The sequence below is a fragment of the Kwoniella pini genome, chromosome 3 (assembly GCF_000512605.2).
Source record: "Kwoniella pini CBS 10737 chromosome 3, complete sequence".
Classification (NCBI taxonomy): domain Eukaryota; kingdom Fungi; phylum Basidiomycota; class Tremellomycetes; order Tremellales; family Cryptococcaceae; genus Kwoniella; species Kwoniella pini.
The window spans coordinates 1,221,408-2,150,283 of NC_091718.1; the positions used below are offsets into that span (position 1 = coordinate 1,221,408).

Consider the following 928,876-nt stretch of genomic DNA (forward strand, 5'->3'; position numbering starts at 1 on the left):
ACGATTGACAATATTTACTTACTATTATATTGACTACGCATGATCTCAACGTGGCACTATACTATTGTAATACACGCTAACGGCGTTATAAGCACCTCCCTTGGTATTATATTCTCCGGTCATCTAGTCTCTTATAATCTCTTGTCTCCTACTATCATACCAGTCATAGTAAGCAGTGAGATGCAAAAGAGGTGAAAAGCGAAATCAGTAGGAATTTCAACATTATATATTCAAGGCTCTCAAGATGGTTTCCGCGAACGCTGTAGCTGGACCATCTCGTACAAGAGGACAAGATACATGGTTCCCTACGAAATATCTCGAACCCAATCACCCGGATAATGAGGAAGTCCATGAACAAGCCGCTTATCAAGCTGCGGTTACACGACAAGGAGGTGATGATAGGAAAAGAAAGATCAAGCCTAGAAGAGCGGTAGATTATCAAGGTGGTGTAATTAAGTGGAGAATGGTTTGTTACTTCTCATCTCTCACCTTCGACCCCAAGTAGCTAATGAGTCTTTTTGGATCGATAAACTAGTTGACTAAGATGAAGGGTATAAAAGAGTATAGACCACCTATACATCCAAATCCATCGGATATAGTCAATGTGAGTCAACATCAAACTAATTTAGCTATAACAGGCGAATATTTATCTATTTCGCATCAAATAGTTATTACCTGCTGCCGCATTACGGTTGAATCCGTCGACATCAATATGCGATCAATGGGTACATACGTCTATCAACAAAGAAAGGTCGCCAACAAGGGTAGTACAGGTAAATTGATCTCACTGTATCCTTTATCACTACATGCTAACTTGGATATCTGCCGTACGTAGTGGACGCCAGATGCCCGTCGATTATTGACAGGAAATGATAAAGGTCAATTCACATTATGGAATGGATATTCATTCAATTACGAATCAATCACACAAGTACACGATGATAGTATACGTTCATTTACATATTCACATAATGGTCAAGCTTTAGTTTCTACCGATAAATTAGGAATGATTAAATATTTTACACCTCATTTAACGAATATTCATGGATTTCAAGGTCATAGAGAAGCATGTCACGGAGTCAGTTGGAGTCCTAATGATGAAAGATTCGTTAGTGGAGGAGATGATGGATTAGTAAAAATTTGGAGTTATCGTGAAGCTAGGGAAGAAAAAGTTTTAAGTGGTATGTAAAATCCACTCAACTCAGTTTCACAAATACAATGTAAGACAATATTGAAATAACCTAATCAAATTGGCTTTTCTAGGTCATGGATGGGATGTAAGATGTGTAGATTGGCATCCAACTAAAGGTTTGATTGTATCTGGCAGTAAAGATATGTTGGTGAAATTCTGGGATCCAAGAACAGGTAAAGATTTGAGTACTTTGTAAGTTAACAATCTTTAACCACTGTCCCACTCAAATGAATCTACACCACATTGACTGATGATAACATAGACATTCTCATAAATCTACAATAAATACATGCGTCTGGAGTCCTGAAGGTCATCTCGTTGCTACAGCAGGCGGAGATGCCGTGATTAGGCTGTTCGATATAAGGACGTTCAGAGAATTAGATGCTATGAAAGGTCATACCAAGGAGATTAATTGTGAGTATTATTGGATAGCATCGTACTCGAGCTTCACACGATTGACAACCGTATATAGGTCTCCAATGGCACCCAATTCACCATTCTTTGTTCACATCCGGCGATTCAGCAGGAACAATCAACCATTATTCTCTTACATCACCTACACCTTCTGAACCTATCACTTCGTTAGCATCAGCACATGAAGATGCGGTGTTCTCTCTATCTTATCATCCATTAGGTCATCTATTATGTTCAGGTTCGAAAGATTTCACAGCACGTTTCTGGCAACGAGCAAGACCTGCCGGTGGACATGAAAATGATAGATGGCATTTAGGTGAAGAAAAAGCAATGTTATCTAAGATGGAACTTGAAAGTGGATCCGGTTGGGCAGGTATGAAGAAGGATAATCAACCTGATGAGAAAGATAACAATGCGACTTCAGCTGGATTACCTGGATTGTCAAATTTAGTCGCTGCTGTGAATAATGCTTCTTCCGCTTTGAATGGCTTAAATAATGAACAAACATCCAATGGATTGCCTGGCTTGGGAGCATACACTTCAAATACTCAACCGACTACAACCAACCCTCTGCCTATTCCATTTTCCGGAAATGGAAACGGAAACGGTCCACAACGTACTCATTCTCCTGCTCATAGTCAAGGTATGGATGGACATGGTGGAGGTAGAATCAGAGCACCATTACCTCCTCAAGGAGAAATGTTGAGACAAATCAATGTACCTGATGGTGGTCGATTTGATAACAATCAAGGCAGGCGTGGAGGACAGGGAGGAAGGTATGGAAATGAAAGAGGACAAAGAGGAGGTGGAGGTGGAGGACAAAGTGGACCAGGTGGTTTTGGTGGTGCAGGAAATAATGGAGGAGGGAGTTATGGAGGACCACCTATGTCTTCAGGATATGGAGGACCTGTACAATCAACTAATCAAGGTGGATTCAACGGACCACCACCTCCTCAACCACAAAATGGGTATGGACCTCCAGCAGGTTATGGACAACCGCCCATTGGACAAGGATTTGTACCTCCTCCTCAAGGATATGGTGGACCTCATCCTCCTACGCGAAATGGTTATGGAACACCACCTCTACCTCAACAGCATAATTCAGGTCGTGCACCATTACCTCAAGGATACCCTGCTCAGGGTTTTGGAGGAGGTAATGGATGGAGATAATTCTTGTAAAATGTCAAGTAATGTGGGGCAAAGGGGAACGTTTTCCGTAGTGCTATAACAAACATCAAAATGCATTGTTTAACCGAAAGAAAAGGAGAAAAATCTAATTCATACAACATATATCTGGTGAAATCTAAGTCTTATAAGGATCCGATTTTTATCTATCATTCAATGGAATTTTAATGAGATATTTAATTCGAAATTATCGTCCAACCTCATGTTCTGCTAATAACATATTTGGTATACCATTTGAAATTGGATAAACATGTCCACATCCTTTACAAATCATATTTCCTTCTTCAACGTGAATCTTTTTGAAAAAAATTCAAAAAATTACAACTTATCAGCATATTATTTCTTTTCAATAATAAAATGTTAATTAAATTATGAAATCGATTTTAATTTGTTTTTCTCGATCTCGTTAACTCACTTCCATAAGTACATGATGTAAAGCTTTTAATTGTTCTTCAGTCCATGAAGAAATTTCAGGCATTTCTTCAGGTAAACTTTCATCTCCAAGCTGAATTGAATTTAAAAGCCAAAAAAAAACAGAAAATACGTTAATAAAAGCGCTACTTTAGAAGAAAGACAAAAAACAAAAAACATACAGATCTAGCTGTATGTACTAATGCTGACCAATCTAATTTAGGTAAAAACCTTTTCAAAAAATCTAAATTTTCTTCTGTAGGTCTAATTACAAGTTCAACTTCTGAAAATGATAATGGAAAATTATCTTTTGTACAATTTTCTATTAATAGTCAAAAGAAGGAATCAATAATTGAAAACAACTTAATATCTTATTATGAATGATAGGATAATTCATCCAAATGAAGAATAGTCTTTTTACTTACTAACGTGACATGCTAACATGTTATGTGTTATTAATCTAACCATCTTGTGAGTTGTCCAAAGGGTTATTTGTAATCCTTTAGTTCTGATCCTTTCAATGTTGATGTCTTGATTAAATACTTTGTGATTAATCCAAAAATGTGTATGTCATTTGTAATGATAATTCAATGTATATCGGATACAATTCAACAATTCAACAGAAATATCATCAATATGCATCAACATTTCTGAAATTCTCGAGTGAAGTTCCAAGATTTACGTAATTACCTTTTGAGAGTTCCCATGTGGTTAAATCTACCTTTATGCCACATTACTTAAACTAACCCCCATAAGGAAGAAAATACCGTATATCTCCGATTTTTCGAAAATTGTGCTTTTTCACCTAAACCTCTTTGTAGTGCTCGCTCGACGCCGTCTCTCAATCGTTTGGCAAAGGTTGGGAAAATTAATTCAACAATCATTAAAGTTATTATATTTTCTTCTCCTTAAGCAGTCACCGCTATCTACAAATCCTTTAAAAAATTCTCAAAAGTAGACAAGTCGCTGTTTAATTCCATTCTTCAACAATGTCTGAATTCAAAGATGATCTCGAAAAGACCGGTGGTGCTTCCGCTGCTCAAATCCACAAGATTAGAATTACCTTGACTTCTAGAAATGTTAAACCTTTAGAGAAATGTGAGTATTTGAAAGTTCAGTTCAAACAATGGTTCGAATGTGTGTGATTCGAATAGGCCTGGATGGAATTAGAAAAATGTTGGTTTTGGTGTCAATTTAGATGATGGGGATAAATAGATATAGCATACTTTAGTGGATCTAAAGGATTTTAAAGCGAAAAGAGGGAAACAATATCAATACTGACTTATATTCTTTTTTTTTTACTTAGTCTCTACCGATCTGATTAACAGAGCCAAGGACAGAGATCTTAAAGTCAAAGGTCCCGTTAGACTTCCTACTAAAGTCTTGAAACACACCACCAGAAAATCGTAAGTAGAATTTATCCATCCAAGAAAAGAAACGTTATCCGTTCTGGAAGTAATCATACTGATAATTATCTACTTCAATCAGTCCATGTGGTGAAGGTTCAAAGACTTGGGACAGATACGAAATGAGAATTCACAAAAGATTGATTGACCTTAACTCCTCAGCTGATGTTGTTAAACAAATCGTAAGTTACTTTTCGCCATTAAATCACAATCTTTATCGATAAAGCGGGATACTGATAACTCTATGATTATCTTGTAGACTTCCCTCACTCTTGAACCAGGAGTTGAAGTTGAAGTTACCATTGCTGGTTAAGCGTCATCGATCTTCCTTTATGGATGATTTCTGGAGATTAGTGGTTGTGTAATTATGGATCGGAAATCTATTTCTTTCTATAACTATGTATACTGCTTTTCTCTTTCATAAATTGCTTAAAGCAGAGGACGCATCTTAAGTTCCATATTCCTGTTCGAATTGCGTTCTGCGCTTGCACATTAAGGAATTACCTATTTTGATTCAGAAAACAAGAATTGACAATAGTGATATTCTGTTTCATTGTGCATACTATCACGTCAATCGGGATTGCATGTGATAAATTTATATCATAATATCTAAAACTGAACTCGCTATCACAACAATCACCCTTTGATAAGATTCAATAATCTATCAACTCTTTCAGCTTCTCTAAATCCACTAATAACAGCTCCTGCAACACTACCTCTATGTTCCATTTCAGTATGTTCACCTGCAAAACCTAATTTACCTTTCCAAATAGGTTTACTTAATTCTTTAAAATCCATTGGACTTCTTTCATCATTTTCACTTATAATTGAAGGTGTAGTAGTTGCACCAAAAGAAAATTCATCTTTTAACCAATTTGTTAATTCTCCATTTATAGGTTCTGAAATTTCAATTTCATTTGAATTTGAGAGATTAAATCTTTTAATTAAAAATTTATGAAAAGCTTTTATAACTTTTTCTTTTGAAAAATTTAATAATAATTTAGCAGGAGTTTCAGATAAATAAGTTAATAAAATTGGAGATGAATTAGGTAAAGAAGGACAATTTAAATTTGAAGTAACTAAAGTTGATCCATTAAAAATTTCTTCTAAATTTGAATTTTCTGTTAAAATAGTATTAGAATTAATTGGTAAAAAAGTATAAGATCCAATAAATGATGAATTTGGCCACCATGCTTTTTCATATTTTAATAATAATTTTTCAAGTATACCTACATTAGTTTGATTTATAATTTCAATTAATTTATTTGAAAGATTAGGTTTAAAAAAATCTTTTGATAAATTTTTTAATACACCTAAAGGTATAGTAGATATAATAGTTTTAGCTTTAAATTCTTCTTGATTAGTTTTAATTTTAATAACATTTTCATTTTCTAATTGTTTTATTTCTATAACTTTTTGTGAAAGTTTAATTTCAGCTTTAGAAGATTCAATTAATTTTTTAACTAATTCTTGATATCCACCTTCAGGAGCTGCATCTGATCCTGCAAAACAAGTTGTACTTTCCCATCCTGCCCATTTTAAAGAAGCTTTTTCTAATCTTAAACCTAATGGAATTTCTAATGTTCTAGCTAAACCTTCTGCTAAGGTTTTATCGTATCCTGCTTTAGAGTTCGAAGTGGCTTCTGAAGGATTAGCAGGTGATGTCGAAGTAGTGTCAGTAGTAGAGGGATCAGAAGATGAAGTTGAGGATGATTTGAACAATGGAGATGATTCGCCAAATAGAGCTGAAGCTAATGATGCGGATGAAGGAGGAGAAGGATGAGGTAATTTGAATGCTTCTTGTGCTGAAGACAAAGAAGATCGTAGAGAAGCAGCTTGTTCGGATGACAATGGACCTTTACGTCAATGTAAAGATAAAATTAGTATACTGTCCTATGCGGAGCAAAATGGAATACATACCATTAGGACCGTAAATAATACCTTCAAAAGGTTTAGGTAAATGAGCATTCACACCCAATTCTTTAGCTATATTTCTAGCAGGATTTCCCTCGTTGTAGCCATGTATCCAACTACAGCCCAAATCAATCTTATCATTTCCATCCACATATGTTCTAGCTCTTCCACCAATTCTATCTCTTGCTTCTATAATTAAAACTGAATGACCCTTCTCAGTAAGTTGTTTAGCAGCTACTGAACCAGACCATCCAGCTCCAATAATGATTGTATCGTATGTTTTACTTGACATTGTATTATGTATAGATCTTGTAAATATCAATGGAAATTTAATCATACTCTTTCTAAGAGGAAATGAACATTATAAACTGTCATCCATAGACAGTATTATCTATATGACACCGACATTGCGCCGAATACTACTCTAGCATCCATTGTGGAGGGTCCGCATTAAACCGGTCCGAACTAACGTCGGGATGATACCGACCGACCACATGAACTGCTTTGAATGCCACACTCGGCAATTTGTTGTTTATATATCCGTAATCATCCTCAGTTAACATTTGTTTTTATGATATGCTAACTACCATTTTACCCTGAAAATATCATCACTTCACCTTACACACGACTTATCAGTCATCATTATCATACATACATACATACCTCTCCAAATCCATCACTCTTCACCACCCCCTCCTCGCACGACACTGGCTGCCGCTGAGTATGTCTACGACCACAGCCTCCCATCGTCGGTGAAAGATCACTCGAAGAAAAGCGATTAACAACCAAGTTAGAAATTTACAACGTTAAATCAGAACGACGCCGCTCAAAGTCATCAAGCGGAATTTGCCCTTAATCTTACCGGAAAGTCGCGACAACCGTTTTCGTTGAATTCCTACGAGTAGTCCTTGGTTAACAAACAAAGCGGTAATCACAAGTTCAAGCTACGACTTTGAAGCACAACGGCGTGCTCGAAATTAGTTCCTTGTGCACTAACTACTATCTCGGACGTACAAGGGGTGCATCTCTTAGTCCAACAGAGACCACGCGATTTTAGTCATTCCGCTTTCCACAAAAAGCCAAGAACCTCCACTTCCCGGTTTAGCCTTTCATCAACTTTGTCAACAATACTCATTACACTATAGGCTTCAATCAATCACCAACGATAATAAGAACAACTCACGAGTTTGTAATCTCAGGGAGGAGGTAAACGTCGATATATACACTCCTCCCCCTTGCCATCCCTCTTCCTCTTCTTCCCCACTAAACCCCACTCTCATCTCTCACGTGATCGATATAGTCTTAAGCTATCAACATGACGGTCACGCAGAGGAGGGTGAGGAATGATGCCAAATCAGATGATAGGCCTGGTAAGTTGTCCAGCTGTGCTGCTCAATTGATCAATAAGAGAGGGAAGCTGATTTGTCATTCAAGTAACCGAGCCAGGGATCAAGTATACATGTGATTTCTGTAAGTTAATCATTCGTATTCATCGTATTTTGAGCTCTAACTTCGAGTACTCCACCCACATACTCGTGATGAAAGGTACTAATTCCCGTGCTTGCTTCAGGTCATGTTGATATAACGCATACTGTCCGTATAAAATGTGCTATGAAGGAGTGTGAGGAGGTTGACCTCTGTCCACAATGTTTTTGTGAAGGGAAAGAAGGTCTTCGGCACAAGGCATGGCACGATTATAAGGTAGTGGTGAGTCTGTCCCTCTCTGACCCATCTCTCTACACCGTTGCTAGTCATGCTCCGTAAGCCAATTTCCATTCTTTCTATAGGAGCAACATTCTCAGCCCATATTCTCACCGGACTGGGGCGCAGACGAAGAGCTGTTATTAGTTTCTGGATTGATTTCAAACGGTCTGGGGAACTGGTTAGAAGTAGCTCAGCACGTGGGTACCAGAACGAAGGAGGAGTGCGAAAAGCATTATTTAGAAACGTATCTTGGTGTAGGCTTAGACGGGAAAGATGTGAAGCATGAGGAAGGTGTCAAGCCTGAAATTGGCGATGATGGGAACACGGGAGTCGAAGATGACAGGAAAAGGCGAAGACCGTTCATGCCTGTGAGTTGAAATGCTTAATCACACAATTACTACCAGTATTGATGAGGTTGTCGCAGCCTATGGATAAATCGTTTGAAGTAGATCCTGATGAATTCCAAGCAAGAAAGAAAGCTAGAATCGAAGAAATGCGTAAACCTCATGGTGAGCTCTGACACGGGTTTTCTTCTTAATGATTAGCCAATGAGAGCTCATATGGTCACTCATTTCATAGCCTTACCACCGCCCAACGCAGCGCCTTTAGTTTCCGCACCTACAAACCACGAAGTAGCTGGATTCATGCCTGGTAGATTAGAATTTGAACATGAAGTCGATAATGAAGCTGAGATGGCGGTAAAAGACATGGAATTCGGACTGGTATGGAAATATGGAGGAGACGTACAACCTGAAGCGAAAGTGACTAAACCTCCGGACGAGGAAGAAGATGAAGAAGAGGAAGACGAGGAAGAAGATGAGAAAAAGAAGAAACAACAATCGAATGGTGATGATGCCCAAAAGCATAGTGACCGGGTCAAAAGTGATGTCGAACACGAGGATGAGTCTGAGCAACCAGTCGCTGGACCTTCTTCATCGAGTCCTACTAAAGAGAAAGAAACGCCCAAGAAGGATAAAGGTAAAGGCAAAGCCATCGGTCCACCTTTACCTGATATAGAGGATGAAGATGAGTTAGAAGTCAAATTGGCGATGCTGGATATTTACTTCTCGAAATTGGACAAGAGGATGGACGCGAAGGAGATACTATTCGATAGAGGATTGACGGAGCATAAGAAAGTGAGTAGCAGGCACAATTTCTCTGGTGAAGTGTAGGCGCAAGCAGTTCTGGAATTGCAGCAGTGATTAGGGCTTGAACGAGAGTATTCTTGGTGGAAAGATCGCTAATACTATCCTGATTGTAGATACAAGCTGCCGAACGTAAAAGACCGAAGGATGAAAGGGAATTCATTCAGCGTTATAAGGTATTTGCGAAATTCCAGACGGCGCAGGATTTCGAGGTCCTAATTGAAGGTCTCATATGTGAGCAATGGTTGTTGCAGCTCATATGAGAGCATCTGACAGCGGAGCTAATTTGACATTGTATAGACGAACAAAATCTGCGCAAACGAATAGCAGAATTACAAGAATACCGCCGTATGGGTATTACTACTAATGCGGAGGCTGAGGCATATGATGCTGCCAAAGCAGCTAGGGTAAGCTTTCAGTCATCTTCTGTTGGCGCTACAGAAAACTGACGAATTAGGGGTTCAGGCTGGTTATCGACCTCTCGTTCAACGCGATCGACCTGATATACCTGTTTCTGGAGCACGAGTTAATGCGGGACAACATCGATTTCTGCACGGTGGCATGGGCACACCACCTCCTGGTGATCCAAAAAGTCGTGAACCCACTCCTCGGGTTATACCGATGAACGTCGGAAGAAAACCTCGTGAGCAGTCTTTTCTTCTCACTTCTGTCCCTCAAATCTATCCTTCATTGTGTATACGACTAGATCCGCCAGCTGACTTGTTTTGTCAATACAGCTGCACCTCTCAATCTGGCGAATGCGGCTTCGCTCGATCTTCTAAGCGTGGAAGAACAATCCCTATGTTCGTCATTGAGAGTCTTACCCAAACCCTATTTAACAATCAAAGAACTTTACATCCGAGAAAATGAACGTCGTCATGGTTTATTGAAGAGAAGAGATGCCAGAAGGATGCTGAAAATTGACGTGAATAAATCAGGCAAGATATTCGATTATTTAGTACATAGTGGAATATTGCGCTTAAAATATGATCCGAATCAACCACAACACCCTCACCCTCATAAACAGCTGGATATCATCAACCTGAACGAAGACGATAATCATCATTTTACTCAAAATATACATATAAATGGGAATGGCATTGGTTTAGGTGGTGTCATTGTCGATGAAATTCGATTGAATGGGTTATAAAGTACGCTCAATGTAGATGATGATTTGGAAAGATTGTAAGAAATCTTGATTGGGGTGATCATAGCATTTATCAAGTAGTATTTTCCCCATCACAAATACAGTTGTATGCATGTATATAATCTTGAATAATTTCTATATAAGCTTACCAACCCATAATTCAGTCTCACCTTCATCTTGAGTTCCTTGAATCTTATCTATCATTATCATTTGAATTCCATTCGAAGATAACATATTCCATAATTCCCTTTCAGCAGGATCACGTTGTTTATAAGCTAAAATCAAAAGTGGTTTGATTAAAGAATTTGAAGTAAATAATGAAATTAATGTACGTAATAAAGAAGGAAAAGTAGATGTATTATAAGTTACATCTGCAGCTCTATAAATTGTAATTATTTATAATTTAGTTTTTTTGAATCATTTTACATTCAAAAAAGATAGAAAGGATTTTCTTTTCTTCTTAAAAAAGGTAACTTACACAATTAATTCAGGCCATGAATTGAATAACCAATTTGGTAATTCTTTATCCCAATCTAAAATTTTAGCTTGAATAATTGTATTTGATTTAATATCATTTTCATCTAATTGAGAATTTAAGAAAGGTTTTAAATTATTATATTCTAAATTTTCATTCATTAAAGGTATAGCAGTATCTAAATGTTTCAACTAAGTTTTTAGTACGATCTTTTATATTTTTTTTAAGAAGAATCATTATTATAATTTCGAACTTACCTAAATCTGTAGCTATTATCAAACGTTTGTGATTTGATAAATATTTTTTAAATGCTAAAGTAAGTGCTATTGAAACTAATCCCGTTCCACTTCCTAATTTAGAAAATAGAACATTTATCCCAAAATCAGCTTAACCTTTATTTAATGGAAAAGCAGAAAAAAAAATAAAAAAAGATCATGAATTGATATATACCTATTTCTAATATATTTAAATCTTCTTTTCTACTTATTAAATTCAAAATATCAATTGCTAATTGACGTGTATGTAAATTACGATTCGGTTCAAGATATTTCCAAAACCAAGATGAAAGTGCTAAACCTGAATCCCAAATTTTCTATTAAAATTTAAAATTCATTGATTAGCTTTTTTAATGATTCATACAAATTAGAATAAAAGGAAAAAAAAAATGAAAATCACTTTATCTAAATCAAAACTTGTTTGTTCAATTATTTTTAATTTATTTTTTATTCCTTCTTCTTCTTCTTCATTATCATTATCTTCGCTTTTTGATAATTTAAATTCACGTGTTATCCTACCTTGTTTTTGTATATCATATTTTTCTTTACCTTTTCTTTTATCTTTGATTTTATTAGATTGATTTTTGCTATTTATACCTTTTACAACTCCTGAAGTCGATGGATTAAAATCAGATCTTATAATATTTATACCTTCGCTCCATACTCCTAATATATCTACTTCATCTTCACAAAGTTGTAATAAACTTGAAGAAGGCTCATTTAACTTCTTTGTACCTGTATTGGTTATTGAAGGTGAAAATAAACCTAATCTCCATGATTCTCCTATTTGTACATTATCTGGAAGCGGTATATGAATTGGTTTATATGTACTTTGAGGAGGTATGAAAGTTGTTAATTCTTGTGATTTATTTGGAGGTGATACGGAAGGCGAAATGCGTTGCCAAGTATAATGAATCAAAGTTGGTTCGTATCGTAATCTATCGAGATGAGTGATCAGCTATTCATCTGAACTTTGAGTGTCAGCTTCGAGATATGAAGCTCGTATATTATACATACTCTGTCCGCAAATCGTTCGCTATTTGAGGTGTTATAATTATTTCTTTCGTACTTGATGAGGTAGAGACAGGAGGCGGACGAAGGAACGATATATACCAATACATCGTTGCAAATTGTCACCTAGCTATGCTTGTTTTCTCAAAGATGGTAGGTATGATAGTACCAATTCACCTGATCGGGCTATAATACTTGATTGATGTAGTTAAATTTGTATAGATGAATAGTAAGTGAGGTACTCGACATGAATATGATAAAATAACGATATTCAGTCTCGAATCTGAAATTTCAGATAATCTCGGTATTCTTTAAAAGTGATAACCGAGCCTTTTCATCAATGTTCAATATTAGACTTTTCTTTTCTTTTAACCCACAATTTGCATTCGATGCCTTTAGTGGATTATGATTCATCTGGATCAGAAGATGAAGTTCAAGATCATCATGACATTCCAGCTGAAAACTTGACCAGGAGAGCGTTAGAAGGTGAATTGAAAAATCGTTCTAACAAAAAGTAAGTCCATTTCGCAAATCCACCTTACCGTTCAACCGATCTAACGCATGTATTTTCGATTGCAGGCAAAAGACCTTACCTTCTCTTCCTGAGACATTCGCCACGGGTGAGCTCGTCTCAATGATGAGAGATATTCCCCAACTGATCATGTAAAGTAGGGTCAAAGGATGATCCCTCTTTACATCAAGGTAGGAAACGTACGAGACCGTATGTAGATGGCGAGTATAATGCTCATGTCTACCTTTCGCGTAAGTCTGGTGTTTTCCTGTTGTTATCGTAAACATGGGCGGATCATACAATTGATGTATGAGGCAGTGAGTATACCCTCAAGTCTTCGTAAGGTATTAGAAGAGATTTTGACAAGTCTACAAGATCAAATACCTAATCATGAAATATATTCCCTCGTATCGTCTTTACATATCTCTTTAACGAACTCATTACCTCTTAGACGACATCAGATCATACCTTTTCGAAACGAATTAACAAATCGTTTAAAAAGTATTGGAAAATTCAAATTAAGTTTCACTAGTGAAATCAAAGTATATTATAATCGATTAACATCAGGAGAAGAATATAGTGGAGGAAGAGCTTTTTTAGCTCTTCGCGTAGGAGCAGGAGCATTCGAGGTGAGTAATTCTATATCTCATAATGGATGTTATATGTCAAATTCGAGTATTGATTATCATCTATCTAGCTTGATAATATATTAAATAAGATCATTCACCCTTTATTGAATATAAATCATTTACCAACATATCATGAAAATCCTGAATTTCATACTTCCTTCGGATGGACTTTACTACGATCAACTCGTGATACCTTGTCGTCTGGACAAACGGTACCAACACTAGTTGAGGATGGAGAAGGTGAATCAGATATGACAGCATCGAACTTTGACATAAGATCAATCAAACTTGATGATAAGTCAAAAGGAAATAAACCTTTTACCGATGATATGGTAAAGCGAATTAATGTACAATTTAGAGAGAGGATTTTGGATAAACAGCCTAAAGGCGGTTGGGTAATCGATTGTGTGTACTTTAAGGTTGCCAAAGAAGTTCATATCTTACGATTGAGCGAGTAGAGAAATGCAGAATAAGCAATGTTGTACAGTATACATGAATCACGTAATGATACGGAATATAGGACTATATATACTTATTTACATTTGAGGAAATAAAATCCAATCCTTGACGAGATTTGTCGATTTTATCATCTATCTTTGTAATATTCTGCTCCATGTCCTCCACTTGCAGGTACAGGAACTGGCACGAATCTTCTTAACAATTCATTTTCCCATTCTTTCATTTCACCATTATGCCTTCTTTGCCTTATTGCTTCTTGAGACCAGTTTGTGTGTATTTCTTCAGCACTTGCACCAGACATAATAGCTTCTTCTTTTTCTGTTCTTTCATTTTCCAAAATTGTTTCTCTTTCTTTCAATGCTCTTGTCCATACTGACCAAGGTATAGATCCTCCTGTGGGTCCAGTACTTACTCCTTCCGTGGCTTCTTCAGCTTCTTCAACGATTTTAGATTCGTTTTTTGCGTTCATCTCTACTTCTCCTGAATCGCCAATTGATGCTGACATTGAGGTTGACGCTAAAGCTTCTTCATCCCCGTATAACGAAAATTCACCTTGTCGTGTCCTTGTGAGTTTCACAACGTGTGCTCCACAGCCCAATGCGATTCCTATATCATGTACGATTGATCTAACGTATGTTCCACTTGAGACTGTCATTTTAACAGTGAAAGTAGGTGGTCGAAGTCCATTTATAGGTGATATTTCAGGATAATCAGGTTTTCCCAAATCAGGTACGAAATTTTCTTCTTTCTTCGTTGTCTCTTGATTCCCTTCTTCCGGTTTTAATGGTTCAGAAGAAGTAGTATTCAAAGTATTTTGAGCTTCTTCAGAGATTAACGACTCTGATTTAGGTTTAGTAGGTTCAGTTCCTGCCTTTGAGACTATATCAGTCAATTTTCTAAACACTATTTTCTCTTCTTCCGATAATCTTTTTTCAGGCCATCTATAATCATGTCCTCCATCACCTGGAGTGACAGAAGCAGGTTTATAATCTACTAATTCAATTGATACTGTACATTTTCTTGTAGGTATTGGTCGAGGTAATGGTTTTGATTCTCTTGCATATTCATATAATGGTTTTCCATCCATTTTTAATGCTGAAAATCTGTTCATTTACAACCGAAATCCACGATAAGCGAAAATGAAAGAAAGTAAAACAGTAAATAATTGATCTTACATTGGTGGTACTTGATAAATCTCTCCTCGAAATCTATCTAATACTTTTTCGACATCTTCCTTTGTAACGTGTTCCCAAGATGAAGTTGATAATACTGGATCATCTGAATCCATAGAAGTCGTCATACAACCTAATAATCCTATACTTTCATATTCTTTTGAACATTCTAAAAACCTATTCAAATGCTTCGTACCTCTATTAACACCAATGACTGCAAGTTCCCTTCAATGAGCGTAATCCCCTTCTGATTGTTAATTACGGTCAAACTCACCTAAAACACCATCTGCTAGAGGATCTAAAGTTCCTCCCTGACCAATCTTTAATCCTAAATGTGAAGTGTTCTTCTTCTTATTTCGTTGACCCTTGGCGTGTCGTCTTCTTTCGGGATCATCGAAAAGCTTTGAATCAAGTAACAAAGAAGTAATGGAATCTATCACTTTCATACTATATTATCAGTTCGTTAGCTCGATCAAACCCATCCTCCAAGTATGAGTGATGCAGAACTTACGAACTTGGTCCTGAAGGTTTCGCTATGGGGAATAACCCATTGAGGGGTAACGGAGGTACAGAAGGTGATTTTGGCATTTTGGCGAGAGTCAAACCTGTTGATCGAAGTAAGCCGCCTAGAGGTCGGCGTAAAAGTAATGTCGTCTTGAAGAAAACGCTGAAGTTTTCAGCGCTGTTGATAGGGGTCTGTGAGAAGGAGACTATCAAAAGTTATTATTCTGAATAACTTGATTTCGACATTTCAGATTCCAACTTTTTGTATATTGCCGGAATCATTTACGTAATAAGGACGAGATTAGACCTCTTATGGCTTGGTGACGATTTATGGTAGGTGGTCTGAATTACTATATATCTCTTGCCTTACTTTTTCTTCACACGTAAGAAACTATCTGAACGAGTATCAGCCTTACTTCAGGTCATTGGACACATCATGGCAGTCCCGTCTTCGTCAAAAGCTCACGTGAAGCACTTCAAGCCGTATTTCACACCTGTTGAAGTGGAAAAGCTATCTGCAAAACAAAGAGGAAAATTGAGTGTATCCCGAGAAGAGAAAGTAAGACAACAGGCTTGTGGGTTCATTGATGCTGTAGGAGTAAGATGTGGATTGTAAGTAAACAGTCTCGGCCAATCTTTTCACTCATGTATACTCATGTTGCGATGCATCTTCAGCCCAAGAAAGACAATCGCTACTGCTCAAACGCTTTATATGCGATTTCACCTATTCTTCCCGTATAAGGATTTCAATTATGTTGTAAGCTTCCGAATAAACGTCCCGACTCAAAGTAGGTAGCTTACGCGGATGGCTAACAGGAAGTCGCTCTTTCGACCTTGTACGTATCGTCGAAATTACATGACACGATCAAGAAACCAAGAGAAATCATTCTTGCTTCTTTCCCCATTCGTTATCCCAATCTGGTAAGAAAAGGGACTATCGACGTCGCTACTGCCGAAGCGAATGGACTTGAACATGAAAGAAAGCGTGTATTAGCTTGTGAGAGGTTAGTACTAGAGACTATGGGCTTCAAATTTGGGGTAGAAACGGGTTTGAGGGGTGTGATAAAAATAGGAAAGAAGTTGGGCTGTAAGCTTTTTATCATACCTTTTCTGATCGATGTGTAGGCTTATCATCTGGTCGTGTAGTAGAAAAGAAGATGTGTCAGCATGCATGGAGGGTCGCTGTAGACTGGTGAGTCATCTCTGTGACGGAATGTGTCGTCGGCTGATAAAATCCCCTTAGTCACCGTACACAAGCACCCCTTTCGTTTCCTCCTCACATCATTGCGCTCGGATCGATATATACAGCTTCACTTCTGGTCTCAGAGAACTCTAGAATACATGCAAGCGGTGCTGTCCCACCCCCTGATACTACCTACCCGGCTCGGATCATAGACTTGCTGGGTAAAAGCGGAACATGGGAGAAAGAGTTTTCAGCGTCAGCAGGTCACATAGACGGTAGGCCACTTGATCTTTCACTCATAAAGCAGCTTGAGTGAAGCTGATGTAGGAATAATAGATGTCGCCCATTACCTCATTGACCTCTATGTCACCATTCTATCAGCTACACCCGATACTCTGTCTATCGGACATACACCATCACCAGTATCGCCCAAAGAATCCAATCCGACTGCCTCCCAATCCTCTAATACCACATCATCTACCCCCACAGCATTTCCTTTACCCCTATACTGGACATCTCAAACATTGACACAACTTAAGATCCAGCTTAGGGATAGAAGACCCGGTGCGCCGGCTGCTAATGTCGGCTGGGCTGCTGCAGGAACTGAATCGCTAAGCGCAATCGAAGGCGAGGAGGCGGTCGAGGGCATGGGTCAAAACGAAGGGACAATCAGATTTTTGTGGGATGTAGAAGTTGCGCCATGATCATTCTATATTCTGCACTGTATTTGACCCAGCAAACCTGTCATTGTCATGCATTCAACGTTTATATCCGTGATTTGTTATTCTTTGGAGATTTGATGAAATCGTCATCTTTATCGGGCAGATAGGTTCCGAGAATGCCGCGTTTGAGCGGTACGACTAACGTCACAGCAAATGTTAAACACTCATCAACAAACCCTATCATATCTCACTTGCACTACTTGTTTCAATTAGTACATAATTCGCATATCTGATAGTATTTCAGATTCCTCGAGCAGCTGTCGATACTCTCGTCAAGCGCGACCAATACTCATCTGGCTAACCACCGTCTTGGTGCGAAGAGCCTTCTGCCATCTGGGACAACCGAGGCTAGGTCAACGAACATGTCCAATCTAGATGACTGTGAGTAATCTTTCGCATATACAGATATACCGCGGGATTAATGAAGTGTTTAGTTGTGGAACATGCTTCTGGTCCAAGTGTGCCTCCTCGTTATTATTCCTCGGGGGCTTATAGAGGCTCCGGACCAGTCCCAACGGTAGGAGGAGGTGGTATTGAAAATGTAGGATATGAGGGGTTTGAGGTTGATGAAGATGACGAAGAAGCTGAAGATGTAGGCATGGTGAGAGCCGTGAGTAATTTTCATTGTGTAGTCTACACTGCGTGCTGAGCGACTATAAAATCCTTGTTATACAGTTGGAAACTGGATTTATACCATCATCATCGACACCTTCAGCATTACCTCCCCTGTTTTCTCTTTCGCTTGTCCAGTACTCTCCGCCATCTTCACTTATACACCTACGAGCATCCAATAATCTCCTCTTCCTCGCTGCAGCTCCACTCTCAATCATCATTATCGACCTTGAGAATCCAGAAGAATTAGTAACTATAGATTTACCTAAACCCGCTCCTGAGAAGGGTAGTCCCGTTCTCACATCTACTCCGACAATTACCAAATTATACTCAGATCCAACTGCAAGGCATCTATTAATCACGACGAGTACCGGAGACACATTCTATCTACCTATCAGTCCAGGTAATGCGGCTGTACAATCCAGACGACCTAGACCCTTGCGTCTTCGACAAAGTATAACAGCTGTAGGGTGGTCGCCCATATCTGGACACACATCCGAGGCGAATGGCACGGACGGCGGTCAGAATTCGGGTGGAAAGATTGATAACATCACTCCACCCTCTACAGATGTATTACTAGGTACAACAACTGGTCAAATTTTATCTTTACCTTTACCACCTCAAGATGATATATTCAAATCTGTATCCATAGGAATGAGTAAACCCGTAGAAAAAGATTTACAGACTGTTTACTCTTTACCTGATCAACAACCTATAACAGGCATTGGATTTGGATTTTGGTCCTCATCCACGTCGTCAGGTGGTGGATCCAACAAGAAGAAAGGAGGGGAAAAGAAAGCTTGGATAGTCATCACAACGAAAGAAAGGATGTATGAAGTACAAGCCAATGTCAGTTCAATGACTGCAGGCGGAAAGACCGGTGGCTGGGCTGAAGAGGTTTTCAAACCTCTCAGAGATGGCACACCCAGTAAGCTATCAGAGGAGAATTCTCTTTACTATCCTGAAAAGGCCTACTGACCTTGCAAGCAGAATTCCAGGAGCTACCCGGGGACCCACCGAATTCGACGTTGAATTTCTATATTCCTTCAATCGATGGTCAATCAGCCTCCTCGTTACCTGCTACTTCTGCTTTAGTATGGCTAACAGGTAATTCATTTAATATGTCACGAGTTCCCAATCATGAGCTGATGAATGATTCAGCGCCTGGGTTGTACACATCCCCAATCGCAACATCACTTTCAAATGATCTTCTAACAAAACCATCTTTGATACCTTATCCGTCATTCGATACCCCCTCAACGCCGGCTTTCAACCGAAACGTTCCTGCCAGTACATCTTCAAGATCTCCTATACCTATCGCTGTCTCCATAACTCAATGGCATTGGTTGCTTTTATACTCCAACCGGATAGTAGGTATCTCAAGGGAAACCGAAAAGGTCGTGTGGGATGAACAGCTTCCTCTGGTGAGTATTTGTCCTTATGCTTGTAGAAAATTACGCTGATCATGTCAAGTAGGCCACCGATGAAGAAGCTCTAGGTTTATCGGCTGATCCTGTCTCGCGAACATTCTGGATTTATACCGACAAATCCATACTGGAAGTACTAGTGAGGAATGAGGATCGGGACGTATGGAGAGCAAAGTTGGAGAAAGGAGAATACAACGATGCGTTGACATTCGCCAGGGTAGGTTTTTCGTATTTGTCTTTGCCCTCACCCTACATGACCCTAACTCTCTGAAACACTGGGAACAGACCCTGCCCCAGAAAGATATCGTACTTTCAAGACAAGGAGATGCACTTTTCGACCAAGGGCGCTTCATTCAAGCTGCACAATGCTATGCGAAATCTAGTCGAAGTTTCGAATTTGTCACTTTAAGGTTTATCGATGCAGACGAAAGGGATGCATTGAGGATGTATTTGGCTGATCGACTTGATCTATTGAATAAGAAGGTCAGTCGTCTGACTCTTATCTGCGTCACGTTAATCTACGAGCTGATGTCGATGCAGGAGCGCACGCAACGGATGATGCTTGCCACATGGCTCGTCGAGATCTATCTCAGCAAATGCAATACTCTCGAAGATATAGTCGCAGCTGAATCTGCCATTTCGGATGTGGAAAGTTTGACAATGGAAAGAAAGTTGATGGAAGAGGATCTGAAAAATTTCATAACTACCTATCAGGTATGTGACCGGTCGTTTGGGGCATGGGCTGTATGAATCGGCTAATACTGTTGAGCAGAACGATTTAGAACCTAAAGTAGTGTATGAGCTTATCCTTTCCCATGGCCGAACGGACCTGTACCTGTTCTACGCAAACCTCAACAAGGATCACAGTAAGGTCGTGGAGCACTGGGTGACTGAGGAAAAATGGCTGAAGGCCATTGATGTGCTGAATCGGCAGGTAAGCTTCGTATCTTACTTTCATGATAGGCAGCCCGGCTGATACAATACCTTAGGACTCCGTTGACCTGTACTACCGATTCGCCTCAATTTTAATGAGAAATGCGCCAAAGGAGACAGTCGATTCGTGGCTCCGACAAACCTCATTATCCCCTCGCCGGCTCATTCCAGCTTTACTCCAACAACAACAACGAAAAGAATCAATCGGCTCCAATCATGCTATACGGTATTTATCTCATGTTATACATAATCAAGGCTCAACCGATACGACCATATATAATCTCCTTCTCACTTTTTACGCATCAGACCCGGATTCCGACGATATGCCATTAATACGGTTCTTATCATCTTGTCCTGACGATCCAGAAACGGAAAAACCGTACTATGATCTAGATTATGCGCTTCGGACGTGTAAACAGCATGACAGAATACAACCTTGCGTGCTCATCTACTCCAAGCTAGGCTTGTACGAAAGTAGTGTTGATTTAGCGCTGGAAAAAGGAGATTTGGAGTTGGCAAAAATCAATGCTGATCGACCTGATGATGATGAGGTTTTGAGAAAGAAGTTGTGGTTGAAAATTGCTAAATATGTGGTGCAAGAGCAAAAGGATATCAAGAGGTGAGTCGAATATTCGTAACGCAGATTATAGGTTGGAAGCGGAATCTGATATGCCTGGAACCAGTGCCATGAAGTTTTTAGAATCGACAGATTTGATAAAAATAGAAGATATTCTACCGTTCTTCCCTGATTTTGTCGTCATAGATGATTTCAAAGTGGAAATTTGCAATGCGCTAGAAGAATATTCATCTAAGATTGACGAGCTCAAAGCTGAGATGGACGAAGCTACTGCCTCAGCCGAATCTATTCGACGAGATATCGAAGGCTTAGCCAATCGCTTCGTGACTGTCGAAGCAGGAGATAAATGTTGGAAATGTGGTGTCAGCTTGACCACACGGCAGTTCTACGTGTTTCCCTGTCAACATGTCTTCCATGCTGATTGTCTGATTACAATGGTCAGTCAATATGATCAATTCATGATTCTTGATCAGCAATCAACTGACAGCTCTGACTATCTAGGCAATGGAGTACCTTCCCGCACACTCACTACGACGTATATTGAAATTGCAAGACGAGCTAGTGACGCGATCGGCAGATCCATCGTCTCGAGCATTGTTATCATCGAATTTCAGTCCTTCTCAATCTGGCGCAGGTACACCTCGGCATACAAAAGAAGGATCAAATAGGCAACCAACATCCGGATCAACAGCTACAGACCTATTGTTGGGATTAGGAGGACGAAATAAAATTTTAGCTGCTGGAGATAAATTAAGAGAAATGATCATTCCTGATGCTTTGGCTCAAGCTGTCTCTGTCGTAGGAGCTGGAGTAGGTGTAAGCTCAGGAGGATCGGGAAAGAACAGAAAGAAATACGATAGGAAAATAGATGAAGGAAGAGCTGAAGAAATAAGGAAGGAATTAGATGAATTGGTAGCCTCGGTTTGTCCTCTTTGTGAAGGTAGTATAGTGGGTTTGGATAAACCTTTTGTCGAAGAAGGTGAAGATACGAGAGACTGGGAAGTGTAGATAGGAAGCATACTTCGTACTTGCATCGACATGTATTGGATAAACAAAATCGGGCGATGGAAGAGCATGCGCTAAAAATTTGGTGTCGGAGGATACATGTCATGGAGAGCATGTCTTTCTTCCCCAGATTTGAAGCTTTACCATACAGTTCAGTTTACGGAATGATTTATCAGCCAATTATGAGATGCAATACTATTGTAAATACTGAGAAACAATTACTTAATCGATCAATCTCCATTAGACATTTGGTGAGGTACAATTGATATAATCTAAACCTTGCCAAAAGCGGTATGTCTCATTGTAGTACCATTCCGGACGAATCAGAATGAATCAAAGGACGATCAGACATAAGAGGCACTAATCCATATACATGTCTTAACAAAACCTATTGAAGATCAGAAACATGCGCATTCAGAACTTGTCACGATGATGATCCACTTATACATTTGAATGATGCGAGATCAGATCTGGATTGTTTCGTAGATCCTCAAACACATCAATGTATGACTGAGAAAAGACCCCTCTGGCAAAATAGTAAATCAAGATAATTGATTCAGAAGAGATAGGATGAGGTAGACATTATCTACAGCTACGCAATCAATGGATCCCCAGATGGAATCATTGTGAAGAAAAGAGCATATAAGGCGATGCGCTCGAACAACATCTCGACTTTTTCTTCTCATCCTTCAACAAACGAACATCACCTTCTCCTCCTAAGCCAACTTACTTTCCAACGCCGGCCGTTGAACTGAATCTACACTCTTTGGCAAATATACCTCATCAATAATTTCGATATATAGCTAGTTTATTTCATCGATCTCCATACCTAAATCTCGATCACACAAACCAAAGGTCTAGCTAGTCTACCTCTGTTCTTTCATCTCTTTATCTAGATACCGATTGTCTTGTCCGACTTCTAGTAATTTCCTATCACATACACTCGGAACTCAAGGTTAGCTCGCAAATTCATTCCCTTTTCTACCTTTTGAAACAATTATCATCAACATTACAATGTACGCTACCAGAACTCTCGCTCTTTTCGCTATTCTTCCTTACCTCGCTTCTGCTGCTCCAATCTTTGGTTTTCCCAATGTAGGTGATATCCTTGGTTTAGGTAAAGGCAATTCCATCGACGCATCGACTGTAGCTATTGTCGTTCCGAAAATCACTAGCATTGTTGGATCCGCCATTCCAGCTGCTACTTCAGCTATCGGAGTAATCGTATCATCCGAAACTAAATTCATCGGTTCCGCCGTTGCTCAAGCTACTCAAGCTGCATCTGCAATCACGAACAATGCCAATATAGGAGGTTCAGTTGATGTGAACGCCGGAGCTTCTGGTTCAATTTCTGGTGTTGCGCTTCCAGCTGTAAATCCCGCCAGCTTAATCAACTCTGTTACTTCCGCTGCAGGATCGATAGTCAACTCCTCGGGTGGTCTTACCGGTGTCGCCAGTGGTACTCTTGGTCAAGTTGGGTCCACCGCCAATGGTGTTATAAGTCAAGTTCAGGATACCGCTAAAGGAGCTGCTGGATCTACTGTTAGCACAGCTTCCACCGTCGTTGGAGGGACTGTTGGTAAAGTTGAAGACACCGCCAAAGCAGTTGCTGGTTCTGCTATCGGTACAACCTCCAACATTATCGGTGGTACTGTATCTCAAGGTCAAAATGCTGTTAGTGGTGTGCTGACAGGAGCGACAAGCCAAGTTCAGAATACTGCCGGGAATGTAGTCAATCAAGTGTTTGGCTCAGCTCAAAATGTAGTAGGAGGAATAGTCAGTGGAACCACTGGTCAAGCTTCCAACACGATCAACGGTGTTATCAGTGGAATCACTGGAAATTTAGGCAGTGGCTTACTCAGTGGAGCTATCGGTCAAGGTTCGAATGTAGTAGGAGGCATAGTCAGTGGTGTTACTGGACAAGGATCGAATGTTGTAGGTGGAGTCGTTGGTCAAGCTTCAGGTGTCTTGGGCAGCATCGCTCCTGCATCGACTACAGGAGTTGTAGGTGGACTAAATAGCAGTCCCGTTCAAATTATCCAATCTTTAAGCAACGTAATTACAAACCTTCAACCTGTTTCACTCACTGACACTATCTCTCATTTGCAAGACATTAGCGCTGTTATCAGTGCAATGGCTTCCACTGAAGCTTCTTTGATGACAGAGTGAGTTCTAATCCTTTACCACTGCTCAAAGCGAAAAAAGCTTTTCGTGACCACTGATGAGTGTGTTAATTATAGCACTGCATCAGCACAATTCTCACCTTTCATCAATTACGCTTCTCAATTCGTTCGAAATCTTAATACGTTTTACAAGTCTCTCCCAACGGCTATCACTTCTTCTACTCAGTTCTTGACCGTCGCAGCTCAAATTGACCAAGCTACGGCAGCAATGTTAAATGGTATCAAAATTACTACTGCCGGTTCTACTCAATTGGCAACAGCTTTATATGGTGATGGTCAGTTTACCGTTAGTAATATGGTAGCCTTCCTACCCAAGAGTGAGTTCTCCGATTCTTATTTGCAGATCTTATATATTGATCGTGTTTTATGTATGTCAGCTCTGGCTATTCTTCCTCCGGCTCCAATCAGTATCTAGGAAGACTGATGTTGGACTAGTCCGAGAACCAGAGTATGCTGAAATGGAGTTGAAGACAGACCGAGACAAGTGTAGTAGAGTCAATTTTTGACTTCTTTGGGATATTAAACTTTACTGTATCACTTGGATCCTTTTATTGGAAAGATCAAAGATGCTTTATCTGATAATTCTCTTGTTATTCTCAATAGTATCTTTGTCATTTCTTTATTCCGCGCATGTAATAAATTGTCTGTGCACAGGCACTGAATCTCAGACTCACATAAAAACCAGATCGACAGACAGAAGTCTAAATGCCATGAATGTGCATGGACCGTCCGGCATACAATGCATCATGCGAGAAAGCTAATACTTGATTCTACTTCTCAAAGATTCCTTCCAGCATCTTCGGCAGCTTGTACAGCACTCTCAAACCAATTCCTAAGTACAGCTTGATCTTCCTGTCCTACACTTATCCTGACCAATCCTCGTTCAACTCCATGGCTTGCTGCCCAATCTAACTCAAGATAATGGGCTAAGATGGTATATGGAGAGGCTAAGGTGAAACTAGTACCAAGGGAAGGTCCTTTTGCACAACCGATAGTATTATAAAATGCCTTTGAAGCAGCTTCAGTTGTAAAAGTGATTGAAAATAATCCACCAAATCCTCCTTTTCCTGTAGGTGGTAATCTTTGAGCTTGTTTATAAGTTTCCGGTGTTTCAAATCTTGGATAATACACTTGTTTTATCACTTTGCCCTCTAAGGGTGTCGATCTGTCTGCCAATGATCTCTTAAATAGATAATCTGTAACATCGTAGGCGTTATCGTTGACTCGTTTTATTCGTCCTCTATAATCACGTGAATTGCGTTCCATGTACACTGCGTCTTCTGGATAATAGTTATCTTCGTAAATCTCAGTTTGAGCTGCTTTGAGATCTTCGAAAATTGGACTATTAGGATTAAGGATAAGACTAAATATCCAAGTCAGCGCTGCGATGCGTGACGATCACTTATATCGAGCTCACCTTCCACCCATTACGTTGGCATCACCACTGAAAATCTTGGTCAGACTGCTAACCACAATATCGGCAAATTCAACGACTTCCACATTGATGAAATTCCCTATCGTTTCATCTACGACTATTACGAATCCGTATTCATCTGCTAGTTGTCTGATTTTGACTAAATCTGGACTTCGCAATAAGGGATTCGAAGGGAATTCGCAAAACAATGATAAGATAGGAGCTTCTTTATCTGGGTTTTGTAGCAATTTTTCCAAGGCTGGTATATCTGCTGTACCTCCCGCACCTAAGAAATGACAACCAGGACCCCATTTTTCGAGAATTTTAAGTGTATCCGTGTAAGGGAATCTAATAAGATCCCACAATCATCAATGTTAATCCTGTTGCCATAGAGAAGCGATTTGAACTTACCCGTAGCAGACACTTTTACCCTCCTTTTCACCTTTCCTACGTCGAGCCGTCCTGGCAATGTCAAAAGCATGCCATATCGCGCTCATACCGCAAGGATAAAGATAAACGTCGTCCTCCTTGACAGCTCTTTTTCCCGATCCTGATCCCGCACCTCTAGCAACATCGTCTACTGTTCCATACCCTTCATCACTGGGCAAAAGTCCACCTGCAATTCGTCTCTTTAGCGCTTGTTTGGCTAAAGGAGCATTAAATAATGGCATATTTCTACCGTATCTTTCTTCTAGATATGTTGTCAAATCCGGAGTAAGGGCTTCTTCTTTGACAGGTTCAACTGGTATATCGTCTTTATCTAAAGTTGGTGTAGAAGGTGTGGAAGGAGTGATAGGTGTAGGAGGTACAGAATTGGTTCTTCTTGAATAATGTCTGTTTCTTGTAGAAGGTGCTTTTGAAGGAGGTCTTTCTAATGTAGGTGGAGTAGGTGGACGATTAGTTGAACCAGCAGGAGTTTCACCTAAAAAAGCCAAAGCTCTTTCTGCTAATCTTGAACAAATTCCATCTCCTGAATGTTGCCAAAACGCTTTACCAAATGACCAATTTGATTTATGAAATAATAATATTTGTAATTCAATACAATCTACTCCTCCTAAAGCTTTTGTATTTGATGTATCAATTATTGATACTGCTGAGGGACAAATAACAAATTCAACTATACGAGCTGGAATTGATGGATTTTGAGACGCTAAGAAATCACGTCCTTCTCCTGCTACTTTTGGTGAAGGTAATAAAATACATAATTCGTCTGGTCTTCCGAATTTTGCTAAACATAAAGCGGCAAGCTATACTCGTGATTCATTTATCAGCTTTCTGATTACGTCTCAAATTGCAGAGCTGTAGAAGGTAAAGATCGCACCTTTTGTATACTTCTATGAATGAAAAATCTGGGATACCCAGTCTCCATTCGATCTACAACACGTTGTTCACCTTCTTCATAACCAATATTATCTTCCCAAGTCGGCAAAGAGACCGATATGGCGTGAGCAGTGAGAGCTGGTACAGAAGCTCCAAGTGGAATAGGTGAAGGCATACTTATGGGTGGAGCAGCAAAGACTGTCGATGGCATTTCTACTATGAGTCTTGGACAAGTAAGATATAGTGATAGTTAAACGGAAATAATTGCGAAAAGAATAGAAATAGCTGAATTTTCAGACTCGAGCTAAGAACGCTGAATCTAAAAATAAGGCAGACAAATAGCCGATTTGTTATTGTTTCTCGATTTTCGAGTCAACTCGGACTATTAGAATTATTCCGATCAATTCATAATCTTCAATACAAAATGAATTTCGAAGCCTTTCGGGAATTTTGTAATGACGTGCTTGGGATAGATCATACAAATCGTGCATAATGTATGAGACGATGGTGGTACAACAAGCACAAATGTATTGTAAGATTCTTCTAGACTATGTATTTCTACTCTACTCTTTTACATCCTGGTCGTCTATCGCCTCGTTCCATTCTTGTGCGATCCTATTTATAGTTAAATTCATTCCATTACTGACTATAGTACGGTTCATCATCTTCATCATCTAATTCACTTGCGCCTGCCCATTGTTTACCTTGATCTTGTTGTTCCTGTACATCTATTATCAGCGAAATTTCCACAAAGTAAGACATGGACTGAACAATACACTAACCTGAATATGAAATTCGTTACCTCTTTTAATCACTCTTCTACCTTGATAATCTATTTCAAGGTAATTTCTCCTACTTATTCTTGGCTTCTCATTTATCCCTTGTATTAAATCTGGTAGAATATTCTCAACTCCCTTCAACCTTTCCATTTCATTTTGTTTCGATCCGGGAACTCTATCAAGAATGTCTGATTGCCATCCGGATTTACCGCCGCTGAGATTGCTTAAGATTTCACCAGATCGTTCTGAAGATCTATGTGGTCTTAAAACTCCTGAAAGGTATTCTTCTGGCCTGTTAGGCGGAGGTGTGAAGACCGAATCGATCTGATTCAAAGGGCTCGAATTAGGCATTGAAGGCCTGACATCTAATGGAGATATTGTATTTTGAGACGATATCATCTATGAGGTATCCCGATCGTATCAGCGGATATCCCAGGGCAGACGCAGACGCAGACTTGAACAGAGGACTTACATCGTTGAAACCCGTGGGAGCACTCATGGTGACACTTGCGGAAAGTAAGAAGGCTACGAAATAAGTGAGTCTCATCATGAATGTTTTGCTTGTATGCAGGGACGAGTCAGAAATGAGGCAAAAAATCGAGATGCAGGCTCATGTCTTATATACCGATTCCTCTACGTCTCATGCTCTCTTTGATTCTTCGCTATTTGACATCTAATGATATCATGCATGTGACAACAAGATTCAGCCATTGAAAGTCAATGCGCTAATGAAATAAATTTCGACTGGCTAAACAAGAAAGCAAACAAAGAAGGCTTTGATGGTTAGTATTGCAATCACAACTGCCGCAGCAACTTTATTTCCCAGTCAGCCCAAATTTGCATCAAAAGGATTACATGGATGTGAGCAGCATGCATGCATGTTGCGTTTGGCTGATCAACAGGTAGCTAAAATAACCAGCTGGTAAGAACGCTTTCCAATGTCTCGGTTAATATACACAAGGTCAGGGGAATCTTCAACGTCCATGCAGGATCGAAGGCAGTGACGTTCACAGCTCCTCGTCCGAATCATCGGCTGAATCACAGAACGAAATTAGCTTTCCAAGATCTGATTCGATAGGGCGAAAATGAGGCGAAGGAGGATGAGCGATGAAAGGGCAGAGGTACGACGAAACGCAACGAAAACTCACCACCCATATTAGCTAAGAAGCTAGCAAAGTCCTTCTCCTTCTTAACATCTTCATCCATATCATCATCCAGATCCATATCACGTTGTGCTTTACGTTGTTCGACTTCTTTCGACTTCTTTTCTTTCCTCTTTTCCTTCTTACTCTTTTTACTCAACACACTGCGTTGTGGTACATCTTCGGATTCATTATCTATCTCCACTAATGCCGCTGAAGGTTCTTCAACGTCCATACCCATAAAGCCTAACATCAATTCTCCTTCAGTACGCTCTACCGCGGCTTTTCGTTTCTTTGCTTTCTTCAGAGCTGCTTTAGCCTTTGACCTATCTAACACCCCAGCTGGTAGTACTGCCAATTCCTCTGCTGAAAACAGCTTGTTGGTTTGCGCGATTGGTTGACGGGAGATCAACGGCTGGTGAACTTGTCCGGCCGCCGGAGTGTGAGATAATGTGGATGAAGACGCGATAGGAGGGCGGAAGGTGGATGACTCAGCATCAGAATTGTCGTCGTCCGAATCGTCCAAGGAAGGCTGTGGTCCTTTGCCAGCCGATACAGCAGGTTGCACAGGTAAGATTTCGGGAGCAGGTATGACCACATCAATACTACCAAGGGTTCAGTCAAAATCACGCGTAAGGCTTTTATCGTAGACACTCACTCTTCTGTCATGGCTTGTACGTCCGCAGCCTCTTCGCCCTCCCATGCAGCCTCGTCACCAAAGTTATCGAACAAACCATCGAGTGTGAACGCTTCACTTAGCGTGTTAAGGATTTTGGCGTCTCCAACCTTTTCACCATTCATCTCAACATCATCCTCGCCTACATTGTTGGGAATGACCGCATTGACTGGCTTTTGTGAAGGAGCAGAAGAGAAATGTACAGCCGGTGGATTGGTGAAATACAGGATTTTCCCAGAATTCCAGTCTCTCAAAATTTGTACTGCAGATCCTTCTATATCTGGAATTCCACCTTTACCTAATCGTCCTCGTACCAAGGCAATTTTAATCAAGAAGTCCCTCACACTGTCATACGGCGGTATGTTGTACAATTTTTGTAATTGAGCAGGGTCCACTTTCGTCAGGATCACCTCAACTACACTGCCTATCAGCTTTAGGATCTCTCAATCAGGGTTGTGATATGGCAGCTCACCTGGAGATATCGGGTCTTCAACTAGTTCAGCTTTTATGCAATTTCTTAACATAATTTCAGCCTGCTTCCTCTTGCCTTCTTCTCCATCCATCGCTCTTCCTATATCTTCCAATACTACACCGGGACAATCCAAAATTTTGACTCCCTTGTCCAATACAACTTCCTGAACGACTCTTGTCTTTCCAGGCATGGATGCCACAGCACAGGCTCGTGATCGTTTTAGCGAATTAATCAAAGATGACTTGCCTACATTAGGATATCCGACAACTCCAACCGTAAGCGATGAGTGGGGCGTAGACAAAGCGTATTGCTTAAGCAGATGTAATAATGCTGGTGCACCAAGGGAGGATGAAGTTGTTGGTAACGCTGGAAGCTCTACTTTCTGTCCCGGTACCGCTGTAGGTTGGGCTAATGGTACTGCTACCTGAGACAGATGTTGACGTTGATTTTGAGTTGATGATTTGAACGGCATAGTAGCGAACGAATGTCGAAGGTGTTTTAGCCATGCTTCGAGATTAGCCCTAGGAACAAGATCTGGGAAATTCCGTATTAGCCCACCTACATCTTGGTATTCTTCGTGACCTTGTGAAGGAGTCGGAAGGTACTTACCGATCTTATTGACAACAGCTAAAAGTTTCTTGCCTTGAACATCCCTTTTTCTGACCTCTTCTTCTACCCATCTACTCCTTGTCCCGTCTGGGTCCCTTGCATCAAGCACTTGAATAATAACATCACTTCTTTCTATCACCTTTCTCAACTCTCTCATGAACGCTTTGGAGGAAGAATCTTTGGTAGTGAGAGAGGCATCTATGGGCTCATAAAACGAGATTCCACCCAATCCTGCTCCAGTCGATTCGGGTCCATATTGATCTGCAGCTGATAGAGTAGCTAAAGATTGTGGAGTAGGATGGGCCGCTGTACTGGTGCCAATCTACATCAGGACACCTATATGATGAGCAAGATCTGCGAGACCAATTTGGTAAGGGGCACTGACCTTGGCCTTTTGCTTGTCCGCCAAAGAGTGAAGTTTGGGTATATCCAATCCTCGTTTTTCTGTGTACGCAATATAAGTCAGCCGTAATTTTAATGATGATGACTGCCAAGCTGTGACTTACTTTGAGCAGTTGGCAAGGAATATACTTTGCCCTTAGGGCCCTTCTGCTTGTCTACAAAGCGACAACAACTTCCCGTGAGTCTACTACATGAAGGAACGAAATATGACAGAATGGTACATACTAGCTTTTGGCATTTCGATCTTTGACCTTGACACAAAGAAGCTCCACTAGATGGTATCACTGTTCTCGCGATTCATGTATACACTCACGACATCGCTAATCATGATCACAAAGTCCATTATTGACAGTGAAGTGATTGTTTTCAAAATTCCAAGAGTGGAGGTGGTGGGGATCGCCGCCGTGTAGCAATGCTATTATGCAAGCTTAATAAAGATAGGATTCTCTCAAAAGCATTTTGAAACTGTTAAAGCTCGATTACATGATTAAGATCTTACGCTATCAAGAGCTACAGCTGTCTTTTTCATACATATCGCTAGCATCATCACAAACACTATGCTCACGAAAGTACTTCGATCAACCCATGCGGCTGTCAAAGCTGGTCCATCTGCTCGACCTGTTCTCGCTCAACGATCTTTCCACGCCTCTAGAATAGCGCAGGATCATTTCCTGGATGCTAATGATGAGGTAAGTCGGTTAAGGCTATCCGTTTAATAAGAAGCTCATTAGTATCATGTATTTTGATGTGATAGGCATTCAGTAAACGAGCATTAGATGAAGCAAATGCTAAGCCTATTTTGGTAGATTTCTACGCTGAGTGAGCTCTTCATTAGCTCGCTCAATCAAACTCAAGGTCAAATAGCGAAACTGACCATCAATGTTAACACAGATGGTGTCAACCATGTCGAGTACTTACACCTTTACTTAAAAGTCATACAGGACCTGATTCCGCTTATGATTTGATGACTGTGAATGTTGATGATTATCCAGATTTAGCGGCAAAGTTCAAGGTAAGGCCAAGACAACTTTTCGATACGTGTTGAATACCAAGCTCATGAACGAGCTCCTCAATCAGGTCTCAGCCTTACCTACCGTTGTAGCATTTAAGAATGGTGCCGTGAAAAACAAATTTGGTGAGCTAATTATCGTATGCGCCGCTAGCAAATGTATAGCTAACCTTCCTGTGTAGTCGGGTTTAGGGGAGACGCAGATATCAAGAAATTCCTTGGTCTGCTATAGCCACCATGAGACTATGCATTCACGTGAATATTCACATTCATCATCGTGAACTTCTCGTTGCTATGCTGCAAGATCGAATGAGTTCAGCTGGGAGGACAAGCTTTCAATAGCAACGTTCGGGATTCTTCGGCCATTTTCACCAAAATGATCGTCTAGAATTTCGTGCAAGGCTAAGTTTCAACAATCTTACTCATGACATACACTGTTATTAATTATATGCATATACTCTCGCAGCGTTGAGGGGTAATGAGATACAAAAAATCGTACAGGTTATCTATAATCTACCATTCAACCCTCTCACCTTTCCAATCCCAACATTTACCTTCCCATTTCTTTGACTCATCCCTCTTGATTTGGCCCATAACGCCAACCATCTTTTCGATAGCCTGATCAATTTCAAACTTCCCCTTTGATGGATCAGCTACAGCGTCATTTCCTATAACGGGTTTTGTGAATGATGTAATAACTGTGCCAGGATGATATCCCACTGCCACCGCAGAAGAATTTTTATTTATTAATTCGTGATCCAGTGTACGTATTATTTGGTTTGTAGCTGCTTTTGAGCTATACGGTATGACGGGTCGCACTTGTTATTTTCCATACGTGCATCACGACTGTAATAAGTGATAAGGATGCAATGACAGACTTACGCCCTATAAGAATACCATCCTCCCCTGTTATTATCCGATATACTACCGACTCTAGCACTCATTGACCAACATAAACTACTATCTGAACTAATCAACCCTTGTGCAGGATCTTCACCTTGATAATCTTTCCAATCTGTTGATAGACATTCAAATTTTCTTTTGTTAGGTATGAGCGGTACGAAGTGTTTATACGTTAACAAATGACCTAGGGTATTTATTTGAAATTGATCAATTGATTTAGATAGGTCGATAGCTGAAAGTGATTTCTCAGGATGTAGCTGACAAGGCATTCAATTAGTCTTGTCTGTCTCTACAGCATACCTTTTCCCGGTGAAGATAGAGTAATACTCACTACTCCCGCCATACAAGCTATTAATCTAATTCTATCGGCCCCTTCGCGTTGCTCAACCAGCTTAGCAGCCTTGCTCAGACCTTTTTCATTCCTGATATCCACATCATCTACTACGGTCAATCTCTCTTTCCCTGCGTCATCGCTTATTCCTTCCAGTATCCTGTCAGTGATATCAGAGACTTTGGAATCTGGTCGATGTGTCAAAGCGTAGACTGTCAGACCCGTGTTCTGCAGTATATGTCGAGCAAGTGCCAAACCCAATGACCCCGATGCACCTTGTATGACAGCTACCGACATTGCTATGTTTCCTCTAACTCGAGGAGAGTGGATGTGCGGCTGAGCTATTCAGTGCTTCCGATTGAATGGTCTATGCGATTGTTTGTATAACGATCTGCACAATTGGATATCCTACCTTAAGGTGTTTCAAAACTCTAAAGATCGGAAACTTGATTATCTTTTATTGTGGGGTCTCCGCTGTAGATGATGTCATTCCTCGCGTAACAAGATTGTTGTTTGCTTTATCTTATACTTTCTCCGTAATAGTGTATTGCTTATTTTGAAAAGATTTATCATTATTGTAGCGAAACAGCTACAGAAAGAGTTGAAGATGTCAAAGTGAGTAAGATGAACGTTTTCAGCGTATATGGGCACATCTCGCTGATTAGCTAGACGAGGAAGACCTGCAATCAAGCTCAAAGCTCTTCTTATCGACTTGAACGGTACACTACATTTAGGTTCAGAACCTACTAAGAATGCTGTCAATGCTATAGAAAAGTTACGGAAGGCTAAAATACCTTTCATCTTCTGGTAAATATTGGTGTCTCCTGTTCGTTGTTGCACTTAGTACACTGATCAATGACGAAATCGAAGCTCAAACTCAACAAAGGAATCGTCAAAACATTTATTATCGGGTCTAAACGATATGGGATTCAAGGCTAAACAAGAAGAATTAATGACTAGTCTATCAGCATGTAGACAGTTCGTACAAGAAAGAGGATATCAGTGGGTCTTTTTCTCGTTAGGCCCCAAGAACATTGTATTCGTTCCGAAGGCTAATCACCCTTCGTACTATCTTATGTTTATCAAGACGCCCTTACCTCTTAATGTCCGATTCTGCCAAACAGGAATTTACATCTTCTTCATCGAGCGCCGAGAAGTCATACGACTCAGTAATCCTCGGTTTACATCCTCCTTCACTTTCTTACGATAATTTGAATATAGCATTTCGTATACTGAAACAAGAACCCATCTCTGTGAATTTGGTTGAAAACTCATTTTCAAAGTCAAGTAAGCCTATATTGATAGCACCTCATAAATCCTCATATCAACAATCTCCCAGTACAGATCATTTGCCTGAAGGATTATCATTGGGTATAGGACCATTTGTTACCCTGTTGGAAGAAGCAGGGGGTATACAAGCTGAAATAGTGGGAAAACCTACTGAAAGATTTTTTGAACTTGCTATAGAACGATTGAAGCGCAACGCCGGAATGGAACAAGGTTTCAATAGTAATGACATAGGTATAATAGGTGATGATATTTCGAATGATCTAGGAGATGGTGCGAAAGAACTAGGATTAACAAGGATATTAGGTGAGCTGTCATTTTTTTCTCTCACTCGTTCACGCGAGTTTAGTACTTCCTCTAAACCGTTGTTGTGAAGCTTATGCGCGTATTGGCATATAGTCAAGACGGGCAAATATCGTCCTGAGAGCGAGAAGACAAACCATCCCCCAGATCTTCTCTATGAAACCTTTGCCGAATTTGTAGAAGATTTCTTACATAAATTATAGAACCTACAATAACGTTCATATTTTATAATTGCATAGCTATTGCTTATCTATCGTGCGGACTCAACTGCGTCCGGGATCAATTAACGACATGGTAAATCTGAATCATTACGTGAATAGTTGTGCGAGCTTGCGATTCTAGACTGTGCCTGTGATGCTGTGTTAAGCTTTCGTGCCCGAACTTCAGATGACTTATACCTCCGAGGAAAGCTGACGGTAAAGTGTCATAAATGTACCAGATCATCATCCTGCGAGAGGTCATATATTCTCGTGATCGAGAGAAGTAGACGTTATTGATACTAAATTGGAATGCTGCTGCTGAACATTCCAGAGTATGAATGGTCAAAAAAACGCCCATATTACATTTCCAACCCCTTTCAAGCCACATTAATGGATTTCCAACGTATCATTCGGATCCGAGTGGTGTCGGAACGCGCACCGGCCAAACTGTGCCCAATTATCGTTGGCTACACCCATTCTCGCTCTTGAGACAATGAACTCCGGCCGAATCTATCGTATTGAGAAATACCATACCTAATCGGTACCCTTAGATCTTCGTACACCAGACTCCCCAGACTCCCGAAACATATGGTACAGCGCGTAAATACTCACTTGACACGTAGATCTGTGATCTGATCTGATTTGTGACTGGCTGGTTGACGTGTGAAGATTCAGTCGGGGCTTAATCTAAAAACCAAATCCACGGTCAAACCCGAATCAAATAATCAAATAACTTGGCCGGGACGCCTCTTTAACGGGCAAATTGAGGATTTAGATAGGGCATCGGTCCCGAAAGACAGCAATATTTAAACGCTGGCAGTGTTACGCGTTAAGGGTAATTAAATGGGTTAGGTAATCATATTCAATTAAAACCCAAACAACGCTAAAGTAGGAAATAAAGTTGACTCGATTATCAATCATCTCTTTTTGACGTTTTCTCACGCCATACATACCGTTCAGTACACAGTTTATATATATATATACCTATCTAGACCCTCTCTCCTTCTTCTTTCCTCTTTCTTCTTTCTTTCATACAAACAAGCTTTCATTTAAACATACATTATCTTGCCTATATATTTATAGTCAAGATGTGCTAAATTACTCAGTCTCGTACTAAGAAGCTTATAAAGAACGCATAAACAAATCAATCGTTCTTTGAAACAGTCCTCCTTTTAAAGTTATCTTAACCTTTTCTAAAGAAGCAATCACCACGTCGTCCTTACAGACCAACCACTCCAACAATAACTCCATTCAACATGTTGCATACAATTCAGTTTACCGTACTTGCTCGAGGCTCACCTCCCCGATTACCATTGACACCAACGGATATTCCACCACCGACCAAGTCGATATCGACTTGGTCACTACCAACTCTAGAAGATTAGACGTTGAATATAAGACAGCCCAAATTCCGGCTTCAAATCTATCTGAACAAAGTATACTTACAACTATACCTGATTATCAAAAGGCTAAATTGCCAGCTATACCAAAAGCTTCATCAATTGATACGTCGAAGCAAATAATAATATCACCACCACTTACTGCATCGGTTTCTCCATTCAAGATAATCGACGAAATGAGGTTTACTTCACCACACGCTAAGCCCACCCTTACTCCGGTAGGGTACAGGCTCCTTCAATTATCCGAGAAGAAGCTATCCAATATGGATGGTTCTCTTTATGATGAAGGACCTGCTCTCCTAAAGGGCATTCTTGTCAAAGAAGCTATCAGAAGCGCATGGCAATCCGTCCAAGAAGGTTCAGTCGTTGAAATGAATGACTGGACTTCTATGAGTGCTATGGGTCTTGAAGTAGTTTCCGAAGAAGACGAAGAGGATCAAGTCGAAGCTGAAATCTCTGGTAATCCCTCTGCTTCCACTGCAAGGGAAGAAAGATGGTTTGAAGACTTAGTGTCTTCTTTCGGTGAAGACGATCTCGAAAATTCCATTCCTCAGCCTGAGCAGCATGAATGGGTCGAATCAAATGTATCAGAGCCTGTATTCGATGACTACGACTACGATTACGATCCGACCCAAATGGAGGCTTTCACTTTCCCTTCGCCTACTTCACCACTCTCACCTGTAGCTATTGTCCCCCAAGTCAGAGTTACAGATGTCGAGATTGTCGAAGTTAATGATGGAGAATGTGAAGCTGAAGCAGGATTCGATCGATCCAAGTCAACCATCGAAAGACTCGACTCGACTTCTCTCGTTCATGTCGAAAACAGACAGCATGATCATCTCACGCCTGTTCTGAAACCTCTCTCTTCTGGTGGTCTGGTCCCTCCTTCACCAATCGAAGCGATCACATCAGTGTCAGTCTCTCCGGAATGGGACGAATCAATATACCCGTATCCTCAACCATACTATACGGAGATGGACGACTATATTGATGACTTCTATCTCCCGCCGCCATTGATTAGATCACTATCTAGCGGATCTACACATTCAATGGAAGGAGAAGAATGTGGTACACCTCCTCTGAGATATTCTGAACTCAATGACCAACCTTCATGGATCGATCAACTCAAGAATATCGATGATCTAATCGAAAATTCGGAATCTAGTGATGATGAAGATGATATCGGTGCGAGGAGGTTTACGGAGAGTGATGAAGAGGGAGATGGGAGTAAACTTGTAGGAGGAGTTATCGGTATGGCTTTGGGTTTTGTTGATGAAGGTTTCGTTCTTATGTAGTTTCTTTTCGCTTTCGTAGTTCATTAAATTAAAAGTTTGAGAAAAAAAACCAAAAAAAAAAAAACAAATTTAGGTGTCTTCTGTGATTAGCTTTTTTCTTCAGTAATTTCCTCTTGTCTCATGCATCTTCGTGCTTGAGAATTCAATACGTTTAGCTAGCAGCATCTAATATGACAGAACTGCATACCATATTTCTTGCCAGCAGTCGCAAATAAATCGTTATATGAGCTCGGGATGATATTAATCCAGGAGTAGTAGGGGGTGTCAATTACTAAAATATGAGTATTTAGTATTTTTATAAAAAAAAATAATTACCGCCTTTGGTAATATGGAGTATTTAGCGTAAACAGGGCGATTTGTATTTTTATATTCCATTTACGAAAAATACTCCATGTATGCGCGTTATTCAGCTTATTTTCAATATTTACACCTTACAACAAATTGATTTTTCTCAACATTACATGCATCAACTGGCAAATATTTTCAGATATTTGTGATCTCCTCAGTCCCGAGATTCGATACATACCTATTTGATCACCTTTCGTTGAACATAAAAATATTCTCTATACAGGGGTGTCAATTATAGTATTTACGCTAAATACTATTGGTATTTATAATTGACACCCACTACTGTGTGACGCTGGCGAAAGTCGTAATGCCTCCACCTGTAATGTCCAAAACTCCAAAGTGATTTTCAACATATATTAAGGCTATCTTAGAATTACTATTTCAATACGCTGTCACTACCACATCTTCAGTACAAACAAGCAAATATGCAAGGTGAGTGAGTGTTACATGTGATAGGTTAGAGTGAAAAGTATGAAAGCTTATTGGCACTATACATTTTAAGCCAAATCTTTAGCATATATAGATACGGTTTATTCAGCAGATTCAATTGAATGGTGTCCTTTTGTAGGATTTCAGAATATTTTCATTTGTGGCACATATCAAATAATAAAACCCGATCCTAAAGAAGAAGTAAAGACTTCAATAAAAGATGAAAATGATAGTGATAGTGATGAAGAATTTGAACTCGAACCTAGTAAACCGACTGAAAGAATTGGAAGATTATTGATTTTTCAAGTTGAAAGTGATGATTCGTTGTGAGTTATAAGCTCAAATGTGATTCATATCAAGACGTTGTGAATATATTGAATCAAAGTTGATCTGTATATTTGAACAGGACTGAAATTCAACGAATAGAAACTCCTGCTATATTAGATACGAAGTGGTGAGCCAACTTTCAGATTCATCACAATTCAATGACTCTCTACTCCAGTTCAGTGAAGTTCAACGGGATGTCGAGTATATCACTGATGAGAACAAATATGCTCTTTGCTATGGTAGGTCACCAGATCTCAATGATGGTAGACCGGTACTAGGAGTTGCAGATGCAAAGGGGCATATAACCTTGTATTCTTTGAATAATGAAACGGTAAGTAGTTGACGCACTACTAAAGCGAAATTCAGTGGTATTGAGGCTGATAGAAAACCTGTAGAGACGCCTAGAAGAAATGCAGCAAATTGATGTTGATGAGGAATCTTCGCTTTGTTTATCTTTAGATTGGTCGAATCGCTTAAATAAGTAAGTCAGAAATCCTTTACCGCTCGACTTTTCGACTGAAAAAACTATCCCCACTTTATACATTACACACATATCATGATGTTGATATGTTATTTATCACTCTTTTACAGTTCAACCTCGACAATTATTACTTCTCTTTCGACCGGAAACTTGGCTCACATAGTATCAACCCCTACAGGCTGGCAAGTGGATCAAAGTTGGAAAGCTCATGATTTTGAGCCTTGGATAACAAGTTTTGATAATTGGGATTCGAATACGGTTTGGTCAGGTAAGTGTTTTTTGTAATTTTTCCAATATTTTTGGGTTTTATTTCCTGCTAAAAAGTGATTTCTTACTTTGTTCAAGGTGGTGATGATTGTAAATTGAAAAGATGGGATATTCGAGAAACCTTCAGACCAACATTTATCAACAAAAAGTAAGCTTTTTAAAAGATTTATCTTGTCCACCTTATTAGATTTTTCTTTTATTATTAATTGATCATTACTATTTATTGATTTACAGTTTCGATGCTGGTGTGACTACTATATCATCTTCTCCTCATACTGAACATCTTTTAGCTGTTGGAAGGTAAGTCATGATACCTTTTCTCTCTCTCTCTCACACACACACAAATTTTCATTAAGTTCAGCATAAATTCAATTCAATATTAATGGACTATCATAGTTATGATGAAAATTTACGTATATTCGATACTCGTTCTCCAAAAGAACCTTTAACTACAATACATTTAGGAGGTGGTATATGGAGAACTAGATTTCATCCTTCATTCAGTAGGAAGAATGAAATTTTAAATGGATGTATGCACGATAATTTTAAAATTGTTAAATTATCAGAATCAATAATTAATTTAATATCAAATTCAACTTCAAACGAAGAAGGAGAAGGAGAAATTATCAAGGTATTTGAAGAACATGATAGTTTAGCATATGGATGCGATTGGTCAAGATTACCTGAAAATAAACATGGAAGTCTAATAGCTAGTTGTTCATTTTATGATCATGCTATGCATTTATGGAGAGGGTAAATCTCTCTCAATACCAATCTGTCGATATTTGGAATGTATTATACATACAACATGGAGCAGAGTGAAAATGTGTAATTGTTGAAAATAAAGTCTCGTTCAATTTCATAGACAATCTGAGACAAATGTAAAAATTATCAATCCTCTTCATCATTCGCATCATCTTCTAAATCCCCAATATCTTCATCTTCCGAATTCCTCTTAATCTCCTCGATATTCTTTGAAGTTACATCAACTTGTTCATTCTTGATAGGAGCTTCCCTAATTTGTTTTCTATACATTTCAGCAAATTGTTCACTAGTAGTAGCTTGTTCCCAAGATTTATCATCACGTATTTTCATAAATCTAGGAAATCTAATTGAAAGACCTCTTTCTGATCCTAATAATGTAGATGCAGCTGGATAAACAGGTGACAAAGTTATACTGAAACCGAAAAGAATTTAAAAAGTCAATTTCAATCGCTCAAAACGCAAAAACAATTCTTTAAAACTCACTCTGCACCACGTATTTCCCATACTTCACTTGGTTCAAACCAAAAATCAGGTCTCAACCCATTTGTATCATAAAATCCTAATTGTGTATTTGGATTACATTTTTCAGGTAATCCTTCAGGTGGAAATCGTTTAATCAGATCTTTGTAAAATTGATCAGAAAACCCTATTGAACATAAATCCTTGTCAGTGAATTTAAGGCATATGAATCATCCTAACGAGAACTCACCTGAAATACATTTGCAAACAGCTTCAAGAGCTCCTGATTCAGGATTATGACAAGCAAGTAAAATTGGAGACCACCATCCTGCTTTTCTGCCTTGTCCCCACCATGCCCCGATAGGTACCAGATCAAGCGAATCCCCTAATCCTTCGAGGTAATCTACACCAAGTGTTTATCAGCGGCGAATCTTTCAGATAGTGACCTGAGATTTCCAGACTCACCCTTCTTGACTTTCAACCAGCCCTGACTTCGTTGATCAGGCTCATAAGTTGCAGGCAAAGGTTTCTTTTTTCCACCTTTACCTTTTTTCTTGGAAGGTGTATCTCCAACATTGGACGCGGAATCGTCTTCATCATCTTCTCCTGTCAAACCTTCTCCTGACTCAAGCAGTTTTACCATAAGACCTTCGCATTTCTGTTCAACTACCGATTCAAAGAAAGATTGCATCTCTGCAGGTACATCTTGTAACGAAGTAGAATCTAAAGAAGCTACATGGGCGAATCTTGCTAATGTTGGGTCAGACGGGTTTGAGAATGGTTCGAAAAGAGTTCGGAGGAGATGACGTCGATGTGAAAAGGGGGAATTCAATAAAGGCTATGATTAAAAACCTGTGAGCAGTGACATCCGACAGCTCACAAGCGGCATTGTCAGAAGTAGAATGGAAAGAGAACACCTACCTGATCGTTGAGCAGCATAAGATCAAATGCAAATACACCAACAACAACTTTTATATCCTCGACCCTTACATCCTTTTTGGCTCTATTCGAGAGGTCCTGGAATGTCCGATATGCTCCAGAATCTTTATCGACGGCAACAATTTCGGCGTCCATGATGAAAGACTTGATATTCTGGGATTCAAGAAGGGCGAAAACATTTTCTGAAGGTGTTGAAGCTTCTGATGGAAAAGGTGAACGGGAAGAAGGTAAAGGACGGGAAAGCATGGTAAGGACAAGTTGACAGACATCAGGGTATTTTTCAGTCATATCTTCGAGGTGTCTAGAATCGGAGAACCATGTCAACTTATAAGTCGTCACTCCCACGCCCACTTAGTGGACAGTACCATGTAGGTCATACGAAAGAACTGTAATGCTCACCTGCTGAACAACCTGACCCATACCTTCCCCTCATCTCCTTGTACCCATCTTCCACCACCATCATCCTCTCCCTGAGGTCCATCGATCCTAGCATGTATCTGCACCCTTTGTCCATCCAATTTAGCTTCAGCAGTAAATGGCAAAGTCCCCAGACGAGTGAACACCTCGTTCAAGGATCGAGTGATGGATCCTAACATGGGTGATAGGGGTATACCTAATTGTGAATGTCATTTAGCATCATAGGAGCCATCATTTGCGACAACTTGAGAAGAATACATACCGACGTTGACACCGACTCGTTCTTCCAATCCAGTCAAACCACCTTGGTCAAGGCCAACGACCAAATCCCCATAATTTGGATGACGCACATATACCTTTCTGACGATTTTGGCAGCTTCAAGACATCGTTCTTCTACTTCCTCGCGAGCTGGATCGGGTTCTACCTTAGGTCTGGGCTGACGTTTCTGACCCTTCTCCAGCTTTTGAGGTGGAGGTGGTAGGGGCTTGACAGAACTGATAAGTGCTTCTGGCATATGTAGGAGAGCTGTAGCTCTTGCCAATGCCGTGAGCAGAGTCTATGATCGCTGTTAGCCAAAATCAGAAAACAGCACAATGGTCGAAACTCACAAGCCTGACAGCCCCAATCTATCATGTCAACATCATGAATATCAGTTTCAGGTTTGTTGATGTTGAATTAGACATAAGCAACAGCTACTCACACGTAAATTTCCTACCAAACTCCTGACTAAGAACCTGACTTCCTCCCCTCTAGCTTGAACCATCAATTTCCTCACTATATCGCCCTTGATTCGACCACTTTGGCTTCCCTTGACTTTCGACAGTCCTAACATCCTTTGATAGACATCCCCGACCAATAGTGGAGAAGGCTTGACTAATGTCCGTAGATTATTTTTCGCTTCGAAAGCTACATCTCCTGGATCACCCCATTTATCCCATAGCTTCTTCAAATCCCTAGGCTGCAAGCCAGAAACGGAAGTCACTGCCTTTGTCAATACTTGAGAACCTATTCCTAGTTCACAAGGTAGATAATTGGGCAGAAGGTGGTTCGATAGGAGGTATAAAGTTGGTGTCAAGTCGACAGGAGAGGCGTGTAAAAGCAGATGCAAAAAGCTTGATGAAGTCAAGGTCAGCCATACATCTGCTCATAGTTGAATATCCGAAATATAGGGCACCCACTTTGTCAACACCCGAACAATAAGTAATCTCGACCTGGTACTTGATACTTGTACGTATACACCAACTAAAATACTGTAAGGTAATCTGCCTTTAGGCCATTTAGAAGTATCTATCTCAGAAGGGCGGAACAAGAAAGCGTCTGTGTCAAAGTTGATAGGCTCTACCGCATCTGCTGAAGCGGTAGTGATGTTTTGAGGCTTACTTGGAGATATCAACATTGGTTTTATATCTGCCTTATCGTCTAATGGTGGAGGTGTTCGAGGGATGGGTTTTGAGAATATCGTCGCAATTGGTTTGGACTCTTGTTCCGATGTTTGCTCTGCCTTGATAGGAGGTAATTGTCGTTTACTTGAACAAGATCCATTCACACCTTCCGCCTCTGAGTACGGTGGTTCAACAGATAAGACAACATCGGAATTCTCCTCATCATCCGGCGTAGCTCTACCTTTACCCTTATCTACCTTTTCCCATTCAGCAGCTAATTTTCTAGCGAGACTTTCGTCCACATTTTCCTGACTTTTGACTTCCTGAGGAAAATCTTCATCTGAATCTTCGACACTGATGATGGTATCGTTCCTCTTGACGCCATTAGTCCGAGGTTTAGGCTTGGAAGGAGATGCGAAGAAATTAGCAATTGAAGTTTGTTGTTGTCCTTGGACCCCTTTCTTAGCTTTCTTCTTAGGTGGAGGAGTTGATGGTTTAGCTTGTCGTTTGGGTGCCATAGCGAGGGATTGATGACTCAGACCTCTATGGAATATGACAAAGGGTGGAATTGTTACCACACGTAGCGATACCCTCATTAAAATTCTTGTTTTTCACTCCATAAGGTTGATTATGACAAAACAATGCCGCATTTACCTGATTCAAATGATAAAATGATCAACATTACAAGATCGCGTATCAAATGACATCACACATAAACACGATCAACCGGGGTAATATAAATCCCATCATGAGGTCTCAGAGCACGATGTACTTCAACGTGGCTGCCACGTGATGACTATACCACTGACTTGAACGGAAGTCGCATCAAGCTAATTCAGTGGATCAAAGCTCAAAAGCGTGATGAGTCGGTGATTGCCGTCGCTACCGAGCCGTTGAACGCTTTGATCATCTCCCAATTCCAAGTTTTTGTAAAAGGGTGAGCGATGAGCGCCTCAGGCGGTAAAGATCGACAACCACACTTTAAATTCATTTTACTTCCGCCTTTGGGTAATAAAGTTAAAAGTGAGTAAATTCTCCGGATTCCCAAATAATTGATCGGCATAGATAGAATAGACACGTCCGAACGGCCCATCAAAGATGCAGTTGAGTATCGTAGTCACCTTGTTATACATTGTAGAATCACTGGTTCAGTGTCGAGCTTTGAAGCTAAATATAAGTTCAAACGATATTTTCACATGAATCAACCGGAAAAATCCAATCTAATATGCTCGTCTGCAGCCATCTGCATTCCGCTTCCATCGGAATTGCCGCGAAAACTGCTGTTTTGTTTGGTGAGCAGTCCGTTTCTCGTCCGTAAGAACTAATCATGATGCGGATACTACGAATGAGGCTTGCTGTATTTCTCAGTTAGTGGGATATCCGGACGTTCTTGACGAGGAGTACAGCATATCTCTTGTGCAATTGAGAGTCTAAAATTTAGAACACCGAGGGGATGGTCGTTGGTGACATCCCTTTCAATTTGCCTCCGAAACATCGGTAGAACATAGATGAACTTGTTCAAACTCGCTTGATGGTAGATCCCACATCATCGACCTAAAGATTATCCAAGACCGCCACTCACATGTTTGCAGACACGTAAGCAAGTGATTGCGCAATCATGGTCACCTGCATAAAAGTATCTGAATTGTAGTCTGACCAAATTCGTAGTAAGGCATTTACATCCGAGGTGAAATTGTGTTTCCGGAACTATCTTTTCTCGGTTACTTCCTAATCTGTAATTTTACCTCTTTCGACAAGTAAAAGTAAAATTGAACACTTCGTTGTATCGAGTAAATGATTATCTCCTTCCAGTATCCTTACATGAAACAATTTGTTGTCTAGAGATTACTTGCTGAACATCTTGATATTACCTATTTATTTAACACTTTTTGCTAAATCGAGAGACGGAGAATAGGGATCTGAGATTGTTCGGTCATCGGGTTAGCGCGACAACGCTAGTAAATAATAGATACACTCTTAGTACCTTAACAAGATTGATTTTTGTCTTGATTACCCCAACTTCAGCAAAAGAACAACAAATATATCGCACAAAAAAGCATCCGAGCAACAAGACACAAGCTTCCATAAGAATAGAACAAACATCTAATAGCTGTAGCAGAGCAGGTTGGTGCATCATCCCCTTTTGTAATCTATCGATCGCATCAAAGATTCCTTTACCCAATTTAACAAGATGATCAAAACATCATCATCGTCATCAAACAGAGCCCTCACACGTTCTCCCATTCCCACTCATACTCACGACTCAGCATCGACATCAAAAACATCATCAATATCATCACCGAGCTTCAACGGAGAAGGAAGCTCAGATTCATTTTCACCAAATAGTAACGGGAATGGCAATTTCATTAGAAAACATAAAACGTCTTTAGATTTCATTTGTTCACCGTCTGATCTAACTCAATCAACCTCACCAAAACCAAGAGAAAGTAGTTCTACACCAAAAACATCACCTTCATACATGTCACCCAAACCTTCTTCACCACCGCTTTCCACGCCAACAATAACAGAATCGTTAATCACATCAACTGGACAAAAGGGAAAAGGTTCCACAATGAATGGTAAAAGTGGTTTAGAATGTTTACCTAGAGAACTTTTAGCTTTAGTAGCTTATCATCTTCTGACTGAACGTGGAGAAGAAAAAGATGATGAAGAGATATATGGAATTCATCCATCTAATTTATTACCATTACTTTTCACTTCTAAATCAATATATGAAGCTATTTGTTTCGATAATAACCCTCAATTATATAATACCTTATTCAGAGTGACTTTCGATATAAAAGCTTTAGATAGAAGATATCAATGGATGAAAAATCATTTACATAAAAATTCATCAGGTAAAGGCAAAGGTAAAAAGGTATTTGATCTTTTTGCCGACCCTAGAAGTTGGGCAATAGATTATAAGATAAGATGGGAACAATCTTTTAGAATGCGTCAGGTCGCTAAACAATGCAGGATTGAGATACCTGATATATGTGATAAAGAAGCTTATGTAGCGGATTTATGGAATGTTTGGTTCTTGTTGACAGAAAACGGTGAGTCCTTAATGTGTCTGTCTTTCCCCTTCTCGAAATATGTGATCTCGGAACGAATGCCTTCGCTGCAGCCTGTTGTATCGTTCGAATTGGAAACTAACAAGTAGTTTTGGTTTGATTAGACAACAAGAATATCAAATTCTTGCACTCGCAATGCGATCTCCGAGGTTTCATTCTTGCATTTTATAAGGAGAACTTACTGAAAGAGTCCCTAGTACCAGGATATCCCAGAGATACGGGTGACAAGGCTTTGGCTGTATGGTGTTGTCTCCTTGCTGGAATCGGTGAGTCTCTTTTAATTTTAGCCAAAGCGAAAAGTAATTTCGGACTCTGACTTAGATTTCGTGTAGATGATCTTGGGGAAGATACCCCTGCCGATGTGGATGAAAAGATTTTCATGCTTCGACCATATGTTTTCGCTTGTGCTAAAGTGAGCTGTTCGTGCTTATACATAATAAGGGTCAAGCTCATCATATCACAGTATGACACACATTACGCTCCGTGGCATTATCGAAAACTCCCTTTCTGTCCCCCGGATTGCGTTGAACATGAAACAGACGCTTCGATCAGATTGAAAGCGATGACTTACAAACGATTTGGATACACTTGGAAAAGAGCACCACCTCATTTTGTTTTAGGAATTTACTTAGTATTCTTTAGATTATTAGAAAGACAACCTGATAGAGTAGGGTTGAAAGCTGGAAGTTCATCATTTCATTTTTCTCCTTTCGAAGCTGGTTTACCGAGTTTATTCAGTGGATCAAAATTGGTACCTTCGATAGAACACGATAGGGAATGGCAAAGGAATATCATGAGTCAAGACCCGCACACTTCTCCAGGTTTACCACCTACATCATTTTCAGGTATGCTTAAAGGATTTTGGAGAGGAAAATTTTTATTTTACGATTTCGATCTATATCGTCAAATCTTAGCTGGAAATATGCGTGGAGTGTATACTGGAACCTTTGCTGAACAAGCTGCTGAATTTGAACTTCATGAAACGATAGTCAAATTACCGAAAGAAAAGATTGGAGGTGAAGGACCATTGTTAGCAGCTGGATTCAAGGATGAATTTGATGAGGATGGATCACAACAAATTGCGATCAAAGAGGGATATGGGTTTGAAATTTGTGATGAGAATGAAGAGGTCCAAGAAGGCTGGACGAAGGAGATCCTCATTAGCGGAAGGGTAAGTCTATCACTTCAAAGGAAATTCTACCTTGTGCGGCATCATGTATTCGTATTGACATTATTGTATTAGGCACGAACAAGTTGGGGATGGGCCAAAATTAGAGGTAGAATCAGATCATGGGATGGTCTGGTAATTCTCGAAATGACTTATTCGGTGAGTTGTCAATACTTATCTGAATTGGAAACGTTGATTTCGAATGAATGTGCTGACCTGATGTTTCACTTCTGTAGCGCCACGTTATGGGTCGATGGATATGGAGAGGATATTTACATACAGGTGGATATATGGTTGGACGGTGGAGAGATACCTTCACAGCGGAAAACCTTCGAGGTACGTGCTGATTTTACCGATGACGATCACATCCATAGAAATTAATCTCTTGTGCTGATTGAACATGATGGTTGCAGGATACGAAGGAGCCTTTGGTATGATTCGAGCAGGAGATCCCCTTTACCCCGATCATTTCCCAAAACGAATGGAAGATTCCTTGGGCGTGAATGTGAATGTTCCTAGAGGTCAAGGAGGCCATTCACAACACGGTCAAGGGGGTCACTCGCAACAAGGCCAAAGTTCCCAAAATCAACATTCAAGTTCTTCCACCACGGCTCAAGCTTCATCGTCCTCTTCCGCCGTGGCCAATTCGCATTCAATTTCGGGTACGGGCGCACAGGGAAGCCCGAAGGAGTCACGATCGCCAGAACAATGAGGGTGTCCATCAAAGGGCTGTATCATAAGACGTAGTTGAACCATCATCATTATTGGAGTGAACTGTACCACAGTTGTGAAGTGGTCTATCCGAGAAGCCTTTTATTTACTATATGGCTAGGAGACCAAGCATTTGTCGATGACTAATGAATGACATGCATATATGACCATGTCCATCACCTTTTCTCCCTTCGTTGCAATAGATGCATGCAATGATATGCTAAACAAGTAAAGTCATGTCTAACCTCCTGGCTGTGAAATATAAGCAATGCATGAGAAGACTTGAATAATCAAGTGGAGGTTTTTATACTTGCTAGTATTATAGCTCGATCGAATGTTAATCTGTTAAATCGAAATGACGTAGGATCGAGAGATGTATGAATGGAATTTTGAAAATGCAGTAGTACATTCAGTCAAATCGGTGAATCGTTTATATATATAAAGAATTCGTTAAAATGTAACTGAAAAATCAGTCCCCATATTTGAACTTTGAATTATCAATAACATATAGTAAAAAGAAATTTTGGAAAAATAAACAATGGTTTGGCAAGTCGATTTAAAAGGAAAGACTATAGTTGTCACTGGAGGTAACCGAGTGAGTCTAACATTAGTTTTCGAAACAAATTCATTTGTTAATTAAATTGTAGGGAATCGGTTTAGCTATAAGTGAACAAGTTGCTCAAGGTAAGTTTCGAATTTTACAATATATATCTTAAAGACACTAATTTACTCGTAATGAATGTGTAGCCGGTGCTCATGTTGCAATCATCTATCGATCAAGTAAAGATGCACCTGAAGTAGCTAAGAAATTAGCTGAGAAGTATGATGTACATGTTGAAGTAAGTTTTTGAAATGTACTTTTAACTCGTCGAACATATGCTCATAAAACATGACTTAGGCATATCAAGTAGACGTAGCTGATCAACAAGCTATCACCGATTTATTCAAAAAAATTTACATCGATGTAGGACCTATAGGTGGTGTAGTTTGTAATGCAGGTGAGCACTTTTGATTTCATATTATATGTGCGATGAAAAAATCAATTGATCAAGTTTTGATACATAAAAGGTATTAACGCTAAGAAAGATGCACTTGAACTTACAAAAGAAGATTTTGATCAAAATTTCGGACCTAATGTTTGGGGAGTATTTACTTGCGCACAAGCTGCTGCTAGATTATGGAAAGAACATGATTATAAAAATGGAAGAATCGTTTTTGTATCTTGTGAGTTTTATTCAAGCTCAAGAATAGCAAGATCGCATCTGCAAGATTTAAAAGTCTGACACTTTATGTCTTGTATAGCTGTATCTGGTACAATAGCCAACAAGGGCACACAACAAGCTTTCTACAATCCTACGAAAGTAAGTACTCGATCTTATCATATTTTATTATACTTGCTTGGGCTGAGATCATTAAAGGCAGCTATAATTTCGCTTGCTAAGACTTTAGCAATGGAATGGGCATCTCAAGGAACTTTGGTAAGTTATTCGACATATGTATCTTAGTACGTCGTATAAAAATCATCAAGCTGATAAACATTTGAACAAAGGTCAATTGCCTATCACCTGGATATGTATTAACAGATATGAATGCCTCTTTGAGAGATAATCCAGAAGAACAAAAGCAAATAGCATCTGAAACTATGGTTAACCGAGTTAGTACACCTGAAGAACAAGCTGGTACGGCTGTATTCTTATTATCAGATTATGCTTCTTGTAAGTCCAAATTTCAACTCGATCTTGTTGAAATGCTACCCGAAAGGTGCCGGTGCTGATGACTGTGGATGATTTTCAGATATTACCGGTACTCAAATAATTGTTGATGGAGGATTACACGCTTGGTAGGGTTATGTTGGAATGAGGACTTGTAGCAATAGCATAGTAAAGTATGACAAACAATATGAAATATGAATCCATCGCATCACCATACTTCTTCATGATCACCTTTACTTGAGTAACATGATGTGCGCAATTGAGAGAGGCAAATTTGATTAAACCGAACTAAAGCTTCTCCAAAAATTTATTCCATTTTTTGCGACTATTTATCAAATAGTGTTATTACGTTTGATCCGATAGAGATGCGCAAGCACGTTTAGCCCGGTTATACGTGATCGGATATGACCGATACGGTTCTAGGAAATATAAATTGGTCAGGAGTGGTTTCTATGCTACTCGTAGAAATCAAAACATATTTGGATTGCGTCAGGCATCTCTACTGATTACACTCCTTGCATACGATTGTCTTGATTCCATCATAGATAATAGAAGTCCTGATCAATCGAGATCGTTAATCTTGAGGCACAAGAGCAAATTCCTCATCTTCTCGAATTTTGTTCATAGTGAAGAAGCATCCCCGGATAAGGATGAAGTGAAAGTAAGGTTAAGATCCGCAAAACCATGGTATTTTAGACATAGTGGAAATTAATGTCTCGACAAGATGGCAGAAATGGAAGCAGATGAAATTGCTATAGAACGCTCATTGTCACAAACGCATAGTAACGAGATTCATCAATCTGATAGACATACTGCGAAATTGGATGCAAATCAAGATGGTAAACAACGACAATTGCCCGACGATTTAAACGAAAATAACAGGCAAAACCTGTCTACAAATATCGAAAATTCATCAAACACATTAGATCCGCCTTTTCAAGATTTACAAACTACACAGACCAATTTGACAACGTCGTCGAATAAACCATATTCAGTTTTTACTTCTGGACAAAAATGGTTTATTGTCATTTTCAGTGCTTTAGGAGCTATATTTTCGTATGTTTCCCGGTATTATTTTGGATCAGTAAGGAAAATTGATAAGTTACTGATATGAATGACAATTTAGACCAATTTCAACGAATATATACGTTCCTGCTATACCTACTCTTGCTCGAGCATTTAACACTACTACTGAGAAAATCAATTTGACTGTGACGATATACTTGTGAGACTATTCTAAACTTGCCACCTAGACCAAAAGTAACATTGGCTTACTCTCTTTCAATTCGTATGAAAGGGTCTTCCAAGCACTTACTCCTTCATTATGGGGCTCAGCAGGTGATTGTTATGGAAGAAGGTGAGTCGAAATTCTCTTCTATCGACTCTTTTATTGAACTTCACTGACATCTTGTTTGATTTTTGCAGACCCGTATTCATCCTTTTACTCACTATATACCTTTTATCATGTATTGGAACGGCATTATGTCCTACTTCAGCATATTGGTTGTTGATGTTAATGAGAGTTTTACAAGCTAGTGGGGGTTCAGCATTGATAGCGGTTGGAACAGGAGTAGTTGCAGATATAGCTATGCCACATGAAAGAGGAAGGTATTTAGGATTATTCAATTTAGGAACTACCGTTGGACCTGCTCGTGAGTTTAGATTACTCCATATTGGAAGGCTGTCACATAAATGAATAATTAGCTAACGTAGACGTCAAATTCAGTCGGACCTCTTCTAGGAGGTATATTCGCTTTCACCCTGGGCTGGAGATCCATCTTTTGGTTCTTATGTATATTCTGCGCATGTGTTTTGGTTCCTATGATCTTGTGAGTACCGCGGACAAGTGAATTTGTGTTTACGTGATTCAATGCTGATTGACTGTTCTTGCTTAGCTTTTTCCCCGAAACACTTCGAGCATTAGTAGGAGACGGTTCTGTACCTCCACCTCTCCTGAATTGTACGCCGGCAGCTTTGATGAGAAGGAAACGGGAGTTGAAGGAATTGAGCGAAAAAGGCGAAGATCCACAGCAGTTGACCTCGAAGCGGGCAAAGGTTTGTACCATTCAACCCGGCACAAAAACCAAGCTGACCTGATATTGATGTTGACTGTACAGTTTAAACCACTCGCATCTTTTCTACTTTTCCTTGAACCTGAGATTGCTTTGATGTTCACCTGGGCTTCGTTGTATTATGCTTTCTGGTATGCCATACTGTCAGTTGTTTCGTTAATCAATCATATTCTTGTTTACTAATCGAATCGCAATAGGACAATATTTACAACGCTTCTTGAGGATGAATATCATGTCAACGAAGTGATAATTGGTCTGTGTTATCTGTAAGTGGATTGCATCGCGTGTATCATGGAAATATCTACATAGGTAACCCTACGATCGATAGGCCTGGAGGAGTTGGTGCCGGAATATCTGGATTCACCACTGGTAGAATAATGGACGTGTTTTATAAGAAGGAGAAAAGACGTGTAGGTGGTGATCATCGACAATGTCCAGATGAATTCAGGTTGGAAAGGACCAGATTTAAGATCTTACCTTATCAAGTAGGGTAAGTCTTTCAGGCAATTTATGTTTTTTCCTTCTTTATCAGGGTGGATGGATTGTTTACAAGCGAGTATAGGATACTGCTTGCTGCAACTATCGGATTGGCTTGGTGTACTACTGTTCACGTGCATATTGCCGTTCCGATCGTCTTGAATTTCTTCGTCGGTATCGGAACCGGTTTCTTGACTACTAGTACGCACGCTTTTGCTTTTGCTTCTCGAATGGCAGAAGAACAGCTTACACGTGTACAAATCAGCTACCATCTATAGTATAGATTTGTTCACGGGTCAAGGAGGAGCCGTGACAGCCACGGTGAGTCTACAAGTTATGTCCTGATTAGCAAAAAAATTCACGCTGATGAAGCTTATCGATCGTCCAGTTCAACCTAATCCGTTGCGCGATGGGAGCAGTGACTACTTCCACTGTACAATTGATAGTCAATCGTATGGGTGCAGGATGGTGTTTTGTCCTTCTTGGTGGAATTTGTTTGCTTGCGACGCCTATTCCATTCATCTTGATAAAGTATGGTCCAAAATGGAATAAAAGGCGTAGGGATAAAACGGAGGAGAAAAAGGCGCAGAACAGTGCAATGAATGCTGATACATCCTCAAAAGCGGATCGGAAATAGTCAATTCGATTTTGATGGATAAAAGACTAGACAGAGGTGTATATTGTATGTTCGATTACTATTTTACTTTACAATTACTGTATGTTATCAAAGTGCCACATTGCTTTGGAGCACGGACCCCATATTAATATGATTAAGTTACATGATCATTCAACCTTGACACTTTACTTGATGAGCAAGTTGACATCACGACAATTGTTAGAATAAATACTAATGCAACAATCATCTCGCCTTTCTATTTCTCTTCTTCTCTTCCTCTTCATTCATTTTCTCAGCTTCTTCCTTTCTTCCTCTTGGTATATATATTATCCCTCACCTCCAATGCCCTTTCTGTCAATGACCCCATGGGACATCTTGACTCTTGTTTAAATCCGGACAATTTCGTATCAAAATCTCTGTAGATAATTCTAATTTCAATATAGGAACTGACGCTCACCCCATCATTAACCACAATAAGCATCTTCCAGCCCTATCATCTTTGTTACTACTTCGTGAAGCGAAATCAGAAAACCAAAATATGTCAAAAGAAAATACTCCTCGAAGCACGCTCACCCATATTGGCGGATGGAAGCTAGGGAAAACCCTAGGGCGAGGGGCATATGGTAAATTGCATTCTTTTATCCAATTAACAGTTATAATGCTAAATTTGGGTTCATACTCATCAGCTCATGTCCGTCTGGCCACTCATGCAAACGGCCACAAGGCAGCTTGCAAAATCCTTCCCGCATTACATCACACGCTCGGGAGAAAAGTAAGCCGGGATGAGACCATCGATGCCATTGAAGCACACAAAGAATTGGTACTCCTCAAAGGCCTTTCCGGTGCTGGTGTACCTGGTATCGTCGGTTTGGAAGGAGTTATAGTAGAGGGCGGATGGACGTAAGCCAAAGCAATCGAAACATCTCGTCAGCTCAATCTTCGTACACAAGGTTGCTGACCTATTGAAACTTTTGTCAGTTATGTCTTTCTCACTCTGTATCCAGCTTCCGCCTCTGCATACGTGACTCCCTGGAATTATGATCACTTCGTTTGCTTCTTCAGGAGGCTTCTATATATTGTCGATATACTTCACAACCTCAATATCAGTCACGAAGATCTCAAGCGCTCGAATGTCCTAATTGATGAGTATGGTACACCCGCTGTTGTCGACTTTGGCTTCTCCCATTTCAGACCTAATGGGGGTTATGTCAGAAGTGCTGGAGGCACATTGGACTACTCCAGTCCACAAAAGGCTGCCGTCAGTCTAAGTCACAGGTGCTTTGCGATCAGTTCTTGCTAACATTTGTGATCGGCAGGACGATCTGTACGAACCCACTGCAAACGATGTGTGGGCACTTGGTATTCTGGCAACTAAGCTTCTAGGCATTTCGCATCCATACACCCATCGGGACGAAGACGAGGATAGCTCGACCATCAAAGACCGTATCATCGAAGGGGGAGCCCGTTTCAGATTCAGCTCTAAGTACACAGGTCCCGATGGAATTGCAGAGCTTATATTGGGCATGCTCGACCGTGATCCCATTTATCGTTGGACCGTAGGTTTTAAGTGTGCGGGAGTTTCCCTCCGCTGAATTAGAATTCTCCAGATACCGCAGATCCTTCTCCATCCGTCTCTTCAAACTGATTTCCCGGATCCATTACCCTTCAAATTACCATCTTTCGAGCTATCCTACATGCATAGGATAGATGAGTCGGTCATAGAGGATATATGTTTTCTCGCCTACCTGGACCATCAATTTTATCTTTGCGAAACTCCCTTGAAAATTATCCGAAGGTTACAAGGTCGGGAACCTTGCTGGGAGAAGAGGTGGGCGAGCATGTTGGGAGCTTGGAGTAAGCGATCCGAGATGGATTGGGAGGATATCCCGGTCGCCATAACTCCACTGAGGGCTAGAAGTGGTAAGCAACTGTATTTCAGGTCAGACATGCTCAGCTGATCAATAAATATCATGATGCAGCTCCAACAATGCGATCTGCAGTCAAGATTGAGAAGTACGCGGGTCGAGCTTTGAAAGAGATCCATCTAACCCCTAATGTGCGTTGCTCGATCATACTGCTGCTCTTACCTGATGGTTCCATCGTAGATCAATAAGCCCTTTGTCAAAGTGGCAAAAACACCCAAAGTCAACGAGAAGAAGCAGAGGGAAAATATGCCTCCTACTCGTCCTCGGAAGTCTCGCATGTACGGCATGAAAACCAAAGAGGAGTCGATGAGAAGCGTACTCGGTGATGTGAAGGCTCAAGAGCCTAAAAAGGTGGATGTCAAAAAGGCAAAGCCCGATATCAAGCTTCGTAAGGGAACGCAATCGGAAGAGCTTGGGGCCAGTCCAAAGAAAGATGAGAAAACGGCGACAAAGCGAGATCCACATCAAAACAAAGCGAAGGCTCAGGCCAAGAAAGTGAGTTGATTGATCGACGTGAAACCATACCGAGCGCCGGCTAATGTGCCTTCACGGACTGAAGTTTGTCATACATGACGACGAGGCTGAGACATCCGTTGAGCCCTCTGCCGCATCTAAGACACTCATCAATCGAAGGTCGCTTGCTTCTTCAAAATTTCAGTCGTTATATACTCTCACAGTGCCGGGCTCATGTGAAGAAGACGCCATTGTCGTTGATGGCTCACCACTGCTGGTAAAAAACGACAGGACCAGAGTGTCAATCGCAAAAATGGGAAAACCGAGACGGGCTATCAAGCCACGTGCTGCACCAACGAAGTGAGTGACGTCTGATGGCATGCATGCGGATACGCACCAACAACTCTTCAGTAGCATTCGTTCCGTAGTCAAGGGTAAGGAGAGTGGTACTGCTACTACGACTTCTAGCACCGGATCTCATCTAAAAAGTATGTACACTGCTACTGATCATATGTATTGGTCATTAATGCGTTTGTCTGTCCCCTTAGACCTCAACCTAGCTCCGAGTGGACCTAAAGGAGCAAGGAGACGATCGCCTAGACTGGCTAGCGGAGAAGAGATATCTTCACTTGCTTAGCGAATGGGACCGGACAAGACGTGAATGTAAGGCAGAGTTATCAGTGGAAAAGCATGGAGTAAACCCCGTTGTAATAATAAGTTACGGATCAAGGCGATCGTCTGAGCCGTTGTAAACCATAGAAACAGGAGTGTGACACCCATTTTGTACCTGTATCGTTTAAAATCATGAATTCATTAAGATCGTGAAGAATCTAAGTACATTACAGAGTTTACAAATGATAGAATCAAATAAAGGGTATATACAGTATTATGCGTGGTATTGTGCTAATCTTCCGAAACGGAAAGTAAAGGAACATTATGATGTTTAAGATCGGATGATCTTCTCTTATCACTAAAGTTTAAAAAAGGATTGGAGTTTTGATAACTATTATTATCTTTACTTCCCTGAACCTGATGATCATTATCATCATCATATTCTTGTATACTAATATTGAAAGAATTGTTTAAATCCATTGATCCCATACTATATCCTTCAGGTACTAAAGAATAACCACTTTCCCTTTTATCCACTATACTTGTATCTTCTTCTTTTTCTTTTACTTTTTCTTTACCGAAATTCTTTTCATTAGATTCAATCGTTATTGACAAATCTTCATTTTTCAATTCAAGAGGTCTATTAGTAGTAGGTGAGAATAAATCATGAAATTCTTCTTCAACGAATAAACGAGTTTGATCAGATATAACGTGCTATCAAGTCATATTCAATCAGCAAATAATCAACAAATTGAATAGCCATACGATGATAATGATTGAGTGCTCGTGGGATAAATCTAATTTTGCGAAAATCAAGTTGAACTTACAAGAGCATCTAAAACATTCCAATTTTTTAACATATCTTCTTCATCTTCTTGTTCTTGTTCATTCAATTCTTTTTCAAACTCATCAAGTTCAAATCCATTAATTAATTTAACTACTTTAATGGATTTTCTGATCATTTGACATAATTTTTCATTCTTTACTTGAATTTCCTTCAATGGGAAATTATGTATTGTAGATGTAGAATGATGAGGAGGATATTTGAATTTATTAGTAGGTGAAATTGGTGATGTTGAAGGTGAAAAAATAGGAAAATGATTATTTGTAAAACCAAGTATTTGATTTGATGTAGATAACGAATGAACAATTGCACTACTTGTTTGTTGGTTTTTTTCTGGAATTCCATTTTGATTTTGTAAATTTCGTAAATCGTTACTATTTGAAGAAGGGAATCTATAATTAATTGATTTATCATTTTGATTTTGAAAAACTTCAAAACTTGGTTTAATTGATGTTCTTCTAGCTGATAATGCTGAAAAAGATGGTCTAACAAATCCATTACTTCCTGATCTACCAACATCTGTTGTTCCCCCAATACCAATACCGAACCCTGATAAAGAAGATTGTGATGGCATTCTACCATGTTGATTTGTTCTTCCAGTGTTAGCCTGTGGAGTTAGAAATTGTTGACTTTGACTGGGCATTCTGGAATGTTGTCCGCTTTTATCATGTTCTGGCGTAAGTGTAATTTTAGAATTGTAGTTTGTACTCGAAGTTCTTGAATGAGAGCCAGATCCTGTACCTGAACCGCCTAATGTTGAAGAATTCATGGGTTGTGAAGAAGGATGACCGAATCCTAACATATCGTAATTCGTACTTGGGAATCGAGAATGAGTCTGAAATGCAGCTGTCATATTCCCCGAAGGATGCCTCATTGATGATACCCTTCTAGCTCGACCACTAAAACTTTGAGAGGTAATCGGTGGATTTGAAACTCTAGGTCGGCTTAGACCAGGAGACGGTGGGTTAGATCGATCTCTTTCATCTTCTGCATGTATACTCAATAAGACTGTTTGTATTTTCCATCGAAGGTCGACCATAATTGGAGTCTGATGTAGACATAGCAGTTCAAACAAGCTCCACATTATCCAATCTACCATACGTGGATACGTGTCTTTTATTGACATAGAAGCTTCAGCGAAAGACGCATCTCCACCTTCGGTGACGCGGAGCAACCATGATGAGATATAGGTCCAAAGCCCTGTGATCGAAGATATACTGCTCGGTGCCCTGATGAATATGACTTTGACAGTTTGTACAGTCAAAAGTATAGTAGCAGCTATCACTTGATTGGTCGAGACGGATTTTATCGTCTTGGTTTTCTGTTGATCTCGATTCTTTAAGACATAATGTAATAACCTTATCCATAGACTACCATATACAGCTTCCCGATCGACTTCGTTTGGAGCGTCCAATGATAAGCATAAAGGAAGTACAAGTGAAGCGAGTAAACTTGCTGAAGGGGGATGACGCTCTAGTGCGCTCAAAGCATCTCCTCTCAGGAAGACAGCAGCAGCTAAGAGATGAACAGCACTAGATCGAAGTGGAACGATGAAAGCCATACTTTCTTCTGCTGCTGATGCTAACATCCTGACGGAGGGTTCAACGTAATTTTCGACTATTAGAACGGTGATATCTGGATCGAGGTCGTAGGAGGATCGTTTAATTAGTGCAGTAATCGAGTCTAATACACCCGAGAAATCGACAACAGCAATAAACATTCTAAACAACGGTGCTATGTCGCGTAAGAATGCTGTGGGTTTGCTTGAAGACAAGTGCGTTTTCGCAAGGGAAGAAACTATACTTGAAGCTGCAGGACCGACAAATTCAGGTTGACGTCTCAATAAATCCAATACCATGTCTAATGTTCGCTTTGTAGCTGATGCTCCAAGCTGACCGCCGGATCTAGCGAAAGATTCAACGAGGAATACGTATTCTCTTCGCGCACCTAGCCAGTCGGAATTGCTTTCAGTGGAACCAGGATGAAACGCTGAAATAGCAGCATCATCACCTGTTTTACCCTTTTGGATGACTGATCCTAAAACTTCCACCCCTTCTCGAAGAAGATCTTGACTGATCGCATGATCCTTCATGTAAGGAATTAGAGCCGCCAGCAGTTTAAGAAATTGGGCAGATCGAGATGTGGCTGGATTAGCAGCTATGACAGTGATGAAAAGCTTGATGATGTTTTCTTTTGGAAAGATCGTTTCTTCCAGTCCAATTGCTGAGACTTGTTTCATAGATTGTTTTTCTGAAAAAGCTTGTCCTAAATCACTAAGAGCAATTTCCGGTCCAGATAACATCTGAAGCAGAGCTTCTAATTCTTCCTGATTGTTTAGATCTCTTATACCGGAAGAAACACCTGACGACTTGCTATTTCCGCTTGATAGACTCGATAGAAGAGAATATACAGTTGACGCGTCACTCCCTCCTTCTGAAATAACAACACAAGTTTGATAGACAAATGAGTCTTGATGTATCCTGTAAAAGCTTCTCGAAGCGTATTCTATACAATCTCGAGTGGCTGAATTACCTCCATTGTATGTATCGTATATCGATCTCATAATAGTTGAGAATCCCGTTGTAGCAAAAAGTCGTCTGAACCGAGCCGAACAGAGCATGAAAACTCTCATACCATGTGCAGTGACCAGTAGATCTTTCTGACCGTGTAAGTTGAGGATGTTGCTGGCAATCGACAGGAAGTGTCGTAATTCCGCTCGATCATTATAATTCCTATTGACCGCTCCGAAGACTGTCGAGATCAAGATGAGCCATGCTCGAGCAAAAGGTAAATGCGGAATCGAATCCCTAATCTGCAAGTTCGATAGCATCTTCTTGTAAAGGTAAACTTCTCTTGGATTCGCTCGAAGAGCTTGTGTGAGGAAAAGTAGTTGAGCAGTTTGTACATCCAGTTGACAGTCTCTCCAAGGTGTATGAACTTTGAATCCACCTTCGTCTTCATGGATCGATGCCGGGAGCAGTACATGTTCAGCTTTGTTCTTCCTTATATCCCTGAGAGATATTTCACTAGTTCCCGATACGAGTTTTGAGATAGTGACAAGAGCAATTGCGTGATGCTGAAAATGTTGATCGTTCCTCAGAACAGTCTTGATGTACCCTACTAGCGCGTTCAAGGCTGCGTAAGCGAAGCCAGGTGTGAGAGTTGAGATGATGCTATTCAATCGAGCTAGTGAAGCTGGGAAATTAACCGTAAAATCTTCTGCAATAGGTCGGAGTAAGCCAGTCGGATCATCTCGCTGGAAGAGTCTGACAATGTCCAAAGAGGTTGAGCTGATCGGTCCATCAATCTCTCCAGCCAGTATTCGAGCTTGCTCATTGATCATAGCTAGCAAAGTAGGCGAAAAAACTGCTTTTCGTCTTTTAGAGGAAAAAGAATTTCCTGAGCCACTTGATCCTTTTCGGGTGAGCGATCGCAAGGGACTGGGTGATCGTTCACCGCTGATTCCTTCTTGTTGATATTGTAGGGCGGGTAATCTGGAGACAGGTACTTGCTCCCAATCGGATTTGGCCTGAAGCGATTCATCTTCACTCCAACCCAGTTCCATCAACCGTTGTCTCAATTCCAGTGGCAATGTCCTGCCAAACTTTTTGAGAGCAGCATCTTGTACATCATGCGAAGGTACCCATTCAGGCGATCCTATTTCCGTGGCTACGAACTCTAGTGTTTTCGAAGTGTACTGGAAAATGGGTCCTCGACGATCCGTCAAAATTCGTTGAGCCAAGACTTGATATCGCCAACCGAACAGCATAGCAATTTTGCGCAGTGCATGATTTCGTACGAATGTATATGTACTGTATGTCAGCTTGAGTTCAGACCTTGTTTAACTCACTTTGTCAGGTCAGATATGATTATTGCGCTCAGCTGGGAAGGGATCTTTTCAGCGCATTTCTCGATCAGAAATGTTAGGCCTTTTCGTGACGGTCTTGAAGAATCGTAGTAATACCATAATTTAGGTAAGATATTCTCCCAGTCTTCCATCGAGAATGCCGCATGAACAGTGACAAGAAGGAAGGGCAAAACTTTGGCTAGGGAACTATCGAAGATCGCTCGTTGTTTCTCGCTTAGTAGGTTTGCAGTATTTCGTTTTTTCGAATCGCCTGTCCATTTGGATGGCGGGGAACCGATGTTAGGAGTCACCTTTTCTGACGTTTCATCAGTATTGGCCTCTAAGCCTTGATGCAAAACCTTCAGTATATCCAGCTGCTCGTCGTCCGCCTTGACTTCCGTATTTCGGTACGGATCGGATGCCGCGAGCTCGCTGAACCAGACCAGAACCGATCGCAACCATGTAGAGCTGTCACCGCACATGTCAGCGGCATATATGTGTCAGGAAAGCTGCCACCTACCGTTTAATAGACGTGGTCATAACTCGCATTCTAAATAGCAGTTGACACATCAAACCCTTATACCCATCAGGGAGACGACCATCACGTTCCTCGGCCTCCAAGAACACCCCTAATCTCGCTTCTATGCTTTCTAAGTACGTTCGAAGTCTGGTTCCAGATCCTGCAGATTCATCGATTTTGTCCAAAGCCTCGATCAAGCTGATCAACACGGCATAGCGACCTAGCTTCACATTGACAGTGCCCTTCTCACCTTCTTTGCCCTTCCCTTTGGGTTCTTTGGGAGCAGCATCGCCCATAAGTACGATGACTACCATTTGAGGATCCGCTTGAGTCCAAAATTTGGCTGGACCGATCAGATCCGAAAGGGCTTTGACTACCTTGAGATGTGGAATGATGGAGGAGGCGCTTGTGGACGCTGAGCAGCTGAAAAGAGGCTTGTAGAAGAGCTGAGGGTGACTCTTGGTCAGCCAAGTCAAGAACGGTCGAGCACCTTCCGTGGAGCCGGAAATTGATGTAATATGCTACAGCCACACACAGGTCAGCTTCATCTCAGTGCTTGTGGGCAAAAGATCAGCTCAAGCGAAATGGGATAAACACACAGTGAAGAGGGCATTGACGCAATCTTTTCCCATAATCACAAAAGTCTGACTTTGAAGAAACGACTTTGTCATACTGCATATCGCGCCGAGAGGGCCATTGCCGATCTGAACAAACGTCAGCAAGTCAGTCTCAGATCTAGCCATAGGAAATCGAATTCCAGCTCACCACCTGCTTAGCAGCCGTTTCGAAATAACCTTTCCATTCTAATCGTCCACTGAATTCGGCGAAACAATCCCTATGCTCTGTAATTCTAGCTTTGACCTCCTTTTTGGGTTCCATAGATATTCTGAAAGGATCCATCTCCTCCTCCTCAGGAGCTTGTAGCAGTCTATGTCCCTGCAATTCCAACTCAAACAAGAATGTAGCTACCGAGATCGCCAATGAGCCGTCTTCGTCTGGTACATGCTCAATCTCAGGAATGAGCAGATCCCTTGCGGAGCGCCAAATTCGCATAGCCAGGGGTATGTCGGCTGAAGAGGAGATCAAGGAAGTGTATGAAGTGAAGAACAGGCATAAGGATCGAGATCGGAGGTTGAGAATTAGCGGCGGAGTAGCGTGAAGAATTGGAGGCGGATAAAATCGCTAAGCGTTGTATATTCCTTCAGCTGAGGTGCAGTAGGCATGTGGCATATGATCAACTCACTTGTAGCACTTGACCTTTCTCGATAAGCAGCCAAGGGGCAAGAGCAGGCTGAGTGCCGATCACCATCCCTAATGCCATCCATACTAATTCTTTATCCACTCCACCAAATGATCCACCCAATTCCAGCGATCCTAGCAATTCCACCAAAGAAGTCTCTTCCAAATCAATGATGTCACCCTCGCTGAGATCTGCTAAGAATCCATTTACCATTTGCAGGTGATCTTCATTTCCGTACCCTGACATCTCAATCGCATAGAGAAGTTGTATCAAAGCGCAAGACAAACTGAGAAAGGCAAGCGCGGATCTAGGACGATCAATTCCTCTTGGTAAACTTGAATCAGGATGTAAAAATCTATTGAGCAAGGCTAATCCACGATTTCGAAGTTGTCTGTCATTCGTGTTGAGAGCTCTTAAAAGCCATAACCACCTTTCTAATTCTTCATCAGCATTATCACTAGCCCAATTTTTCACTATAACACCGAAAACTTCTAAGGCTTGTTGTCGTTCCCCATCAGTAGAAGTCGAATCTTGCAAAAAAGCAGATCCAAGTTCAGCTAATATAGCACTATGATGTGGACAAGTGCGAGACCAAGGTTTTTTCGCTCTAGCCGATGGTAAGTGTTTATGTAATTCCATTAACAAAGGTGCGAATGCTGAAAATTCAGGATCAAATGTAAACTTTGAAGTATTTGATTGACTTCCAAAAGCATGATGACTTGAAGTATGCATTGAGTTTCCACTTGATATCGTCTCTTGATGATTTGTCGATTTTCCAGGGATCTTGTCCTTGCCATATCCAGTTCTGAATAACCTTCTTTTAGTCTCTTCCAAGCAACAAGCATCCAAACAAGCTTTTACGTCTCGAGCAAATTTCCTTCTCTCTCTTGTTATGCTTTCCTTCTCCTCTTGTGATAGTTCATTCAGATTTGACAATATACCCATCATTGAATTTCTTCTATCATTATATCCTATCACGTTATCTGCGGCTTGTCTGAATCCGAATCTGCCCGCTGCTTTAGAAACTAAACCTGTCATTTTCTTAGCTGGATGAGGTCGTCCATGATGATGAGCAGCTCTTTCTTCGGCAGGTGTAGGTGCCATGACATGTGATCTAACCTGTTGCCAATGTTTCATACCTGGACTAACCAACTTTGTTGGGCTACTTGTGGTAGAATTCATCAGATTACTTGTATTAAGTCTCGAAGGTTTGGGTTTTGATTTCGATTTCGGTGGAGAAGTTATACCAGTGGGCGTGACGGGTCGAGTGACGAAGAAAGATGATGAGGTAGGAGTAGAAGGTCGACCGGAATCTGGAAGGGTCTGCGAGCGATTCTTGGAAGTCTCCCTGCTCATGGGAAGGGCTGTGATGGTTTTCGCATGAGGCCGTATTTTCTCTTCCTTCTCATCTAGACGAGGGATCTGCTCCTCCGGAGGGGCTACAGATATGTTTCGTAGATCTTTACTCGAGCCAACTGCTGGACTAAGAACCGGAGAGCTCTCAGGACTGATAGTGAAGTCATGTTCAGCATCAATGATTGAATCTAAGGGTGAATCTACCGGTGTCGATATCAATTTACCGAAAGACCCCAAAGATGTCTGCTTTCGTAAAGACGTATTGGTGCTTGATGTGATCTTTGAAGAAGTTGGCGAGCCACGAAGCGGAAGAGGAGGCGGTCGAGGACCAGATGGGACTCGCTTGGCCGGTCGCACTGAGGGCGGTGATGAGTGATCTGCCATTTTGATTATCTAGCCTGCTGGATGTGATTGGTATCATGGATATGCGTCATCTTCGCGAGTCCATCAGCTATGTTGCCAATTGCCAACACGGCTGATAAGAATCAATTATGTGTATTAGGCAAATAGCATATACCCCATATCCAATCGGTCTCTTTGTTCACAAAAATATCATAATTAATCTTTGGCTATAGATACGCGTCAATATTCAAAGTAACGGAATCAAATTCTTACAACTTCACCTGCGTATACGTCACTAAATAGCTGCGATAAGATTACGGATTCCCGACTGAATAGGTCATCTTCCTTCACCTTAAATCTATCTAAACCTTGATAAAAATAGTCATCATTGCGTGAGCACCTTTGTTGAAGGCGAACACTAAGAAATGAGCTTGGCAAATTATCCTTCGGATCATCCAGATCGTACGCTCAAAGTATTATCTTTCAATGTATGGTCAGTATACCTTCTCCTAGTCACTTAAGCTTCTAGCTGATACTCAAGCATGCTGTTAGGGGCTTGGCGATCATATCGAAGGACCGAGCATCACGAATAAAAGCTATAGCAGACTATGTGGCTTCATCCAAATACGATATAGTTTGTCTGCAAGAACTTTGGATCTACAAGGATTTCGAAATAGTCAGAGAAGGATGTAGGAGGAACTTACCATTCTCAAGATTCTTTCATACGTGAGTTGAACGTTAACCTTCATGCCCCTTTTGTATCAGTTGAGAGTCCGTAAACTGATTAACCCTGGCAACGCAGAGGAGCATTAGGATCAGGTCTGGCTATCTTTACCAGATTCCCCTTGATCTCCGCTCAAGCATTACCATACTCTCTATCCGGTTCACCAGCTCAAGCTTTCGCAGGCGATTTCTTTGTCAAAAAAGCTGCCGCAAATATAGTAATCATACATCCGCTATTGGGTGAAATAGAAATTTGGAATACCCATGTTAGTGGACTCCTGTTATGATTGGAAACGGTCTTTGTTGCTAACTTGATGTACGATAGATGCATGCTGCTGGTGAACATCCTCCAGATACTCGACAAGCACATAGGATAGCTCAGTCTTGGCAACTTGCTAATGCGATCAAGAATGGCGCTGCCAAGGGAAGGTACATACTGGCTGTAGGTCAATTCACCCGACAAACGGTGTTGTGCGATTATCTAATTATGTATTTGTATTTCGCAGATGGGCGACTTCAATTCTCAACCTTGGTCGATACCCATAGGTATGTTAAAGCATCACGCCAACCTCACCGACTCTTTCGCATCAGTGACACATACAGCCAACATGGACTTACCACCTCAACCTACACCTGAAGAAGCTCTTCGATCATACGGTATGACTTGCGATTCCCCATTGAATACGTATTCAGCTGGCAAGCCAATACCTCATAACGTACTAGAGAAGGGGGGTAAGAGATTAGACTATATATTCTACAGACAACCATCTATCGCTCGACGTAGACCTTTGGTCTGGGGCTATAGAGACGAAGAAGAACCCTCAAATCAAAATGGAAATGGACATGGGGAAAGTGTAGAATCAGGAGATTTTACAGGCAAAGGTCATATGGAAATTGGTAAACCGTTACAATCTTCAATTGCTAAAGCACCAAAGCTTAGATGTGTCAAATCCGAGGTGGTTTTGACAGAAATCGTACCTGGTCAAACATTTTCTTATTCTGATCATTTCGCTTTATCCTCGACTTTCATAATAGACGTTCCGCCGCAAGAAGGATCAGCATCATCTTCTTCGACAAAGCAACATACGGCAACGCCTTCAGATAATTCATTTACACCATTGGTACCTTTGATATCAGAACCCGAACAGATAAATCCAACAACGACCACATTCTCTCCCCCTTCACCTGATTCTCCGAACGTTCATATGAGCTCCCCAAGAACTTCAACTTCCAGTACGAATCAAGCGAAATCTTCTACCGTCAGATCAGCATTACACCTTTTAAGATTATATACTAGATTATCCAAGCAAACAGCTACATTCCATCTTAAAATCTGTCTAGGATCTTTGATTGCACTCATAGCATTAACAGTGGGATCAGCATGGCAACCAAAATCATGGCTACAACCCATCTTTACCCTTGTTGGGGGATTATTGGGCGCCGCAACGGCTACATTCCTATACACCGGTTTTGTATGGGGCAGATGGGAAGAGGGATTGTTGACCGAAGTGACTGAGGAGATGGAATTGGAGCTGAGAGTTGCGGAGATGGAAGAGAGAATTAATGCATAGATAGGGCCATGCATTCCTGAGTACCTAGAGAAGCTTTGTCAATTGTTATCCAGCGGATTCTTGTAAACTGTTTATTACGTAATTCGCCACCCAATGACGCGAATGAGTTTTGATAGGAAAAGATGTCAACAAAACAAAACATAACAAAAAAGAAGAACAATTCACCTACTCTTCATTCTTATCTATTCGCTAGATTTATACAGCATATCATATTCATACATACATATATATCCTTACATCTCGGACTACTTGTGCATACTCGGAATATCTTGATCTGATTGGTGCTTTTCGCAACGATGTTAAGAACACCTCCGAAATTACCTCCTACAATTGGATTTCAAATTAATGCTGAAACGCCTGGACCTACGAAAGCAAGGATAAATCACTTACAATCTCAAGTTAGCGAATTAGTTAGGAAAAACCAAACTCTAGAGGTATGTCCAGTATTTCAGCTATCAGCCATGTAGGTCGGTCCCACAAGCTAATGATAATTGTAAATTAGCGAAAAATCCAAGCTGAAAAGTCATTACATTCAACAACGGTGGTTGAGAAGACTGAAGAGTTGAATGCACTTCAGAAGGAATTGAAAATATCCAAGAGAGAATTGGAAAGATGTAAAGCTGAAGGTGATGGCATGAAAGATGAAGTAAGCTGCTCATCTTGCTCTGTTCTGAATGATACAGGATCAAGTAGCTTATACCGATTATCTGTACAGCTCAACTTACATTCAATAATTCAACAACAAAAAGCTCTTTTGGCAGTTGCACAGGAACAAATGCAAATAGTTGAGCTTGAACAGAGATTGATCATTGCTGAGAAAGCTAGAAGTGAGTGGAAAGCGCTTTACTAACAAGATATTTACTGTCTTAGAAGGCAAACGACTGATGTATGGTTTACTAGTTATGCGAGATCATAAAATTTCTCTATTCCAAGCTAAGGAGGAGGAGTTGCTCGCTGAATTGAGAGATAAAGACGCACAATTGGGCAAACTTGAAGTGAGTTATATCCCAAGCTCCATCACACGGTCCGACTGACACACACTCGGGTCCAGAACAAGCTTTCAAAGTCCAGTCACTCCCTCACAAAATTGCAATCTACGACCAGCTTAACCTCATCAACCGTATCAAAAGAACTCGTATCTACCCAAAAAGAGCTATCTTCCGCTCAATCAACGATCGATAATCTCGAAAGCAAGATTGAAAACTTGGAAACAAAAATCAGACTGTTGAAAGAGAAAGAGAAAGAGCAGAAGAATGAGCTGGACAATTGGTTAAAGGATGAAAAATCTAAAACTTCGAGTGTTGATAAGAACAAAAAAGAATTTATGAGTCAGATAAGGACTCTAAAGAACGATTTGCAACAGAAGAGTGAACAGCTCGAAGAGCTCACAGAAGAGCTGGAAGAACAAAAACGATCAACCAAAGATCGGGAGCGAACGTTGAAATCAAAGATTCGAGAAGCGAATGAAGAGAGAGATAGGCTGTTAGGAGTCGAGGAGGAGTTAGCAAGCTTGAAGAGTAAGACCAAGATTGGAGGTAGTCCGAAGAAAGTAGCTGAAAGGATCAGGAAGGTATGTTTTAAGTAGATCTCGCTCATGGTGGAGCAAAGCTGACTCATTGATGCAGGCGAGTCCCGTACAAGAGTCTTCGGATGATGAAGCGCCTGCACCCAAGAGAAAAACGAAAAAAGCTGAATCCGTGAGTTGTGGAAGTATGTTTTTCCTGTTTCGCTAGCGACTGATTATCTATCACTTAGCCCGTTCGTCAAGCTAAACCCAAGAGTAAAAATGTGTCGGCCATGCCCTCGCCCGAAGCCTCTGGGTCAGACTCTGAGACTGTTGTCTCGAAGACGAAACCTGCCACCAAACGCGCGAAATCCCCAGTGAAGACTAAGAAAACACCTCTTGAATCGTCCGATGTCGATAATCAACCTATATCAAAGACTAAAGCGGCTGCATCTGTGATGAAGAAAACACCAGATGTTCCGGGACCCGCTAATGAAGAGGCAGAGGAAGTTCCCGCGGCGGCAGCGGGCGTACCGAAGAAGAAAAAGAGATTGTTGGGCGGTGTCAAATCCACCTTTGAATGGGATCCAATTATGGGAGTGAGTTTATTATATCCGTTGCGGCCATCCATATCGGAATGAAGTGATTCCCAAGCTGACATGTTTCATTTGCTTTTCCAGAGTGGCGATGGTGTCATACCACTTGGTCTTAGTCCGATGAAACCTGGTGGAAAAGCTGTAGGGACTATACCTCGAGCTGGATTTTCAGCTGCAAGTCGATTGAATCGATTAGGGTAGATGGAAATCGAACTCTATATTTGTGGGAGTGAGATATTAAGCATGACCATTTGCCTTTCGCCACGAATTATCATTTATTGTGATCTTGTTTGTCCGACAACACGCTTGTATAGTTATTATATCTTGATGCTTATGACATTATAACGCTCACTTAGACGTTTGTATTGCATTCCTATGACGCTGTTGCAGGGCTGGCCAAGTCCGGTGGATTGACCAGTTCAAGTCAGGTTAGACAAGTCAGCAATATCATATCATTTCTGAGCAAGATACATGGCCATGATGCATTGAATCTTCGTCACGTATGTATGATTTCTGCTGAGTATATCAAATGAAGTTACATATCTGCCACCGAGGAGTGAGAGTGGAAGGATAAGTGAGATTCGTAAATAAGGGATATCTAATAGGATACCGGTCTACGGCGCATTGTTGAGGGTAATTGGACCTTAGGCCTAATCGCATCATCATATGTGGTTAGTTGTCATCCATTCATTCATTTAAGATACTGATAACGTTCTAAATACTCGGTAACCATACACCACATACCTTGAAATCTAGTCAAGATGTCGCGATCAGGTGCATTGGATGATAATGAGATTCAAACGGAGATGAATAAAATGGTAAGTTACTCAACCATATACAGTCTTGGCGGGAGACAAAGATATCCTTTATCCTTTCATGTAATTCAAGGATTCCCCCACGTCTGGCAATGTAGATTCTTATCACAAGACGAGATTGAAAATGCTGGAAGCTTATAAACGTTCATGAGAGATGAGTACTGATATTTGATTGATGATAGGTCGCGTTCATCTCCCAAGAAGCAAGGGAAAAAGCTAGAGAAATTCAAGTTAAAGCTGATGAAGAATTCGCCATTGAAAAAGTGAGTATGATTCAACTTGTTAAGTATAAGACATCATGTATCTACATAGCACTATCTACAATGGATCGATGCGACTATGTTGCCGATTGTGTAATGATAAACACAAGCTGACACCTTTTTGTTCATTTCCTGTTTAGGCAAAGATAGTCAGACAAGAATCTTTAGCTATCGATTCTCAATTTGAGAAGAAGAAAAAGCAAGCTGAAGTAGGATGGAAGATGTGAGTTACTCAAATGGTTATCAACTTGATCATCATGATATTGGTATACCTGATATAGCTGATAAGCCTCCGATATTTATAGTTCCCAATCAACAGCGATCAACACTTCGCGTATCAAAGTATTGAGATCCCGAAATGATCATTTAGAATCTATCTTCGAGGAAGCTAATAAGCAAGTTAAAGATTTGAGTGAAGGCGATAAGTATAAACAAGCTATTGAGAATCTTATTCTTGAGGTGAGCCGATTTTCACTTAAAAGATTGAGTTTAGGATGTCCTTCTGCCTTCAATCCATCCTTCCGTCTCCTATAAGTCTTACGTATCACTCATATGATCAATCGGAACAGAGGTATTGACTTCTATGTAATTCCGATAGGTTCTACTTAAATTACTCTCACCAAACGTAACATTGAATCATAGACCAAAAGATACAGATTTAATCAAAAAAGCATCAGATAAAGCTTTAAAAAAGTATAAAGATATATCAGGCAGAGAATCTAAAATTGAATTTGAGAGTTCACTATCAGATAAAAGTTCTGGTGGTGTAATTGGAAGTTCATTAAAAGGTAAAATTAAAGTTGATAATACCCTTGAAGAGAGATTAAAGATTCTTGAAGAGAAGGTTAGTTCTCAACCATTGTCTAATATCATCTCCGAATTCCGGAAAATACATCAATTATTAACTCGTTTGCAATTTTTTCTCATTTCAGATGTTACCTGAATTAAGACATGATCTTTTCGGTATCAATGAAAATAGAAAATTCTACACTGTAAGTTTGTTCGTTGCCAAAATGGATCATTCGATAATAAGCTGAATCTAAATTTTATTCTTTTCTTAGTAAATCTTTCCTTGTTTTTTTAGTTACTTCTTCTTCATAAATCGTCTATCAGATAGATCAGATTCTCAGAATGACAAAAGTCCATTAACGCATGTATTCGAAAATCGTTGTCATTGCTTATTTGCTGTCATGTTGGGCTTGGTCGAATACAATACATCATGTAATTTTTTGCAGATAATATCGAAATTTCAGATATGCTCGTAGCCTTGCTAATTGCTCAACAAACTCATTGTGATATTGGAAAATCGCTGCTACAAAGAGGAATATACAATTTCATCAACTCATGAAGTAGCGTGAATCCTATGTCCTCCACCTGGATGACCATCTGTTTCTCTATCAGGTAATTTTAATGCTGGTAAACCTCTTTGTAGTCTCCACTTGTTCGATATATTAATTACGGAATCATCAATTAAAATACTATAATAATAGTTAGCACAAATTTTTGACCTAGTTGAAATATTCACCTATAATCATCAATAAAGGTTTCTGAAATTTCGTAACTGTTATGATCTAATACATCATCTCCGTGTAATTCGAACTATATCGATAAATTCAAGTTAATTTTGTCAAACTTGTAAATATAAGGAAGTAATTTAATAGGTTTTTGACTCAAGGTAAAACTTACTTCAGTCAACATTGCGTGAAAAACCTCTACGAGATCATATCGACCTATTTCATGAAGACAATCAGCATGTTGAAACAGCTACGAAACATCGATCGAATATAGGAGCTTTATAACTTACCTCTCAACAAAATCATACGATCTCTAACTGATGGGAAAATGATTCCGTCTATAGCGTGCTCATGCGGGATTGTTCGTTGAACAACTGTCGGTCGAAGTGATGGTGGAAGGTGATATTCATGATTCTTTCGGAAGCTATAAATGATGATCGAGTTAGTCCATGCAAACTCCTTATTTCAGCAATGCGATCGAAAACAAGACTCACTTGTTCAAATGATATGTTATTAGCTATATTCGAATTAAATTGATAACCCATTAGTGATTTTATTTTGTAATATTTGATTCTCTACTTACCTGCATAGTCTCCATTTTCCTATCAGCCGGATCACCTTCCTCTATGATTCTCATAAGTTGATCTTGCTGTCTTCTTCTTTCGGCAAGTTCAGCGGCAGTTACTCCTGGACCTTCGAGAGGATTATCAGTATTCGTTACCGCAGCAACTGCTTCTCGAAGGGTTGGTTGTCTGATAACGTTCGATTGAACGTGATCTGCGGATAAGAGTGAAGGATGTCCTCTTGCATAATTTCCTTGCGATTTCAATCCCGTCGTTAGAGGTCGAGGTCCAGCTAGAGAGCTCATTGGTGTCTCGGCATTATGACTTGATGATCCGCCAGTCGCTGAAGCGCTTGCATTTGCACGAGTAGCGTAAGAATCAGGTGAAGTTATAGATATACTTGATCTGAAACCGCCGTCACTATTGGTATTAATATTTGAGAAAGGTAAAGTCGATACGCCATTGGTACTGCCCTTTTCAGAAGCATTTGAAGTATCATAAAAACCCATATTTTGACCGGGTAAGATCCCAAAAGAGGAAGTTCCAGGTAAAGTTGTGATAGGGATTGGAATGGATTGATCTTCACCGGTCGGTGAATCTCGACCTCCCATTGAGGAAGGCATAAGGCGTTGAGCATACCCTTGAACCCCTGGACGATCATCATAAGATCGGCCACTTCCACTAGGAAAAGATCGTATATCAAATTGGTCTCCACTTTCAGCTAGTGGTGGTCGAGGAGAAGGTCGTAATTGCTGATTTGACGACGCATGAGGGACGGGTAATGAAGAGGTCCCAGATAAGAGGTTATCCAAATCGGGAAATAGATAATTGTAATCTTCACCTTCACCAGGTTGAAAAGAGTAAAAAGACGGTTGTAATGTCCAAGCATTGGCATCATTTAATGGCGTTGATCTTCCACTTCCACTTTTTGAATTATTCATTCCAACGCTACCGATTGCTTTTCCTCTGTCTTTATCTTTTTCTGGTTCTCCTGAATCTTCACCCAAATTATTATCTCTTTTTCTCTTCATTGTACTTGCCCTCCTTCGACTTTCTCCAAATTTCATTCCTGGATTAGCTTCAAGTTGTTCCTTGGATGCTTTCAGATTTACAAAAGCTTCGTAAGCTGTATCCGTATCTGATCGATTTAGTATAGCGTCTAATCCATCCGCGGATAAGCCAAGACGAGGTAAACATGATCCGAGACCTGGGCATCGTGCGCGTGTCAGCGACAAAATTCCATAAAGGGTGACAATGTGTTGGTCTAAATTCACCTTCTCCAACAAACGCAGCCATACTCTTCACCATACCTCTCAGATCTTTGTTCTCCTTCAACAAATTTCGCACAAGCAGAGTCATGAGCTCTATACGTTCCTCTTTGTCGCCCGATAAGACTTCAACTCTCGCTTCTAAATCTCGTATCTAAATTGTCTACAGGTTAGGAAGAACGTTAAATAATTTTGTTTGATACGTCAGGCTCACATATTGCTGTACAGAAAACAATGTTAGGGCCGATGATCATTATGCGGGTCAATTGTACAATCCGCAACATACCTGTTTACGCAATCTAAATTCCCTTTGAGCTATTCTATTTTGAGCCTTTCTCACTTGACTAGAACTGATTGCGAATTCCGTCAACCGTTGGTCTTTCTTCTTGGTATGTTTATAGGATGCCAAAGGGGGTTTGGTGTTTTTAGATAGAACCCCAAAAGTATTTACTCACGAAGAACCTTTACCTCCTTCGCCTGTTATATCATGATCATCATGACCTTCTTCCTCCCCTCCGCTGTCGTCGACCTATGTGCGGAACTTGGAATCAATCTTATATCCTTTCGATCATAGGGCTTATCGAAAAATTGGTGAGCTCACGTCAAATTCCTCCCTTTCTTTGTTGGGTGACATCTTCTCTTCAATAGTCAACTGATGAGCACTATTTTTACTCCGATCCTCCAAATTATCTCTTGAATTATCCTCTTACTTGTTGAAGAACAATGTTGAACGGAGTTCGTAATGTGCGCACTACAAAGACGAGAAGAGGAGATCAAATTGGTTTCGTTATCACGATGATATGACGCTTCTGTTTTCGTCGACTGTTTTCGCGCTTATTGAGTAGAGGTTAAAGAATGCTACTTGTTTGTCTGGAGTTGAAGATGGTTATTATTAATTTGTAGTCGAGAAAGTCCTTTGTACTGATGATATTCACCTAAGAGTATTATTATAGTTGTGATATGGCAATATATCATAAGATTAATCAAATGAAGATGACGATGATAAGATAAGAGTGTCATGAAATTCTTGTTTCAAGACAAACCGCACAAACAAAATACCTCAAGTAGATTACGTGATTTAGATGAGTTAAATTAAATTTCAAGGTATATCCGATTATTAGCCTTTCTAAATTGATGTAGTACTGAAAGGACAGAGCCATGCATGAGGATGCATGTCATGCCTGTTCTGAAATTGAAATTGCATGCATACTCATACTCATGCATACTTGAGGCAGAAATGTACTAGCCAATCTCATAATCCTACAAGAAAGGTTCTTTTTCCAAGTGGGAAATTTGTCCATGAGTGATGACTCAGCATTATAAGGCACCAAACATAAGGCAACATTCCTCTAGATCGTCTCCTCGTGTCATTTGATCAACATGTATGACTTCTCTCTGTATCCGCTCAAACTACTTTGTCAAAGCCCCTAGAGTACGTACCGCCTCGGCAGAAAAAATGTTAAGCAGGGACAAAAACTTTGTATTGCATGGTCTTTCTCAAGTACAGATTGTTATTTACAACAACGTGGAAAGTACAGTAAATCTCGCTTTATTTTCGACCTTCATCGTCTAATCGTCTTTTGAACCTTTCCATCTCTACAGAAGTAGGTAAAGCGACAGTACGCGGACAAGGTACAGCACCTTCATTTATACTTTGCCTAGATGTCCAACCAAGTAATCTAGACATCAACCATTCTGCAACACCTTCTCCTGGTAGAGGTCTTATAGTTTCGACTTCGTGAGAAGTAATTAAGCCTGAGTAGGGTGAGAAAGTGTACAATGATGATGTGTACCACTTTGCTTCCTGCGATACAGTAACCACGTCAGCAAAAGACCTATAAGTATGAACAGCTAGAATATCAATCACTTTATGAGGAGGTAGTCTCGGTAAACCATACACAGCCACTTGAACTCGGATTTGTTTTCTACGATGTGTTGGTATAGGCTTTTTAGATAAAATCAGAGCTGACTTAGGATCCGATTGAGCTAGAGTGCTGGGAGACGGTGAGAAAGACATTCTTTCGAGGTCAGTTCGCAGATCGGTGTGTAATGCTTGGATTTATCATTCAGTATCAGCCTAGCGTTTGATTCCGGACCGATTTGATGTCGAGCGGATGAGTGATCCGAGAACTAGTCAACTCACCTTGCATTCCGCTTCTAGCCAGGGAATATGCCATCGAATACCCGGACAAGGAAGATATCTACGGCTTTGATCAGCTCATGACGTCGAGTATAATCCAAGAGATCGGCTGATCTCATCATGGAGAGATCATCCGTAGCCTGACTCACTTTGAGAGGCAGGGGCGCTGGTAATTTCAAGACCATATTCTTGCTAAATACATCATGCGGGAACATCTCCGTAGAATTCATTTCTGGATCGAAAATCAATGGTAAAGTCTCTCGAAGATGTAACATTGCTCGAGCTGCGATGTTTGGTAGATCAGCATTTGATCGTCAATCATCCTGTAATGATTATTAAATGCGGGATGTCGTGTGTAATGAATGGCATCAGATTGTTGCATCCGGAAAGATCGGATTCATATGGCACACGGAGCCACAAGAGGGGACTTACCGACTCTTATATCCCATTCTCTGTCATCTACTTCTTCTTCTGCATTATTAGGGGGTTCTTTCCCTTTACCCTTCCCATTTCCGCCATATAAAGGAAGGTGGACTTTGCTTCCTCCAAGTCCAAAATGGGGTAAGAAAAACGGTACTGAAGAGGGTGATCTAGATGGAAGCAATGATAGGCTCCTCTTAAAAGACCTTGGAGTAACGGAGAGGTGTTTGAGTGAAGCTGCGCGTGGTGTCAAATTTCGGGAAGAGGAAGCTTTGCACGCTCTTGGGATTGAGGGGAGAAGCGACATGGCGAAGTGAACAGTGGAGCGTGATAGATGTAGCTTAACGCCGCTGATCAGGTTTTGTTTCGATGTAGATCAGTCGAAACGGCCTATCGCGATAGATTTTGAATGTCCAAGTCAAGGTTCAATGCCATGTAAACATTCGTGTAAGTTTGTAAATCAACATCGGGAGAAGTTGAAATTGAAAATTCATAAAGACAGATGCTGATTTGCCGTAATACAACGTCTTTAATTCGGCAATGACCAAAACAAATGGTTCATTACATACAATCGTGGGAAAGTTATCCTTAGCGTACATTTGGGCTATTTCGGTCTTCACCGATCAATTAATATAATCGGGTAAAATCGAATTGATGGTACCTTTGAATGGTCACTAACCGCGGCCGTATCTACGATAATAATGCTAAAATGTATATAAATAACATCTGATTTGATATGATATTGTGCTGGCCAATTAATAGATATTGACTCGATCATTCGAGCATCTCCTCATGATGATACCTATGGTCTTCACGAGCTGTACATATTGATCTCATAAGAAGAGCCTGTACACCCTCCTCTTCTGAACAACAACCGGCCGGATCGGACGAGCGACTTCGCGCAAGAATAAGCATGAATCATGTCCGTGATCTCGAGGCGGGACGTGTCTCTACAGCTACTGCTTCGATGTATCAAAGAGAAGGAGATGCGATGCGTGAAGACGAGATGGAACCAGAAGGACCATTGGACGATATAACAATTCAACCCCCTTCGTCATCTGGAACCGAAAATAATCAGCTCCAAAAGACAGCCTTGAAGAGGTCGAATCAAGTCGACGATGGGAACGAACTTGGACCAAGCCCTACCTCATTATCAACTGTGGAGGCACGAAGAGTAACAGCTTCATATCCTACATCTCCTGCTAACCCTCGAAATTGGCCAGAAAGTCGGAAGATGGGAATTACAGTAACTCTACTTTTGACTGGATTCATATCTACTGCCGGAAGTTCAATTGGAATTCCTGGTATGCATGCTGTAAGAGATGAATTTGGAGTTGGATTTAGAGTAGGGGTTCTAATTCCTGGTGCTTATGTATTGGGATTAGGGTAAGTCGATTGTAGGCCAAACCTGATCAGGTGTCATGCTTATATCGAACTAATAATATATTTGATAAACCCTTTCATTAAGGACTGGACCTTTTGTTTTCGCTCCTATTTCTGAATTGTATGGACGACAAATAGCTTATATATCCTCACAAATCACTTATTGCATCTTTTTCTTGGGTACGGGATTTTCGAATAAGTGAGTTATCATATTCATGGGATGATATAACAATGCTAATGATCAAGCAGTATGGCAACGCTTATCGTTCTCAGGTTGTGAGCACTATGCATTCTCCCGACCTTACTAAAGTGATTAAGACGAAGCATGCTGATGTCAGCTACAATGCAGTTTCTGCGGAGTATTCGCTTCAGTTCCCCCTTCTTTAGGTGTAGCTACCTGTGCCGATGTAAGTTTGCCTCGTGATTTATCAAATCCATTGTTATTTCAACAGCTGAAAGTGAGTGTGTATATGTGCAGATGTTCGAACCGTCTCAACGGGGTAAACCAATTTCGATATATGCATTAGGACCTCTGGTAAGTCTCTCTTATCTGGGACTCGACATACGATCCCACTTTAACTGATACGATCAATAGTCTGGACCTATTTTAGGTAACATGTTAGGATATTGGTTATTATATTTCGGTTGGAGATGGGCATATTATTTTATGACAATTGTAGCTACACTCAACACGATCTTATTACTAGTAGTAATGAGAGAAACTTATGCTCCGTAAGTTACCTCTCTTTTTTCCTTGTCTTGTCCTCTTTTACACCGGCTAAATATCTTACATCCAAATAAATAAGGGTGATTCAAAAGATTATGGTATACAATTCAATACATACAAATTCTAAATCAAAATCTCCTTCTTTAATAAAGATGTCCGATAAATTAAATCCTATAAATTGGGTACCTGATTTATCATGGATGCCAGCTATGGTAACTAAATCAGAAATGTTAGTTGTATATGGAAGGGCATTTTCAAGACCTCCTCGATTATTATTCACAAATCCAGTTGCATTTATGTTTTCAATGTATTACGCTTATTTATACGGTATGTACACAATCTTTTTCCAATACCAAAAAGTTCCAATTTGTCCTTAAAAGCAAAACTTACAATTCTATGGTATTTTTTTCTCAATAGGTCTGATTTACTTGTTTTTAACAACTATACCATTATTATTTGGTAAACCCCCTTTTTCACAAACTGATTTATTCTCTTATGAATGGCCTCAAGGTACATTACCTTTATCTTATCTTGGTTTAGGTGAGCTTGATGTCTTTTGTCTCTTTTCTTCAGGAACATCAAATGTATACGATTGCTAATTTTGAGTGTCATGGTATCAGGACTCGGTTTCTGTTCTGCTGCTGTCGTTGCTGCAAATTTACAAGATAGGATATACAAATACTTGTCTAAAAGGAATGGAGATAAAGGTCAACCAGAATATCGAGTGAGTGGGGAAAAAAAACGAATATCTGAGGCAAAAAGAACTTTGTAATCCTGATAAATGCAATGATTAGCTCGTTTTGACCGCTTGTGGAATGATAACCATGCCAATAGGCTTATTCATCTATGTGAGCTATTTTGATCTGCCCTACCACGAGTCAAGTTTCGCTGACAGTCGGTAAATCACAATAGGGTTGGACTGCAAATTCACATACACATTGGATAGCTCCTATAATAGGCCAATACCTGATCGGAATAGGTCTTGTATTACCTTTTAATACTATACAAAATTTGTTGGTTCAATTTCGTTATTTTTCTCTCTATACCATCAAAGGAATACGACATCAGACCATGTGAAAATAAGAGCTGATCGTTATATTCTTGATCAGTTTGGTGGATGCTTTTCATCCTTATTCTGCAGCAGCAATAGCAGGAGCAACTGCTGTGAGTATCCTCAAATATATTTCGAATTGATTAATTCAACTAGGCTAATATCATATGATCTTTCTTCGATCATTGATAATAGGCCCGTTCAATAGTAGCTTGTATATTACCCTTATTCGCTTCTGAAATGTTCCAAAAATTAGATTGGGGCTGGGGTAATACGCTTTTAGCTTGTGTTGCTATTTTAGGTATACCTGCACCTTTTATCGTAAGTACAATGCTTATCAATAATTTTAGCTCTCAAAAACCACTAACCAATATCTCTCGTTATTAGATGTTTTTACATGGAAAGCAATTAAGAGAAAGATATGCTTTCCAAGGTTGATAATCACAGAAGCAAAATGAGGAGGGATCGATTTTTGCGGAATGTCAAACTTATATTACAGAAAGGATAAACGTCTTATAATACAGTTCAATTCCGACGAATAGACGAGCGACGAAAATAACGGAAATAGGTTTGTATGCATTGTTCATACATGTCTAAAAACCGCATGAAGCTTCTTGAAAATTTCCTCGATCAAACGTAATGGTAAATACAAAAGTATACCCCATAAGATATTGCTTGCACTACAAATCTTGATCCAAGCTTGCTATAACAATTATGGCTGATCAATTGGATTCCAAGTACATGCACCTTTTGCACCTTCATCTAAACCATCGAGAGCTTTCATATCTTCCGATGTTAATTCAAAATCATATACATCGGCATTTGACTTGATCCGAGATGGAGTAACTGATTTCGGTAATGGGATATATCTGATATTTCATAATGTAAGCACTTCTAAAATCAAAATTTAAACCGACGAATCATTACATACCCTTTCTGTAAACTCCATCTGATTAATATTTGAGCTATTTCCTTGTTATGTTTCTTGGCCAAATTCTTCAATACAGGATTCTCATATCGGTTTTTGTCGGCTCGGATTAATGGCGAATATGCTTCAATTGCAATCCCATTTTCTTCGCAATATTTCACAATGTCCTTTTGTTGACAAAATGGATGTAATTCAATTTGGTTGATGGATGGTTTAGGTGAAGGTAAAGCTTGAAGATGTTTTACACCGCTACAAATACAGACGCAATTTTTTGGCATTTTAGTAAATATACTAGGAGATAAATAATGACTAGACTTACAAATTACTAACTCCAATATCCCTTATCCAACCTTCTTTTTGAGCTTTAACTAAGGCATCCCAATTATTTGCTCTTCCTTGTTCACCTCCAAATGGAGCGTGAATAAGCATTAAATCAATATAAGGTTTTTCATCTCCCGTTCGATCAATCTTTTTCAATGATTTTCTAACTATGTCTAAAACTGATTCGGTGCTGTGGACAGTATGAGAAGGCATATATTTGGTAGTTAAGAATATTTCTGATCTTGGTAATCCAGATTGGATAACAGCTCTTCCAACGACTGTGTCGTGAAGAAAAAATTGTCAGTTGTTTTATAGTCTAGAGCATCTAAACGCAATTTACTCACTATCCTCATTATGATATCCCTGGGCACTATCAACTATGGTATTTACATATTTCAGCTCAGCATGTCAAGCAAATATTGCCTCAGGAAATCTATGACTTACCATGTCTATATCCAGCTGTTATAGCGTCTTTGACACCATCTTCGCACTCTTTTGACCTAGCTTGGTAAACTCCATAACCCAATTGAGGAATAGAGTGTCCACTAGCTAATTTAATTGTAGATTCAATTGAAAGTGACATTTTCATGTGAGCGGCTGCAGATTAGACAGAAGCAATTGTTCGAACGCTATAGACGCTTATAAGTCCTTCTAGCTTGTATATATAGCTACTCAGAAGGAGTTCGGTGATGCAATAAATGCCTCAACATCGGTCATATCTCGAACGTTATTGACGATGATCAAGTGGTAATCAAAAGTGGAGGCACAACAAACATTACTACTTAGGATGGGATAATCATCGAAAACTCGTCAAAGAGATATATGACCACGTGATATGGTGCAATTTGATTCCGTCGGTTCTTGCTTCATTGCCACCGTCCAACCTCGAACGTCGTGAGTGAACCTCTCAATGATTTGCTCAAAGCGTAAATACAAAATCACTGTTCTTCTGTTCTTCATCGTACCAAACGAGATAGACTAGCCGCCATGTCGGGTAGAAGACCAGCTGATAACGCCGCATCAGGTCAACCTGACCCAAAAAAGGCCAAGGTTGACATTCCTGCAGTTTCAAAACCTGGAGCTCCTTTAGACATGGCAACTATTAGAGCTCAAATTGCAGCTCGAAAAGCTCAATTAGAAGCAGCTGCAGGTCGATCCACTCCAATTTCAGCTTCCGGATCTGCGATTCCTGCTTCAACTTCCGCTCCTGGTCCAGCAGCCTTACCTCCTCGACCATCTATGGATTCCTCAATTGCAGATAAATTAGCAGCTGCAAAAGCACGTATTGAAGCTTTGAATGCTAGAGCGGCGAATCCTTATCTATCAGGATCAGGTTCTATGCCTTCAACTTCTACTCAAAATTCAAGTAATGGTCAACCTGGAGTTAGTAGTATAGCTTTACACCCTTTATTAATGGGTCAAAATTCTGGTCAACAACAACAACAACAAGAAATTGAGAAAAATGAAAAGAAAGCTATGAGAGATAGATATAAAACTATGGCACCCAAATTCACTTCTGTAAAAGCAAATGCAGCTACACTCGAAACTTCAGGTTCAGCTAGAGCAAGTCCAGCTGCACCCATTTTAAATCCTTATGCGAGTACACCTACAGCTAGTGGATCAGGAACGCCTATACCTGATGAAGAAAAAGCACCAATAAGACGAAGTAAGAAATTACAATTTAGCAGAGCTGGAAAATACGTTGCTCAAGGTGAACAACTTAGAAATGAACAGAAAATGGAAGCTCTGAGAAAGCGAATTGTAGAAGCTAGTAGGAAAGCCGGATTAGATAGTGAATTTGATACTCTTGAAAGGAGTTTAAAGGTGAGTCATCTATTTCAATTGTTCGATATTGAACAGTTCTTCTTGGTGTTCCTTTTAACAGAAGCTGATGAATTTGACTTGCAGCGACAACCTCCTCCAGAAGTGGAATGGTGGGATAAAGCGATTTTACCGGAAGGAAAGGGGTACGAAGATTTAGAAGAGGCGGTAGAATTTATGACTACGCATCAAGATTCACTTATCACACACCTCATACAACATCCTATACCAATACCTGCACCGGGTGACAAGAAGCAACCAGAAAGAGGATTAATGTTAACGAAAAAAGAACAAAAGAAGATGAGAAGACAAAGGCGACAAGCTGAATTAGAGGATAAGAGAGATAGGATCAAAATGGGTCTTTTACCCCCTGACGCACCAAAAGTACGATTAGCGAACCTAATGAAAGTCCTTACGTCCGATGCCGTACAAGATCCAACAAAAGTTGAAGCTAAAGTCAGAAAAGAAGTTGCTCAACGTGCGCATAATCATGAAAAGGATAATGCTGAGAGGAAATTGACCTCGGAACAAAGAAAAGAGAAGGAATATCATCAACTTGTGGCAAGAGAGAGGAAAGGTATACATGGTGCTGTATTCAAGTGAGTTCCCATGTCTCTGTCTGAATCTCATCAATTCGTTGATGCTTTAGCTTACAAGCTGACTTTGTAACCAATTATTCCAGAATCAAATATCTCACGAATGGACGACATCGATTCAAAATACGTGAGACAGCTAAATCTGACTTACTTTCAGGAGTATGCATCTTCCATCCTAAATTCGCTTTGGTGTTGGTAGAAGGAGTAGATAAGTCAATTAAACATTATAAGAAATTACTATTGAATAGGATAGATTGGACGGAAGAAGCTAGACCATTGAACGATAATGAAGCTGAGGAAAAAGATGAGGAAGATAATGAAAGTCGACCCAATGGGAATGGGAATACAGAAGGGGAAGGACCTGAAAGTTTAGAAGATAATAAGTGCGAGTTGATATGGGAAGGAGAAGTACCCGAACGGACATTTAGATTATTTAGAGCAAGACATGCTGAAACGGATAGTAAAGCGAAAGAATGGTTAACTCCTAAATGGGAAGGAATGTGGGATTTGGCCAAAAGATGGGTATGGCAAGGGGAGGAGTGAACAATGACCTAGCGGGGAAGGTATTGTTGTATACGAGGCGAAGTTCGTATCGCCGTCAATAGTTGAAGAAGAGTCTTTTGTCAAATGCATATGTTCAGTATAATATAATATAAATAAACAGAGCAAGTGCCACGTGAGATTTATCGATCTTCGTTTACGAGTAACGCTATTCGTTGAATGAGTACCATTTTGATTCCGTCCAAGTGAATTCAATGATTACCATTGAGCTTGAATTTAACCTCTGTATGCCATTTCGTTGATGTCTGAACTTTGATTAGTTAGATCATAGTATTTGACACGTACAATAGGACAGAAGTAGATCACACCTTTCTCATCACAGTAAAACATCTGAAACACTTACTTGAATAACGCAAACGAAAATATATCAAAATGACTACAATACCTTCTCGATTAGCTAAATTGACAACAAGTGTAAATTCATGGGAAGAAGCTAGAAGAGCTTCCCTTGCAGCTTATAGAGCATGGTATCGATCTGTAAGTTGGGGGTTTTTTTGATTTCAACATAAGTTGAGGAGGATCAGAGAATGTGTCGTCTATCAAAGAAAGAAGGATTACAGATTATTTCAGTGGAGTTAAGAAGAGAGGATGGATAATCGATTAAAAAAATGGATCTTTTGGAAAAGCTCAACAAATTGTTATAGATTATATTCATGAAAATGTTTTCCACCTAAGTTACTTTTGCTGATAAAAATTCAATCATAATTTAGGCTCCAGATATTGTTCAATTATATGCACTTAACGTTTCACCTTCTTTAGTTAGATTAAAATTTAGACAAGATTTTGAAAGGAATAGAGATACTATAACTGATTTATCAGTTATGAATATTATGTTATTAAAAAATCAACAAGAATTTCAAGAAACTATGAATGCTTGGAAACAAGAAGTGAGTTTTGATTAATTTTAATAATTTCAAGTATTTCCTATTAGGTATTTTGATTAGATCAGAATTGAGGGCGAAGAGAAGAATGGTTATGGTTAGATGTAGTGGTTGATTGAATACGAGTTCTTGAAAAATAGAATAGCTGAAATGGAATACAAAGTCAAATTTGAATTGAAATTATCATTTGCTGATTCTCATTCTTATTTGATAGCCACACGTCATGCAATGGTTTAAACGATTCGATGATCCAACACCACCTAAAACTTTCCTTGAAAAATTCTATGCTTCAAGAGACGATCCTTCCCAAGTATCTTCTTTCTAGACTTTGTATTCAACAGGGAGGGTCATATGATGTAGGGAGATATCTATGCATGATATAAAACAAGATTGAGATATTTATCGGGTAATTCATACTCGCTATACAACATAAACATTCATACAAAACTATCTATTTTTATGCCCGAAAAGAAAGTGTATGAGATTTACAATTCATCAGGTATATCTAACATTGCTAATTGATCATCATCCAATTGATCATAATCATCCATAACAAAATCAACATCCATATCTTCTTCATTACCATTTCCACCATTTCTCATATTTAAATTCCCATTTGCATTACCTAATGAATTTTTCAATTCAGATTCAGCTTGTTCTGCTTCTAATTTATCTTGGAGTTGTCTTTTCTCTATATCTTCTAATGTCCAAAGACTAATTCCAGTTTGAGTATGATCAAAAGGTTGAGAAATTTGTCTAATAAATTTCTTGGCAAGAGCAATTGCAACATCCGTAGATAAATTAGAATGAGCTTCAGTAATATAAGCATTTATCCATTTAGGTAATTTCGCTCTTTTATCTTGTCTTGCAAATCGCTACATTGGCATACAACCCATCAGCTCAACTCATCCGCTCAAGCAAAAATACTCAAACCCACTTTATCTGCAAATACCATCAATCCCCAATCTGTTTTACCTCTCAATACACGTCCAACACATTGAGCAGCATGTCGCATAGCGTCGAAAGTAAGATAATCATTCTCCCTTATTCTGTGATTATCTCGTAAAAATTCTAATCTAGCCTTCAAAATACGCGACTCGGTATATTGATATGGAATACTAAGTGAGTGATGATCAGCTTTGAAAGAGAGCAGTTTCTGTCTTAGCTGACTTACCCGAACATTATCACAGCTCGTCCATAATTACTGTGGCCATGCAATCAGCCTGGCCCTGTACTCACCCATGGGCATTTCAAAGATCACTCACTGATCGAAATCGATACCCTCTGACACTTTTCCTCGTGCGACGGAAAGCATAACTGCACCTCTTCCATTATTGCACGCTTCTCTGTAATTCCTGAGCGCGATGGACGTTTCCATAGCATCTGGTGTCTCGACGAAAAGCAACTTGTGTTTCCATACCTCACTTAAGATACCCTACGTCAGAAACGGTCAGCTTATCGAAAGTTCGGGTTGAAGAATGGTAACCCACCATATCGTACCAAGCCGATACAATACTTTCCATGTACAGATAACTTGGGAAGAAAGCGACAACTCCATCGGGAACAGTCTTGGCCATATCAATGAGAATACTTCCGAAGTTCCTCACTACAGCGGGATCGTTTCTAACTTCAAATCGGGATGATATCGGTACTTGGTCGGATCCTCGCGTTATGACCATGGGTAAGAACGCATTTCGGGTCAAAGTCATAGGATATGATTGTTCGGTTACCGGACGGAATTGTAAGATCTTTGGGTACATATCGAGAGGTGAGATTGTTCCAGATGTAATCACCACAGATGAAAATCGTTCGAAGACTGGTGCGATTGCTAGAGAGGGATCAAGGCAGCTACATAATCCACATTAGCTGGATTCGGCGATGTTTGATTTTCCATCAAACCCACGTGAAGTGAAATATCGGGTTCGGTACCGTCGCATGCTCGGTTTCATACGGTTCCAGTATGAGCAAGAAACCTTTCTCATATGTCGCTACTAGTGTTCCGAATGATGCGACTTTCTGTAGCGAGTAATGCTCATCGATATTCGTCAACTCGAGAGTTCGTACTAATGATGTCAGACGCTCTGCAGCGAATCTGTTACTGGATGTCAGCTGTTACGCAAGACGACTGAAGTCTGAACAGCTCACTTCAGCGGTCGTTTCTCAATGTACGTTATCTCCTTCAGATGCGCCAAGAAACTCTGAGGGGTTTCAGCGACCACATGCAGAACTCTCATTCTCGTCTGCACAGGTACTTCTCAGCTTGACGTCTTTGATTCCTAAGAGAGAAGATGGCATAAGCTCACCTTGAGATACTCTATAAACCTCTTGAGGAATGCAATGAAGTGTTCGGCTTTCCGTATATTTCCCGGGACGGCTTCGTCCAGCATGTCCTTCGATAGCACCGGACTAACCATCATATCTTCGTCTTCTCTGGCGTCATTTGCTTCTTGTAAACCTTCAACTAATTTCTTATATTCATCTTCCAGCTTCTGCGAATCCGTTTCTTTGATCCTGGGTCAGTACCATATCAGCCAGATTGCCCAGTATGATCGCAAAGACGACTCACTCTGCTATTTTGTCGCTGATCTTATTCACACTTCTCGCAGCTGAATCTAACATCGGTCTCGTCAAATCAATCGACAAGGATTCAATGCAAACGTTATCTGTTATGCCGCAGAAAAGATCATCAGCTGGATGTATCTCATATCGGGATATTAGGTGTATATATCGCAACTGCTCACCTATGTTGTGCGCCTCATCAAAGACTACTATGCTCTCTTTACTCATTTCCGCTGATACCTGTTCTGCTACTTTAGGATCTAGCAAATAGTGGAAGGAATAAATGACTACGTCTAGGAAAGGCAACTGAACGGATATTGTCAGTTTATAATCTTTCAAAAGATGATTAGCTGGACCGATACTGACCATCCTACGTATTGTAAAGTACGGACAAACTCCCTTGTCTTTCCCGTATTTCTTGACATCGTCAATGGTATATATACCCGGCGGTATAAGATTTCCGGTCTCGTAATTATTCAATTCCTAGCGCATTCCGAAGACAATCAGCTTCTCGGCAGACTGATATCAATCAGAGGTCATAAAACAAAGCTCACCTCATGATAACTACAGAGCGGTATACTTCCAGGATTCGTTCTACCTTTTTCACAGGCAAAAGCAGATGTCAAGTCCCTACAACGGGAATCTACTATTTTACCTTTCTTCTCTTTGCTGACCTAGGAGGTGAACGAGACGTAATGAGTATGATTCTACTAGAAGGACAAGACATAACCAAAGTACCTCAGGATGAAGACATAGATTCCTTCTTGAAGTTAGACCTAGTCCTCTGAATTCACCGTCATTCGCTCCCATTTCAGCTCGATATTCCATCAACCGCTTTAATTCTGCTAAAGCCTTTTCAATCTCTGGCACAGTACGCGAACAATATATCAACTTCCTTTTGGTCGGATAGAACTGCATCAGAAGAATGGGAATCAGCATAAGTTCATCGCAGTTGAGCTCGGGGACATTGAGCGATAGGATTGTAACATACCTGCATGTACGATACGATCAGAGATAATAATGATACTGTCTTTCCTGTACCCGAGGGCATTTCTAGAACACAGTGACCCTATATTTGTGGATATTTAGTTGACTGATTAGGTAAGTTAGCCAAACCAATTTTACTTACACCAGCATCGAGTGTAGTTTTCAGATCAGCCATATAAGAGTATTGTTCTAAATATCGGTACAATCAGCTTAAATTTTCGCTCAAGAGTTCGTGCAACTGCCAGACCTACCTGGATAAAGTCTAGAAAAGCAAAGTCAGCTCCTCCGATATCAATGCTAAACATAAGCCGTACTCACCGATCATACGGGAACAGAACGGGCAAATCGCCCAACATGAACTTCATCTTGACTGATCGATTTTCAGGATGCCTTTGTGCCCTCTATAATCCTGAGCCAGTTCGAAGCCGCAGTTGCCCTTATTCTACTAGTGGTCGACTTGGTCCTCAACAGTAAATGCGGAGTAGCAGTCAAGTGTCTGTTAGATAGCAAGTTGACGTCCAATAATGAAAATACGGTTGAGTGTACCTCTTTCGTCATCACATTATTTGGTGGATGATTGGATCGATATGGGAGTCGGTGATCGCCGCCTATTTGATTCCCGCATCGGCATCCATGATTATTTAGGCTATCTACTACCATAGAGACCAAAGATGACTACATGCATGCGGGCACACAAGGCAATGTGGTCCATGACTACGATCAGTATGCTGTCAGGCTGATGCTTTACATGAAGCATACCGGGTCATGCTGACGGCAAATCATGACAGAAATCCAGACGAGCTTCAGTAACAACAATGGATGAAGACTGTTGCATCATGCATGATTTCGAGGTACAGGCAATCGCGCGGTTCACGTTACTCGTATTGTTAATTTCATCGTTCTCTGTTGTCGCAATACAATTAGCAGCACAATTTAAGACATATAATATAATCGCACTTCTGTATTGATACGAATCATTTTGCGTGTACAAATCGAACTACTGCCGACAAGGTTTTTTATAAAAACCCAAGAAGTATCTGTATCCTGGTACTCAGACATATAGTGCTCCTTGTAAGACCGTTTTGATGATTTATTCGATATGATCCCATCCCCCCGGCGGTCGGTTTCTCAGCCTGCTGTCCACTCGAACAATAACACTTGGCCCGATGTGGACGACGATGATGGCTGGCAAGGTAAGTGACATCGCACAAGGAGAGTACGGGTCACTGAAATAGCTGCTTTCACATCTATATAGATATGCCTGTCGTTCGAAGCTCGAATCCATTCGACTTAGACGAAGATGATATCAAGAAATACCATTATCAACCTTCTTCACTCAGATTGGATCCTTCTTCTTCCGCTTCTGTATCAACGACGCCAAATCCCTCTAGTGGTCCTACAGGTAATGCTACGGGGTCACATATGGAATTAGAAGGAGATACATTTGGGGACTCATGGAGAGAAAAGATTGTTGAAGATGAGTCAGATTATACAAGATTGAGATTGAATGAAGATGAAGAATCAGAAGAAGTAGCTATGAGAACTAAATACTTGTTTGACGAAGATAAAGCTATGACTCCCTTAAGTCAAATGCAAGCTACTAAGAATCTCTTAACGGAAGGTCAAAGGATAGCGTATGTTGGATTATGTCAATTGATAGCAAAACGTATGTTAAGAGAGATGAATCGCGGATGGGAAGGTCATAAGGCTTCAACAACGAAAAGCAGGATAGGCTTAAAAGGGAAGGGAAAAGATGATGTACCTGTAGTGGAAAGTGGGAATATCTGGATGTTGAAGATAATGGCTAGGTTATATCAACATATGGATGTTTCAAGAGATGGTAAGTCAATCATTTATTTATCTCTGCACTTGGAAGCACTCCTTCGCCGTGACAAGAAGGGATTCTCAGTCGAGTATAATGACACGAACGCCTACACAGAAGAACGTAAGCTGACATCAACGCTTCGCAGAACAACGAATGATAGAATCCTTAGCAGAACATGGAGTTGATCCGTCGGATTTAGTTCCAGCCCTAATGACAACCCATACAGTCAACAATCCAGACTATGATCCGAAAGCAAAGGAAAAGGCAGATTTGGAAGCAATAGCAGAAGCCGAGGAGGCTGATTTGGAAAGAGGCGTAGAGACGGAGAAAGAGAGATTAGCAAATCGAACTCAAGAAGAAATAGATGAAGAAGAAAATCCACCGCCGCCATATCAACCTAGAGACCAATCCCCGTTGCCTGAAAACACAACCAATCCGTTCGGTGACGATGATGATGTTGTTGACGAATCACTTAAAGCAGAATCCCATTCACCTCCTTCTCCTGTTTCTCACTTCCCACCAAAGGAACTAGTCTCGAAACCCTCTCTTTCGAAATTACCCTCATTCGACTTTGACGAAGATGACGGAGATATCGGTTCCATGCTCTCTCCTTCCGCTCAACCGCACTCCTCCGATCCTCGTCTAGAGGCCTCTACTTTGTCGCCTGAAGAAGACGAAGAGAAGATCCTCGAGATGTCTAAGAACGACAGCGAAAGAACGCCGAAAGTGAAGTTTGCCGAGATACCAGAAGTGTTGGAGACGCAGGGTGACAATGTGCAGAGATCAGAGGATGAAACGGCTGAGAAGGAAGTACCAGCGCCATTACCTTCTTTGCCTGGAGTATCGACATCACTCTCAAACACAGATGAAAAAGTCACCTTAGACATACGTTGGACAGTAGTGCGTGGTTTCTCTTTCGCCATTATTTTGTTCTTAAGCTGATTGTCCGTTTGAATAAGCTTTGCGATCTATTCTTGGTGCTTATAGCCGATTCAGTGTACGATGCACGATCGCGGGCATTCTTAGAGCTCGTTTCCTCTGCCCTAGGCTTCGAATGGCTAGACTTGGTACGATTTGAGAATCGAGTGACGGATGCTTTGGAAATCCAGGAGGGCACAGAGAAGACTGCTCAGGATGGTATAATAGAGGGTAGGAAGAAAGCTGCCAAGACCAAGAGATACGCTCTGATGGGTCTAGCTGCGGTCGGTTAGTTGGATTCCCCTATTACATCTTCATAAAGCTGATGAGGTGTTCCACTTCCTAGGAGGTGGTTTGGTTATTGGCTTATCGGCCGGACTGGCAGCACCATTGATAGGTGCTGGAATAGGCGCAGCTTTGGGTACTGTGGGAATCACCGGTACTGGTACTTTCTTAGCTGGTGCCGGAGGTATAGGATTAATTACCACTGGAGGTGTATTGACTGGAGCCAATATTGCTGGGCAAGGTATGGCTAGAAGGACACGAGAAGTCAGAGTATTCCAATTGAAGCCTCTACATAATAATAAGAGGGTCAGCTGTTACATCACGATGGGAGGGTGAGTTGACTTCTGTGATTGTGCTCAAGATACCAAGTGTTCTGGCCTTTTAGTCGCTAACAGTCCCATCCCCAGTTTCATGGCGAGCAAGTTCGACGATGTCAGATTACCATTTTCAGTCCTTGACCCTATAATAGGAGATGTATACTCCATCTTGTGGGAGCCTGAAATGATGGAGGAAATGGGAAGTGCGATGAAGATCCTCACCGGAGAGATCCTAACTCAGATGGGTCAACAAGTTTTGGCTGCTACTGTTATGACTGCGTTGATGAGTGCTTTGCAATGGCCTATCAGTGAGTATTTCGCTTCACTTACGACGCTTAGCTGATGACGGTTGCAAGTCTTGACGAAACTCGGTTATCTGATTGATAATCCCTGGTCAAACGCTCTGGATCGAGCTCGAGCAGCTGGGTTAGTCTTGGCAGATACAATACTGAATCGACATGCTGGTGTTCGACCAATTTCTCTTATCGGATATTCTTTGGGTGCAAGAGCGATATTCTACGCTCTAATAGAATTAGCCAGAGTAAAAGCCTATGGACTGGTTCAAGACGTATTCATATTCGGTACGACAGTCACAGCGTCAAAGAGCACATGGCTTGACGTCAGGTCTGTCGTAGCAGGTAGATTCGTCAACGGGTACGCAACAAATGATTGGATGTTAGGTTACTTATTCAGAGCTACCTCCGGTGGACTAAATACAGTTGCTGGTCTTCGACCTGTTGAAACCGTTGCTGGTTTGGAGAATGTGGATGTCACGGATATCATTACTGGTCATATGAGTTATAGGAGTTTGATGCCTCAATTGTTGGCTAAAGTAGGGTTTCCCGTCACAGCGGAATATTTCGACGAGCCAGATGTGCGTATCAATTCCAATCCTTACCAAATGACGTTTGGGCTAACTAGACGAAACAAATAGGATCCAAATGTCGATATGAGCGTTCAAGAAAGACGTATCGTGGATGAAGCGGAGGAAGTCGCCAAACAGAATCGACGTAAAATATTAGGTATCTTCCCTGTAAATAATAATAATAAACCAGGTGGGAATTTAGGATCTGGTACAAGTACACCTAATCCTGATAAAGAGAAGAATGGGGAATCATCAACCTTGCCGACACCTGGACCTGGCGGTGGATACGAATATGAGGAGGATGATGATTTGCCACCGAGAGAAGAAACGGATTTGGGTGAATTACCAGGATCAGCGTCATCTTCAAAAGATTTGGAATTGGAGCAAGAAGAAAATAGGAGAATTATGTTACAAAGGCAAGAAGAGGAGAAGAAAAAAGATGAAGAAGCTATGAAATCAATTTCAAAAACTGCTGGATTCGATTTCAAAGCTATTTCTCAAGCATTAGGTAAAGATATTTATTTGGATCAACTTAAACAACCTGAACCTTTTAAACATCACAGTGGACCTTTAAGTGAAGTTAGAATTCCATTAGAAAGAAGTGGAAGTGCACCTCCTCCTGTTGTAAATGATTCACCTACCGAGGAAAATACTTGGTCTTCAGCTAAATTACCTTCTACATCGTCATTTTCGAGGGTTGATGGGAATGATGTTGAAGATGAAGGTGATATTACCACAAGCATGACTAGAGGATTATCTTTAAGTGATCTACCAAGTTGGGAAAAACCTCAAATACCAATAAATCCGGAACAAGAACAAGACGAAGAAGAGAAAGAAGAAGCAGAAACTAAATCGTCTAGTGTATTTAAATCACCTGTATTTTCATGGAATGCTTGGAATTCCACGTCAGGTAATATACCAACTGCTAATGAAATTTTGAAAGATACTCCAAAACCAGTTAGATTTGCACCTCCTGCAAGACCACATCCTAAAGAATTCATAAATATGAATCCGTTCATGTCTACGAATGAAGGGTGGGGTAACAATCCTACCCAATCGAGCATGGGTATGATAAAGAATGATAGTGATTTCGAAAGGGATAAGAAGAGGAAGGAGGATGAAGATGAAGCTGAGACGAATCCTTGGTGATTTCGAACTACACTCATTTGTATTATACATTATTACTCTGCTTTTGACCAGTCTCCATTTACATTATCTGCATGATTAGACTTTGATGCATATTTGTCAGGCTGTTCTGAATTGTAATTGACTATAGACAATATCATTAGGCATTGCATGTGCAATGTTTCAATGACCAGAATTTCTTAAATGTGCAAAAAGTATAATACATACTTTGTATGATCACGATACAATTACAATATACATTAATTATTCTTCGTGAAAAAAAAAACTATTTTGAAGCTAAACCTGCACAAGGTACAGCAAAACAAATTACAATCCAAATAGAAGATATAATTCCACCAACAATTAAAATATCTCTTTTAATATCTTTATAAACTCTTTTAATTCTTGGATCTTCAACTAATTTTTCAGGTCCAAATACTTTTGCTTTCTTTTCTTTATTTTTACCTTTTTCTCTTTTTGTTAAATTAGATTTTGCAAGTGTACGTGATTCTTTTATTGATCTTCCACCACTACCTGTACCATTTAAATTATCAGAAATTTGTTGATTATTTAGATTATCATCTTCAATTTCATAATTTAAATTTGATTTTGTTAATTTTGATAAAATATTGGTTATTTCTTTTGTTGCTCTTTGATTTTTTAAAGAATGTAATCTTGATTTTGTTCTTGTTAAAGGTATTCCTCCTTGAGAATTGCTATTAAATGAAATTTGTTGTTGTTCTTGTCGTTGTTGTTGTTCTTGTCGTTGTTCTTGTAAAGGAATCGAAAAATTAATTGAACCTCTTAATGAAGATGCTGAAGAATGTAAATCATCATTTACAAAAGGTGAAATTTCTCTTCTTTCTCTTCTAGAATTAAAAGATATTCTACCTGGAGGCATTAAATCATCAGATATAGGGAAAGCTTCAGATACATTTGGTACTTTTACAGTTGATTTTCGAATCTCTTGTTGACGTCTTTCAGCTTCTGTAATCATTTCTTCAGGTCTTTCATCAAGTACAGGTAAAGCAACGGTAATTGAGTCTGATTTAGATAATGAAGGTGAACCATCGTGTTTAAATGATAATTCATCTCCTTCTTCTTCAGATGAAGGTATACTTGCTATTCCTCCTAAATCTGCTAATGGTCTAACTTCATTAGGTAAATTGACGTGAATTTCTCGTCGATTAATAGTAGGTGTTGGTGTTGTTTCAGCTTTTATTTCCATAGAATCAAGACCTATTCCCTCGACTAGCTCCTCCTCATCATCTAAATCATCCATCTCCCATGGTCGAACTTGTCTATGTGATCTACCCCAAACTTGCGTACAGAAACCTCGATAAGCAGAGTAAGCTTGCATAGCTCCGAAAGAAGCGAAGATAATTGAAAATAGTCTCCAAGCTCGATGACCAAAAGGATGAGCAGGTAAAAGTAGTGTAAGTAAGAGGTAAATCAGAGCACCTAGCGCGAAATCTGCCGCTCCGATCATATACCTGCAAGATAATTATCAGCTTTAGTGCTTTCGCGGTCTAGAACGAGCTTACCAAAATAGCTGTTTTGGTCGATTTATGTTGCTCCTAGCATGTTGCAAAAAGTGCGGAAGACTTTGAGTTTCAACGGTATGATATATCTCTTCATACAACGGTAGGAACTATCCGGATTGTTAATCAAGCGTTACCATATATAGCAGAGTATGACTCACAACTTCCGGAGCTGTACTCCTGACCAAGCATATTCTTGTATACTCCCTTAACTCGTCACTTATACCTAACTCTCTGCTTCCACCTTTCCGCAGAAACGTTGCAAACGCCCTCTGCGCTTCTTCTCTCATAGGTTGTTGTGATGGCTCAGCTAGGACTGTTCCTGTGGGTGGTAAAGGTGGATGGGAGGTATGATGCAGGATTGAGCGTAGAGGATTATGATCATGAGAATGTGAAGCAGATGAAGGGCGTCTCGAGCCAAGTATCGATTGTGTAATGGATAATAATCGACTTTGACGTCTTTGACAAAGTGCTCTATTCTCAGTACAATTACATGAAATGGTTGAAGCTGAACAACTTGGATGATGTATTATCTCCGCATGTATTGCTCCTGGTTTTGATGATCCACTTTTACTTCTAAATGGCTCATTAAATACAACCGGTATATCCTGCTCAGCCTTTGTTTTCGCGTTTGAACCGCTTGACGAAGACGGCCGATCTAAGTATCCATAAGGATCAAATCGATCTCCTAACCTAGTACTAGGTATGGGTATAGTTTCCTTTACTTTCTGATCCAACTTGTCAAATCTGGACTTGTAACTTCTATACCATAGTATGAACAACAAATTCTCAGTTGTAAATTCTTTGTTGGCGACAAACGAAGCGAAATCAACGAAAGATATTGGTGGGCATGTATCACCATTGAGTATATTGGATAATTTGAGTTCTTCCAAAGCAGGTTGAGTGGAAGATGTTGCAAATCGCGATAAGGGGTGAGAGGAGACTGACAAGGAGGTATGGATTGAGGATGGTCTCATAGATGACCTTGATTCGCTCATTGCGGTGGATTATGAAATAGTGACCATGGGCAATCTGCTCTTAAGCCTTGTAGTGGACGATCAGTGTAATGTGGTATGATCTTGAGTATTGGTGTCGCGGCTAAGAAAAGATCCACGAAACTGCTCGAGAAACCAACTGAAAAAGCTGTTTTCGGAGAGGGAACCACGATATGCCCGATGCACTGATATTTCTTTGTTAACCAGTGCTTCCGTGTTGCTAAAGGACTACTAGCTAATGTTTTTGGAGTGCAACCGCTTATTGCTATTTGTGTTCGACTGCCCAAGTACTAGCGACGATGTCGTCGACGAGTGTAGAATTGAATTGATTGGATGATGACAAGAATGGAGTGTATACTGGGACTTGCTAATTTTGAATGTTCGGCTTGAGGCTTGTGATGTTGAGGGAAACTGTCTCACCTGAGATTGTTTACAGATTCGTAATGAGCACTAAGATCTTCCGTTTTCTCACGGTCCGTGATTCTTGTGACGGTTATGTTCTGAAGAACAAGAATGTATATATAGTGAAGAGGGTATTTGTTAGCTCTGGCTGATATATGTTGACAGTAGCGATGTCGTGCAGATGATCAAGTCGTATCAATGTTGGATGAAAGTCGATCTTTCTTAGAGATTTAGATATCTATCCGGGTTTGTCACCACTTGCCTGGTCTATCTAGGCGCTTGTCTGTCAGTCGTAATGAATCTTTGCTCTTTCGATACTAATCAACCGTCGAGCGTTACTGATGCTATCGTTGTCAAAGGTATGCTAATGAGATTGTTGAGCATGTGTCGGAGTTTGATGCTATATGTCAAGCCAAAATTCCATAAATGGTTGTATCACTTTCTGAGCCGAACCGAAAATGCTAATCCACACTAAAAAGCTCAATCCATAGAACCAGAGGCGGAAATCTTATGTTATCCTCATATTAATTATGTTAATTTAGACTTTAAAAAAGATTTTCCCTGTCTCTTTTTCCTTAAGATCTGTTTATGATTGTGGTAAGTTGTAAAGTGTGATTCCCAGAGGCCGATACATACATTTAATTGGATTTTCAGGTACAACTGTGATATATATATTTGTTATGTTTTCGCAGATCTTCCGCTTTGAATCGGACAAACTCAATGATCGACGCCAATTTCAACCTTTTTAACCTATTTTAGTAATTTTTTCATTGTTGACCTTGATTTTTGGATTCAATGTGGCGGTAATGTCCTTTCGGAGAGACATCGCCGTTTCGATTTCCTTGAATGCAAATATCGTTCAAAATGAATAACCGATGGTACAAGTCAAGTTATTCTGATCGACAAATGCGCTCCGCAGCTTTCGAAGACACCGAAAGATAAATTAGAAAGAGCTTAAAGCGGCAGAAAACAGTACATCAAATCGCTTTCGTACTCGAGATAGCCGATAAAACGTTTGAAGCGCCCCACATCCCCACTTTATGTCTTGATTGGAAACGGCGGCTTGTTCCCTGAGTGGCGTACTGGAATTCACCTTAATAGATCTCGTCGAGCGTTCAGTATACAACCTCATTCGGGGAACAGCTTGACATCGTCGCTGTCAGTGATCCCCCGAGTGTTGTACTTTTGTTTTTAGCAAACAATGATTGCAACTCTGTGCATATCCATCATCACTTGGAAGCCTCACTCGTCATTCAACCCAACGTAGCTCGAATCCCTCCTCCTGTAGCCAAGTTCCCCTATGACGGGAATTTGGCTTTTCACTATATCATCGGGACCATCGTCCGTGATCTCCTTGAATTGAGTCAGGCTGGTCGGGCTGATCCTTGACATGCGTAATCTTCGGGAACCAAGTCTGGTCTTGTTAAATAAGCCGCCGGAAGTCGGAATCGAATCTGTGGGCGGCGAGACAGAATTAGAGATTGATATATCAACATTTTTCAGGGTAGATTCACGACGATCTTCGGGAATGGCCTGTACAGCGACTTCATTTGTATTCCCAATTAAGTTTTTTGTCGGATGGTCAAGAACACGATGAGAACCTTCGATACTGTATTTTCGTCGAGGTCCATACCAGCTTGCCACTATCTCACTATTCCACCAATCTTCTTCCAACATATTTATCTGTTTCGCCAAGTCAGTCCAACTCGCGTCAGGGTTTTCCGTTTGTGCCTTTACATTGGGGCTGATATTATCTTTTGGATTCTCTGTCCCGTCGTCAATGAGTAAAACCAATTTCAAGAGGTTTTCTGTGCGAATTCTGAAATTCTCCAAAGTAATGAAATTGATGGCCGGAGGTAAATTCATGGTTGTGTATGAGTGCTTAATTCTGATTATATTCTGAAATAATTCCTCAAGCCTTCTGACCTGATCAGCATCCACTACCTTGCCACACTGTTCTCGAGTGTTATGAGTACTAATGAAATTTTGTGGACACGAAGAGCTTGTACCATGGTTGAGCATGTTGCGACGATTCAAGGTATTTGATATTGGATCCGAAAAGAACAGGAATGGCAGGTAATAAAGGATCAAGTGGAGTCCTATTATCCGAGTGATCAAGCGAAATTGCGTTTGACAAAAACTTGTGTATATGGGATTTATCTCGTTTTGCTGTAAAGCCGAGTATCAATATCAAATAAGCTTCTTAACATTGACACGTGTGTATGGTGATTATATCTCTTTATAACATTGTTGTCAATCGTCCAAGATAACCGTACTATTTATACCTTATCAAGGGGCTTGGACATAGTGCTAAATCAGATTGCAAAAAAGCAATAGTATTTTCAAGTGATTTGCTCATCGACGTTCCATTATAGAATTGAACTGTACAAACATAAGAGATCAAAGGATGTCTTGAAGAAAACCAAATTTGCCGCCAATTATACGTGATTTTTATCATTAGCCAAATTATGCCTTCGCGAGTCAGGGATATTGGAAAATGATGATAATGGAGCTAGAGATGACGTTGCCGTCAGTGCAATCACGGAACGATACACTGCGCATTTGTCCGCAGAGGAGGACCGAAACGGAAAAGGATCTTTGACTATCTTCTCAACCGCTGAACTGCAAAATCTTTGGAAGACCTCGCTTTGGGGCCGGAGCATTTGGTATCTTTCGACATTTGGTTTATTGTAAAGGTCATCCTTTGTAAGTGGAATATGGCATATTGGAAATGCCGAGAGATGTTCGTATCGCAAGTCACGTTATGATCAGTACATAGATGCAGTTGATATATTTGCATACTAATATGAGTTGCTTAGTTGTCTCCGACAAGAGGTAATTTGGCCAAAAGCATTTTGACGGCGATTTCGAACAGATAATCGAGGCATTCGGATTGAGTTTTAGCTTGTTCCCATGTGTTGCCTACGGATGATCTGGTAAGCTTCGTCGTTTGAAAGCAAAATGCACTGGCTCACCCCAGACATAGACACCATGTCTTCTCACCAAGATAGCAGGCGCATCGGGATACTTCTCCATCGCCTGATTTAGGTCAGACATTAGCTCATCAAACTCCTTCAACAGTCGATAGTGACAAATATTTGAGATCTGATAGATATGAGACCGATGAGATTAAAGATACTCACAGCAGCCATACTCTCGGTCAGATCCTCTTCTACAGCAGTATTATCTATAATTGGGATTTCAAGTGTATTGAAGAAACTAAGAGTTTTTCCCACACCTCCTATTCTCACTCCCTTGATCATCTCCTGGTGTGAGATCTTGAAGCTTTGTGCATCTCGAGGGTGTAAGAGGGTCAGCATGACTACGGCACGAACGTCAGCGAGTCAGAGAGATTGTTTCGTTCTTCTTTGATTGCTCACCGGCATGCTGAGAATGCGTATGTATACAGGCACCTGCCGATCTCATCGTGAAAGCGTTCCAGAAGAGTGGAGTACACTGTGATTCAGATAGACCCTGCGTCTTGCTTTTCAGCGCAATTCCATTGCTAAGTGACGGACAGTTACTCACTTTCTTGCTCGGTATCCTCAGGAAATCTCTCTTTGACCCTGGTTTAGGTACGGAAGATTGAGCGAAAGGAAGAACAAAGATATGTTCTGGCTTGATTCGTTCCTTTTGCACACCTGATGGAGCGAGGTAAACATGTTCGCTAAGCAACGGCTGCAGGTCAGTAAGCTAAATCGGCGCAGACTGCATGCATCACATACCCTTGTCGAATTGAGATACCTGGTATAGATTATGGGTCAACATGAGCACTTGTGACGTGAGAGAGCGAAATTTACCTCCTCCAGTACCAGTGACCCATCCAAGTTCTATTCGAAGTCGTGAGCTCGGCTGCCCTCCCATGCTAGCACACTAGGACGACATACTATAGAATTCTCGACATAATTCGGAAATCAAATTAGCGGGCTGATCAAAGTATGATCAGTTTTGTCTTGGTTACTCAAGCAGACCACCCCTGAACTCACATGTTCTGGGTCTTCACTGACAACTAAGGCTTCTGCCTCTTCGTATGTTAGCTGCTTGGACATTCTGGGACGGTTGAGATTGAAGACGATATGAAAATCAAAGAAAAAGTTGAAATGTCTTGCTTTTTTCATGGTGGAGGTTGACTGTTGACTGATTTCGAAACATGTTGCCATACTGTTAAATCGTCAAACCCTTAAAATGACAAATACCTCGGATCCACTTTCCATCTTTCGCATATCTTATCTATAAATTCAATTAATCATCAATGTATCACCTCTTGAGAGGACTTCATGAATATTTGACTAGAAAAGATGAGTACTCAGTCGTGATAATAGGTCTTGACAATGTAAGTCTTTGTCTTCGTTAGTGAACGCGCCGGAGCTGATTCTTGGTTTCTAGGCGGGCAAAACAGTAAGTGTTGACTGTACCAGCATCGAGTGTGACTTAGACGAGAATGAATGTAGACTATGCTTGAGAAAATCAAGACCATGTATAATCCTACGCCAGGTATGCTGCCCGAGAAGATAGGTCCAACTGTGGGTCAGAATAGTAAGTCGCAGCCCGTCGTCAGGTTGAGTAGTATCAGCTGATTGTCATCATATTGTTCTGCAGTCGGGAAGATCACATTACCTTCCACGGAATTACGCTTCTATGATCTGGGAGGGCAGAGGGATATAAGGTCGATATGGCCAAAATACTATGATGAATGTCATGCTGTAGTCTTTGTTGTGGACGCTTGCGACCAAGCTAGATTGACGGAGAATTGGGAGGTTTTTGGTGAGCAGGTGTTTGAGCTTCCATAGTGCCGGGCTGACTGCATCGCTCTGCAGATGAAGTACTAAATTCACCCAGATTGCTCAACCTGCCTCTACTCCTTCTTGCCAACAAGCAAGACGCACCTACTTCCCTTTCAGTAGCTGAAATTAGAGAATCATTCGATGCGTGGCAACGTGCTCGTACAAATCGGGACAGCGATGAACCCAATCCTACACCATCACAGAACAAGGGCAAAGGAAAGGCCAAAGCAATCGAACAGGAGGTGGAAGATGTTCCGAATGAACAGAAGGCAGATAGTGCATGGGACGATGGTGGTGCGAAAGACGAGAGAATGGCCAGTCTGGATGTCATGGGTGTATCAGCCCTCGAGGGGTGAGCTAGCCCTTTCCCTTCTTCTCCTGGTCATGAGAATCGTAAACGTTGACATTCGTGATTCCTCAGAACCGGTGTGAGAGATGCTGTCAATTGGTTGTATATCCGCGTTCAAAACGCTCGTAAGATGTAAGTGACGTTTTACCCGATTAGTTCCCTAGCTAATTATGGATGACAGAGAGGCTCGTGATTGAACGATGGATCAAGATCACCCTCATATATACCCAGCATGCAATTAATACCCCGTTGAGACCTTGCATTCGTTCCGAAACCAACTCTTTCGGCTCGCGAGTGAATACCGTGCTGAGCCGGCTTGCACATCGCGAGATACATTATGGTGCCAATTCAAGTCAAAACATACAGGTAACGACCTAGAAATATGTTATCATTACTAGGGGTCGATACAAGGCAGAGACACGTCCTTAGCGACTAATACGAAGATCCGACCTTACAAAGAGGATCTATCCGAATCCCGTCGTACGGACCCATATGATCCATCAAGCTTGTCTTGCCGAGCTCTACATGACCAGAACATCCATCCGTTTCGTCCGATTTGCAGAAATACACAAAACGAGGATCTGGTCCAACCCAAATCTCATCGTCGGAATGATGGGTCAAGCCAAGATGTTTCTCGGGCAAATGAGTTATCGTGTCAAGATATGAAGTTATCCTATTTATCTGCAAATTCGTTCTCTTTTCCTTGGTATCGAGTAAAGCTCTGACGACTTTTCCGAAATGTTCATTCCCTACTCTAGGTAGTCCCAAGAGGTTTGCAGTGATCTGTAGATGATCCTTTTCGCGTATCGACGTCGAGTCTAGCTCCAACTTCAAACCCAAAGCTATCAACAGGCCTACTGCACTTCCTAATCCATGTCCAATGATTTCGACCTTTTTTATCGGATTTTCTTGTACGGCCGAATGTGATTCGACAAGGGAAGCAACGTATTCTCTCAGGATGTTTCGATGGGAATTCAAAGTTGGAGGAGGGTTCTCAATCAATTCCAGCATCGTTGATAACGCAGAATTCCCGTGGCTTGAAATTGCATTCAAGTAAGAGTGATATATTGATGGAAATTCGCTGAAGGGATCTGGAGGCAAATGTTCAAATGGAAATAGTGTGCTTGCAAGTGGAATAAGCGTTTCATTATTTTTCGTTTGCGATTCAAGCAAGTCAAGTAAATCATCAGAAGACGACAACGACGATAGTGTTAATGTAAGAGTCTGTGTGGAAGGTGTATGTGAGATATACCCTTTGGTGAGAAATCAGCTCAGCATTAGGATCTTGTCTTACGGTAGAGTGTAAGAACCTACATCTCATTTGCCCGCCGATAAGTCTATCGTCGATGTATTGAACATCATCGCTTGACACGACGACGTTGCTCTCTTGTGCGTTCGAAGGAGTATATGAAAAGGTGTGTACATGTCGATGGTGCGATTCCCTCGCTTGAATTACAAAGTTGCTAGGGTGATGAGGTTGAAGTTTGTCCTCTTTCGGACAGTATCCAAAGCTACTTGATCAAGTCAGGACTTTGATAGGGTACTTTGATGAGAAGTAGAGGGATTATCCTCACTTGATCGCTGTAGCCAGTCTACCAATCTCCGCGATGTCACTCTGAGAAAGCAAAGTCTTTCCGGATGGCAGTTCACCCACTGCACTTTTTTCAGAAGATAGTATGGATATCGTACTGAGTGATGGAATAGCCGTTATCAGAAGCGGAGGAAGAAGGAGAGCAGCTATCGTACAAAGCATTGTTGTCATCTGTAATTTATGTTCGTCGAAGCCGGCGTAAATCTTTTCGTGATGCTTGGGAGTAATTGCGAAGAAAAAGCTCAAAGATGGACATGTGGTGACGCTGACTGATAACCTTGAAGGACTGGATCGGTTCATGACATCTTTATGCTCAGCGAACGGAAGGCAATATTGGATTTGGACTGAAACAACAATCTCATGGCATGGCATCAGCTCATCGCGCTAAGCTGATACTGTAGATCTTCGTATTCAGGGCATCGATGTGAATCACTTGAATATTTGTCGCACTTTTCCATCAACATAGTCTGTCTCAAGTTTTAAGAAAGAACGTCGAATGAATAATCATCAGTGATCGTGATGAATGATACGAATGTAAAAACGAGATGTTCCAGCTACAGTGCGGCAAGATAGAAGGCGCCAGGTACAACAATGGCTTGTATTGAAAATGAATGAAACAGTCGTTGGGATCATTCAATTCAGATATTCTTAGCGCGGTGACTTTGCATGACCGTAGCATCCCATCCGAATGATGAGCATCGCAATCCTGCACAGTGCACAACCACCTCGAGTGTTCCCACTTACATCTTCATCGTTGATGTCGAGCAGCTATGCCACAAATTACATATTGGTTCATACGCGAAAAGTCTCGCATCTTTTAAAATTTTTCTTTGCGGGAGAATACATCATTTGATCATAGTGAAGTCTATGATATTGATGTCAAGATGGTATCCTTCGACGTCCGGACTCTGCCTCATGTAGGCCCACCCGACGAGAGCAGCGGTCGTATTCTTTTCGCTTTGTGCTGTTCACTACTGTCCGCTTTTGTAGCAGAGCTGACATGTATGCAATGTAGATATGCATCGGCAGGTGAATCGAACAACGTAGCCTTAGGTAGTTGAAGCACGATCAAATCTGAACCCCTTTGCAAATGTTAACTGACCTCGATAGGTTGGAATGCCGCCCTATATGAATATGCCGACATCAGGACATTATGAGGCGTACCATTTTCTAATTACTCACCGATCGATGCTCATTACCTAATTTTACTAAGTTCAAGTGAGTACGCACCATGGTTCGCAACCAGAAGATTCTGTCACTCTAAAGACTATGCATGTTTCTGGGTTCTTTCCGTTCTCGTAATCTGCGGACGCATTCCCATGTTTGACGTCCCTGTTAAGCGTCGTAGTGTTGTCAAAATATATGTTTACAAAATTCGTATTGAAAAATGACCCCATTCTGCTGTAGATATCTGAAAGGTGAATATGCAGTCGAACAAAGTCAAAAGAGTTCCGTGCCGCAAACTCGGCTTTGCGTCATCATTGATTAATTAGTCACAAGGGTTTGCGAAGATAGACTGGAGCCGATTGCATAAAAATGGCAAGAGTCTCGACTTCTTATCATTCAGTCTGAAGGAACCGCTAGTATTAATCTTCCATCCAGCTTGACCAGCCGCAGGCGGACGACTCAGCAACGTGGAAGATCAGATCAACCAAGACGGCCGTGGAGTATGCCTTTTTAGACTACAACCTTCAATCAGGGCAATGACATCTCCGTTGACTAAGCATTGCGCACATCGCTCACAAGTGTCCGGCAAGGTTCGAGGTGGGACATCAAATCTGATGCTTGTTTTTTTGTTTTGGAATAGGAAGTAACCCAAAGGTATTTAAAGAGGGAAGAATCATCCAGGGTTTAAGCGATTTATTCCGAGCAAATGGCTTGGTTAGCAGTCAGTCTCACTTTTATTCCTTTCCCTGAAAAGATAGCTTCAAACCTTGTTCAGAGATAAACCTCCGTCTGTTAAATTCTTCATCCCAGGATTTTCTACTATAACGTTGACCAAAAGATCGTCTTATGTTCAACAAAATTGTGAGGTCGGCATTGTTGGCTGGCGAGGAGGTAGCTTTGCGACATTTCAGGTCATCTGTAATAGCGACAAACGTTTTTCGCGCGTTTGGCCACATGTAGTGCTTTGCAAATGAAGAGATCATCAAAAGTACCTTCTCGTCATATCCCGTTCTACTACTTCCCTATTAAAGAGTTGCGCTACCGGAATGGCGTAATATTTCTAACTTGTTCCTTGCTCTTTTACCCCTTAATCATCACTGCATCTCTTACTCTTCTTACGCACCCCTTCTTTGGCTCTATTTTACGCTGATTGCGCATTTTTTAGTAAATCTGGATTTGGCGTTGTTTAGCTATCTTGCAACAGCAAAGGGTGAGTTAGTAGTTGTAATCGAGTGATAATCGAAACAAGCGGGCATGTGTAATCAATCATAAGCTACGGGACGATCCCCCTTTTTTGGTTGTGAACTTTGAAAGGATAAATCACCCTAGTCTCAAAAAGAACTACAAAACCTAAATATAATATCTATAGTTAAAATATAATTACCGTAAATACACATAAGTCAACGAAAACATCCGATACCCGTACCGAAGACAAGATTACTGTGGTATTCGTAACCTTTAACATTAACCTTGACAGTCTCAAAACTTCTACAAATCTCAATCATACAACTCGTCATTTTGTGATGACTTATTTCTCTTCATCGATCTTGACCTCAACATTCAACAACTAGCGGTCAATTGATTCCTGTTATCATTATCAGAGGATCGGATCACTTTGTCGCGATCACCCCTGACCACACATCATACTCAGACCAGAGCTAAAAGGCATTCAGCGAATACCGGCTAGAGTAAAGATAGTTGGATAGAGGACGCTCTAGGCGATCAAACAACACAGGCTATAACATCCGGACAAGGTGGATTTCCTCGAGGTGAGTTGTGTGTCGGACATTTTGTTATTATAGTCTCCGCTTTTATCCTGGATGCTCTCCTCTGCTCCTTTCACCTCTTTGTTCGATGATAAGGACGGGATCACGACTTCGCTATAATATCTGATGGCTTTATACATCCGTGATCTGTGCGCTCTTAGCGTTCTCTCTAGCTCTCTTTACCCCAATGTTCGGTCTGCTTGTCATGTTCTAGGCCGGTAACGGATCTTCGCATCCCTTTGATGCCATTTTGACTTTGTCCATCAATCATTGCTTCGAATTCCCTGGATGGGTCGAAGATTACTTCATTCCCTTTCAGAAAACGTCAATGATTACCATACTCTCGGTCTCAGTTGCTCACCCCATTTGATACTAAACTACATCCCACAATCCCCTTGATGGGCACGCTCCTTCCATTCGGCTTTATAGATCCTCCTTTAGATTCTCATCGAACCAGATCTGTGTAATAATTGAAACAATTTGTCAATGGGAATGGCAGAGTAGGGAAGGCGGAATGGAATGGCTAAATGATTGTCATCATTGTCCCACCGACCCATCATCTTCATTGAGGTGACCCTTTTCCCTCCGAGTCTACCAGGGGCGATATCCATCTTACACCGTTCTCGCTGATTCTCGTTGATCGAATCCCTTTCAACTGTTTATCGGATCTTTACCCCTGTTATCAGACACGCAAGATAACTATTGTCCTTTGGCTAATTCGAAACTACCCCATTTACCAGATTTCGCCTATACACGAATCTCGCCTTTTCTCGACACCGTATATCCACGCTGTGTATAGTCAACCTAATTCACTCGCGATTCCCCTATCGCTTGACCGTCCTACAGCACGTCTCAGAAGAGAGGTTCCCTGGGAAATCACTTCCTTCGCCTGTTAGTATTCGACTTCATATCTGACGGAACAAGTGCCGACCTGTATTTGCAATTGGTGCAGCTTTTTATACGGGATTGACACCGTGGTCCAAATCGGCTATTGGAATTAGACCTAGCCTTAATCGTGATACATAGCGGTAAGTCTCTTTCTCTTGGTAATTCCAGCAGTGCGCCCTCAGTGATCGTGCATGGAAGAGTCTTGGGCGTCAATCGGGTGTGGTCGGCGGTCGAAGAAGGAGGGTCAACATTCATTCATGTGTGTCTCGGGTTTCCGGCTCAATGACAAGTTTAAATTGGAGGCAAGGTAGAAATGCGGTTGTTCACGTTCCCCACTTGATGTCAAAGGATGTTGATTTCGGAAGCTGGAACCTTCGCATCAAACCAGAACACAAACAAGGTTTTATTTGGATTTTGATCAATCATTTGATGGACACCTTTCCGCCTGCATCTTCGATCAAGTCTAGCCCAGAAGGGCGATTCTTCACTTATCATATCGAAGAGATTAGTGATGGTGCTTAGCGTGGTCTCTTGTGAAGCTTCCTAGATGCCCGAGCGTTGTCATCTTAATCGGATTGTGCCATGCCTCAAAACCTTTCATTTCAAAGAGCTGACGTATGTCTTTCCGCTTTCTTCCTATTTATCTTCACAGCGCTACAACAACAAACCGAACGCCACACCCTTACAGAGTCACCACGAATCCTAGACAAGCAATCTCTGGCATTCGACCATCACAGATGACTGTTTGGTACAGTATACGCCCATTCTCTTGACATCGCTGCGAGGAGGAGTCCAAGTCACAGGACTAATATCGAAGTACCGCCACCTATAGAGTGACATCTCGCCTTTCCTTGCCGAGCCGCCTCCTCATCCTCCTCAACCTCCTCAAACTCCTCAACCTCAACCCCTATCTCCTTTCCCCCTTTCCCTTTCTTTACCGTCCACACTCTTCGTGCCAACCATGTCGCGACCGCAATCCATTTCACCATCATATCGAGCGACACCGATTTCGCAAAGCGCTGCACCCCCAAGTCACGCGAAGAAGCGACGCAGAAGTGAGAAGGATCGGACTCCGCCCAGAGCAATTTATCCCGGAGAAGGCAGAGCTTCGGGCAGTCGATCTCCACCGACGATACATCAGGATCATGAGGAATCCTATGATGATGACGAGTGGGAAGACGAATCATATAGCCATAAGAAGTCCCAAGCTTCGAATGTTCCCCGCAGGTTCACGGGAGAAGGACAAGAAGGATGGTGAGTTTCATCCTCTTTCACGCAGCGGCTGCGCTAAGTAGCGGGAATCTAGGACATACCATCTGGAGGTCATACAGCAGCCTCAACGAGCGAGAGCATGTGGTTTCGGAAACAAGGTAGGTCCACCGTTTAGCATGGGGTATTGCTTCTGACTCATTTCGATAGGACCGACGGCCATTATCACCACCTCCAATAATCCGTCTATGGATCAGAACAGCATCCGGCGCCGTAGTTGATCCCAGGTATGTCAGCTCCCGACCTAACACTCCAAACTTGAGCTGACGTGATCATCAAAAGCACTATTGATCCTCGATTCCTCATCCTCATGGTTGATCTCTGGTCAGCGGATCGGCAACAAGAGCGTAACGTCGTCATGCACCCTGTGTCAGCCGGCGTATCAAGACTCGAATCCCCCTCGCTCAATCCAGCCGACTTGGCCCCTGTGGCTGGACCACCATCTAGACCAAGTACGGGAACGTCAAGACCAATGAGCGGGTCTAGTGCAGGAATCTCCTCTTGGTCAAGCGGTTCATGGAGACAGCCAAGTAAGTATTCATACCGTTATCATCGAAGATTCGCACTGATTGTCACAAATAGCATATCAATCACCAGCTCCTCCACCTCACGTCGCTCCATACCCTCATGAATCCCCTAAACCCCCATATCCACGCGATAGTCTTTTAGCTTCTCCTGCCAACGTTCGATCCCCTTATCCCAACTGGTCTAGCTCACGTTCGCCTCCACTGCCACCGCCTTTCCATCGTACCAAGAGTTATGGTGACAAGAAAATCGAGCATGCACCTGATCCACCGAGACCGAAGACAGCTCCATCACCACAGCATCCGTTGCAACAACAAATGCTTGCAACTTCTCCCGCTCATTCCGTTGGTACCCCAAAATCCCAGATTAGTCTTCCACCCTTATCATCTATCGCCGAAGAAAGACCTTCAACTGCAGCTGGTTTAACCTTACCCGCACTTCACGCGAAAGATCAAACGCCTTATCGTCCGAGCAGTAGTTCATCTTCCCTCTGGGGTCGTCCGAGAACAGCTTTGACGGACGCTAGTACCGCTGCAACCGATTATACAGTTGGAACTAGACCTATCTCTAGCTCTTCCTCGAACTGGTATCCGCCATCAGAATATGACCGGAACAAGGAACGACCAACTTCATCGTGGTCAGAGATGAGACCTTGGTCCTCAGGAATCATCAACTCCGTATCCCGACCTTCTTCGTCCGCCGGACCTGTCTCAAGTATTGGAACAGGGATGGCTCCACCATCTCCTCACTCCGCGCAATTCGCCTACTCAGGGAGATTTGTCGATCAACAGTGGCCACTAACTCCAGGGAATATCGGGTATAACCAAAATCGCCCTGATCAACCATACGGTCCCCCTTCCAGTCCGTGGGAACTTGAAAGATCGAAATACCTCCCTACCTCATCATCGCAACCTGCTGCTCAGTATAGCCGAGTCCTAGTAGGAAAGGTGACCGCGACATGCCACAAATTACAGGATGAAGAGGATAAACCAGGATTGTATTTCTTTGTGGCTGATTTGGGGACAAGGACAGAAGGAACTTTCACGCTGAGAATGATGATGACTGATATCACGTCGTGAGTTACCCGTCACTTATGTATACACGGAGAACCTTGCTGATTTACTTGCTACCGTTTGTATAGACTGATGGACCCGGAAGTTCTGCTAGGAGCAAAAGCACCAGTCTTGGCTGAGACCTTTTCAGAACCGTTCACAGTCTTGTAAGTCGCGATCGCTCCCTCATTTGTTTATAAATGGAAGCTCATGATACAACTTGCAGCTCTGCGAAACGATTTCCTGGTGTCATACCAACTACAAACCTCACCAAAGTGTTCGCTTCTCAGGGAGTGAAACTCTCTGTAAGGGAGACGAAGAAGGGTGCGGGCGCAGGCGAAGAAGCGGAAGATGAAGATGACGATTGATACGCCTAGTCTCAGTTAAACAACATTGTACTTGAAATCAACATCATGAGTATCGTGCATCAATATCATGTGACATAATCTTATGCATTTACAGTAACATTGCATGGTGGGAACTTCAAAGTCATACACACTTATGAATACGCAACGTGGATATAGAGGACAATGTTCAAATTTGTTCCGGATTCTCATCGATCGTAGCTTGAGGATTGGATCATCGTTTAGGGTCGTATGAATTCGATCTTCTTCGTTGATGTGCTCGTGAATCACTGGGTACATCGAGAACGCCAAGGTTGCCTGCTCTGACTGAATCGTGTCTACCTGATTGTGGGTCCGTCGCTTCGCGTGTTTCTGTAGTATCACCAACTTCAACATCTAAAGAGTCCAAAGATCCGCTTCGAGCATTCAACGATCCGATCTCCTCGTTCATAGGAGACGTGTGGCCAAACGAGAGAGGCTGTTGATTCTCAGAAAACGAGATTTGTTTGGGACCATATGGAGTACCGAAGTTAAACTCGTGGTGTACTCTACCTCGTTTGGGGATACTATTTTTTTGAGTTATTGTTGGTATTTCTCTGGCTGAACCGTTCTCAAGTGAAATATAATAACAGTCGGAATTATTAGAATTATAGTCTTCATTAGGACGAACGTTTCGAGATGATGAAAGTTCAGAATGATTTTGATTTGAACTTTCAAATTCAAGTTTAAATATATTTGATTTTGCATTACCAAATTCAGGTTTAAATATCTTAGGTGATCTACAATCTTTGGGTTGAATCCAATAAAAACCTTTTCCACGATTCATTGTGAAATGTACCGTACTGATTGAAGTCCTTTTACAATGATTCTCAAGTTCAGTATGAATGTTGACATTGGAAACGGGTGGATGATACGGTCGAGGGGAACGTCTTCTTCCTCTAGATTCATCAGACCTGTCATCATCACTTCTTCCTAAATCTGAGATTCGGGGGCCATGTCGTGGCGAAGGTGGACCGTTCTCAAATTCAAAATAACCTGTATTTTCCTGCGCGTATCGTCTGCCACCATCATAGGGAGGCAAGCGAGTATAAGAAGGAGATCTGCTTTGTGCAGCAAATCCAGGATTTGGCGAAGCATACCTTGGACTATAATTCGATGGTGCATGTGGTCCCGCAGAAGAAGGAGGCATTTGGTTTTGTGAACCAAAACCAAGATCGTCAATCGATTGGTTCTTCATCGAGGAAGGGGTAGACCAAGGATGTGGTCGAAAATATCCTGAACCCCCCGGTGAGAGGAACGGCTGATAAGCTTGGAATGATTGATTGACAGTATCAGGTTGTTCTTCAGGATCATCGAGATAGTCTTGATCCAACACAATTTGTGGAGCTGAAGGTGGCGACTGAATTGTGTCATAGTTACCAGTATAATCAGCTCGACTTCTAGATCTGTCGGATCCGTGTCCATCGTCTCCAGAGACAGCTCTTGTTTGATGGTCTGGTCGACTGTCAGATTTTCTTGAGCTTGGTTCACGTGATGGAGCTCTGGAGCTGGGTTGAGATGGTCGGATTTCCCTTGTATTGTAATTTATTCGTGGCGAAAGGAGGTTTGGATCCATTTGATCAGTTGTGTGCTGTGAGAATTTCTCGTAAAGTGGTTGAAATGATAAGTTAGAGAATTCAACAAAACTTGTGTGAAAATGCCGTTTATATACCTTGATTTTACATTACACAATCAGTCCTACTTTGCATTCGAAGACACTCGTTGAAAGGTGATCAGAAGTTTGTATCAGTAGTTCTGCTCCACCTGAATCAAAGGAAAGAGCATCCTTGACGTATCATTTTGCACTGCCCCACTTCGCGAGTGCTGAGTGTTCATATAATGAGAAGGCGAGTTGATGAACAAAGGTCGATGAAAGTCTGGACTTTGATCTTCACACATTTTAGCACTGACTCCGATATTGAGTCATAGGAAGAACCTCCATGACGTAGAATTCTCAAATACTCCGAGTGCGTTGAGTCTTCGTATAGTAAGAAGGCGAATTGTCAGACAAAGGCTAACGAGAGTCTCAACCGAGCTCCTCGATGTGACCACAAAGGGTATCATGAGCGAGTATGACGAGATTGAAAGTTCCCCACTCTGACGTTTGGAAGCATGACAGATAGCTCGCTCGCTTATCATTCTTACCCTTCCACCGTATTTAGTGTCCACACTTACATTCCTTCAATAGTCATACACTGCATTTATCACACTAAACCACCCTTAAAGGATCTCTATCTGCCTTTGAAACTAATACTTCCCACTTTCCATTAGGAGTATCATCATGCAAATCAACTTCACTGTTCAATTCTTTCTCTAACCACCCTTGTAAAACTTGTGAGAGGTAAGGACGTTCAGTATTGGTATGATTGGTTAAAATGACTGAAGTTCCTGCATGTACAGCTGCTAAGACTTCATGCTATTAAATGAACGTTTAAAAATTAGCTGCCTAAGTGGGGGTTATTTATTCAATGTCAAGGTATATATACTCACATGAGACATTTCTCCTGTTAGGTAAAGATCCGCTTCTACACCTTTAAAAAGACTTGCACCTGATCCTGCACATACAGCGATACTTGATATAGGCTTTTCAATTTCAGGAGTAGCCAATTGTACTGAATGTAGTAGATCAATTGACAATTCATACTTTTGATGAGAATAACGGAATTCCATGGAACTTACCGTGTTCCAATTCCAAATGGTCCTTAATCATCCTTACTGCTTGATGAACATTCAATGGAGAGATCAGATTGACTATTCTACCCATACCAGCACCTTCAAAACCTTCTATTTGAGTTGAATTAGTTATTGTTGAATTAGAAGACGACATCGGTAAAAAGGGTTTAATAAGCCTGTCAAATAGCCTGATGATCAGCTTATTCCTGATTATCTATATACTTTCAGACCTACCAATTATTGATACCATTAGGAGTAGCATCTAAACTTGTATGAGGGGAAAAAACACTGATGCCTTTAGCTGATAATTTTAATAAGCTATTTTGTAATGGGTCTTGCAGTGTGAGAGATTTAAGACCTCTAAAAATTGGTGGATGATATGAGACTATCAATGAGCATGATGGTAGAGCAAGTGCTTCTGCTGCTACAGATGGAGTGAGACTAGGGAATTATTGTCAGTATACGTTATGACAGCATCGTATGCTGAATTTCGAAGACAAGGAATACATACTCTATTGTAAGTAGAACTTGTCGGTGATTTGGATTAGGATAGGGAGCCTCTGCGATACGTTTCCCCGTCAGTCGTTATTTCCAAGCTTCACGCCACGAATCGAATCAGCCTACCAATCATAGGTCCGACCTGTGAAGAGAAGCAAATCAGCATTCAAGCACGATTATGAACGGCCAAAGACCCATAGCAACATACATTATCCCAACTTGTCTCGGCAAGTCGCAAAGGAGCAATCTTCTCCCATACTCGCTTGATCAAAGCTAAAGGTGTGATATGAACGGTCGGACTTCCCATTGTGAAAATTCTCTGACTATACGAGTGGATCGGTCTTTTGTAGAATGTCCAATTGCTGGATAGGTCAAAATTTATAAACCTTCAGTATGATCATCGGCGTGCAACTTTGGATTGACTAAGTGGAGGTCTTTCAAGGAGATTTCAGATACCGTGTGGCATCAATTGCAGTGTGACGTTTCATCTTGGCCTAATACCTCTTGTGTCGGTCAGAGCGTACGACTAATCGCTCTGGGGGCAGAGTTGCAAGCTTGAAAGATCAATGCGTGGGACTTCTCCGGGTTTGAGTTGTCTGACGATACCTTTTACTTAAATGCATAACTACAACAATGCGCGAGCTTAGATCAATAATTTGCTAATATCTATGTGATAAGTGTCTTGCCAGAATAAAGGGGGTTCATCAATAAAATGACGCGAAAGTGCCACTACCACCCTTTCTAGTGGTAAATCAGGGTATCGTAATGAAAATAGTGTAATATTATTATATTACCCTATAAAATCATCTTCTCCTCATACGCGTTAATTAGTTGATTATCATGTCACAGCACAGCACTACTTTTATTGTTTTATATGCTGGTATGCTGGTGACCGAGAAGATATCGTACAAGCATACGTTGAAATAATCGGATACCGCTCGCTCCATTCATCAAGTCTAATCCCATTACATTACATTATACTTTACATTTGGATGATCATCTGCACTGCATGGTCAATTTATCCTTTTTCATATAAATATCATATCATTGCGATTGAAGTAACAAGGAAAAATCAAACTTATAAGACAAGAAAGCTAAACCGAGACATACAGCCCATATACATTCCTGTATTCAACCAAGCCTCTCACTTCCTCGCGTCTCATTTGGTTGTCTTTTTTATCAACTTCACCTCACACTTCCAAATCATATTTACATAGCTTTGACATCACTCAATTCGGGTCAACGGTGATTACTCTTTGCTTTGTATACGACTTCATCCACCTTTTTAACCTGTCGATCAAATTCAAAACGGCTGGACCGATAATATACCTATACCCATAGTCATTTCTCGTCAGTATACAGATAATATTATAAAAGCAAAATGGCTCGAGATCGTTTGGGTAATGTCGTAAGTCACTTTTTCATGTCATGAGCGCAAGATCGATGTCGAGCGTAGCGGGGAGGACAGTAGCTTCGCGGAGGGTAGACAACAAGTTCAGTGCCAAGGGTGGGACAAAGCGCTGATATCTATTTCATGAAATTTGCAGAACCGACAATACGGGTTAGTCCATTTCTCCTTCACCGTCCATGTCATCTCATAAAACTGTAGCCTCGCCGCTATGGTTGAATATCAATGACTCATATAGAATAAACTAACAGACTTATCAGTGATCAATCTAACCCTCAACCAACTTATCCACCTACGAATGGCGTAATCGCTCCTTCAAGAGCACCCAACCCATATGCTCAACAAGGTAATAACTCTTTACCAGGTGCTCAACCAGGTCAATACGCTCAATATGGTCAACAAGCTGGCGCACAAGCTGGTAACCCATACAACAACGCTTATGGTCAACAAGCTGGTGCTCAAGCAGGTAACCCATACAATAACGCTTATGGTCAACAAGAGCAATATGCTGGTGGTGGTGTAGGCGGTGCAGGTGTTGGCGGTGCCGATTTCTGGGCCGAGTTATCAACCACAAACAGTTTATTAGGTCAATTGCAAGATCAAATCGGACAAGTCAGACAAGCTCATCAGGCTAGTTTGGTGAGTAATCTTACCCTAGCACCCGCACTGGTTCCCTCCGTAAAACCCCTCCCTTCTTGATCCGCAATCTTCCTTCATCTGCTTCTTCACTAGTCCCTCAGGGCGAAGCTAATGTACATACCGCTTTGTCGCGTGTTTCAGACGTCGACCGATCCTAACGCTAGATCTTACGCATCTGAGCTGAACGAAGCCGCAAGAGACAAGAGAGAAGAAGCAAAAATCCAGATCAAGAAATTGTATAAGTTAGCTAAAGGTGATAAAGCTCAAAAAACGCAAGCTGAACGTGTGAAAGCTCAATTCCAATCTCTATTACAAGAACATCAAGTGATTGAAAAGGAGTTCAGAAAGAAAGTCAAGGATAGAGCGGAAAGACAATATAGAATCGTTAAACCTGATGCCACTGAAGAGGAAGTTAGACAAGTTACAGAAAGTGATAACCCTCAAATTTTCAGTCAAGCTGTAAGCGTCAACTTAGCTCTAAAAGGTGTCATTCACGGAATTTTACTGACAATTCTATTTTATTAGCTGCTCAGCTCGAATCGTTACGGAGATGCAAGAAATGCCTATAGAGAAGTCCAAGAACGACATGCTGAAATTCAAAAGATCGAAAAGACTCTTGTCGAACTCGCTCAAATGTTCAATGAAATGTCTATGTTGGTTGAACAGCAAGATGAGACTATTGTCAATGTTGAAACTCAAGCTCAAGGCGTTGATACGGATATCAAAGCTGGGTAAGCCTTCTTCATCCAACGAGTATGGACACACATGTTGATCTCTATTCTGTAGTTACGATCAAACTTCTAAAGCGGTTGATCACGCCAGAAAGGCTAGAAGAAAGAAGTGGATCTGTTTCTGGATCTGTGGTGAGTATATAGTTCCTTTACGATCAAATTCAAGTGCTTAGTAACTAATAACATTTTGGTCATCCCTTTACAGTCCTTATCATTGCTATTTTAGCTTTGGTATTAGGTATTTACTTTGGTACAAAGAAATAGGGCACTCAGAGTCCATAACAATTCACGACTGTTTCTCATTCTCAATTTTTCGCTCTTATATCCTTTTATTTCTCATGCCTCGGTGTGAATAATGGTCTCAAAGGTCAAGGTTCCTTAGAGGAAGGACGACCGTAGCGTTCGTCAGATTATATTTTGTGTCGGTTGGTTTATCATACTTTTAATGAATTGTTATCCGCTCAGACAGAGATGCATTACTATATGATCTAATCAATCTAATCGGGTACTTTTTACTGCATTTAAATGTCCTGATTGTGGCCCCGCATCATGCAACGTTTTTCCAATTGTGAGTAATTTGTAAAATGACAAAATGACGCGCAACCGTGCATTCAATTCGTAGTTAGTGTCTTATAGTCGTTATCATCAAGTTCAAGGTATATTTCGATGTTGACAAGCTTAGAAGGTGTTAATCAGATGAGGAGGTAAAGTGACTGACATATAGTCAATTCAACCCAACAAACATCAACAAACCAGGTAGACAACAGAATTCAAGTCTCGGTTGATAACACTTCGTGTGATCCCCTTTCAATCAACATTGTTGAAAATTAGCTTAAACACAGGTGGTCTTTGCTGTTTATTTAGTTCATTGGGTCTGAAATTGAAACTCGATCATAAACGCTTGATACGCTCGGGCAACCTACAAGCTTCAATCACCTCATTCAGCTTGTGGCGAATTTATAAATTTTGAAAGATTGGGCTCAAATCAAATTGAACGAAATGTAAGATGTATTTCCATTTTGCTCCCTTTCTTGTTCTTCTTCTCATCACTTAGCTTCAATTCAATGATCTTTCAAGCTGACTCAACGTTTACAGTAACCCAGTAGCTCTTTGTTCACTCATAGTCTCCTGATCAATCCAACCCGATGACAACAACCGCTCCTTTCCTCGTTCCTCTTCATTACTTGACCCCTCTAATCTTACTCATACCGCTCATCTCCGTCTTATTGCCAAAGCCTCAAGCGATCGAACCATTACCAGGTATACGACCTATAACAGTTCAAAAAATAACACCTCGAAAATCTCTCATCTCCACTTCTTTAGTCTTATTGTCATTTACTGCTTTTGCAGATATAATTATCTTCACTGCCGATTTACTCACTGCTAAGTCAAGAAACGAAAATGTTATACCAGATCACCTCAAAGGTTCTCAATTGGTCTCTCAAGTGATATATACATTAGGTGGCCTTGTAATTTACGGTTCTGCTTTATCAGGTGTATGGTGGAGGAATAAGTGGGAAGGAAAAGCTTTGACATTCCTTGCCCTTCTGGGATTCGGATTGGAAACACCCAACTTGGTAGGATTGGTGATCAGAGAAGTCCATGCTAGTGAGTCAGCTCATTCACATCGAAATAGGTGACGAGCTGACGAGATTTGAACCAAACTAAGGGGGCTACGATAAAATCTTTACCATCCTGTCTCTCATTCCTTCGTCTGTTCGATTACTCATCTTCCCAGTCCTATTCGTCGCTGTGATTTCTCCTCGAATAACATATGAAGCAGCGGATGAACGTTCAGGACTACTATCGGATTCACCAATAGACGGACGTATGGATGGACCTCCAACTTCTTCAGAGTACGGTACTTTCGATTCGGAATCTCAAAATCAGACTGCAGCTACCACAAACGCTCCTGGAACACCTGTACCAGGTCAAAATGGTGTCGTCACTACAACCGAAAACAATGCTTCAAAAGCAGCAACAGAAGCTAAAAAAATCAAAATAACCAAAAAATTAGGCGAAAAGAAAGAAGAGAAGAAAGAATTGACATTTAAAGAAGCTTGGCCTAAATTTAAAAGCCTTATACCTAGATTATGGCCTTCGACTGATATGAAACTTCAATTCTTCGTTATCATGACCGGAGTAATGATTGCCATTGATCGAGTTCTTACACCTTTATCTCCTATTGCAATGGGTTTTCTAGTTCGAGCTTTGACTGAGAGAAATCAACACGATACTTGGAAATGGCTAGGAACATACTTGATACTTCGACTTTTAAATTCTTATGGTATAATCAGTACAATACAACAAGCTTTCTGGATACCAGTAGTTCAATATACGGATAAAGAAATGCAATTGCTCTGTTTCAATCATTTACTGGATCTCTCTTTAGCTTATCACACTAAACGAAATACGGGCGAAGTTATGAGAATTTTGGATAAAGGTTCAGCAATCAATGAATTATTTAGAACTGTCCTATTTAGCGTTATTCCAACATTTGCAGATATAGTTATTGGATTTTCTGTTTTCATTTGGTTATTTGGTCCGATCTTAACCGGATCGGTACTTTTAATAATGATCCCTTATATCATATTCACCTATTATTCCACCAAATTCCGAAAGACAATTAGGAAAAGGTATATTGAAATGGATGTGAAGCAGCGAGGAATTGTTTCGGACGTTCTAACCAATTGGGAGAATGTCAAATATTTCACAGCAGAAAATAGGGAAGTGGAACGTTTTATGGAAGCAGTCAATAAAGTACAAGAAGTCAATTACAAGTGGACAATGGGATATCAAGCTATTTATGCTGTTCAATCCACTATGCTTACTCTTGGTTTCGCCGTTGGATCAATCATAATAGCTTACAATGTTATGAGAGGAATAGGTGATTCAGCTTTATTCGTAATTTTCGTTCAATATTATAGTTCTTTCACTTCACCTCTAAATCAATTATCGAATTTATATAGATCAATCTCAACGGATATAACGGATTCTGAAAAGATGTTGAATCTCCTTGGTGAAAAAACAGAAATTAGAGATGAACCTGATGCTACAGATTTGGTCATTACAGACGGAACAATCGAATTTGAAAATGTATCATTTTCGTATGATGGGAAAGCAGAAGCATTAAAAAATGTTAGTTTCAAATTAGGTAAAGGTGAATCAATGGCTTTAGTAGGAGAAACTGGATCTGGAAAATCAACAATTTTGAGATTACTTTATAGATTTTATAATGTTACAGGAGGAAGAATTTTGATTGATGGTCAAGATATATCAAAAGTTAAACAACAATCTCTGAGATATGCCATTGGTATTGTACCTCAGGATTCAGTACTTTGGAATGATACTATCGGAGCGAATATTGCATATGGTAAACCTGATGCTACGGATGAAGAGATTATCCAAGCTGCGATAAGTGGGAAATTGCATGATAAGATCATGAATTTCGATGAAGGTTATGATACGATAGTTGGAGAACGTGGAGTGAGATTGTCAGGTGGTGAAAAACAGAGAGTTAGCTTAAGTAGAATGTTCCTTAAAAGTCCTGCTATCTTGGTGAGCTCTATTTCGCATCGGTTGCAATGATATTCGATGGGATGAGCTGATTAGCATGATGTAGGTCCTTGATGAAGCTACTTCTGCACTTGATACTGAAACCGAAAGGGAAATTCAGAAATCTCTTGCTGCTTTGGTATGTTCCAACTGCTCGCATATTACTAACTTGATGCTGATGAAAAATATCTTATATAGGCAAAAGGCAGAAGTTCACTCTCGATCGCTCATAGGTTGTCAACTATCATCAACTCTGATAAGATCGTCGTGATGAAGAATGGTGAAATCGTGGAAATCGGTGGTTACAAAGATTTGGTAGGCAGAAACGGTGCTTTTGCTAAAATGTAAGTCCTTGCTCTCGGTCTCGAGTTTTTTGTGTGATTACTGAACCGCCTTTCGTGTATACAGGTGGAAGAGACAAATCTATACCGAAGCTGAATTACTGGAAGATGAAGATGTCGAAAAAGTCGCTACTACTCTACCTAATGCTGAAAAGTTCCGACGAGCGCACGAGGGGCAAACGAAAGATAGTGATGATGATGACTATGATGTAAACGCTGAGAAGCCCGCACTTAGCGAGGGATCCACCTCGACCATCACAAATGGCAATGGTAAGGAGAAAGAAAAAGAAAAGGAATTCCCAGCTTTGATAGACCTGACTCATGATGGTGATGCCAAGGAGGACGACCATTCAACACAAGGGTTCACCGTTGACGCACCACCACCCATCATTGAAGACCCGTCAAATGCGTCTTTCGCAGATGCTGTCAAGTTGTCCTCCAATGCTGATACTGATACTGCTGCTGCTGCTGCTGCTGCACCTGCTCCTCAAAGCCTCGATCAAGAGCCAATTAAACAACAACACGACGTCACCGGACAAAGTACACCAGAAGTCAACGAACTCAATAGCGCTGCCACTGGTCCATCGTCCGTAGTTGAAGTCCAAGATCCTATGGCTACTGCTGTGATCACCGAAATGAGAACTACCAATGATCCTATCGCAAATTCAACAGCAGAAGCCAATCCTGAAATATTACCTCAACCTGAGACAGTGGAAGATATTCCATCCGTACCATTCCCTTCATCGCCATCTGTTCGTAAAGAATCAATCGTGACTAATAGTACAGCTTCGCCAAGACAATCTATCGATCAATCACCTACGAAATCTTTATCTTTAGCATCACCTCAATCACCTAATGTACCTTTCCCTTCGAGTGCATCTAAACCTGTAAACACGAAAAGATGGTCAACAATGTCAGCCTCACCATCTGTAGCATCTGCATTATCTTCTCAAGGTGAAGGGTCAATTCCAACAGGAAGTTCACCTTCTAAATCGGAAACTCCAAGCGCAGATAAAGGAGATAAAAGGAGAAAAAGATTAAGTTCTATAAAAGGTTTTGTTAGACGTATAAGTGATCAAGGTGGATTAACAAGAAGTAATTCATCAGGATTAAAATCTCCTTTATCAGAAGATTTACCTTCTATACCTTCTCAAGAACATACAAATGAACAAACTCCTTTAATTGGTTCTGGTTCTTCTCAAATTCAAGGTGCACAAAGAGAAAGAAGAGTTAGTACACATGGAAATGGTGATGATGTGAAAAAGCTAAATAAGAAGAAGAAGAAACATGGTAAGCATTAGGCCGGTGGTAATATTGAATAGGGACAGGTAGATCCTGATTGTGTATGATCATCGAACCAAATCACGTGAATCAGTAGATTAGAGAGGTTTGTCATTCATATCTTGGTTTGTATATATATATTCTTGAATCAGAACTGGATCTTGTCATATTGCTTTTACTCATTTGCCATCATTCGCATGCTTACTCTATATCAGTATTATTGTTTATTGATAATATTTGTGTATCTATTCTATGTAATGCATTTAATTTTTTTCTATATGCTATATGAGTTTTATCTATTGCTTGGCGTTGTTTCCATTCTCGCAAAAGCTTTTGTGGGATTTGTGTTGTGGTTTTGTTATTCTGGGAATTAATGTTTTTATCCTTCACTTCTTCCTCATATTTTAAATACTATCACATCCAAATGTTTTTTTAACTTTCCATGCAGTGACTCTAACACCAATTGTAAGTGCTAAAAGACAACTAAAATCAATAATTAAAAGAGTAATTCCAGAAAGCATAAATCTAGGTGCAAAAACTTTCCAAACCATTAAATGTCTTCTTAAATAAGAAGAAAATAAACAATTTGAAAAAGTAATAAAATTATGATAAATTAAAAAACCTAAAAAAAATTGTAAATTATGATTTATTAAAGGAATTTTTAAAAAAGGTTTAGGTGAAATATTCCAAAAAGATAATAAAGGAATTGAAAAACTTGAAATTATAAAAAAACCAAAAGTATTTAAAATTAAAAAAAAAGGTGAAAATGGATATTGAACAAAATTAAATCCAATAAAAGCAGATTTCCATTGAATTGTTTGAAAAACAGCTTGATGTCCTGTTGAAAAAAAACCTAAAAATCCAATTAAAATTAATGGAATTAAATTTGTAAAAATTGGTTTAACAATAATTGAATTTGAATTTAATTCATTTTCATCAAAAGATCCAGGTGAATTAGAAAGTGAAAATTGATTTTTTAAAATTATTTCGTCACGTCTTGTATCAATTAATTCTAAATAAATCAAAATTGAAATTAATAATAAAGATAAAGTTAATTGACCCATAGGTTGATTTGTTAAATGAATTAAACAAAAAGGAATTAATAAAAATAATAAATAAGTTGATCCAAAAGAATTTGCAAATCCTAAAATTTTAACTTCTTCTTTATTATTTTCTTGATTTATAATTTTTTCACCAATTTTTATACATAAAGGTGAAATAAACCAAATGTAAGGTAATGCACCTAAAATCGTACCAATTGAAAATCTTGCAATCCATAATTTCAAAAAATTTGCAGTTGTTAAAGCTGATTCTGATAATCCTATACTTTCACTATTTGTTTCAAGATATTCTAATCCCCAATAAATTGCATTTGATAATAATACACCTCTGAATAGATAACCTAAGAAAAAAGGTGCTGGTCCAGCAAGTGATTTTGATCTTGTCAGAGTTATACCTATTGCTCTAGGTAAGATGTTAAGAGCAAGGGGAATTGTTGCTAATACTACCCATCTAGGAGCTACGGGAGTACTTCCTGAGAAAAAGGTAACTCGACAATAAGGTTGTTGTTCTTCCCTGCATACTGTTACTGTAGCAACCAAACGTATGACAACGATCAAAGCAAGCGACAACCCAATGATTCGTAGTCGCATTTCGGCCGTTGGAGCAGAAAGAGCTTTGATGAGATAGATAATTGGAATAGTAGTCAAAAGGAAGAGGACGACTCGGTCTTCCCACATGATGAATGAATTTGAGGCGAATGAGAGCGAATGAGCAACTAAAAGCAAAGGTCCAATGGACCTATTGATATTGAATGATTGAGGGATTGAGACTTTGAGGAACAGAGGGAAGATAATGATGATCTCGGAGATTATCGCAGCCGTGGTGATGAAAACCTTGATAGCTGTTAATGGATTGGCAGTGTATATACCTGCCAGTGTACCGACAATCGATCCGGCGATGCCTGAAGCGGTAAATGATGTTTCGAGAGCAAGTCGAGCGTATACATCCCAATTGATACCATTGTTCCTGACTCCGACGTAGAGCGCGACGAGTGTGAAGGCGCTCAAACCCAGAATCAATGATCCAACAAGGATCAGAGGAAGAGAAAATTGAGCCCATAAAGCCCTTAAGTGTCGGAGAGCCAGCAAAGCATAATGTCGATGAGTATTGATAGATTTTTCTGGCGAATTTGTCGAGTCGACAGTAGCTCTAGCTTTGTCCCATGCGGTCTTTAGAGATTGTTTCAAAGATTCGTCACCGTAAGCTTCAAGATATCGGTCGATTTGTTCCGCGTTATTCCTCGTTGCAGCTTCTAAAACCTTGAGATCTCTGGAGAAACATTCTGGAATGACAGAACCTAGGTTGTTATAGGGGATGGGAACACCTAGAAGGAGAGATAATGTAGGAACAATGTCGATTTGGTTTATATGTCTCAAGGGCGTTTCGGACCCTGGGAAAGTATATTCCGGCCACGTCTCCGTAATAGTCTTGTCAAGCTTTCTGGCAGCTTTTAAGGGTGTCGATTTTGAGTAAAGCCACATAGCAGAAGAAGTCTCCAATTCAGCATCACCACCATGATTTCCTTTATCATCCATTCCATGATCACCTAATACGACTAACAAAGTTTGGTCATCCAACATCTCTACCACTCTTCTAAGGACTCGATCCATTTGCGCCAACTTGGATCGCATAGTATCTCGATTTGGTCCTACTCTATGTCCGACATGATCTACACCCAAGAAATGTCCTATCAATACATCCCATTTAGACTGATTCGCCGGTACGAGGTAAGGGAAGATATGTTCGACAACTCCGTCATCAACACTGTGTAGATCTTCCACGTTGAATGAATCGTAAGGGTGAGAAAGGTCAAAAGAGTCTGGAAAAAGGTTGACCCAGGTATCATCGCCCATAAATCCAAGGGTTTTATTATGAGCTAACAATTGCGAAATCAGAGAATCTTCCTCAATAGCTGTAGAAGCGAAGTTTGAAGAGATATCGATAAAAGTGGGTAAAGAACCTGTTGTTATGCCTTTGATCCTTTGCATAGTTGAAGTAGGTGGATCAGAGAACGAGTTGAAGATCAGAGAATGATCGGGTTGAGATAGGGAAAGCTCGGAAGGGAGGGTGAGAACACCATGATGATAGGGTGATTTCTGTTGTGGGTAATGAGGAGAAATGAAATCGGTTCGTAAGGCGTCGATGATGATTATCACAGCCTTTGAATGTGTTGCAGGTACAGGAGCCAAATTTTCAGGAGTATAAGGTGGTGAAACGTGAGGAATGGTTAGTCGAGTAAGAAGAAACCCTTTAGTGAATATGTATAGACCAATGACATGTAAGGCAGTGATGTAGAGTAGAATGAGTGTCGCAAGGTTTGTTCGTGATAAGTTACGCAGCCATGACGTCGAACGAGATACTTTTGTAGTTGGACCTTCTATCACTGAAGGCCTATTCGCCTGTGGTTGAGGTGAGCCAGTCATCTATTTGGTGTTGCGACTGATTAGTTGTAATCCAGGTAATGATCATAAGCATCCGAAATGCTTACCTGTTCACGGCGACCTTCCTGAACGGACGAATTTTGGCTCAGTCTCTCTCAAAATTTTCAAATAGGTATCAGATGTCCAAATTAGAGTCGTATCTGTCCTTTGATACAGCTCGAAAACGGAAATGAATCAATCCTAGCGAAATGAACAATAATCAGAGAAACATAGAACTTTTTTGAAAGCGTCAGTAATTAACTACGTGGATTGAAATTGAGATTGAAATTGAAATTGGTGACCGACGGTGCCTGATAGTTTGACGTGATTATTCTTAGGAGTACTACAGTGAGTAATAAATATCATTCACTCGGTCCGGCGCTTGGCAAGCTACTGTATTAAGAATCTTCTCCTTCTATCTGTTTCTGCCTCATCTATCTTCTTTAATCTTTATCAGATCGTATCGGATAAAAGAAAGTCAATATGGCAGGAAGAGCAGGACAAGCTCAAGCTCCTGCAGCTCCGGCGCAACAGCCAGGAGCAAATGATAAGATTTGGGGAGTACTTCGTTCCGTAGCCATGTTTGTCGCTGTTCAAGCTGGTAAGCTATCTCCCTACATTCACCCCGGATCTGAGTGCAGCTAATCGTTGCACTATCATTCTCAGCTATGAAGTATGGAATGAATTACGTGAGCTCTCTGTGACCGTGGGGGAAGAAGAAGCTGACGAAAAGATGTCTGGAAGATGGGAATGAATAGCAAAAGTCCAACACCCCCCGTTCCTGTACCATCCGGTACAGACGGAGCAGCAGCATCGTCACCTGCACCAGTCGACACCTCCCAATCAGCCGTGGTCAATGCTGTTCCCGCTTGGGACCTTGGTACTCCTCTTTCCATGCTATTGTATACTTCTACTTCTCCCGGAGGACTTGATGTCAATCTTGATAAACCTCTCGTTCAATGGGACGGTTTGACTTACGGAGGATGGAAGGATGAACGAGAAGCGGACCTGGTCTTGGATGTGCCGGAAAGTGTATGGGCTCATAATGGATCTTGGTATATGGATATCATTCTTGTAAAGGGCGGTGGTTTGCCCAAACAAGCGGGCCTCGGTAACATATCGGCTTTCAGGAAGCGTGCGTTACTACCCTTATTACTTTGTAATATCTCCTTTTACTGACTTGTTTTACCGTACTTCAGAATTAACTCGGTACTTGCCCAAACGAAGAATCAGGAAAGAGAAGAAATTGATTGGTAACAAAGATCAAGTGGAAGATGAAGTAGAAGAGCCTGAACCCACTGGCCCACCACCTATCGTTGCTCACTGGTCTAACAACCTGACTCTTACAATCGTTTCTTCAGGAGGAGAAGTCGCCGCGAACCAACTATCACCAGTTGCAGCTCCTTTCTACACTTTCCAACCTAATCCAAATGGTCCAGGTAAAGTCTATTCTCCACCAATTTATCCAAACGATTTCTGGATTATGAAAGAATCACTTTATCAAATTAACGAAACTACCAAATCACTCCCACTTCATGTGACTTATAGTGCTATTTCTTCTATGAAATTCAACATCTTTAGTTCGATGACCGCTTCTTTCGAACAGGCTGCCTCTCAACAAGGTGCAGGAACTGGAATGGAATTTGATGAGATCAAACGAACCTTGATCGAAACTAGTCCTTGGTTGTTGATTACCACTGCTATTGTCACTCTCCTTCACACCGTGTTCGAATTCCTTGCCTTCTCAAGCGATGTCTCTCACTGGAGAAAGAAGGATAAGGATCTTGTGGGAGTTTCATTGAACACCATCTTGACCAACTGTTTTGTCCAATTGGTCATTTTGCTCTATCTCCAAGATAGCTCTGAGGAGACTTCTTTCATGATTCTGTTCGGACAAGGAATGTGAGTGCTTCGTTTGTCCGCATTTCTATCTATGTGAGCTTCAGACCAGCTGATTTGCTGTTATAGCGGTCTGCTCATTGAAGCCTGGAAGATCACGAAGGGTAAGCGACGTTTCCAAGAAACTGTAGTCGTGTAATAGCTGACGCAACGAAATTAGTGACCAACGTTCGAATTAGACCTGCTCCTAATTCCATCTTTGGCTACTCACTGCAGTTCGAAGGTAAGTCAATGCATTTACGCCTACTGGAGTGACGACGCTGACCCGATTCGGTAGACAAAAGACAATTGTCTGAGGACGAAAAGAAGACCCAAGAATATGATGCTCTCGCTTTTAGACTGGTCTCTTACGCTGCTATTCCTCTTTTAGCAGGTTACACCGGCTACTCACGTGAGTCGGATAGAATCAACCAAAGCTATGTGGGCGAGCTGACGATAAACGCTCATTCACAGTGCTTTACCAGTATGTTTGACGTACACATTTCAAGTCATGATAAGTACTCAGCTGATGCGTCTCCTAGAACCCACCGAGGCTGGTACTCCTTCATTGTCTCGACCTTGGCTCAAGCCATCTACATGTTTGGTTTCGTGCAACTCGTTCCTCAATTGATCATCAACTATAAGTTGAAGAGTGTAGCTCACATGCCGTAAGTAAAATTGCTCTTGGTAGCAGAGGAACTGCGCTGATGGTTGGGCTCGCAGAATGAAAGCTATGATGTACAAGACTCGTGAGTTTTGCTTGAACCGCTGATAGTGGACAACAGTATGCTGATTTGGTCCCACAGTGTCCACCGTCGTAGACGATTTCTTCGCTTTCTGTATCAGAATGCCTTGGTTACATAGATTGGCCTGTTTCCGGTATGTCTATTGCCCGACCACTTACGTGAAATAAGATATACCACTAATATATTTGAACAACTTTCAGAGACGACGTTGTCTTTTTGATCTTGATATACCAAAGATGGATCTACCGGGTCGACTATTCTCGAATCAACGAATATGGTCAAGTCAATGAAGGTATGGTGGAGGATGTAGGCAAACCTGGTGAGGAAAAGGAGACCAAGAAGACCAAGTAGTAACAAACAGGACAGGATAGGGAGGGAGACCGAAAAGCGGAGGCAGAATGTGATAAAGGGTAGAAGATAAGGCTGAGCGGATGATGTAAGTCTTATCGAAGAATCAAAAAACAAAGGATGTCTTTAGAGGTGAATATGCTCATCAACGCGGGATTACTGAGTGAGGTTCAGGTGATCTGGCAAATTGGTAATGGCGATGCATTCTTGATAGACGCTCTGGTTACGCGGCATTTCTGCGATTCTATTATGAATGCATGCTCTGATATTATCACCTTATCTGAATACGCATCCTACCTATTGCTCCTTATTTACCATCTCTACTTTTCTTAAAATCTTCTATCCATTTCTTCTCAACTGGACCTTTAGGTAAAACAATGAAACTCAAAAGACCATCTCGAAGTACAATTCCATCTTTCTTTATATCATTTGTAGCTTCTCTTTTAGCTTTATAAATAATTTCACGTAATGTTAATTCTTTTCCAACTTTTAATAATCTTTTTTCAAAAGTTTCAACATAAATAACTAAATTATCAATAAAATATTCTTTTTTTAAATCCCATTCTGTAAAAGGTATTTTAGATGTTGATTGAGATGATTTTGGAAACATAATATTTAATTGATCCAAAAAAGAAGTATTTTCTTGAAAATTTGAGATAAAATCAGATTGACTATATTGAGGATATAATAAAAAAACAGGAAATACTAAAGATGTCATATTTTCTAATTTTGATTTATATTCTTCTTCATCTTCTTCTTCTTCTTTTTTAATTGGAATTTCATCTAAATCAAAATGAATTGGAGTTGGATTATCAGGTGGATTATTAGTTTTAAGATTAATTAATCCTCTTGAATTTATAGATTTTATTAAAGAATTATTTAAAATTTTCTTTTCTTTTAATTTTTTAAATCTTTCTTGTTCTTTATAAATTCCTTTTGATACTTTATCTTTTAAATTTTCCCATAATTTTTCATCATCTTCATTTGGAGGAATTTGTAAAAGAATAATTTGAGATCTTTGAATTACATCTAAAGCTTCTTTCCACCTTTCTAAAGCTATTAAACTAATTGTTGTTCTATACATACTTTTAATTAAAGCTTTATCACTTATTAAACCTTTTGATGTATATAAAGCTATTATAATTGATGTATCTTTTAAAACAGATCTATAATTCTTTAATAATAAATTACTTTGTGCTCTATTGTTTAATAATGAAATTTTAAGTGTTATATCTTTTGGATTTGAATCAATTCCTGATGTATAAGCTTTTATAGCTTCTGAATATGATTTTTGAACATGTAATTCATTTCCGTGATTTTTAAAATTGGTAGCAATCTCTGAACATGGATCGTAATTAGCATTTTAAGCATAATGAACGATGGGAAAATATGATATATTTTCAAAAGTATCCTCTACTTTTCACTCATTTTAATTTACAATCTTTTCACAATTCCCCTTGAATCCACAAATTCCTCTCATAATGATTTTGGTCAAAAATTTAAAAGGTAAATCCCACTCACCATCACCTTCACCTTCAAAAACCAATGTTCTAAGGGCTTCAAGCACATCATTTGATTCACCATCTTTAGGAGTTTCTTTCATGAAAATTGGAGTACTTTCCAAAATAGCTTCAAAATCTTTATATCCATATTCTTTCTTTTTTTCAGGTCCTGATGATCCTGAAGGTACAGATCCTGAAGCTGATACTGAAGAATAATGTGCTAGAAGTGTATCTAATGGATCTTGAGGTTGTTGACTCGAATCAGACATATTGTATATTTATCCAAATTGAAATTTAGTCTAACAATCTGTCGTATCTTTGTTTGACCGCTTAATTTGTGATTGCTGCAGGTTCACGATGATTGAAGATATCCTTACCAAATCGGTTGCTGCTCCTATATTGTCTTTATTGTACTATGAATCATCGAAGAAAACATGCAAACATAAAAGGGACATTTGCAGTAGTTAAAAGATAATTTTTACCGGTCAACCTCCACTCCAATTTATTTGTTGACCATTGTGCAAGATTCAAACGATATGGTGTTTCTCAATTTGCTCAAACAGCTCAACAACGTGCAATGTGCATTCAAAGCTCGAACCAAAATGTACAACTCAAGTAAGTACAATACTTGATGGAGTCTGACTGAATTACTAATGCGATACATATATAGTAGATACACATTATAAAGTTTACTTATTCAATTTCACTTTTCTTCTTCACAATATAATTTTCATCTTTTCCACGATTCGTTCGTACTCATCTATAAGATACATATACGATGGCAACAATGATGGTGGTACATTAAATATTCATCGAAACTAACGGACACCGCTTGAATTTATTATTGATAAAACTTGTTGAGGAATGTAGTTGCAACAAACCATGGTGTTTTGGTATCGAACGATCTGGACGAAATTTCTCTTAGTACTGCTTTTCGTATTTGGCTAATTTCCGTCTGACTGAATGTAAGATGATTATCAGTAAACTTTCGTATGAGGCGAATCAAGATAACGGGATTCAACGTACGCTCAGCAACCTCTTTTCTAAGACGATTGGCCTCGTCGTTGGCGATCTTAATCTGAAGATCTTTGGCTCCTAAGTCATGTTCGAGAGACGTCAAGTGTTCTAAATGAATCTTTAAATTAGCATCGAATTAAATAGATTGCGTGAGAGTGGACTAACCCTTTCTCTTTGCTCTAAACGTTCTTGCAGAGATTCTGTTCCTAACCCTCTTTCTCTCTCGAGCGGATAAAGCTCGGTAGTCTTCCACCTTCATTCCCCAAATCATACCATCTCTTTCTACACCTTCGGGTACCTCAGGCTCATGTTCATGGTCATGGTCATGATCATGCTCGTCATGTGTATGAGAAGCCTCCGAATCCGATAAAATCGAATGACTTCTCTTCTTGCCACCTCGTCTAGGTCGACCTTTGATCTTGACCGATTGTAAAGCGGGTGAACCATGTGGGCTGATCACCAAAGATGAGATAGGTGAAGGTGACCTTGTCAATGAGGTATCTACAATATGTACCGAGTCTGTCGATGTTCGCTGCGATGTTGATGATAATGATGGGATTACGGTATCAATTGTTGATTCAGGTGAATAATCTTGAACTGCATTTTGAGCTTGATTTTGAGTGAGCAGCGAAGTATTAATACCTCCAGATTGAGAGAAATAGAACTGGGGATAAAAGCTTGATGGACCAGCTTGAGCTTGTTGTCTCTGTTGTTGTTGTTGTTGTTGTAGTTGTCTTTGTCGTTGTTGTTGATCATTGTATGAAGATTCATCTACTTCGGTCTTTATTTGAATGACCGAAGCGGAGTTGTCCGCCCAATCGGTTCCGGAGATATTGGCTGAGTTTAACGATGCCGGGAGACCGAAGTAATCCATTGCCGAAGTATTCACATTGTTCATGCTGACTCCAACATTGTTCACACCAGTCAAAGAAGTTTGATGCGCTTGCTGAGAAGTAGCATTGAGCCAGTCTAATGTAGGAGTCGGTGCTGCTGCACCAGCGACTAAGAAATTTTGATACAAGTATGATCCCCACGAAGGACTCCATGTCGCCGCCTGCAATTTTACAAATAATCAGCATCAATTTCCTAAACAAGAGGCGTCGGGTCATGTCCCGATAAACAATTGATTAAATCTCATCTGAGCAGGTGTGAAAGACGTGAACTCACCATAGCGGCGGATTTCTCATCGGTAATCGGTATAGTATTCATTATCGCTGTGTTCATTTGAGCGGAAGATGTAACAAGATAGATTGTAGAATACAATGTTTAGGATGAAGCTTTCTAAATTGCTTTTATGTACTTGGAGCCGATCTGACTTTTTTTTCGTCTTGATGAGTAAGAGTTACCATATGCTGTTGGAATTAAGAGTACCTTAACTTAGATCTGTAAACTGAGATAACCGGCGGAGAAGCTACGGTGTAGGATCGGAGATGGGTTTTTACGACCGTGGCCGAATTCGTGCTTTGTAAGCGGCTGAACTAAAAATGTGGAAGCTTTTCTTGATTTCGTAATTCGTTTTTACGCGATTCAGAATTGATAATCTTTCTTTCTATTGATTATTTGCCTTTGAGGTATTTATCAAGATGCTTAAAATTTCTCGATACAGATGAATGAAATAGTGTTTGTTCCGCGGGCGCAACCGAAAAAGAAAGAAAACGAGTTTTTTGGCGTTACGATTTTGCAATCTACTCAAATATATATGTATATATATCTTTGAATCTTCTCGGCGTAAGCGATGTTGTGGAAGAGAGATGAGATTGTATTCCTTGGACCCCAAAGACTTTTAAAAGGGGGTTGAGGTATTTATTTCAACGATTGTTTGGTGAAGAGACGGATAATGAGTAGGAGCGAAATATGTAAAAGGGCGCCGGAAGTCTTGGGCCGAAGGTTTTGGAAATCACTGATTATCGTTTGAGAGAAATACGCTACAGGAACAAGCTGTGTTGACTAAATCTATACAAGATCTGCTTTTATTCAATTCGTGAAGGAGGCTAAACAGTCAAGAAAGAGGAAACAAAATGTCTTGGCTTATATTATATACTTATCTTGTATATAAAAATTCTCTTTCACTTCATTTTCGTTTCATCACCATCGGTGATCTGTCATCGTTCATCACTTTACGATAATCATCGATTCTCATAATGTTTTCATCGCTTAGCTAGATGTGGAAGATTTACGATCATATTACGGTCATTGTGCCCGTATGTTGAATGTATGACATCTTGAGTAAAAGCATTCCTGTCAGCTCTAGACTTCGGTATCAAAATCATCCTGGATGATACCAGTGGATACCAGGTGCAATTAAGCAAACATTTTCAAGCCTCTTTACCAAATCGAGAGCATGTCATACACCGGAAAGGCTAGGTTTTAAGCTTGTTACATTCACCTCCTCGTCATAATCACCAAACTAGAATACCTGGGGAAGATTTTGCATTTGTTTACCAAGCTACCGGAAGTGAGTGAATTTTGGCGAGTTTAGCAGATTCCTAGCTCGTGCACGGCCGCCGTTCTTGATGAAATATATCAATAAGAAATGGCCGCAAATTTCCCTAATAAACAGATGGTGATGCCATAAACTCGTTCACATGCTTGTCAAGGTATGTCTCAGAAAAGTCTGGGTAATTCGGTCATACTTACGGCTGGGCAAAATCAAGCCTGACTTTTGCTTGTACCACTACGGCAGCCGCGGCACCAAAAATCATTCATATTGGAAAGTTTTTCGGCTGTAAAACCCTTTTTAAGCATGTCCTGGTGTTTTGATACTTATAAAATTGCGTAATAAAGTGTAACTGATCCGCAAAGACAAAACCGCTCTTCCCTCCTCTGATGGCTTGGTCTGAAATTTGATACCGTTTTGGGTACTCACTTTTAAGAATTTATTATGTAGGTTCAGATTATGCCAAAACACGGGTCCCGCATGACCCAAATATTTGGTCCCATTTGGGTTTACGATACATCAATCGACATGAAAAGCCACTGATATAATCATTTCCCCCCTGGTATGCCGGAAACACTTCACAAGCAATGCATGGTGAAAACGGTGTTTGATCCACAGCTCCACTGATGATTCAGCTTACTGCATGCCGCCGGTATCGGTAAGACAGAGTCTAGATTTCGCGCACAACGCCAGGCATCGACAGCAACGGTTGAAGCTTTTCCTGCTTTGCATGTTGATGGCAAACCTTTCAGGATAGCGAGACAAGCTTGAAAGGTAGTAACTCGTTACTGATCGCTGTGTTCAGGATACTTGGACCGGAACAGAAGCGAAGAGGAGGCTTAACGATGGACACGCTTGAAGGGGATAAATTTGTGGCTCTTGATGACGTCTTAATAAAGGTATCAGAAGGGGACAATGATTTATCCGAAAGCTGGAATCGGGAGATATATACGATTTTGGATAACATTACATCGGGTATAGAACGGTCCAAGAAGTAATAGCTTGAACTGTTAAATCTTGCGTCATATCCATCAGGAGTTCCATCCGCGAATCCTAACAACACGCTGTCTATGCCCGCTCAATTGCCATCTCTTAAGCGCCGTCTATGCCCGCCAAGTATAGCTCCTTCCGATGGCATCAAGAGCCCAAAAAGGCGTTAACTTGTGGCTGTATCAATTATACCTTAGCTGGATATCAATGGGAAAGTGACGTTCAAAGCTTTGCAGGTTTCTATGTCTTCGATTGTATGCTGCTGGCTCTGGGATCGGTCGACCTGTCTTATCTCCTTTTCTCAATTGTTTTTAACGTTTTGCTCAGTGAAGTCATCTTTGTAATCTACTTTGGAATCACTTATGGCATCACTTAGCATTCGAACGATGTCATGACGAGTAATTTGACGAATCTTACATGGATGATTACACCGGACGAATTGAGCATTATCGAAGTCCATTAGTTTATTCCGAGGAATCGATGGGCTGATCATGTAACGAGATTAACATTCTCGCCCCACACATGGTTTTTACATGACAAGTAAGAAATTAAACATTTATGGCTCTATTACCCATTTTACTGCGTTACCTTGTGCTATTCTTTCTAAATTCTCTTTTGTACCTTCCCACATAGCTTTAAGTGAATCTTCATAACTATATCCCGTATGAGGAGTTAAAACAACTTGACTTTTACCATTTTTACCCCAATCTGTTGTTCTCCATTTCGAATCAGCAGGTAAAGGTTCAATATCAAAAACATCTAATGCTGCTCCTCTAATTTTCCCTTTTTCAAGTATACTTAATAGATCATTTTCATTTATCAAAGGTCCTCTAGAAGTATTAACGATAAAACTATTAGATTTCATTAAATCTAAATCGTTTTTCTTGACTATATCTTTAGTACTTTCACTCAAAACTATATGAAGACTGATCACATCGCTAATTTTGAATAAATCTTCTTTGGATACTACTTTAAAAGTACCTTTAGGAAGATTGGCTTCGATTGCTGATTGATCTGCTCTTTCTTGATTTAAATTAGGAGACCAAGCTATGATTTTCATTCCAAATGCTAAAGAAGCTATACGTGCTGTTCCAATCCCTAATTTACCCAAACCGAGTATACCAAGTGTTAAACCTCCCAAGAAGGTGTTTAATGGAAGATAATGTATCCATTCAGGCGTAGGATTTGATGATATTATAGTATGATCTCGAGGAATATTCGATACTAGGGATAAAATCAAAGCTATAGTATGTTGAGTAGTCGCAGTGAAATTGGGTGGAAGTCCTGGACTGAAAATATTATAGTGAAATTACTTAGTATCCATTAGATATGACATACAGCTTTTCACAATCTAACTCACGGAGTTTTCGGTCCTGGTGTACCAGCCACTTGTATTCCTCTTTTCTTTGCTGCCGCTATATCTATTCCTCTGTTCCTTAATCCAGTCGTTAAAATCAACTTCAAATTAGGTAAACTATCGATGATTTTTGCAGGTAATGGCGTTCGCTCTCGCATCGTGACCAATATCTCATAAGGTTTGAGTCTATCAATCAGCGGCTGCGGATCGGGAACAGGTAGAATCGTGTCATTGTAGACTGTGATATCCAGATTTGAGGGAAGATTAGACGTGTATTCAGGAGAAAGATTGTTGTAATCGTCTAAAACCGCAATCTTGATTGATGCGTACATGATCGGCTCTGCAGTGTTTGAAGGTTGCGATCCGTATAGTATACAACCAGGCAGGCGGGTATCTGTATCGTTTCGATTTCCCACAACTCTCAATTCATTTTCAATACGGACAATATATGAATTCACCTTGTAATGACATAACGCTCGACATGTTGCAATCAAACGTCATTGAACTCCGGACGGTCTCCTCCGACGGTAAAAACCGGTACCGGAACACCTCAATCAAGCTCGAGTGAATAAAGACAGCTTGCATGCATGCAGATGGCAAAATTGTCGATTAGGCATCAAATATCTCTTTGTCTAAGCCATCTTCGACAGCTTCCCAGTCCACGCCCATGCCTCCAAATACACCTTCGAAAGTATCTATACTGGCGCTGGAGAAGAAAGGCTGTAACTGATATATACTATTGAGCGATTTGATATCTGATAATCTCGGCTGCCGAGGTGCGTTATCCGGTTGTTCGGAAAGTACCAAAGGTTGTCCGTTCTACATATACATCTATCAGAAAAATTGATATCTTTATGGACTTATGCACTTGGAGTGGAACATACCTGGTTATTACCGATGGTACCGGAAGTTATGTTTGAGCCCTCAGACAAGATATTTGATAGACAATCCATGATCGCTTCTGGAGAGTGATCGTCATTAGGATCGACCGCGTCAGTCGTATCGGTGACGAACATCCATTGATGCCTGTAGATTGGTAAGATGAGGTGTTAGTCATAGGCCGGGTTCAATCTACTGAAGAAACATCGTACACTTGGAAGTCCTCGGATTGAATCACCAGCAATATATCCAGGAACTTGCAAGCAGCTAGTACGAGCTGTAAATCTTCGGAGCCATCATCAGGTGGATCATCCATGGTGCGCTCGAATATACGCAACTGAGGGAATCTGTTAGCTGGGCATACAAACTAGTCATGACCGTACCACGCACCAGCTCTGAAAGGATGACAGGCCAAAAATTGGTTAGATGTTGAGGAGAAATTCGGCACATCAAGACTCTCAAGCACAGGTACACCTGCAAACAGCGGAATCTATAATCAGTCATGTGAATCTATCAGGAATAAATTTGAGTTACTAACCTCGCTATGGACTCGAGGAGAGACCTGAGTACTCCGTATCATCTCAACGAGTTTTTCTTGAATTGCAGGTAATTGTACCAAATGATGATTTGTCTCGGCTGCAAGCAAAACGAAAGACAGTCGTCGTAGGTTGAGTGATTTGACAGCCATCTCTTGTTCACGATTCGAAAATATGTTTGCGGAAGAGGCTGAAGTGATTTTACCTGATGAATCCCATCAGGACCGTCAATCACTTGAAGTCTCGTGATGAAAAATTTTGACTTGCCAAGCAAATCCCCTAAGCGTTCTTTATCAGAGTCCATCAATCCGCATACCAAAGCTTTCCAGAGGTCGATTTCGTCCTCAGACTTTAATTTGAAGAAACGGGGATCGTTGAATAACTCGCTGATCTGGACTCGCCATACTTTGACCGCCGAAGGGATCTTGATGATTTCCAATAGCAAGCGAAGGACGCTCGCTTCAGTACTAGGCAGTAACGGTCAGCTTGCTGAGCGTACACATAGAAGGAATGTGTCAGGAGTCACAGTCACCTTTGTTTCCTCAGCGCAGGCGTTATCATAGTGACCATAATGCCACTGCAAGCGGCATTGACCCGATCAGTATCGACGAGAAGAGATCTAATATTAGGCAAAACGCGCGAGGAGAGAAAGTTGTATATCTACCATCATGTTTCCTTCAATCAATTGACGTTACATAAGACGAGGAGTGAAGAAAGAGCTCACCTCCTCTGATGATGCCTGTACGTCCACCTTGTCTAGGTCGCCAGAATCAGGTGTAGCGGCCGAAAAACGAGACCACAAACCGGTTTCGGCAATTTTTAATGAATTATTGGTGACTAAGTCTAAGAGTTTCGAATACGTATCTTGCAGATCTCGTCTTAATCGCCTATCTTCCAACGCACTTGTTTTGGAAACTGTAACGACTAAAGCAGTCATGCATCTGCAACGGGAAGACCGGAATTAGTCCGCTGAACGATGAACACTTGTGCCAGTGAAGAAAACTCACTTGAAAGTCAAATACAGTTGAAGTCTCGCTGCACTGGTCCCGATCGAGCCGATGACTTCTTTTGCAAAGCTGAACAAAGTAGTCCAAACTTGCACTGCTATCGGAGCTTCTAAGCGAGTTATATATGCTTCTAAAAAAGCGAGGTATGCTGGATCGGACCTATCCGAGTCAACGCAAAACATTAGCGGTGTAAGCGGGCTGAAAGCAGGATTTGCGCTTACCTGACCTCGGAAGATGTCCGACCAGATTTCCCAGAAGCAGCTTCACATACAATTTCGACCATTTTTTGAGCGCTCGGCGCGAGTGTGTCGGCGCAATCGAATACGGAAGAGTCCTGCGACAGTGTTTGTGATATGCAGTTAGCAGGAAGAATGAATCTTGAAGTTGCATTAAGTATTTAGAAATCTAGCTCACGGTGATTTCATTGGAATTTGTGGCCCATACATGTATACAACTGGTGATCATGCCAAGAGGCTGTATTTTGAAAATTTTCTCCAAAACTCTTTGCACCCTGGACCTGATCTTCTCGTAAGTCTGTGCTTTTGATGTTGCCATGGTGGAAGCACCATCTGGTCTGGTTATCGACCATGTGACAAGTAGAGCATGCACCGCGTCGTCAAGATATCTGGGGTACTCGGACTTTGACTTGAAATGACTTCTCGTCAGCTAGACACGAGCTTGACAGTAGGAATGAGCTCACAATTTCATATGCAGGTGCTTCAACGGTAAAGACACCTGACATCAAGCCTAATAATCCTTTCTCCCCTTCGTTTTGTTTGCCCAAATCTTCTTGCTTGACATTCGGTCCACCTGCTAACAAAAGGAGGACCCGCTCCAATGCGTTGAGGATCATCACTACCTCAGCATCTGTTACCACTAATCTTTCATCTCTGACCGAAGCAGCGGATCTAATGTAGACGCTATCAACATGTATGGCCAAGTATCGCAATCGTTGAGCGAAGCATTCGGACAACGCTTGCAAAGAACCACTTGTAGTTGATAAGTGAGGCAGAGTCACCAGAACGAAGTCAATCCAGTGCTGCAAAACCGATAGATTCCCAGAAGCGGATACAGCTTTAACTATCGTTCTTACGAGATGAATGTCGGATTCAGATTCCGGAACAGGTTGCAGCAACTTTTCATTCAGCGATGGTGTTCGACGATGATTGACGATATTGCGGCCTGTAGAGGCGGTCATAGTAGAATGAAGAAGGTGAAGTAATTTGCTTTGTAGCGTTAGGTAGCGACACCGTATCGCTAGAGAGAGCTTTGTGATCACGCTTGATTTGATGATGAAGAGTTGAGATTGTGATACCTCGCCTCGTGAAACAATGGATTGCAGAAGCTCGGTAGCGGCGCTCTGGACACGCATGATTAATGGTGTCACCTTCTGCATTGTTGAGGGTCCATCGGTATTCATGAACCTAAGAGGAAGTTAGTAGCTGGACAGTGGCGTATCGAGCGGACTCACTTGATCAGCAAAGAGACCAGGATTTCCAGATAAGAATTGTCATCGGGAAAGGCGTTTTCCAATCTCTCGATCATCGTTCGGTGGACAGATTGCCGATATTCGGTCGATTGACAAGCTTTGCTCAGACCTGAACCGCCAAATTTGAATAGTGTCGAGATGCTTTCTATCTGATAGCGGATGATATTGAGGTCTACAGGCTGTTCATATGCGGCATCCTTATACTTGATGGAGGGATCGAGTAGCCGACTTATTGAAGGATCAAGTATCCGAAAATACGATCGCAAGTTAAGCCGCATCCAAGTTTCAGCTTGTCGTTGTACATCGGGGTCAAGCGACCGTAAAGCGTCGAGGACCAAGTGAATCGGTAAATTAAATATCTCGCCGGGTAACATGGTATCATCTACTCGCGGATTAGCATACAGATCAGGAGGCAAATATGCTTCAATAAGTCAGCTCACCGGTTAATCTCCACAAAATGCCAAAAGCATCAAAAGCAGCGCTGTCGAGAGGTTTGTGACCTAGTCTGCGCGCAATCACTTTCTCCAGGGTGTGGACTTCGGCCAGTTGATTATAATCCCAGAGAAGCTCGACCGCACGAATATGGTATGGCGATGCATCAGGACGAAGATAGCGGAAAAGGGCATCGAGAACAGCTGACATCGTGTTGTCCGTGGTAATGTTCACAGCGGGATTGAAAGCCGAGCACCGAGAGGCTCTGAGTGCCGCGCTCACTAATGACTCAACCACGGTAAAGGAGGATACCTGGTTGGTCAGCTCGAGGAAACAGGTGCGTGGACTTACCTTTGACAGCGCATGTACGACGCTTGTAAGCCATCTGTCTCCACTGATAACGGCCAAGGAGGGCACTTCCCGATCAACAAGAACGGTGACTATCTTGATCGTACTAAGCAAATCTTCTGGGTTTTCGTCATGATTCAACAGTGCCTTTTCACAAATTTCGAAAGCAATATTTATGATTCGCGGTATCACCTCAACTCGTATCCTTTGCTGAGCATCTAATAGATTTGCACCATCCGCGTACAGGGTATCCGCAATCGATAGCATTTCCGCAGACGGCTCCACGAGTGTTGCCGATGACTTGGCGAACGTATGCGCTGAGATGACGTGTAGGAGAGATATAGATGAATGGAGTGCCTCTGAGAGTTCATCCGCAGTGAGGGTCTTCGACTATCAAACTAATCAGTTGACTTGTCATGACGAGAACTGTTACGGCGCACCTTTATGTTAGAAAGTAGAGAGTCCAAAAGGATCGGGACGTGAATTGAATTGACCTCTTCATCATGTTGTGGAACGTTGTGAAGGAGCCATTGCAAAAGATCGATCGCCTGCTCATTAGCCAAGAGCCAGCTTACAACACACTTACATTCATTTCCCCTGTACCGAGCTCAGCTTGTACAGAGGAATAAAGTAGCTCCCAAATGACCATTGGCTCGATACCCTCGTACACCGCCAAAGCCGTGCCGACGAGCTACACGTGTATCAGCTTGCTTGGCAACCGCATATGTGCAATCGACCTACCTCCCCTGTGGCTGCTGCCGGTCCTCGCGAAGTGGCATCCTTGATGGCTCGTAAGGCGGGCAAAGCCAAACGCTCGGACAATACTGAGCCGATTTCCCATTTATCCAGAAGCGAAAGGAATATTTTAAATGGTTTTTGGGTATCCAATCCGCCGCCTGTCTTTTCTGATGACATCATATCACTCTAATTGTCATAGTGAGCATCTACAGTGGAAAGGCGAGCATCAAAGCACTCACTTGCAGAACAGTAGCAAGAAAATCCAAACCATTCTGCCTGAAATATGTCCTTTGATCCGAAGACGCTTCTCCAGTGCCGAGTAACCATGTATAGACTCTTCTGCTTAGTGAAAGCTCTCGCTGCAAAACTACACTGCTAGCGGCTCGTATCAGGATATCCTGGTCTTTCCGATCCGCTTCCCTGCTTCATAGTCAGCTTCACTAGTAGAAACTGATGAAGAGTCCAGACAAACCTGAAAAGGGGCTGGTCCATTCTCAGTATCCTTAAAAGTAAGTCTAAGCCATTTCTTCTGACAAGCACATTATCGTCCGTCAACACAGCCGAAACTCCTCGAAAGACTAAGCCAATGTTTTGAGGGCTTTCCTCCGGAGGTTTGAGCAGTCTTCGAGATAGGTAATTGAGAGCTGATAGGCGGGATTGAGGAGAGGATATCAGGATTAAGAACATATTTTTGAGGAAAAACGATGAGGTGATAGCATCCGATATCTTGTCAAGAAGGTTCAATATCTATATCAAAATCCACGAACATCGCTTAGCGAAGTTTCAGAAGGGATCATCCAGAACGCTCACCTTATCAAAGAAGTCACCGGTTTCCTCGTCCATACCAGGTAATAAAGCCAAAACCAAAGCTTTTGCAGCTGGTCGAAGGTTAGACCCTAGTGGTAAGTAATGTGACTCGTATATGTTGATCAGGATGGGCCGCACTGAGGTCGTTGCATACTGGAAAAATGGAAAGAGGCCAGAAGACCATATTAAGAGATCGCGCTTGAGCCCTTCAACCTATGAAATTTGTCAGATCAACATCACGCCATCTTGCATAGCAATCGGAGAACTCACACCTATGATGCTGAAGATGTAGGAATACACGTCGAGAGCTCGCTGATGTACACCTGCCGGTAGAGCGGGATTTAAGCATTGTGCCAAACGCTTTGACACGATGAGCTTTCGAGGGATTTCTGGGTATGGAGGTGAAGGAGTTTGTAAAGTCTGACATGAGTGATTACAGCGAGTTGATAAGTAAGATGCGCTGTAGAGATATGAATCCTCGAACGACTAACTTACCTTGAGTAACCTTGAGAGGAAGGATATAAAGTCCGCCCATTCATTTACGCTTTCGAAAGCTTGTAAGCTCTTATCTACTGATTGGGCAAATTTCTTGTACTTTGCATCGCTAGCCAAGAGCGAGGTAGCAGCAGCTAAGGAAATATACACGTGAGCTAATAAGTCAGAATACTCAATGACCAGTGAGCACAGAGTACCAGCTCACCTTTCCCTGCTCTTCGCCTTATGTCAGGTGTATTTCTCCCACTCGATCCTCCAGTCTCTTCCTGATTGACGCTAACTTGAGAAGCATTGGAAGCACTTCTAGACCTTCCAGGAGCTATGAGCTTGGCCAACCTACCCGGAGAGCCTCGCCGACGAGGTTGTACAGAATCAAGATTGGGTGATTCAGGCCGAGGAGAAGAAGGAAGAGACGATGGCCCAGCGCCGGAAGTCGAGAAAGTTGGGATACTTGGCATCTTCAAATTTGTGTGGAAGATCTGAAACGTTGCTCAGCCTCCAAGCTACCACGCCATATATCATGTACTGCCTCACGGTGATTGGAGACATATGTAGGGAGCGACAAGCATCCAGAATGCTGGTGACACGTCTTTTGTCAACAATATCGAATCACCTCCACTCTGCAAAATACGGCATCCAGTAGACAGACCACTTGACTAAAATAAGTTGCTTGTCTTCTTAATTGCATGCCGATGGCAACTACTTTGCCAGCTAATTTGTGAACATCGCCTCGAGATGGGCCTGATTGACTATATACCTCAAGTCTCGCTCAAATTCTGGGATCGAATACGACTACCCAACAAATTCACTCGGGATGTTGTGTGGGGTGTGATAATAGGTGTGACACTTTCTTTGTCTTCAGCATCTTCCGCTATACTGTTTCAAAATTGGAGAAGACGTAAAGCTATAGCTAGGATACCGCCTAGACCGATAGAGATACGTAGTGATGAGATTGTAGATGGAGTTATAGGTCTCATTGGTAGGTCAACCAAAGAAACTTGTTGAACGCTACAATATAATTAACCTGATTATTTACTGATATAGGAAATACACCATTGCTTAGGATCAATTCGCTGAGTGATGCATTAGGTGTAGAGATACTGGTAAGAGAATTTAAAATGTGAATGCAGAAAGATCAACTGAATAAAGTTGACTATAACAGGGGAAAGCAGAGGTCAGTAAATTGATTTGTCGAGATCTGGACGAACACTGAACTTGTTGGTAGTACTTGAACCCCGGAGGATCAGTCAAAGATAGAGTAGCACTGAAGAGTGAGTCAACGACGCCATACTTAGATACCAAGAATCAGGCTAACATCATCAAGACTTGCTCAGTAATCGAAGATGCCGAAGCACAAGGGCTGTTGCATCCACATACCGGTTCCGTCCTATTCGAAGGGACTGTAGGCAGTACAGGCATATCGCTAGCGACAGTCGGTAAAGCGAAGTCAGTATCACAATCTCCATTATCATGTCCACCAGTCTGATGCAAAATACTGTAGGGGCTATGAATGCTGTATCATAATGCCAGACGATGTGGCCATAGAGAAAGTGCAAGTATTAGAGAAGCTCGGAGCCAAAGTTGAGCGTGTAAGACCGGCTAGCATTGTGGACGAGAAGCAGGTGAGTAACTAGAGCTTGAACCGTAGTGTAGTCAAAGACTGATGGTTTTGTAGTTTGTCGTACGTTGCCTTTTCATCGCACTTGGCATGAGCGTTGGATCTTTACTAAACTAAGTCGTAATATACCAGAATTTAGCCCGTAAAAGAGCATTAGAGTTTGGTAATACAGCACTTGTAGATCCTCAAAAGTCAGATCCAGAATTAGTAGTTTCTACAAAAGCTGAACCTTCAGAAGTCGGACATGAAACAAATTCAATACTATCTAATAATATCATCAAATTACCTGAAATACTTAGACCAGCATTAGAAAATAAACCAAGAGGTTTTTTCGCCGATCAATTTGAAAATGAATCTAACTTTTATGCTCATTATAAAGGAACTGGACCTGAAATTTTTCGTCAAACTAGTGGAAATCTTGATGCTTTCGTTAGTGGTGCTGGTACAGGTGGTACAATTGCCGGAACTGGAATGTTTCTTAAAAAGGCTTTACCTGATTTGAGAATTGTATTGTCTGATCCAGAAGGTGAGTACAAGTAATATGATGAGTATTTTCCTTAACAGGAATTTCTTATATAGGATCCGGATTGTATAATAAAGTCAAGTTCAACGTAATGTTTGATTTAAAAGAGAGTGAAGGAACTAAAAGAAGACATCAGGTTGATACTGTTGTAGAAGGAATAGGTGAGCAGTTTCTTTTGCTAAATATGACAAAATCACTGATTTGTCCAAAAGGTATCAACAGGGTAAGCATTTCATGAATATTGCAAATATTGAAAGGTTCAAACTAAATCGTAATTTAGATAACTCAAAATTTTGCATTGGGTGTTGACGTAATTGACGATGCTTATCGGTAAGGCTTGTGATTCCAATTTACAAAATTATTCCATTTCACTGAGTTCTCGCTTTATTCTATAGTATATCTGACGAAGAAGCAGTCGCAATGTCACGTTATTTAGTAATTCACGATGGATTATATCTTGGCTCTTCAAGTGCATGTAATTTAGTAGCTTGTGTTAGATTAGCCAAAACATTGAGTAAAGGAAGTCGAATAGCTACGATATTGTAAGTCTATCATCTCCTACTCGCTGAATTCAAGCCAACGATTTATTCATAATTCATAATTCTTTTCAGGTGCGATTCGGGATCAAGACATCAAAGTAAATTTTGGTCAGACAATTATTTAACGCAAAACAATATATCTATAGATCCAAGTATAATTGATCGGCTGTTAGAATCATAATCTATCGGTATGCATCGTATACCAAGATTTTCAATCTCTCATCGCGAAGGGCTTCAGCCAGCCTGGATAAACATGATATGATGTACATCTCATATAATGTATTTTGCTATAGACTTCTGTACTTCTTCTTCACTTTTCTTCTCACTCAAACAAATGAATAATCTAGCGGGGTCCGAGTTGCATCTTCGCCGACTGGAGAATTCTGAGCCTTCCTATCGCTCTCACACCAACCTTAATTGCCGGGTGAACACTTCATATTGTATAAATCTAAGGTTTATATATATCCATATGACAATCTAATAAAGGTTTATAAGACATTTATGTTCCGGTGCAAAGATATGATCTCAGACCTATTGCTGATTCGTAAATGCAGATGGCGGCTGATTCTGGCCTATCGCTTGTGGTGTTTGAGTGATTACCGCACTGGGTTGAGAATACACCATCGTCCCCGTTGAAAAGGGTATTCCCTGATTGTTGATGAGCGCTACAGGTTGACCTGATCCATTGGCAGGCTGATCAGGGAAGTCATATGGTATATAACCGGCTTGAGCGTACATTGCTGTAGTCTCGTTAATGGGCAATAGGTGCGGTACCACTTGAATTGTGAAGGTAGTCTCTAACTGATTCTGGTTTCCCGATCCATCGATGAAATCTGCAATGACAGTAACGGGAAGCGGACCTGTGGGCTGATCTGGTACTCCAACTAATTTTGTGGAATCTTCCCAGTGCAGCCAAGGTGGTAATCCACCTGGAGGCGAACAAAAGGTAGGTTTAATAGTATCAGACGCCGCTTGTGGGTCCCAGATTCGTGGCTCCCATTCGTATTTGGTGTTCACAAGGCTAAGGAAGGCATTCAAAGTTAGCAAGTACGCCATGCCGTAAGCCGATACTGAATGCGGTGACTCACGCAAAAGAGTTGGGTTGACCAATGATCCTCCTCTTAAAAGGCCTGAAGACCCAGCCTCCTCCTGGCAGTTTCTTAGCATCGACGTTCCAGATATGGTTCCCCTTGGATTTGGCTTTTTTCCCATCAGGATTGAATCTCGAGATTAAGTCCTGCTTCCACAGGTACGTCTTGATCTTCTTCACCGACATAGTTTCTTCGCTTATTCCTCTAGCTTGTAACTATCACAAGAATGAAGTGTCAGCTATGCGTATTTCATGATCAACATGAACTGCCTCACCTCTTCGGTAAAAGCGTTTGTGAAAGCTTGAATACGGAACTTGAACGGTCGATAATCTGTTGATTCGTCTAGGCGTTGCATCTTTTTAGCCATGAGGACTTGATGCAACTTCTCGCCTTTACTGTCAACTACGTCCACTATTATGCGGCAAGTTGGATCAGTCTGATTGTCCTTAAGCTCGAATGAGTGATCACTTACAGTCTGAACAAACACGGTTCAAGAACGCCTCAAACATCTGATCCATCTGTCTCCTCATATCTTCTGAAATAATCGCGCCGTTCAGCAAATCTGCATTAGGTCCATCTCCTCCCGCAGATGATCTTCTACGCTTGTTCTTCCGCGGCTCTTCATCTTCTGATTCATCTTCGTCCATGTCTTCTGGAGATCCTGCCCGTGATTGCCTAGCAGAAGCAGGTACGCTGGCGGTCATAACGGGATGAGACCATTGTTTGTTGTGGACCGAAGTGCTTCTATTTCGGGATATTGGTAATCCATCCGCACGTTCACCTTGCGATGCGCGTCGTTCCAAGACCGCACTTGGCTGTTGTTGCTGAGATTGCATGACAACGTTGACAGATAATTGACCCGGCATCTGGGATTGTTGCTGAAATTGCTGGATCATAGAGGCAGACATATCCATTGCAGGCATCATCTCGTTGTTCCATGCGTGCGCCGGGATGTTATACCTAGGAGGACTGGGAGCTCGAGACGGAGGTATTGTAGCGAGGGGTGAGGATACGATGGGCGCATGCTGGGCGCTGATGGAGGCAATGAAAGAAGGTGATGGAACGACAGGTGTACTTGGAGTCATTGTTCCTTGAAGTTGACTAGGGAGTTGGTGACCATTAGGGAAAGAGTGAGAATGCACCAAGGGTGGAGCTTGAGCTTTGTTACCGCTCATATTCAGGAAATCTGAAGAAGTCGCCGATGCCATGAGGTTAGGGTTTCCGCCTATTGGTGTAGCTGAAACCGATCTGTTTCCATTGGCGGCATTTCCGTCAACAGGTAATGATGGGAGAAGACCCTGCTGTTGTTGTTGCTGTACAGCGTTCATCGGCGTCAATTGCTGCATTTGCGATGATCCGTTATTGATGATGATCGGGTTTTGCATTACTTGACTAGCGCTGACGGTTGTGGGGACTGTTGGCGAAGTCGTGAAGTTGACGGGAGATACACTTTGCGAGTTAGATGACATATCTCGAGGAGTCGGTGCTGGTCCTACGCCCAATTCACTAGCAATCTCAAGTTGATGATTGATGTTACCCAGACTAGCTGATACATCGGCTTGTTCCCCACGGAGGAGAGCGTTCTTGGCGGTCTGAGCGGATTCTACGATCTTGTCAAACAGTGAAAGCTTATCTACCATTTCCATCGAAATGTCGGGGGTCATAGATCCATTACTTTGTTGCAGAGTCTGTTGATGCATTTGGCCCATGGACGATTTTCTGCTGAGTGTGGGCGGTACTACCGTAGGCTGAGGTGTTGAAACGTCTTCCATCAACACCTCTTGCATACCAAGACCCTGGGGTTGAGGATAGTTCTGCAGTGGGAAATAGGGTGTGTTGTCGGTTTGGAATTGTGCAGGTGAAGCGGATATCACTGGTGAGGGGGCTAACGGCGAATGCATAGGTGATTGTATATTGGTGAATGTGAGATGCGGTGGGATGGCTTGAGGAGGTATGTTTTGGGTGAATGTGAACAAAGGCGAACCGTTTTGGTCGTATGGGTAAAATGTTCCACCACTAAACGTAGCTCCTCTTTGTCTACCCGCTTGATTACCAAATGGTAAAGTATAAACCCCTCTGATGGGACTAGACGGCTGAGATGCCGGTAATCGATGTGTAGGCTGTTGACCTTGGGGTACAGCGGGTATCTGGCCTGCTAATGACCCTTCTCCGGTCGACGAGTAGGATCCATCCGGGAAATGGAAGTAATCTTGTTCGAAGTTGACGTTGTGAGATGACGTGTAGGAGTCAGTGAAAGGTGCACCACTAGAAGCGAGGGATCCAGGCGACTGGAAGGACTGATTTTGGAATGGAGCAGGGAGAGAGCTGATGTTGAGAGAAAGATTCTGACGACGGAATGATCCGGATCTTGAAGACGAGGATTCACCTTCACCACTTTCAGAGGGGGGAAAGCCGTCCCCCCCAGTCTGAGAATCGCTGGTGGAAGTTATGGTGGAAGGGGAGGGAGGTGAGCTGAAAGCGTTGAATGCCCAAGTATCTATTCCTCGTGTCTTCTGATCACCTCCTCCAGACCCTGGCGGGTCAGTGTACTGTTGATCCTGGTGATATTGAGGTTGAAAGCCGGGTTGGGCTGGCGTGAAAGGCGTGGTGTAGGTATTATGTGTACCGGAGAGAAGGGGTGGTGGAAGCGGTGGTGTAGATGGCAGCGTGGAAAGAATATGCGTTGAGACTGCAGTAAGGAGCGGAGCAGAGTTTTTGATTTTTCGTTTGTCAAGGGGATTTGGGTATTGCGAAGGTACGTAGAACAGTGAGGTGATTGGAGGAAGATAAGCAGGAGACATTGTGGAAAAGAACGAGTGCAAAAAAGGAATTAGCCAACAGAACCATCACTGAAAAACAAAAAGTAGACAAAAAGGCATACGAAAGATGTCAGGAAGAGATGCAGTTACAAAAGTGTGGGTAGTGCGAGGGTTCTGGATAGGTCATGTTGACAAAGGTCGATCAAACGATAACGAGATGAAGGTTGGATCAGGAACGCGAATATGAGGAAGTGTCAACAATTAAGAGGAGAAAGAATCGGCAAAACCGTTGAAAAAAATTAACGCTCAAAGGGGGGAAAAGAAAATAGTAGTTGTCTCAATCGGGAATTCCCCAATTGATGGGAAGAATTACAAGTCCAAACAAGAGATGACCAAACAGGTAAGTGCGAGAATGCTCCTGATGGCATTGCGGCATGATTCGCACCGCGAAAGGGGTGATATATCTCGGAGTGTAAAGAAGATATAAAGGGATCAAGATAATCATCGAACGTGCGTCAAACATACTGAAAGTCAAAGGAATCTTGACAGCGAAGATGGTGGAAATAATTAGCTCACCTTTTTCAAGACCTCAACTTGGACTCGATTCAAACGAGACTGATTCCAAGGTGAATAGAAAAGGAAGAACAACAAAAGAAATTAGATCTTTCGTCTTGCTTTTTATCTATTTCTCTCCCTTTCTTGCTTCCTTTTGTATGCGTAAGGCGATAGCGTCTGTGCGATTGAATTTTTAATTCTACTATAAGCACCGAAACTTTCTTCTCTTCCTTGCTTCAGGATCGTTTGCCAATTAAGACACGAGGTGATAATATTGATGGTAATTTCCGATATATAAGGGAGCCTTGCGATTGAGGGTTGTGTGTGTAATATTTACACTTTTTCTTCACGATTTCGATGATCGTTTTGAGCGGGTGTTTACGGAGAGTAAAGCGAAAGGAGGTATTGTTCGCTTTTCTCTGAAAGATATTGAGGCACGCAGGGATGCTTCGATCAATCTGGCGAGAGCAGGGGGATCAATGCAAATGCGATGCAGAAGATGAAACAGACCGACGTGGTGAGAGTGATCAATACCGAGGTTTGTTTTGATGGCTAGTTTTTCAGCCTTTTCTTATTGATATTATCCGAAATATGAGTCTTTCAGAAAGTGAGATTCATCAGGTGTCCGAGCGTTTCGGAGACAATCAGAGAGATGAGGGTGATCCAAAGGATGTTTGATGATGCTAGTGCCTTGAAATGATTATTGGATGTCTAAAGGTAGCGCTAGTTTCGTGTTGGCTGATAGCTTATATCTTGTATGATAAGTCTGGTCGCTTTTTCTTTTGTTCAAGGAGTGTGTTCCTGTATAAGTGTTGCAATATGTTAAAGGCTAAGGTTGACACTATATTGATTGACAAAAGGATATCGAAAGAAACGTTGAGGTTTTTTTTTTTGGGTAATGTATGGATTGAAAAGCGTGTAAGTGCAAATATTTTCAGATTTTCTTTCGTAATTGTACCGTTTGGTAGGAACACGAATGATGATGGAATTAAATTAGGTTGTCGGGTGTAAAGAGGTTTATCGATATGTAGTGTGTAAAGATTAGATTCGAAGACAGTTTTTTTTCATAGGCGCTTTCGAATGATCTTTTCGAATTCCAGACCAAAAGAAAAGCGGTTGAAGCCGAGTTGATCCTCTTTTTGTATTTCTATCACAACTACCGTATATGAAAAGTTTGGCTTATGACTCTTTTGTGAGATTGATGATGATGATGAACATCAAAGCGATGGTGACTACAACTCAAGGTTAAAAGGATAGGTATATACTAGCATCGATTGAAATGGATTCAATGGTCAACAAGCACGTACATCAAGATTGTGATAATATAGATTAGTACACCTCTATGTAAATCAATCAGTTTTAGCGGTGCATCAATACGTTTCCCACTGCTCTGGAGCCTTTTTGCACATCTTAATCAGGATACATTCATATATTCCCCTGAGGTACAAGGTAAAACCCAGAAGTATCAAATCGAGAACATTTTCCATCTCCTTAAGTAAACAGGGTTCAAAAAATCATTTCCCTACATAGTTACCAAGAAAAAATGAGCAAAATGGTCTGTAGACCTCGCTTGCTAAAATTCGAAAATATTGAATAATACAAATCCTGAGTCCTGGTGTTTCGGGATCCTGAACAAAACAGGTAATCATATCTCTCCCATCTTGATGTATGGGGTAAGTGGAATGCATGGAGCAGTACGATCACTTTCTACAACGGGATAGATTACTCCGTTTTTCTGGGAAGTATGTACGACGATTTTTGCCTCCATCGATGTATCGTTCCTACTTCATTCGGGAGATTGGAAAAAAATGTCAAAATGGTGAAAACCGCATGAAACGCATGGAGGAAATTCGAAAGCGATGAATCGCTGATTGAAAACCACGTTGCCAAGGTGGATTTATTTTTTTTCTCCCGATGATTTGCATTAGGCCGAATATCTGGAAGGAGTAATTACCAGAACAAATTCTCGATTCAAATCGTATATAGGAACAGCTAGGGGAAATGATTTTGTAACGGTAATAAAATAGATCTCGACCTTTTGGCCCTGAGTAACTTCCCTTTATTTGTCGTAACGCGGAAGTCTGATTAGGCGAAATCACCGAGGATCAGCGATTGTCTTATTAGGCATTATCGTTACAGCATCTCCCCATAGATAATCAGATATGATTAATTTACCATGGTTAGCTACAACTTCTCAATCGTCCTATATGATAGTGAAGGAAGTTCCAAAAACACCTCCACTTTGCGTATCGATCGATCCGAGACATTTGATATGGATTCAAGTGGAGTAGATACCACGAGCCTTGATAAGTGGGAAGAATTCCTGCCGATAAGCGTGGCTGGATCCAAGAGGTACAACGCAACACAGTCTGAAAGATCCATGGCGTGCTTTCACAGGCCTCGACCCTTTCTGCTCGAAGAAAGCCAGTTGTTGATAGCCCAACTGCTAACCATACACGCTCGAATCTGTCTGTAAGCGGTAAGCAATGACAAATGTTCCTAATATCAGCGTAAAGCTACTGCAGAAAACATTGATTATCACGTTATCAATCTCCTGATTCTCATGTTTGAATCAATGTTCATCCCTTGATAAATAACGACATCTGACCCTTATCAAGGTCCAACTCGAGTGAATTTTGCCTTTCTCGTCACAATCACACCATGCAATCGATTTCATGTACCCCACTGTTCCCCAACATTTTCAGCCGGTTATTGGCCAGTCGAAGCGGGATCTACTCCTTCATATGCCGTGCATTCTAAGTAGAAAGCCTTGCACAGAGAAAGAAACCGCTCATCGCTTACTCTCTACGGACTATGGAAGTATAGCCGTTGATAATCCCTTTCGCTAGGATTCGATCACCGATTTGACACTTAAGATCAACAAGTTAGGTCAGCTTTTTCCTATAGAATTACGAGTGTACTTCGAGATTTTCGCTTGGAGTTACAAGCGGGAGATGAATTGGCAGACATGAATAGAAGGAATCTACTCGCAGGATCTAAGCACTACTCGCGAGCTGGCAAAGTCATTTATATTTGAGAATTGCAGAAGCTATTCAAAGGGGTATTCGAACCGGCTCATGTGATACTGACAGGACTAAGAGACTCTTGCAAAAACAAACTACAGCACCCGGGATTCCCAAGTGGTCCCCCACCTTGGTACTAACCGAGCGATATCCAACTTAACTGCGGGGAGCAAACGGGACCCGGTGCTTTCTGGATTCTATGGCCGTAGATGAGACGTTGAGAGAGAACGATTTGCCATATTTCATGGATCAAGTTGAAAATTAAGTCAAAGGATGGTTAACCTTTGAGTTGTTCCTGAATATCCGTGCTGAAACCCTACTCGTTCGTGCGAGGCTGCCTCGGAGAGAAAATATCTTGAGTAATTGGCATAAGTAAACCTTGACTTGTAAGGAATCAACTTGTCGTGCTGTGATTGCGCATTCATTACATTGTATCTCAGCGTTATAATCGAATCATAGAAGGGGAGGAAATCAGATTGCGCTTGTGTGGACATTGATTGACCAGTGAGAATCCAATTTATCTGAGTTACCCATTTAGCGTACTCTGACCGGTCAGATATTTTGAATTTGCTTGCATCTGCACTTTCATATTTGGTTCTACTCATACATTTTATCTCTAGACTAGTTATAAGATTTACATCCATACGACAATTTTTCAGCTCTATATCACTTGTGTGACGTTGAATAGACTTTTCATCAATTATCCCAAAAAAAAAAATTTAGCAGTAGAGCATTAGCAACCTTAATTAGGTAGAAGATACAATGGATCGTCAATTAAAATCACCTATTTTAATCGAACAAATTGGTTCTTCAACAAAATTATCAAATGAAATAACATATCAACATTTATTTAATTTTTTAAATAATTCAAATTTTAATTCTTCAACTTCAACTTCAGTTTCAAAAATTCAATTAGAAAGATTAAATGATGCATTAGGTGTATCAATTGGAAAAATAAATATGGAAGAAGAAGAAAGAAGAGAAAATGAAAGAAAAGAATTAAGATTAATTAAAAAATTAGAAAGAAGAAAATTAAGATTAGAAAAAGAAGAAGCTTTAAAAATTAAAGAACAAGAAAAATTAAATAATTTAATTGAAAATCTTGAAGAACCACAACAAGAAGAAAATGATGAATTAGAAAGTGGTGCAGTAAAATTTGAAAATGAATTACAAATGGATGATAAAGGTGATGTTGAATATGGTGATAACTTAGAAGAAGATGAAGATGAACCTGATAATGAACATGAAGATAAAGATCAGGACGGTGATGCCAAGATGGAATCCGATTAGGTTGGTACATTGAAATCATTGTATGAATGTGAATATGAAACACTAATTATACAACTGATAGATAAACATAACCTACAACAAGAAACAATCATTTGAATATACCAAGCATACCCTATACCCTTTGTACATAATCTTGATGCGAGGATCTTCTCAGCATTTGATTTCTCACCGCAACTACAGCTTATTCCTGCCGATCCTTCAGACACGGCCCCCTACCTTCCTTCTTCATATCGAGAATCTTGAAAAACCCACATCCCTTCATATCGCCTGTCTTAGCCGGACTTTGGCATTGCCAAAAGTATAGCATATCGTCAATTACAAAATCATCCCCCTTTTCTTTACAAAGACCTGCACCAGCGCTGTCTGCAGAGGTAGAAGAGGATTTCTGTGGAGACGGTGGAAGAAGTCTTGTACGAGCTTTGGCTTTTTGATCGGCTCTCAGTAATCTATAGATATTGTCAGATGCCATATCTCGACTACTCAAATTCAAACTGAACAACTTACGTTGGTATACCACATTTACACAGCGGCGTTCCCTCCCTGGGACCATACGGACCAATAGTAGGTTCGGGATGAAAATCTGCATTCATGGAGCTTAGCTGTGTTTAGTTGCGCGCCACACAGGCTGTGTTGCTTACCATCTCGGTAAAATCTGATAAAGAGAACGTCTACATCAATATACACTACAGTAAAGGCTGACTTAGATAACAGACCCACCGAAATGTTATGTTGATCCGTGAAGTATAAGTCTTCTGATCGCAAAGCGGGATCGGGGTTTCAGCCTTATCAAAACTTGGTCGGTATAAGTCCAAGGCTTTCTGAGGGGGCACACTACTCGCTCCGTGAACACATGCTCTTCTCTTCTATCGTGGGCAACTCAAACTCACGTATGCTTGAATCTCTCTTGACAACCTCCGTTCATTAGGCACAATGAGTTGTGACCCAAATTCAGTTCATAAGTCCTAATTGGTTTGGTACTAGAGGCGAAATTCGAATCTACCGTGTTCGTCTCTCGAAGTCTGAATGCTCTTGGAGTACCTAGTGAAAGTGAGGCGATTGTGGTATAAGGTCCAAGATCTATTCAATCAAAGTTCACACATCAGTAATAATTACATGTGTGTTGCTCGAGGTACTTGACAAACTCACAAGTCAATTGATCCGCGTGCCATCCCACACTGTATTTCGAAAAAACGGATCTGAGTTCCAAAACGACGCAAATAATGATAGAAAGCCGCTTACGAGCTTTTCGCACCATCATATCGATTTGTTCCACAACAATTCGCTTTCCAATCACCTGCCCATTCCAATTCAAATCTTTTCCTTTTATTCAAAGATTCATTTACTGATTTTTCTATTAAATCTGCAGCTTTTCTTAAAAGTGGTGGATAATCTGCAATATTATTCATACTTGTACCAGAATACCAATATTTTACACCTTCTTTCCAAGCGTTTGACTTTGGATTTGGATATTTATACATTTGTACAGTATGTGGAGATTTTACTGCTTTTCCAGCTAAATAAAATTCATTATGATACCAATTTTCTGATTCTTCCATTAATTCTAAATATAAAGCTGAAGCTAGAGAAGGTGGTAAAGGAGATTCCAAAAGTGTTATGGGTAAACCGTGTGCATCGATTGATTTTTGTGTAGCAAGTGTTATTGGTGGTTGTGGACCGGTTTTCACTTTAGGTAATGTGGTGTTTGATGGTCCACGTAATATTGATAGTAGATCTACATTGGTAACTGGCAAACTGATCTTGGAAGGATTATCGATTTTCTCGCCAACCTGTGATTCAACGACTTCGTATTCCCTTTTCAATGATTTGAACGGTTCTTCATCGGTTTCATTGAAATCTATTACCTCTGATTTGCTAGTCCCTGAAATCTCAGTTTTAGGTTTCTTCAACCAGCTAGATAAAGAAGCTCCGGCTTTTCTCTTTCCTGCATTTCGCACTTTGGGTATTAATAATGCTTCTGCAGCTTTGGCGACATCTCCATCAAATTCATTGAGAGTTTCCAGTAATTGTTCAAAAGGTATGCTGATCGGTTCCAGTAAGGATGAGAGTAAGGCTAATTTCGTATCTGTATCTTCTTCATCATCTTTTGACCCTGCACCATCCATATCGAATGGTTGCCTTGCAGTTAGTATAATGATAATGCTAAAAGTGATAGTTATGTGTAAATAGAAGAAGAAATAACCGGTTACTTCAATATTTGTAATTAATGTTTTGCTGGTTGACTGGACTTTTGGTAAGCGGTATGACGCGAATAAGACGTGTTGTTGAATTTGATCTCTCTCATAATTTACTGTTCATCCATATATCATACGAAGCCTATATAGATCAAAGGTCCTCAATGTGGAGACCTTGATTACAGAAAATCATCAACCAGGATATCAGTAGGACAGTCCTCATAAGGAAAAATCAGTTGACCGAAATCTTCCAATTCAATACAAGTCCCTACCTGCCTTTCATAAATAATTCTTCCATCATGACAATATATTCATTATACATATTTGATCGGTAAGTTTAAGCAAGCGATACTTCTTTTCACCTTGTACCGCACAAAAGCACAAAGAAGCTAATTCAAGATGAGATAGTCATTGTGATTGTGTATATTATCAAGATTGGCATAGAACAAAACCTACAAGAGCACCTTCTTCACAAAATTATAAACCTGGTGTTCATAGAATTCCAATGATAACGAATAATATAAATTCTGAAGAAACATTCAATAAAGAATCAATATTTTCAAAATCTTTAGGAAGTCAAAATGAAAATAAAGATCATAATTCTTTAATTTCAAATAATTCAATATCAAATGATAAAGATAAAAAATTAAATTCATTACCTAAGGGATTACCTTTTGATGAAGAATCAAAATTAGTTTATGGAGTTATATTAAGTTTAAAAAATATGGTTAAAAAATTATCAGGAAAGTGAGTAAATTTTCAATCTTTTAATTTAAGTTAACAATAAGCTAATTAATTTATTGATTTCTTAAAAATAAAAATAAAAAGGGATGAAGCATTTACATCTTATTCTACATCTTCATATAAACTTCATCTTTTTGATACACCTACAAATTATAGATTTGTACTTCTTTCAGATCCTTCTTCTGATTCTTTAAGATTTATACTTAGACAATTATATGTTGGTCCTTTTTTAGAATATGTAATTAGAAATCCACTTGTAAAGATTGATAATAGGATAGAAGGAATTGATAATGATCTAGTGAGTGTATTCTTCCAAAGCCTTCAGTTCTAATCAACAACATATCGTTTAGCTTACCTGGATATCTTATCAAACTATAGTTTAGGCTGGCGGTGGATAAACATATGAAAGGTCTTTCTATGTTCAATTAAGCCCGATAAACTTGCTTCAATCCGGTATCAGATAGATAATACCAATTCAATGAATTTTACGAAATAATGATGCATGAATACAGCAAATGCAAGAAATGTAGCGAAAAGCACTATGTATGTTATTAATGCGTGAATCTGAAGACTACAACAAAGCTCAAACCAAACATCTAATATCCTTTCTCTTTCCATCCATCCTCTAATCCTCCTTACTTTCCTGTCCGGACGTTTCGATAACCTTTCCTCGAGCTTTCTTGACACTTCCCGTTATGACCACATCGTCATCTTCCTCTTTGATACCTTCCATTGCATCTTTTTTCACAACGCTATCATCAGCCACAAATTTATTCCTCAAAGTGGTCAACAATGATTTTCTAGTTTCTTTAGCCGTCTTATCATCTTGTCCTGAGTTATCGGCTCCATCGAGTGTGATCTCTTCTCCTCCAACTGCATCATCAAGTTGTAACTTAGTGAGACCTATTGCTAGCATGTCTTCCTAAAATCGGTAATGTCGCATAATCAGCAAAGAATTTTTAGTCCCATATGCAAGTCGTTTGCACCTACATCTATCGATCCTTTCGTAATCAATTTGATCACTTCAACTTCCTTCTCCTGACCAATTCTATAAGCTCTGTCCGCAGCTTGCCGGTCATTGTGAGGGTTGAAATCTTGATCGTAGATCACCACCACCGACGCAGCGGTCAAATTGATTCTGTGATAGTAGATCAGCCAGTGAGAATACGAAGGGGAAGATACATCGCAGTGGCGAGCCTCAGATCGGATGACTTAGTGAGTGATTATAGAGGCAAAATCCGACCTACCCTACACCACCAGCTTTGGTAGACAACAGAAAGACTGTAATTTCGGGATCCTCGTTAAATTCATCAACAAGTCCTTGTCTTTCATCCGTTTTGGTCTGTCCATCAAGTCTCGTATATTTGATGGCCAAATGATCTAATGCTTTTTCCAATATATCAAGGATCATGACGAACTAAATAAATTTGGTGAGTCTGGTCCGGTAAAGCGTGAATCTACTCCATGAGTACTTACTTGAGAGAACAACAATATCCTTTTTCCTTCTGCTTTACTTTTCTCGATGATCTTCCGTAAAGCTGCGATTTTACCACCTTCGAGGAATAATTCGGGATCTAGAGCGTATTTACGTAGTTCCTAAATTTGGACGAAAGCTCATTAGCCCGAGTGCCGAATGACCTTGATGCAAGGAGAACTTACATCCTCAATAGAGGTTGAACAGAAATTGGAGATCTCGTAATCGCTCATGATCTACAATCCCGATTTAGCAAGCGTTCCGCACAATAAAGTAGGATGAGCTCACCTCGAGATCCTCGATCACGTAATCTAATCTTGAATCACAGTATGTCGGAGTATTCAAGCATTCTTTAGCTAGTTTTTTGATCTTAGCATCGGTATATAATCTTCGGAATAGAAGAGGATGCGAAGCGGCTTTTCTCAAGTCCATCAGAATATTAGAAGAACTTGCTCCAATAGTACTTTGACCCTTTTTCGGTTTTGCTTTAGTAGGTTTCTTCTGTTCCGATTCTTCAACATTGGCAGCTTCATTTTCCAAAGCATCATCACTGAGCTCTTGCAAGACTTTCTTAGATCGGTTCATGGTCTCATTATATAGCTTCGCTTGGACTTTGGTCATCTCGCAATGTTCAACACTTTCTGTCTTGGGAGGTAAATTCAAGACCAATGCTTTTCGTCGACGGAGTACGAAAGGAGTCAACATTGTTCTTGCTCTTGAGGTTCTTTGTTGAGACAGCAAATTGGCCGATCCTTGAGATTTAAAGATTGCTCGTAGATACGGTTCGGCATCTGCGAATGTATCTTTGTGTATGAACATCAGGAGGGACTGTTCGATCGAGACAAATTAGTTAGAAGCCTTTCACATGTAGACGAGGGTACTGACCACAAGCTCTTGTAGGTTATTCTGCAAGGGTGTACCTGTCAACAGTAATCTCCACTTGGGTTTGATCGATAGCAGATCGCTATAAGCCTTGGTTGTACAGCTCTTAAGCTTATGACCCTCATCGTAAACGCAGGTTTCGAATTCGATCTTTTTACGGAAGAAGCTTAGATCATCCGCTGCAGCTACCTGAGTATATGACGCTAAGACAACTTCCAGTTTGCCTGATCTGAATCTTCGTTTGAGTTCATCTCTTAGACCAGCACGCTCAGCTTGTGATCCAAAGTATGTTTGTACGTCTACCGATGGAGCGAATCTAGCGAATTCTCTGGTCCAATTTTCTAACGTCGATGCACTACCACGGCATATTTAGTACGATGCTCGTGGGTGTGATCAAATTGCACTTACGGTACGAAGATCATATGTGGACCTTTGATACCTCTTTCTTTTAAATGAGCTATGAACGAAATCACCTGAATCGTCTTTCCCAGACCTAATGATGACTGTCAGTCTTACGGCGCTATCATTTTGCAACAAATTGGTAGCTCACCCATTTCATCTGCAAGGATACACCCGATCTTTTTGGAGTACAGCAGATTCAACCAATTCACACCCAACAATTGATAATCCTTCAATATCGTGCCCTCGCTCAAGGTTGCAGGTTGGGTTTGTATATAGCTCGATAGGATCTTTCGTTTCTTCATGTCCGTTTCTTTCCTTAGCAATTCAGATACTTTTGCTACGTCCACTTTAACATCATTGAGGCCGTCCGAACGAGGTGTTCCAATAACGCTTTCTTGAGCCATAGATGCGCCTCTCCAGACAGATTGGGTATTGCCTACATCGGTTGCTATAGCTTCGCATCGATTTAGACAAGCGTCAATCTGTACGTAACCCTCCATGATTTCTGTGTATTGCTCGAATAGCTTGAATGAGACACCTCTGGCCTTAGTGAGCTTGTGTCTAGCTTCATCGACATCTTCGTACGGCCGTAGCTTGATGATGGTAGCTGCTTGTTCTGCGCTACAGGCTGCGGAACGAAGTGAACATTAGTATCGTTGAAATGCGGAATATGACTAGCGTTACGTTGCATGGGAATCAGTGGGATGAGAGGTTGACTTACCAATCGTACCGGTCAACATATCCGCATCAACCTCATTGAAAGCCTTTAAAGCTTCACCTTCAGCATCAACTTCCGGATCACCTTTTCTCTTTTTCCTTTTCCTACCTTCATCTCCTGACCAACTACCCTCACTATCACCATCTGACATTTCACCTCCAGAAGAAGTTTCATCTGGATCTCTTCTTTTCCCATTTGAGCTTCTATTTGCATAAATACTTGATTTTTCGTTCTTCTTGGGTTTAGGCGGTTGTGAAATTTTCATTCTTGGTATAGAAGGCAAAGTAGATGAGGAAGAAGGTCTTTGAAGTAATGGCGGTTTACTTTGACTCTGTAAAGGTTTCACTTTATTAGGTTGAAACGCTTCGAATTTTGGTGGATTTCCTGTAATCGTCGATGATGATGTTGTTGTTGTTGTTGTTGACATCGTTATATTCCTATCATTTATAGCTTGAATTTGATTTATGACTCTATCAGTATCATTAGGATATTTCTTCAATAAAGATAATATTGAATTATATGGTGTATTTCTAAATTGAGTAGATATCCTATTGGCCATTTGTTTTCTTCTATTTTCCTCTTCTGATTCCCTCTGAGCTGCTAAAACCAAACTAGGTTGACGAGATCCTGAGGATGAAATTGGTGATGAAAGGATAGTACCACCATTTATTGATTTAACTTGTGTTGGAGAATCAGGTTCATCAGGATCAGCGTATTTTCTAGGTTTCAATCTACTTAAAGGTTGAGGTGAAGATGGTGAAAGTAATGCCGAATTATTGGTATTACTTATGCTATTTCGAGTTGTTGAAGCATCGAAAGAGAAAGCTGATCCTCCTGATGTATCTGAAGTAGGATTATGCCTATTATGAATAGCCTTCAACACGTCTTGTGGACTTCCAGTTAAAGCAGGTTTGAATTGGGAATCATCCTGCTTTGATCGACCGATACCTGAAGAAGGTATAGCTCCTCCAGCTGAACTTGAGCCGTAATTGAGATTCCGAGAGATAGGGTTGATAGGACTTGCATTGTTGTTGAAGTATTTTGAATGTGATGGAGTGGGAGCAGGAGAAGATGAAGGCGGGACAAGAATATTGGATTCGGGTGAAGATTGAATCGTTATTGTTTCCACAGGCGAAGGTCTTTTGAGTTTTTTCTCTCGCAGTGCAGCTATCGCCTCCTATTTCCATCAAGGATGAATCAGCTACCGGTCAACTCAGTGTCTGGGATGTCCGCACAAGTGTTCTTCCGGGTCTCAGATGGAGTCCAGTACTCACACGACGCTTTCGTTCCGCTTCAGCGGAAGACATTACGGAATTTGGGTAGTGGATTTAACGGTTAACAAATTTGCAATAAGTCAGACAGATCAGGGGCGATGATGTAAGTAACTACCAGAGTGGGATGGTACGATATGTTACAGGGGGATAGAATTGCAGATGTCGGAAGTGCAGTCTTGTTCTTATGTGATCAAGATGAGTGAGGATTATTTCTCTGACATTTGAGATAGAGAATTATAATATTTTTATGAACCTTGACGCGTACTCGATCAATCATCGGATATTTACTGTTTACCCTTCATCTCATCAAATTTTGATCCCGTCATTCATATCACATTTATCCTTACATGCAAAAGAAATCATATATATTCTACCCTTCATTCATCTGTGATACTTGATAAATGTATAAGATCATGTAAGTGAACACCTATTAAAATACTATCTATGTGGAAACGATTTACACAGCTGCAACGATAGCTTCAGCAGAATTTAGAGCTCCAACCATCTTTACACATTCTCTTCTTCTAGCAACTATATCAGGCGATTCTTTGAGCAATTCTTCAAGGACTTCTGGTTTGTACAAGTGTTCCAATAATTCTCTCTGTAAATTTTCTTTAGCAAAATTTACAAGGTTATAAGTGATTGCTTTGGGAACCATATCAATCATCTCTCGCTTTACTACCGAGTAGTACGATTGAATGAGGAGTTCTAAGCAAACACGTCAGTTACGGGTCCTGAGGGACAATATGAACAGACCCACTTATAACATCAGTCTCCATAGCTTCTCTCTCACTGAGCGATGCAACAGGTTTGATAACTGATGGAGGAGCTTCCATAGCTGCTGTTCTCTTTTTAGGTTGTTTGTCTTTTGAGAAGAAACTGTTAAAGAAAGATGGTTCATCCTTTCTGAAATCTGCATCCAGATCTTTACCATTATTTAATGCATTTACCGGGATTTTCTTAGGGTCAACAGGTTTTTCGGGAGGTTTGTTCGCATTCATTCGGTCATTCACTAATGCCATAGCTTTATGTCCTCCTATGAAATCGGGATGGGTCGTATTGACGTAACAAGCTTGCATCGATACCATATCCGTGACCAATTTATTTGTTGGTTGCATACATGATTTGAAAAAGTTGATAACGACGAGGTTGAAACGATCTTTCAATTCTGGGTATCGTTTGAATGTTTGCTATTTTTCAGTTGATTCAGCTAATTGCTTTACGGCACACGGCAACGATGTCAAGCGACTCACAGTTTTAGATAAAAGATGACCTAATATTCGGATCAATTCATCATATACCAAAGCACAACATCTAAGGGAAGGTTCCTCTAATCGTCTAATCTGTTGCTTCACTATAACCTCAAAAGCAGTTGTACCGACAAACAATGATGGTGTAGAACCGGACGAATTGTAGAGAATAGTTCGTATATCTCCATCCTTGACTTGATCGAATGGATCAATCGACTTAACTCCATTATTATATAATTCGTGGAACACGAAACTGATACGGGCACCACCCGATAATTCGTTGAGTGATAGGTCATTGGTATTACCATCGATAGCTGATCGGAATTCGGAACAGAATTCAGTGATAGTGGAAAGTACTAAACTACCTGGATTAGTTTCTCCCATTGGTCCACCAAGGGAGGTGAGTTCAGCTTGATATTTAGCTAATTGTTGACTAATTCGGGCTTTGATGTCAGGAAGGGTGTTTCGGATATGGTGCATAAGGATCTAAGCGATATCGATGTTAGCTTTCAAGCAGATAAAGTAGGATGTAGACATACGATATTGAGTTTTCTAGCGAGCCAAGGGGTACCGCAATATTGCGCTTTTCCAGCATAACTAGGATGATTTTCGAAAAATTTCCTCTCATTATCTAAAGCACTAGAAATTGTTTTACTTTGATCTATATCCCTTTGTCCTCGATTGACTACAGGTACATAACCCAATCGCAAAGGAATAACTCTTCCAGCAAGAATATCAACTACATCCGTACCTTGATCCATCAAATCGACTTTTGTCAATACACCAATAGTTCTGGTACCCTCTGGATCGACTTCACGTGCCATTTTCAAACCATCTGAGTTTGCCAAATCCGTGTTTGCCGCTGTTACTGCTAAGATGATTGCGTTGGGTTTAGAAATGAATCTCATCAACATGTCTCGTATTTGTTTTTCAATATCTCTTGGTTGATCTCCGACAGGAACCTTTGTGAGACCGGGCAAATCAACAAGGGTGAGAGTGAGTACATTAGGAGAAAAGATCCGCAAGTTGATAGGATTTGGTGAAATACCTGATCACAGGACTGTCAGTAATCTCAACTTCGCATTGTAGGAGGACTTCGACATTTAACGGATGACTAGTCCCTGAAGGAGGCATCACTTACCAGCATTCTTTCCAGTCATCTTCTCGGTATCTCTGACAATCTCATCTCGGATCTTATGGAAATCATGGAACTTTTGTCCAGGCAAGTGAAGGAACTCTCCCCATTCATCCGGATTATTTTCGTTCAATTGTACTTTGGCCATAGCATCTTCAGCCTTTTCTCCATCTGATTTATCTCCATTCGGTTGAGCAGGTTTAGAGGTTGCTGGTCTGTTGATCAATTGAAGTACCTATATCATTCCGTTTGAGTATTGAATTGTATTACAACAAAGAAGTGGAAATCGTACCAATGGTCGTCTCGTCACAATACCAGTTCCACGGGGTAAGAAATCTCTTCCAACGATGTTCTATTTGGACGTATCAGATTAGCGAGATCCAAGTATAGCCTTCAGACAAGCAAACTTACCTCAAGCACAGACGATTTACCACTACTTTGAGATCCGATTACAGTGATTTGCGGTAAATCCTATATACGCGACAACGTGAGCTAGCGAAAATGGGATCACGATGGGAGCGCATCAACTCACGATGTTATTTGACACACCGATTGATGCGAAAACATCTTGCAGCTAATCGCAGCGTTAGTGCGGATACTATTATGTATGATAATGACAGATTGGACATACCTTGTTCACGAGCGAGATAAGCTGTTGATCCATCTTGCGTTACGTATCTCTAGATTTCTTTTCTTTTTATATATTCTGAACTCTCTCCTGCGTTATTCTCTGTTTTATGTTTGGTATGTATATAGTCACAATATCATATATTATCGTATAAAAGCAAAATATATGGGTGAAAAGGAATGAAATAACCATTAATGAATACACGTCCAAGCTATGACACGCATTCGTTGGGTGGCGGCACGGTATGTGATCAGTGTATACGTAATATCCTTCCCTCTTAACCTCCTTAGGTGATTCGAGGCGGTGTTATTAATACTCCTCAGTCTGGGATAGAACTCATATCACTATGCACCATTATTCCACATTCAGATGATCTATCAATAAATGATTATCGAACAGTTGGTGGAAGCAAGTCCGTAGCATGTATGGTGTCGAGCAATACAAAAAAACACCTGAATGATATCAATTTCTACCCGTAGGGGATATATATCAAACAAAATTTCCGAAAATAACAACGGTTTCGTAAGGCAGTTGCCTGTTTCGTTGGTGCAGTGGTAGCATGCCCTCTTAGGGTTTTCAATAATACGAAAACTTTGGGGGTGGTCCTCGGTTCAATCCCGGGACGAGACCCGTCAATATTTTTTTCAGTTTCCTATCTCTTTTCATAGTATCTGTCAAAACCAATAATACATGCATGTTGTAGCGATTACGCTTATGCATATGTAATGAAAAATATAGTCAATTCGCGTATGTCAAACAAAATTGTATTGCTTTATCTTCATTGAAACTGCATATCATTATTCAATATAATGCAAAATGACATTTTGTTTTAGCTTCTCCTGCAACTGTCACTGATACACAACTTTGCATCCCAAACTATTATTATACTTCATCGGGTCCCAACATGACTACAAGGTAAAACCAATGGTCAGCAGAGCTTTGGTACGGTTGTCCGATCATGGCGAGTGGAACGAGCGGTTCAAGGAGGGACTGGAGGTCCAAGAGGAAGATGGCAAGGAAGAGTAGGAGGGGCACTACCAGAGAGGATTTGAATGATAACTTACGTTCAGGTCTGACCTTGGCGTCGAATTGCTCAGAAGTGAGTTTACCAGATTCGAGAGTTGACTCTTTAAGACTATTTGCAAAGTAAATGACCATTTTCTATAAGATGACAATATTCAACTTACGTGATACCCTTCTTGTGTGCATTCTTGGCGATAGCGGCGACGTCTATGAAAGGAGAATTGATTAGCAATGACCCTAAGTCGAACTTCCTGTAAATTGATGACTCACCATCGTAACCAAGAACAGAGTTCAAACAAGTAGCACTGCATGTTTACGAATGTCAGCTAGATCTCCTTTCATGCTATCACAAATGAAGGTAGCCTCACAGCATCAAAGACTCATTCATGATCTTCTTAATCTTCTCTTCGTTGGCCTTGATACCGACAACACAGTTTTTGGTGAATGATCTTGATCCATCAGCTAAAAGCCGGATGGATTGTAACAAGTTCTTAATGAGAACAGGTTTGAAAACGTTAAGTTCGAATTGACCGTATGAACCAGCTACGGAGATTGTAGTGTTGTTACCGATAACTTGGGCAGCGACCATGGTAAGGGCTTCACATTGTGTTGGGTTGACTCTGTTTGGGATTCAAAAGATCAGCTTGCCCCGGATTGCATTGCCTATCTACCATGTCTGATAACTCACTTTCCAGGCATGATTGATGATCCAGGTTCATTCTCTGGTAATTCCAATTCACCAAGACCACATCGAGGACCAGAACCGAGGTATCTAATATCGTTTGCGATTTTCATAAGCGAGACAGCTACGGTGTTGAGGGCACCGGAAGCTTCTACGATAGCATCGTGAGCAGCGAGAGCCTCGAACTATTTACCAATGATTAGGGTCAGCGCTATTCGTCGAGTTTTGTGCCATTTGCCCCACTGACCTTGTTAGGTGCAGTGACGAATTTGTGACCGGTAATCTTGGAAATCTCAGCAGCAACTTTCTCATCGAAACCTTTCTTGGTGTTAAGACCCTGTTTAGCCATCACCGTTAGCAATTCTGTCGGTTAAGCATAATATATAATCCGGATAGCGTACAGTTCCGACAGCGGTACCACCTTGAGCCAGTTGACTCAGATTTTTAAGAGTACCTTCAACTCTCTCAATACCTTTGGCTACTTGAGCAACATATCCACTGAACTCCTGACCGAGAGTCAAAGGAGTAGCATCTTGCAAGTGGGTTCTACCAATCTTGATGATATGGTCAAATGACTTCTTCTTTTCTTCAAGAGCATCATGAAGTTCTTTGAGAGCTGGGACAAGGTTCTCGTTAATCTCTACAACAGCAGCGACGTGCATAGCAGTGGGGAAGCTGAAGATCGCATTAATGAGCTATTAGCACGAACCTATTTCTAAAAAGACGGGACGCATACTCACGTATCATTTGAAGATTGAGACATGTTGACATGATCATTAGGGTGGACAGGTTTCTTGCTACCCAATTCACCACCCATCAACTCAATAGCTCTATTAGAAATAACTTCGTTGACGTTCATGTTAGTTTGTGTACCAGATCCAGTCTGGAAGACCACCAGAGGGAATTCGTCGATGAGTTTACCAGAAATAACCTCATCTGCTGCTTTGGAGATGTTTTCAGCAATCTCAGCTGGAAGACCGTATGTTTGGTTGACGTGAGCAGCTGCCTTTTTGAGAACACCGAAGGCTTTGATGAGAGGAGGGGGCATTCGTTCGGTTGGTCCACCTATGAATGATATCGAATCAGCATCTTGAAAACTCGCAGACCTATCTTTTCGGGATCCTGTGTCTCTTGACTGAATCTCCTTGAGAAGCTCCAAAATCCTCCTTCACTTCTGGCCTTGTGCCCAGAAACCTAAAAGGGATACCGTTTGCTGTAAAGTACATATGCCTACTCACCGATATCGAAGTTGATCAAACTTCGTTGAGTTTGAGCTCCCCAATATCTATCAGCTGGTACCTGTAAAGGACCGAAAGTATCCTTCTCTTGTCTGAACTTTTGTTCTGCCATTATGGATGATGAAGTGACGAATGTTCTCGAGGATAGTACAGTAGCAATTTGTCTTCTGGTGAGCTACACAAGTATTTGACATGGAACATTAGCTAACGTTTATCCTCGTGGACAGTGATATCGGCGAAGCGACCTTCGCCTGTGCTTGGGAAACAGAGATGTGGAGGTCATACCATACTTCAGATGGGATCAGGTGATCCTATAAAAGCAATACCACAGTCAACAAATGAATGACTTACGCTGTTAGCCGATCTGACAGCAATGCGATTCAACATGGGTAGAGCAGACAATGCAGAAGAAACTAGATATGGTAGACTTGTTGGATATACAAATTAGAGGAGAGTATTGATTTTTGACTTTTGACTTTGGACATTTGTCTCAACATTTTGGATTTAGATTTGGATCTCTGTCCAATGTATGCTGGCGGCTTTGATCGGTTGTTCGGCCGCAATTCAAACTCCTCGGGTTGAATCGGAATAGAATATATCTTCCCAATTGTCAGATTACCACGAGGCAGAGTAATTTATATATTATAATATATTGAGTCACGTGACTTTTGTGATTTCCTCGACGCGATTGACTGTGCCTGAATAGTATTTAATGTTAATGTTCTCGTTGAGCCCAACTATTCATTCATGACAATGCCTTTCAATAGTCAATCATCTCAATCATCGTCACAATCATCAATCTCATCGAATACCTCCATTGTCCCTCATCATTGTGCTTGTCTGCTTGCTCATTCCTCTCTAGGTGTGGTCCAGGTCCCATGTCATTCAAGTAAGTGTACAATTCAATACGTAAACTCAGCTAATCAAATTGTCATTTAGACCCGCGATACGGCGTACATACGGCAAAGCTCCTCCTAGAACAACATCTTCCTCTTCCCTTTTCGATAGTCCTTCTCCTCCACCCTTCCAATCAAGTGATGTTCGATCATCTTCACCACCAAGTTCATCAAGGATAGAAACGCCTGGACCATCTTCACCTCAGACACCTCGTAAAAGAGTATTGAGTCGAAGTAGTTCACCTTTATTCTGGTCCGCAGATGAAGAAGAAGAGGAAGATGAAACGAAAATTGCCTCATCAACAAAATCACCCATCCATACTTCTAATGAAGGAAATGGGAGAACAATCAAGAAAATGCCATCTTCTCAACCTAAAAAGGCAATTCAATCATCTTTAAAAGGATTTTTTACTTTTCAACCTCAACGCAAAGTTAAGACACCTCTTGAACCTAGTAAAACCATTCCAGTAACTTCCAATTCAAGTAAAATACAAAATCCAGTCTCTGTACTAGGTGTAAAGGAACCATGGAATTCAAAAGCGAAAACAACGAATAAACCTTTAACTCAATTACATTTGACTCATTTACCTCTTTTACATACTTGTTCGGAATGTGGTATGTCATTTATGCGTGGAGGTGAAGATGAGTCTATTCATATTGATCATCATACAAGAGTACTCAGAGGTATAACATGGGATGGTTTAGGTAAATCTAAAGTAGATGAGAAAGGTTGGAAAATAGTTAAAGATGATATAAATTTTGGTTTAAATGGAAAAGGCAAAGGCAAGATTATCATGGTTGATGGAAGTATAGGTGGAAATAAGGTATGTCTATTTTTGTTCATCTTCAGTCATGACAAAAAATCCAAGACGATTCGCGTATAAAACCACACCAAACTAATTTTCCTTATTTGTTTACTAGCTCGACGAGATACTTTCGACGGTTGATCGAGTCTTATCTTCACCTCCCCTTCCACCTACAATTATAGAAAGATGTAAAATATTTTTATTCGTAACTTCTTCACCCCCTCTTCCGTCAAAATTATCAAATAAGAGGCAGAAATTGGATACTTCGATATCAAAGAAAGTAGTTCAGAAAGAAAGAGTGATAGGTGTAGTTGTAGCTCAAGGTATAAAATGGGCTATGAGAGTTTTGAAAGTTAATGATCAATCAGACCTAAATACCAAATTGTCAACTGAAGATAAAGAGGATAAGGAGAAGACGATCTTAATTGAGAGTGGTGGATTAGGAAGTGTAACATGCGAGTAAGTTTAAACTTTTATATTATTGACAAAACAAATGAAATGATTAATTACTTTTTGAAAATTAGTCCCGAATCTCTTTCAACTCCATTAGGTATTCATAGATTATATATTTCACCTTTGTATAGATCAAATAAACTTTCTTTTGAATTATTAGAAAGTGCATCTAAAAATACAATTTATGGATGTAAATTTGATCCTTTAAAAGGTGAAATTGCTTTTTCTCAACCTACACAAAGTGGAAGAACAATAATGGAAAAATGGGGTAAAGGTAATATAAGAGTTTTTGTAGATGATGAAAGTCAATTATAATTTTTTTTAAATATGTTGTAATAATATGTTAAATAATCATGCTCATTTATACAATATTTTGTAAAATTATAATGCATATTTTCTTTAATATATCTTTTCAATTTAAATTATTTTTCTCACACACCTATAACTCTTGCTGTAGAAGCAATTCTAAATCCTGTAGGAACTACTTTATGATCGTATTTCTTTTGAATATCTCTTCCTTGCATTATCATTATATCCTATTAACAAATGAATAAAAAGAGCATTATATGTTAATAATGATTTTCAAAACTGCATGTTTTTCAAATTTGAAAAATTAAAGAGTGAAACAAAAACAAAAAACTTACACCATGAGATAAAGTAAAACTTAAAGAAATAGGTGGTGTATTTTTATTTTCATTAATTGAACCAGTATAAAAAGATTTATTAAGTTGTATACGTTGAATTTTAGGTCTGAATGACATTATAGCTTGATTACCTAATGATAAAGAAGAAACTATTGGTCCAAGTCCTAATTATTTCAAAATTATTTTAATATTTAATTTATATATTCTCTTGTATTGACAGGCTAACCTTTTTCACCATCATCATGCCAACTCATCTTTTGTCCTTCCCTATACATTACATTCAAAATTTCATTAAATTTAATTTCTTCTCCAAAGATAAGTTTAACATGATGAGTTATCCTATTTCAATGATTAATTCAGTATGTGGGAAAGAAAAAAAAACTATTTAACAAATATACATACATAGCTAAAGATATCAATACGCATTTTGGAGCTTTTTCAAATGGAAAAGATAAAGTATCTACTTGATATTTGTATGCTGCTCCAAAATTAACAGCGAAATGTTGTGCTAAAAACTGACCTTTGACTGCGATACAATTTGATGATCTCGATCAATTAATCTTGATGCATCAATTCTATGATACTCTGGAAGGCTCACCTGTAGTCTATAGCAAATTCATCAAGTCAACAAGTAAATTTGCTAAATTGGTTGTATGAACGAGCGGTGACTTACCGCTTTCAATGGTCTACGTTGAAACCATCCTCCTTCAATTGCAGCTTTCTGATAGTCTTCTAAAAGTCCATCACATGTTGGTGAATGTGGTTGTAAAAGATGATAGACTTTACCACTGAGTAAACCAATGAGACCATTGAGACATGTAAGCTATATTCGCGCGTGCGTTCATAACTATTGCACTCACGCAGAAGGCAAGTCATAAACCATACAAACACAACCTATCTCAGCTATCCACTTAATTGTAGAAGTAATACCTGAAGAAGGGTGAATCTTGCTGTTTCCCAAGAAAGTGTCAATACATGGTAGAACCTTCTTGGGAACTAGAGAATGATAATCAATGGGTGCCAGTAAATTACCGCAATTCTTACATTCCTATAAATCATGATTACTCAGCCAAACGGAAGGACGTATCATGCCCTGGTGAAGAGATAATTCATATACTCACCCATACTTCCCAACGATATCTACAATTTGCCCTTCCGCATTGCCGACACACCCAGCCTATGATACAGATAGCCGTGTCAATGCATCACACTACTCACTGTCACGAGGCGATGCATCTGCGTTTCTATTCACTAACCCCAACTTACCCTTCCACAAAGTCCTGCCTCCTACTTCACCTTCTGCTATATCAGCTTCAGGTACTCTTTGGGCCGGCTCCAGTGGAATCACACCATATGGTAAGATAACCTGCGGTGGAGTAGATACGGGCTTGAGAAAATCATCTTCATAAGTCAGGTGGAATCCAGGTGGGATGGGTAATATTCCTACGCGAGTGACTATCATGAAAAAGGCTTTGCAATCCGGTCTGAGGCATATTAAGCCTTCTTTATAAATCAGAAACATCCGTCTGTGGCAGGCTGAGCAAGAAAAGGAACTATGAAAATTGGGCCGCTGGAGCGAATTATCTGAGAAGCTGAGCATAGGATCTTGCGTCGATAATTCAATCTCCCCTGGCCAAATATTGCCTCTTTGATGAGCTGAATCGTTGGAGCTCGTCATTGAGTTGTCCCACTTCTGGATGTCTGCCGTGTTTTTGCAAGGCTCGTGTTTGAATGAGCTTGAGCTATCAGGTGGTGAAGGTGGCGCTGTGACGGTGGGATTCAGGAGGTCTTTCACAGTCGATCTTGGCGAATGAGAAAGGTGAGGTACCCGATCTTGGTTATCTTTGGCGATCTGGTGTTCTTTAACCGCGTAAGAGTAGGTCGACAAGGGACTCAAAGGTGACCTCTCTTCGTCCCGGGGTGTCGGCTCCATAGGAATAGGCGTGATAGGATCGTTGATCCACCATGGTATACCTTGACTTTCGACCCAATCAAAGCGAATCTTATACCGATGAAAGTAGTCTCGGCAATCAGGCGGTTTGATTCCAGAGGCACATGGTTCAGCTTCAACCCAAGTGAAGGATATCCAATACCTTTCAATTTGTGGAAAGTTAGTGCCGAGCCGATTTCCGCAAGATTATCTCGAGACAGTGAATTACTGACCAGCCAAGTACAACATAAGCGCAATCCAAGTTCCATGGTAGCTCGTCATATCCTTTCCCGGCAATCAAGATAATCGGTATCTTCTTCTCATGCGCCAGTAACAAAGTGTCAACCCGCGAGTCATTTCGAGATTGATCAGCTTGCAAAGTCGCCGGGATATTGGTTTGACTTTCGGAATTAGGGTTCTTTATACATTGTCCGCCTCTGTTGAATCCTCATCAACTTTTCGCTTTCCAAGAGGCTATGCTGGTCGGGGTATCATTACCAAAGCTTACCCGTGGGATATGATGACTCTTCCTTGATACGCCCATATATCTCGCCTAAGTCAGACCAATCGTCAGTGGCCTTCGTCGCAAGGGAAGAGACCTCAACTAACGGAGCAGGAAAGGCTTCCAGCAAGTACCCAAAGGCTATCTTCTTGTGCATGTATATCCCAGACTGGAAGCTTCGATAATACGGCAAGGCTTCACATAGTTCTTGTCGTGTCTACAGAGTCGTGATTCAGCGATATTAGCCAATGTCTCAGGATCCGTTCCGGGCTGATGTGCTTACTTCTGCCCAGATAGGTGGTCTTTTCTGCGGAGTAGGGAGTTTCTTCTGTGGCCTAACTCGAGGTTCAAAAGGTATCTCTCCCAGTATCCTCAGGACCTTACAAAATCGGCTTGATCTTATACCTTGATGTGCAGATCGGTTCGAGAGACCTTGAGCACGAGATTGCCTCGTTATGTCGTCCCTCTTCACTACGAGTCTTTCCTTCTGGATCGCATCCACGATGGCTAAATGAGGTGAAACCTTTTCATGTTGGTTTGCTATTCTCTTGGCTTCACTGGCACTTTGCCTTAACTCTACATCCTCTTTCGAGTCCCTATCGTTCAGCACATCGATCTTTCTCCTTGTTTTCAGCTTGGAGACTCCGCTCGACTGTCGACCACCTGTATCGTGATTGACCGCCGCAGAGCTTCGTTTGTAACCCTCTTCAATGGTAGACTGAGTGGGTAATTTGAGATTTTCAGGAAGATGATCGAAGCGAAGCATTGATAGAATGTTCGGAGGTGCTGGCTTGCAATACCAGCCTGAGTATGTCCGCTTGTTCCCATTTTTTTTCGCAGCGCCAGCATTCTTACTCCTGGCTTGCAATGATTTGGACATATCTGATGCTCGTGGGACAGGCTGGGGCAATGATGAAAGTGGACGTAGTGGGCGTTGTAAGGAGATTGAGGAAAGTTGTTCTTTAACGTTAGTTTGATTCTCATCAAGTTCTGGTTGTCTCGAAACCGATTTTGTAATCAATTTCCTTTTCTTATCGGTTGTTGAGTGAACAGAATCTGCTTCATCAAACGGTCTTTTCGGCTTTAAACTATCGTCTTATCAGTACACAGGGGTTTCGATGTACATTATACTGTACAAAGCTAGTGAGAATTGATAACTTACGTTCTAGATGATCTTCTGGGCTGTTGTACAGGCTCTTTAGGAATATGCAGAGTTTGTCCTGAGGTATCAAGTGAGAAGGGATTTTTTGTATAATGAATTTCACTGATATATCAAGCAGCATTGATTAATTTTCTTACTATCATTCATACGCGAAGGTGATAAAACATTTAATAAAGCAGCAAAGCTATACTCACGAGAAATTTTTCAGCTTCGGCCCATTATAGCAGATCACATCTCCGACTATATCATCATTTATACTATCTTTATCAGACATCCTGCTTAGTAATTTGAGTTCTTGTATCAGAATACCTCGGCTCTGGAGTTTAGAGCTTCACATGACATATCGGTGTATAGAGCCACTAGAATATGGACTATAAATGAGTGGATGACAGTAGATTAAAATACAGTTTTAGTAGCGATATGTCAAGTTGTCTGTGTGAGATATATAGCTCGGACATGCGACAACTCGGATAATCATCGTTTCACGTGCCTGAGGGAGCAGGAAAATGATGACACATGGTTATCTGCTTTTTCTTGCGACATTCGAATAGAATAGTACATTTAGCTGAGAATAGTGGAAAAAAAGAATTCTAGTCATTAGAAATACATGTATGTTACGTATGCCATGTTTGATCAGATTTAACGGTATTCATCATATATCCAAATGCTAGGTATCAAAATATTCTCTCAACAAAACTCAGAAGCCTTGTTCAGCTAGGTAGTCAGCCTGTCGCAATGAAGAATTACATTAGCATAACTTTAGAGGTGATGATCCACTGGATTGGGAAGATGCTTACCACTTCAAGATAGAATGTAGCTGGTTTGAACGCAATCGGTTTCCCCGTCCATCCAGCTAAGGTATATCGAACAGTATTGACCCATCCAACGCTATACCATAGAATAGAAAAGTCAATTAAGCTCTAGACCTTTTCTCATGATAGTCTTCGATCAGACCGAGTAGGGTCCTATACTTAAGTCAACTCACAGATCAAGATGATTAACTCCTACTAATGTACCTCGATATTCACCCCACATAGCACTATGTACACTGACTAATCCATCATTCGGACCTTCTTTTGAGAGAATTACACTATGTGGCCAACGAAAAGTATCGAAAAAACCAGGTTCACAACTTGCACCCCAAGAATAATAATTTACATCTTCTTTATCCAATACTTGAGCATTAAATTCTTTCATAGAATGTGTACCTAATGCTGAGAATGCTGTACCATCTCCTGTATGTGGTAATCCGAGATTTTCAATGAGAGATAACATTGTAGGGAATCTATCACGACCAATAACATTATCTATCACATAATCTGCAAATGGTGAACCTCGATGTGGTGTTGATATTGTAGTTAACGAAATAGGTCGGAACGCTTTGGGTCGCAGTTCCGAAATGAGATAACGGCAGTCCAGACCTCCCTGTAGATACGAGATCATCAGTTCAGCGAAATGGTGAGGACCAAACTTGATGCATGGAAGCAACTCACCATACTATGTGCTATAAGATTCACTTCCCGACCGGGAAACTTCTCAGATATAACTTCTTCTAGGGTTTTAGCACGGTCTTTGATTGACGAAGTAGCTGGAACACGGGCTATAAGCACTTCTGTTCCGTTCGATTCCAGCACTTCTCGGATTCCTCTCCAGTGTGATATCTGTAGCCTATAGTAAGGGTAAGTGTCTCTCATATTCAATCACAATCCGAACATACGTTGGAAGATTTGCGGGTCCTGATAGTTTTATTAGCCATTGGCATAATTTCGCTTACTAACGCAAGAAGCAACTTACCAAGATAGTCAAACCCGAGCAGACCATGACAGAAGACCACAGGGTTTTGAGGTGACTTATCTGCATGGAATTTAAGTTCAGCTTAGGCACTGTTGCGTTGCCTGCTTCAGATTGATAGACAGGCCAAACCAGTACTCACATTTCTTCCTCAATTTTTCCTGTTCCTCTTCAACCGTCTCTGCCCTATCTTCCTCACTCATCATCTCATCCATTTTCCCTTTATTACCACTCCACCATCCTGAAGCCCAGCTCGACCAGTCTTCTTGAATTCCACTAGTTGATATTCCTCTCTTGGTAAAATCCAATGATGGGGTGGAGGGCAGGGTAACTCTAGGTAAAGAAAGGTTGATGTTCGATAATGAGGGTAGTAAGCTGGACTCCGTGGATTTCTTATTGGGCGAAGCATCTAATAAGCCAGTAATAGTTCGCTGAAGGTGTAAAGAGGGTGCTTCTGAGGAAGTTGAATCCCTTCGCCGGCGGTTTAAGGGCAGTCCAGTGGTTGGATCTAAATCTGGAAAAGGTTCATCTGTTATCGCGACTGTTGCATTTGATCTTTGCCATGCTTTTGAAGGTCCTGCTTCATTAGAAGACTTTTCGCCAAAAGATAAGCTTCGGTGATTCTCACGTTGGGATTCTCCATATGTCATACTTGAAGTAGGTAATGTAGAGCGAGTAAGATGGGAGAGTAGTCTCGAAGGTGCGGGTCTGATAGGCGCATGATGATGTGCTAGAGGAGGTTCAGTAATTAATGATGATAACTTTCCGTCAAATGTCGAATCAACACTAGAAGGTAAAGATTCTGGTGAATGTGGTGGGGAAATAGATGTATTTAATGCTTCATCTAACATTGCTGAAAGCGGTTCATCAGGTGTTCCCGTGGCTTGATGAGTTGTAATTTTGCGATGGTCTATCGCGCGATGTTTCCCGTTTGAGCGTCTTCTAGAATCTGCATCTTCAACTTTGTCCTCCTCTGGTCCTATCGAATGATTTCCATGGCGCATATGCGATACCGAACGTGTATGCTCATGTGCTGGAAGTTGAACGCTTTTCGCTCCATGTTGTTGCGACATCGTCCAAAACAATTGTTGAGGGACTCGTCTTATGTAGAACCTTGACCCCATTCACAGTATTTTCTATGAATTCGAGTGAAAAGATAGTCCAGCATATGGTGGCAAAGAAAACAAATTATCGAAGAAGGGATTCAACATTTAAATTTAGTTAACTGGTTATTCTTGATTTATTTGTTTCGTTAAAAACGTCATCATCGAGCCAAAACAAAACCACGCGACCGGTTTTATTGTTGATTAAATAATTACAGCTATATTTTGGTGATTTCTTCACCTCTCCTTGCTCTTTAATCCATATCCCAACTCACTGTCAAAGAGAGAAAGGATGTCATCTCCCAGAAAACGAACCAAAATACATACACTTCAAGGAAGACGACTTTCTGAACCTCAATTACCCTTACATATAGCTTTAGCTTGGATAATCGATCGCGTCTTTCCTCTAAATGATGATTGTCAACCTGTGCCGATATATTCACATGGATTTGTAGCAGATATACTTAGGATAATAGCTCGAGAAGTGCTCGAGGTGAATCATAGCAAGGTCTGTATCATTTACGTAGCTGATGCAAGTGGAATTTACGGTTTAGATTGGTAGCACAGCCGCTACATTCTCATCACTTCGGGAAGAGCTGGACCCTTTAATACGGAAAGAGACTTCCGATATCCTAAAAAGAAATAATAAAAAGAGGAACAGAGGGCAGAAGGTTGAAGAAGATTACGAGGAAGCTGAAAAGTACACTAGTTGGATGACTGCATTCGTGAGCTCATTCCCCTCTAATCTCTAACCTCTAAGTGGAAAGATAAATTCATCCACTCTCGGTATTTTAGGGCGATAGATTTAGAGATATCTCAGAGGGGTGCACGTTTCTCGACAGTGAGTTGTCAACATATAAGATTATTTGGATTAAGTGGCTCACGTTCCATGAAGGATTGGAAAAAGAGTTGAGGGATAGATTGAATTATGCAGATGACGAGGAGGTGAGGTAAAACACCATCTTGCTCAACCATGTCCAGCTTACTAAACTTTTTGATGATAGCCAACCGAATTGCCAGAACCCATAGTGAGCTTGCCTGATACATCATCGCAGATATGACTTCTAATGGCGAATGTAGGAACGTCATTCGCCCATAGGGGTGTTCTCGCGAAATCTACTTAATACACTTCGAAAATTGTCATTCGATGAGACTACCCATTTGTCAAGAGAGATAGCTCGATGGTGCGACCTAGATACGAACGGGCCTTCGATACATGCTGGAATCTGGTCATTGGATCGTGAGTTTCCTGTGACAGTGCTTTATGCCACATCAAATTCGTGAAAAGCTGATTTGGTGGGTTGAAAGGGAGATCGGGTATGGAAGATACACTTGACAAACGAATAAAAGCTATGCAGGAGTGAATCTCCTCATTTTCTTTGGGATCATGTTGCACAATCTAACAAAAAGACTTTCTAGTTATCAGACTGCAAATTCTTCGGGCGACTATTCGAGCGCGCTTTTATCCCTGAGACGATTTTACGATTATCAATTCCCTTCAGCTGGTAGAGGTCAACATCAACATGCTTTGCTGAACATTGCCAATTTCCACTATTCTACCGGAGGTATAGAGTCAGCTCAAGCTGTGAGTTCACATCACTTAGGGCGGATGGAGTCACAGATTGAATTAATGTCTTGTAGGCGGTAGAGGAAGCTATCCGAGTAGCTAGAACAGCGGGCGACAAAGCTTGCCTCCAATATTGCATGAGGTGAGCAGCTATCGTACTAGCTTTGGCAATCAGTACCAGTACTCACAGACGAGTTGCAGTCTTGCTCAGAGAATAAGGATTGAGGTGTCCTCTTTGGCTTTTGCACCTTCCGAAACTATATCCATACAACAAAAACCAATATCATCTGGCCTTTTGCCCATAGGTCAAACACCAATGGACGTTTTATGGTCTGTCAAACCTGCTTTAGACCTTGTGAGCGCAATTTAGGATATAATACACTTGTACCCTTCAATTCGAGGCTGACATTCGTCACTCTAATCCAGGGAGAACCTGTTCATATTGCCTTTCAGCGAATACATCTTGCTCTTGGTAAGGAGATCGATACGGAAAGTCAATCTGCGGATGGGGAGAAAAGAATTAGTAAAGGATGGAAGACTGGTCAAAAGTTGGACATGGCGGCCTGGAATGCTACTCAAGCTAGTCTCTGGGGCATGCTAGGTGAGCGTTTCACATGACAGATCAACAGGGACCACGTACCATTGGTCATCGCTTCGTTTCAGATGGCTTGAACGAGATTCTCACAAATGGCCAAAATAGGCTCCGATGCATTGGCAGAATATCACGAGGATTTAGCATTATCAGACCTATCTCCGTGGTACGATGGTAGGTTGACCGTCCTACTTACCAGAGCCTCACGAGTGAGTAATCTCAAGTCTCGCTCAATTCGTAATTAAATCTTGGCTAATCCGGATTGGGATTGCTCAGGCAATGGATCAAGCAGAATACGATTCCGCTTTGGCGATGTTACTCGATATTAGCAACTTGAAGGGAATGTCAATGGCATCATATCATAGATGGTCAAGGGTAGTTTGGCTTGTCCTAGAGCGAAGAGCCAAAATGCAGTGAGGATCTTACCATTCAAGCGAAATTGCATTGTTTTTATATGAAGTTGATCAATGTCTTCGATTTTAGTGATGACGAAAGCTCCCTCAATTATATTTCAGCTTGTCAAGCACCATTAGAATATTCAGAAAAGAAAGGTCCAGGTGGACCATCAATAGAAATTGGACATCCTAAAGCTAAATTAGATACTCAACCTTCAAATAAAGGTATAAAATTAATACATGAATATATAAAAGATTTATTTAAAAAAGTTGAAAAACTTTTAAAATCTTTCTCACCTTCACATTTAATTTTACCTTTAATTTTAGAAGCAATTCAACTTTCAAATGAATTAGGAATTTGGAATTTATATAGATTTGGTATTATTTTACTTTGTGAAGTTTTATTACAAATTGAATGTTTAGAAATGGATAAAAAAGTCATAAATGAGTTAGAAAAAATTTGGGATCAAGTGAGTTAATTATTTTCTACTAGTATAAATCTAAGAGGGATCTAGGAAAAAAAGTTTATTCTTTTTTTAAAAATTTTATTTTTTATAGATTTTAAGTGGAAATGATTTAGAATGTATAAATCGTAGTTTAATTTGTTTAAGTAAAGCTAAAATTAATTTATATTTAAATGATGAAAATAATGAAAATTCTGATTTATTAAGTAAGTATTTTTTTATTCTATTATTTTAATTTCTTTGTTTGAAAAACTCATACTGATAAATCATTATAGATCAAATTATCTCACATCTCAAATTATCAATTCAAATTTCAAAAAAACTTGAATCAAATTCTTCATTGATTGAAAGTATTTCTTTATTAATTATGATATATGAAATTGAAAATGAAAATATATCAATTGAAATTGATTTAAAAGAAAAACAAGAATTATTAGAATTTTATATAATGATTAGAAAAGGAAATAATTCAAATTCAAATTTAAATGAATTAAAAAAACAAATTTTAAATGTTAATGAAATTATAAAGATTATAGGTATAAAAATTTCAGAAGGTTGGAAATGAAATTAGAATATGATAATTTCAAAATAAATGATTTTATACCTTGCATAATACATATATATATATATATATCATTGAAATATAATGATAATGATAATGAATACAACATTTATACACTAATTTTATAATGATGATGAAAGAGATGAAAATGTTCAATTATACAAATATCATAAAATGATAAAGCATGATAAAATCTGATCCTTACAAATCCACTACATCCACTTAATCGTGCATAACAGCAAATAATCTAAATTCATTTCCTCCAGATGGATCAAGAGTTTCTTTTAATAATTCACAACGTAAAGTATGTTTACCAGGTTGTAATCCAGAAGCGACTTCTTTTACCCTATGTAATAAAAATTTGAAACCCAATCAGCTTTATTCTTCAATATCGGCAAGTTAAAATAAATTTCAAATCCAAAAGATTACTTACATTCCCATATTTCTCTTATCCAATTTCCACCATCCATCAACTTGAGTACCTTTTATTCTATCATCATCAACCCAACACCATACACTACCTAATCCTAAATGTGCACTTCTTTGATATCCTATAAAAATTGATCCTCCTGATCCTCTATTTTGTCTTTTATTTATCTTGGAAATAAATCTTCTACTTTCAAGATCTGATTTCAAAATATCCTGCTCTATTGGCAAAATTGAGGACAATTTCGGTGTGAAAGAAAATCGAGAATGTTTACGAGATCGTTTAGAGCGTTTAGAGGGAATTTCACGATTATCTCCATGATTGAAAGGTCCTCCTGGTCGAGCACCAAGTGGAAGAGGTTCAAATTCATTTCGGTCACTTTCATTATCTGTTTCTACTTGTGACTCCCTCTCTTCACCTTCCACTTCTTCCTCGTTCGAATAATCAGATTCAGTTATGAGTAACCCTTCTATACCTTGTTCCATTGGATCAGATTCAGCTAATAATAACGATTCTTTCGATTCTTCAACTTCCTTGGACGGTGGGGAAATTATAAAATCGAATATCGCTATTGAACCTGGTTGTTTCGATATCAAATATCGTTTTTCGTCCCATGACCATTGTGACCTACAAAATAATTGGAATTTTTTCAGCCAAGATCTCATGGCTACTTGTGACATCGAATATGAGCTCACCACCCTTCCGATCCTTCGGCAAGCTGCAATCCTATTCCATGACCGGCTGAATGATCGTCCTGAGCACTAGATATTCTACCGTGAGATCTGCCAGAATTCTCAGATCGACAAACTGGAATATGTCTAGAATCACGTTGAAAAGGATCGAATTGACCAGTAAGGGAGGTCTACAATATCAAATTTAGTAAAATTGTTGATAAAGATACTGTTATGAGGACTCACAGAAGGGACGTCGAGTATGCGCAGAGGTGGTTTCTTGATGTAACTAGAGGCAAATCGACTTAGAGCTTTTCTGAAATACGATGGTGGAGCAGATCTTTCGATTTGATCTTGAAGATAACGGATGACTAGACCGGCAGCTAATGCATGTCCTCTTGCGGAAATCTTTGCCAGTATGCCTATCAGTTTGAAAGTCCCCTTTGCATCTTGGTGACTCTAGGATAGACTTACGTGCATCACATCAACAGCGATTCCTCCATATTCTTTTGCTTTGGGATCTTTAAGCGTGACGTCCTCACCGGTTCTAAACCACCTTGGCATTTGTTTACTTGGATCAGCCAATAATCTAGGTAAGATGACATCTCGAATTGCAATTGATGGAACGTCGTAGAAATTCAAAACACCTTGATGAAATGCCGAAGAGGACAACAATGAGGGGAACAGGGTTGTGAATGTCCTAAAGCAAATGAAGGGAATTAGCTTCTCATATCGAGATGAGCATGAGTCAAATAAATTGGGAATGGTATTTACTCCACATTGATAACAGCAGGCTTATTTGGTAATTCTAATAAACCCCTAAGTAAATGCTCATAAAGACTAATTACCTCCATGTCCAGTAAATCATTTATCCCTTGTTCCACCAAAATTAAATCGGAATCTTCAGGTATGTGTTCCTCTATAATAGAAAGAAACAGGATGGTCAGCGATTCTCTCGGGGAGCGTTAGGATCTGCTGTGCTGGATTTGAATATGAATACAGGACGAATAAGGCGGAATGATATACTGACTAAAACACCATCCGAAATATCCAGCCCCAACTCCACCTTGGGCACCATTAATAAACCTATTTTGGGGATTAGGGAAAGTAGTATTTAACCAATCGAAAATCAGTACATGTAAATTTTCTTTCGAATATAACGTTGTTGCTCCAAATTGTGCTTTATTATTGGGATTTGTCGAAGAGATATCTTCAGTTATATCTAAATTTGTTATAGCTTGTTCTTCATTTTGGTCTTGCCGTATATCATTGGATTGGGAATGATTTGATGTTGGTGGTGGTTTCAAGCCTCTTCCTTTAGACACTAATCAATTACAAAGATCAGCATGATATAAAACAATTATAATTTGTAATACAACGTATAATTCATTTAACTTACCACTACCTCCTATAACTGATACTGTAAAAGGTTGACCTGATCTAGCTTTATCTATAAAAGCTTGTATTCTTGATCCAGTACCTAATTCAGAAATTTAGAATTTTATAAATTCATTCTATTCATTCTTGAAGGGCTATATATACTCACCTTCATATTGTAAAGCTCTATTAAATTCCCATTCCCTAAAAAATGCGAAAAACGGAATAATTAGTTAAAATAAATGTTCATTCAAAATTCCTTCTTAATTCTTTAAAAATCCCTCTTGCCCTTTTGATTTTCTTAGATATTTATATGATGATGAAATAAACTCACCTCATCTTATCAGCTTCTCCCCAAGTTTCATCAATTTTATTATTACCTTGTCCATTAGTAACAGTTTTTACACTATTAATTACACCTTTTAATCTTTGTCTATTATCAGATCCATGATTTGTAAAAGGTGTAAAAAGAAGTAATAATGAAATTAATAATAATAAAAATAAAACCCATGGTCGATTAGCTCGATGTATTGTCATCATATTCGACCAATTTAATGTCAAAAGGTTGTTTTGGTTATTGAATTTTATCGATTCATCTAGTCGAATTAGGTAAACAAATATGCGTTGGTCGGAGCGATATTATATGAGTGAATTATCAAGATCAACAAAAATCGAATATAAAAAAGGATTAATTCCTTTCTTTTACTTACTTCTGATCTAAGGTAAAGATCAGATTTCCTATGAATAGTTGATTTCAATGCTTAATGATGATTATAACGAAAGGTAATTATTGTCAAAATAGTTAAATACAATGTCCGGTAAGAGGAACAAAGGAACTAAATTAAGGTTTTGGTTGCCGTCTCATTTGTTTACACAATATCTTTGGTTACAATTACTATTTATAGCAAATCATTCGGGTTCATCTCTTATCAATAATGCAATCTTTTATCCGCAGTGTTTAGCATCAAAGTAGATGTATAATCCTGAAGGCAGGGAAAGAGCAATGCATGACCGAAAAACATTGTAGAATACATATTGTGATTGCTTGATACTCTTATCTATTTAGCTCCTTATCATGTTCTGAATCAAAGAGTGAAAAAATGTGGGATTTTACGTCGATTTCAAGCTGACTTCACTCAACACCCTGAATGCCTCTTTATAAGCATCCAACAAAGCTTTGATCCTTGTACGTTCCGATACCAATGCTTCGTCTTCAAACAGTAATTCAGCAAATAAATCAGGCTTATATAATTGAGTTACCAATCTTTGTTGAATTGCATCTCTCGAGAAGTTTACCTGTACAACGGACGATGTTATTTGAAAGTCTTCACTCGATATCTACGTAATCCAAACTTACCAGTAGATGCATAATCGATTTCGGTACCAAGTCTTGTATTGTTTGTCTTGTGATACCAAAGTAACTGGCAATCAATGATCTAATAAGGGTAGTTTCCATTTCTTCTCTTGCCGTGAGTTGTAAGGGATGATCAGGTGAATTCTGCGGTCAGAAGAAGTGCCAGTCAATCAGCACCTGCTCATCTGAGTTACTCAAGAATATACGTATGACTTACAGCTTCAAGATGTTTACCTAAAGATTTCATATCATACGTGGATGAGGTATCCATACCGAAACCAGATCTAAGGTTTCCAGGTCGTCGTCCTGTACTTAGATCAGGTAAAAGATCTTTAGATTGTTGTTGTTTGGAGCTACTTCCATTACTTGATCTGGATTGATGATGTTGATGAAGGTTTCTGTCATTAATGGATGAACCAGGTGCCGAAGACGGTCGAGGTTCGTCCAATCCATTGGGTCCACCAAGGAAGTAATTCAAGAAACTCTGTTTGGCTCCAGCTCCGGATGCGCCATGAGGCGAGATACCTCCCCCTACGATTGCTGATTGTGACATGTTTGAGTTCGGATTCAAGTGAAGGTTAGAGTTTTGTGGGATAGTCTTGGATCCGGATGCTGTGCGTTCATGCTTTCTTGATTTCGATAATTCACTGGCGACATTACCTTTAGCAACGCTTGGCCGCCTGATGTCGGGTACTGAGGTCGATGCCGATCTGGGATGAAGGTTGTTGAGTGGTTGTCCGTTTGGTGGTGCTGAACCTGCGCCGTCTGAAGAAGCTGATTCGTCCTCGTCATCGGGCGAACTAGCTTGGGATGGGATCTACGTGTTGCTTGTCAGCTTGTACTTTGAGAGCTTCAATTATGTCAAAGCTCACTCTGGCCATTTGAGAGGAAGCTTGATGACTATCTCTAGCAATCGCTGCAGAACCAGCAATGAAGTCAGGGTGATTCGTGTTGATGTAGGCAGCTTGGATCTGAATTAGGCTGGATACGTATTCCGATGTAGGACCCAGCCTTTCCCTCAACAGCTCTGAGACGACTTCGATCAATTGTGTGAGCAATCTAGGGAACCGTTGTAATTCCTATTGACCGAATCAGGGCGTCTGGCCATCAGCTTACTGATACCTACCGATGAGATAAGAAGCTAACTCACAGGAGAAGTACAGTTGTGACAGATCTTCATCAATTCCTCATAAACCAGCTCAACACATCTCAGACTAGGAGGTTCTAATAGCTTGATTTGAGGTTTAACCAGAAGATCAAACGCTACTTCAGGCACGAATAAGCTTGGTCTAGGTCCAGTAGAATTTCTGATGGCAGTTCTTATATCCGACAATGATAGGTTTTGAGCTGGGTCGATGGTGGTGAGAGCATGGCCGAAGACTTCGTTGAAGATGTAGTAGATTCTTGCTCCTCCGGATAACTCCTTGGTAGAAATCTCCAATGAAGTTCCCTCTATTGAAGATACGAAATCTCTCGAGAATTCAGTCATCAATTTCAAGATCAAAGAGCCCTTTACATTAGCAACCAGTGTTAGCGATGACAGACTGAAAGCATCTTCAGCTTAGGTGATTCCGACTCACCCGATGTTGTTCACCTAGGAAAGTGGCATCCCCAAAAGCGTTCAGTTCCTGCTGAGTCTGACCCATCAAGGTGTTCAGGCGAGCTTTCATATCCGGCAATTTCTCTCGAATGTGAGTCATCAAAACCGCATTGAGAGTTTTAGCCAAATACTTCGTTCCACACCTATGGGCAATATTGCGATAGACCGGATGGGTTTTGAAGAAGTCTTCTTCCTTTTGTCGCGCATCCTCCATAGGCAGATCCTGCATTATATCTTGTTGACTTCTGTTCACTACACCTACGAAACCAAGTTTGAGGGGATACGTTCTGCCAGTTAGGATGTCCAAAGCGTTGGTTCCGGCATCCATCAAATCCAATTTAGTCAGTACACCTAAAGTCCTTAATCCACGAGGATCAACTGATCGAGCTAGTTTTAGAGCGTCTGAGTTGGCTAAATCTACATTTGCTGGCGAGACCGCTAGTATCACACTGTTGCAGGCATGTCAGCTGATCAGTTCATGTTCATTCGACCTCAATAAAGAAAGCTCACGCGTTCGGCTTGGATATGTAGTCTAACACAAGATTCTTGATTTGCCTCTCTATATCAGTAGGTTGATCACCGACAGGCACTTTGGTCAAGCCAGGCAAGTCGACAAGTGTGAGATTCAGTACACCAGGTCCATAGATTTTGAGGTTGATGGGTAATTTCGATACACCCTAAATATGACGATTAGCTTACACTCCACGGAAAATACATGGGGTTGAAGCAGACCACATACCTTATTTTGACCAGCAACTCGATAAGTCTCATTTTCAATCTCTTTTCTAATTTCTTCGAAATCCGTAAATCTTCTATTTATATGTAAGAATTCTGCATAAGTAACATTCCCATACTCGTCCATTTGTCTTCCACCAGGTCGCATTATACCTGCACCAGCAGTAGGGGTATGATTGAGATCAGGTAAATATCCTTGAGTATCATGATTCTCATCACCTAAATTTCCACCTATTCTAGGAGATCTTCTTACTGAACTGTTATGTGCTCCTGCAGATAGTCCTGTTGATGAAGAAGAAGACTCAGGAGTATGAATGAGTTGAAGGATTAATGGTCGTCTAGTTACTATTCCTTGTCCTCTTGGCAAGAAATCTCTTCCTACTATAGTTTCTAAAACTGATGATTTACCAGAAGATTGAGAACCGACTACTACGATTTGAGGTAAATCAACTGCATCTCCACCTATGGCATTAAAGGTATCTTGCAATTTATTGACCAACGCAATAAGGTCACCGTCCATTGACATCTTGACGGGTTGTCTAAGAGGTTAAATTGGCGGGAAAGAGTGAAGAAAGAGTGAGAATATGAGAGAGTATAGGCGTTACCAGCAAGAGGAGTAGAGCGATAGAATATCGGGATTGTAGTAAAAGCTCGTATAGACTATTAAGTATGATAGGTAATCAGAGATGATATATCTACAAAGTGAGCTGTAAAAGCATAAAATGGTCTTAGTATGTGATGAATTAACGAGATGTAGACAAGTGTGAGGTGAGTCTCGCCCCTGCCGAAAGGCCTTGAAAGTGCGTCACCGTGGCGTTGAAGATAGGCCCGCTAACAAGCTAACTTTGGTGAATACGTGAGCCTACTTTCAAACCGCGCTATTAATTAGATGCCCTTCGAGGACGCGTTTTGATGCGATTGAACTAAATTAATGTTCTGTTTTTGTCCATTTACTTGCTTTCAATTTCTGTCAACAATCATCAAAACGTCAAAAAGCATTTACAACATGTCTGAAGATCTAGCTGAGTGGTTGAGTGATTCTAACGAGGTATTAAATCTGCAATTTGGTAAGTTATCGTTATCGTCCTTGCTGCTGTCAGCGGATAAGCGAGGTTTGATTCAACGCTTTCATGTTTTTTGGTAACAATGTATCTTAAAGTGAAAGTGAACGGATGTAGCTGATCCATTCCCATTACTGGTAGTCAGGGATCCTGAGGATGAAGATGTACTTCAATACCAAGAACAACAAGCTATTGAACCATTTAACCCTTCGTTCACGTATCCTATATTCGGTGAACATGAGAAGATATTTGGGTATAAAGGATTAGATATACAGGTAAATAAGGCTTTTCATTCATCCCGGAGATTGCTTTTCAGCAGATGCAGTCATGATAGACGACAGGATATAAGCTGATAAAGCTCTCAATATAGTTAAAATTCGCTTCAGGTTCTTTACGTCAATATTTATCGATAAATTACGATTCCAAAATAACATCAACAGCTACACCAGCAGATGAGATAGAAGGAACTTTATATAAATTTATTCCTCCAGATTATACCAAGTCGGATTTGGACTTTAAACGATTAGTAGAGAAAGATGCAGAGAATTTTAAACCTCTTGGGGATAAGATAGGTTCATATGTTAGACCACCTGCAACGACGAAAGGGAAATCCAAGGGCAAAGCTAAGGCTAAAGGATCCCAGGTTGAAGGAGAATTCAAAGAGGATGATGAAGGTGCGGTTGTATTTGAGATGTATAAAGTGAGCCTATCTGAATCCTTGGCATACCGAACTCAGAAGGACCAAGCTGATCAGAATATACCAGTCAAATTGGAATACACCTGGATTTAGGGAATATCACAGGAGGATGCAGTTGTTCATCTTACTGTTCATAGAAGGAGGAAGTTATGTTCATGTGAGTATGCCCGAAGTCAATTGATCTGCCGGAAACGGCTCCACAATCGGGCGATTTAGCTGATTGACCTCGACTAATTAGGAAGATGAAGACTCTTGGGAATTCATAACGCTGTACGAAAGACGAAAACGTCCTAACAGCGAAATACATACGTATCACTTTGTAGGATATACATCAGTTTATCCATTCTGGTGTTATCCAGATCAAGTACGATTGAGATTAAGTCAATTTGTGATTTTACCGCCATATCAAAATCAAGGTCATGGATGTAAGTGACCATCAAAAGTAAATATGATTAAAGCTAATAGACATCTTGGATATTAAACCATAAAGCTAAATTATATTCAACACTTTTTTCAACAATGTTATCTCGTTCTGAAGTTGCAGAATTAACAGTAGAAGATCCAGCAGAAGCATTTGAAGATTTAAGAGATAGAAATGATTTAAGATTTTTAATTAAACAAGATATAATTTCTGATCCATTATTTAATATTGTTGGATTAGGAAATGATAAAGATAAAATAAATCAAAGAATAGAATGGGAAAAGAATATTAGAAAAAAATATAAAATTGCAAAAAGGCAATTTGATAGATTATTAGAAATGCTTTTATTAAAAGAATTAAATCAATTAAATGAAAATCAAGTTAAACAATATAGATTACATGTTAAAGCTCGATTATTTAGGTTTAATTATGTAAGTAATGATATCCCTTTTAAATCTACCTACCTATCATTTTCAAACTAATCAAATAAATTTGTAGGAAATGTTATCACAGATGACACCTCAAGAACGTAAAGATGCTTTAGCAAAAACTTATGAAAGTGTAATTGAAGATTATGAAAGGATATTAGAGATGACATTTCATTAGATCTGATGAGCATGTGTCATGAAATGAAGAAGAAGAAGAAGAGACAGCAGCATAAAGTTAAGAATATATAGCATAGTGGAAATGCGAGTTACCAAATCGCAAATCGTGTCACCTGGAGAAACTCAATGCCAGTAATGCATTGAGTAGGGCTAAGTCAATCTGAATCTCAGTGACTTACATATATCCTTAAGACTGAATGACATGATTGGACAAGTATAATCGAATGATGAATTTATGCATTTTCATGATGAATGATTTGAAGTATTAAAATTAATTGAGATAAATACAATGAAGATATATTAATTTTGTTTGTGATGATTGAAATGAGTATTAATTATTACCTTTAATTTATTTATATATACTTTTATTTTTCAAGGTATCTGCATTTGAAAGTAAATTGTAATCTTTTTTAAAAATAAAACAAAATCAACTTTCAACTTTCCAAAGTTGTCTAGTTTTTTTAGGTTTTCTACTAATATGAATTTCCATACCTTCACCACCTTTAAAAGCTAAAACAACACTTTCTTCTAATAATACTAAATTATTATTTTTAATTATTAAATTTGAATTTGAATTTGAATTATTATTATTATTATTATTTAATTTTTTACGTTGATTAATAATTTTTTTTGTAAATGAAAATCTTTCTTGCATTGAATTTATTTTTAATTTATTTGATTCTAAAATAAATTTAAATAATTCATAAGGTAATTTTGAAAATAAATTTAAAATTTCATTTGATTTTGTTAAATCATAAATTGAATATTTTTCAAAAAGTTGATTTAATAAATAATCAATTCTACAATTACCAAAAAAAAAAAATCATTAAAAATTAATTCAGTTTATTTTTTTACTGATTAGAATTCTTTAAAAAAAAAAGGCTTACACATCTTTTTTTAATTTAGCTGTCCATTCACCATATCTATTTTCATTTTCTTCCCAATTTTCTTTATTTAAAATTTGATTATGATTTGTATTATTTAAATCTCCATTTCCATTTCTAAATCCATTAGAAAGTATATCAACAGGTTGTGATAACCATTCAATCATTTCTATTATATTTGAAGGATCAATTGAAGATTTAATAATTTCATATGAATGATTAACGAGTTCAGGCATTCCACCAAAGAGATATGAAGTAGCCAAAATAGATTTAGCATTATTTTGTTTTATTAAATCATGTGAAGGATCTATAATCAAAATAATCATTAATCAATCATTGAAATTCAAATCAAACATATTATTTGATTGAGTGAGGAAATCTCACTATAAAGATGTTGTAATGTAATATGAACTGATTCTTGATTTATATTTTCATCAGCAAAATTTAAATGTATATTTGATCCAGGAGCAACATTTCTCATAATATTTGATAAATAAGGACTTTTAGCAAGAAGAACTAGTTATTACATTAGGAAAATGTATTAGCTTAATTCTAATATCTTTGTAGAGAGAGTTCAATTCTCACTTCGATGAGCTTTTAATCCACTTTGAAAAAAAGTTAAATTAACATCCGCCCAATCTTGATGTAAGTATCCAACATTATATATCCAATTGGTTGAATTTATGGCATGTTCATATAATCCCGAATCGACTGTATGACTATAAGAGATTTACATATTTTAGCTTATTTTTCAAAGCAGGCTTCATCAGTCTGTACAATTTGAGCAAGGAAAGAAAATCAAAGGGGGAAAAGGAAAAATGGCTTACCTTACTGCAACACTTTTGGAACTTTCCCCTCCATTTTGGATTTCTTCATTACCATTGAGAGTGGAAGACATGATTTCAGTTGTGTAAGTTATAACGTGTCAAATCAGAGTATCGCTTGCAAAGATCTTGATCAGAAGCGGAAGAGACAAAGGTCGATATAAGGAATGTTAGGATACTTGATTGTTCCTTTCGACCTGTCCGATTGACTTTTGTAGCAGTTCTATTCGGGGTTAGCTTGACCAACTTGATATACACCTTAGGATACTCGGAAATATATGCAGGAAGAATAGAGAAAGAAGAGGAAGAAAGGTCAATATTTCCCCAAGAATCGTTCGAAAGCATTACCGGAAAAAATCAACCTCCACATTCTCCTTCTTCCTTCCTTCCTTCCTTCCTTCCTTAAGAGCCAAAATATCATTAACCGTCTGTCTATCTAAAAGTGTACACCATAGGAATCTCAGATATACCTTCTATCAATCTATACAAAGACGGAGACTGAAGCTGTCAATTACATACAAAGTGGCAGAAGCGCAACATTTAAATAAGATGCATCGTCATCCTCGAAGACATTATAAGTCGCAAAATGCTATTCAACCTCCAATTCAAGTACTTTCACCTGCAGGAGATGATGAACCTCTTACGATAACTATGCTTGGAGCAGGACAAGAAGTTGGAAGATCATGTTGTGTAATTGAACATAGAGGTAAAAAAATAGTTTGTGATGCAGGTTTACATCCTGCTCATCCTGGTTTAGGAAGTTTACCTTTTATAGATGAGGTAGATTGGTCAACTGTTGATGCTATTTTAGTAACTCAGTAGGTTTCAGTTGTACAAATGGTGAAATATCATAGAACTATATCTGATTGTCTTATCTCATGTTTCTTTTGATTCTTTGAGCTGAATGAATTTTTGACTGAATAGCTTCCATGTTGATCATGCGGCCGCTTTGCCTTATATAATGGAGAAGGTGAGCTGAACAGTCTAATCTTGAAAGAGAGTCGCTGACATTTTATATTTTAGACGAATTTCAAAGATGGGAATGGAAAAGTATACATGACACATGCTACGAAAGCGATTTACGGGTTAACAATGATGGATACAGTGCGGATAAAGTGAGTATCCCAGCTTCAACCTGTTCAAGTTGTTATGCTTTTCCCTCATGTGCCAGGCAAGAGAGATTGACCTTGCCTTGCATCGTTAGTGATCAAAATCCTGATGTTTCTGGGAAATTATATGATGAAGCCGACGTTCAATCATCATGGCAATCAACAATAGCAGTAGATTATCATCAAGATATAGTAATTTCTGGTGGATTAAGATTTACACCTTATCATGCAGGTCACGTATTAGGAGCTTCAATGTTTATGATTGAAATTGCTGGACTTAAAATACTTTATACGGGAGATTATTCAAGAGAAGAAGATCGTCATTTAGTTGTAGCTGAAATTCCACCTATTAAACCTGATGTAATGATTTGTGAAAGTACTTTTGGTGTACATACTCTTCCAGATAGGAAAGAAAAGGAAGAACAATTTACGAGTGAGTAAAAATTAGAGGGGCACCAGTATTGAATTTTTGTTTGACATTTTTATATTTTTTCTTATTAGCTCTTGTTGCAAATATAGTTAGAAGAGGAGGAAGATGTTTAATGCCAATACCTTCTTTTGGAAATGGACAAGAATTAGCTTTATTATTAGATGAATTTTGGTCAGAACATCCAGAACTTCAAAATATACCTGTTTATTTCGCTTCTGGTTTATTTCAAAGAGGAATGAGAGTTTATAAAACTTATGTTCATACAATGAATCAAAATATTAGATCAAGATTTGCAAGAAGAGATAATCCATTTGATTTTAAATTTGTAAAATGGTTAAAAGATCCAAAAAAATTAAATGAACATAAAGGTCCTTGTGTAGTAATGGCTTCTGCACAATTCATGTCATTTGGTTTATCAAGAGAATTATTAGAAGATTGGGCTGCTGATAGTAAAAATGGAGTTATAGTTACTGGTTATTCTATTGAAGGTACAATGGCTAGAGTGAGTGAAATCTTCTTTACAGGCAAAATAGAACTTAGGCTTAAGCAAAATTATGCGTTCTATTTAGACCTTACTTTCTGAACCTGATCATATTGAATCATTAAAAGGAGGAAATATACCTCGTCGATTAACTGTAAAGGAAATTTCTTTTGGTGCTCATGTAGATTACGCACAAAATTCGAAATTCATTCAAGAGATAGGAGCTCAACATATAGTTTTAGTACATGGAGAAGCTTCACAAATGGGTAGATTAAGAGCAGCTCTGAGAGATACATATGCTACAAGAGGTCAAGAAATCAATATTCATACACCTAGGAATTGTGAACCGTTAGTTTTGACTTTCAGGCAAGAAAGGGTTGTCAAGGTGTGTAAATTCCATCTTCCTTATGCTTTTCGAATTGAGATGTTGACCACGAATCTTTAGGCTATCGGATCCCTAGCTGCTGATCGACCTGTACATGGTACACCGTTAAAGGGATTATTAGTATCGAAAGATTTTTCATATACATTACTTGATCCAAAAGATTTGAAAGATTTTACTGGATTATCAACGAGTACATTGTTACAAAAGCAATCTATACCGATAGGAGTAGATTGGAGTGTTATACGTTGGCATCTGGAAGGGATGTATGGAGAAGTAGAAGAAGGTTTTGATGAAGAAGGAAAAGCAAGTTTTACTGTGAGTTCACTTTCTCAAATGTTAAAGAATTTCAAGGGTTTAGACTGAGAATGTAATTCACCTATAAAGATTATGAATGCTGTCAAAGTTGTACAAATCTCAGAAATGGTGGTTGAAATTCAATGGTCTTCTAATTCAAGTAATGATATGATAGCGGATAGTGCTTTAGCTGTTTTATTAGGTATTGACGGTAGTCCTGCTACAGTAAAACGTAAGTTCTTCTTTGATGTATTCATACATCTTGAGATGAGAATTGAAATTGAGATTGTTATACAGTCACATCGCATCCGCATCAGCATTCACATCATGATCACTCCAATTCTCATAAAGATGATACCACTAATCGTAATTCGGATGAAAATGAATTAATAAAGGGAAATGAAGAATTTGATAAGATAAAAATGTTTTTAGAAGCTCATTTTGGTAATGTCTCAGGACCTAATTTATCTTTAGCAGAAGGAGAAGAAGATGAATTATTACTCATGACAATTAATATTGATGAGGTAATAGCCAAACTTGACTTAATATCAATGGTTAGTCTTCCTTATTTGCGTTCAATATTGCATATTGAACTCATAAATAAAGCTGAATTATAATCTTTTTTTTTCATTTTTTACTTTGTTTTAGAGAGTTGAATCTGATTCATCTGATTTGAAAAAAAGAGTTGAAACTGTATTGGAAATGGCTTTAACTACTTTACAACCTCTTTCTAGACGTTTTATTGGATCAGGCGTTAATCTTAATTTAAATGAAATAACTATCACCGCATAATTTGCTTTTTTAAATGGGAATTTTGAAATAAATTTTTCATCTTTGTTCAAATGATAAATCATGTTGTATTTCTAGATGTTTTGCATGAATACGATAGCATAATGATTATATTACAAATTCTTCCTTTACATTTGTCTATGATCTATGATGGAACATTCAATTCATTTTAGAGTAAGACGTTTGTTCGTGATATTTCATTTATGCAAAATCTAATGATGATTACCAATTCATCGATTCTTCCTTCGATGGGTTTCGCGATATCGACATGCAGTTTTCGTGAAAATTGATTCTCAAATCTCCAGATTTGCCCAATCAGTCCCATACGAGTTTACCATTTTCATTCAAAGTAGCTTTTGATGAATTATTCAATGTACCATTCTTACTTAAAACTTTCCCTCGATTTGAATTAGATTGTTTTGCAGCGTAAAGTTCGTTAATTCGTTCTCTACGAAAAGATAAATAGACAAATCAGTAAATGTTGAACAATAGAATTATATCACGAAATCCAATTTTTTACCTTTCAAGATCTTTTCTATGTAATGCTAATCTTCTTTGTCTTTCAATTTCTTCAGCTTCTCTAGCTAATTTTTTTTCTTCTGCTTTTTTAGCGTTCTTCTTTTGTTGTCGAGATGCTGCTCCTGGTGGTAATGGAAGAGAAGTTGAAGTTGATTGAGAAGAAAAAGGATCTGATGAAATGTTAAGATGTGACGATGTTTCTACGCAAAAGAAAGGATGTATCAGCCAACTAGCAATTTGAGAATGCGAATGGACGGCAGCAAGTGAAGCATAAATGAGGATAACATGATCAAGTCAACTCACTCTTCTTCTTGCTAGTTACTACATCCCACCCATCATTCTGTATTGGTTTTACCTTTTCAAAATCAGTCAAGTTAGAGTAATCATTCTCGAAAGTGTTGATCCTTTCATCGGCATTGCCTGATCCTGATTCTGGTGTTTCATCTTCTGATTCTGATTCATCAATTTGTTCTGAAGCAGGTTCAGAAATGACGTTGAATGAATTGGATTTATTGGTACTTGATGCATTGTTGGAAGAAGTCACTCTCATTACTCTTGCAATTTGACCAGGTCTGTCTTCTGGAGCTAACATACTTTGAAACTCAAATACAATTAGCTGAAATTCCTGTTTAAATTGACTAACCTGATTTAGGGTGTAGATAATAACTTACTCGTCAACTTTCGTTTTAGGTTGTTTGGGTAAAAGCTTTTCGGCTAATAATCTCTTTTTTTGTTTCGGTTGTTGTTGTTGTTGTGTTTTCCCTTCATCTTTGCTTTCTCCTAAAGCTATTTTATCTGCTTCTTCATTATTAGCTTCTTTAATTCCTTTATCGGTAATATAATTGTCGTTTGAATCTTGCTTTCCAGGCTTTTCGCCTAAGACGATTTCATCTGATTCCTTAGATCCATTAGTAGGTCCTATTTGGGATTTAGATTGTTTCTTTTTATTTCTCTTTTTTGATGAAGTACTTTGATTCGCTTCGTGAGCTCGAGCTGTAGCTGATGGATTAGAAGGGATATATTGATAGCCGAATGCCAGAACGATTAAAAGAGCCGCTCCGATTAGCGTTTCGTTGGATATGTATGGCATAGCGTACAAGATATTTTCGAAGGATTGCGATTGAATGAGATGTTAGTTGTCAACATAGTTTTGATAATGTATAGTGAACGAAGAGTGTATGGTGACGGTCATTATTGATGGATGTATGGATGTATCAAATTACGTAACATCGCCGGTCAGGAACGTGCCTTAGGTTAATGAATCATTTGTAAGCTGATACGTGGCATCTTTGTTTTGTTACGTGTTCTTCTCTTTTCTTTACTTTTCTTTTTTTGAATAAACGCCTTTTCTTAATCTTTCAACCCATCTCAACTTGTCAATTCCTTTACTGGACATCCTGACAAATAAAGGCAAACTTTGCTCAACCTTTGCTTCTGAAAAGTCAGACGCAAAGTACATCAGCAATTGCTTGTGAAGGCATAGAATCCGCTCAAAAAACTCGGCTGTTCATAGTGGGGAATAGCAGAATCGCAAGAAATACATTTATTTGCTAGCTGGACTTAGCAGATCACATCGGAAAACCATCTCGCTCCTTTCTAGTGGCCTCTTGTTCGCTCATTCTACCAACAACATGCTGGCCAACGCTTGGACATTCACTCCCAACGATGCATTAGCATATTTCGGGACGCATCCCGAAAATGGACTAACAGAGGAACAAGTCAAAAGAAATAGAGAAGCGTATGGGGAGAATTGTAAGTTGCTCGCTTCCTAACTGATCGATACTATGGAAGCTTGATGCTCATGACTCTCAATGCAACAGCTTTACCAGAAGCAGCACCTACATCCTTACTCAAGCTTATCCTTGCTCAATTCAAAGATCAATTAGTCCTCATCCTTCTTGGATCAGCGGTGGTCTCCTTCGTATTAGCACTTTTCGAAGACGTGTCTGAACCTGGAGGATCATGGTTAACCGCCTTTGTGGAGCCCTCCGTGATTCTCCTAATCTTGATAGCCAACGCTACGGTCGGTGTTGTTCAGGAAACCAATGCGGAAAAGGCTATCGATGTGAGTGTTTGAGCTGTTTTGACGGTATCACTCTGTACAAAGCTGAAGAAGATTTCGTAGGCCTTGAAGGAATATTCACCCGACGAAGCCTCTGTTATACGGTCCGGTCGTTTGATCAAAATTCCTGCTTCCGAGCTCGTACCTGGAGACATCGTTTCTGTTCACGTTGGAGACCGAATCCCAGCAGATTGCCGAATCCTGTCATTCTCGTCGTCTTCATTTAGAGTAGATCAAGCTATGTTGACTGGAGAATCCATGTCCGTTGGAAAGACCGAAAACGTTGTAAAGGACACGACTGCTGTTAAACAAGATATGGTCAACATGTTGTTCTCCGGAACGACCGTAGTCAACGGAGCTGCTAAAGCTGTAGTCGCTTTGACCGGATCCAGAACAGCTATTGGTGCCATCCACTCAAGTATTTCAAAGGATGATGAGGAAGAGGAGAAGACTCCATTAAAGAGGAAATTAGATGATTTCGGAGATCAATTAGCAAAGGTCATCTCGGTCATTTGTGTACTCGTTTGGCTAGTTAATATCCGACATTTCAACGATCCAAGTCATCACGGCTGGCTTGGCGGTGCTATCTACTACCTTAAAATCGCTGTCGCTCTTGCCGTTGCAGCTATCCCAGAAGGTTTGGCTGCTGTCATAACTGCTTGTTTAGCTCTGGGAACTAAAAAAATGGCCAAACGAGGCGCAATTGTTAGAAACTTGCCAAGTGTGGAGACCTTAGGTTGTACAAACGTCATTTGCTCTGATAAAACTGGTATGTCAGCTTTCAGGCAAGGGCTAAAGCTACTTCGGCTGACGGTCCTCTCAGGTACACTGACCACAAATCAAATGAGTGTCGCTCGATTCTTGACTTGCGGTAGCACCGGTTTCGCCGAATACCAAGTTGGTGGTACTACTTTCGCTCCCACTGGATCTATCACCACAATTGATGGCCAACATGCCGAGAAGACTGCTGTCAGAACCGCTCCTGTCAATAAGCTTGTGGAAATCAGTGCTATCTGTAATGACGCCAAGATCGCTTACAATGCCGTGAGTAAATTGGATGTGGGGTGAATATCGAACTTACAATTAATTAGGAAACCGACACTTACACCAATGTCGGCGAACCAACCGAAGCTGCACTTAAAGTACTGGTCGAAAAACTCGCTTCGGATTCTGATGCATTCAACACTGGTCTCGCTAACCTCGGTCCTCAAGCTCGAGCTACTGCCGTTAACGACCACTACGAAACCCGTGTCAAACGAGTTTTGACCTTCGAGTTCACCCGTGATCGGAAATCCATGTCGGTTCTCGCTCAAACGCCCACTGGCACTTCTCTGCTCGTCAAGGGTGCACCTGAATCTGTCATTGAAAGATGTAGCAGAGTTATTCTCCCTTCTGGCGTCTCCGACCTTACACCTGCGCTCCGAGAACAACTTGCACAAAAACAATTAGAATACGGTCATAAAGGTCTCCGAACTCTCGCTCTTGCCTACCTCGAAGAGTCGGACAATGATGTCTCGCACTACAAAACCAATTCTGCTGAAGATTACATCAAATTCGAAAGGGATATGACCTTTGTCGGATTGGTTGGTATGCTTGATCCCCCTCGACCTGAAGTCAAAGATGCCATCGCAAAATGTAAGACTGCTGGAATTAGAACAATCGTCATCACCGGTGACAACAAAAATACAGCCGAAACAATCTGTCGGGAAATTGGTGTGTTTGGTATTGATGAAGATTTAACTGGAAAATCCTATACTGGAAGAGAATTAGATGCTCTGTCACAAGAAGAAAAAATCGCTGCTGTCCAACGTGCCTCATTGTTTTCTCGAACTGAGCCAACCCATAAATCGCAATTGGTCGACTTGTTGCAAGGTTTAGGATTGGTAGTAGCTATGACTGGTGACGGTGTCAACGATGCTCCCGCTCTTAAGAAGGCTGATATCGGTATTGCTATGGGATCTGGTACAGATGTAGCTAAGTTGGCCGCGGATATGGTTCTCGCTACGGACAATTTCGCTACCATCGAAAAAGCAGTCGAAGAAGGTCGAGCAATTTACAATAACACTAAACAGTTTATTCGATATTTGATCTCTTCAAATATCGGAGAAGTAGTTTCAATTTTCCTGACTGTCCTTCTTGGTATGCCTGAAGCTCTCATTCCCGTACAATTACTCTGGGTAAACTTAATCACCGATGGATTACCTGCTACCGCTCTCGGATTTAATCCTCCAGATCATCAAATCATGAAAACACCTCCTAGATCCTCAAAAGAACCTTTGGTTGGTGGTTGGTTGTTCTTCAGGTATATGGTCATTGGGATTTATGTTGGTGCGGCCACTGTTTTCGGATATGCTTGGTGGTTTATGTTCTACACTGGTGGTCCTCAAATTAGCTTCCACGAGTTGGTGAGTGAATCGAGTCTCCTCGTTCAGAGAAAATATGGAAACTGATACAGTGATATCGGTTATAGACTCATTTCCATCAATGTTCAAGCTCATTCCCAAATTTAGATTGCTCAATGTTTACAGGTTTACCATCCATGCGCGCAACAACAGTATCACTTTCAATCCTGGTGGTCATCGAAATGTTCAACGCCTGTAACTCGTTGAGTGAAAATGAAAGTTTATTAGTATTACCACTTTGGACAAACCCTTATCTCGTTGCATCAATCGCACTTTCAATGGCTTTACATTTCATGATTCTTTACGTACCTTTCTTCCGAACTATGTTCAGAATTACTGCTTTGAATCAAGAAGAATGGATTGCTGTTGTTCTGATTTCAGCTCCGGTAATTGTTATTGATGAAATTTTGAAATGGGTTAGTATGAGATTAGATGTTAGTGGAAGTAAGAAAGTCAAAAAAGATTGATTGGCTAAGGTAGATAAGATTGGAAAGTGGTTTTGAACTTTAGAATGTGTGTGGGGAAGACATAACTTAGATGATAGAAAGTGGAATAGATTTACATACAATTGCAAAATATTTTAGACATATAGTTTTATCGTAAACATGCATGGATTTCATTGTTATCAGTGTATCAAGGTTTGATTTCTATAATTTTACATCTACTGAGTTTATTGACATATTGATTTGGGATTATTTGAGAATAACTTAGAATACCATTCCAAATTGATTTGTTTGATTAATCATAAAATTACACATTTCTTAGTTTTTATTCTTTTTCTTCTACTAATATTATAATTATTATTTAGATAATCTTTATTTTTTTCTTGACGTTTTGATAATTCATTTTTTCTTAATTGACGTACAATATCTTCAAATACTGAATTTATATTAATTGATGTACGCTATTTAATCAAAAAAGTAAATCAATTTATAATTTCAATTCTATCATATCTTCATATTATTGAACCAATGAAATTGGATGATTGAAAATTCAAAACAAAATTTAGAAAAAATCAATAAAAACTTACAGCAGAAGTTTCATAATAAGAACAATTCCAATTTAATGATAATTTTTCACCTTCTGTGGTATCTACTTCTCTTTCATCTATTAAATCTGATTTATCTAATTACGATGAATAATTAATCATTATATATTATTTCTTTTTAAGATGAATTCGTTAAACTTACTCCCTACAATTACTATTGGAATTATTCTTCCACCTTCAGATAATTTTATACGTTGTATAGCATCATAAGTACGCAATACTTCTTCAAAAGAATCTCTTTGACATAATCTGAATTTGAAGATTTAATATATAAGTAAATCAATATCATAAATCGAAGGAATAATCTTGAAATAATTATAAAGAAGAAACAAAAAAAATTAACTTGCGAGAATACTAATATGAAACCTTCTGATTCACGTATAAACATATCATTCAAAGTAAGATATTGATCAATACCAGCTATGAAAATATTTTTAAATTCAGCATGAATATTCAAAAAACATACTTAAAAAGAATGAAAATTTGATTATTCCAATTACATCTCACCTGTATCAAGTATTTCTAAAAGACAAGGTTGATTATCTACATTAAATTGTTTACGATCTACAATCAATCAAATAACAAAATTCCAATTAATATTCTATCTAATATACTTCATATAAGTGAAATCCACTTACATGAATCCTCAACTATTATCATATTATTTCAAAATTAGCTTGATAGCTATAATTAATTCAAAATTTCATACTCACTAGTTGGATCATACCACTCAAGATATGAACCATTTATGAACCTAACAGTTATAGCTGATTTACCTACTCCACCTGAACCCATTACAGCGCACTAATCGTCATATTTCAATATATCAATAATAACAAAAAGGAATAATCGAGTAATTTTATATTGTGACTTACTTGAAATACTCTCATTTCTGTGATTATATCAATACTATTTGTCAATAGAAATTAAGTGATTTAAAATTCAATAATGAGATATTTAGTGAGCCAAATTGACGGTTGTAAATTATGATCCTTCCTTTGGGTTTTGTTTCGTTTATAACCTTAGCTATTTATCATCTGTCTTTCATTGACTTTATTGTAAGTTGAATTAATATTGATCAAGGCAAAATTCAATTTGTTTTTCTTATTTTTACATGTCAATAAGTACTCAAGGAGTGATCATCAACAAATCACCAAGCTTTTAAGTTCCCAAATTTCTTAATCAATGATCATAATTACATTCTTAGTCATATCTTTTCAGAGGCTCGAGCTCAGCATAAGACTAATGAAACGCAGGTCAGTGTGTTATGACTATATAAAATAGTTCGTTTCATCGGGATCATCTTAGATCACCTTTAAATTATCGATCTGATTTGATCATGTATTTGTATATGAAGATTACTTCTGATCTTGCATTCTATTCCGATGAGTTGATATCTTTGGTGTTTCTTTGACAAAATCGTAAACAAATTGATGGCGTAGGAATCAAGCATCATGGAGATAAAAGACGTATAAAACGATCGAACCGTGCATACTTGAATGACGAGTGAGACTGAATTGAATTTCCGGTCCGAATGGATCCCGATACTTGAGTATCGAGTGAAAAAAGTGAATTATGATTATACATAAGAAATGCAATGTATGTATACTATATAATGCTACATATTTAACTAGAATATAAATGCTAATAATGTAAAAGTCACACCATTAAAGCTTTTTTTGATGGAACAGTAGATATATATAATATCTATGCTAACAACCTTTTGATCAAATTAGAAATACAACATAAGATAATCCTACTATTACTCTAATTTAAAAATTGTTTCTTCTAAAAATACAAATTCAATTCTATCTAATTCTCTTCCTCGGCTGCTTTTTCAAGTTCTTCTCTTTTTGCAGTTAAAACTCTAATTTTAGTTAATAAATTTTTCAAAACATATGGTTTTATGACAACTGAAACAAAGTCAAAATCACTCATCAGCTTACAACCTTTAATAAAGTCATAGAGTATTAACTCACCATCATCCATTCCAGCTGCTAAAGCTTGATCAATTTGTCCTTGTCTTGCGTTACCAGTTAAAGCAATAACCATATTCCTACTTAAACTTCCTGATTTTTCAGCTTCACGTAATTCTTTAATAGCTGTTAAACCATCCATAACTGGCATTTCTAAATCCATAAGAACAACATCGTATGGTTTTTTCACTCTTTTAATTGAATTTTCACCTGGTACAATTCCACCTGCACGTTTAGCCTGTCTATGAGCTTCACGAATCAGATTGAGTGCTTCTAAACCATTGTTCGCAACTACCGGAAAAAGTGAATTAGTATTGCACCTTTGGTATCCGGGAGATAAGATTTAACTTACCGTCACAAGTCAAACCAGCTTTGACAATTTGCCTTTTAAGTACAGTTTGATTGATTATATTATCCTCAACAATCAAGATATGTTCCATTAATCCTTCGGGTGGAGGTGTAGGACTACTTGCTGAAGAAGTTCCATTTGATACGATCGATGGCGATGGACTTGGTGGTATCCCGAACGAAGCAGCTGCAGGTGATCGCAAGGCTCCGAGAGAAGCAGCTTCGACGTATGCTGCTAATGCGGAGGGAGGGGCAACACAGCGAGTTTTGATGAAGAATCGGAAAACTGCGAAAGTTTTGTCAGTATAATAATATGGTTTCGATGTCGAATATTGACTTACCACTTCCTTCGCCAAGTTGACTCAATACCTCGATCCGACCACCAAGCAGCTCTGTAATCTTTCGACAAATGAACAAACCCAAACCACTTCCACCATATTTCGTATGTATCATCTTATTGCCTTGTGCGAATCGCTTGAATAGCACAGCGAGCTCTTTCGGACTCATACCTGGTCCGGTGTCAGTGACACTAACAAACAACCAAAGAGGTGTATCTTCTTCTGCTGGTAATTTCGTTGGAATTCCAAGTGAATGGGGAAGTGCACATGTATCATCGGCTGGAGGGTTGAATGAGATATCATATTTGACCGTGATCTTTCGAACATCTGGGAGGTGACAGAAATGAGGTTGTAAGCATCTGTCACACAAGCGAATATGTCTCGCACTTACCTCTTGCAGAAGTGAATCGTATAGCGTTCGAGATTAGATTCGTAACAACCTGACCCAATCTCACTGGGTCAGTCTTGATAGACAAGACTTTACCCAATTCCAATGTTTCTCCGAATTTCAAAGACAAGTCAATCTTCTTAGTCTTCGCTTCGGATGCAAAGACACTCGAGACTTTCCTTGCTTCTTTTCGAAGATCAACTTCGATGTCGAACAATGTCAACATATCAAGTTGGATTCGGGCGAGAGATAAAACATCTCCTGCTATTCGCTCTTGGACAAGACCACATTGGTAGATACCTAAGGATCAAAGTCAGCGCGATGTTAGGGCAATCACGCCAGAAATACACCCACTCTCAAGCGCTTCAACATCTTCTTCTAAATCCTCAAGCAGTTCCTTGGTAGGACAAAAGCCAATGGCACCTGAACTTTTCAGTTGATCTTTAAGTGATATCAAATTCTCTTTAACAAGACTTGAACATTGTAAAATAGCCGAAACTGGAGTCCTAATCTCATGCGAGGTCAAATCGATCAAAAGCTCTTGTTGATGTTTTGATTCTTCAGCTTCTTGTCTTCTTTGTTCAGCTTCGATTAATCTTTGTTCCTCATGGGTTATGTCTGTCGTACAACCAAGTATACCAGACATAGAAGGGTTGACTCGATCAAGTTTGATGAAAATACCAGACATTGTTTTGCCTGTGTTGTACTTCCAATTGATTCTAAATTCTTTCTCATTACCCTTGATATACTCCGACCACTCGGTTTGTAATTTACCTTTTGTCTCGTCATCGACACAATCGGCCCACTTATTCGGGTCCTCGTCGAGGATATCAGATTGTTCTCTCCAAGCTCTATTCGCGTAGATCAGTCGCCCCGTAGTTCCATCAGCCCTTACTATTCCTGAAGGACAGTATTCTGATAACACAGCGATTTCAGTCTCCCTTTCATGGAACATTTTCTCCAAGTGAGCTCGCTTCTTACCGACTTGAAGGTGAAGATGGACTCGAGCAACTAATTCTTTAGGTTTGAATGGTTTCGCCAAATAATCTTCGGCGCCCATCATCAGAGCTTCTACTCTAGATTCGTCTCCTGCTATAGCCGAAAGTAGTACCATAGGTACAATCTTGGTGTTTGGGTGATTTCGGATTTCTTGCAAAAGATCTAAACCATTCATCTTCGGCATTAACATATCCGATAAGATGAGACTTGGTGGATTTGATATTGCCATTTCCAAAGCTTGTTGTCCGTTAGTAGCTTCTATGACCGTGCAGAAGGAATCAAAAATCTGTTTGATATAACGACGCATATCTGCATTATCTTCGACTAGTAAGATTGTATCGGTTTTTTCGAAAAGGAATCCATCAGAGAATTTGGATCCTGATCCGATGGCTGAATCGGTAGCTGCACCTTCACTGGAAGTTTCAGCGTCGCCTTCTTTTGTCCATCTCATCGCTTCGTTGGCAACGGCTTTACCGTAATTACCAAAAGTATCCGGACTAGCTGAAGAGGTGGGCGGAGCGGGCCTGAAGGACAGGGGAATTCTAGCTGTGAAAGTCGATCCGTGAGATTGATTTGGCGAAGTCGCTACTTTCGAGGTGACCGTCAGATCACCAGCGTGAAGCCGAAGCAGCTCTTTCGCCAGAGCCAAACCTAATCCTGAACCTTGAGTTCCTGCGTGAACAGCAGTAGTCGCTCGGTGATACCATTCTGTCACAAGCGGTATCTCATCCTCTGGGATTCCGACTCCTGTATCAACGACAGAGATCTCCGCATGATCGGTATAACGCAATTGTACGGTTATACTTCCCTGCTCGGTGTATTTGAGCGCGTTTCCAATAATATTAGATAAAACGGTTTCGAAGAGGGTTGGGTCGATATAAACCAATTGATCGCTGGGTTCGACGTCGATCGTATATTGAATGCCCAGCCTTTCGACAGCGGGTCTGAATAATGCTGCGAGTTCAAGAATGAACTCCCCAAGATCGGTTGGCAGGAAACGACCTGCCATTCGTCCCGCTTCCAATCGAGAAAAGTCCATAAGAGCGTTGACGAGTCTCATGAGTCGATCGATATTCCTCTGAGCGGTCGTAAGGGCTGCTCGTTGCGTCGCCGTGGGGTTATCGTCGAGTAAATCTGAGAGTGGTCCTGCTATTAGAGTGAGGGGACTTCGAAGGTCATGTGCTGCTCCCCTGAACCAGGCAGCTTTTGCCCTTTCCATCCTGGCGTTGTCCTCTTCCATCCTCTGCTCTGCTTCCGCCGCTTTTACGGTCGAGAGCGATGAGACTAGCTGAGATCTAATAGCATGTATCCATTCATCGTACTCCGTATCGAATGGTCGTCTGACATTCAGACCCATGACCATAACCGCATCGGGCACTTCTATCGATCCGTCACTACAGATCGGGATGACTATAGCCGCGAAAGGTAATTCATCCCATTGTCGAATCTCAAAGCCTTCAATTAGCTCACTGCAATCGTCGACGATTACACATTGCCGTGTGGTAAGCGCTTTGAGTATGGGCCATTGGTGTCCATCCGATGTGACATGGCATATTCGTCCACTCCCTGAGGATAGCGCTGAGATGGCGGAGAGCGTTGGCGATGACATCCTATCCACATTGGGACCAAAGTTTGCTTTCGTTCTGGTAGGTGGTAAAGTAAATGATAACCGTTCATGAACGGATGGATGTCCTTCGGGTACACCAACCTTGGTTTGTAAAGTTGCTTCGATCTGAACGTGATTCGCGTTGGATTCGATTTGCTGAATTTTATAACACATGAAGAAAGGAGCGTCTTTAGGATTTTCTTCTAAAACTTCCGATAAAGCAGGGAAATATTCATCCATCGACCTAACAATCAACATTCTTTCCGATAGATCCCTTGAAGAAGTCAACCTTCTATCTTGTAAGACTTTTTCGGTGGTTTCAGTTGATTGATTGAAGATACCAAGAATCGATCCATCTTTACCTGCTATTGGCACATATCTCCATGAATGGTAGTGTTCCATCAAAACATTATTCCCATATCTTCTCCAGAAAATGGGGTCATTGTCTTTGAACACCGGTGTACCGGACATGCACAAGCGGACATGCGGTTCAATTGTATCCCAAACAGCAGCCCAAACTTCTTCGGCCGGAGCACCCATTGATTTTGGATGATCAAGCAGTTGACTGTATCCTTTGTTATAGATCAAACGTAAATCCGGACCTAACCAAACGCAATCGGATGACTTTGATTCGAATGTGATGGATAATATCGGATCTATAACATCTTTCCATATCGATCTATCGCCTAGAGGAGTTTTGGACCAATCTATACTTTCTACCATTTGCCAGAATTGTTCGGTCTGATTATCATTGGTGGTTCTAGGTTGAGCTGAGATTGACATCCTATGACCATTGGGTGAAGGTCCTCTTCTTCGAGTCGAGGATTTGAGCCTGATCTTATCGTTCTCTCTCACACTTTCCCCCCAGAACGAAGTGCTGAAGTAGGAGTTTGCGTTCGATGTCGATCCTGGTGTTGTCAGAGGGGAGCCAATTTGAGAAGCGGATGATCCAACATCTACCGAAGTTCGATAATCAGTGGAAGAGGAGTCACGATGTTGTTGGCGAGATGATTTCGTATCAATGCTCGATGCGAAGGACGATGATCTCGCTTCGGTATATGCTGAATCTCGGTGATATTGTTGTTGACGTTCAGGAGTAGGTACAGACCTTCTAAAATCGTCAATAGATCCTGTTGATCTCGGATCGGTTGACGAAAAAATAGAATTTTGTGAGCTCGTGGTTGACGGACGTTCAGTAGGGGAAGTGACGCTAGACCATAATCCGTTTGATGTCGAAGATGAAATGAGATTGTCTATCCGCTGCGCAGTTATGATGCAAAATGTATGCGTTGATGAAGGGGGAGAGAGAGGTAGTATTGTTTTCGCGAGTAAAAGGGAAACGGGTTCAGGCCATTTCATGTCCATCCTAAATCCTCCATTCAAACTATCCGTAGTTTGGTTTGAATGCCATGAGCGATATCTCATATCTTCGAAATCACTTTCTCCCTCAATCCAAGCTTGAAGCTTATTTTGAACTGTCATATCTACGCAATCTCCTATCGTTCTTCCTTGAGTCAAATGATACCATTTTTCATTAGCCCATGTTACCGGGTTTGAGGGGAAAGGATGTCGAGATGGACCACTCAATGGCGAGACATCGTCATCATATTGTGGTGGGTGACTATAATTTCTAATGGTAACATCGGTATCTCTAGATATGAATTTCGGCCTGGACTTTGCGGTTATCGGTACGACCAGGATGAATGCAGGGGATGGGTATGCCTGGAAGAATAGTTAATGTCAGTCAAGCGTCTATAGACTGAGGACAGGTAAATCTGAGGTGATTGGTAATCAAAGTGGAGATAGTAGGTAAACTTGCTGTCGAGCCTATAACGAGCCTACAACGGTAAATGAACTCACCTCAAGAAAGGGTAGAGGTAAAGTCGACAGATCAACATCCTCCGCAGGATTCATTAAAGCCATTATAAATGCTCGCGAGAATTATCGCTGTCCAATCCAGGACAAATTGAGCTCTCAAATTGATCTAAATTCTCTAATATTCTATTGTAATAAACGGTGTTATGTATGATGATCGGATGAAGAATAGCAGCGCGATTATATTGACACCTTGAGTGATAGTGATTCGGATGGTGTAATACAGAATTAAGGTTGATGATGCATTAAGGAAATTGACGGTGATAACGATGGATGACTGAAACGTATGGATACTGATAATCAACAATTCAGAGTCATGTGAAGGAGAGCATTTATCAAGCTCAAGAGACTATCCGGTGTATGTATGTATGGATGGATGGATTTTTGATTATTATTTACGATGATTATGTTGATGATAATGCTTGAGTAAGACAACCGAAAACGAAAAAAATGGCAATTAATAGATGGTTTTAGGATTTTTGGTACAAGCGATTGTTAGGCACCGTTGAATGCCATATAACCATAACCACCATAAAAATATACATTCATTCATTCGTACATTCCTTTTCATATAGTTACATCGTATTCGCAAGCATTCTCCGTATTGTATGTACTCAGATCGGCTAATGAAGGGGTCTCATATTCTATAACACCTCGCTATAGTCACTTCTGTGTTATTCACAGCAAAAGAGAGTATGAAAACATTCCTTATATGTGATATAATTTTTCTACCTTATTCGGAGAATTGGCGTTGACTATTTACCACTCACACGCCTGTAAGGGGAGAAAACAGCGTTCCTTGTCAAGTTACGGAAGAAAAAACAGTAAAGAACGACGTCATGGTCGGTGACTACCCTCCCTTTTGCAGCCCTTACGTAATATTGATGTTTGAAATCATAACTATAGTTATGCTAGGAGTCAATTCAACTGATACATGAATAATGGTGACAAAAATGAGTAGATATCTAAGATCACGTCCGAGATTTTGAAGGAAAAAAAGGGCTACAAGGTTGACTTAATGACAAAATATGAAAATAACAAGTAAGGATTATAAAGACATATATTACACGGAAAAGTATATCGGAATTACACACAAATTGAGGGAAGTGAAGGTTCCCTCTAAACTTGCTTCCTAAAACTAGGCAAATCTGTCATTCGAAGTATTAGGTGTTATAGGAGGAGCCAGTGCTAAGTTGCTATGGGTGAAACTATCTTTCCTCTTAATTGGTATTGTTTGTTCTTCAGAAGAATCAGAATCAGCAAATAAGATCCTAGCAGCCATACCTAAACTAGGTTTATTCTCATCATTATCTTCATTTGTATTTACTCTTTTCATTGGTGAAGGAGAATGAGCCAAGAACATCATCAATTCAGCTGCATTTTTATCTTCTTCTCGTTGATCTAATGTTCTGGTTGAACTTCCACTATCTGGTATTTTATGTCTAGTATGAGAATTAGGTGTTCTTAAATCAGCCGATAAACCTCCTGCCCTAGGTGTAGTATTTATTGGAGGTAATTTCATAGGTGCCAAAGAGGGTGAAGTTGATCCATTACGTTGAAATGCTTCTGGAATAGGTAATGATTGTGAACCAACTGTAGATAATAATGGTGCACTAAGTCCAATTTGACGACGGGCGGATCCATCGTCATCTGATAATCCACCTGAAGACAACATGTGAGTAAGCGCTTTTGCAGCATCAACATCTTGACTTGTTGTAGGGGTTTGTCGACGTTGTAATGAATGGGATTGTGATCTTTTCTTTTTAGGTATTATGTCTCGATCTTCAAAACCGTGTCTTAATGGAGATGATGGTCCCGCACTTCCATGCATATTTATAGCTCGTTCTAAATTCGTGGAAATCGAACTCGATGCTCTCCTATGTACGCTGCCAGGAGTTCTCCTCAAGCGCTGCGGACTAAGTGGTAAACCCAATCCATTCAACCTCGAATGTAAATCGTGATCATCTGTTCGAGAACGTTTCTTCGGACTCGAAGGTGAAGCTGGATATCGTCCATGAGAAGGGGGAGGTAAAGGTTGCCAAAGAACATCGATCAATTGCCATGGCCTAGAGGGTGAAGGTGGTTCGTAAGGGATAGCAGGGGATCTTGTAGGAGAGGTCGCTATTGGGGATGCAGGCATGAGAGACGATTTTCGCGTGCGTAACGGCGTGGGAGGAAGTTTCTGCGCGAATCGTCAATTGAATCTCTAGTATGGCAGATAGACACTCACATTCTCAATCTCCTTGATAGACATATCTTTCCATCCATTTGAAGCTTTTATGGAAGCTAATTCCAAGCGTTGTTGAAGAGCAAGCATTTTCTACAGATACAGTCAGATGGATATTTCCCGGAAATATGTATAATTTCGGACTCACTTTTTCCATTTCCATCTTTTTCAAGAACTTATCCACATCTATTCCTGGAATATGTTCTTCGGGATTACTACCAATTGTACTTTGACTACTCTCCCCTATTCCTATACCTGATATCGATCCCGATCCTGATGCAGATGCAGATATAGATCTAGGTGAACTTGCCGAACCACTAGCACTGATTGAAGGAGACGAAGGTGTGATTTGTCTCGAGGTCATCGTTATATCTTGATCATGTGAGGAGGTCTCCACGGAATTCGCCTGATCGAGCGGTAAGCTTTCTACGTTCTGTTGAGGTGTCTTGGGTGTTGATAAAACCTCTTCGCTGACTGTCGTAGGAGGCGATAGCGTTGACATCGTATTTAATGATTCCTCGTGCCCACTCGTTGGTGATTAAGCATGAATACTATAGACAGCGATGATGGCGATGACCTGGATCCTGGTGAACGACGATACGATCGATTCTATCAACAAAGACACTTGGTTGTATATAGCCGTGTATGCCAAGTTCACGCTTCAAAGGCGTTTACCACTCCCTGTTAAAATACTTAGATGGTATTCTAATCACTGATTCGAAGTCGTATGTGTGTGTTGTGTGAGAATTGCCGTTCCTTTCCAATCTAAATTTACAGTGACGCGTCTCTTTCCCTTCTTCGCAATTCCTACCCTTCAATCTCGAATTGGCGATATAAAGTCGTCGACTATTGTAGGATTATATTATTAAAATGAATATGATGTCGATACTTGAGATTATACAGAATCAAAATGTATGATCACGAAAACACATGTCCAAAAAAAAACTAAATTCTAAGTCGTAAATCGCGCTTTTCTCCTGGTACATACGTATTTACGTCGCGTCTTTACTTAGTACTACTACTATATGTCATGTTTTAAAAATATTACTTAACCTATGATGGTAATTTTTTCCTTTTTTCCCGAAAATCATACCACCAGGTAAAAAAACATTCCTATTTCAGGTAAATTACCTTACACGGAAGAAGGAGAAGATCTCATACCCTGAATGACAAAGGGCAAGAAGGGGGTTCGGAATTGGAAATGGGATGAAATATGTCTCGGGTTAAAGTACAAAACAAGAGAGAAGTAAGCATGCAATCTTGACTGCACCAGCTAGCGGACATGGATTCCGTGGCACTCAAGTCATATGCAGGATCAATCTGATAAGATGGCCATGAGACTCGACTTAATCAGTGACAGTGACAGTGACCGACAACATACTCAGCGCCAAGGAATGCTCCTTTTCCTTGTCGCGAAGACACATTCAAGATAAAGTATGGCAAGCGACCCAAGAATAGCTCTTTCGCAAGCCCGAATTCACCTCTGGGCGACAGAGTCCGTAGTCAAGGAGATTGACGCTGACAGTCAATGCTTCTTAACCACCGCACAAGTATGGGAGATCAAAAGCTATGGTGGACTTCCATCGCATGCACTTCTCACTGATTTTTATCATTCCTCTGCTTTTATCATTCCTCTGCTTTTATCATTCCTCTGCTTTTATCATTCCTCTGTTGGAACTATTTTGTATATTATCTTTCCTGTCATCGTTTCTCTTTTCGTCATTCCTTCATTGTTACACTTGCACTCGCTGGTCGAATTTCCTGGATTCTGGAATTAGCTGTATCAATATTGATTTGGCGGTTTCCTCCCAATAAGAGTTGCACTCATCCTCTTAGTCTTGTTAGTCCTGATATTCGCCATTCCTTCGCTTGCTTTCGACGGACCTTCCGATTCCCCTGACTCAGGAGATCTAGAAAGCTTCAACCCCTTGGTACTGCTGAACATCTCGACGATGAAAGCAGATGAGAAAGATAATGTAAGATCTATGGTTTTAAGTACTATGCAAGCCCGAGGAGATACCACTTTCACCGAAGATTCTCTCAAGCGGGGAAACGTGAAGGAAAATCAATCGGGAGCTCGAGCCGAAAGAATGGTGATCGAATTCAATAAGAGGCAGAATCAAGGAAGTTCAAAACCCATTCCAATCGAGACTCAAAGGGTTGAGGTTGATGATGGAGGAAGTTTACCTACTCATCCATTAAGAGATCCTACTGGAGGTAAAGGACAATTGAAATTATCAATGATGTGGGAGACGATCAACGAACTTGAGACGTAAGTGCTGTGCCTGTGAACAGAATCTATTGTAAATACACATGACCACTGACAAGTCAACGAAATTAGATCTGTTGGTAAAATGACGGAAAAATGCCTAATACCTGCTGAAGACACTTCGCAGAAATTCTGTGAAATTCTTCTTGATGGTGAAATTCTAGGTGGCGCAAATGATAGCATCGCTTCATCGTTTTTTGGTACACCTACGATAGAGGTGAGCAGAGTTAACCTACCTTTGCAAGGGGTAGGGTTAAGACGCTGATTGTAAGCAATGTCAGTCAATTCCAACGACTTTTGCTACTGAAGCTGGGATCATATCTTCTACTCCTCAGGCATCAGCAACGCCTTCGAATCGTACAATTGTACCCGACACGGTTTCAACTTCAAGCATTCAGACTACCGCACTGTCCTCAGGTTCGGTGACGGATTTTACTCCAAGCACCCTTGATGATTCTACCGAAAGTGCAACAGCCACTGCCACCTCCGCTTCCCAGTCCAATTCGGGGTCCCTCACCGATACCTCAACGATTGCGATTACCACCACTTCCGCTCAAAATAGTGTAATCATAAATTTCACAGTCCAACCCCTCACTTCAAATTCAGCCACAACTACGGCAGATGCTGCCGCTGCTTCACAAGATGCCACTGTGAGTTCTCATCTCAACAGGATCATTATTAATCATTAAGCAATGATGTGACTAATGTATACGTCGTTTAGACAGTAAGTATCCCAGGTCAAAAATTACAAGTTCTCCCAATTGGGTTAGGTGTCTTTGGTGGTTAGTTTGAATTTTATTGATTTTTAACAAAGTTAATTTTCATGATACTCTTTATATAGGTTTAGCAGGTATAGCCATCTTAGTAATTTTATACGTCACTTATCAAAGGAGGAAATTTAAATTACAATTTAGATCGAGGAAATTGGCTGAAAAAGCGAGTCCTATGGGTATAAGTGAAAATTACGGATTAGCTTGATTCATGATAACATTGTATGGTATGAATAATTAATACCAACAGATGCTCATCCTATGCACAGAATGACATACATCTAGCTCTATCTCAGTCAGAAGTATGCATGAACATGAATTTGTTTGCACAAAATGAAAAAAATTAACGGGTCTCGTCCCGGGATTGAACCGAGGACCACCCCCAAAGTTTTCGTATTATAGAAAACCCTAAGAGGGCATGCTACCACTGCACCAACGAAACAGGCAACTGCCTTACGAGCCGTCATCCGTGAGAAATGAAATTCTGGCAAACCTATATACCTTGGTAAACGCCCAAATGAGTTCTGGCTATTTTCCACATCAGTTCAAGGCTGTGTTTACTTCCGCTGAAATGCTATCAATGTATTTAATGGATATACCGGACTTAAATATCGTTAGAAGGCGATGCGATGCATAGAGAATGGACAAGATTTTATGCGATTATTTCGGATTTCGTATGCGTATGCGTACGGGTGAGACCAGGATTACGATATTTCTTTCGACTAAATCCCTAAAAATGAAATGTTCAGACGTCATTGTCTCTGTTCCTCCACTTTTCATGTTCACTTGAAATTTATTATTTGACCGAAAATAGTAAAATCCGTTTGAACCGATTATCATATGATGAATCAAAAGCACAGCTTTCACTATGTAAATTATAACTATATTATGAAGATATTCATTCTGATTATTCTCTTTGGATCAGATATTCGGGAGCTTATTGAGGAAAATTGTTATCTACAATTATTCAATTCCACAGAAAACGCTTCTCAAGGAAGCACCGCTTTACGACGAAGTTAAGTTGGACTACACACGCCTTATCCGCATGTTTTATAGATGGAAAGGTTTTTAAAGAGCGATGCAGAATATACCAATCTCGATCAAAGTTCAGGAACCATTCGACCTTTTTTTTCTTGAATCCTCATGATTGAATGTTTCACCACACTTCTCAACGTTGAGCCTTAACAACATTGCTATGTACTACAAAATGTGAAAAGCGTCATACATTGTTGTGAAGGTAAAATACCACCGGAATGACGATCTATCTTTGATTATAAAAGGTGCACGGTGTAAATCATAAAGGATCTTTTAACGGTCAATCGTTTGCGAAGCTAATTGATTGATTGATTGTTCACTTGGCATCAACTATATATAGTTATACATCAAACTTTTTCATCTTCAGAATTCCTATTGATAATTTCTTCATTGTCTTAATTGACCCTCCTCATTCCCCTTTATCTCAATGTCGATCCGTACAACAGCTCTTATATTGAGCTTGAGCTCTCTACTCCCTGCCGCTCTAGCTATATCAGGATTGCTCACGGATCCCTCTCAAGTATCCAATCAGACTTTTGACTATGTCATCGTTGGAGGTGGATTAGGTGGTCTAGTCGTCGCGAATAGGTTGTCAGAAAATCCCGATATCACTGTATTGTATGTGTTAATTCTCCATCCTATTATGCAAAAGATCGGAAGTATACTGACAGCATAATCAGGGTCATCGAAGCCGGTTCAGATAACCGAGATGATCCAAGAGTATATGATCCATATCAATACTCAGTTGCTTTCAACACAGAATTAGATTGGAATTGGCCATCAAGTCAAGGAAGATACATCAAAGGGTATCTATAGATTTTTATTTTTTTCGATCTCACCAAAGTAGCAAAAACGCTGATTCTGACCTTCCGCATTTAGAGGTAAAACTTTAGGAGGTTCAACTTCAATAAATGGTTTGGCTCAAACTCGAGGACAAAAAGCACAATATGATTCTCTTTCTACTTTTTTAGGAGGTGATGATGGAAATGGATATTGGAATTGGGATGGAATGTATTTCGGTATGCTAAAATCTGAAGGTTTTTCCGCCCCAAATGATCAACAAAAAGATGCAGGAGCAAGTTCGAATCCGGCTTATCATAATACTTCCGGTCCGCTTCAAGTGACTTACCCGTGAGTCTGATACCTCTTCATTCGTATGACATCGATGCTGAATGAACTTACTGTTATCTTAAAGGGATGAGCTCTTCCACGGTGCTCAACAGAAATACTTTAAAGAAGTTGTATCGACCAATTTCTCCGTTGCTTCTAGTCCTGATGCCGATGATGGTAATGCCAATGTGGTTGCCTTCCATCCTAACGTGAGTCATCCTAAGTATTGTGCGGTCCGTTGATAGAATATGACTAAACCATTATTTTATCTTAGACAATCAGCTGGCAAGATTCAGATCATAGATCCTCTTCAGCAACTGCTTATTACTCTCCCGTATCGGAACGATCCAACCTTGCTATTCTTTTGCAGCACCAAGCAACTAAGATCCAATTCGACGGAAACAAAGCTACAGGAGTTGAATACGGTACTTCAGATGGTCAACGATACACCGTCAACGCAGGAAAAGAGGTCATCATTTCAGCCGGTGCTATCCAGACTCCGGCTTTACTTCAATTATCGGGTGTTGGTGATCCAGCTTTACTCAATGGTCTCGGTATAAATGTCGTTGCCAATGTGTCTGGTGTCGGTAAGAATCTTCAAGAACAAACTATGAACTCTGTAGGATGGACACCTGTTGACGGGTTCGATTTCGATGGAAGAGGTCCAAGCGATTGTATTGCTTATCCTGATTTATTGGGTATTTCTTCATCAAGCAATAATGATATCGCTTCTACTATTTCTGACAATATCGCTCAATATGCTCAAGATGCTTATGATGCTGGAGCCGTTGCTTCTGTTGAAGCTGCTAATACGATTTTTGGTATTCAACAAGACTTGATGGTAAACAAAAATTCAGGATTAGTAGAAGCTTTCTTTGATAGTGGATTTCCAAATGGTGGATTAGGTATTGATTTATGGCAACTTTTACCTTTTTCAAGAGGAACAGTAAAAATAACTTCAACCGATCCATTCAATTATCCATCAATTGATCCTAGATATTTTTCTGCAGATGTTGATTTGAAAATTCAAATTGCAGGTCTTAGAATGGCTAGAAAAATATTTCAAACTTCTCCTTTAAGATCAATTGTAACTGAAGAAAATGCACCAGGATATAATGAAGTACCTGAAAATAATGATGGTGGATCAGATGAAGATTGGTCTAATTGGATTTTAAATGGATTTTCTTCTGTTCATCATCCAATAGCTACTTGTTCTATGATGTCAGAAGAATTAGGTGGTGTAGTAGGAAGTGATCTCAAAGTTTATAATACTGAAAATCTTAGAATAGTTGATGCTTCTGTTTTACCTATTCAATTCTCTGCTCATTTAAGTGCAACTTTATATGGTTTAGCTGAAAATGCTGCTGATATGTGAGTTCGTAATTATTTGAGGGAATCGAAAAGATATGCTGATTCGTCATACGATATAGTATTAAAGCTTCTCAATAAGCCAACCCTACTCGAAAATACGGACAATAATCGACTTCTTCTGCTATTACGACTTCTCTACACATGGGGATTATTTCGCATATATTCAAACACTGTATCTATACTTCTCGTACATGACCACCGGACATTGTCATATATAATTGGTGACTCGCATTCTCTCTTATAATATACCTGTAGATACATGGACTATATAGTGACAGATAACCTTGCATATGATATCGCTTGCCCCTATTATTGAACATTCGCGTTAAACATTTTTGAAGTTTGTCGTGCCTTACCCTTACCAACTAGCTGTTCTCTGATAACGAAGTTGATAAGTGATCCAGTGCAGACATGAAGTGACAACGAAGGAGATATGTTAATTGGGAGATTCGTTATATGATACATTGTCCTCGTATATATAGGTATATCTAGAATTCATCCGACCGTAATCCTTTTCGCATCCTAAAATAATATCAATCAGCTATGCTACGATTACTTGACCTCTGGATTCTATCAGGGGGAAAAGACGGAACATTGATACTCACTTGTATTCTGAACAGAACAAAACAGATAAGATCATGACAATTGATCAGCTCAAGTACAATTGAATAGTTATATATGATAAAGCCCAACTAACCAGTAAACTTACTATAAGGTACACCAGCTTTTAACCTTTCTTCTGAATTTCTAGGTCTACCATGACCTGAATAACTTTCACCATTTACAGCTTCTTTTGCAGATTTCCATTCTTCTTTCATAATATTTCCTGCATTTTTCAATATTCTTTGAGGTTGAGCTAATGGATCTATACGTTGTAAAATAGGTTTAGGTGGTGAATCAATTTCATCTCCTGCTTTTAAAGTTGATTCTGGTTCTGAATTTTCAGAAACATCTGAAGGTCCGTCTCCTGGTAAATGTGAATGAATATCAAGTGGATCTTGAGCCACATGATCTTTGGATAAATCTGCATCTTCTGATAAACCTTCAAATTTACGTTCTCTTGCATCTTCTTCATCTTCTATTTCGGCATGATCTGCACATAAAAGCGATTCAGCTTAACATCAAGACGGGCGAAGGTGAGGAGTGGTCACGTACGTCTGAAATGAGCGATATCTAAGACCAAAGACATTTAGCTATTGAGTTGACACTGAGTAGCCCGACTCACCTTCCGGGTGGGTATAGGATTCGTCAGTTTGCGTTTCAGGTGAGGAATGATATAACTATTGATATCAGTGATAATGAGCTTCTGATCATCGTCCTGCAGAACTCAAGAATTCACCTCTTCGTGATGTAAGAAGCTATATTAGAAACCATTTATCAGCTCTGAAAACCGATAAGGCGTGTGAATATAGCTGAACATACTACTCTGATTCCTCGTCATAATGGTCTGAATTTGATAGCAGGTAAGTCTTTCGGTCGTAGAAACTTGTGGATATTGTCAAACTTACGTCCAAGATCCTTGTACCCCTCAAAAGAAGGTAATCCCTCCGTTCCACCAGCTATAAACTCATCTAACGATATTTTCCCATCTTTATTCGTATCTAGCTTTTCCAGTACTTTATCCACTACTACTTGAGTTCTAGCATCTACCAACTCAGGTTGTTTTATCTTATCTTTGACTGAATGATGATGTAGTCCATAAACAGCTTGAATTTCAGCTTGATCCCAAAATCCATTCATATCTAGGTCATGTAGCTTGAAAAAAGATTCCAAGTCAAACGAATCTATATGATGTTCTGTGTGCATCTGTCAAGTAACGGTATTAGCCCAACACATCTCGAATAGTATTAAGAAAAAAGAAAGATAAAACGCACATGCCTTTCGGCGTATGACAATCCAGCATCATTTAAATCGTTTAGATCGAAAGAGTGATCTCCGTGAGCTGATACCAGTAACGAGCTCACGAGTATCGGTAGTATGCGTATCATAGTGGTAGGTATAGTTGGGTCGAGAGAAGGAGAAAGAGAGGTTTGGGATAGACCAATTTAAGTTGACCAAGTACGGGATTGAGATTGATTGATACCTTTCAAAAGGGTCACTTCGCGCTTACTGTCAATTTAGGTATACAGGTAGGAGCGCGTCATAAACAAGGAGTCACGTGCCAAGGGCCTATTCCCACGTGGTTATGACTACCTTCATTCAACGTCGTCCGATAATTCAAATGGGTTCACAACAACAAATATCATGCTAGGACAATGAAAAAGTGTATCATAAACAGCTGTCAACACTCTACTGGTTCGACTCATCGACAAGATCAATTAAACAGGCTGAGACCGATTTACGAACGATAGTAACATCACTCTGCTGGCTAGAATTAGACCACAAGTCAAGAGTCTCATGATATCCGGCCACGGTCATGCGTCTGGAGAATCTAGATGACGGTAGCAAGTGAGGATACGTCACACAGGGATTGATTCGCATCTTAATTTCGACAGCTAATGCTTTTCCGCTGACATAGGCTCGAGGCAGCATGGCATGAAGCACTAGCAACCTCGCTCACATACTTTCGAGCACTCCTTTCCTCATCATCTTCCTCAGCTTGGAAACCTGTATCTGTCTTGCCTCTCACAGCCTCCACAACCGCTAAAGATACAGGCAAAAGTACTGCAAAGGGGTCATCCCTGGGAAAGATAGACGCAAGTCAGGTCGTAGTGCATAGGCGAAACGGAAAATCTGGCGAGGTATATCGAGCCGTCGTTGAAGTCGACTGTGGAAGCGATGTTAGTATAGATACTTTCAGAGGATGTTTGGTCACACCTGAGACTCGTCCTGTGTGTGAGTGTAGCATATTCTTCTCGATCTGGGCTGAGGCAAGCTGACAGATGAGACGGGAAACAGGGGATCGTATGGTTGAAGAAGCTGTCACACTGGACTTGCTAGACGCGCATACGAGGGTGAATCGAACGAATTATAGATTAGGCTGGCCATCTAGGTGAGCTGGGATATCTCTAGCTCCTGGACCACCTCTGACAACTCGGGCTCTAGTCCTCGAGACGCAGTCACTATATCAAAAACTTTAGTCGATCAACATACCCTCATAGACATTACCACTTCACTCCCTCGATCCAAGCACGAACCGGCCTACCTCCGCCCTGCTCCTCCCCATGTCCGAGCCCATGTAGCTTTACTAGCTTGGTGTATCCAATTGCCTTCCAACAATTTCTCCGATACCTTACCAGAAGGTAAAGCACGTATAACCTGCTTCTGGTCATGGAACCCCAAAGGAGCTTGGGCTGTGGGAGGAGGTGTACCTCAACATCTGCCTTCTTTAGTCGTTGGCCTGGTGGACTATGTCAGAGACGGAAGTGAAAAAGTGCCTGTGCTTCTAGGGTATGGACCAGACGTAGCTATTGGATCGGTACAATACGATACCTCCAGAGTGACTCTATCGGTCGGTTATGCAATAGTGGCTGCCGGAGGGGTGAACAGGGAAACAGAAGATTTACGTCGTCAAGTTGAATTTGGGATATCTTCAACACAAAGTTGGGATGTTCAGATAAGCGTTCGCACACAACATGGGAAAGATTCACCTTCTGCATCTTGGTCATCTTTCGTTGGTCAGGCTCCCAATCACTTAGATGGCGCAACTGCTCCAAAGAGACTGATACTGAGATTCGCTCATGCTCAGCTCGACCCTGGAGAAGAGCTAGTCCGAGTCAATGTATCGATAGAACGTACTACATCTTCTTCGGCAGGAGTCAGGATAAATGGCATACCAGTCGGCGTTGAGCCTATGCAAGCTCCCATACCTCGCCGGCCATTACTGGAGGATACAGCTAGTATGACTGGAATCTCGCTCAGAACTATCGCTACTGCCGAAAGTCAACATTCGCACGAAGGATCGGTAGATTTACGGCGCGCCATCTCTCAGCGGAGTGATGCAGCTCATAAGAGCATTGCCAGCTTAATACGGAGGAATTATATCTGTGAGTACAAATAGAAATGGTCTTAGCTGATCCTCCCAGATTTCACATCTCTACTGCAGGAACCAGAACAAAAATGGAGACCTGTACTAGATTCGCGAGGTGTAGCTATACACCAACTGAATTCCATCGATAAAACTCTAATTGTGTTTCGTGCTGAGGCCGTCTTCGTGGGCGTGGGAATTTGGGATCTTTTCGCTGTCATCGCCAGTCCTGGTGCGAGATTGGTGTGGGACAAGTCTCACGAAGATGCTGATTTACTCGAAGATGTCAACGAACTGACAGATCTATGGCATATCAAGTCGAAAGCTGCTTGGCCAATCAGCGCAAGAGATTCGGTCATGCTGCGGACAACATATAAATCGCCTTCTTCAGTACACCTCTTCGGCTTCTCGACGGATGATACAGATCTTTTCCCTCGTATACCGGCCGTGACAGATCCAAACGTCATACGAACTCAGATAGATCTACAAGGATGGTCAGTCGAATCTCTTTCTCCAAACACCACGCAGGTTACACTATTAGAGCAAAGCGATCCGCGAGGATGGTCGAACAAATCTTCAATCCCCCAAGTCATGATGTCTACTTTAGCTGGTATAGGCGAATTTGCCATCAAACATGGTGCTCCGCCTGTGGCCACCCGTTTGGGAGGCGCCAGGGTTCTCTCATCAAGGTATGATGTGGAACAGGAGACTTTCAAGTTCGAATACGAAGCTGCAGAAGCTAGACGTTCAAACTCTTCCAGTACACACACCTCATTCCCTCTTCCTGTCGCAGTCAAAAACCCTGATCCCGAAAATGGAGGAAGCGAAGCGAGCAGTCTAAGGTCAATGAACGTTTCCCGACCATTATCAAACATTGAGTGTGAGATACGATGTGACGCAGATCAATGGTCAAATAGTTTCGCAATTCTGATCGATCCTCCTCAACAGTCCATCTCGGCTCTTCGACGGCATCGCTTGTCTCCCAGTGGAGGCGGTTTATGGTTGACAATAGAACATGACCCAACGGTACTAGAGAATGATAAAGTTGCGATCACGGTAAGAAGGGGGACAGCGCAACCTGGGAAGACCTCTGTGACGGTCAACGGAAGTAAGGTGAAGATCGATCTAGAAGATTTACCTGATGGCGAAGTACAACTTCTGAAGAAACAGAAACGAGGAAGACCTACTAGAGTACCACTTGATCAACCACCAGCCTTGGGTACCTTACGCAAGAAGAGAAGTAACCTAGATCTCGGTACCATATCTGCCGCAAATTCACCTGATCCGAATCAATCGCCAATAGCAAGTTCAGCTTCAACGTTCACTAAATACGCTATGCCACTATCAAAATGGTATAATGTTGCTGCCGAAACTACACGGGCAGCCATTATACCGATGGCTACAGCCAAGCCAGCGACAGTTAGCGGTAGTAAGCCTGTCGATGCGGCCGTCAAGGCCCTAAGCCAGCTAGCGAAGATTCACGCAGACCGGGATGGAGAATCGACGGATCCCAACAGCTGGCAGCCAGTCTCCGATCGTGAAGGTCTGAGAATCGAGAAAAAGAGTGTCGGTCACGTTTCGGAATCGTTTCCGGTGTTCAGAGCAGGAAGGATAATAGAAGGATTCACGGCTGAAGACGTTTCTGCTGCGGTGTCTTCTTTACGGAAAGACGAAAGGTTCGATAGGCCCACAACGCTTCAGTCGTTCGGTCACGGGATCACAACATCCCACATGATCGCTCACACCACTTTTCCCTTCAGAGGCAGAAGTATGCTAGTCGCCACAATCGTGGCTCGTATGCCTGACCCCCCACCACCTTCACCCTCACAACATGGACCACATACTCCCTTGTCCACTATCTTCCACGCCTCCTCGTCGAGCTTTGATACCGAAGCTATAGGGCTGGACTGGATCAAGTATAATCCTACAGCTTTACCTCAGGGTCATATCATATTGGAAGGATGGATAATAGAGACCATCGATCCTTATTCCCACGAACAGTACGCTATACCATCGACAAGGTGTATGTACGTCGCATCGGTGGATTATAGTGGCTCTATGCCTCTATCAGTCAATAATATGCTTAACTCCTCCTTGCCCCGAGCCTTACTCTCCATAGAAAGTGTTCTGAAAGGTTCGGGATCACCCTCAAGAGCCAGATCACCACCTATGCTTGTCCTGGCGCCTGAGGAACGATCGTCTCCGCCTTGGGCTTTAGAAGGTATTGAGGAGAGTTGTGTTGGTGTATATCAAAAAATTGAGGACGATCATTATTCACTGACTGTCACTGTCCAACCTCCAACACCTTCTTCAAGAGATCGCGAAAGAGAAGGAACTTTGTCTCCTCCATTGAGACATAATGAGTCCAAAACTTCGATCAACACTGGCCGGTCGACAGTAATTGATCTCGCGGAGGAAATTCGAAAGGGAAGAAAAGATTTATTGGTTCTTGAAGTCGAATTGGGCATTTCATCTATGAAAGCTGGTTGTCAAATTGACTTGAAAGCCGTTTCCTTGCCAATCGCCACGCATGACCCGCAAAGTGAAAGTACCAATTTACCCCTCAACCTACCTAACGAATACCTCGATCTCCCATTCAGGTGCTCGATAATCTCCTTAGCACCGAACGTCCTTCAATCAGCCTCTCTGGATCCCACATCCCAATCGAAACATTTACTCAGAGTGACATTGCCCACGACGGGATACGATGCTCCTATCTCTGACCCCCTGGGCGGGACTGCAGCACCCACTCCGAGGCCAAGATGGCTCTTAGACTTGATTAATGATGGCGCTGTCATTCAACTGACCCTTAAACCGCATTCAGCACCCAAAGAGGGAGAAGACAAAAAGAAGGGTTACTGGTATGGCCTCAACGAGGTTTTGGTCGAAGATGAGAAACGCTCGAAGACTTTCGGACTTCGTGATTTCAACAAATCGAACTTACCACAATTGGTCAATAGGGCTACTCAGGGCAGTACGTCTCTTGGAGGCCCTTTAGCGGTAGCCAGGGAATATTTCAAGGACGAGGTAAAAAAGGGAGAGAGGTTACCAGAAGCTGGGGAAAGTGATATTCTGAGAAGTACGATTACTCTTTCGGAAGAAGGACAAGGTGTCATACTGAATACCAAGGTGAGTCTTTTCAAAAATCTGGAATGTGTAATAGGAATTGCATTTCGGCTAAAACCCATTTTCAAAAGGATTCTCAAATCATCGAACCTTCCTCCACAACTACGAACGTACCAGAATCCCATTCCAGATATTCATACAATTTTTGGAGATATTCACGTCTTCCTAGATTCTCAAATTCAGCACCTGCAACAGCTGAACATTCACCAGTCAAAACTACCACCCTTAGACTACCCAATCCCCTTGGCTATAATTCTGAGCATATCGATCAAGATTCAACGAAAGATTCTTCATCCATGACTAAAGAGAAGAATGCCAATATCAAAATCTCCTCACCCACTTTACGAAACGACAATAGGGAAATCATGAAACCTGTTATTTCTTTCCCGGGATTGATAATTGCTTGTATGATTTGTCTCTTATTAGGTTCATTACTTAGATCAATACTCGTTGAAGCAGATTTCGTAATCTATCAATCAATTAATGAAAGAAGTCAAGGAGAACACTGGAGAGAATTGAAAAGACTTGCTGAATGGGGAATTGGTTGGAATAGAGATCTGATCGTTGCAATTGCTAGAAGAGGATAATACGTTATCTTCCATATGTCATGTCATACTGATTTCGATGTTTTTGGTCTATATGTTTGTATCATGTACAATGGTCCTATTTGTATGTACACTACTACAATCAAAACATAATATGCATCGTGGGATGAAACTCTTTCAATTGATATGAGATCATATTTAATGGGACTAACATATATGAGTAAACAAATTTACAAGATCACAGAATTAAATTATCAAATTGTACATATTGGAAAAACCGCCAAATAAATAAATATCTGATTCAATTAGTATAAAAAACAAATCCCTATGAAAGTATAGATTCTACATAGCTTCAACTTCATTTTCTGCTATCGTTATATCAATCTCACTATTTTCTTCTGAAGGAACAATTTCTTGTCTTAAATTACTTTTTCTAGGAGCTGATTTCTTTGTTTTACTTCCACCAGTCGAATTAGATTTAAGTTTGATTTTAGGAGTCGTCGTTGTTGTTGTCGTTGTTGTTGTTGGTGTTGAGATTGAAACAGGTGTAGTTGCTCTACTAGGTAAAAGATCTTCATCGAAATCTGCAATTTCACTCATTTCTTCATCTCCTCTAACTTGTTTTTCTTCATTATTTATTGGACCTAAAATTGGAGTTGGTAATGTAGAAGTTGAAGCATCAAATGAATTATTTGTACTTAATAATGGTCTTTCTTCTATAATATTTGAATTTGGTGTTACTGTACCTGTACTTATACCTTGACCTGCAGCTTTATTGGTAGCGTTTGTTTTACTTTTAGCTAAACGTGCTATTTCATTGGCTTCTTTATCTGATTGAACTAGACGAGATAATTCCGATTCTGGGCCTATATTCAAGAAGAGACAAATTGTTAGTGTGATCCTTGACATTTAAATGGAACACTTGGGGAGAGGGTATGTTGTGGGCAGGAAAGAGGATGAATGGCAGATTATTCGAAGTTACTGCAAATCGAACTTACCCGACACCCAAGATTTGAGTTTCAATTGACCTCCTCCGATACCGGTTATTATTTTATCTGTATGCGTCCAATTTCGTACTGGCTCTTTTCGAGGAAATGGTCCTACATCACCTCCATTTATCGGTGCGAAGTATTGTGTTACCTGAAATCGAATGGTTATCAGCCGTCATCGCTCAGCGAAAGATGGTGTGTTGACAGGGTATGTAGCGAGGAAAGCGCGAAGACAAGGACCGATGTTGAGCTGGGCGTTCTCACTCACTTTAGGGAAAGGCCCTAATGGTACCTTGGGGACTTGAATGGGATTGGGATATACAGGGAAGCCTAACACTTTAGCGTCTGCGAGCACGAATGGTGGAGATGGTTCACGAGGAGCACGGGATATGGCAGGTGCAATTGGTCTTTCAATGATCATCCGAGGTGATATTTCTGCCAATTTGTCAACGACTCTGGTTAGTACATCTGACGGTTTCGGTCATAAGCTTGACCAACTCACCAAGTGGGTCTGGACTGCCTTCCCTGCTCTGAGGTGTGACGGCATGTACCAAGGGTGATCCTGATGGCGTAAAAAGCCCATCTTCAGCTTTGACGGCTGTGGTCATGCCTCTACATTATTACGAAAGGAGACGGTAAATGGTCACACGATGACATGACGGGAAGAAGCAGGAAGAGGATGAGAAGAAAGAAGCGGAAGAACATTATTAGCAATCACCTTGAGAACGTTTTGGCATTTGTAAATATCAAAGTCAGACTCACTTCTTGATACCTTTCCTCCAAGCTTTTCCTGGACCCGGAGGAGCGTCTGCTGCTTTCTTCTTATGACTCTTTTTTACAGGTTTCTTCTCAAATGACTCCGGAGCATCATCAAGGAGACCACCAATAGCTTCATCTGCAGGGGACCAGCCGGTGATTTTCGCATTATCGTTATTTATTGAATCTTGTCTTTCCTTTTCTTTCTCCTTCTCACCTCTTTCAGGTGGACCACGATGACTCGCACCAGCTGCAGAAGGTGCAAGCCAATCGTAACTTTTTCTAGGTGCTAATGCTGAAGAGGTTGCCGTAGAGCTCACTTTTTCCGCTTGTGATTTGGCTTTACTCTTACTAGCTGAGGAAGTGGTCGAACTCGGCTTCTTCTTCTTTGATGAAGGTGGTGCAGGAACAGGTAAAGGATCATCATCCTCCGAAGATGAATATGCAGCCTTTTCAGCCATTGCGGACTTTAACCCAAATTTGAGCGTTATAGGTGGTGGTGGGGATAATGATGACCTGTCGGAATGTCTAGTTGAATTGGATTTCTTGTTTGAATTTGATTTCAGAGGTGGAGTTTGAGAATTGATGAGGTTACTTATGCCTGGTCGTAGCTAAAAATAGGAAGGAAGGAGGAAGGAAGAAGTATACGTCAGATCAATGCATAATTCATTTAGATTTGACGTTGAGTGATAAAATGTGTATCAGTTGATTGATTGATTGCATTGACTCACTGTAATTTTCAATGGTTTACCAGTACCATTCTTTTTAGCTTTCTTAGGTGGTGGTACAGGTTTTGTTCTCTCTTCTACATCTTCATCATTTGCTAACAAATCATCGAAATCTTCACTTCCACCTCGACTATCCCCACCGTCTGCATTGGAAGATTCTGCTACTCCTTCACTCAGTTGTCGTTTACGTGGGTTTGACGGTCCGGCTTGACTATCTACGCCTGAGTCGACCTCATTTTCAGGTTCGGAATCTGTGAAGTCGTGTCGATTTGACACCATAGCTCTTGTATGATGGCTAGCGAACAGCGGTCTCGAGGAGAAGATGAGTAGAGGTAGATATCAAATTTGAGTAATCTGTGGGGATGACAAGAGACTGGAATGGGAGAGGATCTGTTGACAAGGGCGCGAGCTGATTGAGAAATTTAAAAGCTGATTAGGTTATTGAAGCTGTTCAAGAGATTTGATTTGAAAGACTACTCGGATACTAGCCTTCAGTCGGAATTTGCTAAACTCTTCCCTCCAGTGAAACGCGTTCATTAATTCATTTACGTCAGGCTCCATTCTCATTCCCGAATCACAACTACTACTCATCCGTTATCATTGTTGACATTGCATGCTGGCTAATCGCAAAGGTAACAAAATATCGATACATAGGGTAGTATATAAGTAATTTGGGTTCCATGGATTCATTGGACGGTTACCATCCTCCAGGTCCACCACCTCCTCCATGATGTCCCCCTCCTCCCCCAAATCCACCACCTCCTCCAAATCCACCTGGACCTCCAAATCCACCACCTCCCCCAAATCCACCTGGACCTCCAAATCCTCCCCCTCCTCCATGATGCCCATGATGTCCTCCACCGCCAAATCCTCCTCCTCCACCGCCAAATTCACCCCCAGGCCCTCCGAAACCGCCTCCACCGAACATACCTCCTCCTCCACCGCCTCCAAATAGTCCACCACCGCCGCCTCCCATGAAAGGAGGTGGACCCATGTTATGACCGAAGCTTGATCCGCCATACGAACTATGGTGCTAAAGGGAGTTTTATTCTTAGTGTCAGTGCCGGGGAATTTGAGGCGGCAAAGCGGTACAAACGCAGAATGATGAGCTCGGACAGACTGCAAACTTACTTTGTTTCCGAGTACGTTGCTCAGTAATTTACCCGCCAACAGGGCTCCACCTCCAGCTGCCATACCAGTACCGAACCCGAATTTGTTACCACTAGAAGATTGTTGTTGAGGAGCATATCCATTGTTATATCCTTGTTGTTGCTACGAAATGATAGCAATATATCAGCGTTAAACTCGACTTTTCAGGATCTTATAAATTTCAAAATAGAAGAATAGTAATTCGAATCGCTCACATTATATCCATATTGTTGCTGTTGATTTGAGTTACCCATTAAACCAGAAACCATACTTCCTAAACCTCTTTCTCCGGTTTGTCCATCAACTTGATCTGAATTTTGGTTCGTATAACTTCCATTTCCATTGTCGTATCCTGGTACAGGATCAGCTACACTACCTGAATTGAGGAAAGTAGCAGCTTCGCCTTGTCCCTGATTTTGATTAGAAGGTTGACTCTGTGCTGAACGTAAAGCATCGGCTTGTTCAGGATGAATTTCCCCTTCACTCAAAGCTGGATGAGTCCATGAGGTAGTCACAGGATCTGTTGATGGATTGATATAGAAATATGTTTGATAATTAGGATCAAATTGTCGAATCCTATGTTCAACATTATACCCACTATCAGTAAACCCTTTATACCATACCGGACAAAAGATGTTATACTCACCATGGTGGGGGTAAATCAGAATTATCTTGTGGAGCGGGAGATGTCATCTTGTTTTTGTATACTTATATCAGGACGACTTCAGTAAAATCCAATAGTTGACTACCTTCAAGAGTTTGAGACATGAGATGTAGATGCATGGAGTTATACCTTCGTATAAGACCGAATTTCTTATATGCGGAAATGAATACTTACTATACGTCACTCCACCTACTTACCGCGTATTACGGAGTGGGTAATCGCTGACAAGCTTTGCTGCGCAAAATTCATCATTCTTCCCTTGATCAGTCATATTTAGCGAAGCGCAGACTATTGGCAGTCATTCGAGGGATTACTCCGCCCTGTGACATGGACTACTATACACGAGCTAAGCTTGATACTCGTAGTCGCATCATGAACTTCTTGGCAATTAACAATTATGATTTAACTGTTCATTTTAGGATTATACCGGAACTCTTCAATTTTCCTCGCCTGCGCCGATCAACTGCTATTTGGTTAACCGCGACTTTTGATTTTTGATTTCTACTGAAATTCATATCTCATGGCTTTGATGATGAGATTTACAATTTGATCATTTAGTATGAGTGACCAATCTTCGCGAAATCAACTGAATTCGTATCATGAATAGAGTCACTCTCGGATCATTGATGCCAGGACGATGTAAGAGGCAGTGCGCAAAGGGGACTGTGTGAAGGGTTGATTGATATTCTACGCACGCAACAATCCATCAAAACAAAAAGATACACAACACTGCCTTTGAGCTAACATTAACATCAACTCCCATATCACTTGACATCTTAACCTTCACCTTCACTTGAATCATCTTATCTTTTCTTGCCGCTATAATATATTCATTTGTGATACTTACTGACAATTGTAGACTTTCTTCTTACGAGATACACTACGTGCAATTTACGCATCTGACTTGAAAGAATTCATGGTAACATGTCACCTCTACCTCTTCCAATCGATGATCCAACATTACATTATATACCGCGAAGAGCGGTCGTAGATGCTCTCACACCCAATCCAACTCAACGGTAAGCTGGAAATTAGGTTTGCTCAGGTCTTTCAACCATCTTACTGCTGTTTCCTCTGTAGGGTGACTCTGATAGTAGCAGCGTGCTATGTGGTAGCTATTGGTATATGTGAGTAATTCCTCCCTGCGAGATTCCTACTTATACTAATATTCCTAATTTCGCTCTCGCAGTGGTATGTAAAAGATCAAGAATCTTGATGGCGTCGCAATGCTTAGACTGATATCACAAGTCTTGTTGAACTGAAAGTGGTAAGCTCAGCTATCATTTGGTATTGTCAGTCACCTCAGCTGATAAGTTTCGTAGGCACGGTCAGTGAGATCGGATGGCTCTGTCGGTATAGGAGGAATACCGAGCATGCTGACAGACAGCTTATGTTGACAGTGCCTATACTGGAGAAGATCATCTACCCATTCAAGCTGCTAGTGAGTCAATCGTGATGCCGCGTGATCCTCTCCCGTCTGCAATTGTACGTCACTGACCAAACTTTCTGATTTAGACTGTGGGAATGCACGAAATGTGAGCATACCTTCGTCTACTGAAAGATGGGTACACAGCGACTGACATCGCCAAAGGTCGCATGCTCTAGCAGGAGTAAGTAGTCTTCTACTGCTACGAGTGACAAGGGTATATGAGCTTATTCATCCCACAGGTGCTTACTTGCGCCTCAGTCGAGAAGATCACTGTAAGTGAATCGAAATTTTAGGGATACATAAATTCCAGCTTACACGAATTCAGCTCGATCCTCAAGAAGGAGGTTCCACAAGAATGAGAGGCGGTATTCCCGCTGTTAGTCAGCTGTTTCTCCGAGGGAATAACTACGAAAGCTGATTTCGCACATTTAGATCACATTGCCAGCTGGATACCTCGGTTCATCGTTCATTGGAGCGTGTCTGATCGCCGTCGTAAGTAGCTACATCAGCTGGCGTCTCTGCACCATCCACGACTTCAGCTGACTGTAAGATGCCTTTACTAGGGTTTCGATACTAACGCATCGAAAGTCGCCTGCCTGATCCTAGCTTTCTTCTGGATATTGACGTTATGGTGGGCGAGGTCAAGTTGGATAGCATGGGCTACTATCGCTGTTATGGCTGCTTTGATCATTGTAAGCCTTGCGTCTCGTCAATAGCTATGCTCCAGTCCATCCAAGGATCATTTGCCTTGGCATACGAGCTGATAATAGTCCAGATCACTTGGCTCGTCGCTCATTCAGTGGCTCTGCGATTCCTGATCCTCTTTATTGGAGTCATGTCCTGCCTTTATGCTATAGTGAGTGGCTCGCTTTGGCCATATGTCATAGCACGAGGATAGCTGGGCTAAGGGCCCTCTTCTACTTGCAGTGGGATATAGTGGATGTGAGTTGTCATTCGATTCATGCTCTGCAGCAGTCTCAGCTGGCTAAGTTCGAATTTCAGGATACTCTTGCAAGAAAGGTCAATACATCGGACGCATCGGAATATGCAAACATCATAGGCTGTTGTGGATCGCGATTCTGGGGTGAGCTGATTTGTCTTTGTAACCAATCATGAAATGCCAGCTCATACATGATTGCAGGAGCATTCTGGCTTGTCATCTCATGTGTCTGTGAGTATCATCGAACATGGACCTCGGCGCCCACTCGTGTTTATTGACACCCAAAGATAGTCTTTGCAGCTGGTCTTTTGGTCGGGATAGCAGTCTTCAAGGATGACTGGGATACTCAAGCTGCCAGAGCTGATGATTTCTTGGGAGGTAAGCGGAATTGTATGGCTGTCAAAACCAGCTTATGACGTGTCCTCACAGGTACGCCGTAGAAGGGCGAGCGGTGTGTTTCCGGATGATTCGTGCATGTCCAGAAGAGTCGTTTGAATCGCTTGTCTGGGTCCTATTTTATAATTCCTGGACATTCCGAGTGATGAGATCTCCACTGTTTGATATGTTCTAGGCCGTAACGCTCCGTCTCATCTGTCCCTCGAAAATGATTGCATGGTGGAGGTCGTGTGCATTAGATTGTATGTATTTTAGACGCGCTATTAAGGATTTGAGGATGTTTCGGAATAGCTGTTTGAATTACTCCTGAATATTAACTTTTTTCCCTTTCGTATAAAATATGAGTAATAGTCCTCCCATCACTAGCTGATCACTGCATATTGTAAATCCTGGCTTGTCAGTATCGCCATGCTCCCAATGGATCATCCGAATTTGAGCAAAGGTGGGAATATTGATATTTAGCTAGAGCTTGGATTCCCATCGACCCTTTTTCATCAACCCAATGAATTAATTGATATAGCTTGCTATCCTTGACGACCAATCCTGCACATCATCTTCGTTACATTCTAAGTCTAATTATTACCGACGAATAGAATGGTATAAGACGGTTTAGATATGGAAGCCATACGATCTATCCAAGCGGAACCTCAAGTCGAAGCACTGGATGTTATCGATGAACTACCTCCTCCACCTGCTCCATTCCCTCTAGATCAACTTGCGATTTCCTCAGAGTTGAATGGAAACGGAATGATATCGAGATCAGAACAGCCAAGGGTGAGTAGCATCTCGACCTCAATCTCATGTCAGCCATTTCGTCTTGAATCTCTTCTATGCAGCAGCTGTTACCTTTGATTTCTTGAGGACTGACCATTCTCTGCTATAGCAACACGTCCGAAATTATCTCGCTTCCGTCCAACAATCATGTATATCCGCTCTTTCATCCCTCCTACCTCCCGAATCAGCGTCATCTCACATGACCTCTTCCTCCGAGTCCCTTTCATCGTATAATGCACAACTTGCTTCAGCTTTGACGGATTTATTAGAGGTGACATATGAATTAGATGAATTATTACCCCCTTCAACTAATATCACGCCCTCAACTATACATACGGAAACTTTTCCAGATGCTGATAGTCCAGCAGATAGAATACAAAGCTCTTTCAATGCTTTGACTAACCTCTTAGAAGGATTACAAGATGCACGTTTAACCGACGATTTAACGGGCTATCAAGATACAGACAAGAATGAGCGGGAAGAAAGCAATCAAGGAGGTCTTCATCCTGCTATCAATGTGGTTAGGGAAGAACTGGCTTGGCAAAGATTGGAAAGCCTTAGTACTGCGATTGTTAGGCTATCGCAAGATAGATCGTCGTCTTCCCATGAAACCCTTGAATCGAATGTTTATTCAAAAGAAGGGAATGAATTATCTCAATCAACAGCTAACAATGGTCTACCACCGGCATATCAACAGTTTATCGATAATCACCCGCCATCGGTCAAGGAGAATGATAAATCATCAGTGTTGCCTTCATACCAAGATATACGTGATGAGGAAGAAGCTAGCCCTTCATTGCCTATTGAGGACAAATCGCAAAACGCCGATTCGCCTATATCCCCTGTGACTTCCCCAGGTCAGCAATCGTCTACACGCGAGAAGATGTTGCTGGAATTAGATTCTCTCACGTCAGCTATCGAAAGGTTATCTTCAGTCGTACCTAGATTACACGATCAACGAGTCGAAATGCGCCATACAGCCTCATCATCGTCATCGAAATCAAGAATACCTATTACAGATGGACATAATCTTAGTAAGGAGGACAAGATCAAACTTGAAAAGCAAAAGATGAAGGAATTGGAGGAGATCTGGGATAAGATCGAGAGAGCTCATGGGAAGAGACGGATTATGGTGGAAGATGGTCAAAGGGCTGATGGTGAGATCTGGGAGAGAAGAACTGTCAGTTCATTAGCTGCGTACCGGGTTTCAAGAGCAATAGAGCTAATAGAGCAAATTAATATTGCAGAAAGAGCGATTTATCAATCGCATTGTTGATCAAGCTGAAGCTCGAAGGCTAGATGACCAGGATTCTATCATGGGTGCAGTCGATGCTGATCTGGCCAGAGCGAGAGATCTTAGAAACGTAAGTCTAGATGTCTTGCCTGTAATCATCTATATGCTGATTGTCAAACTATAGCGAGATCATTTTTTGCGGGATCTCATAGATTCATCAGAGGAAAGACGATTAGATAACCAAGATGCCAATATACCTAAAACGGCCGATCGAAAAGCTTCACTCATCGAGAATTTGATGGAATACTCTACTTCCGGTAGGTTACATGATCAAGATTCTTTACCACCTACACCTCGTCACGGTAACAACGGAGAAAAGATAGAAGATCCTCTCGAGCTTGTCACTGTTCAAGATTTCTTGGCTGGTGGTGGTCCAGATCGCAGCCGATCTTTGGGTAGAGACACTTTTCGTGAGAATACAAATGGTAATGCAGAGGGAAGTTCTAGTATGGCAAGATCAAGGAGTAACTCTGTACCCCTCGATGAAGGTATAATGAGCAAGAAAAGTATTTCTGGAAGATCCACTCCCACTACATTCAAGAAGATCGCTGGAATGATGAGAAGAGGTAGTGGTCAGCTCAACCTGCCTTTGAAGCCTAACAACGGGTTTGGTACGTTATTGTGGATTATCCACATTGCTTCAGGCGGTCGAAGCTGACAAAGATGCTTTCGTAGATGCCAATAATATAGCTTACGTTACTGAACATCAAGAGAACCTTCGGTCTGTCCAGATTACTCTACATGGCATAGGAGTTTCTTCCAACTTGGAATTACAGGTGGAAAGCAGTATGACTAACGACGAGGAAGCGGTCATCACATCAAAGATGAATCCATCAATCTCGATCCGAATTGCTCTACCGACTGCAATTCAACACGGACAAATAATACCGTTTTCAGCTCAATCGCTACATCTAGAAGCTAAACTCGTAGCCCAACCTATTCCACCATCAGTTGCATCTCTTTTACCCTCATATCCACTCTCAGCGCCAGATTTACGCAAGATTGAACCCACCACTCTGTGCTGTACATCCTGTGAACGAGAATTAGCTACTTTACCTACGGACAGCTACAAGGATCTACCAAGTGAACATTGGGCGGAGATGATGGAAGTTTGGATGTGTCATAATGATCCTTCATTCACCGCTCGACTTGCTGAAAAGACTAAAGAAGGTTTCTGGCCTCAAAATGGTGGGGTCTTGGTAGGCGGAAGTTATCTATTGATAGGAAAAGAAAGAATAAAGTGGGGTAATATAACAGCAGAACAAGGAGATCAGGTGAGTTGAGCGAGAAATCCCTTCAAATGCTATTTGTTTGCACTTGTCCTCTCTGGCGTGTCACCATGGGCTATAAGAAGGTCTTCATCCTTCTCAATGGGTGATCTCATCTTTCCTCCTGGACGCTTGATATGCGCTAGACGAAGCTCTTAGTCAGTTTCGTCTTTCACAGATCTTGAAAAAGGGAATTTAGGAAATTTGGGATAAGATTTTGGTTTTTACCGATCTTTTGACTGATACAAAGGTCCTATATCAATTTATAAACAGTCTAGGGATGATCAAACTTTGATTCATGGAGTTCCAATGGATGAAAGCTACTCCCGAGTCTACATCTCTTCTCGTTCTTTACACATAAATCAAAAGCAATTGTTCTCGCATATATGAGAAGGATGATTTGGCTAACCTGGAATCTGCATACAGGTCGAACCATGGAATGTCATTTCGTGTCATTGTGGAGAGGTCCTCGGTAAACAAAGGTCAAAAGACGATAAACCTGGTGCGGAGACTGTGAGATTCAGTAAATGGGCTGTGGCACTTTTGAAGGAGGACGATGATGAAGAAATTGCAGAGTGAGTGTCTCTGGCATACTTAATCTGGTCAGTATGGCGAATTAAATAGTCATAACATTATAGATTGATCCGATTTCCTCTTTCGGTGTTTGTCGTTTCAGATATGCTGGAACTGTCCCAAGCTCATGCTAGTCATCGGTTCATCGTTTCTGAGGAAGAATCTGGGAACAAGAGGATCTACGTGAGTCTCTTTCCCCGAAACTCATTCGCCAATCAGTTGTTTCTCTCCTAATAACGTTCGCTCAGGTCTGGCTTTTCAATCCATCCGTCAAAATGTCATATGCTAAACCTACTGAACCCTCTCCCATGCCCTCACCTCTACGCAAATCAATTACATTGGATGGAGAAGAGAAAAGCAGGATCTCAAGAAGATCTTCTATCGCTTCGTCTATAGGAGGTAAATCAGTCCAACAAAAGGTTACACTCAGTGCGAGTCCAGGTCAAATTGTACTGAGAGCTGCCAAAATCATGTACAAGATAGTTGAAATGAATGGTGAGAAAGAGTAAGTGCTTTGTATTGAGCTTCGAATGAATCTTAAAGAAGCTTATGTGTTGTGGAAAAATTGGTAGCTTGGACGATTTACCTGGATTCGGACTCGGTGGACAAGTTGAAAGTCTTTCATACCCTACAACTATCTGTGATAAATTAATCAACACATTGAAAGAGAGTTCACGTGTCTATCCTGTTGGTCGAAGATCGTTGGACGCTTTTGATATCGGATTCTTAGGGCGAGTTTGATACTTTTTGGCTGGGACATGGTGTGGTGCATTTCAATTTGTACTTCATTGCCATACCTCTCTAAGAGTTGTATATATTATACCCTGCACTGTATAGCCTCGAATCAATGTTTATAATCTCTTTGATGATATCGGTCACAATAAGATCGCACTGTCACTAATGCATATAAGGGAATTCCAATTGCGTAGGAACCCAATCATCCATTATCTTTTACCCGAGTCACAATCACGGCGTCATGTGAAAGATTGATACGGACGGGCATGTACAGTAGAAGAGTGCTTGAGACTCCAAGGTTCATCGGTTTGCATGCTCCTAGTCGAAATTCTACCCTCGGGGATGATGAGGTGTCTTGTACGGGTCTGGACCGTGCCACAAGGTACAATCAAACATCATATGAAGGATCAAAAGATCTTCCAAGTATGACACAATGTCTACCCTTTGTGTCCAAGCAGTCGGCCTTCCTACAGATACATCACAGTGTGTAGCAATTGTAGGACCTGTCTGAAGGGGCGTAAGGCAAGACTCTGCTCCATCATCCCCACTTTTATCGACATCCTCTCTAGCCCTCCCTATAGAATGGTCGGGACATTTTGGTGGCAAACTGACCGATATGTCAACCTACCACTCTCACACGTTGCAGTTCAACGATCCTTTGCACATGGCGTCCGTGTATATCGGTGTTCGAGCAGTATAGCAGAAATTGCACTCTGATCCTCCTTTAACGATCCTCGAAGGCAGTATTCACCACCTAAGGAGCAGTGAGTCACAGACCACATTCGACATTTCGTTTGGAACAACTACGGAAAATATGAAATTCACATAAAAAGGATGATTCACTCAAACTGTTTCTTTTTTCAAATGTCTTCTTTTCAAGTATATTTGTGAATGTTGCAATTTGCAATACTGTGACGTGACATCAGTTTGATCCTTTCAATTTGTTTCCTCCTCAGTCTTCAAATTCGCTTATTTCCAATGTCGTCCTTTTAGTTGTCACTTTTCACGACCTCTTACATATCGAATACTAAAGAAAGGACCCCTTGTGACGTCAAGGAGAACCTTTCTTTCGGTGGAAATCGTCTATCCTTTCTTGCGTCCTTGGTCCCTCCTGCGTCCAATAAGTCTGGGTTGAGCAAGAATGCCTATAAGAGGCATGCTCAATTCTTTGCATTTCCATCGATTCATCATCTTCCCTCACTTGAACAATCAACAATTCGTCCTCCCAATTAAGCATTACATAATGTCTGAAAGTCGCAACACCTCACCAAGCCGTCTTGACAAGTCAGCCAGTGATCTTGAGGAGTTCCAGCTTGTTGAAAAACCTGACGATCACACTAAGACCGTTGACACTGGAAACGGCTGGCAGTTAGTGTACCGCGACACGGTACCAACTACAGTGAGTCAACTTCCAATGATAGGGACTACGAGCTGACTGATACGAGCGACAGAGCCTTACCGCTTCCGGGCCTGGGACGCAGACAGTACAGCCCACTTCCTATACCGGAGCAAGTACTGTAAGTCATTGAGATGAAAGTTGCTTGTACAAATCTGACTCATTTATCAGACCCCACCTCTCGCTATGCGTGGTCAGTACATGTCAAAGTCCGAACTTTTACACCCTGATAGTCTTCAGGGCAGAACTTTTGGCGACGGTTATGTCCTTCTTGTATATCACACCGAGCCAGAAAAGGAGCAGGCTATCTTAGAGAAAGGTCTGAGTAGTCTATCTCACCTCGCACGGTGTGATGATGCGACCGAAGAAACCAAATTTTGGGCAGCTGCCAGATGGTCAGAGACGCGATGGGCATCTGGACGTGACCCCGGGGTAATCTACCTCAAACCTGTGTATGAACAAAAAATGCTCGACGCGGTAATAAACAGTCAGGATTCTTGTATCTTTGTCGCGGCCCATCCGAACAGTGTGAACGTGTTCGATGCGTTTCACCGAGAGTCTGCAAGACCAGCGTCTACTCAAGACAGAATCAGAGAACACAATTTATATAAAAATTTCTCCAGAAACCTCTCCGATTATTCAAAGGATGTTGCCGATGGTGCAATTATTGATCAATATGCTCGAGCCAGAACTCTCGCCGAATGGAATCGAATGCACAATTTGACAAAATTTAAGGCAGAAGCCGTTGTCTCTGACGATATCATCGAACCAGATTACTTCGTTCCTCCCTCGTTACTCGACGAACTGGTTTCCAAATCAAAGGAATGACCAGCAACGTCAGAAAGGTTCGTGGATGGAATTCGTGAATACTAAAATGGCTTTCCGAAAACAAACTTCTATCGCCGAAACAATTATCGAACATTTTCCATCTAGCCTACACCCTGATTCCTGTTGTCTTCATCCCAAGAACCTATCGGTCGACTCCTTTCTTGATTACACCATACTTACTGTTGATTATATCGCCAAAAGACTTTTGTTCTCTTCCATTCTCTCCTACACCACACTCGCTGTTGATTGCTGATCACCTTCCTATTGTTCATTCCATATTTGCTGTTGATTATTTCACGAAACAACTACTAATCTCCTTCAAATCCCTCCTACATCGATTTTTTTGTGTAGAGTAAACTCTTTTCAATGTCCTTCAATTTGTTATATACTATGCATAACCTCATACACGTATACTCGTTCAATCAGGATGTGCTTAGGCCGCCTAAAGATTGAACTCTCCGTATTCCCGCCGAAGCCTCCCTCTTGCCCTCTGCAAATCCAGTCTCGCGAGAGGCTGTAAGCGATTTTTGGAAGAAATTCAGAGCCGTGGGCAAATCACCCTCCATCTGAGAGCAGTACGTGTGAATGTCAACCACAATCGCATTGAGCGGAATTTCAAACCACTCACCTCAGCTAACATTCCCAGATTGTACAGCCCTACACCTCTAGCCCTTTGACAAATAGCTATAGCAGATGCAAGAGGCGAATCCTTGTAGTTTTCGGATTCACTCTCACGTAATGCCTCTTCTGATAATTGTAAAGAACGTAATGACCATGATTTCGAGACTTTGATTGATTTAGCGGATCCGGGTGGTGGCGTTGATTGTTTGAGGGCGTACGAGGAAATTGTGGTCATGAGCTACGGTAGGCAAGATCTCAGCTCAAGCCTTACTTAGTCCGATCATACTCTGCAAAAGCAAGTTCGAAGCTTACCATAGCAGCTATAGTTATAAGCAGAATCACAAGCGTCAGCCGAGGCCTCAAGTATCACGGAGGATGGTACAACGTACCTTGACATCTGTCCCCTACTGGCGGAGTTGTCGCGCTTCCAGGCGGCAAGAGCAATGAAACAGCTTGAAGTAATAACTGAGCAGACAAATCATGTTGACCTTTCTTAGCATAAACTTCCGAAAGTGATTCCATTGTTATACCTAAACCCCGCTTATCGACTGAACCACCTTGATTTCGCTCCATATCTTCTGATACCTCGCCAGAGGGTAAATCAACATCTCTTCCTAGTATGACCTGTTCTTGACTACTTCCTCTTTTACTCGAATTGCTAAATTCGGTTGACGGTTTATTGAGACCTAGTCTTAGCATAGCAGTCAAGGCGTTCGATAGATAATATTCAGAAGCTTCATTCCAATTTCCAACTTCTCCCCCAGCAGGCAATGTGAGTTTCGACGATAATGCAGGAATTTTATAGGCTGGCGCTTTCCTTGAATTAGAGATATCTAAAGAAAGTTGACCCAATTTCTGATATAAACCGATTACTCTTAAATGATCTTTTTCATTCAATTTATAGCTTGATCCTATCCATATATTCGGATCTACACTTTCGATAGTATTACCTGGACCTTCGAGTGGATTAGTACCGAACATTTCTAAAGCATTTCTAAGTTCTTCAAATGCGGTAACTCTTTGACCCATCAATTCTAGTACATTGGCTAATTCAACGTATATACCTGTTATCTTCTGTAATGGTTCAGGTTCAAGCGATTCTGGACCGAGAGTCAAAGCTACCTCTAGGGCTCTATTTTCCATCGTGAGCATATACACTTTATGGCTAGTGCTAAGAAGAAAGAAACTTACTCTCTGAAATATTGTTCAGACTTCCTATAATCCTGCCTCAGTTTCGCTTTCAACGCTGCTCGTAAGGGAATTCGGACAGCTTTAGGCCATGTTTTCAATGTTGAGTAGAATTCAAGTCTGAGTATTCAATCGATCAGCCAGCATGCCAACAAGGCATACTTTGATTAACTCACAGCCCGTAGATAGTCACCAAAGCTCCCAGACCGGCTAAACCACTGAATATCCAAGAGATCTTCAAACCTTTCTTCCCATTCTCGCCTGTTCCAGAGGTTCCTTCGCCAGTCTCTGGTCCTTCAGGCTTGCCTCCAGGATTAGGCTGTTCTGATCCGGCTTGCCTGGACGACTCCGTATTCGTTGTATTCCACCGTCTGGTGTAAGCGATCGAAGGTGGGGTTGATCGGACCGGACAGCTAAAGACCGCGCTTTGTCTACTAGGGGCAGTCATGCACCTAGCAGCACTGACCGTCCTTAATACTGAGGTAGAGGCTAGCTTCGACATCCTTTCTTCAGACAGACATGTAACGTCAACGATTATCTCTGAATTCCAGTAAAAGTACGTAGAAAGTACGAAACCCAGAATGTCAGACAGAATGACGACTTTTGAATTCGAGTGAATCTCCTCCACTTTTCGAAATTCGACAAAAGTTGAGTCAAAAGAACAATAATCTTGACAATTTGTATACTGCTCATTATCGTTTTCAATCAACTAACAGAACACCTGCATTTATCAATACGTCCTGCTAACCTAATTGAAACAAGCAGCTATGGCAGGAGTAGCAAGTCCTTTATCACTTTCACCGGCACCATCCGCAAGGGGAACTTCAAGACCACCTGCTCAAACTCACGCTTCAAGTTCAGGAAAGGGGTTTGATGTGATTAATGCTTATAAGAAAGCTATAGAGGATGACAAAGTACGTTGAGGATATCTACAGAAATCAATGATATCTGGTAAGGGGAGTGTCAACTGATGACTGTCATTGTCAAAGGTCCCTCATCCGATAGCTGCTATTTTAGCTTTAGTTGAATTGATAGAGGCATCTACAGGTAAGTCAGCACTGCGCTTCTCTGGTCCACTCGACTATGCATTAGACCAAGTTGGAGTTGACTACAGCTGATTCTCTGCGTTTCTGTTACGCAGCTTCCACCGTCACTGGACTCGCACAAGAACTCACAATAGGAAGAAAAACTCTGATTAATACTCAACCGAGTTTAGGTGTAAGAGCGGGGTGTCAATTATGGGAGAGGTTTTTCGCACTGTCTATGGGCGGGGAAGTAAGTTCTTGCGACTTAGATCGAATTAAAAAGTCCACAATTCATTGTTGACCTTTCGTTCGCAATTGCAGGATTTCCCTTCATACAAACGAACTCTGATTTCGCAAGGTCGTTCATTCTGTGCTATCACAGCACCTCAATGTAGAGAGAAAATTGCGGATTTAGCTGTCAGCTTTTTGAGAGATGATTGTGTTGTAAGTTGCTCATCCAATGAAACAGCGAAAGCTGCCCATATGTCGGAAGAATAACTGTCAACATACTACCGAATCTAGATCCTCACACATAGTTATTCTCGAACAGTCATTCAAACTATCCTTAGAGCTCATAAACAACATAAGCGTATAAGGGTTTATGTTACGGGTGAGTCCTAGTGATTTTGGAAATATAGATGTTGATAAAGGAAGCTGATATTTGCCTGCTTTAATCACAAATAGAGGCTAGACCAGGCTGTTTAGGGTAAGCTATGAAACGCAGTGAGACATATTTCGGCTGGTTTGCTGATCCTGTATTCTTTCGGGATACAGTATGCGAACACACCAAATCTTGACTGCCAATGGTATACCATGTACAGTTGTACTTGACAGTGCAGTAGCATATGTTATGGAAAGGGTAGATATGGTTTTAGTAGGTTCAGAAGCAGTAGTTGAGAGTGGAGTGAGTAATAACTTCTCAATCATCTCTGCGATAAAGGTCTGTTTAAGTTTACTAATCATTACTTTTCGTGAATTATATAGGGTTTGGTATCTTCAGTTGGAACATATCAAGTAGCATTAGTAGCTAAATCAATGCAAAAACCATTTTACGCATTAGCAGAATCTTATAAATTTTTAAGGCATTATCCATTATCTCAAACAGATTTACCAATTCCAACAACAACAACTACTTCATCTTCAACAAATAATAATAATAATAATGATAATGAAAATGTAAATTTCAATTTTAGACATTTATATGGAGATATACCATTAGAATTTCCAACTTTAATACCAATATCGAATAATTCAAATTTAAATTCTTTTATTAATCAATTATCAAGACCTAATTCTTTAACTCCTCAAACACGTTCACCAATTGTTCCTGGAACTCCAAATAACAACAATGAAAAAGAAAAATTAGAAATGACAAAAGAAATGATTATTATAAATCCAATTGTTGATTTTACAACACCTGATTTAATTGATTTTATAATTACTGATTTAGGTTCTCCTTTAAGTCCTACTTCTGTAAGTCAATATTTAGTTGCTCAATTTTCATCTTAAAATATGAGTATTGTCGATATTTCAATAGTAATATGTATTATAAAATTCAAAAATAATCATGCAGATTGTGCCTGATCTTGCAACTTGACAGACCTTGATGATTGTCACTCTAGTTCAGACAAATCATATCCAATCTAGAAATAGCATTCGTTGAATATGCATAGTTATTGCTTTATACAAGAATTACAGCTTCTTGCTTATAAAGGTTAGCAGTTTTACGTTCTAATGACTGTACCGTTCTTCTCATCTTCCAAGTATGCTCTAAAATCGAAAGGAAATCAGCATTCAAGCTACTATCGGCAGATCACAATGAAATCCTGACTTACCCAATAGCATTCATTGTATCTCCAAATTTGACTAAATAAGCTCGAAGTACGCTTTTTTCAACATGAGGTAAAATATCTCGCATCGTATTTAAATCATCTTCTCTTATAGGGGTATGCATTCCTGATGCTGGTCCAGTGATTGGGGGTATACTAAGTGAACTTCTAGGAGGTGGAATTGAAGAAGAAGAAGAAGACATGAATCCATCTAAACTACCTCTTGAGGAATTTCTTAGTGGTAATTGATTAATTCTATTTAATCCCATATCTAAACTTGATCTTCCACTTGAATTAGCATTAACAAAAGTACTTGTTCTATCGAAATCAAGAGAAGATCGATTTGTCGAAAAGGGAGGTGTAGATGTGCCTCCACCTCCATTTATAGATCTTGGACCTCTTGGGCCTATTACCCCAGAAGCAGGTGATTTTTGTGGAGATGTTGAACGTGGTGAAGAAATTGGTAATCCTATTATATCTTTTTTATTCATTGAAGAAGAAGAAGAAGAAGAAGATCCACCACCATTAACTCCTACTCCAGATGAAGTAAATCCAGTAGGAGGTCCAAGTGATAGAGAATCCTTTTTACCTTTTTTCATTGCACTGAAAAAACCTTTTTTAGTCGACATGGAGGAAGCGAAACTTGAAACACTTTGCATTGATTGTGAAGGTTTCAATCCACCTGAAAAGGTTTGTTGTTGTAATTCTGGATAAGGTAAATTTGATGGTAAAGAAGTAGGTTGATCTTCTGGATCCAACACTCTTTGCGAGATTTCTCTTGCAGTATAAGAATCTGCTCTCATCGGAAATTCGCTTCCTGCAGAAACGTTTCTTTGATGTGGTATGGGTGTAGGATCATATGGTGATAATTGATACGGTAATGGAATCGCCGATGGTACTGAATTTGATTTTACACCAAGAGATGACAAGGCTGTTTGTTTAGGTGGTCCAGTCCTATTTATTTGATTTGCTACGTCGATCCGCAATTACAATCAGCTTTACAGATTTAGACTGGTAAGATTCTGTAGGCACTCACCACTTGCTATACACCATTCCTTCAGACCAGATTCACTTCGACTCAACTCATTGATAGCCTTCGCATATCCCTTAGCTCGATCGCCCGAATGTTTCAAGTTTTTGATATTACCGTAAAGCATTGCCGAAGGCCATGGTCTGACCGTTATCGACAACGTTGGGGATTGTATTTGCTCTTTTGAAGCGAAAGAGAAGATTGAAGATGCTTTCTGCCGCAATTCAGGTCGAGTCTTCTTGTTTTGCGGCAACTGATGCTGAGAGGAGTGATTGCTTTGGGTTGTTTGAGTATTCTGAATCATTATGAGGTTATTGGATGAAGGAGTCGAAGATAGATTGGAACCAGGTAAAGATGTTCCACGTTGAGGCAAGGAAGTAGGTGTCATTGGACTTTGATTTTTCTCATCAATCAAAACTTCAGCAGCAGGTTCGAGTTTCAGATGTGAAGGCTTATCCTTTTTGGACGGTTCACTTATTGTCGGAGGTGGTGTATCTCTAGAATCAATCAAGCCTATAGCATCGATAGCTCCGCCCAGCATATCGGTGAGATCGTTGATAGTAGCCGAGGAAGAGAATATAGGCGAATATTGTCTGTCAGGCGATCGATCTGGTCGTTTGGGTTGTGGTTTATCTAAATTGCCTGTTGGTTGTGTTGGCCGATCAGGTGAAGGCATAGGTGAGTTTGGAGTATGAGTTATGACCGGGAGTGTCTGAGTGAAGGATTGAGGAGAGGACGTTTGGCGAGAAGAGGTATTAGAAGACTGAGTGACGACATTTGTTGCGTTCGGTCTATAGATGAAGCATTAGCGGAATAACTCAAAAGTGAACCGAGATGCCCTTGATCAACTTACAAGGTTCTCAATACACTTCTGGGAGGAGGTTCTGGACTTCTATTCGGACTAGGTGTTGAGCCACTCCTTTCGGACTGCACTTCTCGAGTAGGCGTAACGGCTCCACTACGATTAACGTATTTATCCGGCGAAAGCAAATTCTCTCTGCTAGGCGACAAGGTAGTCTCTACACCTGATACAGAAGTTGAAGCGGGTAATGTGTTCCTTCGATCTGCTCTGGTGAAGTTGTCTTCGCCATCGTTCAATTCTTCTCGATCTTCTGTTCCAACGCGAAGCTCGTTAAATTCTGTCTTCATGGCCGGAGCACTATTTAGGGTAGATGTATCACGAGCTCGATCATATTGCGAGGAAGATGAGGATGGTGATTTAGATGGGGACCCGGAACCAGAGGTAGATTCAATTTGAGGTATATCAAATCCTAGACCTGTAGCTTGACGATTAAATGATGCTGAAGTGGGTGTATGATGTCTACTTGCGCTTCTAGATTTAGGTGATCGTTTTGGAGTCGATATCTGCGGTGTACCAGCAGGAGAAGAATGTTGAGATCGTGATCTGTAATCATGATTATGATTGATTGATAATCTTGAAGGTAAAATATCATTCCTTCCATGAAATTCTGAATATACGATTGGTGTCTTATATATACTTGAATCTTCTTCATTCTGATTTACTTTGTAAGTCGCATTTGATTGTACACTAGCTCTAGCGTCTCTATCAAATCCAAATTTATCTTCTCCTCCTTGATCTAAATGGGAAGGAGATGAAATATCCATCAAACCTCTTTTTTCTCGTTCTAAAGTATTTTCAAAATCAAATTTACCAGGCAAATTCAATCCAATGGGTGAATAATTACTATCACTAGATTCGTCTTCTGAGTCAATACCTTCTTTATTTCTTCTCCAAGGGGATGGTGCAGATAAATGAGAAGAAGCACTTTGAGGTGCTGAAGTATTTTCATCCATATTTGAATATTTAGAATTTTCAGACCATCCTCCAGGTGAAAAATCATCTTTCTTGGTAGGTTTTTCATTTGTATTAATAGGATAAGTAATATTTAATGCTTTTGTCATTGAATATAATGGATTTGAACGTTCATTAGTTGAAGGTGATGGAAATTCAGGTTGACGAGGAGTTTTCTCTTCTATTGGTGATTCAATAAGTACTTGTTGTTTATTATTTGATATTAAATGTTGACCTTCATTTGAAGATGGTGAAAAACTCATACCCATTCCATTTGTAAATAATTCTTCATTTCTTAATTCTCCAACATTTTTTGAATCTCTTTCAAAACTACCTACTGGAGAAATTCCAAATTGATCATGATTATGATTATTATTATGATTATGATTATGATTATGATTATGATTATGATTATGATTAGATGGAGAATGATTAAAATTCATTATATTTGAATTTGGTGATGAAGAAATTCCAAGTGAAGATGAAGAAGAAGATGCTCCTGCTCCAGCTAATGAAGACCAATAATAATCTAATCCACCTGAAGAAGCATCTGTTGATCGTCTTTTACCTAATCCTGGATGTGTACGTGGATTTGGTGAAGTTGATGTAATTTGTTGTGATGAAGATGAACTTGAAGATATTGCTGAAAGGCGATGAATTCAGATAAGCAAAGCTACATGAATATTGATGAAAAGATGTTTTTTTGAATATACAGATTGTTGATCGTTCAAAGGAATGTATCAATCACTTACCACTTGAAGATCTTATCATATAATCACCTTGAGATTGTTTAGGTGATTCCAATGAAGGTGAAATCAAAGCATTATTTCTTAGATTAGGATTACTTATAGTTGAAGAAAGGTAATTTCCTGCTGGTGATCTTGTTAAACCTCCTTTTCGAGAAGCCGAGGGTGAAGGTACTGCCATTCTGGTTGTATAACATTGATTCGTCCGTAGTGGAGCAAGTGTTCCTGTAGTGCGTGATAATTTAGGGTTGTTTCGGATTGACCCAAAAAGAAAGATGAGTTGATCTGTGCGTTAAGGTAATTTATCGTTATCGTTGTTGTCGTTGAATGAGAAATGAAATGTCAATATATCTTGGCATATCCGAGCTTATTGTCGAAATGACCCAATCTTGTATGTATTCTATTGTAATAGAGCTGTAGCTCTTCAAGCTATGATGTTTATGATAGTAGCCTGCATAAATATTATAAGAAGTAGTAATGTCATACATGGCATAGGTTGTTAATTATGTTTCCCAATTCAATCAAGACTATGTCATCTCCTTCGCGTCCCATGTTTACTATAGTACTAATAGTACTAAGGGTTCAGATGTTAAACATTTATTACGCGTGGCGGCAATCTGCTGACGATATTCTTGCTTGGCTATGCTTAAATATACGTACAGAATACGTAGGAGTATGTATATACACACACATTGCAGATACATTACACGTTGTGCGAACTTCATATTCTCATGCGCAGAAAGGACCAGGTCATATACTGAACTGCGCACATGGTAGAGTCGCGAAGGTCTGAACGACTTTACTCGATTTTCCCAATATTCACCCTCACCCAAAACGTGAAAATCTTATATTCCTCTTTCGTTTTCCCTTCATTCGCTTTACCTTCTTTCTCGGTGGATGTACCTAAATCTTCGGCTTTATAAGTATATCTAATCTCCAAATCAAATTCCAATTTCCCTTTAACATCATCTAATATTTCAACTTCCAAATTGACTTTACTTATATTACCTCTTTTTTCAACTCCTCCTTCTCTATCTCTATTTTTCCTATCATTTTTTCCGGATGCTAAAATACTTAATCTAGATTTTTTACTGAATGTTCCTTGTCCAGAACCAGTTGCAGTTCCAATTCCAGTATTACTTGTAATAGCAGTACCTTCTTCACTAAATCCAGTTTCACTACCTCCTATCATACCACCGAAATCTTCATCTTCATCTTCTTCATCATATGCCCAAGCGTCTTTCATAGCGTTAATTGTAAAATGAGGAGTGGGAATAGTCAGATTGAATTTAGGTGTAGGGGCTTTTTTAGGTTGATGTGGTGTTGTCAAACGAATTTGAATTGGGTCATATAATGGATTCGTCAATGCTATTTGGTATGAATATGTTTCTCCTGCTTTAAGAGGTGCACCAAGAAGTTCGTCCTCTTCTCTAAACACCATTCCTCCTTTAGTACGTCTCCTTTCTCTCCTGCGCCTTTCGATATCCTCAGAGGAAAGTTGTTCAAGCGAATCAGTGATTGTGATTTCGCTATTTGGTATTCTGCGTCGACGACGACCTATTTCGACAAACGGAAGATAATTTGCAGCTACCATTTTTATCTTCATTCGAACACTTTTTGTATCTGGTTGAATGAGCAAATGACGGCAATTTGGATGAGGACATCGCTTGGTTAATTTGGTTTGTAAAGGTATACGTTGAGGTAAGATATCGCTAAGAACAAGAACAAGGCAAAATTTTCGTGATATCAGCTAAATGCGTGCGAGCGCTCATCCTGTCAGGCTGCTAGATATTTGCTGATATGAGTCACTCACTTCGCCATTTTGGAGTGATCATAACTTCTCGCCCATCTCCCGTCCAAGCTGGCCAGACCACTTGTACCACTTTCCTCCAGCTGTCTGAGAGTATCAATATTTTGCAGTCCACGCTCTAGTCCAACCTTTCTCCAGCTATCCTTGGGTTCGTATTCACTTAATTCATCCCAACCTAATTTCTCCTTTTCTCCATCTTTAGCTATCGTACGTTTATTTCGAGCGGAATAAGCTACCATACTCCCCACATCACGATGTAGCGCCTTTTGAGCCATTTGAGTTAGATTGGAGATATGCCTTGAAGGGTTTCTTGTGGATCTTGTTGAAGAAGGCGCGGAAGGAGCTGAAGTTGACAAAGAGATATACGATTCCAGATGATCTTTAAGAGAGTCAAATTCAGATTGCACAAGTTCTGCTTGGGTGTTCATCTTTTGTAGTTGTACTGATGTCGTATATGAGCAGAAGATACAAGTATATAGGTATTGTAGACTCACAAGCTATACCTGTTGGTTTTTCGAATTGCCATCCTACTTGTTTACTACTCCACTTACAACCAGAACAAATGAGTGTGTATGGTGGTCCAGCTTGAGTACTTCCACCCTCAGAGGGGGTATCGGAAGCGGTTATCGATAAACTTGATTCGCAAGTGGGACAAGAGAAACATGATCTTGCACATCTGTTGTTCAATGTCAGCTATCATCTGATGGGATGGTCCACACCCGACGCAAGAGGACTAGAGATTGAAGATGGATTTAAAGAGATAGTAAAAATAGGTATGATCAGAACGAGAAGAAGATGGAACGAGTGTTAAGGGAGGAACCATAACACAGCGCCAAGCAGAAATCGACAAAGAGGAAAAACCCACCTATTCTTATCTGCTCGTACGTTCGCGGAAGGTACATCGAATAGACAATTGGGACAAAAATAGCTTGCTATTTCCATTACTACGCACAGATCGCATCTTACAGCATCGCATTCTTCACAAAAGTACAATTTTTCGAGAGGATGACAAGAGCTTGAAGAAGATGGATAAGAAGGTGGAAGTGGTGCGTGTGGATCATCGAGGTGAGAACAAGAATATTTGATTGACATCTTGCTTCTCTTCCTCTCGATATGCTTTTGCTCGGTTCAGAAGAAGGAGGAATATAGACATACTTCTTCTTTAAGAATAATAGTAAGACTCCTATATTGAAGATGGAGTACTTGCTGTTTACCCCGCGTTATACCACGTTTTCGCACGCGGGGTAATAGTTGAACGCGTCAAAAGTAAGTTATAAGAAAGTAAACTTGTTAGGTGTGTAAAGAGTTGAACCATAGAAGTATCTTCTATTCATAAAGATTTTTTAGCTGATTCAATCATTGCTAACTTGTATTGTTATCAAGTAATATCAATCATAGCTCATCTTGACTGTAGGATTGATCATAAGGCCCAAACCACATTATTCATCGGGTACGGTTTGATAGGTAATTTCGAATACAACAGATATCACGCGAAAGCGAACAGCGAACTTTCTTTATCGATACTACCCTGACATTGGGATTTCATTAATTAACCTTCCTTCCTTCTCTACGCCAAGCTCATATAACGGTTATCGGTCATTAACCTTGTGATAAACCTTGCATTTGATTTGTCCACTCTCATTTACGCATCTACAATGTCTTTAGATAATTATACAAAGCTCGAGAAGGTTGGAGAAGGTATGTCTTTTAGTCACCCTATACTCGACTCATCTTGATCAGGGGGTTGTGATAGCTGAAGTCGTAAACTAGGTACATACGGTGTCGTATACAAAGCTAGAGATTTATCGACAGGAAATTTTGTAGCATTGAAGAAAATTAGATTAGAAGCTGAAGATGAAGGTGTACCATCAACTTCCATTAGAGAGATCAGTCTATTGAAGGAGTTAAGTAAAGACGATAACATCGTAAAGTGAGCTATTTTAACATTCATCAATACTCTCAGCTTTGCAAGAGAACTATCATAGACCTCTCTGAATGGTATTGACTTTTTAATCTATTACAGACTCCTTGATATCGTTCATTCAGATGCCAAACTTTACCTCGTAATGGAATTCCTTGATATGGATTTAAAGAAATATATGGATAACATAGGTGATAAAGATGGACTTGGCCCTAATATGGTGAAAGTGAGTGCAAGGTTCGCTGCAAATGACAAATTCCAATATTGCCGTCTGTATCAAGTGGAGCAAAAGGAATGATGTTAAACATCTCTTCTTCGCAGAAATTCACTTACCAGCTGGTCAAAGGATTATACTATTGTCATGCTCATCGTATTCTTCATCGAGATTTGAAACCTCAAAATTTGTTAATTAACAAAGAAGGTAATCTCAAGATTGCTGATTTCGGTCTAGCAAGAGCTTTCGGTATTCCATTGAGAACTTACACTCACGAAGTGAGTATAGCATTTGGAAATCTTACAATCCAATTACTTATTCATAATTATAGGTCGTTACGCTTTGGTATAGAGCTCCAGAAGTATTATTGGGTTCAAGACATTATTCAACAGCTATTGATATGTGGTCTGTTGGTTGTATTTACGCTGAAATGGCAATGAGACAACCTCTTTTCCCTGGTGATTCAGAGATTGATGAAATATTCAGAATCTTCCGGTAAGCCATAACACCTTCCATCATCTGTCTATGGTACAAGACCGAGAAGAAGGAGCAGTGCTGATTTGTGGTCATTTCACGGTAACATAGAGTTCTAGGTACACCTGATGAAGACGTTTGGCCCGGAGTAAGAGCTTTACCAGATTATAAACCTACTTTCCCACAATGGAATGCTGTTGAATTGAAATCTGCCGTAAAAGGATTAGATGAAAATGGATCAGATTTATTAGCTCAAACATTAATTTTTGATCCTGCGCATAGAATCTCTGGTAAGTATTTTCTCTATTTTAACTTGACATAGCTAAATTCTAATGTTTTGTTTAATGTAGCTAAACGAGCATTACAACATCCTTATTTCACTTCTACCTATCCTGCTTGATTCTAATTTCTTTTTCCCTTATTTTTTCCCATATACAAGTCAAACACAATTAGTATACCTATCATTTTATTCATCAAATTCCTTTTTCTATGTTTTGGCTCTGCTCTTTTGGCCAATTGATGAAGATTTCCAGCATGTATCTCTTACACTTTTAGGGTGAAATAAGAATATATAAAGAGGTCGTACAATGTATCAGTTAGTCAATGAGTCAAACAAGAAGTAACCAAAAAGTGTAAAATATTATAAAGCGCTAAACATTCATTATTTCGCAAAAAATCAATTTTACAATTTTATTTTTCTTAAAATATCATCTGACTAATTATAAAACAATGAAAAAATTCATTTGATATTGGATTTCTTTTATCCAAAATTTGCCCATTCTAAACTATAAAATTCAATTTCTTCTTCTTCTTCTTGATTATTTTCATTAGATTGATTATCATTATAACAACAAATTAAACTTGATTTTTTAGTTCCAGTACCTAATCTACCCCAAGCAACTAATTCAATTGGTTTTAAATTTTGATCATTAATTAAAATTTGACTTGTAAAATGTGCATGATATCTTAAATAATCTCCTGGATAAATTAAATATTCACCACCAAATCTAGGTCCTAATCCAATTCTATAATTTTTTTTTAATAATTCTGTAAAAATTTTTAATAATGCTTTATCTTTTTTTGTTTTTGGAAATTGAAATTTTGAATTAGGTAATTTATTTATTATTTCAAGAAAATTATTATTTGAATTTATAATTAAAGGATGTGAAGGAATAGGTAAAAAATATCCAGGTGAAGGTGTAGGTGTAATATTTTCATTTAAATTTTTATCTTTTAATATTGTTTTAGATTCTAATGATATTGTTGAATCTTCAATAATTGTATTTTGATCTTTTTCGAATAATGAATCTCCTCCTTCTCCTTCTACTTGATTTTCTCTAGCTTTTGCTTCTTTTTCTGCTTTAGCCTTTGCTCTAGCTTCTCTCTTTAATCTAGCTTTTTCTCCTCCTTTTTCAAAAAGTTGAGCTGAAATTTCTTTTTTACTTTCTTCTGCTTGTCTAGCTTCATTTTCTAATTTTTTCATACGTTCAATTCGTTTAGCTGTATGTGAAGAGATCTCATCGGCGGTAGGTAAAGAAGGAAAAGTAGGTAGATATACCAAATGAGCAATCCCTAAAATTTATGGAGCAACAGAATTAGATTCTTTTCAGATTGTAGGTGATTTATAATGATTGACTCACCTTCTTGTACCAAATAAGCAGTCTCCTCTTTCATAAGAGTCAAAGGTAAACCTAAAAATCCATTTTGTTGAGAAACTCCAGGTAAAGTACCTGCTCGAAGACCCGAAACATTATGTATACAATGTAAAGTTGCAGCGACTATGGTACAACATGTGATCAGTATTATGAGAGTTGGTGCTTATGATCTACCGTCGCTAAGTATTTCCAAGGGATTGAAGCCACTTCGAATGGCATAACAAATAATGATGAGAATACATTGACTAACCTTGAGCATCCCATACCGTAGCTACACCATTAACCAAATAAAGAGGTATTGATCCTTCTTTCGGTGATGGAGAATTAGATCTTGAAGATTCTCCATTTTTAGGTATTTCTACCATATTGCTTATATGTCTTTGACGTGTTGTCAGTTATATTGTGAGATTGTTATTAAGAGTTTGAAAGTGAAAAGCAAGATATCTTCAACTTTTGAACTTGGTTCGATCATAACCACGTGTAAAAGATAGGTTGATCAAGTGACGTGGTATTGTAATTATGTCATATAAATGCACCCGAGTGATAAGCTTCTGATCATGTTGATTGTTACCTCCATCCACCATCCTTCGTGGATGTTGCAACTTGAAGTCTTACAAAATAAATATTACATCTCAGAACTACTATATACAACACGCAAAAATACGCGAGGGAACGAGAAGGATATAGTATACAATGGTGAGCTCTTGTATATTCCACTTTTTACGGAAAATCAATCTGACATTCAATAAATAGTTGATCTTCTCGTGAGTTTCTTCACCAAATCTTCAATGCTACATTTCGAGAATCAAACGAATCACGGTTCTGCTTCAACGCTCCACTTGAGCGAGGTGAATAATCTCTCGGCAGCATGGAGTGCTAATGATCTCTTATGGCCGCAGTTTCTTCAAGACTCTTACAGATCAAGTGATAACGGTTGAATTGAAAAATGACCTGTCAATAACGGGTACTTTAAAATCAGTTGATCAGTGAGTATTCTTATATTTTCCTTAGACTCGATATGCGAATTTGAATAGAAGTAGAATAGATAAAAGGGATGGCAAGCTACGAAGAAGCTTAGGATATCCCGAGAGCTTTTCATACTGCTTCATATGATAAACGAGCGGTTAAAGCAAAATAGTTTAGAGAATATAGAATAGATAGTTCTGGCAGAACCAAAGGGAGGCAGCACGAAAATTCTGAATAGGATACGATGTGACATAACGCTAATGCAGCTTCTCTTCGATAGATTCTTAAATATTCGATTAGATGGAATATCCGTTGAAGATCCAGAACGACATCCCCATATGGTAAGTTGACAAAAGGCTTTTCCTACTTTGTAATCAGGTGATCACTTTGAGTGGAAAAAGGAGTCTTGGAAAGGGAAGGAAACAGACAGAAGGAATCGAGGCGTCTATTGCTGGGTAGATATCTGGGACAATCAATAAGGATAAGGAATAATCGGAGGAATGCCTAATTGAAGCATGATTGCTTTTGGACAATAGTTTTGATGATTAATGGAATCAGAAATTTGTGGAACAATGTTTAGCAAACTGAACGTCTTATGCTGATCATGTCCCAATCAACAGCTCGCAGTGAAAAACTGTTTTATTCGAGGATCAGTAGTTCGATATGTCCGAATGGCAGCTAAATCGGTAGATACTACGTTATTGGAGGATGCGACTAGACGAGGTGAGTTGATGCATGACTGTACTTTGTCGTGATGGAACTAAGCTCATCTGGGTTCCTATTTTATACAGAGGCTAAAGAAGCGAAGAAATAATTGTTCTAAGTTGAATGAAACAGAAAATAATGAGGGTAGAAAGAAGGAGATTTTACACTGTAATTGTACCACATACCAATGCATTTGTATACCCCAATTCATATCGCGTACCCATACGGAATAGTAGTCCATATACTTTGTGAATCAACTCATGCCTCCCCTAGGGAGTCTGTAATTATGCTAGACTTAATAACAACAAGTCTCTCAAAGTACGGCCGTGATGTTGAGTATCAGGCACGAGCCAAATAAGCACAAGTGAAAGTTGAATACGCGATGAAGATCAAAAAGTCAGTTTGGTAAGATTAATCAACATTTCTTTGGATACTATACGATAATTAATTAATACAACACAAGAGGCTTCTATCCAAAAATGTTTCCATCGTTAGCAAGATGCTCTACAAATCGAGCAATTCAAAAATCATTTTTCTTTCCTTCATATCGACAAATTGGATCTTCCTCTTCTTCTTCTTCTTCATCTTCAATACTACGTAATCACATTTCACCTTTAAGAAAATTATCAACTTCACGCTCTATCCTAAATTCATCTACTTCTGCTACATCAGCAACCAAAATAACTCAAAAGGATGCATCTAAACCTCATCCTTCAGTAACATCAGAATTGATTCATCCAACTTCAGTATCAATAGATAATGAATCACCTAAAAGCATTTTAGATAAATTACCTCAATGGGCTTCTCCTGTTAAACCGTATCTTGCTTTAACGAGAATTGATAAACCTACTGGAAGTTTGTTATTATTTTGGCCATGCAGTGAGTATGATGTATTGAAATTATATCAATAAGCAAAGGTATATATACCCCACACGTCCAGAATATATATATCAATTGAGACTAAAAACATAACATCTCATCAATCAATTCTCAAAAATCTGACAGAAACAAATGCTGACAAATTGTTAATTAGCATGGTCAATAACAATGGCTTCTACTGCTTTACAACTTCCATTATCAGTACCTTTATTCTATATTAGTTTATTTGGATTAGGTGCTCTCATAATGCGAGGAGCAGGATGTACAATCAATGATATGTGGGATGCAAAAATGGATGTCAAAGTTGGTAAGTCAAGTTGGAAATTTTAAATTCCCAATCTTAAAACAAACCACCTGTATTCTTCAAGTTATGTACGAATTGGATGAAGAAAGACATCGAAGCTAACTTTTCGATAATCCCATTATTAGATCGTACAAAATCTAGACCTTTAGCAGCTGGAGATATAACTCAATTTCAAGCATTAAGCTTTTTAGGATTACAATTATCTGCTGGATTAGCCGTTCTCACTCAATTAAATTGGTATTCGTGAGTCTACACCAACATATTTTACTTTTTCTCTTTTTGCCCTTCTTTATACTAAATTATTTTGAGTTGACATTTCTCTTCACCTAATTTGCAGAATTGTATTAGGTGCTTCTTCTTTATCATTAGTAGTATTATATCCTTTTATGAAACGAATAACATATTATCCTCAAGTAGTTTTTGGTAAGTTTTCATCATTAATTTTAATCGCATTACATCATCTTGTACTATGCTAAGCTCAGATTGTTTTTCACTAGGTATGACTTTCAACTGGGGTGTATTCTTAGGTTGGTCAGCTGTTGCAGGAGTTACAGATTGGACAGTGACAACTCCATTATATATTGGAGGTATAGCATGGGGAATAGCATATGATTTAATATACGCTCATCAAGTAGGTTTTGAATTTGTTTCCTATTTTATAAATCGATTTTGAAATGAAATGAAATTCAAACTTAAAAAAAAAGCTAATATAATTCGGTTTGGTCAGGATAAATTAGATGATGTAAAAGCAGGTGTGAAATCAATGGCATTAAGATTTCCAAATAATTCAAGAACTGTTATATCAATTTTAAATTCAACTTTTATTTCAATGTTAACTTTAACAGGTTATTTATCAGGAATGGGTCCTTTATATTATTTAATAAGTTGTGGTGGAACTTCTTTACATTTATTATGGCAAACTTTAACTGTTAATTTTGATTCAAGAAAAGATTGTTGGAATAAATTTTGTTCAAATGGTTATATTACTGGACCTTTAGTTTGGTTTGGTATTTTTGCTAATTATGTTCAAACTGTTTTACTTGTATAGCAGTTATAATATAATTTTATGAATAATCAATAAATTTGGATACTACTGTTCTTGTTCACCCATGCTTCGCATTACAATTCGATAAGGAAATCATGGGTTCCACCCTTCCCTACCCTTCCCTTCATTCCAATACAGCCTTGATAATCTCTTCTACTTCTCGCTTATACCATTCCCCGACAGCCACTGCAGTCGTAGCTCCAGGTCCTCTTCCCGCATATTTGATCTTACCTTGATAGCCTATAGTTTCAAGGATACCTTCAAGACGAGATCTAACGTAAGACCAAGCACCTTGATTCGAAGGTTCTTCTTGTGCCCATATGAATTCATTGGTCTTATTCCTATACTTTTCAACCGCAACCTCTAATTCGGAGTAAGGGAAAGGTGAAAGTTCTTCTAAACGGACGATATTCACGGAAGAAAGTTTATTTGACTTATTGAGAGCTTCAAGGAGGGTATAATAATGTTTACCGGAACACAAAATCACCTTTTCAGCTGAATTAGAAATTGGACTTTCGATAATAGGTTGAAAGGTATATGAAGGAGTCATTTCTTCAAGTGAAGAAGCAGCAAGTGGTGATCTGAGTAATCCTTTAGGTGAAGCTATTATAAGTGGTTTTCTATAATTTCTTTTCATTTGCCTTCGGAGTAAGTGGAATAATTGAGCAGGAGTAGAAGGATTAACAAAAGTAAGATTAACATCCCCTTGAGTATTCGATGTTTTCGAATCGTTCGAGAGCTGTCATGAACAGGATATATTAGCTAATTGGGATATTCTCATGATACAGCTTCTTTACCTGTAAAAACCTCTCGACTTTACAAGAAGAATGTTCAGGTCCTGCACCATCATAGCCATGAGGAAGCATCATTACGATACCACTTTGCTTGAGCCATTTCGCTAAATCATCACTCGCGTATCAGCTGCAAACACCTGAAGATAGTGTAAAGTGTAATGACTCACCTTGAGCCCCAACGATGAAAGTGTCAATCATACTTTGAGCGCCATTCATGAAATCGCCAAATTGCGCTTCCCAAATTGGCAATAAATTAGGATTTGACCAAGATAATCCCACTTCGAATCCTAAAACCGCCATTTCACTCAACGAGCCTGGCGATATATGTCATCAGCAGCTTTACACTCTACGGCAAACGACAAGATGAGTTACTATTCGCGAGCTCAAGCTTTCCTGAATCTACACCTAAATTTTCGTTCAGGGGTATCAAGCAGTTTTCCGTCTGCTGGTCTACGAACATGGCATGCCTGTATGGAAGCTGCGTGAGCCTAGGCAGGTACAGATATTCGTGCAGCTCACGTACCTTTGTGAGAAAGTCCCTCTTCCAACATCTTGACCTGATATTCTCACATCGTATCCTTCCTTCATAAGCGACCCAAAAGCCATTGCTTCGGCTGTGGCGAAATCCACCTTGCCTTCCAACGATTTCAATCGAGATGATACATGTCGCTTCAAGCGTGAATGTATACTCTATATCTTGAGTTAGCTGAACCCAGGTCTCGATCGACACAACCATAGTTAATTTACGAAATTTTCCGGCAAAGTCACACTGGCTTTGGCTATCTCCACCAGCTCACTCTTTTGTACACCAGTCTCAGGATGATGTTCCGCTTGAGGACCTGCAGGCCAGACGTAATTCGACCATTTACCCTGAAGCATGTCAGACTTCGCCATATACTTATCTATTTGATTGAATTGTTCTTCCAAGTGAGCGGTGTAGGTCTTCCGAGCTTGAGAAGAAGTCTCTTCAGTCAAGACACCTTGGTCCTATTGGTACATGACCAAAATCCCATCAGTCTAAGGCGTATATTATCGGGCGTGTTTGCGCAACTCACCTTAAGCCGAGCCTCATACAGCTCAGGAACACTCTTTCTACCTCTAATCTTCTCGTACATCTTTGCTGAGTAGAAGCCTCAGCATCTTATACAAACGAGAAGAAGAACAATGCGGAGACTCACGCTGTGTATAAGCAGGCTCATCAAGCTCATTATGTCCCCATCTTCTATAACAAATCAGATCAATAACTACATCTTTTCTGAACATCTGTCTATATCTGAAAGCTATATCCACACCTCTGGCCACAGCTTCGGGGTAATCACCATTCACATGTAAGATGGGACAACCAATCATTTTAGCTATATCGGATGAATAAACTGAAGATCTGGCTAGAGAGGCAGGTGTGGTGTATCCGATACTGCTTAATGCGTCAGCTATATCAGTCGCCCTGTCCTCAACATATCACCAGCTTACTTGTTACTGTGGTACAGCCAAAGAATCATAAGCTCGCATATGTTTGGTATCCGGCATAGACTTACTTAACGATGATATGCACTGTACCACCACTTCCAAAGTGCGGTAAGCCGCTCAAACCCAGACTTTCAGCTACAACACCTTGACCCGCAAAAGCCGCATCACCATGTAACTGCACACATAAAGCTTTATCACCTAGTTGACAATCCTCTGGAGAGCTCTTGAGAAGTTCCATCTGTTTCGCACGAGTAACACCTAGCGCAACGGGATTAACAGCTTCTAAATGACTTGGATTCTGTAATATCTTGACTTTCACATTTTTTTCGCCCTCTGGTGTTTTGTACGGTATACTTCGAGTTGCGGACAGATGACTTATTACGTCCCCTGTCGCACCTGGAGCGGATGATGGATCCAATTCTGGTCTACCTTTGATTTTGGAAAATAAAGCTACAGGTGAATAATCTAATAGATCGGGATCGCAAAGTAAAGATAATCTGCCTCTGTGAGGTAATGATAAGACGACCGATGATATACCGGATTTCGCGCTAACCTCGAATAAGCTTGATAGTGCCGGTAACATGCTCTCAGCACCTTCGCACCCTACACAAATCCTTACATGAGCGATCTACTCAGTGACCTTTGTCGAAGCGTCAGAATGCGCAAGAGGGAGGAAAAGCTGCTCACCATAACGCTTCAGATTAGGGAATTTTTTGCCTAAGAATTTATCCAGTTCTTCGCTCCTCATCAACAATTCCCATATATGTTTCTTCCTGTCAGATTCGAATGGATGAGGAAAAGATGAAGCCTCGGTTTCGACATGGTGCGAAAACCACCTTTCGAACCTGCGTCAGCGATACTTAAATTTAACAGAACAGGATACTGTTTAGTAACTCACAGTCGTTCGTTTTTCTCAGGACAGTGCATGTATTCGAAACCAATCTTGTCCACATATACATCCATAAGATGTTGTTTAATCTTCTCCAATGACATGGTCACATCGGAACCTTCGCCTGTTTCGCTTCGTTCTGGTGCAGAGGTGGTAGGTGGAATAGTGGGTTTGATCGATGGTGGAGTGTGGAGAATGCCTTGTAAGGGATATGCGTGGGCCTCTTTCAGGCCGTATCGAGCTGGATCGAGAGCTCCCACAGGGCTAAGTGTTACTATGAGCTCAATACGCGAAATTAGTCTTGTCGTATTCCTTACTCTCTTTCCATCAAGTCCAACGGGTCAATCTGAGCTGCTCTGTGACCATGCCGTCGAACTGATTCTACGTATCGCAACAAAGGTGCATTTGCGTTTCTAGATTTTGTGAACATGTTGCCATTCAGCTTATTTTTTTAGAGCACATATCTGCTTGAAAAGGGCTCATCATGATGCTATCTCACCTATTGTCCAGTTCTGCTTGCGTGTCTTCATGCCAGCTAGATATCAGCCAGACGCATTCTTAAAAGCCGCACACCATGACTCACAATCTGGCAGCTGATACTTGGCTGGGACTCTATAACCAAAAGTAGCATCATCATTGTAAGCTCTAAATCGATTGTTGAGTGCAGTCGAAACGCCCGGTCGTTTTGGGATTTGTCGAAACCACATCTTATGTGCTAGTGTATCGATTGTCCTACGTCAATTTCACGAGCAAAGGCAGTACTTATACCTCATAGATGTGAACCACATTTCACCCTTGCATCTTATATTCTTGACAAAACAAAGGGGCATGGCTTAGGCTACATTTCACAAGCGCGTATAAATCAGATGAATTGCTATTCGAGGTCAGCTGTACCATGCTATAATATGTAAGTCAACTTCAAGTAGCTGGACATGCCGGTTGTCATATGACCGGCGGAGACCCCGTGCTCAGATGCACGTGGGATCACTCTTTGAGAGATCGGATTATCGGAATGATGCTTGTCCGGTCGGATCAGCATCCTCCCTTTACTTTCTGAGGACGCGTTCGTTTATAAATTTCAATCGTCTTTGGTCGTATAAGCTTTTGAAGAAGGCACAATATCGACCACACGATTGCGCATACCGATGCTCAGACTATCACTGCTCTCAGCTTTACGATCCCGACATACTATTTTGAGAACAATGAGTACCCAAGCGACGGAGCTTCCATTCCCTGTTTTACCTAAAACAGACGAAGGAAAGAGAATATGTCAAGTCATAAGGGTCAAGCCTGAACGTTTGGATGAGTATAAAAAGGTGAGCCGTGAACAATGGACATAGCCGTCAAAGTGGATGTACTTCCGCTAATGCTCATATCTATCAGGTTCACGCGGCTGTCTGGCCTGAAGTTTTAGGTGCTTTAAGAAAAGCTCATGTTGTCGGTACGTTTATCCTCTGGGAAAACCAGTATCCAAGCTAGACTCGACGATGATACTTATGATTCGGTGATACACAGACTATTCTATTCACTTCTTCGAACCTCATAATCTCCTTATAGCTCATATGCGATATATCGGTAAAGATTTTGACCAAGATATGGCTGGTATAGCAGATAGCGAGGCTACGAAAAGATGGTGGAAGGTAAGTCATAACACACATTATTTCTCTTTCTTCGTTCGCATCACATCGAGGAGGCAGCCAGCCAGCTCATTCATCTGCGATATAGCTTACAGACGGAATGCAAGAAAGTTTTGTGCCGGGCGCAACTGGGTCTGAAAGTGGTCCAGGATGGTGGGCCTCCGCCGAAGAAGTTTTCAGGATGGAAGGATGATAACGTGCATGTGTCGAATGAATGGATGCTGGTTGCATAGTCTGTGCAGTGTTAGGCTAACTTGTATGTACTTTGAAAAGTTCACTCATCTGAATATCAATCCATACAACTTCCACCAGAGCCTGTAGACACCAGGCGATCCTCACGATGCTCTTTTCTCCTCAGCATATACAGACAGGGTCATCCGTATTATCTGAAACGCTTTACTGCTCATTCTCAGCAGACCGCCGGACCTACTGCTGCAACGCGGCGCCCGTTGAAGTAGAACTTCGTGACATTTAGTCCGAACGAGTCACTATGGGACTTAATTGCAAGCCAAATCTCTTATCTAAGTATCCATCTTCTTGCTCTCCTTGCCGTCCCATTATATTATGTGCAGAGACAAGAGGGGTGATTACGAAGGGCGCTCAGACAACTATCGGCTTTGAGACGTTTCGGGAAGTTCTACAATTCAGCTCTTATGCTGAGGTACCAGGAACGCCTCGAACTAGCCTCTCAATCCATAGAAGGGTCCATAGAAGGAATGTCATCATAGCCTTGAAGTTTCCGCTTCATCTCTTGCAATAGGATTACGCCCAGAAAGACATGCTCCAAAAGCTGTCAGGATCTAAAAATATCTTTCTATGTGGCTGGGAGCGGAACTTCATTCGATCGTTCTGTTATCTGTCGATCATTTGATTTGGTAAGACTTAATACTTGAAGTTTCATGACAGATCGGCCTGTGCCAAGCTTTATCTCGAAGAAGCAGAACAGAACAAACATGGTTGCAATTGTTTTGTACGTAAATAACATGTCTCCAAGGTCAGCGATGACCGAAAGTACGAAAATGCAAGAATTTTTTCCAGATATAACGTAAATTAAATGTCATTTTTCTCCAACCGGAATAGGCAAAATTTGTGTCTGGATGTGCCTTTGTGTTCAGCATATTCTCGTACCTGGCCTATAAGGTGACACTTGTCTATTGTAAAAGCCTGCTCGAATGATTGAAAGAGTCGCCTGAACAACCTGAGGACTTGATGTTCGATGCAGAGCCCATCTTCTGTTTGTAGGATTGCCATCCTGTAAGAAAATGCGAATACTGCATCTCCTGCGATATAGTTGATCACCGACACAAGACTTATTACATAGGGACACGGCTCATCATGAGGTACAGCCGGGCCGATTGGAACCGGAAACGGAATTCCTCTTTGAAGTTGTTTTCATATGCTTCTTGGCGATCTTGAGACATCTCTTCAGAGATCGTATATTGGAAGCTCCGAATAAGTGAGCCTCTTGGCTTAATGAGGCGTCACCGAGAATGCATTTACGAAGTGGATCTGATGATGAATTTTCGAACATTCGATTTTGTTCTCGCCTAAAAATACGCGTAGCGAGATCTTCACCTTCGTTAAACCCTGAAAGAAAGATCGTCAGTTGGGAAAGCTCTGAGAAAAGAATAAAGTCGATCTGAATATACGAAATAGTTTATTTTCCTTTACCGTGCCGTTTCCTACCGTGTTTACCTTTTTTATGAGCTAACCTCAACCGGATAAATACCATTTAAACACGTAAATAGTGCTACTGTGCAATTTTACATATATCACTCCTATTCAAAGTCAATTTACCCTCTTTTGGGATAAGCCTAAGCACTTTCCTTTCGTTTATTTACTACTGATTAGGTCTATTGCACATTACCAGCCCTTTACTAGGGTTCCTAGAGTTAAGTAACCTGGTAGTAACAGTAAATAATGCACGTTATTTTCAACAGATTTTATACTTTCCCTTAATCCTTGTTAGCCTGATGACTACCATACCAAATTCAAGTTGTCACTGATCGACAGGATCATCAACCTTCGTTCTTTGCTTGTTTGACTAGAATTTTACGATTGGTATCCAGTTTGAACAATTTTACGATTGGTATCCAGTTTGAACATAATTGCAACGCTCGACTTGCAAGGGCTCTATTCAAACGGCGGACAGAATACATCCGAGACATTACTTTCTATTGATTACAAACACAAAATACCATATAACACCATACAATAAGTTCATTCTATCAACATTTCAACTTCAAGCCTCACAATAACAGTTGATAATTCGATCTCCGCTATTTCTATTCCTTCCACGTCGCCAATCGCAGAGAACCACGTATGTTAATAGAACATTGAGATTAGAGAGCTCTCGCAAGATCGACAACAGACGACCATAGACAACGAGGCTGGTCATAAAGATTCGGAAGTGTATCAATCGATCCAAAGTCATCAGTCGAATTGAATCAATTTCAACATCTAATTAGCATACCACAAGCATCGACGAATTTCATCGAGTGGATGCCAAAGCCGTTCGCATAACGGTCCAATCGGATCATGCTTGTTAGATCCACTGATATTGCTGGGTTTACATCAACTTAAAAATCGAATTGTATACCACGAAAAAAACCGGGCTTTGCATCCCTGAGATACGAACGACCTAGTTTTTCACTACTTCACCTTTGACATATACCGATTACCTCTAAATTCTCAACCATAAAGACCATAGAACTAGTCGTTGCAGACACCTGACACTCCTTTGGGTCTTCTGGAGTGAAATCGAAAATACAGATATATATATCTTAATTCGGAACGTTCAAGAGATTTTGTAATCTAGTTAGCAGGTCAATCGAGAGCGACTGTCATAAAGATCACAACATTCCTTAAAAAATAGATTTATAGCAATGACATTCACCGTAACGCAGATAAATGCTACCGGAGCTTCTGTAATATCGGGATTGACTCTGATAGCGGCGGCATATCTTCTTTGGTCGTTAATAAAGCAAGGTAGAGGGAAATTGAGAGTCAGGTTGTTATTGGGGATGGTTATTAGTGATTTGATGTTAGGGTGAGTTGCTCTTCCATCAATCCTCCAGACTCTTGAATTTTCAATTGGCAATCAGACCATTCAGCTGACAAAGAATAATTATCAGATGCATCGCTCTACCGCCTGAAATATTGTATCTAACAAGAGGTCCTTTGAAAACGGGATCTGCAGGTTGCGTGAGTAGTGTATTTATCTAGATCAGGGTGTCCACATGTGTTCCTCGCTCTGACAATCCAGATTCGTTCACATAGAACGGCCTCGCATTTCTTCTCACGGCTACTTTGTTCAGTCAACATCTTTGGACATTAGCCATTGCCTTTGCTACGTTCCTCTTATTGGTAAATAACCCCATCGTGGTGGTTTGGTGTGATGAGAGTTAACATCGTTGTCACACCGCAGACTCATCCTCTATCGAACCTCACCAGTATGTTTGAGAGATACTCGTGGGCAGTTGCACCCATAATTTGGGTTATTTCTATATTACACTCTGCCGGTGAGTCGATCGTGCTATATCTCATTGGTACAGTTTCTCAACTTATATTCTTCCTCCACCATGCAGTCTGGTATGGAGCAGTCGGTTATGTCAACAATGGTAGTTTATGTTACTACGGTTCGAAGGGTAATGGATTAGATAGAGATCTTGTTCAATTCATACCTCGAGCAATAGTTTTCATTGTTATTATCGTCCTTTATTCTCGATTATTCAGATTCTTAAGACGACCAGATACGATTCAACTTTCTACTCAATTCATGGCTGGTACTCAACCTGACGTCTCAGGTCCACATGGGGTAGAAGCGAATAACCATAATGGTGGAAATAAATTATTCAGACCTTTCAAGATGACCAGAGGATCTTCTGGAAATAAAGATCCAGTTAATCCAGAAGCACCTTGGGAAGCATTAGAATTCGTTACTGTAGGAGGAGGTTTTAATGGTAGAATTACAACCAATACACCTTTACATACTAACACAATTGATTTTACACCAACTGTACCAAGTGGTATTTTATTAGGATCAAGGCCTGTTTCACCGGATTTTGTATCACCAGGAAATGAATTAAAAGATCCTTTTTCTTCAACGGTAACTACAAGTCGTTATCCATCAACATCATCAGAAATATCAGGAACCAGTACTAAACAAACTTCTGGTACAGACACATATACAGTTGTTACTCCAGAATTAAATTATCAAATTGAACCACCAACATCAGTTGAATCAACAAATAGATTAATTACTCCAACTACAATACCAATAATACAACGTCATCATGTTTTATCACCAGTATTATCACAAGGATCAAAAGTTGATTATCCATCTGATTTAGGTGGAAATGGCGTTGATGAAGAAAGTTTAAATGATAGATTAGGTGTATTTGAAAATCAAAATTTGGATCAATCAGAAAGAAGACGATCTTCTCTAATTGGATTTTCAGAAGAAGAAGCAGGAGGAGGAATAGATAATGATAGAAGACCAAGTGGACAAACTTTAAAAGAATTTTTCCAAGAGTATCAAGTTGGAGGTACAGAAGATATACCTGAAAATAGAGGTAGAGGTTCTGCAGGATCAAAAGGTGGTCAACAACTTTCAGCTTCTGCTTATTTCAATAGACAAGCAAGTTTATTAATGTTGTATTTCCCCCTTGCTGTGAGTTCTGAACCTGTTGATACCGATCTAACGAGGTCTTGTTGAAGCTGATTATAATCGGTCTTTTAGTATATGTTGGTGTTTTCAGTTTCATTAGTTAGATTAATATATGATATGGTACATGGACAACCAACACCAGTTTTGAGTATAATGTCAAATTGGTTGGTTTTGTCAGTGGGTTTAATAGATGGAGCTGTCTATGTGAGTCACAACCTAACCTCTCTTGGGTTGATGGAACTCATAGCTGATAAATTGAATCGAACTACTGTCACAGGGTATAGCGGAATTGATGGTAAAAGCCAAAGTACGGCGTAAGATGCCAGAACATATGCATTCTCAAGGTTGATTGCAGTAAAACACGGACAGAGAGATATCGGTAATATATCAGACATAGCACTTAGAATAGATGGCTTATGCAACAATAATGTAATTGTATCATATTCAATCATCGCTTGCAGCGCAATTGATCGGTGAATTAATCGCGACACGAAGTCAAGGATTGTATTGTAATGTGTCAACGATTGCTGGTCATGATCACTCTCCTTTGGAATATATCCGGTAGTGAGACCCAGCAATTTTTGACATTTCTTGAGCTGATCTTCAGTGGCGAGAGAGTCCCGACCCCGCTCTGGCTGGCTTAAAGTTGCACAATTGGATCAATTGAGTATAGAAGTGAGGATAACTTGGATAATTTCGAGCGTGCCTCTCCCCGGGAAAATGACCGGAAGCCGGTTAAGTTGACGCGATAAGATAGCGAGCGATGTTACTTAGAAAGGAATCCTCAAATCATGCATTCGATCATATCTTTTTCCTCCCACTGTTGTTATTGCATCTTGAAGAGATCATACAATTTCGTCAAAACTACACTAAACATATCTCGGCCTATAGCTCGACCTTGTACGTCAAGGTAAACTTCTTTTCTGAAAACACAAAATCGTATAATGTTATCTGGAGTAGCTCTGATCACAGGTGCAGGAGGTTGTGGTAAGTAATTTTAGGATTTACCTCTCCATCATTTATTTGAACACAACCAAAATATTTCAAAAGGTATTAACAATACTGATTTCGAAAGGCCTCTCTTCTTAGGTATTGGTTCTGCAATTTCTCGTACATTCGCAAAATCAGGAATTTCTAAACTTATTTTAACAGATATAAATGAAAAAACATTAAAACAAACAATAAATTTAATTAAAACAAATGATAATGATAATAATAATAATAATGATAATAAAATTGAAATATTAGCTTTAAATGGTGATATAAGTGATACGAAATTTATAGATTATTTATTTAATGAAATTAAATTAAAATTTGGTAGATTAGATTATGCAATTAATAATGCAGGAATTTCAGGTAATAATCAATCAACTGATAAAAGTAATTTAAATGATTTTGATAAAATTACAAATATAAATTTTAGATCACTTTGGTATTGTTCAAAAAAAGAATTAGAAATTATGAAAAATCAAGAATTTAAAAATCCCACAAATGAAAGAAAACAAAGAGGTAGTATTATTAATATTGCAAGTCAATTAGGTATTGTTGGAAGACCAGATGCTCGTGAGTTTGAGTTTGAGATTAAATCATATCAAATTCAATCATGAATTGACTATAATTATTTTCATCAAAAGCTATATATTGTGCTTCAAAATCTGCTGTAATTGGTTTAACACGTTGTGATGCAATTGATGCATCACCATATCAAATTAGAGTTAATGCAATTTGTCCAGGTAAAGTCCAATTATCATTCTATTATATTTTAAAAATAACATACAATCTAATAATGACTTATAACTTTAGGAATAATACATACTCCCATGACAGATAATTCATTAAGACCAACTTTAGCTGCAGGTACAAAAGATATGCAAAAACCAATGGATTTAACAGAATCAGTTAATATAGCACCTATGAAACGTATGGGTACACCAGAAGAAATTGCAGATGTTGTAGCTTTTTTAAGTTCTGAAAAAGCTAGTTTTGTACAAGGTGCAAGTTGGGTAGTAGATGGTGGATATACTATTAATTGAGAGTGATCTTGTTAATGTATGTATTCTTGAATTATTGTTCTATTGTATGTCGTTCTACGATAACGCGACTAAGAAAGGCAATGAGCTTTCTGATTTGATTCGGCTTGATTTGTAGAATCATTCAAATTAGTGATATGGTCGTAAAACGAAGATATATTAATATATAGGTATTTTCTATATACATGCAAGATGCTCTATTCCGTTTTTTTGCAATATATTATAAGATTATGGATAAGTATACACACTTTAGAAACTTAATGAGCCTATTTCTAACATTCCACCCCTTAATGAAAGTCTAACACCCAAAATCATTTACTTCTTTCCAATCAATATCCCATCTAACAAATTATCCGTAATCCATTTCCCTGCAAAGGGAGGAGTTAAATAACTTCCTCCAACTCCACTGTCTAACCACGCAACAGTTCCCAATCTTCCTATACTAAGCATAACAATCCAAGTCCAAGGTCTACCCCATGATCCTCTTACTTTCCGCCCTGTCATACGTTTAAATATTACTTCCATTATACACCCTATACCACTAAGTGGGAACATTAGGAAAATGGGTAATAAAGGTGGATGAGGATTCATTGTAAATTGTCCAATAGAGTGCATTGCTCCTGATAATATGAATGACATGAATAAGATATTACCTGAATTAGGTTTTAAATGGAAAAGTCGTAGTACAAGGGTAGAATAAAGTATGAAATGATGCTATATTAAATATTTCAAAAGAAAATCAGCTTCTTTTTGGTTAATTTTGAACGTTCTGGTAAGTTGTAGGTTGAAGAATCAAGTGAAAAGATAATATAGGACTAAAATACTTACTCTAAAAAATTGATGCCATCTTCTTCCCCAAAAATCTAATAAACTATCAGATTTTAAAGGATTATCAAAAATATCAATTTCCCAAGAATCAGTTTCCCAAATTCCACTTCCAACTAATAAACAACCTAATAAATGATATCCACATGAAATTCCAAGCCAAACTCCAATAGCTACACTAATTTCAGTAATTAATTCAATAATCCACCAAGGAACTAAAATTTCTCCTATTATAGATTTTAAAATTGGAAAGATTATAAATTGATTTTCATGTGAAAATTTATAAAAAGCATTTGATATTGGATAATTTGATCCTATTGTATTTGATCCATAAAACCTTATAAGATGTAAACAAGTATCAAAAATTATATAATTTTTAATAGCAATAAATAAATGTCTTTTAACTGATTGAAATTTTGTTCTTTTTATTTTAGGCCAAGGTAACCAATTTTCTTTTTTTCTTTCAATTTTTTCAGGTATACTTTTATTATTATTTAATTTTATTCCACCATCTATAAAATTCGTATCATCTTTCAAAGGAGATGATTTATGACCATTGATTTGTAATTTATTATTCCCAGAATTAACTTTAGCTTTATTATCTAAATTTATAGAACCTAATCCTATCCATCTTGCATTAACAGCTATATCTAAAGCACTTATTAAAGGATGTCTTCCTTTTGATTCAAAATATCTATCAATTATAGGACCTTGGATAAAACTAAATTCAAGATAACGAGCTATTAAATGCATTATACCAATTCCTATACCATTATTAATAGCGTTAAGCCATGGTTCTTGTGTATCAAGTTAGCTTCAATCTTTATTCAGATGTTAAATATTTCTAATTAAATATGTTTTTAACTCACGAGTAAATCTATAATGACATCCTGCATTACTCATCAAAATAATACCTATTAAACCAATTGAAATTCTTATATTTCTTGTTTTTTCATATCTTAATAAAAAAGCTTGAATATATAAAGGAATTAAAGGAATTATAAATAATTTATACCAATTATTCAATGTTATTTGTTCTGCATTATTAATTACATATTCATGTAAGTTTTGAAATGGTCCAAAAGGTGTTGAAGCTTTGAAAAAAGGTATAGATTTCATGTATATATCTAAGTTTGAGGAGGTGGCAAAATTCTTCTGTAAAAAAGTTAATTTTAACAGTATCTAAAACGTAGATTTCAATCAAATCGAATTTCAAAAAGGAATTGTGAGAATAAAATGATCTGTTGTAGTGAGTGTATATCGTTCGTATGAACGCAAAGATATAAGTTAATGTAGATTTTACGTATAAATGAAATAACAGAAATGTTTTTATCGAACGAAGGATGAAATGACATTACCGATCGAACGAAAAGACGCGTTTCAGGTCAAATCAATTTCAACTTCCGATCAAACGAAACAAAGACCGAAAGTAATGTCTCATCACATTGTTCAATCCGATAATTTTGCCTTTGGATGTTCGCCGCAAAACCAACAAAGTCGTCAAACGATGATTAATCTTGCATAATCATATAACAAAGAAGCAAGATTACAATAAGAGAATGTGTATATTATGTTATGTTCAACCAAAAAAAAAGACAATAAGATGTAGGGTATATAACTATTAAATTCTAGGCAAGTGAAGTTGACAACGAGATGAAATTCCATGATGTCATCAATTTTTACTGATACTTTTGAAAGCAATTTTCGAATTGGAAATCATGAGAATGAATAAGGAAACAAAAAGATGGTATCTTTATGTTCGAATGATTAAAATAACAATATTCTAGGCGGAAACAATGAATTCCTTCATTGATGAGCAATTCCCATCGAAATATGATAATTCGATTTTTGTTTCAACGTTTTGATTAGAGAGGACGGCCAGAAGGGAATTTATACAATGATCGATTATACCATCCTTCTAACGGAAACATCCACATGTCAACAATCTAATAAATCCATTTCCACCTTTATCTTGTCTGCCACCTCCTGTGTTGTAGTCACCTTCTCCAGCTTGTTGCGAATTGGCAGCTGTATTACCTGGTCTGCCATTGACATTCATAGGAGATATAGCTTGTAAACCAGCTTGAGACTGTATAGCAACGTTGGAGGGGTCATAAGAATCATTGTTGGTGCCGGGGTGCAGGGCATTTGCGGATGCGAATGGATGAGCGGAGCCTGAGTTAGGGTTGTTGGTTCCTTGTTGAGATTGTCTTCGGGATTGAGGTAAGGGGGAAGAAGCGGATACACCTATTATGGCTTGATTTGAAGCGTTCGGCAATGCACTGCCAGCTCCACCAGATTTTCTTTGTTTCCTTAAATATCATTAGTCGTAACACCAGATTGGATCACTCAGGTTTACTCACAAGGGCGATGGTTGTTGTCCTCCCGCTGCTGATCCATTTCGTAATTTGTCTACTCTGTCTCTGTACTCTCTATCCCGCGTTCGAGTATTATGACGTGATACTTCAGCTTGAGCTGCGCTTTGTCGCTATTTCCGTCTCAGAAATCAGTCATTTGCATATCACACATAACCAGGATTGCACTCACCCCATTCATCTCCCACCCTTTTCCGCCGTTCAGCATCATCCAATCGTACGTGCCATCATCTTGATCTCCAATGTTTTGCAATGCCAAATCAAACAAACCTCTCAAGAAATCGTAATCTGGAGTTTCGTCGAAGGTTAGTTTACGGACGTAATTGAGGTAAATTGAGAATTCGTCTAATCACAAATCGTCAGTAGGCATAGCAAAGATCGCTTGTGCAAACTGCAGTACTCACTAGGATAGCCTTCAACCAGCTCAGCGATTGGTGTAGTCTGCTTCTTCTCCCCAATCTTTTCGTATTTTTGCTTGTTTGTAGCGGCCTTAAGACCTTGCCATGGAAGACCTCCTCTCAAGAAGTAAAAGAACACATGTCCCAGCGCTTCTAGATCATCTCGACGGGATTGTTCTGCGAGGACTCGAGTGTCAGCTATGTGCTCAGAATTCGCTATCATGACTAACTCACCTCGGCCCAAATGAGTATTGATACTCATGTATCTAGCAGTTCCACTCAAGCTCTTCCTCTCTCGATAAGGGATATGTTGTTTGCTAGAATGCTGAATCAATACACAATATCGGGATCCCAAATACTTGTCACTCACGTCTTTGGGTCCCTGTATTGCTTGGCCATACCGAAATCTACTACATGTATAGTATTGGCACCTTTTGTTGCGGGGCGTCCAATGAGGAAATTATCAGGTTTGATATCCCTGTAAATCAGATTTTTCTCATGTATGGTTTGTACTCTTGATAACTATAGGATTGCGTTAAGATTAGCTTAATCAAACGCACAGGTCATTGCGGGAAGGGAAATACCATTTGCTTAGCGGTCATACAACAAGTTTTGACCGAGAACTTCCTTCCGCACATATCAAACAAATCCTCCAACGACGGACCTAATAGGTCAATTACTAAAATGTTGTGTAAACCTTCTTGTCCGAAATAGTATACTTGAGGAATACCGACTATTCCAAAACATCAGTTTTATGTAACGGTCCATGCGTATGACAAAAGAGTAAACATACGGCAACCTGATAATATTTTATAACTTCTATATTCATCTCGCAATTGAGGTGCATCAGATTTACGTGGTTCCTATAGTCCCAGCACGATATATCAGCTCGATCGCATGTATAATATAATGTAATGAAAGGAAGTACTAACGAATTTTATAGCGACAGTTTGAGAGTTTAACAAATTTGTACCTGTAGAGCCACATATGATTTAACCAAAGACTTGGACGCAGCGTCCAACGGACAATATACGACGGACATACCTTCAAAGATCACACCGAAAGAACCTTCACCAATTTTCTTACCCACCCTATAATGTACACCTACGATATTACTTGAACTTGAAGAATGACTACCTGATGAAGAAAGATGAGCACCAGGGTTTGAAGAGCCTATAACGTGAGTGGTAGCCATTTTGATGAACCGTACTGATCGATTACGAATGAGAAGGGGGTTTTGTGAGGTGTTGAGGTCGCGAACAGTGAGAGAATTAGAGGTTAAAATGTAGATTGGAGGGACTGAGAGGGGAGAGGAGAGGGAGGAGGGGGCTTGAGCTTGAATGAGTTGACCACAAGTGTTTTTGATTGTTCTGAAGAAAACGTAATCCTGTCCGGAATAAATTCTATTTCCCGTAACTGAGATGAGGAGAAGAGAGGTGATAAAGAGTGTGAATGTCAAGGTTGATTACAAACTAGAGGATGAGATTGGAAAGGATTGAAGATGTATTAACGTTAATCTTTTGGATATATATATTGAGTTGTTTTTCCTATATAAAGTGTCAGGGTGGAACAATGCGCTGTATCCGGATCCACGCCCCTGAAAAAACCAAGACACACACACAAGATAAATAATTCAAACGCCTAATCCGGCAATATACGGCAATATCACCATACAACTCATTCACGCGTCTCAATTAAACATTGTTCAACTCAACTTCTTTCATCATTTTCGAATTGCAACTCGTTCTTCATCATTGAATCTCATACCAGCCAACACAGTATACCCTAAAAGATCTTGATCGAACGACCCGCATCATCAAACTCGAAGGTTATCAGACTCTTCGTGGACCAGGAATCCTTCACACAAATAGTCACTGGTCTTATACACTGAAGCCTCCTTCTTTCCTTCATTCATCCTCAAGTTCTTACTTCTGAACAGCTAGCTACCTTGAGGTAGATACAGTATAGAAAGCCCAAAAAAATGGCTTCTATCGAAAACTATGTTGATCGTGAGTCTGCTTGCTTACGTCGTATGCACATCACGCTCATTTGAGTATCCTTCGTTAGATCTTGTTCAAGTTATCCTGTACGACGGACGTATAATAGTTGTGAGTCGAATCGGAATTCAGCATTCTATAATCATAAATTAGAATCAAGTATCACCATAGAGCATATACTAAGAGTTGTGATGTCCTTCAGGGCAAGTTGAAAGGTTACGATCCTAGATCAAATCTGATCTTAGCAGATTGCGTGGAGAGAGAATATTCAATAGATCAAGGTGTAGAGATGATTCCGTTAGGTCTATACATGATCAAGGGTGACAACGTGTAAGCTAAACAGGTACCTTACTCTGCTTACACTGCTGAGCTGACAAGTATCGCCTGATTTCGCATTCCCAGTGCATTGGTAGCTGAATTAGACGAAGAGAAGGATAGTACGATAGATTATACAGAAATTAAAGCTGAACCTTTGGGCGAAATACATCATTAGTGAATGGCGGACTTGGAAATGCGACTACTTCGAAAGCAGGGTCGGAGAAACAAACAAGTCTGGATGGGATGGGGGGTATAATAGAAAACAGTTAAGATTGGTGATTTAGCAAGCAATTCATCGACCTCGAATGACCGCTACTTGTAAAAGACGTTTCGATTTGGACAGAAGAAGTAAAAAAGGAAGCATAGACTAGAACAAACTTTAGCAGGAAGGCATCTTTCTGCACCACAAAAGGTACACACTTGGCAAGACGAAGTGCTCAATTGTCAAGTCAGACTCAGAAGAATCAAAAATACCCATTAGAAATCTGGTGAAGACCGGTATAATGATATCAAGCATTTTTTATTTCTATTTCTCTCAGTCAGGATTCATATGATTATTTGCATGTAATAAAATATATATGTCAGGTTGAGCAAGTTATCTTTCACAAAGTTGAACCCATTGATCTCTCTTCATTCGTCTCCATAATGGGAGTACAGAAGCGGTGGTCGCCGTCAATGATTTGTTATTGTTATTAATGAAAGTGGAGGGTGGCTGGATGAATTCATACCAAAGACACATGCACAAAAGAAACATTACTCGAATAGCATTCACCCTACATATCTTGACCATCCGATAGACCTTCATCCCAAACCTAATGATGGACATTGCAAACATTTCTCAAAGCAGCTAGACTCTGTCGCTCTTTGATGTTCTAGCTTCTATGTAGCTGTTCAATTATCAATTCGCGTCAATTATCTGCATAGCACTTAACTTCCTCTTCGCAATCGATTGTTGAACCTAGATACTCTTTCATAATGTCGGTATTCAGCTCACCGCTTTCCGATTACTCCTTTCTATCTTCCATGGACTCTACGTCAATTCAATCAGCTAGTGGATCTTCTCGTAGAGCTTCATCCGCTTCACAAATACCTTATCCTACTTCTAAGTCCGACTTCTCTTCTTCATATGAATTTGAACATGTATTCCTTTCTCAACCATCTGAGAGGAACCGCACTTCCTCTTCGATAGTCTGTATGGAAAATTCTTCATCAAGATCTGAATTTAGTGAATCAAATAGTCAAAATGGAAGTGGAAAATCATCTTCAGCTAAAAGGAGGGAAAGGAAGAAAAAGCTTATAGCAGGAGAAAAGGAAAGAGCAGCAATGGGTATAATAACAAATCGTACTTGGGGATCTAACTTTACAACATTATCAGTTGAGATACATACTCCCAAAGCTAAACAGCCTTACGTGTCATATGCTGTCGAAGAAACTCCAGTAGCTGGACCATCGACTCCAAGACCGTCTACAGTAATGGCTAATAATAGTACAAATGAAGCAGATATGCTTCAGGATATGGGAGGCATTAAGAGGAAAACAAGAAGAGGAGGAAAGAGAGCTAGAAGAAGAGCAGAAAATAAAGGATTAGCTATGGAAACTTCAGAAGTAGATGAAGAACTTTTTGCAGATATAGATGGACGTACAACTTCACCTACTTCTTCAGCTAGAACAAGTCGATCTGGAACTCCAATTAAAGTAATATTAGAAACGATGTCTGAATATTCAGTAGATAGAGCATCTCATTTACTTGATGATGAAGAAGATGAAGTAGATGGAGAACTTTCAGCTTTAGAAAGTGTTTTAGGTACACCACCTTCTAAACGATTTGAAGGGAATATTATGAATGCACAAGATGCTGCATCATCAATTGATAGGTGAGTTTATGATATTTCAAGTATCCCTTAATTTGGAAAACCAAAAAAAAGCTAATATAGTAAAAAATAGTTTCCTTTCTGATCCTAGAAATTTCATGACTATAAAAGCAAATAAATTAAGATTATGGCAATCATTATGTATTGAAGTATGTCCAAATTGAATTTTCACTAATTGAATTTACTAAATTTGTTTTATTGATTTTATTGTTATTATAGCTTGGTTTAGTTGTTTTAGTAGATGATGAAGAACAACCTAATTCATTAAATACAATTTATGTTCCAACTCCACCTAAATTAAGAGAAAATGAAAATTTATCGAAATCGGAATCAGAATCAGAATTTGAATTAAATAAAAAAAAACAATTTATACCTAAAAAACATAAATTACCTGAAACACTTACACAAGCAAGAAAATTATTAAAAGATTTTGCACATGTTAATTTAGTTGATTATTTACAAGCTAGAAATTTAAATCCACCAAATTATATTAAAGGTGCATATCAAGGTTTATTATATCCTACAAAAAGTTCTATGAAAAAATATACAAGAAATCAAAATAAATTTGTTGAAAAATTAATTATTAGATCAGAATGGTTAGAACCTCTTATGAAAGATTTTGGTGTTAAAAAATATAAATCAAATGAATGATTTTGGCATTTGAATTAAGTTTGAGTTTTTCTGAGAGAGAAAAACTGGAAATCGGTGTTTTTTTGTTTTTGGTTAAAGATGAAAATGGAATTTAATCTATATATAAAAGATGAACAGAGAATATATAATTGGGGTTTATCTAATTAAAAACATCTTTTTCGTATATTTTACTTTTGGATATTTATCTTGAAATTTCATTACTTCATCGTTATTTATGGAAATTATGATTCTGCTACGTCTTTGAATTCTGTATTTGTACCTATATTTATCATTAAATTTCAAATATTTATATAATTATCGCATAAATGCATATCCCTATCGATATCTTTCTATACTTTTTAAAAATTGAAAATCAATTTGAGATGCGATGTTAATTCATGCTATGCAATAAAATATTTAATGTTAAATTATTATAAATTAGATATGCAATAAAATATTTAATGTTAAATTATTATAAATATTCTACTTTTTATAATTCCCTTTGAACTTGAATTTTATTATACATAATAATTTCATCACCTTGTTTTAAATCATTAAAATCTTTTAAAGAAATTCCACATTCCATACCTTTTCTAACTTCTAAAACATCTTTTTTTAAATGTTTTAAATTTTCAATTTTACCTTTATAAATTAAATTTTCATCTTCTCTTTTATTACCTCTAAAAACTTTAATAATTAAATTTTCATTATCAGATTTATTAATTATTCCATTATTTATTCTACATCCTGCAATTGTAATAAATTCTTTTTTTTTAATATTAATTTGAAATAATTGTTGTATAATTGCTTCACCTTTTACAGAATATTCAATTTTTGGTGGTAATAAATTTATAACTTTTGTTTTAACTTTTTCTATTAATCTATAAATTACTGATTCTATTTCAATTGGAATTTGTTTTGATTTAGTTAAAGTTTGTATTGATCTTGATGCTTTAACGTTAAATCCAATTATAGTAGCTTATAAAAAACAAAAGTCAAAATCAGTAAAATTTTCTGCTTATAACTCTTCTTAAATCATTTATCCCCATCGATTAACTCACCATCAGAAGCTTCAGCCAATGTAACATCTGATTCAGAAATTTCTCCTACACCAGTATGTACAATTTTAACACCAGCTTCTTTATTACCAATATTTTCTAAAGATCCAACGACAGCTTCAACAGTACCACTAACATCAGCTTTGATAACTAGTCTAAGTATTTTCTTTTCTTCTTCCTTTTTAATTCCTTCTTCAGAATTATTGATTTTATTTCCTGATTCAATAGCTTCATTTAAAGCAGCTTCAGCTTCTAATCTTTCTCTTTCTTCTTTTCTCTTTGCATTAATTTGTTCAACATCGATCATCATCCTTTTACGTTCTTCATCTCTTTTTCTATTATTTATTGCTTTTTTAGCTTCATCTTCTCCTTTTACAGCTTCTAATAATTCATCACCTGCTAAAGGTAATTCTTTCCAACCTGTAATTGAAATTGGTTGTCCAGGTAATGCTTCTTTAATCGGTTTACCTTTATCATCTTGCATTTGTCTTACTCTACACCATGTTTGTCCAGCTACAATAGAAGATCCAGTTTTAAGCGTACCACGAGTAATCAATACTGTAGCGACGTTTCTATCACGATCTGACCATCAGCTATAATTGTAAAAAGATGTAATGTATTTAACTCACCCTCTACCTTTATCAACTCTCGATTCAAGTACATATCCTTCAGCTTTTCCTTCTTTCCTTGCTCTTAGGTCTCTGATTTCCGCTAAAGTAGATAACGTTTCTACGAGATCATCTAAGCCTAATTTGGCTAAACCACTAACTTTGACGCTGGGAATATCCCCTCCATCTTCTTCAAGATGTATACCTTCTGCACCTAAAGCAGATTTAACTTTGTTGAAATCTACTCCTGGTTTATCACATTTATTGATAGCGACAACCAATCCCACTTTATCACCTTCACTTTTTACCAACTCTAAGACTTCTTTAGTTTGAGGCATGACACCATCATCTGCGGCGACCACCAAAACTACTATATCTGTTACTGATGCTCCTCTTGCTCTCATTGCTGTGAAAGCTGCATGTCCTGGTGTGTCTAGGAAAGTGATTGTCGATGGTGAAGAAGAATTTGTAACTGATCCTGCTGGAAGAAGAGAAGAGAGCGGTACAGAGAAAGCTCCGATATGTTGAGTTATTCCTCCTGCTTCTCCTGCTGCTACAGTTGTATGACGAAGGGAATCCAGAAGTGTGGTTTTGCCATGATCTACATGACCCATTATGGTGACACTATGAATTTTCACTGGTAAGTCTGGATTATTGTCGAAGTGATGATACTAGACTTACACGGGAGGTCGAAGAGGATGTTCTTTCCCATCTGCAGTGTCCGGACTATATAATCACTAAAGTTAGCAATTCCCTTTTGGTTAACAAACGAGGAAATAGGTATTTTAGACTCACTCTGGATAAATATCGAAACTAGCTTCATCATCTACGATCGGGTCAAAACCATACTCTATTGCAATATCACAAGCTTGTTCAGCATTCAGTAGATAATCTGATCTTCTTTGATCTTCAGACATATCTAATCTTGACATTCTAGTTTGAAGATGAAAAAGTTTAACTCCGAATATTTTAGCTAAATTAGCTACACTAATTGTTCGAGGTATATATACTTGTTTTTCCTGTTGAACTACTTTTGGTTTTATAAATTTAGGTTTTCGTTGTATTTGATCTTGTGTCGATGAAGGTTGAAGAGGATGAGGATTTCGTTTATGGTTATGATGTGGTCTTGAAGGTAATGCTAATTCTTCTGCTTCACTTAATCTAGATAATAAAGATCCACCTTCTCTTCTGTTATGACTACTTCTTCTATCTCTTTGTCCATGCTGCCTTTTACCGTATTCAGAGGTATCTCCTTCTTCTACGATAGTCGATCCTCCTTCTATCGAAACTTCCCCTTTTTCTCCTATTGGTGATATATCGATTGGATTTTCCTTAAACGGTTGACCATCTGATGTACTACCTAATAAATCACCAAAAGCTGCTGAGCCTCTATTCTTTTGTTGAGGTAATCGTTGTATCCTATTCGTTTTTCTACTTTTCTCAATTAAATCTCTTAAACCACTATTGGAATCATTTTCCTCTGATCCTTCCGCTTTGACCTTTGCAGATTTTAAACCGAATCCAGAACCTAAAGTTATCCCACTATCCCTAGCCGATTCCCTAGATACTCCCCATTTGTTCGATGATTCTCCTGCTCGATCATTTCGTCCCCCAAATGGTTTTCGAAAATTACTTGGTCCTCCACCTGAATTAGAATCCCTTCCTTCATTCGGGCGATTTCCTTTCCTTTTAGGACGACCATCTTCCCTTGGACCTCTTTTGAAGGCTCCATCATTGCTTCTACTTGATGGAGAAGGTTTGACTGACCAATCTCTTGAGGGAAGCTTGAAACCTTCGTTTTTCTCCGCGAAGTTGTAAGCGGTTGAGGCGAATTGCCTTTTGCTGCTACTACTTGACGAAGGTAGGTGATATAGAATTCCTCTACAGCATCGACAATGAGTGATGGTCGTTGCCATTCTTCTTATGGATTGCGATCGTAGCCGGATACCCTCTACTGCCCAAAGAAACCTGCTAATATCTCTTTCGTAATAATTTGATATTTATAAGTATTTTATCAGATTATTTTGACTTTTTCGCGCTCGGAACGAATAACGTCAAAGATCAAAAATATATTTGTTTAAGCGGACCATATAATAGTTCCTAACTTCGGCGATCGCCACCTACGTTTGACGTCATATTAGTGAGCTTACGGTGCGGTAGTGCCACAAACCGTATTGGGTAATCCAGGGTAAAATGGTCAATTCCCCATTGCGGGGTCAATGATAATATGATAAATTACCCGGTTGAGTGATAAAAGTGATAGATATCGGATCATACTCATACAATCACTCATTCAATCTGCAACAATACCAGCCTTATTAATAGTTAGATTTACCTTTTATCAATTTCATCTTTAATTCTTTCGATATCATCTTCATTACCTCTTCTTTACCTTTATACCTTAATCATCGCTGCCATATACAATGAAGACAGCAGCTATCTTATGTGCCGCTTTAGCAGCCGCTTCATCAGTTGAAGCAGGTGTACATCGGTAAGTCTTTCCCCTTACTCTCTTCTCTCCCCCGGCCGCGTCATCGTTGCCACCCCGCATTGACAATTTACTTATGATTGATTTCAATGGTGTAGAATGAAACTTGAGAAAGTCCCTCTTACATCCACATCATTACTTCCAGATGCATCTAGCGTTCGACCGTCCCCAGAGCAAGAAGTTGAATGGCTCAGACACAAACATCTTGGTTTATCCCATGAGGAATTCTACAATGGTCAAAAACCTCTCATGGGTTTCGGTGGTTCAGGAAGAAAGACCAAAGGTGAACACCACCATCATTACAACCACCATGAGATGAGCGATGAGGACAAAGACAAGTTTTGGGCTCAGATGGTTAGACATGAAGGTAACGAGAAAAGAACTCTCAAAGGCGGCCATGGAGTTCCTTTATCCGGTAAGTCAAAACAATCCAATTCTTCGGTTTTTTCGTTGCATTAACACGATGCACCGAAGGCTAATCATCGTATATAGACTACATGAACGCTCAATACTTTGCCCCTATAACCATTGGTACTCCTCCCCAAAGTTTCAAGGTTGTCCTCGATACTGGTTCATCCAATCTTTGGGTACCTGGAGTGAGCTGTTCAAGTATCGCATGTTTCGTAAGTCTTACTTCATCTTTCCTTTGTTATCGATTTTACATCTGACTCGCCCACTTGCCCTTCTCAGCTACATGCCAAATATGACAGCTCCGCTTCTTCTACATACAAGAAGAACGGCACGGACTTTGCTATCCATTACGGATCCGGTTCTTTAGAGGGTTTCGTCTCTCAAGATACCGTCACAATCGGCGATCTCGCCATCAAGCACCAAGACTTCGCTGAAGCTACCAAAGAACCCGGACTCGCCTTTGCTTTCGGTAAATTTGATGGTATCCTCGGTCTAGGTTACGATACAATATCAGTCAACCACATTGTTCCCCCATTCTACAACATGCTCGCTCAAGGTCTCCTCGATGAACCTGTCTTCTCATTCCGATTGGGTTCGTCAGATGAAGATGGAGGTGAAGCTATTTTCGGTGGTATCGATGATTCAGCTTTCACCGGTAAACTCAACTATGTTCCCGTTAGAAGAAAGGGTTACTGGGAAACTGAACTTGAGGCTATCAAATTTGGCAAAGAACAGCTTGATTTGTCAAACACCGGTGCTGCTATCGATACTGGTACATCTTTGATTGTTATGCCTACTGATATCGCTGAATTGCTCAACAAGGAGTGAGTCTCATCCCGTATTCAATCTCTATAGTAGGGAGTGCCTGCTGATAGTCATTGCTTCTGCAGAATTGGTGCCCAAAAGTCATGGAATGGACAATATACTGTAGACTGTAACACTATCGACAAGCTTCCTCAACTCTCCCTTGTCTTTGCCGGTAAATCATATACTCTCGATGGATCCGATTACGTCCTCAATGCTGGCGGTACATGTATTTCATCATTCACTGGTATGGATATCCCCGCTCCTATAGGTCCTCTTTGGATTGTTGGTGATGTGAGTGCACGATTGTGTGTCAGGGTCTAAACCTGTGCTGATCGATTCTTTAACAGGTATTCCTTCGAAAATACTACACCGTATATGATCTTGGTCGAAACGCTGTCGGCTTTGCCCCTGCCAAATAGAGGCAATCGACCTAGGGAGAATTCAAGTCGGTGAGAACAAGTGCCAAAATGTGTCATCTCAAAATAGAAGACGTATATAACGGAAGTTGCCAATAGGGAGGGAAGAAACGCCCGCAAGAAGAAGAATTATTGCTTTTCATATCATATACCCCACATCCTGTTGGTTGTGGTTTAGCATCGTTTGAAGTTTGTTTTCAATGTGATTGCATGTATAGTCTGAATTGAGTGTCAATTGCATGTTCCGCATCGACGAGACAGGGAGGTGCGGAATAAAAAGTATTGACGGTGTTGCGGCGTGGTCTCAAGCCATCAGGGGTATTTAGGGCGATGTTTCGATCTGAGACCGATTCGCATGATCCCGCTTTCCTTTCGGTAGTTAACCGATTGCGCCTTTGCGTTGCGTGTGAGAATTCCGCGACTCCGAGAGTTATCAATTCACGAACGATGAGGGCTCATGAGATCTCTTTGATGACTCTAATATCAGATGTGGCAATAATCTATCGTAGCGGCCACCTATGAGGTTACTGAATGAAGACGATCTGAGCTAATAATCATGATCGGCTGAACGGAGTTAAAGGTTTATCTATGCTGCGCCGCTACGGCGGAGATCGTTGCGATGCACAAATGCGCAATTTGATCATGTGCTATGTTCTGTGTCCTATGCTCAACTCGGTCAGGATTATGATCAAGATTATTCCGTCGGTCAAGAATACATATGCATGTCATGCGCAGGTAAGTTAAATAATAAGGACCAAATTGACTGCGCAATCTTTGTCTAAGAGGGGGGCGTGTCAACGGCGATAAGGGGAACCGAGCAATGAAATCAGAATCAATCATAAATCATCTCTTTGTAGCTTTGATGAGATCAATCTTCCGAATCATCATCATTGACATCAGATCAAGCTATTTACATTCGATTGCAAGTCTTCTTCATCTTTTGATTACATTCAATTTGAGAAGAAAAAATCAAGATACTACGAAAAGTGGAGGTAGTCCACCTAATTTATCAAGTTTAGATTTGAATTTGATTTAGAAGATCTCAATCAATTCTACGCCGACGCCGCCTTCTTTGGAACCAAAAAAGTGATACATACTTGCCTCTCCGAAATTAATGATATTAATTGGTCAATACATTTGCATTCAAGCTGTGCTTTGAAGAACGGACAAATAAACAAACCAATTTCAAGGGAGATCTTATATTTCGCCTTCTCCGATTGATCATCATTAGTGAGAAGCGTTTTAAAACGGCTTAGCATTCGGATAAAATCTATTGCCTGACGAAATTAGGGACGAAATTAGAATTTAGAGATCAACACACGTACGACTAATAACGAATCATCTCGAAGCATCTTGCTTAACGCTAGCAGAGCGAAGCCATTTTGGATTTTATGGATTTCTCCTACAGTCTCTTGGAAACAAAGATCATTTGAAAGAGAAATATAGTAGTGTAATCGGAATCAGATCATCCCTTAGATGATAGTATACAATGACCTCTTCAAGTACCTCACCCATACCGTCAGCCTCAGGATTAGGGGAAAAACACCCTCAACCTAGAATTATTCTACGAACATCGGTATCCGCTTCATCCTCTATTCCTTCTCTTCGACCTTCACCATCTCCAACACCCAAACTATCAAGATCAGGCTCATTCGGTGAGCCTATTGAAAGTTTGGAAGAAGAGAATGAATTACAAGATGATGATCAATCCCCATTGCCCTACTCTTCAGCTGAGAAAAATAAATACTCACAACAACCTCGCGAGAAAGAGAAGATCGAACCTTCTGCTAATGCTAGTACTTCATCATTGACTACTTCAGCAATCAAATCTCTGCCCTTTCCCGTTCTGGCTTCGAGTTCGAGGTCACTGAATTCTCCCAGTCCAAGGGGAAGTGGCGGGACTAGTATAAGTGGAGGAAAGAGTAGAAAAAGTAGTTGTGAAATGTGTCATCAAAGGAAAATCAAGGTGAGTTCCCATTTCTTCATTTCAAGTCCCTCTTTCAGCCAAACGAGAAAGCAAAGCTGTTTCCGATAGGGTAGATAGAATGGCCCGAGCTGATTCCTTCTAAATTGTTCGCCTTGTCAGTGCGATCAACAACGTCCTGCTTGTTCTTCATGTGTTAGAAAAGGTCAATCTTGTAAATATGCTGAAGAAGCAGATCATTTTCGTCGTTCTTCGTTTTCAGCTTCTATTCAAAGTAATACTCAATCTCAAAGACCGAAGAGTGTGACGATTGTCAATGCTAAAGATCCATCAATCAAATATACGATGTCTATACCAAGTTCAAATACTTCAACGCCTCTGAAGAATGGGAACGGTCAAGCAGGCCAGAACGGTCATTCGAATCATCCTGAATGGAAAGTGGCTGAAACAACCAACACAACCAATGAAAGCGGGAGTGGAGTCGTGCAAAAGGGTAGATCTAGTGTTCGGAGAGAACGGATCGTTGCTGGATTTGATAGTGATTCTGAAGATGATCAAGATCGAGAAGGATCACAAGGATCTGGGAAAGGGAATGGGCATGAACATAGTTTAGATGGGGAACTGGCAGCTTTGGTAGAAGGCGAGGGAGACAGCAAGGCAGAGGAAATCGATGAATTGGAAGACGATGATGAAGATCAGGAAGGTAGTCTTGACAGTGAGGATAAAGACAAGAAGAGGGGTGTGATTGTAGATGATGACTTATCGGGAGAAGTCAGTGTACCTTTTCAATTGAACAAAACGGTAATGACTAAATGCTAAATCTACCCTACTCGTGCAGCTTCTTGACCTGGCGACCACACCTCCGAAAAAGAAGCAAAAGCCCGTAACCTCTGCCTCAGCTTCGGCATTCAGTACTGCCTCCCAACAAGCGCCGCCGAGAACAGCATCAAAAGGGGTACATAATCACTTTGTGTATGGCAGAGCGTCTCTTCCTGCTGGAGAGATACCTCCTACCCCTGCTACCAGCAGATTACCATTTGTTGCCATCAATCGCCCTGACACATCTAGATTCGATCCATACTCTACACCACTGCAGAATTTAGCGAATTCTTTGCCGTCTCCAGAGATGCAGCAAATCTTATTTAACACTTTCTTTAATGACCCTTTCCTTACCGAGGGGATATCTTTACTCCACCCGCAATATATGGATGACTTCAAGGGCTTAATGGATAGAAGAACTACGCGGTTCCAAATTGGTGATGCAACTACATTGGCAAATGCTTTCATTTTCCTTGCTACTGCCTTGAGGATACTACCAGATGAGACTAGCAAGCTCTTATTAGCAAGTCAAGTTTATGCAACCCCGACTGGACATAGCGGCGCATGTAAAACCACGCAATTTCCAAGATCATTATCCAGACTGATATCTTGTCAATCTGCTTCATCAAGCGATCCATCACCATTAGATCAGCGATATCTTGATTTAGCTTTGTTAGCCGCTCAAATAGCTGAACAAGCCGATCCTCCCAGTATAATGCTTGTCATGCTCAAGCTGGTTCTCTACCGATTCTCAATGCTGGGTCATAGACGGGATAAAATAGTCCTTGCGGGTACGTGGCTCGCACAAGCTGTCAAGATCGCTCAAGCTCTTGGTATGGGCAAGGAATGGGAAGGTTTGACACAAGGTGAGAGAGAATTGAGAAGGAGAGTTATGTGGTCTTTATATGTCACTGATAGGCACCATTCCTTGTGAGTTGATTGAGATTCTTACGATCGACTTCATCAAATCGCAAAGTGGCTGATGTAACTCGGGGTAAATAGTGAAACTTCTTTCCCTTATACAATTATGGATGCTCATCAGGGTATTCATTTACCTTCTCCCATGGCAGAAAGCGATTTATACAAAATTCGACCTGATTTACGTGAATTACCAGCTCACGCAACGGAAATAGCGCCAACAGCATGTACAGCTTTATTCATTCATACTCACCTCGCTAGAAGAATTACTCCTATATTAGATTCTTTCGCTACTATCTCAGCAGCGAATACTCCTCATGATTTGGTACTTAGATTTGATGCTTCTTTAGATGCATTTCAAGAAGCTCTTCCACCTTATTTCAGATTATTCCCATTGACGGAAACTCGATTTGATTCTTCACATTCTTATCTAGCTGCTCATCGAATCAAATTACATTCTACTCTCTTATCTTATCGAATAGGTGTTCATCGATCTCACCTATTAAGTTATCTCGTCCCTCACTCAAATAGTGGGAATGGTAATATAAGGAACGTATTAGCACAAGTTTGTTTATCAAGTTTAAGAATTCAAAGAACTTCAAAAATGCTTGATTCAAAATTATCTTTCAGATTATTTAATCCTATGATTATTTTTGAAAATGCTACTACTTTAGCTTTAATAATGCATGTTGAAAAACATATTAAAAATCAACAAGATGGAAATTCTTATTTGTCAAGTAATGAATGGATTTCAATGAGAAATGGTTTATCAGAAGCAAATGAATTATTGGAAAATGTTATTCCTGGTGAAGGTTTAACTTATTCTAGAAAAGCAGTAAGTATAATTAGGGAATTAATAAATAAATTAGAAAAACCTTTAAATCTGTTAGTCTGTTTTTACTTTTGAATTTCAATTTAGGATATAGATAAGCTCATGATTAAACTTGACTTTTAATTTCGATAGGTTATCAAATGTATTAATAGAAGAAGAAGGATTATCACCTTTAAAAACTACAATTCCTTTAGATTCTTCTAATAAATATCATTCTTCAAATAATTATAAAAGTTCAAATCATTCTAGAACACAAAGTTATGATAATCTTCAAAATAAATCACCATATAATAATAATAATAACAATGATGAATTTAAATTAAATTCAATTTCACCTAAATCAAATGAAAAACATTCTTTAATTCAAAATAATTCAATTTCACCTCAAAAATCAATTTCTACAAATCAGACTTTACTTATTCAACAAAATCAATTTAACTCAAATATATTAATTTGGTTAGATGAAATAAAAAATATTGGAATTAATTTAGATGTTTTAATTAGAGAACCTGAATGGATAGGAGGATGGGAAAGAATCATTATTGCTATGTGAGATTTCCATCCAAAAGGTAAAAACTTCTGAAACAAGGAATTTGATGAGGTTGAAAAGTTTTTTTCCCCCCTAAATTGCTTAGAAAGTATTATAACGAATAATGAAAATATGCGAGACATTTAATAGATTTTCGTATTTTGTTGATATTTGATTGTGATATAGATGAATAGAATTATTCAAAATATCTCAGAATGACTATTGCACGTATTACAAACTCTTTTTCAGCATTTGGGAATAATATACATCGGTGCAACTGAAAATGTATTAGACAGACAAATCAGGTTTGCGTAGGAAAATTCACCAAAAACAAGAAAAGAATAAATTTTATACCATTGGGATCCAAATTTATAAATTCAAGTATGACCAAAAAGAAAGTAATTTTCACATTATCAAACAACATGATGATCCAATACCAACTTGATTTCGTTTCTCATTATTCGTTTTATTTGTTATTTGGGAATCTTCCAATACATTTTCACCCATTCCGAAAGATTGACTAATTAACATTTCACGCTAAAGAATTGTTTGTTTAATCAATAAAGAGGTACTTTTCCCTTGAAAATCAATCAAATAATGATTATTTCCCTGTCTATATGTACTCACCCTTTGATCTTTTCTTACTAATTTAACTAATTCTCTAAAAGCAACTTCTACATTGACTCCATCTGCAGCTGAACATTCAATAAAAGGAGCAGATAAATTTCTTGCCATTTCTCTTCCTTCTAATTGACCTACTGTACGTAATTTCGATAAATCACACTAAAAGAAATAACAATTAGGAGTAAATTTTAAGAAATTACCATAAACGAGATGTTTTGTGAAAAAAACTTACTTTATTAGAAACTATTACACAAGGTACATAATCTTTATCTTTTGTTCTTAATATTTCTCTATGAAAATTTGGTAAAGATTCAAAAGTTGGTCTATCAGTTATTGAATAAACTAATAAAAAACCTGCACCAAATGTATACCATTGATCTGCCATCGCAGCAAATTCTTCTACGAACCAAAATTAAAAAACTTTATCAGCACTCTTTTTTAGAAATTCAATATAATCGCTATTTGTAAATATCTTGAATGAATATAATCAAGTGAAGATTATAACTCACCTTGACCTGCTGTATCCAGTACTTCTAATGTAACAGCTTCATCATCAACTACGAATTGCCTTTTATAAGAATCTTCTATTGTTGGATTATATCCTTGATCATAAAATTGTGAAGTTACAAAACGTATTGTCAATGCTGATTTACCAACACCTAATGGAAAACAGTAAAACGTCAAATCAAATTTAGGATAATACTTAATACTTTATAGAATGTATAATGATTAAGGATCGGAAAGATGTCGGAAATTGTTATTGTTGACTCACCACCACCACCTACAACTACTAATTTCTGTTCTCTATGACCTGTTTTTCCTTGACTTGGATGAGGCATTTCTAAGCCTGACTTCGAATCTTTCTTCTTATATAAACACTACAGTGTATTTCTGATTTCGAACGGAATCTTTTCAGCTAAAGTCTAATTGCACTTTCTGGATTGCTGTTGAATGTACCTCTTGAAGAGTTTAACATCCGCTAGGGTCAGAAGTTGGAAGCAGAAGTTTGAATTGGCTACAATATTTTTTGACTATTATAGCAAGTTCTTCTAATGTTTGGATCTTCCAAAAATCAGATAGACAAACGGTGACCGAGCCTTAGCGATTTTTAATCCTTCCCCGGTACGTGTAGCGAGCAATTGATCCTTCCTTGATTATAACGATTCTATATTATGTTGTATTCGTGTAATTAAAGATTGCTGAATCCTGATATTCAATAGTAGTGGTGGTAACTGGAGGGGAACTTCAAATCAAACTAACATTAGGTGTTTGAAATGGGTATCAAGCCTGATATCAACAATTCAACAGTCATTGAATAACTGTTAACTCAATCTTATGTCGTATTCCTTTCACCCGGCGCACAAGCAAAGCAAAATATCGATAGACGTGGGAATACCTATACTGTGTCAATTATCTAAGGGTTTAAGGTACGACCTATATTCCCAAATGATACAAGTCGCTTGTAATTCTTTGATCGGAATGTAAAGGCGAAAGTATGAACCAAGAGTGAAAGGCTGAAAATGTAGACAAAGGAGCAAGTAAATCCCGAATAAGTATCATAAATAATCGTTCCTTTGGGTTCGGTTGTATCATGAAACGTTTCCTCGGAGTATGTTGGAGCTATTGATTCTATAGTCTCATAGTCGATTGTGGTGGTGCTCATAAGAAGTGACATGGTGTGTGTATTCAACAATAATGCAAAGATCTTTGTGTGTAAAGTTGAGTATACAAAAAAGAAGTGCAAATGCAGTCAAGTCGATCACTGAAAGACATTCGCGCTTTGATCACTTTGATCCGCCCGGATACATTTTCCTCTTTCGGTAATTTACTTGATGACTATGAGCCGGTATTCAGTTGAGCCGGAAGGTCCACTTTGTCAACGTGACCTAAGAACAACTTCTTCAAAAGATGATGTCTCCAGATAAAAGAGCATTGTTTATCTCTTGTCTAGTTCATTAATATACCAATATAGCGACAAGATTGACTACAGCGACAAGATATAACATACAATTAGATAGTTATCATGTTGACTAGAATAACTTCCATGCGGCCGCTATCCCGGTACTCCATCTCACCTCTACTGCTACGGAGAACGCTCATTCCTCAGCCACCACCTTCGGTAGTCACACCTCGACCTTTACCTACTCTTCATAGATCAAGCTCAGAAGATGCTCAAGCAAACAGATCATCAATGAAGAATTCGATAGATAAGTTAGGTAGCTTGAGACAGAAAGCTAGAGAAGGAGGCGGGGCGGAGACGCTTAAGAAATGGAAAGCTCGAGGTGAGGGAAAGTTGAGTGTAAGGGAGAGGTAAGTGAATTAGTCCATACTTACTCTCGAACGTCGAGGTATCCTTGTACAACTCCAGCTGAGTGGTTTCTGTTGCAGGATCACCTCTCTGCTCGATCAGTCTAGTCCTTTTATTGAGCTTTCCCCTTTAGCGGGACATGAAGTTTACCCTGATCCTTTACCGGGAGCAGGACTAGTCACGGGAATAGGTAAGCCTTTCCACGTACAGATATGAGAGCCAAACAGCATAGCTGATGATCGTTGTCTTTTGCCATATTATAGGTGTAATTGCTGGAAGAAAGTGTATGATAGTCGCCAATGATCCTACGGTGAAAGGAGGAGCATATTACCCTTTAACAGTGAGATTGTCACTCGTCTTCTACCTTTACAACAACTAAAATCAGGACTGACTTCACGTCGTATTTCTTTTCAGGTCAAGAAACATCTTAGGGCTCAACAAATAGCTCTCGAGAATAGATTACCATGTATCTATCTTGTCGAGTCTGGAGGAGCAGCATTACCTTTTCAAGCTGAAGTCTTTCCCGATCATGTGAGCTGACTTTCGTCGAAACGCGATGTATGTATGAAAGAAGCATACTTGGATTGACAACTGAGCTGTAGGACCACTTTGGGCGTATATTCTACAATATGGCGAGAATGTCTGGACTTGGTATACCACAAATCAGCGTTGTACACGGTATCAGTGTTGCTGGCGGAGCGTGAGTGTGTCCGGATTACCCCCATGGGCACCCCTGAAACAGCTATGTTATAGGTATATGCCAGCTATGTCCGATGTTGTGATCATTGTCAAGGTAAGTTCGGCCTGCAATCTGACACAAAATGTCGGCTGATGATCGACTTGCGATTCTACGAAGAAACAAGGAAGGATTTTCTTGGCTGGACCACCACTAGTCAAGGCAGCCACTGGAGAAGTGGTTGACGAGGAGACTCTAGGTAAGCCTTGAGCTACGACATATACCCTTTGAAGCAGCTAAGCGTGGCTATAGGTGGAGGAGACATGCACACATCGGTCTCGGGAGTAGCGGACTACTTGGCCAACTCAGATTCGCACGCTTTGGCTCTAGCTAGAGAAGCAGTCCGTGATCTGGGCCCTGTACCAATCTTACCCAGCGTTTCAAGTCCTCCTTCAGATACGAGAGTCATAAAAGCCCCTTTGTACCCTACTAAAGAACTCGACGAGATAGTCCCTTCGGATCCTAAGCAAGCCTATGATCCTAGAGAGATAATAGCGAGATTGGTCGATGGCAGTGAATTCAGAGAGTTCAAGAAGGAATACGGTCGAACCATCATAACTGGTTTTGCAGAGATCCATGGTCATACGTCAGTTTTGAGGTTCGCCAAAGTTAAGCAGACTAAAAGCTGATTGACGAATCTTGGTTGAGATAGCGTCGGGATAATAGCCAACGCTGGTGTCTTGCTTTCTCCGTCAGCTTTAAAATCAACCCATTTCATCAATCTTTGTTCCCAGAGAGGTATACCCCTTGTATTCTTAGTGAATGTAAGTGGGTACATGGTAGGTGAAAAAGCGGAAAAGGGGGGTATTGCAAAAGACGGTGCAAAAATGGTACGAGCCGTTGCAAGGGCTAAAGTTGAGAAATATACCGTCGTAGTAGGTGGAAGTTATGGGTGAGCAACGTACACTTCGCCTATGGGAAGGAGGGCGTTTAGCTCATATGCTTGACATTTCGCAGTGCTGGTAATTATGGAATGTGTGGAAGAGCCTATTCACCAAGATTTTTATGGATGTGGCCAAATTCGAAGATATGCGTTATGGGGCCAGATCAATTATCAACTGTAATGCATACTGTTCAAGGTAAAAGACAGAACGCAAATGGAAATGAAGATTTGGCTGAGAGAAAAAGACAAGAATTAAAAGAGAAGATTGAAAAACAAAGTGATGTTCTATATTCTACAGCTAGGATTTGGGTGAGTGTTCTATCTGATCGAAATTTCAATTTATAATTTGCCATATGCTAATGCACGAGTGATTGGATTTGAATTGCTAGGATGATGGAATTATCCAACCTAGTGATACGAGAGATTTACTTGGTTTAGGCCTTGAGTTGGCTCACGAAGAAAGAGCTTCGAGGATGAAAGGAGGAAGCGCAGGAGGTTTGAGAGGGGAGATTGGTTCGGATGGTGATGCTGGAGATTGGGGTGTTTTTAGAATGTAGAGCAGAAACCATGACACCTGAATTGTATCTGTGAAATGAAATTTCTGTACTATAGAGCATATACTATGTATACTGACATCGCTTGTAAAACGTCCGGCCGTATTATGACATTTAATGGTGCCTGAGGAGGTTAACCTCCACTTTGATGGTGCCGACGCCGAAACAATTCGTGTTTGGTTTCTGTCATTCGCCACCCACTCATTCGGCACACTGCTTAGTGAGGGCCTATGCGCAAAATATCATATCATTCATAAAACATATAATTCCATTCTCCTTTTGTTCTTTTGCTCTGACTTTGACCATCCAATCAATTCCAAACTATGCGTTCCCACATCAACAAGTGATCGGTCATTAAGACCCACGTATCGACTAGACATATAAAGCAAAACTCACAGAGAGGGGTGAACAGTATTCATCATGCCACCCCTCTTCACTTCCACATCGTGGACTACATTAATTCGTAAAGCGGCGGTAGCGATAATGTATGCTCCAAAACCAGCAATCGCTATCAAAGCTACCCCTAAGCGAACCATCAATAATATACAGAAAGCCAGACAAGTGTTTCATCAAGTCATTCATTCTTCTTTTCCCTCTTTATCCACTCCAGCTCATCAATTAAATTACGCTACTATCCCAATCCGAACTTCAGCTCGAGGATTTGCATCATCTAGCAAAGCTTCTCATACTTCTCAAAGATTAAGTCCTGTTCGACAAAGTTTACAATCAACCGGATCAAGACCAAAATGGGTGAACGGACCATCTATTCCAGCTAATGTGGGTTTAGGAAAAGCAAGAAATTTTTCTTCTGCTCCTCATGTTCAAGCTATGCAAAGTCACGTACCAATGGTATTTAGAGCTTTTGCAACTTTGTTAGATGATGAAGATAAGAAATTCAGCTTGAAAGGATTACCAAAAGCAAGTAGATATACCCCTTATTCCAAATCAAGACTCGCTCGACGACAACGAACAAAAAGGGTAAATTCAAACCATTCAATCGATTCTTCTTTTATCGAAGATCTAAAACACTTCTTCCCTATTCCCACTCGAGCTTCCTCCCAAGCAGTAATTGTTACTCTTCCAGTAGAGCCAGAAACTCTTGTTACTGAAGGTAAAACTACTATACTCGCTTTGCCTCTTTCCCCATCGTTAGAAGCGTTACTCTCACCAATGGCTCAAATATCATATAACGATACATCTATCGGTATTTCAATTTTAGCTAAGCTCACTGAAGGCTTATTCCCTATACATAATGCTTTTTCACTTCATTCATCAACAAGGATTATACCTCTCTTGACGAAATTGGATGGATTAGGTGTTTTAGATCAACATCCAGGATTAGCAAATACACAAGCTGAGGTAGTCCATGATACAGATGGTCAACCTGATATACTTCGATTAATCTTTATTGATAGATCCGTATCTGACGTGAAGACTCTTCTAGGAGAAAGTTTAAGACCTAGCGAGGAAGGTGAATGGTGGGCTTTGTACGAAGAACAACCTGACCGAAAAATGGAATTAAATCAAAACGAAAGAAAAGAAATAATGGAACAATGGGATAATTCTTCGCTGAAAACAGTTGAACCCTCTACTTCCGAGTCATTATTATTTCCCACCTTAGATATGTCTGTAAATCATCATCATCAAGAAATGGAATTTAACCACGGGACCAACGAGGTGATTTTTGATATTTCAGAATCTATTTTATCTAGTCCAAGCAATTCATGGCCTTCAAGCGGATCTTCAACTCCATCGCCTATCGAAACTCCTTTATCAGATGAAGAAGGGTCATCGATGTCATTATCATCTTCAACCGAATCATTGACTGCCTCTTTGTTATCGAGATTATCTGATACATCAAATGACGAAAGTGTATGGTCTGTATATCCATCAGATTCAGATTCAGATATTGAATCTTCATTTTCAGAAGCAGAAGCGGAAGATTGGAATACTGTAGAACAGTTAGTCACTAGTTCTCCATCTGAAGAGGATGGAAATGAAGGTCAAGTCATGGTAACATGGTCTGGATCAGGTGAAGGTTTTGGATTTTTAGCTCAACCTTGGTAATTCGTTGTATATGTTGACGTTAACACACGATGCATTTTTGTAAATTTTTTGAATATGCTATACTTTTTTACTCGATATTTTTATCGACCTCTTCTTTTCTTACCTCCTGCATTGGCACCAGATCGATTGGGCGTATTTGATCCAGACGAAGCTTGAATTGTATTTGTGACAGGAGCATTTTCTGAAGAACCAGCTAACATATTAGATAATCTGTCATTCATATTATTAGCTTAACATTGCTTTGAATTATCTGGACAGAAACTAATAAATTAGAAAACAATTTGATACTTACGATCCAGCTAAATCCATACTTTGAAAATTATTCATTCTAGCTCTTGTATCTGCCATTTCTTTAGCCATTTCAGGGTCATCTGCTAATGCAGCCTAACAAAAGCGAGACAAATAATAAAGTAATCAGTAAAAATTACAAATTAAATGTAATCCAAAATAATTCTTCTTTCCAAAATTCCTTTAAATCTCTGATTCTTTCATAAAATTGAAAATCTTATTTCTAATTCTGATTAATATAAAAATTGACTTACAGTTAATTTAGGTAAAGCGAAAAGCATAATTGCACTAAATAACATCATTAAAACCATAGGTGATTTTAACATTCCTAAAATATTCATTCCTCCTTTGTTTATAAAATAATCTTCTTTAGATAAAGGTGTAATTATTAAAGGATGATTTAAAGAAATTGAATTAATAGGTAAAGGTAATTTTGAAGGATAAAAAGGTTGAATATGAATTATAAATGTTGGTTCAATTGATGAAATTGAAATTTCAGAATCACTTTTTGAATTTGAATTTGAATTTGAATTTATTGGGGAATTTGATTCTATAGGTATTATTGATTCTATAGTAATGAAATACTAAAATTTTAAAAAGGAAACATGAGCTCCATTTTTGATTTAAAAATAATGTAGGTGAAATAAAAAAAACTTACAGAGTTGAAGATGTATCCTGGTATAATTGGTTCTAATATATATTCACCTTCATCTACGTTAGATCTGAATATTCAATTAATAAATTAGATGATGTACAAGTATTATTACTCAGTTGAACTTACATTTCAAAACTACCATCTCCTTTTATCCATACTTTTCTTTCACCATGATTAATTGATACTTTACTTCCTACAGGTAAAGTCTCACCTGTTATGATACATTATCAGCCCATCACATTAATCTATTAAGTATCAGACTTACGAGTTATCAAATTACCAAATTGGATTTGACCTGAAAGTGTTACAGCCAATATGGAAGGTATGACGAGCGTTCTAAATAGCACTGATGAGTTTGTCTGAATATCTCACGAGGTGATTCATGATTCAACTCACAACAACGCCAGTAAATGAGAAAATACTCTCATAGTATCTTGTCTAATTCTCCAGCGATACTTTGCTTTGCTGATGCTGAGATTGAGTGTAACAAAGTAATCGCTTCAAGAGATAATATCTAAGTATGATGATGAACAAAGTGAATTGTAATTACGGTTGACGCGGATAAATTACGACCAACCGAGGATATTTTCGAATTCAGTGAGTTGTGGTGTTCATTATATTTCTTTATATCAAAAGTAATCTTTATGCGATTGTAAGAGTAATACATTAGATCATAGATCATAGATATATAGAGTAGATATGAACATAAAGCACTTTTTCTCAGTTTTCGACGTTACAAAACAAGGTAAGTTATTAAATTCGTTAAATCGACTTCAAGTTATTTACGAAGGATTGATAATTTTTCGAATATGGCAATTAGTTTTTTATACTACTCCATTATCTATAGGAATAGTGAATTTGAAACCTTTATTACCAGGTCGTAAGTGCCTTTTTCAAAAACTCTTCTCAAACAAGTCTTTATATAATAATAAATGTCTTTAGATGTATTAATTTTACCAAAAAGAATTGTTCCTCGATTATCAGATTTAAATTCAATTGAAATATCAGATTTATTTTTAACTGTACAAAAAGTTGGTAAAGGTTTGGAAAAGTATTACAAAGCTCAATCATTAACTATTTCTTTACAAGTGTGTAAGATTTTATTGAAATTTAAATCCAAAAGTTATGAAATTTGCTAAACGAAATTTGTTTTTTTTTTTTAATATATAGGATGGTAAATCAGCAGGACAATCAGTTCCTCATGTTCATGTACATATCTTACCTAGACATTCAATAGATTTTAATGGAGAAAATGATAAGATATATCCCTTATTAGAAGATAATGAATCTAGTTTGAAAGATAATTTCGACGAATCTCAAAAAATGAAAGAAGTAAATGGCAATGCGACTACTGAGTCAGAAAAGACAGCAACGATTGGTCGAGATTGGGAAATATCCGATGAAGATAGAAAACCTCGTTCAATGGAAGAGATGATGATTGAAGCTAAGGCTTTTGAAGATTTCTTTAACACTCAAAAAGACTTGTAAAGGTTGTGCAGTGGGGAGTCCTTAACTCCCTATCGTTACCCAGTTTTTTAACTTGCATGGACGGTCGAGATTCAGTATATTGCGATCTTCAACCCTATGACTTCGAAATAAAAGCAAACATCTTTTCAAATATGGTTCGGCTTGAAGCCAATTTCACAAGACGTCGTCAATCTTGACTTGAACTCGAATGTGTTACCTTTGAAATCGCGATGGCGATCAAACGCATATTTAATTAGAACTTGGAATAGATCAGCAAGGTCACGACCCCGTGTACCTTGTTCAAAGAATCATACCTCTTAGTGCATAGTGCATGGGGCAAAGGCAAAGAGTCTTGTAAATTGATCTCACATCTTGACAGTGGTGTCGTATCATGCGCCAATGTGTAAGATGAAATGCTGCAGTATGCATTTTAACATGATTCATGACCAGGACGCACGGATCGATCATATCATCCATAAAGAAACTAGTCGGTAATATGAAACTTGAGTCAAAGCCAAGACAGGACGTCTTGTGTTTGTTACGGAATAAATCATCATTGCATTTTCCCTATGAAAGCAAACGTCATGTACACGAGGGCAAAAGCACAATTATGCTTGTAGTTTCTCCTTTGCGAGGTGATATCTTGGCGTACATTTTCACTTTGCTTCATGTCAACTAAGTCAACCCCGAAATGAAAAGCCACAAAATGTATGGAAACCCTTTTTGGAGTAAATATGAAACCCAACCAACAAGCAATATCAATATTAAACATGACAATAAACAATAAATTATAAAAGGCACCGCGTTGTTTGGATACCAATGAAATTACTAATTCAGGAAATTGTTTGAAGAGAACCGTGCTTGATTTTAAGGGAATAAATGGTCAAGGGGGGGACGTGCTGTTTGATTATACTACTGTCTTTTTCTCTCTTGTTTTTTTGGTATGTAGGTAGGTATACTCAACATAACTCCTCATTATTTTACCCCCCAGCCCCAGTCTACCCATCCATTATTCAACTAACTTGTCATTTCTTTTTGATTTTGCTTTTCCTTTTTACTTTATTATCATCATTTTATATATATTATACTAACTTTCCTTTTATTATTAACATCGACAATTTTCAACTTTAGGTCAATAACACATCTGACCCCTATACACTCATTCAACTAACACGCTCACTACAAGCCAAAAGCAACAAGAAAAATCAACAACCAATAATAGAATCGATTAAATATTAGATATTTAGGTATAAGAAACAATGTTCGTCAAATTAGCTCTTACTGTTCTTCCTCTTCTTTCCTGTGAGTAGCCACACCATTCTATACAACCTTCTTCTTATTACTTAGGTTAAAGAATGTCACGGCTAACGAAGTACGCATCATATCCTTCGCCATAACATCAATTCGTTGACTCGACTATCATATTTTACCCGCACCTAAAATCCTTTACAACTTCATACCTCCTCAAACAGCTGTGTTCGCTATTGACGGTTGTACACGTAACGCTACTGTTGTTTCAGGTGACACTTGTGACTCCATCTGTAGGTTCATCCTCTTCTCTCTTAGCCATCAAAGCGAAGGGTCTTGGCCTTTTGTATCGGAACCGAGGGATCATCCGCTGATCATATGGAACAATTGCTAGCTCGAAAATACGGTGTATCAACATATCAACTAGCCCTTGTAAACGACGCTACTATCGATGAGAATTGTGATAACCTCCAACCGGGACAAGTTGTCTGTCTCGGTATCGAAGAACATGATTGTACAAAAGTATACACTGTTGTAGCTGACGAGTGAGTACGATGTCCTCAGATTAATGGGATCCTTCTTCAATGTAGATCCGAGTAATGAGCTGATTGTTCAACGTTCTCCCATAGCACCTGTGACTACATTCAACAAACATACGGCATCTCCAACGAAACTCTTTGGTCCAACAATCCTCAAATTGACGCAGCGTGCGATAACATTTACATTGGTGAGGTTCTTTGCGTAGACACTGACTCTTACACTTATCCTCAATACAACGAGACTCTGTATAACGTAAGTTCGCTTCATCGCTAACTCATTTACTATGACGACTGTAATTGTTATCTGACCCTCCCTCTCGTAGGCTCTCGCTTACACCTACCTTCCTTACTGCGACGAGTAATTCCGACTACTCTCAGCCCAACGTCGTGAATATCATCTATACCACTTTATTCTGATATTCGCGACTCAGTAACCTTTTCTGTATGATCGACTATCCTCAATTATTTGAAATATTCCCGCACCTTTTTGTTAGCTCTGTATCCGCCTTATTCCTTGACTGGACCACTTTGATTTCCCCTTTGATACCCCCTGATGTTATGGACACTCTGGAAGTGTGGGTGATTATGAGAAGAATGAATGAATTTTATGAATTTCAATTCCAACACAGTGTTCATTGTGCAAGCATGTCCTTCGATTGTCAATTCATGGCAGACTGCAGCAGCTTATCGGCTGTTCTATTGCATGAATAACGTTTTGATCCGTGTATCTTTATGAGTAAGGTTACCTTTGCCTCATACACGGTGCAATACGCTGGTAAAAAATCAGTTAATTCCACCGATTATTCTCTTCGATCGGACCTTGTCGTACATGCATCTTGTTCGAATAATCATATAATGATAATCATTGAAATTGTAGGCTACCTGTTCGGTCTTATGTAATTTGTATAAGCAGTCTGAACGATAAGATGTTCTGCGTTGACTAGTCCTCTTATTGCCGTTATAGCTCTCTCCGACAATATCATCAGCTCTCTCCGACAATCCTTCGGCTTTGAGACAATTCTCCACTGCTCATTTGCATCATTGCAGGTAGTGTGATGATGAATTTATTCACACCTTATCTTGTATCTGATCGTACTCGTATGGTGCATATTTGCCGAGGTACCATCTGACCCTTATTCAGGTTGTCTACCTTTTGGGAGGTAACGGTATTACTATTATAACCCAGGGAATCTTTGGGTATATACGCATATAGCCGGTATAGTTTTTTAATTGTCTCACATCTTTGATTAACCGCCACTTCACATAACCTTACAGTAGTACTATTAAGGTCGATCACCTAATCCAAACCTCATATTTGGGACATTGGGGCATTCTCGTTATCTATCGGAATCGCATTACCTATCTTACTCCTACCTACCCATCTTTTGATACCTCCTTATTGTAAATTACTTTCGAAGACTTCAATCTCGTGCCGTACATCAACGACCGACTTAGTTGGACTTCAAGCAGATATTCCCAAACTAAGGAATCGAAAGCTTGGCGCGTGCAAGGCCAGATTACATTCAAGCGAAGGAAGGACGGATAGTATAATAGAAAAGAAGTACGCACTATATATTGGTATTCTCTTCAACGGGATTGATCACGGATTCCTCCTAATCTCGCTTTTTGTCAACAAATCGCTTTTCATCTTAAGTTAATCCGGATTCATCCTCGGAATTCGATATACAGTATTAGATTGGATTACAGTCAATCTTAATCTCGCTGTAGATAAGGATCCGACATCGTTTTCAACCGATAAGACTACCCTTATTGATTCCATCGTCGGCGTAGAAGGATCAACTTTACAGCTTCTCGGATATTATTGAAGGCTGAGCGCATGAGCGCCTAGTGAATCTCTAATTAGGCAACTTCTAACTTCGTCAAACCTCGATGGATGACCGATAGACTGTGAAGAATCTATATACTCTCCACTTTCACTTGGAAATATTGTCATTCACTTGGCATTTCGTTTTAACAAGTATTGCTGCCCGCAACACAATTATCTCAACAAGAAGACACACGTTATCACTTGTTGCCAATTGGGCACGATCTCATTCATCGTATATCATCAAAATCATGTTATACTCTAGAGAACCTTCTGTTGGAACATTCGATTATGATTAAAGATAACTGCTTAGTGAGAAAAAGAAAACATAATATATCGAAATAACACTAGAAAAGATGTCGAAATTACAAAGACTTCTTCAGACGAAATCTAATTCGTCGTCGCAAATTGGACCCGGTCCTACACCTCATTCTTCGCGACTTTCCAACTCTCAGTCAATCACTTCTTCACTTGACGAGTATGAGAATTCGAGAAATTCCGGTTCATCAGATTGGGAATCGCAAATATCCTCAACACCTTTCTTTCCAGATGCCAGAACTCCCAATAATACAGCTTTTCAACCTGGGGAAAACAGTCTGTTATACCAGCCATATTCACCCTCAAGTGGAGAGGGTGATATAGAGGAGACATATTCATGGCAAGAAAGAATCCCCTCAGATGGCAGTAGACCAGCACCTATTCCTTTACAGTATAACGAAGTCCCCTCTTTATCATCAATACCTTCTTCAGTATCACCGAATTCATCATTCAATTCTACTCAATTTCTCTTACCTAAACCTCGGAATTCAAATACTTCGGATCCTATACCACACTCAAACAGACCAATACCAGGTCCACTCTCATCTCTTTCCCTCTCAACATCTCATTCTACAGACCCATTCCTAATTACTCCTTCAACAGAAATAAACTCAGTTACTGCTCTCACACCGCCGAATATCAATTTACCACTCGATCTCTCATCGGCCGAATCAAATTTATCTTCTTCAGGTGGCTTCTCTTCTACGGGTACGAGCGGGTTCATAAAAGGCCAAGATGATGATAGGGATGCCGCTAGATTAAGACAACTTGGTTATGATGCTGTACTCGGAAGGGATTATACATTCTGGAGCAGTTTGAGTATCAGTTGGCTTAATATTGGCGCATTACAAGTGAGTTTCATACATGTCCACAGTCCATGTTAGCCATCTGTTTCTTGTTCCTTGTGCACTATCCGTCCGCTGCCCATTTCCTTACGGGAACGGTGAATGCCTTGTTGTCTTGTCCCCTTCCTCTTTCTCTTTTCAATTCTCCTACCCCGCTATCTCTTTATCTATCTATATTTACCACTCACAATCTGTATGGCACGGTTCACCAAAGAGGCGTCCAGCTTACCGCATTTACCGTAGGGTACAATATACGCCGTATCGGGCTGTTATGCATACGGAGGTCCGGCAATGATCGTGAGTTTCGCATCCTCCTCGCATGACCTGGGATGGAGCTTACTGCTTTACATGGTGGAATAGCTCGTCGCATGGCCAATTTCAGGCATCTTCTGCTTTTGCCTCACTCTCACTCTATCCGAGTTGGCATCTGCCTATCCTGTAGCTGGAGCGATGTCATCATGGGCTTGGAAACTTGCTAGAGGCAGCGTAGGCGGCGAGAGAGGTTGGGCTTGGTTGATGGGTGGATTCGTCATGGGCGGTCATGTTGGTAACGTGAGTCCTTACGTGCCTACTGAATGGATGAAACCAGTGCGACAGGATGTCATGAGCCGCAGCTGAGCTTTACCTATTGCAGATGCTGTTGGTCATTTGGGAAATAGTGAATGTAATAGCTGGTACAATGGCTATATCGTTTGATTACAAGAAAACACCTTGGCATATGTTCTTATTCTTCATCGTAAGTCACCCTTGAAATTCCAACTAGCCACCAGGATTGACGTTTCGGGAAAATAGGCTGTTCTTTTGATAGTTGGATCAATCGGATCGACGGCATGGGGAAGATCTCACAGGTTCTGGTTATGCTCTGGCTTGTTCGGCTTCACAATGTGGGCAGTCCTTTGCATCACTTTACTAGCTACGAACGCCACCAGACATAGATCAGAAGATACACTGAGCAAATTTTATAACACTACTGGATGGAGTTCGAAACCATATGTCTACCTTTTGGGATGGCAATTCACTACTATCGCCAGTGGGGCTGATGCGTCTGCACAGTGAGTTCGATTTGATCTTCTCGTTCAGATCGTGTTGCGGGCGTGCACTGACCAGGCTGTCTTCGCCTACTTAGCATGGCTGAAGAAACTCAAAACCCATCGCGAAACGTGCCCAATGCTATGACTGCTTCGGTCATTCTGGTGAGCCATATGGGATTTTTTAATGATTATAATATGCTGACACTTCTAATTCTCGTCTTCAGACTTATCTCTTGGGATACATTGTTAGTCATAGTCAAGATTTATGACTTGATGTTACTTGGAAATGCGCTGATGGTTTTTTCCCAGTCCATCATTCTGCTTCTCCTCTCAATTGCACCAGAAGATGCAGCAACGGTCCGATTGCACAGCTTTCCTTTCGTAAGTTCCTCGCTCTTCGATGACGCAGAACCGCCGGAACCTTGCATAATTCAACTGACGAGGTGACATAGGGTTTCATCCTCACTACGGCAATATCAAAATCCGGCGCGATAACAATCTGTTGTTTGATGATAGTCGTTCTTCATCTACAAGTGATAGCCCAATTACAAGCCTCGTCAAGATTCGTCTTTGCTCTTGCTCGAGATAACGCAATGCCATTTTCCGATTGGATACGACGTACTAATGAATCGAAGAATCCAGTATTCGCAAATTGGCTAGTGATTGCCTTGTGTCTTCCATTTGCATGTATGACACTTGGATCTCAAGCGACATTGTATTCTGTCTTAGCTGTGACTGCATGTACGATGTCATATACCGGATATATCGTTCCCGTTGGTCTGTATCTGTTCAGCAAGAAGAATCTTCTAACGGAAGGAAGAACCACTTGGTCACTAGGAATAGCTAGGTGAGTGCTATTTTGTGGTCAAAAGCGTCCAAAATGCAGAGTTTTTGCTTATATATGAGTAATGTAATAGTAAACCCGTTGCGGTCATTGGATTCGTATTTGGCTTGACAATCATCATTGCTCAAACTTTTCCTGGCTCAAGACCTGTTACAGCTGGTAAGTGTGATGGTGTCTTTGAATTTGCTACCTCGTGCTCTAACGATGATCTCCATTTGCAGCCACTATGAGTTGGTCACCTGTGATTATTGCAGGAACAATACTGATCTGCTTCATTACTTGGCGAAGTTATGGTCAGTCATAGGAATCAAGTATTGCGTTGATTCAGGCTGATTCAATTAAACTTTCACTTATAGGGGCAAAGCATTACTCTGGTCCAATCAAAGCAGTTACAAAATGGGAAACAGGTATGGAGATTGATTTAACCACAACCTTGGGTGGTTCGAGATCCAGACAATCTCATTTACCAAGAAGTGATTTACCAAATCGTGGAAGTACTGCACCACAAAATCAAAATTCGAATAGTGAAACGGATTCTTCATTAAAATTAGCATTAGATCCACATATGCCAAGTGTAGTACATACTATCTCAATTGAAACTGGTCATACTGATCTTCATCAAGATTTTGATGATACCAATCATCAAGGAGAATGGTCTACCATAAGACGTGAAGATGGTACTACGGAATGGACTACTGATTCTTCAGATTTTACTTCTTCTGGTGGAACAATACGGAGTGGTGAAATAACACCAACGATTTCTAGAATATGATAAGATATTGTAAGGAGACACTTCAATTAAACGAAATAGGATAGGAATAATTGTACAGATATTCTTATTTTCAATTTTTTAAAATATATTTTTCGGTTCTCATTCCGTGAATTTGAGGATTTGCTCTAGTCCAAGGGCGTTGTAGTTTTAGTTTGAAATTTGTTCGATTCATGTGAGAAGTAATTAGAATTTTGTAATTACAAGGCAAGAAATTAAAGGAAGTAAGAGAAAATATTGTACAATGTATATGATATGCATTCTTGTCAACCTAAAATTTAAAATACTAATTATGTATTCTATTTTATCATTTTCTAATTCTTGAATCTACTGAGTGTTAAAGTACGATTCATATCAATTGCAGAACATTGTTTACTCATACTTAAAGATTCCTCATAATCTTTTGAAAAGTCATAATTGAAATTGAAATTGAAATCATTTTCATTATCATTATCATTATAATTATCATTAATCATTGATTTACGTTTACCATTATTAATAAATTCTAATATATTTGTACGATCATTAATTATTTTTTGTGAATTTGAATTTGATTTTTCGAAATTAAATAATTTGATTGTTTTTAAACCTAAATTTGAATGATGATGTTTAAAATTAAATTGAATTTCATTTTTATTATTTGATAATTCAAAATTTTGTTTTATATTTTGATTTTGATTTTTAAAATAAATTATATAAATTAAAGTAAAAATTATAATTAATAAAGTAATAACTAAAAAATTGAAATTAAAAATATTATTAATTATTGTCATCATTACTTTAATTGTTTAAAAGTTGAAAATTTCAACTTTTTTTTTGTGTTTTTGGATAAATATAAGATTGATTAATTAATTATTGAGTGAAAATGATTGTTGACAAAGATTAATCTTATCGCAAAGATAATGAAGAAGAAAAAAAAGAAATTTAAAGCTTTCACTAAATTGTTTATTTATAATTTTTTTCAATTTCACAATATAGATCAAAGATTTATTAATTTCCTTAAACTATCGAAATAATCAAAACTTCTTTAAAGAAAATAAGATGAATGGACTGAATCTTGATATGTCTTATTTAAATTGACCTTGATTGAAACCTTGTGATACTATCAAAATATTATTAATTATTACGCAAAATGGTCAGTCGAAATTGATATTTTGCTTAATTCAAAGCAATTTGTAGGGTAAACACAATTACTACCAGACTGCATATACAAGTGAATCGATAAATAAAATTCGTATTTTGACGCAAGTTTATCATGAATCGAATGCTCAAACCAGAATATAACTCGAACGTACTATACGAGTCTGAATGAGAATGATTCAGTGCATGAGGAGATACTGAAACATCCTGAAGAACAAGCTTACAACATATACATATCCGGATGACTTTTAGATCTCATCTTTTACCCCATATTTTATATTCATTACAAGCAACATCGAACCAACCATCGCGCTTACCCTTTCCGTATCAAATCCGCAGTAAATCAAAATCTACCGATCTATATTGAATCTAATAAACTAATCCTCTAGTACTCAAATCTAGCCTTTCCACTTCCTTAACTTCAGATCCACTTTGAATTTCAAGTACTAAACCATCCCAAGCAGGTCTAACAATTGAATCCCCATTAAACTCTTTCCAAATTTCACCTAATCCCTTTTTATTTTGATTTTCTAGACTACTGCTTCCCTTGATTTTCGGTGTTAAAACTTTTTCCCAAACTTTTTTAACTAAAAAGTCACTTTGTACTCTATCAGGATGGTTCCTTTTCCCATTATTTGATTCTTTTACCAATGATAAACAAATTTCTTCCCACATAAAATGTGTTGTAGGATGAGTTGAACCTACTAAATAAGTATATTTTGATTTTAATCTTAGAGCGACGTCAAGAGCTTGTTGAAGTGAGAAATGTGATGCGTGTGGTCGAAGCGGCCATAAAGCGTCAATTATTAATATTGGTAATTTGTTTTCTTCCTCTTGAGCTGCATTCATATCTTCAGATGAGGGTGAAGGTGTATCATCCGGAGTAGGTAGAATAGATCTTTCCAGTGATTTCGAATGGACCTCTTTCGGCTTACGATCTAACATCCTAGACCAGGTAGATTCAGGTATCGAGCTAACATCAGAAATATATATTATAGAACTGTCAAACATGAATCCAAGGCAAATCAAAGGTTCGGGCTCGAGTCGTTTTTGCGATGTCGATTGGGTTGCGGAGGTTGGGGCAGGCGTTAAAGAATGGAAATATATTCCATGGTGGACTAAACAATACATTTTGGGGTTTAGTTGTGTAAAGCGATTCGATGCGATAGGTAAAAGCATGCTCACCTGCTAAAACTTTCACATTTATACCAATAATTTCCAGCTCATCGTCATCTTCTATGATTTTCCATATTAGCTGGGGACTACAGTAATCACGAATCAGCCAAGCCTCAGCATATGGGAAGAATATATATGGCAAAGAGGCTAATGTCTACACTTACACATCGCCTCCTCCGGAAGCTTTGGTCTTATCCACCATATAAGGAAAGGCCTCGCAGACTTTCTCGTATGTTGCTTGATTAAGATAAACAGGTATAGCTCTACCTTGACGTATACACCATTCTCGTAAGTCGTCGAGTCCAAAATATGCATCGGCGTCTATGATACATCCACCATTTTGACATAAATCAGCTCTCAAGGTGACAATTTACAAGCCGTTGATATTTGTTTGATTTTGAAAAGAGTCTTACTCACGCCCATGGGTTAATAAAACAGCATCTATAGTTTTGACTCCCCATTCTGGAAAAAATCTAGCAGCTTGTTCTCTAAAAGTTTTACCAACATCGACTAATAAATTTTTATATTCACCGTTTGATGAACGTTTTCTAACTATACAACCTGTATTTCCACGTTTATTTTTCCAACCTTCTGGAACATCTGAATCAACTGCACTTCTACAACATGGACAAGGTATGTTAGTTGGAAATTTCCCATTAGGATTCCAAGTACCTTTAATATGTGCTAATTCAGAATTTGAATTCTCTGTAGCGTTAAGTAAAGGTACCATATCACTAAATGCTTCTGGATAAGGATTGGATCGAGTCAAACATGGTGTCAATGGAAGACCGGTTGAAGTTCCTGTACCCATGAACAGGAGTTGTATCGGTTGAGCTGCCATTGTGGGAGGACAGCCAAGGGGGTATTCGTCAAGGTAAGACGTTTGTTTATAGTCCCTAATTAGTGAGGTGCGATATACTAGAACAACAATGGATGTGAGAATGGATCATTAACATCTTCGATCTGTATAATGCACGTTGAATAACCCACAATGTATGCGGAGTCTCCAGACTGAGTTCGGTAAGATATATATCCACGTCATGAGATCATCGGGATGATTTTTGATAAGATCTCAGGGTATATTGGTTATATTTGCCACTGATTGGGATTCTACTAGCAATGTTGTCTCATGTTAAAAATCAAAGATGATCGGCAATTTCAATTTAACTGGACCGTAACCCATTCGATCAGTTTTAATACGAGAATCATCTCGTTTCATACCTCTATCTACCAGTTAATTACAACTATACCTTGGTCATTGGTTTTCAGATCGCATCATATCCCAATCCTCTCTTGAATCTTCAGAAGCGTGACAATGCTTTTATACAGTTTGAACCGGAGATTGGAATAACAACAAAGGATAAACCAATCGAGCGATAACAAGACCGAACGACCGAAAAGCGGAGTCAGCATATACTTTGTGACGCATCTGATTGACACCTTTTCGAGAGATCAGCAATCGTAGCATAAGAGGTATCAGCAGCAACCATATCATACCAATAGGGGACAAAAACGATATCGATTCTACAAATATTCCAATCGCGCATATTTCAGACCCCTCGTATCACTCGCAACAACTAATGCACGATGTCTTCGACTACCGAAAATACACCTACTTTGTCAACTACACCTACTTCGTCGACTACACCCTCACAGACTGCCAGTAACAGCGGTGGAGGATTTGGAGGGAATAACCCTGGTTCATTTTACAAGAATCTCTTTTACATCTTAATCGGTTTATTATGTGCTTTCGGTTTAGTCAGTTTTCTCAGTTTGATGAGAGCTAGAAGGAGGAGACATGCTATTGTCAGAGAGGTGAGTTTTTTACTTTGCTTACATGAGACTGTCATATCCTCCAAAAAGTAGGAGATCTCGGGCATTTTGCGTTTGCATGGTATGATGGATTCTCCTGTAACAGTCATAGTGTGCTGAAAAGGTTTGATTCAAATGTCGAGAGATTCGTTATGCTGACAACCAATTCATTATTGTTAATCAGGCTGAACGTTTAGGCGTTATCGTACCTGGAGTACCAGGTTATATACCTTTACGAGATCGACGGAATTTAAATTGGTTAAAGGCTGATGGAAGTAATCATCCTGATTGGTGGGAAGTTGAAAAGGTTTCAGGAGAAGAAGAGGCGATAATTAGAGAAAGAGCTGAGACTTCATTCATGCTGCACAAAAATGACGACTTCGTAAGTTATTTCTTGTGAATTCTTCAACAATTTTCAAGACACTGATTGAGTTTTGATCGTTAATCTAGCATCCACTGGCTATGATACCTCCTAAATCGAAAGTACCATCAATTGAGCCAATTCCAATCTCAAATATTCCATTCTTCCCAAATCATTTAGCATATAGACCTGAATCTTTAATGCCAACTCCTGATAAATTTTCAAATTCTTCAAGTGATCCTTCAATACTTAACGAATTGATAAATGATCATATTGACATTATAACAATAATACAAATGCCAATTCCACCAAATCAAAAACCAAAACCTAGACCAATAGGTATTGATGATGAAGATGATACAGAAGGTGTAGTAAGAGAATGGGGTGGTATAGAATTAGGTATTACTCATTTAGGAATCAACAATGGAAATGAAGATTGGGAATAGTATTACTTATACCAATTGGTGGTTTTAAGGTCTTCGATTTCATTCTTACTTGTTGTAGAATATAAATTTTTTTCCTTTCATGCTCAAATAGGAAAATTTTGATTTATTTGATTTATAATTGTCCCCGCTGATCACTGAAATTTCATCTTATTCCCAATGTATTGTCATATCTCGCATACTTGTCTCACAAACTTATCACTTTTGAGGCCAAATGATGATACGGCCCGACGTTTCATCAGTGGAGCGGATATCGCCGTACCCAATTTCGGATTTCCAGTCATAAGGGGAAAATAAAAGGGTTAATTGACTAAACGAAATTAAATGACGTTTTGTTGTATGTTGATAGCGAAACAAACAAAAAATGGTAAAGCCATCGTCTATACGAGCATTGAGAGCATTGAGCTCGAGCTCATATAGACCCACAAGAAGAACGGTTCTTCCAACTGCCTCGAACTTTATTGCAAATCCAGGGCAGAGTTCCGCTTCGCCCTTCAAATGTCGGATTCAGCCTACTCTATCATGCTGCGCGAGGCAGTTACATTCTGCAACAACGCTGCCAAAATATACAATACCGATAGATATGGCTTTTGATGTAGTGCAACCGAATGAGATCAAAGCTGAGGGCCAAGCTCTGGTGATCTGTCACGGTCTATTGTGGGTCAAATACACAATCTATCGATTTCTGTTAAGCTGATCTCAATGGAATATCGTAGTGGGTCAAAGCAGAATTGGAGGTCATTAGCTAAACAATTTGCTTCTAAGCTTGGGATGCCTGTTTATACACTAGTAGGGTGAATTTGACTCTAGATTCTATTTTTCACTCATTGTGCGTTATAGGATTTACGGAATCATGGAACTTCACCTCACGCTGAACCGCATACATATTCAGCTATGGCAGAAGATCTCTCTCATTTTTTCAAGAAACACAATTTAACATCTGGAGTGAATCTCATGGGTCATAGTATGTGAGTGCTAAGGTCTTTGTCTTGTCATGTTTACGGTAACTGATAGCTCGGAATAGGGGAGGTAAAGCAGTTATGGCTTTCGCTTTAAACGAGAAACTCAATTCTCCTTTACGATCTTTAATAAGTGTAGATATGTCACCAGCAATAGGCAAGATATCCCATGAGTAGGTCCTTTGAATCTATTCACAATCTTGGATTTATTTGACATTGCTTTATGACAGATTTCAATTGTATACAGACAGTATGATTGAAGTTGAAAAAGCTCAAGTGAAAACAAAGCATGAAGCAGATGAAATATTAGCTAAAGTCGAATCTGTAAGTTGCCCAACTGATACATTTGACATGTCTTGCCTCAATTCTCCCGCTAATCTTTGATTCAATTACAGTCATTACCAACTCGACAATTCCTTTTAACAAATACTCGTCAAACACATGGAAATCAACCTCATTTAGTCTTTCGAATACCTTTAACACTCTTATCATCATCAATAAAACATATTGGCGATTTTCCTTATACACCTCCTCCTCCTATATCAAAAAATTCACCAATTTGGGAAGGTCCAACTTTATTCTTAAAAGGTGCTCAATCGAAATATATAAATAGAAAAAATTTACCTATTGCAGAAGCTTTTTTTCCTAAAATGAAATTGGAAACACTAGAAACAGGACATTGGGTACATGCTGAAAAACCAAATGAGACAGTTGAGCTAGTAAAGAAATTTGTTGAAAGTATATAGATTAATATAGATATTGTTTCACTAGTCTCAATAACGGAAGTTTTTTATTGCCTGAAATGCGAGTAATAATCTTCGCACACGCGGGGTACGGTATAATTGTTATAACATTTTTATTGATTCGGAAACGCTCAACTGACCACATGCATTGCATCACAATGCTCTGAAAGATGCCTCATCCAACCAACTCAATGCATGAGCTATCAGCGAGATGATGTTGAATTATAATCCAAAAGCAGGATGGGGTAGTCACCTTCTTAGGTGGGTACCGCGTTTACAGATTCATGAATCCTTTGTTGCTGCACTCACCTTTAACTTCGGTTCGCGTTGATCATTTCGTATTTCTCTTCAAGATTTATCTCTTGCTTTCTTGCTGAGAGGCCAAGTGCTGTCTCAGAGTCACCACATTTCAGGCATCCTTCCCATCTTCTCGAACCTTAATTTGCCTTTTAACCCACTCAATAAGCGTTATTTGTCGGATCAAGCAAGTAGCGAGATAGGGTTCGTACTGGTCATAATCAAATATGATGAACAACCATTTAACCACTTATAATTAGGGCTACGTTCATACTTATCCAACCAACAAATAGCTATCATTGTTATCGGACCATAGGCGATCATCTATCGATATTCGAGAAGACGCTGCTCAAGATGCCCTCATCATCTTACCACAAGTATCGACAATCAGATCCAGAAGATGGTGAATTATTAGAAGATGTAAGGCAATTTTCTCATAAATCGTCATTACCATCTCGACCACCACCTCCTAAGATTATACGTCCGCCTAAACCAGCAACTACATCAACAAACCAATCATGGACCAACCCTCTCGATAATGCTGGTCCATCTAAACCTCGTATATCTACCTCCCCTATAAGATCTCTGAACAAATTACCTCCCGCTCCATTGACGGCATCCACTTCTTCCTCTTCATACAAATCTACGTCACCTACTAGATCTATTGACTCTAAATCATTCCATGGATTACCTTCAAAACCTTCAGTAGTAGGTATATCAACGAATCAGAAAGGGAAAGAACCGGATCATCATCGTCGGGAAATCAATGACTTGCATGAAAGGAAATACAGTGATAAGCCCCCAACTCACGAAGGACGATCCGGCGAATACGATAATGCACCTTTAAGACATCATAGTTTGGGACATGTTACGAACAAATCACCAAGTCGACACAGAGACGTAGAAAATAGTTGGCGAGCTGAATCAGGAAGAGATAATAGATATAGACCTGACAGTAGGGAAGATAGGTATAGACCCGACGAAAGGGATGATAGGCATAGAATAGATGATCGAGATAGGTACGAGAGGGATAGACTCAGAGGGGGAAGGCATAGTCACTATGCGAATGAGATAAGTGAAGATGGATATAGCTCTGCTCGGGGTACTCATTCTTCGAGGAGAGAGGAGTTCGTGAAAGAGAGGGGGCACAGCAAAGAATACGATCAGTACCAAGGATACGTATCACCCCCAAGGAAACGACCAGCTTCACCAAAACCGCATTGGAAGCATGAGCGTGAACACATAGACTATAAGCACCGGACGGATCACAAGGATCGTAATGGACGAGATGTACGGATTGGCGAAGACGGAGGAAACCCGAAAGGATCTACCATGTCCCCTGCCAAAAAGGATAAAGAGCTCATGGGCACAACAGAGAGTCAAGATAGGAAGAAGTCTCAAACAGCACCGCCTGCGACACCTCCGCTTCCTGTTTCACCCGCTCTAGATCTTGAGGAGGGAGAAAGCCAGCCTCATAACCCACATAGTCGGGGAGCCTCGTCATATAATGGTCCTATGCCTCCCCGTGATCCACCGCCTCCCCCACCACCACCCGAAGTTGAAATGGCTCCGCCGGGCACGCCACCTCCTCCACCACCAGACACTCCACCACCACCGCCTGTTCCATCTACGGAACAAACTCCGGCACAAGTCGATGTCGAGGAAAAAGCAATCACGATGAATCCATATGCACCTAAACCTATACCTCATGCGCCCAATCGTAACCTCTTGGATCCACCAACAAGGGCAAACACTCCTACAACGAAGAAAGACACGGGAAACCCATACGAACCTAGTACATATCGATTCAGGACATTAACTGCCGAAGAGGAGTTGCGCAAATTGGGCAAGACATTCGAAGGCACGACAACTCTGGCGGCCTATGATCTAGGCGCGAAGCTAGGTGAAGGAACTTTCGGGTGAGCTGTGGTCTAAATTAATTGGTGGAGCCACATTGATGTTGACTTTGTGGGATCTAGTGTGGTGACAAAGGGTATTGAGATCGCCACTAAACGAGCCATAGCGTTGAAAAAGCTCATCACTCACAACCCTCGAGATGGTGTAAGTCAAACATGTTGACAAGACAGTCGCAAGCTGATCGTACTGGCAGGTCTCCGTGACAACCGTGAGAGAAATCAAGATTCTAAAAAGTCTTAATCACGAGAACGTTGTACCTATCCTCAATATGGTAGTGGAACGAAGTAAGTCAAAAATAGCAGAGCTATTGTGCATCCGCTTATCGATCTTTGCGCTCCCCTCGTCAGAAGTACCAGGAGATCGAAGCAGTCGAGGAGAAGTCTTCATGGTATTTCCCTATATGGACCACGATCTTTGCGGGTTGCTGGGGAACAAGGATTTTAAAATGACTCACTCTATGGCGAAGTTGCTTATGCAGCAAATACTTCAAGGTATGGCTTACATACATGCAGTGAGCTCCTTTGTCCAATTCTACTTCTTAAAGCCGAAGGCAAAATCTAATATCCATCCACAATGTCAGAACAACTTCATTCATCGTGACATCAAAACAGCCAACATTCTGGTGGACAAACACGGTCAAATCAAAATAGCAGATTTCGGACTCGCCAGAACATGGACACATGACGCTTTGATGCCTCCTCATCTGGCTAACGAATACACCAATATGGTAGTTACGCGGTGGTATCGAGCGCCAGAGTTACTTTTAGGTGATACCCACTATGGTCCAAGTGTGGATATGTGGTCACTCGGTTGTGTACTAGGTGAAATGTACTTTCGACATCCAATCTTAGCTGGTGATTCGGATCGAGATCAATTATACCAGATCTTTTCTCGAGTTGGTCAACTATCTCAAGAATCTTTCCCCAATTGGGATAGGTTACCTGGATTTCCTGAAGCGATAGGACATCCATGGGATAAGACTCCAGTCGATATCACTTTGCTGGACTCGGCGCCGAAATGGGGGTCAGTCCTTTCTTTCAAGTGTGACCTATAGGCCAAAGCTGATGACCTTTTACGAATACAGTATGGACCGAGGTGGAGCGGATCTAATGATAAAACTGCTTATGCTTGATCCCAAAAAGCGAATCACTGCTCATGCTGCTCTGGATCATGAATGGTTCTGGGTCTCACCTTTACCTGCTGATCCCATTAAGTAAGTCTTCACTTCACACGTCAAGGTCTCAAGTAAAGCTGACATGCAGTCTTGTCAGGACGACTATCAACGTGGATTCATCCCACGAAATGACTACACGGCAAAAACAAGAACCAGTGGTAGCGCCTGCGCAAGTGAGACCCGCGCCATCCCGTCAATCGCATCAACACGCATTCAACAATGTTCAATCTCGTCCACCGCCTCCGTCCTATGCCCAATCTCGACCTCAACAATCGTTCCAAAATCAACAACAACATGGATACAATAACTTCCCTCAAAGCGGTTATCAACCTGGTTTCCAGAGTCAACCGAGCATGCAAAATGGAATGCCGTTTGGAGGTGGAGGTCCACCAATGGGTATGGGTATGAATGTGAATATGAGCATGGGCACTGGAATGCCTATACAGCCTGGATTCAACGGTGGACCAGCTTCCTTCGGTGGACCAGCTTCCTTCGGTGGACCAGCTTCCTTCGGTGGACCAGCTTCCTTCGGTAGACCACCTTCTAATTTCAAGCAACAACCACAACAAAACCGTTCAAATGGATTACCTAGTGCTCCTTTCAAATTGTCTGGACAAGGAGGATTGCCAGCAGCGCCTTTCAAACTATCTGCTAGACCAACCGGAGGTATGGGAAGACCACAAAATCAGGGGTATAATGGTAATTCCGTAAAAAGGGGACCTCCAACCAATGGAACTGGGAATGGTTGGAGAGATGAGAAAAGACATAAAGCGGATGAAGGTTTACCATATTGAAGTCACTAGAAGGTCTGTACAAGGACGAAATCACAATCGTCCATCTCATCATCATCAATTTCATCTTGAAGTATCTTGTGATAGGGCATTTCGTAATATCATTAGCGGTGCTTTTAAGCTTGTATATCCATATCATCATAATATACGCATCTTTTATTGGGATGTATCGCATTCATCATTTTCAATCTCCACTCGTTGAGTAACGATAACACTACCTCAGACATTTACATTGTGCGAATGACCTTACATTGTGAATGCATCATCATTGTCACTAGCCATGCGGATCATTTAACCGGTTGGAAGCTGTGCATGACGTTGTTAAAGTGTCGGAGAGAATGTGAGTGCTGTACCAAGATGAATCTTACGACATTGGTATTACATGTACTCGGGACCGCAATTATCATGAGTAAGAACAAAGTCCGCTCAGTCCTGAAACGATAGTATGCATAAAGCTGTAAAGCAATTTGAGGAAGGATAAAGAGTTTGATTTCGGCTTTACTCTTAATGAATGATCGAAATGATATACTTTTTGTGATAACGTAAAAAGACCCATACGATCAGGGATTAAAAGGAATAAACACGTGGATTTTAACTTTTTGTTTCGGGTTTTTCCCACTATTTCACCCACTTCCCCTCCTTGGCGCATTTAAGAGAAAAGTGAATATAAACAAACTAATTATGATAGCATCTTTCTTCTTTTTGATCGAATTGTTAATCATCAAATTGAACTTGTTCATATAAATCAACACTGTATATTTAAATTATTTTATTTAGAAAGGAATACGTGAATATGGCAGATAGTGAGTATGAGTAACTCTTCCTTTTTATTCATGTTTCATGATGTCACAAACGAAATTGAAAGAGGGGAAAACAAAGGTTTTTGTTGATTTTAGATCAGGGTGATTCTTTTTCTGGGGTCAAAAAATGTTTTATACGAATCACCTCTTGATATATTTTTTTCTGGAAAGGACTGCGTTTATCCTTATAATTGATTCACCCTGGAGAAAGGGAGATTTGTTTCGCATGAAGAGGGAAGAGGTGTTTTCCAAATAGGTCAAGCGAGATTTGAGATTGAGGTTACGTTCTCTTCGGTATCTTAACAAAATACTTGTTTTTCTATTTTGATTTTATCGTTTTGCTTGTCTGTTTGTTTATTTGAATGACTATTTTGATTTTAATCGTTTGATCGTCATTCCTTTTTGTGTATATTCAATCCAATCAATCATAATTAAAAATTATCATAGCGATATTATTACAATATTCCTCCGAATCACAATAAAAGGAATTTTTTTGGCTAATTAATTTTCTAACATAATGTCATCTTCTATTGCTCGACCTACTACTTCTCAACCTGTAGTATCAATTCAACCTTCAGCTTCTTCAGGTGCTAGTGAATCTCAAGCAATTTCATTATCACAACAACTTTCTTCAGCATTATCTTCAGCTATTGCATCTGCTTCAGCTTCAGCTTCTAGAATACAATCTTCAGCTGTTCAATCATCTATAATTAGTTCAGCAATTGTTTCACCTTCTGAATCAGCTTCTGCATCAGCAAGTGAAAGTGAAAGTGAATCAGCTTCAGCTTCTGCAAGTCAATCTGCAAGTGTCAGTCCAAGTGCAAGTGTAACTACTAGCGCTTCAGCAAGTCCTTCAAATGTACAAAGTTCTATAGCTAGTCAAACTCCTTCACCTAGTACCTCTGCGGGTGGTTCATCATCTACTTCCGAACCTGGACAATCTACTAGTGTCGTGTGAGTGAATATACCTACGCCTTTTCAGCTATCCAATTTTGCAACGCGGTAGCTAACTCTGGGAACCTTGAACAGGTATGTGACGGTCACGGACCAAAATGGGTCTACACATGTGGCTTCGACAGGTCTTAGCACAGGAGCTGCCAGTGGATCGAGTAAAAGTGGAGGTTCAAGTGAGTGTAGTGTCTACAGCAATATAAATTCTAATGACTGACGCATCTCTGTTTGATAGATACCGGTGCAATAGTTGGTGGAGTTATCGGTGGTATTGCAGGTCTAGCAATCTTGGCTACCTTATTATGGTTCTTCTGTTTCAAGAAAAGAAGAAACAACGATAAAGCGTTCGATGAGAAAACAGTAAGTATGAACTATCTGTCAGGCTTGCCCATACAATATGCTGATGTTTTTCGTGTTATGAAGTTTGATCCAGCCCGTCACTCAGTCAATGATCCAATCGATCTTATCTCACCTTCCGTACCCAATGTTGGCGGGACCGGAGCAGCCGTTGGTGCAAGCGCAACTTCACCTCGAGTCGACCCTTACACATATGCTTCAAGTGGAGGAGATGAATCTTACGATCCTTATGCCCATGCTCCACCAATGCAAATGCCCGATGCTAGAGATTATATGCAAAATTCAATAGGACATGGAGGTTATAACCCATACGGATCAGGTATGGAAGGTGGATATGGTGTAGCTGCCGCCGCCGGTGCAGGCGCAGGTGCGGCAGCGGGTGCATATGGATCAACTTCCCCTCAACAACAATATTCACCTTCATACGAAAATCATTATGGTCAACCTCAACAAACACAAAATATGTCAACAGCTGCAATGTCAAAACAACGTGAAGCTGCACATGAAAGATATCAAAATCGATTATCTGGTGGATATGGTGGACCTCAAGCTCAAGCTTCAGGATCTGGAGGACAATCTGGTGTACCATTATCACCTGATCCAAGCGATGGAGGTAGAAGAGAAAGTGCAAATGGAAGTGTATACCAACATACTGATATGGGTAGTTTACCCAATGAAGGTGATGAACAAGAAGAAATTGCTGAAATACCACCAAAGTGAGTTTCACCTATATTTCCTAAAAAAATAGATTAATGCTGATATACTATTTCTTCCAGTTACCATTCGATTCGTCAGTAAATAATACATTAGTTTCAATTTTGGCTTAGTGCGGATATATGTACGGATACGGACTGAAAGGAATTGAGAAGATCGCATGGAGTGAAATTGATATGTCTAGTCGTACTTATAATTACCATTAGGATTTCTCAGAAAACTTATCCTTGACTTGTTATTGAGGCTACTTTCGACGAAAGGATACTCCTTCCCAAGCTGTCGGCATCTCTATATTGCATTGAAAAGGTCGGACGATTCCTCTCCTTTATATTTATAGTTTTACTGTCTATTGTATCAATAATAAAATAATACATGAATTATATCGATATCGTATTAGTTAGTTGTGCATTACGGTGTCATTGTTCCAGTCAAAAGCGCACAATTTGAAATCTTGCGGAAAACGTCACTTCTGACCTCCACCTTAATGGTCCGGGTTTCATCTGACACCAGAAACGAGATTATTGCTGTTTATTATCTACTCATCAAATATCAGTCAACATCAAATGGTATTCTATCGATACGTATGAACGGATGTGATCAATGAACATGTCATATCCATCCATAATTACTCAAGAAGGTAAGCTCGAGCAACGTTCATACACCACAATTCATGATCAAAGAAGTTATGATAATGATTCATTTTAACTTTTTTTTTTGGGTTAGGATCTTCCCAGCGAAATAAACAATCTATAATAAATGAATTAAGTAAATTGTTAGATGAAAATGATGAAGGAGATATATTAGAATTAGGTTCAGGAAATTATGAACATTTAGAATTTTTTGCAAAACAATGGAAAAAAATAATTTGGTGGGGTACAGTAAGAGATGAAAATGAACAAAGGTGAATATGAATATTTTGATTTTTGCACAATTTTTGCTTTGACCTTGTATATTTTAAATCTGATAATGAAATATGTTTTTTTTCTTTTTTTTCATTACGATTTAGTTTAATTTCTTCTAGATTAGAAGAAGAAAATATTAGATTATTAAATTTACGTGAACCTAGATTATTAGATATTTCAAAAGAAATTGATTGGAATTCTTTATTTATTTCTTTAAAATTTGGAATTACTAAACCTTTTTTAGGATGTTTAATGAGTAAGTTTTGATTTTATTTTTATTTTTTTCAAAAATAATTTCTCAATTCTATTTTCAAGATATATCGTTAAAACTCTTATTTTTTTTTATAATTTTCATTTTTAGTCAATTTAATTCATTGTTGTCCAATTGAATTACCTGAAAAAGTTTTTCAAAATTTATCACCTATAAATGAAAAAATAAAATATAAACCACTTAAATCTAATAAAAGTTGGATTATAGCTTATGGACCTTGGTTAAATGATGATGGAACTTATAACTCGTCTGAAGATGAAAAAGTGAGTTCTTTTTATTCTTTACAAAGTATGATTAAGATTCAACGCGACGTTAATACATATATATTTATATGTTGATTTTGCCAATTGATATAGTTTGACAAAGAATATATTAAATCAAAATCACCTTTACTTGGTCTTAGAACTATAAAATCGATAACTACCATAGCTGAAAGATGGGGATTTATAGAAGAAAGTAGAAAAGAAATGCCAAAAGGAAATATGTTTGTTGTTTGGCGTGTCAGACCATAGTAGCAAGTGCAAGAATACTACATTGCATTATACTACAAATCAATTTACGACAATATGATAATCACCTTCTGTATGTAATCAGATCTTATTTGTTAAAAAGATCATCTTTTAAATGGACATGTATTTGTGTGTAATGTGTGTAATGTGTGCCACATGTTTCATTAGTTAAACTCAGGGAATGATATTCATATTCAGGGTTAGTGTTGTATCCGGGTTTATCATCATCACCTTCAACTAATTAAACTACTAATAATTATGCACGTTTATGTAAATCACCACAAATTACCATTCTCAAATCACAATCAGATTGTCATACATCTGTATCAAACATAGTTCATCGACTCAAAACAACTCGCGGTCTCTTTGATCCACCTAGTCACCTTACAGTCGCCATCATCAAGAGGTCTGGTGTATAGATCAGCTTAATCGATTGTACCGAATTCGACCGTGCAACTGCCTATCCTTTAGATATTTAGTAACTTTCTTTCCCTTCCTTTTATCAGTTAAGCATATGGTGATTTCCGTCAACATTACCATCTTGAAATTTGGATCAAAACTTTATCGTTTCTAGGAAGAGACAAGTTCGTCGCATTACTTCGCCCAATAACACAGTAAAAGAGCTGTAACCTACACATCGCATCTCAGTATCAACAAAGTAAAATTAACGCTTTCTCTTGTTGCTCGTTTGGATCAGGAAGTCTAGCAAGATACCTACAATACCTTGTCAATCAGTCAGACGCTTCATGAAGAACAGGATTCTAATTCAACTTTAGAGCGCTAAATTGTCAACTTTAGCTTCGCATCAAGATGAACGGATCAAGCCTTGTAACGGAGAACGAAGCTGGACCTAGTCGTTCACATTCGCATCATCAAATTAGACGATCTAGTCACTCAAATACTCATACACGCTCACAATCGCAGTCTTCTTCAACATCTCAGCGTCGGCAGTCTTACTCATCCTATTCTTCTCGTGTTCAACCTGAATCTACGATAGAGGATGAAGAAGGAAATTCTAACTCAAATTCGCGGAAAGGCAAATCGCACCACTTAGATATAGCTACATACCCTACACAACAATTACTCAGACTATTGGCTGGCTTATTACAGCATATAGCTACTTCGAACGATGCGTTGAGGGTGGATCTAGATCCGGATTTAGATGAATCAAATACGGCAATTGGAGATGGTCAGACTGAAACGCTTAAAGAGGAGAGTAGTCCGTTAAATCGCAACGCAAGCTCAAGGTCCAGATCTCATTCTCGCACTTCTTCTTCTTTATCTCAAAATCATATTTCATCTTCTTCTTCACCTACAACAGCGTTATTTGATCAATCAGAACAATCTTCATCATCTTCTTCCTCAAATGTAGCTGAAAATCTCACGTCGCATGAAGCAGGATCATCAATATCGAATGATGAATTCCCATTGTTCACAGCTTCCAAATCATCCCTTTCTCATCCTTCATCATTATTAGCATTCCACGCTCGACATATACCTTCAATTTCTATAGAAGCATATCTATTACGTATATTGAAGTATTGTCCAACCACGAACGAAGTGTTTTTAGGATTATTAGTATATTTTGACCGGATGACTAGGTTGGGTACTCCTCAAGGTGTAGGTGGAACTCAAGCGATTTTTGGTGGTGGAGGTAAAGATGGAAAAGGGAAAAGTTTTGCTATTGATAGTTATAATGTTCATCGATTAGTTATAGCTGGAGTTACTGTTGCTTCGAAATTCTTTTCAGGTGAGCTTGATTCAATTATTATCATTGTTAGAAATTGGGAACGTAATTATTGATCTTTATCCCCCTTGTTCAGATGTATTTTACACAAATTCCCGATATGCCAAAGTAGGAGGTTTACCACCTACAGAATTAAATTCCCTTGAACTTCAATTTCTACTTTTAAATGATTTCAGATTGAGAATATCATTAGAGGAAATGCAAAAATATGGGGATCGACTATTAGCATATGCTGAAGAACAAGAAGAAAAATCAAAATTGGAGACTGAAAGAGAAAGGGAAAGGATGGAAAAAAGTCAAATTGAAGATGGGGATGGGATGAACGCGAATGGATCATCAGAACAAAGTCAATCAGTAGCTTCAGCTTCGACTGACACTACAAGACCGTCCGATGAACCGCACCCTACCACCCCACAGACCAATATCAAGACCTCATCCATGAAGCCATCGACGTCTAATCCACCACCGAGTCAAGAGAATGGGAGCGATGTCAAAATTGGAACAGCTGGAAGTAATGGTGTCACTCCTTCTCAGAGTGCGATCAATAGTACGACTTCCGGACCAAGTGGGATCCGAGATTGGGTTAGAAATGAAGAGGTTTTGACTAGTAGGATGGCTAGTCCTATACGTGACTAGTGATTCCGGATATCGCCAAATTTTTACTACATCCGAAATAAAAGGACATCTTCAATCAAGTGATGATACAGTCAAGCGAATGTAACTTTACAGGTTAAAAAAGGACGCCTATCCCTTATTGCTGGATTGACGTCAATTTATCGGACCGGGGTAGTTGTCAATTCCTGAACTCTGAAATGTATCCTAGTATGCTTGTTGCATATGGACATTTGAACTTTGTATTATTCCACAGCATTCATGTATAATTGCATGGTATAGATAAATGTATGCAACCCTTGATGAATGATATTGTTATTATTTCTGCTATAAGTGGATCATGTCCTTTTTGACTTTCGATACTTTACTAAGCATAAGTAAGGTCTTTCAATGTATATCAAAAGATGAGAAAGATTTGTCATATTTCAAGGGATTGCCCAATATGTCAAAATTCAGGGACGAGTTTGATAAAGATAATAATGATAATAATAATAACCGAGTTAAGAGAACAATAAAGCTTGATGATTTTTTTTAATTTTGTTTTGCTTTTTGTTCTTTTCTATTAACAATAAACCCTTCAATCCTTTTGATTACTTGTCTGTTCTTGACATAATTTATACTACAATTGCAAATCATCCTTGTTGAAGTATGAAATATGCGGAAAATTTAAGAACAAAAAGATCTACAATCGTTTCTTATTTTTTGCTTACCCTAATTCTAAGTCTTGATCATCAAGATAATGTGGTTGTGCGATGAAATTTCTTTGTATGTCTGACTCAGAAATATGATTTGATATACGTGAAGAAGTAGACAATGTGCTCTGTCTTGTGAATTAACTGAAATACTTCTACAGTCTATATTTCATTTTTGCGTATTGATTTTTTTTTCAGGTTATATATAGCATTGATTAGATGATGAGAAGATATACAGAAGACTGATATAAGATCGTCGCTCTCATATTTAGTATATCTAGTATATCATTATTTTTCATCATACTTGTAACTTGATATTCCTGCTCATTGACGTACAGCTCACCATCAAAAATCATTTGTCAGCACACAAATACAGATACACACACAATTCTAAAAACATCAAAACACGACCTTATCGTTCATTCCCCCCCCCCTCCCCCGTCCCCCCTTCTCTTATCCCCTACAAGTACAAGCACAAACTCATCTCCACTCAACAATTACATAACTTCTTCGACTTCGTGGATAGGTCGTTTTCCTCAAGACAACTATCCAGAATCATTCCTTGTGTTACTTCTTATTATCGAAACAATTAATTAGTCAACTTGATTGGACAGCCAAGTCCACCCAAATTATATCAGGCAAACGTATATATAGTAGAGAATCATACTGTAGGCTTTTCTCATCTCGTCTCATTCCTCAATCATATTTAGTTTTTTCAACTTATCGTTTGTTTCCTATTAAGTATCAAATCTAACAATGATCAACACCGATATGTCGTCTCCTATTACTACCCCTTCCACACCGTCTCCAAAATCACCCAATTTCAAACTCACTTTACCTACCCCACCTTCATTCTCTGCCCATAGAGGATCACGTTCAATTGATTCCTCCACGAATACATCTTCAGCCAATCTTATGGATCTGGCTTCACAAGATAACGGTTGTGTCCAAGATAATATCGCTATAAATCATGGTAAGAGATTAAGTATATCATCCATCAATGATCCGATAGTCTATAACGATGGGAAGAGCAATAGAAGAGTATCCTTTTCAACAGAACATCATACTATATCAAGACCAACTCTTACTCAAAATCAAAATCAATCAAATACTTCTTCTTCTGGTGGGGATCTCAAATCACCTATATATAAGATACCTCAACGACAAAATAGTTCCAACAATGATGAAGAAGAATTACTTGATCTACCTGATATATCAACTACTCCAGCTGGAAATGGAACAAAACGTCCACCAACTTCTTTTCAAAATTCATCACCTTCTACAACTTCTCCATCTAGATTTTCAATCATGGCAGCTGCTAAAGGTATATCAATTGATCAATCTTTATCTTCTTCCAGAACTGGTTCCTTTTCAAGATCAATTTGGTCAGCAGGTATGATACCTTCAAGTACTTCCGGATGGATTTCACCTAAACCTAAAACTCCTATTTCCATTTCTTCAACCTTAAAAAGTCCCATCTCGAATAAGCTAATTAGTCCACCTGTTAGTGCTGGTGTAGAAGGAACAGCTAGTGAAATTGCTAAAGCAAGAGGATTAAGTATTGCTATTATCAAAGAGAATGGTAAAGGTGTCGTAGTACCTGTGACTCCAGGACTATCGACTTCCGGAATGACAGGGTTGAAAAGCCCAGTGTCAATGAAAAGCCCTGAAATCAAGATTATCAAGAATAACAATCTTTATCTTGATGATGGACTTGCCAGTGCGAAAAGTACCGTTGTACCTGACACTGCTTGTAATTTGGGTAAAAAAGAAAGTGAGCTGATTTCATTGCCCTGCAAATCTAAGATGGAATTTGAGAGCTGATAATGTATTCGAACCCAGTCATTCTGTGCAAATTTTACCATACACCTGGTCTGACTTGCACTTCAAGACCATGTCGATTTGTCCACAATTTATCAAGCATTCAACAACCAATTTCCGGTCTTAGTTCAGCGATGCCAAATACATCTAATTTGTCCGAATTTCGAATGCTTAGTCCCACTGCTCCTGATCCAACATCAGGTACTTTTGCCAATGCTCAAATAACACCTTCAACTGCGGAGAGCGAACCACCTTCAAAATCTATTACTGTCAAGAAAGATGGTCAAATCGATTTGGGCGACGTTATGCCTGGAGAGAAAGTACTGGTGGCTGATGAAGATGGTGAAGAAGTTATGGGTCAAGTATTCTTTATGAGTGGAGGTGGAAAAGGCGCTATGGGTAAGAGTAGAGAGAAGTGGAAGAGTAGGTCATTTTGGTTTTACGGTGCCTCGTCATTGCAGCAATGAATGAAGCTAATACAAATGATATACTGCTTAGCTGTGTCATGTAAGGACTTTGCTGAAGGTCATTGTCCGTACGGAGACTACTGTTCTTTCATTCAGTAAGTTCAGCTAACATTGTGGGTATGGGTTCAGTACAAGGCGTAGCTGACAGCTGTGTATAGTGAGGCAAAATTGCCTGATGAATCGTTGGGAAGAAAGGATAACGCCGAGATCGACAATAAAAAAGAAGAGACCAAGACTAGAGAACCACGCCTCACACATCGTAAATCAGCTTCTCTTAGTAGCTCACTTGCAGCCTGGACTAGAGCTTTGCCGAAAGCTATACTGGTTTCATCTGTCAAAATTGATCCACAAGTGCTCCATAAAAACGAAACTGGCTTATCAGCATTTGCACCACCTTTCCTAAAAGATCCAATAGCGGTTGGTGAGACGGGTGATTTGATTTCTGCTCAGAACGAATCGACAGCTATCCGGAACCAATCAAGACACATTACCACTACACCACCTGCACGAGCTTCAGAACCCTTGGCTATACCGATGCAGCCTACCATCACTGCTCCGCCCAGAAATACTGCTTGGTCAAAAGGCCCTCCGCCTAATCTTCGTGAAATGACAAATGTAAAACCCGAACATACCCTCGAATCACCTTCGACAGGCCTTGGTACTGGAATTGGTCAACATCTCCTACCGCCTGTATCTGCGTATTCATTATTCGGTACCGAATCGGACCCAGCTTCGCCATTCGATCCTGTTAGCCACCGTAGGAAACTGCAAGAGTTGGAAGAGTCTTTGAGGGCTTTGCCCCGATCAAATCTGTCGAATCAATTTCGATTCGCTCAATATGATTCTGAAATTCCCACACAAACTTTCCTATCTTCCCCGATAAATGACGACAAGTCCTCCGGGACCGCTAATCACAAGAGTGGTGCTATTCTGAATTCGACAACTTATCCGTGGGGTATGCCAATGGCTCCTCTTCCTGGTCATAACGACCCTTCTGTTCCAGTCATACCTGGTGGATTAGGTGTCATTTGGACTCCTGCTGGCTGGGCCGTACAAGATGCCGCCATGAAGAACGCTCTCAGAACGGCAGAAGTCAAAGCTAGGTATGGGGGCGAAGTGAAGAGGCGAACAGCCAAGAATTATTTCAGGAGTGAGTACGATGAATTCAGTGATTGTTGGCGAAAGCTGAGGGTGATGTATCGCTGATTAATACAACTCACAGCCAAGCCATGTAGATTTTTCGCTGAAGGATTTTGTCCTCACGGCGATGAATGTACATAGTGAGTTATTCTCAAGTCCAATTGGAGATCTCAAGCTGATTAATCACTCACAGTATGCACATCCTCTCACCTTCTTCTCCTGAACAAACTTCGTCATCAAGCAGTGATTCTGAATCTCTTTCTATTGGTCAAGCTTTTTCACCACCTCACCCAAAACATCAAACATTACCTTGTAAATTTTATAACTCATCACTCGGATGTAATAATGGAAACAATTGTTCATTCTTACATACAAGAGTTGTACCTGAGAGTGTAATGATGGTAGAAAGACCAAGACCTTGGAGAACAAAACCTTGTAGACATTTTCAACTTGGTAGATGTACTTTAGGAGATGCTTGTCATTTCGCTCACGTTTTAGATCCTGTTTGGATGAATTCTGGAAATAATCCAATTGTTGATGGGTATGGACAAAAGACTTTAACTGAAGAAATGCTTGAAAAGACTATGGAAGAAATGAGACAAAATGTTAATATCTCGAACGATAATGGAGAAGAAGAAGAAGAAGATGATGATGATGTTGAAATTGTAAGTCAAAACCAAAATCGGTTTACGGACAAAACATATGACTAATTCAAGTTGGTTTAGGTAACTTCTGTTGCAAGAGACTTGACATTTTCGTCTACAAGTTATAGTCCACCTTCATCCGTTCGAGCGTAGATTCTGCGAAATTATACTATTGTGCTCAATTGATTTCCTATACTTGACGTTTTAGGATTGTGTCCGATACTTTATATTTAGAGTTACTTTACCAGTTTGCCTACTTTCTTGCTTTGGAAATATCATCATCACGAATAGCTCTTGTTCAGAGTAAACATATGCATTACATATCAATAATGACATATTAACTGGTATACATGTAGTGTTGAACAATGACGTTGAGAGGTCCAACCCCTCACTAGCTTTGACTCCTCATTAGTCTTTCATCTCACTTAGTCTGCACGATCCTTTTGCTCGTGTTGCTTCGATTTTGATTATTAGTCCTCATTTGCGCCTTCGTCTCATTGCGCCTTCGTCTCATTGCGCCTTTGTCAGATCCTCACCTACCCTCCAGGCTCCACCCCTAGCCTGGGAAAAAAACTACAGCACCCGGGATTCCCAAGTGGTCCCCCACCTTGGTACTAACCGAGCGATATCCAACTTAACTGCGGGGAGTTAGATGCATGTCTAGGTGAGCAGACGGGACCCGGTGCTTTCTGGATTCTATGGCCGTAGATGAAAGAGTTCAGCATATAAGTGGGTTCATATATCTTTAAATGATCTCTGTTGCAACGTAGAATTTATTTGATGGTACCTGTGCGTCAAGTGTGTGTGTGTGTTTTGTGTTTCAGAAAAAGCTCCGAGTGCTCGTGGGACTCGTGCATCGCTGCCATGAGTCGGAAGTGCTTCGGCCGCCTTGTGCCTATTCGGCGAGTCTAGTGTTTGTCATACCAAAAAGTAATCACAAATCGAGTCCGTTACGATATGAATCGATATGCATCCGAGAGATATTTCATTCTTGCCACTCTCTACAACCCAAGCACCTTCAAGACTGATTTGCTATTTTTCTCGATCTCGGCAAAATTGCTGGAATCGATAAAAACCCTGAATTGAATATAACGGTGACTGAAATCTATGACGTACCTCCTCCTGCCTGTGTACCTTTTGGCCTTCTCAAACTACACTATAATCGTATAAAGAGAAAAAGGCCGGAAAGTCTTCCTCCGCTAAAATAGGATAATTTTGTAATGACGTTATAGTCGATGCATGTGAGAAAGCAAGACTTCCATTGGCTTAAACCCACTTAAAACAGCTGACCTCCACTTTTCGCATTGGGAAATCTCGCCTGCGGGCTGAACGCCATTTTATCTCTTCTCATCGAGAGCATATATATATATATATATATTGAGTTGCTTATAAACAAACGTTCATTCCTTTATACGATCTTGCCACTTCGTATTCACTGTATCTCTTATTTTCTTACCTAGATTCTATTGTAGCATAAGAAACCAGATTCAAGATGGCTCAAGTCGTAGATAAGAGTGAGTAATTATCTACCCAATAGCGATGGCACTTGACGCTTGCGGATCGAGGTCAATATCAGAAGTTGACATTGTCATTTTGAATTTTTCAGTCGTTAATTCCACTGTCGGAGATGCGAAGAAGAGACAAATGGATGGATTCACCATCGATCAAAATGAAAAAACACCCCTTACTACTTACTTCGGTACCAAGGTTTCTGAGACGGACATTGCTTTGAGAGCTGGTGCAAGAGGACCCACAGTATTGGAGGGTAGGTCCATTTCCATATCTAACGATCACATCTGAGATGGCTGAATCTGATGATTCATTCGATCACGTAGACTTCCACAACAGAGAGAAGATCTCGCATTTCGATCATGAGCGAATTCCCGAGCGAGTCGTACACGCTAGAGGTGCAGGTGCTTTTGGAGAATTCAAATTACATACCCCTTTGACCGGTTTGACAACTGCTCATGTGAGTCTCGGTACTACTCTTCTAAGTCTTGGGATTCTCTTTCGTCTGCTATCTCATTCATAACCTCATCATCCCGTCTGCCAACCTGTCACCGCGCCTTCGTCTCGGTCATCGTCGCCACACTCTCGCTTCGCCCATCGTGTTTTCGCTTGTGTGCTCTTGTCATCTTAGCTGACCTGCAACACTCCGCAGATCCTCACAGATACAAGCAAGATCACCCCTGCATACGTTCGATTCTCCACCGTAGGAGGATCACGAGGATCCGCGGACTCCGTAAGTGGCACTCTCTCTTGTTAGTGGCAAAACCTAATTCCCTCCGATTTCGATAGGTCCGAGATCCAAGAGGTTTCGCTGCTCGATTCTACACCGATGAAGGCAACTGGGATCTCGTAGGGAACAACATGCCAGTGTTCTTTATCCAGGATGGTAATTGTCCTCCTGTATGAAAAAGACAGGCATATTTAGCTAATATGGATTTTATCGGTTTTAGCTATCAAGTTCCCAGACTTGATTCACGCTGTTAAACCAGAACCTCACAATGAGATTCCCCAGGCTCAAACCGCTCACGACAACGCGTGGGACTTCATGGGGCTTCACCCTCAATCTACCCACATGCAACAGTGGGCCATGTCCGACCGAGGTATCCCAAGATCGTTCAGACACATGCAAGGTTTCGGTGTACACACCTTCAGATTGTTAGATGCTGATGGCAAGAGTACCTTTGTCAAGTACCACTGGACACCTCATCTTGGTACCCACTCCTTGGTATGGGATGAAGCGCTCAAGCTTGCTGGTCAAGATCCTGACTTCCACAGAAGAGATTTATGGGATGCCATCGAAGCTGGAGCTTACCCTAAATGGGAGCTTGGTGTACAATTAGTTAAGGAGGAAGATGAACATAAATTTGACTTCGACTTATTAGATTCTACTAAGCTCATCCCGGAAGACCTTGTGCCAGTCAAAAACATCGGTACCTTGACATTGAACCGAAACCCTGTCGACTACTTCGCTGAAGTTGAACAAGTCGCCTTCTGTACTCAACACATCGTGCCAGGTATGGACTTCACTAACGATCCTTTGCTTGCTGGTCGAAACTTCTCATACCAAGATACTCAAATCTCCAGATTAGGTGTAAACTTCGGCGACATACCTGTTAACCGACCTGTTTGTCCATTTATGACCAATCAAAGAGACGGTCAAGGTACAATGTTCAGCAAGTCCAACCGACAAGCTTACCACCCTAATAGGTTTGACATCCTGCCAACCACAGAACCAGCAAAGGGTGGATTCAGATCTTACCCAGAAGTCGTATCGGGCATCAAGGAGCGAATGCATGGACCCAAATTCAATGAATTTGTCAGTCAAGCTCAATTATTCTACAACTCTATGTCAGAGCCCGAGAAGCAACACATCATCTCCGCATACCAATTCGAGTTGTCTAAATGTTACGAAACGATCGTTCAACAAAATGCTATCAACCGAATCAATCTGATCGATCACGATTTGGCTTTAGCAGTTGCTTCATCGCTCAGTGACATCAAAGTCCCAGACGCAGTACCTAACCATGGACAAAAGTCTGAATTCTTGTCTCAAGTCACCGGAAAGAACCAAACTTTCACTGCTGAAGGACGAAAAGTTGGTATCTACTTGTTACCTGGATACTCTTACGCTCAAGTTGAACCCCTCAAACTTGCCTTCACTGCAGCAAGTATGATGGTCAAGTTTGTCGGTCCTGCAACTGGTAAAGTAGAAGCTGGAAATGGTCAAACTCAAATCGCCGAATTCACTTTCGAGAACTCTCGATCTACCCACTTCGATGCCTTGATCTTCATTGGTGGAGATTCAGATGATTACACCAAGAAACTCAAGAACGGTCGACTCATTCACGCTGCTAGAGAAGCCTACATGCACTTGAAAGCTATCGCCGCTACTGGAAATGCTGTAGGATGGTTGACCGACCTCGCACTCGCAGGTGATTTACCTGCTGATGCCAAGACCAAGACTGAGATCACTCAAGCCAATGGTGTACTCCTTGCTCCTTCTGTTGGAGCCGGCGCTGAATTCTCAGAGAAATTCATCGACGCAGTTGCTAAGCACAGAGTATGGGATAGAGAAGTCGACCACATTGCTGCTTAGTTGGAAGTGGTCATTGTCGGATATTTGGGTTTAGTCGTTATATGTATATTTCTATAAAAGAATAAAAAAGATGATTCATTGCATGTATCCTCTCATTTTCGTTGCTGCTTCCTGCTGCCTTAGTTTGACTAATTATGCACTGAAAGAAAATGATGAGTAGGTTCTCAAGGCAGTGTTCCCAGTATCGTGTTAGTAGACATTTGAAGATATGAAGATCTGACAGGGTTTTGCAAGTCCTTCAAAGTTTTGGTGTTGTTACTTCCACGTGCAAAAAGAATATAGCTATTTGCTGTATGATGAAAGGTATATCAATACACCATGTCGAACTCCAGCTACTTTATGGTCACACGTCTCACAACATGATTGAATTGCTGCATATACTTCATACATAGATTTGTTCAATTCTCCTTATAAGCTGAGTCTCAGAATTCCTAATATTCGCTTGCCCTAGTCATACGACTCGTACCGACAAATCTTCAGTCTCTATCCGAATTTAGTGATTATTTATGGCTTAGCAGCATCCCAAACGTCATTCATTCTATATCTGAAGAATTTTTTACGTCCAGCTTCTGAGATTTGATCAATTTCATCTTGAGTTAAATTGATATTCTTTGTAATTGCTTCCAATTGAATTTTCTGCCTTTCTTCGTTAGTTGAAGTACTAATCAGGTTTCGGTATCAGTGACATTACGATCAACGATAAAAGTATAGGAAGATGGGGAAACATACGTTACTACAACTCCATCTGTAGTTTGTCGTGCCCAGTTAAGTAAGACTTGAGACTCTTCAATACCTTTTGATTTAGCAATGTTTGTCACTACCTCATCAACAGGTCCATTTTTGGCACCGGTCAAAGATGTTAATGGACCATAAGCTTCAACGTGTATATTGTGTTTCTTTTGAATAGCTAAAAGTCGTTGTACGTTAGGTGCATGAAAATTGTATGGATGGTATTCGATCTGAAATTTCAAAAAATTCATATTGTCAACGTTTCATTTAGGGTCAATATATTCTTCGTCTGTTGAGCCTAGAGAAAGGTAAGATTGGAATTTGAATTTACCTGATTGACACTTGGAGGTATTTTCCATGTCTTCTCAATTTCTAATATATCTTCTTCACGGAAATTACTGACTCCTATAGATCTCGCTAAACCTTCTTCTTTCAGTTCCTCCATCACCTTCCAAGCTTCAGACAAAGAAAGTGGCTTAGTGAGCTATTCATAGTTGAGATGAGCTTTCTAAACTCTCTACCTCTGAACAGTGAGACTTACAAGAGGTGAGTGCAATAAATCTAGGAAGACATGCTTTGAGTCAGTAATTTAGCTGAGATTATGCATTTTGGGATAAATACTTACAGAGATCCACATAATCAGTCTTCATCTGTATATAATGGGTCATTGTTAGCTTACACATAATTCGCCCGATTACCGCCAGCAAGAGTCCACTCTCATAAATCCACTCACATCCTTGAGAAGACCCTCTAAGATCTTTCTCGGGTGACTTTCGGTACCGGTCTTACCGACTGTAGTGGTCAATCAATTATAAAGTCAGTTTACCATTTACTCTACTTTGATAAGTTTTTTATGATCCGAATGACAGTTTTCCTGCCGAATGGCACTTAGGAAGTCAAGGATATGGATAAGGAGAATATTTACCTTTCTGCACAACATAGACGTCTTCTCGCTTTCCACCAAATTTTTCAAAACCATCACCAAAACTCTTACTATTACCATACATTTGAGCACAATCAATGTAATTATATCCGGTTTTCAAAGCTGATACGACATGTTGAGCACATTCAATACCGTAATTTGCGGTACCTATTATGGAGATATAGGGCCGGTCAGCGCTATCATGCAGCCGAATTTCAAACAGAGATCGACAAGAGGAGTATAACGTTCGAAATCATTACCTACCTAGACCATAACCGATCCTTGGGATTTTAGTACCGTCGTTCAACGTTAAAGTGGGAATTCGAGCTGGCATACTGCTGAGGGTTCTCTATTCGGTAAGAACGATATTATCGATTCTGGAAAGCGTCAGCTAGTGTGATAGGATGAGGATGATGATATGAGAGAAAAAGAAGAAGGATACACGAAGAACCATGACGAGGATTCACAAATTGATGGTGTGTGTATCAGCAAATCGTAGATCGCGGTAGGTGAATGTTCGGACTATTCCGAAGTGCAATCAGTTCCGAGAACCCGAATTAGCAATGGAGCGTGATTTATTCTCGGCTAATCTTGAAAAATCAATCGTTTCTCCGACTATAATGAAATCTCTGATTCGAACAAGTATCCATAAGGGATCCAATGTCTAGACATGTCTCATTCGCCTGCAGCGCTCGAAATAGAGCAGGAGGAAACGAACCAAGCATGTATAAGCACAGAGCATTCACCACAAATTGATTCTGCAAATGACAATCGTCATGAGGATCCACAGGACATACCAGCCAAGGTGGTCATTGAACCGCCTTATTCATCCTTCAGTCTGTACCAGAAATACTTTATCATCACTCTAGCCTCTATATCAGCTACTTTCAGTGGATTTGCTTCCAATATATATTTCCCTGCTATACCAATTATAGCTAAATCTTTGGGAACAACAGAATCGAACATCAATCTGACTGTCACGAGCTATATGATTTTTCAAGCTATATCACCAACTTTTTGGGGGTGAGTGCTCATGACTCCCATATCTCTTTTAATTTACGCTGATAATCGATTGAAGGGCAATATCAGATGTTTATGGACGAAGATTGACACTACTATGCACTTTTCTCGTTTTCCTCTCTGCCTGTATAGGTCTAGCTTTATCCAACCACTTTTATCAATTAATCATACTCCGATGTCTGCAAAGTACGGGAAGTGCAAGCACAATAGCAATTGGAGCTGGTATAATAGGTGATATCACAACAAGAGAGGAAAGAGGAGGGTATATGGGGGTATTTCAGACTGGATTATTGGCTCCCCTTGGTAAGTCTCGGATCTCGACTTTCTATTGCCTGTAACTTTGCTGTTTCAGTCCAGCAAGTCACTACTGGCTTCTTCCGTTTCGAATACTACTCGACTTCCTAGCCCTGGTGTATGGGGTGTTCCGCTTTTAGTCCTCGCCCATTCATATTTCATCGCTTCTTGACTCCCTCCTGATAGTGACGCAAGCTGATCCTGCCGTCCTTCAGCCATTGGACCAATACTAGGTGGAGTGTTCGCGGACACCTTAGGTTGGCGATCAATATTTTGGTTTCTTACGATATATTCAGGTGTTTACCTTATTGTCCTAACATTGTTCTTACCTGAAACATTACGCTCGGTAGTGGGGAACGGTACACTAGTACCGTACAAACAAGCCAAAGCACCCTTCGAAAAATTCGTAGCAAATAGAGAGGCTGAACAATCAGAATCGAATTTAGGAAATAGTAAGAAACTGAAAATCGATTTCATCGCACCAATACGTATCCTATTCGAAAAAGAAGTATTCTTTGTATTAGCGTTCCTTTCAATTCATTACGCTACTTGGCAAATGACTTTAACGATACAACCAAGTTTATTCTCAAAAATATATAAACTTGGAGAAATCAATTTAGGTTTAACTTTTCTTGCTAATGGTTTAGGATGTATGATTGGAACTTTAACTACAGGAAAATATATTTTAGATAAAGATTATAAAAAATATAAAAAACAATATGAGGAATCAATAAAATCAAAAGGAGAAATGGATTTTCCAATTGAAAAAATTAGAATGAAAACTTTATGGATTTGGTCATCAATTGAATTTATTAGTGTTTTAATTTTTGGATGGACAATAGATAAAAATCAACATATTTCAATTCCTATAATATTTAGTTTTTTTTTAGCTTGGTCAGCAATGTCAATTCAAAGTATAATTAATACTTTTTTAGTTGATATTTTTCCTAAACAATCTGCTTCTGCTACTGCTGCTTTAAATTTAGCTAGATGTTTAGTAGGTGCTCTTGCTACGGGGACTATCAATCCTTTAATAAATAGTATAGGAATAGGATGGAGTTTTACACTTTGGACAGGATTTATGATTATCTCTCTCGGTTTTGTAGGTGTACAATTTAGATATGGGGCAGAATGGAGAAAGAAGCGAGAACAGAAGGAGAGAAGCAAGCTGAATGGTTCTTCCTGAATGAATTATCAATTTGTCATAGCATTCGCATTCGCATTGGCATTCGCGTATGCTGAATTGTCTTTCCTCTAATGATGATCAAAGATCAGCGAGCCAACGATGACTGAAATTGTATCTTTTACCTGTAAATATACCTTCGTGAACAAAGGCTAGCATAGCATGAAGTGCCACATTTCACTGATTTCGTCATCGGCTAAAAGAGCAATCGAGCAAAAAGCTATTTAAAGAAACCATAAGAATTACTAAAAGGGGTAGGATACCAATTCCAATTGTTATGGTAAGATGCAGATAACGGCATATTAAGGGTAATACTCTATTTTCAGCATGTGTAAGTTCAAGGATTTGGAAATGGCAAGGGGCGATTTGTAACTTAAGGAACCCAATGCGTCAAAAACGGAAGCTTCCTCTTATTTTTCTTACCAAAAACGCAATGGAAAGGGAGAGACATGGGGAACCCCCGTAATTTCACGTTATAACGTTATATCAACTACCATTTGCAATCAAAAACAACTAATTCCGTTTCTGCCTTTCCGCTGGTTTTTAATGGGATGGGAATCCAAAGCATCACGACCGTATAAACGTGCCCCCCTTCCATATTACATATTTGGTAAAGATTTGATATGTAAAACAAAACCCTTTACTTTGAACTTGAACTCGACGTCACTTATTTAGGCTCCGTCTTTTTGCATAACGGCAAAATGATCAACTGGGTTAAGGTGATAGGGTTTTTATTTGGTTTTTTTTTTCTATATTTACACTCACCATAGTCTTACCTTACGATCTAGAAGCGAAAATACAAATTCTAACGTATATGCAGATCGCCCTGTTTTTAGAGTTAATCCTTTGTACAGCAAGGCATATGGCATTTAGTATGAAAATTCCTTCTACAGAACATATATGTATTGGTACTTCATCCATACAGGTAGACGCGATGCATGCATACATATCTGAGATATCATGGTGAACGCAATACTCGATAATAAACATATACCGAATCAACAAACGGATATTTGAAGTGGTGAAGTGCCCATTAAAAATACAACATAAACGGTTCAGGATAATAATAACTATTTTCTCCCTTTGATTGCCATGTTTAAACTTGTTCATAATTCATATTCATCATTTGTGAACAAATACCATCATTACTTTTACACACTTCACATTCAAGGTACACTACTATATCGTTAAGAAACTAAAGGTTAGACAGGACTACGGAAAATATAGGGAGAGTAGGCCAGAAGACCAAAATAGATCATTTTAATACTCGGTTTAATTGTCTTAAATTGGATATTCTATAAATATACACTTTTCACTCACCACAGAATTAAACCCCATCAATTAAGATTCATAATAAGACATCATTACCAAACACAGCAGATTTATTTTTCAATCTTATAAGGAAAATCGTATCTTTTTCAATACAATTCTAAAAATAATATTAAGGAAGACTTTCATAACTTGACATCCGTTTTTCTCATTTCTTCATCGCTTTTACCCGTCATTCATTCGATATCATCGTGTCCAACAATCGACCCTTCGTCGCCTGTCAGCAAGTTGAATTATGCTTAGAAATTGAATCAATCTACATGCGCTGAACAACGAGGACATGCATATAAGCACGGAAAGGGATTGGGGGAGAGAGGGTATAGGGACCGATCGTCCCACTTCAAGCGATACTATGGGAATCAGGCTGGATGACATTGAATCCGGACCTTCTTCTCACCCTTCATTCCCCCCTCTCTCTTCATACGGTTCTTTAATAGATGACGAGCTTCAGGAGATAACGTGTCAATGCGAAATATGCAAACAACAATCAACATTTCAACCCCGCCGACGTCGAAATGCAACACGTCAATATAGGATGAACACAGCAAATCTCCTTTCTTTACCAGCATTTTTAATACCTTTTTTACCATCCACATCAGCCGCACCTCCTCCTACGCGAAGCCGCCGCTTTCCAAGATCGCCTCTGCCGAAACCCACACCCATTGAGTCGTATTCACCTATAGTTCCTCGAGATAATGTGGAAGCGGATCCAACATCGACATTTACGATCAAGGATCATCGGAATGTAAAATATCTCACATCGGTGGTCACTCCCTCTGTTCTTCCGACTAACAATGTATATGTAGATGAGACTGTGTTACCTTATCTATTGAGCAGACATGAAGATGGATCTTGGACTAGAGCTGAAGGTGGCTGGAGTCTTTATGGACGGCAGGTGGCTACCCCTACAACTAGTCCTATCTTAGCGGATGATGGAGGATCAGCAGATGCGGCCGAGTCTTCAGTCAATGCTGGCTCTTATGCTGTGGAATCAGTTTTACCCAACGGATGGGGAGTATCATCAAATCGAACTAGTATTTACAAGGTACCGTTGATATCTATCGCGAGTGTAATACTATCAACTGGAATAGTAGCTTTGATTATATTGTAAGTTCTTCTCATTCGTGAATGCTTATTCGGGCAAGTCTAACAAACATGGCATATACTCCTTAGCATCGTACTCAGCCGTCGTAAAGAACATCGTAAGCGAAAAAGAGCAAAAGAACGAATAAGACGTAAAGCGTTAGCTGCAGCTGGAATCAAGGAAGAAGACCTCAATTCATCAGCCAAAGAAGCCATGTTCAAGGAGAAATTGAATGAGTTAGAGGCTCAACATTCAGCAAAGAAGAAGAAGAAGAGCGGTCAAATCGGAGTTGCAAAGTCGAAAGTTCGTGTGTGGAACCAGCGAATAGGTATGAGGCGGCGCAAGAAGGCTGCTCGTGATGAGAATATTGACGATGGGGAACATGAAGGCGAGGTACGAATTAGTGCGGAGACTGAAAGGGAGGAAAGAAATGAGAATGAGGAAGATAAACCCGTTGAAGATGTTGATAATCAATCACCTTCGCCTATACCAAGTCTAGACGAGCATGATGATCAAGCGGCTACGAGTAGATCCTCATCAGATATTACCAGAAGATCCTCACCAGGAGATGACGGTCAATCGGCTACGTCAACCTCGCAAATCGATAATGACCTTCATGCTCAGATTGGCGGTTCCGCCAATGAGGCACAGCAGAGCATCGTACCACATTTCCCACCTGCTTATCGACCTGCCTCAGTCCGATCTTTACCTCGTCATACCCCTTCATCTTCCTCATCAGCTGGACCATCCCATCCTCAAACTACCTCATCTACCGATATCTATCCTACTATTGTCTCAGGAACAGAAAAGACACAAGCCCCAGGATATTACCCTGCTCCAGCCACTGAAGATGGTGAGATTGCATTAGCTATAGCCTCCAGGTCAGAAGGGAAATCAAGGATGATTGAACCTCCGACCACTGAGGAAGAAGATGAAGATAGTGAAGAAAGTGCTAGAATCAGACACATAGCTACGGATGATAAGCGAGTATTAGAAAGAATGAGATTAGGTGCTTCTGCCCCTCCTGTCAATCGCGAATCATCTGGAGATGGAGAGGCCGTTGATGGTGCTGCGGACGGCCCTTCTGCGCCTGCTGTTAAGGTAGACCAAGATGGATTCGAAGAAGTGGATGAAACTCAATTGCAAGTTTCGTCCGAACCCCCTTATGAGATCACATCCTTCACTGGAACAGGTGATTTACCTGAACCACCTAGACTAAATTCTAGATTATCGTCGAGATTGAATGGTATATCCTCATCGCTTCCCCTGGATACTAGTCATTTACTCCCTTCCGCTCCGCCAACTACACAAGCCCTCGATTTGTCTTTAGATATACCATCTGCGCCCCCGATGTTAGATGAAGGGGAAGAAGCAGATATTCCATCGGCTCCGATGTTCGAGCTAGGCGAAGATTCTTTAAATGAGGATTCAGGCGAGACGACTTCCAGCACTGACCAATCTACTTTACCGAGCTCCAATGAATTTACAGATGAGGTTAGACCACACGAGGGAGAGTTACTTGGACTGGATCATACTGCTACCCTAGATCAAGAGCAAGAGCAAGAGCAAGAGGTAGAAAATAGTTCAGCAGAACGAAGAGATTCAGAATTGGACAATTCAACCTTTTCAAATGCTCTACCTGTTCGCTCAGGTTCAGGATCGAATCCATTGTTCTTACCAAGGTATGAGCCGTAGTTTGGGATTTAGCATCATTGGCAGATTGTCACACCGATTCACACCGATACAATCTAGCTTTAATATTGATTTTTGATTTGGCTTTTTATGTCTGATGTATCGGTTAAATGGATCAGGGATAAATCACTGCATAAATAGCTTACAAGTTGTAGTATTACGATATTTGTACTTGTACTTGTACTTTGCACTTTGTACTGTGTACTTTGTTGATGAAATACTTTCAAGTATATGACATATATGAAATGTATCAATGTTAGCATACAGGATCTTTGAGCTGTATGTTTATGTGCCTGAAATAGTAAAGAAGCAAAAGACATACGCGTAAATTAGATGATACACTCAACTTTACATTATTACCCATCCATCAATATCAATCAATTTCATTCCCATCAATTTCGCATTCACTTTGTAATAATGATCGGCTATTATTGATGATCAAACACGCTGAAATCTGACGCTTAAACCGCTTGGACACACTCCTATAAATGATTGAGACTTGATCAAAATGGAGTCTTTCTTAGGTTCATCTTCTCAAAACTCTCGAACGGGTTCAGGTGGAAGTACTACCTCTTTCTTTGGTATGGACCCTTCAAAAAGTAGAGTAGCAAGTAGTGTACCCAAAGCACATTCAAAAAGAGTCACTACTGTTAGCACAAGCTCAAAACCGATAATGAAGAAAGAGTTTCCTAAAGTATCTTCGAGTGGGAATGGAATTGGAACAAAGGGAGAAAGTAACATTAATAATAAAACCAGTAGTAGTGGTGGAAAATCTCTAGGAAAAACAAACTCATCTTCAGATGATGCAACTGCTCTTTTTCGAGATTTAGATTCTCGTAGAAAAGATTTTGATAGAAGAACTGATAATATAGAATTTCGTATAGAACAGAAGAAAAACATTAAATCTCAAGATAAAGATGATATTGGAAATTTACGTGAGGTAACGAAGAAGATCTTTGCAAGGAAAAATGAATATGACCGCGATAGAGATGATAACGATACACCTAGAGTTTCAAAAAGCAAAAATAAATCCAGTCAAATATCCTCCTCCCAAATTTCATCTTCATCTCGCTCTAAATATCAACCTAAAGGAACGCGAATTGTACCACTTTCAGAATCTTTACAAAGTAATTCTGATTCAGAAGATGAGATGACATTAGGTTCAACTCCACCTGAAAACATGACTGAAGGATATAAAGAAGATAGATCAAGGAGTAATTCACCTACTAAACCTCCTAAATCTAGTCATGCAAGTTCTGGAAAGATGTTTAAAAAGAAAAAGGAGATTCCCTTATCAAAGTTAGACGATGTGAATCGAAATTTACCTACACTTAAATCCAAATGTAGATTAGAAGGACATGAATCGAGAGGTAAAAAGAGGTCAAGTGAACTTGAAGATGAAGTTGAGAAGAGTAAATCAAAGATTAAGGGGAAAGGATCAACGAGAAGAAGAATTGAAAGCTTTGAATCGTCAAACGAAGATGAAAATGGTCGAACTCCAAACGCTAATAGAATCAATAAATATAATAAAAGAGCTTCATTTTCAACTTCGCCAGTCAAAGATTCATCATTCCTGAAAATTGTGGAAGATCAAGAGCACGTGAAAATGTTAAATCAGCAAAGTTCACAAATACAGATTGAAAGTAATAGAAATGCTAATGCGTTTTGGGAAGATTTGGTGAAAATATCTAGTGAAGCTCATTTAGAAGAGGATGAGACCGAGGACCAGTGAGTGTTTTGTAGTATGGTCGAATATCATTGATTTGCGTTGCCAGTATCGACGTTTCGAAAATTATGGATGAAGCGCTTGAGGATGATCAAGCTTTAAGCGAAGAAGATAAAGCCTACCTTGGTGAGAAAACGAACCTAAGACTGTGTATAACAAGATACTGATACAGTTCCATTTTGAATATCTTGCAGCCCGATTCAAAAGCGAGACCGACTTGTGTCCTGTAAGTTTTGTTTCAGTGCCAATTCGTCACCCCTTCTGTTGTTCTGACAATTGGATAATCAGTATTGCTCGGCACAAATGCCTGTCAAACCGTCAGCGAATTTGCTGCGACACAAAGTCAAACTTGAAGCAGTCTCCGTTCCAGAACCAACCACCTCGAACCCCAGTGCAAGAAAATTGGGCTGGCAACAGCATATCGACTTCTGTCAATTGCATCACGCAGAAACGGCTATCATACCTCTGGGTATCCGATCGGGGTATCCTGAAATCATTGAATTTGGCGTTCTAGAGCAAAAATTAGAAACCGGTTGGATCAGAGATGAGTTAGATGAGATTGTTCGACATCCTGAGAAATCAGCAGTATTTAGGGATGTGCAAACACAGATTGAGCAGATTGGGAAGATCACTTGGGGTGGGATCAAATGGCAATCCAAGCCTGAGAATCTCGAAGCTGTCAAACCAGGATAGTGAGTGTCAATATACTGAGAAAATACTCAGTCCGTCGAGCTGATCACGAAATCTGATGATAGCTTTGGCGAGTTGGGAAGAACAATACTAATCAATCACTTCATGTCATTACGCAAATGGGGGTATTATCCTTCATTGAAATCATCAGATCCTCATCACCCGCCGTCGTTGACCCCGTTGAGCTGGACCGAGTTTCTGAGTCATGTACTCATTCCCGAGGCTTCCATCCTGTTGATTATGTCAAATAAGGGTGCTACCACATTCACAGAAAAAGCGTATGGAGAGGCGAAAAAAATAAGGAAAGAAAGTGTGACTTATGGAAATTGGAAATTCAGGGAAGACGATGAAGATTCACAAGAGATTTTGGCCACTTTGCATGAAAATAAGGAAGCAAAGAAGGAAAGATTGAAACGATATAGAAGAGAGAAGACAGCCCTGAAAATCACTTCGAGCATCGAGATTAGTAGTCAGACTGACACAGACGAAATCAAGGAAGAGAGCTTGGGAGGATCCAGCGTGATTGAGGTGCAAACTCCGAAACCAAGACTGAACAGCAAGGTGAATGAGGAAGGAGATTCTGCGTTAGAAGTGAAATCGTTTATGGGTCCTACAGACGATCGATTCTTTGACTCCATCAAGAAGGATATTAATAATTTGGCGAATCTCAACAATACGAAGGATTACGAGGATACCGACGTAGAATCAGATAAAGAAAATCAAATTCATCAGCCTGGTCCCTCACAGGCTAGTACACAGTACTCTTATGATGGATTGAATGATGACCTACTGCTGGAAGCAGCAGACGGTTACTAAATCAGTGTCAGCGAGTTTTGTGTGGTTGAATTATTCATCGGTGTCATTTATGGTTGTATATCAATTTATTTTTTGTATTTCTCTGTATTGTGTGACCAGAAAAGCATCATGTAGTCGGACTATCATCAATTAGTATATGTATAATTCTACCTGTGCATCAATGTGAATAGATTATTTCCTATGTCCAGTCTTCATTTTTGGATACTTAAGTTGGAAGAAATCAATCGCGCCAATAGTCTTAAAACTCAGTTTTCTCAGAAATCTACTATGTATCGATAAAGAAAATTCCCTTAAAACTTGATGTTAACCCACGTGTTAAGAGAATTTTACCTTTTTGGAATTTTCATAAAATTTTGATTTATTTTTTTTCCTTAGTTATCGGTTTGATGCCGATTCCCTAATTCCAGTTCCGGCTCAAAGGGAAGAAAGTTGTACACAAAAATTAAACATTTAAACATTTATCATTACTCTATTATTATCATTAATACTTATCATTAATCAATTGATTGTGTATCATACATATATACATACCATCATCAACAACTTCTATACCCTCTATTTGATCTTATCCTCAACTATTTTCACAATCAATTTTCCAAGGAAGGTTATAAGTGAAATCCGAATAAACAATCAAAATACTATCATTGTCCACCTATCTTCAAACGTTTTAAACTTGATATCAATTCTTTATATCTTCAACAAATTTGATCTTATTCTATATCTCAATTAGTAAGCTGGAATAATTGAAGATATAAGAGAAGTTTCAGACATAGTGTATTTTCAAGAGTATACTCATGTCTGAACAATATGTTTTAAATAATAATAATGATAATTATCAAAATCAAATGAATTATGGAGGAAATTTAACAATGTTAAATGGTGGAGGAGATTCAAATATTTTAGGAGGGCAAGGGCAAGATTCTTTAATCTTAGCTGGACCATCTTCAAATAATGGTTATGGACAAAATCAAGGACAAGGAAATAATCAATGGTTTCCACCTATACCTTCTCTTGCATCTCTTCCAGTAGATAAATCAAAAACAGATCCTAAACCTGCTTATTATAAATTACAATTTGGAGATGAAGTTACTGGATTTTCATATTATGTTAGAACATTGGCTGTTATGATTGGTAGAAATGTTGTGAGTTAACATTTCGTCGAATCATGTGTGGAAAGTAGGATAGTCCAGACTAGAAAACATTCCCACTCAGAATGAAGAAGAGTAGTAGGATGAGGACATGAGATGGAATAAAAAGATTGGGTGTCTTAACAAGTCCAGTCAATACGGGAAAGATAAGACATAGAAGAACGCGGACCGAAGCGATGGACATAAGGATAGACACGGATCATCAATGGCACCGGATGCTGTTATCCACGTAGGGGAAGAAGTGGAAAAGGGAGAAAGTCGTTATCATCGATGAATGTTAGCTGATATATTTTTAACTTCATAGGAGCGGCATAGCGCAGCATTACCACCACCTTCGATAACAGCGCCCTCTGTTCCTGTCAATCCACCATTAGATCCGAATCAACCTTCGCCTCCGATGCAGATAGAGGATATCGTATTACCCCAAATTATCGATTTTCCAACTCCACCATTACATCATCATACTTCATTTTCCGTTCCACCTCAATCTCCTCCACATCCATCCTCAGCTCCGCTAACAACAAATTTGCTCAACGATGAATTTGCTGCTCCTCTTCGAGCTCAGAGCGAAGGTATAATCGATCACTCTCTGCCGCCGGATTTTTCCTTCTTGCACGATGAAGATTACCCAGATATAGATATGGGTGAATTTGGAGTTCTAGAAGAACTAGCCGAGGCTGTCAAAGTCGAGCAAATCAAAGCTGCCAGTCTCGAAAGAAGTGCGGAACCTGAATCTAGACAATCACTATCGCAATCAGTACCACCAACGGATAACCAAGGACGATTGTTAGTTAAACTCGAGGAGGGATCAGTGTCTGATTCATTAGAATCTGTACCTGTCGGGGTCACGGAACTTGCTGTACCTCACATCAGCGATACCAGTGACAGACCTGTTCACAGTCAGGAAGATATGCAAGTCATGGATGTCGATCATAATCAAGTCATGAACGACTTTTCCGCCATGGATCTTGATCTAAGTCAAGTCAAATTGGAGAATTTGGATGATTTCGGTTCTCCACCACCACCACCACCTCCCCCAGCAAAGTCATCGGCACCGGTAGAACATGTTGATGTAGATTTAGGACCACTCAAATCAGTTTCGAGAAATCACGCCAAGATAGAATACAAACCGGATTTGGGTCATTTTTGCTTAGATATCTACGGCAGAAATGGAGCTTGGGTAGATGATAGGTATTTTGTCAAAGGATCTATCGTACCTCTTGCTCAAGGGTCAGTATTGTCAATTTTTGTCGTACGCAATTGGCATTGTACTGTGAAGAATGTCACTGACACTGCCAATAAAACACAGCTCACAAATTCAGATCGCTACCCGGATTTTCTCATTCGTTCTCCCTCCCTCTCCCATCTCATCTCCTACATACACTCATTACGCTCTTGATGGTGCACCTGACCTCACAGAGGACTTACCATACCCATACAACCTGCCCGCAAGCGAAGTCGGTTATCAGGAGTTTTACGGGGAACCTGGACCTGGACCATCCTCAGCTGCTTCAATGGCTGCAAGGGCGCCACCAGCTTTCAACGCCTTTGCAGCTGCAGACGGGTATGGCTTGGGGATCGAGGGTGTGGGCGAAGGAAGTTGGAATGGATGGGGTTCAGATGATGATGATGACGATGACAGTGAGGAAGAATTGGATGAGAGCGGTGAAGAATGGGAACCTAGTCCAACCACAACAGAGAAACCGAAAAAGGTCAAATCGAAAACAAAAGCTCCGAAAAGTGGTTTAGTGCCAGGCGAAGATGAGTCCGAATTATCTTCCGTGGCTAGTGAGCCGGATGACAAGAAAAAGAAACCCAAAAAACACTCTGTTTCGTCCACTACAAATGCCACAGCTATCATGAAGCCTAAACCGATTGCTCCTGCTCCTCCTCAGGCAATTCTGCCGAATCTTGCAAGTGCCGTTCAAGCGAACTTACCTCTGCCCACCACCATCGCTCCCTCTGATATGATACTACCGCCGGTCGACACTACAGTGTTGGACAGTAGGAAATCTTCCGTTGCTGAGAATTCCAAAGCAATCACAGATGTAGACGGGAAATCCACCTCGCCAAAGAAGGTCAAGAAGAAGAAAGACAAAGACAAGGAATTGACCAAAGATGCTGAAAAAGATAAAGACAAAGACGCGAAGAATACGGAGACAGCTGAGCAGGAGAAAGGTCAGGATAAGGATACAGGGGAGGCGAAGGACAACGAGGGTAAAGATAAGTCCATTGAGAACGGGGTCAAGGTGGACGAACCAAAGAAAAAGAAGAAGAAGAAGAAGCCTAAGCCAGATGAGCAGACACCCAAAACCGAAGATGGCAATGCAATCGCCGCCACCGTGGATGAAAAAGAGAAGGACAAAGATTGCACTTCAGTCCCACCGAAGAAACCAAAGAAGGCGAAAACTGGTGAAGGCGAGAAGTGTAGTAATGCTGCTGAGGATGTCAAGCCTGATGTGCCAGAGAAGAAGAAGAAGAAGAAGAAACCCAAAGTTGATGGGGAAGTCAAACTTGCAGATGGTAAAGCTGATACCCCAAAATCGGCCGATACGATCATTGCTCCTGCTCCGCCTCCGACTTTGGCAGCTGCTTTGCCTCCCGCTCCTCTTGTTCCTGCCTCGACCATTCCGGCTACTCAACCCATGCCTACACTCGCCGCCGCTTTGGGTTCAGCTCCTAGTACGACTTCTTCTGGTGTGCCACCACCTACAGGTCCTCCGCCACCTGCTATACGCCCTCCTGCTGTGCCTGGTCCTACGCTGCCTGGCCAACCTACCCAACCCATTCAATCTGGTCAACCGCTACAGCAAGGTCAAGTACAGCCAGGTCAGCCGATCCCGCCTCGTCCACCCATGCAAAGTGTCCGTCCACCGGGACAGCCGCAATTACCGAATGGGCACTACGTTCGTCCTCCGCAACCTGGACAGTCTGGACAGCCTCAATCTCATCCTATTTATCCACCTGGACATGCATCACACCCTCAACAGTACCCTGTGGGACCTAACGGCCAACCTCACCCTTCTCAAATGGTCCGACCTTTCCCGCCAGGGCATCCTATGCACCCTCAGAATCGATCGGCTTCGACTCCACCTGCAGCTCCACCATCACCTGTACCTCTACCTCCGTTCTACTGCACAGAGTTGAACGAAACTCCCGGTCATCCAGGTCATATTATAGTCAATGTACCTATTCCACCCTCAGGCGCTGGACCACGACCGCCACCTGGACCTTTACTCGGTTTAGACGGGAATCCATTTATCGGACCACCCCCTCTCAAGCCCACTCAAACTTTCGCCACTATAATTCATCGATCCTTACAATTCTTACCTCGTGGTAGGGGTACGTTAGGGGAAGTTTGCAATTGGGTAGCAGGGGAATGGGAATGGTTCAGATTGAATGTAGATTCAGGCTGGCAAAATTCGATCCGACATAACTTGTCATTGAATAAAGCATTCTTGAAAGTACCCAGGATACCTGAAGACGATCCCGAATCGAAAGGTTCAGTATGGATTATCGATCCAGAGGAAGGACCATTGTTCGAGGAAAAGCAAAAGAGGGACGCTCAGAAATCAGCAAGTAAAGATAAAAATGCTGAATCTCGCCGGGAGAAAGAACGTATACGAGCAGAAGAGCGTGCGAAAAAACAACGTGAAGCTGCTATTGAAGCCGCACGAAATCCACCTCAAATGATACAACGTAGTGCTATCCCTGTAGCACCTCGACCAATACCTCGACCTATTCCTATTGCTCAACCTGCTGCTCCGCCGGCACCTCCCGCACCAGTGTCAGCCAACGCCAAAGGAATCTTACAGCCCAAAGCTAAAATTGTTGTGGTTATGCAACCCATTACACCGGCCATGCGAGCGAAATCCGTCATATCGACAACAGACGCCAATGGCAATCCTCTTCCATTCGTGTGCGACGGCACGACCCTGGTACTTGATCAATCGACTTTCGGGCACCTCACATCGGACATCATGGACAAGTTGACGTTACTGGGAGCTGCTGGTGCAGTAGATGTGCTTTCAGCTTGGGTTATCAATAAGAATAAGCAGCAAGCTACAAAAGCTGCTCAGGCTAAAACTGGTACAGGAGCCCCCGGGGGTGTCAAGAATGGCACGACTGTCAATAATACTACCACGGTCAGACCTGGTGTCATTTCTTCGACTACTGCTACAACAACTTCGGCCGTACGACCGCCAGTACCTCCAACCGCTTCGACAGCTAATAAGCCTGTTGTCGCTACTTCAGCTGCGACTGCTAAACCACCTGTAGGTGCTAAACCAGCAGTGAATAGCGCAACTGGTAAACCTATACCTGGACCTGCTCCACCTGGAACCAGCTTGACCAAAGTAATCGGTATGATTGCCGCTGTCGCTAATGCTAAAGGGGATGTAAATACCGTTGGACCTAATGCTAGTGCCCTGTTGAGGTATATCAGAGTCGTAGGTGTAGATATAGATCTCAGAGTAGCCGAAAGGATTTGGGCGACTGGTGTTGTTCCTCCTTTACCTCCAAAGAAGGTTCCGCCTAAGCCCAACACAGCGGGAGCCGGTACTGCAAACGGTGCGGTCAAGCCTGGAACAAGCCCGTCAACCACCGTACCAGCACCAAGACCAGTCGTTGGCACTACGAGCGCATCTGGAGCCAACGCTGCCTCCTTGCCCAAATCGGCAGTACCAAACACTTCAATGCCTACACCAACTTCTGCGGCCACACCGAAACCCGTTACAACTGCAACCGCGGCATCTACGATCCCTAAGCTTTCCTCAGCACCATCAGCGACACCGGCACCGGCACCCACAAGCGTAGATTCTGGTACAACGCCGGCTGCTGCGGGCCTGAAGAGGAAATTGGAGGATGGTTCACCAAACCATTCAACTGTCGGATCAAGCACAAACCCTATCATCATCGGTGGTACTGCCGCAGGATCATCAGCTAGTGGAGGAAGTATGGAACAACAAGAGAATAAGAAACCTAGATTAGAAACTTCAGGTGCATAGGTTCACAAGAGGCGGCGGCACAAAGCATGCGGAAGGGGGATGTATTTGATTCATGTCTTTTCTCTCTAGCATAGTGTTGTTATCATCTTCGGATTTACGGTTCGTGTTATTGGTTGTATAACCCAGCATTTATTATATCATCTTGTTCTTTCATTGATACTCAATAGCATTTCAGAGACAAATGCATTAAGTTTTATCAGATTCATGACTACACCTCAGTTTTAACGCTGGAATCAAAAAGTAAAAGCATTGCTTTCACAATTGCATCATATGACCTGAAAGCAGCCAGTGTATACGCAAATTCAATTTCTGATAGGTTTATTGATACATCCAGGAATGTCATAATTGTTCACTTGAATAACAACCCTCAAATCTAAAATGATTTAAATGACAATACATTACTCATTTCAACTATTCTTTTCATCTGTACTGAATAATACATCTCCCCTTTCTAAAGATTTCGGATTAGCTGGAACTTGAGTATGAACATCATTTTCATTTTTGGATTTTTTGGAATCTTCAGTTTTAGCATAAACGTATAAAACTGATCCTGTAATTATCAAGAAAATTGATATTATACGACCTCTGAAAAGATTGACATGAATTATTGATTAATTCTACTCAGATATAACGATACTTTTAGTGAGAAGTTTTGAAACTCACCTTGACATGATATCACCAAATATGTAAACTGCTAATATCGTTTGTAATACACCTCTAGTAGCTGAAGAAATCACTAAACAATTCAAATAAAGTACTTATTAGATTTTATCTTTTAAGAAAATGATGAATCAATTTTGTGGTTAATAATAACTTACTATGTGTTACTGGTGATGTAACTTTAATAGATATGAAACTTGCTAAAGAAATTAAAAAACCGAAAAATCCCTTAATGAAAAAATGAATTAAAATAATTTCACAATTATAGAATAACCAAAAATTAAAATAATTATAAAATTAACTCACGGTAATTGCTGAACCCCAAAAGAATTGAGTTGCACCTCCATTAGATAATAATTTAATAGCATTTGGTAATTCACCGGAAAATATGAATATTGGTATTAAAACTAATGTTGATAAAATATTATTATAATATGATAATGAAATTGGTGAATTTGATACTGACGCCTTAAAGAATCAAATATAGTCATTGATATCAGAAAAAAATTCAATAAGACGTCATGTATGGAATTAATGGAATTCCAAAAAGGGAGAATAATGATAAACTCACCAATCCACGCTTTATTAAAACTGCATGACAAGCTGAAGAAACACTTGACATTGCACCAAACATGATTCCCAAAGATGAAGTATGATTACCTGCAACAGCAGCTGAAGCGGCTGATGAAGCGTGATTTGGATCAAATAAAATTCCAGAAAAGAAACCAAATGTTACAATTAAAGCTGCTGTTAAAGCTAAGGGAGAGGGATATTGCTATATATGAAAAGAATAGGTTTTTCTTTTAATCAGAATAAAAAGACTGTATTAAGATAATTACTCACTCGAAGTACTATTACAGTTACTATAATTGTGAATGGAAGAACTAAACCTCTTGCAACTTGATGAAAAGATGCATCGACATATTGTAAACATGCGTTATTGAATCTGTTTTTCAAAAGTATCAAGTTTAGCTAAGCTATATGAAGATAAGAAAAATGTGTGTAGAGACTTACATTAAACCTAAAACATTCACTAATACCAAAGGTATCAAATCCTTCGCTATTGGCTTTTCAAACCTATTTGAGATAGTCGGATTGTTAGTATTGAGGGAATCACATCCTGCAGATCCGACGGTATACAGATGACTTACTTGGGAGTCTTGTACGGCCCAAACATGTTTTCCAAGCTCAATAAAACGACAGCAACAGCAGATTGACAAAGCAAAAGAAACACAGGCATAGGTGTTGAGCTCAGTACGGCTGAAAATCAATACATAAGGTCAATATATCTTGGAGAAGAACGAACCAAAGCCCATTGATGAGATATCAGCTTACATTTATTTAAAAGTGTCATACTTATAGCTACGACCATGTAAAAAGCGACTGTGCCCAACTACCCAGCCCATGAGCCCAATAAGTATCGTGTCATCGCGGATGATTGAGAGACAGAATACTCACAACGGCTAAGCGGGAATGCTGTTCTGCTTTCGGCGACATGATAGCGTGAGATCCTGGTTCACTTCCTACTCGATAATCACCACCTCAACGTATATTCGAGGCCAAAAAGAAGTAATCGAGTAGAGAGGGAGAATGGATATCGGTTTGAGTCTATCTTATACATGGATATTTCACACAAGATAGTCTGACCTAACCGTAGTGTGCAGTGCGAATCCATTCGGTGCTGTTTCCGAAATAAGACACGGGAATGATTCAAATCGTCATGTTCACATCAACATCACAGCTTTACGCGATTTTTGGCTTTTTAAGGCACAGAGAATTCCGAAAACGATCAAACCGCACAAGACGTTTATTTTATAAAACCTATGAATGAAAACTTTCATACAAATTCAATTTTAAGCCTGAAAAACAATTCCACAGATATATATACACGATATCTCTCTCCAATATAAGTTTATTATGATAGTACAGTTTGGGTTTAAGCTCGGTACTTTTGGACGATCAGCGATCCGTGCGCAGGCACTCGGGAAATGAACCTCCCGCATATTAAACACACAATGAAAGGTACCATCAAAGCCCCTAACCTGCTTTGACTTCATCTTCAATGAAACTTAGATATATAATGACATTTAGGTGATGATTTCTTTCATCTACGGCCATAGAATCCAGAAAGCACCGGGTCCCGTCTGCTCCCCGCAGTTAAGTTGGATATCGCTCGGTTAGTACCAAGGTGGGGGACCACTTGGGAATCCCGGGTGCTGTAGTTTTTTGCACAAGGGGCTGACTGATCGACCTTTCGAAACGGTACAGAAGGGGACTAACCAAGTGTGCAAATGGGTTTCCTGGCGCTGTAATGACATGCTGAGGGGGATTCGTCAAAGTGGTCGATGATTGAATCCTATCTCGTTTGCAGTGACTCCTACACCATGAGCTAATACAATGGTCAAGCCGGCCTCGAGTATATTGAACATCACTACTGGCTATACGTCTGTGACCAGACCTCAGCTTAACCCCTTGACTTAATAACAGATAAATCCCCAGTCGTCCTGATAGTAACGGTTAACGACAGCATGGCAGATCTGTCGCGTCATCCCGGAGTCGACTCCTTCTGCATGAGCAAGCTTCAAAACCTCAACAGCGGTCTCAACGGTGCAATGATGAAAATATGCAATAGTGCTCTGCCCTTGCATGCATGCTAAAAGCCTAATGATAGCTGTTGACTAACAAACGAGCAGATCTGATCCCGTTATCTAATGTTTACGTTCTCATAAGCGGCATTCACCGCTACTCCTCCACCTCTCAGCGTATAAAAAGTTAAAATCAATATATGGCAAGTTAGTAATTCAAGGTTATCGATGTTCTCATCAATCTATTCATCATCAACACTGAAATCAACGACAATTTTTAAAGACTCAAGACGGAAAGTCGAAGAACAACATTTAAAAAAATGACAACTCATCATATTAGACAATTTCCAATAATACTTATAACAGGTACACCAGGTACAGGTAAAACTTTACATTCAACATTATTATCACAAGAATTAATTGAAAGTAATACACCTTTAAAACATTTAAATATAGGTGATATAGTTAAAGAACAAAGTTTTCATGAAGGTTGGGATGAAGAATGGAAATCTTGGATAATTGATGAAGAAAGATTATTAGATTATTTAGAAAATATTGTTAATCCTGAACAAGGTCCAAGTCAGACTGGTATGTCCAAATTTCATTATTAACTATATTTGTATGATTTACACTTGGTCTCAATTGTGAAGTTCTTGAAGAATTCAGTACGATAATTCAGAATTGATTTTTTTTTCTTTACATATTTAAATAGGTTTTATACTAGATCATCATGATCCTTCTTTATTCCCTGAAAGATGGGTAGATTTAGCAGTTGTTTTAACATGTGATAATTCAGTATTACATGAACGTTTAACATCAAGGTATGTATAGAGTCAATATTTATTAATTGGTATATATCTATGTCTATTTGTTCATTTGAAAGCTGAGATTATCACACATTATTCAAATAGAAATTACCCTACAAATAAAATAACGGAAAATGTTACTGCTGAAATAATGCAAACTTGTTTATCTGAAACAAGAGAATCATATGATGAAGAAATAATAGTTGAATTACAATCACAAGGAAATGAAGATGGTGAAGCAGAAGAAAATGTAAGTAGGATAGTCGAATGGGTTGAACAATGGAGAAAAGATAGAATTGAAGGTAAACATGGAGAATAAGATTATTCGATATCATTTCAAATGAAGTCGCAAACAAATGGTATTGCGATTTCATACAAGTATTGAGGAGACGAGATAGTGAGAAGATGCTGACAGCCTCGCTCTCATTGGTTCAATTGTAATTACCGACTTGTCATACATTGAAATGTCCCATATGTAAAATATCATGCATTTGAAAAATCGTAATCATCCAACATGTCAACAAGGCGACGCATCTCTCCTGACACCAGCTCGTCTACATTCATTATATATCCATTCTAACACATATACTCATCCTCATTTATCCATCATGTGCTACGCCAATCTCGAGGACTCGTATACGGGAGAAAGATTTATCCGTAGTTGCTGGTAAGATGCATTGATTAGTTACTCAACTATAAATATAAGTTGGACACATCCAAACTCACAGTCTGAAGACATCGTTGAAGACAAAATAACTTCCACCTTCTGGCATCAACTATGAAATGGCGTAAAGTCAGTAATCTACCTTCTTCACAAGATTCGATCATGTAGAGTCCTCAAAATCCATTCTCCATCATCCGATGGATTAACTTTCCGCAAGAGGTTGTTCTCCGTTATTTGGATCCCACACATCTCCTCCCGAAGTTCACAATTGATGGTGTATTGCATAATTTCTTCTTGCGTTTTCCCCATTTTCATTTCCATTCTTCCATGTTGCATTTCTAGAAACATCAAATCTTCCAAATGTCTATAATTCCCGGACCATGATGACACATTCATAGGAAAACAAGTAATGAGAACTCACGTGGAAGACTTGAGTGAATTGTAATGGGTTGGTACCATCATCAACTAATAATTGACCAGTGACCAAAACGATAAGTGAAGCGGTAGAAGGGGAAGAAGGTTGAGCATCAATTGTAACGATTTTATGTGATACTTTTTCGAATGGGAGGTTCTTAAGACAAAGAGTGGAATAAAATAAGCATGTAATTCTGGAGAAGCAAACTCCAACTGATAGATATTCATAGACTCACTACGAGTTTCTCGGTAATAGCTGTTGATCCTTGGATTTGAGTGTTTTCCCAAGTGAGCATAGAGGTGTCTCGCTACAGGGTGATAGCAATATTTTAGCTCATATCAGAGACTCAATTCATGCTCTGACGAAAGGACGTACGTAAAGCGAACCAAGACCATTTCGATTGGTATCGAATTGTTGGTAATAAAATTCTAAATAATATTCATCGATCAGCACTCCACTAGCCATGAGTAATTCTCAACATACGAGTGAATTGTTGAGCAATGGCAGTTGGATCAGACATCTTGTTTTGTATTGTTGTAATGGCGAGTTGAACAATAGTAGAAATGCGAATAGCTATCAATATATGTTGATAATTTCAGCTTTGTGCTCAAATCATCAACAATAATTAGGTTAATGCTTTCCTCATCTTTTGCCATGCTCCTTCAACGCGTTATCCTCGAATAGCAGCAATTGAATGCCACTCTGTCGGTGATTACGGGAATAAAGATTTATATGCGTATGCTTGGAGCCCCAGTTATGGGAAAAATGGTCGATCACCGGGAGATGTGAAACGCGTCCAAAATAAGGGTGAATGGTGAGTGAGTGTCTTGATTTCTTAAATGCACAGCAACAGCTATTAATACACATATTTGTTTACCTTATTGACAAGCTTCAGTCCAATTTTCAATTTCATCTTTACAAACAAATAAAACATCCTTTCATCCTATCATCCCTTCCATACTCTTCATCGCGTTCCATCATCTCGACACCATTTTTATCAGTGATTAATCAACAAAACCAACTCTATTTCTCTCCTTAATCTTCTTCAATAGCAACACAAGCAAGATGGTATCTACTTTCGCTTTAATCTCTGTTCTTTCCGCTCTCACAGCAACTGTATCAGCAGTACCATGTGTCCAATTTGACTCATCTTGGAACCTGTATGCTTTCGGTGGTAGTGAAGATGTAAAGCTTGGTGCTAATACTACATGGGCTCAGCCGCAAGCATCAGCGCTCAGTACATCGGGTAGACCGTGAGTATTTCTCAATATCCTCGGATTTCGCGCAAAACATGTTTGCTTATCATGACTTCATAGACCTTGGACAGGTACCAACTCTCAATGTATCCTTTCTCAAACAAACAATGCTCTATACGTTGTTGGTGGCGACAGTAGTGATTTGAGCGTGAGTTCAATCTCGTATCAAGGATCCTATTGGCCTGTAATAGACCTGTCTGATCGCGATATTTTTAGAAAATCTACGTGTACAACTTCGCTTCCGATTCTTGGTCCACCCAAACTACTTCCGGTGCACCATCTGACTTGGGTAACTCCCGATCATCCTCAGTTCTCGATCACGATACCAACGTAATTTACACCCTCACCACCTCTTCTGGATTATATCAACTTGATATGTCGAGTGTGACCAATTCTGCTCAGTCAAGCGCTTTAGCATGGGAAGCAGTTGAGAATCCTTCTTTTTCTGTTGATGGATATAGCGTAACCGCAACTCAAGCTGCCAACCATATCTTCTATTTCGGTGTACCTAATACTGCAGCTGGATCAGCCAATTTATTCGTAGTCCATTACGCATATTTCCAACCTACCGCTCAAGCTTTTAACGGTTCATCTCAATTCCCCGATACAGCAGGTCAAGCGATCTCCATCCCAACAGAATCGGATAGTGTTCCTTATTCTATGGTTTTCGTACCTAACGATTTCTCAAACACTTATATCGCTACCCATTGGACCGATCTTGGTGATTATTCCGTTACAAGTGACGCACCATTTGCGGTTGATTTGATCAACTCTACTCAGACTATCGCTGCACCCACTTCTCAAGATAAAACCGCCTCATATGCTGCATCACCATATGATTTAGTCCAAATTGACACTTCCGGAGCCATCTACTACTACGCCAACCCTGTCAATGGAGACTACACTGTATCTTCAGGTGGATCTTGGGAAAAACTCAGTTATTCACTTACTGGAGGTTCTACCGGATCTTCCAACTCGACAACCTCAGCCGCTGCATCCGGATCTGCATCAGCCAGTGCATCAGCTGCATCAGGAAGTGCAAGTGCAAGTGCAAGTCGAACGGCCAGTGGATCAAAAAGTGCTTCTGCAAGTGGATCGGCCGCTTCTGCTTCTTCATCAAGCAAGTCAGGTGCTGGCAAGAGCGTAGCTAGAGGTGATTTGATGGGTTTGACAATTGGAATTGTAGCTCTTGGAGCTAGTATGTTCCTATAGGAGGTGTACTTGTCGCTTGAGGGCGGAAAGGCACATGAGATCGTACGAACGGCATGGGAGAGGCTCACGGACATTGATTGGAGGCTTTAAAATATACATATGTCCATATTATCCAATTATTCACTTGCATTCATTCGATAAATTCTGTTCTCCGAGTTTGATATGATCTTGTTCCTCTCGTAAAGCTGGTATACGTTCTGAAAATGATCAAGCACTCCTTTCAAATGTCCAAAGTGAAGTTGCGACTTGTCAAGCACTCTATAAAGGCGGTGTAGCAACACCGAATTCCTTGGACCAAGCCAGACGATAGTAAACGTAATTGCAAGGCAAAGAACCACAATTCACTTAATGAAGGTTCAAATGACATTGATTTGTAATTTCACATTGAATTCCATCCACAACTGATATATATTATCAGACTTACATTATAGGTGGACCTTGGACAGCTTTCTCCCCTTTTTTATCACATAAGAAACACATAAGTGAACAGGCGAAAATTCATATCAAGAATATCGACAAGCGGTTCATAATGATGGAGACCGTCAGATTCCATAAAATTGACAGTCTGACTTTCTCAATCATCTCAAATCATGACTTTGGCTCGGAAATTACTGTTTAGACCACTGATCAAGAGATAACCAAACATGAATGAACTACCATACTTTTATGGTCCGTTCGATACCGTCAAAGACCAATATCTCTGGACTGTTGACTCTGGCCTTTCCGCTTTGAAGAATCGCACCTTAGTAGATCCGACTCAAGAATTGGAAGTATATCTGGCACTGTTGGAGCTGAGTGAGCTTGTAAGAAACGATAAAGAGATAAAATGACATTTTTTCGAAAGAGGAATCGTGTTGATCGAAGCTGACGAGGAATTGATAAACCAGACCGAGCGAGTTGTGTGAGAAATTGAAGAAGGTATACATACCTCTAGTATATCTTCACCAACACCGGAGGGAGGATGCTGTTAGACGAGCGTTCTTGGGTATGTCAAACACAGGATGAAGGTATATTCACCTCTAGTAAAGAGGATTGGCGGAGTTCAAAAAAGATGGCAAGGTGATGAAGGACTCCAGTATCTTAAGAAGAACTCAGGCATGATTCTCGACATAGTTTAAGTGATAGAGGTAATTGTACTTTGGTTATACAGCTTCTGGCTATCGGCATGCATAGAGAGGATGATCCTTATCACCGGAACCAAATGATCCGACTTGAGCGCGTTAAAGATAAGGAATGGGAAAAATAATAATAATGTTAGACGAGTAACTTAGTAGTAGTGCGTAAACGCTGTGTGCCTTATTAATTGTAGCTTCTGATTAGTCGTAACAAAGGTAAAACGAAGAGTCAGCTGCACTTATTTCATGCTTCCTGATAATTTGGTTGTCTCTCAACGATATACTCTCGCTTTCCTGTCCCCCTTATTCTGCAAGCAAAGTCGTCACCAGCGGTGTCTACCTGATATCTCTGGCAACGGCACCACTACAATCATAATATCTTGCAGAGAAAAAACAATAAAGTATTCGAAACCGGCTTATAAGATCTTCGCTTCAAGGAGGAAAGAACAGCATATACAATGCATCTCTTACCTAGAGAGCAGGTGAGTCAGCATAATCTCTCAATACTCTCTCAATAGTCTAAGTACTGATGGCTTGAGTTATATATAGGATAAACTGATTTTATCAAATTTAGGATTTTTAGCTCAAAGAAGACTCGCAAGAGGTCTTGCATTAAATCGAGCAGAAACAATAGCATTGATATCATCACAATTACATGAATTTATACGAGATGGAAATCATTCTGTCGCAGAGCTTATGGATCTGGGTAAAAAGGTGTTAGGTAGAAGACATGTTATGGTTGGTGTAGGAGAAAGTATACATGATATTCAAGTTGAAGGTACTTTTCATGATGGTAGTTTTCTAGTCACTGTACATGATCCAATTTGTTCAGATGATGGGAATTGTAAGTTATCTTCTTTTTCATCTCAACTTTGACTGAATTGATTGTTGGGTTGTTTGTTTGTTTGTCATAGTGTTTAATGCATTATATGGGTCATTTCTTCCTACCCCATCAGACGACCTTTTCCCCCTTCCTGAACAATCAAAATATCTAGCAGGTTCAGTCATATGTTTGAAATCTAAATTAACTTTAAATGTGGATAAGAAGAAAATAATGTTAGAAGTTAAAAATATTGGTGATAGACCTATTCAAGTTGGATCTCATTATATTTTCCTTGAAACAAATCCAGCTTTAGTATTTGATAGAGTATTATCATTTGGATATAGATTAAATATACCTGCTGGAACAGCCGTAAGATTCGAACCTGGGGAAAAGAAGACAGTGAATATGGTAGAATTTGGTGGACATAAAAGATTGTTAGGTGGAAGTGCTATAAGTTCTGGTGTTTTAGATATCACTAATGATGAAGAACGAAAAGCTAGATTGGAGGAATTGGTAAAAGAGGGTAATTTCGGAAACAAGCGACAACAGGAAGTCAAAGAGGGAAAGATCATTGAAATGGATAGAGAAGTGGTGAGTGTAAACAATGGGATTCACATGTTTGCCTTTGACCTCACATTGCTCGGTACGTTCGTTCGTCAGAGCTGACCTCGTATGAAAAATGATGCAGTATGCTTCCATGTTTGGTCCGACTACAGGTGACAAAGTACAGTTGGCGGATACAGATCTTTGGGTGGAAGTCGAGAAAGATTATACTATATATGGCGAGGAATGTAAATTTGGCGGAGGTTAGTTCGGTCGATTCTTCATATTTTTCAACTGCTACATTACCAAAAATGGAATACAGCTCAAGATGAACGGATTGCTATAGGTAAAGTCCTTCGTGACGGGCAAGGTCAAGCTTCCAACAGATCAGACGAAGAAGTCCTAGATTTGTTGATTACGAATGCTCTGATTATCGATTGGACGGGTATCTACAAAGTCAGTCGGGATCCCTCAGGTGACATCTCGGTCAGGTACCTAGATATGCATTAAGCTGATCATGACTTACAAACAGGCGGATATAGGTGTGAAGAATGGTAACATCGTTGGAATTGGAAAAGCTGGAAACCCCGATACTATGGACAATGTTACCCCTGGAATGATCTTCGGTTCAAGTACAGAAGCGATTGCCGGCGAAAAATTGATCGTCACTGCTGGAGCGTTGGATGCTCATGTGCATTACATTTGCACTCAGCTCTGGTCAGAGGTGAGTATCTTCTCGTATTCGCTTAATGGCTATGGCGGAAAGCTAAATCGTGTTTGCGAAAGGCTCTAGCATCGGGTATAACAACATTGATTGGGGGCGGAACTGGTCCTGCAGATGGAACTAAAGCGACAACTTGCACATCCAGTAAATTTTACATGGAAACTATGATGCACGCTACCGATACTATCCCGCTCAATTTCGGCTTCACCGGTAAAGGAAACGATGCTGGAACCAAAGGTTTGAAAGACATAGTTGAAGCTGGTGCTTGTGGGCTGAAGTTACATGAAGATTGGGGATCAACACCAGAATGTATCGATCGGGCTTTGATTGTGGGAGACGATTACGATGTACAAGTGAGTGAAAACCTGCCTGCTACGTTCAATCAAAGACAAACCTTTACAAAGAGGGAAACATACACTGATGGGCGTGATTCAGGTCAACATTCATACAGATACGCTGAATGAGAGTGGCTACGTGGAGAGCACTTTGGCAGCTATCAAAGGAAGGACTATACACACGTAAGCTTCGCTTTGCTTGAGTTAGTATACCACCAGTATCGTTAGCTTATATACATATGGGTCTTATCAAGGTATCACACAGAAGGAGCTGGAGGTGGACACGCCCCAGACATCATCGTCGTAGTGGAACAAGAGAACGTTTTGCCAAGTTCTACGAATCCTACTAGACCATATGCGATGAATACTTTGGACGAACATCTTGATGTGAGTAACCTGATCTCGCTTACTTGGACCAGTATGCTGATGTCAATTTGCACTAGATGTTAATGGTGTGTCACCATCTCGACAAGTCAATACCTGAAGACATCGCTTTCGCCGATTCTAGAATCAGAGCTGAGACAGTAGCAGCAGAAGATGTCTTACAGGATAACGGAGCTATATCTATGATCTCCAGTGATTCACAAGCTATGGGTCGAATCGGAGAAGTCATAGCTAGGACATGGAGAACAGCAGCCAAAATGAAAGAGGTCCGTGGAGCATTAGAAGGAGATGCAGAATTAAGAGATAATGAAAGGGTTAAGAGATATATTGCGAAGTATACCATCAACCCGTAAGTTCTTGATCTGTTGGGTATGAATCAGATTGTATAACGAAGTGGCTACCAAACCTCGCCAAAATATCCTTTTCGATCACACATTAATCTCGCCCCCGACTCTTCTGGCAACTCCCCTCTTCCGACAAAGTTAAACAATTTTCGCCTTTTTACTTCTCACCCTGCCATCAAGCTGACAATCTTAACACGTTTGCAGCGCTATCACACACGGAATGTCCCATCTTATAGGATCAGTAGAAGTGGGCAAACTGGCCGATTTAGTGATATGGAAACCTGAAACCTTTGGTGCGAAACCTGAAACGGTCATAAAAGGAGGAGTAATCGCTTGGGCACAGATGGGAGATGCTAATGCTTCTATACCGACTGTTCAACCTGTCTACGGAAGACCAATGTGGGGTTGTCAACCTGATGTGGCACCTAGATGTTCTATTGTATGGGTCAGTCAAGCTAGTGTAGATAATGGTAAGTCCCACAATACCTATACTTAAGGTGTCCATTCTAATGAGAATTACAGGTACGGTCGAAAAGTATGGTATCAAGAAAAGAGCGGAACCTGTGAAGAATTGTAGAAAGATTGGAAAGAAAGATATGAAATTGAATAATTATAAACCCAAAATGAGCGGTAAGTAGAACTTTGGATTGAACAACCCATGGCGTATTGGCTGATATTGATTTTGCGTACTCGTACTAGTTGATCCGGAAACATACGAAGTCATGGCAGATGGCGTATTGTGCGATGCACCTCCAGCAACGCATTTAGCATTGACAAGGAAACACTTCGTGTACTAAGCGTTAGGTATCATCCATATGACTCGACTTTAAGAGGAGCGCAGACGGGCTTGAATGAGAATCAGTTGTATATAATATCGCGATGCATAGCTGTACAAAAGTATTGAACACGTCCCTGGGCAATCATTGTTGTGCCTAGGAGCAAGATTTTACGCTGAACGCAAGAATGTATTTTCAGTGTGTTCGCTTGCACTTCGCTTTTTCTAGAAGGTATCTCATCATCTGGGAGGATAAGTGGTGAAAGATTTGCCGCATAAGTGCAATACCTGATTTCAACTATTTTATTTCTTCATATGTGTATGTATCTCATATATATGTCCAAAATAATTGTGATTGTAAGTCACAGACGAGTCGCTGTTTACAGGTGAAGGTGGATCGGAGGTAATCGGAAGCGTTCGGAAGGAAATATATGAGATGGTAATGTGGAGTCCCGGTGGGATGATTAACCGGAGTGAAACGGGGCATCCGAACGATTTGATCGTCATCATATTCAACCCCACAACATCCTATAAATACAAGCTTCATTAGCTTTAAATTCTTTTCATCATTATTCTTAGACATATATAAGACTAGTCAAAATGCCTCAACCACCTTTAGACTTGAACAAATACCTCTCTAAATCTTTACCTCATTTGAGGGAACAATATCCACCCGGAACAGGTGGTACAGGTGCAAGAGCTGAATTCGAAGGGGATTTGAAGGGTGTTCAAGTGATTGAGAATTTCGATGATGAGGTAACTAAGTGTGAGTCGTCCTATTTTGATGTTCAAGACCGCCTTCTCAGACTCGCATACACGTCATCCTATCGTCATCCCTTCCTACCTTGTATATTGGATGTGTAATCCCAACCTGGACCTATACTAATATTAAATTGCGGCTTAATCAGATTTTAAAACCCTTCCATCCGAGCCGATCACACCTCATCCGCACTACAAATACCCCAAATTTGTTGCTGCTTTGAACACAATTCCTAATCCACTTAAGACACCAAGTGATCTACAAAAAGGTGAGTCCGCGATTGGAATTTCTCTCAATTCTCGATCAGAAGTTGACATGATTGACCTTTGGCCTACTTTAGCGCTCTCGTCTATCCCACTTTTAGCGACTTCATCAGTTTTGACTGCACTCGACTCTGATCCTGAAGACTTCAAATTCGTTACTGATGCTCAAGCACTTGATAGAGCAGGTTACGAGTCTGATGGAGGAGTTGACGGATCTGGTGAATCAAAACCCCTAAAACCTGATTATAAAACCAAACCTTGGACTTTCAAATACAGCAAATCGCCCCTGGGTAGGTTCAATTTCCACATTCGCTTCATGTTTTGCTTCTGGCCGAGAGAATCTGATGAAATGTTGGCCTTGTCACAGGATCCGGTGAATTCCTTTTGACAAAGGGAGGATCCGATGATGTTAAATTAGTGGTTAGAACTATCAATTCTTCTGCATTCACTTCAGCAGATTGGAAAGAATACATTGTTACTGTGAGTTCGGATCCTAAGGATTCAACTCATAATATCATTGAATGAAGCTTACCGGCTTGTTTTAGGGACCCTACAAATATAATATCAGATCAAAGGCATCTTGGTATTGGTCAAGATCCTATAAAGCTGCTAAGCGACTTAATTGTCAATATTACATTCTAACAGATTGGCAAAGATGGACTTTCGGTTATTTCAATGAAGATCGAACTCATGGTTGGACTTCACCTATCTTGGAGTATAATGCAGAAAATCCAGGTGTTTTACAAGCTTTGTTATTCTGGACTAGGTATGTCAATTCCCGCTGTTGATATTAGGGTTCCCCGTTGCCAAGGGTAAGATTATTCATAGATAGCTGATATCGTAGTTGTTTTTAAAGATCCGCCATTGGTGCCGAAAACGGCTTCAAACCTATTCAAAAGGACGTATCGTCTTTACCTGAACTTTTCCCTGCCAATCCAGCAAGAAGAATTAGTGCAACAGGTAACACTCATAATCCAAGGGATCAAACAAAACCTAGATTAGCCAACGAGAGTGATGTAAGTACTATTTTGACCTGTTCATTCTATGTTATTCGACTTCTAGCTAAATACTATGATGTGATTTATAATTTAGATTGAAGAAAGTGATGCTGAAGATGCGTCATAAGTAGGACATGAGCTTTGTAGGCTTACACAGACTGAAAGGGCAGTGTAAGGCAGGATGAAAGAAGGATGATACGCATGTATATCTGATATGTGTGATATGATGTTTCTCGATGTAGCATCCTTTTACGACCGATGAAGGGCAACCTCGGCCGTTACACTGAGGTTCTGTATATGATGGTGCACTGGGGTTCTGTACTTGGGATGCAGTGAGATGGAATCAAAGAATGATACTTTCTGGGGTGAGAACGTGATGTACAACAAGGGTATTCACGTCCCTAATCCTCACGCTACGCATGATGGTATAATATGATATGGCATAATAAGTACTTTACAACAGAATTATTCGTATGATGTGTGATATATTATGATATGGTATATTGTCTCTATATAAAGGTCCTCAGGTTACCAGTTTATGAATTGTTAAGAGAATATAATAGTATCCTAGTTCAATTTCTGTTCCACATCTCATTCAAAATCACATTCTAAAATCATATTCTAATATAGCACGTTCCCCCTTCTTGGAATACTATACAGCAAGTTTAAGCAATATTTTGACATCTATCAGAAGCCCAACTACTCTCTAAATCTTCTTATACTTCTGATTATGTCAACCATCAAGACGTTAGTACCCTATCCTACAGCTCTACGAGATTGTAAACTCTTCTTAACCTTTTCCAAAGCTATCATTACCCATTCATGTTCTTGTTCTTCATTTTTTATTAATCCAGCTACTAACCCTCCAACAAGTGTATCACCTGCTCCAGTCGTACTAACAATTTCATTTTGTTCAATTTGAGGTGAATTATAATGTGTTAAAATTAATGATTTTCCTTTATGTATACCTTCAAGTTTATATGAAATACTATTTTCTTTAAAAGAATTAATATTATTAGAAATTTCAAAATGAATTAAACCTTGTGAAGATATTTTTAACCAAAAAGATTGAATAAAAGGTAAAAGTTTTATCATTTTAGGTATTATTCCTTGTTCTTTAATCCAATTCCTTTCATTTTTTTGAGTAAAATTATCTATCATGTTTCTCCAAGTTGAATCAAGATTCAAGGAATTTATAAATTCCCATTGAATCATTTCAAAATCTTCCGATGAGTTATCAATTACAATTTTTTGATATAAATCATCAAGTTCTAATATATTAGGTGAAAGATGGGTAAGAGGTCTAGGATCTTTAGGTGAAGAAGGAAGAAGTGATTTCAAGGTAGAAGAAAGTCTTGGAACCTTTGGAAGGGATGTAGGATCGCACATTGCTATAAAACGATGTAGGATGAGCTATTTGCGTTTAAAACATCATTGTAGGCTTAAGGAACTTGCTACACCTACTAGGTATATTCAATGCCTGACACACTGTAAGGATGGTTCTGATAACCTCTTCAGTAATATTACAATCCAGCACCACCAGCCTGGGTAGTCGACTTTGAATAATTTCTTCTACCTACATCGAAAACTCACGTCAGCGAATCCCACGATATGGAAAATTCAGAGGCCTACCTTGGATGACTTTATAGTCTCCACGATCCCCATATCAGCAACTCCAGCTACGAGATCACCATTTTCCTCCAGCGTCAAACTGCATACAGCTGTTGATCTGCCATCTTTGCCTATCAATCCATCAGTTCGTAGTCCAGCAGCAGCCAGCTCGAGCATCAACAATTTTCCAAAAGCATCAGGTTCCTCCCCACCGCCTTGGACTTCCGATGGTAGCAATTTACCTTTTTGGGAGGAATGATAATTCGGGTTCGATGTCGAGTTGATTCCGAAAGAGGATACTAGTTGGACAGAGAATGGGGGCAGAAGGTTTTGAGCAGCTTCAGCTATATTTCTGCCTACTCCCCCGGGAGAGACGAATACGGTGCCAGGTGTAGTCGTTCGAGGTACAAGAGGAAGTGGTGATGTCGAAGTGAGATCAATTGCCGCTGAACCGAATACCAATACTTCAGGAGGAAGTAAGATATTGGATTTTGTAGGAGTCAAGTTGGACCTGGTCGGTATTGATGCGATGGGCAAGCTGTCTTTAGTGCATTCGCGAGCAATGTGAGAGGTGGGCGGAGAGTACAGGTAATTCAATGCATTTCCCTTTTCACCAGATTCACCTTCTAATCGATATAATTCGGATAACTTTACAGCTACTTCCGCACCTATACGAGCATTGTTTTCGATCAAGTTGACGTCTAAATACGCAGCCAGACATCATCAGCACCTGCACTGCGGATGTATGATCTAATCGCATTCGTTGCATCACTCACTCAGACCAAGTGCTTTTCCTCCTGTCAATTCACCAACCCGCTTCAGGAGCCAAGGTGTGACCTCTTTTCCCCTTTTATCGATGCCTTGCTGAACACTCTCACGTACTGCCTGTTCAACCGATTTTTGTACTTCCGCACCCGATTGAGCGTGCTCAGACGGTATGGGAACACCGATGAGAGTAGCGAGCTTCGTAGGCAAGGTGAGTTGAGTATCTGGTTCAAGTTAAAAATTGTCAAAGTGAGCAAAGGTCAGATCCCCGATGGGGTGGTAGATAGCGAAGAAATCGAAATGTGATCTGGAGGAAACAGCTTTGCGCTGCCGACTGCAACGAAGGGCTTACTCACATATCAGTCTCGCAGCTGCGTCGGCATCCCCGACCCTCCATGGACTCTAAATAAGCAAACCCATACTCTCGTCAGCTCAACGTCAATTTTCATATAAATTTAGAGCTTACTTGACATCCTGAAGACGGGGTATAGAAAGCCGGGAAATCTTGCTGTTCACCATAGGAAGCGACGCATACTCCCTGTGTCTCCAGTACTTCCAACGTTCGCGGAATATCCAGTATTGATTTCGCTCCTGCGCAAAAGACTGCCATAGGTGTTCGACCGAGTTCCAGAAGGTCTGCAGATATGTCCATACCTAAGAGACATGCCTCTCGTCAGCTCAAACTGTCGTATCTCATATGTCCTTTCATGTACATACATGAGGGCTGGTTGGGAAAGAAAGATGGATGTATGGGGTCACGAATCTGAATAAATCAGGACTTACTATTTTCCGCACCTCTATGAACTCCTCCTATTCCACCAGTGACGAAGACTTTGATTCCAAGACTTTCGGCAATGTACATTGTACCAGCTACTGTAGTTCCTCCAGATCTTTTTAAACTAATTGCAGGTCCAAGATCCCTTTTAGAAACTTTGACGGCGCTCTTGGATATCTTCGAGTCCGTATCGGAAAGTTGAAGTAATTCACTTTCCGTCAGACCCACATGAATTTTACCGTTGATCAAAGCTACAGTAGCTGGTATAGCGCCTTTCGAGCGAATGATACTCTCAAGTGAGGTTGCAGTCGATAAGTTTGCTGGATACGGCATTCCGTGGGTTATGATAGCACTCTCCAAAGCTACAATAGGTTTAAGAGTTTCCAAAGCATGTTGTACTTCTTCAGACAAGATAAGTCGATTACCCTGAGAGAGAGACATAGTGATTCGAATCAACGAAGTATCAGGTAGTTGATATCTTCAAAAGAACGATGGACTTACCCAAACTTGTTTGCCTCTCGTGAGATTATATATATTTCTCTGATTACGCCCTCGTCCTCTTCCTAGACATCCAGAATGACCAATTCGACTCCAACTTGTCCGCGAGATTGGCGCTAATGTCGAGATCAGAGACATACTGATGAGCGACTGATCCAAACCTTGATGAAAGGTATGTCTGAGTGTCGCTGATCTTATTATTTGTGTTGACTTTGACTCAATTACAAATTCATATTTGATGATCAACATTATCAACTTTCATCAAGAAGCAAGGAGGTCTAAGCGTATAACTTTATCTCTCTGACCCCGCGTCGAAACCCACGTGTTCTCGTACCCCGCATTTTCACGGCTGTATTTGCCGGATCACTTATTGATGATTATATCGATATTGATTTTGTCATATCGGACCACAGCTCTATTAATTCTTCTGCTTGTCGAAGGAGTACACTGTGTAAGAGGCATGAGTCTCATAGATGTCGTTCAAGACTTATGAGCAAGGCCTCAAGCAAGCTACCGTGAGCTGACTATCACCTGCTCAACTAGGTGAAGCTGATGAACTATATCTAAAAGGATCAAGCGAACAAAGCAATACAAATTGAATCCTCATTATCCTCCTTATCACCTCTTGTCTCACCTGTACCCACACTTCAAAAAGCCTTCCCTGCCTATATCTCAGCTGCTGAGATATATTCACATCTCATAGCGTCCAACCTGGTTCCAGATCATGATATAACAAATATAAAAAGAAAATGGCGTTTAGTACTGGAGAGGGCAGAAAAGATCAAATCCCGCATAGAAAGTTTAGGTGGTCAAGTCGGAAAAGTTGAAATTGGAGATGAAGGGGAAGAAGCTGCTATTCTTCGAAGAGGATCAAAAGTTAATGGTATCGATGTACCTTTATGGAACGGTGAACCTGGCAGTAGGGAGTTTGAGGATGAAAGGTATACTGAGATTAGACAACCTGAATTAGCAGATGAGCAAATTCGCCATAATCCAATATGGCGAGAAGTCCCAGCTGAGAATTGGGATAATCAAGGAGACAATTGGATACTTAAGCAAGGTCCTGTATCGGATTGTTCGGTTGTAGCTGCTATTGGAGTCAATTTGGAGCATGATAGACAATTTGGATCAAGCGTAAGTCAGAGCTTAGTTGTGACCACAAAAAAGTCAGAATAGATGCTGAATTACGACTTTCGTAGTCAAAGATAGATAACCTGTATCCCCAAGATGAATTTGGGAAAGCTAAAAGATCAAACAATGGTAAACATGTGTTGAAGCTTTTGCTCAATGGTGCTTGGCGGAAAGTGAGTCAACTGAATTCTAGCGGAAAATATGATACGGCTAACGTAGTTTTAGGTGGTATTTGATGCATTATTACCGCATACCGCGGATATGCAGCCGTTATACACTACTTGTCATCCTCTCGGCACCCTCGACTCTCCTTCAGGACTGGGTGTACCTTGGGTTCCCCTGGCCTTGAAAGGGTATTTCAAGGTATTCGGTGGATACTCTCTGAAAGGCAGTAATCCTGCTCCGGATATATACGCGTACACAGGCTGGATACCGGAAAGAAAGAGCTTCAAAGATGGATTTCAGAGGGAGAAAGAATGGAAAAGGATATATGAAAGTTGGAGAAAAGGGGAAGTCATGCTCAGTCTTGGTACAGGGGAACATGTGTCGGATGGATTAGTTAAATTACATGCTTATGGCATTGTTGGTAAGCTGGACATTCGAATAAACGCCCTTAATATAGCTGACCACTTGTCAATGTAGCCTTACGGGAAGAAGGGAATGAGAGATTCGTAGATGTATTCGATCCTGGATCAACTCTATTTACCATGTCATGGGATAGCATATGTTCAAATATTCAAGCGTTACACATGAATTGGAAGCCAAATCTAATGCCGAATGCCGCTACAAGGCATTGGTACGTCCGTCGTGTTCAGAATACGTTGTGCAAAATCGCTGACACGACATTCTGGCAGGACATGGGCAAAACCTAATACGAATTACAACACTGGATCAGTGGTAACGGCGAATCCACAATATCGGTTGAGCATCGCAAGCACATCAGGAGACCAGGAGATATGGATTCTGCTTTCCCAACATATCACAAGTAAGGATAGACCGCTGGACGATATTGCGTTGCATGTCTTTGAGGAGCATGGGCATAATGCAACCAAGAAGCTGATAAGACCTGAAAGGGCCGACCAAACTGTGTGTCAGATTTATGTCTTCCTCCGTCGTCATTGAAAGGAATTGAGCTGACCTCAAGTATTATCTACAGAGTCCGTACGCTAATGACATGCACGTTCTTGTGCGATATTCCCTTCGTCGGTCAACCGCATCATTGCTGGTCATTTCGGCACGAGATAGAGGAAACTATCAAACAGGATTCACGCTCAACGCGTATGCTTCCACCGGAACATCGATAAGTCTCGAACGAATAAGTCAAAGATTGCCTTTCTCACAAGTGGTCTCTGGATCTCTAAATAGTAGAACTGCAGGTGGACATCCAGGACATTCAAGCCACATACTCAATCCACAATACAGAGTGACATTCCAGCAACCATCGAAAGGAGCGAAGATCGTAGGACGAATTACTCTACAAGGGGAAAAGGAAAGGGCTTGGAATGTCAAATTGCTTTGGGGCAAAGGAGAGCTTGTATCGGAGTAAGTTAAGACCTTTTCCAAGCTGTTACTAACGATTGGTGGAATGGTAGTATCGGAGAGGATATGGTCATTGCCGATACTGGCTCGTATTCACATGGAATTGCTTATAGCGAGGTACCCCAACTTGAAGGTCAGTACTCGGAATACGTGATGTCCAGAAGTCGTTTTAATCCGTTCTATTCTGATCAGCTGGGACATATACGTTGATCGTGTCTTCATTCGAGCCGAATGATACTGGCTCATATACACTATCCTTCGAATCTACGGGACCCATTGGTATTACACCTATACCAGCGGAAGGAGCGGGGATGTATAGTAGAATTGTCAATGGGGCATGGTAAGTAGCCTCTACTCTACTACTATAATGTCCAAAACTGAGTAAGAAATAAATTACAGGAATGAGAATACAGCAGGAGGTAGGCCCAGCTCCGGACGATATACAAACAATCCCAAGATAGAAGTCATTTTGCCTACCGCTGGTACGATATTGTAAGTGTATTGTCCCTTTGATTCTGCGATTTATCCTGCTTCCCAGCTTAGAGGTGAGCTCATGTGGATGTTCAGATCTCGACTCTTCTTGCCGACGACATCCGCAGTACCATTAAATCTCACAATCTTCCAGCGTGGTACAGGCGGCGAATTGGGCGAACAAGTATCAACCACTGGACCATATAACGATACAATAAGCGGAGTGTCCACGGGTAAGATCAAATTAAACAAAGGGATATATATATTAGTCCCTTCATCTTTCGAAGGTGTCAGAACTAAATGGATAGTCAAAATTTGGTCTGATATCCCTATAACAGTAGATCATGTGTCGTGAATGTATAACAAATTTTGTGCAAATGATTTTTCTGTATGGCTAATGAATTGGCGCTTTTCTTCTAATGTTCGACCAGTATTCATCGGCTCCTGACAATTGCATTTGATCAATTTAAGCGTACGCGTACTGAAAGTTTTCGCTTGGTATTGCCGTTATGCCGCGGGGTGAGCTCCGAACCGAGCCCCGCCAAGCTATATACTGAATGGCTTTTCAAAGTCCCCGTCAAAAGAATAACTCTCTGGTGGGCGTTTAAAGAGTATTTCAAGCTTACGTAAGAGAAAGCAAAACAAAGGTTTAACGTTGTGCTAAGTAAGAGAACTCGGCAATTCCTACTAATTCAGGGGATGATTAAAAGGAAATCGGCAATGCCGCCCATCAAAATCAATTAAACCACGCGCCAAAGTGTACGGGTTTGACCGCTATCTTCTTTGTTACGGTGTAGGAGTCTAAGTTAAGCGGTTAAAATCTATCGCCTTTAGAAAATAGATATAGAACATTCAAATTACTATCAATTCATCTTTTTCTCTTTTCCCTCTTCTCTTCATCATTACCATCGTTTTACAGAAAGAAAAAAAAGAAGAGGAGATTGTCGAAAAATCAATCAAAATGTCCTCTCAATTAGCTTCTTTCAAAGTTCCAGTCATTGACAATGAGCCTATGGTAAGATCATCTATTCGCCTGATTTGAACAGTATGTGAGAATTTTAGCTGATATGACGAGGGATTTTTATTAGCGAAATTACGCTGCTGGTTCTGAAGAGCGAAAAGATCTTCAAGCTGCTGTAGATAAGATGCTAAAGTCTGCTCCTTTCGAAGTACCTTGTATCGTTAATGGAAAAGAGGTGAGCATGATTTCCTATGCAGAATTTCTGGAGAATAAAAAGCTCATTTTGATTTGCTAAAAGATCAAAACTGGTGATATCCAATCTCAACCTATGCCTCACGATCATGCCAACCCATTGTGTACATACCACGCCGCTACCCCTGAAGTTGTTAATCAAGCTATCGAAGGTGCTCTCGCCGCTAGACAAGCATGGGAAGAACTTCCATGGGCAGATAAAGCTGCTATCTTCTTAAAGGCTGCCGATTTAATTGCCGGAAAATACAGATATGAATTAATGGCTGCTACTATGCTTGGTCAAGGAAAGAACGCTTGGCAAGCTGAGATTGATGCTGCTGCTGAGGTGAGTATTTTATACTTATTTTGAAAAGAGAAGACCCTGGGCGCAAATTTGACAACCGCGAAACCTTAGCAGCTAACCCAAGCTTTGCACCGTAGCTCTGTGATTTCTTGAGATTCTCCGTCAAATACGTCGAAGAACTTTACACTCAACAACCCCCAAGAAACTCCAACGGAGTCTGGAAGTGAGTCTTACTTACAAAATCCTTTCTTCATAGTCAGTTTGACTGATATGTCCCCTTTCTTCCTATAGCCGAGTCGAGTTCAGACCTCTCGAAGGTTTCGTCCTCGCCGTTACCCCATTCAATTTCACCGCTATCGGTGGTAACCTTGTCGGAGCTCCCGCCATCGTAGGCAATGTTATCGTTTGGAAGCCTTCGCCAATGGCTACTTACTCCAACTACATCGTACACAAAATCTTCGTTGAAGCCGGTCTTCCTCCCGCCGTCATTCAATTCGTTCCAGGAAACCCACCTGAGGTTGTTAAGCAATGTATTGATCACAAAGCATTCGCTGGTCTTCACTTCACTGGATCCACTCAAATCTTCCGAAAATTATGGAAAGATATCTCCAACAACCTTGATATTTACCGAGGATACCCAAGAATCGTGGGTGAAACCGGTGGAAAGAACTTCCACTTGTATCATCAATCTGCCGAAATCAAATCTGGTGTTCACCAAGCTATCAGAGCTGCTTTCGAATATTCTGGTCAAAAATGTTCTGCTCTTTCAAGATGTTACGTTCCATCTTCTCTCTGGAACAACGGTTTCAAAGATCTTTTAGTTTCTGAAACTAACAAAATCACTATTGGTCCATGTACCGAATGGAACCATTTCACTGGACCTGTTATTGGTAAACCAGCTTTCCAAAAGATTACAGGTATAATTGCTCAAGCTAAGAAAGATGGCGGTGAAATCATCGCTGGGGGTTCTTCAGATGATTCAAAAGGTTACTTTGTTCAACCTACTGTTATCGTTACTAAAGATCCTAAATCAATTTCTATGACTCAAGAAATCTTTGGTCCTGTTCTTACCGTTTACGTATACGAAGATTCCGAATATGATAACATGCCTGAACTAATTGAAGATACAACAGAATACGCTTTAACAGGTGCTATTTTCGCTCAAGAAAGAGGTGCTCTTCAATCTGCTGCTCATAAATTGAGAAACGCAGCAGGTAACTTTTACATTAACGATAAATGTACTGGTGCTGTTGTAGGTCAACAACCTTTCGGTGGTGCAAGAGCTTCAGGAACAAATGATAAATCGGGTTCTATTGCGATTTTCTCAAGATTTGTTTCTATGAGATCTATAAAAGAAAACTTTATCGCACCTCAAGATCACCTTTACCCTTCTAACTTCCTTTGAACGATTTAGCTGTGTGGAATTAGTGAATTAGTGGAAGCGAGAATTTGGAGACTGTTATAGATTAATGGATTTGTTTACGGTAATATTGCCGTTGTACTTGTACTTCATTTGGGCTCGATAGTCACACATACTTTAAAAAATAGAAATCACATGCATCTGTATCGCATCGCACATCACGATTATATGACCATATGAAGTTGATGAAAACATAACATCTTGTTCTCAATATTCCTGTATGACTGCCCTTTATTCAGATAAACTCCATGAATATGCATGTCATGCGTAGAGACTACCATCTAAACCATTGATATGATACTTTAATCAAATACAATTTTATTCGCTTTCGGTGCATCAGACGGTACAGCACCCATCTTTTGTTTTCGTAATCTTGCAGCTTCCCAAGAAGGATGTAAGTTCTTCTTATCATCTTTAGGTTGTGGATTAGACTGAATCGAAGGTACATTTCTTGATGAATTTGAAGATATGTTGAATGAAGGTGTAGAATTTAAATTTCCACTTTTTGTACCCCATCCATTATCTCTATCTTTTCCTCTCATATGATCAGGTTTACCTCTTCTATCTGCTTCTCTTTTAGCTTTTATAGCTTGATAAGATTCTTCATCTTCTTTAGCTTTTACAACATGTTTAGCACCTTTACCATATTTCTTTTCCCAAATACTAAAAAAAAATAAAAAAAAATATCAAAATTTAGCATTTATTAATAAATTTTTTTCAATGAAAAGTTTTTAATTTTTATGAATTACTTACGCTTGTCTAGCTCTTTGACCTCTTCTATTTTTCCTTTCTATAGTTTTTTTACCAATAACTCCATTTGGATCAAAATCTTCATCAGGATCACTATCACCTTCATCACCTAATGTAAAACCTGTAGCTAAAGAAGGTAAAAACATTGAAGAAGTTACAGCTTTCCCATCTTTAGGCATTTTTTCAAGTTTCGTAGATTTTACCTTGGGTGTAGGAACGGGAGTTGATTTAACTTTTTTACTAGGAGGTATAGGTATACTATCTTCATCTTCATCATTTTCACTATCATTTCCCGATCCACTAATAGAACCTGATTCCCAACCTGCTTCGTCAACTGCAAGTTCATCTTCATCTGAAATTTCTGCAAATTCATCATCGGACGCAATGACCATTTCTTTTCCGCCTTCAATCGCTATATCAGAGTCATCTTCGTTAATTTCTGCATCAGAGTCATCAACTTGGTTCTTGATTTGAGACTTTTTCGAACCTTTAACAATGGGGTTATTCGAAGATTTAGATTCTTTTTTAGACTGTTGAATCAATTTTGCTCCTTCTTCACCTATGATCCAGCTGACAACTCCCTTGACAGTTTCTGCAACTCCTTTTTCACTGTACAATCTATTCTCAACTTTCGCTATTAAAGTTGGAGTTGCTGAAGTAGATGTACTAGGTACAGATGGTATATTTGAAATCAAAATTTCAGTTATAGAATTTGGTAAAGTCGTTGATTTGAAAAGAGGGTGTTTTCGAAGTTTGAGAAGAAGATGTGATTGAGCGAGAGGATGAAGTTGAATATCCTAAAAAAGAAAATTGCAAGTTTAGCAATATACTTTCGATTTTTGTCTATCTTTTGTTATAATAAATTTACATGTAATATACTCAATTGAGCTTCAAGATCTGAGACTTCAGCTTTAATATCAGGTTTGATCCTATCAAAATCGCGACATTTAAATCAGTATTTTGATCATCAACTATAAATCAACAATGGATCTCACCTTAGAAATTTAATTTTCTTGATTAATCTTCGGGTTTCAAATGATTTAGCTTGCTTAAACGTCGGATGTAACGATTTGAGTGCTTGGGGCTATAAGAATTCATAAGCTCGATACATTTTCTCGCCAGGAAGAGCGAAAATTTGACTAACAATTCGTTTGGTAGCTTTCTCAATATCAACGCCATCTTTCTTGATTTCCGGCTCGTCTGATACTGTCAAAGGGATCTCAGATGTTGATTCAGTAGTCAATGGATCTTCAGCTACTTTTTCAACTTTCTCAGCATCTGATTGTGCCTATAAATGTATAACATTAATTCCGAATTTGATTCTGATATACACCTAAACTCACTTGTATAGCTAATCGTTTTCGCTCCTCTCTCTCTTTTCCAGTTCTTTTTCGTTTTTTCACAGGTTGAGCTGGATCATTACTCAAAAGAGGAGCTGACATGATCTACTATGATGTGCTATCTGTTATAAATTAGGGCAAAAGTTGATTTACCTTCAAGATTAAACAGCTGTTTTGGATTATATACCTTGCTGCATATGAAATTCAACTTTCTCGTAAATATCACGTGACATGTCAACACTAGTCTTGGTTCCGAGATCGTCCTCAACTTCAGAAAAGTCGAAGTCATCCCTTTCCAAGGTGATTAACTTGCATAAGTATATCGTGGTGCTAATATCAACAACGGAGAACACAATCATTATGATCAGATGTACGACACGTCCGGGCACTTTGTCATCCGTAAATCGACTCTCAAGAATCGCTTTTGCTTCTACATCGGCAGAAGCGTCTTCCTCAACTAGTTCCCCCTCGACTCCCCGTAGGAGAAGATCAAATGCGAATGTCCCGACTTCGGGCGTAGATCTAGTCGCTCCGTAAGTCTCAATATACACACCTGGGAACATGACTGATCATACATGGTAAAACTCATATTAACTCATCGATCGTTACAGTCCGGATCCTGCCTCCAACATTCGACCGATAATATACGCTTCAAAACCATCAATAAATCCATCAACGAATTCACCTTACTCTGCATCTGAATTTCCAACTGGATCTAGCGATGCCAAATTGGAAAACATGGAGCTTGAATGGCGTTTGAGAAGAGAAAGAGTGGATTTAATGAATCATCGATTTTGGGTAAGTCACGATATTACCGGTCATTCAAATACTCCGTAAATCATCTTGACTTCGTTAAAGGTTATCAATTTGTACCAAGAATGATTAATTCTCTTACACTGATGATAATTGTATAGGCGACTACAAATCTTACTTTTGAAGCTCAAAAAGCACATCGTTTATCACTTTTGCCGCCAGCTTCAGATCCGCCAACAGAAGAAGATGAAAGACGAAGAGAAGAAGCATTAACTCAATTTTATGCAGATTGGCAAATTGCAAATCAAGAAAAACAAATACGTTGGGTAAAAGAATGGTGGAGGGAAGTATGGGATGGGATAAAAATACAAGGAAAGATATATTTTTTGAGAGCTTTAAGGAGAAGCCGTTGATTTTGTATGTATGTGTTTTGTTGCATTTATGTCTTTGGTCATTGAGATTATTGGAAGATTTGCTATCCGTGCATCAAAAATCAAAGAGTACTGATGTCACACAGAGTTCGTTGACACATTCATTTATTCAATTGATTCGATATTTATAACCAAAGGATCACACCACGTTTTTATGTTTTAGTCTGAGCACTGATCTCGAATTACCATCAACAATAAATAATCAATCACTATTCACGTTGATGTTTCTTCTTTCTCTTCTTCTCTTGTATTGCTTATATTCACCCAAACACCTCGTCCAAATTAGTGCCGGTCTAATCATCTTTAGTTACGATCCGAAGATGGTACCGCAAACTCCTAAAGAGAAAACGATTTCGAGGGAATCGCTTAAATACGACTACGCTAAATGTGATCTCGATTATTGCGATAACTACGCTCTTCTCAGTCACAGGGTATGCTTCGTATGCGGTGGCAATTATTGCTACGACCATGTAGAAGACATTGATCACCATATATGCTATACCAATCCGCCCAAAGAACGAATATATAAAGGTTGTGCTTTGGATCCTTATGTGTCAGAAGTGAGTTTTACAATTTTTCTATTGTCAATTTCTACATTTTCCGGGACAAATGGAGTGATACTAATCTATTGCGATTTGCAACTTAGGTTATCGCCATTCGTGATAATCTGGACTACGACGCAGTCAAGGAGGAAGTTGAATCCATTCGATGTGGACACAAATGTACTGATATCGAGAAGCCAAAGAATTATTTGGAACTTAGGCGAGTGACTGGCTCATTCAATACACATATCGTCATTCACTTCGACGATGATGTCAAATGGGTCATGCGGATTAGAAGGAAAGAATCAAGATGTATGCCGGAGGAAGCTATCAAGGAATGTCATTATAGCGAATTAGCGACTCTAAAAACCTTAGAGGATCAAGGAGTCAAAATAGCGAGATCTTTTCAGCGACCGGCAGATAGTAAGAGTGAGTCAACCTCTATTCATACAATAAGGCATGTGTTGCTGCTGTTTGCTAATCCGCAGTATACAGTATCGGAAGATCTGTTCTACTTCTATCAGGAATTCGTTGAAGGGGTGCCAGCATCAAAGGTTTTCCCTTGGTCATTTGGGAATAAGGATCTGACTCCCGCTGGTATTCGGTTCATTCATGATTATGCCGCGTGGACTATAGATCTAGAGAAGATAATATCGCCTCAAAATGTTGGCTGTTTGCGCTTCGATGAAGAAGGATCAACAAGCGTTGGTCCGCATATAGAAAAAGGGAGAAATTTATCCCTCAACTTCCCGTACACGAAAGGACCATTTGTCACCGCCAAACAGCGATGGCTATACTCCATCGAATGCAGGATGAAGTGGATCATAGACAAAAGGGCATGCAGTCCGCGTGGGGAGCTTCACAACTATCTGATCTTATTAGAGATGAAAGACTTGGTGACAGATTGTGAAGAAATGGAGCAAGGGCCTTGGTATCTCAAGCACTACGACCTGCATCAAGGCAATTTCAGGGTCGACGAAGAGACAGGTGAACTGAGAGGTGTGATTGACTGGGAGTGGTACGTCTCTAGGTGGTCTGGATATTGACATGATGCTAAAGGCTGAGGTGATTGAGCAGGGCGTCCTTCACATGTAAAGCAGAAGCTTTTGCCCCACCAGCTTGGTTCGGTGCCTTTCAATTCTGTTCCACGGAACTTGGTAAAGCAGGGCACCAGCTCATCAAGGCTTATGACGATTTAGGAAGACCGGATTTTGCTCAGGTTGTCAGAAACAGTGCCAAGTATCAATGGCTGGAAGATACAGTGATGGGAGCCAACACTCAGCTTCCCTTTCTAAATGCTACCCTCAGATCTTTCCTTTACCTTCCAGACGAGACCCAGGGGGAACCTAAAACGCTAGAACATTGGACAAATTGCCGGTTAGATCGATACTCCGCTGACATTGGACTTCAAACTTTATTGTGGAGACGACCAACTCAGCCCCTCCCTCAACTTGAAAGACCTCCACCTATCAGCAAACACCAAAAAGGTCGGGTTCCAGGAGAAGATGACTAGATCCTGCAATATCAATAACAGACTTCTTCTTGTTCAGTGCCCGATACCTAGATACATTGAAAGCTGGAGGAAAATCCTTTGTAGAACATCAGTCGTAGGTGTATGTACATGTCATTGTGCATAAAGAGGAGCAAGAGTGTAATGCACCGAATCCGGACATTACATTTCTTATTGTATTCACCACATACAATACCGTTACATTACATTCTTATTGCATTCTGCACATACAATACCATTAACGGTATTCACTACATACAATACCGATTGAATGGTAATACCGGAGGTCATTCTGAAAGGTATATAAGCACGACATTTTATACTATTTTGTATTCCCCTCATCGATGAAATATTATAAGTTACTTCCTCTAATTGACTATTACATTGGTCCATCTACAATTAGCTTTATTTCCTAATGATTACAATCCATCTTTGTCCATCATACAGCAGGTTCCGTCATCCCTGCAGTACGGTCGTAACAATGTGTGAAAATTGCGTTAATCTTAAAAAACCCATTTTCGTAAGATCTCCTGAAGCGGAAGGGAGGACATGATTCTTTTCATCCCATGGGTCAATCTGAAGATCCTCCAAATAGCCCCAGCTTCTGGTGGCTACTCCGGAAAATGTCATGTTATAATCTACCCCAGTCTTCAATTTTGTGGAAACGCTAGATAGTCGAAACGGACGTTCACGTCTCTATTCGTCTCGTTCTTCCTAATCACTTCATAACGGTGAGGAATATACAATCTACATACAGAGAAAACTCTTTTTCAATACAATCACAGCCATAGTATCATTGTTCTCGACCAGAAATCGGAAGGAAGCGATGGGGAAATACACAAATTAGGTATGTACTCATGAGAACTACCGTGCATTCTAAAAGGCTGCTGGTTGGATGCCACATTGTAGCACGTATTTCGATCATAGCCAGTCAAAGGACCTCTACTTTTCTTAGGTTGTGCACTGATCCACACTTGCCATCAGAAGTAAACATCAACAAACATCAAAACACCTACATGAAGTCAAAATTTATCTTTTCTCTTTCTCTGTTGGGTTCATTCGTTATTGCTATAAAAGGTTTCTTCCCTCCGCATCAGCTTTGATTGACTATATTTAGGATGCAATCACCAACCCCAATGGTAGAAATGGAGTCAGAACAACCATTCAAATACGACTACGCTAAATGCGATCTCGACTATTGCGACAACTACGCTCTTCATATGCAAAATGCATGTTATGTCTGCGGAGGTACATACTGTTTTGAACATGTCGAAGATACTCATCACCATATCTGCTTTACAGACCCGCCGGAGCAGAAGATATACAAGAGTGGTGATATGTTCTCATGGAGATTTGATGTAAGTTGAACACTTAGGCCATCAACGTTAATCTTCCTATAATGACATTAAAGCATATTCTGTAGGTTCCTGAGATTCTGAAATTAATCGATTATGACGCTGTTGTCGAAGAAGTCGAAGGGTTACGACCTGGTCACAAGTGCATCGAGATAATTAAACCAAGGATGCATCGTTCATTCATTAGAATGGTGGGATCTTTCAACTTCCATATAGCCATTTATTTCGATGATGGGGTCAAATGGGTCATGAGAATCAGGAGAACATCAGCTAGACATCAACCTGAGCTGGCAATTTCGCATTGTCATTCTAGTGAATTAGCAACACTCAAGGCTTTAGAGGATGCCGGTGTGAAGATTCCGAAATCATATGAAAGACCAAATAATAGTAAAGGTAATTTTTTTTCCATCTTTCGGTGAAACGATACTTGTTGACATAATGCCGCCACTATCCAGTATCTAAATACTTGCTATATCTCTACCAGGATCTCATCGAAGGCTCACGAACGTGGGACATCTTCCCTATTTCTTACAACGATGACTCTCTCACACCTGCTGGTACTCGGTTCATACAAGATTATGCAGCTTGGATGATCAGTCTCGAAAAGATTGTATCTCACGGATCGGTCGGTAGTTTCTGTTTTTCTGGCAACGATAAACAGATAGTTGTGGGACCACACATAGATCATATCATGAATTTGAATCTCGACTTTCCTTACTATGCTGGCCCTTTTGACACTGCAAAAGAGAGATGGATATATATCATCGAAAGTCGAATGAAATTGATTTTGGATAAAAGAGAAGTTAGCCCAAGCCAAGAATTACTTCAATACCTTATCATGTTAGAAATGAGAGAATTGGTATATGGATGTGCTGAATTTGACCATGGTCCTTGGTATTTGAAACATTACGACTTGCATCAAGGCAATTTTATAGTAGACGGGGATAGTGGTGAAATGAAAGCCATCATAGATTGGGAATGGTAGGTCTTTGAAACTCAAAGATCCACGTGTATGTAAAGAAACTGATAGAAAACAATCAGGGCATCTTTCACTTGCAAAGAAGAAGCATTCGCAGCTCCGCCTTGGTTCAGTAAAGAGGAAACTGATGATCATATTGGTAATAAAGCAGAAGAGCTAATTAAGGCATATGAAAATCTAGGAAGACAAGATTTGGCTGAGTTTGTTAGAAACGGTGATAAGTTTAAAAGGCTTGATAATGTGCTGCTTCATTCAGTCAAGGATCTGAATTATCTCAATGATACTCGAAGAGCCTTCTTTCAGCTCCCCGGGGATCAACCTGAAGATACACCTACCACAATAGAGCAATGGATGGAGATGAGGATAACGAGATATATAGATATCGATCAAGGTCTTCGAGTTATTTTTGAACGAAGACCTTCGACCAAGGTTCCCCAATTACGAAGACGAAGTTCATTCATTAGAGAGAAGCTAGCCAAAGAGCAAGAGCAAGAACGAAAGAAGATCAACGAACAAGTCGATCCCGCGGATTATCATCTGCCTGACAGCGATGACGAGACATGAAAGGCGCAACGGAAAGTATCAATAATTGGAATAATTATAGTATCGAAAGCCGCTGTCAATATGATCATGTATATTCTATCTGAGTAGGTACTTGTCATTCTATCCATTCGGGTGTGTATGTGTATGCCTGGTATATTCCTTCACCAAGATATAGCAAATCTATCGTTCGCTGGGTAATGGTAAATTCCGTTCACGCAAAGCCCTATCCTTTTCCTCTTTTGCCAATTGCTTCGTCTGTGCCCGTTCAGTCTTCCTATCTTCTGCCGCTTTGAGAGTCTATCGTAGGGCACACAAGATTAACAATCGTGCCTCATCAATCAAACGATGTGAAACTTATAACTCACTTTCGCACCATGCCTAGCAGCACATAACCAACTTGACACTTCTCCGGCAGTTAGACCGCCTACATTGATCCTCTTACCATACAAGTCAATTTGTCGTTCTTTGCCCCCATCGTCTACAAGTGAAGCAGGGTTTTCGGCACCTTTCATTTTCAATAGTAATTTGATAGCTTTTTCAGATGCCGGTTTCCTTCTCCACGGTGCGTATTTCGATAATCTATCGATATTCGATATCAGTGTTATAAATGTCAGTACAGCATAGTGTCAACTTACTGAAGGAATAATTCTCTACCTAATGCCCTTTCTAGATACTTATCTCCAGTTTGCAAAGCTCTTTCTAGCTCATCTGCTTGTCCCACAATCCTGACTCGACCAAAGGGCGATTTCGATCCCCTCACACCAGCTAGCTCTTGAGGTATAGCATTTCTGTAAGATATGGAATATTTTGCTAGAGCGTTAGGCGAGGGGTCAATAGAGACATAACCATTTCCTAATCGAAAATATAATTAGCCAGATCGACGGGTTCCTGAGCAAATCAACGGACTTACCCATGGCTTCTAAAATATATTTGCCTTTCCCACATGCCACCCAGGCGTTATTGCTTGTCCGGTCCACCAGCGGTCTATTGCTCCCTGCTAATCGAAATGGGTCATCCTGATCAATGAAAGTCACTTGATAGTCGCCTTGAGTATTTTGTAAAGCTGAGAGCAGATATAAATCTCAGTTGTGATCCATTACGGATATATAGCGTGAAGCTTACAGGTATCGTCTTTGCCTTCCATTGTACTCTCGGCCCTTTCGTTATCCCGTTCTTCCTTTTCCTCGTGTGACAGGCCCCAAAGGGTGGGTGAAACTAACATTCCTCCAGCTTTGTTGACGCTGTCCACAATATCGATGATATGGCAATCCCTTTTACCAGTTTGAGGGGATAAGCGTAACCCACGTCCTACCTATAAGCAACTGTATTTCAGTAGGAGTCGCCTAAGCCAAATACAGAAAGAGCTGACATACCATTTGTGCGAGTAGATTTCGACTTTTGGTTGGCCTAGCCAATATGATACAATCGATCTAGAGCACGCTTCTGTCAGAATAAACCCAACTTGGAGTAAATTGCAGACTTACTTCAGGGATATCGGTCCCTTCGGTTAACACTTCACAATTTATCAATACTGGGAATTGTCCCGCTCCAAATGCTTTTATAGTGTCTTTCCTTATATCAGCTTTCGAGAGAGAAGAGATGGATCTAGCGTCTATTCCAGCTTGTCTGAAAGTATTTGTCAATTCAGCTACATGGTTTAGATCTACACAGAAGACCAAAGTCGATCGTCGATCCGCTGAATCATAAGTAAAGTCAGCAGCGAGACGCGAATTTACAGTGAAATCAGCCAACTTACCAGCTTTATGTAAATAAGTGCCTATAACCAGTTCCCTTATCTCCTTCGTATTGACCCTACTAGCTAGACTACTTGTCTTGTAATCACCTTGATTGTTTTCTTCCACGCTATCCAGTCCTAGCTTCGCATATACCGTAGTGGATTTGGCGGGCGATAACCACCCGTCTTCTAGCATTGTCGAGATATCTCGATGAAATACGATTTTCTCGAATACACTACTTAGAGCTAGTTGATCCGGTCGAGAGAATGTGGCTGAGAAGCCTATGATAGGGACTTCTGCTGATGCATCATTGGATATGGGTAATATTGTCGAGGGGAGTTGAACTTGACTATTGAAATAGTGTAATAAACGGAGATACCTGTATGATCCCAATATGTTCTATAAGCTTGTTCACGGCCTAGTCAGCGGTAGTAAGCTCACGAATGAGCAGCTGCATGATGAGCTTCGTCTACTATGACCAGCTTGAAATCTTTAGGATCAAATTTGGCTAATCTTTCAGGATTATTGAGCGTCTGATACGTTGCTATTGTACTTCGTTGAGGTGTCAGCCAATCATTCAAATCACACTCTGTACACTACTTACACATCTGCTTTACCACTAGCTGTTCTTTTCGATTGTTCAACCTCTATCGACCAATCATCTCCTAAAATCCTTCTTGCAGCTAATTCAGACTGGTTCGCCAACTCAACGCTTCCAACGACAATCAAAGTCTTGCCTCTTGATCCTTTTGCTGACTCATGATCTCTCTCTTCATCGAAAGACAGCCCAGCTGTTTTAGAAGCAGAATTTCCAGACTCTGCGATAAGAGGTATGAGATGCATGAACATCGTTGTCTTCCCGCTTCCAGTAGGAGAACTAACACCAATTCTCTTTAAGCCGGATGATAAAGCTTCAAGACATGCTTGTATAGCATGGGCTTGATATGGGCGAAGGATTATCCCGTTGGTAAGTGAAGCTACTGGAGGCTCTTCTACATTCACACTGTTATCATCTTCAGGTGTCGGGAATTGGTGCAGCGATCTTGGCTGAAGAGAACTCCTAGAAGGAGGTGTTACTACACGATGGTAGCGACGAAATTTCAGACATGCCACAAAAACGGAGTGATTGAGAGATGACAAGATTCGAGCTGTACCATGCCTCCGCAATACGACAGCAAGTGTCATATTCTCATTTTCAGATTCTTAGTGATGATTGAATAATCACCAAGAATGAGAAGAGCAGCGATAGAGTACTCATCTCGGAAATCGCTTGGACCCGTATAGTGGAGGTTCAATCATAATATAATAATTTGATCCCGCCATATCGGAGAACAGCATAGGAATTACTTTGCTGACATGCGAGATAGGTTTTATGCTGTTCTCCTTGCGTACGACATTGACGAAAAGAACAGCATAAATTAGCGGCTGGCCCTACGGTTAAGGTATGCGAGCTTCTGACTATACATGTCTGACTAAAATCATGTAAGGAAATAAAATGGGAAATGCATAGAGTTCCCGAGATTTCGGACCTTCGTTCATTCTATACCATTCTCGGTTTTTTCCCTACGGTCATTTCAAATGGAATTTAAGAACAGCATACAATTTTAAACGAAAGGTGATAACCGGCTACACCACGGCTTTGTACGGGGTTCTGTGAACACAATAATAATTATATAACTGATGCATACATCTGTTTGACTTTTGACGCGATTCCTTATGCGATCAATCCAAATCCACCTGATAATCGTCGTATCTCTTTCAAAACCTATACAATACAGGATCATCAACATCAATTCATACACCAAATCGAATATATGAGAATTAAAATAGACAACATTGGACATAACAAATAGATAGAGTAAAAGCATCCGTGAAATAGATTATAAAGAGATTTATTAGAGATGGGCAGATAAATGAGAATAAAGAAAGTTTTCAAGCAATAGTACAACCACTAGGACATACGTCAAACCAACTACCTTGTTGAACATAACCTATATCTCTTCTAAGAGCTCCACCATTTCGTTTGATTTGAATTTCATATTTCGCTTCTCCTTTTGTAGGTACATCATAGTACCAAATCAATTTTTGACCTGTTATCTCGTAGGTTCCGTGAGAAAGTTTCACATCTATATCTAATTCCAACGTAGTTTCATCAGAAGAAGTGGTATTGACTGATTTTACTGTTTGATCGGTATTATTTCCTTTTTTGGAATTGTCATCTCCATTGATAAGATCCACATTTGAGTTGTTTCTGGACGAAAAGCGTGATCTATCATAATCCCGTCCAGTTTCGGTTGATTTACCTAATCCGAGACCAGAAGCATAATGAACATAAGGAACGTATATCTCCGTAGCTACCTCCTTTGAAGCTAAATCACCGGAATTGACGAGAATGGTGTACTTGAATTCGGTCGATGGAATGTCGAAATCTATTCGATCCGGAACCCCAACTGTCTTGATTGGGAAAGGTCTGCAGAAAGCTGCTACTGCCCTTGAGCCATCTAAGATCAAAGAAGACGGTACATCTCCAGCTAAGATGGATTCAGGTGTGAATGGTAATTTTGGCGTAACAGATCGAGACGCTGCTAATGTCGCTGAAGAGTTTGTAGCAGAAGCTGTGCGAGGGGCGGTGAGAGATGGATTTGGGGATGATTTGCCTACATCGTTGTAGGTATCTCGAAGTATGTCATCCTTACTCCATAGCGATAGATCTTCGCCATTCCTAACATGAAATGACCGAATTCAGTAAAATTTTCAGCATGATAACGAATTTAGATGAAACTCACCAGTTGTCGCTAAATTCGTGACAATGATCCGGTACGTAATTCCATATAGCGTAATTCAAGGCATTTGGTCCATCACAAGCGTTCATCGAGCAGTCTAACGCTCGCTGTTGACTGGAATAATCGCCTTCTCCTCGTCCTCCATCAACATAACCATAGGCTTTCTTATTGTCCTACAGCAATACTGAAGTCAGCCAGCGGTTGTAGATGATAAAAATGGAGAAAGCTTACCATATCGTACGGTATGCCTATTTCACCGATTAAAGTAGGAAAATTGCCTAATATATCTACTGTATCTTGCTTGAGGACGCTTAATTCACTCTGCATCATATTCCGAATATTTCCTTCACCAACTCGAACAGCTTGTACGATCGACCAATATTTTCCTCTGATCACTCCTATAGCATCCGCATTGAACCAATTCCAATGTTTCGTCATCAACGTTAATCCATCATAGAAATGCGGCGAAGAACAAGCTCTTCCTTTTAAGAATGATTTAGGTAATTTTGGGGGTTGCTTCATTACGGGTGCTTGTATGAAATGGATTGATTCGGGGTGATGTATTCGAATCTTGGAAGAGTATGCCAGCCAATGTACGGACCAGAAATCGGCGACATAGTCAACTGCATGCGTTGGATCGCTTGGTGAAGTGATGAAATAGTCTGGTTTGAGTAGATCACCGGTTGATGGATCCCACACCCCGTGTTGTGCCCATACTTAGGAGTTGAGTAGACATCGTTAGCCAAGATCTAGCATTTCATGAATTTCAATCAATAGTCACTCACTACATTTGCCCAACTCCCAGCTTTCACCCCTTGTCCAGCCCCATTTACCACCACCACGAACCTGCTCATCATCCTTGTCCAACCACAATTTCCGTCCCTTGGGATCTATAAGTTGATGTCCACCTCTATACGGTCCCATAGCTCCGAAATTCCAAACTTGTACTTCCAAAGCTTGGCCCATACCCAATTTCATACCTTCTAAAGGAGTAGGCGTGGGACCTTTTTTCAATTGTTGCTCATCTGGTATTTTGTTCAAATCGTGATGTCCGATGAGACCCTCTCCAGGTTCGTTGACACTATCCCATCCAATAATACATTCATCTAACAAATCCGAGGCTTCATCCGCAATCTTTTTAGCTAGAACTCCTACGGCATCGATAAAGTGATCTTGAAGATAGTCTTGAATGTTCTTTCCATCTATTATGCATTTAGGAGCAAAAGTTTTTCCAGCGAAGAAAAGTGTCCATATAGTCTGACCTGCTAATCTGGTATAATTCGTTCCCCATATCATTGCAGGGAATTCTTCTGGTTTTGGATTATCAGCATTTGGCCATTCACAATGGATGTAAGCTGCTGCTGTTGGTGTTAAGCCGTATGGATCGATACCACATGCATATAACGTCCATAATGGAGCACCTGATCCACCGGTGAATCGAGACCACTATTGGCAATTGCATTGTCAGTGTCTCGATTGCGATACGAATAGACTACATGCTGATAGCCGTGAAGGCTGATGACTCTGAATCAACACCCCAATCATAACTCACCACATCCTGATGAGGATCCATAAATACTCTGAATCCCCACTCTTTACACTTTCTCAATACTCTAATTATATAATCCATATATTCATAATCGTATTTACCCGGACCGGCATGTTCTAAACTTTCCCAAGTGAATACATATCTTAATAAATTATATCCCCATGCTCTTAGTCTAGCTAAATGTATCTCTGCAGAACCATCTTCTAGATTTAATGGTCGATTTAAAAAATCTCCTTTACCCGCTTCTGCTGATTCCCAGAAATTGTCTCTTACGTGCGAAGGTTGACCATTTGGATTTTTAGCTGATCCAGATAAATTTACTCCTCGTAGGATCAATGATCTTCCTTTAGTATCTCTAAAATTCAATGTATCTGAATGAATGTAGTATTCTGGAACTGGATTTCCTGTTACGTTTGAATGGGTTGGTGGAGCTACCATTGTAAGGAGCAATTCGCCTGTTTTTTATTCCTGTGTCGAAGAACTTGACCTGACTTGGACAAGTATGAGGATGATAGATGGATTAAATCCTCCCAATGCTTAAGTACATACAAAACAATAACGTCCACGAATGCAATAACATCATTCAGTCATCGTCGTTACCTGTTTATATAGTAGAAGTCGCAGGCATCGATTAACGAAAAGTGGTTCCACTTGGTGTGATCATTACGGGCTGTATGCGGTAATCATTACATAATAACCAGCCAAGATCGCCCTTAAGCCTGTCTTTTCAGGGACGTGCGCTATGAAATCAGACTGGGCCGAGCGAGTAAGTGAGATACCAGGTAAACCACGTGGATATGACACAATGATCAATTGTGGAGGTTGTCCAGCATTTGGTCGTTGTCTGCGCAGGAGACGATACAATAAGTAAAATCGTTTATTATTACATCAATAATCATTAGTTGAATGAACATTCGACATATACAGAAACACTCTACTAAAAGTGAAGACTGAATCTTCTATACTTTCATTCAAATCTGTCGACGCCATCATCGACATCTTATTGTAGTACCTTTTCGCCACCTGTCAATCAGTATGCCTTCTTGTCGCGTGACAAACAACACAGCTCATCCACTCAATATCTGTCTAAAGCAAGTAACTGCTCTTCATTTCGAGAACAGTGTACAGCCAGGACAAACGATAAAGCTCAAGGTATACATCCCTCTAAACAGCTCTATACCGTAATCGGATTATGCTAATATTCATGCGTTATCCTGAATAGCCAGGAAAAGTGTGGTTCACGCTCGAGGTGAGTTGTGAATTATCAAATTCTCTGATTATGACGAGAAACATCACGCGTGTACCAACTCTGATGTTCATAAATATGTCATAGGCTCTAGTCGATGATGGTACCAAAAAATCCCAATACTCGATTCTCAAATCAGCAGCAACTATCGCGCTATTATCGATAGCAGTCGGAGCTGTAGCTGCAACAGCAGGAGCAGCTCTAATACCGGAAGCGATCGCCTTGGAAGGTGTAAGTCGGTCACCTCACATCTTCTGCAGAATCAATCTGATGATATATCATTTGACAGATCGCGGCCGCTTCAATAGCAGGAGGGTATCTAGCGAAGGGTTTAGCGGTGACTAAGGGTGCTTTAGTCACTAATTCCGGGACAATTGCCAAAGTGTGTAAGTGCATGCACCGATCAAAACAGTTCTCACATGGTCTTTACCTTCCTCAAAAGATGGAGGTTTATATGCTGATTCGCCGCCGCGATCTTTAGCATCGTTCGCTCTGCCTCGAGCTATAGATAAACTGTCTGCAGAAATGGGTGGATTATCAGCGTTACAGAGGGAAGGTGAGCATCGCTCAATGGATCGCTGACTCAAACTAGCAGGCATACCTTAGCATGACTGATAGGAACTCTCCCTTTGCAGTTGCGAGTATAATAGCGTCGCCAAGTCTATCGTCAGACGTTAGACATCGCGCCTCAGACCTTCTGAAATCGATACATAAAGCATATAAAGATGATAAAGCGAAATCCTCTTCGGCTCATGCACCCGCAACTTTAACGCCGGAAGAGCAGAAGGTGAACGACAGAATTGAGAGTGAAGAGATTGACGACTTGATCGAAAATAAACCTGTCAATTCAGGAGAAACACTCAGAGTGCATGGAATATATATGAATAAGAGGAGAGAATATGAAATTAGGACATCGGGAGATGGAAAATTGACTTTGTGGGACCTGAGGGAGAAGTCGGTTGTGACATGATACCGTGAAAATCTAAAGATTTGTGAATTCCAATTCTTGTAAGACAATACATGTGCAAGTATATTTCGGCAGCGTTGTCATTGCATTTAACTCGTCAATTCAGGACACCGGTCATACAAGGTATGGCTGAATATTCACATTACAAACTTAATCCTCCCCCTCTTGTCAGGTAGTATCATCATCTAATGGCGAGACATACTTCCCGCTCGACCTACAAGATCTGTACCCCTCCTTAACTCCAGCTGTCTTCGTTTGGTAGTCGTGCCTTTCTTTCCCCCACGCGACTGAGAAACGAAACCCATCTATAACACTCTCTTTGTCGCCGATCTTACCCTTATTGTACCAGTGAGAATAAGTCTCACCCTCTCGCGTATACTTTAACTTCCACCCAATGCTGAGTCGATGTTGCTCCGTCTGCACTAACTTTAATAACTTCTCGATACAAAGATAGAATGATTCATCTGGGTGTGGATATGTTTCACCTTTGACCAGGTAGATATATGAAGAGCCCTGAATCTGTACAATGTACGACTTGCTTACGAGTACGAGTATCAAACATGAATACGAAAGTAATAGATATGAGGAATTTGAAGTCGCGTGCACGCTACCTTTCCTGAGAGAATGAAGGGTCGGAATCGGGATTGGGTAAAGAGAATTCGTGCACTTTCACCTTCATGACGTGACCGTCGAATGAGGTGCATCAAGAATGGTCTGTGGGATAATCACCTTCATCCGGATTGTTGATGGTAGATCCGATTCGTATTGATACGCTAGCATTGATCTCAGTGCTTGGAGATCATCATGATTGAAATCCATACTACTAGCAGGCTGCGATGACTCAATGGTAACTGAACATGGATTTCGCCCAGAACGATTGGTAGAGAGTTATAAAAAGTTGAAGTAAGAGGTTGAGTCTGCCAAATCGCTTGTTTCACAAATCACAGTATATGCTGCGCTAACACAAAGCATAAAAAATGAAATCGTCTCTTTTTGTAGCACTTTTTGAGGAATCAAAAGAGAGTGATAAGCTCACATGACATCCATGACAACTTACTGCGTCATGAAGAAAACCATAACGTTCGATCCCTACATCTCGTGAACCTCCACATTCCGTGACCACTTCGGATTTTGTAGTTTTCACTATACATATATCACATAAATATACAATTCCACCATGCATATCATTCATCTGCATCACCCAAAGCCATGGCAACAAAAGGGTTAGGCCATGGGTCTCTTATAGGCCCATTAGATGCATTGTTTCCCTTTTCTTTGGCCGACTTTTTTTGCTTTTTAGCTGCCCTTTCCTCCTCCATTCTTCCAACCCTTTCTAAAGCATCTGGTGTGGATATACAGTGTGGTCCAAGGTTGGTAATGTTTACCCCAGCTCTAGGATTAGTGCCCTTTGCTTTGAGATCATCGTTCTCCTGTTTAAGGAGAGCATTCTCTGACTGAATAGTCATATAAGCTGAGGTCAAATCAGAAATTTTTCTCTTGATTGGGGTTGCCATAAAAGCCCCATAAATAATCTCCCCCATTGGTCTTCCTCTTTCTTCTCATTGGACTTGAATATAAGATGAGGAGGAAGAGCTAAACCATTTGCTGAAATACATTCAGTTGCAGTTACCCATTCCTGTCTTGAAGGTGATGTTTTCTGAATTTTCCCACCCTTCTTTTTTCCCTCCTTCCTATCCAAAGTAAACATTACCCTCTCTGCCTGTGTATTACCTATTCCATGTCCTGTTTCATCCATATTATGAATTATGAATATTGGATGGAAGGTACTGATTTTTTTCCATTAAAATTCCTAATTCAGCATAAAATGGAGCAAGCTTCTCTGGAGCAGTTCCTTTCACTCTACATGTGTTCAAAGCTCGAGACCAGGCTGTCTGGACTTCTGGGTGTCTTTTCCTAAATCTATTTATCCATTTTGAGCTTACTGGAGGTGGTGGTGGATTGAAAATTGGGTCATAATCCAAGCGATTTTGCTGAATTACACATGCTAATTCCCTTATAGTTCTAACAGGAGGTGGGTTGCCAGAGAGCGACATTCTTTTGATATAATCAACAAGTGAGGTCTCCTCTTCGTTTGTGAGAAGTTGTAAGTGTCTAGCTGCAGTATCATGGTTGTTATGAGTACCAGAAATTCTATTATGAAGTGTCATATAGGGAATTGAGAAGGATTTGGCAATATTGTCTATGCATAAGCGTTCTTCTTCTGGAAGGAGTACTTGTGCATTGTATAGAGCGACAGCAATTTGAATCTGGTCTTCTTTTTGCTGCATGATGAATATTGAGTATGTTATGCATTGATTATAAGATTAAGATGATGGTAAAACAGGTTGAAAACAGGTCAATTACAAAATGCGAAGTGGTCACGGAATGTGGAGGTTCACGAGATGTAGGGATCGAACGTATGATCAGTACGACGATGTAGAGAGATGATGTATTAGTCGTTCCGCAATGGACCGGCAATCCGCCTGTCCACTGATCACACATTTGGATCTGTATTGCAGGAGTGCGCTGCGTCGGATTCGGTGCTATTTCAGATTGACTAGCTATAGTCCAGTAAGTCATTGTGGCACAATTTCACCGCCTTCCTGAACCTCGGTCCTTTGACAAGGCATATCCTTGCGCGAGACATGTCGATGGCATGGAACTCACTGTGTATAAGCCATCTAAGAGAGCTCCACACAATCAAGCGATTTGCCACTGAATATACATTAGAGATGACAGTTATGGGAGTATGGGCTGACGAGATTCATGGCATTTATACCCATACCAATGATTAGAATTATCCTTGAGAATGGTTGTTGGTCATAACGTTCGCCTGGATTAGTCATGTAAAGAGAGAATGCATAATGTATCTGATGAATGAGTATAAGATATGACGTCAAAGGACAGCTAGAAATTTTTCACAGATCTGATACTAAACTTTGAGAGATACGAAAGTTGTGAACTTATCCAACTGAGTGCTCAAATTCGAATGGTGCTGGTTCGTAGGTGGATTGCACTGTCGCGACGGCATCAGATACAGTCTGGTTTCCCGATTCTGGTACATCTTTACCAAAGCAATTCCACTTGACCGTGACCTCATAATCTCCGATCGTCTTCTTACCATTATTGTGAACCCGACCTTGGGTTGCCGTTCCAGAACCATCACACGATGTTCCAGTGAAGTCGACGAAGAACTTATCTGCTGGTAGGCGGTGATAGTGAGGCACGAACTTCCAACTACCTTTTCCTTTCGTAACCCTAGGGATTGATCGTTGGGTTTGACCTATGGCTGTCTTATACGTTTCATCATCTGTGTGCTCTTTCGTGCGGATGGTAACAGTCGCAGTGTCCTCAAATCGATGGAGCCCTTCTGGCAATGGCCAACAACCACATCGATGAGGGGCAGACATCTTGCTGTTGTACTTGATTTATAATGTAGCTTATCGAAAGGATTTTGGTTGAGATGGGTGTTGTTGTGGGTGTGTTCGATGGTCAAAATTTGGAAGATATCCGTCCGCGATATCCAGCCTCTTATATCATACTGGACCAGACTTTGGGGGTGTTCACTCGCCTTTGATTCATCTCAATTGCGACGATGTGACGTCTTATCATCCATTGACTTCTGTGGGAACAAAGGGGAAAATGTGAAATCCGACATCATCGGAGGCCGTGAAAGTAAGAGAAAACAATGGAGGCTAATATCTCCGTGAGGTCATTGGAGCTCATAGACTTCGAGTCTTCCATTGACCTCTGCGAGAACGCAGGAAAATATGTGAAATCCGACGTCATCCGGGGTCATGTAGCTACGAGAAGACAACGGAGGTTCCTATCTCTGTGAGGTCATTGAAGCCCGTAGATTCCGAGAACATCGGACGTATGACGATCCTGAAAGGAGAGAACGCAACTTCAACGTGAAAGGATGATCATCTACTGGAGCAGGAAACCCACAGACTAAGGATGTTTGTCACATTTGCCAACCTAGTGGAATTCTGACCTCCTGAATAATTTCCAGTATGTGTGACTACCCTATCCTGATAGATGATCAAGCGATACCCAGCCGTACGCTGCCATCCGGCCAGCACAGCTCGGGCGATAGTATGACATGAACAATAAAGATTCCGTATATAGGATACCTCGAAGGCTAAACAGACAGGATAAATCTCCTTAGGTTTTTGGGCGGGGCGGCTTTAGCCGATCGGGACCGAGTACTCGCTTATTTGGTTTGTACGGAAAGATCGAAGTCGTGATTAAATAGATTACGGATAACGTCCCGAAAATAACAAATAATCATACCAGTAAGATGCTCTATCCGTAGATTCATCGGCCATTTGGAGAGAATGATCATTTCGAATGGAAATTAGCAAGAAGACTTCGTTGAGATCGATATCTCTCATTCTAGCTTTCTTAGTATTCCTACTATCTGTATATATATCGTCCATCACCACGTCTCATCTATCTCGACCGATTTTCAAGCAGATTATCCCCAAGTTTTTGACTAATATGACTATTCCACTTACTGAGCAGTCAAATGGTCAATCTACAACAAAAATAGGTATTATAGGAGCAGGAGCATCTGGACTAGCACAATTACAACAATTACTCGAAATCTGGGAAGGCAAGAGTGAGGTCAGCGAAAGAAGTAAATTAGAGATAGTCGTTTTCGAAAGTAAAGATGATGTGGGTGGTGTATGGTACGTCATTTTGTGTTATATGTCACTTCGAAGCCTGACTTTATTTGGAAAATCGCAACATGATACTGATGATGCATTCCTGGATGATTCCAGGCTGACTGACGATCAATCAAAACCGAATATCCGTACCCATATGCCCTCTAAGTCCAACGGCAGTCTGAACGGGAATAGTGAAAGAGATGAAGTAGAGGAAACATACTCATATCCGCCTGCAAGAGAAAACCCATCTCCTATGTATCAAGGACTAAGAACGAATTTACCTCATGTCAGTCCATTTTGAACGCTTGTACCAGAATCTGGAGGGACGCTGCTGATTTACCTTTTTCCTTCAAATAGGATCTGATGGCTTTCAGAGGATACCCATTCCCTGAAAATACACCTTTATTTCCCAAACAAGGTGAGTCAACATTCACTTCTTTGACTATCATTGCATTTACTGATTGGGGAACGACTCTCAGAGCTCGTGGAGAGATATCTCCAATCCTTCGCCGATCACTATTCCCTTCGACAATATATTAGGTTTTCCACTCGAGTTGAAAGAGTTTACCTATCAGACACTGCAAATGCGCCATCTAGACGGCGATGGACTATTGAAAGTCATGGATTAGATGATGATGATCGGAGGCAGGAAGAATTTGATTATGTGGTTGTTTCGAATGGACATTATTCAGACGGTTGGATACCGAAATTGGGAGGATTGAGGTGAGTTTAGCCCAAACAAGAAAACCTTACACCAACTTACTGGAAAACTTGACATCTACAGCTTCTTTCCTGGCGAACTCATACATTCCAGATTCTTTCATCGAGCATCGGACTACCACGGTAAGACTGTCTTAGTGGTGGGATCATTTGCATCTGGAGGAGACATATCAAGGATACTAGGTAGTGAGAACCTGGCTACACAAGAGGCAGACTCAGCCCCCGGAAATGGGCCGTCACAACGTATCATAGTCTACGTTTCGACTTCAGGATATACTCAATACTCGGCATTGGAAGGTCCATGGGCAAAATACATCACGCATGTTCCACTCATATCGCACTTATCTCCGCCTAGTGCAGATCGGCCTAAGGGAGTCATACATTTCGAAGAAGATGAAAAGACGCATGAAAATCTTGAATTAAACGATGTGGATGTTATCATCTTCGCAACAGGGTATAATTTCATGTTCCCATTTTTCAGACCAGAAGATCGGCCTTGGAATACTACTCAGCTCAGTGAAGGTGAAATCAAGATTGGTGAGAGGGACAACGGAGATAAGTGGGAAGAAGGAGGTATAAAAGGACAAGGAGTTGAAGGTTTAGACGAATTATTGTTATTCTTGAAAGGAGATAGGACAATAAGTTTCCCTACTTTGTGTGAGTCGAAACGAGTTGACATCAAGCTATAATTCCAACTGATTTAGATGATTCGTTTCAGCATATCAAAATGTTCCATTCCCTCTTGCACAAGTTCAAGCTAGATTCACAGCATATTTATGGGCAGGTCTTTTACCGAATTTACCTGATCTTATAAAATTACCACCTAATCCATCTAATCCTTACTCTCAAATCGAAACAAATGAAGAAAGTACGAATGGATATAGTGAGATAACGAAAGATAAAGGTCAAATTGATCCTCCTCAACCAGCCACAAAACCTAGAAAAGTGTTGCAGAGGATCAAACAATTAGTATTTGGTGCACCTTACGAATGGACGTATTCCGAATTCTTGATGGATTTCATGACTCGTTCGGATGAAGAACGCGGTGTGAAGACTGAGGACTACTGGGAGAAGGTTGAGCAGTTCAGAAGAGATCAAAGGGCAGATACAGATCTGAGAAAACGGACTTTAGGATATTGAAGCTCTCGGTAATTGTTCATTTGAGTTGTATATAGGATAGAGGATCTAGAAGATATGTGATTATTGGTAATAGGGTTATTTTTGCGTATGATGGTATTATAATGTGCATTATGATAGATGTTATGTTGTCTTACAAATTTCGTTCAAGTCCCTCGCTTGCTCATTCAAGCAGACTATGCTAGACCGCTCAAATCAGGACCAAATCGCTCCCTTTATTTGGAAAGCTATCGCTAATCCTCCCTATCCAAGAACGCAGCACCTCTATCATTCTCAATTTTCCTCGTGAAATTAGTATACCATTGCTGAAAGACTGATAAGGGTATTGGTGTTTCTGGGCTAATGGATATATGCAAAAATAAGCTAAGCTGTAATTCTAAATAACCGATTTGATAAGCTCACGTTAATTTCACTTCACCTCCAAAAGAATGTAAATAATTGAAAAGCTACATAAGACGTAAATATCAGTATATCAACTCTCACTCTTAATGATTTCCTCAAACTTACATTTTTTACAACCTTTTCAGCGACTTTTCCAACTTCAACCTTTTTGACTAATTCTCCACCTTTCCCAGTATTATCATTTGATCCAGATAATTGTGCAGCTATATTTTCTAATTGTGATAATGGAGCAATTTCTATACCCAATTGAGCAGGTGGTGAAGGTTGATTTATATTTACATTAGTTGGAAGATGTGGTCGTAATCGATATATAGATGATGGTTTATTATTTGTCAAACTATTTTTATACATTGTTTTTCAGTCAACAATTGAAAAATCTGTTTTTAGAGAAACGTAATTAACTTACACTCCTAATAGTATATATTCAGAACCTGGCCATGCGAAATGTACTGAAGCTCCATAACCTTCTGGGAACGGTACTTTAACATTCGAAACCAGTCAGCTTGAGGATTCAACGAAGCAAATACTGTTATTTTATAGGTATAGATTATGTGTAGCGAATAAAATAGACTTACTCGTACCAAGTAAGAAAACGGTCAAATGATTGATTTCGAACGGTTGTTCTAAGGGGAATACAAAATGGGTTTCATCTCTAAAATCACATGCTTCATGAATCAGCATCTGACCTTCTCGTAGCGCTATTAGACACCCTTACATTTGCTGCAAATTCGTTTGGCTAGAATAAATTTACTTGTCAGCGCAGATCTAAAACCTATATCTGAGGAAAATTCACACCAGTCGTCCAGCTACTATCGCTCCAAACATACTATTGCCCTGAGAGTGTTTGTACAGATCTTGGAAAGTGAGTTTTCACAGGTTACGATTATTCGAAAGTCTGAAGGAAATCACAAGTGCATATAACAATAACAAGTCAATGATGGAATGCTAATGTCTGAAGAATGTTAAAGAAAGTTGTGGATCCGTCTAAACAATAACCGAAACGCTCGTGAATCGACCGGGGTAGTTTTAACGCGACTGCTTTCTCGTTTCATGGGTCATGAGTAATTCAGCATTCTAAACAAAATGTCATATGTGCTAGGACAGGTTGAGTGATATTATGATATGGTGGAGATGCAGTGGGGCTGTTCGTTATCCATAGTCAGTCCTGTTTCATCCTTGTTAGACTGTGAAATGTTGATCCTAAGGCGGATAATTTGCCCTTTCTCTCTCAACGACAATAGCAAGGATTTCCCCTTTGTATTACAAGCAAAATCTTCTGATAGCCTGAGGAAGAAGGGTAGCAACAATTGCATTGATATTCGTATGATAATACTTAGCTATCAATAGCGTAGTCTGTATAAGGTGTATCTGGACGCAACGAGATGGAATTATTATGCATACAGTATACTTTGATCATCATCGAAATCTACATCAGATACGGGAAAGCCCAAAAATGGAAAGGATATCCCTTTATGACAGTATCATTTTCATCTGTCATTGTTTCTTTTTCATAGTGGAATTTTCCAGACCTGCAAATCAATCCTGAGGAGATATCGGTAGGTTGACATGAAAATACAACAATTTGGGTTCCTAATTCTTCCATTGAGATTCGATCTATATTTAAAAATCCAACCAAGCATGAATCAATCAGATTAGGAGTAAGAACTTTCTTTGATTTTGAAAATATCATTCCACTTGTTTCCCAGATCCCAGTTAACTTCGGATTATGAATTTTACTGTTCTTCCAAAAAATTGGGAAACAAGGCTTATAACCATTATGTTGAAGGATCTAATTTCCCTTCAAAGGGCTTTTTAAGTATATCTTCTTTTTCTTTTGCACCACATGTCATCTGTACACGTATTGTAAGTTGATTCGAACTCGATGAGTAATTAGGACCGGATCAGGTCATGGTTTGGACAAAGTTTCTTTCGTCCCTGCGAAGAATTTTTCAGGTTAGCAAATCCCCTTCGTCTTCACAGGTATATGAATGAGCGGATCAAGAAGGTTTACGAGACTTGCCTGGTTAAGTTTATGTGTGCGGTATAGATAAGGAGTAGCGATGATGTATAATCGCTTGGAACATGATTGGAAGTGACTAAAATGATTTTGAATTGTCTTGTTCTAGCTTTTCTAGGATTATACCGAGCGCCTCTTCAGCCATATGCCTGGAGGGGACTTCTTGATCAGCTAATCTTGTAGTCATTATTGAACGGTCCATTGAGGTGAATAACATACGCGTCTCAAGATGGGTTTTAAGCGAAATGAAAAGCCGAAGGTTGGAAATCAATTTATAACGTTTACAGAAAATCCTAAAGCCTTACGCTTTCATCAGCATACTGAAAATTGTATACCCCAGCGTAAGAGTACTTCAATTAAGTTTGTGTTTCCGGCGAAACAAGCTGGGTATACTTTCTCAACCCAAGAGCGGGTCGCACATTCCGGGTTATTCCTCGCCGGGAGTTCACTTCTGGCTTTCAAGCGATTCATCGATTTGGCAAAAAGGTGCGCAAGCAAAGCCTATTTTCCATTTTCGAAATTGGGGTTCATTATCTTTGAGCCCCCAAATCAAGTTAAATATAAGGCTTATAGTCCTTCAATAAATCTTCATTGCATCATCAAAATCGTTTTTGTAAATCCCCTAAATCATACAAGATCATCCTTGTGTAAAGGGCTAGCAATTTTCCGGTTTTTTTGCAATTTGATAGCCAGAAATAATATCCTGAAAAGCAGTTGTAATGAGCTCTTCAGAAGGTCTCATAACATCGCCTTGAGCGGTTATCGAGCTAGGGATTTCTTCTGCATATGCACCGTGAGTATATGAGTAAGTCGTTAGTCTAACGGTTCCAATTCACCTTAGGGGCAAAAAGCGAGATTCCTAGAGCACAAAATATTGCGCTTCTACGCGATATAAGTAAAAACTCCAAATTGCTTGGATTCCAAGAAAGAGATCCGACGCAGGAATGAAAGAAAAAAAGAGGGCTTCTATCCGTGATACGGTGGCAAGCAAGGCGATGATTTCAAAAAGGATACATGCGCATGGTAAGTCACAAGATAATGTGGGTATACAGCACGAACAAACGGCGTTGTAAGTCGAGATTGAGTATTTTCTGGAACAATCAATGTAGTTAGCATTGAGGTCTGATAGTAGAAATGTACGTGTGATGAGTCCATTGAATAGTTATACTCACAGATGTCATCAATATCAGCTTCCTCGAATTCGATACCCTCTTCCTCCTCGTCACTACCAGCTTCGGCGTTCTCAACCAATGTAAAGTCTTTCAATTCACCATAAGTCTTCAAATTACGTGCTTCGTCTGCTGTGTACTTGTGAATGACATCTGCTCGATCATCCTGGAAATCTCGAAGGGAAAGTAAGATGATATCTCCTACAACGATCCACACCTAAGAATCACATCTGTCAGCATTGGCTACAGGAGGTGTAGCATGGATGGAAAAAGATTATAGAGCTGCCACTTGACACTAAAATGAGCTCTTGAAGGCAATGACTCACCTTCTTCCTCATTTGACCTCTGATTTGAGCTAATCGAGTCTCACCATCAAGGCACTTGGCTTCTAATCGACCGTTACCTAACATCTTGACCACTTGGGCGTATTCTGCGAAAAGTGGAAGTAGGTTGGCATATTTCGCCCTGATACGTCCCATTCTAAAAGGATGACAATGCACTCACCTTGACCATCCTCCTTGAAGATCAATTCTCGCTTATTCTCTCCGTCCTCCTTCTTTCCCCTTCTGTTGTTTTTACCGCCCTGTTAACATATAATTTGCGTTTTACGGCGTGTAGATAGAAGGGTAGATGGCAAGATGAAAGAGGGCATCAGAACATCAGCTAAACAATTCCTTTAACGACGTTACATGGCAGTGTAACATACCTTTCCCTTATTCTATACGTCATTATCGAGAATGTTAGCTAGGTTTGACTTCGAGAAGAGCAATGCACGTACTTTAGGCATATTGTATTATTATTTGATAAGTATTCTAGTAGTATAAGTTGATGCTATTGCGTTAGCGCTGTTGCTAATTCTATACAAGCAGCTTTTCAGGAGTGATGTATTTGTATATCACCTTTTGAATATTTTGATAAGTCTAAAAATGAAAAGAAGGACAAAGAAAGTTGTGACTTTTAGGTTGCATCACACCGGATCCGCATGGCGTGAAAACCGTTAAGGATAATTCCATATTCGCCTAATTTTGCCACCCGTTGGTTCTCCCTCGTTGGGTGCCTATCAAGATGAAGGAGCGCCACCGAGCAAAGCGTTGAATGACACATGAACCCCGAATTAAGAGGTTTGATTTTTAGACTTTACTTGCATTGTCACTTATGATACCTTACCAGTAATATATTGCTTAGTCAACCATACACTTCCTTCTCCTTCATTCAGGCCTTCCCTTCCCTTCATTTTCTTCACCCCAAGCAAGTCTCTTGTGATTTATCGATTGAAGATAAATAAGAGGTACGAGCGATAAGCAGATACAAAGATTTACTCGCGCATAAAGTAATGCGACCTCCACTTCGATCAACAAGAAATCGATCAACTAATTCACCAGACTCACCAGAATCAGATTTAAGACCAAGACCGACTCTTGCAGACGTACAAATAGCTCCTCGACGTAGACTGAGAGACGGAAGTACAAGTTCAAGATCATCAAGAGGTAGAAGAGGTACAAGTGTATCTTCAACTGCATCATCACTTAGAAGTACATCAAGTATTAGCCGAAATAGGAATGTTAATACTTCTACTACGACAATGGATTTTGCCAATAACGATAATAACAACATGTCAAGGTCAAATATACTTCGAAGAGAGAGTTTAGGCTCTACAAGTATATTCAGTGAATCCGATGGAGGAAGTTATATACCTTCACATTCAGCTTCTATTGCAAATTCGAGGGAAAGTAGTTTGACGCCTCCACCATCAGAACCTATTCAACATCCCATATTAACAACAATCCGTAATCATTCTCCCTCCCTTTCTGCGATAAGTCCTCCACATACATCGATACCGACTAGAGCTCAACAATCGATATTAGATGTCATGGATGCTTACGAAGCTTCACAAAACCCGCAAAGGGTCGTACCACACAATCGACACCTTACCGACCATTCACAACACCTGATAAACCGAAATCTTAGGATTGGTTCACCATCCTCATCAGGTTCTTCCAATCCTGAGGAAGACAAACCATTAAGTGAGAAGAGATACACCGCTGCGGAAAAAGGAAAAGGCAGAGCTTTAGTAACACCCATTGAAGTCGAATCCTCGGAAGAATCTGAAGGAAATACAATCGAATCCGCCAACCATGAAAGGGAGGACTCCATACAAGTGATCAACTTGTCACGAGAGAAGCGAAGGCGGAATAGTGATGACGAGGAAATCATAAAGCATATTGTCAAAGAGAACGCAAGCGACGAGGTGGAAGATGATATCGACGAGGATCATACCCTGGCCGGAGGCTATAGTGAGTGTTCCTATATACTCTCATATTCATGCAATCTGAAACCTTGCCGACTGACATCTCTACAGCCTGTCCGGTATGTTTCTGTCCACCAAACCAAGCCGTGATGACACCTTGGTAAGTCGTAATTTCCTTTCCAGCTTCCCATGCGAGCATAACGACCCCTATTTCCGTTATCTTTTCCTCGTCAATGAGAGGAAGCTGATTCGTACGATTACCTCAGTGGTCATATACTCTGTGCACAGTGTCTTCATTCCTCCCTACTAGCAGCAATAGGCCGAAATCCAAATCCTTATCCAGATCAACAACCTCACAGAGGTGGACGGCATGGCTCACGAGGATCCGCTACTGCAAATAGAGGAAGATCAACCCGAGCAAGGGGCAACAACGCAGCGATCAATGAAGGTGTTGCTCAAAATACAGAATTCCGAAGATCAGCCCATTTGGTTTCTTTACATGGAACAGGTCCACCAAAGTGGACGAAAGATCTCTTGCAACAATTTTATCAAAATCATTTGAATCGGCAATGCGAAAGACAACTTTCAGAACAGAATGTAGAGTCATCGGAATGGGAGGCGTTTAAAGAGTTGCAAGTGCCGAAATTGGATGATATAAAAGTGGAAGAGAAGCTTAAAGGATTATGGAGGGTTGAAGATACTTGGGTGGTAGAGGGTGAATGTCCTGTAGGTTTTTATCTCATATTTGCCTTTTTCGCACTTGCTTTCTTCGGTATATCGCTCATATCCACGGCTCGAGCTCATTTTTCCTGGGATACTACTAGGTTTGCCGAAATAATTTGCCTGGCGGCTATGGACCCCCTGGGACAGGTATCGGAGGGATCATTCCCCTTCAAGCTAGATTATCAAAGAATATCAACAGTCATAAGAGGAAGAAAATCATATAGCTGCGTGTTTTCGATGATCATTATTTCACATAAAGTAGTCAGGTAATACCTGGCATTGTACTATACGCAACTAACTGTTCACGACATGATGGCCAGAGCATCTATAGCATATACAAATCATATGTCTCTGAGCAATTGTCGATATATGCTCATATATGTCATCTCACATGCATTGTATCGATCAGTGATGTCCGTCTTCAACTGCGACCGACCATCTTGCACACCGATGAAAGGACAGCAAGAAAGAATATGATTATGGGATAGTGTGAAACGCTGAATGTATTGGTTCACTTTGATCAAAGCGCATATGAGCTATGGATTCGCAGTGAAAGGAAAAGAGTACTAATTGATCATCATCCCTCAGGCGAAAAAACAGATTCATATCATTCCACTCTTGCGCCTGTTGTAGATGCCGATTAACAGCGTTAACTAATTGCAATTTGCATGCTCGCGCTTTCTCTTTTACTTCTTTACATGCAACATCGTTTACAACAGCCCCCAAGGTTCCACAATCCTCTCAGTCCTATGACCATCATTCAGTCGATATTTGGCTACTACCCTTTTCAGTGCGGCTAATATTACTATTAGATCAGTCATCCAAGTGGTGCATGGCTAAGTGAAGAGAGCAATCTAACTCCACATGCTTGGCAAGGTGGTTCGAATTCGACTTTTTCATCAACTACCCATTCAACACTTTTGATGAATTCAATGGTACTTTCGATTTTTCCTTTGTCCTTATAGCCCGTTATCATCTTGCGCATCAAGCTACCACACTTCTGCTGTGTACATTGGTCGATTTTTGGTTCACGATCTCGAGTCCGAAAGATTATTCGCACTTTGCCCATGTTGTCATTGTGTTTTTTGAAATACCTTAAGTTATTCACCGTGGGCGAGTGAATGCTTTGAATTACGAAGTGACTGCCTAATCACCATGGGGATGATACAGCTAAGCAAATAGACTGAGATGGAGACATGACAGGAAACTTATTTCCTGATGCAAGTGCCTGCTGATGGATCGAGAAGTGTGTTGGGATATGTTTGAAAGCTTTGATCACAATTTTCGTGGTGTCACATTGATACGTTGAGATTGACGAGGAGGAAGAACACGATGTGTCAGACGATATGAGACATATGCATTCCAGTTTAGTAGTCGTAGATAAGAGTCGAAGAGCACATTCAAAAGTTGAAGAGAAATTTTCTATCCTCACTATTGTTATTGACCGAAGGTGATCCATACTCGGGAGCATAATACGATTGTTTTTCGATCTCGAGAATCGTTTGAATAGGACTTCGAGCGCTTCTTTAGGAGTAATATCACGATCTTTTGGTCTTTTTGGTGATATGATCAAAATGACATATTTCGTAAAAGTTAAGATCTTGCTCGCCGGAAGGAGCGTATCATCGAATGAGCCTTTCTTTGAGGGATTCAAACATAACCAAATAGTGGCTTTTGGTAGCCTATGACTCAGGATATTGAGTAAGTCTGCCAAGTTGTTAGAAGTAATGATTAGGTTCTGAAAGAGATGAGGAGTAGCTTTCCAGTAAAAGTCCTTCGAGGTTTGCTGAAATGCAGCTAAAGTACCAAGCTAGCGAGATACTTGAAGATGTTCAACAATCATCTCAAGGATCTCATAAGGAAGATCGAAAATAGTGTTTCTGATCAGGACAGGTGATTGATCGATTGATCGCTTTCGCCAAGGGAAGAGAGATTTGAAGAAGTGGAAAGCATTTTGAAGTGTAGAACTACTGTATAGACAGGACGGGGTGTTAAATGTCAGCATTTACATAGGATTGATGACAGAAGTCCCTAATTATAAGGTTCTGCGCCGTGACTTACACCATCGGAGCTGCTCTCAATCAATTGTGTACTCGAGTATTGATCGAGAGTGAAACTCCCTCTTAATCCTTAGAGTGAAGTGAGGATAGCGAAATGAGAAATGCAGATTGGAATAAGGGACTTACCTTTAGGAAAGGGGAAGGAAGTTGAATTACACGCTAAAAGCGAACAATGCGGGATGCCAGGGTTTCGACTAGGATGAGGTCAAAGCCGAAGTTGATAAACAACCCTTCCATTTTCATTCCTTCTTCTTTTTATTCATATTTCCATTAGCATTTGATTCATTCATCCTGACACTGTCTTGCTCTTCTTCCGTTAACGAAAAATAGTACCGAACCCCAGAATAAGCCAAACTCGAACCCACTTTTCGTGAGTTCATGGTTTTTAATGTATGCTCTGGGAACAAGCGAAAATGTGACCACGCGCTCATATTAGCTTGTTGGATTAGAGACACTTACCTCAACTACTCAAAACCCTCTTACACCCTTCGTGAAGAAAGTGAATTCTGTACAACATGCTGCTCACCGAATTGCCTATTGAACTACTCGGTATGGTTTTTTCCGATCTTCAACAATCTCATCACCTAGGTTCATTAGCTTCATTACAACGAACTTGCAAGATCTTCCATACCCTTACTACTCCCTATATTTATCGAAATGTGATAATATCCGAAGTCAGGCTGATGGATCTACTCAAGACTATCGGTGACACCCTCATCACCCACAGAGACATAGATATGTCCTCACCTATTTCCAAAATCTCACCTCCTTCCGGATATCGACTGACCATAGCCACATTCGAAGCGACAAGGAAGGTCACTTTGATCGAATCCACCGTTGATGACGGCGCCCCTCCACTTTACAAGGACACGCCCATTCTCATTAGAAGGGTGGCTTCGATCATGAAACGACGTATGTTCATCAATCTCAAATATCTGGAAATACACATCCGCAGGAACCCCAGCTCGCTTTTCACATGCACTATCTCACAACTTGCCAAACTCAATAAACCCAAAGCGATCTGCATACACTTCTTACAGGATGCTTCCGATGGCATTGATCAAGACTCGTTGCGGTCTTTTCCTCTATTGCCGCTATTGGGTCAATACTCCAAGACCAAGGATATCAAGGTCATCGCTCATCACGCATATACATCCATAGTCCTGGTGCAATGTTTTCTGTGTTACGAGATGCGCGTCTCTGTCTACGATTCGGATCTATCATTCACCACTTGGGCTTCGAATCTCGGTATTCTCAGCTCATGTCTCCTGCTCACGCCAATTACGACCAAGCTTCGAATCATTCTACATGAAGGTGACGGGTGTGATGGGTATGACATCGAGGAAATCATACAGGACACGCTAGAAAGATGTGAAACAGCCGTAAAGCTCATGCACTCGGAATTGTCACAGAAGATGAAGCAGAAAACTAGTCTGCCAAATGCCTTGAAGTGGATCCGACAAATTGAATGGGTTTATGGGGACAAAGTTAAGGAAGAACCTCCTTGTGAAATATGTGGATGTGAGTAGCCTATATTGTTTGTAAATCAGACATACGACACAGAGGTCAGCTGACGGGATCTCAATGGTACTCGACATAGGCTGCGTCTGAACGATGAATCCTCACATGCACAGCTATCAGATTCTAAATCAAAATGATGGCGTTGGGAAAGGAATTCGGTGATATGACACCAAGGATCGACGTCGAATATGTACTGTATGTGACAAGCGAAAAGAGGGGCTCATCTAGTCTCATTCAGAGCGGATCTTTATGTATATCTTTCCTAAATCTCTCGTAGGGCTTTCGTTTATTGTAATGACCGGGTTTCGCTGAGCGCCAACCTAAATTATAAATCGCTTGTATGACTGTGTCCAGGTACAGCAATACATTGGTTATGTGCCAACTCAACACCATAAAATGTCGTAAACCCGGACACATGTTCGTACGACATGATTTCTCGTTTATCAAGGTTTCTCAACCTTAAATATGATTGAGTCGATCGCGGGGGCAAGCTGTAATAAGTGTCTTTAGCGTACGATGCAATATACCAAGAACAACCTCATCACATCATCCGCAGTCCTGAACTTTTATGTTACAGATTGGCCATTACATAGCAACACTCGACCTTTGATTACATATAGCGTTAATTTGACAAGTTCAACTTACATTAAGACTCCCTAAATGATGGCGCGACTCACCACCACCTTCCAGGAATTGCCACTGGAAATCGTTCTTCAAGTACTGGACACAATGCAACAATCTTCCCAGCTTAGATCGATAGCTGTATTTGGTCGTACATGTAAAGCCTATTATGAAATCATACATCCCTACTTGTATAAAAGGATGGAAATATCTCATATCAATCTTATCAAACTTTTACTGCAGATACCTAAAAATGTCTCCACACCAATTATGGGATATCATCGAGTACTAGAACATCTACAAATTACCCAAGTCATATTATTGAAGGAAACCGAAGATGGAGTAGATGAATTAACATATCACAGAGTGGCTCGTGAATTAATGAGAGAAGTTGGTCCTACTTTACAAAGAGACTTCTCTTTTGATGAAAATCGTAAACTTGGAATTATAATTAACAAGTGGCCTGATGAATTTTTAACATGGTTTTTAAAATGGTTTATAAATATATATAAACCTTCAAATATTTGTATTAGACTTTTAGATAAAAAATCAAATTCATACGTAAAAGAATGGAATCATAATTCATATATGCCATTTTTCTGTGGAAAACCAATTAAAATTGTTATCTGTCATAATGTTTCAAATTCATTTAAATTTCAATATAATTTTAGAAGAATGAAAACCAAAATTGAATATAATAATGATAATGAAATATTAGAAAAAGATGGAACAATTAATAAAAAAATTAAAGAAGAAATTAAATTATCTTGTATAAAATATGCTGAAATTAAAGGAAAATTATTAAAATTAAAATTAAATGATTTTTTAAAATGGAAAAAATCTCAAATTATTATACCTTTAAGAATCATTATTTCTGGAATTAAAATTGAAAATCCTATTAAATTTCAAGAAGATATTGAAAGATTTATATCAAATTGTCAAAATAGGACATTGAATAAAGCTGTAGCTAGAAATATGTTTATTCAATATGATGTCAAATTTGCTAGAGAATGGTTAGGTCAAATTCAATGGGTTCATGGAGAAGAATTGGAAAAAGAACCACCATGTGAAATTTGTGGTAGTGGGTTCTAAATCTCATAATGCATATCTCCCTGTAGATGCGTTTTGTAGGATGAATCGCTATATGCATCTCTAGGAAACATTGTATCTTGCAATGAGTTCTAGCCTGCATAACGTACACTACAGTATTTGGTTATGATTTTAAGAAATGAAGCTATCGAAACTAAGAATGAGGCAGTACCTTGATTTGCGCTGAAGTTTTCACTTCCATCTGTGAAAGATGGTTACAGATGGATTTACTGCGTATGCCACAAATCATGTCTTTTTCTAGACGGTAAAGTCATCTTGAAGTCATCCGGACCTGAGATTGTTGATTGATGGTCCGAGCGCATGAAGAAACTTGAAAATACGCTATGTCCTTTCGTGTGTGAAATCGCCGAACAGGGTATAAGATTACACACACCAATGATTGAAAGAGCCGAAATCTTTTCCTTTTTCTTCTTTCTGCATTCACCCACAATCTACTTCTTTCCTCTATTCAAATATATATCGTCAGTCTGTCAGAGTGTCCGAAATTATTTGAACAATTTATTTAACTCGGAAGCAGATAGGTGGCGGAAAGCTGCCTATATACACAGCAATTACATCAACACACCTACTATCAACATGCCCTCCAAAACTACCTTTCAAGATCTTCCTATTGAAATTACCCATCTTGTTCTCGATCATCTTCAACAATCTTGGCTGCTCGGTACTCTAGCTTCATTCCGACAGACGAGCAAATGGACTTACGATATCTCCACACCATATTTATTCAAGCACATGATCATCTGTCATGACGACTTAATCAACCTTTTGGCAAAAGTGACAACGGTTGAATCCTCATCTTCGGATGTCTCAGCGGCTCCTCAATTGAGATTTAAAGATATTGGTGAAAATCTTCTTCATACTCAGCATCTCACTTTGTTCGAAGCGTCTCAAGCCCATGAGCAAGTAGAAGCGCCCAGCTGGATCTTTGATAATCTATATCACCGTAACCAGCTGTTTCCTCCTGGAAATCAGAAAAACATCTTGGCTAATGTCCAATTTCTCCGAATCCAAGTCATACTAGGTGACAGTAACCTGTTTCTTCCCCTGCTAGATTGGATCTCACAGTTCTGCTCGCCAAAGAAACTATGCATCCGCTGGGGCGAAGACCGTGAATGCCGTGAAGACCTTGGAGCTGCTTATAGCAATCCCAAGCGAATTATTCGATTATTCTCGAACCCGGAGTCGAAGCTTGAAGTCTGCATCCATCAAGCTGAAGCAACCGACGAATTCGTGCTTTATGAACAATTTACAGATCTGAGGATCTCTTACCAAGGCTTTTCTGGTGATCCAGTGCAATTGATGAGCTCACACATCATCGATAAGCTATGGTATGGCGCCTACGTTTTTTCGGGCTCATGCCAAATCTTATCGAGTCTATCGAAAGACAATGAAAATGACATCCGTCTTCCGCCTCGGATGTTGTCAGGGTAATTCTTCGTGACTATAATCCACCTGAAGCAGTGAAGAAAGCAATCGAACAAGCAATCTCAGAAGTTAAACATTCTTTTTCATCCACACCTGGGGATAACAGCGACGAGTTCAGACGATCGATATGCATCAAATGGCTAGATGATATACAGTGGGTATATGGGGAAGATTTGGAAAAAGAGCCACCTTGCGAGGTATGTGGTAGTGAGTACTAGGAGCCCGGACCATTTGGAAAGTTTGGTCAAGCGTGCTGAATTCCGAATGCTGCTCCTGAGTGCCCGTCTAGCTTTGGCCAGTACTATCCAACAGGTAAATTGGGATCAACGAGCCAGCCACTCTATATTAAGCAGTAGACTAGAATTGGAGATGTGTACGACTATTGGCAACTACGAAATAAGAGATTGATTCACGAGATCACTTCGCTTAGTATTTAGACATGTGAATATACCGAGTATGTGTTCGTATGTATATGTATTTTTGTAGCGATTGAGGCTAGCATCACCCATCCACCGCTTTCAACACATTTTAGACAATTGTCAGCTTTCGATGGTTGTCCACATAGTAATCATTCATCACATTCAGGCACCAAACAATCGAGATAAGAACCCTTAATATAGATTAGATTTGTTCGCCTTCGATTACAAAAGGTCTTGCTTGTTTCATTCGTCGTTCATTGTTCATACTACTCGAAACATCAGCGTTGGTTGAGAGTTATAGGAATTATACTACCAACTTCAAGGAGACCCGCTTGTCAATTTGCGGTCGGATGATCAGAATTTCGTGCCTCTCCCATGCGAAGGTCCGTGCAAAGCGGCCCTTAAGTTCAAACAAACAGACAGAATTTCGATCAAGTTGTTTGATATTCTACATGAGTTTAATCACGAAAGTTGGATGAATATGATCTGCTTTCATCCTGAAGAGGATTAGACTCGATTTACAATGATCTCCATCTTTCCTCATATGATTTTACTATCATTATTCCTCCAAGGTATAGATTAAAAAGCTATAGCTTTCATCATATCGAACATGTCCTACAGTGAAATAAAATGCCAAATTCATCGGTTATTCAACAAAAGATTATATTGCGATGATAAGCTTTTCATACTCACAGCTCTATCACAGCGACTCGGAGGTTTGGGTATTGAAAGAAGAGGGGGTACAGCGCCCAATGGGCAGGTTTTAGCAGATTGGCAAACGTATCTTTCTGTGAGTAAACCCTCATTCATCGATCTCTGTATTAAGATTCTCGAGAATATGCTAATAGTCGGTATCAGTATGTTACGACCATCAATGATACTCCCTATACCGTGACTACTATCGCTAACTTACCTCTGACTTGTCTGTCTTAATGTCCTTCCCTCAAACTGGATATAGCTAATCGTAATCATATTGACAGATTATGGACCCTCGATTCCCCTGGGTGATGGTTGGACTTACGGCGGACTGACTTCACCTACGGATATCGATCAAATGATACCACCGATGACGAATTCAGTCCAATCTCCCACGACTCAAATTGAAATCACCTCACCAACGTTTTTAACGGCATTTAGCTCTACAACTCCTTCTGCGACCCCACCCGTCAGTTCACCAATGACCAGCTCTTCAATCAATATCCAATCAACTACTTCTATCACCACTTCTTCGTCCACTCGACTATCCACTCGCTCATCGGCCGTCCCTCCTACTAGCAGTTCTAATCATGGAAATTCTGACTCAGTATCCACCTTCTTTCCTCATTCAGTCAATGATAACCCCACCACTGCACCCAGTCCCATACCCACAAATACCAATACCGATAATTTTAACTTACTAGCTCCCTTGTTAGGTGCTCTAATCCCACTTGTCCTCACTATCTTGATTCTCCTCGTGATATTCTGCGTATATCACAAGAATCGACATTCAAGGGATTCCAGATTCTTCGGTTTATTCTCGACACAAAAAAGGTCTTCGGTCCAACCGGATCCCACAAGTAACACTAGGACAGGCAAATCAAAGGAAACTGTGAATGTGGCCGGAACTGATGAAGACGGAGTAAAGTCGCCTAACGAGAAATCAGCTTTACTACCTGGCTGGACAGCTCAACACCATCGACTGAATTCTGATTCGAGTTCTCAAGAAATCATCACTGAGACAAATGATGGCTCAACGGAGCTAGCAAAAAGAAATGAAACGTTGCTTCAAAGATTAGATCTTGGCTTAGGCTGGTTGATACCAGGTAATCAGTCTTCCCTTTCAAAAAAGGATAAAGAGAGTAGGGTAGTCAGCGGGAATACTTTAGAGAAAGGTCATGGCAGCAATAGAAGCTTTTTCTCGCCTTCCGCAATGGCAAATGCAGCTACTGCTGGTCTAGTTGGATTGAGCAGTAAGAAGGATAAACGAAACACCGCCCAAAGTTCCTCTGCGGGGACTTATGAAAGGGTATTGGACGATGATCAGCTATTCTTCTCCGTACCTCGACCAAACAGAAGTTCAGAAGAATCGAGAACCTCTCAGCTCGATGCAAGAAGCGCAACTGGAGGCTTGACTATACCCCATTCGCCAAAGGGTAAAGCGTTGGATTCTCCTGCTGAGATTGTAAATATGGCTTCTGGGTCTTTTAGTATTGGTATACCTTACACACCTAATACAGAGGTAAACGATATTTCAATAGATCTTAGTGAAATTGGCGCAGATAGGAGACGAGCAAGGTGGTCTGAAGACAGTGAACGTATCAGGTTTCCCGCACCACCTGGAGCTGGTCTTGGTATATACGATGGTGGGACTTTCGGAAGACAGCCTAGAATCCGTGAGGATGAGAGAAGGGAGAGCTATATGAGTGGAGAGACCGAGTGAGTCTGTTTCCACTTTTTTCTCTTTCAAAAGAATTTGCGGTGCAACTGAGCTTAGATAAAAAAAATTATCAGGACTGATACTTCTTGCCATCTATAGGTACTACTCGGCGCCATCACAGTCATCATCTTCCCACATTCCATCAACGGGTATACCCATACCAAGAGATGCAGAAGAATATCGACATGTTTCCGTATCAGCGTTCGGATCCCATCCTTCTACGCCTACACGTCCTGCGAGATTCTCTCGACCAGGTTCTATGTCCTCAACCCAACAACCTTCTCAACGAGATCTCAGTCCAGTCAAATTGATATCTCCCCTTGTATCGCCTAGAAAAGCACAAAGTGCACACCCCAATCGTCCGATCTCTGGTGTAGGAAGTACATTTCATTCTATTCGGAATCTTTTCACCTTCACACCTGCATCTTCACCTGACATTCGGAATGACACCAGCGTTAGTAGGGATAATAGAAAAAGTTATGTTGGACAGCCCATCATTGATGAACGATTCGAGGGGACTAATAGGAAGGTTAGCGAGTTTGGAGAACCATTGAAACAGGGTGCTTTGGTAGTGAGTAAACACCACTTACATGGAATGCATTGGAGAGATAGCTGATAGTACAAATGGATACAACGATTATCAGGCTTCGACTGTAGTATCTCCTCGACCATCTCATTCCTCCGAAAGAGCTTCCTTACACTTATCGATCCCAACTACTCAATACCACTCCCACTCATCTCATACTACATCAGGATCATCGAACGACGCAACTGAAGCTTCTCATGAACCTGCTTTGAGAGGTAAAAGAAGCAAAGGAACATTGATAAAAGCTAGCAAGATTACCGTCATACAAGATCAATCTGGGCCCTCTAACTTAGGTCGACGATCGATACAAGTGGATGATGAAGATAGAGAGTGGGAGTGGGAAGACAATATCGATGAATTCTTGGCTGAAGGAGAAGAATTACCTCCTTTGACACCTGATGGAAATGGGATGAGGGATAAAGGATTAAGAGATAGCTTGATAGGTAGATGGTCTGGGTCTTCTCCATAGCCAACTGGACAAGGATATTTGCTTGCATATATGATCGGAAAGGCATAAAATACTAGCTTCGTTGAATGAGCTGTATATAAAGCTAAGTGGTACTACTAGTACACATACATCTTTGTCCACTATAATTACCATAATATGATAACTGTGGTTGGAGCCAATATCAAGAACGTTTACTTGGTCTTTCCCTCACGGAAAGATAGGCAGTAGTGTTTTCGCAATACCTATCGGCAAGGATGTATATCTTACCATCAAAATGTGCATGCTCCGTCCGTGATGTATATGATTGATTAGCATGAATTGCCGTTTTTGGATAATTTCATAAGGCTGTTCAGAGCTGTTTTCCAATGTATAGCTTTGGGCGCCAGTCGTGTTCAGCGCATTGACCATGTCTATGTTATCGAGTATTCCATTGAAGGTTGCTGAACGATGTCTTGTTCGTACAAACACTTGTATTTATCAATAGCAATCTTGTTCCTACTTCTATTCCTCCTGTGCCCTTCATCCTCCTAACAGAAATCCTTTCAAGCAAGCTTCCGATATATCATTATTAGAATCTTGCCACTAGTATCGTTCTCATAGCAAGACTAGTCTCATCATGACCAATACCAAAACTAAAACTACTTCAAAACCCACCGCTTCTTCTGGTAAAAAAGTTAGTAAAGATACTAAGAAAGATAATAAGGATAAGAAAACGTAAGTCAATTTCCTTGCATATGTGAAGGTAGAGTCTCAGTGGTAGTGCGAATTAGCTAATATTCATTATGTTCAATCAGTACTACCAACAACGGTCAGCTCATTTTTACCGGAGCTTATGACTTGCGAGCTGACGAGAAAACAATGAACTCTTGATCTTATAGGTAAAAATACCGCTGGAAAAGGTCAGAAAGCCACGGATGGTAAGAAGAAATGAAGCGAATTTCAGGGGATTTGAGTAGAATTGGGAAGGAAATGAGTGATTCAGCTATTTTCTCGTCTGATATTTGACGAGACTTCCTCTTGCATTGGACTTGAAATAGGTAGAAGGCACGTAGATATCTATGAACTTTGAGTTGTACAGGGGATTACCCAAATTCAATTAGGGCCAGCTTATTTAAAGCATACAATGTCAGTCCAAATGTGAATTGGCTTGAAATCCCGGATCTGCCTTGTTGAGCTTTCATGAATAATCAAGGACATCTATCTACCTTGCTACTATATATTCAGACAAGCTCTTCACTAGCTACTTGGTGTTGTCTGTACATGCAGTGAGCATCGTGCTGTCTGCAAACCTTATAAGCTTGATTATAACTACCATGAATTAGTTCAGCTATGGTATGGTGAAAAGGTTTAACCGATGGTATCGCCGAAGTGGCGGAGATAACGCCGTTACGTTTTTGAGTATGAGTCGGATCGGAAAGGATATTGGATTTAAGTGGAGGTATCCGAAAATTATGTTACCTTTAAAAAAGTTAATCTTTGCCGCAACGTATACAAATCGTCCATATCTGACTCATTAAAAACAAGGCCGAACCTTAGCTAGCATATCATCAACCGTTCAACAAAAGAGAGTAGATCAATATTGACTGAATTTGGTAGATCATTCGATACTATGTTATTGACACAGTCGAGCTTATAGGTAATTACCGTCATCAATTTAAAGTACTCTGTCTTTAACCAGTAGATTCAGACTCACTCGAACTGGCAACTTCGTCTTGGCCATCGACTGTAGAAATCATCTCAATCACCAAAAATCTGTACATCAAGCACTATACGACATCTCAATAAGTCAAGCTCCTTTCTCATACAGTCTAGTCTCAAGCTCTCACCATGTTGACTAAAGCCACGTATGTGATTTATACCAAAATGAATCGTGTGTGAAAAGCTAAACTATGGACTGTTTGATAATCGCAGTGCCCACTTACGTCCGTTCATCCACCCATTGGCATCATCCAATGCGGGTCCAGGTCATTTCACATCCAATCCTTCCCTCCTACATCATCTTCCACATAGTGGTTCAGGTACATTAGTTGCTCAAGGGCCAAACCCTGCTCAAAATGCCGGGGCGAGTGGAAGTGCTGGGAGACATGGGTATGGTGGAAATGCTGGAGCCGGAGGTGGCTACACTGTAAGTGGAATGAAACTCTTAGATATGCCAATTTTATGATAGTAACTTTCTAACCAACGCTATTCAATGAGTAGGGTCATGCTAGAGCATTCCTCTCCCTTCCTCAAACAGCATCAGTAGATCCATCCTCGACGCTTTCAAATTCAGATGACAACCAATCTCAAGATCCCGCTTCCAGCCGATCATCTTTACTTCTGAAGCATCGACTGTCAAAGCGAACTCGCATCATAGGGCCAACTGACGGACCTGGACGGGAGGTTAGACGAGAAATTGAAGCTAGAGCAAGTGGAAGTAAAGTGACGGTTTTAGAGATTGAAAATGGAGAAGAGAATGAAAGATCAGGATTACCATCTTCGACATCAGGTCGAAGTCGAAGGCGTAGCTCGATTGCTTTCCCAACACCTTCGTCCGAAGCTTCTTCATCACGTACGCCTCCTCGCTCGGCAACACCTACTCGACCTCAGCGAGCAGGACTCACACGATCACCATCAGCAGTAGATATATGGCAAGTTGGTATACCTCAACCTCGGGCTAGGCTAGGCCTGAGATCATTATCAACCCGTTCCGATATACCGCGATCATTAGAAGCGGAAGATGTGGAGCCACTGGTGTCAACAAGGCCCACTTCCGCAACGCGAATCCTTGGTCAGCCGAATAGGGTATTAATGGATTTAGCAGGAAAGGATCTACCCGGGAAAAGATTAGGAATGGTCAGAAGGAATTCAACCGCAGCTGTGGAAAGGGGATCACTGGATCAACCTCCTGTAGAATTGCTACTACGAGATTCTCAAAAGACAAAGACTATCGGTCCAGATGCTCAACCCCAGGAAATTGCTATACATAATGCTATCGTTGAAGCTCGAAATACTGAAAACGTCGACCTGCTTGAGAGACTGATCAAACACTATCGATCGCCCCGTTCACTGTCCCCCTTCTCAGACGAGCAACAATTTGGAGATCCAGCTTTGCTACAACAATACCCTCTTTCTGACGGTTATTCCCTCAGAACCTATAATGCTTGCTTAAGCGCATTAATGGGGACAAGGAAACCCGGTCAATCCATTTCCGAAATCTTGGAGATATACAACGAAATTTTGGAACGTGATCTAGTACCTAACAACGTGACGTATGGCTTTGTCATACGGGCACTATCCCTACGTGCAGTAGAAGTCTCGAATGCAGTTCAGGCATGGGAAGAGCAGAAAGGTTGGGGTGAATGGAGAGCCTTGTTAGTTGGACAGGAGACTTGGGATTTCAAGGAAGCAGCACTGAAAGACCGACTTTATCAATCTTACGTTGCTGAGGGAAATTTGTCCTCAGCGCACAAACTCTTCAGAGCAGCAACCAGAGTGAACTCATCTGTTGGGTTTCCTTTGCAAGTCTACGGTACTTTGTTAGATGGTATGTCTCGAGAAGCTCAACCGGATATCAAAGGAATGAACCAAATCATTGATATGGCTAAACGATGGGACTTGCCCGGAAACATCAGTCTATACAAGCATATCTTCCGAGCGTTAGGTGCTGTCAAGGATCAACAGGGTTTAATGGAGGCTTGGGAAGATTTCCTCAAAGAATCGCAGAGGAAAGGCAAATCGCCAGAAGCGTGGGCAGGCCTGAATTCTCGCCTGATGGAAAAGTCCGCTCGAGTTGATGGAATCCGTCACGAGATCTATCAACAAGCCATAGAAGCTTTCATAGTTGCTGGTCAACCGCAGAAGGCGCTCGAAATTTTTGACAATATGATGAAGACCACTTTGAACGCTTCAGACGGATCAGACTTCGATAAACCTCCTGCCGCGACTCACCGAACATTAGGCAAACTGGTTGTAGATCTTGCCAAGGCTGGCGAGATCGACTTGGCGCTCGAATGGTACGACAAAGCCCACTCGTCTGCTTACCTGGAGAAGATGCCCCAGCACCGATTTACATTAGAACACCTTGCTGCGCTCATAGATGCCCTTGTCAAAGCTGATCGTATCGAGGCTGCAAAGCAGGTCAAACAGAGCTTGGCAGCCCATCTTGGTGAATTCAGAACTGCTGCTAGTAAGAGCACAGTTGGTAGACGATCATGGAGGATATACACCGCCTTAGTGGCCAAAGCGACCGAAGCTGAAGGAGCAGAGCGAGAGAAGCTACTAGATGACATCAAGGAATTTAGTGGGAGTAGGCAAATTCCCTTGGACATTCTGCTGCTCAACAAACATTTGGCTTTGTTGGCGAAATCTCAAAGATGGGATGACCTCATACCAGCATTGGACGCCTGTGTGATTCGAGATTCTGTTAGCAGAGACGTTCAAGGTAAACTCAACGCAATCATTAGAGCTTTATCGGAGACCGACGTTCCTTTTGAAATACTGCTTACCCTCACTCAAAAAGTCCTCTCCTTCGGTGTGACGTTGAATTCACAAACCGCTACTTCCGTCGTATCTAAATACTTGCAAGCACCTGAAACTGAAAAGACAGGTTTAGCGGTCCCTCAACTGTTTGTAGTTGTCGAATCTTTCGCTGCTTTGCCTCAAGACAAATTGAACGAAGGCGAATACGACGGTGCTCTGTTGTCATTGGTCGCAACCATTGGATCAAGCAGCAAAGCTACTGAATCTATCACTTCACTCAAAAACCACGTCGCGGTGGAAAGCGTTATCAGTTCTCTTGTTCATCGATTTGGTATTGAAAGATCCACACATCTTTTAGCTCCTATATTCGGTCAAGAACAAGCCGAACGACTCACTCAACCTTCTTCCACATCATCCGCCGAATCAGTCTCATCACCTTCATCTCTCGGTTCTCCCACCAATAGCACATTCACAGGACCCTCTTCTGGATCAAATTTATCTGAAGCTCCCTCGGCCGGACAACCAGAATACAAACTATGGATAGACAAATCGTTAAGTCAACAAATAGAGAAGTTTACACACAGAAATGCTTCAATCACCGTCTCAGATGCTTATGCTATGGTTAAAGAAGGACTCAAGCGAAATGCTGTGCCATTCCCTTCGACGCTCTGTTCATTGATAGATCATCTCAGTAGACAAGGGGATGAATCCAAAGTTAGAGAATTATATGGATTATGTCAAGTCATACTTAACAGTGTAATTCGACCAGAATCTCAATCTTCAGCATGGCATCAAGTTGAAGATGCAATGCTTATAGCATGTTGTCATCTTGGACATTTAGAACAAGCTGGTATGCATCGTGCAAGAATCGTAGAAGCTGGTCTTGCCCCCTCAGCAGATGCCTACGCAACAATGATTGCTTCAAGTAAAGATACAACAGATGATGCTTTAGTCGCCAGAGAATTGTTTGATGAATCTCAAATGATGGGTGTCAAACCTCATTTATACCTATACAATACCATCATATCGAAATTGTCAAAAGCGAGAAAAGCCGAAACTGCTTTGGAATTGTTTGGACATATGAAATCTCAAGGTATAAGACCTAGTAGTGTGACATATGGGGCTGTAATCGTGAGTTTCTCTCGATCAAGGTTCCGCCGGTTGTCTGAGTAGAGGCTGATGTATGTTTCTTGGTAGAACGCTTGCTGCCGAGTAGGAGATGCTCAATCTGCTGAGACCTTGTTCGAGGAGATGGCTAGTCAACCCAACTTCAAAGCCAGAGTACCGCCATTCAAGTAAGTAATCCGGTTCTTTAATCAACGGACTTATAGCTGACATCGGCCTCAGTACCATGATGCAATTCTACTTGCAAACTCAACCCAACCGAGCTCGGGTTCTTCACTACTATACACTATTACAACAAGCCCGAGTGCCACCTTCTGCTCACACTTACAAACTCCTTCTCGACACGTACGCTACTCTCGCACCAATTGACCTTGAAGCTATGGAGAATGTATTCGCTCAAATCCAACAAGATAGAAATGTCAAATTACAAGGAACACATTGGGCAAGTTTGATCACTGCATACGGTATTCACGGTAACAATTTGGAAAAATCTCGAGAAGTCTTCGAAAGTATACCACAAAAAGATGCTGTTATTTGGGAAGCAATGTTAAATGTATTATCACAAAAAGGTAATTTAGAAGATTTAGAATCTACAAAAGCAAAAATGATAAATTCAAATGTTCAAGTTACAGCATATGTTTATAATGCTTTAATTAATGGATATTCAAGAAATGGAAAAATTGAAAAAGCAAGAGAAGTTTTTAATTCAATGGGAGATTCAATTTCTGGTGTTGCAGCACCAAATAATCATCCAAATTTATTAACAAGTAGTGGACATTTAAAACCTAATACAATAACTGATAATCCAACAAATATAGTTTTTAGAGAACCTTCAACATATGAAATTATGATTAGATCTGAAATTAATCATGGATCAAAAGAAAATGCGAAATTAGTTTTGAATAAGATGGAAGAAAGAGGTTATCCTTTAGCTGTTTTCCTTAGGGGAAAATCAGCTTATGATGAAGGTGTTTTAGTATAAAAATTTACAAAAGATAGAAAGAAAGGAAAGAAAGAAGAATAATCACCACTCAATGATTTTGTCTGTAGATTGATCATTATGTATGTATTGGAATAGGTAGTCAGAATGCATACCTTGCTTCAAATTTGTTTCAATAGTGAACTTGCGACGAAAGTGGCTACTGTACGATAAGGATAAAGACGTACTCGGAATGGATGTTTCCGTTTGTAATATATATATAGCCAACGCTAATCATAATTGCATCTCGTGTGTACTATGAGTTAAATACAGCTTGATCATTAACACACACTCAATATTCCGTAAAACCGTATCCCATGTCCAATCGCCTTACAGATTAACGAATCTGAGAATGACTTTCTCGACGTGATCTCAAACTCATCTCCTGGTTGACATCTCACTGATGGTAAATACTGTACCATCAGCGAAAGTCATTTTACCGTGCTTCAAATCGGAAATTCTGTAAATGTTGACAACTCCATCATCATCATCAGGCTGATAACCATTGTCATCAAAGTCTCCGCTCGCCATCCAGTCTTTGTAAACTTTACGAGATTTAAGTAGATTATGTTTGAGTCTTTCATTGTTTGCATCAGTATTTGTTTCATCTACTTCAGGTCGCTCTGAATTTCTGCTCGTTAATTGTCTGAGAAGTTGATTTAAGTAACCCGCAGCATTGGGATCATTCGAAGTATAAAGTGTAGAAATTGCTTGTGATGCGTCTAGATAGACCTGTCTACTTGATGACATGATATGAATAAAAACCTTATTATCTTGATATGAATTGAGCTGTGAATGACTAATAGTCACTGATTTAAGCGGATGAAATTAGAAGAGAGCAATGTAAGAAGGGATTCGCCACTCCCTTACATATGCACATAAATATATATACATGACAAAATCGAGTCTCTCTTCACACGATGTGGCTTCTCTTTGTCGATACAATCCTTTCAAGTTGTTATGATGCTACTGATAATGGAGTGATTCAGAATGCGTTCATCGTCATATACTGTTATCGCCATTCAGCCTTTTGGAAAACCAAATTTTGAATGACGATCAGTAAGCGAGGATTCAACCTTTCTCAAAGGAGAACAGGAGAAATCTTGAACAACGACATAGAGCAAAGATGTATAGTGTATCTGATACAACAATTACAGCCACATATGTATATGCAGATCCTGAAAATCACACAGATTTACATCTCGACCCAATTCCATCGATCGGATTGTCGTTCCTGTATCTGCAAAAATTCACGAGGTGCATGAAAATATCGTTTTGTTCACTTCTCATCTTTACACACTAAATTGAAAACTAGTTTGATAAGGAATGATGAATAATTTTATGGTACAATGATAAAGTCAAAAGTATGTAGAACATAGTCAAAGATCACCATAACTATGAGTATCCGAAGTCCTTGCAACAACCATCGTTGTGAGATACAAACCTATCTCAGCCGATGAGATTACTGCTGAGGGTTTTCAGACTCCTTCTCGTCAGGGTCCTCCAACGTGATGCAAAGGGTCCGACCATTTTGCAATTCGAGCCAGCCGTATTTTGAGAAGCCACTTTTGAATGCCTTTTTGACGTATTTTTCGTCGATCAGCGTTTCATCTCCTGGCTCAAAGCTGGCATCTCCCATCCAAAAATCAATAACCCGCCCGGCTGCGTTTATCATTGATCGTTTTCGAGACATGTCATCCTTGGATTGAAATCCTGTCTGAAACCCTGTTTGAGATCCTGCTGAAGGATGATTGTTTGAGGTGACTGAGCTTTTCTCTTTGAGGTAATCAACCATTGACAGCGCAGTCCTCGCTTCAGCAGTATCCGGCAAGAGAGAAGATAGTCTACCGATCTCTTGGGACAAAGCTGCAAAGGACTCATCAAGCGATGCCATTGTGTAATGATAAGGTTTATACGAGTATCGTGATGTAGTCAGTGATATATTGGTTAGTAAAAGAGTCCGACTTGGGAAAAATTCTTTGCTTGAAAAGACAATGATATATGAGATCTCATTCCAACATGCTTAGTATATATAGCAGCTGTATGACATGGGTGGCAATAGGCGATGAGTCAAGGATGATCCACCAGTAAAGAATCTGAAAGGATCAGTCTAGCTCATAAGAAACTCTACAAAAGACGTCATTTGACTCCTTCCTTTGAGCTCCTGCTCCATACCTCGTCATTTCGAGTTATCTTGTAAGTCTCGACCTGAGGTTGTCTTCCAACAACAATTTGCCTTCTTTTGCATATATGAGATCCCTTGTACTTTATTGCAAATTGCGTGATCGTTGTGGAATGGCGAATATGAAGGCTTCATATCGTATCGAGCGAGATTCAATAGAAGCATTTCTCCTTTTTCAAGATTTTTCCTTTGATCAGAAATGGACAAAGGCGATACACTCTTTATGTTGATTCTCAAGTATGCATCCAAGCTCGCGACCCAGTTGTGCTTGAAAAACTGTACAGCTTATATAGCCTCAAGCAATCTCAACGTCGATCGTCCATATCATAAATCTGATACGAGTATCGGTTGTAAATGGGTGCCAAGTCAAAGCTGACTCAAAGACGAAGGGATTGAAAAACTTGAGCGTCGCGAGCCACTTTGAGTGTCTGGAATATGTTAAGATCAAAGGAATTTTTTGGTTTCCAATAAGAAACTTGCTTTTGAATTGGAAATGTCACAACTCAATATTGCAAATTGCGCAGCTGCTATGTACTGTATAATGGCGAGTGTGAGGCCCTTGTACAGTATCGTACCAAGCGAAAGGCAGATGACTTTTCTTCTCTCTGAGCCCTACCATTCATCAACTCTCCTTTCAATCTAGCTTGTCTTTGCATTCACACTGGAGCTAATCCGAAATGTTTCCATATCGGTTTTCGACCGTTAGGCTCTACGAGATGAATGAAATCCACACCGCCGTTCAAGTCGGAGCTTTATCAAACGAGACTTTATAGCGCCACGTTAACAAGAAAAGCTCGGGAGTTAGAGAGGCGACTATATGAAGATGGAAGTGTAAAAAAGATCATTCTCGTTGGTACAGTAGTTTGTCCCATGATTGAACGCAGAACTTCAGCCCCATAAGATGATTGAAAACATATCATGACTGAGAGAAGTTTCATATCAAAAGCCACTATATACAATCCCCTCGCTTATAGTTACTTTGACGCTGACATCTTAGTACCGTAGGTCTCTTTCGCAGATACGTCAATCTCAGTACACCTGTATCCACGATTTGGTGCACACTACAAATATGCGGATCATTGGCTCATTAAGTCATGCTCTGGGCTTGAGGCATCAGTAAGTGTTAGGGTGTTGTCAGCATCATTCTGGGTGACTTGATTCTAGCGAGCACTTACGATGTTATTTCAAGACTCATTGGGATGATCAGTATTGGAAGATTCCTTGGTATCTGTGACCTGATGAGACCTGTTTCCAGATGAATTTTCAGGTGAATCCTTCTCTTCAGCAAGGGATGTTCCAGATTGTGTTGCGTTTGTTGTATCGCCCGTCGCTGATTCATCCTCGGAAGGCTTGTGATTTTTTTCCTTATCGTAATTCTCGTGACTTTTCTTTAGTTCCTCGATAAATTCAATGACGCCATCAATTTGATCTGATACAGGCAGATGTTTGTTCGAGTCGAAATAGCCATTGATTGCGTCTACCATACGTGGAGGTCTCTCTGAATCACTCATCGTTCAAGTTGGTTGTAGGTTGATGCGATAGTTGAGAGACAGAAAGAAAGATTTGAGAGATTCGATGTAACGAGTTGAACAATTGCCACTCGATCTGGATCATTTCTCCTATATATATATATAGACTTCGAGCCTGCAGTGTGCAGCAAAGATTAGTTCTTCTTGGTGAAATCTTCTTTCATCGTGACAATCTTAACGAAGAGTACATTGGAAGGCTCTCGTTCGGTTTGCTCCGATGACACGGAGAGATTTCCTTTCTCCCAAGCGACCTCACAGGTTTGAGCCTATGAGAGACTCGACGTCATACTTTCGAAATCACTGTCAAGATACTGTAATCTTAGCCTATCAGGGTCATATTGAGCTTTTGTACTTCATCTATACATTGACAAGTATGCATTCTATATGATATTCTTTCTTGATTACAATTTTATCACAAAGTGAAAGACATTCCAAGCAAACCAAGGAATATTGTTATCATAAATAACCCCCATCCGCCCGTCCCTCGTGACATCGGAGTACCGCTTCTTACGTCGGCGCTGGAAGTCGAATTGGAGCTAGAGCTTGAAGAGGTATTTGAGTATACTTTAAGACTGTTGATCTCGAACTAATGCCATCATGCAAAGTCAGCAATCCCGTCAAATTGTACGACTATTTTTAGATCATGAAAAATCCGCAAGGCAACTCACATATGCTGTATCGTAGTTTGAGGCGTCTAACACATAAGTAGAATAACAAGTATTCGTTCCAGTTAAAGCTGAACACCCAGTTGATGCGAGTATACTTGATTGTCCAGCCCAATCACCACACTAACGATTAGAAAATCAATTGATCAGCTTTCGAGTGATGTAATTTCAACCAAAAAAAAGAAGAGGGATTATGTAACTCACAAGTGTAATATCAAATACTAAACTTTGAGCTCCAAAAAATTTACTAATTTCACAACCTTCATTACTATAAAAAGCACTTGGTGTACCTAAACTACTTGTATCAATTGAACTATTTGCTCCACTAATAGAAGATGGAATTTCAGATCTTGTAAAAAACCAAATTGAAATTCCTTCATTTGATAAAGAAGTAACAAATACACCTCCTCCATTTGAAGCGAAATCTGATCCATATGATTTATAATTTGTATCTGTTATTGCACATCCTGAATTATCATTATCTTCATAATAACATGATGTATCATTTACTGTTCCAGAATAAGTTGAAGCAGATGTTGTTATTGCGCATCTGAAAGAAACCAAGTCCAATAAGCTAGAATTACTTCTTTCTTGGTAAAAAAATGAGATTTCATTTCGAACTCACCCATCCTCCGTATGTAAAGCCATTTGATTTGACCATCCCAAATTTACACCTTCAATAGTATCTATTTCACCTTGTTGAGGCCATGTCGCTCCTTTTCCATATGACCAAAATGCGGGCCAAACTGAGCATCCATATGGCAAATGAACCTAAATCATATGATAATTCACGCATAAGCTAAACGAGAGTTTTGAGGGAAAATCAATTCGACTTACAGCATCTAATACCCATACTGATCCAACATCATAGGAATCTTGAGAGGTAATTTTAATTGTGTTTCTCTTATAATTATACGCTACAGTTGATGTATTATCCACTTTTATTATTGCAGTATTGGATGATGTAACATATGTCAATTCTGGAGTTCCATCTGCTACTGATTTATTTGCGAACTAAATGAAAAGCAAGGAGATTAGTTGAACAAGATATTTGGGTTTCAGGGATGATATGAACCTACGATGGCATCTCCGTTTGTAGTGTTATCATAAGATCCGAAATAATCCTACAAACCAATTTTCATTAAATATCACAGTACTCATTTCAGTGAACGAAATCGCTTACTCACCCATCTATCGAAAAAAGAACTTCCCTCATATGATCTTACTAATGGAGTTGATCCACCTTGAACGGGAGTGATACCTATACTAGCTATCACCAAACCTAATACAGCAGCTGTTATCGAGCTCATCTTGCTTGATATCTTATTTGAAAATGCAGAATTGCTTAAGGGATATATAAAAAGTAGTTAATCTGGTCTGTATAAATGGTTGATCCTGTTGAGCAATTAGCAAATAAGAGTTAATTCTGAGATGAATGATCAGTATTTAAGAAATCCTCTTCAAGTCGATAAATCGCAGAAAAAGAAGAATATTCGTCATGAACAATGTAAATAACACAGCTTATTTTGATTTAGTCTGCGACTTGAACCAAATAGACCATTCCAAATACCGTATTCGTTCATACAAAGTGTAATTAATGATTACGCAAAGTAAATCCACCAAAATATAAGAAAATAGTCACGCAGCGGTATATAAAAAAGGTGGACTGCGCTAAAAAACATTAGATATCTTCTCGGTAAAATAATCAATATTTTGTCACCCTTTCGTACGAAAGAAAGGAGTTGAACTGCGGTGACGTTTCAGGGAAAAATTATCGGAAAAATGATTTGGAGGAAACATGACATTTCTTTCTGAGATGATATCTCTCACTTCATCTTGCACTGCAGCGAAAGAATAATGCGCTTGACTTCGCTCAAATGCAGTGGTCTCGCAGTGCGTTACTAGTATGCCAAGTTGAAAGCATGTCTTTTCAGAGCGCAGGTATCGCAGAGTAGGATCGAAGGAAATAGGTCAATTATATGGAGATGCTCTCCTATAATTTGTCGGCGATCGCCGCTGTTGATGATCCTCTGGAAAAAGTTGAATTTGTTGATCCGGCAAAGTGATGATGAAATTACAACTTTGAAATAGCTATACGTATTGGTATTACGCATTGCACTCTCATACAGCATCCATCAGTCTGAAGACACTACGAGAGAACACCATGTTCAAGTTTGATTTCCAGATTGTAAGTGATTCAGACTGCTGGTCGTTTAGAAAATGCAGAAACTTTTTCTCTCAAGTCTTCGCGGTTGTCTCACTCATACCGTAAATGAAACGCTAACTTGCGAAACTTTTCAGGAAGAAGATGAAGATGATCACCTCAATATAGCTTCAGGATCGACTGCCACTGCTCAAGCGGGACCATCGACGACACCTTCTACATTGAAGGAAGAAGGAAATACAGATTGTCATCATATATCATTAGAAGAGCTGGTGAGTAATTTCACAAGCATTCGTCTAGTCAGAACGATAGGAATGATATGAAACGGGGGCGTTGTTATGCCAACTTGGAAGTGTTCAAGGAACTGATCCATCCAACAGGTCAATTCTCTTCCTGAAGAAATTTCTTACTCGCCTATAAATTTCCCTTTTTCTTCCAAATCGTTATTACGTCGAGATTTATTCGATGCTCGATTTCAGCTATACAATCGGCCGGATCCCTCTTCGTCAACCGATTCTCAAAACCAAAAAGCTAATAATCAAGAAGAAGGAGAAGAGTATGTAGATGCTCAAACTGATTTGATACCGGGTTTATATGAAGGTGGATTGAAATCATGGGAAGGTGGAGTGGATTTAGTTGAAGTCATCAATTCGATAGGTGATGATCAGAAAGTGGCCGAATGGGCGAGCGGGTCAAGGATACTGGAGGTCAGTTCATGAATTCATGTTCGTTAAACAAGAGGCTCTTTTACAAGGACTAATTTTCTCGCGATGATCGTAGGTAGGATGCGGTACTGCTCTTCCAACTTTATATATCCTTCGTTCAATTTTCGCTTCATCACTTAATTCGAATAAAACAATATTACATATGCAAGATTACAATTCATTAGTCCTTTCTTTAGTCACTTTACCAAATTTAATATTAACAGCTTTACCATTTTTACCTACTGAAGCTTTACATGTACCAACGGAAGAAGAAGATTTAGAAGATGTTTTACCTGATCTAGAAAATGCAGGACAATTCATAATTACTCCTATACTTATAAATGCTTTCAAACAATTACTAAAAGAGAAGAATATAGAATTGAAGTTTACTTTTGGAGATTGGAGAGGACTTGCAAATGATTTGAAAATACAAAATGAAGGATATGATTTAGTTTTAACTGCTGAAACGATTTATGCGGAAGATAATAATTCTTCTTTACTTGGTGTATTGAAGGAAGCTATTAATAAGCGAAGTAGTCAAGATGAAAAGCAAATACATAAAGAGACAATAAATCTAGAAGATAGTTTAGGTGATTTAAAAGTTGATGATGAATGGAAAAATCCTCTAAGTGAAAGAGGTAATGGTTTTGTTTTGGTAGCTGCAAAGGTGAGTCTTGCAATTGCTTCTCTTAGCCATTCTGATGAGATGTTCCCTCCTGAAATCTTTTGCGTTACAATTGCTGAGTGAGAAATGACAATTAGGTTCTCTACTTTGGTGTAGGTGGAGGATTAACCGCCTTCTTGAATCGAGTGGAAGAGAATAAAGGTTGGTGGAAAGATGTAAAAGAATGGACAAAAGGTGTAGGTAGAAAAGTAGTTCAAGTTGGATGGTGATCCATGATTTCACAAGCAGGTAAATGTGTCGAATGCAGATTGGAAGATCCCAATCGCGTTTGCAAGTATAGCCCCATTATGCATGTCTACCTTCATTTGATCGCATCTTGTATGACCGAATAAGAAGTTTCCATGATATTTAATTTACGCATGTGCTCTTCACTATCTGACTTGTAAATGAGTAATTCGGCATTGAGATTCCCGTTAAAAAAGCCATGCCGTATAAATTAAGCTTCATTGATAAGCCACTGACGTGAGTATTACTGTAGTATCCAACGTTGCGTAGCAAATCTAGAACTCGCTGGAATAGGACCTGTGGAATACGATATGAAGACTATTGTTCGGACTGCCTTGTCTCCACGTGAGTCTCGAACGCGTTGAAAGGATCTTCAAGTCCGTTGTCGATCAGTCAAAAGTCATTTTCGAAGATGAAGAATGGGAATTGCAATCTACCGGAAGTAAAATAACGTCACTTTCAAGAAAACCTGCTAGCTTGACCGCCGGTACGGGTACGGGTGATTTAGATTAGTACATGTGATATGAGAAAGCATCATACTTCACAGTCATAGCCTACAACAGAAGCAGTATTTTACACTACTCTTGCAAATAGTACGCAAAAGGCTGGTTGAAAGAAGGAGTTAAAGCTACTAGAATATGGTAAGTGGATAATTGAAGGCAAAGGGCAGCGGAAGGAACGAGGAACAAGTGACCATATCGAAATATCAACTTTGTAATTTTCACGCGTCTTTCTTTTCTTTTTTGCGCAAAAGCTGATATTGATGATGAACGAATACTTTTGTAACCCTGAGAATAGAGAATTGAGGATCTAAGAAGTGATCGGTATAAATAGTATATACTTGTCCGTGCTGAATCAAAATACGATTGAGCTTGAGCGTTTCAATACGAAAAGAACGGCAAGACAAGAAGACAGGTATTGGATTTTAAGGGGAATTTATGTAAAAAAAAAGGGATTAAAGATAGTTTAAAATTCCAGGTACCAGAGTTTTTAGTATAGCGTAAAGAATAAGGTGTTCTAGGCAACCGGAAAGAAGGGGTTTAGAAAAACGATGATGATAAGTTACTAAAGTTTGATTACCCTTGAGAGAGACTTTTCTCATACCAAAACTTATAGGATAAGAAGGTCAAAGTGAAAAGATTTCGGATTCGACCTAGTTGGAAGAATCCGAAGTCTATAGCAGCACTCTTGCATCAATATGGTTTGACTATTATCACAATTTATTCGAACATTGTTTGATGATCTAATATACACACATACACATAAAACACCTAGCCGATTGATTGATTGTACCTATCACTTCCCTCAAAGTTGTATATCTATCTCGGTCAAGGTATCAAATACTGTAGACCGGATGATTCATATCTAGGAGATTCATACCAGATCCGCAACAATATTTCGGAATCCTTTACAGCAACAGATCAAAGTGATCAAATTAATCTTGTTACACATCACATCGTCTTCGAAAGAGTCAGAAAACATCAGATTGTTTATTGGTAGGTTCCATAATATACACGACTGATAAAGGTGAGTTCATAACTTATTCATCCCGACAAATTCAATCGTTCCCGAGACTTTGTACAAAAGCCTTCAATTCATCGATTGTATCATATTTACCGCTGAAATCAAAATCTCCACACATCATTGTATTCCTTTCTCTACCTGACTTTCGTCCTTCACTGTCTTTGATTCCTTGGTCGAGATCATATCCTATTTGTTGAGTCCTTTCGTAGGCTTACATCTCTTAACCTAGCCCTGGAGCACCGAGAATTACCGACGACCTGCAGCAACGATAATATCTCGCCGACCATCTCCTTCGCCTATCTTCATGCCAATTCAATAGCTCCTGATAGATATCGGTGCATCTGGCTTCTTCTCCGCATCAATATTCCCTACTTCTCATTGACATCATGCCTCGTGCGAAACCACAACCTTCAGGTCTAGGTATAGAAGATGAGTTATCGTTCGGATCAGATGAAGACTTACTAGCGGAAGTCGGGGAAATAAACTTAGCTCAGCAAGGATTATCATCACCTCATCAATCCAACGTTAACCAAAGCGATACGAATGGTAAAGCGGAAAGAACCAAATCAAGTGGAAAATTTAAATTAGGTGTTGGGAAAGATAAAGATAAAAGAAAACGTACAGCTACTGATGAAACTATTAAATTGAGTCATCAATCAACTTCATCGAAGAGAGATAATGGTAAAAGTTTAGCAAAATCATCATTGGTTATCGATCCATTATTAGTGGAGTCTGTTTTAGACGTTTCTGCTTCTGCCAATACAGTAAATTCACCTAGAGCATCCGGCTTAAAAAATGGAAGTAGAAATTCCCTTTCAATGTCATCTTCAACAAAATCACCCAGTCTAAGCATAACATCTTCTTCCAAACACGATTTGGTTTCTTTGTCTGCCGTTGGAGGAGGTAAGAAGAAAGGGTTCATGTCTTCCCTCAGAAGCTTAGGCGGGAATAAAGATAAGAAAGAGGATATGCAATATAGGTATGGAAATGGAATTGGACATAATAAACCTCATAGACCTGATTTAGCAAGTATCAGGAGTAGGGATAGCTTTGGAACGAGGAGTGATATTTGTAAGTGATTCCCTCCTTGTGTTGAGCTTTCTATATACAAAGGGTGAAACGCTATAAAACAGTTCGAAAGCTAACCTGTATCTGCTTTGTACCGCCAGCTCGCCAACAATCCTTTGATTTGGGATCCAATAACACCTACTCATCATCTGATCATTCGATGCAAAAACACACACTAGCCCCAATTTCAATGTCACCTTTCCAAGGACATCCACCTGACTGGACTCCTGACTCAGCTACTAGATCCTCCATATCTGCTTCATCTTCTTCGAAGCGACCAAGTATATCTTCTTTCGCTAGACGAGCAAGCGTTATCACTTCTACATCATTCGCTACTTCGGAAAATTATAATCCAGGAGAAGAATCACCTATACTCTCCAAAGCAGTATTACATAAATTCCCAATTGTCGATGAACCTCAAATTCCGGACTCAGATGTAAATGAAGATAGAGTTTCTCCAATTAGACAGGAAACAGAAAGTAGGAAGAACATTACATCTTTAGCTATTCCACCTAGTCCTCAAATATCTTCACATATCTTCTCTGTTCTATTACCTTCTTTCCCGGCCACTATATCAGCTTTATCGTCAATCCAAATTTTACAAGCTACAGTCATACGGAAAATTCTGCCAATAAGTGGGATGCCAGATAAAGAGAAATCAACCTCACTTAAAAGTCTAACTAGTGTTTTATCTTCGAGCAATGGTGGATCGGGCAATCAATCTACAAGAAAACCAATATGGATAACTCAACAATTAGTTTTGACATCTTTCAAGATAGGAGGATCTACGCCGACTTCTACCCCGGAGCCAGACGAATATCTTTCGAAACCTTCAACATCCAGAACAATCGCTCATCTACATCTGTTCTCCATTCCAGGCGGTGTTAATTCTAATGCTCGGTCCCCCAGTAAGAATGGGCCGATAGGTCTGGGCATAGGTTCAAGTCAATCGGGATTTAGTAGAAGGCCTAGTTTACCTTCTAATGCTATGAGTGAGGAGAATGAATTGGAACGAAGAATTATCTCGCATGATTGTACAGCAGGAGTATGTAACGAAGATGAGAATGGTCGCAAATTTGTTATGCGCATTGGATTTGGAGAATCTCAGCAAGACGAGAACGAAAATGAGTGGATAGTTGAAATGAGGAATGCGTGAGTCGTACCCTATCAAAGCTGTACATGGTAGCTGATATGGAGAATCGCACTTGTAGTGACCAAACGCAAGAATGGATAAGGCAGATTAAGAGTATAGCTGTTGTCGTTCGGTAAGTGGATATAACAGGCTTAGGCTTTCGGAAATTTGGCTCACAATTGTGATGACAGCGCCGAGCGTGAAGGACATGGTCATGCTATACGTAATGCCTATTCAGATGCGATCCGTGGAGACGATTTATCCCTTGAGCTGGACTTACAGAGGAACTCCTCTCCAAGTATTAAATCGCCTACTTCGCGTTCAAATTCAGTGGTACCGTCTCAACGGAATTCAGCAATCTCAGAAATGCCAATACCAGAGGCTTGTTCAATGGAAAGAAGTTCATCCGCTGCAAGAGCTGAATCACCGGATATGTTACCTCCTACACCCATCGTAGAAGAGATAAGCGGCCAGTTGTGTAGTATGAATTTGGGTCCTGAAGTTTTACCTACTGCAAGAATTAGATCGAAAAGTTTCAACAAAGGACAATTTGATATTCAAGCGAACGCAGTGAGTCCGTCATCAAGCAATGCGAGTGGCGGTCTAGGTGGGATATCACGAATTGGAGGATCTTTACATCGCCATGCAAAGAAGGATAGTTGGTCCTCTTCAACATCCGGTGGAAGCAGTATTTTACCTAGAAGATATGGTGGACTACAACCGCCCCCACCACCTATGGCCCCTCCACCTAATGTTCCATTACCTGCTTTACCGAACGGTTCGTCCGCCTCGCCTTCTGCGAGTCGGACAGCGATGCATAACCAAATGTCAAATCAAAGTCCTAGTCCTGAAGGTCAAGCCCTTTCACAAGACAACGCAAATAGAACGAAACATCAAAATTCGTCTCCTCTATCCTCTTCTAGTGGTAAAGAAAGATCATTTAACACTTTCAAACCTATCCCACTAGTTCCAGAAATGGAAAGTAATCCGAAAATGAATAATAATAATCTAAACAATTCACCTATAATCGTTGATTCACCTTCGAAAGCTATAATCAGATCACCTACACCACCTAGAAAATCAACTAAACCAGTTGAAAATACTGAAGTTGAAGGATTTTATACACCAGAAACAATAGAAACTCCTACTTTATCTTTATCAAATAATAAATTTACATCAACAGGAATTGAAGGAGGTGAAAGTAATAATACATTAGATTCAATTTTATCAACACCAAATACAATGAATAATGAATTCAATAAACAAATTGATAATGAAAATGAGGATAATAAACATTATGCAAGTAGTATAAATAGTTTTACACCAAGTTTTGAAAGTAAAAGTACTACTAATAGTTCAGCAAGAAGAAGAAGAGAAAAGAAAATTGCTATTGATATTAGTGAGTTTTTTGTTGATTAAGATGAGATTGTATATGTTATATGGAGGTTAATGCTAATGAATTTTGTGAATATTATCTTAGTGTCTGAATTTAACGAAAATCCTGATGCTGCTTTCTTAGTTGATGGTGAAGAGGAGATTAAAGAAGATAGACCTAGAGTAATTAGATTTGCATAATTACTTGAAGTATAGGTATTCTATTTGAAAAGTAGAAGAATGAGCAAATAAGCGTAGATCGCTTAAATATGTAAATCAAAATGAAGATTGTATATATGAATTGAAGGTTTATACATCCTATCAAATGAGTTTCGATGTGAGATGACGATTCAATGCATTTGATTGCGATAATTTTGAATATTTTTGAATTATTTGTAAATATTGTACATGCATTTGAGATGTTATTTTACATATATTAATGACTCTGATAATTGGTATGTTTTTGCAGGGTATATAAGAAGAAACTTTTCAACTTGATTTGTTTTTTTCCCTACTGAGTTTGAGCTTTTACCAGTCTGGGCTTTTACTAGGTGCTTGATGTTTAAATTGTAAAATGATTATATATGGTATACAAATTCTTTCAGATGATACACTATAATAATTTTTCCTATCGTATTATTTTCATTTACCTACCTACCACTCATATTTTTCTATTTAAAATATCAAAAATACTTTTAGAAGCAAATTTAACATTTTCTTTTCTTTTAAATTCTAAAGAAGCTCTTTGTTCTGACCAATTAGATAAATCTGAAATTGTATAATGATTATTTGGCATTATAGTTTGTGAAGGATCATTTAATTGTTTTTGTGAATGATCATTATTGTTTAAATCCATAATTTCATCTTTATCATTACTTGTAGTTGAAGTTAAAATTGGAATTAAAGGTAATGAAGAAATTAAATTATTTTGTGATATTGTAATTATCGTTTGTAATAATTGATTATCTATATATAAGAAGGTTAGAATTTAATTAATTAATTAATTTGTTTGTTTGTTTAAAGGGGTTAGAGGTTTTTTTCATTTGGAAATTATTACTTACATTCACTATATAATGCTATTATAGTTAAAATAATAATATGTAAATGTAAATTAAACAGAATAAAAAGATTGATCAATAAATTATTTATTTAAAATATTTTAAATTGATTTTTTTTTGGAATAATGAATTAAAAACTTACAAATTAAATTTTCTTCATCATTTTTTAAATTTCCTTTTTTAAATATTCTTAATTCAATCAAATTAATTTCATTTAAAATAATTTCTAATTTATTTAAAATATTTTCTAAATTATTTAAACCAATTAATAAATTTTCTTTATTATTATTATTATTATTATTATTATTAATTAAATTTAAATTTAAATTATTTTTATTATTATTTTTATTATTATTATTTTGTTGTTCAATTTGATTTTGATTTTGATTTTGATTTTGATTTTGATTTTGATTTTGATTTTGATTTTGATTTTGATTTAAAATTGAATTTATTCCAATTGAATTTAATAAATTTAATGTATTTGGTGTAATTTCATTTCCTCCATTATTATTATTATTATTTGTATTTAAATTAGGAGTAAATACTGTATTTGAATTTGAATTTGAATTATTATTATTTATTGTTGATGAGATTAATTGAGATAAAGGTGAAGGTGCAAATATTGGTTGATTTCCTAATGGTGTTGTTATTGAAATTCCAAATGAATTAGGTGATGATGTTCCTCCACCTATAATTCCATTTTGATTATTTGAAATTTGAGATTGAGTAATTTGTGATAAATTGAATGGAGATGATGATATATTTGGAATAGTGAATGGAGATGACATTGTTTCGAATTTCGTTCAAATGGATTGATAGATAATCTGTTTGATTGTTATATTGTGAATCTGATGCTAAATAGGCTTAACGAGTAAAAATGACTTTATTGGGTAATCTATTGTAAAGACCATTAGATGTTTAGGGCGATATGGTAATTATCTAATTGATATCTAGTGAATCGAATAGAATGATATGTGTGACTTTCATTTTGTTGTTGTTCGAATACAACATACAACACACAAAGTGGAGGTTTATCGACAAGCATCTCGATTTATGGAAAGAAGGCAGATCTAGGTTTATTCGATTCTCAGCAACTTTAAAACAAGTTACATCGCCATACTATGCATAGATATTTCACAAATCAGATGCATTTAGGTATCATAAATGATTGCATTAACAAAGGCACAATGCTTGTGAAATATGCATTACAAAGGTATAAGAAGGACGTATAACACACATGGAAAACTACAATTAGTCTTTTCAACATACACTTGTTCATAGTATATACAAATAATAAATGATGGCAGAGTCAGATCACGAGAAACTGATAACATTTTGAGAGAGGATGAAGCACATTTTCCAAATAACGAGACTCGTTCGACTAAGTCTGGACAATTTTGTAGTGGGCGCTTAACTTCAGACTATCGTGTCGATAAGTGGATGGATTATCTGAGATCTTGAGATCGCCCAAATTTACACCAATGTCCTAACCGCTTTCGGGTATTTCCTATTGAGTCAAGGTTGTATCATCGAAGTCCAGATCAAATTGAAACTCGGGTACACTGTCAAGCTGATCCCACGAATCAAATAACTCTTTATCCTCATCCGCTATCTTAATTATAGGTTTTGATCGCGCAACGACTTGAGAAGAGCTTCTTCCAGGTATAGTGGGCCTATTTATGATATTCTGGCGGACTGGCAGAGTCCTGGAAACGGGTGTGATAGTTTTGGGTCTTGTGGAAGGTACGATAGTGGATCGAGAGAGTGTCGAAGGTGTTCTAACATTGGTCATACGGGAAGTTTGAATGTCAGGTCGGACAACAACAGAGGCCTGTTGTCTAGATTGGATACTCGCTCCTTTGGTAGTGGTTACTCTTGAGTTGTTCACAGCAGGTCTTGGCTTTTGGATAGGGACAAGTGGCTTAGATTTAGGTCTTAACCAATCTTCTTCCAGATCCGCATCGTCTGCACAAGTGATTTGAATGTTAGCTGAATCTCCATGTGCTCAAAATGTGGAATACTAGCTAACCTTTGAGGATCATGCCTTGTATATCTACCGCCTCGACTTCGAAAGCAGGTACTTCGCGTATAATCACGTCGTCAGATTTCGACCACATTGGAGGTAATCCCGATAATGTCGAAAAGATCGCAACAAGATCTGGATGATCGTATGCGGGTGTAAATGGGATTTCTGTTTTGAAACCAAGTCAACCTTTCCGATCGAAAATCACTCTGAGAATCGTTTTCTGGAGTATTACATACCTTGTACAGGAGGAGGCATATATTCAGGTTCATAATCTTCTTCAATTTCATTTTCTTCTTGGACATTTTGTAAAATTTCATTTGTAGTTTCTTCAATATTACCTAAACTCAATTCTTCTTCCCATTGTTTTGGAGCAGGAGTTTGAAAATTTTGTTCAATTGAAGATTTAATAGGTGTAAGACTTATATTTGATAAAGAAGCTCTTGATCTACGTCTAGCTCTAGTTGCAGAAGGTAAAGGTGTTGGAGCAGGTTCATTCATTACTGGAGCAGGAGTACGTAAAGCTTGAAAATTTTGTTTTTTACTTGATCTAGCAGGAGTTTTATGTGTTGTTTGATTTAATTGAATATGTGGCATTGAAGATAATGATTTAGAAGGTGGAATTGAAATGGACTTAGAAGGTCCATTTGCGAATAAACGTTTTGGTTCTTCAAAAAGAGCATTTGAAAATTAGCTTATTGAATGATATTTTAATGCTTAAATTCAAAATTTACCAATATCTTCTCCTTCTTTTCCTTTACCTTTTCCTCCTCCATTTTGTTGTTGCATCAAAATATTCCTATCTCTTCCTTCCGTTTTTATACCCAATCCCATTCTCATACCAGTACTAGGACCTCCCATTGCCATCTTACCTGACCTCGAAGGCGTTCTAGAAGGTAAAGCATTAGCATTTTCTTTATTTGTATTCTTTTTTGTCGTTGTAGGTTGTTGATACACTGAATAAGTACGTGGAATATGAGTTGAACGAGGAGCGAACATTGTGATTTATGTAATTTGATCGCGTTGTTTAGATACTCCCGGCAGTCTCCTTTTTTGTGCTGTTCTCAAGAAGTTTCGTAGATGATAATGAGTCGTTTTAAGAGTAAGTTACATTGACAATTTTGAGTTAGATCTAATTAGCTTTTTAACCATATACAAGGATCATCGCACGACTGATTGAAACAAACTCTAAACAAAAGTCAAACATTACGCATTACTCATTACGCATTAAATAGAAATAGCACACGCGTAAGATGCCACAATGACTTGTTCAAGATTTATTACCGATAAATGCCGGTATTAGTTGAGACTGCCACTTTTGAAATCAAGTGGTAGGCCCCGCCCAAACGATCATTCTCACTAACTCACTACTCACTCATTCACTCAGACTCACTCACCATTGACCATTGTTCAGCGTTAAAGAGCAATAAACCTTATATATCATTCAAACTTCATCTAAATTAATCTAAACTTATACTCATCGAAAAAAAGCAGTCAAAATGGATAAAGATAAGTTGGCTAAACTTCAAGCTCAAGTCCGAATCGGTATGTCCCATTTTCAACATGATAAATCGTTTGATTGGAACTAATTATTCTTTATTCTTCCTTCACTTTCAATCAATATATTTCTATGCGTTACCACAACATACATTTTAATAATACCTATCAAACTCATGAATTACCTCACTACAATATCTTTCATTACCGCATAATTAAACAACCCTCTCCTTTACATTAATTCGTCTTTCAATCTATTCCCAATCCTTTCAAACTCCGAACATAGGTGGAAAGGGTACACCCCGAAGAAAGCAAGTAAAGAAATCAGTTACTGCCTCTCAAGGAGATGATAGAAAACTTCAAGCTGCTCTTAAGAAATTAGGTGTTCAACCTATTACCGGTGTAGAGGAAGTTAACATGTTCAAGGAAGATGGTAACGTTTTGCATTTCGGTGCTCCTCGAGGTGAGTAAGGAGTTTTTTTTTAACTATTCGTGTGTCGTCCAAATGCAAGATATAGGGGAGAAATAATGTGAGGAGAAATTAGCATGTCAATAGAAAGGAAAGCAGGAGGATCATTGCATTTATTCTTTGACAACTTAGTTTCCTTTTGAGAAGTAACGCGAACTAATAATCAAACATGTTCATTTGCTTTAGTCCACGCTGCTCTCCCTTCCAACACTTTAGCAGTATATGGTCCAGGACAAACTAAAGAACTTACAGAATTAGTACCTGGAATTTTAAATCAATTAGGTCCAGACTCTTTAGCTAATTTAAGAAGACTTGCCGAATCTTATCAATCTATGACTGCTAGACAAGCTGCTGCTGCAGCAGCAGCAGGTGGTGCAGGTGCAGAAGAATCAAAAGAAGGTGGTGATGATGAAATTCCAGACCTTGTTGAAAACTTTGATGAAGCTGGAGAAGGTGAAAAGAAAGATGCTGATCTTGAAGAATTGGAGTAAATCAAGAGTGGGAAAACGAGGCGAGGATGTATGCTAAGGTGATTTAAAAAAAAAGTCAAAAGTAGATCTTTATATTTATACATCTTTTGAATGGATAGATAAATTTGATTGAAGGGAGAGAGGGTGTAAAAATCAACTTGTTAGATTTTATAAAACAAGTCGAATATGAATTATGATAGAAATCATTCGTCCTTTATTTGATGATGCTCGTCTTCAGAGGAACGCTTTCAGGGGTATTTCAATGAAAAACTAAATTCAAGTTGCAAGTAATATTTACATAATTTATGTTGAGCTACAAATTACAATTTCCTTCTCATGCAAGAGTCGAGGATGGTAATTTACTTTGATTTATTAATCCCTTGCTCAGTCTATACGAATCAATCTTACAATTTCTTCCCTACAAAATTAACTCTTTCTTCTTCTTTCTTAGCTTTTAATTCCCTATACATTTTAACTACTCTTTCTCTTTCTTCATCTAATATTCTCTTTTGTCCTGCATTAAGTGGTATCTTATCACTATTTTTACCTACAGCTTCATATCTTTCTTTAGAAGAAGTATTACTTTTAATTTTAGTAGAAGATTTACGTAAATGTGGTAATTGAGGTGGTTCTTGTACAATATCATTTAATCTTCTTGGTTTTTCTAATTCTTTAAATTCTTTAATTGGTTTTCTATTTTTAAATTTATCTTCTTCTTCTTCTTCTTCATTAGTATTATCATTATTCAATCTTTTCCTTTTATTTGATTTTTCTTTTTCTTTTTCTTTTTCTTTCTTTTCTAATAAAAATTTTTCTAAAGATTCTTTAGGTAATTTACCTTCTTTAATTAATTTTTCTAATTTAATTTGTTTTTTACGAAATTTTTTTTCTTTTATTAAATTTGATTCTTCTAATGCTTTTAAAGAAGCTGCTTCTTTTATTGCTTTATTTACACTTGGACGTAAAATTTCTTCAATACGTCTATTAAAATCACCTAAAGTTTCATTTGGTAATATTTTTGGTAATTTTTCTTTTTCTTTTCCTTTATTAGTATTTAATTGATTTTTTAACTTTAAATTTGATTCATTATTTTTTAAATTTGATTTTTTATTTGTATCACCTATATCTTCTGAATTTGTTCTACCACTTTCTCTAAATGTTGATTGAAATTTCCATCCTGATATTATACGTGAAGCTCCTTTAGGTGTATCATCATATGCTGAATTTGTTGCTTTTACAGAAGGAGGTAAATTTGATCCTCTATAATCGAGTGATACATTAGCGATTATTCATCATTAATAAATTTATCGTATATTTTTGCATGGTTAACATAAAATCCTAGCTTGAACTCACTTTTTAGCCGTTTCAGCTTCTCTGACTGATCTTTTCGAACCTACCATTCATTTGTAAATTAGCATTATGATAAATATCGTATGAGTTTCGAAGATTTAAAGCTTACGTTTATGAGGCATAATGATCAAAGCACTATCTTTCTGGAATCAATCCTTAAAAGTTTAAAGTTTAGGTGCACTTGAAAGGCTTTTGTAACTATTGTTATGAGTTTCACAAAGACACAGAAGGTATTGAATCCTTCATACTTCTGCTAAAGTTATAATCTCTTCTGCAACATTTGTTGTTGAAATTCTTGTATCAACATCATTCAGGCACGTATCGGAAATCTCATATTCAAGAACACGTGGTGGAGGATTAGTCTAAATCAGGCTGACTCTATATCAGCTGTATATGTACCAGGTTTAAAGAAAAGGTTATCAGGCTGATTTAAGCTACTCGTACAAGACTTCCAATCCAAATCTAGATAATTCACTCTTTCAACTTGTCATTTTAGAACCACATAAGTCACTGCATTGCATATATTTATCAGAGTCAATACAAATAATCAGAAAAAACAATTCCTATTACATCTTGATCATCGAATTGATATATTACTCAGACAATATGTCCAACTTCGCTAAACAAATACCAAAAGCAGTCAAGGAAATTAGATTACATTTTTGTCAAACTTCAGGTCATTCAGCAGGTATCAGGTTAGTTTGATTTAATATCCCATAACCTCATAAGCGTCCATCAAGAAGTAATAGCACAATTACAATGCACAAATTTTAAGTCTGGAAACGAAAAAAAAAAAAGTATATATACTAATATACCGAAACACTTTATATAGAAAATTCGTTCAATCATCTTATCCATCTATCAAAAAATCAAACCCAGATTTAAAATTCTTAATTCGTGAAGCTAGTGATATATCACCAAGGGCATTTGTAAGATTTGGTGAGTAATTTTACTTATTTGAAAATTCATCTTCACTATCCTATTTCATACGTTCAATTATGGCTATAATTTAACTTTCAAACGAGTGTATAAATTGTCAAATACTCGTAAACTCCTTTCTTGAATTTTGAGGCTTTCATTGGATTATATATAGATAACGACGCTTATGATGTTGATTACTTTTATTCCGCATAGAACGAGGAGCCGAATCTCAAATTCAATTAGCAGATTTATCGGAATCTCAAGTATCTAGTGAATTGAGTAAATTAGTGAATTCACAAACTGTTAGTAAAGCTCAATAAAGATAAAGTGAAATGAGAGGATCTATGTATGAGTAGAATAGGAGTGGAACGATTAAAAGCATATGCAACAACTCTGACATCATCACATTATCATCTGCACTACAACATTTTTGTTGTAAAGTAAAAGTCTATGTGGTTACCAATCATTCGGTTCGACGATTAGATAATGATGCTCAAGTGAATTCTGATAAAAATGGGTAACCCTTATAACACTTTCACTCAATAACACTTTCATACTGAGATTTATAACACTCTTTATTCTTTCTGTTCTACTAGGACTGACCTCTCCAGATAGTTTACCTTGGGTTGAGCTGATGCATGGATAAAAGGAGGACAACCGTTAACTGTGTATCACTGAGCGACTGCGCCGCTTGGTCTCCTATACGAAACAATCATTAAATGAGTTAGTGGATCTTAGAATCTAGCTAGAACGTCTGATTTTCCTTTATATCTTCAATTATCTACAATTTATCGACCTTACTGATGACCCATCCTTTTCTATTCTTCCCTTTGAAATTTTCCTTGATTGTTCACTTTCTACTTCGAATGTTCTTAGCTTCCACTTCCATTTACCTTTAAGTTCAGCTTTCTCTTGAAGAATTGCTTTTCTGCTATTTTCGCTGCATTCGGCAGGTCCAATCCTTCTCTAATTATTCAGCAAGTCCAGCAAATCCACCATCAATCGCTTCGAAATCACATTCATTCCAAGCGAAACTTCAACTTAACCGAATATCAAACACAAAATGCAAATGCAGGCTATCTTTTACATATCTCTTTTCTTCCTATCTTCAATTAACGCACAAATACTAATTAGGTATATCTACCCATGCATCTCAATCTTTAAATGTCAATCCAATAATCCTACAAATTCAACTTCAAATACAAAAATAAATGAAGCAGAAATTCCAAAAATGACAGGATTTATAATTCCGAATCCTATTAAAGCTGGAGAAGTCTATACAAAAAAAATAATAACAAGATAGAAGTGGAGAATGGGAATGTGAAAGAATAGTATTATATCATTAATTAAAAAACAAAATTCATTTTATCCTACTATTTCTTCTTGGGGATTTTGATTCAATGAATTGTAGATATGATTATTCAAAAAGTTTAAATGGAAAATATAACCTCTAACTATGGTATAATACAAAATTAAGTTGTTCTGAAATTATTATTGTATAAGGTATTTTTTATAATTAGTTCATTATGATTATAAGGATTTTATAAAGATCAAAGTTTGTTTTTTTTTCAAATGAAAAAAATTGATTTGACGCTTATTTCATAAGATTTATAGAAACTATTTCGATAATTGAACAGTATCATATTTCAACTAAAACTGAAATCATAATAAAACATAGTGAGTGTTAAATTGAATTCGGGTACAAATTTTAAATTTAAGAATGATATTGAGAAAATAATGAATAATGATAATAACTCAAAAAGCAACTAAAGGAGTCCGAATATATGAGCATGGCGATGAAGATGAAATATAGACTGACGTGTGGACGTAGGTATAGGACAAACTATATTTGAAAATGTAAGAACGATGGAAATAAAAACAGTCAATCATACAATGTGAACTCATGAACAACTTCGATTTCAAGGTAAGGTCATCTAATTATGGTTTGATCGGTATGATATATTAGAACAGAAACTTTACCTAAGATCGTCAACGCGACGGTCACTCAGCATGCGTAAGTAATTTGACATATCCTATCACATATATTCCAAATCATACATGCATGCAAAGTTATCCCCCTTGAATAGTCAGAGTAGTATCGGTCTTCGGGCAATGCGAGGCACGGATTTAGCGTCCGATCGATACGGTTAATCTTTAAATCAGTTACATCATCATCTCGTCATTCAAGTTCACACACAAAGTCCATTCTGAAATGCGTGTTCATTTCATGATGGATGTTATAGTAAAATAGACTTGTATTATCTGTTCATCAATTATCTTTGGGAATCTCTATGAATACTATAAAAGATCACTAAGCCCAACATGGTCTTTTTAGGTCTTCATCCAGCTGTCACTTCTCGTTTAGCAGGTGTACTTGGCTTTACGTGAGTACAGATGGATTAACAGTAGTGTTGACACATTGAGAAGGCTAGACAAGACAGAAATCTATGATCGCCGTCACTTTGTGTTCTGAAAAGATTAGAGCTGATTGTTGCTCTGATCATGTACAGATTCGCATATCAAACTGCTTTCGCCTTATATTCAGTCCCTAATAAGACTGAAAAATTTTACGATTTAGCAGGTTCAACAGGTTTTATCACTTCTACTTTACTATCTTTAGTAAGTAAACCTTAGATTTGACATCTTCAAATCCAAATTAGAATTAATAATGGCTTGTAATGTTTCCAGTATTATCCGACTGTTAAATCATGGGTAACAAAATCACCTACTATTCCATTTACTCTTTCAGGTCATCATCCTAGACAATTATTGGTTAGCGCTATGATGTTGATTTGGGCAGGTAGATTGGGTTATTATCTCTTCGGAGTGAGTCTGAAATATCTACCTCCCCATGATAATTCTCACAAATCCGATACAGAAGAGCTGATGCGGTGGTAACCAATAGCGTATTGCTAAACATGGTTCTGATTCTCGATTCGACGATCTTAAAACCAAACCAGCGATTTTCTCCGGAATGTGGTGAGTTTCTCATCTTGTATTCCCCAGAGCTTTTCCCCGTGCAGACAATGCTAAATCAGCATATCAAGGTTCGGTCAAGCACTTTGGATTACACTCGTTGGTCTTCCTGCTTATTTAGTAAACTCTGTCCCTGCCGCTGCACACCCTGCTTTGGGAATTAAGGATTTCATTGGATTAGGTATTTGGCTAGCTGGTTTAGGATTCGAAGTCCTTGCTGATTCTGGTGAGTTCATGTATAATTTACAATCTCAGTTAGGTGGAAAGTTTTCATTGGCTAACGTTATTGGCTATGATCATTTTCAGAAAAATCACAATGGAGGAAAGAAAAGGATGAAAAGAAACATGAAGAGAAATTCATTTCTTCTGGTTTATGGAGTTTATCCAGACATCCTAAGTGAGATACAATAGAAATTTATCAATCTACTTGATATTAATGACTGATGATTGCTGTTTAGCTATCTGGGCGAAGTAATCCTACAAAATGGACCTCCTCTCTTAGCTTTTACAACTCCATTACCACCCACGGTGAAATATCTCTGCTTTGTTTCACCCATCTTCTCTTATTTCTTACTTCGTTATGCTTCTGGTGTACCACCTTTAGAAGAATCAGCTGAAAAGAGATTTGGTGATGATGCTGCATGGAAGAAATACAGAGATGAGACTAGTATGTTTGTCCCTTTACCTTTTGGCTTGGGTAAGGGAAAGATTTAGTGATATCGTCACTGTTTATACTTGAATCATGCGTTGGTGAATTAAAATTCGGTTTGCCATATCATTTTTTGTTACTCACCTTCCACGAACTCTTGAATGCATTGTATATAAGTAATTAGACTTTAATATGTGGTGCCGCAAGGAGATAAGATTTGAAGCACAATCATCATCGACAACTGCATGATGCATGACGTTAGCCTGGGTGATTGCATAAGATTAAGTTATGAAGGCGATATGGTGCACTGGTGAAACAGTTCAGATGTATAAGATATTTAGCAAAATTCATCTCGTAAAATACGCTATTGTAACTATGTTATACTATAAACCTATCTCATATCATAATGACCATATAAAAAGATTACTCAGAATTGACTTCGAAACGATCATAAATACATACTTGTTCCGACTTCCACATGAAGGTCAAGAAGAGACTTGACTTCCTTTTTTGCCACATTCAGAGTCATCAAATACTTTCTAAGTGAACAACATCACCTTGACCTCCATTAATGAATTTCTTCTCATCAATATCTTCAACTCGTCCACCAGATGGAGAATGAGAAGACTCATGTCCGGCGAATTGATCAACAACGGTAGCAGCGAATTTTCTAGCAGAAACTTTATTTTCGAATAAAACGTCCAATTCACCATATGTTCTACCTTTCGCTTCAGGTAATCTAAAGTATGTCCAGATGAAACAAATGATACAGAATCCTGCCCAGAACCATCCAGTCTTGGCTCCCCAATTAAGCTTTTGTGCGTTCAAGAAGTATGGCATGATAATACCATTAACGATACCGATGATGTTGTAAGCGACTCGAGCGATTCTATTCAAGGGAGATGGGTTTTGTCAATTCGTATCTTTTGGTAATACATGATATGAATACTCACACGACTGTTTTAGCTCTCAATCTAGTGGAGGAGATTTCTCCTACGATTGTGTAACATACTGGTCCGACAGTAGCATCATATAAAGCAGTGTAGGCAAGTAACATCGCTCCAATAGCCCATCTAAAACAGTGACACGCGGGTCAATTACTTGCACCTCGATATAATGTCAGATTGAAGCTATGACTCACTGAGCACCAGAGTTTGAAGTAGAGATGAAACCCATACCACCGATGACTAACAAGAAACAGATCATACCGAAAAGACCAACAAGATAGAGTCTTCTTCTTCCGAATCTAGTCATGAAAAGCCATGAAGAAAGAGTACCACAAATACCAAGAGCGTATTGAGCAATTGAAAGATTAAATGCGTTTGTAGTTGCTAAACCAGCTTGTTCAAGGAAAAAAGTTGAATAACCCATAAATGCTGATCCACATAAATTTTGAATCATCCAAGCACCAGAAGCTACTTCTGTTCTTCTCAAATCAACACCTCTGAAACAATCCCAATAACTTGTACCTGCTGATAATTCTTTTTCAATAGCATTTGTATGTACCATCAATGAGATTGAATTTTCAACTTCCTCTTCCGTGGAATTGTTGAATAAACTCTTAATAGTCTTTCGAGCAGCATCATGTTGACCTGTTCGAACTTGCCACCATGGTGATTCTGGTGCGAAAATCGTACCAATCAAAATTGGTGCTGGCCATAGCCCTGATATTGATTGAAGTGTCAGCTTTAACAATTTTCACTTGAAGATCTGTAGTAAGATACTGGAAAAGAAAGACTCACATTGAAGAGCGAAAGGAAGTCTGTAAGCCCATTGAGAGTCCCAAGTCAAAACACCTCGAAGAACACCGGAAGCAATAACTTGTCCGATAACCCAACATAAGTTAACATAGGCAGTTAAGTAAGGTCGAAGAGCAACAGGTGATATCTCAGCAGCATAAGCAGTGGTAAGTGTTTGGAAGACACCCCAAGGAATACTAAATGAAAGAGAAGACCTTGAGTTAGTCGCTCTTTGGTGCATTCTGTTGATTTGTCACTCACCCCTGTAAGATTTCACCAACGAGTAAAGTCTCGATATTCTTAGCGAAGAATGGAATGAAAATAGCACAGATCATCATCGAGAGTGCAGCGATCATAGTCTTCTTATAACCAAATCTTTCAGAAGACCAACCGTTAAGGCAAAGACCGATAATTTCACCAACTTGAGCACCATTGGACAAACCAGCTTGCCACGCTGCAGTAATGGTATATTTGCCATCTGGAAGTTGTACACCATATTTTTGGGAAAATTGAGGTAGTGCGTAAAAGTTGTTTATAAGAACAACATCGAAACCTTCCATAACACTAAAGGCGTAGGAAGATAATTAGTATGTCATTTTCATCGCATTGGTACGGTCACAACTTACATAGCTGTCGAAAGTAGAATCGACCATCCGGCTGCTTTTGGATATCGTCGAAGAGCTTCTCTTAGAGACATGCTCTTTTCAGCATCGACCGCTGCACGGGCAGAATCAACTACATCGTCGTAGTTGGCGATTTCTTGTTTGATATTATCCAATACAGTTTGTTCGGTAGTAACCAGGTCATTGCCAGCCGGTAAGTCGGCAGCGATGTCGGCAAAAGTACCTCTTCGAGACATGTTGTTTCACTTATACGCTCAAAGGTTTGAGATTGATATGCTTCAAGCTTTAGGAAGTTGAAGATCTGTTGTTGGGAAGATTTCTTTCACTTCTGTCGATTTCTCAAGACAGCTTATATATCTCTGGCTATATCGATCTTCTGATCAAAGTTGTTCACGAAGCCTAAATATGGGGTTGCATCTTGCAAACTTTGATACATCACGTCGTTAATCGCTAGACAAAATTGGATTTCGGACGATCACCGTTGCGGGATCCCCTTGGGGCAGCTCCTATGGAAATCTTTTTCTCCGGACGTTTAGAATAAAACATGGCGTTCCTGTCTGCGGCAGATGGGGTATAATAAACCTAAAAAATCACGTAAATTTATGGGAATGCAATTAGTTTTTGTACAACTAAAGATTCAATTATTGGCAATTTTTGTTGTTCAGATGTGCATTTGGATAACCTCGTGCATTAGGCAGTTGAATTAATGGTAACAAATTGTCGTCATCAGAGAAGCTTTCAGTCAAAGCAATGGCCTTTTAGCGTGGAGTTCCAAATGTGCGTCACCTGACCTGCCAGGAACCTACGCTGACAAGATCTTAATCTCAAGCCGCGCTCAGCTGATAACTTCCAATGCCTTAAGATCGTTCCATTTATTGGCAATCGAAAAGACCCATATCGATGCCTTAGGAACGTAAATGCCTCATTTGTTGTCTGAATATTGCAAATTCTGTTCTGCATCCTTGCTTCAGCCTAATTCTTGATCATGAAGTGCCGCTCAAGAACGATTGGCAATTTTGAGGGGTAATGTGAGGCAGGAACAGAAAGGGTCAAAAACCCAAATGTGTCCTAGATTTTAGTTCATGTCAATCAGCTGTTTTACCGGTCCGACCTCCACCACAAATTCTGAAATGAGCATGCAATATGATCGAATGCTATTCAGTGTATAGAAGAGTAATATCTGGTCGAGCCAAAGTGGTTGACTCGCACTGCATTTGCTACTGAAGTTCTTTCTGACTGTAAAACTATCTACTCCTCTACATCTTGTGTTAAGGAAATCCGCTTGCGCACAATGGTATACCTTGTTCCCGGTGAGTTGGCCATCCTTACCCAATTACTGTATTCCAGCTGATCGATGTCTAAAGATCCTAACTGGTGGAGACAAGCTGTCATCTACCAAATTTACCCCAGGTCTTTTGCCGATGCAAATGGTGATGGTATTGGTGATCTCAAAGGTATTACATCTCGTGTGCCATACTTGAAACAGCTCGGTATCGATGCGGTTTGGCTTAGCCCTTTCTACCCTTCTGCGTTGAAGGATGGTGGATGTGAGTTGTGTCTCGTCCTATTGCTGATTCGAGTGGATGGCTGATTACATTCTTGCCTCGCAGATGATGTGGCAGATTACAGAGACGTTGATCCAAAGATTGGTACTCTGGAGGATTTCGACGAGATGAGCGCGGCTCTCAAGAATGCTGGAATCAGAGTAATGGTAGATATAGTGCCTAACCATTCTAGTGATGATCATGAATGGTTCCAAGCTGCTCTAAAAGCTGGAAAAGGATCTGCTGAGCGAGAAAGATACATTTTTAGAGATGGTGAGTGCATAATGACGGTAACTTTCGTGCTGTAGAATTCGACTGACCGCACGCGTCGCTTACAGGTAAAGGTGCGAACAAGGATGAGCCCCCAACCGATTGGAATTGTATCTTTGGTGGATCGGCGTGGTCGCCTTCTGGTTCAAATGACGGTCAATGGTACTTTCATTGGTTCGATAATTCTCAACCCGATTTCAATTGGGAACATCCTGACGTCAAGGCAGATTTCTTGAAGACATTGAAATTTTGGGGAGATAGAGGAGTTTCAGGATTTCGAATCGATGTAGCTCATGGTCTTGCCAAAGACATGTCTGAACCATTACCTGATTGGGAGACTTTGGACAAAATGACCACTCAAAAATTGACGAATGGAAATGCCGATTTGGACCATCCTTTATTGGATAGACAAGAAGTTCACGAGATCTACAGTAGCTGGCGAAAATTGTTTAATCAATATGATCCACCACTCATGTACGTATACTTCCGTTTCATCCATTCATCTTATAGCTTTTATCGGCTCTGTTACCTCGAGAAGGACTACGAATCTAATCTGTTCCATAGGGCTGTCGCCGAAGCATGGGTAGCACCAGACAGAAAACCACTCTACGCTTCTGCCGATGGTTTGGGTCAGACATTCTCTTTCGATATCTTATTATGTAATTTCGAATCGGAAGAATATAGAAAATGTATCAACGATTCTTTAGCTGCGGCCGAGGAAACCAAATCAAGCAATACTTGGGTATTATCAAATCATGATGTGAGTGTCGAGTCATTCACCTCCCGATTGTCAATATATTTTTCCTGATGATTGAGTGTTATTAGGTTATGAGGCATGCAACTCGATTTGGTCTTCCCAACGTTCCAAATGAAAATCTTCCAGTATCTCAAGTGGCTTTGAACAAATTCTTAATCGATAGATTTCAGACGCAGAAAGTCGATGTTGAGAGCGGTATCAAGAGGGCTAAAGCGGCAACTTTATTGATCTTGGCCTTACCAGGTTCAACTTATATATACCAGTGAGTGAATTGTTCCTCGCAAAAAGCCGCAAAACCTTTCGCTGATTTTGATTCACAACATAGGGGTGAAGAACTGGGCTTACAAGAAGTTGTTGAAATTGAACCTGAGGAAAGACAAGATCCAATTTTCCGTCGAACGAAAGGAAAAGAAATAGGAAGAGATGGATGCAGAGTACCACTTCCATGGTCTTCAAATGATAAGAATTTCGGATACGGTCCTGGTAAACCAGCTCATTTACCTCAACCTGATTGGATGTCAAATTACGCTGTAGATAAAGAGGATGAAGATCCTAAAAGTACACTTAACGTATATCGACGTGCATTAGAATTAAGAAAAAGACTTCAAACTTCTGAAACTTTTGAATGGGTCAAGAATCCTGAAAAAGATATACTACATTTCAAAAGACCTGGTGGATGGGAAGTGGTAATTAATTTCAGTAAGAATGAAGCTGCATTACCAGCTGGTAAAGTTCTTGTCAGTTCTTCTGAACAATCAGTCAAAGAAGGTGTCATTGCAGGTGAAACTACAGTCTGGCTTGAGTCTGCTTAGAGAATAATTGAAAATTGAAACTAGTCCTGTAATTGTATACAATATGATATTTAGATGCATTTTGATTTTTGTCATTTCTACCGTCTGTAGTCTTCAGTCCCTTCATCAAGGGTAAATTGTATTTCATATTTGTCTGGGTTTTTAATGATTACGAGATTACATCATATGTTAGCGGGGCCGTTCTCGTCATGTGCGGCTGACGCTTTTTTCCCCTTTACCGGATCTTAGGGATGAGATCACGTTGATTCTGCAACGATTTTCGCATTGTTGATTCGAAATACTTAATGAGTCTGCTTGATCTGATGTGACAAAGAAGAGCCAGTACCCAGAGATCGAAGTACATTACGCTGGCATCAAAAGTGGACACAAGGAAAAGAAATGAGTGATCGAAATTTCATTGCAAGCGGTAGCACTTCCACTCTTCCTCCGAAGCGCAAGTCCAGATCTACTCGAGGTCTGCAAAAGTGAGTGAGACGTAGATTACGTGCATGCTTGCATGTCCTAATGCGCGTATTGATACTGATTCTCCTGGGCGTCATGTAGTAAAGTCAATGCTTTGGAGGAACAGATGGAACAGGTGAAAACGAATCTTGAGAATGTAGTCTCCCTTTTATTGCGCTTAGCGCCTACTACTGGGTCGACTGGATCGTCGATGTCAGCTGCGCATGATAATCGCAGTGAGTGTATCTTTAGTCAGCTCTTTTCACATAGAACATCGCTCATCTGATCCGTATCATGTCAGATCAAGATAGACCTAAGCCAGTATCGGAACCGTCCACTTCTACGCCTTCGCTCGAGCAATGGGTTCAACAAATTGCAAATCAACAAAATCATATTTTTCAGACTCAGAACACGTCACACGTCGAAACTCTCACCGCTTCTCACGATGATAGACGAGATGAGAATCTTGATACTATAGAAGAGCATTCTGAAAGCTCATCATCTACAGATGGTGATAAAGAACATCCGGAACGGGATATGGAGGGCATGTCAATGATGCGTGAAATGCTTAAGAGAGAAGAAAGGAAGAGGTTACGAGCAGATGGGCATTTGCCCGCGGAAAGTGTATCTCCAAAGGATACAACCGTATTTAACAATCTTCAGCAAAAAGGATCTAAGCCATTTGGAGTATCTCCTGTTGGAGAAGGCGCGTTGCAGACCAAGAAGAGAAAGCGATCCAACGATGTTCCCGCCAGCGATGTGTTTCCAACATCGATATCATTGGACCCCATTGCAAGAGGTATCTGTACTGAGTCACACGGACGACAATTGTTTGATCTGTAAGCCCATCATACGAATTGACAATTTGCGGATATACTCATATTTCATCCATATGATGTAAATAGATTTTTTAGAGGCGCACATGCCTTCATACCTGTTTATGATCCTACTACAGATACTTGGGAAAGGTATCTTGTTTCTTGCTGCCGTGCTTATTTTCTGTCAAATTTAAAGCTGACTTCATAATCTGTGTGATACAGTCTGAGACAGCGATCCTCTTTTTCCATATCAGTTATCCTGTTCGTTGGGCAGAAAATCATGGATGCAGGAAATGTTCCTAGTGATCTTCAAAGAAAGCTGAAAGAGCATGCGGAGTCGATAGGTGGGTCATTTTCGTTCAAGAAGAGAGCAAGCTCACATCACTATGTCCTGACATGTATTCTACAAAGGCAAAAGTACCTTATTTTCACCTATTGCTAATGCAGAAGCTCTGCAGGCCATGAGTAAGTGAATTCAATGTAATCTCCTTAGCCAGAAATGCAAAACCTGATCCCTAAGATATTTCAGTTGTACTGGCCTCCTGGGGTGATACCGGATGGCGACCTGGCAGTCATGCAATAAGCATGGCGTGAGTTCAGGCTTGAAAGGTTTACCATCGACCCTCTTATTATGCTTATATTTGATTTAGAATCGATATGGAGCTTTACAAATGTTTACCAAGATTAGCCGAACAACGATATGCTAGCAAGATATCTTCCTCATACCCTTCATCGGAAGACCCGGAAAAAAGACTAGTCATAGGAGCTAGATTATGGCTCACAATCTGTAAAATGGCAATTGAGTAAGTGCATCGATTCGCGAGCGCCTTGCGCTACAATTTTCGGCTGATCGAATTTCACAATCTCACAGAATGGCGTATAATCATGGAAGACCCTTGATTATCGAGGAGAATCTCATTTTGCCTCATGCCCATGCTCTGTTAAGTCACCCAAGTAGATTACCTACCGATGGACGGATTATCGCTTCGTGCGAAATACTCTTGCATAGACGTAGGTCAAGCTATCACTCTCAAAAGCGATAGAGTGGACCTGATAAATGACCAACTTTGAAAGTGCCGCAACATCGTATAAGCTTATCAGATGAAAAAGGCGATGTCGATCAAGCTCTACAACGCTTCAATGACGGGGCGAAGAATTGGGAAGCCAAATGGAAGGAATATTACAGTGAGGAAACTCCAACTGTACTTTGAGGCAAGACAGCTGATTGTTTATGCCGTAGTTTGTCAAGGAGTATCTTTGGATGATGTTTTGGTTACTGATTGTAAGTATGTGATCACATTGTGCTTATGATATAAAGACTAATACCACTCTCACGCAGTGACCACACAAAGATGTTTCAGCTCGTAAGTAGTTAATAACGAAAACCACTTCTTCCAATGGATTATTCGACGCCAATAATAACATTGTGCAGAGTTCTTGCAAATTCGTATTTGCTCCGGGATATTCGCAGTCCTCTTGACGTTGGCAATTTATTGCCTCACCGTAGGAGTTGGTTGTTATCCAGCTTGGACGACGCTAGGTTCATTGCAGGCAAGATTATCAGTACGGAGGTGAGCTCCAAGACCTCAAACACTGAAGACAGAATCTAACGGATATGTCTGTCAATAGAAAAACAAATTGTTGTATGCGAACCATTATTCGCATGTCGCATTGGCAAGCGTTTCAAGAATATACATCAGATTGGCAACTTTATTTCCTGAAGCAGTTGACTTGAGGAAAGTCGCTAAAGATCTCACGCAGCTCACTGACGTTCTGGCTCATTGTAAGTATTCCTGATCAAAGCTCCAGATTTTTCTTCTCTTGCTCACACGAGTATCCTTGATTTCTTGTTTAGTCCCCGGCTTTTCATTTGCCCGACAATTGCGATACGTGATCAGCAAAGCTAGAAAAAAGCGAATTCTCCCTCCGGAAACAAGACCAGGTTCACCTAGAGCTGAGAACCATCCTCATCTCCGCTCTTCAATAGATAACGAAAGTCTATATAATCACAATCTACAGCATCAAGTCGCTCTACCAGTTGATGCTCATACTTTGTTTGATCATCCTAGTGACAGTATTACCAATGAAAGCCCGTTGGATTTCGATCCTTTCATGGCTGAAGAAATGTTTAATCAAAGTATCGCAAATTTAGGGCCTACAGATCAAATATTCAATTTCGGTTTTAATTTCGATGGTGAAAGCATGGTACATAATATTCAAAATCAAACTGCGGGTCAAGATCAGCTTTATTGGTTGAGTAATAATTCTGATTCAACCACGAATATACCGAATATTAACGTGAATGCTTTGTCATGGCTTGATTTCCCTGCTTTAGGTAAGTGACATCTCATCGAGCAAGTTTCAGTTTCGTTCGGCTGACGAGGAAGTACAATCAACCTTTCAGATCTAGATCAATTTGGAGGCTGGACGGGTAATTGAGCGAAAACAGGTGAAATGCTGGGGATAGTAATGTAACATATCTTCTTTAACCAGTCAATGATGCATGACATTATGGTGCCAACCTGTTGATCTCCCAATCACCACTTGATCCTTCTTCTCTAGTATACCTGAATCGATCATGTAATCGAGAAGGTTGACCTGACCAGAATTCTATCTCGCTGAAAAGAATGGGTTATAGGATGCAGTCAATATCTGTCTGTTCTGATAAGGAAAAAGAACATAGATTAACAGACTTACAAAGGAACAATTCTCCAACCTCCCCAGAAATCTGGACAATCAATCTTTTCATTTTCACCAAATTCTTTTGCTTTTTCATCTACTATACTTTGTACTTGACCTTCTTTAACTATTGTAGATTGTGGACTAGACCAAGCACCAATTTGACTTCCTCTAGGTCTACTTTGAAAATATTCTTCACTTTCTTTTCTTGTAATTTTTTCTACATTTCCAATTACTCTAACAGATTTTGAAATTTCTCTCCAATAAAAAGCTAAACTTGCATAAGGATTTTCAATTAATTCTTTTGATTTTCTTGAATTATAATTTGTAAAAAAAATAAAACCTTTTTCATCAACTGTTTTTAATAAAACAATTCTACTTGAAGGTATACCTTTTTTTGTTGTTGTTGAAATTGTCATTGCTTCTGGTTCGATAACTATTGGACTTTCATTATCTTTAGGATTTAATGCTGATGATAACCATTTATTAAATTGAATTAAAGGATTAGGATTAAGATCTTCTCTTAATAAACGTGGAGTTTTATATTGATTATGAGATGTCAAATGAAGTTTCTCTGGTGCATCTCCAGACTCGGTAGAGTTTTTAGATCCATTGGAAGGCTGAGGAGCAGGTGTACCGTATAAATGTTGCACTGATGACATAGTGCGGAAGGGCGAATGTGTGAATGGTGGCTTTTTCGATAAAGGCGATGTGAAAGGTAATATTGTCCTGAACATGCGAAGCATACGTTCAATGAGACAAACAGATATGAATGTTCTTCTTGATCGAGTCGATGTAGTATAAGTAACAAATCGTGAAGTTCAAATGAAGTCGGGCAAATTCGTGATTTAAACGGTGAAGAGTGAGGTGATCGGCGATGGTCCGAAGCATAGACGTCAGAATTAACTAAATCTCAATTTGCTTCCGGCAATTCAAGGACCCAGACTAGGCGGATCAGTAACTCTTTTAATGTAACTGTCAAACGCAAAGATGCGGACAAGTGTCGAGGCAGTAGCAGAGAGGTAGGCAGTTCCATGAGTTCCCCCAATTGACATATCAAGGGAACTTGTCGAGCAGTCTACATCTATAGATATGAAGCTATCAAGGGTGATCTCGCTGTCCCTCGCCAGATTCTTACATCATACTCAAATGGTCGTTTGCATATTGTTGTTGCTTGTCTTTGGTTTGAGACCGAACGTTTCAGCATTTCCCATGCTTGACCATCTCCTGTCCCTCGGAAGCTATTGTTTCCACGCTGAACAGGTACTCTTGAATGGTGCACAGTCAAATGCTATGTTGTCGAGCATCGTGCAAGCAATATCGCACTTTGCCGCAATCACCAAAGGGATCTGTTATTATCTATAATGCGCGTGTTCCACATCCTGAGATCGGGATATCATTAACGTAAACAAATTTGGTTCATTGATTCACGGTAATTTCATTTGTTCAGTGAATTGGAAAATCATAGCTGTCTATTCCACTGACAATATTGAAACATATCATAAATTTGTAACTGTACCCGTTTATCATAAGAAGGATCAGAGCGTCCTTTCATTCTCAAAAGTCAGCTTTGTAGTCAAAGTTTGCATTTCAAAGACGAATTGTACATTTATCTTAAACCTTTTTGGCCCCACTCTCTCCGCATCGTGCAATACAGTCCATAATGAATATATCGAACATTCGTGATCATGTTTTATCGCAACCTCCATCTTTCAAGAAGAAGAAGGACTATCAGCTAGAAGAATTATTAGGTAGAGGTGGATTTGGTAAAGTTGTCAGAGCTACTTGGACACCCTCAGAAGGGGGAAAGAAAGACGTTGCGCTAAAGTAAGTTTCGTTTATACCAAATGAATTGTCAAACAGCTGATATACGATATCTTCTGCTGTAGAATAATATCGAAAAAACTTGTCAAAGGCAATGAACAAGCTGTCATGGATGAGATAAATGTATTGAAAGGTCTGGATCATCCTAACATTGTACATGTTTGGGATCACTTTGAATCTAGGGATAAGTAAGTTGGATGATGTTGAGTGCAGATTCACTGTTCTTGTTGAGGTATCCTTATACTGACAAGTATTTCTACTCATCGAAGGTTTTATCTCACCTTCGAGCTGGCTGTAGGAGGAGAATTATTCGATCGAATATCTGAGCGAGGGAAATTTACGGAAAAGGATGCTTTAGATTGTATAAGGTGGGTTTTACGAAATGTCAATTCTCTATCGTTGTTGATGATGACTCCGTCATATGATGTGGGCTTGACTGAATCTTTGTGCTATGATGCGTAGACAAGTTTGTTCAGCAACATCATATCTACATTCCCATCAAATTGTACATCGAGATTTAAAACCTGAAAATATACTGTATAAATCGAAAGATCCAAATTCTAGAATAGTCATAGCGGATTTTGGAATTGCTAAACATTTAGAGAATCCTGATGAAGTTTTACAAGATGCTGCTGGTAGTTTTGGATATGCTGCACCAGAAGTATTGACTGGTTCAGGACATGGTGTAAAATGTGATTGTTGGAGTATAGGGTCAGTCTAATTGATTCTCTCTTCTTCATCTCAAATTGGTTACAGAATGCTAATGTAGAACATTTCATCTTCGTACAGTGTCATAGCGTTTACAATTCTATGTGGATATTCACCTTTTAGAGAAACTGATAGAAATGCTCTTCTACGAGAAATGACAAAAGGAAGAGTGGTATTCCATGAAAGATATTGGAAGAAGGTCTCGAACACTGGTCAGTCCTCCCGCACAAAAAACAGCAAAACCTTTCTCACATCCACTACTAATCGATTTTTATGACCATAGCTAAGGACTTCATCAAAGCTTTACTGGTGGTAGATCCAAAGAAAAGAATGTCTTCGGCTGATGCATTGAAACATCCTGTGAGTGCTTTGCACCAAACAGTGAAGCCCAGCACGAGAAAGAGGATGATGTTGATGATGATTGTTGTTTTGATCCTTTTACCAGTGGATGATTCAAGGACAAGCTACCGAGAATGACCTTTCTGACGCTGTCATTCCTGCTCTGAATGCCAAGATGAAGTGGAAAAAGGCCATTCGAGTTAGCATTATTCAATGGTGGTCTTTATATTGAGTCAATTTGCTGATTAGCTTATAATAGGCCGTACAAGCTACAAATCGATTACGAGCGGCATCAGAATCTTCAAGATCAGCATCAATCTCAACATCGACTTCTACTGAATCTACAATCGCAACATTAGCTACGCCTACCCTGACACCTGCAACACCTATTCAAAAAGTCGTAACTCCTCTAAGTATGACAGAAGAAGAACCAATGTCAGATTCACATAGTTTCTTCACTGCTGAAGAAACCGATCATGAAAATGATCATGAAATACATACTCCCGAAGGAAATTTCGGTAATGAAAGATCTGGAAATGTTAAAATTGTTAATGAACAAGAAAATGAAAGTCCTCGTTTAGGTAAAAATGGAGATAATCAAGGGATACAACAAAAAGATTTCGGTGATTCAACATCAGTTGTAAATTCAAATGAAATGAAAGTGAATAATACCAATAATGAAAGACCTGAAAATAGAAGAAAAAGTTCAGTTGAAAATGTTGTTGAAGGTGTTAAGGGATTCATGGGTAGATTGAAATTATGACGAAAGATAAATTCAAGCTATTTTTTGGATCATTTCCTTCATATTTTAAACATGCCAGTTGGGTAAGCGAAGTTTGGTGTATTTGTATTGATCGGAAAACTGTTGTATTGCATAAAGTATGCCAAAAATGTATTTTACATAAAAGTATTCTCCTGAAAATGTTAAGCGATGAATTGATCGATGAAAATCATCAATTTGATAAACTCTTAGATACACGAATAATGTACAGTACGGAAAATAAAGATTCATTCTTGCTGTTATCGATAAAAACATACATGCATAATCTCAAAAGGGTAGAACAATCTATACTCAAAATCCAGAATATCATCAATCACTATCTTCATCTTCAACACCTTGTCTTTCTTTGAAAGATTTTTCAATTTCTTCCCTTCTTTTATCTCTTATTTTCTTTTGAAGTCTAATCCAATTTCCAATAGGTGTACTTTCAATTTTATTACCTTCTAAAAACCTTTCAATTTCACTTCTATCTCTAGGAGCAAAAGAAACATTACGTCTTTGTTTTTCAATAAAAATTTTTGTAGATTCAAATTTATCAATTAAAACTTTTAAAGATGAAACTACTTTTGGTGAACCTGCTGAATTTTTTTTAATATGTCTTTTAATTGTAATTATAATAGGTAAAATTAATTCAGGGAAAGCTATATTAAGTGATAAAGTTGAATAAAATTCTCCTAAAATATAAATTAATTCTTCACCTAAACCTTCTTGATATATACGTGTTTTAGGATATGCAGCTGGTGATCTAATTATATATTCAAAATCTAATGGTTTTAATGTTGATTTTTTAGGATTAGATCTTTTAAATTCTGTTGAATCTAAAATTTCAAGTAAAAAAGGTGAAAGAGGTATATATGTTCCTGTTTTTTGAATTATACGTAAAAGTGATTGAATAATATGGAAACGTAATGGGAAGTATCTTGAAGAAGGTAAGAGTCTGTGATCATCGTTATTATCAGTATATGAATGGTATAGAGATCGATTAGGAATTGTAAAGTAAACTCACCTGATAACACCCAAACTGATTTGAGTTAAAGGGAAAATGAGAGGTTTCAACGGACTCTCCAAACCACCATTATCAATTTGACTTTGTATAGAAGCTGAACCTCCTAAAACTTGGGACCAGAAATCGATACAATGTACGAATTGCCAATTGTATACAGTCTTGAAAGCTTGTTGGTTATCACCTCCAGCACCGCTTGTACTTGATCGCACAACATTTCTCAGGTGAACAGCAAGCATACGGATAAAACCGAAAGCGTGTTGGTATGACAATTGAGGGGATAATTGATAAAGCTCAGAAGCTGTATTCTTCATCAAGTTGATGGATGGCAGAGTGTGAGGTGTCGTATTTCGTAGTGGTGGAAGGAGTGATCGGTAGATGTTCTAAACAAGTGACTTTAAACGATGTGTCGCAAATATTACGAAGGCAGAATTTGACTTACTCTCAAACACAAATCCTTGACGGCATCATCACCTATGGTAAACAACCTCCTTATAGCAAGGAAACTTGCAATTCTGACTTGATCGCTTGCTGAGCTCCAAAGTTCTAACAATACTTTCAGGTATGCTCTGAGATGCTTTCGAGCACCCATGATCCATGGAAGCAGTTTCGTCGACTCGTTGACTGCTACAAGCAGTAAAGAACCGGCATCTTCATCGCCCGAGCCTGATGATAAGGATGATGGAGTGGAAGGAAGGGATTTTATGAGGTGCAGAAGAGTGGAGAAGTGTGACAAGATTAGACGGTTGAGGGATTGATTGGGTGTCTTTGGTGTTTGGAGTTTACTGAGTGTTCCGAAGTCAGTTGCGGAAACATTAATTGATCTATATCACACTGAACTGAACTCACATTCTACCATTGGCTAAAGTCTTGTAAGGGAAATGATGGGCTACGACTACAGGTGTGTACTTGAGAGCAGTGACCACAAGTTTGTTGAAAACTGTTAAGTAACCCATTAGCTTAGTCGCAGCTGACTTGGTGGAGGTTTCTCAGCCTAGCTCACCTTGAGCACTATCAATAGAATACTTAGTGTCCAGTCCACTTCCTTGATCACCATCTTCTTCGTTCATATGGGCAGCAGCTCTGAAAGCGACCAAAGTCTTCCTCAATGATCGAATTGAGTGTTGCTAGAAAGACATTTTATGAGCGTGCTATACGAGCAAGAAAACCCATTCTCGAAGATTACGGACCTTGAGCATACCCTCTTGCCAACCTCTCAACATTTTCCCGTTAACGCTGATCTTCTTCCTTTCTCCGTCGTCTTCATCGTCGTCTTCTGCTTCATCATCTTCATCATCACTAGCCATGTCCTCTTCTTCATCTACTTGTTTTCCTTTGCCTTTTTTGTTTCCAGATTTACCAAACTCCAATAAGTCTTCGTCATTCTCTTTAAGATACTTGAAGAATTCAGGATCGTTCTTACTTAATTCTTTCATTGCTTTCTTCATGGCTACTTCGTCGAGTAAATCATCTTCCTCATCTCCTCCATCCTCATCATCGTCATCTTCCTCGTCTTCTTCGTCTAATTCCTCTAAATCTGATTCTTCAGGTAAATCACCGTCAAGACCGCCTTTACCAAAAAGATCTTCAACAGATTTAGCCACTCCACCTGCTTTTCCACCTAATTCAGATTCTCCAGCACGTCTAGCATCTCTCTCATCATCTTCATCTTCATCATCCTCTCCCCCTTCCGCGTCGGACTCATTCGCGGCCCCTCTTTGGTGTTTACGTTGAGCTTTTCTATCATCTTGTTTTCGCTTAGATTGTTGTTTTGATCTTCGATTGGCGATTTGATCTTTCAATTTACCAGAAGAAGCAAACTTCTTGAAAGCTTTCGACGTCTTAGCCATCTTGGTAATACTCCCTTACTTCGTATAAGCAGCAAGCAGCAGGTAGTAAATTGATGGAATACCCAATATGTAGAAGAGTAACGCAGAACTGTTTTTGAAATCTGAAATCTTGAAATCTTGCTGAAATCTGCGAGTAAAAGGTGGAGGTCACCGCGATCTCATGCTCTCCCGTTGTAAACGCCACATCATGCAGAATTAGACATACATCTTATCAATTGGCCTGGTCCATACGAAAAGGACAGGTGGAGGATGACCACCTGCAAATGAGTGCAACACATGACCGACTCCAAGCTAGCACTATATATACAACGTATCCCGGCGGTTATTCAAGGTGCCAAAGTCCAATTACCAAATCCCGTTCTACGCTAAACATTTATGTTCATGTCAAAGGCGTTTTTAGTGTCCTCGTGACTGCAGCGTTAGGTATATTGCGAATTGGACTAAAAAAGGAGAGATCGTCATTCTCTCTGACTACCTTGTGCATTGGTTGGTCTCGGCTCTTTATGTTTGTGCCGCACCCATGCGTGATCATTCGCGGGGTCATGCACTCGACTTTCGTGGGGAATTATCTAATCTTCTATATACCCCTTAGCTTTTTGTTTACTGAATCTCATGGCCTTTCGTTTCCTAATTGTCTATTGTCCTTCTACCCACTCTACTATTTGAAGAAGAAACCCGAGACACAGTATGAAAGTTCTTGGGATGCTGATTGCTCCCATTATAGCTTTAGCTATACCCGTAACGGAGTACACCTTATATGCGAGAGATACGGGACAAACTACTCCTGGTAACACTCCTGTTCTGAGTCAACAGTCAGCTTACTCAGGAGATGTAACCAAATGTCATGGTGAGATTCACATCTGATACTGCCTTCGATAAGAAAAAATCTGATGTATGAGATATATAGGATACTATGTAGCTGATTCTTCCGCATCGTCTTCAGGTGGATTATTGATTTACCTCACATTGAAAAACAATTGTTCAGCATACGGAGAAGATATTTCATACCTCACCGTATCGGTAGAATATGAAACCAACGAAAGATTACATGTTCATTTATACGATAATGATATTCATCAATATCAAGTTCCTGAATATGTTTTACCTCGACCTGGAGGTGGACAATCATCAAAAGATTCAAGTAATTTACAATTTGATTACGTTAATGATCCATTCGAATTTTGGATAACTCGAAAAACCGATTCTGCCATTTTATTCGATACTCGTTCTAGCAAAATCCCAACTTATAACGAAACAATCCAAATCGAAGGTACTTATAGTAATTATACGGTCTTGCCTTCTCATCCTTTGGTTTTCGAGGATCAATATCTACAAATATCGAGCGCTTTACCCAAAAATGCGAACATATATGGGTTAGGTGAAGTGATCGTAAGTCTTCGATTTTTTAGCTGTAATGTGCGCAGCCTTGTGGTATTCAGCTGACGGAGGAGTTGATTATAGGCTCAAACGGGATATAGAAGGAATTCAACAGGTACTGTGCAGACTTTCTGGGCGAGGGATGTGGGAGATCCAGTGGACGAGAATATGTGTAAGCTTCCTACATGGTTCGGGTTTTAACCCAGCTCAGGTAGCTTATAATCGTGGTCATAGATGGTGTACATCCTATGTATATGGAGGTTCGATGGAACGAAAAGCAAAACAAATTGATGTCACACGGTATATTCCTTCTTAAGTAAGTCCACAGTGTCCTTGGGTCATGCAATATAATTTAAGTGACATCACAACCTCTAGTTCAAATGGAATGGACGTTATCCTTCGAGATGGTGTGATTCAATATAGGGCGATTGGAGGAACTTTTGATTTCTGTAAGCTTTATTCACAATTATATTCACAATTCTGTTCTCATCCCGATTAAATGGTAGTCTTTTTCGGCCTTGACGACATTCACACTAACGCCTTCTTCTTAGATGTATTCTCTGGACCTGCACCAAATGATGTAGCTGCTCAATACGCACAAGCGGTAGGTTATCCTCAAGTCATGCCGGAATGGTCATTCGGATTCCACCTATGTCGATGGGGATACACTTCGATCAATGATACTAGGACAACAGTTCAAAGAATGAGAGCTGCTGGAATACCTCTAGAAGTGTGGGTGAGCTTCCATTCCACCCGCGATCTTGCTGACGGGGTCCACGTATAAAGACAATGGAATGATATCGACTGTAAGTTAGCTATGGAGTTTTTTTATCACGTCGACATCCAAGCTGATTGCGAAGTTTGTAGGGATGCGAGCATATCGAGAATTCCAATATGATCAGAATTATGCTCCAGCTGAATATAAGGCGTTCGTGGATGAGTTGCATTCGATGAATCAACACTATGTGAGTTGCTGAAACTTGGTAGAGCCATCCTTAGACCTGACCAATATCGCAGATTCCGATCATTGATGCTGCTATTGGTGAGCCAAACGAAAGAACGAACCGACCTGTACAGAAGCTGATGACCCGTTACTTATTAGGGTATCTGATGAATGATACTGATATTGTAAGTAGGGCCAAATAGCTGGAAATAGAATTAACGAGACAACAAAGCTGATGATGGATACAGTTCGATGTGTACTCGCGAGGACATGAGTTAGATGTTTGGATGAAAAACCCAGATGGTACAGAATATGTGGGAGCTGTATGGCCAGGTAAGCTATTTATTCAACTTTCCTTTAAGAAGGTCAGAGAGCATTGTAACTGATTTCTTAATTCACAGGTTTCACCGTCTTCCCTGGTATGTCAATCATCCTCAATTGCCCAACGTGGATAAACAATTGACTTGCACCGTGCAGACTGGTTTAATCCGAAAATGCAGCAGGTTTGGACTGAAGCTTTCCAAAATCTGAGTAAAGTAGTTGATTTCGATGGTGAGCCTAAATTTCTTCATCGAAGTGGAACGAGATCGATGTTCGCTGAATACGTATTGATAACAGGCATTTGGCTCGATGTAAGCTACCCAGGCGATTGGCAATTGGGGAAGCTCATCCATACCTCTAGATGAACGAACCGTCCTCGTTCGTTGATGGTTCAGCTACTAATTCGACAATTCCGATTAAACAAACAACCGTTGTACCCCGTAAGCATGGCTTGGAAGTCTCCTGCCGGTTTCGCTGATTCCCGTGTGCAGCCAATTATACTCCTCAAGCACCACCGGTAGACTTCCCAGAAGGTTATTGGCCCAATATTTCCGGATACAGTGGAAATATAGTGAGCTGGCCTAGACGAGAAACACTTTTGGATAGAGCTGACGAAGCGACATAGACTGTGAACGGAACCTTAACATACGGACAAAACGGTACTGCGCCTAAGAATACAGCACTCAGACGATCTCACACTGCAGAATTGCAGCAAGCCAAGAGATGGTCAACTCCTGATTCGGATACTTCTGATGCTCCAGACCTGCCAATCTACATACCAAATATCCGATACGTCGATGAGCCACCGTATCCTATCCGAAATCAAGCTGGTAGACTAAGTGCTAAGACTGTAAGCCCGAATGCTACGCATTATGGTGGATTGCAAGAATATAACGTGCATAAGTGAGTCTATCTCTCATCATCCATCCCATGAGCGTCTGGCGTTTCAGCTGATAAAGTTGATGGTACCTCTGTAGTCTTTGGGGAACAATGGAAGAGTTGCACATGCACAATACGCTATTAAACCTTAAGCCTGGTCAGAGACCTTTCATGGTTGCTCGATCGACTTTTGCCGGTATTGTAAGCTGTCAAACCTGTCAACTTTTTGGGAAATTAGCTTATATGCGATCGTATGCCAGGGAAGAAAAACTGCTCATTGGCTCGGTGATAATTATTCTACCTTGTCAGTCGTGTCAATTGAGGTTGACTCATTTCGGCTCCCTGACGAAAGCTATGTGTAGTGCTTATATGAAACGATCAATTCAAGGTGTACTACAATTCAACTTGTTTGGAATAGTGAGCTGTCTCAAGGAGGGTTCAACTTAAAAAGACTAACAGCTGACTCCACCTTGCCTATAGCCTATGGTGGGACCTGATACGTGAGTAAATAGGCGGACTGACTGCATTCGTACTGATGATGCTAATACGATTGACTATTATAGTTGCGGTTTTGTGAGCTTCAGATCCTCTTCCTTTTTAATCAATCTTTAATTTCAACAATGAACTAAGCTAATTTGCCAATAGAACGGTAACTCTGACGAAGAGGTTTGCAACCGATGGATGCAGTTGTCGGCATTCTTCCCATTCTACAGGGTGAGCTACCACTCACGCGAGACATTTTGAGAGTGTTTTATTCAACGAGATTGTGGTATAGAACCACAATACGAAGTACGTTTCAGTTAGATCTTACGGGCTATCTGGTAATTATGATTGAATAATCAAGCTGATCCATGAACAGATTGGCGCTCTCCCAGGAGCCATATGTCTGGGAATCTGTGCGGGATGCCAGTATAAAAGCCATCAATGCAAGATATAGTTTGCTGCCCTATTGGCAGACTTTATTCGCCAAAGCTTCAGAAGCTGGACTGTGAGTCATCAGCTCTGCCTTGTTGGATCTCATTGATGAATCTTGTTTTGTAGTCCCGTCATTAGACCTTTATTCCATGAATTCCAGAATGAAAATTACCTCGATATCGATGCTCAATTCCTAATTGGGCCAACGATTTTAGTCACCCCCGTTCTTCAACCTAACGAAAGTACCGTCAACGGTATCTTCCCTTCAGAGAACGGCGTCTTCTGGGTAGATTGGTGGACTCATGCCAAACTTGACAATTCAGATGGCAAGGAGAACGTCACTTTAGATCTACCACTGGGCAACATTGGTGTTCATGTACGAAGCGGAAGTGTATTGCTCATATACGATCAACCTGAATATACAGTGAAAGAAACACGGGATGGTGGGTATGGTATTATAGTGGTTTTAGATGGAAAGGGATACGCAGAGGGTGATGCCAAAATTGATGACGGATCGAGTTATCCAGGTAAGTTTGTGATCCATATTTACAGATATCGTAAAGACCCTTAAACTGATGCATGATATAGTGACTGAATTGACTTGTTTGACGTTTGTCGCTACTGAGAATTGCCTGACTACTACAACAAGCGGAAATTATCATATCGATAATAATCTTAAGAGCGTAACTATCATCGGAGTATGGAATAAACCTTCTAGAATCTCTTTGAATGGACAAGAAATAGGCGATGATCAGATTGATTATGATAAAAGTGTAGGACAAGTAAAAGTAACGGGATTGAGAGGGGACTTAAATAATAAGTGGGAATTGAAGTGGTAATAAGTATAAGATTGAAATATCAGGACATTTTTTCGAGATCAATCATCTTGCTTGATCACTACCTGTAATATACCTTGTTCAGATCAGATTCTTCCTTACCGTTCCTCATATTATTCTGTATCTATAGTAAATCACATGCATCAGGTCGTCCGAGATTTCAATGTTGCCACCCGAAGTGAAGAGTGACGCGGCGATAGCCGATAAATTCTGGGACACGTCACAAAAGTCATTGTCGATGATGCTATCTTGTCAATAAAGTTAAAAGCAGCTCAACTCAAATATAGACTTGCTCCTTTCATGTTCATCACTCAGCCTTGACCTAACAGATGAGTATTCATGTGGTGATCTGACCTTACATCAAATTAGCTGCTGCAATGAGTATATAGATCGGAATACGAGCATACTCACAGGAAAAGCTTTGCTCCGTAGTAGTTTGGCAATTTATCAATCCAAATCGTCATTGACAAGAAGCCAAGTCAATTAGTTCACTCATTTTTTTCGCGTACAGAAGAGCAGGAAATCAAGATGGTAGATAGATTAGCGGCTTATGGGTTGACCTCTACTCTTTTAGCTGGGGGAGTGATTTATTCAGCTTTAAATACTAGACCCAATTTTTATGCTGCAGCAGTAGCTTTAGGAAGAAGCAGCGGAGCGTTAATGGTAAGTTAATTCAAAATTATCTGAATTGAACAGGGCGCAAAGTCAAATAGGAGGCGGATAAGAAGACTTGTAACCGAACTTTTCAGGATGGAGAGCCGAGTGGGATTTGACCTAGCTGATCATTCTTTCGTTGTTGAATAGGTGCTAGCCAATTTCGCTCTCGCCAATACTATATATATAGGAATTTGTTTCAAGAAAATCTTCTTCGGTCAATTGAGAGCTATTGAATATGAGGTGAGTTCTGGATCCTCTTCTGCTCGTTGCTAGATCTTCGTCTGTTATCGTTGATATCGGTCGGCTGATGCTGTTTTGTTAATAGCATTTGTTCGAAAGATTATGGATATTCCTTACAGAATCACTTCTGGCGTTGACCATTTTCCGGTAAGTCAGACTGGGCAAACGCTTCATTGAATCGAGCTTGTTAATTGATTGAATATCTGGCACATAGTGATGATTTTTCAGCCCCTTTCGCTTTCATGTATGGAGTATTGTTATTCTTAAAGTGCTTTCACTGGATAACGGCAGACAGGGTGGATTATGTGAGTGTTCCTTATGATCCAGAATGGGCAACGGAATGCTGAAAACCTAATAACAATGCGTTAGATGGATCAAATTCCGCCGCCAGGTCCACCCAAATTATATCATGTCCGAATAATATCTATAATAATATTACTGGCAGTACTAGATGGCGTCTTAGTCTCATACTCCTTAGAGAAGATATTGACGGAAGGTGTTTCTGCGATGGTCCTCTTCGCATCGGAGTTCACAATACTGAATGCCTCAATACTGGGCACAGCTGCTAGATATTCTGTAGGTTTGGTGGATTTGAGGCGTGCAAGGGGAAGAGCGGATGCACCGCCATGGGAACAGAAATCTATGTGGTTGTTTTATGTTGATTTGGTTGTTGGTGAGTCATATTCGTACGATTGTTGGCATTGCTGGTATCCAACGGGCACTTATACTGTTTGCGTTAATTAGATTTCATGAAACTTCTGACATACCTATCGTTCTTCCTTGTAATCCTTTTACATTACGGCTTGCCTTTACACATCCTGCGCGACGTATATATGACGCTCAGATCGTTCATTGCGAGATGTGGCGACCTAGTCCGTTATAGAAGAGCGACAAGAGACATGGACGCGTTGTACCCGGACGCGACGGAAGAGGAGATGGAACGGGGAGGTGATAGAACGTGTATCATATGTAGAGAAGAGATGATCCCGCGATCCGTCGCTGCTGCTCAAGGTGGAACCGGTGATATTGGTGGACCGAATGAAACGCCTAAAAAATTGGCTTGCGGACATATCTTCCACTTCCATTGTTTGAGAAGCTGGCTGGAAAGGCAGCAAAGCTGTCCGACCTGGTGAGCTTGGAGACCTTCCCATGGCTTGGTGACCTTCCCATGGCTTGGTGACCTTCCCATGGCTTGGTGAAGGGAGCTAAATGTATGACTCTTCGCAGCCGACGGGATGTCTTACGGACACCGGGACCTGCACCTGGCCGAGCAGCTGCTCAACGTAATGCAGCGGCTGCAAACCCTCCGCCTGCACAACCAGGAGCTGTACCTCAGCCGCCGAATCATCAAGGCGCGAATCCTATCCAACAAGCATATAACGAGTATTTCCAATTACCAAGGATGGGCTGGGATAATCCCGTACCGACAACTTCTACTGCTCCTCCAGCTGCCGCAGAGGCCGGACCGTCAAGGGCAGAAGGTATCGAAGAGCGATTGCAAAGAGGGATTTGGGGCGGACCCATCGTACCTGGAAATTTCTTCCCTGCTCCCTTAGGAGCTGCACCTCGCACACAGCATCGTCAATCTGCAAATAACCTCACAAACATGCCACCTATCAGAACAGATCAAATCCGTTCAACACCTTCAATAGCAACCCAAAGTGGGGGGCAACCGGAACCGCCTTCATCACTATCTAGAAGAGGCTCTCGCCTTTCAGTACCTGTAACACCTCAGATGTCGGGGAGTGTCACTCCCTTCTCATCCAATCCTCCGGTCATATTTTCTCCGACCGGTACAGCTCGTACAATCGAACCGGAGGAAATGGAGGATGACCAGGTAGAAGTAGTCGTAGGGAACGAGAAGGAAGTTAGAAGCAAAGTTGCTGAGGCTGCACTGAAAAGATTCGGTATACCATCCTCGGAGTTACCCATGGGAAGTTCGAAGGGTAAAGGCAAAGAGAAAGAAGTGGTACTTCAGCCTGTGACTAGTGGTACAAGTGCGGTAAATTTAGACGACTGGGAAACTTTACCAGCAGTTTTACCGACGTTGACTCATGCTTCGGACTTGCTCATTCCTCAACGTGCATTCGGTGGACAGGGAGGAGCAGGTGGATTAGAGGATAGGTTGAAGGTATTGAGGGAGGTAGATGAGACTATCTGGGGCCTGATAAGTGAATTGACGAGATTGCAAAGTTCTTGGCAAACTCCAGCAGCAGTACCAAATCCTATAGCTGAAGTCCCAGAGAGGGAAGAAGGGGAGGACCAAGATGACTGACCACAATTGCATAGATGAGAGATCGTTATCTAAATATGGCGTTGTTAATTTACATATGCATTTTATCCAATTTGTCAATTTATCCGATGTTTCCGGCGATGGGCAGTGCCTGGGCGTAGAACGATAGTCTCCCGATCATATCATGACACGGAGACGGGCATTTTCTTCTCCTTGGGCGATTTTAGAATATCCTTACGAGGGCTGTCATAGCCAACATGATATCGAAGAACGGTAGATGGTCATTCAACGCAATCGCGATTCGCGATTGAATACATCTCCCTATGATCTAGAACCCGCACACTGATTGTTGTTATATATATATTCAAGAAGAATTGACCCCTCAAGAAGTGGAGGCTTTGTTTATGTTTTACCGATCAGAAACCGATCAATATCTGATTGTGAACCATCGTGAGTGAGTTAGAAAGTCACATACGATGATGCAAGAAGGGCAGAGAGACTAATGCAGGCATGTATAGTCAAAACACGCGGATTGATTAGATTAGTGAAGCATGTCACTGCAGTCACAAGGAGAACGTGACGATGATGAGGAGGCCGGACCGTCAAGAACAAATATACCGATTTTGGGACAGCCTATCAACTTAAATATCACGAAGACCGATATTGAGCCGCGGACTTCGATAGGACGGAATGCACAAACTGAAGTGAGGCATGTAAATGATGATCAAAATGTAGAATCAAGTATTGGCAAACGCGATGTAAAGGGTAACGAATTACTGGGTGAACGGTCTCAGGTGGATTTGGTGGATCAGAAAGATCGGATGAATAGTGAAAATACCCACCTTACAGATGAACAGGATTCGACACACACTGGACAGAAGAACAATGGTATTGAGGGAGATGAGGAAGTGGAAATGAAGGAAGTCCAAACACAACGTCAACCTCGTTCTCATATTCCGCCTAATATTCCTACACGCATTTCCTCTAACGCCCAGACGTTACCCATCTCGGTCAAACCTGACCCGGCTGAGAAGCCAGTGAATCCACAATTCGAGAGGATGAGATCTGAAGACCCTATGGAAAGGATTCGATCCAACGATGTTAATGCACTGTTGAATTTACCTCCTCCATTACCTTTTCATCTATCTGTTGAAGGGCTTACAATAGGTGTTCCTGATAAGAAGGTTCCTGCGTGAGTACACATGTATTTAATAGGTATCTCATCTGAAGAGGAATAGCTGATTCGCCTGAATATAGATGGATACCTAAGCTACCTAAATACTTCAAACGGGATAATAAAGAAATCGTCCCACCGATCGGAGAAGAAAAGCCTAAGAAGAAATGGATCCTGAAGGAAGTAGGGTGTGAATGTAGAAGTGGAGAAATGTTAGCTATGTGAGCTAATGTTTCATATATGAACGTTGTTCAAGGTCAAGGAAATGCTGATTGATCGTTGGTATACAGTCTTGGTGGTTCCGGATCTGGCAAAACAACACTTCTTAATGCTATTGCAAATCGATTATCTGGTCTTCCAACTGAAACAGGTCAAGTAGCTTATTATTCTGCAAATTCACATACTTCAACAAATCAAACCGCTGTAAAAGGTCAGAAATTGGGTAGAAGCGAGATGAAGAGGAGAATAGGATTTGTCCGACAACAAGATTACTTGGTAGAATGTTTAACTGGTAAGCTTCATTAATCTAGAATCATCATTTTTCATCGGAAGATGACAGATGCTGATGCTGTGAATGCCCAGTCCGAGAAACCTTGACATATGTGCGTTCTCCTTGTGACGACGATATTTTTGAGCAAACTGATAGGCGAATCGAAACAGGCCGCCAAACTCAGATTACCAACTTCGTTGTCTGATGAAGCAATTACACATATCGTCAACCAGACTATAGATGAGCTTGGGCTGAGGGATGCTGCTGATACTGTTGTCGGTGGACCATTGAGGAAAGGTATTTCGGGTGGGGAAAAGAGGTATGCTCGATTGACACCTCTCTGAAGTCAAGTGATCGACGGCTTATCGACATTGTGTCTCCGGTCAGGCGATTGTCGATAGGATGTGTGTTGGTGACTTTGCCTAGTGTATTGATCTTAGATGTGAGTGAAATCATGCCGGAATCCTTGATACTGCGTACTGACTGATGAGATATAATGATCTAGGAACCAACATCAGGCCTCGGTCAGTCAGCCTAAATGGCTTATGTCTAAAAGTGTCACTGACCATAAATGTTTTCCAGATGCATTCACATCTTATCTTCTTCTACTTACCCTCTCCCATCTTGCCCGCCGAGGTCGAACGGTCATTCTATCCATTCACGCTCCGAGGTCAGACGCATTCGACATTTTCGATCGGATAGCATTGTTATCGAAAGGTCAAATAGTCTATTCAGGTCTCAGAAATGAGTGTTTGGGATGGTTCAGTGGATTGGGCGAGAATGTCGAGAAAGGTGTCAACCCTCTCGGTAAGCCTTCCCCAATTGAAAGTAACACTGTCAATGTTCTGACAAACATGGCATATCGACTCTATCAGACTTTTTGATCGATATTTCAACTATCGATAATCGTACAACCGAAGCGGAAGAGACTTCTCGTGAGAGAGTATCGGCATTGGTTGGTGCATGGAAGAATCGATCGCCTACAGTGAATAATCGATTGTCTAAAACCTCAATTGACTCCACTGCCTCATCCGTTCATGTTCGGCCAGATGGAATTGCAGCATCCAAAGAAGGCAATGATGATATTGAAAAACTGGTTGCAAAAGATGAGAAAAGACCAGGATTAGTCAAGCAAACAATCGTACTTACTGCAAGAGCTCATAGGAATGTTTATCGAAACGTTCCTCAGCTGGTTGGCTTCGCGGTACAAGCTGTTGTACTGGGTGTAATAATTGGAGTGACCTATTATAGATTGCCTGAAGTAAGTCATGATCCCTTTTCCACTGTCCAGTGGTGAATAGAGACGCTGAAGAACACAGAATTGAAGACGCCGACTGGAATACAAAGTTTGAAAAACTTGAGTTTCCAGTTAATACCTGGTGTATTCTATCTACAACAAGTATTCTGTGAGTATTGATGCACTGCGTTCCGCTCTGTCAGCTCAGGATGTTGACGATATGTATTAGGGATATACAAGTTTTGCACTGACTTAATTATCTTTGATCGTGAACGAGAAGTGAGCTATTGACAGTTCTGACGTTCACTATACGAACGACTAGCTAAGCATTTATATCTTACTCAAGGACCGACTTTATGTAAGCTTTTTGGCATTTGGTGTATCTCCATGATAAAAGCTAATTAAGGCTAATTCTAGGATGTAACGCCATATGTAATCTCGGATTTTATATCATATCTACTTCCCAGTGTCCTGTCGCCCACGATATATGTCGTATTAGTGTACTTCATTTCTAGATTACGAACGGAGGATTTGGCAGCTAGGCTGTTCACCTCAATCGCTTCGGTAAGTCAGCAAGACAGATTCAGTCGGAGTGTTACGCTGACAAAACATAACCTTAGACTATTTTGGTGCAATTTGCTACTCAAGGATTATCTCTGGTATCTGTGAGTCCCATTGCTTCGTCAATATTGAATATATTCAAAACCTAATGCGAGTATTTGTATCTGACTTTGCGTTGCTTTGGATCAGTCATCTTTGCTGAGGTCATTTGCAGCTGCCTCGCTTGTTGGTAATGCTCTAAATTTGTTCATGATGTGAGTGGCGTACTCTCTGCAACGGCCAGGAAACACTCAGCTGACGTGGGGTTCATAGCATGAGTTCCGGTTTTATTGTGTAAGCCTTTTATTCCGGCTCACATCAGCCTGCAGAATATGCAGATCACTAATCTAGGGTATAGAGTGCATGTTCCAGCCTATGTAGCATGGATAAGATGGCTCAGTCCTTACTTTTACTCTTTCCGTACGTCTCTCTCTTCCCATGACTGGGTGTATTCGCGACTGATCTTGAATTGAATAGGTATAATCGCTACTACTCAATTCAAGGATCGAGTGTTTGATTGTCCTCCAGATTCGGCTGCCAATTTGAACCAAGTACGTGGAGGTCTGAGATTGCTTTGAATCTTGATGGAGATGTTAACTTGAAGCCACTTGTAAATCTAGTGTGTCGGGAATAACGTTTTAAATGGACTTAATTTCGATGCTTCCGTGAATATTGGAGCATGGTTTGGAGGCTTGATCGGAGTGACTATTTTGGAGTACACCTTGGCTTGCTTCATACTTTGGATATATCCTGCTGGAGGAGTCAAGGTTAGTGCATGTTGTGCTAGCACATTGAGAGGGAAAAATTGCAGCTGATCATGAGATCATATAGCACGCGTCCGAAATTGAGAGTCATAATCGAGGCAAAGGTACTGATGTCATGGAGAGTAATATGACAAGGGATAAGATCGAAGTTGCAGTAAATCCCCATTTTGCGTTTAACTTGACTGTGCTAATTGTTCACTAAATCAGGTCAAAAATCTGACTCTAAGGTGGGAAAGAAAAGGCAGAGGGGCTGTGAAAGATAAACAAAAGACTATCCTAAACGAGATATCGATTCATTTTCCTGGTGAGTAAAGGTCTGTTGCATAGAGGCTCTGTCTTTTCCAATGAGCTGATTTTCCATCAACAGCTGGAGAGATCTCGGCCATTCTAGGCCCGTCAGGAGCAGGCAAAGTGAGCACTTACCGACTGTATATTGGTAGAGGAACATATAGCTAAATAAAGGAGATAGTCTACACTTCTACAACTCATCGCTGGTCGTCCTCTTAATCCTGGTCCATTTTCGCGATTCACGCATTCCGGATCATTGCTTTTCGCTGGTGAAGCCGCTTCGAGTGCATCGAGATCAAATGTAGCTTTTGTAGAGCAAGACGATGATTGGCATCTACCTTCATTAACAGTTCGAGAGACTCTAACCTATGCCGCTATCTTACGACTACCAGATAAAATGCCAAGGCGTCAAAAAGTAGCGCGAGCAGAAACTGTACTTCGTATGTTGGGATTGAAAGATTGTGCGGATTTGCCCGTTGGTGGACAATTACTTAAGGGAATCAGTGGAGGGGAGAAAAGACGATTGAGTTTGGCTGTTCAAAGTGAGTAATAATATAATCCCTCGGACGCTTCGTCTTGCTGATGCCCCTGGTTTGATAGTGATCAATGATCCAGCTGTGCTGGTCGTTGATGAGCCGTTAGTCGCTGTCTCTTATCTCGAAATATCGTCGTGAAGCTGATCCAAGCTTGACAATCCCAGTACCTCTGGATTAGATGCTAGTATAGCTTTGAGCGTGATGCAGGTTCTACGGGATATTGCCGCGACCGGAAGGACAGTAATTGGTATGTTCTACATATTTGAAAGGTCTTGCTATCAGCCAAAGACTGACGAAGTGTGATCCGGACAGCTACCATACATCAGCCTCGAAGTGACATTTGGAAATTGGCGGATAACGTTACGCTTCTTGCTAAAGGTGGCGTTGTAGCGGTTAGTCCGATTTATCGGACTACGATATTGATAATCAGACTTATTGACCGTGTTTCGCAGTTTAACGGACGTCGATCGGAAGCTGTGGACTACTTCACCAAAATTGATCTTCCGATGCCATCTGAATTTTTCAATCCTGCAGATCACCTTCTTGATCTCGTCTCGGTTGATCCTCGTCCGCAAGAGTACGAGTCTTCTCTCTCCCGAGTGAAAGACCTGACATTACGGTGGTCAACTCATGTGAACAACGAGGACGGTGGCGAGAACGAAAAGGCGAAATCAACTCAAGTTTTGACAAGGGGAGAAGGGACAACTTCTATGAGAGTCGCTTTGCCTGTTGTGCTTGAACGACATTGGAAAAATTTGTGGAGGAGGAAAGATATATTTTTTAATAGATTGGTACAAACCCCTTTACTTGGTGGGATGTTCATCCTTTTCTTCCAGAGATTGAACCATGGACCGTCTGGTTAGTCGATCCACATTTCTCGTATTCAAACCCAAACGAGGTGTGCTAATTTGATGTGATGTGATGATAGGTGCCCAAGATCGAATTGGTATCACCATCGAATCAACCTCTGCAATTGCTTTTGTAGGCTTATTGAATGCTATGGCGATTTTCCCAGCGGACAGGAATTTATATTTGCACGAAGCAAAATCAAGCGCAAGATATTCACCCGCTACGTTCGTCATAACTTACACGTTGGTGGAACTGGGATTCGAAATAGCAGGAGCAATTGGATATGCTGCTATCGTAAGCAAGATTTTTGCTCCTCCAACTACTGCTACATTTTATATCATGAAACATGCTGAGCATCCTTGTGTGTACTTCAGATGAACATCGGAGTTGGTATGCAAACATCAGTCCGAATTTACTTTGAATTCGCCGTAACCATTTGGGCAATGGTCAATATGGGTGAAAGTTTTGCTATGATCTTTGGAAGCTGGATACAAACAGAGGGTCTGACCGTCACGTAAGTTGAGGCCCACAAGGTAAGAGCACTTGCTTATGATAGTGTATTACTTTCAGTGTCGTCTCCACCTTCTTGTCTATGATTGGTCAAGTTAGTGGTGTTATCTCCTTAAGTGTGCCTACTTGGCTTGCGGCTGTAAGTCCTTTCTCACCAAAATTCACAATTCTGATCCGCTGATTGTACTCGTTCGTTATCGGCTTACAGCTAGCTTGGGGGACTTGTGTAAAAGGTTAGTCGCATCACTTATGCAATGCGCTTTAATCGACGAGCTGACTTGTCTTCCGCGATAGCCGCCACTCGTATACAAATCATTAACGAGTCTGTTGGACTTGTCTTCAATTGCACACCAGACGAGATATCTTCAGGTACATGCGTCGCGCAAAGTGGAGAACAACTGTAGGTTGTGTGCTGGTATCTTAGAGTGTCGCTAAAGCTAATATTACGATTGATCAGACTGGCTCTATTCGGATGGAAAGACCTGAACACTGGCCGGTTCATGGGGATATTAATAGCTGTCGCTGTGGGTTGGAGGATAATAGCTTGGCTCAGTCTTGCAGGGAGAGTAGGTGGACTCAAGTGATCCACATGCGCCTCTCACAAATCTCTGGCATGAAACCTCAACATCTGTACTGTTGTAATCACACCATATGCATTGCATTCAACATGATCGGCTTTACTGATAAGATTAGCATAATAATATGGCGGAGATTGCCGACGATGTTGTTATCGATGACGATGATCCCATCCTTACGAATGCTCCTCGAAGTGCTTTGGCATCAATCCGAAACACCTTTCTTGAATTAGACATGTTCACACACTAGAGTCAATTCTCATTGTGAGATTTGAAGGGAATACGCACCTTTGTCCTCTGATTATATTATTTCCACTATCGCAGTGATCCCATTGAACTTTCTCTACTATATAAACCTATCAGGTTGTTTTCCTTTTCCCTCATTTATGCTTCTCATGTGTTTCATTTAGAAAAATGACCGACGCGACTAAAGATCCAGCTGCTCCTCAACTTGCAGGTGAGTATAAGAGTTTCAATATGCAAAATCGTGCTGATGGAATTAACTTTCTTGATATTTAGCTTACGCACTTTGGCTCGTACCTACAATTCAAGAACAGAAAGATCAATTTCAAAATTTGATAAAAGAACTTGCATCTTTTGAAGAACCTTCACCAATATTTCAACCACATATAACACTTTTACATCCTATTCCATTATCAACTAAATTAAATGAAATTCATTTAAAATTAAAAGAATCTATAAAATCTATATCTTCTAAATATTCTTTAAATGAATTTGAAGTAAAATTAAATAAAGCTCAAAAAGGTGAAAAATATTATCAATCAGTTTTATCACCTGTTATACCTTCAAATACTTTATTAGAATTAAGAAAAGAAATTGAAAATCAATTTAATTTAAAAAATTTACCTAATTATTTTCCACATTTAAGTTTATTTTATGGTGGAATTAAATCAAATAGACGTGATGAATTAGCTGAAATTGCTAATAATAGAATTAAAGAATTTGGAAATTTACAAGTTGGAGAAATTGTTATTGTTAGTTGTATTGGAACTGCTGAAAATTGGGAAATCGTAGGCAAGGAGAAATTGTTTTAAACTTGAATTTAATATTTCTGCTCATTGCTTAGCAGTATTTAATTTACATGTGATATACGTCATACGTAAGAATGTTGATACTACAAACTTCATGAACTATGACCTCTCTTTATATACTGTATGATGACTTAGACCGAAGGAAATGATGCTACAATTTGTGTAGATGTGATTCATATCAACAAATCTTTCGCATGCTACAATTAAGCCAATTCACTCCCTTCTTTATTCTTCTGCGAGAGCGGCTGTGCCAAGATGATCCATCTTCCTGGCGATCAAGTTCAGTTAGAATCTGTGAATGTATATCACCAGTCGACTCATCTGCCAGCATCAAAGTAAATGGTTCGATCGGGTTCCATGTAACTTTCGGATCTCGGGCGAAGTCGTCGAAGCGATCGACATCTTCTATCGTATAAGGTTTCAAAGATCCAGCAGAGCAATTGGGAATGGAACATGAACAAGCGATCTTGGAATCTGAGTCTGTAGTTGCGGTAGATAATTGAGGAACTGCGCTTAAATCTGTCCAATGGACTGTCTTACTTTGTTTTTCGTCATCGGCGGTCTCATTGTCCCTTCGAAGGTAGGATGTTGTGGGTATGGTACACAAATCCGCTTCAAGGGATTTACACTGCGATGATGGTTGAGTAGAGATTAACATGATGCATCTACCTAGGAGAGGATGGCAAGTATTGAGGTATTCAGTTTGAAAAGATGAAGGGACTTGTTTGAGCAATGATATCAATTTCAGAGAGAAAGAGATTAATATGGGAAAAGGAGACTACAGCGGATATTCCAGTCGACTTGGATCGTCAGGACAAAGGTTTGTTTTCTGCATATAGTACATATCTCATCCTTTGACAGAAAGCTCTGACGCAATCGCCCAAATCATCATCTTTGAAACATAATGATATATCTATGCGCCCCTTTCTTTCGACCGTTATGAGTCAGCGATGACCTGCAGTTTGCCAAATTAATCCTTTGATATCTCCTCCGGGATCCTGAGATAAAAGCTTCCGGATGGCCCAGCTAGCCTTGGCACCGGCCTCGAGAACATCCAGACGTCACTGGAGACACAAAAGCAGACTTACGAAGCTCGATTGCTACCTGTCAAATAGAAAGGATTGAAATCTACCGCGGTGGCTACTGAAATGGTCTTTATCTAATCTGATTGTGCGAAATTAGATGCTTCTCTGCCTCTCTGAGTGATAGAGGAGTGCAAGTACCAAGTATGATAAGTATTTCTTTACAATATCTCTACTAATAGGGGCAAATCCACGACTATAGCTATGTCTCATATATACAATTATTCGATACGAAAGGTAGGGAAGCCAAATTCCATCGAACTATGATGGCGTTATCTAAAGTAGCTTCCCTGCCTTCAACCTTGACGCTGGGATTGATGCTGGGATTTACAGGCAGTACACCACCCACGGACAGCGGAGCAGCCTGAAGAACAAGCTGAAGCGGCGCCCGTCACAGTGGAAGTCACTGGGCAGCATATGCCATCCTTGATATCAGTGATAGCAGCTCTGAGGCGGGTCAATCTGCTCTGTTCTGCTTCTACCCCATCCGCAGCCGATGCAGATCGTGCTTCTGTACCTTCTGGTTCTTGACATGTTACATAACCAGGTGCGTCTAGTCGTCGATCATACTGGGTACGACCAGGTGCAGGCGACCTGGGTGGATTTGAGACCTCGTTTAGATCGACACTACGTTCAGACTCTGGTTTGCCTGTTGGTGTGTTAGAGCTATTATTTACATCTCTGGGAGCTTCGGCGATGAAGATGTTCCAGCTTGGGTAATGTTACCTTGCTTTTCATTTCTGTCGGGCGAAGGTTCCCTCTCGCCATTTGAGACAAGATCGGATCTTTGAGATGATCGGTTGTTTACGGGGTCTGTGAGACCGGGTAACATGTTGATTGAGCTGAATATTGTGTATGTTTTAAGAAGTTGTGTAATCGCTTGAGCGTGCGAGCACTAGAATTATGTGGAAGATTATCGGTGATGACTGGGGAGATAAGTAGAATAGTATGATAATGAACGCAATCGAGGCCGTCTTTTATATGCTATTGCGAAGAGTGACATGACCAGGACGAGAATACCCGATGTCATCATTGCACAGTGGATTCCTCCTTCGGTGGAGTAGGAAGCAAGGTGTTCATGCCTCAAGAGGACATCAACACAAGAGAGATCTATAGCGACCTTTCATGCTTGACAACCTTTGTCTATACCCACAACGTCATAACAATCAAAGGTGAAGCAGAAGAGAGCGAAGACAAGAAAGAAAAGAGTGGACCACCTCCACTTGGATTCATCGGTAATACGGCGTTATGAACGAGGAACGACATTTTGAATGAAAAGTGGCGAAAGTTGACCAAAAAAGTAATAAACCCTGAATCTTGAATTATACCATTTTTCAAATTATATCACCATAGCTATCATTTGTTGCTCACTCACTCACTCACTCTCAGGAATACCACACGATCCGATTGTCTTGTCTCTGACCATTCGACCTCCAAAAAAAACCTTTAACATAAAAACGGATTTATATATCTCTTTTCACCTTTAAAAACTTTCAAAAATATATCATAGATATACATCATGGCTGAGCCTCTCGTTTTCAAGGGTACCCTCGCTGGTCACTCCGGTTGGATCACAGCTATCGCTACTTCAAGCGAAAACCCAGATGTGATTTTGACTGCTTCAAGGGGTGGGTTTCATAGTTTCTATCATTTAAGAGGTAGAAAAGAAAATAGATTTATATCATAGAGGAGCTGCTATTATTAGGAAATTCAAACAAAGAGAATAAAAATGCTGATATTTTGTGAATTTTAGATAAAACAATTATCGTTTGGCAATTAACAAGAGATGATGGATCTTTCGGTTTCCCAAAGAAAATCCTTCACGGTCACAACCATTTCGTATCTGATGTTGTCATTTCATCTGATGGTCAATTCGCTCTTTCTTCATCATGGGATCACACTCTCAGATTATGGGACTTGAACACTGGTTTGACTACCAAGAAATTCGTTGGACACACCGGTGATGTTCTTTCGTGAGTTATTCAATCCTCTCGTACTTTCACAACAGGATAGACACGGAATACAAGAATACGTAAAGCTAGTGGGACAGAGAAATAGAACTTAGGCGGTATTTTTAGATATGATTATTTGGCCAAAAGCGAGCTATAGCATTGGTGGCTGAGGGCGATTCGTATATGTTGCTTGGATTTTATACTAACATGCAATAACCCCTCTCAGCGTCTCCTTCTCCGCCGACAACCGACAAATCGTATCCGCCTCCCGAGACAGAACCATCAAACTTTGGAACACCCTCGGTGAATGTAAATTCAACATCACCGAAGATGGACACTCCGAATGGGTTTCATGTGTTCGATTCTCCCCTAACCCAGTCATCCCAGTCATCGTTTCCGCCGGTTGGGACAAGACCGTCAAGGTGAGCTATCCTCTTTTTCTCCTTACCAAATTTAGACATTTTAAACGATATGATGCGATCTATATATTTGCTACTTCAGAGGGGTGAAACAGACCCGATGAGACAATTTTATCCACCAAGATCTCTGATCACTTTACCTATTTCTTGCCTTTTTTTATACTCAACTTGGTCACTGAGTATAGAGCTAATGCAATCTTTTTGCGATTGTATTAGGTTTGGGAACTTTCCAAATGTAAGCTCAAGACCAACCACTACGGTCACACTGGTTACATCAACACCCTTGCCGTTTCTCCCGATGGTTCGCTCGCTGCTTCAGGTGGTAAAGATGGTATCACCATGCTTTGGGACTTAAACGACAGTAAACACCTTTACTCTCTTGACGCCGGAGATGTCGTCAACGCCCTTGTATTCTCACCTAACCGATACTGGCTCTGTGCTGCTACTGCTTCTTCCATCAAGATCTTCGACCTTGAATCCAAGTGAGTATTGTTTTACTACTACTATTCCTCAAGACGTCTTGTCTTCTACGACCATTGTACTGATTACGCAATTTTCTTTAGATCCATTGTCGATGACCTCCGACCAGACTTCGATGGTCTCTCCGAAAAAGCACGAAAACCTGAATGTACATCTCTTGCTTGGTCCGCTGATGGTCAAACTCTTTTCGCTGGTTTCTCTGATAACCTCGTTAGAGTCTGGGTTGTTGTCGTTTAAATAGATTATATCTGATTAAATTATGAATAATCTGTTATTGGGAATTGGATTGCATTTGTGACGCGCAATATATTATTGTTGCGGACTTCTTCTTGCATGCAATAAATTACTAGGACTTTTACTGGACATGTGCATCGCAAGCAATGGAATGGTGATTCCTTGTTAGCACCGATTCGTGTAGAATTCCATATGTTTTCATATGCTTTCAGTTGCTCGAACAATGATCAATTCATAATGTCGGACCTGATTTGGCATTAACGTTTGGGATATACAGTATGATGGGTATATATTATACAAAATGTATTAACTATTATTATGCCTTTCACTCATAGGCTTCCTTACCGTTCGTCAGATATTGGTAATTTGTGGTTATTTGATGTCCCAGGATGAAAAGATAGGTTATAAATCGTATTCATCTGAATCTGAATCATCTCGTTTACGTTGAATCTATAAATACGATCATTTAATACATTTCCTTTGAAATTCGATAAATTGTGGTGGAATTTGTATAACTTACCGTTATACCATTACCTAGTGATTTTGTTCTTCCTCCAGCAGATAGAGCGGGTGTAGTATTTTTACTTGGTGGTGGATTAGATACCTGTAATCATGAGCACAATTCTTCTTTAATCAGTTGCAATTCATGACCTTCACTAATGGACAGTAAGCTGACCTGTTCAAGTAGACCTTTTAAAGCTTCATCAGTGACTTGACCTCTAATTTGACCTTGTTGTCCCATCCTAACGAGTAAATCTTCAACTTGAGCTGATAATTGTGGTCGTGTAAGTGATATTCGAGATACTATAAGATAGACATCACCATTAGTGGATGCAATCCATATAGTCGTTCTGTCAACAGATGTTTTGAGTGAATACAAAAACAAAAAAACTCACATCGTTCCCTTGCTGAGGGTTCTAGCATAGCAGCTATCATAGTTCTTTTCATTTCTTCTTGTTGTCTCGCTCTAGCTTCAGCAGCTTCCCTGTCTTCAGGTGAAGGTCCACCATTACCACCTCCACTTGGTCCTCCTGCAGAAGGTTTGAATCCTTGAGGTAATTGAAAATTGGACATGTTACCTTAACTCATCTACCAATATACTTTATAGCCTGTTCTATAACTCTTGAAAGTAATCTTTGATTTCTGATGTTCTCAGTCTCAAGCTAGCTAGCTTTAATAAACCATTCGAAGGACTCGAAACCACGCGTTATTAGCATGCATATCATATCATAAAAACAAGGTTAGATACAAAATCCCCACGTCATGCTTTCGATATCAAAAGGTGTTCGGTTATATGCGATCGATTCTCAACCGCTTAGTCCACAACCCAAACGCTCAACTCGCTCAACTTCTTCACCTTTCTAATCAAATCCAGACTAAATTCCATCTGAAGCAAAGTCATAAAAAGCTATCTAGCAAGCTTTTTCAGTCCCTTTCGCTCCACAAAACCTCAAGTATCCTGACCAATCGGAACTCCATACGAATAATCAACGTCTTTCTCCAATCTCAATATGTCTACTCAACCATCCACATCAACTCCTACCGCTATTCCCGGAGCTTCCTTACCCTCATCCTCAAAGCCAAAGCGAAACAAGAAAAAATCAGCTAATAAACCTAGTGTCAAGACGCCCTCAGTCGTGGAAGAATCACCTGTACCTATCGCCGTCGCAACTCCAGAAGAGGCTGCACCTTCTACAAATGAAAATAAGGAAAAAGGACCTGTTGAGGAAGTCATAGCTAAGAGGCAAAGACAATTGATTAAGAAGCTTGTGAGTGTTCTCTATATTCTAAAATCGAGTAGAGATCGATCTTTTGGGGTCCAATCTTCACCGAACTTGGTGGTGGAACCATGAGCTGACGTTATTCATCTCTTTTAAAGCAACGTTTCAGAGGTTACGCTGCTCAACCTCACGAGAGTCTGAATGCCGATCAAAGAGCTGCTGTCGCTTCATTACCCGCGATGGAAGGTGTATATAAAGAGTTAGATGACCTGATTAAGCAGATTGAGGTGAGTCATTTGTATCTGGCTTATAGAATCATCATCTGCAATCCGACCACACGGGGTCGAGCACATTGCCCTCACTTCGACCTTGTCTCCGATTGAAGGGTCATTGGCATTTGTAGCTAATCGAAATCTCTTTCTCTTTCGTATTATCAGCCTGTCGAGCTCGAGCAAGCCGGAAGAATCAGAGAAGTGAAAGAGCAAGCCGAGCAAGAGGTTCAAATCTCGATAGCAAAGAGGATATCAGAATTTCAGGTGAGTTATAATAGTATATTTCGGAATACCCATAGAGCTGAGCCTCTATCAAGTCATCCTTATCTACGCCACTTTCCTTATTCCTTCGCCTCCATCAACTCCTCCATCCAGCCCGATCGACAGATCATGAACATCTCACTTTCGCCCGCCTTGAACTACCGTCAAAATTACAGGATGAAGTTCAAGCCACAGATGTGCTTCGAGTGGGGAGGATGTACGAGGATCTCATTTCTGGTGGTGAGAGGGGTAGTGAGGTCATCGCTGGACTGATAAGAGGTCCAACAGGTGAAGATGAAGAGAGTAAGTCGCGAGCCTGATAATCGTATACCCAACGGTGTCGGTACTGACTTCTGGGATTATCCAGATGACCATGTCCATCATCTTCTGACTCTCCTCACTGGTTCTGACTCCGAACAAATTGACAAAGTCACGCCCGAAGAAATCGAAACTGAAGATGCACCAACGGTTGAGGTGCAAGAACCAGCGTCCAAGGCTTCCTCCGAAAACTCGTTACCTAATGGCGATGTCAAGCAAGAAGTTGAAAGCGTTCAGGCTAACGGTCAAGGAGCATTGAATTTCTTGCAAGAAGACGAGTTGGTGGAGGAGGATATTGACATACCGAGCTTGGCGGCTGATCAGGTACGTTGGGCCTCTGCTACTTTCCCGTTCTTCCTTCTTTGTTTGTCTACCATCGGTCAAATTGCTGAATGCTCTTAGTATAGACTTCCGGCTCTCATCCACCTCAAGAACCAATAACGACAGTTCCTCCACCTCCGATCGACGCCACACCTGCTCCCTCCGATGTTGATACCTCTAATCCTGCCCCAACGTCATTCGCTCCATCAACTTTCGATTGGGCTGCAGATGAAGATTTAGACGAAGCTGAGGAAGCAGCTCACATCAGACAAGCTTTCGCTTTACCTCCTAGCGGAGCTCAAACACCTGCTATCGCCCCAAGTCAACCAGAAGCCCAGGGCAAAGTCGAGGAACAAAATGTGCTTACGGAAGAGCAAGAACCTGCCATAGCACTCATACAAGATAACGAATTAGCCAACGCTCATGTTTCGGAATCTGTCGTGAATACTGCCACTGGAGTGAACAGTACTGGTGTACCTGTTCCTCCTGCTGTGGAAAGCACTGCAGCCCCAACACAACGCCAGGGTAAGGCTCAGAGAGGTCAGGGTAGAGGCAAGGGAGGCAAAAATGGTTCAGGTGCAGGTCGAAATCCACAAAATCAAAAAGCACCAGTGAAACCTTCAGTGGACGAAGATGGATTTCAAGTCGTGGGAAGACAAGCCCCTCAACAGACCAACAACAGAGGTCGAGGAAATGGTATTCAACGAGGTAGAGGGGATGGTAGGGGAAGAGGTGGGCAAGGCCAAGGTAATAGAGGACAGGGTGGTACTGGTCAGTAAGACTTTTCTGGGTATCTATCTCAGAGCTAATTTGCTTTTATATGTGATAGGTGGTAGAGGAGGGGCGAGGGTATCATCCACCTCGAGACTGACAGGTGAGGGGCAACCAGGCGGTAATAAGCAACCCAAACAACAGCAACAACGGCAACCTTCGCATAATCAGACTCAAAACAAGAACCCTGCACCCTCACCTACTGCAGTATGATTTGAAAGCGAATATCTCTCAAACGACGCTTCAATAGGCGGTGTATGTGTTACGATATGAAGAGGTAGGATCATAGTATTTCCGCATCATCAGCATATGCATTAACATTCAAATATGAGATGAGATGTGGTTAAGTGAACAATGTGAAAAATCTCGTTATGCTTATCACAGAGTATACAGTGTGATTTCGTACGTAGCGTTGTATGAACTTTTGAGATGTGAATAAAGTAGTCGGGCTAGAATCAACAGTATGATTATAGAGGGATTTCACAAATTCGGATCCAATTGACCTATAATCAGGAAAGATAAGAACAATCTAATCAAACAAACGTTTTGAACTTGAAGACACGGTAGAGATTCTTCTTGCTAGTTCATCTCTTGGATTACCTTTTGAATTACTTTGTTGATCTTTTGAAATTCCAGTTTCGATTCTGGAGGAATTATAAATTTCTGATATCTCAAGGCCTGATTGTATAGGAGTTTCAGTCTGTCCTGATGGATTTTGGTTTGAGGATCTTTGAAATCCTGGAAATTCTTTTTGTCTTTCTTGGCGCTCTGTTTTGACCTCTTCTTGTAATCGTTGTAATCGTGTTGATCTTTCGGGCTCATCCAATTGATTCAGTGCTTGAAGAGCTTCAAAATCCACTTTATAAGGTACTATTTCAGGATGATTTGTACTTCCTTGTCTTAATATTTCGTAAGGATATTTATCTGGTGTTAAAGATTTTCCAGTTGTTTCATCAATAATAGGAGAAGGTGTTCCACTTCTTATTCTTCTAGGATAAGTAGTAAAATACTCTTTCGTTTCTTGTATTTTTCTTCTTAATTGATTTGGTAATCTTTTCCATTCTCTTATCATAAACTTCTTGAAAGCTTCTTTTTTCTGTTTAACATTTTCATGCTCTTTTGAATTTTCAGTTTCATCACTTTGTTTAGGATCAGAGTTGGTATCAATATCAATCATTTCAATTTCCATATCCGAATCATCATTCAATTCTGCCGTTTTTTCAAGTCTATAATGAAAACAATTTATCAATAAATCAATCAATTAACCATAAAATTGAACAACACTTTCTTAATTTTTTATATGGTCGATCAGATGAAAAACCCAACTTACCTCCCCACGAGATTAGAAGCGGAACTATGCATAAGTCTGCCTCCACCAGATGAATGTGGTCTCGAAATGAAAGATGTCTGTCGTGATATTGGCGATTTCGGATCAATAGGTGAGTTACTTTAAGAGTAATCAGTCTCTATGAACATACAAAAGATGACCGAGAGACCGGTTTGTGAGATGACTCACCTACAACTCGCTTCCGAGTAAGTGATTCTACTTGGCATCGTTTTGAGTGTTCTGATGCCTAAGCCAATTCCATCGTTCGGGTCTTCAATCGTATCTCCCTCCGAAGACCTTGAGTTTCGTCTCGCTGTTGATGAAGCGAAGTACTTACCGTCGTATTTCGAACTTGAGGCGAAACTATTAGATCGAGACACTCTTTCAGGTCAACCAGGAGTACCGAAATTGGGTTGAGTTGGTGAATTCCCAGAAGATGGTGAACGATGATATTGTCCAGTAGCTTCATATTGGTATGTAGTTGGATTATATCTGAGAACTGTATCTTCACTACAAAATCAGAATTAGGTAAGCACACACATTGGACTAATATGAGGAGTAAAAAATTATCGGTGTTGAAATGAGTACGTCATATACGACTAGATTGCGATTATTCTTGTGTTGTGCGAAGAAATGGTACTCACTATCGAAACGTATCAGGAGGCTGATTGAACCAATCATGGTATCTCTTATCTTCCAAGATTGTCAATATGTCAGGGACTTTGTCTTCATACTGAAGATCGGATTCTTCAAGAATTAATTCCCGTCTTTCAGCTTGAACCGAGGCTGTTGGAGTCGGAGGCGCTGGTTTAGGACGATCAACAGTGCCATGCATAATGTAGGCATACGGGTCTGTGTCTATTGGTGGGAGATGAGGGCTTTTGCTCATTATGGAAAATAAGATGGTGCACTTTCAAATAAAGAGTAAGTTTTAATCATTCTGAGTGTATTCGATTCTGTAAGTACAACGCTTTATATACGGATTTATCGACTGATCACTCTTGAAAAAGTTGTTCATGTCATGTTAGCGGAGTTTACTCATAGAACGACCTCTTTTTAGCCTTTGTTCCAACCAGCTGAAGATAACTGTTTTTGTGAATATCGAGTCATCGTAATCTTGGCACAATGCAAGGGTCATGTCCCATAAAAGGCTCGTTGACTCGATCGTAATTATAAGAACCAAAGAAGTTTAGCATTGAGCTCCAGACTTATTCGCTTCCCATTGCGCAGATTATCTTGAACGGACTGTGCAGTTGAAGCGGTGTTCAACGGTTTTCTTCATTTTCCAATATCATAATTAGAATATGCGAGCTCCGTTGAAAGGATCGTGAGTATGCGCTCCGTTCATCATGTTTTACTTGAGTGCTCAAAGTCAATATGTCGTCAAGAATATTTGTGCATGACAAGCGGAGTTGAACTGGAAAAATATGTCGAATTTTCACTCTGGAAGTTTAAAAAGCAGATATGGTCAGCGGTGCTCAATCATGGATTGACTCGATAATATCAAGCGTCATAACATCTTCAAATTTGGGCGTCCGACTCACCAAGCACAGCTTTTTCTCATTATCAATCCTCGTCTTCCTCACTATCATCTTTTTTACTCTTCTTTTTTCCTTTTGGCGCCGTTTTACTCTTAGGAGGACCTTTCTCTTTAGGTGGATTTATACTATCTCTCTCCTTTCTCCATCTCTGTTCTATCTCATCCTTTTTGTTAGACCATTCTTCATCTTCTATACCTTGAATTTCATAAAGTAATTTTATCTCTCTCATCCAAATTGCGAAATCCCCAGTTTCTAATGCTTTTTCAGGTGCCGGAGTTTCAAGAACAAGTGGTATTCCAGACATCAAAGGATCTCTCATTATACATCTGAATCCTGTCAATCCGATTTTACCACTACAATCGTATTTCACATTATCAGCTAAGTCTAAAATGGCCATATTCGTAATGTAGAAGAAAAGATAACTTACAGACCAATATTTTCGTGTAAATCTTTATTTCCAGCTAAGTCAGCTTTAGAATCATTTAAATGCATTCCTCCTAAATATCCATTTCCAACTTCCTCATCAAACTTTTTCATCGTTTCTGCATAAGTTTCTTCAGTTCTCAAATCATATCCTGATGCGAAAAGATGACAAGTATCCAAGCATACTCTGACTCTAGATTTGTCTTCCACTAAAGCAATGATAGAGGCTAATTCAGAAAATGCTGTTCCAACGATGTTTGATCCTGCGTTCGCCTGATAAACCATAAGCCTTTGCGGTAGGTAAAAAATCGACTATAACTTACCATATTCTCAATGACGGTCACCACCTCTGGAACTTCCTTATGTACCCTATTTATGGCTTTAGCAATGGAAGCGAAACTTTCCTCCTTGGTACACGCTCCAACGGTTGATCCTGGACTGTGAGTTGCCGATATCAGCAAACTTTGTGAGCGAAACTGCAAGTTGTACTTACTGCCAATTGTATAATTTGATGCCTAATTGATGGCAACGGTAAACGTCATCCTTGAAGCATTCATATGATGTATTCCATTTAGTCCTATTGTTGTGAATCAGCTGCAACTTCATGTTACTGCATTTAAGATGAAGCTTACTCGTCTGGGTTCCTGTAAGGAGTGTAGAGGCATTAGCTGCTTCTCTGAGATGAGAATCCAAAAGAAGCTCACCCCAGGTTGATCAAATAACTTCCATGAACCAATATGCTCTCAGGTGGATATCCCAGGCCTAGTGCTGGATCAGCTAACAACCTGTACGATTCAAAGGTCCGGACTCACCGCCTTGTTCTTTGGGTTTCATCAAATCCCTAAATCGTTCAATAGCCTCAGGTTCATATGGGTTACTTGCCCATTTCCTTTGACTTTTCGTGAATAATGCTAATCCATTCGCACCAGCTTTACCAGCTCTCAGTAAAGCACCAGCAGGTCCACCAGCAATTGAGGTATGAGCACCCAATAACATCGGTCTTTTTTCAGTTGTATGAGGGGGAAGAGCACCATTGGGTGACGCTGAGGTGGAAGGTAATTCAAAGATTGGATATCCATTCCGTGGTGGGTGATTCTCGGGTGATAATTCGGGTGGTGGCCATACTTTTGCTTTAGCTGTTTTAGTCTTCTTTTTAGGTGGTTCATCTTCTATTACTGTAGGATCATCATCCCCTGCTTTAGCATCATCGGCTAAAGCTGTCTTAGGTTTGACTTTTTTGTCGGTCCCATTTGTTTTCGTTTTTGCTTTAGTGCTTGCTTTTGGCTTCGGCGGCGGAGCATCAGATAACGAAGATGAAGTGGATCTTTCTCGTTTTGGAGCGGTTGTCGAAGCTGTGGAGCGACGTGGACGAGGAGGCATGGCGAGTGAACGAAATGTAGTCGTAGATAGAGAGGGGAAGCAATGGTCGATTTGATGATTCTTGTGAGGTTGAGAGATCTTGAAAGCATGTATCAATATTTAAGCTTGGCGACTCCCAATGTTATTATGAGTTCGAGGTGAAATTTCGATCTCATTTGACCGAAATGAACGCGTCAAAATATCAAACATTATTATCGAAAAGGATGAAGTCATCAATCATCGTTCCTGGGAACGATTGGTGGCATACCAGATAGATTGATAGTGGCATTGGAGTGACAAGTAGCATAGACTTTACAGAATGTGCACATAAATGATGCGTACGACTAAGACTACGAGAAATCCTTACATCAAACTACAAGTTTTACGATAAATCCTCAGAGACATAATCAACACCCCAAGCAGGCTATTGATTGCTCAACAGCTGACGATTTAGAGCATCGCATTATGCAACTCCAACCTATTCATCCTCTTCAAATTCGGTTTCTTCGCCATCATCGTATACCTGTGCTGTGATCTTGTCCGGATCGATATGTGTAGCTCTTGTCCAAAGAGATCTTTGTCGTCTGTTTGAGGGATTGGAGACTTGTCTGCTTGCTTGAGCGAACCTTCCTTGGGTGCTGATCAGCATCATCTCGTTGGAAATATCATCTACGCTGCTGGATTTGTTGGGCGGCTGATCTTGATGAAGATAATTTGCCTGATCCTTTGATTGGGGTCCGACAAAGGACGAACCGGTCAAATCGGTTTTCATTGGTAATTGCTTGATTTTACTGCCAGTTGCGTCCGATACGTGAGCCTCGTAATCGAAGTCGTATTCCGAATGACAAGGACTGGAATCATCATCATCCGATTGGACTTTGTCCTCGGGACATCGAGATCCATCACTCTCATAACCTTCAGGTCGTTGTTTATGACCAGCCTCGATGGTCACATCATCTGGGCGTACCAGCTCAGCTTCTCTTTGTCCGAGAGGAAATGTTGCTTTGAACTTCAAGTCATCCATGTTTCGTTGAGAAGCGGGTTGTATATAACCTTGATTGGATTTGGAATTTGTAGGACTCTTTGGATTGGGGCGCTGAGATGACGAAGACATGATTTGATTAGTGGGACAGAAAAATAACTGGTGAGTGACTGACCCTATTTAACATCGATCATACTTATAGGCATTCATCACTATAGAATTATATCTAGCGCAAAAAGCGGGAATATAGTGAAACAGTATCGCTCCGTTGATGGATGACAGATAGTACGTTCCATCAAAGGAGCATGGATGACCGAATATATGCATGTCATCATTCCTCGTCATATGATTATATATTTCCAATAGATAACGGTGAACTACCGGAAATTCCACATGAATCCTTTGACATCATTAGCAATCATGAAATTGACGGGAAAGTATAGAATCGAATAATCGGGAAAAACGAGAAGGACAATATTCAATACGTCAGAACGCATTATGATGGAGTATTATCAGATATTTTTATTGGTAGACCCATCTTTTCTACCTTCTCCCATTGATCCGGGGTTACTATAAACGAATTCCATAGTAGCCTTTGATAATTTCGAAATTTCCCCTGCGGGCATATCTCCGAAAGATGGTAAATCAGGCTTAACTCTTGCGGATTTCCTATAACTTTCTAGAAAAGGTCGGGTGCTTGAATCCGTTTCCGCATTCGACGGCTTTCCGGTTAAACAAGAAGAGAGTGTGGATTTGTTAGAAGGATCGCTCATTTCGAATCGTATGTTAATCCCTTTTAGTCTTTATTCGTGATAGGATTTGAACTGATAGTGGAACTGAAATTCGGTGATTTGGATCGATGTGCAATGATGTGGAAGACTGATCTTAAGATGAATGTGTGAAATGTAAATTATGGGAATGGAGAAGAAGAAAGATACTCAAGTCGTTGGCTAAATATACTGTATCCGAGTCGAATTGTATGATTCAGTCAAAATTGAAGTCAGCTTCTGAGTATGATAACTCCTTTATACTTGATCTTAGAAGAATGGAGCCGAGCTCTGAAGAAAGGAATTTTGAGTCAGTATAAAGGATCGCAGGAAAAGTGGTGCCATGTATTCGAATGGTTGGTCTCTCGCTTGACGTCATGCAAGCACGGCTTGATAAGAGATAAGGTATGCGAGATAGGATACATGGCATGCTAAAAGATACAACAACATGGAAAATATAAACAACTAAATCAAAGAGACCTAAATGCAACAAGAAGTGATATTTATAACTTTAGTATTCAGAACACTCATTGGATGAATCATAAAAAGTGACTCCTTCGCATGAAACTGACGATCACACCTATTCAAATGTCTGTCTTGTTCATTCCACTTGTCGGATTCTGCTGCAGTATATTCTGGAATGTCTGATTTTCATTATGGTCTACCTGCTCATCTACGTGCAGGATTCTCCTCCATCTCTCTCAAAACGTCCAATTCATCCTGATCTTCCAAAGCATCGTTCTCGACCGATTCCCCTCTAAGAAACTGGGAAAAATCTACATCCACTTCATCTTGGACTCTTGCATTGGCCCTTTGTATCATTTGATTAGGGGGTAGCGGGGCAAGTATAGGAGGTAAGGGTGGATTCAGTATTGGATTGAGATTAGGCATGAGTTGCGCTTGATATTGATGAGGTAAAGGTGCTATTGGTCTATGAGGTAAAGGTGCTATCGGTCGATCATTTAGGGGTATCGCAACAGGCCTGATTTGATCCAACATGTTCAGTTGTGCTTCCAGGTGTCGGAAATATTCGCGGTCGGGCCCTTGAGGGGCACGTACAACTACTGTACGTAGTTTTCTCTGTAAAGTATTTCTGTCCCATCTGACTTGTTGACCTTCCCGCTCTAATATGACATTTCGCTCGTTCCCTGCATCTCGTATCATTCTCAACCCCGCCCATCCCTTTCGATAATTCAACATGCGCAACGCTACTATACGTCCACGAAACATGCATAAATCAGCTATATTCAATACAAATCAAGTCTAACGAAAAGTTAATTACGAAGGATTTCCGCGGCTGGAAGATCAAATGGGGCAAATGGTTGACCATCAGGACCCCGCGCCCCCTCCACCAATCTGTTTATAAGCGGCAGCATCAGATTAAGTCTATCTGGAACAACAGGATCGACCAAGGGTACGTTGACATCATCAGGGTTGACATTGACACCTATTTCTTGAGCCCTTGCTATTACTCGCGCCGCTGCGGCGTCCCGAGCTGCTCTAACCTATAAGAACGAGTTCATTCAGCAAAATTGTCTTTTATAATTCACCCACTGGGGCTTGAGGGTACTTACAGCTTCTATTTCCTGCTCTTTCTCTTGCCGATCCCATAATTTGCATTTACCCGGATGTTTCGGTTGACTTGATTCCGCCGGATCTGTATAATGCCGAGTCAAATTAATCCTTCTCATCATTACGACATGCCATTTCGGCTTCCAAACTCACTCTGGTCAAAATGTTCGTAGCTATCACACTGATGCGTTAGTCTATCGAGCGAGAAACGATGAAAATTTCGATACGCACCCCTGGACAACTTCTTGACAAACATAACAAGAAATTGTATTACATTTCGTACAATAAATCTTGTTACATCTGTATAAACGGTTTCGTTTTTAATCAGCTATTTGGTTTCAAAAGCCCACGCTGCGCGGCTTACCCAGATTCCTTGATGTACGGCTTCTCGCATTTCGGACAACGTCTGATCAGGGCTTCTGACATGGCATCTTCGACAGTATGACGATGGTTCAGCTTCAGGTCTGCCTCAACCTCTGACAGTTTCGTTCAGGAATCAGCCAATTCTTCAAATCGTCTGTTATTCCACCAGACTTACCTGCACAGCTTCTTGGGATATGTTCTTGTCTCCTGCAACCTCTACAAGTGACCTGACCACAGTCTTCATTCATACATCTGAAAAGCTTTTCGTGCGGATTATCAATAACCGCTGCGTAGGGACAACTGGGACAGCTCTCCAACCCCTCAATCTCAGCTTGCTCTAGATCTTTAGCTTGCTTGAGACGATGATAGAGTTGTAGAGATTTTGAAGGAAGCAAGCGGGAAAGTTCCGACTCTGAGAACGGCGAGGTACAACCGGATTGGTCCATGCACAAAATCGACTGCGGAATTGACATCGGATCAGCTTCACGTTGTTGACAATAGGTAGGTGTCGGGTCTGTGCCAGGAGCAAGGAGCGAAGGATCCGATAAGGCAATATGATAGCCACTCACAACAGATTGTTCGCCCAATTTGGTTTCCGCATGAGTCTTGGCGCATTGGCGGCAGAAAAGATGTCCCTCGTTGCACTGTATCATTTCCTCCTGTGGTGATCAGGTACGTCAGAGAGCACTTACCACCTGATATGCTATTTAGAGAACTCCAAGGGCACAGAGAGCTCACCAGCAGAGTTTCGTCAAAGCAACAACCACATTCAATTCCAGCACCTCCAGCTAAAGCTTGTTCGGTAGCCAATCTTCTAGCTTCTTCTGCATCTGCTTTCTCCGCTTCTATAGCTAAAGATCCCCTCAGGCGTCAGTATCGGGATCGGGGTTGAGAAGAGATCACTCACCCAAGTGATTGAGCAGCCACTTCAACTCATTATCAAACTCTAATGCGCCTTGATCCAGAGGTAAATCAGACGGAGCGCTGCCAATACCTGTGTCTTGAGATTCTATTTGAGAATTGTCTGCACTCTTGAGCTTATATTTCCCTTTTGCTCCGTTTCTCGCTCTTTTTAGCTCCATATATGGTTTAAAGGATAGCTTAGTATGTTCAAGCAGTCGCATGTAAGCTGGTACGTATAAACTTTGTGCTGCGTAGAAATTATTCCTGATACTAAGAAGTCGAAAGTTGTCAACCCTTATAATTTTCATCTGAGAGTGGTGTTTCAGCTTTACTTACTGAGGTGCGGGTATCAAAGGAAAATCTCCCTCTAATCGAGCTATACTCTTGACGTTATAAGTCGGACCCATTCTGAATTGACTTCTGTAAGCTGAGCTGATATACTGCTCCTTCTCACCAGGTATAGGAGAAATTCGTTCTTTCGCCTTTTCTTTCTTTTTCGCTGCGAATTTTGGGTATCCGCCGACCATTTCTAAAGCGATTTCTACGACTCTATTAGCAGGATTCGCATTCTGTCGCAATATCATTTCTTCTGTAATACTCCTTAAGGCCCACTCGGAATCTATGTCCGGTAGTATCTCCAATACATGAGTCAGATGATCTTCCGCAAGGTATGATCTAGGTGTTGAAGGACCTGGTATAGGAGGAGAAGAAGATGGTAATGCAGAGTGAGTGAATGCTGGTGTGGGTTCCATCGATGGTACGGTGGTGGATTTTGTCCTTTTCCTATTTGCTCGTCTACCTTTCTGGAAATTAGTGAAATCATATGTCGGCTCGTCATCGCTGAGGTCTCCAGTCGTTCTCTTTCGCTTTGAAGGTCCGGCTTTGATAAGCGGAGCATTTTCATCTTCGGATGAGCTATCGACAGCGATGGGATTATCTTTGTTCGAATACCTTTTCAAATAGTCTGGAGCTTCTTCCAAGGCCAGTACGGAATCATTGTCATCATTTGGTGCGTCATCGGATGTGAGATATGGTCCAGGGGGAAGATCGAGAAAGAAGTCCTCTGGATCCAAGAGTGAAGGTTGGGCCTGTGAATGGGAGAGATTGCGGTGATCATCAGCCTTTCATGCTCGGTTCAAGACTTTGAGGAATAGAGCGAAGCAGATAATGAAAGCCATTGATTCGACTCACTCCTGGGTAGACAAGCATTATTCCACACTCCCCCTGGTGGTAACACCAGGGAGGTTCTTACGACGGGTTCTAAACTGGGGTGAATCAGATGAGATGAGGTGTCTCAAGGATGATAGCCCTTTTGAACCTCTATATTGCAGAGATATATGTGTCACATTTGCTCAAGAGTAAAGATGAAAATAGATACAGTGATTGTAATAAAATTGATTGAGAATGATGCAGAATAGGTATGTGCACACTAAGGTTGAATGGACACAATTTAGGTTGAATAACCGGTCAAATCGGAACCAAATAATATAGATAGATAATCACGAGGAAGCCACGAGGGACAAATTGACTTTGAAAGATGAATACGTAATGTAAAAGCAACTCAAGGAACTAGTGGTGACGCCGCGCGTACGTTGGAATAGCAATCGTTCAACGCAAAGTAGTCAGGCAACTCTGTCATTTCATGGTTAATACTCGGACATACCTTATTTCTTCAGATCTTAGAATTTTGTCAACCAATAGACTCACCGATAGCTAGACAACTTTGAAGACTATCAACATATCGTTGTGTTATCGTAACTTTTGTTTTTTAACCAGAGGGGTATTTAGCAGCACACGATGTTTTTAACAAGGTATGTCCGCAACAGTGTATCTCCTCGTCAATATGGCTCGAGCGGTTTCTTGCTATTGCTCCATGTATGTCGAGCTGACATGTTTGGCTCGATTGCAGATCCGAATATGACAGAGGTGTGAATACATTTTCGCCAGAGGTATGTCAACTTGATGAGTGCTTTCTCGATAATTAGCTGACATATCTTATAGGGTCGTCTGTTCCAAGGTATGCGATAATGTACTCTGTGTGCTGGGGAAGGCTATGCTGATATCACCTGTGTAGTGGAGTACGCAATGGAAGCTATCAAGGTGAGCTACAGATCAGCAGTCGTTCTTCTTATCGCGACGCACAAGCTCATATATTTGAATTCACAGCTCGGTTCAACGACGGTAGGAATAACCACACCCGAAGGAGTAGTTTTAGCAGTAGAGAAAAGAGTTCCTTCACCATTATTAGAATCATCATCGATTGAAAAGATTATGGAAATCGATTCTCATATTGGTACGGCAATGTCAGGTTTAACAGCAGATGCAAGAACCATGGTTGAACATGCTAGAGTCACTTCTCAAATGCACGCTTTCACTTATGATGAGAAGATAGGTGTAGAGAGTTGTACACAAGCTGTGTGTGATTTAGCACTTAGGTTCGGTGAGAGTGTCGAGGATGATGATGCGTTGATGGTGAGCCCGCCCTTTCTTAAACAAGGTAGCTTCGAAAGCCAATGTCAGTATATAGTCTCGACCGTTCGGTGTAGCTCTTTTAATTGCAGGTATAGATGAGAAAGGCCCCCAATTGTGAGTCGGCCAAACATATAGAATCATCTTAGCCCTCGCTCATGGCTGCCTTATAGATATCACACCGATCCATCAGGAACTTTTGTTCGATATGATGCCAAAGCTATTGGATCAGGTTCAGATGCTGCTCAACAATCTTTACAAGATGCCTTCCATAAGGTCAGCTACTCCATAGCTTGCATTAGCACCTCAGCTGACTGACTCTTCTTCACATAGCAAATGACTTTACTAGAAGCCCACTCATTAGCATTGAAGGTGTTGAAACAAGTCATGGAGGAGAAATTAGATGAAAACAATGTTCAACTCGCTCAGGTAAGCCTTTCCTCTCTTATGTTTTGGGAGACGCTAAAACGCTCGGTTTGCCCAGGTCACAAAAGCACAAGGTTTCGAGATTTTGGGGGAGAATGACTTGAAAGCTGTCATCGATACTCTTGGTACCGCATAGAATTGAAACAGCTCATATATGGAAAATCATTCACATGTAGATGTAGATATAAAAAATGCATGTTCATAACGATACTATCCAGGTATCAATTGGTTGCAGGGTATATAATGATGTTGTGATTACGTTTCATGTCTACTCATAATTAGACAAGCGGAAGTGCATTCGTTTACAACAATTGTTTGTAGTTATTGCTCTACCTTAAAAAATTTGATATTACTCCATTCCCATCTTGAAGCTCTTTCCCAAATTCCTCCCATTCCTTTTTTCCTACCTTCTTCCGTTAAAAATTCATATGAACCTGGATCTTTTAATTCAATCATTATACCAATTTTAAATTCTTTTCCTTCTTTTTCTGATTTAATTAGAATATTATTCCATTCTAACCATAAACCAATCCAACTTCCTGAACCTTTTCTATTTGGTTCACCTAAATGACTTATAAATTCTCTACCATTAGAATTATTTTTAATTTTAAAATTAATTGATCTATTAATAAAAATTGAATTTTCACCTTTTTTTTTAGGTGGTAATTCTATTTTATCATTTAAAAAATTTATAATTATTTCAGGTGAATTTGAATAATTTGGAATAAGTTCTTGCTTTATTCTTTTAGTGGTAGTAGGAGAAGAAGAATTGATTAAAGATGAATTAAATATATCTATTGAATCTAATCCTTTTAATGGATTATATGATAATGATATACCAATTGAATAGTGATTGTGATATATGACATCGGAATATGATTTGATTTCTGGTTCAGGAAGTGAAGATGGTGATGCGAGTGATTCAAGATATGCTCGGACTGAAGCAGAGGATGGTGATTCAGTGAATAGAGGCACTAGATCAGAAGGATCCAGTGTTGGCATTGTAGCCTGCGAGACGTTCTTGCTAAGATCAAGAGGTGGGCTCAAGCAATAGATAGTGATATAATAATGAAACTCGGCAGATAGAGTCAAACCCGACCAAGATGACGAGAAGAATTCAGGGTACACGTGGTGGAGGTTGTCCACCTAATCGATCAACTTGAAAATACTTGAAAATGGTCCGTGCTTTGATGGGAGTGCACGTTGACTGATATTGTATATGAATGAGTAGAGTTGAGTCAACTACCCTATCCATTCAAGAACACATCCTCATCGTTTTCCCTCTTCAGATGTTCCTCCTTAACCGGTCATTTCTTTCTTTTTCTTCTTTTTTTCCTTACTCACTTCATTCAACACTCAACAATCAAAGATTGACTTGCCCTTGATCCAACTGCAAAAAGGCGATAGTTCCTCTGCAAGGTGAACATTGGTCTCTCCTTATCTCACAGACAAACTCACAAAAATCCACGGACCTGATCGTGTTCTGTGAGCTGACGATACATTCGACTTAGCACGAGTCATAATGGTTTTCACATCCATTGGTCCAGCAAGCATCGATTCTTTTGACTCGAACTCTGAATGTTCAGGGGTCTCTGGACCAATCTTCAATGACTCAAGGAACCCATCACCCTTTGAATTGGGGCAATCTTCCGACCCTAAGGCGATAGCCTTATCTGAAGCTTCTTCAACCTTAGCTAAAGTCACTCTGTCTACTAGTTCATTCACGAACGAAGGCCCTCAAGCTCCTGTAGTAGAAGTCATAAGATCATTTGAGGATATCAAAAGTTTCGCAGACAGCATGCGTTCACCTTCTAGCAGCTCTGCCCCTATCTTGATTGTGGACAACAAGCTTGACCAAGAATACAATGATGTAGAAGGAGACCTTTACCTGATATCGAATGATGGGATTGTGTTCAAACTCACCTCGAACCTGCTGAGGTGCTCCAGGTGAGTAATCAGCGTTCATCTTATGATATTCTCGCTCTTTACAAGCATGTTCTAAGCTGACGAGATCCTCTGTTATACGAAGTGCACCTTTTGCAGCCATGTTTCCGCTCGCCTCGCCGCCCATCAAAGTCACGATCAAGTTCGACCAAAAGGCATGCGTGATCCGATTCTTCCTGAACTTCCTGCACGGCAATATCCCACGACCCGAGTTCCAACTTCTCGGCACTTTCAGGCGAGCGGTCGGAGTCGCTAAAACTTTCGATTGTAAGCTCGTTTTGACCGCCATGAGATATTTTGCCAGACAATATATGTACCAAGAAGAATACCTCCCAAGATATGTCTTCATCATCGCCTGTAATCTGGGAGATATCAATCTGTGCGCGGATACTATTAGGGACGGGGACGATGGGATCTACTGCAGTACTGGAGAATACCCCGACCCCGCCGATTGGTATGACGTAGGGAAAGTATATGATAATCACCTCGACGATGAAGACCCCTCGTTGGAAGGAGACGATCTCATGGATCCCACTACATGGTCAGCTGCCGACATTAATCAAATTCCTCTCAAATACTTCGCGGTCTATCTAAGAGCTTTTCGAATTATCCGTTCGAACGGTGAGCACTGGTTTGATATCGCTACAAAATTCGAGAAGCTTATGGAACGTACTCCCGTTTCTCAACAAGGATATGAGCAAAAGAAAGAAGAAAAGATCCAGAAGGTGAAGAAGGAACACGTTGACACCAAGGATCTTCCACCCACCAAAAAAGTAAATACACCACGAAATCCCCTTGGTACTCCCGACAACGTCGGGGTCAAAGCTGACAAGAAGGTCAAAGAGACCAAAAGAGCCAAGGCACCAAAAGGCTCACAAGAATCGTTGGTAAAATAAGCAGAATGTGCGAAAACCACGGTTTTGAGTAAAGTATTTTCTTCTGGACGAGTGAAGGACGTCAAATATAGCTTGTGTATTTTGCCGTATCCATACGTATGAAACATGTATCATGACCAAGTTAATTATTGTGGCCAGGCATCGAAAGCGTGATCGAAGTTGATCAACACTGTTCGCAAGTAAGATGAATTGAGTATTTACCATTTCTTCGCCATGCAATGATGCATTGTACGAGGTATGACATCTATCGTCATAGATGTAATTGTGGGTTTGAGCTGACGAGAGACATCCACCACTAATACCAAGCTACCACAAAGATTAGAATACGGTGCGCGTGCTGATGTATTAATTAAGAAAAACGGTGTCAACCTGACCCCATTCGGTCAAACACGTAGATAATTCAATTTGTATTCGTTTTCGTTTTCGTCTTCTTCACATATATCACCTTTTCAATTGATCTTTCAATAACCGACCCCTTGCTGAAAACATCAATCACTTCGAGGTGAGTCAAACCTGTTGTAGGTTACGATAGTTGCATAGATATAATGTAAAAGAGAGACTATAGTTAGGTACTATGAAGTACTTAAAAGGAAGAGAATAAACTTCGAGCGTGCGAACAATCACGTGATTTCAACAAAACCATCCATGCCATCGTGTTTACGGGTCGAGATACCATTATTTTCTGTAAGGTTGTTATTCGCAAGCTGTGTGCGAGCTGACGAGATGAATTTCCAGTAGAACACCGTCTGTCACAATCAAAAATGTCTGAAAGTCATGAAGTCACTCCTCCTACAGATGACGATGTATATAACGATGAAAAGGCAGATATCGTTCTTGTCTCTTCCGATAATATCGCTTTCAAAGTACATAGATATTATCTCCAAGCTCATAGGTCAATCAAATTCGCTCTCCAGTGATAGAATTCTGAGCTGACGAGAACTCTCATTTCCAGCTCCGTGTTCAGAAGCATGATTCTCGACACCTCCGATTCAGAAGTGAACAAAAAGGTAGAACTTACCGATACACAAATAGAACACTCGTCAACTATTCGAATTTTTCTGGATGCGGTATACAGTAAACCTCTTGCACTCATTCGAGATTCACTCGGTCCATTCAGGAACTGTATTCAATTTGCTCGAAAATTCGATTGCGAAACACTTTTGGTTGTACTTCGTGCTCTTGCCGCACAGTTTTTGGATCAGCGTATTTCCCCTCACTACATCTTCATCATTGCCGCGGAGCTGGGCGATATCGATCTGGCTGCGAGGACTATAGCCAGTAAGGCAGATCATGGATGGCATTGGTCAACAGACAAAGATATACCCGACCCTCCTCCTCGATGGAGAACCTCGGAGGAATCCAAATTAGAGCAGAGCGGAGGATTAGGGGAAAATGCCGGTGCTGGAGTCCTTGAGGTTACCTCTTGGCCAATATGGGAATTACAGAGGGTACCTTTACCCTACGTTGTTGCTCTCATGAAGACTGGAAGAGTATATGATCTATCTCAAGACGCCAAAAATGGTCAGGCAGCTTCAGCCCACTTCAAGGAATTGATGAATGAATGGCAGCAGCAACAGGCAAGCTGTTAAAGGGTTAGCGGATGAGCTTAACCTTATATCCAATTGAACTTATTACTAGATATTCACTCAAGTATATTGTATGTGCTCTACATTATCTATGCAGAACTTTACCATTGACATTTAGATCTGGAAAATCTCCATGGAATTTGGCTTCATTTGGTCTCGTACTTAACGCCTCGATACATGCAGGTGGAGCGGATGCAATACAACACCTGAAACAGATTAAAGATCTGATGAAATGAATGCACGGACCACCCGTCATCATCACTAATGGTTGAACATGCGCAAATCTCCCATGTAGACTACCGACTCGTACTGGGTCATGTTTAATTTTCTCTTTCGCTCTCATCTGTATTCTTTCTTTGCACTGCTTCCCGCTACCCTTTCAGTAGGCTCGACAAGACAAAACCGTTATCTCCTGCATCGAAGGTAAGGTCATAGTGTTCCCCTCTCCGTGCTGCATCGATAAACATGCCATCATAAATGCTGCGTTAGCAAATATTTCTTGAGCTGACGAGATTCACAATTAGTCGAACCGATTGCCGAACCATTTCACATGTCCGACGAAGATACCACTACCAAGCCGGTGATGGATAAAGTCTATAATGACGAAGGAGCAGATATCACTCTCCTCTCGTCTGACAATGTCGCTTTTAAAGTTCACAAATATCATCTTCAATCTCACAGGTATGTTGGTATTCCTTATCTTCCCAGTCATACTCCCTTGAATCACGTTGAAGCCAATTGATTATGCTATCAGTCCGGTCTTCAATGATATGCTCATGACATGCTCAACCGACATTCCTATCATCAACTTAAGCGATACCATATCAGAAAACTCTGGTGCTATTCGTATATTTCTGGATATCATTTATAACAAGCAAATTGAACTTAAATTCGAAAACTTAGGACATTTTAGCAATTGCGTTTCATTCACACATAAATACAATTGTGGAGTAATCCTTTCAGCTTTATCTTATATCAGTTGGAGATTTCTGGATCCTCCTGGTTCATTAATTTCACCTCGTTATATATATACATTGGCTGGTGATTTAGATAATCCGACACTTGCTGCTCAAGCAATCAGAGTATCTTCAATGTGGGGAATGCCCGATTTAAAAGCTGTAAAATACCCTGATAATTGGTTGAATGCCAATCAAGAAATTTTAATGAAAGCCGGAGGATCCTTAGGTATAAGTGAAGGTGGAATGATGGATCCTACAGCATGGCCAATTTGGGAATATGATCGTATTTCTCAGATTTATTTGGTAGCTTTAAACAAAGTTCATCGAAGATTCCCTCTTTATGTAAACCATTCGTTCGGAGATCAGGCGGCCAAGTATTTCCTTGAATTGATGAAAGCCAGGTAAGTTGGATTAGCTCAATTGCCGAAGAACAACCTTGACTGATCACTTTAAGTCAGATGAAACCCAACGGAAATTCGAAATCGAAGACAGAGTATTGATCATGTTGACGTGAATACGTAATCAAGTAGTAATATACCTCCTTGAAAGTGATTTAGATGAACAAGTTACATTCGAGCAAGGGTATCATTCATAATGCAGGATATGCTTTACTGCCCTAGGCAACCTATCTGACATCTCACCTTAATCTGAACCATAGGAGGCCTTAATCCAGTCTTGGCCCGCCAACTGGAGTTCCAGAATCCTTATTATCCCTTCCATTGCATTTCTGCAAAAGCCCCACGAATAATCCTACCGCTCCAACAAGCAATACCAAAGCAAGTAATGGGTGTTCCACGCTCATTTCCTATTCATCATGTCCCAACCATAATTAGCTACATTTCAAGACGGAAGGATGAGTTAAGATTCGACTTACACCAAATCGGATCAATGTAGTTGCAGCGCTTCTGGATCCCCATTGCAAAGTCGACTCTATCCTCTTGGGTCTCAAGAAATGCTGATATATACCCTCCAATACTGAGAATATGCTTGTTCCGTCAAATTCGATTTGATTCCCCTCGATGGTAGTGTCATAATACTCATTGAGCTAATAAGTTCTCGCGATCAGCTACGTCCGGGAACATGCAGAACTGTTATTGACATACCGGCGTATCAATAACGACCACGGAAGGTAATTTAGTCTTCTTGATGCTGTGAGACTTGTCAGATCATGGCGTACTGTTGTGAACCGGTCCACTCACTTATACTGCTGTTTCAACCATCCACTCCATTTGTCACCATCTACCCAAACGAACCATACAGGCTGACCGAATGGTCTACCACCTTTCTTCCAAGCTCTAGCTACTTCTTCCAGCTTCTCTTTCTCCTTTTTACCTTCATCTCCCTTGTGTAGAGCTCCCAATACCACTATGGCTCGACTGTCAGAATTCATGATTGCGTTATAATTGCTTCCTGTTAACTCTAGTAAAGTAGGGAATCGATGAAGCTGTATGAATTTCTCCAAGCTATCTTGAGATGCTGGGAAAGATAGCGATCCTACTGGGCGAGATGAGTAAGTCGAGAAGGCGAATAGGACTGATGTAGGTGGTGGGTTAGCGATTGATAATTGCTGGTATAATTGAGGATCAGTCGATGTATATGCTGGAACCGAACCAAGAAGCGGTTCGAGGGCTGTTTTAACCGATTGCTAAATCGACTTAAAGTCAGCTGAGTACCTTCGAAGTGCATATCATAAGTCAGCTTACAAGGTCAGCTACAGTTGTATCGTAATTTTGCAAATATAAGAATAGAGCTTCATTCGATTGAACTATGTTATCGAATTCGGCGAATTTCATAGGTTGTAATGTAGTGCTATAGCAAGCGATTTAGTGCCAAGACTAGATCGACGTTTGCAGGAAAAACATACACTTGGACAGCCTTTTCAGCGAAAGCCTTCAGCTTATCAAATGATCGCGAGCCAGGATGATCTGTCTTTGTGCCATGATGGTACCTGTTGGCGTTAGAACAAGTCAGCTGCTGATTAGGTCAGGATTATCCAGACTCAGCTCACATCCGTATAGTTGGGTAGCCTTGAATACCCGATTTTCTGCAGAAGTTTTTATGATTATCGCAATCAACAGCAACGAGGTTGAGCTTTCCCTTCATAGTCTCGGCCAATTTCTCGTAAGCTGAAAGTACACGTCAATCGACAATCACTTGACCTCTTATGGGATTTGGCAAGCCAACTTACTAGGTCTAAGCTTTTTACAACTAAAAAACAACGGATCAAGTAAGTATCGACCTTCAGAGATAGCCATTCTTTGACTCACTGTCCACACCATGGAGCAAAGAAATCCACCATGACCGGACCTGCCTCTTTCAATACTTCGAATTGCGCTTCATCAACTTCCACGACCTGTCCATCTGGATTTGGCTTTTCTCTGCTCGATACGCCATCATCTTCGGACCCAGCCATCGCTCGCAGCTGGGTATATTCCTCCACTTTCTCATTAATAAACTTCTCCAAGTCATCATACGAACGATCTCCCGTATAATGCGGTTTGGCTTGACCATCCTCGTATACCATCAATTGGGGATCTGAATTCAAGAATCTTAGCTGGATTACGCTTTGACATTGGAATTGATCGCCTCACAGAACTTTATGCCGTTATTGTTGCACAAATCTGGCATTCTACTATCAGCTGGTGAATCAAGATCACTTGAAGAAAGGTAGCTGACTCACCGCCTTGCGCTAAACAATTGACTTGTGCCATATGAAATCCCGATAATCTCTCTAAATGTTGCTTATCTTTTGCCATTTGCGCCCACGTAGGTGCGAAAGCTCTACAGTGACTACCTATCAAATAGGACAGAATGAGCAACGATACTTCTATATAGCCAAATATCACAAATCATCTTGGCATCAAAGCTTACATTTCGGTGAATAATGCTCAACGAGCCTAGTCCAATCATGATGTGTCAGCTCAGACAAACCGAGAATTGTATGCATTGAGCTCACCATATCCCTCGCGAAGTTTCAGTCTTGAAATTATCCTCAGTCAGCTGGCGAAGCTCAACATCATCGATGGAGGACGCTGCTGTTACACTGGCAAGAGCCACCGCAATGGTTATCACCGACAAGAGGAATTTAGGTAAGCGCATTGAGAATCGCACAGATAACTCTGATAATGTTTGCCAGAAACGCTGACAAAAGTATAGGTTGAGGCGTAACTAGATTATCGAATTGTGGGTTTATCCAAAGTCGTCAAATCCTCCGATCAGACCTGAAAGGTGGGTGAAAGGGTATTTGTAGATGAATGAATGAAAGGTTATTTTGTATAATCTTAAGAACGACGATCACTCTCAAAACAACAATGACCCAGTTACACTAGACATTTTTACGTAAGATACAGATAACCTGCATAGCTTATACCATGTGGTTGACGCGTGCTTAGATTCAGGGTGAAACCGGTGAAGCCATGACCGTCAATTCATCTGTCATCATCGTTACTGACAATTATAATATCGTCAACAATGCTTAATCCGTACAGCAGACAGATATATATTCACAACGAAGCTCACACATAACACACACAACGGACTTAATTAGCAAGAGAATCTCCAAGCATGAACATTCTCGTAAGTCATGAGCCATTAATCATGGTGTTTCAGCTAATCTTCGTCGTTGGACAGGATACCCTTTTTGGTCGATCAATGACCCCTGCTGAGAGGTTGCGGCAACATCAACGTTCTTTACAGAAAGCACAGAGGGAGCTAGACAGGGAGAAGGGCAAACTGGAGGCGCAGGAAAAGAAGACCATGGCTGATATCAAACGAAACGCAAAGGCTGGAAATATGGTGTGTAATGCACATCGCCTAATTTGCTTCAAACGGTGCACAACAAGGCGAGCTAATATCGCCGCTACCGTTACAGAATGCTTGCAAAATCCTTGCGAAGGATTTGGTACGAACAAGACGTTATATACAGAAATTTACGCAAATGAGGGTCCAACTTCAAGCTGTTTCTTTGAGAATGCAAACATTAAGGAGTAATGAACAAATGGCCACAGCGATGAAGGGTGCAACCAGGGTGCGTCAGCTGGAAAATACTCGATGAAAAGATGATTCAAGCTGACTCTTTTACATATTTTTTTGGTACAGGCGATGGGACAAATGAACCGAAGTCTGAATTTACCGCAAATTCAGAAGATTATGAATGATTTCGAGAAAGAGTCGTCGACTATGGATATGAAGGAAGAAATGATGTCTGACGCAGTGGATGACGCTATGGAGGATGAAGACGAAGGTGAAGGAGAAGAAGTTGAGAGTGATAAGATATTAAAAGAGGTGTTGGATGAGATCGGTATGAGCATGAACGAATCGGTAAGTGATTGTTCCGCACAACACATATCACCTGAATCCGGCAATTTGAACGTGCTCTGCTGATACGTGTGAAAAAATTCTTAGCTTGCCTCGGCACCCACGGCAAATCCACATCTCAACGAGCCTTTACAATCATCACGAGTGGCCGTGGCCGAAGGGTTACCATCAATGCCATCCGGCGGTAGCGATACACCTAAGGCTGCAAGCGGTGGTGGAGGCGGTCCGATGAGTGCTGACGAAACCGATCTCCAAAGACGATTGGATGCTTTGCGAAGGGATTAAAGGATCTACGTATATTGAGGTGGCTTGGCGCGATACACATTTAGCCTATTTTTTCAAATTCAGTTAAACTTAGAATGCTTGGAATCCATAGTTGTACCATTATTCCGTTCATACTATCGGTGCGGGGTATATTCCTATCTACAAGGAGCACAGCACGAGGAAGATGAATATGTACAATTATTGAACAAGAGCTTAGTCTCGTTATTTGAGACTCCTCCACAGTATTAGGTTGATAAAGTCGGCCGAAGATACGAAAGTGCCACATAGTAGTGACATCAGCACTTGTTTTGATATACCTACTCGGAAAAGTACGGAATTATCGGCTACTCTGCTATGGTGGAAATACTAGTATAAATTGAATTCAGGGTTTTTTAACATGATTCGTGGGCCCTGTGTTGACGAGTTAAGACAGAAAAATACTCCATTTTTTTATCAGATAACATGCAAAAGAAGTACAAAATTGAAAAAACATATCAAACAAATCCCGAGAACCTAGGCAATATCTCATTTGATCCCTTTAAACTCTCCTTTCTACATCACACATTCCTTTGTACAAGGCAGATGACTCTCTCTATTCAAGAAGAAATGACCCTGACCAGCTGTAATCTGATAAACCCTTTCACCCGTTACGTGTAGAGATATACCAAATCCACAAAAGTAAAAAAACCAAATATCATTCCGCATCAGAATCGAAATTCTTTTCCCTTACCATCGCATCCACATCGAACTTAGATTCAAACTTCACCTCATGATACACATCTTTTACATGCCTGTACTATAGTACAAATCAGTCTCCATCCAGTGAATTCTACAATCAAAGGGGAAATGGCTACCACTAGTCATCCTTCACCTTATCGCCAACGACCTTCTCCATACATAAGGACATCGTCACAGACTCCAATTACCCCATCAGCATTATCATATACACACACCACACCGTCCCCACAAATCCCGAACTTTCCACAAATACCTTCGATTTCTACTACACCGATGAAAAGATCGTTACCCCCGGATGGAACGGGTCATTATCCCCCTCCGCCAGAAAGGAAATTCAGCACGGATTCTTCTCATCATCATGACAATGGTGGGCAAAAGAAAAAGAGGGTCAGTTTAAGTTGCGCCCAGTGTAAGTTCCCTCCCACGCACTCTTAGCCCTGGCGATATGAATTATGCTGATAGGTCACTTTAGGTGCAAAGCGAAAGCAAAAGGTATGCGTGTTATCACAAATACAATGTTCGTTGAGGCTGACGTGGGCTGTACTTAGTGTAACAGGGAGTTCCCGTGTAATCACTGTAAGTTACAACATCCCTTCAGCATCTACAGCGAGGCTACCTGCTGATTGATCTTTATCAGGTGTCGGTGAGCTTTAACCCTGTTTACATGGCGTCGCTTCCAGCTTTACTAACCTTCCTGTTTGCTTTCTTGCAGCTCGAAAAGTACCTGAACTATGTGTGAGCTGCTAAAATTGTCTGGATCAAATCAATTATCATTGGGTATGCTGACAGATGAGGCTTTCTCAGGTACCTTATAATCCGCAAGCAAACTCGTCTAGCAGTAATGGACCCGATCCGCAGACCGTACAACGATTAGAAAGTATCGAAGCTGTCCTTTCGGTCGTGGTAAGGCATACAGGTGGCATTACGCAATATGATGCAGTACGAGATTGGATCACATCATCTCCTTTCCAAAAGCATCTCGCATCTGCTCCATCAACTCCCTCATCGCCTCATCATTTCTTATCGCATGGTAATTCAGCTGGACCATCGAGACTGCATACCGATGGATCTGATATAGGGCCCACAGACACTGAAAGAGCAACAAATTCGGATGAAGATGGTTTGGTCAAGGTTGGCAAAGGATGGTTGGGCGAGCTGGAAGGGTAAGTGGTACAGTCTCGACATCGACTTGTACTAACATTCTGCATAATTTACTCGATAGTGGATTACCCGAAACTGTATGTTGTTTGGACACCACCTGTCTGCTAATATTGTACTGACGATGTCTGCAGATGAACGTCCATGACAAGGTCAAGATGAAGCTTGACATTCACGGTACTCCTGCTGAGAATCTCCAACGATTGATAACGGATTGTGGAGTTAGCCCGCACAAGGTCAGTTCAAGCGAGCATATACAAACACGACTGGGCTAATCCAATTATACCCTCAGGTGGCCGAGCTACTACAAGAACTACCTCCGAAGCATTTTGCCGATCGAATAGTAGATTGGCACTTCGACAAGCTGAATTTCGTTCGATATCCGATTGATGAACGATCTTTCCGGGCATCATACGAGGATCTTTACAACAAATCGACAGCAGTCGACCCGTCTAATGTCCGAGCACTGCCGTTAGTCTTCATCGTTCTAGCTTTAGCTGTAAGACAAGCACCCGACGAGTGGGCGGGAGACGAAGAGACCAGGAAGCTTTCGAGTTTACGGATGTATTGGAGCTGTGAGCTGCTCCGAGCAAGTTACGTAGCAGCCGAAGCTGACTTTCTGGGATAGCTCGACGTAGTATTTTGATTGCCACAGCCGTGCAATCGGAAAGTATCGAGCTGGTGATCACCCGTCTTCTGGTAAGCGGTCCACATGTTTGGAGGAAATTCAGCTAAGAATACCTTCGGACAGAGCGCGATGTATCTTGTCTTGATTCACGATCGAAGGTTGACTGAGTGTTGGTCACAACTGGGAGCATCTCTCCGAACAGCTCAAGCGATAGGTTTACATCGCGATGGATCAAAGCTCGGCTTAGAGTGAGTAGAAGCTAGCGCAGACTCCAGATATGATCGCTTATCGATCCCCTCAGTCCATTTCAAACGGAATACAGGCGGAGATTGTGGAGTTATCTATACCACGCCGATAAGCTATATAGTCTTGTGCTTGGTCGGCCACCGAGTATATCTGATAGTTATACTGACACGCAGTGGGTTCTGAAGAATGCCTGTTGGATAATTCAGATCTGACACGCTTGGTAGACCACCCTCTAACATCGATCTGACCGAGTATAATCCCGCCCTCGGTCTACCACCTCCACGCCCGTTCACGGAGCCTACGCCTGCACTTTTCTTGATACTGCGAAAAAGGTTGGCAGGAATTATTGGAAAAATTGTACACCATTTCCAGAAGCTCAACGAGCCTGCCCAGTACTCTGATGTAGAACGGCTACAGCAGGATCTCGACGCTTTCGTTGATCAGTTACCACCTCATTTCCGAATGCACGATCCCGATAAGACACTTGATCAAGGTGAGTGATCTCATATTCGTGAGGCACTAAGCTCAGCTGATTTACCTGTACATAGTGCATTTCTGGCTGCCGGTACATAGATTGATGCTTCTAACGGAGGTTCTCGTTACGACTATCATTCTACATGTGAGTATATGGCCAATCTCGGAGCAAGGAGGCGTCCAAACTGAAACAAATGGCCTTTAGCGACCATGGCTTCTGCGAAAATTATCCAGTGACAGATACGCAGTACGTATCCGCTTCAGTAAGCAAATGACCCGTTGGCACTGACATGACCGTTGCTCTAGCCATCCCGAACTGCGTGTTTCGAGGCTGCTAAACTGGACTTCCAGATCCGTCAAGAATTTCAAAGGGAGGTCCCAGATTTCCGCTTCCATGCTATTACAGGTCAATTCAAGATGTTCAACAGTGCCATGATAGCTGGTATAAGCGCTATCATAGAGCCTAGAGGACCTGACGCTGACCAGATGAGGTGTGTTGCATTCAGTATTCGGATTATACTGAGCTGACGATGAAGGCTAGACGTATCTTGACTACGTTTTTGGAACAGAACCCCTGGCACGAAGTAGCCAGCAAAGATGCCACAACTCGGAAGGAAGTCCAAATTGTGCGGAAACACCTTTATATGACGTGACAAGCTGGAGCTAACTTTCTGGCAGATTCAAACCCTTTCGCGTCGAGCAGCCCAGATCTTTGAAGACTCTTTTGGCCCTGGAGAATTGAATTCTCACGACAAGGATTCGGTCGCTCTCTTGCTGGCTTTAAGACAAAGTAACGATTCCTCTACTCAATCTAACGCATATCCTCGAGGCTTGCCGCCCAGGGAAGATGCCCCTACGCCACGTGGACCAGGTATCAATCATTTCAGTAGATCCATGGGTCCACCCCGAACCTGGGGCGCCCTTCCCGCAGCATCAATGCAATTTACACCAGTACATCATGGCGGTATTACTCAAAGCCCTGCATCTACGGGTAGCCATGAGGACGACCACTCACAAAAATTGTCAGTCGCTGCTATTCCCTTGTGCTTGAACGATCAAGTGGCTAGTGCTTATCAGATTGTGCTCTACAGGTTGGATCATTGGATCAACGCCAATACATCCATGGCGGTCGGTTCAGTGAACGGGGTTGTCCCTGCTTTGGACTCCAGCGGCATGAGTTATTTGCCTATGCCTTCGATGTCAACGCCAACAGCACCACCTGGTGGGTTCAACAATATGTCTTTGGGTCCAGGTCCGGGATTAGCTGCTACTCCAGGTTCTTTGCCCGGTTATAGCAATCAATTCATGGAAGAAACTCCTGGCTCTACGACCGGGTTGATTGGTCCACCAGGCGAATTCGGTTATCCAAATCAATTCGGTTTCATGGGCGGTGTGGGTGATATAGCAATGGGTAATATACCCCTAGCAGGTGGTGTACCCCTTGAACCTGGAACAGAAAATAGCGATGAATATTGGAATACACTGATTGATGGTAAGTGGCTCAGGTTTTTGAAAAGGTTCCGAACCCTCGATCATGGGTTAATTTCCACCTTTGCAGGTATCTTGGGCACGACTTCTAATGGGCCGCCTCCGAATGTTGCTTGATAGAAACGCGGCTCACTTATGCCTTACATGTAAAATTATGATTTCCGCATATAATGAATAGAATGATGTAGAGATGCATAATATGATAGTAAAGTACGATTTGATATGATTACGATTACCATTACGATTGGGTTTCGGTGAATGCCGAACAGACCGAACCAAATTAGCACGAATCCCGAATTCCATAAATACTCTCACAAACCTATCTTTACAGTCCCATTGTTGTTGTTTTCTTACCATACTCCAATAGATCTCTGGAATTGTCCCTTACTCTCCTTAATTTATTGTACCTTGAGCAAGATGTCTGAGTCGGGGGATACTGGTCAGACAAGGCAATCGTCTCCTGCGAACCGACCAACTTTACTTCAACCTCCAGCAACTATAATCTCACCACCTTCACCTACTGATGCTAAAGATTTTCATCCTCCCACCTTCGCTTACCCACCTCAACCTGCCACGAATGACAAAGGCCTTACGGAAGACGTAGTAGAGTATGATTCACCCGAGGAAGAAGATGAGGAGGAACAGAGGAAGCATGAAAATCCGCCCACTCCTGGTAGACCTGGAAATCAATCTAGACCATCACATGGATCATTAAGCCCTGGACCTCAAGCTGCTATCTCAACTCATATTTCTCAGTCTCCACAAGGAGACGGTACACTTCGACTCCCAGATTCTCCTGATCCATCTGCTTCCCCTTCAAGACCACCTTCACCATCTTCACCTAGATATAGACCAAAGGGTCTACACCATCGTCGGACGAGCTCCACTCATCGAGTTAGAGAGACTACGCATGGAACGCAGACAAGTACAGATGACGGGCAGAGGATAATCAATCAGTATAAGATAGGTAGGAGATTAGGTCAAGGTGCTTATGCAAAGGTTGAATTAGCTGTGGATGTTGGGACTGGTCAAGAATATGTGAGTGTTGAGTGATCCGCAATTCGTTCAATTGCATATACTGATTAAATTGCGATAAAGGCTGTCAAAGAATTCTCAAAGTCACGATTACATTATCAAGCATTACAAGATAAACATCGTCAAAATACTCGTGGAAGAATACGACGTGCGCAAGCTCAATCAGGTCAGCCAAGCGAAGCAGCTATTAAAAGAGCTGGAGAAGCGGAAATTGCTGGACGAGGAAATCAACCTTGGGGAGGTACTAGGACGATTGAAGAAGATCCATTGGGATTGGTAAGGAGAGAGATTGCAGTAATGAAGAAGCTTGAGTGAGTTTCAATTCAATTTGAGGAAAATAATACCTCTGGCTAATAAATCAAATATAGTCATCCCAATGTAAGTCATTGTAACCATTGGTCCGAGCTGATTGGATCAGATTGTCCACCTTTACGAAGCGATTTCTGTTCCAACTGCCGATGCTTTATTCCTTGTATTGGAATACCTACCAGGAGGTACCTTGATGGAAGTGCATATAGGCGCAGACGACTCCGATGCCAAGGCACCTTTTGACCTTCCCCAAACTAGGGAATACTTTAGACAACTCTGTTTGGGTTTAGAATATCTACACGCAAATGGCGTTATACATCGTGATGTGAGCTTACTGATTTCTTCGGATCTTCATTCGCTGATAGAGTATCCAGGTCAAACCGGATAATGTATTACTATCCTCCAACAAAGAGCTAGTTAAATTATGTGATTTTGGTGTGTCGGAGATGTTCACTGCAGCAGGGGATGATAGGATAAAGAAGTCAGGTGGAAGCCCTGCATTCCTCAGTCCTGAAAGTTTCACAGGTAAGCTCGACTTGATCATCGGTTGGTTGCGTAGGAGCCGGCTTACAATTAAAGCAGCTCATCAGCAAGATCTACACGGAAAAGCAGTAGATATCTGGGCTCTCGGTGTTACCCTATACTGCATGCTAACTGGCAAATTACCGTTCAACGTTCCTACCCCAATGGAACTGTTCTCTGCCGTACGGGAAAAAGAGTTCGTATTTGTCCGAAATTTTTTTGTCAAAGAAGCTAATGATATCGATTTTAGACCAAATATACCGGATCATTGGGAGGAATCGCAAAAGGATTTAGTGACGCGGATGCTTGAAAAAGACCCTCAAAGGCGTATAGCAATGACAGAGCTGAGAGTGAGTCGCATTTTCCGACACGCAGAAGGAAGTGGCTGATGTGCAAAGCAGGAGCATCCGTGGGTTACCGAAAATGGGCAAGAACCGATGATCGACACCGAAGCCAACTTGTTTGATGTTGGACAGCATGTGGAGGAACCAACTCAAGAGGAGCTGAAGGATGCTATTGGAACGCTTCGAGGTATCTTGTGAGTTGCGTCGTCCTATCGAGATCTCACCCCTGCTAAATGTCACACTTCTATGAATAGTACTGTTATTCGAGCTGTACAAAAGTAAGATCTCATTTCATACTGGACGCAAGGAAGGAATGCTAATCTGTCTTTCTCATCCCAGAATGAAGCGAAATCTCGCTCGAAATCGTCGGTCGGGACCTTCATCACCTGGATCAACCAACATATCTCTCGCTTCCGGTTCGATGGACTCATACGTTTCTCATGATCAAAATACCAGCGCGACTTCGATCTCGGACGAAAATGAAGATGCCAGATACGGTGATATCGCCGGTGATGAGGTCATGAGCCCAAGATCGATGAGCAGAGCTTCAACGGGGAGTACGGAAAAACAATTATCTTCCAAATTGGAGAAGCTCACTCCTTTGGACACAGACGTGAATAAGAAGTCGGATGATCAAGAAGTTGACAAGGACAATGGCAAGAACGAAAAGGAGGAAAACAGTGAAGAAGAAGTAGCTTTATTCGACTCTCCTGTATCCTCTGATGATGAAATACAGAAAACGCCAGTGCGAGGTGGTTCTGACTAGAGCGAATTGACTGTACGAATGTCAAAGGTTGTATGAATGTTTCTTGGGTATATTTTTCTGGATTTTTCATTATCGTACCTTATATAATCATAATCTAGATGTAATGCATTTGATATTATTGTACAATTTGATGGGGTTTTAACCTTGGACAGCTTGTTGGCCTCCATTAGGTCCCTGTAAAGATTGGAATTGCTGTTGCAATCCCATAATCTATACCATGAATTAGTAAGCTGTATCAAAGGTGATTAAAATAAGTTTACTGAAACTCACCTCGTCTTTCTTCTTCGCGGCTTTCTCTTCACTATCCTTCAATTGCCCCTCCACTCGTTTTCTACAAGGAAGAATCAGAATTAAGTCAACGTTAATGATCAGAAATATAGCATATATGATTTAAGAGGATCTTGAACATACATTTCAGACTTTATGAAATCTAATCTTTTTTCCACATTCACTTTTGCTTCGTTGGAATCCTGGGGAACCAATGAAGGTCCAACTAACTTGTATACAACATTATGCGATTTCAATTGAGTGAATTCCTATAAAGTCATGTTAGACGGGTGCTCAATCAAATTTTGATGAGAAAACTCACTTTGAGCACTAATTCATTTTCTGACAATTGCGAATCCAGCCTTTGTCTAGCTTCTATCACTCCGGCAAGTTCTGCGAGCAATCAAAACAATGCATGTCAGCCCTGAATGCACTATTCACTACTGATACTCCTCTCGAAGGCGAGAAGATCACAAGGATCGTCAAGTAGTACTTGGTGGGGATTGTAAGGGAGGATTCGAATTTTTGGTGATGATCACATCACATGGAACGAAGAAGCAACCCACCTGCTTCTAATTTCTGGAAAGCCATAGAAGATTGTTGAAGCTGAGCCTGAAGCGATGCTACTTTAGTGTCAGCCATTTTGAGCGATTTAGCTTGTGCTCAAATGCGTAGATTGTTGAACCCAGATTGCTCTTGACTGGAAATTGAAGACAGAACAATGTGACGGCCGTAACGCGGTTTATTACTGAATTTATAATGTTATCAGTCAATTATCTAATGATGTCATCACTTCTATCAGCTTCGTCAACCGTTGTACCGTTTATTGCCACCCATGAATTATTTGATATTTGCTACCATTTTCCTCATTGACTCATATGTATCGCCTTGAAACCCATTACTGCGGCAGGTCATGTAGTATTCCCTCAAGAGATGGCCAAGGAACCTCCGACTAGTACGCAAAAGCGCGCTGCTCCTATAAGCGCATCAGCATTTGCTTTCTCCATTTCAACTCCTCAGAAGAAGAAACCCAAACCATCTACAACTGTTACAGCTCCACTTTCTTCACTTCAAGGTTCTAATCAGACCCCGCACGTCAAGAAGGAATGGGCTTCTCCGGCTCTCCCAAGATTCGCTGTTCCAGAGATTTCTTCGCCTTCGCAGACCCCTTTACGTACACTTAATCAAGATGAAGAGGAAGATCAACCGATAAAATCGTCCATCACACCTCGTAAAGTACCAATTCTGAGACCTCTGAACGCTTTGACTACTCCATTTACTCCTCTGCATAAATCTGGTGATCCTGGACCTTCTACAACCTCAAAGACACTCAGACGGCTCAATGAAAGAGCTCATGACGTGACACCACTCAAAGATAAAATCAAGGAAATTGAAGGGGATTCGAAATTGAAGTTTGCCCTTCATGAAACTCTGTTATCGGATCAAACGAAAGGAGATTTATTCTCAAAGAGAAAAGCAACTTTGATTGAAGATGATGAAGGTATTGGCGTATCACCGAGAGGAAAAAGAATAGCTAAATGGAGTGGAAGCGGGTAAGCTTTTACTCATTTACTGTCTTGTACATGAAATCTTGTTTAATTATCCTTTTTGTCGATATTAGTGCAATACCACCTTCTATCCAACTCGCCAATCTTCTCTCGTCCTCAAATGCCTCTATTAACCTTTTTTATACTTCAATGCAACATCTTCTATATCCATCTCAACGAGCTGGTTCATCCTTACTCAAACCTCGCATGGCTATCAACGAAAATATTTCAAGCGCAATATCCCCTTTGCAGTATATTGAAAGTGCTGCTAATATCCGAATGAAGATCCTTCAACCTTGTCAAACACCGACTCACAATTCTATTATATTTTGGTGTGAATCTATAAAGTGGAACGATTCGACACCTCCTGAGAATCTTGTGCCGGTAATCTTCCAACCACTTCCTACCGAATGTCCCAAGTTGGGCGTGGATCCGAAGTTATTAGCCATGAAGATGAAAGATGATGCTGCCAAAACCTGGCAAGTAGGCATATGGGCATGGACTGAAATTGACATGCCTATCTCATGTATACAGGGACAAATGGTGAACGATAATAAGATGAATGGGGATATTCTGAAAGCGAACTATGTCAAGTCTGTGAGAGCGCTTATTGTCACAAGATATTTAATTGTAGGAATGTAGGTTGTGAATCAATTATTTCGATACATTCTACAATTGTTTTAACCTAGAAAAGTTGTATTTCATTATATGTAACCTATACAATTATGTCAAACCTAATCATACATTACAAATCTTGTAAACGTTTGACTATTCTTTGCTTAGAAACCGTAGCCGTACTGATGAATAGAGTCATCAGCTCAAGAGGTATGTATTGAAATGACGAGTTCTTACATGTTGACTATAGGCATAAGGGTTATTCGCGATCATGCCATATGGGTATCCCATTCCCATACCCATCCCGTAAATTCCAGCTCCAAGACCGTATCCTATGATAAGGAGGTCGGTAACAGCTTATCAAGCCAGGTAGACAAGAGTACTCACCCATCCCCCCATATCCCCCCATTATATATGGAATACCAAGACCACCTGCATAATAGGGACTCATCATCTAGATTTTGAAAACCGAAAGAGTTCTTGATTAAATAGATAGTAATAGTTTTGTAACAAACTCGACTTACTGTGCCGTATGGAGAATACATGTTCATTGTATATGGTGACCAGTATCCCCCAAACATCTACTTGTTGGGAGGGTAAAAATTTGTTACTTGTTGATATAGCTTTGATGCAATACGTACGTTAATCAAAAGCTGTCTGAGAAAGTTGAATTAAAAATAGTATATCTATATATATAGAACTATGTATGAATGATTAGCGTTTGCCACCCAAAGTAATGGCGATGGGGTATTTTCATTCGATGACGTCTAATGATGTCTTGGTAACGATGAGATAGGGTATGGTAACTAGACAAGTTGACCTTCCATTCATAATATGACGATAGGTATTGTATGGTCCCAACTCGACGTTCGGATCTCAGGTCCGAGAGAATAAGAGATACAAAGGAGTGAGAATAGGGGGAAGATCTTTCTAGAAATGCTCACATACCTTATTAGTCTCTGTGCGATGGTGTTTGTCGCTTGACAAAGGAGTTGACTCGTTGAAAACTGGATGAGCTTGTGAAATGCAATGATGATCCCAATTGAGTTAGTGTGTGAGTAATGCAGAATTGAAAAGATCAGTTTTGGGGTGAGTCAAATTGTAGTATGTAAGTAAAAGGGTTAGTCAACTTCTGAACAACTTTGGCAAAATACAACACAAGACACGTTTTTCGGGATGTTCTAGCTGATTCTCAGACATCTCGGATCTTCACGCGAGCCGCTCATAGGCTTTTTCATGCATACCTCAGTGCTATGCAGCAAGCATAGCTTTTCATTTCGAAGAATATGAACCGTTGAGAATGGACTATCCTATAGCTTTGATGTCATTTGATAAACAGATCAACAAGAAATCTGCGGTAACTCGTACTCCCCGCGGGACTCTTTGTTCCTATTTGCGGCAATAGCCCTAAAATCACCTATAGGCTAGGAAGAAAAAAATTCATAATCTCAGGATACGGGATATCCAGGGACACTATCAGACCCACCCCCCCACCACCCCAACACGTCATACAACTGTGGTGTTCCGTGTTTCCCTTGCTTTGAGCTTGCGAATTTCCAAAGCGACTTTTCTCTACCGAGAGCAACCAGATCCGATAAAGTGGAAAATCAAGGGGATACCAAATTCAACTTTCGTATATCTTAGATGATTATTTGTGGTATCTACCAGTCTGCATACTTCATCTCAACTTTGATCTCTTCTCTCTGATTTATCATTGACTTTCAGTCGACGCGTTATCGAGAGGAATCAGGTGAGTTTCATTTGACCATAGTATGATAACCGTCCTTTGACCCTTTGCCGCTATGGTAAACACTGTCTGTTTGTACGAATTAAGCTAACATATGTTCTGTTAATCCGTTAATCTCCTTTGTCTTCAATCATCAAAGCTATACACACAAACACAAATATATCCTCATAAAAAAAATTTAACTTCTATTTCTAATCAGTGAGGGTTTTCATAGTTCTTTTTCTGTATATGTTCTTGCACTCGTTTCTTCTCTCCCATTGCCCCTTCGGTATCCTTCAAACACAAGATATAAACAAGCTAATCGCGATGACTTCCCCTTTTCAAGGTTTTAGTCAAGTACACCCGCCCAAAATGTCGTCAGTCATCGACAGCATCGCCAACAAGTTGAACGGTCTCAACACTTCTGAACCAGCTCCAACAGGTCAATCTCCTTCTGCACCAGCTTCCCCCACTTCTGGAACACCTAGACATGGATCAGTCTTGGACAACGGTACCAACATTGGCTCCGCTTTAGGTAGAAAACCTTCTGTTGGTGGTTCAAGGAATAGTTTCGCCATGTCAAGCAATGACATGGAAAGAAGAGGCAGTTCTGGAAGTGTCGGTAGAGTTAGTAGAAGAGGTAGTAATATCGTAATGACACCAGGTGGTGCTCAAGCTGTGTACCACACAAGAACACAAGTGAGTCAGGTCTCACTCATGAAATTATCGATTAGTACAGAATGATTGATAAGCTCGACCTTGATAGGATGACGTCCACCTACCTCATGCTGAGAAGAGTGCGTAAATTGTTCTAATCAACCTTGAAGAGCAACGGCCTGACTTCTGAGATAGAGACCATCGCCGATCACCTTAGAAAGTATGAGAGTCTCTTGACCCGTGAGTGCTCGTCTAATCGTTATCCTCATGATAAGGCTAAAGCGGCACGTACTTCTCAGTCACCCCGCAAAGAATGCGAATGATTGTGCACGCTTTCGAGGATACCTTGGATATTGGTCTGCAAAAGGATGGTCAGATAGTTGTGAGTAGAATGCTTCACAGATCAAACTGTTCAGGCTGACATACGATGTTTGATTCTACAGCCTATGAGTGAGTATATGTCCTCAAAGCTATATTCCGAGGAGTGAAGATACTAACCACCGGTGTTGGTGAACAGTTCCAACATTCGTCTTCGGCGTAAGCGCAATACCATTACTCAGGCCACTTAATTAAGCTGACATATATCGCTCGAAGTGGCCCTCTGGTAAAGAAGTCGGTGAATACCTTGCACTTGATTTAGGAGGAACCAACCTTCGAGTCTGTCTCGTCACCCTTCAAGGTCAGGGTAAATTCCAAGTAACCCAAACCAAATACAGATTGACTGAGGAACAAAAGCAGGATGAGGGTCAAAAGCTGTAAGTGGATCTACTGAATCCTCTTGTAAATCGCTCATTCCTGATCTCTACAAATCCAGCTTGGATTTCTGCGCCGAATGCTTGGATTCCTTCATTAGAGATACATTAGGTAGAACAGAAGAAGACGGATTACTCCCTCTTGGTTTCACCGTAAGTGGTCATTCACCCTGCAGTTCGTGTATTTGAGCTTCCGACCTCGGCACTCTCCTGCGATCGTACCGCTAACGTGAGGCGTTTGTTAGTTCTCTTACCCATGCTCGTAAGCTTGATCGTCGCCTGGCTAAATCTCCAGCTAACCTTCTTTTTTTCCTGCATAGTCAAGATAAAATCGACCATGGTGGTGAGTGATGATACTGTACGAGAGGTGAATACCCGCTAACATCCGAACAGTCCTCATTCGTTGGACCAAAGGTTTCGGTGCTCCAAATATCGAAGGTCGAGACGTAGCTGCCATGTTCATGGACAGTTTGAAACGATTCAACGTTCCAGCTGAACTAACTGCACTTATCAACGATACCACTGGTACTTTGATTGCTTCCAATTACGTCGATCCCCACACCAAGATTGCTGTTATCTTCGGTACCGGTTGTAACGCTGCTTACATGGAGAACGCTGGACACATCCCCAAGATTGACAGCATTGGTCTTCCTAAAGATCAAGGTATGGCCATCAATTGCGAATGGGGGGCTTTCGATTCTTTCGATCATCAACACCTTCCCCGAACTAAATACGATATCATAATCGACGAGTCATCCAACAAACCAGGGGAGCAATCGTTCGAAAAGATGATTGCAGGTCTTTATCTCGGAGAAATCTTCAGATTGATCATTTGCGAACTTATCGATGCAGGTGATCTGTTCTTGGGTCAAAACACCTACAAGCTTGAAAAGGCCTATGCTTTCGATACTGCATTCTTATCCTTGATGGAAAGTGATATCACCGATGAACTTCTCACTGTTATTGGTGTCTTCACTCATTTCTTTGGTGTCGAGACTACCCTCGAAGAACGACAATTCTTCAAGAAGCTTGCTGTATTGATCGGTACTCGATCGGCTAGACTTTCTGCTTGTGGTATTGCCGCGATTGTCAGCAAGAAAGGATATCTTGATGAAGGTTGCGCAGTTGGTGCTGATGGATCTTTATACAACGTAAGTTGAGCTTTTGGTTGGTGCGATCACGCTAACTCAAATCACTCATTCAGAAATACCCCAACTTCGCTAACCGAGTGCACGCTGCTCTCGTTGATATTTTCGGTGAAAAGGGTAAGAACATTGTCACTCATCACGCCGAGGATGGTTCCGGTGTAGGAAGTGCTATCATTGCAGGTGAGCCTTCGTACAAGGACGTTCACATCCTGCATTTTGCTAATGTGTGCGATCACTCTTGATAGCCATGACTAAAGCTCGAAAAGATGAAGGTTATTTTGTAGAATATTAAAGGAAGTTGGAGGAAAGCTTTTTTCCGCAAGTATAGAGAGCGGAATCAGGGCAGAATGCACAGTGGGGTCTGAGGGGTTTAACGTGTAATAATGAATTTGAATATAACCGTAAAAATCCATTTTCGATTTCAACCAATTTATGCAAATATCGTATATGTTTTCTGTATAGCACTGAAGAAAGATCAGGCTCCTGAACACTGCTTGACGCTACTTTGTTCACCACAACATGAATTCAGGAAAATAAGCTGACGAGATGTAATTTCAGAATCTCTCGTATCTCTCGTTGTCAAGGTGACCATGAATGTAATTTGCGTGGATCAGAGGAGTGTACAATAGAATTTTTCGAGTTTGAATTGGAATGTTTTTACAATTGTTTCTTGCTATCTTCGTATCTCTTTACTGCATCATCCAGTCTGACACTAACTAAACAGTATAATCAGTCCTTGATCTGCATCATCCTCAGCTCCTGACCAACCTAATTTCAACAGCTATCTACACTTTATAACAAGCCTTCATTCGTTCTCGAGCGAAATCACAATTGACATGTCATATCCGCTTACACCGCCGCCCACAATACGTAAATCAGACAAAGTCTTAATTGAAAGAAACAGCCCTTCAACGCCCTGTCCCCAACCTAGAAATGCTTCGAATGATGATGTCGAAGAGGATGATTGGCGAAAATGGCCAGTAACTCTGTACAACATTTCTCGTCAGCCCCATACAATGATTAAAACGGATAATGACTCTGGTAAATCACCATATCACTCTCGGTCTAAATGTTAGCTAATTATACGTTTTATAGTAATAGTAAAAGGCAAACATATACCGAATGAGCCTCTTTTCATGAGAGATCACTCTGAAGAGACCAACCAGGACGATCCAATGGTCAGTAAAGACTCGCTCCTCTCGAATGATGCCCGAAGCGCGAGGACTAATGATAATATTCCACAGAAGATCATAGAGAGCGATGATGAGATTGAGTATCTTGGATCAGCAACTCACAACAGTGACATGGTCATCCCGTCGTCGGTAAGTGTGGTTGCTAGTTTCAATGTGGAGCGGAATCAGGCTAATCACATCGACTTTGCAATGCAGACGATCACACCCCAGCATGCTCAACTTTCGAATAATCGCATGACATCCAACACCGAGATATTTTCTCGCAATGTAGATACAATTACCAATCTACCCTTTAAAAGAAAGCGAGCTCGAGAAACTGATTGGAGTGAAGACGAAGATGAAGATATCGCTTTCGTCGGTCGATCCTTCATTCCCGGTCATGATGGTATAAGCCAAAGTCACTCTGACGTATCAAGGAGTGATACTCCTCTACGAACGATGCCTGCTCGTGATGGAAAGGCATGTGTCAATTGTGGTTGTTCATGTCAGGGCAACTCTGAACCTCGATTGTCAAAACGTAAGGGAACGGGAAGTAGTATCCTTTCCACGCAAGTTCGGGCTAATATTGTTGGTAAGTGGTTCCATACCTATGCTAATTGTCAGCCATCTAAACGCAGTGAGTAGCTCTACTTGTCAATCAAGAACAGACCTTGTACAATCAGCTCAAGTCCGATCCGAGAATCAGAGATTGGAAAGATATAGCTGAGATGGTTGGAGCGAAAAGAGAAGATTTCGATAGAGTCAGGCATTCTGCACGATGGCTCCAGGAGAATTTGCCTGGACTCGTAGCCAAGGGAATGCTATAATTGCTTTGGGTGTTGATGGATTGTCTGGCCAGAAGGGCGATTTCTTGAAGCGGTTTGACGGATAGTATTACATGCATACAACATGGTCTTCTATCCAGCAAGTGCGATCATCTCTTCCTCTGTCATAGTTCCCATAACTTCATCCAACCCATCGCTCCCATACTCAGTCTCTTGACTACCTGCACGTACTCGCCCCTCGTTAACCAGTTCAGCAAGTCGAGGTGTGGCTATAGCAGATTTACCAATGTCTTGAGCGGCGATTGCACTTCGAATGGATTCAGGATAATAAGACGCGAAGGTCAAATAGGAAGTATGACCTTTCATTTCTGCAGTTGGTTTTGTAAGGACGATGCTGTCGAGTTGTGTGATCGGTTCGATCCAAGTAGGTGAGGTTCTTGCATATTCTTCTTCTTCTTCCTGTGATTGCTCCATAGAGCTCTCCTGTCTCTCGTCTATCTTCCTCTTCGATCCCACTTCTACAGGTCGTTCTGATACCATTCCAGACTCAGCTTCCTTCTGCCTTCTAGCTTTATCGCGAGCGATTCTCATTTGTACCGCTCTTCTATCTGTTTTACGTTTCTCGTGCGCTTTCAGTTGGTCGACGATCGACGAAACGGAGCCAAGATGATCTGGGTCATTTGGTACAACTAGCTCGTGAGTACGTATAAGAACTTCTTGTGTCGATATTTCTGAACCATTTCCATCAGCAGATGTATAGTTGAGCAATTCAGTCTCAGCGACTCACCTGCAAACCCTTCTGAGCGCAATGTGGCCACTGTCTTCAGCACCTGTTCCAGACACGGACTGAAACAGCATATTTTCGTTATGATATCGGGCTATCGTATGATCAGCGGCACTTCCTAGCGACTACAATGTGGTCACTCACTCGTAGTGTCTTCATTGCGTGAGGAATGGCCTCCCATGGTGCTGGAAGATCCAAGAATACTATTGAGGATTATTAGCCGAGACACGCAAATTACATCAATTACATACCTGCTTCTACTCCTTTGGCATCGGCGAAACCATCTTTGCACACATTTCTGTGTTGCAGGCGCACGTTGTTCAAACCGTGACTCTGAAACTCCTCCAAGGCCTTCTCATACCGTGGCTCGTGATATTCGAAAGAATACACTTGACCTGTTGGCCCTATTGTCCTTGACAAACTATGTGTCATACTTCCACTTCCAGTACCAGCTTCTATCACTGTCCCTCCCACTCTTATACCGAGTCGCATGGTGATATACGATATATCGGGCAGATAAAGGATTTGGGTTCGGTGCGGCAGAGATAGTGTCCAGAGTTCAGGTGTTGGTCTTAGGATATGAATATAGCCTGAATGAGGTGGTGGAGAATGTAACTTTGAATGTCAGCAACGCAAAGAATGCACACTCAATTTACCTTGGTACCGAACTTTTGTCCAATCAAATCCTCATGAGTATACCTTCCATATTTGTTATGCAATACTTCCCCCGGAGTGATGGTGATTGCCGTTAGATTATCCCTTGACTGAGAATTGTCAGTGACATTGGTGGGGTCATTAACTTACCATGTAGATAATCACTAAATCCCCAGCCTCGATTGTTGATCGGGAGTGGAACATTGTCTTCCGAAGGGAGGTTGAGCCTGAGCTCTCCGATGATATAGTGGTAGCCATTGGCGATAGGTAGGGAGGGAGAGTCGTAAAGCGTATGAAGATGCGATACGCCTGGACACAGCTAGATAGGAGTTGACGGCGCTTGAAATTTGTTCGAATAGGATGCCGTCTCTGATTTTGGCTTCCTCAAGCCTACCTATACGCTTTCTGCAGCTGGACAGACTTTCGTTAACATGAAAACAAAGCGAATGAGACAACATTCAAAAAGTCAAAATATTGATTTCTGGTTGTACGGCATGTTGAGTTCTGTTACGTAAGATGGACCTGGTTACGACCCAAAAGTTGAGATATGTTGCGCTCATCTCATCTTCCTCGCTTTGACAGTCATTTGATTATTTACTTCTCATTGATAGCACATAGACCATTGTTGCTTCCTTCAATTTGCTGAAGCGCGACTGGTCAAGTCCATAAGGCAACGGGTGATGTCTGCAGACCTTCGCGTGCTTCTGCATGCTCTCGTCAACCCTCAGTCCAATGAGGGGTATATTCGAGATCAACAGACTTTCACCGAGCTGTTCAAGCAACCGGGTCAGTCCACGTCAGGCATTGGTCGTTCAGTGGCTAACATATCATCCAGAGTTCTTTATCGCGCTCCATGCCTTGGCCGGTGATAAGTCTCTTTCCCAGCAAGAGCGGCTTATGGCCTCTGTGATAACCGCCAGAGAATTGAAGACGAAATGGCGAAGCAAAGCGTGAGTTGGTCGTTGCAAGGTTAGAAGCTGACGAAGTGCAGTTTGGTGCCGGAAAATCGTAAACCCGAGGTCAGAGAGCGATTGTTCAGCTTCTTAGAAGAAGCAGACTTAGCGGTGAGCTTGACTTTTTCCTGTACATCTGGCGCCTACCGCTGAGAACACTTCAGATCGCTCGACCGCAACTCGGCTTGCTCGTCGCAATCGCAAGGATCGAGTATCCGAGGACATGGCAAAACCTGCCTCAGCTGCTCCTGGAACCCTTACTGACATGCTTGGCGCATCTCGACAATCTTTCCTCTTCTTCCTCCTCCACCAGCACTGTCCTGCTCAACACTTTGTGGACAATCAATGCCCTTGTCAAGGAGTGGAGGACAATTAAGGTCGCTCATGGGTCTCTAACTATGCAAAAATTCGAGGATATCTTTACCGATCCTGTAGGACGAGTGCTGAGCGTTTGGGGAGAACATGAGCGCAATGGGGGGGAAGATATAGTCCTTGCCGAGGCTGGCCGTTATTCCTTCAAGTGAGTCAACAATAAGCTGGAACGTTTTGCTAATTGGACAGAATTCTGGCTCGCTTTTGCCAGTGGCAGTGGTCTCGAGCAAAGGGCTTACAGACTCAGGAAGCGCTTCAGAGGGTTTGTCTTATTTCGTTTAAGATATTTTTGACGACAACGCTAACATCATGTAAACAGATCAACTCGCTCGTACACCATTCGGTCCACCACGCTGCAATCATACAATCACATCGTTTGCGTCTCGTTTCTGGTGCACATACAGATAAGCTCATCAGATCATTGACAAAGCATCTTCGAGCTACTGGGAAATGGTGGAGAGTGATGATTGGTCTGGATCCCAAAGGTTTTTGCAAAATACCAGGTGTAACAACGGGGGTTGGTTGGTGGTGGGGTGAAGTAGGGGGTGTTGTAGCGGGATCTGATGGAACTGTAGCCAATGATGGTGAGTAGCGATCAATCGTATTAGGCTGATGACTAGACTCCGATTCCTGCCCGTACCCCAAACGATTTCTCTTGTTGGGACTACTTCTTTTCAAGGATATTTTGCCAATTCTAGCGCATGACCATGGCGATAGTGAGTCTCACCTTTGTTGTGTGTTATTTTTTATTAACGATTAGTAGTTTTTACACCTCATTTCATCTTGTCCGCTTTCCATCTCCTTGTTGATAAGCTCTTACCCTTGACTTCGACCGACCTCGAGGCTCTCGAAGATGAGCCGGAAGAATGGCTCGTTGGAGAGAGTTTCGATGAAGAGGCATGGGCTTACGAATTTAGGGTGGGTGAATTTACAACATTTTTGTTCACGCTGACTGTGTCGGTCCCTCAGCCCTGCGCCGAGCGTGTCCTGATAGCTCTGAATAATGCTTGTCGAAATATACCAAGAGAACAGAAAGTCATTGAACCGGAGATGATCAAGCTTTTGGCCACAACAGAATGTGAGTTCGACCCCTTGCAGAGGAAGCTAACAGATCAGCTGCCCCTCCGAACGACTTGCCTTCGATACTGAGAAGAGAGTCTGTCTATTGCGCCTTCGGGAGACTGAGCAGGTCCATAGCGGCGTACGGGGGTGTAGATTTCAACGCCCTGTTGAGCGGGATGACGAGCTGGATTGGTAGTGGGCAGCCTCTGTAAGTATACGAAAACACGAGCGGAAGTTGACGTCCAGTCACCGAATCATCAAGAGACGAGTAGCTTGGCTCATTGGCGAGTGGGTCAGCGCGGACGAGGAAGCTGCCAAGTTGCCCATCGTCTGGCAGATGTTGCTGCATCTGCTATCGGAGCGGACCGACGCAACCGATAAGGCGGTTCAGCTCAGTGCTTCGCTAGCTATCAAGGAAAGCGTAGATGTGAGTGACTACAATCACGGAGAGTAGCTGATGTGTGTAGTTGTGGGAACTTCCCATCGATTACTTCGTCCCCTATATTCAGCAGACTGTTGAAGAATTGTAAGTCCGGTCAAAGATTGCCATAAGCTGACATTTAGAACCAAATTGCTTGGCGAAGCCGCAACCTTGGACGGAAAGCGATACGTAAACGAGACTATTGGTGTCGTGATCGAAAGAGTTGGAGATCACATCTTGCCATTCTTGCCCAAACTTGCTCAATCAGTACCGGTCTTATGGCACAATTCTGCTGGATTGGAGGGAGAATGGCTTTTCAAGTCGTCTTTGGTCGTTCTTACAACAAAGCTGGTATCAGCTGCGAAATCAACCTCTGGTGATCTTATGGAACTCGTTATCCCCTTGATTGAAGAAAGTTTGCAACCTCCAGCGAAAGATTTTTTCGAAGAAGATGGGTTGATACTGTGGCAGACAGCTCTGTGGAATGCTGCTTCCCCATACCAACCGACCAGAGAAACCGGATTAATTCGACTGTTACCTGGTCTTTTGACGATGCTGGGCGAGAATATGGACTTGTTATCGAAACTTTTACCCCTTCTCGACTCGTATCTTCTACTTGACGCCGCTGGAATCACTCAAACCTACGGTGAAGCTATCACGACTACTTTTGCTAAAGCACTGAGTACTAGCAAGCCCAATGCCGAAGCTGTCAATCGTATCTTAGTCACTGTGACGCTCCTGATCCGTGCCGCACCTTTATCCCAACTTGCTCCTTTACTCCTTCATTCCGGTATCTTCCAGCATATCACAACAGCGCTGGAGGACGATAAAGCCTCTGGGTTGATCTTAGCTGCTTACCTGGAGATTCTGTCTCGCATAGCTATGCTTGATCCAAATATTTTCCTTCAAATGGTTGCGGAGTCAGCTCGAATGCAAAGTAAAGAAGGTGCCAAGCTATTAGAAGAAGTCTTGGACGCACTTTGGCGAAACTTCGATTACGTTGGAGAAACGAGGATGAGGAAGGCAGTAGCTATGGGAGCAGGCGCTCTTCTTACCACGGTGAGTGCAATTTATGACGATCAAGCTAATGTAACCAGGGTGACCACCATGTCTTCGACCGATTTGATGGCGAATTCAGTGAGTTACTAGTGTCAATAATCCCTGCTGATGTTATCAGTGAACATATTCCTTGATGTTCTGGGCGAAGTCCAAGTAGCTCAAGACGATCCAAATGGTATCGAGTAAGTTCAAGATATAGGTGAGCCATCTGTGCTGATTTGAAGCAGAACCGGGCTGCGACCTTGGCAGGATGAGCACTCGACTCAATGGTCTGATATACAATGTGAGTTTCAATGCCGCGATACATCTTGATATCGAGTCGAGACTGACTGGTTGTCGTACAGATACGCCCGAGGGTCAACGTCGTGTTACTTTAGAAGATAGTGATCCAGCCTACTCTGTTCCTCTGAAAGGCTACGTCATGCAAGTATTGAATCAAGCACATGCCGTTGGATTGGGACCATTTTGGGAGAAAGCGGATGAAGGAACAAGGCGCAGCTTAGAGAAATTCCTCAGCTAGCCCATGGGCTGAGTGTAGAGCATATACATCATATGAAATCGTAATGACATGTAACGACATATACATGGTAATGAACAATACAACGGGAAGTGATAACGGAAATACAATACTGATAGATTTACAACCAAGAGGCGAATCGCCAAAATATGGGAAGTTTAGCTACAACAGTTTTAATGACCACGCGCACATCGATTATGACCGGGTCCTTAGAGTGTCCTCCGACAACTTTCAAATTCCAGTCTGGTATATACTTTCTTCCGGGGATCCAGCGCAAAACATGAGCTTCTCCCCACAAAAGAGCAAGTTCCAGTCGATACGAAGTGAATTGTGGAAGCGGATTCGCCGGGTTATTAAGCGTTGCGTAGAAGCTTATCTGGCGCGTATCATCTGATGCAGGGCTATGCTTAACACCGAACGTATGAGATCCCTTGCGAGGTTTGTAAGGGACCTTAGGGGTTTGACCAAATTTCGAAGCAGTTTCGTCATTCGATTGCAATTTCGCTGACATCAAAGGGGTGGTTGTTTGTGTCATGGTGTGGGTAGGCTTCATTCGAGCAGATTAGCTTTAAGGCGCTTTCGATTTGAAAGTCTTGACTTACCGGTAAGGTCATCACTTTTTTCGCGATAGGAGGAGCAAGGTCATCATTGAGATATTGTGCTGCAACATCGGGTGTAGCGACCTCGTGGAGATCAGGTGAAACGCTTCGGATCGAACAGTGCGCGTCAGAGTTTTCAGAAACCTCATGTTCCGGATCATGGGCTTTTATTGGCATTTCCTGATTTAGGCATACAGTAGGGGGAATGCCAGCTGTGTCTTCTGCAGGGTATTCCTCGACGACGTGATTAACCTCTTCAGTTGCAGCTACATCTGACACCCTCGCTTCCGCTGAATTTGACAGTGGTTCCAGAGCACAGGCTTCGTCCGACTGAGCGTCTTCAACAGCCTCATGATCCGGGACAGGGGTTGTCGCTGGCACATGTTCCTCTATAATGGCAGCAGTAGGGAGATTTGCAGCGAGATGATCGTCGGGATCTTCATCGGAAGTTTCTGCTGCTGCCGCATTGGGGTACTCCGCTTCTGGTGAATTAAGCAGCGATTCCGATTCCTGTCGCCATGAATCAGCGGTAATAACATAAACGCCTTAAGCATTGTTCCTTACCGGAGTATCAGTATTTCCCCCCACTTCGTGGGTCATGTCCGGCGGGTAGGGTGCAGGTATATCTGACAGAGTCGTGGGTTGAACCATCGATTGCTCTTCAGAACCTCTCATTGCGATCAGTCGCTCGTCTTTGCGGGATTTCGTCGACTCAAGGAGGGGCTGACCTAATTCCAGTAGACTTGCATGATGTTGAATATCCTGAAGTCTGCTTACCGAAGCGGTTTTGTGATTGGTGTGAGAAATAGTCGTATTTCCGGATGAAGGTGAACGAGGATGATGAGACACTATGGTACTATGGGTGACAGTGTGTGCAGGTGGTGGCAAGAATGCGAGACCTCTTCCTGAGGTACGTCTGACAACAGTCGGCTGGTGAAGTCGAGGTAATGAGTGTGAGGAAGCGAGCTGATCGTAGGTGGAGGAAGAGGAACTGAAGCCACTTTGATAGGATTTGGGAGACGCAGGTACATCCAAGGTTGGTGTCCTTAATGAGGTGACTTCGCTCGCAGTACGAGTACGGCCATGATAGACTTGGGGTGAGTGTGCTGGTGTGATATGTCCTCGTGGAGGTGTGGGATTTGCCAGTTCGGACAAAATAGAGGTGGCGCCTAGTGGCGGCGAAGCAGACGAAGTCGTGGAGGATTCGGAGTCACTGGGCAAAGTGTCAGCGATTCTACCTGCAAACAGAAAGACATACCTTCTTTGGCGACTAAATCTCATGCTACTCGAGCGGCCCCTTACCGTCTGCCTCGCTTCGTCCGGGATACTGCGCACCGCCACTTCGCTACTATGGCGTTTTCGTACGAAGTCATCATGATCCGGGTCTCCGGGTCTTGAGGAAAAAATCCTCGACTTCATCTCCGTTCGTGCAGGAGGAGTTGATGGCAATCCTGCAAGGCTAAAGGTGCTGGACGAAGCGACCGTACCGACGGGTGGAGCACCGAAAAGCAAGGAAGGGGGTCTGGAGGCTGAGTGTCGATTTTCTCGAGGAGGCGAGGGTGAGAACGGACGATCTGGGTGGGGGACATCTTCCTTGTTTGACATGACTAGAAGAACAAGAGGGATCGGGAGATGCACAACAAGATCATACAGAACAATGGTGAGATCGATTGTTGAAAGCCGACTTGGGGGTCAGAAGGAAGGGATGAACTTGAGAGCAAAGGGCAGAGAGTCGTTCCAATAAAGATTGAAATGTTATGAAAACTGTATTAATTGAATTTCATAAAGGAAGTAGCACGACTAAAGAGCGACAAGGAGTCGCAATTCGACAACGAAAAGAACCTTGTCATGTCTTATCGCAAAATGAAAGAAGAAGATATTAAAAACAAAAGTTAAACATGTCATACTCTGGAGACCCCACATCACAACGTATCAGCACATCATTCGATTAGGCGTGGGCCTGATGCGAGAGGCAAGCACACCTAACTGATGACGTCGATGGTTCAATTTTCGAAATCAAGGGGTAAATAAGTTGGTTTTGTTTGTATAGCCACGTTCCTGAGTTTTTGTTTCGCTGTTCATTACGATTTGATGTTAATCGATTTCTTTTTCATGACCCTGTTTTTCTTTACTGTCACATTACATATTTTTCTAATACTACCCTTTTACTATTCTTTTTTTCCCTTGATCTCCCTTGTTGAGCCTGTAGATGATAAAACATCCCTTCAATCAACTCTTTTGCTTTTCATCTTCATTCATACAGGTATCACTCGACGGTACTTGGCTACGTTAGAATCCCTTCTCACACTTTCAAACGAGATCACCTATTAGGCTCTTCTGGATCTCTTTACACTATTACACGGAAATCGGCTTTATTCTTTCTGATATATCGCGTTCTCTTCAACACAGCCTCAACGACCAACACTTTCTAGTTCTTCGTTTTTCACATCACCCAACAGTCAATTCACCATACAAACCTCTAAGTTGCCCCGTACAATATTGCTTTCAGATTGAGATAGCAACCCACTTTCAAAACACGGTGCAATCAGGTGAGTCAGTCATCCCACTGCAGTACTGTTCTCCTTTGTCATATTACATCGCCGCTGATTGAATTCCCATCAGCAGTTTCATTCATTCGTAATCACCTCGAGATACTTTTTTCTTTTATCTTTATGACGGACATGACCCTTTAATTCATCGATATAACCACCATGTCACGACCTAGTAACAACCAGAATGTATCGTTCAAAGATGATGTTCACCCATCTCGACGCGCCCAAAGGGATGATCAGCCTCCTCGACCACCCGCCAAAAATCTTCCCTCGAAAAACTCCCTCACGACGACTGTTTCTGGATCTTCTTCTGGCTATAACGCCGAGGCTTTAGGATACGATAATGATGGGTATGTGGATGCAGCCCAAGGGTTTTCGGCTTCGAATGATGCGGATATCAGGAGGAAAAAAAGTTTAATTAGGCCAGAGCGGGAAAGGATTGATCCCGGTCATCGGCTATGGCATTATAGGGAACATGCAGCTGAGGATCAGGTTGACGTCCAACCGAGTTGTAAGTCTGACGGACTCAGGTGTATAGCTGACATTTTTAGCTACCGGTAATCAACCGTATCATGGCGGTCGAGGTGCGAATCTCAGAAGAGGAAAATCACTTCTAGCAAGAGATACAGATGAAATCGATCACCAATCCGGTCTCAATATTTTCAAACGAGGAGCCACTATTAGACGTCGAGCCTCTCAAGCTACTCCACGACAACCTCCCAATGGTGCACAATCCAATCGAGCTGGTCACGCAAATCGAGAAAGTGAAGAGAAGTTCGGATGTTTGGGCAATTTCGCACCTGGACCCAAAGACGCTTGGATGGTCTACTGTTATCTTCTCACTTTCCTTGTTCCCGGATTCGTTTTAAGAAACGTATTTGGTAAGCGCACTCCTGAAGCCCAACGTGCATGGAGGGAAAAGATGGGAATAGTCGGTATCGTTGCCGCTTTAATGGCTATTGTCGGTTTCGTTACTTTCGGATTCACACAAACCGTTTGCGGTAATACGGAGCTGCGAATCGCCGGAGGTACTGCGGATAACGCTTCGCTGATTATCAATGGTTACGACTATGATCTTGGTAATTGGAAGCACCCTGCGGCTGGTTCAACATTCAACGGCTCGACCAGTCCCTTATACATGGATCAATACATGGCAGGAGGCAAAGACGTCAGCTTCATGTTCCAAAACGTCAACCGTCACTGTCTCGGCGTCATTACCCCCGCGGCTGGTACAGGCATCACACACAACGGCAATCAAATGGCTTGGTACTTTCCCTGCAACATCCACGATCAAAATGGAACTTCTGCAGTCAACCTTACTGGATACTCTGATGCCAACAATTGTCATACCACAACAACAGCCAGATCCTCTTTCGCAGCTTTGCCCCCTACAGCCGAGATCTATTATACGTGGAATAGAGTTGCCAATGAGTCTAGGAATCTAGCCGTCTACAAATCGTGAGTGTCGTTAAGATTGGAACACCGCTAACGTAGGGCAGGGTTGTTATCGATATGAATCTCTTACAGTGGCTCGACAGCAGTCAAGTCAGCTACCCATCTTTCTTCGACACGGTCAAGCAGAGAAACGAAACATTCGCTGGTAAAGATATCACAGCATTTGTTCAACGAAATGGATTGGAACAATATGCTCAGTGTATGACGGACATCATCCAAGTCGGTTTTGTGGACAGCATCTCGATCGGTTGCGTTGCCTCTGACATTGTACTCTACGTGTCGTTGGTCTTCATTTTGGGTGCGGTCATGATCAAGTTTGGTATGGCTGTCGTTTTCGGATGGTTCCTCAGTTGGAGGTTGGGTAACTTTGAAGGGGAAAGTTATCAACAACGAATGAAGCGAGCAGCGGAAATCGAGAACTGGACAGACGATATTTACAAGGCCGCTCCTGGTTATCTTAGACCAAACGCTGCGAACAAAGGTGGATCGGGTGGAGGGAATGCTAGAAAAACGGTCTTTTTACCTACTACATCAAGATTCAGTAAAGCGGAACCTATGCTGGTCTCCTCCTCTCGCCCGTCAACCGCTTATGGTCTTGCAGACTCTAGACGTCAAGCTGCCAGCGTATATGGTGGAAAACTTGCCCCCGGGATGCAGACAACGCCTCCCGGATCTCCAATGTTGCGAAATTCCCGAAGTTCGACATCTTTACCTTTCAGGGACGATTCGCACCAATCGCTATCTGATCAATCGATGAACAACAACAATCCTACCAATTGTCCTTTCCCGCTCGGCAATGTTGTGCCTCAACCTGCTCCGGACTTTGAACCATTCAGGTTCCCACTTGTTCAATCGATCTGTCTGGTCACCGCTTATTCTGAATCTATCGAAGGTCTAAGGACCACTCTTGATTCCCTTGCCACTACCGATTATCCCAACTCGCACAAATTGATACTAGTCATATGCGATGGTATGGTCAGAGGATCGGGATCCAAACAATACACTCCGGATATTGTCCTTGGTATGATGAAGGAGCTTGTGGTTCCTCCTGAAGAAGTCGAAGCTCATTCATATGTGGCTATTGCGGATGGTCACAAACGACACAACATGGCGAAAGTCTATTCTGGATTCTACGATTACGACTCTGAAACCGTCGAACCATCCAAGCAACAACGTGTACCCATGGTCTTGGTCGCAAAGACTGGTAATCCACTCGAAGCCAATGACGCGAAACCCGGTAACCGAGGTAAACGAGACTCTCAAATCGTTCTCATGAGTTTCTTGCAAAAGGTCATGTTCGATGAAAGAATGACGACGTTCGAATACGAATTCTTCAATTCAATCTGGAGATGTACGGGTATACCTCCGGATAGATATGAAACAGTTCTCTGTGTGGACGCAGACACCAAAGTTTTCCCAGATTCACTTACCAGAATGAATGCTTGTATGGTCAATGACCACGAGATTATGGGTCTGTGTGGTGAAACGAAGATTGCCAATAAATCAGAGACCTGGGTGACTATGATTCAAGGTGAGTCTTTTTACGCCCACGCACATTGGCGCTAACGTTCTTTTCAGTCTTTGAATATTATATCTCCCATCATTTGACCAAAGCCTTCGAATCCGTCTTCGGTGGTGTCACTTGTCTTCCCGGTTGTTTCAGTATGTACAGAATAAAAGCGCCCAAAGGCGATCGTGGTTATTGGGTTCCGATTTTGGCCAATCCCGATATCTGTGAACACTACTCTGAAAACGTGGTCGATACGCTACACAAGAAGAACTTGCTACTTCTGGGTGAAGATCGATATTTGTCAACCCTGATGTTAAAGACCTTCCCGAAGCGAAAGATGATCTTCTGTCCTCAAGCTGTATGCAAGACTATCGTACCGGACACCTTTAGAATTTTATTGTCTCAACGTAGACGATGGATCAATTCGACTGTGCATAATTTGTTTGAATTAATGCTGGTGCGGGACCTGTGTGGAACCTTCTGTTTCTCCATGCAGTTTGTCGTCTTCATGGATCTCATCGGAACCCTGGTATTACCCGCGGCTATCAGTTTCACACTGTACATCATCATTATCGCCATCATCCCCGAATCTGTCACCCATATGCCTCGACCCACCGTATCGCTTATCTTACTCGCGTTCATCCTGGGTCTACCAGGTGTATTGATCGTTATCACGTCGAGAAAGGTAGCATATGTCGGCTGGATGTTGATGTACCTTGTCTCTCTACCAATCTGGAACTTAGTGCTCCCCGCTTACTCCTACTGGCATATGGACGATTTCTCCTGGGGTGAGACTCGAAAGGTTGTAGGAGAGACCAAGGAAGCTTCGCATGGAGATAAAGAAGGAACTTTCGATTCTAGTCACATCGTAATGAAACGATGGGTAGAGTTTGAGCGGGAAAGAAGATGGAGAAACGGGACGGAATCGAGGGACTCTCAATACTACGATGTAGTTCAGAGAGCAAACTCACCTAAGGGGTAAGTCAAAAAGCGACAAAGAAACGTGCTGACCTTGCAGACCACAATCCAACAGGTATTCGGTGGTCTCGACCAGTGAGACCTCTTACAGCGGTTTCGGCGGTACCAATGAGGGAAATCCACTTTTCCGTCAATCCCAAAGTTTCCAGTCAATGAGTCAAATGGTGCCAAGTCCCGAGGGTAATCCCGCCAGCGTCTCACAATTAGCCTTGCCGCCTGCGCGGGGTGCCTCTTTAGGACGAGACCATTCATCTGGATCAGCAGAATCCAGTGGATCCAATACGTTGGAACGAGCCAATAGCGACGATCCTAGCTATGGCTATCACGCCTATCCTAATGAGTCGTATCAAGACGATGCTGAACAGCCTATTCTACCCGCTAATTATCTTCCGCAACCGATATCGCATCCCGTTCATGTCGAGCCTGAGAGGACTCGCCGACCTTCCCAGCGAGGTGTGTCGCTCGTTGATACTGGACCCGTTCGTCAACAAGTGGCCCCTCATGATGCAGTCAGAAGAGTGTCAAGGCATCAGAGGCGAAGTTCATCGAGAAATCAGCTCGTCAGCCCGATTTCCTCCAATGGTGGTCACGGAACCCTTCCTCCGGGTGCTGTGAGTATATCTTTCCTTAGAAATAGATCACGAAACATGCTGATGCTATGATACGTTTTTAGGCTCCCCCTTCTTATTAAAATCTCTTTTTGGACATTATGGACGTTTTGATACCATCCTGTAACGATAGATACCCACTTATGACACGTCACCTAATGAGGCAATTATTTTCTACACCTATATGCATACACGATGTCCCAGTAAATAATCAGCAAAGCGTCGTTATGTACGGATATTCGGTCACCAGCTGAGCAATATGTCATTCAATCCTCTTATGCTTCAAACGCGTATGATATCCTGTACACGCACAGGAGATAACTCTGATGAGATACTTTGCTCTGGCAATCCGCATAGGTTTGAGGTCACGAAAATCTGCGATTTTGGTGCTAACATGGCTTTCACTGGCAAAGGAGAGTTGCGCAATAAATCACTAGTACACTAGTACTTCGATCAAACGTCAGCCATGTGGCAAAGTAGATGAGCCATGTGATCCGCACGCGGCCATTTCAGCGAGTCACCTTTCGGCAATTTCAGCTGAAAATCCCATCTTACCTTGGTATGAAAAAACCATAATGGTTTGAATGAATATCTCTCTTCAATTGAAGTAGCCCACACATTTCCAATATGTCCGCAAGAACCGCCTCAGTTGAGCGAAAGACAAGTGAGACCGAGATCACTTGTTCCATCGATCTCGACCATGTGCCAGGAGTCACCACTCAAACTATAGATGTCAGCACCGGACTAGGGTTCCTCGACCATGTGAGCATAGATTCAGCTGTCATTGCACGTCTTTCGCTTATTTGTGCCCTCTAGATGTTCACTGCTCTCGCCAAACACGGAGGGATGTCCTTGACTTTGAAGTGCAAAGGTGATTTACATATCGATGATCATCACACAGCAGAAGATTGCGCATTGGCTTTAGGAGCGGCTTTCAAAAAGGCCCTAGGAGAGAGAAAAGGTATCAAACGATACGGTTTCGCATATGCACCTTTGGATGAAGTAAGCCCTCTGTTGACCTCTTGACCATACATTGGGACTGACTGACAAAACAATGATAAACAGGCGCTGTCTCGAGCGGTCATTGATATCTCTTCTCGTCCGTACTTCGTCTGTCACCTTCCCTTTACAAGAGAGAAAATAGGAGATTGTAGGTCATGTTCAGCTGCAATCTCAGGAGGTGCTGATTTATCATCTCATAGTGTCAACCGAGATGGTTTCTCATCTGCTGCAATCGTTCGCATTTGAAGCTGGTGTAACATTACATATTGACTGGATAAGGGGTGAAAACAATCATCACATGTGAGTGGAGAGTGTAATCTGATTGTCAGTCTACTGACGTTACGCAAAGAGCGGAATCTGCATTCAAGGCTTTGGCACTTGCTATTCGAATGGCTATTACTAGGACAGGTGGGGATGATGTACCAAGTACAAAAGGTGTCCTTGCTTTATAAATGCATATTGCCCTTACTGGTTGTCAATATACGATACGGATCATCACACCCGGTCCAATAAAAACTACATGAGTCCAAGTTGAAGTGGTTTCACTGCCAAAAATTTCTCTTAAGCGCATCGATTATCCCTTGAGTTCGGTTGCTTCTTCTTCTGTTAATTCACGAAATGGGGTACCTGAACGCTTGATCGGTGGTGCCGGATCGCTTTCGGGAGAAGGCACTCTTCCGGGAGTTGAAGCAGCCGAGACGTCCACAGAAGGAGGTAGATCGTTTTCGTCTGCACGCTTCGAATAGTATCGACCGGCCTGTCGAGGAATGGTGAGCTCAAGAATTCGCATCGAAACGTTGGAAAGCGATGCGGGTCGCAAGAGAGCATCCAGTGTTCCAAGTAAATCAAGGACGTGAATCACGAACAGGACACAGAGACAACGGAGATGCTCATTACTTACTTGTAGCAGCATGATACCAGTCAACATGACAGCAGTCATGATGTTATTCGTAGCTAGATCCCGTACAGCAGTGACTAATTCTGGGTACGACTTGTCTTTCGATATGGAGTTAGGTAAAGACGTCGGTATCGATTTGATAGCTGATACGCGGTCCTGTCAGAAGTCTCCGGGATGTGATCCTTGTAGCTGAACTCACTAGGATAGACATCAACTATTTGGGTGTAGGCGATGGCGGCCCAAAGGACTACGTGGGTTAGCTTCTTTGTGCCATGTTTTCACTCACCAATTGCGCCTCCGTCAAACAACACTTCTCCTCCTTGACCTTTGTAGCCTTTGACTGCTCTCCCACCGGCACTCGCTAGAGCCACTAACCCTACCGCTATATACACCCATCCCATTCCATGCGGTGCGTTGCTCAAATAAGAATAGTATTTGATGGACGTCACCAAGGCTTCCGGAGTGATTGGTGATCGCCATAAAACGTTGTGATCCGCTATCCAATGCGTGAAAGTGGTCCCTGGAGATGGCATATCAGCTGGGGCTAACCGAGGAGAGAGAGAGATAGTCGCCTACCGAGCAAGAAGCAGGTGGACATAGTCACAAGCGTTGTTCTCCAGACCATTGTTCTAGCAGCCAGTCGGTAATATTACAACTGAGTCAACACAATGTATAATGATTGGTCAGTTATACAGATAGCTCGGAAGGAACCGAACAAAGTGTCAGATGTGGACGAAGCAGAAGAGAGGGAAGGGTATTTAATGAGCAAGCAATATAACATTATGAGGTAAGATATCTGTCTATATGGTCAGGGGGAAAAAGTTACGTAATTATCATAGTCAAGTGGAGATGTCCGCTCGGGTTAAGAGATCCGATTACTTTTGAAAAGTCGAGTCTGAAAATAAATACCACCAATCAACTTAACCCTATATCAGCTTTTTCACTGACACTTTTTCAGCACTAAACACCCAACAAACGTACAAAAATGCTATCGAGGCGTCTCATATCTACCCCCGTAGCTCGCGTTGCGAGAGCGGTCCACTCTTCGGCTGCTCGTCCCGCGTCCGAGGCCATCAACAGGTACTCGAAAACGATCACCGAGCCAAAATCGCAAGGTGCTTCTCAAGTGAGTCCAAAGGCTTTCTCGTGTTGCTGCCCGAATTGGACATAGCTCATTTTTTTACGCGTAGGCAATGTTATATGCTACCGATGGCGTTAACAATGATGATGATTTGAAAAAAGCTATGGTGGGAGTTGCCAGTGTCTGGTGAGAACGCGTTTCGTTTATATCGCAGGAAGAATCCGGTCTTCCGATTCGGATTGGCAGAGAGGAGGTATTGTCAAGCCACTGCGTACCGTGCTTCCGCAGTCGGCTCAAGAGCTGACAACTAAGACTGTAATAGGTATGAGGGTAATCCCTGTAACGGACATATCTTAGCTTTAGGACAAAGGGTTAAAAAGTCTTTAGGTGAAGCTGGTTTGATCGGTTACCAATTCGGTACCCCCGCTGTTTCTGACGGTATTAGTATGGGAACATCAGGAAGTAAGTTCAACAATCAAGTAACAAGGCTGACGCCTAGTGTCCTACTCCTTACAATCCCGTGATTTGATCGCCGATTCTGTTGAAAGTGTTTGCGGAGGACACTGGTTGGATGGCTCCGTTGTTATACCGGGATGTGATAAAAACATGCCCGGAACCTTGATTGCCCTTGGTCGTCTGAACAGACCTGGGCTGATGGTCTATGGTGGTACAATAAAACCTGGAAACTGCGGCGGAGAAGTACTGGATATTGTCTCAGCTTTCCAAAGTTACGGTCGATATCTTCAAGAAGGTCAAACCGAAGCTGCGGAGAAGACTAGATACGACACTGTTAGAAATGCTTGTCCAGGTTCGGGTGCCTGTGGAGGAGTGAGTGGACTCATCGTCGAAGCGTTTGCTGACAGTTGCAGATGTACACTGCCAATACTATCGCATCTTGTGCCGAAGCTCTCGGTATGACCGTTCCAGGTTCATCTTCCTTCCCTGCCGTATACCCCGAAAAATTGGCGGAGTGTGATTCAATTGGTGGAGTCATGCGCAATTTGTTGGAGAAGAACATCGTACCTAAGCAGATTATGACTAGGGAGGCTTTCGAGAACGCTATGGTGAGTCCCGTTGAACCTGAGCTCTGCTGACAATTTAGGTCCTCACGATGGCTCTTGGAGGTTCCACGAACGTCGTCCTTCATCTCATTGCCATCGCTCACTCTGTCGGAATCAAACTTACGATCGACGATTTCCAAGCTGTATCCGACCGAACCCCTCTCCTTGCTGATCTCAAACCTAGTGGAAAGTATGTGATGGAGGATATACACACTATTGGTGGAATCCCAAGTGAGTCTTGTCAAGTATCGAGACGTTCGGCGTATTGACCATCGCACAGGCGTCATCCACTTCCTCATAAAACACGGATACATGACAGGCGAAGGTTTAACAGTCACCGGCAAGACCCTCGGAGAGAACTGTGATCGATGGGTCGAGAAGCACGGTAGCAAATGGGAGGGTCAGAAGATCTTGAGACCTATCGACGATCCAATCAAATCAACTGGACATCTTCGAATTTTGAGAGGAAATCTCGCGCCCGGAGGTGCCGTTTCCAAGATCACAGGAAAAGAGGGTCTCAGATTTACGGGTAAATGCCGAGCTTTCGATGTCGAAGAGGACTTCGTCAAAGCCGTTGAGTCTGGCTCGATCAAGAAGGGAGAGAAGACCGTTGTAGTTTTAAGATATCTCGGTCCTAAGGGTGGTCCTGGTGAGTAGACCGTGGAATGTGCAACCGCGAACCTGCTGACATCTCTTTGATAGGTATGCCCGAGATGTTAAAGCCTACCAGTTTGATCATGGGTGCCGGTCTTGGTTACGATGTTGCCTGTCTTACTGATGGACGATTCAGCGGAGGGTCTCATGGTTTCGTTGTTGGTCACGTTGTCCCAGAAGCTCAAGAAGGAGGACCCATCGCTCTTGTACAAGATGGTGATATAATTGACATTGATGCCGTTGCCAACACTTTGATGGTCAACGTTTCCGACGAGGAAATGGCCAAACGAAAGGCAGCATGGACCGCACCACCACTCAAGGTGACCAAGGGTACTTTACTCAAATACGCCAAATTGGTTACTGATGCTTCTCACGGTTGTGGTGAGTCTCTTCAAGCATGACTGTGCGAGACGTGTAGATGCTGATTTATCCATTAGTCACCGATGCATGATTGTAATACCTTGTTCTGCTTTTGTACATGACATAATTGATGCATTCAGGTTGAAATCAATCTCCCATATGTAACGAACAAGGAGTAATGATCCATGTCACGTGATACGATAGCTCGGTAATGTATGACTCGTGCAGTGTAAAATAATAATTACTCGAGTAACCCGTATTCACCTTATAGACTGTTCCAACGTCCTTCCATATATCCCATAACTTATCAGTCTAACCCGTAATTCATATTTCAGCATCACATAAATAGCATAACCAGAAACAAGACCATCTTGAAACCGCTAGACCATATCCTATCAGTCCGGATTTGCATACATAAAAATCGAGCAATATGCCAATGCTGTGAGTGCATTGCTTAAGCTCACCCCTAATCGCCTCCATGGGCTTGTTCATTGACAGGATGTCATAGAGCCGAACCTTCGCAAAGGTATCTACCCTTTAAGCCGGTCCCATTCCCAAACCGTACTTGGCCAGACAAAGTCAATAAAACAGCTCCTATCTGGCTCAGTACGGATTTAAGAGATGGAAATCAAAGTCTTGCCAACCGTGAGTGATTTTTCAGAGGGACCCTGGCTGATTGCGTAGCAATGACAAATCAACAAAAGACACGTTTCTTTAGACATCTGGTCCAACTGGGATTCAAGGAGATCGAAGTGTCCTACCCAGCCGCGTCCGACACGGACTTTCAATTTTGTCGAGATCTGCAAAATAACGGAGAAGTCCCCGATGACGTCTGGATTCAAGTGAGTTATGATTGGCTGCAACAGACGATTTTACTGAACTTGTGTGCAGGTCCTCACTCCAGCTCGAGCCGATCTCATTAAGCGAACTTTCGAAGCCGTTGCTGGTCTCAAACATGTAATCATTCATATGTACAATGCTACGTCTTGTCTATTCAGAGAGGTGGTGTTTAACAACGATCGGGACGAGACTGTTAAGTGAGTCTTCGTCATCACGACCTCTGCTGAAACTTCCGTCAGACTCGCTTCAGACCATACTCGTATTGTGCGGGAACTTGCCGAACAATATGCTGCTTCTGTGAGTACAGTCTGCTCGGGCCCTGCAACCACAGCTCATTTAATGAATCAGCATGGCACAAGTTTCCGGTTCGAATATTCCCCTGAGACCTTCTCTCAGACTGAGACACCATACGCTGTAGAGGTGTGCGAAGCGGTAAAGAAGACGTGGCTCGCTGGAGAAAAGAGTGTCTGGGCAGACGGTCGCAAAGAAGAAAGGATAATCTTTGTGCGTACGAATGGAAATAGACGACACGCGCACTTACCGTTCGGGCTTGATACAGAACTTACCAGCTACTGTCGAAGTCGCAACTCCAAATTGCTTTGCCGATCAAGTAAGTCTAGGCCGAAGTGAATGAAGCTGATCCGATTTAGGTTGAGATATTCTGCAATTCCATCTCGGAGAGAGAAAAATGTATTATCAGTCTTCATACGCACAATGATAGAGGTGAGTAATTTCGTTGTGAGAGCCCCGCTGACATCTAGGTTGCGCTGTCGCTGCCGCTGAGCTTGGTATCCTTGCTGGTGCGGACCGAATCGAGGGTACAGTCCTTGGTAACGGTGAACGTACCGGTAACGTCGATCTTGTTACTCTTGGCCTCAACTGCTATTCCCAGGGTATCCCTCCTAATCTCGACTTTTCCGACATGTTTTCGGTTATCGACACTGTGACTGAATGCACAGGTCTTCCGGTGCACCCCCGACATCCTTACGCTGGAGAGCTTGTTTTCACGGCTTTCTCTGGAAGTCATCAAGATGCCATCAAGAAGGGTTTCGAGGCGCAAATCCAACGAGAAAAGAAGGGCGACAAGATATGGAGCATGCCTTATCTCCCTATCGATCCTGCCGATGTCGGCTGTACATACGAGGCGGTCATCCGGGTGAACTCGCAATCCGGAAAAGGAGGGTGAGTTGGATATCAGTATCGAGGATGAGGCTGATTTGTCTCTCAGAATCGCGTACATCGTCAAATCCGCCCTTGCCCTCGATCTTCCTCGTAGAATGCAAATTGCTTTCTACAAAGTCGTCCAAGACAGGTCAGAGACTACGGGTAAAGAAATGACTTCGAAAGACATTACTACCGCTTTCCGTCAAACCTATCACCTTGGTGGATCTGTCTACGATGGTCGATTAGTCCTCAAATCTTTCGTTACCGTGGACATTCGGTCCGCGGCTCCTTCGGCTGTCGGTACACCTGATCTCAGCCCGGACAGATCTCGTACACACAGCCGCGTGGCTTCCCTCGCTGGCGCTGTTGTTGAGGCGAGCCCTGACCGAAGTCTGGACGCGAATCTTCCGTCCGCTTCAAAACGACTTACTGCCAAGGTCCTCATTGACGGCAGCCTCCGGGAAATTTCTGGAGAAGGGAACGGTCCTCTCTCCTCGTTTCTTGACGCTCTTCAAGGTGATCTTGGTATCACCCTTTCTATCCGAGAGTACACTGAACATGCCGTCGGAGCTGGATCTGATGTCAAGGCTGCCACATATGTGGAATTGATTCCACCAAATGTCGATGCCAAGGACAAGACCAAAGGTGGATTCTGGGGTGTCGGCGTTGACGCTGATATCACAGCGTCCGGTCTCAAAGCCGTTATCAGCGCTGCCAATGGCTATCTCGGTCAAAGCCCGGTGCAAATCCCTGATGATGCTTAGATATCTTTATACAAAAGTGATGCATACGGAACGATGTTCGGTAATCAAGTGGCGTCCTGCAGTTCCGCTTGCCGAGCACGAACAATGTCTCCTCTAGTAATGTTTGATTTGTCGCACATGCTCCTAAACAAGCCTTCGGTGTCGAATAAATTCAATGGGGTGTCGAATTCCTGCAACTTATCAGTCATGCTCACATGTGTGAGTGACTCACTTCAATCTCTCCAGCATTCATCACCAAAATCCTGTCCCAAGAAATGATAGTACGCAGACGATGAGCTATACACAAAAGAGTCTTCCCTCTGAACTCTCGGTGGATCGTCTGCTGGATTCGGGAATCGGTCTCAAGGTCTACAAGGACATCAGCAAGACTTCGATCGCTCAAGTGGGATCCATACCACTCACCAACGGCAGCCGTCGCTTCGTCTAGCCGCAGTGTCAGCAAGGAGACGATTACCTATAATCACAAACATACCTAAGACGACAATCTTGGACTGCGAGGAATTAGCCTGTTATAACTCGTGAAATGTTCCAAATGTACTCACGTTTTTCACGAGAGCACGAGCTAGACTGATCAAAGAGCGCTCGCCCACACCTATTAACGAATTAGCGATGAGGCGAGCGACCACATATGGGAACTTACTAAGGTTCTGACCCTCTTCTTCGATTACGGAATCTAGGGTCAGCCGCTTATTGTCATTCTCACCTTGACTCGTGATCACACAAGATCGTGTCAATGCATCATACAGAGTGGCATCCTGATGGAGATCGAATGGGTCAAGATTTGTTCGCAGTGTTCCGCTGAACAACACGGGATCTTGAGGGATAATTGCAATTCGCGATCTCAAGGCGTTTAAACCCAGTTTTGATATGTCCTCACCGTCGATTGCGATACGACCGGATGTCAACCTGATTGTCAGCAGGGTTCGTGATTCCAGCGCTACTCACTCAACAAGCCTAAACAAGGCAACCGTAATTGAGGTTTTACCAGCACCAGTTCGACCGATGATACCTATCTTCTCCCCAGCACGCACATCCATTGACCTGGAGCACCAACTCAGCCAGTGTACTTGGGGTTAGAGAGACTTACAATCCCTTCAGCACCGGTGGTAGCCCGGGACGATACGACATCACGACGTCCTTGAACTCGATGGCACCATCTTGCGGCCATGACTCTGTTGGCTGGGTAGATGCGATGACATGTGCCGGTTCCTGAGGCAAAGACGTTGCATCTGCGTACCAAAGTACTCTTTCCACGGCGTTCACTGAACACATCCCTTAGTGTTGAAACGATAAGGCTGCAGACCAACTTACTGTTGTTCTCCACTTCGGCAGATTGTCGTGTCACCTATAAAAGGAAGAATCAGCTTGAGAATAGGGCTGTAAAGAGCTTACCATTCCTAATACCTGCGTAATAGACGTCAGGTAAGTTAAACACAATGCAATCTGTGATGCTGTCAATCCACCGCCGCCTTTCGCTGACATAATAGCTACAGCGAAGACAAGACAAGCGCCCAGAAAGTCTAATCGTATAGACAGCCATCTTTGATTAGTCGCACTCAGCAGGTAGGCGCGATTTTCCAAATCCATGTAATATGCGTTATCCTTGATAAATCGGTCCGTTTCTCCGTATGCTCGGATGGTCGCCAAACCGGACAATCTGTACGTCGTATGAGTATTGGTCTCTAGCAAGCAGGACTCACGATTCGGAGAAGTGAGAATATAGCAGAGATCGCAACATGGAGTCTAGCCGCTTCACTTCTCTAGATGAAGTCCGGTAGAACAGTGCAAAGTACCTGGCTGTTAGCGGAACTCATATACATATGACTTACCAATAACCAACACCGACAAAGAATATGCTGAGACATCCCTGTCTTCATTAGCACTGATAACGAGCGGCAGCACATTACTCACACAGCGATAAAGTAATGTAAGAACACAGTGATGATTGCGATAGATCCGATCAACTGGCGATCATGTCAGGAAAGAGTCATGTCAAACACAGAAGGGTAAGTGCTCACCGTTACGAGAGTCATGGCCATCATTCGAAGAGAATCAGGTAGCTGATTATCGATTGTATCGATATCTTTGCCAAAAACACCGAGTATCCGCCCTAGCGGCTGAGTGTCAAATACAGACTTTGGACTGTAAAAGACATTGTCAAGCGCTGCCGAGTGTAAATTCTGAGAGGCAAGATTTGCCATGACACCCAATGTAGCACCCATGGCGAAGGTGAACATGGCTTGAGAAATGCCCAGAGCGGCGTAGACACCTTGATAGACGCTCCAAGTCTGGTTGAAATGAGAGTCTTGCCACCATGTTAGCCACACGCTACGTTGAAGTAATCAGCCATAGTGTTCCCGGTCGGATCAAGCTCTCGCTTACGTGGCCATCACTTGAGATCCTTGCCTGTAGGTAATCATCAGCTCGGGCCGACTCCGATGAGGACGTACATTATGGTCGCAAAAAGAACAGTAAGCGGAAAGGTGTACCGAGATCGGCCAGCATGCAAATATCCGGCGTAAACTAGCACATCAGCTCGCCCTGCTCACACAGCCGTACATACCTTTGCGACCGACTGAGCCTGTTTTTCGAATCTCGCTGACCATCAATCGACCCTGGTATCGTGTTATTATCTACATGCAGCTGCAACAATTAAAACGGGAACTCACTTCGAGTTTGCCTGTACCAACAGCTTTGCCCATGCTCTTATTACTTAAGAGTTGAGTTTGCTTGTCAATCTGTGAGTCCTGGACCTCAAGCTCATCGGGAACTTCTACCTTCTGCTTCTCTTGCCCGCCGAACTCGGAGAACAGCTTCGCGGCCGCTCCGCCCGACTGGGAGAGCTCGCTGAAAGTCCCTTGTTCCGAGATTGAGCCATTTGATAAAAAGCTGCGAAGGGTGGTAAGCTGGCGCCATCCAGCAGGGCACTCACTATATGCGGTCCACTGCAGGTAAGAAATGAAGAGCGTGAGTGACCAGAAGCACGGTCTTGCCTTGGGATGCAAGAGGCATGATGGCGTTCTCAAATAACGCTTTGCCCACGTGGGCATCCACTGCGCTCAGAGGGTCGTCGAATAGCTGGCACCATCATCAACGACAGCATTGATTGCGCACAATCTCCTACTCACCACGATATCGGCGTTATAGTACAAAGCTCTCGCGATGTTGACTCGTTGCTTCTGACCTACCGGGGACCTTAGTAGGATTCCCGGTTGAACAAGCCATTTAACTTACCTCCTGAAAGATTGATACCTGATGAAGTCAGCGGAAAGTACACTACCATTCACATACCTTTTTCACCGATCTGACACATTTTGTTAGCTGTATTCGCTGAAGCCGAGACAAAACGACTGACCTCTGTCAGGTCTCCGTCTCCAAGGATCTCTAAGTCGGGTACCAAATTCGCATCTTTCACCGCTTTCCAGTATCGTGGTTCGTCCCAAACTTGTCCGAAGAGGATGTTGTCTCTGACCGTGGCGTTTTGTATCCACGCATTCTGCTGGCAATATGCAAGACGACCACCAAATGTGACCGATCCTGTCAAGATGGACATCTCACCGATGAGCTGTGACCTGTCAGCAAGAGCATCTACTTAGCGCAAAACTTACCCCTTGGAGCAGACTGCTCTTGCCCGAGCCCACGGATCCTACGATGCCAACGATCGTGCCGCGCGGGATATTGAGGTTCAAATCTTCAATCTTGAAGCCTGGCTCACTTTCTACGTTGGATTTGGAGGACCAACTGAAGGTTGCATTCGACACCGTTACCGCGAGTTTGAGGCTGATGTCGATTACATGGCTCTTGTCTCTCACTTCGGCCTCGAAAACCTACCATTGTCAGACAAGCTTCAACCAAGAAGAGACTCACCTCTGTCAGACGCTCAACAGCGTTTTGTGCGTCCGTCAACGATGAAAGGGCTCGTGGGAGGAACATTAACGGTTGTCGCAGAAGGTTAAAGAAGGCGAGTGACGTAAAAATCAAAGCCTGAGATAGTCAGCCCGGCCGGAACACTTTGCGGACTCACCGGGTCGAGACTGTCGTGCGTCGCAGCATAGGTGACAAATGCTAGCACCGACGCCAAAGCCTGAAAGAAGTCAGCAAAAATGAACGGAGGAGGGCTGGCTTGGCCTACCGGGACACTGAAAGCTAAAGCCTGGTTCGCAGCTCGAATTACCAGGATTTTCCGAATCCCAACCATTTCCTTTCGGCGAAAATGCTTGAGACCTATCAAAAGTCAGCGCGAGCCTTGACCCAATCAACTCACGCTTGAGAAAAGGGATCTCATATGTGAAAACTTTAATCACCTCCATGGATGACAAAAGCTCCCTAAGTAGTCTTGATCGAGAATCGGTCCATTTCTGACGGGAAAAAGTCAGCTGGTTGTATGCAGTATTCAGCCTAACGCACCATCGATTTCTTTCTAACCTTGAAACTGAGTTTCATGAACCAGGTCTGCAAAGGCGCTAGAAGAACAAACAGGGAGAACCCTACTAGAGCGGAAGGTCCAATTTGGATAATCAAGAGGACTATTTGTTGTCAGCCCGGCCAATATCGCTTAGAAACGTACCAAGAGTGATTGTCAACTGTATAGGAGCCGTCCAGATCTAACCTAGCGGGTCAACAGACAGATTGATATGATTGAGCCACAAAGAACCTACCGCATGGAACCCTAGAGTAATAAATCAGCACGATCAGTACCGTAGTGCTCAGACGGACTCACATTGGGCGCAATAATCGATTCTCGATATCTGTAAAGACAGTGAGCTTAACAAGGACGAGGCTCAACTTACATCGCTCGAAAGATATGTCAGCAGCTTTCCGTTGGGATGTTTCGCTCGGCCACCGACACTAAGCAACATAGATTTTTGGTATACCGCTGAGATCAGGGTTGCTCGGGCTAAAACACCGGTCGCCATTGATCGGAAGAAAAACTATTGACTTCGATCAGCGACACTCGAAGATGAAAGGAGCCAACTCACCTGATGTTGACAGACAGACTGCATCACGGTCAGTAGGAACAGTCCAATCGCCATGCCGATACCACGGCCGATATTCGGTTGGGGTTCATTGGAGTGATTTGCAGCGTAGACTGGACATAAGCTGTGTTCCTAATGGGAATGACTCACCTTCCTTGCTAAAGTTGATGAGGGCTTTGATCAAGAGTGGTATCATGAGTTGTGAGGTGTCGCTTGCGACCTTGAAAAGTCCTGCATGAATTTTCAGCCTTATTTTTGGCACTATATATTGAACTGCACATACCTCCTGCCCAGAACCCCGTCATCACGTCATTTAACGCCCAAGTTATACTACCTGTTTTCCGTCCGGTACGTTGTCTCCATTCGAGTTCCAGGGCTTGGTAGCGATGAAGGTACGTGTCCAAAAGACCATAGTTAGATAGATCTTCCGGTAATCCACGATTTGACATGGCTTTGATCCGCCATTTCGCCTTGAGGCTTCTTCTTGGTCGAGCAGTATTGAGTTGGTCGTTCCAATGTTGAGCTTTCGCTTGACGTTTTTCTAAAGCCTCAAGGAAGCGTGTTGAAAGTGGGGAAGCTACATGTCAGCGCACTCGGGCAGAAGTGTGCCTTACCTTCGCGACTAGGATCCATCTGAGTATTTCAGCGGTATTCTCATATCCTTTTGAGCTCACCTTCCAAAGATCCGTTGCCTGAAGCGGCCGCTGGTAGCCTTTCACCATGATGGGCGTGACCCACTAATCATCAGCTAAATTTATCCCAATCTGACGTACCTGAAACGTGAGCTTGCTCAGAGTCGAGACATATGCGAGAGGTATGATTTCAGCTTCCTCGAGAGTGGCTTTAGGAGGTGGTGGGCTGTGGCGAGGCCGCCATAATTGCCTGAAACACGACCAAAGTCATTCAGAGGGCCGCTCGTCATCACTTTCAAAATGCTCACCACCAATGCTCTCGAGTGATTCCGGGAAATTGCAGAACCTCAGAATCGGACAGATCTTTCAATTTGCTTGGAGCCGGATCCGTCTTATGACTGCCTGTCTTCTCGAGAGATTCTTGAGGATCGTCTTTCAATGTCATTGCGAGAAGCGTAACCTCACTCGATGTGGTAAGTAAATGTACATTGAAATGTGTGAGACTCCTTTGAACAATGTGTGACTGTTCTCACCGTGAGATATAAATAGACGAAATATGTTTGGTAAAGTCCTCGATCGTAAGGAGTCGTTTCGGATTTGGCCGTGATACCAAAACAATGAGGTGATACGGCGACCGCCGATATCCATTTCTGATCTCGCCCGTCACCTAGGACTTGCGCCGTCCAAAAATCGTCTTGCTCTATGGTGGCCTGAGTGTCAGATTATTTATTAGAAGCGTGAATAATAGAAGTTCAATATGAAAGAAGTTTGAGTTGGATTATGACTAGTTAACTTCAATGCTATGTAAAACTCTAAGTCTTTACTGAATCTGGGGTCAAAGATTTTGTTAACAGATCTGCCAAGCTCTTTTCTGATGGTATTTGTGAGATTGAGATGATGTTGTCATATACTCTCTCTCTGACAAAGTGAAGCCGCATAGCTATGTGTTTTGTCTTTTCATGACTTACAGGATTTGTAATAATTGTCGGAATCAGTGATCCATCGCCATGTAGATTTGGACCAAACTGTTATGACCTGACCAACATCATCTAATTTAACCAACTATCTTAGAAGACTCTTATGTATGTTATTAATTCACCGAAACTACTCATAACAAGACTCTCACGTGACATACCACGTGACACCACGCATCTATCATATGACAGAATAGAAGTTATAACCGGTATTCAACAACGCTTTGACCAACTTCCTCGAAACAATTCATCTTGTCAACCATCGCGGACTTCACCAAATGATCACATCTGTCGATAAGATACATTGATGGATATGAATAAACAAGGTAAGAAATACTCGGAATAACTATACCTCTTATTCAGCACCATCAATGATTTCTAATCACCATCAACGACTATTCATCACCAGGTCACCAATCCCTTGTCAACCATCATCTCTATGATGTTATTGAGGGATTCTTAGTAATATAGCTGTGTCAGGATTTAAGGTGATTATTAAGCCAAGCAATAGTATATGAATTATGTAGAGTAACACTTCGTAAGCTAGTTTACAATTGTAAGATATATAATACAGCTTGAAGGACAACAAAGAACTAGTAACCCCAATGATCGAGTTCTCTTTTGTTTACTTCAAGTTGTTCAAGTAGCAGTGCTATTGAATGAATTGAGGTAATCTACCTGCCATTACTAGCTGCAACATACCGCCCCTAGTAGGTTAAGAGTTATAGTTCCTCTTGTTGAGACAAGACGAGTTGTAGTTTAAGTAGACTTCTTGGATTAGAAGCTGATATTAAACCAAGTCAGAATACAGAGTCAAACACTACAAGGTAGGTTGATTCAAATCAACAGAGCTTTGGTTGCAGATGTTTGAGTATCACCTGTAGACTTGTGAACGTGGTTGGACGGCTTAGAGATAGTCTGGAAGAATTGTTCAGACTATCTTCAAAATATAAAAGTATTTATAAACTATGGTCATATAAACTAGGTAAAGAGCGCGTTATTAAAAGAGTGTGGTTGATACAGGGGAGAGTGATGACTATGTAAGCAAGTGGTGCTGGAAGAAGGTTAAAGTTACTGATTTGTGTTTTTTTTTCTTGATAAGAAGAAAAAGGATCAAAATCAGAGATACAAAGCAACTCCTATTTATACCTTTCCAAAAGGCTATACAACAGATGACGTTCCAATTTGTTTCTCAAGCTTGTTGTACAGACTGACCCTGTCAGGCTGTAAGCTGCAGGTGGTGATGACAAGTTGTGCGTCACAGGTTGGTGAAACAGATTGAATGTCCAGATTGTTTGGTTCCAGTTTGTATATGACATATGGTATTCTCAGATTGGCACGGTCATGACAGCAATGGATCTTTACCAAGTCCAATTTGAAGCCCTTTTCAACAAAGTAATCCTTACCACATAGCTTGTCTTGTTGTATCAGCTGATGCCATGTATTCAGCTTCAGTTGTTGATAAAGCCACAGTTGTGTCAAATTAGTTATTAGATGCATGGATAATAGAAGTAAATTATAAGAGAAGTTAAGTTGAATTGAACTAGTTAAGTGTACAGGGATACAAACGAGACGCGCGTTGCAATAGCGGAGTTATCCGCATGTGGCGATAGATCACGATTCCGACAAGTTGGCTGTCTTCTAGATTTCCAAGCTACTACACCACCATAAACTTTAAAGATGTAGCCAGTGGTAGATCTTCTAGTGTCTAAGTCTCCACCCCAATCTGCATCCACATATCCTAATGCAACTCTTTTACTTGAGTCTGAACTAAAAGTTAGAGTTAAATCTGAAGTACCTCTTATATATCTTAAACAATGTTTTGCAGCTTGCCAATGGGAAGTATTCCATTTGCTAATATATCTTGATAAGACACTTGCTGCATGAGATAAGTCTGGTCTTGAGATTGTTGAGACATATAAGATTGAACCAACTAGTTGAGGATATGGAAGATGGTGTGCTTGTTCATGTTCATCATCTGTTGCAGGAATGGGTTTGAATGTTGGAGGAAGGGGATTCTTGGATGGATTACAGTGTGACATGTCAAATTTATCTAATAATGCTTCTAAATAATGTTCTTGTGAAATGTGAAGCTTCTTTTCTTTTCTATCTCTATGAATATTAAAACCAAGGAAATAATTGGCAGGACCAGAGTCAGAGCATTCAAACTTGTTGTGTAAATCTTTCTTGAACTTATCTAAGGCTGATCTTGAATTACATGCAATAAGTTGATCATCCACATGAACAGACAACATGAGTAACTCCCCCTCACGCCGTCTAACATATAAACAAGGGTCAGCTCTAGTTGGTGTCAAACCTTGTGACTTTAACCAAGTGTCTAATTCTTTATTGAAACATCTTGGTGATTGTTCAAGTCCATATAATGATTTTCTAAGTAATAAGACTTTATTTGCAGGAATGTCGCTTCCTTCAGGTGGTTCTAAGTAAATTGTTTCTTCTAACTCCCCCTTGAGAAAGGCTGCAATAATATCAACTTGGTCACATTCTAAGTCCAAATGATTAACTAATGACAAAAATACTCTATGAGAATCTTTATGAGCTACACCAGCATATAATTCATTATAATCTAAACCAGCAATTTGAGCAAAACCTTTAGCAACCCATCTAGCTTTATATTTTGATGGTTGACCAGTTACTCCATCAATTTTTCTAGAGTAAACCCATTTTGCTCTAAGTGTACGCATATTATCAGTTCTATTGACAACTTCCCATACTTTATACTTGCTCATCTTTTCTAACTCATCTTTCATGGCTAAGCTCCAATGTTGCTGATCACCAGATGATAAAGCTTCCTTATAAGTTTGAGGAACTAAAGTTGACATGGCTGCCATAGCAATAGCATAATTACCCCAAGTATCAGCATCATCTGTGATAGCTAATGGATCTATTGACTCTTGACTTGTGTCAATTAAATCAATAGGATCAGGTGAAGGTGAGCGATCTTGAGTTTCAATTCTTGATAACAACCTAAGTAATTGGTGAGAGAGTTTGGAAACTATTGTTGAATTTGATTTGACACCTTTGGCACATTTGACACTTCATTCATTTTGTCGGAATGAGTGATCTATCGTCGCATATGGTGATACCAAGCTCCGCTTAATCCCGAGGCGCGTCTCACTTGTACGTTATCACTTGTACTTAAGCTTAATTATCTTATCTCTGCTTGTTCTTTCTCTTTTATACTTCGTATGTGCATTATGATATATACATCTCATATTCCGTCACATTTCTGGCAATAGTGTCAAACTTGGTGATTCTACAAACATTTGAAGTGAATTGTCTGAACTTGTGACCGTATATAGTCAGAAGTACTATGATCATTGGCATAACCCATGAATTTACCTTCTTTATATCTGGGTTCTAACTTGTTTGTGTTTTGATGATCTCTAAAGTATATTTTCTCGTCTGTCAAACTTGAGCTTCTTGCCAAACCATCTTTCAAATAGAACAGCTTTAGCTTTACCAGTTGGAGCACAATTTCTAGAAAATGCTGTATAAATAGCAGCTTCAGCCCAAAATGTCGGTGAAAGATTTGTTTCTGCCACTACTGACACCGTTGAGTTCTGTCAAGTAAAGTTGTTCTACTCTTCCATTTTGAGCATGAGCACCTGGGGCTACTGTTGTATGTATAATCCCTTTGTCTAAGAAGTATTTCTTGGCTAAGTTTGACATGAATTCTCCCCCTGGATCAGATCTAATCTGTTTAACTTTGACTTGTAATTGATTTTCTGCCATATTTATGTAGTTTTTAAGCCCTACAAACGCTTCTGATTTTTGTTTAAGTAATGTCAAATGTATCCTTCTTTGTAAAGTCATCATAAACAGTCGGAAAATAGCAATTACCATGTCTAGAAGCTGTTCTGGAAGGTCCCCAAAGGTCAATATGGATCAATTCAAGTGGTTTGGCTGCTCTAGTGTAATCTCCAGCTTGCTGCTTAGTTGGAAATTGACCTGTTTTGCCCTTGACACACTATTCACATTGGAATGCATTCAGTTCATCTGGTGAAAAATTTACAAAATTCAGCTTTGCCTAAATTTCCATTTCTTGCCAGTTTCATGACATCTCTAACATTCAAATGACCTTAAGGGTATATAAGCCAGTTTTTATAGGTGCTGTAGCATAAACTTCGTTTGTTTTGGTGTTTTCGAGTGAACCATTGAAGCAGTTGATGATCAGTTGAAGTTGGGAGGAAATCTATCCACAGCAATCAGATTGCATGCCAAATTTGGGACAATTAGAACGTTTTTAAGCACTAATAGATGACCTATCCTAATGTAACATTGACCAGTAACCTTTAATCTTACCATTTCCAAATTTGACACCTTCAATAAGCGAATTTTGAATGCTTGACACTGTCACACCATTTGGCAGGTTGTTATCTGTTCTAATCATGTGGTGAGATGCTCCAGAATTGATAATATAGGAGTCTAAAGGTGTAGCTGAGGTGTCAAATGATATATCAAAGGCATGGACATCATCAGAATCAATGTCGGATGTGATAGAAGTCGAAATTTGAGCTGTAGCATCTTGATTTGATGTGTCAAAATCGGAGTTTGACACCTGTGCTTGACCAGTCTTACTGTAATTATTGTTTTGACCTTTAGATCTGCAGTCTGCAGTGTTGTGGGTTGAACTTCTATGGAATATACACCATTTTTCAGTCCATTCTTGCTTATTATTAGTAGTTTGATTGTTGTTTGACTTAATTCTAGAGTTATTTGGGTTATATCTCTTATCTTGAGCGAAATTTGCTTGAGCTTTATTAGCTGTAGCTTCTTCATATCCCCTTCTAGTCCATTCAGCTTGAATAGCAGCTTGAACTGATGTTGATGTCAATGTTTCTCTTAACCAAAGTGTCTGTTTGAGGGTAGAGTAGAAATCTGGAAGCGCCAATGGCATAGCACATGCTAGCATTCTATCAGATAAGTTCTCCCCTCCAGAACTAATTTGAGCATGTGCAGACCTGATCTCTGCTAGTCTCTTATTAGGATCCTTGCCCTCTGATATAGGAATAGTCCACATTTGCTGCAATAAATGTGCTTGTCTTGAACCAACAGAAGCTGAGTATCGTGTTTTGAGTTCTTCCCATAGTAGTTACGGATCAGGAGCGATAATTGATCTAGCAGCAGCTGAAAGAGATGATTGAACAACTGGAGAGAGTGATCTGATGATGATGATGGCAAAGGATTTTCAAAGCATTTTTGAGTTGTTTAGCCTGTTCATTCGTCAAAGTTGTACCAGGAGCAATGCTAGGACGTGCAACTAACGACTTCTTGATCTCTCAGATGAGCCCTGCTGAGGCAGAGAGCTCCAATGATGCACTGCAATCTGCGCTCTGCAGTGAAACAAAATGATATTCTTCTTCAGTCTGCGAAAATTTGCATTTGATCTACCGTAGCGTGTATTGCGCAGTGTTTTGGCAATTTCGCTCGGTATCCTACAGCAGGAATGACCTCAAAAAAGCATTGCAAGTGAGAGTTTTTGATTCGTTTGTTATAAGCATCACTTTAGTATAGTAGGCCGTGGTGCTTCATCCTTCTTCTTTACTCAAGGCTTCATCCTCGACGAATCGCAATAATGCAGAATATAAACGCCTGAAAGAACACTCAAAACATCATCAAGCGAAAATGTAGCCCCAGAGAGCACGTAAAAAGATAGAATAGTTTCCCACTTCGCTTCAATGTTAGATCCTGCATTTGAACCTGAGCAGACCATTGACTGGTAATTCAGCAGCCATGAGCACTGGTGGCTTCACAGAGAATGAGCAAGCAAACGAGTGGAATGAAATGCAATTAAGTACATGTAATCATATAAAGTCAAGGCTCTACAGCTGTCACCAGGTTCTTACCCGGAAATCGGATGCACCGTACTATATGAGAGGTTGTGTGGTTGAGATTCTTTATCCAAACGTTTGCGAAGATCGAGTCGCCCTCTTCTGTTTGCTTAGTCGCTGTATTACAAGTTGATCAGCTGCATTTCTCGGATGCCAGACAGACTAGATGCCATACGTAGATGACGATGAGGGGAGGAGTCAGGCAGTGAGTCGAGAAAGAGTTACATAGGAGGGGCATAGCGCGTGGTGGAAGACCATAGATCACGCAAACATATCTAAGAGACGCATAGACACTCACCCAATCGTCCTTGTTCGTGGCAAAGCGGTCGAACAACGGTTCGATCTTCTCGGAAGCCTTTCGCTTACTGATCTTGTTCTGATCGGCAACACGGAAGAACGTGGGGGCTACCTCGGAGAGCCATTTGGGCTCTATAACGGTGACTTGATGCATGTATTCCTCTGTGAAGGGTCACGTAAGCATCGACAAGGATGGAAAGACGGACAAGGATCAACGTACTAGCTGTGAGAACCAATTCGTAGTACACGCACCATTCCGGCGGACGTTGGAATAAGGCACTCGAAGGATGGATACTGACTGGAGTGCCCTCGACCAGAGTTTTGTAGCCCTCAGTGGGATCTGCGGACCTGTCAGCGACATGATTGTTTTTGAGCGTGCGCTGGACATAGCTCACCTTTCTTGGCGGCATTACGGAAGAAACCAGAACAGATGGCCATTCTCACACGATTGAAATTGGTGCCACAGGACACGAGATCGTGTTTATATCGATCCATGATACCGATCAATTCTGCGGGATATCAGCGATGGTCCTCAGTTGCGTAGAGTGCCACTTACGCTTCCTCACATCCTGAGCCGTCTTCATAGCTCTAGTCTGAATGAAATTCTCAAAACACCAGGGATTACTGAATTTTGAGGCTTTCCAACCATTATACACAGCGAGGAGAGTGAGCAGATCTCCTTCCGGTTGATGAAACTTGGCTTTCTTTGCGTCGGCTTGCGCTTGTTTATCTTTCGGACGGTAGTAGACTTGACCACCGGCTTGAAGCATCGCAACAATCGTTAAAGCTTCTTCGGAACAACCATAGTCCACTGACTTGATCAGCATCTTAGACAAAGGAGGATCCAACGGGAAGTCGGCCATTTTTCGGCCAATCCGCGTGAGCAGACCCTCATCGTCAAGTGCCCCAAGAGCGTATAGCTGTTCGAGGGCTGTAAGCATAGTCGCGGCCGGAGGAGGATCCATAAAGTCGAAGCTGATGAGATCATTGATGCCCATCGCTTTGAGTGTAAGAATAGTGGAAGCCAAGTTGGTTCTCTGTATCTCAGGAATAGGATTCGGCAACATTTCGTTTCGGTAAGCAATCTCAGTGTATAGTCGGTAGCATTTCCCTGGACCTGTTCGACCCGCACGGCCGGACCGTTGTCGAGCTTGGGCTTGGGAGATCGGCTGTGTTGAAGCGTCAGTACTTACTGCGAAATGAAGGCGCGGAACTCACCGTCACAACAAGAGAGTCCATACCGAGCTTGGGATCGTATGCGTTTTGTTTGGCGAAACCTGGATCGATGACGTAGTAAATACCGTCAATGGTAATACTGGTCTCGGCGATGTTGGTAGCAATGACTACCTTTCGAGCACCTGGTGGAGGAGGGTCGAAGATCCGCGACTGCATTTCTGATGGCAGAGCGGCATACACAGGAAGAATGATGAGCTCGGGCACTTGAGGTCCAAGGGCTTTCACTCGCTCGTAGAGTACCTCACACGCAGTGTCGATCTCCTCCTGACCCGTAAGGAAAAGCAGGATATCACCCGCTGGTTCCATAAGGTGGATTTGCAGGATGGTGATAAGCGATGCCTCAAGGTAGTCGGGTTCAGGTTCTTTGGTATATAAAGTCTCGACCGGGAACGTACGACCAGGAATGGTGAAAATGGGACATCCCCAGAAATATGTGGCAAATTTGGCAGCATCAAGTGTTGCGGATGTACAGATAAGTTTGAGATCGGGTCGTCGCTTGCAGGCTTTCTTCAAGAGACCGAACAAGACGTCCGTTGCGATGGTTCTCTCGTGCGCTTCGTCCAACATGAGGACGGAATATTTTGAACAATCGGGGTCGACAAGTAATTCTCGCAATAACATACCATCGGTCTGCAAAAGTCAGCATCTTTGGTCGTTTTGTCGGTCGTCTACTTTAGGAAACTTACCATGTATTTGATCTTTGTCTCTGGACTGGTCATATCTTCGAAACGGATAGTATACCCGACTTCTGCACCTAATCTACATCCGACTTCTTCAGACACTCGCTTAGCCACGGACACAGCTGCCACCTTTCTGGGCTGCGTGCATCCAAGACGACCTTTTTCTAAAAAACCCTCCTCGGCTAAGTACTGAGCCATTTGTGTAGTTTTTCCAGACCCGGTATCTCCCACAACAACTAGGATTTGATTCTGCAACGTCAGCTAGGTTTGGGACGGTATTGAACTCACATCTCGGATAGCCTGGACCAACTGATCTCGAAGTTTGTAAATTGGAAGACTCCGTCGTTGCTCCTGTATACTCAGTGAGGTGATTTTACCATAAGAAACAACTTTGTTCGCCGCTTTCCATGCGGGAAGCTGGGCAGCCTTTTGGCCCAGAAGATTGCCCTTGATGTCGGAGGCGAACTGTCTCTCGTTCTGATTTGCCATGGGATCAAGCCATGGTTGATTGATTTCACGGGATTCAGAATCGGCTTCTTCATTCGCATCAAGACGTTTGAGGTCACGCCTTTCTTTCGCCAGCGATGCTCCAGCAAGTGCAGCACGATTCATCGATCCATCTGGAGCCTTGATGATCTTCACGGGGGAGAGCTCGAGTGTCACTTTTGTCTGACCTGAGAGGAAAGTCGGCTCAACTTCGTTAACTTCGATATCGATATCCTCTTCTATCTCGGGATTGTTGGATTGTGGGTTGAGATCTTCGTCCAAGTCAGGATACTCCGAAGCATCGACGACCCCACTAGCAATGAGTTGTTTGATTTCGAATCTTTCGGGCGAGGACAAACGTTTGGCACCACCAGATCCTTTACGCTCGTCCACGTGAATGAGTGGCGTTGAATTACTGCCGGTCAGGCTTTGAGTGGCTGCGCGGCGCTCTTCGTCTGCGATCTCTTGAGGGGTCTTGACACGGAGATGGGGAGAAAGATCTGCTCCTGTGTTCTGATCCACGTCCTTCATGCTCAGACCGACCTTTGTCCCGGCTATCGACATAACTTTGACCTTGACTCGCTGACCGCGCTTGACGAATTCGGTGGCAGATGTGGCTCGTCCGTTGATAATACTGGAAACATGTACCAGTCCTAGAGAGGATTCAGTCTACATTGTTACGCGCTGTGGGGAGCTGTACTCACCTTCAGTCCTGCCTTGCACGCCTTCCAGAGAGACAAAAGCACCGAAGTCTCTCACATTTGATACACTACCATTATATATCTTGTAGAGGACCGGTCGATCATCTAAGCCAGGACGTCCTCGCGGTTGCTCAGATATGCGACCGCCATATCCACTGTCTCTACCATATCCACTATCTCCATTTCGTGGCCGCTTGTTCGAAGGTTCCCCGCCTAGCCAGTCCTCGGCTGCCGGTCGATTCCGCCTCGAGGCTACAGCCGAAAGCTGCGCCATGGTATCATCGATATTCAAGGATTCAGGTAGCTTTTCGGTTGATATTTCCTTTCCTTGTCTGCTTTCGAGGTATTTATCTGCCGTTGTCCAATCTTGATCGGGCATTGAAAGACCCGGGAACTTTCTAGCTTCTAGTGCTTTTTGACCTTCCGTGATATGTGACTTGCCGTTAGCCGCTGCTGCCGCCTTAGCTTTTGCTGCTTTACGTTTGTATTTTGGATGCATTGTCACAATCAACCTATCAAGATTTTTGACGAACCATTCGGGAAAATCTGCCCCGATCTCGTTCAGCTTGACTTGGAAAGCTTCAGGCGTTTTACTTTGTTCATGAAGCTAGAAGAACAGTCAGTCTGAGTCTATGATGGCCTTGTACTTACAGCTATGACAAACTCCGCCAGCTTCTTGTCTTGCAGCTTTGTATGATTGAAGAGTTCTTGGGAAACACGCGATACAAGGGAAAGCAGTTCGAGCTTGTACAGCTCTTTGTCGGTGGACATCTTGGGGGGAATGGGAATGGCTGGCCACGAATACTTGTGCAGACAGCTGAACGAATGATAACAAGATATCAAGTTGACTTCGAATGTAAATACCAGCGACTTGAAACGATACCTTATCACTCGCCACCCATAGGGGATCACCACGTGGAGCAAATCACACGTCACTCGCTGGACTGGGGGTTGACACGTGTAAACAGCATGTCAGCAGCGTGGATTCCTTCGTACCCGGTTATATATTTCACACTCCATGCGCGACCATGTACTACTGTAAATGTAATATGTAATCTTACTTCTATTCGTGCTCAACATCATTCGCCCCGTCAAAGAGCTGACACATAAGAAAGTATGCCCGATTCATAGTACTTCACACCATGTCAGCGGAGGAACCAAAATGCTCGTGCTGTCACTTGCGTCAAAAGACTCTTTATTGCCCAGCTTGCTTGCATGAAGGGTGAGTCAGCTGCGAGTCTCTCACTGCTGAATTAACTCAATGTGTAGTATCAATCTGCACAACGAAGCATTGAAGGATATACAAGCCCAAATCAATGCCCTCATTACCAGATCTACATTCACAATCGATAGTCCTTCAGTATCTTCCCATACCCGAACACCTCAATTGCATAAATTGAACGATTGGAGGCGGCTGCGAGCCGAGGTAGCTGAGAAGGAACAGCGATGTTGCGGTCTCAGAGAGCGTATTGCAGAACGCGAAAGGGCGATTGGGAATAGTAAGTCATTTGAACAGTAAAACTAGCTGACGGTCATAGGCAGAAATGTGAAGGCGTCTGGGAACATCGCTAAACGTCGATCTAACCTTCGTGCTGTGCCTTCTTCTGAACCTAGGATCCGCTTTGCAATCCAGCATTGCCAGTCAGAACAGCATGCGACTGCTTACCACATCATCAACGCTCGACGAGTCCTGGTGCAAGAAGCTGTGGCAGTTTTTGGGCTGAACAAGAGACCTAAGGGAGAATGGGCAATCGCTGGGATCGTCTTACCTGCTCCGGATGCGTTCAGATGTGAGTCTTGGTTCGCTTCGTTCGAGCTGACAGGCAGTGTATCCGTCCACGCATATCAACGCTGCCATTTCTCACGTGATTCACCTACTTACACTCGTCACGTCTTACCTGTCCATCACCCTACCTTTTACTCCGATACCTCAGCCACCTTTTGAGTCTAAACACATTGGTCGACCTCTCATGAAAGCCAATACGCCTTTTGTGAGCACGACTAAGTGGAGAGATAAAAACGTGCTTTGGATGTCGAGTACGGCCTCTGTGGTTAGCAAAGGGAAATCGCGGAATTCTCTCTCGGCTAGCAAGATCCTTCCACAATCTAACATGTCAGCTTTATTAGCAAATTCAATCGCCAAACACCGGCAATTCTTGACTTCATTTGCGTTACTTTCGTATTCTGTGTCATATTTAGCATGGTCTCAAGGTGTGCAAGGTATAGGCATACGAGAAGAAGAAGAATATCGCGAAGAATCGGACGAAGAAACCGCACAACGTTCACAACCTGTCAATCCGAACACCATACTTATCTCAGCCACATCGATCCTCGAATTGATCCATTCTCTCTCAGTTTCTCCTGGGCTGGGGCAAAGAGCTCACGAACCGGGCACTAACAAGGTCGTACGACATCTAGGTTTCGGATTAGATGTTGCGAAAGTAGTTCAGAACGTGATAAGTGCAGAAGAGCACAGATGGGGTACCAAACAAGGGGAAGGATCCGGCGAGGATCTGAGTGAGGGATGGGATCTCTTGGACCCGGAGCCCTCATGAACGAAGTCATAACTGATATCTATATACATAGTCATGGATTGTTTCTAAATCTCATCCTCCATCATCTGGTGAACCAATACATCGCCGCATACTGTACGCTTAGCTGCTCACCTTCGGTGACGCACTTTCCCGTAAGACTGTCAGCCATCAAGATATCCAAGGGTCAGATAGCTCATTGACTTACCGAAGCAGGCGGTTGACCATTTACAGTGTTCAGGCGGAATACGGATTTCGCAAGACTCCCTTGATCTTTCAGAGCGGAAAGTTGTAGCCATGGCACGTTGACTGAGGAATTCGAAGGATCATTAAAAGCAGCTACTTTGCTGACGATGACCTTGTCTGCGTTTGTTGCAAATTCCGGGGAGATCGCTCCGCGTGTCTCAGATCCCGGAGTTCCGCTGAGCCTTTCGTTAACGGCCGTGTACCAAGACATTATATGACGGTGACTCACACAAACAGATGATGCATGGCGATGGGTAATCCACCTGCATCGGGGAAAGATAGAGCAGAGAATGCCATCTTAGGCAGAAGACCGCTGACTTGGGAGGCTTCGATGAAGCCTGAAGACATGGAGAACACACAGGACATATCGAAAAGGCTGAGGTAGGAGATCAGTCCTGAACTTTCACATGGCGAGGTTGACTCACTTAGCGAGAGCTCCAGCTGACACATACGCACCTGAGGAGCAAGTGTAATTCTGGATTCCCCTCCCCACCGCGACGTTCGACACAACCTGACCCGCAGGGACTGACAGACCGTCTTGACCATTTAGGGGGACGGTGATATTAGTGAGCTGACAATTTTGTGGGATTTTAGAAGCGAGAGACTTGAGGTTGCTTTTACTGATAGAAGCGAGGGATCTAAGATCGACATTTGAGCTGGACGTATCCGCAGCAGGAGCCGACAAAGCCGCCGGCAGAAGAGCAAACAGGAAGATAAATTTGGAGAGCATCGTTGAACGATTTCAAGAAGTAGGACGTTGGGCGTTGAGAAAGTCTAAGGAAACTTATAGCACAACGAACGATCAAGATGAGGTCGAGAAGATAGAATATAAAACAACGAAGGCTACACCTTTTAACTGCTGCACTCATCATGTACCGCGCAAAGTCTGTCGATCATGGTTGAAAGGTACGCTCTGGGGCTAGCTGTTCCTCGTTTCCCAAGTGATTGCCCTTATCAACCAAATCATTTAAACACGTTTCGAGGAAAGGAGGGTCTATTTTTGGGGTGATCATTGACTCCAGTCCCGACCACGGATCAATTTCCCCTGTGTGCTTTGGTCGTTCAAAGGCACATCATTGTGTGTCAACACCTTGAAACGGAGATAGTTGAAACGTCGAACGAAGATACGTGATATTGATCCGTCGTTGCCTGGATTCAGGTCACGACGACCAGATCACGGTAACAATTCGTCGGCTTGACCATGGCCCCCACCGGCATTGGCAATATCAAGAATTGTTTGTGTCACACTCAAAACGGTGTATTTAACGACAACGTCGGGTCTTCCTGGACGGGTGTTGTCTCATCAATCTCACGAGACTGCACGATAGAGACCGCGAGATTATACAAATATGTTATCCACAGATGCGATGCGATACATGCAGAATGCTGAAGTATATGCAATTGTATGACTGGCTATTCCTCCTGCTGCACCTTCCCATACCCCGATTCCCTGTCTTTCGGTTTCTCGTCTCCAAAACCGAAACCTTTACCGAATCCACTCTTTCTACCCTTTCTTGTTCCACCTTCACCGAACTGCTCGGACCACTTCCGCAATTCGGGTAAACTGCCTTCTTCGGAACTTGATGGTCGGATCTCCTCTAACGCTATTTTGAAGTGCTTCCAAGCTAAAATCCTGGGCTGAGGTTTTGGTATATCCAGATCAATCGCATCCTCATTTGCCTGTTCCTCTGTTATGAGCTCATCCGACGGTGGTTCATGTCCTGCTTTATTGGCATCTGACAAGTGATCCACTTCCGATTGAGCGATTTGTTGATCACCTTCCCCTTCCCCTTCTACGCTGGCCAGCTTGTCCTGAGCATCTTCGGGGCATCCTATTGACGAGGCAAGAATGGCGGATCGCAATCGCAGTGATCCGGCTACGGGTGCGGCAGTCTTTTGTCGCTTCACTTGAGCCTTCTTGCGTCCTCCACCACTTTCGGATGTCGGCAGGATCATGACTTGCGCTTGGCTACCTCCTCCTGGCGTTGCCGAAATCTGAGGCATGATGGGGACAGCAAATCCAAACTCTGAGGCAGTGTTCTTGGCCCAAGGCACCTGAACAGTGTCTTTGACAGCAGCCAATGCTGCGCTGACACATAAGTCTATCGTTGTGATCAGCCTAGAGAACTTTCGGTCGCAGCGATAGACATCGAGACTTACGCTTCAAATCTGACCCAGAAAATCCGTCAGTCTCTTGCGCCAGCTTGTCCAGATCAACATCTTCCGCTGTATTCTCGCTTCGGAGCAGTATCTCCAATATAGCTAAGCGGTACATGGTAAGCACTTGTCAGTTTAGCGGACTAATGACTTACCCTTCCTGCCCTCTGCATTCGGCAGATCGACCAACAATCGTCTCGGCAATCTTCTAAGAACAGCATCATCCAGATCAAACGGCCTATTCGTCGCTCCTATCACCACCACACGTTTGTCCTTATTTGCAATTGCCGAGCTGAGACCGTCCATTTCCTGCATAAATTCGGTCAAAAGGAGATTGTGCGACATAGATCCAGCTGAACCTCTCGATATACGCGCCCCGAACAAAGCGTCGACTTCGTCCAGGAAGACGACACAAGGCGATAACCGGCGAGCAAGGTTGAAAACCGCTTTGACCCTGATGAGCGAGTCAGCCCGTGCGGTCTAGATTGTTATTCGTCTGACTTACAGCTTCTCCCCCTCACCCACATACATATCGTTCACATCACTTGGCTGGATTGCCAACATCCGAGCTCCGCTTTCAGCGGCGACAGCTCGAGCAAGCAGAGTTTTACCGGTACCTGGTGGGCCAAAGAGCAATGCCCCTGTGGTGGCATGATCCTTGAGCACACCACCTCTGAACGCCTCGGGGAATAGGAGTGGGAGGGAGACCATCGATCGGATACCATCAACCGTCTTTTCAGGTAAATGTACATCTTTGAAGGAGGTTGACGCGAGTTTGGTAGGATCTACGATGCAGGGTAGCAGCCGTTTCTCATGTTGTGAGAGATTTTTCGATTTCTTGAGGTTTTCTACCACAGGATCCAAAACACTCTGCGGGGCGTTCTCAATCTCCGACTTGATTTTCGCGTCAACTTTCGTTGGTGCAGATCCAAGATGACGCTTGATTTGCTCAACAGCTATAGTCTTTTCCTCGCCCATTGCTTTCCGAGCTCTTATGATATCCTGCCATTCCACGGTAGCCATTCCATCCTCAACTTTACCACTACGTATAGCGGTACCTAAAGCTATACTGGCGATGTGCAAAGCATCATTCCATGACACCACGGCATTGCCCCAACCTTTGCCAATTCCACTGGACTCTGTCTTTCTTGTCATAGGTCGACCAGTGATTTCACTTGTATTGAGGACTTCTGATGGGTCCGCTAGGACTCCTCCGAGCTGGTGCACGGCTTTCTGTGTGAGTGCTGCGCTCCATATTCTGCGTTGATGCACTCTAGCTTCCTTCTCGCCAGAAAAGTTACGATGCTGAGGAATCACGGGATAAGCCTTCCATACAAGGGATGACGCTTGTGAATGACCTTCATGTGTGGGAGATAGCCCAAACCGATTCATGATCATTTGTCGAAGAGGGTTTGTGTGCTTTTGACCGCTTTCCTGTGACTTGCCAAACGATGGTAATATGGCATTCAAGCTGCCTCAGGCAGGGTCAGTCAAACTCCGGGAGACGTTCGAAGTGCTCACCCTTTGGATAACATCAAACTCAGTCTGCCCTTATCGGCCTCTTTTCGACCATTGACGTCGCTCTCCTCGCTGCCCCACCATAGTTTGGCGTCGTTCTTAGGCTTTACCACCTCTACATGCGACTGTACACTGATACCCATGCTCTTGAATTTCTCCTCGATGGCAGCTAAGGCAGCTTGCGCAGGGTCTTGATGCCGATCACTCTCCTCATCTTCCATCTCCTCGCGATCTAGTTCTGTCAGAGAGCCGTCCTCGTCTCTAGCAGCAGAGGAGAATGCAGGGGATGTATGCGATAAGGCGAGGGAAGGGGTACACTGAAGTATGACGGTTGTCGGATAGACCAAAGACGATCCAGATGGTTTAGCATTTGGGCCTTTTGTCGATTTCGAGAGAGTGAAAACCCCTTTCCGCCTTCTTCTAACAGCTTCCACGAAAGAAGGCCACCAAATGGGGAATGATTTTGCCATCGCGACAGCTGATTCCAAGACCACTATACGCCTCTTTCCTGGTTGAGAAGAGCCAGTATTGATGATCTTGCTAAAGAAATTGACCCAATCGTGATTGATTCGACCTTGTGGTATGTCCTCCATATCGGCCATTCCTCCTGAACCCGATGACATCATCCCTCCTCCCCCACCCACAACAGCTATGGGTACACTGGCAAACATCCCGGGCATACCCCCTTGATCGTCTTGCTCGTCTTGTTCCATGGACTCCTTCTTAGCTGACAACAGAGGTTGCGCTGCTGGCTGCAACATGGGGTTGAGAGATAAAGGTAAAGAAGGTGATTTGATACCTGGGCAGTTCATCAGCAATCTGTCCGGAGATCAGCGGGCTGTACCTACCTCGGGATGCCAGAGGAGACGAAGGCCCATCTATTCCTAATCCCAGCATCAGGTCCAGCCTGACAACATCCGCATTCATTTCATTTGCTAATCTTTTCACAGCATCAGTCACGTATGCTTCTCCCCCTTCGAACGGTGAGGCTAGAGCTACTACAGCTTCCGGTTCAGACGAGCCTAAATCCTCCGGTGGCTCTGATTGTGACGTCCTAGGTCGCCCTGACGAGTCGGGAAACGTGACAACATGGGTGAAAGGGGAGGAGGAGGTCAACTCTTCCGAGAGGTGTTGATTGCCGTTGAGAAACGAGGTCGATAAGTGAGTCAAAACAGGCTGCAATTCTGTAGGCAAAGGCGAAGAAGGTCTCGAGGGTAGTATCAAAGAAGTGGTCGAGCTGTATACTATATCTCCATCACAGGACGGTATACTAGGCTCTTCCACAGGTGCATCGGGACCTTCCGACGATTGATCAGCGAGCGTTACAGTTGAGGGCTCCTCCGGCGCATGATTAGCTGAAGAGGCTATAAAAGTACGCCGTGAAGATGTTGATCTGGGCAGTTGCAACGATGCACTAGTCTTGAGAGACCGTGTGGTGGTGGGAGTCACGTTGAGTACCCGTCGAGATATCGGTGGTAAGACTCGTTGTCGCAGCGTTGAAGGCGATATGCGACGCATCTTTCTATGGCAGGATAGATCTGGTGGAAATAATGGGCCATATACCGAGGGCAGGTTGTATGCTGCGTCTGAGCTTGATGATATCTGACCTGCTTTATTGCTTTCAATTTGATAGGTGATGATGACAATGACTAATGATTAACTTCGAACTTGAAACCGTTGAAAAAGAGGTTTGATTATTGTTCGATTACATCGCGCACAGCGGAGACAGCCGCCAAGCTGTACAGTACAGGCAATACTTTACGTAAACAAGTCAATGACAACAAGCTGAAGCTAGCCGAAGCTGAAGAGCGCGTTCTCTGTTCAATGGATAATATCTGAATCATAGGTGTCTAGCATATCGTAAAGGCATCACTCAAGGTTTATAACGATCGCAACAAACGGCGACTATCGGTCTCTGTCCGTCAACACCATGGATGTTGAGGATCGTACGTACAGCTCACCCGTGGCATCGATTTCTGGTCAAGGCAACTCTGTGGATTCTGGGCACTCATTCATGACGGAAAATGGTGAGTGATAAGTCTCTGGACGACTTGAGCCGAGACTGACTTTCTTTCTTCAAAGATCCGCCACTATCTTTGATCGACTTGCTTCAATCCTCTACAGATATACTCGATTTCTCCAATCCTCCGGCTGATCAATACGTCGACCAACTCCTCTCCCTTTCTCTTCATGAACTTCTTCGACAGCCTCAACTCATATCGGCAGAGACATCGACAGTCGAATCAGACCTCATCAATTTATGTTTTCGAGAGTATCCCACGTTTATATCCGTACACAAATGCTCTTCCGCGGTCAGTTCAGCATTCGACGACTTCTCGGGTAGCTTAGGGAAGTTGATAGACGCGATACCATCGTTAGAGGATGAATGTAAGGCATTCTCGACTAGTACCGGTAGTATACAGAACGTTAGGGGGAAGGCTGCTTTAGTTCAAGAACACCAAGACAAACTTATGGATCTTCTGGAACTTCCTCAACTGATGGAAACTTGCGTGAGAAATGGATACTATCAAGAAGCAATGGAATTACTCAATCATTGTCGGTCATTAGCCTCAAAATATCCTTTTGTTCCTTTAATCCAGGATGTCAACAAGGAGGTGGAAGGAATCTTGCAGTTGATGCTTGCTCAGCTGCTTGCCCTGCTGCGAGAACCAGTCAAGCTACCTGCTTTGGTGAAAACGGTATCTTTCCTTCGAAGAATGGACGCCCTGGACCAGAATGAATTGGGACTGATCTTCATATCGAGCCGCTATCATAATTACCGTACTCAGCTCACCTTGATCGATCGGGACAAGGCAGATCCGGTGCGATACCTTCGAAAATATATCGATCTTTTCCGAGAGCATGTCTATGATATAATAGCTCAATTTACCGCCATCTTCCTAGAAATTTCTCCGTCCGAAGTAGCGGCAATACACATCACATCTTTTGCCGACCAAGCCGTCACGGACCTCGTCGAACTCGTCACAGCCTATATACCGAGAATAGCATCGGACTCCGGGTCAATGTCCTCAATCCTGGTTCAACTTGGTTATTGTGCAATGTCTTTCTCTAGAGTAGGGTTAGACTTTGCACCTCTGGTATCAGCTTCCTTCGCTTCCACCGTTATCTCAACATTCTCCCAATCCCTGGCGACGGCGTCAAACGACTTTGGGTCTATCCTACGAAATTCAGCCAAAGCAGTCCTACCGCCTTCTCAGATCCTGGTAGTTGCCGAGCATATTGCTCACATAGTCTCATCGCCGACATCGCCGCCTGCTCTACCTTCAATAGATACAATATCGCATTACCCTCCCCTCGCAACCCTTATGAACGCATATATATCAGCCTTCAACAGTCTCCGATTACTCGCTCCCCTAGAATTACACTCTCAAATCACCTCAACTCTCTCATCTTCCCTTCTCGCATCGACGAATGTCCTGCTTCAGTACGTCAGACAAGCTACTACCCTCTCGGATGAACCTCCCATGTCACCTGTCAAGACAAGGCCAGGTCACAGACGAACTCCATCGACTCCTCGTGCTGATTTGCTGCGGCGGAATTCAGAAGTTTTGATGACTGCCGATGCTCGAGCTGCCAAGAGGAGAGAAGCCAGGCGAGTATGTGTCGCATGCGCAGACCTTTGGTGTAGAATGGTCGTTCCCTTTCTGGTGGACAAACTGGATGACGGTGTTTTCGCTGATATCCCGAAGCCGGACCCATCGAAGGATCTCAGTGGCAAGCTGGAAGAACTAAAATCGTGGGTGCGAGATAACGAGGAAGGATCGGAAGAAAAGGTTAGAATGAACGGAAATGGGGACGCATCTCAATCGCTACATTCGGTATTGGAGAATGACCATAAGCCCCCGACGACTCCACCTCGCAGAACGATACCACTTGCTTCTGCGTTTGATTCGCCTTCCCACTCATCGCCTAAAACACCTGCTATACCCAACCTCGCCACTCCTACTCCTAAACCTGCCTCAGGTCAACTAACACCGCATTCCAATGGTATTGAAGCTGTATTTGATTCTCCGCGATCTTCTACGAGCACTACTAACGGGATTGCCCCCCTTTCCTCATCTGACCCTGCGGATCTGCAGGAGAGCGGCTACGATACGGTGCAACCTATGAATGTTCAGTCGGAACTCATGGACGTCGGTTTGACAGGCGAAGAGGCTGCAGTAGCTGTCAATGTGGAACATGATATAAACCATCATACCCAAAATTCCGGCTCGTCCGCTTTGGAGCTCAATACAGACCAGAAACCAGCGCTCGCTGATGCGATCGACCTGAAAGCAGAGCGGATGGCAGATCTTCCAGCCGAAAGAGCAACTTCAGCAATTCATGCACCCTATCCATTGGACACCTTAGACAATATCACAGCGGAATCTTTAAACACTGTCAAAAGTAAAGACGAATTGCCAAGCACAGTAGCTCCTGACCAAGCCGAACCCAACTTTGCGCCCTCATCTCCGATTGTCGTTGAGATTGCGCCCGAGCCAACGACGGATGCGGTGGATATCAACAAAATCTCTCTGTCTTCGCCGTCCCAGGCGTTAACCCCTGTCATTGAGCCATCGAAACCGATGAACTCGCAGATATTCGAGGCCAGGGAAGATACGCGATCGAATGACCTCCCACAGGGACAACCCGCATCAGCAGAAGCAAAAACGCCTCACAAATCGGTTGACGCAGTAAATCAAGAGGCTCTCAAAGCACCCATTAGCCCTGCTCCACCTAATGGCGTTGATGTATCATTGGAAGATCAAATGCAGCGAGAATCAACCGAAGGCAACAAGTTGAAAATTGCCGAGTCCTCTGGTCAACCCACGGATGATACAGCAGAAAACTCGCACCCTGCTGAAACGCCTGAAGACATTTCTGCACCAGACACTCCAATAGAACTTGAATCGCATCCGGCCTCGACCAATCCCTCCCGTCCAGTCTCTCCCGATGGCGAAGCCGAAAAACAAACAGCAGTCACTTCGGGCAGCTCTGGAGGGGGCGCGAAAAAGAAGAAGAAGAAAAAGGGGAAAAAGTAGAACAGCATTGTCGTCTTCGATATCCTGCAAAATATATATAATGGCTTCCAACTTGATGTTGTTATACACAGAAGAAAAGGTGCTCCACTTGCCATATGCACCAATCACATTATATGTTGCATGTTACTTATGATATCTCCATGAGGCAGTATAGATCCCCAGCAAGGGTATGTATCATATAAGGTATTGTAAATGGTTTTATCGTCTGCAAGGTGTTGCGTTGGGGTCATTTCTTCATTAATTCTGCTCGGCCGAGGAGATGAGTCATATTGGAACTTAGAGCAAGGTGAGGTAATTGGAAGGAGCAATCTACAAGATTGATCGTCAGCATCTGAGATCTGTCCTCTCATGGCAGTTTTTTACTTACACCTGTAGCACCGGATGGCGTTTTCACCTGGAACCATTTACCGGTATTGTCCAACACCTCAAGGATGTCTCCCTTCGCGAATGATACTTCGTTAGGATCATCGACGGAAGCGGTGTAAGCGTACATCGCCCTGTCAAATATTTAACATCTTATCAGGTGGTCTATTCTTTCATGACTTGCCGTTGTCGTACTCACTTGGCTCGATGTTTGTATTCCGGCTCCTCACCACCTGGACTATGAGCTGGGTAATCGTTCCTTGCTGATGTAACTTTTTGAGGTGTTCCTTCAGTCGCAGCTGGGGCATATCCTCCACCGGTAATTCCTCCCCCAGAGTAGCCTCCGGCATTGATGCTATGAGAAGAAATTCCTCTAGACATGTTATTCATTCCTGCACCGCCTCCTAGTCCACCTCCAGTACCCATTTCACCTCCGCTGTTGCCAAAGCCGGAAGTCGAATCTCTGTGAGGTACGGGTGCTGAGCGCATTCTTCTATTGTTTCCTGACAGCCCTCCATTACCTCCTGAATTCAAAAGGTTGTAAAAGAACGATTCTTCTTCGGACGTAAGGTAAATAATCCAAATAAGCTAATTGCGGCGAATTAGCGTCTTGTCGAAAGTACTGTTCTACTGCAACTCACATCGACCATAGTGAGCAATAACCATCCTACTCCGACGGCAATTAATGCTCCTTGAGGTTGAAAGATGAATTCTACACCATGAACTGCAAAAACAGTGGCGATAGCCAGGAAGATAGCAAGCTGTAATCGGTGTAAAGCAAGAGAATCCGAAGCGAGTGCGAGGCTAAATATATGTCAGTGTCGTCAGACGGGAAGCTAACCTACAAAAGATGTATTATCACAGCGCTGATGATACTAGTCAGCTCGAGCGACTTCAATACCTTGTTCGTTTTCACTCACAGCTGTATCCATATAGCAAACCAGAGTGTGTTGACAACAGGAGTTCGTCCATCCCCGGAAGCTGTTAGACAGTAGTCAGCTCGGCAAAGTGTGATAGTAACGAAGGGAGCCCACAGTATTTCGCTTCAGCAGCAGCTTGACTTGCGAAGGCAATTATCCAAGACGGGACAGCGATGATAAAGGTGACCAGAAACACAGGATGACGGAAAACATATCCGGGATCAAAACCGTGATCAAACATGGTTCGCTCGGGGGATGATGGAATAGAGATGGTGCAATTATATGTGAGACGATCAGGTAGTAGCTGGCCGATGGTATTACTTGTGATGAAACGTCTTTGCTGTGAATAAAAAGCAACGGAGATGAGCAAATGAGAGATATAAGTAAAACAAAAAGATAATTTCCGGTAAAAGTCATTCAACCTAAAAACATGAATGGTAAACATGCCATAATCCGCCCTGAGCCTAAAATCCCACTAACACTACCGAATGGTTCCTATTCGTCATTACGGAATTTGCTAATGAGCCTATTAACGGAAATCCTAATGGTATTACAAAAGAAGTGAAACATGCGCTCCGCGGTTTGTTGTTGTTCGCGTAATGTAATCGAAATGTTCAAATGCCATCATTTTTCAAGCGATTGCAATTTCCTTCTTCCATTCTGCGTTAAAGCACTTGAACGATCATATACATCAGCCTAAGAGCGGAATGGAGGATGGAAGCTGGCTTGCTCGACCCAAGCTTCGCCGCTCGCGCCTCGTGCTCAGCTGAACATCAGCATCGGCATACCTTACCGACCACCTCCACACTTCTTCCTTTACAAGTCTCATCCGGGGACGACAAATGCAATGACCTGAAACGTCGCAAACTCTCCCCTGATATATACCAAACGATTCCATCTAGATTATCTTCACCTAGCGTTACATTGCCCCAACCGCTCAATACCGTAACAAATGCTGCGTTGTTATACCATTTCGCAATCTCGGCTCATCGGGCATCTCATGTTCACCTCCAGCAAGCCTTCGTACATCCCTCGATTTCCTCAACGACCATCGCAAATGTACATCTTTTCCCCCTCTATAGTGCCGATCCTCCTCGCCCCTTTGCTCACGATCCAAACGCCGCCGCTAAAGCCCTGGATCTGCAATTGCTTGCCTTGGATCTCCTTCGAGCTGGGCTATCCCAAGGTGGGTTGTCGGAGAAAGAGAAGGTAGCATTTGGTTTAGAATTTGGTATAATAGGCTTGAAGGCTTATTCGGCATTATACAAACCTGTCGTTGGCAAAGGGAAGACCAGCAATGGCAAGCAGGTAGATGCTGCCAGATTGATCGGAGATATCCAAGAAATCGTTGGACAATCACACTTTATCTCAGGCAGGCAAACCTCCTTCACTCCTATGAGGCTCCAACTAGAACTTCTGAATGCTAGAATAGCCTTCCTTCAAAACAAGTTCCATCTCGGTAAACGAATGATCCAACAAGCTTTAGCCAATCAGAGGGAACAATCATCCCATCGATATGCCTTGTACCTACTCTACCTAGAATACATCGAATCGACCGGCTCTGCAGATTACCTCACCGTAGCAGATGATCTGATGGCTGAAGCTTATTCGAAAGGCCACATCCAGGTGGTCCAGCTCGCTGCTCTAGCCAAGGCTCGCTCCGTGTTCGTACACCGGCGATGGGAATTGGCTTCCCAGGCTTTGTCATCTCTCTCAGCCGTACTTGGGCTGACGGAAGACCTATCCCGGCCGGTGGCTATCACCGGAGAGGGCGATGAGAGGACATGGCAAGCATCGATGTTGGTCCACTACATGATACTACGATCTTTGTGGTCAGGTCGAATAGGCGATGATAGCTCGGCGAGGACAAGTCTCAAACACATATATGACTTCATGGACGGGACTGCCGAATCTGAAGCGTTTCACAAGATTCGTGCGAATGGAGGCATTATGATGGTAAGTTAATGTATGCTGATAAATATGCTGATTCCTTTTAGCTACACCTTCCCGGTAGCGAGCCTTTACGAGTACAGGTGACACCGCCCAACATCCTTTATCTGCTTACCTATTTAACAACCGTGGTCAGTCGGCGAGATTTCGCTGGATCGAACGCGACATGCAAGAGTATCCTGCATTCGAATGCTCTGAGACGATATGAGGACATCGCGAGAGCTGATGATATGTGGGACGTCGGATGTGAGTTCTTTTTGGAGTACATGCAATGCGAAGTTGACGACTTTCAAGATTCCGAGTTTCATGGTGTTTCCAGGGTTGAGAAACAACAGAAGGAAGTAATGACGATCCGGGGGGAGATGATGCTTGAACATGCTACCGCCCTGCTCTTCCGAAGTGATCTTGAAGCGGGCTATGAAGTGAGTCGAGACCCGCCACGAACTCTTATTGACTCATCCAGCTGCTTCTGCAATCGATCGAACACCTTCGAAGACACGACCTATTCCAGCCATTCGCTCCTCATATTTGCCTTTTATTCGCTCAATTTGCCATGCTTATCGGAGCTGGCCCGCTAGCGGCAAGGTTTTATACCGCCTGCCTGCAACTCATCAACTCTGGCAGCGAATTCGGCCTGATCGCGACGATCGGTCTTTTAGGAAGTCAAGGTAGATTATCAAAGCTTACCGAGAATCCCGTAAACAGAGATCTTGTCAGCGGGCTGGTGGAGAAGTGCAAGGGTAGTACAAGTGCGATGTTCAACGGTGCCGGCCACTTGTTAGCTAGTCTTACGGATGAAAACGTTGTGAACTCTAAGAAGCAACTTTCGACGGCTTACGAAATCAGTGCAAAATCCAACAATAATTTTCTGCGACTCCTCATCTTTGCGTTTACGACCAGTACACATCATTATGGTGGTCGAGAACGGATGTACCGACAGCTGGAGACTGGAAAGGAATTGGCTAAAATGATGGGAGGGAAAGATCGCCCAGATGGTGTCGGTCAGGTGATCCTTGGATTATGGTTTGCTTATCGTCTCAAGGGTGAGCTCAAATCTGAGGACTTGAATTCCGACCACGCGAGCGCTGACGCAGAGATCTTTAGAATACTATCGTCAAGAAGGAAGCCAAGAAAGGGCTAACCAAGCTCGAGAAGGAATCAAGAACCATCTCAATAGATTGGAGAAGATCAAACTGCAAAGTGCCGCGATGCTGGCCCCATAGTCATCGAACCAGCAGATCTAATTTTCTAATCAGTAATGAAGGGGTGAGCAGTCGATGAGGACAGGGCGATTACTAGAGGGTTGCCAATCTTTCTATTGTAGCTATATAGTATATATCACGCATCGTGTTCCATCCAATGAATATGACACCAATACGTAATATCGTGTCATGCTGTTTTCAAGTTTGTACAAACCCAAAACCAAATATCGCTGGGATAATCTAACCAACTCTACAAATGACTTCTCCACCTAAACCAGCTCTCCAAGCCTCCCAGCCTTCCAAGAATCTATTCGTGCCCGTCCTGCCGTTTTTCGCGTCTTCTGCCGTACGCACTATCAGGATCTCACCCATACCCACCCCGGCTACATTTCTTGCTCTCTTGCCAACCAGTAATCTTCCTAATTCATCACGATCCACTACCACTCTGAAAGAAGGTTTCGATACCAAACCCATCCTACGTAGCACTGGTTGTCCATTACGATGTTTGAGACCTATCCATAATTTCCTTGCTGGAATCGGCAAGCTATTGAACGATGTCGGGTCGGGCCCTGCTGGTGAACCCAAAGATACGTTTGATATTAAACCTGATCGTAGTAATATCGAAGAGATGGCTAAGGAAGATGTGGAGAAAGGTACGCTTGTTTTCGCTTGAAACCCTCGAGAGGTGTTTTGTAGATGTGCGCAGAGATTTGCTGGTAAAGGTCCGAGTGATCGAGTTGTCATGTTGCGTCGGGAAGAGGAATAGGTCTAGTGACACTAATTTGGGAGTTTAGATTCGGTATGTTCGATGTTTGATGTTCGTTATTGCTTAAGCTAATTGAAAGGTGCGGACTATCTGGACAGGATGTGGGAGAGTGTGACGGGATGTAGATCTCTGGGGTATTGACCGTATTGCTTGAGACTGAATATTTGTTTAATGTTGATATGAAATCTTGATTTTCAATCTTTATCATTTGAGATGCCCAACTTTACTTAAGACTTACGAGAAACGATTGACGGAGAATCAGTCACACTCCGTTATACAGTATAGTGCCACAAACTTGACTCTATGTATCTCACCCAAGTTGAAACTCCGGATAATCCCGCTTTGAATCCTCAAAAGCTTTCTCGTGAAATCATTCACCAGCAACGAAATTTAGTTTCCCTTCTCTTTCCAATGATCTCACTTTTCAACTACATATCATGCCATTCACAAACTCCATAGCTGGTCCGTCCCGGATCCCCTTCCAAGCAGCTATCAAGTCATGTGGACAGTCTGTTACTCGAAGGCATGCCTCTTCAGCTGCTGGAGAGGCCAGAGTCCCTCCAAGGAAGGTATCCAGTAATATCTTCTTCGCCGATTGGATCAAATCCGAAGGCTCACAATATCGTGATCCTGTCAAGGGTCAAAAAGCAAAATGGCTAGGCGACAAAGTGGTAAGTCAACTCAAGAACCAAAACGTGACATGCCCAGCGCTGATTAGGTCTTTTAAATTAGCCTTACAGCAGTAATCCCACTTTCCGACCACCACCACCTCTTTCTGATTATATGCAAAATCAAGTGTATGCCGATATCCGACGAGGGCGGAAAGTCACCGAGCTCGCTGAAAAGTACAACATAAGTAAGGCCAGAATCGAAGCCATCAAAAAGCTGAAAGAAATCGAAGATGAATTTAACCGAAGAGTGAGTACGCTCTTCATATGTCTCACTTTGATATCCCTCTTTACATCTCGGATGAAACAAAATATGACATAACCTTCGTTCTGAAGACTAAAATCATGGTTATTATTATATTTCTTCACTTTCTGAAGCCATTCATAGATCTCTGCTATTTTGACTGTTATCAAGCCAAGATTCTATAGCTGACTTCTTTGTTTTGCTGTCTTTGCTCGATTGTGACCAATTCAGGTAAGTTGACTCCCTCGTTAATTCAACCAAAAGATCTCACCTCATCTCCCTCCCCTCTTCACCCCATTCTATGATGACTATCTTGATTAGTCTTTAAGACTTCACAGTAAACTTATGGTTAAAAAACCATGCATGGCTTTCTGATACCCACAATCACTCATCAATTTATTGCTTTCGATGAGATTCGTAGCTGACGGGACCACAGTCCATACCTTTACAAACAGCTTTCCTCAACGGCATGGAACCTCTGCTCGGTGTTCAAATCCCCATCAACCCTTCCACGAGGGAGCACGATGCTGCTCGTGCTCGATACATCGATCAAGCGCATGATTCTCACCCAAGTACAAATGCCGAGCGCCTGGAAGAGCAGAGATGGGACTCAGGCGTTGGTCAAGAAGGATCATTCGGCGCTAGAACCCGTGAAAACGCTTCGGAAGGTGTTGAGCGAACTGCATGGGAGTTCAGGAATGAAGAGCAGAATCTAGAAGACGCGCGAGTCTTAGAGCAAAAGGAGGCAGAACTGAAGAAAGACCCAGCTCATCATGGTGTCGTACATGAAGTACTGAAGAGAGAAGTCATGACCGCTACCCTTTTCCCTACTCCGGTCACGGAACAAGCAATTGTGAAAAAGGAAAAGGACGCAGCCAGAGCTAAAGACTTGAAATCAAAGAAGGACCAAGTGGAAGGTGTCACTCTTAGCGGTATACATTTCGTCGATACATCTTTCACCAAGACCTTTGGTGCCGATAATAGGGGTGCCAAGTTGAGGGAGAAGAGATACAGGCGCAGGGAAAGCAAGGCATAAGTAGTCATTATTTTTAGTCATATATGTATCGAAGCAGCAATGCATTGATAAAACCTCTTTGATCCAATCCCGCCTTCATGTTGTCGTTCATAAGGATGTACCATACCCTCACAAAGTTCAAAACAGCCGCAGGGCATGATCTCGCCGTTCCTGAAACTCCATTGTTCTCGTAGTCAGACTGTAAGCATTCCTCTTGATGGTTTCGCTCGACATCTTTCGCAAATCTGTCCTATTACAACCCACTCTTCCTCACAGTGACCTTCAACCCAATGACCATTACCATGATATGACACCAACCTAATTGCTCTTAAATTCCTCAACGGACGATCCGATCACTATGACCTCTGGAGATTACGAGCCGCTACCCACTTCTTCGACTTTACCAACATACCCACCTTTACCAGGTCCACCTTTCCGTCCACGTCTTCACAAGAAACAGATCACACTGATACTAATACTCAAGTATGTATTAGGGGGTTGCGCCAGTCTTGTCATCTGTCACTTTGTTCTGATAGGCGCTTTCCCAAACTCATCATATACGAAGTATACAACGAATTTCCGAAACAGTCATGTTGAACAATCAAGTTACGCTTCTGCCGCAGCCTCCGTTCAAGGTGTTTTAGACAGTATAGACTCATCAGCTGGGCAACCAGGAACATTTTTTCGGGATTCTTTCCCACTCAAAACGATGATCGCTTTTTGGGAATTAGCAGAGAAAGAAGTAAAAGCTAGAAGCCTAGACACGTGTAATGGACAATTAGGTCGAGAACTGATCGATGCTTATCATTCATCCCAATTAGGGTATTGCGTTCCACCTGGGGATTCTCTCACTGACTTCATAATTGATCCAATACGGAATGATTCACGTGCACCTCATCTCAATACCGAAGATGTGAATTTGGTAGAAGGAACATCTATATTTTGTTCGACTGTTCATAGAGCAGAATTTAGTAGATGGTGGCCATACCCTGCTGCCCCATGCGTATCGAAAAATCTTCGGACTATTCCAAATTCTCAATCTGAACGTAAATTCGGTGCCGCAGGATGTGAAATTACAGAAGAAGGTATAAAATTGAATAATGAAATGGGTGGAGAAAGATTTTTAGGTACAGATACAGAAGGCGTTGCTCCGGAAAATGATCAATGTAAGGAACGTATCGAAAGGACTTTATTGGTTATTGGTAGACAAGATCAATGGAATCCGTTAGTCAACCCTTTCTCATCTTTACAAGTCTGCAACGCTGATCCGAATTCCGTTTCGTCTTTAGGTTTCATGTAGCGGAAGACCTGATTACTACCCTGGTATCCGTCTTCGTAGCTGTTCAGACTGCACCTGCGTTGATCACCTCACGAGTACAACTAGTCTTCGTGGAGGGTTTTGGCATGGATCAGAATCATTTCACTCCTCTTTGGGATCGGATTGGAGCATGGGCGCCAAGGCGACTAAGCCTAGATCCTTGGATCGAGGGTACTTGTCGTGAGTGCTCCCAAATCTTCAAGAACACTACATTAATCATATTTCATCCCTAGTCACCAACGCTATACATAGTGTTGGAGCAGGTGCTTCTCTCTTATCAGCTATGGGTGTGGGTACATCTTATTCATGCGCTTCGACGATTACATGGGCAGCATCGCATTATTATCGACATTTGTTCGGGTTACTTCCACCTTCATTGTCCCTTCCTGCCAATCTACTAGAATCATACCATGACAACGAGAGACCTCGGCGTCCCATCAACGTGTTGTGGCTTTCTAGAGCTAAATTAGATGATTATGCTCAAAAACATAATGATTGGTCAAACTGGAGAGACGTAAGGCATATAACCAACGAACCTGAATTGATTCAAAAATTCAAAACGGAATTAGAAGCAATGTGTCAAGAATCACTCAAATCAAGAGAATTTGGTCAGACAGGATGCGTTTACGAAGACGCTACTGAGATACCTGAAGGATGGACCTTGACTTCACCTGAGACTTTGAAAGATACAGACCCATTACCTATCAGATTCATGAGTTTGGATCCTACAGTCCACGCATTAGAAAATCAGATTCATTATGTTGGACATAGTACAATTTTAGTATCTTCTCATGGCGGTGCTTTGGGATTGTCACTTTTTTTACCACCTGGAGATGGGACGGTGATCGAACTTCAAGTGCAAAATGTTGTTGGAAATTATCATTTTCAACATATGGCTAAAGAGTGTGGACATAATTATGAGCTATTACATATAAACCGTCAAGTTGACGTAAATCAAGTTTGGGATTCAGTCAAAAGGTGGATTGGAAAAATAGCGATATCTGGATAAGCTGATGGACTATTCTTGGTCTCTTTGTGGCGTGTTTGCCTTTTCTATCGGGCTGTCGTTGTCGTTATACCATATATGCATTTCTTAGAGTACACACCATATGACGAGTCTAGACTGGTTGACGTTGTCTCGCCATGCCTAGTCAAATGGGATTGGCTTGATGCCCGAACGAGCTGTAAATGCGACTGATCCGATAGGAGGTGAAGCGCCGTCTTGAGCAGCAGCGAAGGCGGATGGCACTGTAGTTACAATCTTATTAGCATGTGCTTTGTAAAGCTTTCGTAATTCAAATGCGAAGGCGGATGACGCGGGACGATGGTTCTCGAAGAAGGGAAAGCAAACAGCTCACCGGGAATACCACAGCAATCCATAGTCCAACCAGGTTCCCCTTTAACATGTATATGGCCATGCTCATCCACTTGACCGACTTCACCTGTTCCTTCCTCCTCTAAAGCTGCTTTTAATATGGGATCTTCTTCAGGTGTTGGGAAAGGTAATATAGATCCGAACAGGGCATGTTGCATTACGGGTAATTTGCCCAATACTTCTGCTATATACATCTTCTTCATACCTTCATTGACTTTTGCCCAAGTTTTCACAGCTGAAATGTCATCCAACATGGGGGAATGCCATCGTAACGAGGCTGTCTTGATAGAATTGATAAACGATATACAAGATAAATACATGTAATCTTTGCCAAATGCGTCGAGTATTTCTGGATCGTGAATCGCTTTTGGTCGAAGGTGTTTATGATCTATCCATCTCATTGTATTAGCTTCGTGTACATCACAACTACATCAAAGAGCTGATGTACCTTTTAGTTGCCCCGCACCCCATAAGAAAGGCAAGAAATGGTAATCATCCAAACCCCACACACCGTGAGATCCAGCAGGTTCGAGCCAATATGTTGACTGAAGGTATCTCATGACCTCGATATACCTAGATGGAATGTTATGAGCTTGCCTCCGAAACTCCCAGCATCCCTAAACTACTTACCTCCAGAAAAGACCTAGTACAAGGTACTCATAATCATCTTTCGTGAATATACCTAGTTTAGTAAGGCATAACCTGTTCAAGCGATTAATTTCGCAATCCGTATTATTCTTTTTCAACTCACAGCCAGCAAAGAAAGTTGAATTCCATTCCGCTGCCATAATCCACCCTTTGCTTATTTCCCCATGACTCTTGGAAGTACACCTCTATCTCCGGGATAGCTTCTGCAGGTAATCCGCCGATGCGAGAATGCAATCGTGTTGAAGCCTATATCTCAGTCAGACTTACTGTAATTAGTCCAGCTGGGAATCGACTCACCTCTCCTACTTTATCATAGAAATCTTTGAAAGCTGGATTTCCAAATCTTGATAATTTGTTATCGACTGGAGGCGTAGATTTCGCTATATCAAGTATAGTGTCCAATATACCCATTATAGGTTTGGTGCGCTAAAATAAGCTGTATCAGTCATGGCCGTGAAGATAAAGTGGTGATGGAATGTGTGTTCACCTCCGAGCCTTCGCCTGCTTCTGTCAATTTCTTTCCTACGACCGCATCGTTTAATTCTTCTATAAAATTGACAACCTCTTTATGGGTTCTAGAACGTTGAAACGCTGCCAAGTGAGCTTTCGAAAGGATATATTTTCTTGGAGGTAGATATGACGTCGATGCAACGGGTTGGTGTGATGCAGACGTATCGCTTGTCATTACTGCGTTTGAGAGCTAAAAAGATGATTGTCAATGTGTGAATAGCTGCTGCGTGTAATTGTGAAAGGGAAGGATGTAGAGGAGAAAAGTAAATAAGTGGTTGGATGGAGGATTGAAAGGTAATCTCGGCTATTCCATCCCGCCATCGCCTTTGATTCCATGATTATCTTCATTTGTCAATGTTGTTTGTTCCAAACCATAGTACCGAACACAAGCACGCATATAAGAGTGCATGCTAGCAGATCTTCTTCTCCTCATCTGCATTCTCCCTCTCATACTCGTAGCAAATTCCAACATGGCATCGGCAGCATACACAGATGCTATAATGCTCTTCGTAGGTCAAAGCGAGCTAGACTCCTATACATCAGCTGATTCGAAATGAAATATAGGGAGATTCTTTAACTCAGGCCTGGACTGACGGCTCCTTGTCACAACGAATGGCAGAATACTATTCACGAAGATGCGATATTGTCAATCGAGGTTTTGGAGGATATAATAGCGATTGGGCTATACCTGTTTTTGAACAAGTTTTCGCAACCAGAGAAGCAAGAGAAAAAGGATACGCTCAAAACGTTAAGCTTATAACCATTTGGCTGGGTGCCAATGATGCTACGATTCCAGGTGAACCTCAATGTGTACCTTTAGATCGATACAAATCCAACTTAGTAAAATTGATCAAACTTATCAAAGAACCTTCATCGGCATACTATTCACCTGACACTAAAATTGTACTCATCAATGCACCTCCTATCATTGAGAATGATTGGGTAAAAGCTAGAGTAGAGAAATGGGAATCTTTCGGTAGTACTGGGCCTAAACCTGAACAGAATCGTGATAAGAGAGTAACAAAATCATACGCCGAAGCTGCTATCGAGATCGCCAAAGAACAACAAGTACCGATTGTAGATATCTGGACTGCTATTGTTGATGTTGCTGGCGGAGAAGGTGACGACCAACTTGCTCCTTACTTCTAGTCAGTACACCTCCAGATATTCTGATTGAACACACAGCTGATTGTAGCTGGACACCCACACAGTGACGGATTACATCTCACTTCAGAAGGATATGCTGTCTTGTTCAAAGCTTTGTCTGCATTGATTATAGACAGATACCCAGAACTTGACCCCGAGCAAATCCCTATGAGAATGCCTCAGTAAGTTGGTATATCTAGTTGAATCAAGGGGTATGCTCATGATTGTTCGTTTAGTTGGGCGGATGTCGACTTGGGTAACCCTCGAGAGGCGTTCAACAAAGTCAAGCAAGGTCGCCTGGCGGGAGAGCTCTAAGAGATGCATCTTGATGGACTGGAATTGCGAGTGGACGAACTGGTTGCTGTACATAGATAGATAGATGCATACAGCTGGTCCTCACGGTAGATGAATTGTATTGAAGACAGTTGCGGCTGTAGTAGACGTGCCTGATTGAGTTGTCTTGCATGGACGCGTTTCAAGGTAAAAACAAATATTATCAAGTTGAAATTCATCCTTACTCAACATCAACAGAATATCATACATCATCAAAGTGACCATTAGAGCCGTAGTCTGCATCGATCACTTGGTTATTAGTACGACTACTTGCTCCATTCATTCCGTGACTACTGTGGGTGTCAATCCTTACAGCAAGACCGTTCACGCAAACTTTTCCCGCATCAACCAACAAGCAGCTGAAAAGGGGACTGTGTGATGCTATATCTTAGTTCATACACTCAGTAAAAGCGTCATTCACCATGCAGTACAACGGCCTCCCTCCTCAACCTGGACCTTCTCATTATATTTCACAACATGGCTCCTTACCACCCCAGCCACTGCCAAACCCACACGATCAGAGCTATGAGTCGGGCCCATCCCGACCTGCTTATCAGTCAGATCACAATCAATATAACGCAGGCTATCATCAGCCTTCGCCACCCATGTCCAATGGATATCATCATCTAGATCATCACGGCTCACAACAACCCTATCAGTTTCCTCCACAGTCAGCTGGCCCCTCATCCAGGTTTCCCTCCTATCCGCAACCAGTCCCAGGTGTTGAAGCTGTTCCTTCACCAACTCCCAAAGCTGCATACGAAGCCCCTGTATTCCAGACGTTTCAGGAAAGGAGAAGAGCAAAAGAGATCGCTTTGAGGGCGCAGATGGGTGAGATTTCATCCCCTGCCATTCCCCATGCATTGACTCCTCCATTATCTGGATATCACCGACCACAACAACATCAACAACCTACGGATCATCATAGATCGCTTTCACCTGCCACTCATCCGTCTCCGGTCACATTGGCCATGATGGGTCAACGATCATCTTCTACGGGACCGCCCCTTCCACCCCCAGCTAGATCCCAAAGTCCGGCTCCTCAGCCTATCGCTATGCAAGATTCATCAAGCTATCGACGGAATTCGATCAATGGGCAATCACGCCCTCTTCCGTCGCCTCGAGCTTTGCCAATATTGTCGACAACACCAGGCTCGACACCCAGTCATTCCGGCACATCTTCACCGCATACTCCCATCAGGAATAGTATGCCTCCTCCCCCCATCCCTTCGGCCATACAAGCCAATCTGGAGCGTTCGGATACTCTTTCATCAGTGAAATCGCTCGATCGAACGGGCTTCAGTTCATCCCCGGTCAAACGCGCTTTACCTAAACCTCCTGTCGGAGTCAACAGCTCAAGAAGCCTGGATAGAGGCATTCCTTCCAGTGCTGAGACGGCTACAGGCCTGGCAGATAGCTTCAAGAGGAAAGTTGATAGGAGACAACCCTCGGTGGTAGACGAAGGCAATGAGGACGTCTTGGTCAATGGGATTTCAGAGATGTCGATCGGACAAACCGGATCGCGCTTGCCGTCCATACCATCGATCAGGACCCCATCACCAGGCCCGACGTTACCTGTCATCGTCACTCCTGCATCTGTTGTCGACCATCGCAGCCCGGCCAAATTTTCACCTTTACCCGCTATCAATCTTGCCAGTTCTGATACCTCCTCAGTGGCTACTACTGATGACGAAGCCGACACTCATGATCTAAGTCAGATCACGCCGAAAGCCAAGAGAAACAATGAGAATCCCTCTTCTCCGGGTATTCAATTCTCTGGTCTACCAATGATCTCGGTGTCAACTTCAGATTCAGCAGATGTACCTTCGAACGGCGAGATCAGTATCGCAATTCCAACCATTAATTTTGGCGAGGCCCCTTTAATCAACGCACCTTCCATGCCTGCTCCTACTGCGACTCCTTCCTCATCTCGGCCTCAACGCACTCGGGTTCAGTTGGACGGATCCGCCATCATATGTTCTGGGTGTAACAACGCTATCATCGGCAGAATCGTCAACGCCATGAACCAGCGGTGGCATCCTCAATGTTTCGGTTGTGCCGAATGCGGGGAATTGCTAGAGCATGTCAGTAGTTATGAATGGGAGGGTAAAGCGTACTGTCATTTGGACTTCCATGATGTAAGCGATATCCATATATTCGTGACCTGCCTTTGCTGATGGACTGGTATAGAAATTCGCATATCGATGTCATCATTGTCAAACACCAATTGTCGATGCTCGCTTCGTCACGCTCAATGACCCTATCCTGGGCCAGAGATACTACCACGAATTGCACTTCTTCTGCTCTGAATGCGGTGATCCGTTCTTGGACCCATCAAAATCTTCCGCACCGGGTACAGAGAAATCTCGAGATAAAGGAGATGAGGAAGAAGAGAATGAAACTAGTGCATTTGTCATTCAGAAGGGACACCCATACTGCGAAAAATGTCATCTAAAGCTGCATAAACCGAAATGCAAGTCTTGCAATTTACCGATACCTGATCTGGCTATCAATGCCATGGGAGCAAAATGGCACAAAGAGTGTTTCATCTGTACTGTGAGTCATGACTCTAGCTCATACCTCTTCCGACTTCCTGCATACCCACCACATTCGCGTACTTGTAATGCGACCTATCGGTGATCGAATTGTCCGCTGATCTCGCCTCACAGCAATGTAAACACGAGTTCGCCAATAATTTGTTCTTCCCCAAAGACGGCCAGGCATTTTGCACATCGTGCTACGAAAGCATCATTGCTTCAGCGTAGATATCTAGTCGTACAGTGTATATACGTCGTTGCATGTTCATATATGGCAACCTAACGTGACAGGAGGCAGTCAGGCATGTTCTATATTATACAAAATCACTCCCGATGAAGAGCGAATCATCACATCTATAAAGTGGACCACTATTGAAGCAAACTTTCCTCTCTATGATCTATATGGTTCATTGTTGACCCATACCGTTGGATCGGTCAAATCCAAGTAACCTCCTTCAATGTGATTACCTGGACAAGCGGGTTTAGAGGTATTACCTGACCAAATGCCGTTACAACCTGGTAGATACTGTATGGGGTTGAGCTCTCCTACGTCTTCATCCACAATTTGAGTTTGTAATCTACAACCGTATGTAACGTCCAGATCAATAGTCGCGTTCAAATGAGGGCAATTTGCTGGATCGTCAGCGGCTAAAAGTGGGGGAGATTAGCTGATTGCAATTCGAATTCAGAAAGATACTGACCCGAGGCAAAAGTCGTAGAGTTCATATATCGACAATCATCAAGAACACCTTGAAGTACATCAGGTTTCCAACCATTCATAAAATCCGCATGAATACCATATCCAGATGTATCTCCATTTGCTAAAACCCAAGTTACTTTTCCAGCACCGTTAAAAGGGAACTTATAGGTAGCGAAGACCGTTTCAAACTGTAAAGTTATGAATTTCTTTGGGAAATCTGTTGGACATTTATTCCCATTTGTACCATCTGAAGGATAAGTTACATGTGTTGAATAATCTGCGTCATCAGCATAAACACCATCCCAACAAGATGGAAATTGAATAGCTTGAACTAAACCACCTGAACAATCTGTTGAAGGAAATCCTTCATTTTTCGTATCTTGTCCATTACCTCTATAACATTGCCACCAAAAAGCATCAGAAGTTGGATCACTTGAATTTACACTTCTTCTCATTGGATTTCCAGCTACTATATTATAATTATCTGGAAATGGATAAATTGTTTCACCTGTTGGAGCTTTTTGAAAATAATATAAAGAAGTTCTATCTAAAGGAATTGTTGATAAACTTCCATTTGACCATTGATAATATAATTCAGCTACCCAATAAGCAGATTTATCATCTTGAACAACAGTTGTAGTACATTTTGCTAATTTTTGCATTTCAGTTGCTGATGTTAAATTTGCTGTAAAATATGATGAACCGTGAATTCTATGTAAATGACTTGCAGGTGCATTTGGATTAACAATTGGATCTAATCGAGTTACTGCAATTGATCTATTTGTTGTCATAACGAAATGATCTGTTGATTTTTTTCCAAATGTTGCAATATCTCCTGGTTTTCCAATATTTACTCCTCCATTTGCAATTGATAATGGATGTCCACCATCTGTTGTTGATCCACTTGTTGTTCCTGATGATCCAGAAGATCCTGTTAAACCACTTGAATTTTGAGCTTCGTCATCATTTGATGAATTTCTCTTGGAAAATACAGCAGCGCAAACTGCAATAACAATTGCTATAGCTAATGTCAAAGCTATTAAACATCCCCACCACCATCTTCTACCTTTTGTTGAAGCAGGATACCACCATCTTCCCTTCTTTTTAGGTGGATAAGGTCCATACTTCTCGTTATAAGCTTCAGGCGGTGGTGGTGGTAATTGAGATTGATCAATTATATTATCATTTTGATAAGTTGGGTGATCTGCATTTATGCTGTATACTTGCTGTTGATTAGGTCTTGGTGGGAGAGCAGGAGCGGATAATCGAGGAATAGGTTCTTCCAGAGAACCATTGTTAGGATAAGAAGGTACAGGTTTTCTCTTTCCTGCTGGTGTAGGTCGAGGTGGAAGTGGTGGTGCGATAAAGGTTGATGGTCCAGCTTCTGCTTCTATGTGACCGTCATTTGAGGTTGAAGGGGATGTTCCTGGGGTTAAGAATGGATCGTTGCGTTGTTGTTGTTGATTGGGGAGTGCCAGACTCATCTTTCCACAGCCTTGTAACGATAGATATCACAAGTACGATTGACAGAAAAATAACAAACTCGTATCAAACGAGTGGGTTGTCAAATCGTTTGATCGTCCCCTATATATACAAGTTTTCAACAATCTATGACGATGGATAGTGCACGACAAGCAAAACGAAAGGAAGCCAAACAAAAATGCATGAAGAGAAAGTATGATGATGAGATAACGAAAAGCATTCGTCTGTGCAAGGAATGTGACCTAATGTTGCATTGGGCACTGTGCGTTGTTGTACCAACACGGGAGATACGGGAACGTATAAAGTGTTCTTTTGAAAAGATTTAAACTCTTGTCTTTTTGGCTTACTTTCCTGTATTGCCCTGAGTGAATACTCTTCATCCCATGTTCACCATGTTCTGGTTTCTCCCTCGAATGGGATGATTAAATCTATTTTGGGTGGCAACCTCCGATATTCCTTTCCGCTTTTAGTGTATAAAACGAGAAACACGCTAAGCCACCCAGATCACAATTCACAACACACTCATCATCCTCAGCGCCAAGGCGCACAGCACAGCATAGAATATCTTACGTAACATTACCGACCATAATCTTGACTCCTTATATGATGAATACAACAACAAATACCTTTGAATCGTTCCAGCCTTCCGCACAGCAAGCATCACATAGATATTATACCCTAGTATTCTGTTCAAGATGCAATCCAGAAATATGGAAATTCTCTCCTAACAACCTATGAATGGAACAAGAGATCAGCTTAAACTTCTCTAAACTCGGTGGACTTACGTTTTACAGATAACAACGATCCTATCCAATCTTGAAATGAGGGAAAAAGTAGTAGTGATACCCAAAGCATATCTTAAGTAATTGTCCGATTCTAACACATCAACAGTGACTAGACTTGGTAATTCTCCAGATGGATCAGTTGGATCATGAGGAAGATCTAATCCTTTTGTTTTACCCATTCTAAACCTAGCAACTAATGGACTAGGTGTAATTTGAGGTAGAGCTGTACCTGCTCTTAAAGCTGTGGAGCACATTGACAAAACAGCAAGGATATCACCTAAGAAAGTTGGATCAGATAATCTAGTTCTGTCAAGTAAAGCTTTACGCCAAGGTCTATCCAATTGAGTAAGAACATGGTTCAATTGCGATAACAATGAAAACAAATCTTGCAGAGTGTCTAACAAAGCTTTGTACCTCTCTTCGGGCCATTGACCTCTTAAAGAGTATTCGTTCGAAGCGAAGTTATGTCGAGCGCCAAGCTACACATGCCGGTGGAGAAGTTTAGCTCAACATCAATGGCGTGTGCGTTGATCCTGACCCACCTTATTCAGCTTGCTTCGCCATGTTATCAATTTCTGTCTCAATTCGTCATTTTCGTGAAGTCGATAGTGATGATCATTGGCGTGTGACAAAACATCGCAGAATATTGATCCAGCCGCGTTGATGGTCTGAGCGTAAGAGTTCCGTATGGCTCGCTTGGCAGAATATACAGGAGGAACTGGATTTTCCAATAAATCAATAGATTCAATTCTCGTACGAGCAAGAGAGACGATGCTCACTATACGAGAAGACCCAAGCTGCTGTGATACCAATCAAGACACACACAAATCGACGCCATGCCACGTCCCATCCCCACTGTGCATACGTGAGGGGTCCGATCGAACCATTGAAGTAAGACTAGGCGTAGGAACAGTCAAGATCGAGTTGACATCAAGCTTAACATCGCGACTCACGTAACCTGAACAAAGTGGTCAGCTTTGGAACCCTGCCGCGTCATCGAGGCAGACTTACCGATGACCAGACCGAATGTAACAGGAGTCATAACAGCGGTTAAGACTTGACCTGGGAAATGTACTCTAAAGAAAATCGCGATCGGGAAAGTGACAGCACAAACCGCTGCTAATCCATACTACGCAATTCCGTGAGCCATATAACCCACATTAGTTGTTTCCGGATAGCCGCTCACAGGATTACCTTTACCCGATCCACTACCTATATACCAGGCTACCATTCCGAAAAGACAACCCCAGAAAGAGGCTACTACTCTTCCAAGCCATGCTACGGTTGTATCTCCGGAAAATACAGCCAAAGCTATTCCAACATGAGCTTGGTCGACCGGCAGAGGGCGAACACTACTTACTCAATTGTGCCCTAAGATTGCATCGCTGAGTAAGTCACGTACTATGTTTGACGTTCCGAGAGATACAACTCACATGATAGTACACCAGATCCCTCTATTGAAATAGTAAAAGCTCGCTGATGAAGCGATGAAATTCGGTAAACTTGTCAAAGCACCTAGAATGGCGGCTTTGATAGCATACATAAAACTTCTGCTTCCCAGTATATCTGTGAACATGGCTAACCGGGAAATACCATTCAAGTAAGGGTTTTCAAAAGGTTTATATTCGGGATTACGTTTTTTCGCCTCTCCAAGGAAAAGATCCTCATCTTCGTCGCCTCTCGAAAATGCAGCTGAGCGCATCGATTCGTAATTAGCTACCTATAAGTCAATATTGTGGGAGCATACCGACTCACCATCATTATCATGTCCATCATCACCATCAGTCAGATGTTTATCCTTATGTGTATGCCTAAGATGAGCAAGTAAGTTGGACATGCGAGGATACCAAAATCTCCTCTTTTGACGAGATTTATCGAGCTCTTGCATCTGTCGAAGTAGGTTGAGTAAAGCTTCTGTGAATTCGATCTGCGGGCGAAGGAATATACTGTTAGCCCAGTAAAGTGATATAACACAACTTATCATTCTTGACTAGTACCACATTTGGTGCCCAAGGGACAATCAACTTGATTGCAACGAAACGGCAGAACCCGGATTTCGAGCAACATAAATACAAAAACCACTATACCAAACGCCAAAGTCACTCACCAAGTGATATTGAGCTACGAAATTTTGAAACAGACCTCTGAAATTGGTCTACATTGACTTCAGCTCCTACTCGTTATGTGAAACGAATCCTTACCCACCTTATCACGCCCATGTATACCTTCATCTGCAGGGTGGTTCGGATCGAAAAGATGCCTGTACGGTTTAATCACTTCAACTCTTGCTATGCAAAATTCATCCAAGGCAGCTTGAAGATCTTTGATGACTCGAGCGAGGTTATTAGTATCTTCGTTGTATATTTTCTCATTCGTTCCGTTCGCTAGAATAGCTTGCTTAGCTTTTGTATGGAATCTAGGTATTATCTTTCGATCCCGATTTAAGTTAGAGATCCAATTTGTAGATGTTGACAAGGCGGCTTCGCAAGCTTTTATGACTGGTAAACATCCTCTAGAGAGGATGTTGAGTTGTTCCAACACATGTTCGGTATCACTATGAGTGTGCTTTAACTGGATGAAAAGGTCTCGAAATAACGGTAAAAGTTTCAAAAGCTCACCTAGCAAAAGCTCTTTCAATATCCATGTACCTGGTACTCTCATATACTCCCACTGGTTGCTGAATTTTCCGAAGATGATCTAATAACGATACGTGACTACCCCTATCTCTATTTAAAGCATGAGAAGATCCACTTTTCTTGATAAAAGAAGCGAAATGTAATTTTTTTCCACTGAAATACCCATTCCTTTCGTGAGTTAGATTATCGGTAGAATCATCATGATCAATTGGAGGAGTAACATTTCCATCTAAATTAGAATGAGAATGTTCATCACCTAAACTTTGTCTTCTACTTTCATCTTGAAAACTTTCATTTCTGATTGAAGCTGCTCTTGAACCTGGACGTGATGCGTTTACTTTATATACTGACCAAGCAGAAGAATCTAAATGTGTATGTCTAGCATTCGTAACTATTACATCAAAAAAGAAAGCCATACCACCTGATCTAGCTTGAACAAGTGCTAACAAATCAAATAAAGTTCTTAAATCTTCTCCTGATAATCTACTATAACTAAAATCAACATTAAGGTATCTTTGTTGTGCTCTAAGAGGTGGTAATCCAGCTAAAGATTGTAATAATTGACCTCTAATATCTTTTGATCTTTCAGCCCAACTTTCTAATTTTTCTGCGAATCCCTTTTCCCTCTTTGCGTCATTTGTTGTTAAAAGATCATCATTGCCGGATATTTCAGAAGTCCAATTAGCTTCTTGAAATAATGATTCAATTGATTTCATAGCTGATGCGAGTGGATTTAAAATACCTGGAAATTTTAATTGAAAAGAATGACCAACTGATTCTGGGAAAATAAATAAAGTAGCGAAACAACCTAATCCAGCTTGAATTGCCATAGGTAAGAAAAATAGTAATCCAGATGTATAAAGGTTATAAGGATAAAATACAGCTGTTGTTAAACCAATATCAATAAGAACGCAAGAAAGAACAAGTGGGAAAGTTGCTGGACTAGGTTGAGTTCTTAATTTCCACCATAATGCAGCTCCAGTTCCAACAGCTAAAAATATTGCACAAATTACAGCTGGTTTTGCTTGAAGATATGTTCCATCATATAAAATCCTTTCTCTATATGTTGTTGGATTAGTATTTTGAAGATAAGAATATTTAGCTTCTGCAGCTGCTATTTTAGAAGGATCCGTAATTTGTCTTGTTTTTCCAGCTATAAATACACCTAAAGCTACCCAAGCCCAAGCTAATGCGTTGAAAAAGAATAAATTTAGGTAGACTTCAAATTGTTGAACTACAGGTTGAGATGGAGGTAACATGAAAGCCACAATTATTGAAAAGAAAGCAGCGTTTCCTATAGCTCTTTCAACAGGTACGATTAAAAGGAATAATAATCCTACCCAACTAGAAAAGAATCCTCTAGCAACAGGTTTCATATTTCTCCAAGTTAATTTAGGTTCAACCCACATAAACCATCTATGTCCAATTAATTTCCTAGCTCTCAATCTGCTCAATAATATAGCTTTACTGATCCAACTTTTCTTTTCTGTTTCATCTTTCAATTTTTCTTTTACTGAATTGCTAGAATCGGTATCTGCTGGTCTAGGGGGATATGCGGTTGCTATTCGATTCAAGTTGGAATCTGGTAAATCTTGATCATCGTCTTGCACTGACAAAGCGAAAGAAGCATGTCGTTCATGATGTGAAGAAAGTCGACTTCTACCTACAGGCGAACGACTACGTGAGCGACTTGTAACTTGAGTTACCTTTTTATGAGATTTACTGGATTCAGCTGGAGAAGGTAAACCTGGTGAAGGGATTTGAGAAGGATGATCAGATTCAGGTGAATTGTCTGGTGTGGAGATTATATGTATTTCAGGTGCATGACTTGAAGGACCAGGATCATCTTGATGAGGCATGTTGAAGTATTTCTGACTATATACAATATACGATGTTCATAATGCTTTCGTCAATCCACAGATAAAAGGGATATTAATAGCGGAACTGAAATTGCGTAAACAAACCAAATTGCGGCTTACCATAGATCTCATTCATCATTAAACCCCGGATTACCCCGGATTACCCCGGAAATCATTATAATCAGTCACGGTGACTCACTCCAATCAATCAGTACATTTTACAGGACATCCTGCGCAACTTGAGCAGTAGTACGGTAGCAAGTTGCATAGATTCAGCTTATTGTCCTTCTTCTTAAGTGACAAGGTTGTAGGAAATGAGCAAACGATTGGGGAATGCGTTTTCCATTCAAACGTTGAGGTTGTCTCAGTATTCACTCTGTTGACGCGAGTAGTGACGCTCAAACCATATGGGAAGACTGTAGCTCTCGTATAAGATGTATGTCAGATATACATGCTCATGTTTATAGATGCAAGGTATTACAAGTGGTCACGCTTCTTGAAGTATCAAGGTGACATCTACACCCAATCTCGACACTTTTCTCAGTCAAATATTTCGTCCTCGCCAGGTGTTTTAATGTCTAACCTACCCCGGGAGCTCTGCTATATCCTCTTACTGATAGAATTGACTTTATCTTGTAATTCATCCAACCTCTTCTCACGCTTCTGAATCAGTTTTTCCAACCCGTCAGCTGCTACTAGCGGTTTTGCCAATACCTGGGTACGCAAAGCGGCATCGAAGCGGGTCTAAAAAGTTTCATCATCAAGGGTACTGGTTGCCGCTACTACCTAAAATGTGAAATTGACTCACCTCCAAATCACCTTTCATCATATTCGTTATTCTCTTCCAATCTCGCCAGAATTTCTTTTGAGCTTTACCCCATAATCTCTGACCAAACGCTAAAGAAGCTACGATACTCAAGATACCTAATCCGGTTGCTGTTGCACCTGATATCAAAGTCATAGGTGGGACATAACTCATCCAAGATAATGATACTCCTAATAGAGACGTAGCATATGTTGTGAGCAACGCTCGTTGAGCAGAAGAATGTAATCTCGGTATTGATTGATTTAAGAGTTGTTCCCTCCTTGTTGTTATTGGAGCTAACAGTGATGTAGGCGATAGAGGGGGGATAGATAATGATAACGTAGATAAGTGATTCAAGAGTAAAGGTGAAGTGAAAGGATGTGTAGATGTAGATGTATTGGTTGAATGTGATAATTGCCGTATTATATGATCAGAATTATGATCTAAGTGAAGTTGTAGATTCGATAATTGTCCAGTCTCGAAAATAATCTGTCTTTCTAGATCTTTACCAAATTGATTCGATAGATAGCTTGAAAGTTCAAATTGAATATCATCGACCCTCGTTCTTCCTATAAGCCCTAACCAACTTAATCTGCCTATGAATTTGTCTTCTAACCCGGTTTTTACTCGATCCATATCATATTCCACACTGCCTTCCACCAAACCACCTTCTATGCCCCTACTGGCTACGCTCAGATGCTTAGCTTTTGACGCTCCTTGCTGTGCCCCTCGACGCAGCTCCGATACGGTATGTTGTGCGTCTTTAACAACGTCTCGATCATGTGATATGATCTTCTCGACGTGAGATAGTGCTAATGCGGTGACTTGACGTGCGGTTGATAATTGGGGCTCAGAAATGGTCTGCAGCGAGCTGAGAAGAGATGATTGTAGAGGTCCGATGTGAGATTCCAAGAATTCCCGCTGAAAGACCTCGAAAGCTCTTGTTTTCGATGTAGAGGTTGACGGTCCATGATCTTGTAAGCCGGCAGCGAGAGCATCCAAAGCATTCAGTGCTTTCTCGGCTTTGATAAAAGACACAGGCATGACAGCTGGGTTGAAAAATGACTCCTTTATTGGTTCAACCTTTATCCGAGAAAGTTGATCACGTAATTTGGTTTCTATCGATGATTGAGAGGCATGAGGAGGTAGATGACCGTTGATGACGAAATGGACTGAACCTCTTGCAAGCGCAAGAGGCAATATGTGAGATAATTGGGAAGTCTCCAGCAGTCGGATAGGGTCGAGGATTATCATCAACGAGTCGGTTGAGAGGAGTGTGGTAATTGTTTCTTCTGCTTGTTTCGCTGTCGAAATTTATGAGCTAATTCCTTCTCGAGGATCACTTGAAACATCAGATACTTACTGTTCACTTCGATAACATCGTAGCCAGACATTTCTAGCCATGATGCGGATAAAGACAAAGATTCCGGCTCTCTATGCGGTAAAGATCCGTGACTACAATACGAGAATGATCAGTCTCTCAGCATCTGAAACAGCGGTGTTATCCTCGGGAAGAAGGAGCGTACCCAATTTGGAAGACTTCTATATCCGAACCCTCATGTCTTGCCAAAAGTGCTCGTCTGCTTTCCTCAGTATCGGCTAAGGGATCTTGCAGTAAGGCGGAAACTACGTCTCTTGGTCCAGCAAGCTCGTCACCGATGACTGGCAAGCCCATGTTAGCGGTGGTATAGTGGCCGAGGAGCTCATGGAGTGGACTTACCTGCTATCCTTCCTGGTCTCTCAACAGACAGATCGACCAGAGTGCTCCTTATCCTTCTTGACCATATATCGTCACCTCCTATTTGATTATCTAACAGAACTTGAACTTCCTTCAATGCCGGTATCAAGTATTCCGCACCTTGGACTGGCCTGGTAGGGGGTGTCACTAGCTCGGCTGGTACCGGTATAGGTTCCGGAGGTTGGATTGCTGTAGCCGTCGATGCATGGCGTCTGGTCAAATTCGCAGGGACGATTATAGAATACGGGAGATTGTATATTCGAGATTCATTTGCCGATACAGGTGCGAGTCTCGGTTGCAATTTTGCGAGCTGCCGTACATGTTGATGAGCAATGCTTCGAGGTACTGAGCGTACCAGTCTTGTAATAGACATGGTAATTGCTCTTTTCGTGAATAATTTCCTGGTATGAGCAATTTATTTACGGTCAAGTTGACTTTTAATCTAGGATAGGCCAAAAGTAATGCTCATGTTCCGAGAATGACACTCGAAGAATAGAAATCAACATGAAATGTAATTTAGTTACCCACTTTTTATACGGTGTATTTTCATTATTCCATAATTATAACATCATCGACGCGTTTGTTATTCTTCAAAGCGCAATTCAAGTAGTACTCGTAAGTATAGCTTCAAAGTAAAAAACAATACTGCTCTGCTAGTCAAATATCCAATTGACACAAATCACTCCTATAGAGCTCATCCTCATCTTCGTTTATCTTCTGTCACGAACACTCACGATTACACGCAAACGACTTGGCTTATAATTACTTATTGTCGTCGTCGCATCATTTGATCATCACCAAACAGGTCCGAGCTCAATCTCCTGGTTGAAGCAGCAGGACTGGTCAGTCCTTCTTTGGCATTCCATTCTCTCAATCCTCATACGTAATTCTTCGCTTCAAAATAGCATCGACAAGCAGCATACTTTCTAGTATAAACATTTCTCGAAACGATAGATATCAGTAATACTCCTTTGCTTCAATCAGACAATTCCCGCATCACCTCGTCACTCAACAGAGCGACAATATAGACCCAGTGTAACGACTGGATTTCATTCTTCATAATCCTACTGCAATTAGCAGGCTTCAATACTCCGTTTACGACTCGCAAAAATGACAGACCAAGGATATATATCGTCCGGATCAGGTAGTGGAAGGGTGTCGGGTGGTGAAGGGGGGGATAGGAATTCGTGAGTGTGTGAAGGTTATAAGCTTGAATTGCAAGCATTGTTTGATATTGTCAAGCTCATCATATCATCTTACTCACAGCATCGTACTTAAAGTCGGAATGGTAGGAGATTCTCAAATCGGTAAAACCTCATTGATGGTAAAATATGTCGAAGGGAGTTTTGAGTAAGTTGAAGCTTCTCGCGAATTTCGACAATTCGTCGTTACGCTTGTTCGAGTCTCAAACACTGATGAAAAATTTAGTGAGGATTATATACAGACTCTTGGAGTCAATTTTATGGAAAAGGCAATAACGATACGGAATACTGAAATAACATTTTCGGTGAGTCCCTTTTTCGTAATTTGGTTTTTACAGTATGCTGATTAAACTTAACATCAGATATGGGATTTAGGTGGTCAAAGAGAATTCGTTTCGATGTTACCATTAGTATCAAATGATGCTGTTGCGATATTATTCATGTTTGATTTGACGAGGAAAGCTACATTAAATAGTGTGAAAGAATGGTATAGACAAGCAAGAGGTTTTAACAAGGTGAGTTTATTTTTCGACAAATATGTTGAAAAGAGCGTATATTCAGCTACAATCAATACTGATCTTACCTGTTTACAATCTGTTCAGACGGCTATACCCGTTCTAATAGGTACAAAATACGATCAATTCGCTTCATTTCCTCGTGAAGAACAAGAAGAAATTACAAAACAAGCTAAACGATTTTCAAAAGCTATGCACGCTCCATTGGTGAGTGATGTAATGCCTCATTATCATCATATCGTTGTGACTTTGAAGCTGAGATTTGATTGTACATATAGATCTTTTGCTCAACATCTCATTCTATAAATGTACAGAAAATATTCAAAATCGTATTAGCAAAAGCATTTGATCTAAAAGTGAGCTTTCTTTTTGAGAGGCATTGTGATCTTCGTTAAATCAATTGACCGTTTGGTATGATTTAGTGCGTCATACCGGAAATCGATGAAGTTGGCGAACCAATCTTATTATACGTAGATGTGTGATCCCTCCGAAGTTCTAGATATTATAGAGCCGATGATAGTTGATACCATCTTCATGAGAGGAAATCAAAAGAACTAAGCAGACTACTTTTGAAGTGCATCATCGAATGGGAGAACAGCTCGGATATATATATTTGGTATAATGATCCATTATTCAATCTCCAATTCGTTCTCAACCTAATTTGTTTATAAAATCGCACATTTTTCGTTCTTTCTTCATTTTTACAAATGTGTAATGTAATCAATTGGGCTCTTTACGATCTATCTGGGCTAGGATTATTTCCATGAGGAGCATTATTTGAAATCACCAAAAGCCAAATGTATACACAATGCAGACAGACTACTTTCAGGAAATCTTATCACGCACTTGAATAGCTCACTCACAAATGTCGAAAGGATATACATCATTCACATAATTCGTATTCACTTTTATCTATACAACATTCGTGAATTATGTACTAATATTATCTTTCATGTTCATACTATATATATATATAAAAAGTATGTTTCGTAAAATTTCATAAGGGATTCCTTTAAATAAATCGTTCATTTCCTTTTTAATACAATAATACCAATATCAATTTCTAAATTATCTAAAGCACCTAATTCGCATTTCTCTATAAGAACTTTAAACTAATTAATATGAAAGACAAATTAGCTGATCATCTTTACAAGGAGGGTCATATCGAGATAATAGAGATTGATCACCAAAGTCGAATCAAATTAAGGGGGAAAAAAAACTTACAAGTTCTTGTACAGTAGTTTCACATTGACTTATATCCATTCTACCTTTTTCTCTTAAAACTTTCTTAAGATGACTTTCATATACTGATCTAACATACATTGAAATTCTTTTTGCATATCCATTTCTATCAATTTTACCTTTCTTAAAATCTATCCAAGCAGGATGAGTTAATCTGAAAATTTTGATTCCTGATTCTTCCCATTCTTTCTTTTCTTCATTCGAATATTCATTCATATTTTCAGTATCACTTTCATACGACAAGCCACTTATCTTTTGTTGTTCTGATTGTGATACTTCAGATTCAAGACCAGGTCGAATCAAAGTTTCCCATTCGTTAAAATTCTTCGATAATGTTGATTGTACAGATTCCAATGTTCTAGGCCAAAAAGGTACATCCACCAGAAAAGGCGCAACTTGAGTTTTGATTTCTCCTAAACTTACTAACCTCTGAATAGCAGGTGATAGGGCATGTGACATTGCTTGCCATATATCTGTCCTGTATTTTCGAGGTTTACCAGTGGAAGTCATGGGAGGTGATGGTAGTGGAGGTCCAGATACGAATGGACTGTTGGTGATTTCAGTCATCGGAGTTATGCTGGCGTTGTTACCTATGATGCCGCTTTCATCTACCGATGTTCGAGGCGAGGTAGGTAGACTCATTGAGTAATTTCCAGGAGATCCCTTAGGTGGATGGGTTTCTGACCCAACAAACCCCTCTGGAATCTGATTTCGTCGTTGAGATCGATCATTTGCGATTATGGGAGCTGTCCTTACCGCAAATGAACACGCGAGGACTCCACCTGGTTTAACCTCTTTAGCCCGGATTTTCAGCCAAGCACTAAGATCTTTTTCTGATCGTTGTTCTCGCTCCTCAGCTTGCGAAGTGAACATGTACAAAGGCTTTGGTTGGACTGAACCGTGTAGCTTACTGAGCTCATTTGTACACAGTGCCACATCGATCGAATTTGGCGGAAGGGACGGTTCTACAAAGCCGGAAAAGCTGAAAGAGGTGAGGATCATCGGTGTAGGGATACTTCTGATCTTACGATACGATTGTGAATGATTGGCCAAATTCGCCTGTAATAGGCGAGTATCGAAATCGACATTACATTGATGAGTGACCGATAGAACCTTTTTCAATTGTCCAGGTCTAGCGGTTCGAAGTGCTAGTGTTTTGACAGTTTCAGCTAGAACAGCATTGGGAATTTCCTTATGACACCCATATCTGTGCGAACGATAGACAATCATATTAGTGGAAGACGTATGAGATGCTGAGCGCTCGCATGTTGGACTCACTCTACAACCTGCAGCTGTTCATTATCCGCGATACCCTTAACCCAATCTCGAACGACATCGCCGAATACTTTATTTATTGGTACATCGAAGCTCCATTCAGCTTCGCTGAGCACTTCTTCCTTCCTCTTAATTTCCTTAACCATCTCGCTTTGTTCGGGTTGTAGACGTTGTTTGAGCGCAGCAGCTAGATCTTCACCGAGGTAAGAAGTTAACTCCGCCCCATCACCAACAATCTGACCTATAGAGCCTAACTTTTCCCCAAAATCCAATCGCCTCGTAGAGCTGAAGGACGAGAACCGGCTTGAAGTGGGTGGTAAGCCGAATGAGTGGTTCGGGGCGGGAACATTCTGAGGTGATGCGACAAGCGATGGACCTGCACTGCGGTCTATCAAGCCGCCGGAAAGGTGATGGCTACCTAAAGCATCAATTGAGATACCGGAATCGGCGGAAGCGTTGCTCAGAGCCCTATCACGTTGCTCGAGAAGTGGTACAGCAGGTGCGGATGATGGACGAGGCGAATCGAAAGGTGTCGTCGGTTCAGTACCTTGAGTCAAAACGGCAGTCGAGGTCATAAATATACCTAGACCGGATTTGTGATGATTTGTAAAGAAGTCTCCTTTCACCGGCGGATCTCGAAGGTGATCGACAGGAGGTAAAGGCGGTGTACTTTGCAGCAATCTTCGATCGAACATCAGGGGTTTTGAGAGTGGCTCGGCACGAGGCGATGAGACAGGCCCAGTGGCAGAGATCCTTGTCCGACTGCGACGAGTCTGGATGTTTGGACGAGCTGCCGAAGGAGTGAGTTCTTCTTCCATCTCTATATCCTCGTCCTCAGCCGCTTTCCGTTTCGTCGGTTTTGCGGTCGTCCTGCGCAGGTCGTTGACACTTGCTCGGCCGATGACAGTGTCCAGCAGATGATAAGGAGCTTCTGCGGCTGTGCAATCGGGAGAACAAGGTAAATTCGTATCATGCGAACCTGATGCAGCTCTTTGACGAAGTTTCCACTGCGATCGATGCGCTTGAGAGACGTACCGCCGTAACGTTGATGGACCGGTGTGATCGTAAGGAGGTGAATGCGGTGCTACTGTATGATTAGGAAAGTGTGATTGAGACGGTGTGGATGATGCTGAGATACTGCCTTGAAATCCGAATGTCGCTGTGCCCGGCTGAAATCTGCTAGACGTCGGTCCATATGGATTGACGTGATTATGAGAGTGAGGTCCGCCTACGGGGAAATGACTAACAGACGGAGCTGAACCAAATTGCAGGGGTGGAGTGGGTCGTTGATGTCGGCTAGTCTGATGATGCAATAGAGAACCAGAGTGTACCATCTCCGAGAAGGGGCTCAGATGTGACGGTGGAGACGTCTTGGGGTGTTGGTGGAAGAAGTTGTGCTCCGATTGAAGCAAATTGGCAGTTTCTGATCGCGATCTTTGATGACCTAATCCACCAAAAGGCGAAGAAGTACGCTTTAAGGGAGAAGTGGATCCGAATGCAGAAGCTGACTTGGGGTCAGGTACGGGTGGAATATCGCTGGTGAATGATATTGTTGGAGAAGCGGGAGAACAGAGTAATTCGGGTGAGCCAAATGATGATGGTGGTGATACCATTGCGAAAGGAGAACTAGGGTGATGAGTCTAGAAAAAATAATGACACTAAGGTTTAGTATTAAGCTTTGATACTCGTATTGGAAGGCAAATTGTCCAAGAGTAAAGCACAGACCAGGAGTCCAGGGGAAGAGGACAGGTTAGACCAGGGTTTGGTAGAGATAATGCAAGGAGTCGGGGCGAAAGAGGCGATCAAAGGTCTAGAATGTCGGATAGATCTGACAAGTGAGAACAAAAGGGCTGTGTGGAAAAAGTAGGGCAGGGGATCATCGTTCGATGAAGTTCGGGTGATGTAATTATCTCCTTACTGTCCTTTGTTTGCTCTTGGTGCAACAAGGAGGACGCAGATCATGAAGGGTAAAACTGGACTTGCACTCACCTAAGCGTCCTGGAATGACAGATACTCGTCGACAAGTGAAGATCCCAACAATTGATAGAACAGATTCAACAGAATGATGTCTTCCAATCCCAACTTCTTCGTCACTTTAGGATCGATTCACCATCCCATTCCGCTCAAATTGTCTTCAAACTTCCTTTATTCCGTCGTAATGGATCTGAATGAGATGGCCTACGGTCTAATCCCGCTGAACAGTTGAGTGAGATTGAGGACGCGGAGATTGACGATAAAGGAACGTTGTCTGCCCAACTGTCGTTCTCCTTTGATAGATGAATGGGAAAAAGCCACTGCAAGCTGATCGGGGATAAAGACTTGTCTAGCGCACTCGAGGCGTGATTGAAATGAAAGGGAAGTGTGATCTAGGCCCTTTGCGATATTGCGCGGTCTGACGATGATTTGACTTTGGTCGTGTTTGAGGTTGACTGTTTAAAGTGCATCAGCCTTATGGGATAACATAGATGGAGTGGAAGGTATGGAGTATCCTAGCTAGAGTTACGGATCGCACTCACCTCAGATTTTGCTGGCAAAGGACTTCTCTATTCATTCAATATTATTCCTCTTCGTCTAGATGTGTGTAATGGAGTCCGTCGAACCAGTTTTACTATTATCTCAAACACAAGGTAGATCGTCCCTTCTCAATTAAACCTGAAGAATCAATGATCCAACGAGGAATAGATAAACTGATAATTTTAAATCTGATAGCGCAACTGATTATGTGATGAATTCTGGGGATCAATGCCGAACTTGATGGTGACGATATATGAAATTGTCTCAAGGTTAACGTTGGGCGCACAGTTCTTCTGCGTTCTCCTAAATTGTTTCTTCTTTTCCTCTTTGTTATTTGTTCCCTTTGGATCAATTTGATGATCAAATTGAATTTAGACAAGTCCAGAGCGAGGTCGAAGCGTTATTATACCATCAAATTTAGCTAGTTGTGTGTATCGTTCGGTTCGAGTGTTGTTGAGCCTTGATCTAACTTGATGATCAAGGTTTTATAATTACATCCGTGATCCGAAAGGAAAGGCGATGTTATTCGAGGGTAGTTTAATATACTTTTACATCAATAAGACTTCTACATTCAAGATTATCAATGAGTAGTCATTGCATGTCACTGATTTATCAGACCCCCTAATCAAAAAGTTGACAAACGAGGACGTAGACGGGGGTCAAGGAAGTATCAAGTTAACCGCGTGTCTGAGGGTTTCGTTTAGATAACAGACCCCCTCAGGCTTCGTTTATTTCTCGGTCCCCTTCTCATCTCTGATTTTATCCTCTATCAAAGAAAAACAGGATAAGAGCAGATCTCGGCTTAAAAGATTAGCGTGTGCCGCGAACCGTAGTTCGTGATCAGGTTTGGTTATGTCAAGGTCTAGATTTTCTAGTTTAAAAAGTCCAGATCAAAACCGCGAATTATAAAAAACCCCCGAAACTGGGTCGGACCTTTTCAGCCTTAGGCGAAAAGAGCGAGATAAAACAATTCAAACTAACGTTATTGGGGTTTCCCCTTGCCCTTAAGAAAATTACAAGTATGTATTTCACTTCCCACGACTTTATCTAAATTTACATAGATTTTCATGATTTGTTAGATTTTATTCCCTGCCGCATTGGTGAAACATGTGAACAGATCCTATTTTCGAAACTTCCAGAAGTCATCCGAAGCCAATCTCATTCTGACCTCTTCTATCGTGTCATACATATTTCACTGTGGTGGGATACATACATCATAATAGGTACAGACTTTCCAAGGAACCTCGCTATCTTACCTGAACGGAAACGTTCCTACCAGTCAGACAGCTCCTAATGTCATATTCGCTTTGTTCCTCTTCTTCGTAACTTGGCAGTAAGCGACAAACCCGATGCGTCTCATATCATGTTGTCATTGCAAATTTTGCCTCCTTTTCTTTCGCCTATCTCGCCAGATAGCTGTGTCAACTAACCATACACACTGGTTAGATATTACCAAACTCACCATTTCTAAGATATCGCGCAATCTCGTCTCTCGTTCCTCTAGCATCTTCTGCTGACTCTCCAGAATCCTTCGGACCGTTCTTATATGGTCGTTCCTCTCTCTGCGGGAGTTGTCCGCAGAGGAATCAGGTGACTTCGACACGCTCTGATTACGCGATACGAGATCAGTCAACTTGGTAGGGTTAAGTCCAGATAACATCTGTAGGACCTGGTTGAGCTGATTGACATCAATTCCGGATAGAGTTTGCGCGTCTGACGAGCTATGCGCCATCGAGTCTTCTTGTGCCTTGGTTGAGCAAAGTAATGTGCTTGGTCCAGGCTGTGGTGACGCGCAAAGGACCTTTTCTTCTAGCCTTTCATGTGCAGGTTTAATAGAGCCACTCAACTTCCATAAGGCACCTGTAGGCGTATCATCGGGATTCCTATTTTCTTCTTGAACAGCTTGAAGTCCTACTAAGCCCAAGTCCATGACTGAGCTTGCTCTTCTATCTAGCTTCTTTGACGAGCGTTTAGCATTGAATGATATGGAATGCCGTAGTGTGTTGACGGCTTTCGGAGGAGGTAATGGGGTTGAAGCTGTCACAATTGTGGTTGGGGCCAGAGGTGGATATAATTTATGAGACTCCTGCCACATACATTTGAGCAACGATCTAAATGATTTAAGGGTGTGTACAAGGAAGAGAGAATGAGATTTCATTCACCTGCCAGTCCGATCCCAAGCTGGTCGTAAGAAGGTTCTCCAACTCCTTCACGTAACCCTTCTGTCTTTCACTCTCAGCGTATTGAGCTTCATTAGCTCTAAAGGCATTATGGACAGTCAGCTTGATACACCAATCACAATGTACGGCAATTTCTTAGCTGACTTTTGGCTTGATGCGAATAGGTCCTCCAAGGTTGCCAATTCTTTGTTCAATTTTACCACCTCTGGACCAGTGTTATGGTCTATATGGGTTTCAAGCTCGGCTATTCGACTCCGAAGCTACTTGAGACAAGTCAGGAGATGCATAGTATATCTTGCGAGACTTACGGATAGATTCGTCTTATTCAATCCTTCGATTGTCTTCCTCAATCCTGCTGACTGCAAGATTTATGTCACCGCTTGTTTATAGTCTGAGCTAGAAGGTTCGACTCACCTCGTTCATTAAGTCACTTGCTACACCAGGAGAAGTGACTCCGAATTCCACGTTACTTGACGTGTTGAGAAAGGCTGAACTTCTTTTCGAGTTGACAGAAGGGGTCAATGTACTTCTACTTCTCGTGACTGAACCTGTACGTCTAAGTGGAACAGATAACCCACGACCACTAGGGGTATGGTCATTGGTGTGCCATGAAGCGGACATTTCGACTTAGGACTATAAAGAGGTTAAGTGGAAAGATAGAAGAAAAGATAAATGTAATCCTGGTTCACACTTTATATTTGACACTCTTCACCATGCTTGTTTCATTCCCGGTTTTTAGCCTGTAGATCATAGCTCAACGTATCAAACAAACTAATATATAATAACACATTTACTCTGCTCTTGAAAATCAGTCTCGTCTCTTCTTGACCCTGGAATACCACGTGCTATCTGATCGCTCGGCTCCGAATTTAGATTTTCCTCTGTTTTGGCGATATCGTAATGATCACTCAATTGCATTTCATCTTCCTTTTGCTTCTTCAACTAACTTGACTTGGCATCGAACACCTAATATTCCTCGTGCCCTCGCAGACAGACGATCGTTTTTGGTATAGTCCATTGCAGGCTGCGGCAGGATGGGTAACGATCAATCGAGGTCAACGAATAGTGGAGGTAATGATTCAACAGAAGAAAGACCGCCAAATTACTATGAACTTTTACAGGTAGATGAAGATGCTACGGCAGATGAGATCAAGGTGAGACTGGTTGATTCGTCCATGAAGACCTAGCACTCATGATATTTCTGATATTCTAGCGCTCATATAGAAAACTTGCGGTAAGCTCAAGGCGGATATACAGGATTAGTGCGCGGAAAATTGATTTGTTATTTACAGCTGGTAAATCATCCCGACAAGAATCCGCATCGTATAGAGGAAGCTACCAAATTATTTGCCGATTTGCAACAAGCCTATGAAGTGAGTGCGCCGTCCGTCTGTTCTGACCGTAAACTATTGCTAATTTGCTTGATTCACAATAGATATTGAGCGATCCGAATGTAAGTGTATTTCTCAGTATGCCATATGATATATGCTAACCGGGTTGCACAACGGTTAGGAACGAGCTTTCTATGACAACCATAGAAATGTACCTGTGGCTGCAACAGACGATGACATATTTGATCATGTTCGATCAGGAGATAAAGCTACGAATGATCCTAAATCAAAATTGAACAAGAGGAGACAAGGAGATCCTGGAGTAAGGTTGGAGCAATTGATGAGATTCTTCGATCCGAAATTGGCTAGGAAAATGGATGACACCAACGAAGTGAGTAATTACATTAAGCCTTTCCCGACCGCTGGTTCTCATTTTGAACTCAATGGTAGGGTTTCTATTCTGTTTACCGAACACTCTTCGCTCTCTTGGCTTCAGATGAAGATCTTCACATCTCACCCGACTCACCCTCACTTGCATATCCCTCTTTCGGTGATTCGACAACTTCTTACGCTCCCGCACAAGGAACGACTAGAGCAGAGAAAGACTCTCAAATCTGGGTCAGGGACTTTTACTTGGTGTGGACCGAATTTGTGACAGAGAAAAGGTTTGATTGGGTTGCCAAATGGGATATTGAACGAGCTGAATCGAGAGATATCCGAAGATTGATGGAAAAGGAGAACAAGAAAGTCAGGGATGACTATAGAAAAGAATACAACGATACCGTCAGAGTGAGTTACTAATTTGCATCGCTTCAAATGAGTCAGCTGGATTTGAAGCTGATTTGATACTCATCAAGCAATTGGTCTCGTTCATACAACATCGAGATCCGAGGTACAAAGCACATCAAGCAAAGATAGCGAAGGAGAAAGCTATAGCCAAATCGTCGAATGTAAAATCTGGTTCATCTACACCGTTAGGAGCAGGCTCAGGCATCGATTCCGACGCGGCTCGAAAAAGGCATGAAGAGCGTATGAGATCAGCTGCACAGTACGAAGAACAATCTTGGCAGAAGCTCGATGGGCGACAATCGGATGAAGAGGATTTGGAAGAGGACGAAGATACGGAAGAGCAAGAAAACGGAGATGGGACAGGAGTAAGACTAGATGATGGTATGGGAGGAGAATTTTTTGAATGTGTAGCTTGTTCGAAAACCTTTGCAAGTGAAGCTAGTTGGGCAAATCATGAACGGAGTAAAAAGCACAAACAAGCTGTTTGGAGGCTGAAGAAGGAGATGATGGCTGAGGCTAAAGCCAATGGAGAGTCGAGAAACGTTTCCGATGAAGACGATGATATAGAGCAGAAAGAGATTTTTGAAGATGCCCAAGTCGATACACCACCTAGCGTAGAAGCGAGTGAGAAGGCTGAGGCTGAGGTCGCAAAGAGCAAAGACATCGAGATTGATGCGCTTGAAGACGAACTGGTCGATTTGGCTCTGGAAGAAAGTGAAAATGTAGAATACTCATCGAGGAAATCCAAGAAGAAAGCTAAAAGATCGAAGAACATACCAACCCCTCAACACTTGCTGGATCCTGATCCTGAATCTCTGCCACGCACACCCGATGAGTTCACCTCACCATCAACACCCATACCAGACGATGACCTCAAGAGTGACGCAGAAGAAGAAGGTAGCGAAAGACCGTCCGAAATGTCTAAAAAAGACAAGCGTCGAGCGAAAGAAGCACGTAAGAAGGCTGAAGAAGAAAATAGGAAATTGGCGTTGAAAGAAGCTAGGAAAGCGGCCAAGAAAGGCCAAAGTTCCATCCATGACACAAGAGCGGAACAAGAAGAGAAACTAAGTAAGGGTCGGGGATCAGACATAACTCCGCCGACAGGGAAAGCTCAAGACAAAGATGATGGATTCAGTATGCCTAAACAAAAGGGCAAGGGTAAAGGAAAGGCTAAAGTCGATGTCGTTGATGAGTTCGCGGAAGAAAAGGTTGCGAAGGTTGTCGAAGGCATCAAAGAGAAAAAAGAGAAAATGTTGGAAAAGTGGGGCGAGAACTGGTCGGGTGAGATTAATGTTACCATCACACTGTAAGCTTTGCTAATTCGCCTTGAGCAGACTTGATAAACAAGCTTCAGGGTATACTGGCGTCGTCACCTGCGCCAGACGGAATAGGTGTACTTTGTCTAGGAATTGGTAAACCGTTTTCCGAAAGGACAGCTCAAATACAGCTGGCGCTGATCTTAGAACTGGCTACATCGTTGAATGTAAGCTTGGCGATCACGGTCCGACTTTATTTTTCTTTTTACTGATATTTTTGTTCCTTCTCTTAGTGTGCCGCTATAAACATTGAAGCTTTTGATCCGGTATCTGATGAAGGAGATAAGAAGGTTTTACAGGCATTCGGTATTACGCATCTCGAACAAAATTTGGTAAGTCGCTTTTCAGAACTGGAATTGATCCCAAGGAAGTGACAGAGCCGTGGAATGCGCTCCTATTCACATCAACTGAAGAAACGCTGATTATGTCCGTGATTGCTCTTAGACTGGGAAACATGTTCTTTCGCCCACCAAATCGTATATTTTATATCTCCCTCACGCTCCCAAACAGCTCTATGAGTCCTTGCTACAAACCAATTTCTCTCCCGCATTAGGTAACAAGCCAGGTCGTATATTACTGGGAAATGATCTGGCAGAATACATACCCGGCTTCGTGAGGGGGACTGCGGATGAAAAGCAGACAAGCGGGCAAGGCGATGGCGAAGGTGAATTTGTTAAAGCGAAAAAGAAACGCAAAGGAAAGGGAGATGGTCCTAAAGAGGTGCCAGATGGAGTTCTTCAACGGCTAGGTGAGTATCTTTGAATTCCACTTGATTTGATATCAGAATATGACTGATAATTGAGCGAACGGTCAGTCCCGCACATGACGATCATACATTTCAACGACGCATTGCCGGAAACCAATTTACCAGGTTTCGCTCGAGCATTTCTGTCACTTGCTTTCCAGTGGCTGGAATCTGATAAGTTAGATAAGATAGATTGGAAGAAAGAGTTACCGGATATAGAATGGTCTGGTGGTGAAGTCATTGCGTAAATGATAGTAAAATGTGATTTAGCATCGGACATTCAATTTTGGGCATCGGGCAGATATCTCGTTATTTTTCCAAGTTACCGTATACCTAGCATATCATATACCCATTTGACGATGTAACCATCAACTTCACTTCAGTATCTGTTGGTTTGTGCGTAATATGACCTATAACCTACATATAATAAACACTCCTGCTCTTTTCATATCATATCATATTTGTTGTTCCATATTTACTCCTAGACCTCTCTGATCCATTTGTAATTGACCTTATAACTCTGGGTTGCGGGTTGATACGCTGAAGATCAGTAGCGGAAGTAGGTAAAGTAGGAGATTCAGGCATTGGGAGATCTTCCTTTAATTTATTCGATGAGAACTTTACGTGTTCAATTTGATTTTCTTTGACCTTCCTTTTGGATATGGTTGACATCTCATGATGGTCACCATGATGGAAAGATTGAGATAATGGTTGACTATTTGATCTGATAGCTTTCGTAATTTTGGCTTCATCGATATCAACAATTGAACAAGTAGGTGTTAAATCTTCACTTCCACTTTCAATTGGGGAACTCTGTAAATATGAAGGTTTGGGAAGGTAGATTTCATTTGAAGCTTCTGACGATTGTATAGAGGTAATTTGAGATAAATCAGATTGATATGTTTTTCTACCATTTTCCTTAGAAGAATTTGGAGGTCTTATCATACTTGATGAATTGCCATGTTTAAATGAATCTCCTATTAGAGATCAGAAAACAAATATCAATTTGAAAATCGGAAGATAGTTTGAATTCTGTGACTTACCTTCAATGAAACTTGTAACATTAATATGAGTTAAATCAGATCTCATCCTTCTATGACCCACTTTCAAAGGCTGAACAAATGGCCTAATTGGTAATTTCAAATCTTCAATTTGCTCTTTAATTTCTAAATATCTATTGGAAAGGCCTATTTCTCTTTCAGGTGGTTTAGGGAAATTTGAAGGAATTTCAAAAATTTCACTAGATTGTCTTGAACTTTTTCCTGAAGAAACTTTACTTTGTCTATTTGGTATATTCTTAACTTGAGCTCGAGAATCTTGCCCAAAAATCAATAGTCTTGCACCAGGTGAAGATATCGTTCGACGTATACCTATTAAATTGTTCAAACTATTTTGAGAGTATCGTGATAGGTTGTTAAATATAGTTTGACTTGACCGACGAGCAACGTCAGGTGAAGTAGGCATTTGATCATAAAGGTTATACTGGTCTTCTTGTGATGGTGGAAGTACATTGGAGGACATTGTTGGCGCTGGACCATTCTTGAGGATCTTGCGGTCGTTCTCATATGTACTTATATCAGATTTTGAATTTGGACTATTCATTTGAGTCTGAAAATCGTAACGCGAAGTTAGACTTTTCTCCTCGTCCTTTCCAAGGTCAACGTCGTGGAAATTACTTGACATGACCCAAGTTCTGATCCGTGACGAGATCGATGTGCTGTATCGCTTTGAAGATGTATCATTTCGTCGTGTAGCTCCGGTTGAATTAGCTCGCCTGAGGATGACAGCTGGGTGGAACGAGACTCGTTTCCCCGGAGGGACAGGTGGCGGAGAGGGTGTGCTGATCGATGGTGGTGATACACGGAACGTTGATGCTGTAGGGGTTGACAAACCTATCCATGTATCGTTAGCCTCTTTGCATATCGTTTCTTCTAAACAGATGAGCCGAGATACCTTCAAATTGGGTATGATTTGCTCGATTCGGATCTATCAGACTGAAACCAGCTATTCGACCTTTGGCTTGAGGAACATGTTCATTGAAGTCGCTGATTATTTGAGACGTTATTAGAACGTACTATGTATGACCCATACACATGACTCATCAGTGCTTGTCCAATGTGGAAAGAAAACATACAAGCAGAATTTACCAGTTGTACACCCTGAAAAAACCTTCCTACAACTCTTTCTGAAAAGCCAAGAGAAGCTAAAGATCCAATGACGACTACTAATCCCAAGATGATTCCGCCTATAATGCCTGCATATTGTCGGAACACTTCCATACGGAACGAAGGAGAGGTTACAAGTATATGATAAGTTGGACAAGAGCTAAATGCAAGGTATAAGAGTAACCGCAGCGCGAAGCTATATCTTTTCGTCAATTGAAACCGTTCGTTGGGACCGAGATTGCTCAAACTTACTCGGTAAGATAGACATGTCTGAAGGTGTTGGATTTTGTTACATTGACTAAGAATCCAATCCTCCATGTCAACTGTCGAGAGAAAGGATTTTGTAATTAGCTCAATTGTGCTGCCACAGGCTTCTTCAACTCACCTCAAAAATGAATGAGCAGAAAATGATGAATACAAGAAAACTCCTCGCTAATTTGCCAATATTTCTTCTTGATTCGTTTCTTTCAAACGGATTACATCTGATTTGATTGTTCTCAATCATAGTAGTCGCGAAAATCTTTGGTCTTTCGACCTCAATCGTATTTATGACTGATCTATCCGTATTTACATTTATCTGATTTTTTCGATGATCTTCCAGAGAAATGTGAAAGTACCTAAATACATATTAGCCGTACGGTTTCTCAGTCACTGTAAGGTAGATGAGAACGCAGGAGAAAGAAATGGTACAAACAACAACGTTGTACTACTTGATATGGCCAGTAAAATTTGTTTTATAGTCAACATCGTCAAGATAAATCTCCTCAATTCACTTTCTTGGATATTTTGAAAAGTGGTAGCTGCTACTTGATCATTATGGTAAAACATGCCTACGATGTTGAAGAGGGAAGCGAAACATGCTGTAAGGGCGGAACTTTCTAACTAGATTCAGTAATTTGTGTATTAGCCTTTGATAGTAACGTATTGATCGATCAATCAATCTAGGATTGAATTGTGGATATGATTGACCATGTCAATGATGATACTCACCAAAAGTATTCGATTATTTGATCGATTGAAAGTCGAATAGAATGTGATGACTGTCAAACTTAGAAAACCTAATGCCAGAAAAGGTGTATCCGCTAAGATAATCTCGATCTGCGCATGTATATATTGGCCATGAGCACACGCATCGTTGGAAGGCTCACTGCGATGCTCCTCTCAATTGATGTGTACTCACCAACGAAACCCTATAATCTTGCGAGGAAGAAGCCAGTGTAGAATTATCAATAGAAGCCGTTCGATTTAATGAATCGATCATGATTCCTTCTGTTCAGATATCATCAAGATCATCTACGTTGTTGCCAAGAGATTTCACAGTTCTTTCTGGGGGACACTTGCATTAGATTTGAGTATTTGTCTTTCATCCACTATACCAACGTGACCATGCTTATTAAAATGGGATCTTGTGAATGTCAGTACATGTCAATCAATGATTTTGATACAAGATATGTCGCTCGGCCAATGTAGATTCCCTTTCTTTCGCATACGTATGATTCAATCTGTCCTTTCTGTTACTTCCTTGCATTGGGCGATTACCTCAATACACTACCGATTCTGAAGGTCCGTTATCGATGCTTAGTGACACACAGGACTTGTTGTTGAGATCGTCGAAACATTTCGGATCGGTTGCTCAGCGATAGTGGTCTCTGTAGTGAGGTAACCCATATCGTTAGACGCAAGTCGTATTTCTGACTTGCTTCAACGTGACTAATTGTCAATGCATGTATAAATACAATAGTTCGGCAGTGACAAGTTTTGAGTTTGAATGAATATGGCAATAACCTATATAGACGAGTCCTGACTAATTCGATGGTACTGTACATAATTCTCCGATCACCTATGCCTACGAATCCCCAATTTCCCAACCTTCGATACTCATTGACAAAGCATGTAAATCAATCAGATAAGTATTCAACTCGTTAGAAGGAGCATCATCTTGATCAGCTTTACACTGTAGATTGAGCATAGTATTGTAGTCGTCAAATGCGAAATGCGGTTTAGGCACAGCATTTTTCAATCCTTCCAGCATTTCCTGTGTATGAGAACGTTATAAGCATTTGAGCTCCTCACATCTCAAGAGTAGGACAAGAATCCGACTCACCTTCGGACCTTTATCGTATAAATCCCAATATTCCATTGCTCGACCCAATTGACCCTCTTTAGCAGCAGGAGCTATACCTCTGAGAGTTTGCTGCAAAGCCAGTATGTCCCTCTTGATCTTCCTTACTCCAGCGGGATTCACCATCTTAATGTTTTTATATGAAGTTATGAACACTTGATCAACCAGTTGACCCAGTCCTCGGAAGACGAAACTGCAGTTTAAGACATACATCAGCTATTTATTACATTTCTGATCATACTCAAGAGAGGCTCTCTTCTTTGTCTAGATGAGACCTTCAATTGCAATAATAGAAATAAAGATATGACATTCGACACTTACGAATGATCCTCGCCAAGTATAGTCCGCTCAGCAATCTCCTCAATCTCCATCAACGTCGAATTAAGATCCAATACATCCGAATCAGGTTCAAGAGCTTCGCTTTCCAATCTGAAATCTCCTTTTCGTAGTGATGCACTTAGGTTACAAATGACTCTACATCGAATTTCCAATCTGAGGGTATTGAGTACCATTTCAGCAAGCTGCTCGTAAGTCTGGATGATTGCTTCGTATCGTCTAATGAGTCGTCATGAGCAAACCATCCTGCATAAGCAGTAATTTGAGAGCTTACTGTGCCATCGCCCTGGTCAGCGGTAGTCCAGGAGCATCGCCATCTAGCCTGGGAGCTGGAGCGGGTGTGATTGATGGCATGAAGTCTGCCGAAGCCTGCTCATTATCTGGTGATAAAGGCTCATCGGCAACACTTTGCAAGTCGAGTAAAGAATCAATAAACCAACGCTATTTATGCGGAAAGCGTCAGCTTGAGTTCAGATACCGACAGACAGATGAGATCGAGCAATAATCACCAGACTCTGCGATAGATTGCCCAAAGCTTCCAGCTTCCTCATGGAATTGATCAAATTCTTCTCGACCAGTCCTTGGTCACCCAGTAGTTCTAATTCAAGCTTGATCTCCTTTTGCTCGACAGCAATTAGTCCCGCTTGATCGGTATCCTGTCGAGGAGCTATTCGTTAGCCCTCTTGAATTGAAGCTTGATGAGATTAGCTCACCGGTACAGCTCGTACTTCGTTCAAAATCCTTATGACATCCTCCCTTTGTGCCCATATAGCAGGTAAAGCCAGTGGAGCGTTGGGTTCATCGATCGTTGCCGGCAATGACGCCAGCTCTGCATTAATATAGAACGGTCAGTCAGCCTTGCTACCCAAATATAGTGGAATAGAAAGCTGACCTTTGAATCTTGAACTACATTGTTGGTAATATTGGACGATCACTCCTACGATCAACCGACTGTAGTTCTCCCTATGGAAAGGGGTGGTCTGTAACATTACACATAGACTATGTATGAGAGCCATCACTCGTACGCTTGACTGAAGTCGCGTTCCGGAACATCAGCTTCGCTACAAAACACAATGAGCACCGGGTGGGCAGCGTACCTTGAGAGGAGGAATGACGAATTCCTTTCCAGCATTTCTATCTACCTGATAAGCATCATAGCCGCCTACCGCCTGCTGGAAGGACGCTGTGACTTTTTCATCTAATTGAGGTAAGAAAACTTTGACGACAAAATCTTCAAGAACGGTCGAGAAAGCTCCGGTTGCATCTTCGAAACCCGGAGGTACGATAAATGTAGCCCGTTGTATGAGAGAGATGGTAGGCTGAAACAAGGTCGTCACGTTGAACGCATTCGGAGGTATTAATGTTCTGTGTTTTCCGGCGGTCGAATATCGATCATCTGAATCTGTCAACACCGTCAATGTGCTTTCACCTGCGACTTGCATTGATACTAAGCCAGGTACGGAAACTCTGAGCGCTTGCTGGAGTTGATCATCTATAGGTTTGATTTCATTTTGGATAGCTCGAATATCTGTATCGACAAATTTGAACATTTGCTAAAGATGGTTGGCTTAGCATACTGCAGCTTGCGAGAAGAGGCACCACTCACCTTCTGCTTATCCCGTGCCCACTTTCCGTCTCTCAAAACCTCATTAATGGTTGGTATAGGGTGTCTATCTAATGTTGAGCCCTGGCTATCATCCGTGAGATATGTTCGCAGTAACGTTCGGACCTAGACGGGCAATTCGATGTCAGCATACTCGACTTATCCCATTATGAAGCGGAACATACCTCCTGCTGTACAGGTCTCCAGATTTCCAATACTGGTACTGTTAACGATATAGACGCATTCGTAATCAATGAATCCTTGAAATCTCGTCTCTGCATGCCACGGAGTGATAAGCTAGGCGATGATACGGCAGAAGGGATTCTTGTAAGCTTACCGAAGAAATCCAGCGGGCCACTTCATATATAACTCTATGACCCTCAAGTACGGCTGCCAATTTCGAGTACAAGGTCCAAAAAAAGTCTCTCAGTATGGCAGCATGCTGTGGCGGACCAGTAGCGCCTAGCGACAACTCTATGCGGTGCGTTTCGCCTGGCGCGAACAACGATCTTCGCTTCAAGCTAGAATCAGGTCTGGTCGAATTGTTTGCTGGTCCGAGGAAGGAGGTAGGTCTTCGGAAGGATGTATCCACTTCTTCCCGTCTTGCTTCAGATCTGGGTAATTCTCTTATGAGCTCGGTGATGCGCGAGTACAACGCGAATCGGGCTTACCTCTCTTCAACCTCGTCCAGAGTGGTCTCTACCAATGCATGTATCTCTCCAGGTACTCTCTGCGAGATCATTTCCAACGCGGAGCCCAGCTTACCCATAGCTGCTAATGCTTCTAGCAATATTTCCATGTAAGCATAAGAATCCGCTTCTGGATTGCCTGAATCGGCACTTCCCTGATTGCCGCCAAGTAATGATGAAAGCGATCCATGCGAGCCAGCTTGGCCAATATTCTTCGATCCGTTTCTTTGATGCGTTATAGTTGGGATGTTTGAAGCGGAAGTCAGGTCCGATTCTACGAAGTCGAGCAGTGGATCATGACTTGGCTTGGCAGCTAGATGATTGAGGTATCTTGTAAATCGAGATGACGGACCAGGACCAGCCATAGGAGCGTGGTCACCATTTGTGATAGAGGAAGTAACGAGACTGAGGTCAGAGCTGCGAGGTTGGGCAGGTAGATCTTGATTTTGGGGTTCTATGATCGGTACTGAAACGACGATATTGGCTGTAAATTAGCTAATCTAGCAGGTCAAATTATTGAGCTTGATAGCTCACACGTCTGCTGTCCAGGTACATATGCCTTCCATCGGGAGTCGCTGTAATAGGTTTTTAGGTAGATATGATTATGCAGTTCTTCGACCAGAATTTCCGTTAACGTCTTTTTAAGAACAATGCGCTTTTTCGTCAGTACAGTTGATATACTTTGCTATACGCCGAACTCAGCCTTGCACTTACGGCTTCCTGCGAGACGAAGTACGCTCGTAGATCCGACAATGCGCCTATCTCCGCAAGCTCTGGCTTATTTATGGTCTTCAACGATCTGACCAGTATTAAAGCGGCTTGAAGGAACTTTTTATCTCCTATCAGTGATTCCAGCTGATCGGGAATCTGTTTCAAATGATCGCTAAGCGTATGCAGGGAGCTGATCAGCTTTTCTGGCTTCATCGCTGAATTCCATTCTTCCGGTCGATAAGGCTTACATTGAGTCCAGTATTTTTAACATGTCCCTGACCATCCTTTCTCTTGCTCTTATCCCGGATAATTCAGACTTTCCTTTCCCTGCAAACCCGTCACGAGCCTCTCTTAGAGCTTCTTTAGATTTTTTCACCTGTTCTTGGGCTTTACTGAGCGTAGCGATGAAGGTAGCGTGTTGTGGTAAAGAAGCGGCGAAGGATTGGAAATGAGCTTGTACCGCAGCTTGCAATGCCGATGATAAATTTTCATGTAATCTCAAGAAAGATGGCAAATTCGGATGAGGTCCCAATGAAGAAGATGGACCTTGCGACAAGAGAGATAACGCTAATGTTGATGGTGCAAAATCAGATTCCATTACGAAGGGCCAATCTTTTTTGATTTTCCTTAGAACATCATCTATATCACTAAATTTACCACCACTTCCACTTTCACCCACTTCCCATATTTCCTCATTCTTGGGTTTATTTCTCGCTTCCGATCTATTTGGTCTTCTCGATGTAGTTGGCTGAGCTGAGTCTTCGTTTCCTCGCTGTCTGGAAGCATTCATAAATGCTCCCACAACATTCCGGAGTTTGTCAGTCCCTGGGCCACCTTGAAAGGGTTGATTTGCTTGTTGAGCAGCCGCAGAAGTTTGAGCTCTGAGATCCGCTCGTTGTGATCTATCAGCTGCGAACGGATCCGAGAATAACGCATTTGCACCGACACCGCCTGGAAGGGTATTCTGAGGGGAGACTGGAGATATTGGAGAATGGATCATGACGTCTGAAGATCCCGAGGGACGTCTATCGAGTCCAGGTTGAGTTTGAATGGGATGAAGGTCTTGCCGACGAGATGGTACAGCCGGAGCAGGGGCTTGTGTTTGGGTTATAGGAGGTGGTTGAGGTGCTTCTCTCATTCTTGACCGAGCTGGTCGAGCTGGACTGGCAGGTGGAACCGCATTGGAAGGCATAGGTCGACTGGGACCAACATTCTGCCGTTGAGGCGCATTCAAGTAACCATACTGTTCAGGGGGAGAGAAGGCGTGAAGCTGAGATGAAGGTCCTGATGCTGAAGTGGGAGATGCTTGTGAGAAGGAAGGGTATGGTCCGTTATCGGATGTGTAGGCTGAACGCAATTCGTTCGTGATATACGGCTGGGGAGAAGATATCTTATATCGTGAAGAAGGATGTCCAGGATTGCGAGACATCGCGAACGGTAGAACCTGAACGCTGTATCCAGCAGGATAGGACAATTGTTACTGCGGAGCTGAAGCTGCTTATTGCGAAATACTCTGTTGATATTATCACCATCGTTATTGCTGTTCATGACGCTTGTGATATCCCGTACGTTTACGTTCACCGAGCGTTGAAATGAGCCACGTGGGATCAAATCAGCGTGACAGAGCCACGTGCTGCTGTTTATGTATATATATAGATTACGTCACAAGTGATGCAACGTTTGTCGGCAAAGGTCCGTCCGAAGAACACCAAGTAGACAGCAAAGTAGAGCTTATTCTTCTACATATTCACGTTCTCACAAACACAACAAGCATATGAGGGAATAGGAAGTCAACAGAGAGCGAAATCGACCGACAGTACAAATTCACCATCGGCATTGCGATTCAAGAATTCCGCTTCAAATGAGTAACTCTCAAGAAGGTGAAAGTAGTGTATCACCACCAACAAAACACCAATATACATCTTTAGCTTCTCTGCTCAAGAAGTCGGCTAAACCAGATAATACCTCTCAAGAAGAATCTCAACTACCTGGTCGGCGGACGGGCAATTCAGGATGGGGCTTGACTGTTGCAGATAGAGAACGAAGGGGTAGTTCAGCCTCGCGGTCAAGGACAAGAGGAAAAGGTAAAAAGAAGGATGAGGAAGGCAAGAATAAAGGGAAGAGGTTGAGTCTTTGGCAAATGATGGCTTTGACGGTTTCTATGGGTGGTAGTCAGATCGCCTGGACGGTGTAAGCTCATACCTCTATTTATCTATCAAACACTTCTGATGATCGCCGTTTGTCTAGTGAGCTAGGTTATGGAACACCTTACCTCCTTTCTTTGGGATTATCCGAACAACTCACCTCGCTCGTATGGCTAGCGGGGCCGATATCTGGGCTCGTAGCTCAGCCTTTGATTGGAGCGATATCGGATTCCTCCAACTCTAAATATCGTAGAAGGTATTGGATAGTCACTGCTACGATATTACTAGTATTGAGCGGACTTGGATTGGCATTTACAGAACCGATCGCCAAAGCTCTGGTAGATCTATTTGGTGGAGGTCAAGGAGATTGGGATCCTAGAAGTATCAAGCTTGTGAGCTTCATTGCAGCTCTCTATTCTAAGAGCTCGGAGGGCTGATTATAGTGATGCTCAGGTCAAGAATACGGCTATCGGTATTGCGGTCTTCTCTTTCTACTGTCTTGACTTTGCTCTGAACGCGTAAGTCAGCTAGGGCTTGAAGTCTGCCCAGACATCAAGAAGCTGAGACATTCGATGCTCAATAGCCTACAAGCGTCTCTCCGTAATTTGGTCCTCGATGTCACCCCCGGTGAACAGCTAGCATCAGCAAATGCTTGGCATGGAAGATTCAATCACGTCGGTAATATTGTTGGATTTACAATGGGTGAATAATTGATCTGATCTGTCAATGCAAAGTAGCATGAAGACTCTGCTGACAAATTTTGATGTATAGGCTTCCTAAACCTGGCGCATGTGCCCGTCATCAGGCTGGTAGGAGGGGGTCAATTCCGCAAAGGTGACTTCATTCTTCGCTTGCTTGCAGGCGATTTTGTGCTGACAGATTCTTTCAGTATGCATCGTTGGTCTTGCACTTCTTGTGATCACTGTATGGATCACTTGTTGGACCACTGAAGAAACCGAGAGAGAAAGTATCTTTGGAGAACGGAAATCGTGAGTAACGTCCCTCCTCGTCTGGACGTGGGCTCATACTGTTGACTAATCAGGCGAATACGAGATGTCATCGGTACTATATATGAAGCTATCTTACATTTGCCCAAACCGGTGCGACGTGTCTGCATAGTAGGTTGACCATTGCGAAGTAGAAGGTACCAAGCTCATCATAGCCATAGGTGCAAATTGCTGCTTTTATGGGATGGTTTCCCTACCTTTTCTACTCCACCACCTACGTGGCTGAAGTGATGACTCACGAGCTCGGGCATGATCCTGACGTTGATACAGCGACTCGAGCAGGTAGTCTGGCTCTGTTGATTTACTCCTTTGGTAGGTCGGGTTCAGCTCAAGTATTTTGAAGGTATCACATGCTGATGTCGACTTGTAGTTGCGATTATCGCCGGTACGCTTTTACCTTACCTCGCTGCTCGAGATAGAAGACTACTCAAGCCTGTATCTGAGAAATTAAGAGATGGTGATTTATCTGGCGAAGAATCAGATGATGAGGATGATATCGAAATGGAAAGAATAAGGGAGATGGTCAGAGAATGGAAAGCGGAGGCTGCTAGAGAAGGTAGACCTTTGAAGCTTCCTACCAGTGAGCTGTTTTCCTGTAACACCGCAAGAATTCGTTTAGCTAATGCGCTTTGAACAGTGCCATTCATGCTGCGAAACATCTGGACAGCGGGATTGCTACTTTTTGGCTTATTGATGGGATCGACTTTCTTCATCAAAAAAGTTTGGCAAGCTACAATCATGATAGCTTTAGTTGGGATCTGCTGGGCTATAGCTTGTTGGGTGTGAGTTTGCAGATCACCTATCTCAGAGAAGCTAGCTAAATTGACTATATCTGCCGTCAGTCCATTTGCGTAAGTTGAGATATTCACGGTATCTTTTCGAATCTTTCCATAAAGGATAATGCTGATTTGTGGGGCAATACTTGAAATAGCATCATCATGGAGGTAAGTCAAAAATCACGAACGAACTAGAGTACGTTACAGCAATAAGCTGACGAAGAACGCCTGCTATGTAGTTCCTCAAAGAAATGTCCGATAAACCTGCACAGACTTCTTCAAACTCAAGGACCAATCATGCACCTGTACCAGCTTCAGCAGGCCCAGGACCAGGTTATCGCCCTATACATGCTAGAGCAGCTTCAACTCCTATTGGTCCATGGAGATCCATGTCAACTTCACCTTCACGAAGAGAACATGATCCAAATGAGAGAACACCTTTGACAAGAAGTTACTCTACAGCTGATATTGAAAATGCTGGAGAAAGTTTGGAATATACAGGATCGGGTCCAGTAGCAGGAGGAACAATTATGGGAATACATAATTTAGCTATTGTATTTCCTCAATTTATCGTAAGTCACTTTTTCTCTTTTCTGATTATCCCGTATGCTGCAATCCTAATATTAGCTCAACCTTGGCAAAACAGATCGCTGTGGTCGCTTCGATTATTTTCAAATTAGCAGATCAAGAATTAGATGTTATACCTTCTTTTTCTTCTTCAGAAGAAGGAGGTGGAAAGAATGGTGTAGCTTGGGTATTAAGATTTGGAGGTTTGATGGCTTTGGTAAATTTTCTTGCTCTTTCTTTTGGCTTGGAAACAACAAATTAGTCCAGAACTGATATCTTGAATAGGTTGGAGCACTAATTAGTCGTAAAGTACCACCTACAAAGACTGAAAAAGCTATGAGAAGAAGATTAGCTGAAATGAGAGAAGAGAGTGCTGAGTAATTTGTAAATCTTGCCAAAGAGTGTTCTGGGGACAAAGGGGAATGGAATTGCTGCAGAGGAAGAGGAAGTGGGATTTGTTTATGTAATCTTGTTCCAATTTGACTATGTAATGACCCAAATTCAATTTATTCACGAGGTATCATCAAAACGATCATGCATGGCAAGTAATTTTGCGTAATTGTCCCAGAATTGTATAGAGATATACTGAATAGGTGATATTTTGTTAATCAAGAAACCTTTAATTGCCATTACCACCACTTTGTGAATTATAATACCTCTCTTGAGCCTAAGGAAGTTCACAATCAGCCTGAAGATGCTATGATCGGGAAAAGTAAAATCATACGTACCATATCTTTGGCTCTTTGTTGAAATCCACCTGGACCAGAATATTTTCCAGCTTCTACACCTTTACTAGCACCCAATCCAGCTCTATTTTCAAATTGTTGAACTAAAATAGGATCAATTCTACCTTCTTTATCTTTACCTAAACCTGTACCTGACTTCCAACCCATCTTAGCTAATAGTTGATTACCTACATTACTTTCATCTTTTCCAGGTTCAACCACTGGTGGAAGCTGAACTTGATTTGTTGACACATTTGTCGAAGCAGTAGAAGAAGGTCCTTCAGCAAATTTACGTTTTTTAGCTTGTTCAGCTTGCCATGAAGGTGATTCTTCAGGTAAAGGTACAGAAGGTTGATTGAATGCTTCTCTTCTTTCTGCAGCTCGATCACGATATTTCGGAGCATCGGAAGAACCTTCTCCTGACGCTGATGAAGACGATATCGCAGTTTTACGCTTAATCCCTGCTTCTCTCACATCGTTGTCTGCTAAGTTGGTCTAAATTTACGTGTGAGCAGCGCTTCTTAAGTCTAACGAGTTAACTCACCTTGTGCAAATCAGATTGCGCTACATGCTTCTTGAGGACTTCTTCAGTCTTGAATTGTCTCTGACATAAAAGACAAGCGACTTTTCCTGAAGTAGCCAAACTCGAGAAATCGGTAAAGTCAAAGTCATCCGAGGGTGTGATGCTGGTCTGAGGTGATTTCGAAGGACCAGGCGAAGGGGACTGTTATTGTTTCACGCGATCACGAATTAGACTCGGCTTTTGAGCTCGTTACAGTATTGAAAGTAGGGCTTACACTGGCTTCTCCGAAAGACCTCTTAACTCCCAATGTGGAATTCACATCCGATATTCCCTTCGGTGGCGCATTCGCATCGACTAATATTGGTTCAGGTGCGGCCAATTCAGATTGTTTGGTATTCCACTTATTTATGTTTTTCGCAATCTGTGATGACCAAAATCGGAAAAAAGAACTGTGAGCAAACGACTCGACACACATGATATAAAGGATGTGCGGGCCATTTGCCGATCCCGACTTGTCTTCACCTTCCGACTAGACGATTTTGGCGGTATAATGTAAACCCCTTTACCTGTTATTCCGAAGCGCGATGTGTTAGCGAAATTGCAATCTGCGCGCGTCAAAAGTTCACTCACTCCTAGATAACAGAACCGAGTCTTTGTCAACCATGTGCTCCTCCTCATCTTCCTTTAACAGATTTTTGCCCGTTATAGGAATCATGCCGGCCATTTCGTCTTTCTTCTTGCCTTTCCCTAGTCCACTAATTTTGATAGGTTGTACACCGCCAGAAATGTTGATAGGTTCCATGCTCCCGTGAGCCGTATCCGCAGATGGGGGCAGTTTGGCCTGTGGAGGAACCCCAGCCAGCGTACCAAGGAATGAACGATGGTTAGGCGTAAGCTGAACTAAGCCATCTTCGTCGAAGTCAGGCGCGCCACGTGCCACTGTTTCCACTGCTCCTCCAGCTTGATGCCAATATGCGCACCATTTCCCTTCTGGCTGATCGATGGTGTCGCTAGCTATGCCTCCGTTCCTTGACGGCCGAAGTATGAATTCACCTCCAAGCGGTCCAGCGGGAGTTGGTAGGAAAGCTTCGGGATTGGCGAAAGAGGGGGCTATCGGAACGTAGTTGATGACAAAGCCGTTCGGTTGATGTTGAGGTGCAAGCAAGAACGGCAAGAGGGCTGCAGCGAGCTATGTGATCATGAATGGTCAGCCGGATGCTGTATTGGACTGGCGAACGAACGAGAAGAAGTTGAGGACAGGGGTATTCAGGTAGGAGGCAGTGAAAGAGTGCAGTCTAGCGTCAACCGGAAGAGCGAAGCAGATGTCAAGCCGTCACAGATTGGACGAGACAGGCGATTGATCAGGCAGAATGGTGACAAGGGAAAGCGAGCGTGTGCAAGTGATGGTAGAGATGATTCAAGGTCGCAAAAAAGTAAGAAAGGCTTAAAAGAGGTAGCACTCACCTCAGCAGTAGCTAGCTCAACAAAAGCATAACCCCAACTACTCCTTACATTTCTATCCACAATCAAAATGACCCTCACTATTGAACTTTCTGCGGCAATCTCTTTACCTACTTTACCCATCATACGGGCAATTTCTTGGCTCATTCTTGATATCAAATCGTTCGCCGTTGTACTAGCATCAAGTCCGCGGAGAAGTAAGACTCGTTTACCTCCACCGAAGGTCCCGATATCTTTCATACCATCATGAGCAGGTCTAACGTATTGCGGTTGATGTTGATATGATTGTCCGTCGTTTCCATGAGAAGTGGAGGAAGATTGTGTAGCTGAAAAGTCTATCTTTACTTTTCGAGGGTTGGAGTGAGAGTACAGTGCTGGCATCAATACGGCTGGATAACTGCAAATACACATGAGCTGGTGAGTTCCTTGACATTTATAGCTGGGCTCACTTGATATGTATAAATTCTTCCGCACCGTCTAGGTCTTTGAATTGAGCGAAACCGAAACATTTCGATTGACCTGTGAATCGATCTTTTACAATTTTAACGCTTTCAAGTACTGCATTATGCTCTAATCGCAGATATCCAGAGAACTGTTCGGAAGAGCAGAGAGAAATCAGCTGTAGGTTTACAATGACAACATTGTCGCCTAAGCTGAAAAAGCAGCTTACGTCCTGTTCCGTCAGTTCGGGATCTAAGCCTAAGAATATGATATCTCGGGCAGGTTCAGAGGGGCCTTTACTACCTCCTCCTCGTTTCGAGCTTTGATGGTATTCAGAGTGTCCATAATCATCACCGGCCTGCAGTTACAAGTGAGTCAAAATATATTCTAAAGAGACGTTAGCTGAGACTTACAGCTAATTCGTCCACATCTCTACCCCTTTCCCATTGTGAATCATTTCGACCTCCTTGATAATCTCTTCTAGGTCTTATCTCTTCTCTATCAGCTGCCATACCAGATCCTGATGATCTCCCATAATCATATCGATCCCTCTCTTCATACTCCCTTTGATATCTTGGTGGAGGGATATACCTCTCTTGATCATATCTTGAATCATCACGATCATCATATCTTGACTTGTCATGCTCAGCATCATATCGTCTAGGAGGGTATTCATCCTCATATCGTCTAGGAGGTGGAGGATATTCATCGTATTCTCTAGGTGAATCATATCTTCTAGGAGGTGGGGGTGGTGATCTTCTAGGTGGATAAGGAAGTGATCTATCATCATCATATCTTCTAGGTGGAGGTATTTCACTTCTAATAGGAGAAAGTGGTCTTGAAGGTGAATATCGCCTAGATCGATATTCAGGTGATCTCGAACGAGATCTTGGTCTATAAGACATTCTGATCTAAGTTATCGTTATCATTTAATCAATAAGTTTGTGACACAATGATGAGTTATATAAAACTTGTTCTTAATTGTAAACAGATATACAAAGGTGGATTATACAGTCTTTTTATGCTTTTAATATTGCATTGTGCTATAAGCATTACTGGTGAATAGAAACAATGACGTGGTATTTTCATTAACTATCGGGATAAAGTTATACCACGTGTACAGGCGAGTGATTATCAAAACAACGGGATCAAATTGATCCATACGATGTTACTCGATAGCTTGAGAAGAGCCAATTACTTCAAAGTGAATGATCATCATGCATATATCGATAATATCTTATTAAATAAACCAAACAAAGCAAAGAAGATAACTCAAAATGGCAGGTGGACACGGTGGATTTGGTGAGTCTACTCTCTGTCTTTCAAACAAACAGTTTTGCGTCAAGAAAGCTGATGATCTTATGATTTATAGAACCAGTAAAGGTATATCTTCTTCATTTATCTTATTCGTTAAATTTAAGAATAAATGCTAATGTTTGTTTTGAATGATAGCTTGACCCAGCAATTGAAAGATGGGCTTCAATGGTATGTAATATAAATCATTATTTACAATTCACCAATTCAGAACGATAAGCTTATATGAATATCATTCTCAGCGAGAAAACGTATTTCAACATTTTAAATTTACAAGAAGGGCAACTAGACAAGTTTTCACATGGGGTTTTGTCGTTCCTGCTTTAATAGCTACGATTGCTGTGACATATGATGTGAGTCAGATCCTACCTTATTCATTTAAGGGGATACCGCGACCGTTAGTAAAATGGGTAGTGGAATCACGAATAAATAGTTAATCTTCATAAATAAAAACAACAAGCTTGCGAGCTCATCACTTGCCTCCCCTTCCAAAATACATCAAACGAGTCTAATCTATGGTAGAAAAGTTTGCTGATGTTTCTTAATACAACATTCTAGAACAAGTACGATTGGGCAGGTAAACAAAAGGGATCATCTTTATTAAAAGGAACACCTGCTAAACCACAACCAGTATCTGAAGAGTAAATAAAATATGCTTATGTGCTCATGTATTTGTATGGATTCTTATTGCATTACAACTAGTGAAATCTACGAAAAATTCTTGGATTACCAGATCCTTTTTACCATAGTCCACCTTTCAACTTCTTCTAATTTCCATTTCTTACCCTTTTTTCCACCTTTCTCATCTCCTCCAGATTCCTTCTTCTCGGAAATAACCTTCTCAGAATCACTACGATTATAATTCCCGTTCTGTTTTACATTATTTTGAAGTACCCCTTTACCCATTGAGAATGGAATATTCGATGTCTTCATAGAAGCCGGAGAGGGGTAAGCCGGTAAATCGTCATCTGAATGGGAAAGATATCGTTTAGTCTCTTTATTGTATTCCTACATCGTTAAATAATTCAGCTTTCAACGATCGCTTCACGTGATAACATTGAACTCACGGTTTCTTCTTTACTTTCACCTACTGCTGATCTTCCAAAATCATTAACTTTATCTTCTGCTTCTCTCTGATCCATTCCTTCTTGTCTTGTAGCTGAAAAACTCAGTAAAGCTAGACCTAGAATGACTTTGAGGAAAACCAAACTGTAAAAGACAAGAAAATGCTCAGCTATCATTTTCACTTTCATTTAGCGACCAATCCGTCACCTGACTTACCATCCCCAAGCACACAGCCCTACTCCTGTCCAACTCATCCATTTCAAGATTGTCCAGGCCCAATCCCCCAACGTGAGGCCTGCAAGAGATTCCTCAGAGTGTGAAGAGGTAGATAACATCCCAATAGCTTGAGCTGAGACTCTCAGTACCAAACAAGCAAGTGGTATTGAGGCGAAACCCAATCGCCGAGCTACCAGAGGCGACTGATCAAGCAGTACTTGATGCTGAAACAGATAGAAAGTTAGTCAAACTCGCTTCTACTAAAACCGAAGATTTGACAACTGACATTTCTCCCTCGTCGTCTATTTCTTCCGTTTGCGGATGTTCCAGCTAAGAGTACATCTTTGGCTAGTACATCGGTGAATCGCTCATATACTGATGCTCTAACGTGATTGAATTTAGTTATAAAAGCATGTTTGAGCCAATCAACTACCATTTCCGAAACGATGACAAATAAAACGGGCTATTCAATTGGAGATATGGTAAGCTACGAGTGCATCAGGGATATCGACGAGCTTACCGATAATATCGAATCGACCAAATTCTTCCCCCTAATAAAGCTCTTTGGCAAAAATGCGATTTCCGATCCTGACATTTCGATCATATTCCTCAAAGCAATTACTGAAAGCATAAGGGATAATTGAAATCGCTCGACTATATCTGTCAGACAAATGACTGGAAGTAAATGATCCAAGTCCAGGTGTCCGTGAATGTAACGATTTGGACAAGCAACTTACCTGCGCACATAATCTGGAAAAGGTTTTCTTTTTCAAACTTTTTAAATACAGCTGGATTTTCGAGACATATTAGCCCGATCATTCGGAGGTTGATGGTATGTGAGCTACTCACAGCCTTTGATCTCGACGAACTGATTACTGATGAGAAGAGAGAGTAGGGTATAATCGTATGAGTTAATAGCCACGTTAAGCGAGACCAACATGTAGAAGAAAATGAGGGTATGGGCAACTATACGTGATGGATATTTAGCTACGGCTAAAGCTAGAATCTCACGGACGCTGATTTACTCACGTACATAGCCCAACGAAAGGGCAAAGAAGAATACAGGTCTAGCTTGTTGTCTCTTTCTACCTTTACCGCTTTTCCGTATACTAGGTGATAGAGTTTCCCTTGCAAACAAGGTATCCAAAACATCTTGGCCAAATGCACAGCAAAGTCGATCTGCAATCTATGAGACGAAACAGCTAAATCATGTCATCTTGATACTAATTTTTCAGCTGACTTACCTCCAGAGCATTAAAAATTACGTATAATTTTATGGTATCCTGCCCTCTAACCGAGTGATACATTTTACTTGAATCGGTAGCACCAAGTAAGATGATAGTTGGTATAAGTAATAAGAGAGCTCGGAGTATCGAGTGTTGATGAGCCAATGGTATGGGCCACCATGCTTTTCTCTTAATTGCATTCGACAGTATTCGGGTAAGAGCGAAAGCTGCTCGAATAGGTAACACCGTAAAATTGTATAAGAAACCATCTAAACAAAGTAATGCACCAAATAAGGTAGTTTTCTCAACTGCAAGTGGTACAGCTAAGAAATTTGCTATTCTTTCCCTATTTTGTCTATCTGTCAGTTGAATTCGTCCTATTCGAAGGTTCTGATCAAGCTAACCATTTGCCATCTACTAACCAACCATCCCATTCTTCAGCTCCCATTTCATCTTTTAGTAGATCCCAAATCCCTGTAATTTCAATCTTACCATCTTCGTTAAGTCCTTTAAATTGATCGAAAGTTGCATTAGAGGGAGAAGTAATATCGTCTGGTTCCGGCGAAGAAAGTCTAATCTCCCCCTCACTCTGGATATTATCATGTTCGGTTATTGTAGGTCTTCTTGATCTAGCAGGCCAGAATTCTTCTTTATCCTCATCTTCCCCATTGACTGATGGAATATTAAATCTGTTTAAAACAGAGTCTAATTCTTTTATACCTAAACCTTTCTGTTGTGGTGGAGGTACTGTAAATTGAAATTCCCTTTCACCTCTTGGAGAAGGAGGTAAAGATGAATAAGCTGTTCCTTTCATTTCATCGGATGGTAGATCGAATAACTCAGAAGTGGATGTATGTAAATTACTAGATAATTCAGGAAGTAGAGGATGTAAGGCTTTAACTTTGGACGATCTTCTTGAACTGAGTTGGGGGCGTATAAGTAGTGAAGAAGATTGTTTTGAATGTAAAAGTGGTCTTGTAATAAGAATATCTTCTAACTTATTGGCCTACATAGTTTGATGAGCATTTACCGTTCCGAAATTTTCAATCAGCACTTACTTCATCTTCCCTTTCAGCTTCTTCTTGATCCTCATTGCCAACTTGGTAAGAGAAATCATCCGCTAAACTTGCATATCTATTTGAAGGTTGTCGAATGTGATTATACCTTGGCCGAGAGGGTCCAGCTTCGACGGAATTGTGACCGTTCCCTTCGATCATCTTTCCTGATGAGCAAGTCTAATGTAGCCTGGAATAAGGAAAGATACGATCAAGAACCAGTATAATAAATAATCAACTTCTCAATTCGAAATATCTGTCAACATTGGTCGTCATAATTTATGCATTTCGGCGGTTTCCGATGGAATTCAAATCACATTGTTCGCTTCAGCAATCAACACGTCGTTTTATTAGTCCTTGATCGTCTCCATTCATACTTGACCTTGACTTCAACACGTATCCGCAGAATAAGTGGGGCAGTATGACATGTGTTCCACTCGTCTGCTTTCTTCCCCTTTCCCTCCTATTCGTCAATTCTCATCGATAAGCACTCAATTTTCGACTGGTAATGCTGAAAAGGAAGTAAAATGGGAAAAGGTCTTATGGCGTCGACAACCTTTTCCAGATAACTATGTTCCGCCTAACTTCTTAGCTGAATTAGATAATCTTCGTGAGCTCTCATTCGTGTACTCTTCAACTATCACGTTTAACAATTTCGGAATTTAGAACTGACTATAATGTTTTCGAAGCGCCTCGTCCATTGCCTAGATTGATAGATCTATTCTTTGCAGCTTTACCAATTTCTTTACATTTATCAATTATAGCTTTTTTCCTTGCCGTCTTTTACTCTTTACTTCAAGGTATAGTCAGCCCAGAATCAGTAGGTTGGAAATGTGTTATATTCGGTTTAGCTGGTTGGGCAATTCATAAATGGGGATGGGGTATACATCGTCAACCTAAAGAAGGTTAATTCTTTTTTCCACCAAATTGAAAGAAAGGTAGACTGAAGCTCATTTTTTGTTTTTGTTTTATTTTTTTTTCATCTTTTAGATTCAATAATACCTGCTCCTACACCTCTTCGATCTCTTATACTACCTCCTCTTTTACTCAGCTTACTCAGTCCTGTTCTTGGAACTCTTACTTCAGCTACGACAAGTGATAGTATATGGCCTTTAGCTGGAGGTCTTGGTTTTGTTCATTTACTCTTAGCAGATTTTAGAACAGGCGAAGATCAAAGATTAAAGCGAAAAAGAGAGAAGATGATAAGATTAAATAAAACTCATAAGAGAAGAGGTAGCATAGGATTAATTCAAGTTGAAGAAGGTGAAGAGAAAAGGTATGTTTAGCTTATATAAGTCAGCTGTTTTTTTTTTTTTCTTCAGTGGAGAACCATAGCTGATCTTTAATTGTTATTACAGTCTTTCCTCATCGCTGTCTCTCACTTCGGCTTTATCAGCTTCAGTAGTCCTTGCTTCTAGACTCCCTTCCACTTCACATGTATTTTCATTGGTTTTGCTAGCTGTATTACTCTTTGCTGGTTGGCCACCTATAGCTAAAGGCGTACGAGTGAGTGAATTCTTCACTTGGTTCAGTTTGACTATCTTTTCCATGGACGCGGTAAGCAGAGGCGATACTGATAATAATACTGTATAGGAAGCCGGAAGATCATTTTCATTGATTCTGACGATATCAATGGCTATTTTGTCTATCTCATTGTTTCCTGAAAAATCATTCACTGATCCGAGCTATACGATTTGGAATATCGATATCTTCTCTTCCACACCTACTGTAATATTTCTCATTGCTCTATCACTTGCAAATTTCGTTGGACCATTTATGCTTCTTTACGCATGGCGATGGAAAACAAGAAGAGGAGGCGGCTGGGATGTAGCTGTTGTAAAGCTTAGAAAGGGTAAAGGTTTGTAGACAACATAGAATAATCGATTATACCCATAATATGTACTAACAACATACATGGTGAGAAGTGATGTGTTAATGCATGTACAACGCTCATAGGCAATTAATGATATGTCTTCTAAATTGAGATACGTTATGAGCTAGACCTTAATTGTAATTTCTTTCTTCTTCTTTTCACCCTGTTTTTCGCCTTTTATTTAATTAAACCTTGAATCCATATCCTCTCATACATGCTTTATGAGCTTCTATAAATTCTCTACAATTTACATCACCTTCACCTGCAGGAGATTTTATAAAACAATCATCCCTTTTCGATTTTGTTTCAGGACATGCACAACATCTTTTTGATCCAATTCAGAAATAAGTTCAGCTAATATAAAAAGCTTTTTTTTTTTGAAATGATGACTTACGGTTTTAATCCTTGTGGATTTAATGGGTTCACTGCTTTTGATGAAGTTTCTGGAGTACTTGATCGAGAAGAATCAGGTGTACTACTACTACAACATGTAATGTAACGTAACGAAGATCAGTAATTGAAGGTTTCTTTGCCACTATTTACAATCTTTCATCAATTTACAATGAAACTCACGATGATCCTATTAATGACATGATGTTCGATCAATTCTTTTCTGACTATTACTCGTATTTCACTGTATGCGATGAGGTTTGAAGAATCTTCACAATTGTTTTATGAGTTTATATTCTTTCCTGTTGTTATTAAGTGTAGATGATGATGATCAAGCACGAAATATTCCAAATTACTAGGTATAACAACAAATCTCAACACCATTTTGACTTTCCAAAGCGGATGTACCCGATGATTTTGATTTCATTTATTAAATGGTTGGAATAATTAAAATACCCTTGAAAGAACCGGACCGATTTATGACGCGGAATTCAGAAAAACATACTTTGAATATCAAGAGGAATGATCGACTCATTTCCTTATCTTTTCGTATTGTTGAATTTGATATCAATTCTAATACACAAGAGGGGTTCGTCAACAGCTTTTCAACAAGCTAGTCGATCTCCACTTACACCAAGGATAAACTTATACACGAAGATTCAAGACTGTGTACTGATATTCGATAATTTGCATAATCGAGCCTCAAATATCTCTTATCAATGATGCTTTCTCTCACTTCTCTTCGACCATTGTCTTCAACCGTCAAACAATCTTATCGAGGTTACGCATCATTATTAAATACACCTACGGAAAATGTGAATGAATTACCATTAAGATTACAAGCTATCAAGTTATATAAAGAGGTACGTAGATATATATCAGCTTTATTAGAGGCTTCCCTTCTGCTGATGAAAGCTGATTTTTGGACGTAAAATAGTTACATCGTCTAGGAAGGGATTAGTATGTCTTTTTATCTCTTTGTTTAGTCCAATCAGCTTGTAAAATACCGCCAAATACATGGCAAACAAAGCTGATTAGGTATCAAATGAAATAGCCCGGATCCAAAATATGACTTCAATAAAAGATTAAGACGAGCTTTTGAGAGTGAGTCTAAATTACCATGCCTACAGCTATATAGACACGAAGCCTTAAACTTGTTGTCAAAAGATAGCTGATACATTGGTAATATTTGTAGAAAATTCCAAAGTTACTGATCCTGAACAACTTAAAAAACAACTTGAATTAGGTGAACATATTAAGAAAGGTTAGCTTTCCTTTTGTCCATTGAGACAACATAAGCTGACATTGCATAAACGATTCTTCAATTTACAGAAGTGCTAGCTTTAATGTCGCTCAAGAAGTTTCGACATTTAAGAAGGAGTTATCATGCCAATGAAGGTCCTCGATAATTACCTCGAATTTTCGCGATTCTCTTTTCCCCTTGATCCACCCTGTTATATTTGTGTTTCTTCCGCTCGTACCATAATTTGATCATAAATCCGTTCCTACTCCTTTTAATTTAACGACCTGTAACGTTCTTCGATTTTTGTTTGTTTTGTCTATCTAACTTATTCCTATTAGATCTTTAATGTAAATTATAGCTTATACCCTTTTTATTCATACTAATATTTGTTATCGTAGACGGAAGGTTATTCGCAATTTTGAAGACTCTTTATGCATGAATATAATATATGAAAATGTAAAAATGACATGAAAATGCTTTATGATTTAAAAATTTACAACAAACCAACCAATTCATTTATTTATTTATTTAATTAATCTTTTCTTTTTCTCATATTTGATGATCTAACTTTTCCTTCTCTATATAAAAGAAAATCATAAAATAAAAATTAACAAAATCTTTCTTAAATTTTTCTCTTTTTTTATTCAATTCAAAAATAATTTGAATTAATTAAGTGAACTTACTTTATAGATTTAATTTTCCTTTTTTTACTTTCTTTATTTTTTAAAACTTTTTTATTTTTTAATTCTGAAAATTTTAAAGGATCTTTAAAAGATAAATTAATTTTTTCTTCTTTTCTATTTTCTCTTTTTTTTAAAGTTAATTTTTTTAATTTTTCCCAAACTGATGAAAATGATGAAGAACCTGATTTTTTTTGTATAAATTCTCTAATTTGAATTGATAATTGACGTAATTCCTCTTTTATTATTTTTAAAAAAAAAAAAAAAAAAATCAATTAAACAATTCTCATTATATCATATAAAAAAAAATCAAAATTTGAACATACCAATTTGAGAATCATCAGTTTTTATTAAATCACCATTTTCATCTAATATTCTATAAATTGGACTTAATATATGAATTAAATAAATTTTACCTTGTCTTTTATTTAATAATTCATATATACCTGCGAAAAATCTTAAAATTGATAAAATTGGTGAAGACCATTTTTCCTTAAAAAAACAAAAAACAAAAAATGTCAGCATTGAAAATGAATTTAATAAATAAATTTAAAAAAAAAAGACTTACATGAGCTTGGAAACTATGTGGAGATGGACGATTAACTAATAAATGTCTAGCTAAGAAAGACATTCTAGACATTAACCAAGATAAAGGATTTTTGTTTTTTTCTTCTTCAATTATCTCATCGACATCATCTTCACCATCATCTTGGACATCTTCGACTGATGGTAATTCTTCTTCTGGGATTTGTGTAATCTAGAAGCGCGATGATGTATTAGCCTAACCGCCCGCCATTATTGAAAATAAATTGTATAAGGAACAATATACTCACAGCCCAATGCTTAGCAACGTTATATAAAACCTTGACAATCTCATCACACAATTTCCCATCTGTGAAAATATAACCTTCATCACCTTTTGATCCATTGAGTACCAAACATCCTTTTCTAGCTATATCCATTAAATTATCTTCACCAAGTTGGTCATAAGAAGATTCAGACGAAATAAGGAAATGATGAAGGAGTTTGGCAGAATCATATCTAACCCATGAATGAGGGAATAATAAATGATCAATAATAGATTTCAATGGTAATTCACTTAAATTTGAATTGGATGCTAAGATAGCTTTTGAAGTTGCAGATAAAGCTTGATGAGGTAATCCATGATCTAAAATGATAACTTCATCTGATGCTTCAGCTGCCAATAAAGCTTTAGCACTTTCTTCGATTATAGGTCGAGTTATTGATATGAGTTCATTCGAAATTTCGTTCGATTCATCAGATTCAACTAATAATCCAAATACACCTAAAGCAGCTGATGCAATTATATTATTTGTTTCACGTTGTTCAGCCCAAACTTTCAAAATATTTATCATTGATGATTGTTTATCTTGATCTAATCTTTTCCATAACAATTTTAGTAATTCTCCGGCTGATTGTCTACATTTTTCAGAATCATCATTGGCAGTAACGACAACAAGAGCTACGAAAAACATATCTGAGTATTCTTCAATTAAAGAATCTGAAAATTTAATGAAGACTTGATTTAACACTTCCATTACAGACATTCTTCCAGCTTCAAAAGTATATTCTAAATTTCTAGCAAAGAAAGTCATTTGATTTTTTAATCTTCCTTTACCTTGAGGATAATCTAACAAGAAAGCCATGATTGCTCCTCTGCAAAGATCTTGTACTTGAGTGGATTGGGAAGTTACCATAATTGACGAAACCCGTTCCATAAGATCGTATATTTCCGGAACGACAAATTTCCTGGTAATAATTGATCGAAGGATAGTGAAAATAGCAGATTGCCTATCAGGTTCTTCGAGATCCGGGCCAATCACTTCTAAGAGGTATTTGAGGTGGCTTTCTGATACTTCGGAAGATTTACAATCTCTCAATATCACCGCAAGTGTTTTAAGAGCTGTTTGAGCTACTTCAGATTCAGCGGTTCCTCCGGCATGTTTGATGATTTCGAAAATATTCGTGATGAAGGTGGATAAGGCATGTTCAACTTGAGGTACGGGACATCGAAGTACTGCTGCTGAAGCTTTAAGTGCGAGGGTGAGAACATTTGAAGCTGGCGAATAGAGAGTATTACCAATAGCATTTACCATAGGACCAAGTCTTGATAGGATGGACACATCATCAAAATCGAATTTACTCCTTCTGAAAGCGGTAACAAATAAGTCTAAACCGAAAACAACGAATTTATGAGCATTTTGAGGATAGAAGTCTTCTTTTCCTCCTCTTTCTCTCTTCATCTGTACCCTGAATGCATCAGGTGTTTCGCTATTCTTGACAGCTTTCTTGGCGGGTTTTAGATAAGCTGAATTTCCACTGATCAAAGAGTAACATAAAGATAGGATATCTTCGGGAGCTAATTTCGGATTACTGTTCAAACCCAAAGAAATACGTCGAAGGGCTTCATCAACTTGTTGCATTTGTTTGACAGCCTGAGATGAGTGCATGACTTGTCGCAAGGGAGCAAGAATAGTCGACATCTTGCTTGGCGAAGCTAATTGAGAGAGTAATTGAAGTGTATCGAAACCTCTTGAAGTTGCTCCTCGAACTTCTCGCATTTTCGTCTTGAATCCTTCGGACGCAACATCTTTTCCACTGTCTCCCCAAATAACCTCTGCTGATACTGAAGTAGCTAATTCTACAGCATCATCGAGATCAGAGAATCTGTCCGAAGCTTGCGTAGTTGCCAAAACCAGGATGGCATGAGTCGCGACAGCAAGTACATGCTTTTGTGGTCCACGTTGTAATGCAGTTTCTAACTCTTTGATGACTCTTACAAGCCATTCTGGTCCAAGATATACCGCAATCTTACAGATTGTGTCCCTAGCAATATCTCGAGTATCTTGTTCTTTACTTCGTAAGATCTGAGAAACGGTGGTGATCACTCGAAGTACTTCATCCGCGCTGGATGCTCGTGGAAGAGCATGAGCAAGCTTGACTACCGCCAAAGCTAGCGGAATTCTAATTGTACTTTCGGTTTCATCTTTGGTAGCTACGACTTTGGTTAGTGAAGGAAGTAGTCGGTTCAACACAATCTCGGTGATACGTTCAGGACTGGCTCCAACAGGAGCTTGAACTTCTTCGGTTTCTACTTCACCTTCCACATCTTCATCCTCTTGCCCAGCTTGATCATCCAATCTATCTAGTGCATTCCCGTTTCCATCGACTTGCATTGTAGTGCCGTTAGTCTGAACAGTTGATCCCAAGTCGAAATGGAAATTATCGATGATTGCAGAAACCACTCTAATATAGATTTTCTGCTGTTGCGATTTAACACTACCAAGTTTCATGAATCGTCCAATCAACCCATAGTATCTAGACCATCTAAGTTCTCCAGCAAGAGCACCGATAGTTTGTACAGCTTCATTGACAAGATGATGATCCGTTACATCCGTTGAACCAGCTACGATATGTTCTAAAATTACCAAAAAGACAGTAGATATAGTTGATTCTTGAATCTTGATTTCTCCTACAAAATTTCGTAATCTGAGAAGAGCTCTTGCTCTTCTATGAACTTGGATGTGAGTTATATTGGTGAAGAAAGAAGCTTCATCATCACCTTCAGCTAACAAGGGTTGTAGTTCCGCTAATTCAGGTACACCAGTACAAGTCTTGACAGCATGAGCGATGATATGAATAACCTCAACTCGAACCAATTCTAGTTTTGATCGAAGTGTTTTTCTAAGACCAGGCATAATAACATGTTGTAATGCTTCAAAGTATGCGCCAGAGTCTGCAATTCCTACACGCGAGATAAATCGCTGTATGACCGCTGATGCGCTCGTTCGAATCGACAGCTCTTCTGGTTCGTGCAAGTAGAACAAGGAGCTTCGCAAGATAGGCAACCAAGCTTGAGGTGAATCCGGCAGGTCTTCATCAGATCCATCGATTATCTGCGCATATGCAGTCAACCTTCGGTCGAAGTCAGGTTCGTCCAATCGCTTAGCTGAATAAGCATTCAATTCACCCGTTAGGTGGACTGATTTCTCTAGTGCCGGGTTGATCTCTGCGAAAGTCTGCAACACGGCAAATAGCGCTCTTCTTGATGAAGGGAAGTACAAGGTTTGGAAAAGATTGGAGATCAGCTCGAAACTCTGCATGAAGTATTTGCTTGATGGGTCCTTGAAATCCGGAGAAATAGCATATAACCGTTGAAGCGTATTTAGGATATTGCTTTTTGCTTTCTCAGTAGTTTGTTTCTGTCTGAGCATCGGGGCGAGTAAGGAAGCTAACTCCTGAGCCTGCTGACCGTCTGAAACAATCACAGCTAAACGAGAGAGGATAGCCAATAATCGACGAGTGATATCTTCGTTTGCAGAAGCTTTAAGTGAGACTACCAAACCAATGATATTGTCCAGCAAAACTCGAATGTTGGGTAAAAGTACATCTTCCGTCAATCCAGGTTCGTCTTCGATCAAAAGTGAGTCGATGATGTCGAAAACTCGAAGTATAACAGCAGGTTTGACTTTGACAGCAGTCATACAGGAGAAAGCTTTTGGAAGTGTTCGTTCATCTTGTTCTACCAGGCTACGAGCTATACTAGGTGAGGCGGCGATAGTAGCGATCAGATCCAGTGTACCAGATGGCGCTTGTGTATTTTCGACCTCGAGTCGATCCAATCGAGGAGAAATGATAGATTGGTAGATTTTGGGCAAATAAGGAGTGAAGTCGAATTTAACCGATGATTTGAACAACTGCACTAATCGTTTGAGACCGATTGACCTGATATTTCGTAAAGGCGCAAGTCCCTTGTCGGATTCTACATCTTGATCAAGGTCGTCTCCAGAATCTTCACCCTCGACTTCGGTGTCTACGTTTTGTTGAGTGAGCTTGGCCTGAGAGTTGCCTATCAGAGCTATAGTCGTGTTGACAAGTCTTGGCCAGTGTGGAACAATTTGAGGTCCAAGATACCGTATAACATCTGTCAGCAGAGTCAAAAAACCGATTTGTTGTCTTCCAGCAACGTTGACGTTTTCCAAGTTGTCTCCAAAAGGCTCAAGCATGAGATCGATCAGGGTTTTAAATTCCTCTTCCGTACAACCACTTAAAGTATTAAGGACAGCTTGTTTCCGAGCGGTTTGACCTTGACCTGAACTTGATCTTCCTTTCCGCGAGGTAATGATACCGTATAATAGCCTGATGATGACCGGTATAGCCTCATCTCTATGGGAAGGTTCGATATACACGATTCGGGTTTTTGCTAAAGCTGATTTTTCCTGCGATTGAACACCGTAATCTTGCTCAGTAGCCGAAAGTCTGAATCTGGCCAATTCGTCCCTAAATCTCGAGTCTTCCAACAAGGTTTCCAAGGAATCTTGATAGGGTAATATTTTGGGTGACTTGTAAGTGAACAAGCACTTCAAAGCTAGACCTTGCAATTTCGGTTCTCCCTTGGCAAGAATATTGAGGTATAACGAGTGAAGTTCTTCGCTTCGATAGGCCGCTTTAGGATTAACGAATTTAGCGAAGAGTTCAAGATAAGAAGCGGTTCTCTGCTGTCGTTGTTTAGTCGATAGATGGCTCAATCTCTCCACTCCTTCTGCATTCTCGTCATCTTGTTGAGCAATACCGAAGAAAACAGGAATGATTGATCTTGAGTGTTTTTCAGCGATCGAAGGGATAGCGCCAAGTGCGCCTAAGAGTTGCGCTTCGTAGTTGAGGACATCAAGTCGGTCATGAGATATTTGAGACTATCGAGATAGTCAGTGAATTGTGATGAAACAGAAGAAAATAGGAAAAAACTTACCGATATCTCCTGCTCATCCAGCTTATCTTCCTGGGTAGCTTGATTCCAAACCTTGTTGAGGGTATTCCTGCTCTTGTCCAAATTGTGGCAGTGAAACTCGGCTTCGTCCTCATCCTTTTCAACTTTTTGATTATCGCTCTCATCATATCGCTTTTGAGCCCATGAGGGTTTTGTAAAGCCTAAATCCAGAACGGAGGCGCTTCCAGCAGCATCGGTCTTTTGAAGTTCTTCCCATACTATCTCCCAAATGACTTCACTTTGCTTTTGCGCAGTTGCAGCAAGGGCGGCGATAGTCTCAGCATAAATTGGTCTAAAATTGACTTTGAGCTGGGCAACAAGATATGTGATGACTCCTTTAAGTAGCATATTTGTCGAAGCTGAGGCGGGAAGGGAAAGGATGGCTCGACTCAGTCGTGAGATTGCGGTTGTTCTGTCTCTGACGTTCTTGAGTGTCATTTCCGATGACTCAACTGCTGCACATAAGGACCAAATGCCGCTAGGCGATGTTACGTGATCGTCTGCACCATCGGGAGAGGATGTCGAAGCCAGCGAGCTTAGAATCTCAACCGTTGAAAGACGGAGTTGCGAATCCGCCGAGAGTAAATTCGGAGATAGGTGCTGATAAATATCATGTTCGTCGTAGCTATACAAGCATTAGCAGTAAACAGCGAGCCTTCTCAAATTCTTGGGATAGTTATTTACCTGATCTCGGATGACCATCGTCCTATCAGCAATTCCGCTGCTGATAAAACTTCTCTATTCCAGCTCCATATCTCGATGATGTCCTTCAACTTGCCTTGACCCACTAGAACTTCTTTGAGTTCGTCTCCAGTAGACGATGAAGCACTGTCTGATACATTTCTAGCAGCTTCTAACAGAGCTCCGAGAATGTGACTATCGTTCCAAGCTCCGTCTTCTTCCCATTCTGCTTTGACAACCTCAACATCTTTACCTTGAGTGTTTTCTAACGTGATTCGTATGAGAGAGGCGAGGTGTGGACCGAAATGGTGCGCATCAGACGGAAGAGCTGGGATCAATTTTAGGACTTGACCCAGGATTCGTCGGTCTTTGATGTCCACAAGACGTCTATCTCGAAGTTCAGCGACAAGAGATACGATAGAAGATATAAAAGTCTGTTTCCATCTGCCGCCTTGAACATTGGATAACCCTCCTGACAAGTATCCAGCAGCAGCGAGGTTGTTGAGCAGAACAAGGGTAGATAATGGGTCTTTCGATAGAGTTGGAAGGGCAGTCCTGATTATTGGCAAGGTAAGATCAGCTTTTGCATGTTGACGATGATAGTTTCAATCTTACTTGGCAATATGCGATAGTAGGAACTGCTCGACTCCAGGCCATTTAAGAGTGATCAAAGCATTGCAAAATGCGAAAGACTCGCGATCATTCTGAGCCAGAACGGTCAGCATATCCCATCTAACGTGTATGATATGATAATGTTATATTGACTACTCACCAGGCTACTCCATAAACTCTCGATAAGTCCAACACCGGGACTCAACCAGTGCTGTAGTTGACCAGCTTGAAGACATCCCACTATACAAGCGACTAGAGCTTTTCTCCAGGAATTCCGTAATTCCCTCCCTTCATCTGATAGATCGTCCAATGACAAAGAGGCGTCTGAAGTAAGGCGAGGTATAAGATTCTGCAAGCGTTGCATAAAGGGTTTAACCAGAGGCTCAGGGTACCTTTTACCTTTCCTTGTCAGCAGGAATGTCGATAATACCCTCAAGATAGTCGTAGAAGCAGGTAGTGGACTACTGTAATTTGAGGAACTGGCTCCTCTGTGAGGTGAATCCATTCGAGAGATAACAGATTCAATGACTGGTCTGATAGTACTGGTCGAGCAGTGATGCACCAATGCGATAGTGACCATATTAACGGTACCCAATTGCTCTTCTGTAGGATCCGCTGCGAGTTTATCAAGCAAGATATCATAAATCGCTTGAGCTCTTGAATGAAGTTGACCATTTGTTCCTTTCAGACTGTGACTCCAAACAGCTTCCATACCTTCTGTCTGCTCTTCTAGCAGAACGTCCATCAATCTAGCTAATCCTTCCGATCTCGCTTTTCTAATAACTCCGACCCAAGCATCCGCAACGCATTTTCTGACGTATCGCTTGTTGTCTTTTGGACGAAGATATGGCCTGACTTCTTTCCATGTCTCTCTTAGAGACTTTTGGGCGATCTCATCTGACTTGAGTAAGGATGAAGCGATACTGCGTAATATGAGGGAAATGGTCGAATATGTCCTTTCTACGAGCTTAGGATCTAAAGCTCGAAGAGCTCCAACACGAAGAAGGTGTTTGATTGTTTCTGGCACTAGAGAGAGGGCCTCACTTAAGCAAGTCTCAAAGAGTGCTTGATGTAAGAATAAGACAGAATCGAGACCTGAATGGGTGAATTCTTGTCCTTCCTGCAACCTTGAGTAGTAATTCGAGAAAACTTGCTGTATCTGAGGAAGATTATATAATGTTATAGGAAGTGTAGATGTTAATGGTATTATTGCACGTTGAACATCTTGATATGGTGTAGTGAGGTCTAATAGGGATAGTCGATCGAGTTCGGCAGTCAACGGTGTATTCTGTTGACAATAATTAGCACATCCAGAAAATTTAGCGAAAGGGCAGAGCTTACTGTTTGCTCGGTATCTTCATCATACCCTTCTTTCTCCCAGCCTAATCCTCTCTTTCTACCGACGTCTACAGAGATATTCCTAATTTGCTCGTTATAGGTTGCATACTACAGAAATCAAAGTCAGCTCAATTAACTTGATCTGGCGCATGTCTTGAACAAAACTCACTCTGAACCTTTTTTGAGGTGGTTCGGCCATATTGGCTTGAAGCTGTTGTTGAAAAGCTCTACTTCCTCGTCTTCGCAGTCGAACAATTCGGCTGGGACAAGAAAATATGAGAGTAAGATTGCTTGTGTGAATCAAACGTTCACCTTGTAGAATTGCTATAAAAGCTATAATGAAATTGAACATCTATCATCGGCCAAAAATTGTTTTCGAAATCTCTGTAAACCGGAAATTATCATTTTCCCACGGTGAGCTTTGTATCCGACACGTGTTTGCCACTGACTAGCCCAAGATAACGGTGAGCCCCGCAATGACGGTCTTTAGTTTAACAATCAAGGAGCTATTCAACACGTCAAAGTGGAATGAATGCTGCATTATATCATATATACATGGTCAAATATTACTAGAACAATAACATCAGCACATCAACGAAACATCATGTCAGACGTACAGCTGAGCGGTGATCGACTCAATGAGGAGCGAGCCTTCATAAAAAGATATACTGAAGGACTGTCATCTCATAAGGTAGAATACCCAGCGGATTTCTCCACTCCTCTTGAAGACCGACCTAGGAAAGTTGCTGTTGTAGGTGTAGAAGTTGCTGAACCTCCTTCAGCAGCTGGTATGGATATAGATACACCCTCTCATGGTAAGCTGGCTGCCTAATTCCTTCTTATGTATTAATTGAATTTGCTTATTCTCCATGATCATTAGAGAATGTCACAATCACCATCAAATGCCTTAAACCATCACTCACTTTACCCATAACAGCAACTCTTACTGATACAGTAAGCGATCTAAAATCACAAATAGCCAAATCTGATTCAAATGCACCTGCAATCGATACACAACGTTTATTACTTAAAGGAAAAGCATTAAGCGATACCAAATTATTAAAAGAATACGATATAAAAGATGGAACAATCCTTCATTTAATGGTCAAGATAGCTACTTCAGCACCTACTAAAGAATTGACAAGTGATGAAGCTACAATTATACCTCCATCTTCAACTTCACCTGCACCACCCGCTTTAACCATTACAACTTCAATTGATGAAGCTTCTACTGCTGGTATATCAATGCCTTTAACAAATATTGATTCTGCTGCTCCTCCTCTTGGACCTCAACCTTCAGTATCGTCAGCATCATTTCATCAAACTATTTCAGATCCACAATTCTGGCAAAAGATTCATGCGTTATGTATTAGTGAATTTCCTTTAGAAGATGAAGCTGACGCAGCTTGGGAGACTTTTTTAGTTGCTATGAAAGGGAAATTAAGTGCTGGAGAAGCTGCTAAGATTAGAGATGTTGTAGGTGTTACTGGTATGGGTGGTCAAATGGCCACGTAGGGAAGGTACAGAATCGCAATTATAAAAGTGGGCGACAGATTGTGAGATAAGGAAAGTAGGAAGGGCTGTGTGAATAGTTGAACTCGGTGACTAGGCTTAGGTAAGATGGAAGTTGACATCAGTATCGTAAATCGGTAAGACCGATGTATATGCTTAGGTTGTGTTAATATAGAATATGAGTCCATTCTAAACTCTCATGAATAAAGTAAATTGCCATCGTCACAGTCTATGACATGCGTATGACGTTTCTCTTTAAGAACAATATCGGTTATGTCAAATCACTATAACCACGCTTTTTTTTAGATGTTTATTTAGAACAGTGTGCAAAATATTACATCCTTTTTTTTTCCTGAAAATCAAATAATCATAATCTTCAAGTTTAATCTAAATCTAATTCATTAATTAATAAATTTATCAAACTTGATTTAATTCCAAGAATATAAATTAGATTTTCCATTAAAATCTCTTCTATTTATTAAGTAAAAGCTAATTTACATCTTTTCTTTGATCAACTTCAAATTCATCTTGTAAGTCTTATTTTTTTCAAAACTCATAAAACTAATTGTATATTTATATTTATAAATTGTTTAAATTCTTAATTTTACTCCCAACTCTTCTTATAGCATTTTATTTATTTTATTTATTTTATTTATTTTATTTATTTTATTTATTTTATTTATTTTATTTATTTTATTTATTTTATTTATTTTATTTATTTTATTTATTTTATTTATTTTATTTATTTTAATTATTTTAAAATCAAAATTGGTGTAAAATAAATTTTGTTAGTTTTTTGCATTCTTGATTTAATCTTTTTTTTTTAATATGTAGAATTATGTAATATATTCTTGTGTAGTTTAGTATCACTTTATTTCATTCGGTGTTTTGAGGAAGAAAGAAAGAAAGAAAAGAATGAGTGTATAATTTACAAGAAAATATCAATTTTTATTTACCTTTTGTAAGCTTGAATTAGATATAACTAACAAATTTAAGCTGCCGAATGGGTGATTCATTATTCGAGTGATATTTCACATTTTCAAAAATCTCGTTTTCTCTTTGCATCTGTACAGGTTAAACCGGCACGACTCGCTTACCTATTTATCTAGGCTTTAAAAGTAAGAGAAATGATTGCAATGTACGAAATGCATAATCAATATTGAATGTTATAACCCCAATTTGCATATTATTTATCCTCATCCAACCTGATCGCTTCGCCTAAGAGACCCAATTTAAAACATTAGCCTCATTCGGGTTGATCCGCCTAAATCACTTTGATTATACAAAAATAGACATACCTGAAGAAATTATCTTATATCTCCTTCCTCGCCAAACTACAATATCACTTGTCATAGCTAATAACCATATAGGTAAAGCTAAACATTCTCTTGCTAACCAAGCTAAAATGAAAAAACCAATATTCGAAGGAGGTTTAAAATTTTTAATATTCGTTTCTAAAGCTTTTCTTGTTGATAAATCTATCAATAACCATACTGTAAGATTAACAAGGAAAAGAGCTGGAATATTTGCTCCTAATAATCTTTTAATAGCCCAAGATCCGTATAATCCAGCTAAGATACTTTCAGTGAAAGGTTCTAATAAAGTTGCTATAATAGGAGTCATTTTTTTTCTAACTCTTAACCATCTTACTCTTCTATCTATATAATCTTTAACTGTTAAAGCGCCTAAGAAATCGCATGCTACATCAGATGTCATTGCATGTTTTAAATTGAGTTGATGCCATAATCCTAAAGCTATCATATTATCTTCAGCTAAGAAAGGACTATATCCTGCTAAGCCCGTTGGAGGATTTGGTAAAGATCGAAGAGAAGGTGAAGGTGTAGTTAGTTCAGAAATGTTACTTCGAGAATACAAGTTGGATTTCCCGACAACGCAAGAATCAACCGCGACAGCATTCTAAGTTTACATATCAGCTAAATACTATCGTTCGAAATTATGGTAACATAACTTACAATAGCTAGATACATCTTAGCATGAGTTGTATTCAAATAAGCCTGTTCTATTAGACTACCCCAGGTTTTCTGATATACGACTGCTATAGGTACTTGATGTACTAAACCTACTTCACCTGAAATAGGTGGTTTTCGAACATCGTCGGCGGCAGACATTAGAGGAGAAGATTCAGGATCATCAGGTGATGAATATTGTGTATGATTAGATAAGAAAGCTTCAATTGATCGACCAAGGGTTCCAGAAGTTACCGAAATGGTTGAGTCAAGTACCCATAGTAAATCATAGGATGCTTCCTGGAATGGTCGAAGAAGGTTGTTGACTTTAGGATTTACACCAATTTTTGTGCTGTCTATTTTTGTTTTTTTCATCAGCTTCCCCATTTAAGATTCTGGCTATAGATCACAACTTACCTATAATAATTTTTGACTTGATTTCGGGGTATTTTTCCATTACCATTCTTACTACAGGTATAGCTTCATCATTTTCATCTTGTAAAGCAAAAATAACTTCATATTTCGGATAATCAAGTGTCATACAACTCTCCAGCGTGTTATATAAATTTTGATCGAGTCCACACAGCGGTCTTATGATTGTTACTCCTGGTGCTGAAGTTGAAGGCAACGAGCTCAGGCGAGAAGGTAAAGTGGGGTGAGCATAGCGAATTCGCCTGTATTGTTGAGGTTATTAGTAATGCTTCACAGTAGTCATATGTATGGAATGGTAGAGTATACCTCTCTACTAGTCATATGAGCAGATGTAAGCACCAAACTCACGCTGTTCGCCATCCTAACAGACACAAAGACCAGACGACAATGAATAAGACGAGGAAAAATATAGCTAGAAGGAGGGACGCGGTTCCCGCTGAGTCGGAGGGTTATTGATCAGCTGAAGGACTTTTGAGAAACCATCTCGGATATGCTCACGCATGACTGATTCTCTTCACTAGGTCGTCCTCATCTGACTATCGGATATCTCTTCGCCGTGACTGATAGAAAGCAAGGCAGAATTCATTATATTTTGGTTCAAAAGTCAAAGTAAACATCCTCCACTTTATACATTTCGGGATTTACCGACGTATGCTTGAAGTCAACCGTGGGAAAATGGAATGAATACAATCAGTTCGAGTAATTAGTTGAGGTGTGTGATGTTTATAAGTTGACGCGTTTCAAATTGAAAACATTACGAGAGGAAGATCGAGAATTATTATTTAACTTTTTCATTTCTTCTTATTTGATCAATTCTTATAACGACAGGCATAATCATATGATGGGGACATGTGCACCATTTGCACACCATTCATAATTATTCGCTCAATCTCCTTGTTCTTCGTATAAGACAGACACACAACGACCTGCACTGATCCCGTTTCTTATATTCTTCTCCTACCTCAAAATGGACATGTCATCCCATCCCCTTTTGGCTTCAATGGATGAACCACCACCGTTTCCTTCCAATTACCCTCAATTACGAAGACTTGATCGATCAGTCTATTGTCAAATATGTAAAGAACCTTTCCAAGGTCCAGTATCCATAGCATGTGGTCATTCATTCTGCTCCTCGGTAGGTCAACCGTCTTTTGCTGGAGGAAGACAGGGTAGCTGTTCAACTTCATCAGTAGGACTAGTATTAACGACTGTAACATAGTGTATACGATCATCATTAGACGTACTCAAAAAATGTCCGTCATGTAATGAACCTGCTTCCGAGGGATCGATACGGCGAAATAGGGCCTTAGAAGAGATCACGGACGCATGGGAAGAATCACGGTTAGTCAGCTATCTTAATCCTTTAAAGGCTGTATAAATGACATTATTTACCCCACAGACCTATAATATATGGATTTGCTCAACCGCCTATCGCAAAAAAACGACCTGCCCCAGATTCAGGTTCGAAACCTACTTCCTCTAGCAATACTAAAAAACTGAAAACAAGTTCGAGAGAAGCAAGTGGAAGTCGATCACAAAGTCCAACGAAATTTCGTATATCGAACGAAGAACAAGATGTAGACCAAACGGAAGACTTGCAAGATGAGGGAAATGATGATTTGGATGACGTTCAGGAGTTGACTGAAAATGGTCAGTTATCGACGATTCACAGAAGATTGAAATTCAACTGATACACCGTTAAATTATAGATGAAGCTCCTTGTCCAATATGTCAAGCAACTTTACCAATCTCATCGATACCTATGCACATTGAGAAAGGATGTCCACCGCCGAAAACCAGAACGAACGGGATCAGGAAAGGAAATCAAAAAGCAGATTGGAAAAAAGTGTTCTCCGGTCAGACATCGAGTGGGAAAACAAAAGAGTGAGGCAAATTTTCAATATGACTAGCTTGTCTCAAAAATAGCTTTCCCAATTTCGAGACTGGCTGTACTAGACAACTGACAAGAATTGTAGAGTGGAATTGAAAAGAATCACTAAACCGAATTATATGATCGCAACTCCAGCTGATCTCAGAGCGATACTGGCTGTAAGTCGGATTGGTAATTTGTTGTCCGATGAAAGAATCTAACTCAAAGAAAATAGGAATATTCATTACCCACTACAGGAGATAAAGAAATACTTATAAAAAGAGTACAAGAATGGATAATTCTTTTCAACTCTAATCTCGATACTTCTCATCCATCATCCCTTTCTGCTCTTAGAGCGAGATTATCAGATGTAGAAGCATCGAAAAGGAGGGATAAGGAAAAAGGTAAAGATGACATGGTAGCTCAATTAGGCAATAGAGATGGATTACAAAAGTATGCGAAAGATAAAAAGAGTGAATTTGAGAGGTTGAAAAGGGAAATTATGGAAAGAGACAAAAGGCGAAAAGATGAGGAAGAAGGCAAAGGTGGAAGAGAGAATGCTATTGAAGTGGAGTAGGTTTGAACATGGAACGGAAAGTGAGATGTCTGCGACGAGAATCTACGAGTTGGGCATGAGATGAGAACGGCGAAGAGGGTGGTCAAATATATTGTTTGGGTTCAAGCTATCTCACTGAAATCCAGCAGTGTATGAACATATCATCGAGAACAAATTGTTGTATTAGTTGTACGATTAGTGTCATTCAATTGTCGAGACACTGAGCATTCATCATCATCATCATCATCATCATCATCATCATAATGTTCGATCGATCATCATGTCATATATCGTATGTATATTTTAATATGTATTCATCATTCTTCCAATGCATGTGTAATTTACAATATTTCTCAAGACATTTTAAAGATCTCCCTTCTTGATACGTACAGCAACGAATTTCCATCCATCTTTACGAGCTCTATCAACAGTTTTACCAACTTTTTCCCATTTTCCACCTCTATTTTTTAAATTATTTGCAAAACCTTTCCAAACATTTTGACTCCAATCTTGAATTTCAACATCTATCCAACCTTGATTTTCTAATAAATTTTTATATTCTAATAAAGATTTAGGACGATTTAATAAATTTGAAATTGGTATAGAAAGAAAATAAGAAATAAAAAAAAATTTAAATTTATTTAATTTACTTTCAAAAGGAGGAGGAGGTAAAATATCTGTATAAATTATAATACTTTTATTTTTTTTATTAGTAATTGGTTTAAGTGAATTTAAAAATGAAATAATTGAAGGTGGATAATGATAAATTGAATCTAAAATATAAATTAAATCATATGGTGGTGGTGGTGGTTTATTATAATTTAAATAATTTTCTTGTTCTTGTTCTTCTTCTACTTCTAAAATTTCATCTTCATCTAAATAAGCATTATAATTTTTGAAATTTTTTTCTCCCATAAATCCTTTCATTTTATTTAAAGGATGATTGAAATCTTTTGTAGGATTATATTTTGCAGAATAAGTAAATAATTCAATTTTAGTATTTATATTTTCTGATTTATATTTATCTAATAAAATTTGAGAAGTTTTGGTATCACTTGTTAAAGATGTTAAACCGTGTAAATGTTTTGGTGGATTAGTAGAATTCAAATGAAGTACTATTAAAACTAGATTATCAGCTAACACTTCCCCTCGGAGGCATCGCAGCTTTTTCCACCTACATAATGATTCTCCTGCACCATGGCCCATATCTATTCGTTGTTATCAGGTAAATAATCGCTTTCTGTTGGAGCTACGGATACACCTGACTTACCTAAAACATTACCTCCTCCGGAATATCCACCTTCTTTAGCAAAATCAAGTAATTTTTCAGCCAATGACTTTGCTGCGATGGGAAAGGAATCCGTATTCTAATAATATTCCACTGAGTCAGCGTCTTAGTAAATTGATAAAAACGCAAGCAGTGAAAGTGTAGCCACCCACTTCCCACCATCCCATATTACACCATCTGGTTTGTCTTTCACCTTGAATCTTATCATTAAGAGCTATAGGATCCCATAATTGATATGGCTCGATATAATATGGTGCGAGTAATATGATCAGAGGTAAGAATGATAATGCTATAAATGAGTATAGTGCCATTTTGCCTTCCAATCTATAACTCTACCTCTTATCTTATACGCAGAAGAAGAAAGATGTATTTGATTTTTACGTGTCATATTTTGATAAAATGATGGACATGAATGGTGGAGGTTTTAATTGAGTAACTTGAATAAACTTTATATCTATAGGCTCGAGCGTTATTTTGATTTTTGTGTATTACGTCGCGTCGCGTTGAATTCAATACAATAAGTGGTCTTTATTATTGCCACCATTCCAAAGGTTGAATCATTTATCAACATCCTCCAGTATTAGTCGTCTTCATCACTTCTTCATCATAGCTTTCTAGAATTCGTCTTGGCTGGTCAGATCTATAAGGAATTAGCTGTTTCATTGTGAACATGTCCACCCTATTCAACCTGTGAGCTTCTGGAATAATTCGCTGTTGCTTCCGGATGATATGACAGCTCATAAGTTCTGACTTGTTATAGGAAAGGTAATCAATCAAGAAGTATGTGACATTTTCAGCTAGGCCCTTTCTATCGCTCTCGATGAGGTGAAATCGAAATAGCTGATCTCATGTCTATTGACAGCATTTAAACCAAAGAAAGTACCTGAAGGAACGAAGCAATGGCAATTAAAGCAATATGCTCAGCAAACATTGGTGAGGGCTTATTATTGCATCCCGTTGATAGACTTGACTCAGCGAAAAGGCTGACTTCAACGTGTCACTTCCTTTAGGGTTCAGGCAATTTGCGAACAGCAGTGCAATTACCAGAAGGTGAAGATCTACAAGAATGGATAGCAGTACATGGTGAGTTCAGCTACTCGCTTCTCACTGATACTCCAGGACCAGTAGCTGACAAATACTATTTCCTAGTTGTGGATTTCTTCAATCATGTTAATATGTTATACGGAACTATATCGGAATTTTGCACACCGACAGAGGTAAGCTATTATAAAAACTGCATTCTTCGGTTCAAGCTTACGAAATGACGACAGTGCCCCATAATGAATGCTGGACCTAAGTAAGTATTTCATTAGCTTTCAGACTTACCAATAATATAAGCTAATCATTCTGGTCAGATATGAGTACTTCTGGGAAGATGGAGAGAATTAGTCAGTACATCATATATCATCATTGCAGACTAATTCTGCGTACAAAACAGCGAATTGAGCCTTTTGCTAATCTGATGCACCTGTAGTAAAAAGCCAACACATCTTTCAGCTCCAGCATATGTAGAAGCTCTTATGACATGGACACAATCAATATTAGATGATGAAAAGCATTTTCCACAACAAATTGGTAAAAGGTTTCCACCAACTTTCATTAATACAGCCAAGACTATCTTAAGGAGATTATTCAGGATTTATGCCCATATATATCATAGTCATTTTGATCAGATTTGTGCATTAGGTATTGAGGGTATGTACAATCTCGCTCAAATTGCTCTTGTGATTTTCAGAGATGCTAATATTCATTTATTGTGATAGCTCATTTGAATACGAATTATAGACATTTCTTATTATTCGTCGACGAGGTAAGTTTACAGAACATATCCTTGCATGTAAATGAGCATCTAAAAGTCTGATATTGTCTCTATACAATTAGTTTCAATTACTTTCTGAAAAAGATTTGATTCCCCTTGAAGAATTCAATAAAACTATTTTAGATGAGACTGGACGACGTTAATTTATGAGTAAAGAGCAAATTCATTTGAAAAAGGGGGTTGGATCATGTTGTTTTGTATTTATGTGTATATATTTGATAATGATTATGATATTCATGTATATTTGACATCTTCCAAAATTTTGTGTTTGAAAACAATATTCATGCGAAATTCACTAATGATTAAATATAATAAAAGGATCAAATACAAATTCTGTCTAAAAATGATGCAATTTGCAAATAAATCAAAAAAGATTAATTAAAAGAAAAACAAAATACTATTTTCAATTTAATCAATAATAATTTTAAAATGAAATATTTTAAATAGCAGAACTCATTCGTCTTCTAGTTGAAATTATATTAGTATTTTGTATTTTCCTATTACTATTACTATTATTTGTTGTTGATGTTGATGTTGTTGTTGTTGTTGTTGTTATTGTTGGATTTAAAACTTTTTTTTTATCTGTTGAATTGTTAATAACATTTTTAGGTAAATTTGAATTATCACCTTCAATTAAAATATCATCTATTTTCTTATTTGAAGAAATTTTTTCTATTTCTTTTGGTATTATTGAATTTGATTGTTTTATAGATGATGATGATGATAAATTAGATTTACCTATTACTAAATTATCTGTTATTATTGTACTTTTAGAAGATTTAGAAGAAGATAATGAAGAAATTTTATTATTTGAATTTATAGGTGTAAAAGAAGATTTATTAATTGATGTTGAATATGATTTGATTATTGGATTAACTTTTTTAATTTGTTTTGATTTTAAAGGACTATTATTATTTAATAAAAGATTTTTTGTTTTATTTTTAACATCTTTTAAATCATCTTCCCATTTTGATTCAATTTCAATATTAATTAAATCATCTACATCATCTTCATCTTCTTTTTCAATAACTTTTTTAGATAATCCAATTTTTGGTAAAGTTGATTTTCTTCTCATTCCATTTTGTTTAATTAAAGTATTTGATGAATTTGTACCGACCAATCTTGATTTTGTATTTAACTTATGTTGGTTCTGCTCAAATTCATCAGGTAAAGGAGAGAGAGGTGAATCATCCAAAGGTATTGTGAATTTAGGAGGTGTATTGGTGTGAGACGATGGCACGGAGGAAGAAGAGGTAGAAGCTAATGATCTACTTGAAATAGGTTTGGTGGATATTAGAATCTCTTCAGTAGGAATACCGTCTGGTTTTCGCATTTTCCTAATATAGCAAGCAAATATATGTATTAGTCTTCTTGAATTACAAAATTCTCAGAGGTTGTAATCAATCTTTGAATTTTCAAGTGACTTACTTGCTTAGGGAAGGCTCTTTGTAATTAACACTCAATCTCGATCTTGCTCTTCTAGCTCGTCCTATACCTTCCTCATCCAAATTTGTATGTTCTTCGGCTGAGTACTGACGTGATGAAGAAGATCCAGAAGTACCGCCTGCGAGAAATTGATTTATCAGCTTAAGTTCACACTATATCAGTAAACGCGAGGTTTCGCTCCCACTTGACTCACTTTCAGTCGTACTGACTTCCCTGATTGTATCTAATAATTCAACTTCCCTTGAGCCTGGTCCAATTGAAGAAGATAACGGTATGGGTGCATCAGAAGGTATATGTATATCTTCTTTGTTCAATTGAGTATCCGAGGGTGAAAGTTCTACAGCTTTCCCTTCTTCCCATTCCGATGTTTCACCATAATCCATTTCCACGCTTTCCGGTATTGGCTTGGGTGAAGGTGATCTAGGTGGAATCGTAATCAAGCCGCTTTCTCGTCTTTTACGTTGTTTCTTCCCTGCTACTGATACCGATGAGCTTGAACTAGCTGCTTTCTTCGGACTAGGAGAAGTAGGTTTTATTCTAGAAGGAGAGGGCGAGGTGATTTCAACGTATGATATTTTTGGAGATTGGGTGGATCTCCTAGGTGATCTTGAATTTGCTATCGATCCTATACCTGTATGTCGACTATCAGAATTATCAGCTGCGGTTGTATATCACTCATTAAGAGAAGAGACTGATTTGCCATCAAGGTAAAATCTACTTACCCTCTACCAATCCTTTTAACCTTTCTAACATCATCTCTTTGTTTCTCACCCTCATTTCCACAAACCTCTACTAAACTCCATAATCCATGATTTTGCCTAGCCATCTCAGCAGGTCTAGTTGCATAATTATTTTCAACTAATGAAATTCCATTAATCAAACCATTTTCATAAAATTCTTGAGTTTGTTTAGAATTTATTGAAGTTGAAGAAGGTGATAAAGAATCTCTTAAATTTTTTAAAGCTGGAAATATTTTTATAAGTTGATTTAAATTTTCATATATTTGATTATTATTATTTAAATTATTTTTATCATTTTGTATTTTATTTAATTTAGCTTGAAGTTTAAGATTAGCTTGACGAACATTTAATAATTCAATATTTAATTTATGTATATCATCTTGTAAACTTTTTACCATATTTTTTCTTGTAACATTATCTACTATTATTTCTTTATTCTGTTTACTATGTCTTCTTCGAACTATCAATGAAACCATTAATAAAATATTGATTAGCAAAGATTTAGAATTAACTTACAATCTTCAAATCTTTGAGCTTCAGTTAACTCATCTCCTAATCCAGGTAAAGGTGCAAGACCTAATGATCTTCTACCTTGTCTTTGAGCCATTTTGATTTACCGGACTCGTCTTCCCTTGAGGAGATTAGGTTATGTATGAGTTTGATAGAGTCGATGCGATATGAAGATTAGGATGATATGACTGTATATGCAGATGATGTTGATTGATTTGTTTATCACAACAAAGTCAATCGCGTGGTTTTCAGTAGGAATCGAACCCTGAATCTTCGTCAATTGAATGTGGCGAATTAAAGAAATGTTAGAAATGTTATTGAGTAAACTTAATTTACAGTTATAATTGTAAGAAGATGCATTGGGTTTCATTATTTTATGTATTGTTTTTATGGTTTTTATTATTTTTATATTATCTCTCTCTCATTCTTCCGAAATCCCTTCCCTCTATCCATTCCCCCTATAGCTTCTGCTCCTTCGGTTTCTTCCAAGAAACGGTGGAGGCCTGCCTCGAAGTAACAGACCAGCCGCCTTTCTTCGCTCCAGTAACGGCTGGAGGAGGTTTTGAGGGTAACTCCAATACCGTCCTACCCTTTCCACCCTCACCGAACAGGCTTGGAACCTCTTTTGGAGGTCTGCCGGCTCGCTTCTTCTTCCGTGGTGGCGTGATCACCACGTCTGACACTGGGGAGGGGGTGAGCCCACTTGTGTGCAGAGGTGGTGTTGCCAAAGGTTGGCAGACGGAAGGAGGAATTGAGTAAGAGGGGGCATCAGGAGGAGGGTAAAGAAATTCAAAAGAAAAGGAGTCTGTTTCATGGTAAGACCTGCAGAAATATTTCTTGATTAGCTTAAAGTCATTACAAAGATTACGATATTTTTGTAATTTGGTGGCGAGTTTGAAATGTATTCTATATAGGATTACGATTAAAACGTAATCAAATAAGGAATTTTTACTTACTCCTTTTCTTGTGGTTCTGAGAATTTCCTTTTTTTCGAGGAATTTTCAGCCGTTGGCAAGGACAGAACCGTATTCCTAATCAAGTAATACAAATCAGCTATTGTAAATTGTAATCACATTAAAAGTTCACTTACTCTTGGCTCGTATCGAACAGACCTGCAAGATCATCCAATACTCCCCAATCAATTGGAGCAGCAGCGGTTTGCTCTACCACCTCCACAATCTCCGGCTGAGGCTGGAATTCAGCAGGGACTGTGAGGGTAGGGGCGGGAGCAAGGAGGACTGGAGGCAAGGGAGCGGGAGGAAGGGGGATCCCCATGAAATATAAAAAAGCATCCAACTCTAAGATGCTTATAAGAACCTCACGATCGAGGATTTCAAGCGACATTATGAAAATTAATGTTGTATTTAGATTTTTAATAGATTATTAATTGTTTGTATATGATAATTTCTTTTGTTGTTGGGAAAGAAAAGAATAGAGAAGGAGAAGAAATGCATCAGTTTGCCGCTATATACATTTGAGAAATCAGTCTACAAATTTCCAGTACATGCAGAAACGAACAGACAGGAACATTACGACTTCCTCATGTTCAAACTAGGAACAACATATGAGTGCATGAAAGAATGACATGAGACAGATCTGGAACCAATATTGCCGAGAAATGGACGGAATTTCGAGGAGATAACAGATTAGGCTAGCTCAAATGTAACTTTTCTGTCTGCCTAATTGGAATTTTAGTAATTCATGTCATTCCATTCCCAACTAATTCCCTGAAAGTAGACCTATCAATGACTTAATCTGTTTCTGAAATTCCTGCAAAGATGTCAGCTGTTTTCTATCACACTATCATTCGTAAGTCCAGATGTGAGAAATGCGGTGTATGATTAATGTAAGTGTAAATTTAACTATTGTAGTAATGTCCTGAAGATATGTCAAAATTCCTATTGGGAGATATAAGTTCAACCTTGATAATTAGTCAAAGTCGTCAGTCATTCATTCATTTCCCTGACAGAATCTTCAAGATAGATTGAATCTAGCTTGGAAGTAGAGTTTAGCTTTGCAATTTGTATTGAAAAGATGGCATTCCCTTTCACAGAAGTAGTTGACTGAATAATCACAGACGTTATTCTCTGTGAATTATTCCATGAGTATATCTCGTATGCAGCTCGTGGCAATAATTCATTCTTGTTGAGCTCTGTATATCTATGAGCATTCCAATAGACTTTGAAGAGCTAATGACGTTGAAGGATGGTAGTGATGTTCAGGGTCCATGCGGAGTTTGATGATGACTGTTATTGTGTGTTGGGCGCACGGACTTGAGTAATCCTTATTCCCATCAAACTCACCTTTCTCACTTGTTTATAATACATTTTGTCTTTTTAAATATATCAATCGAATCTTCTCTTTCTTCTCTATACTTATATGACTTCTTGAAGTACAGATTATCCGAGTGTAGCCTTCAAACAGGCCTAAAGCTATCATCCAGAAAAAGAGAACCAACCTCGCCACCGCTGACAGCGTGAGGTGATCTAAAGTCAGTATCATCTTCTTTTTTGAACATCACTACGTCTTTTCAATAGCATTGACTAGGTTCTCCCCCAATTAGAAGACATCTTCGCGTCCAGACTTGAGATGCGCTTCCCTGAAAGAGTCATTGAAAAGGGCAGGAATGTCATATAGATCAGTATGGTGATTCATCTTGTACCCCTATGCTAACATTTAGTATACTCGTTGACGTTGACATTGTTTGTCCTCAAGATCGATATCCTTAGCACGACACCCAGCCAGATGCCAATGCCTTGTCAAGACTGATAATATCTGTATGACAAGTAGAGGTGATCATCTTCGTATGAGCTCGCGATCAAATTTAACAATCGCCTTGAGCTGACGAGAGTCTGTCAGGATGACTCTACAATCAATCACCCCTTGCTCAATACAGGTCAGCTTCTTACTTACTAATTATCTATCGTCGACTAGATCCACCAGTCACGCATCCCAACGGGGATACTCGAATGTCTCGCGGTGACCAGGTTCCTTCTTCGCATTTTGTGGGTACTTGACCTAATCACTGAAGACGATACTCGACAATTTGTATCTCCTGGGCCTCTTGGTGAGTGCTTGCCTCATCGTCGTCCAGGTAATCAATCCCGACGTTGTACGGTTGGACGACTCACCTGATGACGTTGCAGCCTTCTTCAGTGCTGAACCGTACTTCCGTCTTCACATCCTTTGACACCTTGGTTCTCCCTGATGATCTCGCCTCGACTCTGCTGTTCTTCGAAATTCAACCTGCCTCTCTATGACGTCGCTGGGCATTTCATTTGGCGGACACCCACACAAGTTGCCCATGGCTGTCCCCGTGGTGGTGATTCCCTATAGCGAGTGATTCAATCTACAACAAACAATCGTGATATAGGGCATAGGTACCGTCAATCAAGCCGTTTCGTGTCCTTCTTATCTGGGCATTGCTCTACCATACCTGCTAATCATGAAGGCACCAGCAGCCCTTGACACACCCGCAGCAATGATACAAAGTCAACAAACACATGTCGCTATCTTTTTCCAGTAGCTGGAAACCTGTCGGAAGTCAGCGTGTCAGGGAAAGATGACATCTACGTGTTGAGCCTGATGGGGGTATATTGGCTTGAAGAAAACTTCAATATAACAAACGATATACGGTGAGCCGCCACATCGCCTTTGATATGCTTACTCCTTATCTAAAACGATTTAAGGTTATCGTGTCTCAAAGATCGATATACAAAACCTTGGTAAGTTAATCCGAGTTTCATCCTTTGTTCTCGATCGAATGAAAGCTTTCGGAGACCCCACTGATTGATGTAGTTGACGAAACCTATGTCATAAAGCCTTCGCGACGTCGTGGACTCCGAACCACAAATTGGAAATGCTCGAACTATCCCCAGCCCCCGTCAGCCATATCAAAGGCGATACCGGGAGAAGATAAAGCAAGGGGATCATGGAAATTGGGGACAGAAGACTACTGCTACGTTAGCTAGCAGCTAACAGCAAGCAGCAGATGCGATTGGGCGATTTTAGGATCGAGCAACCATGGAATTGTCGCCGATATCAGCCCCAATTCAACTCTTCGCCCTTCCCTTGTTTTTCATCTCTACCTAGGCGTATCATCTTCTCGCCAACCTAGCCCTACGGTGTGTCCGACGCCTCTGACAACCCTGCTTCATTACAACCACTCTGTTTTGATTCTCGGTCGCCCCCATCGCCCATCGTCTTCGATTTCTCTACCATCACATGGGCACCCCTTTCGAGAAGTGTCATTACAGTGGTACGACGTCAAACTGAGGTTCGTCTCGAAGAGGCAAGAAGAGGAGAACAACATCACAGCATGCTTGTGTTATCGCCGCATCGATGTTATAGGAAAGGCAAGGGACAAGAAAGTTGAAGCCACAAAGTAGATGGGAGAAGCTTAGCATTCGAGTTCGGAGAACTCCTTCACTCACTGGAACTGTGTCATATTAATAGTACTGTCAAGATGCTAGATATTTAAGCGGGTCCTGCTCGACATCCTCATCCATACGGTCCATTCCTTTCGCCTCCTCCTGCAATCTATTTTATAGCCTGATGCAGAATTAGATTAAGTCCCAGTTTAGGATACACAAGGTCCGCGGATTGTATCGGAACTTAATTTGGGATATTAAGGTTGATGACGGATAGAACAGCTTTACTGCCAATTCATAATGATGGTATAACTATGATGGGTAAGAACGAAAATATATTTCACTTCGTGAAAGATGTCAGCAAAAGGATGAAATTTTTCACACAATCAATGTGCGTTGAGAATTTGTCGAATGACATAATGGGTTTCACTTGAACTGGAGTGCGACTCCAAGCCAATATTGAATTGTGAGTGAACTTCCGATGTGCAGTATATTTCACTGGGGAACTCATTGTTAATAATATATCAACTAAACTTGAAACATTCGAATGAAGCAAGCATGGTTGACAAAAGATGATATCCAATAGATGTAACCTATTGGTCCCCCCTTTTCGCAACCTGTACAAGTACAAGAAAGTATGGTACATGAAATGCATTTTTTTTCCTTGTTATTTTGAATACACTACTTTGAGACATGGTCATGTTGATACATCACAAACCTATACCCAAATAGCTTTCATTTCTCTGATTTCTTCACCATCTTCAATTCTGACATCATCTTGTTCTGAAACACTAACACTATTTACGAATTTTCTTACATCATCCATTATACTTTTATCAACACCATATTCTTTATATACAGACATAATATCTTGTCCTGATTTTAAAGTTTTCATTTTATCTAATAAAGAAACTAATAAAGTTATTGTTAAATGATTTAAAGGTGGTGGAGTTAATGAATTTGTTGGAGCTGTAAATTCAGGATGAGAATTTCTTGATAGTAATGTAAGTTGTGCTTGAGCGGGCTAAAATACAACTCATCAGTAATCAGTATTTCTTTCAATTCCTTGAATGCTTTATAATCAAGAATGAGTGAAAGTAGAAAAGTATATTCTGAATTTGTGATTTCAATTGGATAGACGGAAATTCCGATGAAGACTTCAATTGTACTCGATTGAATAACTTATAAACTTACTATGAATTTTCCTGCATCATTGATATTTACTTGACCTAATCTATTTAAGTTATTTAAAAATTGAGGATCCATAGCATCTCGTTTGATAGCTTTGAAATCGCCAAAAAAATGAAAAAAAATAATCAGCTTCAATTAAATATAAAAAATCAATAATCAAATATGACTCACCATCATCTTTTATACCTGTAAATTCAACTCTACCCATTCCACCTCTTGCTAAACCTTTATCATCTTTACCTATATCAACATTTGCACCTCTTCCACCTAAATTTTGATTTTGATTTTGATTTTGTTGATCATTTTGATTTGAAGGTGTACGAGTTTCACCACCTAAACCTTGTTCAAGGTAAGAAGGAGCTTCCATAAATGGATCAGCTTTTTCACCTTCTGGAGGTGGTTTTGAAGTTCCAGGAGGTGGATGTCCACCATATGGAGGTGTAGTTGGTTTTACTACATTTGATGAACGAAGTGTTGTTGATGCTGTAGGTAATTTACGAACTGCTTTAGAAGATGATGAACCCATTTTTAGTTTTATGATTTTTCTTCTTTTGATTTATTTTCTTTTTGAATTTGAAGAATTGAGTAATTAATGAACAATAAGAATGTACAAGTTAGAAATGATATATACTAGTATATATCTTATCCTGGTCATAACGGCATTGAGATCGAATCCATCTCAAAATGGACGTCATAGGAATTTACCGATCATAACCTTTACCTTGAGATTACCTCCACTTCGGACAATCAATTCAAACTCCATTCTTGCTTCATCGTGTTTATCTTATGATTGCGAATGAATGCACAATAATAGTACTTTTGCAAGAGACATTTGAGCTATTCCGAGAGTAGTCCATACTATCATAGCAGAGCAACTTCAGCCGGGACAATTTCACAATAATATGGGAAAAGCACCTTCGAAATCGTTGACAAGACCATCATGTGTTGGTCCAAAAGCATTACCTTTACCAATCTTTCAAAAGTTGAAAGATAAAAGAGTAATATTAGCTTCAGCTAGTCCAAGGAGAAAAGAAATATTCGCTACATCTGTAAATTTACTTTGATTTCCATATTAATATATATATTGAAAGTCAAATTAATACTTTGAGATCTGCTTAGGACTTTCATCCTGAAATTATTACATCAACTTTTGCCGAAGATTTACCTCATTCAAGATTTCAAGGTAGATTAGCTGATTATCCAATAGCCACAGGAGCTGAAAAGGTAAGCTACATTTATCTGAATCAAGACTCTGTAGCTGACAGTCAAGTTATATAGGCTATGGAAGTTTATGAGAGATTAGTGAAAGAGAATGAATATGATCCACCTGATCTTGTAATTTCAGGTAAGTAATTTGAATATAATTCTTCGATTCAAAATCTGATAGATTGAGCATATTTTCGCAGCCGATACAGTTGTAATTTTTCCACCGGAAAAAGATACAATAGAAGGAGGACAATATCATGGAGAAATATCTGAAGTACTTGAGAAACCAATAAATAAAGATGAACAGGTGAATTTTGTTTCGCAGTTAGCTGATCCTCCTACTTTCAATTACGGAAAACATAGCTGACATGTATTGTACAAAACAGGCAAGAAGTCTTTCTTTAATGGCTGGAAGACAATGCGAAGTGATTACAGGTGTATCTATAGGTATGTTAGCTGAACCATCGTGTATCTACAGAATCAGCTGACGTGATAATAATCGGTAAAGTATATCCTACGATAGAAGCTCCTGGGTTCAAAGTACAGTACGTGTACTTAAGCTCCTTGTAATTCCGACGATGAGAAAGAGCTTACATGATTTGATTAGATCGATATCTGCGTCGACCCTGGTCAAATTTTACGATAATTCCGTGAGTTCCCTTATCTGTTTGTGTCCAAAATCAAAGAGAACATTCCAGCTGAATTTGTAATATAGGACGAAACCATCAAAGCCTATGTAAATTCTGAAGAGGGTATAGATAGAGCTGGAGGATTTGCTATACAGGTATGTGACTTCAATCATATTCTAATACAGCTTTACATGCACTATAGACACATCTAATCAACCTGTGTTCATCTATAGGGTCTAGGAGGTATTTTAATAGAAAAGATAGTTGGTGATTATAATAATTGCGTAGGGTGAGCGACTGTTTTTAGATGATTTCTAAGAATACGAAATTTAATTTATGTTAATCATGTTATTTTAATAGGTTCCCATCATCCGCATTTTGGAAATGGATTTCGGAACTTGATGCAGATGGAGTATTTGATGAATCATGGAAAGAATAGGCATGATCACTTAAATCTGCTAGATATCTTTCTACGTCGTTGGATGATCTCAACTGTAACCATCACCCTTTACTTTCGTCCAATACGCATTTCATGTACGCTGTATTCTATCAATGATGGTGGTGTAGTAGAGAATGCGTACGATCATCTATTCATTCCACTGGATATTTCTTTCCTGCAATGCCGTCATAGTTCTCAATTCGCTCTGAGGATTGATCGTAGAATTTACTACAATTTAAATGCAATGCATGATATATCTATAGGGTTATCTCACGTTCGTCTATTACAATAAGCTTTTTACGTTTCTCATATATTGCATAAACTTCTTCCCTTTCTATGAATTTACCTTCAAGTCCTTTCGACTTGGGAGAAATTCCAGATACTTCATTTTTTTGGTTATTGCTCGATTGGATCGAGCTATCAATCGAATTTTGAAATTGACGTTGAGTATCAAAAACCATGAACGGGTCTTGTCTATGTTCTTTATGGTCTTCTTTTGTAGGTAATAACGTATAAATTATTTCTAAAGCTGAAAGTACACCACCATATGCAGAAGAAATACCAGTATCTATAATTATTATTGAATCATTACATCTCGATACGATTTTTTCAAAATTTGGTGTATGTCCCTATAATCATCAATGTATTCAGTGAATGTATACCATAAGGAAAAGCAAATGATAAAATTATTGAATGACTTTTTATGACTTACACCTATAATTCTCTTTACACCTAATTTTAATTTTAATTCTTTAGCCCATTGACAAACTTGACTTTCTTCACGTTCTGCTAAACCTCTCCACCATAATGGACCACCTTCAGAATATAAATCAGCTTCTTCAGAAGTATGTCCTTTTGGTAAACCACTATATGGATTAGGTGGATAAGGTGGTGATAAAGGTGGTGTTAATGCTTTTTCAATTAAAGATTTTCCTAATTCATTTATTTTTTCAGGATATGGAAGTAAATTTGAAAATGATGGTCTAATTGAACCATGTGAAAATGATATTGACGGACTAAAAGAATAAGGTGATAAAGGAACTTTTGCGGTAATAGAATAACTGAAATATGATATCAGCCTTACAACAATTCCGAAGACAAAGGAATTGAATACTGAAAACATCTTACTCACTTGGCTAACCATTCCGAACCTAGCCATCCATCTTTCGCTAAAGCTTCTTGACGTCGTTTCGTACCTCCAAATACCTTGATATCATCTTGAGTCACATATCTGAAATGAGATTAAGTAATTTGATCAGCTGTATGCATTATGTATGAATCAATTGACTCAATTTAGTAAGGTCTAAAAAGATTCAAATGAATTTTGATAGATGACATAACCTACCTCCAATCTCCAATAGCATTCATAACTTCATGATTACCCAATATACTAACAACTTTACCTCCTTGATTTTCAGCTTGTCCTCTTAATTTTTGCATAAGTTTATATACATTTAGAGCATATGCTCCACGATCAACTATATCTCCTGTTTGAACTAATATATCTTGATTACCTATCCAGTTAGATTCGGAATCGATCAAATTCGCCATACGAAGTACTTTCTCAGCATTTTGTATATCTAAACCAAATGATCAAATTCAGCTTCTCTTTTAGGGTTACTAGCATAGCTAATAACAATTCAATAAGGAAATGAATCAAGTATAATCAAGCTTAATCAATCGATTGTGAGCGAGAGTATACATTACTCACCGCCATGCAAATCTCCTACTGCTACTAACCTCTGCTTGAATACAGCTTGACCATTTTCATTTACAGGTGTGCGTGATTTAATCTCCGATTTACGATGTGATGTCATCCATACCAGAACATATAGCAATGTTATGATTATCGTACTGATCAGAATCCTCTTTTGACCATTTGAAATATTGATAGGCATTGTCAGGTGAGAATGAAACTCAACTTAAATTGACTGATCAAGCCGACCTATCGAGTCAGTTGTACGCTCTTAATAAGTATTCCCTCGCAATCTAAAGTGTCCAGCTCCCGGTTTCTGAGCTACTTGTGATAAGATAGCTAACAATGTAAAGGAGTAACATATTACACCTTATTTGTTTAATTTATCATCAAGAATACTAGGTGAAGGAGTACTTGCAAATCCGGGGGTGAATGCGGGGTAGAAATACATAATAACCACGTGATGAATATTCCGTACTAGTTGATTGAAAGTTGAGCAAGCTAGATATCATTCGATAACCTTTTGATTTTAATTACAAATTTGATATATTCGTGATACCCCAATAATTGATTGAATCAGGATGTCAACATTAGCTACAGCAGATTTAGGATCAGATTCAGAAAATGATGGAGATTTCATTCCAAAATCTCCTATCAAAAGAAAATCAAAATCAAAAAATACAGATAAACGTAAAATTAAGAAAATCAAATTAAGTAATGAAGGGGAAGATGAATCAGATTCAGATTCAATGACTTCATCTTCAGAATCGGAAATTGAAAATGAAGAATCAAGAGAATCCGTTGATGAGAAAGTTCAATTAGATTTAGTTGAAGAGAGAAAAAGGAAAGCAAGAGAAGAATTTGAAAAAATGAAATTCGAATTGAATAATTCGGGAGGCTCTAATTCGAATTCAGGAAAAACCAAAGAAATTATAGAAATGATTGAAATTAAAAGAGCTAGAAGATTTGCAGGTGAAACTATATAGTTAGTTTATTTTAATTTTGATCTGATGTTGAAAAGATTATCAATTTATCTAAATGTGTTTTGGTTAATAGTGAAATAGTAAAAATACGAAAAGATGATCCAGAAGCAATTAATTATTTGACAAAACAACAAAAGGAAATTGATATTAAAGAAAATGATGGATCGCAAAATGGAGAAATAAATGAAATGGATTTAATCAATAAAATTGATCCAGCTATATCCATAACATCAAATAATCAATCATCCTCAATAATTGACAATAACGAATCTATCAAATCTCCTAAACCTTCTTTAGAAAACATAAATCCTCGTTCGAAAGTGGGTCAACCAATACGTAAAAAACCTCGTCAAAGTCTTGAAGCAATGTCAGCAGCTTTAGATAAAGGTAAAAAAATGACAACTTTGGAAAAAGTAAGTTGAATTTTAACTTGTTCAAGTTGGATCAATGTTCTGGATATTCTCTCATTAACAATAAAGAAATATCATTCTGACTTGTTATCTTGATTTTATAGTCCCAATTAGATTGGAAATCACATACAAAATCTATAAAAGGATTAAATGATGAATTAAATTTAAATAGAAAAAATGGTACTGGTTATTTAGATAAAAAAGATTTTTTAAATAGAGTAGATGAAAGAAGATCAAGTGCATTTGAAATGAAAAAGTGAAAAAAATTGACTAATCGTATTGGAATGATGAAATGTTAGTGATATTTAATAAAGTTGTATTTCGGAATTATGTGGGTAAATGACTTTATAATAACATATTTAATCATCAATAAATAAATGAGAAAATCCTTATGTTGTATGAATAATCAAATTGGGGTTCAATAGATTTCACATGACAATAAAACAAACAAAATAATATGCCAATATATATATAGTACGATGCACTATTGATCATTTGGATGAATTATAAGGATATCATAATGAAACGATTGATATATAAACCTACAAAATCAAAGAGACTAAAGAGAAATTCAATGCAAATTACTAATAATTGAGAAAACTTTGTTTGATATTGATATCACTCAAAAGAAAAGTCCATTAAAAACGATAACAATAATTAAAATGACAAAATATCAAATGACAAATATCCATAACTAACAAATGATAAATATGAAATGAAAAAAAAGACATTATACTGAAAAACAAAATGCGATATTGAAAAATCAAAATAAACAAAAAAAGAAAAAAAACCGTAAAATCATAAATAATCGTTACAATTATTAATTAAAATAAAGTGAAACTTTTTAATCCTTAATGATTTTTTTACTTTTTCTTTTTCTTATTGGTCCATTACCTTTTCCTTTTTGATTAATTTTTTTATTTCTACCTCTACCCCAATCATTTATAATACCTTCTCTTGCATCCCATTCTTCACCTTCTAAAATTAATTCTCTAGGTACAAATGAACCTGGACTTTGTATAGCTAAAATAGGAGTTTTCAAATTTGAATTTGAATTTAATTTTTTAGGAGTTGTATTTAAATATTCAGGTAAATTAGGTATAGGTGGTACAGGTGGTTGTGGTGGTTGAATATTAGGTAAAACAGGTAATAATAATGCTTTTTTTAATGATTTTATTGATCTTTTTTTATTCAAATTACCACCACCACCGTTATTGATATTTCCAATATTTGATGAAGATGGAGGAGATGTAAAATTAGAAATTTCATTTAAATTTGAATTTGAATTTGAACAATTTATTTTTTTAGAAGGTGGTGTAAATGGTTTATAAAAGAAAGATTTTGAATAATCAATTTCATGTGTAAAATCTTGTGGACCAAATAATCCATTTATAATTTCTGTTTCATTTTGATTATTATTTGAATTAGATTTATTTGGTGACCATCCAGCATGTTTTCCTTGTTCATCCCAATTTAATCTTGGAGAAAGTATTAATCCTTCTTCTCTTTCTTCTTCTACTTCAGCAGTAGTAGCATTTGCAGATGGATTAACAATTTCAGGTGTATTTAATGTACCTAAAACTACATCTCTCAATTTAGCTAAAGAAGGTTTATATCTTAATAAACCTATACTTTTTGATTGATGTATAACTCTATTTTTAGGTATAGGTGGTAAATCTCCTGCATTGTTGGAAATTGAATCACATATTACTGGAGTATTTGTAATTGTTATTGGTAATGCTGGTTTAGCTGTCGAAATTTTGATAGGACCTTTAGGTTGAGAAATTACATTTTGTATTTGATTCATACGAGGTTCGGGTGATTTACCAATTAAAGCTGATTTGATGGAATTCAGCCACCCTTCGGGAAGCGGCTGATTGCTAGAAGTAGAAGCAGAAGCAGAAGCAGCTTGTCTTAGAGCAGGTGTTGAATGTGCAATACGTAATTTCGTAGCTCGATCACCATATTTCAGCGTTTTCTTTCCTTGTTCAGCTACAGTTTGAGGTATAGTAGGAAGAGGTATATTGGGTACAGCATGTTCGGACTCAATTTCAGGTAAATCAGAATTTTGACTTTCTGGAGATTCAGCATCAAAATCCATTGTATCTACATTAATTGTTGATTTTAAAATTCTACGACCAGCTTCATTGATTTGATCAAACATTTCCATATCTAATCCATCTTGACATTGATATTGGTATTGATACTGTTGAAATTCGTTAATTTCTCTTACTGCTCTATCTTCACTACCTTCTCTATCTTGATTTTGTACTATAGTAGAAATGGTTTCATCACCTTCCTCAAAAGATCTTGAAAATATTGAATAATTATCTCTTAATGAATTAGCTATAGATGGTGGATTACTATTGGGATTTGATACTGAAGTTATTGAAGATCCTAAAGAATAAAGGGAATTTTGATCATTCATTCCCATTGAATAAAACGCTTCATCTTCTGTACATTGTTCTTCGTAATCTTCAGGTAAAGGTGAATAACCATATTCATCTTCATCAATATTAACAGGAGGTGGAGGGGAATTGAATACATCTATATCACCTACAGATGTGTATCCTAATGCATTTGGTAAGGGATTAGGATTAGATATTATTCTTTGAGTAGGAAGAGGTGGACGTTCTTCTTGAGGTGGAGAATCTGTACCTGCTCTTCTTTTTCTTATTTCAAAATTTGATTTAACTTTTCTAACACCTTCTCCATTTTTAGCTAAACCAAGTCCAATTTCAGTTGAAGCTTCATAAGATGAATTAGCTGTTGTTGTAGAATTACTAGAATCTGAATTAATTAATTTAGGTCTTGTATTTACAATTCCACTCCAACCATTCCACCATGAATTATTATTACTTTCTTCTTTTAAAATTTCTGATTGTTGTTGTTGTTGTTGTTGTTGTTGAATATTAAGTGAACGTAAAATTGATGAAGAAGATTTCATAGGTAAAGCAGGTTCAAATTCAGTTATATGTTGATGTTTTATAATTTGTTCTTTTTCTTCTGAAAAACTCCTTTCCATATTTAATCCTATATTACCCATTTGAGAATTTGATTGAGGTGGAGAACGTATAAATCCATATGTATCATATAAAGAATCAACTTCTTCTTCTTCAACTTGATCAAAAGTTTTTTTTATTCCTTTACCATTTCTACGTGATTGTATTTTCAATTTTTCAGCTTCAGGAGTAAATACTCTAATATCCTTATAACCTGCTTGTTGAAGTAAATCGGCCAAAGATGAATACTCATGTATTGGTACAGAAGAAGAGGAAGAAGGGGGTGATCCAATTGTAGAATCGCTAGATGGTGCAGGATATCCCCTTGTAGGGCGTGATGGACCAGATGCACTGTTACTCGGCTCCGGTCGAGGGGGACCTTGAGAGAGGGAAGAAGGATATCGAGATGGGGTAGTAGTCGTCATGGTGAAAGACAGGTATCGCTGAGAAGAAAGAATCAAGGAAGAGGTCGTCTAATCTATTGGAGGTATGATCATCACATTAGCATTGCTTTGTGCACTATTCATTCGAACTTCGAAGGCACTCACTAGTTAAAGCGAATCGTTGAATGAGAGTTGTGAGATAGCTATCAATGAAACTTTGACCTCACTCCCACTGGGACAAAGCTCAAGCTTTGAACTTCGTTTCGTTTCTTCTAAGATTGATATATCCGATTTCTTGCTGTTTTTTGATATTCAGAGCGTATGTATCTTGTTGTGAGATTGTACCTTCTCGCAATATGTATTTTCACAATGATTGTTCTTATCGTTCTGTCGTCTAGTATTTCGTTTCAATCGTTATTATTGTAGAAAAAGCTATCAACCATATATATATATCTAACAAATCTCACATTTATCACTATTCGAATACTTCTGACAATTGTACAAATTAGGTGCATAAAGAGTTTAACAAACTTTCTCATAAACAACTACAACTAGATAGATAGTACTGTATAATATTCAGGGATAAAAATGAATGAGATTTATTCAACCCAAACAAGTCAGTCGCGCGGATAGTTAATAGTGAATAAATAGTTGAGTGGCAGTGGCTGATTGATATTTCACATTACATGGAACATATTCTTATGTGATTACGTTTACTTTTACTTTTTCTATTGATACAATATTTTATACGGACACGTTTTATCAACTAACATGAGTGATCAGGAACATACATTTGAGTAATTATGTGATAAATTCTATTCAAAATCGTCATACGATTGTAACTGAATTGAATATAAGGATATATGGCTGATTCTTGATTAATATCGAATTGAGAGAATCACTTTTCAATGTCAGATATCAATAATATGAAGTTGGAAATATCACCAATGTTCGTTTCCGATGCATTGACATGGATTTGACTATAAATTATAAGCAGCTACAAGTCGTTCCATCCTCAAAGCTTGTCTACACAAAGGACATTCAAGCTAAAACAAATCAAACAGATCAGCTATCATATATAAAGCGAGTTCAATGAAGGTAACTTACCTTTTCTAATCCACCTAAACAACCCCAACAGAAAACATGTCCACACTCAGTAACAGCTGTTGTACCTCCACTTCCTGAACTGGTTCCTCTACTTTCTAAACAAAGTGTACATTGTCTTTCAGGTAAATTTAAAGTTTCTTCATCCAAATAAGTATTCAATTTATCATATAATTTCTTTTGATCAGCTTTGATTAAAATCGTTTCTTCTGCCGTTAATGGAGGAGTTAAAGGAGGTGATAAAGGTAATAGATCATCTTTGTATGGTGTTAAAATTCCTATATTAGTAAGATTTTCTGTATGTTCGATATTTGATGATAAACTACGAATTAAACGATGTAATAACGGTATAGCAATCATTAGACCTAAAGGTTCGTATGTTGCTGGTTGACTTTCGAAAGCTTTGGGAGATTGTGTTGAGACCTGAATTAAAATCATCAGACTTTGTGTAATTATCGATCAAAGAAAAAAGAGAAAGCGTACTCACATAAGTCACACCTGTAATTCTTCTAGCCATTTCAAAGAATTTCCCTCTAAATGAAAATAACATCATATGTATCTCAGGTATTAATTTACCTATTGGAGATTCTATAAATCTAGCTAAAGTCAATTTTGCTTTTTGCAATCTCGATTGATTATTTGAATTTTCAAGATCTTCATGGCGGAGGTAATTTGAGGTTACAGGTGAGAAGATAAGTGAAGGTAAGAGAATCAATAAGATAGTGATAATTCGTCTCTAATTACTCATCATCATCATCAATGATCTTCCTCTTTTACCTGAGAGATGTGGATAAAGCTTACCTTTTTAGAGGGCAACTTTCCTCTACGTGAGTGAAATGGTAAAATATCTGTATATTCTTCACCTATAGTTTGTATTCCTCTTCCAAAAGTCAAACTAAGATATACACCTTTGACCAAAAGATCAATTATAAGTTGTTTTCTCGCTAGCCATCGTGTTCCTATTGAAGTCCGAATCTAAGCTTCGACTCATGAATACGATCAAATGAGATATCTTGATTACTCACCCGCAATATTCCTTATAGTTTCAGAAACGAGATCTATCAATTTATTAATTTGACTAGAATCTCTCTGGTACGATTTTACTGGTATTCCAGTCATAGATGAGCTCACTGAATCTATTTCATTACAATTAGGCAATAAATGACTGGCAGCTTACATATTTGACGCTGAGCAGCAAGTTCAAAGGTCGTTTTATTGGTTTCTTCATCTACATCAGGCAAAGAAGGAGGAGGTAATCGAGAAGAAGAAGCTATAGGTTGATCCATCTTGTATGCCTTTAAAATTGGAACCTGATTTGTCAATCAAGAATTTGTTATCAATTTGATGCTGTTTCTGGTATGCTTTTAGATTTATCGTTCAAGAAAGTATTTGAGCTTGAAGACAATAATAATGTTAATCTTGCAAATAAACAATTTCCGGTTGTTCGGATATCAACAATCCCATCTCAACCGATTACAAAAACAATCGTAAGTGGTATTCCCGGGATCAAACTTCATTACACTTCAATCCTATTTAATTGGTTTACCCTGAAATTCGAGGTTTTAGGTGGCAACATGATTTGAAGTGAATAACATTCTTTTCTTCGTTCATTGTTTGTATTATATTATATAATTCCTACGTGGGTCCGCCTTGAACTGCACCAAATCTTAACGTCAAATTGCTTTCTGTGAACCCTTCTCATCAACATCAGCATCGGCATTTAGCCAATCAGTGATATATATGATTCACACCGTTCTGCTACCCTTCACTCTGTATCCCCCTTTGTACGACCAATTCGCACATAATGACTTATACAGATTATCCGACGTTTTCGGATAGTCCGTTCTTCTTTGATAGGCGCTCAGCGAGTCTACCAGAACAAGAAGAAGGCTTAATGAGGGTGAGTCGCGCTTCAATGCCTGATTGGTATGTGATGGAATGTGCTGAGTTTGTTGTAATAATAGTCACATTCGAAAACTAGAGTAGCATATTATCATCCTAAAGATGTAGGAAATTATCATTATGGAGTATGTGTTCATTTTATTTGTACATGGATCATAATCCAAAGATATATGTAAAACTGATGATTCATTAATTTTTAGGAACGTCATCCAATGAGACCGCATCGTATGGAATTAACAAATCAATTAGTATTAGGATATAAATTACATGAAAAAATGACAATGCATTCACCTAGAAAAGCTACAGAAAATGAATTATTAGAATTTCATGATTCAGATTATGTTGATTTCTTAAAAAGGTGAATTTGATCTAAGTGTGATTTATCAATTATAGATTTTATATTGATGTGAATGATTTTTTTTTGATTTTTTTTTTCAGAGTAACACCTAAAAATGCTCAAAATTTAACAAAAGATTGGACAAAATTTAATGTTGGAGATGATTGTCCAATTTTTCATGATTTATTTTCATTTTGTCAACAATATGCTGGAGCTTCTTTAGCTGCTGCTAGAAAATTATCAAGTGGTTCAGCTGATATTGCAATAAATTGGAGTGGTGGTTTACATCATGCTAAAAAAGGAGAAGCTAGTGGATTTTGTTATGTAAATGATATTGTTTTAGCGATTTTAGAATTACTAAGGTGAGTATTATACTTTTCTATCTTGCAAAGAGGTATGAATATGATTATCAAGGAATTGAATTTTCAGCTGATTCAAATTTATTTATTATAGATATCATCCTCGAGTTTTATATATTGATATTGATATTCATCATGGTGATGGAGTACAAGAAGCATTTTATCTTTCAAATAGGGTATTAACAGTTTCATTTCATAAATATTCTGCAGATTTTTTTCCAGGAACAGGAAATTTATCAGAAATTGGATCAGATTTAGGAAAATATTTTTCATTAAATGTACCTTTAAAAGATGGTATAGATGATGAATCATATATTTCATTATTTAAATCAATTATGGAATCAACAATTACAACATTTAAACCAAATTCAATTGTTTTACAATGTGGTGCAGATTCTTTAGCAAGTGATAGATTAGGTACATTTAATTTATCAATTGCAGCACATGGAGAATGTGTAAAATTTATAAAATCTTTTAATTTACCTTTATTAATTTTAGGTGGTGGTGGATATAGACAAAGTTCTGTTGCAAGATGTTGGACATATGAAACTGGAATTTGTTTAAATTTAAATTTAAATAATAATTTACCAATTCCAGAAAATAATAATTATTTTGAATTTTTTAAACCTGATTATAAATTACATTCAAATTTATTAGATTTTAATTCCAATACCAATAAAAATTTAAATTCAAAAGAAAATTTAGAAAAAATTAGAATTATAATTAAAGAAAAATTAAGATATTTAAATAATTCACCTTCTGTTCAATTACAAGAAATTCCAAATGATTTAATGGGTTTTCAAATTAATGAAGAATTAAATTTAAATGAAACTTTAAATTCAGAAATTAGAAGAGAATCAAAATTAACTGATAATGATTTATATGAAAAAGAATTAAATAGTTTAGGTAATGGTGATTCAGATGGTATTCCACTTGGTTCTACTAGAAGGAAAACTTTTAGAATTTAATAAAATTTAACATTGTAAAGAATAACGGTGTAAAAGGTTTTTAATTTGTTGTACTTTTTTATTTACTATGTAATATTAAAATAAGAATGTAATCAATTATCATGAATATACATGTCGATATACTTGTTAATGCAAGGTATATAATCTTCTTCTATAATATTTTACTATGTATTCTTCTTCTTTTCCACCAATTTCTAATTCCCCAACATCCAAAACCAACGATACCTTGTATTAATAAAACTTTAAACCACCATCCCCATGAATCATTTTGGTTCAAAGTATTTAATCTTTCTTTATTTGATAAATCTCTTAAACCATCTCTTTCAATTGAAGGATGTGAATGATCTTCAACAACTCTAGGTGAATTTATTTGAGGTAATTCTATATTTTCTAAATGTAATGTATCTGGATGATTTAAATGTAAATCTAATTTATGTCTAACGTCAAGTAAAATATCATATTGCCATTCCTATATACATATATGTTTCATTAGTTCAAATCGTCTCTTGGGTGTATGAGGAGAAAGTATGTGACTTTTTACTTACCCCAACTGCAGACATTTCTTGATCCCATAATTGAATTGATGATCTCATATTAACAGCTGATTCAAGTAAAGTTCTTTGTGAATTTTCAAGATGTTCAATTCTTCTTTGTAATTTTTCCAAATGTGTACTATCCCCATCAACCAACCTCAAAATTTCAGTGTCGATCCCACGTTAATCGAAGTCAAATTTGGAACTTACGAAATGGCAGGATCTAAATTACCGATTTCTTTTTTACCTTTAGTTTTCTTTGGTAAATTACTTGCTAAAATATCAACTCTTCGATGTAGATGATCAATTGCTTCAAGCATACGTTGTTGAGAATGTTCAAGAATATCATCCATAACTTCTGATCCTGTTGAGAAACCAGCTGGAGAAACTTCACCCACTACCGGATAATCTTTCTCATCTTCTATTGATTTTTCTACCTGTTCTGAATTTTCCAGTATCGATTCTTGATCTTGCTCTTTTTGTGCTTTTTCTTCTTTTTGTCTTTGTTTATGGATATCTTTCGGTGGTATAGCTTCTTTTTCAGCTTCTTGATTATCCATATCATGAGGTAAAGGAGGAAGGTCATGTTTTGGTGGATTCGATTTATCGTATAATCCGTCGATACAAACAACTGGATAATGATCAGCTTTCATCTCTATACAATTTTCGAAGACAAGACAAGGACACACGTCGGATGAAACAAAAATTTTAACTTACCGTATTGGAAATCATGATTTTGGAAACCAGGTTGAAATTCAGAATCTTTTACTGTCGCTTCATTAAACATAAAAGGCATTGGATCTGGATTAACTGGATCATCAAAACATCTTGCAGATTTTTTACCTTGATGTGTAGCTTCATCCCAATTTCCTTTAATTTTCCAATTTTCTAAACCTGCTGCAACGATTCCAAAACCCATATATCTACCTTTTAATCCATTATTAATTACAGTTCCACCTTTTAAAATAGTTTCAGTATCATCTGACCAAATTGTTGAACCAATTCCAATTCCAACTCTTATACTTCTACTTGCTGCATCAATTATATTTTGTTTAATTAAAACTCCACTATAATCTCCATCAAAAGGAGTTTGATCAACTAATAAAATTCCTGCCATTGAAGATAATGATCTTGCTGTTATATGATTAGCATGAATTAATGTACCAGGTGAACAATAAATTACAATTGAAGCATCTGTATTATCGTAAAAAGTATTATCTCTTACAAAAGAATCTTTACATGCAATTGATAAACCATCTGCTAAAGGTCTACCAAGTGGTGAAATTTCTGGATCTTCTCCATCAATATCTGGATCATATTCTTCACCTACAGGTCCAATTTCATTTTTATCAATTACAGAACCTGAACATTGTAATTTATCACCTTCTCTAATATGTATACCTGTAAAACCTCTTGGATTTTTTATCCAACAATTTTTAATACTTTGTCCTTCATTTCCACCTAAAACAACTAATCCTGTTGCATCATCTGAATTTATTATACGACCTAATTTTTTTCTATTTCCATCAATAATTAAACTTCTAATTCCAACTCTTGCACATCTTCTACAATCTCCTTGAATTGCTGTAGAAGTTTTTAAACCTTCAACACGAAGTATTGCTCTTTCTGATCCAGTTGGATAACCAAATGTAGCTATTTCTTGATCTGCAGCTGTGAATACAATTGTACCTGATAAACGATATAATTTATTAGGACAAAGATAAACTTTTGTTCCAGGACCACCATCTATAAACATTTGATTTATCGAATCATAATCTGCGAATCGAACACAAGGAGGTGCAGCTGATATGAGAGGTAGGAATAGGACGAGAAGGCAAGAGAGGATGAAAAATGTGGAGTGAGATGAATACCGTCCTATAGTTCGTTGACATGTTCGATGAGAAGGGATCTTAAGTGTCATAGTTTGAGGATCTTCCACTACTGAAGAAGAATCGCGACGACGCCTTCGTTTTGGGCAGGGTAAAAGGTAAGACTTGTCGGAATCTACGATCGTTGAATCTTGAGTTCTTGTTGATGAATTCGAAGACGAAGATGATGTCTGTTGATGATTGTAAAGATTCATCGCGTCGGGTTTCGAGATGTTCGAAAGGGGAATGAAATTTCGGTCGAACGGGTCGTACAATAGTTTGTACCGATGAATCTATGTTGTCGGAATCATACGATTGCTTTTATATCAAGATGAAGTTTCGGAAAAATATCTAGAAGAAAATCGCAATTGATAGAATAGATTCACACACTAGTTTGACTTTCAAAAGTTCTTTCTTCAAAAACATTATAAGAATTGCAAAGTCTTTTGACGCGAACAATCTAAGGATATCTCATCGAATATATGATTGATTACTTTATTCAGGGACAAGGATAGAACCAAATATCGATTTAATTAACCTTAATTCCCTTATTCATTACAATAAATTCATTAATGAGCATCAAGGGATAATTCTAATGCTCATCTAATGCTCATTAGGAAATATTTCGAAGTGGAGGTCATCCAGGAGATTAAAGTGTTTTTGTCTGTGCGTTTATGTATTTTATATATAGGGATATCTTATCTTGACTACCGTTTCATCTTTGTTACTAAGTTCTCTGAGTAACAGTCGTCATAGTAACGAGAAGAGAAGAGATTCATCTCACTATTCGATATTCAACATGGGTATATAGCATATATTTTCAAAACGTTTTCACTCGTTCCACTTTACAACCTGAGCTTCGCCTTCATCCCTTCTTTGTTATCAGTCTTGTTTCGTGAAATTCAGGTCTCAGATGGACGCGACAGAAACGATCAACAATGGTTCGGCCTTGGGTCATGCAACTCCGACTATGGTCTCACCACTTGACAAGCGAGAACCATATCCTGTATTCGATGATTTCAACATAGATGTAGGTAAGTCAGGATTCCTGGCATTGGCTTGGCTATCTTCTCACTTCAGTCGTAGAGTAGGGGATTATCGCGATCTCAGTAGGCTCATACTCCTTGAATAGTGATCAAAATCCTATCTTCGACTCTATTCTCACCTTTCTTTGTCATTTTCTTACCAGTAACATTCCTTTCACAAACTCACTCTTCTCATCCTGCTTTCATCGCTTCATGCGCTTGGACATTTTCGATCTGTATGATAGGTAAGATTGTATTATTAGCTGAACATTGAGCTTCGTAGCAAAAATCAGCTAATTCGGCTTTGATAGCTACCTTGACTCACATCGATAGAATCTACAAATCCGGTGGAAATTGGTTATTCGCTCCAAAAAAGTTAAATTGGGATGAACAAATCGTTCTTATTACTGGTGGTCAGTTTATCCACCCCCTCATATTTTCTATCTCATCGTAATTTACTAAAGGATCTTTTCTTTTCTCGATAATAGGTGGATCAGGAATAGGCGCTCTATTAGCTGAAACTTTAGCTTTGCGAAATATTCCCGTTGTGGTACTTACTAAAGACGAACCAAAATTCGAAACTCCCAACGGTTAGTATGAGTCTGCATCACTCGAAGTGTGATTAACTGATATCAATCTCAATAGATAATATCAATACGTACATCTGCGATGTGTCGGATTATAAATCTGTTCAAGCTGTCGCGGAAAAAATCAGAAAAGAAGTAAGTCTCAAATAAGGATAATCAAGTTTTTGCTCGAGCTGATTTAAACTTGAATGATAGGTTGGAGATCCGACTATATTAGTGAATAATGCAGGTATTGTTAAAGGTAAACTCCTTTTAGATTTGACTGAAGATGATATACAAGAGTTAGTTGAGATTTTCTCCTTCACCAGAACGAAAACTAACATTCAATATTGCAGTACATTCGGTTCAAATACTTTATCTCATTTTTGGATACTTAAAGCTTTCTTACCTGCGTTATTAAGGCGAGGAAAGGGTCATATAATTACTGTGTCTAGCGTTATGGGTATAGTTGGAGCTGCACAAATGAGTGAGTTCTTCTACATATGAAGCAATACCTCTTTCTCAGATACCAAGAAGACAATGCTGAAACTGCGCGCGTGTTTTAGCCGATTATTGCGCAAGTAAAGCAGCATTAATAAGTTTAAATCAATCATTGAGATTCGAATTGGATAATAGGTAAGTTCATTTTCAGATAAAGAAGACTCTAATTGAACTGATTATTATTGTTGTAGGTATAAAATTGCTCAAATCAAAACTACACTATTACTTCCTTCTTTTATTCAAACTAACCTTTTCTCAAAAACAATATTTCCTAATTCAAAATTATTCAATTTTTTTTGTCCTCCTATACAACCTCATATTATAGTTAAGAAGATTATAGAAAATTTAGATCAAGGTACTTCTGAAATTATTAGATTACCATTTTATACTCATTTTTCAAGAATATTAGGAGATGATTTAGGAATTATTCCTACTTGGATGAGGGATTTTATACAACGTGTAAGTGTAGGGTAGATTTGGGAACTCAATGATATCAAGATGGGAATTAAAATGATTTATATTATAAAGAGATATAAGCTGATTATTTAGATTCTCCAGATCGCAGGTGCTGATCATGCGATGATTCAATATGGACCTAAACCAGATGCAGCTGAGCGATTCAAATTAGAGAAAGAATCGATCAATACGGAATTGTCAAGTAAAATATGATATCTATATTAATCGCTTATATTGAATTTCACAAACATTATTTAAACGATCTTACGATACTATCATCATTCGATGCATTTAATTGACAATATAAAATACAAATAAATTGATAAATACATATATTTTAATACAAATACAAATATACATTCAAAAGAATGAAAATAGAAACAAAATTTAATCTCCTCCAATTATTTCATTTTCTTCTGCACCAAGTAACCAACCTACACCTCTAACTAAAACTCTTTGACCAATTTGTTTAACTCTTTCAGTTTCATCATCAATTGTTGATGAAGAATTATTAAAATTTTCAAATAATTCTTTAGGTTTATTATGATTATGATTATGAATATTTCCTTCAATATTATCAATTAATTCATTATTATTATTATTATTATTATTATTATTATTATTATCATTATTTAAAAAATTTGATTTTGAATTTGAATTTGAATTTGGTGAAATTGATCTTGTTTTAGATAAATAATCAAATTGATTTAAAATAGGACTTGATTTACCAGAACCAAAACCAACACCATCAACAATAATTTGTCCAGAAGAATTTGTTATTTTTGATGATGTTGTTGTTGTTGTTGATGATGATAAATTTTTTCTAAATCCATCAAATTTATTAAAAGCTAATTTTGCAGCTTTTGAAACTGTTCTTGATCCAATTAAAGTTTCTTCTTTTTGCTCTTCTTCTTCATTATTATCATTTGATAAAATTAAATTAGATTTAATTTTTTCATTTTCATTTAAAAAATAATAATTATTTAATCTTTTTCTTTTTTTTTCTTTATCAATTAAAATTCTTTTATTTTCTAAAATTTTAAAAAATTTTAAAATTTCTTTTATATTTTTTAAACAATTACAAAATTCAATTGAATAACTTAATAATTTTAATTTATAATTTAAATCCTCGAATTCATTTTTTTCAGATAAATTAAATGATAATTTCCAAAATTCATTTATTAATTGAATTTCTTCTTTTTTCTCGTCATTATTTATTTCATTTGAATTAATTTTGAAATCATTAAATTTCACTTTTTTGTTAATTTTTCTAACTATATCAATAGAATTTTCAATTGATTCTTTACATCTAATCCAATCATTAGAATTAAAAGCTGAACGTCCGATCATAATTTTAATTAAACCATTTTTAATTAATTTTTCATTTTCATTTTCTTTTCCATTGAAAATAAGTTTATTTGATAAATCTAAAATAATATCTGGATATTTATATGAATCTTTTGAATTTTCTAATAAATTTTCAATTAATTTCAATGGATTAGGTGAATATCTAATTTCAGCTGGAGTAAGAGTTGAAGAAGAGGATGTTGAAGAATAAAAAGTAGTTAATCTTGAAGTTGCTTCTATGAATGATTTTTCAGCTTTAATTGATGGTGTTTGAGGAGCGACATTCAAACTAATCAGATGAAATTAGTAATAGATCTTGAGATAGTTAAATCCGACAAACAACCAATGAAAAGATCACTCACACATCATAAGCCAATTTCATTTCACCTGTATGTAAATTCCCACTTTCAGCAGAAAGGTAAAATTCTTTAGAAATTTCCAATACTATCTCTTCAATTAATTGATCATCTATTGAATTTTCTTTAGATAACTTTTGAATTATCTTTCGAGCTATATCAAAATCTAAAAAGTACAAAAGCATCAGTCTCAAGTTCAAACTTATATATTCTACAATCAAATCAAGACAAACTCACTACCAGATCTTAATATTCCACTTAGATAAATTTTCGCTCTTTCTCTTTTACTTAATAAACCTAATGCACCTCTTAAAAGTTCTTGAGTATTATCATCACCACTTAATCTATTCATATCATTCCATAAATTTAACCATTTATTTTCTTCTTTTTGTAATATTGTAATTTGTTTTCTAATTAAATTTTCAGCTAAATTAATTTGATCATCTTTATTTTTACAAGCTTGTAATAAATAATTTAATCCAATAAAAATATTCCATTTACTTAAAATTTCACCAGATTCTAAATGAATATCTAAAATATCTAATGCTCTTGATAAACTTGAAAAAGGTAATGGATTAAAAAATAAAAATAAATCTTTTGTTGTAGGTTGTTGTTGTTGATTTAATCCTTCTATTTTATTAGGTTTAATAAAATTTACAATAGATTCTAAAGTTGTTAAAGTTAATTCAGAATCTGATTTTAAATCAGTTCCATTTAATTCCCAAACAGGTAAACATTCAAATATATTACTCATAATTTTCCAATCTTTTGAATTACTTATAGGTTTTTCATTTTTAATTCCATATGATAAAGATAATGCTAATCTTGCAACATCTAAATCATTTTTAATTATTCTTTCATTAGGAATTAAAGTTGCTTTTGAAAATTCAAATATAGGTAATGCTTTTTCTAAATTTAATGATAATATACAATCATATAATAATTTTTCAACTAAATTTGAATTTGATTTTCCTGTTCTTTCAGCTCGAGATTCTAAAACATATAAATAAGGTAAAACTAATCGTTTTAAATCTTCCACTATACTTTCACTTGTTGAATTTGATAAATAAGCTTGAATAATCTTATTTTCGTCTGATTTTCTCCATTCGCTTAGATTCCATTGTGCATGTTGAATTGGTGTTAAATTGGAATCATATACCAATCTACTCAATAATGAGAGATCTTCACCTAGCTCGTCTAATCCTATGACACCAAGTGAAGCACCATGTTGTACGAAAGCAAGTTGGTTATCCAGTATACCCGTTGCATCTAATGAAATTATATGGTCAATATACCATGTTGTCAATTCAGGACTTGTCAAAGGCTTCGTTACGGTTGGTATAGTTGCATCGGAAATAATCAAAGAAGGTGGAAGATACGCTTTGCTTAGTTGTGTAAAGAGAGGTGAGGGAACGGAGATAGGATGAATCCATTTCTCAAGATCATCTTCACCTAACGATGGTAGCAAGTGGAGCGATTCTAATTCCGTTGGACTTATCCATCCTGGTATCGCCTGTAATATAGCAAATCTGAAAGGGTATATATCTGAAAAATGTCTTTCGCAAATTATTTTCAAGGCTGATAGGCAAGACATAGAGGCTAAATCTAATGCAGAGGAGGGTAGAGATTGGTTGAGGAATGAGGAAAGTGTTATAGGTAGATCAACATGGTCTGATTGTGCAGGAGTAGATTCAATAATAGGTTCCAATCTGGATGTTGAGGCTATCGGTGAGGGTTCCTCTGTATTTGCCCATGGATCATCTAATAATGCCGAAGGAGTTTCAGGTTGTTCTTTTGATTCTTCATCATCATGATCTCCCCATGGATCATCAAGGTCCATCTCTTCGCTTCCTTCGTCTTTCCCTGGTTGTTCTACAGGTTCAATAGGCCGGGATGTAATAGGCTGTTCCACTGACTCGAAGTTGGAAGGAGAGATAATTTCCCATGTGTCAAGTCTTCGTTTTATTTCTTCCACGTATATATACCCTCTAATAATCTCTTCTCGAGTCTTATCTTCCCCTAAAATCTTCGGTATATCGAGATTAGCCGCATCATGTCGATGAAAATCATCTTGTAATTTAGTATATTCTGAATTTCCCCTTTGTTGTCCTAACTGAATTATGAATTTTATAATCTCTACATCTTGTATCTTCCCTTCAGAAATGATTTTTTCGGACAACTGAAGTACTTCAATATCTGATAGAGCTGCAAAGGTAGATTCGATTGAAGATAAAGTTAATTCCTCCGAGGGTTGCGACAACAGTTCAGAAGGTGTTAATGGGATTAAAGAGGGTAAAGGATCGAGTAAAGCTATTGAAGGAGGTTCTTCCGCTTCATTTGTCATTATGAAAGAACAGTCGAGCCTCGACTATTTGTTGAGTTTAAAATTGTACGTATGACAGGATATATAAATGTATAAACGACAACTTGGAAAGATGTACTGGATTTAGCGGAACAAACGAGATCATGAAACGTCATCATTTTTATAATCAGTAAATTTATTTGTGCCTCCCATTTGTGATAGGCTTGTTTCAGGTTTTCGTTTTAAGCTTGTTATCGTTTAGCGTCTTTCACATTTGTTTTATCTCCGAATAAGCAAGAGATGATTCATATCGTTATGTAGTGAAACTCAAGGATGAAACGAAAGATTGCTTGGTGTACAAGGATTTCTGGTCAAGCAGAAGTTATTGATAGGTGAACTCAGCAGAAAACATGTATGTAGCCAGAGATCATATATAAGAGATATGCCAAGCATCGTGTATCATGGCACTTGGGGACATACGATTTTCTCTTTCGATTTCCAGATGAACTGCTAAGTACGCGAGTGCAGGAACGCGGACCATGAGCGATGAGCATGTATCTGTGACTGACGCCATGAGTTTTGCGGCGTATTGCAATCGCATAAAACGGTGACCCACAGATTGGGGTAGGACAGGGAGTGATAACCATCAAAAGGCGTGTATTTAACGCCACTTTCAATGATTACCATAAAAACGATAGCAAGATCTAAACGTATAATCAAATTTAACGATATCATCTTTCAGAGAAGATGATCATCGGATAATCAAATGTTAGAATATTTAGCGTAATTCTTACAACAAAAAAGTTAAAATATAAAAATCAAAACAACAAAAGAATCTCAAAAAGCAAAAGAACAGACGCGTCTTGAACGGAAAGAAAAACAAAAAAAACGCGTAGTTCCGTGCTGAAACGAAATCTTGAGAATAGTAAATTACTTTATTAGGTAATTTTTAAGTTTGTTTACGGGAATCCGGTTGTGAATTATCCTGTATATTCAACTAAAAAAAAGAATAATAACTCACATAGAAGAGTAGTTATGCTGTAATAATATTGATTGATTGATTGAATTGTGACGAGATCAAAGCGATTTAAAATAACAAATAACAATAACAAAGACAAAAGATCACTTTTGATTTTCTCATAGATTCAAAATCATATATATCATAGAATTGCATAATAATAGCATAAAAATTGTATAGAAGTATTATAACCTTGTATCAACATAATCTTAGAAATAGATAATTACTCAAATAATAATTAGACAACAAACAAATGTGGTGATAAACTTCACTTCAATCCGATACAAGACACAGAAACAAAGACAAAGGCACGCATTGATCACTTTTGTCATTACGAGTAGTTATTGTCAACATCATACACATATAATAACAATAATCGCGTTTCATCTGTTTTACCCTTAGTTGTTGCAAAGCACTAACACCAACACCAACAATAGCACATATCACATACACCACTTGTCTAGTTGTAGCAAACACGACATTTACATTCATCGTTATTCATCACAGCAATTCATCATCTGGACAAATCGTCAATTTGATCAACTGGGTAACAAATAGATCGGGTTGGGTTAGGTGACCAAATCTCAATTTCAATTTGGGCGAAGGGTAGAGTCAAGAGAGATTCAGGACAGTATTATAGGGAAACAAGACAAGACGAGACATTCAACGTTTAGACCTAATCATTCGTTGATTACTTGTTTGATCATTTTGAGTGAGTAACATCATCCAGTTTATCCTTCTCAATCAGCTAGTCTTTCATCACTTTCACTGTCTACTTGGTCTAATCCAACTAATTCACGCTCCTTTCACTCCCCGTCTCGCTTATTCCGGATCCCAAGAGTGTTCATTAATCGTGTACTACGTATACAGTATACACACACTCCACTATCCAACCTCTCTTCACCTCGATCACTCGATTCACCCCTTGATACTCGCACTCTTGTCCGCATGGACCTAGTTCATTTTGAGACCTCATGCAATACAGCTCAAACTTAAAGCGAGGAAATTGACAGCTGATAACTTCTATCACTATATCTCTCTCTCGCCGATCATCATCTTCGCTACAAACCCCAATCATCAATCAGTATAACATCCTACGAGACCATAACCAAATAACCCTGGCCGACCGCAGTCTCCCCTGATCACTTCATGACATCTGTGCTATCATATCCAATGGCCGACCCATTCGCGGCTACTCCATCTTACACCTCTCCGCAGGGGTATCAACCTCAACCTCGCCCTCAGCAAGGTTATCGAGCTTCCACAGGTCCAGGTCTAGTTATGGCTTCGGTAGCGGATGAGTTCGGCTCTTACAGTCCAGGTCATGCTCCTATTCCGGGTCCATCCCAATCAACCTCAGCTGCAGCTCAGAGAGGTAACAGACAGTCAATGCCCATGCCTCTACCTGTTCCTGAACCAATAGCATCCACTTCGCACGCTTACGCTTCTTCCCATTCCCATACTGCTCAACCTCAACCACAAGCACGAGCGGCAAATCGCAGATCCCATAATCCAACGACTACTCTAGCCAACTCTTCTCCACCAAAAGCAGAATACCTCACGGATGAATATGTACTTCACCCTTCAGTCTTTGCTTATAAGCAGGCTCATCCACGTCGGCCAATGATCGGCTTTGGTCCTTATGTCTTGCTTCAAACGTTAGGTGAAGGTGAATTCGGTAAAGTCAAGCTTGGTGTACATACGGATTATGGAGTTGAAGTTGCTATCAAATTGATCAGACGTGGTAGTCTGGATGATGAGGTCAGGGCTAGTAAGGTTGAGCGAGAAATTGACGTCTTGAAGGTGAGTCGATCTCTGTGAGGCTTCATTCACATCGACTAACATGGATAGTAGACGCTCAAACACCCTAATATTGTCCGAATGTTTGACGTGATAGACACCGAAAAGTATATCGGCATAGTGCTGGAATATGCTGGAGGTGAGATCATTCTTCTACCTCTCAAGCAAGTTTGCGCTGATGTCTCTCATCCCAGGTGGGGAATTGTTCGAGCACATCCTTGCCAATCGATATCTCAAGGAAAAAGACGCTCAAAAATTGTTTGCTCAGTTAATATCTGGAGTCGATTATTTACACCGCAAGCATATCGTACATCGAGACTTGAAATTGGAGAATTTGCTACTTGATAAACACCGTAATATCATCATTACCGATTTTGGTTTCGCCAACCGCTTCGATCACGCTCAAGATGATCTGATGGCTACAAGTTGCGGTAGTCCATGCTATGCTGCTCCTGAATTGGTCGTATCCGAAGGGCTTTACGTGGGATCGGCCGTCGACATCTGGTCCTGTGGTGTTATCCTTTACGCCATGCTGTCTGGTTATTTGCCATATGACGATGATCCCCAGAATCCCGATGGTGACAATATCAATCTTCTTTACAAGTACATTATGAACACCAGACTCAACTTCCCGGAACACATGTCCCCATCCGCTAAATCACTCCTTCAAATCATGCTTGTTCCTTTACCAGAACATCGATGTACAATCCGTCAGATAATGGAACACCCATGGTTAGCAGGATACAGAGATATGTTTGACAGGTCTGTTGAAGAACATGAATATGTCTTCCAAGAAGCGATGTACCGAAAGAGTCAACAAGCCAAGAGAGAACTATCGGAGCGAAAGAGGATACAAGCTGAAGCTAAAGAGGCGAAAGCTATGATGCAAAGCAGTCAGTCAAGCGTACCTGGTACTTCAGTCACCGCAAGTATGTTAGACTACCAACGGCGTAGAGAACAACGACATCATTCCGCCTTACCTACCACATCGACTATGCCTGAGTACCTCAGCAATGCGGGTCATCGAACTCCACCCCTTGAATCGAGACACGCTATACCCATTCCTCTCCCTGCTCCAACGCAAGCACAACTACTCCCCGAAGCCGCTATGGTTATATCCCCAGCAAGTATGCCTACCCCGACCATGCCTTCCTTATCCACACCATCGCCTGCCGGCTCTCCGCCTAAAAACTTCGAAGCCAGACCCGCCATTAACACGCCTACCGAATCCATTGCAGTTGAATCGAACATAGCTGTGGAAGATGAATCACTTACCACTCCACTGATAACACCTCCTATTGATTCAGATATCGATCACAAGACTCGCCCTCCCATGTCTGCGAATAAGAACAGGCATACGATTCAAGTTGAATACGATGGTGAGGCTTCATACGAAAGAATGCAAGAAGCGATGCAAGCTAAAGAAAGTGGTAAAGGAGTCGATGGCGTCGAACAAATGGAAGCAAACACTGAGCACCTTGCTCCTGTTATGTCAGATGTTAGACAAGGTGGTTCAAGCGATGTGGACATGGAATCCGGTTCGTCCGACAATGGCCATGCTCAAACCGTTGAGTCGATTCAAGAGGAAGAAGCAACTCCTGAACCGACTCCAGTTCTCACTCCGGCTCCAGAGCTCGCTGCCTTACCTGCGCCTGAGGTGCGAGAAGAGACTTCTCACTTACCTACTATGCCCGACGTACCCTCGACACCATCGCGAAAGCAACTCGTTATGCAGAACCAAAGTCCACAATCACCATCGACACCCAAAGCCTCTCAGAGTAACAAAACCGAGATCATCATCGCTACTCCCAAAGCCGAGAAAGCTGCACCACCTACCCCTACCCCTAAAGCAACTCTCGCCGAAAGAAAGAGACACGATTCCATGCCACCACCTTCTACTGTCCCTGCGCCCAAAGCTACCAGGGCCAATCCAGATCTTACCCCTGCTGGTCTTCCCAAACCGCCGCCTCCGAAAAGAGAAAGATACAGAAAGGGTATGTCGCTCGACAAGTTCGGTTTGGCCAAACTTTTGGGTCAAGCATCTCACAGCAATGATGAAAATCGAAGCGGTCCACCCAGCGCTTCCGCCTCTGCCATCAACTTGGTGGCTGGTCATGCTAAGCGCGCATCAATGTCTTTGTCTAGACCTGGCACAGCTGATCCAGAGAAGAAATCAAGACGAAAAACACTTGGCCTCATGGTCAACAGGACTGGCTCAAAAGATGATAGAACCGCTCAACCCCCTGTTACTCCACTCTCAGCTAGGGACATGAATCCGCAGAATGTCATTCCAAGCAAACCCTCGCCAGTCGTAGTCAAGCGAGAGGGTATTAGCCCACAACCGACTACCCAAGCGGTTCAATCATCACCTTCGATCGTGACTATTGACGCATTCTCCGCACAACAGTCCACTTCACCTCAGAACCAGAAGAACGCGTCCAGCAAAGCTGCTAAGAAAGTCATGGATTGGTTCCGACGAAAATCGTTGGCAAAAGATACCTTAGTCAATCTCAAATCAGCTGGCGTGAAATCGGATTCACAATCATCTTTCGTTCGAGTTTCGCCTGCCCGACCAACAGCCGGGCCCAGTCGAGTGGTTCAACATGGATCTACTGCTAATCTTGCGATGTCAAGTGTCAGCTCGATTGGACATACGACAGAAGGTCCAATCATCAATGTATCATCTTCGGAAGATCCTGTGCAACGTCAACACGCTCAACCAGAATCTGCCACTCTGCCCGCCAATCGCTCGATCACCAAATCAGTAATCTCCGCTGAACCAGCTAGAATACCCCTCGGTGAAGCGATCAACAAAACCAATGTTCAGTCTACATCCGATCTTCTTTCTCCAGCACGAGCAAGAGTACCTACACCAGAAAGATCTAAATCTCATCGAGTATCACCAAATGTCACGCCCAGAACTTCTTCAGCTCTTAACCAACAAAGCACTTCTATCAATACAAGGCAAAGAAGTGGCAGTGAAGATGTCAAAATGAGAGTTCACACTGGATTAGTGGACCAATCTGCCCTTTCATCTAAACCGCCTAAAGAGGTCATGAATGAAGTCTTGAATGTTCTACGAGAAATGGGTATAGAAATCAAACGTGAGAACGAGTTCAAACTTAGGTGTACAAGAGCTCGTCGACGAAAAGCAGGTGCAACAACTGCTCTTGGTAGTGTTATGTCTGTGGGAAGCGGTATGAGTCCTTTCACGCTTATGGGTAATGCAAGTTCATCTAGAACGGATTCTAGAGGATTACCTTTACCAATGTCACCTTCAACCGGTGGAGGTATATCAGGTGGATTGAAAGGAATGCTATTAAGAAGAGGATCATCATATAACGGATCAATAAGTCAAAATTTACCTAGAAGTGAATCAGAGATTTTCGGATCACCTTCTGTTGGAACAAGTCCAATAATATCAACAACTGCTGAGCCTTTATATGGAGAACATTCGGTTGATTCAGGAGATGAAGTTAAATTCGTCATTGAATTATGTAGAATAAAAAACTTACCCGGACTTTATCTTTTGAATATAAAAAGACTTAGAGGAAGCGTTTGGAGTTTCAAGTTCATTTATCAAACGGTCTTAGAGTGAGTGAAGGATCTTTTCCTTGCTTGAGTTTTGATAATTATTTCAGGATCGGAGCTGATTGATTTTGTTTACGATTTTAGACGTACATCAACATTAACTCATTAATCACATTCCAATATTATCGTATAGTTTAGTTTAATCAATTTTTATCGTGAGTTCACTAATATTTTCACCTTTTGATTTATAAGCTAAAGAGTTTACTTTTTCGTTTTTACAGATCAGCTCATGCCGCATTTCCTAGTACAAGTAATTGAATTTCATGATCACACAAACATAAATATAAATGTTGATATATCACTCAAGTTTTCATTCATAAATTTTTGGACAATTTCTTTTCTCTCGTCTCTGTTTTCTAAAATTTTTGATACACGGATCCGGTATTCCTTTTATCATTATCATTTTAGTATCAAGTATATAAGATATATTCAATTTTAATTAATATACCATACTATCTAATCATGTATCATTTTATGATTTTTGTAAAACGTCATCAGGCGTGGTTTTAGCAAAAATAATGAACGATTGATCCAAGATACATCATATCTTGAGAAAGTACTATTGTAGTCTGGTTTTCAGGAAAGAATCGCTTCACAGTAATATATTTTTTATCCTTTCAGATACGCAATGATTTGATCTTCTGATAATGTAGTGTATTGTGATACAAGTTTCATGTTCAAAAGGAGAATACAAAATGATTCTGAGTATGATATCACCTTTTGTCACGATCCAAGTCAATTGATCGTGTATATAGGTGGAAAGCGAGTCAATTACATATCTGATTTCTCTATTGAATATAATTTATCAAATTCACTTATCAGTCGATATTCCCCTTATATCATATTCAAATAATGTCCGAACAATTTAATTGAAATGTTTAAATGTGAGTAATCAAGAAGTGCATTTGTTTACTTAAAATCACTGATTTTTACTTTAACTTCATCACTAAGAGCTCGATATGACTACTCAAGGGTCAAATATAGAAGGTCATAAAGATAACCAATATTCGGATGATGAAGTATCTGGTGAAATTGTCGACAGGGACGGAGCCAATTACTAACGACTTACATTCAAATCAAAAAATGATACTTCATCTGCTGATTCACAGTTGAAGGATTCTAATATGGCACAAGAAAGTAAATCTTCGGATACATCTTATAAAGTTCACATCAAGGGAAAGAAAAATCCATATTCGAGATACAGTGAATCAGATAATTTCTGTCTTGATGTTGACCAGAGTCTCGATGAGACGTATGAAGGTGTACACTTCAGAAGAAATTCGATTGGACCGCCAAGCGTAAGATATCTCAGTGAAGAAAATGGTATCAAGCGTTGTAAACAAGAGAGACTCCAACCTGGCTCCAAGAAGGAATTTTCGACTTTCACTGCCACTCTTGAAGCCGGAGACGCGAACGAGTTTTAGTAGTTTAGATAGACTGTATAATGTCTTCTTTGCACAGAGTATGGAGATCAGAAGGTCTTCAAAACATCATATGACTTTACATGTTCTGATGCGTTTGTAGTATTGAAAAACTCTTTTAGTCATACAAGACTGGAGATGACCAATCAATGTATATATTAATACAATTTGCTGCTGTCTGTCACGTTACTTGCTAAATGATACGGGCTAGCGAAGAGATCCTGCAGGAATCCCCACATGAAGCTTATATTGTACTGTACCGATTTCGAGAGACACCGCAGGTGACCAGCGAAATAGGACCGCCTACCTATCATCGTCATTGGCAACTGGCAGAAAAGTGCCATCAAGTGCTTTTGTAAAAGGGGATGGTGACGATACTTTACGTCATTTGGCTCGGTGTAGAGCAGTCGTCAAGCTTCAATGGGTTTCTATGACAACAAAAAATCGAAAGCCTTAAAGGATCAGGCAAATTGTGTCTTCGAAGACTCTTGAGCTTGATTGTATGAGATCATTTGACCCTACATGTTTTCATCCGACCGTGAATTGGGCTCATAGTGTGACGTTCGGCGAACAATGGATAGCACGAAACGAAGCCTCGTAAGTATAATCCTTGATATTTTCTACTATATGTCGATATGGTGACGTACCGCTTTATCTTCATAAAGGATCACTCATCCCTGTAAGAAGTCCCCGGTCCGTCGATCAATGTATATAAGCTGATTATTAAGTCACGGTACGATAAACTGTCTTCCAAACAACATATTTCCGTTGCCATCCAGATCAATCCAGATTCAGATTCCTCATATCGATACCATATGTCAGGCCATTACCAAATATCCAGAGGCGTGAGTTCAATCACACCGTTTTTTTTTCATTTCTTTGGTTGAGCTTTCGATCTGTTATGTTCAACGGTGATTGAGAATTGCAATAGTCATCGGGAGGCGTCAATACCTCTTTTCACAGTTCGACCAAACTTACACTCGACAACGGGACAATGCTCACTGTCAACGGCAAGGATTATGTATTATAAATAAATGGTGAACTAGTCGAAACAGATTGGACAGGAAGTATTGGTCCCCACTTCAGTACCTCAACCGGTTATCCACCAGGTAATTCACACCAGGAAGGTCCACGCTACCGAGTGACTACTAGTGGGACATTGAGCAAAGAAAATCCAATGATTATGGCTCAAGGTGCATTCTTTCTTTACAGCAATGAGAAACCCTATATCCGATATGAAGGTGAGGATGAGTTGGGCTCTCTCGAAAATAAGGAATTAGAAGACGGAGAGGTTCTTATATTTGGATCAATCATAGCGAAAGTCTGCAAGATTGCTGAATGATATGATCTCCTAATCTCGAAGAAAGGTATCAAGTTTCGCTAAGCTACTTCGTTATTATGCCAGATTGCCACTTGCTCCCACGTAGTGTCCATATTTCAGCCTGTATTGCAATGCGATGATTTCATGTTATTCTTCATATTGTTTTTTTAAGCTTCATAGAAAGCCTAATATCGCATTTCATTGCAACAATTGAAGATACGTTTAAGGATGAATCATACAAGAATCTTGAAGACTGTTGAGCGCAACTCATCGAATCAGGTGAACATGCATTTTCACCTCAAGTTCTAGATTGAGCGCAAACAGTTTCCATGACACTTGAAGATGAATGGATGTTACAATGTAAAACTTTGAAAAAATGACGTATAACGCATTTTATTGCATGACGATGATGTGACGCATCGATTTAGTCTTGACAAAGGATTGTTTTCCTTAGTGTGTCCTTATCTGTAGACCTTTCGAATATAGTATATAAGGCCAAGGGAAAGTCACATTGCGAGGCACATCCTTCCAAGCAATACCTCTCCTTCATCACCCAGATCGATCCAACTACACGACTTTTGCAAGCATTAATTCGATATGTCAGGCATGTCTGAACAATCCAATGGGGTGAGTTCATTATGAGGTTTTCCTGTCTTCTCCAGTCAAGCCCTTGGCTTCGTAGGTACGATGCTGAATCACGAACGAATCAGTCATCCCAAGGTAACGCTAGCACTTCGAGCGATCCGACCAATCTTACTCTGCCCAAAGGTTCAACTTTTTTGGTCAACGGCAAGGAATACACCATTTCTACTACCGGAGAGGTAATCAAGGCCCCCAACGCCCATCATGACGATTATCCCCGTGCTCCGAGAGCTACCTCGTCAGACATCGCTAAGCCAGAAGCGGCAAGCTTTAGCTTGGTCACTTGTGATACATTGAGTGAAAGAAAGCCAACAGTCAAGCATGGTAAAGCAATATTTCTTTTCAACGACGGTGAACCCGAAGTACAATATCCGATGGAGGAGAACGGAGTGTGTTGGACTGCATGTGAAAAGCTGACAGTTGGGGGTCCTTTTACAAATGTTGGATCATTCTCAGCGAAGATCTCTAAGAATAATTGATGGTACTGCTTTGAATCTCGCTGAGCAATAATCATCTTGTTACTTGCTTCTGATGCTTTGTTAGGTAATGTTTGAATCATCGAAGTCAAATTTCCATAGTTCTTCTCATATTACGAATCATACCTTCAGGTTGGGATTCGTGTCACGATTTCATCATTTAATGACATTCCCCATACTTGTCGTCCTGTCACATATTCCTATCGAGATCCACGTATAGCTTGAAAGCTCAGCGTTTGGACTCTACTTGAACACTGTTCGTAGAGCACATGGTCTGGTAGCAGTTTTGAAAGGCTGCTAGTATCCCTGCCAAATCACGACGTTCTCCCGCGACAAGGATACGACCAACCATAGAGCCACACGCTAAATTGGATACGAACGACTGCAGCTTGATAATCGGTACAAATGCTGAGCAGTTTGAGAGGCAGACGTAGAGTGACTCACTAACTACCTGTTCTGCTCCATTGATTTTCGCAGAAAGGGCAATCCTTAGCAACGTGGCTCCATCGTCACTTTGCGTCTTCCTACTCATCACAGAATATGCAAAATACGTTAAGTTGTCATGGATCGTGAATGAAAGGTTCCATAATTCATGGTTGAAAGGAGCTGATACAGTGCGTCTTCTGGTTGACTCGATGAACGCTATTGAGAATAGTGCGTCGCATCATCTGGGCTTCGTTAAAGCCCTCATCAAGATCTTCACTTTGAAAGGAGTAACGGAAGGCACTGCAAGATCCCGCTGTACTTGGAGAAGCCAACTTGTAATGACATTGCCTTTACGGGCCAAAATCCAACACCTCAGTGATGTATATAATCGTCCCTCTCAGATGTTAATCCTGCTGAATTCTCTGTTTTCTTTGAACTATTATCGGGTTTACTTTGCCTTTCCACCACTACATCACTGCACCACTCAAGTCCTTTTTCCACATAGCACCGCATAATTGCCGTCTATAATGTCTACGACAGGCGAGAAAGCCGCCTCATCTGTACCAAGCGAAACACCCAGCTCAAACTCCACTAGATCTTACAAAGTACATATTGCAGACGATGCCTATGCTCGGGAAGGAGATGACGAAACTTTGACGTTCACGTACACTATCTCGACGAAGGAAACTTCTAGAAATTACAGAGGTTATACTCTCACGGCCACAATCGAGGGAATCGAAATTACTGGCCCGCAATCAGGGGAAAAGGTTACTAAACTCTTGAGATCCAAAGATAAGTATAGAGCTGAGCTTGGATTCACTGTAAGAGTTGAAGCAAACGATTCAGTAGATCAAGTTTCTACCCATGGAACTTAGACTTTCTCAAAGAATGGCCTAGAATATCACTCCGGCTATCGAAGGATAATCTGCTTTTCTTAGTTACCATTCAATATATGATATGATATTCATGCATAAGTTCTAACATACACTCTCAATGAACGTGATATGTAAATTTCTGAGAAAAACAACGACTGTCATGTAAATGGATATCATCTACAAACAACACTCATAACTTCCCAGGTATCACAGCTATATCAGTATACCAAAGGACATACAGCTATGCAAGCGCCAATGAACAGGCAGGATTCTGAAACTCCAAAGGAGGCAAGGGTTTCGTTCGCACCCTTCAGTACAGAAATGAGGTCTAAGTGGATGGCTCCTGCATGGTTGATGGTCATTTTAGGTAAGTCTTCAAGAGCGCAAGACGACTCGATGTGGTCGTTAATTCGAACATCATACCCAATTGTCTCCGTCATCGATATCAACCAACATGCTTGCTAACAGTCTGAACAGGTTTGATTGACTGGGCTATTTCAGCTTACTTTTTATTTTCCAGACCCGGTCTTCCATATTTTCGATCAGAGTGAGTTCGATCGATCCCCTTCGGACCCACTATTCCCTGATTAAAACGGTCCGTACTAAATCTCGGAATCTTGACTTTCTGATAGAAGAAGCAAATCATTACCTGAAAGTCATTTCCTGATCTGTCTAGTCGTTTTTGGAGGTATAGTTTCGCCTTGGCTAGGTACACAATGAAACCACCTGCTCCTTCAAGCAACAATAAAAGACCCACTTTTCATAATTTAGCTTGGGCCTTCAGTGATAGTACAATCATGCTAGTCACTCTTTCGATGGATAGAAGTGTTGGTTCAATGATTATCGCCGCTTCTCAAATGTATCGATATGTAAGCTTCAGCCATCAGCCTGGACATATGATTGAGCTGATCTGGTTTTACATTATTACAGATGAGTTAAATTTCTTTGTACATCAGACTGAATGTTGATCTGTATAATGCTTGAGATATCCACACATGAATGATATTGATGCATGACCTGCATTTCCCACAGTAAAATGTAATATCATACTGTTTCCAGACGCTTTCTTGATAGATCTAATAACTCCTCCTGAATCTAGAATCATGATTGACAAATTTCCAACATTTCTCACCATTCTCATCACCTAACAACTCCTTCATCTGGCGTTTGCTCATTCTTACTAGATCTCTTATCGATTCGATCTTACTAAGCACTAATTTCAAATTACGTCCAGAAATTCCAGGTATAGCTCGAAGCATTTCAACTGATCCTACGTTCTCAATGGAACTTCTAAACGAATCTTCTCCACCTTCCGTTGATCCTTTTAATGTAGCTACCATTTCATCCGGCTCATCATTGTTTAGTTTCAGATCCGATAATATTCGAACTGATTCATGAGGTGAAGAAGACCAAATAATTTTCAATCTTGGGAAATGTAGTGTCAATAAAACTAATTTCGATTGAAGGTAAAATGTATCTCGCCATGAATCGTCTTTTTCATTCGATTTTCCAGCTGTCTCTCGTCGAGCGTCTTCCCGGGTCTACATTACATGGGGCATCAGCCAAAATCCGCATGCACAGCCAAGTGTCAATAAGAAAATCTGAGCTCTGACTGACCCTCAACCCAAACTTGTCCTCCTCAAACTCGATAAGCAGTATACAAATCTCATAATGCGCAGTCATCGATTCACATTGAGTGTGCCTGTGGTTTCCCTCATCAGCCATTTCCAATACTTTAGTCGTTGTGAATGATACTCACAGTCGACCATTGGCAAAACTTGCTTCCAGATCCGGTAAAGCCTTTCTTTCTACACACATTCTAGGCGATAAGATATAATCACCGACCGTCAATGTAGCAGGCACAATCTTGATCCCAGAAGCATCAATAAGCGAAGGTAACAAAGCTCCCATTTCTCGTATATCCACGATGATCTAGTATGACCTCGTTAGCTCTCGAGTCACTCTGATTCCCAATCCTCGATGCAAAGAATGCTTACACGAGCGTCCTCAACGGGCTCTCCTCCACCAGCATTCCTTGACGAATAAGTAGTCTTGCTTCTAGTAACATTGTCTCGCATAGGTGCTCTCGGATTATTGTTGTATATCGGTATGACCATTGTCTACAGCACATATGTATGAGCCCTATTGCTTCCGAACTGATGACTGAGCTGAGATACCCACCTGTCTATCATCGATGAGCTTCTTGAACGCTTCCGCTTCCCTTTGTATAGTCGACAGGAACCTATCTTCTTCGAATGAATTTGTATATACCATCTGATATACCCTGAGTGATAAACCGGGATTACAATTTTTGTACACCTACAAATTCCAACATCAGCTAGTCCCCATTACGTCCTCATGAGGAGACTCTGTCTCGCCCACAACTCACTTCGAGACGCCGTATAAAAGCTAGATTCGGTTCATACATTACCACGAATCTCGGTCTGAGCTCTTGTAAAAGTATATCATCATCTTCTCCACCGTACGGCCGTATTATGACTGTATCTTGTGGTGCCAATAATCCGTACTCGTCTTCAAAATTCTCAGGCATGAGTCCGAAACCATATGCTGAAGTTGATCCAGTCTCATCCGGTTTGGCGAAAGATATCGAAGAGGTCAAAGGATCAAGATCTTGTTCCTCGACTACACCAGATTGAGCTAGCAATGCTGAGCTCGGATCTGGCGCTGAACCTGAAGACGATGAGCCTAATCCCTTCGATCTGTAAGATTCGTTCGAATCAGTCAATATGTTCCTGAATACCAAGAATTACTCACGATTCTGCCAAAGCCCATTGCATCTGTCCATCTGTTTCCTCTCCTCCCGCAAAGGCACTTTGAGCTTTCATCAAAGTCTCCCTATGATCCCTCTCCATATCTGCAAGTCGAGGAGCCGCCATGGCCGCTGCCGCGCCCCCTCGTAATCGCCTCCTCTTGTATGCGGGTACGCCTCTTCCCCTCGGAGTTCCCCTTTGTCGATCTTTAGCATCTTCTAGGCGCTTAGCTTCCATTTCTCCTTTTTTGACCCGTACTTCATCGCCTTCATCACCATTCATCTTGTTTGGGTCTGACAGCCTTTCACCATTCTTCTCGTGTTGCCAATTCGACAGGAAAAGCGTTTCCATCATTCTCTTCCCTGCATGTGGACCAAATGGCGGATTGGTGGTCTGCATTGTCGTCAGATATTGTCGAAGTTGTAAACATGTTCGATCGGACGAACACATTATCAGAACGATATTTGTTCCGGGTGCATCTGACCCGTTGAGGACATATCAGCGATTGACATCCCAGAGGCAGGTTGGACTCGGGAAGGTTGTTCATATTCCAAACTCACCAGCATGAGATTCAGACACTCTGGCGATCGTGTCCTCAATTTCCTTCAGTACCTTCGCCAACAAACTCCATTTCGGTTGTTCTTCCAGTACAGGCTCATGACCTTTTCGCAACCGTTTCTTCACACTTCTGGTCAGACTTTCTTCGAGTCCCACTAAAACAGGTCGAAATACAGGAGGGGCTTCTCCTGTGGCTTCTCTTAGCGTTTCATTCCCATTGTCATTTTCACTTATTTCGACCATCGCTTCATCTTCTTCCTCATCAGGTTGTGGGACAGTCTGAGTCTGAGTGGCGAAGACTTCCATTATTTCCTCTTCATCATCGCCATTTGTTCCATTCAATCCATTGGAATGTCCGTTCAACGCTTCAGCTTCTCTCAAAGCGGCTTCTTCATCCATAAAGTCGTCTATAGGATGGCCAGGACCCTCGGAGCGCGCTCTCACTTCTTCACGTGTTGGAGAGTTCACATCGTGCTCATTATCCATTATTGGGGCTTTCTTTGAGACTCTAGCTTGAGAAGCTTCCACAAGCTTACTAGCTGATTTGGCATTGAACCAATCGTGAACATGTCTTGCTGGTCCAGCAGCTAATTTCTGAGCTTGGAAATGTTGACGTTGTAAGGTATTTATATACGATGCGAAAGTAGCAGAATCATACTCTAACAACCATCTGTGCATCTGTCATCTCAGCAATTCGTTCACCTGGGTCACAGATATTGCAGCTCACGTATGCAAGTTCCGTAATTCCGTGAGTGCAGCAACGTGTATCTTGGTTTTAGCCCCTACTTTGTGCCAAACAGCTTTCATCCTCATTCTGACGATTGTATCGAAATTTTTGAATTGAGCATTTCGGACATTGATATCTTCTAAATCGAGATTCTAGGGAGAAGTCAGCTTGTAACACCTGCGGAGGTGTGGTAACGAGCTAACTTACCAAAGAATGATCCCTCTTCAGCTCCACCAACATTGCTTCCATACATTCTGTTATACTATCTTGGCATTCCCTCATGAAGTCTGTCATAGGTTGATACATTTCAACCACGTCGGCTCGTCGACTCGCTAAAGCCTGCTTAACATCCTCATTAAATCTAAGACATCTGATCAGCTATTTCTGAAGCCAATATCAAGGCAAACAACAGCTGAGGACTAATCATACCTTGGCCAAATCATCACGCTGTTCATATTGAGATTGACAAGCATGTCTTTCATTGGTGATATACCATGGGCAAACATCTCTGGTTCGTCCGAGAAAGCTTTACAGAATCCGCTCTGCAGAAAAATAGTATTCAGCTAATATCTTAATTCATACCCGTTCATACGAAACTGACCTGGTTTTCCCGGCGATACAGTCTAACAGCAAACTCTTCTTGACTACCATGAGATACTCTTTCTGCATGCAAAATAACCAGTCCAGTGATCAATTTGGCAGGAATAGTACCCTCTAAAAGCTGATTATCAGTGTCTCTGCTTTTCAATCATTCTGCACCGGATACGAATCAAGTTGTAACTCACTCAAGAAATCATTCACAAGAATTTTACTAGTCACCGAGAAAAGTCCACCATGTCTATACATTTCCTCTCTACCGTCGAACATCAGCTTCTTAGAGCGATCTCAAACTCAAGGATAGACTTTCAAAGAAATCAATAAAGATACATACCTTTCTTTGACATTCATTTCATATCCTACAACTCTAAATCCAGGATCCCTTACACCCATAATACCAAGTTCATCTCCTATTCCAGCTTCATCTGCAGGTGTAGCTCCTACTACCAATACCAAATCTTCCTTCCTGTCATATGTTTTAAGTAACGCGCAAACTATTCTACGTATTCCTAAACCTTTAGCTATAATAACTAGATCATCTTGTTGTGGTTTACATATTTCACGAATTAAAGATTTATGGAATGATAAATATGGTATATGCCGACGAGAATTAGGTGGGAATGTGGGTGTAGGAGTTGACATCGTTAATTAAACTTTCTGTTATATCATCTGGGATATCATACGACTATCCTAGCTGAGCTTATCTCCCGAATGGAGGGTTAAACATGAGAAACTAATGAGGATGAAGAAAAAGAAGAGGAAGATCAACAACCTTGTCGATCTACGTCACTTTTACCTTTTATTTCCGACGGAAAATACCTGAAAAACATCGCGAAAACACCCAAATATCTTATGCTGAAAATTCAGACTTTTTCACTTTTGTATATGATATACAGTTGCTCGTCTGCATAAGCACCTGTTCGTGACGCTCAGCATCCTCGGAGGTCAAATACGATGTTTACTCAAGTCATAGCTCGAAGGAGTCTGCACACCTCGCGGAGTCTGCTTGCTTCCCAATCACTACTGGAAACTACTCTTCGAAATGCCTTGAAGGCATCTATGAAATCAAAGGATAAACCTGCCGCAGCCTGCTTGAAGGTGAGGAATTAATTTTAAGCACAAGTAGCAGACAAAGAAATTCTATAATTGACTAATTTTTTCTGTCCAGTCAATCTTGGCAGACGTCACCAACGCAACTAAATCAGGTAAAGATCCAAATGAACCTATAAATGATGAAGGAGTGATGGCCGTTCTGAAAAAAGGAATTTCCCAAAGAGTAAGTAAAATCTTCTTTCACTTTACAATTTAATGCTGATTATATGTGTTGATATCCAGACACAAGCCTCCGAATCATATTCGCCAAATTCCCCTTCTCCACATGCAGATAATTATTCTTCTTTACAAAATGAAATTAAACTCTTACAATCTTTTTTGCCTGAAGCTCCTTCAAACGAAATTCTTCAACAAATTATAAATAAAATTATAGGTAATTTATCAGATGAAATAAAAGTTTCAAAAGGTGTAGCAGGTAAAGTAATTAATGGATTATGGGAAGAACTTGGTGACAAAAAAGGTGGTGTCGATAAGAAATTAGTAGGTAAATTAGTACAAGATGCTTTAAAGAAAATACAAATATAGGGTATAGTAAGCATTATAGAGAAAATGCATAGATAGTATATATTTTACAACAACATATCTTGAAAAAATGTATATATAGATCTCCTACTTTTATAATAACCACTGTTCACCTTCCCAACTATTAGGTCGACTTCTCTTACTTGTAGAATTCCTTTCTGCCTTAGGGTTCTCACAGGACGATATAGTTTTGCCAATTGGGCCGGGCTTCGCATGACCAATATCCTTTTCCAATCTTATAGTCATATTTCGGACAAAAACATCTCTTGTAACTTCTTCAACGTCATCTTCACCCTTCCGACCGAATGAACAGTCTCCTTCGCTCATGTTGGAGATATCGATTTCTTCAGGGTTGGCAGCACCTTTGTCCATGCTATTACGTGAAGCCTCTTTCGATGACTTCTGCTTCCCTGTCTTTGAACCACTATGACTACCTTTCAGACCACTTTTCACAATTTTAAGGGGTTTCGATACTTTCTTCCGATGTTGCGCAGATTGAATTTTGAATGCTTTTCTACTTAAGTTGGGATTTTCTTTCTTCGCTTCTTCAAATGCCTGATTTGATTTGTCTTTTTTCTGAGCCATTCTTTGTACTTTATTGATTGATTTCTCTCTAATTCTTGTTTTTCGCTGGTTACCTCGAGGAGTATCATCATGTTTATCACGGCTGTTACCCATTTTATGGTGGTCAGCTTTGCCATTATGATTTGATGATGCTGTGGAATTATTGGCAAAGTCGTTTGAATTTACCTGGGATTGTCTATCCAAGTCTGATATGTTTTCCTTGTCAATTCCTTGCCCATCAAGTTCTGCCAATACTTCTTTAGCAGCTTCCAACGAATCCTTTTGATTTACAGTCAACTTCGCTGTTCCAGAAATCAGATCATCTAAGTAATTAATCACGTTCGCCGCTCTTAGTTGTTCTGGAGGAGGCGAAGATATCTCATCATCGTCAATTCTATTGTTTGTATGGTACCCTCTCTTACTGTATAGTCTAACTGGTGATTGGCCTCTTCTGTAAGGTGAGGATGGTTTAGAAGAATGACTACTACTTGGAATATCAGGTGTTATACCATGTTTTACCTCTATTCCCCTCTCTTCCAATGCGAGTCTCCCCTTTTCTACCCATGTTTGGAAAATGTTTGTGTCCTTGAACCAATGCTCAAACGAATCATGAGTAGGTAAATCCTCAATTCCCAAAGGCAAGTTTTCGGATTTTCCGTTATTTTCCAAAGTTCCGGTCAATCCTCCTAAATTTATCCATGCAGGTACATTGGTGACATTTTGCAGATCGTGTAAGACCCCTATAACAGCTAAAAGAGTTTGATCCATTCCTCCATCACCTGCGGTACTAGCAGCTTGCTTTGATGAGTGATATTCTTCTTTTCCATATTCAGGTATTACTAGTTGATTGAATGGTTGGTATATAGCTTTAAGAGGTGAATCGTCCAATAACATGACTGTCTTCTCCTCATATCTCATCGAGTGTGGTAACTTGCCCTCCTCAGAAGGGTTATTAAGATGTTCAAGGAGTTTCCGTAGATCTTTGGTTGTCTGGACTTTTCTCGCTATCAATCAATTTGGCGATGATCAGATGCATGTTCTTACTTCGATATACAATCAAAATGATGTAGTGAAGGACAATATGATGTGGAGGGGAAGAAGAGGAAGGGACGATGAAGAAGGGACGTACTATAATCCGCAGATTTCATATCCAACATCCTATCTCTAGCCCAAACGCCTAATAATCTACCTTCTCCATTTTTCCTGGCAGCTGTTCCTTGGGGAGTCTCGTCTTCCCAAACACCATCAATAAATCTAGGTCCAAAAGCTCCTTCGACCATTCCCCGCACGTTATGTGGTTGCGCAGAAGACCAGACGAATACTTCCCATCCTCTCTTCTCGCCTTTTGGGTGAGGTAAGAACAGATATTCCAAAAAAGAAGCTAAGTAAGGTCTGGGGTACGATTTCTTCCCATCTGAGTTCCGATTACGAAATACCAATGCTCCGTTTAGGTCTAACACTAATAATTTTGGTATGACTGTGTCCGAGATTAGAGATTCAGTGGGTTTTAAGAGCTCAAGGTATTCTTGAGGTGGCAGCGAGACCGGTGGAGGTGTGACAGTCCTATCTCGAGAAAAGGTAGTTCGGAATTTACTTTGACTTGTACTGAAAACTCGACTCTGGCCGGATGGCCCTGATGGAGGAGATAACGGTCGAGGCGGCAAATACAAAGGTGAGGTTGGTAAAGAAGGTGGGAATGGCGGAAGATATGGAGGCGGGGTAGCGGGATGATAGGTGTCTCGCTGATAACTAGGGATGTATGATCCTCTCATTTCGTATGGTGGCTTAGCGGCCTGCGATTGATTTGATTTCTCATATCTAGACTTCACGTTATCTCGAGATTCGAGTGGCCGCGAATTGTCGTTTCTTCTTTCATAGTTCCCATGACCATTACCGGTAAACCTTTCTTGATCGCGACGTCCATCATCAATTCCATTTCTGCTTCTATCCCATCTTTCGTTGTAACTTCCACCAAACCGATCACCTGGAGAGTTAGGTCTGTAATTATTGTAGTCCCTTCCTGTATATTTCGAACTATGCATTCCTGAATTTGGATTATTTCTATCCTCAGGCCATCTTTTATGCGTTGATGACTCTCCAAGATTGGGAACCGAGTTATATCTATACGAGTTATTGCGATTTAAACTCGACATGATGCGTCGCGGCGTCTTGACTGTGGGTAGAAGTTTGGATATCACAATCGAGTTTAAGACCTTCATTGGTCTCTCCCAAGAATTAGAGGCGCATGCGATGATGTATGATGTTAGCGAGCAAACGAAAGGAAAGCAGAAGCACAAGAAGAAGGCATCAAAATACGAGATATAACTTGTATACAAAACGAAGGAAAGCGGCGATCTCCGGACTGTACATGGTTGTCACTTCAAACTGTGGCAAAATAAGAGATCCTTTGATAAGGTTCACATCCTTTGACAGACATACTGCTTGCTGCCCACAAATCCGAGGTGACGGTCACTCGATTGGAGAAATGAATCTCGGTACAAGATTATCATATGATTTCCAGACGTTAACAAATATAGAACATTGTCAGATACAGCCTCCAATGCATAATGCCACTTCCCTTCTTCCTTGAACCGTTGCTTTTAGTCTCCTACTGGCAGAACCGCCTCACTCAGAGAATCGCAAGATGGTTTCAGCGAAGTAACGAGCAGTGAGTAAATCATCTGAGTCAGTCGATTGGGTCCAGCTGACGTTCCATAGGATGTTTGGCCCTCTAGAACAATTAATAGCAGCTATAGTCATTCTTGGTTTAGGTGAGTCAGTAAGTTTTAGATATGGCCTTCATTCATCGAAAGGATATAGCTTTGCAGCCCCCTCCTGCATTCTATCCTCAATTCTATGATTGGTCGCCTGCCAACGTATTGAATGACACAATTCCTAAAATCTCTACTTCCTTAAAACCGATTCCGTCAACGGGCAATTTCATTCTCGATAAGATCTTCGCTCATTTGCCAGATTGGGTGCAAATTAGCCCTGTCAATATAGCTTTGATTCTAACCTTTCTGAATATCGGTTTTCTGGTGATTGATGAACAAACCAAGACGAGGTTGAAAGAATCATGGGACTTATTTTGGCCTCCCTGGCAAGAACATCAAAGCTTCCGCATGTCTCAGGTCAGATCCAATGCCGAACAAGGGCAGGAAGCAGAAGTGAAAAGTGACAATAAAGCGACCGAGCCTGACGAGGCAAGAGTTGACAGGACCACTCCTGAGCCCTCAAGCTCACGATCCCAGCCGAAAGGGCCCGAAACCACCGGAGCTGCAAGCCGTAAATTGGAGGATGAAGGTAGACCTTCCAAGAAAGTCATAAGTCTTGATAAGGAAGTTGGTACCCAGAAACGGGAAGTCACGCCGACTCGAGATGTGAAATCCACTGATTCAAAGTGAGGTTGATTTTCTTTAATCACTTCTCTGAATTTGCAGGATCGCTCATTACTCCATATATGTACGTAGTCCCAAGGATAAAGGCAAGAGTCGTATGGACGGCGAACGACCCGGAGATGTCGGACCTACCACCAGAAGTATATCACAATCAGGGGATGCGAAATCTCAGCCAAAAGATCCAAAAGACACGTCCGCAAAGGAGAAGCCTGCTTCTAGCGGCTTGAAGAAGACAAGTGGCGATGATACAGATACTACTGCCGACAAATTGACTAATGCAGATGGAAATTCAACAAACAGTACAGATACAGATGATCCCTTAATGGCAGGAGATTATAGACCATTAAAATCGGTATTAAAAAAATCAAAGAAAAAACCTAAACAATCTAAAAATATTCATCATAATTTTTTTATGACAATGAGAGGATATCACCCTTCTTTGATTCCATTTCCTCATGGGTTTCATCCAAAACCCCATGAACCTAGAAACACTTTATGGTGGGATAACGTACCTAGAAATGCTGATCATATTATGGCTAATGTGAAAGTAGCTAAAGAGCCTGAGAGAGATGAGGATGCGTCGGAAAAGAAAGACAAAACTGAAAAAGGTAAAGATAAGTCGGAAGCTGGAAAGACGAAAGAAGTAAAGACAGATGAGAAAGAAGTTAAAGATGCTGAAGGGCAGAAGAGTCAGATTAAAAGTGGCGCTTCTAGTACAGATACAGCGAAAGAAAGAGAAAAAGAAAAGTTGAAGGCTCAAGCTGAAGCTAAGGCTCGAGCTCAGAAGGAAGCTGAAGCTAAAATGGCAAAATCCAGACAAATCGCTAGCCTCACAACTTCGTCATCAGATCAACTAATCACAATGCCTGTGGATCCTAAAGTGTGAGTATTGATTGATCTTGAAGGACTGGCTGACCGATCGTGAAACACACAGTCAAAAAGCTACTTATCTTAGTCAAGGGGTCTTATCAATCTTACTATACTCTCGTGAGTCAGTAATAAGCAATACGGCCAACAAGCAATTTGGTTGGTCATTGATGCTTTTTGACAGTTCATCCTCAGCTTGGTTTTTTACTACTTACTTTCTTCGCATGGCAGTATATTAATTCGCATAATCAATTGATCTTGTCCAAACAAGTCTTTGATCCACCTTCTGTCTCGTCCAGCTCCTCATCAGCAGATAATCCTCAATTGACAAGGCCACAAAATACAACGGATTCGATGTCAGCCAGGCTGGAGATGGCAAGAGGTGCTATCGCTCCGAGCGATAAAAAGGCAGCAATAAGAGGTAAGATTGAGGATCTAGGAATAATGATCAACAAGCTTCGATCAATCCCTTCGAAAGAATTGACACCAGAGTACAAAGACAAATTACAAAGAGCCCATCTTAAGCGTGAACAGCTGATTTCGGAAATAAATGCGGATCAATCTGAACCTGATGTTAAACCTCGTTCTGCCGAAAAGTCCAGAGCTGAGACCTTGGATCAAGTGGCAAGAGATACAACACGACTGAGTGTCGAAGACTTAGAGAAAAAAGCAAAAGATATGGATCAATATGTACTTCGAGCTCAAAGTTTACCTGATCCAACAGATGATCAAATAGCTAAATTAGCTAAAGTGGAAGAAAGAAGAAAAGAATTATGGAAACAAGTAAGGTTGATGAAGGGCAATGAACCGACTTCACTCCTACCGACTAACACTGACACATCCCAACCGACGGAGAAACTCGCAGAAACACAACAAGATCAAAAAGAACGTTCTGAAAGTAATGACCAAGTCAGCTTAGAGGATTTCGAGAATAAAGCTAAAGAATTGGATGAATACGTTATGAAAGCTCGTCAAATATCGAATTTGACAGAAAGTCAACAAGCTAAACTTGAGAAAGCCGATGAAAGGCGAAAGGCTCTATGGAAACAAGTGAGAATTGTGAAAGGGAATGAACCTTATTCATTTATGCCGGAGACCCATCAAAACACTAATTCTGATGAAAGGGTGAATGAGCTGAAAACGAAAATTAAGAATTTGGAACAGTACGTATTGAAGCATAGAGAGGTAGAAAGTCCATCCGAAGAACAGATACAAAAGATCAGGAGGGCAAAAGCGAGCCGAGAAGTTTTGAAAAAAGAGCTCACAGATCTAATTGACAGGCAGGCCGTGGGGAGTAGTGGAATGAGTATAGATGATAAAGAAGCTCTAAGTAAGCTGTAATAATACTCAAGCGGGAATGTCTGTTCAATCAAATTACCGTTTAGCGTTTCTGAGCAAAGTAAGGATGAATAAGGATGCATGCATAGAGGTACATATATTAATATAAGATGAAGTATACCCGAATAGAATGTCCTGAAAGAATGACTAATTTAAGGCCCAAAATGACAGATATATTCGTTGTGAGATGCGAACACTGAGGAATGAATGTGAAAATTGAATTACCGGATTTACTGATCTACCTTCAAGAGATGGTTCGCACTGTATGCACCGAATTATATAATGCCACCACTATATAGTTTTGATATTTCGGTAAATGTCTAAGCGTCGGCGAAGAATTTGAGGTCTCTGTGATTTCTTCTTCTACTTCCCGCGGTAGAGCAAGAGCCAGTAACAGTTACCGTTTTCGTAATCGTCACCACTCCACTTTGAGTAGCCGAAGCACTCGCCGAGATAGGAGTTGAAGAAATCGGTACCGAAGCAGATGAAGAAGGATTTGAGGAACCTCCCGGGAGAGTTAGATTGAAAGTAGAAATTGTAATTTGGGATCCACCACAAATTTGTGAAGTATTTCCTTTACAAGGTACGTTACATTGATCTTGAGGATAAGGTACACCACCACCATTTGTCCAATCATTTCCACACGTACAAGTTCTTCCCAATTCAATTCCAGCAATATTTTGTTTTTGAGCTTTACAATAATTTTTACACCATTCAATTGTCATTCCATCATAATTTATATATGCAGCTGATAAAGCATGTCCATTTCCACCTTCTCTTCTACATCCAATATATTGTGGATCAGTTATACCTGGATGATTAACTGTTGTTGCTGATGGATTTCTGAATAATTCTAATTTACCGTTACCTCCACAAGTTTTTGTTGAATCTCCTCCACATTTCGAATTACAATCTGAATCTGCGAAATGATATGCTGCTTTATCGACATCTGATCCACAAACACAGTAGGCTCCAGAAAGTAAACCGGAATATTGCATCCCCCATTCACCGCATGTACTTTGACATCTATCATATGACAATCCAATTAGTATTTGAGATCTATGATAGTGGAGAAGTATGCACTTACTTAGCTTGAGTCATAGCTGCATCGGAGTATTGGAAAGAATTAGTCAACGAAGTGGCTCCACCTATACACCCTTGTCTCGTCCATTGACCAGGAGGACTAGTAGTAGTATTCGTATATGATGGGCCGGAGTAAGTCAAAGATCCGTCGGTACCCTTTAAGCCATTCGGCACAGTTGGGCTGCCGACAGGAGGGTTGCAAGCTGGTTTTGGTCCAGAAGCCCCTAAAAACCCAATAGACAATGTCAGTCACGCAGATACACCTCAACGTAAATGTTGGATATACTGACAAGGTAAATTACATCCGGGGAGAGAGCTGATAGGTGCGAAATCTGCATAACTCTCTAAAACACCTCGCTGAGGTTGACAATTTTGAGCGGTTCCCAGATTCATTGACATGGCCAAAGTTGGACAAGCGGTCATAGTCCTATGTGCGGTCAATTACGTGCTCAGCCCGCGAATAGCCAACGAGTGTAAAAAGCAACCACTTACATTTCGCCAGTGAGACAAGCTGGATCATTCAAGGCTGCCTCCAGAACAGATGTATCCCAACCGTTGACCTGTTCAAGATGTCAGTCAAGCTAAATTCATTCACCAAGAAAAGACACCGCTACTCACGAAGTCTGAGTGTAAAGCATAACCCTGCAGGGAATCGTTGGAGGAATTAGCAAGCATTCTCATGTGAGGCTGCGAGACCATGAGCCTCCTCACCGTGGTGTCACCATTGGCCCAGATAAGATTACCCTTGAGCGGTACTCCATTCTTATAGGCGTACGTCTGCCAGGTATACTCAAGCATGATTCCCGGTAATCGTACAGGGTGACTAATCAATCGGTCTTAGCTGTGATCATCTCTCGGTTCAGGCGGGTGGCCGAAATGAGCTCACGATATAGGACAGACACCATATTGCAGGTTATTTGTGTATGCCATATGAGATCCATCAGATTTGTACAAGTTTACACCGTCCCAACTGAGCAATGATGGATGTTATAAGCGAAAAATCGATGAATTCCCTCAACATCTCAAACAACTCACCAAGTTGGGAATCGAACAGTAGTCACAAGACCTTGAGGACAATCAATATTGAAATTGAAATCTGGTCCAGCCTAATAAGCGGAAATCGATCATTGTTTAGCGAAGATGAACAGCCTCAAGACATACTACATCTGGACTTACAGTATCACCGTTTGGTGTAGAAAAGTGATCTTTCAAACAAATGAAATTTAGCGCGCCCGTAGGTAGACCTGTATCCGCATAATTCTTGGCATTCAGGTTACCAACCAACATTCTTAATCCAGGTGGGAATGCTCTAACTGGTTGATCTGGGTTCTATTGTCAAACGATGCGTGAAATCCGCTCAGCTTTGATCCGATTGTATTAGAAGTCAGATTCAAGTAATGATGACTCACATTTCTATGAAGGAAATAATAGAACCTTGTACCAGCTTTTAACGGTACAAAAGTACTATTTTCTTTCCAGAACAATTGAGGCATCCAATCTAAATCGACAATACTTCAGTTACAGTCATGAAAAGGCCAAAGCAGGTGAGTGACCTACAATTACTCTTGTCTGCTTGAACAGCAGCAGAGGAGCAAGAAGCCGAATTATATTGATCGTAATTATAGTTCGCACCAAAATTACTTCCACCGACGATACGGTGTAAGTGAGAAGCGACACCATTGGGAGCAACAACAGGATCGAGTCGTTCAGTGGCGAGTGGATATAGGTTATCCAAATGCCATGCTGCTAATCCCGGATCACTTGCAGCTGTTGCCCCACCAAGACAGTTGAGGATTGTGAACAGAGTAATAAAGGATCTCATCGTAGTGAAGATCTGTTTGTGATTTTGTTAATCGAGTAAGTGATGTGGATCAAGGTTAATTCGAAGGATATCTTGATTGTGAGTGGAAAAATACGTCGAAGAGTTGTTGAGAATGCGACCTATTTATACCTGAAAACGAGTTTATGACAATTGACCAACTACGCTGTATTGTATATTGTATAATACCAATGTTTTGGTTGACCGTGCCAGGAAGCCGAGATTTCTTTCGAATGAAGATGTCTAAGAACTACGGAGAGATGAGCCATTTCCTTCTGATTTAGTCTTTCAAACAACACCGAGAATAGACCGTTTGAATCTTTGGGATCAAATTAGAATTTTAAGCTATTGCCATCCCAAAAGTTTGCCTGACAAATGCTTCATCCGGTAGGATCCCATCGAGATTGCTTGATAAGGTTATGATTGGCTTACGTTTACAAAAGTGTCTCGTTCCTCAAGCCGCCGGCCGCACATTAAGATAAAGGTGATACATCCAGGCCCGAATGTAGGAGAAGGGACCTGGCTCCTTATAACGCACATAGAGACAATCCAGCAATTTTAGGAATATAAGCGAGCGAGGTGGATTTGGGATCGGGTGATTCGGATTCAGATCATGAATAGGCTCTGATTCATTAGTCATCAATTCGAACCTTAGAAGCTTGTTTATACCGTCCGTACCATGTATTGATTTTCTTGCCCATACTCAAGTTATCTTAACGAGTCCGTGTGACCCGTCCGTCTGATACAAATGAAAACCTAGAAAAGTCAATTAAGTGAAACCTCGTTGATATCAATTCCCATTCAGTTTCATAGATAAAGTTTAAGCTAAATAGACTCGCGTCTTATTTACCACTAATTGTATCATGAGGGTGGTGAACACTGAATCGAATCTTGTTCGACCGTATTCATTGTTGACAATTCCGCTGATACCCATCAGTTTAAGCATATTGGCTCCGCTCAACAGATGTGGTCTAGGTGACATGCTAAGATACATGTGTTGATAACTATTTAACTGAATATGAGTGTGAATGTGGCTAGTCGAGACAATTGACCGGCTATGCTAATATTGTTTGTATGTATGCTATTTTGGTGTGGTAGTTGCTAAACATGGACAGGTCTATAGGAGGGGGACCTAGGGTCGAGCGCCAAATCGTTGATTCATCGCCGCTCGTACGTTTGGCGCCGGAGCTGAACTCGGACCTGTATTACCGGGTCTATTGGGTTTCTGCAGAAGGAGGAGTAACCATGGTCAATTCGAATGTCATCAAGGACCAATGAACATGGTTCGCTGGCTCACCTTTTTCTTTTTTATAAACAAGGCATCTTCCGCTGTTCTTTGCGGAGGTGGAGGAGGGGGAGCTGGTCCCTTGGGCGCATGAGGCCGGGATTGAGGGTTGATTGACGCTTCAGTAGTCGTCGTTCGAGGTCGAGGTACTATTTGATTGTCGTGATCGCCATTTGCGACACCGTTCGTCTTTGGTACTGGTACGGCTATCGGCTTGGTTGACTTGGGATCGATAGGTGAAAAATTCTTATAGTCTGCATCGGGTCCGGGACCATTGGGCACGATCCTCTTCTTCTCATCCCCGATCGCGTCGACACTTGCTTTACGCTTGATTGTGTTGATTTCGGCAGCGAGTGCTTTCGGAGGTAAAAGGCTGTCAGGAGAAGCGGGTGCGGCGATTGAATGTGATTTCGAATCACCGTTTGACAAGCGCTCTTTCTTCTTCTTCTTCGGTGGTGGCGGGTCAAGTGCTTCCGGTCCGAAGGTGGATGAGGTGTACTATGAGCGGGTGAACAGGATTAGATCCAGCCTTGTACTGGCATATCATTCAACTCACATCTATGAGAAAGCCTCTTTCTCGAGCATCGCCAACAATGGTTTTCCACCTTTCATCGCTTCGTTCCAGCGTCGGACCGTTGCCGAAAACGAACAAAGAGCTCTTGGCACGAGTAAGAGCAACGTTCATACGTCTTGCGTCCTTCAAGAAACCAATCGTACGAAGGTTGGGTCCTGATCGCACACATGAAAGGATAATGATATCTTTCTCTTGACCTTGAAACCCGTCTACAGTGTTAAAGCTGAAACCTCATCGTTAAATATCGGTCTAACATCAAATCGGATTCAGGTTTACTCACTCTATAGTCTCGAGAATCGTCCCTCCGAAAGCTTCAGTGAACCTCCTCCTCAATTCCCATAGTTGCTCCTTGTACATCGAAATAACTCCAATCCTCATCGAAAGGTTGATCTTCATTCCATAATCCATATTGAGCCTCTTATAAAGATCAACAGCAGCTAAAGCTTCAGCAGTATTTTTAGTGGAAGTTCCGGCTTTTTCTTCGTGCCCGTTGACGTTGAAAAATCTGTATGGACCAAACACATTACGTTGATGCCATACCGCAGTTGTTTTCCTGGCCATATCAGGACCGTCTTTCAATTGACCATTATAGAACACTTTCGAAGGCAATTCGGATATAAAAGGGTGCATTCGATATTGGATGCTATCGATTCTGTCAGCTTTTACGCTCGCAGAATTGCTAGATATCTGCTTACCTCAACAGAGATACTTGAGAAGCCTTATTCTTGGTCATTCGGACGAACAACGATTCGTTATAGTGATATCTATCAGCTTCGACACTGAACGTCGTAGGCGGTAATTGATTGGGATCTATAATATTCTTCAGCAAATAATGCATCTTGCGGAGAGAAGAAACACTGACCTCCAACCATGATACACCGTTTACAACCATATTTCAGGGGTATCAAACAACTCATCTCTATAGCTTGAGCAGCTTCATCGATGATTACAGTTTCGAAAATATGAGCAGCAAGAGTATCTTGGCCAGCTCCAGAAAGGGTCGCACAGATTATATCAGCTTCGTTGAGTATCTGTTCTTTCGCAGCTCGTCTAGCTCCATCCAGATGTCTTGTAGCATCTCGAGCGGCATCCTTTGCTCTGGAAGCAGCTTGACCGAGTTGAGTACGCCTAGTAACTAAAGCATGGTAATCATTCTCGACTACTTTCCGCTTCTCTTCGTGATTCTGTACCAAGCGAAGTTGTTCCTGTTTATCCTTGATTTGCTGCTTGACACTATCTAATTCAGATTGTAACCTAGCATATTCACTTCCGCCATCCTTTCCATTTGTTTCCGCGTTGACTCGAGCTTCAACCAGACTATCAAGGGATACATCTTTGACGGCGATATTTACTGAAGAGTCAATTCCGATACGAACGATAGTAGGACTCAACCGGATTCCACTTGAGCTTGGTACACCTAGTATGAGACGTTTACAAACCTCGTCGATAGCTGCATTACTCGGTGCACAAACAAGAAGTTTGGGCTTCGGAGGTGGTCTACCATCAACGGACATCGGTGTTCGTCTTTCCGACATCCATTTTCCGACTAAGCCACTGATGGTTTTCGTTTTACCTGTACCAGGCGGACTATTGCATGCCATTCAAACATCAGTACGGGACGACGTAAACTAGCTTGAAAGACTGACCCTTGAATCAAAGCAAACCCTTTTACATGAGTGGCACCCAAGATAGCCTTCGCCTGCGGCTCATTGACATCATACGACTTCATGGCATCCTCGATATCGTCCAAAGCTAATCCAGGCATAGGTGCACTTCTGCCAGCAAGAGCATCTTGAAGAAGGGCTGATTCGTAATATGGCAAACCCTTCAGTGCTGCGAATTCTCGTATAGCGGTACTCAGCCTACTCATCACGGCCATTAGCCATGATCAATTTGATCGAGTAAAATACTTACGAAAGATGCTTTTTCAGTTGCCACTTAGACCTTCCGGACAATTCCCTCTGATCCATACTCGCCATGATTCTGACTTTGATAGCGATTTCCTTCGGTTTCCTCTTATATGCTTGCACTTTAGCGAAAATCGCATTGGAATTTCCAGGTTGTCGGAGAATCACCACATCAGTCTCGTTCGCAAAGAAGTCTCCAGCAGGCCCAGCGACAGTCAAATCAATCTCGATAAAATCATCTTCATATTGCCTTGAAGATACTTCGACTTGTACGGTTCCTTTCATTGACACGTTATCCTCTTTGATACATTGTGACCAGAGTTCTTGTAGGTAAAGGGGGAGCATAACTTGTTCGTATTGTAGGGCACTTCCAAAAGCGGTAGGAACATTCCTCATATTCGACAAAGTTGGAGCATATTTCTCCCCATGAGGAGCTGTCGAACCTTTGTGATCGGGGTTCCAAGATAAAACATACCGATACAGAGGGTTCAGATCAGGTTTCAATCTCATCTTGGTAGCATGAGCTTTGGCTCTCTTTTCTTCGTTCCGACGTAGCATATCCGATGTATCCGAGCCGATGATTTTGATTGACCGTTTCTCTACTGGTTTTATCTGAGGTAGAGGTTTTTGTTTGGCAACCAGATTGGACATTGCGCCTTTTTCGTCATCCGACGATTCCGATGCGCTTGATCCACTGTCTACGGGTTGGACCGTCTTCGCTCTAGGGCCAGTATATACCCCAAGACCTGATCCGAGCGCAGAAGGAGCAGGCAACTTGGGTACGATACCGCCAATCTCCCTCTTCCTCTCTTGGTTATGCTGTGACTTCATTTCTCGCATAAACTTAGAGGTGAAAGCTGAAGTGGTTTTAGGTACGGCTCTGTGGGTAAGATCCACATGGATCTTGTTGGACGGGATTTGAGGCCTGGCAGAAGTTGACAATTGCCCTGGTAGCCTAGGCTTAACTGCCGTCGTGGGTTTACCATCTTTTGCGGTGATCTTGGCACGCTTCTCGATAATATCCAAATCAGTGGAAGACAAGTTATCGAGGAAGTCGTCATCGAAGTCATCCACGTCAATGACCTTTGGTGGTGGACCGCTAGGTTTAGCTTTCTCCTTCGCCGGAGGAGTTTTGCCCGAAGCTTTCATCATTTCTTCGAAGGCATTTCGGACGGTAGGCTTGGATTTGATCCTCTCAGGTTCATGCGTTGATGTGCCGGATACCTGCTTGACGAATTGGATCTCATCTTGATCGGTTAGATTGAATCCAATCAACAATTCGGATAATTCGGAGAGACGATCATCTGTGAGTCTACTGGTATAACTTTTCGAGGATTTGCGACAGAATTTATCTATCTCTTGCAGAGTCCGCTCAAGGACAGGGTTCTTCGAAAGATCGGGAACAGAACGGGATATTCGATCGAGAATAGTTTTGATAAGTTGATGCGTTTGGAAAAGGGTTTCAACACTGCATGGTGCAAATCAGTATGCCTCATGTCTGCCTGAGGCAAGGTATTACACTTACTCGGTAAGTCTCAGCCATAATATCAAATCCGTCAAAACCATCTCCAGCTGTCTTGCCATTTTCTTCCCTACAGATGTAACTTTGACAGGGGATTCGAGCACATCCTCAAAACTCCTGTTCCCACTTTGTCCTAGAACGGCTCCTTCGAACGCTCTGATATGGTCAGTCATCTGTCTACCGAAGATCAAAGCGTCTCGCATCCAATCAACCATGACTTCGTTCTCAAACAGCGGTGCCCAGTCTAAAGTCCGCTTGAAGATTAACGCGAGAGATGTAGTCATAAGATGCCATAACTCTTCTATACGTTTGGCCATGCCTTTCCCGTCCGCGAAAGATGTGAGAAATTGTGTGGTCTGTAGCAGAGCTTCTGAGGATGCTGAGCCTGTACATAAGGCTTCGAGTACGTCGTGGAAACATCTTACAAGCCATTTCGCCAAGGAGCATGATTCGGGTGTGTAGGTCGCTGTTTGAATAAAGGTTCGCAAAAATTCGGTAAGACCATCCATGGTCATATCAGGGTGATTCTGTAATAGAGCTCGGAAACAGTCTGCTCGATCATCCACATCTTCGTAAGTTTGTTGAATAAGGGTAATGATGGGTGTGTGGACCTCGTCGTCGGGCGAAAGAAGCAACATTGTGACTGCTTTGGGTACACCAGGCTGATTCCAAAGTGACTTGACATATTCTGGGTCTAGGCCCATTGCTAATGATTCAATAGCTCGAGGAAATGCTTCTCGACTTCCCTTGATAGTCGAGTTGACCGAACGAATTGTATCAACCCATTCTTCTTTCTTAACTACTTCTTCCAGTCCTTCATATTTCCATGAATTCTGCCTATCTATGACTTCTAAATGAGAGAAAGGCGCCATAGATCTGATTATTATCGCCGCTCCTACTACATCGCTCGGCGACAGAGCCTCATACGCCATATTCCACAACTCCTTATTGATGCAAGCATGAGGCAAACGCTCAACACGTACAGCTGCTGCAACGTCCCCTTTGTTCCTCTTTTTCCGTTGCAATCTTTTCTTTTCAGCATGCGACATTGTTGCCATCGCAAGAACGCTTTGGACTGTTGATTCTCCATCAGCGGAGAAGAAGGTAACGAGAAGATCACTAGCCCTGGAACGGGCTTGGGACCATATTGGAAGGGGATAATCTTTGTGCCGTAGAGCCACCGTAGTGATGAAGTGGGCGTGCAGATCTAGGGTAGAGTTGAGTGTGATCACCATCGTGACGTCTTCGGACGATATTGCTTGGTGCACTGCTATCAAAGACTAGTCACACAATATCAGCGACTCGGGACGTTTTAACACGAACCAGGAACGATGGACCTACTTCAAAGCCAGCAGTTGCAGCGGCCGCTCGTAGACTTCCAGCAAGCCGAGTATGCTGCATCTCTTGAAATGTAAAATTCATGGCAAGTGCAAGGGCCTCGGAGAAACCGCTTGTCTTCTTGCCATCCGTAATGACGATGTCGCCTTTTTCGAGATCGACTAACGACACCAGGAAATTCCTTATCCAATCGAGGGATTCGGAGCTTTCGCTGCTTTTGCCTTTACCTTTATCTAATTTTTCTGACCATTCCGGTAAAATGGCGTTCATGTCAGCCGGGCTGTCTTGATAACGGGTTTCGATCAAGTATTGAAAAGCGGGATTCGACCGAATTTCTGAGAACAGGGTGTGCGGACGATCAGGCGAGGTGTCAAATGACCATATATGTTGATTTGGGCATATATTCAGCAGAGTGGAAAAACAGGATAAGACTTCAGGAAAATCTATGAATAGGTCAGGCAATGGTAGGAACAGCAAGATGAGCATCAATATACTCACATGGCACGTCACTGCCAAGCAAAGCACTGAGAGCGGACATCAATCCCCTATTCTTTCTTCCTTTTGGATCCTCCTCAAGTTGACCACCCAATAGACCTTTCTCTACAGTCTCCGTGTTCAGTACTCCTGCCGTTAATATTGCGCTCACGGCAACCCAACGGTCCTTTCCATCAATCTGAACATCATCGCTGTACAGACTCTGTATCTCCTGACCTATTCCAAGTGAGCACCATTCGTCGAAAGGTAATGATCGTCGGGAAGATGATGCAAGTTGTGATATAGCCCATTTGCGTCGGACTTCGATTGGTGAGGATAGCAGGTGGACAAGAAGAGTTGATACACCTGAGGAAGTGATTGCAGATGTCACTGCTGAGGAAGCTATAGCTTTATCTAAGGATGAGGACAATTCGGCGCTGTTGAGCCCCTTTTCTGGGTCGATCAGGGATGGTTCGCTTAACAGGAGCTGAAGCATGGGGCGGGTGAGAGTATACAGTTCTGGAGTAGAAGAGAAAGAAGTGGTGCCGTACGCTGTTTTGGAAGCTTCTTTGATTTGATTAAGGATGAGAGTAGATTGCCATTTATCCACAGCCGCAAAAAAGTTAACTCTGACTTGTGAAGGCCATTTTGACAAATACCTAATAAGGTATCGTTAGCGATTTGAAAGCCGACCATTTCGTCTGCGAGATAGCTTACTTGGATCCGAGTTTACGTCTAGCTCCTCCAAAAGCCCTCGCGCAACCTTCACAACTCAATAAGACTTCTTCCAATCTATCAACCCATGCTTTTGAAGTACCTTGTCGTTGAAAAGCGAATAAAAAGATTAGATATGTTGCTGATTCTTTATGCAGAGCCGACTTGGCTTTTTTGCAATACCAGTGAGTCTCTTTGTCGACTTTAGATGTTGAGCTTGATGACGAAGCTGTACTGGAAGGTACAAGGTAACGGTAGACTGGTAATAAGTCGCTATCTGAAGGTTTCTCTTGACTAGACGCTCGCGATTTAAGGACTGCACCCACCTCTTTGGCGAGGATTGGGTCATCGGACATTCTTTCGCGTAATCATCCGAAACACGATTGATGTGAGCCTACGTATAGTAGTGGTATTGGTGTTGTCCAGCTGGAATACCTGATCAAGTATGCTTGTCGTCAAGGAAGGAAGAGGAAATCAACGATCTTCATCATGGTAAAGTTGAATCTCATTTTCAAAATAACGGTAATCTCCGTCGGAAGTAAATACCTTAAGCGAACAAATTCAAGCTCATTCAAGATCAAGATACATTCCACCTTTTACATTAACAAACGATATATAAGGTAAGTGCTGCTGGGGTACACCTCTAATTGGACAGGTATGTATTCCAAATGAGGATCTGAACTTATTACGTGACCTATAATATCATTTCAAGAGTTTGAAAGCCTAATTCAGGACAGTTCGACCATTTCAAATCGATCTGGCTATAAGTCACCTTCGAACTACTCGACGAAAAATAGCCGAGTGATGTTCAAAGGTCTCCCAATGGAAGGCTGATCGTCAAAATACTTGCCCAAGGAGGCATATGACTATGAACCAAGCCGTTCGAATAGCTCCTTGGAAATCTGAATGGAATTTGTCGATCGAATTCTGACTAGACTAGACGATATTCCAATTTAGTCCAAATTGTGTTCATATCAGGATCATCCTGAAATTATGTCGATCCTAACTATGGTATATATACTATTCTTAAACACTGTGCAACTTCCTATTCTTCACTTCACTTTTGATTTTCGTTTATAACTACAGCTTGATTTTCAGATTTTCAAACTTTTTACATTCACTTCGCTATTTTACTTTAACATTTTTCTAGCCGGGTGCTCCGATTTTTTTTTATATTACATTTACAGCTTTTCTCTTCGACAGAGCACTCGTTCAATTACCTATTCATAAATTATACTTTTCTTTCGATTTTATCGATTTTTCCCATTTAAACATTTAAAATACTAAACAAAAACAACATAGAACAATATGTTTACTTTAACTTCTACTGTTATTCTCTTTTCTATCCTTTCCTCTTTCGTCAGAGCGGCTCCCTTACCTATGCCAGCTGTCAAACAATCCGAACAACTTGCTTCGAGATTTTATAATCACCCTGATAGTAATGCTCATCACACTCCTTGTTGGCAAAATGGCTTACAAGGTACCTTGAAGGACGATATTTGTGTACTTGTAAGTTCACATCAATTCCACTTTGTTGACCAAGTTATTATACTTATTCTATCTTGAAGGCGGCCCTCAATGTGGACAACAATCGACATGTTCCATCTCATCGGTCCATTCATGCGCAAGGCCAACCATGTAATCTCAATGGTCAACCGGGAATCTGGCGAGATGCTACATGTGTACTCGTCAGTCATAATCTCACATCTTTGTCCTCAGAATTATTAGCTCATCCATAATTATAGGCCAACCTCGATCTTAGTCTCAATAAGAAAGATTTCATCCCTTTCCAAGGTGGTCAAGAATGCTGGATAAACGATAGAAGAGGATACTACGATCAAAATGGACTTTGTGATCTAGTTGATCTAAATCTTATTGCAGATGTTGATAATGGTCATACTTTCTTCGACAATGGTCTTCCCAACGGAGTACCAATCCGCAGTGAGGCTCCATGCTGGGTCAATGGTCAACCTGGATTCTGGCAGAATGATTTCTGTGTTCTGGTGAGCTTTCGTTGACAGACTCAAGTAAGACACTCAAGCTCATGGCTCAATCTTCAGTCCGAGCTCAATGTCTCCAAGAGAAACAGCCATGGTACCGGTATTGTAGGTGACGTACTTGTAAGCCACCACTCTCTTTACTCTTGTGTTTGGTCTTCTTCTGACAAATATATACCAACAGGACACCCTTACCGGATATGAGGATTGCTATAATTGCGGACCCGGTCCTACCCGTCATGCAGTCCTTCCGACAGACGACATCGTAGACGGTGAGGCTCTTGTTGACGTTGATCATATCAATCAAGCTCAATACAAGAGAAATGGCTTATTGCACAATGCACCAGATGGAAACGAAGTAGATGGAGGAGTTCGAACACTTACTCAATTACTCGATCATTCCATAAATAAACGTGATTTAAGTGTAAACGAATTACCTATAATCGACGAATCAGAAGGTACATCAAAATATAACTATAATCCTAATGGATCCATTCAATCTGAATCAACTTCTGGGGTAATAGCTGATCTAGAAGCTCAATTAAATGTTGATGAAGGTGATGAACCTTATTATGGTCCTAACTCATTATATAAAAACAAGAATAATATCTTAAATTTGAAAAGGGATTTATTAAATAATGGTAATTTACTTTCAAGTTTCAAAGCGAATCAAAATTATCCAGAATTCATTAGAAAACCAAATGGTGAGATTATACCTATTGGACAGACCTCAAATATTATAGCAGAAGTAAAAGCCGCTGTGAATTTGAATAATGATAACGAATATATTACAAGTGGTCCTTATAGTCATAATGGTTTACTAGGTAGAGATCTTGGTGGTTTATCCGGTGTAAATGGATTAGGATTAAACAAGGATGGGAAATTTCCTCAAGGTTCAGATGTTGTTCCTCAACTAGGTGATTTACTTGGTGCTGGAAAAGGTAAAGATATTCTTGGTGGATTAGGTGAAGGTACAAATGGTTTAAATCGTGTCTTATAGTCATTTAAGAAATTGACTTACGCATAACTTTTTGAATACCATTTATATCTAAGTACCTAGTATACCTCTCAAAGATGCCAATTACCCCTAGCCAGCCCAAATGACTTATATTGTTGCCTGATCAACATCTATTGTTACATAATTCGGCATGCGATACAACCCTAGTATACATATTTTATGACATTCACTTCCAATCTTCCAAAGCAAAAGCTAACATTCCCCATCTACCTCCTTCCTCTTCTATCGATTCCATACTGAGATCATCAACTTCTTCTTTGATTTGCTGTACAAGATTATCTAAATCCTTGCCCATCCTTCTCATTCGCGCATCAAGACCGAGCTCAATGAACGATATAGACGCTTCTTTCGGAACCTGATCATCCTCATCTTCATCTGAAGAATCGGCTCGATTCGTATGTCTTTGTTTGGGACGCGGTCGAGGTCTACGACGAGTCACAAAGTCCTCTTGCCGTTTAGTCGCCGTTTGTGATTGAGCGGGCTGCTGGACAATATAGGAATTGAAACACTCAGATAAAGTGTAGGTCATATCGAAGATATCTTGAATGTATTCGTAAATTTCGGAAGTTGATGTATGTTGGAAAGCATATTTTCTCAATTTGCGAGTACTACTCAGGTCAATGATGAGCGTTGCGTGTTATGAGTCTCGGACAAGAAAATATGTATGGACTCACTATTCCAATTCCAAAGCGATCATGGAGCTCAAGCTAGTCATATCGCTAAGCTGCCTTCTATATTCGTTATTCTCCACTTCGATCACTCGATCTGTCAGCCAAATATATATTGTACTGTAATCGCACGATGAGATTCAGCATTTCGTTATGGACACGCGAGCAGACGGTAACTTACTCGACTATCCAGGTCAATTTCTGTCTCATCTTCCGCATTGACCGAGTATCTGTTTGTTCAGCTGTTTCACTTAGAGCCGCCCGGTCCAGCAACTTGGTCTGAGAAAGTAGATACCGCGCCGAACGTAGTTGAAGGATGAAAGTAAAGATTTCAGCTCGCAGCTCGATAGACGTAGCCGAAATAAGTTGTGAGAGAGGGAATGGCACCTGTGTTTCCCACATTGCAATCATCAGTCATGAGATTCAAGGCTTTGATTGAAGACGAGAACAAGTTAAACACACCTCATAATCCGCTCTTATCACACATAGAGCCCTTGGTCCGACGAATGCGCCAGCTGATCGAACAGTACGTATGCGAATAGCACCCGGGTTCATCCATCCCGCTTGTTCTTCTTCTATTGTATCTCGAAATGTACTGGTCAAAGTGTGAAAATCTGACCACTTTTCTTTTTTCGATACCTGTTCGGCGGCTGTCAGATGATGAGAGAGAGGAGGAGGAACGAGACTGATCTCACCTTATTAAACAGAAGCTGACACCATTCATCAATGACGCTAAATCCACGATTAAAGTATAAACCCTCGATAGCATCTAAGTGCGCTTCTAAACCGCATTCTTCATCTATTACTCTGCGTAACTGATATTGTGTGATTTGGCAGATAGGTCTAATATGATCCGCTACGCATTCCATTATATCGAATGGCAGCGTTCCCTCGGTCTCATTTCCGCTTTGGGATATCAGAGATAGTCTTTGGCCATCCAGAAGCTGATCCAAGCTCGGCCAAGAGTCTTCAGTATTTACACTTGTACCCAAACTTCTGAGCAATCCTTTGGCTTTCCCAGATTCCAGAATTAGAATTCCCATATCATGACCTATCCAATCAGGCCAACCATTGTCGGCGACTACGAAACCACACTCATAGAAATCTTCGTCTGCCCAACTGACATCCCTATCTCGTTTGATGAAAAACTCCTGCTCTAAAAGTCTCTCTTTCCCTTCATCAAGTGTGGCCGAGTATATTTCTTCTGAATTGGTGAGGCTAGATGGTACAGGCATACCATGGTGAAGCCATTCTCCAAGCACATTCCAGGTCGGCTTAGCAGTCTTGATGAATAAATGCAACAGAAAATGACGATGGGGATCGTTCGAATGATTTCGATGATTTTGTATTGCGGAATATATCAGATTTAGTAGAACGGTGGAATTGCTTGAATGTGGGATAAATGAATTAAGATAATCCAGCATGTGAGCGTAGCTAGCTTCCAGCTCTAGCAAAAGCAGAGAAGGAGTAGAAGCGCTTGAACCCCCAGATACTGATTTTGAAGACGAAGCGGGACTACTGCCCAAAGTGAATGAAGCTTCGAGATCGGATAGCCATCTATCAAGTTTGATAGATATCCCTTGACAGGCTTCCGCGAAGGCTTGTTCGGTTCTGGACGGCCCGGTAGCTCTCGAGTTGGGCTTATCGGGAGTGGGTTTTATACTAGATCGGAAAGTCTGATTGACGAATGCGCGGATATCGGCTGCCTGCTGCGCAAACACCTTAAATGTATTAAGGAGACTCGAAAGACTGGATGGAGAGAGATAGTCGACTAAGGGATGATCAGGCAATATCTGAGTTGAAGTCAGTTTCAATTTCGCACAGGAAAAGAATTGATCGTATCTACATCACATGTTCCGTCCGCAGAGAACTCAAAAATGATTCCAGATCTTCCTGACAGTATAAAAAGTATTTCTCGCTGCAACTGAGCAGAAGAGATCGCCTGATCGAAGCACATGTCAGACACCATCCATTGCTGGGCTTGGGCGTGACTCACCTTTCGCACGGTCATCATTCTCTTGCTCATCGTGCTCGCCAACGATGCTGTGCGTCCCTCTGAGTTCTTCGTCAGCGACAAGGTCAAAACAATGATATGGAGAAACATACGAGTGATCAAATCTTTCCAGCCATAAAGGCCATGATCAAACTCTCTAATGGATCCAGGTGTATTCCAATACTGATCTTTCAAACCTCGAACAACTTCCAAAGCCTCCTGCCTCCGATCTTCTTCCGCTTCATTTCGTCTATACTCTTCCTCTTTTTTCCGTTGTGTTCTGATGATAGCTGAGCTAGGCGTCCTAATATCCTCTTCTTCGGGACTATCCCACTGGTCTGATCTGTATACTTGTTCTAATTCGTCATCTGAGTCTGACCATCCTGAATGAACCTCTTCATCCCATTCTTCTCCTGCATCAAACGGTTCTTCTTCCATAATCTGTTGGTACAATATCTGATCTGCAGTCGGGCCTGAGGGCGGAACTCGGTTTAAATATGCATAGGCGAAGTCTTGAGTAGATACAGAGGGGATCCCAGCCAAGTTGAGCTAAATGATCATCAGAAATTTAATCAGCTGGCTCGCGAAGCAGGTATAGTGAATTGTAGGAGATGGAAGTAAAGCTTACAAGCAAATGGACATATTGCGGTAAATTCCTCATATCCAATTCGCCCTCATCGTTCCAACGTGTTTCGCCCTGCCTTCGGCATCTTTCAAGATTTTCAAGATTCTTTTCCAAAGCTTCTGCTAAATCATCTTGGACTCGAATTTTGGCCGTTTGTGACAAACTACTCCACGTAATCAAGCCTTTGTCAACTTTTCACACTTTATAGAAAAAACCGGGAGTTAGCATGTGAGCTCACCCATACAAGGCATTCCTGATATCCGGCCATTCTTTTCTTGAGGTACCAATTACGTCTGCCTTGATATCTTTGACTACTCGAGATGTGTACTTGATTATTGTAGGTCGATCATCCTTCAATTCGGGTATTAGCGCTTGGACCAGTTGCTGGGTGAGCCCTTTCAAAGTAGGTTGTGCCATTATCCGCAGCCAGACTTGACATCGCTCTGGAGGTTGAAACAGCTAATTTCAGTCTCGTCCGCGATGTCTGTTCATACTGGATCGAGCTGCATTGTCAAAGAAGAAAGCAAAAAATACATGAAGCGTGTTGCTCATGTTGATGCGACTTTCGGACGCGTTTAACTTTCTTCAACTGCCGATGCCACGTGGCAGCTGGTGTCTTCGGTTGACTTGTCGATGGTGAGATAGATATGCAAGGCTTAAGAATGTGACACAGCATCATGCATCATGATGAGTGTTAGGATAATCCCTCATCAGCCAGAACACCGCTGACAAAAGTAACACCAATCTCATGGCTCATGTAGGCCGAAGCCATGCCCGATGCTTTTTAACACAGTGACAGAGGGACTAAATGATCCTTTCATTTTCCGTAACCCAATAAAATGAGGAGGGCAATCACTCCTTAAGGAGTCTTTCAATTCAAAGTAGAACTCCATCGCGCACCTCCGGCCTAGAACTGGTAAGACTATCTCTAAGGCGCCTGTCAAGCTATTCAAGCTGCAAAAACCAGGATTTTATGGAGTCTTTTCTGAAGCATTCACTGATTGTCATACAGTAAATCGAATACATACCTTGTTTCTGTTGATCAGTAAACTTCATCAGTTAATAAGTCCAGTATCACTTCGCAAATTCTTGGACCATGTTTGTCAAGTCTACCCTTCTTCTCACGTTGATGTCCTTAGCAGGTATTCTTGCTGAAGATTCAAAAGGTCCAACAGATGCCAATATCGTTGTTAATGTAATGGGAGATACAAAATTCATTGGAGAGACAAACAACTTCCATTGGAACGAAGACGAAGCCATGCATCCAACAGAGAAAGTTTTTAAGCTGGAAGTAAATGATAAATATTCTCTCAACGTGAGTTAGTCTACTACCATGAATTGTGGGATTTGTCTGACAAATTAATTTTGAAATTGCCTGAATGGAGTGTGGAGCCAAGATATCTAGTCAATTCAGGGGATATGAAACTTTCACCATCGCTTTTGATCCTTTCGCTATACAAACTGCTAATGGACGTAGTGCTGAAGCTGCTCAAATTGCTTGTCCAACTGGCCAATGCCTTCATGATGAGAAGAGTTGTGGTGATATGAAAACCTGGAATTATTATTTCGATAATGATAATCTTTGGGCTTGACGGCTTCTTATCCGTCTTGAAGTAGTAGCTGGCCCTTAGTTCTACTCGAATATCTCTCTGTAATACACCTCCGGACATTGTATTTTGTAGAGTATCTATCGCATGAGTATGGGTGATCCCGCCGGAAGAGTTGTATGTATGACAAGGACATTTGAAACCGTATGAAATTGAAGTACAGCTCACATTGGTTGGACGTGCATCATATTTATACGTGACACTCCCAAGCACAGCTGCCGTTGACGGATTCGCACAGTGACTGTTTAGGTCGTGGTGGTGGTCAATCGCATGCCACTTGCCAACATTCGCCACTCTACCAAAGTTCGGCTAAGAGCGATTCGATTTGTTGATCTCACGACCTCATCCTCCTTTCCTTTACCTTCTTTACTTTTCCTTTCTTTCATTTTGCTTGTCAAAGTCTCTTGCGTTTCCCATTAATCGCCTCAATCACCACTTCAATCCAATCAGTCGAGTTTAACATACGTGCATCTTGCTGAGTCTGTCAAAACGAACTACGAATAGAGTTGACATCGCGAATATGGAAGATATCGTACCCACTATAATCATAATAGCGGCCATCTATTTTTTGGTTAGATGGTTCACCAGTAACAGTGAGTGCAAAATCCGAATAACCAAATAGAAGGCATCAACAACGGGTCACTTTACCTGTTATCCAGTAATGCTGCGAAGGCTGATGGTTTCTGTTGATCCAGAATCAGGTGACAACACACAAGGCGGCATCCGGGGAGTTACGCCATCGATGGTGAGTCCATTTCTACGTCTGCATCAACTCAGCATCGATAGACTCTTAACAACGAAGCCTGAACGGTGAGCATATGATCGCTAACGAATATGCGTAGGTCGAAACAGTACATGGAGCATTCCCCCATGTTCCCATACCAAATATAATATACTCTTTATCTAGAACAAGGAGTGCTCAAGCTACTTCGGAGGAGATTTTAGAAAGAGGTACCCTACAAGCTGTAAGCTATATACCATCTATATTCATTTATTATCTGGCATTATCTGATATCTTCCTCTCACCATAGCCTCCACCCAATTTCTCGATCCCAGCTTCTTTACTCCCAGCATCTACAGGTCCCGTTCCGGTCAATGCAAACTCAGCCAATTCGACAAACAAATCGGCAAATACCAAGAATTCGTCCCTCATTGATCGTTACAACTTGGCCTCTCGTATACCTTCCCATAAAGGTAAAGAAAAGGAGGTCGACTCAGGTACATCGACGCCTAGTAGCGTTGATAGCTTCGACGACAAGGGCAAATGGGAGGATAGTAAGGAGAAACGGGAAATGGGATTGAAGGAGAGGAAGGAGAAGATGATTTTGGAGGCCAGAAGGTGAGTCATATCATTCTAATCTCGGTGTTTTTCTCTCATTGTCCTTCAGGCTCGATTGTCGCAACTCCCACAGTACATCAGCTGATATGTTGCGATATGGCAGACGAATGTTGGAAAAGCAGTCCCAAGGTACAGTATAAGTCTTGTATCACGTCCTCAAATCATGTAGCATCGGATCGGTCAAACGACTTGTGTGACAGATGCATTATTATACCTATAATCTTGATACAACGGAAACGTGACCTGCCGCTCCAGTAAACTGACACTGATTTTGGATATCAAACGGCAATTTCCTATTCTCCCATGCCCATCAATTTATTCATTTCCTTCAGCCGGGGTCCAAGTTTGATCACTACGTCATCTTCCACATTTGCGACCGCGAACCTATAAGAGATATGATAGATAGAAATGAGTCTTTGATCTGATAACAATCCTCACAGACATATTGAAGAACTCACCTTAACCATTTATCTTCCTTCAAAATCTCACCACCTTTCAATACATCATTCTCCCAAACCTCGTCATCTGAAGTAGGAGGCATGAAGAAACTTCCAGGTAAAGTTACAACTCCAATTCTAGTAGCTAAAATCTTTGCTATATCTTCACTACCTAATTTCTTTCTTTTCAAACCTATTGTAGATGATGCGAAAGTGTAATCAGAAGGGAAAGAGACATAGGCAAAATAACCTCCTATCGAGACAACATTCCAACCTTCAACAGAATTTACCACTTCTTTAAACAGATTTCTTCGTTTCGATAATGCTTTTGAAGATTCAGCGAGATCCGGACGAAGGGAAGGAAGGAGAGTAGATAGAGCTATTTGAGGTGGTCTTGGTGCGCAAATCTGGTAAAGCCGAAGTTAGATCAATATTACCCATGTATAATTCTCAATGTCATCATGGATTAATTATGAAACTCACTTGCATACAATCACATATCGTTGTTAGGTGTTTCAGTAAAGCGGGACCAGCTATTATGCTACCTAATCTGTGACCCGGTATCCTATACCCCTCTAAGCAAATCGAGAAGTCATTAGCAATGCATCTTGCCAAATCCAATCCAGCCGTAGAAATTCTAAGAGAGACAAACTCCACTTACTACTAAAACTACCTAGACTGACTAAAGTTTCTCTCCAATCTGCTTCTTCAAACAATCTATGCGGTATTCCTCTATCCCCATTATCATCTTCCACAAAATCTCTATAAGTTTCATCCAATATTAAAGCTAATTTGAACTCTTTGGCAAGTTCATACCATTCTTTAATTTCTTCATGTGAATATACACTTCCGGTAGGATTATTAGGTGAAACTAAACAAATCATTTTCGGTTTAACATTCTCAGTTTTTCTATCAGAAGAATTAAGGTATTCTCTTGCAGATGAGATTGAAGGTTTAAATGAATTTAAAGTATCACAAGGTATAAAAATTGGTTTAACAGATTGTAAAGAAAAAACCATCATTTGATTAAAATAAGATGGAAGTGGAATTAAAACAGATGATTTTCCTGGAGGACATAATGCCATTATAAGAGTTAAAAAAGCCATATTACATCCTGTTGTAATTCCTATATCTTCTCCTTTTACATTTCCTTCTCCATTTTTAATTTGATATTGTATTTTAATTTCTTCAGCATATGCTTCTCTAAGTTTTGTTTCACCTAATATAGGTCCATATTTTGCTGATAATGGATCTGCCGAAAATTCTGATAAAGCTTTTAAAACTGATTCATGTGGTGCTGATTTAGGTACACCTTGTGATAATCCTAATAATTCTCCATATGTTGGATTTTCTAAATATTCAACTCCCCACGCTTGAGCTCTCGGTATGCTATCTCGCTCTCCATGTCAGTATTGTTACTGTAGTAGCGCGTAAGTAAAAGTAAGAGCAGAACTCACGGTGGTGCTTCTGTTGCTTCTACAGCAGGCGCGACACTGAAATTGAGTAAATTAGACATGGTTCTACGAGTAATATCAATATTTGAATTACTTCTTGCTGAGCTATACAAGTTCTGTCTGAGTGTTTTCAATAACATCAAACGAACCGATATGTATAATTTAAGCATGAAATTGACCCAGTTATATCTATTATTGACGATCGGGAAATGTCTTATCTAATTCGATTTCATCCGGCGCTTAGAAGCGCTTAACAGCAAAGGCATCGCTTGAACAATTCACATTAGAATGAGGATATAAAGCCATTCTTGAAGCGTAACCGCATATTACTTCATTCATTTGATCTGTCGCTTCACGCTCTCCTGCTCGTCATACTACGCACTATCTGTATAATCTCACGTCCGAAGAGCAGACACGAAAGCATAACTCAAGATTATATTGCATGAATGTGAACGAGGCGCGGCCCAGCGATCTTCACTGTCAAAAATTCAAGTGAAATTCATACGTCCACTGTCTTGACATTATCTACATTGTAAAAGTATCAATGATCTTTGACCTATAACACACACATATATATATACCAATATCCCGTTCAATGATCAGATACGAGGAGGAATTTGATGCGATACAAAGTCGCCTGAGAAATCCTTACGCCTCGACGTCTTTATACCCGTCGACTGTGATGGAATCTCCATGGCCCAAATCCCTCTTTTGACCAGGTTTGACACAATTCTGGGTGATTGTGGTATCAGGATCAGTATACTTATCTTCCCATTCCTTGGAATGATCATTTATAGTCGTACCAGTTCTGATCGTTACTCCATCCCTTGTGACAAATGCCAAGTAGTTGTTCCCGAAGGAAAACTGGTCGCGTGTCTTTACTATTTTAGGTTCGTCTTCCGAACCTTTGTTGGTTGTTTTTATAGAAAATATTCGGTCATCATTATCTTTGAGTATATGGTAGAGTTCAGTAGGGACTCTTGCCTACGGTCACTCAGCCGAGGAAACCAATTTCGTGATACCGCGGGCATATGACTTACCAAAGAAACTGATGTTTTCCCTACCACTCTTACCCTGCAAAAACCATCTACTACACATTGTTCCCCTGCTGAGAGAGTCACTTGATTAGGTCCTTCAGCAGAACCATCGTCAGTCTCCCTCCTACCCGGAAAGCTGAGGGTGACGGATCCAACAGATGCTGGAGTACAAGAAATATTCTCCAGGTCGAATCTACCAGTAACGCTCAATTTGTAACCATTGGGAAATCTACCAGTAAAGGGGCCGTTTCGGTCGTAATATTCATACTTTACTTCAGGAGCATGTACGCGAGTAGTCCCGAGGTCAAATTCGGTAGAAGGCTGGGGCATTGCTCAAAATCTGTTGGTTGATAAAAATGAATGATCCAAATTGATTGTGATTCGGGAAAAGTTATTAGAATGTGTGCAGAAAATTGGGGGCGAGGGCGCATGCTAGCTATTTATGGCAATTCGAGTCGAGTGGTTTTTTTTTGGAAGAAGACCAACAAAAAAGTATTGGAAGAATCCTTCCTTTGATCCTCTTTGTGCAACAGATATGGGGACAACGGATCGTTTTCCTTGGTTACTCCTCTAATGCTTGATCGGTCCCAAGTATGTTCTCGAATTTCACAGATACGTCCGATAGTCCATTAGCAGAACTCTCCATACGAACGACTCTGCTCTGGGCTTTTAATGAGTGTATAGAGGGGCTCCAAAAATATATACTGTAGAAGCCACCATTCGATTATCGCCTACCACTCTTATCTCAATCTATTTTGCAAAACATTCGCCAGACATTGAAGACAAAGTAACAAAGGGCATCGCCTTCTTGGAAACAATGAAAGGATTTTCAATGACGTGATTGTCAGCTTAATGTCATCATCGTTGTCAACTCGATGCCTTCAAAGGACATCTCGCTCGTAGACACAATGATTGTCTTTGTACTGTATACACCGTCACTCGAATGTTCAAGAAGCGTTCAACTCTTTGTCACCTTTCAGACATCACACGATCCCCAAGTCATTTATGAACAATATCTCAATGGCATTAGAAGACATAGCACGACAATACATAGATATGATGATCAACTATTGGTCAATGACTACTGAACGACTACAAAACGCGAAGAAGAGCTCAGGGATCAGTACCCTCGGACTCATCGTTGGGCTCTTTGACTCTGATGTAATCACCGTTGGCGAAAGTTTCAGTCCTGCCAGGCTTAACACGATCTTCCTTTAATTCTATCACTGTTCCATCAGGTGTATGAAATCTCGTTGTGAATTCGAAGAGATTGGGTACATTGTCATCGGCAGATACGGATGATAGAGTCCTGACTGAGACTCCTCCATTGATGACTTTCGCAAAATGATCTCCAAATCCCCATGTTTCACCTTCCTGTTTAAGCTCGAATGTCCCGACGTCTCTCGAATCCTTTGTACCTGTTTTAACGAGAAGTGTGGTCTTTGCGCGTTCGCTCCAACCTTCACGCTGAAGTTCTTCTGTAGCACCTGGGGAACGCAATCCCTACATTTTCAAAGCGCTTAGCAAAACTCAAAAGCACATTCCGATCTTTCAATAGACTTACTGGCGGAGGTATCCTTGTGTCAGAGATGACCGATACCTTATGTGATTTGGGAACCTCATACTGTTCACCCGAATAGAGAATTTGACTGTGATCTTCGAGTTCACCATTCTCAGTTTTTCTTGCTCTGAATCTGAAAATGATACCTCTCCCGTTAGGTGTTGAATCACACTTAGTGTTTTTGTCAACTTTATGTTCACTATGAAGCCAATTTTGTTCACTTTTAACATATTTCTCCCCGCGACGTGACCATTCGTACTGTACATACTCGGGCATATACATTCTCGGTGATTGAGAAGATTCGAAATGAGTAGGGAATCCAGACATTATCGTAAATTGGTCAACTTAGAAGGATAGGAATGAAGTGATTGTAGGATGTATTGATGTTACGAAAAAAGAAACTCGAACAGAGGTAACACTGAGTATTTATACCCTATCCTCAGTCGAGTCGTTATTCAGCCAAAGAGCTAGAAATGGTCTCCTATCTTTTGTTATTTTCAGCTACCGAATAAGGATCCTTTCAAAAGACGTTTGTCCGTTAGGTCAGATCGACAATGATCATCGCTATCGACTTCCTTACGATGCTCGAATGGGATGATAGAGAGTTTCATCGTTCAGTCCCTTGTTCAGTACGTCACTGAGCATGAATCCGAGAAAGGATTGATAAAATCCAAGTACCCTTCAACGTCAGTGGCACTCATCGAACTCTACCTATCGACGTTCTAGAACAATGACGCAAAATAAAGGAGAAATAATAGCCAGGGGACAAGGGATAGACATGATGTCAGCATTTCGTGACGACACCCCTTTGAGTTTGCTTCGAACAGTACATATCGTTGAAAAGGGGTAAGCATGTTAGGTGTATACAGAACAGAGATGAACACGAAGTCTACTTTGTGGCACCTAGCCAAATACTAAGTCTTTGTAAACTCATACAGTCTGACGCTTCTACCCTTTCATCTCTCTCAGATCCTCCAATGTGGTTGAGATTCAATACTTCCAACGTGTATAGCAAAACCACTATGCACCCAATGAGTCTCATTCTCTCTAAGAGTTTTATAAGTTGTGATGGTCGTATCAGGTTGAAAATAAGTCTCAGTTTTAGCAATTTTAATCCCGTTTGTTGTAGCTTTGATGGACACTGGCCCGATGTCTCTTGTTTCGAATAAGTCAATGTCAAAAGATTCAGCCAGTAAGGTGCCACCCGCATCAGATAGAAGTTCAACACAGTATGCCTTTTGTCCATTCCCGTAGTCGGATCTCTTGAATAATCAAGGATTATCAGCATCAGACATTGACAAACCCCTTGCATTGTCAAAGACTCACCTTCACCGACTCCTCCCCTGTATCAATTACTGCATGATAGCTATTCTCAACATGAAATGTTGTTCCAATCTCAAGATATTTTCTGATTTCTTCCTTCTCCCCATTTTCGGTCTCACTCCGTTTCATAGACAAATATGCCCTTTTACCATCAGTCGAAGAAGTCCACAAGTCATCTTGGCCTAATCTGATGTATTTACCAGGGTGCAATGTCACGTCGTAGACTTTTTCTGTGTCTTTTTCTGTGTGATAATCGGTGATACACAAAGTCAGGTTGTGTGAAAGTTGAACCATAATGATACCGTACCTTATAGTAGCAGGTATGAATGTTGAAAAGGAAAATGTAGGTGACCTAACGTTACTTATGATAACGAAGACAAATTAAGAGATACAGAATATGAGCAGAATCAAAGCATAGGCCTTTAAGCTATCCTATACTTTTTCTTCTCCCATTTTTTTATAGTGAACGTTCAGGAGTGACGTCTTCATGGCTGACCCACTGTATACCTTGTTCCGCCCGGCATCATCTGGGGCTTGACGATCAAAGGAGAGATCTGACAAGTAGTTTCTTCAAAAGACAAATGAAAGGTGCACATTGTGACATCATGGTGATGTAAACATATCGCATCGCTTCTATATGGCCTACATATGCATTATGATAGCCTCATGAATATCCGCCTCTCTGCAGCTAACAAGCATTTGGACCTTTTTTACCGCATTTCTGATGCACCACAGCATCTTCTTCAACTATATCGGCTGAGTCCTCTTCAAGCTCAGTGATTGGAGCAGGCAATCTACAATCTATCTTCAGACATAAATGGTGCAATATTATCTTGGTTGATTCGAGAACCCGTTTGTGAAGAACTGACATTTGGTGAATATTGTACATTTCGATCAGACTGCCTTTAAAATCAGCCACATTTGCTTGAGAGCCCCTTCACTTGAGCTCAATGGTATGATCGATATTGCTCACCTGATTATACGTTTCATAGATTGATAAAGAGCTTACAATTTGGATCAGCGGCTGAAAGAAAATCTTCAAAACCATATACAAAGGTTTCAAAGTATAAAAATACCATCTTCACTTTCTTCCCCAAATCCCTCCCTCAAATCCCCCGTCAGTCCCTAGTTCCTCAATTCTTCTCCTTTCCAACCCTCATGACCGGACCTCAAGCCTTTTTAGCTTCGCGTTCCGCATTGTTCTGGTTTTGGTTGGGTACAATAGGCTCGAGCATTGATGAAGGAACAGATGTACGGCCTCACAACGATTTGTACTTCTTTCGGAATTCCCAACAAAATGATATGTCAATCGTTAATGAGATCGATAGAATCGTATACAAATACTTGGATCTTGATTAGAAGCCATGGGGTTATTTTTCTGATATCGATATAGACGTCTAGATATGCATAACGGAAACACAATAATACAAATACTACAAGATTCTATTCAATGGTCTCATTAACTGTATTTTATACCTTTTTCTTCTTATCTGCAATTGCCATCACAAGATCAGTTTCCAATCATTTCAACACCATGAGATTGCATAAAGGAAGCACTCACTCTTTTGACCACTGACACTAGGCGTTGTATCTCTTGATCCAGGAGCAGTTTTCAATTCATCAATAGGTCTCTTCTTACTTTTGACAGGTTTCTTATCTTCTTCTGCTGCTACTCCCTTTTCTTCTTCTTTCATTACACATAATAACAGTGTATGAGCTCGTCTTTTCAATTCATCGGGCGTACGTGATTTGAAAAACCAATCAAATCTATTACTCGCCATCAACAATCCATCTTAGAGTATCACGCAAGAATTGGACTCACCGGAACAAAGGCCATTCTCCTATATCCCTCTTGATCAATTCATAACAATCATCTCTTTCGATTCCGTGATGATGCATTCTAACCAATAAGAATCGATCTTCTTCATCACTGTAAGTTTTACCCTTGTTTTGTCCATACATGATCTTCAATTCCTGTAATGGGAATTTAGTTGCTTTCACTTTTCGATGCAACGCATCAATTCGATCTTGTTGTTCTCGAATTTTCTCTTCTCCTATTCTGATTCTCTCCATTGCTTTCTCCCAATCTATGGCACAACGTCAGCTCGACTCCTTTCACCCATACATTTGTGTATAATGACACGCTTGAGAACAGCTTCGACTCACCCTTTAATTCCTTATACCTCTCAAAGAAGACATTTGCGTACTCCCTAACTGCGTCTTCCGAATGATCATTGACTTCGATAGCCACTTTGTCCAAAGCTTCTCTACCATATTTTTCCACTCCTCGAACGAAGGCTTGATAATGTCTTCTTTGCCAATCCGGGAATCCTTCTCCTACAAGAGCGTCTTTCTCCGCGTTCTCTTCTTCGGTGAGAGGTTCGGCTGTGAGAATTAGACCAAATGTCAGTACGTCCCCTCCTTTCACTTCAACTCCCGATGTGGACCAATTAAGGGTGAACTCACAGTTGTTGATCCTCTCCTGCTCTTCCACGCGCTCTGATTCTACTTGTTCAGCAGTTTCCCCCTCCTCGGGTTCTCGAGACGGTACGACGTAATTCTGAGCTTTTCTATGGGCATCCCATTCTTTGTTCTGCAATTCTACCAGACGAGGAGGGTAAAATTGGAAATCATTGATATTGATTTGTTTCGGTGGTCGAGATACTTTCGGCTTATCAGATTTGGGAGCCGAGGTATTCAGAGAATCTCGATAATATTGATCAATGTTGTAATTGTTTTTACGTTCTCTCTTTGCTGGTTCGATCCACAATAATGGTTTACCTCCTCGCTAAGGATCACCCCAACTTCATGTTAGAATTTGCTGCTCTTCTCGTTCATGCATAATGGATTGATCGACTTGAGACTCACCTTGTTGGCGTAATCCTCTCCTTCCCAGGTATTGACCATTGATTCAGACTTGAAGTTGTTCAAGGCATCTAAATCGAGTCCAGCATATTTACTGTTCAATTCTGCTGTCTTGTCTTCACCCCTCTTGATGATCTCGTCAATATCGTCGTCGATCAACATACTGTCAATCTGTTAGCTGCAATCTCCTTGAAGAGGGAACTTGGTAGCTCACCTGGTCGAATTGTTGATAATCTTCTCGGCACCATGCTGAATCATATCGAGCAATTCATCCTTGTTTTGACCAACTACGTGACACATAATCAATTCTGACAATCTTAACTCGAGAGAAGACGCCGACTTACCCTTCTGAGCCTGTTGGGATCTACCCTCCTGGATGACCATTTGATCAAGCTTGAGCTTCTGCGTGGCTCTCTCCAAGATTCGTTCTTCCACGGCATCCTGAGTGAGATTACTGAATCAGCTGCGTTCGAACAAAGAGATGTACTGGAAGCTCACCTGAGTGATGAATCTAAACACGTAGACCTGCTTGGTTTGACCTATACGATGCGCTCGGTCCATAGCTTGTAAATCTGCTTGAGGATTCCTACAACATCGTCTCACGTCAGTTCCATAGGCTCAAGCGCTAAGCCGATTCACGACTGACCAGTCACTATCGAAAAGCACGACGATATCTGCAGTGACCAAATTGATACCCAGTCCACCCGCTCTGGTAGTAAGCAAGAAAACGAATTTCTCACTTCCAGGCGCATTGTAATCATCGATGGCGGAAATACGATCTTCATGTGGAGTGTTACCATCAATTCGACAGTATTCTGATTAAAATACGACAAGGGTAAGCTTTTCACCGATGCAGAGGGGATGATGTCAACTGACGATGTCCTCGGAATTGACAATAGTCTTCTAGAATATCCAAGACTCTACTCATTTGAGAGAATATCAATACTCTTGATCCCTTTGCTTTCATCGATTTCAGTAACTTGTCAAGAATAACCATTTTACCCGCGTTGTCAACCAAGTGTTCGTCTGTTGTGAAGGGTGGGCCGGGCTCAGCACCGTCGAAGACTAAATGATGGATATCAGCTGACTGCACGGCATTCGTAATCCAATCCATCGGCTGACTTACGATAAGGATGATTACAACACTTCCTCAATTGCATGACGATGTTCAGTAACCTGGTCTTTCCCTCCTTCTTTCCAGACGCTCCTATATATCGATTGTCTCATTAATTCCGCAAGTTTTCGATAAATAGCCGTATGACGTACCATTGACCGCATCAATATCCTTCTCCAACAACATCCTATACCACTTCCTTTGCATCTCCGTCATACCCACATAAAGGTTGATCTCCTTCTTTGGTAACAGCGAGTGCTCTACATCCGCTTTAACTCGTCGCAGTAAGAACGGCCTGAGTACCTTGTGGAGTTGTTTGACCACAGCATCAGAGTCTGAATCATCTTTAGTCTTGAACCAAGCGTCGAAGTCCTCGCTACAACGCCCCCACACGAGTGGTCAGCTCATCCCATCAGTCGAAGATGAACGCTTTCGGGGAGCTCACGAAGAAGAGAATACATCAGGTAAGATGAAATTCAATAGAGCCCATAATTCTTGCAAGTTATTTTGAAGGGGTGTTCCAGTAATTAACAATCTGCCTCTACTTGCGAAAGTTCGGATAATTTGACTGAGTAACGAATCCACATTTTTGATACGATGAGCTTCGTCGATTATGATATATTCCCAACTGAACTTTCTCAACGTTGATTTTTCTCTGAGGCACATCTCATACGATGTGATGAGGATATTGAAATCTTGGGTAAGAATTCGTTTGTTTATCAAATCAAGCTATTGAAACGATACTGTCAGCTGAGTAGTCGCTCTGACACCCTAAACTCAGCTCACTCTCTCTTCCTTCGTACCCTGCAACACCAAAGTGTTGAATCCTGGTACCCATTTCTCCACTTCTCTGCTCCAATTGTTCAGTGTTGATTTTGGCACGACAATAAGATGTGGACCTGTGGTATTTAGGTGGAATTTCAGATAACCCAGGAAAGAGATTGTTTGAAGTGTTTTACCGAGACCCTGCGAAGCGCGAGCTTTAGCGTTCATTTCAACAGATACTGACAATGAAGCTTACCATTTCATCTGCTAAGATACCATTGATACCATTATGGTGTAACGAAGCCATCCAATTTAACCCTTGTACTTGATAATCTCTCATCTTTCCTCCTTTGACATCTATCCGGGACATCAGCTTAGCGAAATCTGGTCAAAATATCAAGCTGACGTACATGGTGGGGATTCCTCAAATACATAAGCCTCGTCTTCGGCAGTTTCGTCTTTAAGCAATTCCTCGTCTTCCTCTTTCTCCGACTTCCTGTGACGATGATCGCTGTACCAATAGCGTCAGCTGTTGCTCAGTAACGATCAACTGTCAGCTCACTTTGCTTTCTTCTTTCCCTTGCTTCCACCCTGACCAGCCATCTGCTCATCCAGCATCTTTGCGAATTCAGGTTCACGTTGTTTCTGTTCAAACATATTATCAGCCATTGTGGAACGGATATTTCCCGGATTGTAGCTTACTTTTAGATCGATGAAATGTTGGAATAACTCAGTTTGTCCAAGAAGATATTGAAATCGTTTTATCGAGTCAGCAACCTGAAGAAAGCATACGAGTCAGCTTATAGCGACCTTTCTAGTAAGAAAAGGTGGCAGCTAGCTGACCTTTGCTTGTTCCATTGCGCTTCTCTTGGATCCAATCTCGGCTACTTGCGCACGCCTTTCCGCGTTGGCTGCTTTTCGTGCTGAAGACTGTGCGGCCTTTTTAGCTGCTTTCGACTATGACATGAATCGAATATTAGCCTCTAAAGTCAAGTCTGGACGGATATTTCGGCAAGTCGTATCAAAGTCAACAGGATGATAACTCACGGAACCGTTCATCAGATCATCTTCGTCAAGTTGCTCATCATCCAATTCATCTTCACTCTCAGCTTCAGGTGTTTGAGGAGCAGTATTTATATGTCTTTGGTTCATTTCATCAGAAGCGACAGCTGAGGGCTGGGAGCAATGAAAATAGTGATATGATCAGCACATTCAATGACCTCTACTAGCTATACCACGGCAAGGGGCCGTCCATCAGGCAGCTAACAGAAAATCACTCACAGCTCTAGATACAGATAAATCTCTCGAATTAGGTACATAATCCGATAATTTGTCATCATCTGCTCCTGCTCCTGCCCCAGTCGCGTTCGAAGCTGCTAACAAGGGGTTCTGGGGGGTGTTACATTCATCAGCTTTTTGATCACCACTGCGGATTCTATCAGCTGATGCTTACCATCTTGTATAGCGAATCTCAGAAGCGGGAAATGAGTGATTAGGGGGGACTTTGTAAATTGATTGTTTGATGAGGCAAATATGTAAAGTAACGAAATGAGAAGAATTGCAAAGTGAAAATGAAAACATCTCCTCCAACTTCTCGCGTTTATAACTAACTCATGTTGTCGCGATCATCCTATATGAGGTGAATATCACGCGCCTATAGCTTAAAAATGGTGATGACAAGCCTAATTGTTTTTGTGTTCCTGGTCATGGGTGGCAATTAACCTAAAGTCAATAACATCATTTCAATCACACCTCTTCTTCATGTAGAAACACTTCTCACCTTAAGATATTACATTTACGGGACATATCAACGACAGTCAATGAGGTGATCGAGATTTCACAATTCAACAGATAGCTCTGGGTTATTCTCTGATTCACTCGTGAATTGCTTTTTACGACCTCACAAGATGCAAAAAACCAAAGGTGATACTTTTGATCTTCGGGTATGTCACCTTGTATCCTTTCTCATGCTGTACATGTTGCTCCGGTTCAAATCTCGTTGATAACCTTTCTTCTCTGTACTGACCTCTACCTTCCAGGCTGAGGAAGATGCTGCTCGACGATTGAATGTAGGAAAGGCTATAAACACAAATTCATTCATAACAGGCTTAAATTCACGAGCGAAGAGGACGGATTTGATAGGCAAACCAGCATTGAAGGAGAAAGTGGACGCGATAGGTAAATTTGATTTCTTCATTATATATTACCATCGTTACTCGGTCCGCTCGATAGTAAAAGATTTTGCTGATCATTATCAATCTCAGCTAAAGACCATGGAGTGACTTTCGATCCTGAAGTTTCTCTTTACCTATTATCGACGATTGAAGAACGTATAAAATCACTCTTACAATCAGCTATAAAAGCTCAACAACATCGTACAAATTCATCTCATCTTCGTCAACCTCCTTTAAATAAAAAAGATGGAAGAGCAATATGGAATCAAAAGATAATAAATGATCCAAATAGTGTAATGGATTCAGTAAATAAATTATATAGAGAAGAAGAACAAGAATTTAGAAAATTAAGAATGAATAGATTAGCAAAAGAAGCTGAATTACAAAAAATTAAAGAACGTGTAGGAACATTACAACAATCTGATAATTTTGATGAATTAAATGGTGGACCAAGTACACCATTAAAATCTTTTTCAAATACAACATCATCATCATTTAATACACCTATATCTTCTTCTAGTAATAATAACACACCGATGTTTGGTGCAATAAAAGAATCAAATATAAAAAAAAATTCAAAAACATCTTTATCTTCAACAAAATTAAATCCAAGAGATGTTTCAGCAGAAGTTCAACATAAAATGGCAAATGCAACTGCAATGAGAAGTGTAGGTATGGGTAAAAAATATGGTTGGATGACTGGAAATGTTCCAACAATTTCAAGTCCTTTAGCAAATAATTCTTCTTCATCAAAAAAAAGAAAATTAGAAAAAGAAAAATCTTCTTCTTCTTCTTCAAAATTAAAAGAAACTTTAATTTCACAAAATTCAAATACACCTCCTCCTTCTACACCTACTAATAATGGAAATGAAAATGAAAATTTTTCAGAATCAGAAAGATCAAATAAAAAATTAAAACCTATAATTAATTTACCAACTCGTAGATTAATTTTAATTGATAAAAAAAATGAAAAATTTTCTGCTTCTTCTGGAATTGGGATTGGAGAAGAAAATGAAGAAAAAAGAATTGAAGATGATAAAGTACTTACACTTGTTGATTTAACTTTTGCACTTGAACATAATGGATTAGGAGGTAATGGTATAGGTAATGAAGATGAAATATTAAAAAATATTTGGGCAAGGAGAGGTGGTCCATGGGGAGAAGATGGATGGGATGGTAAGAAATAATAGTCCATTCGTTATTACTCTGCTTTGTTGAGTTATCGCGTATTCTATTTTATATCATCCAAATACATTTATTGTTTATCTCGAAGATCATTCTTCTTAAATTAATTTAGATTAACTCCATCATAATTGTATAAACTTCATTTATTTTGATAATATATAACAAGTATGCATAAAAACAACCAAAACGTATATCTTATCCAATTTGATCCTAATCATGTAGAAAATGGAAAATATGCAACTTTCACTCTTTAGAATGCTTGATCATATTCATCTATATCACCTCTTGGAACATAAGGTATTACATCTAATCTCGTCTTTCAACAACATCATAACTACATTCAACTATTAAACTTTTTTTAAGCTAAAAATACTCTCCATGCAAGGAATGCTGCGATAAGTGCAACAGGTACAACCCAGATTGGGAATCTTAAAAAAAACGATTTTCAAATACAAAATCAGTATAAAGTTTCCCAATTTTTATCTATTTCTTTTATAAATATTCAACTCACCCTGAAGAAGAAGTTGTTCCTCCTGTTGAAGAAATAGATTTCTTTGATTTTGTCTTTTTCTAATTAAAACAAAAATAAATTAAATTCAAAAAAATCAATATATGTTTAAAACTTGGTATGTATATATCCTTGAGATGATCATAGACGAAAAAAATTGATTCTCCAATTCACACGTCTTATTATACAATCGAAATCACTTACTTCTCCATAAAATTCACCTAATAACATCTTAGGTAACATATCTCTAGCTTCATCTGAATGACCAACATCTTCAAAAGCTTCAGTTGCGTCTCTACCTATTTTTTTTGTTTAAGTTATTATCAACATCAACCTTATATTATGGATATTCTTCAAATTTCGAAAAGACAATCTTTCAACTTACCTGCTTCTTCAATTAATACTTCATCACCTCCTGGATGCTAAAAGCATCAAACAAACAAAATCAGCAATATTCCTTTTAATCGAATTACAATAATTATTCAATTCTGAAAATATCAACATCAAACGAATCTCGCCTCTTTCAATTTTTTTTTAAAGTCAATGAAATCACAACGCAACGCAAATCTAATTTATTTAATCAAGGATTTTCAAATCAAATCAAATTTAAAAACCCATATCATTTTATTATATTTCTTTAAATAAAAATCAATCTCATATTCATATTCAAAATTTAAACCTTTCTATCCATAAAACCAAAAAAAAAAACTTTCCGATCGATTCATTCATTTTTTTTACTCGAAATAAAAAACAAAAAACTAAAACTCACCTCATCCATAAAAGCAGTTATATCATAAACTTTATCATGTAATAACATCCAAAGACTTTCTCTTGTATTATGTTCTTTTAATTGTTCTAAAGAATATGTTCCTTCAGGTTGAATTGATTTTTCATTTTGAATTGAATTAGAAGAAGAAGAAGCTTCAGTCATTATTGTATTAATCAATTTCTGGAATCGTATATTAAATATGAATTTTTCTTGAAGATTATACGATGAATTGCTGAAATTCAGAATAATACTTTTGTCAATACAATATAGTTAAAATATTTATCAAAATATATTTGGGGGATAATAACATAACATAAACTATATGTCAATTTCCAAAAACCGGGGCTCGTGTCTCTTTTCTAAACATTGCCACGTTGTTTATATGATGATACGATAACAAATATATCCAAGCATCCTGACTGTTTGTGGCGAATTGATTGGTCAATCCATTTCTCAACTTAATACATAATGAATTCTCAACCTTTCTTAAATATGATTACCAACAATTAGCAGAGACTGTAAATCCTCGCAGTGATAGCATGAACAAAGCAGCTTAATGTCCAGAAATAAGCTTGAGGAGCGTTATAGCCAATTGAAAGTAATCTGTTCATATCATCTTCTCTAATGCACTGCATTTTACCGAATGACTCAAGCCTGATCAAGAAAATGGTATTGCTTTAAAATGAGAAACATGCAAAAAAATAAGTTTAATCGTTATAGCCATATCATACATGTCAAATAAATGATCAGATCTATCTAAATCAAATAAATAACCTTCATCCTCTGATAACCCAAGATCAAAATAAATCAAATGATTCCATTTAAAGGGAAACATCGATTTTCTTGGCATCTTGACCGGCAGCCTTAGCTCTCTTTCTAAGTTTAGCAATACTATAATAAATTTCGAAATATCATTAGTGTCTATTCTTCGCACTTTTTCAGAACTAAGCAGATACTTACGACTTGTTACCTCGGATACCACCACCCCAGTGTCTTCTAATTTCATCAGCTTTGTCAAGGTAGTTAGCCTTGGCAGCAGAAACAAGGTTGGCAAGAGCTTGAGAATCTTCTGATCTAACATCGGTAATAGCAACTGAAGAAGAAGTTTTCTTTCCAGTAATCAAACCAAGTCTTGCTTTACCTTTAACGATAACGTAAGGTACACCCATCTTTCTACAAAGAGCAGGTAAGAAGACAACCAATTCAATTGGGTCAACATCATCGGCAATAACAACTAATTGAGCTTTTTTAGCTTCAACAAGAGCGATAACATGGTTTAAACCGTATTTAGCGAAAACTGGTTTTTTAGAATCTTTAGTGGTGGCTTTGTCACCTTCTTTAGCTCTTGATTCAGCTTCAGAAGTAAGACGAGCTTTTTTCTCTTGTTTAGATTCTGGCTTGTATTTGTTAAGAAGTTGGAAAAGTTGAGTAGCAGTGTTTTTGTCCAAAGTTTGAGAGAATTGAGCGATAGCAGGAGGAACCTACAGTAACCTTGTCAATAACAAAACTCATGAGCGAATGCGAATGTAGTGACTCACCTTCAATCGTTGGTTAAGGATAACCTTTTGTCTTTGGAGTCTAACGTACTCTGGCCATTTAACGAATCGGGTCAAATCTCTCTTAGGAGCGAGATCACCACCTAATCCCAGCCAAAAGATCATCAGCATCATGCACATCGAAAATATGATATAACGAATGAGCCCAACGAAGAGTCCCAAAAGTCCACTCACCGATACCGAAAGTCCTGGATCGTTTTTCGAAAAGAGGATTTTGGTCCTTCTTAACGGCCTTTTTAGTTCCGTAAGGAGCAGAAGCTGGCTTAGATTTTCCTTTAGCGGCTTTAGGCTATATGGGTCATTGAGACGACGTCAGCGATGCAAATTTCTTGATTTAATTTCTTGAATAGGCATCACGTCGGAGCTCTAGGGGTTTTTTTTTCGACTTTTTCAAATCATTTTCTCATCTTTGGATTCACCCAATTTTGATGGAAAAAAATGAAAAGAAAGAATCGAAAATAGCAATGTTATAATTTGTAAATCACTTATATCTCATATTAAATGAAGAATGGATCATACAAAACATTGTTTAAGTCAAAATCATTACATTTTTTACCAATATGGTAAAATAAGTTCAATTGACAAATACGGTTTTGGTAGGATTTAACGAAAAAAAAAAGAGGCGGTTTTACTTTTATCTTCCCCATCGTCATATAACCAAAAAGGTCACGACAATGAGGAAGATGAAAGTGAACACCGATCTATCTCTTCTTTAAAATTCGTTTGAATTATCCACCAAAATTTATCCTGTTTCCCACTAATCTATAAAAACTAGTTGATTAAGATCCGTATTTTCATTGCTAATTTATATTGTCTACTTCGTTGAAAGAAGGTTGACGCGATGCCTATGTAACGATGAAGGGAATGATATTTACCATTTTGATGGTTTTTTGTTGATGGCTTGATGGCTAAGAAGAAGACTAAACAATTATTAACTGAATTTGAAAAGTTTAAAGATCGAACGAGGTGTGAGTGAGTGAATGGAAGGAAGGGTGGGATGGACGGATCCAGTGGTCAGGTGAGAATGGGTATTGGGGAATGCACACTGTATGGGTAAAATCAAGCTACAGTGATATCGGACTAAAGGGTGAAGAATAGGATTGAAGCGTACCGTGAGATTGAACTTAACTCCGATATTTGCGATTGTTGAATATTCTATGCACTCCACCATATACGCGCCACAATACTATATGATCGGCGATTTCGTCCTTTCATCTGAGCGGCGTTTTAACTTTTGATTAAAATAATAATTTCAAACCACGAGAGCGAGCTAGACGTTTGGTTGCTGTTGCTGTTGCTGTTGCTGTTGTGGTATTGCTGCTTGCTGCTAGTATCCCTACCCTTGGTGCATCGTTAATTTCAGGTATTAAGTGATCTTCATTGTTATCTCTTGGTCCTTAGCCATCAAGTATACATCGTCAAAATGGTGAGTTAAAAAGTCTTCTTTAGGCAAAGCAGGTCGGAACTTCAGTCAGTGTGAGATCAAGGGAGACTAGGGACTTAGACAAGTTTGAAAGAATGGAAAGAATATAGAACACATGAAGACGGATCACAGGACATATAGGCGACGGAGTTTGATATCAAGGTGTCATGGTGTTGCAAAAGTGTAACTGCGTTTAGAACAAGGCAGACGGATGGGAAGTAAAGAAATTGCAGCCATGAGATAGATGAAACGCATCATAAAGGAATAGGACGAACGACATCTGGACTGGAAAAGGAATAAGATCAAGAATCCAATAGCTGACATATAATTCTTCGCATAGCCTCAACAAGTCCGAGATATCAAAAAGTTCCTCGAGATCGCTCGAAGAAAGGATGCTACTCGTTAGTTTAAATTCATATTTGAGGTAAAATTATCTTCACATACCGATTGCTGATAATTGTTTTTTTGTTCTAGTTGCCCGAATCAAGAAGACCGCTATCAAAACTCCTACTTCCGCTTCTCTTAAAACCAAAGCCGCTAAAAAGGCTCCTACCCACGTAACAAAATTCAAGATTAGATGTTCAAGATACCTTTACACTTTAGTCCTTGATGATGCTGAGAAGGCTGAGAAATTGAAGCAATCTCTTCCTCCTGGTAAGTAGCGTTATTCCTTTCTCCTGATATACATCCTCAATAATCAATATCCGTTCACGAGATGAATGATCATTCATTTCTTGATCATTCATTTCGTGATAATTTGTCTTTTTTCCCTTTATTCTCTTTTTTAATTCGTAAAATATTCTTCATGTTCGAATATCCAGCTGACTTCCTTTCTTTTCATCCACAGGATTAAAGGTTGAAGATATCACCAACAAAGCTCCTAAGAAGAAGTAAATTACTTTATAAAAAAACTTTTTAGATTCTCATTTATGGGCTTGTAGTTGATTTGGGATAGGATGATGAGATGCATTCACCCTGTATACCGATACCACTATAACGATATTTCATTTCGTTAGAATGTTTGCTATCTTTATGCTGTACTGGTCGATAAACAGAAGCATTCTGCATCAATCTAGTATTGGTATAATACAGAGCTATTGTAACCCTGCTAATTTGATATCTAATATTATTCTTTTGGTCAAATTGCAATCGCATTTCAGAAATACCATCATCAGATCAGAAGTTGACATTCCGATCACAATGATTCGAGCATCATTCATGCACATATTTATATCCAGCTACGTCAAATGATTATTCGTGTCATTGCTGAACTACGAGTATCTTGGAAATTTTCGATTTTAATATATATTTGATCTTTGGCATATTATAAAATGAATTATTCGTAATTACTTTTAGGCATAATCGGATCTCCGCAAATAATTGCATGTGGAGGTGGTCCGTCTTGGGGGGTAACTCACTCACTCTTCTTGATAAATGCCTCCCTTAAAATCAGATCAGTATCATATATGTATATTAAACTTGCTCTTATCCTTAAACATTGAAAACCTTACAAGCAATACATCATAAATTGTGCAAGGTTTCGAAAAATGAGTACAAAAGTAAAGTTCACAGAGTATTTACTCGATAAATACGTAAGTGATTGATTCTCTATCCTCCAATGAGAGGTATTGCTAGTCAATTGTCAATTGTATGACAACAATTAGCTGTATGATAATATATCTGATCACTCTGTCTATATGCTGACTACTTTACTCGTGTATGTACATAGGCAGATGATTTTAAAATCGCTACTACTCACCCATTCCTAAAATCTGCTGGAGAAGGAACAATAGCTTCTGAACCACTTAGAGAATGGTTAAAACAAGATTACTTATATGCTTATGTAGGATATATTAAAGTAAGCTTTATCATTATTACTAAATTCTTCCTTTTGAAATCACAATTCTATTCTTCCAATCCAGTTTTTAACTTAATTTAAAGCTAATTCAAATAATTATTACATATATATTTACCAGTTCGCTTCTTCATTATTATCAAAACTTCATCTTTCTCCAAATTCATCTTCAATTAATCCTACTTCAAATATTTCACGTTCAGTAGAAATAATAACATTTTCTTTATCAAATGTAAAAAGAGAAACTGATTTTTTTTTATCAACTTCTTCAAAATTTAATTTAAGTATATTTGAAAATTCAAATCAAGATAATAATAATAATTTATTAGGTGAATATAATGAAATTACAAGATCTTATGTTGATTTTTTACATTCAATTGGAGGTTTAGGTAGTATAGAAGAAGGTTTAACTCTTTTATGGTGTATGGAAAAGGTTTGTCCTTCCGTTATTTTTTAATATTAAAGTAATCACATTCAATTAATATTTTGTTAAAAATAAACAATATTACTTTTAGGCATATTATGAAGCTTGGTCATTTGCAAAATCACATTCACATAAATTTCCAAATGAAAATGAATTAAATCAAACTCAAAAAGCTTTAAAAGAATTTATAAATAATTGGACAAATTTTGAATTTAAAGAATTTGTTGATGGATGTGAAGAAATTTTAAATGGTTCAAATATACAATTAAATAGTGATTTAGCTGAAAGATGTGAAGATGTAAGTTGATTTTCCATTAATTTTCGTGATATTTCGTGAACTTACTTGCTTTTGAACATCTCAAAGGTTTTTAAGAGGACTTTATGGTTAGAACAAAGATTTTGGCCTTCTGTATAAAATCCGAAGTATTTAAACAAACTCAATGCAATTTCGAATTTTCTCATGTTTCATAACGATTCAATATCAATCTGAAGGAGTCCTTGTGTACAGATACAAGAGTATATTCAGTGATTTTGACTAATCTTTCTTCAATTATTCCTTTCACTTTCTGAAATCTTCGAATGGCTTTCGAATACTGACAAATAATCATACAATCATCCTCTTTAAACGATCTACCCTCTGATGAGTTAAATACTGAAATGCCTTCTTTCTATTTGTGTATATATACAAGCAACGTCATAATGATCCTTTTTGTCCTTCCTTTTCTAACTTCTCATGATCAAAGGTCGACAAAAATGACCAACAAAAGAATGAAACGTGCGATACAGGAAGGAGGTGATATTTAGTCAAAATTCTTTCATTCGAAAAATGAGTTATTCCTTCTTTCGTAAGATGTAAAGGAATTTATGATTCAATGTAATCACTTACATTTTCTTTTTATTTCTTACATCAATATCAGTTCATCTATATAACCCCAGTCCAACGTATAACACAAATTCAAATTCACTCAAATACAACATGTAATACAAACCCAAATTTACTCAAACACAGCATATAACAAAGATGGGTCTGGTCATTTTTTGACCCGACCTGAGTTAAACCTAAGTAATGATTCTGATCTTTCCACAGTGACGAAATTGAATTGTAGCGTTTTACAATGTTTCACTTTTATACTGTTGATAGTACTTTTGCACATGTTCACACTTCATTAAATCGTATACAGTGGACTGCATCTTTATGTTTCTTGTTTTCCGTTGTCGTCGGAATCCAATAGCCTTCTCCGTACTTACACTTGAAATTATCATCTCGAAATCTTGCCAAATACTTATTTTTCAGCTACATCATTCTGCCCGATAAGCGAATTTCTCGGAATGAGAATGTCCAACGTACAATTATACCCGACCATGTCGCACGAAGTCTCTTTGAATACAAACTTCTCTAGGATGTTCTTTCAGCCAGAATCGTATGGTAGAGAAGGTGAACGTTCGCTCTCTTTGAGATCGAGCAACTCTTCTAGTATATGGGCACGAGTACATATAAGGGGGTCTTAGTATTTCAATACTTTCTTGAATCATTTGAATATACTCATATCTTACACCACTTCATCCTACCTAAATTTGCTTATTAAATACAGCATAATGTCAAGTAATAACACACAATCCTCAATCGTGAGTTTTGCCTAGCTCCTAATGATTGCCTACCCTAAAAAGCTGATTTCATAAAGAATAATATCCGAAAGAAAATCATTTATACTAACCAATTTCCCTTTCAGGATGGAAAGACATTATCTACAAAGGATACAGAATCTATTGAAGACTCAAACTCTGATAAGGAGACAATTATTCAGCTTTCTGAAAATCATAATGAAAATTGGCTTTCTAAATGGGAAGTAACTTTCAATAATAAAACTCTTACTCTTGGTGGAAATTCAAAAGAAGGAATTCATAGTACCAAATTTGATTTATTTATAAATGAATCAGGACTTATAGCTTATTATAACGATCGAAAAAATGCTACTAAATTGGATCATTTTGGGTTAACTCCAATGCCCATTAAGGAAGATGGTTTTTATACAATAATTGGAGTTCAGGTTTCCGTCAAAAAGCTTGAGGTATAATTAATGATTTTCAACTCATGATCGATTTTAAGGCGAATGATCAAGATTGGAGATTATGTATAGATTTATTCATTTTATTCCTTTTGTTAAGTATTTACCGAGTTTAATCATTCATAAGTATTATCAGAAAATACTATTCGTTATATACTCGTTTTTATCTCTTTACTCGTTTTGTGGTGAACAGAATAGCCTCAATCTCGTTCATAACAGATCATTGCGTTTATCACTGTCCTGAATGATCCATTGGCAATATATCAACCCCAGAACACGAACAACGGACTTCCGCTCTGATCACATACTCGAGTAGAATATGAGAAAATGATGCGATCGGCTCTATATGCGGAAGTTGCGGATTTGATAACCCAATTAATGAACCCTGATTAAGGAAATTTCCCGAGATTCAGATCTGGGTGTGATTTCGATATATGAGGACTTTTTTGTCGATGCCTGAGGCAAGTCATCTGCTTAATCTTCAACGTTCTTGATATTACATGTGAGTATATTGCATATATGAACACGTCCCTTGGAGAATATTGAACCAAGTCATTTTTCGGATAGTCCGCGAAATAGATAAGAAAACAACAGTCATAATGAGCAATAAACAGAAATTTACCGATTATCTCCTTGAAAAATATGTAAGTATTCAAATCTGAAAACTCCTTTTCCCTTCGAAATTGATTACATGACCTGCCACTCGCATACAACAGCAAGACGATTCGTTCCTATAATTGACTGACGAGAAAATGTAATTAGTCAGAAGAGTTTAATCTCGCTACTCAACATGAATTTTTAAAACAATCAGGAGAAGGGTCAATAGATTCTGAAATTCTAAAAGAATGGTTGAAACAAGATTACTTATTCGCTTATGAAGGTGGTATAAAGGTATGTTTCAAGTATTCAAACCTACTTCATAAGTCTTTTTTACAAAGTCTAATAGTTATTTATACGTTTTATTCAATTTGGCTAATATAATAAGATCTTATAGTACACAGCAGCATTACTTTCGAAAATTTCATTATCACCTTCAAATAGCTATATTAGACCTTTTCCTTCTTCTGATTTAGTACCTATTTTAGGCTGGTCAGCTACAAATTTATTAAGAGAAACAGATTGGTTTCTTTCAGTAGCTAAAGAATATGGTTTAGAAGTATTTAATTCAGAAATTAGAGAAAAAGAATTACATAAATATGGATTATTAGGTGAATATAATTCAATAACTAGAGGTTATATTGATTATCTTCAAGTTATTGGTTCTTTGGGTAGTATTGAAGAAGGTATACTTGTACTTTGGGCAAGCGAAAAGGTGTGTAGCTAAAATATAAACGCATATCTCGAAAATCATTATCATTTCTGAAAGTTGTTTCAAATGGGGAATTTATGCTTAATTGTTTGATCAGATTTATAATTCAGCTTGGCTTTATGCTAAAACTTTTTCTAAAGCGAATACTTCATCTAATGATACTCAAAAAGCCCTTGTTAAATTCGTTCAAAATTGGACAACACCTGAATTTACTGATTTCGTGAAAAAATGTGAAGATGCAATGAACAAATTTGACATTGAATTAGGTAGTGAAGCTGCGGAAAGATGTGAAAAGGTATGTTAGAAATTTTCTACCTCACGTAGTATTGGATTATATTATTCCTACTTCTCCATACAAATCATACATTGCTTATTGACTCTTTTCTCGAAGGCTTTTAAAGTTATACTGTGGTATGAACAGCGATTTTGGCCTGATGTTAAAGCTAAATAAGCTTTTGGTGTCAACTATATGGACTGTGCTGAAATACTGGAATCCTTGAATTGAGACTAGTAGAGACAATCGCGGTTTCAGCTTCTGATAGGTATTGTATGGAATGAGATGAAATGCATATCCCATTGGGTAACAAATAGTACAATGCCGTTGCGAAGTGTACATTATGCAGTACAATCGAAAATCATGGCTGTAGAGAGATAGAATTAATGTTGCAAGGTTTGTTACGATGATGTATTGCTCATGTAGGAATCGATAAAAGGTAGTGGGAAAGAAACGATGTAAGATGCTCGGCGTTGGTGAATGAGCATATGATAAGCGGGAAGAAGGTTCGAAATGAAATGCTCCAAATTTTCTTTTAAAAGTCAATCTTCGCATCTGATTTCATGCTTGGATTTGAGCCTGATGAAGCGAGTTGAGAGAGTTGACTGGCGAGTAAGACTGGTTTACCCCTGTTGAACCGAATAGAAGATCAGTATCGGATCGGAATGCTAGTCGGTTGTACATGTCGCAAGATGATAGAGCAGCATCTTTGAATAGATTTATCTCTGATCACTCACTTTGCGAAATGTCGTTGTTTGGCACCATTCAACTTAGCGGAACATGGTGAAAGAACGTTATCAGTTGGAGAAACTATCGAGCTATTGCATTACTTATGATCAGCTAAGGTGTCTCCTGCTAACAGTGGAAAACCAGCTAACTCACGCTGGTCCTCCTCTTGATGATCCACCGAGTAAGCCTTTTTTTTGAAGGAAAGAGGGTGGTTGAGGTTGAGTGGTGGTAGGTTGAGCTAATCGAATAATCAGTATTTGTCAGCACAACCCTTCACAATCGAACAAGATCTCAATATAAGCTCACCTTTACTTTGTTGAAGGATATTGTTAGATGCCATTTCGATGATGCTGATTTTGATTTCACTTACTGATACTGATGAAACTATAAATGTATGAAGGGTGAAAGTATGCAATATAATTGTGATGGTGAAAAGCAAAAACAACAAAAAGACGTTGAAAGAAAAGAAAGTCGCGTCCTTTGTATGGGATTGTTGACATCTAAATTGGGGGTATCATTTACTTTATTTGTAGTGGCACAGATAGTGAAGGGCGATTACGTAATGCTACATCTGCTATTCGAGTGCTTAACGTAACGCGAAGGTGAAGATGATGCCTGTTCGAGATCAGAAAATAATGTTGAAATCCTTACTTTCGAGGTGGAAGAACCAGATAAGAAAACGGTCAGCTTAGAGTACAAAGGGAACGGTTGAGAACTCCTCCAGCAGATTGATTGAACAATGACGATATAAACCAGATCGCTCTCGATCTCAAGTGGTTCACCTATCAATCAAGCCATACCCTACGCCGTTTTCCCCTTCTCAGCTCCTGCAATATGTCGAGTACACCACTTCCACCATCTCTGGCACCTGCGCCACCGAGTACGTCATCCTGGACTTTCACACAAGGCTTCATACTGGGTCAAGCGTCTTTTCTGGTGATCATTTTACTCTTTGTGCGATATGTCGTATTTTCACCTTCCGAAGAATTAGATACAGAAGATTGGAGGCAGAAGAGGGCCAAGAAGGCCAAGGTCAGTAATTCAGATACTGAAAATATCCCCCATGTATCCTCTTTGTGAAACGTGAAGACTTTCACTGATATCCTTTTCCCTCGACCCGCAGAAAGCTCTCTTGTCGACCACCTCTGTTCCTCCACCTCCACCAGCTCAATTGCTACAGAAAACAAACTATGAGATGGCAACTCATGCTGCCGAGTCGACCGATTGGGTGAACGTATTACTAGCCCAGGTATGTGTCTGATGGTTATCCCGTAGCTCAAGTAGAATGAGCTGATATTTCCGTTGATAGGTATTGCAAGGCTACCGAAACGATCTATTATCTGCCAATGGAGAAGAAGGAGCGAGACAACGCATAGAAACATGGTTGAATCCCGCTGGATCGAACCTCAGCTGGCTGGTGAGCTGATCCTTGAAAGACAAATCCTTTCAACAGCTGACATAGCCTTTCAGGATCCGATAGAAGTCACCTCACTGTCATTGGGAAAAGCATACCCGCTCTTGTCCAACGCAAGGATACGGCCGGCTGATGGCCAAGGACGAATTGTACGTATGGACTCAGCTTTTCTCCGACTCCTTTAAGGAACTAAGCTGACAAATGTCTCGTTTTAGCGAGCAGAAGTTGATGTAGATTACCTAGATTCGATTTCCCTTTCCCTGTCCACTGCAGTCTTGGTAAACTTCCCTCGACCGAGGTTCGCTGTTTTACCTGTATCTCTAGGTGTAGAATTGGTGTCAATTGGCGGTACCGTATGTTCAGCTGTATCTCTTTGTCTCAAACACTCATCAGCTAAGATTTTTCTGTCAACGTAGATGAGTGTCCAACTGCACCAACCAATTGAAGAGAGACAACACGTCCATGTGAGCTTACTGCCGGATTTTCACCTCAATTTGAAAACAACAAGTTTGCTGGGAAGTAGAGCGAAATTACAAGGTGGGCTTTCCATTCTATCTTCACAACGATCGTCATCATTGGAGGCTTAAGAGCAAGACTGCTAACTCGATCCCGATTATAGACATACCCAAACTCGAACAGCTTATTCTGTCCCGGTTACGATCAGTAATACAAGATCGGTTCGTCTACCCTGCCCATATATCCCTTGCACTACCGCGCATACTATCACCTTCCGTATCTCCCACACCAGTGTTGAATGATTTAGGGGAATCAGCGGTCAACGCAATGAGTGAAGCGATGTCACAAGGTATATCAAGAATGGTCAATGATATGATGGGTCCAGTATTACCTTCCGATATAGGTTCTACAACAGTAGACGAAACGGAAAATGAATTGATTGATTCGGTAGATGAAGAAGCTATGAATAGAGCAAGACAAATAGATAGAGAAGAAGGATTATCGACACCTACTTTACCAGGTGGCCTAGGAAATAGAAAAAAATCAATACCGATTCCAGCAAATTTAGCTTCTTCAACAACAGGATCATTAGGACAACCTAGACCTCGACGACCATACTTAGCAACCCAAACTACACTTCCGAAAACCCCTTCAGTCAGTTCTTCATATAGACAAAACCCCACCACTGAATCTTTGGCAGATAATAAGGAGAATCAATTCAGATTTAGAGGTCAATTTGCATCAAATCCTCCTACTCCTGGTATAGATAGGAAAGATGGATTAGGGACAATGGAGGGTCCACGTAAATTAGGAGTATTTAATTCTAAAGCAGGATAGATTGTATCATCATGCAAGACGAGATAGAGCAATCAACCCATTGACATATACTTTTTGGATACAGACGTAACGTTACATCGCAGTGGGATCATTCTTAGTCTAATTCCTGATCGTCTCGATAGGGATTTTCGGTGAATTCTGTATGATCGATACATTCGACATGACATCGGTTCCTGCAGTGTGAGCTGAGCATTAGCTGAAAGGTTCATCCTAGGAGGAGAGACGGAAAATGCTATTTTTGTTGATATCGGGAATCGAGCTTACTTCATCTTACCCGAATCTCGTTAAAACGGAGGTAAATAACCACTACTTATATTACATTATATTATAGTATGGGAGAGAAAATCGACATGAGAAAAGTTCTATCTCCTTAAGCAAATTGACACCAGATGATTTAGGTATCAAAGCAAACATCTCGGGTCAAGCTTATTCCCTGTCGTGAAAAGATACTTACATTGCTGCGACAAAGAAAATGGAAATTGTCTTCCAATCTCAGTTGAGACCGTGCACTCGATGATACTATATATACCTGGGATAAACCAATTTGTGAAAAGAGTATACCATCATAAATATACGACAACGATCTGCTGACAAGGACTAGTGGACGGAGGCAGATGTCTTAAATGCTCGATTAACTAGATATAGTCTACCTTGCATGCAAGATCGTTTACAACATCCTAGATAGTAATAATATCCCAAGCTAAATACTGATTCATCAGAATAAATAGCTGAGCTGATGAACGTAGAATCTATTTAAAAATCAAACTGGAGCTACGTAATCATACCCAAAAACGGGCATCTTATCGCAGTCTTTATCTGTAACACAAGAACTACCTTCTTTGAAACAGGCAAATCCAGCTGCTGATGAAACTACATCACCTTTAGCATCTCTCCAGGGTTTATCTTTAAGTAAATCAAAGTGATATACTCCTCGGAAATTGGTATTGATTCTAGCTTTGCACTAATCCAACAATTGTTTGTTCAATATACTTATTTTTAGATATAAAATCTGAATCAAAAAGACGTTGTTTACTCACTTTTAAATGCCATTTAGTCGTAGCACCATTATCTTCAAACCAATCCCACCAAACTACTTGTTCTGCATGATTGTTGTTTGGCATATTGCTCAATGTTTCGTTTGCCCAAAAGACTTGTAATTCGGTTCCATAACCGACAGTCTGCTTGGTGTCAATATCGGGCACTAGTCTTGTGTTGATGGGAGGGTTAAGGCTGATCGTTGCATCTATATTATCGTCTCTCTTAATGACAATTGCAGAGATGGAAGAAACAGCTAAAAGTAGTGATAGTAATGTAGACCTGCTGAATAACATAGTTGTAATCGTACTGAGAATGAGTTCGCTTCGGGATAGTTGTCAACAAAAAAAGCTATAGATTGGCGCTCACAGTAGTAGCGATGTAAGCTAAGACTACAATCTGAAAAGCTTGGCCAAGCTATAGAAACTTGCTTTATATACCCTGATATCACCCATTGACAAAGGACTATGAATCCTGTATACGTTCTTTGATCATTCCTTAGAAGTCAAATGCTGTTTAATTGATAAAAGAAACGAAAGGAGTTGGTAGGATCAAGTCATCAATTACGAGTGCCCCTGATTGGCGTCAGGTAATCACCCCTTGAAAATCAGGAGAAATTTGCTTGGACGATCAATTCCGATGGATCATGGGTGTATGCACCTCTTCACGATCATGTCTACGTATAATTCATGATGTATTTTTCAGCGAATTGAGTGAATTGGCCATACACAACGAGGGATCCAATCAGTCTACTAGATTTTAAAGCGCGAGGCAAAAATTGAACGAATCCTATTTGTGTTGACCACTGACAACCCGCTTTGTAACATTTGGGGACAGGATTATCAATCAATTATTGCATCACACCATTTAAAACTTACAAACATACATCAAATGATACCAGTACAGACTCATATTATGATATACAAAAATGCTCAACTAAGCCCAATCCGATGATCGGAAATTACCATCAGCATTAAATCCTGGAGCTCTCTGATCAGGAGGACAATCTTTATCTACAGATCCGTCATTTGTACATTTACTCTCTTCAGGCGGACAACTAATTTTTATACCTTTAACATCATATAAGATTCCACTAGTAAGAGTTACAGCAGGGTATCCGATATCTGTATGAAGTTCATATTTCGCTGTTCCTCTAAAAGTTACGGGAACTTCTACGTGACACTTATTTTATCATGATAAGCTTTTATAATTACACCACTATATAGATCGTCAAAACTCACAGTCAATCTACTTTTCTGAGTCTCCATCCCATAATCATCATCTTTTACGAATAAATCCCAGTAGAAAGATTGAGTAATTGTTGGACTGGATTCTTGTGTTCCAGAAGGCGATTTTCGAGTAAAGTCAAAAATCGATTCTTGTCCATTGACAGCTATCTTTGATGGATCGTTTTCTTGGACTAATCTAGTGTTAAGAGCTGTTTTGATGTTTATCACACTGTCTTCTCTCTTGTCGAGATGAAGCGGCGTTGCTGTAGACACAGAGGAAACTAGAAAGAAAGCCAGCAGACTGATGGATTGGCAACGCATGATGGGATGTATGTTGTACTGGATGAGTGGTAAGCTTGAGGAACAAAAATCAGAGTTCAAAAACGTCTCATGTTCTCGAACGATAATACAAGGCCGTATAAAACATGACACCACGAGTAGCAAAATCACCCATTCCTTTCATCTAAGACGGCCAGGGGATATTGAGGGATCGCTGGGTATATCGATTGCACCCCTGATTAGCCCCCTTCTGATTGAGTAGCTGAAGTGGAGACGCCAATATCTATGCACTTCATGTGACTTCATTCTGCATTATCCTCCGAAAGATGTAGCGTGAACAGAAGGGGCTGCTAGTGATCAAGCAAGATTGTCGAAATACAGTCAATGAGCGCCACACTTACCTCAACCTTATCGCCATGTGTCATGCACGTGTCTTAACGCGACTCCATTCTTTAGTCCTGTTTTGCCGCTCAGCCAAAGACAATATCATTAATGCATCCTTCTAACTTTCCTTCAAGCCAAGTCATACATTGTAAAAGCACCTCTCAGCCCAATTCCGCTCCTTTTCCCCAACCACCTTGTACACTGAAGTATGAGTCAGAAAAGTGTATGATCACGTCTGCATTCGACGCAACCGAACCCACAACAGTCAAAACAATGTCGTCGCCCGATATCGGTGATCAAATCATCGTGGATTTACATTTACCTCCCCCACCAGTCCAACCTTCCTCGAACGTTGCACTCAATCCAATATGCGATACTCACCACTCGCAGGAAGCTGGACCTTCAACTCGTCGTAAAAAAAAGTTATCGGATACTGGTGCCCAGATGAATGGAACAAATGGTCATTATCAAGATAAAGTACCTAAAGTGGAGGTCACGATGGATGAAAGGCCAACTTATATACAGCCAGATCACTTGTGAGTTGTTCGAGCACAGTCTACAGAAGCTGTATGCTGAAAAGTATTTCAGCTACCCTACAACAAATCATCCCAATCAAGCAGCCATTGCTCGTAATATACCAAAAATCGGAGACGGACCATTATCGCCCGAAGATGACCCTCAAGCTCTCAGAGGGATTCCGGTGTTCAAACCTACAATGGAAGAGTTCCAGGTAAATTATAATCATAATCATTCAGCTCATGAGAAATGTCAACAGCCAGCTGAACGTATTTGATACAGGACTTCGAAGCATATGCAACAGCTACGACAGCCTGGGGCCAATATTCAGGAATAGTCAAGATAATACCTCCCGAAGAATGGAAATCGACATTACCTCCTATTTCGAAGTCAACCCTGTCCCGTCGAACGATCAATACACCTATACAGCAAAATTTCCTTGGAGCATCCGGCTTGTTCAAAGTAGCAAATGTACCTAAGAATAAGAATCGGCCGTTAAGTATGAAAGAATGGTTCAATAAGTGTCACGATAAGAAATTTTTGGGCATAGGACCCAAAGATGTGGGCAAGACTTTGAACAGGGACTCGAAAGAAGCAATAGAATGGAGAGCCAGGAAGAATGCTGAGATTAAGCAAGCGAAAGAAGATAAGAAGAGGAAGAATGCAGAAAGAAAAGCTAGGAAGGAAGCTGCTGCAACGGGGACCGTGGACGTGGATGTGAACGAAGCGATCAAACAAGAAAGCATGGACTTAGAAGTCAAGGAAGAATTGGAATTGGCTGTACCTGCCCTTGACCCATCAAGCACTTCGAGCCATTCCTCCCCGGAGCCAACCCATCCGACTACACCTAAAACGGAATCGGAATCGGAGGACGTGGAACCTTGGTACAAGTCGTTCAACCCCTCCACAGATTGGTTACCTAAAGATACTACACCCGAAGACTATACGCCGGAGACCTGTGCTGCGCTAGAAAGACATTTGTGGAAAAATATGGGATTAGGCGAACCTAGTTGGTATGGTGCTGATATGGAAGGTGAGTATCTGAGAAAGCGAGAGCGGCGTATACAGGAACGCTAATTTGTAAAACCAGGCTCCCTTTTTGTTGACGACAAGACACCTTGGAATGTTGCTCACCTGCCTAATTTGCTGAATCGATGGGATCTACGGCATCTACCAGGAGTCAATGCCCCATATCTTTATTTCGGAATGTGGGGTGCTTCTTTCGCTTGGCACGTTGAAGATGTGAGAGACTCTGCGGATGTTCAACTTTGCGATTAGCTGACAACCTTAATTAGATGGATTTATTCTCGATCAACTATATTCATTTTGGTGCACCGAAATATTGGTATGCGGTTCCTCAATTACAGGCTGAGAAGTTCGAGCGGATACTGCAAGGTACGTTCACTCTCTTGTTCCAATTTGTGGTTCACCGCTTATCATTATTGCTGCATAGGCTATTTTCCCGAAGATTCCAGACATTGTGACCAATTCCTCCGGCACAAGGCCTTCGCTGTCTCACCCCATCGTCTAGCGAACGATGGTGTGCATGTCAACATGCTCGTCCACAATCAGGGGGAATTCGTCATCACTTATCCCAGGGGTTATCATGCCGGATTCAACATGGGGTTTAATTGTGCTGAGAGTGTCAACTTCGCACTGGATAGCTGGGTAGAGCTGGGAAGAAGGGCAAAAGCGTGTCAATGTGTAACACATAGGTGAGATATACTTCCCAAAATGCAGTGAACTCGGACGCTGATTGCATTCGTCATCGGCATCAGTGTACACATCGACGTCGATGAGATGATCGCCAAGGAGGAGAAACGAATGAACGGAGAGCAGGAACTACTGGACGCCATCAAAGAAGAGAGGCAACAAAAGCGATCTCGTAAACGCACAACTATGGATCAAGGGGTGACTCCGCGGAAAAGGGCTAAGCGCGAAGTGGGAATCATCAATGAGCCTACGGAAGATGACGCAAATGCTTCCATGGAAGCAGAGGAAGAACAAATGAACGCAGAACCCAAAGAGCCGGTGATGAGAAAACGAAAACCCAAATCGATCATCGATCTGTCTCCTACTCGACCGAGACTCAGCCCAGCTATCATAAAGGAAAGCCCTACCTATCCATGCCTGTTCTGCCCCTTGCTATCAACCGAAGGTCTCCTGCCTATCCTCGAAGCCACTGAGACAGTTAAAAGTATGTGGAAACCCCGTAAGGAAGAGATTCGCATACATCATCAGTGCGCGCTTGCAATGCCTGGTGTAGGAATAGAGGACAAGGAGGTCGAGGGGAAGACTAAAACCTATGTAGTCGGGTTGGAAAATATAGAAATGGCAAGATGGAACCTCGTAAGTCACCTGAGTTCCGATCGCGACGCCAAAAGCTGATGTCGCCTGTAGAAATGCGGTGCTTGTGCTGATAAGCGACTGGCCAAATCTGGTGCTAAGATACAGTGTACTAAAGTGAGCATTCCTCGCCATGATCTCGGCATTCAGACCCTTCAAAAAGCTGAATATCTCTGGTATAGGGCAAATGTCCGAAAGCATATCACGTATCTTGTGCTCAAGAACACGAAGGTGCTTCGCTCAAGATCTGGGAGGTTGAGATCCCCATCATGCCTGGAGAGGACGAGAAACCTCCCCTCGAGGGAGAACCCATCCCTGTAGTCAAGGATATCAAAGTGGAATTGCTCTGTCCTCAACACAATCCCGTAAGCTTATCTCCATCTGGGTCACCGAACGAATAGTCAGCTAACTCCGAAGAAACAGGACATGAAGGCCCAGATTGAAGCGAAGAAAGCCGAAAAATTCAAACAGAAGATTATGGCTATCCCGTTAGGATCAAAAGTCAAAATCAAGGCTAGAGGTGGGGCATCTTTAGAACTCATTCTCAATGGAATACGAGAGTCAACACAAGACGTACTGGTGCAAGACGATGTAGGGCAAACAGCGATCTATCCCTGGAGCAGTATCGACTTCAGACCCGCAGTCATGAGGACGGAGAACGAATACGGTTAGTATCAGTCATTGGTGCTCAACGGATGATACATGACTAACTTATATAAACATAGCTCGAGTACATACTCATACCCGAAAGATCTCTGCACAGGAGCCGACGACTTCGGCAACAAACGGGCTTGAAGCAACCCACGCTATTCCGCAGCCAGCGCCTTTATCGATTTCGCGTCTTGTGTTACACCCGCCTAAAGCCAATACGGACTCTGCTCCATCACCTGCACGGATCGCCCCAGCTCTTCCTGCCCATCGTGCACCGTTGCGAGTCGAACAGATGCTCAACCCGCGCAGTGATACACCTTCTCGTGTCGTCTTATGTGAAGACCCTCGAATTGCGCAATTCCCCATAAATGCTCATGCCTCACGACGTAATCCTCAACTTCAAGCAGAATTCTTGAGTGACCGACAGCCAATGCGCCTGGATGGACATGATGTACCGGTCCAAGCAAGTACTATGAGCGGGCAGCACCATGTCGCATCGACTCAGGCTCAACCTCGACCCGTGGAATATGCCGTTCCATATCGGTCAAGAAGCCCCTACAGGCATCCAATCGCACCATTCGAAGCAGATCATCGTTACGGCTATCATCAAGCTGGATCAGAGAGCAGACGGTCTAGTCTGACCGACCGACCGCCTCCTTTCCCAATGCACACAGGTTTTCCCGTACCTCTGCCACCCAGTGTGCTCATACCACCCTCTTCCCATGCTGCGCCGCTGGCCAATTATGCTACATTTGCTTCTCGCGCTGGAGGCCTGTATCCAACTCCACCATCTTCATCCTCGAGTGGACGAACGATCTATAACGGTTCATCTCAAGCAGACCAGTCGAATCATCTCACAGCGAATCACACCACTTTCAATGGGTCAACAACCAACGGGATGGGAAAGATTGACTTAGGATTGCAACGTATGCAGACGCTCATGAAACAACTTCAACCCCTTTCTGTTCCGGCGATACATCTAGCTGGTACTAACGGGAAGGGATCCGTCTCCGCCATACTCGAGTCGTGTCTCATGGCGGGAGGTATGAATGTAGGCAGATACAACTCCCCTCATCTTATCGAACCTCGCGATGCCATTCGCATCAACGGACAGCCGCCGTCTCGCCAAGCCTACAACGATGCGATGAGTATCGTTCAAGACATCAATCAGCGTCTCAACATTCAAGCTACGACTTTCGAGATCGCCACCACGGCTGCTTACTACATATTGAACACCATGCAGCCTCCCTTGGACGTGTTGATCATTGAATGTGGCATGGGCGGATTGCGCGATGCTACCAATGTCATACCGGACCAAATCAAGCTCATCTCAGGTCTGACTAGTGTGGGACTTGATCATACGTCTTTTCTTGGAGATACAGTATACGCTATCGCCGCGGAAAAGTCTCAAATCGTGCCATTAGGTGGAGCGTTGGTAGTTGCGCCGCAAGTCCATCAAGATGCTCTCAAAGCTGCTCAAAGCACAGCATTGCAGAAGAAAGCTACGGTGATACAAGCTTATCGATCTGAAGAAATACCTCTACCTTCCTCGCCTATCACACTCAAACCATTTACTCCTCCTCAACCGAGAGTCATCAGAACGTTATTACCTGATTTCAGCGGAAAACGAAGAACATCTCAAGGGAAAGAATTCCTCAGTATAGATACTGAATTGAGCCTTGGTGGGGATCACCAACTTGACAACCTCTCTGTAGCATTGACTATCCTTCACACACTTCGATCTGACAGACAATCAATACAACTTCAACCCAAGTTAGCCGGATTGAACGACAGAGTTATCCAGCTAGGAGTGAAAAGAACAGAATGGGCAGGAAGATGTTCATGGTTGACTTATAAGGCTTTACCACTTTTAGTTGATGGTTCACATAATTCTGATTCAGCCGAAAAACTTCGAGATTACATTGATAAATTGAATTTCATAATCAAACCAAAAATAAGATTTATCATTAGTTTATCATCAAGTCCTGGTAAATCAATTGAAAGCGTACTTAGGCCTTTATTAAGATATGAAGATGAAGTGATTTGTACAGAATTTAGTACACCTATAGAAGGAATGCCTTGGATCAAAACTCATTCAATGTCTGATATTGCAGGTGTTTGTAGTACATTAGTAGGTAAAAATAATGTAAAGTTTGGTGGCAATGGTTTAGAAGGATTAAAAGCAGTTTTGGATAATTTGGTTTTACAACAATCAAATGATCAGGAAACATTGAATGTAGTTTGTGGAAGTTTGTATGGTGTTGCGGATGTTTATAGGTTGTTGTGTTAGTATATTATGTCGTTTTTGTACTTGCTCGTATTCGATGAATTCGTTCTCAAATGTATGTTTTTTTTTATTGATTCATTTGAGATCTCCCCTAATGTCGATCGCCACAAACCCTTTGACCCCGCTAACTTGATCCCTTGAAAAGAAAATCTCCGCTTCGCCGCTCTCTCCGCAATAAGGAACGACTAGTAAAAACAGATTATCAGGACCCTATCATTCCATCCGCACGGCGTGATCCGCCAATTACTCATTCTAAGAGGTAACGTTAATTGAAAAAGAAGTCACTTCGGCGGTACCTTGAATCACCATTTCTGGACTCTTCCCTGTACGTTCTTGCGTTATTATTTTGCTGGAATGTTGAGTTTTGGTCAGATGATCAAAATGATCTTTTTCCATGATGACATGGTTTTTTTTTGGTGTATGAATCTTTTGAAAAAATGTGGCCGGGGATGTGAAATGTCATCTCTAATTAAGTGATTAAGAATATCAATTATTTTCCAAAGGAACGACAAGAATACATTTTGTGGGGAAAAGGGTTCATAGTGAGATCTTCAGGGAAAGGGTATTCATCTTTCATCACTCTCTCTCTCTCTCTCTATCATATACAAAACATAGCTTAGAACGTTATCTTTCTCATTAATATATCATTCTATTAGATATCCCTTTGAGAATTGAATTCAATTTATATTTAAAAGGATAATCAATTTTATCATCATTTCATTTCTATTCTTCTTTATATATATACATAAAATTGTTAAAAGTGACGTTTTAAACTATACGAAAGAAAACGGCAAGTCGAATAAAAATAGTACTTTCAGATCTGATAAATCTTCTATCACCGTCATTATTTCGTTATCAATTGTAATATCGTAACTGTTTTATTCCTTTTTCCCTTTTGAAGCGAATCTCAAGGAAGCACGCTGGGTTAAATTCACATTTACTATCTATCTATCAATCAAGGTCTAGTCCATCCCATTCGATCAACATTCCAACTTTATACGTACGTCGTATTCAAGTGCGTCCAATTATCGGCTTAACGACATTTCCGAAGTGTATATCATTTCATTTAAAACCTACGCAACGAAAGAATGGAGAGCTTTTAAACTTGACTTATCAATTCAATAACTTCGTACTCAGAATTCGTCATTCGGCAAACTTAAACTTCATTCGATATCCGATAAAAAAACGTCTCAAATCGTTCTCACACATTTTATGTCTTTCGTCATCCTCTATCGAAAAAAGACGAACGATAGAGTCGTAGACTTAGTACATCGGGTATAGAAGGTACTTCATATTAGATATTTAAAATATCGTTATCACCCCGCATATTGGATACTTTCCCATTGCAATACCTCAGGGAAGAACTTCTTTGTCAGCTGCTCAGATTGGATTAGACAGAACATATCCAAAAGACTTTCGAAACGATCATTCTGGCTTTGACAAATCACTAAGATTGAGTATTTGACTAAATATGAGTGTAGATTTGTGATTTATCGGATAATTGATAGTGAGTAAGGCGAATTGGTTAATCCATCAATTGCGCAAACTAAACAAGATGGATGAAAGGCTTATGCATTTCGGTAGAATAAAGCTACACTCACGATATCACACGAGCATATTTTCGAATTCTGCATACCCAATATGTCCTTGGTTCTACCTTTACCGCAACATCATTCTCAACCCACATCCCATTATTCAATGGTACGATCTCGATCATCAACACCTCGTCCGACTACACCTGTATCAGCACCACCCACACCAGTCAATGCAACACACCTACTTCCCGCTGCAATGGAGAGAGCACGATCATCTGAAACTGTGCTAGGACATCATCGTAAACCTATACCTGATCCTTTATCAGATGGAAGAGAAGGTAGAAAAAGGGAAGTGAAAGATACTATATTGAAAGGGGAATGGGAACATTTAGATTATCGTGTTCGTGATAGTAGCCAAAGTGATCGAAGTGAAACTTCCACATCTGAAAGTGATAAGATGGATATTGACCAAATTCAACATCAAAAAGATGAGAGTCCTGCTCAAACTGTTCCGCTTGGAGAAACTATTGTCTCGCCTGATCAAGAAGTCGCTGTTCATTTACCTACACCACCTGAAGAAGGAAGACCATTTGTATGGGGTATGCCTAAGTGGGGTTATGAGGATGAGCGGTGCCAAGTCAGAGAAGGTGTTAGGTTGATCAGCTCGTCAGAAGTGAGTTATATGTTTTCCGGTAATATTGGTAGATATACGCTTGGTCAAACTGATGAGCTGGCATATGCTTAGCTATCGCAACTTGTTGAAAGGCATTCAATGATCGATACTCCAAGTTCAGTTATGTTCCCTTGGCTACACGGTATAAGTGATGATGGTCAGAAAGGACGGGAAATGGCTGCCTTCTTCGGGTCAGTTGAATTCGCTGTCCTGATACATACGGTCCAGCTGACAGGATTTTGTTATTGTAGACATGGACCACCATTTGAGCCACCAGCATATCGCGGTTTATGTTTACTATTCTGTCCGCCTCATCCCCTTGATGAACCAATACATCATCCTCGATCTAAGCCTCAAAAATCTGATACCGATCGAACTACTCAGCCAGCTGCTTACGAGATGCCACCACCAAGAGAACGGTCTGAAACTATGTCGACATCCTCTGAATCATACCATTCGACAGGTACCACCGAAGGAACTTCTCCATCTATTGGAGAGTTATCGCCTCAATTTGATAAACCAGTGATAACGGAAGAGGCACCTTTGGAAAGTTCCCAAGAAGATCAGATGGATGTAGACGTAACCATGCACCCATGCGATTCGAAAAGAGTTACCCCGGCAGCTCATGCAAAGGGAGCTGATGAACCTCATCATCCCTTACCTTGTGTTGGCACGTACAAAATTGGTAATGCAACCGCAGAAGAATCAGATTCGTCTTCAACAGATTCATCGGAAGGGTTTTTTGAAGAAGATGATGAAGAAGATACAGGACCAACTTGTATCCTATTTAATGCTTTGCACGTTACAGATTGTTTTGATCTGCCCAAGTGGCCTCATCATGCTCAACACAAAAGGAATAGTAGTAAGACAGCTAAATTCAGAAACGCGAGATTACCACATACAATCAACCTTAGGAATTTAAATATACAACAAATCAAGTATTCAACTGTTTCTGATATTGTGCTTTATTCTAAAAATGGAGTCGGAAATGGTATACTGGAAGTGGCTGAACAGTGAGTTGGACTCTCTTGATCGCCTTTTCACTGTACTGCGAAGATGTCACTCATATTTAATTCGTTTTGGTAGAATCGCAAAAGCTCAACAGGATTTATGGGAAGTGAGAATGCAAGAGTTCTATCAACATATCAAAGGTAGGGATGAGGGTGAAGGTTCAACTGAACCAGTCAAGTACGGAGTTTGGGTCGTTGTTGGTAAGTGTATAGTCGTCCCTCATTCTTGCCAATCATATAGAAACGTAGACGCTGATACCTTGTGCCTGTTTTGCTGCAGAACCATTCTCAAAAATTGAAAAACAATACCCTCATTTAGTCAATATCGACTCGAAAGGCAACTCGTCTTCAGCTGCTTGTCAGACTGATTTATTCGAACGAGAAGCTAAAGAATCCAGAGCCATGACAAGAGCTAGTGAAGTCGTGGAAGGATTTTGGGTTGGAAATGATTGTGATGTGCCTGGAGGAGCTGAAGATGGAGCTGGCGCCACTATACCGTTTGATCTATGTGTTAGGGTCAGTCAGATATATACCCAAGTGATCATTTCTAGGAAAAGAAATTGGAGGCTGATGTGCACCGTTCATTTTCGCAGGCCTCTGAATGCTCTGAGATGCCCAATAGCACACATATGGCCACAGCATACCAGCATCTGGTAGATATAGATAAACGACGCCAACCCGTTCAAGCACAGATAGCCCCTTCATGGATTGCCTCTCCTGCCACGATTGCTTTGAGAAACTTGTTATCATCGAGCCCAGCAACTCCCACAACACTCGATATACCTTCAAAGCGAAATGCTTCACCTTCTCCTAATCACGATGAAAGAAACACTCGATCGAAGTCATCCGAAAAGAATGAGCAGACGACAGTTTCAGCAGATCACGAATACGTTTCACTGGAGTGTTCGGGATCTTGCCGAACAATAACTGGCCAAACGAGAAATCTGAATTATATGACTGATAAGGTGATCGAATTGGTTTATTTCTTGCGGAAATTAGTAGAAGGCAGACCTGTTGATCCGGCATATGGAGGTTCACCAAGTAAAACAAGATCAACAAGATCAAGACCTTCTTCCTCATCTTCTACGTCCAAAACTGCTGTTGTGAAAAGAAGGGTTTTAGTGCATTGTCAAGATGGATATACGGAATCATCTATTTTGGTACTTAGTTATATCATGTCTAGTTTATCTTGTTCACTTCCTGAAGCCTATTTACACCTTCAAATCAATTCAAAACGGTCCTTTTTCCTATATCCTTCAGACAAACCATTATTGAGGAAAATTGATGCGAGATTAACGCAGGATAGAAGATCAAAAGCTTTGAAACTGTTAAGTCATACCGATCAACCATTATCACTCACTCCGACACCAACTGCTCCGTCCGCCTCAACTCCTGCTCCTACGCCTTCAACTGCGGCCACTGCTGTTTCAGAAGAGAACACAGGAGGTGGAGTCAGTAAAAGATGGAAACCTTGGTCTATCGGAATGTCTTTCGGAGGATCTAATAATTCAACTACGAAAGAAATCCCTGCAAAATCTGCTTCTACGGTAGAAGTCGCTAAAGAAATGTTAATTCAACAAGATTCTGGACCAGATGAAAGATTAGAAAAGATGAAAGTCTGGTTTGAGGACAGGAGATTTGATGGATTCCCTTCGAGAATACTTGATTTCTTGTACCTGGGTAATTTGTAAGTCAACACCTCATCCGAGACGTGAATGGCTATCTTCGTGGCGGCTTGAACACCCCAGCTGACTTTTCGAACGACCTCAAAGGGAACACGCCGGGAACGCTGCGATGCTCGAAGCGCTTGGTATCACTCATGTGGTATCTGTTGGTGAAAGTTTGATTAATCCCAATGAAATGATGGACCCGTATCACGGAGTCGAGGGGAACACTTTGGCTCAAGCTGCTAATGAGGGGAAGGTGAACGTGTATGTGACCATTTGTACAAATCATGTCCGTACTTGCTGATAAACTCGAGTGCTCAGACTCGATCTTACTGATGTTCGGGATGACGGAAATGACCCACTTCGACCTGTCATTGCCAGAGCGTGCGCTTGGATCGAAGCTGCGCGACGTGAAGGTGGAATTGTCCTTGTGCATTGTGTGAGTATTTCTTGTTTACTTTCTGTTGTGCAGAAAAACCTAGATTAAACGATTCTTTGGGTTTAGCGAGTCGGTGTCAGTCGAAGTGCAAGTATAGTAATTGCTTATATGATGCAATTCGAGAGGATGGGTTTAATGGATGCTTATATGATGTGTAGAGCTAGGAGATTGAATGGTAGGTTCATCTTCATTTGAAGTATTAAAAAGAAAAGCTAAAGCTGGGTTCAGTTTTGATACAACCAAATTTGAGATTCTTTCATGAATTATTCGGATGGGAAGTTGAATTAGCCAGACAAGAAGAAGAAATACTTTCTAAAAAAATTGAAGAAGCTCAAAATCTAGGTGTAAGAGATGAGCAAGCTTTAAAGTTAATAATTGAAAATGGTGATTCATCAGTTTATTCTGATACTTCACTTAAACATAACGGAAGGAGAAGAATCATGTATTCATGGCCTAGTTTTTGTCGTGATTTGGTATGTTGTCAATGTTTTCTTCTTCTCGATTCTTCACCGCTGATTTTGAGCTCGATTTGGTTCTAGCATTGTCTAAATAGGCGATTTTTGTGTAATTAGAGATTTAGACGATAAAAGGGGAAACGATCGTCGAACTCAATTCACATGAATGAAAATACCTGAATCAATCAAAACTTTCCTCAACTTGTCAAAATTATCGTCCTTGAAAATTTATTTGTAATTACAACCAAGAACCGTTTTTGTATGATATGTCAAAAAGTCTCATGACGAAGATTTACGAATTTATTGTATGAACAATTAATCCTTTGTACAGTATATCTAAAAGAAAAATATCAGTAAGTTGTCTTTCATATATATAGTCTAGCTTTCTTTTTCTGCTTCTGAATTCGATATGGGTTGTATCGTTTCGTTTAGTCATTTTGTCATATATATTTATAGTTTTGATCATTTGCGATAGGTTGATTATTACTCTTAAAAAGTGAATTATTGTATTTATATTCATATGCATATGAAATAACTGTCTTAAAATTACCATTATTATCATTATTATGTGAAGATACCAAAATATTGCTCATAAGCCTGCTTGGAAACCCTTAATTACGTTGTTATTATGTCTCATTTCGAGGTTTGTTGATCTCGACTAACTTGGTATTCACTCGTATCATCAATCGACGATTCCTCTTGTTTAGTATTATCATTAAATTCCATAGATCATTCGCACTTAGTATAACTTAACACGGAATATATACTCATCATTAAAGTGAATTACATCCTCGCAGACGAAAAACATAGATTAGATTTCCTTTCGGAAAATTATACCCGAACCGATCGTCAAATCCTCATTTAAAATCTCTTGGCATTTTCATTCATACATGGACTAATAAATATATATTTAGAGAATACAACAAGCAATCATTAAATTATTCATTGGGTTCGGGAAAACATCTAAAGAGAAGCAATAATATACTTGTTCAACATTCGACAATTCAAATTACATTCACGAATCTTTTCTCACCTTGGAAATTTGAGCTTTTAATGATCATCGGATGGACATAGTAATCTCCAAAAAATTCGCGAATCTTGCGGTGATTAACTAATAACAATAAGAAGAAACATTATAAGATGTTAGGTATCAAATTAAGAAAGAGGGGAAAGGCGAAAGAGAAAAAAGATGTAGAGAAATTAACTTGGAAAAGATGTAAAGATTTAATATGGAGGTGAGTTTTTAATTCCACTTTAAACAAATCCTTCAATCCCCATTTGTCTTGCGAAATCAGATTTCAAAATACTAATTTGATAAGTTTTTTTTAAAAATAAAACAGACATATGCATTTTGTCGGACCTGGTTTAGTTTCAAGTGTAGCTTATATAGATCCTGGAAATTGGGCAACTGATTTAGAAGCAGGTGCAACTTATGGATATAAATTATTATTTATTGTTTTATTAGCTGGTTTAGCTGCTGTTGGTAAGTTTTTTACAATGAATTTTACATTTTCGCTTGAAAATCTCTAATACTGAATTTGTGACTCTTTTTAACAATAGTTCTACAACTTCTCTCAGTTCGATTAGGAGCTATAACTTCTCATTCACTTCCTCATGAAACTCGATTACTCTTTCTTAGATTACAAGTTAAATATCCTAAATATCGAATACCTTTGAAAATATCCTTGTACATTTTATATGTTTTAGCTGAAATAGCTATTATAGGAACTGATTTAGCGGAATTATTGGGAAGCGCAATTGCCTTGCATTTGTAAGTTGATCTAATCCTACCCGTTATATCATATTTTCAATCTTTCGCAAAATGATTAATATTCGGGAAATCTATACAAGCGATTGTTACATTTCCTTTTTTGAGCTAATGATTCATTCTTCTACCAATTCCAGGCTGTTTCCTAAGTTACCACTCTTCGCTGGTGTACTTATAACAGCAGTAGACGTAATGATTGTTTTGGTTTTCTTTCGATCAAATTCAGGTAGACAAGGAATGCTGTTTTTCGAAATCGTAATCGTGTCGTTGGTAAGCATCATTACTATGTCGATTATAGATCATATTTCATCCAAATCGACGAATTTCGGAAGAATGCCTTTGTTCCTCAGCTAATTGTATTCGCATTTTCAGGTCTTGACCGTTTTCGTCAGTTTTATGATTTTATTGAAATTGATCAATCCCGTATGGAAAGATGTCTTCTTTGGTCTAGTCCCTTCGAGCGTACGTCTCATCCTTTTATATTTCGACTTTCCAGACATTCTGCGAAAAGGCTGACATACCTATCAATTTCAGACACTTGTCAAACCAGGGGCCTTGTACATCGGTGTCGGTATAATAGGAGGTGAGTTTAACATTTGATCTCCGACCTATGTTTGCAATTTCTTATAAGTTATATTTCGCAGCTACCGTAATGCCACATGCTTTGTTCCTTGGATCATCTTTAGCCTCAGTAGACAGATTGAATATGTTACCTGTCGAACCTTCTCCCGCGAAGAAACCCATTTCAGCAAAATTACCATCATTGAATCCTTTTAGGAGGAGAAAGCCATTCACAAGAACAAGGACCGAATCAGAATTACCTACTGCTACGTCCGTACTCGATGACGAAGAAGACTCCAATACATATCCTCCTTTAGCAGTCACATCTTCGAGGACAAGCGCAATTCGTCAACTTACTCCGACCCCTTCTTTGGGTGGGAACAAGGACATCCCTGTGGAATACGAAGAAGGAAGTAAAGAAGAAATTGAATATCTGCAAAAAGTAAAAGAGTATGAAATGCAAGTTAGAAAATTCGATAGAATCAAATGGGTTGATGTACATCTTTTACATGCTACGGTAGGTCAACATTTACAATTGTTCAAAGATAAAGAGCTTAAATTATCTTGTATGGTTGACAGATCGATACAGCCCTTTCTCTTCTTGGTTTCGCCTTGACTATCAATGCGTCAATTTTGACTTTAGCTGGAGCGGCTTTTTATTATGGTGCTAATAACGCCAGTGCGGATGATGCGGATTTATTTGGAGCATTTGCTTTAATACGGAGCTATATAGGTCACGGTGGGTAAAATGTCGCTTCCTCAAATTTTCAATCTAGGCTGACTCGGTTGACGTTCAATGTATAGCCGCTGCTATAATATTTGCTTTGGCTTTGCTTTGTGTGAGTTTGGATTCAGGTCGCAGCAAGAGATAGAATGACTCGAAGCTGATGTTACCCCGCACTCGTGTAGGCCGGTCAAAGTGCTTCAATAACAGCTACATTAGCAGGACAAGTAGTTTCAGAAGGTTTCATAAATTGGAAAACATCGGTAAGTTATCTTAATCGATATCTTTCAGCGCCAGAGTAGACTTGTACTGATTTTAATCGAATTTGTCTAGCCATTGATTCGAAGATTAGTAACTCGTTTAATAGGTGTTATTCCAGCTGCAATTGTAGCTTCTGCAGTTGGTCCAAGTGGATTAAATACAATGTTAGTAGCATCACAAGTTTTACTTTCAATTGTATTACCAACTGTAATTTTCCCTTTGGTTTATCTTTGTTCAAAAGAAGAAATTATGATTGTTCAAGGACCTGAAATTGAAGTTGAAAATCAAAATCAATTTCAAGATCAAAATGATGGTGAAATTCAATTAAATGATTTATCAAATGATATATCCAATCAAGATCAAATACAAGTTCAAGAAATTGAACAAGGTGAAAGATTGAGAAGATCAAAATCTTATGTATCACCTAAGTGGGTAACAATTTTGGGATATTTCTTATTTGGAATCGTTGTTTTAGCGAATATTTATGTTATTGTAGAATTGTGTTTGGGTAATCAATAGTTAAGTCATAAATATAATTTCTCAATACAGCTTTGAGATGTATCATATTAAAAATCGCAATCAACGGTACCAATGATTGATATATTCCATATATCATATATATACAAATTATCTACAACCTTAAGCCTTATTGACGAAATCCCTCCCTCAATCAAATGAACCAAACACCACGCTCCATTCTCAGCTCTTCGATCATTTTCATCTCTTACCACTATCACTAAAATCCCATATCCGCTTGATTCCCACCTACACCTCTGACTCCTCCTGCTCCCGCACCAAATTCTTCAGCTGCCATCATTTGATCGAAATCATCCATTTTACCTGAACCTTTTCCTTTACCTCCTCCAGACATCTCAATGATGTTCGCTTGCTATACAAATCAAACATGATAAGCATTTACAAAAGTTAAAGAGAGGAAAACAGAGTTAACTGACCTTCCTAAGATATTCTGTACTTATGCCCAATCGTTTACTCATGTCACTTAATTCTTTCTCTAATTCCGAAGCTAGATATTGCACCTGAGACAATCGATCTACTGGCGGTACATTTGAGTTCGCGTGATGGACAGGTAAGCTTGTGTCTTCGTGGAAAGACACGATTGAGTTGGCTGGTGTTGAGCCGGGAGTGATTACTGCATTGAGAGCGCCGGATGTTATCTGGATAACTATCGTGATCAGCAACCACCTAAATGCCCTCTTTTGAATCCGACTGGCAAGTCCCATCAGATTGCTCACCATTTCGCCTAAGATAGCCGTAATGGTCTCAACAGTCTCTTGCCCACTTGGTCCTACTCTGGCAACTAGATCATTGATAGTCATTCGAGAATATATCTCTTTGAGTTGTAAAATTCGCCTTTTGGTTATACTCTTCAATACTTCTTCAATTAATCCTCTATTACAATCCTATATCCAACCAAAATATCAGCTTATGGCTCAGCTATTTTAAATCGCCTAGACAGAGGATCTCACATTTGCAAATTCTGATTTCCCAGCGATGTCCCTGACGGCATTCCATCTACAACCTTCGTACTCCTTGGCCAAATCGATATAAACTCCTGCATTTTTATCGATGACCCGATTTACTGTGCTGGCTGTATAACGAGGGAATGATATACGCTGAAACGGAGGCAACAATGTTAAGCTTCCATTCTCGTAATAGCAGATTGAATGAGGGACGTACTTTGCCAGTATCGAGCAGTTCGCATAATATTGCTCGTTTTGCACTCGCCAATTGTATTGCTGAAGCAGTAGTCGTCGGTAAAGATACGGCCTAGTCAAGCAAATTTAGCACACTGCGATACTTGACATCCAATGTAAAGCTGACAGAGAACTTACAGAAATAAAGTATTGCTTTGCTTTACCGTACTCATGTAAGGCGGAAGATATCAATCCTGCATGATGATAGTATGTAAGGATGTCGAGGTAAGTTGATCCGGCCTATACAGATCACAGTAAGCTACTTGCTGATTGTCAATTACAATTTCGGCGATGGGGCTAGCTTACCGATCTGACATGCAGGAAGACTTGATCAAGCACGAACAGACCGGCTTGGAAATCCCTAACAAGCAAACACGCTTCGAGGTATGCTGGATATATACCTGAGAAATGGCCCGATGTACATGATTTCTGGATTAGGGTCTGAAGAGGTGGGATGATAGCCTGAGTCTGAAAATATCACAGTTAGCTGAGAAATGTCTCGCGACAACTGTTGTTATAGCTTACCTTTTTCAGATGTTGAGCGAGACGAAGTATACCCCAAGCTAACTGGGCGACTGTAAACGGGTAGATAGTCAGCTTGGAGCTTCGTTTTGGCTGGGATGGTGTGCTCACCTCTTTGAGGGGGGACCATGTAGAACTGTCTAGCATCGCCTATGTCACATAACTTGATAGCGAAGTCCAACAGATTCGCCTTATACAAATTGGGAGTCTGCTTGTATACATGCAATCTTGCCGATCTACGAAGGGCTCAAGCAATATCAGCATGGCCTACTGGGCAGATACTCTGCAGAGCAGCTCATTGTCCACCCAATCAGGAAGCAGACTCACACGATATAAGTGAGTCCCGCAGTAATATTAGGAATTTGAACATCTTCAATTGTGTATAACCTATCATCTTGTCCACAACTTAAAGCCCGTTCTCCATATTCCTTAATTTCCTTAGCTTTCAACTTAGGGACAACATTTTCGTACAATTTCCCATCTGCTATATCTTGCAGATTAGGAACGAGAACTTCATTCACATCTTGAAGGGAATTGGTACGGAAGATGAGGTCGATTAATTCTTCTGGCGTTGTAGGAAGTTTTCTTGATCGATTTGAAGAAGGAGGTATGAGCGTTGTGTGAGCTGGAGGAGGCGCTGATGAGGAGCTGGAGCCAGCGGAAGGCTGCTCTGACGATACCATCATGCGCAATGGTTCTTGAGAAGAGCTGTTCCGACGGTGATGAGATCCAAAAAGAGATTGAATGGTATTGATTCTGTTTCATGATGTCGAGGAAGCATGATAGCTGCATCAACCTAACGTCAACGTTGGTAACCATGGAGGTGGAGGCATTGTAATTAAAAGGATCACTCATATAGATAAATTAAACACTTGGTCAACTTCAATCCCTGAAAGACCAAAAGAAAAGGATTACACGAGGTTAAAACTGGTGTAAAATGTAAGGCCATGTACTTTTGGTATATGATCGTCATGTATACAGATATACTATCACAACATTAGAGATCTAATCATCCTAATATGCATATGTATGGTATGCTCATCATGCTGTGCAATAACAAGGGCAGATTGATTTTCATCTGGTTGAGCTGTCATGACTCATGACCAATCTATTTCCTTCCTATATTTCTCAAATTCTGCTTTAGTTATACCATCCCTTGCCAGTCTATTCAATCTATCTTGAGCTTTTTGAGGATCTTTTATATTGATGGCTTCTAAGATCAAATGATCTAGCAAACTTGTATTGACTCCTGTTTTGTCTTGAATTTGATCCTTGATTTGATTTAATTTAGCAGGGTCAAATTGATGTGGACCTGTTCCATGATATCCATGACCTATAGAGCAATTTAACCTTTTACCTAAAGGAATAACATTTTCTTCAAATTCATTATGAGATAAAGGTTGAGTCAAATAACCTATCCATTGATTCATTTGTTCTTTTGAAAACTCTTTATGTCTCATTTTTTGAATTAAGTTTTTTATATCATCTTGTTTTAGAATAATATCTCTAAATCCACCTTTTCCATCTGATTCCATATATCCATCTTTAAATACATCATTTTGTATATTAATTCCTAATTGTTTTAAAGTATTAATTACTTTTATAATTTCTTCTTCACTTTCAGGATTTTTCAATATATCAATCATTTTCTTTTCATATTTGGATCTAATTTATTTTTGAATTCTTTTGAATTCAATATTGATTCTATTTTTTTAACTGAATTAACAGGTATACCTAATTTTTGTTTTAATTTATTATATGGATTTCCACCTACAGATTTATTCATTTTCGCTTTATCTGGATATCCTTTTTGTTTTGCAATTTCTCCATGTTGTTTATTTCTTCTTTTAATTTGATTAGGATCTTTTTCTTCTGTCCAAATTTTAAAATTTTTCATAGCTGTTTTTTTATCAATAGAATTTAATCCAATTAACATACCTGCAATAGCAGGATCTTCATATCCTGCTTTCTTAAGTTCAGAATAAGCTTTAGAAGTTGGTATAAAATATGATGTAGGCATATTAGGTGGTTCTTCATCAATAGGTTCAACTTGACCAGAATTTGAATCACCATTCTTTGCTGAAGAATCATCTTTCCATCCTGCTTGTCTTGCTCTTTCTGAATATTGTTTATTACGTCTTTTGATTTCTTCAGGATTTTTCTCCCTGACCCAAGCTTTGAATTGTTTTTTAGCTTTTTCTTTATCCTTCAGTTGATTCAAAGATAAAATCATTCCCGCTATAGCAGGATCAACATAACCTGCTCTCTTCAGGTATTTATGAGGATTTTTAAGATATTTGGATTTTGGCATGTTTGATTGTGGTGAAGAAGAGGAGGGTTTGTTTGGTTTGTTTGATTTATTTGGTGACACATCAGAATCAGAATCAGAAGATGGTGTTTTGGGTGAGGGTTTGTGAGACCTCCTGGCTTTAGCCAATTTACGAGGTTTGATCTGAGATTAATTAGAAAAATGGTTTGGATCATAATCCAAATAAATTTGGAAAACTCTTGACTCACAGATAAACCTTCTTGATCCTTGCTCAACCAAATTATCAACAGAAAGGTAGTTTTGATACATACAATGAGGGTAAACAAATCAGGATGTAGAAGAAAAAAAGATACACCTTCAACAATACAGCCAATCATAAATGTAGGCCAATAATTTTGAAGATGTAATTCATGTGTTGTAGAAAGATATTCATCATCTGATAAAAAGGCAGCTCTAATCAACCTGGGTCTTATAAAGCTGTTGAGATTTGAAAAAAAGACCTACTATAATATTGTAGAGGTATTGAAAGATCAAATCCTAATGCTAAAATTAATGAAATTTCCATTGGACTTGTTCTTAATATTATCCAACTTCCTACAAATATACCTGATGATATTATAAGATCCCATACTCCTGTAGAATCTGATATTATCATTACTATTTCACCTAACCATCCTCCAGATGGGGCAAGCTATAATAACAAAACAAAGTAAATCTTCACAATTTTCTAGAATTGCAAATCACAAAACCAGTGATCAAATTCCTACTCACCCACTGCTCCCTGAAATCCTGGGCTCTTTCTCCTAAATCCCGGGTCATGAAGAGAATCTTCTTTCAACAAGCTAATATGCCTATTCCTAACAATCCAAACCAAAAGATGAAGCTTTCACTACTTCAGCATAAGCGGAGCGACCAGGTTTATTAAGACTGCTATCAAACAAGATCTACCAACATTATGAAAATTTAAGATAATTCATCTGATTAGTTCATTTGTCAACTATATATGAGAAAACCATGATGAAAAGACCCAAACAGATCCTTTTAAGGTTCTTTGGAATACCTGAAAGGATTACCCTGATTTTCATTGATTGTCTAGCAACCCTTCCTTTATGGTGACTGAATCTGATTTTCAGTGGCAAATTGAGGGTAGGTTGACTTTTTACCAATAAGGCTTTTCATCATATCATGTAATTTGGGAATGAATTTGATTACGACAAATGCAGCGCGTGCAACTATTTGTAAAATGCTTCGCTCCGGATTAGTCGGAAATTGGAACCGGGTATTGACATTATAAACATATGCCGGAGTAGTCTAACTGACTACGATGTTAAAAGTCGAAGCATGCTGTTCCCTAGCTACATTAACATAATACTTAGCCCATATATAATATATCTTTGATCATAAGATCACTCCTTTCTTCCCTTTTCACTTGTTTTTGTACTAGCTCACCTTATCATCTCATCGATCAATTTCTACCATCTGGATAACTCTCTCAATAGCTAAAATGTCAATCATCACAACCCCAATAACCGAAATATGTGAGTCGCCTTACCTTTTGCCATCTCATCAGCGAATGCAGTCTGTCAATAGAAGCTAATCACCATGGTGTGATAGTCGGTATACAACATCCAATCTTACTCGCGTAAGCTTTCTCAGTTTCTTCAGGATATTGCACTCAATAACATCGATTGTATAGAGGAATGAACGTTGCTGCTGGACCTGAATTAGCAGCTGCTGTGTCTAATGCAGGTGGACTAGGTGTGATAGGTGGTCTGGGATATACGTGAGTCCAAGTTACTATCCGACGAATACCTCATCAGCTGATTATTCTATTGTTTAACAGTCCGAAACACCTTAGAGGAATTATCAAGGAATTGAAGCAATCACTGGATAAGCCCGATTTGCGTAAGTATCGATTAACTCAATCTCATCGAGACTTCTACTCAGATCAAAGCTGTAGGAACACAGTGCTGATTTCAATTTATTTTGCTCAGCTTTCGGAGTCGATCTACTTATCCCCTCTTTATCAGCTACAGCTCGAGCCACAAATTACGATTACACAAAAGGAAAACTTGACGAATTAATCGATGTCATAATCGAGGAAAAAGCTAAATTATTTGTTTGTGCTGTTGGTGTACCGCCTAAAGAGGTTGTCGAGAAGTTACACAAAGCCGGTATACTGGTTATGAATGTGAGCTTTCTTATCATCACGACTCAGGCAGGATAGCTTATAAGATTCAACTCAGATGGTTGGAGCTCCCAAACATGTAACGAAGGCCCTTGATGTTGGAGTTGACCTCATATGTGCCCAAGTAAGCTATTGATCCGTCATCGTCAAGACGCTGCCTCAGCTGACCTGTCTATGTGATTCAGGGAGGTGAAGGAGGTGGGCATACTGGCTCTACAGCAACCTCGATCCTCATACCTGCTTGTGTCGATTTATGTAAAGGTAGAAAATCACCTTTGACAGGTCAGCCAGTGAGTACCTCACATATCATCTACCTTGTCCTCTGCTGATAGAGCGATCAGGTCCACGTAATCGCTGCTGGAGGTATATATGATGGTCGAGGTCTTGCTGCTTCACTCATGCTTGGTGCTCAAGGTGTATGGGTTGGTACTCGATTCGTAGCTTCTACTGAGGCGTCTGCTCCCAAGAAACATAAAGAGTTGTATGTTAAAACAATCTGCCATGTCTGATTTTGATTTTGCATAAGCTAATTAGACAATACAATTTACCAGGATCTTGTCGGCGGATCATGGAGATGCCGGTACAACACTAATTTATTCAGGAAGACCTTTAAGAGTCAGACAAACAGATTATGTCAAATCATGGAATAAGCGACAAGACGAAGTGTGAGTCAATTCCACTCCGACTGGGCTTTCTCATACACCTTACTTTTGCAGTACGCTGATAGGGCGGTATAGTTTGAGCTTGACGAAACAAGGGAAAATCCCACATGATGTTGAACTGGAGAAACACCCTGAAAAGTCAATCGAGGGTAAAATGTGGTTAATGGGAGATGTCAGCGCTTTAATCAAGGTAAATAAAGCTTTTCAATGCCATGACACAGATTCACCAGCTTCTTCATCAGGTTTGAAGAGTGCTAATAACTTGTAATACGCTTTAGGATGTCAAACCTGCCAAGCAAATTATTGATGATATGATCAAAGAAGCTAAGGAACAAATTGAAACGGGATACAAATTTACCCAAGGTAAAGCAGTGAAAGCGAAATTGTAAAATTGTGACAAGCAAGTTGGCGGGCCTTTAATGTATATCGGATTTGTAATAAGATCAATGTAAAATGTAAAATGTATTCGTCTTTCAAACAAGGGGTAAGAGTATTGGCATCTATACATGTCCATGTCATACTAAATATATACATGTTTGAGGAATAAGAAATGCACTATAGATACAAGAGGTAGTTGTACAGTCTTAATAGAGACATTCACACGTATTTTTAAGAGGGACTACAAATAATGAATTAGGACAAAATGAACAGATTGACAAATGGTGTTGGTTCTATTGCGTTATTAAGACTTGAGGTGATGCCTTCTTGATAGAAAGTTATTACATCTTTTCAGAACTTGAACTTTCAAGAGATAAAGTAGATTGATTAGATTGAACAGAAGAAGTAGATAATTTTCGTTTATTAGAACTATTTGAGATTCATTTTTCATTAGCTTTCTTAATAGAATTATTGAATCTTTAGTTAAATTCGAACTCGAATGCGAATGCGAATGAATTGAATTAGACTTACTCTATGTTATTTTGCCATAATTGTTGAGTCCATTTATATAATCCATTTGAATATTTTCTTTTTTCTTTTGATATTTTTTTATCTTCAGATTTATTATGAATATCATTAACTAAAACATTAATCATTAAATATCAATTTTATATAATTGTTTATTTTCAGTAGATGATGAATGAAATTAAACTTACAATCTAATTCTTTATTAATTAAATTTGGTGAAGTCATAGGTGAAGAATTAAAAAATTGTTGAATTTCTTCTTCTTGAGGTGTATGAGGAATATCATTTTCGTTTATTCGTTGAGTTGATTTCAATTGATTTGTCATTTTATTCTATTTTTGAAAATTGAATTGATTTATTCGGTTTGTAATGGATTGCTTTTATTAGCTTAAGTTTTACTTTTAATTCACTGTATCGTTTAATTATCTTGAAGAAGGATTAAAACATGAATATATTGTTCCCAATTGTTTTAGTTATATAAGTAAAAGTAATTCAAACCATCATCATACGACTACATTCTCATAGTACCAAATATATGTAGACTCTTACACCAAACAACATTATCTTATCCACCGCCTCCTTTGATAATCGTCATTATGATCTCACACCTTCCTTTAAGGGGTTGAATTTTATGGATATAAAGGGTTTTCCCCAAAGGAAACAAACTTAAAAAAATAAAAATGGTTGTTCCTTTCACTTATTAAGTCTAAGCCAAGATAAAAAGTTAAGCTCGTTACCGGGGTCAATAACATGTCAGTCAAGTCAATTCAAATCATGAGCAAAAAAATAAAAACAAAGGGAAAAAACCACCTTTTTTAGCGACTTTTAAAGACTTAAAAATGATATCATACCCTTTTAACCCTCTTATCTACCCCCTTTCCACTTCTACGAACAAAACCTTTCTTTACAAAATAAAACAAACTATAACTTTTTATATCCGAAATCCAATTTTGTTTTAGTCTAGAATTCAAAATATACACACTATTTTTTCTTATCTGACGCGTTTTCGAAAATATTTTATTCCGTCGTCATCATCCCACCATTATATATTCTAATACAAATAAACAAATTTACCTCCGTCAATTCCCAAGTTTGCTGCCTTTTTTCAAAATATTAATTCCTCTTTCTTCCCTTCTTGCCTTTCCCATTATTTATCATTTTCCCTTAATGTTTTTGACCAGCTGGCCAGTTGGGAATCAGGATAAGTTTGAGATCTATATCATGTGTTCTTATTCTCCCGCTCCACCAAAGACTAATCGCGGCCCGTACGTACTACTTTCTTTCTAAAACCTTTAAACGTGTCATCATGACGCAATAATATTGAGCCCTGAGTGATCGACATTATTATCACACAGCGCCTCACTTTGTTCACAAGATTTAACCAACAAATGGCGTTCATGAGTAATTTCCCAAGTTTATTATATGATATCAAATACAAATGACAAAGAACAAAAAATACAAAATAGTACAAATAAATAAAAACGTATAATGAATATGAAACGAATAATCCCAAAAAAAAGAATGGAGTCAACTAACACACATCTTAACGGTAACACGTATTTATATCTAAACGCGATACTTTCCTATTCTTCGCTATAAATTCTGTTCAACATCCATAGGTAAAGGAGCTTGATCTGTAAATATACTTCCATAATCAAATGAACCTTCTTCCATCAAACTAAGAATAGTAGCAGCGGATCTATTAAAATTTTGAAGATCAGCTATATATTTCGCTTTTTTACAAATAAATGATTGAAGGTAACTTTCTCAGAAAATCCGGAAAGAGGACAAAAGAAAAAAAATAAAAAAAACCAAACTCACAATCCTCCATTAGGATTATTTCCTTTTAATCCATCAGAAACACTATCCATACCTTCAGTAGCTAAAGCTTCACCTCCGAAACCCATTCCATTTAATCCATAATCAAAACTAATTTGTCCTTGATTTCCATTATTTCCATTATTATTATTTATATTAAATCCAGTATTATTATCATATGTTGCACTACCACTACTACTATTAGTATGATTATTTTGATCATATGATGTTCCAGTTAACATAATATTTCCTGTAATAGGAGTAAGAGTTTCGAATCTATCATAAGGTGCTGAAGGTTCTCCTAATCCTCCAGAATTAGTCATTCCTGGTATACCAGCTGAAGAAAAATCATTTCCTGAATAAGAATTATTATTATTATTATTATTATTGTTATTTGTATTTGAAGTTGTTCCTGCTTCGATAGCTGACATATCAAAGTATGCTGAAGTATTAAACAATGCGTCAAGGTCGTTAGAAAGTGCGTCAGATGGATTGTTTGAATTTATTTGACCAGGTAAAGAAGATGAAGAAGTATTGTTATTTGCGTTGAAATCCATCATTCCTGTTCCTGGAGAGCCACCGTACAGGTCATTCTGTGATAAGGAGACTCGTTTGGGTACGGGTCGTAACCATGCTGGTGATGGTCGGGAAGTGGAGTCAGGCACTCTAGGGGAGTTGACGGGGATATTGCAGACTGCAAGGAAGCAGAGTCAGTGAGAGTTGTCATCGCAGGACAGAATAAGGATTAGAGAGAAGGACAGGGGCGGTGTATAAATCTAAGATTATCTGAGATCGACTCTACACTCACTTCTACAGAACTCGTCTATGATATCTGCAGATCTCAATCCACAAAGATATCTTCCACTAAATCGTCTAAGCAAGCCAACGCACGACCGAAGACCTTCGATGGAAGGTGCGATTATAGGTCGGAAATCTGCGTCTCGACAATTGAGAATGACCGCGACAAGGGTACGACCAGCTTGGGCCAGTTGATGAATCACATGGACACCGTCTATATAACAATATAGAATCAGCATTATTCTTCGTCTGGTCAGAGTCAACTCGGAGAAACTTACAATAAGTCATCATTCCTCTTTGTGACTATCATCATCTCAAACTATCAGCGTCACTCTTGTCATACAAACTCAAATCCTCTGTACAGATAACTCCTTGATGTAGTCGACTCACAATGTGCACATGATCAGCTATAATAGTCAAAGCGCATTGCATAGCCTTCCTACACAGGTCCAGGTGTCTCGCTCTTTCTTCTTGGGTAGATGCAGGCATAGCTACGAATCCAGAGAATCTATGTCGGTATATAATCATCTTAACAAGATGTTCGAGCTTAAAATCATCACATTTAGCATTGTAGTGCACACCCACAGAATAGTAACGAGTTAGGATACCGCATAAAAGCTACTCACACAATGTAATCTTTCCGCTTGAGTGATTCTAATAGGATCCCTACTTGCTGCAGTTTCACTATCATAATGCCAATATTTCGGTAAAATCTTAGACCATTCTTCTAATAATCCTAATTCATCTTGTAAACTTTCATTTTGTGGTGATCTTCTTGCAATCGTAGCTGCAGCTTTAGCTAAAAAAGGAGAAGTAGGAAAAGATGATGGTCTAGTAGCTGAATCTATTACTCCCTATTTCATTATATAGAAAAAAAAAAGATTTAGTATTTCCGATTTGATTTAAGACAATTTTGAAATATTGTCAAAAAGAAAATAAAAAACTAACCTCTAAAATCACATGTAGCCTTATCGCAGCCACAAATGCACATATTCTAGATTGTGAATTTATACTTTCATCTTTTATTCCTTCCGCATCAAGATTTTCATCATCAACTATTAATGGTTCTGTAACATCGCAATCTCTTAAGTGGATGATAGGTGGTCGACCAAATAATGCTACATCGAAAAAAAAGTAGCGTGATTAGTGATTCGTTAAAGTTCATCAAACTTCGTAAAGCTCTAACTCACCAGCAGATTGTTTATCCCAAGAATATATAGACCAAAAAGTTCGCTTCATTTCAAATATCAAATCAGCTGAAGATCTTCTTTTTACGTTGGAAAAAACAGTATTCGATAAAATCAAATTCACACATACCTTTCTAGTTTCTTTTTCGACAGCATCAAAATGATCATATCCATCAACACTTCTATGTAATCCACCATCTAAACAAAGTGTAATACTTTCAGCTTGTAAAGAAAAAGCTTTACTTAAATTACCTAAACCAAAAGCATAAATTGCAGCTAAAAAAGCAGCTTGAATTGAATATAATGTTGGTCTATCTGCAGAAGGTAAATCTCTAAGTCTTTTAAATAATTCAAAATATTGTTTTCCAGCTGTTGAAGGATCATTTGAATTTGCTCTAACTCTTGGATCATCAACATGTCTTGAAGATAATGTACAAACTGCAACTATAAAACATGTAAATCCAGGTTCACCCCATTGTTGTGGATTAGCATAATCTGATAAAAAACTTGGAACATGTAAAAAAGGCCATAATAAATGTGATGTTGATAAATAACATCTAACTAATGTATCCATTAAATCAGGTGGTATAACTCCTGTTATTACTTTCCAACTTGCTTCTGGATTTAATGTTTGATGAGGTCTTGGTGTTCTATCAGGGAAAAATCTTTCTTTTCGTTTCCCCATTGGAGAAGAATTTCGATTTCGATTTCCGCCACCACCACCAATACCCATGGATGATGATCGACCTTTAGCTGGAACAGACGAAGATCTAACTGCAGAAGAACCTAATGCGGTAGATGCTGAGCTCACTCGACGTGAAACATTTGGCGCATTCCCATTGGCATTTGCTGGTGAAGTGGATAAATTAGAATTGGAATGAGCAGGTGAAATTAGGACATCTGGTAAGGGATCATGCGATGAATCGTCGACAGTATCTTTTTGAGCGTTGGCAGCTGTAAGTAGGTGTAGTAAGGGGAATCCAGAGGTAGCACCTAAGGCATTATCAACATAGTTTAATCAGCTATGTCTATTCACAATATCACTTCACTTGATGGCTTTATCCAATGAGAGGCACCGTACTCACCCTGCCATTTAGCCTGACCAATCTCATCTTCATAAAAGAAACTCATACCTTCCATTCTCTTAGCCAACTCATCCATCCCTCTTTCTTCTCTTCGTTTGTTCAAAGAAGGTCCAACTCCAATTCCAGCCAACCAATTACTTAATGCTCCTCCATTCGAGCTCGAGCTAACATTATTATTGTTGTTGCTACTAGACGAATTCCAATCTGGTAATAAAGTTGAATTACTTCCATTAGTCGGATTATTATTGTTATTACTACTAAAATTATTTAATCCATTTTGATTGCCGGAAGAAGTTGATCCAGATAATGGTATATTCCAATTTAAATCTGCTAATAAATCATTTGCTGAAATTCCTCCAAATGATGTATTTCCAGATCCAGATGGTCCTAAGAATGTATTTGTTGAATTTGAAGTAGTATTTGTACCTCTTGCAAGAGCTTCAACAGCAACACTAACTCCAACACCTTCACCACCTTCTTTAATACCTACTCCAGTTCCACTTCCTAATCTAGCATCTAATGTAGATAAAAAAGCATTATGTACATTTGGTGGTACATCACGTAACATACTTTCTAATGCAGCTAAACGAGCTTCTAAATTACCTTCACCACCTGAAGTTAAAGAAGCTAATGTATTTCTTAATGGAGAATGTGGTCTTTTAATTCCACTACCACCACCTATAATATTAGTAGTAGTAGTAGTATTAGAAGAAGAAGAAGTAGAATTTTGTTGTTGTTGTTGTTGTTGTTGATGATGATGAGATTCTTTTGTAGAATGATCTTTTTTTGGTTTAACAGTACGTCTAGAAGGAGTTTCAAATGTACATTGATTTCCAGATTGTTGACATGGTGTACAAGGATGTTGTGTATCACATCTAATTTTTCTTCTTCTACATCTATCACATGCATGTGCTAAACGTAATCTTGGTCTTTTTGCTGATTCACTTCCATCTGTCATTTCACTATCCATTAAATCATTTTGAAATTGTGAAATCAATGTATTTGATTCTTGAATATTAGCTTGTGAGGTAGAATTGGAAGGATTTAATGTATTATCATTTGATGATGAAGAAGAAGATTCCTTTCTTTGAATATCAATGGTAGACTGCACTTGATGTTGATTATTTGAATCGCCATTGATTGTAGATTTTGTTGAATCGCCAATGATATTGGGTTTTATATCATTTTGTTGATTCATTGATATTGATGTTGATGTTGGTATAATTGGAGATTGAGATGGACTATCAGATTGTTGCTGAGATCCTACTTGTCCTGCTTGACCCTGTTTGGGTGAAGAAGGTTGAAGTGAAGTAGTATCCATCTTGTCTTCAATATCGTCAGTATCGTGAGTAAATCGAATCCCACTTCTACTCCTGCATCGGATAAAGGGTGTTCAGCAGTGTTCTCTACTCAAATATGTGAATGGCAATGACAATGATATTAAATATAGATGATGGTCGTGTGAGATAACTATAAAGGTGCCCGGTGATGAATTCCGCTTCATCTATCACTCAAATCATTCGGTAATTTAAATTTAAAAGATTCCCCTACTTTGTATCGATCACTCTTATTTCTTAAGTTGGTATGTTGCCCCTTGTAAACCCGCGCTTTGGCTTCGGGGTATCCACCTTGTATTCCTGCTCATCATATCTTGATGTGTTGATACCATTCAAAATAAGGACAATCCTGAAATAAAGTCACACATCATGGTGTATATATTATATATTTATATATGCATAGGGACCATTCTTGTCTACAAATTTTTTATCCCGACACTTGACACATCTTCTCGCTACAATTTGGTACGAGATTCTCCTTCGAGTTCTATCTCTGAATACGGGATGAGGTAACTCCTCATTATTATAAATATAAACACAATATTATACAACCTTTCTAAGTGGAATACAATAGAAAAACAGACCAGCTGTTATGAACGATTCTAATGAACGATTAAACCCAACCATAGAGAACATTTTCTCTATACCTCACGTCATCTTGACCTTGTTCGGTAATGAGAATATCACGAATCTGCAAAATATCTCATCAGCTTCATTGCCTCGTTTGAATGCAGGCAAACCTGTAGAGTAAGAAACGGAGTTAAGATATGAAAAGATGACTCACCTCTTCAGGTGGATTTAGTCCCCATTTTTGAGCTCTTTCCCATCTTTGTAATCGAGTTATACCAACACATGGGCCATATGAAGAAGTCATATCAAATACTCGGAGAACATCTAATACAAGGAAACATGAAATGAGCTATACATTTTTCAAAGTATTACTTTAGGTTAAGTAATCTACAATTTGTATAACTCACGATGAAGGTCATTATGTGTATCTGGACCTGCATGAACTATAATAAATAACAAATGAATCAGCATTGATTTACTTCATTCACAATATCCAACAACTCTTTTATACAATATTCAGATAACATTGTGAACTTTCTCATTTTTATGTTAAAAATGACTCACTAGGTTCTAATCCACCCATTTGTAATTTAGCATCTTTAATTAAACCTTTCCATAATTTCGATTTAACATCTAATTTATTTTTCTTTCCTCCTTCAATTTCAATTGATTTAACATCTTTTTCTTTTTCTTTTTCTCTTTCATTAATTAAAGGTTGAATATCAATTTCACTTAATGAAGGTGTTTTTGATAGAGTTGTACTGAGTTTTGATTTTGTTTGTTTTGAATTTGATCCATGACGAGCTGATTGAAATGTTAATGTTGGCTAATTCAAAATTATCATCAATATTGATTTTCATATGAGATTCAATTGTAAAGGAATCTATATAGTATATTAAGAGGATTGCACTTACTTGTGCTAATCCAGCTGCTTTCTTGGATCTAGAAGTAGTTCCGGAAGAAGAAGCACTTTTCCTAGGAGGCATGATGGTCAATTACGCAGAAGTTGAAAGGATTGATGATAATTATTAAATGACAAGTAACTTGGTAAGGATACTAGATATATCTAATTGATTGTGATCAAGTGGATGATTGATATATGAAAGATAAAGGAATAGATAAAAAGTCAAAATGACAAACTGAAATGATCGATTTAAGTAATGTTCAACTTACTTTCCTTTCGTCATACCTATTTCTAATTCAAAATTACCTTTTTCGGTAATGCAATTTAATCGACATTAATTATTCAGGGTTTTTGGTTATTCACTCACTATTACGAGTAAAAATCGATGGAGCCAAAATCATATATACATTTAATAATCATGCATACAACAATATCAAAACAAAACATTCAAAATTGGTTCTTCAGTTATTTGATATTCAACACATCATTATTACACCCTAGAACTCTCTTTCTTTATCCTTTCTTTTTCTGCAGCTTTATCTTCTCTTCTTTTTCTCCAACTTTTACCTTTTTTAATAACTATGAAAGGCATTGGTATACCTAAAATACAAATTCCACTTAAAAGTACAAATGTCCATCCTGCTCCAATAGCATTATAAATTGATTGACTATGATACCCCCCAAGTAATATATCAGCTTTTCTGTGCCCTATTCTACTACTACGTAAAACCCAATATGATATATCACTTACATTGCTGCTACCCCGATTGCACCAAATATGCATCTAACTAAATTTAGCTAAATTATAAAAGGTGTCATTATCAAAAGTAAAATCTTGCAGAAGAACTGATATCAGACTCACAGAAGCGGAAACAGCACCACCTTTTCCTGGTTTTAAATCTTGTCCATATACCGTAGCTATATTTCATAGTCAATTGAATCCAAATTTCAGTCATCTCGATTAGAAAATCATGACATACCTGTACCAATCGTACCAGTTCCTAAACCCATAAAAAAATTAACAACTAAAGTAGCTGGTAATGGAGCTTTAACTTGAAGACACCATCCTAAAGAAGTAACTGAAGCTAAAAACATCCTATTATATCCCAAAAAAACCCCATCCAATATCAGAATAAATCTCATTGATGTAAATCAAAAAAATATTGATAAACTTACATAACGAATGGTGCTAAACATCTTATTCTCGTATATTCAATATCAAATTCTTCAGGTTTTTTCCTATAATCACCTCCTACTTTTTTCTCTTCTTTTTGATACCAAAAATCCAATTGTCTACCATTTAATTGAGCAGAAATGATTGTACCTATTCCTGACGGACTATTCGAAAAAAATCCGTAAATTCAGCTTTACATTTTCAAGGATTTGATCTTTCCAAAATGAATAATCTCACAGATAACATAATCCAATTTGTAATTCTGATAATTTGTATGTATCTTTTAAAGCAGTTGAATAAACAGTTCTATAATCGTCAAATAAACAACATCATCAGAAGATTTATCCGGAAAAACATTGAAAGGATATTCAAACATGACTCACAAGATGGAGTAGAACTCTAAATACAGTAAAGAAGCAAATATGAAAATCAAAAATATCTCAGGTGTAAGGAGTATCATAAATGCCGAGAGAGGTTGGTACTATAACGAAAATACTGCTCGTTAGCTTAAACGCAGAACGCAGATTTACCGTTCTCCCACAGAGTCCATTACATTTCTTTATACCCCTCCATGATGTGTCCGTACCTAATAGAGATGACATGTTACTTACAGGTTTTCTAGGTGGTTTCTCAATCGTTTCTTCTACTTCTATTTCTCCCTTTTCCGCTAGATCTCTCCTCATTTTTCTTTGCTGTAGTAGTATAATAGGCGATGTGTTTAAGGGTGGTGGTGGGATCGAACCATCTCCCACAAGTGAACGAAGTGTTTCAGGTAAAAATCTGTAGTGACAAATGCCATCTTATCAGTTATGATTCCTCAATTACGCACTACTTTTCACTATATGCGTCGCTCTCATCTCCCATGCCCTTCTTCGACAAGCCTCGGTATCATAATTTCACTCGTACGAACGGGACAGATGAACAATACAGAATAACGCTTACAAAATTAAAGGTATCAATACCACACAAGTAGCAATTGTCAAAAACCAAAAAATACTTCTCCAACCTAATGTCTGTGTGAGAACCTACAGTATAACTCAGGTAAGCCTAATTTTTAATCATACTACTTGATTTATCGAGAATAACATACACCTCCTAATAATGGACCAAATGCTGGTCCACTCATCGCACCAACTTGAAAAGCAGCAGCGTATTTTCCTCTTTCTCTAGGTTCAGCAACATCCGTTACGCATCCTAATCAAATCAAATCAAATCAAAAATAAGCTTTAATATATTAAAGATATTTGTTTGTTTGTTTGTTTCTAGTAAAAGAATCAAATTAACATACCATATCCAATTGAAATTACTGCACTTCCACCAGTAGATTGTAAAGCTCTTAAAAATAATAATAACCAATAAGAATTAGTTGAACATAATGCTAAACCAATATTTGAACCTAAATAAATTATTAAAGTAATTAAATAAATTGGTCTTCTACCATAAGAATCAGATAATGAACCTAAAAAACTAGGTGTAATAGCTTGAAAAATTAAATAAATTGTAACTGCTTGACTAATTTGATTTTCTGTTTTTTTAAATGCTAAAGATAAAGTTGGTATAGCAGGTACGAAAATATTTGATGAAATTGGACTAAAAATTCCTGCTAATCCACCTAAAATTACAATTAAGATTTTTGTTGATTTTGAGAAAGATGAATATGGTTTATTTGAATTTGTAGTTATTGTTGATCGAATTGGAGGAAAAGGTATTGTTGTTGTTGTTGTTGTTGTTGCCGTTGTTGGTGTCAAATTGGAATCGCTAGGTTGATTTGTATTTAAAATTGAATTCCCTTCATGATGACCTTGAATATCTCCATTCGGAAGTCTAGTTGATCGTTCCCCTTCTATATCTTCTTCGACCTCAGATTGAGACGAATCATATTCCTCGATCGCTTCTCCCGGTACAAAAGAAGCGTTATTGGTAGTATTCGTGTTCATCTCGTTTCATAATCTTCCAAACTCATTTATGAATCTTGTCCGAAATTTCAAATTCTGTCAAGATCGATATTTCGATTCATGTTGAGTCTCATATTCACAATCAATAATACAGCGATAATGTATATCTTGACTTATATGAGTTATCAACATTTTCCTAGATTCCAATTTTATTATTGTTTTTTCAATCGTCGGATTTGTTCCGCATTTGATCGGCTTTCATCCCATTCGATTTTGATCTTAAAATAAACATTATCGGACATCACCGATATCCTACTTCGGGATAGCTTACCAATAAAATGAGATTTCATTCACCGAGGATGACGGAGAGGAGAGGAGTGATGAGCTGGAATCGTCGTTTAAATATCATCATCATCATTGCAGAATTCATTTTCACGAATGACTCTTCTTGCTTCTTCTTGTTCTTCTTCTCTTAAACCTCGGTGAACTCAAAAAATCTGTATTGTTCAAATATTGCCGAAGTGAGTTGAAAATAATTGTCTTTCTAATCGAATCAGATCAAAAGGAGATCATCAATATTCTCCGCGAAATCACAGCTTGTTGTCCGATGACAGATCGGGCTCGGCTAAAGACTATCAATGAAGGATATTTAAAGACTTTTCGCTGAATCTTTCATCCTTGTTATTCAGATAGCTACTTTCCTACTAAATCAGCAGATAAATCAAAAATCATAGAATATGTCCGGTGGTGAGTAATCACACATATATATAAAAATCCATATACTTCAACTAACGATTTCATTTTAGATTGTTGTAAACTCCCTCCTGTTCAAGCTGAATACTCCCCCAAGGGATCTTATTCCACTATCAATGGACTTAAGACTTATTCAGTTGGTCCTGAAGATGCAAAGGTCGCTGTCGTAATTGTATACGATGTTTTTGGTTACTCACCTCAAATTCTACAAGGTAAGGGATTATTCCTCCCTTTGGTGAGAATTACGGTATTTAACTTGATGATTTTTTTTTTCATTTAGGTGCCGATCTAATCGCTTCTCAAGGATACAAAGTATTGATGCCTGATTTCCTTATTGGTGATTATGTTACTCCTGATCTCTTCGCTCCTGGGTAAGTCCACAATTTATCAAATTTCAGCTTCAGCAATTACATCATTCGAAGAAACGAACGTTTATTGACATTTCTTTTTTTCTGAAATAGTAATGAAGAAAAGAAAACAGCATGGTTTAGTAAATTCCCAGGTGGAATTCAAACTCAATTAGAACCAGTTTCAAAATATGTTCAATCTTTAAAATCTAATCATTCTAAAATTGCTACTGTAGGATATTGTTGGGGATACAAAGTGCTTATAGGTGCTCAAAGTAATGCAAAGAGTGACGCTATCATAGGTTGTCATCCATCGTAAGCAGCAACATCGATTCGCAAATACACCGCGTGGAGAGTCGACCAACTTATATTTTGCGTTCTGCTCGCATCTTAGATTCGCCGCTAAGGAAGATGCAGATGCAATTGATGTTCCAGCTTTACTCCTTCCATCAGGTGGTGAAGATATGGAAGTTGTAAGTACATAATCTTATCATCTACTTATGATATTCGGGGGTTAATGGTAAATAATTGATCGCATAATTTCAGATGAACCATATTTTCAAAACTATAGAAGCCAAAGCATCAGGAAAGAATGTACTTAAACCTTATCCAGATATGCCTCACGGTTGGTTAGCTGCTCGAGGTGATGTGAGTCTTCAAAACTTTAACCTGTTAATAAGGTTTTGAGCTGACCTTATTGTTGATCAACGACAATAGCTTAAAGGTGGTAAAGCTACCGAAGAATTTGCTGATGGATATAATGTCATTGTCAAATTCCTTAAAGACACCTTTTGATCTGACATTAGATTGGGGGATTTGCAACGAGCAGTACCGGGATAGTATAGATATGGTATAGAGAACAAAAGTATGCAGATTGGTATGATGCTTGAAGTCACTTGTTGACCCTGATATGATTGAATTGAATCGGACAATTGTCCATCCGACCTGTCAGGCAATAATCTACTCAAAGTAGATTCCTCTGCGTCATAAAACCCAGTTCGTTATATAAGTCATGCATGAACGATATCGTATATAAGCACAAAATTACCATTGAGAAAGGAAATAGAAAATTAATATAACAAGCACTTCACTCTAGGAAAGAAACATTGGGAAGAAGGACGAATCAATCGTAAAATCATAAATTCAAGACCTATCCAGGATTTCCAAATATGATCAGACTTTTTCCCCTTTGAGTACTAATACATGAGTATGAGTAACTCACGTAAATTACAAGTAAATTGAAAGCACAAAAATAATCATTTGGGGAGGGTACAGCAGAATTTTAGAAATCAGTTTTGGTTTTTGTTGTTGATGGTGCTGCACCCGCTGAATCCCTAATTGCTGTAAATGATTGTGCTAATGATGCTGGTTTTCCCCTATCCAAAAGTTCAAAGTCAGCTTGAATCAGTGATGCAATTGAATGTAAATTGGTATGAAGGCCAAAAAGCAGTCTGTTCAACCAAGCGCATGACGAAGTAAAACCCGTACTCACTTTGCGAAATGTCGTTGTTTAGCACCTGTCAATTTAGCTGTACAAGGTGATTGTAATTGATCTGTAGGAGATACAGTTGGTTTACTAAGATTGCCAAAGATCAGCTTCTCAATTGTCTTGGTCCTAAACTTCGCCTGACTTGAGATGTATTGTAGACTCACTTGGCTTTAGCAAATCGTTTGGCTAATAAAGCTTTATGTCCCAGTCCTGCACCTGCTGCTGAAGGTTCAGTCATTTGGCCAGGGACAATTTTGTTTGCTATGACATAACGTTGTACATCAGCATATCTCCTCCAATTGAGTCGAGTCCTCGTATCTTCTTTTGTCCCATCCCTAACCTGTCATCATTCTCTATTCGCACGGTCCCCCCCAACGGTGTCACAAGCATACTTCAATGGCGGATACCAATTCATGACCAAGTTAAACAATTGCCTACTCACCATTAGCTACTCCCAGAGGTTTACTAGGAGGCATAATCTTGGCTTGATGACTTGGATCATGTAGAGGCGTTATAGTGGGACTTGCAGAAGTTGATTTATTGGGTGTGGAAGAAGCTGATGACATTGTATTGTTTCGTTCTTGTGGTCAAGATTGACAAGAATTTTCTGATGGAATATGATAACTTTTCGCGGATCTGTCTTTCAAATTTGTAGCTTGGGTAAATAGATGATGAGTGAAATGATAATTCTGTTGTTATTGTTATGATGATCTGAGAAGAACAAGTAAGATGGGTGGCAAATAATGATATTGAGAAAGAAATAGCACGATGGATGAACATGAAAAAGTAAAAGTAAAAACAGTCGCGACTCGTCATTTCTGTATAATGACAAAGGTGGCTGGTTGAGAAAGCGAGGCGGAATTACGGAGTTTAAGTAGAATATCATTCAACGTGGCATTTATTCACCTCACCCTACGTGAAAGGTATTCTGTACAACGTACAATGTACATATATTCATCAAAACATACATCAGCTTATCAAGCTCAAAGCTACTGAGAGGATGAATCGTTGACTGGACAAACTCCACGAACGTCGCACCAGTCTTTCGCGATGAATGCTACGACAAGTTCAATATGACCGCGGTATCCCTTGAGGGACTTGAGGGATAATGGTCCTTCATCATCGGTAGCTGAAGATTCGTTATCCCTTTCTGACATCAATGCAATATTTGAGTCTTGCCTTACCTCCTCCAGCTTTTCTTCAAGCTCTATTGGTCGGTCGCAATCTAATCTCATCAACTTTCACCATCTCTTCCAATTCACTTTCTCACATTTTTCGATCGCAGATAATTTGTAGATTGAGTATCTGTTGGACGACATCAACTTTTCCGAGACCAGTACTGTGATTATGACTCAAGAAGATAATCCTTTCGCGAAAGAATGCTTGTCGCACAATTATTTCCGAAAGTCTAAAATACGCTGCATTATAGTTTTTAAGGCCCGTGAGAATTAATTACATTTGATCATCGCGAAGACCAAGCACAAATTACCAAATTTAAATTCCTGTCTCCCATTTTTCATGTCGAAATTAGTCTCTAGCAATTTCACCCAGAGCGAAAACTTCTATAATGAATTATCTGGCGACCGTGCATAAAATACAACACAAAATACTAATTGTAAGACGGAATGAATTAGCGATCTATGCAAACAGGCTATTCAACTCCATCAAGAGGTCTTTCTGACCCCATCCTGCCGAGACAGCATGTACTATCATCCAACTTCTTGCTAAAACTTCATCCACCCGATTCTCGCTCACGCAGCCATCACTATTTTGTTCCAGATCTTCTTTCCCTCGTTCCACAGACAATTCAATTCCAACTTTGTCTCCTGTTTGTTTGAGTGAATTTACTTTCCATTCGTTTCCCAATACCCAATTTTCACCTATATCTTTACCTACTACTCCTGTTATCCAACGATGTCCAGCAACTTTCATACTTGCCCTAGCTAATTCTCTTAATATCGAAATTTCATCTGATGTAAGATAATCATCTATTATTAATAATAAACTGAATATCCAATTAAAATAATTGGTTGATAAATGACTAGAACTATTAATCGAGTTTTCTGCTTTTATAAACGATTGATCTTTATCCAGCATGGAGATCGGGATTTCGGGAGAAGAAGGTAATGGCGGAGGAGCATTTTCAAGAGATTCCGTTATCCATAATGAGAAATGAGAAAGAATGATTAAGGCTTGTGACTATTTTAATGGAGTAAGGTTATATGATGTCAGTTTGTATAAAGTCCAAGCGTGAAAACCTCAATTGACGTACCGGTGTCAAATTCCTTAAAACACTCAATAAAGGTTCTCTAGGTTTTCCAACTCGCTTCTCATTGCCCCTGCTCGTCTTTACTACTACCTGGCTTTCTACCACTTCAGCTTCTACTGCTTCTTGAGTTATCTCCATATCCGCTTCCTCTCCACCAAGAGCGATATTCATGAGTTCTTCTTCAGTCAATATCGGTTTCGGCTTGGCCTTTTCTTTTCCCTTCTTATTCTTCGTTTGGGGTATATAACCATTGATAAAAGCGTACCATTCAGGTCTGACAGTCGCACGTGGTAAAGGAGGATAATCGGCAGGATATGGTGTTGTATCAGAATCAGATGAAGAGAGTTGCGATCGGATATGCTATTTCAGTGTAAATCATCAGCTTGTGTCGCATATAATATGATGAAATGGTTAGATAATTACCTTTCTGTAACCTTGAAAATGTAATGGAAAAATAGCTTCCCAGCTTTCTTTGGGTAAAGCGGGATGTCGAGAGCTACTACTACTACTGGCAGTAGCATTATTCTTTTCATTGATCATAGATGTAGAAGGTTGATCAATCTTAAAAGGGTTATTCACGCTTTTAGCAAAAGGCAAATCTGCATTATCTCTATTTGCCATAGCTAAATATTGTGAACCATCTAAAGGTGTCCCATCGAAATCTTCAGGAAGAATACCAACAGGTAGACACTGAGATCTTGGATTGTCTCCCTGCGCTGCTACTTGTTCCTCTACCTCCCCTTGTTCAACATTATCGGTATCGACATAATCATAATGTGATGTCGGGTAGTTAGTTGTCGAGGAAGAAATTTCCATTTCCTCTCTTGCTCTCTTTCTCCTAAGAGCAGCTTGACCAGGTCTTGCCATTGTGATGCGATTCTTTAAATTAATGATGACCAGTAATGAACGAATATACATACGAAATCAGCTAAAGCTGTAATTTTGAGGTTTGAAGATCTGATGATGATGATGATATGAAACGGAATCAATCTAGGCACGGATGAGTCAAAAAAAGTCCAAAATTCCTAGATTATCCGGTTTATAAGAAATGAATTATATCATCTTAAATATCTTTTCATCTTGATCATATATATACATAAACTCATTATCAAAATGTCTTCATTCGGTCAAAACTATAGAGTGCATACTTACGGTGAATCTCACTGTAAATCTGTTGGTTGTATCGTTGATGGTGTTCCTCCCGTAAGCTCTCTCTATCGTCATACTAATCAAATCCGGTCTTTGCTAAATCGAAGACTCTTTAGGGATTAAAATTGACTGAAGAGGATATCCAAGTTCAATTATCAAGAAGAAGACCAGGTCAAAGTGATATCACAACAGCTGTGAGCTTACTCTGCCCTTCCCTTCGCCTCGGCCATGTGTAGCTGACTGTCATTTTAGCGATCCGAATTTGATACTGTACACCTTCAATCCGGTACAGAACATGGTGTAACTTTAGGTACACCAATAGGTCTTTTAGTACAAAACAAAGATCAACGTCCACACGATTACGCAGAAACCGATCTTTACCCTCGACCTTCTCATGCAGATTACACTTACCTCGCTAAATATGGATTAAAAGCTTCTTCAGGTGGTGGTAGAGCTTCAGCAAGAGAAACTATCGGAAGAGTAGCAGCTGGAGCTATCGCTGAGAAGTACCTCAAAGAGGCTTACGGTATTGAAATCGTAGCTTTCGTAGCATCTGTTGGGAAAGTAGCTCTTCCTTTTGCTGAAGAAGAGGATGAAGTTTTAGGTAAAGAATATATGGATTTGGTTAATACCGTAACGAGAGAACAAGTCGACAAGGAAATCACAAGATGCCCTCACAAAGAGACCAGTAAAAAGATGGAGGAGGTGAGTCCCTTGTCTCTCTCAAGCTATCTCTCTATTCAAATCTTGTTCCCCCCATCCTTTGCCTATCCCATCATACAAATTGGACTGTAATTCTAAAAGTAGGGAGCTGATGCTTGTTATGATAGGCTATTCGAGCGGCAAAAGCCAAAGATGATTCTCTTGGTGGATCATTGACATGTGTAATCAGAAATGCCCCAGCTGGTCTTGGTGAACCAGCTTTCGATAAATTAGAAGCTGTTTTAGCTCATGCTATGTTATCTATTCCTTCAACTAAATCCTTCGAAATTGGTTCTGGTTTAAGAGGAACTACATTCCCAGGATCAATACATAATGATCCATTCATCGAGGGTGTTGATTCTCGAACAGGAGAACAAACTTTGAGAACAAGTACGAATTGGTCTGGAGGTATTCAAGGTGGTATTTCTAACGGAGAGGATATTTACTTTAGGTGAGTTCCAACGCTTGAAATGGAATAAATGCACAGTATCTAATTTTTCATCTGTCCTTTTAGAATCGGTTTCAAACCTCCTGCTACTATCGCTCAAGCACAATCTACAGCAAGATACGATGGATCCGATGGTGTTTTAGCTGCTAAAGGAAGACATGATCCTTGTGTAGTACCTAGAGCAGTCCCTATTGTAGAAACTATGGCTGCTATCGTAATCATGGAGTAAGTGATACCGTATATCCGTTTGCATTCACACAAAGCTAATTACAGTTGTTGACTATCGCAGTATGGTTTTACAACAAAACGCACGAAAAGCGACAGCATCTCTCCTTCCTCCTCTTACACACTTACCACCTACAATGGTACTTCCAGGTAAATCTACCGTACAAGCCGTTGTGAATGGTAAAGATGTCGGAGAAGTTCAAAGTCAGAAAGTTGGTGAGGAATAGGGTGCAAATTCACTAGATACTACATGTATGATATGCAGATGTATTCTCGCTAGATTAATATGGCCAATGTAAATCTCTTCAAGTCAAAGATACGAGATAGGCATCAAATCATTTTGTGAAACACGAATCCTTTGTTATAAATGATCATATTTACATGACCATCATCATTTGTACAACATACGAGCATCATTCGTTCTTCATATATATGTTGGTAGATATATAAACATACTTGGTCATACAACTCAACTCAATTCACTTAATTTCCTTTTAGCGATTAATTTCTCTTTTAATTCCCTTTGTTTTCTCTCTTGATCTGTTTCAGCATTAAGTATTTTTAATCTCATTAATCTACGTCTAACTTCTTTTTTACGTTCTTCAACATTCATTTTCATTAAAATATTATCCATTCCACCATAATTATTATCTATCTGTTCTTTTTCTTTAATAGCTTTAATTTCTAATAATCTTCTTCTTAATTCTTGAGCTTTACTTTCATTAACATTTCGAGTGAAAATTAATTTTTCATTAGATAATCTTGAACGCAGAATTTCTTTCATACTTTCTTTTCTATTCAATTCATCTACAGATTGACCTTCATGATCATCAAATTCTTCTTCCTCTCGATCGGAGCAATATTTTACATCTTGACCAGGGGAAAATTCTTGTTGATTCATATACGCATTTGACATATCGGTTAAAGGTGAATGAATTTCATGCTCGTTACCATTCGCGTGCATCATTGATGCCCGTTTAGCTTTAAGTCTAGCTATTTTTTCCTTGAGTAATCGCTCTTTCAGTATAGCTCTAGTATTAAGACCGTTCATGGAAGATCCCGAAGCTAAAGGAATTTCATCACGTTTTGTTTCGATAAGTGATGCATTTTGTGCTTTTAATCTTGCTAATTTTTCTTTAACAGCTTCTGTGCTCAACTTTTTGGTTGTTACACCGTTCAGTGGCGCAGATGGGGGAGAAACAGCGACATTCGCACTAGCAGCTTTCTCTTTCGCCAACCGTTCTAGTAAATTCCTACGCGCTTTCGGTTGAGTCGGTATTGGCGGTGTCGTGGATTTAGCTGCACCTCTTATGGATAATCCTCCATTTCTATTCTCCAAATCGGGTTTCTTTTCGTCTTCGTCGTGTAGGTTTATCTCTTTCGAAGGTTCAGGTAATTCGTTCATTCTGAGAGGCGGTCCACCAGATTCAGGCAGTAATTCAACTTTCTTCTTCTCCTCACCCCAAGTACGCATAGGCTTTTGCTCATACTCTTCATGACCTTTATGTTCTCGATCATGTTGGCTCGTTCGTCTACTTCTTTTCCTCTCCCTTCTTTCTTCTTCGCGTCTTTTCTCTTCTTCCAGCCAAGCTGCATATTCTGGATCCAACCAAGAATCATTCTCGTTCCATCGTTTGGAATCTGGAGAGACTGAAGGAACGAAAACATCTCTCTTTGACCATTGACGTCCTCGTCCTGATTTAATAGAGCGCGAGGGCGAAAGCGATCGAGACTGAGGACGGGGTGGAGGCGATCGAGACGGTGATCTGGATCGCTTTGAAGATTCAGGTGAGGGAGAGCGAGAATGAGAGGGTATAGAATCGTACTGAATCAGATGGAAGTCTTTAACAAATGGAAGAAATAGTAAACGAAAGATTAAATAGAGCTCACTTGTATAACTTCATCCCATTTCCGCAATTCCTTGAAAGGTGATCTTAAGAAACTGTATAATTCATGAGAGAAATGTTCAGCAGAGTTTGGATATTCCTCATTTAAATCTAAATAATCAGCAAGTAACCTTATAGCGGGTTCGGAACGAATATCTATAGTTTTTAAAAGGGAAATAATGTACGTTGTCATAAATTCGACATCAACTAAGGACCATACCCTCAACTCTCTTCTCAAAAACGCCGTCGCCCTCTGAATCAACGATTGGTCTGCACATATTTGTCTAGGTGTAGGATTCGGTCGAAATTTGGTGTGTGGATTTGAGCCTATATGCTATTGACCAAGCCGAGCGCGTCAGCACTTCACATCATTTTATTCGATTGTATGAAACTTCTCACCTTGACATATAGCTCATAACGATATATTTCCCTTCTTCGCTTGACTTGTAAGTCCAATTCATCCGGTTCTTCCTTCACCCGTTGTTCTGCTCTTTCTCTTCGAACAATCTCAGGAAGTCGATTACGCGAAGGGCCAGGCAGAGAAGATGAGAGTATTGGACGGGAAGGTAAGGGAGGAAGGTAAAACTATTTGCAGTCCCGCGTCAGCCGGAAATGACTTATCTAGCATCAGCTGAGCTTACCTTGGTGGGCGTACTGGCGTCCAGATCATGAAGTAGAAAAGGAGCCATATCTGCCGAACAAAGTGGACATCGTCGACTTTGATTTGCCCATACTCCGATACATTCGAACTATTATCCTCATTACGAATTAGCTTTTCTAACATAGATATCACATTTGCATTTATTTGAACGAGTGTTGACAAGGAGGGGAAGGACTTACGCAAAACTCATGTCCACATACTCCTACTATTGTTCTATCTCTTATATTCATTAAACATATCACACATCTCTCTGAATCTGCATCAGCATCTTCATCTCCTTCTTCCCTATTTGAATGTTTTCGAATCGGGATATCAATTGGTTCATCAGGATGATTCAAGACTTCTGCTTCCCAATTCATCTTTTTTTGGCCCGCTGCTAACCTAATTGCTTGCGGTTCCGGTGGAAGAGGAGGCCATGTTCTAGGTGGTGAGAATAAGGCATGTTCAAGAATGAATCCTTCTGCTTCATCCACTATAAATCAAAATTCAAAAGTTAGCTCATATCGGCATTAAATGAATACGAGTCGTCCAAGTAGAGCTCACGGTAGATAGCTTGATCAACTGCCTGTTTACGAGGCATATTGACCTGCTTTTTCAGACCAGAAGTCGGCAGTACTTAGGTCGGGTAGATCTTAGATGCATATGATTTTAAGAAGGAAATCAAGTCGAAACTCGAACACGACCGGTTAACCCTCCACCGGAGCGCATCTTAGTCAAAGTGGCATTAATTTCTCTCGATTGGCAAATAGTGGCTATTAGGCATTTTAGCTCATACCCGATATCACGGTCAATTATGCATAAAGATAATATGCAAATGAGGTGTTTAGCTTAGATGAAACGCTTTTGGTAGTTCTTGATGGTAGGAGAGCACCAGTCACTCAACGTTATGAGTAAATAAAAGCCTTATTGAAAGATTGACTCATTCCGGCTTCCTCGTCTTCTTCTCCTGCGGGGTGTTGCGATTGGGGTGTGCAATAAGCCAAAAAGCATAACAATATTCGACGTTGGCAGGATTTGAACCTACGAGCCCGAAAGCACGGGTTATAGATGTAAAAGATTCTAGACCCGCCGAATAACCACTATCGCACAACGCCATTCCAGGACAATCTCGTTTTTTGGCTAAAATGTTATACTATACCCATCTGACTGGTAAGGATGCGCTATTGATGTATGTTTCGATCGACTACAGGGATGACTGGCACTTCGAAGAGGCAGCTGTAGGCTCTTTGTCAGGTCAAAAGAATCAGACCATATTGTCATGCATATCTTGTAAAAAGGTTAAGATTTGGATGTCCGAGCGTCAGGTCCAAGCGCATCAGAACTTATTGGGCGTGCTTTTCAAAGGATAACGAGACCGAACTGTGCGTCAGTAGATAAGACATCTATTCATCACCATCACCATCAAATTAGCTGCGTAAACTTCTATGATTACTTACCATGCATTCCTTATATCGTTCTTTCAACTCGAATGCATCTTTTCTTGTTTATTTCCTTCCATAATTGCCATTTAGCGTGAAATTGCTCAAATGCTTCGATACCTGCACTCACGATGTCGATTCAACGGGCCTGTAAGGTATCTATACACACCCAAAATGGGTACATTATCTCCCTCTCTCCTTAGATTCGCAAGATGCACTTCAACTTCGCCGGCGGCGAGCTACATTTCAGCTTGGAGAAGCAAAATCAATTATCTTGTATCAAGTCTGTCCAAAAAATTCAACGGTAATGACAAAACACCTAGGGTTGTCGAGGGCATAACGCTTCGGGATTATCAATTGGAAACCATTGAAAAGATACGAGAAGCGACCGAAAGAGGTTTGACTAGGTTTGGTGTTTCCTTACCTACGGGAAGCGGTAAAACCACAGTAATGATGCATTCTATCCTTCAGCTTCGTCACTTGAACTGGAATTCGAAAATTGCATCGGGGCAATTGAACAGCGGAGAACCAAAAAAAGTTCTTGTTCTAGTACACAAGCAGGATTTAATACAGCAAACCATCAACACTGCTCGAATGGCTTTAGGTAGTCACATTACTATAGAAGTAGAACAAGGTTCACGTGTGGCTTCGGGAACTGCTGATTTGTAAGTCAAAATGAATGCTTTCCAAGATTGAGATTCAACTCTTTGATATGCCAGTCAAAAAGCTGACGAGATACTGTATGATAGGACTGTGGCAATGGTACAAAGTTTGAAAACCCCCGCTCGTTTGGCCAAATACAATCCGAATACTTTCGGTTTAGTCCTAGTGGATGAAGCTCATCATGCTGCTTTCCCAACGTGAGTACGACGATGTTGCTATGCAAGCCAAAGACAAAGTGAATGCATGAATGAATATATTTCGATAGATGGCTTGGAATACTTCACCATTTCAACGCCACAATCGACAATACTGATCCTCCCGAACACACTCCCGTGACAAGTCCAGCCCATCATCACCGAGTCACGGTCGTAGGATTTTCTGCCACCTTTCAAAGGATGGATGAGAGAAATCTTTCTAAGGCTTTCGAAGAAATCGTCCATCATGTTTCTCCTAGAACACTGATTAAGAAAGGGTTTCTGGTACCTGTTATCGGGGATATAGTTCATGCTACATTAAAGCTGGACAACATCAAGACTAAGGAGGACGGAGATTACAATCAAGTCGCTCTAAGCAAAATTGTTAATACATACGAGAATAATGAACTCCTTCACAGAATGCTGAAGGAAAAAACGTGTGAGCTTTACAGAAGCCTAAAACCCGACGAAAATGATGATTGCTGACTGATTGCCTCCATCTAAATTAGCTGAAAGACAATTCATCCTGATTTTCTGCGTCTGTCTAAAACACCTTCATGATCTAACTCAACATCTACAAGATGCTGGTGTAAATGCCCGATCAATATCAGGAAGCACGCCATTGAAAGAACGAGCGCGGATATTGGAGGATTTTTCCAATGGTGTTTTCCGAGTATTGTTGAATTGTGAAGTCTTGACTGAGGGTACAGATATACCAGCCGTGAGTAAACTATCGACTTGCCATTAGCACAAGATATTAGTGCCTTATATGGATTTGGAAATCTTCTGTGTCCATGGGGTTAGATCGACTGCGTATTCCTCGCTCGTCCAACTAAAAGTCCAAATCTTTTAACGCAAATGGTAAGTTGTCAGCAATAGCTCTACAGCAGGTCTCCATAAATTGATCATACTACACAGATAGGTCGAGGTCTCAGACCAAGTCCAAGTACAAGAAAGGAAGATTGCATGATCATTGATTTGGTTGACAATCAATCGAAGATTGGCAGTTATCACGTTTTTCCTGAGCTTCTGTCACAGCTAGAGCGAGAAGGACAGAAACTTGAAGATGGGGAAATTGTGAAAAGGGGCCAATCTAGTGAGTTCTGGACTCTTTCTCTACATTTCCGGCAGATTCCGATTTAAATTCTTCCTTATGATCTTGATAGCCTACACCCCGGATACCCTTTACAAAGCCGACGATTTTCGGATTCAATATATTTCTATCGATGATCCTTTCGGATTAAATGACGATGATAATTTAATCGTAGAAAAGCGTAGTAAAAACGCTTGGGTATATTGCGGGAAAGATCTTTGGGTTTTAGACCTTATGAGTATATTGCTTTCAGCTCTTAGTCAAACGATTTTGGGTAATCCAGACGCTTTTTTCGTTTTTAGGTCATGGGTATGTCGCCGTCGAATGTAATAATCAGATTAGTGATAGTCAGATCAAATGGAGAAGTACATGGAAAGAAAGGAGACCTCGAAAATCAGGAGGTGATCAAGAACGTTTAGAATTCATGTGGTCTAGACCCAAGATAATCTGTGAGACAGATGATCTGGCTGAATGTATCAGGATTTCGGATCAGGCTATCCGAGCAGATATACCCAAGGTGCTAAATTATAAGTGAAGTTATATATCTTTAATCAGAGGCGTTGAATTATTTACTGACGAATTGCCCATTTCATAGTTTGAGAAAAGAAGCTCTTTGGCGAAAAGATCAAGCGACAGAAAATGCACTTCGATATCTTGTATCTTATGCGGACGATAACCTTCAAGGATTATCGTTGGACTCCCTGAAACAAGGTATTATCGTAACTGGTGGGATTTCTACACGTGTTGGATTTATGACAAAAGGGGAAGTAGCTTCTTTGCTTTGTGCACTTAGTCATGGTGACAATGTGAGTATACGAAGTGCAGTACAAAACAACATTGAAAAGTTCGCAATGATGAATGAAGTATTTGTTAATTCGCTTTGTGGCCGATAACAGGATTTACGAGACTCTATCAAAATTGCCGAATCATGCAAAACTGACAATATCGACAATGATCATATATCGAAGCAAGAAATCAAGAAGTGTCAGGAAGAATCGGTAAATAAAGATGCAAGGACAGCATTCTTAATCAAGCAGGGCTATACGAATACACATATACTTTGGAAAGATACAAAAGATATCATGTGTCGTGATAATACACAAGTTATATGAAGAGCTTTGATATTCAACGGAGAATAAATTCGTAGTGACGATGTAACTGATCATACTTTGATTTGAATCGCCCAATTCCCATACATGTCATGAAAATGCTATATGATATGTCTGTCTATGCTAATTGTTTTATGATTTATTATTTGATAAATTGATAAATTGATAATTTACAAACTAGTAAAAGATAATGAAATTCCAATCTAATTTTGCTGTCCATCCATCCATTTTTTTTTTCTCAAAAAAGGGGTCTAATTCTTCCTTCATCTATCATCTTTTTGAATTAATTATGCAGATTCGTCTACCTTTTAAACACCTAAACGTCTTTTACAATCTTCATAAACTATCCAACTAACTCCAACAGCAGGTCCAACTTTTAATATACTAGGTAATAAACCTTTATATAATCCTCTCCAACCTTCTTTTTTTAAAGTTTGTTGAGTAACATCTAAAAAACCTTTATATTTTTGTGGATGTCCAGATGATCCAGAAGCTTGTAATCTTGTTCTTAATAAATTAATTGGATAAACACTTGCTGCACCTATACTACCTGATAATGCACCAAAAGATAAAACTGCAAAAACTTCAGGTTCATCTTTACCTGTTGATTTACAATATGCTGTTTTTAAAGTTTCATATGTACCCATATCAATTGCTGAATAAGGGAAAACTCCAATTAAACCAAGCTTTTTTTTTGGGAAAAAAGAATATTTGATCAGCTTTTCTCCACATTCATCACAATATCACCAAAACTCACAGTTAATCCTCTATAATAACTTCTAATTCCACCTGCTCTCCACATATCTCTAGCAGTATTTCTAACTTGTCTCCAACCTTGATTGGGTCCAATTTCAGATTGTATACGAGTTTTTAAAGTTTCTAAACCATATATAGCAAATTGTGAAGTTATACCACCAATACCACCTGCTATAAATCTTGAAGAAGAAGATAAATCGGCTGGATCAGAAACTTTATCCCAATAAATTGCTAAGAATTTCTTAGATTGTTCGTATGATACGAATTTTATAGCTGATTCCTAATGGTCAATCGAAAGGATCAGCCAATATCATCCGACAATGTCAGGATACGAAAGTGCGAGTTGACCGTCTATTGGCAAAATACAGCGAGTGAAAAGAACAGATTTCCACTCACAGGAAAGATCTTTGTTACATTCAATCCATTTCCAACCCAAAATGCTTTCAAACCCTTTCCATCGATATATATCCTGTTAACTGCTCCCCAAAGGTTGTTGACAGCTTTGATACCAGCTCGAAAGGGATGATTTATGTTAGCTTCTTTATTAAATGATGAGAAGTCCGGTGTGGTGATGAGGTATATTTTTAGTCGATCGAAGGGGGCAGTCACTGTTCGCGATACTATGAGGAGTACAAGGTCAGCCATTGATCATTTTTACGATCGGATCTGTTGACTGAAGCTGGATGATCGAAGGGCAATCTCCACAGCGCTATACACCATGGCTAGCAATCTAGCAAACAGCCCTGCCAGCTTTTACCGTGATTGTCCCTCTTATTCTGGCTGAGGACCACGTACGAAGCATGTAGGGAAGGAATTACTCACCCGCTCCAGCGACACCTCCCGCTAATAAGAATCTCCAAGCTTCATTCCTCTCTTCCGTCGGTTCTTCTTCTTCATGCTCCATTTCAGGTGTATCTGCATATTCTTCATCATGATGATGTGCAGGGGGATTAAAAAATCCAGCTGCAGTTGATTGTTGTGAAGAATTAGGTGCTTTCGGGAAAGAAACATTAATATCTCCTTCTTTATCTACTCTTGCTGCTCCTCTTCCATCCGACGTTCGCTTTTTCACTTGATAAACTATATTCATGTGTCGAATTAGCTCAAATACATACTAATCCATTCAACGACCGCTAAAAGGTTAACAAAATCGTCTGGAAACTCACATTTATAAATCTCAAAAGGAGTTGCTTTTCTAGGTAACATAATTAAGAAATCTCTAAATTCAGCAAAAGTTATATACATATCACCAGGTTCAGGTCCAATTCTTTTACCTCTTTCTTTTTCAGTTGAAACACCATTTTCAGCAGGATGTGAAGCTAAAAATTGAACTAAATCTGATGTTGTCGCTGGTGTAATATCTACACCTGAACGTGAAAGTGCAGCTCTCATTTCAGTTGCATCTAATCTACCATCACCATTTTTATCTAAATCTTGAAAAATATCCCATAATTCACGTTCTTTATCCCATAAAAAGCGTCTGATAATAAAAACTCGTTAGTCAGAATAAGACTGTTGAAATTGGAGAAAGACAATATGAAGATTGTCAAAAAAAAACTCACCTAAAATCTTGCCATGCAATTCCTTTTCCTTTTAAATTTTTAATTTCAGGTTCTAATAAATCATCTGCACCACCCCATAATCTTGCTTCAGGTCTTTTATCATTACATGCTTTAACTAATTCTTCTTGATATAATTTTTTTAATCTTTCAGCTCTTTCAGGTGATAATGCAGTAAGTGTATCTTGTCCAGGTAATTTCATTCTTTTTGTTGTAGATAATCCTTCTGAATTGAATTCAACTTCACCTAAATCAGGTAAATGTGGTAAAGAATTCCATAATGCTTTTAATTTTGATGATCTAACTTGTGGACCTTCTTTTAATCTAAATTCATTTAAAGTAGGTCTAATAGGTGGTATCATATCTGGACCTGGTGGTTCACGAAGTGATAAAGGTTGTATTAATCCTTCTGGTTCTAATGGATTAACTTTTAAAGTAGGATCAAGATGTGGTGGTTTAGGTAATAAAGGATAATGTGGTTCTGATGATGAAGCGTGTGTTGAAGTTGATGTTGAAGAAGAAGATGAAGATGGTGTTGCTGATGATGAAGAGGAGGAAAAAGAAGAAGAGGAAGAGGAAGATGAAGGGTCTTGTTGATTTGTCATTGTGTTAATATCAATTTTGGATCTAATTTAGTTTGAATATACATCATGGTGTAAGCGTTTGTTGTCATCATAACCAGTCGTAGGCTACATGAAGAATAAGGATGACATACCGATCAACATGAAGCCAATGAAAGATAAATAATGACAAATCTTATATTTATACCTTCTATAGTCCCGTTTTTGAGCCGAATTGATGAAGAGAGTATCAAAGATCTTTTCGTTTCTTGTTTTGCTCCAAACGAACTAAACGATTTGTCTTGGTATGTATATCCAACTAAAGATGATGGGTACAAAGCATATAAGTATACGTACTTGTAGAAAATAGTTAAAATTGAAGGATGAATAATATTTCGTTCGTATCTCTGGTGAATTAGATTAGACAGTAAGTGATAATTGAGTTGGCGCGAATTTGAAGAGCGTTTTGTCTCAGATAACCGATTAAATGAAAATGACGAATTTATAATATATTAAAGTGATTTTTCTCCTTTTCGTGCTCTGTGAAAAGTATATATGTTACTAAATTCTTTTGTAGATGATAATTAGTATCTTCCTCAGCCTGTAGATTGTAATTAAGAGTGTTTAAGAATCAAGTATGTATGATTGACAAATGAATAGTATGATAAATATTCACTCATGAATGTCAATCGCGTGGTTTGTGATTTTAAATTTTGTACTATTACTTAAGAGTTGTCTATGGTGAGAAATCATTGTACGGTGGGGAAGTTGAACGGTCCTTTTCACCGGAATGAGCCCCGGAGATTGTTTATAAATGCAGACCGCTTAATCCCGATAATAACATAACTATGACCACTTGCGAAGAAACATATTCTTATACTTCATTTATATTACTCATGCATGACGAATGGCTTTACTTTATTGATGATAATGATGCATGAAACTTATTAAAATTGATTACAGTCTTTATGTTATGTACGGAATGATGAATAATATGCGATTGTCATTAAAGTGTTATATGTGTTTAATTTATGTGTCTAGAATACCTATGATTATGTGATCGTGAAAAGAATGTCAAGCTATATGATGGAAAAGAAATTAAATAAAATTGCAAAGCGAAAATCAAGAGATGATTTATTCCGCTATTGTTGATGTAGATGATTCCGCATGAGGTCTTTGTTTTTCATGAATAGCTATAAAACAGGGATTATACAGAATATTAGTAAAATACTTACATTTGGCTAATAAAAAAAATTAATGTAGAATATTTTATACTCACAATTAAAATGATGGAAAGCACTATGACTTAATTCACCTTCTTCTTCATGTTCTTCTTCAGGTTGTTCATCTCTTAATTTTTCATTTAATTGATCATTTTTCTTTTGTTCCCAAATCATTTTTAATTCTTTTACTCTTTGATGTCTATCTTTTTCAGCATCATATTGTAAATGTCTTTTTAAAATTAATTTTTCCCATAAACTTAAATGTCTTGGATGAACAGCAATTCCATGATATTCTTTTGATCTACCTTCTCTAACAAATGCCCAATATCTATCTTGTTCTCTTAAATCTAATCCTGTTGTATCAGGAATGAAAATCCAAGTAATAAAAACTCCTGCAATTCCAAATGGCCAAACTATCCAAAATCTTGTTTTTGTATCAACATAATTATAAATTACAGCAGGTAATAATGCACCAATTTTTCCTGATGCAGCTGATAATCCATGTGCTGTTGCTCTAACTGAAACTGGGAAAACTTCAGCAGCTAATAAGAAAGTTGTACAATTTGGTCCGAATTGTTGGAAGAACGATGAAAGATAATAGATAGTTTGGAAACCTTTAATATGTGCTGGACTTGATAATTCATCATACCAAACTATGAAACAAATAAAATCCCCATCAGCTTTTATTTCTTTGAACTCGTATTATAAGGTTGACTCACTAGCTGCGATAAGGAATAAAACTCCATCACCTAAGAATCCAATGATTTGCATTCTCTTCCTTCCGTAGAATTTGTGATCAATAAGTAAAGCAGCAAGGTAATATCCAACAAGGGAAACACCAATATTAACTAAATTCCAATTCCAAGTGGTGACTACATTTCCAGCACTTGAAGGAGAAATAATATTGATAAAAGTAGAAGCGAATAATTTGTTTCCGTAAAATAAGAAATCGTTGAAAAGCCATCCCATAGTAGTTCCAACTAATCGTCCAGCGAAATGAGTACCAACTAATTTCAATGAATGTAGATCGTATCCTGATTGATTTACTCTCGAGTTCTTCTTAGATCTTTTTAGAGCGGCAGAAGAATATTTCTTTTTATAGAAACGGAAGTAGGCCAACCAAAGTGTCATAACTGCCATGATAGCGAATGAAACTCTGAAAGTCCATTGAGCTGAAACTTCCGAATAAGGTGGATTGGCAGAATGATGGAAAATGAGTAACAGTATAATCAAGATTCCTTGATTGAACAACTGACCCCAACCTAGGCGAATTCTTTCATTAGCTTTGCACAATCATGGATCTTTGAAATGCAACTCACCTTGCATCAAGAAAGCCAAGACTACATTTCTTCCTCTGTGTAACTTGTCGTCTTTTTGAGATCCAGCTACTGATTTGGATTCCATAGCAGTAGTCGAAGTCATTGGATATTCACCTCCAACACCTACAAAGTAAATAAGAGAAATCAGCAACATGAAACCAACATTTAATCCAGGGCGATGCAACTTACCGATACCATAGAAGAATTGAGAAAAACCATAACAGATGACCCATCCTTCAAGTGTAGTACCCCAAGAAGCAGTAAGCATAACAAGACCAACTATCAAATGCGTGTAATTTAGCTTTTTTACCCTCCTTTATATAATAAAACAAAGAAATAACTTACCAGTCATGACTAAAGCATCTTGAACTAAACCAGTTTTTCTTCCTACCCAATCACCTTCAATTCCAACTAAAATTTGACCAAATATAATACCAATAATTTGTAAATAATCAACAGCAGCTACCCAATTTGAATTACAAACTTGATGAGATTTCCAACAAAGTGGCCAAACAGCTTTATATAATGCACCTAAATTACCAATTGAAAATAATGTATAACCTTCTGTAAATAATCCAAATCCACCCATAACATATCTTTTTGTATATTCAGATAAAGGTGAAAGTGGATCTTTTTTAAACATTTGCCAAATATGTTTAATTTCTCTTAAACTTTCTGTATTTTGTTGATTATTTACCCATTTTCTTCTATCAGATCCAGATAAATCGGCCTAAATATTTTAAATAATAATTTAACTTTTTTTTTTTTTTTTTGGAAAAAAACCATTCAAACTTACCCAATAAATTCCATCTTTATATGAATCTTCAGGTGCTAAATCATGATATAAAGGATGTTGTTGATTAAATTTTTCATTTTGTAAAGCATAATCAACTTTTTCCGTATCAAGTTTTCCTCCTCCTTCTGATATTCTTCTTTTACCTGATGTAGTAGGTGAAGGTGGATCTAAACTTGAAAAAGTTTGACCTTCAATATTTGGATTATTATTTTGAATTCTTGGTGAACCACTTAAAGATAAAACAGCTGGAGAAGGTGCATTTGAATCAGGTGCTATCATAGGAGTTTGTTGATCCTCTCCTCTAAGAATGAATGAAAGAGCCATTTTGAATTAACCTTGTCTTTCTTAGTGTTGGGGGGGTTTTTGTTGAAGTTAAAAGAGGTGAATGGGAAGGGAAAGCGTTTGGAACGCTTTTTTAGAGAAATATAATGATGGATTAGGTATGTCAATATTTCAACTACGTCACCTTGAAAAATACAATTTAAATATCCTCTAAAATATATCTATGACGAAACAACGTCGTAAAACAATTGAAAAGAAACTATTGAAGAAGAGGATAAAACAAACGTGCTATAAAATCAAAAACCAAAAAAACAAAAGAGTTTCTTTCTGGACCTCTAAAGTGGAGGTTTTAATATCAGAAATTATAGCCAAGATATCGTAAGAAGTTATTTTTGAATTATTACGAGTATTGATAAAGTTGGTCGTGTGAGCAATGACAACTATATATGATATTTTATGAGGTGAGTTTGTAACCAAGCCAAAAAAGTGAGTAAGACAAAAATTTAAATCATTTTTTACGAACGTGCTTGGCTTTTATTTTCTTTAACTCTATGGTGAAAATCCTTTTTTTTTTTTGCAGTGTACGTCAGTAATGATTTCATATTCAATAGTCTTTAGTGGAGCTTTACTAACTACTGAATTAGAAATGTCCATTAGTTAGTATTCGTATTTACCCCGCTAAATGGATCCTGAATAATATAATGAAAATATTTCTTTAAATGTTTTTTGAACCAGTAATAATCAAGGATCAACATCAATTTCATAAACGTGCGTTCTATTAAAATTGAATTCCAGGAACCCACCCCAACAGTAGTAAGAAACCCTTTCAAATGTGAAACCGAAACCGGAAGGACCTTGTAGATCTAATTATCACGTGATAAAAGGGTAACATAAATAATCCGATCATCTCGGATTAATTACCGAATAATACTCTATCTATGTCTTGTGCAATTGAACTGTTAAGCAATAATGTTCAAATGTAATTGATATATTGCTAATCAAATTTCCATACTGATACAAAAATCATACAACAAATTCTAATCTCCTTTTTATTATCCAGATATTTTTACATGAATATACAAATTAGTTAAGAACGTAGCTTTAGCTGAATCTTAAGCTTCAGCTCTTAATTTCGTTCTAAGTAATTGTAATAACCAATCAGGTTCCCAAATAGCTACACCTGTTGAAGAACATTTAAAATCAATTTGATGATTAGAATTATGATTATTATTATTATATTGTTGTCCTGAAAATCCTCCAAAACTACCATTACCTGAAAATGAACTTGATTCACCTCCTGTTGAATTATATCTTGATCTTGCTAATGAAGATTTTCTTCCAATTCCTCCTTGTTGATTATTATAATTATTGGAAATTGATCCTATTCTTTGTCCATGATTAATATGACCGTAAGAATTACTATTACCATTAGGATTTTGTAAAATTGTTGAAATTGATTTATCTTTTTCTTTTTCTTTTTCTTTTTCTTTTTCATCTAATGATGTTCTAGGTGGAAAAGTAAAATTACTAAACATTTCTCCTCCAACTACATCTGAATTTTCATCATTTTTGATTTTGGGAATATCTGAAATTTCATGTTGTTGTTGTAGTTGTTGTTGTGATTGTTGATGATGTGATGATTGAGAATGAGATTGATTAAAATCAAATTGAACCTTTGAAGGTCTTCTTCCAACAATTGTTGTTGAATTTGAAATACCTATTCCATTTCCTTCAATTTCTGCAGTATAAAGTTGATCCATTTTCGAAGCAGCTAAAATTTTAGGTGCCATTACACATGCATTTTGAGCTCTAAATAATGAAAAAGGTAACCATTTATCTGTAAAAGTATTTACAGCAGCATCATAATTAGCATAAAAAATTATAGCATAAGGTGGAATGTAAGATGAAATTGTTCTTTTTGATCCTCCAGGTGTTAATGGAATAAGTATTGGATGAAGTATAAGTCTTGGTAAAATATGTGTCATATCTTCAGAAGTTAACATTTCATCTAACATTGGTACTATTGCTCTTTCTAATGATTTTAATAAATTCATTAATCTTTTTGATAAAATTTGATTTCCTTGTGCTTGTTCTTGATCATTTGTCATATTTCGAGTCATTATACTAAGTATACTCATTCCTTCTAATAATGCTAAAGCTTCACCAATTTCTTCAACTGTTCCACTTAATTCATTTTCATCTTGACAAGGTATTCCTAAATCACATACTTCTCTTAAAGGTAATTGCGATCTCATATCTTTTTCAAGTAATATTCTTAAACCATCAAATGGTGTGGCTTGAACAACAGCCACTCCAGCATAAAGTTTACCAGGTTGTAAGCGAGATTGTAAAGTCGAATCACAGAAAGTACGCATATCGTCGAGTAAAGGCATAGTATGATTCAAAGGTACCGACAATGTCTTGTGTAATGCTTGAGCGACAGCTTGTGAATCCGCAAAAATAAAATGTCTTGACTCCAAATCCAACCGTTCAGCCGTAGAGGCCACTCGACGAACCAAAAAAATTAGTTGACCTTTTGAAACAGTATCATTACTGTTATTCAGCTTAACCCATCCACTAATACACATTTAGCTTGTCAGCTAAAAACATCCTACTCTAGACTAAGTCAGGAGCAAGCAACTCACGTTGTCAAGATCTGATCATAAAGTACGCCCAACCTGGAAATACCGTCTGTTTGACCTAAAAGTCTAACAGCAAGTTGGCAAGAGGAGATTGTAAATCGTTCAAGAAATTTCGTTAAGCTAACTGGCGGTCTACTTCCTGTTGTTCCCGTGGTAGTATTGGTAGTAAGCATCGATCCTCTTCGAATATCCGAGAAAGTAGCTTGTAGGATCGATTCATTTGCTTGACTTCGTCCGTCATTCGATGATGTAGATTGAAGAGGTACGAGTGATGGATTTTTCCAAGTCCAGGATAATTTCAAAGCAGATACAAAAGCATCATGACCTGTTGTAAGATCCATTCCTAATACAGTTGAATCGCTCGATACCGATTGAATGAATGATCTCTTAGTGTCCGGTAGATCTCCACCACCTGTGAGCGATGCGATGTCACACATAGGCAACATTCCATCAATGGAATTAACCAAAACTCTATCTCGATCGTCGAGCAATACAGCTGCAATGACGACTCGTCTTCGTCTTGCTCGTTCCCGTCGTAGGTTGAGTGAATGAAGCAGGAAGAATACTGCACACGCTATACAAGCAGAGAAAGCCAAAGCGGCGACAATACCAGTGATGACAACGTTCGTACCCGTCAACTTGTTGTGTCGACTGATACCTTTACCAGCAGGCCAACCATAAGTTGTACCCATCATACCTATTGATAACCCAAAATCAGCATTATATTTCTAACGAAACAGCAGAACGTTAAGAATTTACCGCAGAAGTGCATGCAGGTGACTGCAATCGCCAAAATGAAAGCAACACAGATCTTAGAGATCCAAGTGTGCTTAAGTTTCGGTCGAAGCATGATGAACATGATGTATAGCGCAATGACAACTGCTCCACAAGCGATAATGATAGAACCAACGACATATGCAGGACGGTAGGCGATGTAAGGAAGACCAGTTATGGAAGCTTGACCGATATAATCTAAACTCAACAATTAGTCAAGGTTGCCTGATATGGATTAGAGTCTGACTCACGCATTCCTACTACACCAAATCCAGCAATAGTACCTGTTATGACGATTTTCATGACTTCAGTAGGAGTGACAACATCGAATCCAAGAAACATGCCCAATCTAGTCCATCTCGTGCTAGTAGTCTTCAACCTGACTCTTTTTTGACTACGTTCAGAGGTGGCTTCAGTTCTTCCGGTAAACGAGCTGAGTCTAGCTGTTATGGAAGTTGGAGATATCTTGGACACATTCTTCTCTTCTTCGTTTGATGAAACTGATCCAGATGACGAAGGTTCCAAATCACCCTCCGGTAAAGATTGTATTCTGGCAAGAGTCGTTGAAGGTCCACTATAAGATGGTCTTTCACGATGCGTTGTAAGCACGTTGGTGGGCAATGAAGCTCTTCTACGTTCAGGTTGGAAGTTTGAAGTAGACTCTCCAAACGTGGGAGATGGCGCTCTAACCTTTTGACCACCAGCAGCGGGTGAAGCTAAATTCGCATGATCAAAGTAATCCGGTTCGATACGGGGAGGAAAGTTGAAACCAGGGGTGAAAACATCTGGTGAAGTTAATGGAATACCAGAAGTGACTGAGCTTCGTCTTGAAGAAGGTGCATAAATGACAGGTAGAGGGGTTATTGGGTGACTTGAAGTAGAATGGTGTAATGATCCATTTTGAGAAGCTCTCGTACTTGTAGGCGTTGTAGCTCCTGCACGTCTTTCTAACTCTTGTCTAACAGCATCTTTCCCTAAACGGAAATCCAATTCCTTTAGAGCTTCATCATCCTCAAACATCCCTTCATTTTGTGCTTTCATAGGTGAATACATTCCTTGTACTTCTTCCTTCCAATTTGAGGTTTTCCCTGTATAATCACCTAATTTATCTTTGAGCGATGGCCTATTATTACCATTTAATTCTCCTGATCCTTCCAAATCCATTAATGACCATTTAGCAGCATTAGAAGCCTGAGCAAAGAGAGCCCCTACACCCATTGTTCCCCTTCTTATCACTTTTTTATGAGAATTTTTCCATTTGCCATAATCGTCCGCTTCTAACTTTGACGGACTATTTCTTCTACCTGGTTTACCTTTCTTTCTAAAACCGGGCCATATAAGCCAATCTCTAATTTGAGTACCCATGACGAAGAACGCCATTGTCATAGCTAGGCAAGATACCACTAATGAAAGGACGGTGAATCCTGGATCATAACTCAGGTAAAGGGCTGGATAACTATTTTTATCCATCCATGGATGATGCAATGATAAGGCGTTATTGAACACAAAGTGCATTGCAAAGGTTGACACTGCTCCAAAACAAATTCCAGCTGAGGCTAAGAGTAATTGATTACGCCATCCACTGTTTGTCGTTCGTCTAACTAACAGTTCTAATGTACATAACGATCCAACGAAAGCGATCGCGTATGAAAGAACGATAAATCCCGCATGAAATTGTTGACGCAATTCCACATAATCATCAGGCATGCGATACGCTTGTAATGCAGGATCATATTCAGCTATCACAATTATTGGTGAAGACGAAGAATTATCGCGACGTTGTTGATAATGTCTTAACAGACCTTCGGTGGTAGAGGCAAGCTGATTAACAGTCGATAATAGGCTGATTTCATCCTGTCTTAGCGATGGGGTAGTGCTTGAGGGATGCCGCCGTTCAGTGATCGAAAGAATGGAAGGTGGTAAGGGGTTTGCCGATGCAAGTGTTGGTAACAAGAAGGCTGACACAAGGTATAACGAAGCATTCAAAAGACGGCGTCTAAGATGTCGCGATAATCTCCGAGCTGGAAGTGAAGGTTCTTGACCTATCGGCTTCGGTGGTAAAGTTTGTTGAGAGGACGATGCGACGGCATTACGTGGATTATTGTAAAGCGATGGTCCTACCATCGTGTGATCGGTTGAATGGACAAGGGGTATGATGGGCAAGATATTGTATCTGTTGGAAGTGGGTGAATTTGATATTGTGAAATAGCGATCTTTGTGTTGATGTCGTTGTTTGTTTATAGCAGTAAAGTGTAATGATTGTCTCAATTCCCGTCCTGTTGATTGAGTTTGAACAAGCGTTCGCGTTGTCTTGGGTTCTTGTTATTGTTTTAATTCCATGTATAGATTGAATCAATGATGAATTGAAGGAATTTTAGTCAATAGATCGTCGGAAACTCCTATGTGCAAGACTAACGACCTGCCCGGGGCGGGGCTTTGCAATCTATTCCTAAAGCACCAATAGATCTACCTAATTTATCAGTCTATATCAATCATAAAGATCAATCTGGTCTGATTGGTAATCATCTATAGGAAATCTCAATCAATTGAAATGATGCCAATTATAGGATTTAGTACTGTTTGATGATGGTAGTGCCGGGTAATTGTTTTGTTTTGTTTTCACATCAACATCTTCAGCTAATTTTTAATTTTGATTAAATAAATTCGATCGTATTGATGATGAAAAGGTCACTGCGTATATTACAATTATGATAAAGATGATAATGAATTATAGCGTATACACAAATTGATGAATGACAACCAAAAAAAGAATGTCTAATACCAACAATGGTTAAATCGAGATATCAATGGTTTGTATTTGTGGGGTTTACATTTGAAGTGATGAATTAGGTGGTTACAAACCGATTATACCCAACTGGTAAGATTTTTGAGTTTTGATGTAATTTGACTCTAAAGGATCGCTGAATAGGATAAAACCCACCATTAGAAGAAAAGCACGTTATGAATACCGTAAAGAGTACGGTGATGAAAATGTGGGATGAATTTCGGTTTAATAATAGTAAAACAAAGTGATCTGAGAGGGTCTCAGGGGCTCTTTTTTGCGGTAAAGATATTTATAAGAGGGCAAAGAGGAAAGGGCCAATTTAAAAAGCCCTGAGAAAAGATAAAAACACCCCGATCATTTTGATTTAGATTAAACATTCTTTCAAATTAACGTTACTCGAATACAGAAAAAACCCGTTTACCGGTACCATCGCCCTAGATCGCTTTGCATCCTAAATTATTACTTCACTTCAAGCACAAGAAACAGAGCTCAGAAAGAGCACATCCTAAGTTCGTCGATCTCTCCCTCCGCGACTCAATATGTCATGAAAATTGAAAACCATTTGTTTCCATTATTCTCTTAAACCGGTGACTGAAAATCTTACGGTATTTTTCAGTCAAAAACCAAATTTATATCTAACGTGTAAAGATTGTTAATCCCCCTTCATGTATCCTTCCTATGAAAGATGCAAAAGAGCAAAGAACAAAAAGCCTAGTGTTGGTGGTGAAACAAGAATGATAGTACATCATTGTTTCCTTATATGAACAAGGAAAACCATTAAATAGTGAAAACGTTATGAGGCGTTTAGCCATACCGAATATCGTCATACTCCATCAAAGATTTGGAATTAACTTATACCACGATTTCGCACCGTACGAACGCTCTTAGCTTGCATAACATGTGTTGCGTCTACGACAGAATAATCAAGCTGTACGTTGTACGCTGACACGCATTCTTTCCGGAATAATAAAACATCTCGGGGTTTATAACGGAAAGGGACCTTCTTTCATTGCATCTGTTCAAGTAGTTGCCCTTCCCGAAGCGATTTTGTGCATTTGCTTGACGATCATCCAAGACGACTTACATATCGTTGATATTGGATAAGATATCTCCAACAGGATAATCAAATTACTTTCTCATAACAAATCAAACGTTATCTCTAATCTAATTGGAAGGTTATTCGGTTCCACTTTGTCAACGCCCATGTAACATGTGAATGTGATTTCCCTTAGTTACATACCTCCAGAGATAATCGATACTCAATTTTGTCATACATTTGTAGGATGTTGACACACCAATTTACTAATTACAAACTACCTATCATTTCCAAACTTCAAGTACCGACTTATGTAACATGATGAGCAGGTTTCAAAACTCATAATGACATCAATGGTACACGATACCGCCATCAATCACAATTCTAAAATAACCCAAAAAAGGATTCCAGTCAAGCCAAATGTTGGAAACGAAATTACCATTTTGATAATCAAGTGGCACGAAAATCAATTCATAACGTTATTAACAAGATCATCCCTTAAGCCTCTTTATTTTTTACCCTTTACGCGTAAGTTTCTTTTGAGATCTACCAAAATACTTCTTACTTCAGGTATTTGCTTCCCCACGATCCCCCCTTATCCTATTTTAAATATTGATCTAGATATAAACTAAGTGTCATTTCTGACCTGACCATCATTCCAGTAGAACCCGAAAACCTGAATGACTGTGTCGCTAGTCCGGAGCGTTTACAAATAACTCTCCGAGTCAAGCAGTTTCGGTCAATTCGCTCAAGCAATTACAATATGAGCTGAAGCAATTATATATTCTTCTAATAAGAATAAACTTCGGCAATGTGATGTTTCCTGTATATCTGTTGGTGAGGACCGCTGAGTCAAGCAATCCGAATCGTTTCTACGGTAATACCATGCATGTCATATAATAGTCTTACACCGACTTATTCTATCTCAACTGGTAAAGTCTTTATGCTTTAGCAGCTTCAGAATTTTGGTTTCCGTAATCCAAAGCTTTGACGATTGTGTAAATCCTAAAAAAGGTCACTTATCAATATACCAAGGACCGAATCAATTACAGCAGGGCACTTACGCTGTCAATGTAGGTACAGGTACACCTAATCTTTGACCCTCTCTTACAGGTGTTCCAAGAATAACCTAACAAATCCAAAAAAAAAACAAATCAATATTTCATGTTCACCAAATACCAAACAAAGTAACGCGAAAACTCACCTCAACTTCCATAGGTCTTCCAGCGTTATTATCAGCCATCATACTACTTGGTAAACCTGGATATGGTACATCTGTACATTGTTTAATCAATTTATCAACTGTTCCATCTTCAATTTTTAATCCTTTAGCTTTTGCAACTGCTTCAACTTCTCTCATTACTGTATAACAAAGTGGTAAAGCTTGAGAAGAAGATTCAAAGAAAGGTCCAGTTTTTAAACGAGTAGCAGTTGTGAGTGAGTTCCTATAAAATAATAATTCCAATCAATAAATGAATGAGTTGTTTGCATTGTCAAACGTCAAACAAAACTTACCAACAACAATTCCAAATGACTTTAACCCATCTTTCACTTTGAATATCTTCAGTTACTGTACAATCACCTTTTCCAGCTTTTAACCATTCTACTAATTTTTCTAATTTAGAATCTTCTTCTTGTTTATTACCGTTTTTTCTATAATCAACACCAATAGTTAAACCTTCTCTATTAAATTGTTCAACTCCATCTGAAGTAGGTAAAGCTTTTCCACCAGTCCAAACAACTGCTGAAATGACCGTTGTATCAGGGAAAGATTGATGTAAAGGTTCTTCAGCACCAACCCCATTTTGAAGAAGTACAATAGAAGTCAAAGAAGGTGTAATTATAGGTCGTAAATGATCAGAAAGAGATGGTTTAGCATCAAGAAGTGCTTTATTGGCACAAAGAACTAAAATGCGGAATTCAGTCTCCATCCATAAGTTGAGAAAGATGGTACATACCATATGAAAACTTCGTTCCTGAAGCAGCAGCTTCTTCAGTAGATTTCCAAACTGGGATAGTAACACTCATTAGTTAATAGGACTATAGGATAGCAACAAGAGATTGGACTGATAATTTACCACCAGCAAATTTCAATCCATCATGATTCCCAAATTTAGGACTTATCAATTTGAATCCTTTTTCTTTTACTGCATTATAATTTGATCGGGCGACGACATGTACATCACATTTTCCTGACAATTGTAAAATGCAAGCGTATATTCCCCCAATACCTCCTAAACCGAACAGCAAAACTGATTCTCTTGACATGATTGATTAGTTGCTAAACTGAAATTTGCTTTGAATATGATAAGATTCTAGCTAGCTGGTCGAGTGAGCGAAGGTTGTGTCGGTCTACAAAACGCTTTTGGGTGTTTCGAACGAACAAGAGAAGTACTAGTAGTAATGAAGTAGTAATGTGATCCTATCCACTTGAACCCAAACTATAACAAATAATATAATCCAGTTCTCGCCCGAAGAGTATCTCATATAGAACCGAATGACTTACTAAAAAGGTGATTCGGACCGATATTTACCGTTAAAACACGTGGCAAAAAAAAGACCGGAACCGGGCCGATGTTATTGTTTAACCCTTTGATTACCGTTTTTAAGCGTAAAAGTTAAACATGATTTATCGTTATTTCAATTTGTCTAGATATATTGAGAGCAAAACATCTTTAATAAGGGAGCAATCGATAGATCCGAAGCACTATCTGATCGGACCGGGTATACTTATATATGTGATCAAGCAAAATATTCTAGCTAGCAATCATTGACGTTCTTAGATACAACCAGAAATCAGTTGCCCAGTGTGATTTGGATTGAATATAAGCAATAATGATGAATACAATCAGACCTTCATTGAGACTTTCAATACCACGTACGATACCTCGTAGGGTTATTCAAGTACCCAAGAGGGTCTTCTCTGACAGTTCTTCACGAAGAGCTGCTAAATCTCAAGCTAAAATCTTTCAACTAGGAGGAGCCGTAAGTTGTTGGGTATTTTCCAAATCAGAATATTTAGCTAATCAAGTGTATCATCAAGGCGGCAGCTTCGTTGGCTATAGCATATGCACTGAATTCTCCAATACGATTAGAAGAAGCAGGAGATGATCCCTCTCCTTCAAAAGATTTAGCAGTAGGAAGAGCTTTAATACCTTTTACCGAAGTGAACAAACACAATACACCTGAAGATTGTTGGGTAATAATCGATGGAAGAGTTTATGATTTGACTGCAGTGAGTTCATGATACTGATTTGCATTATCAATATTAAATGAAAGGGATGAAACATCATACTGAGATATTGTAATTTGTAGTTCGCAGAAATACATCCAGGTGGAGCAGGACATATACATAGAGTAGCAGGTAGAGATGCTTCAGGAATATTTAATCCTATACATCCTCCTGGAACTATTGAAAATGGTTTAGACGAAGAAGCCTTTATTGGTTTAGTTGATCCAATGACATTACCTAAAACTATATCAAAAGTTGAAAGTGGAGAAAAAAAAGAAAAAAAAATTGAATTAGCTGAAATTATTGGATTACCTGATTTTGATGAAGCTGCTCGTAGATTATTAACAGGAAAAGCTTGGGCATATATGAGTAGTGGAGCTACTGATCAGTATAGTGAGTACACAGTACCTACCTCTTGTTTCTCTTCCATTTACTACCTACGAAGAAAAATCAAACATTGCTGATCCTGATAGAATAGCTCTCGATCTAAATAGAAACGCTTTTAACTCAATACTCTTCAGACCTAGAATCATGGTTGATGTGGATGTAGCGGATACAAGAACCACCATGTTAGGCTATGAAACGTCTTTACCTGTGAGCTTTTTTCTTGATGCCTCCTGCACGACTGTTGTGACTAAATTGTCAATCCCACGTTAGATCTTCATCTCTCCAGCTGGTATGGCCAAGCTCGCTCATCCTGAGGGAGAATGCCTTTTAGCTAAAGGTGCCGGTCAATGCGATATAATCCAAATGGTAAGTCCTATTTCTATTCTACCCAACCTTGACCTCGAAATTCATCCGAAATTCAATGTAGATTTCGACCAACGCTTCAGCACCTTTACCAGATATAATATCATCTCGAAAATCTTCTGATCAAACATTTTTTATGCAATTATACGTTGATAGAAATAGAGAAAAATCAGAAAATTTAATTAAAAAAATAAATGATTTAGGATTAAAAGCAATTTTCGTTACAGTTGATGCAGCTGCACCTGGAAAAAGAGAAGCAGATGAAAGATCAAGAGCAGAAGTAGAAGTTGCATCAGGTATTTCAGGTGGTAAAATTTCAAATGATAATAAAGGTGGTGGAATTGGTAGATCTGTTGGAGGTTTTATTGATCCAAAATTAAATTGGAAAGATATTGAATGGTTAAGAAAACATACTACTTTACCTATTGGTTTAAAAGGTATTCAAACTGTTGAAGATGCTATGAAAGCTGCTGAAATGGGTGTTGATGCAATTTATTTATCAAATCATGGGTAGGTTTTCTCATGTCCATTAAATCCATATACCACAGGGCTGATAACGATAATACTCATTCATAGTGGTCGAGCTTTGGATGGTTCACCACCTGCTATGTATACGTTATTAGAGATAAATAAACAATGTCCACAAATCCTGAAAAAATGCGAGGTTAGTGGAGAGTCTTGTTGTGATCTGATCAAATACGCAAACTGATCCGGACATTTACAGGTTTACCTTGATGGTGGTTGTCGAAGGGGAACAGATGTTGTAAAAGCTCTATGCCTCGGTGCAAAAGGTGTAGGAATGGGTAGACCATTTTTATATTCTCTCACATATGGTGAAGAAGGTGTTGTACATGCTATAGAGAGTGAGTTAAATCTGCCTTGTGATTCTGACTTCTATTTGTGTCTATGACGCTGACTTGTCTTTAAGTAATGCGAGATGAAATTCAAACTACATTGCGTTTATTAGGTGTTAATCGATTAGATCAATTAGGTCCACATCTTGTAAGTTACTTCATCTTACAGTCAGTATACTAGGCATTAGTGTCTAACCCTTTTTACCTCTTTCTCTAGATCAACACGAGAGCATTAGATAATTTAGTATTTGATCAACCATCCTTCGCACCATATGAAAAACCATTATAATTTCATGTGATTAGATGAACTCGTTTTGGCTTTACCATATTTATGACATGCCACAAATGTCCGGTTGTCATGATAATCTATCATTGCATGTATTCGCATATATCTATCGTTCTATCAATTTATCAATGTTGCTATTTCAATAGTCTTGTATCATCTTGAAACAGGCATCTTACAATTTCAATATTAAGTTTGAAGTTTCGCATCCAATTTTATTGATCTCTCATCAGTCTCTCTTCTCTCATCAAATGCTGAAATAAATCTTTTGGTTATAACAAAAAACTTACCTAACGTTTGAAGATGTAAAGTTTCTTCAATCTTTTTAGGATTACCTTCCATTCCACCTAATCCAACAAAAATAGCTGATTCTTTAGCTGCAATAGCAATTTAATCGATTGATTCCTTTAATATTGGATGATCATAATCTCGTCCACAATTTAAGCTGAATTATATCATACAAATCAACGCAAAAAAAACATTAGGCAATAATTTGACTTAATCTACAGATAAATCTGCACATCCAATTAACTGACAAACAATACCAGGTGTAGAAGTTATCTCGCTAATACCAACAAGAACCATATTATAATCAATCACAATATAATTCCATTTTGCTGCAAATCATAGGAAATTCCTGTATTGTAGTTCACTTGACATTCTTGACATCTTCAATAATTTCAATCATAGGTATGATCATAACTTCAAAATTAACTATTTTAGCTAATGCTTTTAAATTTACACCTGTTGTATATTGCGTTAAACGAGTAACAAGTGTAACTGATCTTTTAGCCTAAATTCTCGAATCTAATTATATTAACATACATTTCTCTTTTTTTCTCTCTTTTTAAAAAGGCATTCATATAATTCAATGATAAAAATTACAATTGGTGGAAATTTACTTGATTTTACGCATAATTCAGCTTCTTTTCGATAATTAATGATCCCATTAAGCTTAGTATTCGATCAGGCACGTTTATACATCAAGCTATCATTTGTTTCAGTGAGTATTAAATTTCAAGATAGCAATTCTGTATCTGGACTAAGTTCGGTGAATCAGGCAAAAGCCTCAATTGCAGTATACAAGCTACTTTAGCTTCAGTCAGATGCATTAAACGAAGGAGATGATGTCAGGGGAAACAGAACCGAGAAGATAAATCGACCATTGATTGACGTTCATTGCTGTCAAATTGCTAGACATCAAAATTTTTTACTACAAGTTTACATGCTATACGAATACGGCAAAGTACGATTACTCGATTTGACTTATGAAGACGAATAAAAGTCTCCTAAATTGGAGTCACTTTTGGTGTGGGAAAGACAACTTCATTTCTCTTTCTCTCTCGCTCCTTGTTTTCAGGGTCATCGAGATGTTATTTACAATTATTCTTTATGGAAGTATGGGTATCAACATTGTTGCGGGTATAAAATGAAATCTGGTATAGGTGATAAGTGACTGAGTTTATTATTTCTGGTAAGGTGAACTTTAGTATAAATGGTGATAACTGATGATAGTATTATTTGAGTGTTTTGGTCGCATTACAAGCCGAAGAAAGCTGAGCTGGATGATCCACGATTTAATAGTTCAGCGAATCATTTGTTATTGAAGAATAATGAGATTGAGTTATTGGCCGGTGTCGCTAGAATAATTTGACGGAGACTGTATGATGCTTCCAGTCTGAAATGGTATGTTATGCTTCTTTTCGGAATTCTGCAATGAGCAATCAAATGAATTAGTTAATATCTTGATATTTCAATTCACGCGTTAAATGTAAAAAATTAATAAACTCACCAACTAATACCGAATAAATTTGATTAAAAGCCATATAAATTTCTTCTCTAACTTTTGCACCAGTTAAAACAATTTTACCAGATACGAAAATAAGTAAAACTACTTTAGGTTTCATCATTCTATAAATTAAACCAGGGAATAACTTAAAAACCAAAAATCAAAATCAATTTGTTTTAGCAATTAATACCTTTGATTTCACTATACAACCAAAACTCCTACTCACTTCAGGTTCATAACTACTAAAGGCACCATGACTAAATGCTAAACCTTCTAATCTTATTGGAAATTTAACATCACAAGATCCAACAATATTTTGAATTTTAAATTCTGCAAATTTCGCATCAAATCCTAATTTTTGAATTATACGTGCATATTTTCTTGATGCAAGTCTACTATCATCTTCTGATTTTGCTCCTGTTACTACCATTTTACCTGATGCGAATATTAAAGCTGTTGTTTTAGGATCTCTTATTCTCATTACAACTGCTGCGAAACGCTGTTAGAGTTTGGAGGTGGGTGGGTAGATTAAGTGAAGGCGGAGGAGTATCGGGGTTGTCGAATGAGACATTGTAAGGAGCGAAGGACAGCATTAAAAATATAGAGTATGACAATCAGTACAGTCCCATATATATCATGATCTTCAAGGTGGGGACGGAGGAGTAGATTATTTATAACAACGCCTACTCACCTTTGGATTATATTCCGCATTTCTAGCGTGTAAAGCAATAGTTTTCAAATCCAACCGACATTCAAGATTAACAGTAGCCACTATATTTCTGCGGTAAGAATAAAAATTTTATTCAGCAACTGCTACTATACACTTATCATAGTCATGATTGATTATAAGTAAAGCGTCCAAACACACTAAACTCGGACGCATGCATTCAAATCCTCCAATATATTTCAACCTATCCTGCCACTCAGAATATAGAGATAAAAAGACAAAGACGATACTCACTGTAAAGTAGGTACTAATCCTTGAACAGATGTAATTTCAGGTACACTACTAATAGCTTTAACAGGTGCTCTTTTTAATATTTCACCTTCTCCTTCTAATCTTTCATCATCTCTTATAATTTGTCCAACTCCATTTCCATTTCCATTATTTTGACTCGAAGATCCGATTTTAGGTATAGAATTAGAGGAAGATGAAGTAGGAAGAGCTAAACCTGACATCTTATGTTTAGTGGCGAATCAAAGGGATAAGTTATTGATAATTTGATAAATCAATATTGGTTTATTAATTGATAAATACGCGTAATGTTGATTTCGTTTTGTTATAAAAGACGATAATGCAATGACTTGACCCTTGATAAGCGTTGATGCTTTGTGATTGTTCAATTAATGATATACAGAACGATTGAATAAGAAGAAGAAACGAAATATGAAAAGAGACTCGTTGTTTCAGTGTGTACAACGGAGTTTAGGTTTTGGGACGAGTTAAATGGGAATTCCAACAACTGAGTAATCCTTATATACTTTTTTATTCAATATTACCCTGAATTAGTGGCACTCTATCATTTTATAGGTGGCAAAAATGCATAAACCACTGAAGATAGAGATTTATACCAAGGTATGCATGCATGTAAGGCAAGCTGATCTAAACCTTCTGCTCAAATGCAACATCTTGCAGATGCTTATATCGTTTGAAGGAATCCGATAGGATAATGTTTCTCCAAATGGTCAATATTTACAACTTGTAGAACCCAACCAGAATACAACCTCCCGTGTATTCAGATTGAACATTCCATTTGTATACCTGACATCGAAACGAGGCAAACAAACAACCGCATCTTATCTGATATTCACGAAGAGCAATATCAATCAGTGATCTGTGCTCAGTGCAGAAGTCAACATCAGGTCAATCCCTTGTAAGTTGAAGAATATCTTGGAGCCGCCAACGAGTTCAAATCTCGTATAGTCTTGTCAATATTCATCTGCACAGCACATTCCAGTCCCTCAAAGGAACTTCAAGTCTCATCCAGATCAAAAACTGCCAACTCAAGATCGTACTCAAAAAGGAGCAAGTGTGAATATGCGTTATAATCCCAAATGCATCATTTCCTACTATATTTACATAGGAAACAAATACGCCCTTCATTGATCTAGAAGAGTAAATTTACTCATCAGGAACAACAATCTCACCATCATGGATAGCATCAATGATATCGTGAGGTGGTTTTCCGTCAATTGTACAACCAACTGATTGAGCAGTACCTAAAACTTCTAAAACACCACCTGAAAGAGATTTGGCGAATGATTTGTGAGCCAATTTTCGGGCGATCTAGATTTATGGAAAAACAATTTATTAGCACTTATAAACTCATTTTAAGTCCAATCCGATGGAGTCGGATATGATAGGCGAGAGGAAAAGAAATGTTGAGATATGGATATTCTCCCATCCTCATCGAGAGATTTCAAGCGCAATAAACACAGTACTCACGTCGTAGATTTGGTCAAGAGGGATGTTTCCAGAGTGTTTGATGTTCTTCTCCTTCTTTCGGTCTCTAGGGGGTTCTTTGAGGGCTTTGATAACGAGGGCAGATGCGGATGGGACAACAGAGACGGTAGCTTGTCTGTAAGTCGTATCAGTTTTTTGAGATTGGAGTATTGTATATATTACAAATTATGTTGAATAATGATTGTTTTGGGTTGATAGGATAAATTGAGGGAGAATTAATGAAAATTATTCATCAGCAAGATCGCCTTGATATTGATTGCCATAAACAAACCGACTAACCTGTTTTGGATAGTCAATTGACAAGTTACTCGGAGACCCTTCCAGTCGGAGGTAGCCTTGGCGATATCTTCACCAACCTTCTTGGGGGACTATAGTGAAGAAGGAGAATTATATCAGTCGTTTGTCCCGCCTCGAATTACTACCTATCCTTCAACCCGCATCCTTCAATTCTTATACAGCTCCTACATGTTCCTCACTCAACGTTTGTCCAATTATCATAATTGTCGAACGTATGCCGAGCATGACTATTTCCTCCATTATGATATCTATCCGCCATTTTCGTCCTTCCCACTGGATCATAACATGGTACATCCAATTCCAATGCTACTTATTTCCAATTACAACTTTCATATTATATTCCATTCCTTTCTAACCAAAATGTAGACCTTTCTCAAACAAACCAAATCATAAAAACGTCAACTCACCAAACCAAGAGGACCAATCTTAGGAGCTAAAGCAGATGAAGCACCAACTTCACCACCAACAGCTCTAAGGTAAATGATCTATTTCCATATATTCAATTAAAATTTTCCATTATTTCCAATTCAATTCCAATTTTCAGATAAAACAATGAGAGGAAAGGTATAGTTGTAAATCAATTCGAATGGTTGATATTGATTTTCAGAGTCGATGAAGAAGGTAAGTCATAAAATAATAAACCAATCATCAGCATTTTCTCATCTATTTCTTCCAATATCCTTCCTACTTTATACACGAAAACTAACCTTAACTTCCGAGGGGTCGAACTTGGGAGGCATCTTTGTCCGTTTTTATGTTTGGTTGAATTGAAAAGATAAAGAAAATCTAAAAATCTAGCTATTAAGCTATACACTATTCAAGATCCTTGAATTGTCAACTTGCAAACTGGCAATTGTCCAATCGTTCGTCAGTCTGGTCTGACCGATTAGGCAGAGACTATTCGAATTACAATCGGATGGGGTGTGGTATGGTATTGTGTGACAGGGTAAACGACTATGGTGGAACAGTTAAAGCTATGGTGAAGACGCGAAGAAGAGAGTGGCACTCAGCACATCTCGAGTGTACAACTGTACATATCATCGGCGTTAAGATAGATCCGATAATATCGCTCCGAGTGTCTATCTCACGACCCTTGTTTTCCTTAACGATTCATACGATACCATACTTGAACCATTAATAACAGAAGCCGTCATGCGCATCCAGACATGTCTCACCTCCCATACATAGTACATTGATACTTAATCAACGATCAATCCGCTTCTGAACGATCTGGCTGACAGCAATAATGATATTCGAGCAGAACAGCGAAAGCTCACGATCCCCAATAATGGTGCTTGTGTACAGTGAAATCACCTTGAACGCTTGTTATTGGACCGATGAATGTGGAATTCGAATGTCGCTTTTCAATGCCCTTCCATAGTGTTCAAATCCAATAAATGAGCTGGATTCGCCGTTTGCTGATGTTTCACACTTCCAGTATGCCTATTTGTCAAACGGATAAAAATCTGCATTTATACCACACATGATGACTGAGCTCTTTTCACACGAATAACAACCAGATCAACCATAATATGACTACGTGCTCAAGTTGACTTATCAGTAGCATCAGTATAGTCAATGTTTCATGCCCAATTCGAGCTTCTTTTTCCGCATATATCGGGATGGCGACACCAAGCTAGATCATTCAGACCACGATGTTTCGCATTCGGACTTGTTGTTGATTAGGGCTCTTGGATTTTCAGATGAGCTCTGGACCTGTTGATTCAGTTCATGCAGTCATAAAGACGAAGTAGCCGACCGTTCATGGTCGTTTGACCTCTACCAGGATGAGATGATAATGGATGACTGTACGAGCAGAGTATCTTTCTCATGCAGACGACGTTCTCACAATGCAAGATGATTCGACATGCAGCCTGACTTCTTCCTGATCTTGGGAACCCTTTCTCAACTTCCAGTTGAACGTCACAGAATACGAACGCTGAACGTTATCGGCTTTCAAAGGCAAGGCAAAACCTCCAATGCCCACTCTTCTTTGGATTCCTAACAACACTTCACTGTCTTAAATATCAAAACAATTTTCAATCTGACAAAATTTATACAGAAAGGGAAATAATGCATCCCTATGATCATCGTAACAATCCACTAAAAAAACCAATAAAAACATTCAAATTCAAGTCTAAATAAAAACGAATAGCCACAAGCACCATCCAATTTTTATTATAAATCTGTTCAAATTTGAATTGTTTATCGGTATCTTCTGAGAGAAAGAGTGTTGTGTTTCTTCCAAGTAGATCGTCCAGGTTGATGATTGTGTTTTGATCCTTTACCCAAACCTCTGTTCTTCTTTCCTTCAGCTGTAAGACCTCTAGATTCTCGGTGTTTGTGAACTGGGTTAGCGATCCAGTTAATTCGAGCATCTCTTCTAATAGCTTTGTGAGATGGACTATAAAAAAGACATATATTTAGTCATTATACGATACACATATTTTTCAATTACGACACGTTAACTCACTCAACAAGGATGACTTCGTAGTATTTGTAAACACCATCTTGGTTAACCCAGTAAGAGTTGAGGCTAAGAAGAAAGGTACAGTATCAGCATTCCACCCAGTTCAAAATTTCTTGTCTGTAGCTCGTTTCCAACCGCATCTTTCCCAATCATTCCACGAAAGACTTGTGCTTCGACAATTCCTCACACCCAATGCTATATGACGTAGTCCTCACGCCCACATCCTATTCAAGCTTGACAAGTCCACTGATCCTCCTTCAAATTGTCCCTTCTGTTGACAGCGCAAGTCCAATCCCTCGTCGCTTTCACACAACGCGTACATCCAGAATGCAGCGTATGAACTGGTCCGTTTCCTCCTCATAATCCATCATACTCTTCTACTACTTTTCCTTATACAGCCAAATTGAAACTCCACTCACACTCTCAAATTTCCACATCGTTTACCAACTCTCTCTTCGGCAGTACTTCTAAGACCTCTTTGGTATTTAAGGTGGTTAACACCTTGTCTAACGGGTTTACCGTATGTAGCACCTTTAGGAACAGGCTTCTTTCTGTTACCTTTTCTAACTCTAACTCTGTAAATCAAGTAACCTTGTTTAGCTTTGTATCCTAATCTTCTAGCTTTATCAGGTCTAGAAGGTCTTGATGCTCTGTGAATAACAGCAAGTTGTCTATATTCCCAACATCTAACTCTAGAAACGAATTGAAGAACGTCGGATTGTTTTTTGGTATAAAGCTCGGCCAAGTACTTGTAAGCACCCATCTGTTTTTAAAGTTTCAAATATCAGTTAACCATCCCCTTTCCATTTCATCACTAAATATTTAGAGGTAACTTACTTTGACGGTTGACCTTTTTGGTTAAACTTGAAGGATGAAAGAATAAAAGGTCAATATTTAATCAAAATGTTTTTCAACACTTTTGTGAGTATGCAAGCAAGCTGCAAGGGGTAACGAGAGAGAGAGACTGAGTGAGTGAGTGAGTCTGGCTGGATACTCAGTAACTCACGCACCATGCATGCAATCAAATTCCCATTCGCAAAACTTGTTTCAACTAATCAACGGAATCAAATTTCATTCCTCTTGAAAGCATTATTGATTAAATCTCCGTTAACTGTTAATCAGTGACAAAGAAGAGTGGCACTCGTACAGTGAAGAAGAAAATACCATGTCGGCGATAAGAATTGGATTTATCCGACAATACCGTTTTTCATTGATCAACTAGTTCACCTCCACTTGACTTTGCATGTTGACTTTCGGTTAAATCGGTAAGCTGGAAAGATTTATCCCGGCAATAAACGATGGCATCATTAGTACGTGATCAAATGATACTACTACTACTCGGTCATAACCGATAACTTAAGCATACGTTTCGAAGGATAAGTCTACTAGTACCAGGTAAATATAAAAGTATATTTCTCATATATTTTGAATTTGTTCATGACATAGCAATACCGCCGGCAACCCACCCAAAGCGACTTGATGACTTGGGTGTGACTGATCATACACAAGAGAACAATCAATCAGACAAGCAATCAAGATGTCTTTCAATTGGAGGTCAGCAGGTAATTTACGAAGAGCTTTATCTTCTTCAAGATCTCCAATATCACGATCATTCAAACAAACTCGTTTAAATTCTTCTTCGTCCTCTGCATCTCAAAATCCTCAATTACCAAAATCAACAGGATTATCTACAGCATGGTATGCATTATCATTAACTTTATTCGCAGGAGCAGGTTATTTAATAGGTAATGTAGGAGTTTTACCACCTTCAACATCTTTAGTTGAATCAAGTTTCGCAATTTCACATCAATTAGCAAATCAACCTAAATATGGTAATAAAAAAGATTATGAAAATGCAATTTTAGAATTATTTAAATTATTTAAAGAAAAAGGTAAAGAAGATAAAGTTTCAATTGATGATGAAGATTTAGAAAGTCATGGTATAAGTGATTGGTCATATCATGAAGCTAAAAAACCAACTGTTGTAGTTTGGGTAAATTCAACAGAAGAAGTTCAACAAGTTGTTAAAATTGCTAATAAATTTAAAGTACCTATTACACCTTTTTCAGGTGGAACTTCTTTAGAAGGTCATTTCAGTAGTGTAAGTGATTTTCATTTTTCTTCTTTTGTCTTTAGAATTGAATAATTGATTCCCTGTTTTTTATCTAAATAGCCCTATGGAGGTATTTCATTAGATTTATCAGGAATGGATAAAATAATTAGAGTTTCAGAAGCAGATGGAGATGTTATTGTTCAATCAGGTGTTAAATGGGAAGATTTAAATGCTTATTTAGTAAAAGAAGGTGTACCTCTATTTTTCCCTTTAGATCCTGGACCTGGAGCTACAATTGGTGGAATGGTCGGAACAGGTTGTTCAGGTACAAATGCTGTAAGATATGGAACTGCTAAAGCAGAATGGTTTTTAAATCTTGTAAGTTGATTCATTATTTATTCGTCATAATTAAGCTGGCATATCCTCAAACTTGTAGCTAATATGACATTATATTAGACCGTCGTACTACCTTCAGGAGAAGTGATAAAAACTCGTCAAAGAGCACGTAAATCAGCAGCTGGATTCGATACTACAAAATTATTCATAGGTGCAGAAGGTACTTTGGGTATAGTAACTGAAGCTACATTAAGATTAGCTCCACTTTTACCTACAAAATGCGCCGTTGTGAATTTTCCAGGTGTAGAAGATGCCGTTAAAGCAGCGACCGAAGTAGTTAATGCTGGTTTCCCTGTACAATGCGTTGAATATTTAGATGCAAGTACGATAGATGCTATAAATAAAGGTGGAATGGTTAAAAAATCTTATCCTAAAGCAGATACATTATTCTTCAAATTCCAAGGGTGAGTATATTTAGATACCCATTTCACTTATTCCGCGCAGTGAACGTTGTTTTATTAGATTTACCCGTGCTAATTTGATTCTACATGACATTTAGATCTGACTCGGCGATGTCAGAAGTATCAAAGAATGTACAAACAGTAGTAAAGAAACATGGAGGTAAAAATTTTGAATTTTCAAAATCAGATGAAGAAGCTAGAAGTCTTTGGGAAGGTAGAAAAGCAGCATTATGGAGTGTTTTAGCTTTAAAAGATGGAGCAAAAGTATGGACAACGGATGTATGGTATGTTTTGAACCTCGAACTCTTTTTAAGTGTTAATTAAGTACTGAATCTTTTTTACAAATTTAGTGTACCTATATCGAAATTACCTAGACTAGTGAAAGAAACTAGAGAAGATTTCGAAAAGAGAGGAATAATAGCATGTCATTTTGGGTAAGTTTAATAAAAACAATTTTTATTGAAAATGAAAAAGTATGTTTTAGCTGATTAAGAGAGGGGGGGAAAATTAAAAAAATTAAAATAGTCATGTTGGAGATGGAAATGTACATTCATTAGCATTATTTACAAATGATAAAGAATTAAAAATTGTTGAAAATGCAGTACATGATATGGTTGAAAGAGCAATTAAATTAGATGGTACATGTACAGGTGAACATGGTGTTGGAATTGGTAAAATAGATTATCTTCCTTTAGAATTAGGTAATGGTACTGTAAATTTAATGGAAACTATAAAAAGAACTTGTAAGTTTAAAAAAATTCTTAGGAATTATTTTTATAAAAACTTTAAAAAATAAAAATAAAAAAAAAGAATTAAAAAGAAAAATTTACTAATTATATTTGAATTTGCGAATTGCTTAATTTCCAGTGGATCCTCATAATTTAATGAATCCTGGCAAAGTAAGTAAATTTTCTTTTAAAGAAATATTAAATATGATTGATTGATAGAAATGATTATTTTCAGATTTATCCAAATATAAAACCTCAACATTAGTTATTAACCTTTGATACGAGCGGATTATCGATGAGGTACTTGAGCTTATCGAATTCTAATTGTTAGAGATTCGGATTATCAATGATATATGATGGATGACGGATGATGGATGATGGATGATGGATGACGGATGGAAGATGTCAAAACGTAACACTCACATAACTTGCTTAGTAAAACAAACTTGGAAAGGCGACTTGATTAACATGACAGAGTATTTTATTAAATATAGCATCTATGCATGTCTAGTATACAAATGGGCAAAATCTGAACGAGGTATGAGCAGCAACCATCGAATACAGGCGAATAGTGGAACACAGTCTCGATGTATATATACTTGATATCATCTTTCTATTCCATTTCCAATCTACCATGAATTTCAACTAATCCTCCTTCTTGATCTTCTTCATTTAGTCCAATAAATCCAGCATCATATACGAATTTTGTCCATTTCTTTACTATTCCTCTTCCATCTTCTTGCCATGGGAATCGCTTAGTATCACTACAACACAAAAAACCCCTTATCAACTGATTTTCTTTTTTTCCTTAAAAAATAAATTAAGAGACTTACCGACAAATTAACATTGCATGACTATTATATGCCCATGGAAACCAACTTATAACTCTTTCAGCATTTGGTATTGAATCATTTAAATTTTTAATCATTAATTTTTGATTTGAACTAAGTAATAATGGTGCTATTTTACTATGTTCAATAGGATCTGAAAGTGGTGGAGTTGAAGTACCATCTAAAGAATTTGATTCTCTAACTGTTGTTGAAATAGTATTTTGTAATTCTCGTGTTGTATTTTCTATTGTATCTACTAAAGAAATAGAGGACGAAACAAGTAATGGTTTATTTTCAATAGTATCTCGATGTGTACGTATACGTTTTCGTCTATGCATGGAAAAATCACAAATGTGTCTCAGTCTATGATTTCAAGGGCAAACGCAAAGAACGATGATATCCCAAGCTTACGAATGAAAATTAGCAATGGCAATAACAGTTGTTCTATTCAACAAATGAATCAGCTCGATAGTTTGTGAATAAAATTACGATCCTGTCATTCAAACTCACACATATACCAGAATGAAGGGTAACAATAATGGAAATATCAAAAATAGCATCTAAACATCATTATAGATCAGCTAATATCGCATAACGCAGAGGTTTATTTGTTAAACTTACATAATTAAAAGGCCAAGGGAATATCATAAATGGTGGTGGTAAAGGTTGTCTTCTTCTACCTTTCCATTCATTTGTCACTCTACTGATAGGATTTTTAATCACTTTAATTTGAATTTGAACATCTTCGCCATCTTCATCTAAATCATTACTATGATCTACAGGTAAATCCTCAGGATCAGGATATTCAACTTTTCGATACGATTGTACAATATGATCTTCATCGGTTTCTACATGTATCGTCGTTATATCTTGGAATGGATCAGAATAGGATATTGATGCTGTAGGATAAGGTACAGTATTATCTTGACATCTATCAGCCAGAAGCAAGGCAACCTGTTAGCTCAACGAGCAGAATCTAAGTATGACACTTATTCGTCTCACCCATTGGCAATAATCATAACTTTAGGAAAAAGTCTTAAAGCTTGTACAAATACATGATCTGTGCAGATGTATGAGCTTTTCGTACGGTCATTTCATGGATAGCTTAACTCACCTGGATCAGCCATCATTTCTAATAATCCTCTACCTCCCCATTCCGGTTCTTTGTCCAAGCAATATATCTGCCTACCAGTGCGACTGAACAGCTGCCTCCCTACTGTATGCACAACTGTATTGGTCAAAGTACCTACAGCCGATCCATCAGTTTTAATTTCAGCGTCACGTCTGAAAGAATGCTGACTGACCGTATTTTAGAACACCTAGATGCTGCAATATATTCGGGTCAATATGAGAAGTGGTGATAGATGGTGATGTAAAACAAACTCACAGGTGTAGCAGCTGTTGAGAATGATATCGGTTTATGCCTCGAGAAGAAAGAAGGCTGTCTTGCATGTAGAATACCGATGATATAGCGAGATATCACTACTCCAGCTCATTAGAAGGAAGTCAGAAGATCGACCGTAGAGGAGTTTGCTTACAACCTCCAAGGGAATATCCCATCTTCATATCTCACATCAGCATCAGAGACTGGCATGCAGTACTAGTGGATCTTACTCACCACTGAAAAGCCTACTACATCCTTCCCATCATCTTCAAGTCTTTCAATCTCCCTATCAATCTTTATATCATTCATCAGCTCAACCTCCAAGACCATGGATGAGTAGTCCACTGAGAATAGACATACCTCTTCTACAATCCTATGAGCACAAACATCAATTCCATCCCATGTTTTTGGTCCTTTGATTCCTGTAGGCAAGTACACAACGGTCTCCAAAGCTGGTCCAGCGGATCTCGATGTGGAAGGGGAAGAAGGTAAAGGTAAAGGCGAAGATAGATTGATGAGTTCCTCTTTCACTGCTGCGAGGTTGATGGAAGATCCGTATAAGCCGTGAGTAAGTACGATGAGGTGTACAGGCTGCATTGTAGCTTCTCTTATCCTACCCTACCATATGCTATTTAGAGAAGTTCAACAAAGATCGGCTGTATATAGCGAAGATATGAAAACAAGTCAACAAATGTGGAGGTGAAACTCGTCATCAATAATGATATAGTGATAAAGGTCGTTAGCCGTCGGTCATTGTCCTGACTGTACCTGAAACCTTTGCAGCTTAGTAGTCTATATGTGGCAGTTGAGATCAGAGCTAATAGACAAGATTGGCTGACATCTTACTCTTTCCTCTTTCCTCTTCCTTCTTCCTTCTTCCTCCTTAGATGATATGAGCTTTCGTCTCTTTCCATTACTAATATCCTCAAGCATCCACGATTCTATCCCACACAAATTCTTCCACAATGTCAACGACCTACACTACTAAAAGCGGTAAAGAATACGAATATTACGAAAAATTCAATGACACTTCCAAAAATCTCGTTCTCGTCAGCTCAGATAATCTGGCATTAAGAGTAGATTGTACTATTCTCAGAACTTCAAGGTAAGGAGCAAACTCATCCGTGTCCTTAGGACAGCTCGTGGACCGCTCTGTGGTATCCACAGTGAGAAAGTTTATTAAGCTGATGAGAGATTTGATACGATTTATGTAGTTCCGTCTTTCGATCAATGTTCGCAACATGCGATACAGAAGGTGATCAAGTTCATCTTCCTCATACAGCTGAACTCCTAGGTCTTTACATCTTCGCCCTGGATGATCGACACCTCGATCTTTCGAATATCACTTACGAAACATTCCAAGAATTACTCGAAATTTGTATACGATATGATACACTTTCAATAGGTCCTCAACTTTTTCGAAAACTAACTAAAATTCAGGAATTTGATTATACTAATGGCTATGAACTTGTTGTTCTAGCTGCTAAATTCGATGACATCTTAACCGCTTGTCGAATCATTAGTAAAATAGGATATGAAGCTTATGGCCGTAACTCCGCTGATAAATTCTGGAAAACTAATAATTGGGAAAGAGATATTATGAATAAATTACCAAGTACTTAGGTTTGGGCATATATGCAAGCTCATAGAAATTCAAATGAATCTGAAGGTACAAAAGATTATTGGAATGACGTTTCCATTCGATTTCTGGAGAATTTACTTCCTGTGAGTCCTCCGTGATTTACATTATATCTTGTATTAAATGAGAGGGGCAATAAGCTGACGAGACCCATTCGTATCCAATTTCTGCACAGTAAAAGTAAACATCGTTCTGAAATGTACAAATAAAAGTAGACGGGGTGTCAGTATACGATAGGTTGTACATAAGCATACATTAGGAATTACCAGAATGCGATACCTTATCCAGTCAGGATTATCCGTTAGACATGCATATGTATGATCATAAGCACGCATGTTGTGTAAGACAAGTGCAATTTTCAAGCTCAAAAGGACTGATTAACCGGAATTGATGGTTGTCATGGATAGGGGTTTCGGGGTTCTGAGAAGATCGCGATCTCTTCCAGAGGGGAACATTATATATGTGTTGTATATGTCGGAACAGATTGTCAACAGCCTTGCTAGCGGGCTTGGATTGATCAAGCAAGCTTTCTGCAACATTATGGGTACAACGACGCTGATGACAGGCACTGTACACATGTCAAAGCTGAAGTTTCTCTTCACACTTCGAGCGTTTCCGCCAATCAATCAGAAGCAACCAACATCCTTTGGCCTGCGATTGAACACGCCTTGGCGGCGACGTAGCTTCTAGCTTCTAGCTTCCGCAGGTTTATACATGTATCATCCTAAAAGCGACTCGTTACATTTTTATTTCACTTATCACTTTATCACTTTATCTAAATCAGCATCAACCCTCAAGCATTCGACTTTCACTGAGAACCTTGATAAGGAAAATGAGTATCGCATTCCAAGGTAAACCATACAGATACAACGAGGACTTCGCGGAGAGTTGTGGAGACCTCATTATTCTCACCTCAGATGGCCAAGCTCTGAAGACTGATAGCGAATTGTTAAAAACCGCCAGGTGAGTTTCGAGTATCTTCCCAATCCCAAGCACTATTTTGACATTTAATGTTGACTTTCAACTGATATCCTTTTGGTATCATAGTCCAGTATTCGATTCTATGCTATCTCGACTCTCACTTGATCACTCTTCGTCCGCAATCAAGCTTTACCTCCAGACGATCCGAGACGAAGCTATTGATTTCACCGATATCACTTACGAGACTTTCAAAGAAACGCTTAACATGTGTTTGAAGTATGAAACGAAAATGCAAGGTCTTGGATTATTAGGTCAAATTAATGAAGGAAAAGGGGTGATTGGTCATTTTGGAGCTGAAAATGGATTTGAACTTTTTTGTCTTATGCCTAATTTTAACGATATGCTCACTTCCTGTCGAATCATTAAAGATGTCCGATCTAGAACTGTAAATAACACTAAATATGGCGATTTTTGGAATCCTCAACTTTGGAAGCAGGATACAATCAAGGACGTTAGAGGAGATTGGGTCTGGGCGTATTTATATGCTCATAATCCTACCAAATATCCTCGTGGAAGTAAAGATTATTGGGAAGATGTCTCAAATAGATTCCTTAGGTTATTGTGCGGAGTATATGATACAGTCGTCATTTGACTTGGGAAATGTGTCTAGATCAATCAAATATGCTGAAAGCGCTCATGTGTATGAACTTGGATGCATAATGCAGATCGCAGATATGGTATTGTGTTGTTCTCGAGAGAATTCGATTCCTACTATAATGCTGTTTGTCAACAACCGTCCGTAGCAGTTGCATGATCAGACTGACCAAAACGTACTATATTCAATCCGCTGAATCCGGATTGAATCGCTTATACACTGGTTATGCGAATTATCGAATTCGAGATATGTCATTCATGACATATGCTTCATATCAATGCCTCCCGAGTGTAATCACCTCAAAAGGAGTTTCTGGACAGAAGGTGAAATTGCATAGCTACGATCGAAGAGGCTTCGTGCTTTTCACTTACGATCAAAAAGGGCGCAATATCATCATGGTCATGTCATGCTTTCATGACGCTATACGCTTGGATCCCTTTTACCTTTTATCCCTCTTCAGATACCTAAATATAGTTCAGCGATATACTTATATATGAGGTGGAAATTTTTATCTTGAACTCATGTTTCCTTATTTCTCTCTTTTTCTCCCTGTTGATCACAACCCATAATAACTTTTATTTTCCATTGGCGAAGCTTCACCATGTCGAATATCTATATTGGAAAAGGTGGAAAAGAATATCGATATCACGAAAATTTCAATGATACCGATAAAGATCTCGTTATCATCTCTTCAGACGATATCGCATTCAGAGTAGATAGTTTTATACTTCAAGCTCATAGGTAAGCTGAGATTAGCTAGCTCTTCTCTTCAGCTCAGCCACCATTGTGACCAGAATCTGTCAAGATTCGAGCTGACGAGATATTCTTCCTTGTCACCCATTAGCTCTGTCTTTAGATCCATGTTATCAATCAACAATTCCGAAAATAACGATGTACATCTGGATCATTCCCATCAGGCCCTCGAAATGTATCTGTCCGCCTTGAATGGTTACGAGCTGAAGCTCAAATGTTATCATTGGAAAAGCTTCAAAGAAGGAATTGAACTTTGTAATCTATATGACACACCTTTCATAGGTACGAAGATGTTGTCCCAGGTTACTCCCATCGATCTCTTTGGTGACCATATCGGACATGAATTATTCGTTCTCGCCTCAACGTTCAATGATATCCTCACCGCTTGTCGAATAATATCCACCTGTGGTGCAAATCGAGCTTGCTACGCAAAAGCCGCAGATGAGTTCTGGACGCTCGACGAATGGGATGGATCTCATTTGGATCGCCTTCCTTCAAGATGGATTTGGGCTTACGTCCGCGCTCACACGGAGCGTACTAGAAAATTAGATATCAAATCTACATGGGACGATATTTCAACGAGATTCAGGAAACTGCTTCTTCCTGTAAGTGGCTACAGGATATGCTCAATTGAGAACATAAGCTGATTTGTATTTTTTTCGGTTCATTGCAGTAAAAGGGGATTGTTCTCCAGACAATCGACTATCATTCGATGCAAGATCATTTAGTGACTTACCGCACAGTATAAGGGTTGAGTTTCATATGATATTCGATGATATGTACAGTCCGTATCACTCAGTTTGAACACGAGTGCATTTCGCCATTAATTTCTCAGAAGAAAATTGAAATCCTACTCAGATGAGCGACTTTGCGAAAACCTCTCACCAACTGCGGCCCAGCAATAATCGATGATGATTGCCTCACTCGATTATCATCCAATACAAGAATATTCGGTGACTTACCGTGGCATACAAGGGGATAATATGAATACTCTATCTATGCAGGTACAGAAATCAGATAATTCAATTTAGGCCTGAGTACAATTGGTTGACAAGTATACAGTTCTAAAATCATGACATCAATTGACAATCTCTCGTCAGCTCAGAATACAGTTGATGCGTCACCGTGGGATACGGACGAAAGCAAATACACTAAAGACATGTTTTCTTTCTTCCTTTCTTCCTTCTTCCTTCTTCCTTCTAACCTTTCATCTTTACTTCATAAGACCTATTTATTCTTTCGAAGTTTCCAATAAGATTCTCACCAATCATCTTCTACATCGATCCCAGCAAGATGTCAACAGCTTACACTGGAAAAGACGGAAAACAATATCCATATCATGAAAAATTTCAAAGATGAAACTAAAGATCTGGTCATCATTAGTTCCAATGGTGTTGCAATGAGAGTTGATAGTTGTCTTCTCAAGTGCAACAGGTAAGTGGAAAAAAGGGTGATATATCTCAAAAGGAAAGTCCAATTAACAAGTGCAATTTCCAAATAGTGCGGTATTTCGATCAATGTTTTCCACCTGCGATTCGGATGACAATAGTATTCATCTTGATCATCCTTCAATTCCACTTATACTCTTCCTCTTGGTCGTGAATGATCAACCACTCGAAATTGTACAGGAAGACTGGGAAGACTTCAAAGCAGCAGTAGAGCTTTGCGAAAGATACGAGGCAGCCAATATCGCAATCCGAATGTTAAATCAAGTCCAACCTATCAATAAGTTTGGTCACGAGAGGGCCTACGATCTTTTCATTCTCGCTTCCAAATTCAATGACATTTTCACAGCCTGTCGAGTGATCAATACATGCGCTTACTGGCAGGACGCCTCGTACGAAGGCACCGATAAGTTTTGGAAGAAAGGCGGGGATAGGGATTTAATGAAAGGTCTTCCTGTCGACTGGGTTTGGGCATACATGAAATGTCACATGAATCTCGCTCCACGTGATTTGTCAAGGGAATACTGGGAGGATCTTTCGGTAAAATTCATGAAGTACCTCTGTTCTGTAAGTACAGCATTGTGAAATGGAATCTGACGGAGCTGACATCAGCATTCTTCGTAGTAAGGAATAGCAAGTGGGAAACCATCAATACGTAGTTTCGCTTTTGACATCAGTATTCGAGCTTATACGCATCATGCATACTATGATATATCCCATAAAATCATCAACCGGTAACATTCCTTCTAACTACACTTTTATTCTTCGTATTTCTCAAGTCGTACCTATACATTCACCCAAATTAATAAACGAAGCTTTCCAAAGTATGACGATGAGTTAGAATATATAACAACTTACCCTTCCTGCAAAAGGTTGTAGACCAGCTGCAATCCTTTGACCACCAACTAAAGCTGTCCAATCCATTAAATCACCACCATTTGCTCTAGCAGATAACATATGTTGTTGAGCTACATCCATTGTTGGCATAGGTACATTATGACTTTCAGCAAGTTGTCTAATATGTCTTGCATCTGTAATTCCACCACCTAAATTAAATCCACCTTCACTATTAAATTTATTATTTGTAATTCTATCAGCATATCTAATTAATGCAGGTGATTTATGTTGATCTTTAATTAATTCAACTAATTTATCTGATCCTACACCAGATTGATCACATAATGTAAAGCATTCAGCTAATAATTCAATAAATCCTAATTCTAATGCATTTCCTACTAGTCTATTTAACCGAACAATATTAGCTCTGCTCTTTAAGCGAGTTAAAGCTAATCTGGACTCACTTGAAAGACATTGCTCTTTCCACATTACTTCCTAAATCCATAACTTTCCTTCCGATAGCAGGTACAAGAGCATGAGCTGCATGTTTCTTAGCAAAGTAATCACCAGAAATAGCTAAGATTAAATCGGCATTTTCTGCTGCTTTTGGAACACCAAATACAGGACATGATAAGAATACTCTATGAGGAGCTGATCGCGCTTGATCTTCTAGTTTACCAGCTGTTGTTGGGTAGATCTACAGTCCATCATGATCAGTGATTTGAGCTCTAATGTCAACTTCAACCTTGATGAAACATACTTACTGTACTGGTATCTACGAAAATCGTTGTTCGACCTCTACCACCTGGAACGATTCCATCACCTGTACCTTTTTGAGTCTGTATTGGCATGATGTAAGTCAACTCGGTACGTCTCATATGATGGTCAATGTCACATCAGACTCACCTCTTGCCCTTGGAACAATTGAGCATAAACAGCTTCCACAGCTTCATCACCACCAAGCGAAGTGACTACTAAATCGGCACTATTTGTAGATAAAGCAATTTCAGTACAAGATACAAGTCCAGTACCTGAGTTAAAATCAGAACTCACGTCCTTCCGATATCTTCTAAATCATTGACCACTTTATACGAATCTTCAGGAACTTCATGATCTTTAGCGTATTCAAGGAATTTATGAACACCATCTTCTTTTCTGTTGTATACTAAGAGTGGAGGCTATACCATAACCAAAACAGCAAAAGTCAGCTCTCTGAGCAGAAGACACATATCTGAGCCTTTAATATTTCTGTTATGAGGTACATATGTCTCGTTCGTTTCCTTGTCTCCGGATCAATGAAATGAAGGAGAAACTTACCTGTCCTTCCGAAGCTAAATGTTTTGCTAGATTAGATGCCATCCTCTTACCCATCTCTCCTAATCCGACAAAAGCAAGTTGATCCTGTATACGTAGATCTATTATCAGCTTCCCCCATGTTTGCGATTGATATTGATCGAACGATTGGCTTAAATGACTGAACACATCATCAGACTTACATGAGCCGGTGTAGGTGTTGAAGGTCTATAAAGACGCGAAACAACGCATAATTAGCTGGTCATTCTGATTGCGAAGTCTTGGTCCGAGTCATGTTTTCATCAACTTGTACAAGGAGACGTAACTTACCTTGAGAATGGGATAGGTTCACCTGGAGTCGATGAACCATCTTTGGGAGGTTCGTAAGTTCCTCCAAAGTCTGCACTTTCGATAGGGTTTCCAACTCTTTCTACCGGAGGTGTGATTGGATTATCGTTGAAATGTGCTTTGAGATTTGACATCTTGTACTGATTCCTAACGTCTTTTGTGTGATATGAGAACAAGAGTATACTCTATAGAAATATATTGATTCAGAAATGAATGTTTATCATAAGCGAGATTTCATCTTGGCCTGACTCTTTTCACTTGTCTCACTCTAGAGTAATACTGGGATGACGTCGCATCAGGGCCCCAATTGCGGCAATTGATTCCTTGAGGTTGACACGTGACTGACATGCCTCAACCATGTGTTTCATCGCTTTGACCTTCGTTCATGTTTACCCCGCATCACCACTGCATCTATATCTACATAAATAGCTTTCCCCTTTAGATGACATATCTTCTTCAACCATATAGACATACAACTTCGCTCAAGGCTAGATAAGATGTCAGTACCCACAAGAGCTGCTCCTCCACCACCTCCACCAGTCAATGGGGAAGACGAGTCGGGTGCTTCACCTAGTAAGAGACTAACTTCTTACCGATGACGTACTGTTGTCAGATCTGCTTGACTGACTAGTTAATCCGATAGATGAGCGGTTATTGGCTGCTGCTAAACATGATAATGAGGAGATGTTTGAAGATGCTTTAAATGAAGTACAAGATGTAAACTATGTTGATGGGTGAGCTATCCTCCATGAGTCCGCCTTGATGTTCAGCTTATATTCTTGAGTCATAGTCTAGGAAATACAGGTAAGCTTCACCTTTCTTCCCAATAGGCTCTTACACCCCTGACGTGACGTGATCTTCAAATCAAAATAGCTCTACACTACGCGTAAGTATTCTTTCTCTCATGGTATTCATCTGGCTGACGTGTCTGAACAATAATCATCAGAATAATTCACGCATCGACATCGATATTAGAACCTCTCTTAGAACACGAAACATGTGATGTAGACATAAGGAATAGATTACAAGGTGATACTCCTTTGCATATAGCAGTCAGGAATAGATGGGAAGAGCATGAAGGCTTAAGGTTATACTTGGGTGAGCTGAAAATCTTCCCTCGCTTCTCATCAGGTTCTAGCTGATCGATTATGGGGCATAGTTGGACATCTGTTAGAAGCTGGAGCAGATACAAAGTGAGATTCGACCTTTTATCTAATACTTGCAGCTGCACAACTATCTGAGTCGCCGAGCTTATTCCTCAACTATAATAGAATTCGCAATCGATATAATCAGAAACCAATAGACCTTTTACCTCCACCAAGTGATGATCCGGAATCAGATGATGAGAAGATAAGGGCTGCAATAAGAAGAACGGAAGCTGAGGAGATGGTAGCTGATAAAGGAGATGTGGTAGAAGGTAAGTCAATTAACCTTATCACCTTTCAAATGTCATTGTAATAGACGGATTGCTCATGTATCGATATCCTCATAGAAGATGATGATATTGTAGATCCTAACGATATAGCTTCAGATTCTGATTAGTCTTTTGCAGATGCTTCCTCTCTTATGTATACACATCATACTTGGTAATCTGTTGGAGCATGATAGTGTTTGATGCTGATCAGTCAAAGGCAGGCTAAAAGAGATTATACATGACATCATCATCATCATCAACCAAGAGCACGGACCTCACCATCAATTTCCATCATCCTAGTCAACCATTTATACACACACACACACCTAGTTACTCGAGCTACGGATCAAAACGGGACTAAAAGATGCATTGCAGCTATAATCTAATAAACAAGTATAAAAGCTGATACTTTTATTCCATCTTCCTTCTCTCGTTTTCTCTTCCCCATATTTCTACTTCTCTTCCCTCGATCTACTCACTATTTACTGTAGCGCAATAGTCTCATCGATCATCTCACAACTAAACATTGTTACCCGGTCTGTCAGCACACTCAAGATGTCACCTCAGCTCAGCGAGGACATCTTCCTCTTGATTGGTCAACAGCTACAATCAGCCAATCATCACTGCAGCCTCTCCAACCTTTCATTGACGTCCAAGGATAATTATAGGCTTCTCACGCCTCTTACCTATCGACACGTCATCATGACTGATCATTCACTTCCTGCTTTGTTATTTCGAATTATCAATATCTCATCAGATGAAAAACGATTCTTATTCGAGAAGATCAAGGATCAAGAGAAAGATGATCTATTATCGACTAACCTCCAACCGATAAAAAGACTCAAAATTCAACTTCAGTACATCCACAAATTGACAATTGATACGAACTTTGAGAAAATGGATTTCGAGAGTCTTTCTGCTCTCGCTAAAGCTCTTGGAATGTACCTAGGCGAGCTGCTCTTCCCCAGTGTGTCAAGACTAATCATCACCTCGAGGCACGGTACGAATCGTAGAATTGGGCTTCTAGCAGATGATCGGGAAGACTATGTCCTGAGAACATTTCTTCCTCTCGCCTGTCGACCAACGTATGTCTGCTGTACTTTCGACAAAGACACTCCCACCTGTGGTTACGATACCCTCGTACCTCAATTCTCGCTCACAGACTCTTCAAGAGAGATTGTCAATATACATCAAGCCAGAAGAATCGTGATGCCATTCGGTCATACCACATCCCGAGTCAGCTTTGGGGAAGTCACATGCACTAAGGGAGATACTTGTCCTGACAAAAATACACCGCACCATCCGAAAAGATGCATCGAAAGGATCAAGACTACAAGAATGAACATTCTGCTCGAAGACATCACTGCCCTGCCCCTTGACTTCAGTGATGCATCTATGTCAGACAATGGTAATACCAATAATCCTTCAGAACCGCCTCTCACTATCATCGAATATAACAGGTGTGCCCATTCCGACCAGCTCAGTTATCAAGAATTGATGGTTCGACTTGACAAACAATTGTCCGAACTATTACCGTCGCAGATGCAATTGGCAGATCAAATGTACCAAATGTTCACTCATTACGCTCTTAGCCAAGGACCGATACCACTGCCACAACCCGTGAATGGCCCATCAGCCCCGCAAGTACCTGTGAATGCAGCCGGTAATGTTGCGCCTGGAGGGGGTACCAGTAGAAACGACGGTTCGCGAAGAAGCAACAATCAAACCACCGCCAATAACATCGACCAATCGACGTCCCCTCCGATGCCAGGCAACAGACCTCCAGGCCAAAGTTCCAGTGAACATGCTTCTTCGACCAGTACTTATGACACTAATTCCCATAACGTCAATGACAACTTAAACATCTCGAACACCTTAGCTACCGGTCAATATGCTATCCCTGGTCTATTCGGCCACGGTCTTCCTGCCCTCATATCAGCTACGAATCCCCTATTCGGTGGGGTTCAAACCGGCAATAGAGGAAGCAATCATCATACCAATGATGCGGGATCGGCTCCCTCTTCCAATGTTAGTCAAGCTTCAAGCATTGGGTCAGCTCAGCATGTTACAAACGCTGTGCTGAATGCGGCCGCCACGAACGACCGCCCTAGTCAAGCTTTTCCGACACCTTCGACAGATCCTATCAGTGCTGTTATCGGTCAAGGCGGTTTCATCGGACTCATCAATGGTATTGACTCCAGTCAACAGTCGAACGGTGTTTTCGCCAACGGATCGACAGATGCCATGAACAGCCATAATGGTACTGATACGACTACTTCGATGCATCACCAAGCGCCTTTTAACGAAGGCAGACATGAACACAATCACTGGTCCGATAAAATCAAATTCGTCTTTGGCCAAGAAGCGGAACTGGAACCACTTTGTGAGGCTTGTGGGGGTGAGTGTAAAAAGATCATGGCTTGTACACTAGCTCTAACGAACGATTGGCTGACTGAAACTTCACTCCGGCAATTGACAGAGCCTATCTAACGATTCTTATAATCAAGCTGAGAGTTTAAGAAGGGCATAAGAATTTCTATTGATTGAGAAATAGGTGCACGAGTTTGACTCAAGCTTCACTTGTATGTACAGGCGTAATATTCAGATAAGGTAAATCAAATTCAACATACAATGTATACACATTACATGCGTCATTGATGCGGAATCGATATATCACGCTCCTATGTATCTGATCAACTCTTACTTGACTATACGCAAGCCATGTTATCATCATGTGTGAATGAGCATCTGAGATGAACAAAGCATACGTGATTCATCTATGCATGAATGTTAGATCACGAAATAGAGGATGACCCAAAACTCGACGATCTATAGTGCAGTTTCGGTCTTGAATTGAGATTACATGATTCTCTGACAAAAGAAAGTGTATCGCCATTATTGCGGAAAGCGAAAGTCAAGTTGCACCTTTCAATATGAACAATGCCGGGCTTGACTTATGACGGTACGCTCTGAAAGGAAGACCCTTGTGTTGGACTGGAGGATTAGATCAAAAACTCACTCTAAGAGGGAAGAGCAAAGGAGGGCCACAAAGACCGGAGCGTATAGGTTCAAGAAGGCACAGCAGCTGAATTCTCGTATGTCCCTCTTGTATATAAATGGTCGTAATCGAATTCCTTGATCCGTTCTTTTCGCATAGTGTACAGCACTCGATCTACAAAGTAGGAAATTTCAGTATATCGATTCATACCAATAAATACTTGATCTCATTCAGATACAATTATAGGGTTATTTTTCAAGTGTTAACAATGTCAAACCATCCTGTCATTCAAGAGATGGGTTTAAACTCGGAACAAGGCGTATCATTAGATGCAACTCAAATGTCAGAAGAAGCATCAAGGATGGTCGGAATTCGACAAAGATTCATCAATAAATACGGTAAGTCCGATGAGGCATTTAAAGCTTTGTTGTTGACTATCGATCGTCTTCGTAGGTGAAGCAGGAGAATCAATGCTCGCCATAACTTAAAGAGAAATCATCCAAAATCCGTTAGCATTCAAATATGATTCGGAATCGAAGATGCTAAACAATACTAGAATATTTGATAGGTTGAGAAAGACAACTAGATCGGAAGCTAGCAGAGACGAAGATACGGATACGCGAGTGGCGCTATCATATCTTTACGATTTTGCGCAACGTCAAATGCGATACGCAGAGAGCATTGGACGAGAGATGAACACCTCGGCAGCTATCAAAGGAAAGACGGTCAAGATTAGAAAAAATCCCAGTAGGCCGGAAAATCCTACGGAAGCTCGTGAGACCTTTGTCAGCACTTTCGGTGAGTTTTTGTGGATTCGGGAATGACACTTAATCCACTCCGCATATGTCTGATACTGTTCGACGATGACTTCTGCCCCAGAGTGACACTAATTACATCTTTATTGCTACAATCAGGACGATCAGGTGCTCAGACTCTTAGACGAGTAGAAGAGTCTATACATAAAGATCCTCACAACACCAAATTTGATCTAACCGATAACCCATTCAGAACTACTTTGGCAAAATATTTCACTCAAGATAGTGAAGCTGCTCAATCAGGCAAAGAACATCTGATCGAGTATGTCAGCTTTATGAGGCAGTTCAAACCGGTCACGGCGAAAGACTACGACCAAGGGGAAGAGTTAGCAGAAGATCGAGACACAATTGATGAACCGACTAAATGGACTAAATTTAGAAAAAGTTTCACTTCTACTCATAATGGCATGGGTGAGCGGCAGAACCATTGGGCAACGTGTCTTTCCACCCCTAACGGGATTCTGCTGAAGCTTGACTGCATGATAGGAAAATTAGGTCGCGATTTTCTTCAAAATTACGAAAGACATATTCGGAGTGATAAAGCAAATTTCACAATCCTCAAAGATACCACAAAAGCGAAGGAATACCTGAGAAAGGGTAAGTGGAAACAATTCAACGCGATTGAAACCAGATTAAACGAAAACACCGATGAACTTGGACAATATCTGGTATACTTGGCCAAAGTTGAAGAGAAGAGAAAGAGCAATAAAATTGAGGACAGTGAAAAGCTTATCTCGGAGGAAGGTATACCAACCCAATATGAAGCTGCCGCTCCGAGCGTAGGAGAAACATCAACCGCAAAAGACGCAGCCGGAAGTACCGCATCAAGTAAAAAGAGACCTAGGGAGACCACACCAGAGGCGAACGAAAACTATATCGCTGTGCGTACATTGTCTAGCGATCAGTTAGAACCTGCCGTCCCATTCACAGAAGCTACAGAGACTGCGATTTCGTCCAGTCCTCAGGCTAATGTCGCTGATTCAGCGGGTGAAGATGAGTCAGGGACGGAGGAGGGTGTTATTGTCCAAGACTCTGAAGAGGAGATTGACACACACTTATCGAATGAGGAGCTGGAGCGTCATCGTAGGCTCTTATTTGGGGTATGATAGTTGATGGAGACGAGCTACAATCTGCCTCTGAGCAAGACTAGAATGCGAATACGAGAGGTGCTAGTTTGGGTGCGAGACGAAGGTCACGAGACCTACGATTCCTAGGGATAAGAGCTGAGAAAGCATATAATTCAGTGTATATCATTTATATGCACGGATTTCAGGATTGGGATCTGTTCTCCACCTCATTCATGACGTCTAAACATCAAATTTGAGCGTGATATGACATCGTCATCGTCAAATGCCGTAAATTTACGAGGTGTGATAGACATATTGCAACAGATGCATTGTGTATATTGTAATTACAGTGGTTTCAATACGAAGTACTTGGAACAGCAGATAAACCGAAAAGCATTAATCGATGACTTCTCATTTCCGCCTCGCCAAAGTCTTCGCCCTCATCGTCAGACTGTTCATGCAGATTTCCGAGTGAACTTTCAGAGTGATCGACCGTGTGATTTTCGGACGCCTTAACCCCATTCAATCGCTTGTACTCCCTCATCTCGTGTTCGAGTACTGGTTGCTTCAGTATCAAGTTTTCTCGTTCTTTACCTGATATGCGCTCATTTGTATACCATACGCCGAATTCAAGCAATCTCTCGGCACGCGAGGTGTCAGTCTTCTCAAGTTCCAGGAAGGCACGCCATCTAGGTTGCGTTAAGATTGATCGTATACCTTCCTTCGTGGTGTATTCCAACCAGCTAGTCTTATCTTTCAAACCAGAGCTATCGATGAAAATGGTCAGTCTTTCAAGTTGCTGTCGACCCTTCTCACCTGTTGTTTCGAAAGTCAGCTCAGATCTCAGCCCGCTTGAGGGTATTCTGTCTTACCAAAGCCTTTCCATCTATCTCTGAAATCCAGCTGGAATTGATTCCACTCAATTAATTCCCTCTTCCACCGTTCATTGTCCGATGAACTTGGCAGAGATTCTGTATAGTTTTGATAAGCTGTATTACGTCTTGACGCTCTTGTTCCTTTTTCTGCAAGCCACTCAGCATATCGTTCAACATTTTCAGCGAAAGCTGCTCTCTTGCGTTTCAAGGTCTTGAAGTAAGGCCAATTTTGAGAAAGAATATCGGCTGTCTGCCCCACCCTGAACTGTGCTGAATCGAAGCTGTCTTTGGCTGTGTATTCTTCCAATTCTTGCAGGAATCCTGTAGCCGCACGACCTATTAAATCATTAGAGAAATAAGCAGCTGTCACAAAAATTAAGAGGGACTCAGAAGAGCAGTCATATCTCTACAAAAGAGCATGTGACAACTGAGGGTGTGTATATACCATAAGCTTACCTCTGTTTTTCGACGAGAAACTCCTAGCGAAATTTTCCATCTCTCTATCTGTGCTATCCGCATGAAATTCGGAACTCTGGGATACAGCTGTTTCTTCCTGTACGTATTCTGGAGTGTCCAGGCCATGCTGTTTAGAGACAGTATCAATATGATTGATCAGATCCATTACGGATATGGAGCGAACAGGGGAAAGCATATTCTCTGTATCCTCGCCTTCTACAAGATTGGCGATTGTTTGTGGATCTTGTACGTTCCGCTGATCCGCCGCCAGAGATGTAATGTATTGACCTATATTCTCAGTAGTAGCTTGATCGACTATCTCTGTTAGGTCGGAAATCTGGGGCCCTGGAGATCTAAGATAGTCGCAGAAAGTCGATGGATTGTCAAAGTGCTCCGAGAACGGGTTCAAGCTGACATCCGCAGCCAGTCTTTCCAATAGCATCTGACCATCATGATCTGCTCAAAAGAAAATATTACTTTGGACTCTGCCGATGTTATAGCTGATGAACATCGTCTCACCTAAATTACCAGCAGCCATCGCGGGGATGGAGGACCCCTGATGATCCGATACAGTCGAATTACGCTGTGTTGAAGGACCTTTACCTTTACCTTTATTCTTCCATGGATTTAATATTCTGTTTTGACTTCCTTGGCGCAGATCCCTTTCTCTTCTCGCAAACTCAACGAGGTAGCTTACTGCCTCAGACGTAGCCTTTGAGTCCACCTGACTCAATCTTGGATAGGTCACGAAGACTTCGGAGTCGTCGATCAAATGTTGATTGGATTTAAACGCATCTCGATATGGATTGCGTATCACTTTGTTATCTAAACGCTTCATCGTACGCTCTCCTAAATCACCTATGAATGCGCCGTCAACGTCAGAGGTCAGGCTTGGGTGGTCAGTCTTGAGCAAAGATTTCAGCTCACCGAACCTCGCGACAAATCTCTCGCGTTGACGCAGTAATTCCAGCGTTTCCTTATCGTAGTCGAACATGTTACCGACTCCTAGGGCGTAGTAAACAAAACAGTATAAGCTCAAGTAAGAGGAATAGTCAGATAGACCTAAATGTTACTTGGGGTATGTTCTTCAATTCGACATCTTTCAGCGAATGCAGAGAGATAAAGAAAAGTTTCATTGATCCATTCTTTCTGCGAAGACTCGGGATTAGAGTCATGTAGTCTATCGTTCCACCATTTCGCTATTGGAACAGGCTGAGAACCTCTTTGTCTACAAAGGTAGTTTCGAATACCATCGACAGATTCAAATTCTGAGTTGGATGGGTTTCTCAAAATAAGCTTTTCCATTCTGTTAATCCTTGAGTGTCCAGCCGAGCCTGCAGGGAAAAAAAAAAAATACCCATTAATATGCGTTCTTCAAAAGGTCAGAAAGTTAACAAGGATCAAATCAGATGAAATTTACCTAAAGCTGTCGGATGAATCAGCTTGCGTCTCCATTGCCTTAGGTGATCGACCCCTGAGGCTTGACTTGCCATTATTGGCGAAAATTAATGTTTACAATCTGGATGCCCAATTGCAATTGGAGAGACCAGTGAGTCGTTCTGCGAGAATATTTATCCTAAGAATTCATATATATATATATATAACTTTATGGTTCTCCACCTACATTGGTATATGAGATACCAAGATAGGTCCTCCCTTGTGCAAAAGGTCACTGAATCGTCATGGAGCCTTCTTGAGGACAGTTGGAAGTGAGAAAGGAGGAGCGTTGCAGAGTCTTCGTGACTCGATCGATGTGGAGTGCACTGTAGATGAGAAGTTCGAGTTTTGTACGTGTCGTAAAGTCTTGCACGATCTAGCCACCGCGCCATTCAGGAAACTTGTGCAAGACTTCGCGATACATACAACATCAAAGTATCGTCTAAATGATGTGATCACCATAGCAGAATTTGCCATAAACCTGGGCTAGCGCCGTAAATTTACTCTTGTTTGGTCTCGACAGCTTCCACGCAGGTGTACTCAGGAAGACTCCTCACAGGAGGATAGGATAGGCTGTCATCAAGGCGATAGTCATGAAAAAAGCATTGGAGATCCTTAACCACGAAGCCACAAATAAAGTTTGCCACGTGTTGCAATCAACATTCGTTGATCAGTTGCGCGTGTAACGTTATCAATCGTCCAAGAGTAAAGTATACCATCTTTCAGTCCGCAGCTTCATACATATCTTCTCCTTTCTTCTCATTCTTATACTGCATACGGATGCGGGTTCTTCCTCGTCGGTCCAGCTAATCCTCAAGAAACGACTATCATTCAGAGCGGCCTGCGTGGATCTCGTCTGACCGCCGTTATCGACATATACCACGTAGTCTTTTGCCAAGCCGGTCAAGTAAGACTGGCAATATGGCTTTCAAACAATCCTTATGCCTTGCGTTACTGACTCTGCTTCAGTCATCCCAAACCAATGCGTTCAGAGGTGAGTCAGGTTCTTGTATCCATGTATATTTCCACAGATCCCATCATAGCCCTCAAACCTTCGATACTTATTTGTCCGAGCTGATGTGAGACTGCTGATTCCGCAGTACCCATCAGCGATACGGACTCATTGAGGGAGGTTTGTTCGGGCATGTATGGCGGAAAAGATGCGCATATAGAAGGTGAGGAAATCAACAAACAACATTATCGACAATGATGGGAAGTTATTTGCTAAAATACGATATATAGTGACTTTCAACCCTAGTTCGTCAGGTCAAGTAGCTCTGATAGTGTACGAGTGGAAAGATGTCCCTTATTTGGGAGTAGAGACACCCGATAACGCAGCTACAGGAGAAGACCAACCTGTAGGTATCTCTTTGCTCAGACATGTTGTTTTCACCTGTAGATGCTAATTGCAGATCCATGTTCAGAAAACATATATATGTACGACATCAGCAATTCGTTCAGGATTGTGTCAATCGTCCCAATTAGGTGGCTTCATAACATCTTTCCCAGAGGGGATATCTCAAAGCGATACATCAATATACACAACTCCGCTCAAATTCTCATCATCCTCTTTCCCTTCGCCATCAGCCACTCAACCTGAAGATGATATAGACGAAAGCGATGAATTCCCTTCTTCCACCACATCCACTGCTCCTCATGAAGCTATAGAGACTGGTACACTTGGAAGTGGAGATGAGACTCCAGAAGAAGCAGAAGCAGAAGCTGTAGCTGAGGAGGAAGCCGAAGAGCTTGCTGAAGCAGTTGCGGACGGTTGGAAGCTCAAAAGACAAGTGGAAACTGGGAGTGATGTATTGGGGGGTATAGCTGGATCATTGGCTGCTGGAGCTCAGGATGGAACGGACAATGATTCAGACGAGACGACAACTCCGATCTCAGGCGGAGATGCAGGCTCTTCAACGAGTGGTGTTCAGATATATACTGGACCTATCACTTATCAGGTGCCTAAAACTGGATACTATTGTGTCGGTGAGTTCAAGCATCTCATCGAAAATCTACATGATAAAGCTGGGCTGACCGTATCCTTGGTCAGGTATCGTGCCAGTCACATTGGTGAACTCCCGATCCGATTCATCTCTCGAATCTCGTCAATCTCCTACTCATGCTGAATACTCTGGCTTGGTGCTCTTCAGAAACACCTTCGAAGGGGAATTGCCTGCTGTTGAGTATCCCAAGATCAATGTAAGCTCGTCTACAGACTTTCCGTTCGAGAATTCCAGCTGATATGCTGGGTTTAGTTCTACATGGCTCTGAGTCTTGTATACTTCGTTTTGGGCTGTGGATGGGCTTACCTCTGTGTACAACATTTGCGAGAACTACTGTGAGCGGACATGTTCCCCATCTTTTGAGGAGTACGAGGTAGACTGACATTCATTCGGATCCTCCGCTATGCACAGTCCTATGCAATACTACATCTCAGGAACAATCGTCTTCCTTGTGATAGAGATGCTTGCCCAATTTGCTTATTACCGATATATCAACAAACATGGCGGCGGGACCACGTCAATCGTCTTCTTATTTGTCATCGCCATTCTGAACGCAGCTAGAAACTCCTTGAGCTTCTTCTTACTTCTGATTGTTAGCATGGGATTGTCGGTCGTCACACAGAGTCTTGGGGTCGTCATGACCAGAGTCAGGATTCTGACGGCTTTGCATTTCATCTTTGGCGGTAAGTCAGCTTCTAATATTCTCAATTCCCGCGATAAGCTCAAAGCTGATGTCACGTCTTTCAGTCATGTACTCAGTCGGTACAGTTGAGGTTGAGCTTGACGTAAGTGACTTGTATATTGACTCATACATTAATCAGGCAGATAATAGCTGACTTGGCGCCCAAATGCAGAGCGCATCCCTTATTACCGTCCTCCTTTTGATTTTCCCTCTTGCCTTGACTCTTACGGCATTTTTGATGTGGATCATCGTGTCTTTGAACGGTAAGTCTTCAGGCTGTTATTCATGATCAAGATGGGAGCTAAATCTGGCCTCCGATTAGGTACAATCATGCACCTTCAAGCTAGAAAACAACGATACAAACTACAGATGTTCCAGAGATTATGGAGGATCCTTATTGTCTCCGTCATAGCCGTAGCAGCCTTCTTTGTCGTGTCCTCCATGAGCTTGTCAAATAGGCTCGACGAAGGTATGTGATCATCTGTGTATCGCATGGCTGTGGGCGGACAGGAACTGACGATGAAACCGACAATAGATTACGCTCCGAATAACTGGAAATACAGATGGATACTGTTAGACGGATCTCTAGCTACAATCTATTTATGTGCATTTGCTGCCATTGCTTGGTTATGGAGACCTGTGAGTGATGTTTAGAATTATATCCTGCCTCTTGTCTCCCATCGATCGATGCAGCTCTTACACGACACGCTGGTCAACATTGCACTTGTAGATTGCTAACGTTACTTTTTATAGACTCGAGACAATATACAATTCTCAATGTCCCAAGAATTGGCGCAAGACGAAGCAGATGCCGATGCCGAAGATTATGAAATCGATTCGTTGGAAGCTGGCCGTGGACTGGGCGGTCACAGACCATTGAACCAAGATGATAGGGATGATGATGATGAACATCGTGGATTGGTAGAAGGTGGTAGAGATGGAAATGTGGTCTTCGCGATGGGAGAAGATAGTGATGAAGAGGAAGAAGGCGATGTTCATAAAACTAAGAAAGGCGGGTATAGGGATAGTGAGGAACAAGAAGATGAGGATGGGAAGGGGAAGAATCACTGAAACATATAAAAATAGAATTTCTTGCTGTGATCTACTAGCTTGCGATAGTATATACATCCCGCTGGCCCATATATGGAATCTCTCGGCATATGTATATACATCGCATCTCATTGATTCGGGTTCTGACTTTCGTTCGCCAATCTGCTCGCGATCAACATTTTAATTGAATTGAGTGAAGATTCAAGCGATTTTGATAGCATGATATATCACTTTTGGTGTTTCACCGTAAGAGATACGGAGCTAGAATAAAAAACACTTTGATTCCGGCGTCGGACCCGAAGAGATGAGGTTTCGAGCGTACTCAATTTCACCTTAACACTTTCTGCTCTACATCTTGTCTCCCTATTCCGCATTGTTCCGAAGCTTATGACCCTGGAGAATATAACAGTGGCTTCAAACAAATTTCGTGATCAGTAAATACTTTTGATAATCTCGCTTGTGTTTGATCTAATCTGATAAAAAGTGGAAGAATTTAAGGAATTTATCGTACTATCATTCGGCCGGTTTACGTTATTCCCCTTTCACCCTCCTTAAATCGGCCGATCTACAACTCTTAACGCGTTCGTCTTTTTCTCTTTTTTTTTTTGGATTTCAGATCTATAGTAGTGTGATCTAAGTATATAAGGGATGAAAGGATGTGAGACCTACATGGGGGTCTCCTCCTCTTCCTCTCCCGGACGTACACTACGAGTCTTGTCTAAGAATCAACAGCAAAACATCGCCATGCCTGTCGCTATACCTAGCTCTTTCGAGGTCAATTCTCTCGCTGTCAAAAACCTCACCCTTTCACCAAGGCTGTCAGACGAGACATTGCCCATCGACATCATCCGCAGGATCTCTTCTCATTTGGCTGATGACGGCCTATTAGAAACTGTATCAAATATACAACGATGTTCAAAGGAAGTATACCTAGCTGTTACACCTATACTGTATAGGTGTTTAGAGATAAAGAATAAGAAATCGGATCTTCTTTTCACGGTAGACTCTGGCTCTATTGCTCAGCAGCAAGATGGAAGTCACAAAAAGAAGTCGTGCGAAAGGGAAAGTAATTCTTCTCGTCGACTAGCTGCTCTAAAACACGTTAGGAAATTGATAATTCACCATATTCCTTCCGATGCAATCTCTGAATCATTCTTCAAGACTGTTCGTTCATTTCAAGGTGAATCACAACAACCTATTGTTCTCCCTAAATTAAGATCTGTCGAAATATTACCAAATGCTGTTGAACAATTACGTACATGGGTATCATCTTCAAATAGTTCAACATTTGATCAAAATCCAATTTTCTTAGATACTATAAGTCAAACTTCAAAAATAAATACGTTATGTATAACATTTAAATCAGTTTTATCTGAACATTGGGAAGAATATAGAGATTTAACTTTAATAGGTCAATATCAATTATTATCTAGAATAAATTCATTATGTTCATCAAATAATAATAATTCAAATTCATTATGGTCAAATTCATTAAAAACATTAAATGTACATAATATTTCACATCAATTATTGCCTACTTTACCATTTATTGAAAATAATTATTTTTTTCAATCACATATAATTGGATCAAATCTAAATCCTATTATAATACCTACCAAAAATGGGAAAGAAACTTGTTATTTAGGTGGAATAGATTGGAATTATAGATCATGGCAAATTGGAAAATCAATCAAATATTTATTTCCTTCTTCATTAGATTTAAATAAATCAAAAATTAAAGAAATAATAAATTTAACAAAATGGAATTTTATAAATTCAAAAGGTCAAATTAAAACTAAATTAATAAGAGATGAAGATGATGATGAAAATGGAATACCTTATAAAGAAGTTATCAATACAATTAAAAATCAAATTAGAATTGGAATTCCACAAGAATTACCTATCTGGCAAGGTTGGAATGATGAACAAATAGAAAATTTATTTGAAAAAATCAAATATTTTGAAAATGGTGAATGTGAAAATTGCGATAGTGAGTTTCAATTTCAATTTGCCTCAATTCACAATAAAATATTCCGGATCGAAATCTTCCTTATTTTTGATATATCGTGGACACTACTGATTTTGACTATAAATCTAGAATCAACTGATTCTATCCCCACCATATCATCCATACATGACATCTCTTGACATTGCGAATCATGTGGTGTTCACCACCCACCTCCCTCCACACCTTCAGGAATTTCCACAATACCACATAAACGTCCAGCGATGTCAAGAAATCGATCGGTGTTCTGCAGGAAATGGCATGGGCATCTACCCAGACAATACGAGGTACGGAAGATAGCTACAGTGGAAGTGAATTTGGAGAATGAATTTGTAAAGAAACCAATCAGTAAATGATAAGATTGCTTTATCTGGATCACAATTGTCCAAATCAATTGTACCGTGCCAGATAACTGCCAGATGAGGGAGTGTATAAGTGGAAAGCCCGGTGACCAATTTAATCGGTCCAGAAGAATCTAGAATAACACGATGCATATGTCGTACAAGGTCGTAAATATCACGTTTCAATTCGCATACAATCCTCATCCTGATCATGAGTTATTATCATACAACGTATAGTGTCTGTCATCGTGGTCGCATAATAAAGCGTTTTCTTCACCAAACATCTCATGCTGGATTTCCATCAACATCTAGAGCACCATCTACTCTATCTAATATTTCTAGAACTTCTTCAACATGTGTCATTCCCGGTTCTTGTATTATTGAATCCATTTCTATATCTCGTTCCATCTTGATTCCTCCATTACCCATCTCAGGAGGTGGGGAAGGTTCATCTTTGATCTTTACTAAACCAGCTTCAAGATCTGATTGTGGAACATAAGATTCATTTCCTTCATATTTGATTTCAATCTTTGATACCAGGTCATTTTCTTCTTCTTCTTCTTCTTTTTTGAAAGTATATAAAACCTCTTTTCTTCCTTCAGCTTTAACATTATTTATTCTACTTGGACAAATTTTCTTTTGACCTAATAAACATAAATCACATCTTGGTCCAACTGGAAGACAAATCACTTGACCAAATCCTACCATCATTGGATTAATTGGTTTATGTAATTCAGGTGGTAACCAAGATTGTAAATTTAATCTTGTTCCTTCTGGTGTCGTTGTTGGTGGTTTATGCCATTTAAGTCTATTTGTAATTCTATGTACATGTACATCTACTCCTATTCCTGCATTTCTAATAGCAAAAATCGTAAATCAGCATACTGATACTTCTTAAATTGGGCTGTCTGCATTTAAGCTTGATCCCTAATTAAGAGGTATTACGCAACTCACATATTCCATGCACATTGTAAAGCTAGAAAAGCCATTTTCGGTCCGACACCTTTTAATTCACATAAACCTTCTAAAGTTTTTGGTACATCCCCATCTTCTTTTTCTAATAAATGAATAGCAGCATCTTTTATATAATCTGTTTTTCTTCTCCAGAATCCTACTTTATTTATACAATTTTGAATTTCTTCAGAAGTTGCATTTGATAAACTCTGAGCCGTTAGTCCTCCAGGTAAAGTTTCATGTAATGTTGTTACTGCTGCTGAAGTAACGGGATCTTTGGTTTGAGAAGAAAGCATCAAAGAAATCAACATGTGAAATCGGAGAGTCTACAAGGATTTCAAAATCAGCGTAATCCTTACATCCCTTTTTCTCACCTTTACAGAAGAGGCAACAAGGAGTAGACTGTCGAAATGCACTGACCTTTGGATCATCATTAACTACTGTTCTAGGTCTATCACATCCCATATTATCCACAGGAGCTATGATCCCTTTTCTCATATGTTCAATCAATCTATATTGTTCTTCCCATCTTGGCGGGGCAGGATGTGGTTTATCTAACGATAATTTGGGGAAAGGCTTTTTAGAAGTTGATTTAGGTGTCTTATTCCCATTTCCATCGGGATTATCTTCAATTTCGACTTTCAGAAGTTTGACAATGATTGGAGTAGTATTGGGTGATGTCTTCACTCTCTTACGGGGTGGTGTAGATGGTTTATATTCGTATTTAGTCATATCCAACTTTGATCTTTTCCCATTTATCGGCGAGACCGGCTCGGCTTTGACTTGCAAAGCCGACGAAGAAGAAGAAGATGGCTTCGAATTAGTCGAAACAATCGATCGTGTCGTGCGTCTCAAGGATGTGAAGTAAGGTGATGTTGTGTTTGAAGCTTCTTCAATGACTGCAAGCGGTTCATGCGGTGCATCGTCGTCTATACTTTGGGCGATTTCGGATTTCATGGTTACAGGTGGAGGTGCGATTTCATCGGTCGTGGTTGAGCTGACTCTTGTTCTAAGAGATGACCTAGAAGACCGGACAGGAGGCATCACAATAGATCCGGTTGTGTTGGTGGAGATGGTCTTGTTGATTTTGTAGCTCCCTTCGTTTTCGCAGGGTTACACCTATTTGGGGTACTGGCTTTGACGGTAATAATATCGTTCTTGACCGCGATCGTGATGATCGCTTAAACCCGAAAAGGTGAAATCGATCATCCTTTAATTGGTGTATGAGAATACAATGATGACGCAATCATTTGTCTCGTTTTTCCCACGGTTGTTTCCAGGCACTGATCAGGATAGTTTAGTTATCTTGACACGTGGAGTGACGTACCAATATATCTGAATTGACCATCCCGAATAACCCCCAGGTTGTTGAATTCTGGAATTCTAACAAAATATTTGCGGCCATAAATCCCCGTACCCATGTTAGAATAGCGGCCTTCCAGCTACACATGTCTACCTCTGGAAGTTATTGCCAATTTCTTATCCCTGAATTCGGCCAGATCTTACACGGCAGCTTATTGCCAAGGACAAGTGTTATCACTGTAGATGCTTGAGATCTCAAGGACAGCGGTCACAACATACGATGGTTAGGGGTAAATTCCAATCGATCGACGGGGATAAGGTTATTCAAAATATAGATATTTACAGCTTCATGACGAATTTCATAGATTCCAAGAATTTAGCGGTTGATTCACGGGGTCGAAGAGAAAATGACCGTTTTGGCTCCAAAGAGATTTCCATTGTTATCGTTGATAGCACGCGCGATGTCATGAGTAAAGATAGCTTTTCAAGGTATATAAGCATGCAATCTGAGAACTTGTCAAAGTCTTTTTATCCAATCACTCAGAGCAATTCCTTCTACACAACAACAGTCCAAACGCAGAGCCACCTTCACAAGAAAATCACTCTAATACCGCACAACAATCAAATTTGATAATTCACAATGTCTGATGATAACCACACCGATGGATCCAATTACGGATACACACCATCTTCTGCATGGTGCATCGCTTTCATAGTCCTCTTCTCAGTCTCCGCAGGTAAGCTTCACTCTTATCATTCTTGTGTTCTCCTAACATTCTGACTAATCACACCTTCCTTTGAACAGCTGTGCACTCAGTACAAGCTTGGCGATACAAATACTGGGTTATTTACCCTACTCTGGTACTTGGAGCTCTTGTCGAAGTGCTCGGTTGGTCAGGCAGATATTGGTCTTCTCAAAACGTTACACTCCTAACCCCTTTCTTGATGCAAATATCAACGTAAGTCTGCTCTGGTCTTTCAATGCTTCAGTACAGTCCGAATGCTGATGTACTCATTGGCTACAGCTTGATCATGGCTCCTGTATTTTTCTCTGCGTACGACTACGTTGTACTTGGTATGGCTATCAATAAGCTCGGTCCTCAATATTCCCTCTTACAACCTAAATACGTGAGTCATCTGTTTTCTCCTCGGTTTCCCTCCGCAGAACAAGGAAAAATGCTGATTCGCCAATCCTTATAGTATTTCGCTACATTTATCACTGCCGATATCATTTCTCTCATCCTTCAAGCCGTAGGAGGCGGTCAAGCTTCTTCATCGGCAGCAGAAGGTGCTCCAACTCAATCAGCAACAAATATAATGGTAGCCGGTATCATATTTCAATTAGTCTCTATGGGTGTTTTCCTTACTCTTGGATTAGATTTCATTTTACGTGCAACTTCTGAAAAAGCATATGGCTTTAGAGAAAGACAAATTTCCAAAAATATAGCTAAGAGACAAGAAAAAGAATCAAAAATTGCAGCCGAGAAACCTACACTTACTCATGTTAGTTCAGATGATACTAGAGTAGCAACAGAAGGTCAAATCAAACCTAACGAAGATGTTGAAGCTCAACATATCAAAGAAGAAGAGTTTGAACAACATAACCATATTAGAAATTGGTGGATTCTATTAGCCGGTGTTTTGATAAGTAGTACCATGATCTTAATTCGAGGTATTTATCGATCTATCGAATTAGTTCAGGGATGGGATGGTTATCTTATCACCACTGAAATGTACCAAAACATTCTTGACGGCTTGATGATGTTAATCGCCGTCGGTATTTACAACTTTATTCACCCTGGATATTTGTTACCTCGAAAAAAATTTTGGAGAGGATATCATTAAACGATTAATTTGATTATAAAGGTGATAAAAGAAAATTGTGAGCTTAGTAAGAAGGATTCTACTAGGTCGGATACCATGGAGACTTGATAAAATTAGAGATAGACAGACTCAGAATTGATTTGATAGTAAAATGTATTTTTAGTTCACCTTCGACCGTTTTTACTTTGTGATCAATCGCGCATATACATGTTTATAGACTTTGATGATCAATGTAGCCATATGTATATCATGTCATGTCTTCCAGTAGGCGGTCCATCCAATGTTATATTGTTATTGGCGTTCAAAATGACTCTGCAAGATTGATATTAGATCTCATAAGTATTCCCTATCATCAACATCTTCCATGCTAGTAGCTGAGTTTTGAATTTTTTTGGTTACGTCATCAATTATACGCGGTGATCCTTTTACGTTGTTGTTGTGTTACAGTATTTGTTGACGAATTGTTAGGAAGCAAATCGGAGAGCGAAATGAAGCAAAAACAGAACATCACACCTGCTCGTATCATTGTCCTGTCACCTCCATAGTACCATAGACTCTTCGATATAGCATTGCAGCAAACAAGTATCCGTGAGGGGTAGATCTTCGACCTGAATCTGGTCGGTAATCATCATGGCGACCCGAGTTCAACCTCAAGCTTCCACTTCTACTCCTCCTAAAAAACTGAATAGTACGTCATGCCTCGCTTCAATTGTATTTCTGCAGACCTAAAACCACTTCACCAGACCTGAATCAATTTCGGATCGCTGATTGATGTTCTGGTATAGGCTGCGATGCATGTAGGTCTAGGAAGATCCGATGTGATCGTATACCTATCGCGGAAGGAATTTCAGCAGAGCCACATATACCGCCGCCTTGTAAGGTGAGTCACTTTTCCTTCTCCCACCAACTCATAGATTCATCATGGATAGTAAAGCAGGAGCTGAATGAGGATATGACTGGGATAGCAATGCGAAGGTCTGGGTATCGAGTGCACTACAACGTGGAGACCCAAGAGGGTGAGCGAAATATACAGTCTAACTTCGTATAAAGTGCTAAGTCTGGCTGTGGGATGATAGCGAGGTCCACCAAGCGAGTACTTGAAGTAAGTAATACGAGGATAAACGGTTATCAATTTGATCATAATGTGCGATGAAAACTGATCTAGACCACAATACAGGAAACGCTTAGCAGCCAATAATGCAATAGTAAATGGACCGACGTATGACAATCCTCAAGCGTCAAGCGCATCAAGCATTTCCATTGAATCACTCACCTCTCCTTCGTCTAATGTATATCCTCATACGCAATCAAATCCTTATCCCTACCACCATCAGAATGGATATCAACCTGAAAATACATTAAGACCGGAAACCCATCTGCGTTCCCCTAAAACTTTTACATCTCTTTCACCTATATCACCTCAATCGTACGGTCAAACCCATTACAATCCAAGTGTACAATTCACATCGCTAGACAATGTGCTGGGAAGGGATGTAGCCATGTATATTTTCTCCTTATTCTTCGATTACGTGGGTCACGCCATTCACTTCTACTCCCACTTATCAGTCTGAGCTTTGTGTGATTATAGGTACACCCTCTAACACCATGTTTACATCGCCCGACATTCTTGATGGAGGTAGAAACCAGAAGGGACGAAAAAGATCCTGTATTCTTGTCTTTAGTGCTAAGTGTATTGGCTTCTGCAATTGTGCAGGTAAGTCATGAGGATTTTAGACCTTTTCATGAAAAGTCAAATAGATTACTAAGACAATCAAGCGAACGCAGATCCCTAAAGCTCTTCTACCTCCTATAAATAACGTTCCAGCGCGCGAAATCGCGGATCGCTGTTATCAAGTATCGCGGCTTGTATCGCTCAACGCATATGATCCGCCCACAATAGAATTGGTGATTACTAGATTCTTAGACGCTGTATATCATCTGGTCTCTGGTAGATTGGGGGCTCAAGGTGTGTCGCTAATTTCCTTCTTACACATCACATCCTGATGATCTTTTCTATCGTAGCTGCATGTCTTGGTGAAGCGTTACAAGTCGGTGTGTCATTGGGTTTGCATAGGGAATCAAGCTATGTTGGCTTAGGTGAGCTTCGAAATCTGATAGAATAGACTCATTTAAGCACGATAGCTGAACTGAGCATTTGCAGATCCTATAACGACTGAGGTCAGACGTCGGATGTTTGGACTGATATTTCACTCGGACAAATCTGCGTGAGTGACACCTAAAGTGTGTTTGTTTAAGCTGGCTTACTTGGAGGTCGTCCGCCCTGTAGAGCCTGTCTGCGAGATCGACCGATGTTCTTGGCCACGGAAGAGTGCGATACTCAGATGCCCAAAGAAGTGTGAGTGACATTCACCCTCAAGTCATGCCCCCCGTTGCGGCATGTAAGACTAATTGACCACTGTGCATACCAGGGATGACGAGTGGATTACCCGTACCGAGTATTTGGAATTTCCCCCAGGCCGGACATCAACGATTGCTGGATTCAAGTGAGTTGATCTTCAGCTGCTGTCATTGGCAGTCAGCCGGTATGCTGACGGTTCTCGTCCGCTGCAGCATGACTACAAAGATCTTCAAGTGAGCTCGATTCCTCTCCGTTAGGTCTCACATCGCTAATCTAGATAATGCAGGATCGTAGGCGATGCTCTAGTCTTGCGCCGTACTGTTCGTCGGGAAGTCCCGTTGACGCCCGAGAGTATCTTAGCCTACCTTAGACGTCTTGAGTTGATTGCAGACGACCTCAAGGCCGTCTTGAAGGATATCCCACCTGCTCTAAGACTGGAAGAAACTCCTGCACCTCTGGAGATACCGTGAGTCGTCGCCGACTTGTCCATCTCTTTTTGAGGCATTGACATTGGGATCAAATTAGAGAGACAAATCAGGAGTGGGGTCAAGACATCTTAGCTCAATTGGATGTTTACTTCACGAATGCCCATGAAACCCGATCTATTGCAAAAGAATCGTTCTTAGTCCTGAAAGGAAACATATATGTTACGCATGCCTTGGCACGATATGTTTTACTGTAAGTTCACAGTCTCATGGCCCTGCATCATGCTTTCGGCTGATTTCCGACGTGTCCCGCCAAATAGTAAGTGTAGAGATGAAATTGTCGAGCAAGCCAATCCGGACGGAGGAGTTGAGCTGAGTGGTGAGTAATGGTATTATCAGCTGATATAGCTGCTAATGAATCGTAATTATAAAGTCACTGCTCGAATGGTTAAGCTGTTCACTGGTAGACAGGATAGATATGAGCATATAGTATTGGATCTACTGAAAGCATTACACAGGTAGGTAATCAATAATTGTACTTTGTTTGGAAAAATGCCTACAAGAGAAGCTGACCTCTCCCGAAATCTTGAAGTATTCCGATCCAAAATGTGAGTGTCTCATGAGGTTCATTGTCACCAGTTTCTGTCGCTCACTTACACTCTGTGTGCCCTCAGCTCGCGGTGAACGGCCCCTCCTTAGTGAACAAGGTTAGATATGTTGCTGTCGCTTTGCTAGATGCCCTAGATGCCCAGAATCCCGTTAGTCCAGAGGGTGCATATCTATTGGATTTCTTGGGTATATTATCGGAAATAGAACAAGTCAGTTTGCCTCATTCTGAACTTCTATCAATAGCTGTGGAATATTCGGGACAGCAGTAGCTTATAACATGCGCGCAGACCCTATAATTCGGTGTTCACCCTATCTTGCGACCCACCTGTGCTCCTCCAAATTCACCAAAAATGCTCCCTCACAGTGCTTCAAATGAGTTGTTAACGTTATCAAATAGTCTGATCATCCGGCATCCCACCAAAACCGATTCAAGGTATCGCGATGAGGGATTCAGCGAGAAAGCAAGGAGGTATAAAAATACATTCTATAATTATCTATAATATTGTGATATAACTTTGGAGATGCGAAAAATACGCCAGCGTCCATTTGCCATCAAGAGAATACCGCGTTTATAACCAAGAGACATTGTATACTTGAGGTTCTTGTATACCTATCCACTTGAAGGAGTTTTCGATGTGAACTGGCTTGGATAGTTGGATCTTGGTGGAAGAACTACCGATTCGGACTTCATAATCGCCTTTTCTACCTATCCAAGATTTTTCTTGTACGCTGTAGAATGAGAATGCTTTGTGCTACATCCAGGAAAACGACATCAGCTAAAATCGTATTTGACGAAATAATACCTCAAGAGACTCACATCAAGGCTGACTGTTACTTGTTTCGATTCTCCAGGTTGTAGATACACTTTCTTCAATCCCGCTAATTCGTGATCTGGTCTTTCGACAGCTGGTGCTAAATCATGGATGTACAATTGTGCAACTTCCGATCCCGCTACTTGACCAATATTCGTAATTGTGAAGGTAGCTTTTGCCCCAAACTTCTCAGACTTTATTGATAATCCACTACAAATAGTTGAACCAAAATTAGCCAATTGACTACTCAATTGATCCGAGAGTTACATATGGTTTACTCACCTAAATTCGAAGGAAGTATAACTCAAGCCGTGTCCAAATGGGAAAGCAGATTTTGGATTATTTGATCTATCGAAATATCTATATCCAGTATTTATACCTTCTGAATAAACAGTATTGATAGGATGACCAAAATCTTTATGGCTTGGATAATCTTCTAGTTTTTCGGCCCATGATATAGGTAATTTACCACTTGGATTTGTTCTACCAAATAAGACATCTGATATACCTCTTCCACATTCATTACCACCGAAGAAAGCTTGAACAACTGTAGAAGCTCTTTCAATCCATGGGAATTCTACTGGCATACCAGATTGATTTATAATTATACAGTCTGGTCTAACAGCCAATAAAGCCTCAACTAAATCATCAGTACCAGGTGGTAATTTCATATCTTCCCTATCATAAGCTTCAGATTCATATTCTGAGTTAGTACCAATACAGACAATAGCGACTGATTATTGGTGTCAAGTCAGCTTCAAACCGGAGTGAAATTTAAGAGGGATACTGACTATCTGATTCTTTGGCTAACTTAACAGCTTTTTGGATTTCTTCTTCAGCATCTCTTTTCTTTCTTCCTCCTATCCTTATTCCACCTCTTCTACCAGTATAAGGGGACATAGCATTAAGTTGTTTGAAATTAGAAAATCTCACTTCAATAGCATATGATTTTCCAGCTTCAACTTCATATTCACCTGTACGTTCTTCTGCACCTGTATTGAAGAACAGTAAACCTTCTTTTTGATTTGTCGAATTATCAATAATTTTTTGACCATTGATGTATAAATCTGCCTGTCCAGCTACACCTAAGCCTAATTCCCAAATACCACTTTCATCTGGTACAAAGATTGTTCTCAAAGAGACGTATCCTCTAACTGGAATTTCTTTCGGTATACCATCGATAAAATACGAAAAAGCAGAATTATTGAATTTTGAAAATAGAGGTTTCAGTTCTTTTTCAGAGTGAGATTCCCAAGGGTTTTGATCGTAAAAATCACATTGTACACCTGGACCATCTGATGGTGTTTTTTGAGGATGATGAATAAAAGGAGTCAACAAAGGTGTCCATCTTGAAGCATCTGAACCTATTGTATATTCAACTTTGGCGCCGATAGATTCAGCGTGTTCTGTTATAGCTTGAAGAGGAGTAACTAGATATGTAGGAGCAAGGTTTGCACTTCCTCCTCCTGCATAAGCTGCAGTTTTCGCATTTGGTCCAATCACTGCGATAGTTTTCTTTTTGCTTGATCCATCCTCAATCGAAATAGGTAACACCCCTTCATCGTTCTTGAGTAAAACGACAGCTGAATCAGCGGCTTCACGTAAAAGAGCTCGTATCTCAGGAGTATTGATCGTATCTTCTTCTTTCTCAAAATCAATACCTGATTGCTGAGCTTCTCTAACATAATGTAATACCTATTGTGATATAACAGTGAATTAGCCTAGAAAAGTCGAAATGGTACTGCTTCCCACTGGAGATGAAGATCTTGTTGAACTCACTCTGAGTACGCATTCGTCGATATCGGCAGGGACCAATTTACCACCTATGATATCCCTTTCCAGACTTGACCCTCTCATTAACGCTGGACCTGGCATTTCTAGATCTAAAGAAGCCTTGACTGCTTCAGATGAAGAATATGTACCACTCCAATCCGACATAATCATTCCTTTGAATTCGAAATCTTTTCGAAGGATTTTTCTAAGAAGGTAAGGATGTTCTGCTACATGTAATCCATTCACTCTGTTGTAACTTGACATCTATGACGACATAGGTCAAATCAGTTGTTCTTCGCAAGATTCTCGTCTTCCTTTTGAATATATGACAAGATCCGAATGTCGTCATATTGAGATCCGGGGTCAAACTCACAAATACAGATGGCCTTGCTTTTGCCTGTATTCTGAAAGGCTCCAAGTATATCTCATGCATTGTCCTTTCGTCAATAACCGAATTGTTGCTTCTTCGAAGATATTCTTGCTCATTAGCCAAGAAATGCTTTGGAGCTGTATACAACCAATTCAATATCACATGATCAATCAGCCAACTGAAGGCGTACTTACAGGTCATGACTTTTCTTGATTGCACACCTTCAATCCATGCTAAAGCGACATGACCGCAGAGATAAGGATCTGATACGGGGGAGAGATACAGTCTCAGATAACAGTCCCTGAACGAGAAGCAGAATTCGAAGGTTACTGACCTTCACTGAAACTCTCAAAGCCTCTCCCACCGCAAGGATGCCTTTGACAATTGGTAGTAGGCCCAAGTAGACAATGTACACCTCTTGCTCTGCATTCGTCTCCTAGAGCTTCTCCGATACGTTTGGCAAGGTCTACATCCATAGATGCTCCCAGACCAGTAGCAGATGGAAAGCATGATGCAGGTGCACCGTTCGTCCCTGGATAAGTGCTTGTCAGCCTTCGCAGCGCTTTCCTCATGCACTCATTCTTTCAGAGTTCCATGTACTCACAAGCTGTACCTCGAACACCATTCTAAGAAAGCTGGGTCATTAGTCCGTTCGTTGCTAGGAGTACCCGGCTTCGCAGTAATGATCTCACTTACGGGACCATCACTACACTACATAGATCGTCAACTCCTTCCTTGCCATCCCTTTGATGTGACAGAACTATACTCACTCTCACTCTCGGCACACCAAGCCTAGGTACAGGTACCGTATGCCACATATCATCTCCACTTAATAAAGCGATCTTCTCCTCGCTCGACAACTCCTTCAAGACGGCTTCAGGATTTATCACAGCTGCTTTTGTCATTCTGTCTATGTGTCGACCTCTCGGGTTTGATCACAACGATGTAAATTGAGCAATATTGTTAGAATGGGATACGAATTATACTTCGTTCACAAGTCGAAAAAGCTATGGATGATTCTGTTGGACCTGTCTGACGGGCAGCTGGGTGTCGACAAGAACCGGATACATCATCTGGAAATGAGGTCTTCCTTTCAGAAAAATCCTCGGCAATACCTGTTCACAATACCATCCTAGCTTGAGAACAGGGGAACACAAACAAATCCGAAGTCGGAAGTCATCTGTCACGGAGCAACCTCGGTGAATGTATCGCATGAGTAGCTGCGATTACTTGGCAGCGGTCCGATATAGCCGTTTAGCCTTTACGTTATCGTCGAGGAACATCCCACAAATCTGGTTACTTTCGGGTCTGATTTGACGAGCCTATTTCAAACAGCTCAGGCCTAATTTGTCGTGTGCCGCTATTCCTCACTCCGAAACAGGTATGCAATCTGAGGAAATGGAAAGAAAAGCTGTTCGGGAAGAGTAGGATTCAAGTATACAAAGCGGCAAGTTGGGGAACATGGAGGCCCTGTTAAACCTCTTTACCCTTAACGCCTATATTTTCACAATTATGGGTAATACCGCTTTAACTTTCTGTACGTCCCATGACTTTTCACCTCCAACTTTTGTCGTGTCCGAGGTTTCGCCGTTGATCACAACAAAAAAAGTATTAAAAACATTGAAGAAACCTCTGTTCTTGGACCTGACATAGCCATCATCAAGAAGCAATGTGCTTCGATCTGTTTTTCGGAAACCCGGAGACCTGCGTTTTTGACAAGAACATACCGACACGATTCGCTAGATCCATCTATCGTATACGCCGCTTCTGAGGACTCGAAGAAGGAGATAAAAAGCTATAAGAAGGTATCTCCAAGAAATAATCAATCATCCCCGCGGTGTCCCCATTGTATACTCAAATTCATTCTCTCACTCTAGCTCAATTTGAAACTCGAAAGACAAGATGGCTACCAAATTTTCAGACTTGCCAAATAATACCAATGCAAAATGGTGGAAGGATCCTGGTATGAGAATTGGTCAGTAAATCCCTTTGCTAGATATCAAGACCAGTGCTAATAAGAATGCTGTAGGATTCGTTCATATCTTCACTCTTTATACTGCTGTATATTCCCTGGGTTACGACGGGTCCTTGTTGAACGGTCTTCAAGCTCTTACCGAATGGAACCACGATTTCGTAAGTCATACTATCAGGCAAAAGTTGTGACATGCTGAGCGTTGTCACACTTGTGTGTAGGGTAAACCTACCGGAACCAAGTTGGGTCTGATTGCTGCTTCATACTATCTGTAAGTACTTGATCTACAATCGATGATTAACTACATCGCATCTGACTCGTGCACCTCTCCAGTCCTAAAATCCCACTCACATTCGTCATCGCGTGGATGGTCGATCGATATGGTCGAAAAATTGGTCTTGTAAGCCCACTTCGTCTGTCACTACCACTCTTCGTATTGCCAAGCTGATGATAGGGCACAGTACATGGGTGCTCTTTTCATGTTGGCTGGTGCTCTTTTGGGAGGTTTCTGTCACTCTGTCGCTCAACTTGTTGGTTCGCGAGTGCTTTTAGGTGTCGGTACCGCTGCTGCTCGTGAGCCGCTTCTTGCAAGCCAAAGTTTGTGCAACAGCTAACAGTCTTATAGAGGTCACTGCAGCTGCTCTTGTCCCTGAGCTTGCTCATCCCCGAATCCGACACTACGCAGGTGGTTTCCTCAACACCACTTACTACGTGAGTCGGTCAGGTCTTTAGGTGAGAGCGAACAGCTAATTCTCTACGATTAATAGATCGGATCCATCTTCGCCGCTTGGCTCACTTTCGCCATGGTCTACTATCCTGGCAGTAGCTCATGGTCATGGCGTGTACCTAATCTTATTCAAGGTTTCGGACCTCTTTTACTCGGTCTCGGAGCCTGGTTCATCCCGCAATCTCCCCGATGGTTGGTCAAAAAGGGCAGAGCTGATGAAGCACACCAGATTTTGGCTACTTACCAGTAAGTTTGCCATTTCTCTCAATCGTCCTTCGGCATATCCTGACAAAACAATGACTCAATAGTGCTAACGGAAAAATGGACGACGAACTTGTTCTGCTTGAAATGAGAGAAATCAGAGCGTCTGTCGAACTTGAGAAGGCCGCAGAATCCGCTTCTTGGCTTGCATGGTTCCAAACCAAGGGTAACCTTCGAAGATTTTTCGTCATTATTATCCTCGGTACCGCTACACAATGGGTCGGAAATGGTGTCGTTCAATATTATTTGGTCCCTGTACTCAAAACTGTCGGCGTCACTCGACCTGCTCAAACAACTGGTGTGAATGGTGGATTGGCTATCTGGAATTGGTTCATCTCCATGTCTGGTGCAAGTCTTGTAGAAAGATTCGGAAGAAGGCCTTTATTCCTCACATCAATCATCGGAATGTTCTGTTCATTCGTTATGATCCTCGGTCTTGCCGGAGGATACAATACAAATCATCACGAATCTACTGGTGTAGCTATGATCCCATTTATCTTCATTTTCATGGGGTTCTATTCCTTGGCTCTAACACCTCTTCCTATGCTTTATGTTCCCGAAATCTGTCCTCTCGCCCTTCGAGCTAAAGCTGCTGCTTTGCTTTTGCTTGCTCAAAACTGCGCTCAGTCATTCAATCAATTCGCCAACCCAGTAGCTCTCAATGCTATCAGCTGGAGATACTATGCCGTCTACGTAGCTGTTGATGCTATTTACATTGGACTTTTTTGGTTCATGATCAGAGAGACTAAAGGTCTCACCACCGAAGAGGCTGCTGTTGTATATGATCCAGACCATGTCAAGGAAGCCAACATGGAAGCTGAAAAGAGGATGCATGAAGAGGCGCAAAAAGTCGCTCACGCTGAACTTGAAGACAAGAAAGCCGCTGTTTTCGAAGAAGAATTTAAGGCTTAGATCGATTTGGAGAATACGGATAAAACCTTGGGGTGCTTCATAATTCATTAATATCTATCTCGATATGCATATAAGGTACAATCTTTACGGCTCTTGGAATATCATTCTCTGGCGCGTATGGGCATGACATGCTCGTTGGCATATTCACGACATCAAAGCGGCAAATGAGGCTGCCAGAAAGGGACGCAAAACTGATTTGTGCTTTCAAGCTGAGTTTGGAATATATACCTCAGGATGCCGCTTCAGGCTTCCTGAAGCAAAATGCATTTTGGTCGCAGGACAAGGGCAAATTCATGCTTTCCGAGTTCTGGACGCACATGGAGGAACCGGACTCGAACTCCGATCTTCTAACTTGATATCTCGGTTTCCGGATTGGGATCTTATATTCCGAATGGTGTCGACCTGGAGGATACATAATGGATAAACAGAGGTAAAATGATCTTCTTGAAAGGAGATCGAGCCCATTCAGTGCTAGTGCTCTGGCATCCTGGCTCAGTAGTAGTATCCGGCGTTGCATGCAATGCCTTTTGCGTTCTTGAAATACCATGAGAATACCCGAGATTGTGTGAGTTGTCATTCAAGACATCTGCAGGTTTCCCCGAAGATTTCAAATAGATGTGAATGATTCCAGGCAGCACCCACCCGCAAGGTCACGGGTACAGTGAATTAGGAGATTATCATGCATTCGCTCACATCACATCAAGACAACAGACCAACTATAAGAAGAATCAATTAGAACAACTAAAACCGAATATCCAGCTTCGCTCCGTTCCCTCTCGCCCTTCAGCCTGTGAGCTAGATATAACGATGCGTTACGAGAACCGTTTGCCGGTCAATTATTACACTCTGATAACAGCGTAATCATCCTTTTCTTCGACATCTTTCTTGCTGTGATCGAGCTCTTGAGCATGTTCTTCGGCGTCAAGAACATCGGCAGGAATCTCATTAGGAGTAGAATTCACCAATAAAAACATTGGACCCGCAGCAGCAGCCATAAGCCCAAAGGTGACGCAGAATCCAATGAGAGGGGAAGTCTTTATTTGGGTATTCATACCGTATGAGATAGCTTGACCGACTGCTTCGAGACACCTGAAAGCGGCACCATTTCGTACATTGGCTTGAGCGTCAGTGGCGAACGACGAAAGAAGCCAGTACATGTATGACTGGGAGAGAGGTCCGGTAGTTTGAACGAAGAAGTAGGGCAAGAAAGCAGAAGGATAAAGCTTGTCGACCCAATCGATCTTTCCGGGGCTATGTTTGTTGAATTTGGTCTGCATGACGATAGTCCAAATGTACACAGCCGTATTGAGGATGATCACGGTGAAAAGACCGAGTTGAGCCCGCCGTCTTTGGCTGAGTCCCTTTAGATCCAGAATGAATCCGAGTCCGAAACATCCGATACTGCGTAAGCACAAATGGGTTAATCAAAGAACTCTGATGATGCCTTGAGAAGGGTACAGCTTACATGCAGAAGAATGGAGAGACAAGAGACGACAGGGCTCGAGCTCGAGTAGAGAAATAGGTACCGAGGTATGTAGACCAAGTACCTCTGTGTCAGACTCGTTGTCAGCTATGAAAGAATGAGCGATTGGAGGTGAGGAAAACTTACCCGTAGAAGAAGGACCAAATAGCCCAAAGAGCGGAAAGTAGGATGAGCTTGGAAGTCATGGTCGTCTTGATCAATCTGAATTCAGCCTTTGTTCCAATCTTCTCGGAAACTCGGACTCTGGTACCGTCTGATCGAACAACGTTATGCAGAGGAGTAATAAGCCATGCGAAGGGAAATCTAAAGAGTATGTATATTAGCGATCATATGGTATGAGTTTATAGCTGTTGCAGACTTACGCAAGACTTTCAATAATCAAGAAGGCAATGTAGGTATCAGGAGTGACACCACCCGTCACACCAGCAGTGTGATTCTTAGAAAGATTAATTGCTCCACCGATGAGTTGACCGAGGTTACGAGAAACGATCCAGAGAGCCAAGTACTTTCCTCGAGCTCCACTAGGAGCGATTGACATGATCGTCCCTGACTCGGCGACATACCAACAACCACTTCCAGTACCGGTGAAGAAAGCACCAAAGATCAGAAACTAAAGTGTGGAGAAAGGAAACTCTCTCAGCATGACTTGTTGGACTATACAGTTCGGAGTATCCACGCTTACCCATTGTACACCAAATTTACTATTACAGTAGTAAGAAGCACCTCTGATAGGGAAAGACATAGCACCAATCACCAAAGCCCATTTCGTACCTAATCTGTTCACAAGTGGTCCTCCAAATAAACAAGCTGTAAAAAGAAAATAGATCACAGTAGTCAGCGCGAGATTGTCCATCGTCAAATAAAAAGACTAACTGATGGCCAAACAAGCATAATTGATGGATGTTCTGAGATAAAAATGGAAAGAATCAGTAGATAGTATCACCCAGCGGCTTGCTGTGAGAGGTACCCACGCGATATTTGAGGTTTGGGGAGTTGCAAGACCACCACCACCCAAACCGGCGATTGCATCAGCCATAGCAGGTCCACAGAAAGCTTGCACACTCATAAGAAGCATTTGAGTTAAACTATGTTGGTGGATTCGCTTCCATAAAGGTACTTCATTTTGATAGGCTACCATGTCGACTGTACCATCTTCATTGGTGTGAGCTGGACCGCCAGCGGTCTTGATCCGCAAGGCATCGTCGTTACCAGCTGGTCTGGTATTGGGAGGTCCAGCATCGAGTTCGGCCATAATGACTATTATATGTCTTATCTACTATGGAGTAATAGACAAAAAATATGGCGAACGAAGTGATAGAGTCGAGCTTGAGGAGAGAACAGGAAGGAAAAACGACCAAGAATGCTTTCTTATATAGTGAGCCTAGCCTTATCCGCTATCTCGAGTTTTTCGGATTTTCCGGGAGGTCATCCCTGTCTTGCCGCCAGATCCTGCTATCAGATGTTGCGGTCACTTGGAGTCCCCATCCGACAAAACGGGCGGGGGATATCAGACGATAAGGGACAAACAGGCATCAGGGCTAAGGAAGTCATCGATTTAGTTGCAATTTGAAGGCCCGAATGAGCGGATATGTCATGTCCAAATCACCGCGATATCGGGAACTCTATTTGAGTCTCACAGGGTGTATAAGGGTTACCGTGCAAATTCCGGTCCGGGAACATTCGAAAATCTCGCCTAATTAATTCGTGACCATGGTCAGATGTCAAGCGGAACACGATATAGGCTCGCGTTTCTTGAGTTTATAAGCCTTTCTTTCTCGTGGATGATCCATGCAATTATGAACCAGGTAGGTGACCTCACGTGGGTATTGTATGGGAATGTATGTCTATTTGCGGGTTGAGTCGGCAAATGAGCCAAGACCGATAACACGGATTCTTGTTCAGATAATCAATTAGATGGCGACTGCCAAAGGACTCACGTTTCCGAGATTCTTACATGGGCCTCAAATCGATATAAACCTGACATTATGTCTTTTCTTCGATATCTTCACGCACTGCATGCAGAAGCAACAGCTGCCACACCTTGCCACATCATCCTAGATCAAGTCTGACCTTACGATGTCAACGTCAAGAGCCGAGACTAGAGTTATCGTGGTCGGTGGTGGAGGGACTATGGGGTCTTCCACCGCCCTTCACCTCTTGAGGAATGGATACACCCCTTCCAATATCACCGTTCTCGATACTTATGAGATTCCTTCAGCCCAGTCGGCGGGAAATGATCTCAACAAGATTATGGGTATCCGCATCAGGAATCACGTAGATATCCAATTAAGTCTGGAAGCTCGAGATATGTGGAACAACGATCCGGTCTTCAAGCCTTATTTTCACAACACCGGAAGGGTTCGTCCTCATGGAATATAGAGCAATCTGTACGAAAACTGCTGACTCTCATTGATCTAATAGCTCGACACCGGGTCTTCACCTGAGGAGATCGAATACCTCAAGAAAGCTTACAAGCAGAGCATAGAGGCTGGTGTAGGTTTGGAAAAGTGTACAGAGTGGTTGGATACCGAAGATGAGATCTTAGCAAAGGCACCACAGCTAGATCGGGAACAGATCAAGGTGAGTGATTATGCTTACAAGGCGATCCACTGTGTAGGCCGCTAATAAACTTCGTCCTGTAGGGCTGGAAGGCCATCTGGAATGCAGATGGAGGTTGGTTAGCCGCTGCGAAAGCCATCAATAGTATCGGTGAAGTGTTGAGGACATCTGGTGTGCGTTTCGGTTTCGGCGGGTGAGTGATCATACTTTTTGTCTTCCCATCAGTTCCACCCATCCGCCCGCCCACCGACCAGCTCAGATACCTCACAACTCTCCTGCTTCCCACCCTCTGTATCTCGCGCTGACATTTCTATGGCAGCGGCGGCTCATTTAAGGCACCTCTTTTCGCCGCAGATGGCACCTCATGTATTGGTGTAGAGACTGTTGATGGTACCAAATATTACGCCGACAAGGTTGTACTCGCTGCTGGAGCTTGGACTTCTGTGCTGGTTGATCTTGAAGAGCAATGCGTGTCCAAGGTGAGCTGAGCGCTTCGCCCATGAGGAGCGATTTTAACTCAACTGATGACCTAAATTACTCAGGCTTGGGTATATGCTCACATCCAACTGACTCCTGAGGAAGCTGCTCAGTATAAAAATATTCCCGTGGTCTACAACGGCGATCTTGGTTTCTTCTTCGAACCTAATGAGTAAGCTCGTTTCCGTTCCATATCTCTCTTCCCGATGAACCTTCTAAACAGATATACATTAGGTTCGGCATCATCAAAGTGTGTGATGAGTTCCCCGGATTCACACGATTCAAGCAACACAAACCATATGGGGCCTCCAGCCCAAAGAAGATATCAGTTCCTCGATCTCATGCCAAACATCCAACAGATACTATCCCGCTTGAATCAGATGCCAGTATTGGTAGGGCTATCGATGCATTCTTGCCCAAGTTCAAAAACAAGAAGAGGTTCAACCAAGCATTGTGTTGGTGTACAGACACGGCGGACGCGAACTTGTTGATCACCGAACACCCTAAGTGGAAGAACTTTATCATTGCTTCTGGAGATAGTGGGTGAGTGAAGACAATCACCAGCTTCTGCACCCGCTTCGGGGCCTTTATAGAACTCAGCTAAGCCTCTGCATTGTGTATAGTCATTCCTTCAAGTTACTCCCTAATATCGGAAAGCACATAGTCGAGCTGTTAGAAGGGCGGTTAGCTGATGAACTGAAAGATTCGTGGAAGTGGAGACCTGGATCAGGAGATGCCTTGAAGTCCAGGAGAGCGGCCCCTGCTCGAGACTTAGCTGACCTTCCAGGTTGGAATCACGACGGCAGTGTCGATGCTACAACTTCATCACTTGAAGAGCTCAGGATATCGCAGAAGCAAACTGCCGAGACTGGACGAGCGCGTCGAGCTAAGTTATGACCGGTGATCATGCCTAGCCCTACCATATTGTAGCAGAGACGTTGATATTCATGTAGATATCAGTTATTCTTTAATATCATAGATGAGCTCACAGAGCAATATGCATGTTGTCACAATCCACATCAGTCTTATGGCACAACTTGGCACGCCGTGGACTTTGAAAGCCACCATAACCTTGATAAGCATCGCGATGTCATCTCGGATGCTAGACAGTGTCCCTGCATAATAATTCCTTCCCTCTGTGACGTATTGATACCTGTCCAGGAAGGGAAGAATTTTCAGATAAGATGACAAGGGCGCTCATGCTTAGGGGATGATGGTTTGCTTGCTGAGCTTACTGTCCTGTGTGATATCCTTGATAGTTCTGGCTTTTATCTTACTTTATTGGCACCGCCGTTCCGGTTATAGATCGGCTCAATGGCCCATCAGTTAAAATGATCTCAGTAGACTTACCCTCAGTATGATGGCGATGACCTTATTTATGGCACTCCCCTCTTCGATACGACAAATCCAACCCGTTGACGCATGGCTTCTTCACAGCCTCGTTTGCTAATCATCTTCATGAAATGAAAATTTTACCTTCCTACAAGAGGGAGACTCAAAAATCCCAAGAACAGAAGTGCAGGTCAGAGCAGTGCACAGGCGAAAAAAATCAAAATAGCACAAATGCATGTCAGTCCATCCATATCGTATGCAGTTACAGTCAAAGGCTTTGTTGCACCCTTCAATTTGACGGCTTCTCCTAGGCTTTAGTCGATTTCCAAGCTTGAAGTTGTTCGTGTGCCGACACGAGTTCTTGTCGCAGACCTTGAGCCATGATCATGGAGTCATTCGACACGCAAAGCATGGTGACCCCGCTTTGCAAGTGGGCAGATGCTTGCTGTGAATTCATACCAGGCATAAGAGATGCCTTTTTATGATCTTTCGCGGCGGTGAAGACTTTTTGTACGCATCTGTCAGACCAGAAGCAAAAAGAATAGTCAGCCAAACACAGTTGGATGATTCGATGATAATTGTGTATACACTGACGAAAGCCATCTCTCGTCTTTACCAATATCCGCAAAGGTCAACCCCAGTGAAAAAGCTAAGTCACCAGGACCTAGCATCAGTCCGTCGACTACAAAAAGTGTTAATCATCAGTATCGGAACAATGTTATGTGAGCAATATTCACCTTCTTCCAGGGCTCCTAGAGCGTCTGCGTTATTTGCGCCTTCCTCATCTTCGATCTGCAGGATGACAGCTGCTTTCCCCCAGATCTCGAAGACTCCCCCTCCGTTTGGTGCTCCGTCGTTGTAGCCGAATTGCATTGCATTGGGGGGACCCGAACGGTTACCAACCTATATGTCTCATGAGGTCATCGTGACAGTAATCAAAGTCTTGATGTGACTCACGGGTGGAAATCGGCAAGCAGAGATAGCTTTTTTGGCTTGTTCAACGGTAGAGATCTAAGATTGGGAATCAGATCGGTTGACCGCTCCTGCAAAGCAAACGACTTACATGGGGGAAAATAACCCCAGAAGCTCCAGCATCCTACTCTATCAGCTTGATATTTCACATTTTTACTCACCAAAACCCATGCCGCATATTGATGCTCAAGAGCTGGCACTCTAAAGAAAATTGAAGATGGTGTCTTAGCCGCAGCCTTCTCGATAGACCTCCTTGGTATCAGCTACTCACCTTACTATAACAGCAGTCTTTCCTTCTCCAGCGTATTGGATGATTTTGATAAGCTCAACAATGCTTTCAGGAGCTGCAGATTCGGTTAGCCAAGTCCCAGCGATTCTGGGAGGGTCAAACATGTGGCTAGCTCACTGTAAGGCGTATGTTCCCAATCTAACAGGACATAATCATAACCAGCTTGCCCGATCATTCTAGCTACAGTAGGATGAGGGAACGCAGCATAGAAAGTACCGATCATAGGCTTCTCTCTTGAGATAGCCATTCTACTTCTCAAATCAAACGTATGATGCAAGGTATGTCCTCTGTAGTTGAGCATGGATGGATCCTGCTCTGGTGCAGCGGGAACACCAAAGAACTGAGCAAAGTTTGCATCTCCAAAAGATGGTGGGGTACCAAAAGGATGTTGGGGCATCATGTAGATGTACGAGTTGATCTGTAAATGATGATATCGAACGAAACGGTGAGTGTAAATGAGAAGGACATTCACGTTGGTCCTGCTATATATACATACAATTAAAGATGCTGTGTTCGGAACTGATTTGCTTTGCTATCTCACTCCCTTAGGCGTGGTGCTAAAAATACGCATTGAGTCAATGGACCACGTTTGTAGATACTGTGTCACCGACGGGGTGACGGCCTAATAATATCCTTGGTTATCGTAAATACGATCGAGATAGCGCAAATGAGTCAAGGGAGAAAGCATGCGGTACATAGCTAAAAAGGAACATGATAACGGGATGAGATCAAGGGCGTTATTCGATCGTTCCGTCATCTCGGCCTTCATCTTCGCTCCGAGATCCCGGATAAATCATTAGACTATGCATCATAGTTGCTCTTGCCGTATGGACTTGCGCAACTGACAAAATGGATGAAGACAATATATAACTATGACGTACATACATATCACACAGAATATTCAAGACAAAATCTATTTCCGCGACTTTGCTTTCTCATACCGCAACCATTCGCCAAGTGCCATTATAGGTAGAGATTGACCAAAACCGACAGTGATTTTGGGCATATCCTTGTAAAAATTCGGATCGGTGCTCACAGGTGTGCCCTTCGATACATTTTGTACCTCACCATTGGGTTTCACTTGCGCTATACAAGCTCTCAGCCCTGTCATGGCCGTCTTGATGTATTTGTTCTCCTCCAATATGCCCTGCACAAATCACCTAAGCATCAGCGTGTAAAAACAAGATCCCGTGGGAATGAGAAAACACTTACGGTTCTTATACCGATAAACATACCAGCTACAAACCCAGCACTGGCACTCGCCTCTACATAGCTTGTCTCGTCGAGTAAGAGAGTCCTCCATAGACCGGTCTCCTGGTCTTGCAATTTGACCAAAGTGTCTACTTGTCTATGTAATACGGAGACTAGTGTCCGATAAACAGCATCTGTTTTTGGAAGTTGTATCAAGTCCAAGAATATTGGGATAGCTATCGTAATCTATCGAAAAATCTGTCAGCTCTTCAGATGCCCGGATCCGAGCTTTATACCAGTCTCATCTTACCCAACAATTCCCTCGAGCCCATGCAATATGTCCCCAATCATGTCCACGACCTTCGCCGTCAAACTCGTATCCATGATTCCATAAACCATTGATGGGATCCATGAGATATTGTGCGTGTTGTACGAATTGGTATTTGGCTAGATGTGCCAGGTCAATTGTTAGTGAGTGGTCGCCCGCTGAAGATTCTTTCTAGCTCACCTTCTTCTATATAATGAGGTCTATCCAGTAACTTCCCGATTTTCGCAAGCGGTAAGACTGTAAGTACCGAAAGACGAGGTTTATTCCACTCCAAGTCAGTTGTCCGAACGATTCTTCACTTACCAGTCATCATCAAAGTATCGTCCCAGACTTGATTTTTGTTCTCTAATCGGAAAGTGACTATGTAAATAATTGTCAACATCATACTGCATGTCATTTCAACTAGGATGTCACTCACTATGCTGGTATATACCTTGTTCGGCTCCTTATACGTGCAGAATTGTCAATTTGTCCATCAGCCGGCGAGTCAATTCAAACCACTTAGACTTACGAGGACAATCGTGATAGGCCCATTCTGCCCATTCATCTATCCATGCTTCATAAAGCTTCTTCTCTTCCGTTGTGAAAATACCTCCTCGATTGTATTCAACTTCCATAAGCGATGCGAGAGTGAGTAAGACAGCCATACTATTGATATTCTTAGTTGTACCTCCTTCAGCTGCTCGAGCGGTATACCACTCTTTTATAATTTTCAAAGTTCGAGCTGCTTCGGGCGATGATGGATCTTCCGTCGATTTCAGGTTATAGTACTATATTCATCTTGTTAATCGATATTTTGTGCACCGGACATAAAGATCGACACCTAGAGATACAGGCAAATTACTCACGTTGAAGAGACCGTACAGCCCAATAGCCTGTTGCCATTCCCAGAAGTTCCAGCTGGTTCTTTGACCTTAGCATTGCACAACCTATAGGCGGATACTCAAACTCACCTTGTACTATCTATTACCCTTCCATCGGCAACTGTGAGTTGTAATGGTCAGCCGAAAGAGTTTGTGGATCACTGAGATATCACTTACTAGTGTACTTATGTATCCCCGCTTTATCCTCCAGTTCGACTAAGGCCTTGGTAATCCTCGCAACGAGCTCATCTATATTTTCCGCTTTTACATCGTATGTACGATAATCGAACATTGGTGTTGCATACTCAGGTAAAGTACTGATTGCCATATTGATCCGTATAACGCAGTGGAACAGCAGGAGGCTGATGATTTGTAGACCTGGAGGAAGGTATGTAAAAGATATAGGGTGAAGTCTTATCACGGTTCAACGGGACAAGGCTGATAGTAGCATCAGCATTGATTATATATCATCAACTTGTTTTCAATACACGACCTTTACCATCCGTTATCGGTACTATCCAAATGAACCTGAATCAACCTATATGGATACCCCTGTTTATTCTTGTCATGTCCCGTTGCTATATTTTGCGTCAGATATGCGAATCCCGGACCATATGACCCATCAACTTGGCACCTGCCCAAGATATGTTTAGGCCAAATGAAATCAGTTGACTCACCGGGCCGTTCGGGACCGGTTAGTTAGGTATTTACGTATTTTTCAGTAATCAAGGCGCAATAACCCAACAAGACAGTAACACGGAGACCCACTTATGCCAAGCAAGAGGATACCCATTTCGGTCAATCCCGAAATGCTTTCCGAGTTATTTTTAACTTCAAGTGGGACTATTGTCCTATTTTGGCTTACATCTTCACCCTAAGTCTTGGAGAAGAAGTATGGAGATGTTCTATCTTTAACTTCATGATGAGTCTTTCGGACTTCTTGGCATGAGCCAGTACATAGCCGCCAAGACAACTAAGAGTGATATCTGGATCTGAATTTACATGAAGAAGACCCATTTTCCTTATCCACCTGATTAGACCGTTGTTCGAAGGAGTCCCATGTTTGATGAAAAGGTACTTAAGGGGATCCCATGGGGAACGAAATATCCATCAAATTCATTTCGAATTCAACATATCAAGCATCATCGGGTATAGTTAGTCACGATGTCGCAACAAACTCCAAATAACATACATCAAGACGATAAGGATCTCGAAATTAACCATGTCGAGGCCATCGACCATTCTCAAGGAGGTATTGGCGCAGTAGATGCTAAGTATATCAGCCATGCTCAGGATGACGCTGCCAATCTCCTCAGAGAGGTTGGTCCAGTTGAATATACTATCGAGGACGACAGACGAGTACTTCGAAAGCTAGATATCTGGGTTTGTCGTGAGTGTCATCAATCTCCTTGATACTTGAACCATTACTAACGATCTCTTGTACCAGTCCCAATGTTCATCGTGTACACATTGGTTCATCTTGACAAGAACGCTCTATCATACGCTGCAGTATTTAACCTCAAGGCGGAAGCTCATTTGGTCGGTAAACAATACTCATGGCTAGGATCGATCGTCTACTTGGTACAACTGGTCGTTCAACCTTTATCAGCTTACGCTTTAGTCAGATTCCCCATGTCTTGGTGGGTGGTCGGCAACGTTTTTTGCTGGGGAATTTGTGTATGCTGTATGGCAGCTACACACAACTTCGGCGGATTACTGGCCACAAGAGCTCTTATGGGTGGATTCGAAGCTACAATCAGTCCTTCTTTTATCGCTATGACCCAAATGTTTTGGAGAAGACGTGAACAGACATACAGAAACACTGGTAAGTCTCCCTTATCAGAACCAAAAATAAACTCTACATCTTACTGATTGTTACCCCTCACATAGCCTGGCTGATGTCAAGTTCCGTTGCTGGATTTATCGGACCAATCTTGAGTTATGGTATCGCCCACGTCAAGTCAGGTATCAAACCGTGGCAAGGCATCTTCTTGTTCTTGGGTTGTATTACGTTGGCATTTTGCCCTTTGATTTTCTGGATGATGCCAAATGATATACCTTCTGCAAAATTCTTAACACCACAAGAAAAAGTCATTGCCGTGGAGAGATTGAGGGATAACAATACCGGAACAAGGACATCGTAAGTCATCGAACAATTCTGTACCAACTTTTTAAACTTGGGCTCACCGCGTGTATCCTCAGATCATGGAAATGGGATCAAGTGAAAGAAGCCGTACTCGATCCTAAAACATGGATTTGGGGGTTGATGCTTAGTTGTATGGCAATCCCAAGTTCAGGTATCGGAACTTTCGGTACTCTAATTACTAAAGGTTTTGGATTCAACTCTTTCGACACAATCTTGTTTCAAATGCCACCATATGTGTTAACTATAACATTCTTGCTTGTCGGCACTTGGGTTATGAACAAGATTAATCTGAGATTCCCTATCGTCGCGTAAGTCACCTCACTTCTGACTGTTCTTTCCGATGACGCCCTAGCTGATATGTATAATTGCTATAGATTCTTTACTCTGTTCCCCATTGCAGGAGCTGCAGCTCTACTATACGTACCGAGAAACAAACCCCATGCTCTCTTGGGTGCATACTACGTGATCATGCTTTACACTCCTTTGCGTAAGTTGCCCCTCCACGGGATCTCAAGGCGAGAATAAGCGACTGACATGAATCTATCGACGTTTCCAGAACCCCTCGTCTATTCTTGGGCAAACATGAACGCAGCAGGAACGACGAAACAAAGAACAGTAGGAGCTATCCTATTTATCATGCAATGTGCGGGTAATGTTGCCGGACCTCAAGTTTGTAAGTCTGTTCCACTTTCAGATTAAGCATACCGCCTTGAGTGTGATTTTGACTTTTGCTTGACTTTCTAATAGATCTTGATGACGAGGCACCCGTTTACAAAACAGGTTTATATACAGACATGGCTTGCTGGTCTCTGTTATTCGTTTTGATCTGTACTATGGCGCTATATCTTAAATACCTTAATCGAAGACAAGCTAAGAAGAGGGAGCGAATGGGAAGAATGAGCAATATTAGAGATATGTCAATCATGACACTTGAACAAGCTGCTGTGAGTATTTCATCCGGTTAAATTTCCGATCCACCTTTATGCTGTATCTGTGAAGACGTGGAAACAAATTCGCTGATGTTAAATGGTTATATAGGCATACAGGCGAGAACTTGCAGCTGCAGGTGAAGGCGATGATGTGAATGCTCACGCTTATGACGATTTAACGGATTTCCAAAATCCCGATTTCCACTATATCTTATAATCTGTATAAGTGAGATTGTTGTTTAGTCGATAATGGAGCAAAGCTATATCATTTAGCTTCTATGGGGTTCTTTCCAGATGCCGGAGGTTTGTTATGTCTCGGGAACAGAAATGCTGTATTGTATTTTCGTTATTTATCTTTTTTCTGCGATTTTCAAGCGTCTTAAAGCTTATTACGGGATGCAAATGCATATATGATGAATTAGGACTAAAGTGCTGGATCATTTCAAGCCTGGGGGAATCTGTAGCTATATTCTTGGCTCAAGGGCCTTCACTGCAGCCTAGGTTGGTAGAGGCAATAAGTAATCAGCACTTGCGTCTATCTCGCACTAGTAGTATTTCTTACCTCGAGCTGAAACAGGTAATCGTCTCGTACATGGGGATACAACTGTCTGACTGATTCTGCTAGTTTATACAGATAATCCTTCAAATACGTATCAGAACAAGTGTTTCACAATATAGTTGATGAATCGTCGTCACTGACCTTGTTCAATCCCGATGGACCGCTTCTCTCCGAAATGATCTTGGCTAAATCAATTTTAGGCTCATAACCGACTGTTGTACTTCTTCAGCTGGGTTGGACAAGAAAGATGTCGAAAACATTCCTCACTGAATGCCGGATTATCCAATTTACCTATCCATATCTCCGCCTGCAATATCTATTAGTCAAAAGCTTACGAATAGCAAGGAGTAAAGGTATGGAAGTCACTCACGCTGTCAACTACTCTGATCTCTTCTGCGCTGTTCGTATCGGTAGAATATACTGGAACGAAATGGCACGTATATCCGTTCTAGCTATCTTATCAGCTATCGATGTCATGCGCCGGATGAAGTAAGAATCACCTTTTCTCGGTGTTCTACGCAATGGGTCGAATTCAGCCTCAGAATTTGACTGCTCTCGCGGATATGTTCGAACAACTTACCCATATACGCTTTTACCTCGGTTTCATGATCCGGATCTATTCTATATGCTACGCCCCAAACGTAATCTTCCGGTAAGAGTGTACCTTCCGGTATATCCTTGCCTTCTAGATGATGCCATTCTCTGGCGTCTATCACTGTGACTACACGACCTGGAGCTTCTGGTGTACCTCTGTGATCTATTGAGGATTGCGCGAAGCGTCTGACTACACCTTTCACATATCCGGACTCTGCAAATGGAGTTTCATTAGCTGTTAAAGCTCTTTGGAATTGGCCTGGCGAATCTATTACCCACTTTGCTCGACAGCGTGCGGCCTGAACCGAAATATATGATCAGTAAATTAAGAACCAGCTCTTACAATGAATGACACCTACGGTGGCTTGAAGATCAGTGAGCCATATCCGAAGACCCAGTAGACCATGATTTGACGAGCTAAGGCAGGTCAAAAGGTTATCATTATCCTTCTCCTTCTAAATATCAATATATAGCTGGGACCTATACTACTAGTATATGTGATGATCAAGTCGTGATGTCACGTGATGCTGTCTTAGTGGTTGATTCCGGCCCCCGAATAAAACATCCCATATGGGAACATGACTACTATTCGGGCAGTGACCAAATGAGATGACCTGTGGCTGAGATCAAGCATAATACTCATAAGAACAAACCTCTCACAATGACTATTTCATTCCTGTCTTCATTCATAGCTAAAACCCTCAGATAAACTCAGATAAAGCCCGCCTGTACCTTTGTGTACCCAACTGGTGTTGGCCACCCTTCAAACTGCAATCCGGAGCATCGATTAGTCAGCCACCAGATCGTCTTCAGGATGACTTCAGTCGACGATATAGCCAACAAAGTCGCTCAGAAATCACACAGATTGTCCACTTTCTCACCTTACGGGTATACGCCTGAAATATCAGCTGGTATAGCATATATAGTAGTCTTTGCGATTCTTGGTCTACTACATGTGGGCTTAGGAGTACGATACAAGTATTGGTTGGTATTCGCAACTTTGATACCGGGAACATTCTGTGAGTGATGCAAGCATGATAAAACGCCTGATGCCCTTATTGTCTTGAGTCGTACCAACTTACCTCCTCTTTCTTCATAGTGGAAGTCATAGGATGGGCTGGTAGATTATGGTCAGCGTACAATGTGTACGATATTACGCCTTTCTTGATGCAGATCGCTTCGTGAGTGCCTCATCAATCTCGATCGATCTTGTCATATACCCTATACCAATCGTCTGGAAAGTCTCACTACTTTTCATTTCAATACGCCAGGAAAGGACGCTGACAAGGGTGTTCCTCTCAGGCTTATCATAGGACCTGCCTTCTACTCTGCTTGGGCATATACGGTCTTAGGTTACTGTATCACTCAACTTGGTCCAGCGTACTCTCTCCTCAAACCCAATATGTATTTAGCAGTCTTCATTACTGCTGATGTAATATCATTGGTGATTCAAGCCATTGGAGGTGGAAAGGCTGCTGTAGCTGCTCAACAAGGGACGAATACACATACTGCTACTAAAATCAGTGAGTGATACCAATGGTTTCGCTTTGACAACTGTGATACTTACGATGTAACATCCATAATGCAATGAAAAAATCGAGGCTGATGGAATGATCTACAATCTATAGTGCTTGCTGGTATCCTATTTCAATTAGGTACAATGACTATCTTTGTGATCTTAGCGAGTGATTTCATACTCAGAGTCATTTTTAGAAAACCATATAATCATTTGAAAAACAAACATTCCAATTCAGCTATCGCAGCAGAAATAAAACGTGATAGTGATACAACACCACCACCTGAAGGAATAGCGGCCACATCACCACTAGAAGACGAAAGTGGGCGAGGAATGAACAGGACAAGCGAGATCAAGAATGGAGAAAAATTGTTAGCAGGTGTAGCTTTCGCTTCTGCTATGATTTTCGTTAGGGGTATTTATAGGTCAATAGAATTAGCACAAGGTTGGTCAGGATACCTGATAACGCACGAAGTGTATTTCATTTATTTAGATGGACTACCTATGGTTCTTTGTTTAGCAGCATTTGCGGTAGCTCATCCGGGTTGGTTATTACCTAGAAGAAAAGGTTGGATCAAGGCCCAATAAATCAGGAAACAGAGATACATCAACTGGATTTCGCTTTATCTGCTTTTCCTTTCACTTATATCTAGGACGGATCATATTGATAGACATGTCATGTAGCTTTTAGATCTTTTACACAGCAATATTCTAACTCATGATGAAATATGCACATTTTGCTCCATCTGAATTAAAAAATGTCTTGCTCCCTTGCGCTGTCTCAATGATGCATCTCTTCGAACAGATCATGCTATATACAATTTGTTAAAAGGTGATAGTCCTTCGCTCACCAAGTTTCCTTACTGCCATACGGCTTAATCACTGTGATCTACATATTCTACGCTTCCTGTTTGACCTAAAGAAGGAGTGGTTCTCCCTTTTCATCGAAGTATACTGGGTTGTTTGTTTTGAAAGAATGGGCAAGAGCAGCAGCTATCTTGGCAGCTTCGAGAGCATCGACACAAAAGACGGGTAGGGCTAAGAGATCGCAAACAATTTGCGCAGGTCGTAAGCACAAATCAAGTGACAGTACGAGGATCAAACTCACGCTTGTTGTCCAAAACTATATCTGTGAATTCGTTCACTTCGTTGACGAAAGCTTCTCGAAATCTTTCGTAGTAAGTTGGACTATCATAGCAAGAGAACGCTCATCAGGTTCAATCATTTCGAAAGAAGCTGAAGCGCAGGGTATTCGGAAGCTGGAAGAAGAAACACAAAGACCCACGTCGACTCAGTCCTCACACCGTATTGATCTCTAATTTCTACTCTGTTCAGCTGCGGATTCTAGAGGAACAATTTTCGCTGATTCAGCTCGAAACGCCCGGGACAGTACAGTATATGGTATAGATCGACTCACTCCATTCACAATTACTTTCCCCTCAGTACCGAATACCTCAGTGAAGCAATCATGACCATGCTTCATGGTTCTACTGCAGTGAATCACTAAAATCCCACCATTTTCAAACTCTACTACTCCGACTCCATTGTCCACATCATTGTATTTGGCCAACTCAGGATGTTGGATATTATGTCCTAAAGCAAAGACACGCTTAACTTGTTTGATGTCAGGTGAAGAAGGAAGGAGGAACCATCTTGCTAAATCAATATCATGAATACCGCAATCTATGAATATCCCTCCTGAAGCAGCTGCGTATTTGACGAAGAAACCTGTATTACGTTTGACAGATCAGCGTTGTTCACTACGAAACATGTGCAAAGTCAAAGATAGCCATGATCAAAAACCCAAAGGATATACTGACCAGATGAATCGTGTTGATCATTCGTAGCAGATTTAATCAGATGGGGTGTACCCAATGTGCCTGCATTTATCATCTTTTTCACCTCTCGATATGACTCGTCGACTATCAAGAATGTATATTAGTAAGGGGGTTTCACCCAAGAGAATTGGGGCAACATTGCGGTGGCAATTTATGTCCTGCAACTGAAAGGAAAAATTGTGGGAGACTTACACCGCCTGCTAAAACCAACCATGACTTTCAAACCGGGATACTTCTTAGTCTCTTCAACTACTTGTCGAGAAGTCTCTAGATCTATCGAGATGGGTTTCTCAAGGAGGACATGCTGAGGACGCGCATCATATAAGCTTGGAAGCACAATCAGTGGAAGAGATGTCATGATAGGCATTGTACTCACTTTCCCAGCCTTCATAGCGTCAATGGCCAACTTGGCATGTAACCCAGTCTCACTAGCTATCAAAACGGCATCCGGTCCACCTCATCCAAACATTTGTCCGCATTTTGGAAAGTCTTGACCCCAGGAGGCAGATTTTCCTTGGCCCATTCCAAAGATGATTGGTTGATATCACAGACCGCAACGAGTTCTGCGCGGGGTGTACGAAAAGCGATATTTTGAGCATGTCTAGAGCCCATTCGACCGATACCTAAGACTGCATATTTGAGTTGACGTTGGAGCGACATTGTATGAAGTCTGAATGATCGCGAATATTAGTAGTGAATTAAGATAAAGTGATAAAACATTCGACAGATATCTTCCTTTGGGGACATTCCTATTCCTCCTGATTCCAACGTATAATTACATTAGGTCCTTCAGATTGATGAAGCTTAGACGGTTTATGAACCTGGCATCGGTCCAATGCTTTTGCATGAGCCCATTCCTTTAGCTTGATTATGAACTGAAACTTCACGTGCATACTCTGCTCGTCGCCTGAGATGGGAGGCTAACAATCTACAGTTTAACAGATCAAGAATGATAATATACCGATGAATTAACAGATGAGATATCACAAAACTTCCCGACTGACATTACAATTACTACTCTGACTTTTACTCGCACGCGTCATTTCCCCCGATCCGCCGGCAAACCCTGCAGTCACGACGAATTTGTCTTTTTCTTCACTCTTGTACCCTTATGCTTAGTGGATGACTTCGAATGAGCTCATGGCCGTGAATCCAATGACTATCCAGGAATGACATGTTCTCTTCAAATCTGTCAGAACACAACGAACTTGTATGCGCACCGATACGTCAGTATCCCGTGGCGGATCTTGCCCTCTCAATCATTGTTATGAGGTGACCTACGGCTACGGCCGTCACGTTATTTCTTAATAGTACGCGGGGACATCTTCGAGTACGTGTATGTACTTATGATTTCAAGCTCGAGGATTAACTCACAAAAGAGACTACAGCCATGATTTATGGTGAATTGGTGTGATACATGTACTTCAGGATTTGTGATCGAAAGGAAGTCAGACGATCCTCCCTCAATTGAGGCGTTCAGCTTCGCGTCATATCCGTAATCAGGTGATAGAATCAAGTGCAGAAGAAAGTACCAACAGTTTGTCATGGAGTGGTTACGTCACAAGCCGGGTGCTATCATGATGATCGCTCTCTGCTGCTGATGGCTTCTGATCCGCTGTAAGATTGTACCTCGGATCAGCAGATAGCATGTGTTAACGTCTAAGCGAAGGGACCAGACTTTCTTGATCATGTCCAAATTGGTTGCTTATCCTGGCAGGACAACCCTTCATCCATTTCTGATTAAAAGCCAAGTACAAGCAGCCTTCGGCACGATGTAGAGGAACGGCACGATGTAGAGGAATCAGAAGCTGAGCTTAGTCTCGCAATTCCAACATTATGCAATTGCATGCTCTGAGACCTCATCAGGTGCCCAAAATGGACTTGCTGCACGAATAATAACCGACATCCACACGATTGACAGCAAAGGAACTATCTCCAGCCATCACGAGTTAACATCATCCATTGTGTATTGTGGCAATGATGTGACTTGGCATCCAAGCGAGAAAACTCGGTCAGCGATATACCTTGATATTTGACCAAGATCAGGTTATTACACAGACCGCTCTTGTACAAAAGCGTTCCCAACACTCCACGTTAGAATGCTGTCGTAGAAAATGAGGTAAGCCGGAGCAGCTCGTGGCGACCGGTAGCTTAATTATTTACGAGGATAGCATGACAGTCGTCTACGCCGTATCACAATCACCTGAATTGGTCAACAGAGTCAAATGTACCACTACCACCCCACTGGTCCGTTATCACCATGGGTTCTGATTGTCCATGTCAAGGTCGCACTGGACAAGCTGAAATGCAAAGAAGAGCGTCATAATCTCAGACTGAGCTGCTTAGTATGCCACTTGTATTATGATTTGATTCCGTCGGTCGAACGAGTGATGATGATCGCCGTGAATCAACCCATTTTTATTCAACCCAAAAAAAAGTTAATCTCTTCCTTTTCTCCTTTATTCCACTCATTCTTTCCGTCATATCGCTGATCAGTTACTCGACTTCCTCAAACTGATCAACATGTCACAGAATCATACTGAGCTGCATAGTAGCTTGTCAGAAATCATCAATGGGTTAGAACCAAACGGCGGTTCATCATCTTCGACCGCTTCTTCCTCCTCTCTAAATGATGATATCACTCCATTTCCTTCACCAGTGCTGTCAGCGACTTCTTTAGCAGGGCTATCCCGTAGGTTTAAGAACCTCACCCATGTATTTCGTACGACTCGAGCTGACAAACCTATCATATAGTATCCTCAGATGGTGAATTGGAGCCAGAAGTAGATGACGACAAAATCGTTACTGAGGAGGACAGGGCAAAAGCTCTGGAATTGAAAGCAGAAGCAAACAAAGCTTTTGGAGGTACGCCTTTCTATCAAGTACACCATTCAATCCAATATCCAATAAGTAGGATTAGCTGACATGTAATCTGATATAGCCAAAGACTTCAATAAATCTATTGATCTGTATACTGAAGCTATCGCGTTAAATCCCAAAGACAGTACATTTTGGAATAACCGGGCAATGAGTAAAGCTAAGATGGAGGAACATGGAGCTGCGATAGCTGATGCTAGTAAGTGACACTCTGTTTCGCCTGAGTGCAGTTAGCATGTAGAGGCTAACATATGAAACCCTTTAGCCAAGGCAATCGATATAAACCCAAATTACTCCAAAGCATACTTCAGACGGGGTCAATCGTATTTAGCTATTCTGCGACCTACAGAGGCCGTACCAGATTTCAAGAAAGCTATCTCTACGGACCCGAATAATAAGGCTGCAAGAGATCAGCTACAATTGACAGTGAAATTGATAAGAAAGATCGAATTCGAGAAGGTGTGTTTATCATCCTACAATCCTCCCACAGCATCGAAGTCACAACTGATATGCTACCGACTCTCAGGCTATAAGTGTTGGGGATACAGAAACCGCTTCTTCCAAATGCCTCTCTCTCCTTGCATCCGGCGCATGTGCATTAGACACCTCGTCTTCCCCTGACTTTCCTTTACCCATCATTCCTCAAGATCCCAATGATCGATATAAGCCAACCAAAGAGTTTGTACAAAGTATGATCGAAAGCTTCAAGAATGGTGGGAAGGTTCCAAAGAGGGTAGCATGGGAAATCATTTTGGGATGTAAGAGGGTGATTGAGAAGGAAAAGACCCTGGTAGAGATCACTATACCGCAAGGTGTTACTTGTGATATCATCGGTGATAGTGAGTCTGATATCATCTATGAAGTACTTCTGACCTCTTTGTTTAGCCCACGGACAATTCTTCGATGTTCACAATCTTCTTAATATGACCACACATCCAAGCGAATCGCACTACATGATCTTTAACGGTGAGTCAATCCAAACCAGCCCTGTATCCCACCTTATGCTCTCTGCTGACACCCTTTACATAGGTGATCTCGTCGACCGGGGTTCTTGGTCCGTAGAGGTGGCGTTGACAGTCTTCGCCTACAAATGGCTATACCCTGAATATGTTTTCATAAATCGTGGTAATCACGAGACAAATGGTGAGTTATTTCTAGGCTGGATTCACAGAAAATTGCTGATGAAGTCAACATCATCTGGGTAAAAGATATGAACAAGGTTTATGGATTTGAAGGGGAATGTAAAGCTAAATTGGGAGAAATGACATTTAAGCTATTCGCGGATGTCTTTACATCTTGTGAGTCTGAACTATTTACTTTTACCTGTCATGTAACACTGAATATATTCCTATAGTACCCCTTGCTGTTCTCATATCTGCTTCAGAATTACCTGTATCACCCAAATCCGAAGGCTCCAAACCCGCTATCTTATCCGAGGGAAAGAGGAGATTTTTTGTTTGTCATGGTGGTCCACCAGTAAGCAAAGATGGAGTCACGCTAGATGAGGTCCGAAAGATAGATCGATTCGGTAGACAACCTGGTCAGGAAGGTATCATGTGCGAGGTGAGTCACGGGCTGCATAGAATCTCGGCGTGAGAATTTGGAAACTGATTACTTGCTATACAGATGCTGTGGACAGATCCACAAGAACCTAACGGACGTGGACCATCGAAAAGAGGTGTAGGATTAGGATTCGGACCTGATGTTACTAGACGATGGTGTGAATTGAATCAGATCACGGCTGTTATTCGATCTCATGAAGTCAGAGCGGATGGATACGCTATCGAGCATGATGGGCTGTGTATAACGGTGTTCAGTTGTCCTAATTACTGTGATTCGACCAGTAACAAGGTGAGTAAATTTATATCTGGCGGATGGCAACTCCAAAGTCTCAGTTTCACTTGCAACCTTATTGACTGTATGCTTTATCGATCAGGCTGCTTACGTTCGAATGCAATCGAATGGTACATTATCGTATCACCAATTTGATGCTGTTCCTCATCCCGATATCAAGCCTATGGCATATAGCTCTGGATTCAACTTTGGTGGATTCTAATTTATACATAAATCACTCTTGTATCTTCTGATCTTCTCATATTGCATTGACACATTGATAGATTGCATCGCTGAATCTCTGCACTTTATGCATGACACTATGTATTATATATATGTATACATATATATAGTAATAATAGTAGTGTTCAGTGCTACGTCATAGTATGGGGTCACCATGTGCCACACTCGGATTAAACGCCATAATATCATTCAGGGTTAGATTGATACCTAACTACCTAACATCGTTGTCATTGACAGGACAGAGAGTTAATACGTGTTACGAGTATCATTAATCGTCTTCATTCTCATTCACATTTATCATCTAACTATATATATATCGTTGTATTCCTGAATTGTACCATCTGATAGCGCACTCATAACACTAGAAAACCCGTTGCCCAAGATGCAGCCAAACCAATGGCAGCAACAGCAATTTGGCTACCCTTCTTTTCAGCAACCTCAGCAAACCGGTGCACCTGGTCAAGGCTTTGGTAACAACCCTTCATACATGCAATCTCAGCCGACAGGTTTTCCGGGAGGAGGTCTACAACCAATGCAGACTGGCTATCAACCTCAACAGCAAAGACCTCAACCAACTGGTATGCAAGGTCAAGGCGGTATAGGCGGTAACTATTCATTCCTTAATCAACCACCTCAATTACCTCAATCAACTGGATCGTTCAGATCTAACAACCTCGCACATCAAATGACAGGATATCCAGGCGGAGGGGCTAGTGGTCTTCTACCTCAACAAACTGGGTACCCTGGCGGAGGAGGCGGAATGATGTCCCAACCAACCGGAATGTTATCGCAACCTACAGGAATGGGTAGATTACAACCTCAAGCGACCGGATTACCGCACGATCCGAGGTTACAGCAGATGATGCAGAGTTTCATGCCTTCAAACATATCTCAGGTGAGTTTAATGAAACCTGACTGAATGATCAGCGTGCTAAAGTACCTAATGGTATGTCTTTCTGTCCAGCCCTTTGCTCCTTCCGGTATGCCGCAGTTCAATCAACCTCAATCACAACAACCTCTGACCCAATCATTCCAATCGCTATTACAAAATCCATCCGTCAATACACCCAAGGTACCGTGGACACTATCACGACAAGAGAAAAAGGATTATGATCAGATTTTCAGAGCTTGGGACACTAAAGGTGATGGCTTTATTACCGGTGAGATGGCTAGAGAAGTCTTTGGCCAGAGTGGCTTGGATCAGGACAATCTGATGAAGATCTGGTACGTCTTTTGGCTGCTTACTATATGATGACCATGCTCAGCTGATCATTTGATCGTGATTCCGCAGGAACCTCTCTGACAAAGATAATAGAGGCAAGCTGAATTTACCAGAATTCCACGTTGCTATGGGTTTGATATATCGCGGTAAGCTTATTCGGCATCGTATGACTGGATAATCGCTCATGCTAGAGCGATAACCTTCATAGCTCTCAATGGAAATACCATCCCTGATGTTCTACCCGAAGAGCTTGTCCCTGCTTCGATGAGAGACATAGATACTACCGTCAACTTCATGAAGGATCTCCTCCGACACGAAGCAACCAGTCGATCCAATGCATCATCCCCAGGATACGGATCTAGCAGTCCTGCGCCGCCTTCCAACTCGAAAGATGCTCTCATGTACAAGCATTCTGACGATCGATCTAGCACCTATAAACCATCTTCAAGACACCTTGATAGGAAATCAGTTCGTTATGCTGGTGAAGATCCTGATGCAGGTTTGAAGGACATCAGAAGGAAATTGGAGAGCACATCCACTCTCCTTGAAAAATCAGCTGAGAAGAGCATCGAGGATGAAGAATTGGAAGAAGAAATCGAAACCTTGCAATATAGAGTCAAAAGAATTCAAGAAGATATAGAATATACTTCAAAAGGCAGACGTACTGCTGAGAAGGACAAAGAGAGAAGAGAACTCGAAAGGGAGTTGCTCTATCTCATGCATGAGAAACTACCTGAAATTGAAAGGAAACAAGAGAGAAGGGCTGAGGAAAAAGCTATGGAGGAACGAGCGGGTGTCAGGCGAAGAGACGAGAGAAATCAGACTCACGGTAGATACGATGATCGTGATAGAGACCGAGATAGAGGAGGAGATGGTTTCGATAGATATAGGGGAACTTTCGAACGAGATCGAAGCAGAGAGAGGGATCGATATGACGATAGAGATCAATACGATCGCGATAGAAGGGATGATAGGGATTACGATCGGTATGATAGGGATAGAAGAAGCTCATACGACCGAGACCGACCCAGATCCCCACCTGCCTCTCGAGCACCACCCCCCGCTCCCCCACCTGCCTCTGTCGTAGCTGCTACGTCTGCTCCACCTCCACCCCCAGCGCCGGCTCAGGCGGCTGCCCCATCGACTAAGAACATGACTCCGGAGCAGCGCAAGGCATATATCAGAGAACAAGCACAAAAGCGCATCAACGATCGACTGCATGCACTGGGTGTTGAATCAGCTCCAGCCGAAGACTCGGTCGACACTAGTGTTCAAGATCGATTGGAAAAAGAAAAGAAAGAAGCGGAAGAGAAATCCAAGCAAGCTGAAGCAGAACAAGCTTCACGTGATGAAGCCAGAAGGAAGAGATTGGCTGAAGCTGGTGGACCTGCAACCGAAGAGGAGAAACCTGCTGCTCCTCCATCACCAGCTGGACCACTCAAGTCAGCTATGAAAAAAGCCGCCGCTCCTCCACCTGCACCACCATCACGAAATAAAGCTGTACCTGTCCCACCTTCGTCTCGACACAGCTCTGCCCCTGTTGCTCCTCCAGCCCCATCTGCGCCAACAATTGTAGCCCCACCTGAGGCAGATCCAGAAGAGGTAGAACTCAGACTGAAGGAACAAGCTGCCGCCAAAGCTCGGGCTGATAGGAAAGCGAGGCTGGAAGCACTTCAACGGGAAGAAGAGGAGGAGAGAAAACAAGAAGAGGCTTTGTTGGCCGCTAGACAGAACAGGAGTAAAGCCCCTAGTCCTGGTCTGCCCCAAGCATCGGCAGCTGCAGTTCCGCCTTCGGGTCCTCCAGCACCACCTCCTGCCCCACCGGCACCATCCGCCTCATCCGACACCTCGTACAATCCTTTTAGAAAACCGGGAGCTGCGCCAGGAGCTACACCTTCGCCCGCTCCTGCAGCAGGTGGATTTAACCCTTTCTTCAAGCCACAAGCAGCTACATCCGGTACCTCATCTCCTGCTGTCAAGTCCCTTGAACCTGCTGCTGCTGCACCTCCTCCCCCACCCCCACCACCAGCGCCACCTGCTGCTGCTGCTCCTCCCGTCAAAGCAGCCGTCCGCTCTCCACTCAGTGAACCTGAATGGGAAGATATCAACGAGAAAGAGGCTGATTCGGATGATTCTTCCGACGATGAAACATTTTCTTCTCGAGTAGGCAGACAGGGTCTCGCTCAAGCACTATTTGGCAGTATCCTAGGTACGACAGGATCAGGCTCACCGACAGGGTCGAGACCAGGATCAGCTGCTCCAGCTGCGCCAGCTGCGCCGAAAGCTCCTGCTGCTCTGGCTAACTTAGGCGGAGGCGATCCGGGTCAATCTAGAGGCGCTTTACTCAGTGCTATTCAAGGCGGAGCAAGATTGAAAAAGACTCAAACTGTCGATAAATCTGGACCACCAGCCACAGGCAAGGTTATCGGTGATGCTGCTCCACCTCCCCACATCAATGATCGACCTCGATCCGTCTCACCACCTCCTCAACCTCAGCGGGAAGAAGAGGATGACAGTTTCTCCACTAGAAACGCGAATAGACAAAGCGTAGATTGGTATGCTGGCTTAGCGGCTGATTCGTCACACCCAGCGGCTTCTCATGCTGAGGATTCTACCCTTGAGCCTACTAGGGAGGAGGATGAACCCACCAGCAACGGATATGAACAGGTCAAGGAGAGTGGCGAAGTCGGAGAGCTGGATGATTTCGATCTCATCAAGAGTAAGTGAAGTCACCCTGTCTATCCCAATGTGCGGTATCTCTGTCTTGCCGAGCTCACTCTGTATTGACAGCTCTTCGTGTCCGGTCCTTGTACGAATTTGCCGGAACCAGAGATGTTGATATCAGCTTCAAGGAAGACGTCGTACTGGAAGCGCATCCAGCTAAAGATGCATCCAGTGCCTGGTGGTACGGCACATTGGTCAAAGAAGGCAGTAAAGGTTGGTTCCCTAAGGATTATGTCGAGGAATTGCATGGTGAGTATAGGTGTTTACACGAACCGTTAATACGCTGACTGATGTCCTCATTTGTTGCCCAGTCACTCGTGCCAAAGCCCTGTTCGACTATCCAGGTGGTGAAGAAGACCAACTTCCCTTCATGGAAGGTGACGTGATTGAGATAGTAGACAAGTCAGACCCAGACTGGTGGAAAACGGAAAAAGCAGGTGTTATATTCTTAGTACCTGCAAGCTATTTAGAAATTCAAGGTTAGTCGTGCTGCCCCTCCCTTCTCTATACGATTATATGTTTACCAAAAGCTTCGACACAGGCTGAAACTGTATTTGACTCTTTTCTTTTCCATATATACCATTGCAATCATACCAAAATACGAAACCTTGTGAATCCGAATGACAATGAATACTAAATTTGATCCGAATTCTTGACCCACTGATTGACACCCGTGAACGTTTGTTTCAATAGCAACGGAACCCAAGATAGAGAAGAAGACTGATCCTATCCTAGACGTCACTCCTCCATCTCTAGAATCTTATACTGACGACACCACAGCTACCTCTCGTGCCCTCTCGATCCAACGCGACCACACCCGACCAACATCGATGTTGTCAGTCGTGTCGTCTGTGGGAGGTTCACCATCTCTTGTCTCAGATAGCGATGATGAAGGTGCGTCGTCATCAGACGACTCGGTCCTTTCGTGGTGGTCATCGGATGAAGAAGCGTCAGATGATGAAGGAAACGAAGACGTGGGCACAGAGGTGGATGAGGAGAAAGAAGCTGAGCGTAAGAGGCGTGAAGCGCAAAGGCATAAGATCCTTTCCGCAGCTGGGTTGCAGATAAAGCGCGAACCACCTCCCAGACCCGGACCAGGTGGTAAACCAGGTAGAGTCGTATCGAGGCGAAGACCACCCCCCGGAGTGCCAGGTCAGAAAAGACGTAAAGCTCCTGCTGTACCCAAGTCCACTTCACCACTCAAATCGCCCAAATCCTTACTTGCTGTACCCCCCGATGCACTAAACTCGGATTCACCAATAACTAGCCACAGACCTTCCGATATCCCCCAAGATGCGTATGCAAGATACGAAGCTTTCCTTGCTCAATCTCAATCACAATCTCCACAACGTCCAAACACTTTGCGAGTGGATTCCGGCGGAAGATCAAGAAGCCAGAGTCTTATGCAACAAGTCATCACTAGCCAAAGCATCATCCCCCAATTGACTGGTCCCAATACATCAAACCCAAGCGCTGACTCTATTACACCACAATCACCAACTCCATCCCAATCTTTATCTTTATCAGGAAGTGGTGGTGGTGGTAAGATCTCTGGCTTCTTCAACAAATTGAAGACGAATACTGGTACTCATCAGCACAATCATACGGCAAAACATCCTAGCATATCTGGACCAATGTCAAGAGTAGAAAGTACTGACGTGTCTAGACCGGATACCCCAACGGCGACGAGTGAATTCGGCAAGACATGGGGTAGTCTAGTTGAGCCTTCTGTATTAGCTACAATGAGTGAACGGGAAAGGAAAAGGCAAGAAGCGATCTTCGAATTCATAGCTACAGAAGGTGGATATGGTAGGGATTTACAATTGATAGTCGAGGTAAGTAATACACTTTCAAGTCGTTTGAAGAGGAAGAAAAACGCGGTAATCCCGTATGAGCACTGTAGCTAATCTTGCAAATGAAATATCTTAAAAGGTGTTCTACGCTGCGCTTATCCCTTTACTCGACGAGAAATCTCTAGAGACTATATTTGCGAACATTGAAGATATACTTCTATTCAATACCTCCTTCTTTAGTTCGTTGGAAGATAGACAGAAAAGCTGCAGATTGTACATTGACAGAATAGGTGATATATTGGAAGAGTACCTCGCAAACGCCGGAGTATACACGGTTAGTAATCAAAGTTTTGCCCACCATGGTCAGTACCCGGTGATTTAAGCTGACCAGCAGAGTGTCTGCAGACGTATTGTGTGAATCAGCCAGCAGCTATCAAACTCCTACAAACTCTGCGAGAAACAAATCCAGAATTGTCTGCTCTGTTGAGCGTGAGTTGACGGTCGTCCGCGATCGTCCTGCAACGGCAAGACCGTGCCGTAGCTTGTCGAAGTATAACAGGCTGATTTCGCGTGCCGTATAGTCAATCCGCGAAAACAATCCCGCAGTACGAGGACTGGATCTGTCTCATTTCTTACTGAGTCCCAGTAAGTCTTGACTTTTACAGACCCATCTCACTTGTATCATTGTGTCCGAAAAGGCGTCGTATGATGGGCTGACTCACAATTGGCACATAGTGCAAAGGATCACGCGATATCCTCTTCTGATCAAACAGATCATTCATTATACTGATATCTTGGATCCCTCGGAGGAGCCTAACACAGATCTCCCTAGGGTCGAGAACGCCTTGGGCATGGTAGAAAATATCGTGGGCCAGATCAATGAAAGTGTCAGAGAAGTCGAGGGAGAAGAAAGGCTGAAGGCATTGAGTGAAAATCTCTGGATAGGCGGAGAAGGGTGAGTGACATTCGGCTTCCCCTTTGAATCGAGTTTGTCTTTCAAACAGAGCCCGTGTCACTTTCACAAGCGAAGAACAGATGCTAAAGGTTCGTCTGCGGTATAGTCGACTGGATCTCACTGCGCCTACAGCTTTCCTCGGTCCACGAAGACTTCTCAAGGAAGGCAAAGTCTCAAAGTCGAAATCTGGGAGGAAGTTGACGATGGTACTGTGTAATGACATCATTGCTTTGCTTGATGGTACTGACCTCTATCGAATGGTAAGCTGGATCTCTATCTGATACGTTCATGCAGTTGTCATTATTGATTGCCAATTTACAGCCTTTACCTCTTCATGAAGTTCAGATAAAGCAGGGCAGAGAGGAGACAGCTTTCACCCTCAAGATCGATGCAAGGAGAGGTGGGGATACGATTGCTCTACGGTATGTGCCTCAACTTAAGATCCCGACCCCTATCGAAGATGAATGCTCATCTTTCTGTGATCTCTCACAGTGGTACAAATGGCAGAGACGTCAAAGAGTGGATACGTTTGGTCACGCATGCCAGATCTAATGCTCTCGATGCTAGAAGAGGCCCCAGGTAAACTGTTGACTCCGATATCCAATCATGTCTATGTAGAACGGCATGATAGACTTGTATCCTGTTTAAAACGATGTGTACATGCAACAATTCGATAGCATTTGTTATGACACCAGTCAGTTTAAGGCAGCACTCGTATGGCTTGCCATAATTGATTTGCCTGAGAGCGAACGCATAGACAACATATCATACATGACCATTCTTACTACTGCATGAATAGCAATACTGATTATGCAATCACCTGCCGATTAGGCGATATTCTAAGTACCTCAATGGTGGGAAAACTATCGCAGTCACAACGGCACTGTTATTTCATAGGTCAGCATTCGGCCAATCTCGAAAAGATCTATCAGCATGTCACTTACCTCATTTCGAAACCTAGATCTCCACCGAACTCCCCAAACACTGCTCCCAACGGACCGATATACCATACTTGAGCCATCGATACGACTGCGGCTCCAACACCACAACAACATGCAAAAATTCCAGCTGCACCAACTGGTAATCGTCGCCAATTGTCATAAGCTGTGAGGTCATATCCACGTGCGGGTCCAGAAGAGTTAATGCCTTGTTTGTGGAACCAGTATCGGAAGATGTAATGTTCTTCGAATACGACCACAACGAAGAAAGCGACCCAATATCCCAGGATAGCTAAGAAATTCGACAAGATCTCGGAGAAGTGTTCTCGACCAGCGACTGCAGCGACAGCTATAGGTGGAAGCAACATTCAGCGATATTCCTCCGAGATGAGGATTACTTTTGTGCAAAGATTGCCCAACGCACTATAGATGACAAAGACAAGGATTGTCCAAAGAGCTCTAGGTATTTTCTGGAAAGCCGGTAAGAGACACTGGCACGACAAAGCAGCGGAATATGTATTGGGGATACAGTTGGATATGATACTGAAAGCAAAGACGACGAGTATGAACTGAGGGTGTGTCAGCATGGTACCATACGAAGGATCAAAATAACGGTGGTCATTACAGGCCATTAGACCATGCACTCACTTTACCACCGCCTCCCCATGGCTCAAATACAGCTGCAAGTACACCTCCAGCATCTCCATCCTCGAAAGCCTGAGCATATGCTGGAACAGTCATAAGAGCCGCACTCAGGATTTCAACGAAGAGTAAGGGTACCATAAGTCCAAACCAAGTGAGCATAAAGACTTTCCAGGGTCGAATATTGGAGGGAAGTCGACAGTTGAAATCAGCTGCTACAGGTGCCCATCCAGATGCCGACGAGAAGACGATTCCCTAAGACAGTCACGTCGGTGAGCAGATTTACATGGTTGTAGACAGCAGAACTTGGCTCACCCCGAAAGATAGGAAATCACCGGCATAGGATTTGCCTGTATCTTGTAAAGCTTGCTGGGCCCCCATATCGAATCCTTTGTGGCCAGCTAGACCCCACATACAGCAGTAGAAGATGAAGAGGAGAATCCAAGCGTAACGCTCCCAGTAGTGCATAGCTATAGGTGAGGTCAATGATTTGATGCCTATCACATATGGAAGAACACCCACCCTCATAGCCAACGAAGCACAAGACTAAAGCCAAGACTCCCACGATTACTATAGACGCTTCCAAGGGCAATTTATCGTTGGACACGTTAGTGAGAGTTTGACCACCGAGAATGATAGCTGTAACGCTGAATCCTAGCTGAGTAAGAATGTTGAGGAAAGAGAAGATAGTAGCCCCAACATATCCCACTGAATAACGAGTAATGACCATTGTTCTCAAACCAGTTTTTGGCCCCAAAGTCGCAATGAAAGCGGTGAAAGCTGCACCCAGAGCAGTAAAGACGACAATGGCAGCCACAGCTGAGTGGAATGTGAGGGTGTAGTAAGCTTGAGCGAGCAGCTGTATAGAAGCAAATGAGCTCGTGGTCACGGGCGAACTAGGTCTGCGGCAGGTTCAGCTGAACTAAATAGGAATTGTTGTGACTTACACCAATAGGCAAGGTAGACACCACCATATTTACACTCCACCAAAGTAGCAATAAACCAATAGTATGTTTCCCATCTCTTTCTTCCTCCGGAACCCGCTCGATACCTCTCGCTTCGACACCTTTGTTGAACAGTCCGCTCAATTTGCGGAAAATGGGATTTCGATGAGCAACCTCATCTTCCCCTAGAGCAGCTTCCTCATCTAAAGGCTGAACATCGTAGTTCAAATCGTCCGGTCTTCGGATGCTTGAGTGATAATTCTTGTCGTCCCATTCTGAACTACTTTGCTCGACCATGTTGATATATGGAATCTCTTTTTAGTATTTGGACAATAACGTCCTGTAGAGACGACATTAACAGCATTATTATTGAATTTACCTTTATAAAGCTTCGCTATCACTTGGCAGAGTCCTTCGATAAGCTGATCGACGACCGAAAAATTAACGATAAGCGGAAGGACCGCATGGAGCCGATTTCACCGGGATGAGCATGCTGGATTGGTCAGAGCTAAAAATAGGAATTGTAACACCGTCAAGCGACTTGGTGTCAGGGTATTGGAGTCAGATGTGGTTAGTACGATAAGCAACAAACAAATGGTTCCCGGCGTGGAATGCGAGAGGTCAATTCGCTAATGAGATGGTGAGCATGTGGTTCATCTTATTTTACGCGATTTTATGCAGATATATCGTGGTAAACCCCGGTTTAAGCGGACCACGAGATAGCTACACCCGTCCACCATATGATCCGTTCACTAAGCTTTATTTTGCTCGAAGTTATGTATGAAAAGCTTATCGCGATGCACATGCAGACGTGTATGGCCAAAATGATAGCGTAATATACATTTCACTTTGGGACTCGCTACCCCTTCAATGTAGAAGATTCCTCATTACTTGTACCGTCTTGTCAGCATCCCCATCACCGTTGGCTGTTGTACAATCAATAAAATCACAAGTGACTCCAAGATTCACCATTACCATTGCCTCCTTACGGATTCATGGAGTCTACAAGGTTCTTTAGATCGTGGTTACCATCTTGACGACCTAGAGTATGGTCCCAACATCTTGCCGCTCATAATTGCAAAGGTGGCCTTGCTGTGATTTCACCACCAGTCTTTACACTTGGAAGACGATATAACTCAGCCTGCAGTGGTCAATGCAGCCAGTAATCTGCCTGAAGCACGTATCATATTATTTCGACTTGAGTACGAGAACAAGACACCGCATCAACGGTCATGATTTCTATCCTGACCAACTCTTGCAGCAATTTAGCGATGGCTCTAGTCGGAACGCTTCCTTCACATACTGAATGTACGACTGGTACCATAATGTTCATATTATCTAGATTAGGTTATCCGATCTCTATTCTTGTCTATTCTGTAACACCGCTCTTACTCTTGCCCTTCCGTAACGACCTCGGCCTCTGCTAAATTTATGCCATTGTCTAGAATTTGAAGACCTCATCTGCAGTATATCCTAACTCCTTGAAAGCACCTTGCAGTTCACCTTGTCTAGGTCCGTCTTTAGGTCCAGCAAGAGACTTGACCTGAGGAGGTGGACCGCAAATGAAGGCTCTGACCTTTTCGTTGGAGTCGGTTGATCGTGGGAAGAGCTTGGAGATAGTAGAGGCCGTAACGAAACCAGTTTCACCTGAGGAGATGCCAAGTAAGCTACATTAACTTACAGGCGACAAAGAGGGCACAGGCTAGGCCCGAGATTGCTTGAACTCAGCCGGAAAGGGCACGATGTATAGGGAGCACTGTCCTGTCACTCACCCTTCCACCCCCAAGGAGCCTTGTCAAGGACATATTTCACCTCAAGCCTATCAGGGTGTTGTTTAGCTAGATTATCCCATTCTTTTCGAAGTACTACCAACGCGTAATCCCATGTCAGCGCTCCCCTCTTGCTCTGATCGTTGCACGAAAGGTCCACCTTCGGTGTTGACACTCACAGATGTCCTTCTCGGTGACATTCGAGAATACCAAAGTCCACTTGGTCTTGTCATCGGGAATGTTCAGGGAGTGGGTGATGAGTTGATACATAGGAGTGATACCACTTCCACCGGCGATGGCTAATCCTCTATCGAATTGATTGGGTTCATATTTGAATTTGAGGATAGGACCCTTGAAAAGAAGTTGTTGTCCCGGTTGGAGAGAAGAGATGAATGGGGTAAGTTTACCGTCCTATTCGTACATGGTGATTAGTGGTGTTGCATCGCATCAGAAACGATGAGCATCTTCGCCAGGAGTGGTAATGCTAAATGGCTAAGCTCACCTTGTACTCCTTGATCAAGAGGTCGATGGATCCCTTCTGTTCGTTCGAAGAGACAGGGGTGTAAGGTCTGCCCAATGAACCAGTCAGCTTCTCAATTGATCCATTACCTGAGTGCGAAGTACAGTGCAGCAGACACTGTCAGCAAGATAGCTCACCTGATGACAGGCTTTTCTTTGTCGTCCTTAAGCTCGCCTTCGCCTTGTAATGATCTGACTAACAATGCACTGGCCACTTCGGCTCCTGACACCTTGTCTTGACCATCCTCACCGAAAGAGAAGGTGTAGATGGAAGAGTTGTGATTGTAAGGAGCGACTTTAGTGAGGGTGAATGGTGTCCATGTGTCTCTGATCACTCGATCAGGCATGTCAGTGACGAGGCTTGACAAGTGAGCATGCCTTGCGACTCACTTGATTAAAGCAGCGTAAGATCCAGTTCCTTGATCAGCAGCATCAACTTCAGATTGAACACCTTTAACTTTTCGTTCAGCCTTTGCTTCTAATTCATGAGCTTTGGCGGAGATCTCTGCTTTGGCAGCTATGGAAAGGATTCACTTCAACATCGAAAAGTTACAGCTATCGTATAGCCATGATACGGCACTCACCAGGGTTGTACTGCAAATAGGCGTATGCTCCGATACCGGTCTAATGAAAAGTTTCGATCAGGATCTCCTCGTACGCTTCCATGCAACGCTTACTCACTACACCAGCAAGCGAAAGGATCAATCCATAATCTATTTGGTTGTCAGTAACTGTACTTCTACCAAGAAGGCATGCTGAAGCTCACTTGGTCCTCCAGCAGCAGGAGCAGTAGCATAAGCTCTGGATTGACGAGCTACGTTGGCCTGAAGATGGATCATCAGCTTCGATTGATTAGCAGACAAAAGACCGGCTAGTCGACCTACCGTCAGAGTAGGTCTCGCTAATCGAGCAGAAGAGAGGAATCTAGCTGCAGTAGCCATTTTGAGGTTGATACTTGTTTATATGGAAATAATAGTTGGGACAGATTCTCAAGAAGGGTGATAAGTAATACTAACACCAATTGCGCGATCGCGAGTGGGGTCTTTTTTTCGAATGACGTTGAAATTGTTTATGTAATAATAGAATGTAATGTACACTACATCTGTTCTGCCATTATCTACTCATAGGCTACAAAAGGCAAGAGGTCCTGTGATCATGCATGGGGTTGTCAAGATGATAACCTGGAAACAGATGGTGTGCTTCAAGCAAATTGCGGGCGTCATTGGAGCAAACGAGGGTTGTCGTAAGCAGCAAGAGTACAATATTTCCTCCAGGTCTTTATGCGTACTACGTTGCAAAGGATTGCCTTAAATTCATGCATGTTCTGGAGCCAATATCATTATATGTCAATCCTATGACGTCCTGACTGGGACGCAATCCGGTGCTCGTCCTCGATCAACCACCTTGTTCTTCAATTTTCCAATACCAGTAATTTCAATTTCTACCACATCGCCGTCTTTGAGGAATACTCCAGTAGATAGGCACACACCTGCAGGTGTGCCCGTAGCGATCACATCTCCAGGTTGGAGGGTCACACCCATTGAACAAGTCTCAATGAGGGTAGGGATGTCAAATATGAGTTCAGAGGTGCTCTGTGATTGTACAATATTGTCGTTTAGCTTAGTGGTAAGGTGCATGTTCTTGAAATCCAAAGCTGATTCTGGAAAATCAAAGAGTCAAAATCGAGAGTTTGGAAAGCCATAATTAAGCTGGAGCAAGATCATGTCCTGTGATACTCACTATGTACGGCCCACGGCCCCATAGGACAGAAAGTGTCAAGAGACTTTCCGATGTAAAATTGTTTGTGATTCTTCTGCCTTTCTCGAGCAGTGACCTGAGATTAAGGTCGGTCGTAGATTAGTCAGGCGATCATGCGAGGAATATTCTTTGTGTCAAGGTAGAAAATCAATTTAAAGGGATATTGGTTGGAATGACACGAAATTGACGGGTATTTTTTCGGGAGTTTCGTCTACGCTTGGTTCGAGAGGCAAAGTGAAGCTGGGACTCACGTCGTTGACAATAGTCGCACCCCAGACGTGATCCCACGCATCTTCCCTCTTGATCCCAATACCACCCCTGCCGACGATGATGGCTAGTTCACCCTCGTAATCCACCGACTGCGTGACTGCTGGATGAGGGTAGATGTGAGCACCATTGCCGATGATAGACGATGCTCTTTTGGTGAAAATAACTATGACAGTATGGGTAGTGTCAGCGAGCTATGTAGGTGTTAGCCACGTCGAAGATAGGTAGGAAAGGCGCAAAACCGCTGGATGGGCTGACGGAGGAGCTAGATATATTGTATCACTCACCTGGAAAATCTGGTTGAGCTTTGTTATCACTAGCATCATATCCACTGTTATGAAATTCTCTATCACACAAGAAGGAAGGACATTAGAACTCGATTTGATATTTAGAAGATAAGCAGAGCCTAAAATTGTGATTGGATGTGGAAGTGATCTTTACAACGCAACGGGATGCTCACTCAGCGTGCTCCTTATAGTTCTTCCCCACACATATCACATCCCGACCCCTCAAGGGCGCTAAAACAACGACATCACTAATATTCTCGACTGGTGTACCAGGTATAAGGGTTTCATTGAATCTGTCCCATTCTTCGATGAGGTGGTGGAGCGATCTGACTGGTGAATTGTCGGGAAATCGGAGCGGGGTTACGGTTGTGGAGGAGGGATCGAGTAGTCCCACGATTGGTCTGGGATTTCCTTTAGACCTATCTGGTTAATCAACATATCAATATCAGTATGGCCGGCCTTGAAGGCTGGCTTCCTTGTATTTGGAGATAAGGTTCATCAACTCACAGGCGACGTATTTCCCGCTGCTAGGCAATTTAGTTTTGGACGATCTCCTAGCTTGATTAGTATAAGCGAAATTCATGTTAAACTTGAGCGTCTATGGATCTGTCCGAACGTAGAGATACTCTCAATGGAGGGGCGTTGACGATATGATTGGACCGTGACTTGCTGATCATATGAAATGACATTGTAGTCTTCATTTGCAGGTGTGAATCGCATTCATTTAGACTCGGGAAAGTGAGACAGCCAAGACCTGCTGCTATTTCACATCTTCTCGGTTTAATACCGAGAACCGAAATAACGTTCAGGATTTCAAAACATGTGACGCATCGTTTGAATTCGTTACATCTTTCATGCACATGTCGTGTCACTGGTTCATGCTACAACTATTTCTGATCGTACATTCCTTTACATCCATTCATGCTGCTTGCATTACAGCGTTTAGATTTGAAGCAAAGCTTCTCTTCTGCCCTTCGATTTCGGATCTAAGTAAGGCTTCTCACCCAAGCTGACCGATCGGGTACCAACCCTTGTATCTCCATCAAGGTCTTCTGTAGCAGAATCTGTGGGGGGAGACTCAGCTTGATGCACGTAGATGTAGTGAAAGCAAGAGTTCAGGTACTCACGGAATGTAGATCGATTATCCCAGATAGCCAAGCTATTCTCCTCCCATCTGAATCTGACTTGTAGGTCATGGTTCTGCTCGACAACAATCAGCTTGATGGCCGGAGAAGAAGTAAGATCAAACAAGATTTAACGTACTGCTGAGATGTGTTCAAACAAGAAGTCGAGTAAATTATCAGACTCATGCTGCGTTAACTCATTTATCCTCTTTGTAAAACCTCTATTTACGAAAAGGCCTTTCCAGCCAGTGACGGGGTTGGTACGAATCACAGGGTGTATAGTGGATAGACTCTGACCGACATTCTCAGGCGCTCCTCTGGGTTCCCGGAAAGTGACGTTGTTTCTCTTAGCGATATCTATAAATCCTTGGCCAGTGTGCGTAGCTGTCAAGCCTTCTAGAAGCGTTTTGTAGGCAGGTGATAGTCTATCATATGCTTCATATGCGGATGCCCATAAAGTATCTCCTCCGACTTTGGGCAGTTCGCGGATTTGGAGGGATGCATAGTCTGATGGAACTGGTTCAAAGGTGATATCCGAATGCTATGATAGAGCTTGATAATCAGCAAAAGACGTACAAACCCCTAGCCATACGGAAGAGATAGATTGAAAGCCTACCCAAAGATCGGCATGGAACCTCCTCTTCAATACAGTGAAATCATCTCGCTTGTACTTGTTATCAAAGACAAATTGATTGGAAATGACGCTAACTTCGTCGCCGAATTCGCTACCGCCCATCGTCAAGGGATGAACGTGAAGTCCACTCGTTGATGGCTTTCCTCCATGCTTGCCCAAAGCGTCGACTAATTTCAGTTGTTCTTCTGGAGAAATGACAGCGTCTCTGAAAAAGACAACACCTCTCTCAGATCTATATCGACATAAGCCTTGATTGCACTATGCAAAGAGATGAATCCTTAGACTCACACTAGCCGACCCAAAGCCTTCTCTCGCTCCGCATTACCTAAAATATCTCTCACTGACAAGGTGGGTTTCCCGTCAGGTGAATATGCCCGAAACTCAGTCCCGATACTAGGGGTAGCATCGAAATGAGAGTAGGATCTCAAATCGACCGGCTCTTGGGTTTCGGAAACAGTGACATTGCTCAAAGCAGATTTGATAGTTTCAATTGGATTTCGTTCTTGGACTGCAACAGGCATTGTGATTTTCTCGAGTACGAATTGACGTTTGGCGTTTGGTTGTGCTTGGTTGTGCTTGGTGTCATCCTGCAGATCAATTACGAATATGGACTATTTAATACGAATCGGTGAAGGTGTGTCATACATGAACACGACTATCACATTTTGAAATAATCTCGGTTTTCCGATGTTGTGATTGATCACGTCAGAAGATCTAACCAAAACTGGTAGGATCCACAAACAGTTCACCAACAGATCGCCGACTAGTCTTGCGGGGAGTGCCGAAATTTTACGAGGTTGCGTCAATTCCCCTAGATATGATAAATAATGGTGAGATTGCTGACCTAAAATCTGGAATAATCATTCAAAATCTGGAATGATAGGCGATATATTGAACGATACGACGTGATCAGACGATTGAGTGTGATGTGACTAATCAATACCACTTGCGTGATCGATAACTTTGCCTGGATGCTTTTCACATATATGTCATAGCATAACATGACGTGCAATATTTACAATTCGAACGAGCTAAAGATGCAATAGCATGAACCGATCCCATGGTTTTTAGCGGTTGTGGCCGGGTCAAGACGACAAAAATCGATCTCGAGGTAGTGCGTCAGGCCAGAACTAGCAGAAATGAGCATCGTACTTCTCGCCGACATCCGGCACCGTGTTAGCAACACCTAGAGGGCTATATCAATTTCCTCCGGGTTGAAAGATCACTATCACTGGTCAGAGTCTAGGGCGCAGCGATGACGACAGCGCAAGAATTGTCAATTTCGATGGGTTCTTGTTCGGATTCGCCTGGAACTATGCTTGTAGTCACGGCGGAGATTTCGCATTTCGATCTCATTCGACAACCGGCAGGGCGACAAGATGCCTATTGACCTTGATGATCGCGGTCATTCTTTGGTTGTACCTGGAACTTCGAATCACTTGCAGACAAGAAGGCAATACAATCAGATTGCAACGGAGATCTTAAGACGAAATGCATTGCATACCGGTCTATATTTACTGACTTCTAGGAAAACTGGTCTCGAGGGGTGAGACCCGGACCAATGGCTGACACGCACGCCGAGGTGAGAAGAGCTGATCTCGCGATCGGAGCACGTTCTGCCGTTCAGTATATTCTCGAGGTCTCTCACCGCTTATTTGACTACTGGAGTGAGTGTCATCATACTAATGAGCTCGAACACCAAACCAGCAGCGGCTATTTGTGTAGTTTCGGCTCTGCGTACCTAAAGTGAGCCTGGACTCTGGGCAAGTATAGACACTGAAACACGACTCACTGATCATCGTACGCTGGAGCAACCTCGACAACGTCAGCGCCAACGATTTTCAAGTCCTTCAGTCCATGAAGGATCTTAATCATTTCCCGCGTAGTCCAACCGCCGATCTCGGGCGTTCCGGTGGCGGGCTGTACGAGAGCTCAGTTGTCGTACTTGTAGTCATCAATGGATAAACTCACGGCAAAAGCTGGGTCCAGAGTATCAATATCGATGGTGAGGTACACAGGACTGTCTCCGACACGTGCTTTCAGTCTGCTAACGACACCTTGCCATCCGATATCCTCAATCTCATCGGCGAGTATAGTCGAGAAGTTTGTTTCAATGTCTGAGGGCATGTCACAATTCGAACGGATGCTAAGACACATGTGTTATCGGGCGGAATTGATAAAAGGTACAGAGAAGCTTACCCCGCGTGTATATTGGTTTCGCTCATGAGGCCTTCCTTCCAAGCGAAGTAGAAGTAGTCCTACAATATGTTCAGCTTACTGTCATACTGTCTACGAGCTCCATGTTACGCACACCATGAGTTAAGGTACCCTTGTCTGGATGCCTAGAGTCGCAATGACTGTCGAAGTGAATCACTGACACCGGTCCGTAGACCTCGTTCAACGCCCGAAGAGCCGGAAGAACGATCGTGTGGTCCCCACCAAGCATAACCACTCTAGGATGATGTTGGCCGTCCAGCGCGAGACTGGCTTCATCCTTCCTGAAGGAGGTGGCAATAGATCTGTTGATCAGAGATCTGTAATCGGCTTCAAGAGTAGCCAAGGCCAGATCATTGGAGTAGAATGTCATTCTGGAATCACCGCAGTCCACTATCGCATGGATGAGAGATGGTTTTCTAGGTGACATCCAAGCACTTACCAACCGTGTAATCCAAGAACGGGTTGTTTCCCAAAAGTCTATTCGCTCCTCCGAGCCTTTGTGCTCCATTTCTGATACCGCCAGGTCCGAACCGAGCACCGGGTCGCCAAGAGGTAGCAGTGTCGAAAGGAGCCCCGAGTATAGCGATGTCGTAAAGTGTGCTATTGTCGACGGTCATGCATCTGACTGGCTACAGGAGGGTCAGTATGGGATCAACCGAGACTGAGGCACGCAATACTGACCTGCGTGTGAGCAAATGTCTTCAATCCCCAATAGGCTTCTTCAGTATTATAAGGTGGCCCTGAATCAGGAGAGGTAAGCCATTGTGCCATCACAAGTCAGGCAGTACTCACACGGTGCGGGCTTGCCTCTGTCACCGTTAGCGTAGAACTCTACGTTGATGGGGTCCTCATAGCCGTAAGCAGGTGGACGAGAAGAGTGTTTGTTATCAGCAGGTGGGTGTCTAGGTTCATCGCTGCCTGATAGATACTCCGAGTAGGTATGCCTGAGGGGCTGTTGCGCAGGGGTTGCTGCCGCTAACAAAGGTAGAAGACCAACCAATATCGATAAACGAAACATCTTGCAGGACAATTTAGTCTACAGAAGTGGAAATATCAAGGTGAACGTCATGCATGTTGATTTATTATTATACCAGATCGAACTCGTAAAGATAGTGCGCTTAAACGAAGCCATTTATCTCCTGACGCGGGGCCGCATCAGCTCACTAGGCCATCTCCGAAAATGCGCATACGGCTACAGCAGATCTGAACGGCGCCCACGCGATGCCTAAATAGACAGCGGATAGAGCGCAATGTGAAATCTGTTAGCTTTCTGTTTAAGATTAGGCACATAGTTTTGAGCGACAAATAAGCATTCTCTCGACAAGGATTCGCAGTCGGAGACCGCTCTATGTGGCCCGCATGTGCGTCTGCACTCTCTGATAAGAACGGAGTAGTACGGGAATGTAAGTCTTGCCAGCTTTGTAGATTATTATCCAATCTGTATCTAAGTTGCTGGACGACTCAAAGTCCGGATACTCGAGCAAACAACCGAGACAATGATACTTCCGAACGTCATCCTCTTTCAGATAAAACGGCCACTGCATAATATAAACACTACGACAGATTTGTGTCCTGGGAACATACAGTTATATACAAAGTGATTCAAACATGTACAAGCCGAAAAAGGATGGCGAAGACTCGATACACTCAGATCTCAGCGTGCAATCCGTGCCACGATTCAGCTGCGTAAAAAATCTATCAGCATCATATTCGATTGGCGCAAAGTGAAATTCACGAACCCATTTTTCTTTGCTCCACAATGTCAGCAGCGGAAGCGGGTGACCCGTCTTCCTTGAAGCTCAAAAGACCGGTATATGCGAAATCTGGAACTTTTCTTGGTAGACAATGAGATTGCTTCACGCTGTTCTCATCAATTTGCCACTTTTCTCCTGGACGCGGGGCATTCAGCAGAACAGCGTTCAAGACGCTAATTGGGAAATATACTAAGTCAGCACAGCGAGAAGTTCCCAAGGCATGGAACTCACTCCATCGATACATCGTAATCGTGGAAATTGTATGGGGTAAGCAATACAGATGATCTTTTCGCCCAAGACGTTAGCTATACCCATCGCGAAGATCAAAGATGATACTCACGTGGCAACGTTAGTAAGAGTCTGAGGAGAATCTTCGGCCCGAGGAATGTGATGCGTTCCCAAGTTCAGCCAGACCACAAGCTGCAACGCGAGTCAGCGGTGTTACACACTGAAACAGGAATATTCCTCACATCTTCCTGATCAAGAGATTCGCCATCAAAAAATTTGTAGAAGTTGACTGTAGGTTTACCGGGAAGGTGGATGTTCCAGAGAGATGACGAATATGGTTCGTTGTCATGACGCCTGGTTACAGAAAGGTGATGTTTCGCCCAATTCACGTTATCCTGCGTTCTTTTACAATCGAGATTTGTCAGGTGGATGTTACTGGCTATAAGATCTGTCAGCAAGGTAGAATAGCTCTCCATACTATATTGCTTACCTCCTGGATGAATGGCGTATCCTCGCGAATTGCCCCAAGAGTTTTGCTCGTCCTCATTAGTAATTACGAACATCCCTTCCATGCTAAAGCGGAATCAGCGACAGCCGAGGTACGGTATTATCGAAATTACACCTACTTCTTCGGATACTCCAGGCGACTATCATTCTCGGATGCCACATATCTTCGTACTACCTTTTGTTGTGTGGATGTCTGCGAGGATAAAGTGAGCACGCGTCATGTCAGGTGACGATGCGGACTACACTCACCTTCCCCCAGTCCTGGTCTGCCCATGGATGTTCTACCTCTTCCATCTCCAGCATAGCCGCCATAAGCGAGTTTTCGGTGCCCGCAACATCAAAGTCGATCTTGTAGTTGATCACATGATCATGAAGTGAACCCATTGTAGTATCTCGCAGTTGGTGCCCATAAGGTCGTTGTGTCGCATCCCAAACACCTCCTTGTAGGTATCCAGAAGCCGACATCCGGATCTCTATTGTACCATCCAATTGGAAGGTGTAATCGAAGATGTAATCGTAGTTGCCTACTGTGCTGACGGATCTAACAGTGAGCTCGTAGCCCTTAATAGCACCCATCTCATCCTTGAGCCACCCCGTGTGTCGACTCAAGGGCTTAGTGGAGTCTTTCTCGAAGATGCAGATCGCATTGAGTCGCGTTGTAGATCCACCGGCTGTGTGAATCGTAGCTGGAAGGTACACCGCTTCCAGTGGACAATCGTAACCGACCATCAATTCTTTGACTAACCAGCGATGTCAGCTATACTCGACAGTACACAGAATATACTCACCAGAGTCGCCCATTCCGAAAGCTCGATCTAGGAAAACAGTGGTAGCTTGATGGGGATCGGAACCAGAATATTGGGCCATTGCTTCCTGGGGAGAAATTTCGTAGATAATACGTTCACCCTTGAAATTGATGTCCCAAAGATTGAGACCCATGTCCCGTTCGAATCCGAGGTAGAAGGAAAAGCCCACTGAGCAGGATAATCAGTATTTGCCTTTTCATTCAGATACAAGAACTCACTCCACGTTATATATTGCTCCTCTCTATCCACGCGGAACCTGAGACCATCAAAGCTGACACTTCTAGGGCCTGCTCGATCGTCAAGGTCTCGGTTGCCTCCTCTGTTCATCCTGGTCCGAGTTGCCCAGCCAGAGGTATCGTCGAGGAGAGGCTTCTTTGACCTTTTCAATTTACCGCTCTCCCAGGCATCTCTGAATTCATGTGGTGAACTGAATACTTGACCGTTGTAAACCATTTTGATGACGTGCCATCGTGAGGAGTCGGTTCCACTCATTTCGTACTGACAGCCATCATCAGATAGGTTAAAATCTCTTAGTGACTCACGTATGTGTACAAATCAATGGGAAATAAATAATGTCCAGGAACGTTGAGCTTAAGTCCCACCCACATCCGTCTCCAGCTTCCATCGTAACTCAATGGTGCTGTTCCCGCACCTATCAGAGTGTCATTCGCCAGACCTTTTGCCACTCCACCAAACAAATCCATCGTCAAGTCTGCCAAAGGAGCAAAGGTGGATGCGATGAGATTACCAAGGGTGGTGGAATTAGGTCCAAAGCCATGAGCTGTCATCTTGTGTCAGCCCGTCGATCGTCCCGATTCAGCTTGTCACATACCATTGTATGGGATGACAGGCTCATGGTATATGTCTGTGAGCGGGGATATCTGAGTATCATCAGAGATTGGCAGAGGTCCTATGAGATAGTCCACAATCCTCTCGGAAGAACCATGATTGACAATCGCCTAAAAGCGATCAGCTCGCCTATTTCAACTAACAATAGCTCACTTACATGGGCGTACTTGTCAGGCGCATGGCTGGAACCGTTTAAATAAGCAAGGGTTGCAACTTTCGGGGGAACGAAAGCTTCAATGAGGTATATATAGTTATCACTGTCGACCGCGAGGGATGCCTTGGTCAGGTTGAGGTTCCTCTCCGATGCCCAAAGCCAAGATCTAATCTCAGTTGCCTCTTTGACAGACAGATTTTTCCACACGTCTAGTGGCTGTAGGTAAGCATGAGAAACCATTTCAGTCTGTTAGACGACTCACTTTTTCGTGGAGCTCGCACGGGCAAGAGATCTGTGCTTTCACAATGAGGAACGGAATAGCTTGTTCCATCCACTTGAGGTACATCTATCAGGCCAAGGCTCGGCTGCAAAAGGTATTGAACGGTAGGGTACAACAGAACACCTGCTAGAACAGCTAAGAGAGTATGAATCTTTGAATAGGATCGAGATGGACTCGCGTTTGCAGAGTTTCCTGCGCACTCCTTGTCCTCTGTGAATTTGAGGAGAGGTAGGTAGTCTTCGCCACCATCCATTGTGGGTACAGATCGATCCATCATATGGTGAGCCGAGAGACGATGAGATGAATTCGCCAAATAATACATCAATTTATCGAACGAGCTGGCGTATTTGATGAAGACTTGGGCTTCCTTATCGCACGCGGATTCATGCTCAAAACACGCATCAAAGGGTGAGTAACACCTTAAAACCGCCCTCCTCTTAGTGCATGTGTTGAGCATAAAACCGGGTGCGAGTAGCAAAACCCGAAGACTCACCTTGGGAACCGATCGAGGTTGCGCGTGGTGTCACAGCACCAAGCTGAACGGCATCGGGCAGCGCCGAATCAGGGACAAGCACCTAAAGCGATAAACGATTTAGGCTTACTTGCGGCTAACTATTGTTCCGCTCCACAAAACAGAAAGTACTCGGTTTTAGCCGCACTCCCTACTAGTACTCCTGAGTTTGGAATCCTTATCTTCGATCAATGCCGTTACCCGCACCCGCAACACAGATTCGGCGATATCCATTGGGTGAGATAAGGTATCTACAAGATATGACTATAAACAGGGCTCAGCATTATGCAATCTTTCAAGTCTTCCCTCAGTCGAACAGCTCGCACCATGGCTAGCTCAAGCAAAGACGACTTGCACAGCGCGATTGGGTTGGCTGAGCTGCCCAAGAGCGGTAATGAGTATGCCTCACATGGCGAATTCTCCAGGGACATGGACAAGGGTATTGACACATCGGTCAATGTGTATGGTGTGGAGGAAGGACGACACGTCAATGTTAAGGAAGAGGATCTCGAGCCCGTCGTTGTAGTTCAGGGAGCTGAGGAGATCGTCACGGAAATCATTGAGTGAGACAGATTATATTGAATATCTTCTTGAAACCCGCTGAAGCATTGTTCTAGTCCGCGAGATGACCCAGATCAGCCGGTCTTAACCTTGCGATTCTGGTTTCTGGGCACAGGATTGGCCTGTTTCGGTGCTGTTCTCGCCGAGATCTACTATTGGAAGGTATGTCCAGTATCTCTGCTCGTCCACGCAAGATTGCAAGCTGATTCTGTCTCAGCCGCAAGGCGCCACAGTCAGTGCGTTGTTCCAGCTCATCATAGCTTATATCATGGGTAAGATCTTGGAGAGACTGCCCTCACACGGTAAATGGCGACATGTCAATCCTGGACCCTTCAATAGTGAGTGACTGGGGTTTGAGGTCTTGATCATGCCTGGCTGACTGTCAAATAGTCAAGGAGCACGCGGCTATAGTCATCTACGCCTCGACAGCCTCCATCATTGCGGAGGCAGTCTCGGTCGTAGCAATCTTGAATTTATATTATGGTCTAGATCTCAACCCAGGTAAGCATACAGAGCTAGCCGATTGAGCTCGACTGACATGTTGACTCAGGTATTGCCATCATCCAGACTTGGGCGGCACAGTGTATCGGATACGCAATTTGCGGTGTACTCCAATCATCACTCATTTATCCAACGTATGCTCTGTGGCCTGCTACCATTCCGACGATATCTCTGCTTCAGAGTATGCACTTTGGAGGCTTACTCAACAAGAAGAAGATGAAATTCTTCTGGATAGTCTTCACAGCAATCTTCTTCTGGGAAATCATCCCATCCTGGATGTTCCCACTTCTCACCGCGGTCTCGATTGTATGTCTGGTCGATAACGGCAGGCACACTTTTGTCCGGAATCTGTTCGGAGCAGGCTCTTCAAATGAAGGTCTGGGGTTCTTCTCATTCGGTTTCGATTGGATCCTGATCACTCAGGCTTATCCTCTATACTGGCCTCTACAGACCCAAGTATCCGCATGGATAGGGATGCTGCTTTGTGAGTGACCATATTGACTAGAATTAGCTGACTCTTGATGTGCAGGCTACATCATTGCGACTGGCGCATACTATAGTGATGTAGGTCAAGGGAAATCAAACGGTCTGCCCTTTATGTCCACATCACTGTTCACTTCAAATGGAAGTGAGTGAGATGTATGCAATCATGAACACATGGGCTGATTCGCGTTTAGCCAAATACGATCAAACCAAGATCCTAGACTCCAATTACGGTCTCAATCATACTGCCTATCAGGAATACGGTAGGCCGTATTATACTTCGACATATCAGATGTCTCTGACTACTCACAACCTGTCATGTGGTGAGTGGTTCTCTCGATTAGTCCATACCCAAACTCACAAGGTGCAGGTGCTGCTGTCACACATGTCATTCTTTGGCATTACAAGGATATAATTGCTGGATGGGCAGGTATCCGCCGAGGCAACAAGGACCTTGACATCGATGATGTACATTACCAAAAGATGAAAGCCTACAAAGTTGTGCCCCAATGGGTGTACGGATGTCTTTTCCTTGGTCAGTGATCTTGACCTGTCAAACGTTACCTGCAAGCTGACCCTTTGGTAGTCAGCATGGCTATAGCCATGGGAACCGCCTATTTCGGTGGCCGGACCACCATTCCTGCATGGTCTATCCTTCTTTTCAGCTTCATCGGCTACTTTTTTGCCATCATATTGGGTTTCCTCAAAGCCGTTACTGGGTTTGACACCTCAATCAATGGAATAATCCAGATTATCGCTGCTTTTATACATCCTGGAAAGTGAGTGTCATTTGGTCATTATGATAGATGAACACCTCGCTAATGCCGATATGTACAGACCTTTAGCCAATCTCTACGCGTCCCTTTACGGATATTACGCTCCCCTTCAGACTCTTTACATGCTCAGTGACCAAAAGGTAAGCGTACATCCACTTAGCAATCGATACATGATCTGAAACTCTTCTAGCTTGGTCAATATGCCAAAGTGCCTCCACGAGTCACCTTTGTTGCTCAATTGGCGGGTACATTTGTTGGAGCCACGCTTAACTATGTCCTGTATAAATCCATTGTATCACAAAACCGTGAGGCTCTTTTGGATCCACTTGGTACTAGGGAGTGGTCAGGATGGCAAGTACAGGGGTATGTCTTGCTTGTGCGTTGCCGGCGAAATAGCTGACTTGTAAATTCACAGAACCAATTCTAAGGCGGTCACTTTCGGTGCTCTCGGCCAGGAAATGTATCTCGCTGGCAAGCCATATTGGTTCATTCCGGCGGCTCTGGGTATCGGTGTCGTCCTCCCTATTCCGTTCTGGCTCATGCACAGAAAATTCCCTAATCAACGAGTCTGGAGCTATCTGAATATTCCAATCATAACTAATTACGCGGGCTGGCTGGCTTATTCGGTGAACGGTGAGTCGTAATGTCGTATGTCGTGAGTTTGGCTCACAGTGTTCAAAGGCATGTGGTGGCCTGGTGCTATCATTGGGTTCGCGTCGCAGTATTGGGCAAGGAAGTACAGGTAAGTTTACCATGGATCCCGTCGAGAACGCTTGACTCACACAGGTCGCTTCCTGCAGACCTCGTTGGTTCATCAAGTACAACTACTTATTGAGGTGAGTTACTGTTAGCCGCCAACAGTAGCGGTCACTTATCGTCCTTTGTACAGCGCCGCCCTCGATGGAGGCACCCAGGTGATCTACTTCATCTTGAACTTTGCTATTTTTGGCGCGGCGTCAGCTTCGGTCACGTTCCCCTACTGGTGGGGTAATCCAGATCCTTCACTCCTAGGTGCGGACAGATGTATGGCTCCCGGGTAAACGTTTCAATCGTTGATGGAGTGGCAAGTTTAGGTGGGTCATCTTTGAACTACCCGGTGATACCAGGGGCGACGGTTTGTAGAGTGATTGTATGGCTTTCAGCGCGTTCTGCGAGAATTACGAAGAGTGTTTGTTTGGGGACGAAATGTAGAATTGTATTGACGACTTGAAGTGACATGACGTTTACGTTATCTAGATATGCCAGAAATGATAATTAGCCTAAAATTACAATGTGATGCATCTGTTTTGCCCTACCTTTCTCTAATCTCACAATGCGCAATCAATGGTCAAATACAACTCGACTGAACGAATTGACGCTGAAAATAATCCAATATCTCTGTAGAAGGATTGTGTCGGATATACCCGCTGCTCTTGAGAAATCGGATATGAGCAGCCGCATGCGCATGCGGGTGATCAACAATTTTTATCAGATCTTCTTTTCAACCTCACCCTCAATCTCATCATATAATGGAATCACTTTGCGCGTTGTAGATAACTTGGAACCGGATTGTGGTAACTCAACGATCCATTATGACGTTTTCGAAGGGTCAATTGGCTGTCTTGCTGTTAGCCAGGGTTGTGGAACCTATAGGATACACGGTGAGTGGTTGACAAATTTCCTCTATATGGTTCCTCGCTGACATTCATGCTAGATCCTCTTTCCCTATGTCAACCAGATGGTGGAAGATCTGCTCCCCGATGTGCCCAAGTCCAGCGTCGGGAAATACTCTGGGCTTGTCGAGAGCATATTCGCGCTGTCGTCAGTTCTATTCATGTACCGGTGGGGCAAATTATCGGACAGAATAGGAAGAAAACCAGTGATATTGGGAGGATTGTGTGGTGTAGCCTTTGCGCATGTGATGTTTGGATTGAGCAAGAGCTATAAGATGGCAGTTGCGGCGCGATTCCTTAGTGAGTCCTTAGTCTTTCAAATATAGCACACCTCTGATTAGTAAATCGAGCTAGGCGGACTTCTTTGTGGAAACGTGAGTCACAATTCGATGATCCTAGCAGCTACTGATCGGTCTCTCGAAAACCCAGGCTTCTGTCATGAGAGCAGTCTTAGGAGAAGTTTCAACGCCCGAAACGGAAAGCCTCCTCTACCCTCTTTGGACGACGTGCTGGGATGTTGCATGTGTGCTCGGACCAACGTTGGGAGCTTTGTTACAACATCCAGCTACCCAGTACCCACATTCCAAATTCGCTACTCTTCCCCTGCTCCGACAGTACCCTTACCTCCTACCTAGCGCCTTGATAGCTACACTGGCACTGTTTGCTGCTGTCCTGGTCGCCACCTGTCTCGAAGAGGTGGGTTTTTCACACCAGTACAGTACGCTAGTTGCTAAAGGCAGACGTTCCTGCAGACCAATCCAGCGATAAAGGCACGGTCCTCAGCACCGGTGGAGCTACCAAGCGAAAGGACAAGGCTTTTGCCAGAGGAACCCATTGATACTATCGAAGCTTTGCCCGAAAAGAATACATTTATAGACCTCATCGCTCACAAGCCGCTGCAACAAGTACTGCTGTCTATATTCCGTAAGTGCTAACCCCGTCTTGATTTACTGGGCTGCTAACATCCGTCCGTGACAGTTCTTACCCTCAGTGCAATGTCTTTTGACGCGGGCTTTGCGCTATTTGCGTACTCAGTCCCTAGCCTAGGGGGAATAGATTTAGCACCAAGAGATATTGCAGCCTGTTTATCCGTCAAGGGCGCTTTGTCAATCGCTTTCAACCTTCTAGTCTTCCCTGTCGCCCTTCGACGCTTCAAAATGCGTCCCCTATATCGCCTATTCTCCTCTTGCTGGATTTTGGTTTTCATGATACCGCCAATCATGAATGCTGTGGTGATGAAGGATGGAGACAACGGAAAGTGGGTGGCAGATGGGTCGTTACAGCTATTGTGGCTGCTCATGCTCCCCCTCCTTCTTCTCTACGTCTTCGGCGATCTCGCTTTTCCGTAAGTCATCACCCAATTGCGACTCTTGATCCCTTTGGTGACGCGCCATCTTCCAGACTCAACATGATGGCTTTGAATGCTGCATCACCTTCTTCTGCCTCCTTGGGAGCGATCAATGGAATCTCATTAGTAGTAAGCGCTCTTGCGCGGTCAGTTGGTCCTGCGATATTTGGGTGAGTGTATGAGGTCAACATGTCGTATTGGCTAATCCAGTTCACAGTTTATTATACGGGATCGGTGCGGAGCATCGAATGCCGATCGTCTGGGTTGTCTTTGGCGGCATCGCCTTGCTGGGCGCTTTGCATAGCGCAACCATCAGAGGGGATGCGGACAAGGTAGAAGAGAGGGATGTATAGGTCTACAACGGTCACATGTACGCCATGTCCAATACAACGTAAAACAAGTCATTCAGTGTGTATCTTAGAAAAGCAACATATCTGTCGCAGTCACCAGCCGCCAGGAGGGATCGTTGACGCCTTGATCACGGAGTCGATAGAGCTATTGGGGATATCAGTTCTGCAAACGACTGTGCACTTTGAAGCAACGCTCACCTTCTCCAGCATAGTGATTGCAACTTCGACATCAAAAGCGAACACAGGCGTGGCTCGCATGTCTGTCACGATGCGGCGAGCCTCGGCTCTTCCGTCTTCCTCCAGCATCATGGAACCTTTGGCTACATAAGCCTCAGAACTGAGTAATCAGGCTCAGACTTACTCACCCGTGATGATCGCTGCCATCAGCAAACCCACTCCATGCTCAGATGCCCTAGCTTGACTGAACGCAGTAATTGCTGCGCGTGCCGCCTCCTGTATGACGGGGTCAGAATGGGATTTTCCAAGCAGATCGACATGTAGTACCACCTGGATGCTGTCAATTACATTTGCAATGCAAGTTGATGCAGGAGACTCACCTTCAACGTCTGTATCAATACCCTGTTGCCAAAAGTAATTCTCAGCAGACCTGTCGTTTCCTTGTACACATCCGTTTCCCATACGTCTAATTCCAGTAACAGGTCATTGATCTTCGATTTGTGCATGTCCAGGTATCCTCTATTGTCCAGAAGCGTGAGTAGGCCGGTACTTTCATGCACCAACATGTTGACACGGTTCGCCTGCAACCTTATTAGTCGGTGGGGACAGCATCGCAAGATGAAACACTTACCAGCTCGATAATCCCCCTGTCAACACCATACGCATTGTGAACTGTATCCGACTCATTGGTAACGTAGTCAAACCTGCGTCTCATTCAGTATAACTGGCTGAGACTTGCTGAAATGGTTCTTTGGTACTCACCACCATGGCGCAAATGGCTCTTTCATCAAGCTTGGCGGTGCACTGGATGCTAAGCATCGGCATACATCCACAATGACCAGGTTCTCCAAAAGCATGCGTACACGAGTTACTTCCAGGGAGGATCTCTCCCGGGCTTTCTGCAGCATGCGAGCTGGTCCACCCCGTAGATTGATCAGATTGAGTGCTTTGTCAAACGCCTGTTTCCAAAGCGTACCGGCGTTGATGCATTGAGCGATAATCACGGCGAGAGCACTAGTTATCAGCAAATTTGATGTATTATCGGTAAGACCATTTCCAGCTTGTCTGAACGAGACAGTCGAGTCGCAAAGGCTTAGCGAAGCTTGAGACAGATGATCTCCCATCGCTCTTTGGGCACACTGTGAAGTATTTGTTGGACAAAACGGAGGTTGACGAGTACCGAGCGATAGCAGATCCCACCGACCTGCAGGGTAAGAGGTCAAGTATCTTTTCTCCTGTTGCAGTGAAAGAGAGGACCTGTGACTGGCTGCGATAGAGATGAGGGACAACAACAAAGTGTCCGATTCAAGTGAAAAGCCGCGGGGATATTGAAAAAATTCAGCGAGCTGAACGAACTGGATCGGTTCATTCTGGACAGGGATTGAGTGCAGCACGACATTGCCTGTAGAATCCGAATTAGCGGCATCTCGCACACAACAGGACTACACGAACCGAAGTAAAGAAGATGCCTCATCTGGGGGGTGATGAATCAGCTCAGAGTTCGCATTCACTTCGTGATCACTCACAAGATCTCTTTCCTGCGCATCTGGGAATGAGAGAGTCAGGTGGTCGCTGGGTGTGGAGAATAGCGAAATACTGGTTTCCACCCTAAACGGGCTCACGCTTCTCCTGCCACTGATTTCCATTACCCCTCCAGATCTTCCTTCGACTAATTCCTTGATTGGCTCATCGTTTGTAGCCATGCGCTTGCGCTTCTTGAGAGTACGTACAGCAGATTTGGGACTGGCTGGTAGCGGGTAGACACACTGCGACAGCGGTCATTGGTAAACGAAGTTCTTAGGGACAGCGTTCTGAACTCACCTCTTTCGATACATTGTGGCACCGCTTACATACAGGTCTTTGTTCATCACACCTTTCGGATTTGGAATAAGCACTTTCTATGGCCAGATGTCACTCACTTGTGCTTGCCCGTTTTACATCGCAAACAACCTTCGGAAGCACAAATCGTTAAAATTCGCATATTCGCCATAAGACAGGACCTCACGTACCATTTCTACTCCGAGTGAACTTTGGCAAGAACGAGCAGTCGCGAGACTCCATGGAAGTAATGATGTTGCGAGTTTATATAAGACCTGATTAAATGGGAAAAGAATGTCGATGAGAGATAAGGTAAGGGACTTATTGGGAAACAAGTGTAAAGGGGTGGAACTCTCCGGAGTATGCCCTGAAGTATAACCATAATCTTACGTACGGCTGATAACAGGCCAGCCGAATCCCGACGATTTCCCTTGTGTCGCACACGCGCCAAGACGTTCTGCAACTTACCTGGTAGGTGTCATAATTTGACAGAGTTCAGTACTTACAGTCGGGGATTCTTCGGTACTCATATTCAGAACTCGCACACATATATGTTATTCTCTTCCTCGTGGAACCTAGCTTCCCACTTTCGGCAATGGGCACGTTCACCCCGAGCTGCGTACCAACACTTCTGATCCGAGATGTCCATTCGACGTAATTTAGTATATATAAGGCGTAAGTTGAAATCTGCGACAAAGGAGGGGCCTAGAAGGGATACGCGGGAGTTTGTGATCAAAGAACAGTAGACTGGCAGACCTTGGTCAATTGCATTAAACGCACATGTATATGGGCGGGGGATAGCATGCTGACGGCTTGAATCGAAGAAATCTTTGGGAAAAAAAGTCTCTGAAAGCAAAGTATTCCGAGAAAAATAGATGGCCAATATATGATCACGTCACGGCCTGACGAGCGGTCCGTCGAGATCCGATCTGTACAACCGTACTGCCTGTACAGCTGGTAGAGGTGAATGGTGCGTGAAAACACTTGGCTTGCATGGCCTTTTTATCCATCGTATAAAGACTATAACATATATGATCGAACAACAAGATACCTTCACGTAACGACTATGGCACTGTTGAAGCCTCAAAAGAGCTGCTTGCGAAGGGTTACAAGGGGTTCCCGGGGATGGGGATTTGACAAAAAAATGACCGATTGAGAAAGTGAATTATATGGTTAAATAGAGCCTTTAGATGTCTTTTAGAATCACCGAACAAATTGCCTCTAGCGGTAATTTTGGGGGTTAGGGGTTAGGGGTTAGGGGTTAGGGGTTAGGGGTTAGGGGTTAGGGGTTAGGGGTTAGGGGTTAGGGGTTAGGGGTTAGGGGTTAGGGGTTAGGGGTTAGGGGTTAGGGGTTAGGGGTTAGGGGTTAGGGGTTAGGGGTTAGGGGGGTTAGGGGTTAGGGGGGTTAGGGGTTAGGGGTTAGGGGTTAGGGGTTAGGGGTTAGGGGTTAGGGGTTAGGGGTTAGGGGTTAGGGGTTAGGGGTTAGGGGTTAGGGGTTAGGGGTTAGGGGTTAGGGGTTAGGGGTTAGGGGTTAGGGGGGTTAGGGGGGTTAGGGGTTAGGGGTTAGGGGTTAGGGGTTAGGGGGGTTAGGGGTTAGGGGTTAGGGGTTAGGGGTTAGGGGTTAGGGGTTAGGGGTTAGGGGTTAGGGGTTAGGGGTTAGGGGTTAGGGGGGTTAGGGGTTAGGGGGTTAGGGGTTAGGGGTTAGGGGGGTTAGGGGTTAGGGGTTAGGGGGGTTAGGGGTTAGGGGTTAGGGGGGTTAGGGGTTAGGGGTTAGGGGGTTAGGGGGTTAGGGGGTTAGGGGTTAGGGGTTAGGGGTTAGGGGTTAGGGGTTAGGGGTTAGGGGGGTTAGGGGGGTTAGGGGTTAGGGGTTAGGGGTTAGGGGTTAGGGGTTAGGGGTTAGGGGGGTTAGGGGGGTTAGGGGTTAGGGGGGTTAGGGGGTTAGGGGGTTAGGGGGGGGTTAGGGGGGTTAGGGGGGTTAGGGGTTAGGGGGGTTAGGGGTTAGGGGTTAGGGGTTAGGGGGGTTAGGGGGTTAGGGGTTAGGGGTTAGGGGTTAGGGGGTTAGGGGGTTAGGGGTTAGGGGGTTAGGGGGTTAGGGGGTTAGGGGTTAGGGGGTTAGGGGTTAGGGGTTAGGGGGTTAGGGGGTTAGGGGTTAGGGGGGTTAGGGGGTTAGGGGGTTAGGGGTTAGGGGTTAGGGGGTTAGGGGTTAGGGGTTAGGGGGTTAGGGGTTAGGGGTTAGGGGGGTTAGGGGTTAGGGGGTTAGGGGTTAGGGGGTTAGGGGGGGTTGGGGGTTAGGGGGGTTGGGGGTTAGGGGTTGGGGGGTTAGGGGGGTTAGGGGGTTAGGGGTTGGGGGTTAGGGGTTAGGGGGGTTAGGGGGGTTAGGGGGTTGGGGGTTAGGGGGTTAGGGGTTGGGGGGGTTAAGGGGGTTAGGGGGTTAGGGGGGTTAGGGGTTAGGGGGGGTTGGGGGTTGGGGGTTAGGGGGGTTAGGGGGTTAGGGGGGTTAGGGGGTTAGGGGTTAGGGGGTTAGGGGGGTTAGGGGGGGTTAGGGGTTAGGGGGGTTAGGGGTTAGGGGGTTGGGGTTGGGGGTTAGGGGTTAGGGGGTTAGGGGTTAGGGGTTGGGGGTTAGGGGTTAGGGGTTAGGGGGTTAGGGGTTAGGGGGGTTGGGGTTAGGGGGTTAGGGGTTGGGGGATGGGGGTTGGGGGTTAGGGGTTAGGGGGGGTTAGGGGTTA

The 928,876-nt window shown here is 40.6% G+C and overlaps 347 protein-coding genes and 2 non-coding genes across 349 annotated transcripts; 178 read left to right on the forward strand and 171 right to left on the reverse strand.

Moving 5' to 3' along the window:
- Nucleotides 1–244: 244 nt before the first annotated feature.
- On the forward strand, nucleotides 245–2,776 carry I206_102649 (uncharacterized protein; the record flags this gene model as incomplete). Its single annotated transcript, XM_019154756.1, has 7 exons — nucleotides 245–466; nucleotides 536–604; nucleotides 669–773; nucleotides 836–1,181; nucleotides 1,264–1,384; nucleotides 1,455–1,606; nucleotides 1,665–2,776. The coding sequence occupies 7 exons, from the start codon at nucleotides 245–247 to the stop codon at nucleotides 2,774–2,776; spliced, it is 2,127 nt and encodes a 708-aa protein (XP_019012159.1).
- Nucleotides 2,777–2,978: 202 nt separating this feature from the next.
- On the reverse strand, nucleotides 2,979–3,670 carry I206_102650 (uncharacterized protein; the record flags this gene model as incomplete). The annotated part of the gene is made up of 4 exons (XM_019154757.1): nucleotides 2,979–3,086; nucleotides 3,207–3,296; nucleotides 3,385–3,524; nucleotides 3,628–3,670. The coding sequence occupies 4 exons, from the start codon at nucleotides 3,668–3,670 to the stop codon at nucleotides 2,979–2,981; spliced, it is 381 nt and encodes a 126-aa protein (XP_019012160.1).
- Nucleotides 3,671–4,191: 521 nt separating this feature from the next.
- I206_102651 (40S ribosomal protein uS10) lies at nucleotides 4,192–4,921 on the forward strand (the record flags this gene model as incomplete). The annotated part of the gene is made up of 4 exons (XM_019154758.1): nucleotides 4,192–4,300; nucleotides 4,509–4,608; nucleotides 4,691–4,790; nucleotides 4,868–4,921. 4 exons carry the CDS (start codon nucleotides 4,192–4,194, stop codon nucleotides 4,919–4,921), a joined length of 363 nt encoding a protein of 120 aa, XP_019012161.1.
- A 323-nt stretch (nucleotides 4,922–5,244) lies between these two features.
- I206_102652 (uncharacterized protein) lies at nucleotides 5,245–6,814 on the reverse strand (the record flags this gene model as incomplete). The annotated part of the gene is made up of 2 exons (XM_019154759.1): nucleotides 5,245–6,464; nucleotides 6,529–6,814. The coding sequence occupies 2 exons, from the start codon at nucleotides 6,812–6,814 to the stop codon at nucleotides 5,245–5,247; spliced, it is 1,506 nt and encodes a 501-aa protein (XP_019012162.1).
- Nucleotides 6,815–7,837: 1,023 nt separating this feature from the next.
- On the forward strand, nucleotides 7,838–10,521 carry I206_102653 (uncharacterized protein; the record flags this gene model as incomplete). The annotated part of the gene is made up of 10 exons (XM_070202600.1): nucleotides 7,838–7,892; nucleotides 7,957–7,992; nucleotides 8,093–8,229; nucleotides 8,310–8,594; nucleotides 8,651–8,735; nucleotides 8,806–9,362; nucleotides 9,488–9,605; nucleotides 9,672–9,778; nucleotides 9,837–10,014; nucleotides 10,109–10,521. 10 exons carry the CDS (start codon nucleotides 7,838–7,840, stop codon nucleotides 10,519–10,521), a joined length of 1,971 nt encoding a protein of 656 aa, XP_070058701.1.
- Nucleotides 10,522–10,653: 132 nt separating this feature from the next.
- I206_102654 (uncharacterized protein) lies at nucleotides 10,654–12,389 on the reverse strand (the record flags this gene model as incomplete). Its single annotated transcript, XM_019154761.1, has 6 exons — nucleotides 10,654–10,897; nucleotides 10,997–11,171; nucleotides 11,251–11,343; nucleotides 11,444–11,585; nucleotides 11,669–12,206; nucleotides 12,286–12,389. 6 exons carry the CDS (start codon nucleotides 12,387–12,389, stop codon nucleotides 10,654–10,656), a joined length of 1,296 nt encoding a protein of 431 aa, XP_019012164.1.
- Nucleotides 12,390–12,668: 279 nt separating this feature from the next.
- On the forward strand, nucleotides 12,669–13,877 carry I206_102655 (uncharacterized protein; the record flags this gene model as incomplete). Its single annotated transcript, XM_019154762.1, has 5 exons — nucleotides 12,669–12,793; nucleotides 12,859–12,899; nucleotides 12,952–13,041; nucleotides 13,109–13,419; nucleotides 13,488–13,877. The coding sequence occupies 5 exons, from the start codon at nucleotides 12,669–12,671 to the stop codon at nucleotides 13,875–13,877; spliced, it is 957 nt and encodes a 318-aa protein (XP_019012165.1).
- Nucleotides 13,878–14,005: 128 nt separating this feature from the next.
- I206_102656 (tRNA pseudouridine(55) synthase) lies at nucleotides 14,006–15,638 on the reverse strand (the record flags this gene model as incomplete). The annotated part of the gene is made up of 4 exons (XM_019154763.1): nucleotides 14,006–14,981; nucleotides 15,054–15,264; nucleotides 15,325–15,497; nucleotides 15,562–15,638. The coding sequence occupies 4 exons, from the start codon at nucleotides 15,636–15,638 to the stop codon at nucleotides 14,006–14,008; spliced, it is 1,437 nt and encodes a 478-aa protein (XP_019012166.1).
- Nucleotides 15,639–15,990: 352 nt separating this feature from the next.
- I206_102657 (uncharacterized protein) lies at nucleotides 15,991–17,441 on the forward strand (the record flags this gene model as incomplete). The annotated part of the gene is made up of 6 exons (XM_019154764.1): nucleotides 15,991–16,166; nucleotides 16,230–16,311; nucleotides 16,371–16,641; nucleotides 16,701–16,746; nucleotides 16,798–17,012; nucleotides 17,074–17,441. 6 exons carry the CDS (start codon nucleotides 15,991–15,993, stop codon nucleotides 17,439–17,441), a joined length of 1,158 nt encoding a protein of 385 aa, XP_019012167.1.
- A 380-nt stretch (nucleotides 17,442–17,821) lies between these two features.
- I206_102658 (uncharacterized protein) lies at nucleotides 17,822–22,016 on the forward strand (the record flags this gene model as incomplete). The annotated part of the gene is made up of 12 exons (XM_019154765.1): nucleotides 17,822–17,840; nucleotides 17,894–18,069; nucleotides 18,135–18,999; nucleotides 19,062–19,178; nucleotides 19,233–19,495; nucleotides 19,548–19,715; nucleotides 19,784–19,981; nucleotides 20,039–20,212; nucleotides 20,271–20,432; nucleotides 20,488–21,050; nucleotides 21,115–21,445; nucleotides 21,510–22,016. 12 exons carry the CDS (start codon nucleotides 17,822–17,824, stop codon nucleotides 22,014–22,016), a joined length of 3,543 nt encoding a protein of 1,180 aa, XP_019012168.1.
- Nucleotides 22,017–23,027: 1,011 nt separating this feature from the next.
- I206_102659 (uncharacterized protein) lies at nucleotides 23,028–24,611 on the forward strand (the record flags this gene model as incomplete). The annotated part of the gene is made up of 3 exons (XM_019154766.1): nucleotides 23,028–24,178; nucleotides 24,254–24,513; nucleotides 24,574–24,611. The coding sequence occupies 3 exons, from the start codon at nucleotides 23,028–23,030 to the stop codon at nucleotides 24,609–24,611; spliced, it is 1,449 nt and encodes a 482-aa protein (XP_019012169.1).
- Nucleotides 24,612–24,973: 362 nt separating this feature from the next.
- I206_102660 (uncharacterized protein) lies at nucleotides 24,974–27,141 on the reverse strand (the record flags this gene model as incomplete). Its single annotated transcript, XM_019154767.1, has 4 exons — nucleotides 24,974–25,559; nucleotides 25,614–25,958; nucleotides 26,022–26,857; nucleotides 26,932–27,141. 4 exons carry the CDS (start codon nucleotides 27,139–27,141, stop codon nucleotides 24,974–24,976), a joined length of 1,977 nt encoding a protein of 658 aa, XP_019012170.1.
- A 428-nt stretch (nucleotides 27,142–27,569) lies between these two features.
- Nucleotides 27,570–28,256, reverse strand: I206_102661 (uncharacterized protein; the record flags this gene model as incomplete). Its single annotated transcript, XM_019154768.1, has 3 exons — nucleotides 27,570–27,650; nucleotides 27,713–28,108; nucleotides 28,182–28,256. The coding sequence occupies 3 exons, from the start codon at nucleotides 28,254–28,256 to the stop codon at nucleotides 27,570–27,572; spliced, it is 552 nt and encodes a 183-aa protein (XP_019012171.1).
- Nucleotides 28,257–28,716: 460 nt separating this feature from the next.
- I206_102662 (uncharacterized protein) lies at nucleotides 28,717–31,248 on the reverse strand (the record flags this gene model as incomplete). The annotated part of the gene is made up of 9 exons (XM_070202601.1): nucleotides 28,717–28,742; nucleotides 28,858–29,456; nucleotides 29,510–29,942; nucleotides 30,000–30,381; nucleotides 30,424–30,533; nucleotides 30,609–30,930; nucleotides 30,994–31,052; nucleotides 31,115–31,165; nucleotides 31,236–31,248. The coding sequence occupies 9 exons, from the start codon at nucleotides 31,246–31,248 to the stop codon at nucleotides 28,717–28,719; spliced, it is 1,995 nt and encodes a 664-aa protein (XP_070058702.1).
- A 319-nt stretch (nucleotides 31,249–31,567) lies between these two features.
- Nucleotides 31,568–32,251, forward strand: I206_102663 (thioredoxin; the record flags this gene model as incomplete). Its single annotated transcript, XM_019154770.1, has 5 exons — nucleotides 31,568–31,699; nucleotides 31,765–31,829; nucleotides 31,902–32,022; nucleotides 32,088–32,145; nucleotides 32,202–32,251. 5 exons carry the CDS (start codon nucleotides 31,568–31,570, stop codon nucleotides 32,249–32,251), a joined length of 426 nt encoding a protein of 141 aa, XP_019012173.1.
- A 281-nt stretch (nucleotides 32,252–32,532) lies between these two features.
- I206_102664 (uncharacterized protein) lies at nucleotides 32,533–33,550 on the reverse strand (the record flags this gene model as incomplete). The annotated part of the gene is made up of 3 exons (XM_019154771.1): nucleotides 32,533–32,815; nucleotides 32,902–33,179; nucleotides 33,254–33,550. 3 exons carry the CDS (start codon nucleotides 33,548–33,550, stop codon nucleotides 32,533–32,535), a joined length of 858 nt encoding a protein of 285 aa, XP_019012174.1.
- Nucleotides 33,551–33,860: 310 nt separating this feature from the next.
- Nucleotides 33,861–35,046, forward strand: I206_102665 (TIGR01458 family HAD hydrolase; the record flags this gene model as incomplete). Its single annotated transcript, XM_019154772.1, has 5 exons — nucleotides 33,861–33,868; nucleotides 33,923–34,060; nucleotides 34,124–34,255; nucleotides 34,341–34,846; nucleotides 34,940–35,046. 5 exons carry the CDS (start codon nucleotides 33,861–33,863, stop codon nucleotides 35,044–35,046), a joined length of 891 nt encoding a protein of 296 aa, XP_019012175.1.
- A 1,573-nt stretch (nucleotides 35,047–36,619) lies between these two features.
- I206_102666 (uncharacterized protein) lies at nucleotides 36,620–37,738 on the forward strand (the record flags this gene model as incomplete). Its single annotated transcript, XM_019154773.2, has 1 exon — nucleotides 36,620–37,738. One exon carries the CDS (start codon nucleotides 36,620–36,622, stop codon nucleotides 37,736–37,738), a length of 1,119 nt encoding a protein of 372 aa, XP_019012176.2.
- A 773-nt stretch (nucleotides 37,739–38,511) lies between these two features.
- Nucleotides 38,512–40,347, forward strand: I206_102667 (uncharacterized protein; the record flags this gene model as incomplete). The annotated part of the gene is made up of 9 exons (XM_019154774.1): nucleotides 38,512–38,518; nucleotides 38,589–38,841; nucleotides 38,922–38,969; nucleotides 39,086–39,173; nucleotides 39,238–39,323; nucleotides 39,434–39,591; nucleotides 39,669–39,738; nucleotides 39,825–39,890; nucleotides 39,987–40,347. 9 exons carry the CDS (start codon nucleotides 38,512–38,514, stop codon nucleotides 40,345–40,347), a joined length of 1,137 nt encoding a protein of 378 aa, XP_019012177.1.
- Nucleotides 40,348–40,481: 134 nt separating this feature from the next.
- On the reverse strand, nucleotides 40,482–44,071 carry I206_102668 (uncharacterized protein; the record flags this gene model as incomplete). Its single annotated transcript, XM_019154775.1, has 10 exons — nucleotides 40,482–40,767; nucleotides 40,839–41,001; nucleotides 41,065–41,217; nucleotides 41,280–41,652; nucleotides 41,736–42,054; nucleotides 42,153–42,366; nucleotides 42,433–42,727; nucleotides 42,780–42,797; nucleotides 42,872–43,283; nucleotides 43,350–44,071. 10 exons carry the CDS (start codon nucleotides 44,069–44,071, stop codon nucleotides 40,482–40,484), a joined length of 2,955 nt encoding a protein of 984 aa, XP_019012178.1.
- A 1,673-nt stretch (nucleotides 44,072–45,744) lies between these two features.
- Nucleotides 45,745–48,507, forward strand: I206_102669 (uncharacterized protein; the record flags this gene model as incomplete). The annotated part of the gene is made up of 7 exons (XM_019154776.1): nucleotides 45,745–46,609; nucleotides 46,732–46,893; nucleotides 46,960–47,039; nucleotides 47,091–47,798; nucleotides 47,871–47,954; nucleotides 48,032–48,131; nucleotides 48,209–48,507. The coding sequence occupies 7 exons, from the start codon at nucleotides 45,745–45,747 to the stop codon at nucleotides 48,505–48,507; spliced, it is 2,298 nt and encodes a 765-aa protein (XP_019012179.1).
- A 537-nt stretch (nucleotides 48,508–49,044) lies between these two features.
- I206_102670 (uncharacterized protein) lies at nucleotides 49,045–50,350 on the forward strand (the record flags this gene model as incomplete). The annotated part of the gene is made up of 9 exons (XM_019154777.1): nucleotides 49,045–49,101; nucleotides 49,154–49,190; nucleotides 49,254–49,345; nucleotides 49,405–49,504; nucleotides 49,575–49,730; nucleotides 49,809–49,867; nucleotides 49,925–49,984; nucleotides 50,056–50,221; nucleotides 50,301–50,350. 9 exons carry the CDS (start codon nucleotides 49,045–49,047, stop codon nucleotides 50,348–50,350), a joined length of 777 nt encoding a protein of 258 aa, XP_019012180.1.
- Nucleotides 50,351–50,942: 592 nt separating this feature from the next.
- Nucleotides 50,943–53,404, forward strand: I206_102671 (uncharacterized protein; the record flags this gene model as incomplete). Its single annotated transcript, XM_019154778.1, has 12 exons — nucleotides 50,943–51,274; nucleotides 51,345–51,443; nucleotides 51,516–51,575; nucleotides 51,644–51,870; nucleotides 51,945–52,047; nucleotides 52,114–52,273; nucleotides 52,336–52,433; nucleotides 52,488–52,556; nucleotides 52,619–52,780; nucleotides 52,853–52,968; nucleotides 53,033–53,088; nucleotides 53,156–53,404. 12 exons carry the CDS (start codon nucleotides 50,943–50,945, stop codon nucleotides 53,402–53,404), a joined length of 1,731 nt encoding a protein of 576 aa, XP_019012181.1.
- Nucleotides 53,405–53,921: 517 nt separating this feature from the next.
- I206_102672 (uncharacterized protein) lies at nucleotides 53,922–56,398 on the forward strand (the record flags this gene model as incomplete). The annotated part of the gene is made up of 10 exons (XM_019154779.1): nucleotides 53,922–54,006; nucleotides 54,070–54,283; nucleotides 54,362–54,641; nucleotides 54,700–54,939; nucleotides 54,991–55,303; nucleotides 55,363–55,439; nucleotides 55,489–55,803; nucleotides 55,868–56,121; nucleotides 56,176–56,249; nucleotides 56,310–56,398. 10 exons carry the CDS (start codon nucleotides 53,922–53,924, stop codon nucleotides 56,396–56,398), a joined length of 1,941 nt encoding a protein of 646 aa, XP_019012182.1.
- A 266-nt stretch (nucleotides 56,399–56,664) lies between these two features.
- On the reverse strand, nucleotides 56,665–64,564 carry I206_102673 (uncharacterized protein; the record flags this gene model as incomplete). Its single annotated transcript, XM_070202602.1, has 7 exons — nucleotides 56,665–57,087; nucleotides 57,201–61,029; nucleotides 61,158–61,532; nucleotides 61,585–62,105; nucleotides 62,184–62,288; nucleotides 62,350–62,766; nucleotides 62,828–64,564. The coding sequence occupies 7 exons, from the start codon at nucleotides 64,562–64,564 to the stop codon at nucleotides 56,665–56,667; spliced, it is 7,407 nt and encodes a 2,468-aa protein (XP_070058703.1).
- A 383-nt stretch (nucleotides 64,565–64,947) lies between these two features.
- I206_102674 (uncharacterized protein) lies at nucleotides 64,948–66,816 on the forward strand (the record flags this gene model as incomplete). The annotated part of the gene is made up of 5 exons (XM_019154781.1): nucleotides 64,948–65,015; nucleotides 65,075–65,248; nucleotides 65,325–65,511; nucleotides 65,571–65,687; nucleotides 65,752–66,816. 5 exons carry the CDS (start codon nucleotides 64,948–64,950, stop codon nucleotides 66,814–66,816), a joined length of 1,611 nt encoding a protein of 536 aa, XP_019012184.1.
- Nucleotides 66,817–67,112: 296 nt separating this feature from the next.
- I206_102675 (uncharacterized protein) lies at nucleotides 67,113–69,117 on the forward strand (the record flags this gene model as incomplete). The annotated part of the gene is made up of 8 exons (XM_019154782.1): nucleotides 67,113–67,250; nucleotides 67,319–67,462; nucleotides 67,532–67,643; nucleotides 67,717–67,811; nucleotides 67,868–68,386; nucleotides 68,442–68,513; nucleotides 68,572–68,919; nucleotides 69,001–69,117. The coding sequence occupies 8 exons, from the start codon at nucleotides 67,113–67,115 to the stop codon at nucleotides 69,115–69,117; spliced, it is 1,545 nt and encodes a 514-aa protein (XP_019012185.1).
- A 560-nt stretch (nucleotides 69,118–69,677) lies between these two features.
- Nucleotides 69,678–71,028, forward strand: I206_102676 (uncharacterized protein; the record flags this gene model as incomplete). Its single annotated transcript, XM_019154783.1, has 6 exons — nucleotides 69,678–69,734; nucleotides 69,914–69,994; nucleotides 70,132–70,214; nucleotides 70,297–70,450; nucleotides 70,590–70,835; nucleotides 70,924–71,028. The coding sequence occupies 6 exons, from the start codon at nucleotides 69,678–69,680 to the stop codon at nucleotides 71,026–71,028; spliced, it is 726 nt and encodes a 241-aa protein (XP_019012186.1).
- Nucleotides 71,029–71,333: 305 nt separating this feature from the next.
- I206_102677 (uncharacterized protein) lies at nucleotides 71,334–73,970 on the reverse strand (the record flags this gene model as incomplete). The annotated part of the gene is made up of 11 exons (XM_019154784.1): nucleotides 71,334–71,469; nucleotides 71,517–71,590; nucleotides 71,678–71,721; nucleotides 71,796–71,929; nucleotides 72,000–72,022; nucleotides 72,089–73,275; nucleotides 73,343–73,490; nucleotides 73,551–73,556; nucleotides 73,623–73,686; nucleotides 73,792–73,865; nucleotides 73,938–73,970. The coding sequence occupies 11 exons, from the start codon at nucleotides 73,968–73,970 to the stop codon at nucleotides 71,334–71,336; spliced, it is 1,923 nt and encodes a 640-aa protein (XP_019012187.1).
- Nucleotides 73,971–74,885: 915 nt separating this feature from the next.
- I206_102678 (uncharacterized protein) lies at nucleotides 74,886–76,203 on the reverse strand (the record flags this gene model as incomplete). Its single annotated transcript, XM_019154785.1, has 5 exons — nucleotides 74,886–75,140; nucleotides 75,204–75,388; nucleotides 75,480–75,537; nucleotides 75,626–75,759; nucleotides 75,909–76,203. 5 exons carry the CDS (start codon nucleotides 76,201–76,203, stop codon nucleotides 74,886–74,888), a joined length of 927 nt encoding a protein of 308 aa, XP_019012188.1.
- A 606-nt stretch (nucleotides 76,204–76,809) lies between these two features.
- I206_102679 (uncharacterized protein) lies at nucleotides 76,810–79,495 on the forward strand (the record flags this gene model as incomplete). The annotated part of the gene is made up of 14 exons (XM_019154786.1): nucleotides 76,810–77,282; nucleotides 77,365–77,478; nucleotides 77,529–77,555; nucleotides 77,629–77,686; nucleotides 77,758–77,814; nucleotides 77,875–78,011; nucleotides 78,086–78,333; nucleotides 78,424–78,546; nucleotides 78,627–78,730; nucleotides 78,801–78,854; nucleotides 78,919–79,019; nucleotides 79,116–79,170; nucleotides 79,253–79,378; nucleotides 79,445–79,495. The coding sequence occupies 14 exons, from the start codon at nucleotides 76,810–76,812 to the stop codon at nucleotides 79,493–79,495; spliced, it is 1,728 nt and encodes a 575-aa protein (XP_019012189.1).
- Nucleotides 79,496–79,769: 274 nt separating this feature from the next.
- Nucleotides 79,770–80,889, reverse strand: I206_102680 (uncharacterized protein; the record flags this gene model as incomplete). Its single annotated transcript, XM_019154787.2, has 5 exons — nucleotides 79,770–79,926; nucleotides 79,989–80,234; nucleotides 80,305–80,584; nucleotides 80,651–80,683; nucleotides 80,751–80,889. 5 exons carry the CDS (start codon nucleotides 80,887–80,889, stop codon nucleotides 79,770–79,772), a joined length of 855 nt encoding a protein of 284 aa, XP_019012190.2.
- Nucleotides 80,890–81,293: 404 nt separating this feature from the next.
- On the forward strand, nucleotides 81,294–83,266 carry I206_102681 (uncharacterized protein; the record flags this gene model as incomplete). Its single annotated transcript, XM_019154788.1, has 3 exons — nucleotides 81,294–82,130; nucleotides 82,215–82,726; nucleotides 82,810–83,266. The coding sequence occupies 3 exons, from the start codon at nucleotides 81,294–81,296 to the stop codon at nucleotides 83,264–83,266; spliced, it is 1,806 nt and encodes a 601-aa protein (XP_019012191.1).
- A 390-nt stretch (nucleotides 83,267–83,656) lies between these two features.
- Nucleotides 83,657–84,490, forward strand: I206_102682 (uncharacterized protein; the record flags this gene model as incomplete). The annotated part of the gene is made up of 3 exons (XM_019154789.1): nucleotides 83,657–83,761; nucleotides 83,995–84,171; nucleotides 84,380–84,490. 3 exons carry the CDS (start codon nucleotides 83,657–83,659, stop codon nucleotides 84,488–84,490), a joined length of 393 nt encoding a protein of 130 aa, XP_019012192.1.
- A 160-nt stretch (nucleotides 84,491–84,650) lies between these two features.
- On the reverse strand, nucleotides 84,651–88,076 carry I206_102683 (uncharacterized protein; the record flags this gene model as incomplete). The annotated part of the gene is made up of 17 exons (XM_019154790.1): nucleotides 84,651–85,040; nucleotides 85,103–85,283; nucleotides 85,340–85,369; nucleotides 85,431–85,600; nucleotides 85,656–86,013; nucleotides 86,069–86,257; nucleotides 86,311–86,405; nucleotides 86,469–86,676; nucleotides 86,732–86,828; nucleotides 86,907–87,030; nucleotides 87,091–87,207; nucleotides 87,279–87,398; nucleotides 87,463–87,636; nucleotides 87,716–87,793; nucleotides 87,854–87,900; nucleotides 87,963–87,973; nucleotides 88,030–88,076. 17 exons carry the CDS (start codon nucleotides 88,074–88,076, stop codon nucleotides 84,651–84,653), a joined length of 2,436 nt encoding a protein of 811 aa, XP_019012193.1.
- Nucleotides 88,077–88,810: 734 nt separating this feature from the next.
- I206_102684 (uncharacterized protein) lies at nucleotides 88,811–93,070 on the forward strand (the record flags this gene model as incomplete). The annotated part of the gene is made up of 8 exons (XM_019154791.1): nucleotides 88,811–88,904; nucleotides 88,967–89,551; nucleotides 89,682–90,436; nucleotides 90,496–90,742; nucleotides 90,801–91,071; nucleotides 91,147–91,364; nucleotides 91,413–91,930; nucleotides 91,991–93,070. 8 exons carry the CDS (start codon nucleotides 88,811–88,813, stop codon nucleotides 93,068–93,070), a joined length of 3,768 nt encoding a protein of 1,255 aa, XP_019012194.1.
- Nucleotides 93,071–93,332: 262 nt separating this feature from the next.
- Nucleotides 93,333–95,585, reverse strand: I206_102685 (uncharacterized protein; the record flags this gene model as incomplete). The annotated part of the gene is made up of 3 exons (XM_019154792.1): nucleotides 93,333–94,539; nucleotides 94,591–94,697; nucleotides 94,749–95,585. 3 exons carry the CDS (start codon nucleotides 95,583–95,585, stop codon nucleotides 93,333–93,335), a joined length of 2,151 nt encoding a protein of 716 aa, XP_019012195.1.
- A 1,641-nt stretch (nucleotides 95,586–97,226) lies between these two features.
- On the reverse strand, nucleotides 97,227–97,850 carry I206_102686 (uncharacterized protein; the record flags this gene model as incomplete). The annotated part of the gene is made up of 1 exon (XM_019154793.1): nucleotides 97,227–97,850. One exon carries the CDS (start codon nucleotides 97,848–97,850, stop codon nucleotides 97,227–97,229), a length of 624 nt encoding a protein of 207 aa, XP_019012196.1.
- Nucleotides 97,851–98,799: 949 nt separating this feature from the next.
- I206_102687 (methylthioribulose-1-phosphate dehydratase) lies at nucleotides 98,800–100,033 on the reverse strand (the record flags this gene model as incomplete). Its single annotated transcript, XM_070202603.1, has 9 exons — nucleotides 98,800–98,906; nucleotides 98,960–99,023; nucleotides 99,128–99,306; nucleotides 99,365–99,458; nucleotides 99,513–99,651; nucleotides 99,710–99,728; nucleotides 99,785–99,814; nucleotides 99,872–99,911; nucleotides 99,971–100,033. The coding sequence occupies 9 exons, from the start codon at nucleotides 100,031–100,033 to the stop codon at nucleotides 98,800–98,802; spliced, it is 735 nt and encodes a 244-aa protein (XP_070058704.1).
- Nucleotides 100,034–100,438: 405 nt separating this feature from the next.
- I206_102688 (uncharacterized protein) lies at nucleotides 100,439–101,253 on the forward strand (the record flags this gene model as incomplete). The annotated part of the gene is made up of 4 exons (XM_070202604.1): nucleotides 100,439–100,520; nucleotides 100,584–100,748; nucleotides 100,802–101,120; nucleotides 101,190–101,253. The coding sequence occupies 4 exons, from the start codon at nucleotides 100,439–100,441 to the stop codon at nucleotides 101,251–101,253; spliced, it is 630 nt and encodes a 209-aa protein (XP_070058705.1).
- Nucleotides 101,254–101,549: 296 nt separating this feature from the next.
- I206_102689 (uncharacterized protein) lies at nucleotides 101,550–103,008 on the reverse strand (the record flags this gene model as incomplete). The annotated part of the gene is made up of 3 exons (XM_019154796.2): nucleotides 101,550–102,370; nucleotides 102,432–102,628; nucleotides 102,692–103,008. The coding sequence occupies 3 exons, from the start codon at nucleotides 103,006–103,008 to the stop codon at nucleotides 101,550–101,552; spliced, it is 1,335 nt and encodes a 444-aa protein (XP_019012199.2).
- A 4,482-nt stretch (nucleotides 103,009–107,490) lies between these two features.
- Nucleotides 107,491–109,743, forward strand: I206_102690 (uncharacterized protein; the record flags this gene model as incomplete). Its single annotated transcript, XM_070202605.1, has 7 exons — nucleotides 107,491–107,783; nucleotides 107,836–107,899; nucleotides 107,949–108,025; nucleotides 108,081–108,328; nucleotides 108,381–109,398; nucleotides 109,465–109,542; nucleotides 109,602–109,743. The coding sequence occupies 7 exons, from the start codon at nucleotides 107,491–107,493 to the stop codon at nucleotides 109,741–109,743; spliced, it is 1,920 nt and encodes a 639-aa protein (XP_070058706.1).
- A 211-nt stretch (nucleotides 109,744–109,954) lies between these two features.
- On the reverse strand, nucleotides 109,955–111,334 carry I206_102691 (uncharacterized protein; the record flags this gene model as incomplete). Its single annotated transcript, XM_019154798.1, has 1 exon — nucleotides 109,955–111,334. The coding sequence occupies one exon, from the start codon at nucleotides 111,332–111,334 to the stop codon at nucleotides 109,955–109,957; it is 1,380 nt and encodes a 459-aa protein (XP_019012201.1).
- Nucleotides 111,335–111,967: 633 nt separating this feature from the next.
- I206_102692 (YbgI/family dinuclear metal center protein) lies at nucleotides 111,968–113,236 on the reverse strand (the record flags this gene model as incomplete). Its single annotated transcript, XM_019154799.1, has 7 exons — nucleotides 111,968–112,174; nucleotides 112,249–112,370; nucleotides 112,438–112,607; nucleotides 112,666–112,872; nucleotides 112,943–112,991; nucleotides 113,056–113,071; nucleotides 113,138–113,236. 7 exons carry the CDS (start codon nucleotides 113,234–113,236, stop codon nucleotides 111,968–111,970), a joined length of 870 nt encoding a protein of 289 aa, XP_019012202.1.
- Nucleotides 113,237–114,310: 1,074 nt separating this feature from the next.
- Nucleotides 114,311–115,971, forward strand: I206_102693 (uncharacterized protein; the record flags this gene model as incomplete). The annotated part of the gene is made up of 7 exons (XM_019154800.2): nucleotides 114,311–114,337; nucleotides 114,477–114,490; nucleotides 114,598–114,976; nucleotides 115,118–115,435; nucleotides 115,502–115,707; nucleotides 115,763–115,839; nucleotides 115,913–115,971. 7 exons carry the CDS (start codon nucleotides 114,311–114,313, stop codon nucleotides 115,969–115,971), a joined length of 1,080 nt encoding a protein of 359 aa, XP_019012203.2.
- An 881-nt stretch (nucleotides 115,972–116,852) lies between these two features.
- On the forward strand, nucleotides 116,853–120,904 carry I206_102694 (uncharacterized protein; the record flags this gene model as incomplete). Its single annotated transcript, XM_019154801.1, has 5 exons — nucleotides 116,853–117,315; nucleotides 117,377–119,265; nucleotides 119,330–119,401; nucleotides 119,461–119,606; nucleotides 119,671–120,904. 5 exons carry the CDS (start codon nucleotides 116,853–116,855, stop codon nucleotides 120,902–120,904), a joined length of 3,804 nt encoding a protein of 1,267 aa, XP_019012204.1.
- A 384-nt stretch (nucleotides 120,905–121,288) lies between these two features.
- On the reverse strand, nucleotides 121,289–124,369 carry I206_102695 (uncharacterized protein; the record flags this gene model as incomplete). The annotated part of the gene is made up of 1 exon (XM_019154802.1): nucleotides 121,289–124,369. The coding sequence occupies one exon, from the start codon at nucleotides 124,367–124,369 to the stop codon at nucleotides 121,289–121,291; it is 3,081 nt and encodes a 1,026-aa protein (XP_019012205.1).
- A 480-nt stretch (nucleotides 124,370–124,849) lies between these two features.
- On the forward strand, nucleotides 124,850–127,341 carry I206_102696 (uncharacterized protein; the record flags this gene model as incomplete). Its single annotated transcript, XM_019154803.1, has 11 exons — nucleotides 124,850–124,967; nucleotides 125,033–125,055; nucleotides 125,111–125,501; nucleotides 125,566–126,268; nucleotides 126,335–126,369; nucleotides 126,426–126,488; nucleotides 126,543–126,656; nucleotides 126,771–126,912; nucleotides 126,968–126,993; nucleotides 127,051–127,123; nucleotides 127,191–127,341. The coding sequence occupies 11 exons, from the start codon at nucleotides 124,850–124,852 to the stop codon at nucleotides 127,339–127,341; spliced, it is 1,839 nt and encodes a 612-aa protein (XP_019012206.1).
- A 304-nt stretch (nucleotides 127,342–127,645) lies between these two features.
- I206_102697 (uncharacterized protein) lies at nucleotides 127,646–129,109 on the reverse strand (the record flags this gene model as incomplete). Its single annotated transcript, XM_019154804.1, has 2 exons — nucleotides 127,646–128,676; nucleotides 128,860–129,109. 2 exons carry the CDS (start codon nucleotides 129,107–129,109, stop codon nucleotides 127,646–127,648), a joined length of 1,281 nt encoding a protein of 426 aa, XP_019012207.1.
- Nucleotides 129,110–129,761: 652 nt separating this feature from the next.
- I206_102698 (uncharacterized protein) lies at nucleotides 129,762–131,066 on the reverse strand (the record flags this gene model as incomplete). The annotated part of the gene is made up of 4 exons (XM_019154805.1): nucleotides 129,762–129,799; nucleotides 129,867–129,965; nucleotides 130,023–130,911; nucleotides 131,025–131,066. The coding sequence occupies 4 exons, from the start codon at nucleotides 131,064–131,066 to the stop codon at nucleotides 129,762–129,764; spliced, it is 1,068 nt and encodes a 355-aa protein (XP_019012208.1).
- A 2,774-nt stretch (nucleotides 131,067–133,840) lies between these two features.
- Nucleotides 133,841–134,973, reverse strand: I206_102699 (uncharacterized protein; the record flags this gene model as incomplete). Its single annotated transcript, XM_019154806.1, has 2 exons — nucleotides 133,841–134,573; nucleotides 134,645–134,973. The coding sequence occupies 2 exons, from the start codon at nucleotides 134,971–134,973 to the stop codon at nucleotides 133,841–133,843; spliced, it is 1,062 nt and encodes a 353-aa protein (XP_019012209.1).
- A 277-nt stretch (nucleotides 134,974–135,250) lies between these two features.
- I206_102700 (uncharacterized protein) lies at nucleotides 135,251–141,830 on the reverse strand (the record flags this gene model as incomplete). The annotated part of the gene is made up of 23 exons (XM_070202606.1): nucleotides 135,251–135,460; nucleotides 135,526–135,667; nucleotides 135,733–135,857; nucleotides 135,911–135,994; nucleotides 136,059–136,261; nucleotides 136,324–136,523; nucleotides 136,589–136,716; nucleotides 136,781–136,997; nucleotides 137,064–137,222; nucleotides 137,285–137,397; nucleotides 137,478–137,708; nucleotides 137,764–138,487; nucleotides 138,535–138,934; nucleotides 138,993–139,722; nucleotides 139,773–139,880; nucleotides 139,979–140,023; nucleotides 140,074–140,256; nucleotides 140,310–140,490; nucleotides 140,543–140,817; nucleotides 140,881–141,090; nucleotides 141,148–141,297; nucleotides 141,373–141,506; nucleotides 141,578–141,830. The coding sequence occupies 23 exons, from the start codon at nucleotides 141,828–141,830 to the stop codon at nucleotides 135,251–135,253; spliced, it is 5,205 nt and encodes a 1,734-aa protein (XP_070058707.1).
- Nucleotides 141,831–142,107: 277 nt separating this feature from the next.
- Nucleotides 142,108–144,233, forward strand: I206_102701 (uncharacterized protein; the record flags this gene model as incomplete). Its single annotated transcript, XM_019154808.1, has 12 exons — nucleotides 142,108–142,351; nucleotides 142,417–142,475; nucleotides 142,535–142,546; nucleotides 142,598–142,643; nucleotides 142,707–142,818; nucleotides 142,874–142,994; nucleotides 143,123–143,516; nucleotides 143,570–143,674; nucleotides 143,726–143,736; nucleotides 143,794–143,843; nucleotides 143,909–144,055; nucleotides 144,125–144,233. 12 exons carry the CDS (start codon nucleotides 142,108–142,110, stop codon nucleotides 144,231–144,233), a joined length of 1,410 nt encoding a protein of 469 aa, XP_019012211.1.
- Nucleotides 144,234–144,583: 350 nt separating this feature from the next.
- I206_102702 (uncharacterized protein) lies at nucleotides 144,584–147,944 on the reverse strand (the record flags this gene model as incomplete). Its single annotated transcript, XM_019154809.1, has 4 exons — nucleotides 144,584–145,073; nucleotides 145,141–145,358; nucleotides 145,418–145,554; nucleotides 145,616–147,944. 4 exons carry the CDS (start codon nucleotides 147,942–147,944, stop codon nucleotides 144,584–144,586), a joined length of 3,174 nt encoding a protein of 1,057 aa, XP_019012212.1.
- A 3,629-nt stretch (nucleotides 147,945–151,573) lies between these two features.
- On the reverse strand, nucleotides 151,574–151,688 carry I206_102703. Its single transcript, XR_002021925.2, has one exon. It is a non-coding gene; the product is annotated as a 5S ribosomal RNA (ribosomal RNA).
- A 554-nt stretch (nucleotides 151,689–152,242) lies between these two features.
- On the forward strand, nucleotides 152,243–152,770 carry I206_102704 (uncharacterized protein; the record flags this gene model as incomplete). Its single annotated transcript, XM_019154810.1, has 1 exon — nucleotides 152,243–152,770. The coding sequence occupies one exon, from the start codon at nucleotides 152,243–152,245 to the stop codon at nucleotides 152,768–152,770; it is 528 nt and encodes a 175-aa protein (XP_019012213.1).
- A 181-nt stretch (nucleotides 152,771–152,951) lies between these two features.
- I206_102705 (uncharacterized protein) lies at nucleotides 152,952–154,893 on the reverse strand (the record flags this gene model as incomplete). Its single annotated transcript, XM_070202607.1, has 7 exons — nucleotides 152,952–153,216; nucleotides 153,275–153,350; nucleotides 153,409–153,422; nucleotides 153,488–153,601; nucleotides 153,658–153,847; nucleotides 153,917–153,945; nucleotides 154,010–154,893. 7 exons carry the CDS (start codon nucleotides 154,891–154,893, stop codon nucleotides 152,952–152,954), a joined length of 1,572 nt encoding a protein of 523 aa, XP_070058708.1.
- A 368-nt stretch (nucleotides 154,894–155,261) lies between these two features.
- I206_102706 (uncharacterized protein) lies at nucleotides 155,262–156,135 on the forward strand (the record flags this gene model as incomplete). Its single annotated transcript, XM_019154812.2, has 4 exons — nucleotides 155,262–155,293; nucleotides 155,371–155,709; nucleotides 155,791–156,004; nucleotides 156,085–156,135. The coding sequence occupies 4 exons, from the start codon at nucleotides 155,262–155,264 to the stop codon at nucleotides 156,133–156,135; spliced, it is 636 nt and encodes a 211-aa protein (XP_019012215.2).
- Nucleotides 156,136–156,331: 196 nt separating this feature from the next.
- Nucleotides 156,332–160,489, reverse strand: I206_102707 (uncharacterized protein; the record flags this gene model as incomplete). Its single annotated transcript, XM_070202608.1, has 11 exons — nucleotides 156,332–156,628; nucleotides 156,697–156,844; nucleotides 156,954–157,123; nucleotides 157,183–157,302; nucleotides 157,366–157,416; nucleotides 157,469–158,008; nucleotides 158,066–158,417; nucleotides 158,471–158,555; nucleotides 158,613–159,092; nucleotides 159,186–160,359; nucleotides 160,457–160,489. 11 exons carry the CDS (start codon nucleotides 160,487–160,489, stop codon nucleotides 156,332–156,334), a joined length of 3,450 nt encoding a protein of 1,149 aa, XP_070058709.1.
- Nucleotides 160,490–160,913: 424 nt separating this feature from the next.
- I206_102708 (uncharacterized protein) lies at nucleotides 160,914–163,505 on the reverse strand (the record flags this gene model as incomplete). The annotated part of the gene is made up of 9 exons (XM_019154814.1): nucleotides 160,914–161,164; nucleotides 161,217–161,646; nucleotides 161,710–162,192; nucleotides 162,246–162,754; nucleotides 162,848–163,076; nucleotides 163,134–163,193; nucleotides 163,253–163,312; nucleotides 163,374–163,415; nucleotides 163,473–163,505. The coding sequence occupies 9 exons, from the start codon at nucleotides 163,503–163,505 to the stop codon at nucleotides 160,914–160,916; spliced, it is 2,097 nt and encodes a 698-aa protein (XP_019012217.1).
- Nucleotides 163,506–164,351: 846 nt separating this feature from the next.
- On the reverse strand, nucleotides 164,352–166,799 carry I206_102709 (fumarate hydratase, mitochondrial; the record flags this gene model as incomplete). Its single annotated transcript, XM_070202609.1, has 11 exons — nucleotides 164,352–164,377; nucleotides 164,534–164,604; nucleotides 164,657–164,699; nucleotides 164,763–164,797; nucleotides 164,861–165,112; nucleotides 165,181–165,359; nucleotides 165,422–165,511; nucleotides 165,576–165,849; nucleotides 165,915–166,239; nucleotides 166,413–166,587; nucleotides 166,764–166,799. The coding sequence occupies 11 exons, from the start codon at nucleotides 166,797–166,799 to the stop codon at nucleotides 164,352–164,354; spliced, it is 1,506 nt and encodes a 501-aa protein (XP_070058710.1).
- A 491-nt stretch (nucleotides 166,800–167,290) lies between these two features.
- Nucleotides 167,291–168,882, forward strand: I206_102710 (uncharacterized protein; the record flags this gene model as incomplete). The annotated part of the gene is made up of 4 exons (XM_019154816.1): nucleotides 167,291–167,301; nucleotides 167,352–168,132; nucleotides 168,230–168,573; nucleotides 168,639–168,882. 4 exons carry the CDS (start codon nucleotides 167,291–167,293, stop codon nucleotides 168,880–168,882), a joined length of 1,380 nt encoding a protein of 459 aa, XP_019012219.1.
- Nucleotides 168,883–168,998: 116 nt separating this feature from the next.
- I206_102711 (uncharacterized protein) lies at nucleotides 168,999–172,523 on the reverse strand (the record flags this gene model as incomplete). Its single annotated transcript, XM_070202610.1, has 13 exons — nucleotides 168,999–169,103; nucleotides 169,212–169,375; nucleotides 169,438–169,550; nucleotides 169,614–169,737; nucleotides 169,810–169,816; nucleotides 169,885–169,999; nucleotides 170,072–170,259; nucleotides 170,333–170,388; nucleotides 170,478–171,304; nucleotides 171,375–171,578; nucleotides 171,650–171,694; nucleotides 171,751–171,860; nucleotides 171,927–172,523. The coding sequence occupies 13 exons, from the start codon at nucleotides 172,521–172,523 to the stop codon at nucleotides 168,999–169,001; spliced, it is 2,655 nt and encodes an 884-aa protein (XP_070058711.1).
- A 979-nt stretch (nucleotides 172,524–173,502) lies between these two features.
- Nucleotides 173,503–175,669, reverse strand: I206_102712 (uncharacterized protein; the record flags this gene model as incomplete). The annotated part of the gene is made up of 7 exons (XM_070202611.1): nucleotides 173,503–173,532; nucleotides 173,603–173,693; nucleotides 173,791–174,230; nucleotides 174,299–174,473; nucleotides 174,523–174,541; nucleotides 174,600–174,659; nucleotides 174,739–175,669. The coding sequence occupies 7 exons, from the start codon at nucleotides 175,667–175,669 to the stop codon at nucleotides 173,503–173,505; spliced, it is 1,746 nt and encodes a 581-aa protein (XP_070058712.1).
- A 322-nt stretch (nucleotides 175,670–175,991) lies between these two features.
- I206_102713 (uncharacterized protein) lies at nucleotides 175,992–179,282 on the forward strand (the record flags this gene model as incomplete). Its single annotated transcript, XM_070202612.1, has 16 exons — nucleotides 175,992–176,192; nucleotides 176,254–176,424; nucleotides 176,495–176,540; nucleotides 176,595–176,644; nucleotides 176,704–176,727; nucleotides 176,780–176,939; nucleotides 177,008–177,059; nucleotides 177,119–177,284; nucleotides 177,341–177,408; nucleotides 177,468–177,621; nucleotides 177,693–177,867; nucleotides 177,967–178,067; nucleotides 178,135–178,271; nucleotides 178,342–178,723; nucleotides 178,812–178,923; nucleotides 178,993–179,282. The coding sequence occupies 16 exons, from the start codon at nucleotides 175,992–175,994 to the stop codon at nucleotides 179,280–179,282; spliced, it is 2,289 nt and encodes a 762-aa protein (XP_070058713.1).
- Nucleotides 179,283–179,501: 219 nt separating this feature from the next.
- On the reverse strand, nucleotides 179,502–182,294 carry I206_102714 (uncharacterized protein; the record flags this gene model as incomplete). The annotated part of the gene is made up of 10 exons (XM_070202613.1): nucleotides 179,502–179,625; nucleotides 179,713–180,333; nucleotides 180,402–180,568; nucleotides 180,624–180,785; nucleotides 180,852–181,077; nucleotides 181,152–181,296; nucleotides 181,408–181,701; nucleotides 181,777–181,857; nucleotides 181,924–181,958; nucleotides 182,089–182,294. 10 exons carry the CDS (start codon nucleotides 182,292–182,294, stop codon nucleotides 179,502–179,504), a joined length of 2,061 nt encoding a protein of 686 aa, XP_070058714.1.
- A 570-nt stretch (nucleotides 182,295–182,864) lies between these two features.
- I206_102715 (uncharacterized protein) lies at nucleotides 182,865–185,969 on the reverse strand (the record flags this gene model as incomplete). The annotated part of the gene is made up of 8 exons (XM_019154821.1): nucleotides 182,865–183,050; nucleotides 183,112–183,252; nucleotides 183,326–183,925; nucleotides 183,981–184,187; nucleotides 184,259–184,618; nucleotides 184,689–185,157; nucleotides 185,219–185,385; nucleotides 185,448–185,969. 8 exons carry the CDS (start codon nucleotides 185,967–185,969, stop codon nucleotides 182,865–182,867), a joined length of 2,652 nt encoding a protein of 883 aa, XP_019012224.1.
- A 480-nt stretch (nucleotides 185,970–186,449) lies between these two features.
- Nucleotides 186,450–188,228, forward strand: I206_102716 (histone acetyltransferase type B catalytic subunit; the record flags this gene model as incomplete). The annotated part of the gene is made up of 7 exons (XM_019154822.1): nucleotides 186,450–186,510; nucleotides 186,646–186,779; nucleotides 186,875–187,204; nucleotides 187,269–187,358; nucleotides 187,440–187,626; nucleotides 187,692–188,053; nucleotides 188,121–188,228. The coding sequence occupies 7 exons, from the start codon at nucleotides 186,450–186,452 to the stop codon at nucleotides 188,226–188,228; spliced, it is 1,272 nt and encodes a 423-aa protein (XP_019012225.1).
- Nucleotides 188,229–188,654: 426 nt separating this feature from the next.
- I206_102717 (uncharacterized protein) lies at nucleotides 188,655–190,009 on the reverse strand (the record flags this gene model as incomplete). The annotated part of the gene is made up of 5 exons (XM_019154823.1): nucleotides 188,655–189,027; nucleotides 189,115–189,418; nucleotides 189,496–189,627; nucleotides 189,697–189,830; nucleotides 189,939–190,009. 5 exons carry the CDS (start codon nucleotides 190,007–190,009, stop codon nucleotides 188,655–188,657), a joined length of 1,014 nt encoding a protein of 337 aa, XP_019012226.1.
- Nucleotides 190,010–190,484: 475 nt separating this feature from the next.
- I206_102718 (endoribonuclease YSH1) lies at nucleotides 190,485–193,426 on the forward strand (the record flags this gene model as incomplete). The annotated part of the gene is made up of 10 exons (XM_019154824.1): nucleotides 190,485–190,753; nucleotides 190,860–190,905; nucleotides 190,959–191,050; nucleotides 191,140–191,477; nucleotides 191,546–191,976; nucleotides 192,044–192,340; nucleotides 192,401–192,655; nucleotides 192,725–192,866; nucleotides 192,932–193,188; nucleotides 193,283–193,426. The coding sequence occupies 10 exons, from the start codon at nucleotides 190,485–190,487 to the stop codon at nucleotides 193,424–193,426; spliced, it is 2,271 nt and encodes a 756-aa protein (XP_019012227.1).
- A 312-nt stretch (nucleotides 193,427–193,738) lies between these two features.
- I206_102719 (uncharacterized protein) lies at nucleotides 193,739–195,032 on the reverse strand (the record flags this gene model as incomplete). Its single annotated transcript, XM_019154825.1, has 4 exons — nucleotides 193,739–193,871; nucleotides 193,944–194,142; nucleotides 194,246–194,535; nucleotides 194,614–195,032. 4 exons carry the CDS (start codon nucleotides 195,030–195,032, stop codon nucleotides 193,739–193,741), a joined length of 1,041 nt encoding a protein of 346 aa, XP_019012228.1.
- Nucleotides 195,033–195,573: 541 nt separating this feature from the next.
- I206_102720 (potassium/sodium efflux P-type ATPase, fungal-type) lies at nucleotides 195,574–198,873 on the forward strand (the record flags this gene model as incomplete). Its single annotated transcript, XM_019154826.1, has 6 exons — nucleotides 195,574–195,694; nucleotides 195,763–196,007; nucleotides 196,068–196,773; nucleotides 196,828–197,048; nucleotides 197,096–198,409; nucleotides 198,475–198,873. The coding sequence occupies 6 exons, from the start codon at nucleotides 195,574–195,576 to the stop codon at nucleotides 198,871–198,873; spliced, it is 3,006 nt and encodes a 1,001-aa protein (XP_019012229.1).
- Nucleotides 198,874–199,148: 275 nt separating this feature from the next.
- I206_102721 (uncharacterized protein) lies at nucleotides 199,149–200,344 on the reverse strand (the record flags this gene model as incomplete). The annotated part of the gene is made up of 7 exons (XM_070202614.1): nucleotides 199,149–199,310; nucleotides 199,437–199,531; nucleotides 199,597–199,703; nucleotides 199,802–199,874; nucleotides 199,962–200,018; nucleotides 200,168–200,258; nucleotides 200,330–200,344. 7 exons carry the CDS (start codon nucleotides 200,342–200,344, stop codon nucleotides 199,149–199,151), a joined length of 600 nt encoding a protein of 199 aa, XP_070058715.1.
- Nucleotides 200,345–201,266: 922 nt separating this feature from the next.
- Nucleotides 201,267–207,032, reverse strand: I206_102722 (uncharacterized protein; the record flags this gene model as incomplete). The annotated part of the gene is made up of 7 exons (XM_019154828.1): nucleotides 201,267–201,367; nucleotides 201,434–201,721; nucleotides 201,783–202,064; nucleotides 202,120–202,443; nucleotides 202,508–202,804; nucleotides 202,859–206,831; nucleotides 206,970–207,032. The coding sequence occupies 7 exons, from the start codon at nucleotides 207,030–207,032 to the stop codon at nucleotides 201,267–201,269; spliced, it is 5,328 nt and encodes a 1,775-aa protein (XP_019012231.1).
- Nucleotides 207,033–208,122: 1,090 nt separating this feature from the next.
- On the reverse strand, nucleotides 208,123–209,713 carry I206_102723 (uncharacterized protein; the record flags this gene model as incomplete). The annotated part of the gene is made up of 3 exons (XM_019154829.1): nucleotides 208,123–209,166; nucleotides 209,215–209,304; nucleotides 209,360–209,713. The coding sequence occupies 3 exons, from the start codon at nucleotides 209,711–209,713 to the stop codon at nucleotides 208,123–208,125; spliced, it is 1,488 nt and encodes a 495-aa protein (XP_019012232.1).
- A 1,450-nt stretch (nucleotides 209,714–211,163) lies between these two features.
- On the forward strand, nucleotides 211,164–212,458 carry I206_102724 (uncharacterized protein; the record flags this gene model as incomplete). The annotated part of the gene is made up of 5 exons (XM_019154830.1): nucleotides 211,164–211,483; nucleotides 211,553–211,697; nucleotides 211,762–212,130; nucleotides 212,202–212,262; nucleotides 212,322–212,458. The coding sequence occupies 5 exons, from the start codon at nucleotides 211,164–211,166 to the stop codon at nucleotides 212,456–212,458; spliced, it is 1,032 nt and encodes a 343-aa protein (XP_019012233.1).
- Nucleotides 212,459–213,712: 1,254 nt separating this feature from the next.
- Nucleotides 213,713–215,770, forward strand: I206_102725 (uncharacterized protein; the record flags this gene model as incomplete). Its single annotated transcript, XM_019154831.1, has 5 exons — nucleotides 213,713–213,903; nucleotides 213,966–214,091; nucleotides 214,165–214,416; nucleotides 214,481–214,604; nucleotides 214,670–215,770. The coding sequence occupies 5 exons, from the start codon at nucleotides 213,713–213,715 to the stop codon at nucleotides 215,768–215,770; spliced, it is 1,794 nt and encodes a 597-aa protein (XP_019012234.1).
- Nucleotides 215,771–216,458: 688 nt separating this feature from the next.
- I206_102726 (uncharacterized protein) lies at nucleotides 216,459–217,754 on the reverse strand (the record flags this gene model as incomplete). The annotated part of the gene is made up of 7 exons (XM_019154832.1): nucleotides 216,459–216,859; nucleotides 216,922–216,939; nucleotides 216,992–217,046; nucleotides 217,106–217,124; nucleotides 217,189–217,213; nucleotides 217,275–217,572; nucleotides 217,641–217,754. 7 exons carry the CDS (start codon nucleotides 217,752–217,754, stop codon nucleotides 216,459–216,461), a joined length of 930 nt encoding a protein of 309 aa, XP_019012235.1.
- Nucleotides 217,755–218,182: 428 nt separating this feature from the next.
- I206_102727 (uncharacterized protein) lies at nucleotides 218,183–223,446 on the forward strand (the record flags this gene model as incomplete). Its single annotated transcript, XM_070202615.1, has 6 exons — nucleotides 218,183–218,214; nucleotides 218,285–218,601; nucleotides 218,665–218,758; nucleotides 218,812–219,752; nucleotides 219,843–222,862; nucleotides 222,931–223,446. The coding sequence occupies 6 exons, from the start codon at nucleotides 218,183–218,185 to the stop codon at nucleotides 223,444–223,446; spliced, it is 4,920 nt and encodes a 1,639-aa protein (XP_070058716.1).
- A 300-nt stretch (nucleotides 223,447–223,746) lies between these two features.
- I206_102728 (uncharacterized protein) lies at nucleotides 223,747–226,156 on the reverse strand (the record flags this gene model as incomplete). The annotated part of the gene is made up of 6 exons (XM_070202616.1): nucleotides 223,747–224,270; nucleotides 224,403–224,544; nucleotides 224,662–224,828; nucleotides 224,896–225,005; nucleotides 225,156–225,760; nucleotides 225,881–226,156. 6 exons carry the CDS (start codon nucleotides 226,154–226,156, stop codon nucleotides 223,747–223,749), a joined length of 1,824 nt encoding a protein of 607 aa, XP_070058717.1.
- Nucleotides 226,157–226,574: 418 nt separating this feature from the next.
- On the reverse strand, nucleotides 226,575–227,719 carry I206_102729 (uncharacterized protein; the record flags this gene model as incomplete). Its single annotated transcript, XM_019154835.1, has 4 exons — nucleotides 226,575–226,910; nucleotides 227,009–227,149; nucleotides 227,242–227,602; nucleotides 227,673–227,719. 4 exons carry the CDS (start codon nucleotides 227,717–227,719, stop codon nucleotides 226,575–226,577), a joined length of 885 nt encoding a protein of 294 aa, XP_019012238.1.
- Nucleotides 227,720–228,614: 895 nt separating this feature from the next.
- On the forward strand, nucleotides 228,615–230,499 carry I206_102730 (uncharacterized protein; the record flags this gene model as incomplete). The annotated part of the gene is made up of 15 exons (XM_070202617.1): nucleotides 228,615–228,709; nucleotides 228,771–228,817; nucleotides 229,091–229,131; nucleotides 229,206–229,225; nucleotides 229,282–229,300; nucleotides 229,359–229,391; nucleotides 229,445–229,495; nucleotides 229,552–229,611; nucleotides 229,683–229,811; nucleotides 229,895–229,975; nucleotides 230,047–230,061; nucleotides 230,122–230,203; nucleotides 230,261–230,290; nucleotides 230,351–230,437; nucleotides 230,489–230,499. 15 exons carry the CDS (start codon nucleotides 228,615–228,617, stop codon nucleotides 230,497–230,499), a joined length of 801 nt encoding a protein of 266 aa, XP_070058718.1.
- Nucleotides 230,500–231,070: 571 nt separating this feature from the next.
- Nucleotides 231,071–235,105, forward strand: I206_102731 (uncharacterized protein; the record flags this gene model as incomplete). Its single annotated transcript, XM_019154837.1, has 9 exons — nucleotides 231,071–231,229; nucleotides 231,339–232,409; nucleotides 232,477–232,593; nucleotides 232,648–233,134; nucleotides 233,199–233,797; nucleotides 234,218–234,366; nucleotides 234,430–234,547; nucleotides 234,613–234,869; nucleotides 234,937–235,105. 9 exons carry the CDS (start codon nucleotides 231,071–231,073, stop codon nucleotides 235,103–235,105), a joined length of 3,126 nt encoding a protein of 1,041 aa, XP_019012240.1.
- Nucleotides 235,106–236,342: 1,237 nt separating this feature from the next.
- On the forward strand, nucleotides 236,343–237,323 carry I206_102732 (uncharacterized protein; the record flags this gene model as incomplete). Its single annotated transcript, XM_019154838.1, has 3 exons — nucleotides 236,343–236,498; nucleotides 236,551–236,616; nucleotides 236,667–237,323. 3 exons carry the CDS (start codon nucleotides 236,343–236,345, stop codon nucleotides 237,321–237,323), a joined length of 879 nt encoding a protein of 292 aa, XP_019012241.1.
- Nucleotides 237,324–237,745: 422 nt separating this feature from the next.
- On the reverse strand, nucleotides 237,746–239,634 carry I206_102733 (uncharacterized protein; the record flags this gene model as incomplete). Its single annotated transcript, XM_019154839.1, has 6 exons — nucleotides 237,746–237,889; nucleotides 237,952–238,182; nucleotides 238,257–238,264; nucleotides 238,334–239,076; nucleotides 239,136–239,252; nucleotides 239,309–239,634. The coding sequence occupies 6 exons, from the start codon at nucleotides 239,632–239,634 to the stop codon at nucleotides 237,746–237,748; spliced, it is 1,569 nt and encodes a 522-aa protein (XP_019012242.1).
- A 265-nt stretch (nucleotides 239,635–239,899) lies between these two features.
- Nucleotides 239,900–241,666, forward strand: I206_102734 (uncharacterized protein; the record flags this gene model as incomplete). Its single annotated transcript, XM_019154840.1, has 8 exons — nucleotides 239,900–240,046; nucleotides 240,122–240,179; nucleotides 240,274–240,407; nucleotides 240,479–240,601; nucleotides 240,680–240,767; nucleotides 240,842–240,863; nucleotides 240,932–241,061; nucleotides 241,142–241,666. 8 exons carry the CDS (start codon nucleotides 239,900–239,902, stop codon nucleotides 241,664–241,666), a joined length of 1,227 nt encoding a protein of 408 aa, XP_019012243.1.
- A 215-nt stretch (nucleotides 241,667–241,881) lies between these two features.
- On the reverse strand, nucleotides 241,882–245,756 carry I206_102735 (uncharacterized protein; the record flags this gene model as incomplete). The annotated part of the gene is made up of 5 exons (XM_019154841.1): nucleotides 241,882–241,927; nucleotides 241,993–242,956; nucleotides 243,023–243,807; nucleotides 243,870–245,472; nucleotides 245,582–245,756. 5 exons carry the CDS (start codon nucleotides 245,754–245,756, stop codon nucleotides 241,882–241,884), a joined length of 3,573 nt encoding a protein of 1,190 aa, XP_019012244.1.
- Nucleotides 245,757–246,374: 618 nt separating this feature from the next.
- Nucleotides 246,375–248,477, reverse strand: I206_102736 (uncharacterized protein; the record flags this gene model as incomplete). Its single annotated transcript, XM_019154842.1, has 4 exons — nucleotides 246,375–247,287; nucleotides 247,389–247,827; nucleotides 247,880–248,061; nucleotides 248,251–248,477. 4 exons carry the CDS (start codon nucleotides 248,475–248,477, stop codon nucleotides 246,375–246,377), a joined length of 1,761 nt encoding a protein of 586 aa, XP_019012245.1.
- A 563-nt stretch (nucleotides 248,478–249,040) lies between these two features.
- Nucleotides 249,041–250,394, forward strand: I206_102737 (cyclin-dependent kinase 1; the record flags this gene model as incomplete). Its single annotated transcript, XM_019154843.1, has 7 exons — nucleotides 249,041–249,083; nucleotides 249,156–249,315; nucleotides 249,409–249,532; nucleotides 249,628–249,798; nucleotides 249,852–250,015; nucleotides 250,106–250,284; nucleotides 250,345–250,394. 7 exons carry the CDS (start codon nucleotides 249,041–249,043, stop codon nucleotides 250,392–250,394), a joined length of 891 nt encoding a protein of 296 aa, XP_019012246.1.
- A 360-nt stretch (nucleotides 250,395–250,754) lies between these two features.
- I206_102738 (uncharacterized protein) lies at nucleotides 250,755–252,014 on the reverse strand (the record flags this gene model as incomplete). The annotated part of the gene is made up of 3 exons (XM_019154844.1): nucleotides 250,755–251,566; nucleotides 251,635–251,772; nucleotides 251,900–252,014. The coding sequence occupies 3 exons, from the start codon at nucleotides 252,012–252,014 to the stop codon at nucleotides 250,755–250,757; spliced, it is 1,065 nt and encodes a 354-aa protein (XP_019012247.1).
- Nucleotides 252,015–252,342: 328 nt separating this feature from the next.
- Nucleotides 252,343–253,429, forward strand: I206_102739 (uncharacterized protein; the record flags this gene model as incomplete). Its single annotated transcript, XM_019154845.1, has 6 exons — nucleotides 252,343–252,345; nucleotides 252,403–252,413; nucleotides 252,549–252,635; nucleotides 252,896–252,956; nucleotides 253,236–253,338; nucleotides 253,407–253,429. The coding sequence occupies 6 exons, from the start codon at nucleotides 252,343–252,345 to the stop codon at nucleotides 253,427–253,429; spliced, it is 288 nt and encodes a 95-aa protein (XP_019012248.1).
- A 370-nt stretch (nucleotides 253,430–253,799) lies between these two features.
- Nucleotides 253,800–255,551, forward strand: I206_102740 (4-hydroxybenzoate polyprenyl transferase; the record flags this gene model as incomplete). The annotated part of the gene is made up of 6 exons (XM_019154846.1): nucleotides 253,800–254,199; nucleotides 254,354–254,506; nucleotides 254,629–254,746; nucleotides 254,841–254,926; nucleotides 255,001–255,134; nucleotides 255,231–255,551. The coding sequence occupies 6 exons, from the start codon at nucleotides 253,800–253,802 to the stop codon at nucleotides 255,549–255,551; spliced, it is 1,212 nt and encodes a 403-aa protein (XP_019012249.1).
- A 121-nt stretch (nucleotides 255,552–255,672) lies between these two features.
- On the reverse strand, nucleotides 255,673–259,405 carry I206_102741 (oxoglutarate dehydrogenase (succinyl-transferring), E1 component; the record flags this gene model as incomplete). Its single annotated transcript, XM_070202618.1, has 15 exons — nucleotides 255,673–256,287; nucleotides 256,346–256,446; nucleotides 256,510–256,656; nucleotides 256,715–256,809; nucleotides 256,866–257,032; nucleotides 257,090–257,329; nucleotides 257,398–257,462; nucleotides 257,521–257,756; nucleotides 257,813–257,818; nucleotides 257,878–258,412; nucleotides 258,497–258,645; nucleotides 258,708–258,962; nucleotides 259,016–259,111; nucleotides 259,198–259,222; nucleotides 259,282–259,405. 15 exons carry the CDS (start codon nucleotides 259,403–259,405, stop codon nucleotides 255,673–255,675), a joined length of 2,856 nt encoding a protein of 951 aa, XP_070058719.1.
- A 495-nt stretch (nucleotides 259,406–259,900) lies between these two features.
- I206_102742 (uncharacterized protein) lies at nucleotides 259,901–260,528 on the forward strand (the record flags this gene model as incomplete). The annotated part of the gene is made up of 4 exons (XM_019154848.1): nucleotides 259,901–260,014; nucleotides 260,082–260,139; nucleotides 260,214–260,338; nucleotides 260,424–260,528. The coding sequence occupies 4 exons, from the start codon at nucleotides 259,901–259,903 to the stop codon at nucleotides 260,526–260,528; spliced, it is 402 nt and encodes a 133-aa protein (XP_019012251.1).
- A 2,692-nt stretch (nucleotides 260,529–263,220) lies between these two features.
- I206_102743 (uncharacterized protein) lies at nucleotides 263,221–265,353 on the forward strand (the record flags this gene model as incomplete). Its single annotated transcript, XM_019154849.1, has 7 exons — nucleotides 263,221–263,384; nucleotides 263,470–263,539; nucleotides 263,615–263,701; nucleotides 263,763–263,856; nucleotides 263,923–265,007; nucleotides 265,077–265,208; nucleotides 265,282–265,353. The coding sequence occupies 7 exons, from the start codon at nucleotides 263,221–263,223 to the stop codon at nucleotides 265,351–265,353; spliced, it is 1,704 nt and encodes a 567-aa protein (XP_019012252.1).
- Nucleotides 265,354–265,948: 595 nt separating this feature from the next.
- I206_102744 (uncharacterized protein) lies at nucleotides 265,949–267,037 on the forward strand (the record flags this gene model as incomplete). The annotated part of the gene is made up of 4 exons (XM_019154850.1): nucleotides 265,949–265,991; nucleotides 266,094–266,567; nucleotides 266,639–266,737; nucleotides 266,808–267,037. 4 exons carry the CDS (start codon nucleotides 265,949–265,951, stop codon nucleotides 267,035–267,037), a joined length of 846 nt encoding a protein of 281 aa, XP_019012253.1.
- A 312-nt stretch (nucleotides 267,038–267,349) lies between these two features.
- Nucleotides 267,350–268,978, reverse strand: I206_102745 (uncharacterized protein; the record flags this gene model as incomplete). The annotated part of the gene is made up of 3 exons (XM_019154851.1): nucleotides 267,350–267,748; nucleotides 267,863–268,656; nucleotides 268,729–268,978. The coding sequence occupies 3 exons, from the start codon at nucleotides 268,976–268,978 to the stop codon at nucleotides 267,350–267,352; spliced, it is 1,443 nt and encodes a 480-aa protein (XP_019012254.1).
- Nucleotides 268,979–269,777: 799 nt separating this feature from the next.
- Nucleotides 269,778–271,827, reverse strand: I206_102746 (uncharacterized protein; the record flags this gene model as incomplete). Its single annotated transcript, XM_019154852.1, has 10 exons — nucleotides 269,778–270,171; nucleotides 270,223–270,347; nucleotides 270,407–270,579; nucleotides 270,639–270,809; nucleotides 270,867–270,949; nucleotides 271,003–271,154; nucleotides 271,217–271,365; nucleotides 271,426–271,495; nucleotides 271,565–271,605; nucleotides 271,677–271,827. 10 exons carry the CDS (start codon nucleotides 271,825–271,827, stop codon nucleotides 269,778–269,780), a joined length of 1,509 nt encoding a protein of 502 aa, XP_019012255.1.
- Nucleotides 271,828–272,613: 786 nt separating this feature from the next.
- Nucleotides 272,614–273,122, forward strand: I206_102747 (uncharacterized protein; the record flags this gene model as incomplete). Its single annotated transcript, XM_019154853.1, has 4 exons — nucleotides 272,614–272,641; nucleotides 272,700–272,740; nucleotides 272,832–272,959; nucleotides 273,032–273,122. 4 exons carry the CDS (start codon nucleotides 272,614–272,616, stop codon nucleotides 273,120–273,122), a joined length of 288 nt encoding a protein of 95 aa, XP_019012256.1.
- An 800-nt stretch (nucleotides 273,123–273,922) lies between these two features.
- Nucleotides 273,923–275,469, forward strand: I206_102748 (uncharacterized protein; the record flags this gene model as incomplete). The annotated part of the gene is made up of 3 exons (XM_019154854.1): nucleotides 273,923–274,821; nucleotides 274,892–274,967; nucleotides 275,038–275,469. The coding sequence occupies 3 exons, from the start codon at nucleotides 273,923–273,925 to the stop codon at nucleotides 275,467–275,469; spliced, it is 1,407 nt and encodes a 468-aa protein (XP_019012257.1).
- A 469-nt stretch (nucleotides 275,470–275,938) lies between these two features.
- On the reverse strand, nucleotides 275,939–279,030 carry I206_102749 (translation initiation factor IF-2; the record flags this gene model as incomplete). The annotated part of the gene is made up of 5 exons (XM_019154855.1): nucleotides 275,939–276,426; nucleotides 276,510–277,078; nucleotides 277,136–277,738; nucleotides 277,796–277,840; nucleotides 277,910–279,030. 5 exons carry the CDS (start codon nucleotides 279,028–279,030, stop codon nucleotides 275,939–275,941), a joined length of 2,826 nt encoding a protein of 941 aa, XP_019012258.1.
- A 507-nt stretch (nucleotides 279,031–279,537) lies between these two features.
- On the forward strand, nucleotides 279,538–281,239 carry I206_102750 (uncharacterized protein; the record flags this gene model as incomplete). Its single annotated transcript, XM_019154856.1, has 6 exons — nucleotides 279,538–279,605; nucleotides 279,701–280,017; nucleotides 280,095–280,225; nucleotides 280,293–280,837; nucleotides 280,904–281,111; nucleotides 281,168–281,239. 6 exons carry the CDS (start codon nucleotides 279,538–279,540, stop codon nucleotides 281,237–281,239), a joined length of 1,341 nt encoding a protein of 446 aa, XP_019012259.1.
- A 1,486-nt stretch (nucleotides 281,240–282,725) lies between these two features.
- I206_102751 (uncharacterized protein) lies at nucleotides 282,726–286,282 on the forward strand (the record flags this gene model as incomplete). The annotated part of the gene is made up of 5 exons (XM_019154857.1): nucleotides 282,726–283,202; nucleotides 283,323–283,931; nucleotides 283,999–284,909; nucleotides 284,982–285,782; nucleotides 285,862–286,282. The coding sequence occupies 5 exons, from the start codon at nucleotides 282,726–282,728 to the stop codon at nucleotides 286,280–286,282; spliced, it is 3,219 nt and encodes a 1,072-aa protein (XP_019012260.1).
- Nucleotides 286,283–286,663: 381 nt separating this feature from the next.
- Nucleotides 286,664–287,721, reverse strand: I206_102752 (uncharacterized protein; the record flags this gene model as incomplete). Its single annotated transcript, XM_019154858.1, has 5 exons — nucleotides 286,664–286,795; nucleotides 286,886–287,041; nucleotides 287,115–287,281; nucleotides 287,392–287,541; nucleotides 287,655–287,721. 5 exons carry the CDS (start codon nucleotides 287,719–287,721, stop codon nucleotides 286,664–286,666), a joined length of 672 nt encoding a protein of 223 aa, XP_019012261.1.
- Nucleotides 287,722–288,905: 1,184 nt separating this feature from the next.
- I206_102753 (uncharacterized protein) lies at nucleotides 288,906–291,366 on the forward strand (the record flags this gene model as incomplete). Its single annotated transcript, XM_019154859.1, has 11 exons — nucleotides 288,906–289,192; nucleotides 289,271–289,380; nucleotides 289,454–289,530; nucleotides 289,605–289,721; nucleotides 289,793–289,890; nucleotides 289,944–289,983; nucleotides 290,047–290,125; nucleotides 290,179–290,512; nucleotides 290,579–290,818; nucleotides 290,884–291,118; nucleotides 291,199–291,366. The coding sequence occupies 11 exons, from the start codon at nucleotides 288,906–288,908 to the stop codon at nucleotides 291,364–291,366; spliced, it is 1,785 nt and encodes a 594-aa protein (XP_019012262.1).
- Nucleotides 291,367–291,783: 417 nt separating this feature from the next.
- On the forward strand, nucleotides 291,784–293,430 carry I206_102754 (uncharacterized protein; the record flags this gene model as incomplete). Its single annotated transcript, XM_019154860.1, has 1 exon — nucleotides 291,784–293,430. The coding sequence occupies one exon, from the start codon at nucleotides 291,784–291,786 to the stop codon at nucleotides 293,428–293,430; it is 1,647 nt and encodes a 548-aa protein (XP_019012263.1).
- Nucleotides 293,431–293,510: 80 nt separating this feature from the next.
- On the reverse strand, nucleotides 293,511–294,801 carry I206_102755 (uncharacterized protein; the record flags this gene model as incomplete). The annotated part of the gene is made up of 7 exons (XM_019154861.1): nucleotides 293,511–293,640; nucleotides 293,723–293,814; nucleotides 293,973–294,302; nucleotides 294,377–294,440; nucleotides 294,500–294,584; nucleotides 294,639–294,709; nucleotides 294,770–294,801. The coding sequence occupies 7 exons, from the start codon at nucleotides 294,799–294,801 to the stop codon at nucleotides 293,511–293,513; spliced, it is 804 nt and encodes a 267-aa protein (XP_019012264.1).
- A 271-nt stretch (nucleotides 294,802–295,072) lies between these two features.
- I206_102756 (uncharacterized protein) lies at nucleotides 295,073–295,861 on the forward strand (the record flags this gene model as incomplete). Its single annotated transcript, XM_019154862.1, has 4 exons — nucleotides 295,073–295,118; nucleotides 295,194–295,253; nucleotides 295,316–295,461; nucleotides 295,544–295,861. 4 exons carry the CDS (start codon nucleotides 295,073–295,075, stop codon nucleotides 295,859–295,861), a joined length of 570 nt encoding a protein of 189 aa, XP_019012265.1.
- Nucleotides 295,862–297,099: 1,238 nt separating this feature from the next.
- Nucleotides 297,100–297,989, forward strand: I206_102757 (uncharacterized protein; the record flags this gene model as incomplete). Its single annotated transcript, XM_019154863.1, has 5 exons — nucleotides 297,100–297,142; nucleotides 297,313–297,381; nucleotides 297,483–297,633; nucleotides 297,718–297,880; nucleotides 297,951–297,989. The coding sequence occupies 5 exons, from the start codon at nucleotides 297,100–297,102 to the stop codon at nucleotides 297,987–297,989; spliced, it is 465 nt and encodes a 154-aa protein (XP_019012266.1).
- A 1,819-nt stretch (nucleotides 297,990–299,808) lies between these two features.
- On the forward strand, nucleotides 299,809–303,262 carry I206_102758 (uncharacterized protein; the record flags this gene model as incomplete). Its single annotated transcript, XM_070202619.1, has 12 exons — nucleotides 299,809–300,621; nucleotides 300,859–300,912; nucleotides 300,976–301,167; nucleotides 301,250–301,351; nucleotides 301,408–301,667; nucleotides 301,742–301,808; nucleotides 301,871–301,891; nucleotides 301,956–302,027; nucleotides 302,099–302,493; nucleotides 302,564–302,649; nucleotides 302,712–302,783; nucleotides 302,847–303,262. 12 exons carry the CDS (start codon nucleotides 299,809–299,811, stop codon nucleotides 303,260–303,262), a joined length of 2,550 nt encoding a protein of 849 aa, XP_070058720.1.
- Nucleotides 303,263–303,573: 311 nt separating this feature from the next.
- Nucleotides 303,574–304,032, reverse strand: I206_102759 (uncharacterized protein; the record flags this gene model as incomplete). The annotated part of the gene is made up of 1 exon (XM_019154865.1): nucleotides 303,574–304,032. The coding sequence occupies one exon, from the start codon at nucleotides 304,030–304,032 to the stop codon at nucleotides 303,574–303,576; it is 459 nt and encodes a 152-aa protein (XP_019012268.1).
- A 736-nt stretch (nucleotides 304,033–304,768) lies between these two features.
- On the reverse strand, nucleotides 304,769–306,416 carry I206_102760 (uncharacterized protein; the record flags this gene model as incomplete). The annotated part of the gene is made up of 4 exons (XM_019154866.1): nucleotides 304,769–305,517; nucleotides 305,585–305,661; nucleotides 305,740–305,896; nucleotides 305,993–306,416. The coding sequence occupies 4 exons, from the start codon at nucleotides 306,414–306,416 to the stop codon at nucleotides 304,769–304,771; spliced, it is 1,407 nt and encodes a 468-aa protein (XP_019012269.1).
- A 746-nt stretch (nucleotides 306,417–307,162) lies between these two features.
- I206_102761 (uncharacterized protein) lies at nucleotides 307,163–308,194 on the forward strand (the record flags this gene model as incomplete). The annotated part of the gene is made up of 3 exons (XM_019154867.1): nucleotides 307,163–307,390; nucleotides 307,572–307,769; nucleotides 307,838–308,194. The coding sequence occupies 3 exons, from the start codon at nucleotides 307,163–307,165 to the stop codon at nucleotides 308,192–308,194; spliced, it is 783 nt and encodes a 260-aa protein (XP_019012270.1).
- A 361-nt stretch (nucleotides 308,195–308,555) lies between these two features.
- I206_102762 (uncharacterized protein) lies at nucleotides 308,556–309,896 on the forward strand (the record flags this gene model as incomplete). Its single annotated transcript, XM_019154868.1, has 6 exons — nucleotides 308,556–308,848; nucleotides 308,908–308,980; nucleotides 309,032–309,159; nucleotides 309,216–309,323; nucleotides 309,381–309,474; nucleotides 309,546–309,896. 6 exons carry the CDS (start codon nucleotides 308,556–308,558, stop codon nucleotides 309,894–309,896), a joined length of 1,047 nt encoding a protein of 348 aa, XP_019012271.1.
- A 648-nt stretch (nucleotides 309,897–310,544) lies between these two features.
- I206_102763 (uncharacterized protein) lies at nucleotides 310,545–314,075 on the forward strand (the record flags this gene model as incomplete). Its single annotated transcript, XM_070202620.1, has 7 exons — nucleotides 310,545–312,109; nucleotides 312,170–312,251; nucleotides 312,301–312,391; nucleotides 312,455–312,618; nucleotides 312,688–313,130; nucleotides 313,192–313,320; nucleotides 313,379–314,075. 7 exons carry the CDS (start codon nucleotides 310,545–310,547, stop codon nucleotides 314,073–314,075), a joined length of 3,171 nt encoding a protein of 1,056 aa, XP_070058721.1.
- Nucleotides 314,076–315,389: 1,314 nt separating this feature from the next.
- Nucleotides 315,390–316,900, forward strand: I206_102764 (uncharacterized protein; the record flags this gene model as incomplete). Its single annotated transcript, XM_019154870.2, has 4 exons — nucleotides 315,390–315,826; nucleotides 315,902–315,999; nucleotides 316,059–316,183; nucleotides 316,247–316,900. The coding sequence occupies 4 exons, from the start codon at nucleotides 315,390–315,392 to the stop codon at nucleotides 316,898–316,900; spliced, it is 1,314 nt and encodes a 437-aa protein (XP_019012273.2).
- A 600-nt stretch (nucleotides 316,901–317,500) lies between these two features.
- On the forward strand, nucleotides 317,501–318,579 carry I206_102765 (uncharacterized protein; the record flags this gene model as incomplete). The annotated part of the gene is made up of 5 exons (XM_019154871.1): nucleotides 317,501–317,531; nucleotides 317,618–317,795; nucleotides 317,901–318,052; nucleotides 318,158–318,330; nucleotides 318,424–318,579. The coding sequence occupies 5 exons, from the start codon at nucleotides 317,501–317,503 to the stop codon at nucleotides 318,577–318,579; spliced, it is 690 nt and encodes a 229-aa protein (XP_019012274.1).
- An 807-nt stretch (nucleotides 318,580–319,386) lies between these two features.
- Nucleotides 319,387–320,959, forward strand: I206_102766 (uncharacterized protein; the record flags this gene model as incomplete). Its single annotated transcript, XM_019154872.1, has 2 exons — nucleotides 319,387–320,326; nucleotides 320,400–320,959. 2 exons carry the CDS (start codon nucleotides 319,387–319,389, stop codon nucleotides 320,957–320,959), a joined length of 1,500 nt encoding a protein of 499 aa, XP_019012275.1.
- A 1,424-nt stretch (nucleotides 320,960–322,383) lies between these two features.
- On the forward strand, nucleotides 322,384–325,852 carry I206_102767 (uncharacterized protein; the record flags this gene model as incomplete). Its single annotated transcript, XM_070202621.1, has 7 exons — nucleotides 322,384–323,401; nucleotides 323,470–323,871; nucleotides 323,947–324,010; nucleotides 324,074–325,065; nucleotides 325,138–325,195; nucleotides 325,249–325,720; nucleotides 325,781–325,852. 7 exons carry the CDS (start codon nucleotides 322,384–322,386, stop codon nucleotides 325,850–325,852), a joined length of 3,078 nt encoding a protein of 1,025 aa, XP_070058722.1.
- A 1,339-nt stretch (nucleotides 325,853–327,191) lies between these two features.
- On the forward strand, nucleotides 327,192–329,804 carry I206_102768 (uncharacterized protein; the record flags this gene model as incomplete). Its single annotated transcript, XM_019154874.1, has 6 exons — nucleotides 327,192–327,213; nucleotides 327,306–327,464; nucleotides 327,535–327,668; nucleotides 327,861–327,941; nucleotides 327,998–328,094; nucleotides 328,159–329,804. The coding sequence occupies 6 exons, from the start codon at nucleotides 327,192–327,194 to the stop codon at nucleotides 329,802–329,804; spliced, it is 2,139 nt and encodes a 712-aa protein (XP_019012277.1).
- A 504-nt stretch (nucleotides 329,805–330,308) lies between these two features.
- I206_102769 (uncharacterized protein) lies at nucleotides 330,309–331,789 on the reverse strand (the record flags this gene model as incomplete). The annotated part of the gene is made up of 8 exons (XM_019154875.1): nucleotides 330,309–330,465; nucleotides 330,534–330,763; nucleotides 330,865–331,017; nucleotides 331,075–331,094; nucleotides 331,159–331,183; nucleotides 331,267–331,325; nucleotides 331,459–331,623; nucleotides 331,720–331,789. 8 exons carry the CDS (start codon nucleotides 331,787–331,789, stop codon nucleotides 330,309–330,311), a joined length of 879 nt encoding a protein of 292 aa, XP_019012278.1.
- A 336-nt stretch (nucleotides 331,790–332,125) lies between these two features.
- Nucleotides 332,126–333,955, forward strand: I206_102770 (uncharacterized protein; the record flags this gene model as incomplete). The annotated part of the gene is made up of 3 exons (XM_019154876.1): nucleotides 332,126–332,478; nucleotides 332,534–332,778; nucleotides 332,985–333,955. The coding sequence occupies 3 exons, from the start codon at nucleotides 332,126–332,128 to the stop codon at nucleotides 333,953–333,955; spliced, it is 1,569 nt and encodes a 522-aa protein (XP_019012279.1).
- Nucleotides 333,956–335,561: 1,606 nt separating this feature from the next.
- Nucleotides 335,562–338,060, forward strand: I206_102771 (uncharacterized protein; the record flags this gene model as incomplete). The annotated part of the gene is made up of 2 exons (XM_019154877.2): nucleotides 335,562–336,388; nucleotides 336,455–338,060. 2 exons carry the CDS (start codon nucleotides 335,562–335,564, stop codon nucleotides 338,058–338,060), a joined length of 2,433 nt encoding a protein of 810 aa, XP_019012280.2.
- Nucleotides 338,061–338,565: 505 nt separating this feature from the next.
- On the forward strand, nucleotides 338,566–341,289 carry I206_102772 (uncharacterized protein; the record flags this gene model as incomplete). The annotated part of the gene is made up of 5 exons (XM_019154878.1): nucleotides 338,566–339,785; nucleotides 339,833–339,909; nucleotides 339,978–340,009; nucleotides 340,072–340,475; nucleotides 340,539–341,289. The coding sequence occupies 5 exons, from the start codon at nucleotides 338,566–338,568 to the stop codon at nucleotides 341,287–341,289; spliced, it is 2,484 nt and encodes an 827-aa protein (XP_019012281.1).
- A 794-nt stretch (nucleotides 341,290–342,083) lies between these two features.
- Nucleotides 342,084–347,443, forward strand: I206_102773 (uncharacterized protein; the record flags this gene model as incomplete). The annotated part of the gene is made up of 3 exons (XM_019154879.1): nucleotides 342,084–342,431; nucleotides 342,742–343,667; nucleotides 343,747–347,443. The coding sequence occupies 3 exons, from the start codon at nucleotides 342,084–342,086 to the stop codon at nucleotides 347,441–347,443; spliced, it is 4,971 nt and encodes a 1,656-aa protein (XP_019012282.1).
- Nucleotides 347,444–347,850: 407 nt separating this feature from the next.
- On the reverse strand, nucleotides 347,851–349,600 carry I206_102774 (uncharacterized protein; the record flags this gene model as incomplete). The annotated part of the gene is made up of 10 exons (XM_019154880.1): nucleotides 347,851–348,028; nucleotides 348,107–348,179; nucleotides 348,262–348,331; nucleotides 348,410–348,571; nucleotides 348,675–348,878; nucleotides 348,947–349,049; nucleotides 349,118–349,180; nucleotides 349,255–349,363; nucleotides 349,439–349,496; nucleotides 349,562–349,600. The coding sequence occupies 10 exons, from the start codon at nucleotides 349,598–349,600 to the stop codon at nucleotides 347,851–347,853; spliced, it is 1,059 nt and encodes a 352-aa protein (XP_019012283.1).
- A 612-nt stretch (nucleotides 349,601–350,212) lies between these two features.
- I206_102775 lies at nucleotides 350,213–350,327 on the forward strand. Its single transcript, XR_002021926.2, has one exon. It is a non-coding gene; the product is annotated as a 5S ribosomal RNA (ribosomal RNA).
- A 681-nt stretch (nucleotides 350,328–351,008) lies between these two features.
- Nucleotides 351,009–351,813, forward strand: I206_102776 (uncharacterized protein; the record flags this gene model as incomplete). Its single annotated transcript, XM_019154881.1, has 3 exons — nucleotides 351,009–351,276; nucleotides 351,401–351,509; nucleotides 351,600–351,813. The coding sequence occupies 3 exons, from the start codon at nucleotides 351,009–351,011 to the stop codon at nucleotides 351,811–351,813; spliced, it is 591 nt and encodes a 196-aa protein (XP_019012284.1).
- A 403-nt stretch (nucleotides 351,814–352,216) lies between these two features.
- On the reverse strand, nucleotides 352,217–353,093 carry I206_102777 (uncharacterized protein; the record flags this gene model as incomplete). Its single annotated transcript, XM_019154882.2, has 5 exons — nucleotides 352,217–352,270; nucleotides 352,580–352,729; nucleotides 352,809–352,880; nucleotides 352,949–353,001; nucleotides 353,057–353,093. 5 exons carry the CDS (start codon nucleotides 353,091–353,093, stop codon nucleotides 352,217–352,219), a joined length of 366 nt encoding a protein of 121 aa, XP_019012285.2.
- Nucleotides 353,094–353,638: 545 nt separating this feature from the next.
- I206_102778 (uncharacterized protein) lies at nucleotides 353,639–355,041 on the forward strand (the record flags this gene model as incomplete). Its single annotated transcript, XM_019154883.1, has 3 exons — nucleotides 353,639–353,826; nucleotides 353,890–353,977; nucleotides 354,046–355,041. The coding sequence occupies 3 exons, from the start codon at nucleotides 353,639–353,641 to the stop codon at nucleotides 355,039–355,041; spliced, it is 1,272 nt and encodes a 423-aa protein (XP_019012286.1).
- A 1,573-nt stretch (nucleotides 355,042–356,614) lies between these two features.
- I206_102779 (urease) lies at nucleotides 356,615–360,106 on the forward strand (the record flags this gene model as incomplete). The annotated part of the gene is made up of 13 exons (XM_019154884.1): nucleotides 356,615–356,638; nucleotides 356,706–357,000; nucleotides 357,071–357,570; nucleotides 357,668–357,785; nucleotides 357,869–357,978; nucleotides 358,055–358,246; nucleotides 358,309–358,599; nucleotides 358,682–358,764; nucleotides 358,836–358,968; nucleotides 359,025–359,314; nucleotides 359,514–359,779; nucleotides 359,832–359,939; nucleotides 360,009–360,106. 13 exons carry the CDS (start codon nucleotides 356,615–356,617, stop codon nucleotides 360,104–360,106), a joined length of 2,508 nt encoding a protein of 835 aa, XP_019012287.1.
- Nucleotides 360,107–360,684: 578 nt separating this feature from the next.
- I206_102780 (uncharacterized protein) lies at nucleotides 360,685–362,232 on the forward strand (the record flags this gene model as incomplete). The annotated part of the gene is made up of 7 exons (XM_019154885.1): nucleotides 360,685–360,850; nucleotides 360,993–361,112; nucleotides 361,185–361,397; nucleotides 361,475–361,587; nucleotides 361,653–361,873; nucleotides 361,964–362,123; nucleotides 362,200–362,232. The coding sequence occupies 7 exons, from the start codon at nucleotides 360,685–360,687 to the stop codon at nucleotides 362,230–362,232; spliced, it is 1,026 nt and encodes a 341-aa protein (XP_019012288.1).
- A 629-nt stretch (nucleotides 362,233–362,861) lies between these two features.
- Nucleotides 362,862–365,892, reverse strand: I206_102781 (uncharacterized protein; the record flags this gene model as incomplete). The annotated part of the gene is made up of 8 exons (XM_070202622.1): nucleotides 362,862–363,496; nucleotides 363,570–363,681; nucleotides 363,738–364,417; nucleotides 364,493–364,705; nucleotides 364,838–364,883; nucleotides 364,948–365,135; nucleotides 365,265–365,682; nucleotides 365,758–365,892. 8 exons carry the CDS (start codon nucleotides 365,890–365,892, stop codon nucleotides 362,862–362,864), a joined length of 2,427 nt encoding a protein of 808 aa, XP_070058723.1.
- A 335-nt stretch (nucleotides 365,893–366,227) lies between these two features.
- I206_102782 (uncharacterized protein) lies at nucleotides 366,228–369,250 on the forward strand (the record flags this gene model as incomplete). The annotated part of the gene is made up of 11 exons (XM_019154887.1): nucleotides 366,228–366,269; nucleotides 366,325–366,888; nucleotides 366,954–367,058; nucleotides 367,111–367,471; nucleotides 367,528–367,681; nucleotides 367,740–367,971; nucleotides 368,042–368,427; nucleotides 368,478–368,557; nucleotides 368,617–368,764; nucleotides 368,824–368,916; nucleotides 368,992–369,250. 11 exons carry the CDS (start codon nucleotides 366,228–366,230, stop codon nucleotides 369,248–369,250), a joined length of 2,424 nt encoding a protein of 807 aa, XP_019012290.1.
- A 606-nt stretch (nucleotides 369,251–369,856) lies between these two features.
- On the forward strand, nucleotides 369,857–371,796 carry I206_102783 (1-pyrroline-5-carboxylate dehydrogenase; the record flags this gene model as incomplete). Its single annotated transcript, XM_019154888.1, has 5 exons — nucleotides 369,857–369,910; nucleotides 369,984–370,091; nucleotides 370,155–370,433; nucleotides 370,529–370,614; nucleotides 370,683–371,796. 5 exons carry the CDS (start codon nucleotides 369,857–369,859, stop codon nucleotides 371,794–371,796), a joined length of 1,641 nt encoding a protein of 546 aa, XP_019012291.1.
- A 317-nt stretch (nucleotides 371,797–372,113) lies between these two features.
- Nucleotides 372,114–374,003, reverse strand: I206_102784 (uncharacterized protein; the record flags this gene model as incomplete). The annotated part of the gene is made up of 6 exons (XM_019154889.1): nucleotides 372,114–372,474; nucleotides 372,565–373,358; nucleotides 373,430–373,490; nucleotides 373,557–373,645; nucleotides 373,706–373,849; nucleotides 373,905–374,003. 6 exons carry the CDS (start codon nucleotides 374,001–374,003, stop codon nucleotides 372,114–372,116), a joined length of 1,548 nt encoding a protein of 515 aa, XP_019012292.1.
- Nucleotides 374,004–374,261: 258 nt separating this feature from the next.
- I206_102785 (uncharacterized protein) lies at nucleotides 374,262–375,067 on the forward strand (the record flags this gene model as incomplete). Its single annotated transcript, XM_019154890.1, has 3 exons — nucleotides 374,262–374,434; nucleotides 374,513–374,699; nucleotides 374,816–375,067. 3 exons carry the CDS (start codon nucleotides 374,262–374,264, stop codon nucleotides 375,065–375,067), a joined length of 612 nt encoding a protein of 203 aa, XP_019012293.1.
- Nucleotides 375,068–375,405: 338 nt separating this feature from the next.
- Nucleotides 375,406–377,140, forward strand: I206_102786 (uncharacterized protein; the record flags this gene model as incomplete). The annotated part of the gene is made up of 4 exons (XM_019154891.1): nucleotides 375,406–375,645; nucleotides 375,732–376,056; nucleotides 376,123–376,645; nucleotides 376,705–377,140. The coding sequence occupies 4 exons, from the start codon at nucleotides 375,406–375,408 to the stop codon at nucleotides 377,138–377,140; spliced, it is 1,524 nt and encodes a 507-aa protein (XP_019012294.1).
- Nucleotides 377,141–378,255: 1,115 nt separating this feature from the next.
- I206_102787 (uncharacterized protein) lies at nucleotides 378,256–380,035 on the forward strand (the record flags this gene model as incomplete). The annotated part of the gene is made up of 4 exons (XM_019154892.1): nucleotides 378,256–378,495; nucleotides 378,561–378,885; nucleotides 378,948–379,473; nucleotides 379,534–380,035. 4 exons carry the CDS (start codon nucleotides 378,256–378,258, stop codon nucleotides 380,033–380,035), a joined length of 1,593 nt encoding a protein of 530 aa, XP_019012295.1.
- A 159-nt stretch (nucleotides 380,036–380,194) lies between these two features.
- Nucleotides 380,195–382,935, reverse strand: I206_102788 (uncharacterized protein; the record flags this gene model as incomplete). Its single annotated transcript, XM_019154893.1, has 10 exons — nucleotides 380,195–380,311; nucleotides 380,380–380,593; nucleotides 380,650–380,866; nucleotides 380,925–381,077; nucleotides 381,137–381,326; nucleotides 381,388–381,444; nucleotides 381,499–381,710; nucleotides 381,771–382,129; nucleotides 382,192–382,302; nucleotides 382,355–382,935. The coding sequence occupies 10 exons, from the start codon at nucleotides 382,933–382,935 to the stop codon at nucleotides 380,195–380,197; spliced, it is 2,211 nt and encodes a 736-aa protein (XP_019012296.1).
- Nucleotides 382,936–383,682: 747 nt separating this feature from the next.
- I206_102789 (uncharacterized protein) lies at nucleotides 383,683–386,520 on the reverse strand (the record flags this gene model as incomplete). The annotated part of the gene is made up of 5 exons (XM_019154894.1): nucleotides 383,683–384,472; nucleotides 384,537–384,706; nucleotides 384,765–385,249; nucleotides 385,319–385,979; nucleotides 386,086–386,520. 5 exons carry the CDS (start codon nucleotides 386,518–386,520, stop codon nucleotides 383,683–383,685), a joined length of 2,541 nt encoding a protein of 846 aa, XP_019012297.1.
- A 597-nt stretch (nucleotides 386,521–387,117) lies between these two features.
- I206_102790 (uncharacterized protein) lies at nucleotides 387,118–388,298 on the forward strand (the record flags this gene model as incomplete). Its single annotated transcript, XM_019154895.1, has 6 exons — nucleotides 387,118–387,234; nucleotides 387,305–387,331; nucleotides 387,416–387,559; nucleotides 387,618–387,714; nucleotides 387,810–387,884; nucleotides 387,964–388,298. The coding sequence occupies 6 exons, from the start codon at nucleotides 387,118–387,120 to the stop codon at nucleotides 388,296–388,298; spliced, it is 795 nt and encodes a 264-aa protein (XP_019012298.1).
- A 1,181-nt stretch (nucleotides 388,299–389,479) lies between these two features.
- I206_102791 (uncharacterized protein) lies at nucleotides 389,480–389,761 on the reverse strand (the record flags this gene model as incomplete). Its single annotated transcript, XM_019154896.1, has 1 exon — nucleotides 389,480–389,761. The coding sequence occupies one exon, from the start codon at nucleotides 389,759–389,761 to the stop codon at nucleotides 389,480–389,482; it is 282 nt and encodes a 93-aa protein (XP_019012299.1).
- Nucleotides 389,762–390,052: 291 nt separating this feature from the next.
- On the reverse strand, nucleotides 390,053–390,583 carry I206_102792 (uncharacterized protein; the record flags this gene model as incomplete). The annotated part of the gene is made up of 1 exon (XM_070202623.1): nucleotides 390,053–390,583. One exon carries the CDS (start codon nucleotides 390,581–390,583, stop codon nucleotides 390,053–390,055), a length of 531 nt encoding a protein of 176 aa, XP_070058724.1.
- Nucleotides 390,584–391,258: 675 nt separating this feature from the next.
- On the reverse strand, nucleotides 391,259–391,705 carry I206_102793 (uncharacterized protein; the record flags this gene model as incomplete). The annotated part of the gene is made up of 1 exon (XM_019154897.1): nucleotides 391,259–391,705. The coding sequence occupies one exon, from the start codon at nucleotides 391,703–391,705 to the stop codon at nucleotides 391,259–391,261; it is 447 nt and encodes a 148-aa protein (XP_019012300.1).
- Nucleotides 391,706–392,795: 1,090 nt separating this feature from the next.
- Nucleotides 392,796–394,825, forward strand: I206_102794 (uncharacterized protein; the record flags this gene model as incomplete). Its single annotated transcript, XM_019154898.1, has 6 exons — nucleotides 392,796–392,986; nucleotides 393,080–393,251; nucleotides 393,323–393,383; nucleotides 393,445–393,688; nucleotides 393,750–394,342; nucleotides 394,404–394,825. 6 exons carry the CDS (start codon nucleotides 392,796–392,798, stop codon nucleotides 394,823–394,825), a joined length of 1,683 nt encoding a protein of 560 aa, XP_019012301.1.
- A 230-nt stretch (nucleotides 394,826–395,055) lies between these two features.
- I206_102795 (uncharacterized protein) lies at nucleotides 395,056–396,049 on the reverse strand (the record flags this gene model as incomplete). The annotated part of the gene is made up of 7 exons (XM_019154899.1): nucleotides 395,056–395,161; nucleotides 395,225–395,268; nucleotides 395,330–395,561; nucleotides 395,631–395,703; nucleotides 395,800–395,876; nucleotides 395,940–395,960; nucleotides 396,018–396,049. 7 exons carry the CDS (start codon nucleotides 396,047–396,049, stop codon nucleotides 395,056–395,058), a joined length of 585 nt encoding a protein of 194 aa, XP_019012302.1.
- Nucleotides 396,050–398,207: 2,158 nt separating this feature from the next.
- I206_102796 (translation initiation factor eIF-1A) lies at nucleotides 398,208–399,197 on the reverse strand (the record flags this gene model as incomplete). Its single annotated transcript, XM_019154900.1, has 5 exons — nucleotides 398,208–398,627; nucleotides 398,737–398,840; nucleotides 398,915–398,993; nucleotides 399,117–399,128; nucleotides 399,189–399,197. The coding sequence occupies 5 exons, from the start codon at nucleotides 399,195–399,197 to the stop codon at nucleotides 398,208–398,210; spliced, it is 624 nt and encodes a 207-aa protein (XP_019012303.1).
- Nucleotides 399,198–399,743: 546 nt separating this feature from the next.
- I206_102797 (uncharacterized protein) lies at nucleotides 399,744–401,605 on the forward strand (the record flags this gene model as incomplete). Its single annotated transcript, XM_019154901.1, has 4 exons — nucleotides 399,744–400,704; nucleotides 400,770–400,818; nucleotides 400,925–401,384; nucleotides 401,483–401,605. The coding sequence occupies 4 exons, from the start codon at nucleotides 399,744–399,746 to the stop codon at nucleotides 401,603–401,605; spliced, it is 1,593 nt and encodes a 530-aa protein (XP_019012304.1).
- Nucleotides 401,606–403,956: 2,351 nt separating this feature from the next.
- Nucleotides 403,957–404,970, forward strand: I206_102798 (uncharacterized protein; the record flags this gene model as incomplete). Its single annotated transcript, XM_019154902.1, has 1 exon — nucleotides 403,957–404,970. One exon carries the CDS (start codon nucleotides 403,957–403,959, stop codon nucleotides 404,968–404,970), a length of 1,014 nt encoding a protein of 337 aa, XP_019012305.1.
- Nucleotides 404,971–405,691: 721 nt separating this feature from the next.
- I206_102799 (uncharacterized protein) lies at nucleotides 405,692–406,675 on the forward strand (the record flags this gene model as incomplete). The annotated part of the gene is made up of 1 exon (XM_019154903.1): nucleotides 405,692–406,675. The coding sequence occupies one exon, from the start codon at nucleotides 405,692–405,694 to the stop codon at nucleotides 406,673–406,675; it is 984 nt and encodes a 327-aa protein (XP_019012306.1).
- Nucleotides 406,676–409,167: 2,492 nt separating this feature from the next.
- I206_102800 (uncharacterized protein) lies at nucleotides 409,168–412,008 on the forward strand (the record flags this gene model as incomplete). Its single annotated transcript, XM_019154904.1, has 6 exons — nucleotides 409,168–409,182; nucleotides 409,244–409,327; nucleotides 409,396–409,459; nucleotides 409,518–410,952; nucleotides 411,053–411,524; nucleotides 411,598–412,008. The coding sequence occupies 6 exons, from the start codon at nucleotides 409,168–409,170 to the stop codon at nucleotides 412,006–412,008; spliced, it is 2,481 nt and encodes an 826-aa protein (XP_019012307.1).
- Nucleotides 412,009–413,814: 1,806 nt separating this feature from the next.
- Nucleotides 413,815–418,555, forward strand: I206_102801 (uncharacterized protein; the record flags this gene model as incomplete). Its single annotated transcript, XM_070202624.1, has 6 exons — nucleotides 413,815–413,831; nucleotides 413,899–414,112; nucleotides 414,187–414,490; nucleotides 414,584–417,579; nucleotides 417,646–417,743; nucleotides 417,796–418,555. The coding sequence occupies 6 exons, from the start codon at nucleotides 413,815–413,817 to the stop codon at nucleotides 418,553–418,555; spliced, it is 4,389 nt and encodes a 1,462-aa protein (XP_070058725.1).
- A 375-nt stretch (nucleotides 418,556–418,930) lies between these two features.
- On the reverse strand, nucleotides 418,931–419,302 carry I206_102802 (uncharacterized protein; the record flags this gene model as incomplete). Its single annotated transcript, XM_019154906.1, has 1 exon — nucleotides 418,931–419,302. The coding sequence occupies one exon, from the start codon at nucleotides 419,300–419,302 to the stop codon at nucleotides 418,931–418,933; it is 372 nt and encodes a 123-aa protein (XP_019012309.1).
- A 712-nt stretch (nucleotides 419,303–420,014) lies between these two features.
- I206_102803 (uncharacterized protein) lies at nucleotides 420,015–420,446 on the reverse strand (the record flags this gene model as incomplete). The annotated part of the gene is made up of 1 exon (XM_019154907.1): nucleotides 420,015–420,446. The coding sequence occupies one exon, from the start codon at nucleotides 420,444–420,446 to the stop codon at nucleotides 420,015–420,017; it is 432 nt and encodes a 143-aa protein (XP_019012310.1).
- A 1,472-nt stretch (nucleotides 420,447–421,918) lies between these two features.
- Nucleotides 421,919–422,245, reverse strand: I206_102804 (uncharacterized protein; the record flags this gene model as incomplete). Its single annotated transcript, XM_019154908.1, has 1 exon — nucleotides 421,919–422,245. One exon carries the CDS (start codon nucleotides 422,243–422,245, stop codon nucleotides 421,919–421,921), a length of 327 nt encoding a protein of 108 aa, XP_019012311.1.
- Nucleotides 422,246–422,675: 430 nt separating this feature from the next.
- I206_102805 (uncharacterized protein) lies at nucleotides 422,676–424,238 on the reverse strand (the record flags this gene model as incomplete). Its single annotated transcript, XM_019154909.1, has 7 exons — nucleotides 422,676–422,849; nucleotides 422,932–423,051; nucleotides 423,133–423,478; nucleotides 423,554–423,699; nucleotides 423,766–423,942; nucleotides 424,008–424,052; nucleotides 424,116–424,238. The coding sequence occupies 7 exons, from the start codon at nucleotides 424,236–424,238 to the stop codon at nucleotides 422,676–422,678; spliced, it is 1,131 nt and encodes a 376-aa protein (XP_019012312.1).
- Nucleotides 424,239–425,092: 854 nt separating this feature from the next.
- I206_102806 (uncharacterized protein) lies at nucleotides 425,093–426,690 on the forward strand (the record flags this gene model as incomplete). Its single annotated transcript, XM_019154910.1, has 5 exons — nucleotides 425,093–425,116; nucleotides 425,230–425,364; nucleotides 425,473–425,799; nucleotides 425,873–426,463; nucleotides 426,559–426,690. 5 exons carry the CDS (start codon nucleotides 425,093–425,095, stop codon nucleotides 426,688–426,690), a joined length of 1,209 nt encoding a protein of 402 aa, XP_019012313.1.
- Nucleotides 426,691–428,616: 1,926 nt separating this feature from the next.
- I206_102807 (uncharacterized protein) lies at nucleotides 428,617–432,005 on the forward strand (the record flags this gene model as incomplete). Its single annotated transcript, XM_070202625.1, has 5 exons — nucleotides 428,617–429,301; nucleotides 429,400–430,450; nucleotides 430,510–430,563; nucleotides 430,622–431,829; nucleotides 431,911–432,005. The coding sequence occupies 5 exons, from the start codon at nucleotides 428,617–428,619 to the stop codon at nucleotides 432,003–432,005; spliced, it is 3,093 nt and encodes a 1,030-aa protein (XP_070058726.1).
- A 460-nt stretch (nucleotides 432,006–432,465) lies between these two features.
- I206_102808 (uncharacterized protein) lies at nucleotides 432,466–433,650 on the reverse strand (the record flags this gene model as incomplete). The annotated part of the gene is made up of 2 exons (XM_019154912.1): nucleotides 432,466–432,770; nucleotides 433,005–433,650. The coding sequence occupies 2 exons, from the start codon at nucleotides 433,648–433,650 to the stop codon at nucleotides 432,466–432,468; spliced, it is 951 nt and encodes a 316-aa protein (XP_019012315.1).
- Nucleotides 433,651–434,369: 719 nt separating this feature from the next.
- I206_102809 (uncharacterized protein) lies at nucleotides 434,370–435,884 on the reverse strand (the record flags this gene model as incomplete). The annotated part of the gene is made up of 4 exons (XM_019154913.1): nucleotides 434,370–434,827; nucleotides 434,892–435,053; nucleotides 435,125–435,553; nucleotides 435,620–435,884. 4 exons carry the CDS (start codon nucleotides 435,882–435,884, stop codon nucleotides 434,370–434,372), a joined length of 1,314 nt encoding a protein of 437 aa, XP_019012316.1.
- Nucleotides 435,885–436,384: 500 nt separating this feature from the next.
- Nucleotides 436,385–437,342, forward strand: I206_102810 (nascent polypeptide-associated complex subunit beta; the record flags this gene model as incomplete). Its single annotated transcript, XM_019154914.1, has 3 exons — nucleotides 436,385–436,430; nucleotides 436,669–436,845; nucleotides 437,038–437,342. The coding sequence occupies 3 exons, from the start codon at nucleotides 436,385–436,387 to the stop codon at nucleotides 437,340–437,342; spliced, it is 528 nt and encodes a 175-aa protein (XP_019012317.1).
- A 383-nt stretch (nucleotides 437,343–437,725) lies between these two features.
- Nucleotides 437,726–438,793, reverse strand: I206_102811 (uncharacterized protein; the record flags this gene model as incomplete). The annotated part of the gene is made up of 3 exons (XM_019154915.2): nucleotides 437,726–438,581; nucleotides 438,675–438,714; nucleotides 438,781–438,793. 3 exons carry the CDS (start codon nucleotides 438,791–438,793, stop codon nucleotides 437,726–437,728), a joined length of 909 nt encoding a protein of 302 aa, XP_019012318.2.
- A 484-nt stretch (nucleotides 438,794–439,277) lies between these two features.
- I206_102812 (uncharacterized protein) lies at nucleotides 439,278–439,912 on the forward strand (the record flags this gene model as incomplete). Its single annotated transcript, XM_019154916.1, has 3 exons — nucleotides 439,278–439,366; nucleotides 439,504–439,610; nucleotides 439,806–439,912. The coding sequence occupies 3 exons, from the start codon at nucleotides 439,278–439,280 to the stop codon at nucleotides 439,910–439,912; spliced, it is 303 nt and encodes a 100-aa protein (XP_019012319.1).
- Nucleotides 439,913–441,914: 2,002 nt separating this feature from the next.
- On the forward strand, nucleotides 441,915–443,282 carry I206_102813 (uncharacterized protein; the record flags this gene model as incomplete). Its single annotated transcript, XM_019154917.2, has 7 exons — nucleotides 441,915–441,976; nucleotides 442,103–442,211; nucleotides 442,281–442,418; nucleotides 442,498–442,571; nucleotides 442,640–442,794; nucleotides 442,875–442,965; nucleotides 443,027–443,282. 7 exons carry the CDS (start codon nucleotides 441,915–441,917, stop codon nucleotides 443,280–443,282), a joined length of 885 nt encoding a protein of 294 aa, XP_019012320.2.
- A 463-nt stretch (nucleotides 443,283–443,745) lies between these two features.
- I206_102814 (uncharacterized protein) lies at nucleotides 443,746–445,815 on the reverse strand (the record flags this gene model as incomplete). Its single annotated transcript, XM_019154918.1, has 6 exons — nucleotides 443,746–444,106; nucleotides 444,171–444,290; nucleotides 444,359–444,881; nucleotides 444,960–445,153; nucleotides 445,218–445,520; nucleotides 445,583–445,815. 6 exons carry the CDS (start codon nucleotides 445,813–445,815, stop codon nucleotides 443,746–443,748), a joined length of 1,734 nt encoding a protein of 577 aa, XP_019012321.1.
- Nucleotides 445,816–446,933: 1,118 nt separating this feature from the next.
- On the forward strand, nucleotides 446,934–448,962 carry I206_102815 (uncharacterized protein; the record flags this gene model as incomplete). The annotated part of the gene is made up of 6 exons (XM_019154919.1): nucleotides 446,934–447,126; nucleotides 447,190–447,396; nucleotides 447,462–447,867; nucleotides 447,958–448,153; nucleotides 448,219–448,412; nucleotides 448,476–448,962. The coding sequence occupies 6 exons, from the start codon at nucleotides 446,934–446,936 to the stop codon at nucleotides 448,960–448,962; spliced, it is 1,683 nt and encodes a 560-aa protein (XP_019012322.1).
- A 378-nt stretch (nucleotides 448,963–449,340) lies between these two features.
- I206_102816 (uncharacterized protein) lies at nucleotides 449,341–452,660 on the forward strand (the record flags this gene model as incomplete). Its single annotated transcript, XM_019154920.1, has 16 exons — nucleotides 449,341–449,426; nucleotides 449,506–449,639; nucleotides 449,705–450,242; nucleotides 450,309–450,371; nucleotides 450,444–450,565; nucleotides 450,633–450,686; nucleotides 450,751–450,811; nucleotides 450,872–451,024; nucleotides 451,093–451,232; nucleotides 451,296–451,406; nucleotides 451,462–451,503; nucleotides 451,561–451,585; nucleotides 451,654–451,792; nucleotides 451,851–452,004; nucleotides 452,077–452,556; nucleotides 452,626–452,660. 16 exons carry the CDS (start codon nucleotides 449,341–449,343, stop codon nucleotides 452,658–452,660), a joined length of 2,337 nt encoding a protein of 778 aa, XP_019012323.1.
- A 70-nt stretch (nucleotides 452,661–452,730) lies between these two features.
- Nucleotides 452,731–453,562, reverse strand: I206_102817 (pyridoxamine 5'-phosphate oxidase; the record flags this gene model as incomplete). The annotated part of the gene is made up of 2 exons (XM_019154921.1): nucleotides 452,731–452,839; nucleotides 452,919–453,562. 2 exons carry the CDS (start codon nucleotides 453,560–453,562, stop codon nucleotides 452,731–452,733), a joined length of 753 nt encoding a protein of 250 aa, XP_019012324.1.
- A 1,001-nt stretch (nucleotides 453,563–454,563) lies between these two features.
- I206_102818 (uncharacterized protein) lies at nucleotides 454,564–456,534 on the forward strand (the record flags this gene model as incomplete). Its single annotated transcript, XM_019154922.1, has 8 exons — nucleotides 454,564–454,727; nucleotides 454,790–454,912; nucleotides 454,994–455,092; nucleotides 455,187–455,435; nucleotides 455,514–455,644; nucleotides 455,716–455,792; nucleotides 455,878–455,970; nucleotides 456,031–456,534. 8 exons carry the CDS (start codon nucleotides 454,564–454,566, stop codon nucleotides 456,532–456,534), a joined length of 1,440 nt encoding a protein of 479 aa, XP_019012325.1.
- A 327-nt stretch (nucleotides 456,535–456,861) lies between these two features.
- On the reverse strand, nucleotides 456,862–459,405 carry I206_102819 (uncharacterized protein; the record flags this gene model as incomplete). Its single annotated transcript, XM_019154923.1, has 6 exons — nucleotides 456,862–457,489; nucleotides 457,559–457,938; nucleotides 457,998–458,340; nucleotides 458,405–458,495; nucleotides 458,559–458,682; nucleotides 458,746–459,405. The coding sequence occupies 6 exons, from the start codon at nucleotides 459,403–459,405 to the stop codon at nucleotides 456,862–456,864; spliced, it is 2,226 nt and encodes a 741-aa protein (XP_019012326.1).
- A 687-nt stretch (nucleotides 459,406–460,092) lies between these two features.
- I206_102820 (uncharacterized protein) lies at nucleotides 460,093–464,679 on the forward strand (the record flags this gene model as incomplete). Its single annotated transcript, XM_070202626.1, has 27 exons — nucleotides 460,093–460,252; nucleotides 460,313–460,794; nucleotides 460,867–460,954; nucleotides 461,017–461,098; nucleotides 461,158–461,231; nucleotides 461,334–461,514; nucleotides 461,569–461,588; nucleotides 461,650–461,747; nucleotides 461,800–461,824; nucleotides 461,885–461,910; nucleotides 461,974–462,058; nucleotides 462,127–462,144; nucleotides 462,203–462,277; nucleotides 462,344–462,357; nucleotides 462,408–462,486; nucleotides 462,538–462,617; nucleotides 462,672–462,949; nucleotides 463,024–463,126; nucleotides 463,186–463,229; nucleotides 463,288–463,342; nucleotides 463,406–463,425; nucleotides 463,489–463,498; nucleotides 463,571–463,639; nucleotides 463,701–463,714; nucleotides 463,785–463,913; nucleotides 463,967–464,367; nucleotides 464,429–464,679. The coding sequence occupies 27 exons, from the start codon at nucleotides 460,093–460,095 to the stop codon at nucleotides 464,677–464,679; spliced, it is 2,961 nt and encodes a 986-aa protein (XP_070058727.1).
- A 525-nt stretch (nucleotides 464,680–465,204) lies between these two features.
- I206_102821 (uncharacterized protein) lies at nucleotides 465,205–467,848 on the forward strand (the record flags this gene model as incomplete). The annotated part of the gene is made up of 7 exons (XM_019154925.1): nucleotides 465,205–465,339; nucleotides 465,481–465,573; nucleotides 465,659–465,720; nucleotides 465,788–465,878; nucleotides 465,943–466,246; nucleotides 466,318–466,702; nucleotides 466,801–467,848. The coding sequence occupies 7 exons, from the start codon at nucleotides 465,205–465,207 to the stop codon at nucleotides 467,846–467,848; spliced, it is 2,118 nt and encodes a 705-aa protein (XP_019012328.1).
- Nucleotides 467,849–468,357: 509 nt separating this feature from the next.
- Nucleotides 468,358–474,838, forward strand: I206_102822 (uncharacterized protein; the record flags this gene model as incomplete). The annotated part of the gene is made up of 32 exons (XM_019154926.1): nucleotides 468,358–468,998; nucleotides 469,064–469,201; nucleotides 469,271–469,491; nucleotides 469,563–469,582; nucleotides 469,641–469,789; nucleotides 469,858–469,912; nucleotides 469,976–469,994; nucleotides 470,053–470,277; nucleotides 470,346–470,731; nucleotides 470,798–470,876; nucleotides 470,937–470,986; nucleotides 471,125–471,271; nucleotides 471,328–471,372; nucleotides 471,458–471,522; nucleotides 471,581–471,601; nucleotides 471,666–471,727; nucleotides 471,785–471,858; nucleotides 471,928–472,074; nucleotides 472,139–472,225; nucleotides 472,279–472,375; nucleotides 472,439–472,482; nucleotides 472,541–472,901; nucleotides 472,960–472,996; nucleotides 473,060–473,142; nucleotides 473,208–473,287; nucleotides 473,348–473,753; nucleotides 473,824–474,038; nucleotides 474,119–474,258; nucleotides 474,315–474,393; nucleotides 474,463–474,487; nucleotides 474,549–474,654; nucleotides 474,712–474,838. 32 exons carry the CDS (start codon nucleotides 468,358–468,360, stop codon nucleotides 474,836–474,838), a joined length of 4,431 nt encoding a protein of 1,476 aa, XP_019012329.1.
- A 405-nt stretch (nucleotides 474,839–475,243) lies between these two features.
- I206_102823 (uncharacterized protein) lies at nucleotides 475,244–475,884 on the forward strand (the record flags this gene model as incomplete). The annotated part of the gene is made up of 2 exons (XM_019154927.1): nucleotides 475,244–475,286; nucleotides 475,349–475,884. 2 exons carry the CDS (start codon nucleotides 475,244–475,246, stop codon nucleotides 475,882–475,884), a joined length of 579 nt encoding a protein of 192 aa, XP_019012330.1.
- A 1,375-nt stretch (nucleotides 475,885–477,259) lies between these two features.
- Nucleotides 477,260–477,795, reverse strand: I206_102824 (uncharacterized protein; the record flags this gene model as incomplete). Its single annotated transcript, XM_019154928.1, has 2 exons — nucleotides 477,260–477,590; nucleotides 477,641–477,795. 2 exons carry the CDS (start codon nucleotides 477,793–477,795, stop codon nucleotides 477,260–477,262), a joined length of 486 nt encoding a protein of 161 aa, XP_019012331.1.
- A 687-nt stretch (nucleotides 477,796–478,482) lies between these two features.
- On the forward strand, nucleotides 478,483–480,051 carry I206_102825 (40S ribosomal protein RACK1; the record flags this gene model as incomplete). Its single annotated transcript, XM_019154929.1, has 5 exons — nucleotides 478,483–478,591; nucleotides 478,717–478,936; nucleotides 479,142–479,337; nucleotides 479,551–479,816; nucleotides 479,898–480,051. 5 exons carry the CDS (start codon nucleotides 478,483–478,485, stop codon nucleotides 480,049–480,051), a joined length of 945 nt encoding a protein of 314 aa, XP_019012332.1.
- Nucleotides 480,052–480,450: 399 nt separating this feature from the next.
- I206_102826 (uncharacterized protein) lies at nucleotides 480,451–481,122 on the reverse strand (the record flags this gene model as incomplete). Its single annotated transcript, XM_019154930.1, has 4 exons — nucleotides 480,451–480,498; nucleotides 480,569–480,652; nucleotides 480,725–480,852; nucleotides 480,945–481,122. 4 exons carry the CDS (start codon nucleotides 481,120–481,122, stop codon nucleotides 480,451–480,453), a joined length of 438 nt encoding a protein of 145 aa, XP_019012333.1.
- Nucleotides 481,123–481,559: 437 nt separating this feature from the next.
- Nucleotides 481,560–483,925, forward strand: I206_102827 (uncharacterized protein; the record flags this gene model as incomplete). Its single annotated transcript, XM_019154931.1, has 7 exons — nucleotides 481,560–481,817; nucleotides 481,928–482,056; nucleotides 482,207–482,305; nucleotides 482,359–482,605; nucleotides 482,670–482,944; nucleotides 483,028–483,712; nucleotides 483,771–483,925. The coding sequence occupies 7 exons, from the start codon at nucleotides 481,560–481,562 to the stop codon at nucleotides 483,923–483,925; spliced, it is 1,848 nt and encodes a 615-aa protein (XP_019012334.1).
- Nucleotides 483,926–484,241: 316 nt separating this feature from the next.
- Nucleotides 484,242–485,266, reverse strand: I206_102828 (uncharacterized protein; the record flags this gene model as incomplete). The annotated part of the gene is made up of 3 exons (XM_019154932.1): nucleotides 484,242–484,938; nucleotides 485,043–485,159; nucleotides 485,229–485,266. 3 exons carry the CDS (start codon nucleotides 485,264–485,266, stop codon nucleotides 484,242–484,244), a joined length of 852 nt encoding a protein of 283 aa, XP_019012335.1.
- A 162-nt stretch (nucleotides 485,267–485,428) lies between these two features.
- Nucleotides 485,429–485,874, reverse strand: I206_102829 (uncharacterized protein; the record flags this gene model as incomplete). The annotated part of the gene is made up of 2 exons (XM_019154933.1): nucleotides 485,429–485,549; nucleotides 485,684–485,874. 2 exons carry the CDS (start codon nucleotides 485,872–485,874, stop codon nucleotides 485,429–485,431), a joined length of 312 nt encoding a protein of 103 aa, XP_019012336.1.
- Nucleotides 485,875–486,605: 731 nt separating this feature from the next.
- On the reverse strand, nucleotides 486,606–488,383 carry I206_102830 (uncharacterized protein; the record flags this gene model as incomplete). The annotated part of the gene is made up of 7 exons (XM_019154934.1): nucleotides 486,606–486,933; nucleotides 487,008–487,276; nucleotides 487,327–487,441; nucleotides 487,497–487,580; nucleotides 487,636–487,647; nucleotides 487,708–487,765; nucleotides 487,816–488,383. 7 exons carry the CDS (start codon nucleotides 488,381–488,383, stop codon nucleotides 486,606–486,608), a joined length of 1,434 nt encoding a protein of 477 aa, XP_019012337.1.
- A 457-nt stretch (nucleotides 488,384–488,840) lies between these two features.
- I206_102831 (uncharacterized protein) lies at nucleotides 488,841–489,476 on the reverse strand (the record flags this gene model as incomplete). The annotated part of the gene is made up of 1 exon (XM_019154935.1): nucleotides 488,841–489,476. One exon carries the CDS (start codon nucleotides 489,474–489,476, stop codon nucleotides 488,841–488,843), a length of 636 nt encoding a protein of 211 aa, XP_019012338.1.
- Nucleotides 489,477–489,856: 380 nt separating this feature from the next.
- On the reverse strand, nucleotides 489,857–490,117 carry I206_102832 (uncharacterized protein; the record flags this gene model as incomplete). Its single annotated transcript, XM_070202627.1, has 1 exon — nucleotides 489,857–490,117. The coding sequence occupies one exon, from the start codon at nucleotides 490,115–490,117 to the stop codon at nucleotides 489,857–489,859; it is 261 nt and encodes an 86-aa protein (XP_070058728.1).
- Nucleotides 490,118–490,780: 663 nt separating this feature from the next.
- Nucleotides 490,781–494,158, reverse strand: I206_102833 (uncharacterized protein; the record flags this gene model as incomplete). The annotated part of the gene is made up of 12 exons (XM_070202628.1): nucleotides 490,781–491,322; nucleotides 491,394–491,616; nucleotides 491,686–491,768; nucleotides 491,837–491,856; nucleotides 491,915–491,983; nucleotides 492,048–492,159; nucleotides 492,222–492,504; nucleotides 492,616–492,705; nucleotides 492,785–492,897; nucleotides 492,954–493,219; nucleotides 493,286–494,037; nucleotides 494,141–494,158. 12 exons carry the CDS (start codon nucleotides 494,156–494,158, stop codon nucleotides 490,781–490,783), a joined length of 2,571 nt encoding a protein of 856 aa, XP_070058729.1.
- A 588-nt stretch (nucleotides 494,159–494,746) lies between these two features.
- Nucleotides 494,747–495,980, forward strand: I206_102834 (uncharacterized protein; the record flags this gene model as incomplete). Its single annotated transcript, XM_019154937.2, has 9 exons — nucleotides 494,747–494,760; nucleotides 494,859–494,898; nucleotides 494,951–494,966; nucleotides 495,024–495,049; nucleotides 495,116–495,421; nucleotides 495,477–495,535; nucleotides 495,592–495,694; nucleotides 495,752–495,847; nucleotides 495,903–495,980. The coding sequence occupies 9 exons, from the start codon at nucleotides 494,747–494,749 to the stop codon at nucleotides 495,978–495,980; spliced, it is 738 nt and encodes a 245-aa protein (XP_019012340.2).
- Nucleotides 495,981–496,165: 185 nt separating this feature from the next.
- I206_102835 (uncharacterized protein) lies at nucleotides 496,166–496,846 on the reverse strand (the record flags this gene model as incomplete). The annotated part of the gene is made up of 1 exon (XM_019154938.1): nucleotides 496,166–496,846. The coding sequence occupies one exon, from the start codon at nucleotides 496,844–496,846 to the stop codon at nucleotides 496,166–496,168; it is 681 nt and encodes a 226-aa protein (XP_019012341.1).
- Nucleotides 496,847–497,366: 520 nt separating this feature from the next.
- Nucleotides 497,367–498,684, forward strand: I206_102836 (uncharacterized protein; the record flags this gene model as incomplete). Its single annotated transcript, XM_019154939.1, has 2 exons — nucleotides 497,367–497,791; nucleotides 497,874–498,684. 2 exons carry the CDS (start codon nucleotides 497,367–497,369, stop codon nucleotides 498,682–498,684), a joined length of 1,236 nt encoding a protein of 411 aa, XP_019012342.1.
- Nucleotides 498,685–499,445: 761 nt separating this feature from the next.
- Nucleotides 499,446–500,273, forward strand: I206_102837 (uncharacterized protein; the record flags this gene model as incomplete). Its single annotated transcript, XM_019154940.1, has 2 exons — nucleotides 499,446–499,576; nucleotides 499,637–500,273. The coding sequence occupies 2 exons, from the start codon at nucleotides 499,446–499,448 to the stop codon at nucleotides 500,271–500,273; spliced, it is 768 nt and encodes a 255-aa protein (XP_019012343.1).
- A 547-nt stretch (nucleotides 500,274–500,820) lies between these two features.
- I206_102838 (uncharacterized protein) lies at nucleotides 500,821–501,634 on the forward strand (the record flags this gene model as incomplete). The annotated part of the gene is made up of 2 exons (XM_019154941.1): nucleotides 500,821–500,951; nucleotides 501,025–501,634. The coding sequence occupies 2 exons, from the start codon at nucleotides 500,821–500,823 to the stop codon at nucleotides 501,632–501,634; spliced, it is 741 nt and encodes a 246-aa protein (XP_019012344.1).
- Nucleotides 501,635–501,893: 259 nt separating this feature from the next.
- I206_102839 (protein disulfide-isomerase domain) lies at nucleotides 501,894–504,328 on the reverse strand (the record flags this gene model as incomplete). Its single annotated transcript, XM_019154942.1, has 13 exons — nucleotides 501,894–502,034; nucleotides 502,104–502,274; nucleotides 502,333–502,378; nucleotides 502,429–502,874; nucleotides 502,933–503,038; nucleotides 503,094–503,177; nucleotides 503,238–503,355; nucleotides 503,418–503,437; nucleotides 503,497–503,764; nucleotides 503,821–503,850; nucleotides 503,910–504,023; nucleotides 504,101–504,126; nucleotides 504,186–504,328. The coding sequence occupies 13 exons, from the start codon at nucleotides 504,326–504,328 to the stop codon at nucleotides 501,894–501,896; spliced, it is 1,713 nt and encodes a 570-aa protein (XP_019012345.1).
- A 465-nt stretch (nucleotides 504,329–504,793) lies between these two features.
- Nucleotides 504,794–505,831, forward strand: I206_102840 (uncharacterized protein; the record flags this gene model as incomplete). The annotated part of the gene is made up of 5 exons (XM_019154943.1): nucleotides 504,794–504,805; nucleotides 504,860–505,024; nucleotides 505,101–505,256; nucleotides 505,328–505,549; nucleotides 505,634–505,831. The coding sequence occupies 5 exons, from the start codon at nucleotides 504,794–504,796 to the stop codon at nucleotides 505,829–505,831; spliced, it is 753 nt and encodes a 250-aa protein (XP_019012346.1).
- An 825-nt stretch (nucleotides 505,832–506,656) lies between these two features.
- On the forward strand, nucleotides 506,657–510,659 carry I206_102841 (uncharacterized protein; the record flags this gene model as incomplete). The annotated part of the gene is made up of 20 exons (XM_070202629.1): nucleotides 506,657–506,957; nucleotides 507,021–507,040; nucleotides 507,097–507,124; nucleotides 507,186–507,191; nucleotides 507,261–507,283; nucleotides 507,353–507,711; nucleotides 507,771–507,786; nucleotides 507,841–507,942; nucleotides 507,999–508,281; nucleotides 508,335–508,405; nucleotides 508,458–508,582; nucleotides 508,636–508,752; nucleotides 508,805–509,073; nucleotides 509,129–509,199; nucleotides 509,260–509,301; nucleotides 509,361–509,545; nucleotides 509,596–509,680; nucleotides 509,733–510,076; nucleotides 510,146–510,546; nucleotides 510,613–510,659. 20 exons carry the CDS (start codon nucleotides 506,657–506,659, stop codon nucleotides 510,657–510,659), a joined length of 2,895 nt encoding a protein of 964 aa, XP_070058730.1.
- Nucleotides 510,660–510,959: 300 nt separating this feature from the next.
- Nucleotides 510,960–513,518, forward strand: I206_102842 (uncharacterized protein; the record flags this gene model as incomplete). The annotated part of the gene is made up of 9 exons (XM_070202630.1): nucleotides 510,960–511,580; nucleotides 511,641–511,853; nucleotides 511,996–512,211; nucleotides 512,261–512,411; nucleotides 512,469–512,604; nucleotides 512,659–512,758; nucleotides 512,810–512,946; nucleotides 513,007–513,030; nucleotides 513,092–513,518. The coding sequence occupies 9 exons, from the start codon at nucleotides 510,960–510,962 to the stop codon at nucleotides 513,516–513,518; spliced, it is 2,025 nt and encodes a 674-aa protein (XP_070058731.1).
- A 138-nt stretch (nucleotides 513,519–513,656) lies between these two features.
- Nucleotides 513,657–514,427, reverse strand: I206_102843 (uncharacterized protein; the record flags this gene model as incomplete). The annotated part of the gene is made up of 5 exons (XM_019154946.1): nucleotides 513,657–513,728; nucleotides 513,789–513,849; nucleotides 513,930–514,054; nucleotides 514,108–514,178; nucleotides 514,352–514,427. The coding sequence occupies 5 exons, from the start codon at nucleotides 514,425–514,427 to the stop codon at nucleotides 513,657–513,659; spliced, it is 405 nt and encodes a 134-aa protein (XP_019012349.1).
- Nucleotides 514,428–514,718: 291 nt separating this feature from the next.
- I206_102844 (uncharacterized protein) lies at nucleotides 514,719–515,974 on the forward strand (the record flags this gene model as incomplete). Its single annotated transcript, XM_019154947.1, has 2 exons — nucleotides 514,719–515,338; nucleotides 515,407–515,974. 2 exons carry the CDS (start codon nucleotides 514,719–514,721, stop codon nucleotides 515,972–515,974), a joined length of 1,188 nt encoding a protein of 395 aa, XP_019012350.1.
- Nucleotides 515,975–516,111: 137 nt separating this feature from the next.
- On the reverse strand, nucleotides 516,112–516,492 carry I206_102845 (uncharacterized protein; the record flags this gene model as incomplete). The annotated part of the gene is made up of 4 exons (XM_070202631.1): nucleotides 516,112–516,129; nucleotides 516,185–516,279; nucleotides 516,335–516,401; nucleotides 516,472–516,492. 4 exons carry the CDS (start codon nucleotides 516,490–516,492, stop codon nucleotides 516,112–516,114), a joined length of 201 nt encoding a protein of 66 aa, XP_070058732.1.
- A 1,553-nt stretch (nucleotides 516,493–518,045) lies between these two features.
- Nucleotides 518,046–520,522, forward strand: I206_102846 (uncharacterized protein; the record flags this gene model as incomplete). The annotated part of the gene is made up of 13 exons (XM_070202632.1): nucleotides 518,046–518,372; nucleotides 518,440–518,470; nucleotides 518,526–518,570; nucleotides 518,630–518,712; nucleotides 518,774–518,780; nucleotides 518,848–518,867; nucleotides 518,925–519,085; nucleotides 519,145–519,235; nucleotides 519,328–519,344; nucleotides 519,403–519,425; nucleotides 519,476–520,233; nucleotides 520,287–520,410; nucleotides 520,476–520,522. 13 exons carry the CDS (start codon nucleotides 518,046–518,048, stop codon nucleotides 520,520–520,522), a joined length of 1,734 nt encoding a protein of 577 aa, XP_070058733.1.
- Nucleotides 520,523–521,066: 544 nt separating this feature from the next.
- Nucleotides 521,067–522,229, forward strand: I206_102847 (uncharacterized protein; the record flags this gene model as incomplete). The annotated part of the gene is made up of 4 exons (XM_019154949.1): nucleotides 521,067–521,271; nucleotides 521,326–521,552; nucleotides 521,619–521,994; nucleotides 522,048–522,229. 4 exons carry the CDS (start codon nucleotides 521,067–521,069, stop codon nucleotides 522,227–522,229), a joined length of 990 nt encoding a protein of 329 aa, XP_019012352.1.
- A 90-nt stretch (nucleotides 522,230–522,319) lies between these two features.
- Nucleotides 522,320–523,829, reverse strand: I206_102848 (uncharacterized protein; the record flags this gene model as incomplete). Its single annotated transcript, XM_070202633.1, has 5 exons — nucleotides 522,320–522,918; nucleotides 522,975–523,065; nucleotides 523,116–523,174; nucleotides 523,223–523,586; nucleotides 523,776–523,829. 5 exons carry the CDS (start codon nucleotides 523,827–523,829, stop codon nucleotides 522,320–522,322), a joined length of 1,167 nt encoding a protein of 388 aa, XP_070058734.1.
- Nucleotides 523,830–524,305: 476 nt separating this feature from the next.
- On the forward strand, nucleotides 524,306–528,012 carry I206_102849 (uncharacterized protein; the record flags this gene model as incomplete). The annotated part of the gene is made up of 15 exons (XM_070202634.1): nucleotides 524,306–524,411; nucleotides 524,461–524,575; nucleotides 524,665–524,689; nucleotides 524,743–525,009; nucleotides 525,162–525,212; nucleotides 525,270–525,534; nucleotides 525,649–525,666; nucleotides 525,714–525,868; nucleotides 525,920–526,028; nucleotides 526,148–526,220; nucleotides 526,310–526,439; nucleotides 526,566–527,574; nucleotides 527,641–527,674; nucleotides 527,720–527,775; nucleotides 527,837–528,012. The coding sequence occupies 15 exons, from the start codon at nucleotides 524,306–524,308 to the stop codon at nucleotides 528,010–528,012; spliced, it is 2,589 nt and encodes an 862-aa protein (XP_070058735.1).
- Nucleotides 528,013–528,130: 118 nt separating this feature from the next.
- Nucleotides 528,131–530,213, reverse strand: I206_102850 (uncharacterized protein; the record flags this gene model as incomplete). Its single annotated transcript, XM_070202635.1, has 4 exons — nucleotides 528,131–528,556; nucleotides 528,612–529,118; nucleotides 529,173–529,821; nucleotides 529,867–530,213. 4 exons carry the CDS (start codon nucleotides 530,211–530,213, stop codon nucleotides 528,131–528,133), a joined length of 1,929 nt encoding a protein of 642 aa, XP_070058736.1.
- Nucleotides 530,214–531,319: 1,106 nt separating this feature from the next.
- I206_102851 (uncharacterized protein) lies at nucleotides 531,320–535,794 on the forward strand (the record flags this gene model as incomplete). The annotated part of the gene is made up of 6 exons (XM_070202636.1): nucleotides 531,320–531,671; nucleotides 531,745–532,618; nucleotides 532,699–534,146; nucleotides 534,194–535,103; nucleotides 535,159–535,714; nucleotides 535,777–535,794. 6 exons carry the CDS (start codon nucleotides 531,320–531,322, stop codon nucleotides 535,792–535,794), a joined length of 4,158 nt encoding a protein of 1,385 aa, XP_070058737.1.
- A 544-nt stretch (nucleotides 535,795–536,338) lies between these two features.
- I206_102852 (imidazoleglycerol-phosphate dehydratase) lies at nucleotides 536,339–537,165 on the forward strand (the record flags this gene model as incomplete). The annotated part of the gene is made up of 5 exons (XM_019154954.1): nucleotides 536,339–536,473; nucleotides 536,528–536,713; nucleotides 536,777–536,861; nucleotides 536,914–537,013; nucleotides 537,063–537,165. The coding sequence occupies 5 exons, from the start codon at nucleotides 536,339–536,341 to the stop codon at nucleotides 537,163–537,165; spliced, it is 609 nt and encodes a 202-aa protein (XP_019012357.1).
- A 122-nt stretch (nucleotides 537,166–537,287) lies between these two features.
- I206_102853 (uncharacterized protein) lies at nucleotides 537,288–538,236 on the reverse strand (the record flags this gene model as incomplete). Its single annotated transcript, XM_070202637.1, has 5 exons — nucleotides 537,288–537,470; nucleotides 537,615–537,754; nucleotides 537,811–537,825; nucleotides 537,898–538,131; nucleotides 538,188–538,236. The coding sequence occupies 5 exons, from the start codon at nucleotides 538,234–538,236 to the stop codon at nucleotides 537,288–537,290; spliced, it is 621 nt and encodes a 206-aa protein (XP_070058738.1).
- Nucleotides 538,237–538,596: 360 nt separating this feature from the next.
- Nucleotides 538,597–540,858, forward strand: I206_102854 (dihydroxy-acid dehydratase; the record flags this gene model as incomplete). Its single annotated transcript, XM_070202638.1, has 8 exons — nucleotides 538,597–538,737; nucleotides 538,802–538,878; nucleotides 539,015–539,154; nucleotides 539,252–539,520; nucleotides 539,795–539,984; nucleotides 540,034–540,402; nucleotides 540,456–540,788; nucleotides 540,845–540,858. The coding sequence occupies 8 exons, from the start codon at nucleotides 538,597–538,599 to the stop codon at nucleotides 540,856–540,858; spliced, it is 1,533 nt and encodes a 510-aa protein (XP_070058739.1).
- Nucleotides 540,859–541,197: 339 nt separating this feature from the next.
- I206_102855 (2-isopropylmalate synthase) lies at nucleotides 541,198–543,535 on the forward strand (the record flags this gene model as incomplete). Its single annotated transcript, XM_070202639.1, has 9 exons — nucleotides 541,198–541,208; nucleotides 541,276–541,412; nucleotides 541,533–541,609; nucleotides 541,659–541,804; nucleotides 541,847–541,904; nucleotides 541,956–542,111; nucleotides 542,167–542,233; nucleotides 542,369–542,789; nucleotides 542,836–543,535. The coding sequence occupies 9 exons, from the start codon at nucleotides 541,198–541,200 to the stop codon at nucleotides 543,533–543,535; spliced, it is 1,773 nt and encodes a 590-aa protein (XP_070058740.1).
- Nucleotides 543,536–543,579: 44 nt separating this feature from the next.
- Nucleotides 543,580–545,273, reverse strand: I206_102856 (uncharacterized protein; the record flags this gene model as incomplete). Its single annotated transcript, XM_070202640.1, has 11 exons — nucleotides 543,580–543,591; nucleotides 543,747–543,883; nucleotides 543,938–543,958; nucleotides 544,008–544,026; nucleotides 544,078–544,127; nucleotides 544,176–544,333; nucleotides 544,481–544,576; nucleotides 544,623–544,797; nucleotides 544,847–544,880; nucleotides 544,928–545,192; nucleotides 545,236–545,273. 11 exons carry the CDS (start codon nucleotides 545,271–545,273, stop codon nucleotides 543,580–543,582), a joined length of 1,005 nt encoding a protein of 334 aa, XP_070058741.1.
- An 87-nt stretch (nucleotides 545,274–545,360) lies between these two features.
- I206_102857 (uncharacterized protein) lies at nucleotides 545,361–549,588 on the reverse strand (the record flags this gene model as incomplete). Its single annotated transcript, XM_070202641.1, has 26 exons — nucleotides 545,361–545,391; nucleotides 545,447–545,499; nucleotides 545,554–545,863; nucleotides 545,918–545,941; nucleotides 545,986–546,058; nucleotides 546,108–546,150; nucleotides 546,205–546,424; nucleotides 546,468–546,613; nucleotides 546,664–546,719; nucleotides 546,770–546,787; nucleotides 546,845–547,100; nucleotides 547,144–547,362; nucleotides 547,560–547,619; nucleotides 547,668–547,681; nucleotides 547,800–547,893; nucleotides 547,943–548,061; nucleotides 548,145–548,204; nucleotides 548,256–548,283; nucleotides 548,326–548,383; nucleotides 548,442–548,466; nucleotides 548,515–548,532; nucleotides 548,662–548,742; nucleotides 548,795–549,052; nucleotides 549,126–549,144; nucleotides 549,285–549,393; nucleotides 549,452–549,588. The coding sequence occupies 26 exons, from the start codon at nucleotides 549,586–549,588 to the stop codon at nucleotides 545,361–545,363; spliced, it is 2,529 nt and encodes an 842-aa protein (XP_070058742.1).
- Nucleotides 549,589–556,038: 6,450 nt separating this feature from the next.
- On the reverse strand, nucleotides 556,039–560,143 carry I206_102858 (uncharacterized protein; the record flags this gene model as incomplete). Its single annotated transcript, XM_070202642.1, has 10 exons — nucleotides 556,039–556,089; nucleotides 556,271–556,431; nucleotides 556,490–556,609; nucleotides 556,665–556,778; nucleotides 556,826–557,438; nucleotides 557,488–558,135; nucleotides 558,192–558,323; nucleotides 558,474–559,324; nucleotides 559,376–559,979; nucleotides 560,024–560,143. The coding sequence occupies 10 exons, from the start codon at nucleotides 560,141–560,143 to the stop codon at nucleotides 556,039–556,041; spliced, it is 3,414 nt and encodes a 1,137-aa protein (XP_070058743.1).
- Nucleotides 560,144–560,514: 371 nt separating this feature from the next.
- On the forward strand, nucleotides 560,515–561,927 carry I206_102859 (uncharacterized protein; the record flags this gene model as incomplete). The annotated part of the gene is made up of 4 exons (XM_070202643.1): nucleotides 560,515–560,594; nucleotides 560,642–560,871; nucleotides 561,019–561,162; nucleotides 561,350–561,927. 4 exons carry the CDS (start codon nucleotides 560,515–560,517, stop codon nucleotides 561,925–561,927), a joined length of 1,032 nt encoding a protein of 343 aa, XP_070058744.1.
- A 61-nt stretch (nucleotides 561,928–561,988) lies between these two features.
- I206_102860 (uncharacterized protein) lies at nucleotides 561,989–562,879 on the reverse strand (the record flags this gene model as incomplete). The annotated part of the gene is made up of 4 exons (XM_070202644.1): nucleotides 561,989–562,051; nucleotides 562,112–562,331; nucleotides 562,379–562,525; nucleotides 562,575–562,879. 4 exons carry the CDS (start codon nucleotides 562,877–562,879, stop codon nucleotides 561,989–561,991), a joined length of 735 nt encoding a protein of 244 aa, XP_070058745.1.
- A 683-nt stretch (nucleotides 562,880–563,562) lies between these two features.
- Nucleotides 563,563–567,342, reverse strand: I206_102861 (uncharacterized protein; the record flags this gene model as incomplete). The annotated part of the gene is made up of 6 exons (XM_019154962.1): nucleotides 563,563–564,251; nucleotides 564,310–564,411; nucleotides 564,462–564,760; nucleotides 564,812–565,777; nucleotides 565,828–566,623; nucleotides 566,673–567,342. 6 exons carry the CDS (start codon nucleotides 567,340–567,342, stop codon nucleotides 563,563–563,565), a joined length of 3,522 nt encoding a protein of 1,173 aa, XP_019012365.1.
- A 412-nt stretch (nucleotides 567,343–567,754) lies between these two features.
- Nucleotides 567,755–570,866, forward strand: I206_102862 (uncharacterized protein; the record flags this gene model as incomplete). Its single annotated transcript, XM_019154963.1, has 2 exons — nucleotides 567,755–567,851; nucleotides 567,907–570,866. 2 exons carry the CDS (start codon nucleotides 567,755–567,757, stop codon nucleotides 570,864–570,866), a joined length of 3,057 nt encoding a protein of 1,018 aa, XP_019012366.1.
- Nucleotides 570,867–571,142: 276 nt separating this feature from the next.
- On the reverse strand, nucleotides 571,143–571,879 carry I206_102863 (uncharacterized protein; the record flags this gene model as incomplete). The annotated part of the gene is made up of 4 exons (XM_019154964.2): nucleotides 571,143–571,175; nucleotides 571,234–571,363; nucleotides 571,429–571,817; nucleotides 571,871–571,879. 4 exons carry the CDS (start codon nucleotides 571,877–571,879, stop codon nucleotides 571,143–571,145), a joined length of 561 nt encoding a protein of 186 aa, XP_019012367.2.
- Nucleotides 571,880–572,070: 191 nt separating this feature from the next.
- I206_102864 (high osmolarity signaling protein SHO1) lies at nucleotides 572,071–572,390 on the reverse strand (the record flags this gene model as incomplete). The annotated part of the gene is made up of 3 exons (XM_070202645.1): nucleotides 572,071–572,095; nucleotides 572,150–572,210; nucleotides 572,264–572,390. 3 exons carry the CDS (start codon nucleotides 572,388–572,390, stop codon nucleotides 572,071–572,073), a joined length of 213 nt encoding a protein of 70 aa, XP_070058746.1.
- Nucleotides 572,391–572,863: 473 nt separating this feature from the next.
- On the forward strand, nucleotides 572,864–575,322 carry I206_102865 (uncharacterized protein; the record flags this gene model as incomplete). The annotated part of the gene is made up of 5 exons (XM_070202646.1): nucleotides 572,864–574,105; nucleotides 574,183–574,345; nucleotides 574,394–574,521; nucleotides 574,611–575,142; nucleotides 575,204–575,322. 5 exons carry the CDS (start codon nucleotides 572,864–572,866, stop codon nucleotides 575,320–575,322), a joined length of 2,184 nt encoding a protein of 727 aa, XP_070058747.1.
- Nucleotides 575,323–575,541: 219 nt separating this feature from the next.
- On the reverse strand, nucleotides 575,542–576,045 carry I206_102866 (uncharacterized protein; the record flags this gene model as incomplete). The annotated part of the gene is made up of 1 exon (XM_019154966.1): nucleotides 575,542–576,045. One exon carries the CDS (start codon nucleotides 576,043–576,045, stop codon nucleotides 575,542–575,544), a length of 504 nt encoding a protein of 167 aa, XP_019012369.1.
- Nucleotides 576,046–576,504: 459 nt separating this feature from the next.
- Nucleotides 576,505–578,015, forward strand: I206_102867 (mitochondrial 37S ribosomal protein mS45; the record flags this gene model as incomplete). Its single annotated transcript, XM_019154967.1, has 3 exons — nucleotides 576,505–576,738; nucleotides 576,800–576,985; nucleotides 577,416–578,015. The coding sequence occupies 3 exons, from the start codon at nucleotides 576,505–576,507 to the stop codon at nucleotides 578,013–578,015; spliced, it is 1,020 nt and encodes a 339-aa protein (XP_019012370.1).
- A 337-nt stretch (nucleotides 578,016–578,352) lies between these two features.
- I206_102868 (uncharacterized protein) lies at nucleotides 578,353–580,321 on the forward strand (the record flags this gene model as incomplete). Its single annotated transcript, XM_019154968.1, has 3 exons — nucleotides 578,353–579,218; nucleotides 579,284–579,492; nucleotides 579,546–580,321. 3 exons carry the CDS (start codon nucleotides 578,353–578,355, stop codon nucleotides 580,319–580,321), a joined length of 1,851 nt encoding a protein of 616 aa, XP_019012371.1.
- Nucleotides 580,322–580,459: 138 nt separating this feature from the next.
- On the reverse strand, nucleotides 580,460–582,020 carry I206_102869 (serine/threonine-protein phosphatase 2A activator 2; the record flags this gene model as incomplete). The annotated part of the gene is made up of 7 exons (XM_019154969.1): nucleotides 580,460–580,560; nucleotides 580,671–581,075; nucleotides 581,136–581,260; nucleotides 581,318–581,389; nucleotides 581,439–581,581; nucleotides 581,633–581,761; nucleotides 581,823–582,020. 7 exons carry the CDS (start codon nucleotides 582,018–582,020, stop codon nucleotides 580,460–580,462), a joined length of 1,173 nt encoding a protein of 390 aa, XP_019012372.1.
- Nucleotides 582,021–582,315: 295 nt separating this feature from the next.
- I206_102870 (uncharacterized protein) lies at nucleotides 582,316–583,306 on the forward strand (the record flags this gene model as incomplete). Its single annotated transcript, XM_019154970.1, has 4 exons — nucleotides 582,316–582,354; nucleotides 582,410–582,993; nucleotides 583,057–583,173; nucleotides 583,228–583,306. The coding sequence occupies 4 exons, from the start codon at nucleotides 582,316–582,318 to the stop codon at nucleotides 583,304–583,306; spliced, it is 819 nt and encodes a 272-aa protein (XP_019012373.1).
- Nucleotides 583,307–583,746: 440 nt separating this feature from the next.
- On the forward strand, nucleotides 583,747–586,089 carry I206_102871 (uncharacterized protein; the record flags this gene model as incomplete). The annotated part of the gene is made up of 3 exons (XM_019154971.1): nucleotides 583,747–585,462; nucleotides 585,515–585,880; nucleotides 585,994–586,089. The coding sequence occupies 3 exons, from the start codon at nucleotides 583,747–583,749 to the stop codon at nucleotides 586,087–586,089; spliced, it is 2,178 nt and encodes a 725-aa protein (XP_019012374.1).
- Nucleotides 586,090–586,252: 163 nt separating this feature from the next.
- Nucleotides 586,253–588,045, reverse strand: I206_102872 (uncharacterized protein; the record flags this gene model as incomplete). Its single annotated transcript, XM_019154972.1, has 2 exons — nucleotides 586,253–586,509; nucleotides 586,563–588,045. 2 exons carry the CDS (start codon nucleotides 588,043–588,045, stop codon nucleotides 586,253–586,255), a joined length of 1,740 nt encoding a protein of 579 aa, XP_019012375.1.
- Nucleotides 588,046–588,714: 669 nt separating this feature from the next.
- Nucleotides 588,715–593,323, reverse strand: I206_102873 (uncharacterized protein; the record flags this gene model as incomplete). The annotated part of the gene is made up of 13 exons (XM_070202647.1): nucleotides 588,715–588,775; nucleotides 588,829–589,307; nucleotides 589,371–589,546; nucleotides 589,608–589,628; nucleotides 589,694–589,786; nucleotides 589,840–589,957; nucleotides 590,015–590,139; nucleotides 590,189–590,199; nucleotides 590,262–590,520; nucleotides 590,584–590,755; nucleotides 590,936–590,983; nucleotides 591,034–591,382; nucleotides 591,447–593,323. The coding sequence occupies 13 exons, from the start codon at nucleotides 593,321–593,323 to the stop codon at nucleotides 588,715–588,717; spliced, it is 3,789 nt and encodes a 1,262-aa protein (XP_070058748.1).
- A 600-nt stretch (nucleotides 593,324–593,923) lies between these two features.
- Nucleotides 593,924–596,239, reverse strand: I206_102874 (uncharacterized protein; the record flags this gene model as incomplete). The annotated part of the gene is made up of 5 exons (XM_019154974.1): nucleotides 593,924–594,067; nucleotides 594,132–595,432; nucleotides 595,492–595,583; nucleotides 595,655–595,790; nucleotides 595,849–596,239. The coding sequence occupies 5 exons, from the start codon at nucleotides 596,237–596,239 to the stop codon at nucleotides 593,924–593,926; spliced, it is 2,064 nt and encodes a 687-aa protein (XP_019012377.1).
- Nucleotides 596,240–596,976: 737 nt separating this feature from the next.
- I206_102875 (septum-promoting GTP-binding protein 1) lies at nucleotides 596,977–598,065 on the forward strand (the record flags this gene model as incomplete). The annotated part of the gene is made up of 7 exons (XM_019154975.1): nucleotides 596,977–597,053; nucleotides 597,133–597,216; nucleotides 597,295–597,373; nucleotides 597,431–597,583; nucleotides 597,671–597,790; nucleotides 597,862–597,939; nucleotides 598,006–598,065. The coding sequence occupies 7 exons, from the start codon at nucleotides 596,977–596,979 to the stop codon at nucleotides 598,063–598,065; spliced, it is 651 nt and encodes a 216-aa protein (XP_019012378.1).
- A 543-nt stretch (nucleotides 598,066–598,608) lies between these two features.
- On the reverse strand, nucleotides 598,609–601,713 carry I206_102876 (uncharacterized protein; the record flags this gene model as incomplete). Its single annotated transcript, XM_019154976.1, has 3 exons — nucleotides 598,609–598,695; nucleotides 598,808–600,032; nucleotides 600,104–601,713. 3 exons carry the CDS (start codon nucleotides 601,711–601,713, stop codon nucleotides 598,609–598,611), a joined length of 2,922 nt encoding a protein of 973 aa, XP_019012379.1.
- A 2,270-nt stretch (nucleotides 601,714–603,983) lies between these two features.
- I206_102877 (uncharacterized protein) lies at nucleotides 603,984–605,415 on the reverse strand (the record flags this gene model as incomplete). The annotated part of the gene is made up of 5 exons (XM_019154977.1): nucleotides 603,984–604,700; nucleotides 604,777–604,873; nucleotides 604,939–605,054; nucleotides 605,103–605,153; nucleotides 605,209–605,415. The coding sequence occupies 5 exons, from the start codon at nucleotides 605,413–605,415 to the stop codon at nucleotides 603,984–603,986; spliced, it is 1,188 nt and encodes a 395-aa protein (XP_019012380.1).
- Nucleotides 605,416–605,828: 413 nt separating this feature from the next.
- Nucleotides 605,829–609,223, forward strand: I206_102878 (uncharacterized protein; the record flags this gene model as incomplete). The annotated part of the gene is made up of 11 exons (XM_070202648.1): nucleotides 605,829–605,948; nucleotides 606,008–606,028; nucleotides 606,087–606,167; nucleotides 606,230–606,247; nucleotides 606,307–606,516; nucleotides 606,576–606,914; nucleotides 606,983–608,195; nucleotides 608,249–608,397; nucleotides 608,464–608,562; nucleotides 608,675–608,978; nucleotides 609,045–609,223. 11 exons carry the CDS (start codon nucleotides 605,829–605,831, stop codon nucleotides 609,221–609,223), a joined length of 2,733 nt encoding a protein of 910 aa, XP_070058749.1.
- A 202-nt stretch (nucleotides 609,224–609,425) lies between these two features.
- On the reverse strand, nucleotides 609,426–612,401 carry I206_102879 (uncharacterized protein; the record flags this gene model as incomplete). The annotated part of the gene is made up of 9 exons (XM_019154979.1): nucleotides 609,426–609,952; nucleotides 610,019–610,867; nucleotides 610,929–611,049; nucleotides 611,123–611,336; nucleotides 611,393–611,463; nucleotides 611,526–611,757; nucleotides 611,835–612,022; nucleotides 612,131–612,238; nucleotides 612,321–612,401. The coding sequence occupies 9 exons, from the start codon at nucleotides 612,399–612,401 to the stop codon at nucleotides 609,426–609,428; spliced, it is 2,391 nt and encodes a 796-aa protein (XP_019012382.1).
- Nucleotides 612,402–612,986: 585 nt separating this feature from the next.
- On the reverse strand, nucleotides 612,987–618,030 carry I206_102880 (uncharacterized protein; the record flags this gene model as incomplete). The annotated part of the gene is made up of 15 exons (XM_070202649.1): nucleotides 612,987–613,175; nucleotides 613,245–613,455; nucleotides 613,584–613,817; nucleotides 613,873–614,039; nucleotides 614,108–614,254; nucleotides 614,312–614,427; nucleotides 614,491–614,629; nucleotides 614,696–615,151; nucleotides 615,205–615,327; nucleotides 615,387–615,476; nucleotides 615,539–615,815; nucleotides 615,873–616,356; nucleotides 616,425–616,527; nucleotides 616,605–616,773; nucleotides 616,850–618,030. 15 exons carry the CDS (start codon nucleotides 618,028–618,030, stop codon nucleotides 612,987–612,989), a joined length of 4,086 nt encoding a protein of 1,361 aa, XP_070058750.1.
- Nucleotides 618,031–618,462: 432 nt separating this feature from the next.
- On the forward strand, nucleotides 618,463–621,476 carry I206_102881 (uncharacterized protein; the record flags this gene model as incomplete). The annotated part of the gene is made up of 15 exons (XM_070202650.1): nucleotides 618,463–618,791; nucleotides 618,849–619,137; nucleotides 619,199–619,263; nucleotides 619,329–619,447; nucleotides 619,517–619,579; nucleotides 619,635–619,734; nucleotides 619,788–619,863; nucleotides 619,914–620,064; nucleotides 620,123–620,332; nucleotides 620,390–620,534; nucleotides 620,595–620,603; nucleotides 620,684–620,696; nucleotides 620,768–621,100; nucleotides 621,175–621,312; nucleotides 621,381–621,476. The coding sequence occupies 15 exons, from the start codon at nucleotides 618,463–618,465 to the stop codon at nucleotides 621,474–621,476; spliced, it is 2,136 nt and encodes a 711-aa protein (XP_070058751.1).
- Nucleotides 621,477–621,714: 238 nt separating this feature from the next.
- I206_102882 (uncharacterized protein) lies at nucleotides 621,715–625,150 on the reverse strand (the record flags this gene model as incomplete). Its single annotated transcript, XM_019154982.1, has 10 exons — nucleotides 621,715–621,762; nucleotides 621,824–622,315; nucleotides 622,365–622,544; nucleotides 622,618–622,764; nucleotides 622,866–622,909; nucleotides 622,974–623,532; nucleotides 623,808–624,201; nucleotides 624,254–624,396; nucleotides 624,475–624,603; nucleotides 624,659–625,150. 10 exons carry the CDS (start codon nucleotides 625,148–625,150, stop codon nucleotides 621,715–621,717), a joined length of 2,628 nt encoding a protein of 875 aa, XP_019012385.1.
- Nucleotides 625,151–625,522: 372 nt separating this feature from the next.
- I206_102883 (uncharacterized protein) lies at nucleotides 625,523–626,204 on the forward strand (the record flags this gene model as incomplete). The annotated part of the gene is made up of 5 exons (XM_019154983.1): nucleotides 625,523–625,547; nucleotides 625,618–625,628; nucleotides 625,698–625,730; nucleotides 625,802–625,912; nucleotides 626,118–626,204. The coding sequence occupies 5 exons, from the start codon at nucleotides 625,523–625,525 to the stop codon at nucleotides 626,202–626,204; spliced, it is 267 nt and encodes an 88-aa protein (XP_019012386.1).
- Nucleotides 626,205–626,285: 81 nt separating this feature from the next.
- Nucleotides 626,286–629,283, reverse strand: I206_102884 (uncharacterized protein; the record flags this gene model as incomplete). Its single annotated transcript, XM_019154984.1, has 11 exons — nucleotides 626,286–626,567; nucleotides 626,627–626,768; nucleotides 626,841–627,064; nucleotides 627,127–627,303; nucleotides 627,361–627,500; nucleotides 627,578–627,628; nucleotides 627,690–627,806; nucleotides 627,870–628,026; nucleotides 628,085–628,412; nucleotides 628,471–629,072; nucleotides 629,125–629,283. The coding sequence occupies 11 exons, from the start codon at nucleotides 629,281–629,283 to the stop codon at nucleotides 626,286–626,288; spliced, it is 2,379 nt and encodes a 792-aa protein (XP_019012387.1).
- A 264-nt stretch (nucleotides 629,284–629,547) lies between these two features.
- Nucleotides 629,548–630,987, forward strand: I206_102885 (uncharacterized protein; the record flags this gene model as incomplete). Its single annotated transcript, XM_019154985.1, has 5 exons — nucleotides 629,548–629,731; nucleotides 629,811–630,026; nucleotides 630,112–630,397; nucleotides 630,480–630,627; nucleotides 630,715–630,987. The coding sequence occupies 5 exons, from the start codon at nucleotides 629,548–629,550 to the stop codon at nucleotides 630,985–630,987; spliced, it is 1,107 nt and encodes a 368-aa protein (XP_019012388.1).
- Nucleotides 630,988–631,179: 192 nt separating this feature from the next.
- Nucleotides 631,180–631,587, reverse strand: I206_102886 (uncharacterized protein; the record flags this gene model as incomplete). Its single annotated transcript, XM_019154986.1, has 3 exons — nucleotides 631,180–631,318; nucleotides 631,389–631,475; nucleotides 631,568–631,587. The coding sequence occupies 3 exons, from the start codon at nucleotides 631,585–631,587 to the stop codon at nucleotides 631,180–631,182; spliced, it is 246 nt and encodes an 81-aa protein (XP_019012389.1).
- Nucleotides 631,588–632,106: 519 nt separating this feature from the next.
- Nucleotides 632,107–632,793, forward strand: I206_102887 (uncharacterized protein; the record flags this gene model as incomplete). The annotated part of the gene is made up of 5 exons (XM_019154987.2): nucleotides 632,107–632,247; nucleotides 632,322–632,344; nucleotides 632,439–632,488; nucleotides 632,580–632,648; nucleotides 632,717–632,793. The coding sequence occupies 5 exons, from the start codon at nucleotides 632,107–632,109 to the stop codon at nucleotides 632,791–632,793; spliced, it is 360 nt and encodes a 119-aa protein (XP_019012390.2).
- Nucleotides 632,794–633,159: 366 nt separating this feature from the next.
- On the reverse strand, nucleotides 633,160–641,925 carry I206_102888 (uncharacterized protein; the record flags this gene model as incomplete). Its single annotated transcript, XM_070202651.1, has 11 exons — nucleotides 633,160–633,205; nucleotides 633,311–633,545; nucleotides 633,634–633,799; nucleotides 633,876–634,064; nucleotides 634,141–639,021; nucleotides 639,078–639,720; nucleotides 639,780–640,331; nucleotides 640,392–640,480; nucleotides 640,549–641,676; nucleotides 641,730–641,834; nucleotides 641,896–641,925. 11 exons carry the CDS (start codon nucleotides 641,923–641,925, stop codon nucleotides 633,160–633,162), a joined length of 8,064 nt encoding a protein of 2,687 aa, XP_070058752.1.
- A 405-nt stretch (nucleotides 641,926–642,330) lies between these two features.
- On the forward strand, nucleotides 642,331–643,241 carry I206_102889 (uncharacterized protein; the record flags this gene model as incomplete). Its single annotated transcript, XM_019154989.1, has 2 exons — nucleotides 642,331–642,541; nucleotides 642,607–643,241. The coding sequence occupies 2 exons, from the start codon at nucleotides 642,331–642,333 to the stop codon at nucleotides 643,239–643,241; spliced, it is 846 nt and encodes a 281-aa protein (XP_019012392.1).
- Nucleotides 643,242–644,516: 1,275 nt separating this feature from the next.
- Nucleotides 644,517–646,139, reverse strand: I206_102890 (uncharacterized protein; the record flags this gene model as incomplete). Its single annotated transcript, XM_019154990.1, has 5 exons — nucleotides 644,517–645,155; nucleotides 645,212–645,561; nucleotides 645,623–645,879; nucleotides 645,986–646,073; nucleotides 646,136–646,139. 5 exons carry the CDS (start codon nucleotides 646,137–646,139, stop codon nucleotides 644,517–644,519), a joined length of 1,338 nt encoding a protein of 445 aa, XP_019012393.1.
- Nucleotides 646,140–646,604: 465 nt separating this feature from the next.
- On the forward strand, nucleotides 646,605–648,084 carry I206_102891 (DNA repair protein rad18; the record flags this gene model as incomplete). The annotated part of the gene is made up of 6 exons (XM_070202652.1): nucleotides 646,605–646,772; nucleotides 646,857–646,978; nucleotides 647,037–647,287; nucleotides 647,347–647,521; nucleotides 647,614–647,686; nucleotides 647,743–648,084. 6 exons carry the CDS (start codon nucleotides 646,605–646,607, stop codon nucleotides 648,082–648,084), a joined length of 1,131 nt encoding a protein of 376 aa, XP_070058753.1.
- Nucleotides 648,085–648,426: 342 nt separating this feature from the next.
- Nucleotides 648,427–649,662, reverse strand: I206_102892 (uncharacterized protein; the record flags this gene model as incomplete). Its single annotated transcript, XM_070202653.1, has 4 exons — nucleotides 648,427–649,178; nucleotides 649,242–649,271; nucleotides 649,334–649,430; nucleotides 649,504–649,662. 4 exons carry the CDS (start codon nucleotides 649,660–649,662, stop codon nucleotides 648,427–648,429), a joined length of 1,038 nt encoding a protein of 345 aa, XP_070058754.1.
- Nucleotides 649,663–650,021: 359 nt separating this feature from the next.
- On the forward strand, nucleotides 650,022–651,313 carry I206_102893 (uncharacterized protein; the record flags this gene model as incomplete). The annotated part of the gene is made up of 10 exons (XM_019154993.1): nucleotides 650,022–650,041; nucleotides 650,112–650,131; nucleotides 650,214–650,284; nucleotides 650,362–650,434; nucleotides 650,501–650,568; nucleotides 650,623–650,648; nucleotides 650,707–650,739; nucleotides 650,826–651,046; nucleotides 651,115–651,161; nucleotides 651,233–651,313. 10 exons carry the CDS (start codon nucleotides 650,022–650,024, stop codon nucleotides 651,311–651,313), a joined length of 660 nt encoding a protein of 219 aa, XP_019012396.1.
- Nucleotides 651,314–651,609: 296 nt separating this feature from the next.
- Nucleotides 651,610–653,963, reverse strand: I206_102894 (uncharacterized protein; the record flags this gene model as incomplete). The annotated part of the gene is made up of 5 exons (XM_019154994.1): nucleotides 651,610–652,507; nucleotides 652,599–652,734; nucleotides 652,810–653,258; nucleotides 653,339–653,816; nucleotides 653,873–653,963. The coding sequence occupies 5 exons, from the start codon at nucleotides 653,961–653,963 to the stop codon at nucleotides 651,610–651,612; spliced, it is 2,052 nt and encodes a 683-aa protein (XP_019012397.1).
- A 361-nt stretch (nucleotides 653,964–654,324) lies between these two features.
- On the reverse strand, nucleotides 654,325–655,210 carry I206_102895 (uncharacterized protein; the record flags this gene model as incomplete). Its single annotated transcript, XM_019154995.1, has 3 exons — nucleotides 654,325–654,688; nucleotides 654,823–654,897; nucleotides 654,957–655,210. The coding sequence occupies 3 exons, from the start codon at nucleotides 655,208–655,210 to the stop codon at nucleotides 654,325–654,327; spliced, it is 693 nt and encodes a 230-aa protein (XP_019012398.1).
- Nucleotides 655,211–658,954: 3,744 nt separating this feature from the next.
- On the reverse strand, nucleotides 658,955–659,953 carry I206_102896 (uncharacterized protein; the record flags this gene model as incomplete). Its single annotated transcript, XM_019154996.1, has 3 exons — nucleotides 658,955–659,260; nucleotides 659,431–659,519; nucleotides 659,599–659,953. 3 exons carry the CDS (start codon nucleotides 659,951–659,953, stop codon nucleotides 658,955–658,957), a joined length of 750 nt encoding a protein of 249 aa, XP_019012399.1.
- A 376-nt stretch (nucleotides 659,954–660,329) lies between these two features.
- I206_102897 (septum formation protein Maf) lies at nucleotides 660,330–661,701 on the forward strand (the record flags this gene model as incomplete). The annotated part of the gene is made up of 10 exons (XM_070202654.1): nucleotides 660,330–660,476; nucleotides 660,547–660,651; nucleotides 660,706–660,772; nucleotides 660,834–660,940; nucleotides 661,020–661,080; nucleotides 661,142–661,178; nucleotides 661,241–661,283; nucleotides 661,349–661,417; nucleotides 661,496–661,551; nucleotides 661,623–661,701. 10 exons carry the CDS (start codon nucleotides 660,330–660,332, stop codon nucleotides 661,699–661,701), a joined length of 771 nt encoding a protein of 256 aa, XP_070058755.1.
- Nucleotides 661,702–661,958: 257 nt separating this feature from the next.
- Nucleotides 661,959–663,599, reverse strand: I206_102898 (uncharacterized protein; the record flags this gene model as incomplete). Its single annotated transcript, XM_019154998.1, has 5 exons — nucleotides 661,959–662,330; nucleotides 662,414–662,762; nucleotides 662,834–662,932; nucleotides 663,047–663,281; nucleotides 663,413–663,599. The coding sequence occupies 5 exons, from the start codon at nucleotides 663,597–663,599 to the stop codon at nucleotides 661,959–661,961; spliced, it is 1,242 nt and encodes a 413-aa protein (XP_019012401.1).
- A 379-nt stretch (nucleotides 663,600–663,978) lies between these two features.
- I206_102899 (uncharacterized protein) lies at nucleotides 663,979–665,050 on the forward strand (the record flags this gene model as incomplete). The annotated part of the gene is made up of 3 exons (XM_019154999.1): nucleotides 663,979–664,382; nucleotides 664,454–664,793; nucleotides 664,895–665,050. 3 exons carry the CDS (start codon nucleotides 663,979–663,981, stop codon nucleotides 665,048–665,050), a joined length of 900 nt encoding a protein of 299 aa, XP_019012402.1.
- A 584-nt stretch (nucleotides 665,051–665,634) lies between these two features.
- I206_102900 (uncharacterized protein) lies at nucleotides 665,635–668,217 on the reverse strand (the record flags this gene model as incomplete). Its single annotated transcript, XM_019155000.1, has 1 exon — nucleotides 665,635–668,217. The coding sequence occupies one exon, from the start codon at nucleotides 668,215–668,217 to the stop codon at nucleotides 665,635–665,637; it is 2,583 nt and encodes an 860-aa protein (XP_019012403.1).
- Nucleotides 668,218–669,155: 938 nt separating this feature from the next.
- I206_102901 (uncharacterized protein) lies at nucleotides 669,156–670,565 on the reverse strand (the record flags this gene model as incomplete). Its single annotated transcript, XM_019155001.1, has 6 exons — nucleotides 669,156–669,221; nucleotides 669,283–669,702; nucleotides 669,767–670,015; nucleotides 670,081–670,238; nucleotides 670,305–670,382; nucleotides 670,457–670,565. 6 exons carry the CDS (start codon nucleotides 670,563–670,565, stop codon nucleotides 669,156–669,158), a joined length of 1,080 nt encoding a protein of 359 aa, XP_019012404.1.
- A 518-nt stretch (nucleotides 670,566–671,083) lies between these two features.
- On the forward strand, nucleotides 671,084–672,845 carry I206_102902 (uncharacterized protein; the record flags this gene model as incomplete). The annotated part of the gene is made up of 5 exons (XM_019155002.1): nucleotides 671,084–671,179; nucleotides 671,244–671,306; nucleotides 671,382–671,539; nucleotides 671,620–671,880; nucleotides 671,972–672,845. The coding sequence occupies 5 exons, from the start codon at nucleotides 671,084–671,086 to the stop codon at nucleotides 672,843–672,845; spliced, it is 1,452 nt and encodes a 483-aa protein (XP_019012405.1).
- Nucleotides 672,846–672,996: 151 nt separating this feature from the next.
- Nucleotides 672,997–675,461, reverse strand: I206_102903 (uncharacterized protein; the record flags this gene model as incomplete). Its single annotated transcript, XM_070202655.1, has 6 exons — nucleotides 672,997–673,314; nucleotides 673,391–673,517; nucleotides 673,589–673,635; nucleotides 673,701–673,742; nucleotides 673,816–674,009; nucleotides 674,096–675,461. The coding sequence occupies 6 exons, from the start codon at nucleotides 675,459–675,461 to the stop codon at nucleotides 672,997–672,999; spliced, it is 2,094 nt and encodes a 697-aa protein (XP_070058756.1).
- Nucleotides 675,462–676,159: 698 nt separating this feature from the next.
- Nucleotides 676,160–678,007, forward strand: I206_102904 (uncharacterized protein; the record flags this gene model as incomplete). The annotated part of the gene is made up of 10 exons (XM_019155004.1): nucleotides 676,160–676,280; nucleotides 676,379–676,516; nucleotides 676,583–676,684; nucleotides 676,760–676,861; nucleotides 676,917–676,993; nucleotides 677,054–677,139; nucleotides 677,194–677,324; nucleotides 677,404–677,473; nucleotides 677,530–677,797; nucleotides 677,897–678,007. The coding sequence occupies 10 exons, from the start codon at nucleotides 676,160–676,162 to the stop codon at nucleotides 678,005–678,007; spliced, it is 1,206 nt and encodes a 401-aa protein (XP_019012407.1).
- Nucleotides 678,008–678,181: 174 nt separating this feature from the next.
- I206_102905 (uncharacterized protein) lies at nucleotides 678,182–681,841 on the reverse strand (the record flags this gene model as incomplete). The annotated part of the gene is made up of 3 exons (XM_019155005.1): nucleotides 678,182–679,430; nucleotides 679,504–679,663; nucleotides 679,735–681,841. The coding sequence occupies 3 exons, from the start codon at nucleotides 681,839–681,841 to the stop codon at nucleotides 678,182–678,184; spliced, it is 3,516 nt and encodes a 1,171-aa protein (XP_019012408.1).
- A 2,149-nt stretch (nucleotides 681,842–683,990) lies between these two features.
- Nucleotides 683,991–688,317, forward strand: I206_102906 (uncharacterized protein; the record flags this gene model as incomplete). Its single annotated transcript, XM_019155006.2, has 4 exons — nucleotides 683,991–684,620; nucleotides 684,672–684,756; nucleotides 684,812–688,211; nucleotides 688,293–688,317. The coding sequence occupies 4 exons, from the start codon at nucleotides 683,991–683,993 to the stop codon at nucleotides 688,315–688,317; spliced, it is 4,140 nt and encodes a 1,379-aa protein (XP_019012409.2).
- Nucleotides 688,318–689,332: 1,015 nt separating this feature from the next.
- On the forward strand, nucleotides 689,333–689,632 carry I206_102907 (uncharacterized protein; the record flags this gene model as incomplete). The annotated part of the gene is made up of 1 exon (XM_019155007.1): nucleotides 689,333–689,632. The coding sequence occupies one exon, from the start codon at nucleotides 689,333–689,335 to the stop codon at nucleotides 689,630–689,632; it is 300 nt and encodes a 99-aa protein (XP_019012410.1).
- A 1,915-nt stretch (nucleotides 689,633–691,547) lies between these two features.
- Nucleotides 691,548–692,071, forward strand: I206_102908 (uncharacterized protein; the record flags this gene model as incomplete). Its single annotated transcript, XM_019155008.1, has 2 exons — nucleotides 691,548–691,577; nucleotides 691,661–692,071. 2 exons carry the CDS (start codon nucleotides 691,548–691,550, stop codon nucleotides 692,069–692,071), a joined length of 441 nt encoding a protein of 146 aa, XP_019012411.1.
- Nucleotides 692,072–693,021: 950 nt separating this feature from the next.
- Nucleotides 693,022–693,369, forward strand: I206_102909 (uncharacterized protein; the record flags this gene model as incomplete). Its single annotated transcript, XM_019155009.1, has 1 exon — nucleotides 693,022–693,369. The coding sequence occupies one exon, from the start codon at nucleotides 693,022–693,024 to the stop codon at nucleotides 693,367–693,369; it is 348 nt and encodes a 115-aa protein (XP_019012412.1).
- A 1,076-nt stretch (nucleotides 693,370–694,445) lies between these two features.
- I206_102910 (uncharacterized protein) lies at nucleotides 694,446–698,664 on the reverse strand (the record flags this gene model as incomplete). Its single annotated transcript, XM_019155011.1, has 14 exons — nucleotides 694,446–694,910; nucleotides 694,987–695,071; nucleotides 695,129–695,301; nucleotides 695,367–695,489; nucleotides 695,551–695,688; nucleotides 695,759–696,089; nucleotides 696,145–696,619; nucleotides 696,701–697,368; nucleotides 697,426–697,577; nucleotides 697,633–697,786; nucleotides 697,855–697,967; nucleotides 698,027–698,139; nucleotides 698,211–698,278; nucleotides 698,357–698,664. The coding sequence occupies 14 exons, from the start codon at nucleotides 698,662–698,664 to the stop codon at nucleotides 694,446–694,448; spliced, it is 3,366 nt and encodes a 1,121-aa protein (XP_019012414.1).
- Nucleotides 698,665–698,976: 312 nt separating this feature from the next.
- On the forward strand, nucleotides 698,977–699,660 carry I206_102911 (uncharacterized protein; the record flags this gene model as incomplete). Its single annotated transcript, XM_019155012.1, has 3 exons — nucleotides 698,977–699,120; nucleotides 699,191–699,298; nucleotides 699,358–699,660. The coding sequence occupies 3 exons, from the start codon at nucleotides 698,977–698,979 to the stop codon at nucleotides 699,658–699,660; spliced, it is 555 nt and encodes a 184-aa protein (XP_019012415.1).
- Nucleotides 699,661–699,750: 90 nt separating this feature from the next.
- On the reverse strand, nucleotides 699,751–702,374 carry I206_102912 (uncharacterized protein; the record flags this gene model as incomplete). The annotated part of the gene is made up of 2 exons (XM_019155013.1): nucleotides 699,751–701,225; nucleotides 701,351–702,374. 2 exons carry the CDS (start codon nucleotides 702,372–702,374, stop codon nucleotides 699,751–699,753), a joined length of 2,499 nt encoding a protein of 832 aa, XP_019012416.1.
- A 414-nt stretch (nucleotides 702,375–702,788) lies between these two features.
- On the forward strand, nucleotides 702,789–705,827 carry I206_102913 (uncharacterized protein; the record flags this gene model as incomplete). The annotated part of the gene is made up of 6 exons (XM_019155014.1): nucleotides 702,789–702,889; nucleotides 702,940–702,992; nucleotides 703,042–703,621; nucleotides 703,692–704,501; nucleotides 704,554–704,606; nucleotides 704,671–705,827. 6 exons carry the CDS (start codon nucleotides 702,789–702,791, stop codon nucleotides 705,825–705,827), a joined length of 2,754 nt encoding a protein of 917 aa, XP_019012417.1.
- A 317-nt stretch (nucleotides 705,828–706,144) lies between these two features.
- I206_102914 (uncharacterized protein) lies at nucleotides 706,145–708,729 on the reverse strand (the record flags this gene model as incomplete). The annotated part of the gene is made up of 11 exons (XM_019155015.1): nucleotides 706,145–706,850; nucleotides 706,912–707,131; nucleotides 707,198–707,334; nucleotides 707,400–707,467; nucleotides 707,526–707,549; nucleotides 707,619–707,730; nucleotides 707,794–707,877; nucleotides 707,943–708,013; nucleotides 708,084–708,236; nucleotides 708,317–708,405; nucleotides 708,465–708,729. 11 exons carry the CDS (start codon nucleotides 708,727–708,729, stop codon nucleotides 706,145–706,147), a joined length of 1,929 nt encoding a protein of 642 aa, XP_019012418.1.
- Nucleotides 708,730–709,858: 1,129 nt separating this feature from the next.
- Nucleotides 709,859–716,896, reverse strand: I206_102915 (uncharacterized protein; the record flags this gene model as incomplete). Its single annotated transcript, XM_019155016.2, has 12 exons — nucleotides 709,859–709,951; nucleotides 710,024–710,509; nucleotides 710,568–710,808; nucleotides 710,866–711,228; nucleotides 711,281–711,395; nucleotides 711,448–712,172; nucleotides 712,232–712,447; nucleotides 712,500–713,960; nucleotides 714,018–715,294; nucleotides 715,356–715,795; nucleotides 715,851–716,485; nucleotides 716,544–716,896. The coding sequence occupies 12 exons, from the start codon at nucleotides 716,894–716,896 to the stop codon at nucleotides 709,859–709,861; spliced, it is 6,405 nt and encodes a 2,134-aa protein (XP_019012419.2).
- Nucleotides 716,897–717,848: 952 nt separating this feature from the next.
- On the forward strand, nucleotides 717,849–719,537 carry I206_102916 (uncharacterized protein; the record flags this gene model as incomplete). Its single annotated transcript, XM_019155017.1, has 5 exons — nucleotides 717,849–718,049; nucleotides 718,109–718,228; nucleotides 718,286–718,543; nucleotides 718,601–718,660; nucleotides 718,722–719,537. 5 exons carry the CDS (start codon nucleotides 717,849–717,851, stop codon nucleotides 719,535–719,537), a joined length of 1,455 nt encoding a protein of 484 aa, XP_019012420.1.
- A 184-nt stretch (nucleotides 719,538–719,721) lies between these two features.
- I206_102917 (uncharacterized protein) lies at nucleotides 719,722–723,258 on the reverse strand (the record flags this gene model as incomplete). The annotated part of the gene is made up of 10 exons (XM_070202656.1): nucleotides 719,722–720,163; nucleotides 720,230–720,343; nucleotides 720,405–720,610; nucleotides 720,686–720,862; nucleotides 720,919–722,016; nucleotides 722,070–722,165; nucleotides 722,220–722,278; nucleotides 722,330–722,765; nucleotides 722,845–723,004; nucleotides 723,080–723,258. 10 exons carry the CDS (start codon nucleotides 723,256–723,258, stop codon nucleotides 719,722–719,724), a joined length of 2,967 nt encoding a protein of 988 aa, XP_070058757.1.
- Nucleotides 723,259–723,937: 679 nt separating this feature from the next.
- Nucleotides 723,938–724,433, forward strand: I206_102918 (uncharacterized protein; the record flags this gene model as incomplete). The annotated part of the gene is made up of 2 exons (XM_019155019.1): nucleotides 723,938–724,156; nucleotides 724,227–724,433. 2 exons carry the CDS (start codon nucleotides 723,938–723,940, stop codon nucleotides 724,431–724,433), a joined length of 426 nt encoding a protein of 141 aa, XP_019012422.1.
- A 535-nt stretch (nucleotides 724,434–724,968) lies between these two features.
- I206_102919 (uncharacterized protein) lies at nucleotides 724,969–725,927 on the forward strand (the record flags this gene model as incomplete). The annotated part of the gene is made up of 5 exons (XM_019155020.1): nucleotides 724,969–725,041; nucleotides 725,144–725,193; nucleotides 725,291–725,413; nucleotides 725,480–725,787; nucleotides 725,891–725,927. The coding sequence occupies 5 exons, from the start codon at nucleotides 724,969–724,971 to the stop codon at nucleotides 725,925–725,927; spliced, it is 591 nt and encodes a 196-aa protein (XP_019012423.1).
- Nucleotides 725,928–726,080: 153 nt separating this feature from the next.
- I206_102920 (uncharacterized protein) lies at nucleotides 726,081–727,740 on the reverse strand (the record flags this gene model as incomplete). The annotated part of the gene is made up of 5 exons (XM_019155021.1): nucleotides 726,081–726,171; nucleotides 726,246–726,631; nucleotides 726,708–726,799; nucleotides 726,886–727,613; nucleotides 727,682–727,740. The coding sequence occupies 5 exons, from the start codon at nucleotides 727,738–727,740 to the stop codon at nucleotides 726,081–726,083; spliced, it is 1,356 nt and encodes a 451-aa protein (XP_019012424.1).
- Nucleotides 727,741–728,326: 586 nt separating this feature from the next.
- Nucleotides 728,327–729,045, reverse strand: I206_102921 (uncharacterized protein; the record flags this gene model as incomplete). Its single annotated transcript, XM_019155022.1, has 2 exons — nucleotides 728,327–728,662; nucleotides 728,719–729,045. 2 exons carry the CDS (start codon nucleotides 729,043–729,045, stop codon nucleotides 728,327–728,329), a joined length of 663 nt encoding a protein of 220 aa, XP_019012425.1.
- Nucleotides 729,046–729,828: 783 nt separating this feature from the next.
- I206_102922 (uncharacterized protein) lies at nucleotides 729,829–730,603 on the reverse strand (the record flags this gene model as incomplete). The annotated part of the gene is made up of 2 exons (XM_019155023.1): nucleotides 729,829–730,218; nucleotides 730,280–730,603. The coding sequence occupies 2 exons, from the start codon at nucleotides 730,601–730,603 to the stop codon at nucleotides 729,829–729,831; spliced, it is 714 nt and encodes a 237-aa protein (XP_019012426.1).
- A 638-nt stretch (nucleotides 730,604–731,241) lies between these two features.
- Nucleotides 731,242–731,893, reverse strand: I206_102923 (uncharacterized protein; the record flags this gene model as incomplete). Its single annotated transcript, XM_019155024.1, has 2 exons — nucleotides 731,242–731,538; nucleotides 731,603–731,893. The coding sequence occupies 2 exons, from the start codon at nucleotides 731,891–731,893 to the stop codon at nucleotides 731,242–731,244; spliced, it is 588 nt and encodes a 195-aa protein (XP_019012427.1).
- Nucleotides 731,894–733,069: 1,176 nt separating this feature from the next.
- I206_102924 (uncharacterized protein) lies at nucleotides 733,070–737,799 on the reverse strand (the record flags this gene model as incomplete). Its single annotated transcript, XM_019155025.2, has 23 exons — nucleotides 733,070–733,089; nucleotides 733,161–733,366; nucleotides 733,422–733,686; nucleotides 733,766–733,984; nucleotides 734,066–734,387; nucleotides 734,468–734,627; nucleotides 734,679–734,751; nucleotides 734,809–734,905; nucleotides 734,963–735,050; nucleotides 735,111–735,279; nucleotides 735,341–735,529; nucleotides 735,591–735,671; nucleotides 735,731–735,954; nucleotides 736,024–736,307; nucleotides 736,365–736,544; nucleotides 736,600–736,700; nucleotides 736,754–736,854; nucleotides 736,906–736,988; nucleotides 737,046–737,120; nucleotides 737,187–737,300; nucleotides 737,391–737,519; nucleotides 737,625–737,732; nucleotides 737,797–737,799. 23 exons carry the CDS (start codon nucleotides 737,797–737,799, stop codon nucleotides 733,070–733,072), a joined length of 3,291 nt encoding a protein of 1,096 aa, XP_019012428.2.
- A 451-nt stretch (nucleotides 737,800–738,250) lies between these two features.
- Nucleotides 738,251–739,704, forward strand: I206_102925 (uncharacterized protein; the record flags this gene model as incomplete). Its single annotated transcript, XM_019155026.1, has 3 exons — nucleotides 738,251–738,286; nucleotides 738,383–738,521; nucleotides 738,608–739,704. 3 exons carry the CDS (start codon nucleotides 738,251–738,253, stop codon nucleotides 739,702–739,704), a joined length of 1,272 nt encoding a protein of 423 aa, XP_019012429.1.
- A 356-nt stretch (nucleotides 739,705–740,060) lies between these two features.
- I206_102926 (uncharacterized protein) lies at nucleotides 740,061–741,141 on the reverse strand (the record flags this gene model as incomplete). The annotated part of the gene is made up of 5 exons (XM_019155027.1): nucleotides 740,061–740,130; nucleotides 740,214–740,272; nucleotides 740,415–740,509; nucleotides 740,596–740,632; nucleotides 740,980–741,141. The coding sequence occupies 5 exons, from the start codon at nucleotides 741,139–741,141 to the stop codon at nucleotides 740,061–740,063; spliced, it is 423 nt and encodes a 140-aa protein (XP_019012430.1).
- A 659-nt stretch (nucleotides 741,142–741,800) lies between these two features.
- Nucleotides 741,801–743,182, reverse strand: I206_102927 (60S ribosomal protein eL8; the record flags this gene model as incomplete). The annotated part of the gene is made up of 5 exons (XM_019155028.1): nucleotides 741,801–741,870; nucleotides 741,940–742,460; nucleotides 742,518–742,618; nucleotides 742,710–742,824; nucleotides 743,168–743,182. The coding sequence occupies 5 exons, from the start codon at nucleotides 743,180–743,182 to the stop codon at nucleotides 741,801–741,803; spliced, it is 822 nt and encodes a 273-aa protein (XP_019012431.1).
- Nucleotides 743,183–743,958: 776 nt separating this feature from the next.
- Nucleotides 743,959–744,852, forward strand: I206_102928 (60S ribosomal protein eL38; the record flags this gene model as incomplete). Its single annotated transcript, XM_019155029.1, has 4 exons — nucleotides 743,959–743,961; nucleotides 744,299–744,359; nucleotides 744,433–744,612; nucleotides 744,806–744,852. The coding sequence occupies 4 exons, from the start codon at nucleotides 743,959–743,961 to the stop codon at nucleotides 744,850–744,852; spliced, it is 291 nt and encodes a 96-aa protein (XP_019012432.1).
- Nucleotides 744,853–745,505: 653 nt separating this feature from the next.
- On the forward strand, nucleotides 745,506–746,652 carry I206_102929 (uncharacterized protein; the record flags this gene model as incomplete). Its single annotated transcript, XM_019155030.1, has 5 exons — nucleotides 745,506–745,550; nucleotides 745,688–745,816; nucleotides 745,935–746,246; nucleotides 746,329–746,535; nucleotides 746,602–746,652. 5 exons carry the CDS (start codon nucleotides 745,506–745,508, stop codon nucleotides 746,650–746,652), a joined length of 744 nt encoding a protein of 247 aa, XP_019012433.1.
- A 1,181-nt stretch (nucleotides 746,653–747,833) lies between these two features.
- Nucleotides 747,834–748,312, forward strand: I206_102930 (uncharacterized protein; the record flags this gene model as incomplete). Its single annotated transcript, XM_019155031.1, has 2 exons — nucleotides 747,834–747,863; nucleotides 747,968–748,312. 2 exons carry the CDS (start codon nucleotides 747,834–747,836, stop codon nucleotides 748,310–748,312), a joined length of 375 nt encoding a protein of 124 aa, XP_019012434.1.
- A 590-nt stretch (nucleotides 748,313–748,902) lies between these two features.
- On the forward strand, nucleotides 748,903–750,063 carry I206_102931 (uncharacterized protein; the record flags this gene model as incomplete). The annotated part of the gene is made up of 5 exons (XM_019155032.1): nucleotides 748,903–748,947; nucleotides 749,066–749,194; nucleotides 749,298–749,615; nucleotides 749,710–749,907; nucleotides 750,004–750,063. 5 exons carry the CDS (start codon nucleotides 748,903–748,905, stop codon nucleotides 750,061–750,063), a joined length of 750 nt encoding a protein of 249 aa, XP_019012435.1.
- Nucleotides 750,064–750,421: 358 nt separating this feature from the next.
- Nucleotides 750,422–750,955, reverse strand: I206_102932 (uncharacterized protein; the record flags this gene model as incomplete). The annotated part of the gene is made up of 4 exons (XM_019155033.1): nucleotides 750,422–750,515; nucleotides 750,624–750,704; nucleotides 750,769–750,853; nucleotides 750,922–750,955. 4 exons carry the CDS (start codon nucleotides 750,953–750,955, stop codon nucleotides 750,422–750,424), a joined length of 294 nt encoding a protein of 97 aa, XP_019012436.1.
- Nucleotides 750,956–751,449: 494 nt separating this feature from the next.
- I206_102933 (uncharacterized protein) lies at nucleotides 751,450–753,322 on the forward strand (the record flags this gene model as incomplete). Its single annotated transcript, XM_019155034.1, has 7 exons — nucleotides 751,450–751,647; nucleotides 751,739–751,864; nucleotides 751,925–752,032; nucleotides 752,086–752,178; nucleotides 752,245–752,382; nucleotides 752,446–752,566; nucleotides 752,649–753,322. 7 exons carry the CDS (start codon nucleotides 751,450–751,452, stop codon nucleotides 753,320–753,322), a joined length of 1,458 nt encoding a protein of 485 aa, XP_019012437.1.
- A 760-nt stretch (nucleotides 753,323–754,082) lies between these two features.
- On the reverse strand, nucleotides 754,083–754,653 carry I206_102934 (uncharacterized protein; the record flags this gene model as incomplete). Its single annotated transcript, XM_019155035.1, has 2 exons — nucleotides 754,083–754,283; nucleotides 754,360–754,653. 2 exons carry the CDS (start codon nucleotides 754,651–754,653, stop codon nucleotides 754,083–754,085), a joined length of 495 nt encoding a protein of 164 aa, XP_019012438.1.
- A 640-nt stretch (nucleotides 754,654–755,293) lies between these two features.
- Nucleotides 755,294–755,907, reverse strand: I206_102935 (uncharacterized protein; the record flags this gene model as incomplete). The annotated part of the gene is made up of 2 exons (XM_019155036.1): nucleotides 755,294–755,539; nucleotides 755,599–755,907. 2 exons carry the CDS (start codon nucleotides 755,905–755,907, stop codon nucleotides 755,294–755,296), a joined length of 555 nt encoding a protein of 184 aa, XP_019012439.1.
- Nucleotides 755,908–756,522: 615 nt separating this feature from the next.
- On the forward strand, nucleotides 756,523–762,052 carry I206_102936 (uncharacterized protein; the record flags this gene model as incomplete). The annotated part of the gene is made up of 11 exons (XM_019155037.1): nucleotides 756,523–756,785; nucleotides 756,838–756,979; nucleotides 757,048–757,798; nucleotides 757,856–758,007; nucleotides 758,061–758,160; nucleotides 758,219–758,480; nucleotides 758,544–759,114; nucleotides 759,166–759,228; nucleotides 759,294–759,476; nucleotides 759,535–759,778; nucleotides 759,837–762,052. The coding sequence occupies 11 exons, from the start codon at nucleotides 756,523–756,525 to the stop codon at nucleotides 762,050–762,052; spliced, it is 4,947 nt and encodes a 1,648-aa protein (XP_019012440.1).
- A 1,638-nt stretch (nucleotides 762,053–763,690) lies between these two features.
- Nucleotides 763,691–767,945, forward strand: I206_102937 (uncharacterized protein; the record flags this gene model as incomplete). The annotated part of the gene is made up of 11 exons (XM_019155038.1): nucleotides 763,691–764,257; nucleotides 764,330–764,448; nucleotides 764,509–765,270; nucleotides 765,344–765,468; nucleotides 765,548–765,783; nucleotides 765,861–766,954; nucleotides 767,040–767,198; nucleotides 767,256–767,373; nucleotides 767,440–767,548; nucleotides 767,602–767,846; nucleotides 767,913–767,945. The coding sequence occupies 11 exons, from the start codon at nucleotides 763,691–763,693 to the stop codon at nucleotides 767,943–767,945; spliced, it is 3,567 nt and encodes a 1,188-aa protein (XP_019012441.1).
- A 1,023-nt stretch (nucleotides 767,946–768,968) lies between these two features.
- Nucleotides 768,969–771,661, forward strand: I206_102938 (uncharacterized protein; the record flags this gene model as incomplete). Its single annotated transcript, XM_019155039.1, has 11 exons — nucleotides 768,969–769,063; nucleotides 769,169–769,311; nucleotides 769,389–769,599; nucleotides 769,734–769,866; nucleotides 769,969–770,058; nucleotides 770,131–770,179; nucleotides 770,241–770,674; nucleotides 770,737–770,896; nucleotides 770,962–770,996; nucleotides 771,067–771,144; nucleotides 771,215–771,661. The coding sequence occupies 11 exons, from the start codon at nucleotides 768,969–768,971 to the stop codon at nucleotides 771,659–771,661; spliced, it is 1,875 nt and encodes a 624-aa protein (XP_019012442.1).
- A 217-nt stretch (nucleotides 771,662–771,878) lies between these two features.
- On the reverse strand, nucleotides 771,879–774,065 carry I206_102939 (uncharacterized protein; the record flags this gene model as incomplete). The annotated part of the gene is made up of 10 exons (XM_019155040.1): nucleotides 771,879–772,031; nucleotides 772,096–772,317; nucleotides 772,396–772,563; nucleotides 772,630–772,776; nucleotides 772,841–772,930; nucleotides 772,996–773,097; nucleotides 773,164–773,325; nucleotides 773,383–773,432; nucleotides 773,491–773,615; nucleotides 773,707–774,065. 10 exons carry the CDS (start codon nucleotides 774,063–774,065, stop codon nucleotides 771,879–771,881), a joined length of 1,578 nt encoding a protein of 525 aa, XP_019012443.1.
- Nucleotides 774,066–774,476: 411 nt separating this feature from the next.
- I206_102940 (uncharacterized protein) lies at nucleotides 774,477–776,467 on the reverse strand (the record flags this gene model as incomplete). The annotated part of the gene is made up of 5 exons (XM_019155041.1): nucleotides 774,477–775,028; nucleotides 775,106–775,831; nucleotides 775,897–776,084; nucleotides 776,153–776,339; nucleotides 776,420–776,467. 5 exons carry the CDS (start codon nucleotides 776,465–776,467, stop codon nucleotides 774,477–774,479), a joined length of 1,701 nt encoding a protein of 566 aa, XP_019012444.1.
- A 685-nt stretch (nucleotides 776,468–777,152) lies between these two features.
- On the forward strand, nucleotides 777,153–778,887 carry I206_102941 (uncharacterized protein; the record flags this gene model as incomplete). Its single annotated transcript, XM_019155042.1, has 11 exons — nucleotides 777,153–777,186; nucleotides 777,263–777,290; nucleotides 777,345–777,431; nucleotides 777,492–777,553; nucleotides 777,643–777,839; nucleotides 777,895–777,960; nucleotides 778,022–778,126; nucleotides 778,178–778,317; nucleotides 778,388–778,501; nucleotides 778,574–778,688; nucleotides 778,777–778,887. 11 exons carry the CDS (start codon nucleotides 777,153–777,155, stop codon nucleotides 778,885–778,887), a joined length of 1,059 nt encoding a protein of 352 aa, XP_019012445.1.
- Nucleotides 778,888–779,217: 330 nt separating this feature from the next.
- On the reverse strand, nucleotides 779,218–779,728 carry I206_102942 (uncharacterized protein; the record flags this gene model as incomplete). The annotated part of the gene is made up of 3 exons (XM_019155043.1): nucleotides 779,218–779,305; nucleotides 779,408–779,516; nucleotides 779,593–779,728. 3 exons carry the CDS (start codon nucleotides 779,726–779,728, stop codon nucleotides 779,218–779,220), a joined length of 333 nt encoding a protein of 110 aa, XP_019012446.1.
- Nucleotides 779,729–780,995: 1,267 nt separating this feature from the next.
- On the reverse strand, nucleotides 780,996–785,611 carry I206_102943 (uncharacterized protein; the record flags this gene model as incomplete). The annotated part of the gene is made up of 10 exons (XM_019155044.1): nucleotides 780,996–781,101; nucleotides 781,224–781,914; nucleotides 782,029–782,232; nucleotides 782,297–782,321; nucleotides 782,409–782,564; nucleotides 782,645–782,872; nucleotides 782,967–783,136; nucleotides 783,209–783,251; nucleotides 783,336–784,198; nucleotides 784,291–785,611. The coding sequence occupies 10 exons, from the start codon at nucleotides 785,609–785,611 to the stop codon at nucleotides 780,996–780,998; spliced, it is 3,807 nt and encodes a 1,268-aa protein (XP_019012447.1).
- Nucleotides 785,612–786,240: 629 nt separating this feature from the next.
- Nucleotides 786,241–787,183, reverse strand: I206_102944 (uncharacterized protein; the record flags this gene model as incomplete). The annotated part of the gene is made up of 5 exons (XM_019155045.1): nucleotides 786,241–786,318; nucleotides 786,412–786,521; nucleotides 786,605–786,640; nucleotides 786,762–787,023; nucleotides 787,112–787,183. 5 exons carry the CDS (start codon nucleotides 787,181–787,183, stop codon nucleotides 786,241–786,243), a joined length of 558 nt encoding a protein of 185 aa, XP_019012448.1.
- Nucleotides 787,184–787,591: 408 nt separating this feature from the next.
- Nucleotides 787,592–790,212, reverse strand: I206_102945 (uncharacterized protein; the record flags this gene model as incomplete). Its single annotated transcript, XM_019155046.1, has 11 exons — nucleotides 787,592–787,769; nucleotides 787,853–787,899; nucleotides 787,964–788,019; nucleotides 788,082–788,197; nucleotides 788,278–788,439; nucleotides 788,513–788,581; nucleotides 788,659–788,756; nucleotides 788,887–789,055; nucleotides 789,218–789,300; nucleotides 789,366–789,469; nucleotides 789,564–790,212. The coding sequence occupies 11 exons, from the start codon at nucleotides 790,210–790,212 to the stop codon at nucleotides 787,592–787,594; spliced, it is 1,731 nt and encodes a 576-aa protein (XP_019012449.1).
- A 695-nt stretch (nucleotides 790,213–790,907) lies between these two features.
- On the forward strand, nucleotides 790,908–792,065 carry I206_102946 (uncharacterized protein; the record flags this gene model as incomplete). Its single annotated transcript, XM_019155047.1, has 7 exons — nucleotides 790,908–790,917; nucleotides 790,977–791,135; nucleotides 791,204–791,294; nucleotides 791,385–791,585; nucleotides 791,665–791,743; nucleotides 791,817–791,918; nucleotides 791,988–792,065. 7 exons carry the CDS (start codon nucleotides 790,908–790,910, stop codon nucleotides 792,063–792,065), a joined length of 720 nt encoding a protein of 239 aa, XP_019012450.1.
- A 487-nt stretch (nucleotides 792,066–792,552) lies between these two features.
- I206_102947 (uncharacterized protein) lies at nucleotides 792,553–793,325 on the reverse strand (the record flags this gene model as incomplete). Its single annotated transcript, XM_019155048.1, has 4 exons — nucleotides 792,553–792,646; nucleotides 792,763–792,846; nucleotides 792,924–793,020; nucleotides 793,202–793,325. The coding sequence occupies 4 exons, from the start codon at nucleotides 793,323–793,325 to the stop codon at nucleotides 792,553–792,555; spliced, it is 399 nt and encodes a 132-aa protein (XP_019012451.1).
- Nucleotides 793,326–794,397: 1,072 nt separating this feature from the next.
- Nucleotides 794,398–795,895, reverse strand: I206_102948 (uncharacterized protein; the record flags this gene model as incomplete). Its single annotated transcript, XM_019155049.1, has 3 exons — nucleotides 794,398–794,958; nucleotides 795,032–795,388; nucleotides 795,452–795,895. The coding sequence occupies 3 exons, from the start codon at nucleotides 795,893–795,895 to the stop codon at nucleotides 794,398–794,400; spliced, it is 1,362 nt and encodes a 453-aa protein (XP_019012452.1).
- A 246-nt stretch (nucleotides 795,896–796,141) lies between these two features.
- Nucleotides 796,142–797,779, forward strand: I206_102949 (chorismate synthase; the record flags this gene model as incomplete). Its single annotated transcript, XM_019155050.1, has 6 exons — nucleotides 796,142–796,231; nucleotides 796,294–796,371; nucleotides 796,430–796,882; nucleotides 797,008–797,330; nucleotides 797,394–797,552; nucleotides 797,617–797,779. 6 exons carry the CDS (start codon nucleotides 796,142–796,144, stop codon nucleotides 797,777–797,779), a joined length of 1,266 nt encoding a protein of 421 aa, XP_019012453.1.
- A 242-nt stretch (nucleotides 797,780–798,021) lies between these two features.
- Nucleotides 798,022–800,679, reverse strand: I206_102950 (uncharacterized protein; the record flags this gene model as incomplete). The annotated part of the gene is made up of 6 exons (XM_019155051.1): nucleotides 798,022–799,377; nucleotides 799,443–799,772; nucleotides 799,838–800,023; nucleotides 800,080–800,187; nucleotides 800,279–800,571; nucleotides 800,643–800,679. 6 exons carry the CDS (start codon nucleotides 800,677–800,679, stop codon nucleotides 798,022–798,024), a joined length of 2,310 nt encoding a protein of 769 aa, XP_019012454.1.
- Nucleotides 800,680–801,691: 1,012 nt separating this feature from the next.
- I206_102951 (uncharacterized protein) lies at nucleotides 801,692–804,579 on the forward strand (the record flags this gene model as incomplete). Its single annotated transcript, XM_019155052.1, has 10 exons — nucleotides 801,692–802,182; nucleotides 802,267–802,377; nucleotides 802,446–802,813; nucleotides 802,884–803,095; nucleotides 803,179–803,235; nucleotides 803,293–803,470; nucleotides 803,541–803,705; nucleotides 803,770–803,998; nucleotides 804,063–804,273; nucleotides 804,364–804,579. 10 exons carry the CDS (start codon nucleotides 801,692–801,694, stop codon nucleotides 804,577–804,579), a joined length of 2,238 nt encoding a protein of 745 aa, XP_019012455.1.
- Nucleotides 804,580–804,884: 305 nt separating this feature from the next.
- I206_102952 (uncharacterized protein) lies at nucleotides 804,885–807,496 on the reverse strand (the record flags this gene model as incomplete). The annotated part of the gene is made up of 6 exons (XM_019155053.1): nucleotides 804,885–805,262; nucleotides 805,334–805,612; nucleotides 805,729–805,952; nucleotides 806,155–806,412; nucleotides 806,499–806,812; nucleotides 806,895–807,496. 6 exons carry the CDS (start codon nucleotides 807,494–807,496, stop codon nucleotides 804,885–804,887), a joined length of 2,055 nt encoding a protein of 684 aa, XP_019012456.1.
- A 1,089-nt stretch (nucleotides 807,497–808,585) lies between these two features.
- Nucleotides 808,586–811,113, reverse strand: I206_102953 (uncharacterized protein; the record flags this gene model as incomplete). The annotated part of the gene is made up of 7 exons (XM_019155054.1): nucleotides 808,586–808,644; nucleotides 808,731–809,327; nucleotides 809,394–809,936; nucleotides 809,994–810,116; nucleotides 810,183–810,272; nucleotides 810,339–810,723; nucleotides 810,790–811,113. The coding sequence occupies 7 exons, from the start codon at nucleotides 811,111–811,113 to the stop codon at nucleotides 808,586–808,588; spliced, it is 2,121 nt and encodes a 706-aa protein (XP_019012457.1).
- A 1,070-nt stretch (nucleotides 811,114–812,183) lies between these two features.
- On the reverse strand, nucleotides 812,184–816,611 carry I206_102954 (uncharacterized protein; the record flags this gene model as incomplete). The annotated part of the gene is made up of 4 exons (XM_019155055.1): nucleotides 812,184–813,648; nucleotides 813,717–814,410; nucleotides 814,473–814,685; nucleotides 814,739–816,611. 4 exons carry the CDS (start codon nucleotides 816,609–816,611, stop codon nucleotides 812,184–812,186), a joined length of 4,245 nt encoding a protein of 1,414 aa, XP_019012458.1.
- A 2,638-nt stretch (nucleotides 816,612–819,249) lies between these two features.
- On the reverse strand, nucleotides 819,250–820,576 carry I206_102955 (uncharacterized protein; the record flags this gene model as incomplete). Its single annotated transcript, XM_019155056.1, has 6 exons — nucleotides 819,250–819,313; nucleotides 819,373–819,437; nucleotides 819,513–819,753; nucleotides 819,824–820,214; nucleotides 820,267–820,317; nucleotides 820,387–820,576. 6 exons carry the CDS (start codon nucleotides 820,574–820,576, stop codon nucleotides 819,250–819,252), a joined length of 1,002 nt encoding a protein of 333 aa, XP_019012459.1.
- Nucleotides 820,577–821,143: 567 nt separating this feature from the next.
- On the forward strand, nucleotides 821,144–823,433 carry I206_102956 (uncharacterized protein; the record flags this gene model as incomplete). The annotated part of the gene is made up of 10 exons (XM_019155057.2): nucleotides 821,144–821,293; nucleotides 821,352–821,543; nucleotides 821,624–821,933; nucleotides 822,019–822,134; nucleotides 822,198–822,293; nucleotides 822,355–822,800; nucleotides 822,867–822,954; nucleotides 823,015–823,153; nucleotides 823,219–823,292; nucleotides 823,362–823,433. The coding sequence occupies 10 exons, from the start codon at nucleotides 821,144–821,146 to the stop codon at nucleotides 823,431–823,433; spliced, it is 1,683 nt and encodes a 560-aa protein (XP_019012460.2).
- A 183-nt stretch (nucleotides 823,434–823,616) lies between these two features.
- On the reverse strand, nucleotides 823,617–824,012 carry I206_102957 (uncharacterized protein; the record flags this gene model as incomplete). Its single annotated transcript, XM_019155058.1, has 2 exons — nucleotides 823,617–823,804; nucleotides 823,964–824,012. 2 exons carry the CDS (start codon nucleotides 824,010–824,012, stop codon nucleotides 823,617–823,619), a joined length of 237 nt encoding a protein of 78 aa, XP_019012461.1.
- A 1,106-nt stretch (nucleotides 824,013–825,118) lies between these two features.
- I206_102958 (TATA-box-binding protein) lies at nucleotides 825,119–826,395 on the reverse strand (the record flags this gene model as incomplete). The annotated part of the gene is made up of 5 exons (XM_019155059.2): nucleotides 825,119–825,138; nucleotides 825,220–825,361; nucleotides 825,443–825,715; nucleotides 825,908–825,995; nucleotides 826,178–826,395. The coding sequence occupies 5 exons, from the start codon at nucleotides 826,393–826,395 to the stop codon at nucleotides 825,119–825,121; spliced, it is 741 nt and encodes a 246-aa protein (XP_019012462.2).
- Nucleotides 826,396–827,338: 943 nt separating this feature from the next.
- Nucleotides 827,339–828,717, reverse strand: I206_102959 (60S ribosomal protein uL11; the record flags this gene model as incomplete). The annotated part of the gene is made up of 5 exons (XM_019155060.1): nucleotides 827,339–827,503; nucleotides 827,663–827,795; nucleotides 827,960–828,048; nucleotides 828,385–828,462; nucleotides 828,685–828,717. 5 exons carry the CDS (start codon nucleotides 828,715–828,717, stop codon nucleotides 827,339–827,341), a joined length of 498 nt encoding a protein of 165 aa, XP_019012463.1.
- Nucleotides 828,718–830,182: 1,465 nt separating this feature from the next.
- On the reverse strand, nucleotides 830,183–831,210 carry I206_102960 (60S ribosomal protein eL15; the record flags this gene model as incomplete). Its single annotated transcript, XM_019155061.1, has 3 exons — nucleotides 830,183–830,381; nucleotides 830,451–830,513; nucleotides 830,867–831,210. 3 exons carry the CDS (start codon nucleotides 831,208–831,210, stop codon nucleotides 830,183–830,185), a joined length of 606 nt encoding a protein of 201 aa, XP_019012464.1.
- A 774-nt stretch (nucleotides 831,211–831,984) lies between these two features.
- I206_102961 (uncharacterized protein) lies at nucleotides 831,985–834,290 on the forward strand (the record flags this gene model as incomplete). The annotated part of the gene is made up of 8 exons (XM_019155062.1): nucleotides 831,985–832,548; nucleotides 832,621–832,878; nucleotides 832,957–833,300; nucleotides 833,396–833,581; nucleotides 833,648–833,731; nucleotides 833,823–834,040; nucleotides 834,165–834,196; nucleotides 834,261–834,290. The coding sequence occupies 8 exons, from the start codon at nucleotides 831,985–831,987 to the stop codon at nucleotides 834,288–834,290; spliced, it is 1,716 nt and encodes a 571-aa protein (XP_019012465.1).
- A 348-nt stretch (nucleotides 834,291–834,638) lies between these two features.
- Nucleotides 834,639–836,836, reverse strand: I206_102962 (uncharacterized protein; the record flags this gene model as incomplete). The annotated part of the gene is made up of 12 exons (XM_070202657.1): nucleotides 834,639–834,789; nucleotides 834,859–835,185; nucleotides 835,267–835,299; nucleotides 835,366–835,415; nucleotides 835,477–835,786; nucleotides 835,858–835,915; nucleotides 835,970–836,101; nucleotides 836,160–836,181; nucleotides 836,243–836,337; nucleotides 836,394–836,415; nucleotides 836,474–836,533; nucleotides 836,600–836,836. 12 exons carry the CDS (start codon nucleotides 836,834–836,836, stop codon nucleotides 834,639–834,641), a joined length of 1,497 nt encoding a protein of 498 aa, XP_070058758.1.
- A 368-nt stretch (nucleotides 836,837–837,204) lies between these two features.
- On the forward strand, nucleotides 837,205–837,862 carry I206_102963 (uncharacterized protein; the record flags this gene model as incomplete). The annotated part of the gene is made up of 2 exons (XM_019155064.1): nucleotides 837,205–837,344; nucleotides 837,454–837,862. 2 exons carry the CDS (start codon nucleotides 837,205–837,207, stop codon nucleotides 837,860–837,862), a joined length of 549 nt encoding a protein of 182 aa, XP_019012467.1.
- Nucleotides 837,863–838,710: 848 nt separating this feature from the next.
- I206_102964 (uncharacterized protein) lies at nucleotides 838,711–839,451 on the forward strand (the record flags this gene model as incomplete). The annotated part of the gene is made up of 2 exons (XM_019155065.1): nucleotides 838,711–838,841; nucleotides 838,926–839,451. The coding sequence occupies 2 exons, from the start codon at nucleotides 838,711–838,713 to the stop codon at nucleotides 839,449–839,451; spliced, it is 657 nt and encodes a 218-aa protein (XP_019012468.1).
- A 604-nt stretch (nucleotides 839,452–840,055) lies between these two features.
- I206_102965 (uncharacterized protein) lies at nucleotides 840,056–840,854 on the forward strand (the record flags this gene model as incomplete). Its single annotated transcript, XM_019155066.1, has 2 exons — nucleotides 840,056–840,195; nucleotides 840,299–840,854. 2 exons carry the CDS (start codon nucleotides 840,056–840,058, stop codon nucleotides 840,852–840,854), a joined length of 696 nt encoding a protein of 231 aa, XP_019012469.1.
- A 692-nt stretch (nucleotides 840,855–841,546) lies between these two features.
- Nucleotides 841,547–842,237, forward strand: I206_102966 (uncharacterized protein; the record flags this gene model as incomplete). The annotated part of the gene is made up of 2 exons (XM_019155067.1): nucleotides 841,547–841,641; nucleotides 841,709–842,237. 2 exons carry the CDS (start codon nucleotides 841,547–841,549, stop codon nucleotides 842,235–842,237), a joined length of 624 nt encoding a protein of 207 aa, XP_019012470.1.
- Nucleotides 842,238–842,410: 173 nt separating this feature from the next.
- On the reverse strand, nucleotides 842,411–844,264 carry I206_102967 (uncharacterized protein; the record flags this gene model as incomplete). The annotated part of the gene is made up of 9 exons (XM_019155068.1): nucleotides 842,411–842,437; nucleotides 842,511–842,892; nucleotides 842,954–843,186; nucleotides 843,254–843,328; nucleotides 843,396–843,474; nucleotides 843,543–843,667; nucleotides 843,807–843,890; nucleotides 843,986–844,010; nucleotides 844,113–844,264. 9 exons carry the CDS (start codon nucleotides 844,262–844,264, stop codon nucleotides 842,411–842,413), a joined length of 1,182 nt encoding a protein of 393 aa, XP_019012471.1.
- A 363-nt stretch (nucleotides 844,265–844,627) lies between these two features.
- On the forward strand, nucleotides 844,628–845,672 carry I206_102968 (uncharacterized protein; the record flags this gene model as incomplete). The annotated part of the gene is made up of 8 exons (XM_019155069.1): nucleotides 844,628–844,703; nucleotides 844,774–844,864; nucleotides 844,921–844,934; nucleotides 845,004–845,016; nucleotides 845,077–845,228; nucleotides 845,290–845,323; nucleotides 845,402–845,547; nucleotides 845,623–845,672. The coding sequence occupies 8 exons, from the start codon at nucleotides 844,628–844,630 to the stop codon at nucleotides 845,670–845,672; spliced, it is 576 nt and encodes a 191-aa protein (XP_019012472.1).
- A 427-nt stretch (nucleotides 845,673–846,099) lies between these two features.
- Nucleotides 846,100–848,034, forward strand: I206_102969 (uncharacterized protein; the record flags this gene model as incomplete). The annotated part of the gene is made up of 1 exon (XM_019155070.1): nucleotides 846,100–848,034. One exon carries the CDS (start codon nucleotides 846,100–846,102, stop codon nucleotides 848,032–848,034), a length of 1,935 nt encoding a protein of 644 aa, XP_019012473.1.
- A 1,047-nt stretch (nucleotides 848,035–849,081) lies between these two features.
- Nucleotides 849,082–850,463, forward strand: I206_102970 (uncharacterized protein; the record flags this gene model as incomplete). Its single annotated transcript, XM_019155072.1, has 3 exons — nucleotides 849,082–849,340; nucleotides 849,457–849,768; nucleotides 849,844–850,463. 3 exons carry the CDS (start codon nucleotides 849,082–849,084, stop codon nucleotides 850,461–850,463), a joined length of 1,191 nt encoding a protein of 396 aa, XP_019012475.1.
- A 316-nt stretch (nucleotides 850,464–850,779) lies between these two features.
- Nucleotides 850,780–853,060, reverse strand: I206_102971 (uncharacterized protein; the record flags this gene model as incomplete). Its single annotated transcript, XM_019155073.1, has 6 exons — nucleotides 850,780–851,240; nucleotides 851,297–851,635; nucleotides 851,756–852,211; nucleotides 852,275–852,613; nucleotides 852,683–852,760; nucleotides 852,829–853,060. The coding sequence occupies 6 exons, from the start codon at nucleotides 853,058–853,060 to the stop codon at nucleotides 850,780–850,782; spliced, it is 1,905 nt and encodes a 634-aa protein (XP_019012476.1).
- A 1,053-nt stretch (nucleotides 853,061–854,113) lies between these two features.
- Nucleotides 854,114–856,948, forward strand: I206_102972 (uncharacterized protein; the record flags this gene model as incomplete). The annotated part of the gene is made up of 12 exons (XM_019155074.1): nucleotides 854,114–854,186; nucleotides 854,293–854,367; nucleotides 854,435–854,550; nucleotides 854,617–855,178; nucleotides 855,243–855,391; nucleotides 855,448–855,530; nucleotides 855,607–855,878; nucleotides 855,943–855,980; nucleotides 856,050–856,140; nucleotides 856,200–856,346; nucleotides 856,413–856,516; nucleotides 856,631–856,948. The coding sequence occupies 12 exons, from the start codon at nucleotides 854,114–854,116 to the stop codon at nucleotides 856,946–856,948; spliced, it is 2,028 nt and encodes a 675-aa protein (XP_019012477.1).
- A 723-nt stretch (nucleotides 856,949–857,671) lies between these two features.
- I206_102973 (uncharacterized protein) lies at nucleotides 857,672–859,075 on the forward strand (the record flags this gene model as incomplete). The annotated part of the gene is made up of 2 exons (XM_019155075.1): nucleotides 857,672–858,917; nucleotides 859,026–859,075. The coding sequence occupies 2 exons, from the start codon at nucleotides 857,672–857,674 to the stop codon at nucleotides 859,073–859,075; spliced, it is 1,296 nt and encodes a 431-aa protein (XP_019012478.1).
- A 483-nt stretch (nucleotides 859,076–859,558) lies between these two features.
- Nucleotides 859,559–861,271, reverse strand: I206_102974 (uncharacterized protein; the record flags this gene model as incomplete). Its single annotated transcript, XM_019155076.1, has 3 exons — nucleotides 859,559–860,129; nucleotides 860,228–860,553; nucleotides 860,648–861,271. The coding sequence occupies 3 exons, from the start codon at nucleotides 861,269–861,271 to the stop codon at nucleotides 859,559–859,561; spliced, it is 1,521 nt and encodes a 506-aa protein (XP_019012479.1).
- Nucleotides 861,272–862,169: 898 nt separating this feature from the next.
- Nucleotides 862,170–863,374, forward strand: I206_102975 (uncharacterized protein; the record flags this gene model as incomplete). Its single annotated transcript, XM_019155077.1, has 4 exons — nucleotides 862,170–862,266; nucleotides 862,335–862,488; nucleotides 862,555–862,657; nucleotides 862,730–863,374. 4 exons carry the CDS (start codon nucleotides 862,170–862,172, stop codon nucleotides 863,372–863,374), a joined length of 999 nt encoding a protein of 332 aa, XP_019012480.1.
- A 609-nt stretch (nucleotides 863,375–863,983) lies between these two features.
- On the forward strand, nucleotides 863,984–867,015 carry I206_102976 (uncharacterized protein; the record flags this gene model as incomplete). The annotated part of the gene is made up of 17 exons (XM_070202658.1): nucleotides 863,984–864,041; nucleotides 864,139–864,233; nucleotides 864,319–864,369; nucleotides 864,430–864,455; nucleotides 864,531–864,882; nucleotides 864,942–865,067; nucleotides 865,139–865,319; nucleotides 865,376–865,450; nucleotides 865,515–865,578; nucleotides 865,641–865,709; nucleotides 865,783–865,857; nucleotides 865,999–866,178; nucleotides 866,238–866,390; nucleotides 866,458–866,516; nucleotides 866,571–866,655; nucleotides 866,730–866,745; nucleotides 866,812–867,015. 17 exons carry the CDS (start codon nucleotides 863,984–863,986, stop codon nucleotides 867,013–867,015), a joined length of 1,869 nt encoding a protein of 622 aa, XP_070058759.1.
- Nucleotides 867,016–867,315: 300 nt separating this feature from the next.
- I206_102977 (uncharacterized protein) lies at nucleotides 867,316–870,606 on the reverse strand (the record flags this gene model as incomplete). The annotated part of the gene is made up of 11 exons (XM_019155079.1): nucleotides 867,316–867,498; nucleotides 867,564–867,768; nucleotides 867,841–868,291; nucleotides 868,350–869,253; nucleotides 869,338–869,595; nucleotides 869,705–869,838; nucleotides 869,896–869,964; nucleotides 870,036–870,233; nucleotides 870,306–870,327; nucleotides 870,398–870,412; nucleotides 870,472–870,606. The coding sequence occupies 11 exons, from the start codon at nucleotides 870,604–870,606 to the stop codon at nucleotides 867,316–867,318; spliced, it is 2,574 nt and encodes an 857-aa protein (XP_019012482.1).
- Nucleotides 870,607–871,603: 997 nt separating this feature from the next.
- I206_102978 (uncharacterized protein) lies at nucleotides 871,604–873,573 on the forward strand (the record flags this gene model as incomplete). Its single annotated transcript, XM_019155080.1, has 8 exons — nucleotides 871,604–871,676; nucleotides 871,731–871,834; nucleotides 871,895–871,944; nucleotides 872,007–872,073; nucleotides 872,135–872,246; nucleotides 872,299–872,384; nucleotides 872,441–872,646; nucleotides 872,709–873,573. The coding sequence occupies 8 exons, from the start codon at nucleotides 871,604–871,606 to the stop codon at nucleotides 873,571–873,573; spliced, it is 1,563 nt and encodes a 520-aa protein (XP_019012483.1).
- Nucleotides 873,574–874,412: 839 nt separating this feature from the next.
- I206_102979 (uncharacterized protein) lies at nucleotides 874,413–876,308 on the reverse strand (the record flags this gene model as incomplete). The annotated part of the gene is made up of 7 exons (XM_019155081.1): nucleotides 874,413–874,974; nucleotides 875,039–875,122; nucleotides 875,183–875,359; nucleotides 875,419–875,666; nucleotides 875,739–875,863; nucleotides 875,930–875,961; nucleotides 876,028–876,308. The coding sequence occupies 7 exons, from the start codon at nucleotides 876,306–876,308 to the stop codon at nucleotides 874,413–874,415; spliced, it is 1,509 nt and encodes a 502-aa protein (XP_019012484.1).
- An 824-nt stretch (nucleotides 876,309–877,132) lies between these two features.
- On the forward strand, nucleotides 877,133–878,989 carry I206_102980 (uncharacterized protein; the record flags this gene model as incomplete). Its single annotated transcript, XM_019155082.1, has 7 exons — nucleotides 877,133–877,414; nucleotides 877,478–877,636; nucleotides 877,699–877,808; nucleotides 877,935–878,094; nucleotides 878,158–878,264; nucleotides 878,327–878,635; nucleotides 878,716–878,989. 7 exons carry the CDS (start codon nucleotides 877,133–877,135, stop codon nucleotides 878,987–878,989), a joined length of 1,401 nt encoding a protein of 466 aa, XP_019012485.1.
- A 742-nt stretch (nucleotides 878,990–879,731) lies between these two features.
- I206_102981 (uncharacterized protein) lies at nucleotides 879,732–881,082 on the reverse strand (the record flags this gene model as incomplete). The annotated part of the gene is made up of 8 exons (XM_070202659.1): nucleotides 879,732–879,942; nucleotides 880,019–880,106; nucleotides 880,162–880,327; nucleotides 880,382–880,435; nucleotides 880,488–880,520; nucleotides 880,564–880,597; nucleotides 880,668–880,740; nucleotides 880,803–881,082. 8 exons carry the CDS (start codon nucleotides 881,080–881,082, stop codon nucleotides 879,732–879,734), a joined length of 939 nt encoding a protein of 312 aa, XP_070058760.1.
- A 516-nt stretch (nucleotides 881,083–881,598) lies between these two features.
- I206_102982 (uncharacterized protein) lies at nucleotides 881,599–883,395 on the reverse strand (the record flags this gene model as incomplete). The annotated part of the gene is made up of 10 exons (XM_070202660.1): nucleotides 881,599–881,832; nucleotides 881,898–882,122; nucleotides 882,187–882,323; nucleotides 882,385–882,441; nucleotides 882,508–882,564; nucleotides 882,623–882,649; nucleotides 882,716–882,974; nucleotides 883,053–883,104; nucleotides 883,158–883,188; nucleotides 883,245–883,395. The coding sequence occupies 10 exons, from the start codon at nucleotides 883,393–883,395 to the stop codon at nucleotides 881,599–881,601; spliced, it is 1,230 nt and encodes a 409-aa protein (XP_070058761.1).
- An 836-nt stretch (nucleotides 883,396–884,231) lies between these two features.
- Nucleotides 884,232–886,359, forward strand: I206_102983 (uncharacterized protein; the record flags this gene model as incomplete). Its single annotated transcript, XM_019155085.1, has 8 exons — nucleotides 884,232–884,457; nucleotides 884,515–884,892; nucleotides 884,958–885,207; nucleotides 885,270–885,521; nucleotides 885,588–885,700; nucleotides 885,770–885,886; nucleotides 885,961–886,157; nucleotides 886,252–886,359. The coding sequence occupies 8 exons, from the start codon at nucleotides 884,232–884,234 to the stop codon at nucleotides 886,357–886,359; spliced, it is 1,641 nt and encodes a 546-aa protein (XP_019012488.1).
- A 247-nt stretch (nucleotides 886,360–886,606) lies between these two features.
- Nucleotides 886,607–887,701, reverse strand: I206_102984 (uncharacterized protein; the record flags this gene model as incomplete). The annotated part of the gene is made up of 9 exons (XM_070202661.1): nucleotides 886,607–886,639; nucleotides 886,705–886,782; nucleotides 886,843–886,913; nucleotides 886,969–887,017; nucleotides 887,072–887,149; nucleotides 887,202–887,215; nucleotides 887,282–887,509; nucleotides 887,575–887,594; nucleotides 887,655–887,701. The coding sequence occupies 9 exons, from the start codon at nucleotides 887,699–887,701 to the stop codon at nucleotides 886,607–886,609; spliced, it is 618 nt and encodes a 205-aa protein (XP_070058762.1).
- A 408-nt stretch (nucleotides 887,702–888,109) lies between these two features.
- Nucleotides 888,110–889,399, forward strand: I206_102985 (uncharacterized protein; the record flags this gene model as incomplete). The annotated part of the gene is made up of 4 exons (XM_019155087.1): nucleotides 888,110–888,314; nucleotides 888,395–888,476; nucleotides 888,598–888,818; nucleotides 888,924–889,399. The coding sequence occupies 4 exons, from the start codon at nucleotides 888,110–888,112 to the stop codon at nucleotides 889,397–889,399; spliced, it is 984 nt and encodes a 327-aa protein (XP_019012490.1).
- Nucleotides 889,400–889,727: 328 nt separating this feature from the next.
- Nucleotides 889,728–891,309, reverse strand: I206_102986 (uncharacterized protein; the record flags this gene model as incomplete). Its single annotated transcript, XM_070202662.1, has 8 exons — nucleotides 889,728–889,849; nucleotides 889,920–889,999; nucleotides 890,097–890,155; nucleotides 890,229–890,539; nucleotides 890,632–890,733; nucleotides 890,842–890,953; nucleotides 891,026–891,034; nucleotides 891,106–891,309. The coding sequence occupies 8 exons, from the start codon at nucleotides 891,307–891,309 to the stop codon at nucleotides 889,728–889,730; spliced, it is 999 nt and encodes a 332-aa protein (XP_070058763.1).
- A 1,863-nt stretch (nucleotides 891,310–893,172) lies between these two features.
- Nucleotides 893,173–895,582, forward strand: I206_102987 (uncharacterized protein; the record flags this gene model as incomplete). Its single annotated transcript, XM_019155089.1, has 11 exons — nucleotides 893,173–893,341; nucleotides 893,404–893,514; nucleotides 893,591–893,725; nucleotides 893,792–893,985; nucleotides 894,053–894,365; nucleotides 894,412–894,492; nucleotides 894,556–894,669; nucleotides 894,735–894,824; nucleotides 894,881–895,089; nucleotides 895,153–895,377; nucleotides 895,463–895,582. The coding sequence occupies 11 exons, from the start codon at nucleotides 893,173–893,175 to the stop codon at nucleotides 895,580–895,582; spliced, it is 1,761 nt and encodes a 586-aa protein (XP_019012492.1).
- A 402-nt stretch (nucleotides 895,583–895,984) lies between these two features.
- Nucleotides 895,985–902,879, forward strand: I206_102988 (uncharacterized protein; the record flags this gene model as incomplete). Its single annotated transcript, XM_019155090.1, has 14 exons — nucleotides 895,985–896,497; nucleotides 896,567–896,826; nucleotides 896,894–896,970; nucleotides 897,033–899,543; nucleotides 899,615–899,797; nucleotides 899,860–900,027; nucleotides 900,242–901,383; nucleotides 901,481–901,675; nucleotides 901,747–901,830; nucleotides 901,923–901,986; nucleotides 902,077–902,296; nucleotides 902,403–902,556; nucleotides 902,618–902,718; nucleotides 902,789–902,879. The coding sequence occupies 14 exons, from the start codon at nucleotides 895,985–895,987 to the stop codon at nucleotides 902,877–902,879; spliced, it is 5,763 nt and encodes a 1,920-aa protein (XP_019012493.1).
- Nucleotides 902,880–903,112: 233 nt separating this feature from the next.
- On the reverse strand, nucleotides 903,113–905,117 carry I206_102989 (uncharacterized protein; the record flags this gene model as incomplete). Its single annotated transcript, XM_019155091.1, has 7 exons — nucleotides 903,113–903,179; nucleotides 903,241–903,583; nucleotides 903,659–903,803; nucleotides 903,883–904,131; nucleotides 904,192–904,346; nucleotides 904,399–904,735; nucleotides 904,824–905,117. The coding sequence occupies 7 exons, from the start codon at nucleotides 905,115–905,117 to the stop codon at nucleotides 903,113–903,115; spliced, it is 1,590 nt and encodes a 529-aa protein (XP_019012494.1).
- A 1,144-nt stretch (nucleotides 905,118–906,261) lies between these two features.
- On the reverse strand, nucleotides 906,262–908,049 carry I206_102990 (uncharacterized protein; the record flags this gene model as incomplete). Its single annotated transcript, XM_019155092.1, has 10 exons — nucleotides 906,262–906,467; nucleotides 906,593–906,685; nucleotides 906,769–907,000; nucleotides 907,092–907,158; nucleotides 907,247–907,435; nucleotides 907,499–907,625; nucleotides 907,693–907,732; nucleotides 907,790–907,821; nucleotides 907,875–907,932; nucleotides 907,993–908,049. 10 exons carry the CDS (start codon nucleotides 908,047–908,049, stop codon nucleotides 906,262–906,264), a joined length of 1,101 nt encoding a protein of 366 aa, XP_019012495.1.
- Nucleotides 908,050–908,460: 411 nt separating this feature from the next.
- Nucleotides 908,461–910,003, reverse strand: I206_102991 (uncharacterized protein; the record flags this gene model as incomplete). The annotated part of the gene is made up of 6 exons (XM_019155093.1): nucleotides 908,461–908,768; nucleotides 908,849–908,942; nucleotides 909,118–909,299; nucleotides 909,421–909,479; nucleotides 909,594–909,843; nucleotides 909,928–910,003. 6 exons carry the CDS (start codon nucleotides 910,001–910,003, stop codon nucleotides 908,461–908,463), a joined length of 969 nt encoding a protein of 322 aa, XP_019012496.1.
- Nucleotides 910,004–910,362: 359 nt separating this feature from the next.
- On the reverse strand, nucleotides 910,363–911,699 carry I206_102992 (uncharacterized protein; the record flags this gene model as incomplete). The annotated part of the gene is made up of 5 exons (XM_019155094.1): nucleotides 910,363–910,484; nucleotides 910,548–910,620; nucleotides 910,684–911,085; nucleotides 911,161–911,410; nucleotides 911,467–911,699. The coding sequence occupies 5 exons, from the start codon at nucleotides 911,697–911,699 to the stop codon at nucleotides 910,363–910,365; spliced, it is 1,080 nt and encodes a 359-aa protein (XP_019012497.1).
- Nucleotides 911,700–912,829: 1,130 nt separating this feature from the next.
- Nucleotides 912,830–914,413, reverse strand: I206_102993 (agmatinase; the record flags this gene model as incomplete). Its single annotated transcript, XM_019155095.1, has 8 exons — nucleotides 912,830–912,911; nucleotides 912,971–913,098; nucleotides 913,150–913,324; nucleotides 913,378–913,436; nucleotides 913,490–913,785; nucleotides 913,835–914,024; nucleotides 914,077–914,135; nucleotides 914,188–914,413. The coding sequence occupies 8 exons, from the start codon at nucleotides 914,411–914,413 to the stop codon at nucleotides 912,830–912,832; spliced, it is 1,215 nt and encodes a 404-aa protein (XP_019012498.1).
- Nucleotides 914,414–915,126: 713 nt separating this feature from the next.
- I206_102994 (uncharacterized protein) lies at nucleotides 915,127–918,226 on the reverse strand (the record flags this gene model as incomplete). Its single annotated transcript, XM_019155096.1, has 13 exons — nucleotides 915,127–915,322; nucleotides 915,381–915,434; nucleotides 915,490–915,569; nucleotides 915,620–915,816; nucleotides 915,868–915,950; nucleotides 916,004–916,077; nucleotides 916,134–916,624; nucleotides 916,673–916,858; nucleotides 916,909–917,188; nucleotides 917,233–917,471; nucleotides 917,523–917,649; nucleotides 917,697–917,902; nucleotides 917,956–918,226. 13 exons carry the CDS (start codon nucleotides 918,224–918,226, stop codon nucleotides 915,127–915,129), a joined length of 2,484 nt encoding a protein of 827 aa, XP_019012499.1.
- A 585-nt stretch (nucleotides 918,227–918,811) lies between these two features.
- On the forward strand, nucleotides 918,812–921,845 carry I206_102995 (OPT family small oligopeptide transporter; the record flags this gene model as incomplete). Its single annotated transcript, XM_070202663.1, has 15 exons — nucleotides 918,812–919,047; nucleotides 919,102–919,207; nucleotides 919,263–919,383; nucleotides 919,436–919,546; nucleotides 919,596–920,030; nucleotides 920,076–920,174; nucleotides 920,224–920,352; nucleotides 920,400–920,564; nucleotides 920,616–920,808; nucleotides 920,867–920,945; nucleotides 920,996–921,168; nucleotides 921,221–921,438; nucleotides 921,487–921,547; nucleotides 921,606–921,641; nucleotides 921,695–921,845. The coding sequence occupies 15 exons, from the start codon at nucleotides 918,812–918,814 to the stop codon at nucleotides 921,843–921,845; spliced, it is 2,313 nt and encodes a 770-aa protein (XP_070058764.1).
- A 531-nt stretch (nucleotides 921,846–922,376) lies between these two features.
- I206_102996 (uncharacterized protein) lies at nucleotides 922,377–924,158 on the forward strand (the record flags this gene model as incomplete). The annotated part of the gene is made up of 8 exons (XM_019155098.1): nucleotides 922,377–922,445; nucleotides 922,499–922,757; nucleotides 922,812–922,831; nucleotides 922,887–923,153; nucleotides 923,210–923,381; nucleotides 923,436–923,802; nucleotides 923,859–923,975; nucleotides 924,023–924,158. 8 exons carry the CDS (start codon nucleotides 922,377–922,379, stop codon nucleotides 924,156–924,158), a joined length of 1,407 nt encoding a protein of 468 aa, XP_019012501.1.
- A 64-nt stretch (nucleotides 924,159–924,222) lies between these two features.
- Nucleotides 924,223–926,393, reverse strand: I206_102997 (uncharacterized protein; the record flags this gene model as incomplete). Its single annotated transcript, XM_070202664.1, has 11 exons — nucleotides 924,223–924,300; nucleotides 924,354–924,469; nucleotides 924,521–924,662; nucleotides 924,713–924,913; nucleotides 924,964–925,036; nucleotides 925,095–925,734; nucleotides 925,785–925,806; nucleotides 925,859–926,098; nucleotides 926,154–926,205; nucleotides 926,252–926,282; nucleotides 926,342–926,393. 11 exons carry the CDS (start codon nucleotides 926,391–926,393, stop codon nucleotides 924,223–924,225), a joined length of 1,647 nt encoding a protein of 548 aa, XP_070058765.1.
- Nucleotides 926,394–928,876: the final 2,483 nt, after the last annotated feature.